General features: G+C 45.7%; 1 protein-coding gene across 3 annotated transcripts; it reads left to right on the plus strand.

The window, feature by feature from the left end:
• Window positions 1-143,199: 143,199 nt before the first annotated feature.
• Window positions 143,200-955,144, plus strand: ARL6 (ARF like GTPase 6). 3 transcript variants are annotated; one of them, XM_069240507.1, is made up of 9 exons: window positions 143,200-143,373; window positions 312,679-312,717; window positions 378,912-379,060; window positions 474,902-474,963; window positions 507,239-507,307; window positions 683,759-683,853; window positions 785,882-786,011; window positions 869,341-869,396; window positions 954,553-955,144. In XM_069240507.1, the coding sequence occupies exons 3-9, from the start codon at window positions 378,938-378,940 to the stop codon at window positions 954,576-954,578; spliced, it is 561 nt and encodes a 186-aa protein (XP_069096608.1). In that variant the 5' UTR covers window positions 143,200-143,373; window positions 312,679-312,717; window positions 378,912-378,937; the 3' UTR covers window positions 954,579-955,144. The 3 variants fall into 3 exon arrangements, with proteins under 3 accessions (XP_069096608.1, XP_069096607.1, XP_069096609.1); XM_069240506.1 differs by lacking the exon at window positions 312,679-312,717 and having other exon boundaries at window positions 143,203-143,373; XM_069240508.1 differs by lacking the exons at window positions 143,200-143,373; window positions 312,679-312,717 and adding an exon at window positions 143,796-143,809.
• Window positions 955,145-1,153,433: the final 198,289 nt, after the last annotated feature.

Below are 1,153,433 nucleotides of genomic sequence, written 5' to 3' on the forward strand. Positions count from 1 at the left end.
AGGAGGGGTGACTTGCGGGGCTCGGACCAGGTTCTGTTACCCAGAATCCTTTGCAAACCTCAAAATTTGGCTAAAAAAACACATGTCCCTCACATTTTTGTGGCAGAAAGTTCTGGAATCTGAGAGGAGCTACAAATTTCCTTCCACCCAGGGTTCCCCCAAGTCTCCCGATAAAAATGATACCTCACTTGCGTGGGTAGGCCTAGCGCCGGCGACAGGAAACACCCCAAAGCGCAACGTGGACACATCCTAAATTTTGGAAAAAAACAGAGGTGTTTTTTGCGAAGTGCCTACCTGTAGATTTTGGCCTCTAGCTCAGCCGGCACCTAGGGAAACCTACCAAACCTGTGCATTTCTGAAAACTAGAGACCTAGGGGAATCCAAGGAGGGGTGACTTGCGGGGCTCGGACCAGGTTCTGTTACCCAGAATCCTTTGCAAACCTCAAAATTTGGCTAAAAAAACACATGTCCCTCACATTTCTGTGGCAGAAAGTTCTGGAATCTGAGAGGAGCTACAAATTTCCTTCCACCCAGCGTTCCCCCAAGTCTCCCGATAAAAATGATACCTCACTTGCGTGGGTAGGCCTAGCGCCGGCGACAGGAAACACCCCAAAGCGCAACGTGGACACATCCTAAATTTTGGAAAAAAACAGAGTTGTTTTTTGCGAAGTGCCTACCTGTAGATTTTGGCCTCTAGCTCAGCCGGCACCTAGGGAAACCTACCAAACCTGTACATTTCTGAAAACTAGAGACCTAGGGGAATCCAAGGAGGGGTGACTTGCGGGGCTCGGACCAGGTTCTGTTACCCAGAATCCTTTGCAAACCTCAAAATTTGGCTAAAAAACACATGTCCCTCACATTTTTGTGGCAGAAAGTTCTGGAATCTGAGAGGAGCTACAAATTTCCTTCCACCCGGCGTTCCCCCACGTCTCCCGATAAAAATGATACCTCACTTGTGTGGGTAGGCCTAGCGCCCGCAACAGGAAACACCCCAAAGCGCAACGTGGACACATCACAGAAAACAGACCTGTTTTTAGCAAAGTGCCTACCTGTAGATTTTGGCCTGTAGCTCAGCCGCCACCTAGGGAAACCTACCAAACCTGTGCATTTCTGAAAACTAGAGACCTAGGGGAATCCAAGATGGGGTGACTTGTGTGGCTCGGACCAGGTTCTGTTACCCAGAATCCTTTGCAAACCTCAAAATTTGGCTAAAAAAACACATGTTCCTCACATTTCTGTGGCAGAAAGTTCTACAATCTGAGAGGAGCCACAAATTTCCTTCCACCCAGCGTTCCCCCACGTCTCCCGATAAAAATGATACCTCACTTGTGTGGGTAGGCCTAGCGCTCGCGACAGGAAATGGCCCAAAACACAACGTGGACACAACACATTTTTTCATAGAAAACAGTGCCTACGTGTGGATTTTGGCCTCTAGCTCAGCCGGCACCTGGGGAAACCTAGCAAACCAGCGCATTTTTGAAAACTAGAGAACTAGGGGAATCCAAGATGGGGTGATTTGCGGGGCTCTGACCAGGTTCTGATACCCAGAATTCTTTGCAAACATCAAAATCTGGCTAAAAAACACTTTTTCCTCTCATTTCGGTGACAGAAAGTTCTGGAATCTGAGAGGAGCCACAAATTTCCTTCCACCCAGCGTTCCCCTAAGTCTCTCCATAAAAATGGTACCTCACTTGTGTGGGTAGGCCTAGCGCCCACAAAAGGAAATGGCCCAAAACACAACATATTTTTTCACAGAAAACAGAGGTGTTTTTTGCAAAGTGCCTACCTGTGGATTTTGGCCTCTAGCTCAGCCGGCCCCGGGGGGGGGGGGGGGGAAATGCCCTAAAATAAATTTGACCCCCCCACCCCCCCAAACCCCCCCTGCCCAGGTGCGACCCTTGCCTACGGGGTCGCTACCCCTGCGTGACATTGGCGCCAAAAAACAAATCCCCGGTGCCTAGTGGTTTCTGCCCCCTTGGGGCAGATTGACCTAAAATCTACCAATCTGCCCCCAAGGGGGGCAGAAATGGTCTAAACACAATTTGCCCCCCAGGGGAGCGACCCTTGCCTGATGGGTCGCTCCCCATCTCTAAAAAAAACCAAACAAACAAAAAAAAAACACACAAAAAAATTTGCCCCGGCAACAAGAGGTTTCTGCCCCCCCTGGGGGCAGATCGGCCTAATAATAGGCCGATCTGCCCCCAGGGGGGGCAGAAATGGCCTAAAATAAATTTGCCCCCCGAACACCCACTCCACCCCCCCGGAGGGACCCTTGCCTACGGCGTCGCTCCCCCTGCGTGACATTGGCGCCAAAAAACAAATCCCCGGTGCCTAGTGGTTTCTGCCCCCTTGGGGCAGATTGACCTAAAATCTACAATCTGCCCCCAAGGGGGGGCAGAAATGGTCTAAACACAATTTGCCCCCCAGGGGAGCGACCCTTGCCTGATGGGTCGCTCCCCATCTCTAAAAAAAAACAAACAAAAAAAAAAAACACACACAAAAAAAATTTGCCCTGGCAACAAGAGGTTTCTGCCCCCCCTGGGGGCAGATCGGCCTAATATTAGGCCGATCTGCCCCCGGGGGGGGCAGAAATGGCCTAAAATAAATTTGCCCCCCGAACACCCACTCCCCCCCCCCCCGGAGGGACCCTTGCCTACGGGGTCGCTCCCCCTGCGTGACATTGGCGCCAAAAAACAAATCCCCGGTGCCTATTGGTTTCTGCCCCCTTGGAGCAGATTGACCTAAAATCTACCAATCTGCCCCCAAGGGGGGCAGAAATGGTCTAAACACAATTTGCCCCCCAGGGGAGCGACCCTTGCCTGATGGGTCGCTCCCCATCTCTAAAAAAAACCAAACAAAAAAAAAAAAAAACACAAAAAAAAAATTTGCCCTGGCAACAAGAGGGGCAGAAATGGCCTAAAATAAATTTGCCCCCCGAACACCCCCCCCCCCCCGGAGCGACCCTTGCCTACGGGGTCGCTCCCCCTGCGTGACATTGGCGCCAAAAAACAAATCCCCGGTGCCTAGTGGTTTCTGCCCCCTTGGGGCAGATTGACCTAAAATCGACCAATCTGCCCCCAAGGGGGGCAGAAATGGTCTAAACACAATTTTGCCCCCCAGGGGAGCGACCCTTGCCTGATGGGTCGCTCCCCATCTCTAAAAAAAACCAAACAAACAAAAAAAAAACACAAATTTTTTTTTTGCCCTGGCAACAAGAGGTTTCTGCCTCCCCTGGGGGCAGATCGGCCTAATAATAGGCCGATCTGCCCCCAGGGGGGCAGAAATGGCCTAAAATAAATTTGCCCCCTGAACCCCCACCCCCCCCCCCCGGAGCGACCATTGCCTACGGGGTCGCTCCCCCTGCGTGACATTGGCGCCAAAAAACAAATCCCCGGTGCCTAGTGGTTTCTGCCCCCTTGGGGCAGATTGACCTAAAATCGACCAATCTGCCCCCAAGGGGGGCAGAAATGGGCTAAACACAATTTGCCCCACAGGGGAGCGACCCTTGCCTGATGGGTCGCTCCCCTTCTCTAAAAAAACACCAAACCAATAAAAAAAACACAAAAAAAAAATTTGCCCTGGCGCCTAGAGGTTTCTGCCCCCCCTGGGGGTAGACCGGCCTAATACCAATAGGCCGATCTGCCCCCAGGGGGGGCAGAGATGGCCTAAAATAATTTTGCCCCCCCCACCCCTACCCCCCCCCCCCCGGGGAGCGACCCTTGACTACAAGGTCGCTCCCCTTGTGTGACGGCGCAAAAAAAAGATCCCTGGTGCCTAGTGGTTTCTGCCCCCCTTGGGGGCAGATTGACCTAAAATCGGCCGATCTGCCCCCAAAGCGGGCAGAAATGGCCTAAATACATTTTGCCCCTCCAGGGGAGCGACCCTTGTCCAAGGGGGTCGCTCCCCATCTGTAAAACAGAAAAACAAAAAAATCCCTGGTGCCTAGTGGTTTCTGCCCCCCTTGGGGGCAGATCAGCCGAATCAAAATAGGCTGATCTACCCCCCCTAGGGGGGCAGAAATGGCCTAAAATAATCCCCCCCCCACCCCCCCCAGGGAGCGACCCTTGCCTAAGGGGTCGCTCCCCTTGCGTGAAATTCACGCAAAAAAAAAAAAACTCCCTGGTGTCTAATGGTTTCTGCCCCCCTTGGGGGCAGATTGGCCTCATCAAAATAGGCCAATCTGCCCCCAAGGGGGGCAGAAATGGCCTAAATATAATTTGCCCCCTAGGGGAGCGACCCTTGCCTAAGGGGTCGCTCCCCACCTAAAAAAAAAAGAAAACATAACAAAAAGAAAAAAAAAGATCCCTGGTGCCTAGAGGTTTCTGCCCCCCCTGGGGGCAGATCGGCCTAATAATAGGCCGATCTGTCCCCAGGGGGGGCAGAAAAGGCCTTCCCAAAAAATTGCCCCCCCTGGGAGCGACCCTTGCCAAAGGGGTCGCTTTGTTGCGTGACATACGCGCGCAAAAACAAACTCCCTGGTGTCTAATGGTTTCTGCCCCCCTTGGGGGCAGATTGGCCTTATCAAAATAGGCCAATCTGCCCCCAAGGGGGGCAGAAATGGCCTAAATATATATTGCCCCGTAGGGGAGCGACCCTTGCCTAAGGGATCGCTCCCCACCTAAAAAAAAAAAAATCATCACAAAAAAAAAACAAAAAAAAAAAAGGTCCCTGGTGCCTAGAGGTTTCTGCCCCCCCTGGGGGCAGATCGGCCTAATAATAGGCCAATCTGCCCCCAGGGGGGGCAGAAAAGGCCTTCCTAAAAAAATGCCCCCCTGGGAGCGACCCTTGCCCAAGGGGTCGCTCCCTTTTGCCAATTTCAAGGAAAAAAAAAAAAATCCCTGGTGTCTAGTGGGGTTTCAAAAGCCGGATTGCAAGCAATCCGGCTTTTGAAACCTGTGAGAGACTTCAAAGGGAAGGAAATACATTTCCTTCCCTTTGAAGCCTCTCGGGGCCTCCCCCATGGGATTGAAAAAGAAATGCAAAAGCATTTCTTTTTCAATCGCGCTGGAAGCTCGCGCGCTGACGTCACAGGGGGGGTTGGGGGGGTTCGGGGGTGGGAGGGGAAGGGCTTCCCCTTCCATCCCTGACTTGGGGGGGTGGGGGGGAACCCCACAGAGGGAGCGAGAGCGCTCCCTCTGGGCTCTGTGCACAGGACGTAATGGTTACGTCCTGGGCACAGCAGCACTGTGCCTCAGGACGTAACCATTACGTCCTGGGCACAGAAGGGGTTAAAGCCGGTCTCCTCGTTATCTTGCAACTAAAATAGAAAGCGGACTGGTGTCCTTAAATTTGGGCGCCATCTTAAAGTATGAGAAAGTAAGTCGAGGAGACCTCGTTGCAACTGGTCTCCTCATCACTACTCAACTAAAATAAAGAAGAATTAAAATGAAAAACGGACTAGCTATCCTCAAAACATGGGCGCCATATTAAGTGTGAAATCGATGTGTTGTAACAGCCTAATGCTAATTGCAACAAAGCAACGTCATTCAAACCAACAAAATCACAACAGCACGCAGAATTTTATAATAACTCAACAAATTAACTAGTTGATAATAGATCCCCTCAACAACAATAGGACTGAGAATTATGGAAAATATATAGAAAAAGAAAAATATCCAAATACAAGATTAAGGTACCAATAGAAATGAAGTATGTAAGAAACCTAATAAAGAATATCATTATATTTTAGATGCTTGAAATGAGGATTCTTCACAAAGGCACCATGACCATATTATATGCATCATATTATAGTACGTTTTAGATCTGTGTATGACAGTCAAGTCATTCAAACATAACAAAGGTCCGTGCATAACACAAATGAGTACATAATTTCCTAAATTAAATGCCTAACTCCTAAGTAGTTCCCAAATTCATAATAATATATAGAAACCAATGCAATCATTATCCTTACTTATCCACTACGCCATGATCGTTAATTCAGAAAACATTAGTCAACATTATTAGTCCATGCATGATGATACGATGAATCCATATAGCTGGATGAACTAGAATTCCATTACATTCCTGGATAATATTCCATTTCAAAATTTGTATTAAGACCCCATTCCACCGCTCTAAGTTTGAGAATCCAATGACACTCACGTCTTCTAAGGGCTAGCTCCCTATTACCCCCTCTGGGATCCCTGGTAACATGGTCAAAACCAAAGAATTCAAAAACTTTTGTGTGACTTTGTTTGGGACAGTGTTTCATATGACTGACAATGGGAAATCGGTCATCATCCTGTCTTAATGCCCTAAAATGTTCACTCACTCTAACCTTCAAAGGCCTGATAGTGCTCCCTACATAGTAGCGACCACATTTACAAGTGATCATATATATAACAAAACTGCTATCACAAGTAATGTTATATCTGATAACAAAATGGTCCCCAGTAAAGCTCTTAAATGTGGAAATGCCTGAATTGGCCAATCTACACATGCCACAACGTCCACACTTATAGAAATCTTTATTGCGACTTGTGAGCCAGTTATCCTGTTGATATTCCACACGGTAACTAGGGCATAACATGTTTTTTAAGGTTCTACCCCTACGATATGAAAAAGCCGGAGTATCGGAGACCACTCCTTGAAGAATAGGATCAGCTACTAGTATATGCCAGTGTCTATTCATGCATTTACGCAGTAGTGCAGATGTTTTCGTATAACTCACTATACAACGGATATTGTTATTATCTGATCTGGATTTTAAAGTGAGCGTGTCAGTCCTCTTAAGGCGCATAGCTCTATCCCGTGCCTTGTCAATAATGCGAGGAGGATAACCCCTAGATTTAAATCTAACTTGCATATCTTCTATGCATCGTACAAAATCTTCATCTCGGCTACAATCCTCCTTGCTCGTACCATTTCACCATATGGTACAGAATTTATTTGGTATTTTGGATGTGCACTTTGCGCGTGTAGAATAGAGTTACATGCCGTACTCTTTCTATAGAGACGACTTTCAACTTTATTCTCATGTATGAAAAGCTCAACATCTAAAAATGAAATGCTGGTCGTACTATATTCAAAAGTAAATCGAATATTAAGAGCATTAGTGTTCAGATAAGCTATAAAATCATTAAGTTTGTGTATACCTCCCGTCCAGATCATTAGGCAGTCTTCTATGTATCTGCCCCAAAAGAGTATGTCATTATTCCATGTATTTCCCTCCTTACTCCAAATGACACTGTGTTAAAAAAAAAACATAAAAAGGTTAGCATAAGCTGGTGAGAATCTTGACCCCATAGCCACGCCCTGTTTCTGGCGATACCATTCCTTCTTAAATAAAAAAACATTGTTATTCAAGATCAGTTCCACCATTTTTAATAACATAACAGTGTGATCAAACAAATTCCCTGGTCTTTAATATAAGAGGGTAAATTCACCACAAATGGCTGTAAAAAAATGTCCACGTATTATTTTACAGCCATTTGTGGTGAATTTACCCTCTTATATTAAGGATACCAAGCATATACTAAGTATCCTGGCAGACATGACTTGGGAATCAGGGATGATATTAGTGACATTGGATGTTACCTCCCTCTATACATGTATCAGTCATGATTTGGGACTGATTGCTTTACGCCATTTTCTTCACAAAAGACCAGCGACGGGACGTACTCTGAGTGAACTCCTCCATCCAGGCTGACCCTGCAAGTAATCCTGTTGTGCCCGAGGGATTTGGAGCCCCCCCCCCCGTTGGGACGGTTTGGTGCCGTGAGGGCAGCAGCTCCTGTTTGGCGGCATTTTTGGGGCTTCCCCCCTCTGGATCCCGTACTTCTGGTGGGCCCGTACTGGCAGCGAGGATCGCAACTGGACAGGGCGCGGGAGGGCCTATACCGTGCCCCTCACTCTGCAGACTTTTTGGCCCCATTCCTGGGGACAACGGCTGTTTTGCGGGCCCCCCCAGATGGTGATAGGGGGCCCTGCATTGGTATCTGTCCTTTTTGGTGGACGCCGTTTTTCCACTTCTCGCGGGCGGCTGCCTGTCATGCGTGGGCCCCACGCGGAGCCGGGGAGGCTCCTGTAGCTCGGGCCTTGATCCTGCTGGGGCCCGGGTTGGCGCTGGATGGACGCAATTTGGAGGCTCTGAGGGGGTGCTGGCCGGGCAGTTTTGGAGTTTGGCCTGGGTGCTATCTCTGGTGGATTGGACAGCAGCCCTGGTGAGGAGGGCCGGGGTGCCTTGCTGGTGAGCTGTCTGGAGGGGTGCACTTTCAGCCTTGCGTGTGGAACCCATTGGAGTGTGTGGTGGCTGCCCTGCTGTGGGGAGCCTCTGCTGTGCCTTCTGGCCCCTGGACCTGGGACGCCTGTGTGCTGTGGCTATATCGTTAGTCGCTCTGGGCCCTTGGGGACCTGTCACCTAAGCCACCCTGTTTGGGAGTGTGGCCCTGGACTGTATACTACTGTGGAACTGCATTTACTGTTACTGTCTGGTCTGCGAGATGGGGAGGCATCGGCAGGCCACTGCCTTACAGGGGAATACTATGGAGCAATATACTAAGCCCGCCCCCAGGGTCGCAGCACCAGACTTGTGTGGGGGGCCCTGGTGGGGTTCCGGAGGCTCCCGCCCCGGCTGAGGAGCCCTCTCGCATGAGCTACTGGCTGCAATACAGGGCTCCCGTGTGGTCCTCGAGGGGAAGATCGAGGCTGTGGCTGTGAAGGTGAACCTTCTTCAGACGGACCTTCGTAAGGTTTCTGATAAGGTCAAGGTGGCAGAGGGGTCTATTTTGGACCTGCAGGCGGAGGTATCCACTCTACGCAAGCAGATGGCACAGGTCACTTCCACAGTTGGGATGTTGGAGGCTAGGCTGGAGGACTCGGAAGGCAGATCCCGTAGGAACAACGTGCGCCTCTTGGGGTTTCCGGAGCGGGCGGAGGGTTCCTCGATGGAGGGCTTTGTGGAACGATGGATCACAGATGTACTGAAGCCTGATGGTCTGTCTAGGGTGTTTGTGTTGGAGTGAGCGCACAGGGTTTTGGTCGCCCCTCCTAGGCCCGGGGCGCCTCCGAGGGCCATCATCGATCGGCTCTTGAATTATAAAGATAAGACAGTATCCTGCGGGCTGCCCGAGAGACTGATAGGGCTGTCTTCGAAAATAGCAAGATCTCTATATACCCGGACTACACAAACAAGGTCCAGACCTCCAGGAAAGGTTTTCTGGAGGTGAAGGCGAAGCTACGTGCCATGAATCTCAGATATATGTTGCTATACCCGGCGCGGCTGAAGGTGCTTTCCGGGGGCAAGTCGCACTTCTTTGAACATCCTGAGAAGGTCTGGAGAAGGTTGGAGATATGGGACAAGGCAGGCACGGGATGCTCTGTGAGGCCCTTCAGGGGGGCTGCTCGTACTTCCGGTGTGGATGATACAGACTGGAGGAAGCGTGGGGAGAGCCAGACTCAGATCTCTGCCCGGGGAACTGTCGGTTCCGATGGCAGAGTCGAAATTCAACAGGACGGTACCACGGCTGTTGTGGTGCCTGAGATAACTGATGAGAGTACTGAGCCATCGGACGCACAAATGGAATTGATTTCTGTTGATACTTGATACTGTTTGCTCCTTGTTAGTGCTGTCTAAATGGGAACCCTGGGGTTTTGGGCTTGTGTCTGAGGGGCGCGCTGTGGGCGGTCTGGGGTCTTGGGCACTGTGAGGTGCATGGATGTCAGGGGGCATTGCATGGTGCTGATTAATAACATGAGGGGAGTTGTTCTTCTCCTTGCCTATAACTGATAAGATTCCTGGGCACATTGATTTCTGTTAATGGGATGGGGGGTTTCACTTCCACTGTTGTGGTAGGGAGTGGGTTGTTGGGGATTAGGCTGTTGTCCTGGCAGCATACATACACATGGATCTACAGTATGTTTTGAGGTTGCTGTTTTTCTGTTTATACGGGGTGGGTTCTGGGGGTTGGGGTTTGTTAGTTAGTGCATTTCTGCATGTGGTTGTGGGTTGTATCAGCAGTGCATGGATGAGTGTGGGACATGATGTGTGGACTTACTCTTTTACTCTACTCTGGAGGGAGGAAGGGGAAGGAGACATACAAGGGGTAGGGTTTTTGCACCATTTACATGGGGAGACAGCTTAACACACTGATATGGAATGTCAGGGGGTTGAAAACATATACTATGCATTACAGGGTGCACTCTTTCCTAAGGCAGCATAAGATTCATATAGCCTGTCTTCAGGAGACGCATTTGCCGGAGGAGGAATCGCAGAAATTGTCCAAGAAGTGGCGGGGAGAGGTGTTCTCCTCGTCCTCCTCCTCCTATGCTAGGGGTGTGATGGTCTGGATCGAACCAGGTGTCCCGTTTGTGCATACCTACAGTGAAGCAAATGTAGATGGGAGATATATACTTGTGCAGGGCACGCTGGACTGGTTCCCTCTTACTGTTCTCAATACTTATGCGCCTAATGTGGATGACCAAGCGTTCTTTGTTAATATTCCTGAGGTCCTGGGTAAGGGTGTTGGAGAACCCCTAATATGGGCAGGAGATTAGAATTGTATTTTGGATGGGGAAAGGGATCGTTATCCCTCTAAATTGGGTACCAAGCCTTTGATGGTGAGGTCTCTCACGGAGGTCATGCACAATTTGGAGCTTTGGGATGGATGGAGGGAACTACATAGGGTGAGCAGGGAATACACTTGTCACTCTAAGACGCATAATAAATATAGTCGTCTGGACCGTTTCCTCTTATGTGGTCTCACTCGTTCACAGGTGGGTGATGTCAGGCATTTGGAGAGGTTTTTATCTGATCATACACCAGTGTTGCTGCAAATGCAGTGGGGATCTGATACGGAAGTGAGGCGCAGTTGGCGCATGCCTACGAATTTTCGGATGGATGCGTGCTGTCGTGAGAAAATAGCTGTGGCCCTTGAAGATTATATGGATCACAATTGGGGTAACAGATTCCCAGGGAGTGGAATGGGAGGTCCTGAAGGCTGTGTTGAGAGGGGTCTGTATAGGCATGGTCGGTGGTGTATGCAAGCAGATGGAGTAGGAGCTTTCCAGTTCTTAGAAGGAGCTGGAGGAAATGCAACATCATGTAGAATTAACTGGGGAGATAGACCCCGAACAGCTCAGCTCAGATTGTATAAGAAGATTGGTAGCTGCTGGGAGACTTTAGATAGGATCACACTCAGATCATTAGACAGCGCCTTCATAGGGTGGGTGATAAGTCTGGTAAATTACTAGCATGGATCCTTAAGCTGGAGGTTGAATCTCCTCCCATTCTGCGCATGAGTTGTGGTGGCGCACTTGCGAAGTGTGTCCTGCGCCGGAGTACTGGTATCGGATTCTGATTTGGAAGGGTTTCTGCACCGGATGTGTTTGCTGCGGCTGGAATTGGAGCATATGGAGAGTCTAGATGCCAAGATAACGGTGGAGGAAGTGATGGCGGCTGAGGAGGCGCTCTTGGTGGCTAAATCCCCGGGTGGGGATGGATTCCCAATTGAGCTGTACCAAACTTTTTTCTCACGGCTGAGAGAGAAGTTGTTGGAGGTGTTTGAGGAGGCTCGGGTGCGGGGTATGCTTCCGGAAATCCATGCGTCAGGGCGTCGTCTGTCTAATGCTTAAGCCTGGCGGGGACTCTTGTGACCCTTCTTCCTATCGCCCACTTACTATGCTGAATAGCGATATAAAGATTCTATGTAAAATACTGGCTACTTGGCCACATGGAGTTCTTCAAGGATTGGTGCACGAAGATCAATGTGGTTTCATACCTGGACGTGGCACGACTCATTATTTACGTTGTTTAACACATGTCCTGCATGAAACTATGGGTGTTGGGGAAGACTTACACTGGTGTCGTTGGACCTAGAGAAGGCGTTTGACACGGTTGAGTGGGGCTACTTACTGGCGGTGCTGCGAGGAATGGGATTTGGCCCTCATTTCTGCTCTTGGGTTTGTTTGCTGTATACTGCACTTACTGCGTGTGTTCGGGTGGGTGGGGAGCTTTCTGACTCCTGGATAATCGGGAGGGGTACCAGACAGGGCTGCCCTCTCTTCCCGCTTCTTTTTGCCTTGGCGGTGGAGCCACTGGCGATTTGGCTTCATGGGGAACTGGAGCCTTGGGGTGTGCAGGTGGGACAGGTCACTCACATTGTCTCTCTGTATGCTGATGATGCGTTGTTATATCTACAGGAGCCAGGAGTTTCAGTGCCTCTCTTGTTGCGATTACTGGAAGAATTCCAGTCTGGGCTTCGGGTAAATAGGAGGAGGACACTTCTGTTTCCCTTGGGGTCCTTAATTGGTGCTCCATTGGAAGATTTGCCGGGGTGGGGCTCAGGTGGGAGATCGAATGTTTTAGATACCTGGGCATCTGGGTCACTCATACGGTGGAGGCACATTTGAAGCACAATGGTGAGCGGGTTGTGACTGGGCTGGAGCGTTCTGTCTCGTTTTGGAATAGGCTGCCTCTTTCGGTTATGGGGAGGGTGGCAGTGGCCAAGATGGGGTTTTTGCCATGTGCCTCTATCTAGTACAGAACTCTTTATTTCTGTTGGTGGCGCCACTATTCAGACGGCTGGATAGCTTGTTGATCTCATTGGTCTGGGCCGGGCGTCGTAGTAAAGTGGCCCTGTCCACACTGCAGAGGGAGATGGTGGACGGAGGGTTGGCTGTTCCGAATATCAAGCACTATTATTATGCGTCACACCTGCAACATGCTCCTAAGTGGATGTCTCCGTCTGATAACTGGGAGAAACGACTTTTGTCGGGTATAGTGGGAGGAGAGGAATTGGTGTATGTCTTGATGACGGGAGGTCGTTCGGGAGCTGCTGTCCCTTACCTGGTTAAAACCACTGCATGGATCTGGGAGCAGGCAGTCAAGTAAGTGATTCGACATGCTCCTTTTCATAGGGAGTTGAAGGTCTGGGATTTAGCCCCTTTTAGGAATATGGATACTGCAATGTCAATGGATCCTTGGAGAGCGGTAGGTTGCTTATTAGCAGGTGATTTATATCCCAATGGGGAGTTTATCTCCTTTCAGGAGGTGCGAGATACGTTTGGACTGAGTCCTGGGCAGTTTCTGCAGTATGCCAAGTTGGAGAGTGTGGTTGAGAGATTTGGTCTGGATTTCGGATGGCTCCTCCTGCATCGCAGGTGTTGAACAGATTGATAAACTGGGGGGGGGGGATTCTCACTTGATTACCCGGTTTTATAAAGTGCTCAGAGGGGATCAACCAGGTTTGGAGTGTGTGGCGCGTAGGGCATGGGATCGAGAACTGGAGGACCCTTTGGAGGAGGCGGAATGGGATATAGCTCTATCTTTGGTGTGCACGCTCTCCTGTAATAACAGATTTAAGCTCTTACATTTTAACTTTGTTCACCGTATGTATCTCATGCCTGCCCACCTTAATAAAATTGACCAGACTAAGGTGGTTGGGTGTCCTAGATGTGGGGAGATGGGTGCGACCTCTCTCCACATGGCTTGGTTCTGTAGGGAGGTGCAACACTTTCGGTGGGAGGTGGTCCGGATAACAGATAGGGTCACAGGATTGGGGCTCGAGGCGACACCACTGACCTGTCTCAAAGGTGTGATGCGTAGAACAAAAGGCAAGCGTATCCCACATAGACTTGCACAGCTTGCATTGGTACTGGCTAGACGTAGAGTGGCTATAGGCTGGATGAGTTTTCGGTGTCCTACTATTCCTCTCTGGACCCGAGATGTACTGGAGTGGGGAGCTGCTGAAGAGCAGAATATGAGAATGACATGTAGGGAGGAGTGTGCCCTAAGAGATATAATGGCTTGGGGGACATTAATGGAATGCTTCTTGGGATTGAAGGAGTCCAGTTCTGATCGCAGCACTGAAGATGAGGGCTGATGCTTGGGTTGTTGTGTGGTTCGGAAGATGTGACAACCAACTGTGGTATTATTATTTTGTTGTATCTATGGTATTATGAGGAATTGGTTACTCAGTGAATTCTTTGCAATGGACGTTTGGTGGTATCCATTGTTGTACTGCTTGGCATTGCTCAGGTTGTTGTATATTTCACACCTCTTCCGTGACTCTGAGGTGGTGTACACGTTATGATGTCTCTCACTGATGTGCACTGCACTGTGTTTTGCTTCATCTGTTGTTTTTGCAAACAAAATTTAAGAAAACAGAGTTTAAAAAAAAAACAAAAAAAGTTTCTTTCATTTACATGTGGAAGTTTTGTCATCAATATGTCATAAATAGCACTGCACCGAGAAGTATTTATTAAAAGTGATAGTTTTCAAACATGAACTTAGAACCATTCCTGTCTTGACAGGTATCATGTGAATCCTTTATGGAATTCACACTCTTATAAATAGAGCAACATTACCATCTGTTAAATGAAACACAATAGCTGTTGCACAGCTGGTACTCTGAACTCGTGTATCTGAAGGTCCTTTCCTAGCAATACTGAAGAAAGAGAAGATGGGTAAAATAAAACTAGTGCCTAAGATCACAAAATTTGGTTAAGCGGAGAAACCATGATTAATCCAGGTTTTCTGGTTTCCCTTTGTACAAATCAGCACTAAATTGGTATTTGTCTCTTTTTTTACCTCAAATGTTAATGTTTTCTTATTACCTTCTTTGCATGAGGGTAGAGTGAGGGTGGCAGGCAGAAGCCACATGAAATCTTCTGTCGTTATGGGCTTGAGGTTCCAACTGGAACCCGATCTGAGGCAGGCTTTAGGCTCAAGCCTGCTTGAGCTATCAGTGGCTGGCCCACTTCTACACCTCTAAGTTAATATGATTGCTACAGAAATCTGTATGTATAATCGGTTGGTGCACTGGGGATAGTGACTTGTGTGTTTATAGACCTATGAGGTCCAAGCCTGGGAATGAAAGCACTATATGTAGGACGATGTCAACATGTATTACTGACAGCACACAGTATAAGACAGACTGAAAGTATGAAGAAAGACTCAAGGGGAAATTTACTAAACTTTTTCACTAGGTTTGTGCCACAAAAAAGAGAGACAAACCAAGTGTTATGCTGGAATTTACTTTCCAATAACATCCTGATTTGCATTGCAAAGTTACGTAATCAATCAGGATTTATAAAGCATGGCTAATCATCCGCTAGGGTATCCAGTCGCTTGCAGGTCCTGGGCGCTTATTCGAACAGCCAGGTCTTCAGGGCGATTCGGAATTCCTGAACTGAGGTGATTGTCTGGAGGTGCGTGAAGAGGACGTTCCAGGTTTTTGCTGCAATGTGATAGAAAGAGCATCCTCCACTTCTACTTCAGTAGATGCGGGGCGTATGGGCAAGTGAAAGGGAGGCAGAGTGTAGTCTTCTTTACGATTGGTAGAAATTCAGGCGGTGGTTAATGTACGGAGGACCTTGGTTCTGTAGTATCTTGTTTAAGAGGGTCACCAGCTTGTATTGGCATTTCTTCTGTACGAGGACACAGTGGAGGTGCCTGAGGTGGGGTGTGATGTGGGTTCGTCGGGGAAGGCTGAGGATGAGTCTGGCTGTGGCGTTCTGTATGTTCACTAGGAGGTATGCAGTGATTCCTACATCTATGGCATTGTCGTAGTCCAGTAGGCTGGTGATGAGGGCCTGTGTCACGTTGCATCTTGTGTGTAGGGGTAGCCACTTGAGGGTCCTATGTAGCATGCGCAAAGTGAGGAAACAGGCGGAGGATATGGCGTTGATTTGTGATTTCACAGTGAGCTTGTTGTCAAAGCTGCTGATTCTCCTCATTCAAAGATGGTTCGGTTTGTCATCGGTGGCTGCAATCAGGGCAGTTTCAGTGCTGTGATCACTGCGGAAGCCAGATTGGGAAGCGTAGAGTAGCTGGTTCTGCTCCAGGTATGTCATGAGTTGCTTGTTGATCTTTTCCAGTACCTTAGCTGGGAATAGGAGCAGGGAGATTGGCTGGTAGTTTTTGGGTTCACTGGGGTTGTGTCAAAGCCCAGCTCACCTGAGTCCTTGTTCAGTTCTGATGGAGGCTGAAGACAATCCGACCCCGCCCTGAAACTGCTTGTTCCAGCACACTAGTTTTTAAAACAGTGCACTAAGAACAGAAGCTCAAGGGAAGGGGGGAAGTGGATAAAATAAAATAAAGAGACAACACCGTTCTTGCGTTTCCACTGTTGAAGTGCTGCACAAATCTGCGGCCCTCTCTGACTTCTGTAGAAACTGGTGCCTAATGAAACATAAACAAAGAACAGATAAGTACAACCTATTCCTAACTGGGTTCCTGACTATCCCTTTATTTATTAGAAATTTTCTTCTAAAAGTACCTCTTGGATCCTGGTCTCTAGTTTCCAGGTTTGGAATGTGTTACTGCTCTGGGATGTGCTTTCTAATACTCTAAAGCTTCTAAAACATTAAACAAATACCGTTATCAGAATTACCAATATCAAACATTCATCTTAATATAACTAAAGCCTAAATTCCCAATAGCAGACTCACTTTTCCCATATTTCCAGAATCTTTTATAAAACAAATACTGTACTTTTACGTCAAAATACAGCATGTAATTTGTGCAAGTCCTTGATTTACTGTTTGTCTTGCTGTTAATGGTTTCCACGGTTCGATTCTTAAAAGTTCCATAAAAAAAAAAAAAATGTTTGCTTCACAAAGTTCCGCAAAGTATTCTTGTAACAAAGAGTTTGAATCACAATGTTCGTGGAAGGTATCTTGTTTCAAATTGTCTATACACGAATCCAGAAATTGTTGTCAAAGTTCTTTCAGGTAATAAAAGTTTTGCACTTACTTGTTGCTGGCAAGAGATACTGATCAGTCTAACCTTGTCTTCTTTCTCTTTTGCAGGTTGCTTGTAGGAGAGAGGCTGAGGCAAGGAGGAACCGGAAACCGGAAGAAGGAAGAGCCAGCAGCTGTGCCCATTGAAGCCAATGAAAGTCTGTAGAGAGCAGGAGTGCCAGCGCCGAGGGATCTGTCCTCAGGTAAGCGGGAGATAGACGAGCACAAGCACTGGGTGAGGCTCGGGGCTGCCTTTTATAGACAGGGCTGGGTGTGGTCCTCACATGCTGCACATGTTCTTGAAAGGTGTGCAGAGCTGGGTGTGGTTTGAAGAGCTGGGTGTGGTCCTCACATGCTGCACATGTTCTTGAAAGGTGTGCAGAGTTTCAGTTATTATGCAAATGAGTTAAATTAACACATGGCCTAAAGAGGAGTGTTTTAAAGAAGCCTTGGTAAAAGCAAGGCCCAATGTGTAAACAAAACAGCACATTAAACAACATACACAGAAGCCTGGGGGGGGGGGGGGGAGGTGAGATAACAAGAAAGGCTTTCAATAGTAAGTTTAAAAGGGAGCTATTACAGAACCCACTAGTGCAGTGAGAGGGGACATGCTCTTTGCTGTGCACAAACCCTAACAGTTGCCCCCCTCAAAGGCCCTCCTACAGGACGGGGTTTTCCTGGATTTTTTAAATAAAACCGTCTAATCAGCTGTGGGGCATGTACATATGATGCTGGTTCCCATGAATTCTCAGATTCATCATATCCTTTCCATTCTACTAAATAAAACAGACGTCCACTAATTCTTTTTGAGTCTTTTATGCTTTTCACTTCATATTCTAGATTTCCCTTAATTGGTATGGGTGGAGGTGGTGGTTCAGGTCGGGTATTTGGATTGTATGGCTTAAGCAAGGACACATGGAATGTAGTATGTACTGGATATTCTTTTGGTAAATCTAATTTTACTGTTACCGGGTTTACTATGGCAGTTATACTAAAGGGTCCAATGAAACGTGGTTGCAGCTTTCGGGATCCCTCTATGTTTAGGTTCTTTGTGGAGAGCCATACCTTTTCACCGATTTTATACATTGGGGCCTCAGATCTGTGTTTGTCTGCTTGTCTTTTCATGCTTTCCTTGTACTTTAATAAATGTTTCCTGGCTTTGTCTTGTATGTCACCTAACCTCGTTAGTCTATCCGTTACTGTAGGTAACAGAGAATCTTCTAACAAAATGGGTATAGCTCTTGGATGATACCCCTGCAAGAAATAGAATGGTGAGCAAAGTAGAGCTGAATGCTCAGTATTATTATAAACAAACTCCGCTACAGGGAGAGCTTCCAACCATTCACTAGAATAATCAGCCAATAAACAACGTAGCGTTTGAAGTAAGGTTTGGTTCAGTCTGTCCATCTGTCTCTGGGTGGAAAGCAGTGGGTAATGCCACATCTATTTTCAGTTTTTTACATCATTTTTTCCAAAATTTAGAGTTGAACTGGCTCCCTCGGTCTGACACCACTTTGCTCGGCAAACCATGTAAACGCACAATTTCCCTTATAAAAATATCGGCAAATTCTGCCGCCGTGGGTAATTTCCGTAATGGTACAAAATGTGCCATTTTAGATAAAAAATCCACTATAACCAACACTGTTGTGAAAGATTTTACAGGTGGTAAACCTACAATAAAGTCTACGCTCACAGTGTGCCAAGGTTGTTTGGGTGTTGGCATTGGTATTAACAAGCCGTCAGGGGCCTTATGAGAAGATTTATGTCTTGCACAAATTGGACAGGTAGTGACAAATTGCTTAATGTCCTTTCTTATAGTGTCTCACCAAAAGTGTTTTTGCACATTTTCCAGGGTTTTTACCCAACCAGGATGACCTGCCAATGGTGAGGCGTGATGCCAAATTATCACCTGTGTTTGTAATTCAGAGGTGGGCACTAACAGCATGTTGTCATGATACAATAAACCTCGTTGTATTGTGTTATGGGAATCCTTTAACCAATCCTGAGGTGCTATTTGCATGTGTGCATTATATAGATCTGTGATGAAATCCTTCTGTTGTACTGGTGCCAAAAACTTTTGGGGAGGAATAATGGGTTCTCCTATTTTATCTTGTTTCATGTCTGAGGTATGTCCGTATCTAGATAACACATCAGATTGAATTTGTTGTGCACCTGGTCTATAGGTTATTACAAAGTCAAATGTGCTAAAAAAAATTAACCAGCGCATCTGACGTGGTGTTAGTGCTTTAAGTGATCCAAAAAACTGTAGGTTCCTATGGTCAGAAAAGATTGTAACTGGGTACTTGGCTCCCATTAAATGGTGCCTCCATTCTGAAAAGGCTACTTTGATAGCTAGTAGTTCCCTTTCAGCCACAGTGTAATTTTGTTCAGCTGGTAATAACTTTTTGGAATAGAAGGCTATAGGATGTAACTGGCCATCTACTGCATCTCGTTGAGAGAGAACTCCTCCTAAAGCTACTTGTGAAGCATCCGCTTCAACAAAAAAAGGCAAGTCAGGATCAGGATGTTTCAGAATTGGGGCTGAAGTGAACTTTTGTTTTAGGAGTTGAAAGGCGTGTGCCGCCTCATCAGTCCAAAGAAATCGTTGCCCTTTCCGCAACAAGGTAGTTATTGGGGCCGCAATGTCTGCAAAATGTGCAATAAACCTCCTATAAAAATTGGCGAAACCCAGAAATTTCTGAATATCTTTTACAGAGGATGGTTCTAGCCAATCAGCAATAGCACTGATTTTCTTTACATTCATAGTTATTCCTTGAGATGACAGGCAGTATCCTAAAAAGTCCACCTTGCTGACATTAAAAGTACACTTTTCTAACTTAGCAAAAAGATGATTTTCTTTTAACTTTGATAATACTGCACGAACATGTTGGGTATGTTCTTCTGAGTTCTTAGAGTAAATGAGGATGTCGTCTATGTATACTATGACACAAACGTCCAGGAATTCGTGTAGGACCTCATTTATAAAGAACTGAAAGGCCGCAGGGGCATTACATAACCCAAAGGGCATTACTGTGTACTCAAATAAACCAAACTTTGTCTTGAAAGCTGTCTTCCACTCATCCCCCTCTTTTACTCGGACCAGGTGGTAAGCTCCCCGCAGATCTAGTTCAGTGTATACAGTAGAATGTCTTAATTGATCCAACAACACAGGTATTAGAGGAAGAGGATATTTATTCTTTATTATAGCCTTATTTAGTCCTCTATAATCGATACACGCGCGCAGGGATTTATCCGGCTTCGGGATAAAAAAGAGTGGAGATGACACCGGAGATGTGGAATGACGGATGAACCCAGACTGTAGTAGGTCATCTAGGTAGGTTCTTAAGTATTTGGTTTCTTCGTCAGTCAAAGCATATACTCTGTTATTAGGTAAAGGGGCCCCTGGGATAAGATCTATACGACAGTCATAAGACCTATGTGGGGGCAGCACACTAGCCTTTACTGGATCAAAGACGTCTTTAAAGTCAGAATATTCAGGAGGGAGACTTGGTTCATCTTGTGTAACACTAGCACAGTGTAATACTGTGCTCTGTTCTGTACCTGCTTCTTGATAGCAATTGGTTCTACAGAAAGAGGAATCCAAAGTAACAGTTCTATTCACCCAATCAATTTTTGGGTTATGAGTTGTTAACCAGGGTACCCCGAGAATCAAACCAAAATTAGGAGTATCTATCAGATCAAAGCTAATCACCTCTGTGTGCCCGTTCTGACAGACCATAACAAGTGGACTTGTTTGTCTTGTGATTAATCCAGAGGTCAATTCTGACCCATCCACTGCACATACTGCTTCTGGACAAGGCTTTAGGCACATAGGAAGTCCTAAGTTTTCAGCTAACTTATTATCCACAAAATTTCCTGTCGCGCCTGAGTCCAGTAGGACAGGGAGAGAATGCCTCACTTGGGTAGTAACAATTAAAACGACCTGAATTATGAAATGTCTAGGTATGTGCGGTACCATGAAGGCTGCAGCATTAGAGGTTTGATTAAGATGTTTTCTCGAACAAGTAACCTCTCCCCTTGTCGAGCTTAATCGTTTCCCGATTCAGTTGAGGAGGTGGAGGAAACAGCACCCTTTCGTGGATTTTTAGGCTTTACTGGACATTCTCTGGCAAAGTGACCTGCCCTTCCACAATATAAACATAATTGAAGTTTTCTCCTTCTTTCTTTTTCCTCTGATGTGAGTGGACCTCTGAGTGTCCCTATTTGCATAGGCTCAGGTTCAGGGAGTTTATTATCTGGGTCTTTCTTCTCGTGTCTAATAAAAGTTAACCGTGATTCCAGTTTGTATTTATCTCCCTTTCTTTCTCCTAGTCTATGTTCTAATTTCACAACTAAATCTACAAAGTCCGAATAGTCTTCTGGCAAATCAACGATATGAGCCAGCGCGTCTTTTAACTCGTCTCTCAAACCTTTATAGAAAAGGGAGACACGCTTTTCTTCTGGCCACTGTGTCTCGGTGAGTAAACGATTAAAACTAGTGAGATAGGTCAATAAATCCTTGTTACCTTGTTTAAGATTTAAAAGCTCATTATCACTTGCCTGCATGAAAGTGTGTTTTGCAAAAAGGCTGGTCATGGTACGTTTAAATTGATTCCAATTATGGAGGATGGGATCATCTCTCTCCACGAAAGGAATTGACCAATTGGCTGCTGTGCCACCCAAATAAGACAAGACGAATGCCACTTTCGTAGCATCAGTAGGGAACTGTTGTGGCTTACAAACGAAGTGTAATTGACATTGATTGATAAAAACATGGAATTTGTTACTATCTCCATGAAAACGTTCAGGTGCTGCTAAGGGCACAGCATTAGGAACATTAACAGTGACCTCAACTGGGGGAGGCAAAGTTGTATGTTTTGATGGCGCCCCTGTCTCTGAGGAGGTTTTAAACAAAGGCGTAAAAGCTGTGTTCCACTGAGATACCCTAAATTTATACCTGCTTAAATCCTGTTTTAAAGAGGTATTCTCCATCTTTAATCTCTCTATTTCCTCTTGCATATGTTGCAAGATGCCAGACACTGATTCATTATGAGCCAAGTCCTCATTTAGGGCCTGCGCCATATCCGTGACATCAATACCCTCTATTTCTTCCCCGATATTCATCGTCCACCAGAACTGATTTTTTTTTTTTTTTAAGGCTTGTGCTTCTGTCAAAGCCCAGCTCACCTGAGTCCTTGTTCAGTTCTGATGGAGGTTGAAGACAATCCGACCCCGCCCTGAAACTGCTTGTTCCAGCACACTAGTTTTTAAAACAGTGCACTAAGAACAGAAGCTCAAGGGAAGGGGGGAAGTGGATAAAATAAAATAAAGAGACAACACTGTTCTTGCGTTTCCACTGTTGAAGTGCTGCACAAATCTGCGCCCCTCTCTGACTTCTGTAGAAACTGGTGCCTAAAGAAACATAAACAAAGAACAGATAAGTACAACCTATTCCTAACTGGGTTCCTGACTATCCCTTTATTTATTAGAAATTTTCTTCTAAAAGTACCTCTTGGATCCTGGTCTCTAGTTTCCAGGTTTGGAATGTGTTACTGCTCTGGGATGTGCTTTCTAATACTCTAAAGCTTCTAAAACATTAAACAAATACCGTTATCAGAATTACCAATATCAAACATTCATCTTAATATAACTAAAGCCTAAATTCCCAATAGCAGACTCACTTTTCCCATATTTCCAGAATCTTTTATAAAACAAATACTGTACTTTTACGTCAAAATACAGCATGTAATTTGTGCAAGTCCTTGATTTACTGTTTGTCTTGCTGTTAATGGTTTCCACGGTTCGATTCTTAAAAGTTCCATAAAAAAAAAAAAAATGTTTGCTTCACAAAGTTCCGCAAAGTATTCTTGTAACAAAGAGTTTGAATCACAATGTTCGTGGAAGGTATCTTGTTTCAAATTGTCTATACACGAATCCAGAAATTGTTGTCAAAGTTCTTTCAGGTAATAAAAGTTTTGCACTTACTTGTTGCTGGCAAGAGATACTGATCAGTCTAACCTTGTCTTCTTTCTCTTTTGCAGGTTGCTTGTAGGAGAGAGGCTGAGGCAAGGAGGAACCGGAAACCGGAAGAAGGAAGAGCCAGCAGCTGCGCCCATTGAAGCCAATGAAAGTCTGTAGAGAGCAGGAGTACCAGCGCCGAGGGATCTGTCCTCAGGTAAGCGGGAGGTAGACGAGCACAAGCACTGGGTGAGGCTCGGGGGCTGCCTTTTATAGACAGGGCTGGGTGTGGTCCTCACATGCTGCACATGTTCTTGAAAGGTGTGCAGAGCTGGGTGTGGTTTGAAGAGCTGGGTGTGGTCCTCACATGCTGCACATGTTCTTGAAAGGTGTGCAGAGTTTCAGTTATTATGCAAATGAGTTAAATTAACACATGGCCTAGAGAGGAGTGTTTTAAAGAAGCCTTGGTAAAAGCAAGGCCCAATGTGTAAACAAAACAGCACATTAAACAACATACACAGAAGCCTAGGGGGGGGTGGAAGGTGAGATAACAAGAAAGGCTTTCAATAGTAAGTTTAAAAGGGAGCTATTACAGAACCCACTAGTGCAGTGAGAGGGGACATGCTCTTTGCTGTGCACAAACCCTAACAGGTTGGCAGGGTTTTTTGAATAGTGGGCTCACTTTGGCATGTTTCCAGGTTTCGGGAATTGTTGAGGTGGTGATAGAGGTGCTGAGCAGGGAGGTGAGTTCCTGGCTGATCCTTTGGTTTCCAAAATTGAACATGTGGTGCGGGCACAGGTCTGTGGAAGCTCCAGAGTGGATGTATTTCATGGTGTAGGTGATGTCCTGGATGGAGACTATGCACCAGGTGGTCAGTGTGTGGTTCTTGTCAGTCACGGTGGTGGTGTATCTGTCAAGGAAGTCCGTAGGTGTGGTTTGGGATTCAAAGTTTCTGCATATGGTTCTGATCTTGTCATGGAAGAAGTGGGTGAGGTTGTCGTGCAGCTCCTGTGAGGGTGTTATGTTTTTGCTGCCAGTCGGGTTGGAGAATTCTTTAACGGTGTCAAAAAGCTCCTTTGTATTTTTGGAGCTGTTTGATGCATGCAGGAGGGCTGTCTTCTTTGTTGCCCTCAGCAGGCGGTGGTTGATGTTGAGGGAGGTCTTTAAGGCTGTGCTCTGTTGGGGGTGTCCTTGCTGGTGCGCCATCTTATCTTCAGCTTGTTGCTGCCTCATTTCTCTGTTCCGAGTTCCTGGTTGTTCCAGCTGGCCTTTTTGGAGGATTTTCTCTGGATGTTGCTCTTGATGGGGACAATGCAGTTGATGCAATTGGTGATCCAGGTGTTGAAGTTTTTCACTCCCTATTCGAAGTTGGTGGTAGTAGCAGGGTTGGAGGTGTTGAAGGCGTCCGCCCAGCTGGTCTCTGAGATTTTCCCAGGTGCCTACTGATGTGATCATGCTGCAGTCTGCATTAAGTAGGTCCTAGGGTGGGTGGGGCTTCTGTTGGCGGGAAGAAAGGTGATTGGGGAAAACCCAGTCGGGAAAACGCCGGCGGGAAATCCCAGGCAGCTGTGGCGTCATTGGATCAGCCTGGAATAAGCAGGAACTGGAAGCCACTGGCAAGTGGTAGGCTAGGTGTCCAGGTGCCTACTGATGTGGTTGCACTGCGACCTGCATTGAGTAGGTCTGGGGTGGACAGGGCTACTGTTGCCAGGAAGAATGGTTAGTGGGAAAACCCAGTTGGGAAAACCCAGGCAGCTGTGGTGTCACTGGATCAGTGTGGAACACGCAGGAACTGGAAGCCATAGGCAAGTGGCAGGCTAGGTGTCCAGGTGCCTAGCATAATGCCATGTAGAGCTAAGCGCTACTTTGCAGAAAGGTTGCTTTCCATGTGGTTGCATTCCCATATAACCATCCATAGTTTTTGAGGAAAAGCCCAATTTACTTAAAAAAAGGAAGATCGGATTTTGTCCCAAAATTTACACCTCCTTGAGACAGGCATAAGGAATGAGTAGCGTTTTCTTCTCTCCAAACTTTGTAAACTTTACACATGTACAGCACTTTAAAGCATATATACAGTGATAAAAATATTAAACTATGTTAAAGCATAGATTTTGTACAGAACAGTACCCTTCCACTCCAAAAACCTTTGCTTGACATCACACACACAAAAGTGTGTGTCTGTTTGCATTGGCACAAGTCTGCCAAATGTGGTACGTGCAGAGTAAGACAGGACTGTGCCAAACCTCAGTAGATATGGTCTTCTCCCTCCTATTGATGCGGGAAAGCATCTTTAGTTATTGTGCTATGTTGCATCTAAAATTACAACTTTGCCCCTCAATGTTTAAATTCTTACAGTGGTTTTGAAAATATTTTTTTTTAGTACGACACATTCAGACTGTACCTAGTGCAAACATTTCCAGGATTGTTAACAACCTTAGAGTGCATTTTCCCTAGACTTAATTTCCATGAGCATCTTGGAAGCTGGTATCACATTTCTAATTGTTTCAAGCATCTGAAGCATCTGATGATGTAGGCTACTCTTTGTCTCACACAACAAGCTTTATGCATTTGTATGTCTTGTCAAACACACACTGCATCTTGTGGTGGCAAACGTTACACACACAACACCCACAAACAAACAAACAAACACACACACACACACACACACACACACACAGCATCCTGTTTGAAAACATCTCACATACTATGCTTTATTTATCTGTTTCTTTCACATCAGGCTTTTCACATTTGTAAAGCATCCACCTCCAAAATACACACTGCATCACATTTTGTGAGCATCTCATACAGAAGGCATGTTTCATGTCAGGTTTGTCTGCATCACCAGCTATTCGTTTTGTGAGCATTCTACACTCATGGTATCCATCTGCACTAATTCTTCCTGCAGATTAGACAGCAAAAGTTTAAAGCTTTTTTAATGTGTTATATATTTTAGGTGGGCATAGCAGGCCTCAGCTTCCACCTTCCAGCCACAGGAGAGGAAGCAATACACTTTAACTGTATATAGTAATATCCCCAACCCCCTGCCCTGTGCAATGCTAAAGTGAATGGAAGCACAGTTATATGATGAAAATATAATTCAACACGGGCTCACAGTTTTCCAACAGAGAGGATGTGAATAATAATCATTTTTCCTGATCCCAAATTGCCCACAGCACTGCAGGTATGGTGGGGTGGGGTGGGTTCTGATAAAAATGCCCAGAGATTGCCTTCATGGACAAATGGCACTGTTGGGAGTCCTGTACTGATTTTAACAAAGTGTTTTTTTACATCATACTTGTATTGAAAAGAAGAAGCTCGGATTAGAAATCTAACAGTTCTTTGACTAAAACGTACACCCAGGACCACATTTAGGAGACCCAACTGGGGGTCTGGTCAAGGTTTATTTTAAAAGCATTGTTTCTAAGCCCTGTCATTCTTGACAATCAGATTGTTAAGCCTCTTCTAAAGACCTGGGGTACTACTGAATGATTGACACTGTAAAAAAATGTGTGTTTTTGATTAAGTTCAGTGAAAACCTGTCTCAAGCTACAACCACAATCCTTGTCAGGGTCAATCACAAAAGTTACTAAATTAACTTGTCCTTAACCCTCTGATGGCCTGGCATAAAAGCAGCCAGGGGTAACTTAGAGGCATTGTGTTAAGTATTTATGCAGCACACAAACAGTAATAAAGTGAAAACTCAACACAAGAAAAACCCCAACACCAGGTTAGAAAATAGAGTAATCTATAATAAATAAAATGAGACCAAAATGACAAATCTCCAATCAGTAGAATCAGAGATATTCTATTTTAGAAGTTTAAGTAAAAATAGCGCCAAGATATAGAAAGCTCTGTGGGCATCTGGTCACTAGACCAGGACAAAATCACAAGTTCAGACAGGCCACAATGGAATGAGGGCCAGATACAGGGACTAGGTTAGTCCTGCTGTAAAGGTTACCTTCTCAAAGTCCTGCGCACAGAGTTCAAATCTCAGGATTTCACTGGGGGAGCTCAACTAATGGCAACCAAGGGTCCATGTACTGGGGAGGCACCTCTTGGGGATCAGGAGCTCACTCCAGCAAAGGCCAACAGGCCTCAGGTAGGTCCAGTTGCAGGTCCAGACATGTCCAATTGCAGTGCCAGCCAAGGCCAATTGCAGCAGATCAGCTGGACAGTTCCAGGGAGGTCCCTGAAGCTAGTTGTGCCTCTGTAGCTCAGAACAGAAGGTCAGCTACCTGACCATTAGAGTCACTCTTTTAGTCCTGGGTTCAAGAAGATAGTCCTCTCTCTTTAAAGCAAAAAGTTAGGCCTCAAGAAGCAGGGCAGTCCTCCAAAGAACAAGGCAGGCCTCAAGCAACAGGGCCATTCTCTGCAGAAAAAGGCAGGCCTCAAGCAGCAGAACAGTCCTCTGGAAGCAGCTGGGCATTCCTCCAAGAAACAAAACAAATATGAAGCAGCAGGATAGTCCTCTGAGAAACAAGGTGACCCTCAAGCAGCAGGGCAGTCCACTGAAATACAAGGCAGTCCTTCTGCAGGTCTGAGGGTACAATATTGATAACCGGTCCCAGCCTTTGAAGTGGGAGAAATCACTAGACTTCCCCCACTTCTGGTTCTGGAATTTTCTCCCTTCCCTACCCAGTCTACAAGGGTTCTGGGGTCACAATAGACTGGTGTCAAGTTCTTTATGAATGTGTTGAGACAGCCCCTTTGAAAAGTAATTGGACAGGGGAACAGCTCTGCGCCTTCAAACCTCACAACACCTAATCCACCTTTGTTTCACAGTCTGAGGGGACTACACAAAGGCCATCTGCCAACAATACCCAGTCCTGTGACCCAGGACACAGGCTGTAGGCACCAAATGGTTAGGACAAAAATATGCCAACTTTCTAAAAGTGGCATGTTCAGAATTGTGACTTAAAATCCAACTTCACCATTAAAGAGGGGTTTAAAGTACAATTTTTTAGACACCAAACCTGATCTTCCCCACCTTTCCCAATTGAAAGGTATCACTTATTACATGTAATTAGGTAACACAATGTTATCCAAAGGGAAAGGCAGGCCTTGCACCAGTGGAAAACAAATTTAAGAGTTTTTCACCACCTGGACATGTAAAACTTGAAAGCACATGGCCAACTTTTTAAATACATTGCATCCTGCCCAATTGGCCATTTAGCACCTACCCTTCATTATAAATGAAGGTCTAGGCCTGGCAAAAGGTTTATTTTGCCAGGCTGAAATGACAGTTTAAAACTGCCCTACATACTTGTATGGCAGGCATGAGACATGTTTTAAAAATGTGCTTAAGTGGATGACACAATAAGTGCTGCAGGCCCAATCATAGCATTTAATTTAAAGGCCCTGGGGAAATGCAGTAAGACTTTTCTAGAGACATATAAATTAATTAAATGTGCCAATTTGATGTAAGCCAGTTTTACCATACTTAAAGGAGAGAGTATAAGCACTTCACCAATGGCCAGCTCTTTCACTCCCACCCTTGTTTGCCTGGTGCATGAAGATGCAAGCTTCATGTTTTTCACATATTTTCTAATTACTTTCCAGAATGTAATTGACAACAAAGCATAATTACTGTCTGTGACAACATGCCAAACTTTCTTGCTATTTCACTTCAGAAATATGCGTCGATACGCATTTATGGAAGCAAGCAGCTCTCAGGCGACTGGCACTTTCTATAGGGCCAGTGAAAAGTCTGCAAGGCTGTCTGTGTCCCCCCCAGACATTTAGTGTCTCCTACACCCCTGGGGGCCAAACACCTCTCACTGGTCACCCAGCATGGTGCTGCATGTACTATCGGGAGTGCTTTACTCACTTAACCTTTATGTCCAAAGTAGGGAGATAGCTTTGGTCTGCTTTTTAGCCCACGATGGGCCCTTCTACCACTCAGTCCTCTCTCTTTGCAGATCCTTGCCCACAGGCGCAGCAAGGCCCCTTCTCCAGTTGTGAGAGGACGCTAGGATGCACTGCTCATGTAACGAGGTGAGGAAGTGCCCCCGCAGCTAATTGACACTGGCTAGAGGGTTTAATTCAGTGCAGGGTATGGGTCGCTCACTGCATCTTGCCCTCTGTTATTGACCCTTCCTGAACAGGCCTTCTCGCGCCGCAGTTTGTCTCTCACCAACCAGGAGATGAGGCGCTGTTCTGCAGTTCAGGCCAAGCTTTGTATTTGGCATCGGGTGGCAATCTGAGTGCGACCGCTTCATGACTATTGTAGAGTTTTAGGCCTTAGGCCCACATACTAAAATAAAGGACAACACCAACTGTGATCTGGTGGGTATAACTGGCCCTGGGCATGTGCGCCCGGCCCCCTTTATTATTAGGGCCAACTGACGGGTGATGTTTGTGTTGGATGGGTGAGTGTTAGCACTGCCCCCAGGGAGGTGCTGCATCATTACGTGTCCAGCAAGAGACGTGGTGACTGTGGTCAGTTGTCTGGACTTAACGTCTTTTAGACAGGGAAGGTGTTAGGTATGGACAGTGTGGGCATCTGCCCAGGGTCCAGTGCCTGCTCTTTACTAAGGGGCATCGCACCACATTTTAAGATTTTCAGTGTAACAAGGCTCAGGAAGAAGTAGTGTTTAACACTGTGAGACCCAGAGGAGGGGACCCACTCCCTTGAGCCTCGCAGCCTTGGGCTGAAAGGGCAGCAGAAATCTAATTGCTGCATCTGCATCATAACATCCATTAGATGGGTGCTTAGGTTTGAAGTGAGCCCTACCCTTATATGAATGAAAAGGAAAGTGTCTGGCAGGGTTCACAACAAAAGAAATAAAAATGTCACATTACCTAGGATGAAGGAAAGGGAGTCCGGCATCATCAAAATAAAATAAAAAACACTCATTCATTTAACACACAGAAACGGGTTTATCTTGGTACATGGGATTATTTCACTGCATTGAGATGTATATAATAAAAGTGAGAGTTTTTAAACATGAACTGTGAAAAATTACTGGCCCTTACCTGATGATAATCGTATAAGTGAACTAAGAGCAAGGCTACTGGAGCTATGTGGCAAGAAAGTACCAAATTAGGTTGCTGGGTTTGCTAATTTATGTAGCAAAAAAAGGCAAATTGTGCACATTTTGTGATAGTATTACCTCATTATTTCTTCATTAATCCAAATACAGCAATAAGCAATATAAAGGTGACCAGTTAACCTTTGCAAAGGGCTTTCCACTGTGCAGCAACAAGTGTTCAGCTAGAAATACAAGTTTTTTTTTTTTAAAGTGACAGATTATGGAGCAGATTGCTTATGCTGTAAATGCGACAAATCCATATTTCTGGGGAAAACGCAGGAACTGTAAAATTGAATACTTCCAGTGGCACTGACTAATAGACATGTCAGGGTTCATGTGCACCCTGTATGCGAGCTACATTCTTATTAAACATGCAGCAAAATTAAAGTCTATTATATCATACAAATGAAGTGTTGTACAGCACATGCCTTGACTGCATATATTTGAATGTGTTCTGATGTATGATAATGAACAAAATAGAGGTTGGTGAATTAAAGCATTTGCCTAGGATCACACAATTTGGCCGAGCAGGGAAGCCGGGATTGATCCTACATCTTCCAGTTACTCACTGTGCGTTTCAGCCACTATATGGGTATCTCTTTACAGCATTAAAGCTTAACGCTTCATCTTTAACTTTTGGAGGATGCTACTAGAGTCTGGGCGACAGGCAAGGTCCACATTGTATTTTTGGGCAGTTTTACATAAGCACGAACTTTGACCATAGACATAAGGGCTCTTTACAACAGACAAACAACAGTAATATTTTTTCCAGCACAGAGATTTGCCTGGATTCACAGGATGCTGAGCCGTGGGAGGTATTGACGCCTTGCCTCCCTTGATGCATAGGGGTAAGCTGTAGGCAGTAGGCCACATCGCCGCCCTTGAAAGATTGGCTCATTTTCAGCTCATGTTACAAGAGCTCCTTAAACTGAGCAGAGCCCAGCCTCTGTTGGAGGGGAGAACAGTATCCATGCAAAAGTGTGAAAAAAACATTGGGAGAGTGTGAGGGTGGGAGTGGAGAGATGGATGCAAAAGAAGAGAACAGCTGAAATAAGGTAAGAGGCTGGGGAGAAGAGTGGTAAAGAGCAGCAAATGGAGAGAAGATGTGGGTGTAAGAGGGGCAGAACCAGCATAAAGAGGATGGGGACAAGGGAGCGATTAATCTAAAGGGGGCAGAACATGCAAAAAAAAGTTGAGGCAAGAGAAGGTGAGAGGCTGGGTGGAAATATGAGAGAAAAGGAGTAGAGCATTAAGGGGAAAGATGGATGCAAGAGTGGCAGATTTATAAGGAGAATGTGAGATGCTTGTGGAGAGACTCATGAACAGGAGATAATGCAGGGGTGAAGCGGATATAAGAAGGAGCTGAAGCAGCAAGAGTAGGTAATAGGCTGGGCAAGAGATGAGGTGAAGAGTAGAGCAGGGAGGGGTGAGGTGGATGTAAGTAGGCAGAATCAGCAAAGAAGGAAGAGGCTGGAGAAGTGGTAAAAAAATATGTATTTATATGTAAAAAATGTACAAAAAAGTCTTAGGGCCGACTTTAAGAAAAGTGGTGCCTCATTCAATGCAGCACCACTTCTCTTGTACCCCTTAGCACCCCCCCACCGCCACCATGTATGTGCCATATTTACGGTTTACCATGGCGCAGGGTAGGGGCAGTAGCGTCAAAACTTTTGACACTATTGATGTACTGCGCAGGATTAGCGCCAAATTTTGGTGCTCATCCTGCAGAGTAGAGAGTGGCCCATTGAAAACAATGGTATGCCCCCTTTCAATGCCTGCTCTGTGCAGACATTAAAAATAGCTGCTGAAAATGGTGCAGTGTAATCTTTTAGATTCCACTGCACAATTTTTGCGGTCCCCCTAATGGGGGAACACCACACTTGCATATGTTATGCCTGGTGCAGGCATAATGCAGCGCAAGGGTTTACAAAGTGGTGCAATGCATGCATTGCTCCACTTTGAAAATATGGCACAACGTATTTGGCCTCGTTGGGCCACATTAGTGTCATAAACAATTACTCTAATATGGCGCAAGGAGGCTCTCGGCCCTCTTAAATCTGGGCCTTAGTTTTGAGATGCATGTGGTATCCTTCAATGAGGGTTGTGATTTTGAACCATCCTCAATATGTCTGCTAAATTTCAACCTGCTGTCTGTCTACTCTAATACTCCTCTTGATCTTTCTATTAAATGTCACTCCCAGTATGACCCTTTCCTTCACATGTCCTTACCGGAGATCATAGCTCCTGTCATCACCTCCCTTTGCAATATCTTGCTTGCCTTGTCAAACATTCCTACCACTGTCAAAACTGAGCAGGTTGTGGTTGTTTCTAAGCTCAGAAAGTTATCAGCTGGCTCAAAACATCTGACATGTCTTTGCTACCTTTTTCCTAAATGTCCCACAATATGTTTATGTAAAAGAGAAAATGCTAAAGTATAATGTGAGACCTTTCCTTTAGGTCAGGGGCAATAGGTGATTAATTGGCAGTATCTGTGGTGGCTACCGTTGTTTAAGACCATTTCATTAAATTGTTTAGGAGTTGTCCCTTTTGGAAACCTGTCCCTTCAATGGTGGCAATAGCGAGCAGTCAAAGCAGGTGAAAAAAGTATTGAAACTCAATTCTGTATGTCATGTTTATCATACTAGATCAGCATCTTAGTCAGGCAGCCTAGCTCTACGTGTTTGAAAAGGGACTGATTTAGCGCAGGTGGTAATGGAATGAAACAATAAAAATGTGTTCTGTGACAAATAGTCCCTCAATACCAAACAAACATCTTACAATATCTCTGTGTGTGCAAAGTGTCTTGCAAAGTGATAATGAACAGCAGTTACCCTGCAAGACTTAAGTGCTGCAAAGCCTAAAGAAGGGGCTAGATTCAAGTTGCAAAGGCAGAGAATCGACAACTGACTGAAGGGCCTATGGCCAGGACGCTTGATGAGAAGATCTTTTTATTAATGTGGATAAACTTGCATGGGCTGGCCACTAGTGCACAACCCTAAAGGATGCAACAGCCTTAATGTTGGTGTGGACAGAGTTGGGCAGTCCTCCCAAATACACCTGCCTCATTGCCATGTGCAGAATGACAATGGGCTGGTCTGGGCAAGCACATTATGATGTGCGTTTCTCCCTACCATAGATAATCCCAAACCTCAAGAAGTGACAGCAAGGCCCTGGGAACTGATTGCTTTTCAGGAACACAGTTAGAATTGGCCTCCTGTGGGTGGTGAGAGGAAGGAGGGCAGCTGAGACGCAAGGGGGCATTCCATAGAGTACATCATTGTACACTAAATGGTCTGCCTAACACTGAGCTATGCAAGTAGGTAGCCAGTAGGTTCAGGCAGATAGATCTTTCATTGGAGGCTGGAAGACCAAAAGTGTTTGGTTAGTTACCTGGGTAGTGACTGGATTGACTTGTGGCTAATGGAAATGGTCTTGCATGGATTTACCTGAGGGCAGACACACTTTTGTTATTACTTCTAAGGCTAAATATGAGTCGCGTGACATGGTTCTCTTCAGGGGCGGCTCCTTTGCTATGGTGAAGGAGTGTCTCCCCAGTGGCTGTGCTAGAAGCAGAAAAATAAATCAATAGATTGTTTTATTTGTCTGCTTCTGACACAGCCAGCAGTGCACATGAGGTGGAAGAGTAGCAGAAGGAATAATGCACCCAAGTGCGCATGTGTGTCTGTCCGGCCGTCTCAGGCATTTGCAATAGGTCTCACATTTTCTTGAGTTAGAGCTATTGGCGTTGTAAATTCATAACTGGACTTTTCTTGCCACATAAATTGATCAACCTTGCCTCATAATTTCAACTTTTCCTGCCATAGCATTCAAGGAGCCCAGAATTAACTAAAGCACTTCCATTTACCTTCTTCCTCTATCTTAAAACATATACAATTATTATATAAGCATTTATCAGAAATAAACTTTTGGCATTAGCGTCTAACGATCAAAATGCCATAACAATAATATAATTTGGGACAGATTGGAGGGTGAAAGGATAGAGGGAGTTGGAGTAAAGATAGAGAGGACAAGTGGCGTAGTAACAGTGTCATGGGCCCTGAAGTAAGAAAGGAAAATGGTTGACTGCAATTTTGGTAGGAAAATACAGCAGTAATTAGAGTTGAGTGAGGTCCATTGGTTTTTGGGCCCCGGTGCCACTGCATCTGTTGCTCCATTGATAACTATGCCTCAGGAGAGAAAGCGTATAGGGCAGAAAAAGAGAAGTGAAAGAAATACAACAGACAAAAAGGAAAAAAGGGAAGCAGTTGCATAGAAATTAAAGAAGGGTAAGAAGGAATGAGAAAATGAAAACATAAATAAGAGAAGAAATAGAGCAAAAATGTTTGACAAAAGTAAAAAGGGAAGGAAGCTAGTGAACGAAAGACAAAGAGGAAAAAATAATGAAATAAGCGTGAAAAGAAAGAGAAAAATTTACATTAGACAAAAAAAGAGAGATGGTGGGAGAAACAAGCAACAAAAGAACATAGAACATGGACATGAGCATGTATGTACTGGCACATTTCCCACAGAGACAGAATGGTAAAACCACTTTGACACTTCGGGCCCCGACAAGTAACTTGTGGCTTCCACATACAGACAGGAAAAAGAGGGATTTATAGTAAAGCGTTAATTGACAGATAAAGTAAGAAAAACACCAGAGAAAGGAAGAAAGAAAGATCTAACAAAAAAAGTACAAAGACGCATACCGAGTCAAAGGAAAGAGCAAACCAAAAAAAGACAAAGAAAGAATAAAGGGAAGTGAAAGAAATTGTGAAAAAATGAATGCCTGATGAAGAAAAAAAAAGAGAGGAACGAAACAAGGAAAGAGAAGGTAGCAAGCGGAAGATGGAAATAAAAAAGGGAGAGTAGTAGAAATAAACAGTTGAAAGAAAGAACACAACTGTTAATGTGTTGATTTTAAGAGCTGGAAAGAGAAAAGTGGGGGAGAAAGAAAACATTGAGAGTAAACAGAGTAAAGGAAAGAAAGGAGTGAGATAGGTGAAACACTTCCTCCCAAATGAAGATGGCAGCTAAGAATAGATTTAATTGGCTCCCCCACGTCCTCAAACAGAAGTCAGAGTGTGAAACAGCAGAGGGCACTCCAGAACAGCAGGAGGTGCATTAGCAGAGTTGTATGTGAACCCCAATACAGCAATATTGGGGCACTTCAGATCAGGATTGGGGATATAGACACAAATGTGTCACGGCCAAGTGCTGGAATAACAAAAAGGCAGCGAGTGAGGAATGAGAAACAGAGCGCTGTGTGGTTCCTGGTATTGGAACAATGGGGCGCTGCAGGTTAAGGTTAAAGTGCACTGGCAGAGTTGTATGTGGGATGCAGTACTGGAATAGCAATGGGCACACAAGGTCAGAAATGAGGTATGTTAATGGAGTTGTGTGGAACATAGTATTGGCATGCCAGTGTTGCCGAGTGGTAGCCTGGGGGTGCCCTGGTGAAGCTACAATTAGGGCCCATTATGGGAGGTGCATTACCTCTGAACCGCAGAAGTGAGGAGTCCTGAAGGGCATGAGTGAGTCTTAGCACTTAGAAGAAATGTGCACTGAATGTTAGAACTGATGGATTCTTGCAGAGCTGTGGCAGTTCCCATCAACAGTGGTGTTGGATGTTAGACTTGAGGTGCACTGGCTGAGCTATGTTTGGCTCTTTTGGGTTCAGTATTGGCTTGGCAGTGGGAATGAATATTAGAATTGAGCTGCTGTAATGAAACTCTATGTGAGCCGGGTCCCAATATAGGAAAGGAAGTAACCTTGCCGGGGTAGAACTGATATGCACTGATGGAGCTGCGCCCGATGTCCTATTACTGGAACAGCGGAGTGTACTGATTCTAAGAAATTAGATGCTCTGGCAGATGTCGTGTGTAGGGTTATGGCATGGCTAAGGGGCTTGGAGTGTGTGAACTGAGGTGCACTGATGGAGCTGCGCCTGAGGTCCCAGTGCTGGAACAGCAGTGTATACTGATGGTAAGAACTAAGGTACTCTGGCAGACAGCGTGTGTGGGGTTCTGGCACGGCTGAGGGGCATGTAGTGTGTGAACTGACGTACACTGATGGAGCTGTGCCGAGGTCCAAGTACTGAAACAGCAGTGTATACTTTTTGGAAGAATTGAGGTGCTCAGGCAAACAGCATGTGTGGGTTTCTGGCACAGCTGAGGGGCGTGGAGTGTCTGAATTGAGGTGCACTGATGGAGCTGCGCCCAAGGTCTCAGTACTGGAACAGCAGTGTGAATGGACTGTAAGAACTGAGATGCTCTGGCAGACAGCGTGTGTGGGGTTCAGCACGGGGACGGCTGAGAGTCTGGAGTGTGTGAAATGCAGTGCACTGATGGAGCTGTGCCTGAGGTCCCAGTACCTGAACAGCAGAGTATATTGACTGTATGGACTGAGGTGCTCTGGCAGACAGCATGTGTGGGGTTCTGGCATGGCTGAGGGACTTGGAGTGTGTGAACTGAGGTTTACTGATGGAGCTGCACCTGAGGTCCTAGTACTGGTACAGCAGTATGTACTGACTGCAAGAACCGAGTTCCTGGCACTAGCATGGCTCAGGGCTTGGAGTGTGTGAGCTGTTCTGCACTGCTAGAGCTGTTCCTGAGGTCCCACTACTGGGGCAGCAGAGTGTACTGACTGCAAGAACTGAGGTGTTCTTGCAGACAGCGTGTGTGGGGTTCCTGGCATTGGCAAGTCTAAGAGCTTGGAGTGTGTGGACTGCGGTGCACTGTTGGACCTGCGCCTAAGGTCCCAGTACTGGAGCAGCAGACTGTACTGACTGCAAGAATTGAGGTGCTCTGGAAGACAACATGTTTGGGGTTCCTGGCACTAGCACGGCTCAGGGCTTGGAGTGTGTGAACTGCGGTGCATTGATGGACCTGTGCCTGAGGTCTCAGTACTCGAGCGGCAAACTGTACTGAGTGAATGAACTGAGGTGCTCTGGGAAACAGTGGGTTTTGGGTTCCTGGTACAGCTGAGGGCTTGGAGTGTGTGAACTGCGGTGCACTGATGGAGCTGCGCCTTAGATCCCAGTACTGTCACGGTTTCGGGCGGGTCTGATCAGGACTCTGTTTGGGACACCCTTTGAAGTCACAGAATATCCCAAAGAGGTAGTGTACTGGGGCAGAAGAGCAGCTAAAGGCATACACGGGAAGGAACAGTTATGGACAGGCACAGGCAATAGGAAAGTAAAAGCAGAGCAACCCTTGTGTGAACAAACAGGAAACAGATTACTAATGGACAAACACACTGGGGTTGTACACAGGGTAGGGCGCAGAACCTCCCACAGCGACAGGGAATGTCAATGCCTCTGTGCTGTTTGCTCTTACAGATAGTCACCCCACAAGCCCCATAGAAAGGAGGCAGCAGAAGTGATTCGGTCTCTGGACCCTAGAGCACAAACAAGGATAGTACTTACATACACAAGACACGCTCTTGGGGGTCCAGCTGGAAATACAGTAGCGATTCCTGGAAAAACAGCAATAGCACACTGTCAATGTTAGGCACGAAAGACAACGTATAACACTAGACAAGGATGGGGGCTGGGATTGCCTCCTGGAGACCAGGAGCCAACCCCAGTACAAAGGAGGACACTTATACACTGGTGAAGATTGATAGAACACTTACCAGACACAAATACTGAGAGGAAACAGAAACAGAAGACACAAACTAAGAGGCAGAGGCAGGAACTGGGAACAGGCTCAGGCTGAAGCAATGGCAGGACTAGGACTGGAAAACGGCGCAAAACGTCTGGCTGGAACAAACAGTGACAGGAATGGGAAACAGGCTATGGCTGGAACAAGCAAGGACAGGGCTGGAAGAAAGGGAGTAGGAATAAGCAGTAAATAGGACTGGGAAACAGAGCAGGTTCAGGCTGAAACAAGGCAGGAGTAGGACAAAGAAACAGGGAGCAGGCTCTGGAAGAAACAAACAGGTACACATCTAAGAGATAGGGAGCAGACTCTGGCTGGAACAATCCACAATGTGCTACAGATAAAGGGTCGGTAACACAAAGGAATCAAACTCCAATGCAAAACGAAGGATCTTGAGGAAATGGCTGCTGATAAGCAGTTCCAAGCTGCAGAAAACCCCATGTGGAATCACATGACTGGGCTGCACAGGAGAGGTCTCAGGTGTGTTTAGTTTCAGACACTCGCAAGTCCTGGAGGAGAGGATCCGGTGGAAAGGAGCAACTGGACTTCTCCCATAGAAAGCAATGGGAAACATAATTCAGGCTTTTCTGACTACCAGGCTGTGCATTATGGGATTTGCAGTCCCAGGAGGCAAATGTAATACTACAAAAGCATACCATGGCGAAAAGAGAAACAAACGGGAGTCAGCAAGGGACTTTAGATAAGTGTTCAAGGTGATTCCCAGGCTTCCGACAGTCCCCTTACAGCGACCACTAGAAATGGGACGACAGAGTCGTAACAGGTACTCGAGCAGGAGAGTTTGCTGGCTGCATAAACTGAGGTGCTGTGGCAGACAGCATGTGTAGGGTTTCTGGTACGACTGAGGGCTTAGAGTCTATGAACTGCAGTGCACTGATGAATCTATACCCAAGGTCCCAATACTGGAGCAGCAGAGTGTATTGACTGCAAAAATGGAGGTGCTCTGGCAGACAATGTGTGTGCTCTTCCTTGTTTTGGCACAGCTGAGGGCTTGGAGTGTGTGAACTGTTGTGCACTGATAGAGCTGCGCCCTAGGCCCCAGTACTGGAGCAGCAGAGTGTACTGACTGCTAGAGCTGAGGTGCTCTGACAGAAAGCGTGTGAGGGGTTCCTGACACTGACACAGCTGAGTCTTTGGAGTGTATGAACTGTGGTTCACTGATGGAGTTGTGCTCGAAGTCCCAGTACGGGAGTGTTGGAGGCTGGCCCTCTATATAGTGTGCAAAACCAAGCACACTATGCAGAGGGTTCAGGCAACCAAACGTTGGATTCCAGAGGTAAAAATCAGACCACCTAATGCTCTAATTTTTTAAGGTAGCTGGTTGAGCAGTTAGGCTAATCCAGAAGATGTGCTAAGTATTTGCTGTACTCACAAATTCAATCATGCACCACACACACTCAATGAATAACTAGAGACCAGAATTTATTTAAAAAAATACTTCAGACTTTTATATAATTGTTAAGACCAAATCTTTAGAATACGTTAAGTACTTTTCAAGTTATGACTTTTTAAAGTTTTAGCAAAGTTAGTCTTTCTGTGCATAATTACGTACCATAGGAATCAATATGCAGTTACTTTTAAGAATGCATTAAAAATCGCACAGTTGAGTTACCAGTCTCTTCTTTTGGAGGGTGGTCGCAGCAGTCGGTGGGCACACTGTGCCAGCTGGAAAGTCTCGGCCAGCTCCCAGTTCGGGCGAGAGCAGCGTTGGAGAGGTTCTTGGCACAGGGCCTCTTGGAGAAGGAGCTGGTTTGCAGATTTAAAGGTGGTGCCTGGTGGTCCTCTTGGGCTGATGAGGTCACAAGGGGTTGGGGACTCGGGGCACACAGCAGGTCCCACAATGCAAGGCCCGGGGCTGCCAGGTGCATGACGTTTTGGAAGTCTTGGATGCTGTGCGCAACGGAGACCACTGGAGCTGGAGGTGAGTCTCTTTGTGGGGGACTTAAAGGATAACGGGGGCACTCTAGTCATAGGTCCGGGGTGCTCCTGAAGTCCCTTGACTGGGGCTTCCTACTGATCCTTTTTCAGCACTGGGGGAGCTGATTTTCTCCTGGTCTGACGTCAGCTGGCCAGTACCAGGGTATTGCTGTATCTCGGCCACTCGGGGGCATAGTGCCACCAAACTTGGCACAGTTGTGGGGCACTTCGGGCAGTCAGCGGTGTGTCATCAGGTCCAGCGGTGACTTCCTGTCACTGAGATATAGATGATTCAGTGAAGTGAACCTCACTGGTTTGTTGGTCCTTTGCAGGTTTCTTGCTTTTCTTGAGTGGTGCCTCCACTCAGGAGGGAGATCTGGGTGATACCTGAAGCCTGGAGGTCCCCTGTGTTTCTTGGGGTCGGTCCAGTGTCCTGCTCCTCTGCCGTCATGATTGTCAGACTCTGGTAAAGCAAGTAGGGGTCTTGGTGCCTCTTCTGGTGCAGCATGTCCTCCGTTCTCATCCTGGGGGGTTCTTTGGTGCCGGTCTTCTTTTTTTCTCAGGATCCTTTTCAAATCTGAAATCTGAATGTAGTTGGCTTTTTACGGGGAACCTGGTAGTGTCCAATGGGCACTTACCCTGGGATGGCTACACCCACTACAGTGACCACTTCCTGTGGGAAGGGTCACTTCCCTAAACCTCATTGGCTGTTTTCCTCCATTCCAAGATGGAGAAAACTGAATCAGAGGGTGCACTTCGCATGCCAGCCCTGAGGCGTGGTGCATGCTCAGTGAGGCCACTTCTCCTAACCTTCTCTGGTTTCCCCCGCTGGCTCCTGCCCAAAGTGGGGGTTTGAAAGGGTGGGGGGGGAGCCCTCTGCTGCTAGCAGCAGGCCTGGGGACGCGAGTTTCATGAGCTGTAGCCCTCTCAAGCTCCCCGCCAGGGTTTTGCACATTTCTGAGGGAGGGGGGGTTAGCTCTTACAAACCAGAGAGCCATGGCTCTCCCCCAGGTTTATAGATTGGTTGTCTGGAGTGGCAGGCTGGATGCAACCAGTCAGCAACTCTGCCAGTTAGGGTTAGCTTTTGTAAGGGGCACCTCTAAGGTGACCCCTGGGTACATTTAGGGATAAATCCCAAACTGGTACCAGTTTGGATTTAACATTCTGAGTTGTTTGATAGCAAACAACCCAGGGTGCAGAGTACCCATCATGTACCTGGGAAACTCGTGTTTGACCAGTGTCCAGTACATGCATTTAAAACGGCTGCTCTGTTCACTCGCTATGTCCTAGGTTTGGCAAGGACACAGTGGGGGCATATTGCTCATGCAGCTATGCCCTCACATACAGTATGGTGCACCCTGCCTAAGGGCTGGAAAGCCTGCCAGAAGGGTGTCTTAGCCCTAATATATTCAGTGTAGGGTGCACAGGGCACCCTGAGGGTACCATGCTGATTCTGTCAGTTTAGGGTTGCCCCAATATACTCACCCTGCAATGGCAATACTGGGTGCATCTGGGTGCAGGGCCTTTGGGGGTGGCACAATCAGTGCTACTGCCCCCAGGGGCCTACTCTCAATATCTCTTGCCCTGGGTACTGGGGAACCCATTTACTAGGGATTTCAGGGGTATTTAAGAGTGTATCCAATGGTGCCAAGCATCACAACAGATGTAGGGAAAGAACTCTGGTCTGGGGAACCTGTTTAGCAGGGGCCATGGGCACTACCAGTTTCTAGAACACATCAGCATCAGGCAAAAAGTGAGGGCTAACCATGCAAAAAGAGGCCTCCTCTCACACTCAGCACAGTGTACTGACTGCAAGAACCTAGGGGCTCTCGCAGACAGCATGTGTGGGGTTCCTGGCATGGCTGTGCGCTTGGAGTGTTTGAACTGCAGTGCACTGATGGAGCTGCGCCTGCGGTCCCAGTACTGGAGCAGCAAGGTGTACTGACTGAACGAACTGAGGTGCTCTGACGGACAGCATGTGTGGGGTTCCTGGCACAGCTGAGGGCTTGGAGTGTGTGAACTGGGGTGCACTGATGGACTTGCACCCAAGATCCCAGTCCTGCAGCAGCAGAGTACATTGACTGCAAGACCTGAGGTGCTCAGGCAGACAGTAAGTGTGGGGTTCCTGGTATTGGCACAACTGAGGTCTTGGAGTCTGTGAGCAGTTCTGCACTGTTAGAGCTGTGCCCGAGGCCCCAGTACTGGAGCAGCAGAGTGTACTGACTGCAAGAACTGAGGTGTTCCTGCAGACAGTGTGTGTGGGGTTCCTGGCACTGGCAAGTCTAAGAGCTTGGAGTGTGTGGACTGCGGTGCACTGTTGGACCTGCGCCCAAGGTCCCAGTACTGGAGAAGCAGACTGTACTGACTGCAAGAACTGAGGTGCTCTGGGAGACAACATGTGTGGGGTTCCTGGCACTATCAATCAATCAGTAACTTTATTTAGGCTAAAAGCCATAAAAGTGAACAGTAACACACCATAACATAATTATGCAATATAAGAAAGAAAAAATAGCAAAGAGGTGACACAGTTTGCTTTAAAAGTCCTGAATAAGTTATAAAATCGCATAATTGTAAAAAAAAAAAACAGTGCAAAACATGCATTATTATTTAAGATCTTAAAAACCCAAAATATTAAATATAAAATATTAGATCATTATGTCTTGGCTCCAATCAATTAAAACTTGTTATGTTGGATAAATATAATCTAAGACCAATATGTTAAAAGACACACGATTATAGCAATTCTCTAGTTCTTATAGCCCATATATTCTGCAAATATCTCGCAGCTGGGGGAACTATTTTATCATTTGTATCAGTTGTTGAGTATAAGAAGGAGGAATTTAGGCAAAGCACACCACAATTTACTTTAAGAGCCCCAGATAAGTTATTGAATCACAAAGTTATAAGAACCTGAGCAAGCAATCATTTTTCTTAAAATCCACAATAAAAATATCAAATATTAGGCCATTTTGACTTAAACTCCAACCAATTAAGAATTGCTATGTTAAATAAGTAAAATCTAAGGCTAATGTGTTAAAAGCACACTATTATAGCAATTCTCTGGTTTTTATGGCCCATGCACTTTGCAAGTACCTCGCAACTGGAAAAACTATTTTGTCATTTGTGTCAGTTATCAAAAGACGTAATACTGTGTTCCATTCCCTTATCCCAACTGACCTACATAACGGAGCAATCCACATCTTCCTAGGTACCAAATATCTAGGACAGAAAAACATAAAGTGCGCGAGTGACTCTTTTGTCTTTTGACAATGATGGCAGTATATTAAGTTACGGTCCTCCATCCTCCATTGCGCTGTAAATGTCTTGAGCGGGAGGGTCCCTAATCTGAACTTGATGAATAAGGCTTTAGTGTAGGGAGGATTTACATTATCCATGTAAGCCTCAAATTTGAGGCTACATTTATGGTCTAGGAACTGTAAGGTCCGACTGCCATGATTTTTAGACCAAGTTTGAGCCAAGATGTTCTCCCAATAGCACCTTTTTACGCGCTCTTTTGCTTCCTTGGTCAAATTATGAGGAGCACTCCACACCTCCTCCATCTTGAGAAATTTACACGTATCTCTAATGTGTCTAAACCAAGGGATCTTTAGTGCACTGTCACTTACAAGAAACTCATCTACAGCTACGTGGAGGGTGGACAAGTTCTCCGATGACCAAAGACGAATCCAATACATGAGTGGTCTTAATGCAATTTCATGGGGAATCTCATTTAGGGCTAGTTCGAATCTAAGGGGGGTGAGAGGGGTGCTCATAGGGAGGCAATTTATTTTTCGTATAAAACGGTTTTCTACCGTGTTAAGGCACCGAGAGTTAATGTGTCCCCAAAGCTCAGCGCCATAAGTTGAAGCTGCCACTGCCGCTGCTTTATAAACAGTGATGGCAGGTGATATCTCCCCTTCCAAAGTATTGGCGATTTTCCTCCCTATCACTGTTGCCCGCTGCCTAAGTGCTGTCAGACTCTTCCCGATCTGTGACGCCCAGTGTTGGTCATCACTTAGCCTGATCCCCAAATAATCAAATTTGCTGACTCTCCACTGGTTGGCCTGCTATAGTCATTTCACCCCTAAACAATTTATGCGGGTTAAAAGCCATGAACTTCAATTTTGTTGAATTTATCTCAAGTCCTCTTTTAAAACAAAAGTTATAAAAAGCATCCAATTCATTTTGTAAGCCCATAGGTGTTCTTGAGATTAGTAAAGTATCATCGGCAAACATTAAAATGGGGACGGGGGATCCAGCTAGCCTTGGGGCATCGTGGTTGCAGTGTAACAGTTGGTCCGCGGCACCATTGATGTAAAGGTTAAACAGTGTTGGTGCCAAAATGCACCCCTGCCTAACCCCCCTATTAACATGTATGGCTTCAGTTAAATCGCCACTTTCTGACCAGCGAACGTGAGCATAAGTCCCTTCATGTAGGTATCTAATCAATCTTAGTAGTTCTCCATCAAGTTGATAACTCTCCATAACTTTCCATAATATATCCTGAGGTACCATGTCAAAGGCAGCCTTTAAATCAATAAAGGCTACATACAAATGGCTCTTATTGAGTGACAAATATTTCCAACAGAGAAGGTTAAACCTAAAAACCTGGTCTATTGTACTCCTTCCTTTTGTAAAACCTGCCTGGAAGTCGGAGAGAATTTGAGAATCCTCTATCCATATCTGTAGTCTATTTAGTACCTGCTTGCTGAATATCTTTTGACTAACATCAATCAGACTAATAGGCCTATAGTTGGTGGGTTGTTCCCTTAGCCCTTTCTTATAAATAGGGACTATGATTGCTCCTTGCCTCGTGGTAGGAAGTCCTCCCCCCCTCAATATCTCATTACTAAGCGCATTTAGATACAGAGACCAGGTTGTCGGTCGGGACAAATATTAATCACCTGGAATGCCATCAAGACCAGGGGCCTTCCCTTTACGTATTGATTGAAGAACCAGTGTTGTTTCTTTTAGGGAGAAAAGGTCCAGGTCAAATTTGGGTGGTATAACTCTCCCACCCGTTAAGGTGTTTGCAAAAAGGACATTAGGTTTTAAAAGAGGAATAGCAGTATTACTAAAATGAGGTTTTCTGTATACATTTGAAAAATACTTCACCCAAGTTTCTGGCTGGATTACAGGGTAGTTCTCCACACCTTGGGAACTACTTTTGTCTGCCACGAATTTCCAGAATAAATTAAAATCCTTCTCATGAAGTGCATCAACCATCCTGTTCCAATATCTGGTTACCCACTCTTTTTTTTCGTTTTTAAGTACAATTTTGTATGCAGCCCTAGATTTTCTTATTTCTCGGCAGTTCCCTTCCTTAAGTGCTCCCAATAGCTGTATTTTGGCCTGACGACAAGTGTTAGTGAACCACCTTGATACTCTAATCCCAGTCTCTGTCTGCCTCCTAACTACCTGGAAATGCGGTTTTAACCGGGTGATCAGAATGCTATGCAGATTGATCAGATCCACCAATATCATATTTGTATGCTTCAGTGGGGAAAGCATTGTTACAACTATTCTATAAATTAGTAGCTGGAAGTTTTCATCATCTTCCACCCATTCCCATCTCACATTTTTACAATCATTAGTCCTAGTTAGGACACTATTTTGGGCCCATGTTGTCAATGTCTTACAGCTGAATAGAATAGTAGAAAAGGAGGTACTCAAAGCTTGATGGTCACTATCAATACGAGGGAGAACAACCATGTCAATAAGAGATTTCCAGAGAGCATCATCTACTAGAACATAGTCCAGGTGGCTAAGATATTGACCTCTCCTGTATGTGGGCGACGCCGGGGTATCTGATCTGGTGTTTCCATTTACTATTCTTAGTCCCTTCATTTTTATTTGATCTTCGAATAGTTCTAATGCTCCTCCTCCTTTCTTAGATGTGGCTTGCACCGGCCCAGATCTATCCCATGCATCTGCAAACCTGATTTCTCTTTGCTGGTTGTCGTCCCTGCAACTCAATTGCATATTGAAATCTCCTGCGACAATTAGGCCCCGCCCTCCAGGAAGGCAGTTCAGAAAATCTGATAGCATACTCATCTGAGCAATCTGGGTCCTTTGGGTGCCAGGTCTGACATATATATTTACAATTATTATACTAACAGGACCCCTAGCAGTGCTGATTTCAACCATGACAGCTAATAGGTCCCTCGTAGGGGTTGCTATCTCCTTTACCTTTGGAAACAAATCATGTTTTAGCCAGATTATCAGACCACCTGAAGCCCTGCCAGATGGTGATGGAAGTGCGGTCTTCTCGAAGGTCCAATAACCTTCTCTGTTTATTGTAGATGAAGCCCATGTCTCCTGTAATAAAATAATATGGTGTTGATCTATAAAACTACACCAGTCAGGGTTAGCGGTCTTTTGAGTCAGTCCTGCCACATTCCAAGATAAAATCCTGATTGGTAGATCATGACCATCCCTCTTATCTGGCGGCTTCTCTCTAGTCTCATTTAAACAAGGTATTACTCCCTGGACCTTCTCCTTTAGTAAGTTTCTACAATGCACTTTTGACTCCGCTCCCAAGGTATATAGTGTGTGGTTGTTTGGCATAGGAGGATCGAGACTGGATATTCCATCTCTCCCGACCTTCACCGTGGGGGCTGCACGTCAATCTATAGCTGAAGTTGGACTGTGCTTTTGGTCCCTTCTATAGGTACATGTATGCTGGGCCGTTATGGTATTATTTCTCTCTTGGAAAAACAGATTTGTCAGTGATTGGGGGAGTTTATGGGCAAGTGCCACTTGGGATGAGGCACCGGGTCTCACTCTTTCATCAAGTGCCAGAAGGCCCTTAACTAGGCTCTGGCTGGTCAATTTTAGCCCTATAAGATCTGTTGCTGATCCTATTCTTGTGTGTCTCTGTGCGGTAACTATATCGTCCCTTATAATGGACCTGCACTTCTTTGTTCCCCTTATCCAATGGATTACTTTATTTTTAAGAGATTCTCCTTGCTCTAGTTGACCATTACTTAGCTTGGGGACATTTATCATGTATATATCGTAATCACTGTGTCTAATCTGACTTTGGGGGATATTTCTCGGAGAGCGTATAGGCCTTTTGTCTAAGAGTTCATCCCTGTGCATCTCACAGTTGGCTCCCTTGTCCCAAATTTTATCACATTTGTTAGAAACGCCCGCTACAGAAGGTGCACTATCACCCCCGTGAATGATCTGAGTTACCATTCCAGCCCTTTGACCCCTACACCTCTTTGTCATGGATGTCTAAGCTATTGGGATTGGTTTTATCTAGGAGTTAGGGTCAGATTTTATTGATGACTTCCTTATGTCCCCAATTACTGCAGATATACCATCCAGCTTCTCATAAATCGTATGGGTAAAGGATGTAAGGTGTTCTCTAAGTCTCAGAATTTCAGCTCTTATCTGTACTAACTGTGAATCAGCAGGATGTTCCTTCTGAGTAGTTGAAACTGGTGGAGACTCCTCAATTCCCCTTGACATAGTTCTCTCTGATTCAGATGGCTCCAATAAGGCAAGGGGTGAGAAGCGGTTATTACAATTTATAAGGGGGGACACACCATCTTGCCGTCTAAGCAGACTTAGTTTGGGGCTCTCTATTAGAGTATTTGAAATTTTTGTCCTATTAGATTCTAAATTAGAACCCTGAGATATAGGTATAGCTATAGGTATCTGTGATTCTCTATTCACAGGGGCGAAAAAGTATTTTATGTCATTCGAAGTGACAAAGGCATCTTTCCTACGGGATTTTGAAGGCTTAGTGGCTAACAGACTCTCCACTTCCTCTATAAGATCATCAATTTGGGTCAGTGTGCAATTTTCAGCCGCATGTCGAGGTACTTTCTTTGCCCCTCCCTGTTCGGTGGAATTGCTGGTGGCTTTCCTTTTCCCCATCCTGGTAAGTGGTTGTCCTCAGGCAAGTTATTACAAAAGGAAGAAGGGGAGAATATAGGTGCCTCAACAGATATATTTCCAAAGCCAGCCACCCCTAGTTGTAATAGTGAGACGGTGGTGGTTTTGGTTTGGCTTTATTTAGTACTAAAAGTCAAATCCAAACGCAGGGTGGTAAAGGAAGTTAAAAAGAACGAAACACCAACACAGTACCTTCAATCAACCACGCGCTTGTGAGCTGCCTAGTCCAGAAGTCTTTGAAGGGATGTCAGGGGGGAGCGCAAACAATATTTAAAGGGCTCCTGCCCCTGGCTTCACCAATGCGCTTCCCGCGACGGCGGGTGCGCGAACAATATTTAAAGGGCTCCTGCCCCTGGCTCCACCAATGCACTTCCCGCGACGGCGGGAGCACAAAAAATATTTAAAGGGCTCCTGCCCCTGGCTTCACCAATGCGCTTCCAGCGACGGCGGGAGCGCAAACAATATTTAAAGGGCTCCTGCCCCTGGCTTCACCAATGCGCCAATGGGTTCCTGGCACTAGCACGGCTCAGAGCTTGGAGTGTGTGAACTGCGGTGCACTGGTGGAGCTGCGCCCAACATCTCATCACTGAAACCGAAGAGTGTACTGACTGCAAGAACTGAGGTGCTCTGGCAGACAGCCTGTGTGGGGTTCCTGGAATGGCTGAGGGCTTGGAGTGTGTGAACTGCGGTGCACTAATGGATTTGCGCCCAAGGTCCCTGTATTGGAACAGCAGAGTGTACTGACTGCAAGAACTGAGGTGTTCTGGTAGGCAGCATGTGTGGGATTCCTGGCACTGGCAAGGCACGGCTGAGGGCTTGCGGTGTGTGAACTGTGGTGCAGTAATGGAGCTGCACCCGAGGTCCCAGTAGTGGAGCAGCATTGTGTTCTGACTGCAAGAACTGGGGTGCCCTGACAGACAGCGTGTGTGGTGTTCCTAGCACTGGCATGGCTGAGGGCTTGGAGTGTGTGAACTGCAGTGCACTGATGGAGCTGCACCTGAGGTCCCAGTACTGTAGCTGCAGAGTGTACTGACTGAAAGAACTGAGGTGCTCTAGCAGACACCGTGTTTGGGGTTCCTGGCACTGGCACGGCTGAGGGTTTGGAGTGTGTGAACTGCAGAGCACTGAGGGCACTGGGCCTAAGGGCCTAGTACAGGAACTCCAGAGTATACTGACTGTAAGACCTGAGGTGCTCTGGCAGACAGTGTGTGGGGATATTTGTTCAGTCACAGCTGGGGGTTGGAGTGTGTGAACTGTGGTGCACTGATGGAGCTACTGGAGCAGCAGAGTATACGGACTGCAAAAGCTCAGGTGCTCCGGCAAATAGCGTGTGTGTGGTTCCTGGCACCTGCAGGGCTGAGGGCTTTGAGTGTGTGAACTGTGGTGCACTGATCGACCTGCACCCGAGTTCTCAGTACTCGAGCAGCAGACTTTACTTACAGCAAGAACTGATGTATTCTGGCAGACACCGTGTATGGGGTTCCTGGTATGGCTGACGGCTTGGAGTGTGTGAGATAGGGTGCACTGATGGAGCTATCACCGAGGCCCCAGTACTGAAGCAGGAGAGTGTACTGACTACAAGAACTGAGGTGCTCTGGCAGACAGCGTATGTAGGATTCCTGGCACTGGCACGTCTGAGGGCTTGTGGTGTGTTAACTGTGGTGCACTAATGGAACTGCACCCAAGGTCCCAGTAGTGGAGCAGCAGAGTGTACTGACTGGAAGAACTAGGGTGCTCTGACAGACAGCGTGTGTGGTGTTCATAGCACTGGCATGGCTGAGGGATTGAAGTGTGTGAACTGTAGTGCACTGTTGGAGCTGTGCAGAGGTCCCAGTACTGGAGCAGCACAGTTTACTGGCTGCAAGAACTGAGGTGCTCAGTCAGACACATGTGTGGGGTTCCTGGTACGACTGAGGGCTTGGAGTGTGTCAAATGAGGTGCACTAATGGAGCTATGCCCAAGGTCCCAGTACTAGAGCAGCAGAGTGTACTGACTGCAAGAACTGAGGTGCTCTGGCAGTCAGTGTGTGGAGTTCCTTATACTGGTACCGCTGAGGGCTTGAATTGTGTGAACTGCATTGCACTGATGGAGCTCTGCCCAAGGTCCCAGTACTGGAGCAGGAGAGTGTACTGACTGGAATACCTGAGGTGCTCTGGCAGACAGCGTGTGTGGGGTTCCTGGCACTGGCACAGCTGAGGGCTTGGAGTGTGTGAACTGTGGTGCACTGATGGACCGGTGCTTAAGGTCTCAGTACTCGAGCAGACGAATTTACTGACTGCAAGAACTGAGGTGCTCTGGCAGACAGCATGATTGTTGTTCCTTGTACTGCCACAGCTGAGAGCTTGGATTGTGTGAACTGCGGTGAACTGATGGAGCTGCACCTGCGGTCCCAGTACTGGAGCAGTAGAATGTACTGACTGCAAGAACTGAGGTGCTCTGGTAGACGGCGTGTGTGGGGTTCCTGGCACTAGCATGGCTGAGGGCTTGGAGTGTGTGAACTGCAGTCCACAGATGGAGCTGCGCCCGAGGTACCAGTACTGGAACAGCAGAGTGTACTAACTGCAAGAACTCAGGTGCTCTGGCAGACAGCGTGTGTGGGGTTCCTGGCACGGCTGCAGGCTTGGAGTGTGTGAACTGTGCTGCACTAATGGAGCTGCGCCTGAGGTCCCAGTACTGGAGCAGCAGAGTGTACTGACTATAAGAACTGAGGTTTTCTGGCAGGCAGCGTGTGTGGGGTTCTTGGCACTTTGCAAGGCTAAGGGGTTGGAGTGTGTGAACTGCGATGTAGTGATGGAGCTGCGCCCGAGGTCCAAGTACTGGAGCAGCAGAGTGTACTGACTGCAAGACCTGAGGTGCTCAGGCAGACAGCATGTGTGGGGTTCCCGGCACTGCTGAGGGTTTGGAGTGTGTGAACTGCGGGGCACTGATGGAGCTGCACCTGAAATCCCAGTACTAGAGCTGCAGAGTTCGCTAGCTGCATGAACTGAGGTGCTGTGGCAGAATCCACATGTGATGTTCCTGGTACGACTGAGGGCTTGGAGTGTAGGAACTGTGGTGCAGTGATGGAGCTGCACCCGAGGTCTCTCTACTGGAGCAGCAGAGTGTACTGACTGCAAGAGATGAGGTGTTCTGGCAGCCAGCATGTGTGGGGTTCCTGGCACTGGTACAACTGAGGACTTGAAGTGTGTGACCTGCGGTGCACTGATGGAGCTGCTCCTGAGATCCCATTACTCGACCAGCAGAGTTTGCTGGCTGCGTGAACTGAGGTGCTGTGGCAGACACCACATGTGGGGTTCCTGGTACGACTGAGGGCTTGGAGTGTATGAACTGCGGTGCACTGATGGAGCTGCACCTGAGGTCCCGGTACTAGAGCCTGAGGGCTTCGAGTGTGGTAACTGCGGTACACTGAGGGCGCTGCGCCCAAGGGCCCAGTACAGGAACTCCAGACTGTACTGACTGCAAGACCTGATGTGATCTGGCAGACAGTGTGTGGGGTTCCTTGTACAGGCACAGCTGAGAGCTTGGAGTGTGTGAACTGTGGTGCACTGATGGAGCTTCACCCAATGTGTCAGTACTCGAGCAGAAGACTTTATTGACTGCATGAACTGAGGTGCTCTGGCAGACAGCGTGTGTGGGGTTCCTGGTACGGCTAAGGGCTTGGCGTGTGTGAAATGTGGTGTACTGATGGAGCTATGACCAAGGTCCCATTATTGGAGCTTCACAGTGTACTGACTGCAAGAACTGAGGTGCTCTGGCAGACACTGTGTTTGGGGTTTCTGGCACTGGCACGACTAAGGGCTTGGAGTGTGTGGTGCACTGATGGAACTGCACCCAAGGTCCTAGTACTGGAGCAGCAGAGTCTACTGACTGCAAGAAATGAGGTGCTCTGGTAGACGGCGTGTGTGGGGTTCCTGGCACTAGCATGGCTGAGGGCTTGGAGTGTGTGAACTGCAGTCTACAGATGGAGCTGCGCCCGAGGTCCCAGTACTGGAACAGCAGAGTGTACTAACTGCAAGAACTCAGGTACTCTGGCAGACAGCGTGTGTGGGGTTCCTGGCACGGCTGCAGGCTTGGAGTGTGTGAACTGTGCTGCACTAATGGAGCTGCGCCTGAGGTCCCATTACTGGAGCAGCAGAGTGTACTGACTATAAGAACTGAGGTGTTCTGGCAGGCAGCGTGTGTGGGGTTCTTGGCACTTTGCAAGGCTAAGGGCTTGGAGTGTGTGAACTGCGATGTAGTGATGGAGCTGTGCCCGAGGTCCAAGTACTGGAGCAGCAGAGTGTACTGACTGCAAGACCTGAGGTGCTCAGGCAGACAGCATGTGTGGGGTTCCCGGCACTGCTGAGGGTTTGGAGTGTGTGAACTGCGGGGCACTGATGGAGCTGCACCTGAAATCCCAGTACTAGAGCTGCAGAGTTCGCTAGCTGCATGAACTGAGGTGCTGTGGCAGAATCCACATGTGATGTTCCTGGTACGACTGAGGGCTTGGAGTGTATGAACTGCGGTGCACTGATGGAGCTGCACCTGAGGTCCCGGTACTAGAGCCTGAGGGCTTCGAGTGTGGTAACTGCGGTACACTGAGGGCGCTGCGCCCAAGGGCCCAGTACAGGAACTCCAGACTGTACTGACTGCAAGACCTGATGTGATCTGGCAGACAGTGTGTGGGGTTCCTTGTACAGGCACAGCTGAGAGCTTGGAGTGTGTGAACTGTGGTGCACTGATGGAGCTTCACCCAATGTGTCAGTACTCGAGCAGAAGACTTTATTGACTGCATGAACTGAGGTGCTCTGGCAGACAGCGTGTGTGGGGTTCCTGGTACGGCTAAGGGCTTGGCGTGTGTGAAATGTGGTGTACTGATGGAGCTATGACCAAGGTCCCATTATTGGAGCTTCAGAGTGTACTGACTGCAAGAACTGAGGTGCTCTGGCAGACACTGTGTTTGGGGTTTCTGGCACTGGCACGACTAAGGGCTTGGAGTGTGTGGTGCACTGATGGAACTGCACCCAAGGTCCTAGTACTGGAGCAGCAGAGTCTACTGACTGCAAGAAATGAGGTGCTCTGGTAGACGGCGTGTGTGGGGTTCCTGGCACTAGCATGGCTGAGGGCTTGGAGTGTGTGAACTGCAGTCCACAGATGGAGCTGCGCCCGAGGTCCCAGTACTGGAACAGCAGAGTGTACTAACTGCAAGAACTCAGGTACTCTGGCAGACAGCGTGTGTGGGGTTTCTGGCACGGCTGCAGGCTTGGAGTGTGTGAACTGTGCTGCACTAATGGAGCTGCGCCTGAGGTCCCATTACTGGAGCAGCAGAGTGTACTGACTATAAGAACTGAGGTGTTCTGGCAGGCAGCGTGTGTGGGGTTCTTGGCACTTTGCAAGGCTAAGGGCTTGGAGTGTGTGAACTGCGATGTAGTGATGGAGCTGCGCCTGAGGTCCCAGTACTGGAGCAGCAGAGTGTACTGACTGCAAGACCTGAGGTGCTCTGGCAGACAGCATGTGTGGGGTTCCCGGCACTGCTGAGGGTTTGGAGTGTGTGAACTGCGGGGCACTGATGGAACTGCACCTGAAATCCCAGTACTAGAGCTGCAGAGTTCGCTAGCTGCATGAACTGAGGTGCTGTGGCAGAATCCACATGTGGGGTTCCTGGTACGACTGAGGGCTTGGAGTGTAGGAACTGCGGTGCAGTGATGGAGCTGCACCCGAGTTCTCACTACTGGAGCAGCAGAGTGTACTGACTGCAAGAAATGAGGTGTTCTGGCAGCCAGCATGTGTGGGGTTCCTGGCACTGGTACAACTGAGGGCTTGAAGTGTGTGACCTGCGGTGCACTGATGGGGCTGCTCCTGAGATCCCATTACTCTACCAGAAGAGGTTGCTGGCTGCGTGAACTGAGGTGCTGTGGCAGACACCACATGTGGGGTTCCTGGTACGACTGAGGGCTTGGAGTGTATGAACTGCAGTGCACTGATGGAGCTGCACCTGAGGTCCCAGTACTAGAGCCTGAGGGCTTCGAGTGTGTTAACTGCGGTACACTGAGGGCACTGCGCCCAAGGGCCCAGTACAGGAACTCCAGAGTGTACTGACTGCAAGACCTGAGGTGCTCTGGCAGACACAGTGTTTGGTGTTTCTGGCACTGGCACAACTAAGGGCTTGGAGTGTGTGAACTTTGGTGCACTGATGGAGCTGCACCCAATGTGTCAGTACTCGAGCAGAAGACTTTTTTGACTGCATGAACTGAGGTGCTCTGGCAGACAGCGTGTGTGGGGTTCCTGGTACGGCTAAGGGCTTGGCGTGTGTGAAATGTGGTGCACTGATGGAGCTATGACCAAGGTTCCATTATTGGAGCTTCAGAGTGTACTGACTGCAAGAACTGAGGTGCTCTGGCAGACACAGTGTTTCTGGCACTGGCACAACTAAGGGCTTGGAGTGTGTGAACTTTGGTGCACTGATGGAGCTGCACCCAAGGTCCTAGTACTGGAGCAGCAGAGTCTACTGACTGCAAGAAATGAGGTACTCTACTACACAGCGTGTGCGGGGTTCCTGGCACTGGCACGGCTGAGGGCTTGGAGTGTGTGAACCACAGGACACTGAGGCACTGCGACCAAGGGCCTAGTACAGGAACTCCAGAGTGTGCTGACTGCAAGACCTGAGGTGCTCAGGCAGACATTGTGTGGGTAACTTCTTCAGGCACAGCTGGGGGTTGGAGTGTGTGACCTTTGGTTCACTGATGGAGCTGTGCACGAGGTCCCAGTACTGGAGCAGCAGAGTATACTGATTGCAAGAGCTGAGGTGCTCCAGCAGACAGCGTGTCTGTGGTTTCTGGCACCTGCACGGCTGAGGGCTTTAAATGTGTGAACTGTGGTGCACTGATGGAGCTATGACCAAGGTTCCATTATTGGAGCTTCAGAGTGTACTGACTGCAAGAACTGAGGTGCTCTGGCAGACACAGTGTTTGGTGTTTCTGGCACTGGCACAACTAAGGGCTTGGAGTGTGTGAACTTTGGTGCACTGATGGAGCTGCACCCAAGGTCCTAGTACTGGAGCAGCAGAGTCTACTGACTGCAAGAAATGAGATACTCTACTACACAGCGTGTGCGGGGTTCCTGGCACTGGCACGGCTGAGGGCTTGGAGTGTGTGAACCACAGGACACTGAGGCACTGCGACTAAGGGCCTAGTACAGGAACTCCAGAGTATGCTGACTGCAAGACCTGAGGTGCTCAGGCAGACATTGTGTGGGTAACTTCTTCAGGCACAGCTGGGGGTTGGAGTGTGTGACCTTTGGTGCACTGATGGAGCTGCACCCGAGGTCCCAGTACTGGAGCAGCAGAGTATACTGATTGCAAGAGCTGAGGTGCTCCAGCAGACAGCGTGTCTGTGGTTTCTGGCACCTGCACGGCTGAGGGCTTTAAGTGTGTGAACTGTGGTGCACTGATGGACCTGTGCCCTAGTTCTCAGTACTCGAGCGGAAGACTTTACTCACTGCATGAACTGAGGTGTTCTGGCAGACACCGTGTGTGGGGTTCCGGGTATGGCTGCGGGCTTGGAGTGTGTGAAATGTGGTGCACTGATAGAGCTATGACCGAGGTCCCAGTACTGGAGCAGGAGAGCGTACTGACTACAAGAACTGAGGTGCTCTGGCAGACAGCATGTGTAGGATTCGTGCCACTGCCTCGGTTGAGGGCTTGTGGTGTGTGAACTGTGGTGCACTAATGGAGCTGCACCCGAGGTCCCAGTAGTGGAGCAGCCGAGTGTTCTGACTGCAAGAACTGGGGTGCCCTGACAGACAGCGTGTGTGGTGTTCCTAGCACTGGCATGGCTGAGGGCTTGGAGGGTCTGAACTGCAGTACACTGATGGAGCTGCGCAGAGGTCCCACTACTGGAGCAGCAGAGTTTACTGACTGCAAGAACTGAGGTGTTCTGGCAGACACTGTGTGTGTGGTTCCTGGTACGGCTGAGGGCTTGGAGTGTGTGAAATGTGGTGCACTAATGGAGCTATGACCGAGGTCCCAGTACTGGAGCAGGAGAGTGTACTGACTACAAGAACAGAGGAGCTCTGGCAGACAGCATGTGTAGGTGTATTGAAATATATGTTTTTGGCCACTGACTTTGTGTTGCACCACTTTGGGCCTGGATTAGTTGTTCAGTGTTCACCAATTGCAGAGTACATTTTGTATTCAGTTTAGCTGCTTATTGACTTTATCATAGCGTCAGGCACTGCCACGTTAAATGTGTTAGTAATATTCCACATTGTAAACTGTGCTTGTTTTCGTATTCTTTCTCACCAAAGAGCTAGGACAAATTATCACCAAAACAGATTATGAAGGAGGTAGGCAGTCAGCGCAATAAGAATGTACCAGACTTCTGTTTTTCAGTGCAAGTAGGGAACAGTTTGGCTTTGAGAGAGACAGTTTGGGAGACTGGCCAGTTCCAACCTGTTTCTTTCAACTCTGACCTACATTAGCCAGCATGTTTGAATATTTCTTTTTATGGGAGGGGTTTTTCCAGAAAGCCCTTCTACTGTTCTTTAAGATATAAAATGGTGGCCCTGCTAAGTAGCGGTGAAATTTCCAAGACCTCAGTCAGGATTGGACGTCAAATGCCTGACATTTGTCCCGTGAGAGTGGATATCTTTTTCTCGCAGTTGAACGGGGTCATCTTCTTGTTAGCATGAGAAAGATGAAGAGCTTGGCAGGCCCTACGGTGATGAATTTTTACTTTATTCTTTGCTTTGCATAATCATAAATACATATATTTGCTGTGTACATTGCAGTTGAGAATCATTTTGGTATATTGTCCTTTCATTGCTGTGACTATTTTTAAACGTGTGCTTTCAACCTACTAATCTCCTGTTTTTAGGAACCTGGTGGTGAAATAATAATAAATGTCTTCTTTGAACTGAGAAGTGCATTCCAGATATTTTTGTCAGCTCTGGCATTAGTGAAAGCAAAACATTTTGGCTTAGGTCGGACAGTCCAAAAAAGAGGGGTTGGAGGTTGGATGTGCACGATTTAAAAGTGTAAATATGTTTTTGTTCAGAGAATTAAAGGAAGCACCGCAAACCATGTTTGAACATGCATGTGAAATTAAAATGCCTTATGCTGTTATGGCAAATTTGTTTTCTTGTTTATCAGGACTTTCTAAGTTTTGGGATGGGTGCTTGGATAACATAAAAGTATTAAATGTTTTTACATGTTTAGAAAAGGTGCTTTTTTAAAAGAATGATGTCCCTTTTGTTCTTGACAGGAGGGTTTGGATACTTTTGTCTGCTTACAGAAAAATGCATGAGAGATGTAAACAGTTAGAATATGAAAATAAGAAATTAAAAGAGCAGGTCAGCCAGAACAACTTATTGCAAGATAAAACTGAAATCTACCAAGCTGTTATAGGGGAATCTGACTTTTCACATTACAGTAATGAGGAGGTAAAAAAAGGTGGGGGCCAGTGTGAGCTGCATGAGCAGAGTGTAGTTTGTGCGCAGAGTAGCCCACAGTTTTTGGCAGCAGTTGAAATGCATTCTTTAGAAGATTACACTGAGCAAGATGTTGATGATGTTACCGGTATATTCAGACAACTTTTGCAGAGTAGGATGTGTACAGTTAATTCAGACAAGACACAGGTACTGTTGCAAAATGTGCAGTTTCTGGGTATTCAGTGGAATACAGAACATAGAGAGATGTTGTTACAGGTAAAACAAAAGATTTTGGAGTTTGCTACTCCTGGCACTAAGCAGAAGACACAGACTTTCATGAGATTGTTTGATTTTTGGAAACAGTATGACCCTCATCTGAGTAAAATCTTAACCCTTTGGTAAAAAGTAACCAGGAAAAAACATGAGTTTGAATAGAGTGAAGAGCAGCTGTGTGCTTATGATTTGGCAAATGAAATAATTCAACAAACTTTAGACTTGTGTACAGTGCAAGAGGGAAACATTGAGTTACATGTAACTGTTCATGGACAATATGCAAACTGGAATATGTGGCAGAAACTGGGGAGGATGAGGGTGCCCCTAGGAATTTGGACTAGAAAACTACCTGAATTTGGGAAGTGCTATACTCATTTTGAAAAACAGTTTTTGGTCTGTTTTTGGGCTCTAGTGGATACTAAGCAAATGATACTTGGTCATAATGTAATTCTGACACCTGAAATACCAGTCACGCAGTGGGTGATGAGTTCACCTAAATCTCACCATATAGGACATGCACAAGAGGCTAGTGTCATACAAGACAGGGCTCGACTAGGACCAGCAGGCACTGCAGCCCTATATGAACAGGTGTCACAAGCCCCTGTACAGGATGAGGAGAGAGTGCAGGAGGTACCACAGGTAAAAGAATCACCAGGGAAATGGAGTGTGCCATTTGAATTCTTGTCCCCTGAGGATAGGAAGCATGTTTGGTTTACTAATGATTCATTAAAATATGTGGATACTAAAAAACATTGGAAAGCAGTGTCATACAATCCAGCTACTGAAAATTTGTTGACCACCACAGGAGAAGGAAAAGGTAGTGTCAGAGTCACAAGATCCTTGGGGTCTGTGCACGTTCCCAACACGTCCAGCACTGAACAGCTCCAAGACTCTGATAGATAAATCACAGAGACTGAGAGAGTCCAAGAGGGGAAGAGGGGATTAGGAAGGGAACAGCTGGGAAGGAGACCTGTAGTAAGAAAAAGGTTAGAACACACAATATGAAAATTATATCTCCTGAAATCAATACTAGACTATGATTCTAAGCCTATTCACTCTGAAAACATGAACAATCTAAGAGTTAAGTTTAAAATGACTAAGTTTCAAGATGGCCGGATACCTGTAGGGGAATCAAGATGAATTAAATGAAAACTTTCTTATTCAAGTACTTTCCTTTACATGAGAATCAGAAAAAAACATTCTGACTAAATTTTAAACCAGTCATATAAATCCTGTTTTGAGAATGTATGCTAGGACCGTACAATATTGCATCTAGAAACTCTGGCCTTCTGTGTACTCTTAAAATGTTTCAACACAAATTGTGCATATTGCAGATATATATATATATATATATATATATACATATATATATATATATATATATATAGTGAACACCATAAAAGGATTGTGCACCATGAATAACACAATATGGATTCAGGAAACAAATCACATAACTTGTCAACTCGAATATTACATAATAAATATCTTAGAATAGTAGCATACAGTAAACAACATGAATTAAACTCGAGGAGAGAATCGTGCGTCTTGCCAATTCGAGTGTTACCATGTAAAATACCAAGAAATGGTAGCACGCAATGAATATCAAAGTCAAATCATCATTAATCGAATCGCACGTCTTGCCGATTCGTAAAACACGATGTAAATGTCAAGGAATAACAGCTCACAATAAATAACAAGATCAAATTACAATGAAACGAATCGCGCTTCTTTTGCCGATTCTTAAGCCACCATGTAAAATATCAAGAAATGGTAGCACGCAATGAACAACAAAGTTAAATGCTCATGAAACGAGTTGTGCGTCTTGCCAATTCGTAAAACATCATGTAAATGTCAAGAAATAGTAGCACGCAATGGACAACAATGTTTAAACACCATAAAACGAATCGCGAGTCTTGCCGATTCTTAAGCCACCATGTAAATGTCAAGAAATGGTAGCGCGCAATGAATAACAAAGTCAAACCTTTATGAAATAAATTGCGCGTCTTGCCTATTTGTAAACTACCATATAAATGTCAAGAAATGGTAGCGCGCAAGTAATCTGTTACTCATTTAAGAATTTAAACCAAGAATATGAAAATTCTAAATAACGGTGTCGGCACAGTCCAACCATTGTCTTACCACCTGGAACAATGATCACCAATGAAGGATTAGGGCAGAAGACTGGAAGATCCAAATAGGCCGCCGGGACAGGAGCTCAGGAAGAAGCTGCTGCTCTGCACCGGGACCTCTGAATAGTGAGCACTGGGAGTTGGGCTGGCTCTCTTTTATAGAGTCTTGGCCCAGCCCAGAACCACGCCCAGGCATGTTGCAGGGAAAGTCTCTGGAAGGCCCTGGAAAGGGGCCACACCCTAACACACTCTGAAAACGTGCAGCAATACATTGCAAAGGAACAGTATTTGTAAGCATATTAAAAATGAGTTTTCAGGATTGAACTCTGCAATGCAAAAGGTTAAACCACAACATATCAGCACAATGCATAAATTACTTTGTTTTGAGAGTGCTGGTTTTTTGCATGTTTGTCGCCAATAGAGCGCATATTGCTCTGGTGTTGACAGGTAGCCAATATGCAGAGTTGTACGCTGTATCTCAGGCTCTAAAGCTAGAGCTGCCTGGAACTTGTCATTTTTACACTGGTTCTTGGTCCACTGCCTATGGATTAGCCATTTGGCTTGCCACATGGCATGCACATAACTGGTTCATTCATTCAAAGGAAGTGTGTAGCAAAGAGTTGTGGCAGGAAATTTGGGAAATGTTAGAACAGAGTAAAGTCATAGATGCTCATTGTACCACTGACTCATTAGAACGCTGGTTCACTTCCCTTGCATATGTCAAAGACAAAAGTTCAGAGGCAGAAGTATCAACCCAGAATTCTGACTTGGTGGGGATGGCCAAGTGGGCGCACCAGAAATGTGGACACCTGGGAGAAAAAGCCACTTACAGGTGGGCAAAGATTAGGGGGATGCACATTCTCCTAGACCTGATAAAAACTGTAATTTTGCAATGTCCTATTTGTCAACACACACAACAGAGATCTGTCCCACAAACAGTCAAAGACCAATTGAGGAGAGGATAGTTACCAGGACAGATAGAAATCAAAGCTATTCTGTTAAATAGTGGAGAAGCTGATTTAGTCATACAGATTTGAGACAGAATTGTCCAGCTTGTCATAAGTGCAGTGTATGGAGGATTGGTGAGGAAGGGGACTGCCCCAGCCCTTCCGACAGTGCAAGGAAATTGAAGCTGTGATTCAGCAGATAAAAACCTCAGTGCTAAGGTGTGGGTTGAATCCCCATATGGCCCTCCAGAACCTGCAGGATTTATAGCAAAGGGCCCCAATAATGTCCTGCTGATTATAAAACAAGGAAAGGAAAAAGGAGAGTACATTTCAGATGACAAATGGTATTTGCAAGAAAAATCATACTTGTTTCTTTTGCAGATCCTACTACAACTTGCCACTGACCATGAGTGTGCTGTGTGGTCTCCCTTCGGGTGTTTGTGTGTGGGGTCGGGGGAGGGCCCGCACCCCCAACTTAAACCTGATTGATAACCTTTGTGCAATGCTCCTGCTGCTTTTAAAGAACAAAACCTATGGATCCATTCTGCGCAAATTGTGCTTCACAGATTCAAGTTCTGCATGGGAACAACACAGAGTACCATGGATATTCTGTCAACCTGTTTGATTTTATTTTTTAACTCGAACTAACCCATGGCTTGTTATCATCTACTGACTGTTGCCAGTCTCAATAAGCATGTTTAAATTGCCAGTTGGCTGCCTATACTCCTATGGGAACACTTATATTCCAGCAAACCTTTCAGGTGGACCGTGCACCTTTACATGATTAGAACTCATAATGTTTCCATCTAATTCTATACCAACTTGCTATCCTAGAGACACAATTCAATCAGTTATTATCCCAATCAGAATATATAAGCTTCAGTCTTTTCATTGTAGGTGTGTCTGGCTTAACTGATTATAAGATCAATACGTTAATCCACTTCCATTGATTTATAGTGATTGCTTTTATCATTGCATTATGTTGCTGTGTACAATGCAAACCTGATTTGCTTATAATGTTTTCTTTTTTTTAAAGAAAAAAAAGAGAATAGTACAAAGCCATTGATCAAAGGGTAGAAAGGTAGTGAATTATGTGTTTTTGATCACTGACTTTGTGTTGCACCACTTTGCACCTGGATTAGTTGTTCAGTGGTCACCAATTGCAGATTATATTTTGTATTCAGTTTAGCTGCCTATTGACTTTATCATAGCGTCAGACACTGTCATGTTAGATGTGTTAGCATTATTCCACATTGTAAACTGTGCTTGTGTTCGTATTCTTTCTCACCAAAGAGCTAGGACATATTATCACCGAAACATAATATGAAGGAGGTAGGCAGTCAGCATGATAAGAATGTACCTGACTTCTGTTTTTTAGCGCAAGTAGGGAACAGTTTGGCCTTGAGAGAGACAATTTGGGAGACTGGCCAGTTCCAAACTGTGTCTTTGAACTCTGACCTATATTAGCCAGCATGTTTGAATATTTCTTTTTATGGGAGGGGTTTTCCCAGAAAGCCCTTCTACGGTTCTTTAAGAGATAAAAAGTTGGCCCTGCTCAGTAGCAATGAAATTTCCGAGACCTCGGTCAGGATTGGCCGTCAAATGCCTAACATTTGTCCTGTGAGGGTGGATATCTCTTTCTCGCAGCTGAACGGGGTCATCTTCTTGCTGGCATGAGAAAGATGAAGAGCTTGGCAGGCCCTACGGTGATGCATTTTTACTTTATTCTTTGCTTTGCATAATCATAACTACATATATTTGTTGTGTACATTGCAGTTGAGAATCATTTTCTTATATTTTCCTTTCATTGCTGTGACTATTTTTAAATGTGTGCTTTCAACATACTAATCTCTTTTTTTAGGAACCTTGTGGTGAAATACTAATAAATGTCTTCTTTGAACTGAGAAGTGCTTTCCAGAGATTTTTGTGAACTCGGTCATTAGTAAAAGCAAACCAGTACGATTCCTGGCACTGGCAGGGATGAGGGCTTGTGGTGTGTGAACTGTGGTGCACTAATGGTGCTGCACCCGAGGTCCCAGTAGTGGAGCAGCAGAGTGCAAGACTGACTGCAAGAACTGGGGTGGTCTGACAGACAGCGAGTGTGAGGTTCCTAGCACTGGCATGGCTGAGGGCTTGGACTGTGTGAACTGCAGTACACTGATGGAACTGCACAGAGGTCCCTGTACTGGAGTAGCAGAGTCTACTGACTACAAGAACTGAGGTGCTCTGGCAGACAGCGTGTATTGGGTTCCTGGTACAACTGAGGGCTTGGAGTGTATCAAGTGAGGTGCACTAATTGAGCTATGCCCGAGGTCCCGGTACTGGAGCAGCAGAGTGTACTGACTGCAAGACTCGAGGTGCTCTGGCAGACAACGTCTGTAGGATTCCTGGCACCGCTGAGAACTTGGAGTGTGTGAATTGTGGTGCACTAATGGAGCTGTGCCTGAGGTCCTAGTACTGAAGCAGCAGAGTGTACTGACTGCAAGTACTGAGGTGTTCTGGCAGACAGTGTGTGTGGGGTTCCTGGCACTGGCAAGGATAAGTGCTTGGAGTATGTGAACTGCGGTGTAGAGATGGAGTTGAGCCTGAGGTCCCAGTACTCGAGCAGCAGAGTTTGCTGGCTGCATGAACTGAGGTGCTGTGGCAGACACCACATGTGGGGTTCCTGGTACGACTGAGGGCTTGGAGTGTATGAACTGCAGTGCACTGGTGGATCTATGCCTGAGCTCCCAGTACTGGAGCCGCAGACTGTACTGACTGCAAAAACTGAGGAGCTCTGGCAGACAGCGTGTTTGGGGTTCCTGGCATGGCTGAGGGCTTGGAGTGTGTGAACTGCGGTGCACTGATGGAGCTGCACCTCAGGTCCCAGTAGTAGAGCTGCAGAGTGTACTGACTGCAAGAAATGAGGTGCCCTGACAGACTGCCTGTTTGGGGTTTCTTGCACTGGCACGCCTGAGGGCTTGGAGTGTGTGAACTTTGGTACACTGGTGGAGCTGCACCCGAGGTTGCAGTACTGGAGCATCAGAGTGTACTGACTGCAAGAGCTGAGTTGCTCTTGTACACAGCAGTTGTGGGGTTCCTGGCAGTGGCACGGCTGAGGGCTTGGAGTGTGTGAACTGCTGTGCACTAAAGGCGCTGCGCCCAAGGGCCCAGTACAGGAACTCCAGAGTGTACTGACTGCAAGACCTGAGGTGCTCTGGCAGACAGTGTGTGGGGTTCCTTGTACAGGCACGGCTGAGGGCTTGGAGTGTGTGGACTGTGGTGCACTGATTGAGCTGCGCCCGAGGTCTCAGTACTCGAGCAGCAAACTTTACCGACTACAGGTGCTTTGGCAGGCAGCATGTGTGGGGTTCCTGGTATGGCTGAGGGCTTGGCGTGTGTGAAATGCGGTGCACTGATGGAGCTATGACCGAGGTACCAGTACTGTAGCTGCAGAGTGTACTGACTGCAAGAACTGAGGTGCGCTGATGGAGCTGCACTTAAGGTCCTAGTACTGGTGCAGCAGTGTGTACTGATTGCAAGAGATGAGGTACCCTCGTACACAGCGTGGGTGGGGTTCCTGGCACTGGTATGGCTGAGGGCTTGGAGTGTGTGAACGGGAGAGCACTGAGGGCGCTGTGCCCTAGGGCCTAGTACAGGAACTCCAGAGTGTATTGACTGAAGACCTGAGGTGCTCTGGCAGACAGTGTGTGGAGTTACTTGTTCAGTCACAGCTGAGGGTTGGAGTGTGTGAACTCTGGTGCACTGATGGAGCTGTGCCCAAGGTCCCAGTACTGGAGCAGCAGAGTGTACTGATTGCAGGAGCTGAGGTGCTCCGGCAGACAGCGTGTGTGTGGTTCCTGGCACCTGCACGGCTGAGGGCCTTGAGTGTGTGAACTGTGGTGCACTGATGGACTTGCGCTCGAGTTCTCAGGACACGAGCAGCAGACTTTACTCACTGCATGAACGGAGGTTTTCTGGCAGACACCGTCTGTGGAGTTCCTGGTATGGCTGAGAGCTTGGAGTGTGTGAAATGTGGTGCACTGATGGAGCTATTACCGAGGTCCCAGTACTGGAGCAGGAGAGTGCACTGACTACAAGAACAGAGGTGCTCTGGTGGACAGTGTGTGTAGGATTCCTGGCACTGGCACGGCTGAGGGCTTGTGGTATGTGAACGGTGGTGCACTAATGGAGCTGCAACCGAGGTCACAGTAGTGGAGCAGCAGAGTGTACTGACTGCAAGAACTGGGGTGCTCTGACAGACAGCGTGTGTGGGGTTCCTAGCACTGGCATGGCTGAGGGCTTGGAGTGTATGAACTGCAGTGCACTGATGGAGCTGCACAGAGGTCCCAGTAGTGGAGCAGCAGAATCTACTGACTGCAAGAACTGAGGTGCTCTGGCAGACAGCATGTGTGGGGTTCCTGGTACGGCTGAGGGCTTGTAGTGTGTGAACTGCGGTGTACTGACTGCGATAACTGAGGTGCTCTGGCAGACTACGTCTGTAGGATTCCTGTCACTGGCGTGGCTGAGGGCTTGGAGTGTGTGAACAGTGGTGCACTGATGGAGCTGCGCCCGAGGCCCCAGTACTGGAACAGCAGAGTCTACTGACTGCAAGAACTCAGGTGCTCTGGCAGACAGTGTGTGTGGGGTTCCTGGCACGGCTGCAGGCTTGGAGTGTGTGAACTGTGGTGAACTAATGGAGCTGCGCCCAAGGTCCCAGTACTGGAGCAGCAGAGTGTGTTGACTGTGAGAGGAGGCCTCTTTTTGCATGGTTAGCCCCCACTTTTTGCCTAATGTTGATGTGTTCTAGAAGCTGGTAGTGCCCAGGGCCCTGCTAAACAGGTTCCTTGGGCCAGTTCTCTTTCCCTAAAACTGTTGTGATGCTTGGAACAATTGATTATACTCTTAAATACCCCTGTAAGTCCCTAATAAATGGGTACCCCAGTACCCAGGGCAAGAGATATTAAGAATAGGCCCCTGGGGGCAGCAGCACTGATTATGCCACCCCCAATGGCCCTGCACCCATATTGCCATTGCAGCCTGAGTGTACTGGGGCAACCCTAAAAGGATAAATTCGACATGGCACACTCTTGGTGTGCCCTGTCCACCATACACCACATATACTATGGGTAAGTCACCCCTCTAGCAGACCTTTCAGCCCAAAGGCATTGTGCACCATACTATATGTGAGGGCACAGCTGCATGAGTAATGTGCCCCCACTGTGTCCTTGCTAAACCTAGGACATAGGGGGTCATTATGAACACGGCTGTAAACACAGCCTTGTTCATGCTGGCGGTCATTCCATAGACTGCCAGCCCTTCTGAGACCCCGCCGTCCGCTTAAAGAACATTCTGCTGGGCCGGGACATTGCCAACGGCTCCACATGGAGCCACCGTCAATGCCGCTGTGCGGCGGGTGCAGCAGCAGCCGTCACGCAGATCACTGACCGTAAATCGGGCAGTGACCTGCACGATGGGCTCCTGCACGGGGGCCCCTGCACTGCCCATGCCAAGTGTATGGGCAGGGTAGGGGCCTCAGGGGGGCCCCGGAGCACCCCTTCTGCCAGCCTTTCTCTGGCCGGGGAACCCACCAGGGAAAGGCTGGGGTAAACAAGGTACATTATCCAGAGGCCAGCGCTGCTTGCAGTATTTTAATATTTTAATATTTTTAGCCATTTTAGTGATATCCATACTCGGATTAGTAGTTTCTTGCAAAGCTGCTTCAACAATTCCAGAAAATTAATGTTCAGTTGAAGTCCCTTCCTATGATGTCACATTTTACAGGGGCCTCGCATGTTCCTATTCTGCCTGGGGACCCAGAAACCCTAGCACCGGCCTTACGTTTAGCATCATCTGTGGGTTAAGCTGACCACTAGAGCTGCCCAGCATTTACACGTTTAAGGAGCGGGTCACCACCTGTGCCTCTGTCGGCCCCTCCTTGTTTCAACGCCTTATCATGATTATTCACGGGGCCTAGGTACTATCCGGTGCTGATATTGACTGATGTCCCAGACGAATTGAAAGAATTTCACCGGAGGAACCCTTTTCCGTTCCTCTAGTCACTTCTTGGGGCTGCGTCGCCACTCGTCTCTAGGTACAACATGCATGACTCATCTGTGTAGAGATGTTCTCTACTGCCCTGCTTTAACGAGATGACACCCGCATACATGCAAATAAACCTGATTCAGGCTGTCTACCGCCTGAAATTGCCTCGGCTTATATAGAAGTTAGAGGGAGAAATACACCCTCCTGATTTTTTTTTTTCAAAACTCCCTTTTTCCTCTTCATAAATGTTGCCATGTATGCACCCTCCTACCCTGATAGTACGTCCTAGTGCCTCACAGGCCCTCTCATGATCAGTTTGTGCTTCTGGGCACTACAGACAGACATCAGACTAGCATCACACAGGTCCTCCAGAGGTGCCCAGTGCTTCTTAGAGCCACAGTCCGCAGTGCTGCTGCTAGTGTCCCCCAGAGCCACACAGGCTATCTCCTGAGCTGTCTGTGTTTCTGGTGGTAGAGACAGTAATGATGCTGGTGGTGTTTCCAAGCACCACACAGACAGGCCATCTCATGAGCTGTCCGTGCTTTGGGCACTGCAGACAGCAGTTCTGTTGCTGGTGTCCCCTAGCGGCACATAGGCCAGCTTGTGAGTTGTCCCTGCTTGTTGGAGCTATGGAGAACAGTCCTGCTGGTAGAGTTGTCCCTTCCTCTGGACACTATAGACAAGCCGCATCGTTGAAAGGTTTTTGTTTTTGTTTTGTTTTTAAACACAGTATGACTCGCTGTCCTCCCACTCATCTGCTTCTTCGCATCCTTATCCAGACAATCTGCCACTTTTTTACTCCTGGAATATCTGCCTCATGCTTCAGCAGTTGCGCTATTCAATCTGGAACGAGATTCGGTCAAGTTCTGAATCCTTAAAACAGCGTGTGAGGTCTTTATTATTATAAACTCTGCGCCCTCAAGAAAATGAACATTGTGTTTTTACCTCCAGTCCACATCCTGTGCTTCTTTTCCTCTGACATTATAGCTTTCTCTACTCTTTTCAATAGCCCCCTTCCTTACTCTCCTGGGTCAGAACTGTTCCCACACCCATGAGTCAGGCATGCGTCTGTCGTTAACACATAACATTTCTGCCAGGAGCGGCTCCTCCATTAGGGCGGAGGAGCGTTGCCCCCAAGCAGCAGCAGCTACAAAACCTTCACAAGAAAACGATAATAAACGGTGTTTATTATAGTCTTCTTGTAAAAGGGGGGGAGCATGCAGAGGCTCCCAGTCTGCCTGGGAGTGGTCTGGCTGGGTGCTCCCAGCCAATCCTAACGCTGCTCTGAGCAGCGTCAGGATTGGCCACAGGGTATGCTAGGAGCCTGTACCTGCAGCAGAGAAGAGGATGGAGCAGTGATCGAGGTAAGTGTTTTTTTTTTTATTATTAATTTAATTTTTAGCCCCCCCTGCGCCGCCCGCCCCTTCCACGCGCTGTGAGCCGCGACTGATTTCTGCATGTCAAAACATCACAGCACTAGAGATCAGCTTAAGTTTTGCAACTGGTAACGTTCTAGTTAACGTCCTTGTGTACAAAGTTTTTTCCCCTTCTAGTGTGTCACCCTATGTCGATCATTTTATCTGCCAATTTATTCACAGTAAAATTCGATGAAGCCCAGAGGCCCAAAAAGACTATTTTCTTATCTTCTGGATGTAGCGTGTTGAGAATGTTATTTACTAGTTTAATGTTTGGGCTTATATCTTTGATACTAAACTCGTGTTGCAGGTAGTCTACTATCTCTGCTCTGAATCTGCGTTCGTCTCAGTTTAAATCCCTTTTTCTTTCAAAATATCCAGAACTTGCCTTAACCATCTGTTTTGTTTGGTAAGTCACTTTCCTCTTCCAAACTTATTGTCATAAAAGAAAAGCACCCCAGAACACCTTGTAAGAAGGCGGTGAAATACGTATGAAAAAACACTGCTGTAATTGTGAATTGTAACATCCTAACTTGATGCTTCGTGACTGAATATCATCATCACCTAACATAGGCACCATCTCCCTGATATTTGGCACGTGTTGCTCATCTTCATGTGTTGCTTAGTTTTTTTAGGTCGAGAGAGCAAGCGCTTTGACCTGTTATAAGTATTATGGGCTTTTAACCTCGCCCACCGCACACCCATCACTTTCACTCGTTCCTGGGCTTGCCTTTCAAAAATCCTTTGTTATTATTGGTAAAGGCTTTTCGTTTGTCCGTCTTTGGGACAGTTTTGTTACCGCCTTGCAGACTGCCCAGTTACATGGATAATGAAAGATTTCCTAGCTAATGAGAAGGAAAGTTTCATTTCTATTAAGGACACGGAGGCTAGGATTACCTATAACTTTCTTCACTTTATTAACACAGCAGATTTAAAGAACACAAAAAAAGCAAGAGACTACATGTCCCATGAGACCCATGGTATAAGAGTCCAATCAGAGTCCAATCAGAACACAGTTCAATATATAAATAGGCATGATGTCCCTTCCTGTTCCTCTTCTTCACTGGAGGAAGTTAACCTTGAACATAATTCTGATCCAGCCCTTGGTTATTGCCTGCGAAAAGTGAAAAGTATAAACTAAGTTACCCAATTCTTTATTTATTAATGATATATGACAAGAGAAACCATAATGTTGAAAGATAATGATTTATTTTTAAAGAACACAGTAATGCACATGCATGCAAATACATTATTTAATTTATTGAATGAGTGCTATCAATATATAATTTAATTGCTTACTAGTAATGAAAGATATATAGCTCCATGGGAGGGAGAGGTTCTTAATAAAAAGTGTCTGGGTCGGATAATCCTTGCCTCCATGTCCTTAACTTTCCTTCTCGTTAGCTAGGAAATGTTTCATTCTGTGTCAGGACCGGAGGCGAGGATTATGCAAGTTTAAAGCTTACTTACGACCAGAGTTGCAGCACCTGAGATGGGTTTAAAATTAAAAAAAATTAAAGTGGATTCCGATGACAATCCGCAGAGTTCATGATATCTTCCAACCTATCTGAATGGCCTTAGATGCCATTGCTTCTCTTGTGGAATGTGCACCAAACCTATGAATGTCTATACCTGCTTCTGCCATGATACATTGTATCCATCTAGCAATGGAAGAAGAAGAAACCACTTTAAATGTTTTTTGTAAGGCAATGAGAAGTTGATTTTCACCTGCAGGTCTGGTATCCATAGTCATGTCTTCGCTTGCCTCAATACACCTGACTACACACAATTTATGATGATCTGGAAAAGCAGGATAGGAGACTAACCTGGTATTTGTTTTAGTTCTCCTTGAGATGGTGAAAGTGACTCCTTCTGGAGTGAAGACTCTAGCTGACAAATCTAGGTTAGAGACTCTTTTGCAGGATATGAGGCATAAAAGAATGGCTTACTTAGCGGAGAGTTCTTTCAAAGATGGAAAATAACTATCTTGCCATTAGGAAAGAAAAGTTAAAACTACTTTAACTTCCCAGAGACCCCAGTATCTGGGTTCTGGGGGTTTAAGAAAGATGAATGCCTTTCATTAATTTACATACCCAAGAGTGCTCACCTACTGGTTTATCGATGGTGACATGTGCAGCAGAAATTTCTGATTTAAAGGAATTGACTTACGAAAAGCTAGTCCTGATTGAGCAAGTTCGGCTAGGAAATGCATAATGTATGTAGCTTCCGCCCCCAAGGCATAGAGATGTTACTCCATACACCAACAATTCCATAGGATCCAAGCCAATCTATATCTCTTGGTGGTACTTGTAGCCCAAGCTTGTTGGATGAAGTTACTAGCTTCTGCTGATAGATGGTTGTTTTTCTAACGTCCCCGGAAATCCACCAAGCCATGAGAGAAAGATGGCCTTGAAGGACTAGCGGGCGAGGAGAGCCTTGATAGTCCAGAAGAATTGAAGGCAATGATTTTAGTTTTATTGGGTGGTCCCAAGATAATTCTATCAACGATGGCAACCATGCTTGAGTCCTCCATATCGGTGTCACTAGCACCAAAGATGCTAGTTGTCACCTGACCTGAGCTGCTACTCTGAGAATCATGAGAAAAGGAGGGAATGCATAGGGCAGATCATTTGACCAGTCTTGGAGAAAAGCATCTACTGCAATTGCTTCCGGGTGTGGTCTCCAGCTGACATATTTTGTCAGTTGGTGGTTCAGTCAAGAAGCAAGGAGGTCTAGGTTGCAAGGACCCAATCTATCTATTACAGCCAGAAAAATTACTCAATCCAGCTTCCAGTCGGTGTTGTCCGTAAAATTCCTGGAGTTCCAGTCTGCTACAATGTTCATGATTCCTGGAAGGTATTCTACTGTTACAGAGATCTGCTTCTGAAGGCAATAGTACCAGAAATCCTTTGCCAATTCCGAGAGAGCTTTTGAGCAAGTGCCCCCCAGACGATTGATGTACTGGACTGCTGAGATGTTGTCCATCCTGAGGAGAATGGAGCAACATACTTTGTCCTTGGTTAGGGATTTGATCGCAAAAAATCCAGCCAGGAGTTCCAGGCTGTTGATATGTAGAATTAATTCTTCCTCCGACTATCTGCCTCCCCTGGATACCCCCCCCCATCAGGCCCCCCCATCCCAGATGAATGGCGTCTGATTCTATTATGATGTCTGGAGAAGTGCCAAATATTGCTGTTCCATTCCAAGCCTCCATGTGATGTATTCACCACTAGTGTTCCGTTTTGGCTTCAGGAGAAAAGGAAATGATTTCCGAGTAAGTCAACCCTTTTCGGAAATGATAAGATTTCAGTCTTTGTAATGCACGATAATGAAGAGGATCTGGGAAGATGGCCTGAATTGAGGAGGATAGAAGCCCTACTATCCTGGCTAATTGACAAACTGAAATCTTATCTCATCTGAGAACCTACTTGAGTTCCTTCTGAATCTTGGAAAGTTTCGATGATGGAAGGCTGAGTGATACTGTGACTGAATTTATGAGGAATCCCAGAAAGATAATCTGTTGGGTTGGGATTAATTCTGACTTTGATTTGTTGATGACAAAACCGAGCTTCTACAGGAGCACAATAGTCATGTTCAGATTGTATTTGGGCTGAGATAGAGATTGATCCATTAGAAGGATGTTGTCCAGATATATGATCATCCTTATTCCCCTGGTACGAAGGAATTCCACTACTGGTCGACTAATTTGGTGAAACACCAAGGGGCTAAGGATAGACCGGAAGGGAGAGCCCCTTCCATGCAAACTGAAGAAATCTTCTGTGAGGAGTAAAAATGGGAACCGAAAGGTATGCATCTTTGAGATCCAGCCTGACCATCCAGTCTTTCGGGTGAAGGATGTCTCTCAGCAGATGAATACCTTCCTTCTTAAAGTAACTATAAATTATCCACTCGTTGAATTCTCTCAAGTTTATGATGGAGTGGTATCCCTTGTCTTTTTTCTCTACCAGAAATAAATTGCTCAAAAACCTGTTTGGATGAAGTACTGACCTGCAAATGGCTCTTTTATGTGGAACTTCTTTCACTTCTACGCCTATAAATTTAGTTTCCTGTGCGGAGAACACCAAAGGTCTGGGGCGTGTCTGTTGGACTGGAGTCCCATAGAACTCGATGTGAAAGTCCTTTACTGATTGAAGGATCCATGGATCCTTTGTTATTTTTCCCAGTTGTGAGCATATCTCAGAAGTCTCCCCCCTAGATTTTGAGGGGGAAAAGGGATAATGCTTACCAGAACTTCCTCCTGGTGCACTAGCTCCTCCTCTTATATGGTTGGTTTTCTCTCTGCTGGAACCTCTGGATGGATAGAAGACCATCATTCCAGCCGTTGTTTCTTTTGGGATATCCTCTAGAGAGGCCTGGTTGGCAAAAAAGGCCAGAGGAGCGACCCCTTCTTCGTCCCGCATAGGCAAAAACCTTGGCAGGGAAAACCTTTTTTATAGAAGTTTGGGTCTTGTCTAAGGCAGAAAAGGTTGCTACAAACTTTCTGAGTTGCTTAAGAAAAAGATTTCCAAAGAGATTGCCCTGGGCAATAGCTCCCGCTTCTGATGTCACCAGTTCCCCAAGTTTGGGGTCTATTTTAATGAGAAGGGATCTCCTGCGTTCTGCTGCCAAAGTGCAGTTTGCGTTTCCCTAGAGGCACATGGCTGCTTGTGCCCAATCAGCAATAATTTTCAGTGGATAGCGGGGTACCAGATTGTTTAGCTTGTTGAGATAACTGGATGATTTGAGTTAGAGAGCCAACTACATCTAAGAGTTTATCCTGACAACTTCTCCAGGACCTGTCAATTCCTTTTTTGTTTTTTTTAATGTATTTACTAAAGAAAGTACATAATTTAGCATCAGTGTCAGGTTTAGCTGCAACTTTACCCTGTAGGGCAGGTGTGGAGCATTCTGCCCCGAGTTTTGCCCTGACTTCTTTCCCTAAAGGTTGACAAATTTTGTTGGCCCAATAAACGGCTACTTTAGGTTGTACAACCCACTCAGAAGAGCTGGGATGATAAATATCTGTAGGGTTAAACATGTCAGATTGATCAACATCCTCATAAGAAGAATCAGGGTTAAAAGCGTTAGGACACCAAGGTCCACTGATTTCTTGATCCTCATCAGAGGAAAATTCAGCATCCGATACACCCTGCCCCGCCATGGGGGACCCCATAGAAAGGATCTCGATTTTTTTGCGTCAAAGTCGCTCATTTTTCCAGGTTGGTCTTCCTCCCAGTAGGGAAGATATTTAAGAGTGCGCGCACTCTTCTGGAAAGTCTCAATACATTTATTTAAACCTTCTAGGTACCCCGCGTCACGCTTAGTAGCCTTCTTTCTCCAAGATTTAATACCACTAGGGCTTGGTTTAACTTGAATGGGTTTGGTAAAAATCCCTGGAATACTCTTAGCGAGTTTAGCAACGTGGTCACAAAGAGGCACCAGCGCTTTAGAAATGTCCATAGAAAGCGATTGATCCATTTGTGAGGGAAGACCCTGGGGAGGCCATTAGTGCTCTGTGAGAGAACAGGACTGATTGCAGAGGCCCCCTAATTTTTTGCCCCCATTGTCCACTTTTTGCTGGTGTTTTCCTGACTCTCATGGTGCCCTGGGTACTGCTAACCAGTCCCAGGGCCTGTGCTCTGTGTAAAATCAGTATACAAATTAGGTTAATTATAATTGGCTAAGTCAACCTACCTATAAGTCTCTAGTATATGGTAGGGCATGGAGGTTTAGGGACCCCAGCATAGGTAGTGCACCCATAGGTGCACTGCTGAGGTTCCAAGTGTCATTTTAAAGGCAGGCATGCCTTGCTGGCTGCTTTTAAACTAAAGTTATATGCAAATTCGACTTTGGAATTAAAAGTAGTTCCAAAGTCTTAAACTACCTTATTTTTACATATGTCACCCCTAAGGTGTGCCCTATGTGCCCCTAGGGGTGGGTGCCATGTAACTAAAAGCAGGGACCTTATAAAAATAGTTTTATAAGCCCTGGTGAGATAAAAACAGCCAAATTTGTTTCTCCCTCATTGTAGTGAATGACCTCCATAGGCTAGAATTGGGAGACTTTATTTTAATTTTTAAAGTCCCCTTAAGTAACAGATGCCAAAAGTTTGGTATCAAATTAATTGTTATAGTAAATCCCACAACTTCCAGTTGTGGGATTTAATATAACTTGTTCAGGTAAAGAGTTTTAAACTTTACCTGAAAAGTTGCCAACTTCAGCCCTGCAGTGTTTTTGCTGCTGTGCTCTGATTGGCCAGCGTCTGGCAGCCTGGCCAGGCTGCCTTGATGAGGTGTGAAGTGGCCTGGCTTCACACAAAGAGATGTGCCTGTGGAAGGAGATCTCCCCCCAGCAGATGGTGAGGACTGCCAAACTGGTCTTCAAAGGCAGAGAAGGACATTTGGAGCAACTCAGCAACACCCCCACATCCTGCAAACCCAGACAATTAGGTGCCCCCTTGATTAGATTAGGAGAGGGGTATGTTTAGGATTTTTAGCCATACCAGTGGGTGGGCTCAGCCAGATGTAACCTCCAAAAATCACTTTAAGCCACAATGGATTTTTGAGGAATGTTGCTCCCTGGGATTGATTTTTGCCACACTTCCCAGTAAGTGGTCATCACAGGGGGAAGGACCCTGCACCTGATTGGAGAACCAGGACCCCACAGTTTTTCACCCAGGAGCAGGGATAAAACTGGCAGACCTGCACCCACACCTCAGTTCCCTACCAGATCCCTATCAAATTCCAACAAGGAAGAATTACAGGAGAAGAAGGACTGCCCTGCTGGACCCCTGACCTGCACCTGGACACTGCACTCTGGAGGACTGCACCAGCTGCACACTTGGGCTTCACCACTAATAGGACTTTACCTGTCTTCTACCGCTTCAAGAAGGGACTCCCTGTTTGCTACAGGTACAAAGGAGCTGCCCAGAGTCCCCTGCATCAAGTCCTGCAAGCAGAGCCCAGCTGACCAGCGCCCAGTGGCCATTTGAGGATTCTGACCAGGTGCATTCTGGGAATTGTAGTCCCAACTCCCAAGGAGCAACTCAGAGCTTCTGGAACCTTGGATCAAGTTGTGGACACTTCAAGGACACAAAAAGGACCTCTGGAAGAAGATCCAGAAGTTTTTAGATGTTTGGAGCAACTCCATAAGTTGAAGATGTGCATTGTGGGAGTTGTAGTCCTAGACCCCAAGAGGCACCCCATTGCCTCTGAACCCTTGGCTGGTGCTGTGGACCACTTTCCTGAATCAAACACTTCTGAAAGTAAGTGTGACAGTGTTACCTCGAGGGTGGCCTGAACTCTGGGCTTTGTTCATTTCCAATGTGACCTTTTTTAACCCTTTAAGCGCTAATTGCTTCTACGCGCTAGAAAGCATTAATTCTTTAAAAATTCATATCTCCGGTTCCCCTTATCCGATTTTATTCGTTTTGGTGTCATTTTAAAGATAAAAATATAATCTATTTTTATTCATTGATTTGGGATTTTTAAACAGTTTCCTGTGTTTTATCTAATTACTGTTTTGTGATATTTGAATGCTTTACCCTTTGTCTCCTAAGTTAAGCCTTGTCGCTCGTTGCCAAGCTACCAAGGGTTGAGCTAGGTTTAATTTACTGAGACCTGACTGGACCTAAGTGGAGGTTAGTTGCCTATTGCTAAGTGTAGGTACTTACCTGCCCTTACCAATAACCCATTTTCCAACAAGCTCTGCATCCTGAAAGGATGTACTTTCATTGCCGTTATTATGGTTCATAATTATGAGGGTGAGAGCACAGAATTAATATATCAATAAATAATAAAATATATAAATATATACAATATATTTAGATTTAACATTTTTAACATCACTCAATGATAAATATATCTGGGTAGCCCCCTTGCTGGTGCTACTTTAATGAACAGAGGATAATATAAAACACCACAATGTGGTGCTATAACATAAGATATCTACTATAACACACTGTCAAGAGCGAGGGTTGGTTTACATTTAAAAAATAAATAGAAATGTACTGAAAAAACACAAAGGTTACAGGGATGTTATAGTTAGATTCACCTTTTACCCACACAAAACCATAGAAATTCAACAGTTATAGTTATCCTTATATTTATACTTATCTGAAAAAACTATAATTCTAACTTTAGCCAATGAGGTATAGTTTTTTAACTATAAGTGCTGAATTTCTATGGTTTTTATGGAATTTTCATGGTTTCTATGGTTTTGTGTGGGTAAAACGTGAACCTAACTATAACGTCCCTGTAGCCTTTGTTTTTCAATTAAATATATATATATATATATATATATATATATATATATATATACTGATATGAATACATACATAGATACACTAGATACACACACACACACACATATATATATATATATATATATATATATATATATATATATATATATATATATATATATATATATATGTATATATATATATGAAACCTAGTGCCACTAGTTACTTATAGTTAGGACCAAGTTTCTATATAAAAAGCGTTTTTTTTACATGCCTATATCTTTGGCGCCGTTTGACGAATCTTCACAAAACTTTCCCAAACAATTTGCCAGTCACATCAGCTGCTGTCTGGAAAGTTTCTGGGTGATCCATTCATTTGGGCTGAGAAAAAAGGGGGGGTCCCAAAACACTTTTTTCCTATTCATTTTTCAATATGGATTTTGAAAAGCGATACTACTGGATGGAATTACACCAAATTTAGGTTGTGGTCCAGAATGCAACCTTTTTTTGTTTTGATGTAAATCCATTCAGTAGTTTTTGAGGAATTAAGGGGAAAACAAATTTCTATATATAGGGACGCAAAGGATCTGGGGACCCCCCTGATCTCATGCTGAAATCGGATTGGCTGTCAACACCTCAACCAGGAAGTGTTGGCAGCTATCTTGGGACTCGGCAGCTGAGACCCAGAAATGTTTTTGAAAAAAGAAAAGGGACCAGGGTACAGACATCCTGACCCCTTAGCTCTGGTGGTGGGGTCCTAGAGGGACCCACTGGGCTAAAAATCATTTTTTTTAAAGCTTTTGCTGCAATTAGTCTTTTTTAAGTCACGGGTGAGGGAAGTCCCGAAGGCATTTTTTTATTGGAGTGCAGAGGGGCCATCTGGCTCCCCACAGCCCCTGGGACCACCACCTACCCGATACTATATTAATTACTGGCGTGGGGGAGGCCCGTTGGCCACCCCCTCAGCCCCGGGGACAAGCAGCTCTCTATGGCTTTAATCAATACCAAGCAGCCTCAGGGGTTGCCACCTCCCCGGAGCTTTATGAATTAAATAGGAGGGGACACCACCTCCCCGGGGCTTTGTTGGTATTAAGTGCAGGGGGTCACGTGACTCCCACCCCCGCTGTCCTGGGAACCACCACCTCCCCGGGGCAAAGATAAAAAAAAAAAAGTAAAGGTGGTCAGTTTCTGACCCCCTGTAGCCCCTGGGACCACCACCTCCCCGGGATATGCTTGTTGGAGGGTGGCTGAGTGGCCCTCCTCAAGGAGCCAATGATGGCACTGGGGAATGCCCACCCACCCCCAGGGCCAGCTACCGCTATGTCCCGAGGTACCTACCCCCTCAACATAGCTGTTTGCTGTGGCTTGGCTGCAGCTTTGACAGCTGGCGCCCAGTCACAGCAAACACTCTGCTGTTTGACAGTGGGACCTGTCAAACAGGTCCTGCTGTCAAAAAGTGGAGGTTTCATCTCTGCTCCCTGCACACAGTTATGCATGCAAGGAACAGGGATGAAAGCTTTGCTTCAGCACCAAGGAAGCTGCTACTTAAAGCAGCCCCTTGGTTGCTGGAGCAATGGGATTGTGGGAGAGGCCTTGAGGCTCCCACCGCAGTCCCAGATAGCCTGTAAAAGGCATGTAATAAAAAAAATAAAATGAATAGTCAGGGACCACATGGGAGGCCTTGAGGCTTTCCCCGCAGTCCCAAATAGCCCGTAAAGGGCAGATTATACTTTTTTTTAAAAAAATCTGCAGGGACCACAGGGGAGCATTTGAAGGCTCCCCTGCGGTCCCAGAAAGACGATAAAGGGCTAAACAAAATACATATTAAAAAGAAAAAGGAGCGCTCAAGTGTGAGGGTCACAGACCTTCACACTGAGTATTGAGGGTTCGAGTCCAGCCAGAGTCGCTTCCCTCCTTTATTATTTTTTTAAGTGCAAATGTTTAAGGATCATACTGAAAGTTGATCTTACTGTTTTTAAATGACAAATAAATTTTTCTTCTCACACTGTGCAGAAATATCTAATTCTAAGTATATCATACATCAAAGCCTAAAAAACGATCTCTCTCACTTTCTTTCTCTCTCTCTCTCTTTTTTCAATCTCTTTCTCCCACACACACACCCACTCAGACAGTTACGCACCCACTCACAGGCCCACTCAGACACTCATGCACCCACTCACAGCCCCACTCAGACCCTCATGCACCCACTCACAGACCCATTCAGACTCTCACACACCGACTCACAGACCCAATGACACCCTCATGCACCCACTCACAGACCTGCGGACACACTGACACACCCACTATAACACTTATGTACGCACACCCAGACAGACACTCTCACAACCTCTCTCACCCTCAGATACACCCTCTCACACCTATTCTCACACCCAGAGAGACAAGCCGCAGCCTACTCCCCACATGTACGGCCAGAGGGACATGCACAGCATGGGGTTGGGTGGTTCGGGGGTTGGTCTCAGGGTCTGGCTGCAGGCCAGGTCTTGCGGGCAGCCTCTGCTGTGCACAGGCGAAGGCTGTGCATGGGCAAAGGTGCGTATAGAGGGCTGGATTATTGGACAGTAATGAAAATTACTATATGTAAAAAAAAAAAAGAAATCACTGAAAAAACAAAGGTTAGAAGCATATTATAGTTAGGAAATAGAATTTAAAAAAGACACAAATTCACTTAAAAATCCAAAGGTTACAGGGACATTATAGTTAGACTCACATTTTAAACAAAACCGTAGAAATTCACCACTTAGAGTTGCCTCAAATAACTATACCTCGTGCCCTAAGGTAACTATAACTCGTGCCCTCGCCATGCACTGCTAATTACCCCACAAATTACGTCACTCATGACATCTTTGAAAACATCATTGATAAAATCAATGTAAAATTTGCAGCAACATTTTTGACAAAAAACTGTGTATGACGAGAGTTATAGTTACCATAGGGCAAGGGTTATGAACAGCAATTCCTAAGAATGGCTAAACAGAATTACACTAAATTTTGTAGAAAGCTGGATCTTTACCTAGTAAGTGTGCTTTTTGTAATTTGGTGAAATTCTGTTCAGCAGATTTTGAGTTATTAAGGTTCAAAATGTATATATATTTCACGCCATGGTACCACACCAGAGGTCCAGGGTGCCACGAGCACAAACTATTCTATCTCATTGGCTGGCCATAAACTGAAGAAAAATTTGCGGCTGCCATGTAAGGACTCAGGGACTCACTCCCAGTGTTCTGAAAAACAAATTTTTAAAAAAGCATAAAAGAGTAGGTCGTGGGGCGAGAGTGTTCCTAAAGGGACCTTCCCTGATGTGCAATTAAAAAATATTTTTGTATTTTTTTTATAACTATAACTTTTGCCCTCGCCATGCACTGCTTATGCCCTCACATATTCCATCACTCATGATGAATGACAGCAATGCTAACATCACTGATGATATCTGAAATTACTTAATTTATGACAAGAGTGCATGGTAGGGTGAGCCCTGGAGCCAGCCATAAGCAACCCTCCACCCAACTGTGGGAGCACGACTGCTGTGGCTAGCCACAGGGCTTGGCCATCACAATATAAGGGAGTATTATTTAAATAATGCCTGGGCATTCAAAAATAAGGGACTGCCATTTTAAATAAGGCAGACCAACTGGCTTTGTCAAAGGTTCAAAACATCAATATGTAAAAGGGCAGGCAATCAGGCAATCAGAACATCAATCTATATATAAAGCAAACCTATTGGGTTTATCAAAGTGTGTTTCCCACACACACCCTCTCCCCAAATGTTAATAGAAAATAAAAAGTTGCTGAGCCCCAGGCCCTGGCCCAATGTGGAGGTGGGGTGGGGTTGTTTATTCAGAAAGGACGTCCCACCCTTCGATTTACTATAGTACGACTGCAGTACCGTTAAACAAGAAATATATATTCTGGCTCTGGAGGGTATCCCTACAATTTCCCCTTGCATGTTACTTTAATTTTTTTCAGAACACGGGAACTGGATCCTCAAGTTCAAAAATGGCTGTCAAATGTCTTTGTTGATGTGAGGCAGCCAATCAGATCTTATCTTTTATTCTGCTTGTCCTGCAATACTCCTGCATCTCTAGATATCTGTATTTTTTTTTCAACAGAATTTTATTGCGCATCAACACTTACAGAAAGTACATTGTTAAAACAATAGTGTGTCTTCAGGGGTGTTTTCTGTGAGGGTCTACAGTGATCTCTATTATTCCTGGATAGCCCTTACGAGCCTCATCTACAGTATAGTGCAATCGCTCCTCCTAACTCCTTACACAATAGCATGTTGTAGTTGGTGTCTTATTTCCTCAAAACTACATAACAGTTAAACCACATTTCACCCCCTACCCGTTCTCTGGGATTGTCCTAGTCACATCACCATTCATGTGTCCCATTCTACTTGACTCGCAGCGTTAGGGCATAGGGACTTCCACAACTTGTGATATTTGTGGACGGTATGCAGTTCTGACTAGTTTTCTTATTTCATTTATGGGATGCTCCCTACCTTCGTAGCTGGGCCTCTTCTGCCACCCGGAGGTGGTCTCCTCCCCTCAGACCTCCTAATCTTTGAGGGCATCTGCTAAGGCCTCCTATGCATGTGCTCCTCTCTTGGCCTCTCAGAGTCTAACATCTGAGTCATACCCCACCCATTTGGTAAATTCTTTTTCTTTTTCTCAGAGGTCTGTGGGAACCAGCTCAGCAAGCATCGATCCAACGAACATGGGACCTCTTGTCCTAGAACAGTTGAGACTATTTCCGTGATTCCCTCCCAAAAGCCCCGCAGCCAAAGGCATTCCCAGAGCATGTGAAAAAATGTGGCACTTACTTCATTACAACGAACGCATTTAGCTGTATTTATGTGATACATCTTATTAATTTTCTCTGGTGTAAAGTATGTTCTATGTAAGATTTAGAAGTTAATTAGCTTAAACCGGGCACTTCTTGTGGCCTTCGTTGTATTATACTGGATGTTATCTCACTCCTTGTCCCCAATTGTCTTACCAAGGTCTGCTTCCCGACTTATCTATTAGGCCCTCCAGTGGCTTCATTACTTCCCTCTTCAATCTCCCATATATGCAGGTCACTGCTTTGACCATCCCTGATGCCATCACTAAATATTGACAACTAATTAATTGGCGTGATTCCTCTATCCCAGCCACCCAATGTTGTTTAATAGCTTCCATAACTGCTCTGTGTAGAAGAAAGTGACTTCCTGGCAGCTCATACTGGGCTCTAAATTCCTTGAAGGGGAGGAGCACCCCATAATCATAGAGCATCCTCATCTCAGCCGCCCCTGCTTCCTTCCATTACCTCAACCCTCTCCAAGACCCTCCGTGAGGGAGGTCCTCCAAGAATCCTATCGGGATGTCTGGGGAATATGGGATCCTTGTGGATATTTTTCGGAGGTGCCGTACCCAGCACCATTGTGAAATTTGGAATTCAGGTTTGCTCCTGCTACTAATATCTGGGAGCCGCAGTATCACTCTAACCAAAGTCGCTAGGTTAGGAGCCAGGATGGTGAGTGATCCTTCCAGTGTTCTCCTTCCCGCTACCCATTGTTTGAGCTATTGCAGTTGGGCTGCTAGATAGTAGGCCCCAAACTCTGGGACTGCCATACCTCCCTCCGTTGTTGGTCTCTGCAGTGTGACCAGGGACACTCAGCATCGGCCAGAACCCCATATGAATCCCGTGATTATCTTAACAAGTTCCCTGAAATATGCACCAGGAATCCATAGAGGCAATGTTGTGAAATAGTTTAGCAACCTGGGGAGCGCCACCATTTTTAGAAGGGCCACCCTCCCTGCTACAGAGATTGGTAGCATGGACCAGAACGATACACTTTAGGCCTCACATGGCCCTTCACAGATTTCCGTCTAGTACATCAGCTGCGCAATTATAGATATGGACCCCTAGATAGGTAAGTGAACAAGAGTCCTAGCTCATATGGGGTATTCCATCTGCCTGTACCATGAGCAGACATGATTTTTTCCAGTTTACCTGGAGTCCTGAAAAGCCATATTGCTTCAGCATAGTTCTCGCACCGGGGAGATCCCCCTGGGCATTCCGGAAGAAAAGGAGCATATCATCTGCATATAGTATGATATATTGCTCCTTGTCATCTACCTCCACTCCCCAGTACATCGTCCCGCTCCAGGCCCAGCATGCCAGTGGTTCTAGGGCTAAGGTAAATAACAGGGGCGAAAGGGGGCACCCCTGCCTGGTACCCCTCTCCACTCTGTAATCCCTAGATATCTGACATCCTGTTCAGACTCTAGCCATTGGGTCCGTTTAACGAGTCCAGGATGTAAAGGCCTCTCCTAGTCCCAAATGTTCCATCACTACATATAGAAAGGGCCATTCCAGACTGTCAAAGGCCTCCTCTATGTATACTGTTAGAACTACTGCTGTCTATCTACCTGATGTAGTGGTCCTCAGTATTGCACAGACACTGTATGTTATGAGCTGTGCTTTTCAATGGGATGAATCCTGACTGATCGGCGTGAATCAATAGAGGCGTATGAGGCAGCAGTTGCTTTGCTAAGATTCTGCTTAATATTTTGTAATCTAGTTTTAACATTGAGAGTGGCCTATAAGCACGTTTATCATGGGGTTCTTTGCCTGGTTTTAGCAAAGGAACAATTAGGACATCTCTGGTACATTCTGGTAATATACTGATGGTCTCTGCCGTATTAATTAAGTATTTTGGTCAGTTTAGGAGCTAGGGTTTCTTTATAGGTTTTCATAAAACTCAATAGGTATTCCTTCAGTACCCGGCGTCTTATTTCGGGCCATAATTTTAATCGCTTTCCGAACTTCCTGGGCCGAAATGTCATCCCCTAATGCCTCTACGTGCTCAGGGGGCAATGGTGGTTATTGTAGTGTATCCAATAAGTCCCTCAGTTCCGTCATTGGAAGCCCTGCACGCGCCCTATAGAGCTGCACATAATACTCTCGAAATATTGTGTTAATCTCTTTTTGTCTATATTGTTTCAAGCCATCTTCTGCTTCAATTGCTACAATAACTGGGCCTCGCTTGGTGGGATTCGCCAACCATGCTAATAGTGTGCCCGTACTGTCTCTTCCACATCAGTGCTTAATTTGTAAATAAAAAGGTGCTGGTGCTAAAAGCTCTCCTCTTAAACATGCAGCTGCTGCAATTTAAAGTGCGAGCACATAATACTGAGGCAGATTAATCCTGAAGCCACCTCGGGCCTCTTCAATCCATTAACAGCCACTCCCCGCCCCTTCAGCTCTCTCTTGCAGCTTCCTGCTTTTCCCCTTTCTGACGCTTCTTCTTTTTTCTCTTCCTCCGTCTTTCCCACGTATCTTTTGCTCAGAGTAAATGCTTGAGGCAGAAAACTAAGCGCCGGCCCTCAGAAATAAGTGCTGGTGCTCAGCACAACAAGCACAAATTATGCACTGGTCCACATTATATAGTTTCGATAATGGAAACAACATAATTTTTCAACCTTAACTGGTACTATTTCCTTTGTGGCTAGGAGCTCCCTTTGTAGTTCCGGATGGCCGGGGCATTTTTTTCACTCTCCTGTAGCAATGTCTCTGCCACCAAGACCTCTTGGAGTAAAGTCCTCCTGACCCCTACCACTTCTCAGATGCATCTTCCCCTCATTACTGTTTTAAACGCATCCCATTCTATTAAGGGGCAGTCGGCTGTACCTGTGTGGTCGTCAAAATATTGCGTAATAGCAGTGCCTTCAGTAAAGAAGGCTGTATCCTCTAGGGTTTCTGAGCGCAGTCGCCATGTTGTTATGCTGGGGCGCTCTTCAACCTATCTAAGACAGAGTAATGGAGCCATCCTCATAATTTAAGGAAAGAGCAGAAGAATCATCTAAAAACAGCTTACTGGGCGTATGTCAGGGGAAATTACTTACTTCATTTGTCTCATGGCAGATTGACTTCTCAATTTCTTGACACTAAGTGGCATCCGCGTTTTGAACTGTTTATGGATCTTATTACTGATCCATTAAGCAAGAGTTTGTATATTCAGTTCAGATATGGATGCCTACCCCTTAAATCTTTTGGCAATTGGCGGGATTCTGCTCTGAGTACTGATCTATGCCCGAGTTGTAGTATTTCTCCGGAAACCATTGTGCATTTCATGTTCATATTCCCAGCATATAGGATTGCTCGTCAGAGGTGGCTACGTCCAGTTTGTAAGAATATGGGGATCAGATGCTGTATAGATGCTTTAAGAATAATGATGAGGGACACATCCTGCACCCTGTTCTGTGCAGTTAGCAAGTTCCTTGCGGCTGCATGGCGTACACGAATCTGCCAGTTAAAAAATTCTTCTTGATCATTATGAGGTCTATGATTAGGGTATTAGCTCGTTGAATTATATTTTGGCTATCCTGAGGAATAAGGGCTAGGTAGTTATGCACTGTGTGAAGAGGAATATCTCTTTGATTTTAGTATTTATGTTTTACTCTCGTATGTATTTTTGGAATGCCAGATATCTATGATTTTAAATTTTTTTCTTGTATTGTGTGATTTATGCTTTGATGGTTTAAATTAACCGAATAAAGCGATGTGTTGATGATGATGATGATGATGAGTAATGGGGGTTGTGATCTGGTATAGTGCGAGTTGGATATTCTGTTATGCGCACCTGAGTATATACATCTGAGGAATATACAATAGCATCTAATCGTACGTGCAGACCATATATGATGGAATGGTAAGAATAGTCTCTATCTGTGGGATGGTGCCTTCTCCAGGAGTCTAATACCCCCCATTCCAATTGCTACTTTGAAAAGGCTCGAGCTACCCTCTCAGTCGCGTACTTTGAAGAGACGGGTGTGACCTATCGGGTACTGGATCTGCTACACTATTGTAATCCCCTCCCAATATTACCGGTCCCATTAGAAGGGGGGCCAATACTCGGGATATATCAGCAAAGAACTCTGGTTGGTCCACATTCGGGCCATAGATGCTGCCCAGCGCTATATCTCGACCATCGAATCAGCCCTTTACCATCACGTATCGACCCTCCGGGTCTATCACTTGACCTGTGTGCTGAAACGGTACCCCCGCCCAGATTCAGATCAGTGCCCCTCACGCATATACAGAGTATGTGGTGTAATATAGCTGGACTCGCCATGTGGGCTGTAGTGCTAGCCCTTCCTTGGCCGTTAGGTACGTTTCTTGTTGGAGGGAAATTTGCACCCCTCTACACTGCAGATAAGAGTGGACTTTATATTGCTTAGCTGTGGTGTGCATTCCCTTAAATATTCCAAGTAATTATCTTATATGTTGTGGTGTCTACCATGAGTAGACTTGTCTCTTCTTATGCCTGTCCGCCTATCCTGTGCCCAGTGTCCTCCGGGGAGCTGTCGGCTCTCCAATACTATTAATCGTGTGGTGACGTGACTCTGGACATCCCATACCCTTAAACTGTCTAACTGAGAACAAACTCCAAATCTCCCCATCCCAGGGACAAGTGCCCCCCTCCTCATCCAAACAATAACACATGGTTTAATATTGGCAGAGACATCCACCAACCAATGTCGAAGGGGGTGGTTGCAGTCAACAGATTACATCCCACCCGGCTTCCCCCACCCACCAGCAGTGCTATCTTATAGCTGTCCCCCAGCTTTGTTCTATACCCTCTGACCAAGTTAGTCCAGGCATTCCTCACTGATATCACAGCAGTCGGTCTTCTCAAGACCTGGTCCCTGATTCATGCCCAACAACTGTTCCGCTATTGTCCTCGTGACATTGCTCTTCTTGGGCAAATAGGGAGTAGGGAATACCCTCCAAACACGGTCAGGTGCTAGGCCATTCTTAGTACTTATCCGTCAGTCTCAGAAGCATTCATCTGCCATGTTGGGGTTGATTTTGGGCATCTCATCTTCCGAATGGGTCGAGGAATCCTCTTTGCTAGACATGGAGGCCTCGCTAGTTGGTTCTGTCGCTGTCAGGCTGGTGCCTTCTCGTTTCTGCCGGCTCATCTCAGCCACTGTTTCAATCGCCCTCTAACAACCTTTTCTGCCTCCATCTCAGTTGGAGTGCCTCCCTTAGGGCTCCGTGATCTCTTTTCAGTTTTCTTCTTTCATGCTCTCTTGTCTACCAAGGGAGGACAGCTAGGCCCAGGCTGCTCTTGGAGGTCTAGCCAGTCCCATACCTCCTTGGGTGATTGGAAGAAGTGCGTCCCCTCAGCTGTGGAGACTCTAGGGAGGGCAGGAAACATCATGGCATACTTCACATTCAGATGTCATAGTCTCGCCTTTGCTTCGATGAACGTCGCTCTTTGTTTTTGTATGGCCTTAGTAAAGTCCGGGAATATCATCACTTTATGATTGTCCACAGTTATCTCATGTTTCGCTTGCGGCCGGGCCAGGATGTGGTCCCGATCTCGGTAATGCAAGAGGAGAGCTACAATAGGCCTTGGAGGCATGCCTAAGCACCCTCTCCAACGCGTAGAAGGTGCAGAGACCCTCAAGTGCTATTTCCTCCCACAGCCATCTCTTCAAGTAAGATAATGCATCTCTCCCCCCCACTCTTTCAGGCATACCTAATATACAGATAATATTCCTTTGGGACCTATTATCACTGTCCTCTGCCAGGAGTTCTAGGATGCGCACCTTCGCCTCCATCGTTGTAAGCTTGGTCTGCAAGGAGATCACCTCAGGGTTAATTTCTGTTAGTGTCTTCTAGATCGCGGTAACTCTTTCGCGCGTTCACCGATGGTCATCCTTAAGAATGCCAAGGTCGACTCCCAGTGCATCTATCTTGGCTTCTAGTGATTCTCTCATGGTTGTGATGGCTTGCAGGCTGTCCATCAGCATGGGGTCTCGCTGAGGCACTTCTGTTGTAGTTTTCATTCTTGTTAAGAGCGTCTCACTGTCCTCCACTGCTCCCCCAATCCATCTTTTTTCCCAGTCATCTTTCTCATGGTGGCAATGGGGGGGACAAGATGCCTTCTGGTTGCTTCTTTGGTCAGTTACTTCTGTTGACGAGGGCGGGCCGTTTGTGTATCAGCTCCCCAACCCAAACTAACTAAGGGCTCCCAGGGGTTCCACGTGGCAACGCTTCGGCGGGGTTGAGCGTCCTTCCCCCTCCTTGTTCTTTTCACTGCATCGTGGTGCTCTGAGCTACAACCCACGATGTCGCACCAGGCCGTATGCTTCTCTCAGTAAGGGGTTCTTGCACTAGGATTGTGCTATTGTACTACGTTCATCTCTGGTCACCTAGGTACTAGCCCACAGGCTCCACAACGCTTTAGGCCTGGAATGTGCTGAGCCAGCCTTGCCCACGGCTTTTAAGTCACTTTAGTGCTGTTAGCGCCGCAGTCGCACTTCCTTACTGTCTATCGTCAGAGCGCCCACTTAGCGCTATTGCATGTCTGGCGGCCGAGGGTCATCTACTGCCTACAATGCTATCACCCTGATTGCCCTGCTAATCTCCTCCTCGGTTCTGTCGGCGCTGCCTGTCTCGCGATCCAGCCTCCTCACCTCTGCCCTTTGTTGCTGCTGGAATGCGGTCCGTCGGGCATTCTCTGCAACCACCTCGGTTTTCCTCCGTCTTCTCTTCCACTGGGCAGTCTCGTCGGCTGGCTATCACGGTCGTTAAAACCCCTTCAGTTCTTATCTCCAGCCTGCGGGTCTTCCACCGCTCTACAGGAGTCCACTTATTCCCGTGCACTGGCCGCCGCCATTTTGTCTCAGCTCCTCACGGTTGCCCGGCGCATCTAGCAACAGGGAATCAAACAGCTTCCTTTGGTCACTTGCAATGTTTTTGGGATTTGCAGCCAGGACTCAGGCTGATTATAGGGGGAATGCCAGTTAGCCCACTGTCATTGGGGCCTCCGTTTGTCCAGGATTGCTAGGGATGTGGGGCCGCCGGGCGGGAGCTTGGCAATCTGCGTCCTGCTTCATCGGCCACTGACCACGCCCACCTCTGTAAATTTGTAACCTTAATTCCTCAAAAAATTCTATAACATTTTTATAATATAGATCTAATTGACTTTTTCTAGTGAATATAGCAGAGACAAACTCCAAAGAGCAAAACAGTGCCTTACATCATATATATCAGAGGTGTTTTAAACAGAGTAAGAGTAGCTCTCAGAGGTGAAGGAAAGCCCAATATTTCAGTGCGTCTTTGCATAATAAAGAAGGCAGCAGTACTCATCTCAAGACTGTTGATCCTGCTTAAGGTAGTCACAGTGTAAACAGTGGTTTAAAAGTCCTCTTTAACCATTGATATCCCTACTAGGGGTTATGGGAGATTGGGGATTATGCCGAGCGGAGCGAACCTTGCTAGGGGTGGCATGCCTAGTGGCCAAAAGAGATATCGTGGCGGACTGGAAAGCCAATAAGGCACCGGCCCTGACCAAATGGAAGAGAGGGATGGATTGGTGTGCCCAATGTGAGAAGCTCGTATATGAGGCTAGAGGGTGCCCGAATAAATATAACAAGATCTGGGGGAGATGGGAGGGCATGACAACTTAACCCCTGATGCTGCAGACCGACACAATGAGAGGTAGAATCCACACACATTCCTCTAGTTCCTCTGGTGGGAAATGGGGCACATACGTGACACGTCAATATTGACATGTACAATCTATTCATTCAGGGTGTTGGCTGGGGCATTAGATTTGACCACTGTTTGGCGCCCATTGGCGCCTTGTTATTTCTGTATAAAATTGTTTAGCTTGTTTTGTATTATCTTATTCAATTGCAAAACCAATAAAAAATTCTTCATAAAAAATAAAAAAAAGTCCTCTTTATTTTTCCAGGCTACGCTCTGGTCCATCTACCTAGCAATAACACAGTAAATAAGAAACTGTTGTAGGGCTAGATATGGGTCAAGGACTTAACTAGTGATGCCACTTCAGCTACTACTGGCATTTTAGTGAATAAATGCCATGGCAGTTCAGATCCGATACACAAACCAGCAACATACCTCTGAACAAAAATAAGAGTGGATTGCTAAACAGTAAGAATGGCTGTATGTGTTTATGGATAGCACTTTTGCATATTTTCATCAAATCCTTGTTGGAAGCAAAGGGCGCATGAAATAAGACTTCTTGGCCTGGAAGTTCAGTGTCAGCACGACACACAGGCCCTCATTACAACCCTAGCGGTAAATGCCACCTACTGCCTTGCAGGCGGCCGCCACAGTATTATAACCCACACAGAGAATTCCGCCACAATACAGACACCCATACAAGTCCGCCAGACCAAAGGTCAGTGATAAACTGGCGATAGCAAAACTCACACCGTTACGCCAACAGGAATACGCCCACAGTATCACGACCCACGAATCAACGCAGCGGTCTTTGAACCGCGGTAAACTATTGGTGGTACAATAGCCGTGCTCAATATGCACAGACACTTACAAAACCACACCACATTGGACAATTCTAACTACACATACCTGACACACATACACATACATACACCACACCCACACATTCATACCACTATAAAACACACACCCACATTACCCAGAACCCCTTACAATGAAAAAAAAGAGACCAAGCACAGAGAGACAAGCAAAGAGCACCCACTCAATCAGAGGCACAGAACACCATCACCCATACACCATCCACGCACATCACAGTATACACCCCAACACATCACCCCACACATCACCTCACACATCACCTCACACATCCTCACACATATCACTCACACCACATCCATGGCACCCCAAAGACACCCCCGGTTTTCTGAGGAGGAGCTAAGGGTCATGGTGGAGGAAATCATCCAGGTAGAGCCACAGCTATTCGGATCACGGGTGCAGCAGACGTCCATTGCTAGGAAGATGAAGCTATGGCGGAGAATCGTGGACGGAGTCAACGCCGTGGGACATCACCTAAAAACAAGGGATGACATCAGGAAGAGGTGGAACGACCTACGGGGGAAGGTGCATTCCGTGGTTTCAAGACACCAGATTGCTGTACAGAGGACTGGCGGTGGACCCCCACCTCCTCCCCCACAACTAACAACATGGGAGGAGCAAGTCTTGGCGATCATGCATCCTGTGGGCCTCACAGCAGTAGCAGGAGGACTGGACTCTGGTAAGGCAAATCTCTATTACTATATCCCCACCCTACCTGCATGCCATCACATACCCCTACCCTTACCCTCACTCCCTTCACTCCAACAACTCACATATATCCCACTATCACAACCCACCCATTCCAATACCAAGCCCTGCAGGCAACAACAATGCGTAGACCCCCATCACAGACCTGTATGGGCACCTATCACCCCACCATGCCCAATAGAGAGTCTCACCCAGCCCACAAAATCACCACTCCACAAGGCCAAGCCGACAGGGAAACACACCCATGCACAAGATGGCACACGCAGATACATTAACAATGCATTTACATCCCAACAGGACCCCTACCCAACGTCACTGGAGAGGAGGTGCCAGCTACATCCACCCCCCCACCCCCCCAGAAGAGGCCCACAGTGATGACAGCAGCTCTGCACGTCTGGATCACGATGACCAACCTGGCCCATCAGGGACCTCTGGACAGTCGGTTCCCCTGCCAAAGTCCCAAACCACCACAGAGCCTCCCCCATCAGGAAACACCACCACAGCACCCACCCAGCGGGCCCATACCTCTGTTCCCAGGACACGTCAATTAGCAATGTGTCCACCACTACAGTGACCCCAGGCAACCCCACAAACCCAGGACGCTCAGGGACCTGGGGTTAGTGGCAGTTGGCACACGGTTCAGGGGACAGAGGCACAGGACAACAGGGAAGCTGGGAGGACTGCTGTGCGACAGGGGGAGGACAGGCCCAGGGAACCGACTCTCCACAAGGCACTCTCAAACATCATGGGAGCATACCACCATTCCAGGGAGACCACGGGCCAGGAACTGGCCAAGTTACAGGAGACCTAGCGGCTGCAGGAGGGACAGTACCTGGGGATCAGGGAGGACCTCACTAAAATATACGCCATCCTGGTGACTATTGCAGGGGTGCTGGCTGACATGGGCAAGTCCATGAGGGACGCAGTGGCACAACAAAGGGCCCCTGACACTAGCCACACTGAGGAACAGCATTCCACCTCCGCCAGCGCTAGTGGACAGGAGGCCCTGCCACAGGATCAACAAGCCACCAGCACCCCACCCCCTGCAGAAGGAGAACCACCCCGCAAACGGTCCCTGTGATCCAGGCAGAAGACAGAGAACATTGCCAAGACCCCCACCAGGAAATAAGAATCTCCTGATTGTCACCCTTGTGTCCCACTATGTCACCCTGTCCACCTTGAACTGCCAATGCTCCACTTCCATTGCCCCCTTGGACAATGCACCTGTGATACCAATAGACTGGACTCTAACTGGACATTCCTCCACCATCACCCCAGCCCCTTGCACTTACCCCCATACTTATTTGCACAAAAATAAACACCCTTGAAACATAAACTATACTGGAGTCAGTGTAATGATTAGAAAAATGTATTGTTACAACATTATCAAAGCATTGCAACGTCTATGTTCAGTGAAATATACTACAGGATGACCTTTGGTGGGCAGCAGTACATATAGCAGGAGCCAGAATGGGGTACACAGATCTGAAAATAGAGAATCCAAAGGGGACAGTCAGTGTCCATAGACAGAGGGTAAGAGCCTGCCATGTACAATGTCTAAAAGATTACTGTAATGTAAAGTTGAGTTACAGTCTTTCACCTGTGTGTCATTGAAAGTATTGCTGTATAACGTTTGTTCTGTTGTCCACATCTTCTTCATCTGCCTCGTTTTCCTTACTGTCCACAGGCTCCACCGCTGCCACAAGACCATCTCCAGGCTCATCCTCCTGCAGGAAAGGCACCTGGCGTCTCAAGGCCAGGTTGTGCAACATACAGCATGCCACGATTATCTGGCAGACCTTCTTGGGTGAGCAGTACAGGAATCCACCTGTCAGATGGAGGCACCGGAACTTGGCCTTCAGGAGGCCGAAGGTTCTCTCAATAATCCTCCTTGTACGCCCATGTGCCTCATTGTAACGTTCCTCTGCTCTTGTCCTGGGATACCTCACTGGGATCAGTATCCATGAGAGGTTGGGGTAACCAGAGTCACCTGCAAATATCGAGGGACAACTGTTAAACACACACTAACCCTTAGGGACAACCCCATACTCAGACCCCAACTTATATTGTGTGGGGACCTTGAGCTCACCTATTAGCCACACCCGGTGCCTCTGGAGTTGCCCCATCACATAAGGGATGCTGCTATTCCTCAAGATATAGGCGTCATGCACAGAGCTAGGATATTTGGCATTCACATGGGAGATGTACTGGTCTGCCAAACACACCATTTGCACATTCATTGAGTGATAGCTTTTTCTATTCTTGTAAACCTGTTCTTTTCTTTGTGGGGGACAAATGCCACATGTGTACCATCAATGGCACCAATGATGTTGGGGATATGTCCCAGGGCATAGAAGTCAGCTTTCATTGTGGCCAAATCATCCACCCGGGGGAAAACGATGTAGCGGCGCATGTGCTTCAGCAGGGCAGACAACACTCTGGTCAACACGTTGGAGAACATTGGCTGAGACATTCCAGATGCCATGGCCACGGTAGTTTGAAAGGAACCACTTGCCAGGAAATGGAACACTGACAGGACCTGCACTAGAGGGGGTATTCCTGTGGGCTGACGGATAGCTGACATCAGGTCTGGCGCTAATTGGGCACACAGTTCTTGGATTGTGGCATGATCAAGTCTGTATGTGATGATAATGTGTCTGTCCTCCATTGTCGACAGGTCCACCAGGGGTCTGTACACTGGAGGATGCCGCCATCTCATCATCTGCCACAGCGGTTGTAGCCTATGGAGGAGAACGGTGAGCAGAAGGTCATATTTCCACATAGATGGCACAACTGTTGTTGAATTTACGTCACAGAAGCAGTGTGTGAAGTCGAGAGTCAGTTGATGTGCCAATGTCTGCTGTGACGCAATTATGTGCAATGCTATGTGCCCCCCTGAAATGGCGGCTGCCTGACCTGTGAGGAGGGACAAGGGGAAATGAGGTAAGTGCGCTGGCGTTGTGCTGCGTCACAGTAGGCAGGTGATGACCGCCGCGCAACTTCGCATTGGTTATCATTGGGCCCTATGGGTCCCAGGAATCAATGCCAATGTACGCCGGCGGTGACAGTATGCACCGCCGCGGACGTCACTGCCATTTTCTAGCTATTCACTCACTTGCTACCTGACCATCAACAGGAGAGGACCTACACTGCATGTGCTGCTGTGACTTGAGTCTGGAAGCGACAATGGCTAGAGTGTCTCGGGAAAGGGCCCCTGCCTTCACTGCGGAGGAGTTGGAGAAACTGGTGGATGTACACGTTACTCTACGGTCCTCCAGACAAACAGGTGAGTACACTGCGAGCATGATGTGTGGGCAATGCATGTTTGCAGTGGTGTGGATGTAAGCCACATGTTGGGGGTGCTAAGGCGACCTGGCCTGAGTGCTGCATGAGAGGTGGTCAGTGTATGTGCGTCAGGGCATGGGTAGGAACTGGTGGGCAATGAGTATGACAGTCCAGACGGGTGAGTAATTTTCTTTTCCGCTGTCTTTTCCCTCTAGGTCAGTGCCCACCAGAAAAAATGGTATTTGGCATGCCATTGCCAAGAAGGTGCGGACCCTGGGGGGCTATCACAGACGGAGCACCCACTGCTGCAAGCGATGGGAGGATCTGCGCCGCTGGACCAAGAAAACGGCAGAGGCCCAGCTGGGGCTCGCCTCCCAACATGGAAGGGGTGCCCGTTGCACCATGACCCCCCTGATATTCTGCATCCTGGCGGTGGCCTATCCAGAGTTGGATGGGTACTTGAGGGCATCACAGCACCCACAAGGGGGTGAGTACAGATTCTGAAAGCTGACATTGCGCGCTTTAGGAGCTAGCAGGGTGGGAGATGGGGGCAGTGGGTGCCTCTAGGCCAGGGCGATCATGGCAGGGTAGGTCCCTTGTGTGCAGGCTCTGAAGCACTCCTACCCCAATGGTACAAGTGGCCAACTACTACTGGGCAGGGTCCTGTGGGTGTCAGGTGTGCAGATGCTGGCGTTAGGCATTGTACCCCATGGGCTGGTGACTATCTTAGTGACTGGTTGGGCATGGCCTAGTGCATAGGGCTGCTCCCTGTGTGTTGTGTATGCCAACGGTAGTGGTGTTGCTGGCACTGTCCAAGTGTATCCTCTGTCTCTCCCACACCTTTTTGTTTTGTCACCCTGTCCTTGTGTGCATTAGCATCGTCTGGCGGAGGAGCAGAGGCACCGGCGATGGAGGGAGCTGCATCCCACATGGGCCTGGAAGCCGAATCCACAGAGGGTGAAGGCACCAGTGGGACAGAGGGCGAGGGAAGCTCCACGACGGGGACAGGAGGGGAGACCAGTGACAGCGACTCCTCCTCAGATGGAAGCTCCCTAGCGGTGGCGGACACCTCTGTGCCCACCCCAACAACAGGTACAGCTGCCACCCCCCTACCAGCATCGCCCTCCCAGCAGCCCATCAGCGTGTTTCCCGTGCTCACTCACCCAGGACGGTGGGCATCTCCTTCGCCCCAGGCACCTCAGGCCCTGCCCCAGTAAGCCCTGCTGCCCTCAGTAAGGAGGCTATTGACCTCCTGAGATCCCTCACTGTTGGGCAGTCAACCATTCTGAATGCCATCCAGGGTGTCGAGATGCATTTGCAACAAACAAATGCATACATGGAGGGCATTCATTCTGGTGTGGCGGCCCTACAGAGAGCATTTCAGGCTCTGGCCTCAGCACTGACGGCAGCCTTTGTCCCTGTGTCCAGCCTCCCCCTCCAACTTCCACTACCCAGACCCAATCCCCTCTACCTCACCCTATCCCAAGCACACCTTCAGACCAGCATGCACACAAATCAACACACAAAAGTGGCTCAGGAAAACATATGCACCACACATCATCTCACAGGCACTCACACAAGCACCATACCCATGCAAACCTACCAACATCCACTGCCTCCACTGTGTCCCCCTCCTCCTCTTCATCCACCTCCCGCCCAGTAGCGTCTCCACTCACACCTGAATGCACTACATCATCCACTACCTCCATCACCAGCACGGCCATCACTACACACCCCTCACGGGCAGTCACCACCCCCACAACCATGCACACATCCCCTGTGTCCTCTCCCAGTGTGTCTGTGAGCCCTCCTCCCAAAGTACACAAACCCAAGCACACACACACACAACAGCATCCAGCCCATGCACCTTCACCCAAACTCAGCAGACGTACACCTCCTACAACCACTCCCTCTTCCTCCACTCCCAAACCCCATCCATCTTCCCATCCCAGTGTGTCTAAAAAGATTTTCCTGGCTAACATTGACCTCTTCCCTACACCTCCCCCCGTCCTTCCCCTGGGGCCAGGGTGTCAAAATCACCATGCCAGCACCTCAGCCACCAACTCGGCATCCGCTGTGGTACCTACAAGTCCCAGGGGATCAAAGGGGGCACCCGTCAGGGCTTGCAGTGTGCCACTGCCAATGCAAAGGACCAACCGAGTCCGCCACCTGCCAAGGTGAAGAAGGGGCCAGCATGCAGCACGGCCAAGAAGCATGACCCACCCAGCAAGGCCTCCTCCAAAACTGCATCTGCCAGTGCCAAGGTCCCAGCAGCGTCTGCCAAGGTGGGGAAGGGCAAAAAAAAACAAGGCAAGGCACTTCAGGCCTCGGAGCCTCCAGGTAATGGACTGGTGCCCACCATTAGTCCTGACAGCCCAGCAACCTGTACAGCGGAAAGTACCGCTGCAGGCATCTCCACCTGCACCGCCGCTGCCACAACAACAGTCAGCAGCATCATCCCCAGTGGGCAGCCGTCCGAGGATGCAGGAGACGGCCTGGTGTCTCCCTCCACTACTACCTGCACCACGGCCAGCACCGGCAGCATCTCCACCGCAGGCACCGCCACATGCACCGCCATATGCACTGCCACATGCCCAGCGGGTGCCACTACATCTGTCATCAGCAGCATCCCCAAGTGGGCATCCTTCCGAGGCTGCAGGAGACAGCCTGGACCCTCCACCCACCACTAGAATCACTACCACCAGCACTGGCACTACCAGCAGTTTGCAGCAGGATGGAATCTGGCTCTGCCTCCATGGAGTATCATGCTACCTGTTCCCTGCACATCTCGTGCCTCGGACACACAGGTGAGGGAATGGGAACTGCCTCACCCCAGGTGCAGCATCACTGGGCACCGGGCCCCCTCCAGAACCAGTGGAGATATGCATCCACTCCCCCTATCCTTGGCAGGATGAAGCAGACTGGGCACAAGGCCCCCTCCAGAACCAGTGGAGAAATGCATCCACTATCACTATCCTTGGCAGGATGAAGCAGACTGGGCACAAAGCCCTCTCCAGAACCAGTGGAGAAATACATCCACTGTCACTATCATTGGCAGGATGAAGCACACTGGGCACAAGGCCCCCTCCGGAACCAGTGGAACATGTCGCCCACTTGAGAGACTGTAGCTTTGCACTCCCCAGGACCAAGCAGTGGGCAACCCACCCACTTGAGAAACTTGAGAGACTGTGGCTTTGCACTCCCCATGACCAAGCAGTGGGCAACCCACCCACTTGAGAGACTAGAGACTGTGGCTTTGCACTCCCCAGGACATCGCTGTGGGCATGTTGCCCCCTCGAGGAGCAGTGGCGTAGTACCATCTTCCAGCTGAGGTGCCCCCCCTCCCCTTTCCCCTGAGGTGCCTTGTGTGTTTTCGACCTGATGCCCCTGCAGTGTTCTCTCTGTTTTGAGGCAGGAGTCCAGTGTGGGCTTCGCCCATGTTTTTTTGGCCCACTGGCCACCGACATTTGCAAAGGACAGTGTACGGCATTCTGTACCTATTGTAAATATTTGTATATACTGTTGTTTACAATCGTTAACTTTATCTGCATATTTCAAAATATCCCTTATTTCACTCAATTCCTTTTGTCCTTTCGTTCTTCAAGGGGGTTACGGGGTGTAAATGTAATGTCGCTGCATGTTTTTGTGTGTATGGTGTTGTGGGTGAGGGTGGGGGTGTTGCGTGTTGCGTGTGTGTGTCACTCTCTTTTTCCTCCCCCCCTCCCCTGCCCTGCGTGCTAGGTGCAGTACTTAACCGTGGTGGTCGCTGCCGCCTTTTTTGATATTCCTGGTGTATTAGCAGATGCACCAGCATCGGCAGGACCTTTAGTTCGGGCTCCATGGCATCCTGGTTCTTCATTGAGTGTCAAAAGGTGAGTGGTTCCCCTTCAGAGTACTGTTTCCGCCGTGCTTTTGATGTCGTTGGTACCGCCCCGGAAAAGCTGGCGGATTGGTGCCTTGTAATAGAGTGAGCAGTACATTGTCTTCCGCCTCTCTGTTGGCGCTTACCGCCGCGATGTATGTTGCTACCGCTGTGGCGGTCGGTGTGTTAAAGTGGCTGTCTGTGCTGGTTTCCGCCGTGGTTGTGATCCCATTTTTTTTTAACGTCGGCCTACTGGCGGTATTACTGCCGCTTTATCACCGACCGCCAGGGTTGTAACAACGGCCAGAAATCCCAAAAAGAACTTTGGATGCATGAGTCTGTATTCTAACAAGAATGATGATGCTAAATTAGAACAATTGCAAAAAAGGTTTTGGACAAACAGAAGTAAAGATAGTGTGAAAAAAGACTGGCTTGCAGACAAACTAGTCTATAGGGTTTTTTGGTAAGCAGGAAAGTAGGCACAATTGAAAGGCTCCACAAAATGAATCCCAACCTCGTTTGATTTTCAGAGGTAAAATAGAGGCACTTTTGAACAGAAAGCAATTACACCAGAGACAGAAAATACCTTCACTTAGTATTATCGATTTTAAGCACTGCCCCCCTGCTTACGTTGCTATCTTTCCCTTAAACCATTGTTGAATACAAGAAATCTCTAACCATTTTGCCCCTATCCTCAAAGAAGCCCATCTCTCTCTTCCAAATTTCCTCCTGCTGTCTCCAAATCTATATGTAACTATTACAGGGAGGATCATGAGAGGTCTGCTTTGAGCCCCTGTGAAGTAGGTGGGCAGTTCCTGATTCCCAGGGCTCTGCTTGGACTGCCGTAGAATCTCTTGAACAATCTGCCCCAATTTCTAACTCTATTCTGTGCCCACTTCTCTCACGTCACCCTTCACTCTGAAAATACACCTCTTTTCCTCTTTTGATCCCTCCTTCATTAATTATGATTTTTGGATGCTTACCGGAGGCTATGCATAAAGCACTGTTTTTTAATGTATTTATTGTTTTATTTGCAGATGTAAACAAACAAGCATTCACATTGATGCAAATCACTTGGCTCTATCACATTTCATAGCACATTATTCCTCCTCTGCAAAAAACATCCTTGGGTTCTACCCAATGCCTGGTGTTTGGCTCACCTCCTACCCCTCCAAGGCACACAGATGGATATTGAAGGGACCTCCCTGATTTGTGCCAGCTGTGCGTTGTTCTTGTACACTGGTAGGTGATCCCGGCGGTGTTTGGCTTTCCCATTCCAATCCATAGTAAGTTTGCCACCCCACCATATTTTATCAATGTTTCTTTGGGAGCCCCTGCCCTCATATACCACTCTCTCCACCCACATGCACATGTTCATGCCTGACAGCCATTATTGTTTGGTAGTAACCTGACTTACCCAGTGCTTGGGCGACATCTCATTTTGCCAGAATTCTGGCTAGGCTGCCAATCAGATTAGCCTGGGAAGATCCATAATGCATGTTATGCCTACAATAACAATTTGGGGTGTACATGCCATTTCTATTTCCAGTATCACCTCCAGCTCCCTAATCATGCCTTCCTAATGAAACTCACTTAAAGCAGGGTTAAACAGCCTGGTGAGATACCAATTTTCTGAGAATGTCCATCTGTATCCACGAGGCTCTTTCTTCATTTCCTCAGTCTTGTATCCTACCTTACTTCTTCCATGTTTTTCTTTTTCAAGTGCCCCCTCTTTTGGTTCTTGGAGGCAGCTTTACGCTGGTATAATAAACACCATATCATGTAAAGTACCTCTGGAAATTGTACTAACATTTTCCTTACTATAAAGTACAATAGGGTTACTCTAGCTCTCTCTCTCTCTGGGTCTCCGTCTTTTTCTTTCCATGTCCCTCTTTCTGTCTCCCTTTTTTCACTCGCTTTCTGTCTCAGTCTTTTTCTGAGTCTCCCTCTTCCTCTCCATTTGTCTCTCTCATCAGCCCCATGATGGTGATAACGCGTCCCTTTATGATAATTTATTACACATCAGGACTCGTTTTAGGCCAATTAATATTTTGACCCAGTTGAGAGACACCTTAGGACGAGATAGCTAATCAATATGTTAATCAATATTGTTGGACTTTTGCTTATACAGGGTCATCCCCAGACTTTTTTTTGCCTCCTGCCTCCTATATTTTTCTGACATGTTGCTGTTGGCTTTTCAACTCTGAGCACTTTACCACTGCTAACCAGTGCTAAAGTGCATATGCTCTCCTGTTTAAATTGTATGTAAGTGGTTTATCCATGATTGGCATATTTGATTTACTAGTAAGTCCCTAGTAAGGTGCACTAGAGGTGCCAGGGCCTGTAAATCAAATGCTACTAGTGGGCCTGCAGCACTGGTTGTGCCACCCACATAAGTAGCTCTGTAATCATGTCTCAGACCTGCCACTGCAGTGTCTGTATGTGTATTTTTACACTGTAAATTCGACTTGGCAAGTGTACCCACTTGCCAGGCCTAAACCTTCCCTTTTCTTACATGTAAGGCACCCCTAAGGTAGGCCCTAGGTAGCCCCAAGGGCAGGGTGCAGTGTATGGATAAGGTAGGACATATAGTAATGTGGTTTATATGTCCTGACAGTGAATACTGCCAATTTCGTTTTCACTGTTGCAAGGTCTGTCTCTCTCTCATAGGATAATATGGGGGCTACCTTTAAATATGATTAAAGTGTAGATTCCCCTAGAGAGTAGATGGACATGTGGAGTTTGGGATCCCTGAACTCACAATTTAAAAATACACCTTTTAGTAAAGTTGATTTTGAGATTGTGCGTTTGGAAATGCCACTTTTAGAAAGTGAGCATTTTCTTGCTTAAACCATTCTGTGACTCTGCCTGGTTTGTGGATTCCCTGTCTGGGTCAGTTTGACAGTTGGGTTGTTTTTCACCTCACACCAGACAGTGACACAAAGGGAGCTGGGGTGTGATCTGCATTTCCTGATTAGCCATCTCTGCTAGGAGGGAGGGGTGGAGTGGTCACTCTCATCTGAAAGGACTGTGCCTGCCTCTGACAATGCTGTCTCCAGCCCCCTGGTGTGTGTCTGGGGCCTTGCCTGGGCAAGGCAGGATTTCACAAGAAGGTGTGAGTCCCCTTTGAAGGAAGGTGACTTCAAAGACTAAAATGGGTATAAGAAGGGCACCCAAACTTACAAACTTCAGAAACACTTCTGGAATCAAGGGGAACCTCTGCCTGGAGAAGAGCTGATCGCTGAGGAACAAGTGCTGCCCTGCCTGTGACTGTGCTTTGTGGAGCTTTCCTGCAGTGCTGCTTCTGCCAGAGTAAGAGGGCAAAGACTGGACTTTGTGTGCCTTCCATCTTGAAGAAGAAATCTCCAAGGGCTTGATGTAGAGCTTGCCTCCTGTTGTTGAAGTCTCAGGGATAGCAAAGACTTCTTCCTGCCAGCACCTGGAGTCTCTGGAGAGACCCCTACTCTGCTCTGTGGTGCCCTTCCAGTTCCTGGGACCCTGAAAGGAGAGGCTGGCAGCCTAAGGACAAAAATACACGCACCGAGCACCGTGCGGAGAAAAGATCGACGCGAATCCGATCGCGGCTGAGAAAACGACGCGACGCCGGTTCCGCAGCTGAGAAACGACGCCGCAGGAAACGCGACCGAAAAACCGACGCCCGGAGCAGGAGAAACGACGCGCAGCATCGCTGACGGAGGCTGAGAGATCGCACCCTGCGCCGCGGGACTTTCGGATCGTCGTGTGGCTGGCTTTTTCAACGCGCACCGCCGTGCCGAGTTGTTTTCGACGCACACAGCCGTGCAGGGTTACTTTCGACGCACACCGCCCGTGCGGGGTTATTTTTGACGCAAACCAGGTACATTTTTCACGCTAGCAGCGCTAGTGTGGTGTTACAACTACCTAAAGACTCTTTTTATTTTAAACCTTTAAAAAATCATAACTTGACTTGTGTATGTTGGATTTTTGTCGTTTTGGTCTTGTTTTGTCTAGATAAATATTTCCTATTTTTCTAAACTGGTGTTGTGTCATTTTGTAGTGTTTTCATTAAGTTACTGTGTGTGTTGGTACAAATACTTTACGCCCAGCACTCTGAGGTTAAGCCTACTGCTCTGCCAAGCTACCAAGGGGGTAAGCAGGGGTTAGCTGAGGGTGATTCTCTTTTATCCTAACTAGAGTGAGGGTCCTTGCTTGAACAGGGGGTAACCTGACTGTCAACCAAAGACCCCATTTCTAACAAATATGTTAATCAATACGTCAATAATGCCATCAATATTTATCACAACAGTACATTTCAAAGTCATTAATCAATTCAAAACTACTACCATGACCTTGCAGTCATGAATAACCACACCAGTTTAGTAGAATTTTATGAGTTTTATTCCCTATTGTTTACAATTCTAGAAGCGATAATCTCAAAACCAAGAAGCATAATAGCATAGTCACGATATGGCAACTTTGATAAGATTTCATTAAGGCGAGAATCACAAACATCAGAACATAACTCGGTGTGAACATAGATCAGTTTAGCAAAGTGTCAATAACGCGTCAGTTCAACAAAGCATAGTTTCGGTCGTTTGTCTATTTGCGTCAGTTTAGTGAACACCTGTCCTAACCACTGATTAGCATTAGCATGTTGGGCTTCATGCAAAACGATTTAGAACACCAATTTGGAAAACATCTAACTATGGTCTCTGTCAAAAGTAAGCAGTTGGTACCTAGAAAGGAAAAGCAAACAGACATATCACAAATGCATTGTCATAATTACCCTCCAAGGTTTAGGTCAGCACACAGGTTCAGTCTTCGTCTTCAGGACATCAGTCAAATTGCCATCAGTCAGAACTCAGCTCCGGGGCAGAATGGGCACTTCCCTCATAAGGAGGTAAAGTGTAATATGGACCATCTAAGGATAAGGATGGTTCTAAGTGAACCAATAAGTCACCAAACAGAGTGACAAAGTTTCTGGATAAAATCAATAGCATTCCCTAACCCACCTAAACGTCTCCCCATGTCATGGGTTTTTATCCCTTTTTCGTTGTACATTCCCCCAAAATTCTATTGGACAGTTGTTATACCCCACTATCTTTAACCTATTAGAAAATACATTAGGTCATTTATCTTTCACCCCATATTATTTTACACGTCTCTCATTGGTTCTCCTGTTCGATGTCTTCAGAGGTGGCAGGTCCGGTACGATTTAATCTTTCTGTAATTCTTTGCACATCTTTTGGTCAGTAGCTCCATTGTCTTCACCGGTTTGAATGACCTTGTACATTACATTAATCTACACTGTTGCATTTCGTTTTAATATCACCCTACAAGCAATGAAGAATGCATGAGAACGGATCTAGCATGGTTACATTTGGCTTCTAGTTTGATGAAAAAGACAAGAGGTCATGTCCTTTTGCGAGTCAGCACACTGCAAGATAGGAAAAATACATTTAATATGAGAGCCAAGCAGCTAAGCTCCAGCTTATGCTAACTTAAGGCCTACAAGGATTTCAGTACAAATTCATAACACAATGATTAATAATTAGTATAAAACCTTTTTAATATAACATTTTATAAACATTTTAGTCATTATTATTAGTCCACGTATACATTGGCGGCCACTCCCTGTGGTCACATTTCAAGTGCATGTTTAAGCTGAATCACTATTTCGGTTTCTATGCGGCATTATCCCACATTAATTCATAAACATTTCATGTTAATATAGATTATATAAGCTATGCTCTCTCAGTCCCTCCTCTGATGACGGTCGTCATCACACAAACCTTTCCCTTTGACCTTTCACTTAATTTTTCACCTTGCGCATAATACGCATTTCAACATCTTGTCCTTTGTGTGAACTTTCCCAAATTTCATTAAACATTTTCTCCCTTTCACTTTCTTCATTCTTCTTGTTTCTCTTTGTCCAATTTCTTCTAATTTTGTCATTGATTTTGCATGCTCCCCATAAACCTAATAAACAGGCCAGAACAATTAATAGACCCCCTAGTATTTTTGCAAGGACCCCATTCCAAATATTGGTAAACCAGCTCCCTACTCTGGCAATTCCTTTTCCCACTTTTTCCCACACTCCAGGTTCCTTCAAATCCTTCAAATCTGCACTATCTAATTAGGTTAGTAAGCATACCTCTTATCTTTTTACTATTATCGGGTATATATGAGCAACAATGACGCTCGTGGAGCATCTTGCAGACTCCGCCGCTCTTTGCTAAAAGAATGTCTAAAGGAAGCCGATTTTAAAGAGTCATAGCTCTTTCCGCAGCAAGTTCAGTATCCATCAGGAGTATAGCCCCTGAAAAGTTTGTCAGCATGTTATCCACAATAGTAGACAACTTTTGAATCTTTATGGAGTTTAAGATAACCCCTACTGAAGGAATTATGGCTCCAAATATGTCACCAACGACAGCAGCCGCTGTCTCTCGTTTTTGTCTAGCATGTTGTAATTCAGAAGTTTCAGGTATTTGCTTTAAGTCATCAATCTGGTAAATCTTTGGGAAAACTATTCCCACATAATATATTCCATACCATCCCTTAGGGAGACGGTAATAAGCATTAAGTCCACAGATATAATAGATCCCAGGGATCGCTGGATACTGTCCATTTAACAGGAATGTCCATTTAATCTGAAACAAAAACACATGCCTGCATTCACTCGTTCCCACAAATAAAGTGTCATGTTCAGATTTCAGCCTATATATACAAAGCCTTCCTACATGTAATGCATCTATAGCTAATTTGCCTTGTGTTTTTATTGCAGTGTAAGCATAATCATTAGCATATGTGCATTTCTCTAGCCTCTTTTCTAGCTGCTCTTTTAATGCTTTGCGTCTATCATCAGTGTGACCTAAGAAGCTTTTCTCTACAGGTGTCAATAAGCAAGTCAGATTATTACGGTGTGCATAAGCTGTCCCAAATGTAAGCGTCGGTTCAAAGAAACCTCTAACTAATTTTATACTATGCTCCTTAGCTAATTTGTTCAGAAACTCAATCACAGGCACAAAAGAAAACACCACATCCAAATTTGAATAAAAATATAGCACATGCTCTTGATTATAGAATTTGTTTAGCAGCAAACTACAGCTTATCCCGTAAGTTAGAGGCAAGCTATGGTAGGTGACCCCTTCTTGCACTGATGAAGGAATCTTTGTGCACTCATAACAATTTCTCGCATCCATGGTTTCAACATACTCATTCAGCAAGCGATAGAAGACATTAGTGGAAAGTTCCTCCTTTGAATTAGTCCCCTCATGCAAGAGTTTTGTATCTTGCTCAAACTTTTCCCACGGTGTTAGTGTTGTAGTCTCAGGTTTTGAAGCATTGTTAATCGCTTTCTTATCCAACCACGGCATTCCCACAATCACACCTACAATTATTACTGCACACACAATACCTAATACAAGGCTAAACCAACCACACATTTTATCCTTCTTGCTACTACCTCTATTATAAGCCATGGTCTGTAAAGAATCAGATAGCAAAATAACTTCAAAGCAAATAATCAACTTGAGGACGATATAAAACTCTTTTTTTTTTTCTTTTTTCTTCTTGATGCAAAGTCTCTCTCTCTCTGCGTGTATTTACAGCGTTTCACTCACTCCAAGACCCTTTTGTCAATCAAGTTAGCAGCTTGTCATAATCTGAAGTCAATTCAGGTTATCAATGTCACATCCGGTAATTTGTAAGTCTCTTTCTCAGTTTTCCAGCTTTCAATTTCAATTTCAACACAGTCTCTTTCTATGTTTGAATTCAGGTACCGTAATACTGACCTGGTACTTCTCGATCAAAACAGAATGCTAACAATTCTTGTTGCCACTCAGATGTCGTTGCATATGCCCATTCAGGGCCTGCGTACCTTCTATTTGCAGTTCTTTTTCTTTTCAATCTGCGTTCGCCTTGCAATTCTCCTTCACTTAGATCCTCTACTCAGGATGTATCAGTTTCTTCTGTTATTGTTTCACCTGGTACGACCTTTTCTTTCGCAGCCTGCTTCTCTGGCCAGTTATCTCCCTTATGCGTCTTCTTCCTGCTTGTCCTTTCAGAACGCTGCACAGCACCCTCCTCTTGTGCTATGGTGTTCTCTCTTGATGGACCTGCAACTGGCTCAGGGGATGCCGGTGTGCTTTGATCTCTCTCTACTATTTCCCCTTCTTCTTCTTTTAGATCTGTAACAGGTTCAGGCTCTAATCCGTATCCGTCTACTTCTGGGAGAACCTCTCCTTGATTCAGTTCTCCTGCTGCCTCTACTGAGATAGGCACACTGTCCCCTCTCTCGAACTCGTTTACTGTTTGAGAGACTAGGCTGTTCTCAGTGGGCTCTCCTGCAGTCTCAGTTCCCCCTTGGCTATCTTCTGGCCCTGAGACTTCCTTCTCTGGAACTGCTGAGTCGGAAACTTCAAGTTCCTCATCAGTCGGACACGTTACCTTCTTTGTGTGACTGGCATGTATCCAGTTTGGAACGCCTGCACATTTCACAGCAGTGGTTGTTGTCAGTATTACTTGATATGGCCCCTTCCAGCACGGCTCCAAACATGACTTTCTCACGTGCTTCTTGACAACCACACAGTCACCAGTTTGCAGGGTGTGACCTGGATCACTGATCGGTGGCAATGTATTGGCTTCCACCTGGTGGGAAAAAGAGCGACCCACATCAGCCAAACCTTTGCAGTAGTCCAACACCAGATCATCTGTGATATTCACAAGAGCATTGGCAGGTACTGCGGGCAACCTCATAGCTCTGCCCATAAGGAACTCATGGGGTGATAGTCCTGTCTTCTTATCAGGGGTGTTTCTCATCGACATTAGTACTAAGGGTAATGCATCTGGCCATTTCATATTGGTGGTTGCGCACATCTTTGCCATTCTCGACTTCAAGGTACCATTCATTTGTTCTACTAGTCCTGATGCTTCAGGGCGGTAGCTACAATGCAGCTTCTGTTCAATGTCTAATGCAGCACACAAGAGCTTAATCACCTCATTGTCGAAGTGTCTGCCCCTATCTGATTCTAAGGAGACCGGAAAACCAAACCTGGGTATTAGTTCTCTAAGCAGCAGCTTTGCAACTGTGAGACTGTCATTTCTACGTGTGGGGTAAGCTTCAATCCAGTGGCTGAAAACACACACAATCACCAACACGTACTTTAATCCTCCACAAACAGGCATCTCAATGAAATCCATTTGCATCTTGCTAAATGGTCCGCCAGCTCTCCCTATGTGGCTCAAAGTTACCACAGTCCCTTTTCCTGCATTCATCTGTTGACAGATGGTGCACCTGTGACAAGTAACCTCTGCGGCTTGTCTGAATTTCGGGTTAAACCAGTCAATCTTGAATGACCTGATCATTGCATCTCTCCCAAGATGTGCCTGTCCATGATAAAGTCTTGCAAATTGTGACAGAAGACTGTTTGGCAAAACCAGTTTCCCTTCCTCTGAGACCCATAATTCGTCAGCTCTTTGTACACATTGCATTGTCTGCCAGGAGCGTTTCTCCTCTCTACTAGCACGACCCTGTAGTGTTTTTAGCTCATCTAGTGTATCAACCACCCTTAATGCAAAGTTCAAGCATGTTTCATTTTCAGTTTGCGGTAACAATTCCCACTGATCATTAAACGATATACAGTTCAATGCGCAAAACCTCACGACTTGATCTGCATAGCCGTTTCCCATGGACACAAAGTCTTGTGACTTAACATGAGCATTGCATTTCACCATGGAAAGTTCAAGAGGTAACTGAATCGCACGTAGCAAGTCCTTAATGTGTTCGCCGTTTTTCACTGGAGAACCAGAAGAGGTCATGAAACCTCTTTGTGACCATAATTGGTCAAAATCATGTACAATTCCAAATCCATATCTGCTGTCAGTATAGATAGTGACTCTCAGATTTTCAGCTGCGTGGCATGCCTTATTAAGGGCAATTAATTCTGCCACATGTGCAGAATACACTCTCTCGAGCCAGGAAGCTTCAATGATACCGGCTATGGTACACACAGCATAACCAGCCCTTTCCTGTCAAATCCCACACTTTCTCTGTCACCGTTCCTTGTAACTCAGCTGTTAAGTCAGTCACTGTAAGCATCGGGAATAAAGTAATCAAAGGGTAATCCTCATTCGCGGTTTCTGTCTCTAGCTCTGAGAACTGACCATCATCCCCTTCATCGTCACTGTTTGTTTGCACCTCAATTCCATCATTGGAACAGGTAATCGAACATTTCGTTTTGCACAGTAAGTCTCTTCCCAATAGGGACACAGAAATTGAATCGCAGACTACAAACTTATGCAGTCCCTGGAAGTTGCCAATCTCAACTTGCACCCGATCTGTAATCGGATTTGTCAAGTACTGGTTTGCTACTCCGAACACTCTTATGGTACACCCTGAAAGTGGTAATTTTGGAACCTCTGCACTTCTGACTGTAGAGCGTGTAGCTCCGGTATCAACCAAGAATGAAACCTTGTGACCCATTACCTTTCCCTCCACATAGGGTCCCCTCTGATCTACTTCTAGGGACGCTGAAAGCCTGCACTCTTCACTGTCTGAACTGTCATCCGACCATTCCTCATTCATTCCATCTTCATCACGCAATGGGAATTGCTGTACTGTAATATTTTGGCTCATCACTTGACCTGCGACCTGCTGAGGAAGCATCACCTGTTGCTGTGCCATTGGAGCTAATGGTAATTGCATTTGCTGTCTAGGTACCATGGGAACCTGCTGTTGTACTTGCTGCATTTGCGCTGGTTGAACACGCGGGATTTGCATTTGCTGCATGGGCTGTAGCCCTTGCATCTGAACCAGGTTATTTTGGAAGTTCGGATTTTGACTTCTCAATTTTGGACCTCTCACATTTTGTAATGTACCGACATTAGTGCTTTGTTGAACGACACCATCCTGCACCACATTTGGGCATTCCCGCTTCCAATGCCCCACGCCCTCGCACGCGTGACATGGTGCCATCTTTTTCATCCCTTGCGCATCATTTTGAACCACAACAGTATTCAAATCTGGACCGCGATTCACAAAACCTCGACCTCGGCCTCTCGGTTGCACCTGAAACACGACATTCCCTTGCGGTTGTTGCTGTATCATCTGCTGGATTCCGTTTCCCTGCATACCTGCCTGCGCTGCCCTTATCTGCATCACCATCACTTTCTCATTCAGTTTTCTCTGCTTCAGCTCAATCTCATCACTACAGTATTTTGCATACTGCAACACCTCATCAATTGGCTTCGCTTGCCAACAGATCAAATGATTCTTAATCATCTGGCTAACCTCTGGTCTCAGACCTTCAACAAATCTGAACACAAGATGGTTCATGTCTTTCGGCTCAATAGTCTCAGTACCACTGTAATGTTTGAACACTTTTAACAGCCTCTCATAGTAAGCATGGATCGATTCTTTAACCTGCTGCGAGGTCCGGTCTATTTTCTGCCAATCTGTCACTTTCGGTGACACCTTCTGCTTCAAAAATCATTCGTGAATGACAGTATGTCTCCCTTAGTCCACGGTACATGGATTAGAACCCCACCAGAAGTTTCTCTCATAGGTAACGTCTTTACTGATCCGTATCTGGTGAAGCTTTAGCCTGACTTGATCCCGGACTGTCACTTTTCTCCTTATCTCTTTTCTTTGCTCATCTGCCTTCCCACTTTTCTAAAGCTCCCCAAATCTGAGTACTTTGCAGTATTTCTTTTAGATGCGCTTTCATTCCGGCAGACCTCATGTGCTCGAAATCCTTTGAGTCAAAGTCTAACCTGTAGCTTCTTTTCAAATGTTTAGTATTTTCAATATCGATATTGTATTTGTCTGCCAGGTTTGCTAATCTCTGATGTACCTTACCTACTTCTTTAGTGATTTTAGGGCACAGATATCTCGATTCTGCTTCTGTGTATGACTCTAATCTTTTCACCCCCATTGTTCCTTCCACTAGTTCAGCAGCTTCCACGCCCAGTCTCACAAAATTCAGGTACTCATCTTTCTCCAACCTTTCCGGCTCCCCGCAGTTACTGTAGTCTTTTGTGAAGCATAGGTCTTCTCTAACCACTCATTCACTGGTTGCACCATAAAACCTTGCAGTGAAATATTCCCTGCAAGCATCATTGGCGAATGTGAAGCATTTGGACTTATTGTCTGTGGGGTTAGCACACCTAGCCCTGCCTGTCTCATTGCCTCCAACGGTGCTTCAACCGGGCTAAGGTCTAACAAAGACCTTGGTCTTTCAACTCCTTTTTCTCCCTGGGGCCATTAACTGGGGAGTTCCTATGGACCCTCCTCTTATTGCATCTTGTGTCATTACTCCCTGATCACACATGCCAGACTTACCTTGTGCATACAATGGCACCGGCGGACCAACAGTAATTGGTAACGATATGGCCGCAGGTGTCTGACCTGGTCCAAAACTCTGTGGAGCAGCAACTCCAAAGGTTTGATTCTCTGTAGCCGGGGCAAGGAACTAATGGAGGTCCTGCTGCTGGATTATACCCTGGTATCTAACCTCGATTTTTTATATATCGGGTCTGGCGGCACTATCAGATTTGTAGTAGTCTCTAGTACTGGGACGTCTGTATAGATTCTCTGTATCTGCGGTGGAGGTTGCAACTGTATCTGCATGTCTGGCGCAGTGGGTACACTGACACCATTCTGTATCAAACCCGTATCACTAGTCTGTGGTGTATCAGTAACTCCCTTCTCCTGCGTCTGGTTCCCAGGATCCGCACTAGTGCTCGGGACATTGTCGCTTATCGCATATGGTGGCGGGCGATCATGCAATAACTGATTTAGAAATTCTTAGTTATCTGAATCATCTTCTTCTATCCAAGATCTCTTAGTCTCTTTAGGCTTACTAGTGTCTTTGTCTGTTTTACTTTTTTTTTTTTTCTTGGAAAGGAAACATAGAGCGAATGTACTCTTACATCACTTTACACTGAATAGAAGAAATTCAAACCAAAGAGAGAAAAACATTAGAAGAAAAGTACCAACTAACTAAATAATGGGAAGCACAGCAGCCCGACTAATCCAGACGGGGAGGGATTTCCAAATGTTTAAATTAAATTGGGGGAGGATAATCTGGTTTTAATTTGAACATTAATCATTATGAGCCAGGATCCAGTCCTGAAATGACCCCCAAATTGCCTTCCCTTTCCTCCTACCGCGTTTCCCCTTGCGTTCGTAAAGTACCATCTCCAAATGATAAACAGACAGCAATCTAGCCAACCATTGCTGCCAAGACGGAGGTCGTACATTCAACCATGCAGATGATATACATATTCGATACACTGCCATGGCCACAAAGATAAATGCTCTATGTGGACCACCCACTTCTCCAGCGACCCCTAGGAACATGATCTTGAGGGTAAGAGCCAGATCATATCCCAGAACCCCTTTCAAGACAGATTGAATACCCTCCCTCAAAGCCATTAGTTCCCCACATGTAGCCATCATGTGTACAATGTCTGTTCCATACATCCCACATCTTGGACAGTTTATTCCTGACAAGCTCCCCCATTTGACGAGATGAGCTGGGGTATGATACAGGTCAAACATGGTCTTATAATGTTGTGCTTGCAGGGAAGAGGAGAATAAGATAGTGTGTCCCAGCTCTAGTGACCTTATAAAGTTGTTACTCCCGTCCACTAGCTTCTCTCTCCACCTCTCCTTATTCTTCTCTAGATCGTCAGGCTGTTCTGCCAGCAGTAATCGGTAAATCGACCTGATTGCTATATTGGGGTTGGCCAGGATGTCATTCAACAGTTGATTACTTCTAAATCCCTGCACACCCCCTGTTTTCCTTCAGAGAAAATCTGGTACATGAAGGTATTTAAAGAAGTCCCTTCGCTCTAAACCATACTGCTCCTGTAGATCCCCAAACGCTTTGACCCCAAAATTGTCGAAAAAATTCCCTAACCTCACTATACCTAAGGAGGCCCAACTTGCCATACACGTATCCTTAAATATTTCGGGGAGCAATGGATTCTTCTCAATCATGGTGTAATAATTATATCTACCAAGTCCTTTCTTTTTATACCATGATCGCCAACACTTATAGGCCGCTTCCATTACCTTATATCGAGTTTTCTTATAATATCTAGGCTCATGAAATGTTACCAAACACCCATTGGCTGCTACTCCTATCTGCAACTCGTATATATTAGGGCAATCCTCTTCCGCGGTCCCTTCTTTCTTAGGACCCCATAATGGGCGCATATACTGAAAAGTTGCTGCCATTTGGTATAATTTTATATTCGGTAAGGACCACCCCCCCCTTTCTCGAGGAAGAGACATAAATTTACTTGCTCTTCTACACTTACCATATGCCCAGATAAATCTCATAAACACTCTATCTATCTCCTTGAATCTAAGGTTTGTAAAGCTCAGTGGTACAGCACGAAACAGATACAACAGCTTAGGGAGGAAAATCATTTTCACCATATTACACCTCCCCATAATAGTCAGATGTAGATTATTCCATCTGCACATATCTTTTCTGGCTTTCGCAAGTATGGGATCCAGATTCAAATTAACAATTTCTCCTACTTTTGGTGTAATATTTATACCCATATATACTGCGTGATCCACCCTCCGAGTATCCTGGGTGCTTGTATATTGATTAGCCAGTAGCTGCGTGTGATGGGTCGCTCCATTCCGACCCACACAGTTCTCTTACTTGTGCTGACTCTGCCACACACGACCTGGTGCATACTGTAGACCCCGGCGATTCGATTGGTCGCTTATGGCAACCGCGGGACCAACTGCGGGTTAAAAGCGGAGCGTCAAAGAGAGTGGAGGAGGCGAGAGGGAGTGGAGACATACGAGTGACAAAGGAGGAACAAGAGGACGAGGAACCCACCATCGAGGAGGAGGACGGCCGGAAGACGGAGCCGAAGGGAGCTGGAGTACCACAGAGGAGACTTGGAGCCAGCAGGCCCGGGGAGCCCGCTTCTACGCCGCCACGCTTCCGGAGAAGCGTGGCCTCTCCAGGTACGGAGACGGAAGCGGGGAAGGGAGGCGGGAGGTGAGAGGAGCGGGGAAGAGGAGGGGAAAGAAGGGAGAAAAGGAGAGGGTGAACGGGCACTTGTGATGGTGAGCACTGCGGGGAAAAGGGGACGGGGCAAGAAAACAATAGCAGGCATGCAGATACAGAAAAGAAAGGGAAGAGAAATATAGGAAATACGATACCAAGAAGATAGAGCGTATACAGGAAGAGATTTACGATTAAGTACACTAAACGAATAAACGAGAGGAAGAGAGAGAGAAAAAAGAAGAAGAAAGACGGAAAACAGTACATAAGCAAGAAGGGCAGGACGCAAGGAAACAGGCAGGAAGGCAGTCTGACAGGAGAATCAAAAGAGGGACAACACAAGCGAAAGAAGTAAGACAATAAGAAGACAGCAGAGACAGGGCCAAAGAGAGTGAGAGAGAAAAGGGAAAGACTAGAACAGTTAAGCCTTAACAAGCCTCCCCACTTACCATATCTATTTATTTTCTTGTTTCCATGCTCCCCGCGAGGCCTGGGAAGGAAGAAGAAGGACGAGCCAAGAGGACCTACTGCTATTCCATAAACTTTGTACATATTACTCATCGTATAAACTGTTTCAAGAACCAATAAAAGACAGTTCTTTGAAACCACGATATTGCTATTCAGCGTCATAAATTTGCCATCCTCGCACAAGTGGTGTCAGAAGTGGGATTTGAACCCCACACACGCGGAGAAGACGATGGAAGAAAAACCCACCATGGCGGATGTAATTGCTCAGCTCGCAGAAGGACAACGACATCTACAGTTGATGTGGGAGCAGCAAATGAAAGACGCCAGAGAGGAGAGAGAAGCGTTACAGACGGCCCTTAAAAGTCAGACCACAATTATGGCCAACAATCAACTAGTCCATGAAACTGCCATGAGTAAATTAACAGAGACCATTGCACATACCAAAGTACATCCGAATGTGCCGAGCAGTGTTCTACAAAAATACCAGGATCAGGAAGATCCGGATTCATTTTTTCTTAATTTTGAAAGGGTGGCCAGTACAGCCAACTGGCCCGAAGACAAATGGGGCCAATATATAGCCCCATTATTGACTGGACAATTACAGGCCACATATCAAGCCATCAATCCCATGGGCACACTCCCATACAAGGAGATCAAAAAGACTGTCCTAGAAAGGATAGGACTAGACCATGAAAGTTATCGGAGCAAATTCCGGCATATGAAATGGGGATTACAAGAAAATCCTCGCGCCTTATATTACCGGGTCCAAAATGCGGCGGGACGTTGGTTAAGGCCCACCGAAAAGACTCGGGAAGAAATGTTCGATGTGATTGTATTAGAACAATTCCTGGATGCACTGCCCTCAACCACAAGAAATTGGGTTCGGCAACACCCCGGATTAACTAACGAAACAGCAATTGACTTAGCCTGTGCCTTCCACAGGAGCCCAGATTTCAAAACCACCCCTTATCGGAACCCTGGACCATCTCCTGCACGGCCCAATATAGGGAAAATAGCACCTTCACGACCACCAAATTCCCATGAGCCAGAGAGAATACGTAGTCCCCATCCACCTCCAGCCTCTTATACGTCTAGCGGACCTCAATGTTATAATTGTTCTGAATGGGGTCATATCGCCCGCTTTTGTCCACAGAAAAAAGACATAGAAGAACCCATGGAAATTGGCGTCACCAAAGGCAGGGTTTTCTGGGCTGGGGAGGCTAGGCCTACCTATACGCTTCCCATTTGTCTAAATGGACAAGAGAAAGTAGCTTTAGTTGACTCTGGCTGCAGTCAGAGCGTCATTAGACAAAACCTAGTAGAAGCAAGGCACACCATACCCCATACCCAGGTATTGATAGCATGTGTCCATGGTGATCAGTCATATTACCCAGTAGCTAGCATTCGCTTTCAGTGGAGGGGTGAAGAAGAAACCCTCAGGGTTGGAGTATTGCCACATCTTGAAGAAGATATTATTATTGGGACCGACTATGTATCCTTTCCACAATTATTGCACAAAGCCGGAGAAGAACATCTGATGAGAAAATGGTGGGAGGAAATACCCTATGATATTGAAATAGCTGAGACTCGCCCTCTAAAACCCCACGTAAGCAAAAGACAGAAAAGAGTCCAGAGACAGCAATATTGGGAGGAGAATCCAGGGAACAAGAACTCACACAAAAGCACCGGAAAGGTATACACCGTTGCCGGGGATTTTAGACAAACACAGAGAGAGGATCCATCCTTAAAGAATGCCTGGGAAAAGGCCCTTAATCGGGAGGAAGGGGGGGTAGGACCCACATTTCACATACATAATGAACTGTTATATAGACTGCCCCAGTCAGAAAATAGGGACCGGAGACAATTATTAGTCCCTAGGAGGTACCGAGAGCAGGTCTTACAACTAGCTCATGGGGAGACAGGGGAAGGGCATCTCGGAAGAGATAAGACTGAGGCAGCGGTCCTCCAGCGATTCTATTGGCCTGGGGTATATGGGGATATACGGCGGTATTGTCAAACCTGTCAGAAATGTCAATTCTATAATCCAGGAATGCAACCCCCTGCCCCTTTACAACCCCTCCCGATTATAGAAACCCCTTTTTCTCGTGTAGGAATGGATCTTATTGGTCCCCTCACCCCATCTACTAAAGGAAGACAGTATATATTAGTCCTGGTGGACTACGCCACGAGGTATCCCGAGGCAATCCCACTTCCTAGTATGCATACAAAGGTAGTGGCCCAAGCTATGATCGAGTTCTTTTCCAGGGTCGGGTTCCCTAAAGAAATTCTGACTGATCAGGGTACTCCTTTCATGTCTAGATTAATGAGGGAGGTCAGTGACACGTTGGGGTTAAAACAAATCCGGACCTCGGTTTACCATCCCCAAACTGATGGACTTGTGGAACGATATAATCGGACCATTAAGTCGTTACTTAGGAAGAGCGTAGCAGAGGACGGAAGAGACTGGGAAAAAAAACTACCACTCGTATTATATGCCATACGTACACATATCCAGACTTCCCTTGGACATAGTCCTTTTGAGATGTTATTTGGTAGACCTCCTCGAACCCTCCTTGATATGTTGGTAGAACAATGGGAGGAAAGAGATGAGGACATAAAGGATCTACTAACCTATACTAAAGACTTAAAAGAGAATCTACAGGCTGTATGGGATAGAGCCCATGAGAATTTAAGAGAAGCCCAAGACAGGCAAAAGAAGAATTATGATGCTAAAAGTGTGTTTCGTACTCTCAAGGTTGGAGATAAGGCTCTAATCCTTCTCCCCAGTAGTGAGAATAAATTGTTAGCCCGATGGCAAGGACCATATGAAGTGTTAGAACAAATCAACCCAACAACATACCGGTTGGCTCTTCCCCATCGACCGCAAAAAGAACAAATCTATCATATAAACTTGTTAAAAAAATGGCAAGAGACTGAGCATAGCCATAAAATCCAACATATCGTGACAGAGCAGATAGAAGACATTCCTTATCCCGCTCTTTCCTTTTTCCCCAATGAAGGAGACGATAAACCCCGGATCAATACCTCTCTTGCTGACAGTTATCAAACCTCTCTCTATCGAATACTTAACACCTATGCAGATATATTCTCCCGACACCCTGGCCACACTAATTTAACCGAACATAGTATCAGAACCAAAAGCGAGGCAGTTGTAAGACAAAGACCCTATAGGATTCCGGAAGCCAAGAAAGCTTTAATCGAACAGGAGGTTACTAAAATGTTACAATCCGGGATTATTGAACCATCCAGTAGTCCCTGGTGTTCCCCTATAGTGTTAGTACCCAAGCCAGATGGAACCACACGCTTCTGTGTAGATTATCGGAAGGTGAATGAGCTCACCTACTTTGACGCTTACCCTATGCCTCGCATCGACGAACTGTTGGAGAGAATAGGGCATGCCAAGTTCATGTCTACTTTAGATCTCACAAAAGGATATTGGCAGATCCCCTTAAAAGAAACAGACAGGGAAAAGACCGCATTTTCAGCACCCTCTGGGTTATATCAGTTTACAGTTCTCCCTTTTGGACTACACGGAGCCCCTGCTACCTTTCAACGGCTAATGGATATGATTTTAAGGCCCCATCGCTCCTATGCCTCAGCCTACTTAGATGACATTGTAATATTTAGCGACTCATGGACTGACCACCTCCAACATTTATCAACAGTGCTACAGACATTGAGGGAAGCCCACTTAACTGCCAATCCTGAAAAATGTATGTTAGGCTGTACATCAATCAAATACCTGGGGTATGTCTTAGGACAAGGTAAAGTCTACCCTCAAATTGAAAAAATTGCAGCCATAAAACAGATTCCAGTACCTAAGTCAAAAAAAGAAATACGCTCGTTCCTTGGGCTCGTCGGCTACTACAGGCGGTTTATTCCTGGGTTTTCGACCATAGCTGAGCCTCTTACGAATCTGCTAAAGAATGGGTCTCCTAAAACATTCTCCTCCTTACCAGAAGAAGGTATGCACAGTTTTTTGAGGCTTAAGGATGCCTTGGCTACCAACCCTGTATTGTGCTGCCCGGATTTTGGTCGTCCTTTTATCTTACAAACCGACGCTTCTGACGTTGGTCTAGGGGCCGTGTTATCACAAACCCAAACTGATGGGTCAGTTCACCCTGTTCTGTTTATCAGTAGAAAGCTTCTTCCCCGTGAGCGTCCATATCCCACTATTGAGAAGGAATGTCTCGCCATTAAGTGGGCCATTGAGTCTCTCCGGTATTATCTCAGTGGCCGTCCTTTCACCCTCCTGACTGATCATGCCCCACTCACTTGGCTGTCTCGTCATAAGGATACGAATCCTAGAGTCCTGAGGTGGTTTCTTTCCTTACAACCCTTTTCGTTTCAGGTGTTTCATTCTCCGGGACGTCTCATGGCCAATGTTGACTTTCTCTCCAGATGTCCTTCGGATGAGCGTCGTCTACAGACGCTCTCTAGGGGGAGTGTCTGTGATGGGTCGCTCCATTCCGACCCACACAGTTCTCTTACTTGTGCTGACTCTGCCACACACGACCTGGTGCATACTGTAGACCCCGGCGATTCGATTGGTCGCTTATGGCAACCGCGGGACCAACTGCGGGTTAAAAGCGGAGCGTCAAAGAGAGTGGAGGAGGCGAGAGGGAGTGGAGACATACGAGTGACAAAGGAGGAACAAGAGGACGAGGAACCCACCATCGAGGAGGAGGACGGCCGGAAGACGGAGCCGAAGGGAGCTGGAGTACCACAGAGGAGACTTGGAGCCAGCAGGCCCGGGGAGCCCGCTTCTACGCCGCCACGCTTCCGGAGAAGCGTGGCCTCTCCAGGTACGGAGACGGAAGCGGGGAAGGGAGGCGGGAGGTGAGAGGAGCGGGGAAGAGGAGGGGAAAGAAGGGAGAAAAGGAGAGGGTGAACGGGCACTTGTGATGGTGAGCACTGCGGGGAAAAGGGGACGGGGCAAGAAAACAATAGCAGGCATGCAGATACAGAAAAGAAAGGGAAGAGAAATATAGGAAATACGATACCAAGAAGATAGAGCGTATACAGGAAGAGATTTACGATTAAGTACACTAAACGAATAAACGAGAGGAAGAGAGAGAGAAAAAAGAAGAAGAAAGACGGAAAACAGTACATAAGCAAGAAGCGCAGGACGCAAGGAAACAGGCAGAAAGGAAGTCTGACAGGAGAATCAAAAGAGGGACAACACAAGCGAAAGAAGTAAGACAATAAGAAGACAGCAGAGACAGGGCCAAAGAGAGTGAGAGAGAAAAGGGAAAGACTAGAACAGTTAAGCCTTAACAAGCCTCCCCACTTACCGTATCTATTTATTTTCTTGTTTCCATGCTCCCCGCGAGGCCTGGGAAGGAAGAAGAAGGACGAGCCAAGAGGACCTACTGCTATTCCATAAACTTTGTACATATTACTCATCGTATAAACTGTTTCAAGAACCAATAAAAGACAGTTCTTTGAAACCACGATATTGCTATTCAGCGTCATAAATTTGCCATCCTCGCACACTGCGTTTTAGCTCTGTTTAACAGGTACCCGGAAAATCTTCCAAATTTCGTTGTCACCTCTTCAACCTCTCTCAATGCCGAATCAGGGGTGGGAGTTAATATAGCTATATCGTCTGCGTATGCTAGGACTTTTTTTTCCCATCCCTGCCTGCGTATCGGTGGAATCTTGCTGTTCTCTTCCAACTGTCTAAGCAAGGGATCTATATATAAAGCAAACAGGAGCGGAGAACATGGGCATCCCTGCCTAGTACCTCTCCTGACCTGGATACCCTCTGATTGTCCTCCCATTAGTTGTATTTTCACTGCCGGTGATCTATACAGAGCCCTTACTGCTACAATAAATTTCTTCCCTAACCCATAATACTCCATTACATACCACAGGTAATTCCAGTTCATCCGGTCAAACGCCTTCTCTGCATCTAATAATGCGACTGCCATAGGTTCCTCTGCTACTTCCGTAGCATCAAAGAGTGCGAGAACTCTTTGAATATGATCGGTAGTATCCCTTCCCGGGACAAACCCATGCTGCCTAGGAGAGACTAGCTTCCTGATCACCAGAGATAATCGAGCGGCCAATATTTTTGAATATATTTTAACATCACTGTTGATTAATGTGATCGGCAGATATGAGGCCGGGTTTAATGGGGGTTTCCCTTTTTTCAAGAACATTACTATGTTGGCCATATCCCATGATGGGGGGGTTTCCCCTCCATTCTGTACCTGAATAAATAGCTCTATCATCACCGGGAGTAATAATACTTTAAAAGTTTTATAGACTCTAAGGGAATCGAGTCAGGGTCTGTGGCTTTTCCGGTGGCAAGATCACTCATTGCCTTATCAATTTCCAAGATATCTATCTGTTCTCCCATATATAGATTATCACTCTCGGATAGCTTATCAACCTTAATGGGGTATAGAAATTCCAGCATGTCTTCCTCCGGATATACCAATGTATCGTTATATAGTTCTGTGTAGTATCTGTGAAACACCTTCCTAATTCCATCCACTTCTGATACTATCTGTCCTTGCCAATCTCTAATCTCTCTAATGACCCCAGATGCTATTTTCTGACTTGCCCTTATTGCTAGCAAGCGCCTGGATTTTTCTCCATACTCATACCCTTGTGAGCGTTGTGCTAAATAGTTCTCTGCTATTCTTTGAGCCATAACCTTATTGATTGCTGCTTTAACTATAGCGACTTCCTCCTGAGCCCTCTTTATATCCACCCCAGTTTCTATAGCTATAACCAATTGCCTTTCTGCTGCCCTCAGCTTCATTTGGAAGTCTTTTATTCTGCCTTGGGAGTTTTTCTGCCTTTTAAAACTGAAACTCAACGTTTCACCTCAAATTCCTGCTTTTAATGTATCCCAGACTATCTCTACTGGAGCTGACCCTTGGTTGAACCCCAAGAATTCAACTATCCACTTTCTCATATACTCAAAATATTCCGGGTCCTTAAGGAGCCCTCTTTCAAATGTCCATCTCCTAACATTTGATTCAAGCCCATCCAATTCCAGATCGACTACTAAGGGGTTATGATCTGATATAGCCCGTGGATATGACTCCATCCTACCCTGCTTAAATAATACAGGAGATATCAAAAAATAATCGAGTCGTGCTAATTTCGCATGGGGGGGCGAATAATAAGTATATCCAGGGTCTGGCTTACATAGTTTCACCCAAGCGTCCACTAGTCCTAATTCTTTCTGAATGGCGACCATTGCCTTTTATACCCGAGGTTTACGCCCCTGATACTTCTTAGTTGTGGGCGCTAATAAATCCTGTAGTCCCTCCCAAGAGCCATTGAAATTGAAGTCACCACATAGAATATAGGGAGGGGCCCATCCTGTTAACTCAATAGCGAGGGTATCTAAAACTACTGGGTCGTCCGTGACTACCCCATATAAAGAGCATAATGTAAAACTACTATGCCCATAACTGCACTCTACAATTACCCATCTCCCGCCCCTGTCCGCCTTCTGCCTGATGTAATTTAATTTATTAGTCCGATCTAATATTGCCACCCCTTTAGTTCTAACCTCTTGTTCTGACCGAGCGATCACTTTCATACCGAGCGAGCCAAGAATTCCAGAATCTTTATATTCCACATGTGTCTCCTGTAGGCAATAAATATCTGCCTTAAAGGTCTTTAATTCTTCAACCACTCTCCTTCTTTTCCGAGGGTCATTTAGTCCGCATATATTAATTGAGGCAATTCGAAGTCTAGCCATTTACATTTTTTTTTTTTGTTTCATTTCTTTTCTCTTTCTGTCCCCCCAGATCTTCCTAACTGCATACTCTCTTGAATTCTCTTCTCTCTTTGTTCCCCTCTTCCTATTCTTTCCATTTCTCTTGCTTCCCTTGGTCCTTTCCTTTCCATTTTATTCCCCCGTTTTTCTATCCCTTCCCCCATATCCTACCCTTCTCCCCCATCCCTCTCCTCCTCCCTCCTCCCCTTCCCGTCCCCCCATCCTCCACCCCAGACCAGTCTCCTCCATCCCCCTCCCAAGCTTCCTCCCTCCCCGGGACTGGCCCCCCATCCTGTTGAGCAATCAGAACACCAATGGCCTGGATATTGGTGTCGTGTATGTGTCCCACCAGTCTCCTGAGTACCTTTGCCTTCTATGTGTCTCTGCGCTCTACTACTTGACCCCCATCAGATATTCTTTTGCTTTAATTTCTGAAGTGAATACTTTTACTTTTCCATTCATTACTGTTTTAAGTCGAGCAGGGGCCAACAGATAAGCCTCCCCTCCTTTGTCTGAGAATGGTTTAATGAGCTGTCGGAGCCGCCATCTCCGCTCGACAGTGGCATGGCAGAAATCAGGGCGAGTGAAGTAGGTAACCCCATCCACGGTACGTGGGGTATTAGGACGAGCTTTATCAGATATCTCCTGTCGTAGTAAGTAATTTCCAAAATAAACTAGAATAGCTCTGGAGCATTTAGAATCTGCCCGTTGGCCCCCTCCCGCCGGGTTGCCGGAAACCTGTGGACCCGCTGCAGCTCGTTCTCCCAATCCCTATCCCCCAGTTCCGGGAAGGCCCCGCGCAGGAGGTTGACCATGTACGTCCGTATATTACTTCCTTCTAGCCCTTCCGGTATACCCAGAAATCGAAGATTGTTCCTTCTCTGTCTATTCTCAAAATCTTCCAATTTCCACATTACGTCCGTCAATTGTTCGTCTCTCGTAGCGCTCTGCTCTTTAACAGTATCGACATCCTCCTCGACTGCCACTATCCTTTCTTCCATTGAGCATAGCTTAGCTTCGATTTCTGTGCATGATTTTGCAACCTTACGAACCTTCCCCTGCAATCTCTTTGTAGCGATCCTTGCACGCCGGCTTTCGATCCTAGTCTCTGTTTGCAGTTCTTTAATTGAACTATATATTGACTGCAACATCCCTGCCTCGGTGCCCATCGTAGACGAATTACAAGCAGGGGCTCCTGTGTCTGTTTTCACATTACCATTAACTGAGCCCTGGTTACTTATGGTGGGAGAGTCTGCTAGTCCAATACCGGAATAGTCCCACTTTAAAGTCCTACCACCCGTGGCTGTTGAGTTTTCAAGACCCTCCTGAGAGCAGGGCCGTGTTTTTACGGATTTCCGCTTTCGGCGCAGCTGCCGCACTGTAGGTTCATTGCTTGATAATTTATTTTCAGCCTCAGATGTCTCGCTATCTTCAGACCCACCAGAGCTGTGATCGCCGCTGCTAAGATCAGACTCTTCTGTCAAAGAGTAGAATTTATCACTACTATCTTTGCCCCAATCCACAAATTGGGGGTCTTTTCCAGTTATTTTACCCCACCTTTCAAGACTTATGTAGGTTCTCCCTTTCCGCTGCAGGTCCTGATGTGCTTGCAGTTCCTTCCCCACTTTGACGCTCCGGTTGCTCAGATTGGTCAAATTGTTGTGTTTGAGGCTGCTTGTTCCCAACGGGGGAGGCGAGCTTCTTCTCTCTTGTCTCCCTATTACTGTCTTCGATCTCTGACACGTTCTCGGTGCCTTGTATAGGTTTAATAAGAGGTTCATTGTTTTCAATACACAACTTCTTGCTACTGGTACTCAGGAGAGTAGGTTCTTTCCCTAGCATGTTGATTTCAGAGGGGGGGTTATATGCGCAGAGAGGCTATCTTGCGCCCCACCTGCAAGAAAAGTCGTAATAGTAGATTGACTTTTGCCTTTCACCTTGATTTCCAGCGGGGGTAGTACTATCACTCATCTTAGCATCTTTCCCCAATCCCAACATGTTTTTCCCAGCTGGTTTGCCTACTATTGACGTCAGGCGTTTGTTTACTCCCACTAGCTCTCCTTTATCTCTTCCGACGCGTGTCGTCTTAACTCCTTCAGTCTTGTCTCCAGGATTCCGAGTGGCTTTGGGTGCCATATTTGTTTTTAACACGTGGGATAGCAGCCTAAAAGTCCTATTATTCCGGCCGCTGCATCAGATATTGCTTGTTTTATCACACTCCTCAAAGGCTGTGAGGGAGTATATAGGTGCCAAGATGGATCGACTTGTGCACCCGACAACATTAGAGCCCCCGAGTCTTTTAGTTCTCCTTTTATACCTCCTTTTTTTTTTTTTTAATAACCCCTCTCCTCTTTTTGCCAGCCGCGAAAAAGGGCAGTATCAGATAGTATCAAACAATATAAACTGTATTGGACTATTGAAGTTCTCCACATCTTTACCTAATAGTCCATATTAGAAATGGGATTTTGGTTGGCAGTCAACGTATCCTCCACGTCTATGTCAATGTTAAAAAGATTTTTACCAAATATTCTCCGCCCGTTTGATACTTTTTTAAATAGAAAGCAAGTTGCTTGCAATGCATATTATCAGTAAACTTTCATGTTGCCCTCCTCCCGGTACCTGGTTGCTGCAAGTTTCCACAAGTGATCAGTTGAGAGTCAGAAAGTTAGCCCAGACTCCTCACACCCTCTTCTCCTCTGGGTGTGAGTAGGAACGGCCAAAACACCCCCCCTTCCTGTTTCAAGGTGCCTCTGCTCAGGCCTCTCGACGCGACCTCAAGCCCTGGGACTCCTGGGGCTCCAGCGCACGCTCGCTGGCTCGCGGGCAATATCTCCAAATTTCATGCGGCGCTCGGCGTCCTCTACCCGAGCGCCGCTGCCGCCTGGTCTCTCCCTCTGCAGGTGGCGGCGGCGACCGGGCAACCGGGGGGGCTCCCACCCCCTCGTTCCCCTTGGACGGTGCACAATCCTTGTTCGACCGCTCAGCAGCGGACACAGCAGCGGCTGTGTGCTCGGTTCCTGGTGGGCGGGGCTTGCGAGCCTCGCAGCTACGCCAACACCATGTTGCTCCAGCTGTCTTTGTCTGTTTTACATGTGGCTTTTTTCCCCTGTGTCTCATCTCCCTGTGTTATTGCTGGGAATAATTTGAGTCCGTCAACTGTTTCCCGTCTCCACATTTTGCTCTCATTTAGCTTCCGCTAAAGTCTTTTCTGCCCTTTTTATTCTCCTTTGGAATTTTTCTTCTCTCTGTTTAAAAGCCATTAAATCCCAAATTGTTAAAGCCTCATACTGAGCTGGCCTCGAGGGTGTCTTCTGTACACTTAACATCCACCTTAAATTCTCTAGAACTCTCGTATTGAACGTTCCATGTTCCGGAAACGGCAAACATCCCTCCTTTTCCGTCAATATGTGCCACTGTTTCATCCATAAGCAAGGCGCAACACCTTTTTCTTCCATGACTATATAAGCTGGAGTACCCTCAGGCGGTGTAGGCTCTCCTTCACTCGCCATAATGTATGCGTCTCCTTTCAGAGCGCTCTTAAAAGCTTTGATAAAATTCATATTTGTGTCTTTTCTTTTGTTGTATTTAATCAGGAAGTGACTTTTATTCCCAGGACACTCTTCACCCACCTTTCTCAACCTATTGCCTCTCACGGACGGCAGCCAATCCGAGCGCGACCCCTCTCGGCAACTGACCTATCTCAGCGTGGCACTACTGACGTCACACTCACACACACTGCAGCTGACAAAGTCTTGCGGTTCGTCCGCCCCTCACTAGATTCACAGCAAACTAAAACAAAATTACTGCGAGCACCTCTAATAATAACACCAACACAAATTTGCCGGTTTACTACAGGAAGGGTAACACATTCTCTTCAGAACTTTACAGAGATTTCACTTGAAGCCTCGGCCGCTACTCTCTCCTTCTCAGTTCCCGCACCCGCAAGCAGAATTCGACCCGCAAATCCTACTCTCGACTTGTCAATGGTTCGTTCTAGTGCACTTTAGAAGTTGCCAAATCTCCATCGAAGATTTCACACATACAATTTGACTCAAACTCGACTTGTCAACCACACCCGATTGACCTAATTAAACCGCACAAATTACAACATAAATCCAAGTGTCTCCTACACTTGTCAATATACTCCGGAGTCTTAGACCACGACGGGTCCATACATTAACAACCAAGCACGTGGATAATTTTGAGCACAAAGCGCCACACTCATATGAAGTACGCCGACTTCCCTACTCTCATACTGTGGAGTATGCCCACTCCTACTAAAACAACATTACCTGGCCTAAATACACACAGGCTTCACAAATCACCTTCAAAACGCATAAGCTGAGCAAGCGCAAATCCTACACCACACATACTAAAATGCTGAGAACATCCACAACTCACTTAGGCAGGCTCCGAGATCCCAGGAAAGTCATGGTGAATTTAGAAACACTTCATACCTCCAATTTGCATTATCTCAGAAAAACAATTTAAACGATGATTCTCCGTCCTAGGGCCCCAAAGGGCCAAACCGTCGCTTTGCTACCAGAACTGATAACGCGTCCCTTTATGATAATTTATTACACATCCGGACTCGTTTTAGGCCAATGAATCTTTTGACCCAGTTGAGAGACACCTTAGGACGAGATAGCTAATCAATATGTCAATCAATACGTCAATAATGTCATCAATATTTATCACAACAATACATTTCAAAGTCATTAATCAATTCAAAACTACTACCATGACCTTGCAGTCATGAATAACCACACCAGTTTAGTAGAATGAGCTTTATTCCCTATTGTTTACAATTCTAAAAGCAGATGCGTTAATCTCAAAACCAAGAAGCATAATAGCATAGTCATGATATGGCAACTTTGATAAGATTTCATTAAGGCGAGAATCACAAACATCAGAACATAACACGGCGTGAACATAGATCAGTTTAGCAAAGTGTCAATAACGCGTCAGTTCAACAAAGCATAGTTTCGGTCATTTGTCTATTTGCATTAGTTTACTGAACACCTGTCCTAACCATTGATTAGCATTAGCATGTTGGGCTTCATGCAAAACGATTTAGAACACCAATTTGGAAAACATCTAACTATGGTCTCTGTCAAAAGTAAGCAGTTGGTACCTACAAAGGAAAAGCAAACAGACATATCACAAATGCATTGTCATAATTACCCTCCAAGGTTTAGGTCAGAACACAGGTTCAGTCTTCGTCTTCAGGACATCAGTCAAATCACCATCAGTCAGAACTCAGCTCCGGGGCAGAATGGGCACTTCCCTCATAAGGAGGTAAAGTGTAATATGGACAATTTAAGGATAAGGATGGTTCTAAGTGAACCAATAAGTCACCAAACAGAGTGACAAAGTTTCTGGATAAAATCAATAGCATTCCCTAACCCACCTAAATGGCTCCCTGTGTCATGGGTTTTTATCCCTTTTTCGTTGTACATTCCCCCAAAATTCTATTGGACAGTTGTTATACCCCACTATCTTTAACCTGTTAGAAAATACATTAGGTCATTTATCTTTCACCCCATATTATTTTACAAGTCTCTCATTGGTTCTCCTGTTCGATGTCTTCAGAGGTGGCACGTCCGGTATGATTTCATCTTTCCGTAATTCTTTGCACATCTTTTGGTCAGTAGATCCATTGTCTTCACCAGTTTGAATGACCTTGTACATTACATTAATCTACACTGTTGCATTTCGTTTTAATATCACCCTACAAGCAATGAAGAATGCATGAGAACGGATCTAGCATGGTTACATTTGGCTTCTAGTTTGAAGAAAAAAACAAGAGGTCATGTCCTTTTGCGAGTCAGCACACTGCAAGATAGGAAAAATACATTTAATATGAGAGCCAAGCAGCTAAGCTCCGGCTCATACTAACTTAAGGCCTACAAGGATTTCAGTACAAATTCAATAAAACAATGATTAATAATTAGTATAAAACCTATTTAATATAACATTTTATAAACATTTTAGTCATTGTATACATTGGCGGCCACTCCCCGTGGTCACATTTCAAGTGCGTGTTTCTATGCGGCATTATCACACATTAATTCATAAACATTTCATGTTAATATAGATTATATAAGCTACGCTCTCTCAATGGCTATGTCCAGCTGCAGGGTTCAAAACTAGGCAATTCTTCCTAGTAGAAATTGAGCAGGGATCTATAATCTTCATTAGAACATTGGAATGTTCAGATCTCCATTGGAGACAATGGAGTGCTCCGGGCTTTTACAGGCCGGTAAAAGCCCGGAGCCAACATTCCAGTGTTCTCTTTGTTCACAGCAACAGCTTGAACAAAGCCTCACGGATTTTAATCCCCTCGGGCTTCGTGAGGAATTTGTTTTATTTAATAGAACATTCTGTCCCCGAGTGGCAGAATGTTCTAATAGCCAATTACCATTAGCCTCTGTTACACAGCAAGGATGTTGTAGGTGGAATTGTGTGTTTATGGAGTTAATTTTTCAGCACTTTTTAAATTTGTTTTTAGAACCCTAAAAGTACAAATTTCTCAAAAGTGCATCAAATTTCACCAAAGAGTATCTGTGACAGTGGATACCGTAATGACGACTCGCAGCCAGCGATATACTGTGAAAGTTGTCTTTATTAAGTGGGACTAATATTGTAAAGTTTATGGTTTCTTTTGTTTCTTGGTTCTGCCTTCTGGGGTTCACAGGGTGTTCATCTTCTTCTTCTGCTTCTTTCTTCCAGATGGGGTCTCAGGAGGCGCATGTGGGAAAGAAACAGATACAGACAACGATGAGTGGCCTGGTAAGTTTCTTTCTGTTTTTTATTCTCTAAACTGTTTTCTCTGTTCTTTATCTTCTTTTATTAACACCTACTCTGCTCTTCGGCTTCTGCTCTCTTTCTCTCTGGGTCTGTCTTTCCTTACTTTCGTCATGTCTCTTTTCTATTCTTCAGTGACTGTTTTGTTTAGTTTCATTTTCTTTTTCTCTTTTCTTTTTCTCTGAGGTTTACAACCATACTAAGAACTAAACTGTGGACACTCTTTTGCCTTTTCCCTTTTCTCTTGGTTTGTTTCGTTAGAATAACATTCTATTAGGCTGCTTCGGTAAGTAACCAAGTCTCTTTTCCTATTTAAACAAAGAAGGAAGAACGAATAACAAAACAACCAACAGAATCCTAATATCACCGAGTCTATTAGCGTATGGTAGGTAAGCGGCCTGTTCCCCTCCCGCCTCCCGCTCGTACTGTAGGAATAGGATTAGACCTTTTTCTTTGTACCTGCCAAGGCCACGCTCTCCCCAGAGTGTGGCGGGATCCTGGGGTTTTCTGTCTCCTGACCCTTCGGTTGCTGAAGCGGTGAGAAAACCACTGTCGTTGGGCACTGCTTGCTGGGCTCGGCATCTGCTGGGCAGGGGTGAACCCGGATGGTTTGTCCACCTTCTCTGGGTGTTCCTCCTCGTGCCGCTCCTCCTGGGGTTGTCGCTGTTTCTGCTTCAGGTGCCGTCGCGGTCTACCGTGCTGCCGCCGCCGCAACTGGTGCTGCCACTATCGCTACTGGTGCTGCCACTATCTTCTGTGCTGCTGCAGCCACCGCTACGGATGCTGCCGCCGTCTTTCGCTCTGCCGCAGTCTCTCCCTGGGTTATGTTGAGAAGGGATTTACAAATCCCCTCGTCACCCGGATGTCGTTGTGAATTGGCTCCTGACAGGACTGCATCTGGGTCGGGGAGGCCGGATGCAATGGTGCCCCTGGGATACTGCGGGATCGACACCGTCTCGGTCGTCCCGTCACAGTACTGTAACATATAACTTAATTGTATTTCAGAAATTAGAAGTCATGTGAAAACCTAGCGCTGGTTGGCCTCTATTGTGTCAGTTCCCTCTCAGGCACTGTTAAATTAATACAAAACCTAAAAATAGATTTGAGGCACTCTAAGACAGGATTTAACATAGTAGCAACTAAATCTACAGTTACTTTTGGAGCCTTAATTTTTTTGTTCAATTTCAAAGTAGTATAAACCCACAATATTTACCAAATTGTAATCATACTCAAGATACAAACATGTATTTGAGTAGCAACACCATGAATTAATATTGGTAGTTGCTTAAGCCAACAGGTGTTTTGCAGCCCACTTCAACTTTTTCAGGGCTCTTGGTTGAACAAACGCCTTCCAAGACAAACTCCACAATCTGGCCTCCACAGTTTGCAAGTTCACACTACCTCAATAACTGTGTGCTACACTTTCAAACTATCTTGGCATAATAACTAATATCCTGTAACACTATCTCAGACATAAGTCAACCTATAACCTCCATCCTCAGTCCACAAAGCAGAAGACAATCTTCAACTCTTTCCCAGTTCTAAGAACTGCTCAATACCAGCAAACTAGACGGCTCCCCATCAGACACTTCTGCATCTTTAGAAGATATCCAGCTTTCCTTGTGCAGGCCTTAACCATTACTCCCAGACTCAGACATCTTTGGCTTCGGGAGAACATGGTAGCTGGCAAGGAAGCAGTTCGCTGGAGCACTCGTCCATCAGGGATGTTCCGATTAAATTGCTTATGGAAGAGCTCGTAAAATAGTGTTTGGCTTGATTTGAAACATTGCTAAATGTTTTTCTTTACCACCATTCTTGAGCCAAGCTCCAAGTCCTTCTCCAGGGTGGCAGAAGTTGGGGCAAACAGCAGAGTGATTATCAATGCCGCAGCGCACTGGACGCGAGCCGCTCTGGAGTTACAAAAGGGCCACAGGGCTGCTGCAAGGGTCCCCCTCCGGGGTAAAGGAGTCAGCAGCAGCACATTTAGGGCCGTTGCTACATAGGTGGCAGCAAAGGAGGTAGGAAGCGGCTGAGAGAGTGAACCCATACCGGGAGATCTTTACAATGGATTGGCAAAGAGGAGCGAGACACCACTAGTAGGGGTAAGGGGCCAAAGGGCTGAGGGTGTGGCAGGATTAAACAAATTTGGGTGGGAGCCAAGTAGAAGCATTACAATTAAAGACCTCAAGAAGAGATGTATATATTAATTTAGGTCTATCCCCAAGGAAAAGCGTAAAGCCTCTCCCAGTCACCTAAAAAACCTTTTCAACAAGCATCACTGGTCTAACTATTTGAAGTAGGTTCTGCTGTTGGGACTACAATACCCTTGGAAAACCGCTATCCCCTTTCTTGCATGCCTAGTATCCCTAAAAAAGGCCCAGCATAATAGCAAGAGGAATCGCAAAAATGGGAATATTATTGACCCTAACAAGTTAAAAATCACCCTCTCATTAAGGTCTTCAAGGTGCTGTCAAAAATAATAAACCCTGTTGGGGCAGCTAGGGAACGAAGGCTAGGCCTGGCTTAGGGGTTTGGAACAAGAAAGGTCGACAAACAAGGGCACTTTCCAAGGCTAGAGGAGATGGCAAGCAGCAGTGGGCTGAGGCGAGTTGAGAGCAAGAGATTTCAGGCCATAGATGGGTTGGAGGGAGAGGAGACAATGGAAGATTCCGAAGTTGAAAAACAACCCTGCAAGCATGCATATGCCTCTCCTAACAAGAGTGCCCAGGCCTTTACCCTTACCCTTCCTTCCGCAGCTCCTGCATATAGGAGGCTGGCCTGGCTTATAGTGGGTACCTTGTGGTACTTACACCTTGTGCCAGGTCTAGTTATCCCTTATTAGTAGATTAGGGGTGTTCTAGCAGCTTAGGCTGATAGAGGTAGCTATAGCATAGCAGCTTAGGCTGAACTAGGAGACATGCAAAGCTCCTACTATACCACTTATATCACTTAGCACTATATCACAAGAAAACACAATACTCAGAGTTACTAAACATAAAGGTACTTTATTTTAGTGACAATATGCCAAAAGTATCTCAGAGGATTTACTTTCTTAGGAGGTAAGTAATATACACAAAATGTACACACACAAACCAAATCAGGTAAGTAAAAAGTTAGAAAAGTAGTGCAAACACTGTAGAACACAATAGAATACAAAAGGGAGAAATAGGCTTTGGGGAAACACAAGCCATATACTCCAAAAGTGGAATGTGAACCACGAATGGACCCCAGGCCTAGTGTAGTGTGTAGAGGGTCGCTGGGAGTGTAAGAAAACACTAAGGGTGTCCAAGATACCCTACCCCAAGACCCTGAAAAGTAGGAGTAAAGTTACCCTACTACCCCAGAAAGACAGTAAAGTCGAGATAGGGGATTTTGCTAGGACAACAACTGACTGCAAAACACTGAAGACGGATTCCTGGACCTTAGGACCTGTAAAGGAAGGGGACCAAGTCCAAGAGTCACGCAAGTGTCAGGGGGGGCAGGAGCCCACTAAACCCCGGATGAAGGTGCAAAAGGGCTGCCTCCGGGTGGAAGAAGCCAAAGATTCTGCAACAACAGAAGGTGCCAGGAACTTCTCCTTTGGTCAGAAGATGTCTCACTGCGTGCTGGAGGATGCAGAGTTGTTTCCACGCAGAAAGACCGCAAACAAGCCATGCTAGCTGCAAGAGTCACAAGGATTTTGGGTGCTGCCAGGGCCCAGGAAGGACCTGGAGGTCGCCCCTTGGAGGAGGAGACAGAGGGGGCGCTCAGCAACATGGAGAGCCCACAGAGAAGCAGGCAGCACCTGCAGAAGCACCTGAACAGGCACTTAGAAGATCTGAGGACGACGGTCGACTCAAAACAACAAAAGAGGGTCCCACGACGTTGTAGTCCAACTCAGCGAGTTGGGCGATGCAGGACGGAGTGCTGGGGACCTGGGCTAGGCTGCGCACAAAGGAAGTCTTGCAAAAGTGCACAGAAGCCCGAGCAGCTGCAGTTCACGCAGTACACAGGATTACTGTCTGGCGTGGGGAGGGAAGGACTTACCTCCACCAAATTTGGACAGAAGGTACCTGGACTGTCGAAGACACTTGGACCCAGCTCCTGTGTTTCCAGAGACCACTCTCGTCAGGATGAGAGGGGACCCAGAGGACCGGTGATGCAGACGTTTGGTGCCTGCGTTGGCAGGGGGAAGATTCCGTCGACCCACAGGAGATTTCTTCTTGGCTTCCAGTGCAGGTTGGAGGCAGACAGCCCTCAGAGCATGCACCACCAGGAAACAGTCGAGAAAGCCGGCAGGATGAGACGTTACAATGTTGCTGGTAGTCTTTTTGATACTTTGTTGCGGTTATGCAGGCTTCCTGGAGAAGTCAGCGGTCGATCGTTGGCAGACGTCGAAGAGGGAAGTGCAGAAGAACTCTGGTGAGCTCTTGCATTCATTATCTGGTGAGAAACCCACAGGAGAGACCCTAAATAGCCCTCAGAGGAGGATTGGCTACAGAGAAAGGTAAGCACCTATCAGGAGGGGTCTCTGACATCACCTGCTGGCACTGGCCACTCAGAGGTGTCCATTGTGCCCTCACACCTCTGCATCCAAGATGGCAGAGGTCTGGGACACACTGGAGGAGCTCTGGGCACCTCCCCTGGGAGGTGCTGGTCAGGGGAGTGGTCACTCCCCTTTCCTTTGTCCAGTTTCGCGCCAGAGCAGGGCTGGGGGGATCCCTGAACCGGTGTAGACTGGCTTATGCAAGGAGGGCACCATCTGTGCCCTTCAAAGCATTTCCAGAGGCCAGAAGAGGCTACTCCTCTCAGGCCCTTCACACCTATTTCCAAAAGGAGAGGGTGTGACACCCTCTCTCAGAGGAAATCCTAGGTTCTGCCTTCCTGGGACTGGGCTGCCCAGGTCCCAGGGGGGCAGAAACCTGTCTGAGGGTTGGCAGCAGCAGTAGCTGCAGAGAAAACCCCGGAAAGTTAGTTTGGCAGTACCCGGGCTCTATGCTGGAGCCCCGGGGATGTATGGAATTGTCCCCCCAATACCATAATGGTATTGGGGTGACAATTCCATGATCCTAGACATGTTACATGTCCATGTTCGGAGATACCATGGTGATGCTACATATAGGTATTGACCTATATGTAGTGCACACGTGTAATGGTGTCCCCGCCCTCACAAAGTCCGGGGAATTCGCCCTGAACAATGTGGGGTCACCCTGGCTAGCGCCAGGGTGCCCTCACACTAAGTAACTTTGCACCTAACCTTCACTAAGTGAGGGTTAGACATGTAGGTGACTTATAAGTTACTTGAGTGCAGTGTAAAATGGCTGTGAAATAACGTGGACGTTATTTCACTCAGGATGCAGTGGCAGTCCTGTGTAAGAATTGTCTGAGCTCCCTATGGGTGGCAAAAGAAATGCTGCAGCCCATAGGGATCTCCTGGATCACCAATACCGTGGGTACCTAGGTACCATACACAAGGGTGGCAATCAGAATTGGTAAAATTAGTCACTAGCCTGCAGTGACAATTTTAAAAGCAGAGATAGCATAAACACTGAGGTTCTGGTTAGTAGAGCCTCAGTTATACAGTTAGGCACCACACAGGGAACACATACAGGGCATACTTTATGAGCACTGGGGTCCTGGCTAGCAGGATCCCAGTGACACAGGCAAAAACAAACATACATACAGTAAAAATGGGGGTAAAATGCCAGGCAAGATGGTACTTTCCTACACCCCCCCCCCCAAACGAGGGACAATAAGGCTAACCTTGCCCAGATGAGTCTTCATTGTCTAAGTGGAAATATCTGGAGAGTCCATCTGCATTGCAGTGGGTTCTTCCAGGTCTATGTTCCACTGTATAGTCCATTCCCTGTTGGGATATGGACCACCTCAACAATTTAGGGTTTTCACCTTTCATTTGTTTTAGCCAAAGTAGAGGTTTGTGGTCTGTCTGAACAATAAAGTGAGTACCAAACAGGTATGGCCTCAACTTTTTCAGTGCCCAGGCAACAGCAAAGGCCTCCCTCTCTATGGCAGACCAACGCTTTTCTCTAGGGGTCAACCTCCTGCTGATAAAAGCAACAGGTTGATTCTGGCCCTCAGTATTAAGCTGTGATAGCACTGCCCCAACCTCCAGTTCAGAAGCATCAGTCTGGACTATGAACTTTTTGGAGTAGCAAGGGCTTTTTAGGACAGGTGCAGAGCACATGTCCTGTTTGAGATCATCAAAAGCTTTTTGACAACTAGCTGTCCACAATACCTTTTGAGGCATCTTTTTACTGGTGAGGTCGTTAAGAGAAGCTGCAATGGAGCCATAATTCTTAATAAACCTCCTGTAGTACCCTGTGAGGCCTAAAAAGGCTCTCACCTGGGTTTGAGTTGTAGGGGGAGCCCATTCCATAATAGTCTGGATCTTCCCCTGCAGTGGTGCAATCTGTTCCCCACCTACCAGGTGGCCCAGATAAACCACTATGCCCTGTCCTATCTGGCACTTTGAGGCCTTGATAGTGAGGCCTGCCTTTTGCAGGGCCTCCAAAACTTTCCACAGGTGGACCAGTTGATCATCCTAGGTGGAGCTAAAGACAGCTATATCATCTAGATATGCTGCAGTAAAAGCTTCCAACCCTTGCAGGACTGTGTTCACCAACCTTTGAAAAGTGGCAGGTGCATTTTTCAGACCAAAGGGCATTACAGTAAATTGATAGTGCCCTCCAATGGTTGAAAATGCAGTCATTGGTTTAGCATCTTCTGATAACCCAATCGGCCAATACCCTGCAGTTAGATCGAAAGTGCTTAGATATTCTGCAGCAGACAGTGTATCTATGAGCTCATCTGCCCTGGGTATAGGGTGAGCATATGTCTTGGTTACTTGGTTTGAGCCCTCTATAGTCAACACAAACCTCATCTCTCTTTTACCATCCTTACTGTGAGGTTTAGGGACAAGCACCACTGGGCTAGCCCATGGGCTTTCTGAAGGCTCAATCATTCCTAATTCTAACATTTTCTGAACCTCTTGTTTAATGCAGTCCCTGACATGGTCAGGCTGCCTATAAATCTTACTTTTGACAGGTAAACTGTCTCCAGTATCGATTGTATGTTCACACCAAGTAGTGGTACCTGGTATCAGTGAGAAGAGTTCAGAAAACTGACTTAAAAGATTTATACAGTTATCTTTCTGCTCAGCAATAAGACAATATGCAATCAGCTTCAGTGGTGGAGAAGAGATCAGGGAGAGGGTCACTCTCTTCTTCCTGTCCCTCATTAGTTGCCATGAGCAGGGTGAGATCAGCCCTGTCATAGTAGGGTTTCAAGCGGATGACATGGAGCACCCTGAGGGGACTCCTGGCAGTGCCAAGGTCTACCAAATAGGTAACCTCACCCTTTTTTTCAACAATGAGATGGGGTCCACTCCATTTGTCTTGGAGTGCTCTTGGGGCCACAGGCTCCAAAACCCACACCTTCTGTCCTGGGTGGAACTGAATCAGGACAGCCTTCTGGTCATGCCATTGCTTTTGCAGCTCCTGGCTCGCCTGAAGGTTTTTACTAGCCTTTTTCATGTACTCAACCATTCTTGATCTTAGGCCAAGTACATAGTCCACAATGTCCTGTTTAGGAGCTTTTAAAGGTTGTTCCGAACCCTCCTTAACAAGTGCAAGGGGACCTCTCACAGGGTGCCCTAAGAGGAGTTCAAAGGGGCTAAAGCTCAATCCTTTTTGGGGTACGTCCCTGTAAGCAAAAAGGAGGCATGGTAACAGGACATCCCATCTCCTTCTGAGTTTTTCAGGGTGTCCCATTATCATACCTTTGAGAGTTTTATTAAACCTCTCAACGAAGACCATTTGTTTGTGGATGATAAGGGGTAGTGAACTTGTAAGTTACACCACATTCCTTCCACATTGCCTTGAGGTATGCATACATGAAGTTACTACCTCTGTCTGACACCACTTCCGTAGGGAAGCCCACTCTGGAAAAGATTCCCAGGAGGGCCTTTGCCACTGCAGGAGCTGTAGTGGTCCTTAAGGGGATGGCTTCAGGGTACCTAGTGGCATGGTCCACTACCACCAGGATAAACCTATTGCCTGAAGCTGTTGGAGGGTCAAGGGGGCCAACTATGCCAACCCCTAACCACAGGAAGTGGAATTAAGGGGGCCTTTGGAGTGCCACCAGTCTTGTCACTGGCTTGGCAGGTCACACAAGAGCAACAAAACTCTTTAGTGTCCTCTGACATATGAGGCCAGTGAAACAGGGGAACAAGCCTGTCCCAAGTTTTACTTTGGCCCAAATGCCCAGCCAAGGGAATGTCATGTGCCAAGGTAAGAAGAAACTCTCTGTATTTCAAGGGGATGACCAATCTCCTGGCAGCTCCAGGTTTACAGTCCCTTGACTCAGTATACAAGAGGTTGTCTTCCCGATACACCTTATGGCTATCACTGACATCCCCATTCTGCTGCTTGACAGCTTGCTGTCTTAAACCCTCTAGTGTGGGACAGGTCTGTTGTGCCACACTCAGCTGTTCTCTAGCAGCCCCCCACACCTAAAAGCTCAGCAGTGTCTGCTGCCAGCTCATCTGGTTTAGGTTCTGCACAGGGAAAGGATTCCTCTTCCTCAAAAGGGGAATCTTCTGGAGAGGGAGGGATAGTGGGCAAGGATTTACCCTTTCTACCCCTAGCTTTTGGGAGCACTTGGTCCATTGTTCCAGGATCCAAGTTTCTCTGTCCTTTTTGCTTGTTGGCCTGAGCCCTTGTCAAAGCGAAAATATGCCCAGCATTGCTGCATGAGCCTCCAACTCCACTTCAGCCCAAGCTGATGTCTCCAAATCATTGCCTAGTAAGCAATCTACAGGTAATTCAGTGGCTACCACAACTTTCTTTGGACCAGTAAACCCCCCCCCCACCAGTTGAGATTCACAACAGCCATGGGGTGGCTAAGTGTGTTATTGTGAGCATCAGTCACTTGGTACTGCTGACCAAGTAGGTGTTGATCAGGGTGAACCAGTTTCTCTATAACCATAGTTACACTGGCTCCTATGTCCCTGTAGGCCTCAACACCGCTGATTAGGGGTAGTTGCTTGTACTTACCCATATTAAGGGGACAAGCAACCAAGGTGGCAAAGTCAATGCCACCATCAGAGACTAAAACAGCCTCTGTGGTCTCCCTAACAAGACCAACCCCAACTACACTGCCAATAGTGAGCCCAGCTACACCCTTGGATTGGCTATTTGTAGTAGACTTCCCACCACCACTGCCATTACTAGGGGCACTAGAGGTTGCAGTTGGGGTTGTGGTGGTGGGAGGTTTGGTGTTTTTCTTTGGACAAGTGGAATCACTTGCCCAATGGCCTTTTACTTTACATAAATAACACCAAGGTTTTTTCTGATTGTTAGAAGAGGATTTGGACCCACCACCCCCAGAGGATTTTTGTGGGCCTGATAAAGACTCAGAATGTTTTTTATCTTTGTCCCCACCCTGTCAGAAGACTTACCATCCTTCTTCTTGCCATCCTTGTCACCCCCTGTATGAACGTTTCTGTTCACTCTTGTTCTGACCCATTTGTCTGCCTTCTTTCCCAATTGTTGGGGAGAGGTCAGATCTGAGTCTACCAAGTACTGGTGCAAGAAATCAGACAGACAATTATTAAGAATATTCTCTCCCAGATTAGATTATACAGGCTTTCATAGTCAGTTACCTTACTGCCATGCAACCAACTCTCCAGGCCTTCAATGAACAGTCTACAAAATCTGTCCAGTCTTGAGAGGACTCTTTTCTGGTGTCTCTGAACTTAATCCTGTATTGTTCAGTGGTTAAGCCAAATCCACCAAGAGTGCATCCTTCAAAACTTTGTAGTTATTAGCATCACTTTCTCTAACAGTAAGGAGCCTATCCCTACCCTTATCAGTGCAAGATAGCCACGACATAGCAGCCCACTGCCTTTGAGGGACCAGATGTACCATACAGGCCCTCTCAAGTGCAGCAAACCACTTGTTAATGTCATCCGCCTCCTTGTAAGGGGGGACTATTTTATGCAGGTTTCTGGAATCTTGCTCTCTAATGGGATTGCTATCAAAAACACTGCTGCTGCCACCATGGGGAACTAACCCCAATCTCTGCCTTTCCCTCTCTACATCCAGAGATTCCCTGTCTAAGGCCAGCTGCTGCTGTTTAAGCTTCAGCCTGGCCTCTTCCAACCTCAGCTTTCTGAGTTCCCTTTCCATTAAGTTATCCTCAGGGTGAGAGGCTTGGGAATTGTGAGACACAGAGGAAATTTGGGAATTGTCAGAGAGAGACCTGTCCCTAACTGGCTGGACCCTAGTAACCTGGCCTTTAGGAGTGAAATATGCCCTACTAATGTGTGACCCCCTCCCACTACCAGTGTCACTAAGTGGCCTGCTAGCTGGCAGGTCTTTGGAAGAACCCTCCCCAGTGTCTTCAGGGGACTCCTCTGAGTCTGACTGGGTAGCCTCCCCTCCTACCTACTGTTCCTGTGATGGGCCAGATTGGTTCTGGTCACTTTCTAGGAGAAGGCTAAAGAGAGAGTCTTTGGTAGGATTTGTGCCAATGCTTAAACCTATTTCTTTGCAGAGACCCTTCAAACTTTTAAAGTTTAAACTCTCATAGGTTGCCTGAACAACTTTGGGAGTAAGCTCTACTGCAGACATAATAGAAAAGGTTTAGGACAGAGAGAGAAAAAGTTTTAGAAATTTTAAAAGAACAGAAAAAAAACTTTTTCAAACTTTTAAAAGTTTTCAGAAACTTTTCAGAAACTTTGTAGAAAGTTTTAGAGATGGAAAGTTAAACTGTTTAGTTCAATGTGTATATCTTGAAGTATTTGGTATATGTCTTTCTCATGAAAAGCACCAATGACAAAGTGGTAAAGCAGTTACAAGTACTTATCCCACTGATGCACCACGAATGTAGGAGGCTGGCTAGGCGTATAGTGGGTACCTTGTGGTACTTACACCTTGTGCCAGGTCCAGTTATCCCTTATTGGTAGATTAGGGGTGTTCTAGAGGCTTAGGCTGATAGAGGTAGCTATAGCAGAGCAGCTTAGGCTGAACTAGGAGACATGCAAAGCTCCTACTATACCACTTATATCATATAGCACTATATCACAAGAAAACACAATACTCAGAGTTACTAAAATAGAGGTACTTTATTTTAGTGAAACTATGCCAAAAGTATCTCAGAGTATATACTCCCTTTGGGATGTAAGTAATATACACAAAATGTACACACACAAACCAAATCAGGTAAGTAAACAGTTAGAAAAGTAGTGCAAATACTGTAGAACACAATCGAATGCAATAGGGAGACATAGGCCTAGGGGCAACACAAACCATATACTCCAAAAGTGGAATGCGAACCACGAATGGACCCCAGGCCTAGTGTAGTGTGTAGAGGGTCGCTGGGAGTGTAAGAAAACACTAAGGGTGTCCAAGATACCCCACCCCAAGACCCTGAAAAGTAGGAGTAAAGTTACCCTACTACCCCAGAAAGACAGTAAAGTCGAGATAGGGGATTCTGCAAGGACAACAACTGACTGCAAAACACTGAAGACGGATTCCTGGACCTTAGGACCTGTAAAGGAAGGGTACCAAGTCCAAGGGTCGCGCAAGTGTCCAGTGGGGGCAGGAGCAAACTAAAGCCCGGATGAAGGTGCAAAAGGGCTGCCTCCGGGTGGAAGAAGCTGAAGATTCTGCAACAACGAAAGATGCCGGGAACTTCCCCTATGGTCAGAGTATGTCCAACGGCGTGCAGGAGGAAGCAGAGTTGTTTCCACGCAGAAAGACTGCAAACAAGCCTTGCTAGCTGCAAGAGTCGCGGTTGAGGTATTTGGGTGCTGCCAGGGTCCAGGAAGGACCAGGAGTTCGCACCTTGGAGGAGGAGACAGAGGGGGCGCTCAGCATCACGGAGAGCCCACACAGAAGCGGGCAGCACCCGCAAAAGCACCTGAACAGGCACTTAGAAGATCTGAGGACGACGGTCAACTCAAAACAACAAAAGAGGGTCCCACAATGCCGGAGTCCAACTCAGTGAGTTGGGCAATGCAGGACAGAGTGCTGGGGACCTGGGCTAGGCTGTGCACAAAGGAAGCCTTGCAAAAGTGCACAGAAGCCCGAGCAGCTGCAGTTCACGCAGTACACAGGATTACTGTCTGGCGTGGGGAGGCAAGGACTTACCTCCACCAAATTTGGACAGAAGGACCACTGGACTGTCGAAGATACTTGGACCCAGCTCCTGTGTTCCAGAGATCACACTTGTCAGGATGAGAGGGGACCCAGAGGACCGGTGATGCAGAAGTTTGGTGCCTGCGTTGGCAGGGGGAAGATTCAGTCGACCCACTGGATATTTCTTCTTGGCTTCCAGTGCAGGGTGAAGGCAGACAGCCCTCAGAGCATGCACCACCAGGAAACAGTCAAGAAAGCCGGCAGGATGAGGCGCTACAATGTTGCTGGTAGTCTTCTTGCTACTTTGTTGCGGTTATGCAGGCGCCCTGGAGCAGTCAGCGGTTGATCCTTGGCAGAAGTCGAAGAGGGAAGTGCAGAGGAACTCTCGTGAGCTCTTGCGTTCGTTATATGGTGGGAAACCCACAGGGGAGACCCTAAATAGCCCTCAGAGGAGGATTGGCTACAGAGAAAGGTAAGCACCTATCAGGAGGGGTCTCTGACGTCACCTGCTGGCACTGGCCACTCAGAGGAGTCCATTGTGCCCTCACACCTCTGCATCCAAGATGGCAGAGGGCTGGGACACACTGGAGGAGCTCTGGGCACCTCCCCTGGAGTGGTCATTCCCCTTTCCTTTGTCCAGTTTCGCGCCAGAGCAGGGCTGGGGGCATCCCTGAACCGGTGTAGACTGGCTTATGCAAGGAGGGCACCATCTGTGCCCTTCAAAGCATTTCCAGAGGCCAGGAGAAGCTACTCCTCTCAGGCCCTTCACACCTATTTCCAAAGGGAGAGGGTGTGACAACCTCTCTCAGAGGAAATCCTTTCTTCTGCCTTCCTGGGACTGTGCTGCCCAGGCCCCAGGGGGGGCAGAAATCTGTCTGAGGGTTGGCAGTAGCGGTAGCTGCAGAGAAAACCCCGGAACGTTAGTTTGGCAGTACCCAGGCTCTATGCTGAAGCCCTGGGGATGCATGGAATTGTCCCACCAATACCAGAATGGTATTGAGGGGACAATTCCATGATCCTAGACATGTGACATGACCATGTTCGGAGTTACCATGGTGACGCTACATATAGGTATTGACCTATATGTAGTGCACGCGTGTAATGGTGTCCCCGCACTCATAAAGTCCGGGGAATTTGCCCTGAACAATGTGGGGTGCCCTCACACTAAGTAACTTTGCACCTAACCTTCACTAAGTGAGGGTTAGACATATAGGTGACTTATAAGTTACTTAAGTGCATTGTAAAATGGCTGTGAAATAACGTGGACGTTATTTCACTCAGGATGCAGTGGCAGTCCTGTGTAAGAATTGTCTGAGCTCCCTATGGGTGGCAAAAGAAATGCTACAGCCCATAGGGATCTCCTGGAACCCCAATACCCTGGGTACCTAGGTACCATATACAAGGGAATTATAAGGGTGTTTCAGTGTGCCAATCAGAATTGGTAAAATTAGTCACTAGCCTGCAGTGAACATTCTAAAAGTAGAGAGAGCATAAACACTGAGGTTCTGGTTAGCAGAGCCTCAGTGCTACAGTTAGGCACCACACAGGGAACACATACAGGGCATACTTTATGAGCACTGGGGTCCTGGCTAGCAGGATCCCAGTGACACAGGCAAAAACAAACATACATACAGTAAAAATGGGGGTAACATGCCAGGCAAGGTGGGACTTTCCTACACTGCACCTAGGAAGAAGTGACTATTAAATCTCTTAAATCAATGATTCTAACATTGTCTGTCGAAATAAAAAATGGCTTTGCTATCTCAGAATCAAATCAAAGAGAAATCCAGGGCTCATGTGAAATACTCAAGAAAAAGTTTGATCTTTTGGCTGCAAGGACTCAGGTTCTTGAGGATACACGTTCGCAACTGAAAGACACAGTGGGAAAAAATAGGGCAGAGATACAGGCATTGAGGCACAGAGAACAGGACTGTCAGGAGAAGTTAGAGTCATTGGAGAATAATTAAGGAAGAGACAACCTGCGAATCTTGAATGTCCCTGAAGAGGTGGAAGGGAAAGATCTATCTGGTCAATTTGATAAAGGTAGGAATTCAAACAGAAGATAGTGAGGAACATTTTGCTAAGGATATTCAAAGAATACATAGAGATCCTCAAGATCCGCAAGATCTTCAGATGGATCCCCTCTGAATCCAGAAGGACGGTCACCCATGCCCTCGTCAGCAGCAGACTGGACTACGGCAACGCTCTCTACGCGGGAACCACAACCAAACTCCAGAAAAAACTGCAACGTATACAGAATGCCTACGCACGCCTCATCCTTGACATCCCACTCTGCAACCGCATCTCAGCCCACCTAAGAGATCTACACAGGCTCCCCGTCAACAAGAGGATCACCTTTAAACTCCTCATCCACGCTCACAAAGCACTCCACAACACTGGCCCTGCCTACCTCACCGGGCGACTCACCTGCCGCACTCCCAACCGTCAACTCCGCTTCGCCAACCTCGCTCTCTCCACCGTCCCTCGAATCCACTGAACTACAGCCGGCGGCAGATCTTTCTCCTACCTCGCCGCCAAGACCTGGACCTCCCTCCCCATCCACCTACGACAGACCCAAGACCTGGCTGTTCGAGCAGTAGCACTCCCCCCCGCCTCCTTTCAGCACCGTGAGACCCTGGCGGGTGAGTAGCGCGCTCTACAAATGATTGATTGATTGATTGGTTCAGGAGAAATCCCAATAGAAGTAAACCTCAGATGATTTTGCTGAATCTCCACAAATACTCTTTGAAAGAAAGGATTTTGTACAAAGCGCTGAAATTGAAAATGTTGAGTGCAATCAGGTTCTCATTCAAAATCAGATATGTCGTGGGATACATTAAACAGGCAGTGGAAACTGCAAAAGCGAATAGAGGAGTTAAAAAAATCAGGAGCTACGATTTCCAGCTTACCTCTGCGTTATGCACAACAACAAAAATGCATTATTTAAAGGGGTCAATCTAGAGAAGCAGATGAACTGGTGAAAGCAATTTAGATGGGTAACCATTCATGATTAATGTAGCAGGCTGCATCTGCAGTCCATCCTAGAGATTTAGGTTGTGTTTAGAAATGTTTTCTGATGTTGTAGTGTTTAAAACTATCACTTAAAAGCTCCCAATGCATTGATATAATCTGATGCACCAAGGTGAAACGCTTCTGCGTTTAACGTAAAACACTTTTTTGAACTTTATCATATTTCTACATGATGCTTGTGGCTCAAAAAACATGCCAAACATCATTGCTCTGCATGTGCATAGGCTCTTAGAGCCAAACCAGGCGTAAAAGGCACCTATGATGCTTTTTTGGCATGATTTTGTCATTGCATTTAGACAGCACTTTTGTTATCTTTTTGTAAACCAATGTCACACTACACTTCATGATTGCTCTCACAACACTAAAACAATAAAATAAACAACTACAAATATTCATGTTGTATTGTTCTAATTTTCCATAGGTTTTCTTTCCAAGGCAATAATGAGTGAGGCAGGGCCCTCTGTTACGTAGTTAGGGATGGGATGTGGGCAAGATATAACAGCAGCTTTCAACCCTAGTGCTTTCACACCTCTTCCATGGACTCATAAAGTGTCGCTTAGGTAAGTGATAATAATGAATTCATGCCAAGATTTTGAATGTGGTAAGAGGGAAATATTCAGAAGAAATCGGGGGAATTGATTTTCCTCTTTGATTTACATTGAACTGGAGGAGATTTTAGGTGGGAGACACCTAACGTAAAGCCTTTTTTTTTTTTTTAAATTGGAAATCTCCCGCCTGCAGTTATGTATGGTACTTAACTTTTTTTAAAGGGAGATGATTAGGGTGAGTAGGAGAGTGGAGGGGGGAACCTGAATGGAGGAAAAACAAAAAATCTAATGAAGGTAAGTCTCGCTTCAAACGTGCTTTAGTTGCTGAGAGGTGAGGTTAATGTTTAACAGCGATTAGTTAGCAATCCAAGCTGACAGCCAACAACCCCAGCCCACTGCGGGGATAGGGAGGGTGCCGAAGTCCTGGCAGCCACCTCCCTCAAAAATAAAGTATCCCGCAGGCGGCTCTCTCTCGAAAAAAGGCCCGTGGGCGATCACTTCTGGGGCGTCTCTTCCGGTATGACAACTTGTAGAGTTTCCTTCCGGAGCTAGTGGGCCGTCTTTCCCCGGGCCGTCATTTTATTCTAGCCAATCGTGTGATCTGGGGGGAGGTACTGGCGTTCACTCCTTCCTAGTTACCGTTTCACAGTGTGTTAATCGGAATATACACTGGTTTCCGATTGCCTCTGTTATCGGTTGTAGAACCTGAGACGAAGGCAAACTAGAGGAAATCAGATTCGGGTCTTCTGTCTGGAACCGGGAGGTAAGATTCGTGCTAGAGTACTTCTCGTCTGATTCGGACAGGATGTTTTTTTTATCTGAAATATGCGGTCTGTGCATAAGGAGCAGAAAAACAAGTGGCTGCCTGCTTCTATGTGCTAGGGAGGTATGGTACGTCTGAGGAGAAGGATGACGGGTGCTTTTTAGGGTCAGTGTTCCAAGGGTACTACTGGTTTTAGGAGAGGAGGGAGCAGGAGGACTCCGTCCCGGTTGAGGACAGGAGTTGTCAAATGAGTTTATATAATCTCACAGTGTTTGTACACCGGTGGAAACTAGCTTGTTCGTGGAGAGCCACATTTTTTACTTCTGCCCATTCTTCAAGAGACTAGAATTTAAAAAGAGAGGAGATTTTACCCGGACAGTTTAATAATCCTGTTACTCTAATTGAAACAGGGCCGCTGTGATTTCCTTCTTAAAGGGTCAGTACTACCACCTCTGAGAAGAATGGAGAGAGGCAGATGTCACCACGAAGCTGAATACTGGACTAAATCTAGGCCATGAGTTTGGCGAGTATCATATAACCGTGACAGCAATTATGTTGGGTCCGGGCGCCCCGATCCCTTTTGTAGTACTGATTATGTTAGTGACATTTTCTGCTAGAGATAAGTTGCAACACGGATTCGTCTACCTCATGATTCTTGTTGTTCGCTTCTAATTCTTTAATGGTCTAAAATGAATGTTTGACTAAGAGATTCAATTCTCAAAGTAATTCGCAGGATACGTTATCTTCTCTTTAGTGCTAGTAGAACTGGTCCTGGTTTCTACTTTGAAAGTGAACATATGTATTTAAGATTAATAGTCCAAAAAGCAGGAACACAGTCACTATAAAACCTTGAAAGTATTCCAAAATCCATAAAGAGTCATTATACTAAAAGTTCTAATTTGTCAGTTATTGGAAAATCATTTGGTCAAAGTATAGAGATTAAATTGCTTTAGAAGTTGCACCGATGCACGTTCTTTAGCACCATTCTTTATCTAAAGAAGCATAAACGCAATTTGTACTTCATCCTTAAACACACGAGGGTTTCAACAAATGTTCTTTCCAATCTATGCTCAACAAAAGTAAGCCAGATGGAAAAGATACCTTATTTAGCAGCAAATGCTCTCAAATTTAGCATCTCTTATTTGCTCAAAGGGAGGAGAAAATAAAAGTTAAATATGATTAATTCACTGCTCCCTTTCAAATGATAGAACATGCAAATTGCTAATGTATTTGGTTTTTTAATCTTTTCAACAGTCATAAGCTTACTTAATTTCAGTAAAACAGTGACTTCTCCCGATGGATGATCTCTGGCGCTATTACAAGTGTGAAAAGAGAAGGAATGTAAGTTATGTGCATGTTGGGGACTTCTTTTTGATAATTTGAGTCTATTAAGAACATCAAATAAAAATCAGCCAAACAATAATTAATATAATTCATATGAATATAATAGAACAAGAATAATGAGCATAGGATACAAACATAAGATAACATTGCTGAAAATGTATATAAGCATGGGAGAATATAAAAACGACACTGTAAAAAACTGCTTAAATACATAAGGAATATAGTGGGAAGAGCAAATGAGAGAACTATATAATACTGCAGTCTATGAATTAGAAAAAATACATCATCAAAGAACTGTAGACATAAAATGAAAGAATATATATATATATATATACACATGTGTTTATGAAATCATAAGTTACCTCTAATAGTATATTGAAAGCAGTAGGGTGAAATTCATGGTCATTTTCGTACTTCATCTGACACAGTAATCATTTTGTTAACAGGGGAGGAGTAGTGCGATAAATATGTTAGTGGAAGCCATAAGAGCTCTCTATTTATAGCTAAAGATATAGGAAATACATAGTTGTTATCTAGTCTGTGATGGGGGCAAATGGTGTTCCACTTGGATTTGAAAGTTACATTCTGATCTTGTTTCCAAGTTGATGTTATTAAGTGAAAAGCAGTCACCAACAATAAATCTATCAGCTTATGTTGAAGGGTTATATGAGGCCATTGAGGTGCCAAACTACCTAAAAAAGATATTAGAAAGGAAACTAAATAACAACTTAGAGACCAGACCATTTTCCAAAACTAGTGAATAGGAGGACACTCAAATAACATGTTTTATCGCCGCAGGGGTAAACAAGATACAATGTGATTGAGAGTAGGATGCTTATCAGTGAAATGAAAAACACCCAGTATGTCCTCCCTAATGACTGACCTACAGCCTCTGACTTTACTGAGCCAGTGGATGGTTTTGTTGATCAATGATTCCTGTGCTTCCCTTACACTTAGCGCAAGTTTTGGGACATTGACCTAACTATGTCGTAGTTGTTGATAGGATCCCCAGGTGGCCTAATTTTTTATTTTAGATTTGAGTTTGGCCTGTGCGAGTTCAGAAAGGTGTGTCACAAGGAGCTTTAATCTATTTATGAAGGAATAGGATTCCCTTCATGCCTAACAAATGCCGTAAAGGTACATACCAGTTTCGGAGGCGGGCAGATAAATTCCCCTTCATGCTCTGCAATTAGCAGAAACATTAAGAGTTCTGCTGGTTGTGTAGAGAGCCTGTCGGGAGGAGTAGTTTCCAGGTTGGTGAGTAAACTAGAGCATGAAGGGTTGTTCTTCTTTTTAGTTTGGAGTGAATTAGCATATTATGATTTAGATTACTTAAGAACGTTGTCAGTTTATCAATTTTATCCATTTTGTTACAGAAGGCCTTCCAATGCATTTTCTTAGGCTTACTGTTTCATTTTTATTACGATTAGCAGTAATTTTATGTTGTAACTATTTTGAGCGGAGGTATTATTTGTAGAAGCAGACAGCTGCATGTGATTAGGTCACCCTTATTGCTTTTCCCTGGCTTTTTCCCCGTGGTATTTGTTGTCAAGAGGTCCTCAACCTCTTCGATCAACATATTATATTTTGTCCAGGGTGCAATTGTCTGAAGAGTGTCTTGGTTGTTTCTTTAGTTTACCCAGTTTCGATAGTTTATTGTCAGCCTTGCGTTTTACCATTGTGATAGAATATGATTAATTTGATTTCCCTGTGACTTTTGATAATTAATAATTGTGTACTGCTCCTTTGTGAGGTTCGCCAAAAGTAAGGGGTTCGGATAGCTCTCCCACCCCAAGAGCCTTAATTACAGTACTATCGGCAAGGATTTATTTGTGTGTGGCTAGACTATATAAGTGTGTGTGTGTATTTATTTATATCTCCTAGTGGCAGTGGCCACTGGGTAGTTATAGTTAGAATCATGTTTCTTTAGAAAATACCCTTTTTTGTGTTGCCACCATTTGATTAATCTCCACAAAACCTTCCAAAACAGTGCCACTTTTCAACCAATTTGCGCATAGAAATTTCTAGGTGATCCGTCAAGTGGGAGCCGAGAAAAAGTGGAGTCCTAAAACATGTTTTTCTCATTCTTTTTTTCTTGGGAACTTTAGAGACAGCTGCAGCCCAAATCTCTGAACAGATTTACACGAAATTTAGCAGAAAGCTAAATCTTGGTCCGGAGAGAGTGCTTTTTGTGTTTGGTTCTAAATCTGTTCAATAGTTTTGGAGAAATTAAGTTTTTTAAAAATTGTCTATCACACCGCAGAGGATCTGCGGAGCTGACAAATCGCATCCTGAGATCTTATTGGCTGCCACCACCTCAATCAGGAAGTGTTGGAAGCCATCTTAGGATTCGGGACACTTAACCTTTGTTTTTTTTCAAAGGATTGCAAGGGAATTTTTTTAATGTAAAGTTATATTTCACTATCATACATAAAGCCAACCCCTGGCAGCGCTTGGAGGGTTGTCTCTTAGGACTCAATGGTCCCCAGGCCCCATTACTTGGGGTCGGCACACTTTCAGTGTCCCTTAGAGCCCATCCCAAGACCACAGTAGTTTCCTTGCCCTCACTGGCGCTGGCAAGGAAACGTGTTTGCTCCCGTCTGGCAGGAACTTTTTAAAAAGTCCCATCGAACTGGAGCAAACACCAGGGGCTTCATTACGACTTTAGCGGTCTTCAGAGAAGACCATCAAAGCCGCTGCAGCCAGCATATCGCCATGCTGGCGTTATGCTGGCCACCCAATTAGGAGTTTCCCGCTGGGCAAGTGGGCAAAAACAGCGTTTCCACTCACTGGTCCAGCGGAAAACTCATTACCCAGTAATAACCAGGGTCCCTCAACAGATACAGAGAGAGAAACGGGAAAAGTACACCAGGAAAGTAAAATATTGCTCTCCCTAGGTTCTTGTACAGTCAGTTCAGTCCAAAATGGACGGACGCTGAAAATAAAACTGTCTTAAATAATGATCAAATATTTATTCACAATAACAAAATAATGCAAGAAAAATAAATATATGCATTTCATCATTGACCAACCTCCCCCAAAACTGATACAACAATACAAACAAAGAAAAACAATGAGACACTTCGTTATACACAACACCACATATCTACAAACACATAAAACATATAAAACATTCAACATAAAAATAATCAGCACTCCCAACGTCAATATTGTCCATATATACATACAACTAACAGATTAAATATAATCAAATTTGTTTTCAAATAATTACACAAAAAAATTCTTATCGAAGAGAACATCGCAAAGATAAATACTAGTAACGTCAGTACATGTGCTCACTAATACTCCTCCATCCAGTCCATCTCATGAGTATAGTCCATTTCTCATATTACTTCAAGATTGCACTTTGAAATAGCCTTAGGAATATAATCCATTTTTCATAATGCTCTTCAAGATTGCGCTTTTGGAATAGCCGACGCACGTTTCGGTGGAGTTATACTTCAGGGTCAATGTCTCTTATTCACAACCACCTTCATCAGGGCAATCCAAACATACTGGTTTACACAATATCCTCTTCACATAGAGTATCTCACTGAAATAATGAAAACAATGTTCCTATATGAAATGGCTCTAAAGAAAATTCCCAAACATATACAATGCGTCTGTTCCAACACACCACCGACTGGAAACAGTGAGAATGTGGGCCCATGCAAAAATTACATGCAGGTCACCACAACACCCAAATGTCTACATAGAGTGTTTAAGACCCCAAAGTAGAGAAGCCTCAAAGATCCACAAACATGTCACAAAAAGCAACTGCTTACCCACACTGTTCACGCTTCACACTCCTCATCTATCGAGTTTTCCACTATTGCATCTGAAGGGACTGCAACTGTTCGCGAAAAGCATAACACGAACCTAGCCAAAAAACGCTGTATTAAACCTGATTTATGTAAAATAGCAAGGCCTTTTGAAAGAGAAATCGCCCTTACTCCTATTCTATTTCAAAGCATTGTCTCTTACCTGCTCATTTTGGTGGTGGGGGTTCGGCAAAATCCGTCCGGCAACGATGAAATGGAGCCACCGCATTTCTCAATGCTTTCAACACGCCGATTGACCGCGGCTATAAAGAATCCAATCGACATAGAAATAGGATGTAAACATCACGGCCTCGTATCTCATCTAACTGGCGGCCATCTTAGCAGAGGGGAAACGTATACGCTGCGATACATCGCAAGTCGCACACACAAATGTTCCGTAAAGTAAAATGATAATAAAGAAAACAGAGATTTGACCATTACTTATGCTATCTATAGCAGCGGAAAATACTTTCCGTTTCAATCCACAAAAATATATATATAATTACTTGAAAGAGTCAACAGGGACAGAGGAACCGGTCACCCACTCGGAGTATTCAAATTCTATACATCGAATAACTGTGTCCTCCCTTTGATCACCGTGCATTGTCAGTCGTACATATATAAATACAGCACTTAAAAGGTTCAAAATAGGAAATCAGAGACAGAAATGCCTAGCTGCATCCTGCTCTCCCATAGACAAATCTGATAGATCGATACATCAGAGACATCCCACTGGGAACTCACAGGGCATTACACCAAGGAATGTCCTCGTTCAAGCCTCTCTTGTAAGTCTCTAAAAAGAAAATCCAAAAGACTTCCTTTTTCCTCCTAGAATGTTCTGAACTCCTGTCGTCACTCTCACTCACTTTTTCCAATATGACCCATCTCATCGGATTTTCATCATGATTGCGGGCCACCCAATGTTCCAATAAGGGAGCATTGGGTGTCCGAGTTGTAATAGAGGACTTGTATTCAGACAATCGAACTCCGAACTCCCTAGAAGTCTCATCAACATATCCCTGATTGCATGGACATAAAATTAGATAAATCACATTTTTAGACCTGCAATTTGTCATTGTTGTGAGGGAAACCTTCCTCCCATTGTGTGTAATGTCGCTGGTAACCACCGCCATTTCACAAGCATGACAATTACCGCATTTGAAGTTACCCTTCACCGGATCCAAGCCTGTAATGGATCTTTGAACTAGATCAGGAGACCGTCTCATAGACGATTTCACCAAAATGTTTCTCAACTTTTTGTTCCTTTTGAATGCAAATAATGGTTTCTCAAGCCCAACTCCGTTCGTATTGATGTTCAAGATGTGCCACTCGGAATTAATAATCTTTCTAATCCGGTTATTCAAAACCGAATGATGCACTACACATACTAGTCTGTCGCTGCTGCTTTTTTCCTTCGCTTGAAAAAGGGAGTCGCGGTTGTAATACTTTGCTCGTTTTAGCGAATCTCTGATCTCCTTCCTAGGGTAACCTCTTTGTTCAAGTTTCAACGAGAGAACCTCAGCATGTTTCAAAAAGTCTTTAATTTCTGTACAGTTTCACCCCCTGACTCCCATGCAGGCATTCACAGTGAAGATGAAAAGTGGTTGAGGGCCACCCACAGAGAGCTCAAGGTGTCCCATTTGTACTGTTTTACAGGAGAATATGTTCTTGTATCTGAAACTGCATGTTAAGAAATATGTGACAATTCTTATTGTCTTCTAGATGAAAGAACACTATCCTAAATAAAACACTAAGTAGTACATTAATATGTATTCGAAAAGCACACTACAACAGTATGTAAAACATAAACCATACACTTATGTATAGGTATCTCTGTAATGCAATAGTTCCCTTCAACATTAGTAATGCATTGCTGGGGATGTAGGCCACTATTGAATGGAGGACACTAATGAAAGTAACGTTAACACGTGCCACTGTTGATTGGCGACTTATCATGATAAATGTGAAAGCTCACAAGAATGGATACTACATACTCCATCATAGAGCAGCCATGTACTGCTGATATCTGATCTCACCTTGTCCTCAAAAACTGCACCACAACTCCCCACTATGTAGGGCAAAGGGCACACTTGTGGAAAAGGGCTATTGGAAGAGAAACACCAGTCTTTCTAGGAATCTAATGTTCTGTGTTGTGGCCTGTAATGCTGAACACATGTGCAATACCTCAGTCTTTATTCGGGATAGTATGAAAGCTTGTTATTGTGTAATTGACATGCATTATTATAAATCAAGACAGTGTACACTCTTATTACTTCACATGGAGTGTTGCTTTCATATGTTATAGTAGTTGTTGTGCTCATATATGCATATGAGTATTGGGTGCTGCACATGGTCTACATTAGACACTTTTTGTTGTATGTCTTAGGCATGGTGTGTTATGCATTGGTACTGAAAGCAGTGACCACCTTTACTAAGTGTAGACAGACATGTGCTTTGAGACGCTCCTTCATTTTAGCACTGTCATTTTCTGCCTGCTTTCTTGGATCGTGATTAGTTCTTAAGACAAGCCTTTCTAGACGGCTGTTAGGCCAGGTAGCCAGCCAATGCATTCCAGTAATGTGCCTCCTAATTGATTTGTGTGTACACTTTGGCTGCTACCAGTCAAACTCCAGAAAACAATCCTTATCTATGTAGAACCTGAATGTTTTGCATCAATATTTCGATAGCTGTAGTCACAATCAAGTTCTCTGATGTAAACAATCTTTATCCATTTTGATTCTGATTGGTGTATATCCATACCTAGATTGCCCCTGTCATGATCCACTTCTCTACTATAAAGAATTCTTATCTCTGTAGGTACCAGTGGGCTTGTTTCTACCCACCTTGCAACCAAAGAGAGGCATCTTTTTGACCTTTGGCAAATCGAATTACAGGTTTCCAAATTGTACCATTGTGTTGATCAATGTGAAGGGATCTGCTTTTTAAATTACTTGTCTCGCTCTGCTCTATTAGCCACTTCTGTCTTGCTTCATTGCTATTCTCTCTCTCCTTCCTATTGATATCTCTTTATGGCTAATGGTATGACTTGCTCTTTAACCACCTCATTTCATCTACCAGGCATCAGTCGTATCCTACCCTGGTCCTCTCCCACTCTTCCAGCCCTTATCCATTTCCCCATGCAATCAGTCAAAGCTTTAAAAATCTCGGCCGCATTGCTCTATCTAATGCCTCCTCCTATCTTCATCTCTGGTCTCTCTTCTCGTTTAGTTGGATTGTCATGTCCTGAATTGGACTGTTGTCTATAATACACCTGTTTATTATTATATAAATACCTGAACTCATATCTGTTACAATGCAATTTAAAAGTCGTTTTTGAATTTGCCATGTAATTTAAAGTGCCCAGAGTGAGCCCTGTGTTTTTGCAAATCTCAAGCTTTGAAATTGCAAAGCACCTTTGTATATGAGGCCCTTAATTCTCTAAAGTTGTAGAGTAATAGGAAAACTTCATTAGAAGATATAAAAGTGGTGTTATACCAAAGACCATTGAAATTATGAACAGAACAAGGAGTATTCCTAGGCAGCTGAAGGAACAGTTCTTCAGGATCAATGAAGAAACATAGAAAAAAGTGAGAAAGAGAACAGATCCCTTAAAGAAGAGTGAAAGAAGGCCTCTAGATTCAGTAGCAATGTGGTAGCTCCTCTAACATTGGTATCTACAAGTCTAAAGGAAAAGGGCTTAAAGGAGGTTGATCATGGCAGTTGAGACTTGTGATCCTTTGTCATCATGCTGACTTGTGCTGATCCTCCCCACATTGAGGGTCAGGAAAGCATCAACTGAGAAAACACTGACTATCCCAGACAGACAATAACACCTGTGGTTTGGGGATGATCTCTTAGTAGTCCTATGTGTGGAATCCACACTGAAGCAGTTGATAGTCTGTTCCACCTCATATTGGACTAGACTAAGGTCCTGTGTCTTTATAGATTCCCAGACTCTAGGGTAAAGAATCTGACTGGAAATGAGTAGCAAACATGACCAGACTTCCAAAAATGAAGAAACCTGTGTGTATATGTATTGATACATAACCAGATGCACTTGGGGCATCTGTCTATAAAGACCTTACCAGAATGTAGCTAAAGGTGGCCCAAATTAGGTTTTAGTTCCAGACCAGGGATCTGCCTTTTTCATTCAGCCATGAAATGCTAGAGGCAACATACCTCTAAAGGATAGTTTAAGTTACCATTGGTGCCAACTACTATTAAAGTTATCTAGTGATACAACTGTTGATAGATCTTTAGAAAGAATTGATAGGGCTGCTAGAATTCTTCTTTTACCTATGTTGATCGCCTACACTGTAAGAAGTACTGAGGATTACTGCGTTTTACAACAGGTCAAAATGAAGTACACATGACTGGAACCAAGCTTTGCACTGCAGCCTCAAAGCTACTGGGGAACATCTTGAAGCACATTGCAATATTCTCAGCTAGATCTGTAACATCTCTTTCTACCCTGGTTCCTGTTCATCCCTTACCTCTGAAGTGTGAGATTCCTAGGATAAAGTAATAATGTCCCCAGTATGCCTTTGCCGTACTGCAATCTAGCATTCAGAGAGTTCTTTCATATAGAATTTGCTGAAGAGGTGTACTGAGTGCCTAATGGTAATGAGACCCTATAGCACTTGTGCTTTTTTTCGGTGTAGTCAGTTTTAGTAGAGCAATTGTGGTCTAGTAGCTTTGTTACTAACTTAAAACGTGGTTGCCTTGGTTTTACACCTAGCTGACTATACACCGTTTAATTATGGATATATCAATTTATTTCCTTATGCCTCGAATTGGTAATCTTTCTAATCTGATATGTCTGTTTAGTGCGAAATATGAGTGAAGTAAAATAACCAAATTACAGGGTAGTTCATCATTTATGTGACCCTAGTTATCCTGCCATTACATCCTTGCTTCTGGTTTTAACCATACTACACACATAAAATAATATTCAGTGTATGAGTTCTCCTCCTACAATAAATGTAATCTGCAAAGAATTTCATTGTGTGTTGGAGTGGGATTCACAATACATTAGATGCCGAAAATAAAACCCATATAATAAAATGTTTCCAGCTGCAATAATTAAAGATTGAGAAATTGCTTGTTGTCACATTAGTCGGTGTGCTCTGCATAATCGCTGGGGTCTGTACAAGGTGCATAAACCTCTTAGAGTTGTATACTGTGCATGTGTCTGTAATACACGTACATTAAATGTGTATAACTAATTGTAGCATATTTTTGTTAAGTGCTACGGAGCAGCAATGCGAAGCCTCAGAGTCCTCTTTGACAAAAGGGTAAGATCCGGCTGCCAGAATGTAGAACCTGAGAAGAGTTTAATAAAAACAAATTTTAAAAAGCCTCGAGAAATCTTGGGCTCATAGATGGATGGCAGCCTCGTAAGAGGTTGGAGAAAGGAGTACCTGCCTATCTTCAAATCATAAAAAGAGACTTTCAGCAGATTGAATTCCACAGACTCTGACCATGCCTTACATGTCTTCTGCCTCACACATTTATATCCTTTTTTCAGGTTGTAACAAGAAAATGAATAGAGCTTGACTTAGGGCACTTTCTCTGAGATAGATCTGAAAGTAGGAACTGAGGTAGCTGGAACTGATTTATCAAATTGCTTTGTGCAGGAAAGATTGTATTATGAATGTACATAATAGTGAAACATTTTTGGTATTATCTGAGGACTAAAACATGGTTTCTTCGCAATTCAACACTTCACAAGTGACAGTTCCCCAAACAAATTTTTTAAATCTTCATAATTTTGAAAAAGCCAGATATCGAGAAGTAGAGTAAAAACGAAAGGGCAAATGGGAAAACATGAGGGGAGAGGAAAAAATAGGGGTTGAAGATAAAGGGGGGAAGAAAGGGAAAATGAACGGAAAAGGAGACAAGGGAAACTAAAAAAAGATAAGGAAGTGAAGGTAATGAATCAATGAGCATTGGCAAATCCAATAGGTCTTGCTTGAATGTGCTAACACAGGCATGCACAAGCTGTTTGCTTCCCCATTTTGTGGTGCTTCATGGCATGAGCATTGAAAGCTTCAGGATTAAAAACTGCAGTTTACTGAGATTTGACATGTGTCTTTTCATACCTGAAAATAGCCTTGCCGCTGAGTTAAAGGCTGCTTTTAGGGGTCTAAGACTATGGGGGTCATTCTGACCCCGGCGGTCTAAGACCGCCGGGGCCAGGGTCGGCGGGAGCACCGCCGACAGGCCGGCGGTGCCCCGCAGGGCATTCTGACCGCGGCGGTTCGGCCGCGGTCAGAAGAGGCAAACCGGCGGTCTCCCGCCGGTTTACCGCTGCCCTTAGAATCCCCCATGGCGGCGCAGCTTGCTGCGCCGCCATGGGGGATTCTGACACCCCCTACCGCCATCCTGTTCCTGGCGGTTCGCCCGCCAGGAACAGGATGGCGGTAGGGGGTGCCGCGGGGCCCCTGGGGGCCCCACAAAGTATTTCAGTGTCTGCCTAGCAGACACTGAAATACGCGACGGGTGCAACTGCACCCGTCGCACCTTCCCACTCCGCCGGCTCAATTCTGAGCCGGCATCCTAGTGGGAAGGTTGATTTGCCCTGGGCTGGCGGGCGGCCTTTTGGCGGCCGCCCGCCAGCCCAGGGCAAATCTCAGAATCACCGCCGCGGTCTTTCGACCGCGGTGCGGTGTTCTGACGGCGGAACCTTGGCGGACGGCCTCCGCCGTCCGCCAAGGTTAGAATCAGCCCCTATATATGGAGAGGCCTAGAAGTAGTGCAATTCTGTTGTTAAATCTCAGCAAAACTAGGGATTGCATTAAGGTCTTTTAGGTTTCATCTCCACAGCGCTTGCTAAATCTATTTTAATTATTATAATTTTTTTTTAAAGAAAATCTTAAAAGGGGCTTATGCCCGCCCATTACTTACCTCTGCTTACCATTGGCTACCTCTCATATGGCTCCAATGTCACTTTACTTACCATTGGCTGGCTGTCACGAGGGTCTGACTTTCTTCTTTACTATTGGTCACAGACTTTTTACTTGCAGTTGGCTGGCTCCCATGTGGGTCTCATGTCCTTTCTTCTTATTGGTCAGCAGCTCCTCCTGGCCTCCACATCCTCTTGGGCTTCGGGTCTTAACCTTTTCTCCTGGTCCTGCTATGGGGCCTGAGCCAACTACTGCTTCCAGTGGCCGGTGTCCTTCCACTGCAGCCTCCTGCAGTGCAAGTACTCTTATTTTTTTTTGTGCTCTGGGGACTGTGGTGGGGGCAATGTAACACAAAGACTAAACGTTTGCACACGTTTTGATGTACTGTAGGAATCTTTTAAATGAAAATGTGCTGTGTCACTGTAAAATTTGCTCCGTACGGTAACAGGGGCTGTTTATTATTTTGGCAGATGGCCGCTTTTCACATTTATATCAAAGTTTGATATTTTCTTTACATTATGCATGGGCATTTTTTCCCCCCAAAACAGCCTGTGAAATCTCTATTACTGATCTTACATATTACAGTCATCTCGTACGTTATAAGTTAACATTCCGCTCAAAATGCATAGTGGAGTGTAATATTCAACTTTTAATGCAGTAAATGTTTGCACGCACATTTAGGGTGTTCAGTAGGAATTCTGTAAATTAAACCGTGATGTGTGACTGTAAGATGTATACATTAAGGTAGTATGGCTGGTATTTTTTTTATTTTTGTAAATGGCCTCTTTTCCCACTTTTCTCACAGTTCGATATTTTGTTTATATGATTCGTGGGCAATTTCTGAAAACAACATTTAAAATTGTCTTTGCTAATCTCATATTCTTTTATTGCAATCATCTTGCATGCTATCATATAACATTCCATTCAAAATGCGTAGTGGAATGTAATAATGACCTCTACCGGTCAATAAAACATTACAGTGCAAAAAAATCCTATGAATACTTTCACCTGAACAGTCTGCACATTTTTGCAGAGATAGATAATGGTAAAGGCTGAGCCCGAAACACTTCTATCTGGACAATACAAGGAAATTCCAAGCAATGGCTTTATATAAGTCAGAATAGTATGGTACATTAAGACGGGGAAAGCATGTTCATCCCTCCTTCAGCTTTGCATTGAGGCACAGTGAATAAGCAGCGATTTCTTCTTTTTTTTTTTTTTTTTTTTTTTTTTTTTTAAATGTATTTATTTATTGGTCACTGAAGTCCTTGAACAATTAGTAAATATATCTTACTTGAATTTTAGGAGCTACATTTAATTTTTGTGTGTGAAGGTGGTTGGCACTACGAGTAAAGGCCTGATAAAACCCAAGACTCAGTCGATGTTCAATCATGATTTGAATTTGTGCCTGTTGTGTCTACAAAATAATCCACCAAAGAGGCTAGGGGGAAATTAACAATGTTTCTACCTCTCCATTGTCCCTTCTGTTTTTAATTGCATTACCAACCCTACCCCAGTCAGACTATCCTAATAATCTTTCCACCAGAGCTACCCCCCTAATCCCACTCCACCCTTTGAAAGGCTGTAACATAAACACATAATTGCTCCCAGCTGGAGTGACCAAATACTTCTTATAGAAAGCAACCCTTCCTCAAGGAGCAGAAACTAGCCACTACAAAAAATTCACCCTCTCCCCAAAAACACTGTTCTATGATATGTTTATATGTGCACATATATGTTTTTGGCACCAGTGTTCTCAGTGACGTTTTCTGGACCCTCGCTTGTGGTTTCTCCCAGTTTCTTTCCACATCAAATCCTTTTTTTGTTTTTTATTTTAAGCCATGTTACACAGCAGCTCAGCTGCTTTTCAGCATGTTAAAAACAACATTGACAAAGCCAATCGATTTGACATAAGCAAAGCCTGTAGGCTTTGCCAATGCTTGTTCTAACATCGTAGGGATTCTAAAGGTACTGAGGGTTTGTGGATTCCCCTGGAGTGGTCAGAGAAATTTGCCAAAATATAGCTATATTTTGAGTTTTTAGGAATAATAAGGAACAACATGCTCTGGATAAAAATGTCTGTTTTTTTCTCCTATAAATGGCATCAATGAACGGTTTGCTGTGCTAAAATCACTCACCCCAGTTTTCAGGAACTTGCAGAGCTGAATCAAAAAACTCTTTTTTACTACAGTGTTAGCCTTTCTCAAAGATGTAGCTTTCAACCTACTTCCGGTTTGTGGTAGAATCCAGTGTGAAAACCATGGGTGATGCAAGAAAGCTATATATTTATGAAAAGTAGACAAAAGGCCGAATTTAGCAAGGGGTCATATGTGTAGATCCCTCAAGGTTTTCCCAAAGTTGAAATGAAAACATATTGACCGTGAGTAGGAAAAAAACAGATATTTGTGATAGTTTGCATTTGTAATTTTTTATTAAGTTAGCTAGATTACAAAAGCAATGTATCATTATATGTGCTAGACCTTTTTGTTTGCAGATACATATAAGGTTTGTAGGTTCTCCAAGAACCTGAGTTACTCACAGCCAACAACTGAGCTGCACTGTAGAATGGTTTTTCATTGTATACTGTGTATAGGCCAATTCATATGGTCAAATTTGTTGAGTGAAAAATGGGTATCGAGGAAATCTACGTACTTCTGCAATGGGCACAAGATATGTAGTTTAGGAGCAGTGGTTATTTGTACAATCTCTGAATTTGTGGTTACCCATACGAGCACATGATTTAGAGAGTATCTTTCTTACACACTGGCTTACATTTAAATGGTACAAATGCAGCAAAATCCAATTGGTAATAACAAATAGTCTACTAACCTATGCTCCCACATGTCTTCTGATAAAAATGGTACCTTGCTTGTGTGGAAAGGCCTAGTGCCTGTGACAAGGAACGTTCCAAAATGCAATATGGATATATCACATTTTTCCACTCAAAACTGACCTGATTTTTGCAAAGTGGATAGCTGTTGATTTTGGGCCCTAACTCAGGTGGCACATAGGGAGAAGTAGCAAACCTGCACATTTGGGGTTTCTTGTGTGGCTCTTACCAGGATCCCTTGCAAACTTCAAATTTTGAGTAAAAAAATAAATAAAATCCTCACATTTCTGTGATGGAAAGTTCTAAAATCTGTGGGGAGCCCCTACCGTCCTTCCATCCAGCATTCCCCTAAGTGTTACGATAAAATCCACAACCTCTGTTTAACAAAAAAAAAAAAAAAGAATAAAAGAAAAACAAATGTTACCTAGCGTCTAGTGGGCTTTCTGCCTCCCTTGGTGGGCAGATCGTGGGTAATCACTCTCAACTGCCCTGATGGGGAGTACAAAGATTGTTGCCTCATTTAGTTGGCGGGGGGAGGGGTGCATAGCAATGCTCATGGTGGGCAGCCCGCACCCCTATATATTTTTTTTAAATGAAAAAAACTTTCACTGGTGTCGTGTCTAGTGAGATATCTGCCCCCTGGGAGCATAGTGGGGGTAATTACAGGAAGGACTATTGCCTCATTTTTGCAGTCCCTAACACTATACTCTTATTTAAGAAATCCCAAGTGTCTAGTGGGCTTTCTGCCCTCCCCTGGGGACGAGAGGGGGTGGCGCAGGTCAGAGGTAATTGCCCCATGTGTCCCAGGGCCGGGCGGGGGGAGGGGTGGTAGGGCAGAAAGCTGAAATTGAAAATTTGCCAACAGGAAGCACAAGCCCTTGCCCAAGGGCCCGCTCTGCCTATCCTTGGTGGCTAGTGGGTTGATCCACTGGGCAGAGGTACCATTTGAAAACCAAGATTCACCCCTTCCCAACTATAACTTTCCCAGGAGAATCAGTGCTCAGGCGGCTGAGTTATGCCCGAGCACTGAACCATTGAAAGTAAAACAAGGCTATCGGCTCATTGTACTTAAACCCTTACTGCAGTGACCTCAGTGTTCCCCATGCACTGATCGGAATTGCAGTAAAAAAAAAAAAAAAACACACAAAAAAACAGTAAGCGCTTCCTGAGCAGCCAGATGAAAAAAAAAAAAAAGATAAAGGCAGAGCACCAGAGGGGCCTTTATAACCATCCCCAGTGTTGCCCAATGGCCGACAGGCTCACTTAAGAGGAAAAAGAGGGTTAAAATGTGGAAGGATTAGAATACAGGACTTTGTCAAAGATCTTAAGGCATCATCAGTCACTGTTAACATTGCTGTTTCTGTACTGCAGCACTCCAAGAATCCAGATTGTTTTAGGTCCAGCTAACTGTTATCATTCATGTGCTTGTTTAGTTGTAATTTTATGACGTTCGCTAATGTTTTGCCCAGAAGGAGAAATATAGTTGTTAGTCTGAAGTTATTAGCACTGCAGTGTCTAAACAGGGTTTCTTTAAAAGTAACTTGAACTCATCTCTTTTCAGGCAACCTTGGAATGTTTCTATCTCAAGGGAGCAGTTAATGACCTGACGTCAATCTGGTGGTTTGTGCTTTGCTACACATTTCAGTAGTTAAGATAGGATGTGTAAAGAAATGCCTCTTTTTGATGATCACTCGCAAAGGTTTGGACTGATGCTGCTGGTTTTTCGACACAGAGTGCACTGAGGCCTGCTAACCAGACTTCAGTGTCCGTGCTCTGACCTCTAAACAGGGTATATTTGAATGGTTTGCAACCAATTTGCATAAGCTAACTTACTTATAATCCCTAGTATATGGTACCAGGGGTACCCAGGGCCTGTAAGTTAAGCTGTCCCTCATGGTTGCAGCACTAATTGTGCCACCCTGAGTGTGACAAATTAAAACATGTCTTCCAGCCTGTCAATGCAGATGGTAGAGCAGTTTAAATGGCTCAGTCGACTTTATCATTGAATCTACTGACAAAGTCCAGAACTCCCTTTTTAATGTACTTACGTCACCTCTACAGCAGGCCTATCTAGTCCTAAGGCAGGGTGCCTTATATTATAAAGTAGGACATAAAACCCCAAATTGTGATTTTTTTTTTTTTTTGCTGTGGAATTGCTGGTAGTCCCATTGGCTGGGACAGGGTTAGAGGCTGACAAGTCAGCTCTGCTAACTTCTGAATGGGACTTCTAAAGTTGGTACTTCAAGTTATCAGAATAATAGTTATATTAAACCTGACTTGATGCCCAAGCCAAATTTAATTTAACTTTTAAGTGAAAGACAACTTTAGAAAGTTTACACTCTATTGCCCGAAGTTTACCAGTGTCCATTCTCTTATACTGGCCACAGGACAGCCTTCTGCCCACCCGAGGAGAGGTGTAAATGACTTCAAGGAAACGGCAGAATAGAGGTGTACCACTGAAAGAGGTGTTATCTCTACCTGGCAAGAAGCCACAGAGGATGTGAGCCCCAAAGGCAAGCTTCAAAGGGGAAGCTGCCTTTGAAGGGCAAATGGTGGATACATACAAAAGGGGCTATTCTTTTGTCCTGTTAGAGAGGTTGGCATCAGAGATAAAGAGGGAAATATAGTTACCAAACTGTTGCTCTCAGGTAGTCCCACCTCTAGGGTGAGCTACCAAGCACCAAGAGAGGGGTTCTGCCATCTTGGGAGTGGGCCAACTTTGCACTGACACCACTAGATGTCACACATTGTCACGTGGTTCTCATTTTATAATGAAGCTGCTGGATTCGGGCAGCAGCATCACCTGAATTGTGGAGAACTGAGTCTAATCCCACACCATGTGACTACTGTCAGTCTAGCCCGTTTCCGGCCAGCTAGCAGCGCCTCTTCTCTGCCCAAGTGCAGGGATGATTTGTGGCAACCGGGCACATGACATAATGACTTCGCAGGGAAATTGTGGTAGATCATATCTCATGCTTTTCACTCAGTAACATTAGTCTCACACATGCACAGACAGGAAATGGTTCAAAAAGATTTATTGAATCAGCTGCGTCCTAGATAAAATGTCATCTAATGCAATAATAAGAATGATGAAACATAATAGAAGCAAAATGGTGACAAGAAAAGTGAAACACAGGAAAAATCCCACCCTACTGTCACTATACAAACTATATGCGATTACTACCTAAGCTATGTTAGAGCAGCATGATAAGCCCTAATCTGCTGTTCAGGATTCCCCCCTGGGAAGACATCATTCCCCATATCTGAGCCAGGAAACCTGTTGTCTATAGAGATACCATCCCAATGGAGGCCACAAAACCAGTAGTCTAAGCAAGCAACTGTAGCTAAGTCAATCAGAATGCAGTTGTGGTCATCTAGCTGGAATCTCTCTCTAACGTGCATGGGACAGGAAAGTGTTTCATAATAAAACAGCTGATGTTCTGAGAAAATGTCCCTATGTAAGGATGTGTGTTTATATGAACGTTAGAGCTGCAGTGTATCACTTGTGCCGGCAACCCTATCTCGCTTAAGCCTTGAAAAAAGAAAAAAGTGAAAAGAATGTCTTGCTAAGAAACTCAGTGCTTTCCTAGGTGAAAAAACAACTAGATAAAGAAAGAACACCACAAATGTGGCAGATTCTGAAATAATAAAATCAAGCAGAATAAAATGTTACTAAGCTAAAGGGCACAAGCAGCGGGCCTAGTTACTAAAATAATGTGCCCAGAGACACAACTTAAATGGCTATACAACACCCTCCCTTGACTATTCAAAAGTAATAAAGCAGCCTAGTTCCTAGATTCAAACAACTAAAATGCAATGTTTTAAAACATATATACATAAACGTTGATTTTGACAAGTTGAAACACACGTGAGCAAGTGAAATATTAGAAGGGTCAATATAAAAGTTTATCAATGGTGTCAATAAAACTAAATTTAAAAGTCAATGTCCTTTTTAGAATCTCCAATTACAGCTGGGAAACTGAAGCAAGGAAATGTTCCACTTTGGCAGGTGGTAATGTGACCAAATTGGTGCCAAGGAAAACCAAGAAGCACTCATGTTCCAAAGCCTGAGCTCCGGCTGAGGCAGCAGCATTCCATGTTGTGCCCGATGTTAAGTTAAGAGCTGCATGATCCACGAAGGGCAACTCAAAGACTTCTTTCTGTAGCAAATGACAGAGACCAGCTGCACTTCAGTTCCTCCAGGAGTGGTGCTCCGAAATACTGCATCATGCGTTCACGACACAGTTGAGCTGGTGGAAGCGCTTTCAGTCCTCATTTTTGTGATGGGACAGCCATTCCGAATAAAAAAATAACAACAGCAAGATGCCAACTATAACAGCCAAAGTAATCGGAATCCCCCGAAAACAATGACTGTATGGCTGAAGGTATTAAGCCAAATATAGAGGAGAAGGTGTGAACAAAACCTGAACTAATAGCCTTAAATAAATGTACAATCCCAGTAGTACTAGACACATTCAAAATTTGTCCCACAAGTTCACCAAAGTGTCTCAAAGTTTGTATTTAAAAGGGACTGTATTTCTGCAGATGACCTCGCCACTTGGAGTGCATAGGTCTTGTGTGCAGATTTGAGCGCCACATGGTTTTGAAACAATAAAGCCTTTAGTCTGCTCAACTTGTCAATATTCACATTTGAAGTAGCTATGTGATGCCAAATATCTGCTACTTTCTTCTGTTGTGTTGTGAAAAAGAACAGTCCCACAACAATTTGGGAGACCGAAACGAGGTAAGCAATTCCAGCTTGCGCTCCACAACAGCTCTCACTATTAAGAAGCACATAGCTTCCCTTCAAGAGCACCTTGATCGCAAGTCTAATCAAGGGGGTTGAAACTCCCTTCAGATAGCAAACTAAATTTGCTGCTGAAGCGCTACACCCCCCATGCAAGGACAGCTACTTACAGACCATTGAATGGCTCACATAAGTCTTGCATTTACTGCTGCTAGGAAAGACCTCTTTCACGCCATTGAAATATTTGTGCGAAAAGTAAAGCTCCCACACCTCATGAATGTAACTATCTGCTAGACTCTCAAATCTGCCTGGAATGTGTTTCAAGCATGATGTGAATTGCAGTGTTGAAATAGGCAGATTAATAACCCCATGTATTAACCATTCAACCGATGGTATTTCAGCCAAAGTAAAAGCCAACGTTTCTAATTTCTTGATGTTTAACATAAGTTGCTTATTTCTTAGCCATTATCTGTTGTCGCGTCAAATTAAATGCAGAAAATATATCACTCATGCTGACATGTTGCCAGGGAACGCAACCTGGTTTCAGTGTCGGTAGTGTCCAGCCCAACTGCATAATGGGCCATAGCTGACTCTGTCCATGTTGTAAGAATGACATGTCACTTTGCACATTGTCTATTGTAGATGAAACAGTGTTATTTAAAGTGTATATGAGGTCGGACAGGGTGTTAATCCCATTACTTAACGGCCAAAGCTTTCTTTAAATTTTCCTGATCTATTTGCCTTAACCGGGTAGCACCTTCTTGTCGAAAGTTAGCAAATTTCATTATAAACTGCATATAAGAAGCGTTTTTTAACGTTGTCTAACAGGAAATCCTGCAAGTCTGTTATTAGACAGGAGACTGCGGTGGTCTTTAACAGCATCTAGTGAGGAACCTTTTAAAGATTGCTGGTTTAATTTGCCTACACTGTATATTGTTACTATACGCGGATGCATAGCGACTGTCTGGTCTATTCGTTCTAAAACCCCCTGTGAAGTTTACAAAACATGTACAACCATTTGTGTCCCCTGGCCACAATATCCACCTGCCAGGCCGTGAAAGTGATGTGTTAAATGTTCCATTTTGGACCCATTCATCGAGCTGATCTTCTGCTGCATGAATATATTTTTGCTATTTGTAAAATTTAGCAGGGGCAGGGATACTGGACACATTTAAATCCTTAATCTTTGCCAAGCCTAAACAACTTGTCTTTTGTACAGTTTCATTTAAAAGTATCATTTGAACAGGTATCAGGCATGCTCTAATTAAAGTTTCTTTTCCCCTTATTTGCCAATTTTTAGTTCCCCTTATACTTTTCAGTTCAGTCGACTTCAGCCAATATTCATAGCTTTCTATAGCCAACTGTGAAACAAATGACTCCGAATAAGTCAGTTTTTTATCAGTTAATAAGATATGTTGCATTTCCATTGCTGGCAATTTAAAATATTACGACTCAGCATTTATAACATTGTGCCAAGAAAAATATGCAAACTTTTCAGAGTATGTTTTTGAACTCCCCATTGGCAGAACTGGACAATGTTCCCATTGTGTGTAATTTAGAATATTCTTTGGGGTATTCGGTTTGTGAATGTAATGATGACCATAATAATTATAACAGAACATATCTCCATAATTTTCCTTTGATTGATAAACATCTTCACTTTCAAATACAGTAAATTATTCTAATTCAGATAGCATAAAATCAACTATTTTTACATCCCAATCATCAGAACCCCCCCCCCCCCAGGTGTTTTTTACATCATTTATTGAAAGCCTAAATACATATGGAATTTGATTGTTGAAGTTGCTTGCCGCAGAAGAAATTAACAGGACTAATAAAAGATCATTTTCCACCCTCTCCAAGCTTGGAGAGATGTCAGCGTTGCTGCTTAAAACCTGTAGGGGAACATCCTGGTCAGTAGTGAGAGGGAGTCGTGTGCTACCCAGGAGTCCTCCAGGTCTGCTGTGCAGGAGGGCCAAATGATGTAGCTTGACTTTGTCGATGAAGACAAACCGACTTTCTTTAGAACCAGGCAGCGGTGGTACAGTAACAGTTCTGGTACTGTATATTCCCAGGACTGGACGATAAGAAGGACCAAATTCCTTTTTCCCACACTAGATCCCCAACTTTTGGAATCTAGATGGTAGGTGTTATTGGTACATCCCCTAGTCCCAAGGAGGCGTCACTGGCAGATGCATTGTCATCACAGAAATGTTGTAAGTCCTACAAGACAGTGACACGTTCATTTAAAGGTGTATCTGCCACCTCCGCACCAGGACCATCAAGAACTGGAACATACATTTGTGTTCCGAACAGGCACGCTCTCTCAGGGACCTTCTGGGCAGATTATAAAGTGCTCTCTGTACTCCATATATGTGACTAAGAAAACTACTTGCTTTAAATCCTGGTTTCTTCGTTCCACAACACTATTTCCCTTGGGATGATACAGATATGAATAATACAGTTGGATCCCTAACGAAGCCATGGTGTTCCTGAATGCCCTTGAGGTGACGGCAGGGCCTTGGTAGGAGTAGAAAGCCACAACTACATATGTGCTGATAAAGACTCTCAAATCTTTAATAGCAGTTTGAGTGCCAGCCAAGCTTTGTGGCCACACCCATAGAAGTCTGGAGCATGACTCAACAGCAACTAAGATGTATTTGTATGCACTAAGTGGTGTCAGGGAACCACAATGGTCCAAGTACATACATTGTAAGGGTTTGTTGGAAATTAGGATGGGTGTCTGCAGTGGGTGTTTAACGGTGAACCCTTTTATTTGCTGACTGATGTCACAGCAAAGGACCTACTACTTGGTCTGTTTGTACAGACCTGGCCACCAGTAGCGTGCTTGTAACAGTGAAATAGTAACTTCCACACCAGCATGGGTAGAAGCAACTCCCTCATGCTCTGCTTAAATCAACTCAGTCTTTGATCATGATTGGGGATCACACATTCACTAACCCCTGGTATTGTTACTAGGGCAGTATTGAGGCTAGGTATGCAGTAGGAATATTTGGCAGGATATGCCTTTGGCATGGGCTTGCCTTCAGTCGTAGCTTTCACAGCAGTCAGTGTTTCATAATTCGACCGCATCCATGAACGAGTTATTGCAGCAAGAGAAGCTGTATCTACTGCTGACTTGACCACTTCATCAGCCAAGGTATTGTCAGTAACGTGTATTCCAACACTTTGATGTCCCAATGTATGTACTACATGGACATTGGGTAACGCTTCTTTCAGATCTGCTACTTACCCCCACAAGATCTTTTTGTTTAATGGTGTTACCTTTTGAATCTCTGGACCCATTCTGGTGCCAGTAATGCAGATATTCCTTGAAGAGCTTGACACAGTGATATGAATCACAGACTATTAATGTTAACTGTCCTGGATCTTTGGGTTCCAGTACCATCAAGAGAGCCTTAAGCTCTACTAATTGTGCAGTCCCATAAGGTCTGTGGGTAAGTGTGTTGTGGATGGAATTCACCATCCTTCATATAGCCGGCGGAGTATTGATGTTTAGTGCCTACTGCGGGTTGAGCTGAGACATCAGTGTATGTCATTATTTGATATTGCTCAATAGGCAATGTGTTTGCTGGAACTGGGTATTCAAGTTCCTATTGGAGAAAGTCTTGAGTTTGCAATTTTGGGTTGTAGGAAAATGGCTCCCTGTTGCAGTTACCCCCCACTTTTTGCTTGATATTGATGCTGACTTGACTAAGAAGTGTGCCGGGACCCTGCTAACCAGGCCTCAGCACCCTTGTTCTTTCACTAAAAATGTACCATTGTTTCCACAATTGGCACAGCCCTGGCACACAGATAAGTCCCTTGTAAAAGGTACAAGTGGTACCAGGGGCCCTGTGACCAGGGAAAGCATGTGTTGTGCCACCCTAAGCGACTCCTTACTAGCACATGCACACTGCCATTGCAGATTGTGTGTGTTGGTGGGGAGAAACAGGCAAAGTCGACATGGCATCCCCCTCAGGATGCCATTCACACAAAATACTGCCTGTGGCATAAGTAGGTCACCCCTCTAGCAGGCCTTACAGCCCTAAAGCAGGGTGCACTATACCACAGGTGAGGGCATAGCTGCATGAGCAATATGCCCCTACAGTATCTAAGTCTATTCTTATACATTGTAAGTACAGTGCAGCCATATTAAGTATATGGTTGGGAGTTTGACAAAACGAACTCCACAGCTCCATAATGGCTACACTGAATACTGGGAAGTTTGGTATCAAACTTCTCAGAATAATAAACCCACACTGATGCCAGTGCTGGATTATTACAAAATACACACAGAGGGCATCTTAGAAGATGCCCCCTGTATTTTACCCAATCCTTCAGTGCAGGACTGACTGGTCTGTGCCAGCCTTCCCCTGAGATGAGTTTCTTACCCCCTGGGGTGAGAGCATTTGTGTTCTCTGAGGCCAGAAACAAAGCCTGCACTAGGTGGAAGTGCTTAACACCTCCCCCTGCAGGAACTATAACAGCTAGCAGTAAGCCTCAAAGGCTCAGGCTTCGTGTTAGAATGCCCCAGGGCACTCCAGCTAGTGGAGATGCCCGCCCCCCTGGACACAGCCCCCACTTTTGGCGGCAAGTCCAGAGGAGATAATGAGAAAAACAAGGAGGAGTCACCTACCAGTCAGGACAGCCCCTAAGGTGCCCTGAGTTGAGGTGACCCCTGCCTTTAGAAATCCTCCATCTTGGGATTGGAGGATTCCCCAATAGGAATAGGGATGTGCCCTCCTCCACTCAGGGAGGAGGCACAAAGCCACCCTCAAGGACAGTAGCCATTGGCTACTGACCCCGACCTAAACACACCCCTAAATTCAGTATTTAGGGGCGACCCTGGACCCAGGAAATCTGATTCCTGCAACCTGAAGAAAGAAGGACTACTGATCTGAAAGCCCCGCAGAGATGACGGAGACACCAACTGACTTGGCCCCAGCCCTACCGGCCTGTCTCCAGACTCAAAGAACCTGCACAGCAATGCATCCAGCCGGACCAGCGACCTCTGAGGACTGCCCTGCACCTAAAGGACCAAGAAACTCCCGAGAACAGCCGCACTGTTGAGAAATTGCAACAACTTTGCAACTTTGAAGCAACTTTTAAAGAGACTCTCACTTCCTGCCAGAAGCGTAAGTGTTCACACTCTGCACCCGACGCCCTGACTCGAGTCCAGGACAACAAATACTGCAGAGAGGACTCTCAGGTGACTCCAATGTCGTGGACACCCTCGGTCAACACCCCCTTCACCCACACAGCGACACCTGCAGAAAGGATCCAGAGGCTCCCCCTGATCGCGACTGCCTGGTAACAAAAGAACCCGATACCTGGACCAAGCACTGCACCCCCAGGACCGAGAGGAACCACCTACCAGTGCAGGAGTGACAGCAGGCGGCCCTCATCTTAGCCCAGTCAGTGGCTGGCGCGAGAAGCCCCCCTGTGACCTGACTGCATCGCATAAGTGACCCCCGGGTCACTCCATTGCTTTCTATAGCAAACCCGATGCCTACTTTGCCTGCTGCACCTGTCCGTCCCTGTGCCGCTGAGGGTGTGTTTTGTGAGCTTGTGTCCTCCCCCTCCCCCCCCCCCCCCCCCCCCCCAGTTCTCTACAAAACCCCCCTGGTCTGCTCCCCGAGGACGCAGGTACTTGTAAGCATACTAGGACTGGAGCACCCTTATTATTCATAGGAACTATGTGTTTTGGGCTCTTCTTTGACCTCTGCACCTGACTGGCCCCGTGTGGCTGGTGCTGTGGCTTTGGGGTTGCCTGGAACCCCCAACGGTGGACTGCCTATGCCCACGAGACTGACTGTGTAAGTGCTTTACTTACCTGAGAAACCAAACCAAACTTACTCCCCCCAAGAACTCTTGATGTTTGCACCGTGTCCACTTTTAAAATAGCTTATTGTCATTTTAACTAAATCTGTATGTACTACTGTTTTAAATCAAAGTTCTATACTTACCTGTGTGAAGTACCTTGCATTTTATGTACTTACCTCAAATCTTGAATCTTGTGGTTCTAAAATAAATTAAGAAAATATATTTTTCTATACAAAAACCCATTGGCCTGGAATTGTCTTTTGAGTGTGTGTTCCTCAGTTATTGCCTGTGTGTGTACAACAAATGCTTAACACTTCCCTCTGATAAGCCTACTGCTCGACCACACTAACTCAAAATAGAGCCTTAGTGTTATCTAATTTTGCCACTTTCGCCCTCTAAGGGGAACCCTTGGACTCTGTGCACACTATCTCTCACTTTGAGATAGTATATACAGACCCAACTTTCTACATGGGTAAAAAATATAGTTGACATCAGTGGCCGTCAAAGACGTTGCCCATTGAATCCAATGTGAATGTAGTGCTTTAGCGTTAGGAACGCTGGCTTTGGTGACCACTTGAAGGGCTGGGATCGCAGATATGACAATGATCCGTTTCCCCATGGGCCAGAGGTCTCTCTTTAACGACAGCCATCTGAACAGCAGTCAGTATTTTCTCTGTGGGAGCAAAGCGTTGTTCAGCTGTTTAATACAAATGTGATTTGTATGCAAAAGGGGCGGTATCCCCCTCATTAATCGTTACATACGTGAAACCGATGGCTTCAGCAACTCCTCTAATGACCAAATGTGTTTTGTTGTCTCTTGTGTGTAAGTGTTTAGCTGCAAGCATGTCTTGTTGCAATGCTGTGAATGTGTGTGTGCTCAACTGTCCAATATTTGCTTGAAAAGTCAGGACATATTAAGTTATGTAACGGTTTGATGAGTTGTGCATAATCTGGAATGTAAATTCTGCCAAAGTTTAAAAGGCCCAACAGTGACTGGAGCTTTTTGATAGTATCTGGTGGTTGCAATTGTGTAACTTTTTCTAAAAACTGGGGCGCAAAGCTCTTGCCTTCATCCGATAATTCGTATCCCAAAAATAGGGCACTAAGGAAGGCTATTTTTGTTTATTTGAAAATAAATTTGTAGCTTAATCCAGCAATTCCCACAACAGTGTGGGCCACCCGTCTTGCATGTTGAATGAGATCATCGTCATCTGTAAGGTAGATATCGTTTACGTAGGACAATGCCTCAGGGTCAATGTTGTGTAAAATTGAAGTACCACAAGCTGTTTTTATACCCTTGTGGGAGTCGGCAAATGTTTTTCTGGGAGCCTAAGGGTTAAAACTTGTTGAGTCCCTACTTTCAGGTGCTATATTTTGGCAGCAAAAATAATTTAAAATATCCAAGGTTGTTTTGTATTTTTTGCGCACTATATTAATAAGTGCTGTACTGTGTGCATTTTGAATGACGAATGTGCGTGTGTAACTATTTAAATGTCTGTAATCTAAGACTATTCTATGTGAATGGTCCAGTTTAGCTACAGGGAACAATGGGTTGTTCATTGGTGAGACACAGTGTTCAACTACACCCTGGTACTCTAGCTGTGAGAGGATTTCCCTCACAGGTGCTCTAGCATCGTGCTTTATTGGGGTTGAGGGTGAGGTTGGGATCTAATTGGTATTGTATGGTGGGGGAATCTTTAGCCCATCCTACATGGTTGCAATATAATGCGGGAGCCTGAGCCTTTGCCCAGTCAATGGCGTAAGCCTCCCTGAGCTCTCTGGGAACAAGGGGCGAGAAAGAGGGTTCAAATTTCTCCTCCATGTGGGACATTACGGTCAAATTTTGGTGGCCAATCCTTTTTGGTCAGTAAGATATCATAAATGATAACAACACAATCCCGAGTGATAGCGTCTATAGTGCGCTCCCTGTCTCCTTCTAACTGTATTTTTATTTTATACATCCTATCTGGTGTGGAGACGCGCATGTCCGCAGTCTCACTTGAAAGAGGACATCAATTGCTTTCACCTCCAGATGCTCTTGAAGATTCCGGCAAACTATTGTGACTTCTGCTGCGCTGTCTTGCAGTGCTAGTGCCCACTGCCTTTCTTCAATAAAGCTCTCATCCGGAGTGGTATTTCGTATAGAAATCTCTGCCACTTTTTTCTTTATTCAATTGATGTTTTCGTTGAGGACGTTTCTTTTCTTTCAGAAACTTCTGACAGGCGTTTCTCCTTTCGCTGTTTCACATACTCTGTTCGCTGCTCTGACTGCCCACCTCTATCACTGCGTATATCCAGTGAGTCCTGAAAGGAACGAGATTGGCGTGTATCAGTATATTGATATCTATCAGGTGTTTTTATATTCTCTCAATTTCTAAGATTATCGCGATTTTGCGGCGTCTCTGAATGCAGAGAATCTCTCCTTTCTTTTTTGGGTGTTTGTTTTTGTTTATCCCAGCGTTTTTTAGAGCCCTCAGATGGCGGCTTGGTAGAATCCTTATTGGATTTACCCTGTAATTGTGGTTTAATAGGTCTGGCTCCCAGACTATCTCTACCAGTACTAGAGTAGGTCTCTGCGATAATCTTTTGCAGCTCTCGTTCTTGGTCCTTTACAGGAACGTCCTGCAGCCGCATGCGCACTGCTTCCCCTTAGAGATTGCTTAATATTATTAAAGATTCAGTGGCAAAATTGCCCATTCATTGCATCCCCAAATCCAGGGCGGGGGCAGCCCCACGTTTATTTTGAATTTGTTTTAACCCTTCCGGAAGATTGGCAAGTGTTGGTGTACCATGTGCGGCAGTATAGACCGTTTGCAAATACCGTGCCCCAAGTATTGAAGTTCTGTATTGTGGGAGCCATCCAAAATGCACATAGTCAGTATTCCATGTTTGTCCTGATGTCCTGTATGGGGAAAAACTGCTTCTAGTGCATTTATTTTGTGAGCTAACCAAACCGGAGTCGTCTCCTGTTTGGCGGGTACTTTACCCATGATCTAATGTACAGTCGCAGAGTTAATGCCTGATGTGACTGCATGTGGTTGCGCTGGGGCAGGTCGTACTGGGTTAGTACTTAATGTTTGCATTACGAACTTTACTAGCAGTCTGTTTATTGCTGTAAGCTCAACGTACAAGGGGTGCACCGCTGCTTCCCCCAAGGTGGCTTCATCAGGATCCGGTGTATATGTGTCCGATAAAGGCCAGGTAGGACTATCATTGCTCAGAGAACCTAACCTAACGTGTAGTATTGTGTGTGGTAGGGCGCCCCATCAAGCCGATTAATATGGTCTTGAAAAGATAGCGGTACCTCTAAATAAGCATATGCTCTGTACTGTGCACGACTGTTAGCAGGTGTGTAGTGATGAGATGTATTCGTGTTCCCATCAACTGCTGGAAAGGTGACCCAGGAATAGAATGTTTCTGTTCTGTAGGCTGGATGAGTTTCAATTACAAATGTTACATGATCCCACTGGGCTGTAAGGCCATTAGCTATCAAATGAGCAGTGAGGGTAGGTTGCATGTTTACTGCAATTACTACCCATTGCGGGCTCGCCATGTTCAATACACTTGTTCAGAGATAAGGGCACCAAATGGGGATTAATCTTTTTAAGGTTCAAGCTTGAACAACCTACAGCGATCGATCGGTACTACCTACCTAGCGGTGGAGGAAATCCTCAATACCATGGACATCTCCGTATATAGTATTGAGGTGCCTTTAGCACAAAGTGAGACAGAGATAGTCAGGAGTATACGAAAATCAGTGCCTGACCAAACGTTGGTGGTGCCATGTCGAATGGGCTCTCATTATCCTAATGTGGCTGCTGGATTAGGGTGGCAGCATCACCTGAATTGTGGGGAACTGAATCCAGTCCCACACCATGTGACAACTGTCAGCCTAGTCCGTTTCCGGCCAGCTAACAGGGTCTCATCTCTGCCCAAGAGCAGGGATGATTTGTGGCAACAGGGCGCATGACATAATGACTTCTCAGGAAATCTTTTCTCTGTTACATTAGACTCACACATGCACAGACAAACAGAGACAGGAAATGGCTCAGTAAGATTTATTGAATCAGCTGCGTCCTAGATAAAATGGCATGAAATTCAGTAATTAAAATGATGAAACATAACAGAAGCAAAAAGGTGACAAGAAAAGTGAAACACTGGAAAAGTCACACCATATTGTCACTATGCATACTATATGGGATTCCTACCTAAGCTATGTTACAGCACAGCATAATCAGTCCTAGTCCGCCCTTCAGGATTCCCCCCTGGGAAGACATCATCCCCCAAACCTGAGCAAGGTAGCCTGTGGAAAGTGTTTTATAATAAAACAGCAGATTTTCTGAGAAAATGTCCCTACGTAAGGATGTGTGCATTTCTGTGAATGTTAGAAACGCAGTGTACCACTTATGCTGGCAACCCTATCTCGCTGTAGCCTTAAGGGAATCACAAAGTGAAAGAATGTCTTGCTAAGAAACGCAATGCTTTCCTAGGCGAAAGAACAACTAGATAAAGAAAAGAAAATACCACCACGAATGTGGCTGATTCTGAAATATTAAAAACAAGCATAATAAAATTTTACAAGGCTAAAGGGCACAAGCAGCGGGCCTAGTTGCTAAAATAATATACCTAGAGACATCACTAAAATGGCTATGCAACAGTATTGCCGAAAGTCCTTATCAGGTAGGAGGGGACCTGGTAGCCCATTGGCTAATAACTGCTGTATCGTCCTAGGGCACATTCTGGGCATAAAAATGGCACCACTTGCATCCAGACCTCAAATTACATCTGAACTGGAGTGAGGACTGTCCTGCTGTTCCTTGGGCCCGACTACACCAACAACTGGGCTGCTTCAGCTGCTCCTGGACTAGCAAAGAAAAGAATATGCCTGTGGTGCCCTACTCAAGGAAGAATCGTTCCCAAGCCCCAGATAGAGAGATGAACTCCAAGAGTCAGATGGCTGACTTCCTTTGACAGGTACAGGGCCAACAAAAGCTGAAGAAGCCTGCCTTGGCTAATCAGTAGTCACTGTTGTGCCGCTGCTTCGCCCAACGCTGGTCCTCGAGGCAAGGCACGTGGGGCACTGTCAACAGGGAGAATGCATGGAGCATTGACGGGGCACCAAACTCCTCACAGACACTCAACCCGTGGTGGCCGGCCCGCCAATAGGATCCCAGGCATCTCTGTTCTGCTCCTGTGTGGGGGGCTGCTACCAGGAGGTGCCTCCAATGCCTCCACCCATTATCTGAAACCATCTTCTTCCCAGAATCCTCTAGCAAGGATTTGTAAAATATAAATCTCTTCCCAATCCAAGATGGCACAGTCCATAGAGTAACATTAGACTTTTCCTATCCATCATGATGGTATCCATTCCTGATGGAATTTCTTGATTTTTAGGATGTGAAAGGAGGTCCGATATCCTTCCCTTTGTGTTGCAATGATTCGTTAATCCTTTTGGTAGGTTATTCGCCCCCAGCTCGTCTCCAGTTGTTCCTGTTTAGCTGTTATTTTTCTTCAGTTGTTTCTTGGGAATTTCTTCAGTTCTGCTTCTGGGTGCTCTGCCTACTTCTTGGCTTCCATCTTCTCGCTCCTGATTCCCACTGCTAACCTAGAGGTTTTTTGCACATTAGGCTTTTTTCTCCAACAGGGGCTTTTCTGGAAAGCACGGTCTGCTTTGGGGCTACCAAGTGCCAGCGGCATTGTGGCTACTGGAAGGGGTAGCCCATACCCCTGGCGGACCAAGAACGCAGAGACTTGGACCTTCTGTTCCACTCACAGCCAGTGGTCTTCAGATAAGTGTCAGTCCTCTGATAGTGACAAGCCCTAATCTCTTTATAGCCACTGACCGCTGATGTGCAGCCCGAGAGGCCAAGTCCTGAAACTCAAAACTTGCATCCAGGCATGCTGGACCCAAGTGAGTTCTCAAAGTGCAGTTTGGACACCCAAGAAGGCCACTAGCCTCAACCAGTGGGCACCTTTGGTTTTGTTGTGACAATAGATCAGTAGTCCAGTGGCAATTGGAGCAGGACTTTGCGGGACATCGACCCCTGTGGCCAAAGATGCCCCACTAAGACTATGGCCCATGTAGTAGCCCCAGTAGGCCCCCTACAGAATTTTCAGCATCCTGTATCCATTGAATCATTACCACTCCATTGATGTCTTTAGCGGTTCGCCCGTAGAGCCTGAACTGGACTGGAGACTGCTTTGGTGACTGTCTTACCCTCACTGCCCCCCCTTTTCCTGCTCCCTGGTGGAGATGGTTGCCCAAAGCAGTCCTGAGTACCTGAATACAACTTTATAAACGTTTCCACTAATCGCAGTAGTTACCAAGGCTTTTTTACCTTTTGAGTGAAAAGCAGTGATTTGCGTTTTACCTAAAAATCTATGGGGGTCATTTTGACCTCGGCGGTCTTTTTCAAAGACCGCCGAGGGACCGCCGTGCGGAAGACCGCCAGTGGTGGCGGTTTGCGGCTCGGCCTATTATGACCGTTGGCAGCTCTAACAGCCATACTGGCGGGAGGCGGGAAAGTGGAGGTTGCTGCACCGCCACACCAACAGAACACCACCCAGCGAATCATGTCCTGTGATTCGCCGTGGCGGTGTTCTGTTGGCGGTGTGGTGTCGGCGGAGCTGCCCCCATGGCTCCCATCCCCTCCCGGAGCAACGTCGAACCAGGTAAGTCGATCGTCCGTGAGATGGGGGGGGGGGGATGTTGTGTGTTGTGTGCGTGCATGGGGGTGTGCGTGTGTGTATGTAGAGGGGGTGTGTGAGTGCGTGTATGCCTGCGGGGGTGTTGGGTGTATGGGAATGAGTGCGTGTATGTCTGTGGGTATGTCTGTATGGATGTGTGTTTGAATGTGGGTGTGCGTGTATGACTGTGTGTGTGGATGTAGGCATGTATGTTGGCGTGTATGTGAGTTGGTGCGTGCGTGTCGTGTGGGTATGGGTGAAGTGATGTTGGGGGTCGGGGTGGGGAGGGGGGCCCTGCCACTTTTGGGGGGTGGCAGGGGTGGTGGGGGGTGTAGGGAAGGGAGTCAGGGTCAGGGTGGGGGTGGGGGGTGTGAGAGACCCCTATCAGTGCCAGGGAAGGAATTCCCTGGCACTGATAGTGCTTACCGCCATGGATTTCATGGAATTTCAAACCGCTGGAAATCCACGGCGGTAAGCCAGGTCCAAATACCCCCGGCGGTATAGTGAACCTGCCGGACTGGAGACCAAGGTCTCCAGCCCGGCGGGTGGAACGGAGAACCGGCAGATGACCATGGCGGTAACCGCCATGGTCATAATTCCACAAAGTAAGACCACCAGCCTGTTGGCGTTCTTACCGCCGGTTCTCCGCCTTCCGCCAGGGTCATAATGACCCCCTATATTTGGTCTCCAGCCCGGCGGGTGGAACGGAGAACCGGCAGATGACCATGGCGGTAACCGCCATGGTCATAATTCCACAAAGTAAGACCGCCAGCCTGTTGGCGGTCTTACCGCCGGTTCTCCTCCTTCCGCCAGGGTCATAATGACCCCCTATATCTCTAAAACCCTTCAATCAGTTTGATTTGTTCTGTTGTATAAAAATTCATAAAAGTAAGGTCTATTTTTATAAATTGGTGTTGCTTTTGTCATGTTGTGTGACTTTCTTATACGATTGCTTTGGTACTTTTAAATGCTTTACCCTTGTTCTTTTTTTGTTTAAGCCTGACTGCTCGAAGCTACCGCTGGACAGAGTTGTGCTGAGGTTTAACAAGCGAGTCTGACTGGACCCAAGATGATATTGTGAGTGTATTACATGGTGAGGTTGTACAACCATACCATATAATGCACAACTTTCCTCACAGGATGGAGATTCAGCATTTGAGGGGAAAAGTTTGTGGCTCAGTTTTGTTTGTTGAGAGTACTCAGATATGAGGTCAAGCTCACAGTTGTTTAATATACTTCCTTGTATTTCTTTTATAAGACTGTTTCTGGGTTTGTCTTAATATAATGTACATGTTTTAGTTAGGGTGTTTTTCCCTCACCTTTTCTCCTTTGGTCCCTTCCCATCCCTCTTTTCCATTCTGTGTCATTTTGGAACATTCTAGGCATTGACAGTTGAAATGTTAGAATGTTGACAGAGGTAGTTGGGCGTAAGCTGAGAAGCCCTGTAAGGAGTGCTTTGAAGGTAATCTTATGGAATAAATATTTCTTTTCAGACATACTTGTTTTGAGTTATTCAGTGCCCTAAAACGGGCATAGAACAAATGTTCTATGAACAGACAGAAAATAAATGGAGACGAACAAATGCCTTTGATATCGTTCAACTATAATCACTCCTCTCAGCATGCAAATCCCATAACTAACTTGGTAAAGCCTCCTTCTATAAAAACATAATCAACATAGCACCCAAAAGCAACAAAGCTTTTTTTCATAGCTACTGCATCAGCCCCAGTGATGCCACAGTTGGATGACAGGTGCAGATCCATGAGCCACTTTTTCACAGACACAATAAGAAAAATCAGATCCCACATAGTCAACTCAAAGCAGAAACTCATGCCACCTACAATCCTGTTTTGTTCTACCCCTAATTTGACAACCTTCAGCCCCCTCTCACAAGCCAACATAATCAAAGTCATCCCCGCACTCAAAGCCACCTCTTGTGAAGATAAGATTGTGTTTTCATACATCATGAAGTCTCTGGAATATTTTGTACTTGATAGATATATATATATATATATATATATATATATATATATATATATATATATATATTATATATTTGTATTCAAAAGGAAATGTACTCTTTACTAATTTCTTGATTAATATGTTGTTCCAGTATAAGCGCTTGTGCATCCTTTATGTCACCATACTTCTAAACTTTCAAGAAATAAAGAATTACTTCATTTACCCATACATACTCTTTTTTTTCTGGGTACTTTATCTTACTTTCACCCACACTACCAGGGCTCGAAAAATCATAAAAATGTTACTAGACCTGCAGGTCGAGTAACTTAAATAATCTACTCGACCAAAATGTAATGTACTTGGCCCGTAAATGGGTCTCAAATTGTGTGATCCTAGGCAAATAGTTTAGAGTTGCCTTTTTACTTAATTCTCACATATGATTGCACCTTCAAATATGTGAGCTCAGCATTTCTGCAGTACCAAAAAAACTCTTCTGTTTGATTAAGTAGACTAACGTTTGCTGCATGCATCACAATAATCTAGCACACATAACCTAGGACTTCTTTTAGTTTACTAACAACATTGCCATCAGGGCAGGAGTGTTTCTCAGTTTGTTTAAAACACTCAATTGAAATAAATGTATTAATAAACCATTATGTGGTAACATATTGTCATCTACACACGAGTAACTTTCCAAGAAATGTCCAAAAAACCTCTCCACTAACTTGCAGCTTTACTGATAAAACTATAAAGTGTAATAAAAATCTGTGAAAATTGGGTTTCAGAAAACATATCCTTTACACATCAGCATGTAAAGTATTCTGATTTGTTTTCATCCTATTAAAATACTTTTTCATCACACAGACCTATTAAAAAAGGGGCTTTCACAAGTACTGAAATATATTTTGAAAGGTTTGCACAGTTGACTTAGTCATTTAAATGTTGTGTGTTAGGAAAAACCTGACACCCTATATCCTTTTATTTTACATTCTAAGCAGCAGGTCACACAGTTCACCTTACAAAGTCCTGGAACTCTGCTGTCAGAAGGAAAATTAATTGTAAGAACAACTGAATTTTGACCTCTGTCTGTGAACACAGAGCAAATGTGACATAAGAACAAGATTTAAAGGCATCTTTTATTGCTCCTCCACTTTTCAACTGATCAGAAAACCTGTTCAGTGCCAACTGGCAGAAGGGAGGAGTAAGTTTTAAAAATAGTCGAGTGGATTTTTTGAGCACGGACTACATTTTGGAACTGGGAGTGGGGTAAATATTTTTTTTCCAAATAAGTCCACCAAAGTGCTGATACTGTGCCACTGGGAAGATACAGAGGAGCTGCGCTTAGAAACTGCATTCTTGAGGACATTGGCCATCGTTGGAGGAGTGTCTCTCCCACTCTCAGAGGCATTATCTATTCTCCAGGGGGTGAGCTTAAGATGTTTCTGTCAATGCTGCTTTGTCTCGCGGATTTGTGCAGCGGTCGCTGACTCACCTACATTGTTTGAATTCCTGCCTCAGGAGCACCCTTTTCGTGCGCTTGTCCGTGTGCTTCTCAGAGCTTCGCACTCCTGAGGCTCAACATCATTGCCTCACGTAGGACGCTGTGTGACCTCAGTGTAACACTTGCGTTGGTTGTCATTGTGGCGGCGACCATCTTCAGAGAAATTTGGCTTGTTCCAATTACACGAAGGAGAAAAAGTACAGTACAGTACTACAATGTGATAGTGTGTATACTATCTGGTTCGGTGTGACACTTCCTGTTTTCTGATTGAATTTCAGTCCTTATTTCTTTTTCTCTAATTATTGGATTCGAGCCACCATTGGAAATACAGATAAGAGTTATTTAGTCTTACAATATGGCAACAGGGGTATGGAATTCCTATAGCCCTATTCCCAGGACATATTGTTTGGGGTCAAGGACAACATGTTTTCATGCTTATTATGTCTTTGGGACAATTTGGCCCAACCCCCTGCAGCACAAACCCTTTGGCGGACAGTTTACAGTACTGAATTATGGATCAGGGAAAGGGCATTGTCTGCACTTAAGGTAATCTTTGAGTCCATATGTTAATGCTGTTTGAAACTTGTATTTATTGATCATTAATGAAAAGCCTTTATTATTAGGGTGAGTGCTCTAAGGAAATGGTGTGAGCTCGGACTGCACTGCTGATGGTGGTCGTAGTAAAAACGAATGTACAGACTTTTTAAAAGTGTAGCAATATGAGGTTATGGATAATGTTCCCAGAATGCTCTCTGATTAGATGCAAATAATTGCAGAAGCTTGAGAGCAGATAAGTCTTTGCTTCAAATTAAATGTTCACAAAAATTGCATCTAGGAAAAAAACTTTTGATAAACTACTGTGAAATTTTAGGTACCATTATCATCCAATAAAATGTGTTGATGCATGCTAATATTCCTAAAAAAGCATTCATAATGGAAAAATCAGTGCAACCAGTTTCAACATGACACATGAACAAGGAAATAAACAATCATTGGCAACGCCAATGGATATGACATTGGTGGCCAGCCTATTGTTTTTGTCAATGTGTGGCTTGTTTTGACATGGTTGTTGTAAAACATTGATTAGGGAGCTGCCAGGCCCTCGCCTTTATAGCAAACATTGCCAAAAAGCATTAATATTTTGTTCTCATACAGCAAACATTGCCATAGTACTCTCTGGCACTTAACAAAACTACTGTGTGTGCTGATATGCTCCTTGTGAAAGAGCATAATGCTGTCACTCACAGTGAAGCTAGTCTTTAGAGAGAGAAATGTTTAATAAAAACAAAAGGTCTTGGTTAACTCAAGACCGAATTAGAGGATCAATCCTTAAATAAAGTCACAAAAGTGCACCTATGATACATGCCCTTGCATTAGTGCAGATTTACAGCTTTCATGAATTCACAATAATTTACAGAAGTAGGCCAGGAACTCTTACTCCTAGAAAATATTTGGGAACTGCTTTTTAGCAAGAGCAAATATGCATGTATAAATTTGCTCATGTGAAAATCTATTGAGAGTTTACAAGTTCACTTTCCCTTCAACCACTTTTTTCCCCAACTGTGGAAGAAGGTTTATTTCTGCCCTTGTCAGGAGTACATTTCTAACATTTCTCAGTACGGGGAAAGATTAGAGAAAAGCTGGTGAAAACCCTGATAACATGGAAGTCAGTGCGTTTGCACAGACTCCAAAGCCTTGAACTATTGCTTAATGCTACCTCCGGCCCCAATATCTAGATCTGTGGAAAGGTGGCATAATGGGGGAATTGCTATAATTCAAACTCTAGAATAAACCCTGGATCAAAAGGACAAGTTGATTTTTTTTTTTTTTTTTGCAGGACAAGTAGATTTGTGAAGCAACCTGTCCCGTGGACAAGTAGACATTTTATTAAATTCCACACCCCTGAGGGAAACTAGCAAGGTGTTGTGCAACCACCAACCATCTTGCAAAAACATGGAAAACCATAAATTAAATGAGGGGAATGGATTCGTAATTTTCAAAATTATATTGATGCCAACAATTACTCACCTAATAGGAAGATGGCTCTATTATTCAACCATTTGGAGGTGGCAGGTAAAAGAGTGATTGAAGATGTGCCTATAATACCTGCATCTAATGTTGAAAACATACCATGAAATGTTTACGTTGAACAAAAAAAGCAAATGCTTAAACAATACTCTGAGGAACCCATTGTCCTCCTTGAAAGGTATAATTTCATTAATTTCAAAGAGTCAGGTGAGGAAATAGAAGATTTTATTGAAGACTTTATTGCAACACTAAGAGTTTTAGCTTCAAAGTGTGAATTTGAGAACCATGTGGACATTTTACATGAAAGACCAGTTTGTTTTTAACTGTCCCTCAAAAAGAATACAGGGGAGATTATTAACATGCAGAAACCCTTCTCTAACTAAGATTACTGACATTGCTAAAAGTGTTGAGAAATCTATTTTAACTACGCAAGTCATGTCTAACCATAGTATTGACCATGGTTCTAACTCAGGAGGCTTGTCAGTTGTCTCTCAGAAGGTACACAAATTTGTGCGGTTGGCAAATCTAACAAATTTACCAGAAGGAGAGGCGAAAATGCAGGTTACATATGTGGTTCAAAACATCCCATAGGAAATCACCCTTTGTGTCCAGCTATTAGTAAAAGGTGTAACTGTTGCAGAAAGATAGGCACCTTCCGGGAAGTTTAAGGAGTTATGAATTCCTTGAGCAAGGCGAAGATTCACAAAGGTAATATAACAGTTGAATCTGGTGAACTTCAAGAACGCACTCGGAAATTCTCTGATGTACTTCTAACCATAGACACAGATAGCTATAGTGCTAAAAGTTGCAAGAAGATCAAGGAGCCATTTTGTCAAGCGACTGTTAGCTCTAGGATCATCTGTCATGACAGACTCAGGGGCACCTGTCACCACATTAACGGATTCCAAATTTTTCAAACTGTGGCCTAAAAACACACCCTTGATTGCAGCAGGTATAAGTCCCAAGGCATTTGGTGAGAGGATGTGTATTCACTTTGCTATTTTGTATCTTCTCTCGAACGTGTTGGCAGGGAAATCTATACAAAAATATGTGTAGCAGTTAAAAGGTGTGATAGTGTGGGGTAGAAAGACTTGGCCAAATTGGGAATCTTTCTACGTCCAGGTCACGGGGTACCGATTGTACTAGGAGAAATGCCAATCCTCCATATAGATACTGATTGTGATGTGAAAAAACAAATACAACAAAAGTTTTCCAGGGTGTTCTCCAACACTATCGGCATAGTGAAAGGTTTTGAAGTTGTGATTAAGTTAAAGAAAATGCCAAACCAGTAATATATAAGGCGAGACCAGTTCCCATGAGTGTGAGAAGAGATTTTAAAAAAACGATTAGGGAAACTTACCTCAGAGGGGGTGACTTACGTTACTGAGTCCTCAGAATAGGTCTCTCCCTTTATGCTTATCAAGAAATGCTCTGGTGATTTAAGACTGTGTTGACTTGAGGTCACTCAACCAGAATATACTTGTGGATTGCCATCCTCTACAAACCATCCAAGAAATGATGGCAAACATTGAAGATTCCAAGTATTTTTCAACCATTGAACTTCATGCAGACTATCACCAGATTGCTGTCAGCACAGTCGCGATCACTAATAACTTTTGGCACACCCAATGGCGCCTGTAAATAATTGAGACTTCCATTTGGCCTTGCATCAACTGCAAGTGGTCTCCAAAAGCTGCTGGATAATTTGTTTTGTGAAGAAACACAGGTACAAGCTTTCCAGGATGACATTTTGTTTTTAACAAAATCTAAGGAAGAAAATATGTTTGTACTGGAAATAATGTTCAACATTTTAGAAAAACAGGGGCACCACTGTAAAAATGGACAAGTGTACTTCTATTGCACAACAAGTTGAATATCTAGGCCACAATATTTCAGGATCTGGTGTAAGACCAAAAGCCTGCAATGTGGAGGCTATTGAAAAAGCTCCTCCTCCCACGTATAAAGACACGCTCAGGTCTTTTTTAGGCCTTTGTGAATATTATGCCTGGTTCGTTCCTGGTGATGCCCTTCAAGTACAGCCGATATCGGTGCTGACGGTCAACAGAAGACCGCCAGCACGCAGAACCCCCCCGCCGGCTGCATAATAAACATCTATTTGGGCAGGCGGGCTGAAACAGTGTTTCTGCCAGCCGGCCCAGCTTGAAGCAGGTTCTGAACATTGATGCCGGCTCAAAATGGAGCCAGCGGCAATGTAGCAGTGCGGCGGTGGCAGCAGCACCCGTTGCGTATTTTACTTCCCATAAATCGGGCAGTGAAATGCTCAACGGGGCTGTGCATGGGGGCCCCTTCCGAAACCCTCAGGAGAAAAAAACGCAACGTGGTTAGTAGCTAGCTAGATTACTTCACCACCATAACACCCAGGGAGTGTTGTATGGGAAAGAAAAGTACACTGGCTTCTATTTGCTCTTGCTGTAAAGGGTTGGAGTGTTCTGGAAAGGCGTTGCTACAGGGAGTGCAGAATTATTAGGCAAATGAGTATTTTGACCACATCATCCTCTTTATGCATGTTGTCTTACTCCAAGCTGTATAGGCTCGAAAGCCTACTACCAATTAAGCATATTAGGTGATGTGCATCTCTGTAATGAGAAGGGGTGTGGTCTAATGACATCACCACCCTATATCAGGTGTGCATAATTATTAGGCAACTTCCTTTCCTTTGGCAAAATGGGTCAAAAGAAGGACTTGACAGGCTCCGAAAAGTAAAAAATAGTGAGATATCTTGCAGAGGGATGCAGCACTCTTAAAATTGCAAAGCTTCTGAAGCGTGATCATCGAACAATCAAGCGTTTCATTCAAAATAGTCAACAGGGTCGCAAGAAGCGTGTGGAAAAACCAAGGCGCAAAATAACTGCCCATGAACTGAGAAAAGTCAAGCGTGCAGCTGCCACGATGCCACTTGCCACCAGTTTGGCCATATTTCAGAGCTGCAACATCACTGGAGTGCCCAAAAGCACAAGGTGTGCAATACTCAGAGACATGGCCAAGGTAAGAAAGGCTGAAAGACGACCACCACTGAACAAGACACACAAGCTGAAACGTCAAGACTGGGCCAAGAAATATCTCAAGACTGATTTTCTAAGGTTTTATGGACTGATGAAATGAGAGTGAGTCTTGATGGGCCAGATGGATGGGCCCGTGGCTGGATTGGTAAAGGGCAGAGAGCTCCAGTCCGACTCAGACGCCAGCAAGGTGGAGGTGGAGTACTGGTTTGGGCTGGTATCATCAAAGATGAGCTTGTGGGGCCTTTTCGGGTTGAGGATGGAGTCAAGCTCAACTCCCAGTCCTACTGCCAGTTCCTGGTAGACACCTTCTTCAAGCAGTGGTACAGGAAGAAGTCTGCATCCTTCAAGAAAAACATGATTTTCATGCAGGACAATGCTCCATCACACGCGTCCAAGTACTCCACAGCGTGGCTGGCAAGAAAGGGTATAAAAGAAGGAAATCTAATGACATGGCCTCCTTGTTCACCTGATCTGAACCCCATTGAGAACCTGTGGTCCATCATCAAATGTGAGATTTACAAGGAGGGAAAACAGTACACCTCTCTGAACAGTGTCTGGGAGGCTGTGGTTGCTGCTGCACGCAATGTTGATGGTGAACAGATCAAAACACTGACAGAATCCATGGATGGCAGGCTTTTGAGTGTCCTTGCAAAGAAAGGTGGCTATATTGGTCACTGATTTGTTTTTGTTTTGTTTTTGAATGTCAGACATGTATATTTGTGAATGTTGAGATGTTATATTGGTTTCACTGGTAATAATAAATAATTGAAATGGGTATATATTTGTTTTTTGTTAAGTTGCCTAATAATTATGCACAGTAATAGTCACCTGCACACACAGATATCCCCCTAACATAGCTAAAACTAAAAACAAACTAAAAACTAATTCCAAAAATATTCAGCTTTGATATTAATGAGTTTTTTGGGTTCATTGAGAACATGGTTGTTGTTCAATAATAAAATTAATCCTCAAAAATACAACTTGCCTAATAATTCTGCACTCCCTGTATTTACGTAACCACCAAAAGGTCAGAATTCCCTGGATAGCTTTACAAACGGTTCCCCAAGCAGCATGCTTCCATTACTGTAGAAAAGGGGGGGGGGGCTGACACCATCCGAATAGCCCCTCAACTTGTGCAGAAATATTAAGGGAAACAAGAAGGAAAGACCAAGAGAAAGAAAGAAAAAAAAAAAAACAGACAAGCAAAAACAGACACCCCATTGTGAAAAATTAACAGCTGGCTTCCTCCCCACTCACCGCGATTGCCACAGCTCTCTGAGAGTTGTGGCAGGCACTGACATGGTGAATGGCAGCAGTGGACACCGCCAGTCCTCCGACCACGTCTCTTCCTCGTCATGCTGGTTCCCACCTCCACTCCTGCTGGGGTTGCTCTCCACTATCGCTCCTGTATTGGAGCGGCTGTGGTCTTTTTTCACCTCTTCCAGTCACCTTCTCAGGTTAACCACTCAGCTCCTCCTCTTCTGGGCCTCCAAGTTTCCTGTTCCTCTGCTCATTCCCTTGTTGTGTTCCCCCTCGGACCCTCGTCCCGTGCCGTGGAAGCCCCTCCTCTTCTGCAGCCTTCCTCTTTATTACTCCAATCTGGGTCCCCCACACTCGCTGTACTTCTGGGTTCTCTCTCCTGAAAAGAGAAGTCCTTTGTTAATGTCTGTGGAGCTACTTCCCTAGCCTCCACATCATTGGTGTTAAGTTTATTTTCTAGGTCTTGGAAGGCATGCGACAGGCAACACCTCAGAGCTGAGCTGTAGGACTTGGAGACTCGACAGGTAAGGAGGGTTCTTCGTCACAAAGAGAGACTACAGTAACTTTTGCCTCTAAGCACTTTCTCAAGCAGAGGCAAATAACAGTACTATTGAAAGGGAGGCACTTGTATGTGTTTGGCCAGTGGAAAAACTTAAAATGTATGTATGAGGTCCTTAATTTTACTCATGCTGATCACAAACCCCTTGTGTACCTTTTGGTGTATGGTAGCGGTCTGGGCAAAGCTTCTTCATGAGTGGTTAAAGGATTACATTTTGGGATAAAATATGTGCAAGAGGTAAGAACTATTGTGCAGACAAAGCATGACTTGGAAAAAAATGATGATGAATGTGTGGTAGCCACCGTGGATGTAGTTGCTCCATGTGGGGACATTATCATGGAAGATGAGTGGGTATTGGCCACACAATAATATGAAATCTTACAGAAGATTTTTCACTGCATAAAATCTGGGTGGCTACCTGGAAAATCATTGTCAAATTAATTAAGATGTTTTGCACAAATATCTGCAGAGCTGTCATGTGAGTATCAAATTTGTTTGTGAAACAATGTATTCGTTCCTCGAGCTAGTTTATGGGAACGCATTATGCTGACTGGTCACCTAGGTATTTCAGCAACCTGTAAGAAATTAAAACAATATTTCTGGAGGCCTAGTCTGTATAAATCTGTATCTAGTTTAATTGAATTCTCCTCAATGCATTGTCTCAGATAAGCATTGGAAAACATCCAATAAACCTCTGTTTCCAGTGCCACTCCCTGCAGGGCCTTGGGTTAAAGTTACCACTGATTTCACAGGTCCTTTTAACTTATTGCCTGAAAATCAAAGGTTCATAACAGTATTAGTGGACTACTTTTCAAAATGATTTTGTTGGTTCTCCTAATACTTAGTCGGCTCTAGACTTTTTAAAGAAGGTTTTTCATGTAGTAGGAAGCCCTCAATTTATTGTCACAGATAATGGGATGCATTTTGTTTAAAAAGAAATTAATAATTTCATGACAAGTTTTGACATCATGCATTTACAAGTAGCCTTAAATGCTCCTTCTTCATATTGGCTAGTTGAGAGGGCAAACAGTATTATTAAAGCGGATATTCAGACTGCTCTATCATCTAATTTAGATGTAGTAAAGGTTTTTAGAGGAAAGGTAATGGGCATACTTAACCACACCTCACTCGACCACTGAAGTATCTTCCTTCAAGAGCTTACGTGGTATGGCGGTTAGCATGGCGTGGCATGAAGGTTAGCTTATACCAAGATGGTTAGAATCTACTTCTATAAAAGTGATCACAGTTTAGGTGGTACATTTAATGATTTTTCTATCAGGGATGAAGTGTTATCTGAACAGAATAAACCCAAACAATACTGTGGTGAAAATGTTAAAAATGTTGATATACAGTTATGAAAGGGGAATGAAAAATGTCCTACCTATCGTAACAGAAAGTTTTAATTCTGTGAAGGACTCGGTGAGGATTATGCCATCTTTTTCCACTTTATTAAATAGCAGCCGAACATTAAAATAAAATAAACTACTATTCCCATGACACCTTGTGAATCGGAGTGCTATTGAAAACAACCAAAAGGAACATGAAGGTTAGAGCCAATCAGGAACAGGTGGTCCATAATATAGTCCATTGTGTGTTTCTCCCCTTCCGCTTTCGTTGTACGAGACATGCTGTGATTCATAGTGAAGTATCTTGTTTCACTGTCTCAGTTCCTAGGAAGAAAGGATAATTTTGAAAGAAAAAAAAAAAACAAGGAATTTGAAACTTCAAAAAGAAAATTCACAGAAAGAATAACAAGGTTAAACTCATATAATCAATCACAATTGAAATTGTTACACATATCAATCGCAATGAATAATTAGGTAAGTACTTACTAAATATGTGGAGCGTTCCTTTAAATTTGTAAACTACAATCATTTTTTTTGTTTTTGTTAGGGTGGGATAATCCTCACCTCCGAATCCTTTAAAGAATTGAAACTTTCCGTTACGATAGCTAGGAAAGTTTTCATTCTATGTCAGGACAGGAGGCGAGGATTATGCAAGTTCAAAGCATATCCACAACTAATTGAGCTTTATCAAAAACTGACTTGAAATAAAACCTTTTGAAAGTAGAGTCGGAAGACCAGTCTGCTCCATTTATGATATCCGCCAAACAAGCACCTAGAGTAAATGCCTCAGAAGCCATAGCTCCACATGTGGAATGAGCACCAAAGAGGGATAGACTGATACCAGCTTCCTGCATCACCCATCGAACCCACCGAGCAATAGTAGGTTAGGATACTGCCTTATGCGGTTTACGCAGGACAATAAGAAGCAGTAGCTCTCACGGATGGTGGATTTCTGAAGACATTTCCTCATATGCTTTGAGGCAACGCATAACAAACAATATTTGGGATGTCTGTAGAATAAGAGATTACTCTGGTATTACTTTTTGTTCGTCTACTTACAGTAAAAGAGACTCCCGATGGGGGAAGAAAGTTCTGTTTGAAACATCTAAGGCATGAACATCAGGAACTCTTCTAAAGGATATAAGACAAAGAAGCATGGCTAACTTGGCTTAAAGTTCCTTTCTGGAGAGATACTCATTATGGTGCTAAGACAAGAAGAGATTCAGCACTTGATTGACATCCCAGAGGGATGAATAACGGGGTTCAGGAGGTAAAGAAAGCCTAATACCTCGGAGGAGACGACACACTAGCTTATTTTCTCCCAAAGGAAAAACATCCACCTTTGAATGTCCAGCTGAAATAGCTGATCTTAAAGTATTAATGGATCGATACGCCACTTCTTTTGAAGTGAGGTCGGCCAGAAAATTAAGGACATGGGCTACATCAGCTTCCACAGAATTGAAACTCCTTCGTAAACACCAAACGGTCCCATCAACCCCATGCTGACCTGTAAAGTTTAGACATGCAGAGACCCCATGCTTTGGATAAAAGCTCTTCAGCTTATTGCGAAAGGCCCGGGACCGACCATCGTCCCTGGAAATTCACCACACCATCAAAGATCGGGAGCCCTCCAGAAACATCTGATGAGGCGTTTTGTCTGGATTGAGCAGAAGCGAGGGTGACGGGGGGTGTCAGATTGGAGAATCTCAGGAAAGTTCTAGAAGAACTGGAAACCAAACTTGAGACTTCCAATTGGGTGTAATCAAAACTATGTTGGTTTGTTGGCGACGTACTTGAGCGGATATTCAAGTAATCATCGCAAAGGGAGGGAAAGTATATGCATTCTCTTGACTCCAATCCTGAAGGAAAGCATCTGTGGCAGTCGCCAAAGGATCTGGTTTCCTACTGAAAAATCTGGGTAGTTGATGATCAAACCTAATACAAATAGGTCCACTTTAAATGGACACCATAGATCCTGGAGATAAAGAAACACCTCTGGATGGAGTTTCCACCGACTGGAGTCCCTGAAACATCTGGAGTGAAAATCTGCCATCTGATTCTGATTGCCTGGTAGTTGTTGAACATTGACCGAAATTTGTTGATCCAGGCAATATTGCCAAAAACTGGTCACCAGATTGGAAATGCTTTGGAGCGGGTGCGTTCTAAATTATTGATATAGTGGACTGCTGAAATATTATCCATCTTTAGGAGAACACACGACTGAATTGAGTCTTTGGTCCAGCACTTGACTGCAAAAGAACCAGCTAAAAGCTCCAGACAATTTATATGCAAATTGTGTTCCTCCGCAGTCCATTTTCCCCCGGTGGACAAATCTCCACATCCTGCGTCCCAGCCTGATCTGCTGGCGTCTGATTCGATTATGAGATCCGGGGCAGAGCCAAAGATTGCTCTGCAGTTCCAGGCCTCCTCATGTGAAAGCTGCCAACGTATTATCTCTGTTGATTCTTCAGAGAGAAGGACTTTCTGAGAGTACGTTAACCCTTTGCGAAGGTGTGCCGCCTTCAGACGTTGAAGAGCTCGATAATGGAGAGGACTGGGGAAAATTGCTTATATGGAAGAGGAGAGAAGCCCCAGTAACCAAGCAATTTGCCGAAGTGAAACCCTTTGTTTGGTCAAAGTGCGTCACAATTTGTGGCACATTTTCGTCATTTTATGAGATGGAAGACTTAATGTGGCAAAGACTGTGCCTATAGTAAAACCTAGAAAGATTGCTCTTTGAGGAGGGATTAGTAGAGGTTACCAGAAAACTCTCTGATCAACTTTTCTAGTTTTTGAAGTAAGTTGACTGTCATCTGCAGTTAAACAGAGAGTTTTCTGGGACAATAAGTCAAGAGTAACATGTCGTTGAGGTAAACAATTAGTTGAATCCCCTGCGCCCTGAGATGTTCCACCACAGGTTTGAGGGTCTATGTGAAACATCATGGAGCCAAAGATGGACCAAATGGAAGGATCGTGAATTTGAATGTCTGGTTTCGCCAGATGAATTGAAAAAAACATCTGTGCAGCAGGAAAATATGTATGGTCAGATAAGCGTCTTTTAGGTCGAGACGTAATAACCAGTCTAGAGGTGGCAAGACATGGAGAAGAAGGTGAATCCCTTCCATTTTGAAATGGCAATACACCAAACATTCGTTGAATTCCCTTAAATTGATGACTGGTCGTCGACCTCCATATGCCTTGTCTACCAGGAACAGATTGCCGGTGAACCCCTGAGGATGTGGCATTGTTGGGGAAATAGCCCCTTTGTCTAACAATGCTGCATCTTCTGCGTCCACCAGAATGGTATAGTGAGAGGAAAAAACAAGGGGACTTGGACGTGAGTCCTGTCTGGGAGTCCCAAAAAAATTCTATTTGAAAACCTTTTATTGTTTGTAGGACCCATGCATCCCTTGTTATTGACTTCCATGCCTGGGTAAAAATCGCCAAGCGGCCCCCTGCTTTTAGAAGGGAAGAAGGGATAACACTTACCGGAAAAGGTAGTTGCTGAAGCTCCTCTAACATCTCGATACCTGAAGCGTCTGCGTCTTGTTGGGTAGAAGTTGGCAAAGTGGAATTGACCTTGCCTGGAGCCTTGTCCTCTGTATGAGTTGTGTGCTTAAGCACGGCCGGCCGAGCGCCCCTGCCTTGACCGGCCCTGGTGGAAAAACTCGGGGGTGGAACTCTTTTAATAGAAGTTTGTGCATTGTCCAGGGAAGTGAGTGTTTACAAACTTCCCTAATTCTTTTAATAAAGGGTTCACCAAAAAATCCTCTCTGACCCACAGCACCCGCTTTGGAATCAGCTAGGTCTCTCAGTTCAGGGTTTGTCTATATTAACAAGGAGCATCGACGCTCAGAAGAAAGAGCACAGTTTGCACTGCCCAAAAAAATAATAGCACGTTGTGCCCAACCTGAAAGAATCTCGGGAGAGATTAGCGCTTCCGTTATTTTAGCATCCACAGCTATGTCTATGTTAAAGGACCTAGGACATCCAGGAGTTTATCCTGACATGCCTGCCATGATCTATCAATTCCCTTCTTAGGGTCTTTCATGAATTTTTGCAAGAATGAGGACATTTCTGAGTCCAGTTCAGGAGTTATGGCAACTTTATTTAATAAGGAAGGATGGGGGTATTCAGCTCTGAGGCAATTACGGGATTCCTTCTATAATGGTTTCCGGATGCGACCCGCCACATAATTCGCAACCTTGTCGGACAGGGCCCATTCGGAAGACCTTGGATGAATAATCTCATCTGATCCTACGTATCTGAAATTTCAGATGGCGAATCGTGAAGAGACGGTTGAGAAGAGGAAGGAAGCCAAGGTCTGGAGGGACTGACATTTATCCTGATTACCATAAGAATGGATATATTGAAGGGACGGAGAATGGGTTTGAATGGACAGGGAACCTGAACGATCTACTGAAAAAGATGGATCAACCAGGGTTAAAGGGGAATTTTTTTACACAATCAAAAACATTGTGGTAAACTCCTGCTTCGCGACAACACTTTGCTGAAGTTGCGCCAATGGGTGTGGGCTGCAAGTCGTTAGAGGGAAGAGGAGGAGCTGAGGGAGTTAGGCTAGAGGCTGTAAATTTGGCGCACTCACTTGCGATATGTTGTGACAGCCTGTCTTCAAGAGGACCTATAGCTTCGGAAACTGCTCTGTAAATAGATGCAGCTACAGCGTCAAAAAAATCCTCCTTATCATTCAAGTCCATGGTAATATAGATGAGGGGATTGAATTAAAGTAATAAAATAATTATAAGAAAATATAATGGGTAGATGTTAATAAAGGCTGGGTGTCAGCTTTATAATTTTGAAGAGTGTGAAGTCATACCAGTAATATAGGGCTTGAGCCCGGGACACTTCACCCCAGTTGCACAAATCTTTCAAAAAGGGACTAAATGTAGCGTTAGAGTGTGTTTCACAAGGGCAGATATGCCGAATTACAGACCCTGATGGGCGTCAAGAGAGAAAAATCAAACAGATCCCTTTAACAAAAAAAGGGTGTCTAGAACATGAAGGGGTTAATATACAGACCCCTCTAAAGAAAAGTGTCTCTCTCCAGGCACAAAGAAGCTCTGAGGTGATTGACGCTTTGACTGAAATTGACGTGCAGTTTCGCTCTGGATGCGAGAGGAAAACCGAAGCTGCGTGTCTATTTCTACTCGTCTCCCTCAGAGTGAGTGTTCTAAACGGGCGCCGCCTAGTGGCGTTGGAACACCGCATGAGCTGCACCAACAATATAAAATGATTGTGAAGGAGCGATAACGTTCCTGTGATGAAAACGCTCTGTGTACATAAAATAAATCACAATTCATATAAAAACACACAATGGACTATATTATGGACTACCTTTTGCTGATTGGTTCTAACCTTCATGTTCCTATTGGTTGTTTTTATCGTACTCCGATTCCCAAGGAGTCATGGGAATAGTAGTTTCTCTATTGAATGTTCTGCTTCTATTTAATAAAGTGGAGAAAGATGGCATAATCCTCACCTCCGGTCCTGACATAAAATCCAAATTTACTTGTCCTGTCAAAGTAATCAGAACAAGCAAAGCTGCTGTTTTGCTACACTGTAAGGGATGGTGGAACAGAGAGCACCAACAGAATGAGCATGAGCGTAGACAAAATGAGATCTGAAAATTCAAGGCCGTTCACACTACCTACCAGATTTAAGGATTTTGAAATGTATTACATTTTGGTCTGTTGATTATTTGATGATATACATTTTTTTTCTCTTGTAGGTTCTTTTCTGTTTCCCTCACAGGAGGGAGGTGATGTAATATGTTGTACTTGCTTTATACATACATATATATTCAAAAGGAGATGTGCTCTTTATTAATTTCTGTATTGATATGTTGTTGCAGTGTAAGTGCTAGTGCATCTTTTATATCACCGTGATCAGTGGAATGTTGCTATGGTATTGAGAACTCCTTTGTTCATTCTGGGTAGGGTTCTCAAAGCCAACCAGCTGCTTTCTGATTGTGGGTTTGTTATCTCTAAACTTCCAAGAAATAAAGAAGAATTACTCAGTGTAATCATACTCTTTTTTTGGGTACTTGAATTTAGTTTCACCCACACCACAGTCTCTTCATGGACATTCCCTGAAACCCTTCTTCTTTATTGTCAATACCATCAACAATCTGAGAACTTCGAGTGAGCTCAAAACCAGAAAGATTGCGTTTGGAGAATAACCTGGTGACTTGGGGGGGGGGGGGGGATGGGGGGGAGGGGTGGGTGGGTGTGTGTGTGTCATTATGTTTATCACTGTTGTGAATCCTCAGTGTGAGGGACAGCTGACTTGAACCCTACATAGACTATGCCCACAGTGTGTGCATGTTGCTTTGCAAAATAAGTTTTGTACTTGAAAAAGAATGCATTAAGGTGTGATTCTTTAGAGTGAAAATTGTGCATCATTTTATCCTGTTTGTGCATTTCATTGTTGCAATACCTTAGCACTAGCACACCCTTTAGTCTTCCTTGATGTACAGTTGAGTCTAACCTTCATGGACTGTAATAATTTGAAGGACAAGCCTGTATTGAAAGTATAAATAGAGGCAATTTGTATATCGTTTAGTGTGGTAACCTAGGTGCAAGATGTATTGTCCTGCAGTATTTTGCAGAACAGAAGTAGGTTTAGAAGAAATGTGGGTACAGTTTTAAGGGAACAGTGATTTAAGTATTTAAAAAGGCACCCTATGATGTTTTCCATAATTTTTTCTTCTACTCCTATCGGTTTAGCTTCATTACTTTCAACAGATGGTAATGCAAATAATGAAATGGGTAGAAAGGGCCTTATAGGACAGACTCCTATTTCTTCCAGTTCTCCTGGGATTCTCGTATACTTCTGGCTTTCTGTTAGGATTGATAGAAAATGTAGTTGGCTTTTGTACTTCTTGTCATTCTGCTGCTGAGGACTATAACTGTAACATATTATCAGCTCACCCTTTAGCTATCTACCCTCCCAATACACAGAAATAACCAAAGACTTATCTCTTCACAGAACAATCCTTTCTCATCTAACATACACTCTCTTTGACTTCCTTGTCTGTGTAGTGACAGTTGTGACAAAAAAATGTACCTGGGCTTCTGCTCTCTGTTGAGCTCTCTCTTGCTTCCGGCTAGGTTTGTGCTATACAAGTATCCCACACATTTCCATATAAATACAGGATTCTCTTACTGTTTTGATAATTGTTATGAAGAACTGTGTACATTGTTCAGATTATTCTAAAGATGTGTCAGGAAGAGTAGGCTTAGATGCTTTGCAGATAATGCAGGAGAGTGTTTGTGATCGATTATATGCTTTGCTCAGGTTCTTATCAAACAATGAGGTTTGTGCCTCAATTCTGTTGCTTTGGTAACTTTCTCTTGCTATAGATGGTGTGTTCAAATGAGAGATTTATTGTTTTTAAGGTAATTTCTACTGCTCCTACTGATTTCATTACCCTTAAAGTATTTTCAGAATCATGGTGCTGATTTCTTTGCTTTCTCCTTTTTTCAGCACTAGTAGGGCGGAGCCATTTAAGGCGATTGCTAAGATACTGTAATTTAGTGTTGGTTGATTTAAGTTCCTTTTGATTTTGTTGGTTTATTGAAAGAGGAATGTAGCTGATATGTTCTCCCAGATCTTTTTTTATTGAACATGTTTCCACGTTTGATTCTGGAATATTTGACTATTCTTTTTGATATTGGTTTGGCTAGGGTTGCGTTTAATATAATGTGTGACAGACCACACCAGTCAACTTTTACAAGGTTCCTAGCAATAATTGTGTCAGCTGTGGCTATTACTAGTTTTAAAGTGGCACCTTTGGTCTGAGTGGGAAAGGCAGAAATATTTTTGAGGCTATCTTCCAGAAAAGGGACGGTGTTTTAGGCGCTGTGTCAGAGTTGTCCCCTAAGTAAACATTGAAATCTATCAATATATGGTTGGAGAGAGCAGATCCTTTGTTAGTGTACACATTTGATCAATACTGGCAGAGAGTAAATAATATTTAGATCAGGGGAGTCATGTTGTTTGATCTAATTACTATTTTAGAGTTTTGAATGTATTTAATTTGTGTTTATATGTATCTGAATGAATAAGTGCCACTGTCGCTCCTGTCCTATTTTCTCCATCTTTGTCTATTAAAGAATGGAATATCTTTGGGGTAGCATGAGATCGATGAAAGGTGGGAAACTGCTGTTAAGCCAGGTTTCAGTGAGGATTACTGTGTTCAGTTTACTCAGTATCATTGCCTCTAATTTCAATTCTGTGTGCCACAGTGAATCTGCAGTTGGGCAGTATGCATTTTAAAGTGACATATTGTGATATCTTTGTGGGTTGAGTGCTCATTTGGATGAGGTTAGTGAAATTGTTTGTTATGGGGTTGTTACCTTTTCTTCTCATTTACAGTTGGACTGGAATCTAGAGCTATTTGTGTTTTGTTTTTATTTTAATAAAGTTGTTATAATTGATGTTCCTGTTTTTGTATTTCTGCTTTGCAATTTGCCAGTTATCAAAAATTGCAATAAAAACCTTCTATAGGTTGTTTGCGTAATTGCCAAGGTTGCAGAAGAGTTTGAAATGGTGGTCATGTGTATTGGGGATTTATCAGAATTAGTGGGGATACCTAGCTTATTGTGGTTGTCTGCAGGAAGTATGCTACCTGGGTAGGTTATAAGAATGTGCATGGGAGATTCTAGTATTGTAAATGTTTTGATTCTGGGTTAGAACACTGTTTAAAGAGTTGCAATGGATGCATTTACTGACATGTAATGATCCTTTGGATTTTGTGGTTCAGAGTAAGATGTAATCAAGTTTCCTTATCTAGGCTGCGGTCACTTACATTGTTAATTTCAGATGGGTTCTTATTTGGAGGTTCACTTATTCTTCCCCATGATATACTTGAAGGTGTTTCCAAGTTGTCAGTTTCAGTACTTTTTTAGGGGATTCCTTTGCCTTTTGAATTAGAGAGTGTATTCTAGTTTGTAGGTAATTGTTAGGTTGTGCCTTTGCATGGATTTTAAGTGTTGAACCATAGTTTGTGCTGCATGTTCTCATCTTTACATGTAATTATTGCTATCTTTGTGTACTCTACAACTTCTGATGTTATCATTTGTATTGCTTAGATCCAGCTCATGTAGAGTTTCATCATTTTTGAGGGTTTAGGTCTTGCATACTTTGCATTTTCTCTACCCTGCTGGTAGACTGCGATTTTTGTGTTGATTAGGGGTAACTGAATAAATCTAATTAAAGTGTAATAATAGTGCTGTGGAGTCAGAAGTTAGGCTTGCTTCATTGACCTCTTGGAAGTGCCATTTATCAGTGGAGATGGTTATTATGCTGCCTCGGGAATTGTGGATTTTAGACTCAGGGCTGATGGCTGTGAGTGATTCAAGTGTAGTGTAATTATTGAGAGGATATTACTATCAGGGTCCATGTCAATTTGGTTGATAACAGGAAAAAGCAGCTCAAAGGTTTGCAGTACAGAAATGGAATCTTTAATCGTAATGCATCCCTGTTGAAAAGAAAACTAGAAAGTTTGCATTTACTCTTATTTTAGATGTGCAGATTATTCTTCAACTAAAATGGGATTTAAATGTAATTTTTTATCATCCAATATATTTAAACTTTTGTAGCCAATTGTGAATTTGTTGTGCATCCAGGAAGAGGACTACAGTCTTATTTTTATTTCTTCGTTACACTTTTGATTTTTGATAGTGTCTTGGCTATCGCTATGCAGAGAAACATCAGAGATAGTGATCTTGTCTGCAAGATAAAAGGGGGTGCTGGTCCTGATGGCCTTGTGAATGATGCACCTGGTTTTGAAGGGTTGGGCTTCAGGTAGATGCTGGCCATCCAGTTCTGGGTACTTTTAAGCAGTTTTTGAGGTATTGAATGTCAAGTAGAAGAGACTTAAAAATAAATTGGTGTATCATCAGTCATCAGAATATTGGTGAATTTTGAAGCTGTTATCTGTACAAAGCTGCTCCATGTAAAGGTTGAAGATGGCACAAGGCAGTATAGACTTGGGGGACTCCATAGATTATTGGGATCTCTGGTGACCTGGAAATGCCCATGTGAACAAACTGGTGTTGTCTTTAAAGGTTGAAGGGAAACTAGTGAAGAATATTGCTGGTGAATCCCATTCGCGACTCCAGGTAAAGATGAGGGTTGGATGGTTTATTGTGTTGAAGGCAGCTGAGAGGTTCAGCAGTATCAAGAAGCAGGGGTCCTCATCATTCCCTTTGGTTGAGAGAGCATAGAATACTGGTTTGTGCAGGAAATGGTTAGCATTGATGTGATCTTTGAGTTGGTCATAGACTGCTCTTTCAATTATCTTGCTGATGGATGGTAGGCGAGTAATGAGCTAGTAGTTGACTAGGTCATCAGTGTCTAGTGTAGGTTTCTTTATGATTAGGAGGATATTGCCTGTCTAGAGAGCTTGTGAGAAGATACCTTGAGTGAGGGAAGCATTGCCAATCTTAAATCCGGGTAAGAGAGCATACCCAGAGAGAACTTTAATGAAGGACGATGGTCATAGTCATAAGAAGTGCCTTTGAGGGAGGCGAGTATGTCAGCAAGATCTGGAGGAGATAATGCTTTGAAGGCATGGTTCTAGTGAATGTGGTTGACGTAAGAAAGGAAGCAGGTTTGCTTGAACAGCTTTCTGCTGGTTGCTTCATCAACGGTGTTACTTTAATACTTTACTGTGGCTGATGTTATGAGCTGTCTGCATGTCATGTTGAGGGAATTCTGTATCACGAGGTCCTGAGGAATTATGTTTTTCTTCAATTTTCTTTCCTGTCTGCAGATGGATTGTTTGTCAGCAGGTGTTTAGCAAACCAGGGTGCTGAAGGCTTTGGCTTGCACATGTGTGTTGTAATTCGGGTGTGGATGTTCACATAGTTTTCAAAAAAAAAAATATTGAAGTTATTTAGAAGAATATTGGTGTCGGACATGACGTTGGTAGGTTGTTTTGCTTTCACTAATGACCGAGCTGACAAAAATCTCTGGAAGACATTTATTATTATTTCACCACAAGGTTCCTAAAGGGAGATTAGCATGTTGAAAGCACATGTTTAAAAATAGTCACAGCAATAAAAGGAAAATATACCAAAATGATTCTCCAATGCAATGTACACAGTAAATATATGTACTTATATTATATTATAATTGCAAAGCAAATAATGAAGTAAAAATTCGTCACAGTAGGGCCTGCCAAGCTCTTCATCTTTCTCATGCCAGCAAGATGATGACCCTGTTCGACTGCGAAAGATCAAGAGATCTCCACCCTCATGGGACAGATACCAGGCATCCGATGTCAAGAATCCTGATTGAGGTCACTCACTCACTCTTACTGTCGCACTGGGTCTTTTTATATCTTAAAAAAAACAGTAGGAGCTTTCTGTAAAAAAAACAAAAAAAAAACTAATTTCGTAATTCAATCATGCTGGCTAGTTTAGGTCTGCTTTGAAAATAACACGTTGGGGTTTGGCCACAATACCAAGATGTCAAATCAAAACAAGGCTGTTCCCTGCCGTCTGAGTACATCCTTATCAACCAAAGCTCTTGGTGAAAAAAAGCACGAAAACAAGCACAGTTTACAATGTAGAAAATTATGAGCAGATTTAACATGGCAGTGTCTAATGCTACGATAAAGTTAATAGGCAGCTAAACTGAATACAAAATGTAGTCTGCAACTGGTGAACACTAGACCGCTAATCCAGGTGCAAAGTGGTGCAACACAAAGTGGGGGTCAAAACACGTATTTCACTACATAGGGTCAGAGATAAGTTCAAGGATTTGGTCGGCTATGGAGAAGTCTTTGATGGATGTGAATGTTTGATCTTCTCGTTTACGTTTACCTTGGTTTTTTGATGAGACGTTGTGCAAGGACATAGAAATGACAATGTGGCTGGTCCAGTCCAGGGGTCTGGATGGTTTGCATTGGATTGTTGGTGATGTTGAGAAGGCAAAGCCAAGGGTGTTGCATTTGGAGTGTGTTGGTTGTGTGACTTGCTGAAACAATTGAGGTTGAAGAGTTTGTCTCTTGTTTGTGTTGTCTGAGAGGTTGACGTTACCCAAGAGAGTCGCGTGGACATGTGGGATGCACAGGGCACGAAAAATCTACTCGACCACTCGCATTATTCGATCAGGTCGAGCTATTTTTCTTACTTACTCGCCCCTTCTGGTGAGTTGATACTGAACAGGTGTTTTGTTCAGTTGAAAAGTGGACAGGCAATAAAAGATGCCTTTAAATCTTATTCTTATGTCACATTTGCTCTGTGTTCACAGACGGAGGTCAAAAGTCAGTTGTTCTTACAATTAATTTTCCTTCTGACTTCAGAGTTCCATGACTTTATAGGGTGAACTATGTGACCTGCTGCTTAGAATGTAAAATAAAAGGATATAGGGTGTCAGGTTTTTCCTAACACACAACATTTAAATTACTAAGTAAACAGTGCAAACATTTCAAAATATATTTCAGTAGTTGTGAAAGCCCTTTTTTATATTTCTGTGTGATAAAAAAACTATTTTAATAGTGTGAAAACAAATCAGAATACTTTACTTGTTGATGTGCAAAGGATATGTGTTCTGAAACCCAATGTTCACAGATTGTTAATACACTATATAGTTTTATCAGTAAAGCTGCCACTTAGTGGAGGGGTTTTTGGAAATTTCTTGAAAAGTTACTGTGTGTAGATGACAATATGTTACCACATCATGGTTTAGTAATACATTTATTAAAATTGAGTGTTTAAACAAACTGAGAAACACTCCTGCCCTGATGGCAATGTTATTAGTAAACTGAGAGAAGTCCTGGGTTATGTGGGCTAGACGTCATGGGTATGTGGGCTGGATTCTTGTGATGCATGCAGCAAACTTTAGTCTGCTTTATCAAATAAGAGTTTTTTTTGTACTGCAGAAGTGCTGAGCTCACATATTTGAATGTGCAATCATATGTGAGAATGAAGAAAAATAGGCGACTCTGTAAACTATTTGCCTAGGATCACACAATTAGACACCCGTCTACGGTTCAAGTACATTACAGTTAGGTCAAGTAGATTATTTAAGTTACTCGACCTGCAGGTCAAGTAAACTTTTCATGATTTTTCGAGGCATGGATAAACATATAGTTGTGAGGCAATGTGAAAATTCTTCAATAAAGTACTTGTTCTGTCTGGGAGGCCTGTAGTTGAGATGGGAGATGGTGGTCCCTTCAGGGTTGCAGCTCCCTGGACTTGAGTGTTACTTGCATGCCTAGGGTACTGGGCCGGGAGGACCAATGGATGCCAGTGAAGCCTCCTCCCTTCTTACTTTCGCAGTCCACAAGATGGCTGCTTTAGCCTCTGGAAAGAAAGGATGTTTAGGATGTACGAAGATGTGGGCCTGAACCAGATTTCTGTAATGAAGAGGGCGTCAAGCATATGATAAATGATGAAGTCTGTGATGTCTGGGGCTTGGAGTACTGCAGAGCAAGTGTTGAGAAGCATGAATTGGAATGTGTGTTCTGTAGGTAAGTGTGTGTGATAGTGGCATGTGTTTGAGGTTGTAGCTGTGTGAAAGTCTGGGTCATCAACATCTCGATGTCATTGTGGGTATTGTCTGTACAGGAAGCAGGGTGATGCATATGATTATATCTTACCTTGTAAGTTTCCGTGGAACAGGGGATCTGGCCCAAGGTCCTATCTGGCTCTACATGGTTCAAAAAGGCAAAGAATGCCCTTTATCTTGGACACCTTTAACAGGCCGAAACAGGCAATGCCCCTGTCTATGTACACCCTCTGAAGGAGATGCCCTAAAGTGTTAATTGAAGGTGGGAGACAGCAGTAAGTGATGTCACTTCTGTACAAATAGATGATAGGTAATGAAGTCCTCCTGCTTGACTTCTTCTTTTAAAAAGACAGTTTTAGCAGTAAACCAGTTGTCCCTTCCTGTGCAGACGGATGAGGGGAAATGCAGTGGTGTCAGTGGATGAATGCTATTAGGATTTCAGGGTAATAATTTTAGATGGTGTGTTTGAGAGCTTTGGTGTGCATTTTTAGTGAGTATAGGAATATTAATAGCGAGTGAGCAAGTCATGTTTTTTTCTTAGAGTGAAGGAGTAGGTCATACATAACTACTAAGTTGTGAAATGATTTGTGTGCCATTTCTGTGTGCCTGTATGTGACATTTCAGTGCCGTGTGTTTGACATTCTGAGTGACAGTTTATCATGAGTAGAACTTAGCATTTATGTCCATTTCAGTTAAATACATTTTCGAAACTATCCCTTTTTGTGCAGTATAATAGCCTGGAAACAAGTACACCACACTTGAAAACCTTAAGCATCATCTCTAACCTACTTCCACTGTCTCTCACTCTGAATACCAACAATGAAATTTGTATCCTTTTCTAGGCCCATGATATAAAACTCAGAATTGCACATTGCACTAGCGCTGGTAAATAGCAGATGGTTCCTAAGATGCCTACCTTACATGGGGTGAACATAACATGAACACTGATCATCACAGTGAAATTCCATAAATCAAGCCCCCAATTAGAAAACATTTATCCAGGATTGTAGAGTTGCTCCAGTGGCCACGTGTCATAAAAAGGAACTCAACAGATGTCCATCATATGTGATGAATGTTCTTTCAAAACTACTCGTATTTGGCCAACACGCTGAAACTGCACTCTGGGACTTGCAGTTTTGCTTTTCATGGTGATGCTTGGCTTAAAAAGCGTCAACTCACTGAAAGTGTCAGGTATTTCAGGCTATGTAAATATCTTCAACATAAGCATCAGAAGTGGCGGGTAAGTTCAGGGGATGTGGGAGTAGGATCAGCAGCTTCTGTGAGAGTTGGCTACTCTGCCCTTATTGCTCACAGTGATTTAAAATCCAATTGCCAACTTTTGTAGCAAAATACAAAAGAGACAATGCAGATTCAGTTTTGTGCAGCACTGTTATGTCTGGACCAGTTTGGGACTACTGTCAAATTATTTATTGCAGTTCCTGTTAGGTTTGTTCTGTAAGATGTTCTTTATTTCACTCTTAATTCGAGACTCTCTAGCCAACACATGTTTTGTCAGCCTCGTTGTATAGACTTCTGCTGGGCTGGAAAATATACTCAAGAACGTACCATAAGCCAAATCATATTCAACTCCTTAAGTGTAAAGTCAGCACCATTTGAGTTTAATTCAGAGAGTGATGCATTCCTTTACTCTTCCTGTGCACTGTAAGGGTATCAAACTAAAATACATAATCCATTCCCAACAATGGAGTTTGTATTGTACAATTCACAGAGTCGTTCCAGAAAAATAAAAAAAGCGCAATAGTGCACGTCAGTGTATAAAATCTTAGAAGCGTAGAAATCAAAGATTGAGAAATTACTCCTTATCCAAGTAACACTTCCCTAACAAAAGTGCTAATCCAAAAATCATACCTACTTCAGAAGATCAACATCCTGTATCTTCACCTGGACATCTTATAACTCATCTGAACGTTCCACTATATGCAAATAGTCATCTCAAAGTCTCCAGTTACTGCAGAAGTTAGTACCTCTAACTCAGTCATCAAATAGAGAAAGCCAAAAAAAAAAAAAAAAAAAACCTTCAGGCACAGCGCTGTACATTCGGGTGCGACACCACTCTTACTACATATCGCTGCAACATATTAACTTCCTGTCAGTTTAATACGCAAGAACCATATAGCGATAACCCATAGTACATTGTACACAATGTATTACTTTGAAAAGAAACTGCATATTATGCTGAATTATGTAATTGTCATAAATCTAACACTCAACGACTTATTTCTGCTAAAACCCTATTATGTAGGTGCAATTCAAAACTCCTTTGTGCTCTAAGACAGTGGTTCCCAACCTTTTGACTTCTGTGGACCACCATTTTATCAATACTGGGACCCAGGGACCCCCACTGAATCATTACTGATAGCTGTGACTTAATATTATTAAATTTTTTAAGCAGTCGCTGACCCCCTGAGGAGGCTTCGCAGAACCCCAGGGGTCCGCGGCCCACAGGTTGGTAACCACTGCTCTAAGATCAAGTAAAAATGTAATTCCAAACAAATTAAAAGGTGTGCACTTGCATAACTATACATAGTAGGCGTGTCTCATATTGCATAGTTGGTTACACTTGTTTCAAATTATACAAAGTCTGTTGGGTGAGCCAAAGTATTGATACAAAGGTGGTTTGCGTATGTGTGTACTACTATTAAAGCAACACACGTGAACCCACAATACTAGAGTTAGATCACTCACATATTCCTCATAGTATTCTCATTACAACAACATGTGTCCACCATCTATGTCGTTCTAACTAAACAACTGTACTAGACACCAACAAAGTACTGCCCATAGATTAATACTACACAGCCAGCAGCTTTGAATGTTAAAATGTCACCTCTGATGTATCGTGTCATTAAGAGTAATGCCCATCCAGGTGAAGGAGCATTCATCACTTCTGAATTAAATGTGATTGGATTACACATATTGAAAGGGGAACATAAATATGTCTCCAGCACAAAATAACGAGTTCATAGTAGAATTACAACGCCAACATCGAATCCTTACAAATGAATTAAAGATTAATGATCACAATTATTACACTCCTACAAGACTAAGACTGAACAGCACCTAAAATGGTGCACCTAAACACAGGGTAGGTATACCTGTTTTAGAGAGTGAACAATCAATAAGCCATCATAAGAAAAAAAACATATTGAAACAATGGCTGGATCTGCATTGCATTTACCAGCTAGTACTTGCCCAACCTTTTCACAGAGAAATTATGGCAAATGGAAAGTTTTTTTTTTCAGAGAATGGTGTTAAAATCTGCCACAGTTGAAAGCATCAACCATTGATTTGAGGTAGTCATCTGCATTTTACCATTAATTGTCCAGCAGTTACATATTGCAGCTTATTTCAGTGGAAGCCTCCAGGGCCACATTGCTTGAACACTGTTGTGCCTGACTGTTCGAAAATCGGTTTGAGGTGAACTGTAAATGAATCTACAGCTGCCTGCCTCACTCACATTTAATTTATCCTTTACCTTTCGGCTGCTCTTCCTCCCATTCATGCCTACAACTCTCAAACCCTATTCCAACCTTCTCTTCCCCTACTTTCCTTCCTCCCAGATTTCTCTACAATCCCCTTAACCCCAGGTCCCCCCATATTTTGCTTTCGCTCAAACTTCCCTTACTCTTTCACTTCACCCTGTTTATCCCTTTTCACTTCTCCAGCTTTACATCTTTGCTTGTCTCTGTCACCAGCTCTTTCTCAAGCATCCCTCTCTCTTGCCCTTATCCTATCTTGTTCTAACCTTCCCTCCCACCTTGTTCTCGGCCAAAGAACTACTCAAATATCCAATTAAACCAATTTTTATTTTTAATCTTTTTATTAAAGAACTGCTTGGTGTGCAAAATATATAGGTGAAAAAAATTACTGCAGAATAGACATCTCAAGGGTGCAAGTCTCACTACGTTCATATTAAGGGTGACTGGGGCGCATGGTGTCATCAACATAAACATAATTTAATGTCACATTCCTAACAATGTAATTCAACACCCCACATCTATCCCCCTTGTTAGGGCAGGTCATATAATCAATCAACCAAACAGTCAGTTTGGGGGGGAGGGACTCAGGAGCCCTAACACACTGACATCCTGAAGTGCAACTGGCCCCAAAAGGCATCCAGGGGCAATGGGGGACTCCCAGGATTAAGGCCCCCCCCCCCCCCCAACCTGGTTGAGTCACGATGGGAAGAGAAGTGGCGCGAACCATGCAGAGGTGCCGGCGCAGTCGAGGCGGCACAAGGTGGCGACCGTGGAGCCTGAGGCCAGAGCCGAGTGAGAGGGCCTGGAGGTACAGAGGAATTGGTGAGGACCTGTGGACGACCTGAAAGTGGTGAGGCCGCGTGTGGACTGTGCATGAGCGCTGTGACGGAGCTGGAGAGTGGCCTTGTCAGACGTGGTGAACAACAGGCAGCGGTGAGGTGGCCCCAATCTATAGAGTTAGGAGGATCGGGCCACGCTCTAGCAGTAAGGAGCTGCGGGGCGAGGCACTGCCCAGACTTCCGTGGAGCAGCCACGTGGTTTTGACGGGAATTGGAGACTGCTGCAGAGCTGATTGGAAGATGGAGATGGCCCTGGGAATTGACAGTGGTGACATTGGTGAGAACGGCAGAGGAGAGCACGAGAGGGGCTACGGAGACTTTGATGAGAGGTGTGATTCCTCCCCCCCCCCTATTTTGGAACAATACTCACTGGATGGAGCCTGAGTGTGGAGGGGTGGTGGGAGGAGGGGGTGTTGGCCCCCCACCTTCTGAACTTGAAGACCTAGACAGGAGGGCCCTTGTCCCTCCTCCCTCCCCCCCTCACCACGAGTCAACTAAGGAGGCTGGAGTGCAACTGACAGTGTCTTGGTGACCCCTGGTCCGGGGGCAGCACAGATGGGAGAGCAGAACAAACTAAAATAGATTGAGGGATTCCCCCCTGCTGCTGGGACATTGCTGAAGGGGGAAAGGCATTAACTAGAGGCTGGTGATGGAGCAGGAGGCTTAGGGGAGGCACCTTTGGCAAGGGCTAGTGGGCTGACCCTGGGCTTGGGACTCCTCAGCCTGGACCCTGCACGGAAGACTCATGTGCATAGCCCTGGAGTGCTGACAAGAGGGGGGAGAAGTGGGCAGAAGACACAAATAACGTGAAGCCTGGGGACATCAGAGGAGAAGTGGAACTGCTGTAACAGAAGTACAATTGGAGGGCGAATTACCCAAGTTCTGGAGGGGCCATAATGGGGACAGCCGCGAGAAAGAAGGACACCACCACGCCGATGGATGAGGAACCAAATCTGGAAAGAATGCACAGCAGGGTCCAACACTGCGTAATGTAATTCAAGCAATAACATCATCGAGGGACACGTTAGGGACCAAAATAGACACCCTGGGGGCAGACCGGAGCCTGCTTGGAGATGACCATCGCTGATTGGCAGAGCAAGTTACCACTGCAGAACGAGAGGTGGTGGGAATACCCCTAGTGGTAGTGGACCTCACGAGTCAACGAAGGAGGCCTGGGTGCAGCTGACAGTGTCTTGGTGACCCCTGGTCCGGGGGCGGCGCAGGTGGGAGAGCAGAACAAACTAAAATAGATTGAGGGATTCCCCCCTGCTGCTGGCTGGGGCTGCCCCTTGATTGTGGGACATTGCTGAAGGTGGAAAGGCATTAACTAGAGGCTGGTGATGGAGCAGGAGGCTTAGGGGAGGCACCTTTGGTGAGGGCTAGTGGGCTGACCTTGGGCTTGGGACTCCTCAGCCTGGACCCTGCACGCAAGACTCATGTGCATAGCCCTGGAGTGCTGACAAGACGGGGAGAAGTGGGCAGAAGACACGAATAACATGAAGCCTGGGGACATCAAAGGAGAAGAGGAACTGCTGTAACATTAGAAGTACAATTGGAGGGCGAATTACCCAAGTTCCGGAGGGGCCATAATGGGGACAGCCGTGAGAAAGAAGGACACCACCACACTGATGGATGAGGAACCAAATCTGGAAAGAATGCACAGCAGGGTCCAACACTGTGTAATGTAATTCAAGCAATAACATCCACGAGGGACACATTAGGGACCAAAATAGACACCCTGGGGGCAGACCAGAGCCTGCTTAGAGATGACCATTGGCAGAGCAAGTTACCACTGCAGAACGAGAGGCAGCGGGAATACCCCCAGTGGTAGCGGACCTAACCACACGATTGACTACCCTGGAAGAAAAAGTGAAGACCTTAGAATTGTGGTCTGAGGATGCAGAAAATAGATCCTGACGCAATAATGTCCGACTGGTGGGACTGCCGAAGCGAGCGGAAGTGGGTGATATAATAGATTACTTAGAAAACTTTATCCGAGCTAAGATCCCATAGGAAGGTTTGTCCCTCTTCTTTTCTTTAGAGTGGGCACACGGGGTGCCAGGCAAACTGCCTCAGCTGGAGGCTTTGCAACGCCCGGTCGTGGGCAAACTCCTTTTCTACAAAGTCTGTGACTATATCCTGGCTCAGGACCGTCAGCAGGGAGACTTGATCTTAGACAACAGTAAAGTCATCACCTTCCCTGATTTTTCTCGAAGTTCAAAAGCGGCGATCTACTTTGACGACGCAAAAAAGCGACTGCTACAAATGGGGTGAAATACAGTATGGTATTCCCGGCTCGTCTCAGAGTGGCAATTGATGGCAAGGGCCTCTTCTTCAACTTCCCGCAACAAGTCTGGAATTGGATTGATACCCATCTGCAGCTGGGACCAAGTGGAACGCAGACACCACCGCATTCTGTGGGACGTAGGAGAAAGAGGGGGATTCAATTGCAGAGTACGATGACTCCCTCTGGTGAGGAATCCCAAAATGAAAGGAGGCGAGCAGTGGAGGCAGTGGTCCATATGCAGAGCTCCGACGCTGGATCCCTGCTGTCGATACGAGAAACCCATACAGAAGACTATGAGTCAGACTCCGCCTCAAATAAGTCGAGCACTTCTAGTACCCTATTGCCTCATGTTACTCGTAGACACGCAGATGATATCCATTAATGCCTGACCGCACTGCCATAGAAGCCAGTATCACACGCTGGTTGGGCTCCCAGGATACACTTCTGCCATTGCTTGGGGGCAGAAAAGTGTTGATGAACACAACTGGGAGATGCATGCATTTGCCTGCCATAAGCTCCTGTGTGGGGCTTTGAACTAGGGGCTCGAGCTAGAGTGCTAAGCAGTTTGAACATGCATGTTATGTGGAACAGCCCACGCTATATGGTCAAATACGGCCTGGTTTGGACAGGGGGCTTTAGGGGTGGGAGGGTGGAGTTTGTTGAAAGTTGGGAGGTTGAATTATTGGGCGTTTAAAAGATTACATCAATACCTAAAATTATATTACAATGCCATGGGTCTCGGGGATACAAAATATGAGAAAGAAGCAAGAGGGTATGGGCACCTACACTTACAGAGCACTAAATGGCCCAGCAAATGAGGTATAAGATAATTTCTTGGCGTGTCAGAGGTATGCACGCCATGTCGAAGAGATATAAAGTAGTCTCATATTTGAAAAGGAGAGGCATACATGTGGTGCTTCTCCAAGAGACACATCTTGCTGCCCAGGACAGGAGGGCGTTTCTAAATTGTCAACTGGAGTTGGGGCTAATAGACACTTGGAGAACGACATATCCCCACACAAGGGACTACTTCTATTTTTCCAGCCTGTATAACCTGCACGTGCTGCTGGATATGTTCTTATGTTCCTGGATGTCCATGGTAGTGTAATGACCAGAATATCTAGCCCGTACGATCTCCGATCACAATCCGATCCTTATGAGCTGTGATTGGCACTGTATTAGATCTAGGATACCCACATGGAGACTTAAACATGAAATGTTAGAGGACCTGGCCTTTAAAGAAGAAATAGGACAGAACATAGCCCAATATTTCAAAATAAATTAAGCTAATGGGACGAGCAAAAAGCAGAATGGATTCCCTGCACAATGGTATCTGACCTATGCGGGCCAATTGGCGCCCCGGCTAGAGGCCTTGTATAACAAGGCACGAGCAGCAGGATACTTAATTAGATACTACCCGGGAAGCATTAGTGGTGCCACTTTTGAAACTGGGAAAATCCCCCAGTGACCATAGGGCCTGTCAGCCGCTATCAATGCTAAATGTTGTAGGAGGCTGGCCTGGCTTGTAGTGGGTACCAGAGGTACTTACACCTTGTGCCAGGTCCAGTTATCCCTTATTAGTGTAGAAGAGGTGTTTCTAGCAGCTTAGACTGATAGAAGGTAGCTATGGCAAAGCAGCTTAGGCTGAACTGGGAGACATGCAAAGCTCCTACTATACCACTTATATCATATGCACAAATTCATAAGAAAACACAATACACAGAGTTAATAAAAATAAAGGTATTTTATTTTTATGACAATATGCCAAAAGTATCTCAGTGAGTACCCTCAGTAAGAAGGTAAGTACTATACACAATTTATATGTACACAAACCAAAATTAGGCAAGTAAGAGCAAGAAAAGTAATGCAAACAGTGTAGATTTACATTAGGTTTCAATAGGAGCACGTAGGTATAGGGGCAACACAAACCATATACTCCAAAAGTGGAATGCGAACCACGAATGGACCCCAGACCTATGTGAGATTGTAGAGGGTCGCTGGGACTGTAAGAAAACAGTGAGGGTTAGAAAAATACCTTCCCCAAGACCCTGAAAAGTAGGAGTAAAGTACACCTACTACCCCCAGAGAGCACAGAAGTCGTGATAGGGGGATTCTGCAGGAAGAACAAACACCAGTAGTGTACTGACAACTGATTTCCGGACCTGAGTACCTGTAAGACAAGGGGACCAAGTCCAATAGTCGCGACAGTGTCCAGGGGGGGCAGGAGCCCAGGAAACCCCAGCTGAAGGTGCAAGGAAGCTGCCACCGGTTGGAAGATGCTTGGAGTTCTGCAAGAAAGAAGAGGACTAGGAACTTCTCCTTTGGAAGACAGATGTCCCACATCGCGATGAAGCTTGCAGAGGTGTTCCCATGCAGAAAGACCGCAAACAAGCCTTGCTAGCTGCAAGGGTTGTGGTAGAGGTTTTTGGGTGCTGCTGAGGACCAGGAAGGACCAGGATGTCGCCTTTTGGAGGAGGAGACAGAGGGGGTGCTCAGCAACTCAGAGAGCCCTCACAGAAGAAGGCAGCACCCGCAGAAGTACCCCAACAGGCACTTAGAAGAAAAGTGAACCGGAGTCCACGCAAAGTCACAAAAGGGAGTCCCATGACGCCGGAGGACAACTCAGAAGGTTGTGCACTGCAGGACGGAGTGCTGGGGACCCAGGTTTGGCTGTGCACGAAGGAACTCCTGGAAGAGTGCACAGGAGCCGGAGCAGCTGCAAATCACGCGGTACACAGCTTTGCAGTCTAGCGTGGGGAGGCAAGGACTTACCTCCACCAAACTTGGACTGAAGAGTCACTGGACTGTGGGAGTCAATGGGACAGAGTTGCTGTGTTCCAGGGACCATGCCCGTCAGGAGGAGAGGGGACCCAGAGGACCAGTGTTGCAGTCTTTTGGTGCCTGCGTTAGCAGGGGGAGGATTCCGTCGACCCACGGGAGATTTCTTCGGAGCTTCTGGTGCAGGGTGACAGCAGGCTACCCCCAGAGCATGCACCACCAGGAATCAGTCGAGAAAGCCGGCAGGATTAGGCGCTACAATGTTGCTGGTAGTCGTCTTGCTACTTTGTTGCGGTTTTGCAGGCGTCCTGGAGCAGTCAGCGGTCGATCCTTGGTAGAAGGTAAAGAGGGAGATGCAGAGGATCTCTGGTGAGCACTTGCATTCGTTATCTGAAGAATTCCCCAAAGCAGAGACCCTAAATAGTCAGAAAACGAGGTTTGGCTACCAGGTTAGGAGGATTGGCTACCAAGAGAGGTAAGAGCCTATCAGAAGGAGCCTCTGACGTCACCTGCTGGCACTGGCTACTCAGAGCAGTCCAGTGTGCCCCCAACACCTCTGTTTCCAAGATGGCAGAGGTCTGGGACACACTGGAGGTGCTCTGGGCACCTCCCCTGGGAGGTACTGGTCACAGGAGTGGTCACTCCCCTTTCCTTTGTCCAGTTTCGCCCCAGAGCAGGGCTGGGGGATCCCTGAACTGGTGTAGACTGGCTTCTGCAGAGATGGGCACCATCTGTGGCCATCAAAGCATTTCCAGAGGCTGGGGGAGGCTACTGCTCCCCAGCCCTTCACACCTATTTCCAAAGGAAGAGGGTGTAACACCCTCTCTCTGAGGAAATCCTTTGTTCTGCCCTCCTGGGGCTGCCTGGACCCCAGGAGGGCAGAAACCTGTCTGAGGGGTTGGCAGCAGCTGCAGTGGAGACCCCGGAAAGGCAGCTTGGCACTCAAAAAGTCTGGGGAATTTGCCCTGAACGATGTGGGGGCACCTTGGCTAGTGCCAGGGTGCCCACACACTAAGTAACTTGGCACCTACCCTTCACCAAGTGAGGGTTAGACATATAGGTGACTTATAAGTTACTTATGTGCAGTGGTAAATGGCTGTGAAATAACGTGGACGTTATTTCACACAGGCTGCAGTGGCAGGCCTGTGTAAGAATTGTCTGAGCTCCCTATGGGTGGCAAAAGAAATGCTGCAGCCCATAGGGATCTCCTGGAACCCCAATACCCTGGGTACCTCAGTACCATATACAAGGGAATTATATGGGTGTACCAGTATGCCAATGGGAATTGGTAAATTTAGTCACTAGCCTGTTAGTGACAAATTTGGAACGCAGAGAAAGCATAACCACTGAAGTTCTGGTTAGCAGAGCCTCAGTGAGACAGTTAGGCATCACACAGGGAACACATACAGGGCACATACTTATGAGCACTGGGGCCCTGCCTGACAGGGTCCCAGTGACACATAGACTAAAACAACATTTATACAGTGAAATATGGGGGTAACATGCCAGGCAAGATGGTACTTTCCTACAAATGTCAACTATAAGATCCTCAGTAAAATACTGGCCACACACTTACTCCCTCACATGCCTCGGCTCATAAACCCAGATCAGGCTGGGTTCATCCCAGAGCATAACACAGCCCTCAATATTAGATGCATGCTCTTGATTCTAGAGCCCGGAGCGCATGAACATGAAGGGGCAGCGGTAATAGTGGTTACATGGAAAAGGCGTTTGATAGTCTGGAGTGAGAATATCTATACAAAGTGATGGCGCATATGTGTCTGGGGGCCAGCTTACTGGCATGGACCAAGTTATTATATATGGGTCCAACAGCACAAGTCTGAACAAACAGAGTGATCTCACAGAGTTATAGGTTGGAGAGGGGGACACAACAGGGATGTCCTTTGTCACCTCTACTCTTTACCCTGACGATGGAGACACTGGTGACACATGCTCGCTGGGGAGCTCATTACCGGGGGCTGCCGGTGAGGGAGCAATGGCATAGAATAGCCTTGAATGCTAACGACCTGTTATGGTTTCTAAAAGATACTGGGGCGAGCTCAGAGGAGTCAGGGTCATGCTAGTGGGTTCGGACAAATGTCAGGACTTTTGGTAAATTGGCAGAAATCTTTGGTGTTCCCAATGAAAGCGGAGCAAGCACCACCAGACAATCTAGACCTCCTACAGTGGGCCCCTAGATGTATCTCTTACCTTGGGGTTAAAATTTACCATGATCGCAATGACCTATTAGATGGGAACATAGGAGGTGCGATACAAGCCCTGAAAGCCAGTATAGACTTCTGGAAGACTCTTCCGCTGGCAGTTATAGGTAGAATAGCGCTGTTGAAAATGATTGCTCTGTCTTGCCTCTTGTACTTGTTTGGAGCGCTCCCACTATGGATAACTCAGGGGACCTTTAGAGAGCTAGACTCAACAATCATATAGTTTATTTGGGGATCAGCTTGAAGAGGAGCGGCACTGAGCACTTTGCAGCGGCCAGTAGGGGAGGGGGGCTTGGTGGCACCTGACTTTGAAGGATACTATCTGGCAACCCAGCTCCAGTGGTTTGTGCAGTGCTGGAAAGCAGGCGAAGGCTGGAGAGAGATGCAGGCCCATTTGTTCTTGGGATGACTGAACTACAACAAACCCTGTTGAGGGCTAGGCGCACCTCCACATCAGATACTGCGGAGTTCATGGTGATTGGCAAATGTTGGGCAAGATGCTCAAGGAGGCTACATACCAGGGCCCCTTACTCCCCAGAGCTACCAATTACCATGCTAAGAGCTCTCCCTCACGGCAGAGATTGGAGGGGCCCAACAGATTGGGAGGAGGCGGGGGCTTCTACACTGGGAGACCTTTTTAAGGACCTGGAGTTACTCATCTATGAGGACTTCAGAGGGGAATTTGACATGCCACAAGGGCATTTCCTTTTATACAGGGCAGTTACAGCAATGATAAGACAACAATGGGGAAATGGCACGGTTGAGCCTCAGGCCCGAGTAGCTGACGGTATATAGCCCTTTCCTCAGGCAGCGTCAGAGTAGTCTCTTGTTTGTACAGGGCCCTCTGGGAGAACTGCCGCCGCCCGCTTGAAGAGCTGAAAAATTGTTGGGAGGAAGATTTGGGGACTCCGCTAACAGAGGAGGTCTGCGAAACCATATTGTATAGGATGCCACGGGTGTCAAGAAATGCCCGCTTCAAGCTGATTAATTTTTATGTATTACAGAGTGCTTACTTAACCCCTGAGCTTAGGCAGAGATTTTTCCAGGTCGAAGATGCAGGCTGTCCCAGATGTGGGGAGAATGGGGCAGGGCTGTTGCATATGTTGTGGAGCTGTCCACAGTTCTGACAATACTGGGAGGGGATCACGGACCATACTAGATAAGTTACCCTGTGAGCCCGGGCACTGTCTACTGAACTGGTTCCCACACACCGTGGAAACTAAGGTCCCCAGTAGATTGCAAGATTTGCCTTTCTTATTGGCAAAGTGAAAATAACTAGCAACTGGAAAGCGGCGGGGCCCCAATTACTGAAATGACAACATGAGTTGGCAATGTGGGAAGCTGTAGAGGGAGGAGTGCTGTTTAGAGAGACAAAGAGGGGGATCAGGGCAGCTGGGATAGCAAATGCCTGGGGGGCTCTGGTGGCTGACTTTGGGGTGACCACTACAGAGGGGAACGCACTGACCTGAATAATCAGCTTGGAGAAGCGTAAAGACATGCTGGTACGGGACTGGTAGTGGCCACGATGGCCTGACTCCCCTTGCCTAAGGGATGTATTTTTGTACTGATTGAGCAGTGGTGATCCGAACATAATGTGGCAGTTGGAGACACCTGGGAGACCAGTGGTATTAAGGTCCATTGGAGAATCAATCAAAGGAGGGTTGGGGGTGGGGATAGATGGGGTGAATTGTTTATTGAGACTGAAGGTTGCCAATGGACACTGAAGGTTGCCAATGGAACATGTAACATATTAAGTGGATGTAACAGAATTGAATGACATGTTTCTTGTAAAGTTGCTCTTATTTATGCAATTTGAACATGATAATCGAATGAGTCCAGATGGGCCTTCTATATTGGGTAAAATTAATAAAACTTGTTTAAAACAAAAATAAAAAATAGTCAATCAGGTTCTTCTAGAAAGCTGCTAATCACCCGTAAGGGTCTCACTGTGCTAAGGAAAGGGCAGTTGCAGTTCAGTCAAAGAGCCACATCTTGAGGTCCTTCTTGAATTAAGACAAAGAGCGTGATTGCCTGAGGTGTAGTGGAAGAGCGTTGCAGGTCTGTGCAGTGTGGTAAGAGTTCTTGTGGATCCTGGGGGTTGTGGCGAGAGCCATTTGAGCGGAGGTGTCTTGTAGGCATATAGAAGGACAGGCGGTGGGTGAGGTATGCAGGTCCAGTATTGTGGAGGACCTTGTAGGCGTGCATGAGGAGCTTATAGGAGATTATTTTGTTGATCAGGAGCCAGTGAAGGTTTCTCAGGTGAGTGATGATGTCGCTGCGGTGCAAGATGTCCAGGATGAGTCTAGCTGAGGCGTTCTGGATTCTCTGCAGTTTCTTTTGGAGTTTTTGGGTGGTACTGGCATTGAGTGCATTGCTGGAGTCTAACTTGCTGCTGACGAGCACCTGGGTGACATTTTTCCTGGACTCAATGGGGATCCATTTAAAAATCTTTTGGAGCAGGTGGAGCGTGTTGAAACAGGCATTGATTTGGCGGTTCATTGAGAGCGAGGGGTCGAGGATGATGCAGCGGTTGCGTGTGTGGTCGGTGGGTGTTGGGGGTAGGTGGGGTCCGAGCGCTGAACACCACCAGGAGTCGTGGGGGTGGAACCTAGGATGAGGACCTCAGTTTTGGTGGAGTTGAGTTTCAGACAGCTGTCCTTCATCCAAGTGACGATTGCCTTCATTCTATTGTGGAAGTTGCTTTTGGCGGTTGTGGGCTCCTGAGTGAGGGAGAGGATCAGCTGGGTGTCGTCTGCATAGGAGATGATGAGTCTGTGGTTTCTGATGATGATGATGATGATCTTTGCAAGTGGGGTCACGTAGATGTTGAAGAGGGTGAGGATCAGAGAGGAGAATGGTGGGAGCCTGACTCTCTGGGTTTGACTGGTGAGGAAGGAGTGAATCCACTCTAAGGCTTTGTTGCGGATGATGCCGTCGTGGAGTCTAGTGCAGAGGGTGTGGTGGGAGAAGGTGTTGAGGTGGCAGAGAGGTCCAGGAGGATAAGGGCTACGTTTTTGCCTTGGTCGAGGAGAGTGCAGATGTAGTCCGTTGCTGCAAGGAGTGGAGTCTATGTGCTGTGGTTGCTTCTGAAGGTTGATTGGGAGGGGTCCAGGGTGTGGTTAGTTTTGATGAACTAGGGGAGTTGGGCGTTGGTAGCCTTCTCGATGACTTTGGTTGGGAAGGGGAGCAGTGAGATGTGTCAAGAAGTTTTAGAGGTCCATCGGGTCGGCAGATGTTTGTTTTAGTAGAGGGTTGATTTCTGCATGTTTCCAGCCTTCTGGGAAGGTGGAGGACTCGATGGAGCAGTTGAGGTGCGATGCGGGCGCCAGGTTGGTTGAATATATGGTGGGGGCATGGGTGCAAGGGGGCTCTGGAGTGGATGGTTTTCATGATCTTTAGGGTGTCGTCAGTAGTCAGGGTGGTCCAATTGAGCGGGTCGGCTGGGAACTAAAGCCTTTGGGTCTAGTGGTTGCGGATGGGGTGGGTCTTGGGTTGCCAAGATGTCGTAGATGTCTAAGATCTTGCGGTGGAAGATGGCAAGTTTGTCGCAGAGGTCTTGGGAGGGAGTAGATGTCTGTGGCTTTTGTGCTGGGTTTCGTGAATTCTTTGATCACGGTGAAAAGTTCTTTGGTGGTGTTGGCGTTGATGCATTCCTGAAAGCCCATTTTCTTTGTGGTTCTGATGAGATGGTGGTGTGTGGTGACGGTGGTTTTGAAGGCTGCATGGCTATGCGGGTTCTTGCTGCTCCTCCATCTTCTCTTGAGCCGTCTGCAGGTATGCTTGAACTCTTGGAGTACAGGGGAAAGCCAACTGGCTTTCTTGGGGGTTGTTTGTCAGAGGGTTTCCTCAGGGGAGCCAGTGTGTTGCACAGTCGAAGATCCATCAGTGGAGGTTGCGTGCTGATGTGGTGGTGTCCGTGGTGGCCGGCGGTGGTGTTTGGCAGAGAGCGGTCTCCTGAGACCCTGTTCCAGCTTCTGCGTGGGTGGCAGTGGGTGCGGTGGTGTTCAGTGGGTTTGGTGAATAAATGGACGTAGTGGTGGTTGGCCCAGTGCAGTTTGGAGGTGTGGGTGATGGAGATGTTGTTGCTGGCGGGGAAGACTGGGTTGGTCGTGTGTCCTGCTGAGTGGGTTGGGTAAGTGACCATTTGTTTGAGTCCCAGGATGGCGAGGCTCTCCAGTAGGGCTGATGTGTCGTGGTCGTTGAGGTTTTCCAAGTGGTCGGCGAGTAGGACGAGGTCTGTAGATAGGGTGCCTTAGAAGTTGGTGTTTGGGTTGGTCTGGATCTGGAAGTGGAGGTGCTGCATGTCGGGAGAGAAGTTGTCGAAACTAGTAGTGAGGAAGAGAGTGTTTTTGTGAACGATGGCAATGCCTCCTCCCGGTCGCTTGGTGCGGTCCTTGTGGATGATTTTGTAACCTTCGGGAATGGTGGTGCATCTGATCAGAGAGCATTCTGGGAGCACTATACATAGCCTCGTATTGAAACTTTTCAAACGTGTGTACAATTTTTTTGTTTTGTTTTCTTTTTCTTATTATAGCCACTGTCAGCGCTCACCCTAATAATGAAGGCTTTCAACTAATGAACCATAAATACAAGTTTGAACAGCATTAGCATATGAACACACACATTACATCAACTGCAGATAGTTCTCTTCTCTATAAACTGAGAGCCAAAGGATTTGTACTGCAGGGGGTTGGGCCTACTTGTCCCAAAGACAAAATAAACATGAAAACTTGTTGCCCTTAACCCCAAACAATATATCCCGGGTGTCTGGCAATAGGAATTCCACAACCCTGCACTATTGTCCACTTAATTTCACTGCCCAGACCGTTGACACTCCACGTTAGTTTTTTTTCATGTCGCTTTCAATTTTGTCTCCATGGCGTTTTTGTTAACAGGTGCGGGCCTCTCAACAACAGATGGGGAGTTGGCCCTATCCCGGTTACCCTGCTGTTTTTAAGCCCTCCACTATGGATGCCTATTACCATTGAGCTAGCAAAAACATAGCAAGAAACAGAACTAAAACATCATAACGTTGTCTTCCCCCATTCAAAGAGCTCCTCCCATCCTGCTATCCTGCACAGTAGGCTTACAAATGTCCACTTCCCCAACTCATAGAGCACCTGTTGCCCAAACAAAAACATATGGACTGGAAAAGGGGTGGTCGGCACTGCTTAGATGGTCCATACAATGATAACCTTAGTTCATATCCCCCGCATTGCCTTTTAAGTCTTACCTGTCTGCCTATGGACATCAGTAAGCAAATTCTCCCCTGTCCCCACAGGAGTCAACACTTCAGCAGGGCAGGCGTCCTCTGCCAGTCAACCCCTGATACCGTGGGCTGCCTACGTGGACCTTGGTATCTTCTTTTCAGTGGTCCACTCCGCTGTGGTCATCTTGAAGGGCAGCAGCAAGACAGGCAAGGCCAGTGTTCATACTTCCGTTGGGGCTTCTGCTCCAGCCTGTCTCCTGGGCTGTCCAGGGAGGTCTTCTCCCATATTACTGACAGATTGTCTCTTCTTATCCTGTTGATGGCCCCAATGGCCAAAATGCACCAGCCCTCTATCCAGTCCCAGGGTGCCTCTTGTGTGGCGAAGTGCCACGACTTGACCTCTGTCACAACTCGCAGTCTTGCCAGATAGAGCATCATGTACTTGAAATCCTTGGCCCAAAGATCCTTTTTGACTTTGTCAAAACTTTGGCGCTGCACTTGCAAGGTGAAGTCTATATAAAACGAATAACACTGTTTTCATATTGTAAGTCGTCATGGGGGCGGGCCACCTGCATTATTGCATCTCTGACACGGTAGTGCAATAATTGTTTATGGGGTGCCCTAGGCTGTGGCACCGGCACCCTAAGTGCTCATTCTATTGACAAAAAATGTGACAGCTGCTTGGGACAAAGGGTATTGACAATTAGGTCTTCCAGAAATAGGTCTACACTTGGGCCACCACCCTGATACTATTTCTGCGTTCCCTGCCCTCCTGATCTTCAAGTTTTGTGGCTATGGTGGCATTTTGCTTTGTTAAAAACTGTTCTTCCAATTTTTTTGGGATGTGGACAGCAACAGGTTGACCCACCCTGAAAAGCATGACATCTACCATCACAGCATCAATTTTGGGCTCCAGTATGCTTTTAGTTCACAAATGATGGCCATGATGGCACTGAAGGAGGGCTCTGCAGACTGTGTTTGGGCAGGTGTCTTTTCAGCTGCACCCGGGGCGGGGGGGGGGGCCTGGGTGGTGCATCCATCTTGTTTGATTGATTTAGTCCATTGATTTAGTCCATTGGTTTTCACCATAGCCTCAGGGAAGTGGGCAGAGAGGCTCTGTCCTACAGGACTAACAATCGGTTGAAGCTGAGGGGGGGGATTTACCTCTCCACCACACCCCACAAATGTCTCAGCCCACAGCGAGCCGGAAATTGTGAGCGGCGCACCTCTGTTGCGATGTCTGGCCTTGGCGCTCCACAATAGGTCTTCAGGTCGGGGAACCGTCTGCTCTTGGCTTGAGGGAATCAGCAAGGGTGTACAAAGGAGACTTGGGGGGGCTCTAGTAAGAGCAGCGAGTCTGCTGCCGGGCAGTCCAAGAGCCCCCCCTGGCCAGCGAAAACATAAGTGCACTATGCGCTCTACCTCCCCGGAGAAGGGAATTATAGTGGTAGTCCATGCATCCACTCCACAAAGCTTGTTTCACCCAGCGTCAGGGTGGAGAGCTTGTCCTTTGAGTTTAATCAATTGACCACCAACTATGCCAGTGAACCATGCACTACTCCCATTTCAGGTGCACTGCAGCTGCTGGGCGATATCTCGGGGCCCAGCACTACTGTCTGATCCACTTGTCGCTGTAGCATGTGCTGCTTGGCCGCGGCCAAGCCCTCAGCTGTCGGGAGGGCTTTGCGTTCTCACCAGCCCCGTGCCAGGCCAGTCACTGCAACCCTCTAACTGTTCCGCTTGTTGCAGGCGGCCCCCACCCCCATCCCGGTCATTGTTCAGGGAGCCCAAATATTGTATACTCACTGAAAGGGTTTAGAAGGTTGTTGGACCTGGCCCATTTTGCAGGGTCATCCCCAGACTTTTTGCCTCCTTCCTCTTAATTTTTTTCTGACCAGTTTTTGTTGGCTTTAGGACTGTGGACACTTCACTACTGCTAACCAGTGCTAAAGTGCATATGCTGTCTGTGTAAATTGTATTGGTGATAGATCTATGATTGGCATATTTGATTAACTAGTAAGTCCCTAGTAAAGTGTACTAGATGTGCCTGGGGCATGTAAATCAAATGTACTATTGGGCTTGCAGCACTGATTGTGCCACCTACATGAGTAGCCCTGTAAACATGGCTCAGACCTGCCATTGCTGTGTCTGTGTGTGCAGTTTTAAACTGCCAATTCAACCTGGTAAGTGTACCCACTTGCCGTGCCCAAATCCTCCCTGTTTATACATGTAAGGCACCCCTAAGGTAGGCCCTAGGTAGCCCCATTGACATGGTGCACTGTATGTTAAAGGTAGGACATGTACTGATGTGTTTTACTTGTCCTGAAAGTGAAATACTGCCAAATTCGGTTTTCACTGTTGCAAGGCCTATCTCTCATAGGTTAAGATGGGGTCTGCCTTTAAATATCTTTTAAGTGTAGTTTCCCTTTGGGAGCAGATAGAGATGTGGAGTTTGCAGTCTTTAAACTCACAATTTAAAAACACAGCTTTTGGTGAAGTTGGTTTTTAAATTGTCATTTTGAGAATGCCACTTTAAGAAAGTAGGCATTTTCTTGCTTAAACCATTCTGTGCCTTTGCCTGCTTGTGTATTCCACGTCTGAATTAGACTGATGGTGGTGCTGTTGTGAATTCTCTTTAGACATTGACACAAAGGGAGTTGGAGTGTAGCCTGCATATCCTTATGAGTCTCCTGGGCTAGGATTGGGAGGGAGGAGCTGACGTACCTGAATGGGCTGTGCCTATCCTCTCACAATGCAGTCTCCAACCCCCCCCCTGGTGTGTGTCTGGGGCCAGGCCTGGGCAAAGCAGGACCTTGTCAACAACAGAGACTTTCCTTTGAAGTTTGCCTACTTCAAAGGCAGAAAGTGACATAAGTAGTGGACCCAGAACCCCAGATTTGTAGATTACTTCTAGAACTAAGAGGAACCTCTACCAAGGAGAAGAGCTAGAGGAGGAGTACTGCCTCCTTGCCTATGACTGTGCTTTGCTGGGTTGGCCTACAGTTGCTGCTTCTGCCTGAAAGAGGACAAAGACTGGACTTTGTGGTATATTCCAGCTTGTGAAGTGCACCACCTGCAATGCGGCTCTAAAAACGACACCCCACCCACCTTGCAGCTGAAATCAATGCATCATCTGCATCGCAGCTGGGAAAACGACACATCACCTTCATCGCAGCTGGAGAAATTACCCAACACCCGCTTGCGGCTGCTGAAAATGATGCAAAACCCATGCAGCACGGTTTTCCATCACTGTTTGGACGGATTTCGCATGCATTGTTGCTTGGCGTCATAATAAATGTGAACTTGCACGGATCTGAGGTGTCCCTTCCGGAAATCAATGCTTCGCTCTCTTGCAGGAGAGAAAAACAACTTATCTCCCACCCGACCGGAGAAGAAACAACGCATGGCCCCATTTGTGAGTAAGGAATTGACACATCACTGACTTCCGACACACCCTCACCCGTGAAGCTTTATTTTTGACGCAAACCAGATACTTTGTGTAACATCAATGTTTCCATTGTTTTCTATGGAGTAAGGCTCTTTTTACTTTTGGAATTCATAATCTGATTTGTATATGTTGGATTTGTGTCGTTTTGGTCTTGTTTAATTTAGATAAATATTGGCTATTTCTCTAAACTGGTGTGGTGTCCATTATGTAGTGTTTTCACTGTATTACTGTGTGTGTGTTGGCACAAATACTTTACACATTGCCTTTGAGATAAGCCGGATTGCTTGTGCCAAGCTCCCAAGGGGCTGAGCAGGTGTTATCCTTAGTGTGTATCTCCATTACCCTGACTAGAGTGAGGGTCCCTGCTTGGACAGAGTGCAAACTGACTGCCAACCAGAGGCCCCATTTCTAACGGGAGGTCGGAGCTTCATCCCTCCAGTGACTGCACAGTGCCTGGTCCGGTCTGGGAAATCAGCAATCTCTCTTAGGTGGCGCGGGCTGCAAAGGGCGCAGGCCCAACCACAAAGCAGGCCTCTGAGCACTCAGTCTGCTGCGCTGTGACGATTATCAACAGGGAGGCTTGTGGAGGATTCCTTACATTCCCTGGATCCGCAGTAGTTACTGCACTCTCCAGTGAGCACTATAGGGCTGTCAGGAACAGAGATGCTGACAGATGGCAGGGTTTAATGGATCAGGTGCTGTGGTCCTCAATTAGTGTGCGGCCATCTTAGCTGACGTCAGGTCATGTGCAGAGGGGTGACCACTTCCTGTCCAATTATCTCAACTGATGAGCGCACAACATCAGATTCATGAGTTTACATGAGAGGAAGGTTTATTGTACCTAGACTCCCCAATTCAGGCATGTTTAGGGCTGGCCGGACACATGTCCCAGCCATTGGCACGTCATGATTGAATATTGGAAATGCAACACTAATAAGGCATTCTAATAACCTGACTCTCACTTCTCACCTCGCTGGTACCCTTGAGGGGGAATCAATGTGTTCCTACCTCACCTGCTTTTCTCTCTGCCATTTCTCCCCCATTTCTGGCTCTCTTCTCACTGTCCATTGAGGCAGATGGTTTGCAGTGTAGCTTAAACTAATTTTACAAAGTGCTGTGATGCAGCCAGGGCTAAAGCACTTATTAAAAAAAATGCATTAGTGTTAGATGGATCATTGTCCTTTTTAGGTCGTAGCTTACCAGACAGCACATCTGTCTGGTTTGCTAAAGACATTTTGGGGACTTTAAGAAAGTTGACCTAGGAATGCATTCCGCTTGTTGATTAACATTGGCTTTGTGGTTTGTATCTCACAATTTCTAGCTTTCCATTTGCTAGCATTATTTGCTTTAGACTCTCCAGGTTCAGTTCATCCTTCTGTTGCCTAAACTGTGTTTTCTGTATCCTTCCGTGAACTTGCTTTCTGTTAACAGGCTTTAAGTCTTGTTCTTATCTCATCACATTTGCTGTGCATTTAAAGACAGAGGTCAAATCTCAGGTGCTGTTTTCCTAGGGTGCTTGTTTACATTTATTTCCCTAACTTCAAAGGGAGAGGATTTATGTGACAAACTTGCTGGATACTGGGGATAGGAAAGAGTCTTTTTCTAGCACAGGACATTGTTTAAATGAACTGTGTACGTTTCTCAGAATATATATAAGAATTATGAACACACAAATGACGCAGATTTTTTGTTATTTTTGAAGTGTGTTGGATACAAATACAAAACCAAATCATTAAGCTAGGTGATGCAATTTCAACACATTTTCGTCTGTGCACTGTATAGTTTTATTACTAAAACAGTGTCTATGCAAATGTAATGGTCATTTCAATTGAAAATGTGTTTGCTCCAATGGCAGTGTACTACCACACCATGAATACTCCACTCTACGCCACTCCACTCTACACCACTCAACACCACTGCACTCTACTCTGCACCACTCCACTTTATGCCACCCCACTCTATGGCACTTCACGCTAAGCCTCTCTACTCTACCCTATGCCACTCTACTCTATGCCACTCTACTCTATGCCAGTGCACTATTAGCCTCTCTACTCTACATCACTAAACTCTTTGCACTGTACAGTACACCACTCCAGTCTAGGACACACCAATCTACTCTGCAAAACCCCACTCTATGCCACTCTGCAACACTGCATTCTGTGCCAGTACACTGTACACCACTTCACTTTACTTTGTAACACTCAACTGTATGCCCCAGCACTCTACACCAATCCACTGTATGCCACTCTAATCTATTCTGCACCACTGCACTCTATGCGACTGCACTCTACACCACTTTACTCTGACATTACACTCTGTGCCACTATATGCAACTGCACTCTACCCTGCATCACTCCACTCTACGTCACTTGACTCTACCCTGAAACAATCTACTCTGCCACTGCACTCCACTCTATGCCACTCAACTCAGTGCCACTCTACTCTTAACCACTGCACTCTTTGCCAGTGAACTTTACACAACTGCACTCTGTCACTGCGCTCTACGCCACTGCACTGTACTCTGCATCACTGTACTCTACACCACTGCACTCTGACACTCTACTCTGCAACACTGCACTCTGCCACTGAACTCGATGCCTTTACTCAGCACTAATCCACTCTTTACCACTGCACTCTACGCCACTGCACTCTGTGGCACTATACTCTACTCTGCACCACTCTGTGCTACTCTACCATGCACCACTCTAGAGCCACTACACTCTGGCACTCAATCCTACTCTGCACTCTACGCCACTGCACTCTGTGCCACTTGTCTCTAGCGTGCGCCACTGCCCTCTGCATCACTCAACTATTCACCACTCAATGCCACTCTATGCCAGTGCACTTTGTCACTCTACTGTACTCTGTGCCACTCTACTCTGCACCACTGCACTCTAGTATGCAGCACTCTAATCTACTCCACTGTGTTTTACAACAATGTATTGTAAGCGGCTGAATTCAATGCCACTGCACTCTACGCCACTATACTCTGCAACACTCTACACTAATGCACTCTACACCATTCCACTCCACTCTTAGCCACTCCAGTGTTAGCCACTCTGTGCAACTCCACCCTGTGCCACTTCAATACACAACACTTTTGCCTCTCCACTCTACTCCACTCTTCGCCATTCCACTCTGACACACCAAGCCACTCTCTTCTATGGCACTAACTTTTAGCCATGCTGGTGAACAACATGGCCAAAAGGCATTGAAAAACCAGTAGCTCTTGCATAGGTGAGACCTATTGGCTTTGCCAGTTATTATTTTTAGACACCCTGCACAGTAAATGAAATATGAGGAAAGCAGAGAATGAAAGACAATCGCAGGAGAAGAGGCCATGAGACTCTTTCCAGGGATAACCTGTCACCTTGAGATAAGATGAGGGCCCTGTGGAAGGCGATACATGTAGAACAACAATGGGCTGAAGGGCAAAATCGGACATGCAGAATTGGAGGTCACTGTGTATGAAAGAGAAGAGAGGCAGACTGAAAGCTTCAAATAAAAAGCACTATAGATGGAGCCGCAGGCAATTAGAATGGGAGGGGAAGAAATAGTACCTGAATCGCATCAGGAGCAGTAGATGGGCACTGACAAAGTTGAATCCATCTGTACTTGGTCCCTGCTCCACTGAAAGGATCGGAATGGACACTTGGCCAGCACTGGCCATTTAAGGAAGCTGCACAGAAGAGGGACACTGCAGCCAACCAATGGTAAGCAATGGGTGGGCTCCAAGCCCTTTTTGTAAACAATAGTGTCTTGCCGGTGAGATGTATGCATTAGTGCATGCTCCTGCATGCTCAATGCTAAAACGTTCACCATGTGCTGAGGGGGCTGGCCCATGGTTGGGGCTGGGCCTCAAGCCGAGAGATACCTGTTAGAAATTGGGTCTCTAGTTGGCAGGGGTATCCACCCTGTCCAAGTAAGGACCAAAGTCCTAGTCAGAGCAAGTCAAATATACAACCTAAATTAACATGTGCTCACCCTCTGGAAGCTTGGCACAGAGCAGGCAGACCTACCTTAGAAGGCAATGTGTAAAGTATTTGTGCAACACAGTTACAGTAGTCACAATGACATATCACAAAAAGGGCTCCACGTGGCTGTATTAAAAGTATAGGTTATTTATATGAATAGATCAAGCCTAAATATGACAGAAATCAAATGAGTGTTTACTTGTAAAAGATATGACATTAAGCACACTGTATATGAGGCCTATTTTAAAGTCTTTACGGTATTGTATGAGAATACGGGTGACCTTCTTCAAGGAGGACAGAATAGGTTGATCGGGCAGTTCCGGAGCGGCCCGGGTGAAGAGTACAAGGTATTATATACTTAGTATGCAGAGAGAGCAGCATAAGCTTGAAGGACGCTCGGGCCTATGGGTCTGAAAATGTACCACTGCTGTCACATGTTAAGGGAATCTGAGTTGCACCGGTGCGAAGGCAAGAAGCAGGGTTGAGCTTTAGCAGGACTCCACCGGTTGTGAAAGGCCAGCGCGTATCACGCATCTCCGTCACTTTGAAGCATGGCAGCGGCCCACACTGAAGCTGCCATGTAGTCCTAGTGAGATGGGTGGCGGGTTGTGGCGAGGCCACTTTGAAGTCCTGATGGGGCAAGTGGCAGACCGCAATGAAGCTGCACTGAAATCGTGGCTAAATGAGTAGCGAGCTGCATGAAGTTGTGCTGAAATCTTGAGCAAAGAGAGTGGCAGGCTGCATCAAAGCCGTGCTGAGATCTTGATTAGGTGAATGAAGGCTGCAACAAAGCTTCACTGGAATCTTGGTTAGATGAGCGGTGGGCCTCAGCAAATCTGTGCTGAGAGGAGGATTAAATGAGCATTAAGCTGCAACAAAGCCACGCTTGGGGTCTTTAATGTCCCGGAGACTTGGCATGGAACCGAGAGCAAGTCAGCAATCCCTTGGAGTCACTCCAGCACAGTAGTCTTTACTCCAGCAGACTTTCCTTGAGTCCAAGGATTTTTGTGGGTCAGAGGCCCAGCACTTGTACTTAAAAATGCCTTTGATGTAGGGGAATGACTTCAAAATGTTTCTGTGTAGTGCATAGGTCCCACTTTCATCTGAGCCCTGTCTCCAGACTATCAGTTTGGGGTGTTGGTGTAGGTAATTAGCCCCTTTGTGTGGGCTCTGCCCACTCCCCTTTCAGATGTAAGTAGGAGCCCTTTCCATCCTCCTCCTCAGGAAGACCCATCAGTATGCAGATGCAGCAGAGTATCCTGTGTTGTGGGTGTCTGGAGGGAATGCACAAGTGTAACTCTCACCTAACCCAGGCCAGACGTATATTGGAGATAGGCTGTAGACATGCAGGGTAGTGAGAGCAGAGAAATCACTACTTTCTAAAAGTGGCATTTCAAAAATAGGAATGATAAATCCGATGTTGCAAGTAAAGAAGATTTATCGTAACCATTCCAGTGATATTGAACATGATGCAGCTACTCCTCTCAGATCAGGAATTACATCTCAAAAGTATTTTGAGGATCTCCCAATGCTGGCCTATGAGAGGGGCAGGCCTCACAGTAATGAAAAACAACTGGGAGTTTTTCATTACCAGGACATAAAAATACATGTCCTGCCTTTTGCTTACATGGCACCCTTCCCTATGGGCTATCTAGGACCTACTATATGGTTGACTTGAATGCAGGAAAAGGGGAGTTCAAGTCTTGGCAAGGGGTTTTAAATGCCAAGTCGAGGTGGCAGGGAGACTGCACATGCAGGCTTAGCAGTGGCAGGCCTGACTCATGTTTACAGGGCTACTTAAATGGGTGGCACAGTCAGTGCTACAGACCCACTAGTAGCATTTAGTTTACATGTCCTGGGTATATGGTATAGCACTTTACAAGAGACATAGAAGAAAATTAAATATGTCAATTTGTGGATACACCATTGTTACCATGGTTAGGGGAGAAACACATGCTCTTTCGCACTGGTTAGCAGTGGTCAAGTGCTCAGAGTCCTAAGGCCCTGACATGCTGACATACTTTTGCAAAGTGTCCTACTTTGCCATATCTGTGACATGCTACATTTTTGGCAGGGTAACCTTTACTTTCCTTACCATGTGGGAGATTTTTACATCTAAAACATATGTGAGTATATTTTAAAAGAACCTCTTTTCTGTATTTCTGGTATCTTTAAGTACAGAATGACTGTTGTTTACTACACTAACATTCTCTTTTGCAGGCTGTGCACTTAATTCGTTTAATGATATTTGGGACAACTCCACACTTTTAACCACCTGAATGACTTATTCAACAACAATTACTAACTATGGGGCTTTAGAAGTTGTCTGTTTGAACTGTGACCACTGAATTTGTCCTTTACCATTTGATTGTGAAAAGCTCCAAATCAACATTGTGAACACCATATTCTTAGTGCATTAATATATGCATCAACAGTTTCATTCTCCATTTGCGCTCTTACGAAAAATTTATGGTGTAAAACAACTATACTGAGTTGCACATCGAACCTTGATACACTTATTTTCTTTTTTTTTTTTACTAATTCTTGATAGTAATCTAAGTCTTTTGCCTCAGTCAAAACTACATCTGGAAGATGTTTAGAAACTTCTCGATCCTCAAACTCTAATGAATGTAATAGTAAGAATTGTTTTATTTATGGTCGTCTGAAGCGAGAAGCCCCAGTCGATTCAAGATACATTTCAAAAGCATCAAACCATTGTTTCGAGGGAATGGTCAGATTGCTTGACGATTTACCGATTGCATGTCTGTATGCACCAAGTATTCCCTCAAAGCTAAACGCAACACTTACATATATATAACCTTGTTACACCAACTGATGTAAACAGATGGAGCACTTACATATACTTAGAATATTAAAATACTTAAAATATCAAGATTGTGATAAAATTGAGCTTTAGTAATTCTAGTTGTGAATAATGTAGTGAAAAACACCCCTGCAAGCTAAAACAGGTAATGTAATGTGAACATAGTCAAGAAGCTCTCGAAAATGTAGTATTTACCAACTCGTACATGTTGTGAAGAAAACGTACTCTTGTAAATGTCCTTAAAGAGTTTGCCATGGAACTACAATTCATGCAGGTTATGATAATCCAGCCATTAGCCCTGAACATGTTGAATGAGAATAAGCTTCCAACATCTGGTGTGTCACTGTAGCTGGATACATAATTTGGTTTATGCTCGTCACAGGTGAAGCATGCCACCCCTGTTTAATTAGAGGGAAATGGTGTACGCGTCACCGTATTCAAAGACGCCTGGTTAATGTGGGTCAGTAGGTGTATTTGTGTGTCGTTGAGATACAAGCAGTAATGGAAATCGGTGTACGTGTCACTTGATTATCTTGACGACACACCAAAATAGGATTCCAGTTTCCTGAAGATGGCAGTAAGACGCTGCTGTGTGTTTCCAAGGTATCGTAGCTAAAGACTTTTAGAGTAAGTGTACTGGTTGCCATGTAACCAACCCTTGTGACACTGGTCACAATGCCACCTGAAGAAACTGGTTGGTCGACCTCCCTCGGAGGCATTCAATAGGTTCCCATTTAGAAATAGATGCACAGGACATTGTAAAGAGAGTGTGGCCAGCAATGTTGGGCTGCTCGAGGTACAGCGCGAGCCACACTCTTAAGTCTCCACACTAATGTATGAAAAATACATTGACTGACCTAAAACAATGATAGCAAGTTGGATGAACAGCAATCCCACTCTTGCTCTTTCAGCTGCCATTGATTAACCTGGAAATATGCAGACTCCGCTACACACACAGCAAAGATGTGGCATTGTGGGATCTGTATGGTGGCTCCTGCTCGCCGCCAAATTATGTCATGAAGAACGATAGGCGAAAAGAGTAAGTTGCGGAGAATTAATGCTCATTCGAGATAAAACTAACACCCTCAAGGAGCCACCGCTTTGCTGTCGTCCAGCACTACTCCAGCTGCCAAATAGTGGAATATGGCTGAGACCAGCGCAGGAGTAGAACCTTGTGGCAACGCTCTACCAAATATGAAATCTACTCAAACATTTACAAAGCATAACATAATGGTACATGGATTCAGTTTAATGAGCCACATGCAGTGTCAGGAATGGGGACATTTTCCCCTCACCCTTAGTTAAGATGGAGGTGGTTACACCTATTGTCCTCTCCCACTTTGATAGTTTTGGGGGAGAACATATTTCCCACCGTCTCACCCTTGATCATGGCAAGAAAGTGGGTTTGTGTAAAACACTTCTAGGTAAGGGTGACATGCCTACACCTGGGCAACTTTCTAATATAATTTTCCATTCCCCTCCCAGCCTTTGGTAAGATCTGGGAGCATGGGTGCCATCGCTTTCTCTGCACTTAGAGAATGCAGAGGAGGGAATTCATAAATTCATTCTTACCTTCAGACAATGCAGGGGAAACTCTGATTTGCCCTTCTGGTCAGGCATAGGTGTGTAGTGGCAGAGGCCTCAGTTTTGTATCACTCTCACGCCTGTCAAATAATCTAGGGAGTAATACTCATAATCCACTTATGAATACTGCAGCATCGGCTGGTGGGCCATGCTACTTTCTTTTTTCATGTTCTACTTTTGTTTTCCTCCCAGTGTTTGCAAACATAGGGTTACTGACCAATGTGCATGCAAGCCCATTTGGGTTCTGTTGTCTGCCATGCTAAGTGGAGCATCAGCAAACCTGTTTGGAAATATACATACTCCGACATGTGCAATGGACACTCACGTTTTGCCTTATATGTTCAAAATGGCAGAAAGGTTTTTCACCATACCAGTAAAACCTACCAATTGACAGAAAGGTTTCTGTGCCCTAAAATTTTGGTGACTATCATTTCAGTGGTTACAGACTTATATGCACCCTAAACATTTCTATGGGAGATTGTATTGTTGAGAGAAAAATAACTTTGGGGCACTCTCCTCATAACAAGTATTTTCAATGTATTTTTATTTTTGAACTACACATCATTACAACCTGTGCAAAGCAGATATGGCATGACCCAGCAAACAGCTGCTTCAGGGAATGCTCACACGTGACACAATTTATTACATCACATTGTCTCATAACTTCAAAAAGTGGCACTTGGGAGACTCCATGTGCAACAGAAACCACCCATCACATGTTCCCTCCCCCACCCTTCGCAACTATGTAAGAATCGGAAAGGAGCAGCAGCAACACAGAGCAGCGTATGTCCTCATCGGTTGCTAAGCATGTTGTCTCTATTTCTTCTTTCAATGCAGAAGCAGTTGCATCTGCAGGTATGACCGATTCCTGCAACATCTTGCACCATATTGAACAATCGTCCTCCACTTTATCATAATTTCTGACTTCACATTAGCTTCTCCCCTGCTATGGCCCATCTGCCATATCCCTGTTCAATGCTTGAAGAGTAGGACCTTTGTTTGACATGTTTGACAGCCATCTAATGGCTACTCTTTTCTTCACCAGGCTAAAACCAAGAGTGCAAACCTTTACTGCATTCTACTATTTTTTGGGACATGGGATAATACTCGGGAGACAGTGATATAGGCACCCCTCTAGTTGAATGTCCATCACCTCTCATAACTACTGAGTTACACTTCTCCGATATGTAACTGTAGTGCCTCAGCTCCAGACTATATTTAGAATGTCCGCACCCCCCCACAATACATCTGGGGCACCCATCCGATCTACCCTGTTAAATCCTGCTTAATCTTACGGGTGACAGATATGCTCAAAGTAGCACATAAAAATAAGCCAGCTTGAAATTGGCTTTTCCAGACACCTTGTGTGCCATTGAACATTTTTCATTCCTCTTCATTAGGGGCTCTGTAAACTTGCCCTCCCATTTTGATTTTGGGGGGGCCTCTTCACCGCAAGCCTATCCTGTTTTAAGGTCTCATATAGGCGACATACAAGGCGCTGGGAGGATGCCGCTTCTATCAGTACCCCTAGCATGTGTGTCTCACCCCCGGAGTATCTGGGAAGCATGTCCAGATCTGTCTGGTTATCATGGTTAACTAGCAAACTGCAAAAATTGTTCGGGACCCACCCCAACGCTCTCCTGAGCCTCCTTGAACTTGAAGAAACTGTCTCCTGAATACAAATCTCCCATTGTATTGCACCCTCCCTCCAAGCCCCCACAGACATTTATCGACTGATATGTAAAAAGGGCTGCAACTACCACAACGGTAACTGTTTGGAACAGGCATAGGCAGATGTATAGAGCAGTGGATGGGCACTGATTAAGTTGAATCAATCATTGGTTGGTCCCTGCTCCACAGAGAGGAATGGAAATGATGTCGGGCCTGCGGTGCCAAATTACGAGGCTGTAAAGAAGAGTGGCAGGCAAGCCAACAAATGGTAAACAATGGGCGGGCTTCAAGCCCTTTTTGTTCTCGCAGGCTCGATCCTAAAAAGTGCCTCTGTGCATGACTCTTAAATGCAAGCTCCCTTGCTTGCGCCACCTGCCTTCCCAGTTACAGGCCTTGCTTGTTGTGTTGTGTTCTGGTAGTGTTAAGTAAGGTCCAGAATTCCTGACTAATCTCCTTAAAGGAGCTAATTACATTTTCATCTTTCTCTTCGCGTCTTTAAGACAAACCATTATAGCACCAGAACGAGTATTAAACAGTTTTGTATGAAAGGTGTCAGGGCAGATATTCTTCAATTTAAGGCTCTGACCCTGATCACCTGAGGGCATCATTTCACTTACCAGATACACCACAGGTAACGAATTATGTACCCAAGAAAATGAAGTAGCTAATGGGTTATGATCACTCCGGGGAATCCCAAAGAACTTCATACTTTAAAAGCAGTAATGCCAAGACTGAAGGTTTCAATATATATTCTGTCACTGTGAACTGTTCCCAGCCTGTAAAGGTAGGTGTTGCCCTTCTGGTACCAGGGTCAATTTGGTCCAAATTATTAATGAGCATATTATCAATTCACCCTATGCAGAATTTAGGTGTAAATCCTTGTCTAAGTCATAACAATTTTGGCAGGGATGTAAATTTAAATAACCTAACAAAATCACTGGGGTATGACCCTTTTTGGTATTAATGTTGCTTTAAAGTAATCCTTTTATAACGTGAATGTGGTCTACTGTGCATTTTGAACTATTTGGGTTGTAAAAATTAATAATTAAAAGTCTACATGGATCATAAAAAGACGGACAAACTGCAAGGGGGTTAGGTGAACCAGTGTCTAACTTTTGGGCTTTACAATTAAGATTTAAAGCAATTAGGACTAACAAACCTCACTTGGGTCTACCAATAAGCGAGTTCATTGTTGGAACTGCAAAGCCACTACTACCATCCATGAATAAGCTGTTATTGACCTCCCATGTTTCTTGAAGACATATAATATTATATATATATTTTTTTTAAAGATACCCAGCTATTGTCTCCTTTCTTACTTTCCGTTCCTACTGAATTCGAACACAGAATCTCTAACGTCAAGAGTGGGTCAGCCTTACTACTTCCCACTCTCACAATAGTGTCGCTATCAATGGACGTTGTGGAGGACGGTCATTCAATAGCATCTCCATTGCTCAAAGTTTCAAAGGTATTGCTAGTTGGGACATTAGAGGTCACATTAGTATGTTTAGTAGCTGATGCATGGAGCGTAACAGAAGTTCTTGGTCAAAGATTTCTGTAAACAAAAAACAAAGGTAAAGGCATAATACCAGGGAGATGCCTCTGTTTAATATTGAATTATCCTAACAAGTGACCAGAAATATGAGCGTTAGTTAAGTTTCATTATGCAGTTGCCTTTTATGATTTTAGGGGCCTTGCTTACCCAAGAAACTCTTCTAGCCATATTAATGCTGGACAAGCAGTATTACTACACACGCTACTCCTCAGAACAGCATTTAATGATTTGAGTAAATCTATCAAATAGCCTCCAAGCCCATTCTGCAATTCATTGTAACCAGAAATGTCCATTCTAGCAAATGAAAGGCTTATTCCATATTCTTCCGTATCTAAAAGCACTGAGATCACCTTCAACTCCACCCTGATTTGACGAACAACACCAAAAACAGTTATGTGATGTTGCTCTAGCAGGAATTATCTCTGCTTGGTCCAGGAGGAACAGTTTGTCTCATTGATGTTTTATTAGTCGAGGGTTTATGCATCTTTGATCTCTTCAGCATAGGATCCAGTGTTAGGGTGAAGTACCCTTCCCACCGTACATTTAAAATATTATGTTGCTTACAGATAGTCAGAATGTCGGGGCATGGCACTTTAGAAAACTCCTGAGCAATCACCCATAATCTACAACCATCCTGTTATACTGAGGGCTGGCCCTAGAAGCACAGACACCCCTCACAAAAGCGGCAAGGTCAGTGGAGCATAACGCACCCTCGCCTGCCCTAGACGACTACAGGGTGAAAGGAGACTCCGTCTAGCCGGAATAACCTACTGCTAACGTCCACAAGGACCTGGCCTGGACATATGCATTTTCATCCAATACACAGTAAGGCTCTCGGGCTGTGCCAGGGGAGAATGCACTGGCCCCTCTGCAGGGGAGATTAATCTGCTGGGAGGTGAACTGCAGACTACCACAAGAGAGACAAGGATGGAGTTCCAGAACCACAGTTCCTGGTCTATGGAGCACTAGTAAACCCCTTGAAGACACTGCAGGAGGCAGTCAAACCAAATCTCAGATTCTGCAGATTTTACTGATCTTTGGTAGTGGCTGCAAACTCATATCCTGGTTATGCAAATTGCTTCAGGTTATGTTTTCTACCTCACTGACAAAACTGAGGGCATACTGGGAAGGCGTGATAGGGCGGGAAATAAGGGACAAAGTGGCAGCCATACTGACCTACCCTTGCAGTGTTCAGGAACACCATGAAGGTGTGCATACTGTGCTTGCATCTCCAGAGTGTGGAATCTAGGTTCATAGACACAGTACTGGTGCTTGCCTGCCACGCTCTAGCAATGCACTGAAGATCGCCTGAGGTACCTCCTTGCTGGCGGGAGGGAGTAGGTATGCAAATGGATAAAAGCTCAGGGCGCAGCTCTCCAGAATGGGTAGCGTCGGGGACATCATAAGCAGCCTATACGGGATCTCTGGAGTGAACGAACAGGCTCTTTTGACAGACCTAGCACATAAGCCTAGGGTAATATCACCAGCTTTGGTATGATACAAAAAGAGCTGCTGCCAATGAGCATCATACATATGATACTTGCTTAATAGCAGAACTGGCAAGTTACTGTTTTAGTGTTATATATTTGTTTTCTTACCATCTTCTTATTGGTGCCATTAAAACTGACCCCTGTAGCACCTCATTTACCACAAATAACGACCACTTATGACATGAGTTCTAATTAGGGATACAATGTTAAACATTCTACAACTGTGATATTAAGGTCACATGAAACTGCTGATCTTGATGTATTATTAAAATTGCAATGAACAAAGTTAAACAAACAAAGCCAGAATGCCATCAAAACACTTTGGTGAGTCAGCATTGAGAGAAGCATAACAAAGAGAGATCCAGCAACAATTATCAGTCTACCACTATTATTTTATATATTACCATGGCTCAAAATCTACACATCTCCAAATCGGTATTGCTGTGCAGCTAGAGTATGTGGTAAATGAGGGGAAATGCCTAGGGTGTTGCAGTCTATCAGAAAACAGTTGCTGTATGCCGTGGCTCAAGGTGTATCTCTTGGAAAAAGGAACATTCACATTCTGGCGGACTAGAAAGTACTCCTGGAAGTTTAATTTCAGTCTGCATATGTTGGAAATGTCATCAGCCTGCTCTATCGTTTTCCTCTATCTCTACCAAAAACCAGCGGTTCTCTCTGCTCCTCCACACTGACTGCTCACAACTACCATTGAATAATCTTAACATGGAAAATCCTGTATCACAAAAATAACAAACCCTGATGGTGCATACTTAGGGACGTGTTACAAAGTCTACCATCTACAACCTTGAACTTATCAGTTTCATGATTATTGTCTACAGAAAGTGAGAGTAGATGATATCAATGACCTCACCTTAATTATATAAATATCCAGTAATAGTGACCTGAATCATGGTGGGAACTGCAGGTGCAAGCTCCCAGATTACTGTCTCCACTGCCATTTACACACAAAACTAATAGTATTTCATTCAACATCACAGGCAGATTTTCATTTGTCACTCTTTCAAAAGTTTATCTTAAGTAATTTAGCTGCTTCCCTGGGTGTATTCTATCAGTGCATTGAAAAACAGCACCTTTTGAACCATGCAGGGTACATCACAGCATACTCACCTCAAAAGTGTGGATAATTATTTTGACCTCTAGAAAAGCATGTCTCGCCTACTTCACTCCGGTCGCAAGTCTGGGAACAAAGCTAGGATGTTTGCCTTTTCATTGGCTATTTGCAGAACTGTCTCCCGATTCCTGTGTTGTAGAAATTTAACAATAAGAGGCAAAGGGTGGCTTGGAGCTTAAGTGCATTTAGTAATAAACAAGTGAGAGAACTGGGGTATACAATACAAGTGCCCCAATATTGTTTCCATAAGTACCGAAAGTTATTGCGGCCTGACCTTTCTTCCAAACCTTTATTCTTTTCCTTAATAAGGGGCCAACTTTTCTCCATTTTTAGCAGCGGTTTATTCAGGGTAGCTTCACCATTCTCTAGATTCGATATTGTGTGTATGGGCAATTGATTCCTGGAGGCATGTTTTCTATCATCCAGTTCATTCTACTGACTATTGAGGGTATCAACGTTATTGTCAGTGATTAGTAGACATCTCTTGATCAGTAGCAAAATTGTCTTCATGTCACTGTGCTTAAAGCTTTTTAGTCTGATACTCTGCTCCCTGCTTTTTTGGTGCATCCTTTGGTAAGTACAGGCGTTAAGCACATGGGTTGTACCAGCTTTTATTGGAGCATCCATGCACAGAGGAAACCAGCTAACAGCTGAAGTAGAATGTACCATAAAATATAGAATCGCGTTCAAAGAACATCATGCCACTGCTAATAAAGCAACAGGTTAGTATTCTAAACACAGTAAGCTAGGTAAACACTTTCTGAACATTATAACATTACAACACACACCTCCCTCCTTTATAAAAGTAAAAAACACATAAATAAACAACTTAACACAAATTAGTACACAACAAAATCTTCAAATCTCTTTGGTAACTTCATATTGCTCATCACCTTTTTACCTTCCATATTGTAAGAAGGTAAGTACGAAGTATTGGAACTTTCCCTGAAAGACAAATTCTTAATATTGAACGAACCAACATTAGTATCTTCAGATGGCAACATAACGTTTCAATTGCAATAAACACTAGAAACATTAAGAGCAGACAAATCGACAAAATCATCACCAATCTCTTTATGAACTCTAGATAACCTGGAACAATTCCACCAGGTACCATTGTTTAAAAGAGTTGACGTTTTCCCTGCTTTAATCACTTTCCATGCTTTAGAAAATATCAAACTCCCTTTCCTAACATGCCCAGGCAACTTGATTTTGACCCAATCACTAGCACAAAACATTTTCCTCTTGGAACATTCAGTGTGTTTCTTTTGTACTGACTTGCCGTTATCCTCACTTTTACCCACATTTTCCTAGGGTTTTCATAAATCTTCCTCATGTCATAACTTTTTTTTACCTGTAGTCAGCCAACCTGGATTTAACCTCTGTCTAGGTTTCCTTCCCTTGAGCAGTAGGAGAAAATATAGTAATCGTTTTCAGTTGACAATTCATCCCTTACTTTCCTGTAAACCTGAAGCTCCTTAGACAAACATTGCTTCAGCTGCTATCGATTAGCAATATATTATTTTACAGATTTCAAGGTGCTATCTTCTGAGGAAACCTCGAATGAATCTTTAGACAGCCCTGGACCAACAGAAAGCACTAAATCCTCAGTCCTTGCCACAACAATGTCTTTGATTGAGTTATAATCCATTGGAACTAACTTCCCATTCCACCAGAGAACATTGATAAACAATCCGCTCTTATCTTCTTTATACTAAGAATGTACATAACAGGAACATTGTACAGATACAATTTTGGTAACAACTTTATCAGCCTGGAAGAAGCTTTTCCCACACTATCTCTTGACAACAAAGAGATGTATAAATGATGGTATTTTTTTTTAAGTAAAAAGGTTTTCCCCACAAATACATTTTAAAATGTTCTACGGACCAGGCACAAGCCAAAGCATCCCATTCAATAGTTGAGTATCTTGATCCAGCCACAGTCAAAGGTCTTGAAGCAAAATCAGTTGTTTGCTCAATATTCCCCATAACCTCAGTCAATACAGCCCTTAAAATAGTTACACTAGCATCAACCATAACCATATTTAAAGCTCTGTGTGAAAAAAGAAGATAAAGGTTATGAGTTAGGAATTGTTTCTTTTAAAGAATTGAAAGCATCAGTATGTTCCTCAGGCCAATCAGATCTAACACACTTTTTCAGCAATAACCGTAAAGGTAAAGCAATGTCACAAAATCTTTGAACATATCTGGAATATTATTCACATAAACCTAAAAATGATCCGAGTTGTTCCTTGTTTTTGTGCTCCAGAATATTCTGAATAGCCTCAAACAATTATTTTTTTGGAGTTATGCCATTCTTAGAAATGGCATACACCAAGTATTAAACTTCATGAACACATAAATTACACTCTTTTAGACTTATTGTCATACACTTCTCTTCCAAAATGGATAAGACTTTGTTTAAAAAAATAAATTGTTGATCACGGTATCTGAGTGCACCAAAATAGCATCCTGAAACGCACTTACCCCATTAATATTCCTAAACAGGCAAAACATCAGTTTTTAGAAAACCGATGCAGCAGACACAAGTCCAAATGCGTTCTGATATAACTAAATGCCCCATCAGGTGTGATAAAAGTGGTAATATTATGAGAATCAGCAGTTAGTTCAACCTAATGATAAGTTGCTTTGAGGCCAGTAGTGGTAAAATACTTTGCTCTATCCAGCTTTGCAAATAGCTCTTGAATTTGTGATAATGGATGCCAAACCACCAAATTTGTTTATTTACTGACCTCCGGTCCACACACATTCTCAAATCTCCCATCTTCTTTTTGACCAAAATAATAAAAGAAACCAATTCAGAAGCATTTACCGGTTGAATCACTTCTCTTCACTCATCTCTTTAAGCATCTTAGACAATTAATTCCTAACCAGAAGTGGAACATGCCTCAGTTTACGCTTGACAGGTGACATTTTTTTGCTTTAGTTAAATAAAATGTGCAAAACCCTTAATGTTACCAAGTTCCTGTCTGAACACACTTTTGTGTTTTTCCAACAAACATTCCAATCTCTCCTGTTCTCACTTCTGATACCACATGCACACCATCAGCCATGTAAACTTGAATATTTGTATTGGGATTAAGAGTGATTCCAAATGTTCCTTGATATCTCCATCCCAACACTTGTACATTATATCCACCGAAACATGCACATTTCCAAGCATGGATCTGTGTTTACATTTGATTTCAGCAGCAAAGTAACCAGTCCTGTTAATAACCACCAAATCAATGGGTTCTAACTTTTCGTCACTCCAGTTCTTATAGAAATAAGTATCCAAAATAATGGTGTAGGGCGAACCCGACTCAACCATAACTTCCAGACAGCTCCCATCAAAACAAACTTCACACATAGGAGGGCAGAGATACATTATAGAAATCATCATATGGACGCTTGTCCTTGAGTACAGCTTGAGCACTAGATGAAACAATATTGGTTTGAATTGCATCACGCATGTCCACACAAGCTTGAAAATCCATGCAACATTTGTCTTGTAATTTCCCAGATACACACAAAATAACACCTTCCAAAAACCCTTCTTCACTATTGATATTTGTGAACCACACTCGTTTAGATGTTGTAGATACACACAGACCCAAAGTAGCCAATCTTTCCACACTTAAAACACTCCTTGCCCCTTGCAGGACATGACTTAAATTGAGCAGAATGTGTTTTCGACCCACAACGGTTACACTGACACTTAGAATGATTAGGTATCATCTTTGACCTAACAAACTTTCCCTTAATACTGTTTTAGCTGAGTCTTTAATTGCTAAAGCAACAATGCCAGTGTGCATTTTCTCAACAATAATAGTTTTATTAGCGTTAACAGACCGTTCTGTACTTTTAGCAAAATCAGTTGCTTCCTGCAAAGAAGGATTCCGTTGTTGTAGAAGCTGCTCTTTGATCTTTTTGTTTGAGCGTGGTATGATCAACTGATCTCTGATGTAAGTATCCAGCTGAGCCTTGAAGGCACAAATCAGCTGCAAGTGCCCTTAAAGCTGAAATATAAGTCAAATGACGCATCAAGTGATTGATATCTAGTATCAAAATTAAATATTTCCAACACAACATACATGGCTCTTCAGAAAACCTGTTCTTAAGTCTATCTAAAGCCTCAGAGAAACTATTATAGTCTCCAACTTCTACTCCAGGCTGCCGCGTCAAAGGCAGTAATGTTCAAAAATGTCTTCAGCTTCCATCCACTTCAAATTTAGCAATAATGCCTTCTTTCTCCCAGCCTCAAAAGAACCTCCAATGGCCAACAAATAGTTTTTGAAGTGTCTCATCTCCGTCTCCCACTTCAAGCTTGGCTGATAAGGCCCACTAAAAAATGAAGGCAGAGAATTTCCAAAGGTAGCGCCCATTTTTTAAACTGAAATTATATAGTGCCAACTAAACAATGTGCAACAGTTAAATAGTCAATGGTCGAACACGGCTGACATACCTCAACGGTTCCATTATGCCATTTACTGGATATAAAGCCTGCTTTGAGGAAACTTTGTTTCACGTGTTGATAGCGGTCTGGGAAATAAAAGATTTTTGAACTATGCTTGTACAAATCCTGTTCCCGCCGTGTCCCCAATGTATGATATCTGCCGCTAGTATCATACAGCACACTTGCCACTCACACGCACTTGAAATACAGAAAGCTGCTCCCACTGAAAATGGCAGACTTGCAGCTGACACCATGTGCAAAAGAATGTGTGCAAGAATCAAGAAGAGACACGCGCCTCATTCCTGTATCATCTCACACAGGTGAGTGCACGCGCACCATCCTTGCACACGCGCTTGCTGGCAGTCGTCTTCACATGCTCTCTCTTTATCAGTTAAATCGGCGAGCAGACGGTCATATTACTGATCTATGGCAGTGACTTCGTTGTTGCAGGAGAAAGTCAGTGTGCCGTTTAATATAGCGTGCCAAGATTCTCTGCCCCAAAAGGGTGCCCGATAACACGTTCCGCATTGTGCTTCAAACCGGCATTTTAACTGAAGCGGATGCTGCAAATCCTTCCCCATCAGCCCATCGCCAAAATGTGGTAAGTACAGAACTCAAGAGCATGGGTTGTAGTAGCGTTTATTGGCGCATCTGTCTGATACTCTGCTCCCTGCTTTTTTGGTGCATCCTTTGGGAAGTACAGGCGTTAAGCACATGGGATGTACCAGCTTTTATTGGAGCATCCATGCACAGAGGAAACCAGCTTTCAACTGAAGTAGAATGTACCACAGAACCTAGAATCGTATCCAGAGAACATCATGCCGGAACCAATGTAGCAATAGGTAAGTATTCGAAACACAAGCTAGGTAAACACTTAAAAGCTAGGTAAACACTTACTAAATATTATTATAACATTACATCACATCCCCTCTTGTATTTGGATTTTTTTTTTTTATAATCAAATGTCAGTATTTTTTCTGCACTTTGTCTATAGACAGGGATGTGACGTCGCCTCACAGACACTATCGCCGTTTTGAGAAATGAGGGGTCACTCCCACCTCCTAGTACTTGTATGTACTCATACAGGACAGGGCAAGTCCAGCCCACATTGGTGTGCTTGTCTATAACTTGGGAGCCAGGCGACTCAAATCCCAGTGGAACAAATCGCTCTACATTTTCACGTTTACAGGTGAGGCTGTTGAACCACTACATCCCTGAGGGTTGGCCAGATGGCACACCCGTCTCAAGGAAGAATTTAGTGCAGCACGGGGGTTATTGCAATCATCGGTTGGCGCATTTTAAATATAGTGTCTATATAAGCAGTGCCAGTCAGCACTTTATTTGAAACGATTAGGCATTACCTACCTTTCCTTTGCAGCTGTATTGAATATTACAGGTAAAGTATTTACTCACCCTTCTATCTGGCCCCGATTCATTGCCTCAGGGTTTGCACTGTGCCTCCTCTTTCAGCTGACAGAAGAACCAACATCCAATGCCACAGAGCCTAAAAATGGTTTACCAGTGTGGCAGCTGCACTTTTGTAGCTTACCCTTTGCAGTAGAGTCTCCCTCTGTGCTTTTGACTGCAATTGGTGCCATGGATCTACAAATTGTCCACCAGACACAGAAGGATAGGTCCAGGTGTAGCTTCATGCTCACCAGCAGATATGCCATTGACAAGCTTCAGAGGCTTCACTGTACCACAGACCCGAAGAAGCAGACACTCCTGGTGCGTTTAGCAAGCTAGTTCAGAGGCTGAATCCAGAACCTTAAGCGCTGTGTCCTGGTAAGCAGCCACCTCTCAGTAAGATCCTCTCTGCTTGTTGAGTTTGGGTGATGTGAAGTGAGAATAGCCCTTGCTTTGATTCTCAGTTGCAAGATTGGAACAGCACCCTTACATAGCCATGTTTGTCTGCGATTCGACCACATGATGGGGCAAAAAGGCATTGATTTGGTAGTAACCTGGATGCAGTTTAATGGATCTGCCCAACACTTGGCAGACCCTTAGCATTTTAGCTTACTCACGATATTTTGGGGTTCATGCAAGTTCATCATATTGGGGTACAAAAAGCAGGAGCATCAGAAAAAGTGTTAATTTCCTGATAACATAGGTGCTACTTAATGAGTCTGTATGAAATATCGTGGCTGTTAGCAAGTTAGGCACAGTGCAGGGATTTCGGGCTTCACTTAAAGTCAGTAAAGAGGGCAGGGAGCAATGTTCTTGGATCTGCATGGACATTGCCAGGTATTTAGCATATTTAACTTTCTTCTGGTATGTTGACTTTTGCACACTCTGTCAAGGGGGCATGGGTGAAGGATGGAGGAGAAATTTCCTAACAATTTTGGCAAACACACTTAAACCTTTTCAGGAATTTACATATTTGGTATGTCAAATTGGCCTCTCAAGATAGCAAGCATCCCAAGTTTGATGCAGATCTGAGGGGTAGTGTAACATAAAAAGAGTGGTGCTAAAGAAGAGAGTTGAATTGAGTTTAACTTTCAAATTCCATGTACATCCTGTTCCATGGAACGATGTTCGCCTGTAGCATATCACCTTTGCAATCGACCAAAGGGTATGTCCAGCAGAGGTGCAACTAACAATGGGCACAGATTCAAATAAACATGTTTAGATTTTGTGTGATTTTTTTTTTTTATAAATGGATTTGTTTTTATAAGAAAGGATAATGATCCGAGTCAATGGAATTATGTACGTTGTTCATTTAACAAATGGGTTCTTCCCATTTAGTTCAACAGGATTTTCCACTATTGACTACTTGTTTTTTTCTACTTTTACTATGAGTGAATCCCACTGCCCGAGTCTCATTCACTTTAAATTCACGGTAATTGTACTGAGTGTGCTAACCTCTATTGTCGCCTATAAAGTTACGGCTGTTGCTGCACAGATAGGACAAAGGGCATTAGACTGGTTACACACGAAAACTTGTGCACACATATGTGCAGATATGTGTGGGCTGTATGTGTGAGACAACTGCGGTACGCAGCCTGGTATCTGCACACAGGTAGCCTGTCACAGAGGTGGCTCTGCAAGGATAGGTGCTGACCTGCTATAATATAGCATTCATAGAGTAGGTCTATAGTGCCCAATTGGAATCTGTGGTGTTTTCACTGTATTATACATAAAGGCAAAATCTTCCCTAAAGGACAGTTTCACTCCATTCATGCCTACATTACCTTGGGGGGGAGAGGGACGTGGGTGTGGGCCTCCTCCTGAAGCACAAGTCTGCCCTCAAGGACCTCCATCTCCCTGGGGCATGGACACATCCCAGTTTAGAGGGCCAGCAGACTCCATCCCCTGGGACAGGGACCTTACTGCTAGGTGTGGTGGTGTCTCCTCTCTCCAAAGTCCCCGTGTCTAGGAGTTGAGAGCATTCAGCCACACATTGCTGCTCCTGCTGAAGCAGGAGACAAGCTGCTCCCGCCACAGGAGAAGCAGGAGTGCCCGTTCTTGTGTGATGAATGCAAGGAGCTGATGGGGAAGCAAGGATTGGGCTCCTTGCGATGCCCCCAAAACCTCATTCTTGCACCCAGGTGCTTGCCGGATAAGGGTATCCATGAGAAACACGTTTTGGCAAAGCTATAAGTCTCGCCTGTGCGGAAAGTCGAGAGCTTTGGCATTGTGAATGTCGTTTAGCCATGTATTATGGCTCTGCGTTTGTCTCAGTCTGTCAGTGACTGCCCTTGATTGAGCAGTGGCCAAACAGTGCAGTTTACATGATGAAAGTGGTCCGATTTACAAGTCTGATCACGTTTCCTCCTTGAGTTAGTGGCGGCACAATTTAGGCACATTTAGGGATGTGGGAGAAGGAAACACGTAAAAGAGTGACTGAACGGGATGAATTGAGAGGGAACAAATAAGAGGTACTGTGATACATGTGTCTGTGCATGCAAGTGTGTGACTATGTGCTAGAGAGATACTCAAAGGGTAAAAGGGACACTTGAGAGCACCAAGTTAGGGCAGGACATTCATATTTAGCTGTGTAGTGGTAATGGGGAGATAGGGGGAGAGAGAGAGAGAGAGAGAGAGAGAGAGTCTGCATTTGGGGGGGAAAAAAAGGGTGGGGGAGGAAGGAGTTGAGACAGATGGTACACCTTAAATCACCCAGAACACTGAACTGGAGAGGCAAGATTACTGCTTCTCCCTTTGATCTATAAACCCCATCCCTTACCCGCAGCAGCCACCAGTGCTGTGCGCAGTGGGAGCAATCTCCAGCCAGGCTTACTGAATGAAGACAATGAAAAGTTCTACAACTGTACGCAAATGGCTGCAAAAGCAGAATAATTGACCACCTTCCGGCAGCAACTAAAGGTGTTCTTTCAGCATAAGTTAATGCCCGCCTGCCTCTCAAGACAGCAGCAACCATCTGAGAGGAGCACAGTGCTCACTCTCCGCTTGCTTGCATCGGGGAAATACCTTCTCTCCGATGCAGTGCTGATGTAAGAGCAGGAGCCGGCTTTGAGGTCTTGACGCTTACCATCTGTGCAGCACAAGTCTTCTAAGAGACACGCCAATCTCTGTGAAACCCCTCAGTACACAGTGAGACCCAGTTTCTAAATATATATACTGTATATATATATAAAATAAAGATTGAAGTGAAGTTATAGTTTGGTGAAATGTTCTGTTTTAAACTCTAAAAACCACTGACATTCACCAGTTATAGTTTGTTATCTCAAGTAACTAAAACTCGTGCCCTAAGGCAACTATAACTCACGCCCCCACCATGGACAGTGATATTAGTGATGTCAAAGAACATGACATGAGTGATGTAATATGTAGGGTAATTGTAGGAAAGTACCATCTTGCCTGGCATGTTACCCCCATTTTCACTGTATGTATGTTTGTTTTTGCCTATGTGTCACTGGGATCCTGCCAGGCAGGGCCCCAGTGCTCATACTGTATGCCCTGTATGTGTTCCCTGTGTGGTGCCTAACTGTATCACTGAGGCTCTGCTAACCAGAACCTCAGTGTTTATGCTCTCTCTGCTTTTAAAATTGTCACTGCAGGCTAGTGACAAATTTTACCAATTCTCATTGGCACACTGGAAAACCCTTATAATTCCCTGGTATATGGTACCTAGGTACCCAGGGCATTGGGGTTCCAGGAGATCCCTATGGGCTGCAGCATTTCTTTTGCCACCCATAGGGAGCTCCGACAATTCTTACACAGGACTGCCATTGCAGCCTGAGTGAAATAACGTCCACGTTATTTCACAGCCATTTTCACTGCACATAAGTAACTTATAAGTCACCTATATGTCTAACCCTCACTTGGTGAAGGGTAGGTGCCAAGTTACTTAGTGTGTGGGCATCCTGGCACTAGAGAAGGTGCCCCCACATTGTTCTGGGCAAATTCCCCGGACTTTGTGAGTGCGGGGACACCATTACACGCGTGCACTACATATAGGTCACTACCTATAGGTAGTGTCTCAATGGTAACTCCAAACATGGCCATGTAACATGTCTTGGATCATGGAATTGTCACCCCAATACCATTCTGGTATTGGGGGGACAATTCCATGCATCCCCGGGTTTCTAGCACAGAACCCGGGTACTGCCAAACTTGCTTTCTGGGGTCTCCACTGCAGCTGCTGCCAACCCCTCAGACAGGTTTCTGCCCCCCTGGGGCCTGGGCAGCCTGGTCCCAGGAAGGCAGAACAAAGGATTTCCTCTGAGAGATGGTGTTACACCCTCTCCCTTTGGAAATAGTTGTAAAGGGCTGGGGAGGAGTAGCCTTCCCCAGCCTCTGGAAATGCTTTGATGGGCACAGATGGTGCCCTCTCTGCATAAGCCAGTCTACACCGGTTCAGGGATCCCCCAGCCCTGCTCTGGCGCGAAACTGGACAAAGGAAAGGGGAGTGACCACTCCCCTGACCAGCACCTACCAGTGGAGGTGCCCAGAGCTCCTCCAGTGTGTCCCAGACCTCTGCCATCTTGGATACAGAGGTGTTGGGGCACAATGGACAGTTCTGAGTGGCCAGTGCCAGCAGGTGACGTCAGAGACCCCTACTGATAGGTGCTTACCTTTTTTCAGTAGCCAATCCTCCTCTGAGGGCTATTTAGGGTCTCTTCTTTGGGCTATTCCTCAGATAACGAATGCAAGAGCTCACCAGAGTTCCTCTGCACCGCTGACTGCTCCAGGACGCCTGCAAAACCGCAACAAAGTAGTAAGACGACTACCAGAAATATTTTAGCGCCTCATCCTGCCGGCTTTCTCGACTGTTTCCTGGTGGTGCATGCTCTGAGGGGTGTCTGCCTTCACCCTGCACTGGAAGCCAAGAAGAAATTTCCTGTGAGTCGACGGAATCTTCCCCCCTGCCAACGCAGGCACCAAACTTCTGCATCACCGGTCCTCTGGGTCCCCTCATCCTGACGAGCGTGGTCCCTGGAACACAGGAGCTGGGTTCAAGTGTCTCCCACAGTCCAGTGGCCCTTCTGTCCAAATTTGGTGGAGGTAAGTCCTTGCCTCCCCACGCCAGACAGTAATCCTGTGTACTGCGTGATCTGAAGCTGCTCGGGCTTCTGTGCACTTTTCCAAGACTTCCTTTGTGCACAGCCTAGCCCAGGTCCCCAGCACTCTGTCCTGCATAGCCCAACTCGCTGAGTTGGACTCCGACGTTGTGGGACCCTCCTTTGTGACTCTGAGTCGACCGCTGTCCTCAGATCTTCTAAGTGCCTGTTCCGGTACTTCTGCGGGTGCTGCCTGCTTCTGCGGGGGCTCTCTGAGTTGCTGAGCGCCCCCTCTGTCTCCTCCTCCAAGAGGCGACATCCTGGTCCTTCCTGGTCCCCAGCAGCACCCAAAATCCTCAACCGCAGCTAGCAAGGCTTGTTTGCTGTATTTCTTCATGGAAACATTCTGCATCCTCCAGCACGCCGTGAGACATCTTCTGACCAAAGGAGAAGTCCCTGGCACCTTCTGTTGTTGCAGAATCTTCATCCTCTTCCTCCCAGAGGCAGCCCTTTTGCACCTTCATCCAGGGTTTAGTGGGCTCCTGCCCCCTCCCCCCTCCCCCGGACACTTGCGTGACTCTTGGACTTGGTCCCCTTCCTTTACAGGTCCTCAGGTCCAGGAATCCGTCTTCAGTGTTTTGCTGGCAGAAGTTGTTCTTGCAGCAGTCCCTATCTCGACTATACTGTCTTTCTGGGGTAGTAGGGTAACTTTACTCCTACTTTTCAGGGTCTTGGGGATGGGTATTTGGGACACCCTTAGTGTTTTCTAACAGTCCCAGCGACCCTCTACATCCTACCATAGGCCTGGGGTCCATTCGTGATTCACATTCCACTTTTGGAATATATGGTGTAGGAGGCTGGACTGGCTTGTAGTGAGTACCAAGGGGTACTTGCACCTTGCACCAGGCCCAGTTATCCCTTATTAGTGTATAGGGTGTCTAGCAGCTTAGGCTGATAGATAATGGTAGCTTAGCAGAGCAGCTCAGGCTGAACTAGGAGACGTGTGAAGCTACTACAGTACCACTTAGTGTCATATGCACAATATCATAAGAAAACACAATACACAGTTATACTAAAAATAAAGGTACTTTATTTTTATGACAATATGCCAAAGTATCTCAGAGTGTACCCTCAGTGAGAGGATAGGAAATATACACAAGATATATATACACAATAGCAAAAATATGCAGTATAGTCTTAGAAAACAGTGCAAACAATGTATAGTTACAATAGGATGCAAATGGGGAAACATAGGGATAGGGGCAACACAAACCATATACTCCAAAAGTGGAATGCGAACCACGAATGGACCCCAAACCTATGTGACCTTGTAGAGGGTCGCTGGGACTATTAGAAAATAGTGAGAGTTAGCAAAATAACCCTCCCCAAGACCCTGAAAAGTGAGTGCAAAGTGCACCAAAGTTCCCCTAAGGACAAAACAGTCGTGTTAGAGGGAAAATGCAAGGAAAACACAAATCAGCAATGCAACAACGATGGATTCCTGACTGAGGGTACCTGTGGAACAAGGGGACCAAGTCCAAAAGTCACAAGCAACTCGGAGATGGGCAGATGCCCAAGAAATGCCAGCGGTTGGTGCAAAGAAGCTCTTACTAGGCTGAAGAACTGTGAATACTGCAGGAACGACAAGGGCTAGAGACTTCCCCTTTGGAGGATGGATCCCCCACGCCTTGGAGAGTCGTGCAGAAGTGTTTTCCCGCCGGATGGACGCCAACAAGCCTTGCTACACGCAAATCGTGCGTTTGGCGTTTTTGGACGCTGCTGGGGCCCAGGAGGGACCAGGAGGTCGCAAATTGGACCTGCAGAGAGAGGGGACGTCGAGCAAGACAAAGAGCCCTCACTGAAGCAGGTAGCACCCGGAGAAATGCCAGAAACAGGCACTACGAGGATGCGTGAAACAGTGCTCGCCGAAGTTGCACAAAGGAGTCCCACGTCGCCGGAGACCAACTTAGAAAGTCGTGCAATGCAGGTTAGAGTGCCGTGGACCCAGGCTTGGCTGTGCACGAAGGATTTCCGCCGGAAGTGCACAGGGGCCGGAGTAGCTTGCAAAGTCGCGGTTCCCAGCAATGCAGCCCAGCGAGGTGAGGCAAGGACTTACCTCCACCAAACTTGGGCTGAAGAGTCACTGGACTGTGGGGGTCACTTGGACGGTGTCGCTGGATTCGAGGGACCTCGCTCGTCGTGCTGAGAGGAGACCCAAGGGACCGGTAATGCAGCTTTTTGGTGCCTGCGGTTGCAGGGGGAAGATTCCGTCGACCCACGGGAGATTTCTTCGGAGCTTCTGGTGCAGAGAGGAGGCAGACTACCCCCACAGCATGCACAAGCAGGAAAACAGTCGAGAAGGCGGCAGGATCAGCGTTACAGAGTTGCAGTAGTCGTCTTTGCTACTATGTTGCAGGTTTGCAGGCTTCCAGCGCGGTCAGCGGTCGATTCCTTATCAGAAGGTGAAGAGAGAGATGCAGAGGAACTCGGCTGAGCTCATGCATTCGTTATCTGAAGTTTCCCCAGAGACAGAGACCCTAAATAGCCAGAAAAGAGGGTTTGGCTACCTAGGAGAGAGGAAAGGCTACTAACACCTGAAGGAGCCTATCAGCAGGAGTCTCTGACGTCACCTGGTGGCACTGGCCACTCAGAGCAGTCCAGTGTGCCAGCAGCACCTCTGTTTCCAAGATGGCAGAGGTCTGGAGCACACTGGAGGAGCTCTGGACACCTCCCAGGGGAGGTGCAGGTCAGGGGAGTGGTCACTCCCCTTTCCTTTGTCCAGTTTCGCGCCAGAGCAGGGGCTAAGGGGTCCCTGAACCGGTGTAGACTGGCTTATGCAGAATTGGGCACATCTGTGCCCAACAAAGCATTTCCAGAGGCTGGGGGAGGCTACTCCTCCCCTGCCTTCACACCATTTTCCAAAGGGAGAGGGTGTCACACCCTCTCTCAGAGGAAGTTCTTTGTTCTGCCATCCTGGGCCAGGCCTGGCTGGACCCCAGGAGGGCAGCTGCCTGTCTGAGGGGTTGGCAGCAGCAGCAGCTGCAGAGAAACCCCAGGAAGGGCAGTCTGGCAGTACCAGGGTCTGTGCTACAGACCACTGGGATCATGGAATTGTACCAACAATGCCAGGATGGCATAGAGGGGGCAATTCCATGATCATAGACATGTTACATGGCCATATTCGGAGTTACCATGGTGAAGCTACATATAGGTAGTGACCTATATGTAGTGCACGCGTGTAATGGTGTCCCCGCACTCACAAAGTTCAGTGAATTGGCTCTGAACAATGTGGGGGCACCTTGGCTAGTGCCAGGGTGCCCTCACACTAAGTAACTTTGCACCTAACCTTTACCAGGTAAAGGTTAGACATATAGGTGACTTATAAGTTACTTAAGTGCAGTGTAAAATGGCTGTGAAATAACGTGGACGTTATTTCACTCAGGCTGCAGTAGCAGGCCTGTGTAAGAATTGTCAGAGCTCCCTATGGGTGGCAAAAGAAATGCTGCAGCCCATAGGGATCGCCTGGAACCCCAATACCCTGGGTACCTCAGTACCATATACTAGGGAATTATAAGGGTGTTCCAGTAAGCCAATGTAAATTGGTAAAAATGGTCACTAGCCTGTTAGTGACAATTTAAAAGTAATGAGAGAGCATAACCACTGAGGTTCTGGTTAGCAGAGCCTCAGTGAGACAGTTAGGCACCACACAGGGAACATGTACATGCACACCTATGAGCACTGGGGCCCTGAGTGACAGGGTCCCAGTGACACATACATATAGGCCACAAACCTATGAGCACTGGGGTCCTGACCAGCAGGATCCCAGTGGCACATAACAACCATACTGAAAACATAGTGTTTTCACTATGAGCACTGGGGCCTGGCTATCAGGATCCCAGTGAGACAGTGAAAACAGTGACAAACACCCTGACATACACTCACAAACAGGCCAAAAGTGGGGGTAACAAGGCTAGAAAGAGGCTACCTTCTCACATATGGTTTGTGTTGCCCCAGGCCTATTCCTACCTATTGCATTCTGTTGTGAATCTACATTGTTTGCACTAAGTTTCTTACTGTTACTTACCTGATGTTGGTTTGTGTACATATAATTTGTGTATATTACTTACCTCCTAAGTGAGGCTATCCTCTGAGATACTTTTGGCATATTGTCACTAAAATAAAGTACCTTTATTTTTAGTAATTCTGAGTATTGTGTTTTCTTGTGATATAGTGCTTTATGATATAAGTGGTATGGTAGGAGCTTTGCATGTCTCCTAGTTCAGCCTAAGCTGCGCTGCTATAGCTACCTCTATCAGCCTAAGCTGCTAGAATACCCCTAATCTACTAATAAGGGATAACTTGACCTGGCTCAGGGTGTAAGTACCACAAGGTACCCACTATAAGCCAGGCCAGACTCCTACAGTAATTAGCAGCACATGGCAAAGGCATGAGTTAGTTACCTTAGAACATGATTTATAGTTAATTAAGCATTAAAACGCCCACTTTAGAGACAACAGTTCACCAAAATGCCAAGAACAGTTGAAGTAACGTTGCACAGTCTTGGACCGCTGATAACATCACAGAGATGACTTATTGTTCCACTCCTTTTGGTGCCACTCCTTTGCAAAATAGCCTTCTATATGCTTGTGTTTGGCTAGGGAAAGGAGCTGGCACCTCAGAAAGTAAAGAAAGCTCTTAAAGTCATGTTCACTATATTTCTAAAAGTAAATTAATGGCCTCTGAGACCAGGGGTAGTGAGGGAAGTTCCAGGTATCAAAGGTAAGCCAGATGTAAAAATGATGGCCATGCCCCTTTCCTACGTGCCCCTTTGGAGCCTGTAGGCATCATGCAATACCAGGGTCGACTTTAGTCCTGGTGGCACCCAGTGCGACAGTGATTGTTGCCTCTCCCCCCCCCCAAAAAAATAAAAAATCCTTCGCCACAGATCCCCTCAGGACCACCCTTTAACAGAGCAACTCAAGTCTCCATAACCACTCTTTCTCAGATACATTTAATTAGGTTTATAGCATCACTCATACCAATGTAGGGTAATGTGTCGGAGCAGAGACAATCAATCCTGCATCAGTGTATAGGGAATATAACATAAGATAGAGTACTACAAGGTTTAGGAGTCATAGGTGTATCATCCATACATCTAGGCAGTATAGTTAAAGTGCTTGTTTTGGAGAAGCACATACTTACAATTTAAAAGGTAACCCCATGGCTAGGGGTTCTCTTTAATAATACGATTTGATTTCTACCCAAATTAACCCTTTTTGAAACATTAGGATAATGAAAGACTGGGGAAAAGAATCCAAAACACTCTTATCTATTCCTTGCAGTTTGCATGAAGATCTTTGACAGTTAATAGCTCTCTGTTCTACATCAGGATGTTAACTTATAAACTGCAAATAACGAAAGGACCTCTCTGACAAAAGGAGTAACATTCTGACCTATATTACATTTTATGAACTTATTGTGATCTTCATGGTACACATTCTTTGCAGCAGACATTACATAGTAACCCTCTGCGTTGCCTTACGATGAGTCAAAACTTCCACTGGACAGAATTCTGATCTCTTTCCAGAAAGAACATTAATCACAGAGTTACCTTGACTTTTTTTTTATTGTTGCCTGAAAATAGCTGAATGAGAGGAACAGAGCAACAGATGCTTTTGAAATCATAATATACTCGCTAACGCGGCACCCTCACCCAAAGTCAGCACCTGGTGTGGTGGCACTGGTCGCACCGCCCTACAGCCCGCCCGTGCAATACTTAATTCCTCACACTTTACGCTTAACACTAGGCTACAAAACAAGAAACAAGTCATCAAACTTGAAATACTGCATTTACAAGCAAGCCCTTGCTATGTTGGTTTGCATTATGTTTACAAATCTAAATAGATCACTTAGTACATTTACCTGATGAAGTGCTGATGTAATGTTTAAAAGAAGCTAAATCAGAAAACAATTCTTTTGAGACGGATGTTGTTACCTGTGACTCAGAATATATCTCAAAATGTTTTACTTATTAATCCTTTTGTCTCATTATAACTGAGACACCTGATAAACGGCCCAGCGCATTTTCCCAAGAGACCAGAATGATAAGAAAGGGGTGGGGCAGGAGGCCTGGGAATGTGAACTTCTGCTGCCATTGGGCAGCGCCAACCTCCGGCAAAACTTCACTCCACTCCATGTTGCATGTGTGTTAGGGGTAGCAATGATATCATGGACCTTAAAGTAAGTAGGTAAAATATACCCTTGCACACTGCCATGGACTTTAATTGTAAAATACGCCTTGGGTTGCAGTGGGCCCAGCATATTCAATCACAGTTGCACATGTTTTCCCAACAACAAAGCCACACTGTAGTGGATGCCTGGTTGTGCCCTGGGGGGACTGAAAAGTGCATGCTCAATCGCGGCCAAGGAATGCACAAAGACAAAAAAAAAGAAAAATTCACCTGTTGTCCAAAGCACTGAGCCCTACGGCAATCAGGAGCAGCGGTGAGGCGCCACGCTGATCAAATAAAATGCGCACAATAGTGAAACATGAAAGAGGTACCATGACAAGATTTACAGGCCTCTTTTCACTCAAGTTGGAAATGGGAACACAGTGGGGACAGCTGTGGGTAAGGAGTCCCTTTCCATGCCACAATACAGAAGAAAAAAACAGTGCGCCAAAACTAACCCAAATAGACAGGAGGGGAGGAGTACATGTAATAGGACCAGTACCCGTGGGAGGGAACTAAACACTAAAAGGAGGGATAAATACAGCCAATGCACCAATGAAAATCTAGGTTTTCAGAAGGGCACAGAAAGAGCAAATGAAAAACGTTGGGCGTGCTGGAAGCCCACAGAGAAATTACCAACATGTCTCAAAGGAACAGCGCATGCGCTGCCTAGGCGAGATCTAAAAAGGAGGATTAGATGAAATCATGTGTCACGGGGCACATAGCGAAATGGGAAATCTGCTAATAAAATATTTACAAGCTGGGGGCGAGGAGCATCCCATAATGCCCTGTGAGGGGGCTGAATACTTACCTTTTTGTCCCAAGGAGGGGTAAGGGTACCTCTACCGATATGTCTGTGCATTGTGAGTGTCTGCATGATGTACTGCTGCTCCCTGGGAATGTGCTTGTAAGGCACCACCCACTCTTCTCCCATTGAGAAGTATCATGACCATGGAAGAGGTTTTAGTCAACTTTAAGAACTCCTTCATCTGGTGTTTTTGCTGTTGGGCTCAATACTGTGGGGGTCGCTTGTGGTTGCTCCTGGGTCTGTATTTTGTGGCCAGTAGCTTGTGAAGAAAGACTCAGGCATACAATGGTGGTTTGAATTACTTTATTAGCATGTGTATTTAACAATGAATGGTTGCCACCTTAATAAATGCTAAGTCTTATTAATGTTGTGCTTTCTGATTTCAATAATATTACAAGGTTCAAGCATGATATGTGACTGATTGTATTAGTTTAGTGATACTCTTGACAAAGTTAGTAGGCCTCCCTTGTATATACTGACACCTCTTATAATATGTTACATTGACAAAGGATAGCATGTTTATTTTATTAATGTGGTGATCGCCTAACAAAGCCAGTAGTCCTACCTTATATAAAGTGCCAAACTGTTTTATTGTGATGAGGTGGAGGTGGATATCGTGATTATGGGTTCAGTGCCCGCTAGAGGTGTAGCATGATATAAGGTCTCACCAAAGGGATTTTCATCTACCTGATGGATATATTTGTAATTTAATGTGTAGAATTTAAGAGTGTGTATGTAATAAAATAAATGTTTTACTTTTAAAACAAAAGGCACTGACTTAACAATACTTTGACTGTTGTTGCATGCCAATAAATTGGGATTGCTAGCCCACACCACGTCCCCCAAGTACGCATTGAACTGTTCAGCTTTGCTACCCTGATAGTTACGTGCTACAGTGGAGTACTTGGTTCCCAGTTACCCCCTTTTACTTTAAAGGACTCACATCCTTTGCTACTAAAAGTGCTTACAGTTTACTACATAATTATGGATCTGCCATTCTTGTCACATAATTGGCAGCCTTCAAGAAAAAAAGTTGTTTGTGGCAAAAGTGGATCAAAATAATAATGCCAGAGGATGGCATAATGTTGCATAATTTCCCTTTTTGCCTTGTAATTCAGATAATGGTGATGTAGCAGGGATTCTTAAATCTCAAATGTCTGGTGTAATCATCAGACAAACCCTGCCAGTGGCTGAATGGACCTTTTTAGTTGACATGGAGCGAGACCTAGGAGAATTAATGTACATAAATTTACATAAACAATCCTGGCATCTTTTCCTTCTTTTGATGAGAACCTAACTATCTGTCATCTAATAAATCCCAGTGACCTATTCACTAGCTAGAAAGGCTTCTGTAAAGTATCTGCAGTGGGAAAATACATGTAAAACAAACTGAAACGAAATGTGCATGCTTCTTAGCCTTAAACGTGAAAAATACGACATTCAACATGGCAGTGAAATGTGGATAATTTTAAGTAATATAGCATGTCAACTCGAGTGTGGCTCATAATGGCAAGATGCAGTCCATGGCTACAAATTATATGAATAATATGCACATGTTATTTAACAACGTAAATCAAACTTTGGTAATAACTGCGTATGCAGATGTAAAATTTCAGTTCTCCATTTCCCTCTCCCATTATGGCTAGAATAGCCATCACATTAATCACAAATACATTTCCAAGGAACACTATATCACTCTGCTGAGTCCTTTATCTTATCCTTAGAGTTTTGCAAATCCTTTATCTCTTTATAAGTCTTACACTTTCTCTCCCCCATTTCTGTTCCCTTCTTTTTTGCCTCCTTCTTCCATTTCTTTCTTGCAGACATCTACATCTTCTATACAAAGCAAATAAATAAATTAAGCAAATGCCAGTCACCCAATAAGCCTTAATATAGTAACTAAAAATCCATTACCAATGCTTACAAGCCAATCCCTATAGCAGAAACTCCTTTTCCTAAGGTTCCTAAAACACAAGTTGTTTCTAAATCCTCTAATTCTAGTTCTTTGTAAATCCCTCTATCTCTTTGTTCTTGTTAGGTATATAACTTTCAACATCTTACAAACCCTGCTTATCTCTTCTAATACTATAGCTATTGGATTTTGCAAAACCATGGACCTAAGGGCTACCTGTTCTGTATATGCTGCTAGCAATACACCAGATGTACTAGTTGCTAACTTGTCCACTACTACAGAAAGCTTTCTAATCTTCTAATCATTTAAGATTGCTACTGCAGGAATAATGCCACCAAAAATATCCTCCCCTAAACATGAACCATCATTAGTGATACGTCTATATTTATGAGGCAATTTCTTCTCATAAGCCTCTAAACTATTCACATGATACATTTTGGGAATAGTAATGCTAGGTAGCATGTACCTTACCCAGTCAGCGGGCAGTTTAAGATAGGCATCCTGCCCATGTACAAAATATACTCCAAGGATACCTGGATCTTCTCCAGTAAGAATCTGACAGGCCCTCCAAACATTTAAAATCTGTGCTTGCATCCTTTTAATCCCATATGTCGAGATCTAGTATAGGTGCTACATTTGTAAATGCATAACTTTCCTTTCTGTTGTCTTTCTAGTTTCAATCTAGGAAACACCCTATTTTCTTTATACTCATCTTCCTCCTTTTCCACACATTCTTTAAAATGCCTTCCTTCCTTCCCTGTTACCTTATCAACATGTGCGCTCTCCTTTCTTGTAAAATATGAATACACTTCTTCTCTAGTGCACATAGAACATGTCAAATTGCATTTATATGACTTAACAGTGTCTATTTTCGTAGAGGACCTAAAGAAATACCCCACTGTCTCCATCTCCTTGGCTCATGGGTGGGAGTTCATTCTCTTATGAAGAGGAACTTCTGAAAGGATAAATTCATAATTTAAAAAATAATACTCAGTATTCCACCTATAAAGTAAGCTAAGTAAGCAATATGCTAAAGGTGATTCTGTATGAAAGTTGAATGTGATTATAGGTTACCTCCTCATCAGCTGAAGCAGGTAAGTGTGCGCAAACATAGCAATCCTTAGCATTTTAGAGCATGTGTGTATTCTTGCACTAATCTAGAAAAATGTTTGATGTAAAATCTCCCTCTAAAGTATTTGAACATTAAGCCTTAAGTTGTACCTGATCTATTAAATGTGTAGGTGATGTATGTGGAGATCTAGGAGTACTTCTCCTCTTACCAACTAAAAGAGTCATTAATGCTAGCACAGGAACTGTTAACGTCACAGCAATCTCTACTCTACATCCAGGCTTGGTAAGGAAACAGGTTTGTCTACGGTTAGGCCTTAAGTATAATATAGCAATAAGCAGACTTGTAATATTGTACAGTTGGCTCTACTTGTGCAAAATGAGCAAAACTTGATTTTGTTAATTGTGGTTATTTCATTAAGCTTATATACAGCAGTGTTTGTGAGGCATCCCTAAATCTACTTAGTCTTCTTCTAGAATGGCAGCTGTACTCTTCTACTGCAGCCTTGGACCTAGGTAATCTTCTTAATTTTTTTTTTTTTTTTTTTTTTTTTTTTGTTTTTTTACTCTCTGTTTTATTTTTTATTTTTTAAAGTAACAATTGTAAAGTTCGTTTAAAGTCAGTTCAGCCAGAGTTCTTCAGTGACAGGATAAGACTAATGTCAACATTTGACCAAGTTCAGGAGTTAATCGCTATTACTTTTGTAGTACATCATAGAGGCTCAGGTGGTTCTGCTCTTAGATCATTCGGGTCACTGATTGTCAAATCGAGCACACAGTATAATAACTCCACTCAGGTGCTATATATGTGTGACAGTGTACTCTTGCTCTCTTTGATCTTCTAGGTGTCTGTTGCGCTCCTTCAGCTTCACACCACTTGACTCTCTCTTTGATCATGGTTTGTGGTATGCATTCAACTGACAACCAGACCTCAATCTCTTTCTGCTCCATGGCCACTCCTCTTTCTATCTGGCTTTCTGACTCCTTTCATTTGTTCATTCACTAGATTTGCTTCTCTCCACTTGCACTTGTTCTGTGGCGTTCCCCCTGTCTGGTTTCATCTCTCCCTCCTCCGGAAGCACTTCCACACCGCTCTGCGAGATGTCAGGGATTTGGTCAGCTGGGGAACTCTGGTGCAAGACTCTGCCTTCCGGTCTTTCCGGGACGGTCAGACACAGAAAATTGCAAACTTGCTTCAGGCGTCACCACTTCTTCAAGCGGGCATCTTACTCTCTGGGTCTGGGAAGCACATACCCAGTTAGCCAGTCCTCCACATTCCTCGGCATGTTTGTGATCAGAATCACCTGGTAGGGTTCTTTCCATCTTGACTCCTAGCACAACTTCTGAATGTGCTTTTTCACCAGAACCCAATCACCAGGGCTAAGGTCTTGGTATTGCCCTTGATGTGGAACATCTCCAACTTGGTGAGAGACCGAACATACCACATGAGCCAGTCCTTTGCAGTAGTCAAGTGTCAAGTAATCTATGATGTTTCTAAGCACGTTTGCAGGCACAGCAGGAAATCTCATGGCACGTCCCATGCATATTTCATGCGACGACAATATTTTTCTTCTGTAAGAAGTACTTTGCTGACTCAACAACACCAAAGACAAGGCATCTGGCCATTTCAAAGAAGTGGATGCACGTATCTTAGCTAAACAGGTCTTCAGTGTCCCACTAATCTCTTCCACGATTCCAAACCTTCTGGTCTGTAGCTACAATGTAATCATTGTCCCACTTGTAGTGCTACACCCAGCATTAGCATTCTAAGCCTGACACCAGAGAAACTGGAAATCCGAACCCTGGTATGATTTCTTCCAAAAACAGTTTGGCTACAGTGAGACTGTCATTCCTCTGTCGGGTAGGCTTCCATCCATCAAGAGAAAATTCATACGATGACCAGGACGTATCTTGGCCTGTTACAGACAGGCAACTTGAGGAAATGTAAATACATTCTGTTAAATGGTTTTCTGATCTTCCTCTGTGACTCACGGATACTAGTGTCCTTCTCCCTACATTTATTTTCTGGCAAGTCACACATCTATGGCACAGTCCTCAGCCATGACTCCAAATCGCAGTTGAACCAATTCTGTCTAAACAATCTAACCATGGCATCTCTCCATGTGTGTCTGGGACCATGAAAATAAATGTCTAGTCATTGGGACAGCAAACTATCAGGCAACACAGGTCTTCCATCAACTGAAACCTGCATCTCATTTACATTCTTAATACATCCTGCTCTGACCCATCCTTCTTGTTCTGCTTCTTGCGCTTCGGTCTGCAGTCCCTTAACTCCCTCCCCCCAAACCCCCCCCCCCAAGCATCAGCCACAGGCAACAGCATAGTAAAATTGGTATTGTCATCATATTTATTTGCACTCTCCCCATGCCACAATACCACAATTCCGTGCAACTTCATCGGCTTATCTATTACCAGAAGTTACATAATTATTTTCAGTCCTGTGGGCTACACATTTAACTAAAGCAACTTCACAAGGCACCTGCAAAGCCTCAAACGGGCATCTCACATTCCATATTATGGATTGGTTATCCGGATGAAGTCATGAACCCCCTCTGTGACAACAAATGTCCAGACTCATAGAGCACACCAAAGCCATATTGACTGTCAGTAAATATTGTCACTCTTAGTTGGTCTAAAAGATGATAAGCTGATAGCGATTAGTTTTGCTGCTTAAGCAGAGGCAACACTTCTGAGCCATGAGTCTTCTACCACTTCATGAACTGTGCAGACAGCAAAAGCTGCCCTCGGATCCCCCATGTTATCTCTTAAGCAAGAGCTGTCAACGAACATTACATAGTTTGGCTCATTAAGGGGTTCATCCTTAATATCAGAATTGTGCTTGGTGTAGAAATCTGTGATGCTGGGACAGTCATGCTCAACCTCCTTCCCCATCAGCTTCGTTTCCAGGCATTAGTAACAGTGTAGCTGGATTAAGGGTCTGACACCTTGTTGAGTAACATTTTCGGCAGCCAAAATTAGTCGTTCGTACCTTGTGAGCCTGCTGTTTGTCAGGTATTGCTTTTTTGTGTGTAAGCAAAATCTACACAGAGTGGGAGACCATCACTGTAAGAAGATACCCTATGACAATACTCTTGCTTCTCTCAATAATAAAACCACAGTTGGCGTCAGTATTGAGAGAATTGAGAGCCCTGTGGCTTCATTGTCAAAGGCGGTCAAAAAGTACGGTGCAGGTTTTTGAGAGTCTCCATGCAATTGAGTAAGCACTGAGAGAGTGCAGCCCTTCCTCTCTGCAAAACAGAGTAAGCTTTTTACTGTAATCAATTATTCCTAGTGCCGGGGCACAATAGAGACTTTCTCTCAGCTCTAGGAACGCCTTTATGCAACTGTTGTCCCGTGGAAGCAGATCAGGCACATTTTTGTGCATCAGCCACAGTAAAGGCTTGGTCATTAGGGAAAAGTTGGGTATCCACTGTCGACAGTAGCCGACCATTCCCACTGATATTCTAACTTTCCTCTGCATTTTAGGTGGATTCATTTTCAGGATATCAGTAATTCTTTCTTACGACACCTTCCTTACTCCCTTTTCAGTGTTTACAGAGCCTCTTTTTGACAGTATGACAAGTTTCTCTGTGACACCTTGTGTCCATTGTCAGCCAATGATTGTATCCTGTTTGCAAACTTCTTGTTTACTCAGTGCTACTCACAGTTTGTCAATATACTGAACAACAACAGTTACAGGGTAATTGTAGTGACTCTAGATTTTTCTTCAAGATCTGATTGAAAATCAAACAGCTTTCTGTATATCCCTGTGGAACTCAGCACCATGCCAGAACTTTATTCTGCAACCAAAATGAGAGAAAGGAATTGTCTTTTCTGATACAAGGACATAGAGGAATATGCCTGACACAAATCGACCTCTGTAAATCACTCCACATCACATGGTATCTAAAATGAAATAGCTGTACTCTTTACCACAGGACAGCAGGGAGCAACAGGATAAAACAATCCTTTACTTGCCAATTGGCTTCTGCATGCCCATAATTGGTGAGTTACACAGGCTTTCTACTATTTCTTTCAAAATTCCTTGTCCTATCATTCATGCAATCACTGTAGTAATTCCAGCCACTGTCTCTGTGTAAGTTTGTTTGGTGGTGTTCTTGGATGTTCAGCATTGGGTTTAATCATTATTTGGACAGGTTTTACACATTTAATATTTCTGATGTCTTTCCCTGAGAAATCCCACACTTTAGATTTCCCAGTATCTCTTAAATTGAGAGGTAAGTCCTCTACCGTTCTCAGAGGGAACATCTTTACTGCTGTCCCTTGTCTGGCTATTTTAATTCAAACATCCTCATCATGTGTTTGAAACTCAACACCATCCAGTTTTTTATGCATCCATCCTTTTTATGCAAGTTAAATTGCACTATTTACTCTGCGTAAATAGTGCAATTTAACTTGCATAAAAAGTCTCTCCCTAAAAGGTTTACGGGACTTGAATTACACCTACAACAAATTGGTGTCTTCTTCAAATTAGCCTATTTTAATTGGGACTTTCTTTGACACAGGGTTGGTGATCTGTTTATTTTATAACACCTGGGGTAGGTCAGGAATTTTCGCTGTTCTAATAGTGGAGTGGGTAGCACTAGTATCAATCAAAAATATCACTTGATAGCCGTTCACCTCACCTTCTACCAGTGAATCTCTCTGATCTACCTCCAAGACTGCGCCACGCACACAACCTTCCTCCCCCCTCAGGCACTGTCCTTGTGACTGATTTGAATCGAAATTCTCATTCTCAAACATGGGGTTCTGTCGAAATGGGTTCTGATTCTGGAATGGATTTGGGTTTGCTCTTGGGTGTTTAGTTTGCATTAAACCTGGGATTGCCCATGTTCTGCAGGAGCATCAGAGCTTGTGAGTCTTGAATCATTGGGATTTGGGATTGATTTGGATTTTGCATTTGCTGGACCAGAACATTCAGCATGTGAGTAGGATTGACATTTCGCATTTGCCCATTACCAACTACTCTGTTTTGGGTTCTGATTACACTCACCCTTCTAATGTCTGAGCTTATTTAAAAAATGACAAGAAGTGGATCTCTTCAACATCGCAATATCTATGCCAAAATGTGAATCAACCAGAAGACAGCAACCTCTACCATTGCCCCCCTCCCCATTTGGCCGGCAGTCTTATAACCAGCACTTTGCATTCCACAAACATTTCCAACACACAGACGATTTTTAAATCCTTTTATTTGGCCAACTTTTTATCGGCAAGCATAAACTATTCTTTAAGTGCTTCATCTTGTGGCTATCACTGCATTACTTAGCAGATTTCAGGATCTCATCCAAAGCTTTAGTCTGCAAACATTACATTCTGCTGAATATGCATGATAATCTGCAGGCGCAATCCAAGAACAAATTGTGACACAAAACGTCCCATATCTCTCCTTTCAGGATTCCCATGATGGCTGTGTTGTTTAAATACCTGCAAAAATCGTTTATAATCATCACAGACAGATTCTTTAGCATCCCGAGTCGTTCTGTTGATCTTAAGCCAATCAGTATCCCTTGCCAGGACCTTTCACTTCAAAAATGTAATTACTTCATCATACTTTGTCATCACCACAGGTGATAGGTGCATGAGTCCTTGGAGCCCTTGAGAATTCTGTACGAGGCCATTGTATAACAATCTTACACTCTGCCCTTCAATCACTTGGTACCACAATATTGAAAATGGTATTCAGATCTGCTTGCGAAACTTTGAAATGTTATCAAACCTTTCAACCTGAGTGGGACTTGATTCTGAGTTTGGGTAAATTGTTTGTGAATGTCGCATGATCACCTCAATTCCATGGCACATGAATATACCCTCCACCTGGTACATCTCCAAAGAGGAATGTCCTAGCCTTTTTTCCATCTGGCGGCCCTGGAGCCAGTTTCTCATTTACCCCTACACCATCTGATTGCTTCTTTTCCTTTTCTTGTTACTTTGCCCCCCTTGCTCAATATCCCTCTATTTTTTAATGCATTTAACTAATTCATTAATATGTAACTTCATCCATGAAGATTGCATAGTATTAATTGCATTATTGTCTACCTGTGCTTTGAAACTTTTCTGCAAGGGAAGACTCTCAGAAGGATCTGTGTCATATTTTTCTGCTAAACCTGGTAGATTTTCATGTGTCCTAGCTACATGTCTAGTCATCTCTTTACTCAAATATATCAACTTGTGTTCTTGGTATTGATTCAGAAGTGAAAGTGAAAGGTCTAAATCACCTCTGCTCATTTCTTCCAATCCTGCCTTTAACTTTGGTACATCAAAGGGTCTAGTTTGAACTGAAGTTGTGGATGGTGACTCAGTCTCATCTGTCCCTACTAGTGTTGTGAAAACAATAAACAATTTGTTCTGTTCTCACGCGCATTTAAGAATGTTTAGGTTGATAGTCGATTGCCGTGGTGCTGCCCGAGCATTCCAGCCAGATCGGTTGGAGTGCGTGGAGCAGAGGACAGCGGTGGTTTCTTACATGGAGGAAAACTAAATAAATACAAAGACATAACCTGCCCTACTGCGCCTCACGTCAGTGGAACTCAACATGGGATTTTTGGCGACCAGGATGAGATACGAACCCACGCGTACAAAGCACAATGAATATGTTATGTTCTCATGCTCATTTAAGAATGTTCAGGCTGATGTTCGATTGCCGTGGTGCTGCCTTAGCGTTCCAGCCAGATCCGTTGGAGTGCGTGGAGCAGAGGACAGCGGTGGTTTCTTACATGAAGGAAAACTAAATAAATACTCACAAAGACATAACCTGGGCTGCCGCGCCTCACTTCAGTAGATCGCAATACAGGATTTATGGTGGCGAGTGAAACCACCACTAGCAACTCGAGCTGTGTGTGATTGTGCTGGATTTTCACGCTGTATCGTGGTGCTGGTAAATACATTTCTAGCTGGCTTTAGTCGCATTGGACTTCAGGTGAGCAAGCCTCCTTTGTCTTTCAGGATGGACGGCTGTGTGTTCGCTTTGGGTGGCGGGGCCTGCGCAATGCAATCGATGCAGTAGGGAAGGATCCCATTGTAACGCTCGCGCATGTGCTTTTTGGCTGTCGTGTCTACAACGTTGCATTATTTTCAATACAAGCGGTTACAGCTGCCATCTTGAATGCTCCACGTACAACGGAACACGTGCACAACAGCCATCCAGGCTTTCTAAACTTAGAACACGCGCAAAGCAGATATTTGGAAGCTATCTGCTGGTACTTCGCTACGTCGAATTTTGTTTCTTCATGTACAATCGTCAAAGTTTGGTTGTCCTCAGTTCTGTATACATTCCAGTGGTGCATCACACCGGTGATATGCACACCTTGCATTCATACATTTATTTTGAGTACTGTTGTGTAGCATTATTTTAGCTGTTCAATTGTTACAGTTTTGCAGAATTATTCTGTTTTTTTTTTGTTTTTTGTTTTTTTTTGTTTGTCAAATATGTAATCCATAAATTCACCACCACCATTCTGAGAGACACCCGGAACGCCATCCATCCCTTGTAAACAATGGTTTGATGGATTTGAAACTTACCGTGGGGTGATTGGTGCGGCTCATTTCAGACCGGAAAAGAAAAAATATTTGTTACTACATTGGTTAGGTTATGAGGATAGAGAACTCTTTAAACATCTACCAGATTTGGTACAAGATGAAGAAGAATTGGATGACTATCAAGTGGCTTGTAAAAAATTAGCTACAAGGTTTGACGTGCAGCCCAGCCTGGTGGTTTTGAGGCATAAATTCTTCAAACATACACAAATGCACAGTGAAGATGTGGATGCGTACATTAGTACACTTAGGAAGTTATCTTAGCAATGTCAATTTTGTGATTTTCAGAACCCATTGATAAGGGATCAATTTATTGGTCATTGTGCAGATCAACACATTCAACAAAAACTCTTGAGCATGGGCAATCCAACTTTGGAGGAGGTTATTAAAGTTGCTAGTAGTATTGAACTGGCACAAATATCACTGAAAGAGCTCAGTACCAGTACCGCTGTAAAAGACAATGGTCAAGTAAATGTTAATGCATTCAAGTTAGGTGTGGTAATGTACCACCAATAATGAGCCCTCACCCGTCCCTTCGTCATGGTTGAGCCTAAATGGCCTTCATGTGCATGATTTACCAACATAGAATGGATGTCATATGGGGGAACACACTTATCATTCCTCAACACCACACCATCTTCAGTAGATAGTTCTTCACAGACCTTAGCATAAGGTTGGATTTCGGGCTCATTATTGGTGGCCCTCTATGGTCAGAGATGTGGAAATGGTTGTTAATAAGTGTGTGGTCTGCAGTAGAGCTGATAAGGGGCTTAAAGTCGTCACACCCCCCCCTTACAACCTATACCAATGCCTGAAAATGCTTTGATGAAAGTTGGTGTTGACATGGTGGGACCGTTCCATTTTCTCCCATATCACTTACGGTATGCATTTGTTTTGATGGACTGCCATAGCAAATGACCAGAAGTTTGTTTTTTTCCAAACCCCATGACTGGCAATGCTATACAATTTCTCAAAGACATTTTTACGAGGGAAGGGTTTCCGGAGCACATAGTGTCTGATAATGATGCCCAATTTGTTAATCATGAAATGGAAGTCTTTTTGGAGGAGGCTGGTGTGAAGCACTTGAAAAGTTCTCACTACCATCCTCAAACTAATGGTTTGGTAGAACAGGTGAACAGAGTGGTGGTGGTGGAATGTATCGGGTGGGCTAAAAGTAATGGGTATGATGTCAATGAGCCGGTGAAGTCTATGCTGTTGTTTTATCGCACTACTCTGCATGCGCTCACAAAAATGTCCTAGTTTGAACTTCTTAAGGGAGGACATGCTACGTCTAAACTGTTTCCTGCCTGTTAGCCAATGCAGTAGAGGGCAAACTCACTGTTAAGTTGGACCCAGGCAAATTGTTGGGAGAAGTAAAGGAAGCACAATAAAAAATGAAGAGTAGGTACGATAAGTGTTTAGAAGAACATAACATATTATATCCTTTTTAAAAAAAAATAAAAAAAATAACTTATGAAACAAATAATATGCACATAGAATAAAATATGAACTTCACCTACTACTACAATATCCTTATCCCTATATTACCTACAACTTAACCCAAAAGTAAAACATATAATCACATTCTAATACCTTGTTTCAACTCTGAACGCACCAACCTAGAAAATAAAACATTATGATAGTCGCAATGCATACAAGTGTCACAAAAATAACATCTGCTGCATCCCCCAGACTGGGCACCTGTCTCCTGTGAAGGGAGAAAAATAGAACTAGAAGGTTTCATTGAAGGTTGCTTAGAATTCAAAGGGCGCAAGATCCAAGGCAAAAGTTATGTGCCGTTTAAGGGTTTAAACATTTTGGGGTGGTTTCACCAAGGTTTGTTTGGCATGATACTTAAACCAGGGGCTAGAGAACAAGTTCTGGTAGTGAAAGAGTCCATGAATGAAGTTCATTTTGAGAAAGAATTTACCTGTGTCTTCGCTGAAGGCTTAAGGAACATTGCTGGTTTAAAAAAATTTAAAAAAATTCTATTCCTTTAAAACATAAAGTTAGGTCTGTCCCATTTAGTCTTAGAGATGATCTAAAAAATGAACTGAACAAGCTACAGAAAATTGGAGTGATAGAACCTATTGAGTCCAGTTTGTGGCCTTTGCCCTTAGTTGTTGCCCGGAAACTAAATGGGGACATGCATTTGTGTGTCGATTTGTGAAGTCTCAACAAAGAAATATGGGTGTACTCATATCCTCTACCCAAGATCAGAGATCGTCTAGAAGAACTCAGTGGTGTTGTGTGGTTCTCGAAAATTAATCTTGAATCAACCTACCACCAAGTAGTGTTGGATGAAGAGTCTCACCACTACACAGCTTTTAACTCACTGTTTGGCACTTTCCAATTTTGTAGAATGCCATTTGGCTTGGCATCCGCAGCTTTGGTTTTCCAGTGCATTATGCACAAGTTGTTAGAAAATGTTAAGGGTGTTCTAACTTTTCAAGATGACCTCTTGATTTTTGATAAGTGTTTAGAAGAACATGACAAGACCATTAGGTCAATTTTGAATATTTTTCAGACGAATGGATCCATGTTAAAAAGGAGAAATGTGAATTCTGGAAAAAAGAAATAGAATTGTTGGGGCACTGTGTGTCAAGCAAAGGAATAGCACCTAGGCCAGGCTTGGTTAAGGCTGTTTTGGATGCCCCCAATCCCAGTAGCAAAGATAAACTACCCTTGTTCATTGGCAAGTATGAGTATTATGCCAGATTCATTCCTGAATATGCTACCAAGATGAAAGTTTTGATAAATATATTGAAGAACAAGGTTCCCTTTGTGTGGGATAGTGAATGTCAAAAATACATTTGATATTGTCAAACAGGAATTGGCCAATGCTAGATCATTAAGCCCTTACGACCCCGGCAGAGTGTGCATCATTACGGTGGATGCCAGTAAATATGGTTTGGGTGCAGTTTTATCTCAGGGTTCCAATGAGGATGAGAAAATCATTAGTTATGCATCATGAGTATTGCGTGAACCTGAGCTTAATTACTCTGTAATTGAGAAGGAATTACTTGCTTATTACCCGGCAAGTGAGAAATTGAGGAGTTATGTTTGGGGAAGGTATTATGTTATGCAGACAGATCATAAACCGCTAGTGTATATTCTGAGTGGTGATAAAATTAACTACACTACTCCACGCATTGCACGTCTCACTACAAAATTATTACAGTATAATTTCCAAGTAAAATACATTCCAGAAAAAGAATATTTTATGGCTGACTTTTTGTCTTGTTTACCTATTTCTGAACAGGATGGTATTGATGTAGAGCAGGGTCTTCAAGCTGGGAGGCGTCAACTGATCCCAGGGTGTGCACCAGGCTCTAACCAAAAGAAGCATTATAGAGATAATAGGGCTTTGTTTTGAGCAAAAACATGTTATTGCGTTTTTAAAAAGGTAACAGTACTTAACTGCAATGTTTAAATACGTCTAGACATATTTAAACATTGGCAGCTTTAAAAAATAATTGTGAAAAATTCTGAGGGGGGCCCAATGATTTTTATTTTTCCACTGGGGGGGCGCGGCATTAAAGAGTTTGGAGACCACTGATGTAGAGAAAGACAAGGAAGATAGTTTTATAGCTGCTGTTGATGTAGATGAATCTAAGGTTTGCTCTGAAGCAGTTTGGAACCCCCCTTACAACCTATACATGTGCCTTAAAAAGCTTGGATGAAAGTTGGTGGAAAGGAAATGCTAATTAAAGTGAACCTGTAATTGTGAATAAAGTGTGTGGCAATGCTGTTATGGTCGAGGGGGAACATTGTTAGAATGTTGGGAAAGTTGTTAAGGTTAAAGTAGTTATCGTTAATGAGTCCAGAACCAGGGAAAATTGGTTATCCAGTCATGTGAACAAGTAGAACAGTGCGTCAGTCTTTAAAGATATGGAACAACACATTCCACGAAGGTCTGCCAGTGAAAAACACGTTCCTTGGAAACTCAAGGATTGTTACAGATATTAGGCAGACGTTATCTTTGTGACACTTGTATGCATTGCGCCCATCGTAATGTCTTATTTTCTAGGTTGCTGCGTTCATATATTTTACTTTTAGGTTAACTTGTAGATAATATAGGGATAAGGATACTTTAATAGTAGGTTACGTTCATATTTTATGTACACATTATTGTTTCATAAGTTATATTTTATTTTAAAAAAAGGAGATAATATGTTATGTTCTCATGCTCATTAAAGAATATTCAGGCTGATGTTCGATTGCCGTGGAGGTGCCTGAGCGTTCCAGATCGCAGAGGACAGCAGTGGTTTCTTACATGGAGGAGAACTAAATAAATACTCCCAAAGATGTAACCTGGCCTTCTGCGCCACACTCGAGTGGATCGCAACACAACTCTACCTCCTCTCACAGTTTGTACATTTTGTGGTGAGCTCCCAGCATTAATCTGTGAGTTCTGTGATGTTGGGATAAACCCTGTTGCAGCCACTTGACCTACACCTCCTGGGACTGCAGGAATCGGGCAGTGGTTACTGGGGAAGCGACTATAGGAACAGCTAAGGTTGGAGCTGCTATGACGTGTTGAATTGGTGCAGGAACAGGCACAGGAAAAACGGGACAACCACAGTAGTAGTTGTTTCCTAGGGTGCTGCTGCAACTGAAAGAGTTGGAGATGGTCTTCTAATCTGAGTCACATTTAGATCAACAGGGACTGTGGCAACACTACTACTAGAAGTAGCACAGGCTCAATCTATAGACTGGGCAACATAAGGCTGTGGATGCGAGGACAACAAGGCATCTAAGAGATCATCGATAGAGTCACTATCAGTGCTAGACTTCTCTGCAGCATCGGATTTTTTGGCTCCCTGTTTTCTTTCCTTTTTAGTCTATTTGGCTGTCAATACTGGGTACATCCTAGTTTCCTCAACTATGCATCTCCTACACCTATGATTTTTTCATCCCACTTAGAATCCGCATAATTATGCACTGCTTTCTTATTTTAGTATTTCCCTTTGCACGTGCAGCACGCTCCCAGGCATTCAGAGCCTCATAGTGTGCTGGCTTAAAGGGGAGCTTTCATGGCCTACAATACTCCCCTCGACTCTCAAATTAAGTGTGCCTTATTGTGGAAATCTCAAGGGCCTTTCTTCCTCTGTGATCTTATGCCATTGACAAAGCCACAAACATGTGTGAATCCATAGATTTGTCATCATATAGTGACCTGGTATACTTTCCGGCAGATCTTCTTCATCCTCATGGATGGAAACTTGGACATCACCCCTCGTCAAACCTCTGAAACATTTCATGATTACAACGATTTAGGAATGAGAATAAACAAATCTCAATTCAATTTCAATTGAAATAGGCGCTGTTTAATATTGGGTCCTAGGATGGACCTTGTGGTGCAGTGTAAATAGTAAATGCCCAGCAGCCCTGCCTGATTAGCTATTAGGCCACCACTTACAGCACCCCAAGGGCAGCTTAAGTTTGTCTACCTGCAGCCACTATATCGTTCTGCCCCTTCACCTGATAGTGCTCTGCCCCTTTCCACTTTTCACTTGTCTCTTGCCTGTGTCGTGTGGCCCCCTACCCCTTAATGCATCTCAATAATCCCTCAGCCCGAGTTCCATTTAGGACACGTTCTCCAGAATATCTCGGCTCCAGACCCTTATTCCAATCTGCCTATCCCCTGTCACCCCTCGTCTTGAACACTGACCCTATCTTGCACACAGCGGTCTATTGCCTGGATCCTGTTAAGTTCCCCCCACACTCCACAGTTCAGCAGCCCCTGCAGGTGTTCTGTTCCTCACCGCAAGACTGTCAGGCTCTAGGGAGGAGTCCGTGTGTCGCTTTGTTCTTAATAAGCAGGTGGTGCTTACGGGTAGATGGTGAAGATACTTCTATAGGTTTACGAGCCGACATCTGTGGGATAAATGTTCACTTCCTAATGGTCTGCCTTAGTCTTTTATCCTTCTAGGATTCATATAATTGGCACCAGTGAACTGGGTCATAACAGATTTATTTTTTGAGCTGGAAGGTAACGTAACTGAGCCAGCAGGCTTTACATTAAACCCGGTGTCAAATGGCTTTCATAATGTGCAAAAGAGCTGTAAGCTTCCCTTGCATTCAGTAAACAAACATAACTCATGATTGCATTGTTCACATCCTTGATGCACAGGTTTGCTCTTAAATGTTATTAGGTAGAATTATAAATACTTTGCTTCACCTCGGGTGTTTTTGGAAATATTTAAAAATTTGAGGCAGCCACCTTTCTTTGTAGCATTTGTCCATAATCTATTTTTACATTGAGTGGGAAGAGCCTCTGTGATTGTACTGGGCACTCCAGTACTCCTGTTTGGATCCAAGTCGCACGTTCACATTCAAATAGATTCAAACATCCTAAACACACAAACACGCAGATCCACATGTCTCTCTCTTTCTTTTACACAAAGCCAAACACCATCCCGCCTATATATGCAATGATAGCATCAACCGTCATAAGGCGCACACACACACACTGTCTCTCTCTCTCTCTCTCTCTTTTTTTTTTGTTGGAGGGGACTATGTGTGGATACCTGCCTTCTGCAGATTAACCTTTCCCATTGTTCTTAAAATATAATAATTACAGAAAAATGTTAAGAAAAAAAACAGGATTCAGCATCTTGCTTCATATATGAAAAAATATCTTTATTTTATCAAACGCACAGAACCATCCTTATGGGGCCTCGAACAGGTATTACTAACCTTGTGAGGACGTGCTCCAAAATTGTCATTTGTGATTGAATACATTCATAAAACAATGGCTAAATGTTATTTTTTAGTGCTATACCTAAATTACATGATAGTTTAGTCATATGTGAATAGTTCCTTGTATGCTAGGGACACCCAGAAAATGGATTTTGATCAAAATACATTTCTCAGAAGAACACTATAGCATACCAAGTCCATTGAAAGGGATTCCCAGACAGTCAGCCTATTGCTGAGTGTTCACAAACATTAATTGATAAGGAAACAGCAAGTAGTTTAATAATTTAGAGGCCAAAGATCCTGCAATGTGGTCAGATGGAAAAGCCAAGTTGATATTAACAGGCACTTTTTCATCAACTCCAACACTAGACATCATCTTCTTCATATGGCTATACAATAGTAATCCCCAATTATGTGGCATGTGATTATAGTAATGTTCTAGAGCTGACAGAGGATGTGTGATGATAGTCATTTTCAAGTCCCCATAGAGATAGTGCTTGATTATACTAATGCCTACGCCCCCACAGATATAGGCCCTCATTATGGCATTGGTGGCAAATGCCGTCTACCGCCACGGCGACAGCTGGCAACATACCGTTGCCGTGGCTACCAGCCGTCAACCGCATTATGACCGGAGGCAAAATTCCGCCAGAAGGTTGGCGGAATTCCGTGGACGATCATGTTGGCAGACGGCTGTAAGGTGGTGCTGCTGCCAGCAGCAGCCCAATGCCAGCAAAACACCGCCTACCGTATCATGTTCCATGATACGGCCTGGCGGTGTTCTGCTGGCCACGTCCCGTCTCCTGCCGGAAAACCCCCTGCAAGCAGATAAGTTGGGTTCTGCGGCAGGAGAGGGGGGTGTTGTGTGTGTGTGTGTGTGTGGGGGGGGTGTGTGTATGTTTTTGTATGTGTTCATGCGGGTGTGATTCGCGTGGATTGCGTGTGAATGAATGAATGTGAGTGTACGTGTATGTTGTGTGTTGTAAATGCGTGTGTGCTTCAATGTAAGTGTGGGTAGGTATGTGTGCATGCCTGGGTGGATGTGGGTATGTGTGTGTGTATGAGTGTGTGTGTGCGCGTGCGTGTGGATGTCGGGGGGAGAGGGTGGGGGAGGACTCTGGGGAGGGGGGGAGGGGCGGTGGAGACCCCTATCAGTGTCAGGGAAGGAATTTCCTGGCACTGATAGTGCCTACCGCCATGGTTTTAGTGGTGGTAAGATTGCCACAGAAACCATGTCAGTAGGTGGGGTCATAATCCCGAGGGTGGAATTGTGACAGCCGCCTGGCTGGAGACCGAAGTCTCCAGCCTGGCAGACAGAGTGGTACATTGGCAGTTGGGCTTGGGGAAAGGTACCGCCATCTTGTTGGCAGTACCTTTCCCCAAATTACCACAGTCCGCCATGGTCGTAATGACCCCCATAGTGTTTAATTATAGTCACTCTCAGTTCGTCATAGTGTAAGTTTATATTTACGTTGAAGTTCCCACAGAGATGGTGTGTGATTATACTAATATTCAAGTCTCTGCAGAGGTCGTGTGTGATGATAGGTATGGTGAAGTCACATGAGATATTGTGTCCTGAAACTAGCGCCCAGGTTGCCACACAGATAGTGTGTGATTATAGTCTTATTCAAATCTCCACAAAGAAATTGTGTGACTATAGTCTTATTCAAATCCCTACAGAGATGGTATGTGAATATAGTTATGTTCAAATCCCCACAGAGATAGTGTATGATTATAGTCAGGTTAAAATCCCCTCAAATGTAATGTCTTACTATAGCCAAGCCCAGGTCCCCACAGGTATAAGTGCTTGGTTTTAGTCATGTTCAAGTATCCTTAGAGATAATGTATGATGATTGTCATGCGGCAGTTCATACAGAAATAGTGTGTTATCACAGTAATGCACAGGTCCCCACAGAAATGGTGTGGGATTATAGTAATTTTCAAGTCCCCACAGATATTGTGTGGTCTCCACAGAAATGGTGTGTGATTATGGTCATGTTCAAATCCCCCAAAAGATAGTGTCTGATTATAGCAAGGTCACCACAGATAAAGTGTTTGGTTATAATCATTTTGAAGTCCCCTTAAGGATAGTGTTCAATGATTGTAATGCTGCAGGCCATGCAGAAATTGTGATTTATTACAGTAACGACTAGGTCTCCACAGAGATGCTGTGTGATTATAGTCATGTTCAAAACCCCAAAAGATAATGTCTGAATATAGCCATGCCCAGACCCCTGCAGATGTACTGTTTGGTTAAAGGCATGTTCAAGTCACTGTAGATGTAGTGTATGGTGATTGTCATACTGTAGTTCATGCTGAAATAGTGTGTTATTCCAGTAATGCCCAGGACCCCGCATAGATGGTGTCTGCATATAGTCATGTTCAAATCCCCCAAAATTGTGTCTGAATATAGCCTTGCCCAAGTCCCCGCAGATATAGTGTTTGGTTAATCATGTTCAAGTTCCCCTAGGGATAGTGTACAATGATTGACATGCTGTTGTTCCTTACGGAAAGTGTGTTATTACAGAAATGCTCAGCTGCCCTAAAGATTGTATGTAATTAAAATCACTTTTCAAGTTTCGGCAGAGATACTGTATGATTATAGTCATGTTCAAATCCCAGCAGAGATAGTGTGCAATTATAATCATGTACAAGTCCCCCAAAATATAGTGTCTGGATATAGCCATGCCCAGGTCACTACAGATACAGTGGTTGGTTATAGTCATTTTCACGTCCCCCTAGGGATAGTGCTCAGTGATTGTCATGCTGCAGTCCGTGCAGAAATAGTGTGTTACTACAGTAATGACTAGCTCCTCACAGAGTTGTTGTATGTTTATAGTATTTTCAAATCCCCAATGAGATTGTGTGTGATTATATTCATTTTCAAGTCACCACAAAGATGTTTTGTGATAAGTCATGTTCAAAGCCCCCAAAAGATAGTGTCTGATTATAGCGTCGCCCAGGTCCTCATAGATTTGTTGTTTATTATAGTCATGTTCAAGACCCCGTAGAGATTGTATACAATGATAGTCATGCGGGTGTTCATGAATAAATATTGCATTACAATATTGCCCAGGTTCCCACAGATAAAGAGTTTAATTATAGTCACTCTCAAGCCTCCATAGAGATAGTGTGTGATTATGTTCATGTTCAAGTTCCCTCTGAGATAGTCTGTTATTATAGTAATGTTCACTTCCACCGGAACATAGTGTGTGATTACCGTCATGTTGGAGCCATCACAGAGAGTTTTATGATAGTCCTGTTCCAAGAGAGGTGGTGTATTATTATAGTCATGCTCAGGTCCCCACAGAGATAGCATGCGATTATAGTGATGCCCAGATGTCTGTGCAGAGTGTTTGATTATAATCATTCACAAGTCCTGCAGAGATGTAGTATAGTAATAGTGAAACCTAGTTCCCCTGAGAGATATTGTGGGATAGTAGGGGTGCCCCCATCCCCAAAGAGATAATGCATATAGACCTGCAGGGAAAGTGTGTGATGACTGTGAAGTTCAAGGCCTGTAAAGACAGTCTTTTATGATAGACATATTGATGGCCCTGTAGCTATAGTGTGTAATGATAATCCTGTTCAATTCCCCACAAAGTTAATATGTGGTTAAATTGATGCCCAGTTCCCCTCAGTAATAGTTTGTGATTATAGACGTGCTGTGGTCCCCACAGTGATATTATGTGATGACAGACCTGTTCAAATTCCCCAAAGATATTGTGTGATTGATTATGTTGATGTCCAGGTCCCCACATAGATGGTGTATAATTATAGGTATGTCCAAGTCTCTACAGACACTGGTGTGTGGGATTACATACATGTTCAGGTCTCTTTAGAGATATTTTGTTGTTATAGTCCTATTCAAGAGTCCACAGTGGTGCGTGCTTTTATAGTTATTTTGAAGACCCTAAACAGATAGTATTCCTCTGGTGGCTTAGTAAACTGATGTATCTGCTTGAGGGATCTGTGTTTGACCTCCCACTCCCATGTTTCATTTTTTGTGCTTCTACTCAGTAGTTCATCCTTCCAAGGTTGATAACATGAGTACCATTGACTTGGTTAACAATAAACATCTGTTATTCCACACGAAGATACGAGAGAGAAAGAAGATATATATATATATATATATATCACCTAGTGGCAGTCGCCACTAGGTAGTTCTAGTTAGGACCTAGTTTCTATAGAAAAAGTGTATTTTTTTACTTGCCTATATCTTTGGCGCTGGTTAAAGAATCTTCGCAAAAGTTTTCCAAAAGATTTGCCGGCTACGTCAGCTGCTGTCTGGAAAGTTTCAGGGTGATCTGTCAAGCGGGGGCCAATAAAGAGGGGTTCCCAAAATGCTTTTCTCTGTTTTTCCATAAGGATTTTGAACAGCAATATTGCCAAAACTATGGACAGAATTACACCAAATTTTGCAAAAAGGTAGGTCCTGGTCCCAAAAAGAGACCTTATTGTGATTTGGTGTGAATCAGTTCAGTGGTTTTCTTGTAATTAACTGGAAAACAAATTTGTATATGTAGGGGTGTGGATCCTCAGTGGATTCTGAGAAAAAGCAAGGCCCTGATTGGCTGGCCCCAACCTGACAGAAAAGTTGCAGCCACCATTTTGTCTCTTGCATTGCCTGGCAGTTGGGTGGGGGGAAGAGAAATAGTGTAAAAACATATAAGGGGTCATGATACAGGTATCCTGACCCCATAGGACACATGAACGGGTCCAGGGACCCCTGATGCTGATGCCCTTTTTTTTTTTTTTTTCAGCCGATACGTGGATTCGCAGATCCTCCTGGATCCTCCTCAGATATTTGAGAAAAGCAAAGCCCTGATTGGCTTGCTACAACCTGACACAAATATAAATGTGCGTTAAAAAACCCATTGAAATTCACTGAAAAAAACAAAGGTTACAGGGAACGTTATAGTTAGGTTCTGAATTTACACATACAAAAGCATAGAAATTGAGAAGTTATAGTTATAGTTCTTTCAAGTAACTATAACTTGCGCCCTAAGGTAAATAAAACTCGGGCCCCGGTCTTACACTGCTAATTACCCCAAATTACTCCAAGTTTTTAAAGAAAAAACTGTGCATGGCTGGGGCACGAGTTATAGTTACCTTAGAGTTCTTTCAAGTAATTATAACTTGCGCCCTAACTATAACTGCTGAATTTCTATGCTTTTGTACGAGTAAATTCAGAACCTAACTCCTAACTTTAACGTCCCTGTAATCCTTGTTTTTGTACAGTGAATATAAATATATATATATATGTGTGTGTATATGTATGTATGTATATATATATATATATATATATATATATTAATGTGTGTGTATATATATATAAAGATATATTTATATATGTGTGTATGTATATAAAGATATATTTATATATGTGTGTATATGTATGTATGATGATGTGATAATGGTGGTATTCAAGCCCTTACAGGAGCTAGACTGGAATTATCTCATTGATCTAATAAAACCACTTCAAATGCAGTGTTAACAGATTTAAACTGTAGTCATCCAGGAAGGTCCACACTTCCTTCACAATCTAAACTCAGTAGCACTCAACTCGGCTACCACACTAGTGCATGTTAGAGTGGAATGTAGTGTGGCTGCCAAGCTGAATACATTGTGTATGGAGGTGCACAAGTTATACAAATTTGAAGGTGTTTCATAAATTATAAATTAAAGGTATAGGTTTCAAAATTTAGATTTTTCAGTATGTTAATTTTTGTTTGTAGCTAAAGAATAAATAGTTATATTAATTTAAAGGTGTTGTGTACATTATAAATTGAAGGTACAACTATAAATTAAGAATTTCTAATGTTTGTGTATTTTAAGTTTGGTTTGTACAGAAAGAATAAAACATTTCCTTACTATAACAAAGGTTTAACCTTTCTTTTTTTTATTGAATTTCAACCTTTTTTTATTTGTAATACTTTTTTTTTTACATTGTAGCGTTTACTGTGGTTGGGTGGAGTGTTTTAAGTGACGTGAGTGGAGGAGAGTGTCTCAACGTGTACTGTCAGCGTATAGTGGCCTAGAGTGGTAGAGTGGAATTTGGTACAGTAGAATGGTGTACAGTTATGTTACATTGATTTGTATTGCACATTAGTTGCCTGACCAGGTATCCAGGCGCTTATGGAATAGCGTACAGTAGAGTGGAGTGGCTTAGAGTAGAGTGTTCTACAATTAAGTGCCGTAGAGTAGAATAGAATAGAGTGGAGTGTTGTAGAGTGGAATGGCATACAGTAGAATATTGTACAGTGGCGTGGTAGAGTGTACTGTTGTACAGTGATGTAGCATAGAATGCAGTGATGTAGTGGTGTAGAGTGGAGCAGCATACAGTGGAATGAGGTACAGTGTAGTGGCATACAGTTCAATAGCATAGAGTAGAGTGTTGTGGAATGGTGGTGTAGGATGGAATAGCCTTTAGTGGAGTATCATAGAGTGGATTGTCATAGTGGAGTGGCGTATAGTGGCAAAGCATAGAATGTAGCGGTGCGTGTGGAGTTGCACACAGTGAAACAGAATAGAGTAGAGTAGCATAGAGGGGACTAGTGTAGAGTGCAGTGGCGTGGAGTGTTGTAGAGTAGAGAGGTGTGGAATAGGGTAGAGTGGCGTAGAGTGTAGTGGGGTACAGTGGAGTGGTGTAGAGTGGAATATCGTATATTTGAGTGGCATAGGGTGGAATAGCATAGAGTAGAGTGCTGTACAGTGGAATAGTATAGAGTGACGGCATACAGTGTAGTGGTGTAGTCAGTGGCATACAGAGGAGTGTTTTAAGAGTGGACTGGCATACAGTGGAATAGGGTAGAGTGGTGTGGCGTTCAATGTTATGGTATAAAGTGGCGTGACATTCAGTAGAGTGTTCTAGAGTTAACTGACACAGAGTGGAGTGAGGTACAGTGTAGTCGCTTACAGTGGAGTAGCGTAGAATGGAGTGGCATATAGTGGAATCGCTTATACTAGTGTGGGGTAGAGTAGTGTGATGTAGACTGGAAAAGCATCAAGTGTAATAACGTAGAACAGAGTGGTGTACAGTAGAGCAGGGCACAACAGGGTGGCATAGAGTGCATTGAGGTACTGTGTAGTTGCATAAAGTGTAGTGGTATAGACTGAAGGGTTGTGCAGTGGAGCAGGGTAAAGTGTAGCAGGACCGAATGGATTGGAATATAGTGGAGTGGCGTAGAATGGTTTGATAAACAGTGCAATGGCTTACAGTGGATTGTTATAGAGTGGTGTATAGTGGAGTGCTTGACAGTACACTGGTATAGACTGGAGTGGCATAGAGTGGAGTGAGGTAGAGTAGAGTGGTGTACAGTAGAGTGGCGTAGACTGCAGTGGTGTACAGTGAAGTGGCATAGAGTGGAATAGCATATATTAGAGTGGCGTGAAGTGGCATAGAGTGGAAAAGTATAGAGTGGAGTGTCGTACAGTGGAGTTGAAAACAGTGTAATAGTGTATAGTATATTAGTGTATATTGTATAAGCGTAGAGTGGATTAGACTGGAGTGTTGTACAGTTGAGCAGCATACAGGAAAATAGCGTACAGTGGAGTGGTGTAAAGTGCAGTGGCATACACTGGACTGTGTAAGAGTAGAGTACAAAGGAATAGCCTATAGGGACATAGATTGATGTAGTGAACAGTGGAGTGTTGTAGAATGGAGTGGCGTAGAGTGGAATGAGTCACAGTGTAGTGACGTACAATGGAATAGTGTAAAGTTGAGTGGCATACACTGGAGAGGCATATGGTGAGATAGTGTAGAGTGGAGTGGCATGGAGTGGAACAGCATAGAGTGGTGTATAGTGGAGTAGCACAGAGTAGATTAGCATAGAGTGAAATGAGGTACAGTATATTGGCATACAGTGGAATAAGGTAGACTAGTAACGTGGAGTGGCGTACAGTGTAGTCGCGTAGAGTGTTGTGGAGTGTTGTAGAGAGGAGCGGGGTACAGCGTTGTGGGGGCTTTGGTGGCATACAGTACAGTAGCGTTCAGTGCAGTGGTGTAGAGTGGAATAATGTTGGCTGTCACTGGCGTGCATTGTAGTGATGTAGAGTGAAGTGGCATATAGTGGACTAGCATACAATGGAGTGTTGAACAGTGGAATAGGGTAGAGTGTAGTAGGGTACAGCGGATTGGAATTTATGGATCATCCTAGATAATAAGCTCAACATGACGGCACAAGTCAATGCAATGTGCACCTCATGCTTCCACATCCTAAGCAGCTGCAAAAGATCTTCAAATGGTTGTCTCAGAACAACAGTCACACAAGCACCTATCACCTATGGCAACACTCAATATGCTGAAATCTCCAAACAACTCCTGCAGAGACTCCAGACCACCCGTGACTCATACCCGACCTCGCACGCTGCATCCAAATCACACCACACCTCAGGAAGCTTAACTGGCTCCCCATTCACAAGCTCAGCCAATTCAAACTTCCCATGCACACATACAGAACCTTACAAATCATAGGACCAGAACCCTGAACAACCGCATACTCTTTCACCATCCACCAGACACCTACTCTCTGGCTCAATTTCACTTGAACACACTCCTGCATCTGCAAAAGCAAAACTGGAGGTCGATCATTCTCCTACATCGCACCTGTGACCTGGAACAACATCTTTCAACACATCAGAGCCTCCTCCTCACTTCTTGAGTTCCACAAGAAGCTGAAGGCCTGTCTCTTCGTAGGAGCACCTTAGGGACCACATTCTAACACATCTTCCCAAGCACCTGGATATCCTTTCAGATGATTTTGTGCACTACACAAAGCAATATAACATAACACAGTTTTACAGCAGTTTGGGGAGCACTGAGCATTTTTCTTATTTTTAATTTTTAAGTAGCGCAGTAATTTGTAGGTATTACCGCCATAGTTTGTAGGCTTTTTACTGAAGATTTAAATATGTTAAAAATGGAAAATGCATTGTAGTACACAGTGGGCCCGATTCACAAATGTGAACTTAGACAAAAAGTCTAAATTAGACTTCTGGTTTAAACTTAGACCAAAAGTCTAACTTAACTACTAGTAAAGTTAGCTTTTGGTTTAAATTTTTGCTTGTGATCCGTGCCTAATATTTGTAAAATATAAGGTGCTACTGTGCATTTCTGGTTCTTAACATAAGTATTTTTTATTTATTTTTGATGCTGGGGTACTTCTGAGACGGTACCATGGTACTCTGTACATTTTTTAATCATATATTTAAACATAAATATTTTCCCTACCTCTAACTACTTGAACAAGTTAGTGATGAGTAGAATAAGAATATGAAATCTAATATTTACCTATATTTAAGGGCAGAGCAAGGCTGCAAGCTAGTGCTGGTGAAGAGTTTGACGACTTCAGATGCAGCTTCGACGTTGGTCCCGGTGAAGAACGTAGCAGGAGCTGTGGGAAGTTAATCCCACTGGCGATGCACCTTTGGTGCATTGGCTGGCAGGTATGTTCCTGCCTTAAGGTGATTCTCTTGTTGAAAAGTTGTCAAAAGGTTTCAAATTCCCCACTTTTTATAGTTAAGCCTGAGGAGTACATTCTGACACCAGCCATGGGTTCCAGGGCCTCATGGAAAGCACTTCGGGTCAGGACTCATTTCAGAGGTGTTAGACTTTTCATCCTTGGTGTGGTCTCCCTTAATGTGTTGCCTCTGTTTCCCAGGTTGTTGCTGTGTCCTGGACTTTGTTTTTGCTGTTTTTGTTACTCTGGGCACTTTACCACAGCTAACCAATGCTAAAGTGCAAGGGCTCCTATACAGAATGTGTATGTAGTTGGTTTATCCATGATTGGCATATTTGATTTACTAGTAAGTCCCTAGTAAAGTGCACTAGAGGTGCCCAGGGCCTGTAAACCAAATGCTACTAGTGGGCATGCAGCACTGGTTGTGCGACCCACCTAAGTAGCTCTGAAATCATGTCTCAGACCTGCCACTGCAGTGTCTGTGTGAGCAGTTTTAAACTGTAAATTCGACTTGGCAAGTGTACCCACTTGCCAGGCCTAAACCTTCCCTTTTCTTATATGTAAGACACCCCTAAGGTAGGACCTAGGTAGCCCCAAGGGCAGGGTGCAGTGTATGGTTACGGTCGGACATATAGTAATGTGTTTTATATGTCCTGACAGTGAAATACTGCTAAATTTGTTTTTCACTGTTGCAAGGACTGTCCCTCTCATAGGTTAGCCTGGGGGCTACCTTTAAATCTGATTAAAGTGTAGATTCCCTTTGGGAATGGATGGACATGTGGAGTTTGGGGTCTCTGAGCTCACAATTTAAAATTACATCTTTTAGTAAAGTTGATTTTGCGATTGTGTGTTTGAAAATGCCACTTTTAGAAAGTGAGCATTTTCCTGCTTAAACCATTTCTGTGACTCTGCCTGTTTTGTGGATTCCCTGTCTGGGTCAGTTTGAAAGTTGGGCTGGTTGCACCTCTCACTACACGGTGACATAAAGGGATCTAGGGTGTAATCTTAATTTCTTGATAAGCCATCTGGGCTAGGAGGGAGGGGAGGAGTGTTCACTCACATCTGAAAGGGCTGTGCCTGCCATCACACAATGCAGTCTCCATCCCCCGGGTGTGTGTCTTGGGCCTGGCCTGGACAAGGCAGGATTTCACAAACAAGAGAGACTTTTGTTTGAAGTAGGCAGACTTCAAAGAGCAAAATCGGTATAAGAAGGGCACCCAAAACCACAGACTTTAGAACACTTCTGGAAACTAAGAGGAACCTCTGCCTGGAGCTGAGCTGAATAGCTGAGGAAGAAGAGCTGCCCTGCCTGTGACTGTGCTTTGTGGAGCTATATTGCAGTTGCTGCTTCTGCCTGTGCTAGAGGACAGAGACTGGACTTTGTGTTGCCTTCCTTCTTGTGAAGAACTCTCCAAGGGCTTGAGTTAGAGCTTGGTTCCTGTTGTTTCAAGTCTCAAAGACAGCAAAGACTTCTCTCTGCCAGCACCTGGAGCCTCTGCTGAGACTCCTACTCTGCCAAGTGGTGCCCATCCAGTTCCTGGGATCCTGAAAGGAGAAGCTGGTAGCTCAAGAGTGAGAAATCCACGCACCGACCGCCGTGCGGGGAAAAAGAGCGACACAACTCAGATCTGTGGCTGAAAATCGACCCTTACCTGCAACGCGACCGGAAGATCGACGCCTGCGGCTGGAGAAACAACGTGCAGGATCGCTGACGGAGGCTGGTGAGATCGCAGCCTGCGCTGCATGGTTCTGGGTGTGCAAAAATGACGCAAGGCCTGTCCGGACCCGAGAGTGCGATTTTGAATCGATGCATTGCTCTCCTGCGGAGAGAAGAAACGACGCACGCCAACTCGACTGAAGGAGAAACAACGCAAGGTCTCGCTCATGAGTGATATTGACACATAGCAAGCCCTTTTTGACGCACACTCGCCCGTGTGGGGTTATGTTTGACGCACCCAGGTACATTTTCACGCTAACCGCATTAGCGTTGTGTTTAAAACTACATGAAGATTCTTTTTGATTTTTAATTGATGACTTGTGTAACTTGGATTTTCGTCATTTTGATCTTATTTTGTTTAGATAAATATTTTCTATTTTTCTAAACCTGTGTTGTGTCATTTTGTACTGTTTTCATTAAGTTACTGTGTGTGTTGGTACAAATACTTTACACCTAGCACTCTGAAGTTAAGTTAAGGGTCAGCAGGGGTTAGCTGAGGGTGATTCTCCTTTACCTTGACTAGAATTAGGGTCCTTGCTTGGACAGGGGGCAACCTGACTGCCAACCAAAGACTCCATTTCTAACAAGAGGAATCCACCAGAAGGGTCGAGGACAGGTCCAGTTGAGCCTGGTCAGCCAGGCCTTGCAGGGAAATTGGCTTCTTGCACCTTTTGGGTCCATGTAGTGTAACAGGTCAGTCAACTGACCCTTCGAGCCCACTTCTTTGGCCTGGGTACAAAAAGTGGGAGCAGGTCATTACATTACAGGTGTCAACAGCAGGTCCATTAGTCTTCTGAAAAGGGTATCCAGGCCTGACAATGGCCTATGGGTGCAGTTGTTACCTGGCCCCTCCCTGGCTAGTAGCCAAAATGTTCCCATGGGTAACCCAATCCATTTTAGCAGCACTATCTGTGTGTCTTACTGCAAACTATCCCACAGTGCCCTTCTCTTCCTAATTCCAACATAGATTGTCCCCTATGCAGCGCTCCTGTGCTCACCCTCGAGGTGTGGCCAGGAAAATGAGCAATGCCTCCTCTGAGATCATGCAAAGCAGGCTCTGGGGTAGCTCTTCTCCCACTTGGATTGGTGCCTAACTGGCAAGGGGGACAAAGGAAGAGGAAAAGCACAGGTGCTATCTACACTTGGTAGTTAAATTAATCGTGTTGCGATCTTTTGAAAGGGTTGGGGCACAGCCTCTACATTTTCCTGTTCAAGAAATAAAGAAACATGGCACACCCAAAGCCGTTTGTCCATTTCCTGTAGCAATTCTCATCTAACTTAAGGGGAAACATCAGGGAGTCAGGTGACAACTGGACACAGGTAGGAAACTTTTTAGTTTTGGCCAGAATGCAGATAATGTTCTAAAAGTGCCTGTTTGTTAATGGTAATATAAAATCTAACTTTGCTTTAAATCAGACTTAAAATTACTAATAAAATGAGTCCTTGAACAGTGTTTCTAGGTATCCCTAAATGGAATTTAGTATTTATTAATTGTAATAGTGAAAACCAATAAACATACATGTCCTACTTTTAAATACCATGCACCCTTCCTCAGGGGCATTTAAGGCCTCCTGTAGGCATGACTTATAAGTATTAAAAAAGGAAGGGTTGGGTCTGTCAAACGTTTTATTTTGACCGGTCGAAATGTCAGTTTTAAAAGTCCACCACCAGTCTGTAGTGACAGGCCTGAAGACATGCCTTGTCATGTTTGTGGCGGCACAGAAGGTGCTGCAATAAACTAGTGACATTTAACTTACAAGCCCTGAGTACACCGGGCATACAGGATACTATTTACACCAGGGACCTATATGTAATTTAAATGTGCCAATAAAGGATTTAGCCAAGTTGACATGTTTTAGCAGTCAGAGGACATTTACTGGGGCCTGGTTAGCAGACTCCCAGTGCACAGAATCAAAAACAATCAGCAGCATCACTCCAAAAGAATGGGGGTGATCATGCATTAGAGCCATTTTCTTACAGTCGCTTTAACCTTCGTTTTTTTCAGTGAATTTGTGTTTTTTTTTTACATAAAGTATCATCTTATTATCATAGCTAACTGTAACATCACATTCACCTTTATTTTTTCAGTGAATTTCTAAGGCTTTTCTAACATACAGTAAAATCTTATTACAATACCTAACGCTTGCAGGTGGCCAACCCCATACTGTGCTCAGCCTTCAGCTGTGCACAGGCTGGAGTTGGCCGTCCAAAAACACACACACACACACACACTCACTCACTCACTCACTCACTCACTCACTCACTCACTCACTCACTCACTCTCTCCCTCCCTCAACCAACCAACCAACCAACCAACCCTGGATGCCGGTACTAGGCTTAACAATGGAACTTTACATGATAAGAGTCAGTAAACTGCCCTCTCTGAAGCAAAGAAAAAGGTCTGGTTACACTGTACTCATAAAATATGGTATACTCTCTCCACTGCTTTATGTGATGTATCTATGACACACACACACACACACACACCCACACCCACCCCCACCACCACCACCACCACCCCCACCCCCACCCCCACCCCCCCCCCTACCCCCCCTTCTCCCTCTCCCTCAACCAACACTGGATGCCGGTACTAGGCTTTACAATGGAACTTTACATGATAGGAGTCAGTAAACTGCCCTCTCTGAAGCAAAGAAAAAGGTCTGGTTACACTGTACTCATAAAATATGGTATACTCTCTCCACTGCTTTATGTGATGTATCTATGACAGGGACAGTAGTACGCTGTCTTCAATGAGACCATGCTTGGTGTGCCCCTCCTCGTCAGAGGACAGGTTTTGGTCCTCACATTGTCAGGGACAGGCCTAGGCTCTGTGTTGATGCAAGAAGAAAAGTCAGAATATCAGTTTCACATTCAATTGGGCACTCATAGCAAAGGAATTCACTTGTGTACTATGCAGGTAACTTTCCTTCTGAGCACCCATACTCAGAACCACCTCACACTGGAACACTGGTCAGTCTCAGTAGAGAGGCTGGAACTGAATGAAAGCCAACTTGACATCACCATCTCCTTCCAGAGCAGATTTTATGTGCACTGCTGATAGTTTAATACCTCAAGTCCTTAACCCACTCAAGCCTTAAGGCATTCATTATGGTTGCTTTGATTTCCTCTCAGCGGCTTGCAGCTGACAAAAGTAATTAGAGCCATTCAGTTTCCAGGGTATATTCTATAAAATATGCCATATCTCTTGTCATATGCTATGATGTCTGCAGTAACGTAGCCAATGTGTCTTGGCCCTAGTGCAAGGAAGGGAATGGCCCCCATGGCTGCTGTTTTAATCCTAAAATTCAACAATAATCAGGGCTCCATGGGCCTCTTAGGCCTCTGGGCCCCGATGCACCTTCACCAACTGAAGCTAAGCCCCAGAATGCCTGTGTCCTCCACTGCAGCTGCAACTCTCTGCTGCTCATGGCGGATGATGTTTTCTCTAGACCTGTGGCAAATTTTACAGTGGCAAAATGTGTGTACTTCCCGAATTTTGCATTAGATTAAGTTTACAAAATTTCTCAAAATGTTGCATTACACAATTTTATAACTTTTGAATGGAGGAGAACGTGCACATGCAGAAATATTGTATTGAGAGACATTTTCTGCTGAATCAGTGTTCTGCCAGTATATTGCAAGATTTTTTTTTGTTTGACATGAAATGACATTGCATGCAAAAAGTAACAAGAGGCCCAAAAATCTCACTACGCTCTAGAAGCATAATTGTAGGCACTTTTTTTTCAGAATTTTGCAATTTTGCAGACTCCTTATTTTAACCACATATCTGGAGTTACACCTGAAGCCACAGAGGCCATACCAGCCCAGCCACAAGTTTCACATTCTGTGCAACAATTGATAAGGTAACTAAGGGGATTAATGTGCCTTTTGCTATGGACAGGACCACTGGAATTCTGCAATTCTGCAGCTTTGCTGATTTTCACAATGTTATAGATTTGCCACAAAATCTAACATTTTCAGCATAATTTGTAGATTTAACCCCAAAAAATGTTTGTAGTTCAAAAGGTTAAAAAATTAATAAAAATAAATGCACCGACACATGTTGCCGTGCAGTGGAAGGCCCTTTGAAAGTTGGACTGATAACCTTTCCGTTGCTTAAAGATATATTTGGGTGATAAACTGGTGCTAGTGAGGTGTAACAAATGCCCATGCAGTGTTACTAAGTTTAAACATGATGAAATAGTGAAGTAATATCATTACAAAACATGCCACATAATTTTGCTTTTCTTGCTGCATTATTTACTTAACCCTGCCACATAATTTGGCCCTCTCCTGCCACATAATTCCAGGGCCCTGCTTATATATTGAGTGTAATATCAGGTCACAGGTTTCACACCCCACTAGGGTCAACTCAGCCTTACATCTTTTTGTGCTTATTAAAATGGATGACATTGAGATGGCTAATAACATTCAAAATCTACACACTGACAGCTGCACTTATAGACGTAATCTATATATTTGCTTAATATTTGTATATTAGTCCTTCAAGGACAGAGCACAGTGTAGCATTTCAATTATGCTTCTTATCTTAGTTGTTTACTGACTATATTTATCCTTTTTAGGGTCGAGCCTGCGTTGCATGCGCTCGCGCATGCTTATCAAAGGGCTCGGAGCCCTGTCAACTTCACGTCAGTGTTTTTTATTGGTTCATGGGCTTCCCTAATAAAATCGGCTTGCTTTCATTAGTCGAAGGCACCCATAAGTCATGCCTTTTCTGGTGGCTACCCCTCCTCCAGCGCACCGACCAAGTACAGAAAACATGCAAGGCTCTCTGTTTTCCATCTGGCTCGTGGACTTTTTTTTCTCTAATTTACGAGCGCGATCTCGCTTGGCAGAAGTCGAGCGCTTTACATACTTGATTTAACTTTTTCGGGTTATGTACATAAATGCACTTTTGCCCGATAGGTGAAAAGTCGGGTTAAGAGTTTACAACGCGATCAGCTCTAACATGAGCAAACGCGAGAGCCGTTGCATTGTAAATGCTTGTTTAACTTTTGACATAATCTTGGCACTAGAACCCTACACTGCTGGCCTTGGCCTTTATTAGTCTTCTGAAATGTAAATTGTCTCCAACATTGCAATGCCTTCTAGCAATCTAAGATATGCTAGTCTTATTAAGGAGAGCAACGCTATATATGAGATTTTGGTGAGAGTTTTCTGGCCATTGTATATTGACAGAGTAAAGCAATGTTGCCATGATTTCTTTAATTGGCATGCATACTGCTGTACTTTAATCACTAATATTTAAATATAATTTAACTAGGCCTAGATCTCAAGAAATGTTCTAGACATTTGAAATATTTTCCCCTTTGCAAGAAACTGACTTGTTGGGTTATGTTGATCAGACTGTAGTGCAAATAGGTTTCCATTTGGTGTTCCTTGGCTCACATTTTACAGCAAAACCACAGTTTTCCGGAAAATGCATGATATCCATCTGTCAAAACTTATGAGAAAGCCAAACCTTCCAGTTCTTTTTCAATACACCCTTTTCCTTATTATAACCTTACCCCCAAACAGATACATATACACTGTTCACAAACTATGATAAACTTTCACTCCTTTAACTGAAAGGGTGTTTTTTTAATAGCAGAGGCTTTTTGCGAGTAGGAGGTTGATTAATTTCAGAAACCCATCCCAGCTAATAAGATCCAAAGAGAAGATAGTAATGATTTTGAAATGTTCAAGGAAAAGTAATGCCTAGAAGCCAAAATATTAATTTAAAGGGTTTTTTCTTAATAAAACAAAACAAGCATTGACGTTATACTTTCTGCGTGCCTATGCAGATGAAGTCACTGTGCTGTTCTGTTCAATAAATGCATTGGTACAGCATGCTTAGCTCTTATTAAATCGTGAGGTTCCCTTGGCTATTGCCGTTTTTGTTTAATATAGCATGAACTTGACCCAAGGGCTTACATCAATGCACTGATTTGTTTTGTTTTTTTCCTACGGTAGAGGGAGATTAAGGGCCCGATTCGGAGTTTGGTGGTTGGACTGCCAGACCATCCTGTTGGTGGTCCCAAGAAGACTGCTGCGCCGGCGGTCCCCAGACTGCTTTATTATGATGCAAACAGGTAGAATGGCCTCCCGCCAAGCAAAAAAGGCAGACCGCCAGTGGCGCAGCGGCCTTGTATCTAGGCAGTCCGATCTTTAGCACTGTGAGTGCCACGTCCACCCACTGAGCCAGTTACAAACACACAGTCTCTGTGTTGGTCTTCTCTCGGCAGTTAGCCACTGGTAGTCGACCACCGCTGTATGCATCCAGCAAAGTAACAGACAAGTGCACATTGGATGAATTAAAAAACAACACAGCTTACAGACATTGGTACAGTGGATCACACTATAAAACAAATCACACTATAAAACACACCCCTTCAAGGACCACAATAAAAATCACACTATAAAACACACCCCTTCAAGGACCACAATCCTTTGCATTTCCACAAGAAGCCAAAGAACCCCAAACACCTTTTTTGTAAATTACATAATTAGCCACCCCTTTTTTCACCATCCCATAGAACACCCTGCACACACTTTTGTCTATTCACTCCTTATTGCACTTCCCCTGTGAAGTAAGTCCCTGTCATCCACTTTAGTAGTTCAGTATATCATGTCCAAAAAACAGTTTTTCCGAAGATGAGTTGAGTCATGGTGGATGAAAGAGTAGATCGTCGTTAGAAATGAGGTGTCTGGTTGGCTAGGATTTGCACCTCAACCAGGCTGAAACCACCACTCTAGTCAGGGTAAGTAAGTTACACCCAAAAGACAACCTGTGCTCACTCCCGGTAGCTTGGCACAGAGCAGTCAGGCTTATCCCCAGGGGTCATGTGTAAAGCGTCTTTGCAACACACCCACACCAGTGACACAATAAAATACACTACAAAAGAGACTTTAGGGAAAGAATTTCAATGGGAGAATATGGCGGCCGGCTAGGACTCGGTCGTAGAACCCACCTAGGGAGAGTCATATTACGGTCGGATTAGCGCCGCCGCCGATCACCTGGCGGCGCGGTAATGTTTAGGATAATGTAGGTCCCCCTCCACCCCCTCTTTTTACTGTATTTATGGTGCAGGTCTCGATGAGGGCCCGGGGGTCTTTTCCTTGTGGATTTCAGCAGCTGATGTGCCCGGGAGCCAGCGTGCAGCACGCTGGAGACCTCGCAGAGAGCGGCTGGGGCAGACCCAGCATAAGTTGCTTGACGGTCCTGGAGCCTGCAATGGAGAAAGAAAATGCCTGAAACTGCTGAGAGGGGCAAGGGAAGGAAATAAGGTGCTTCCTCAGTTAATGGAGCTTCCAGTCCAAAGTTTAGACGGCGAGCTGGGTAAAGGAGCTGATTATAAGGCTCAACCTGTGAAACGGATGAAGCAGGATGGTTCTGAGAGACATTTGTTGAGGACCTGGTGTTATCGTAGCATGTAGGAGGGGGAGGGAGGCCTGATGTTAGGATTAGAACAGATGAAAGTAAGGGCCTCTGTTATGACGGTTAAACCTCACCTGAAGAACGCGTTAACAAAGGCCCCCCACCCCAAAAACGCACTGAAATCACCTGTAACTTGAGTGGCAGCAGAGAAATCCCTAACGGAGGATAAGAGTCTGTTAATTAAAAACTCGGAGAGAATTCTCTGACAGAGATGAGTGATCTTCTTACAGAAGGTAAGAGGAAGCAGCTAACTTTAACAGAGTGTGCAAGTGAGGTAAGGAGGTTGGATTTGGAGAATGCATTTTCAACGGAGTTACCTATTTGTGTCCCCCAGCCTCGCTTACGACTTCAACGTTTTATGAGGGTCCCGCAGACAACGGGGTGGTTGCCTCTAACTTGTTTGATGGGACAGTGCCTGGCGGGGGGTCGGTGGAATACCTCAAAGGCCCCAGAAGCCCAAAGAGTTGGAAGATTCGTGGAGCACTGGCTAGCAGGCCTGGGGATTGGGGTTTGGTTCAAACAACTTACTCAATTGTCTCAGGAGATCAAGGATTGTTTTGCAGTTTCTGAGGCAAATCAGAGTGGCATCCAAATCACCTGCTCCAGTTTAGAAGTCAAAATTGAGACTTAGAGGAGGGGTTTGAGACGCTCCAAACATTGGTCCAGGAAAATTCTCAAGAGGTATCACGTCTTAAGTCTAAACTTGAGAGAATTGAAAATAATGCCAGACGGAACATGTCAGGATTCTAGGTCTGAAGGAGGGCTTGGAAGGTTCGGATATCAAAACATTTGTGATTAACCTTCTGAAAAATTCCTTTCCATATGATAACTGGATGGATAATCTTGAAGTGTAAATCCAGTGAGTGCACAGAGATCCGTTTAAACAATATACTGGGTGGAAGAGCCCTCTGAAGATCATAGTGAATTTTATCTCATACTTCGTGAAAGAGATGTTATTGGGGTTGGCCCTAAAAGCTGGCTTGTTACAAGCTGTAGGGGCTTTTTTCAGGATTAGATCTGAGGTCTCTAAGGAGACCGCAGATAGGCAGTGGGAATTGGGGAAGAGTTTGGAGGAATTGAGGAAACTGGGTGCCACAGCGCAATTGAGGTTTCCAGCTATGATGAAACTTATGTGGCAAAACAAGATGTATAATTTTTCGGAACTTGTGGAGGTGGATAGTTTTATCTCTCAGATAGCGAAGGAGGGGTACCCTAGCAATAATTAAGTACAGAGATCCGATGTAGGCCCTCCCACAGGGTATGTAGAATGGGCATCAGGCTAAGCGTAGTCTGAGATGGGAGGGTTCCCCTGGTGTGGGCATTTGTGGTGGGGTGCAGTGAGAAAAAAGGAACTCAAAATTGAATGTCCTCAATTTAAGTCAGGTGACCGGTCAGATACCTATTAGTGTGATCAGCGACCTGACTGAAATATTAGTATTTTTGTGGGCATAGGGCTTGGTGGACATTAGGCAGGACTGAATGGTTTGGGTCAGGAAAACCTGATGAAATCGTGGGCGATCCTTTGTAGGAATGTTAATGGCCTCAGGGTTGTTAAAAGACGTTGATTGTTTCTGCAATACTTAAAAGATAGTGAAGTCCAGATTTTGATGCTACAAGAGACTCACCTTTTGAGACAGAATTGTAAAGATCTCATCTCCAAACTGGGATCGGTGGAAACTATAATAGCAGCAGATCAATCGTGCTGTTCCAAAGGAGTGGCCCTGGTCCTTAAAGTGACCTCGGGGGCAAGCTTAGTTCGGTGTAAGATGAGGGAGGGTGATGGATAATTGCGGAGATAAAGGTCCACAAGGTTATATACACTCTAATTAGTTATTACAGGCCAAATGTGGATTACACTACCTCGTTGTCCCAGTTGTTTGACAACCTTCTTGTGTTTAAAGCTCCAATTATTCTTGAGGGGGATCTAAATGTCTTATTGGATAATGCGTTAGATAGGTCATCGTAAAGAATATTAACTAATTCACCTAAAATGAGAAGTTATTGGCTTGATATGATGGATAATATTGACTTATGTGATGTCTTGCAAGGATTAAGAGGGAATAGTAGGGAGTATACTTTTCACAGTAAAAAGGACGGTCATTACTCTAGGCTAGACTACTTTCTTTTTGAGAGAAAAGTGATGGAGAGAGTCCCCGAACTGGACCAGATTCCCAGCTATTTATCGGACCATTCGGCCTTACTGTTAAAAATTCAGCAGACGGAGGGATGGGTGGAAAGGAGATGGACAATAGATAAAAAAAAAATTGGCTCAGTCACAGTTAGTTCACAGGATATCCCAGCAGTCACATAAGTTTTTCTCCTGGAATATGGCATCAGCTCCACTTCATGTGGTATAGGACACTTATAAGGCCTGGTTAAGGAGGGGACAATAACTAGTTTAGTGGTTCATTGAGTGAGGCAGGAGAAGTTGCAACAAGTTGAATTGGAAGGGGAGATTGCAAGGTGTCTTATCCAGGTGACTGGTTGACACCTGTTCGGTATAAGTCAATAAGGACGCTCAATGAAGGACCACACACCAATTATGAAAACAATTAGCTTTACTAGAATTTCAGGTAAATGTATGCATTTAGCACATCAACAATGGTAGAATAAAAATAGCAACAAAGAGCATCTATTTATATATAAGTACACTAGAAAGAGCATCTATGTATATATATGAGCAAAGAGTTAATTGACAGAAATAAGCTTTGATTAACTGTATACCAAAATGTGTCCCACTGCGATGTTCAGAAAGCAAAATATAAACAAGCTGAATACTTAAGATAAGCTTTGATTAACTGCATATCAAAATGCATGTTTCAATTACTGCAGCAAGCTCACACTACGATGTTCAGAAAGCAAAATATAAACGAGCTGAATACTTCAGATTATAAACACAGTGCAAGCATAATAATCAGTCATAATAATAGAGCAGAGAAACAAAGGCCTTTCATCCCTGTGTGGAACTTAACTTAGTCCACGAAATGCTGGGAAGCCCTCTACCGCCCGCTTGGACCTCTCTCTCCCTCAAGCGTCACGGTCTCTGAACAGCAAACAGGGAGGCAGCGCTGGGCCTGGAGATGGCAGCTTTCACAACCCCATCTGCGAGCTTCAAATCCCTCACCCACACTTCACTGCTCAAATAACTCGAAGCTTGGATTCTATCCCTTTCTGGTGTTTTCTAGCTATGTTATCAGCACTTGTCTCTTGGCTGCTCTGCCCTTCCCCAGCCATTGTTTTCATTCCATCTTCTCCCTGTACTCTCGTTCTCAAGGTTGAGACAGAGTCTCCTACACAAACAAGCTTGAAAAAAACATCATGACCTTTTCCACGTTGTTCGGGTTTCAGCAGGCATCACGCTCATCTACACTGCTCAAGCTAATTAACCCTTTGCGTCACAATGTCTTCTGCACCTTTCCCTATACTGATCACTCCACCCCTTAGATGAGCGCGATGCATGCGAAACAGATATAATTTATTTTGACATTCCGTTAGCTAGGTTGCTACGAATACTTGTCAGTGTTCTAAGCGCCTTCATCTTAGTATAAAGCTGGTTTGTGCATACATATAGTCTACATAGTATAGTCATTAGCGTAACACAAACAATCAATAACCAAATTAGCGGATGTAACACTATATTTAGCGTCTATGGTCATCTGTATGGCTGTATCCTTGGTGTATTTAGCTGCCATATCAAATTTAGCAAAGGTGACTTGTGCGTAGTGCCTGATTGCCTCTAATCTGGGTAGTTTAACAACAAGCAAGATGTTCCACTCTAACTGCGCTTGCATTTGTGTCTATAATGTGGTTATGGTGAACTTAGTCGGTCGGTACAAGATGTGAGTGCTTATGTCAATAATGCTGGTAATATTGCACATACACATTACTTGCTCTCCGGTGGTTTGTATAAATCCGTTAATAAGTAAGGGATGATTAGTGACATAACATATGCTCTCTGTCCCAATCTGATATAAGTTTGTGCCATTAATAGGATAAGGTAACCATTCACATTCTCCTGGTATTGCGTGAAGACATGGATCTAGCACCCGTCCAGTGTGGGTACATACCCACCCCTTAGACCAATCTGCACATCTAGTGGGATCTACAGTGTGATTTGTTTGATCAATCCACTTTTTGTCAGTGTGAGGTATCCACCATTCTTTACCTATCACTACGGGGAGCAATATAAAGGGGCAACATATGTCAGGAGGAAGATCACTTCTTGCTATATCAAAAAGAGCATAACACATTGTGTTTTGAAAACTTTTTCCAAATTATTCATAAGTGAAATTATGCCATTGCCAATCGCGATACAACCCACGCAGGACTTTCCATACTTCTTGTGAGTGTGTTGGGCACCCATTGATAAATTACTTTTATAGCCTCTCCTGTACTATATCCTGTAGAAGTTAGCTTATTCCTAATGGCTTCAATATCGAAAGAATTCAGGGCCCCTACCCTGATTCCGGAGGCCCCAGCTATCAAGGACCCTAGATCTCTTCTAATGCATAACTTTGGCAAGGGCCGTAACTGTGGTGTCCATGGTGCACATAATTGATCATACTTTGAGACATTCCCCTTGGCAATATTTATCTGTAAAACAATATGGTTAATTATGCTTGCATGCAGAGCTTACTTACATCCTGTTCTATATCAAACTATGGAACCGTTGCCTAAGTTGCTGACCATGCGTCTTTTGGATACATAAAACATGAAGGCTGTTGGTTTGGAGTATCGAACTCCTTTGGTTCCATTGTTCACTGTAACAACTACCATATGTCCTGGTAAAATAATCTGTTTGTCAGAGCAATCAGGGTATGCCTGTGCTGGTGTAAAAGGTACAATGGTATCACAATATTTACATATCATGTTTAGCGTATAATTCAAAGCCTGTACTGTTGCTGGCGTCCCCTGCAACTCGTTCAGTCCGTTGGCATGTCGGATTTGCTGTCCAGTTACCTTCCAGGTCACAGCTTTGGCAGCCATCCACTTGCCTCCAGGTACCTTCACGTTGCAAAGTGAAACATTTCCCTGGTCATCAGTTACGTTAGCGGCTTGAGATGCACAAGTGACGTGAAGGTCCGTAACGACATTATCTGCTACATTCGGTCGAACCCAAACACCTCTTCCAGTTGTAATTATGACCGCAAACAGGAACCACGTCATAGACGCAGATGTCATTGTTTACGACCGTGGGGTAAGTTTCACTTCCGGTACAAACACAGGTACATTAGAGTTCTTTAAAAGTACAATATACGTACTCCCCACCCCTTGACTCAATATCTCTCCTGCCTCTGGCTTTTTCCCTGAATGGTTCACCCATACTTTTCTTCCTGTGCTTCCAAATCCTCCCTCCGCTCTCTGGGTGTTATTGGGGGGGCAGATCTTTCTTCAATGTGGGGGGTGTACGCTTGTTTACAAATCAATTGTGCCAGTCTGTCATGTGCTGATAACTTTTTTTGCTGTTCTTTCAACAATCCGTTATATCTCTCAATTATGCCTGCAGCTTGTGGATAATAACTAAGGTGCAAAATCCACTGAATTCCCTGTTCCTGCGCCCAGCCCTGCACGGTTTTCTCTGAAAAGTGTGTGCCCCTATCTGTTTGGATCTCATCAGGTGCCCCATAATGTTTTATCAGGTAGTTTAGCCCTCGCAAAGTGGACATATGGTCTGCAGACTTACAGGGCATACCCAACATAAGGCCAGAGTAGGTGTCCACCATGGTCAATACGTAGCTTTTTCCTCCTTTTGGTAGCGGCCTAATATAGTCCAATTGCCACACCGTAACAGCTGCAGTTTCTCTTCTGATATGGCCGCTAGGCTTCTTTTGCAGGGGCATTTGTCTAATCTTGTTGCATGTGGGTCACTCCTTTACTGCTTGTTGCACTTGTTCTTTAGTAACTGGAATTTGTCATTGCTGTGCCCATGCATAAGTGCCATTCTCTCCTAGATGTCTGGGTGTTGCATGGGCCCAGTTTGCTAAAGCAGCTTCCTCATTGATGACCACCGTTCGTGTTTTTCCCATCTGATCTGCGGTGTTGTTGAATAGAGATGCAAGTGAGGTGTCAGATGGGCAATGGGCATCCACATGTCCCACATAGATTTGACATTTTTTCCCTTTCTCTCCCACATCTCTTCCCATAGCTGCTCACCTCCCGAATGGGGGTGCCTTTCATTTTCCATACATCCTTGCGCCAAGTCGGGGCCCAGCTTACTAGTCCTTGGTAAGTGGCCCAACTGTCAGTGTACACAAATGTTTTCTCTCCGATGGGGGCTTGTTTGATCACTGCTGCTACTCCCTTCAGTTCTGCAAGCTGGCTTGATCCATTATCCCCTCCTCGCAGCAACATCGTTGCTGTAGCAGGCTGGAATGCAACTGTTTGCCATTGTCTTTTTCCTTGATAGTACCGGGCGGTACCATCTGTGAACCATGCATTTTGCTGTTCTTCTTCATTGAGTCGTTCAAAAGGCGGGGCTGTCTTAAATGGTGAGGATTCCATTTCAAAGGGCTCTGGCACAGGGGCCATTGCCTGCAAGTCCACTGCCCCAAGCCTATCTTCTTGTAACTTCGACACTCCTGCTGGTCCCAGTTTTGCCCTCTGCTGCAGATACCATTTCCACTTCACGATGGTAAACTCCTGCGCCCTGCCTACTTTAGTGCCAACCCCTCCTTCTCTTATCCAACCTAGTAAGGGGACCCATGTTCTTAAGGTGACTGGCCGGTCACCGGTTATGTTTTCTGTTTCCACTAATGCCCAATATACCCCTGCTAGTTCTTTTCCTAATGGGGTGTAATGGCTCATGGATAGTGTTAATCTCTTTGACGAAAATCCTTGTGGCACCCTCTTTTTTTTCCGTGTCTCTGCCATAGGCTCCACATCACTACATCATCTGCATCATCCTGTACTATCATTTCCAGCTCAAACGGATCTCCTTCTGTGATGAGACCTAACGTAAAAGGATTCTGTAATGCATCTTTTGCTGCAGTGTCCCACAATCTCACCAACCATTTAAACAAAGGCTCTGCAGGCATCTGCCTAAACATACGGGTTATCTCCAACAACTCACTCTGCGTATAATCTCTCACCAAACGAGAATTCTGTATTTGCCCACCATTCACTCCCTTTGTTTTGTTTTGCACGAGTGGGCGAACCTCCATTACACTTCCTCTTCCACCTTCAACTTCACCTACACTTCCTTCTCCACTTTCAACTCCACCTAGTTCTGCTACACGTACTACCACCTCATCCTCCCAATTCCATTCGTCATCATTATCTGAGACTGTTCCATCCCAAGTATATGGATCCCAATTTTCTTTGCGTACCAATGCCCTCACTTGCACAGCTGAGGGTATTTTAGGCTTCTGCCCGCTCTTCTATTTTGCTACTCGTACTGCTAATGTGGTGCACCTTGCCTCCATTTGATCACCCCGAGTCACTGCCCTTTCTATGGTCTCTTTCATAAGTAACTGCCTTTCCTGCAAGGCTCCAACCTCATCCCGCAGTTTTGTCTTCCTGTATACCATACGGAGCACAGACCGGAAAAGCCATCCCACTTGCCCTGCCGCTTTCAGCTCCAGCTTCGCCCCTCTTAGCTTCACACTCTCTACCGCATCTTCCACTAAGAGAGGAGTCACTTTCTCATCTAGTGCTTCCCATTAAACCGGCGCTGCCCACCGGTTCATGAGTCCTGCCACACCAGAGAACGGGTCAGTTGCTAACCACCCGGGAATGGATCTGGCTTCTGCCCCATGCTGCCTTCCGCTCTCTGCCCCATTTTTCTTACGTCCCCAAAGAGGCATTATTGACTTATACCCCACTTCTGGTACCAAAATATCTTATCCAGGTGACTGGTTGACACCTGTTCGGTATAAGTCAATAAGGACGCTCAATGAAGGACCACACGCCAATTATGAATACAATTAGCTTTACTAGAATTTCAGGTAAATGTATGCATTTAGCACATCAACAATGGTAGAATAAAATTAGCAATGAAGAGCATCTATTTATATATGAGTACACTACAAAGAACATCTATGTATATATATGAGCAAAGAGTTCATTGACAGATATAAGCTTTGATTAACTGTATACCAAAATGTGTCACACTACGGTGTTCAGGAAGCAAAATATAAACGAGCTGAATACTTCAGATAAGCTTTGATTAACTGCATACTAAAATGCATGTTTCAATTACTGCAGCAAGCTCACACTACAATGTTAAGAAAGCAAAATATAAACAAGCTGAATACTTCAGATTATAAACACAGTGCAAGCATAATAATCAGTCATAATAATAGAGCAGAGAAACAAAGGCCTTTCATCCCTGTGTGGAACTTAACTTAGTCCACGAAATGCTGGGAAGCCCTCTACCGCCCGCTTGGACCTCTCTCCCCCTCAAGCATGGTTTCTGAACAGCAAACAGGGAGGCAGCGCTGGGCCTGGAGATGGCAGCTTTCAGAACCCCATCTGCAAGCTTTAAATCCCTCACCCTCACTTCAGTGCTTAAATAACTTGAAGCTTGGATTCTATCCCTTTCTGGCATTTTCTAGCTGTGTTATCAGCACTTGTCTCTTGGCTGCTCTGCCCTTCCCTAGCCATTGTTTTTATTCCATCTTCTCCCTGTACTCTCGTTCTCAAGGTTGAGACGGAGTCTCCTACACAAACAAGCTTGAAAATAACATCATGAACTTTTCCACGTTGTTCGGGTTTCAGCAGGCATCACACTCATCCACACTGCTCAAGCTAATTAACCCTTCGCGTCACAATGTGTTACGCACCTTTCCCTATACTGATCACAAGGGTAGAAGAGGAGTTAAAGGCAGATATACTTAGTGAGGCAGGGAGGGGTGCAGCGCTAGAGCATCTAGAAGAATTACAGTTAAAATTTGGCACTATGCTCGAGGATAAGGTGGCTCAGCAGTGGGAAGCCAGCAGAGCGCTTAACATGGCTCATGGGGAAAGTTGTTGTAAACTGCTGGCTTGGAAGAGCAGATTGGAGGTGCGCCAGAATAACATCAAGAAGGTCATAAATCACAGCGCAGGTGCAGTGGTTGAGGACAACCCAAGAATAATTGCTGCATTTAAATCCTTTTTTCAGGAATTATATAAGGAAGATTTAGACTCAGATTTAGGGGCAATAGAGGCATAGCTTGGGTGGAAGAATCTTCCAAGATTGAGTGAGGACGCACAATTATTCAGTCAAGAAATATCGGGTAGTGAGATTTTGGCCGCTATTAACAGAACAAAGAAAGGGAAAGCGGCGGGTCCCGACGGGATCCCTAGTGAGCTATATGTAGTAATGGAAGAAGTCATTATTCCAGTATGGGTGCAGTTCTTTAACGCTATACTGTTGGAGGTGTTCCCTCATCCTAAACTCTTGAAACGATGCAATAATCTCCTTGTTGAAACCCGGCAAGAATCCACTGGAATGTCACTCTTATCGCCCAATATCATTACTTAATTGTGATAAGGTCTTCACCAGTATTTTAGTAGAGCGCTTGAATAAAGTGGCTGGACATTTGATACATCAGGACCAGCAGGGATTCCTGCCGGGCAGAAATATGAGAGATCTTAATCATTCCTTGATTGGTTCCATTGATTTGGCTATAGCTTTAAATATCCCCCTGGCAGTCGTAACAGGAGATGCCGCTAAAGCATTTGACCGTGTGAACTGGAAATATCACAGGTTGGTCTTAGCTCACTTTGGAATTGGCAAGTCCTTAATCAAAGTTCTGACAAAGATATACAGTGCTCCATACGCGATAATTTTGGTTATTGGCATTTTATCGCCAAAAGTGGAGATAGGAAGAGGGACCCGAAAAGGGTGTCCTCTCTCCCTGATCCTTTTTTCAATCCATATATTGAACCCTTCACGGAGAGTTGGAGGTCAAATTAATGTATAAGACCTTTTGTAGTCGGTGATTTTTATAGGAATGTGGTGCTGTATGCCGACAACTTGATGGTATACACTTCTGATGTCACGTCTGCGATCCCTAATCTTGGAAGTGAGTATCTTCTCAAAATTGGCTGGTTATGAGGTAAATGAAGGGAAAACTGAGATAATGTCCTGGAACCAAGTCTGTGAAGATCCTAGAAAGGTCATTGAGATAAGGTATTTGGGTATAATGATAATGCAAGATTTAGGAGAGCTAGCTTTTAATAATCTAGAAAAGGTGGTTAAGGAGGTTGAGGCTCTCCTAGGAAAGTGGGGAGATTTGCTGCTTTCGATTTTTGGACGTGTTAACCTGATCAAGATGTCTATACTTCCAAAGATTACTTTCTTATTTGATAATATTCCCTTACATTTTGATAAAGAAGTTATCCTAAAACTGCAGACAAAGATTTCGTCATTTATTTGGGCCAGGAAAGGAATAAGCCTTTCCTGGAAAAAATTGAGGAGGAAGGTGGGTGTTGGGGTTCTGACCCTTCCTGATCTACAGTTGTATTGTTGGTATTAACAATTAAAGAATAATAGGATGCAGTTTTTGACTCCAGATGGCTAAATAATGGGGTCTATGTTCAGGGCAATGTTGAGAGGCTATCCTGTAAGCGGCTTCTCCTATAAGTTCGGAGATTCAAAATCTTTCAAAAAAGTTACACTGAAATGTTTACAAGCAGCCCCTGTTAGTTGGTACGAAATTAGATCCTTTCTTGGTATCTGTTACTATAGCAAATTAGCCCCCATTTGGGATTCACCAGGGATGCCGGAGTGTCTATTGGATAGCCTGGTGGTGCCTTTCAAACACAGTGGAGTTACTAGATGGGGACAGTTAACTGAAGATTGGCCAACTTTGAGCTGCGAGTTTTGGAACAATAAGACACAAGGGACCATATCTAGATTTAAGATTTTCAGGTGAACGGGTGGCATAAAGGTCAGGGTGGGGTCTTGGCCCAGACCCCACCCAAAAGGAGCAGGATTTGCAGGTAGCTGGCAACAAAAGAAAGGAAGTCTCTCGATGGTATCAATATCTTCTATCGAGAGTAGAGAATGTGTTGCAACCATTATGTAAGAAATTGAGTGGATTTCTGCTGGAGGAGGAGCTGGAACAGTTATGGCAAGTATCCTTGGCTACATTGTATTCAGTGGTCAAATCGGAAGCGTTAAGAAGGAACCACCTTTTTACCCTTCACAGAGTGTTTAGGACCCCTGGGAGGTTGGCAAAGATAAAGAGAAGCGGCTCAGCATCAGAGCCTAAACGGTGCGGTAGCTTGGAGGCAGACGATGTTCACATGTTTTCCGCCTGCCCGAAATTAAAAGGATTCTGGTCGGCGGTGGGTAAGACAATCTCTGACTCTCTGGGTTCTGTAGTTGAAATGACCCCCCGCCTAATTATGTTTGGGATTCTGACCTTGGACATGGACCTTCCCTCCCTCTTTTCCTTTTCCTCTTTCTTTCTCCAAGTTATATCAAAGAAAGCTGGTGTTTTATCTAATACTACTTGCAAGAAGGGAAGTTTGTAAACGTTGGGCTCAATCCTCCCCTCCTCCCTCTCAATTGGAAGGAATGGGGAAGGTCTGTTCTTTTCTTTAAAGAGGTAGATAGAAGAGAAGCAAGGAGGTTTGGGAATCAGATTTTGGAGCTTTTAAAGATCTGAGGTGTTTAATATGTATATTGTTCAATGATTATGTATCCCTGACCTGGCAAGATTGGGAACTGTCTTCTCCTATAACCCAGAGGGTAGTGTGTTCCTGAGCTCATGAGGTTGGCGGGACCTGACCAGAGTTCAATGGCGACATTTTTTATGAGGACAGAAAAAAAGGTATTCAGTTTGTGGACTTACCATGTGGTCAAAACACATAGATCATAAATATTGTGCACAAAGTGTAGTTAATGCAATAAGGCTTTGTATTCTTGCAATACAAGGCAGAAATGACATCAAAGGTCAGTAAATACCTAGATCATGAATTGCACAAAGAAAGACATATCAATTACCACGTCACAAATAATGCCTGGTACCAAAGACATGCCTGAATCATCCACTATCACCATCAGCCCATGAACCTACTGGAGTACTCTCCTAGTAGGCTGTAGTAGCACTTGAAGTATTGCATGAATGACATTCCTGTAACATTCTGTGGTAAAAACAAGCATGGCCATAGAAAAATGTATCAGGCCACGGCATCCAGCAGTGACATTTACGAGTCCTTACATTCGGCCATGCAGTCATGGACCGTGGGGTGTTCCCTCCCTAGAACATAGAGTGCAGTCCGCCGGCACTCATCTTAGGCGATTTACAGTAGTCAGAGTGGTCTCCTAACGAGGATCGCTTCCACCAGCAACCCCGAGGGTACAGACACCTCTGAGTGCCTAATAAGTGATGCATGGTAATTTTGTTTTGTGAGGCACCTGCACCCGCAAAGGAAAGACAAACATGCGAGAAGTGCCACCAGGTACACCCACTCCCCCTGGAGCCCGCACACTATAAGCAATGACAGGAAGACCTCCTACTGTGTCTCCTCTTCACGTGCAGGCCGCACTCAGCTGCCCGCGAGCGGAAAGTGCAGTGGCTGGGAACTGCGGGATGTGGCCTTCCTTACAACAGCCGGGCCGCTTTAGAAGTAGTGTGGCAAGGCAGGTGGCGCCGTTTCACCAGCCCCACAGTACCATTAAGGTAGGAGGTGGTGGTCTCCGTGACCCATGTGTGTCATCCAGGCCAGGCGTTTCCTTCTGCTCCAGCGGTGGCTTCTCTCACAATGGCAGGGCACTTCAGTAGGGGTTGACTGATGGGCACCGTCGTAGCCCAGGTGATGTTTATGGGACAGCCCTCATCCAGCAAGGACAGACATGACTTCCCAAATCTGTGCTCAGTCCTAGTAGCCGTACCCCAAACTGGCTCCAAGTCCCTCCGAAAGTGGGCACGTAGAGCTCTACTAGCATGCGCACAATTCTGTTTATAAGGCACTGGAGCGGGGGTGCGAATCAACTACAGAGCCCAAGAAAAACAGTGCTCACTGCTCACTGAGCGTTTGAAGCCCCCATTAGCAGAAAAGAAGCGCTCACCAGGTGCTGATCAAGAAGCCTGGGATAGATGAAGAGCTCCCCATGCGCTTGGGTGAAAAGTGACTGCTGGGGATGGACCCAGAGCCCCACAGACAGTTCTGGGGCAGCCACCAGTCCCAGGAGGACACTTAAAGAGCGACACAAAGCAGGAAGCAGGTAGACCAGCACAATAAGGCCCTTAATGGCAGTTCTTTCTGGAAGTCCAGCAGTGCCTAGGTAGTCCAGAGACAGGGAACAGGCTGGCAGCAGGACAGCATACAGAAAAGCAATCCAGATGAGTCCTTTGGGCCATCCAGCAGACCCCACGCAGCAGGGTAACAAAAGAAGAGCAGTCCAGCAGTCCTTTTGGCAGAGGTTCACTCGCAGTTCACTCTCCAGTTCCAAAAGTGCTCTCTTATCAGGGGGGCAGAGGCCCTGGGGGAATAAGGTCTTGGCCATCCTCCATCCTGAGGGCTTAATAGGAAAAGCAGGGGGAGTGGAGTTTGCTAAGTTCCAACACAAAAACTGTTGCAAAACTGCATTCTCCTGCATGCTCACAGCTCAGCGTTTGCCACTGTGTTGTTCATGTACCTGACCAACATTCAATACCAAGAGTATCTGAGTTTTAACAATGTCAATGTGTATTATTGGACCCAACATCACAGTTACCAAGGCCCATCACATGTCATATGTCCAAATGGTGCCTGAAAATCTTACAGCATAAATAAAACATTCAAGGATTCATGGTATATCCCAAAATGTAAATGCATATTCAAACCTAAATGCAGTCTGCTTACAGATATGTAATTCCCAACATTTGTCAAGTGTTGGGGAGTACAGGACGTGACCTGACTGCAACTTCCAGGAGGTCCTGTTTCTGTAACTCCAACCACCAGCCCAGTGTTTACTTCTCCAGATACACCTGTTCCTTAACTCTCAATTAAAGTACTCACATGGGAGTATACCATATGTATAGTGTATGTAGTAGAGAGAGTGACCTGACTGCAACTCCCAGGAGGCCTTGTGTCTGTAACTCCAAACACCAGTCCAGTGTTCAGTTGTACAAATACCTGTTTAGCAACTCTTAATTGAAGTGTGCTCACTTTGGAGGATACCATTTGTTTAGTGTGAGAAGTAGAGAGAGTGACCTGACTGCAACTCCCAGGACGCCTTGTGTCTTTCTCCAACCACCAGCCCAGTGTTTACTTGTCCAGATACACCTGTTCCCTTACTCTCAATTGAAGTTTACTAAAATGTACTCACCTGGGAGTGAGCAATTTGCAGATCATGCTCAACACAGAGACGTGTCTGTCTACCTAGATCCATCTTGACCTGCTAGCCCAAGATACAACTATTGAGGACAGTAATGACACCTTACCAAGTGTGTACAACAAGTATTTCTAAGGCCTCAAGCTGCATAACCAGATTGGTATCGGCAGAAGAAACATTGACACAGCACTGAGCACATGATGACTCCACCCACATATACAACGAAGTTCTGTTTGTGTCTGCACCCCACTCAACTAGGCCTCAAAATGGTCAAAGCCATATGTTGCCTCTCCACTGTGTTGGCTTCACTGGTGGTAAGATGTCATTTTCAGTCAATCTTCCAAAGTGCAACTGATCTGCACATCTCATGAGCTGCTTGTGTCAAATAGTTTTGCATGCTTCACACATGTCACATCAAATAACCCAGTACCCTGGTAACTTGGCACAATAGGATGACCTACAACTTGAGACTGTCCAATGTCTCTACTTATCTGTAACACAAAGCCTTTGGAGGTTGAGGTCACACTGCAACCAGTAACAATGTATGTTCTTCATCAACCGGTCGAGCTGCCACTGGGCACACGGAGGCCACAGAACAGACTACCACTGCCCCCTTCGATGAAGCCTTCAGTGAAGACAACACTCCTGGACTTGTGGACGGGGAGGAAGGTCCTGGCCCATCTGAGTAACCTGGTCAGATGGCAACAGTGAGTCTCATTGTGCCCACAACATCACCTCCCAGGCCTAATGCTTCAACATCCCAGTCAATGATGCGTCCCTCCCCCCACCCTGTGTACCTAGCACAGTTTCCACCATCTTGTGCCCCCACGTCTTGGATCCTGAGGTGCAACTGGACACTCTGAACAAAGAGGGTCCTGGACCTAGTTGGAGAGGGCAGCTTGTGGCAAGGGTTCAGGCTTATGGGGGTGGGGTGCATGGGAGGGATGCTGTTGACCAGCAGAGTGAGGCCACTGGGGCTGCTGTCATCCAGGACCCCATCAGCCACGTCTTGGGGGTGTCTGTCAGGAGTCTCATGGAGTGATGGGCCAGGTGTTAACTGAACTCTGGGACATTAAGCAGTTTCAGATGGTCATGATTGACAAGTGGATGTCCATAATACCAAAATGGGCACCCTAACTGGGGTGCTGCAGGAACTTAACACCACACTGATCAGGGCTTTATTCCCAACATTAATCTCTTCCTGTGTGGCAAGGACGTCATGGCAAAATACATCTGTGGCAGACACAGGATGACAAAAGCACAAACTGCTGCAGACACCCCTGCCTCTGCAGTAGCTGATTTCCCCCCTCCCCTCACAAGTGGGGATGTCCATGCAAGAATCCAGGAGATTCAGATGGCAAGACACCCACCACTGTCAACAATAACCGTCTTCCTTAATGTCCTCCTTCGTGTGTCACACATTCACTCTGTGTACTGATCCTGAACCATTTTCCATTTGCAATGGGAAGAGTACTCTGGACTTTGGACTTCCAGTGCTATGGCATCTACTTCAATGATTTCATTCACCATGACTGACCCCTTTGCATTTAAATTTTTTGTCGAGTCATTTCACATATATTTTCTATTAGATGTAGCTTCCCAATAAATTCACCCATCACTAACCCATTGTCTGCTGACTTTAATGTCACATTTAGCTCTGTGGCTATGTCAGACCATGTGAACCATACGATTAGTATCTAAGGTATTTGGTCAAGATGGGATATGTTGCATGTGCACATTGTACAGCTCAGGGTTACCATTCCACACAAACACATACATGCAAGTGTCTTGTCAAAGAAGAATTTTTATTACATTCTTCAGTACATAGGTTGTCAATATGTCTGAAACATTGCAAATGATATATGATTGAATCATACTGGGTAAATTGACATATTTATAGGTACAGACCTCCAAAACATGGAAGGAAGGGATTTGTCAGACATTGTCCTGTAGAATAGGCAAATATTAAAGTGGGTGATGTCATCAGCTGGAGAACTATCACCTACCCCAGCAAAGTAATCCAACATCATATAATGCAAGACTCCGACTGATGACAGTGCAACAGTTTCTGGTCACAGGGTCATTGCAATCATTGATCATGCACCCTGTGGTATGATATAAACATATATCAGTGATTTGGCACAGGTGCTTTGGCCTACACTAATGAAACACACCAACAGCTACATACAGGTCATACAAAAAGAGTGTGTCAATGTGAAGAGTAACTCGGATGATTGTGGCCTACGACTACATATTCTCAGACCGCATGATGAAACATATGATGCATCAGGGCCAAAACAGGACAAGAAACAAGTCCACTGGAGTATTATAAACTTCCATCCTAACACTGTGCAAGCATCTTGGCACAGGTCTCCTACACCCAGACTTTGAGACCTACAATCCCCGGAACAATTCATGTCCACTTTGTATGTCAGAACAGCATCACATACCTGCAAATGTCACAACTCTGAAATGCCCGCATGAAGATGTCATGAAGAAGGTACCTGAACAAAAAACAAAACAAGGAGGATTGACATGAAACCATACATATAACTCAAGTCACATAACAAGCGTCTAGAAAACAAAGTACATTGCAATACATCTGACACAAAGCAATATTTCCAAGATATGGATGTGACAAAAGCTACCTCATCAAACAGCCTTTGACTGATTTTGGCTGAGTATCAGCTCTCTCACTATTTCAAAGAATCATCTCCACACAGTCTCACAACTACAGTACATTGTACAGTCAAAGTCATGGTATCACTTGATCTACTTACACTTGTGAGAAGAAGCTGTTGATGTGATCTTGTCGCAAGTCCGCTCCTTCTTCACCACTGTCATCTTCATTTGGCATTTGAGGATTCTCACCCGGTGGCAGTGCAGGCTCCCCCTCTTCTGGGATGTAAGGGATATTCCTTTGCAGGGCGATGTTGTAGAGCATGCAGCATGCCACAGTGATCTGACAAACTTTCCCGGGTGAGTAGAGGGCTCCCCCAGTCTTGTCCAGAAGGCAAAATCTGACCTTCAGAGGCCCAAAAGCCCTCTCTACTGCCCGCTGTTATTCCCTGGGCCTCATTGAAGAGGGCTTCCCCTGGCGTAGTTGGATTCCTCTGCTGCACTAGTAACCAAGAATGGTTTGAATATGCTGAGTTTCCTGTTTAGGAATGAGACATAAGTGCAACAATGAGTCACTCACGTCATGATTGTAGCACCTGACATTTCTCACACACAATCACGACACGTGGCTTACCAATCAGCCTGGTCCTCTCTGGTTGTAGTTTTGACATCAGTTGGGGTGCAGTGCTGTTCCGCATTATGTTCCGCATTATAAAGGAATCATGGGCTGATCCAGGGAAAAAGGCACAGACTTCTGAGATGTAAAGATCAGATAAACAGATAACTTGCATGTTGATAGAAGGAACGTTTTCCTGTTGTGATAGGCTTGTTCATTGGCACCAAGTCAACATGTGTGCCACCAATGTCTTCCATAACATGTGGGAGGCACACAAAACCATAAAAGTCAGCCTTCACATTGCCAAAATCCTCACACGGGAGGGAACCTGATACAACTGTCAATGTGTTTCAACATTTCTGATAGGAAATCTCTCAAGACAAGACTGAAAATAGGTTGGGACATCCCAGCAGATATGGCCCACTGTATGTTGGAAAGTCCCTGTGGCCAGGAAGTCTAACAAAGGGTGGTATGCATGTTGGATTTGTGTTTGCAGGCATTGGATCTGGCTCCAACTGACGGCATAAATCCACTATTGTTTGCCTATTCAGTCGGTACAGTAGTATTATGTTGCTTTCCTCCATGGTTTGAAGGTCTGGCAATGGACTGTACATTGGAGCCTGTCGCATCCTCCCTTTACCAGGGTACCTATGTGTGAAAATACATAAGTGGGAGCATTAGTCACTGTGTCTACACCAACATACATGATGTATATGATGTATACCAACTGAATCATGTGACAAAACATTTCAGACTGGAAATACTTTATAAGCAGCACACATCACAGCTGTCACCTACATAAGGGTCGAATATTACTCCTATGGTTGACAAGACATGTGTCCACAACATGGATTCGGCCATTGCCCAACTATCTGCTACTCAAATGCCCCTCAAAATTTAACAGTCTTTTCTGATCACCAAAAATACTGCAAGCCGTCATATGCCATCGGTGCCCAGCAACACATTACACTGGTGATTGTGTAGTAGTACCTACACAACAAGACTGATCTAGGATGTTTGTGATGATATATTGTAGTTGTGACACATTTAACAGGGTCATATTCTGTATTTCGAACCGCCAAAATGGCGGGTGTCTGACCTACTCCACTGGACATTAGGAACCGCCTGTGGTGGAAGTCGTCCGCACGGTAGGGGGTACCAACCACGGCAGACACAGTCATAGGCTAACGTTGTTGCCTGTGGTGTTTACGTCAGTGGCTGTGGCCGTCGGCGATGATGACTGTGTACGTGGCATACATGTACTCCGCGTTTTGCAAATTCAGTCACTTGACTCCTGACACTGCTGTCATCAACGCCTCCACCAATTCAGCTGCTGTGTGTTGCCTCTAGGATCAATCATGCCATGGCCAGCAGGTGAAAGAGCCCCTGCTTGTGGACAATGTCCTCCCCCTCTATTGGCAGCTCTATGGCTCACCAAAGGAGCAGATAAGAATCTCATAGACACAATTGACTCTGTTCAACACCATCCTTTCCCTCCTCACAGGCTATAATTTGCCCCTATGTGCCAGTTAGACTTCTTGTGTGCCTGTTGTCACAGTTTGTGTGGCATCAATGGGATGTACATGGTGTGGGTATTAGAGAAAAGTGCTATACAAGGCCTTGAAAAATCATAAAAATGTTACTAGACCTGCAGGTCAAGTAACATGAATAATCTACTCGACCATAATTGTAATGTACCTGACCCATAAACAGGTCTCTCATTGTGTGATCCTATGCAATATTTTAGTTTACTGTTGCCTTTTTCTTCAACATCGCATATGAGTGTACCTTCAAATATGTGAGCTCAGCATTTCTGCTGTACAAAAAAACTTCTTTGATTGAATAGAATAAACCTTTGCTCCATGTATAAAAATATTTTAGCCCACATTTAGGTGACTCATGATCCATTACTTGTCTCTCAGTTTATTAATAGCATTGTTACCAGGACAGGTGTGTTTCTAGGTTTATGTTTACACACTCACTTACAATAAATATTTTTATTAAAGCATGATGTAGTCGCACATCTGTCATTTACATAGAGAACATTTCAAAGAAATGCCCAAAAAACCTTCCCACTAACTTGCAGCATTACTGATAAAACAATATAATGTATTAACAATCTGTGAAAATCAGGTTTCAGAAAACATTTTTATTCTTTGCACATCACCAAGTAAAGTGTTCTGACTTGTTTTCATCCTATTAAAATATTTTTTTCATCACACAAGTACAAACAATGGGCTTTCAGGACTGCTGAAATATATTTTGAAATGTTTGTACACTTGACTTAGCTATTTAAACATTGTGTGTTAGTAAAAACCTGACAAAGTCCTGAAACTCTGTAGTTGGAAGGAAAAATAATTGCAAGACAAATTGACTTTTGACTTTTGACAAGAACAAGATTGAAAGGCTCTTTATTGCTCCTTCAGTTTCTGACTGAACAGAATACCTGTTCTTTATCAAAGAGGCAAGTGGGTGAGTAGATTTTTTTAGGCCTGTATATGGTTTGGACATTCACATTGTGATGTGTTTTGTGGCATAGATGCTCCTTGTGTTGGATGCATATATCTGGGAAAGGAGAGTTTACTGCCATACAGGGACATTTCTTTGAATATGATGGTTGTAAATGTCATACAACATGTAAGTGCATGACAACTTGAGCTGTGTATGCATCTTGTTTTGATCTTGTAATCAATTTGTATTGTGCCTTAGATTCACACCCCACATCTGGCCTGGCCAGATTGTTGTGTGAGAGGCATATCATGACTCAATGTGCCCTTCAGGTTGCCACACACGCCACATTGATGATGGCCACATGATTTACTGTCATGAATGGAAGTGATGGACATGTGAGTGTCATGTAGGTTCTTTATGCTCAGCCTTCAGAGAGGAGGGCCTATCTCATTTATCTTCCAGTATGGGGCTTTCTCCAGGCTGTGGGAGAGTCACTGTGGCATTGCAGCTGTAGCACTGTGCACACTCCTTGTAGACCTGCACATCCTGTCATGTGGCCAATAGGCTGTACTGGCAAAACTTGCCCTGAATGCCTTAGTCCATTGACTAGATGAGGAATGGGTACTTAGGTAAATGCCTGAACTAGTCTATATGTGCATTTTGCATCATTGTCAATGTGTGTCTTTGGCTCATGACCTTTACTCCCACAGCTCTGTTGTCACCTTTACATAAGTCATATTTGTCCAGTACAGGTGTATTGCACATTTGAAAAACCCACAGAGCAGATAGTGTGTACATTCCATGGAGGCCATGACTTGTGACTCAGTAGCTTGGTTACATAGCAGGAATTAAACCAAGCATACCTTTGTATGTTGGATGCCATCTCTGTAGGTTTGCTACGTATGGTCAAAGGTGTGTTCTGTGTTACAGGTACATACCACAGAAACCCACCCTGAAGTGGCATGAGTCTGCATTTGGTAGGCCACATGTCCACACATGCAAAGGGAAGATTCTTTCCTTTACCCACCATGCCAGCCTTTCATTGTCAGTCAAGTGTAAGGGTGAAGTCTGTGCTACGGTAGTTGCCTGTAGGGACTGTATACAGTGAGTCAGTGTTGCAGAGTGTAAATGTGTTGGTCCAGTCAGGCCCAAGGAGGTTACTCTTCAGAAGCCACAATGGTGTGTAGTGTTTCATTGTGGCTCTCATCACAATACATGTTGACTCTGGGCTACCTGATGTCAGTAGCCTTGCTTAGTCGGTGTAGGTCATGAGCAGGGTAGTAAGTCGGTGTGCAGATAACTCCAAAAGTATGTAGTAATGCCCCTGTACTTATCAGCATGTGTGATTTACACTTGTTGGTGGGTTACCAAGTTTCAAAGTTTGTGCTTGGTGTTTTTGACGTGTGTGACACAACCATTTGGGTCAAAACATGTGTTTGTAACCTTTTGATTTTTCTCTTACATTCACAAAAGTCAACACTCATCAGAAGAAGGGGATTTGGAGAGCCGTTGCCTGGAAGGTGTGGAGCCTGGGGGTCCATAGTCAGTGTAGTGCCCACTGTCCAGGGAGGTGGGAGGACCTGGGAGACTGGGCCCAGAAGATCGCTGAGGTCCTGCTCGGGCTGTCCTCCCAATGTGGGTGGGACGCACGTCGGATCCTGACACACCCTCCTCCCCCCCAAATTCTAGTGGTGGCCTACCCGGAGCTTGATGGGCATTTGTCTGGAGCACAGCAGCTGCAAGGGGGCATATTCCTGCCTGTCACATTGCCAAGTTGATGTGTTTGGTTCAGCTATCTCGCCCTAAAGTTTGGGGATGGGCTATGTGTGACACACAAGATGAGTAACTGTTTGTCTAGGTATGGAACTTGGTGCATGCTGATGTGTCTTGTCTATTAGCCCAGTGACCTAGTACGCAACCAAGTAAAGTCTATAAACAGTTTACTCTCCAGGACCAACACATGGCTGTGTATCGTGATCAAACAGGTAATATTGTTTGTTGTAGTGGGTGTAATTGTACACAACCGTCCACTACTCTTCAGTGTGACAGCCTGAAAAGAATGACACAATGGATGACTGTCCTCAGCAATGCGTCTGCTCAAGTGAGTATATGGGCATCCGTCCCATCAGGCTACTTGTCTTCAGTGTGTCACAAGTGCTGATGCCTCACCACTGTCTGTCATGTGAAGGTGGCCATCAAACATGTGACAGAGAATACATTGCTCTTTGGATGCAGTTACAGAACAATACTTTCCCTTGGTAAGTGGGAAATGTCCATTGGCATGATTTGTGTGACATCACTGTTGCCATCATTCCTTGTGCCTACATGTTACCATGTATTGCTTTCACTTTTGACAAATCATTTTCACTGCTGTTTCATGCATGGTCTACCTGTCTTCATAGGATGATTTCTATATTCCCTCCCATATGATGCCATATGCATGGCAACATGTGTTTGGAATTGAACATATGTTATGGGGCTACATTTTATGTGGTGCCACAGACAGAAGTGTGTCACCATTGATTGGTGGCTCACACATATCCTCACCCATTATTGCATGTCATTTGGCATATACAACTGCAGTAGCAATGAAGGACATAACCGGTTTTTACAGACAATGTGCATTTCCATTCCGTTGATGTGGCATCCCGTAGCAAAGTGCACTGCAAATGTGAAAAGGGGACTGTTCTTTACCTAACTGTTGGCATGCATCATGGAGTGACCTGCAGTTATGTGGAAATCATGTGGTTGTGTACAACCATTCATCCACGGAAAGCTGTGTTTGCAGGACAAAAATGGAGACAGTGATATGGCTTCCCATTGGGCAGCATGTTGAGGGCCTTCTACAAGTACTTGAGAATCCCTGGGCCTCTCCAACATTCAAAGGACTATTGGCTTCTACTGATTTAATCATAGTTTGTCATTGTCAGGGGTACCAATCAAGAGAAGTAATTTCCCTGAGGCTAGCTGATTCATTTTGTTGTTGATTTTGGGGACATCCCCCTGACATTTTGCACAATTTGTCTCCAGCGTACATTTTGGTGTTAGATGTGTTATCGATCTGGGCAACATTAGTACAGCCTCAATGATTCCATTAGAACAATTTACACATGATGAATTGAGCATTGTTGATTTGTTTCCAGTGTGACATGGGTATTTCCAGGTCACCTTCTTCAAGCTACTTTACATCTGTCAGCAACACTCTGGGATTGTGAACCATCATTTCTTCATAATGTAGTACTGGGTAGCTGATGATTAGCTATATGCATGACCTTGTGTGTGATCTGTGTAGATGAACTTGGCATTTCCCTACTATTCTATGACAACAGGTAACTGAGGAATGCTACATGAGGCAAACCATTGAAGGTGATAAGGTCTCCTACTTGTTCAGTGGGTACTGTGATTGCACAACTTCACCCATGCAATTGGAGTTGTCTGTGATTCTGAATTTCCTGTGGGCAACTGTTGTCAGTTCATGTGGTATGCATGCATATGGTGTGGCAAATGTAAGAGCCACTTTGGTGGAGTTTATTGCTAGGGGGCTTTTTTACGTCATGGTAATGTTTGCTAATCACAGCTGTTGTTCAATTGTGATCAAGAACATGTAGTGACCCAATTTCTCTTTGTATTGTCAGCATCATCCCAGGCAAGCGAAGGAGACACGGCGGAACCAAGTGGGTAAACTTCTGGCCACTGCACCTCTTGTCATGACACCACAGACCTGAAGGGTGAGGGGAGTGCAACAGAGGACACAGGACTGACCTCGTCATCTTCTAATTCTACCTCCCGTGACCACTCCCTAGTGCTGGTGGACCCATCAGGACCTGGTCTTGTACTATCCTTGTCCATCACCCAGAGTTCCATTGCATCCGGTTGGCCATGCCCGCTCACCCAAGAGGATGGGCGTCTCCTTCACCCAGGCACCTCACCCCTAGCCCCTGTTACCTCTGCTACCCTGAGTGAGGAGGCTATTGGCCTCTTGAGGAGTATCTATTTGGGGTAGACTGCCATTCTGAATGCCATCCAGGGTTTGGACATCTAACTCCAGCAGACCAATGCATACCCGGAAGGCATTCATAGTGACATGTCTTGCCTACATATTTTTTTCAGGCTCTGGCCTCTTTACTGATGGCAGCCATAAACCCCCCACAATCCTCCTCCCACCACCTCTCTCTTACCAGTCCAAATTCCTTATTCCCCTACCTGTTTCAATCACACAGACACACCCGCATGCACCCACTTCAACACACGCAAGCAGCACACATAAACACAAGCACCACAAGACACACTGGCAAGCAAGCATTCAAGTCACCCATAGACACCACATCAGTCACCATTCCCACAGATACCCCCCCACCACCACAACCACCGACCCACACACCACAACCACCACTGACCCACAACCACCGTACCCACAGACACCAAAACACCCAGTGACACATCACCACACCCACCATATACCACCTCACAATCCACAGACCCACACGCCTTACCACAGACACCACCACAACACCCACACATACCCAGCACATCCTCTATACCCCCAGACCCGCACACCTCAGACATGTCCCCAGACAACACCCACATACACATCCACCACATCCAACCATACCCTCAGACACACCCACACACACATCCACCACTCCCACATTACCTAGCAATGCCACCTCACAGCCCCCCAAGACACACAAACATCCACACACAACAGACACCACCCACACCGAAGCATACCTCACACACACACACCAAAAGCATCAACACCCTCAGGTAAGACCACCACTCCCTCAAACTCCAAAACACCAATCCCTTCTGAAGACCTTACCTGTTGTCCCAGGGAAAGTTTCCTTTTTGACCTTGCCATGTTCCCTGTGACCTCCAACCCCCAAACCCAAGAGGCCCCCACCTACATCCCAACCCATCCCCTCCACATCCAAATCCTCCCCTGTCACACATGCCCCCCATGCAAGTACCTATACCCCCCCCAAAGAAGCCCACCCCACCCAAACCCACCCATACCAAATCCGACCCCAACCAAGCATTATCCCTGAGGTGCCTGCACATCCACTCGATACACCTTCCTGTGGAAGTTCCCTGGCAGTGATTGGAGTCAAGCTTGGGGACAATCATGTGCACAGACTACAATTAGACTGGCCAGTGGCCTTTGCTCTTCAGCATTTATTTTTAATAAACCCAAGTTGTGGTTTTTGGGTACACATTTGTCCTGCCATTACTTTTCTACCTTTTTGTTGTTCCTGAGTAATTTGTGTTGTATGCCTACAGTTGTGTGTGTTTCACCATGACTGCTGACCATTTGCCATGGTTGACAAAATCTGACTTTGTCGGCAGTGCTGGTGTCACCCCGGACAAGGGTAGATGTTGACTGTGTGCATATGTGGTTGGTAATTCAATTGGGGTGTCATTGCGTTGTGTTGTGTTTGATATGGTAAGTATTTGGCTGGCCAATGTCAGCATGTATTGCGTTAGATTTGTCCCCCTGATATGTATTGGGTATTCACCTCATGTGTGAAAGCTAGAGTTTTGTTTTTCCACACGTGGAGGTTGTTCAGTTGTGCTACCTTCCTTTATTAACTGACCATGTGTCCATTTTGATGTATGTCCCTTCCAATTACTACACCTACATGTATAGCCCATGCTGTTGCTGTTGTATTTGCTTTCTTGACTTGCACATATGCATTTGGCAGATAGGCATGTATTGTTTTTCCCTGAGGGCTAGTTCCCACGCAAATGGTGTTTTGGGCCATTTGCAAAGTGAAGTGTGTCCCAGATCAGTATCCTTCCAGGAGCTGCTCCTGATCCCCCTATCCCATTGTGCAGGTATTGTTTCCATTGTGAGCTTGGGATATTTGTCTCACAAAATATCGTGCATCCCATTGAGCTTCCATTGTGTTACAATTTGGATGATATCTGTGGGTCCGCTACAGGGATGTTTCATGGGAGGGGTATTTGTGTTAAATGACTCATCCATACATATGTGTCTTCAATCTCACAACAGTCCATGGCATGTGATCAGTGTGAGGGTGTCAGTTGAATTGTGAAACACTGTTCTGTACACTTCACTGACCCTGAAACTGGGAGGAGCATATATGTGTTTTTGTGGAGTGTGGCAGTGCAGTGTCAGTGACCTGCCCAAAGAGTGTGTCATGTGGCTGTGCATGGGTCATTTGTTGTGTACAACTCTGACCTGGGACACAAGGACAAGTGTACTTGGTCCACGTAAAGTGACCTACATACCAGGTGGGAGGCTGTGACTCGATCTGTTTGTAAGCTTCAGGACAAGGGTAGGTGTTTTGTCTTACCTTCAGTTGCGTCCACAGTTGGGTGGATGTTTGGCTCCATCTATGAGCAGCATCAGAGGCAGGACGTGTGTGATTGGCTCCATAGCGACACAGGACGTGTGCTACTGCCAAACTCGTAATGAGGCCCTAAGTTATTTCCCCAGAATCACTAAAGGTTGAGCAAACACCAGGACTCAAACCTAATTTATTACTCCCAAAGTCAGCTGCTCTAGACTTTATAGGAATAAAGCTGCTCAGCGTTTACTGCACTTGAAAACAATACTTTTTCCAAGTTTTAGCTGTGAGCACAGACACACCAAGCATTGGCAAAGCCAGTAGGTCTTTCCTATGTGAGGTTTATTGATTTTGCTAATGTTTTTTAGCTATGTTGCAAATGGCTGAAAGTATTGTAAGAAAGCTGCATGACACACCCAGCGTTGTCCGTGTTTTTTTTTTCTTTCAGTGATGCTGCACTGAAGCTAACACTGCTGTATAATATGGCTAAAAAACATTGACAAAGCTAAAAGATCTCGCCTATTGGCTTTGCTAATGCTTGGTATGTAATGCTATATGGTAAGTTATAAGTATTTATATAGTGTTTACTATGGCTGAAGTGCTAATGTTATAGAATGGAGAATGCCCTTGCCAAGGTGTTACTGTGTCCAGATTCTGAAGCATTTTAGGACCCTCCAAAAACATCAAAATGAGCCATATAAATGCGCTGTATGTAATATAGGTTGTATGTAGACAGAAAAGTCCAATAGGTTACAGCTTTTATTACAGTGATACTTGAGGCTATGTGTTACTTTGGGTGCAGTGGTTACAAAAGAATCAAAAAAGCACTTCTGGCTGCTTTTTTTTGTAGTAAAATATAGGAGAAATCGGTGTTCAATGTGTTTCCTAGAGCTTTTGTACCTGTGCACACTGCAACTGCTGCACCATCCAAATTGGGGGGGGCCCTAGTTCCTGCAAGGTAACTGCGCTTGTGACTGCTTGTTTAGTGGCAATATATAGCAATTATCTATGCTCACTGGGTTTCCTAGAGCTCAAGGGCCCTGTGCCACTGCACCTGCTGCCCCAGCCAAATCATGACCCAAGCCCCTGCATGGTAATTGCGATTCTGCCTGCTTGCCTAGTGGTAACATATACAAATATTTGGTGTTCGGTGGGTTTCCTAGAGCTTTAAGCCCCTGTGTCACTGCACCTGCTGCACCATCCAAACCGTGGCCCTGGTGCCTGCGGGGTAACTGTCCTTGTGACCGCATGTTCAGTTGTACCATGTAGCAATAATTGGTGCTCAGTGGGTTTCCTAGAGCTTTTGGCCCCTGTGCCACTGCACCTTCTGAACCCTCCAGATCGTGGCCCTAGGGCCTGCAAGGTAACTGCTCTTGTGGCTTCTTGTTCAGTGGCAACATATAGAAATAATCAGTGCTCGGTGGGTTTCCTAGAGCTTTTGACCCCTGTGTAACTGCACCTACTGCACCATCCAAATTGAGGCCCCTAGTGCCAGTAAGGTAACTGCACTTATGGTCGCTTGTTCCTAGCAGCATGGAGCAATAACGTTTGCTCTGTGGGTTTCATAGAGTTTTTGGCCGCTGCACCATCCAAATCGTGGCCCTAGTGCCTGAAAGGTAGCTGCACTTGTGCCTGCTTGTTCAGGAGAAAAATATAGCAATAATGGGTGTTCAGTAAGTTTCCTAGAGCTTTTGGCCCCTGTACCTGCTACACCATCCAAATCGTGGCTCCTAGTACCTGCAAGTGACTGCGCTTGTGATCACTTGTTCAGTAGTAACATATAATAATAATCAGTGATTGGTAGGTTTCCTAGAGCTTTGAGCCCCTGTGTCACTGCACCTGCTGCACCATCAAAACCGTGACCCTAGTGTCTGCAGGGTAACTGTGCTTGTGACTGCATGTCTAGTATTAACATATAGCAATAATTGGTGTTTAGTGGGTTCCCTAGAACTTTTGGCCCTTCTGCCACTGCACCTTCTGCACCACTCAAATCGTAGCCCCTAGTGCCTGCATGGTGGCTGCGCTTGTGACTGCTTGCCTAGTGGTAACGTAGCAGTAATTAGTGTTCGTTGGGCTTCCTAGAGCTCTTGGCTCCTGTGCCACTGCACCTTCTGCATCCTCTGAATCGTAGCCTCTCGTGCTTGCAATGTAACTGCACTTGTGACCACTTGTTCAGTAATAACATATAGCAATAATCGATGTTCAGTTTTTTCCTAGAACTTTTGGCCCCTGTGTCACTGCACCTGCTGCACCTTCTAAATCATGGCCCTAGTGCCTGCAAGGTAACTGTATTTGTGACTGCTTGTTCAGTAGAACAGTGTAGCAATAATCGGTGCTCTGTGGGTTTCTCAGAGTTTTGGCCCCTGTGCCACTGCACCTGCTGCACCATGCTAATCATGGATCTAATGCCTGCAAGGAAACTGTGCTTGGGACTGATTATTCAGTGGCAACATATAGCAATAATCGGTTCTATGTGGGTTTCCTAGAGCTTTTGGCCCCTGTGTCACTGCACCTGCTGCACCATCAAAATCATGGTCCTGCACGGTAAATGCACTGGTGACTGCTTGCTTATTGGTAACCTCTAGCAATAATCAATGCTCGTTGGGGTTCCTAGAGCTGTTGACCCCTGTGCCACTGAACCTCTTGCCCCATCCAAATCATGGCCCTAGAATCTGCAAGGTAACACGAGGAAATTAATTATATTTAATAATGTATGTGTTCCAAAAAAGGCACAGCTGCAGACGGATCACATGATTATTTGGTAGGCAAACAAGCACAAAAGCTTTTGTAAAAAGTGACTTTAAACTTATCCAACTCTCCAAAACGAGTTGTCACAGATGTCATAAATAAGGCATATGTTTTACACATCAAAGTGAAAACCAAGCATTGTTAAATTGTGTTACAATGTGTCTGGCTCTTTTCTGTGAAAAGATCTTATGCTGTGGTTGACAGTGAATGGGCCATAAACAGTGTAAATTGCCTAAGATCACCATACGTTAAGCTAAAGCTGAGACTGAAATGCTGTTTTCTACTGCCTAAAAAGGCAGTTTCACAAATTAAATGTACTCTAAGAAGAATCATTTTGCAAACAACTTGCAAATGTTTTGTGCAGATGAAGAAAAAGTTACCTTTTGAGATGGTTATTTGTAGAATACATTTTTTTTTAAAAGGGCATACGCAAGCTCCATGGAGAAAGGCTGAATTCCTCTTTCCTATAAAGGTTGTCACTTTGAAGTCAGCTGAAAGCAAAACAAAATAGCCAGGCTCCCACGAAAACACAGCTTTTCATTTTACCTCAGTCTTTGAATGCTAAGCAAATGTGACAGATAAGAACAAGATTCCAAGACCTGTTGACAGAAAAGGAGTTTGTGGAAGTATTCAGTAAACACGGTTTCTTCATCGGGCGGGACAAACTGAACCTGGAGAGCCTAAAACAAATATAGCCAGCAAATGGGAAGTAAGAAAATGTGTGTTACAAACCACAAAGCCAATGGCAAGCGATGGGCAGAATGCATTCCTTGGTCAACTTTCTGAAAGTCCCCAAGATGTCTTTAGCAAACCAGACAGCTTTGCTGTCTGGTAGGCTGCGACCTAAAAATAATTTGGGCACATCTTCAACCTTTCAGGCGAATCACACCTACTGCCTGGCTTCCTTCTGTGTCTCCTCACTTAACCAAGGTGTGTGTATTATGTTGCAGGAGAGCCCATCCCCCAGTCTCTGACAGTCACGGCCTAGAGCAATATTGGCTACTTGGACCTTTGTTATGCAGATATGTGCATTTGCACATCTTTGGCTAAGCGTGGAGACGGCCTGACACACTTTCTTCTTCTTTGCTCAGGAGCACTGGCCATGTCATCTGGGATTCTTTTAACGAGAATCGAAAGAACCACATCATTTTAAGCTAAATGTCAGCGCACATCAAATAACAGAATATATTTATAGGCACAAGGTCTGTCATTTATGGTGTATGATAAATAAACTGCACAAGAAGTGGTCAGTGTATCATCACTATGATTGCATTCATGTTTTAGGGTTGAGCATGCGAGTGCATGTGCTAGCACATATGTGTCGCTTTAGTGCTTTGTTGTGTACAGTAAAAGACTTAGAGCCTGACTTTTGCTTTCTATTTGTTGGTCTGCACAGCACTCTTCTTTAGAGCCTCGTAATTTGTCACTGCAGGCCTGGCATCAATTCCGTTCCTCTGTGTGGAGCAGCGACCAAGCACTGATTGATTCAACTTAATCAGTGCCCGTCCGCCGCTCCCAACTTGATTAAGGTACTATTTTGTTCCTTTTAACTTCTAGTGCCCTACAAACAGAAGGGTTCTGACTGTCGAAAACGTGCCCAGCAGGACAAACAAAATTGTAAAGTTTTATTTTTTATAGCTAACTTTCTTTTATTTTGCCAAGTTGTCTTTTCTCACTTTGCAGTCATGTTCTCTTTTGTTTGCTTGTGGGCGCTATTCTCAAAAAATGACAATTATCTTGTTCTAAATATTGCAAAGTGACATTGTTTCTTTATAATGTGTAATATCTGAAATGATCCTTTAACACATAATCGTGCAGTACACCCCAATCTACCCCACTCCAATCCACCCCACACCAATCCAGTCCACTCCCACCCACTCCATTCCAGTCTCCCCATCCCACTCCAATCTAACCTGCCCCACTCCAGTTCACCCCACTCCAATCCAAAACTATCTACACCACTCCAATCTGCCCCACTCTAAAACAATTTATCCCACTCCCATCCACCCCACTCAAGTCTGCCCCACTTCAATCCCAAACATGCCCCACTCCAATCCAAAACAGTCTGCCCAACTCCAATCTTCCCAATCCACAACAATCTGCCCTACTCCAGTCTGCCCCACTGCAATCCAAAATAATCTGCCCCACTCCAATTCAAAACAATCTGCCCTTCTCCTGTCTGCCTCACTCGAATCTTCCCCACTTTAATCCAAAACAATCTGCTCCACTCCAATCTGACCCCTCCAATCCATCCCACTTGATCTGCCCCACTCCAGTCCAAAACAGTCTGCCCCACTCCCATCCACTCCACTCCAGTCTGCTCAGTCCAAAACAATAAACCCCACTCCAATCCACCCCACTCCCATCCAATCCACCTCACACTAACCCAATCCAATCTATCCCACTCCGATCCAGTTCACCCTAATACAATCTGCCCCACTCAAATCCAAAACAATCTATCCCACTCTAATCTGCCTCACTACAACCTGTTTCACTCTGCACCACTCAAATCCAAAACAATCTGCCCACTCCACTGCAATCCAGTCCAGTCCACCCCACATCATTCCAATTGACCCCCAATCCACCACAATCCAGTCCACTAACATCAAGTCCACTCCACACAAGTCCAATCCATCCCAGTCCACCCAGTCCTATTTCCCCCACTCCAACCCAAAACACCTCACCTCAATCCACCGCATCCCACCCCAGTCCACTCCGATCTACCCCACTTCAGTCCCACCCACCCCATTCCAACCCACTCCAATCCATCTCACCCTACTCCAGTCCGTCCCACCACACTGCAGTCCAATCCACCCTGCTCCACTCCAGTCCAGCCCACCCTATACCAATGCTACCCACAACACTGCAGTCCAATCAGTCGACGCACTCCAATCCACCCATGTTCTGCTACCCAATCCACCTCACTCCAATCCAATCCACACACACTATCCCAATCATCCCACTGGAATCCATTCCACCCCTTTCCAGTTAGTGCATCCCAGACCAATCCAATCCATCCTCCTCCAATCCAATCCACCATACTCCAATCCAATCCACCATACTCTAATCCAATCCAGCCCACTCCAGTCCAGTCCACCTCATTTCAATCTGCCCCACTCCAGTCCAAAGAAATCTGCCACTCCAATTTTCCCCACTCCAATCCAGTCAAGTCCTTCCCACTTCATTCCAATTGTCCCCACTTCAGTCCACTACAATCTACCTCACTACTTCCAGTCCACCCCACACCAATCCAATCCACCCAGTCCAATCTACCCCACTCCAACCCAAAACACCTCTCCCCAATCCAGTCCACTCAGATCCATCCCACTCCAGTTTGATCCACCCCACTCTAGTCCAAGCCACCCTACTCCACTCCAGCCTACCTTATTCCAATACAACACTCCAATCCAATCAGTTGACCCACTCCATTCAGGTCCACTGCTACCCAATCCACCTCACTGCAATTCAATCCATCCATCCATATCATCCCACTCCAATCCATTCCACCCCTCTCCAGTTAGTGCATCCCAGACCATTCCAATCCATCCTCATCCAATCCACCATACTCCAATCCACCCAAGTCCAACCCACCCCACCCCACCCCTATCCAATGTGCCACACTCAATCCAATGCACCTCACTCATTACAATCCACCCCACCCTACTCAACCCACCCTAATCCACCCCACTAACTCCAATCCATCCCAAGCACTCCAATCCACCTCACTCCAATCTGATCCACCCCACTCCAATCCAATTCACACCATGCCACTCCAATCCACCCCACCCCACTCCAATCCAGTTTGCCCTTCCAATCCACCCTACCCCATATCAATCCACTCCAGTTAAATCCTCCCCACCCACATCCACCCCACTCTACCCCAATCCACCCCACCCCAGTTCAATCCATTGCTCTCCAATCCACCCCACTACAATTCACCCCACCCCAATCCACCTCACCCCATCCTAATTCAGTCCACCCACTCCAATTGCCACTCTATCCATCCCACCTCAGTGCACTCCACTCCAATACACCCCACCTCACTGCAATCCAATGCATCCTACTGCAGCCCACCACACCTCCATCAAATCCCAGTTCAGTCCACCCTACTCCAATCCACCTCACTTCAAGCAAGTCCACTCCAGCCACCCACTTCAATTCAGTGAATAGAAATCACCCCCAATCCAGCCCTATTGTTCCAATCCATACCACCCTCCCCAATCCAATCTAATCCACCCCACTCAAATCCGCCACAATCTAATCCAAAAACACATTGCCAAAGCCAAAAGCTCTTGTATAGGTGAGACCTATTGGCTTTACCAGTGCTTGTTGTCTATGCTGTTAACAGGGTTTTTGTTAATCTTTTCTGCTGGCTTTTCTTATAAAGGAGGGAGGGGAGTTAACAGTAGGGAGGAAAAGTCTTTGAGTGGTAAAAGTATTGACTGTGATGTGCATCATGGACATATAGGTTATTTTCTCTTCTGGCCCCGTTCATACGCACCTTGGGGATTGGCTGCAGTAGAGAATATGCCAGCACAATTGTCTACCATAGAAATCATATGTCGTGGTAATTCTGCTGCTGGATCCACCATCAGCTGAGGATTCTCAAACGGTGGCCACATGACTTCTTTCATTATCTGCCTAAATTGTAGAAATTAAAATCAGCATGAAATGGCTGGTTAAGAACCGTGAGATTGCTGACAATTCTGCTGTTTATAGGGCTAATGTTTTGGAGAATTTACCAGCAGATTATTCTACAACATGCGGACAGTATGATGGAGAAAACATTAATGCTGAATAATGCTCACTAATCACCTCATGCATTCTTCATACCACCCTTATAGAGCTGGAAAATCCACCACTGGATTTTTCTATTTTTAGAACTTAATTCACAAAAAGTATTTTGCTTGCACATCATCCAGACCTGGATGCCCAGAGCCTACCTAAATCCCAACTACACCAAGACAGCATTCAGGTAATTTGCTAAAATCAATAAACAAAAATACAGCACAAACCTAGCTGAGAGACATGAACCTTGACTGCTTTGAACCCCAATTTTCACCAAATGCCAAATCACTTGGATTCACCCTAGACTAGACACCAACCTCACTCTCAAGGAAGACATTACCAAACAAAAGAAAAAGACTACCTGATACTAGCTCTCCCTTCTAAAGAAAATTAACCCATTTCTTCCAGAAAGTGACTTCAGAACTGCTGTCCAAAGCCTCGTACACTTGCATCTGGATGGTTGTGCATTTACACATGTAATTTTGAGGAATACTCAAAAATGATATATTTTAATTTTCTTTTTGTGGTAATTACATTGCACTGATCTCAAGGCTGTGATGACTGAGGGCCTGATTCAAAAAGATAAACGTTCACTTTTGTGGAAGATTACAATTGTTTGCTATTCACAAAGGGATTTAGGAGTAGTATCTTTAGCAGTGCAGAGTCTCCGCGCAATGAAAGGCACTAGGGTATTAGTAGATTTAGATGCAAATGTAGGAGTAGTAGGGTGTAGACCATAATAGAGGTACTAAGGTATGAATAGAGATACTAGGTTTTAGACCGAGGTGCTGATAGTTGGCTAAAGGTAGGATAGAGAGGTCTTGAAAAATCTATTCGCCCATTTGCCATGGTAAAAAAAAAAAAATTCAGGGCAAGCCCGTTTTCAGGTCTGTGTGCCTGGTTTTGGGAGGGAACCCAAACCTGAATTGCAGTTTAAATATATATCGACGTTACTGCAGCACATTGAATGTAACACAAATTCCTTGTAATGCAGCAGGCCATGCACTACCAAACATAGCACACTCTGCATGCATGGGGACCCCTGGGACTTGATGTAGATGTTCTTTTGATATACATTTGGTGCTTTTGTAGTGTTGACTGATTTGTTTGTTGGACCCATGTCCCTGTAACTCAAGCTGTTGTCTCCAATATGTGGATGGCAGCGCTTGGCAATTGAGGCTGAAAGCAATGTCAGTTACAGGTCCCTCTATGTAGCATAATGTTTTTTAGCTAAATGCTCATTCATTCATTGGATTCTCTGCTGTGGGCACAGAGCCAAGATGACTATAAAGGTGTTCAGAATGCATGCTCATTTCCCCCTTGACTTTTCTCTGAATGTGCTGAGCCATGGTTACCATAAAGGTGCTCAGACTACCAGCTACTTAACTCTATGCCCTTTAACTCCTTGGCATAACTAAAGCGCAAAGCCAGATATCTGTGGGTAAAAAGAAGCTGCTACTTGTTGAGACCTTCTTTAGAGGAAGAAAAGTTAACAGACTGGATGTTACACCCCCTTACAGAATAGGAGTTGTACACCAACATACCTTGCCGACCCTGCATTTAGCCCCATTGACAACACTGATTAAGCACAGTGGTCACCCACAATGTCTGTTGTGCAACATAAATATGTACAGACAATGCTCATTTACTCCCTGGACTCTGCTGAGTGCACCGGGGGATGCTAGCATATGTTCAGGGTTGGACTGGCCTATGGAACAATCAGGCAGTGCAGGAGAGGCTGGTCTGATAGATCAGTGTGTGGGCTGGTGTTTATAGCAGTTCGAATTCTGTTTTATAGCTAGGTAGGCTAGTTTTTGCTGTTTATTTTCCTGATATTACCACAAATTGCCTGCAGCAGACAAACGCATGCAATCTCGCATACCCTGCAAAACCTATACAGTGTGTCATTACAAGTTCAAAATGGGCCTGATTTGTCAAAGTGGGACACTTTTTTAGCTATCTGATTTTTTAATGTGAGCCACTTTTATTTTGGTGCTAAAACCTACTTTTTGTCCCAGTCCGACCCTGTGGATATGTGACCCTTGTAATAAATGTTTAAGAGAATTCAAAACATTGATAACCTTTTCTAACTTTTACAGTGCATACCGGTGACTTAGTTTCTATTGTAACCCTCTCTTAAAGTGTGTTCTGCAAACATAACTTTGGATAATGTCTCTTAGTTTCATAATTTTTTCCTGTGCCTTTCATGTAGCTCTTTTTAACTTGTTTGCTAATTCTACTCCTATATACCCAGTTGATCACATTTGAGTCAACTCCCTTCTTTGGTCCAAACGAGGCTCTTCTAAATCCTTTAATGAATGTGCCTGTCTCTTCAAGGCACTTTGTATATTTCTGTTGTTATGTCTTTCTCTAAAGCTTGACTTCACAGAGGTGTCCCATCCTAAACCTGGCAGTGCTTTTTGGTTCTTACATATGCTTTGTGTTCTATCACAGAGGTAGCTCACTTTGGCTGCACAGAGACCACTCGAGCGAAGGTGTAGGCGCATTAGGTGAAACGTATAGTGCCTCTCTCCTAGTCCACTGCAGGTTCAGACGCTGACATTAATTGCTATGTAGACTCCACCCATTCTGCCTCTGGCCCATTTGAAGATGTGACAGAAGGCTGATTAATTGTACTGGAACAAGCACCCACTGCCCCGACCTATTCTGCCACAGTGCCTCACTCTCCAGCACCCAGAAGCAAGGTAGTACCACTTCTGATACACAAACTACTTTTTTCATTTTGTGACAAACTTATGTTTGCAGGTAATATGGTGGTTCGCACTTTCATGGGTTGATTGTTCTGCAAATGTTTTTCAAAAAGAATGCTGAGACCACATAATGGGTGGAGTGCATTCCAATTAGGTCAAGCTGTACGAAGGTAGAGTAGGGGAGATAGGTAGAAGCCTAGGCGTGACTGGAGCTGCTAGATTGTTGGCAGAAATGCAGGCATACAAGCGTCTCTGCAAAACATGCTGGCACACACTGTTCTATCTTATTGTGTTATGCCTATGTGACCTACAGATTACACATAGTGCCTTGCAGTGGGCACTACAGTGGCATAACAAAACCTGAGGGGGGCCCTCCCAAAATACATGGAAGTGGCCCCTCCCATGCACCAGAGCCATTCAGAAGCCCTCACCCAGAGTGCACAGTGCGGGAGGGCCTGCAGGGGCTATTGTTACGCCACTGGGGCACTATTACTATCTAAGAGATTTTATGACTATTTAAGACTGTGATTAGCAGATTACATGAAGCTATTTGTTGCAAGTGCATTAACTGCATGAGATATTCCGCTAGTTGTGTACACTAAGGCTTTTATTTAGAGATGTTTGAGAGTTGGAAAAATATTGTGAAATCTGTGATGGTTAAAAAAAATGATTTTGCATTTACAAAATAATATCACGTCAAAAAATGAAGAAATTCCACTTAATTGTATCTATCTAATTCATGCCAATTACCGGCAAAAATGTGGTGCCAACTTTGCACTAAATAATAATCTAAATTAATTATTTTCACTTGTAGGATAACAAAAACACTGCAGTAGTTCTGCAATAATTATCTGATTTGTTTTTGGCTAAGGGCTAACTTAGCATCCTAGTAGTCGTTTTTAAAATGTAATTACATAGGTAGCAGACTTTATATATATCTTGGGTAGGAGAATATTACTTTCTAAAATGGTACTACGTCCAGGACTGTTACATATGTTTCCGAAACGTTTGATAAAGACAGAATATATAATTCCAGACAATGCAAAAATCCCTGGTAGACATTTTGTGGTAGAAACCCATGAGTAGATCCCATAAAATTCTTAATACAGCTTAGAATAAGGAGAGAGAGGAATTCCTAAAAGTCAAAACCTATATGGGGTATCCTAACTTTAAATTCCAGGCGAGTAGTCCAGGTGAGTCTAGCAGACAGTGAGAACACACAGAACTGGCAGTAGCCCGAAGGATGCTTTGGTACGTAATCTGGTTCTCCAGAAATTTAAGACAAAGCCACCATAATGATGGTCAAAACATGACATTGGTATTAGACAAAAGGGATTCTATAGCTTTGTCCCAATGGCTCATAAGGTTTCCATACCACCAAACACACACCCATTATATTAAAGACTTCATGACAGTTTATGAAAGGAAAGGTTTTGGTGAATGACAGGACGCAGATTGCAGAAGACTTGGTGATATTTGATTATTGTTATCAAAGTCTGACACATTTGGCAAGTGTTACCATAACAATATTCCATCTCTTGTGTCTGCCTCTGTCCCTCTAATCCTTGTTGAGCTCTTCTCTACTCCCACATCTCAATCCACCTGTTCATCACAATACCTGTGTCTCAATGAACTGCAACATCATTTGGCCTTTTTGTAGGCTTAGTCACATTTCAATACCGCTCCCACCTCATGTTCATGATTTCCAGCTCGGTTTCTTCTACCATGTATGCTTCTTGAGACACCCTGTTGTGTTACTGGAAGCAAAACTGGAAAGTTTTGTTTCACTGACCCTCATGTACATGCATTTACATCCTGGACCTCCTTCAACTCTCCCTTCCTCCTCTCACTGTATGGTACCTACCCTTCATGTCTTCCTCTGTGACTCTCCTTTCAATTTATGTTCATCTGCCCCCTAGTCTCTAATAATGAGGATGCCTTGTAATTACCTATTTAAGTGCTTCCCAAACTTTTCAGAACCATTATCCAATTTTTAGAACAACAAACTTGCAAGTCCCACCTAGCTTTAAAGGTCATTAGGCGGGAAATTTTGTAATGGAACAAAAGCATCGTGTTGTAGTGCACTGTCATTTACAGACAGACAATTTTCCATTAAAATAGCCACTAGAGTTGCACAAGCATACAGTATTTCCTGATAAAACTATATTGGACACAAATGAAAATTTGTGGAAATCGGGTTTCAGTGAATATTTATCATTTGTGCTTCACCATGTTAAGTGTCTTGATTTGTTTCGATTCTGTTGAAAATTTTAGTTTATTAGTTAATTAAAACCATAAAAAAGTTTCTTCCACATAAGATTTAACCAAACAATATTAGTGCAATAAGACATTTATAGTACTGTAAAAGTCGTGCAATGGAAATGATATGATACAATCTACAGATTTGGTTTACCCCTACTTGAATCTGATTGTTAGTACAAGACTTTATTACAGCACTGGTTGAGTACCCTACAATACGATATTAGTGCAATAAAACATTTATAGTACAGCAGAGAGTCGTAAGATAAAAATGGTATGATACCTTCTACAGGTTTGGTTTAACCCTATTTAAAGCTGATTGTTGGTACCAGACTTAGTTACAGCACTGGCTGAGCACCCTGCAATGCTGCCTAAGAACCTTCCACTCTTTAAAATGTTCATACTGAGTTAAAGGATTTTGTTACCAATTTTGCGCTCCTTATGACTGGTTTGTTTCAGGAGCCAGAAATTTTGAGGAAAACAATTCCCAAAATTGAGCCAGCCTAATATTCAATATGGTATTTCGTGGCTTAAATGCTTTGATTAATGCTTGTCTACAGGATCTGATCCCTAAACCATTTCATTCTTTTTTCAAAAAAAGTCTTATTTTGGTAGCCAGAGCTGGGCGGATGCAGACCACATGCACCAAGTTGTCTTCTGCCAGGTGACATAGACGGCACTCCTGTGAATCTACTCGCTGCCCCTTCTTCCATTTTGGCATAAGGTCTAGCGTTGGAACTTCACCCAGCCTGAGTCTGCTTGCTTGATTTTCCATGAGTATGGGCCAGCCATGAGTGGTGATTCTTTAAACTTTTTATAAGAGTTAAGGGTCAACTAACTATGCGCCCTTTTAGCCAGAGCCTCCCCATCTTCTAGCCAGCTCTGTAATGTACTTGATTTATTCACAGCTTTGTTAAAAGCTGGGGTGGGGAGCGTCTGGTCCCATACCTCACCTAAATTCAGAAGACTCTTACTTTTTTCTAGATACCTTATATAATTGCAATTCCCTCTTTCTGACATAATTTCCTGCCAGGCTAGATTAGCTAAAGACCCTTGTGGAGCACGGCTCAATTTATAGCAGCATTTGATGTATGCCGCAGGCCGGGCTAACGACTGCTTGACCAGCATAAATTCCAGTCTAACCTGGGCTGGCGAAGCTCGCCCTGGTAGCCGAAAAACACGCTTGTATGTTTTTACCAGTAGCTTATCCAGGAGACCTACTTCCATCCCCCTCATTATTTCGGTCCCATGAGTGAGGGTTGGAAGTAATTTAGCTCTCATTGTGGCTGTTAATGGGTTCAGAGCATGACCACAGATTGAGTTCGATAGCTTGCAAAAGGTGTGAGTAAGTGCCTGCGCTTTATTTTTTATTGCTTCTTTTTGTAGCACATAATTACATTTGCCATCGACCACGACTCCTAGGCATCTGTTTGAAATTACTTCCTCTAGGGCCTCCCCATTCAAATACCATTTACGTTGGCTAGTGGGTCTACGATTTAAAGTGATCATTTTAGATTTATTATGGTTGATTTCTAATTCATTTGATCCTGCATATTCCTCTTTGTTTCACAGTTTTGCATGCCCATTCTGGTGTTACTAATTAATAATAGATCATCTGCATATAACAAATTAGATAATTGTTGGCCACCCAAGGAGGGAGAGTGAAATGCTTGATCATTTAACCTTGCCGAGAGATCTGCTATGTACAGATTAAACAGTGTTGGGGCCAATACACAGCCGTGTTTAACACCAACTGTTGTTTTAACTGCCCTAGAAAGGTGAGAGCCTCCCCCCTAATTTAACCTTCACTCATGTATCGGAGTAAATCATTTTAATGGCATTTAAAATACTGTGTGGTAGCCCCCAGAGTTGTAGTTTGGCCCACAGTTTGCCACAGGGGACACAATCAAAAGCAGCTTCAAAATCAACAAAGCATAAATAAGTGGGAGTCGCAGTTGCTTTTGATCTGTTGGTGATCAGTCCCAGTGCCATACGGTTTGTTAATGTTCCTTGGTGCTTGGTGAAGCCAGTTTGATTTAGGGGTAAAATGTTTTATCTGTTATCCAGGCTTCTAGATGTTTTAGCACGCAGGATGAGAAATACTTGAGGTCGACGTCTAAGAGAGCGAGTAGTCTGTAATTGCTTGGGGAAGCTGCGTTACCACCCTTAAATATGGAGTGGATTATAGAACCTCTCCAGGTTGCCAGGACAGTGCCTGTTGAAAGCACATAATTGAACATTGCAGCCAGGATATTGGCCCATCTTTCTGTTTCCTGTTTAAATAATGCTTGCGGTAAACCGTTAGGGCTGGGGGCAGAGTCAGTTCGTGACTTCCCGATGATTTTGAATAGTTCTGATGCCGTAAATGTCAAAACTTCAGGAACATTTGCTTCCCAGCTATTAATGTGCCCCTGGTTTTGTTGACCTTCTTCGATGGTCAACTCTTTTAGATGGGACTTTAAGTGGGATACCCATGCTTCCTCTGTTATGTTTGCACTGTTAGCTGCTTTTGAACCCTTGTCCATTGTATTAATGATTTTCCAAAACCTTTTGGAGTCAGATGTTTTGGACGCAAAATGTAGTTTGGCCCAAAGGGCCTCCTGCTGGTGTTTAAAGGTCCATAGATCCCCTTCAAACAGTTCCCATTGTTCTTGCAAAGCGGACAGTGTTGGTCCCTTGTCTGGAGATTTGCACAGTTGCCTTAGTAGTTTACCTACAGCTGCTTTCCTTCTGCGCACTGGCTGCGGTAAGGGTAAACATTGGTGATGATTCAGTTGTGCTCCCTTTCTTGAGTTGCCTAAAGAGCCTTTGTTGATAAGATCGGAGGCAAAGTTCTCCCAGACAGTTGTCAATTTTTACCCGCTTGTGACCATTGATTCTAGCTTTCGTAGAGTCTCTTCTGCTTGGCTTTCAATGGTGTTGGAGGACCATTTGAGTCGCTTTAAAGTGTCTGTGCCCATTGCCCCGTTTAAGGCTACCACTTCCTCTGGCTTATGTGGTGATGAGCAACTCCCAATAACCTGTGGCTTGTGATCTTTTTCCAAACGGTCCATAATGCTGAAGGCATTTACTAATGTATATAGAGCAGGGGACACCAATGTGTAGTCTAGATGGGAGACTGTTTTCCCGGAAGATCTTCTCCATGCTGAGGGGATGTCAGACGACTTCCGCCCATTTAGCACTGTTGCGTAGGCTCTCATATTCTAATGAGACTACTGGATTTTGTGCTGTAGAATTGCCCGCGGTGTGGGAGACTATGTCTAACCCACTGTGGGTGACACCTGTCGCTCCAATGCGGGTTTTGCTCCGGCTAACTAGCAGTGCCTCATCTCTGCCCAAGGATAGGGATGACTGGGCAGCTGAGCACATTACATACTTGGCTTCTTAGGGAAGTCGTGGTCACTCAAGTCTCATCCTTTTCTCTTATTTACAATTCAGACTCATATATAAATGACAAGCAGAAGCAGTATATGTTTTAATATGAGTTTTAATAAAACAACTGCATCTTAGATAGCAAAGCGTGAGCTACAATAACCAGAACAACACAACATGACAGTATTAGAATTGTGACGAGAAGAGTGAAGCATAAAAACAACGCTATCATATTGTCACTATAACCAATGGACTAGCTCCTACCTAGTCTATGATAGTGCACAGCGTGTTAAGCTCTAATTCTGCCCTCCAGGTTCCCCCGGGAAGACATTAACCCCCATACCTGAGCAAAGACCTGCGGTCTGCGTTAGCATCTGTAGTGAAGCATTCAGCAATCAGCATACAGTCGTGGTTCCCTGGCTGGAATCTCCCTCTAACGTGTAAGGGACAAGGAAGTGTTTTTATAATAACACAGCTGATGTTCGGAGAAAATGTCCCTACGTTAGGATGTGTGTTTTCTACGAATGTTAGAGACTGAACTTCTACCACGTTACCGGCAATGTACCGTGCTGTAGCCTCAGAAGAAGCACAGAGTGATCAAGAATGTCTTGTTTGAGAAGAGTGCTGGCCTAGGCAAAAACAGTTAGCTAAACGGTAAATAAAACAAGACCGTAAAAATGGTTATTGTAACAATAAAAAGACAAAGCTGAATAAAATATAGCTAGGTTAAAGTGTACAGCGGCCTAGTGTGTTTAGAAAGACGTGCATGGAGCTATAACTAAAATGGCTACACAATAGCACAAAGAGGCCTATCGATTCACAAGTGCGTATAAAACTCTCCCCTAACTTGTCTTTCCTGTGTTTTTTTTTGGGTGGGTTTGGCTGTGCATCATTGCCACTGTTTGAATGTGATCCTCTCCGGGATTGTGGAATAGGTAGAGATTGAAGTCACCCGAAATTAGCCAGTATGCTGACTTTACTATACTTTTCATCCTTATCAGTTGACTTAATAACTTGTTTGCTCCAATTTTTTTATTTTTTAGATTAATGTATAAATTTACTAAGATCTGTGGTTCCTGTATATTCTTCCCCCATTCATCAAGCCTGAGTAGTTGAAAGGGTAGATCTTCCTCCTTGTGCTCTGGGACTTTTACTAAGATACTCGTGCTAACATAAATTGCTAGGCCTCCCTTCGACCCACCAGACTTATTGTTTTTTGTGGCTGGACTGTGATATTCCGGGAATCCAATTATCAGTATTGATTCCATTGCCCAGGATTGGATTCCTGTAGGAATAAAATATCAAATAAACTAAAAAAATGTATTACTGCAGGTTCCTCCAACTTTGCCCGTAGGCCACCTACGTTCCATGAACAGATGGTTAGTACGCCTTGTGCGGATTGATCTTTAACTATTCAGCTGTTGTCCATCGGTCCTGGGGGTAGTGCTGTCGCTGCCCATTCCCTTTCTGGATGCAGTTGCTGACTCAAAATCACTATTTTCCTCCCTTCTTCTTTCCATATTTGAACTCTCAGCGGGGTCTTAGATGGTCTCCTCTCCCTAAACCTTTCTTCAGTGGCTCTGCTGGCCAGATGTACTCCTTTCAAGACCGACCATGTGCCTTTAGGATTTTCCAAGTGTAGCGAGTCTAGTAGCAGGGTTGGATATTTGTCTCCTTTATAGATGACCACCTTAATACCCCAGGCTTTCAATAGGTCTTTCCTTTTCAAGATCAGTTTGGGGATATCCAGTGCTGAAAAGATAGTGAGTGTTGGATCCGTATATTGGTTGGCTCTTGCTTTAATACATTTTATTGCAGCAAGGTTATCCGAGGCTACATGCTGTAGATCCAGTAGGGCTTTTATGATTCTTAAAATGATAGAGCGGTTAAGAACATCTGTGGGGGACCTTGAGGTGAATTCTAGGATCCAAAGCAGCTGGTGGATGGCTTTGTAAATATTCGTACCTGTTGTAAAGGATTGGTTTTGCTCTGTGTGCCAGTTTTGCTCTTTGTAACCGCCTTCACACTGTCTAGTACCAGGTTTGTTTGTCTTGCTGCTTAAATTGAGCAGTGTTAGTTGGCTAAACTGCCCAGACGTAATTGGCTTTATACTCTGCTGACCCCTTAGGGGGCTTGATCTCGTGTCCGTTAGTATGCCAACTGCGGCGGGTAGCCTCGACGGAGACCTTGTTAACTGAGCGGTACCTGCTGAATCAGGGGGTGTTATTACATCTGCTATTATGTTGGTGCTTGTGCTTGTATTGGTAGTGATGTCTCTGTAATACCTTCCACCTGATGCCATGTGATCCTTGCTTGGTTCATTTGGGCTAATATCAGTAGGTTTTATAGTAGTTAATTGATGAGGTTGTGCAGACTTCCTTCCTTTTCTTGCCCGCTTTCGTTCTCTTTTTGATAGAACCCGGGTTGTGGGATTCTCAGGGTTCCCGGGCTTATTGGGGGTTTTTAATGGAAAATGATTCTCCAAGGATTCCATACTGGGACTTGCTGAGGTATGACTTTCAGCCAATGTTCTTATCTCACTTGTGATAGATGAAGCAGGCATTGGAGGGGAATGAGGCATCTCCTCATGTTTCTACTCCAGCGGTGCAGGTGTTAACATAATGGTGAGATATTTGGTGTAAGTGTGTTCATCCTTCCGGGTGAAGTAGATTTCTTGCGGTATTCCTTCTCGGATTTGCGGCAATTGAGATATCCTATCTACCACCTCCTTGCCAGGAGCATATAGTAAAGTCATTGGAGTGATTAGCTTGTGCACTTGCTATCAAGGCATTTAATTTTTCCAGCTTACTGTGCATTCCAGAAACAAATACTGCCAATATGTTTAATAAGTCAACTTGGATGTCCATTGTATTTGAATGGAACTGGAGCGCCATGACCATTGCTTGCATTGAATTTCGGATTGCAGCCCACATTTCATCTGACTTGATTGCCACTGGAGATTGTATATGTGAGTTAGGCTCTTGGTCGCCGCTTGATACTCCTTTAGTTATACTTGCTTTGTAGTGGTCTTTCTGCACAGCTATCGCTATTTCTGCCTTTGATGTTCTAATTGGAAGAACTTGTTCTGGAGCCCAGAGCTCCTGTTCCTCTCTTTCACAGTCGTACGTTGGAAAGGAATGCAGTTTGGGGCTTTGACAGAATGGGCCACCTTCCTGAGATTCTTGTTCTAGGTTTTTCGCAATTGCTACCATCTCTGAGTCCGGAATGCGTAGCTTAGCTGGGCTAGATATCCGTTGGTACTTGGTGGGACCTGAGACAACGTTACTTCGGATTGTGTCCTGCCCAAGATTGTGGGGGTCTCCTGTTGCGAGCGTGGCGGCTACCACATATTCCTGGGCTGAGCTTGGTGTGTTTACTTTCATAGGCTGCTGTCTCATAATCACTACTGTTGGAGATAGGGGAGGGGGTGGACTCACTCTGGTTTTCTTTTCCTTGCTTCCTTGGATTTGCGAGTCTTGGGTGGATGGTGTAACCTCCCCTGAGCTTGTTTGGATTGGGGCCGGTGAGTCAATCCTTTTTCTGACAGCATGAGTTCCTACTGCAATGAAGTAATCAGTTATCTTACAATGATTGAATGAAGCTGCGGACCCTGGTGCCCCCTCTGGAGAGGTCCCAGTTTTCCAAAAGTCCGGCTCTCACCAGTTCATTTCTTCCATGCTGGAGTTTTGCTCCGCGCTCCCGCTTGCTCCGTTTGTTAGGCTCTGCCTTCTGCATGGGAGGGGGTGATCCAGGTCGCTACTCGCTCTCCTTTTTGCTGTTGCTTCATCCAGGGCCAGGTCTCTTTTCCTTTTCCTCTTTGCTTGTTTTACAGGATGAATGGTGATGTTGCTTTGTACTTACCTGACCTCATGGCCCTTCCCTAGTCGGTCGGTCTTTTAACCTTGGAGCGGGGTAGTTTTAGGCTGGCTGTGTGGGGTGGCAGAGGGGGGGCTCCCTGAGTCTTTTTTGAATGTTGATGGCTATCATTCACCGGGATGGTACCTTGCTGCACACTGTGCCGAGGCAAACCCTCTTGAGGGCCTTGATGCTTGACGACTTGGGGCTTGAGGGGGCTGGGACCAAGGGACAGCACGGCCCCCAGTTGCCGCCCCCTGCTGCTCCCTGCTGCACCTGTCCGGTCTGTGGGCAGCCCTAACAACCCTGAAAAGGTTGCGATGTAAGTCAGGTCAGACCAGCCCAATTGGCAGGGATTTGGAGGGGGTGAAGTCAAGGTCCGCATAAGGAGTCTGCTTTTTTTTTTTTTTTTACTTTTATTTGATTGGCTTTTTAAGTGGTTCAATGCATATTCCGGTACATATAACATTGGTATAATCAGTTTATCTTACTATACAACATACATATATACTGTAAGCATACTTTACATCCGTCAGGAATATTTTTAGAGAAATATGTTAGTACATAAAACCAGTGCCAATATTATTACTTTATATACATACCTACTATATTAAAAAAAAAAAATCAAAGTTGTCAGGTAGCTTTTTTAGTTAACAGAGGGCAGTGGGTGGCAGGGGTTTGCTTTGCTATTTTCCCTTTCTCTTCTCCTTTCAGCTCATATCATAGTATGTCTGACCAGTGGGGTTAGTCAGGATCAAAGCCCCCAAAATGTTACAATCATAAAACTAATCAAAAGCAAATACAAACAGTCAAACAGGTTGCCCATGGTTCATACGAAGTCGTGAGTGATTGTGCGACGTCCCTGGCCGTGTTGCCCAATCTACGTGATATGTCACCGGGGTCATGTATCCTATGTTGGCGTATCAGGAGGGGAAGGTATGCTACTGTGCTCCTCTATTTAGGTATCAGAGAACACTGCTGTAAGCTTCTCTCCGCTATCCTCTACATGCTCATCCCGAGTCATCAGTCCCGCTCTCGGAGTGTGAGTCAGCCCCTATCGATCTGTTTTCCCAGCTATCCATCACTTCAGTCCACAATGGTGCAAGCAACCTATGTCTCAGTCCTCTGTTTTCCACTCTCTTTAAGGCACTAACTTCTGCTCTCCCCCATCTCATGACATCTCGGATCCAGTCCTGTATGTTGGGGCCCTCCGCGCTTCTCCATGTTATGGAAATTCTGCCTTTGGCCAGAATCAGTGCTAAGTCTGTACAGCCATTACCGATTTTTGGGGGGCGTGGCCTGTTAAAGAGTCCCAGGAGGCATGTTTCTATTGTAGGTTCTAAGTTTCTGTGTAAAGTACTGTTGATTCTATGGATAGCCCCCTTCCAGAACGGTTGTAGTCGCGGGCACTCCCATGTCATATGCCCAAATCCTGTGTACAGCAGCTGGCACCGCAGGCAGCACATCCCAGCCCCTTTATAAATGAGTGACAATCACTGTGGGGGTAAGGTAGGTCCTGTGTGTGTAATTGTACTGTATATATTTCAGTTGGGTGTTTCAGGAGACCATAGGAGCGTATGCGAGTGACCTGCTCCACTCCTCATCTGTGAGGCATCTACCTAAATCTGTTTCTCACCTGGTCCGCAGACCATCCATTGGGTTCTGTATCGTTGTCAATAGTGACTTTTATAGCCAGGAGACCAGATGAGATCCCTCCCCAATGGAAAACATGATTTGCAACACTATGTGCATGTGGCTCCTCATCTATCCTTGACCATAGTGTTCGCATTCCACCCAGTATCTCCTCATGGACTAAGAAATGACCCCGGGGTAGCCCAGATCGTTCCGCTAGTTCATCAAACGGTATCCGGAAACTCTGGTTGTATAATGCTTCTAGCGTGGTCAGATCTGTGGCACTCCAACAGCGCAGCTGTCCCAGTGTAAATTTAGCATGAGGGTCTCTACGGGGCAGTCCCACCAGCGGTATGCGTGAGGCACTTCTGTAAGAGTCTTCCTGAGGACTCTTCGCCAGTTGCTAATGGCTGTCTCCAGTAGTACTCCCCCTCTAGTGCCACATGTGGCTGGTATGAGTTCACTAGTCTAGCTTCGGTAGGCACCCCTCCGTCTATCCCTAGTTCCTCTAATCCCATTCCACTAAGCCATCTCGCCAGCCATTGCAGCTGGGCTGCTAAAAAGTAGAATTCAAAGTCAGGGACCCCATGTCCCCCTGCTTCCTTGGGCAGTTTCAGGGTGGCTAATGCCACTTGTTGTCTCTCCCCATCCCAGATTAATTCTCAGTGCGTCCAGCTGCCGAAACCAGCAGGGGGAAAGGGTGATAGGCAAATTGACAAAATAGTATAGCAATCTAGGTAATGCCACAATTGTTTTGAGAGATACCCATGCCATAATTGGTAGACTCAGGGAGCGCCAGAAGGCAACACTAGATCGCAAGGCTCTGATCGCTGGGCCCAGATTACCCTCCCGGAGGTCCGAGGTTTCATGATATATCTGTATTCCCAGATATCGGAAAGTGTGCGGCGCCCATGCCACTTCTTCTGGACAGGACTACGGTCGGTTCGATCCTCGGACTACTGGGAAGACATGCGTCTTGTGTTTATTAATGCGGAGGCCAGAGCAGGCCCGAACTCCTCTAACAACTGAAACACATGGGGTAGTGTCTGTTGCCCATCGCGTATGTAGACAAGCAGGTCATCCGCGTGTAAAGGTACTACATGAAAGGCACCCCAACGATATATCCCCCATTACGGGGCTTTGTCCCTGAGCCTTGCCGCTAGGGGCTCTATAGCAATGGCGAACAGTAGGGGGTGCTAAGGGGCACCCTTGACGGGTACCTCTGTGTATCTCGTAATTCTCGGAAATCGTACCTCCCGTCTTGACCCGGGCTGCGGTTTGTGCATACATTAGCCTAACCCAAGCCCTCCAGTTTTCACCCACTCCAAGTCGGGCCATAGTGACATCTAAAAATTCCCAGCTTATTACGTCGAAGGCTTTTTCAAAGCCTACCGACACAATCGTTTCTGTTGGATGCGGAGGGGGGAGTCATCATACAACAGAGAGTATAGCCGCCGTAGATTGTTTGAGGTATTACGAGCCTGAATTAATCCATTCTGGTCACGGTGTATAAGGGTGTTCACATGCGGTAATAGCCTCGTAGCTAATGTTTTGCTGAGGATTTTAAAGTCCTTGTTGAGCATGGACAGAGGTCTAAAGTCCGTGACTTGTCGGTCGAGCCGTTTAGTCTTAGGCAATGGTATCACTATGGCTTCTCTAGTAGTGGCCGGTAAGAGTTTGTTGATGGACACCCCTGTCCATCACCATCCCAGGGGTGGTGCCCAGAGCTCCTCCAGTGTGTCCCAGACTTCAGCCATCTTGCTTTGCAAGGTGTGGGGTCTACAAGAGACACTTTTCTTCAGCAACCTCAGCTTCAAGTCAGCAACTGCAACAGTTTCCACGGTGTGCATGCTCTGGGGACTCCCATTCTTCATCCTGCACCAGAAGGACTGAAGAAATCTCCCATGGAGTGACTGAGTCACTCCCCTACTCCACGCAGGCACCTTCCAAGGCAAAGACCGGTACCTTGGGACTCCTCGTATAGCAACGAGTGTGCTCCTAAGGACACAGAGGGTGGACATCATCGACACAGACTGTCCTGAGGTCTTGCTGAAGCAATTTGAAGGAGGTAAGGTTTTGCCTTCCCCGAGAATGACAGTACCCCTGTGTACTGCGTCTTCCGCGCCTCCTGAGGCCTCTGTGCACTCTTTGCAAAATTCCTTCATGCACAGCCTGGCCCAGGTCCCCAGCACTCCATCCTGCAACGCCCAACTCGCCGAGTTATTCTCCGGTGGTGTGGGACCTTCTTTTATTGTGCTGCATCAACCGCGTTTTGCACCTCCTTTGAACCCGGATCCTGTGGCTTCTGGGGGTGCTGGCTGGCATCCTGAGGGCTCTCTAAAGTGCTGAGAGCCCCCTCTTCCTCCTCACACAGAGCTGAGGACCCCAGGTCCCTCCTGGGTCCATCCAATGCCATTTTTATGAAAAATGCACTTTTGTCGTAGCCAAGGCTTGTTGGCGCCTTCCAACACATTACTTTTTATTTACAAATCACGCAAAGCCACAATAAGTGCTTTTATGTGCATAGTGGCTTATTAAATAGCAAAAAATGACGCAAATCAAAAGCATAGTGAATCTGGGCCTAGGTGCTTAGAAACAGAGTCTAAGGGACACAGAGGTATAACTACTGTTTTCTTACTTTTCTTGCTGTAGAAAACACCCACAGAATAAATGGCAACTGTATTATCATGCATAGTGCATTTAGAATGTACTCTACGTAATATTATTTTGTTGCACAATGGTGTCTATTGTAATGCATGTAAAACATTAATACCTAACATATTACATGTTTTCTCTTGTATAAACAAAATATAACACTTTCTAGGCAAAACGAAGATTGGCTGTTATCTTTGGGATTTTGCACCACACCACCCTCCAAGAATAATTATTGACTGTTAGACCTGGCATTATTAGGGTGGTCTTACCCCAGACTTTTTGCCTTTACCTCCTGTTTTGTTTCTCTATCTTTTTGTTGGCCATAGGACTCTGAGCACTTTACCACAGATAACCAGCGCTAAAGTGCATGTGCTTCCCCCCTAAACATGGTAACATTGGTGTATCCACAATAGGCATATACAATTTACATGCAAGTCCCTTGTACGGTGGTGTACCATATACCTAGGGTCTGTAAAATGAATGCTGCTAGTGGGCCTGCAACACTGATTATGCCACCCACTTAGGTAGCCCTGTAAACTGCAGAGCCTTTGTGTGCAGTTTCACTCCCACCCGACTTGGCATTTAAAACTTTTTGCCAAGCCTTACAACTCTCCTTTTCTTACATATAAGTCACCCCTAACATAGGCCGTAGGTCGCCCATAGGGCAGGGTGCCCTGTAAGCAAAAGTCAGGATATGTACCTTTAAACGTTGCATGTCCTAGTAACGAAAAACACCTAAAGTCATTTTTCTTTACTGTGAGACATGCCCCTCTGATAGGCCAGCATTAGGAAATCCATCCAATATCTTTGAGCTGTAATACCTGAACAGAGAGGAGTAGCTGCACCATGTTTAGTACCATTGGAATGGTAATAATAAATCCTTCTTACTGGGAAATTCAGATGTTATTATTACTATTTTAGAAATGTCACTTGTAGAAAGTGGACATTTCTCTGCACTCTCTGCCCTGTGTGCCTGCAGCCTTTCTCCAGTGCCTGTCTGGCTTGGGCTAGGTGACAGTATAATTTGTGCATTCCCTTCAGACACCCACAACATAGGATACTCGGCTACATCTACATTCATCTGCATACTGATGGGTCTTCCTGGGGAGGATGTTGGGAAGGGCTCCCACTTACATCTTAAAGGATTAGTGATCAGAGCCCACTCCGAGGCTGATTACCTCCCACTGGCTGTCTGGAGCCGAAGCTGACCTAAAAGGGGGACCTGTGCATTTCACAAGAATTCTTTGTAGAAATCCCCCACATCAAAGGCACGTTCTGGTATAAGTACTTCTTGACTCAAGGAAACTGCTGGAGTAGTGACTGCTCTGCTGGAGGATCGCCACTTTGCTGTGCCTGACAGTTTAAAGAGTTGCTGTCCTGCCTTGCTGAGTTGCCCTGCTGCCTGCTGATCTCTGCCCTGCAACTCAATTGTCACCCCCTAGAGTGACTCCAAGGGCTTGACGACTTGCCCCTGGTTCCATGCCAGGTTTCTGGGACACTACTGGACTAAGAAGAAACTCTGCTGGATCGCAGGCTGCTGCGCCTGAAGGATTGCCACTCTGCTGTGACTTACTGGTCCTAGGAATTGCTGACCTGCTGTCTGCTGACCTTTGCCCTGCAGAAAGAACCTACAAGCAGCTCCAGAGTTGGCTAACTCCCCCATATGCCGTTCTGAGGCCTCTGGAACGCAAAGAACCTCACCACTCAAAGACCTGCCTTTGTTACTGTATTTGCAGAGCTGTCTGAGTGCTGTGGACTGAGCGCCTTAAGAAGTGTGGCAGCAAAGGCACCCTTGAGTTCAGCACGTCTCCCGGCTAACACATCAAGAACATTTGCAACGTGGTGAATACTTCTGGGGGCCGAGGATGACTGCACCTTCCCTGCAAGGAGTACCTGGTAGGTGGCACATTATAATGGATGAGCTGTGCTCTTGTCTGAAGCTCTGCGCGCCGCTCATCTCCCGCCCACCCCAGGGCCCCCCTTCCCACCTGCTGCAGAGCAGCATGTCCTGTCAGCAATGCGTGCCCTGAATGAGAGGTCACTGGCGTTCCAGCGGCTGGGAGCACAGACTTGGCTGACAGCCCGGTCCCATCTTCGATGCCCAGCAAACTCCTACTTGATTCTGTTTCTCTAGCCTGCAACCAGATAATTTCCCAGCCCGTGGCCCCAGGGACATTTTGGTGACTGGACCCGAGCAGTCTCATATGGATTACCCAGCACTCCTCGGTGTGGGAATACCGCATTTCTCCGAGTATGTCCACCAATGGGGCCTGCTAGGTCGGTTAAGAGTGTAAAGACTTTTTGCAATCACCACTTAAAGGGCATTCCCCGGTGTTGCCTTAAATGCCCAGCACACTTGTAGTCTGCTTAATCTCTTACTGTGCAACAGTCTCTTGAATTACGGTGGGAACTCATCGCAGGATCATATTTATTGACGTGACCTAATATTGACTGGAGAAAATGTATTTAAATATCTAACTCCTATTCTGGTCTTTTTTTAATCAGATAAACCACATCTATTTTTCTAAACCTGTGTGGAGTCTTTTTGTGGTGTTTCCATTGTGTGTGTGTTGCACAAATACTTAACACATTGCCTTCTAAGTTAAGCCTGCCTTCTCTGTGCCAAGCTACCACAGAGTGAGTACAAATAATTTAGTTTGTGTATCTGACTTGCCCTGACTAGAGTTGGGGGTTCTGCCTGGCTTATTTGCGTACCCTATCTGACCAGAAACCTCATTTCTAACATTGACTGTTCCGCCTTGCTGCCCCCTGACATTAAAAGTATGAAGGTGGGGTACTTGGAAATTTTGTGAAACCATGCTAGTGGTATGTGAGGCCGTATTTCATAAATTTGCAGCATTAGAATAAAATGGAGCAAGTATGTTGCCACTATTATTGCTGTTGCTTCCATATTAGGGATTGAGGCAAGCAACCTTTACTGTACATTAGCATGTTTTGCACCTGGCCAACAACAAAGGAGGCAGAATGCAAAAATAATCCATGTATAAATCAATTCTTGATTTATTTTAATCATTCTACTCCGATATTGTGGGTTTTACAATAAAGGAAAAACCGTTGACCGTGTATTGCTCTAACATACTGAGCAAACTTACTTTGCTCTGTTCACTCAACTTATTTTTAACGAGAAACTTGGGAAACTCTCTTTGCTTCAAACTGAGGGGCATATTTATGAGCCACTTGTGCTGCCGTTACATCACTTTTTGTGATGCAGAGGTGGCACAAACCTTGAACTCATATTTATGAGGCCAAACAAAGCCAATCTGCTTGGCTTTGAATGACCTCATTGATATGGAGTAAGGCAAGACAGCGCGAATCACTACGTTGCCTTACTCTGCTCAAGGTAGTTATTCTATGGGGTTTTGGTGAGTTTTCCCATGCAGCACCCATGGACTTTGACACATCTGCAGATTTACAAGAGCTTGTAAGCCTGGGGATCCGCCAAAACCTTACGCCTTCCTAGGGGGAGGTGTAACGCAGAGAAATATCTTTATTTCTCCTGGTTTTTTTTTCTTTCTATGTGTGCTGCAGCCTGCAGCATACACAGAAAACGGAAAATCCCTCCCTGGATTGGTTTTGTGCAATAAGGTGCCCGTTCCTGCACAAAACACAGAGGCCCTTGCACCATGGAGCAAGGGTGCTTGTGTTGGTGTTAGGCAACCAAAATGGCGCCAGTGCAGTGGGAAAGGACAGAAATGGTCAGTATTGCACAGATATGGCACATTCATTCCCTTTCCCTTTGACGCAGGACACAGCAGCAGGGTGACTTGCTGCGCTGTCTTGCGTCGAAATCCCATAAATATGGGCCCTTGTTTCATAGTTTAAGTGGTTAACCCCATGATCGCCACGGGCGTAATGGTTACAGCCGTGGCTGCGCATCTTAGTCGCCACGGACATAACCATTATGTCCGTGTACCAGCCCTCCACCCCCCAGGTCAGGGCTGGAAGAGGAATTGCTTCCTCTTCCGCCCCTGTCCCCCCCGACCCCTCCAGTGACGTCTGATGACATCAGCACACGAAAGCGCTCTGACCTCATCAGAGGTCACCTCCCATCGCGCTGGAAGCATGCTTCCAGCGCGATGCGGAAGAGAAATGCAAAAGCATTTCTCTTCTCTTCGGGAAGAGGGGGCCAGCAGAGGCATGAAAGGAAAGGAAAGGCCTTTCCTTTCATGTCTCTGCAAGCATTTCTGCTGCCCGATTGGGATGTGATCGGGCAGCAGAAATGCCCACTAGACACCAGGGAATTTTTATTTTTGGTGAAATGGACATAAGGGGAGCAGCCCCTTGGGCAAGAGCCGCTCCCCATGGGGGCAAATAATTTTTAGCCCTTTTCTGCCCCACCTGGGGGCAGAAAACCTCTAGACACCAGGGAATTTTTTACATAATATATTTACATATAAGTGGCCCCTTGGGCAAGGGCTGCTCCCCGGGTGGGCAAATTGTATTTTTGTATTTAGGACATTTCTGCCGGGGCAGATCAGCCTATTTTTGTTAGGCCGATCTGCCCCCGGGGGGGCAGCACCAGGAATCTTTTTTTTTCTTCTTCTTCTTTTATGTGTAGGGAGCGACCCCTTTGGCAATTGTCGCTCCCTGGGGGCTCAAATTGTTTTAGGCCATTTCTGCCCCACCCCTGGGGGCAGAAACCCCTAGACACCAGGGATGTTTTTTTTTTTATTATCCTTACGCATAAGGGGAGCACCTGGTTGATTCCAGGGTGGTGTGCTTCATATGCATCCGCACCATTTTCTTACCCACAATGCCCAGCAAACCTCGAACTTTGCTGGAAATCTCACATTTTTCCCACATTTTTATGATGGAACCTTCTGGAATTTGCAGGAATCCACAAAATTCCTACCACCCAACATTGTCTCATCTATACTGATAAAAATTCTGCTGCACTTGTCAGCCTAAAAATGTAGTTTTTCAAACTGCCCTTTCGGACCCGCTTTGGTTCCCCCTCAATTTCGACATGTTTTTGGCTCTTCCCTGTCACAGGCACTTGGCCCACCTACACAAGTGAGGTATCATTTTTACCAGGAGACTGAGGGGAACGTTGGGTGGTAGGAAATTTGTCCCGGTGCGGTGATCCTACACAGAAAGTAGGGAAAAAAGTGCTTTTTTTTAGCTAAATTTGAGGTTTGCTGAGGATTCTGGGTAAGAAATCATTGGGGGATCCACACAAGTCACACCTTCCTGGACTCCATTGGGTGTCTAGTTTTCTGAAATGTCTGGGTTTGGTAGGTTTTCCTGGATGGCTGCTGAGCCCAAGACCAAAAACGCAGGTAGACCCCTCTCCCCCCAAAAAAGCAGGTAGTTTTGTATTTGATAATTTTGATGTGTCCAGATAGTGTTTTGGGGCATTTCCTGACGCGGGCGCTAGGACTACCCACACAAGTGAGGTACCATTTTTATCGGGAGACTTGGGGGAATGCTGGGTGGAAGGAAATTTGTGGCTCCTCTCAGATTCCTGAACTTTCTGTCACCGAAATGTAAGGAAAATGTGTTTTTTTTTTTAGCCCAATTTTGAGGTTTGCAAAGGATTCTGGGTAACAGAACCTGGTGAGAGCCCCACAAGTCACCCCATCTTGGATTCCCCTAGGTGTCTTGTTTTAAAAAATGCGCTGGTTTGGTAGGTTTCCCTAGGTGCCGGTTGAGCTAGAGGCCAAAATCGACAGCTAGGCACTTTGCAAAGAACATGTCAGATTTCAATATAAAAATGTGATGTGTTCACTTTGTGTTTCCTGTTACGAGCAGTAGGCCTAACCACGCATGTGAGGTACCATTTTTATCAGGAGATTTGGGGGAACACAGAATAGCAAAACAAGTGTTATTGCCCCTTGTCTTTCTCTACATTTTTTCCTTCCAAATTTAAGACAGTGTGTAATAAAGACATCTATTTGAGAAATGCCCTGTAAGTCACATGGTAGTATGGGTACCCCGGAATTCAGAGATGTGCAAATAACCACTGCTTCTCAACACCTTATCTTGTGCCCATTTTGGAAATACAAAGGTTTTCTTGATACCTATTTTTCAATTTTTATATTTCAGCAAATTAATTGCTGTGTACCCGGTATAGAATGAAAACCCATTGCAAGGTGCAGCTAATTTATTGGCTCTGGATACCTACGGTTCTTGATGAACCCGCAACCAGAAGAGTCCAGCAGATGTAACAATATATTGCTTTAAAAAATCTGACATCGCAGGAAAAAGTTATGGAGTAAAACGTGGAGAAAAGTGGCTGTTTTTTTCACCTCAATTTCAATATTCTTTTATTTCAGCTGATATTTTCTGTAGGAAACCCTTGTAGGATCTACACAAATGACCCCTTGCTGAATTCAGAATTTTGTCTACTTGTCAGAAATGTTTAGCTTTCTGGGATCCAGCATTGGTTACACACCCATTTCTGTCACTAAGTGGAAGGAGGCTGAAAGCACAAAAAATAGTAAAAATGGGGAATGTCTCAGTAAAATGCCCAAATTGTCTTGAAAAATGGGGATTTTTGATTCCCGTCTGCCTGTTCCTAAAAGCAGGGAAAATTGTGATTTTAGCACCGCAAACTCTTTGTTGATGCAATTTTCAGGGAAAAAAAACAGAAGCCTTCTTCTGCAGCCTTTTTCCCATTTAAAAAAAAAAGTCTAGGTACCTCTAGAATCCCTAGGATGTTGGGAAAAAATGATGCAAATTTGGTGTGGGTAGCTTATGTGGACAAAAAGTTCTAAGGGCCTAAGTGCAAACTGCCCCAAATAGCCAAAAAAAGGCATGGCACCTGAGGGGGAAATGGCATGGCAGCGAAGGGGTTAAGAATTTTTTTGCCGCATTGAATTGCATATAAATGTAGAGCAAATTATCATCCTATTTTCTTGTGTCCCATAAAAAAATGAAGAAAGTCATGTTTTCCAAGTTTTGCAACAGCCCAAATTTCATGTAAAAATTAATTGTATATAATGTATTTAAATTAACCTGTCAAATCATATAGGTTTGTCACAAGAAAACCTGTCCCCTTCTCCCTCTCTCAAGGAAGGGACGTTTTTCGATATGTTAATATTAACAATCATCTCCAAGAAAGGTTAAAGAGCAGATGTGAATGGTTTGTGAAAACACACGGTGGGACTAATGGACCAATATTTACTAGAGCTAGTCTATCACATACTGCAATCAATTGAGGTTTTCAGTGCTTTATCTAAAAAGCAAACGTTAGTGCTAAGCTACCGTTTACTTTATTGCCTAAGAGAAAATACAGTTTTGCGTTTTGTAAGAAACAGCATTTTTCCACTGAGGGAGTTCAGGGAGCAGTTTTGACCATCTTTAAAAAAACAGGCAGTTCGTGCCACCAAGTCAGCCTTTTTAGATCGAGCGTGTAAGTGCTTTCGACCATTTGTAGTATTGTGGGTTTTTAACTACGCCCATCACTTTTTTTGGGTGCTTGCCTTTTAAAAAATCCCTTAAGGGCATTGGTAAATGCTTTATGTTTGTCCCTCCTTGGGGTGGTTTTGCTACCTAGTTGCAGACTGAACCTGTTACATGGATTATAGCAGGATTACCTATAAGTTTTATGTCAGGAATAAAAAGAATTCTAGCATTCGCGTTAAGAATTTTTCAATTCTATTAAGGACACGGACGTGAGGATTATGCTTCTCTTTCTATTGCTTTAATTCAACAGCAGCCAATAAAAATACAGAACAAGAAAAAACTACTTCTCCCATGAACCCCCATCAACACGTTATGGCCATAGAGTAGGAGCCCTATATAACTCTGCTGAACACACTTCAACTCCTCTTTCTTTGTTAAACAACATAACCACAAGAAAAATTATATTCAAGTCCAAAAACATGGGTTCTCAAACCCTCAGAAGAGGAGGCCACGATCCACTTGAAGACGCTGAAGAACATCCAGCAAACCTGCCGTAGAACGAACTGCGTAACGTCCCAATTATCTGTCCTCTGTGGCTGAAAAAATACAAAAATAAATTGGCCATAAAAACTGACAATAATGGATAAACATCATACAACTCATAGGGAGGGAAAAAAACAAAGAACTATCATAACATCACAATAACCTGTTTTAATGATACACAGTATCCATAAAAAAAAACATAATCAAATACAGTGCGATGGGATTATCCTCGTCTCCGTGTCCTTAATAGAACTGAAAAGTTATTAACGCGGATGCTAGAATTTTTTTTTATTCTATGTCAGGACCGGAGGCTCGGATTATGCTTGTTTAAAGCTGATCCACCACTACAGATGCAATATCAACAATAGGTTAACAGTAAAAAGTTTTAAAAGTAGATGGAGAAGACCAATCTGCGGCCCTTAAAATGTCTTCTAGCCGAGAGCCTAGGGCAAAAGACTTCGAAGCCATGGCACCTCGAATGAGCCCCAAACTGGGAAACATCAATTCCTGCTTCATTCAAAAGCCAACGAATCCATCTGGCCAAAGTGGCCGAAGAAACAGGGTGATAAGGTTTAACTAATGAAATCAACAATTGACCCTCCCAAATCAGACCGAAATTCTTCAGTACTCATCTCATAAGCTCTAAGGCATTGTACAACACAAAGCTTCGGATTATCCACAAAACTAGGATAAGAGACTGAATTCAGATTACAGTTGGTACGCCTAGAAATGGAAAAAGTAACTCCTGGAAAAAAAACTCTGCCCGCTAAGTCAAGAGCTCGAACATCCAACACCCTCTTACAAGATATTAAACATAATAACACAGTAAGCTTGGCCAAAAGCTGTTTACGAGAAAAGGAATCTGTAGCTGGCCAAGTCTCTAAAAAACGAAGAACAATATTCACATCCCAAAGGGATGAATAACGAGGGCGTGGAGGATTAGCGAGCCTAATACCCCTCAACAATTTACACACAATGGGGAGCTCAACCACTGGTTTACCCTCAATAGGCAAGTGACCTGCAGAAATAGCAGACCAGTAGTTATTAATTTACCTGTAGGCCAAACCAGCAGAAGCTAAGGAAGATAACAAATTAAGAATCAAACTACAATCCGCTGAAGAAGGATTTGTTTCCCGTGCACTACACCAGGCACACCAATCTGTTCCAGGCGGAAGCATACCTCTTAAGTGTGCTGGAGGACCAGGATCCTGCAATGATTGTGGAAGATTCCTGCAAAATGCCTGGGAGGGTCCATCTTTCCCTGAAAGCCACCAAGGACAACTGACCCGAGAGGATTAGCGGATGAGGAAGACCTGTTGGGTCTAGAAGAAGATTCTTCCTGAACGGAAGAAGAAGCGGATGATCGCATCTCCATTCCAGGGCTACCGGAAACCACACCTGGGACCTCCAAAGAGGGGTAACCAAAACCAGATCCGCTTGTTGACGCCGTAACTGGGCCAACACTCTGGTAATCATCAAAAAGGGGGGAAAGGCATACCCCTGATCCAGAGACCAGTCCTGGAGGAATGCATCCGTTGCTGACGCTTCCGGATACGGTCTCCAACTGACAAAACGTTTGATCTGACGGTTGAGCCGGGAAGCAAAGAGATCCATCGAAAAGGGACCCCACCGAGCACAAAGAGCCCGAAAAACCTTGGGGTGAAGCCTCAAGGTGAAATCTCAAAGGTGTTGAGAATACCAATCCGCAACTGAGTTGCTGCTCCCTGGCAGGTATTCCGCTATTACTGAGATCCTGTGTTGCAGGCAGTAATGCCAAAAGTCCTTGGCAATTTCTGCCAGAATGCGAGATTTGGTCCCCCAGTTTGTTGACATATCACACCGCTGAGAAATTGTCCATACGAAGAAGAATGCAACAATTTGTTTTGAGAGGAGACAGACTCTTGATCGCAAAGGAACCCGCTAGGAGTTCCAGGCAATTGATATGCAGGTTCAACTCTGAACTGGACCAACGGCCCCCAGTGGAGACTGACCCTCAACGGGCTCCCCATCCCCACAGACTGCCATCGGACTCTATCACTATCTCCGGAGAGGAACTGAAAATCGCCCTGCCGTTCCATCCTTCCATGTGATGAAGCCACCAATTCATCTCTGATCGAACCTCTTCCGAAAGGAGAACCTGGTCCGCATAACTGAGACCCATCTGCAGATGGGAAATCTTTAGCCTCTGAAGGGCTCTGTAATGTAATGGACCCGGAAAGATCGCCTGGATCGAAGAAGAAAGCAGGCCCACCATGCGGGCAATCGCCCTCAATGATACAGTCTGTCTGGACAACAGTGATCTCAGTTCCCTCTTGATTGAATGAATGTTTAGAGGGGGGAGTACTAATTGAGACTGAATGGAGTTGATCTGGAATCCCAGGAATTCCATCCTCTGACCCGGAACTAGAACTGACTTCTGGGCGTTGATTATAAACCTCAGATTCTGAAGCAGTGAAATGGTCCAATTTAGGTGGGATAAAAGGAGAAGGGAGTCCAGCGCCATAATGAGAATGTCATCTAAATAAATTATGAGACGTACACCTCTGGAGCGAAGATATTCTACCACAGGACGCATCACCTTCGTGACACACCAGGGGGCTGATGACAGACCAGAGGGGAGAACCTTGTACTCGTAAAACAATGACCCCCCCCCCCCCAACCGGAATTGGAGAAACCTTTGATGTGGAGGAAAAATGGGGATGGTTAAATAAGCATCCCTGAGGTCTAAACGGACCATCCAGTCCCCTTCCTGGAGGATGTCCCTCAATAAGTGGATACCCTCCATCTTGAAGTGTTGATAGACCAAGAAACTGTTGAATTCCTTAAGATTTAGAACCAGACGAGAACCCCCACCCTACTTACTCACTAGAAATATGGGGCTGAGAAAACCCGAAGGGTGTCTTGAGGTCCTGACAATAGCGCCCTTTGCCGCCAGTGCCGCCACTTCGGCGGAAATTAAACTGCTCTCTTGTAGGGAAAAAAATACAAGACGAGGGGGAGCCGACTGGACGGGGGATTCGTAAAATTTGAGTCTGAAACCTTGAATGGTCTGTATAACCCAAGCATCGCAGGAAATCTTTCGCCATTCCTGTAGAAAAAGACCTGTTCTGCCCCCCCAAGACTACCTCTGAACTTAGTAACAGGCTCACCTGTGGATTCTGCCTCCTTGGGAGAAAGATTGGTTGCCCCTGGATCTTCCTCTGCGGAACCTGGAGCAGCCCGCTCTTGGACGTGAGGGGTAGAAAGTAGTGGAGGATGCGTTGTACTCCTGGAAGCTTCCTCTCCCCTGGAGGTAGTACCCATGCTGAGGACCTTGCTGATTGAAGCGGCCGAAGGCCCGCCCTCTAAAGCGTCCTGCCCCACGAAAAAGTGGACAGACTCCTCTTGATAGAACCCTGGGCTTTGTCCACATTCGTATAAGTAGCTACAAATTTCGATAGTTCCTTCATGAAGGAAGCCCCAAACAATAATCCCTGTGCCAAGGGACCAGATTCAGAAGAAGCGAGATCCGCTAGCTTGGGGTCCAATTTAATTAAGATGGAGCGGCGACGCTCTGAAGAAATGGCAAAATTGGCATTACCCAAAAAAACACAGTGCCCGTTGGGCCCAGCCTACTAAAATATCCGGGTTAATGGTCTCGCCTGACTCCTTAGCGTGAAACGCCATTTCCAAAATCTTTGTTAGAGGGCTAGATACGTCCAACAGCTTATCCTGGCACCCCCGCCAGGCTCGATCGATGCCCTTCTTAGGGTCCTTAGAAGACCTCTTTAAAAATGTGACCAGGAAGGATCTAACTCTGGAGTCTCCGTGACTTTAGAAGGGAAATCCAGTCTAGGGCATTCAGTCCTCAACCTAGATCTGACCTCCTTGTCAAAGCTATGTCTAATCTGGGATTCCACATAATCCAAAACTTCCACTGGAGGCACCCATGATGCAGAACGAGGATGTATAATGTCCTCAGGCTGAAAGGTGAAGTCCTTAGGAGCCCAGAGGGGATCCTCCTGGTGATGAGCTGCCTTCTTACGTTTACGGGGAGGATCATCCCCAGTCTCAGAAGAGAGATCAGAAGAAGAGGAAACCAGATCCTCTCCGGTTTTAGCCTTGTGAGAAGATGCATTGTAGTCATGCTCTTTTGCCATGGCCCTGATAAGGCTCTCAAAATCCGCCGAATGCGGGTTGTGACCTTGTCGGCGAGGTTGGGAACCACCAGACCGGGAGGGTTCTAGTATAGACTGGTTTCCAGAAAGGGCAACCAATCCCTGCTGTTCCGCAAAACCAATGAGGTGGTGCTTGGTTCACGGTGTGGCGTACACCCGGATCCAGAGCATAAACCAGGTCCTGCTCAAAAGACCCCGCAGGCTCCTCCAAATAGTATTCCTCAGTCGCCTGGTCGTCATAGCCAGCCATGCGGACAGCAGAAAAGGAGTGGCTCAAGAGGAGCAATAAGGCTGATTTAAAAAAAAAAAAAAAAGTATTAATTAGGACAAAACACCAATATTTTCTAATATAAAAGTCCCCAAAGGAACTGGAGCCAGTCCAAATAATGTTGGTGTCTGAGATGAATTTAAGGTGTGGAGGGAGCTGCCCCACAGTCACAGCACCAGACCCAGCCTGAATAATAATCTTGTGCAACCCCAGGAGTATCCACTCGGTGCGTAAAACGGGGAGCACTCAAAGCAGCCAAAGAAACGATCACACGCTTCCCACTCGTGTTGGCAGAAAAGCTTGGCAAAGCGAGTGTAGGAAAACGAAATCCTATGCCTGGAAATAGAAAGAGTACTAAGTGGCAGAGCTGCGCGTCCTCGCTCCCCTGCTCCCCCTCTACCGATAACTAGGGGCTGAGGCCGAGCGGCCGGCCCCAGGAGGGAAACACCGCTCCCAGCAAAAGGATCGCTTGCAAAGCACCGCGCTAAAATCGGTCACAAGATACACTGCATGAAAAGAAATAATGAAGAAACACACTGAACTGGCTGCGAAGCAGCAAAGAAAGAGGAGTTGAATGTGTTCAGCAGAGTTATACTATGTGTTGATGGGGTTCATGGGAGAAGTAGTTTTTTCTTGTTCTGTATTTTCATTGGCTGCTGTTAAATTAAAGCAATAGAAAGAGAAGCATAATCCGAGCCTCTGGTCCTGACATAGAACTACTTTTTTCTTCTGTGTCTCTCCTTCGCGCTCATGGGACCGATGGCGCTTTGAATCTGCTTGCACTGTTGTCACTCAGCACCTCCCGCCCGTCCCGCTGTTTCCTGAGGACAGGCAGACCAAACGGTTGAGCAACACCACCCCCCCACCCATCCATTTTACTCTGCAGAACTTTTGTTGTGCTATTACAATATGTTTGTGGTGTCCTTGACTGCAGTAGAACCTGTTGCTTAGTTGTATGAATGACTGAATGACTGTCCTGCAGTCTTTCTTCCCTTTCTCTGCGTTCCTTTTTTTCATGCAGGTATATTATTGCCAACATTTTTGGCTGATTAGGATGTTCCTATATGGCTTCTTCTTCATTACTTTTTTATTCTGTTAGTAGTGGTGTGCGGTGTGTTATGTTCCAGCCATTTCAAAATACCTGGGGCATTTGTTTTCTTTGGTGGACAGTGAAATCCAGCGACCCCTGAACCATCCGAGTGAATATGTCTATTAGTTATGGAGCGAGGCAAAGCACTCAAATGTCAGGTGGGCGTAAGCATGCCTTAGTTGGTTCTTTTTTCACCTGCCTATTGGCAGTGAAGCAGCTTTACAGCGAATTTTCCATTCCTCCGCCATGCTACATTTGCTTGTTTTCAAGTCCTGGGATGACTTTGCTGTAGGCGGCTGTGACGCCACGCGGCAGTTACTGGAGGAACTTTGAAAACGTGTTTTGCGACCCCTTTATATTTTATCATTATACACATATAAACTTTATGATGTGATTAGAGCATTCATTTAGATGTCATGCAGCTTGCAAGAATCATTTCCGATTCTTTTATTCTGCAACCAGTGGAATCTTCCTACATTTCTCACAGCCATTAACTGAAGGTAAGCTTCTCGTAGTGTTAACAGCATTATTGCTATATATCTTTTTTATTTTTTAAAGGGGGGCATTTTTTTATTTTTGTACTCGTTACGTACCTTTTATTGAATGCAGTAATTTTCACAACATAATTTTGGACAACTTAGAAGAATGGGAGATACTCCGTTTATGAAATTAATTTTCAAACCCCTTGTTTGCACTCTTGTTTCAGAATGGTTTTCTCCGTTTTGTTTTCCAGTAGCCTCACATGCTTTTAGTATTGTTTGTGGTCCAGATGATCTTACCAGTTATACATTGAGGTTGAAGCATCAACATTAGATAACTGGCATTGTTATGACAAATGAACCTCGGGTAATATGTGATTCTAAGTCTTGGGACAGAATACCTGTTTCACCATTTATCGTCTGCATTTTATAGTCCCACCACATACATATATATATATTCACACAAGCAAAAAAACATGAAGTTAATTATGCACCTTTTATAACAAACCTGAAGATATTTTAAAGTAAAGCACTGCACTATGGGAATATGTTTGTGTCCTTCATGACTGTAATATGTTCTTTCTCTCTGTGGCACAGGTTAGTGTTCAACCATGTGGTTCTAATCTAAATGACACTCATTTTTAAGTTGAATGTGCAAGTGTTTCCGACCTGTTGTAAGTATTGTGGGCTTTTAACCACGCCTATTGGTTCGCAGGCTTGCCTTCCTAAAATCCCTTGAGGGAGTTTGTAAATTCTTTACGTTTGTCCCTCCTTGGGGCGGTTTTGCTACCGCTTGCAGACTGACCTTGTTACATGGATTATCGCATGATTGCCGATAAGTTTTATGTGAGTAAACTACTTTTTTCGTCTGTGTCTCATTCGCGCACATGCTCATGGCAGTTATGGTGCTTTGAATCTGCTCGCACTGCTGTCCTCCCCATCTCCCACTCGTCCCTCAGTTTCCTGTTCGTGTCTGCCGTCCCCACCACCCCTCCCACGTCGTTCCTTGTAATTTTACTTCAGTCAGAAGTCGCTGCTTGTGTGAAAGTTAATTGTATGACACTTTTAAATAGCATTGTACTCAAAACAGCAGCACATAGCTTTCAAAGACTTTATTACAAAGGCTTTATTGATATTAGATTGCCTGAAATGTAAGTTTGTTAATGCTTGCATTATATTTTTGTTTTTAATGTTGCACTTGAAGGAACACTAATTTGCAGGCAGGGTTGACTAATTTATGTGGCAAGAAAAGTCCAGTTATGAATTTACAAACCAAATAGCTCTAACTCAAGAAAATGCGAGACCCATTGCATTGCAAATGCTTGTTTTGAATGTTATTTTATTTTGGGATTTTAGGTTCTGGTTAATGATAGGAAACATTAATGCGTGTTTAAAGGTACCTAATAAATAATTAGTAGGAGTAATCCAAAGACCAAAGTGACTGAAACATATGTATAAATCTTATGAAAATCCAATCCCTATCACAGTGCTATTTACATTTATTCTGACACAGTTATGTAGTTACTGTGTTTGACTGTGATTTGCAACTTCAAAAAGACAACACCTGAAGGGGAAACCTGTCCATATAAATTCATGATTTGAGCAGTTCATGCCACATTTGTATTTTCTGCTGTTGACATCGGGTGCTAGCTTTTTCATTGGCTAGCATTTGTAAATACATTACCAATACCAAAGGTTGCACTGAGCAGTACACCACCTTGGCACAAACAGAAACAAAAGATAAAAAAAAAAAAAGCATACATAAAGCATTTTTCAGGGAATGAAAAATGGTACGGTCACAAATGATGTCTGTTCTCAGAACTCCTTGATGAACATGAGGGAGATTCTAGCATCTGGTGAGGATGTTTTTTTGTAAACTGGGGACACTGCTTTTGAAAGACATGAAGCAGATTTGCTAACATTTTGCACTTGGTTTGCATCACAATTGTTAATATAGAATTTACTGTCCGTCGCAAAACATGATTTACGCTGGAAAGTTGTCTGAAAGTAACACAAAGCAGCGTTTTATATTACTTTGTAATATGCCAAGGGAGTGTTCCATGGGTAGTAGTACATGGATATTCGCATGCAATCATCCATGGCTTTTGATCTAAACCCTATCTACTAAATATGGTAGATAAGATTTTGCACCGAAAATCTGCGAGTTAGGCATAATGCTTTTATAATTTTTAAAATGCTTTTATTTCTCCAAACCTTTACAGTGCAGCACACATTCAAAGTAGGAAAAGTTTAAAAGTTTGTCTAGGCATAGTATTTTGTACTGAAAGAGTACCCTTCCTGTATAAAACCTATGCTAGACACCACAAATACACCTTTGCTGTATGGTGTGTGTGGCTCTAGGCAGCCTCATTGTACGCCAGTGATGAGAAGAAATCAGGAGAGTGCCATGTTTTAGTAAATTAGGTGCTTTCTTGCTTTCTCCCTCTCACGCAATGCAACGCCGTGCATCTAAAATGGCTGCTACACTCTGTTGCATAACATCTTCATAAATCTGGGCCCAAATCTACGAACTCTCCTAGTTCAGTAAAACGAGTACCATAAATTGGATAAGAGTAACAACTCTTATTTCTGACTTTACATATAACTTTACATTTTATAAAAGCATGTTATTGTCACTAGCTAATACAAATTGATAATAGTAATGTGAAATTACAGGAAATACCATACTTTCTGAATGTGATTACATTTTTAAAATTAATGGGTTACTCATTAACATTTATAAAGAGCGCTACTCACCCGTGCGGGTCTCAAGGCGCTAGGGGAAAAAGGGGGGGTTATCGCTGCTCGAACAGCCAGGTCTTTAGGAGTCTCCGGAAAGCGGAGTGGTCCTGGGTGGTCCTGAGGCTGGTGGGGAGGGAGTTCCAGGTCTTGGCCGCCAGGAAGGAGAAAGATCTCCCACCCGCCGTGGAGCGGCGGATGCGAGGGACAGCAGCGAGTGCGAGGCCAGAGGAGCGGAGGAGGCGGGTGGGGACGTAGAAGCTGAGGCGTCTGTTGAGGTATTCCGGTCCCTTGTCGTGGAGGGCTTTGTGTGCGTGGGTGAGAAGTCGGAAGGTGATCCTTTTGCTGACTGGGAGCCAGTGCAGGTGTCTCAGGTGTGCGGAGATGTGGCTGCTGCGGGGTATGTCGAGGATGAGGCGGGCCGAGGCGTTTTGAATGCGTTGCAGGCGATTTTGGAGTTTACTGCGTTTGGTTCTGGCACTCACCAATAGCCCCTCCCGTTTTGTTTGAATGTTTTGTCCCTGACAAGGGGAATGCCAACAAACACAGATGTGAGGCTATGCAAACTGTAACTTTGTTAAATAATTGACAGTTTTAATACAAGTTTAAATTTGAAAGTGCATCATAGGAAGCTGATTTTCTCTGCAACTTGCCTTCTATGTATGAATATGTCACCATGGAAAAGCAGTGCTAATTTGTAGTCTGCGTGAACATAGATATGGTTTACTTATATTTTAGGGCTACAAAAGATTTTTCACACACTCAGCCACCCAACATATTTGTCTAATTTGGAGCATGTGCTATATAACGGGTTCCTACAAAAGAAACCTATAATTTTCACAATGCTAACATCTACATGTAAAGATAGGAATTCAAACATTCTATGTAACTCAATAGGCATAAGCAGGACCACTGGAATGATGCGTCAGGACTAAATTATGTGGCATGGTTTACTAAATTTTGTGGCAAGAAAATGCAAATTATGTGGCATAAAGCACTATATTTTGTGATAGTATTACTTAATTTGTTTTATAATTTTTACACATTTGCACTGTCTGGACAAAGGTTTCATCTTATTAGTACTAGTTCCACACCCAAATGCAGCAATATGTAACTAAAAAAGGAATAGTCCACCTTTGTGAAGTGCCTTCTGCTGCAGAGCATCATTCTTCTCTCCATTTGGCAAAACAAAAACAAAAAAAATTCTAAAATCTGCAAATTATGCAGCAGATGATGGATTATGTGGCAAATGCGACAAATACATAACTATGCAGAAAACGTCCAAGCTCCAGAATCCCATAAATCCGGTGGCACTGCTCATATTGAAAATGATTGGGTGCGCTGACCTACTGCAATGTTATGCTTTCGCTTAAGTCAAGGGTAGATTTGCAATTGAGCAGTGATTTTGAAACGAAATTAGTGAATCTGTCCTGAATAGGTGTCAAACTGCATATTGTTCTGTTCTTTAGTTCACTCAGTATGTTAGTCACTCACTTATCAAGCCATGAACATATTCAGTAGTGCATATAAATATGTGAACAAAGGCGAAGCAACCTAAAAACTCCAAATTCCTAGTAGAAGTATTAAAATGTATCGATAGGTATGGACTCCTCTAGGTTATTTGCAAAGAAAACAATTTATATTGTTTTACAGTGCAGTGCACCATCATTCTTTAGTTATTTACTATTGTTGTTTGCCACTATCAAATAGCAATATGTAAGTATTCTAACAATTTTCAGACACAAAAAGTCTAAATGTAATAGCTTTGTGTAAATACAGTTGTATTTTAATAAATAGAGAAAAGGTAAATTTACATGAAAAATATTTGGATAAACACTAGATTATGCAGGTTTCCCTTTGAAATGCTTGTTAGAGTTCTGCTGCTAGCATGTGTTTCTGGTGAGCAATGTGTGTTTAAGACTGCAGCACCCCCGCCTTTCTCCAGGAGTAGAGCTGAGCAAAAAACATAAACACCCTTTTTGAAACACAGGTCCCCAAAAGGCGATTTAGGGAAAAAGTTGTAAAAATTGACACTGATAGTCCTAAAATATATATTTTTTTAATCATATCCTGTACCAGTACAGTTCTGTGCAAGATAATATGTACTTCTATGCAATTGCTTTTCTCTGTATGTCAAAGGGGGCCTTCCATCAATAGTTTTATGGGTTCTCTCCCAGCTGGGTTCTGCTTGAAAGAACTCTGCTGTTCACTAAAACTGTTTTGAAACACCTTGGGTTAGTATACCCAGCCTCTGCTTACACTGTCTCAATCCCAGGGCATAGGCCTGTCCAACAGTTTGTCCCACTAAAGAATTTGATTGAGAGACATTTTATCTAAGATAATAGACTTTAGTGAATGCCATCTACATAAAGTGTACTTTGGGCCGTCCCCTTTGATAACCCTTGGCTTTTTATTTGACCTACCCCTGTTCAGTTATTGGCTTGAGACTTAGGACCTCATTATAACTTTGGCAGACTTCTTTAAAGACATCCAAAGCCACGGGGGCCAGGAGATCGCCAGTGCTGGCGGTCTCCTGCTCGCCATATCATGGGTACTGCTGGATTTCCACCACACTTTGGGTGGAAATCTGGCAGTAGTCGTGCTGGCAGGCGGAGGCGCTCTGACGGTTCCACCACCAGTCCTGCCCCACCAGTAGGACACTGCCCGCCATGTTATGGGCCATAATATGGCCTCACGCTGTCTTGCTGGTAGGGCGCTGCTGGCGGTGGAAGCGCCCCATCCCGTTCCCTGACAGACTACCTTCTCCCTGGACCAGGTAAGGTGACCGTCCGACAGGGGAGGGAGGGTGTCAGAGTGGGGTGTGTGTAGTGGTGCATTTGTGAGTGTGTGGTGTCCGTTTGTGTGTGTGTGTGTGTGAATGTGTGTATGCGTGTGTGTATGTGACTGAATGTCTATGAATGTGTGTGTGCGTGGTTGTATGTGTGTCTGTATGTCATTGTGTATGCATGCCTGTAAGTCAGTGTGTATGCGTGTGAGTATGCGTGTTTGGATGGGGCTGAGTATACGTGCATGAATGCGTGTATGAATGGAGTAGTGCATGCATGTATGAATGGATTTGTGAATACGAGTATGGATGTTGTGAATGCGTGCATGTAAGTGTAGGTGAATGGGTGTGTGCGTGGTGTGTGTGGGTGTCTGTGCATGTATGCAGGGGAGGGGGTGCTATGTCAGTGGGGGGGGGGTTGGAGTTTGAAGGGAGGGGGCACTATGTCAGGGGAGTTGGGAGCGCTGTGTCAGGAGGAGGGGCGGGGTGTTGTGTCAGGGAGGGCTATGGGGGCACTGTGGCCAGAGGGGGGGGTCTAGTGCTTGCTGGGGGTGGTGGGGGTGCCGGCTACCGGTGACAGGGAAGGAATTCTTGACCACCTTAGTCATCACATCGTGGCTCAGCCCAGTGGGGTATTTGTTTATCAGTGTTTTGGCATCTTAAGTGTATCCTTCTACCTCCACTCCATTGCTTGCATTAAACTGCACAAGGGGCAACTTTAAAACTGTTGCTCTTGCTGTCCGATCCTGTTAACTCCCTCTTCAGTGCCTTGTCTTTGAATAGCTGATTGTGGGTGCTGTGGAAGTAGGAGTGTATCTTTATTCTCTCATTTACTATGTTTTAAAAAGGTAAGGAATTTGAAAATATATATATATATATATATATATATATATGTCCGGTGGCATGTCTAGCTGCAGATACACATGCTTACAAGTTGTTTTTCTTCGAAGAAGTCTTTTCGAGTCACGGGACCGAGTGACTCCCCCTTTTCGGCTCCATTGTGCATGGGCATCGACTCCATCTTAGCTTGTTTTCTTTCCGCCATTGTGTTCGGACGTGTTCCTCTTCACTCCAGTTGTTCGAGTCGGAAAAACTTATAAATCATCGATATTCGTCAGTATTGTTCTTGATCGCATCCTATCTAGCATCGACACCTCTGTACTGGCGGCACGACCGCAAGAAGTGTCGAAACCTCATGGACCAAACCCCGTTCCGATTCTGCCCTCGGTGCCACGCCAAGTATCCCTACACAGATCAACATCGGGTCTGTAATCTGTGTTTGTCTCCAGATCACCGAGAGGATACTTGTGAAGCCTGCAGATCCTTCTGTTCCAAAAAGACCTTTCAAGACCAAAGTGCGAGAAGGTTACAGATGGCGTTCAAGAGCACCGAACACCTCGACGCGGAAGAAGAGGAGATGATTCACACTGCCATCTCCGTTCAAGGTTCCGATTCCGACGAATCCGACGTTGACCGACCACCGACAGCAGGCCAGCATGTGAGTACATAAGGCCTCGGGGACGCCACTGCAGGAAGGCCATGGCTCCACCCGTAAAAAATCAACCAGTGACCAAGTAACACCTTCAGCGCCGAAAAAGGACACACCCGCTTCGAAGTCTTCGGACTCGAGTTGAGACACAGGCTCTGAAACCATACGGCACCGACCCATCGAGTCGAGACCCCAAAAGTAACTTTCGGAACCGAGGCCAACTACCACCCCGGGCCCTTTGGTGCCGAAGAAACCTGCTTCGGAGCCGAAAACACAGTCCTACACAGAGGAGCATGGGCTTTCGAAACAGCTTAAAGAAAGCCATAGATTTGAGGAAGAGTTGCAACAAATGGAGGATTTCGATGACAGACAAGCCAGGATACAGATCCACAAGGACACTGGCAAGATCCTCACAGCACCTCTCCTCAAAATTCAAAGAAAACTGGCCTTCCATGGACGTTTGGACACTGATCAGCCAATGGCTAAAGTGCCAAGAGAGAAATCTCCACCTCGCCAGTTTTCTCCTCACCAGTCTCCTCCTCACTCTCCTCAACGAACTGTCTCTCCACCTGCTACACCCACTGCACAGTCTCCTACTCACACTATGCAGTCACATCAGGACACAGATCCATGGGATCTTTATGATGACCCTGTATCAGACAACAGCCCAGAGTGCTACCCATCTAAGCCCTCTCCACCTGAGGATAGCACCTCTTATACACAAGTTTTAGCTAGGGCAGCAGCTTTCCACAAGGTAAGCATGCACACAGAACCACTAGAGGACGACTTTCTATTCAATACATTGTCCTCAACACACGCCACATACCAAAGCCTACCCATGCTCCCAGGTATGCTCAAACATGCCCAGCCGATATTCCAGGAGACGGTTAAAGGAAGAGCTATCTACCCAAGGGTAGAAAAAAAAATACAAACCACCACCCTCAGACCCGGTGTATATCACACAACAGCTGCCCCCCGACTCAGTAGTGGTCAGCGCAGCGAGGAAAAGAGCTAACTCGCAGTCCTCTGGAGATGCACCCCCTGCAGATAAGGAAAGCAAAAAATGTGATGCTGCAGGGAAAAGGGTGGCGTCACAAGCAGCCAATCAGTGGCGCCTAGCTAATTCACAGGCCCTCCTTGCTAGATACGATAGGGCTCATTGGGATGAGATGAAGGACATTATTCAACATCTCCCCAAGGAACACCAAAAGAGAGCTCAGCAGGTAGAGGAAGGACAGACGATAACAAACAACCAGATAAGATCAGCGCTAGACTCAGCTGATACAGCCGCAAGGACTATAAATACGGGTGTCACCATTAGGCGACATGCATGGCTCAGATCATCAGGCTTCAAACCTGAAATCCAACAGGCTGTCCTCAACATGCCTTTTAACCGACAGCAATTATTCGGCACCCAGGTGGACAAAGCCATAGATAAAATGAAAAAAGATGTTGACACTGCTAAAGCGATGGGAGCGCTGTATTTATCCCAATACAGAGGCACATTTCGGAAGCCGCAATATAGGGGAGGCTTCAGGCCACAGCCCTCTGAGCCATCCACCTCACAATCCAAGCCCTCATACCAAACACAATATCAAAGTGGGGGATTTTGGGGATCCTACAGAGGATAATTTCCCAAGTCTAGGGGAAAATTCCAATCCTCAAAGCAAGCCACTAACAACAAACAGTGACTTTGTCATCAGCTTCACTCAACGCACTTCCCCTGTGGGAGGAAGACTGAAAATGTTCCACGAGCAATGGTCAGACATCACAACAGACACATGGGTACTATCCATTATGCAACATGGTTACTGCATAGAGTTCATCCAATTTCCTCCAGACATTCCCCCAAAAGCCCACAAACTTTCATCGCAATATCTTGCAATGTTACAGAGGTACAGGCACTATTGCTCAAACAAGCCATAGAACTAGTGCCACATCATCAAAAATGAACAGGGGTTTACTCCCTGTGCTTCCTTATTCCCAAGAAAGACAAAACACTAAGGCCAATGTTAGATCTCAGGACTCTCAACCTCTACATCCTCTACATCCGATCACTTTCACATGGTGACACTACAAGATGGAGTCCCATTGCAGCAACAGGGAGAATTTATGTCAACACTGGATTTAAAAGATGTGTATTTTCACATACCCATCCATCCAGCTCACAGAAAATACCTCAGGTTTGTTATACAAAGAAAACATTACCAATTCAAGATATTACAATTACGGGATAACAACAGCCCCAAGAGTCTTTACAAGATGCCTTGTCATAGTAGCAGCATACATAAGGAGACAACATATGCATGTTTTCCCATATCTCGATGATTGGCTAATAAGAGCCAACACTCAGTGTCAACATCACACACGTTATGTAATAGATACCCTACACACACTAGGGTTCTCAATAAATTACCAAAAATCACACATGCAACCATCGCAAATTCAGCAGTACTTAGGAGCTACACTCAACACTCAAAAGGCTCTTGCAAGTCCAAGCCCACAAAGAGTGCCACCGTTCCACACCATGTTGCCAAAAATCCAGCCATATCCGCACTACACTGTCCGTTTTGTCATGAAACTCCTAGGCATGATGGCATCATGCATAGCAATTGTCCCAAACGCACGGTTACACATGCGGCCCATACAACAGTGCCTTGCAAAACAATGGTCGCAGGCACAGGGTCATCTCCAAGATCTAAGGGGTCATTCCGACCCTGGCGGTCTATGACCGCCAGGGCCGCGAACGACGGAAGCACCGCCAACAGGCTGGCGGTGCTTCCTTGCCCGCTCAGAAAACCGGGGCCGGCGGTTTCCCGCCGGTTTTCCCCCGGCTGGGCGAATCCGCCATGGCGGCGCTGCAAGCAGCGCCACCATGGGGATTCTGACCTCCTTCCCGCCAGCCTGTTTCTGGCGGTTTACACCGCCAGGAAGAGGCTGGCGGGAACGGGTGTCCTGGGGCCCCTGGGGGCACCTGCACTGCCCATGCCACTAGCATGGGCAGTGCAGGGGTCCCCTAACAGGGCCCCAGCCTGCTTTTCACTGTCTGCCTAGCAGACAGTTAAAAGCGCGACGGGTGCAACTGCACCCGTCGCACACCTGCAACACCGCCAGCTCCATTCGGAGCCAGCTTCAGTGTTGCAGGCCGCCTTCCCGCTGGGCCGGCGGGCGCTAACAATGTTAGCGCCCGCCGGCCCAGCGGGAAGGTCGGAATGGCCCCAGCGGTCTTTTGACCGCGCAGCGGCCAAATGGCGGTTCCCGTCAGGCGGGCGGCGACCGCCGCCCGCCGGGGTCAGAATGACCCCCCTAGTGTTGATAGACTGCCAAACACACTATTCGCTTCAGTGGTGGAATCCCACAAATTTAAACAAAGGGCTTCCTTTTCAAGACCCTGTGCCTCACTCCATTTTCACAACAGATGCATCAATGATTGGATGGGGACCACACCTTAACAATCACAATATTCAGGGACAATGGGACAGCGAACCGAAGCAGCTACACATAAATCACTTAGAACTGCTAGCAGTCTCTCTAGCACTAAGAGCCTTTTAACCTCTTCTTGCTCACAAACACATTCTTGTCAGAACAGACAATATGACAACAATGTACTACTTAAACAAACAAGGAGGAACTCACTCGTCACAACTTTGCCTCCTAGCACAACAAATTGGCATTGGGCAATTCACGACAACATTCACCTGATAGCTCAATACATTCCAGGGATTCACAATGAGTTAGCAGACAACCTCAGTCGAGATCACCAGCAAACTCATGAGGGGGAAATTCACCCCCAGGTACTCCACAAATACTTTCGTCAGTGGGGAACACCAGACATAGATCTGTTCGCCACCAACCACAACGCAAAATGCCAAAACTTTGCGTCCAACACCCTCAGTCCAAGGGCAATGCTCTATGGATTAACTGGTCAGGGATATTTGCTTACGCTTTTCCCCCTCTCCCATTTTTGGTCAACAAACTGCGTCAAAACAAACTCAAACTCATACTTATAGCACCAACGTGGGCACGCCAACCATGGTACACCACACTGCTAGACCTGTCAATAGTACCACACGTCAAACTCCAAAACAGGCCAGATCTGCTGATGCAACACAAACCGCAGATCAGACACCCCAATCCAGCGATGCTCAATCTAGCAATCCGGCTCCTGAAATCTTGGAGTTTGGCTACCTAAATCTTCCACCAGAGTGTATGGAAGTCATTAAACAGGCAAGAAAACCTACCACCAGGCAGTGTTATGCTAACAAATGGAAAAGATAAGTTTTCTACTGTCAAGCAAAACACATAACACCTTTGGATGCGATCATACAAAACATTGTAGGTTATTTACTCCACCTACAAAAAGCAAATCTAGCTTTTTCATCCATCAAAATACATCTCACAGCAATTTCTGCTTATTTGCAAAATAAACAGACCAAATCCCTATTTATGGTACCAGTCATTAAAGCCTTCATGGAGGGCCTAAAACGAATCATACCTCCAAGAGCTCCACCAGCACCCTCATGGAATCATAACACTGTACTTACACGACTCATGGGTCCACCATTTGAACCCATGCACTCTTGTCAGATTCAATTCTTAACTTGGAAAGTAGCATTTCTAGTGGCAATCACTTCATTACAAAGAGTTAGTGAAATACAAGCATTCACTATTGAAGAACCCTTTATACAGGTACACAAACATAAAGTTGTACTCCGCACAAACCCTACATTTCTACCAAAAGTAATCTCAACATTTCATTTAAACCAAACAGTGGAAATCCCAGTCTTCTTCCCACAGCCAGACTCAGTGGCAGAAAGAGCACTGCATACATAAGATATTAAAAGAGCTCTAATGTATTACATCGACAGAACAAAATCATTTCGTAAAACTAAACAGTTGTTCGTCGCATTCCAAAAAAAACATACTGGTAATCCTATATCCAAACAAGGCATAGCCAGATGGATAGTGAAATGTATACAAACGTGTTACCTGAAAGCTAAAAGACAACCGCTCATTATGCCAAAGGCACACTCCACTAGAAAAAAAGGGAGCAACAATCGCATTTCTGGGAAACATACCAATGACAGAAATTTGTAAGGCAGCCACTTGGTCCACACCTCATACTTTTACTAAGCATTACTGTGTAGATGTGTTAGCAACACAACAAGCCACAGTAGGACAGGCTGTACTAAGAACATTATTTCAGACAACTTCAACTCCTACAGGCTGACCACCGCTTAGGGGAGGATTACTGCTTTGTAGTCTGTGCATAGCATGGGTATCTACAGCTACACATGCCACCGAACAGAAAATGTCACTTACCCAGTGTACATCTGTTCGTGGCATCTAAATATCATGCCCCTGCATATTTTGGACAATGTGCGATTTTGCCCCTAACAGTGAGGTATGATCCTAAATATGCTTTTCACCTGACTTTGTCTCCACATACCTCATGAATTTGCACCTAAATCGGTTTTGTGCCTAATTTTGATTTGTGCACACTAAAATGTTTACTTGCTGAAACTACTGCTAATGTTTTAGCTTGGTTGGTTTTGTACCTTAATATGATTTTGATCTTCAGTGTGCTATCAAAATGTTACTTACGTTGAACTAAAGGCAAATTTGTACATGTGATAATAAAATATTGTGTATTTTGCACCAGAGGCAAATTTGTACATCTAATTGTGATAATACACATAAAGGTGATTTGTGCTCTTAAATACTTTACATACTCTTGCTGATATCAAACCAAGAGTGATGTTTCCTCATTGTGCTGTCAAATGTGAAGTTATACTGATGCACACCTTTTACTACTGCCTTTTCTTATCTGTATTCATTTATATGCTATCTTTTGCAGTTGTCTCATATTCAACCTGCTTTTCAAGATCAATACCTACACTGTTCTTGTGTAATTGTATTATGGCCACCAAAGTACAATCAAAGAGAGCTTTGTGCCACATAGGCTTGATAGCAACCTGAAACTGTATCAACTCCATTAAACGACACAAACATCTTAAAACTATACTCTTCTCTGTCCCATTGCCATAAGCCTACTACTTAACAGCATTATATACATTAACCCAAATGTTTAGGTGCATTTCTCCCCAAATATTACAGCACACTACACACGAACATTGTCAGAGATAACAAATCCCATAACATATTCTGTTCCCCCACGATCTCTAGACCTGGACTTGCTAAACACAAAGATGTTTCTGCCCAAGCAGCACCAGTAGACATTATTCCCTTCAACTCAGTGCCAGTTTCCTACACATGACATCAGAGCTGTCAACCTGAACTGCAGGGTTGAGGTTTCTAGTGCATCTTTCATGTCTGCCCTCATCTAAACTTTAACTTTGACCCAGTTGCTCTAAAGAAGCCCTGGATATGCTCGGCCTGCATATCACTGTCTTAACAATGACGATAAATCATGCTCCTAGATTGTCACTTTAACTGCACATTCAGCATCTAGGTTTCTATTACGAAGCACCTAGCTTTGTACTATTTTTATGAAATTCCACTTATAACTTTACTATATCTGCATTCTGTAAAACTAGATTTGCACAGTGTTTCTGGAGCTATAATTGCTGAGAAAAGGCATTTGACATAGTGAGCTAGTTGTTTTTGCAGCCATATCTTGTTATTGTGTGCCTCAGACTGCAAATGAAAAATTGAATACTGGTCAGGTGTTGGTAGGTAAATGTAAAGTCAGTGGGTACAAAGGTGTTTTGCAATTTTGAACATTTCTGCACCCTTGGATAGAATGCAGACATTGCAGTGAGACTGTGGGCAGCAAGACTTATACATGTCTTGCCAGTGCAGATTACCTGGAAGGGTTATAGGCTACAAATTGTCCAACGCTCAGCACAAAAAGTGATATTGCAAGGTGAAAAGCACATTTTATCTCACAAAGGACAAGTATAAGTGTAGTGAAGATTAACATTCTTCTAAGCCTCATTTGTTTTTCAATGCCTTCCAATACCAAGTCCTAAATTTGAACTTCATGAGATGCAGCGGTTAAAGGTAATTTCATTTGGAATTGTTATAAGGCAAGATGGCTCCTCTGCAGAATGTAGATTGAGTTGCTAGAAAACCTTTACACAAATGCTATTTTATTGACCATCCCCTACTATGTGTTTTGCTAGTTTAACCACCCAGAGACCCAGTGTTAAAGGGGATGACTCTGAAATTGTATGATCCAGTAGGAATAGCCATACATCCCGCTTTCTCACCCTTCGGTCCACTTACTCGAGATCAGAGAAAGAGCCCCTTAATGTTTCTAAAAGTATCTCATGCACTAACGTTCTGCCCAAGTAATCTAATTAATGTACCGGCTGCATTGTCTAGGATCCCCAAAAAGGCGGTAAATATTCTGGGCTGCCTTTGGGGCTCTTGGTCATCGAGGAGAGGGAGACATCTTGTTGGCTAGATTGGGTTCAGTTTCCAGAAAAGAATGTGGTGAGGCATGTCTGCCACTTTTATCAGCTAGCACTTGAAGTACTTGATGTATATTTTAGATGGCAGTATGAGGAGTAGAAGGAGGCTGCTTGAATAAAGAACAGAACAGTGAAAGGGACCTGGTGATGATTGTTTCTTAATATTTATGGGGCCCTAGTAGGGACACCGCACCATTTCAAGATCAGAATGAGCATTGCAGTATTTTCACTGAAATAAAGCAGAAGACTAGGTGATCAGTAAGCCCAGAGGAGTTGAGGAGAAGATAACAGAAAGCAGATGGGGCACCTGAGAAACCATTATGGCAGAGTGGATGATTCTTGGGCCACCTTAAAGAAAACATCTTTTTAAGTTATACATTCGCAACATTGTCTATGATTTCCTGTCCTGGATTGGTATTAGTAACCAGGAAAATGCACCTGTGGCTAACATAGCTTAAAATGTGTAGAGGCAGACTCAAACAACTGTCATTAAAACTCGCTCTGGGATAGAGCCTATCCCAGAGGTCTCCAACCTTTTTACTAACAAGAGCTACTTATGTTTAATGAAAACCATCCAGAGCTACTAATATTATTAATGTTGAACATATCAGACAAGATTATATTAGTGGCCACCCTGTGCAAGATTACCGGCTGTGATCACTTTATTGCCGGATTGCCAGCAGTAATGTAAAACAGGCTTTGTCAATTTGGAATGGTTTTACATGGGTCATATATAGCAGCTAAAGCTGCCATGGCTCCTGGCACCAAGGTAACAATATTAAAAATAATTAGTCTCTCAGTGCTGCATGATTTATCTTTTAATTATCAGCTTTAAGTATATTTTGGAAATTATGGGTTCTGAAAATACACATCTTTCATATAAAATACACACTTTTCAATTTTGATGTACATATAGTAATTCAGCAAAACAAAAGCTTCTAATTTAGTAGGCTAGGCTGCACATGGGAGAGGTAGTCCCAGGTAGCTGGAGAGCTACAGGTAGCTCACAAGCTACTTGTTGGAGAAGCATGGCCTTTTCAGTGTCCCCTCATCATCCTGAAAGTTCACTGCTCTGTTCCCTGAAATTACCCGCCCACCACTATGCAATTGCCTTGTACCTAAATCCATACAGATATAAGATGCAGACAGAATTAAAAGAAGCAGGACCTCAGCACTCCACCAAGCTCTGCAGTAAAGCACTTGTGTTAAAGATTGCCCACATAGTAATTGTAACAAATCAGTGTCTAAATTGTATATTTCAGGAAATACAGTGGTTTGTGCCAACAAAAGCCCTCCAAAAAGCCTCCACTTGTTAACCCAGAGACACCCTGTAGTATAAAGGCTGGTGTGGTTTCATTCTGAGGTTGGTACAGATGTTGATAGGCTCCAATGTATCAAAACAAAGAGAAGGTCGATAAAAATGGTTGGTATTCCTGCATCTCAGTGGACTCCATCATCAAAGACTGAAGAGAGCACTCCTCAGCAGGTTTTGGCATTTATTAAGAGCCTACCCAACCTGCACTCCTCAGTTGAAATTGTTTTGGATGCATATGAGGGGGCTTCGAGTTGGAGCATTCAGTCAGCTTGCTGAAGAATCTGTGTAAGATTCTATATGATCACATTTGATCGAAATATTATCAGTCATTTAATACGTTCCCAAAATCTGCGGGGCCAGCATTTCTACTTATCTGTGCTACTGTAGGATGTGAAAAAATCATGCAGGGAGCACAGGAAGCCCCCTGAGGGCACCTCGGTCTACTGTGAATTGTTCTGCTGAATGGACTGTCTCCTTCCTGCCTTCTAAGTGTCCTAGAATGTCCAAATAAAGATTTGTGTGCTATCACTGAAGCGAGAATTTGCAAGCACAGACGTTAACAGAAATAGAAGTTCCTCCAAGTGCTAGATTTAGGTCCCTTTCTCACTAGAGATTTAGGCCTCAGCACAATCCACTATATCACCATTTGCCCCTCACCAAGTATAGAGTTCAACCCCTACACATTATATAGGGTTCAGTCCCTATGCATTTTTAGAACATAACTCCTTTTTGGTTTACCCCAGTATTTATATGCATTTGCTGAATGCCAATGAAAACTAGAAACATCTGCTTTGCAAGAGGATTGAGCCCATCGCATGACATTCCTGGACTGGGAGTGTGGCGTGTACACATCAACTTGGCCCACTTAGTAGTAGCCTTAATTTTGTGAGAGCCCATATCACTGTCTTTTCTGGTCTTAAAGAGAAGTTCCTTTTTTCCTTTTCATCCTAGGACTTAGTCGTTTCATTTTGGTTAAGGCCCTCAGTCTATAATCAAGTCATCAAGCTTTCTAACCCATGTTCCGCAGACTTAGCTATTTAAGATGTCACTGAACTTGCATTTGAAATCATAGTTTTTACTGGAAAATGGTGTGAACATTGTGTATACCTAAGGGCCAATGAATGTGTCACCTAATCAAAAAATGTAACCGTGACCAGATAGTCATAAGATATGAGCTACAAAAATCTGGGACATTATGGAGACCAGTTATCGGTGCTGGCCCTTTTACAGCAGTAGTAGTCCTGCTGTACATAGACCAGTGAGAGCAGTAACTGGTCTACCTTTGAACTGTGACTAGTGTCCTCCTTCTCACCATCCACCACAACCATGGATACCTGATATCAAGATATTGGAAATTTTACTTTGAACTTGTTCATTGGCACCCCAAAACTATAATTCTGCCTATGTGACTCTCAATTATTTTTTGAGTGGTACCTTTTTGGCTGTGTAAACCAGGTTTGTGCTTCATGACATTTTTGACAGATTGTCTACTGTCTAGGCTCAATCAAACTGCTACGTTCTTCCCCTTTCACTTATTGCAACTGAGACACTAGAGTAACAGGATGAAGTACACTTGATAAATTGTAACTTCGAATCTGGATGCTTAAGTTAGTTTAAACAGACGCTGCAAGCAAAGACCAGAGCCTAGAGTGATTCCAAAGACAGCTGAGACCTCCCAGGCCTTCCCTAATGGGGATTTTGTCCATATGCCCCAATGATCATTGGAGCAAATCGCTGTACTGTCTATGTGCCATATATATATATATATATATATATATATATATATATATATATATATATATATATATATATATATATATATATATATATATATATATATATATATAGTGTTATCTCGCCCCTAAAAGGTACCAGAATGTTCTATTTTGTTGCTAATAAATTTATTTGTTGTATATGTCTTATATGTATATAAAAATATTCTCTTTAAAAGATAGAGAACCTGATCTAAGGTTAGGTGGACGGTCCACCATCTGTCAGGGTGGTGGAGGACATTAAGTCCATGCTCTGGCAAACTACTCATCCACCATATTGCGAAATCACCATTAGCCCTGCAGTGATGACTGTTACTTCATCGGAGCCATGCCATGGCAACTCCTGTGAAGGCATCAAAAATTTGGTGAGTTGCCACCTTGTTTCAGGTGACCACTCGCCAAACTATTTTTGTTTATGAGAAATAAACTCCCAAGTCTGGAGTTTGTTTCTAAAAAATAAAATACTAATGACCCTGGTGCCCTGGGAGTTTTCTCCCAGGGTCTGGGGCGTTACAATTATTTATTTTCTGTTCGGGATGCCAGGTTTCCCCTGGCGTACAGAACAGAAAAAAAACATCAGGCGTCCAATCTAAATAGGGTGAATGGTCTGATGTTCTTAAATGTATGGCTCATACTCCATCAGGCCTGCAATGTAAGCTTTATAACGGCAGAGCCACCAGGGTACTGCCATGGGAGACCTGACGGTGCACCTCACTCAAAACAGATGGACTAATGGTTTGATAGACGGGGTACCCTGCTATGTCAGGCCCAGTAAATCGGACTTGTCACCGAATTCATTGCATGTGACTTGCGGTGTTGGAGTTCCAGGCTTACTACCATCTCCTGACTTTTAACTGCTCAACATAATTGGAGAGTCGAGTATAGGATGAGAGAAATTGGGCTATGTATTTAAAATACTTTAGACCCTGGGCACCGGTGAATAACAGCAGCACTGCCATGTTTACTGACCATTAACCATTCATTGCACTAAGGCACAGATCAAACACAGCTCTTGGGTATTGTGGAAATCCATGGATCAAGGCTCAGCAGACCTCTGAAGAAGGCACCCTTTCTTCCACAACATGTACTGTATTGATCTGGGCTGGCTTTTGGCACAGGGAAGCTGGACCGAAGCCCAGGGCACCAGTCTTCAGAGGGCTTTATAGAGCTCTCTGCATTAACGTACTACAAGTAGCAACATCCCTCTACCTTGGAGCAGTGATTCAGTTCCATTGCTTCTAATCATTTTTAATGTGCTGCCGTTGCTGTTTATGGCAGGGCCTGCCCTCAAAGTGAACATGAAGGGACAGGAGTGTAAACCCAGCTGAGGGTCTGGGTAAAACAGAAAGGAAGGGAGGGGATCACAATATAGCAGGACTATCTCCACGCCCCCCAGCTGAAAACAAGGCAAGGACGCCAAAGTTGAACAAATGGCACAACTTTTCAGCCAAGACAAGGGCACCAAATTTAAATGAAACTTTCGGCCAGGGGAGGGTGATTTTCAAAGTGACCAATGGACGGAAGTGGTGACCCCAATATAAGCGAACCCCTGAAACGTGAAGAAGACAGGGAACAGAACCAGTGAGGCAAGTGGCAAGAGTTGCTGTGCGGCAAAAGCGGAGAGGACAGCATGACCCTCACACGATATGGCACAACTTTGCATCTTCTCACGATTTCAGGTGCCACCCCCAAGAACCAGACATGGCCAGGGACAGCTGATCCTCATCGGGAATGCAACCCAACCACAGAGTTCAGACGACCAGCGTTTGCAGAGCGGCAGGGACAAGAAGAATATCATGCCCCCAGCAAAGTATGGTGACCAACACCCTGCCCTCAGCAAGTTCCGCTAAAGTCAGGGACAGCTGTTGATTTCACCTGTGATGCAACTCATTCCCAGGTTGCAGCTGCAAACCAATTACTAGGCCCCCTGGGGACACAAGGAGCAGCCGATGCGGGTCAAGTCTGTGGTCTCCCAGACTCCTGAAGCCACTCACCGGCAGGGACAGCCTGCAAGGCAACACAACCCAGCCTCAGAGCGAAGGCTTTACCTTTGGAGAGGGCAGTCTAGAGCCAGCAAGTTCATCCCTGCCAGCACCGACCCAGCCGCCCACATCACTGCTATAATATCAAGGATTACAAAGGGATGACTGAGAACAGCCTATCAACAACATTGTCCCAATTTGCTGACAATATGCCCACATGAGCCACATTGCACAGCGCATGGAGGAGTCCGCATGCTTGGTGTGGGAAGAACGGGCATCGAAGAGCAGACTCAGGCGAGCAAAATGGAGGCAATGCTGAGAATGGCAGGACCAGGACTGCAGTAACCAAACATCAGAAGGAGTGGCTGATAAAGAGACTCAGGAGTGAGTGCATAGCAATTCCAGGGGATCAGCACAAGAAGTCAGGCTCGCTGATGGAGGCAAAACAGAAACAACAGAGGAAATTAGCGAAGAACTAGACATAAGGGAAGAACCAAAGAGGAGGTAGTGGACCATCAGGAAAAGTGCGAGGAAAGCAGAACAAGTTACACCAGAATCTAAGAGCACAGCAGTCGAGTGCAGTGGCAGCAAAAGCACAAATGGTGAGCAATTCAGCACAATTGTGCAGAAATACTTCTGATTGTTTACACCAGTTCTGTTTGTGGGCCAAGGCCATGTGCTGCAAGGGAGATCACATGCAGACTAAGGCAACAATTCCCCATCAGCAGCGCAGCCACTAGGCCAGGCCTGGATAAACAGGGTGGGCAGGAGAAGGGTAGAACCAGGGATCGTGGAATCTGAGTCCAATGTCCAAGTAAAGGCTGGCACAGAGAGCACCTACTTTAACTTACGGTATGCCAGAAGGTCAAAGGGAGCCAGCAACAGGGACAGCAGGAAGCACAGCAGGTGGGTCCTTATTAAAGGCATGGAAGAATTCGCTGGGTAATGGCATAGGGCATAAAGCAACACACCCAGCACTGGTGGGGCAACCAGCGGAGGCATAAGGCAATCCCTCACCAGGCTAGCCTTCCTTATTAACAAGGGCCATGGGGCTCACCCATATGATCCCGCTAGCAGTTAAGGAGAGAATATGGTGCAGGAAGTTAATTGATACTTTCTTCTTGTTGGAGATACAAATGGAGGGACTAGATCTGGAGGCAGTGGATAAGAAAGAAGAGGACAGGAAAGAAAGGCGAAGGGTTAGAAATGAGAGGAACTTCGATAATTTGATTGACGCTTTGAGAATCATGGTGGAGTGAATCATAGTTAAGAAATTTCCTCACTATGCCCAGGATTTTTAGCTGTACGAAGCCAAAATCACTGAGGCACACAGGCAGTTCATGTTGGATTGCTTAGTTGAAATATCATAAAGGTTTTCAGCTGAAGACGCAAACATACTTGAATATGACTTGGGACGAAGAGGATGTTGCAGGTTACATGCACAAAGTGTTGCTAGCAAGAGAGGCGAAGGTATGGTCTGGGGGGAGCAGTCATGTTGGCAGTCAGCTTTCAAATGGAAACTGGAAAAGAGCAGGGGCTTCTCCAGGGCTAGACCATACACACGTTGCATAGGGGCAGTTCAGAGTAAGGGGACACAGCAATATGCTGGAAGTATGAGACAAATGAATGCAACTGGGGCTCAGCATGCAAATTCAGACATGCATGTGCCAACTGTGGTGAGGGAGTGCACCTGACGGCCGAATGCTGAAGGAGAGAGGCCAACGATGACAAGAAAGAAACGACCAAGAAGAGACAGTGGGGGCTCCAGCAGACAAGGGGAGCCTGAGAAAATGGGTGAATTTCCAGCTAGAAAGGTCCCCCATAAATAGACCCAAGCCGAGGGAGCTTCTCAATAGCTACTGGAACAGGGAGGATGCACATTTACTAATGAATGGGTTTGAACACGGTTTCAAGATCCCCTTCAGGGATGAGCTCAGCAGTCAGGTAGGTAGGAACCTGAAATCAGCCAGCGACCATCTGGCAGTGATATGGCAGAAGATTAAGTGGTGAGGCGAGAGCTGGTGGAAGACCCCTTCACAGTACAGTTTAGAGCAAGGCTTGGTAATATCCCCTCTGGGAGTGGTACCCATGAAAATGTCGGGCAGTGCAGGCTCATAACACCATTTGTCCGTCCCAGAACAGAAGGAAAGTCAATAAATGATGGGACCAACCTAGACCAATGTGAAATGGGTTACACAACCATAGATGAAGCCATAGACTTAGTGAAAGTAACAGGCAGGGGGGCAGATATGGCAAAGGTGGGAATAGATTCAGCCTTCAGCTACCACCTTTTGGGCTTCCAGTTTGAGGGTTAGACATATTTTGACAAAGCTACACCCATTGTTTGCTCAATATCCTGTTCCTACTTTGAGTGCTTCAGTACATTCTTGGAGTAGAAGTTGCACAGGCAGCAATCCACAGGAGTCAAACTATACTATCTAGATTACTTACTTAAGGTGGCATTCACTCATTTGGTCAGCTAACTGAGGGGGTCCCATTAGCAGTGGACAAAAAGGTGGGCCCAGGGGCTAGTATTCCAGGGGATATAAGTGGACTTGGTTGCAGGTGCCTCCCGGATCCCAGAGGGCAAGGCAGTGGGATTTCAGGCATAGGTGCCACGAGGAGAAAGAGAAAGCAAATTTGGGAGAAATTCAGGAATCAGTGGAAAAACTGAACTTCATAGCAAGGGTGATTCCAGCATGACAAGTGTTCACCAAGCGTGTCAACCATCATACCACAGGCCTCATAAAGAAGCATCACCATGTGAGATTGGTGGCAGGGGTTAAACAGGACTTAGCGATGAAAGGTATCTTTCCTGGAAAGCTTCAATGTTATGCTGATCTGTATGGAAGCCTGCGTAACAGAAAAACAGTTTTCACTTTTTGGCAGCTACAGGCTTAGGGCAATCCTTGGGAGGTTGTGGTTGCCAATGAAAGGCTTTGGGACTGGGCAGATGCAGGGCTCACCAAAAACAATACTTTCTTAGAGCTTTTTCCCCACAGTGGTGCTCTGACAACTCGGTGAGTCCAGTTGTGGAACATAAAGATACCACCATGGTCATACAAGAAAGATGTGGTCTATGTGATCCACAGCAGAGCGGCCAGGTGCCCCCTGGTGTCGAGGTTGATGCAAGTCATGGCTTAACTACAGTTGCAGCATAACCTTGAGATTAGGGCAAGGGGTTCAGAACTCTCAAGCAGATACTTTTTCTTGCTTCCAGATGGACAGGTTCTGGGCACTAACCTCAGAGGCAGACAGGTAGATTACACCATTCCCAGACAACCTACGGCAACTGTCCTGCCAGACCTTTCATAAGTGACTGCGCATACCTTGGTGCCAGAATCCGTAAGGCGGTATAAGAAATACGCTCAAACTATGCAGAAGGGAACAGGGTACATTCCTTTGAGGACATCGGGCTGACCAGCAGGGCAGTGGAAGAAATTACGAAGTAGCCTTTGAGGCCAAGAGAAGTCATGGGCACAGGCCCACCTATCCATGGTTGCGCATTTCACAGAATTGGCGACGGGCAGGACTCTCACTATGTCAGGGCGGCCATGAAACGATGGAAGCGTCTGGAGGGCTCTAGCCAAGACTCAAGGCTCCACACAGATATTCTGCATCTGGGGAACAGTCAGCTGGAGGTGGAGACGGTAGCCAATGGCCACTTCGAGATAGCGTTATTCCAGTCCACCTTCACCTTACCACTCTTTGGTGCATTCAGGGTGAGTGATTTGGTGGTCCCATCCAAAACACAGGCGGGCAGTGCATGCATATGAGTACAGGATGTAAGGCTAGGACACACCCTTCTGGCAATACTGCTGAGGAGATTGAAAACAGACCACGCCAGGAGGGGGAACAGGGTTAACCTTGCATGTATGATGGATCTTCCTTGCTGCCCAGTGTGCATAACTACAATTTGGCCCTAGGCGCAACAGGAGAAGGCCCTTTGTTTATGCATTCGGATGGGAGCTTACTGAGCAAATTCCAGTTTTTAGTAGTTAGGCCATGTTCTGGTAAAAGCGGGGTTGCTGGCTGTTAAGTATGGAATTCACTCCTTCGGTTTATAGGTTGCGACGTCAGCTGCACAGCCTGGGTTACAAGAAAAGGGGTGGGGAGAATCATGACGATGGAGAGGTGGTGGTCTAGGACATACAAGGCCTACGTAAGGCTGCATCTCTTATGACTTATCACACCTATCCTGCTCACATACAACTCAAGTTGTTTGCATCAAAGCCCTCTGCATTGCCCTTCCACAAATGCTCCTTTCCCCCAATCTGTGTCAGCCCTGACAATGAACTTTAATGGTTGGCTCGACAGATGACCATTGATCTGTTTGGGTGATCGGCTACTCATACATGTGAAAACTACAGTCCTGGTGGAAACAAACATTGGGTAGAAAAGCTGGTTGGCCTCTAATCAACATAATTTGGATAGGCTTTCCTGAGATGAGGTGTGTGCAGTTAATTGCTACGCTGAGAAGACGAGCAGATGGAAAACCTTTCCAGATACACTGCTCATTCACCTAGGGGGCCAATGACTTGACATGTCTAGGGAGAAAAGACCTGCTGACACTAATAAGGGCAGGGTTAAATGAAGTGTTAAAACTCTTTAGCAGTGCAAGGTGATTTGGTTGGAAATCATCCCCTAGTAAGACTGAAAAGAAGCCTTATCCATGAGGACCATCGAAAAATCAAGGAAGAAGCTCAATGTTGCACTTTGCAAGTTCTGCAGGGCTAACAGAAGAGAAAGCATAAGGCATGGGACTGTTAACTTTAGGCGCCTGGAGTTGTATGTTGAGTATGGAGTGCACCTGTCCGAGGCAGGCATGGAGCTACTTTGGGCTAAGCTCGGGAGTAAAAAAAAAAAAAAAGACAAATTAAAAAGGAGGGTGGTGAGGAGCTGGCCGCTGGTGTAAATTCCACAGTTGGCCTGGCGGTCTCCGCAGGGATCAGCGTAAGCCACACCCGGTTACAAGGAAGTGGCAGTTTTACTGGACTTGGATGTCTTATGGCAGGGCAAAACAGCTGACAGGGGGTAGATTATACAAGGCACTCGTGGCCCAGGCCCCCCGGATGGCAGGGCTCTGAGGACACACAAAGTAGCTAGCTAAGCCTAAAATGGTGGTAGAAACCCTCAGGCCCTTAAGACCGCATGGGTTCACTTGTCAAGCCAATGATTTATGGCACTACTTGTGATGACGTGAATTGTCATGACGCTTTTTGACTTAAGATTGATTAATGTGATTTGTGTGATACCTGACCATAGAGGTATAGACGTGGTTTGACCTAACTTTATTTATCACCGTCTGTGCGCAGGCAGTTATTCTTGAATAAACTGCGGTCTTTTACTTGTAACTGTGCTGAGCAGTGCAATAATAATCTCAAGGTTTCACTGTTTGGAGAGTGAGCCGAGGGCCCGGGTTAACACCCCGTCAGCCCCCTCTTCCTTACCCTCCCATTCACCCCTCATTCCCTTCCGCCACACACCAACACTCCAACAAGCAACATGGCACCAGCGTGAGAGGTAAGTTGTGGGTAATTCAGGTGAGTTGGGGGAGGTGCGTAAATGTGTTCAGAAGCAGGTCACTGCTTTGGAGTGGTCAGCCAGGGACTGACGTGTGAAAAGGGGCATTGCTGCCTCATGTTATGCACCAGCAGCGACGAGGGTGGCGAATTTCTTTCTGCGGCGTCCATTGTCTGATTTTGGTGCGGTGCAGAGTATGGTTGCTAGCTGGATCATGCAGCGTGAGGTTTTGAGTCGTGGCAGTAGTGTTGAACAATCTGACATTCATTAGTGTCAGTATTTTATTAGATGATGAATATCGGCACATTTTGTGCTTAGGGCTTTTCTGTAGGCGCTATATTTAGAACTAGTCTTTGAAGGGCAAGATGTATATGTAGGCGTATTAGTCAATCTGCTTTAGAATGAAGCCTTATTCCTTATAATCAGCTTATATACCATTTACTTACCATGTTAACTAAATCTCCTTCCATTCTGTTTGGATAGAATCTGTTTGTTTTCTATGTTACCCGCAATGGATCGTTGTTTGCTGAGCAGCTGTGTCTCCCGAACATACAGTGTTTCACCCTAGGGTTTTATTTCGTTCATTACCAGGTTAGGTCCGTCTCTGCGGTGGATTAATGGGGCTGTTTGACAGGCTTGCAGGATGGCTTGGCCTGAAAAAGAAAGAGGTTCACGTTTTGTGTCTTGGTTTGGACAACAGCGGTAAAACTACGATCATCAATAAACTAAAACCCTCAAACGTAAGTATCCTTTTTTTATGTATATATACAGTTGTTTTAACGTATTCGTATTTCAAAGTCATATAGATCACTGTGTCTTTTTCAATGTAATGCAAACAATAAACGTTTCTATTCCACAGTGTTTGGCCTTCGACGATTCACTTTGCAGAAATGTTTGTGTTAAGTGCGTATAGAGAGCGATTGCGTTTCGTTAAAAGCGATGTGAGCCGGAGGCTGAAAAACTGTTAGTTTGTTGACTATCGAGGCACCCTGTATATAAAGTGGTATTCCTTGTAATCAATGCAACATAGTTGGTAGGTTTGTGAAGAGTTTTAAAAGACGGTTGTCGGTTGTTGGTTCTACGAAGCCATACATGATGTCCAAGGGCAGTACTCCCCATTCTTTCAGTGGACTGGAGTATGAGAACCCTAACCAGCCACATTTGCAGTGCTCCACCTATCAGTGCCTGTGTGCTAGTCGAGGATCTGAGCCCAGAGGCATCTTCAGGCTAGTTCAGATTGGGCTATTGTGTAGGACCCTGTCTTCCAAGGGTCCCCTATTAAAGTGCACATGATAGTCAAAAGACTTTCTCTGTCTCTATCTTAACTCTCCTTCTTTGGCTAGCCTGTGCCCCTGTTTCTCTCCACCTGTCCCTACATTACCACTCTTTCTGTATACCTCTTTTTCTCTGCATTACCTGTCTCTTGCTCTGTCAAATCTCCCCCACCGTTAACACTCCCCTTTACCTCTTTCTGTACTTCTCTTTTATCCTCATTTTAACACAGTTATTTATGTCTATCCTGCCTCTGTCTCTACCTCCTACATCTTCTTTCTCTTCTTCATTGCTCTATCTCTACCTCTCTATCTTGTTGTATCTTACTTATCGCCACCTTGCCACTCACTAAAGCACCCTGTGCCTTCCTTTCTCTGCCTTGTCATATTGCCTTACTTCTTTCTCCTTACTTCACCTCAGCTCCCTTAGTTCAGCCCATCTAATAGAGATGTCTAGCTGCAGAATCCTTAGGTTATACTATATTCCCCAGGCATCAGACCGGATCCGGAAAATCTTGAGCGTACCTCTGCATGTCGTTAAGTGATAGTGATCAACTGAGTGTTGACATTGTCCACAGTGGATGTGACGTGCGCAGTGCCTATGTAAGCCCTCCACTATGCATGCTGACATCAGTTCTTTTCTTTTCTGCACCATCAGCGTAGATCTCAAAGAGCAAAATCAGTAATTTTCCTGACTGCTTTTTCCTCTTTTTTTGTCAATGCTTTTTTAGCTTACGCTCCCAGTGTGGCTTAATGATGTCGCCTATGAAACCTGTGGGTTTTAAATGTTGTGCGACCTGCCACAAGCAGATGTCGAACCCTCACCTGATTAACTTGTGTTGCCTGGAGCCAGACCACTACTCCCAGGCCTGCTCTGACTGCTGTGCGTTGAACCCCAGGCAGTCCAGGAGCATGCATTGAAGTTCCTCGTCACTTGGCACTTCTCCAGGCCCGGGTCCTGTGAAAGGTCCAGGACCTATTTTCCGAGTCGTTCTCAAAGATCATCGCTGAGATCGAAATCTTCGTAAGTCCCCCAAGAAGAAGGTCACATAGTCAAAGCGCTCTTCGACTTCACTGCACCAGTCCAAGTCATCAGATGAGGCGCCGGAAAGTGTAGGCCCTGCTCCCATAATTTCCCTGTGGAGCCTGAGCCTGGGTCCACTCCAAGCATCCCAGAACTTCCCAGAACCAGAGTGACCCATGTCTAGTTGAAAGAACTTTATGAGGCCGCGTATCTTATATTTGGGTGAGCCGACCCCTCTGGAGTGCCTTCAGGCCCCATGGGTTTGGAAGTTGCCCATATTGTACATTGGGTTTTCCAACTGGCAGGTTCACCTTCGACAGTAGTCGGGCCCTTTGGATCCGTTCCTGGATCTGGACCAAGTGAGGTGCGAACCCACAAACTTCACTGGAATCGGGTCCAGTGACATGGTTCCTGGTGCCGCCGAAGCCCCTTTGCGGTGTCCACCCTATCATAATTCCCAACTCTGATGAGGGGCCAGACCAGATAGTATGTCAGACACTCCAGAATTGGCTGGACCAAGATACTCTGAGTCAGAGACAAGCCCTCCATTTTTTGATAGGCCCTGTGGAAAATATGTGTGGCGCGGCTCTAAGGATCCCAGATGTTAGCCGGACCCTATTAAGGAGCCCATGGCTGAGGATAACTGATGAGATGAACTGGCTGATGGTAGTGCTTTGGATACTTCGCCAAACACTGGCCTGGTTTCTCCCTCTAGTGTGGCTACGGAGGAAGGGTTCTCATTTGCCATGGTGGGGTGCAGGTTAGCTGAGGTCGCGGATATTACGCTGCCCTTTATGACAGCCAAGACCAACGTCTTGACACAGGTGGTTCAACCGAGGTAGCCCCCATGGAACCTCTTCTCCCCTTAAATTAAGGTGTCACTGATACCCTACTTTATGCCTGGGCCAAGCCCTGCACAGGTGCTCATGTGCACAGGACGATTTGCCACCACTCCCCCCTTCACTCCTGGAGATCCAACTTTCCCCCCCTAGCACCCTACCCCTAGAGATACCACTGGATAGAGAATCCAAGAGGTTGGACATTTTTGGCAAGAGGATTTTCTCTTCCACCAGCCTTGCACTGAGGTCAGTGAACACCGTGTGCCTCTTTGGCCTGTATTCTCGTACAGTGTTGGATTTGGTTGCGCAAGTGCTTTCTATGGTCTCAGAGGAGGCCCACGCCATCCTAACCCAAGCTGTCGCTGATGGTAAGGATGCAGTAGAGTTCACAATACGGTGCAGACTGGACACAACAGGCTTGTTAGGTAGAGTTGTTGCTTTGTTCGGTGTGCTCCGTTGCCATGCCTGACTGAGGTCACCAGGCTTCTCTGGGGATGTCCAGGCATTCCTTATGGACATGCCCTTCGACAGCACTCACCGAGTAGGAGACAAGGCAGATTCAGTGCTCTGGCCCATCAAGTAGAGCAGGGACACCACCCAGTCGTTGGAATTTTCCAAGACCTCATACCAGCCTCTTTCTGCCTTCCACTCCTTCCTTGAATATGTTAGGGCCTATGAGTTGCATCCATTTCCACCCAGCCGCTTTGTCCAACAGACTCACTAGTCCTTTTGTGTCAAGAGACGTGGCTCTCATAAGCCTTGTGGGACTCAAGGCCAGAGATCTGCCACCTCCCCAGCAGCCACAGCCTCCAAACCTCTTAAACATGCCCTCACAGCATCACAAGCAACTGGTTGGCAGCAGGATCCAGCACCACCTGCCTCGTTGACAAGTGAATGCTTCAATTTACAGAAACCCTGCCTCTTGTGCCACTGTATTCATATCGGCTGACCCAGCATCGGAGGCGGCCATTGATCATGTACCGACATCAGAAGTAGGTTGTGGTTGTTATTCCTGCAACTTTCTGGTGCTGAAGAAGGACTGAGACCTCTGTCCTATTCTAGATTCATCCCTCTCAACTACTTCCTAAAGAAAGAGAAATTCAGGTTGCTGACATTAGCTTAGGTCCTGTCTGCCGTAGATCCCGGAGACTGGATGGTAGCGCTGGATCTGTGGAAAGTGTATTTCCATGTACCCGTCTTGCAGTCCCACAGAAGTTACCTGTGGTTTATGGTGCACCACAAGCATTTCATGCTCCCCTGTGGGCTTACCTGCGCCTCTTAGGTGCTCTCAAAGTGATGGTGGAGATCACGACCCATCTGCGGAGGTCAGGCATTCCAGTTTTCTACTACCTAGATGACTGGCAGTTGAAGGCAGGCTTGCTCCAAGCAGGTATAACCCAAATCCCGACTACGGTTGACATCGCTTATTCGCTAGGGTTCACCTTCAACGTGCCAAAGTCACACCTGACTCCTTCTCAGACACTACATTTCATGTAGCCATTCTTGACCCAGTGCAATTCCCTGCATATTCTCTGGAGCCACTAGTCCAGGATATTCAGACTATGATACCGATATTTCAGCATCTATCCTGGATTTTAGGGAGACTGACTCTGTGGCTTCTGGGTCTCTTGGTGTAAGGAAATGCCTCTTTTTGTATGGCCACCCCAAGTTTTTCGACTGCTGCTGCTAGTTTTTAGACTCTAAGTGTGCACTTTAGGCCTGCTAATCAGACTTCAGTGCCCTGATCCCCAAAGTTTATGTTGAATGGGCTCTACCCAATTAGAAATCGCTAACTTACCTGAAAGCCCCTAATATATGGTAACCTGATATGCAGGACGTTTACATTAGAGGAGTATCCCAGGGCTTGCGCACTGGTTGTGCCACAATGCAGGTACCCCTCAAGTAAAACAAGTCTTCCCCAGTCTGCCTTTGCAGCCTGCAAGAATTGTCATGCATTGCTAGCTAGCCTGACTTTGCCCATAATAGCAATGGCAGGGCAATTACTTCCCCTGTACTTCGGTGTAAGTCACACCTCTGGCAGGCCCACCGAGTCCTAAGGCAGGGTGCAACATTAATACAGGTAGGGCATGTAGTTTAAATGTTCTGATAGTAAACACACAAAAACACAGTTTTTACTGTGGCAAGCCTTGGTAGCCCAACTGCGAGTGCTGGATTACACACTGGCGTCCCAGCTGTGCTAACTCCTGAACGGTGTGCTCAAAGTGTGCACTCCAAAGTATCAAACAGCTTGTTATATTAAACCTGAACTTGTATCTCAAGTCGAAATTAATGTAACTTTGCCTTGTGCAGCTTTTACCAAGCTGCCACTTTGTTGCCTTTACAGCTCTTGTGCCTTCCTGGGCACACATGGAGTCTGTTCCATGAGACAGCTCTCTGCCCTCCTGGAGAGACGTGCTAACTATTCTTAGGAATGAGAACAATAAAATAAAGGATTGCAGGCCAAAGGGTTGTTACCTCCCTCCTGCAGGTAGTCACTTAAGTGTTAGCCTCAAAAGACAGGCCTGAAAGGGGAAGCTGCCTTTGAAGGGCGAATGTGTCACTCTAGGGAGGAGAGCTGGCCCATTGTTAAGGGAGAGACTGGCACGGGGAACAGGGAGGGGAAACCGGTTGCCAAACTGGTTTCAGATGGAGCTTGTAGCCCTGAGGTAGTCACACCCCACAGGTGGGCTGAACACCAAGAGAGGGGTCTCGACCTTTTGGGAGTGGGCAGAGTGGTGCTTCCTGGGATAGCCAGGTGCCATAGGTGCCACACTCCACAGGAAGAGGCTCCCAACCACATCCTGCCCTGAGGATATTTTCCCAGAATAAGTTGGGCAACCCTGGCACTCAGACCTCACATCTCAAATGACTTGGAAGAAGGACAGAGGAAGGACTGCTCAGCTGAACCGAGGGACAAGCAAAGAGAGGCTGCACTGTCAGCACCTGCTGCACCTGGTGGCTAGTTAAGAGTGGGACTGTGCCTGCTGTGTCATGCTCAAAGGGTAGTTGTCTCCGGAGCCCAGTCAAGCCAAGAGAAATCCAAAGGTCAGCTGACTGGCCTCCTGTTCGCAGCACAGGGACACCGGGACACAACAGATGAAGAAGCCTTCTCAGGTAGGTTGGTAGCCCAAAGTCTTCAAGCCGCTACCACCACTGCTGTGCAGCACAAAGGACGAAGACCCAACACACAGAGTTGTACTCCAGTTTGCTGATCACGGGAGAGCTGTGAGAGAATTGATGGGACCCTCAGAAGGTGAGTTATCGACCCAGGAAGGATTGGCCTGTGATCGTGACACCAGATGATGGGGAGTCCAGTGGTGACTGAACTTCGGCCAGGCTGGAGAGAACTTCCTATGATGTTGACCCTGCAACAAGGACACCCTCCCCATTTTCGAGGACTGACTACATCTCATCCACAGCATCGTTAGAGCATCTTCAGCTTCCTTCATCCCTTGGATCAAGACCACTTCTTAGTAATACATTGCAACGTGGACAAAGTGCCTGGAACTTCTGGAGGCCTGTTTCTTCTGTGGAGGTAACTGTTTCTAAGAATCTTCTAACTGATGGTATTGCCACCTACCCACGTTTATCTTGAAAAAGTGTCTGATTTGTTGAATTTGCCAAGGCTTGTTGATGGTTGAGTAAAAACATATTGATTTATTATTACTGATAACGTCCATATCTCTGGAACCCTCCAGTAGATCTTTTTTATCTAGTGTCTAGAATCTTATAAAAATACAGTCTATTTTTAAAAATTGGTATTAGATTTCTTTGGTGTCTTGACAATTTCTTCTTCAATTGTTTTGGTGCTGTTTAAATGCTTTACACTTGTTCCTTTGTGTATGATTTGCTGCTCAGTGCCACAGTTACTTAGGATTTAGCTGAGGGTTTAACAGGCAAGCCCCAAGGGTCTTAAATGGGTTACTATCACTTCGGATAATATACCCCATTTCCACACACTTGGGTTCCTGCATCCTGCTGGTAAAGCAGGCCTGCTTGCGTATGTGGGCTCGGCAGTGGACCATAAGTCCCAATGTGCACAGCATCAGGGGAGTCTCTCTGACTTGTTCTAGATATTGGAGGAAGCTGCAAACTGCAGTGATGGCTACCTGCACACTGCAGTGGTGGCTAACAAACCACAGTTGGATCAGCAACAGACCCCTCTCTCTTCCCCACCCAGGCCTCACAGAATGGTCACATGCGCCAGTTCAGGGTTGGGTATCCGTCTGAGAAAGGTAGAGATCAGAGGACTTTGCTGTCTGGCAGAGTCTCAACTCCACATCAACTTGATGGATTTGGGAGCAATTTGGTTGGCATTGAAAGCCTCCCTTCCATCCGTCAAAGGGAAACACCACTGCCATGTGGCACTGCAACAAATGTGTCGGGGTAGGGTTGTGGACCCTGTGTCAAGAGGCTTTACGCTTCTGGACCTGGCTGGAATGTCAGGACATTTTCCTCTGATCGCTAGGGTGGATTAACTCAGCCGCCAATGCCTTGTGGATCATGAATGGCACCAAGAATGGCACCTACATCCAGAGTTGGTGCAAGGTCTCTTCCAATACTGGCGAGAGCCTTGGTTATCTGTTTGTCTCCGCTGAGATTGCTTAATGTCAAGTTGTGGGGTTTCCAAGGCAACTCTTGCACTGACATGCATTTAGTTTTGAGTGGGGCTCAGTACTCCTGTACTCGTTTCAACCGATACCACTCCTGACCCAAGCTCTGAAGAAGATCGGGATTGACAAGGCCCAAGTCATCCTTGTTGCTCCGGCTTGTGTACGGAAAGTTTGGTATTCCAAACTCCTAAGCATTGAGCATCTGTCCTCTGAAAAGGCAACTACTTGGGATTATGTCCTGTTGAAGCAAATGGGCAAGGTCCTGCACCAAACCTCCACACACTCCTTCATGTGTGGAGATTGAGTGGTGACAGTTGAGGGTCTTTCGTCTCCTTCCTGAAGTGCTTGAGGTCATCGTGACAGCCAGATATCCCAGGCGTTCCTCCACAAGGATCTTATATGTCTGCCGTTGGGAGAAGTGTGCAGTTTGGTACACAGGAAAACATGTTGACCCTCTTTCTGCACCCTAGTCAGAAGTATTGCTGTTGGGTTTCAGCAAGGCCTTGCTCTGGACACAGTTCAGGAGTATCTGTCAGCCATCTCAGCTTTTTTGTGGTTGACGGATCAACCCTCCATGTTCAAGTCACCTGTTGTGACCCCAGTGTTACCTTAATTTGGTTTTAACTTTCTTTAATGTGTTCACCCTTTGAACACACGCATAGTTGCCCCCTCAGACTTCTCAGATCAAGACGGTCTTCTTGACGGTCATCATATCGACCAGGACAATCAGCCATTTTGTCTCCAGGCTCTTTGATCTGAAGCAGTTCCCAGACTCACATACAGGGAGGCATTGCTTTGTTATTTATTCTAAGATGAGGAATCTGCGGTTAGCAGTCTCTATGAGATGAACAAGTCACTAACATTCGGTAATGCCTTATCCAGTAGAGACTCTGTCTAACCTCAGATTCCTTACTAACCTGCCTAACCTCCCCATTTCTGTGAACCGGTCTTCCTACTTAAAAAGGTCCCTGGAAGCCCTTAGTTTCTGCACACTGTTCAATCAGCTTTCTGACGTGGTTCTGTGTTCCTGGCGCTGAAGGAGTCACTTAAAGAACCTGATGTCAGTGCATTCAGGTAGCGTCTTTATAGGCACAATGGAATTTATGTCCGACACAGACGTGGCTGACACAGAGCTGATTGGCACCACCTACTGGCATGCAGCTGTACTGCTTGAGATTTTTCAGATCCAGTCAGACACCTGAGGAATGTTCTAAGGTAAGGAATCTGCGGCTCAATAGATCCTCTAGCAGATAAGGCATTACTTAAAGTAAGTAACTTGTTCTTCTCTCGTAGGGGATTTCCATATATCAGTGGTTCTCAACCTTTTGACTTCTGTGGACCCCCAGTTTATCATTACTGGAACCCGGGGACCCCCTCTGAACAAGTATTGTAATCTGGGGACCCCACACTGAGTCATTACTGAAAAATGGGGACCTTATCAGTTTATATTATTACATTTTTTGACCAGTCGCAGACCCCCTGAGGAGACTTCGCGGACCCATAGGGGTCCCCGGACCACAGGTTGGGAACCACTGATTTGGATGAAAAAGACTCGGAAATAGATCAGAAGTCTTCCTCTCCTCCACCTGCATGGTATCCGTCAAATGCTTCTACCTCAGACTCCGATGATCGAGGAAGGTGAGAAACAGTTCAAGGTACTTGGTCTCATGGCAGTAAATTAAAATCTTCAACAAATTCACAACCTAAAGATAATTCTAGATCACCTTTGAAATCTTAATTCTTCCTGATTAAATTGTTTTTCTTTATTTCTCAGAGGGTTAGACATTATTGTTTGGTATGGTCTTTTCTGTTGAATGTGACTTTTTTATTCAGCTCATAAATTGCCCATTTTATTAATAAATATTTATTAATGTTTTTTTCTGCCAATCCTTCTTTTTGGTATGGCTTCGGGTGATTAGAATTACCAAACCTTTTCTTTTCAATGGTACTTTTATCCTCACTTCCTCCTTAATCTGCGTCGTTCGATACTCATTCCCCCAGTTTAACGTTTTGTTGAGGTTTTTTTTGTGAAAGTGTACATTATTGTCTTATCCCTTTGTAAGGGACAATTTTATTTTACTAGTTGCTAATTCCAGTATCACTTATTAATCACATGTCTAATTGGTTATTACTCTTCAGATACTTATCCTCCATTTTTTCTTTTCTAGTCAGATTACAATATATTATTAAAATGTGTTTTCTGCATACATTCCCTTTACAGTTCTATACAGAATATTTTTTCACTACTTAATATATTTTAATTTCATGTCTTTTTACTAATAAGTTATTTCCTTATCTTTCTTCACTCCATTCTCCTTTAATAGTTGAATTATAATTTATTTTCCTGTCCTTTTTTCTTCTCTTCTTTTATTTGATTATTTCCTCTTTATTCAATAACAATATTATGCAGTAACAATATTATGCAATCTTCTAAAGTAAAACTATTAACCCGTTAGCTGGCAGACACACATCATATTCCCCCTGCCCCCGGTGCTGCGCTTTTTTTTTTTTTTGGCTATTGGGGTACTTCGCACTTAGGCCCCCGTAACTTTTCCACATAAGCTACCCACACCAACTTTGCGTGCATTTTTTCCAACATTCTGGGGATTGTAAAAGTACCCAGAGCTTGTGGGTTCCCCTGGAAGAGACCAAGAAATTAGCCAAAACACAGCAAAAAAGTGTGTGTTTTTTTTTTTTTTTTTTTTTTTTTTTTTTTAATGGGGAAAATATACTGGGATTTGAAGGCAGCCACAAACTTCCTTCCACCTACCATTCCCCCACGTCTCCTGATAAAAATGGTACCACACTTGTGTGGGTATGCCTAGTGCCCGCAACAGGAAATGCCCCAAAACACAATGAGTACACATCAAATTTTTCCTATGAAAACGGATGTGTTTTTTGCTGTGCCTAGCTGTGGATTTTGGCCTCTAGCTCAGCCGGCACTTAGGGAAAACTACCAAGCCTGTAGATGTTTGAAAATTAGACATCTAAGTGAATCCAGGATGGAATGACTTGTAGGGCTGTCATTGGGTTCTGTCACCCAGAATCCTTTGCAGACCTCGAAATATGGTGTAACCGGGCGATCACCGCCACGGTTACGAGCCACACCCCTGAGCCGGCTGAAAAGTGCCCCAGGGGTACCATCTGGGGAACCACACACCCAGAAGTGCTTCCCGACCCGGATATCCGGGTTGAAGACACAGAGACAGTAGAAGAAGGGGAGCTGGAGAGGAAAGGGTCGCTCGAGCCGGAGGAAGAAAAAGGAGCGGAGCCGAAGGAGAAAGGATGCGAGGAATCGGAGGAAAGAAGAGGGAATTCAGCCACACTTAGAAACCTCGAAGGAGACCTAGGGACGCCCCAAAGACCAATAGGAGATACAAAGGGAGCCGCCACGTCCCTGGAGCGATGTGGCTAGCACAGGTACGATCATGCCTCCGGGTAAATTTCTTACCCAGGTAGATTCGGAGCGAGAGGGGCACTCAGGGGAGTGATCGGGAGGAAGGGATCGGGAAAAGGAACGTTTGACAGAGTGCATACTTACCTTTAATTCACGAAGAGGGAGTGGTGAAAATAACCACTCTCTAACAAAAGGAAGAGAATTGCCCTGTACTAGAGATCACTGGTGAGATTGCGGAACACCTAAAACCCTGACCCTCTCACACCCCTGCACCACCCCTATCCTTGCACACCCGCCTACTAACCCTAATATAATACGTAGTCCCCAAAGACCCACACTCACCTGTTCTTTTCCTTTTCTTTGGGGACCGGCCACCACTAACCTGGGACGAAGAGGTCCAGTGTCACCCTGAAAGCCACCATATCTTGATCACGACGACCAGACGAGAAAGACCTGAAAGAAGAAGATCACATATTCCCTGTGGCAAAGATCAAGGAAACTCCAGGACATTACCTAAGGAGACAAACAGTATCTAAAACTATATATATACGTTAACTCCTTATCAAGAAGCAAATAAAGAGAACATACGAACAGCACCTGGTGTATTAGGAGTAGTTTATAACCATAGCCCCCCAGTCGTATCGGGAACCCACTACATATGGGTAAAAAACAATTCTTGCTCAGATTTTGGTGGTGCAAAGTCACAAACTTACTTCCATCCCGCATTCCGTCAAGTCTTCCGATTAAAAATTGTACCTCACTTGTGTGGGTAGGCCTAGTGCTCGCGACATGAAATGCCCAAAACCTACTGTGGCGATAATGATAATTGAGGTGAGTGTACTGATTAGTCATGGGATCTGGAAACATTTAGGGAAACCTACCAAACCTAGACATTTCTAAAAAAAAAAAATTAAAAAAATAGACACCCAGGGGTGGTCACGGAGGTGTAGCTTGTATGAATACCCAAAGTTTGTTTTTTACTCAGAATACCCTGCAAAGGTGAAAATTTTGATACAAAAATTTTTCTTTGAATTTACGTGAAGTAAACTACAGGCATATGTATGCTTCCACAAAACTCTTACCACCTAGCATACCTCAACTTGTCTTGATAAAAAAGATACCCCACTGGTGTGCCTGGGCCTAGTGCCTGTGACAGGAATGGATAACACAAGGGTCAATGGTAGTCCTTGCAAGAGGGCTAGTGTTGACGCTGGAGTGATCCATCCCTGACGTGAGCACTAGGCACAGGCAGACAAGTGGGGTTGTGTTTTTATCAGGACAAGTGGGGAAACACTGGGTGGTAGTAATTTTGTGGATCCCTGCCCATTCCTGTAGTTTACGTGATGAAAAAGCAAGTAAAGTAGTGTTTTTAATCAACCTTTCACATTTGCGGAGTATTTTAAGTAAGAAAACTTTGTGGAATCCGAACACGCCACACTTCCTTGGACTGCCTCGGATGTCTAGTTTTCAGAAATGTCAGAAATGTCTGGGTTTGGCAGGTTTTGGCAGGTTTCCCTATATGGCTGCTGGGCCCAGGACCAAATACACAGGTGACTGCCTTCCAAAACCAGGCTGTTTTGTGGTAGGTAATTTTGATGTCTCCACATTCTGTTTTGGGCATTTTCCTGTTGCGGTCACTTGCCCATCCACAAAAGTGAGGCAACGTTTTTCTCTGGAGACTTAGTGAAGCAGTGGGTGGCAGAACAATTTGTGTCTGCCTGCAGATTCCAGGACTTCCCCTCACTAAAATGTAAGGCAAATGTGTTTAAGTAAAATTTGTGATTTGAAGGGGATTCTCGGCGAAGGAAAACTGGTGAGAGCCACTCAAGCTCTGCACCCTAGGACTCCCCTTGTACTAGTAGGTCAGAGTTAACCCACCACTCACACTAGTCAGTTTTATCACCTCGAGAAATTATGGTTTCAAAGCATGAATACTTATCAAAGTATTTGAATATTGAAACCAAGCCTTCTGAAGGTGAGCCATAAAGCCAGTTCAAGGCACCAACTGCTTTATGGTACATTCACTCGCTATTCACGCACAACAAACATTTTCATACCTTCGGCCACAGGCCCATTCCACCCAATCACTGCACTCACATGAACTTACCGCCGCCAGAGAAAGGCCCATCACATTCATAAGCCACATGATGGAATAGGTTTGACTACATTTTTCCACCTGTCAAGTAACTGCCTCCTTCTTCCTGAACATTACCGAAAACATGCGTAAGGAATCTTTACTAATGACTCCCATGACAGCCTCCAGAGGCTCAGGAAGCCATGTTTCTCATGCACCTTTGGCGCACTCACTGTCATAAATCCAACTACTTCCAGTTTGTGGATGCACGTTGGGGGTGTCTGAGTATGCCTTGGTGGGCCTATTCCTTGAGCTGAGCGAGCTAATCTTTGAAACTAAGGCTGACATGCTGGGGAATTTTCCCAAAGTTCCCTAAAGAGAAGGTCATAAACTATAAAAGAAATTGTAGTATTTGGCACACAGGGTAGTCCGTGAGAACGTAGCATATGTCCTAGCCACCATTATGTGCAGTGCTGTGACTGTAATGCACTTATCATACAGCAAATTAAACATCTGCTAAGTTCTGATGAAGGATTAACATGGGAAGCATGTCAAACACTGGCCCATATGTGTCATTGTCCTTCAGTGCCAGGATAGCATCAATGGGTTTGAATCCATAGGTATAGATGATGTGCATCTGTACTACCTTTACTATCTGCCTTCTATCTGGCAAGATCCCTGTGAAAGCACACCTATCATAAGCTTTTCTTACATGTTCATGCCTCTGTCCTCATCAGAGTCCTAACTAACCCTGTATAATTGCCAAGTGAACCTACACTAATGCCTTCCACCATTAGCTACTTGAAGCTCAAGAAAACATGTCTTTCATGCACCAGCAGCACACTTACTGTGCTAAATCCAACTCCTTCCAGTTTGTGGATGCAAGTTGGGGGTGTCTGTGTATGCCTTGGGACGCCTATTCCTCGAATTGACCAAGAATATCTACTTTTGAAATCAAGGCAAACATGATGGTGTATACATCCTAAGTTCTCTAAAGTAAGAAGCCAAACAAAGATCCTGTGGGACTCATTCACCAACATTTCTACTTTTGCTTTGAACGTTTGCACACTTTCAAACTAGTTGGTGAATATGTCTGACAGGACATTTGTTTGACTTATAACACTTACTCTGGTTCTTGTTGGCAATAGTGGTGATCCTTGTGTAATACACGTAAGTTCCCTAATAAGCACTTCAAAATTGAGTCATGTCTAACATTTTGCCACACGGGTACTCTATGACAATGTGGCATATGTTCTGTCCACTAGGATGTGCATTGTGAGGACTATAATGCATGTTAGTCAAACAGAACACGTACCACGTTCTGACAGTGGATATAGTGTCGAGCAGGCCATAAGGAAGTCCAAGATTTACTGAAGTAGATGAAGTAAAATTCTGTGGCTGCTTGCCTAACAAAGCAGTGACCCATGGGCGTTTACTATCCAAGCACAGCCACTGAAAGGTTTACCCAACACCAGCTCCACCTCAGTCGATTTCCCAGAACTTTGCTGTAATATGGTACAACATAAAGCAAGTAGAGACACAGAGGCATGGCTGAGATGGGCCCTGGGGACAGTAATTCCGACTCTCCTGCCGCTTTCCATGCTTCATGCACACTTTACAGTAACAAAACAGGTGATCCTTTTTAGGTGTTTTAGGAACGTGATCAGCAAAGTGTCGCTCCTGCAGCCTTGCCAAATCCTCCAGAACATATGAAGTGGATGCTGCTGCTTCTGTAACAGCTGTGAGGCTTTCAGTTGCAGACAACTGGAAGTCAAGGAAAGTCAGGAGTCTTCCTGTGGTTGTCTGACAGTAAGCAACATAAGCATTGTATATTGCCATCTGGGTCAAGTGGGCAAACAGTTACTTGTACCAACTGTGAGTTACAACACGATTGTATGGTTGAAGAACCTGGTCATTCTTGTCCACTCCGCCCATGTACTTATTGTAATAAATTTTACAGGTGGGCTTGTAGACTTCGGTCATCTGACCCCAAACTGTGATGTGGGAAGTGCTCTCAACATGAATTGTAGTGAGCACATATACATGATACCTATCCGAGAACTTGACTGCGAGCAGTTTGTTGGAACGCAAGGCAGCTTGCAAACAAGCTCCTGCGGGAATCCTTTGCAGTTCCAACCAACTGTACAGCAGGCCACAGTGCCAGCTTTGTAGAGCTCACTGTACCACTCTACTCCTGTATAGACATTGTCCACATAAAGGTTATAACCTTTGTGAAGGAGTGGCTGGACAAGTTCCCATACAGTCTTACCTGTGACCCCTATCATGGGAGAGCAACCTACAGGGTCTAGGGTGGAGTCCTTCCCTGTATACATTCTCAAACTGTACACATAACCAGAAGAGCTCTCGCACAGCATGTACAGCTCAAAGCCATAGCAGGCTTTTCTGCTTGCAAAGTACTGTCTGAAAGCAGCTGCCCTTTGTACAGGATCAAGGACTCATTGACTGCTACAGTCTTTCCAGGAGTATAGATCTCTGGAAACCTGTCAGACAAATGTTCCTCGACAGGCCGAATTTTGAACAACCTGTCATGGTCTGGATGGTCCTGGGGCAATGCAGCAGAAGATGGGGGTTACCCAAACTGTGCAAGTCGTCCAGTAGGACTGCAAGGTGTGTTTCTGCACTAACCCCATTTTGAGCGTAAGGCCCAAAAATATCTTCAACTCTGCCAGTGAAGTGGGAGTCCACTGGCTGCCCTAGAACTGGGCCCTAGAGAGCCTCCATGCTCCCTTTGTTCTGCATGCAAATTTGTTTGCTGCATAATTTGTTGAAGTAAGTCAACATCCAAAAATAGATGGACTTAGGCGACTGGCAAAATGTTGATCGTATCGACTTTACATCCAGCTTCACCAGTAAAAGGTGGAATTTGGGTCTGAACTAAATCAGAGGTCTGCCATGAGAGCGCTCTCTCTATGCTTGCGGTTGCACGCACCTGGTCACTGGGGTGGGGTAATCCGCTGTTGTCCCACTGCATCATTTCCCTCAGAATCATTGGAAGAGTTGTCGTCAGATGGGACTCTGCTGACTGAAAACTCACTCCCAGATTCTGACCCATTGTCTTCTCCCTCAGATGCTGTATCAGTATCTGCTGTCTATGTCTCTGATCCTGCTTCAGAGCTGTCCACCATAACCCGAGTTAAAGCTTCAGCAACTGTCATCTAACAAGGTGCCATCTCTGCTACTGGCTAAACTGTCCCTCTAAAGCACTAGCCTATGTAGAAAGCAGATAAGATCATAAAATTGCTTGTGGATGTGTGTGTGTGTGTGTGTGTGAGATGCGTGCAACAGTAAAGGTCAAGTCACCTTACATTCGCTTCTTCTGTGAATCAGTAGATTCTCTGAAGACACTGAAAAAAAACAAAAAAAGCACACTATTACTTCTTCTTACCACGTACCCATCATCACAGCCTTTAGCGCTGGTGGCACCCAGTGTGATAATCATTTTTGGTGCTCCTCCTCCCATGACCTCCTCCTTGAATTCCCTCACTATCACCTGTAGGAAAGTACCCTATTTCTGGCATGGTTCCCCCACATTTTGTATGTTGTCAGTATGTTTTTGACTGTGTTCACTGGGATCCTGCTAACCAGGACCCCAGTGAGTCTGCTCTCTCCCTTTAACCTCGGTTACTTGGACCACAGACACCCCACATTTGACATGCTGGTGCCCCCTTGTAAGTCCCTAGTATGTGTTACCCAGGTACTTGGGGCATTGGGGCACGAGGGGTCCCCCATGGGCTGCAGCATGTATTTTGCCACCCATGGGGAGTCCATGCAAAGTTTATCGGCAGGCCTGCCATTGGAGCCTGTGTGAAAGTCACTGCACCAGGTCACTGTAAGTCACCCCCATGGTAGGTCCTCCTAGCCCACAGGGCAGGAGACAGGTACCTGTGTCTGAGGGCACACTTGCATGACCAGAGGAGCCCCCACGAACTCAGCTCCTTTTCATGGATTTCGTCAGTGCAGGGACGCCATTTTATGCATGTACTGGACATAGGTCACTACCTTTGTCCAGCTACATAATAGTAACTCCGAACCTGGGCATGTTTGGTATCAAACATTTCGGAATCATACCCCATTACTGTTGGTGGTATTGAAAGTATGATTCCCTGCACTCTGGGAGCGCTTTAGAGGACCCCCAGCATTGCTCCAACCAGCTTTCTGGGGTTTTCCGGGCAACTCATGCTGCTGCCACCCCTCAGACAGGTTTCTGCCCTCCTGCTCCTTGAACACCTCCAGCCCAGGAAGGCAGAACAAATGATTTCCTTTGGGAGAGGGGTGTAACACCCTCTCCCTTTGGAAATAGGTGTTAAATGGCTTGGGAGGGGTAGCCTCCCCAAGCCACTCGTATGCTTTGAATGGCACACTTGCTGCCCTTCTTGCATAAACCAGACTGCACAAGGTCAGGGACCTTCCTTCCCTGCTCTGGTGTGAAACTGCACAGTGGAAAGGGGAGAGACCACTCCCCTGTCCATCACCACCCCACGGGTGGTGCCCACAGCTCCTCCAGAGGGCTCCTTGATTCTGCCATCTTGAATCCAAGGTGGGCAGAGGCCTCTGGGAGCATCTGTAGGAGGCTGGCCTGGCTTGTAGTGGGTACCAGAGGTACTTACACCTTGTGCCAGGTCCAGTTATCCCTTATTAGTGTAGAAGAGGTGTTTCTAGCAGCTTGGGCTGATAGAAGGTAGCTATGACAAAGCAGCTTAGGCTGAACTAGGAGACATGTAAAGCTCCTACTATACCACTGGTGTCATATGCACAATATCATAAGAAAACACAATACACAGAAGTACTAAAAATAAAGGTACTTTATTTTTATGACAATATGCCAAAAGTATCTCAGTGAGTACCCTCAGTATGAGGATAAGTTATATACACAAGATATATGTACACAAACCAAAATTATGCTGGTAATAGCAAGAAAAGTAATGCAAGCAGTGTACAATTACAGTAGATTTCAATAGGAGCACATAGGTATAGGGGCAATACAAACCATATACTCCAAAAGTGGAATGCAAACCACAAATGGACCCCAAACCTATGTGAGCTTGTAGAGGGTTGCTGGGACTGTAAGAAAACAGTGGGGGTTAGAAAAATAGCCCACCCCAAGACCCTGAAAGGTAGGTGTAAAGTGCACCTACTAGCCCCAGAGAGCACAGAAGTCATGATAGGGAGATTCTGCAAGAAGAACAAACACCAGCAATGCAACAACAGTGGATTTCCAGACCTGAGTACCTGTAAGACCAGGGGACCAAGTCCAATAGTCGCAACAGTGTCGAGAGTGGGCAGGAGCCCAGGAAATGCCAGCTGAGGATGCAAAAAAGCTGCCACCGGATGGAAGAAGCTTGGAGTTCTGCAAGAAAGAAGAGAGCTAGGGACTTCTCCTTTGGAAGACGGATGTCCCACGTCGCAATGAAGCTTGCAGAAAGACCGCAAACAAGCCTTGCTAGCTGCAAGGGTCGCGGTAGAGGTGTTTGGGTGCTGCTGTGGCCCAGGAGGGACCAGGATGTCGCCACTTGGAGGAGGAGACAGAGAGCGCCCAGCAACTCAGGGAGCCCTCACAGAAGCAGGCAGCACCCGCAGAAGTACCTGAACAGGCACTTGGAAGAAAAGTGAACCGGAGTCCACCCGAAGTCACAAAAGGGGGTCCCACGACGCTGGAGGACAACTCAGAAGGTTGTGCACTGCAGATTAGAGTGTCGGGGACCCAGGCTTGGCTGTGCACGAAGGAAATCCTGGAAGAGTGTACAGGAGTCGGAGCAGCTGCAAATCACGCGGTTCCCAGCAATGCAGTCTAGCGTGGGGAGGCAAGGACTTACCTCCACCAAACTTGGACTGAAGAGTCACTGGACTGTGGGAGTCACTTGGACAGAGTTGCTGAGTTCCAGGGGCCACGCTCGTCATGCTGAAAGGGGACCCAGAGGACCAGTGGTGCAGTCTTTTGGTGCCTGTGGTTGCAGGGCGAAGATTCCGTCGACCCGCGGGAGAGTTCTTCAGAGCGCCTGGTGCAGAGAGGAGGCAGGCTACCCCCAGAGCATGCACCACCTGGAAACAGTCGAGAAAGCCGGCAGGATGAAGCGATACAAGGTTACTAGTAGTCATCTTGCTACTTTGTTGCGGTTTTGCAGGCGTGCTGAGCAGTCAGGGGTCGATCCTTTGTCAGAAGGTGAAGAGGGAGATGCAGAGGAACTCTGGTGAGCTCTTGCATTCGTTATCTAAATAATTCCCCAAAGCAGAGACCCTAAATAGCCAGAAAAGGAGGGTTGGCTACCAAGGGAGGTAAGAGCCTATCAGAGGGAGCCTCTGACGTCACCTGCTGGCACTGGCCACTCAGAGCAGTCCAGTGTTACACAAACACCTCTGTTTCCAAGATGGCAGAGGTCTGGGACACACTGGAGGAGCTCTGGGCACCTCCCCTGGGAGGTGCAGGTCAGGGGAGTGGTCACTCCCCTTTCCTTTGTCCAGTTTCGCGCCAGAGCAGGGTTGGGGTATCCCTAAACCGGTGTAGACTGGCTTATGCAGAGATGGGCACCATCTGTGCCCATCAAAGCATTTCCAGAGGCTGGGGGAGGCTACTGCTCCCCAGCCCTGACACCTATTTCCAAAGGGAGAGGGTGTCACACCCTCTCTCAGAGGAAATCCTTTGTTCTGCCTTCCTGGGCCAGGGCTGCCTGGACCCCAGGGGGGCAGAAACCTGTCTGAGGGGGTGTCAGCAGCTGCAGCAGCTGCAGTGGAGACCCCGGAAAGGCAGTTTGGCAGTACCCGGGTACTATGCTAGAGACCCGGGGGATCATGGAATTGTCCACCCCAATGCCAGAATGGCATTGGGGTGACAATTCAATGATCTTAGACATGTTACATGGCCATGTTCGGAGTTACCATTGTGACGCTGTACATAGGTAGTGACTTATGTACAGTGCACGCGTGTAATGGTGTCCCCGCACTCACAAAGTCCGGGGAATTTGCCCTGAACGATGTGGGGGCACCTTGGCTAGTGCCAGGGTGCCCACACACTAAGTAACTTTGCACCCAACCTTCACCAGGTGAAGGTTAGACATTTAGATGACTTATAAGTTACTTAAGTGCAGTAGTAAATGGCTGTGAAATAATGTGGACGTTATTTCACTCAGGCTACAGTGGCAGGCCCGTGTAAGAATTGTCAGAGCTCCCTATGGGTGGCAAAAGAAATGCTGCAGCCCATAGGGATCTCCTGGAACCCCAATACCCTGGGTACCTCAGTACCATATACTAGGGAATTATATGGATGTACCAGTATGCCAATGTGAATTGGTAAATTTAATCACTAGCCTGTTAGTGACAAATTTAGAAAGCAGAAAGAGCATAACCACTGAGGTTCTGGTTAGCAGAGCCTCAGTGAGACAGTTAGGTATCACACAGGAAACACATATAGGGCACAAACGTATGAGCACTGGGGTCCTGGCTAGCAGGGTCCCAGTGACACATAACAAACATACTGACAACATAGAGTTTTCACTATGAGCACTGGGCCCTGGCTAGCAGGATCCCAGTGAGACAGTGGAAACACCCTGACATATACTCACAAACAGGCCAAAAGTGGGGGTAACAAGGCTAGAAAGAGGCTACTTTCTCACAGCATCTGAGTGGCCAGGTCATGTAGATGACGTCAGAGCCCCCTCCTGATAGGTGGTCACCTGGCTAGGTGACGAATCCCCCTTCCAGGGCTATTTATGGTCTCCCTCTTGGGTGGGTCCTCAGACTAGATGGGCAAGACTCCAGCAGGACTCATCTGCACTGTTTACTTCCACTTCTGGCCACAGGAACCGCAACTGGACTTCACAGGAACCTACAATCTGCAGCAACAGCGACAACTTCACCCTGCAACATTGTTTCTCTGGCTCCTTCCAGCAACTGCAACATTTCCCCTGCTGTGCATCCTCTGAGGGCAGCAAGTCTTCAGCCTGCACAAGAAGGAGTCACCCCCTTCCATCTGCAAGCACCAACAGCATCGACGACTGGTTGCGTTGATCTCCTCATCCTGAGCTGTGTGGATCCTCCATCATGGGTGGTGGTCGTGAGTGGTCACCTTGGTCCTCTCTGCCAGCTGTCCAACTTTGGTGAAGGTAAGCCCTTGCCTTCCCACGCAGGATAAGTACCTCCGTGCACCACGTCTCTTGCAGCTACCTAGGCTTTTTGGCATCCCCTCCAAGGGATTTTCAGTCTCCGTGTAGCCCCAGCCCCCACCACTCTTCTCTGCGATGCCCAGCCCTCGGCGTGCTTCTCCTGCGGAATGGGACCCTTCTTCAGTTGTGCTGTGTGGGCTCCTCAGCAACTCCTGGGTGCTCTTCCAGTGGGTCTCCTGTGGGGGCTGCCTCTTATTCTACGGACTCTCTGCATTGCTGAGAGCCCCCTGGGAGTCCCCTCCGTGGGTTGAGGCAGCTCCACTTTTCCTTTACCATGACTCTTGCCTTTGCCAAGGTTCGTTGGTGGCTTTTCCATGCCACAGACAGACTGCAATCTTCCATCCAGCGTGGGACGTAGACTGCTTCCTCCAGGAACTCTTCACTGACTCCAGGGCTGCATTACTGACCATCTTCGTCCTACTGTCGGCCAACTCTTGCAACCACAGACAGGTGGGTAGTGGCTCCTGCCACCACCAGACACTTCCTTGAGTTCTGGACTTGGTCCCCTTCTCTTTCAGGTCTTCCTTCTTTAGGATCCACCACTATTTCTTGCAGTCTTGTCTGGGTGGTGCGTTATTCTTCTTTTCAGTCCTTTTGGTGTTTTGGGGAAAAAACAGTAACTTACTCCTTTCTTACTGGTTGCTGGGGGCACTGTGGTACTTACCTTTTGGTATTCCTAGTTCCTCCAGCTCCCCTTTACAGATTCCACTTACGTTGGTGGGGGTCCTGCATTTCCATTCAATTGTTTTAGTGAATGGTTTGATCTCCCCCGAGGGTCACTTTTATCTGTTGCTATTGTACTGTTTTCTATTGCTTTTTATGCCTATTTCTGATTACTGTGTTAACTTACCTTCTGTTGGAGAGTTGCCTATCTAGTACATTTGGTAATTGTCACTAAAATAAAGTACCTTTTTTTTTGTAGAACTGGCTGGTTCTTTCATGTGTGTAAGTGCTGTGTGACTACAGTGGTATTGCATGACCTTTGTAAGGCTCCGGGATAAGCCTTGGCTGCTCATCCACAGCTACCTCTAGAGAGCCTGGTTTCTAGACACTTCCTACATTTCACTAATAGGGGAACTCTGGACCTGGTATAAGGTGTAAGTACCATAGGTACCCCCTTCACGCCAGGTGGGCTTCCCACACCACCTAGCAAAAGTACTCCTTATCACTCCATAGCCCCCCTCGCACATACATTTAATTTGTTTTAAAGCGCAGCGAATGCCTGCTTTACTAATCCACTCAGCTACATACATAGCTATCCTTTGCAGCAGGCATATAAACCATCTGCGCTGCTAAACAAAAGTCAGATCTCCTTCTATATAGAGAGAATCTATCTCTAGAACCATATATATATATATATATATATATATATGTTCAATGGCATGTGTAGCTGCAGATGAGCAACCCTCAGAGGCATCCACCTCTCAAGCAAAATCCACCTACTAATCCCAATATCAGAGAGGGGGGTTTTCCCGGATCCTTCAGGGGAAAATTCACAAGATCAAGGGGAAGGTTTCAGCCCACCGAGCTGGCCCCCAACAAGAAACAGTGACTTCACTGTCACCCTTCCCCAACACACATCACCAGTAGGGGAAGACTAACACTTTACCACAAACATTGGTCAGACATAACCACGGACACATGGGTCCTATCAATTATCCAACATGGTTACTGCATAGAATTCACACATTTCCCTCCAGATATTCCCCCAAGAGCACACAAACTCTTGGCACAACATCTAGACATGTTACAAATAGAGGTACAAGCACTATTAACAAAACAAGCCATAGAACTAGTACCTCACCAGCAAAAAGGAACAGGGGTTTAGTCCCTGTATTTCCTTATTCCCAAGAAAGACAAAACACTAAGACCAATTTTAGATCTCAGGACATTAAACCTCTTCATCAAGTCAGAACACTTCCACATGGTCACACTACAAGATGTAGTCCCCTTACTAAAACACGGAGAATACATGGCAACACTGGATCTAAAAGATGCGTATTTCCATATACCCATCCATCCATCTCACAGAAAATACCTCAGATTTGTCATACAGGGCAAACATTACTAATTCAAGGTACTGCCCTTCGGGATAACAACAGCACCCAGAGTATTTACAAAATGCCTCGCTGTAGTAGCAGCTCATATAAGGAGACATCACATGCACGTATTCCCATATCTCGACGATTGGCTAATAAAAGCCAACACTCAACACCGGTGTCAAAATCACACGCAGTATGTAATAGATACCCTACACAGACTAGGCTTCTCTATAAATTACCAAAAATCTCACTTACAACCATCCCAACTACAACAATACTTGGGAGCAACACTCAACACACAAAAAGCAATTGCCACTCCAAGCCCACAGAGAGTTCAGTCATTTCAAACTATGATGTCAAACATACAACCAAATCACCATTACACAGTCAGATTTGTCATGAAACTCCTAGGCATGATGGCATCATGCATCGCTATTGTCCCCAACGCGCGGCTACACATGCGGCCCTTACAGCAGTGCCTAGCAAAACAATGGACGCAGGCAAAGGGTAAACTTCAGGATCTAGTGTTGATAGACCGCCAAACACACTATTCGCTTCAATGGTGGAACCCTGTAAATTTAAACAAAGGCCATTTCAAGACCCTGTGCCTCACGCCATTCTCACAACAGATGCTTCAATGATTGGGTGGGGAGCACACCTCAACAATCACAATATACAAGGACAATGGGACAATCAGCAAAGACAACTACACATAAATCACTTAGAACTGCTAGCTGTCTCCCTAGCACTAAAAGCCTTTCAACCCATTCTAGTTCAAAAACACATTCTTGTCAAAACAGACAATATGACAACAATGTACTACCTAAACAAACGGGGGGACACACTCGTCACAACTATGCCTCCTAGCACAAAAAAATTGGCATTGGGCAATTCACAACAACATTCGCCTCATAGCTCAATATATACCAGGCACTCACAATCAGTTAGCCGACAATCTCAGTCGAGATCACCAGCAAACTCACGAGTGGGAAATACGTCCCCAGATTCTACAACAATACTTTTACCACTGGGGAACACAAACATAGATCTGTTCGCCACAAAACAAAACGCAAAAATGCCAAAACTTTGCATCTAGGTACCCACACCCTCAGTCCAAGGGCAATGCTCTATGGGCCAATTGGTCAGGGATATTTGCTTACGCTTTTCCCCCTCTCCCACTCATTCCTTTCCTAGTCAACAAACTGAGTCAAAACAAACTCAAACTAATACTCATAGCACCAACGTGGGCTCGCCAACCGTGGTACACCACACTGTTGGACCTCTAAGTAGTACCTCACACAAACTCCCAAACAGACCAGATCTGTTAACACAACACAAACAACAGATCGGACACCCCAATCCAGCATCGCTCAACCTAGCAATCTGGCTCCTGAAGTCTTAGAATTTGGCTATCTAAACCTTTCAAATGTGTGTATGGAAGTCATTAAACAGGCAAGGAAACCGACAACAAGGCATTGTTATGCTAATAAATGGAAAAGGTTTGATTTCTACTGCCAAGCAAACCAAATCACACCGTTAGATGCCTCCATACAAAACATTGTGAGTTATTTACTACACCTACAAAAAGCAAATCTCGCTTTTTCTTCCATCAAAATTCATCTCACTGCAATCTCTGCTTACCTGCAGATTAAACATACAAAGTCACTTTTTAGAATACCAGTTATTAAAGCCTTTATGGAAGGACTAAAAAGGATTATACCTCCAAGAACCCCACCAGTGCACTCGTGGAATCTTAATATTGTACTTACACTGCTCATGGGCCCACCTTGTGAACCCATGCATTCTTGCCAAATCCAATTCTTTACTTGGAATGTAGCATTTCTAATAACCATCACTTCACTACGAAGAGTTAGTGAAATACAGGCGTTAACTATCGAAGTACCATTTATACAAGTACACAAACATAAAGTGGTTCTCCACACATATCCAAACTTTCTGCCAAAAGTCATTTCACTGTTTCATTTAAACCAAACTGTGGAACTCCCAGTCTTCTCCCCACAGCCAGACTCAGTAGCAGAAAGAGCACTGCATACATTAGACATTAAAAGAGCACTAATGTATTATATAGACAGAACAAAACCATTTCGTAAAACTAAGCAATTGTTTGTTGCTTTCCAAAGACGCTCTGGGCCTCCACCTTTCGGAGTCTGTGTGTGAGTTGGCTCCATGCCTCCCTGACTTTCTGAGAGCCAGTTCTTGGATCCGTTCTGATTCTGGTCGTGCCAACGTGACCTTCCTTGGCGTTGGGACAGATGTCTACGCTCCCGATGTCTATTGTGCCTGCAATCGTCGTTGATCCTATACTTATTCCCAATGACCCAGAGCCGGAACGGTGTCGCTCGGTGCTGATTCAGTTTTCCATGGGCTCTCCCGGGCCCAGGGTGAATCCAGACCCTTCTTTCTATGGGTATAGGTATGGATATGGGGATAGTGCAGAGGGGTCACTGGACCCTTTAGAATACCAGCTTGATACTGACATGGACTGGGTTCAAGATATGGGCAATGCTAGCGGACTAGATACTTCTCATGACGCTGGCATGCTTTCTCCCCCTACCATGGCTACGCAGAAGGGAGCTTCATACTCCATGGTGGTAAGAAGGGCTGCTGAGGTTTTGGACCTCAAGCTTACTTCTATGGAGGCCAGGACTAACCTCCTCACAAGGTGCTTACCCTGGGGCTTCCAGTTAGGAACCCCTTTTTCCCTTTAATGAAGCCCTTATAGACGTCCTACTGTGTACCTGGTCCAAACCGAGCACAGTGGCTCCTGTGAATAGGACGGTTGCCCACCGCCATCGGCCTGCGCCGACCGACCCAAAATTCCAGCAAAGTTAATGATTTGTTGTGGAATGGATAGGACTGACTCACTAGATAGATCAGTTGCATCAACGGTGGCCTTGAGGCGCCTCGCCTGGTTGAGGACGTCTGGCTTTTCAGGGGATGTCCACCAGTCTCTGATGGACATGCCCTTTGATGGTACCCGTCTCTTTGGAGACAAAGTGGACACAGCACCCAAGCTCTTTAAGGACTCCTGGGATACAGCTCGGTCCCTTGGCCTCATAGCTGCCCCTTGCTCCCCACGGTCTGCTTTTTGCATCTTTCATGGCTACAGAAGGGACACCCAACAGCGTTCATTTCCCACCAGCCACCGAGCCACGCATGCTTAGCAGCCTCTGCTCGGCTGCGGGATCCTACGTGCTTGTGGATGAGGGAACCAGCTGTCTACCTAGTCCTTCCCCCTCTACTGCCTCCAAGTCTTCCTAGTCCTTTGGAACATCCTGGACCAGTTGGCAGCAGGATTCACCATCACCTGCCCCACTGCGAATCCATTACCACGGACAGGTGGGTGTTGCAAAGTGGCTACTCCCTCCCCTTCAAGACTTCCCCTCTGACCATGCCACCATCTTTCAATCATCTGTCGGAGGATCATTTGGCACTTCTCTGTGAAGAAGTCTAGAGACTCTTGACCAAGGGCGCCATAGAAAGGGTCCCTGTGCCAGAAGTAAGTTGTGGTTGTCATTCCTGCTACTTTCTGGTGCCCAGAAAGCACAAGAGCCTTTGCTCTATCCTTGATCTCCATGCCCTCAATCTCTTTCTCAATAAGGAAAAGTTCATAATGCTAACTTTAGCTCAGGTCCTGTCTGCCCTGGACCCTGGAGGCTGGATGGTAGCATTTCACTTGCAGATGCCTATTTCCACATTACCGTCCTGGCGCCCACAGACGTTACTTGCGATTTGTGGTAGGTCACGAGCACTTTCAGTTCACCATGCTCCCCTTCGGCCTTACTAGTGCCCCTCGAGTGTTCACGAAAGTGATAGCATTGGTTCCAGCTCTTCTGTGCAGATTAGGGGTTTCAGTCTTCCCCTATCTCGACTACTAGGTGTTGAAGGCAAACTCACCCCAGGCTGTCGCCTCCCACTTCCAAACTACGGTGAACCGCCTGCATTCGCTAGGGTTCACTATAAACATGCCGAAGTCACATCTGACTCCCTCTCAGATGATCCCTTTCATCTAAGGTGTTCTGGACACAGTGCAATTTTGGACCTATCCTCCCAAAAAGCGTGTCCACGTTATTCAGGCTATGATCATGATGTTCCAGCCTCTATCCTGGATTTTGTTGAGAATGACTCTGAGGCTGCTTGGCCTCATGGCCTACTGCATCCTTCTGGTCCAACATGGCAGATGACATATGCAGGCTCTGCAGTGGGACCTGAAGTTTAATTGGGTGCAGCATCAGGGGAATCTCTCCGACAAGGTCCAGATATCGGAGGGCACTTCACTAGATCTGCAGTGGTGGCTATCGAATCCAGATTGGGTCAACAACAGATATCTCTCCCTTCCCCTACCAGATCTCACAGTAGTGACAGATGCATCACTCCTGGGATAGAGAGGCCACATGGGAGAGACGTAGATCAGAGGCCTCTGGTCCCCGGCGGAGTACGGGCTCCACATCAACCTTTTGGAGCTCCGTGCGATCCGGCTTGCATTGAAAGCATTCCTTCCCTCTCTCAAAGGGAAAGTGGTGCAGGTGTTCACTGACAACACCACCGCCATGTAGTACTGCAACAAGCAGGGCAGAGTGGGGTGGTGGACCCTCTGTCAACAGGCTCTTCGCCTCTGGACATGACTGATGGGCTCTCAATGCCAGAGCAGACAAACTCATCTGTCGATGCATAGTCAGTTACGGATGGCGTCTCCATCTGGAGGTGGTGCAAGGTCTCTTTCAGCAGTGGGGAGAGCCTTGATTAGATCTGTTCACCTCCGCAGAGAACACGCCATTTCATTTGTTTTGCGTGTTGGAGTTTCCAAGTTGGCACTCGCTCGGTCACACACTACATTACGAGTGGAGCTCAGGCCTCCTTTATGCCTTCCCGCCAATACCACTTCTGCCCAGAGTTCTGAAGAAAATCAGGCATGACCGGGTCCAGGTAATTTAGGTGGCTCCGGACTGGGCATTAAGAGTCTGGTATCGTGAGCTATTGAGCATGGCCATCAATCCTCCAATCCGACTCCCTCTTCGGGAGGGTCTTCTGTCGCAGCAGCAGAGGATGGTCCCTCACCTGAGCCCGTCCAGTCTCCGCCTCTTTGCGTGGGGATTGAGCAGCGGCAGTTGACAGCTTTCGACCTTCTGCCTGAAGTCTGTGATGTTATCTTGCCAGCTAAGCTGTATATGCCGGTCAATGGAATATATTTGTGGCATGGTGTATCAACAAGCCTGTTGATCCCCATTCTGCACCTCTCTCGGAGGGTCTCCTCTTCATTTTTTCTCTGGCCCTGCAGGGCTCTGCTATCTCTGCCTTTTAAAGGCTGCCAAACCAAACTTCTCTGTTCAAATTTCCCATTGTTGGGAGGTTTCTTAAAGGACTCACCCATATATTCCCTCCTATCCTGTTCATAATGCCCCAGTGGGATTTGAACTTGGTCCTCAATATCTCGTGTGCTCCTTTCGAGCCGCTGCACAACTGTCTCCTGTGGCCCTTGACTCTTAAAACTGCCTTCTTGATTGCCATCACCTCTGCTTGCAGTGAGAGTGAGCTCCAGGCTCTTTCTTCAAAGTCACTATTTCTGGCTTTCCATCCTGACAGGGTGGTGCTTAGACCCAGGGCTTCTTTCCTTCCCAAAGTGGTGACACATTTTCATGTAGGCCAGTCAATTACCTAGCCTACGTTGTACGCACCTCCCATCCCTCTCATGAGGAGGAGAGACTCCACCGCCTGGATCCAAAAGAGCGTTGGCGTTCTATCTAAAATGTACCTAAGATTTCAGGATGAACGATCAACACTTTGTGGGGTATGTGGGTACGAAGAAAGGAAGGGCAGTGCAGAAGAGGACCATCTTGTGATGGGTAGTCTTCTGCATAAAAATGTGCTACACTTTGGCAAAAAAGCAACCCCCTGAGGGTTTTCAAGCTCATTCTACCAGAATAACTGCTGCTGCCACAGCATTAGTATGCGGAGTTCCACTCCTGGATATCTGATAGGCAGCGGTGTGGGCATCCCTACACACCTTCACTAAACATTACTACCTGGATAGTAAGGTCCACAGAGACTGCTACTTCGGCTGTTCGGTCCTGCAGGACTTTTTGGTGTGATCTTAGTTCGCAGCCCACCACCAGGGCTGGTATTGCTTGGGTAGCTATTCTAAGGTAAGGAATCTGCAATTAGAAGTCTCTATCAGATAAACAAGTTACTTGCCTTTGGTAACGATATATCTGGGAGAGACATTCTAGTTGCAGATTCCTTAGCGATCGGCTAATCCTCCCTGCTCTGCGAACTGATTTCTAGGGACAAGAACTTCATTTTAAGGGCCCTAGTTTTGGCACATCATTCTCCGTGTTCTTCATGGCTCTGCACTGCTGGAGTGGAAAGTTGTGAAAAGAAACTGATGTCAGTGCACCGGGGTGGGCCTATATACAACCGCAGCGTCATCACGGTGACCACGACGCCCGCAGAGTTGACTGATGCCACCTGACGGCACGCAGGGGTACTGCTTAAAGAAAAATCTCTAGATCCAGTCTGACGCCTGGGGGAAATTCTCTAGTAAGGGATCTGCAACTAGAAAATGTCTCTACCAGATATATTGTTACCGAAGTAAGTCATTTGTTCGTTCTAGTGTGGTATATCCTCACATAAGAACTAAAACGTGGAAGAGAACGAGCGGTTAATGATGTTATTACTTAGGATATTTGACTTCTCCGATTGTCTCTCCCTTGTCCCAAACCATAACCTCCTAATGTTTGTCTCACAGAAAACTTGCCTGCTTTGATTTACTGTGATTTTTGTATTATTACAGGACCATTCGTCTTAGATGCCCGATAGATGGGTGGTCTTTCTGAGATTCATAGTTTTTGTTTCTTTTGTATGGTGTTACTGTAGTCACTGTTACCTGTTTCATAAAAGCGTATCTATTTAGAGAGGAAAAGAGGCAAAAAGTTAGCCTGTCACTTGTTGGTTGTTGTGTTCTTCACATATTGATCAGCGACTGGTTGATCGTTAATGTCAGTTGTGACATATCAGTTTCCTTCTTGACTGACAGTCATGTCATTTGAATAGTAGTTGTAGGTTTTTTTTCCCATCACTAGTTTAGAGCTTTAATGTTGCCAGGTGTCACGCATGAGAGGTTCCTGTAGCCCTAGATTTTACTTTTTTACTTTCCTTTCTCTTCCAGGTGATCCTCATTAATAGTCATAAGCACTGAATAGTCCTGCCTATGCGCGGGGACCCCAGAGTACTTCTTAAATATGATATATATATATATATATATACATATATATATATATATACATACTTAAAGCCCATAGAAAAGGCCGGAAAAATCCAGATTACATTTCCTTTTTTCCTTTAAAACAAACATGACTCAATACTATACATAATAAAAAAGAAAAGCTGACCACATGAAGCCTTTATACAAAAGAAAAAAAGAAAGGGAATATGGGACTTTGCACAGCAGCTGCTGCAATAGAAAGCATAAAACTGGCACTGTGCCTTTAAGGAACTCACAGCATCCCATCATGCCCCACAGGTGACAGGTCAGTTCATTTTTCCAGCTCGTTCAATTAGGACCCTGGAATACTGAGCTCTCTTTTTTTTTACTGTCAGAAAAACATATAGAAAACCTTTATTTAAGTTGATTTCTTTCACAGGTACCAGTATTTACATACTATTAGCCTGCTTTTTTGACAGAAAATAATTTTCCTTTTTATCTACAAATGCCTTCACTATTTGTGAAGTGCCCTTCATGTGGCAAAAAAAGCACAAACTGATCCTCACTCAGTTTGTATTGTTTGTCTGTCAGAATCTCACCCTGATTTCTGTTCTTCCTGCCAGAAGCTGTCTAAGCGCACTTTGAAGGAGAGGGAAAAGATCAGCTGCATGGACTGCAGGAGAGAGGAAAAGCAAGTTTTTTCCTCTCGCTCAAAAACACCCCACTGAGGAAGATTTAGAGAAAAACATCAGAGAACGAGATCCAGTTCGATGTCAAGAAGAATCCCTCTATGTTTGCCATTGAAGACTCCGTCAAAGATGGGATCGAATCATCTGTCGACATTGAAACACGCCCGACACTCAACGTAGAGATCTATGTTGTTGTCAAAGACAGGTCACCATTCAACGTCACATCACCAGTCGACGTCAAGACATTCTTCATCGTCAAGGCCACCATTGCCAGTAAAGTCTAAGGCGGCAGTTCTTAGGCATTCATTGATGTCAAAGCATGAGCTGTAGAAGCAATCGACTGCAGACCCATTGACATGAAGAACACACTTGACATCGAAAACAAAGGAACCCTCACAGTGTATGATGTTGAGGGAGCAATTTTCGACGTCATGCGAGGCACAGGCTGCGGAAAAGTTTCCAGAGATTGAAATCACTTCAGTAAATCTGATCTCTTCAAATCATCGATCGCCTTTTAGATCTGCATCGCCTGTGAATGTGTCTCCAAGGTGGCTTCAAAGGCCAGTGCCACCAACATGGGGCTCAGAATATTTGCAGTTCTATTCTCCTTCTAGACCTAATACGCCATTGCCTAAAAGAACACCATAACCTAGAGTTTCTTTCAGTATAGTATCAGTACCTCCAACAGTTACAGGTGCTACACTTCATAGAAGCCATCAAGCATCTGGAAGATCTATAAGTCCAGTACAACACCGTTCTAGATCTCGTGGAACAACTGGATCCAGAAGATCCTGATCTTGTATAAGACGAACACCATCTTGGTCTTCATAGTCAAGGTCATCAGTGGGAGATTATTCTCCCACTCTTTTGGACACTCCTCCACAATGTGTCTCACCAGTTTATGACCTCTTGACTTTTAATGATGTTTGATAAGAGAGGCTTACAAAGCTTAATATCGACACCGTGACTGTGATGACATCCACTTCTGTGATATTTGAGACACTACAACACAGAACAGACTCCAGACCACCCTTGCCTCTAGTTCCTGGCCTGCTTGAATCTGCCATTCAGTTGTTTCTGATTCCAGCTTCTTTAAGATCAGCGCCATCTAGAATTCTAAAGAATGGATCAAGATCCATTATTTCTCTGAGCTGATCCTCCCCCAGACTCGTTGATAGTGTCAGCTGCGAATAAATCCCTTTCAGCTTCTTTGTCCTTCTCTTTAGTCCCAGTGGACAAAGAATGCAAACACATGAATGCACTAGGCAATAAGATGTGTGGGACAGCAGCATCTTTTATGAAAGTGGCTCATTCTTTTGCTCGTTTGGGATGCTATAATAGGTCACTCTGGGATTTATTATCCAGATATACCGAAAGAATTCCTAAAGAATATAGGCTGGACTTCTCTGAGGTAATTAATGAAGCGGGGCTGATATTGAATCAAATTACAAGCACTGCTGCAGATGCCTCTCTGCTCCTCGAACATTTTCAAAATGCATGGCCGTCGCCACAGTATTCTTAAGGAGAAAAGTGATCTTTGTATACACTTACCTCAACAACTTGCTGATAAAGAGCGCCTCTCCATCTCAGACAAAGGAGCTTTTTTGCATCTGTGTCCAAACTCTTACACAGCCGGGACTTTGAATCAGCTTTAAAAAGTCTACAGTTTATCTGGTACTGAAGCTGCATTACTTAGGGGCTACACTGGATACACAGTCCGCAAGAGTGTATCCTTTGGAGGAGAGACTATCATTCATCAAACGGAAATGTCTCAGTCTTCTGCAAGTTTGTCATCCTTCTCCAAGACGTATTGCATTTCTGCTGGGAGCGATGGCATTGTGCATCTTCATAGTCTCAAATGAGAGGTTGCACATGATGTCCCCTTCAGCAATGCTTGGAAGACCAGTGGAACCAGCCCTCCAACCGTTGGGAGGACAGGTTAATGCTATCTCAAGCTGCTGGTCAGTCTTTACCAAGGTGAACACAGCAAGGCAATCTGATGTTGGGGGTGCAATTTCATCACGAACCACCCAGTCAGACTTTGATCACTGATGCTTCCTTCCACGGGTGGGGAGCTCACATGGGTTGTCTTCACACACAGGGTGTTTGGCCAGACAAAGAAAAGACTCATAGCCACCTCCTGGAACTCATAGAAGTCCACCTTGCTCTGAATTATTTTCTTTCATCTATCACAACCAACAGCGTCCCTGTTCAGACAGACAACAGCGCAACCATGCATTACCTAAACAAACAAGGAGGGACTCGTGCTCGTCCTCTCTCGAGGCTCAGACTATCTGGATTTGGTTTCCAGGAATTTCACAATAACAGCATTCCATTTGCCAGGAGTTCAGAACATTCAGGCAGACGACCCAAGTTGAAATTTTCAAAACAATCACGACTGAACTCTCAACAACAATGTCTTGGAAGTAATTTTTTTCAAATGGGGATACCCAAAAAATGCTAAGACTTCGCATCCAAACTCTCCCAGCCAGGGTTGAAGGGGAATGCCCTTTTGATAAACTGGTCAGTGAGGGAAATATCTCTGTGCATTTCCCCCAGTTCCATAAATTCCACAAGTGACCCTCAAACTCTATGAATCTCAAACCACAATGATTCTCATAGCCACAGAATGACCTTGCCAGTGATAGTTCACGGACCTTCTATATCTGTCATTGAGGCCCCACAAGAGACTCCCATGCTGTTAGGATCTTCTATTCAAGTCAGGAGGACAGATACCACATCCCAACCTCCCATCCGTGAACTTTATAGCATTGCTCCTGAACTCGTCCAATATAGACATTCAGGGCTCTGTTCTGAGTGTATGGACATTCTCAGGGAGGCTAGGCGTTCTTCTCCTAGAGAGCGTATGCATTCATATGGAAGCGATTCTACCTATGATGTATACAGAATATAGTTTCTATCCTATTTCATGTCAGGAAGATGTAATTATTCCATATCTACTATACTTAGCTAAACCAGGTTTACAGTTATTTTCTTCAATCAGAACACAGCCTGCAGCCAAGTCAGCTTATAGGAAATCCCCATTGCAAACACCCTTCTTCCAAATCCCAGTAGTAAAAGATTTCCTTGAAGGTCCTAAATCGTGTTTCCCTCAGTCAGGAATCCTACTCCTCCATGGGAACTAAACATTGTACTTTCCAAGTTGATGGGCGCTTAATTTGAGCCAATACATAAAGCCTCTTTGCAACATCTTGTCAGGAAAGCCGTTTTCTTTGGTGGCTATTACTTCTGCCCATAGGGTAAGTGAAATTCAAGCTCTATGTTCAGAGTCACCTTACACACTGTGTTTCATTCCAAAAGAGCTGTTGTGAGGACTCATTCTATCTAACTCCCGAAGGTGGTATCAGATTTTCACATCAACCAGAACATATCACTACCTACTTTCTTTCCAAATCTTTCTAATCCAGCTGAAAGGTCTGTACATTCACTGGAAGTCAAAAGAGTGTTACCATTTTATTTAGATAAGACCAAGAGTGTTAGAAAATCGAGTCGCCTGTTTATAAACTATGGTCTGGTGAGAACAGGCTTAGCCTCATCTAAACAGTCTATTTCTAGGTGGATTGTTTCTTGTATTACATTGTCATATAAGTTAGCTAGCAAGTTGTTACCTGTTAAACCTAGAGCACATTCTACAAGAGTAAAAGCTGCTACTACAGCTCTGTTGAAAAATGTTCCAGTTGCCGAAATTTGTAAAGCTGCTACCTGGAAATCGGCTCCTATGTTTACTAGACATTATCGTTTAGATTCAGATGCTCAAGCATATTCTCAAGTAGGGCAGGCTTTATTGAGAAATCTGTTTAGTTAGATGTTGGATCTGTTGTTAAGCTTCTAAGTCTGCTTCTTGTTCGTTGGGTTTGCTGTTCTATTCAGTGGTCATGACTATTGATGAGGATCCCCTGGAAGCGATGGATAAACTGCACAACTCTAAATCTAGTTCTATTCCAGGGGAATCCTTTTCAAAGCCATAAGAAACCCACCCACCATCCTGGACAGAAGCTATTACAATTTTCAACAAGTTCTGTATACTCGATTCTTTTGTTTTCTATCTATAAAAATAAAATTACTTAACTGTCACCTGTGGGGCATGATGGGATGCAGGGGGTGCTGTGAGTTCCTTAAAGGCACAGTGCCAGTTTTATGATTTCCATTGCAGCAGCACCCTATTGGGTGACAATGTCCCATATTCCCTTTCCTTTTTCCTTTTGAATAAAGGTTTGCATGAAAAGCTTCATATGGTCAGCTTTTCTTTGTTAACATGTATTTTATTGAGTTGTGTTTGTTTTAAAGAAAAAAAAGTAAATGTAATCTGGCCATTTTCTACCATTTCTATAGGCTGTAGAGGTGTGTGTGTGTGTGTGTAAACATAAATATATACACGTTTGTGTGTGTGTGTATATATTAGCTAGTGGCGGTCGCTAGGTAGTTGTAGTTAGGACTGTGTTTCCACAGAAAAAGTGTTTTTTTGACTTGCCTATATCTTTGGCACCATTTGACGAATCTTCACGAAATGTTCCACAAAAGTGTGCCAGTGATTCCTGTTGCTAATAGGAAGTTTCGGGGTGATCCATCAAGTGGGGACCGAGAAAGGAGGGGTCAAAAACATGGTTTTCCCATCTTAATTCCAGTAGGACATTTGAACAAGGCTACAGCCTGAATCGCTGTGCGGAATAACACCAAATTTGGCAGAAAGGTAACTGTCAGTAAGCAGATTGTGCTTTCAGTTATTTGTTGTGAATCCATTCAGTAGTTTTCAAGTTATTAAAGGAAATCCAAATTTGTATATCTCTGGCTGCAACAAATTTGTGAATAGTGACAAACTTGTGCAGAGAAATGCAGAGCTCTGATTGTCTGTCAACACTTCAACCAGGAAGAATTGGCAGCCATCTTGGAGCAAAGGCTTTTGCCGAGTCCCAGAAAAAAAAAAGATTAAAAAGTAAGAAAAGGGGCCAGGTTAGAATCACCCTGATCCCTTAGCTCTGGTGTTGAGGTCCCAGAGGGACAGCCCCAGTGCTAAAAAAACAATTTAAAAAAAATGCTTGCTGCGATTTTGACATTGCGAATTCGCTGGGAAAAATAATTTTATTAAAAAAGTGCTGGCTGCCGAGCTTGTTTTTAATAAGCCCTTGGGTGGGCCAGGTACCCAGGGTATTGACATTTTTAATGCGGGAGTCAACTTGGCCTACCTTAGCGCTGGGGACGGCCACCTCCTTGGGGCTTTAACCAATTTGAATGTTCATTGGGCTGCCCACAACCTCAAGACTGCCACCTCCCTAGGGTTTTAAAATAAAAGACTGAAGGGCTTCTGCTGTGGACCCCTGAGCCCCGGGGTCCACCACCTCCCTGTAGCTGGATTACGTTGGAGGGGGGCTGCGCAGCCTCCCTCGTGGAGCCAATAGTGGCCCTACATTGGAGGGGGGACCTGCTTCTGGGAGCAGTGCCGGCTCCCGCAGGACGCTGGCTAGGACCACGGGGATCTGGCTAGGACCACTGGGACCTTGATGCTCTTCTGTGGTTCTGTCTCTCTCTCTCTCTCTCTTTCTCTTCGATCCCATAATGGGATCGAAGAGAGTGAGAGAGAGATTATCATTGCAATGGTCTGTCCATGCAATGACTTCAAAGCGTCAAACTGGCAAGATGTTTGATACCAATGTTATAGTTACATTTGGATGCAGAGCAGAACAGAGTCACTTCTGGCCTAAGGTTCAAGGTCTTGTGCTGTCACTCAGTAGGCTGAAGGATCAAATCCTAGTATCACTTGGCAGTGTGTTTGTTTATTTACTAGTGTTCTGAAATATCTCATTTAAGTATATAATTCATCAAAGCCTAAAAAAATCTCTGTCCTTCTCACTCTTTCTCCCTCTCTCTTTTTCAATCTTTCTCCCACTCACTGACACACCCACTCACACTCACACTCATGCACCCACTCAGAGACACTGGTTCACCCAATCACAGCCCCACTCAGACCCTCACAGACCCACTAAAACCCTCACACACAAACACTCACAGACCCACACAGAAACTGATGCTTCCACTCACAGACATACTAAGACACCGATGCACCCACTAACACACACTAAGACACTGATGCACCTACTCTCGCACCCAGATAGCCACTCATAGCCACTTTCACACCCTCTCACACCCAAAGAGGCAGGCTGTGGCCAACTTCTGCCGTGCGCACCATCGGGTTGGGTGGTTAGGAGGGGTGGCTGCAGCACCGGCCACAGGCCAGGCCCTGCGGCCTGTGCGCGACATGCATTTGGGATACAATAGGGGTTGGCACCAGCCCAGACTCTGTGGCCAAGTGCACTTTGTTGGGTGGTTATAGAGGGTTGGTCGCCGGACCTGACCTGGCCACAGGTGAATTTCTATGGTTTTATGCGTTTAAAATTTGAGCCTAACTAAAACTTCCCTGTAACTTTCAGTCTTTTTAAGTGAATATATATATATATATATTACCAACAATCCTCCTGTTTTATACAAAGAGTTCCCGGACACCAAGTGGAGGTCCAAAAACTTTATTCACCAATGCTTCCTCCAATGTTTCTCATTGCATGTTTAAGAACTCTCACTTTTAAAACATGCTCTCAGTGTAGTGATGTAATCTCATGTGCTCATTTTAAATGCTTCCACATGCTAATAAATACAGGTTTTTGAATTCTGAAGACCCCATATCATATTAATAAATGCTTTTTAGTGCATGATTTACATGGCAAATATTTTTAAGGCTCTGCTCATGCATGTTCTCTTCGAGACAGCTGACCATTGGTTCACTCTCCCTGTCAATTTGTTCAGTCACCCTCATCTACAGGGCAGAAGGTGGGTGAGATGCAGTAAACCACCAGCACTAGGGTTGTTATTTTGAGGAAAACAGAAAGAAAACCTTAGTTATTTGAGCTCTTGGGGAACCAATAATGACCACATCATGTTTTTTTAGACACAAAAACAGCTGTTTAGCCTTGAGACACCGCAAATAGCGAATTCTACTTTATCTTAACCAACACAGAGACATTCATTGTATCCACTTCAGAGGGTTGAATGGTGGAGCAGGCCAGCCAATATTCAGAGTTGTGACCTGAAGATTGCACACTTGTCCATAGTCTGCAACCAAGCTTGTTCGCTTCGGCTGATGTCCCTGAGCTATTTCTGTCCTGTATACATTGTCAATGTTTCACCTGTCTTATACATGTGCTTGGTGCAATACACAATTCTAGAGTTGTAACTAACCTCCTGGAGGTGACCACAGTGAGCTAGATTGTTTTACGACTTGGGCTGTATGATTGCACCACTGTGTCTGCACTCATCGCTCCATTTAGCCAGGACATACCTGTGATTTGCGGGCTGCACATGATCTCGATTCAGTACTTGGCCTGGGCTTTATGTTGCTTCTATACTCCCCTTCTACTCCAGGATCTTTACCCATCTCTCTCACAGACAAGATCATGTACGGCACCACCTTAAGACATTGTACTTATGGTTAATACATTATTCTTTACATCTGGACCTTCCTCATCCCCGCACTCCTTCTCCCTTGACCCCAAAACCCATCACCAGCTGTGGACACCTGCTGGTGTCTGTCCCTCAGCAGTGGGACAGGCTGTCGAGGTGCTTGAAGATCTGAAGTCCCAGGGATGGTTCATCCTCATCTAGGTGATGGCATCAGCTGCCTGTGGCATAACAAATAACACAGATGCACAACATTTTCACTTGACATTATTTTCTAACTATGCATCTTAAATAGGATAGTTAGCATTGCTCCTCAAGTTCCCAAATAGTTTGCCTACTTCTGCTCCTTATCTTTCACATCAAGTCACATGCCACTAAAGGCTAGAATCCCTCTGTCATTATTGATAGGTTCGAAAACAAGGATAGCAAGTTAGAACCCATGCCGTTAAAACGTAGGATCCGAATACTGGGAGGAAGCTGCAACCCAGCTTTGATTACAGTTAAGGGCCCATGTGCAAATCTTAAATTCAATCTTAAAACGTGATTGTCTAACCAGTGAAACATGCTTTGAACTCTAGTATGAAAGGTTAGGCAGAACATCTGTCCTTTCAATCTGGTCCCCTTCTTTGATTGCTATCAGGGCAGGGAGAGGCTTGAATGTGTATATCTCTCAGTGAAGGAATTAATTCCGATGTAGGTGAAATGCTTCCAAATTTTTGTTGATGGGTATAAAAACAATGTCAGTGTACGTCATGATATGTGCCAGTATAACAATGAAATGCCTTTGCTATTGTCGATTCCACCCAACATGACCACCCTTCAACCCTGAGCCAGAGGTATGTGGTCAAGCAAGCCCTGTAACCTAAGCCTGAAGCAACTGATTGACAGATCACAGGTCTGATGACATGCAGCCCATAGTCAAATGCGCCAAACAGGAAAGACCCAGACTGTTTCCCCAGATAGGCATCAACACGCAAAGGCACTAGGAAATTGCCCCCCAATAAAACACATTTGGCCTGAGGGGTACGTGTTCCCAAAACACAAAGTTAGATGCCACATGAGAATAGAAGCACACAGCCAATCAGAACACACCACACACACACACTACAAGCAGTGATCACTCGCTTCCCATGCCAGACATCTGGACATGTTACCTCCACTAGGTCCAAACAAGTTGAAGACCCACCTACACACTTTATCAGATGGGCCGATTTATGGCCTCGGGACTAGGGCTGGATTCCTTTTTTCAAAAATGTACTCAATCATTTTATTGCACCTCAAAACAATGTATAAAAAGCAGCTCAAAACTCTAAGTTTGAGAGACAGTCATCAGACTCAGACTCTGTACTTTGCTCTCCTGGCCTTCGCGTTTAATTAAACAGTGTGTTCCTGCTTTGCGAGGCGCCTCTTGTCTTCCATTTATTTAAGGTTAATCCGCATTCTAGCAACATTTTAAAGAGATGTATTTTGAGTGTTGCTTAGAGGGGCCTTCAAGAGTGTCATGCCATTCTCAGAGTTTGGAGCAATGGGTTCATGAATTAGCCAGCCCCGAGACAGCTGGTGTGTTATGATTCTTTTCCACAGCTTAAAAAGCATGGGTGAAGCATTTACCAAGGCGGGCCTCTTTCCAACATAAGTCCGACAGTGCAAAGCAATCCTAGACAGAGCACTGAGGCACCGCATGCAAGGACTGGCAAAAGCAGTGTGCAGGCATCTCATCCTATAGTCTTTTCTTTCACATTCCTTGTACTCCAGCACAGTTGTCACAGTTCCTCTAACTGCAGTCAGAGAAAGAAAAATAAACACAAACCTCTGCAATAAAAAAAACAGCAACTTACAAGCAGACATAACCATAACATTTGACCTCTGTCTTTGAACTCACAGCATGTGACAAGATAAAAACAACATTTAAAGGCACCTTTTTTGCTCATTCCCTTTCTCAATAAACAGAACACCTGTTCTTTGCTAGCCTGAGCTCTCTCGCCAGAATGGGCCAGTAGACTTGAAATGTAGCTCTGCATGATAAAAACTGAATCCTCATACCTGATGGGCAAATAGATTTTTCATGGCCTACGCACACATATATACATACAAGCATGTACATGGGAGTGGTACATTGTCAAATCTACAAAAAAAGTTTTGCAGATTAAAGAGGACTTTGGGGTCCGTGCATCACAGTTGTATCGTTATTTGCAGTTACTTCTCAAACCTGTACCCTATCTTAGGAGTTTGGATGTTCTGCCTGATTTTGGAGGATAGGAAGAATGGTAAGGTATGTAAAACAGCAGTCTCTACTCTTCAAATACTTTCCATGGCCTGGGAACAGTCAGCAAAAATGACCTTAAAAAATGAACATTGGTCAACTGCTCTCCTGGCATCCAGGGAGGTAGCCATTTTTGTTGAGTTCCTTCTGAGTTGGTTTAATTTCTTACATTGTGTGTATCCTACCCCAACAGAGATGTAATATATGGATCAAAACTCTTCCCTAGTGTGCCTAAAATGTTAGACCATGGAGCGTAATATCTTCCGCAAAGTCTTTAGCTTGCGGAATAATCCAGACATTTTGAGTTGTGGTAGTCCATACACTAATATCCCTTGCTCTCCAATCCTATGTAAGTTAAGAAATTCTACATCTCTCTGAGAGTTTAGGTAGCAGATTCTTGGACATTAGAAAAAGTGTAATAATGTTACTTTAATTGAGGATGTTTTCCACCACTTTACACACATATCTTGATTTGGCCCTACTCTGTTAGTCTCAATGCCTGAGGCTGTAACTTGTCAGTGGTCAGATCGCCGAAAAGCTGATTCCATTATAGTGCTATATTGCTTGATGTCTCGCAATCAGGATTTCGGGCCAACCACAGCTCAGATCTCTCAATACACAAACTGCGCTTGACATGCTTGGTAAGTAGTGGGCACCAGCCAAGACTTGCAAAGCTTGTGTATGGTTTGCGGCTGTCACCCAGAGTCTTAAGCTATGCTGTACACCTTCAGAGACACACAAATGACATGGGGGGAGGGGAGTGTTGAGGGAATGCCTAAGCACCCCCAAGGGCAAGCTGCGGCTGTTGCTGGGAACTCTGTGTCCATTCCACAATTACCGTCTAACAGAGATGCCAGTGTTGTTTTGATTATGGGTTGTGGTAAGTTCTCTGCCCCACAAATTGCTAGGACCCTTCTAGTGGTTTGTTGGCCTATTTTTCTTTTTAACTATAAACTATTGCTTGTCTTTCTTAAAAGCTGTAACTCTGACTCGATATTGAGTTTATGGTGGCTCATTAGTTTTTAATGACTTATTCATCTTCTGCCCTCACTTGAAGTACACCTTGACTGTTAAATCTAGCTACACTTGGAGAGTTAAGTTCACCAAGGGGGTAAGTTGGTTATCCAAGGAGAGGGCATAAGTGCCCCTTGCCCCCAACTCTTGAAATTTCCTGTTTGAAATTTCATGTTCTGCAGGGATTCAAAAATATCTAGAATGTGAGGTATGGATTGGTGGCATAGCTCATGTGACACTTTATGTCTAGGAAGGAAGGTAATATGCAAGCCTTGGTGTTCTGGATCTTTGCAGTATACGTTACTGAAATGCAAAGATTATCCAACTCCCAGTGTGAATTCCAGCTTCATCACAGACTTGTACCACATTCCCAATTGTATCATACATATTTTTTTATTTCGTATTCTGCAACATTCAAAATAAACATTCAAAAGAATCAGAATTAAAACATCAATGAATGATACATTGCATTAATAACGGTCTGGCCAAGAGACGGGCCTACACACAGAAATGAAAATAGCGCTGTTGCCATTCTTCCTTGCACTTAATAATCTTTTAAGTATGTAGTCCAGAAATCTTACAGTTAACATACAAATTGTCAGCCTTTCCTAGTAAATAAATATGCACGATATCCTCTGTGTTTTTACTCTGTACTTGCCAAATACGTTCTTTATCTCGCCCTCACTTGCTATGCCCATGCAAATACAGTTTTCTCAAAATTCATAGTTCAGACTACAGACATTGTATAATCTGAGAAAAAAAGTCTGCTTTAACATAACTCTAATGAGACATAAAGCACAAAAAATAGATCATTTTTTTCATAAAATGCAGCTTCATGAAACCTGTAAGATACTGTTGTGGATTTCTAAACGGGTAGATAAATTTTTATTAGCCGTTGATCTTCGTCTCCAGCAGTTTAATCAGATCATCTACATAACCGAGTAAACTTCTGTTTCTGAACAAAGACATTCTCCACTGTCTTTTGATAAGAGTTTGCTTCTCCATATTGTTAGTTTTGATGTTGACTAGTCTCTACTGGATCATTTTGACGAAGGCAGTGGCTGAACAGACTACTCGCTCCTGTTCCTTCCAGGTGGAAGACATACTCTTCTCCCAGTCAGTTTCCGTTTTGATTTTCTGTCTTGCTCGTCTGCCTTCAGCTGTCAAGGTCACTTGCGGGGGAGGATTCAGATGCACTTCAATGCACTCAGTAGGGTGAATGATATCAACCTGCTCTGTGGATTGTCCTTGACAGTTTGTTATACCTGGATCAATATCTTAAAATCAGTGGACGATAGGATCCAGTGTACATGCAAATGAGCTACTAGGTGCGGCCTGGCCCACAACAACCAAGTCACGCTTTTTGATATGTAACTTTCTCTTAATGTCACCTCCTATTCTTGTATCATACCTCTCAGTAAATGTTTCAATTTGTTCTCCAGTTTGTATGGCTGAAGTATGAATACCTGGCCTGGTCCCATCTCCCCCCAATATTAGATCCTTTGCTAAATCCAGATGTGATATTTCCATTCAGTTAGGAAGATTTCTTCTTTAAACATTCTTCACATTAGGAAGGAAACATCATATTTTCGGTGACAAAGGTCTGTGTCTAAGTCAGTGTCCCTGTCTGTATATATCTGCCTTGTAGTTCAGCTTAATTTGGAACTTGGCTTCTCCTTCTGCTGGTACGGTGTGCCATGTGAGCTTGATGAAGAAAACGAGTCATTATTTGTGGCTTTCTTTTCCTTGGCCAGTACTGTAACATAATCTTCCTCACTCATCTGTCAGGCAATGAAAGAGATGAGTGTGTATTTTTCTTGTCATGTCTTGTTTCATGTGCCCTGTACCCAGGAGGAGCAGGATCTGTGAATATGGAGTACACTTCCTCAAATTGCTTCCTCTTCGGAGCATGTATTTTTGAATTCATGCCTGAAGATAGCATGTCATAAGGACTACAGTTGAATTTCATGTAAAATAACCCCGCTAATTTACGGAACATCCTTATGTGAACTGCTGCTGTGTCTGCACTTGTTTACTTTCTTATTTCCGTCTTCCATATTCTGAATTTCCCATGCACTTTTCTTCATGTGTGTATTTCCTAACGCCTCATTTCTTCTTCTTCCTCATAAATGCCACATTTACCACCTAAAGTTACTGCTATCATATAAGCCAGTAGTAGAACACGAAAGTACAAGATTAGATAGGGGGTTAATTGGAGCAAAATTCACCTTTGGTAACTCCCTTCTCTTAGGGATCATTGCAACTAATATCAGCATGTTACAGTTCCTACAGAATACTTTAACAAGAGAGGTAAGATGAATCTCATGGCCACTATTTTGTTCATATCATTGACTCTACCACACAGTCCTTATTTGGAAATTGCTGTGAACACCTAAAAGTGTGGCTTCAATGTTATAAATCAGCAAATGCTGTGTGAATGGCTACCAAGATCATGATACAATGTAAAACCCTCCATGTTAGATCCGTGAGAGGGTTTGTCTGAATCTGGTTCCAATTTCTGGAATTAACCCAAAATAAATATGAGATAGAAAGTGAGCTTTCCTGCTTTCAGAAAATCTTCAAGACACCTGTTTTGAATAAGTATACTCTTTGTGGCTTATTTGCTACTCAGCTTTTAAATACCAGAGGTCTTGAGGTGCTCTTCAAAAGTGCTTACTAAGTTTATGAAACACATGAGGGATATCAACAATGCCTGAGGAGTAGAGACCTTGCGACTGAAGTGATCCCTTCAGGAAACATTTAGTCTGGTGAGAAATCTGCTGACATAGCCTGCTTCTAAGACCCCTCACAAACTAACTTAGCTGGGCACATAGTCCTGTATAGTCCTGTATTTGAATTTAAATCACATAAAGAGTGAACAGAGGAGATGAAAATCTGTACTGAGTGCCTCTGCTCCCTCCTTTGTCCATCCACGTATGTTGCATTTAAAGAGGTGAGAGAATAAATGGGTTACTCCATGGGCCTCCTGGGAGAGAGAAAGGCTGTTGTGGATTTGTGATCAGGGCAGACCGTGGACAGGTGCCTTTGGGCTTGACCTGGGTGCTCTGGCGGTTCAACCTCTTTTTGTGGAGCTATTGTTGCAGTGATGCTGGAAGGAGCCAGTGATCTGTGTGACTAGTAAGTCCATTTGAGCTGCTGCACCCCTTCGCCAAGACAAAGGTTGCACTTAATACCCCTGCATCAGACTGCATTGGGGGAATGTGGATGTGGACTCCCAATGGCCGATGCCGAGACCTGTCCTGACCCATAACCGGTCTTGCTATGTGTCCTTAATTACTGTGATCGCTAATCTTGCTGTTGGAAACAAAGAATATTCTATGCAGTACTTGGCATGCCTGCACATGATGCACTAAGGGAAGATGCAAAAGTTTAATGATCAGAGTGCAACATTCTCGTCTCTCAGATAGTAGGCGAACCGTGTGATATCTTCAAATAAAGGGACACAGAGTGGCACAATTTCCCTGCGAGGAAGGATAATGCATAAGTCCCTGAATATAATTCAAGATATTAAGCAGGGCCCAGGAGACTTGACTAATTAATAGAATTCAACAGTCTGTAAAGGTAAAGATTGACTATGTGGATCTGCTAGTGTGTAGCTTGCTGACCAATTGGGCAGTGTGTTTATCCAGTTTAACTTTATTCTTATTCACTATATATTCATTAATATGACTGGGTAAAAGCATAGCTGTTTTAATTTGTGTAGTTTTGACATATGGGCCTGCATAGGGATGGTATCCCCCATTGTGTCTCCCCAGGGAGCTGAAATGCTGTCTGGTGGTCAGAGGTCCTGTTAGAAATGGGGTCTTTGGTTGGCAGTCAGGTTACCCCCTGTCCGAGCAAGGACCCTCACTCTAGTCAGGGTAAGTCGCACACAATCCAAATTATCCTGTGCCCACCCTCTGGTAGCTTGACACAGAGCAGTCAGGCTTAACTTAGAAGGCAATGTGTAAAATATTTGTGCAATAAATCATACAACAACACCATATGGCACCACAGAAATACACTACACAGTGTTTCGAAAAATATATAATATTTATCTGATAAGATGCAGGTCAAAACGATTAAAATGCAATAATTAGATGTTTAGATATCACTGTAAAATTGATATAAAGTGTCTTAAGTCTTTGCAAAACAAGTAAATGTCTCTTAAAAACAATAAAGGTCTCTTGCAAGTACAAAGTACCTGGTTTGCGTGCAAAATTTCCTCAAGGGACCGCAGAGGCGGCGATGCATGGAAAACTGCGAGGTGTGCGTCAGTTTCGCACCTTCGCACACTGACTTGCATCGTTATTTTCCACGCAGGGGAAGGCTTTGCGTCTGTTTCCGGCGTGGACTTGGTTCCTGTTCGGGTTTGCGTGGGTTTCTGGCACCCCTGGGACTGTGCGTGGAATCCTGGGCTTGTGGAGCGAAGTCACAAGCGATGCGTCGATCCAGCAGGTGTTGCGTGGAAATGTTTCCTGCGCGGCAGGCGCTGCATCGATTCCTCTCTGGAAGTCGGGCTGTGTCGTCCCGGGTCGACTGTGCGTCGATCCGGTGGGCCGTGCATCAAAGTTCCGGTAACAACGCAGGTGCTGCGTCGATCTCCTTGCAAAGTCACGCTGCGTCGTTCCGGTTCGGTGAGCTGAGAATTTTCACCGTGGGGCAGGTTGTGCGTCGTTTTTAGCAGGCTGTGCGTCTAATTTTCGCCGCACAAGGAGTCCAGTTGTAGGAGAGAAGTCTTTTTGGTTCTGAGACTTGAGGGAACAGGAGGCAAGCTCTTATCCAAGCCCTTGGAGAGCACTTCTCAGCACAGCCAGAGAGCAGCAGGGTAGCAGGGCAACAGCAAGGCAGCAGTCCTTGTCAGAAAAGCAGTCCTAGTGAGTCCTTTGGGCAGCCAGGCAGTTCCTCTTGGCAGGCCTGGTTCAGGGATTCTTCACCAGCAGGCCTGGAAGTGTCTGTGAGGTAGTGTCTACCCCAAAAAGTGTCTAAAGTCTGTGGGTTTGAGTCCTCTTCTTATAACAATTTTGGCTTTTGAAGTAGACTTACTTCAAAGAAAAGTCTCACTTGATTGTGAAATCCTGCCTTGCCCAGACAAGGCCTCAGACACACACCAGGGGGTTGGAGTCTGCATTGTGTGAGGGCAGGCACAACCCTTTCAGGTGCAAGTGACCACACTCCTCCTCTCCCTCCTAGCACAGATGGCTCATCAGAATATGCAGGCTACACCCCAATCCTCTTTCTGTCACTGTCTGGAGAGAGGTGCAAACAGCCCAACTCTCAAACTAACCCAGACAGGGAATCCACAAACAGGCATAGTCACAAAAATGGTTCAAGCAAGAAAATGCCCACTTTCTAAAAGTGGCATTTTCAAACATACAGTCTCAAAACCAACTTTACTAAAATATGTTTTTTTTAAATTGTGAGTTCAGAGGTCCCAAACTCCATATGTCTGTCTGCCCCCAAAGGGAAGCTACGCTTTAATCAGGTTTCAAGGCAGCCCCCAGGTTAACCTATGAGAGAGATAGGCCTTGCAACAGTGAAAAACGAATTTGGAAGTATTTCACTGTCAGGACATATAAAACGCAATAGTATATGACCTACCTTAACCATCCACTGCACCCTGCCCAGGGGGCTACCTAGAGCCTACCTTAGGGGTGTCTTACATGTAGGAACAGGGAAGGGTTAGGGCTGGCAAGTGGATACACTTGCCAAGTCGAATTTACAGTCTAAAACTGCACACACAGACACTGCAATGGCAGGTCTGAGACATGATTACAGGGCTACTTATGTGGGTGGCACAATCAGTGCTGCAGGTCCACTAGTAGCATTTGATTTACAGGCCCTAGTACAGTACCTAGTAAAGTGCACTGGAGGTGCCCAACCTCTAGTGCACTTTACTAGGTACTTACTAGTAAATCAAATACGCCAATCATGGGTAAACCAATTGACAGTACAATTTACACAGAGAACATATGCACTTCAGCACTGGTTAGCAGTGGTAAAGTGCTTAGAGTTCAAAAGCCAGCTAAAACATGTCACGAAAAATAGGAGGAAGGAGGCAAAAAGTTTGGGGATGACCCTGCAAAAAGGGCCAGGTCCATCAGGTCCCGGAACCAAGATGATGCTCCAACCAACCCTATTGCTTTCATCACTTTTTTCCCTTGTATCCATGTGGGCTTTGGGACTCCCTAAGTGAGTAGATTATAGTGTATACTCCTACTCATCTTAGGCGTGGTCAGAAAGCCCACCAGATCATCAAGGAAAAAAGTGACGCAGAATAGGGTGCAGTGCTTGTCCAACCTGGCCCCTGGTTGCATCCCTCCCACCAGGGCACCAGACATGCTTTCTGGCCCTTTAGGGTAAGATCAGTGTGTTAAACGTCTCTCTTCCTGCCCCAGGGGATAGAAAGTGCATTAGACACCAAGGATTGCTGTTCACAAAAGAAACAATGTGGGTCATCAACCAATCTTAGCATCAGATCCTAACCCCAGTGACCTGATAGTCTTTATGCCACCTGGAGGAGGCAGAATGGGGGTGTTTACACACTCCCTGTCCCTGCAAGCCCATATTTCAAAACAACACCCAAGCGAATTCAATGTTCCTCTCAGTTGCCATTGCGATGGCTGCAGTATTCGGGGAGGTGGATAGAAATACTGTTTGGGCTTGTGGGGTAGGGGGTGTGGCTCGATGCTAGAATGAATCAATCTCCCTCTCGCTATTAGGACAAAACTAAAACTGAATTAGACACTGGACGCACTGTCCCTACTTGCTCCATTGTGCAACCGTGGTTAGGTGCACTTGTCACAGACTAGGACAGTGTGCCCAGTTACAAAAAAAAGTGTTCTCAGTGCATATGTGAACTCTGACAGTTTGCGACAGCACTGAGCAGGTGACATTAGTAAAACACTTGACTTCAGGTTGAAACCGTAGCTCTTTATTTCATTGTATGCAAACTGACCTCACTGTGACGAGATGGTTGCTAGGTGGATTTTGGGACCCCTTAGTCCCCTCATAAGGGAGCCCGTGAGGGCGTACTGACAATGCACCTCCTATGTGGTGCACTGCCAGTGCGCCTCCCTAGAGGATTTTTTTTGCTTCTGCTGCCACAATAGTAATATGGCGCAAAGGCAAAGTGTTCCCTCGTTCTCATGGAGCCGTCCCCTCATGCAAGTGAAGGAATGTCCACTAGTGACTGCGATATGTGTGTTTGTATCATCTATATGCGTAAGTATCTGGGGGAGGCCCTATGATGCAAATGCACATTGGAAACAGGACATCCTCTCCCATTGTGGTTGGTGCTTGGTGGAGCCTTGATATGCTCCCGAGCATGAATCACGATGAAATCAGTGGGAGGCCAAGGCTCAGGTTGCTTTCATTTCAACACACAGACCTCAGCACACCTGATGCGCTGCATGTTACAGTAAACATTAAAATAAAATCTTGGGCTGTGAGGGATGCTATTTCCTCGCAGCTTGAATTGGAGGATGAAAAAAAAAATCCATTTTGCGAGAGCACCTGAAGGATTTCCCCCCTGTAGCGCTCAGTGCGAGAGTCACATCCTCTGCACATGAGAGGTAGTGTGGAATTCTTGAACATCACATCCCCTGCACTTACGGGTTTACCCAACTATCCATAAAATAAACAAACAAGCTAATTATGTGTGTCAGTAGTGCCAGCTTGCCTGCTGACCCTTCCCCCTTATATATTCAAAAATATTCTTGACACTACCTCTGCAGCCATACCAGCCAGAGCAATCATCAACAAATCACTATCAACAGGGAAAATTGGAAGTTTGAAAAACCACAGCCTGGAGAATCTGTCAGACTACATACCTATATCGACCTGTCACACAGCATTTTTCAAGATTTCAGACTTTGTAGAGAAAAACAGTCCCATCACTGACAGGATTCCATAGTGAAATCAGCACTGAATCAGAACGAGTTGCTATGTTTATTAACACCAGTAACAGTGTGAGTTAAAATTAATTTGCTGCACTAGTTCTACTTGACCTGTCAGCTGCTTTTGATACCGTGAACCATAATTACTCAAAAGCTAGATGAAACAAGAACACAGGGCACAACACTAAAATGGATCCAGTCATGCATTGCTGGGAGAGCAAAGATTGTATCACCATTCTCACAAAAGGTAGGTGTTCCCCAAGAATCTTGAATTGCACCTCTTCTTTTCAATATATCCCTGTCCACAGACCTTCAGCACAGCAAATGGGGTTGGATAGTGCCACCATTGATATATTGGGCAGCCTTTCATTGTTATGCTGACAAAACCCAATGGATTTACCAAAACTATTGAATGACTCCCATTTTAGTCCTCACAACCAGACGTGCTGCAACTTAATGCGTTAATATGTGAATTACACAAACATGTCCAATAAAACCCTTTTACAAGAACCAGTGTTCTTTGTCCTCTACAAAAAAAGGCTTACATAGCTCTACTAATTGTAGAATGATTGCCCTGTTAGATGCAGAAGCAAAACAATATGCAACGTTACTTCTGAATGATCCTAGAACTTGGGCTGAGGACTTGGAGTTAATCCTTGGAATCAGATAGGATATCAGAGATAGCCATGGCACAATGGACATTATTTAGACTCTTTCGATGTCAGTCAGCAAATACATAGCCTTTACTAAAACGGACCTCTATGCATGTTTATGATTAAAAGCAGTCGCTTCTCCTCCATTGGAGGAGAGGAACGTCGCCCAACTTAAATTGGCCCCAGAGATAAAAATATAAGGGTAATTTATTACCTTTTTATTTTTCATCATCCTGTCCTGAACCGAGTGTCAGGACAGGGTGGGGCCTGCTGAGTGGCAGCAGGGAGGAGGGGTGAGCAGAGGGCTCCTTGTGCACTGTTTAAAGTGCGCATGTCTCTATGGCCGATTGTCTTGTGACGGCCAGCCTTACATGCACACTTTAAACCTCTCAACCCATCTGCCATAATACAGCTAGGTTGAGAGCAAGTGCGCTTGGGAGCTCCCCGAGAGGTCACTCACTCCAATCAGTGTGCTGCTCACATTCTGGTTCACATGCTGGTTTACAGCATGTGAGCAGTGCCAGGATTGGTCAAGGGAGTCTGTTTTGGCCCGCACCCCGCACTTCAGTGGTCCGACGGGAGGAAGACGTGATTCAGTAAGTGTTTTTTTTTTTTTTTTTTATGTATTTGCATGCACGTGCCCTCATTCACCCGGTCTGTTTTCTACCCCTACTACCCTTTTATCTTTGTTTCAGTCGTTGAAATTGAACTGATCAATAAAAGAGCATGCCCACAAAAAATTAGAGGGGGTGGATCACGTACTGATGTATGCACTGCTATTTTTGACCAAACAGGAAACGGTTTACAGTACACATTGAACCAGCTTGAATCTTACTGTAACAAAATCAACTAGTTTTAAATTATGAAAAATCTAATGTATTGGCCATTGGTAACAAGAAGATTAGAAAGTGTGGTTGGTATGTAAAAAAAATAAAAAAAATAAAAAAAAAAATATATCAAGGTAGGTGAATCCAATGAATATCTGGGCCTATGGTTTGATGGTAAATTTACCATTGCCAGACAAAAGGTTGAAATAACAACTACTGCAAGAAACCTATCATTTGCACTTCTGAAACTGGCAATCAACCTCACAGGCTCTTCAGTGAAGTCATTATTTGATGTCATCAAAGCAAGATATGTGCCATTGATTATGCTACGGTTGTGAAGTGTTTCCCACACCATTGATTAAATGGCCATACGTAGCACAATGCGATATTTACAGACTGCTGTTCACTCTACCTTTGTCAAATAGTCCAGCCCAAATTCGCTTTGAATTAAACTTGACACATCAGACAGTATACCAGACAGGATGTATACCATGTTTCAGGCAAAATTGTAAGAAAGACCGACAGGGCTCATTTAGTTTCAGCCTATTGTGCGAACCTAGGGCCTGCAAGAACATAAAAATATCTAATCTTCATGTTATAGCCAAATCAGTTGATCTTACAGTTGAAAGAAGCTTGGGGCTGAACTCTAGCTTAGTCCCATTTTACAACCACAGTAACAAAACAAAAACTTCTGTGTTCCTTCGACTTAGACTATACCTGCTTCCTTACAATTGAGCACATCATCATTTTAGTTGAATCCTATGTTCAAGGCTTAGGTCAATCTTATATAATGGAAGCAGCACTACCCATCAGATTAAAATGAGATCTTGCAAGACTTAGATTTAGATTATTCGATTTGGGTAAGATAAAGCAAAACCCTCACCAAACCATGAGCTGCCACTTTTGTCTTTGCAGAAAGGAATCCATGGTTACTTAATCTGCTGCTGTTATTTTATATGAACAAACTACATTTTAACCTCCATCTTTTAGACACTTAAGTATTAGATCATTGCTCCATGGCAATAAAGGAATGTTTTATTTCAACCAATATGGAACTGCCCAGTGGCTTTGTAAAATATATCAATGCAACTTTAGCAAATATAAGCTTTACAGAGTTAAGCACAAAGATTCCTTTGCAACAACATACTTACCAGATCTCGCTTTCCTTCAAAGGCAACACTGCTTAGAGCATGTCTTACATTTTTGTTTACTTATTTTTTTGCCATTTGACATGTAACAGGCATCATTCCACAACGCAATACATTAATGGTTCAACATCTCCCTTATGAGTTGTGGCATATCCATTCCTCCTCCGCTCCAAGGGCCCAAATGTGTGAATCATAGGCCTAATGGATGGACCCTAGGCCCACGGGTCCATTCTAACTGGCCAGTTAGTGTGTGGACTGTGCATGGTGTATCTCATGCCAACCCTCCCAATATGTGGGCCGGGACATTAACCAAGTATTCAATGTAGCTAGGGGGGAAGGGAGTGTTGCCTTTCCACTCTGTGAGTGTGTGATGTTCAGGAATCGGCTAATGCACCTTGTAATAGTACTCTAATCAAGAACATAACCCTCTAACTACCTTCTTGGGGGAGATACATGTCTCTTCTGTCGTTAGTGGGGCTGGGGTGCAGTAGGTTCATCCCACCAACAAGTTGGAGGGAGTGTGGGAGGGAAAAAAGGCCTCCTGCGGCCACCAAACTTCTCAGTGCCCAGTGATTTCTGTCTCCCTGTTAATCACCAAGTAGGTTGGGGGAAACTACTTTGTGTCCCCTTCTCCAGCAGCCTTGGGCCAGATGTCCTCTTCCACCATGTCCCTCCAGCGCTGTGGTCTCCTCAGTCAGATCTAGTTCTGTGCCCAGCACCCCACCACACCTCCTCCTCTCAAGGTCCCTCAGTCTGAGTCTCGGCATCCGAGCGGAGCGCCCATTTGTCGACCACCTCCGACCACAGGTCTGCCATTGGATGTCTGCAAACCCACGCCCTCCGCGGCTTGGGCCCACAATGTCACGTCCCAAATCCAGGTCTTCACTTTAGGCCCCATTGCCGACTTCCAAGCCATAGCTATCCTCCTCTTTGCCAATATTGGGGCCAAGTCTAGGAATCCTCTCCCGACCTTCCTAGGCTTGGGTCTAGGGAAGGCTCCCAATAGGAATACCTCTATAGTTTTATCTAGTGTGCACCTCAGAGTCTCATTAAGTTTTGAGAGAACCACCCCCAAGTGCACCTGCAGTTGGGCGCACCCCTAAGTAGTATGCTTGAAGTCCACGTCTAGTATCGCACAGCAGGGATATGGCCTGGGTTCGCCCCCATAGATCACCCTGATCCTGTGAGACATCAGATATGTCCTGTGTGTGTAATTGTACTAGATGTAGTTAAGGCAGGTGCTAAGGGACACCTTCTTTGGGTATGCCAACAGCCTTCCCCATTCAACATCCATTATATCGCAGCCCAACTCGGCGGTCAAGTGCCCTCTGAGGGCTTCCAGATGTTTCCCAACCATCGTATTCAGTGCCCTGTAGAACCACGTAATCAGGTGTCTCCCTGTCCCCATCGTAAGTAGCAGATGCAGACCTTAGTGCCTCATGGGCTCTGCATCTCCCTGCCCCCAGAGTTCATGGAACGTGCGCTGAAGTGCCTTGTATGTAAGGAATTGGCCTGCCGGTAGGGATTTTTGCTCCATGGCATCTGGCAGTGGGAAGAGGGTGCCCATTTGATAATAATCACTAACTGTTACTATACCTGCCTCTGTCCAAGAACTCATCTGCCCTTCTCTGAAGTACGTGAGTGGGTCCCCATGTGTCAATCTCACTAGCGGTATCTGTGGGACACAAAGCACAGCCCGCTCGCTTAAGACAGCAACATCTCAGGGCCATTGCCAGCAGGAGTCCTTGCAGTTGGATGCTCAGCGCGGCCTGAATCAGTTTCACCAGCAGTGTCCCCTGGTTTGTTTCAGAGCCCGCCCCATCTAGCCACCTTGTCATCTACTGGTGTTGTGCCACCATGAGGTACAGTTCAAAATCCGTGACACCAAGTCCCCCAATTCAAGGGTGGGAGGCGAAGGTTGGCAAGAGACACCCTCTGACGGACTCCGTCCCAGATCAGCTCCCACAATAGTGAATCCAGCAGACGAAACCACAGTACTAGAACCTTCGCCATCAGGTTTGCAAAATATTAACGCAACCTTGGGACCGTGACCACCTTGGAGAATGCTGTGTGCTCCATTATGGGCAGTCGGAGCAATCACTAGGTCGCAGGACTTAAGGGAGTGCATTGCTTTACCCAGATTGCCCTCCTGCAAATTGTTGGTTTCATGATATATTTAGATACCTAGAGATTTAAAGGTATGTGGCGCCCAGAGGATGTTGGATAGACATCCAGCAGGCCAGGGGAAATCCCGGGTCACCGGGAAGACACACGGCTTGGCTCTGTTAACCTGGAGGCCCAAGAAAGTTCCATATTCCTCGAGGAGCAGCAAAGCGTAGTCTATGCCATAATCTCCATTCTGCAGGTAGATCAGTAGGTCATCTGCGCATAGGGAGATGACATGCCATTCCCCCTCCAGTGTGAGTCCCTTACCCCTGCACGCCATTCAGAAGTGCTTTGCCAATGGTTCAATAGCTATGGAAAAGGGAAGTGGAGACAACAAGCACCCCTGCCTTGTGCCTTGAAAGATGTCATAAGAGTCTGAGATGGTGCGTCCTGTTTTCACCTTTGCCATGGGTTACGGGTACCACCGCTACACCCAGCTAGACCATGTAGGAGGCTGGCCCTCTATGTGGTGTGCAAAACTAGGCACACTATGCAGGGGGACCAGGCAACCACACACTGGTTTCTTGAGGTACAAATTCGACCACCTTATGCTCCAATTTTAAAGCAGTTAGGCTAATCCAGTAGATGTGCTCATTATTTGCTGTACTCATGAATCCAATCATGCCCCACACATACTCAATGAATAAATCACAACCAGAATTTATAAAAATACTTACAACTGTTATATAAATTTTATGAGCAAGATCTTAAGAATATGTTAAGTACTTTTTAAGATATTACTTTTTGAAGTTTTTTTGTGCGTAACTATGTACCATTGGAATCAATGCACAGTCACCTTTAAAAATACAGTAAAAATCGTACAGTTGGGTTACCAGTCTCTTCTCTTGAACAGTGGCCAGAGTGGTCGGTGGGCACACTGTGCCAGCTGGAGAGCCTCGGGCGGCTCCCGGTTCCGGCAGGTGCAGTGTTGGAAAATCTCTTGGCACAGGGTCACCTGGATGGGGCCACTTGGAAAAGGGGCTGGTTTGCAAGTATAAAGTAGGTGCTTTGGGGGTCCCTTAGGGCTGTTGAGGTTGCAAGGGTTTGGGGACCTGTGGCACAGAGCAAATCCCACGATGCAAGGCTCAGGGCGGCCAGATGCAGGGCGTTTTAGAGGTCTTGAATGCTGTGCTCAAAGGGACCCTTCGGAGCTGGAGGGGAGTCGTCTTCTTGGTGTCTCACAGGACGTTACGGGTGCTCTGGTGGGAGGTCTGGGATGTCACTGAAGTCCATTGACTGGGGCTTCCTCCTGGTCCAGTTGCAGCTCTTGGGGGGCTGTTGAGGTTGTAAGGGGTTTGGGACCGGGGGGGGGCACAGAGCAAATCCTGCGATGCAAGGCTCAGGGTGGCCAGGTGCAGGGCTTTTTTGAGGTCTTGAATGCTGTGCTCAAAGGGACCCTTCGGAGCTGGAGGTGAGTTGTCTTCTTGGTGTCTCACAGGACGTTACGGGTGCTCTGGTGGGAGGTCTGGGATGTCTTTGAAGTCCATTGACTGGGGCTTCCTCCTGGTCCAGTTGCAGCTCTAGGGGAGCTGTTGTTGGTGATGTCTGACGTGCACTGGTTAGTACCCAGGGAACAGCCACAACTCAGCCATGGGAGGGGGCTGTGCCACCAAACTGAGCACAGTTGCAGGTTTCGTCCGGGCTGTCATTGTTGTGTTATCGGGTCTGGCTGCAACTTATGGTTGCTGATATATCGTCCGGTCCGTGAAGTGTCCCTCACTGGTTTGCAGGTTCCTGTGGTTTTTTGAGCAGTGCCTCCACTTGAGCAGTGCCTCCACTCAGGAGGGAGTTCTTGGGCTATTTGCGAAGCCTGGAGGCCCTCGGGGTCTTCTGAGGTCGGTCCTGTGGTCAGCTCCTCAGCAGTGGCGATTGTCGAGGCTCTGGTGCAGCAAGCAGGGGTCATAGAGCCTGCAGCAGGCCCTCTGTTCTGGTCCTGTTGGGTTCTTTGGTGCTGTCTTCTTTTCTACCAGATGGATATAATTTCTTGGTCTAGGGGAGCCCACTAAATACTGAATTTAGCGTGCGTTTTAGGGGGAACCTGGTAGTGCCTAATGGGACACTTACCCTTGGGTGGCTACACCCACTACAGTGACCACTTCCTGTGGGAAGGGCCACTTCCCTAAACCCTATTGGATATTTTCCTACCATCCAAATGGAGGAAAATTAGATGGAGGGTCCACTTCGCCTGCAAGCCCCTAGGGGTGGTCCATGCTCAATGAGGCCACTCCTCCTGCCCTTTGGTTTCCTGCCAAAAGTGGGGGGTTGCAAAGGGGGAAGCCATCTGCTGCTAGCAGCAGGCCTGGGGGCTAGAGTTTCAGGGGCAGTAGCCCTTTGAAGCTCACTGCCATGGTGTTGCACATTTCTGAGGGAGGGGTCATTAGCTCCTCTACCCAGAAAGGGCATTGCCTTACAAACCAGAGAGCCACGGCTCTCCCCCAGGTTTGTATATTGGCCGTCTGGAGTGGCAGGCTGCACGGAACGAGTCAGCAGCTATGACAGTTAGGGTTAGCTTTTGCAGGGGGCACCTCTAAGGTGACCCATGGGTACATTTAGGGTTAAATCCAACACTGGTACCAGTTTGGATTTAATATTCTGAGTTGTTTGATACCAAACAACCCATGGTATAGAGTGGCCATCATGTAGCTGGGCCACCCATGTTTGCCAGTGTCCAGCACATGTACTTAAAATGGCTGCCCTGTTCACTCACTATGTCTCAGGTCTGGCAAGGACACAGTGGGGGCATATTGCTCATGCAATTATGCCCTTAGATATAGTATGGTGCACCCTACACTAGGGCTGTTAGGCCTTCTAGAGGGGTGACTTACCCATAACATATGTAGTGTGCGGTGGACAGGGCACACAGGGAGTGTGCCATGTCGAGTTTGACTTTTTAGGTTTGCCCCAGTACACCCAGCTTGCACTGGCAGTGCTGTGGGTATCTGGGTGCAGGGCCATAGAGGGTGGTACAATCAGTGCTGCTACCCTCAGAGGCCTACCCCTACCATCTCATGCCCTGGGTACTGGGGTACCCATTTACTAGGGACTTACAGGGATATTTAAAAGTGTATCCAATTGTGCCAAGCATCACAACAGATTTAGGGAAAGAGCTCTGGCCCAGGGAACCTGTTAGCAGGTGCCCTGGGCACTACCAACTTCTAGAACACATCAACATCAGGCAAAAAGTGGAGGCTAACCATGCGAAAAGAGCTCTCTTCTCACAGTAGTCTTCCCTCGCCAAGCCCCATATGGAGCATGACCGCTTCGAGAATGTCCCACTGCACGGTGTCAAAGGCCTTCTCTAGGTACACTGACAAGATCATGGCATGGGATAATCTGCCCAATTGCGGAGGTTGAGGGAGGTGTTGCTGGTGGGGATGAACCCATTCTGGTTGGCATCTGTCAGTTCTGGCATCAGTCGTGGCATGTATTGCCAGAGCCAGGAGTACAGTGCCTTGCTCAAGACCTTGAAATCTGTGTTAAGCATGGAAAGCGGACTGAAATCTGATGTCCCATTTTCCCTGGTGCTGGTTTTGAGTAACTGCACAATTACAGCTTCCCTGGTTGATTCTGCTAGTCGACCCAGCACTAGCGCCTCTTTGTGCAGTCGCTCCAATCTTGGAGCCAGCACCTCAAAGTATGTTGCATAGAACTGTAGTGTGGAGCCCGTCTGGCCCGAGACTTGCCTCTAGCCATGTTCTTGATGGCGGTTTTTATTTCCTTTACAGTAATTGACCTCCCCAAATCCTCAGCTGCCTCTTCTGGGAGGCCCCAGAGCTCAATTCGGTCCAAAAGGGTGTTGGGCCCCCTGGTAGGTCCACTTCCAGCAGTCTATAAAGGGAGGCTTAGTAATCCCAGAATGCCAAGTTTAATTCAGTGGGAGAGTAGAGCACAACAGTTGAGAGATGGGTGTGCCTTTGCTGTCTGGGTGGATCCGCCTGGTGAGGAGCCTCTCTGGCCTCCCCTCCGCTTAATGAGTAAACGTAATGTATTCCTTATAGTTATGATGTCTAAGGTGCTCCAGGGCTGCATAATATTGCTCCCCAGGCACCAGCAATTTAGGGATATCATCCGGGTCTAGACTGAACCCGTTATCCAACCTGTGCAGTGTGTCATAAAATGCATGTGAGTTCTAGGTCTAACTCCTAGTGTATCTCAGCTGTTTGACCCATACAATGCTCCTGCACAACTGCATTAAAGGCTTCTCATTCTTCCAGTCTACTCAAGGTGGTCCCAGGGTCAGTGTTGAAGTATTGCACAATCTGATCCAGTACTGTATTTCGAAAAGCAGCATCTCTGATGGCCGCCGAGTGCAATCAACACACTGGGATCTTGGAGCTGTCTTCTACCGGTTGGAATAAGAGTGGGCTGTAATCAGACCTCGTGCAGGCGAGGATTTCAGTATGTGTTAAGTATCAGCACAGCCCCCTCAGGCAGATGTATCGGTCCAGTCTTGTGTGCACCTGATACATGCTAGAGTAAGACGAGTAGTCCCTTTGAAAGGCATGCTGTGTGTGCCATATGTCTTCCATGTCTTAGTGCGGCACTGTAGGAAGCTGCGTTCTGGTTGCAGTACCCACCCACTTTTTGCCTTATTTTTCAGTACAACTTTGACTGAAGTGCTTTGGGTTCCTGCTAACCAGGTTCCCTTTGCTGGTGTTCCTTCCACTAAACAAGATCCCTGGTCACTTGATCCTCAAGTGGCCAGGCCCTTTAGCACCTCTGTATGTCGCTAGTAAATGGTACCCCTGGTACCTAGGACATGAGTACTGAAGAGGGGCCCTAAGAGCTGCACCACAACTTGTGCGACTCTAAGGGACCCGTGACCAAACTCATGCAGACTGCGTGACAAGGTGCTCCCTAAAAGTGAAAACACAACATCGCACACAGCCTGCGTACCATGTCCCCTAAACACTGCATGTTATATTTGTAATTCACCTCTACAGCAGGCCTTGCAGCCCTAAGGTATTATATTACATGTATAAATATCTGCTAGGGTAAATATGCCGCTGCTGTGTCCTTGTCGATTCTTAGACATGGTAAGTGAACAGGGGAGCCATTTTAAATACATGTGCTGGACACTGGTCAGTATGAGTTCCCCAGCTACATGATGGCTTCACTGAAACTAGGCACGTTTGGTATCAAACATCTCATATTAATAAATCCTTATTCATTCCAGTGATGAATTTATGAATACATTAATCCAAAAAACATCTTAGAGGTGCCCCCTGGAAACCTACCAACTGCTAGTGAGCTCACTGACCAGTTCTAGCCAGTTTGCTACAGATGAGAATCTGACCTCCTGGGGTAAGAGCCTCCTCTCTCTGCAAGTCAGAAACAAAGCCTGTTCTGACCTGGGTGTTAACACACCCCTCCCAACAGGATGACACACAAATCTGCATTCCAAGGCCGGGAACTTCAAAGAAGCCCACCAACTTTGATATTCAGAACTGGCTTCCCTTAGTGGGGGACGCCGACTCCCTCTTCCCTAGGGCCCATCTGGCACCTGGACAGGCGGGAAAATTAGCTATGCAGGAGACTATAGGTGTCAGCACGGTCCCCTGGCACTCATGAGACGAAGCCCACCTTGAGTGTGCCTACTTTGGAGTTCCCAGTGGCGTCTGCATCCTATTTCTGCAGACTCCTCTTGCAACCGCGAGTGACCAGGAGACAAAGACCTGATGCCTCTGGACACCTCTGCACCCATCCGCCTCGGACCGAGGAGAAGAGGACCAGAGGGGACCCCACGTCTTCCAGCCTCCCTGAGCCCATTTGTTGGCTTGGCTGGATTAGAACCCCAGTCCATGCCTGCAGACTGTTTCTGTAGGCCCCTCTGCAACTGCAAGGAACCTCAGCACTGGACCTGACCAGAAGACACCACTGCACCCGCGCCCTACATCCTGAGGAGGAGTAGACCAATGGTGTCCCCCCATGCTCAAGGACTTCAAGGGTCTCCCTGGACTGACCTTCCAGTCCATCCCAGTGGCAACTTTGTGACCAGAATGATCCCCAGGGACTTACACAGTAGCCCCCAACACTGAACTGCACTGAACTGCACCCCACCCTAGTGCGGTCCAAGGCGACCTGCTGGTGTGGCCTTGGACCTTGCCTCATACTGACCCTAAGTCCAAGATATTGGTCCCATAAGTCTCTGTAATCTACTTGAATGCAGTGTGAGTTCTTTCATAGGATAACATTACTGCATCTGAGAAATGGACTGTCAACTTTGAAAAAAACTCTAAAAATTAATAACTTGAAAAGTGCTCACCTGACTCTGGTGATCCTGGTATCTACATTTATATAAAAGTATGCATCATTTTTATAAATTGTTGGATGTCTTTGAGTGTGTGTCTCACTTACAGTATGAGTATGTACCTTACATCCTTAGCACTACCCTCTGATATGCCTAATTGCTCGACCACACTAGCACAAAAGAGAGCACTTGGGATGTAATTTGTGCCTCTGTGATACCTCGAGGATCTGTCTGGACTCTTTGCACAGTGTACCTTATTTTGGTTCACTATATAAAAAGACAGCTTCCTACATTGTTGGTACAGTGGTGGGGAGAAGACTTTGCATGTACTCTACCACCCTGTCAGTATTGTGATTCCACTGAAGAATCCACAATTGACTTTAGTTGCTGAAAATATTTTTTGATTTTGAAATTATCACATTTTTTCCAAATTTCTAATCTGGTCTGTTAGGGCCTTGGGGCCTCTGACGTGGTGCCTAGTACACAATAGAATCTCCCCTAAGAAGCAGTGCTTCCCTGCCAAGTGGCTTAACTGTGTCGAAAGGGAGCTGAGGAAAGGGGCGTGGTCCTGGTTCGGTGCATGCACACTTCCCAATACCACCTGCTTGCCACAGAGCTGACCCTCAACCAGGACATACCTACCTTATTTGTCTATTTTGACTGCTGTAGCCTCAAAGGGTATGCCCTCCCTCACCCGTCTTAATGCCCCTTGTGCAAATGCTCAGTATGTGGTGGTGTGGATCTGACCCCAGCGGTAGCCCTGTAATCTGTCTGACTCTACTCTCTCGAGGTGCGTTCATTCTTGTAATCTGGCTACATGAACCCTCGCCTCTTAAGGTCCTTTGTCCATTTTGTGGCGCTTGGCTGCCTCCACCAGCTCTCTAGTATTCCATGTCATACATTTGAACGTGTGTAATGAAAGAATCACCCCTCCTCCTCTGCCACCTGAGAATATAAACCATAAAAAATAGAGCATGCGCCCTAGCTCCCCGACCCTAGAGGAGCCTAGCAACTGCTAGCCGCCCAAACAATATTGATCAAAAGTGCAACTGTAACCTTTGTCCTCCATTCCAACTCCGCTGAAATGGAAATTTGGGTAGGCTCAAAGTCCAACCAAGTTCACTTCCTCTGTCCTATGACACCAGCCTCCATGTCGACCTCATAGCACCCACTGGAGCCTCTGGGTAAATGGGTAACTCATGAGGGGGTAGGATCCCCTCTGCAGTTGCAGTAATCTCTGATGGCCCTCCCGGAGGTGGAGGAGAGGGGTCCTAAACTCTCCGCCCTCCCGATGCAGATCCTGGGCCGTTCCTACGTCTCCCCTACAAGATCTTTCTCCGCCCTCTGAGGAGTGATGTCCATGGAAATGTCAACCTGCTCCAACCGCTTTGAATCCAAGTCCCCAGTTCTGTGCCGTGAGGCAGAGCCTTCCTCTTTATCTGTCACCCTGGCCTCCGTGATCTCCACTGCCATCTGCATGGCCGCTGCCTTATTCTTGTCTGCTTGTGTTGTGGTGGGCTTTGCCAGTATACCTCAACTTGTGGCTTCCCCGTGAGTGGTGCGTGTCTTTGCCGCTTCCCTCGATCTACCTGGGCTGGTGCTGGCCTCCTCTTTCCTGCCTAGTACGCCTCTTATCAAAGACCACGCTTCCTCCTGATCTTGGCATAAGTGGGAGTTGCCGTCTTCCATGATGTTCAGTTTTGCTCGAAATAGGAGGGAGTAGCAAAGACCCTCCTCGGCCATGGCACCTTTTGACCTCTATGAAAGAAGCTCTTTTGGCCTGGACAGCTACTGTGTAGTCCGGAAATAGTCACCTGTCCATTGCTCACCCTAAATGGACACGCTTCTTATGCCCACTGCACTGCAAAGGGGTGTCTCTGTCCTTATAGTGCAGCAATTTGGCAACCACTGGTCTGGGTGGATTCCCCGAAGCTAGTACCCTGTGCTCCCTCAAAGAGGGGAGTTGGTTGGTATGGGGCCACTTGTGCCCACAACCATGTATCCAGGTGGGCAACCATGTCAAAGCCCTCTAGGAGACCCACCATTTGCACATTGTTGCGCCTATTACATCCTTCCTCATCTTCCACCCAAGCTTGTGCACCTGGTCTATCAGGCCCATCAGCTGTGCACTCATAGCTCTCTGTGCCAGTTGCAGTTTGATTTTGGCTGCTTCTGATTCCTTGACTCTTTCAGACAATTTATGGTGGTCTGTCCGCAGTAGGCCCCATTCGGCCAAAACTGATCCAATCTCCCACTGGAGTGTGGTCTTTGTGTCTGCAATGGCGTTGAGGATTTTGTTTAAGGTAATTTCAAGGGGTTGGGGCAGCGGGTCCAGGGCCATCTCCCCTGGGTCTTTCTGTGACTCGTGGGGGCTCTTGGTTTGCCCAACTCTGCCCCCTGCCACACTGACAGGGACAGCACTCTGGTCTCTAGCAGGACCCCCTCCAGCAGGGCTGCCCCAGCTGTTGCAACTTGCTAAGTCCCCTACTCCACAAAGGCCCCTCCCGACAGCCCTCACCACCAACTTGCCCAGTGGCCACTGGTTCCATGCACCACCTCCCTCGTGCCTACCCGTTGGCAGTCGCGCCCGTGTTGTGGCTATAGGGGGTTCTTGCTGTCACTGGGGATCTGGCTGCTTTTTTCGTACCAGGGTGGTCTCCCCAGCCCTATCAAAAGTCTCTTCTTGGCCCTCACTTTGGCCTCCCTGGGGCCAGTAGTGATGGTTGTGGCCCAACACTGCTCTAGGCTGTTGTGCTTTTCAAGTCACTCATGCAGGGGCTTCTGCACCCCCATTTATCCCACACCCGGCCGAGTGTCTCCCTGCTGGCCCCCTCTGCACCATGTGCGCTGGTATACGCACGAAAAAAACGAAGGGGGGGGGGGACACTGTGCCTTCTGTCACTGTTTCTATCCCCCCCACAGGGCCTCCACATGAGTGGCGGGCCTGTGTTAATTTTGAGTTCTTAAAGCGCTGCGGGTCTCCAGCACCTCTGACTTCAGGATGCAGCTCCCCTTTCGATTGCCATGTGCCGCACTGCCGCCCTCTCCGCAAGTCACCTTCTATCGGCAAAGCCCGCATCTGAGGGCCAGTCCCAGTCACGTCATGTGTGCCAAAATGCACACCGAAAAGGGGGGGTGCGTCATCCACCTCTCCTGACTCTGGCCCCCACAAGGCTTCTTCAAAGACAGCAGCCCCCCATCTGACCCAGGCCCTCAGTCCTCGCTGTGGGCCCTCAGTGCAGCTGTACTGTTTCCTCCAGACACATGAAGTGAGAGTGGGGGAATGGTAAAATAAAGAACGAAAACTGGGTAGCCCCTGCTCACTCTTCTCCCAGCTCACCTTTTCAGGGGAGCTCCCTCGGGGGCCGCTAGTCCTCTGTTTTAGGCACCACCGCCGTCCTCTGTGTTGCCAGGCGCTCTCGGACCCCCCTCATATGCCTCACCCAGTCCACAAAGCTTGGGTCTAGTCACTGCTGCTTCTGGGGACCTTGATAAATGAAGCTAAGCTGCCAAACTCCCCACAGTCCCCCTCAGCACCACCGGAGCAGGGGGAGGGCCTCGCAACTCACCGTCATTCCACAAGTCTGCCCACGACTGTCCAGCATTCAGGAGAAGCTTTCTCCGGCAAACTTGCAAGCCCAGCAGTCTCAGCTTCCAGCGGTTAAGGCCCCCCCACCTTACTTGACGGTGGTCCATGTAGGAAAGTACCATCTTTCTTGGCACGTTACCCCCATTTTTACCTGTATGTCAGTATGTTTTTGCCTGTCTCACTGGGATCCTGCTGGTTAGGACCCCAGTGCTCATAGTTTATGGCCTAATGTGTGTGCCTGTGTAGTGCTTGACTGTGTCACTGAGGCTCTGCTAATCAGAACCTCAGTGCTTATGCTCTCTCTGCTTTTAAATTTGTCACTGTAGGCTAGTGACTTCATTTACCAATTCTAATTGGCACACTCGCCCCCCCCCTTATAAGTCCTTAGTATATGGCACCTAGGTACACAGGGCATTGGGGTTCCAGGAGATCCTTATGGGCTGCAGCATTACTTTTGCCACCCAAAAGGAGCTCAGACAAACCCTCACACAGGCCTGCCATTGCAGCCTGCGTGAAATAGTGCACACACTATTTCACAGCCATTTTCACTGCATTTAAGTAACTTATAAGTCACCTATATGTCTAACCTTCACTTGCTGAAGGTTAAGTGCAAGGTTACTAAGTGTGAGTCACCCTTGCACTAGCAAAGGTGCCTCCACATAGTTCAGGGCCATTTCCCAGAACATTGTGAGTGCGGGGTAGCCATTACACGTGTGCACTACATATAGGTCAGTACCTATATGTAGCTTCACAATAGAAACTCCGAATATGGCCATGTAGGGTTTCTAAGATCATGGAAGTGTCCCTCCATTCCAAACATGCAACTTGCTAAGTCCCCTACTCCACAAAGGCCCCTCCCGACAGCCCTCACCACCAACTTACCCAGTGGCCACTGGTTCCAAGCACCACCTCCCTCGTGCCTACCCGTTGGCAGTCGCGCCCGTGTTGTGGCTATAGGGGGTTCTTGCTGTCACTGGGGATCTGGCTGCTTTTTTCGTACCAGGGTGGTCTCCCCAGCCCTATCAAAAGTCTCTTCTTGGCCCTCACTTTGGCCTCCCTGGGGCCAGTAGTGATGGTTGTGGCCCAACACTGCTCTAGGCTGTTGTGCTTTTCAAGTCACTCATGCAGGGGCTTCTGCACCCCCATTGATCCCACACCCGGCCGAGTGTCTCCCTGCTGGCCCCCTCTGCACCATGTGCGCTGGTATACGCACGAAAAAAACGAAGGGGGGGCACTGTGCCTTCTGTCACTGTTTCTATCCACCCCACAGGGCCTCCCCATGAGTGGCGGGCCTGTGTTAATTTTGAGTTCTTAAAGCTCTGCGGGTCTCCAGCACCTCTGACTTCAGGATGCAGCTCCCCTTTCGATTGCCATGTGCCGCACTGCCGCCCTCTCCGCAAGTCACCTTCTATCGGCAAAGCCCGCATCTGAGGGCCAGTCCCAGTCACGTCATGTGTGCCAAAATGCACACCGAAAAGGGGGGGTGCGGCATCCACCTCTCCTGACTCTGGCCCCCACAAGGCTTCTTCAAAGACGGCAGCCCCCCATCTGGCCCAGGCCCTCAGTCCTCGCTGTGGGCCCTCAGTGCAGCTGTACTGTTTCCTCCAGACACATGAAGGGAGAGTGGGGGAATGGTAAAATAAAGAACGAAAACTGGGTAGCCCCTGCTCCCTCTTATCCCAGCTCACCTTTTCAGGGGAGCTCCCTCGGGGGCCGCTAGTCCTCTGTTTTAGGCACCACCGCCGTCCTCTGTGTTGCCAGGCGCTCTCGGACCCCCCTCATATGCCTCACCCAGTCCACAAAGCTTGGGTCTAGTCACCGCTGCTTCTGGGGACCTTGATAAATGAAGCTAAGCTGCCAAACTCCCCACAGTCCCCCTCAGCACCACCGGAGCAGGGGGAGGGCCTCGCAACTCACCGTCATTCCACAAGTCTGCCCACGACTGTCCAGCATTCAGGAGAAGCTTTCTCCAGCAAACTTGCAAGCCCAGCAGTCTCAGCTTCCAGCGGTTAAGGCCCCCCCACCTTACTTGACGGTGGTCCATGTAGGAAAGTACCATCTTTCTTGGCACGTTACCCCCATTTTTACCTGTATGTCAGTATGTTTTTGCCTGTCTCACTGGGATCCTGCTGGTTAGGACCCCAGTGCTCATAGTTCATGGCCTAATGTGTGTGCCTGTGTAGTGCTTGACTGTGTCACTGAGGCTCTGCTAATCAGAACCTCAGTGCTTATGCTCTCTCTGCTTTAAAATTTGTCACTGTAGGCTAGTGACTTCATTTACCAATTCTAATTGGCACACTCGCCCCCCCCCCCCCTTATAAGTCCTTAGTATATGGCACCTAGGTACACAGGGCATTGGGGTTCCAGGAGATCCTTATGGGCTGCAGCATTACTTTTGCCACCCAAAAGGAGCTCAGACAAACCCTCACACAGGCCTGCCATTGCAGCCTGCGTGAAATAGTGCACACACTATTTCACAGCCATTTTCACTGCATTTAAGTAACTTATAAGTCACCTATATGTCTAACCTTCACTTGCTGAAGGTTAAGTGCAAGGTTACTAAGTGTGAGTCACCCTTGCACTAGCAAAGGTGCCTCCACATAGTTCAGGGCCATTTCCCAGAACATTGTGAGTGCGGGGTAGCCATTACACGTGTGCACTACATATAGGTCAGTACCTATATGTAGCTTCACAATAGAAACTCCGAATATGGCCATGTAGGGTGTCTAAGATCATGGAAGTGTCCCTCCATTCCAAACATGGTATTGGGGAGCCAATTCCATGCATCCTGGCGGCTCCACTATGGACCCCCAGCACTGCCAAACCAGCTCTCTGAGGCTTGCACTGCAGCTACAGCTGCTGCCACCTCACAGACAGGGTTCTGCCCTGCTGGGGTCTGAGCAGTTCAGTCTCAGGAAGGCAGAACAAAACATTTCCTCTGAGAGCAGGGTATAACACCCTCTCTCTTTGGAAATAGGTGTTACAGGCTGGGGAGGGTAGCCTCCCCCAGCCTCTGGAAATGCTTTGTAGGGCACAGAGGGTGCCCTCCTTGCATAAGTCAGTCTACACCGGTTCAAGGACTCCTTGTCCCCTGCTCTGGTGCAAAACTGGGCAAAGGAAAGGGGAGTGACCACTCCCCTGTCCATCACCACCCTAATGGTGGTGCCCAGAGCTCCTCCAGTGTGTCCCAGCCTTCAGCCATCTTGCTTTGCAAGGTGTGGGGGCACTCTGGAGGGCTCTGAGCAGCCAGTGCCAGCAGGTGATGTCAGAGACCCCTCCTGATAGGTCCATACCTGATAAGGTAGCCAATCCCTCTTTTAGGGCTATTTAGGGTCTCTCCTGTGGGTTCTCTTCAGTTTCTACTTGCAAGTTTCCAGCAGGAATCCTCTGCAACTACTACTTCATCCTCTGACCTCGGATCAACCGCAGCCTGCTCCAGGAACCACTGTAACAGAAACAACGTATCCACAAGGGATACTTTTCTTCTGCAACTTCAGCCAGCAACAGCTTCCACTGTGTGCACGCTCTGGAGACTCCCTGTCTTCACCATGCAGCAGAGGGACCGAAGAAATCTCCCGTGGGGTGAAGAAGTCACTCCCCTGCTCACGCATGCACCTTCCAAGTCGACAACCAGTACTCCTGGACTCTCACAGCGACGAGCGTGCTCCTAGAAACACAGAGAGTGGACCCCATCGACACAGACTGTCCTGAGGTCCTGCTGACGCAATTTGGAGGAGGTAAGACCATGCCTTCCCTGAGAGTGACAGTACCCCTGTGCACTGCGTCTTCTTCACCTCCTGAGGCCTCTGTACACTATTTGCTAAATTCCTTTATGCACAGCCTGGCCCAGGTGCCCAGCATTCTATCCTGTGACACTCAAATGGCTGAGTTGAACTCCGGCACCATGAGACCCTTCTTTGTAGTGCTGCACCTACTGCGTTGTGTACCTCCTTTGTCCCCGTGTCCTGGAACTCCCGTGGGTGCTGCTTGGCATCCCGAGGGCTCTCTATAGTGCTGAGAGCCCCCTCTTCTTCCTCACACAGAGTTGAGGTCCCCAGGTCCCTCCTGGGTCCAGCCAGCGCCATTTTGACGCAAAACGCACATTTGTCGTAACCAATGCTCGTTGGCGACTTCCAACACGAAATCACTTCGTGGGACATCTTTTGCATCATGCAGGAACCCGCTGGCATCTTCCTGGTGTGCATTCCTGCAGTCTTCGTCTACCCGGGGACTCTTCTTTGGCAGGGGCTCCTGTCTTTCATGGAACTTCTTTTGACTTCTGGACTTGGTCCCTTTCATTTGCAGATCTTCAGGCCCAGGAATCCAGCAGTTGTTGTTTGCAGACTTGGTTGGTTACTGTAATAATCCATATCACGAGGTGTATTGTGCCCTAAGGAAACTTGCAGTCCATTACTCCTGCTTTTCTGGGCTCTGGGGTGGAGTAATTTACTTACCTTAACTGTATTCGTACTCTCCCAGCGATTCTGCACATAGTACACTTGGTTACTGCAATAATCCATATCACAAGGTGTAGTGTGTCCTAAGGAAACTTGCAGTACTTTACTCCTGCTTTTCTGGTCTCTGGGGTGGAGTAATTTACTTACTTTTACTGTATTCTTACTCTCCCAGCGATTCGGCACACACTACACTTGTCTAGACCTATTTTCTCCCATTGCATTATATAGTATTTCCTATTGTTTGCACTATCTTATGACTAATTACTTGTCTAATTTTGGTGTCTAGTGTATGTATTGTGTATAATACTTACCTCCAGAAGGAGTATTGCCTCTAAGATATTTTTGGTACTGCGTCACCCAAATAAACTACCTTTATTTTTGGTAACTCGGAGTATTGTCTTTACTTGTGTATAAGTAGTGTGTAATAATAAGTGGTATTGCATGAGCTTTGCATGTCTCCTGGTTCAGTCCAAGCTGCTCTGCTAAAGCTACCTATATCAGCATAAGCAGCTAGAACACTACTACTTCACTAATAAGGGATAACTGGACCTGATATAAGGTGTAAGTACCCAAGGCACCCACTAAAAACCAGGTCAGGCTCCTACAGTCCACAGCTGTCCAACATGCATTGCAGCCGTGGTACCCTTCTGGGGATAGCTTGAGGATGCCCAATCACCTGCCGGTACCACAAAAGCCTCGATGGGCCCTGCAGGTACATGGTAGTCACAGCATAATATTGGGCTGGTGCGGAGCTGCAGCAATAAAAGTCTACCATCTTTGCTTGCTTAGCCATGCTCCAACATGTCTTCATTCTGTTCAATTTTAAACATATTTTCATACCTAGTACCCATTTCTTAATCTTACAACATTCTGCAAACGACTTACATAGGTGGTCCTAGAAGCTCTAGACTATGTGGATACCAGCGCAGATCGAAACCTGCTACAAAAAGAACAATATTAAATTTATCGTCTAAAGACACATTAGAGAAGGATTAAGCAATGACCATAAAGGCATTCCACAGGGAAAAACTCGAAGACAGCGAAAGCATCCTTGCTAAGGAATCACCACACTGGTCGTTGAGTGAGTCATAAAACACGATATAGGAGCACACGTTGGGTACCATTATCTTTTATCAGGGATTTAAAATAAATAACATCCGTTGGCGACCTATTTGACAAAACACTCGCCATTAGACACATCCTTAACTTGTTGTCAGATGACCGATACCTATGGTCCGCTCAGTATAGGTGCATATACCAGTTATGTGGGGTTAGCCGTGCAGAGGGAGACGCGAAAGTTACACAGATCTCGTTTTACCCAGAGGGTGAAGCTATGATGACTATGGGGCTAATTTACCTTCCATTTTATATTTAGCTTCATATCATTTTTAACTCGTCCAGGCAGCTTAAACATGCTCAGAATAAGAAATATGAAGCATTATACAGCAAGTTTTCTTCTCTTCCTTTTGCAACAGACATGATTTTCCTTTATATCAAGTTGGGCGTGTTCCGGTTTTTGTATTTTATTTTTACTGTGCTCATAGTTATGATACATGGGAATGTGTTCCTACGCATGAGGATAACGGGCATTGCAAGACGTTTAGCTTCTCGTCTTTTTGAACTGTTCTTTCAGTCAAAATGTACCCGGTCTGATGGTAGGAGAAGAATATGAAATGCGAAATGCCGAGTCTTTTCCCCCTCCTTTTCCAGACAACTGACTTAACCTCTCTTCTTGTGAAATCGGACATTTTGAGATTATGAATTCTGGCTGTGAAGTCTATTTCACCTTTTAAATTAGACTGAGACGAGCTTCGATTTATGACATGCAGGATATAGGACTTGTTTCACAATTAGTGCCCTTTTTTTAAAGGATTGGACAGATTTGGACCTTGAGTCCGCTTTTTGTCGATTTCGGGTTCTCTTGAAATTATAGTTTTTTTAAAATAATAATAATTTTTGTACATTTTAATTTGGCTTCCATCTTGTATTTGCTCTTACAAGTACTATAAACACAAGCGTACATTGCCATGTTGAAGGAAATCTTTCCTTGCTTTTAACACTTTTGCTGCCAGGCCTTTCCCCCCTCCTGTGCCAGTCATTTAGTTAGCTATTTGAGGTAGTTGGCTCTTAGGCCCTCATAACGTTTTGTCCACATATCCAGGGGTCTTGAAACTGGGGGGTGGCCCCCCTGCGGGGGGCTGGAGTGATTCCAGGGAGGGATTCAGGCTCTGGAAAAAAGAAGCATTATGCAGATAACAGTGCTTTTTTTCAAGCAGAAAACAGCCTTTCCATTTTTAAAAAGGTAACAGAAATAAGTCTAGACATATTTAAACATTAGCAACGTAAAAGAATAATTTTGAAAAATTCTGAGGGGGGCAGTGATTTTTCTTTTATAATTGGGGGATTTGCAGCATTAAAAAGTTTGAAAACCACTGACTTAAGCTATCCACGTCAAATTTGTATCCTTTTTTCCCAACATTCTGGGGAATCTAAAGGTGCTAAGAGTTTTTGGGTTCGCCTGAAAGAGACCAAGAAATTAGCCAAAATACAGCTTAAATTAATTTTTGTTGGGAAAATTGGGAAACGTGCTACAGAAGAAAGCATGTGGTTTTTCCCCTGCAAATGGCATCAACAAAGGGTTTGTGGTGCTAAAATCACCATCTTCTCAGCTTTCAGGAACAGGCAGACTTGAATTTGAAAATCTTTCAACACAGTTTTGGCATTTTACTGGGACATACCCCATTTTACTATTTCTTGGGCTTTCAGCCTACTTCCGGTTAGTGACAGAAATGGTTGTGAAACCAATGGTGGATCCTGGACAGCTAAACATTTCTGAAATGTAGACAAAATTCTGAATCCAGCAAGTGGTAATTTGTCTAGATCCTTCAAGGTTTTCTTATAGAAAAAAACAATTGAAATTGAGTTGAAAAAAAACAGCCATTCCTGTCTTCGTTTTCTTCTGTAACTTTCTCCATCTGTGGCAGATTTTTGAAAGCAATATACTGTTACGTCTGCTGGGCCCTTCTAGTTGCAGGGATATATGGGGCTTGTAGGCTCATCAAGAACCCAAGATACCCAGAGGCAATAAATGAGCGGCACCTTACAATGGGTTTTCATCGTATACCGGTTATAGAGCAATTCATCTGGTAAAGTATAAAGAGTGAAAAATAGGTATCAAGAAAAGCTATGTATTTCAGAAATGGGAAAAAGATGAGGAGTTTAGAAGCAGTGGTTATCTGCACATCTCTGAATTCAAGGATCCCCAATCTAGCACGTGAATTACTGGGACTTTCTCAAAATGACTTATTTCTTACACACTGTCTTACATTCTGAAGGCAAAAATGTAGAGAAAGACAATTGCCAGTAACACTTGTTATTCTATTCTGTGTCCGCCCCCCCCCCCCTTCCCCCTCCAAAGGTCTCCCTATAGTAATGTTACCTCACTTGTGTGGGTAGGTCCAGTGCCCACAACAGGAAAAGCACCAAAACGCAACATGGACACATCACATTTTTCCATTGTAAACTGACGTGTTTTTTGCAAAGTGCCTAGCTGTGGATTTTGGGCTGTAGTTCATCCGGGACTTAGGAAAACCTACCAAACCTCTACATTTGTGAAAACTAGACATCTAGGGGAATCCAGGATGGGGTGACGTGGCGGTTTCATCAGGTTCTGTTATCCAGAATCCTTTGCAAACCTCAAAATGTGGCTTAAAAACACTTTTTCCTCACATTTTGGTGATGGAAAGTTCTGTAATCTGAGGGAAGCCCCAAATTTAATTCCATCCAGCATTCCCCCAAGTCTCACGCTAAAAATAGTACCACATTAGTGTGGGTAGGCCTAGTGCCCGCGACAGGAAATGCCCCAAAACACAACGTGGACACATCACATTTTTATAATGAAAACAGACATGTTTTTTAGAAAGTGCCTAGCTGTGTATTTTGGCCTCTAGCTCATCCAGCACCTAGGGAAACCTAACAAACCTATACATCTTTGAAAACTAGACACCTAGGGGAATCCAGGATGGGGTGACTTGTTGGGCTCTCACCAGATTCTGTCACCCAGAATCCCTTGCAATTCAGAAAATTTGGCTAAAAACACTTTTTACTCACATTTCGGTGAAGGAAAGTTCTGGAATTGAAGGGGAGCCACAAACTTCCTTCCACCCAGCATTTCTCCAAGTCTCCCGATAAAAATGGTGCCTCTTATTTGTGGGTTGGCCTAGTGCCTACAACAGAAAATGCCCCAAAACACAACGTGGACACATCACATTTTTCCAATGAAAACAGACGTGTTATTTGCAAAGTGCATAGCTGTGGATTTTGGCCTCTAACTTAGCCGACACATAGGGAAACCTAGCAAACCTATACATTTTTGGAAACTAAACACCTAGTGGAATCCCGGATAGGGTGACTTGTGGGGCTCTCACTGGGTTCTATTAGCCAGAATCCTTTGCAAACCTCAAAATATGGCTAAAAACATTCTTTCCTCACATTTCGGTGGTGCAGAGTTATGGAATCCGAGGGGATCCACAAACTTTGTTCCACCCAGCATTCCCCCAAGTCTCCCGATAAAAATTATACCTCACTTGTGTGGGTAGGCCTAGTGCCCACGACAGGGAAGGGATGAAAACACAACATGGACACATCAAAATTATCCATCATAAAACAACCTGTTTTTGCAAGGGATGCATCTGCGTTTTCAGTCCTGGGCTCGACAGCCATCTAGGGAAACCTACCAAACCCAACCATTTCTGAAACCTAGACACCTGAGAGAGTCCAGGGAGGTATGACTTGCGTGGATCCCCCAGCGTTTTCTTACCCAGAATCCCCTGCAAACCTCAAATTCATCTAAAAATCTAATTTTCCTCACATTTCTGTGTGGGATCACCACACCGGCACAAATTTCCTACCACCCAGCGTTCCCCTCGGTCTCCCAATACAAAAATGATACCTCACTTGTTTAGGTGGGCCAAGTGCATGTGACAGGGAAGGGCCAAAACATGTAGAAACTGAGAGGGAACTAAAGCGGGTCTAAAAGGGCAGTTTTTTTCCAAAAATTTTTGGCTGACAAGTGAGGCCGAATATTTTTTGGTATAGATGGGACAATGCTGGGTGGCAGGAATTTTGTGAATTCCTGCAGATTCCAGAAAGTTCTATCATAAAAATGTAGGAAAAATGTGTGATTTCAAGTGAAGTTCGAGGTTTGCAGAGCATTGTGGGTAAGACATTGGTGTGGGGTGCATGTGAAGCACACCACCTTGGACTCACATCAGATATTTAGCTTGCAGATGTAACATTACCAAAAGACCCAGCAGAAGGGGAGTCCCCACAGGATGGACAAGGAAAGAAAGATTTTCCTTTTGAAAAACACTCATCCACCAGGGTTACCCCTTGGTGGCATTCTTCATCATTGGGTTCCTCTCATTCCGCTACGGAACGGGGCGTGCTGCGACCTGTGGAGTACATGGGAGCACTGATGTTTGTCTCGTCAATGTGATTTAGGTAAGGTTTAGGAGTGGTGGGGTCTCGGAAAAGTTAAAAATACCTGGCTCCTGAAGGTTCCAACAATTTAATAGATCCTCTAGTGGCGGTATGGCTAAAAAAGTGAGTTATATGAAAGTAGGGTATGCAGTGAACCTGTCTTCCTGGTCTACGTGTTTCAGAGCCTTACCCCTAGGCTCCTCTTCAGGACCAAGGATGACTTCCTGGTACACTCCTTATATAAACATTACTTATGTGAGCACATATTTTGCATGCTAAATAGTAAAGTACATTACACCTGTCTTATGTGGTGTCATCAAGTGATACCTGTAGAGACATGAAGGTATATAGTTATCATAGCCCTGTAAAATATTGGGCTGCCATACATATTTTAATGCTTGTGGGTGTGGTGCCACAGCTGAGTAGACTTCACCCCAAACATGAAAAGCACACATGGTTCTCAGTGGTCAAGTGATAGGTGCCGATAGTTCCTCGGAATAAATATTACAAGACAAACTACACATAGAAACACGTAAAGCACACAGCATAACACACTTGGTACATGCCTGACATACTCAGTAAAATGCTGGTTACAGTATTGTCGATCCGACAGGAGGGGGTGTGTTCTTGTAGTCACACTCTAACGGTATAATAAGGTATTAAAATACACTCTACTCCTCTCCTGACTGGCGTCAGTGAGGCAATGCAGAGGAATTGAGGTACTCAGTGGGCAGACCAACTTTGTCCCAATTTATTGGGGGGGGGGGGGCATGGCCATACAGTTAAGCCCCTTGTAAAAGGTATCCCTGGTACCAAGAGCCCTGTGGCCAACGAAGGTCCCTAAGGGCTACAGCATGGATTATGCCACCCTCAGGGACCCCTCACTCGGTACATGCACACTGCTTTGCAGCTTAAGTGTGCTAGTGGGGAGAAAAGACAAAGTCGACATGGCACTTCCCTCAGAGTGCCATGCCCACAAACCACTGTCTGTGGCATAGGTAAGTCACCCCTTCCGCAGGCCTTACAGTCCTAAGGCAGGGTGCACTATACCACAGGTGAGGGCATAGCTGCATGAGCACTATGCCCTTACAGTGTCTAAGTCAATTCTTAGACATTTTAAGTGCAGCGTAACCATACTGAGTATATGGGAGTGTGTCATTACGAACTCCACAGCACCATAATGGCTACACTGAATACTGGGATGTTTGGTATCAAACTTCTCAGCACAATAAACCCACACTGATGCCAGTGTGTGATTTATTGAAAAATGCACACAGAGGGCATCTTAGAGATGCCGCCCGTATGATAGCCTAACTACTAGTGCAAGGCTGACCAGTCTGTGTCAGCCTGCCACTTCCAGACAACTTTCTGACCACATGGGGTGAGTGCCTTTGTGCAATCTGTGGTCAGAAACAAAGCCTGTCCTGGGTGGAGGTGCTTCACACCTCCCCCTGCAGGAACTGTAACACCCGGTGGTGAGCCTCAAAGGCTCAAGCCTGGTGTAACAGTGCCCCAGGGCACTCCAGCTAGTGGATATGCCCGACCCCCGGATGAGCCCCCACATTTGGTGGCAAGTCTGGAGGGATAATTAGAAAAACAAGGAGGAGTCACCCCGTTAGCCAGGACCTCCCCTAAGGTGTCCAGACCTGAAGTAACCCCCTCCTTGAGAAATCCTCCATCTTGCTTTGGAGGATTAGGACCAATAGGGATAGGGATGTGCCCCCCCTTGCCAGAGGGAGTGGGCACAAGGAAGGTGAAGCCACCCTCAGGGATAGTAGCCATTGGCTACTGCACTCCGACCCTAACACATGCCTAAATTTAGTATTTAGGGGCGACCCTGATCCCAGCTCTTCAGATTCCTGATGACCTCAAGAAAGAAGGACTGCTGAGCTGAAAACCCCGAAGAGAAGAGAACGAGACAACAACTGACTCGGCCCCAGACCTACTGGCCCGTCTCCTGCTTCAAAAAGCTGCAAGAAAAGAAGCAACGCGTTCTGCAGGACCAGCGTCCCCTGAAAAGCCTCCAGGGGACTGCCTGTATCACTGAGGACCAGGAAACTCCAGTGGACAGCGAACCTGTCCAAAAAGAAGATCAAGAAACCAACTTTAAAGGGACTCTCACCTCACTCCAGAAGCCTGAATCCAACTATTCTGCGCCGTGTCCAGAGGAACCAACTATCCAGAGAGGACCCCCAGACGACTCAGAGGACGTGTCCACCCTGGGCTGACCTCTCTGCACTCCCACAATGACGCCTGAAGAGGGAATCCAGAGGACCCCCATGATTGCGATTGCCCCGGACAAAGATATCCGACGCCTGGAGAAGCACTGCGCCCGCAGCCCCCAGGCCAGTGAGAAAGTGACCACCGGTGGAGCAACGACCAGCAGGCGGCCCTCACCTTTGCCCAGTCAGTGGCTTGCCCGAGATGCCCCCCTGTGCCTTGGCTGCAACGCCTAAGTGACCCCCAGGTCCCTCCATAGAGTTCTATTGTGAACCCGACGCACTGTTTGCACACTGCACCGAGCCGCCCCGTGCCCTGAGGGTGTGGTTTTTGAGCCTTCTTGGGGCCCCCCAGTACTCCTCCAAATCCCCTTGGTCTGCCCTCCAACAACGCAGGTACTTACCTGCCAGCAGACTGGAACCGCAGTACCCCCTGTCTCCATAGGCGCCCACATTATTTTGGCACCTGTTTGACCTCTGCACCTGACCGGCCCTGTGTTGCTTGGTGTTTGGGGTTACCTTGAACCACAACAGTGGGCTACCTATGCTCCGGAGACTGAACCTGTAAGTGTGGTACTTTCTAGCTTTTTACCATTTTAAAGTAAACTGTGTACAATATTGATTTTATTCAAATTCCTAAATATTACTGTGCAAAGTACCTTTCATTTGATGTAGTTACCTGCTAAATGAATCTTGAGGTTATAAAAATTAATTTACGAAATAATATTTTTCTATATAAAAACCTATTGGCCTGGAGTTAAGTCATTGAGTGTGTGTTTTCACTTATTGCTTGTGTGTGTACATCAAATGCTTCACACTACACTCTGATAAGCCTAACTGCTCGACCACACTACCACAAATAGAGCATTAGTATTATCTATTATTTCCTCTGTCAAGCCTCTTGGGGAACCCCTGGACTCTGTGCACACTATGGGGGTGATTCTAACTTCGGCGGGCGGCCTCCCCCACCAAAATACCGCTCCGCGGTCGAAAGACAGCTGAGGGTATTTTGGGATTTGCCCTGGGCTGGCGGGCGGCCGCCAAAAGGCCGCCCGCCAGCCCAGGGCAAATCAACCTTCCCACGAGGACGCCGGCTCAGAATTGAGCCGGCGTAGTGGGAAGGTGCGACGGGTGCAGTGGCACCCGTCGCGTTTTTCAGTGTCTGCATAGCAGACACTGAAATACTTTGTGGGGCCCTCTTACGGGGGCCCCTGCAGTGCCCATGCCATTGGCATGGGCACTGCAGGGGCCCCCAGGGGCCCCGCGGCACCCCCTACCGCCATCCTGTTCCTGGCGGGAGACCCGCCAGGAACAGGATGGCGGTAGGGGGTGTCAGAATCCCCATGGCGGCGGAGCGCGCTCCGCCGCCATGGAGGATTCTGCAGGGCAGCGGGAAACCGGCGGGAGACCGCCGGTTTCCCGCATCTGACCGCGGCCGAACCGCCGCGGTCAGAATGCCCTGCGGGGCACCGCCGGTCTGTCGGCGGTGCTCCCGCCGAGAATGACCCCCTATATCTCATTTTGATATAGTATATACAGAGCCAGCTTCTTACACCCCCCCCACCCCCCAGGGAGCGACCCTTGCCTAAGAGGTCGCTCCACTTATGTGAAATAGACCATAAAAAAATCCATGGTGTCTAGTTAGTGAGCATTCCTGCAGCACAATTTCTATGCAATCGTTCTGCAGGAATGCTCAGAGAGACATGGAAAAAAAGGAAAATCCTTTTCTTTGATGCCTCTCTGACCTCCCCTCCCCGAGGAGAAACTAATCTGGAGGTGGGGGAGGGGTATGGCAACGGACACCGCCCATCTATTCCGCTGCCACACCTTCCCGGAATGGGGTTAGTGGCCCAACGGCAGAGTGCAAGCGATTTCCCCCCCTCCCCCCTACAGTCACAGCCAGGATGTAATAGTTTTGTCCATGGCACAGCAGCGCTTTGCCACTGAACGTAACAGTTATGTCCTTGGCACAAAAAGTGTTATAAACAGACCTGACCGCTGGGAGCGACCGGCACCTGTGCACAATTGACATCCTCCTGACAGTTTTAAATACAGGTTCTGGCTGCCCTCTCCTCAAAATGCAGGACGGGAGGATGTCGTAACCAGTAGACGGGTGAAGACCTCAGTAAGTAGTTGCTGACATTTTGGCTTTTGCCTCAATTTAAGGCTTGTGACTTAGGTTGTGATATCCTTAATAGGAGGGCTTTGATCTCAGGTTTCTCACTTTTTACGGTCTACTGTGCTGGCAATTGTCCCACCTCCCCCCTGTGTGCTATGGGGCCCTGCGGTTCCCTCATTAAGGTATATTTCATGTTTATTTATCAATTTATTTTTTAGCTCCTCCCTTCAGGCTGCTTTGAGACTTCTACCTATAAGGTCACCATTGGTGTGGGTTCACTTTATTTTTTATTTATTCCAGTTTCTTACTGACTCACTCCAGTTTCTGTACCAGACTTTGAGTCTCTTACTTCATTTAACTGTTCCTTACGTTACTGCCTGAGAGAAAAAGAGGCTGAGTGGAGAATCAACCCCTCATTCTAATGTGCCCTAAGGGTTGCATGGTTATTTAACTAATGTGTCCTTTTGGCCCATTGTATAGTTTTAATTCCGCTACACTAGTGAGAACCCTAATGTGTCTTTACATGCAGTGCATGACATTCAAAATTTGTGCTGTACATATAAATGGATTGCCTCACAGAGCCCAATGTTTCATTCCATACTGGGATCCACTTAAAAAAATGACTAAATAACTGATTACAATTGCTCGCCTTTATTGAATTTTCCTTTTACTTTCTAGGGAATACTAACTCATTATCCAGCCAAAATAGGTCAGTGTACCAACTGTTAAGTTTCAGAGGGATTGATCTTAAGATGCACCATTGGGATTTGGTAAAGGCCCTGAAGAAAGCAGACAACCTATCCAGATGCAAGTAGGCTGAAATATGTTGACGACATTTGTTAATGTGAAGCGTATTACAGTCCTAATAGTTTTTTTTTGGTGGGGGGGACAAGAGGTAATTGTAATTCTCCAATATTGAATCATTCTCCATTGTCGAAGTGGGAATCCCACGGTAACTTAATAAAGCTATATATATATATATATATATATATATATATATATATCAATCACTATCGTAGGCTTTAATGGCAATGAAAAGGTCCGTTTAATAGCCTATCACTGTCGTTTTATAAAAAAGGATCAAACTTGAACTATAACCAATCAGGCAACAGCACCCTCTAGAACACTCCCAACAGCGGCTGATTTCCTCAATTTTTCTACCGCACAGCGTGTGAAGGGAGTCTCCATGAGCTCTGCTCAGTTCTTCAGCTTTTACTTCTTTTTGAATCATCCAAGATTATATTTCCTGTTTCATTTTTCTAACCCTAGCACTAATATGTCAGAGTAGCAGAAAACAAGGTAAAAGACTACATAAATATGTCTAACCTTTTCCTCAAAAACTCTCATGTTCTGAGAGATGTGGCTGTTATTGGGACTACAGAATCTTAAATCTGTCACTAATATAAGGACAGTGAGGATTCTTTCACCTCAGAGGAGAGGTCAGAGGGAGACGTTGCACCAGGCTCCCCAGAAGGTGTGCAGAAAAACCATAAAAAGACTTACCATGAGTCTTCATAAGGCACTTTTCACACAGAGAGAAAAAAGTGAAAAAGATCCTCAACTCCCTCTTCAACTCTGACAATAAATTAGAGAGATCCTCATAACCATACAATGGGGTGCCTAAAAACCGCCTGTAAAATCATCATTCACAAGAATATAAGAATTACAATGACGTAGTTGATGACCATGTTGACTATTATTACCTCGTCTATGATGGCCTTGTCTAGGATGGGCCTAGTCAACGAAGGGTCACGTCTAAGATGGCCTCATCTACGAAGGGCCTCATCTATGGGGGCCTCATTATGATAGTCACCTATGACAGCTTCGTTTATGATGGTCATCTACGACGGTCATGTACAGTGGTCGTCTATGATGGTCATCTACAGTGGTCGTCTGTGATGGTCATCTACAGTGGTCGTCTGTGATGGTCATCTACAGTGGTCGTCTATGACGGTCATCTACAGTGGTTGTCTACGAAGGTCATCTACAGTGGTTGTCTACGAAGGTCATCTACAGTGGTTGTCTACGACGGTCATCAACAGTGATTGTCTATGACGGTCATCAACAGTGATCGTCAACGACAGTCTTATACAGTGGTCTATGATGGCCTCATTCATCTACGATAGTCATCTACTACGGCCTCATCTATGACTGTCGTCTACGATGGTAATCTACAGTGGTCATCTATGACGGTCATCTACAGTGGTCGTCTACGACAGTCATGTACAGTGGTCGTCTACGACAGTCATGTACAGTGGTCATCTACGACAGTCATCTACAGTTCTCGTCGCCGACTGTCATCTACAGTTCTCGTCGCCGACTGTCATCTACAGTGCTCGTCGCCGACTGTCATCTACAGTGCTCGTCGCCGACTGTCATCTACAGTGCTCGTCGCCGACTGTCATCTACAGTGCTCGTCGCCGACTGTCATCTACAGTGCTCGTCGCCGACTGTCATCTACAGTGCTCGTCACCGACTGTCATCTACAGTGCGCGTCGCCGACTGTCCTCTACAGTGCGCATCGCCGACTGTCATCTACAGTGGTCGTCGATGTCGGTCATTTACAGTGGTTGTCAACGATGGTCGTCGACGATGGTCATCGACGAAGACCTCATCAATGATTTTCGTCTATGATGGTCTTCTGTGATGGCCTCACCTATAATGATCGCCTACGACAGTCTCATCTATGATGGTCATCTAAGACAGTCGTTCACGACGGCCTCGTCTGTTGATGGTTGTCTACGATAGCCTAATTTATGATGGTTGTCTACAACCGCCTCATCTATGATGGTTGCCTACAACAGACTCATCCACCATGGTCATCTACAACAGACTCATCCACGATGGCGTCTACAACAGACTCATCCACGATGGTCGTCTACAACAGACTCATCCACAATGGTCGTCTACAAAATGCCTCATCTATGATGGCCGCCTACGACAGCCATCTATGGCAGCCTCATATATATATGATGGCACTATCATTTACGACAGTCGTCTACGGCGGCCTCGTCTATGATGGTCGTCTACGACAGCCTCATGTACGATGGTCGTCTACGATAGCCTCATCTACGATGATTGTCTACGACAGTCATCTTCAGCTGCCTCATCTATGATAGTCACCTATGATGGTCTCACCCACGATGTTCGTCTGCAAACAGCCTCCTCTGATGGTTGTCTACTACGACAGCCTTGTCGACAGTGTCCTAGTCTATGGAACCACATTTACGGTGGCCTCGTCTCTGTATGCTTTGTCGGCGACGGCCTTGTCTATGACTGCATCCTGTACGATACCTCGTCTGCGGCAAAGGCCTCATCAACAACAAACATTGTCTACATAAGCATAGCCATTTCCATCCGCCTCGTCGAACTTGATGACAATACAAATTAAGACAAAAACACATAATTGTGAACAAGAACAAAACACACATAATTCAGGATAATTTAATGTCGAGCATTAAAGTACCAGTATGAGCATGTCTTCAACAGTCAGTATTTTGAGGGGCACAATATGGAGCAATTACACCACTCTGCCTTCAGCTGCAGAGCATGGGTTAGGTCCATGTAGCTCTACTACTAGCACTTCAAACAGGAGCAGCTCGCGTGGCTGGGCTGGGGTGCAGAGAGCATGGGAAAAAAATAATTAAATAAAAATAAAAAAAAAGCCTCTGCTTCTGCGCCGCTTCCCTCCTGTCGCTGCTGCAGGCACAGGCTCCCAGCCTGCCCTGTGACAGTCCTGAGGCTGCTCAAAGTGGCATCAGAATTGGCTGGGAGTGCCCAGCCAGGGCCCTCCAAGGCAGACTGGGAGCCTGGAGAGAGCCTACAGCTCATGTGTTTGGCCGTCTCAAGACAGCCGGCCAAACGCACATGCGCTCTGAGGGGAGTGCACAGAGCACTCCCCTCGGCTTGTCAACCCTCTATGCCCAGCCCCTTTTACACTGAATGGATAATTAACAGAGTTAATTATCCTTCCAGTGTAAAAGGACTTGCCACAGTTGCGGGTGGTGGTGGTCGGGGGGGAGGGGTTGGGGTTGGGGACGTTCCTCCGCCCATACGGAGGAGTCGCGCCTGGCTTCAGAGCATATTATACCTGCAACTGGTGGATTCCCCCACCAGGTTAATTTTTGAGGTTTCCATACACTTCGGAACGAGCGATCATACAGTCCAGCTTCCTGTAGCAAACAAGAAATTTGTTTATTTTTTCTTACGATTTTAAATTGGAAAGGTGTAAAAGCTATTCCAATTGCTGATATATCCAGGAGGAATTACAATCATGGAAAACCCTTTCATTCATAATCCCGCCTAACCAGCATGGACACATTCTCATCTAGGTCTAGATTACTCTGTGGGTTGCCCATTCACTGGCAATATGGGCAGGTATGGCCACCAGATGTGGTTAGACATGGCCACATAAATAGAGTGTTTTCCTGTGGGGGGAGGAGGGGGAGATTTAAGCATAGATTGTGCTATAGATAAAGCTTCAATAGGATTCCCACAACGAGTAGGGTTAGTGGTATTTGGATGCTATGGTTCAAGGCCACAACATTTAAAATTTGAGGTTCAAATGTATCTAATATTTTTATAGTTCATGCTGACGCTCTGTTTGCCAAGCACGTTGATGACTCCTTGCAAGCAGTCAAGGCAGAAAGACATTTATCCATTGATAAGTATATGACTTAGCAACCCTCTCAGTAGCCCTTAGGCTAGCTTACCGACAGTGACAACGTTCTGGTGCTGATTACACCATCAAGTGAGAAGAACAGTTCCAAAACTTTTGTCATCTATGGCAGAAAACAGCTTCAGACAAATAAGTCCTGGATCTCGTCACATATAGATATGTTACAATTCACCCAGATTCCGCCCACTACTCCACCAAAACCTCATCACCATCTCCTTCGGACGGAAGTGGTAGCTTCGCAGACCAAAGGTTCCATAGAGAAAGGCCCACATTCTCAGCAAGGAATAAGCTTCTATTCTTGGTTTTGCCTCATAACCCAGAAAACAGGAGTGTTCATCCATCATACACCTCCAGAAATTAACAAGTATTTCCGGAAACAATCCTTTTGTGTGGTCTCCTCCAGCACAGTATTTATATCTTATACATTCCCACCTTTCATCAGAGCTCTTCCATTTGGCTTCAGTTCAGCTTTTTCAGGAAGGGTTTCCCCAACTTCGACAACTCATTGATAAAAGCACCAATGGCATTTCAAGCGTCCAAGGCCACAGAACCTTGCCTAAAGTTGTTTCACAAGCTAAGTCCTTGTGAATTCAGAGATAATCAATTCCTCAATAAAAGAAGGTACTGTCCGTTAAATTAGCTATTGGGCATCAAGTCCTCAGCGATCAATAGGATCCCTCCTGCATACCTGAAAATGAGTGCCTTACAGGAGCAGCTACAAGAAGAATCGGTTCAATCAAATAAATCATTTGAGGGCCTGGTGAATTTTCACATAGGTATGATGGATGCTCTAGTCTGGTAGTCTCAGACTACAAATGCTTCCCTGGAAAGCTAGGGCAGTCATCTACACAACCTCTAATTTGAGGAAAGTGGTCTCTGCTCCAGAAGAGCATACATATCACTGGCCTAGATCTCAAAGCCATTTGTTCGGTCTCCAAACTTTCCTGCCAATGTAGCAGAGTCTTAGGTGTTAGTTTGTAAGGACAATACCACCAGCATACAATACGTGAATTAAAACAAAGCGGCACAGGATCTTTGGCGCTGTCCAAGGAAGACCAGGGAATCTGGAGTCGGCTAATGACACACAGGATAACTCTTTGGGCCGAACATATTCCCTGGACTAGAAATCTCATAGCATACATGCTAACCAAAACTGGAAACAGCCTCAAAGAAGGGGAATTTGGTCATTTGGCTCTAAGTATGATCTTCTAGTTCTGTGGCAAATCGGCTTTACATCTCTTTGTAACAAATGAAACCTGCAAATGCCAGTTCTATGCAAATTGGCATCTACATCCATAATCTAAGAGGAATGCCTTTCGACGGATGGTCCAGGATCTATACCTATCTTTTTTCCCAATACATTTAATACCAAATATTCTCACCAAGAGGAAAGCAAAGCAGTGTTGTCTTTTCCTGATAGCCTCAGGTGGCTAGTGCAGCATTGGTTGGCTTAGCTTCTCCTGCTATCAGAATACAACCCACATTCACCTACCAACATTCTGTAAACTTTTGACGATAAACTAAGGTCAGGCCCTTCCTCCTGACCTGACTTCACTCCTCTTATGTGCACAGCTCCTAAAGTCCATCTATTCAAAGATCTCTATATTCCTCAGGACTGCAGGTGTATTCTCTCCAAGTCAAGTAGAAAGCCGCAATAAAGACATGTAAACGTTAATAGAAACGTTCCTGCCTGTGCCGCTGGAAAATCAAGCCTATATCCTCTGCTAGCATAATCTGGCAAATAACTATCATATCTCCTCACACTAGCTCAGTCACAGTTGGTACATGCATCTGTTAAGGTACGGCTTTCAGCAATATCAAGATATAGCTGTTCATCACATTTTCTCTTTCTACTCTTGCAGAATCATCAAACAGTTCATATAAGCTTTATTGAGTGTTTTCATACAGAAAGGGATGCTTCTTTGGACTGGCACCTGAACATACTTCTATTGCAACTCATAAAGAGTTCATTCAAACCCATTCACAGAGCACACCTCCTATTTCTCACATGGATGGTCGTCTTGTTACTAGCGCTCACCACGAAAAGTAAGGTAGAGGAGATGCAGATTTCTCAACTCAAGAGCCTTCCTGCGTCTCACAGGCAAGTTAGTACTTCTCTGAACCAATCCACAGATTTATTCCAACAGTTCTTCAGATTTTGCCTCAATGAACCTGTAATATTTGGACTTTTCTCCCAAATTCAACATCACCAGCTGAGAGGTCTAGTCATACTCTAGGTATCAAGTGATATCTAAAATGTCTACTTATATTGCACTAAACAACTCAAGTGAACTAACCAACTGTTGGACTCAGTTAGTCAGACTCATACGGGTGCTCCATTCACAATGGCAACCATCACTGGATGGATTTCTGCTGCAATCCATTTCTGCCACTCAAAGACTCGCAATCCCCTCACAGAGAAAAGTATGATGCATTCACATGCAGCATTATTACCTGGAATCGGCACAGCACAGTCATACAGCGGTTGGATAGGTTTTACTATACTACCTATTTCATTAAGGGGAGCCTCTTTTGGTTCCTTGTGATTATGTATTCATGCAGATGTTAATGTATGATTTCTATATATGGGTATATCTGTATATAGATCTATATATATTAATTCATTATATTGCATATGAATGTTATGTATATATTTTCCACCGACCATCCGCTATTTGCGCTAATACTATAAGATATACAAATAAAGTGACTGCTTGCTATTCTGATTCTTTTTTTATTTTTTTATTTTATTCTGACATATAAAAAAAAAAGTACAATACATTTACGAAGAGAGAGCATACAGAGCAAAAGAAGAAGAAAAGGAAAGAGCAAAGATCCCTCTATTATCAAGCAACCTCTACTATATATCTTGGTTTTCCAGCCATTTAATCAGTGGTGCCCAAATTCGTTCCCCCCTAAGTCTCTTCTTATGTCCTTTAAGTTTATATAAACTCAGTTCAATATTATAAGTTGCTAATAATCTTGATCACCGTATCTCAAACGTGGGGGGTTCTTCTTTAATCCAGTCCGTTGCAATACAAAGTCGAAATATTGCCATTCCGATACATAAAAAGAATCTTATTTTTTCCCCTGGCGGCTCTATGCCTCGGGTTGGATCAATAACTCCTAATAATACCAGTGTAGCGGACAACTGCACATTACAACCCGTAATCTTCTTGGGGAATACCTCTATTTCAAAAAGTAATAATCTCAACTTTGGGCATAGAAAAAACATATGCAACTTCTCAGCTTCCTCTTCCCTACAACGATTACAAAACCCATCTGATTTCCCCCATTGTTTCAGCTTTGCTGGTGTATAATATAAATCAAACAATGTTGTATAATGCTGCGTTTTCAAATTAGCTGAGAGAAAGATTGTATCCGCCATCTCTAAAGATTAACCCATCCACTCACCAGCCTTACCCAACCGTTTAGCCCATTTTTCATTCTGCTGTAGCATATTATCTGGTTGAAGATCAACTAATATTGTATATATCATACCAATCTTATCACCATGGCTGATGGCCTCTACTAATGGGATCTTGTCCATAGCCAACATATCATACCTATGACAATAGAGAAAATCCCGTACTTGCAGAAACTTAAAAAAATGGGTTCTAGGTAAGCCATATTGTGACTGCAACTCCATAAAGGATTTACACCCTGATTTCCCATATATATCCCCAACACTCCTTATTCCCCGACGTCGCCAAAAGGCTAAAATGGAATCTTTGAAAATAGGACTAGGGATAGTGGAAAAATCCCATGGTGTGTAAACAGTAATCCTACCCAGTCCCAAACTCCGTTTTACCTGATCCCAAACCTTATAGGCTGCTAGGAGAGGTTTAAATCTTACTTTTTTAAAGTAGCTTGGTTCCTCAAATTTCAACAGCCATCCTTTTGCTTTCCCACCCACTATCATTGCATATAAGGAGGGTTGATTTGCTCCGATATCTCCTCTGAGGTTTCCCCTTATAAGTTCATCCATATGTTGGAGGCAACAAGCATAATAATACGATGTAGAATTAGGAACCGAACAACCTCTACGACACTTAGGAAGCATCATATATTTCATTGCCCTCCTTGGTTTAGCATATCCCCACAAGAAGTTATTGCCTATTTTTTCCAGTTTTTTAAGCCAATCTTTAGTAATCTCGAGGGGAATAGCCCGAAATAGGTTTAATACTTTTGGCAGAATCATCATTTTTAAAACATTGCAGCGGCCTTCAAGTGATAGATACAAATAATGCATTCTATCTAGATCACTTTTTATTTTACTTAAAGGAGCAAAATTAAGTTCCACCAGTTGATTTACAGCAGCAGTGAAGCGCGTCAAGAGGTGTGTCCAGGGGCAGGAGCCCTTTAAATTTCAACAGCGCTCCCGCCGTCGCGGGAAGCGCGTCAAGAGGTGTGTCCAGGGGCAGGAGCCCTTTAAATTTCAACAGCGCTCCCGCCGTCGCGGGACGCGCGCGGGCGGCGCCCGGGCAAAGCCCGGGCCAAGGGCGGGCCCGTCCTTGCCCGTCCTTGCCCGTCATTGCCAGGAAGAGGCAGGGCAGGGCCACCCCCCTAACTTTCACATCAAGTCACTCGGCTTAGGTAGCTCACAAGTAGCTGGCCGCCTGAAGGTACTGTGCCAAAAAGGTCCTTCTTATAGAGGGTCTTAGGACGGAAGCCACCCTCTCCCAGCAAAGTGCTTTTCTTATTATTACCTGCTAGATTTGAAGTGGGTCCGGGCCGGGTCGCTGTCTCTCTACTGTATTACAAGAAATTTACTTGTAATTCTGAGTGTTAAACCTTTACTTAAATACCTGTCATATTCATTGTCAGTATTTATCATTTAGGCTTACCCCACTAGACCTACTTCTACTCTTGTCCATAAATACATATTTGTCCTCGGGTTTCATTAGAGCCGAAGTATCATATAGGTGGCTCAAAGCATGGGAAAACGTAAGGCATCAGAACCCCCAAGGGGAAAAGAGAAATCTACAAAAAAACTCAGGAATGCGGGCGAGAATTGCACCATAGACGAAATTGATGATCTTATTGAGGAGGTAGAGTCATTATTATGTAGTAGGGCCACTGTCCGGGAGGGACCTGATAAAAAGATTACCTCTTACTACACAAAGAAAGTTGAACTAAAGGAAGATTTAGTGATAGACACTATTAGTCACCTAGAGGGGGAGGAATCACCCGATATTAGGTCTGGTAGCCCTAAGGATGCTACAACTCGATCCAGACATCCATGCTCCATAGATAGTACTAGGAAGAAGGGCCACATACAGGAGTGTGAAGTTGTTTGTTCTAATAAATATGCAGTCTTGGCAGAACTTGATAGTAATAAAGAACAGAATACACAAGAGGGAGAATTGCTGAACGAGTTATACCCAACTATTCCAATTGTACAGGTACTTAGAGAGAGGATCTCTCCATGCAACTTAGAACCAGTGAACCCCCCAAAACATAAAACAAGAACTATAGCAGACCTCTATGACCTACTCTCTGGATTAATACAGGAAGTTAAGGACCTGAAACTTGAAGTAAAAACCCTATCAGATATTGTGGAAAAGGGGGGGGGGGGGTAGGGGTACCCACAAACCTCAGTGCGAAAAGGAGACCCCTCCTATATCACTTCAGCCACAAGGTAGACCCACAAGTTCCCATAATTTGACTACTAACCCCAACCCTACCCCAGCTATAGCCAAGATTTTTCAGCAACCGCAGGGATATACGAGAGGGGCAAACGGGGGAAATACTGGCCCACGCAATTACCCTAGAAGTAATGCTAGTGATCTATGCCAAAAAATAGGGAATCCACGTAGAGAATCCTGTCTGGTAAAAGGGCCCCAAAAGGGGAATGTGGAGCTTACCCAGATCACCCATCCCCAAGCATCTCATGATCGCAATTATTATACTACATGGAATCGGTATTCTGTGGGGGATAGGTTTCCCATTAGGACCAATGTTGTATATCTATTAAATGTCCCAAAATTGGCCATAGATAGTAGTGAAGACGAAGATTCCTTAAAGAATAAGCTTACACATTGGATTAGGACCAAAAGACACTGTCTATCCATAATTCATTCAGATATTAAGAGGGCAGAAAGAATCTCAGGGGGGATGGGGCATCATGATGTTATTGCATTAACACTTAAGGATGGAAGCTTATCCAGAGGCCTGATCGACATGGAACAGAGAACCGCCGCCCCCACGATCAATGCCATGAGGTTCAGTTCGGAACCTTACATTACCAAACCCCTAATCCCGAGGCCTAAGCATAATGACATGGAGGGACTGCAAAATAGAAACTCCGATTCCAATCTTGAAAGAGTAGATTGACTACTCCAGATTGATCAGGCACAAGTGGGACTAATTGGGGATCCAATAGTAGGTGAGCCCCTCATAGGGTTTGATCCTCATGTAACAGGGGCAGGGAATATAGTGGAGTCTCTGCCCCGTAGGAAAGATTTGACAGCATATTTGAGCCCTACTTCTAATGCTATCACCCCAATCGGGAGGGGTCCTATCACTATGATCTCCTGGAATGTAGCAGGCTTAAAAAATAAGCTTACAGACCCGGAATGGCAGGACTATATTGATCAATATCATGTTTGTCTCTTTCAAGAAACTTGGCTTAAAGACCCACCATATAAGCTAGGATATAAAACCTACTTTATTAGTGCAATTTCAGCTGCCAGAGGGAGACCGTCGGGGGGACTGGTTGTCTGGGTGAAAATCTCACTAAATGTTGAGATACGTATGCAAGACTCAGAGTCAGATGACATTTTATGGTTGGTAATGGGGGGAAAAAATAAGATAATATCCCACATATTCAATGTATATATAAGACCTAGAAGGACAAACTTGGAGTCGCCTGAAATAACTTTATTAGACGATCTGCTTAAAATGATCCCAGGAGGAGAGACAATTATGATAGGGGGTGACCTTAACTGTAATTATGAACCCATAACTGGATTTGAACATCTAGCAGAAGAAGAGGATAGAGCCAGAGCAATTCCTTATTTAACAATAGAAAAAACTGTCCCAGGCACAGTGGCTGCATTGCAACTTATGGGCCTTACATTAAAACATGGACTAAGGGCATGTAATGGTAGAGTGGGTGAAGGAGGCCTTAATTTGGATACCTTCCAGAGAGGCAACTCTACCTCAAAAATAGATTATATTTTACATAGTATAAGTACATGGGGAAGATTAGTGACTTTTAAAATAGACAAAAGAAGGGAAAGTGACCACTTTCTGTTAATAATTGAACTTAGCGCCCACCTCCTAGATTTGGATGTGGAATATGCAGAACATAATAAGGTGGAGTTACAACCCTCCCTCAGTAACAACAGACGGGATATAAAATGGCCTGCAATAATAGGCAATCTGGAGACTATGACAAATATTTACCATACATATTCTAATCTCCTAGAGCCTTATGTTGAAAATGAACTTGCTGATATCCCCATCACGGCCATCCACCAATCAATGAGTATTGCACTAAGACCCTTCCTGACCAAACAGCCACGGTACAAGCCCAAAAAGGAGAAGGTGCAGATCACCCCAAGCAGCCCATGGTACACTATTAAATGTAGGGAGAGGAAAAAAGAGCTGATAGAGGCTCTAAAGCAAAAGAACCAATTGGCCATACAACAGGCAAGGGCCAGCTACAAGAAAACACTGGCAACTGCCCAAAGCAACTGGGAGGATCAAAAATGGCAAGATCTCCTGGAAGCAGCAAAAACCAGTGACGCTAGGAACTTCTGGAAAATAGTTACCCATGGTAGTAAAGAGGGGATAATTTCTACTGATCATCATATAGATCCCAATACATGGGTTAACCATTTCACACACCTTTATTCTGACCCCCCCAGCCTTGATTTCTATCCCTCAAGACATATAACACTAGCTACTCAGGGCATCTTACCCGAGTTACAATTTAGCCTCGAGGAGACGGTGAACGCCATTGAAGCAATCAAGCTGGGGAAAGCCCCCGGTTTGGACAAAATCCCGGGGGACTTGTTCAAACATAGTTTAGAAATTTGGGCACCCTATCTAAATCTTTTAAGTAACGCTATAGCAAGGGGAGGTCTTGTCCCCGAGACATGGAAAGGGGCAGAAATAATCCCAGTCTTCAAAAAAGGTTCCAGGGATGAACCAGGGAATTATAGACCAATTAGCCTCTTAGATGTCACGCAAAAAGTATATGCTAGACAGCTGCTGAATAGGATTAACAGCTGGATAGATGGAAACAGCATACTGACCATATACCAAGCCGGCTTTAGGCACCAGACGAGCACAGTCGATCAGGCCTTTAAGCTGTCGACGATAATGTGGAAATATACTAGACTAACGAAAGGCCATCTCTATATCGCATTTGTGGATCTGCGCGCAGCCTTTGATCTAGTGCCAAGGGACTCCTTATGGGCTGCGTTAGGGAAACAGGGTATGCCAGGGAACCTCTTGAGCCAGCTAGAGAGACTACACGAGAATACATTTGCAAAGGTTCGGTGGGGGCCAAAGGGAGAGTTGACAGACCCAATACCTATTAAGAGGGGGGTGAGACAGGGTTGTGTGCTTGCCCCAACCCTCTTCTCATTATACATTAATGATCTGGTTCACTTTCTGAAACAAAGCAACCATGACTCACCAAGATTGAACGGTGATCCTGTCCCCGCCCTCCTCTTTGCAGATGATACTATCCTATTATCTCAAACTCCCATGGGCTTGCAAACTCTATTAGATAAATTTAGCGATTACTGCAGCCTGAAGGGATTAGAAATTAACACAAGCAAGACCAAATACCTGACTGTTAACCCTCATAAAGCACTCAAGAGAAACATTCGGATTAGAGGGCAGGCATTGGAACGAGTAACAAATTTCAATTATCTAGGGATACTCCTTGATGCCAAATTGTCATGGACACCGCATGTTAATAAAGCTGCTATTTCCTTAGCGCATAGTTCCATGGCAATTAGCAAAAATTACAAATGCTCAAGGTCTAGTATTGTTTCACCAGTATTTGAGATTTATAGGTGCAAAGCACAGGTTGCTGCTCTATATGGTGCTGAACTCTGGGGATTCATAAATCTAACCCCATTGGTTACCCTGGAAAATAATTTTATGAGGGGGGTACTCGGTCTCCCTCCATCTACTCCACTGATTCCTTTAACCTATGATATTAACATGAAACAAATAGGTAAATTGGCAGCCTTGAGGCCCTTGCTTTACTGGTGTAGACTTTGGTCTACCCCTGAATTAATCCATTATAGGCAAGCGCTAATTGAGATTATAGACTTGGACAAGGCAATTTCCCTCCCGTGGCTCCATTATATAAAACAATGCTTTTACACTCTTGGCCTAAAATTTTACTGGGAAGAACCATACACACTAACAAAACAATCTAAGATTCAACTAAAACAAGTATTTTGGGACTTTACCCTAAACAGCCCTCTCTACAGCAAGGATCTAGGTAGACTCACTTTAAGTTTCCTGGATATGAAACCATTACCGTATGCTGAGGAATGGATAGATACTATCCAACCTAGACGAGCAAAAGTTTTATTTATGAAGCTTCGATATGGGACTCTCCAGGTTAAGGCTTTTACTTCTAAATGGGGCCCCTTCAATGGGAGAACACAAGAGGTGATTTGTGGGCTGTGCAATATGGAGACTCCTGAAACGACGGACCATGTCCTTTTAAACTGCAATGCCTATGATAAACCAAGGAGGAAATGGCTTCGACCTATCTGCAGGAACGTTGGAATCAGGAACTATAATGAAGCAGCAAGATTCTTGAGATCTAGTACGATACCATATGTTGTTTTTGGTTTAAGCCGGTTCTTACTAGCAATTTCATTTATTAGAAACAAGGCGGGCCTAAGGCTCTAGGATTCAGTTATTCAGTTATTTATTCACTTTATTTAAATAGTCCTCCCCTACCAAAGCAAAATAAGTGCCTGATGGCACTGGAGGCAAATTTTAAGGGTTTTATAAAAATGTAATACTGTAATTGATTCTTATTTATAGCTTTTAAGATTAATATTCCCTTTTATCCAGACAGTTGGTTTTTAGTAGCTAAATGATTGTTAATTGCTGATGGAATAATGTGTCTTTTGTAATACTTGATTGTTTGCCCTTTATGGCTTTCAGCCGAATATAGGCATGTATGGGAAAAGAAATCGTTGGGCATTAGGGATTCCCACTCAGCTCTTAAAAACTAGTAAAACAAGACCACATGCGATGGTGGAAGGCACATTGCCAAGATTCTTAGAGGCACTTTGGTATGCTAAGGACAAATGTCCTACAAAAGAAGCACGAAATTCTATTCTTACAATGGTCATTATTTGTGCTTACTTATAGTCCTAGAGACCAAGTGAGCTTTCTTGCCAGTACACAGCCATAGCTATTAACAGTCAGATATCAATCCCATTTGCTCTGTGCACACAGATTCTATTTATGACCACTCTATTATATTCTTGGTGATTTGTAAAGTGATGTGTACTGTGCATTGTTATAATGTTTTAATCGATCAATTACTTATTCTTTTTCTTTTATCTAACTGTACTGTATGACCCAGGGGGAGTCCTGGATTTTATTTTTTTCTTATATTCTTATGATGGGTCTGGTTTTACTGTTTTTACCAAACTGCTTTTGTTTTCTTTTAGAAATGTATGAATTGTGTTGGCATGCTTTTATGGTATTGTTTTACCGAAATAAAGCTGAATTGGAATTGGATTTTAATCCCCAGATACATATCACCAGGTACCGCCCGCTTATCCGTTATTGAAGTGTATTCAGAACATACTATCTGTGTCTTGCCCGAATTCAATTTATATCCGGAATATCTTCCAAACTTTCTAGCCTCCACTTCAATTTCCTTGATGGCACCCTCCGGATCACTTGTTACTATCGCTACATCATCTGCATAAGCAAACACCTTATACTCTTCGCCATAGTAAATAAGTGACTTAATACTTATACATTCCTCCAGTTTAGATAAGAAGGGGTCAATATATAAGGCAAAAAGAAGAGGGGAGCATGGACACCCCTGTCTAGTCCCCCCTGAGATTGATATAATACCAGATTCCAAGCCCCCAACACAAACTCTAGCTTTAGGGGCTTCATATAGGGCTTTTATAGCTGTTCTATACCCTGTACCTATCCCCTTCCACTTCGTTTTCCCATAAAAAAATTCCAAGACACTCGATCAAGTATATGTTACAGTCCACCATAGAAAGACCAATCAGTTAAAACATCAGTGCTTTCCTTCTGCTAATTGTGCATTTAAAAAAAGAACAAATATTGATTAGATGGGGATTCGGGTTGCTGAAAATACACCAAAGCTAGTTGGGAGGTTCTTTATTCCCACTCCCTTATAACAGGGATTAAAAACCTTTTAGTAAAATCATTGTAAAATTTACAGAAGTAGATAAAGTGCAGCAGGCATTGTGGGGAGGCTTCATCACAAGGACATATCAATATTTTTGATGGCTCAAACTCGCCACCTCACAAATCCTAACCTGAACCCTGTTAACAATTGTCTGTCCCAGGAGCCATTGATCTATTTTAAATATGGTTCCAAGATTGGAGAACTGTGTGACTCAGCATCCTCTCTGACTGTCCACTTATTGAGTTCGGAATCCTCCCTAAGGACTCTTGACCTTTCCTTGAATGTAGACTTAACCCAGGCCATATCTATTATGGTTATAGTAGATGGATTAGTGAAAAGAGCCATCCTCCCTAGCTTGGACACTTCTGATTTATTATACTCAAACCAAGGTATTTTCGAGCTTCTCTCACACGTGGAGCAATCATAAATAATCTCTCTATTTAGTGAAACATGTAGGTTTGCCCAGATTGGACACGACAGAAGCAGAGGGGCCAATTTATTAATATCTTCAGCGTACACCCAGGAGTTGCCTGAGTATCCTATTTTGCTTAATTGCGAGGGAGCTTTTATTAGAATATCCTCAAATTCCAGACCATGTGTAATGGCCGGGATGCACTTTCTCTAATAAACCTCCAAGAGGGGGCTACGGGTTTTTTCCCTATATGCTTAGCCAAATTGAAAATAAACCCCACCGACCTATAAAGTCTCTATCTATCTTTAGCAATACATGGTCCCAGTTTCCCCTAGCATCCACGACTAAGCCAAACTATAGAAAAAAGTGGTTAGTCTGGTCAATGGGATGTCCTTGTACAAAAATGCCCCTCATCATATATTGCCTGGGCTTGCAAACCCACTGTCTGTTCTACACAACTACACAATAAAATATTTACTTTACAACAACCAAAGCTCAAAGGCAGTAAGTCCTGTTGGGCAGCTGCATTCTATCCTTAAGACACTGTTTCCCAACATCTACTGCCATATATACTGTGCAGCTCACAGCATACCTCTATCCTTCTGACATACTGCTTAGACATCACCAAACATTTCCCTCATAGGTCCAGCTGTAACCCTCTTGCAATGTTGTAGCAATGGGTACCCAGGAACCTGATGAAAGGAAAAGTGCTTTAATGAGCACTGATACTATGAAACGTTGTACAAACACTATATACGGAGTAGCTACTTGTTCATCACTCAAAGCACTTTAAGTCTTGCAAGGTTGTGGAAGTGCCATATAGATCCAAAAGATTGGACATAATGTCCTAAATACTTACAAGTCCCCTTAAACCAAAAAAGAAAACTCACAATTTGAAGCAATCATTAAAACTATGGAACTACCTCCTAATGTGATATTCACTAATTTATCATATTTGTTTCTGTTATAAAGATGAAGCTCTTCAAATTAAATTAAACGGTAAATGAAGCTTTGACATGTTTGCAGTAGGTGGTATACAGCTTTCATGTTGAAATTGTCCCTTTTTGCAACAGCACTAAAAATAGGCATTGTGAACTGTTTAGCAACTGTATGTATCATCAAGTGGTTTTTGAAGCATTGTAAGTTACACTGCATTGATTATTTTCTTGTCATTAATTGAGTCTTGTTTTTTCTTCCAAGGCTCAAACCCAAGATATAGTCCCAACAATAGGTTTCAGTATAGAGAAATTCAAAACTTCCAGGTAACTTGATTGATTTTTCTTTTTTGTCGTGCATTTAACTAAAAAAAAAAAAGAATTCAAGTGTATGAACATTTGTCTTTGTTGTAAAATGTCAATGCATCATTTTCACTGTGAACCAGTAAGAACGCCACTGAGATCATAAATACTCTGGAGAAATGTTAATTTTGCATCTCTATCTTGCAGTAAAATAAAATGGTAGCACCCTTGCCCACTGTATTTTTTTAATTTTGCATAGTCATTATAAATTCTCTGAGATACTTTACTAAAGGTATGTATAGCAATTTTAATTCTTATTTTTACTAAGCACTTGTTTCTGCTGTTGTCGTTGTTTAGTTGAGCTGTGCATATCTAGCACTTCCATTACTTGCTTTAGGCATTGTTTACAAGCGGGTCTCTAATCTGATTTTGGGTGAAAGCTCCTGTTTGCTCCCGAAATGACATCACAGGTTGGTTGCAAATTGCACCTTACATGGATGTTTGCCATAAAGATGTTTTGATAGGTTAAGAGATGTAAGTGCAAAATGACGGTTTGTGCAGCTAGGACCAGGTGAAACCATGCACAGTTTGTGCATGACTCTTTGTACATTTGCAATTTTTAATTTGGTGCAAATTGACCTCCCACTAATTACTGCACCTCGCTGCAACAGTAATTTGCATGCACACAGTTTTCCCTTAATTTCGTATAACTTGTAGTTGGACCCTACCGTGATTCAAATTAGTTGCCTCACAGTCATGCACCGATGTGCGTTAGATCAGCACCAAATAAAAATAATAAGTATGTAGGAAACCAGATTGAAAGTCCAGCTTTTTATAAGTCCAGTGCAAATGGATAACTATTTCTAAGTGACTCCTAAAGGGATTCAAATTCAAGAAAAAAAAAAACAGACAACTTCTTTTTTTTTTTTTCTTGTCACTTCTTTACCTTATTTGGTACAACGACCATAAAAGCACATAAAAATCACTTATAATATCCTATAACACTAAAACAATCAATCAAATCCATTAAATGCACCTTAAAATCAATAAATATAGTATACATACACTGAGAAAAACCCTACAGATGAGTAAACAATTTTCAAGATTTTAGCACCCATTGCGCATTTTGTATAACTATAACCTGGGATAGACATAATGCACCTTAAATAACTCAATACAAAATGTTTACCCGGAAAAGCACACATTTCCCCAGGATTTGGCTCTCATTACAGTAAATGCAATATAGTCTCATCGTTTAAACAGTAAAATCAATAAAATCTAATAAAACCATCTGTTCATTATAGTGCTTGAAGCTCTAAGTATCTGTTTATTAATAGCACCATAACCAAGCCAATAGATGTGCTAATCATAGACCACCCCACTTGTGAATTAGTGTTGACTACAAATGTTTAGTTATTCAATCAGTTCTTATCTAAAAATTTGCCTTGCTTTTACTGAACACAAACAAGGAATCGGCTTACTGAATATACAATTTGCTCTGCAGTGTTTGTCCTAAGTAAACTCAGCACCACCTGATAATCCGTGACCCCAAAAAATAGACAGACATCGATGTCTTGCTTCTCAGTAACCTGGACAATAGAGGAACGGTTTCAACTGGGCAAGGTCTGACACACCATTAATTCCTAAATCATAGCGCAGGGTGATAAGTGGTGTACTGACAGGGCCCTAATGAAATTGTTTTCAGTAACTGGTAACCTGTGTGTGTTTGTGTACCCCCAAATTTCAGCTCCATAAATGGCCGCATTCAAGGACTTAGCAGGATAGGCCTCAAGAGCAGGTGAAATTAATCGATTAAAAGATGCTCTAAAAAAAAGTGTAAAATGGCATTGGCCCTATGTGTCAGACTGAGTGAACTCACTTATCCATCAGGGTGACTCCCAAATAATCAAAGCACAACACTGTAGAGTGTTACATTGCCCACCTTAACACAATTAGTTCTAGAGGAGTTCTTACCGAAGACTATGTATTTCGTTTTTGAGCAGTTTATCTCTAGGCCCTTGTCCTCACAGAATGACATAAACTTAGTACATTTTGGAGACCCACAGGAGATTTCGAAATTAGCGTCGATTCATCCGCAAAAAGAAGAATCAGGATTTTGTACCTGTTTAAAGTGGGCAAGTCGTTGACACACTGCCTCAAGGACTCAGTTACATCATTTATATAAATAGAAAAAAGAGTGGGGGCCAGAACGCAACCTTGGTGCACTCCACGGTAAATGGGGATTCTAGATGTAAGTTCCCCCTGCACCCCCAACTGCACTTGAGCATAATTTTCATGATGTCATCTGACCAGAATATTCAAAAGATCTCTAGTGACACCAATGTTCCTCAGCATCCTCCTTAGGTTGTCTATAGGGGAATCGGGTAAAAGACTGCTTGGAGGTCGACAAAAGCTACATATAGTTTCTGTTGACAAAAAGTGACCTGCTTCCAGTATAGGAGTGAAAACCTGAGCACCTGATCAGTGGTGCTGCTTTTCACCCGAAACCCTGCTTGGAAAGGAGAAAGTATATTCATGCTAGATGCCCACGCTAACAATCAATCCGATACCTGCCTCAAAAAGATTTTAGGAAATTGTCCAATAAAGTGATGGGCCGATAATTACCAGGGCATCCTGCATTTACTTTTTTGAAAATTGGGATGATTTCAGCCCCTTTCCAAATGTCCGGCACCTTGCTCCCGTTAACTATAGCATTAGATAGAGTGTTCACATACCAAGCCCATATTTGGGGTTCTGACTTATATAAATCCCAGGGGCCTTTCCAGGTTTCAAGCTAGCTATTGCTGCAAGGGTGTCTTCCATGCTAAAAAAAAGAATGGTTCACATGAACCACAAGCTGGAGTTAACCAGTTAGTATCTATCTCTACCTTCTCCTGCCACTTGGCCTGGGGTTTCTCATGGATACTATTCTTGGCGTATAAATTGACAAAAGGAATCCTCCCACTTGTCTGGCGAAATATGAAAACAACTTGGATTCCCCAGGCCTCTAGTCCCAGTCAATGACCAGAAAGTACGAGTGTCTTTCACCTTAAGTGACTGTAGCAGGTCCTGCCAATTGTCCTCGTCCCATTTTTATTTTCAGCTTTAAGTGCAGTTTTGTAACTGAGCCAAGCACATCTGATAGATTCCCACTTACCCTCCCTCCCAGCATTTCTCAGCACTAATTTGGCCTGCTTGCACTCCTTAGTGAACCACCTAGGGCCTTTCCCTCTCCTTTCGTCGTTTGTCCTGACAGTCACTGTTAGACAATAGCCTTGAGCTTGGCAAAGAAAACCCCCTGGGTCTTTAACAATACTCCAGAATCCGGGCAAGTTTCCCTAAAGCCTGACACGTGTTCAACAAAAAGTTGATAAATTACAGCTTGTGAGTCCTGGTTCACCATGACTTTAGGCCACATAACTCTACTACAACTACTGGCCACAATGCGTTCAGGTATTACAGCCAAGTTCAAGCAGGTTGTCCTCAAGAGCTGTGCGCTCCAGAAGGTATTACACAAGGGGTTAGGATCGGTGGTAGTGGCACTTACCCCCTCCATATCAATGAGGTCTGGCCAGAGTCGAACATCCACCCAGGCATAGTCAATAACCCTTTTCTGGCACCCTCTTTTGAATGTAAACTCTTAATTTGAATCTGATTGAGTTCTCAACAACACAACGTATTGGGACCCCCCAGTGCTCAACCTCTTCTGCAATTACCAAATTGAGTCCAGAAGAAGGTTCAAAAGGCCTATTAAAATCCCTGGCCACTATTAATTTGGCATCCTGTTTATAAATTCCAACTAAATCCTCTAACATACTTAGAACTGGTGAATCACACTTAGCTGGCATGGATCGACCATACACATTCAGTATAACCAGGACCCAGCCCCTGGAAAATTGAAGTTTAATACCCATTAAATCTGGTGAATCTATCAAGAGGGGCTTTTGAACACAAGCAATATTGTTATTTACCAGAATCATAAGACCCCCTTCACCTGCCCGGATCTTGTAGGGGGAATGGCCTCTATGCTATAAGTGGTGAACCCATTAACAAAAACCTTAGTTGTAGCCCAGGTTTCTTGGAGCAAACAAACATCAAACTTCCCAACGAAGGACAGCCAATCTTTATCATCCAACTTGGAGTTGTTCTCTGCCACATTCCATGAAACTACATGCAGGTCCGACTTATGAGTAGCTTCTACCGAGGAGAGATCATTCATTTGCTCCATTTCAATCCTGGGAGTTGGCTCTAGGTCTAGAAAATTGCTAACGGCCATGACAATTCCAGCTACAGCTGTTACTTCAAAATTCAACCCACCACATACGTCCGGTGACCGGCGATTGCATTTATTTGGCTGGATATGTCCCTGATGGTTGCAGTCAGTCCTGCTGGTCTAGCAAATTAAGTGCTAGAAAACGCTTAGAAGTGGGAACTGTATTATCGCAGGAGCTGTAGCCCAGGTCTTGCACGCTTCCCTGATCAGCAGGATGTTTGTCTGCTACAACTGCTCCCATAACACCTGGAGGGTAGAAGAAACCTAGAGGGAGGGCTCTAATGCCCCCCGACCAGAACAAGATTGACTGAGCGAATGTAGCAAGAACCGGACGAGACTGGGTATCTTAAAGTTCAGGATAACACAGTCACCCAACAAAGCTTTTGTCAAGGAAGTCACCCAACAAAGCTTTTGTCAAGGGGCCCACCTAGGATACCCTATGGGAAGATATAATTTCTTTAGTAAAGTTGTGAGCCCAACCTGAGTGCTCCCTTATCCAGTAAGAGACTTTATTTAAGAGAGAAACATGTGACTCCTGTTTTTCCTCAGGTAGAATTAGGACATTTTGTAGTACCATGATATAGGGGGTACACTCTGGTGGAATATTAGGCTTAGTACCATGTTTTTTGCGACCTTATAATTGGACTCCCCAAGCTCACCTTCCTATGTGCAGGGGCTGTATTTAATCCCCCAGATGCCACGGTTACGGAGTTATTAAATGATTGTTGGCATCCGCACTTGTTTTGTCTATTATTAACTCCAAGGGCCCTTCTCTCCTCTTCTTTTGGACAATGTTCAGGATGCAGTTGTGCACCATAGCTCTGGAAAACTGCGTGAGCCTTTATATCCTCAGCTCCAACCCTCTGGGCCAAGATCATGGGTCTAGATACTCTCAGAGCCAGAGCGAGGTGCAACACCAGCTTGTAAGCTATCACACCTCATCCCATCAATCTTTTTAAGTTCCATATCAATAATCTCTAAACGCTCAATTATTGGTTTCAGCTTTAGATCCAGATCAGCCTGGTTGGGGTCTCCCTCGAAAGGAAGTTCCTCGTCCAAACCCCCTGAATCTTCTAAAAGACCTGAACGGGGTGGTCGTAGAAGCCTGCAGGCCTAGGGACTTGGCAGTAGCCCTGCTCTCCTTAAAGTGCTCCAAGGCAGAGTCAGCTTTGGAACCAAACAACTTGTCCCCATCAAATGGCAAGTCCAACAGGGTCATCTGTACATCTGTTGAAAATCCAGAAGACCTCAACCATGCATGTCTCCTGGTGACAATGGATGTGCCCATTGCCCTGGCCACCGAGTCTGACGTATCCAGCCCAACTGAATAACCTGAGTCGCTGCTGCTTGCGCATCAGATAGAGAGACCCCGCATCTCCTGAGGCAAATCAGGTAGCACAGCCTTGGCTGCGTCCATCAGGGCATGAATATACCTGCCCAAAACACAAGTGGCATTTGCAGACTTAAGGGCCATGCTGCACGAAGAGAAAGTCTTCTTGGCAGACTGCTCCATTCTTTTCGACTCCCTGTCCGATGGAGCCCCAGGGAAGGAACCAGGAACTGAATGCAAGGAGCACGAGGCCTGAACCACCAGACTCTCCTGAGTCGGATGCCGAGAGATAAATCCTGGGTCCCAAGGAGCCACTTTATATCTTCTCACCACTGATCTGCTTACAGCAGTCGAAGATACAGGTTTCCCCCAAACTTCCAGGATTGGTTCTGTGAGAGCCTTTCTTGAACGGAAGGAGTGGCTCTGCAGCAGCCAAAGCAGAATGCAAGACTTCCGTCAGAATGTTCGTCTTTACCTCAGCTGCCGGTAGCAGAAGGTCCAGAAAGTCCGCTGCCTTCCTTACCACCGTATGGAATGAGGCAGCCTCCTCAGTAAGTTCCCCAGGAGACGCTAAATCCTACTTAGGGGAAGTATCGAGACCACTTGCGGAGTCCAAACCCTGAAAGTCGCCCACGTGCTCAGCGATCTCTCCTTACTCCAAGAGCTGCCTTCAATACTCTTGCTCCTCCAAAGCCTCAGAGCCTTTCTTCTTCCACGCAGCCTGGCCTCTATTCTCGGCGTCAACACAGAATTGGCTGACATCGACGACCTCGCCTGATGCAGCCCAGGAGACACACCCCGGTCTCCAGATTCGTCCAATGCCCGATCCATCGGCGCAATGGATAAACGGGCTCTCTTCACCTGTGTCGACTGGATTCGTGGCGAAGTCATCGGCGCCACCGGATCAACAGAAGCCACCGGCGTCGAAGGTCTCCTCGGTGCCGGACCAGCACCCTCTACTGGACAGAAGGGCATGAACTGTGTTGGCTTGTATGGAGCCAGAATGCCCAATCCAAAAGCCAAAGGGCCTGAGGGACCAGCTGGTGGACCGCCAGAGGCCATGGAGCTAAAGATATTAAACATAGCATTCAAGAATGCTGCTGAATCCGCTCCTGGAGCCGGGAATGCTGGATACTCCTGCGATATCAGCGCTGGATCAGGCACCTCCGACTGCACTGCAGGAGAGACGCAAGGACTCTGGTGGGGCTCGACCACCTCGAAGACCGACGGCGCCGGAGAAGCCTGAGGGCTCTCAGGCTGAGGAGTCACCATCAGACTAACCTCCCACGTGGCACGATGGCGAGTGATGGTGACCTCGACCGGGATCGGTCTTTCTCTGATCGGCGCCGGGAATCATGCCGAAGCCGGAAATCAGGTCGACAACATCTCTTAGGTGACCTTGAGGACTTCCCTGAAGATGACCTCCGGTGCCTATGATTCTCTTTCTTTTTATCCTTGGCCAAAAACAGCATGGCCTCTCGCTCCTTGAGCGCCTTCGGGTTCATTTTTTGACACAAACCACACTCTTCTATGTCATACTCGGAACTCAAACATCACAGACAGTCATTATGCGGGTCCGTCACCGACATGCGACCCCCCGCACTCCCTACAAGGCTCGAATCCTGATTTACGTGGTAGAGACATTTTAACAAAGTAACACCTTCGAGAAACAGTAACTCCCCAAGAGCCAGGAGAAAAACCATTATGCTTCGAAGGCATGGAAAAAAGGGAACTGATGTCAGCACGCCTGCGAGTTCCTCTTATTGCCACGATGATGTCAGACAGAGTCGAGTGGGAGTCGGGCAATAGTGATGTCCTCGTCGACGTGCAGAGCTGGGAAGAACATTTCCGTTGAATGCTGGCACATTAGGAGAATTCATTAGGTGAGGAATCCACAGGTAGTTGTATCCATCAGAATTCACATTCAATTTCTCTCAGAACAAACATGTTTGCACATCTGCACATTCTCCATCAAAGCAAAAATACCTCCTTCATCATCGCAATGTACAATCTGGACTATAAATAGATTTTTCAGACCCGCGAGTAAACTTCATACACTAGGCTGAATCATCTTAGATGTATATTGAATTGCTTAGAAGAAAATAGAGACGTGGAGTGCATGCTATATCAGGGCAAATAAATCAGAACATTCTGGAAAGAAATAGACCAAGCCATAAATAACATATTCCAAACAAACATTTCATTAAACTTTATCAACATAGTTGGAGGCCCAAGGCCCATTCACACTCAAGTTCACCCAAATATCTCTGGAACAACCTAGACCTATACCTGGAAAAACTGAAACCTCCATAAACATCATACTCCATGGAACTGGGTGAGCAAGTACAAGAAACTCCACCTTCTAAAGGCAGAATAATCTCAACCTGAATTCTATCTATCTACTTCTCATGTCCCTGTCATTCACACTACACTCCTTTCAAGCCCCATTTTCCTACTATTCTTCCTTTACCTTGTTGTCATAATTAATACTGCTCTCAATGCCTAATGATGATGAGAGGAGAGATGGAAAGATGTTGGTGCTGTGTTGAGAACATGTTAGATTATAAACCAGGGGTCTTTTCAAAACTGGGGGGCGGGCCCCCCTAGGGGAGCCTCAAGTGATCCGGGGGATGGCGGGGGCAGGTGGAAGGCGCCAGGGGCAATCAATTTTGGGAAACAGATAAGTAAAGCAACAAAGACAGGCCCAACAAGGAAATGTTAAACTTAAGAGGTTTAAATAAATCAACATTTTGCCTAGTGATACAAAAAGGTTTCTATGTACTCCAGTAAATAGGTAATTACAAATAAAGCATGAAATAAGTTATTGCTCTGAAGTGGGCAAGGGACTACCACCCCAAGAGACTTTTGTGGTAGAGGCTGCTTGTCATCGGAAGAGTGCCCGGAGCCGCGATATTAACGGGCCTATTTCACAGCGGAGTGGGACACGCTGAAGGGGGCAAGCGACTACAAACCACAGAGACTTACACGGTAGAAGCGGCTTTGTCATCAAAAGAGCGCTGGGGGGGCAATATTAACGGGCCCATTTCACTGTAGGCGGGACGCACTTAAGGAGGCAAAGGACTACAACCCCCAGAGAGTTTAGTGGCAGAGGCTGCTTGTCATCATAGGAGTGCCCGGAGGCGCAATATTAACGAGCCCATTTCACCATGGTGTGGGGTGTGTGTCCGGGTAAAGACCGGGCCAAGAGAGGGTCCGTCTGTACCCCTCCGCGGCCAGACTGGGCCAACTCCCTTGGCTGGGTGTTATATTGGCCAATTGATCATTGAAGTGGAAGGTCTTTGCCCTGAGTGGCCTGGTCCTTGTAAGTGTTACCTTATTTTTGTTTACTTGTGACATTCAATATGCCAAAGACTAATTTATGTAAATTAAAGGGTGTTCCTAGCACTATACCTGGACCCAAGCAACAAGCATGGACAACTTCTTGTCTGGCAGTGGGCATCATTAACAAAAGAGATCTAGTGGGCTGAGCGAAGTCTTTCTGTTACATCGCAGTTCCCCCCCACCATCGAGTGCACCTAAGGATGTGCCTCCTAGTTTGGACACCATATACAGTCCCTGCACTCCGACGGGGTTACAGTCCCTCATCAAGTAGATGTAATCTCGTTGTGGGAAAACGGGGTCCCTGCGCTTCCTCCACTGGCTCCTGTTCCTTTGGATCAGATGGTTGTAATTGCAGCCCCCAGATGCAGGCCCGGTGACAACACACAGGGAGGGAAAAGGAAGAGACAGGAGCCTGTCAGGTCATCAAAATGTCAGTAGGCCAACCCTACTCAGCCTATTGGGTAGAAGGTGCTACTAAAGGGAGATGTGCCAGAGTTGGTGCCTGACCAGGGCTTTCTGACTGATGTACTGAAAGATGTGATAACCACTGCCCTGGATCTAAAGCTGAAACCAATAATTGAGCGTTTAGAGATTATTGATATGGAAGGCTGACAACCTTCTATTCTTCCCTGTAGTTCCTATAGAGGGTGGGGTCGAGTTAGAATGAGAGGGGCCACCCAGCAGCACCCTGCCTCTTCCTCGGGGGGTGCAACAGGGAAAGCAGCCTTAGTCCTCCATCCATTGCATCTCATGCTTCTGCTATAGGGGGAAGGTTGTTTCTTTTTCTCCGCATGTGGGAGTTGATCACATCAGACTCCTGGGTCCTCAGTATTGTGGGGAAAGGTTATGCCCTTCCTTTTCAGGAGTTTCCCCCTCCTATCCCTCCCCATCCATCCTTTTGCACAGAAGACCATCTCATGTTGTTGCAGCAGGAAGTTCTAGTCCTTTTATCGAAAGGTGCAGTGGAGTTGGTTCCAGAGCAGAAAAGGGGTCAGGGTTGTTATTCAAGAGATTTCCTGATCCCCAAGAAGGATGGTCGGTTGAGACCTATCCTAGACCTGAGGGTTTTGAATTGGTTCCTCAAATGGGAAAAATTCTAAATGCTGACTCTAGCACAGGTGCTTTTGGCGTTGAGCAAAGAGAATTGGATGGTGTCTGTCGACTTACAGGATGCTTACTTTCATATCCCTATTCTGAAGTTGCACAGGAAGTATCTCCGGTTTGTGGTGGGGTCGCAACACTACCAGTTTGTGGTCTTTCCTTTTGGACTTACTTCCTCACCTCGAGTCTTCACGAAGGTGATGGCGGTGGTTGCAGCAAATCTCAGGAGGAAGGGAATATTGGTATTCCCTTACCTGGACAATTGGTTGATCAAAGCCAAGTCTCCGGAGCTCGTGCTGCATCACCTGCAGATGACAACCCAGTTGTTGTTCAATCTGGGGTTTTCGGTAAACGTGCCCAAATCTCACCTGGAGCCCTCTCAACGCCTCCTGTTCATAGGGGCAGTACTGGACACAACATTGAATCGGGCCTATCCTCTGCCTCAGCGGATTCAGGACATTCAGGCGATGATTTCAATGTTTCAAAGTGGAGCGGTTGTTCCAGTCCTCAAGGTCCTTCGTCTGCTCGGTCTGTTCGCTTCATGCATTCTGTTGATCCCTCATGCACTCTGGCACATGAGGGCTCTTCAGTGGTGCCTCCGCAGGCAATGGTTTCAGCACAGGGGGGATCTCGAGGAGTCGATAAAGATCTCCAGAGACACTGCAGCGGATCTACGATGGTGGGCTGGGTACGGTAACCTTTCCCAAGGAAGTCTATTTTCGCTAACACAACCAGTGGCCACGGTTATAACGTATGCCTCCACTCTAGGGTGGGGAGCTCATCTTCGGGACCTGGAGGTCAAAGGTCATTGGTCTCCAGTGGAACAGCTGTTTCATATCAATCTGTTAGAATGCGGGCGATACGTTTGGCTCTCAAGGCCTTCCTCCCTTCCCTTTCCAGTAAGTTGGTTCAGGTCCTGACGGACAACACTACTGCGATGTGGTACATCAACAAGCAGGGAGGAGTAGGGTCATACCTTCTTTGCAGAGAGGATCTGCGGCTCTGGTCCTGGGCACAGGACCATCAGATTTGCTTAGTAGCAAACCATCTGGCCGGAGTTCTGAACGTACGTGCGGACAGTCTCAGTCGGCACTTCTCAGCTGATCACGAGTGTCGTCTCCATCCAGACCTGATCCTTCACATCTTCCGGATGTGGGGATTCCCTCAGGTAGAACTCTTTGCCACTTGGAAGAATGTCCGTCGTTCTGCAGCCTCCAGTGTCCCGTGCAAGGAGCGTTGGGGGACTCGTTTCAGATGTCCTGGTATGGCCAGTTGCTTTACGGATTTCCCCCCCATATCCTTGATTCCTCAGGTTCTGGAGAAGATTCGTCAAGAGCGGGCCCAAGTCATCTTAATAGCTCTGGATTGGCCAAGAAGGGTGTGGTACACAGACCTTCTCCAACTCTCTGTGCCCTCCGCTTCGTCTCCCTCACAGGGCAGACCTCCTCTCGCAGTCGCAGGGGCAGATTCTACACCCCCACCTCCAGTGCCTGCACCTTCATGCCTGGAGATTGAACGGGGCAATCTGAGTTCCTTTTCTTTCCTGCCAGTAGTGGTGGACGTTATTTTATCGGCCAGGCAACACTCCACCAAATCTATCTATGCTGGCAGATGGGCAAAATGTGCTGCTTGGTTTAGAGAGAAGCAAATTGATCCTTTATGGGCCCATTTGTTGGACATTTTATTGTTTGCGTTGTCCTTGGCTTAGTGGGGTGGTGCAGTTGCGACTGTTAAGGGCTATCTGTCGGCACTGTCTGCCTTTCTGTACCTTCCTGATCAACCGTCTTTATTTAAGTCCCCTATAGTTATAAGGTTCTTAAGGGGTCTTACCAATAGGTTTCCTCCCTCTCCGTTTATTATGCCTCACTGGGATTTGAATTTGGTTCTCACATTCCTGATGGGTTCGCCGTTTGAACCTTTACATTCATGTCCATTAAGGTTTTTAGTATTAAAGACTGTTTTTCTTATAGCCATCACATCGGCTAGGCGAGTGAGTGAACTTCAATCGCTTAGCGTTAAACCCCCTTTTACTTCTTTTTATGCAGACAAGGTGGTGTTGAGGACCAGAGCGGCTTTCCTACCGAAGGGTGTTACACCCTTCCATTTGGGACAATCTATAACGCTTTTGTCTTTTTACCCACCTCCCCATCCATCAAAAGAGGAGGAGAGACTGCATTGTCTTGACCCAAGGAGAGCTTTAAGTTTCTACATTGAGAGAGCGAGAGAGTTCCGGGTGGACGATCAGCTCTTCGTCAGCTACGTGAGGAAGAGAAAAGGCAATGCTGTCCACAAAAGAACACTGTCCAGGTGGGTCATTCTTTGCATAAAAGTATGTTATTCCTTGGCAAAGAAGGATCCTCCTGTTGGAATTAGATCCCATTCCACCTGGGCTAAGTCGCCCTCTTCGGCCTTGGCTAGAGGTGGTCCAGTGGCTGAAATTTGTAAGGCAGCAACTTGGGCTTCCCTCCACACTTTTGCAAAGCATTATTGCTTGGACTCGGAGGTTAGGAGTGATGGCCATTTTGCACGGGCGTGCTGCAGGATTTCTTGGTGTGACCATTCAGGCACCGCCACCGAGTGCGGTACTGTTTTGGGACTCCATTCATTAGGTGCGAAATCCACAGGTAGTTGTATCCATCAGAAGAACAAGTTACTTACATTCGGTAACGCCTTTTCTGGTGGATACACTAGCTACCTGTGGATTCCTCATGGTCCCACCCGCCTCCCCGTTGCCTGGTTGGTCTTACCAAGATTTCCTAGAGTGTATGTATATAAGGATGTGTTTATATGTTTGATTGTATTTGTATGTTCGATGGCATGTGTAGCTGCAGATACACATGCTGTGCACATCCTGTTGTATATATATGTACATATATGTGTGATTTTCACCCAAAAGGAGGCACTTCAGACAAATGCTCATGACTTCTTAACCTTACAAAAGTACAGTCACGCAAATGGGAAATCCTCCCAACCAGATAAACCTAATGCAGTAGGATTGGCTGTCATGGCGATATTTTAACAACTGGCACTGAAGTTTGACAAATTAGCTATTGATCTCAGTCTGCTTTGTTTGGAGCAGCAGACGATTTGTTCTAGAGTCACTGTTGTGTCAGTAACCCTGGAATCAGTGACCTGCCATTGCTGGACATGTAGATGTATTGACGGAACAGTGGGATTATATCCACCAACAGGAATGTATGGTGGATGACATAGAAGGACAATATAGAAGTAACAACTTGAGAATAGGAGGCCTGTCAGTGAAAGTCAAGGGTCCAACCATGGAATGATACCTTGAGCAATGGCTCAGCGCCATCTACAATTTTTTCTCCAAACTGCTTAAATACAGGGAACATTATACCTTCCTTCAGTTGACCTACCAAATTGGTCCCTCACTTTCCAAACATCCACACTATACACCAGCAGTATAGAAGCACCAGATCTTGTTTATAGAAACAGAGTCCTCCCTACACTGAATTTGAAATACATGCTTGTGTACCATCCAAACTAAAAGTCTTGGGGAGCTGACAAATGGCTGCTGAATACGGCATGAAGATAGACAGTGCCAAGAGCCCCAGATCTTGCGAGGGGTGAAGGCTACAGAATCAACAGACCCTTCTAAATGCTACAGAAGAATTAGCCATGGGTGGACGCAGGCAGACTGTTGCATAGTGTGCACACATCTCCCCAGACTGTTCTGAGGTGAACACAGTGACACTGAACATGTCAAGTGTCGACGAAGGCTGGACAGGAGTTGCTCCCCCCTGCCTGACTTCACACCCATGATGGCAGAAATGCTGGGATAAGACACTCAGGCACACCTTGAATGGTAAAGCTGAGCTTTGATTGAAGGAGGATAGGAAACTCATTCACTGCTCATGTTTATCTTCCTCCAGGGAAAAGTATATGACTGAAAAAACACATATCCATAGCCACCCACCCATTTATTTGTGGTTGTATCTGCCAATGGCGGGACAAGCTATGATATCATTCATACATGAACTGGCCTGGGGGAGGAAAATCAGTACATTTGTTGGTCAAAAGGTGAGGCTGCTGCAGATGGTCAGTACTAACACACAGAAACTGTTAGTTAACCTAGATGAAACACTAATGTGCCTAGTGGAATACTTGGGAAATGGAGACCGGACATAACAGAAGACACCATGGTGGGTTTGAACACATGTAAAATATAGTTATCAGGAATGTAGGTTCCTGGGGATTTTAGTAAATAGATATGATATATTCATACCTTTATTTGAGAGGTATTGATTTAGCATGTCTGCGGGAAGAACATTGGTTTAAGTCAGCGGGCCTTAAGTTAAACTAAAAGTGGAAAAGTCAATTGTACTCTTCCTTCACTAGAGGTGCACTGCTCTGGCTCGGTCAGGGTGATGAGATTGGTGGTGTAACATGGACAAGCAAATCTGGGGAGAAAATGTTTTGTACTAGGGGGGTGATTTGATTACAATAGAGCATAGCGATTGCGTGCCTCTATGACCTCTTCACACTTTACATGTGTGGATACACTTGTACCAGGCATACTACATTTGATTCACATGCCTACTATATTACTGTATGGCAAGATGATAACAGTTGTGGAGGGAGCACGTTATTTCAAAAGGGTAAACCACCTTTACCACAGTGTCTTTACCACGCAACCATGCATGCCTTTACCACGCTGATGACTTGTGTGTGTGTGTGTATGTATATATATATAATATATATATATATATATATATATATATATATATATATATATATATATATATATATATATATATATATATATTCCACAACAGGTGGAACAATATCCACCAGGCGACTGCACTGATCCCTTCATTGACTCCGACTCATGAGGACAGATCAATATTCAAAGTTGGATTTCTTCAAATTTATTCCATGTGATTACAACATAGTTTACTGCAAAGAATGTCAACACGTTTCGGCAAACGCCTTCTACTGGACAAACTTAGCCGAAAAAAACGGCATCTTATTATATACATGATTAAAAACCATCATTTGTTTCCATTTCATACTAGTGCAAACTAATGGTGCGGCCATCTTTTAACATGCAAATAACTAAAATAGGCCTGCATTTAAATAGCAAAATGCTGCCTTAACAATGATTCACGTATATTGTTTTATAAAAACATGGACACTAATGAAACTTGTAATTCTTGCAGGCACCAATCAGTTGTCATAATGATTACAAACAATACAATACGCTAAAAGCTATTGATTCTCAAACAGATTAATTTTACTGCCCTATGTAAAAAAAAAAAGAAAAAAAGATGTGTCTTGATTAGCTCAATGGCATGTCATAATTAGCACTTTAAAAAAAGATTATTCCATATTATAAGCAAATATTTTATCAATTGCGATTGCATGCCTCTATGACCTCTTCACACTTTACATACCTGGATACACTAGGACCAGGCATACTACATTTGATTCACATGCCTACTATATTACTGTATGGCAAGATGATAACAGTTGTGTAGGGAGCACGTTATTTCAAAAGGGTAAACAACCTTTTCCACAGTGTCTTTACCACGCAACCATGCATGCCTTTACCACGCTGATGACTTGTGTGTGTGTGTGTATATATATATATATATATATATATATATATATATATATACATATATATATATATATATATATAGAATCACTGGCTGGCAAAATACCTATCTAGTGCTGAATATATGCATTACTCTCTCACACGTGACCTGTACTCTTGTTAGATATGGTCCTCCACGCTGGGCACCTGCATGGCTCTATAAAACACGTGAAGCATCTGGGACATGCATTTTCATACCATAACCCAGTGCTGAGCCACCTACGATGAGGCACACAGATGTTGAGGATGCCTGCCTGGCATGAGGTGTTATCAAGCAGCATATAACACTAATTCTCAGAGATTGAGGGATCAACGTATGACAAATTGAAAGAATAGGGATGAAGCCAATGCCCACATTAGACTATCAACAATATCTGACTATGCAGTATGCAGAAGGTGACAATGCAGACTGTTTATTGGCCTAGATTCTGCACACGGAAATAGCATATGCCCCAATAGCTTTGCTCAAAAAGCCTGTTATAGTAGGTTCCCAAAACAAGATCAGCAAAGCAATTAGGGTCTCATGGGAGAGTCACTCCTCATTAAAGCACAGCAACACTTGTTATTTGTGTTCCTTTAATAATATCCCTGGAGAGAAACAGTCTGCAATTAGTCTGTTCTTCCTTTTTTCGAATTTAGTGAAACTTTGAAGCCACCACAGTTCTGTTTTCTTTTCCAGATCCTTTTTTTGTTCCTTATATTAGACTCATGTAAACAATATTTCAGCCCGCCAACGCATTTCGATCCAAACACGATTTTTGTGCAATGCTGCAATAATACATATAACAAAAATTAAAATACATTTAGCAAAACATGAACGAAGATAAATACATACTAAATACATATTAAAACTGTTCATCCTTTCATACTTTGATGAATTTGAACCCTCATGATTCAAGTCATTTCACAATTTCATATGTACATTACAATATGCAATTCAACGTTTTCCATAAATACATTGTTTCGGGTCCAGAAATGTCGATAGATCTGTAATCATTGTGTTCGAAAGGAAACAGCAGGAGAAAACAAAATGATAGAAGAAAAGAGAAGAAGAAAAAATTACTTTCAATAGCTTCTCATTGTGTATAGGCTGTATGTTGGATAACAATTCAAGCCTTGATTGTAAAGTGAATGTTTTCCTCACAATTTCATGTGTATGACAAGTTCGAGTCTGAATTTCTTAATTTCAGGCGATCCTTACAGAAATCCTGCAAAACAATCATTCGCCTATTAATATTCTTTTTTTAGGCTTCACAGTTAAATTCCAGTAACATGGAACGTTCTGTAACTTACTTACATTCATAACAAATCTGTTGGAATACCTTACTATATCAATATGTGTTCCAGGTGTTGCAGTTTCCCAGATGTTATTCACAGTATATAAGGTATTTATACCTCAGCATAGAGATGGGTGCAAGTACATCTCCCATTCATATACATGATTTATATTTCTCTACCCTTGGTGTGTGAGAACACCTATTAATCACGCTCAACACTTCTAATCCACATTTACATGAAGTCAAATATTTTTTGTTATATCATAATAGAAAATTGTCACCAGGTTGAAGCTTAATAGTGTGTTTTAATATGCGCCTCATTTTTTCATCAATTGAGGACATTTGGTATGAGTAATGGTATTTCCCATTAATATTTCAAGTTTTGGGAATCTTGAGTTCCTTACCATTGATCATGAAGCAGTATTACGTGTTGTTTCCAGGCAATGAATTATATCATTGTGTTGACCAAAGGATAGGCAACTTCCAATCTCTGAAGAAAAAATAAAATCTCAAGCAGATACCTGTTTGAGAAACAGTGTAATTTGTTAGACATGGTTGCATAAAATGTGTAATCTATATCATGAAAACCAGTCTTATTGAAAATGGAACAGGACTGAATAGAGTTTGGGGGGGTCTATTCAAACGTTTCGGCTATAAAAGCACGCTCGCCACCCTGAGCTGTTAACAAATTATACTAGACTATTTTTTACCATTAATTCAATTCAACATTTATTGCATGTCTCTTTTTTTTATCCGGGAACACGTCCTCTGGGTAGGTTCTCGAGAAGAGCTTACGGTAGTAATATATTCTACAGCAAGCTTAGTTGACGCTTGTTTCCATGAGGCCTTTTCCCCATTTAGAGAGGGCTATACCACATGTTTTGGTATAATACCATAAGTAAGTGGTTTATTTAGGTTTTAGTATATATATTTTTAGACACATTAAGGTCTCTCTAAATAACCTAAGAGAAGTGTTTTTTTTTTCATTATTTGGTCCTGACGAAGCGCCACCAGATCCATATGGACATTTTAGGCGCGACCTATGGTGATGGTCGAGGGTAACTTTATCCTTCTCACCTTACTATGTTGATAGAGTGATTGAGCATTATCTCTACTTCACTCCCCCTTTTGTTTTTAACCTTGACCCAGATCCTTTATGACTTAATGAAGTGTGTTTTTGTTAGGGTTTCTGGAGCCAATTTTATCAATTTTTCTCTTTCCTCTCCTATTCTGTCCATAGGGTTGAATCTTTTCCTCTCCAACCACAGCACAGATCTCTAGTTAAGATCTCTGGCAAAGTGCCCCCTTTTGATGGGCCTGTCTGACATTGCAGTGCCAGTCTGATGAGGAGCAAATCCTATGATGAAGCATGACATCCTTTGGATGTGTGAGGGCATTTGCATCTAGATAGAAAAGTGCCCTGTGGATTTTTCGACACGTCTTTCATTGGAACAGTGTACTCATTTATATTGTATGAGTATTAGGGAGTCTGTACACTCACCATTCACCTCCTGGTCTCTCCTGTGTCAGTATATTTTTTTTATATTGCCAAATGTTGCTCTAAGTATTCATAAAAAACATTCATGTCGAATATGCAGAAGGACAGAACAGAGGTTGGGAGTCTATCCGACCATTTCAAGTATAGAAGAACAACCGGTATATTGAAGTGGTCTCAAAAGGTCCCTCACTAACTTTACCAATGATGCAACTCAATATTTCTGATAGAGACTTCTAATCACAGATTCCTCAACTTGTGAATTTCCCCAGGCGCCAGACTGGATCCAAATAATTTTTATAGCAATTCCTTCACACATCAGCAGGTAATGTCCTGGGTGTTCCCATCAGGTCTGTACCACCTGGATGTGACGTCAGGTTCAATATATCTCTACCAACTCTGCATGCTGATGTCAGTTTCTTGTTTTCTGCACCTTTGTATGCAGACTCAGAGCTCTTTTTTTAATCTGCTAGAGTGACTGTCAGTTTGCTTTTTGCCTCAAATTGTTCAGTGGGCACGGTACATGTCACCAAAAACAACGAGGTTTAAACCTTGCAAGGACTGCAACAGACAAATGTCAGTGACAGACACACACTATGTCTATCTCTAGTGCCTCAGCTCCAGGCATGACTCTGTTGTGCAAACAGGCCAGGTCCCATGTAAGGTCAAAGGTGTGTTCGAGCTTTCTGTCCCAGGGCTGCTGTTATGACCATTCATCATTAAGGTCCAAGAATTCAGGCAAGTCAAAGAAAATCCAAGAAACACAAAAAGTCGAAGCACGGATCCCCTTCATCCTGCCACTCCAACCATTCAGAGCTGCGCTTTGCCCTGTGTACCTCTAGACCACAGAGTCCACCCATTGCTCTGAACTGAGTCTGCAGTTGATCCCAATGCATCTCTACTTTGACACCTCAACAAATTCACAAGTTCAAAATGCCCCTAACACAATATTTGGTACTACACTTGATCCCTCTGGAGCACCTTCCGACCCTAAGGAAATTAGGTTGCCTCTAGACAGGTTACTGCCGGTGGATCTGTCCCTGACTGCACCACTTGACCTCGCTTCGAGAATGGTCCTGTATTTGAGTCGACTGTGGCTGGCTCCTGCTCAACACCCAGCACTGACAGCGATGCCCTAGTCTCGATGCCAGCCCAGTGTCACCATTGCCTGAAGCAAAAACAATAGTTTTAGCAGACTTGAAACTTAATGTTTACCCCCAATGACTCACACATCACTCATATACTGCTGCTCAGACCCAGACACCTCCCAACCACATTAATGACGACAGTTATAATGTTGATGACCATTATGATGGGGAGAATATATTTGTGGATTTACAGGATACTAGCAGCCTGGATACCTCTCCAGACAGTGGTCTTTCCGCGCCTCACCTGGCTATGACAACAGAAGAATCCAACTCCTTCTCTACAGTAATTAGAGCGGCAGGAGTTTTGGACCCTACCCTACCCACACCGAGGTTAAAGTGAATGTCCTGACGGAGGTACTCAACACAGGATAAATGAGCCGGAGACCCTTGCTTCCTCTTAATAAAGCCCCTTCTGATATGCTGGTGGGCTCCTGGTCAAAGCCAGTATCTTTTCTCTTGAGAAATAGAAAAGTGGCAAGTTGATATAGACCAGCCACCGTGGATCTGGATTTTTTTTGCTCCATTACCCCACTCTGGTTAACTTAGTGGTGCAGGTGTCTACTAGTTGCCTTAACACTTACGCGTTCCCCATGGCTGCTGTTAAAAATGGGATCTCTTGTTGGCAGTGGTTTGCACCGTGCCCAAGTAGGGACCTTCACTCTAGTTAGGGTAAATGAATCATACAGCTAAGATAACACCTGCTCACCCCCTTGGTAGCTTGGCACGAGCAATCAGGCTTATCTCAGTGGCAATGTGTAAAGTATTTGTACATATACACACACACTCACACACACACTACCACCACACCACCACCACTCCACACTAGTTTAGAAAATTATGCAATATTTATCTGAGTAAAACAAGACCAAAAGAACAAAAATCCTAAATACACAAGTAAAGATACTAATTTTCAAAGATTAACTGTTAGTATAGCGCATAGAAACATAATAGCTCCAACTTGGGCAATCAAGGCATCTTGACTGAGTCGTTCCCAACAGTCTGACCCCACTCACGAGGGATTGCGGGCTGGTCAGTGTCTCATGGACCCCAAATACAGTACCTTGGAAAACAATGAGGAAACAAAAAGACGTTGCATGGAGAAAGAAGGTGAGGCATCACTGGAGCCAGTGCGGTGTCGATTCCTTACTGCTACAAGGGAGGTGAGGTGTTGGTTCCTTACTGCTAGGCAGGGGAGGTGAGGAATCGGTTCCATACAGTTACAGGGGAGGGGAAGCGACGTCAATGGGGAGTCGTTGGTTCCTTACGACAAGGCGTGGTTGATGAATCCAGCAGGTCAAGACACAAGACGTCGAATTCACAGTGTCACAATCACACCACAGGGCCACATGTGCTGCACGGAGTCAGAGCCGGGTGCCACAGCGTTCTGGACTAACGCTGTGGCAGGACTTCAGAGGTGCTGCTGCGTCGTCTGGCCTGCAGCGTCAGTCACCTTTGTTGCACTCATTGGGGACCATCACTCTGGTGCAGGTAGCGGCGCAGAGTCAGACAGCGGCGCTGGTTCAGAAGTCACTCTGGAGTTGATGTGCTGGTTTCTTCCTGGTTACACCAGAACTCACTCCCAAAGGCCCAGGAACTGGATTTGGCTCCACTTTGCAAGTCAGGACTCTCAGCAAGAGAGCCCAGGCGCTAGTAGATGAAGTCTTTGTTGTCCCTGAAACTTCTTAACAGGAGGCTAACTCAGTCTAAGCACTTGGAGAACCTCTGGAAGCAGGATGTAGAATGCAAACTCTAGTCCTTTCACTTCAAGAACAGAAGCAGCATGCCAGCACACCAAAGCAACAGGCAGAGTGGCAGTCCCTCCTAAAGTATCCTGCTCTTCCTGGCAGAATGTCCTCACTCCAGAAGGATTCTAACTCTGTGGTGTCAGAGGTCCAGTACTTATACCCATTTCTACCTTTGAAGTAGGCAAGCTTCAAAGAAGAGTCTTTGTAGGACCCAAGACCCTTCCTTTCCTGCCCTGGCCCCAGACACACTCCAAGGGGTTGGAGACTGCTTTGTATAAGGACAGGTACAGGCCTATTCAGTTGCAAGTGTTGCCTCCATCCACCCCTCTCGCACAGGAAGACCCATCAGGATATGCAGGGCACACCTCAGCTCCCTTTGTGAGACTGTCTAAAGTGAATTTACAGACAGCCCAATTGTCATCCTGACCCAGACGTGTATTCCACAGACAGGCAGAGGCACAGAATGGTTAAGCAAGAAAATGCCCACTTTCTAAAAGTGGCATTTTCAGACTTAAAATTTACAAACCGACTTCACTAAGAGATGTATTTTTAAATTGTGAGTTCAGTGACTCACTCCACATCTCTATTTACTCCCAACGGGAAATTACACTTAAAAGATGTTTCAAGGCAATCCCCATGTTACCCTGTGGGACAGATAGGCCTCGCAATAGTGAAGACGGAAATTTAGCATTATTTCAGGACATGTAAAACACACCAGTACATGTCTTACTTTTTAAAATACACTGTGCCCTGGCCATGGAACTGCCTTGGTCCTACCCTAGGGGTGAATGTCATGTATTAGAAGGAAAGGTTTGGGTCCGGCAAGTGGGTGCACTTGCCAAGTCCAAATGGCAGTTTAAAACTGCCCACACAGACACTGCAGTGGCAGGTCCGAGACCTGTTTACAGGGCTACTCATCTGGGTGGCACAATCAGTGCTGAGGGCCCACTAGTAGCATTTGATTTACAGGCCCTGTGCACCTCTGGTGCACTAAACTAGGTACTTACTATTAAATAAGATATGCCAATCATGGATAAGGCAATCACCAATGCCATTTAGAAAAAGAACATATGCATTTTAGCACTGGTTAGCAGTGGTAAAGTGCCCATCATCTGAAAGGCAACAAAATAGGTCAGAATAATTAAGAGCAAGAAGGCAAAATGTTTGGGGATGACCCTACAAAAAAGGGCCAGGTCCAACAGCTGCTCATAACAGAGTCGAAGCATATGGAGACATTCACAAATGTCTGTTCTCCTCTGCAAGGTCCTTCAATACTAATTGCATCCTGGTCCTGGTAGCTCAAAACGATGTAACATTCTGTATAATGAGGTTCCCTTGAGCAAGGTATGCTCTATTGATTATTTAGGGGTGAGAATCAGCAATGATATGAACTGGCAGGCCCAGGTAGGGAAAAGCTCAGCCCTCCTAGCACATAGGTCAGGGGCAATTTTGCGTTTTCAAATGTCCAATATTGAGAAAGCTATTTCCCCAGCTATTAAAATTTAACTAGCCAAGGCTCAGAGCGCCGCGGTCTACGGCGCTGAGGTCTGGGGTTGCTCTAAATCTAGCAAGTTATCTGTGGGGGGAAATAATTTTGCAAGATCACTCTTGGCATGTCCTCGTAGTACGCCCCTGGTTCCACTGTTTTTGGATCTAGGGTTCCCTCGCATTTCTGATGTAATAGCTTTAAGGCCTTTAATTTTTTGGGTTCGTATTTGGACTATCCCTGAACTAGTCACATACAAGTAATCTTTGCAAGACTTATTGGATAGACCAAACGTACTTTCTATCCCCTGGTTCAAGCACATTTCAGAATGGTTCCATACCTTTCGACTCAGTCACTTTTGGAGCCAGCCCAATAATTTAAGGAGGGCTCACAAGGACCACCTGAAATCTGCTTATTGGTCCCATGTTACGGAAAAATATCTGCTCTGTACTTCACATGGTAGGTTGACGTCTCTTTTCCTCGATTATAAGTGGTTTCCCCACTTCGAACCCTTTCTGGACTTAATTACCGATCAACTAAGTAAAAGTGTGTATGCTCGATTTAGGTATGGATGCCTCCCTCTGAAGTCCTTTTCTAGTTCATGGAGCTCCACCCTGTTATCCGATAAATGCCCCTGCTGTAATGGTTCTGTGGAAACTGTAGTGCACTTTATGTTTATTTGTCCTGCCTATGGCATTGCCCGGCGGAAATGGCTTTGTCCCGTTTGTAGAAACATGGAGTTGAGAATGTGTAGAGATGCCCTCAGGCTGATCTTGAGAGATTGCTCCTGTCTTCTAACTTGTGCGGTCAGCAAGTTCCTTGCGTCCGCTTGGCATATACGTTCATATTTAAAAAAAAAAAAGGATTATAGTGATTTGATATTAATTGATCCCTGATTTTACCTTACTCTACCCAATTGTTGTATTCATTGAATTTCTTATAAATTATCGATGTGGAAGTTAAAAGCAGCCAACAAAAGGATCTTTGACACTTTCCCCTTACTTATAGGACGGGATACATATGTGAAGACCTATTTTAATTTATTTTTTTTCTCTTTGTATACTCGCAGATCCCTCATTTTACAGTATTTTTATCTTATTCTTATTACCTACTTTTTAAATTTATTGTTATATATTTATTATGTATAGATCATGATTTTATTGTTGTAAGTTATTGCTTTGATGGTTATTCAGACCGAATAAAGCTTGCTTGATTGATTGAATTGCATCCTGGGTAGGTCATAACATGCACTATGGGACAGAGTGGTGCATATCTTGCCATCTGTCCCCGGACGAAATACAGCCAACCCTACCATGCCTTTTCATGGATGGCTTAATTCAGTGAAGTACTCTGTTTACTCAGGCCTGGATGCAGCCAACTGCCTGGGTAGGGCAGAGCTAACCAGCATAGTGTTTCAGTGACATGCTTGGATTCCCTCCCTAATGACATGCTTGGATTCCCTCCCTTGGCCTTTCTTCCAGAGTTCAACATCCATCAAGGACATGCCCTTCAACAGGTCTAGGCTATTTGGAGCAAAGGGGGACATGGCCCTAGAAAGATTTAAAAAGAGCAAAGCCACCATTCAGTCTCTGGGCCTAGCTCCACCTGTTTGGCAGCTCCCCCAATAAACTCACCCCTTTCAAGTCTTCGGCAGAAAATTCTAGCTGAGGCAGTAACACCAATTCTCCTAGTACCTTAGAAGTAGAAGCAATGGATCAAGCCGACAGAGTCCACAGCCCCAGAGACACTGTGTTACCCAACCTTCCTCCAACCACCACCTCGACAATTGCTGCAAAAATGCTATAATGTACACTTGATTAACTGGTGGGACACTACACCACCTTCTGTCTCCCCAGGTGGAAGAGCATCATTCCTTCCTGTTGTATCTTCAAGTATGCCACCCACTCTTCAACACCTTCAGGAGGTTTGTCTCACTTCATACACATAGGACTCACTTCTGTCTGATCACCAGTGGTTCTGTACAGTTTGGAACAGACGATTCACTTTCAGATCTACAAGTCATCAGTAATAAACTTCTTTGTCCACCATTCTACACAAGCCTCGAAACGGTTAGATAGCAACAAAAGGTAAGCTGATTTCTAATCTGTTTTGCCTGTCATCACAGGATACGACATTCCACCTACGTCACAAAGAATAACAAAATCATGCATATTCTGTCTGCTTACTGAACCTGGATGTCTATTTGCAAACCGTCCTGGAACGTTTGATAAAACTATTTTGAACTTGCGTTCCTCTCTTAGTTAAACCATTATCTTATGATACTGATTTATGCACTATGTCTTTACCACTTACAGTGGGGTGCAAATGAACAGTAAGTTTCTCAGAGGCATCAAGTAAACTGTATCTAATATTCATAAAATAAATTGACTCATCAAATATGCTAACTTTATTTTTGGTATCTATTGGAGTTGATTGGTATGCTCTTTCATTCTTTTTGATCATGCAGGAAGTACACCAAAACATTTCCTACTTAGGGCACAAGGTACACACATACGTCCTTTCATTCCAAGCACTAGCAATTATTTCTTAAGCATCATATCCCTCACTCACAATATGTCTTTATTTAATATTCGTCTTTATTTGAATATTAAAAAATGATCACAAATGCACACACAAGTTTGCAGTCATAAAAAGGTATCCAGAACATAAACTACTAGACAAATAAAAGAAAGAAAATCAGCTTAAAACAACATAGCTTCTACGATGTCTAGCTTTTGAAAAAGAATACAGTTAGATTTTAGGGGGTTGCTCAGTGTTCGTAAAAAGTAAAGTGCTAGTTTACATTTGACAAAATATTTTTTACATTTAAATATTTAACAATATTACACACTGCTCATTTAGCTCTCAAGACAAACTTAAACTCTTTCATCCACAGCACTCCAATGGAGTATCTTGCTACCCTTCCCAAATGTGGTTGTTCTCTAACAGGGCAATGAAGTGCTATGTAAATGCAATTACAAGCTAATACAACATTCCTTCAACCGTCATGGAATTTGTGTGTTGCCTATGATGTTGTTTTAGTCCTTTATCATCTATGCACCCAGAGTCTGGAACAATACCTTTGTATCCATAAGGACAGCCAGAACTCTGCTCTAATTTAGGAAAGAGTAGAAGACACACCTCTTTAAATAACTCATCACCATAATGCACTGATAATCCAGTATCCAGCTACCTTTTCTATCACTCCTTGACCGTATCCTTGCCTTTGACCCATTGCACCACTCCACTAGCTACCTTTATGGCTAGTTCTGTGTTCTACAAATACCACATACATACATACATACATGTTATCGTAATAGAAGAGTATAATAGCCTTTATGCAAAGATTTCTTTCAGTGGATTTCCCAGCTTTCATATTCATAATTCTATATTTAAGCTGCCGCTGTTTGGTGTTCCAGTCCTGTACCTAGTGCTAGTGCCCACAATGAACTTGGTGCAGAACATATATTTTGACCAAAGCTTTAGTGTGGTACCCATCAGGCAGGAGCTGCAGGCATGTCCTACAGGTATTCCACATAGGGCATTGTTTTTAACTAGGCTTTGTGACAAGTGTCTCAGCCTTTAGGACCCACTGGACATCTCTTGTTTCTACCTTTGTCAGTTTCCATCCCAGAGACCTCCCAAAGTAAAGTATTTGTTGGTTAAACCATTTGAAAACCTGTTTGCGAGGAGCCTCATTAGCAGTGCAAATTACCAAACTGTAACACCCTCCTGAGATACATAGGTGTCATCTACAGCTAGCCTCAGAAAAATACTAAAAAAACCTGTCTTTTTCCTCCTCTCAACCATAGTACTGCACCTTCAAATTGGGGATAAGCAAGCTGCAGACCTAAAAAAGCAACTAAAGCCATAACGAGTAATAGCAACCACTTAAGTTACATCCTCAGGCTGGTTTAGGGCTATAATCACTTTTTGAAAGCACATCTGTTTAAGCTATTCTTAGGACACCTCCTTGGATACAAATAGACACCCAAACCAAGGAATCCATCCACCTTCACTGTCAAGGTTGGGCTGCACTTCTACACACTGAGCCTGGATAAGAACTATAACATAAAGAAGTGAAAAAACAGGGTGTGTGCACATACCATGTGCCTGCACTTTTGCACGGTCTCCTAATGTACCATACTAGTGGAATTCCTGTGGCCTTCCGTTCCAGCCTTATTTTTTCCCTTCTGCTACTACTACAGCACCAAACGTCAACCTGCTTTCACCTTATGGCTTCTCATATAATACCCACATGAACATTGCTTTTGCACTCTGGCACACTTTGCATATACTTCAAGCTCACCCTCCCTCTCCATATCCCAAATTATTCCACCCTACAAGCATAAATCACCGCTATAACAGTGTCCAGGTACAACCTTCTGGCAATGTGCCATCTCTTACACCCCCCACATCCTATTTTAGCGCACAATGTTGGCTCACCTTATTTCCATACTACCACGGCTCCCACTTGCATGTGTCCAAACCAGAACTATTACTTATCCTCTGGGTAACTGTCAAACCAGCACTTCTCGCAATAACCATAACACTAACACCACCATACAAAAACCTGCTGTTTGTGTAAATTCCTATCTACTTCAAGCAAACATAAACTTCACTCTTGAGTGGCCACTACATCCAGAATTATCTACAGCAACTTTTCTTAACCTGTGGTTCATGGACCCTCCTGAGGGTTCACAGTGCCTACTCAAATGATCTGCAGTGCCTACTCAGGGAGTCCACAAATGCTTAGAAAATTAAATAACATTAAAAAAAGTATATGTAAATAAAAAAGCAAAATGTCAAATTGAACGTTTTAAAGCATTCTGTAAGTCTGAAGGAATTTGAAATTGGAGGTAAAAAATTAAGGGCTTAATGTACAGTTTGGGGGGCTGGTTACTCCGTCACAAAAAGGGACAGATATTCAGTCAGGCATACTACGATCCCCATAGGCTATTATGGTATCATAACATGGCGGATGGGATATCTGTCATGTTTGTGATGGAGTAACCCTGTCCGCCAAGCTCTAAATCAATCAATATTAGTAAAGTGCAGCTACTCACTCATGAGGGTCTCAAAGTGAGGGTGGGTGGGGGGGCCTCATCCAAAGAGCCAGATCTTGAGGTTCTTCCTGAAGATGAGCGGCAGGCTTTGTCTGAGGGGCATGGGGCGGTTGTTCCAGCTCTTTGCTGCAGTGTAGGTGAAAGGAAGTCCTCCGGCGGTGGTTTGTGGATGCGAGGGACAGTGGCCAGGGTAATCTGGGTGGAGTAAAGGGACTTGGGGGTGTGTGGAAGGAGACATGGTGGTTCAGGTAGGCTGGTCCTGCGTTATGTATGGCCTTGACGTGTGGGTGAGAAGCTTGAAGGTGATTCACTTCTCGACCGGTAGCCAGGGGAGGGTCCACGGGTGCTTGAAAATGTGTTCTCGGCGAGGGAGGTCCAGAATAAGTCTGGCGGCGGTGTTCTCGATGAGTTGAAGTTTTTTGATGTTCCTATTTGAGGTTCTGGCGTAGAGGGCTTTGCCGTAGTCAAGCTTGCTAGTGACTAAAGCGTGGGTGACTTTGCTGCAACAGTCTGCTAGGATCCATCTGAAGATCTTCCAAAGTTTGTGGAGTGTGTGCCAGCAGGAGGAGGCAAATAAGTTTACCTGGCGGGTCATAGATAGGGAGGACTCGAGGATAATTACTAAGTTGCGGGCGTGCTCAGTCGGTGCAGGAGGGGCGCTGAGGGATGTGGACCACCAGAGGTCATCCCAAGCTGAGGAGGCATTTCCGAAGATGATGAGTTCCGTTTTGTCGGAGTTGAGCTTGAGGCAGCTTTCTCTCATCCAAGTGATGACGGCTTCCGTTCCTAAGTGGAAGTTCCTTTTCGTCGTGTCGAAGTCTTCGGTGATGGAAATGATGAGTTGTATGTCATCAGCATATGACACGATGTTCATACTGTGGCTTCTGAGGATGGCAGTAAGAGGTGCCATGTAAACGTTGAACAGTGTGGGACTCAGTGGGGATCCTTGGGGGACGCCGCAGTTGACTCCTGTGGGTCTGGAAGTGTAGGGTTGTGAGTCTGACCCTCTGCAACCTCCCGGAGAGGAAGTAGTGGATCCATTCCAGGGCTCTTCCACGTATTCCTGTGTCGTGGAGTCTGATGAGCAGAGAGCCCTGGGCGACTGTGTTGAATGCTGCTGAGGGGGCGAGGAGTATGAGTCCTATTGTGTGGTTGCATCTGGGAGTAATGGAATGTCGTCAGTGGCTGCCAGGAGGGCTGTCTCCGTGCTGTGGTTGCTGCGGAAGCCGACTGGGGGCTGTCCAGGGAGTTGTTTGCCTCGATTAAATTCCATAGTTGTGCGTTGATTGCTTTCTCTATTACTTTGGCGGGGTAGGGTAGCAGCGAGATGGACAGAAATTCTTTAGTTCTGATGGGTCGGCTGAAGGTTTCTTCAGGAGAGGGCGTATTTTGGCATGTTTCCAGTCCTCAGGGAAGGGGCCCGTGTTGATGGAGCAGTTGATTGTGTTACGGAGCGCGGGGTAAATGGATGCGCTGGCTCTGATGTATATGTGGTGTGAGCAGGAGTCCGAGGGGGCTCCGGAGTGGGTGCTGTTCATGATGTTGACTGTTTCCTCTGTGGTGAGCGTGGACCAGCTGTGGATGGTCTGGGTGGGTCCTGGGGGGTGGATCCGTCACAGGTTCCGGTGCCAGGATGTTCCGGGAGGAAGCTGTTGTAGATGTCCTGGATCTTGTGGTGGAAAAAGGAGGCGAGTTTGTTCAGAGGTCCTGTGACAAGGGATGCTGGTGGGTTCAGAGGGGGGATCTGTGAACTCATTGATGACTGAGAAAAGTTCTTTAGAGTTGTGTGCGGAGGAGTTGATGCGCTCCTGGAGTGCGTCCTTCCTTGCGTTCTTGATTTTTCAGCAGTGGCCGCTGGTTGGGGCTCTGAATGAGATGAGGTCTACGCTGGTTTGGCTGTGCCTCCATTTTTTTTCCAAGCATCTGCGAGTATGCTTTGATTCTTGGAGTTCGGTGGTGAACTAGCTGGCTTTCTTAGGTATGTGTTAAGCCAATGTCAGCCGGAGAGGGGCTAGAGTGTCGGTACATTCAGTGATCCATGCATTGAGCTTGCGTGCTGCTGTGTTGGCATCGTCTGAGGAAGGAGGGGAGGGGAGGGATTTGGCGAGTGATGAGGTGAGTTGCTCATTGGTGATTTTGTTCCATACCCTGTGGGGGGGTGGGGGGAATCCTGGAGGTGCTGGGTGTGGTGATTGTGAAGTGTACGCAGCGAAGGTCGTCCAGTCTGGGGTGGAGATGGTCTTGGTGGTGATCCAGTTGCTTGAGGTGAGGATGGGGTCAAGTGTGTGTCCTTTGATGTGTGTGGGTGCAGAGACCAGCTGTCTGAGGCTGAGGGTGGCGAGGTTGTCCAGTAGAGCTGTGATGTTTGGGTCAGTGCGGTCCTCGAGGTAGAAATTCAGGTCGCCGAGGAGGAGGTAGTCGAATGACGCAAGGGCCTGGGGGGGTAGCGATGTCTAAGATATCATCAATGAAAGCTGGGGGGGAGGGGGCCGGTGGCCTGTACAGCCGGGTGCAGAAGATGGAGGAGTTGTGGTTAGAGTGGACAAGGAAGTGAAGGTGATGCAATGTTCTTCTGGGACGGCCTTGACACATAGTGAGGACTTGTGTACAATGGCGAGTCCTCCTCCCGGGTGGGAGAGCCAGTCCCTGCTTAGGATGCTGTAACTGTAGGGAATGGCGATTGCGCTGTCTAGACCCGAGGTGGGGTTGGTCCAGGTGTCAGTAAGGAAGGCGACGTCTGATCGGACGGTTTCGATCAAGTCCCAGAGTTCGGTGGTGTGTTTGTGGAGGGAGCGGATGTTCAGGAGCAAGCAGTTGATGGGAGGTTGTTGGTATCTTCGTGTGTGGAGAGTACCTTTGGCTTGTTGAGGCTGGCACTGAAGTTGTAGTTCCTGCAGGTGAAAGGTTAGTGATTGTCCTTGGGGGAGATGGTGCTAGAGTTGCTGAGATGACCGGTGTTGAGGCGGAGGAGGGTCTCAGAGTTGTAACTGAGGCAGAGGCAAACTCTAAATCAGGCTCTAAGTTGGTATCCTCAGATTGATTTGAGGAAGCAGTGGAAATACAAAATATTTTGAGTGCAAATCAACAAAACATTTAATCGGGGACCCTGGCTTCCAGCTAAGACTCAGTGAGGGTCCCAAGATTCCAATTATAATTTAGTGAGGGTCCCCGGATTCCAGTAATAATTAAGTTGGGGTCCACAGAAGTTAAAATTTAAGAACCACTGATCTACACTGAACAGGCAACTTATTTTCAAACTATAAGTGCACTGCATACAGTACTGCTTAACAGTGTATGTCATTCCATCTTTTATCAGCAGAGGCTTGTGTCTGGATTGCCAAAAGATTCCCCTTTTATTTGTGCTAATATTTGGCACATATGATGAGAAGCAGACACTTGGATAGCTATAAGCCAAGCGTATCATGCAGTTTCATTATAGGCGCTAGGTTTTGTGTGTTCCTTACAAATACGAGAGAGAGATATTGGGAAGAATGTGAAATAATAGAATTACTGAAAGTGATGCCAAAGTACAACAGTATGAGCCATTCCTTACCTGGAGACCGCCCCTCATTTGTAAAGTAAGTTCTGACTCAAATCTGTTGGTTGGAGTTAGAGTACATTGTGCAGGGTTGATGTCCCTCTGATGGGAAGCAGTGTGGCGGAATAGTGTTCCTGTGATGCATTGCACAGCGCTACTGCTACATTACACAGTATCATTAGAAGAAGCTCACGAGTAGATATTGAAGCAACAGTCTTGTTTTGAAGCCATGGATGAGCAAGTGTTTCTGCATCCTTTCTCTTTCTTTATGTTGACAGACGGAACTAATGCTGTTTTCAGCTTGACCTTAAAAACTTCTGTTTGAATTGGGGACTTCTTTTTTTTTTATTTGTTATACATCCGCTACTTAAGCCATTTAGATGATAATGGTGTGATTTTGAGGTACAAAAGTTTTAATATTTGGACTTTTAATTTATATCTATTCTGCTATACTTCCACTCCCTTCCCAAGCAAATTGCACTTAATTCTGGGATGCAGTCAAGTATGTCTTATGTAAATGTGTTTCTTATTGAAAATACATTGGAAGCACAGCAAGATTTGCTGGAACTTTCGTACCGCTCCAAAGAATAAACTTTTCTGAAATGTTAGCACAGTACCACCAACCCCTGTTCCACAGATCAGTGGAAAATTATTATTTATGAATATTATGTATTTTTTCTTTTTTATGGAATACTAATCATGCCTTTATGTAGAAGGTGTAATATTTTATAATGGCAGTTGTATAATGGATTTTATTTGTACTAAAATACATTTAGGTTCAGTTGTAGATATCCCTGATCAACTTGTTAATGACATGTGAACCTATTATTTGGACAAAGATCCTCTTTTTATATTAATCTGAAATATTTTCTCTTGTTCAGTTTGTCTTTTACAGTGTTTGATATGTCTGGTCAAGGCAGATACAGAAGTCTTTGGGAACACTACTACAAGTAAGTATTTTGAGTATAGTTTTGACATTTCTTTGTGCAGATGTTCTTGTAATGTAGGTGCGAAGAAGAGTTCACATAAAAAAGCTTCACAGTAAAATGGTGGGCCATGAAATAAGAAATTAAAAGGCTTAAACTTAGTATAAAGGATTGTTTTCATGCAAATTATGTATAACACGTTGTTTTTTTTTAACAAAGAACAATTTTGCTTTCATTACTTCTTGTGAATACATTGGAAAACAGGGTTCGATATAGTCAGTCTAGCGGGTAAAATGCTCTTCTTGGTTATTTATTTCCGTGTACATTGCCACTTGTAATAACAAATGTGCTGCTTATTCATACAGACCATCTAGCCTATAAAACATTATTTTAGTCCATTTGATTAAGAAAGCATGTGGCTAACTAGTCACCAGACTAGGGAATGCTGTTTCCCCATTTTACTACAAACCGCCTTTAAAAGTTTATAAGAAAATAGCCACATATTTTCTTTACTTGAGCACTAGTTTTAACCAGGTTGAAAAAAACGTAGTGACAGCACTATTTACTTCAGTCCCACTTTTTCCTCTGTTTCCACTTTATAATGTATTGGGTTAATACCAGAACGTTCCACTTTCTGTAGGCAACAGGTTTGTTCTCTCAACATACAGCGGGTCCTTGTAATAAACAGCAACCATGACCCACAGCAATCTCCTGAGTCGAAACGAAATGCAGGAGGACAGCCCGTTGCCCTTACTGCGCCTACTGCCCCATCTCCTCTCTCACCATGCAGTCCCGTGCCTCTCGTGAACTTCCTGCTCTCTCCATCTGTCCTTAACCATAAGGCAGAAACAAGCCGAGAAAGCGATTGGAAATTAGTGGCAAAAAGGTGAGATAAGCACAAGTGGTAAAACTGCTCACCCCTCCCAGCAGGGACGACTTAAACAATAGCCCGATTTAAACAGTAGACTAAATTGGATTGCCACAGGTACCCAAATATGAACAAAAGGTTTAACACATCAGGAGCCATCACACTCCTTTCAAGGAGATACCGAGGCGGGCCATTGTTCCAACAATTGCTGCTGTAGTGACTTAAGTTGACACCCTTAATTATTATATGGTTTGTTGGCCCTAAAAGAAGAAACAGTAAACAAACTTTATAAAGTATCCATGAAAGCATTTAGGGTATTTTAATTTAGGAGCATCAATACCTTAACGCTACCTACACCTTGAACTAGGTCTCCCTTCTTTACCAGCAACCAGCTTTTTCAATCTTATTAATTGCATCTGTCACTGCAGTATTTCCGGATAGATGGCACTAAAAGCACAAATCACAAAGGAATAGTAGAACAGAACGAGACATTTTAAATCTGTAGTTATTCAACTAACAACTGCTCTTTTAACAAACTATGAACTATCACTAATCCCCGGCCTTTCTAAAATGCATAATTTAGTACAAAAGTTACTAAGCAAAAATGCAGCTAAAGCATGGTAGTTGCTCTCTGATCCGGAGAAATGATCAACATATGAAAACAAATGACACTTACGAACTAATTATTACTTTGGATTCTACCATGATTCTACAGATGAAGAATTCCTTTCCGAGGTCCGGGCTCCTTTATATTATTTTCTCCAATTAGAAGTATCTTGGAAACATACTGACAGGAAGCAAACGTCATGCAGACTATTCCATTGCTACGAAGAAACTATTAGCCAAATATTAGGTTTGTTCTCTAAATTACAGTATCTAGGAAAAAATACTTAAGGCTTATATACTTTGAGAGAGGCATGAGAACAGTCAAGGAGGCAATTGAGTTGAGTTTTAAAGGACTGGCTCCCAAATTTATTGGCTGCACAGTTAAATATTTAGCCATAGTGTGAAAGTATTTATGTGAATTAAACTGAAAGCTACTTTTAATTAGTAATTGTTTAATCATTGTAATAGAATGCCTATTTTTGTATGGTCACCTCTATTTTTTCTGGACTGATAATGCTGTCTTTCTTTACAATGTGCACTGGGCCACTGATAACCAGACACCATTGCATGTGCTCTGACCCCTGTACCATACTAGGATTGGCTACACGCCGGATTGGTGCCATATATCAGGGACTCCTAGGTAACATAAATATGCCAAAATGTACCCAGGGCTTGTAAATTAACTGCCATTAATAGACTGCGGCACATATTGTGCCACCACTAATGTGACAATACAAATCATTTCTTCCGGCCAGGCCTGCCCATGCAGACTGGGTAGGCAGTTTTACGATTGGCAGTTCGAATTGGCAAAATAAACTTTTTACCTGGTTTAAAATCTCCCTTTTAATTCCTATAAGGCACCCTTAAAGAAAGCCCTACATGCCCTTAGAGCAGGGTGAATGACATTTAAAAAGTAGGGCATGTGCACTTACATTTTACATGCTCTGGCAGTGAAAAATCCTCAGTCATGTTTCATTGTGGTAACGCTTGCTCTCCCATAGAAAATCGCTGTTTTGCATTATAACACCTTTTAATGCATTCCTTCAGTTTTGAAATCGGTAGAAAATTGATTCATGGACTCATTTTTAACATTTTCCGAACATTTTATTAGGTTTTTCAAAACGCTGAACATGGAAAAATACACTGAGCACGAGCAGGATCATAAAACAACACAAGCAGTATTATGGCATATAGATCATCATCAGGCACAAGAGTCAATGGGCCCCACCAACAACACACTATGACATTTCCCATTTCACGTAAGTGTGCATCCCAAAACTCCACCCCGCCACAATCCATCGATGCCATCAAAAGTCCATGGGCCACTGATGCATGGCTCCAGCTATATCCCCCTGTAGTCTGCCCAGTCCTCCATATCTCAAAGTGCAGCCACAGGATTGGTATATCAGGCTCTCCAGCCCCATGCAGTGGTCTATAGTCTTAGCCCATGTCTCCACCGAAGGAGCGTTTGTTGCCTTCCAGGCCATAGCAATGTGTCTGTTGGCCGACCCTAACCCCCACCAAAGGAGGGCCTTTTGATAATGTGTCCCCTCTAGATTGTTTGGGATGTGTAGCAGTATGAGCTTGGGATCACGAGGAATGTCCCAGCCCAGGACCCCCTCAATTCTCCCTAGCACCCCTCTCCAAAAGTGTGCCAGCCGTGGGCCATGCCAAAATGTGACAGGAGGTCGCTCCACTGATCCCCCACATCTCAGACTGTTTCCTGCAGGAATCAGGCCCATGCGCTGGAGCCTAGCCCTTGTAAAATAGACCCAATGGAGTATCTTGCAGAATTGGGAGGCAATAACTGGCTCTCTAGGGGCCTCCACCACCTTTCTCCAGTCTTCATCGTCCAAGGATCCCAGATCCAACTTACATGCCCTCCAGACTCCTACCATCGGATCTCGTAAGTTGCGTAGCAACATTTTGTATATAACAGACAGCTTATGCTTCTTGAGATTTGTGAGGAGAATCCTCGCCTCCATCCAAATTGAGGGATTTCCACCTCTTTTTTTTCTTTATAAGAGGGAGAAGAGCATGACGGAGCTGTAAGTTCTGGAAAAACTTCGATGCATGTCATACTCCATCTGCAAGTCCTGGAAGGACTTGTATCGCATTGTGAAGCACATTGCCCAGCTTTGAAATACCTTTAGTGTATCCCATGCAGAAAAGCCTGTCTCCAATGTGAGATGGACCGCCTAGCCCATGCTTCTCATGGCTGTGTATCAAAATGGCCAACACTACTTGGATGGCTGGCGAGAGCACCTCTGGGACAGATCCACCACAAAAGCGATAGGGTCCGACCACTCATAATCTCTCCTTCTGCTGCATACGCTGGGTCTCTGAAAGCTTGGAACTACCAATCATTACCACTAAGGAGATTCGCTGACCAATAGTAGAGGAGCTTGTCAGGGATGGCTATCCCCTCATCGACCGCCGGCTTATAGCATTTCTCCACGCGAGGCGCTCCATTGCCCCATAGCAAAGATCTGATATGTGCGTAAACCCTGTCAAAAAAAGGATTGAGTACAGATGGTTCTACAGCTGTTACAGTAGATGGGATAAGGAGACCATTTTAAAATTTGCCGATTGTCCCAGTAGACAGTGGAAAGGGTGGACCAGAACTTCACATCCCTTCCGAGGCCCACAAGCTGGGGTGCCAAATTCCAGTCAAAGGACCGTATCGCGTTGTCTGTGACATAAACCCCAAGTACCCTTATCCCCAACACCCACAGCACATCTGTGGGGCAAGGAGCAATTGGATATATTGCTGATTTATGGGCATTTATGTGAAAGCCTGAGTAAGATCCAAAAATATCCAAAATCTGGAGTACCCTGGGACCTGATACATCTAGTTCCTCCAGAAACAGGGAAATTGTTGGCGCAGAGTGTAATACGGTCACCTAGCTCCTCAGACCACTGGAAGCCTCGAAAAAGTGCTTCAACCCTTAACCATGCCACCAAAGGTTCTATCACCAAAGCGAAGAGCAAGGGTGACGGGGCACCCCTGACAGGTACCCCTTGTCACCGGGAACCACTCCAACTTCACTACCCGCACTGTGTCCACCAAGCTGGTGTAAAGGAGACACACTTATCATATAAACTTCGAACCAAAGCCAAGTGTGGCTAAAAGAGCAAACAAAAACTCCCAGTTCACTGAGTTGAATGCTTTCCGAAAGTCGATCGACAAGAGGGCACTATTGCCCTGAAATGCCCTGCTCAGTGCAGTCACACTGATTATGTCGGGTGGCCCGGCGAGGCATAAACCCACATTTATCTGGGTATACTAAGTGGGTGATGACTTCGCCAAGCAGGTGGCAAGCCTCTTAGCCCATATCTTCAGCCCATATCTTGACCTTTACATTAAATAGAGGCGTCCTGCTGTATTAGTATTGGCTCTCCAAGAAGAATATACAGTCCTCTATTTCCACTACCTTCCTCCGCGCCCTGTCTCTCTGACCCTTAGAGTAGCTAATCTGACAACTCTGCACCGTGGCCTTTTGAGCCTCCCAGAGGGTAGCACTGGAAGTCACAGATACCCCATTGTCGCCAGTGAATTGCTCACAGGCTTCTTGGCACAACTCCCTGAACTTCTCTTGCTGAAAGCACCAGTGATCCAGTCTCCATCTCAATTTCAATCTCCCTGAGCTCCAAGCCTGCTCCATCAATACCAGTGAGTGGTCTGTGAGTCTCCGGGCCAACATCCTCACATCACGAACCCAATGGCCCACCCAACATCGCATAAAGAAAAGGTCCAGTTGAGAAAAGGAACAGTGGGCCCCGAGTAAATGGTGTATCCCCGCTCGCCGGGATGTGCCTTCTACTCATCAGTCAGGTTCTGATTGTGTGGAAAGGACAGCATGGGTCCTCTGCCAGCTCCCTCAGCAGTCGATGAGCGGTCAAGGCCCATATTGCATACTCTATTAAAGTCACCGCAAACACCCATTCGAATCAGCCACAGTGCTTCTGGTAGATCTTTAATGAGGTCTCATAACCGGGCCAGGTAGTCTCCTGCCAGAGGGGGCAGGGCATAAACACAGATCAGCGATAGAGTGTAGCATCAGAGAGTGCCAGACACTGCCACATATCCGTCCGAACCATCCTGCCACACTCGGAAGACCACAAAAGGGACATAACTTCAAACCAGAATAGCTGTACCTTGAGAACCCCAGTGAAAGCCTGAGTGGAAAACCTGGCAATTACTATGTCAACGTTGGTCCACAAGGCAGCTTTTATCAGTGCCCCTCTTTTGAGTTTATTTAGCATCCCATTAATGTTCCTGGATAGGAGTGTAAGTGTGTTCAAGTCTGTGTGCCCTTTCATGGTGTCTGTTGAGGTAGTGGTGTATGCCATGATCCCGGTGTGTCTGTGTGCCATGTCTAAGGAGTGCATGTACCCCACCTACAACCGCGCTCAATGTTTGCACATGTAAAAGAAACACAATCATAAACAATCCCCTCCGCAACACCCCCAATATTTTGTGAACTGGAAGTACCTGTCGTAGTGCATCTAGGGACCAAAGCCTCCTAGACTGTCCAGTTTTAAGTCACCCCTCTAGCCCCAAATCCTATCCACAAACAAAACCATCCCCAACCAAAATAAAAGTCTGAGGGTCCCGACATGCCAGCAACTAGTGCCCAAGCATCATGGATCAGATGTACATCACCCCATATTAGAAACAACTTTTTACATTACTAAGCACCCAGTGGGGCCAGCGGTGGATCCTCAGAGCCAGAGATCGTAGAGCCATTGCCTACCGGGGCCTAGCCAGAAGCACCCTGTGGATCTGCTCCACAATGACAATGAAGCAATTTGAAGCATCCTCCTTGGGCACCGAGCTGCACACCCAGTCCAACATGAATTTTGTTGGCGTGGAGCCCACTGCTCCTTCAGGGATGCCCATCATGCAGAGATTATTTCAACAGGATCTTCTCTTTGCGTCCTCAGCTCGGGCCACCTGCTGTCCCACCACACACTGCAGAGCAGCAAGGCATCTGTCATGTGATTCAACAGTTTCTTCTGCCACTCTGCCCTCCACCTCATTGACCGTATGTGTGGTATTTTTGAGGTGTTGCCTGATAAATGCCAGGTCCACCTTGAGCTCCCCTATCTTAACCTCCATAGTGGTTTTAAGGTCTTGAATGGCGAGGAGAAAGGGTGAGGTCTGTGAGTCTCCATCCGCCAGAGGTTCACACCCCGACGCACCCGCTGTGCTCATCTCGGACATGTGTTTGGTGAACTTGTCTATTTTCTGTTGGGAGACCGCCACCATCTTGTCTCGCACTGTGTCAAACTCCCAGTGGGCCTGAAGCGTGCAAGGCCCACAGAGTGTCAAATCACAGCCAAAATACCAAACACAAGGGAACTCTCTACGTCCCCGCACACTTGTCCGGGGTCGATCATGGCTCCATCCAGTAGCGAGTTTATGTGCCCCTCCCTTCTGAGGGATATTCATCTAAGTAGCCTTCTGGTGTTGTCTCTTCCGCTTTCCAAGAAGGTCATGTCATGGGGTGTACCACGCTCACCTTCTACCTCTGTCTGCCCACCAAGCAACACATCACACCCAGCAGGCAATAGGCCCCAGGGCCCCAGGTTTTGCAAAACATGTGCAGGGAGGGAATCCATCATCGGGGAGGCCCTCCGCATGCTTAGACTCAGTAAGCAGAGTGCAGTCCCCAGGTTCACTCAAATCAGTACAGGTGGGAGGCCTCAGGGGCCTCGCAAGCCACGATCCGGGACCCCGACCTCCGGGCCGCAAAAGTACCTCCAGCTCCTGCTTAGAGCCTGTTGCAACTGTTCCGCCCCTGGAGTCGCCCTTTTCCCCTCCGGTTCAGTTCCTCAGGTGTCTCGCCCACAAGGGAGCCAGGCTGCCAGTCAGGTCTCTGTTCTTGGGGGCCCTAGTGTCTGATAAGCTCAGTGGTTATTCAGTTCCCTGTCCGCAGACTGCTGCTGCCTTGTCAGTCACTGCCGCGGCCGAGCCAACTCGTGGTCTCTTGTCCGCAGCCAACCGACTCTTGGTCTCTTGTCCGCAACCAGCTGCCAGGCTACACACTGACAAGCAGATTTTCAGGATGACGTCTTCTGCAGCTCACAACCGCCAAGGAACATGGTCAGAAGGGCCAGGTAGCATTGATTAAAGCCTGATGAGTTGCTGTGCGAGTGGAGTTCCTTCACCGAGCATCCACCATGTTCACTGGCATAGCCACGCCCCTCAAGGACTCATTTTAATAGTAATTTAAAATCCAATTAATAGTCAAGTTGAATTTTATATTCCTGTTATAGAAAGTTGTCATTTATCTGCTTGAGCCAAATGTGACTTTCTGCCAGTGTTCAGTGTCACCTGACTGTTAATGATTCTCCTGAGGTGAGATGTGTATTGCTTACTGACAGTGGACAAAGGGCTTCAGTCTGGGGATATGTTTTTCTCCCTGAGCAGGGTGGCCTGGGCCTGTACCCATCCTCTTCCTAAGCCTATAGGGTAGCCAACCCTGTCACTGGAAAATGCAGCTCACACCTTAGCCCTTTTGTTCTCATTGCAATCCTGTCTCCAAACTCAGTGGAGGGGAGCTACCCCAGAATTAATTGAAGTGACCACAGGGGAGGGTTTGTCTATAAGCATAGCCATATTTCTGGGTGGGCATAGGGAGCTTTAAACAGTTCTGTGATGTTGGTTTTAGACAGAGGAGGGCACAGTGGGGTAGCTTACAGTAAAACATCCAGGATGTACTGCAAAACTTGATAGGGTTACCCCTGGGAACTTTAACACCATTAGTTAGTGAATGGCTAGGAGTTTCCTCATCCACAGACTGGCATTGGGCATAAATGTGGCATCACCGGTACTCTCTTCAGAACACATCTAGACCTGTGGAAGACAGAAGGACTGCGCCTACTGCTCTAACCCATGAGGGCACCCTCCCAAGGGCTGGGGACACTCTCTCTTGTACCCAGGAGTGAGAAATGGGATTCATGGGGTCAGTTGGCTGACTTCCTGTTAATTTACAAGGACACATGCTTCAGGAAGACCACTTTCCTGAAGAGCCCAGCTGACCAGTTCTAGCTGAAACTTCCCAGGACCCTGCTGTGACTTCTACTGAAGCAAGACTTGACCCCTAAGTGGTTTATCTAAGGTCCTAAGGTTCTTAGATACGTGTACTCCTCCTGCCTAACCTTAAAAGCTGGCTCTTAGAACATTTTTCAAGGATTTTTGCCTGAAGAACCAACAGAAGACCAAGACCAACCTGCCAGATCAATATGGCAAATGTGTGTTAATGCTTGGCCAAAGATTTAGGTTGCTCCCACTCTGAACATTTCTGAAGCAGCAGCAAATCAGTTCCAGTAGGATGTCACAGAGAATGTTTTTAGGATCGTGGAGCTCTGTTTGGCTACAGCTTGCCCCAGTGGAAGAATCCATACTCCAAGAAAAGAGACTAAGGCCCTCATTATGACCCTGGTGTTGAGTGATAAAGTGGCGGTAATACCGCCAACAGACTGCCGGTATGTTCCGCCAAATTATGACAGTGGCGATGATAACTCCCATAGACACCCAATGTACCACACCAACCGCCACGGCGGAAACAACAGTCACCACAGCGGTAGCCAACAACAGCCAGGCCGGAGACGAAGTACCACCCACCATATTAAGACACACAAAACCTCTACCTTTTCTGGGGTGGTACCAACGCCAACAAAAGCCTGGCGGAAATAGAGCCCTGAAGTGAAAGCACTAACCATTGGAGACACAGGGAAGAACCATGCCGCCATGGAACCTGAACTGCAAGTTTTCCCGATGATCTTCTACGTAATGCTCCACCTGGAACACCAACGCCGACGAAGACGACAACTGTGAGTACAGCTGCCTAGCACACACGGGAGGGGGGAAAACGAGAGTGACAAACACACGCACAGCGCACACCATTTCCACACACACACCATACACACAACCAGCTGCACAAGTAAACCAATGGCACATGACACGTGGCATAATAAAACACAGACCACATTGCTGGATTACTGACAATATATTAGCATAGCAAAACCCACCACACAAACCAAATATATTTACAAATGTACATAAAGGGCCAATACCCAGTTCAAAGGGCACACGAGGCCACAGGGCACAGTCCAAGGCCCAACCTGTAGCCTGACACATCCGTAGAGAACACTGCAGGGCATAATTTTGCAAGTGGGAAGGCACTTCAGGGGAATGGGGGGGGTCACCTCAGCCAAATACGGGCACATTCTCCACTGGTTCTGGAGGGGGCTCCATGCCTATTGCTCTGTCCTGGGGAGTGCAAGGCCACAGTCTCTGGAGTGCGTGACTTGCCCACTGGTTCGGGAGGGAGGTCCATGCCCATTGCTCTGTCCTGAGGAGTGCAAAGCCACAGTCTCTCGAGTGGGTGACTTTCCCATTGGTTCTGGAGGGGGCGCCATGCCCGTTGTTCTGTCCTGGGGAGTGCAAGGCCACAGTCTCTGGAGTAGGTGACTTGCCCACTGGTACTGGAGGAGGCTCCATGCCCATTATTCTGTCCTGGGGAGTGCAAGGCCACAGTCTCTTGAGTGGGTGATTTACCCACTGGTTCTGGAGGGGGCAGCCTGCCCATGAATCTGTCCTGGGGAGTGCAAGGCTACAGTCTCTTGAGTGGGTGAATGGCCCACTGGTTCTGGAGGGGGCAGCATGCCCATTGCTCTGTCCTGGGGTGTGCAAGGCCACAGTCTCACGAGTGGGTGACTTGCCCACTGGTTCTGGAGGGGGGCAACTTGCACAGCAGCCCCTGCAGTATGGCCTACATGGCGTCCGCTGGTGGTGATGGCTGCACTGTGATGGTGGTTGGAGGTGCCTCCTGGGCAGCCTCTGTACTGTCTGATGGCTGCACATCTACAGCTGGCAGTGAGGGCCCCGTGACAGATGGTGGAGGTGGCGGTGCCAGCCTGACAGCCTCTGCTGGCATAGAGTGCTTCACCTCCTCCTGTACATGTGTTGTGTATCCCTTACCCTTCATGGCAGGGGTGGATGGGCTCTTCCCCTTCTTTCCAGGTGGTGCAGGCCCCTTCCCCTTCTATCCAGGTGGTGCAGGCCCCTTCCCCTTCTATCCAGGTGGTGCAGGCCCCTTCCCCTTCTATCCAGGTGGTGCAGGCCCCTTCCCCTTCTATCCAGGTGGTGCAGGCCCCTTCCCCTTCTATCCAGGTGGTGCAGGCCCCTTCCCCTTCTATCCAGGTGGTGCAGGCCCCTTCCCCTTCTATCCAGGTGGTGCAGGCCCCTTCCCCTTCTATCCAGGTGGTGCAGGCCCCTTCCCCTTCTTTCCAGGTGGTGCAGGCCCCTTCCCCTTCTTTCCAGGTGGTGCAGGCCCCTTCCCCTTCTTTCCAGGTGGTGCAGGCCCCTTCCCCTTCTTTCCAGGTGGTGCAGGCTCCTTCCCCTTCTTTCCAGGTGGTGCAGGCCCCTTCCCCTTCTTCACAGGTGGTGCAGGCCCCTTCCCCTTCATCCTTGGTGGTTGCTGGCTCCTTCCCCCTTCTGCAATGGAGGTATGGTATCCTTACCACCACGAGTAGGTGGTGCTACCACTGTCACCGTGGACTTTTTGCCTGAGGAGCTGGGCTGTGTCCTTGGTATCTTGCCCATACGGGCAGGACGGGAGGTGGGGGTAGGGAAGAGATCAAACTAGGAAAGGAAAAGCTTTTTAGGGACGGTGGGGCAGAAGGAGGGAGGAGTAATGGAAGGGGAAGATGAGGGAGTGGTTGTGGGAAGTGTATGTCTGCTGAACTTGGGTGCATGTGCATGGGCAGTATGCTGATGTGAGATGGGTGGCTGTTGGGTGTGTGAATGTTTGTGTCCCTTGAGGGGGGGAGAGACGGTGGGAGAGGGCAAAGGGGACGCGTGCATGGCTGTTGTGGAAGTGTCTGCCAGTGAGGTATGTGTTCTGCTTGGTTTGATGATGCTGGTAGTGGATGCTGATGTAGTACATGCAGGTGTGAGTGTGGATGTGACTGGGAGGGAGGTGAGAAGGAGGGGGAGACAGTGGGGGTAGTGCATGTTGTCGTGTCTGCAGCTGCATGGTTTTTGCGTGAGTGCCAGTGGGACGAAGTGTGGTCCTTGTGTTTGCCTGGGCCACTCTTGTGTGTTGTTGCCTTGTGTGCATGCTCGTCTATATGTGTGCATGGAATGGGTTGAGGGGAATGGGACTGGGAAGTGGCAGTTGAAGGGGGGACGGTAGAAACAGGGACAATGGCTGCCATCAGAGAGGAGACCAGAGCCTGAATTGATCTCTGTTGGGCCGCCAGTCCACTGTGAATGCCCTCCAAGAATGCATTGCATTGCTGCATCTGGGATGCCAGCCCCTGGATGGCATTCACAATGGTTGATAGCCCTACAAGAGATTGATCTCAGGAGGTCAATAGCCTCCTCACTCAGGGCGGCAGGGCTGACTGGGGCAGGGCCTGAGGTGCCTGGGGCGAAGGAGATGCCCACCCTCCTGGGTGAGCGGGCACAGGCAACTCGGTGAGGGGCCACTGGAAGAGCGGTTCTGGTACGGGGTGGCAGATATACCTGCAGCTGGGGTGGTCACAGAGGTGTCCACCAGGGAGCTCCCATCGGAGGAGGTATCTGAGTCTGTGTTGTCTCCTCCTGTCTCTGCTGTGGGGCTCCCCTCTCCCTCCGTCCCACTGGTTCCCTCGGTGGACTCTGCCTCCAGGGTCCTGTGGGATGCAGCTCCCTCTGTCGCCGGTGCCCCTGCTCCTCCGCCAGATGATGCAAATGTACACAAGGACAGGATGAAAAAACAAGAAAGGGGGGGCAAAGGATACACTTGGTCAATGACTGCACCAACACCACTATTGGCATGCACATCACCCTCACACACAGGGAACAGGCCTAAGCAATATGCATTGCACTGGCAGTGTTTTGGCTAGTTACCAAGGCAAGATGAGGAGCACACACAGCTAACTGCAGCACACCTGGGACCCACAATGCCCTGGCCTGAAAGTGACTACTAACAAGCTAGGTTACCTGTATTTGCCGTGCTACCGTTACCCTAGAGATGACCCACGCTGCAATGTCTGGCCTGGCCTTAGGGGCACCCACTAACACACAACCACCACCTGGATACCACCCCACCAGCCAAAATATGTATTGATACCCACTGTACTCACCCCCTTGTGGCTGCTGTGATTCCCTCAAGCAGCCATTTAGCTCAGGGTAGGCCACCGCCAATATGTGGGCCATCAGGGGGGTTAGGGTCCGACGGGCACCCCTTTCTCGCTGGGAGGCCATCCCCAGCTGGGCCTCCGCGGTCTTCCGTGCCCAGCGTCTCAGGTCCTCCCACCGTTTCCGACAATGGGTGCTCTGCCTTCCATAGACCCCCAGGGTCCGCAAGTCCTTGGCGATGGCATACCATAATCCCTTCTTTTGATAGGCACTGACCTGCAGAGGTAATACATACAGGAGAACTCCAGTAAACAAACAGTCCAACCTGTCACACACATGGCCCACCATACCCGATCCCAACACCATTGCAATACACATAGGCCAGCTCACAACATGTACACCGCCAACAGACAATCCCTCCACCCATACACGATGACTTCACACACATCTCCATGCATTCATGCCACATGCATCGTGCCCACAGTGTACTCTCCTCTTGGTCTGGAGGCCCAAACAGCTGTCCATACTGGGGTAGGACCCCATCCACCAGTCGCTCCAACTCTTCCGAAATGAAGGCTGGGGCCCTTTCCCCGGTCACACGGGCCATGGTAGGTTCCAGACACAGGTCACAGAAGCACACGCAGTGTAGGTCTTCTTCTGTTGAAGGTCAGGAAACAAGTGAGGATTGAGATAAAAAATTGTGGTCACGTCTGCGGCGGTGTACACCGTCACCACTGGCGTACATCCCCATTGGCCACTGTACTCCATAGGGCACAGTATTATCCAATGAGGAATTGCACGGCGGTGCACAACCGCCTACCACCATGATGCCCAAAGTCGGAGCAATTACTTCACTTCCACCTGTCCCTCCATACAGGACAGGCATTTGCCATCTTGGGGGGCGGGTGGTGAACAGGCTAATCGACAATTGCTGCGTCACAGGTTAAATAGGCACATACTTCAAAATTTACACTGTCCCAGTACATAAGGGCACCATGTGGCTTAGTTGGTGAAATTGTGACAGCCTGCTCACTCTTGTGTCCCTTAGATACCTACCGCTGTGAATGAATAGGAGGTGGAAACATACCCCAGTGTACAGACCCCTTTTGAACTTAGCTACACTGGAGGACAGGCACACTATCCTCACCTATAGACTGGACAGGGCCACAATCACAGAGCTGTATGCCCAGTTGGAGCCTGACCTGATCTCATCTATCCGTCAACCGACTGGGTCCCACCTACATAGCTTTCCCCCAGGTGGAAGATTTGGCCACTGTGCAGGCCAGATTCTATGCAATGGGACATATCCCCAATATTATAGGGCAATCGCATTTGTATGTTCCGCCAATGGTTTACCGCCGTTGAATGTCCACCGTGGTAATTGGTGGGTTATAATGTGGTGGGCATTGTTTTGTTGGCGTAACAGTATGGCTGTTGGTTTTTACCACTTTAGCGCTGACCTTTGGTCTGGCAGATTTGTGTATGTGGCAGTATTCTGTCAGATTGGTGTGTGTCATACTATGAGTATAACGTAGTTTACTCTCCATTAACATAGCAAACATAGGAATGGTGTGTGTGTGTCATAACATGGCGAACGGATATCCGCCACCACAGCGGCATGTTGGCAGCCCTCAGCGTGGCGGTAAGCGGGATTTACTGCCAATGTCAAAATGAGGGCCTTAGTCTGAAGGTAGAAATCTTTACTGGGTGAAGGCTTAGCCAGCGAGGGGTGTCATTTGGCCTCAACAGCTTCACTGGGACTTGGTCAGACGGCCATTTCGTCTCATTCAACACATTTTGGCCACAGCCTTCTGCACTGCCCAGGACTTTTGACTGGCATTTCAGAGACTAGGTTAGAATGTAAAATTTTCTAACCAAGGTGAACCTGGTCTCTGGATCTGACCCACACTCCATCGCTGTCGGTCTTAAACCTTACTCGTGTCTAGCACGACCAGTTGCCCGCGATTGGTGCTTTGCACTTCTTGATGCTATTTATTTTAACTAAAAGTTTAAAATTCAATCTCTTGTTCCCCTTATTGAATTTTTGTTGTTTTGTTCTCATTTTGTTTGTTACAATATTCTCTGTTTTCATAAACTTGAGTGGGATTTTCCTGGTGTTGTGTTTTCAACCTTTTAACTGTTCTGGTACTTCTAAATGCTTTACGCATTTTCCTAAGTTAAGCCTGTATTCTCTGTGCCCTAGCTGCCAGGAGTTGAGCTCAGATTTAATTTGCAGAAACCTTTACTGATCTTAGGAAGGACAGTGCCATTATTACTTGTGGTGAATCCACCCCAACTAATAATCCACCTACTCACATTGGGTGCAGCATTGGAATCCAGATCTTGCTTTTAGCAGTTCCACTTAGCTAAGTAGAACTGAGAGAAAGATAATGTTGTTTTATGTTTGACATCTGGTCTTTAATTGGGTCATTTTTTATTTTTTCAAAATTATTTTTGATTAAAATTTTCAAACATGTTTAATTCCAAGGGAAAATGGAGTTGGAGCTGGCTTACTTGTCAACCCTCCCAATGGTGGAGCTGAAGGTCTTTTGTAATGAAATAAGGTAGAAGCTGGGTCATGGTGCCAAGAATGTGAATTTTGAGAGAGCCCTTATGGCCTAGGAAAAATCCTGACAAGCACAGAATCCCCTCTGAGGAAGAGGTAACTCCAGAGGATGAAGAAGAAGGGGACAGCCTGTCCCATTATGATTTCTGTGTTGCACCATTCTGGGCAGAGAGTGAAGCAGGTTCTGCCAGTTCCTCTGACCCAGTACTCTGCCAGTTAGAGCTCAGTGATAAATAATCAGAAAGGGAGCTCAAGACCAAACTGACAGCCATAGCGCTAGAGTAAAAGAAACTAGCACTGCAGAAAAAGAAGTTGACCTTTGAGGAAAATAAGGCCAAGCTGACTATGATGCCCTGTGTAGATGGTGACAGCAATGGTGAGGTTTCTACGGGAAGGGGGGCCACATACCTCTTGCTTGCCCAAGGGTATTGGTCATAGCTTTGTGTTGAGGGACAACACTGATAAATTGTTTTTCTGTGACAAAAAAGGCATTGAAAATGTGCAGAATGGGTCAGTAGCACTGGGGAGCATTGCTGTAGGAGTTAGTAGCCACACAGTGGCACAGAGGATGAATACACACCTGACTCTAGAAGAGGGGCTACCTGACTCCTACGCACTCCCATAAGGGATGCAGTGGTGCAGATGTTTGGCCTCACACTGGAGGAATACCTGAAGAGGTTTAAGGACACACACAAAGACACACAATACTCCTGGGTTGACTTTGTGGATTTCTCAATAAAGGCACTAGAGGTCTGGGTGAAAGGTAAAAGAGTTGCTACTTATGATAGGGGTATTCAGTCTGATCATGAAGGAACACATCTTAAGTAATTGTCATTCAGTACTACGCCAGCATTGAGTAGATTCAACGCTGTCTGACCCAGGCAGCTTAATAAGGCAGCAGGTGTATGGGTGTGTACAGGGGTGTTTAAAAAGTCCCTGGGGTGATCCTTAGAGGGGAGCAACAAGGATAACAAGGAGGTGTTCTCACAAGTGTCTACTCAGCAGGGGTAGCCTTGTGTCTTTTCTAAGCATAAGTGGGAACAGTAAAATGAGAAGAAATATTTTGAACTTGTGAAGGCTGGGGTGTGTCTGGACTGTCAGAAGCCAGGACATAAGAAGGGAGACTCAGTATGTTCCAAGAAGCCACCTACTGGTGGCCGGTCCTAAGGGATTACTAGTGTAGGCATTGGGGTGGATGTTTGCTGAGGGGAAACCAAGGTTTATACTGAAGCCAACTTAGTACCATGGTTGGGGTAGATGGTCCAGCCTTACCTCAGCATGGTGAAGTACAGGTAATGGTCAGTCATCATTAGAACCAAGGTATGGGTTTTGATGGACCCAGGAGCCAGCATGACCACAGTGGTGTACCGACTAGTTTCCATACACTATATTATCTCAGATACTCTGCGCCGGGTAGTCAGCGCTGACAATACGACAGAGGTTCATCTCACTGCAGTGGTCAGCTTTGAGTGGTGACGAGTTACTGGTCTGAAGAAGGTGGCTGTGAGCCCTGTAATTTCAGTGGTGTTTCTGTTGGGAAACAATTTCGAAACCTCTGCATGGCTTGAGGAGGAAAGGAATACTCATGCAGAAATATTGATTCTGTTTGAGTGGGTACGTGTGGCCACAAGAGCCCAGACAGCCCCTCTGGGAAGGTAAACTTGGTGTCTGGAACAGTGCCCCAGGTTCCCACAACCAAGAGGAAGGGCAAGAGGTGTGGGAAACCAGCCGCAAAATGGTATCTGATCCCTCCCCTCACCCAGAGTGGAGAATCTGGAACCTGAGAGACCTACCAGAGCTCTCTGAGTTGATGTGGCAGGAGGACCCTCCATGGAGGAATTCTGTCAGTCATAAAGAAATTGCCCAACTCTCTAAAGGCATTGGCACCAAGCTGAAGTCCAGGAGCAGGGGAGACCAGTGGAACCTATAGGATCTTCTGTGGGGAAAGGTGTCCTGTGCAGTGAGGCTAGGGACTAAAAACCTGGGGCAACCAGGAGATAGAGAGTCCCCCAAACATGACAGAGCTTCCTCTTGAACTTAACCCATGATATCTTCTTGCCTGGGCATTTGGGGGATACCAAAATCTGGTACAGGGCAGACAGCCACTTCTTGTGGCTCCAGATGTCTTAAAAGGTGAATGAGTTTTGTCACTTTTGCACTACCTGTCAAACCAGTGGCAAGCCCAGAGGGCAACCCAAGGCTCCCTTAATTCCACTAGTGTTTGTTTGGAACCGCTTTGAGAGGGTAGGTGTTGACTTTGTCAGTCCCCTGGACAGTAGAACTGCTTCAGGGAATAGGTTCATCTTTGTAGCAGTTGACCATGCCACTAGGTACCCTGTAGCCATAATTCTGAAGACAGTAACTGTGTCAATGGTGGCCAGGGCCCTGCTTAGTACCTTTACCAGTGTAGGTTTCAATAAATCATCTACATATTGAACCAGAGTGAGTCATTCCGGTAAGACTAGAATGTCCAGGTCCTTCTTGAGGGCTTGAGAGAAGATAGATAACAATTTAGCAGGACCTTGTAGGAGTCGAGTCCATGTTAACTAACCCTAAGAAAATGAGAAAGTTTAAAATGGTTGGCCGTCCGAAGTGTATGGTAATGCAGAAGGAAGAGCAAATATCTACAACAGTGAACCATTTGGCTGTGGGTAGAATACATATTAATATGGTTGCAGGGTTAGGTACAACAGGAAAACAAGATATAACAACAGCATTAAAAGCTCAAAAGGGTTGCACCAATATGTATGTGCCTTTACCAGGCTGTTTTGGTTAGCAAAATAGGAGTACTACACATGCTCACAGAGTGCACTAGGTCCCCCTGGTTTGATAGAAGCTGAAATAACAGGTCTAATTCCTACTTCTGGGCACAGCGGGCACTGAGGAATGAGGTGCAGCATCTTTATGTGACTAACTTTAATCTTGACATGCTCCACTAACACAATGCAATCTACATCTTTATAAGCTCGGACATCTAGTAAGTAGAGCGCACTTGGTCAAGTGGATTTTAGTATTTCGTCTTTATATTTTGTCTCATCAGATTAGCCAGTAGTTTTGCTTAGAGCAGCCAAAACTTAATTTTCATTACTTTTTTACTTGTTCGAACAGGCACAGTCATTGGTAAAACAAAAAATACAGTGCACTTCAATTTACACAATAGATCTTTCCACGTAGATTGGGGAAGAGGTGGAGCTCATTAGAAAGAGCAGCAGCAGCTCCTCTGTTGTGGTGGCGGACTGTCGCCCTCCTGCCAGCATGCAAGCATGAGAAATAAAATGATAAGAAAACTATTGTATTATCATTTTATCTTACTTCACAAGACAAGTGTTAGAGGTGGGGCCACAACAATGACAGCACTGAAGGAGGAGTGGTAGGCACTAGTGTCAGTGCGCATGTCAGTTTGGCTAGCGTCTCAGAATGGCCAAACCAACATGCACACAGTGTTCTCCTGAGCTGTGCTGCTGAGTGGAGAACAGCAGGCACAGGTTACCAGTCCCCCTGGGAGCACAAAACCAGTCCGCTCACCCCAGTCGCTGCTCTTCCCTCATGCTTGGTGATACTATTACCCAGCATGAGAGAAGCGTGTGGATTGGTGTAGGGGAATCTGGAAGCCTGTGCACTGGCAGCAGACGAGCACCGAGGAGGCGAGTGGCAGGTAAGTACTTTAAAAAAAAAAATGTTTTATTGTTTTTGCCCCCGTGCTGCCCCATCCCTTTTTTGGGATACCAGCTGCTACTGTAATAATCCTTGCGTTATGAAGAAGGGATAAGTAATATGATCGGCAACACGTTTAAAATGCGAGTTTCATCAATAGATAAGGCAGAAAGACAGGAAGCAAATTCAGAAGTCTTCAAGGCAGAACCACAAACATCCTTGTCAATAAGGCATGAGGTTGGTTTTTTGTAACACATTTCACTTAATGTCTGTTTTAGTATATCAGAATGGGCATATTTACGTGGCAGTAAGCGCCTCTTTGGCTGTCCTCGAATGTTTAACACTGTCTCAGAGGAAGTTGGGTAAACTCCGATTTCTTGGGTTGAAGGAGTAAATTAGAGGTTAAATTATAACAATCCCATTTCCAGTAACCCAGCTTCCCACAGATGAAAAGTCCTGGAGGAGCTGCATCTTCTCCGCCCCGTTCTTGGTTTTGCCCCACTCTACTGCCTGCTCGCTCATATATTTACATTTGTTAAGATTATCCTGGACTCGTTTGATACCTTTTTCATTTTCTGTACAGCTCAGCAGTGATTTCCAACCGACAGCAATTCAACTAGAACATTAGTTTGCCACTCAGTGCAAATAGTCCGGAGATGCTCTTGGACTTTAGGCAAAAGCAGCACCCTCAGCTTCCTGGGGATTTTGGGGAGGTTCGGCAGTACCAGAAAACACTGAAAAATACTGTTTACATACTGTTTACATAATCAGCGTAGTCTGCAGGAGATTCAACTTCATTCTGTTTACAGTTAGACTTTTTGGTCCAGCCAGGCATACCTGGTAGTATTTAATAAAGCTTCCTTCGTAGCTGTGAGAGCACCCTCATCACTAGAATCCGAGGCTAATCACTCTTTTCCACCAATCAGTTCCTAGAATTACTCAGCACGATGAGACACAAATAGTTGATTTCTATCTGCCCAGTTACGTTTCTAGCAGTCAAAAACCGTAAATTGTACCTCTCCGAATGTTTTTTTCATGTTGAGTAGGTCTGCCGGGGACCAGGGAACTTGAATGGTAATTCTGCCTCTCTCCCTAGATCCTGAGCACTGTTCTAAAAGAAGCAATGTACTATTATGTTCAAATGAGGCATCCTGGTGATCATTTCCATGTGTGCCACTGGATAACTAAGTGTGTTGGTCATTCTGGTCATTTCTCTCGAGTTCTGTTGTTCTTCGTTTAACAGTGTGCCTCAGACTATCACGGTTTTTAATTGGGCTTCACTGCCTACCAGACTGATGCATAATATCGATCAAGTAAGTTTCAGAGTAAAACGAGTTCTGGAGGAAGTGTGTAGTGTTGTGAAGTCAGCCTCTAAGCTTGTGTGTAGTTCACTGATCTCTAGCTTTTCTATAGCGCTGCAGCTTGCTTGGCTTACTGCACCTGTCATTCACTTGTACATTGTTTGCCGGTAGCTCTCCTGCCAGCTATCAGCTTGTGCTGCTCCGTCTCCTGGAACTCATGCTGCCATTCCTCCAATCAGCTGCCAGCATTTTGCCATACTGAGGGTATATTACAAGGGCAGGAGTGCCTTTTACAAGGACTTGCTCTTGTTTCGACATCTTTGACCCTATTTCTCTTACTTGTCTTTTATTCATAACCAGGGAAATGCTGAGGGTTTGTCAGCTTTGAGTCCCAGTTTATCCCATGGTTAGAGTGACGTAAAAGGGGCATAGGAGACTGTAACAACTCTTTTCTGTCTGTTTTTGACGAGGAGGGGGGAATGGTACCTTCGCACTCATACGCTGGCACCCTTGCTTTCGAAATTCACCGGTCACAGCCTGCCAAGGCTTGCAGAAGGTTCGGAGCAGCTGAAGCAGATGTCCTCTTTCATTCACACATTTGTTGGGGACTGTGCTAGGGTTCTATATGTTTTTCCTTTCCTTCCCACACTGTTCTGGAGCATCCTGCTTTCTACCATGGATTATATTCACACTTTTTACGTCTTTTGTCTTGGGTCCCTCACAGTACCTAGTCTAACCAGTCGCCCCTCTGTCACCCAACCAGACAAAAAACCCTGACTACTTAAAAGGATTACAATCTATAAACATGATCACACTTAAGCAGTTTTTAAAAAAGTTTTAGTACCCAACTATTTCTGTTGTGTGAACTGAAATTGTGAATGTATTCTGTACATCTTTTGCAGTAGACACAAATTTTCCTTTCAATAGGCAGTGGCTTTATTTAAAGAATAGGCACTTTGAACTAGAAACCTCCTGCGGTTGAGACCATGTTTAAGGAGCATATTACACTTGCATTCACAGACTGCTACAGTTCTTCATTTTAAATTACAGTAATTCTTATTGCACTTGCTCTTTAGAACCGTTGGCAGACTCTGGTTAATTGCCACTGGACGCAATTGGGGGCCATTTTGGCCAGCCTGACCCAGTTAACAGGAGTAATAGCTTAAAATATATGTTACTAAACACCGGTTTGTCAGTCAAGCACTCTACTGAATCTGTAGGGAAACCTATCTTTTTTTAATAGGAGCAGGAGCTAGCTTAGCCTTCTAGCTTGCAGACTTGTACCCCCATCACCCAGTGACTTTTACCTTACTTAGTTTGCTCTGTTTTAGTGCAATTATTTTATTATATCTTCCCAAGATGGCTGCATTGTTTTAGTTTGGAGGATGTTTTAGTTTTACATGATCAGTTCCACTCTGCAAAGGCATCAGTGTCAGTGCTTAAGATACCTAAGATGTAGGTATTCACATTAGGTACTTTCCCACTTTGTGCAATCCAGGGAATTGTTTATGTAATTGCCGCCCCATGCATGTCTTCTTATCTGTTGTTTTGGGAACATACCTACATCAGGGGTCCAATCAGATCTGTATAAATATATCTCACACAGACAGATAAAGGGATTTCTACAAGATGCCATCAGCGCTACACGTCGTCTTGATGCTGACCCAGTCTTCGTGTCCCCACGGAGTCTGTTCTAGAGACTTCATTCCAAGGTAACTAGGGTTGGTGGCTCTTCTCATGGACAGGGCATTGGCAGATTAGGTTTATCACACCTAGCTCTATTTAGGTTAGAGATTAGATTCATCATACTAGGGTTTTAGAAAATCTTTCACATCTCATGTCATTTCATGCTGTTGCAAGATGGTGGGGGTCTTTGTAATAATGACTCTTGTCTTACATTTTTGTTTCTTGCTCTGTTCATTATCCTAATCATTGCAGCCCATGCAACTTATTGTGGATTGCAGTCTTGTTAATAAAACCTATTGAAAACTTGACTGCATCCTTATTTTATTTTTATTTAAGTTCAATCGGTCTGAGAATTTAGACCATTAAAAATTCAGAAATAACAGTCTTACATGGTGAATTAAAACCGTTAAAATTCATAATAACAATCATACATAATACTGATAGGGCCAATAGCCAACAATCGGGTAAAATGTTACGATAAAATCCTCAGAACTGAGGCTATGATCATACTTAAAATGCAGTAAATAAAACATAGATAAGATAGGATAAAAGAAATGTAAAAAAAAAAACTGTGATAAACTTATGTCTATCATGCAAATATATACAGCTATTACCTTCCATAAAACTTTACTCAGTATCTTAGCCAATTTATGAGCTAGTAAAATTCATTTCCATGTGTAAAATGTTTTGTCAAGTAGCCTGGCAAATTTCGGGTGAAAATTAATCTCTGTAAATTTATGGGGTCTCTGCTACTCATATAAGAGGCCACAAATTCCTAATAGGATTCCTAAAGAAACCACATAAAGTTAAGAAAATTCACATCAATATCAAGTTGCATGACACATCTAAAGGATAAGAAACAGAGAAAAATATGTCTTGTTAAAATCTCCCTCTGTGGACAGGTGCCTAACCGACTCAAGGGCCCTTGGCTGAGATATACCTACGGCGGATAAACCAGGCCTCCGATAGGTATTTGGTGACTGAAGTAGCTACCAGTGTGGATGTATCATATTTACATATTCTGGTGGCGTTGGCTCTTCCTGCAGTAATACATTTTTACAGAGGGGAATGATCCACCTCCCTCTGGTGCTCTTGTATAAGGGGAAGAAAAACAGCATATGCTCAATTGTTTCTTTGCAAAGATGGCAAAATATACATCTATCAGTTGAAAAGTTACTTGGTGACCAGCGAGCCGTGTAGCTGTTAATAGGCAAGGTACCATATCTTAGCTGGAGGTATAAGGCACGAGCATATGGAGGTATAGGAAGATTCATGAAGGTCTCAGGCCAAGGTTCATGCTTGAGTTGAATAAATTCTGTTGTTAGCCTGCCCACCCCATTATGATGCAAGGAATCTTCATTAATTTTCTCCCAATATTTTCTTTTAACAAGTTGCCTTGCGTTATTGGGGATCAGTTCAGGGTGTTTCCAATAATGGGGAAATCCTATTTTGTCCTAGGCATATTTCATCTCCTTCAGCCAAAGGATTTTTTCCGGTCCCTGGGGAGAAGCTATGAGTTCTCTTATCGCCATCCTGAATGGTTCATGTTCAACAGTTTTCCATAGACGGATCCAGTAAGAGAGTGGTCTCAGGGCCGCTGTAGTTTTGATGCTATTTAAACCTAAATCGACTTGACTGCATCTCCTTCATTGCCTGTGTGTTTGACTGAGACATGTTATTCATGTGAGAAAGGGGTCATCTCTGTTCAACCACGACCTCCCTGAAATGCCCCACTCTTGAGTTAATGCGTAAAGGCTGCCATAAATCACCTTTTACTGTTTGGGTTTTTGGTGAGGTGCTGCTTGTGACCCGAAAGGGTTGGGACGACAGTTGCTACTTGTAGGATTGGCCTAGTCGTCTATAGACATAAGTACTGTCCTCCTTAAACTAGCAGTGTTGCTTAGAGTAAGAGTCAAATTATGACAAATCTGTGCCATTACCTCCACAGATTTTCATTACAGAAGCATGAACTACAGATGAGTCAGCAACAGATCTAGGCTATGCTTGTCCACCAGGCTATAAAGAGGTTCACTTACCGTGACATTTGAGGAAAGGGAGTGCTTTAGCTATTATTTTCGAAGCCTCACAATATAAAATGTTTCAAGTTAGTTCTTTTAGAGAGGCACAGTTGTTAGGTCTTTCAATTACATTTTTCTCCAAATCCCCTATTGTAGGCATTCGTTATCACTCTTCAGAGTCTATTATTATTAATTTTGCTGATTGACTCCCCTATTTTTTTGTCCTCTTATTATTGAGTCAAGCTACACTCTTAGTCTTGAGAGACGTTAACATGTGGGCAGAGGTTACTAGTAACACATACTGCTTCTGTGATATATTTGCTGGTAGCACTTAATATCACACTATTTGTAAATGGGACTAATCATCAGAGTGGTCACCAGCTAGATCTTATCTTTGTCCCTGAAAAGGCAATGGTCTATTGAAGTATTGTCCTGCAGGCCTGGCCTAATAATTTATCATTCATTTTAGGCTATTCTCTGCCACATCATAGAGCTTAGAACAGTGGACAAGAAGTACTGCAAAAGCAAAATGTTGCTCACTGGCTCGAAACCCTTATCAGGAGTTTACTAAGCTTTTGTGAGATAAAAATACCTACCTGAAAACAGTTTATTATAACAGGATTATGATGGTCTTGTTACTGAGATTACTTCTGCATTGTGGGTGTTCCAGCTTTTGTCCACAACTCCCTCGAGGCGGACCCACCCCTCTGCTCCTTGGTACAATGCTTCTATGAGAAGCCAAAATTGGCAGTAAAAAAATGAAAAGGCAATGGAGAACATATTATTCATCTGAAGGAAAATATGGACAGAAGATGGTTGTAATGAAATACAGAAAACAGGTCCTGACAACTGAAGCAGATTGTTTTGCTTGTGCATTGTGTCTTAGCATTGTGAAATTCTGTGATTGAGGCATTCACTATAGTTTTCTCCCTCATAGCACCTTTATGCATGTCTTAGATGGTGGGACATACTCAAGAGTTATGTGACACACTCCACAACTTCTTTTTAGACAAAATTGATAAAATGCGTTTGAGTACTGGCCCTTTATCTAATAATTCCACCTTGACAACATCTCAATTAGATATAGTGAAATCTTGCCTCTATAACTTTGAGAAGAAGTCTTTAGAGAACTTTATGGCGCTTGCTACCTCAATAACCCCAGTTTCTCATTAGATCCTATTCCACCTGCATTCTGGAAGCTGGCCACTCAATGTTTGACTTTGCTGGAATTGTGTTACAAATCTGTCCCCATAGCCCAGATACCAGAAACATGGAAGAAAGCAACGGTCCTTCCTTTTTCAGACAAGCAATAGTAAAGCCAATAGGTGTTGGCAATGGCTGAGCTTCAACCATTTGGCATCTTCAGTGTTTTTAGCCCTATGTTTCTAAGGTGGATGTGTCATGTGTGCTGTGTTCAAATGTGTGTGTTATTACTTTTGAGGGATGCTTGTGTCTGAGTGTTGTGTGCATGTTTGTGTTTGCATACATGTGGTTGTGTGATATAGCCGTACTAGTGCACAACTGAGTATCATCGGGCTGCCTGCACGTGTGTGTTTTGTGAGAAAACAGTACCACAGCTGAACGTATTTTAGGGGTCATTTAGAAGTGTGAGGTACTGAAAACGTGTAAGGTGACTTAGGATTTGGGTATTGTGGCACCCTATCCAATCCTTCTGTGCACAGAATTCCGAAGTGCTGTTTGGTTGCATCTTCACTGCCTCTCTCCGAGCCGTCTTTCCTCTGACAGTGCACAGATACCATCTCCGCCCCCCCCCCCCCCCCTTCCTGCAGAATGTTTTGAGCGGCCCCTTACTCACAGTTACACATTAACCTTTTGCTGAATGGGGCCCCATGGAAGTTTGGGGTCCTCTTGATGGGTGGCTCCCCAAGGTGCCACAGGAGGTGCAGGGACCTCTGTTACACCCATGACAATACCTGCAAACATACAATTTGTATGTCAATGTTTTGATGGTTGGTAAGTGAAATATGGAGTATTACTGTAAAGCAATCATTAAAAATACAAATGCTTACAAATCAGGACCAAGCCAAATACTAATACAATTGCAAGAATATTTCAAGCATACTACGAGCAAGGCACTCTTTCTATCTACACTCTGTGGACCCCTGACGCTGTCATTCTTGATCTAGAGGTATTGCTTAATTAGGATTTAGTCCCCTCTGCTGCTCAACCAGCTACAACAGGCATACTGCCTCATGTGAGAATTCACAATACCAGAAAGTCAAACGAAACAAGGTGACCTTTTTCTTTAATTACTAGATCAACATTTCCTTGATTGACACTGCGTGTCTGAGTAAAGCAAACTGTGTAAATTACACTGATGACAGCTAGGATCATAACAGACAAGGACTTTGGGGCTGCCGGATGAAGACACACACGTACAGGTAAAAGCAGCAGGTCTCCAGTACAGTCATGTCAGCACATTAAAAGTCCACAGTTAAGGCACACTTGTTTCGAGGGAGCCTTGCACTCTGTGGGTGCTACACATATATGCGTGTCTCCTGATCCAGGTGTCTTCTAAAGAAAAATTGATTAGAAATTATACATGTATAAATTATACCAGCAATTGTGCACCACGTACGACGTTTGGGAAAACGTAGTTTTCAGCCCAGTGGCTGCAAAGTGCTGCTAAATATTAATCTCACGCTCCAGCAGTATCGAAGCTACAATAGTGTGCACCCGTAAGAGCAAAGGTGCGTGCTTCAGGAAGTAATCAATGTAAAATAACTGAAAGGAGAAGGCAAGCTGATGGAGGGTGGGCAAGAGAAGGGGGAGAGATCTTACATCTGGTGCAGGGAAGAGGATGGAAGGAAGGATAAACACAGAACAAGGGATGCATTGGTCGGGCAAGAATTAAGAATGCGATGGAAAATGGAATGGTGGGAACAGTCCACAGAGAGAGCAACAGGCAATTAATTAAAATAAGGAGAACAACCAAGGAGGCTAGTAAAGGGACTTTTAAAAAGCGGGGCTAAACAACAAAACTAGCCTCGGAGGGGAGTGAAGCGGGATGAAAACTGAACTGGTGCTCATGTAAAGCTCTCCAGTCCGTTCATGTTGCGTTAGTCCTATAAAACGAGCAGGAAACAAAGAACGGCAAGTAAAAACAGGAGCGCACTAAAAAGTCAAAGTGTTGACAGTTAAACCTATGGTCACCCATTTAAAAAAAAAAAAGTAAATTACCATAAATACATCGTGCAGAGAGTCTTGTGTCCACGAAAAGTGCTGCCAGATGCACACAAGGTCACCCGTTTGAAAAAGAAAAAGTAGTCCCGAAACAATGAATGAAAACAGCCGCTGGGCAGGTTTAAAAGTAGATCGGCGGTGCTCTTGGGGAGGGCTAAATACCGTAAGAGGCATGACGTATACATGCTGTTGATAAATGGGGAGAACAATGGTGCCTGCAACTGGGAAGCCTATGGGTGGGCTGTAAGCTCACAAAGAAGATACAGCATGTCTCAGCTCATGACAGCGCATGTGCAGCGTCTCGAGCCGAGACCTAAAAAAGCCTAGTGCAGACGCTAATAATATGAGCAGTTTTCACCCAATCTCCCTCTTCCCCTTTCCTATTAAGAGCTTGAAAAAAACATCAACAGGCAGATCTCAGAGTTTCTGGAACTACATTTGATTTTGGATTCGGCCTTGTTAGAGTTTTGTCTGGGTCATGGGGCAGAGACAGCACTGGTGTCTATATCACATAACTGTTGAACACTGACAGGGCCATTCTGTGGCTTTAGTGCTGTTAGATCTGCTTCCTGCGTTCAATACTGTCTTTCACAAAAGACTACTATTTAGACTCACTGAGGCAGAAACACTAGGAAAGGCACTAAGTTCAATCATATCTGGAGTCTAGGAGCCAGGCTATCTATATGCCTCCCTTCTGTTCAGAGTTCAGGTCAATGTCAAGGAGAGTGCTGCTGTGCACCTCACTCAGACCAGTGTTTTTCAACATCAATTTGCAGCTTTTAGAACTGCAGCTCTGCTCTCTTGGGGCCAATTTTATGAACAATGCTGATGATACCCATGTCCTGAATTCGCTTGGCAAATCTGATTCACACTTGGCCAGTGCAAGAACTGTATGCAAGCAGTATGTTCCTGGCTGGTAAATAACTAATTAAAGTTCAATGCAGAAAAACTGGGGTCCTGCTTTCCCTGCCTATGGAGTGTCTTGTATTTTCCCATATAAATAATGGCCAACTACTTGAGACCACGCTCCTATTTCACCTACGACAGTGCAAAACCTGTGTTTCCACATGGACAACAAGTTGACCATATCTATTCAAGTGAATCATTTGGCAGCGGTCTTCTTTTCTTCACACAAATACTGCACAAAGTCTGTCTCTTGTGCCTGTGCATAGTCGCATCCTTCGTAGTTCAGACTTCAGACTCTAATTCTGAGTCCCCTGCTGTGCTGTAATTCTTTTTACTTAGGGGGTCTTTGGTGGGACAGTTGAGCTGTATTCAGAACACTTCATGGAGACTTCGGTGGCCACAGGGGTCATTGCCGTCTTTGGCATTAAACACTTTGCCTGTTTGTCTCTAAACAAGGTGGTTTTAAATATCTTTATATGGTCTGTTAAGAACTGCATGGCACAGACCCTAGCTATCTCCAAAGCAGATTTTACATTTACATGCCTTTAAGACCACTACACTCTGCTGACACATTCTGGGTCATCATCTCCACATTTTGATATGTAGAGTTGGGCCTCTGGTCCTTCACGGTGAAAGCCACTCAACTGTGGAATTCTCTACCCTAAGCTCTGATGAAGACACATCAGTTACTGCCTCTTTATAAGGCTTTTATTACTTGGCTTTATACACAACGAGTATGATAGTTTTACTATGGTTGCCCTTACCTAGTCCCAGGATACCTTTATAGGTTACAGAGCTCTCTGTAAGATGAAATAACAGGACATAACATTAATTATACAAATGTTACCACTGTTACCTCAATTCTGAGTTTAAAAACAACAGCTTTCCAGATCATTGACTACTGGTTATGGGCACTGATTTTCAAACATCTTGGGGCCTGATTCTGAGTTTGGCAGAGCATGGTAATCCTATTGGTATAGCAGAGACTTTAGTTCTGCCATCCAGAGAGACCTCGGCCTGGCAAATTTTGTGTTGTATGCCAGCATGGCTGTTACTCTCAATGTAGAAAACTATGATGGATGCTACCATCAGGCATGACAACTAGCTGTCAAAACATTTCCTAAGTGGTAGTTTGTTTTTGAAAAATTAAAAAACGAATGGCACCCACACCATGGGAGTTTTCTGTGGCAGTCATTTTTACTTTTTTGCTGACTTATCTTTGCAGTGATGGACAGTAAGTAAAAAATAAAAATCTGACTGCCCACCCAAATAGCATGGATAGTTAGGTGACTTACCTCAAACGGCCCCACTCCTTAGGATTGTTGGAGGAAGGTTTACATTGACAGTAAATTTACTCCCATCAGCATACACCTTGCAGTCGGCTCACTTCCAAACTGGTCAGACGAACCAGGAGTTTGGTGGTAAGGGTACTCCATCACTGTTGCCACAGAGTTCTCTGTCTGCCAAACTCTAAATCAGGGCCTTAGTTTGCAAACATTCACTTTTTCGAAAACAAAAGCATATTTTCCCATGACATAAATCTCACTATATTTTCACAAACTTCTACAGACATTGTAGTATCAAACTTAAAATGCAGTCAACATGTTTGAAGTTTACAGACTTTTATAAATTAAAAATATATATAATAATGTTTACGTTTACGTTTTAATAAAATCTAACATTTAAAGCAAAAGGAAGGTTTAAAAAAATTACTTACAATGAAAGCTGTGGATAACAGCATTACACCAAACACACTTTGTTTCTTAAAAAACATAACATCTAACATTGAAAAAGGGAGTTAAAGTAGAATTATATGTTAAGCAATTTAGCTGTAAAAACTGAAAAGTCAAGAAATTAATTTAAGGTGTTGCCTTCTCCCTTTGTAATGTCACACTTACCTCACGCCCAAGCATATAATAATTTACATATTGTTTTTGGTATTTGTATTTATTTGCATTTTTCTATTAAAGTGCACATTCACAATTTGGGTTTCGTAAATACCAAAAAGCATTTTTTGTGGTCGCAAATCAGAACTTTTGCAAACTCAGAAAGACTTCTTACATCTGCCACATGGTTTTATATTTCATGTGGGGGTTTTAAGTTAATTATTACACTGGTGTTCAATTCATTCTATCATATTCATTATTATTTCACATTAATAAAGTGCTTCTACTGTTTAATTACATTTCCTTACACCACATCTGCCTTGTCTGAAAAGACCAACACTGCTGATTTATAATCCATCCTTTTAAAAATATTTTTAGATTTATTGTGCTCAGAATGACAATTTCATAGTTATGTATGGTCTTCAGCTCAAACACAGATGGTGCACTAATTTTCAATTTATTAATCTTGCTTCCTACATATCATTCACAGCAAAGGGTGCTCAGGTGAAACTCCTTGATGAAGAGTATGGTCTGTGTTTGTATAGGGAGGTTGGGAGCATCTCAGCTTCAAACAGACCAACTCTAACACACTTCCTTGGGCGCACTGGCTCTTGTGAAGCACTCCTTTTTTGGACTAGGCAGCTGGGGTTGAAGGCTGTCTCATTTTCCCCTCTCAGGAGGGGAAAAAGGTTGCCAGGTCTCAGAGAGATCCACAACTTCTACAGCAATATGTGTAATTTCGGGCACTTTTGGCAGATTAGCTATCAGCAGTACATGCATCACTGCAGCCTTCAACCATTCTATGGAGTACATACATCCTTGCTCAGTTAAGTAGCTTGGGAACTGGGATTAAGTGGGAACGTTTAGGTTCCACTTTTATACATAGGTTTTAGACTGGGGATGTGAAACCACTCTCTGCAGTTCAGGAACTGACTATGGTGGTTCCTTTTCAGAATGTCATTCTCTTACTGCAGTGCAGACAATTCTTTATGTAAGATGATGACTCTCACAGCAGTTAATGCTGACTCTAATCTGAAGCATCCATCAAATAGGCACAATCAGTGTAAACCTCTGCACCTAGGTATCTAGCCTTTTCAGCTGGGCCACTCAGTGAAAATCAAAAGGCCTTTACCCTGCCGAGAAACCTCTCTCCCACTAACAACTGAATCTGGTGACTTACCTCCTTCTGTAATCCAAAAGGCAGTATTCAGGAAGGAGTAATCAGCAACTACTTGCTAATTAGGTCACATTGAATTCCTAAGGTCTTATCTGTCTCCTTTGCTCCACACTTCTGTGTCTGTGACTACACACTCTAGCTCAGTAATGCAGTTGATACACTTCCACTGTCTCAGAAGACAGTAATATCAACTCCACCTTGTGCCATGTCAAAGCCAAGGCAAGTGGCTTCAACATACATATACTAAGAATCAACTTCAAATTCTGCTAGCTGGAACCATACACACACTCAACACTCACGTATGGATGTCATTGTAAGGGTCTGAGCATGTGCTAGTTTTAGCATGGGTGGTCCTTTTTTGAGAGAACACACAAGGGATTTTGAAGGGAATCCATGTAACTCTTGGTCTCTTCTCCTGTGTCCTTTGGTTAGCCACACCAGAAGATGGATTTTTCATCCTTTTAGGAACCATTGCACAAGACGTGTACTGGAGGCATAATTCCATTTGTGACTGCATGTTGCTCCATCTGAGTATGCTGCAAGAAGTGTTGCAAGCACAGAGAAAAGTTTGTCTCTCCTGCCATAATCATAGTGCTTCAATATATCACCTGCAGGTAGCAAAGTTGTCTGACTGAAGACAGTAGATGCCACCCCATACATCCTTAGAGTAAACAAGGATCAAATATGACATTCAGTATTGAGTAGCATTTGTGGTGCATAACTGTATAGAGTGCTATTTAGCTGCACTGTTTCACTGGTTAGCGAGAACATTACCTGTTGACCCCCAAGGGGTGCATATTAACTTTGTACTAATGGGCATCTCATCTGACTTTGCATGGCCGAACAAAGTCTTCGACAAAGTTCTCTCTTTAAAAACCTTCATACACCCAAAACTAAAATGGAAGACGCCATAGAGTAATGTAATAAAGAAGAAAAAGACGTAACTGTCTATCCTTCATTCAGTTATATGCATTAGGAGATCTGCTAGTGAAAATCCTCCCCAAACACTAAATAGGTTCTACAAAACATCAAAAGATGTATCCTGCTCATATATTTCTCATTACCTGAAACAAATGTAATCAACAATTCCTTAGTCACAGCCACAACATTTTTTTACATGGCAGACTCAAACAAGTAAGGGCCAAACTTCAGTGCCCCGTTCCTGGTATCTGTTACAATGGGCAGCTTCACCTAGATCTCCATCTTCCTTGGAGATAAGATGCTGCAGTCTGACCAGTAAAAGAATCTAGAATGGGCAGAAAACCACTGTAGATAGAAACAGGTGGCAGCACTTGCTTCTGGACCTATCGGCAGTCTTTGACACATGCATCATGACTTGCCACTAAACAGATGAAAATAAAGTATCTTTAAAGGGTGCGTCCCTGTCTGGATCTCCTCATACTTTAAGGCAAATTATGAAATCAAGAAAGCACCTCCATTTGTTTCTCCACTACACAACATTAAGGCAATAGTACCTTATTGACTGATCATTTGGCCACTCCTCTTCAAAATGTACCATTGTTTCCTGCCAGAATGCATAAAATTATTTGATCTCACATAGTATATAAATGATGATGGTACACAGACCGTCCTAGAATTATAAAATCCTAGAAATCTCGAAAGCTCAAGACTAGGCAAGAGCTTGTGTTTTGAATACCTAATGATAACAATTAATCCTAAACGTTGTGCATCAGAAAGTGATATTCTTTTATGTGGAAATTTAGGACTATGATCTTTTGACAGCTTGGCATCAGGAATGTGGGGGACCAATACATATCAACAAAAGTGAAAAACTTGGGAGTCATCATGGACTCTGCCCTCTCCATGAACCTGCAAGTTAACCAAGTGACAAAGTGTGACTTTCTCACTATGCATACACATTGACATATCATGCCACATTTCCCGCATTTGGAACTCAAGCAAAACATCCAGGCAGTCACTTCCCTTATCATATCACAAGTGCATTAATGCAAACTGTCTACATTACTGGGTTTCACTTATGAGACACCTGCAAGGAATTCTGAAAGTAGCAGTATGAAAACTATATGTAAACCTATGAGACCACATCTCTGCTTTAACAACCTATGAGACCACATCTCTGTTTTAAAAGCTGCCCAATTGCTAGAGAATCTACTTTTTAGATTATTTTATTATGTGGAAGGGCATAAATGGCTCTGGTTCAGCTTTCCCACAGGAAACACTCAAGATATACTCAAGTAAGAGCCCTGCGATCCAGTTTGGCTCTTAAGCTAATCATACCATCTTACAAAACTACTATAAATGGTACCTTCTCTTCCAGGGGATCCTCATCAATAATCATAAGCACTTAATAGTCCCGCACTTGTGGGGACCAGGCGCACTCCTTAAATATTTATATATATATCTGAACTATGTACTCTGGATATCTGCAGCCTATAAAGAGATAAAAATGACCAGATTTAATTTAACTTTCATATTAAATAGTTGCACCATGAAGGAATGTACGTCATTAATACAAAATGACTAGAGAAAAAGTACCACAGACCTTTATTTAAAAGGAAAGGGTATCTGAGACATTATTAACCAATTTGCAGCCATTCAAAAACAATCTTAGAAAACTGGCACTGTTCTTTTAAGAACCTCGCAGTACCCCCTATATCCCGTCATGCCCCACAGGTAACAGGTCAGTTAATTTTTCTGGCTCCTACTGTTACGATCCTGGAGCACTAAGCGCTGCCTTTTTTTGACAAATTTGTCAAAACAATCTTTTTCAAACCTTTAAAAAATAACATCTTTTGAGTTCAATCAATACCTAGAGTACTGACAACCCTTTTGTTGACAGATTTTTTTTAATTTTCTGTCAAGATATGCCTTTGTGAAATGTCCTTACTGTGGGAAAAAGAAGGCTCAGACTGATTCTTATTCAGTCTGTATTGTCTGCCTCCCAGAATCTGATCATTCCAACATCTGTCCTCAATGCCAAAGTTATCCAGGCGCACACTCCAGGACAGAGAGAAGATCGAGCTTCATGGACTTCAAAAGAGAGGATCAACAAGATCATCAAGAGGCCTTGGGGAATACCAGTCTTCCTCCAAAGAGCCCCCCTCTCATTCAAAAGACCCCCACATTGGAAGATTTCATGAAAGACATCAGAAAACATGTTCCCAATCGACGTTGAGAGATATGGCATTGAGAAGAATCCCGGTCTGTTCACCATCAAAGACACTGTCAAAACTGGGGTTGGCTCATTGCTCGACGTCAGAACACATCCGACGCTCAAAGTCGAGAGTCACATCAATGACAAGGAGACACCATTTGTTGTTGTCAAGATATTAATTTATGGTGAGTCAGCTATCACCGTCAAGGACAGCGCTGACAGCCAAAAGGCATTCATCGCTGTCAGACAACCATGGTCATCAAGGCTGCTGTAGACGGCCAAGGGACATTTATCGATGTCCAAGTAACAATCGACATTGTGGCTCGCGGATAGAGTTTGCACGACATCAAGGGATAAGCAGGCTTATCCTATTGAAGTCAAGAGACAAGCATGCACTATCTCAGATTGCAGAAATATCGCAGTCGACTTCAACAAAGGTCTAGTGTGTTTGAGGGGTCTTGGCTGAATCAAGGCCGCTTTCTCCTCTCTCTCCTTCTAGATCCAATTCAGTCATTGTTGAACATCTCGCCATGATGGTTGGAAAGTCTACAGAAAAGTCCTATACCTCTGAATCTGAGTACTCACAAATATACTCTCCTTCAAAAGTCACAGCACATACTTCTTGCTCTTCAGTGCAGGATTATTCTCCAACATTATCAGACATACCTCTGTCAGGAGTGTCAGCAGTGGACGATCTCTTGACTTTCAGTGATGTTTTGATTAGAGGTGCAACCAAATTAATCTTTGACATTCCTTGAACTACAACCACTTCATCTGTGATCTTTGAGACTTTGTGTCATCGAACAGTCTCAAGACTGCTTTTGCCACTGTACCTGGACTTTTAGAGCCTACAATGCAGTTATTTTTAACTCCAACATCGCTAAGATCTGCCCCATCTGACCAGGACCCTTTATTTCTCAGAGCAGATCCTTCTCCTGAGTCTGTGATAGTGGCTGGTGCACAAACATCCCACTCTGCAGCTTCTTCTTCTTTGATTCCATCTGAGAAAGAAAGTAAGCAGATAAACACCAGTGGCAAAGAGATGTGTGCAACATCTGCATCGGATATGAAGGTCATAATTGCTTCTGCTTTACTTGGGAGGTGCAACAGATCCCTGTGGTACTCACTGACTAGATTCATGGAAAAACCACCCAAGGAGGAATGACAGGGTTTTCAAGAAATTTTGAATGAAGGTGGCCTTGTGTCTAATAAAAATACAAGTGCAGCTGCAGATGCGTCGGGCGTATGGTTACTCACATGGCATTTGTGCAAGGGGGTCATTTTGTCTGAGTCTCACTGGCTTGAAACTAAAGGCACAACATAGGATAATCAACCTGTCATTCTGAGGCAACGCCCTCTTTGGTACTCATGTGGAAAAAGAAATGTCCAGAATGAAGACAGAATTGGACACTCTCAAGACTGTTGGTCTGGGAAAGAAGAAGGAATTTCATAGAAGGTACAGACCAAATGATAGACATTATTTTCTACAGAGGATTCATGCCTCTCACTGGCAACATTACCAGCAGGCAAAGTCACACTACCATCCTTGCAAACCATCCAGGCGGAGAGGGTCACAACAGCAACAACAACAACAACCTGCAGCTGCAGGAAAGCCTCCTGCTAAACAATGAGTCTTAACTTCCCCTTTCTCCGTTCCCCGCTCTAGTGGGAGGGAAATATCGTCAATCACTTGGAAGAGTGGCAATCAATCACAAAAGGCAGATGAGTCTCGAACATTGTTCAGAATGGCTATTCTCTTCTCTTCAAGTCCCCTCCTCCTACTGTTGCTCCGGTGAAAGCATCACAGTATCAGCTACACCTCTTACAGTCGGAAATCAACGTTCTATTGCAGAAAGAGGGAACCCCATGTCATCAAAGGGGATTGGGAATTTATTCTTGTTACTTGTAAAAAAGAAGGGACCAAAACAAGAGTTGAGACCCATCTTAGATCTGAGAGTACTAAACAAATACATACAGAGAGAAAAGTTCAGAATGCTGGTCCTTCATCAAATTTATTCACAGCTACATCAAGGAAACTGATGCATTTTTCCACATCCCAATTTTTTATGTGAAACATTTGTGGTTTCTCCACTTCAAAGTGGGATCTCAACATTATCAGTACAAAGTACTACTATTTGGCCTAAAATCTGCCCCACAAACCTTCTCAAAATGTATGGCAGTGGTCGCAGCATTCTTAAGGAAACAGAAAATGTTTGTTTATCCTTACCTAGACAATTGGCTATGAAAGAGTTCCTCGCCATCACACACAAAGGAACATATTCACATTTATGTTGAGACATTAACCAATCTAGGCCTTAGTGTCAACTTCAGAAAAAGTCTACAGTATGCCCAGTACAAATTTTTACACTACCTGGGAGCTACACTGGACATAGAATCTGCAAAAGTGCGTCCTTCAGAGGAGAGACTATCATCAATCACTCTGAAATGTCGCAATCTTCTACAGACTCGCAATTCTTCTGCGAGGCAGATTGCATCTCTGTTGGGGTCGATGGCTTCTTGCATCTTCATAGTTCCTCATGCAAGGTTGCATATGAGACTGCTGCTGCATTGGCTAGAAGACCAGTGGAATCAGCATTCCAACTGCTGGGAATACAAGTTAACCATCACAGGCTGCAAGTCAGTCTCCCCCGTGGTGGTCTCAGTGGAAGAATCTGATGGGAGTATCATTCCATCAGGACCTACCAACTTAGACACTGATCACAGAAGCTACTCTTCAGGGATGGGGTGCTCAAATGGGTTCCCTCCAGACTCAGGGCATTTGGTCAGACAAGGGAAAGATATACCACATCAATATGCCGGAACTGAGAGCGGTTCACCTTGCTCTAAAATCTTTCTTTCTAGTGATAACAACAATCTCTGTCTTTGTTCAAAGTGACAACACAACAACTGTACATCACCTGAACAAACAGAAAGGGGCACATTCTCGTCTTCTGTCTCTCGAGGCCCAAGCCATTTGGAAATGGTTAATAGCCAGGAACTTAAAGATAGCAACCATTCATCTGCCAGGTGTTCAAAATATGCAAGCTGATTCTCTCAGTCAACACTTCCAAGAAAAACATGATTAGATTCCAAACAATGAGATCTTGCAAGACATTTTTCACAAATAGGTGGACCCTCAAATAGACCTACTCACAGACCCAAACAATAGAAAATGCAGCAACTAATTTTCTAGATTTGCCCAACCAGGATTGAAGGGTAATTCTCTACACATTTCCAACAACTGCTCTCATTCCAACTGTAATTGTCAAACTATGCAAATCCTAACCCAGAATGATGATAATACCACCAGAATAATCTTGCCAATGGTAGTTCACAGACCTTCTACGTCTGTCCACACAAGAGGTTGCCCTGCAGACAGGGTCTCCTGTAAAAGTTCAGAGGACAGACACTAGTGTAGAAGTGTGGCTCAGTGGTTAGAGCGGCAGACCCTGATGCAGAAATCTGGCCCGGGACCAGGGTTCAATTCCCGCCTCGGCGAGTCTTGGACTCAATTTCCTCGGATCTGATAATTCTCGCATTGGTGCCTAATCTAATTCATTGGTGCCACTCTGTAACTCTGGGCAATAGCTTGCTTAATCTCCACAACGGCCCCAACAGCGCTGGGATGCCTGACTTCACCTTGGAGGTTGCCCAGGAGTGGGCACCTCACAGGAAAAAGCCAGGAGGGGTTCCACAGCGGTATGCATACAGCGCCTTGAGACCCTAACGGGTGAGTAGTGCGCTATAGAAGTACGAAGTTTACACTACATCCCAACCTTCCATCACTGAACTTGACAGCATTGCTCCTGAATTCCTCCAATATGGGCATTTAGGCCTTTCTAAAGAATGCATGGGCATTTTAAGACGGGTTAAAATACCTTCCACTAGAAGATCATATGCTTTCAAATGGAAAAGGTTTTTATTTATGGTGTACACAAAATGTTCACAGTCCGATTTTGAAATTTGGCCATTCCTTATCTTCTCCATTTAGCTAAATGCGGCCTATAGGAAATGTACCTTACAGACATTTTTCTTTAAAATTCCTGTGGTCAAAGACTTATTGGAAGGACTTAAAACGGTGTCCCCTTCAATTAGGTCACCCTCTATTCCGTGGGAACTTAATATTGTTCTTTTCAAACTGTTGGGTGCCCGATTTGAACCACTACATGAAGCCTTTTTGCAGCATCTCACATGGAAAGTGGCTTTTCTTGTTGCCATTACTTCAGCTTGTAGGGTAAGTACATTTTAGGCACTATGTTCTAAAGAACCATACACAGTTTTTCATTCCAATAGAGCGGTGAAAAGAACTTACTTCCAGTTTTCGTTCTAAGGTAGATTCAGACCCCCAGTTTAACCAGAACATTTCACTACCTGCCTTCTTCCTTAACTCCTCCACTCCAGCTGAAAGGTTGAATCATCTTTTTGTTAAATATGGTCCGGTAAGAACAAATTGTGCATCCTCTAAACAAACTATTTTTATATGTGTAGTTTCTTGTATACTCCTTTCTTACCAGCTAGCAAATACATCCTTACCTGCTAGGGCTAGGGCACACTCAGCAAGGGAAAAAGCTGCTACTGCAGCTCTATTAAGTAATGTACTTGCTTCTGAAATTTGTAAAACCGCTAGATGGAAATCTGCTCATACCTTTACTAGGCATAATTGTCAGATGCTAAAACAGATACTCAAGTAGGACAGGCTTCTTTGAGGAATCTTTTTGGTTAATTGTTGGACCTGCTCTTGTTTTCAAGTCTGTTTTGTGAGATGGGTTTGGTATTCTAGTCAATGCTTCTGACTACTGATGAGGATCCCCTGGAAGAAAAAGAATAATTGCTTACCTGTAATGGTATTTCTCTTCCAGGGGAATCCTCATTTAAGTCATAAGCAACCCTCCCTCCTAACTGTCACCTGTGGGGCATGATGGCATAAAGGGGGTTCTGTGAGGTTCTTAAAAGCACAGTGACAGTTTTCTTTGTTATTCCTTGAATGGCAGCCTATTGGCTAATAATATCTCGTATTCTCTTTCCTTTTCCTTTTAAACTTTTTTTTATTAACAACATAAATTTCTTCATTGTGAAACTATCTTTTAATGAACAACTTCATTATATTTTTTGTAACATATATAGCTATCCCACATCCATCCATTACTGGTAATTATTATGGGATTTCAGAGGTACCACGTATTGCACAGCCATCAATATAAAGACAACAGGGATACATTCATGAAGGTACACTCTGTTTTAAATTACAACAATTAACCGATCCCAAAATGATTCCACCATTTGCTCCAGATTTCTGCATGCTTTTTCGGGCAGCCCCTTGCTTCATATACAATTTTTTCCTGCTACGCACACCAATTCACTCCACTTCGTATTTGGGATACCGAGGGCAGAATGGGAGATTTCCATATGCAGGCAATGTCCCTTTATCAACCATGGTAGCTACTCCAATAAGTGCTTTGTCCACGTTTGTGCCTCCTATCACATCAAAGATTCCCAGGAGGATGGATTTGGGTGAAAGCTCCACCTCCCATCCCAGCACTGCTGATAGCATTTCAGTGACTTTACTCCAGTAGTTCACAATTGGGGGACGTGTCTGGACCGTATGGTATAAGTCCGCCAGTGTATATGGACATCCAAAACACAGTGGGCTAGGTAGGAGGTGCGCCTTAAGGAAGCAACTAGGGGTAAGGTAACGTAATAAAGATAGTATTTTTGCACCAGATGCAATCTAGAACGGTGATTCTTAAACTTTTGACTTCTGTGGGCCACCACTTTATCATTACTGGAACCTGGGGACACCCACTGAATAATTGTTAGAATCTGGGGACTCCTCTCACTGAGTCATCACTGGAAGTTGGAGACTCCAGCCTAAACATTGTTGATGATTTGACCCGCAAAAAAATGCACACAAAATACAGAAACAAGTATTCCATCAAACACGTGCAAAATGATAACTAATTTTATTTACTCTGTGAACAAATATAAATAAAAATTGTAAATTTAGTCTGAAGGTTGGAGCTTTTCTAAATTTATTTGAAGCCACACATCATCCATGCTGTATTATTTTGATTCACCTGCACTGCTCCCACAGATCAATCTGAGGATACTAATTTCATTTTTAGCCTCCAAGTTTAAATTCCTTAACATTTACATTATGTCTTAAAATGTTCAATTGTACATTTAGCCACTTTATTTATATACGCTTTATTAAACTGTTAATATTATTTCATTTTCTAAGTAGTCACGGACCTCCTGAAGAGGCTTTGTGGACCCCAAAGGGTCCCCGGACCATAGGTTGGAAACCGCTAAAATAGAGGAGATTGTGATGGTATGGGGTCATCCTGGCGTCTTGCCATCATCATCATCATCATAATCATAATTCAGTTGTCCCACCCATTTCTCCTATTGGGTCCGTAATTGTGAGAATGAGTCAGGGGCATGACTGGCTAGGGAGCAGTGAATTTGGGAAATTCCCACTTTCAACAGCACGCCCACTAGGAGTTTAGCTTCTAAGGGACTTGACTCGCAGAGTGATGTACTTAAGAGATGTGAACCCTCAGTGTATGCCGTATTTGGGATATTTATGGAACTGTGTAGTTGCTATGGCATAAGTCGATTGGAGCTCTCGGAAAGAGGAACTCTGAGTGTCAAATCATACGTCTATCAGCAGCAAAATGCCCATCGTGTCCCAGTGTGTAAACCCTTCCAGGCCAGGTGTTTCATTTAGTCACTGCCCTCTCCATAGGGAGATTTCGAGAGTGAGTTTGAAGTCCTAACCTCTGTAGCAGAGCGCAGCACGCCTACTCAGCAAAATCATGCAGGTCACTTTAGGTAAGCCCTTGGGTATTTGGGTGCTGTATATCAGCAGTCCGAGTACTCCCTCAAAGCTCAGCAAGATAAGTTGCATTCTATAGACTGGGTCTCACTAACCCCTAAATAAACCAATCATTTATAACCAGGATTTTGAACGCTAAGTAACAGAGGTATAGATTGGCCATGCATAAACTCCTGTCGAACGGTGCCTGCTGACGTTTAGCAAGAGCTAGTCTCGATCTGGATTTGTGCCACAGAAAGGATGTTGCTTAGGAGTCCATTTCCCTGAACTGTTGCTGGGCACTGTCTGTGGAAACTTTTGAAAGAGATTATCATTTTGTATAGGGCAGCCCTCCTTATCACATTCAGGGTGAGAGTTTGCCATCTTTTAAGATCTGCTTTCACTTTCCGGTCTAACGGGATAAAATTAAGAACTCAATCCATCTCAGGGTGGATCGTGACCTCAGTTGCCAGGTAGCTGAATGTCAAGTGCTCCAGAGGAATGGTTGTTTGCCATGCCTCACATTCTCAGGAGGGGTGAAGGGGAACCAACACCGATTTAGCATTGTTAACCCATAGGCCAGAGGCCTTCTCATGGAACTGCAAGAGTTGGGGGCAGCACAACGGTTACCACAGGGTTTGCCTTGAACAAAAGGACATTGTCCGCATATAGTGTAGAATGGTTGTCATGGCCCTCTTCCTGTGTCCAACCCTTTACCTGCGCATTGCACCTAATGAGCCATGCAAGGGGTTCAATGGCAAGGGCAAAATGGAGGGGGGACATCCCTGCCTAATGCCCAGATGAATAGGGAACAGGTCTGAGTCTATGCTGTTAATTTTTACCTGTGCAGTCGGTTTGGAATAGAGTAGTTTAGTGCTGCAACCCCCTCTTTTGCAGCACTTATGACAGATAGGTCCAGTCCACCCTGTTGAATGCCTCTTCAAACTCTATTTGTAGTACACCAGCACCTCCTGCGGTGGCAGGAGGTGTTGGTGTGCTAACGTGAAATGGAGCTGTCTGATGTAGTGCCTCATGCTTCCGGATGGTATGAAACCACATTGGTCTGGTCGGATAAGCGATGTAAGGACCGTTTTTAGCTGATTGGGAAGTATCATGGCAAACAGTTTAATCTCCTGTTGAGGAGTGAGATTGGCCAGTAGGCCACAGAGTAGTTGGGTTAGAGGGTATAATGGCTATATCAAATCCTGGTGGGAAATGGCTTATCTTGATGGCTTTCTCATAAAGCACGTGCAGATGCTGGGAGAGACGATCTCTGTAAAACTCAGTAGGGAAACTGCCAAGGCTATGCGTTTTCCCAGTTGATAATTCAGAGACGAGGGTGGCAATCTCCTCAGTTGTTATGGGCTGCTCCAAGACATGCCTTTCAGTCTGCGAGACACTATGGGCCTGATTACAACTTTGGCGGAGGGGGTTAATCCGTCCCAAATGTGACAGATATCCCACTGGCTGTATTACGAGTTCCATAGGATATAATGGACTCGTAATATGGTGGGCGAGATATCCGTCCCATTTGGGACAGATTAACCCCCTCCGCCAAAGTTGTAATCAGGCCCTAAGTAATGGGATGTCATTTAAAAGTGGGGATATCTGTTCTGCTTCCAGTCCTGGAACTGCTGCATACAAGCAGCAGTAACATGCCTGGACTGTGTCTGGGGTGGAACAAAGGAGGATGCCTTTGGCATCCAATACCACAGGGATCACCCTCGTAGCTAGGAGCCTAGTAGCTAGCCAGTGTCGCAAATTTTAGTGTGGACAAAAACGAGCTGCCAGGAGACACCTTCCCATCCTACCCCCCCCCCCCCCCCCCCCCCCACCCAGCCCCAGGTGGGTGAGGTAGTCCAGAAGCTTCTCCTCTAGTCAGAGGGCCTAAGTCTCTAGTTGGGTCAAGCATTGAAGGCTTTCCATTTCTTTCAATCTAAGAATACTTTTGATGTATCCCTAATGGTAGCTTTGCAGGCCGACCATAGAGTGCCGGCAGACTCCACCATGCCTTGATTAATTTGAAAGTAGACTTTGAGTTCTTTAGCAAAATCTCTGTAGTATGCTTCGTCTCTGAGGTTTCATGCTTTGAGGCACCGCATTGGGTGTTGGGCAGAAGTTCCCGAACCTAGGCAGAGGAGCACATTAGGGCGATCCGAGATCCCTCTTGGAAGGATCTGTATCTCTGAAATGTGTAGGCATTCGGGGGCCTGCAGCAATATAAGGTCAATATGCATGTGTGAGTGGTGGGCCGCTAAGATGTTTCATTATTGCTGCTATCAGGGGTGCCACTGTTGCCATGGGTAACACAACCAAAGGGAATTAACCCAACTGGAGAGCTGATGGGCTTTCGTACACCTATGCCTGGGCGTTGTGCCCATGGACTCAGTGCCAGGGTCTTGGACCGCATTGAAGTCCCCTCCCACCACTGTGGTGTCACCCAGGAGTTCCAGGATCGTATTCGTGTGAATAAAGGGCTCAGTCACCAATAAGGGGGAGGGGGGGAGTGTAGACACATGCTAAGTTTAGGCCATGACCTTCCACCCTGCCTTCAAGAAAAAAGAATCGGCCCTGGGCATCAGGGAGGAAACGGTTGGTCACCATTTGATAGGAGCGGTGAAGGAGTGTTACTACCCCTCAGGGGCCCCTTGCCAACCCAGCATGAAAGACTGTGTTGTACCCTTGACGGAGCAAGAAGGGGCAGTGGGTTTGTAATAGGTGCGTCTCTTGGAGCATTAAAATTGCAAGTAGAAAGCAGCGGGTGCAGCGCAGGACTGCAGACCACTTACTACGGTCTAGCAGCCCATTAACATTCCACAATAAAATCTGATAGTGGAACCTGTTAAGGTCGGCACAATGAAGACATTGGAGTTCGGTGGATGGGCGCCTCGCATGAGGTCCCGCGGAGAAGGTTAAGGACTGTTGCTGGAGAGTGTGCTGCTACAAATAAATCCTTGCATGTGTTTATGTGGAAGGTTAGCAAATTCAAAATAATGCACTGAAACTGAATACAAGTACAAGAAAACATGCAAGAAACAACCCCCTGTTCCTCTCACAAACAACCCTTCACCCCATACTTCTAACCGGGAAGCATCTGTCACACCTAGAACTACAACACAACTCCCAAAACATCATTTGTGTAAGACATGGAGTGGTGGACCCCCTGCTTGTAGCAGGATCTTAGAGTAGCCATAGTTCAAGAGTGAACTGAATTGTCATGTCCTCACAAGCCTGCCCCTCATGCCAACAGTCTGTTGATTAGTTATCAGTCAGGTCATAAGTTGTCAATGTATCCCTCCATCATTGTCTTTAAGTCGCAAAGGAGGAAGCGACCTTGGGGACACTGCAGACGGAAGAGGCTGGTGGGGTGTAAGGTCAGTGTTGCCCGCACTGGGGCGTTTGATTGCGGACCAGAGGCGTCCGGGTCCAGTGAAGAAGATCTATCAATAGTGTGCCGATGGTGTTTGCGAGAACAGGTCTGAATCCTTCATATCAATTGGCCCAGCACAGGCTTCTGCAAAGAAAGTGATCTCTCAGAGGCCACAGGGGACCGAACCGGGTGATGGTTCTGCCTTTCTTTACAGAGCCATTGCCAGGCACCTTCCAGTGTATTGAAGAAAATCATGCTGCCCTTTAAAATCACTTTGAGCCACTCAGGGAACAGGAGCAATTAGGACAAGTCCATCACCTTAATTTTTCTTTAGCTTCGACATATGACCTCTGCTGGCCTGGATCGCTCTTGTATAAACTTGGAACACCATTATCTTAGGGTTTTTATAATGCAGGTCTTTTAGTTGGCAGGCTTCATGTAGGATAGCATCTCTATCTCGAATGTTGAGAAGGTGAGCGATCATAATGCTATGTATGGCCCTAGGAGGCAGCTTGGGTGTCAGAGCTCTAAGCGCCCACTCCCCTACAAACCATAGACCGCTTGTTCGCTGTAAATCAAGATCGGAGCCACTCCTCTTGGAATTAAGTGGGGTTTGGCATCTCTGAGCCCCCAGGAAAACAAACTACTCAAAGATCATTACTCCTAGATTGATTTTCAGCACCTTCTTCCCGGTTCTGCAGTTAAACAGTTTGAGACGTTAGGTGGAAGACTTTGGATTTCAACTCAGAGATGTCATGCTTGAGATTAGTTCCTCAGCCTCCGTATCCTGCTGGACATTGTGCAGGTCCTGGCTCAGGAGTGCCACAACGACATGGACCTCAGCAAATTTGGTCTCCACAACTGTTTACGATGTGTGTATGGCTTGAGGAGTCGTAGAGGTCTCTGCTGTCTGTGGACAGGTGGGTACCATAAGGGTCCCCTGAGGCCTTCAGGCCGCTACCCAGTCTGGTGGTGCATTAATCTATGTGGGTTTGGGAGGAGTGGGGGTTGAGGAGACTTTTTTTGCTCCATGGTTGAAATGGTAGGAGGAGCCAGGAAGTGTCCACTCTAGTTCCTAGACAGCTTGCCATATTTGAACAAGGCAGCTCAAGCAACCAGGCACCCACACAATCAAAAGGATCAATATTGGTTGTGGAGACATGCCCAGGGGCCCTTACCTTACCCTGACCTCAGTCCTAGTAGCGGTTCAAAACAGTCATAGAAGCTCTGCTGCAATGGTAACCCGCTGCATTTGCTCCTACCTCTTGCAGTGACATCAATGCAGACTCATTAATCATGTTTCATACTGTTGGTCCTTTGCAGAGCATCATAGTCTATATGTGATGATCAATAGGTGGCACAGCAGGGAGAGGCAGGGCAAGAAGGGGGGCAAGGGAACAGCTTAGCAAGGTTCCAGCGGTGGTCATTCAGAAATTCCCAGGGTTCCAAGAGGCAAAGGGTGCCTGCGGCACAGTACACAATCTGAAATCTCTCTACCTCCAATCCCTCCTTTCTACCCACTCCAGAGGCACAGCAAAACCCTTCATCACCACCTGGTAGGTAAGCACTGCAATGCGATCTATTCAGCAGGCCTCACTACGCAACAGGTCCATCCCTGGAGTCTGCACCGCTACCAGCCTCATCTCCTATGAGGATGGGGCCCATCATCAGCCTTAGGGTGGATCTATTGTGGTATGTCTCCATGGGCTGCCACAGTGCTGGATAATTGTCATTAGCTTCTCTGCCCCTTCTTTAGTTCTCAGCTTTATCTCCAGGCCACATGGAGCTGCCGTGGGCCTGCCGGACAGACCGTGGGCTCCATGCCGCTTGACAGGGGCACTCCCTTAGTTGGTGGGATGGCTGGGCTGGCAAACCCAGGAAGCCCAGCCGTGTTGCGCAGCTGTGGCAAAAATGACACTGTCAGCAGCTCCGCAAAGAAGGCCTGCACACAGGAGGGCTCCAAATGGGCCTCAGCACTGTGCAAGGGCCCCCATTTTGACAGTGGCAGGCTCCTACTGAGCATCGCTATGCAGCCCAGTCAGTCCGTGGAGAGGCTGAGTATTCAGCAGCCTTAGGCGAAGGCCATCAGCATGGTAAAGTCTTCAAGAGAGAGGAAGGAGAAAACAAGGAGACTTTAGAGGCAGCTGATGGTGGCAGATGACAGAGGGGTCCGGATCACTCTGAGTGCAACCACCATCTTGATGCCCAAAGACACGCCCCCATTACATTAAATGTAATCTGGCCATTTTTACCTCTCTCTAGATATATATAATTTAAGAAGTGATCTGCCGGGGTCCCCGCACCTGTGCAGGACTATTCAGTGCTTATGACTGATGAGTATTCCCCTGGGAGAGAATTAGGATCACAGGTAAGCAATTTTCCCTTCTTCTCATTGCAAGCTACAAGACTATGGAACTCACTTCGACAAAGATAAGAGCCAGTGATAACCACTGGTGAAGACCTGTTGTATCCCTACCTGAACCATAGGAAATGGATAGTCTAGACCTACCTAAATACAACTCCGAAACAACAAGAACAATAGTATCTCATATCAGTACTAGCAATAGTTGTGCAACACATTCTTAAGACCCTTCAATATAATCTAACCCACAGAACTGAAGAGGCTACAAAAATTCATATGGTCCAATAGCTCAATCTTCTTTAAAGAGCAATTGAAGGAGCAATGCCTGATATGGTTGAAACTAAAAGTTAGAATCCATCAACTCACAATAACATAACCAAATGGATAACCACAAATATTGGTACCCCATCAGAGGAATATGCTTATTGTTACTGAAATGCAGTAAATTTGTTAGTAACTCTCTTGGGTAATCAGGAATTAACATTACACGTGTTATATCCAAGCATGACCATTTGATATCCGTTATGTAGTGCATGCATTGTAACTGTATAATTGACTATTCTTTTGACATGTTTAGAAATCTAGTTTAATTATGTGAATGAAGTTCATTTTATAGCTTGACTGAATGACAGTTTGTAACATTCATATAATATAATAATAAAATCTCACAAATATTGCTTTTGCCAGTTGTTTGCAAATGTCATGAACTACGTGATAAAATTCCTAATGCTTAATGACGTTCCTGGTACCCTGAGCATCCCATAAAATTCAAGTTGCCTAAAGTCCATATAAATACCAATTCCATATCAGAACTGCACAATAAATTATTTTTAAGTTTATTTAGAACATATAAAAGCAGTTACATAATGATGAAAGAAAGATGAAATAGAATCAACAATGTGAAAATAAGAATATAGAGTGAATAGAATGAAAAAGAAAGTACCTAAAATTCTGATGATATTGAAAGTAACACACATCTGCTGTGGAACATATGGAATGAAAAATAGCAGTAAGGGGTAATATAAAGTGGAAAGTGGAAACATTACATAATACAGTTATAAAAACTATAAAGACAGAGTCGTATTATGCATATTTAAGGTGGTTTTGTACCTCGGCAGGAGTTTATATATTGGTACTAGCAAGTAAACTAGACTATGACAAAAATGAGTAATTGCAAGCCACAATAAGTCCCTTTACATGGCTAAGGAGAGACAGAATTACATATGACATAAAAACATACCTCCAACAGGCTGGCGGTAAGTACTGCCAAATTATGACCATGGCAGTGATAACTCCCATAGACAGCCAATGTACCACACCAGCCACCACGACAGAAACAACAGCCACCACGGCGGTAGCCGCCAACAGCCAGGTGGGAGTCAAAGTACCGCTCACCATATTAAGACATACAAAAGCTCCACATTTTCTGTGGCGGTAATACACCAACTAAAGCCTGGCAGAAACAGAGCTCAGAAGTGAAAGGACTCACCTTTGGAGACACAGGGAAGAACCACGCACGATGGAACCCGAATTGCATGTTTTCCCAATGAACTTCTACGTTATGCTCCACCTGGAACGCCGACGAAGACGACAACGGTGAGTAAGACGCCTAGCACACAAGGGAGGGTGGGAGGAAAACAAGAGTGAGACACACGCACCACACACACCCGACACACGCACACCCACACCATAAACACAACCAGCTGCTCACGGAAATCAATTTGTCCCAGAAAGACGGCAGAATAATGCAAGGACAACAGGAATTGACGAAAGTGATTGTAATCAGATCAAATTCAAAATTAATAATTCGATTTGTCAATGAAACAGATATGTACACATGTACACAAAGGGACACTGCACAGTCCAATGTTCAAAGGGCCCACAGGACACAGTCTAAGGCCCAACTCAAGTTCTGACCACATCTGGATAGTACACTGCAGGGGCATCAGTTTGCAAATAGGCAGGCACCTCAGGGGGAGGGAGGGCACCTCAGCCGGATGCGGGAACAAGCCCAGGGTTATGGAGGGGGCTCCATGCCCATTGCTTTGTCCTTGGGAGTGCAAGGCCACAGTCTCAAGTGGGTGACTTGCCCACTGGTTCTGGAGGGGGCTCCATGCCCATTGCTTTGTCCTGGAGAGTGCAAGGCCACAGCCTCTGGAGTGGGTGACTTGCCCACTGGTTCTGGAGGGGGCAACTTGGCCATTGCTCTGTCCTGGGGAGTGCAAGGCCACAGTCTCTGAAATGGGTGCCTTGCCCACTGGTTCTGGAGGGGGCTCCATGACCATTGCTTTGTCCTGGGGAGTGCAAGGCCACAGTCTCAAGTGGGTGACTTGCCCACTGGTGCTGGAGGGGGCTCCATGCCCATTGCTTTGTCCTGGAGAGTGCAAGGCCACAGTCTCTGGAGTGGGTGACTTGCCCACTGGTTCTGGAGGGGGCAACTTGGCCATTGCTCTGTCCTGGGGAGTGCAAGGCCACAGTCTCTGAAATGGGTGCCTTGCCCACTGGTTCTGGAGGGGGCTCCATGACCATTGCTTTGTCCTGGGGAGTGCAAGGCCACAGTCTCTGAAATGGGTGCCTTGCCCACTGGTTCTGGAGGGGGCTCCTTGACCATTGCTTTGTCCTGGGGAGTGCAAGGCCACAGTCTCTGAGTGGGTGACTTGCCCACTAGTTCTGGAGGGGGAACCTGGCCATTGCTTTGTCCTGGGGAGTGCAAGGCTACAGTCTCTCATGTGGGTGACTTCCCCACTGGTTCTGGAGGGGGCAGCCTGCACAGTAGCCCCTGGAGGGTGGACTACGTGGTGTCGGCCGACTGTGATGGCTGCACTGTGGTGTTGGTTGTTTGAGGAGGCTCCTGTGCAGCCCCTGCACTCCCTGATGGCTGCACATCCACAGCTGGTGATGGGGGCCCCGTGACAGCTGGTGGTGGTGGCAGTGTTTGCCTGACAGCTTCCGGTGGCGTAGAGTGTCGCGTTTCCTCCTGTTCATGGTTCAGGGATCCCTTACCCTTCCTGGCAGGGGTAGATGGGCTCTTCCCCTCTCTGCCTGGTGGTGCAGGCTCCTGCCCCTTCCTCACTCCTGGTGCAGGCTCCTTCCCCTTCCTCACAGCTGGTGCAGGCTCTCCTTCCCCTTCCTCACACCTGGTGCAGGCTCTCCTTCCCATTCCTCACAGATGGTGCACTCCCCTTCCCCTTCCTCACAGCTGGTGCAGGACTCTTCCCTTTTATCCTTGGTGGTGCTGGCTCCTTCCCCTTCAGTGCCGTAGGTCTTGTGTCCTTACCAGCACGAGTCGGTGGTGCTACAACTGTCCCCGTGGACTGTTTGGCTGAGGTGCTGGGCTGTGTCCTTGGAACCTGCCCATATGTGCAGGACGGGGGGTAGGGAAGAGGTCAAGTTGGGCAAGGAAAATCTTTTTAGGGACGTTGGGGCGGGAGGAGGGAGGAGTAATGGGAGTGGAGGATGAGGGAGTGGTTGTTGGAGGTGTATGTCTGCTGGATTTGGGTGCAGGTGCATGGGCTGTATGCTGATGTGGGGTGGATGACTGTTGGTTGTCTGAGTGCTTACGTTTGTGTCCTGTAGGAGGGAGGGACAGACACGGTGGGAGAGGACACAGGGGATGTGTGCATGGATGTTGTGGAGGTGTCTGCTAGTGTAGTGTGTGTTCTGCTTGGTGTGGTGATGCTGATAGTGGAAGTAGATGTAGTGCATGCAGGTGTGAGTGTGGACGAAACTGGGAGTGAGGTGGATGGTGTAGGAGGCTGGTCTGGCTTGTAGTGGGTACCAAGGGGTACTTACACTCTGTACCAGGTCCAGTTATCCCTTATTAGTGTAGAAGAGGTGTTTATAGCAGCTTAGGCTGATAGAAGGTAGCTATGGAGAGCAGCTTAGGCTGAACTAGGAGACATGCAAAGCTCCTACTATACCACTGGTGTCATATGCACAATATCATAAGAAAACACAATACACAGATATACTAAAAATAAAGGTACTTTATTTGTATGACAATATGCCAAAGTATCTCAGTGAGTACCCTCAGTATGAGGATGCCAAATATACACAAGATATATGTACACAATACCAAAAATATGCACTAATAGCAAAAGGAAGTAATGCAAGCAATGTATAGTCACAATAGATTGCAATGAGAGCACATAGGTATAGGGGCAACATAAACCATATACTCCAAAAGTGGAATGCGAACCACGAATGGACCCCAAACCTATGTGAGCTTGTAGAGGGTCGCTGGGACTGTAAGAAAACAGTGAGGGTTAGAAAAATAGCCTACCCAAAGACCCTGAAAAGTAGGTGTAAAGTGCACCTATGTTCCCCAGAGAGCACAGAAGTCGTGATAGGGGAATTCTGCAAGGAAGACCAACACCAACACCAGCAATGCAACAAAGGTGGATTTCCGGACGAGAGTACCTGTGGAACAAGGGGACCAAGTCCAAGAGTCGCAACAAAGTCGAGATTAGGCAGATGCCCAGGAAATGCCAGCTGAGGATGCAAAGAAGCTGCCACCGGATGGTAGAAGCTGTGGATTCTGCAAGAACGAAGAGGACTAGGAACTTCCCCTTTGGAGGATGGATGTCCCACGTCGTGAAGAAGCTTGCAGAGGTGTTCCCACGCAGAAAGACAGCAAACAAGCCTTGCTAGCTGCAAGGGTCGCGGTTAGGGTTTTTGGATGCTGCTGTGGCCCAGGAGGGACCAGGATGTCGCCAATTGCGTGAGGAGACAGATGGGGCGCCCCGCAAGATAGGGAGCCCTCACAGAAGCAGGCAGCACCCGCAGAAGTGCCAGAACAGGCACTACGAAGAGGAGTGAACCGGAGCTCACCCGAAGACACAAAAGGGAGTCCCACGACGCCGGAGGACAACTCAGGAGGTTGTACACTGCAGGTTAGAGTGTCGGGGACCCAGGCTTGGCTGTGCACGAAGGAAATCCTGGAAGAGTGCACAGGAGCCGGAGCAGCTGTAAATCACGCGGTACCCAGCAATGCAGTCTAGCGTGGGGAGGCAAGGACTTACCTCCACCAAACTTGGACTGAAGAGTCACTGGACTGTGGGAGTCACTTGGACAGAGTTGCTGAGTTCCAGGGACCGCACTCGTCGTGCTGAGAGGGGACCCAGAGGACCGGTGATGCAGTCTTTTGTTTCCTGCGGTTGCAGGGGGAAGATTCCGTCGACCCACTGGAGATTTCTTCAGAGCTCCTAGTGCAGAGAGGAGGCAGGCTACCCCCAGAGCATGCACCACCAGGAAAACAGTCGAGAAGGCAGCAGGATCAGCGATACAAGGTTTCAGTAGTCATCTTTGCTACTTTGTTGCGGTTTTGCAGGCGTCCTGAGCAGTCAGCGGTCGATCCTTCGGCAGAAGGTGAAGAGAGAGATGCAGAGGAACTCTGATGAGCTCTTGCATTCGTTATCTAAAGAATTCCCCAAAGCAGAGACCCTAAATAGCCAGAAAAGGAGGTTTGGCTACCTAGGAAGGAGGATAGGCTAGCAACACAGGTAAGAGCCTATCAGGAGGAGTCTCTGACGTCACCTGCTGGCACTGGCCACTCAGAGCAGTCCAGTGTGCCAGCAGCACCTCTGCTTCCAAGATGGCAGAGGTCTGGAGCACACTGGAGGAGCTCTGGGCACCTCCCCTGGGAGGTGCAGGTCAGGGGAGTGGTCACTCCCCTTTCCTTTGTCCAGTTTCGTGCCAGAGCAGGGCTGGGGGAACCCTGAATCGGTGCAGACTGGCTTATGCAGAGATGGGCACCATCTGTGCCCATCAAAGCATTTCCAGAGGCTGGGGGAGGCTACTCCCCCAGGGAGAGGGTGTAACACCCTCTCTCTGAGGAAGTCCTTTGTTCTGCCTTCCTGGGCCAAGCCTGGCTGGACCCCAGGAGGGCAGAAACCTGTCTGAGGGGTTGGCAGCAGCTGCAGTGAAACCCCGGGAAAGGTAGTTTGGCAGTACCCGGGTCTGGGCTAGAGACTCGGGGATCATGGAATTGTCTCCCCAATGCCAGAATGGCATTGTGGTGACAATTCCATGATCTTAGACATGTTACATGGCCATGTTCGGAGTTACCATTGTGACGCTGTACATAGGTAGTGACCTATGTACAGTGTACGCGTGTAATGGTGTCCCCGCACTCACAAAGTCCGGGGAATTTGCCCTGAACGATGTGGGGGCACCTTGGCTAGTGCCAGGGTGCCCACACACTAAGTAACTTAGCACCCAACCTTTACCAGGTAAAGGTTAGACATATAGGTGACTTATAAGTTACTTAAGTGCAGTGGTAAATGGCTGTGAAATAACGTGGACGTTATTTCACTCAGGCTGCAGTGGCAGCCTGTGTAAGATTTGTCAGAGCTCCCTATGGGTGGCAAAAGAAATGCTGCAGCCCATAGGGATCTCCTGGAACCCCAATACCCTGGGTACCTCAGTACCATATACTAGGGAATTATAAGGGTGTTCCAGTATGCCAATGTGAATTGGTGAAATTGGTCACTAGCCTGTTAGTGACAATTTGGAAAGCAAAGAGAGAGCATAACCACTGAGGTTCTGGTTAGCAGAGCCTCAGTGAGACAGTTAGGCATCACACAGGGAACACATACATATAGGCCAAAAACATATGAGCACTGGGGTCCTGGCTAGCAGGGTCCCAGTGACACATAACAAACATACTGAAAACATAGGGTTTTCACTATGAGCACCGGGCCCTGGCTAGCAGGATCCCAGTGAGACAGTGAAAACACCTTGACAAATACTCACAAACAGGCCAAAAGTGGGAGGTTAAAAGGCTAGAAAGAGGCTACTTTCTCACAGATGGGGAGACAGTGGAGGCTGTGGATGTTGTTGTGCCTGCAACGGTATGTGGTGTTTGTGTGAGTACCTGGGGGATGAGGCGTGGTGCTTGTGTTTGCCTGCGCCACTCTTGTGTGTTGCCTTGTGTGCATGGTCATCTGTCTGTGTGCTTGGGATGGGTTGGGGTTGAGGAGAATGGGGCTGGAAAGTGGAAGTTGGAGGGGGGACAGTAGAGACGGGGACAATGGCTGCCATCAGAGAGGAGGCAAGAGCCTGAATCGATCTCTGTTGGGCTGCCAAACCACCATGAATGCCCTCAAGGAATGCATTGCATTGCTTCATCTGGGATACAAGCCCCTAGATGCATTCACAATGGTTGACTGCCCTACAGAGATGGATCTCAGGAGGTCAAAAGCCTCCTCACTCACGGCAGCAGGGCTCACTGGGGCAGGGCCTGAGGTGCCTGGGGCGAAGGAGATGCCCATCCTACTGGGTGAGCGGGCACGGGCAGCTCACTGAGGGACTACTGGGAGGGCAGTCCTGGTACAGGGAGTGGTGGCGGTACCTGCAGCTGGGGTGGTCACAGAGGTGTCCGCCACCACCAGGAAGCTCCCATCGGAGGAGGTATCAGAGTCTGTGTTGTCCTCTCCAGTCTCTGCCATGGTGCTTCCCTTGCCCTCCGTCCCACTGTTCCCTCGTTGTCGGTGGACTCTGCCTCCAGGATCCTGTTGGATGTAGCTCCCTCTTTCGCCAGGGCCTCTGCTCCTCCGCCAGATGATGCTAATGCACACAAGGACAGGATGACAACAAGAAAGGGGGGGGAGAGAGACAAAGGATACACTGGGTCAATGACGGCACCAACATCATCGTTGGCGTACACAGCACCCTCACACACAGGGAACAGGCCTACGCACTATGCATTGCACTACCAGTGAAATGGCTAGTCATCAAGGCATGAGGAGGAGCACTCATCGTCAACTGCATCACACCTGGGACCCATGCAGCTCTGCCTAGAAGTGAATACTAACAAGCTAGGTTACCTGTGTTTGCATGCAACTTGTAGGCGTCAAACATCTTCCTTGGTATCCTTAATTCCCTTGTATTCCACCCCAAATCCTGTATGATACCCACTGTACTGACCCCCTTGTGGCTGCTGTGATGCCCTCAAGCGCCCATCCAGCTCAGGGTACGCCCGTGACAGTACGTGGGACATCAAGGGGGGTCAGGGTCCGACGGACAGCCCTTCCTCGTTGTGAGGCCATCCCCAGCTGGGCCTCCGCAGTCTTCTGTGCCCAGCGTCTCAGGTCCTCCCCCCTTTTCTGACAGTGGGTGCTCCGCCTTCCATAGACCGCCAGGGTCCGCACGTCCTTGGCGATGGCACACCATAATCCATTCTATTGATGGGCACTGACCTGCAGAGGTAATACACACAGGAGAACTCCATTAAACAAACAGTCCAGCCTGTTACACACATGGCCCACCATACCCGATCCCATCACCATTGCAACACACATAGGCCAGCTCACAATGTGTACACCGCCAACAGACAGTCCCTCCACCCACCCTTACACAGTGACTTTACACACATCTCCACGCATTCATGCCACATGCATCGTGCCCACAGTGTACAATCCTGTTAGTCTGGAGGCCCATACAGCAGTCCGTACTGGGGTAGGACCCCATCCACCAGTCGCTCCAACTCCTCCGAAGTGAAGGCTGGGGCTCTTTCCCCGGTCACATGGGCCATGGTAGGTTCCAGACACAGGTCACAGCAGCACATGCAGGGTAGGTCTTCTCCTGTGAAAGGTCAGGAAACAAGTGAAGATTGAGATAGAAAACGGTCGGTCACATCCGCAGCGGTGTACACTCACCACCAGTGTATATCCCCATTGGCAACTGTACCCCATATGGCCTAATATAATCCAATGAGGAATTGCACATCGGTTCACGACCGCCTACTGGCACGGCGCACAATAACAGCGGAATTACCTCACTTCCACCTGTCCCTCCACACAGGACAGGCGGTCGCCATTTCAGGGGGGGTGAACAGGCCTATCGATAATTTCTGTGTCACAGGATAAATAGGCACATACTTTTAATCTACAGTGTCCCAAAACATGATTGCACGATGTGGACTGCTGTTGTGGTATAGTTGTTCAAATTCTGACAGCCTACTCACTCTTATGTCCCTTAGATTCCTTCCGCTCCGGATGAATAGGAGATGGAGACATACCTCCGTGTACAGACCCTGGTGGACTTAGTTACATTGGAGGACAGGCACATAATACTCACCTATAGACTGGACAGGGCCACAATCACAGAGCTGTGTGCCCAGTTGGAGCCTGACCTGATCTTAGCTATCCATCATCCCACTGGGATCCCCCCTCTTGTGCATGTTTTAGCAATGCTCCAGTTGGTGGCAACAGCTTCTTTCCAAGTGACAGTGGTCTTGGCAGCAGGAATGTCACAACCAATGTTCTCAATTGTGCTGGCAAGAGTCTTGTCCACCCTGGTAAAACACATGTGCAGCTACATTGCTTTCCCTCAAGTGGAAGATTTGGCCACTGTGAAGGCCGGATTTTATGCAATGGGACATATACCCAATATTATTGGGGCGATTGATGATACACATACTGCATTTTCACCCCTTCAACCCCTCCCTCGGCAGAATGTACAGGTGTTCAGGAAGCATAATAGTTTCCATTCCATGAATGTGCAGATGGTGTACCTGGCGGACCAATAAGTGTCCCACATCACTGCTAAATATCCAGTGTTGGTGCTTGATGCCTTTGTCCCGAGGAATAGCAGCATCCCAAATGTGATGGGCCAATGACAAAGGCACAGAGTGTGCCTTATAGGTGATCCTTGGTCCCCAGCCAGTGTATGTTGATGCACCCCTCTGCTGTTATCCAAATAGGATAGTGTGTGGCTAAATGTTGTCCCTCAATACTTGCAGGTGACTCTGGCTACCCAAACCTATCGTGGCTGCTGACCCCTGTGAGGAATGCCAGAACAAGGGCTGAAGACTGTTACAATGAGGCATGTGGGCGAACCAGAAGCATAATTGAGAGGACCTTTGGCCTCTTGAAGGCCAAGTTCAGGTGCCTCCATCTGACAGGTGCTACTCACCCGAGGAGGTCTGCCAGATAGTGGTGGCATGCTGCATGTTGCACAACCTGGCCATCAGAAGCTTTCTGCAGGAACAGGAGACTGGCGATGCCCCTGTGGCAGCACTGGACCCTGAGGACAGTGAGGACGAGGAGGCAGAGGATGATAATGTGGACAACAGAACATTATTGATCCGTCAGTACTTCCAATGACACACAGGTGAGACAGTGCAACTTCACATTTCTAAGAATATTGTTGTATTCTGTGTGGCATTGGCATGCTGGCATTACCCACTTGTTTCCTCTATTTACTTTCACCTATGGATTATCATTTTACAGATGTTGGTGATATGACAACAATGTTGTGATGTGATCACAACAGCCAGCAACAGGTCATTCAGTGCAGGCCCTCACTGTGTACAGTTCATTTGCAATGGATGTAGGTGTTTCAATCAATACAAATTTGCAATACATGAAATACTAGTAGTAGAGTTTTATCCAAGGCTGTTTATTGTAGTGCTAATAAATTGAGCGGAAAGTGCAATAGAATGGGGTGATGATGGAGGAAAGTCCAGGGTTTTGTTCCAGTCTGTTTGTATAACGGGTGCTGTGTCCAAGGGGCCATAGGAAGGGGAGCAAAGGCAGTTCAAGGTGTGGACAAGGTGACTGAGTGGGACACAAGGGGGACAATCAGAAGAGTCTCATTTCCTGGCGGTGGTCTTGGCAAGTGTCTCTGGCTTCTGTCTGGGTCTCAGGGAACGTCTCCGGGTGGTTCAGCTTCTGCAGGGAGAGGGATGCTGCTGGCCTGTGGGTCCTGTGGTGGGGCCTCCTGGCCATTAGCGGCAGCAGAAGTGGAGGGCTGTTCAGTTTACTGGCTGGTGTTAGGGGCCCGCTGGTGTGCTGTTGCTTCCCTCATGATGTTGGCCATGTCTGCCAGCACCCCTGCAATAGAGATCAGGGTGTTATTAATGGCCTGCAAGTCCTCCCTGATCCCCTGATACTGTCCCTCCTACTTCCGCCTGTTCTCCTGCACGTTGTCGAGGATCTGGCCCAGCGTGTCCTGGGAATGTTGGTAGGCTCCCAGAATCTCAGAGAGTGCCTCCTGGAGAGTCGGTTCCCTGCTCCTGTCCTTCCCCTGGTGCACAGCAGTTCTCCCAGTGTCCCTGTTGGCCTGTGTCTCTGTCCCCTGAACAGTGTGCCCACTGCCACTGGCCCCCAGGCCCCTGATTGTCTTCTGAGCGAAGTGTGGACTGGGGCCCCTGTACAAGTGGGCACACTGCTGATTGACGTGTCCTGAGGACAGAGGTGTGGGTACGCTGGGTGGGTGCTGTGGTGTTGGTTCCTGATATGGGAGGCTCTGTGGTGGTCTGTGATTGGGCTTGGTTACTCAGCTGTCTAGTGGGTCCTGTTGGGCCAGGTAGGTCCTCCAGATCCAGAAGTCCAGAGTTACTGTCATCACTTGGGGCCTCTTCTGTTGGGGGACTGGATAGTGGTGGCACCTCCTCTCCACTGACATTGGCTGGGGTACCTGTGGGGATGTAAATGATGTATCTGATAAAGACTTCTAGTTGCAGATTCCTTACCTTTGAATTTCCCCAGGAATCGGACTGGATCCGGAGACTTTTCTTCGAGCAGTACCTCTGCACTCCATCAGGTGGCATCGGTCGACTCCGCGGGGTCATTGGCATCGTGCTCGCCGTGATTACGTTGTGGTCGTATATAGGCACCACCCTGGCACGCTGACATCAGTTCTTTTCTTTCCGCGTCAGCATACACGCAGATACTGAGAGAGCTACCTCAGCCATTTTTTTACTACATTTTAGAATACCAGCTTGACCCCCAAATGGACGGGTGCAGGATTTGGTTGATGCCAGTGGTCTAGACACCTCCCCTGACACTGGTATGCTCTCTCCTTCTAGCGTGGCTACAGAGGAGGGTGCTTCTTATTCCATGATGGTGAGAAGGGCGGCTGAGGGCCTGGATCTTGAGCTGCCTTCTGTGGAGGTTAGGCCTAACTTCCTAACCGGTGTGCTTCAGCCAGGGTCTTCCTCTTCTGAGTCCCTTCTACCCTTTAATGAAGCACTGACAGACGTCCTTTTGGGTACTTGGTCCAGACCCAGCACAGGGGCTCCTGTGAATAGGACGATTGCCCACCACCATCGACCTACTCCGTTACACCCGAAATTCCTCACCCAACACCCCACGCCTGAGAGCCTTGTCATCCAGGCTTCTTCTTCATCTGGCGCATTTCCCGTATAGGGAATCAAAAAGACTGGATAATTTGGGGAAGAATTTGTTTTCTTTCAACAGTCTAGCGCTGCGGTCTGTGAACACCGCATGCCTTTTGGGCCGCTATTCCCATACTGTTGGGATCCGGTCACACAAGTGCTGCCTGCAGTTCCGGAGGAGGCCCGGACTGTCCTTTCCCAAGCCGTAACAAATGCGAGGGGTGCTGCGAAGTTTGATTTGTTGTGGACTGGATACGACCGACTCTCTGGGCAGATAGGTTGCATCGACGATGGCATTGAGATGCCACGCCTGTCTGAGAACATCTGGCTTTTCAGGGGATGTTCAGCAATCCTTGATGGACGTGCCCTTTGATGGTACACTTTTCTTCGGAGACAAGGTGGACTTGGGGCTCAAGCGCTTTAAGGATTCCTGAGCCACGGACCGGTCGCTTGGCCTCGCACCTGGACCCTAACAGTCAGTTTTTCGCCCCTTTCGTGGCTATGGAAGGGGCACCCAACCGTGTCCTTTCCCCCTGGCCACCGACCCGCGTATGCTGTACAGCCCCTGTGGAGACGTGGGATCCCACGCTCCCTGGGATCCCACGCTCCCTGGGATCAAGGAGCCAGCGGGTCACCCAGTCCACCCCCCTCCCCTCTTCAGCCTCCAAGCCTTCCTAGTCCGTGGGTACATCAGGAGCCAGTGGGTGACAGGATACGCCATCACCTGCCCCAATGGCAATCCATTACCTCGGACAGGTGGTGTAGGAAAATGCCTCCCTTGGCATGGTTACCCCCTAACCTTTTGCCTTTTGTTGATGCTAGTTGTGATTGAAAGTGTGCTGGGATCCTGCTAACCAAGCCCCAGCACCCGTGTTCTTTCCCTAAACTGTACCTTTGTTCCCACAATTGGCACAGCCCTGGCACACAGATAAGTCCCTTGTAACTGGTACCTCTGGTACCAAGGGCCCTGTGGCCAGGGAAGGTCTCTAAGGGCTGCAGCATGTCTTATGCCACCCTGGGGACCCCTCACTCTGCACATGCATACTGCCTCACAGCTTGTGTGTGCTGGTGGGGAGAAAATGACTAAGTTGACATGGCACTCCCCTCAGAGTTCCATGCCCGCAACCCACTGCCTGTGGCATAGGTAAGTCACCCCTCTAGCAGGCCTTACAGCCCTAAGGCAGGGTGCACTATTCCACAGGTGAGGGCATAGTTGCCTGAGCACTATGCCCCTACAGTGTCTAAGCCAAACCTTAGACATTATAAGTGCAGGGTAGACATAAAGAGTCTATGGTCTGGGAGTCTGTCAATTACGAACTGCACAGTTCCAAATTGGCTACACTGAAATCTGGGAAGTTTGGTATCAAACTTCTCAGCACAATAAATCCCCACTGATGCCAGTGTGGGATTTAATGAAAAATACACACAGAGGGCATTTTAGAAATGCCCCCCAGTTTCTGCCAGCCTGCCACAACCAGACGGGTTTCTGGCTACATGGGGTGAGTGCCTTTGTCACTCTGTGGCCAGGAACAAAGCCTGCACTGGGTGGAGGTGCTTCTCACCTCCCCCTGCATGAACCATAACATGTGGCAGTGAGCCTCAAAGGTTCATGCCTGTTGTTACAGCGCCTCAGGGCATCCCAGCTAGTGGAGATGCCCGCCCCTCCGGACACAGCCCTCACTTTTGGCGGCAAGTCCGGAGGACATAATGAGAAAAACGAGGAGGGGTCACCCACCAGTCAGGACAACCCCTAAGGTGTCCTGAGCTGAGGTGACCCCTGCCTTAAGAAATCCTACATCTTGGTTGTGGAGGATTCCCCCAATAGAAATAGGGATGTGCCCCCCTCCCCTCAGGGAGGAAACACAAAGAGGGTGTAGCCACCCTCCAGGACAGTAGCCATTGGCTACTTTCCCCAGACCTAAACACACCCCTAAATTGAGCATTTAGGGGCGACCCTGAACCCAGGAAATCAGATTCCTGCAACCTGAAGAAAGAAGAAGGACGGCTTACCTGAAAGCCCCGCAGAGTCATTGAAGACAACTGACTTGGCCCCAGCCCTACGGCCTTTCTCCAGACTCAAAGAACCTGCATAGCGACGCATCCAGCAAGACCAGCGACCTTTGAGGACTCAGAGGACTGACCTGCACCTAAAGGACCAAGAACCTCCTGAGGACAGCAGCTCTGTCCAGAAACAACAACAAAACAAGCAACTTTAAAGAGACTCCAATTTCCCGCCAGAAGTGCGAGTCTTTACACTCTGCACCCGACACCCCCGGCTCGAGTTCAGGAGAACCAACACTGCAGAGAGGACTCTCAGGCAACTCCAACTATGTGGACGCCCAAAGTCGACCTCCCTGCACCCCCATAGCAATGCCTGCAGAGAGGATCCAGAGGCTCCTCCTGACCGCGACTGCCTGGTAACAAAGGAACCCGACGCCTGGACCAAGCACTGCACCCGCAGCCCCCAGGACCGAGAGGAACCACCTACCAGTGCAGGAGTGACCAGCAGGCGGCCCTCATCCTAGCCAAGTCGGTGGCTGGCCCGAGAAGCCCCCATGTGCCCTGCCTGCATCGCCAGAGTGACCCCTGGGTCCCTCCATTGTTATCAATACAAAACCTGATGCCTATTTGCACACTGCACCCAGCCGCCCCTGTGCCGCTGAGGGTGTGTTTTGTGTGCTTGTGTGCCCCCCCCCAGTGCTCTACAAAACCTCCCTGGTCTGCTCCCCGAGGACGCACGTACATACCTGCTAGAAGACTGGAACCAGAGCACCCCTGTTCTCCATAGGTGCCTATGTGTTTTGGGCCCTCCTTTGACCTCTGTACCTGACCGGCCCTGTGTTGCTGGTGCGGTGGCTTTGGGGTTTCCTTGAACCCCCTATGGTGGGCTGCCTATGCCCAGGAGACTGACTGTGTAATTGCTTTACTTAACTGAAAAACTGACTATTACTTACCTCCCCCAGGAACTGTTGATTTTTGCAGTGTCCACTTTTAAAATAGCTTATTGCCATTTTAACCAAAACTGTCTGTTCTTCTGATTTAAGTCGAAGTTCTATATTTATCTGTGTGAAGTACCTTACGATTTTTATGTACTTACCTAAAATTTTAATCTTGTGGTTCTAAAAATAAATTAAGAAAATATATTTTTCTACATAAAAACCAATTGGCCTGGAGTTAAGTCTTTGCATGTGTGTTCTCATGTATTGCCTGAGTGTATACAACAGATGCTTAACACTACCCTCTGGTAAGCCTACTGCTCGACCACACTACCACAAAATAGAGCATTAGTATTATCTAATTTTGCCACTATCAACCTCTAAAGAGAACCCTTGGACTCTGTGCACACTATCTCTCACTTTGAGATAGTAAATACAGAGCCAACTTCCTACAAGTGGGTCCTCCAAATTGTTCGAAGGGGCTACTCCCTCCTCTTCGGGACATCTCCTCCAGCCATGCCACCTTCATACAATTGGTTATTGGAGAATCATATGGCGCTTCTTCGCGAGGACGTCCAAGCCCTTTTGGCCAATGGAGCTATAGAGAGGGTTCCGTTGCCAGAAGTAGGTTGTGGTTGCTATTCCCACTACTTTCTGGTTCCGAAAAAGAACAAAGGTCTTCGACCTATATTAGATCTTTGGTCCCTCAATCTCTTCCTCAGAAAGGGGAAGTTCAAAATGTTGACATTGGCTCAGGTCCTATCTGCCCTGGATCCTGGAGACTGGATGGTAGCGTTGGAATTGCAAGACGCATACTTCCACTTTCCTGCCTTGCCGGCCCACAGACGTTACCTATGATTTGTGGTAGTTCACAAGCACTTTCAGTTTACCATGCTCCGCCTTGGCCTTACCAGTGCCCGCGGGTGTTCACAAAAGTGATGGTAGAGGTGGCAGCTCATCTGCGCAGGTTAGAGGTCCCAGTCTTTCCCTACCTCGACCATTGGCTGTTGAAGTCAAACTCCCCCCAGACATTTGTCTTCCACCTCCAGACTATGGCGAACCTTTTGCACTCGCTGGGGTTCACTATCAACATGCCGAAGTCACACCGGACTCCTTCTCAAACGTTCCTTTTCATCGGAGCGGTTCTGGATACAGTGCAATTTCTAGCATATCCTCCCAAATAGCCAGTACATGATATTCAGGCTATGATACCGATGTTTCAGCCTCTGTCTTGGATTTCAGTGAGAATGACTCTGAGGCTGCTGGGCCTCATGGCCTCCTGCATCCTGCTCGTTAAAAATGCCAGATGGCATATGCGGGCTCTGCAGTGGGACCTGAGGCTCGAGTGTGCGCAGCGTCAGGGGAATCTCTTCGACAAGGTCCAGATCTCGGAAGGAACTGCAAGAGACCTGCAGTGGTGATTAGTAAATCAGGATTGCGTCAAGGGCAGATCCCTCTCCTTTCCCCAACCAGATCTTACGGTCATGACAGATGCATCACTCCTGGGATGGGGTGTCCACATGGGAGAGGCAGAGATCAGAGACATCTGGTCTCCGGCAGAAACCAGGCTCCATACCAATCATCTGGAGCTCCGAGCGATTCGACTAGCATTGAAAGCATTTCTTCCCTCCCTCAAGAGGAAAGCAGTGCAGGTGTTCACAGGCAGCACCACTGCCATGTGGTATTGCAACAAACAAGGTGGATTGGGGTCGTGGTGCCTTTGCCAAGATGCCCTTTGCTTCTGGACTTGGCTGGAACATCAGTGCATTTCCCTGGTGGTTTAGCACCTGGCAGGCTCCTTGAATGCCAGAGCAGACGAACTCAGCCGACGATGTGTGGTCGACCATGAATGGCGTCTCCATTTGGAGGTGGCACAAGGTCTCTTCCTGCGGTGGGGAGAACCTTGGTTAGACTTGTTCCCCTCCGTAGAGAACGCACAATGTCAGCTGTTTTGTGCATTGGAGTTTCTAAGGTAGCACTCGCTCAGCGATGCTTTTCGTCACTAGTGGAATTCAGGCCCCCTGTATGCCTTTCCGCCTATTCTACTTCTGCCCAGAGGTCTGAAGAAGATCAGGCAAGACTGGGCCCAAGTAATACTGTTATCTCCAGACTGGGCACGAAGAGTCTGGTATCCCAAGCTTTTGAACATGGCCATAGTTCCTCCGATAAGACTGCTCTTTCGGGAGGATCTTCTTTCTCAGCAGCAGGAGAGGGTCCTCCATCCGAACCTGTCACCTCTGCGGCTGTATGTGTGGAGAATAAGCGGCGATAGTTGACATCTTTTGACCTGCCACCCGAAGTCTGTGACGTTATCTTGGCAGCCAAGCGTCCTTCAACCAAAACTGTATACGCCTGTCGTTGGAAGAAATTTGTGGCATGGTGTATCAACAATTCTGTTGAACCTCTATCTGCTCCTCTTTTTTAAGTTCTTCTCTTTATTCTTTCCCTTGCCCGGCAGGGTTCCACCTTGGACACTCTTAAGGGATATCTCTCTGCCATCTCTGCTTTCTTGAGGTTACCAGATCAGCCTTCTTTATTTAAATCTCCCATAGTTGGGAGGTTTCTTAAAGGCCTCACACATCTCTTTCCTCCTATCCCATTCATCATGCCCCAATGGGATCTCAACCTGGTCTTAACATACCTTATGTTAACCCCATTTGAACTGCTTCACAACTGTCCTCTACGGCTCTTAACTATAAAGACTGTCTTTTTAGTTGCCATTACTTCTGCCCGCAGAGTGAGTGAACTCCAGGCTCTGTCATCAAAGCCACCTTTTCTTGCCATACATCCTGACAAAGTGGTGCTTCGCAAGAGGGCTTCTTTTCTACCTATGGTAGTGACACCCTTCCTTGTCAGGCAGTCCATCACATTGCCTGCCTTTTCTGCACCCCCACATCCCTCTCATAAAGAGGAGAGACTCCATTGTCTGGACCCAAAAAGAGCATTGGCGTTCTATCTTGATCGTACCAAAGACTTCCGGGTGGACAATCAACTCTTTGTGGGATATGTGGGTGCAAAGAAGGGCAAGGCAGTGCAGAAGAGGACCATTTCACGATGGGTACTCTTATGCATCAAAATGTGCCATGCTCTGGCTAAAAAGGAACCTCCCGAAGGTTTGCAAGCTCACTCCACCAGAGTTACTGCCGCTACTACAGCGCTAGCACGGGGGGTTCCAGTCCTGGATATTTGTCAGGCAGCAAGGTGGGTATCTCTGCACACTTTTACCAAACAGTACTGCCCAGACAATCAGGTCCGAAGGAACGGCTACTTTGCCGTTCGGTCCTGCAGGACTCTTTGGTGTGATCTTGGTTCGCAGCTACCACTGGGGATGGTATTGCTCGGGTATCTATTCAAAGGTAAGGAATCTGCAACTAGAAGTCTCTATCAGACATACAAATGACTTACCTTCGGTAACAAAATATCTGGTAACCGACCCGCCCATCCCCCCTGCACTGCAAACTGATTGCTAGGGACAGGAACTTTTCCTTAAGGGCCCTAGTTTTGGCGCACCACTCTGTGTTCTTCATGGCTCTGCGCTACTGGCGTGGAAAGTTGTGAAAATAAACTGACGTCATCGCACCGGGGTGGCACCTATATACGACTGCAATGTCATCAAGGCGAGCACAACGCCAATGACGCACACATAGCCGACCGATGCCACCTGACGGTGCGAAGAGGTACTGCTAGAAGAAAAATCTCCAGATCCAGTCTGACTTCTGGGGAAATTCAAAGGGAAGGAATCTGCAACTAGAATATGTCTCTACCAAATATTTAGTTACTGAAGGTAAGTAAAATGTCTGACATCTGTACTTCCGTAGCTTGCTCTCTATGGTTGATGTTGCCCTGCCAGCTTTTGTATGGTGATGTATTGTGAGATTGTTAGTTTCCCTATGCTTTGCATACTTTAGTGATGGGTGTCCATGCGGGGCTGGGAGGGCTGTCCATGCATTGACATGGCATGCAGGGCTGGCGATTGTGGTTAGTCATATGTGTAGGTGCAGTGTGTGGAATGGTGTGGAGTGATGGGAATGAGGGTGAGGAGGTGTGATGACAGGCAGGTATGGGGGGGTGATAGGTAGTAAATATTGACTTAACAGTGTCCGGTCCTCCGGCTACTCCAGTACTCCAGCAAGTCCCTCAGGATGCAGTATTGCCAATACCTGCTCTTCCCATGCTATGAGCTGTGGGGGAGTAGGTTGGGGTCCACTGCCAGTCCTCTGTATGGTGAGCTGGTGTCCTGCTGCAATGGAACGTACCTTCCCCCATAGGTCGTTCCGCCTCTTCCTGATGTTGTCCCTTGTTCTTGAGTGCTGTCCCATGGCGCTGACCCTGTCCACGATTCTCCACCATAGTTCCATCTTCCTTGCTATAGATATCTGCTGTACCCGTGCTCCAAAGAGCTGTGGCTCTACCCTGAAAATTTCCTCCACCATGACCCTTAACTTCTCCTCAGTGAAACAGGGGTGCCTTTGTGGTGCCATGGGTGTTGTGTGATGTGTGTTGTGTGATGTGTGTTTAGTAATGTGGTGGGGTGTGTGATGTGGAGTGCATGAGGGGTGTATGGGTGTGTATGGTGTGTGTGTCTAGTTGTCTCTGTGCTCTTCTTCTCAGTCTCCTGGCAGTAATTGTTGTTTGTAAAGGGTTGTGGGTAATGTGGTTGTGTGATTTATAGTAGTGTGGGTGAATGGGTGGGGTGTGTGTATGGTTGTCAGGTGGGTGTTTTAAGTATTGGCCAATGTAGTGTTGTTTTGTATGTGGGTGTCCATTCTGAGCGCGGGGTATGTACCACCAAAGGTTTACTGCCATTGAATGTCCGCTGTGGTGATTTGTGGGTCATAATGTGATGGGCGTTGTTTTGTTGGCATAACGGTATGGGTTTTGGGACTGCCACTTGATCACTGACCTTTGGTCTGGTGGATTTTTGTATGTGGATGAATTCTGTCAGATTGGTGTGTTTGTCATAATATGGTGAACAGATATCCGCCTCCGCGGCGATAAGTTGGCGGCCATCAGCTTGGCAGTAAGTGGGATTTACCGCCAGTGTCATAAAGAGGGCCATAGTGTACCACCAAGATTGGAAGGAAACATTATGCGCATGTTTCCAGTTGGATGTTGTTAGATGAAATGCAACAGCTAATAGTAGGTCTGCCAATTTATGACCTTGAGCAAATTCAGACCAGTCTGGGGCAATACTGCCTAAGAAAATATTTGAAAATGAAAAGGGATATTGACTTTAAAAATAGTGTTACTTGGCTGCTGTACTCATTCCCAAAATCTGTAAATAGCAGAGATTTTAAATATCATATGCTTATAATCAGCCATTGAGCAGTTACCGGACCATCAAGATGGGTCTAGATCATTAGAAAAACATTTCAAGTTCATGGGGGTAAATAATAAACTGTGGTAGATTAAATAAAGAGTTTGTAAATATTCACAGCTGTAGCGGAGTTATGGCTTTTAAACCAAATTTTGTTCCACAAACTGATAGGCCAACATTCCAATAAATCTGTTTGTTATGCGGGCTCAGTCTTAGTTTTAGGTCTATCATGAGAGGAATGTAATATTTTATAAATATTATAAATAGATGAGGCTTTGGGATTAGTGGATAATAGCGGAAATAACACAGCAGGTTCAAGAGTAGTTGCCTGGGCTATCTATGACATTAAGGGGGTCATTCTGACCCTGGCGGCCGGTGACCGCCAGGGTCACCGACCACAGGAGCACCGCCAACAGGCTGGCGGTGCTCCTGAGGGCATTCTGACCGCAGCGGTTCAGCCGCGGTCAGAAAGGGTAAACCGGCGGTCTTCCGCCGGTTTACCGCTGCCCCAATGAATCCTCCATGGCGGCGGAGCGCGCTCCGCCGCCATGGGATTCAGACACCCCCTACCGCCATCCTGTTCATGGCGGGAAACCCGCCATGAACAGGATGGCGGTAGGGGGTGCCGCGGGGCCCCTGGGGGCCCCTGCAGTGCCCATGCCAATGGCATGGGCACTGCAGGGGCCCCCGTAAGAGGGCCCCGCAAAGTATTTCAGTGTCTGCTTTGCAGACACTGAAATACGCGACGGGTGCAACTGCACCCGTCGCACCCCTGCAACTACGCCGGCTCAATTCTGAGCCAGCGTCCTCGTTGCAGGGGCATTTCTGCTGGGCCGGCGGGCGCTCTTTTGGAGAGCGCCCGCCGGCCCAGCGGAAATGTCTGAATGGCCGCCGCGGTCTTTTGACCGCGGTGCGGTCATTCGGCAGCGGAACCTTGGCGGACGGCCTCCGCCGTCCGCCAAGGTCTGAATCAGGCCCTAAATTAGTTAGAAAGGTGCAAAGAAGTTTGTATTTTATCCAAGATGAAACGGGTGTGGAAAATTTGTTTTGGAGGATAGAAAGGGATCTAGTTGTTATCAAAGAGGTTAGATATCCAAAGTACTCCTCTGTCCCTCCAAAATTTCCACTATATAGAACGGTTGTTGATAAGGATGATACAATTATGCCAAATAGATTGTTGTTGAAACTTAGTAACAGAAATAAGAGTAGAGGGAAGTAAACAAGACAGAATGTGATGTGAATGTGCAATCACTGGAGTACGTAATTGGGAAATATGTGTTGTAAATGATAATTCTGTGAAATCAAAAGGGGCGACTAGGGATTTTTCTAAGGAGATCCATAAAGGAAGATTGGAAATGTGAGTGAGAGTAAGCCAGTGAGCTGAATTTTTTAAGGAGAAAGCATAGTGGTATTGTCTAAAGTTTGGGAAGTTATCGCCACCATCAGATTTACCTCTTTTTAAGTTTGTGAAAGCTATTCAGGATGGCTTTCCCTTTCATTGACATTTTGAGAATAGGTAATCTATTCTTTCAAATTGGAGATCTGGTATATGACTTGGGATCATAGAACTGATACAGGTGTCAACATCGTCTTAATAGAGTCTAACATACCTCTCCAAGAAAGAAATAATGGGCTAATCTTTAAATTGTATAATTTAGTGGCTTAGTAGTAGCAATCAAAATTTAATTTGATAGTATATTTAATAGTCTTTGTGAACGATAGTCCAGGATATTTTATTTTAACAGGTTTCCAAGCAGAGTCTAGCAACACAAAAGGATGAAGGACAGAGTGCTGAAACTTTTCAAACACTCACCCCAAGTCACAGAGCTGAGTTAAATCTATTGTTTTTTTCTCACCATACCACCCCAGTTTGGACCCAGCCATATTCAAATCATTCTTGACCCTGCTCCTCATGGGAACAATCCAGTCTAAACTGCCAGGTCAGGTCCTCCCTGGACCCGAAACAAGCAGCCTGGTACCAGTTTCGATGTATCACCCCTCATGAGCCAGGCTACCTTGAAACCAGTGGCACAGTGTGCAAGAGACCCATGCCTGGGCACACCCTGGCCACTAAGGACGACTTTAGCAGCACAAAAGGATGATGGACTAAGTGCTGAAACTTTTCAGACACTCACCCCAGTCACAGATCTAGGTTAAATCCATTGTTTTTTTGCTCACCATGCCACCCCAATTTGGACCCAGCCATGTGCAAATCAATCTTGACCCTGCTCCCGTGGGAACAGTCCTGCCCAAACTCCCAGGCCAGATCCTCTCTGGATTGGTTATGTGCCATGAATCTGTGAAGTCATTCCATGCTTAAGCAAACAAATCACTTAGTGAGTAGTGCACAGAAAGGTTCTAATGGTACAACCCACCTGAATAAACCTTTGTTGGAACATTTCACAATTAAGAAGTCCTCAATAAATCAACCATAGTTATGATCCTCAATCAAGGCCCTCAATGGGCAATTAGCAGTAGTTACTGGAATCCCCAAAAAATAAATACTACCAAATTAACCGTAATGGAACCAATTGTGCAGCACGTGAGTTACCATCTGACCTTAGGGCAAAACAAGTTACCGGATGTCCCCATCGGAACCAACGGAGTCTAGAAAATAGCAGGGCAAACCAATTGTTACATGCAACAAAATCGGCATTTTAAAACCCATGTTAAGGTGTACGCATGTGCCAGCATGCAAGCAAATTATTGACAAAGAAAGCCTGGAGCCAAAGCAGTCACATGTCGTGCTCCCAGTGTTTGTAGGCCAGGGTCTGCCGTTAAGTAATGATGGCGTCCATATTGAGGAGAATGTGATTAAAAAGTTAAGAAAACATGGCAGGCATCTTGGAAAGGACGTTTCCTCTATACCGGGTCTAACCAGTTACTAATTGTAATGGAATCAGCGTTAGATAGCCAAGTAGTACCAACGATATCTCTCACCTAAAAAATATACAAGTGTCCACGTGCTAGCATGCAAGGGAAATGATTAACTGGTGCCTAAAGCAGACATGCATTGCATGTCCAGAGATTATAAACAGGAAAGTGCATTTAAGTTAGAGTGGTGGCCATTTTGAGGAAAACTGAATAAAAAAGTTGGAGAAAGCATGGCGTCCATCTTAGAAGAAAGTATTTCTTTATGTCAAGAAATACATACATACGAGTAAATGTTGAATTAACAATTCCTTAGAACCCTACTAATGGAGTAGGACAACATAGCCCATGCAGAACATTTCAAAGCAAGAAATGCTAAAAATACAAAGGAATGCCAACCGCATTAAATGGAAATAGCATAAGTGATTATTAAGAAAAACAGTGAATAGCGTGTTGGACATCTTACAGATCTAATACCGCCACAGGCAGCTATAACCCGAAAACAAGTCCCATTAGTACAGTATATGTATACAGCGACCCATAACATACTTATAATGAATAATTTAGAAGATACCAACCATTAAGGTGTTACCCCATAGCAAGGTAAGTAATTACCAAAAGAGCTGATAAGTCCCACAGACACAGAGTCACTGTGTCTGGCATGTTCATAAGCATCAAATGAGTGCAGTCCAGTCCTCCATTTTATTCAAACTAGGATGTAGATGATTGTTGCATAGTATCCATTTTAGTTCCTCCTTGTTGAGAAGCGCACCTAAATCAGCGCCCCTCTCTGATGGCTTGACAACCGTGATTATCTGTCAGCGAAGGCCATTTACAGTGTGTCCTTTCTCCATAAAGTGATCCACCAAATAGGTCATTAGCAAACTGACATTGTTGGCGACCGTGGAGTTGACAAATGCAGATGTGTACTTTTAGCGTTGTATTTCCAATGTAGATATTTTTGCATGGAGAGAAAAAGCGTATACAACATTTAGAGAATTGCAATTAGGGAACTGCTTCAACTCAATCTTAATATTACCATATGCAAATTCTTTAGACTCTATTGTAAATTGGCACACTGCACAATTTCCACACTTGAAGTGTTCCACCAAGAGAGGTAAACCCCTAAAATCAGAAAAAGTTGAGGTTGTGGTTTTAGGTGGCAAACTGGCTTTAACCAAATTATCTTTAATGTTTCTATTCCTACAGAATGCAAACAAGAAGGGTTCCAAATTCATTTCACCTGCATTAAGCACCAGCCAGTATTTGAGGATACATTTCCTCATTTGATTGGATACAGTAGAGAAGGTAGTGACACATGTTAAGTGGTCAATCCTTGCCCTCTCTTTAGGGGTCAAAAGTATGAACATTGGGCAATACCAGGCCCTGTCTTACTAATTTCCAGGGATAACCCCTGGTGTGTATAACTTTTTCAACAGAAAAATAGCCCCTGGAAAAAATCCTGCTTGAAAAAATAGTTCAAATGGATCTGAAGGAGTTGTGATGATGGTAAGGAATCTCTCAGAGCCCGGGGTGATTGCTTTTATATGACGTAGGGTATTAGTTTCAGTAGGTTTACGATGTAAATATGTGATCAGTTCACCCTCAAGACATTTTGGGGGTCATTCCGACCCTGGCGGTCCGGGGACCACGGAAGCACCGCCAACAGGCTGGCGGTGCTTCCCAGCCCATTCTGACCGCGGCGGTAAAGCCGCAGTCAGAAAAGGGGATCCGGCGGTTTCCCGCCGGATTTCCCCTGCATGGGCTGAATCTCCAGCGCGGCCATGGAGATTCCGACCCCCTTCCGCCATCCTGTTTCTGGCGGTTTTTACCGCCAGGAACAGGATAGCGGGAACAGGTGTCGTGGGGCCCCTAGGGGCCCCTGCACTGCCCATACCACTGGCATGGGCAGTGCAGGGGCCCCCTAACAGGGCCCCATAAAGATTTTCACTGTCTGCTTAGCAGACAGTGAAAATCGCGACGGGTGCAACTGCACCCGTCGCACCCCTGCAACTCCGCCGGCTCCATTCGGAGCCGGCTTCCTTGTTGCAGGGCCTTTCCCGCTGGGCCGGTGGGCGCTCTTTTGGCGGTCGCCCGCCGAACCAGCGGGAAAGCCAGAATGGCATCCGCGGTCTTCTGACCGCAGAGCGGCCATTTGGCGGTTCCCGCCAGGCGGGCGGTTCCTGCCGCCCGCCAGGGTCAGAATGACCCTCTTTATTTTTAAATCCAGGAAGACAATTTCTGATCTTCTATGTGTAAGTGTAAATCTTAATCATTTACAATTGCCATTAATCCACTGGTTAAATTCCAAAAGGGTTTCTTCTGAGTCATGCCAAATTGGGAAGATGATATAAATATATAGGGGGTCATTCTGACCCCGGCCGGCGGCGGAAGCCGCCGGCCTGGCTGGCACCGCCAGAATACCGCTGCGCGGTCAAAAGACCGCCGCGGTTATTCTGGGTTTCCCTCTGGGCTGGCGGGCGACCGCCAGAAGGCCGCCCGCCAGCCCAGCAGGAAACACCCTTCCATGAGGATGCCGGCTCCGAATGGAGCCGGCGGAGTGGAAGGGGTGCGACGGGTGCAGTAGCACCCGTCGCGATTTTCAGTGTCTGCATGGCAGACACTGAAAATCTTGGTGGGGCCCTGTTACGGGGGCCCCTGCAGTGCCCATGCCATTGGCATGGGCACTGCAGGGGCCCCCAGGGGCCCCACGACACCCCTTACCGCCATCCTGTGCCTGGCGGCCAAAACCGCCAGGAACAGGATGGCGATCGGAATCCCCATGGCGGCGCAGCAAGCTGCGCCGCCATGGAGGATTCCCCAGGGCAGCGGAGAACCGGCGGTACACTGCCGGTTTTCCGTTTCTGACCGCGGCTGTACCGCCGCGGTCAGAATGCCCAAGGGAGCACCGCCAGCCTGTTGGCGGTGCTCCCGCGGTCATTGGCCCTGGCGGATTTTACCGCCAGGGTCAGAATGACCCCCATAGTTTCCAAACAGCAATATTGTCCCGGTATGGGTTATTATGAGTGAGAATTTGATGTGTCTCCAAATTGTCTATGACCAGAATCACAAAATTGGGGGCAAAAACTGCTCCCATAGATGTCCCCTTGATTTGTTGATAGAAGTGGCCATCAAAAATAGAAAAAAATACGAGTGAGGCACACTTCGAGAAGTTGAATTTTGAACCATGTGGGGATGAGATGTGAGCGTGTTCTGTGTTCAAGAATGACCTGAATGATCTTGATCCCCTCACCCTGTGGAATGTTTATGTATAAGGATTCCGCATCCATGGTGCAGAGAGTACTAGTGTTAGGGTCAAAAGGTAGATGTTCAATCTGATTAATCATGTCCATAGAATCCCTAACATAACACAACATAATACAACATTGTGTGATTGAGACAAATTCCTTAATAAAGAAATCTACATAAAGGCCTAAAGGTTAAAGTATGGAGCCACACCCTGAAACAATTGGGCGCTCAGGAGGAGACTCGCTGTTCTTATAGACTTTAGCAAACGTATAGCTTACAGGTATCCTGGGAGATGTAGTATTCAAATACTGAAACTATGCTGAGACAGAAAACCCTCTGTCATTCCTTTCTCTGTAATATTAAGAATTACTTTCTGAATAGTAGTAGTAGGATCACCACCAGGTTTCTTGTAATGATCTGTATTGGTAAGTTGTCTGGCAATTCTATTTTTATAAGGTTTAATGTCCTGGATCACAATACAATGTTTAAGTAGTGCAACATCTGTGTCAAGCTTACATAAATGAAATGAGACCCTCTGTCACCTAATAAGGTTACTTAAGCCCTTAATATTCCATGAAGGAACTCAGAATGTAAAACTAAAGAGAAAGCTATCCGTTTGGCTATATTAACAAATGATAAAACTGAATTGAAATATATGAATAAACGGTGACTAAAGCAGTAAAACAGATAAAAATGGGATTGCTGAAGGAAGAAAAATAGCATCAAATAGGGATGTGAAGAAGGTGAAGGGAAAAAAGGAAGGTAAGGTAAAGAAAATGAATAGATCAAAGCGAAGAAAGTCACAAAAAAAAGAAATAGAGAAAATGCAGATCATACAAATGATGACTGAGACAATGACCTAAAAATATGAATAACGTGGAGAGGAGTTGGTAACACTAGAAGATGACAGTGACAACATATTCACTCCAAAATATGGGTCTGGCGGCAAGGGTTTGGATTAGAGTACCATACGAAATGGGACCACAGGAAAACAAGATGAAAATACACACCCTGCTATGGGAAGAAGGAAAATATAAACGGAACACATCACATAGGATAGAAGTTATCACAGCGTACTACAGATGGAACATTAACAGCAAAATGTTACTATGAGACAAACATGCCAAGAAATAACAAATTATCTAGTTCTTGAGGTCTCCGTCTCTTCTCCTCCATATTACTGAAGACATTTCTTAAGGGCAGCGTGGTCATCAGAGGTAGTTGTTTAATCTTTAGAAGTTACCTTAAATGGTCAGGATGGAGAAGACCAAATCTAGTGTTCATGGCTGTTAGAGGAGGCTGCATATCCAAACATGTATTCCAATGATCTGCTGTGACCTTTGCTACATCTTGGGAGAAGTAGAGCCTACAACCTGACCATATTATTTGTTTTATGGCCTTGACAACAGTCATTATTTTGAGAAGGTCTGTATATTGCAAGAAGAATGAAATAACTCCTCTCGGTTTAGTTGAAATTCTTGGACCAAGTCTGTGTGCCCTTTGAATGTTAAAATGAGTAGAGGAAGACATACCTAGAAGTTTTGATAAAAAGGATTGAAAGTAAGCAATTGGATCAGAGCCTTCAATACCTTTGAGGAGGTCATAAATTGTGAAATTGTTCCTTCGGTTCAGATTCTCAAGATCCTCTATATGTTTTGAGTATTGAAATCTCGGATTCCAGATGCTCAATACGAGAAAGTGTATCTTGTATTCCATCAGTCCTTTGCTCTACTTTTGAAACTCATGTGTCCAGAGAGAACTTATTATCGTCTAGGTGTCGTAGAGTGTTATTAGTTGTTCCATTAAGGGTTTTAAAGCACACTTTCCCTCAAGTTTCACTTTCATAGAGATAGAAGTTGATTTAATTGGCGAGGGGGATACTTCTTATGTCCTTTATTATATCCCAGTGGTGTGTTTTACCTGGTTTTGAGGTCTTTGAAATAGGTACAGGAACAGTATTTAATTTCTGAGTGCTATTATCCTCCATACTTAGTAGAGCACAGTCTGAGAACGAAAAGGTAGCTTGCGGACCAATAAGTTTAAGTTTTATTGCTTTTTCTATATACTATATATAACATTGTCTGTTGAAGGAGTTATACAAAAGCAATTAAAAAATAAGGCCTCAAAAAGTACATAGCACAAATAATAGTGAAGGGTCTGTCCTGTAACTGTAAGCGTGAGGTAAAAAGTAAAGTTCACACCTGAGAGATTATAGTATACAGTAACATGCTGGTATAAAAAGACACCATTTCAGAGGAAACTGCATACAATGTTGCATGTATTGCAAGAGATTAGTTCCTTATGGCCAGCTGCATGTAGTTGACAAAGGTGGTATCATGAAAGAAATCTGCTTCTTGATTGGAGAAAAATATCATTAAAAGTCATTGGATACTTTATAGAACATCCAACATAGTCTTTTGTATTGGAAAATTACTTCCGGGTGAGCTGTAAAAACATAAGGTAGGTGAGGGAATGTATTCAATGGTGTTTATGAGATACTGCCTCAATGAGAGACATGCTTAAAAAAAAAAAAAAAGCCTCACAGAAAGGCGAAAGCGGTCTCTCATATTCAAGAAACAAGTCCATAGGGCCGGCCGAAGATACCAACAACCATGCTGTCATATACTGTTAAAATACGTTATATGACAAGCAGGGTGCATGAGAGGGGACTAAGGAGCAATGGAAAGGGTAGACTGATGCGGATTAGTAAGAGTAATAAGAGTACAACCCAACATTGTGTAAAGATAACCAACATTAATGGGGATTTTCAAAATAGAGAGGTAGAGAGAGTGTGCATTTCTGTCTGTGTGTAACTAAAGATTCTGGGTGGAATCCAAAAGATATCTCACAATACCAGACTTAAAGCACCTGTACCCAACTATTTATCAAAAACATATATTGGGGGGGGTGTAACACCTCAAGCACCTCTGTCAAGCTATGCCTCTCGGTGTGCCTGGTTTCTAAAATATCTCTTCACTTTGTTGAGTACCTCTCCTGTAAGGGTGCGGATCTCTGGGCCCCCCTTAACCTTCTCTAAAGCAGTTTCTTGTTCGCAGTTATAGGCGTGACTCCTTCAAATTGCATTGACCTGTAACAAGTAACTTGGTTCGGGCAGATACCTCTTGACAATCATATAGCCTATCTCCTGAGATACATCAAACAGTACACCATGGACAAGCAACTGACTTTATTTTGATGTCTTTCATGCCACTGCTAAGATACCCTTGCTCTGAGGTCCCATGAATGTTTTCACATATACGTACCTATTTTTTTGGGAACTTTGCTGGGTTGACCATTGTAGTGTCTGATGTTTCTAGCTCATCATTTCTTAAAAATATACCTTTTTGTCCATTCATTGTCAAGGTCTTAACACAAATCTTTTTGTTTGAAAGGTCAAATGGTACCTTTCAAATATTAACAATCCCAGTGAGAGTTGTGGAAATTTGGATCATCTCTGTGGCATATCTGTAATGTGGAAGATAAAGTTGTCATTAGAGACGTTAGCCATTTGAATGAATGCATGAAGTTCATAATAAGGGCTTAAAATGGACAGGAACCACAGGTAACCTGTAGCCTAGTTTTCCAGAATCAAACCTACAACATCTGCTTGCCAGGTCAAAACACCTGCAGGTGACATTCCACAGCTACGAATATGCTAAAACTGTATCACCCTGATCTGGCACATACCTGCTTGACACAGTATGAACTTGTCAACCCTTTTCTAACCCTGGAAGGGCATGAGTTTTTTTTTAATCTTTTACTCAATGACTTATGTTCATGAAAGTCCCTTCCCAGCATTAGTAGCCCCATGTTGGGTTTTTAACTTTGGAGATTAACTGTACTGGATGCCTTGTGGCCTCTTTAATAGACTCCAGGAAGTAAACCTTTGGACCCATTGTTTGGCAAACTACTGCCATAATTCTCAGCAAGTGTGACTGCTAGTTTACTTTTGGCTCTTGAATCCTGGATAAATTAAAATATTTGTATTATCTGTGACATTTTAGGTAGTGTCCCGGCTGCATATGCTCATTCCCATTTATTTTCCTTCCTTTTATCGTGTTCTCCTTAAAAACAGAAAAAATGACAAGTGTCATACATACGTGATACGCTGTAACATCTTCTTTAGCCTTTTTGTTACATTGACCAAGGAATATTAACAAAGCTATATCAAGAGGAATCAGAACTGAAAATATGTGAGGATAGTATAGAAGTAACAAACCTGCCCCCTGTGGATAACATTGTCCAATATCCACCTATGTTTAAATAATAGTGTCCTATTCCTCAAATGCTAGAAAACTATTTTGGGAGCTTCTCGGAACAGGTGATGCAAGAACAATTTAGTTTGTATTTCTGTATTATTGTTCACTAGTTGAACTGTCCTGAATTTCCCGTGTGTAAATAAAGATGTATTTTTGTTTAAGATATAGCTCAGCCTAGAGAAAGAAGATTATGGTGTGTGATTATTTTCGCTAATTTTTGCAAGTTCAAAACCATCTCTGTAAGTAAAATTGTTTGTTCAATTTTAGGACATTAGTACTTGGAGCACTGGAATACAGGTGGTTAATAACTGCACCCACCTCTGGTACTGTCAAGTAACTGCTGGCTGCCATTGGATCCATGGAAACGGACCCATACATACGATTTGCACAAACCCATTGGGACAGGAATTGTAATTAGCATAAGAACTTCTTAGCATCCTCTGTCCTTATTCTGTGACTGTCCATTAGTGACAGAGAAAGCCAACGAGAATTTTATATTTGCCAGAAACATTTTGATCAGTGGCTGAAATGTTCCTCTCCCATGCCATGGTAAAGTTTGGTGTGATGTATAGCCACAAGTAAAGCCCCATGTGGCCACCTGGAGGTCGTAAGCCCTTCCCAAATCCTGAGCATATGTTTTGGTCGGAAACCTGATGGCTTAGTCTTATTAATGTGAAGGCCAGTAGTCTCTCTAAAAACCTGAAGGACATGAGGGCCTGACCACTCTGGGTCCATCAAGAAAATGAAAACATTGCCCACTTATAGGGCCATCCTTTCTGAAATGCCCTCTGTCCTCTCAAACCCTTTCACCTAGGCATCAATCCCAAGCTATTGTGACAGTGGTTCAATGAAAATGAAAAGAGAAAGGACAACAGCAGACATCCCTGCTGTGTACCCCTCTGTATCGGGAAGGGGCATGACGTTTCCTAGCCCACCCTAACCCTGGCCAATAAGTCTGTATAGAAGAGTTTTAGATATATACAATCTATTTGGTTAAAGAATTAAGCCATTAAAGAAGGATAACTAGGTATCACCACCCCACCGAGTTGAATACCTTCTCTGTATCGGCTAGCAGGACAACTGCAGGACCATCCAGGTTTACAACATTAGCTTTTTATCATTAGAAGACCTACTTTGTTTTCTTCAGTAAATTTCAAGCTTTTTTTCAAACATAAAGTAATATCTTATCAAAAAACACCTGTGGCCATCTCCCTTTTGGCCAGTGCATCGGGGGGAGGGTGGGGGTTGCCTTCCTGGGGTCTGGCCCAAAGCTCGGCTTCCTAAGAGAGGCCAACTCACCGCTACCCAGTGACCACCACCCTGCTTCCTTTTGGACCACTAGTTGGCCCGCGTTTAGAGGCATTGGTCATTAACTTTTTGTCTTCTAACTCAGTGGATCCCAACCTTTTGACTACTGTCGACCCCCACTTTATCATTACTGGATCCCAGAGACTCCCACCGAATCATTATTGGAATCTGGGGAACCCCCACTGAGACATTACTGAAAGCTGGGGACCCAGGCCCATACATGGTCAATGATTTGAACTGCAAAACAATGAATAGAAAATAAAGAAACAAGCATTTCATCAAACGCTTACACAAATAATAGCACATTTTATTTAATTAGCAAACAAATAAAATAATAAAAAAATAATAGGAAGTTTGGAGCTTTTCTAAATTCAATTGAAGCCACACATCGTCGATACTCTATTCTGTTTAATGCACCTACACTGCTCCAAAGAATCATTTTGATGATACTAATTTAATTTTTAGCCTCCAATTTCAAATTCCTTGACATTTACAGTATGTTTTAAAATTTTCAGTTATACATTTAGCCACTTTATTTAGATACACTTTATTAATCTGTTAATATTAGGTAATTTTCTAAGCAGTTACGGGTCCCCTGAGGAAGCTTCACGGACTCCCAGGGTTCCCCTGACCACAGGTTGGGAACCACTGTTCTAGTTTATGTAGAGAAGATAGAAGTTGTTCTGTACTAGCTGACATAGTAAGGATGGGTTAGAAGGTTGTGTTTAGAGAGGCATCTACTTTTTGGAGGTGCTCAGGCAATTATTGGGCGGCACATAGTTTCATTAGGGGCGACATAGGTTATGTCTACCCCTAGGTGGGAAGGGGGAGAGAAAAGTTTCCTTTTTGTTGATTTTAGACTTTGCCAGTGCATTCAATATTGACACTGAGTCAGCAGTCTACAGTTATCTGATTATGCAAACCAGTTGTTCTATACACATAGGGGCATGTTCGGGGGCAATCACTAAATTATCACACAAATTCCACATACTTGATAACTGGTGATGTCACTTTGAAAATGAATCTTTTGAAACATACCTGGCCTTAATGAATTCCTGAAATGTCATAGATAAATGCTTACTTCAAATAGCAGGAAATACAGATTGCGTTGTGGCAGGAGATGCACCTTTTAAGAGCAGAGTTTGAGAAATTAAGACATAAATAGAGAAAAAACATCATTGTAGTTCGAGCTGTCCTTATATAGATTGCAGCAGGTATACCATTCTAAAAGCCAAATTATTGTCAACTCCCAGTGTAGATATGTAAAGTTGCTAGAACTACTGGGTGAGGTGGGGACCGGTTTGGTTAAAATTGTATGCTCCCAACGTAGACAATGAGTCATTTTACAGGGAGGTGATACAGTGTATATTCCCATATATAAATGTGTTGTTTCTTTGGACTGTAGACTTTAATAGCACCCTTGATGATCAGTTGAACAGATGACCTCACAGAGACAAGGTGAACCCAGGAATGGTGTCCACCCTGAAACATATAATTTCTGAAGCAAACTTGGCAGATGTTTAGCAAGTTGAACATGTTACTGACTCGCAGTACTCACATTATTCACCTACACATTGCACATATAGTAGAATTGATTACATTCTGACCACACAGGACAACCTTCAGATCATGGGCATGACAAACAACTTGCCCAGGTTGTCTTCAGACCTTGTTGAGACTTACACTGAGTCAGACACAAACTAGACCCAAAATACCACTCTGGAGGCTCAGACTTAAGACTCTGATGGACCCCTTGTTTGTGTCTCATGTAAGGACTTTACAAAACAGTTTTAACATTACCTTGCACCCACGTAGAGCAGATAATTGGAATGGAAGGCTTACAATTTAGCCCCACGACGGAAATGTGTTTCACAGACTGCGGGTGTCAAAATAACTATGGAACGTACGCTCTGAGGTATAGAAATGGAATCAGAGAAATTAGTGTGAGAAGTGGTTTCATATCTTCAAAAAATGTCACTACTGTTGGAATGAAGGAACGGTTGGCTGATCCGTGGGATAGGTTAGAAATAGTCACCCATACCCAATACAGACAGAAACTTTCTAGAGTAGGGGCTAAATTGGGCCAGATATTGGCATAGTTACTAAATCAGGAAAAGCTCCATACCCATATACCACGATTGGAATAAGATGTTATTGGTATGGAAGAGATTAATTATAAATGCAGGACTTACTTTGCAATGCAATACACAAACGAAAAAGGTTCCAACTAAAATATAATTGAGAGTGCTTAGTACTCTCTGTCTTCCCAGTTGTCAGCAGATCAACAGTCCATGTTGGACGTTCCACTGACCACTGAGGAACATATGGAAGCCTTAGGTGAAATGCACAAACAAAAATCCCAGGGGCAGCCGGTTTGCTGGCTGATCTGATCCAGTTGGTGCCCAGTTTAATAACTGAAAAGCTTTTACAAGTTTTCAATGAAGCACAAGAGGTGGGTCTGTTTCCCTCATCGATGCAAATAGCCCTGATCACCCTGACCCCCAAAAGAAGGCTAATACTGAACATAAATGACATCTTACCACCCACTTTTGATTCTGAGTGGAGACGTTAAGGTTGCTTAGTAAAATATCAGCGAACAGGGTCATAGCAGTATTCACTAACCTAAAATATTCCATTCAATCTGGCTTTATCCCGGGTAGGAGCAGCACCATGCACAACATCTGACGGGTGACAAATGTCATAGACTCCATTGATTAAGTAATCCCACTCTAAATCCTTGCCAAAGGGAATATCCATATAGCTGAAATGTTTGACCTGTCGATCTTGACTGCCCCAATATTATGTGTTTTGACCTTAGTCATTGGTGGACCACACACCATAGTAAAAGATTTAGGGCCAGATGTAGGTAGGGTTCCTTTTGGTAGGTGCAAATTGCGAGTCCCAGCGACTCGCAATTTGCACCTCGCAAAAGGAAATGCAGAAAGGTGTCTCAGTCACCTTCTGCAACTCGCTATGGGGTCGCAAAGACCCACCTCATAAATATTTATGAGGTGGGTCGCAGTTTGCGACCCCATAGCGAGTCTAGGCACTCACGGGGATGGTGGCCTGCTGGAGACAGCAGACCACCATGTCCGTGACTGCTTTTCAATAAAGCAGTTTTTTTTTTTTCTCTTTGCAGCCCGTTTTCCTTAAAGGAAAACTAGCTGCAAATAGAAAAAGTACCGAAACCTTTTAGTTTCGTTTTTTTTCAGAGTAGGCAGTGGTCCATAGGACCACTGCCTGCTCTGAAAAAATATTTTTGTGAGCATTCACAAAGGGCCCCTTCCCGTTTGCGAATGAGTTACCATCCACTTCAAGTGGATGGTAACTGCGAGTTGATTTGTGACCGCTTTTGCGGTCACAAATCAACTCTACATCGCGGTGCGACTCGCAAATAGGAAGGGAACACCCCTTCCTATTTGCGAGTTTGAAACACATTTTGCGAGTCGGTTCCGACTCGCAATATGTGTTTCTGCATCGCGTGAGGGCATTAGCACCTCGCAAACGGCCTTTTTCGTCGTTTGCGAGGCGCTAATGCCTTCCTACGTCTGGCCCTTAGACATGTTAACACTTAAGTCCAAATCATTCATAAAAAAAAATAATAAGTATAACTGCGTTTGTCATCCATTAGTTGGTCTCGCAATGAGAACAGCATTGTTTGTGTGCTGTAAGACGGGAAATGCATGCAGTGCTATTTGCAGCACGTCGTTTCCATTGAGGGCTAAAAAGAGCTCAAAACCATTAATTCAAAATAGACAAGACCATAAAACTGGTCATGGGTTGTTTTGTGCCAGTTCAGGGAGTGGCTGGTCTTGTATTTTGGGATGGATTCTTCCTATTGAGCAGGGTCAAGAATTCTACCCACCACCTTTTGTTTGTTAGACATCACCTCTAAACAGTGGCAGTAATCTAAGGCCATGAAGATAAAGTCACTCACTGTGTTCTTGGTGAATTATAGGATGGATTTAGGGGTGCTTCTGCTCCGACTGTACTCAGGGTGGAAACTAGTCTATTCTCATAGAGGATATTTTACAGAAGTTCACCCCTTTCTTGTCTTTTTTTGGTGTCCCATGCTCTTGGCTTCTTGGTACTCTCCTTTGTCCATACCTCATACTCCTAGCTCGGTGTTCAGTTCTCTGCTTAAAATGATGAGGCAGCTTTTTTTTGTGGAATAACAGCACTGGCTCTGATGGAAGGGAGGTGTTACATGTGAAGATATCCAGGTCATTGAGACTACTTGTACAAAGTGCTGATCAATCTCCATCAAGTGAACTTGCTTTCATAGGTCTGTTCTGTATCTTTTTTTTTTTAAACAGTTTTATTGATTATTATATACCATAATCAAACAGTGCAGTGCCAACATGCCCCATAGGAAAAGGAAATATTAGTTGTAGTCAACCTAATGGCGAAATCAAGCACGTACCAAACATGGGCCAGTCATATTCCATATACCAGGGAGAAACCCCGCCCCTCCCAACTACCACGCTCACCACTAGGAAATCACATGAGACTAGACACAATATGCGACCTATGGGAAAGTCAGGGTAATAGGTAAAACCATAGTTGATCGTCTCCAAACACTGGATACGTTAAACCCCATCCCCACCCTCATCCTCCGTACTGTTTGCAGAGACCACCTCCCCTACACCAGAAATTTGCTCCAGTAGAGAGCCCCAGACGTCCAAATCAGTGACCACCTTGTCATCCCTGCGCGTGCTGCGCATATGTTGCTTCTCAGCCACAACCCATTCCAGCAAGTCTCGTGTCCATCCATTCAGAGAGCAGTGGAGTCTGGGCACTCATCCATCCAATCGCTACCCTACACCTAGCCAGCACCAGCGCCTGTTGCGCTAGCTTATATGGAATAGTCTGACCTTGTGGCTTCTGGAACACTTCCAACGGACAAGCCTTTGGTGTCACCTCTATCCCCAGGCCGGTCACATCCACAAACCTGCTCACCGGTCTACAAGCCCAGGCCATAAGAACAGGTGTCGTAGCACACGTGATATAATATTAGAAGTTATTCATGTGTAACACGTGTTTCGTCCTTTGAGAAGTATCTCTCATTAAGGACTTCATCAGGGCTGAAATACAATAGAGTAGTGTCTATATATATGTTACAGAGCGATGATAGAAAAAACAAACAAATTTTGGACCAAATTCAATAAATGACAATAGTGCGGTACATAGATGCATGAACTATTGTGATTCGTGTGATAGTCGTCGGCAAAAAGAAAAAGAAATACACAAATAACCCAATTACACCAACGTATAACCTTAGGTACAAAATGTAAAACATCTTGATCCGTGTCAGAGTAAGGTCTAAAACCTGAAAGTGATATGTGAAGGAAAAATACAAAACGATAAAGTCCAAACAAGGTGCACGTCATTTCAGGCAAGCAAAGTTAAGAGTAAGTCTTTGTGATTAAAGTAGATAGGGGACCCCGATTCGTGTAAAGTACTGAAATAAAGATTAAAAAGTATAGCAAGAAAAACCTTCGAGGAAAAGACCTACATGAACCAAAAAGGGGCGAAAATGCCTCCACTAACCTTATTGTAATTAGAATGTTTAAAAAATAATCATATCGTTGAGGTAGTCTCCGTCATATCTACAATGGGATGAGGAACACACAAAAAATGATATTTTGCGGTCAGCCCCGTCCAACTAGATATTCAAATTATGCTCCTAAAAGCCGATAAGAAAATTCCATGTGAAATCCAGTAAATAATGGATAATCTATACCTCACCTCTATGCGAAATTCAGTCAAAGTAAGTATGGGAAAGAGAGAAACCGCGCGGTCACATCCACCCCGCAGCGTTCCCAAATCTTATGGCCGCATTGAATCTGAACGTCAAGGATACGGACGTCAGATAAACAAGTCAGCCCGCGGTGAGTCTGGAAATAGAGAAAGGGCTAAGGTTTGAGAAAAAACGGGCGCCATCTTTTAGTGTCTCCGTTGTTGAGCACTGAGATACGCTATATAGAAATAAGTCCTCTATCGTGTCTCTAGGTATATGTTACTGTCGTCGCGACCATGTAGTGGCGCCATATTGGAAAATCTCTCAATTGGCAGAATAAAGGTAAGTTATCAATGATGCAACAACCTATTGGTCTATAGTGTCCGCCAGAATGGGGCAATGTCCAATAAATAGAAAAGTGAGGAAAAAGGGTCCCAAGGAATACAGAGGAATGTTGGGAAAAAAACCTCTGATTAATCAACAAACCATCCAGCAGAAATATAGTTAGTGTCGTGTAAACATAAATAATAGTAAGATAACTTGATAAGATATCATCCTACCAATATTTGTACAATTACATACACGATATTACGTGTCACATTGCCAGCATTCGTAGCATAGAATATAACAAAATTAATATGAATATGCATTCAGTGAAAGTCACATTGTTAGTGTATCCTCCAAACTGTTAATAGTCTAAACACATTAATTATTGAGAGTCCCACATATCATATTACTAAGTACACTTACATCTGCGTACAAAAATGACTACGAGTATGTAGTCAGCACATTGAAAGGAGCATCTTATCGTATAAACAAAGATGAGAGTGCAGGCATATACACACTTATTGTCTATATTCTTAGGCCTTATGTATCGAGAGGTATTATATGAAGGTGCAATTTCTGATAGACTAACATTTGCCATCATTCATTGTGTGAATTCCCACCAAGGCCCAAAACAAAACGTATACTGTACGAATGTTCAGAGGACAGTCAGTTAGTCCCCTAGATAGTATTCCATCTCGAAGTTGGTATTGAGGCCATCCTCCACAGCTCTAAGTTTTAAAATCCAATAACATTCCCTTCTCCTGAGCGCTAGCTATCTGTTACCCCCTCTAGGGTCTCTTTTAATAAGATCAAAACCAAAAAATTCAAATCCACAGGAGTCATTGCGATCAGGGCAATATCTCATGTGGTTCACTATGGGGTATCTCCCGTCGTCTTGTCTGAGGGCTCTGAAATGTTCACTCGCCCTGATTCTGAGTGGTCTGATAGTGCTACCTATGTAATATAGGCCACATTTACATACAATCATATATACAACAAAATTGCTGTCAAATGTGATATTGTGGTTGATATTGTAAGGTACCCGAGTAGAGCTCCTAAATGTGGTGATACCCGATCTGGCCCATCTACACATGCCACAGTGTCCACATTTGTAAAAACCCGTACTGCGGTTACTTAGCCAATTGCCGAGGTTCTGTTTTTTGCGAAAACTCGGGCATAGAATATTTTTGAGGGTTTTGCCTCTTCTAAATGTAAAAATCGGGGTTCTGGGAATCACTTTATTGAGATTAGGATCAGCTTTGAGAATACCCCAATGTTTGTTCATACACTTTTTAAGGAGCTTTGCTGATTGCGTATAGTTGACTATACATCTCATGGTGTTATCTTTGAGTCGAGGTTTGTAACAAAGTGTGTCCGATCTTTTGAGACGCATCGCCCTCGTACGTGCATTGTTAATCACGTTGGACGAATACCCCCGTGCCTTAAATCTGTTGCTCATATCCTCAATACATTTATCAAAGTCTTCTTCCAGACTACAATTCCGTCTTGCCCTTACCATCTCACCATAAGGTATTGTATTAATTTGGTGGATTGGATGAGCACTACTAGCATGTAAAATGGAGTTGCAGGAAGTGCCTTTTCTGTACAGTCGACTCTCTATTTTGTTGTCCTTGACAAACAGTTCCACATCCAGAAAGGCAATATTAGTTGCACTCTGTTCGGATGTGAAATGTATATTGCAATCGTTATTGTTAAGATACATTACAAATTCGTTCAATTTCTGTCGATCCCCTGTCCAGATCATCAAGCAATCATCGATATATCTACCCCAGTAGAGTATGTCTGTCATCCAGGAACTCCCTTCTTTGCTCCAGATCTTATTTTGCTCAAACTGTCCCATAAAGAGATTTGCATAGGCTGGCGAGAATTTAGACCCCATGGCGACGCCTCGTCTCTGGCGGTACCAGTCGTTTTTAAATAAGAAAACATTGTCGTTCAAAATCAGGTCAACCATGTTGACTAACATTGTCGTGTGGTCATACAGTCTCGCAGGTCTTTTGTATAGAAAGTGGCGCATCGCTTCCTTTCCTTGTTCATGATTAATACTGGTGTAAAGAGAGGTAACATCTAGTGTAACTAAGATCATACCAGGTTCCCACGTTATGTCCGTTAGTATGCTGAGTATGTGTTTAGTATCCTTAATGTATGATGGTAGGTTGATTACAAATGGTTGTAAAAAAATGTCAACATATTCCGAGAGCCTCTCTGTGGGACCCCTTATGCCTGAAACAATGGGCCTGCCTGGGGGGGATGTAGAGTTCTTATGTATTTTGGGCAGTATGTAAATGCAGGGATTCCTGGGTTTGTGAACACGTAAGTACATATACTCTTCTTCCTTTAGGAGAGACTGATTGAAGCACTGTAGTAAGAATTTGTTAATTTTGTTCGACAGTGCGGGAATGGGATCTATCCCAATCTTCTCATAGCATGTACTATCTCCCAGTTGTCTAAGAATCTCCTGTTCATATTCCAAGGTGTTCATAATCACAATGTTACCCCCTTTATCTGCCTCCCTTATAGTGATGTCCTCATTGTTGCGAAGTTGTCTCAGATTAATCATTTCTGTTTGGTTTAAGTTACGGTGCCAAGCGTGTGTTCGAGTGGTGTTTTTTAATTCCAACTTATTGAAATCACGCCATACCACCTTGAAGAAAGTATCTATACAGTTGTCCTTCGTAAGGGTGGGAGTCCAGGTAGATTTATTCTTTAAGCCGCTAGAGAGTGTTTCTGATGGGATATCTAGTTCTGATAAGATCTGTGTTACAATAGTAGGATCTTGTTCATAATTGGCAATAGATAGTAAAGTAGCCGTATCTTGAATGTCCTTAATAGATAAAGAATGGCCCTCATGGAGGGCATCCATTGTGGTACCTTCTTGTCTATAGTCGGGTAGGTTGATAAAATGTTTTTTCAATTTCAGACGTCTAATGAATTTAAAAAAGTCGATTTTAGTACTCTGAAAATCTCCAGCCTCACCTGGACAGTATCCCAGACCCTTGCTGAGAAGTGTTAGATCATGAGTAGTGAGTTCAAGACTGGATAGGTTAATGACATTAATATTGTTGCTTGCAGAGTTTTCTATTTCCCCCTGTTCCAAGAGCGTGTTTGCATACCTTTCTTTAGTCCGGTGTTGTCTGCCTCTCCCACCCCGTCTGGTTTTCCTGGCTCTACCAAACGTCGATTTGTCTCCCACTGTCCTTGTCGTATTCTCTGGACCTCTGCTAAAAAAGAGGGAGTGCCCTGTTGTGCTACCCTGTCACATCTAGATGTATTTGAGCTAACGCTTGTCTCGCTATCACTGGTGGATACACTGTTCAAAGAGGATGTAGAGCCCGCTTCATTGTTCGCCGGGAGTTCAGTCCTTTTGATCAGATGATCATATTTATGTGAGAAAGTAAAAATTCTACCATTTTTGTAGTCCAACTCATCTCGTCTGAGTTTTCGTGCTTTTCTTTGTGCGACCTCATTCTGATGTTGGTTTATGATTTCGTTTAGAATTTTATAGTTTTTGGCTGTTGGTTCTTCCAAATTCATTTTTTTAATATCTGTTTCTAATTCGGAAATCTCCGTTTGGAGTCTGGTGACTTTCCTCTCTGAGTTTTCTATCAAGATATTCATAAGTTTGAGTGAACTTGACACTAATTCATGTTCCCAATTATTCAAGAGATCTGGATCAAGATCATCAAAAGTGGGAAAGATGTGTGATCTTAACCCCCTTGGTATCCTGTTAAGTTTAATATATTGTTTTAAGGTGGCCCCATCCCACCATTTCGATACCTCCTGTTTCATCAGTTTTTCTAATTTAAAAAATTTATCACGTAGCCCCATTTTGTTGTGTGAGGTATTTATTCCTTGTGGTTGGAGTATAGTCCCTGTCTGATTTAAGTTCCCAAAAATGTCTGCTGCTAATTTATCGCGGTCCATCGCTACAGCAAAGAATACAAGACAAACAGTATAACATGAATTAGTTAGTCGGCAGGTCTGGAGCAGCACCCCTATGTAACACAACGTGATCAAAAACAATGCCAACAAGGAAGATATTCATAGGATTTGGGCGCTCACAGTGAGTCCATCAAATAACAACACATTGTGTTCATGGCACGGTGCTTTCGACAAGAGGATCTCCCTCAATCCTCCAATGTTTCTGGAGAAACAAAATAGAATAAGAACAGGTGTCGTAGCACACGTGATATAATATTAGAAGTTATTCATGTGTAACACGTGTTTCGTCCTTTGAGAAGTATCTCTCATTAAGGACTTCATCAGGGCTGAAATACAATAGAGTAGTGTCTATATATATGTTACAGAGCGATGATAGAAAAAACAAACAAATTTTGGACCAAATTCAATAAATGACAATAGTGCGGTACATAGATGCATGAACTATTGTGATTCGTGTGATAGTCGTCGGCAAAAAGAAAAAGAAATACACAAATAACCCAATTACACCAACGTATAACCTTAGGTAAAAAATGTAAAACATCTTGATCCGTGTCAGAGTAAGGTCTAAAACCTGAAAGTGATATGTGAAGGAAAAATACAAAACGATAAAGTCCAAACAAGGTGCACGTCATTTCAGGCAAGCAAAGTTAAGAGTAAGTCTTTGTGATTAAAGTAGATAGGGGACCCCGATTCGTGTAAAGTACTGAAATAAAGATTAAAAAGTATAGCAAGAAAAACCTTCGAGGAAAAGACCTACATGAACCAAAAAGGGGCGAAAATGCCTCCACTAACCTTATTGTAATTAGAATGTTTAAAAAATAATCATATCGTTGAGGTAGTCTCTGTCATATCTACAATGGGATGAGGAACACACAAAAAAAGATATTTTGCGGTCAGCCCCATCCAACTAGATATTCAAATTATGCTCCTAAAAGCCGATAAGAAAATTCCATGTGAAATCCAGTAAATAATGGATAATCTATACCTCACCTCTATGCAAAATTCATAGGGGACTAACTGACTGTCCTCTGAACATTCGTACAGTATACGTTTTGTTTTGGGCCTTGGTGGGAATTCACACAATGAATGATGGCAAATGTTAGTCTATCAGAAATTGCACCTTCATATAATACCTCTCGATACATAAGGCCTAAGAATATAGACAATAAGTGTGTATATGCCTGCACTCTCATCTTTGTTTATACAATAAGATGCTCCTTTCAATGTGCTGACTACATACAGGGAGTGCAGAATTATTAGGCAAGTTGTATTTTTGAGGATTAATTTTATTATTGAACAACAACCATGTTCTCAATGAACCCAAAAAACTCATTAATATCAAAGCTGAAATTTTTGGAAGTAGTTTTTAGTTTGTTTTTAGTTTTAGCTATGTTAGGGGGATATCTGTGTGTGCAGGTGACTATTACTGTGCATAATTATTAGGCAACTTAACAAAAAAAAATATATACCCATTTCAATTATTTATTATTACCAGTGAAACCAATATAACATCTCAACATTCACAAATATACATTTCTGACATTCAAAAACAAAACAAAAACAAATCAGTGACCAATATAGCCACCTTTCTTTGCAAGGACACTCAAAAGCCTGCCATCCATGGATTCTGTCAGTGTTTTGATCTGTTCACCATCAACATTGCGTGCAGCAGCAACCACAGCCTCCCAGACACTGTTCAGAGAGGTGTACTGTTTTCCCTCCTTGTAAATCTCACATTTGATGATGGACCACAGGTTCTCAATGGGGTTCAGATCAGGTGAACAAGGAGGCCATGTCATTAGATTTCCTTCTTTTATACCCTTTCTTGCCAGCCACGCTGTGGAGTACTTGGACGCGTGTGATGGAGCATTGTCCTGCATGAAAATCATGTTTTTCTTGAAGGATGCAGACTTCTTCCTGTACCACTGCTTGAAGAAGGTGTCTTCCAGGAACTGGCAGTAGGACTGGGAGTTGAGCTTGACTCCATCCTCAACCCGAAAAGGCCCCACAAGCTCATCTTTGATGATACCAGCCCAAACCAGTACTCCACCTCCACCTTGCTGGCGTCTGAGTCGGACTGGAGCTCTCTGCCCTTTACCAATCCAGCCACGGGCCCATCGATCTGGCCCATCAAGACTCACTCTCATTTCATCAGTCCATAAAACCTTAGGAAAATCAGTCTTGAGATATTTCTTGGCCCAGTCTTGACGTTTCAGCTTGTGTGTCTTGTTCAGTGGTGGTCGTCTTTCAGCCTTTCTTACCTTGGCCATGTCTGAGTATTGCACACCTTGTGCTTTTGGGCACTCCAGTGATGTTGCAGCTCTGAAATATGGCCAAACTGGTGGCAAGTGGCATCGTGGCAGCTGCACGCTTGACTTTTCTCAGTTCATGGGCAGTTAATTTGCGCCTTGGTTTTTCCACACGCTTCTTGCGACCCAGTTGACTACTTTGAATGAAACGCTTGATTGTTCGATGATCACGCTTCAGAAGCTTTGCAATTTTAAGAGTGCTGCATCCCTCTGCAAGATATCTCACTATTTTTTACTTTTCTGAGCCTGTCAAGTCCTTCTTTTGACCCATTTTGCCAAAGGAAAGGAAGTTGCCTAATAATTATGCACACCTGATATAGGGTGTTGATGTCATTAGACCACACCCCTTCTCATTACAGAGATGCACATCACCTAATATGCTTAATTGGTAGTAGGCTTTCGAGCCTATACAGCTTGGAGTAAGACAACATGCATAAAGAGGATGATGTGGTCAAAATACTAATTTGCCTAATAATTCTGCACTCCCTGTACTCGTAGTCATTTTTGTACGCAGATGTAAGTGTACTTAGTAATATGATATGTGGGACTCTCAATAATTAATGTGTTTAGACTATTAACAGTTTGGAGGATACACTAACAATGTGACTTTCACTGAATGCATATTCATATTAATTTTGTTATATTCTATGCTACGAATACTGGCAATGTGACACGTAATATCGTGTATGTAATTGTACAAATATTGGTAGGATGATATCTTATCAAGTTATCTTACTATTATTTATGTTTACACGACACTAACTATATTTCTGCTGGATGGTTTGTTGATTAATCAGAGGTTTTTTCCCAACATTCCTCTGTATTCCTTGGGACCCTTTTTCCTCACTTTTCTATTTATTGGACATTGCCCCATTCTGGCGGACACTATAGACCAATAGGTTGTTGCATCATTGATAACTTACCTTTATTCTGCCAATTGAGAGATTTTCCAATATGGCGCCACTACATGGTCGTGACGACAGTAACATATACCTAGAGACACGATAGAGGACTTATTTCTATATAGCGTATCTCCGTGCTCAACAACGGAGACACTAAAAGATGGCGCCCGTTTTTTCTCAAACCTTAGCCCTTTCTCTATTTCCAGACTCACCGCGGGCGGACTTGTTTATCTGACGTCCGTATCCTTGACGTTCAGATTCAATGCGGCCATAAGATTTGGGAACGCTGCGGGGTGGATGTGACCGCGCAGTTTCTCTCTTTCCCATACTTACTTTGACTGAATTTCGCATAGAGGTGAGGTATAGATTATCCATTATTTACTGGATTTCACATGGAATTTTCTTATCGGCTTTTAGGAGCATAATTTGAATATCTAGTTGGATGGGGCTGACCGCAAAATATCTTTTTTTGTGTGTTCCTCATCCCATTGTAGATATGACGGAGACTACCTCAACGATATGATTATTTTTTAAACATTCTAATTACAATAAGGTTAGTGGAGGCATTTTCGCCCCTTTTTGGTTCATGTAGGTCTTTTCCTCGAAGGTTTTTCTTGCTATACTTTTTAATCTTTATTTCAGTACTTTACACGAATCGGGGTCCCCTATCTACTTTAATCACAAAGACTTACTCTTAACTTTGCTTGCCTGAAATGACGTGCACCTTGTTTGGACTTTATCGTTTTGTATTTTTCCTTCACATATCACTTTCAGGTTTTAGACCTTACTCTGACACGGATCAAGATGTTTTACATTTTGTACCTAAGGTTATACGTTGGTGTAATTGGGTTATTTGTGTATTTCTTTTTCTTTTTGCCGACGACTATCACACGAATCACAATAGTTCATGCATCTATGTACCGCACTATTGTCATTTATTGAATTTGGTCCAAAATTTGTTTGTTTTTTCTATCATCGCTCTGTAACATATATATACTGTAGACACTACTCTATTGTATTTCAGCCCTGATGAAGTCCTTAATGAGAGATACTTCTCAAAGGAGGAAACACGTGTTACACATGAATAACTTCTAATATTATATCACGTGTGCTACGACACCTGTTCTTATTCTATTTTGTTTCTCCAGAAACATTGGAGGATTGAGGGAGATCCTCTTGTCGAAAGCACCGTGCCATGAACACAATGTGTTGTTATTTGATGGACTCACTGTGAGCGCCCAAATCCTATGAATATCTTCCTTGTTGGCATTGTTTTTGTACAAGCCCAGGCCAGATGCAAGAAAGACGCACCGATCAAGCCACACCGAGGACACCCTACTTTGCATCCTGGGTCAATCCTATTTAAACGACTGGGCGTGAGATACGTCCTATTTACGAAGTTAAAGTGAAGCAATTTGAATTGACTGTTACACGATACCTTACGCACCATAGACAACGCTAAATTCCAATCAGGATCAGACAAAGGAGCCCCCGGGTCCCTCCCCCAAGCTCTGCGACTCACTCCCACCACCACCGCCTGGTCTTCACGGAGCGTTTTATAAAAGCGAATAATCAGGTGCAACTCATCACCCCAATTAAGCAGGCCATTTAGTACCGAGGACGCCACAGGTGCCACCGGGAACCCACTCCAAATTTCATGCGCCAAACGTTTGATCTTAGCATATTGAATGAATTGACCGGGTCCCAGACCGAACAAGACCCTGGCCTCAGCAAAAGAGATGAACTCACTGGTAGGATAAATATCACCCACTACTTCACAACCGCCCGTTCTCCAGACTTCCACAGATATCAACAGCTCCCTTTCCCGGAAGGGCTGAAGATCCCATATTCTCAATTCCTGGTCAAATGGGGCCCATTTAAGCACCTTTTTGACGGCCCGTTCCCAGATCCCGGCAGTGACCCTTGCCAATTGTGGAACGATAGTGGCAGACCTTCCGCCTGCCATCAAAAGATATGCCAGCGCCTGTCTATCCAACACTCCAGCAAACAGTCTTGTTTCCCAGTTATCAGTATCTGTCAGCCACGTAGCAGCAAACTGCAAATGGGCCGCATAATAGTAATGTCTAAGATTGGGTATAGTCAGCCCTCTGCATTCAAGTGTACCTTGTAAAACCGACAGTGCCAATCTACTACGTCGCCCAGCCCACACCAATTAAATTAAAAGACTGTCCAACCTACGAAAGAACTGAGGGGACAATGGATACATAGAATTTGAACCAAGTAAAGGCACTGCGGCAAATAGACCATCTTTGCTATCGCTGCTCTACCCATAACAGATAGAGGCAATTTATTGTAAAAGGAGACCGAGCGCTCCAGACCAGCGACCACCCGTTCGACGTTATGTGTATTATGCGCAGCCACCGTATGCGTGACCCAAATAACAGAAACTCTCAGTTTCCCATCAGAGGCCGTCCTTGGGTAAGTCATCCCGAGAGACTCCACAGGGGGAACCCAGGAGGAACAGGAGTGATTTTTTCTGATTGACCTTAAGGCCAGACACAACCCCAAACATCTCCATCCTGTGTAACAGCAACAGAACCGAGACACTTCGGTCCCGAAGGTACACCAGCGCATCATCGGCATACAAAGAAACCACGTGTGTAGACTGCCCCACCCCAATCCCCCAGGGGGCCATACTCTCCTGAAGCCATACTGCAAGTCGTTCCAAGGCTAAAGCAAAGAGGAGAGGTGAAAACAGAAAACCCTGCCTCGTTCCCCTACCAATCTCCCAGGCATCCAACAGTTCCCCCCCACTCATAACCGAGCAGTAGGGGCAGTGTACAGTAGCCGGACCCATGCACAGAAACCAGGACCAAACTCCATGCCTTGCAATACTTCCAGCAGATACCCCCACTCAACTGTATTGAAAGCCTTCTCAAGGTCCAGAGACACCAACGCCATCTCAGTGTTCTCACTCTGCGTGTCATAAAGCACATGCGCCAGACGACACAAATTGTAAGACATGCTACGACCAGGGATAAACCCACACTGTTCCTCGTGTACCAATCCCAAAATCACCCCTCTGAGTCAGGAGGCTAGATCTTTGCAAAGGATCTTTACATCACTATTTAACATTGTGAGCGGATGATACGACAATGGATCACCACGGTCCCCTCCCAGCTTAAACAACAGACAAATAATGCCCTGTCGCTTTGATTCTGGCAACTTGCCGCACTTATGAGATTCCTCAAACACTTCCAGAAGCTTCTCAACAAAAACGTCTGATACAATTCAATAGGAAACCCGTCGCCACCAGGAGACTTAGATTTAGACATCGCTGCAAATACGTCACTCAGCACCTCAACAGTAATCACCGCATCCAGAGTCTCTCTACTCTCTGCAACCAATCTTGAAAGGCAAATCTGCTGCAGGAAACCCCCAACACCCTCTCCCGGCTGGCCCAGCTCTAAAAACCGCCCTCGGGTGTTCTGCCAGAACCCCCAAGATGTCCGCCTGATTCGTAACCGTCTCACCTGTCGCAGATCGAATATGCAGTATGGGGGGGATTCCACCTCCCTCTTCAGAATCCATGCCAAAAGCTTGCCAGCCTTAACCCCTTCATGGTGTAGTCGCTGGCTATAGGCTTTGAGGGTAACCCTGCTCAAGTAAACCCAGCAGTCATTGACCGCCTTACCTAGTCTAAGCCCCTCCTGCTCCGCTCCCCTAGTGTTTGGGAGCCTCCCCTGCAGAGCACCCAATCTCTCCTCCAGTCCAGACAACTCACTCTCCATGCGCCTGTGCACCCCACACATCGTCCCAATGCACACGCCCCGCACCACCGCCTTCATGGCTTCCCATTCCAGACCCCTGGACGGCAACCGTGTTTTAGTTCAACTCCATATAAGCAGTTATAGCTGCACCCACGCCCTCTCTGCACCCCACATCCGCGAGAAACTCTGCCAGCAGTCGCCAACTATGTGCAGTATGAGCACCCGCCACCCCCCATTGCAATTGCCTTAATAAAGGCGCATGATCAGATAGTGACCGACCCAGATGTGTGACCTCCAAACTTGGGATCCATGAAGGCCAGCCAGGAGAAACCTATCCAACCGGGCACGAGTATGATGTGTTCTAGAATGACAGGTAAATTCCCTACCATCCAGATGCAACTGCCTCCAACCATCCCTTTGTTCCAACTGTTGCATCACATCCATAAGTGATCTCACCATCCGAGGCATAGTACCACACCTCGAGGGGTCACGATCCAGCTTGCCATTCAGCATGCAGTTATAATCACCTGCCCATGTAATAGGCTTGTCCACACCTTCCCCTAGAATGTCTGGGATTCTGGCATAGAAGAAGGGATCATCAACATTGGGCGCAAAAGTATTGAGAAAGATAATGGGTAAACCATCCAGCATGCCCTCAATAAGAACATACCTTCCTGCAACATCAGCTTCACTATACTTGTGGGTAAAGGGAACCCCAGGAGCCACCCACACCCCTCGCGTAGGAGGAGAAGGGGGAAGAAAACATTTGACCCGCCATTTCTTAGATAACTTCTGCACCTCCTCCTCCGTCATATGCGTCTCTTGGAGGCAGGGAATCTGCACCTTCTGCCTCTTTAAAAATTAATGAACCCTATATCTCTTGGTATAACTCTTCAAGCCCCTGACATTCCAAGTCATTATGTTAAGTCGGCGACCCATATTGGTACTGAATTCCCAACTCACCCACCATGGAGCCCCCCCTAATCTGAGAGAGGTAGCCAAAGCACATCACACCATAGCACTTGCACTGTAATCCCAACAATAAACATTGGTAAACTGTGCCAACTAAACCACACAAACAACCCGCCCCCACCCCGGACGTATAGCATAACAACTGAAACAAACTATGATACTGCAAATCCAATCTATAAATGCTGTCAGGACTACAGCCTAATCCCCAACCACCCATACAAGGCCTACCACAATTGTGGAGTGATAACCCCCCACCCCAGCAACCAAAGCACTTTACCAACCCCAATACCCTTCAATGCAAAAAGACATTAAAAGAACAGCGTCCCCCCCCCAGCATCAGTGTCCAGCGGGACTAACAATAAGAGAGTCACCATTGAGCCCAGTATAGCATCACATAGTTTCATTCTCTAAAAGCAGCCGCTCTCAGTAGCTACCAGTTCACAAGGATGCATGCTCAATAGGCAGAAAATCAGCTCTGCATGGAAGTCAACGAAGATTCCAAGGTCAGCCCTGCTCTAGTGCCAGCCATCAATTCGTCAGGAGCCACAGCCATTGTTCCATCTTGTTGTATCTCGACCCGAGTGGCAGAGACATCCACCGCTCCTTGATCCATAGAATCTGTCGTCTGCTCTCTCTCACAATTCCACCAATCAGATACGTCAGCCCCAGAGACTCGAGTCACCACTCCGTGGGCCCCAGTCGGCCTGCTCAATGCCGCCTTATTCCACATTTCCAGCCATCTCCAAACCTCTTCTGGTTTCTCAAAGAAATGGGACCTGTCTCCAAAGAGTATATATCTGATAGTCATTGTTCAGAGCTTCGGATTCACTTCCAAAAAACTCTTTTGCGAGTTCTGGACCTTGTTGGTGTGATCAGGATAGATGGAAATCATCCCATTTTCAAACACTGCTTTGTCCGAGTCACGAGCTGCCCTCAGGACACAGTCCCTGTCCCTGTAATTCAGAAGGCGAGCAATGATGGCCCTCGGAGGCGCACGGGCCGCGACTGCGCAACAAGTGCTCCATGCACCCTCTTGGCCAAAAACACAAAAACACTTTAGAGAGACCCACAGGCTGCAGCACATCCCTGATCCAGTTTTCACGAAGGCCTCAACCATAGACCCCTCTGAGCGTTCTGGGAAGACCAGCAGTCTAATATTATTTAGCCGGGAGCGCCCTTCAGCGTCCTCCATCTGTGCCTCCAAACTGCCAACCGTGGAGCCAGCCTGCACCATTTGCTTTTGTAGAGTTCCCACCTCCGCCTGTAGCTCCACAATCGAGCCCTCCGCCACCTTAACCTTGTCCAAGACCTTTCTGAGGTCCGCTGTGAGCAGGTTTACATCAACCGCTACCATTTCAATCTTACCCTCTAGCGCCACTCTTGATCCTTGAATGGCTGTGAGGATTTGTGCTCGTGACGGTTCCTCCACAGGCAGCAACCCGCTCTGTCCGTCATCTGACCCCGCCACACGAGTGACACGCTGCAGCGTGGGCACAGCAGTGGTAAATTGTTCCATGGTATTGCCCTGCGAAACATCAGTCTTCCAATGTCGTCCCATCGCAGGGCAGTCACCGCACAGCCGGTGTCCTCCGGACTAAAGCCCAATATGAGACCGGGTCACCTGCAACTCACAGCATCCAAGGCCAATGCTCACCTCCTGGGCACCAGGAACCCCAGCACCAACAGGGGTAGTCCGGCGTCGATAACCGATGGTTCAAATAGAGCGCTGCCACAGACCGCTCACCCACCAGGCCAGCAGAGCCAAACAGAAGATCCAAAATGCTTGAAAGTCCCCAACAAGTCAGGGAGGTAAGCTCCCCATCCAGGTAGCCCTTTACTCCAGCCCCATATGTCCAAATGACCACCAGGGGACACGGGCACCAAGTAGAAGCCCCCAGTCAGGATCTACACAGGACTACAGCCTCAGTCTCCAGCACCACAGGCAAGCTTCCTTCTCCACATGGGAGACATCTCCACCTGTCCTCAAGGCTCAGCAGCAGCCCCTCAAGTAAGCCACCAGCCGTAAGGGAATCCTCTTCCGATCCCCTCAATCGTGCAGAAACTCAAGGTGGAAGACACACCCCTCACCGGCTCCAGCCTAGTGGCTAGGCCGCAGCCGTGACCCCACGCACCAAGCCGGCACCGTGCTGCGCGAGACCACCACCCACCCAACGACGGGGACAACCGGCCACAGCCAGCAGGATACAGGAACACCCGCCCAGCCTCAGCGCCGGCAGGAGTTATGGGGGAGGGCACACCCCTCACCGGTGCCGATCACAGCACCAGGCCGCAGCTGCGGCCTCACAGTCAGACCACACCATCCTGCGCGAGGCTGAAGTCCCCACCGCAGCGCGTCTCCGCCAAGTTTCAACAGTCGGAGACAGCTGGCCTCCACAGGTATCCCTCAGATGCCACCGGGAGGGCCAGAACATCCGAGGGCACTTCAGGATCCACGAAGGATGTCACCGAGGATTGGGAGCTCACTAGGAGTACGTCCCGCCAGTCATGTTGTCTGGCCACGCCTCCAGGTCTGTTCTGTAGCTTACCTGTAGTGTGCTTGAATTTCCTCCTGAGGAGTTTGCCACGGTCTGTGTTGCAGTGGTTACAAATCCTTGGGAATTCCAAGCTGTCATTCCTTGCATTTGTCCTTCATTGCACTGTCCAGATCTCATGTTCCTTGGTAGTTTGAGAGTGCTCAGTATTTTGAGTAAACATGGGTGTGTATTTGTTCTTTGTATTTATTTTTTGGAAGAGCCTTGTTAATGGATTTGATGTGAGACTTTCCAGACAAGGTGGAGTCCTACTGGGTCTGTTTCTGAGTACACAACAGTGATCAGCAGTTGCTGTCCTGGGTTACTAGAGGAGGTTTTGGGGCTTCAACTTCTGTGTGGATAATTGCATCCTCTGGTCTCTGTAGGGGCATGGACACTCTGCCCGTGACCCCGTCTTTGATTAGGGTGAGACTACAAGTGTGCTTGTGTTGAACATGACTTGACAATGGTTTTAAGCTTTAGGGCCCACTCCTAGTTAGATATATAGGTGGGGCTAGTTGCTTGGTAAAACATGAAAAGAGAGGTTGTCTGAGATTCAAATCTGTTGTCACACTATCCTGGGTGGCTGAAAGCTCAGAGTCCTGGGGAGGCACAAGAGGATGAGCCGGGAGAAAACAGGGGGGCAGTGAATGGACCATCTTAGCTCCACAAGCCGACTGTGTTTACTTTACCTAGGGCCTGGCAATGGTTTTAAGCAGAAAACTAAAAGAAAAACCTAGGAAGTATCACTTAATATAATTTATGTGACTATTAATGACAGCTGTATAGTTTGTAAACTCCCTAACTATTAATGTTTTCAATTCAGGGGGATACACAATTGCTGACATCCTTTAGTTAAGTTAATCCTGAGAAATTGTGTAGGTGTTGTAGTGCTGACGATCTGTATTTCTGCTATGAGGGACTCCATAAAGGCATAAAAAGTTATCATTTGGTTTTAATCAAGTTCATCTAATACCTGTAATCACTATCAAATGTGGCAAAGTTCAGTACAGAGACTCCTGGCTAGCAATTGAACAGTAGTGTACTATTATCTGCAATAGATAGGCTGCTCTTTCAGGTGCCACTTTGAATCCTAATATTACTCATATTACTCAGCTTTTGTCCATAAACAACAAGGTCATCCATTCTCTTCAAGTCGACATTTTGTAAAACCTTGCTTTTCGATTCAGGAAACCCCATTACTGTCAATCCTATTCACAACAAACCCCAATCTACCACATCAAAGTGTACTTACGTTGCTATGGTGTTTTATGTCTTTAACACTAAGTGATGCAATGTGTAAATAGTTGAGGACTAGTATAAACAGTGCAATACAGATGATACTCAGACGCTGGAGTCTTCCAGGGTAGGAAAGTAACACTCAACATGTTAGAGGCTCAAAGGTTGCCTTAGGCTAGGGTATCCCAGGACAGGGTACCACATCTTGATTAACCTGTCTGAAGCATCATGGATGTCATGTGCTATCTTTTCATGTGACATAAGCAACCAAATGTTCTGTATCCACACCAAGGTATATGGAAAAACGTTTTTCCCCCTACATGCTTAGTATAGCTTGTTTAGTTGCTAGCAGGAGGTGATAAATTCTCCTCCCTTTTTGCGAATGAAGTGGGTACTTTGCACCTGGGGAAGGCCCAAGAGGATTGAATCCGTATCATTATCAAGGGCCAATCCTTCTATATCTGCTATAGTGGGGAGGACTTCCTCCCAGTTTCCCCCAGGCATGGGCAAGTCAAAAAAATGTGGAAGAGTGTTCCCATCCTCCCGCATCCTCTCCAATAGTTCTTAGATTTGCTATTGTCCATGATATGGAGTCATGCTATTGTGTAGTGCCATCTATATAATATCTTATAGATTGCCTCTTGGCCTAAGTGTTTTGGGGAACGTTTGTCATGCATGTATGACAAACCCCCCCCCCCTCCCCAAATGCCTATTGGTCAGTTCCACCTCCATATCTTACTTCCAGTATGGGGGTTCGTTTGAAAAGTCTGAAGGAGCAGGGTTGCGTATATTTGCATCAGATGCTGTGAGGAGGTGAGGCCTTGTAAAAACTTGTCAGAATATGTGAGGGGTTCTTGTGGTTTCTGCCCGCCCAGGGGGATGCAGTACTCAGTGCCTGATCTGTAGATAGGAAAATCTCACCCACTCTGGGGTATTGTATCCTTCAAAGGGGCAGAAGCAGCCCCTATCAAATAAGTCTCTAAGGCAGTAACAGCCATTTGTATTCCAAGTTTGAAACTTTTATCTCTCCAGGCCAGGTGAGAAGTCTTGGTTCCCCATGTATCGGAGTCAAAGGGGACAGGAAAGTGGTTATTGCCCTGTAGCGAGCGAGGTAGTCCCAGCCTCAAGAGTAGCCCTTGTGATCAGGGGGGTGTAGCGATTGTAGTGCCTCTGACTCAGAATCTGTGCCATTGGCCTGATCGTTATTTTCTGGGCTATAAAACAGTTTTTTATCTATCTGTAGCCACTCCATCACATAGCGCACCTGGGATGCCAGGTAATAAAAGTGAAGATTAGAGATTCACACTCCTCTGCGTGCCGGATGCCTCAGGCTGGTCATGTATTGGACTTGAGGTCACTTACCCACCCAAATAAAGGAGATGCCAATCAGTTGTTCTATTTCTACCTTCCTGTAAGGGCAATGGAAGAGCCTTGAAAATTTAGGTATTCCCTTAAAATAGTACATAGTGTATCAGTCCTAATTTATATTGGAAGATAGTGGCCAGTGAGTCATTAAACTTTATATCAGAGACTGAAGGTTCCATAAAAGAATCCATAAACAATTCACAATACATTACCCATGCAATGGATAAAAACACAATCATCCCCACCCTTACACCATACATATTAGCATCATCCTGTTAATAAATAGTAAAAAACTCTTATAAAAGCTCATAAAAATATAAAAATAGACCAAATGCATTTAGTGTAATTAGATAATTTAAAAAACAGCTGTATAATCTATAAAATTACGAAGAAACACACTGTGGAGACAAAGTTTCAACCACAGGAGTGCTATCAAAGACCTGCATTAAATATAGGTACAACATTCAAATTACAAAGGCTCCAATCTTTGTCTAATTTTGATGGCCTCTGTCAGTAAACAGACAAAAGAATAAGAATATATTCTTTATAAGACACAGCAAGGCTGGCTGACTTGCATAAATCACAGACCCTTCAAAAGAAGTTAAATATAAAGACCGTGGTATGCCTGTAAGACCCACAAGTTTAACCAGAACCTAGTTAACAGGTAACAGTGCATGCTGTTGCTAGTTGGGGGTTAGACCGTATCAAAATCCCTCTAATTAATGGATAAACTGCAAGAGTATCTGAAAAATAAGACTTCTCATTAGAGATGTAAGCAGAAGTTGATTTAGGAAGACTCAGTAATTGTCTGGTGAAATTACTTTTAAGTGTTTGGAGAGTGACAAAGTCCCTATACCCCCATAAGAAATGGTAGATGCACATTTGGCCCGACAAATATGTAATGTTGCGTTCGAGGCTTGTGTGGCTGTAGATGCACGCTTTACATACTCCTGCCATCTAGTGTTGGGTCCGTATGTGTGCAAATTGTTTTTCTTCAAAGAAGGTTTTTGAGACATGAGGTAGAGTGACTCCTCCTCTTGGTGATATTGTGCACGGGCATCAATTCCATTGTTAGATTGTTTTCTTTCCGCTGTCGGGTTGAAATGTGTGTGCCTTTGTTCGGTTTCTACTCCGTCACGGTTCTCCTTTTGGTTCGTGCAACCCATTCTGTTTGTCGGTATTATTCCTATTGCGTTTCCCTTCTGTGTATTGAGTTACATCCGCATCGCTCATTGGTTCGCTTCAACTGCGGCCTCTGCAGGGTCTCATCCTTCGGGGCCTTCCTTCGGACTCCATCACATTCTTCTGAGAATTCCGGGTCGGTGATGGAACGGACCACTTTCCATTACTACCCACGTTGCCATGCAAAGTATCCCCGCACCGACTAACATTTGGTCTGTAACCTGTGTTTGTCACCAGAACACAGCGAAGCAGATTGCCAACATCAACAGCACTCCAGGACAGGAACACACTAATAAGTAGGCCACCATCGGCCATCAGCTGAGGAAGAAGAGGCATTTTCTATCAAGGGCAGTTCTGGCTCCAACCTTAAGGTTGATTTGGAAATGGAGGCTGTTACACCGGCTCAACAACTCATCAGTACGATATCCTTTGCCCCCCTACATCATGTCGCCTCTGGATCCACACAGACAGGCTCTCTGTCCACCACTGTCTTCCGGCCATGGTCGACACTGAGCAAACGGTTCAGATGCCCTGCCTTCAGGTTCGGTGCTGAAACTGCAAACGAAACCTTCAGCATCTACCACTTCAGCCCCGGAGGTGCCAGTCTACGCCTTCTTGACCCTTGGTGCTGGGCAACCATTGTGGTTCACGCCTACCGTCTTGATGCCTAGCGGAGCTTCGATGCATAATGTCAGAGTCACCAGATCCTCGGGGTCTGTGCACCTTCCCAACACTTCTACCCCAAGACAGCTCCAATACTCTGATTAGGTTTGTCACAGAGTCTAAGAGAGTCCAAGTGGGGAAAAGGGGATTAGGAAGGGAACAGCTGGGAAGGAGACCTGTAGGAAGCAAGAGGTTAAAACACACAACATCAAAATTACATGTCATGAAATCAGTACTATGCTATGACTCTAAGCATCGTCATTCTGAAAACATGAACAACATAAGAAATAGTCTTAAAATGACTAGGCTTTTAGATGACTGAATACCTGTGGGGGAAATGAGAGGTTAGATAAAAGTTTCAGATTCAAGTACTTTCTTTAGCATGAGAATCAGGAAACAATCTGAGTAATTTCTGAACCATTATATGAATCTTATTTTAAGAATACATATCAGAAACACACAACATTACATCTAGAACTCTGGTCTTTTTGTGTTCTCTCGAAACATTGAAAAAGTGGATTGCGCACATTGCAGGTTTTCATATAAGTATTAAACACCATAGAAGGATTGTGCCCCAAGAATAACACAACGTAGATTCAAGGAATAAATCATGTGACTTGTCAACTTGAATACTACCAAGTAAATGCCTTAGAATGGTAGTGCACAGTAAATAACATTAATTAAGCACGAGGAAAGAATTGCGCGTTTTGCCGATTCGAATGGCACCATGTAACTGCCAAAAATGGTAGCGCACAATGAATAACATGAATTAAAACACGAGGAAGGAATCGCACGTCTTGCCGATTCGAATGCCACCATGTAACTGCCAAGGAATGGTAGCGCACAATAATTATCAAAAGGTTAAGTCACTGGGAAGCGAATTGCGCGTCTTGCCAATTCGAACGCCATGAAAACTGTCAGGGAATGGTAGCGCACAATGAGTATCATGAATTTATCACAAGGAAAGAATTGCGCGTCTTGCCGATTCGAATGCCACCATGAAACTGCCAAGGAAATGATAGCGCACAATGAATATAATGAATTACGCACAAGGAAAGAATTACGCGTCTTGCCGATTCGAATGCCACCAGGAAACTGTCAAAGAAATGGTAGCGTACAATGATCATCAAGGGTTAAATCACTGGGAAACGAATTGCGCGTCTTGCCGATTCGAACGCCACCATGAAACTGCCAAGGAATGGTAGCGCACTATGAGTATCATGAATTAATCACAAGGAAAAGAATCGCGTGTCTTGCTGATTGGAATGCCAGCATGCAAATGCCATGAAAAATCCAAACGCACATTCACACGCGCAAAGGCAAATTGTTTTAGCATGAAGAATTAGGCCCAAGAATTCGAGCGTCCTCGATTATGGGGTCGGGGCCCAGCCCAACCTCCGTCTTACCGCCCTGACTAAGGATCACCACTGTAGTATGAAGGGCAGAGGCCTGGAAGATCAAGGTAGGCCACCAGAACAGGAGCTCAGGAAGTTGCTGCTGCTTTGCACCGGGACCTCTGAATAGTGAGCACATGGAGCTGGGCTGGCTCCCTTTTATAGAGTCTTGGCCCAACCCACAACCACACCCAGGCATGCTGCAGGGAAAGGTTCTAGAAGGCCCTGGAAAGGGATCACACCCTGACTCACTCTGAAATCCTGCATCAATACCTTGCAAATGAACAGTATTTATAAGCACCTTAAGAATGAGTCTTCAAGATTGAATTCTGTAATGCAAAAGGTTAAACAATAACATATCAGCACAATGCATAAATTACATTATCTTGAGAGTGTTGGGTTTTTGCATTCTAGTCGCCCGTAGAGCGCTCACTGTCCTGGTGTTGCCAGTACTCCCCTCTCCCAGACGCGCTCTAGGGCCTGGTTTGTCTGGATTGAGACGATTAAAGCGTCTCACAAGTACTGGAGCATGAATATCAGATGCGGAAACCCATGAGTTACTTTCAGGGCCATAACTTTTCCATGAGATTAAGTACCATAGGTTGCGCCCTCTCAATTTAGAATCCAACACTTTCTTTACTTTGTATTCTTCTTCCCCCTGTACTAGAACAGGAGCTGGATGAGGGCGGACCTTTTGGACTGCCTTTTTTAAGAGGGAAGTATGGAACACTGGATGAATCCGTAATGATCCTGGCAATTGCAGTTTATAGGTCACAGGATTAATTTGCTGAAGGACAGTGTAAGGACCTATGAATTTGGGGTTGAACATGTGCTTCTTCTTGAAGTCTATATGTTTTGTGGAAAGCCACACTTTGTCACCTGGTTGATACTGCGGTCCCTCACAATGTTTCTGGTCATAATGCTTTTTGTATTTTTGTTTGGCTTTTTCTAAATGCTGTTGAATCAATTTCTGGGTTTGATGCAAGTGTTAAATGGTTTCTGACACAGCTGGTGTAAGAGAACTTTCTTGAGGAATTGTGATGGGCAAGGTGTCATGATGATAGCCAAGCAAACCAAAGAAGGGTGTAACTCCAGTAGAAGTGTGGAAGGAGTTGTTGTAGGCTAACTCAGCTAACCAGAACATTGATGTCCAAGAATGAAGTGCTTTTTCAGCGTAAGAACGTAGGTATTGATTCAAAGTCTGATTTAGTCTCTCCGTTTGACCATCTGTTTGAGGATGGTGGCTAGTAGATAGTGTAGATGTTACTTGGAGTGTTTTACACCATGTCTTCCAGAAGTTGGAGGCAAATTGCGACACCCGATCGGAGAGGATCACTTTTGGCAGTCCATGATAACGAACCACTCTATTCAGTAAGATAGTTGCCAGTTCACTAGAGGTGGGCAATTTCTTACAGGCAATGAAATGTCCATATTTCGTGAGACGATCTACTACCACCAGAATTACTAAATGCAGTTGAACCACTGGCAGACCAGTAATAAAGTCTAAAGAAATGTGCTCCCAAGGACGACTTAGGGTTGGAAGTGGGTGTAACAACCCTTTCGGTTTTGAATGACTTGTTTCTGTGCGAGCACAGACTTCGCAGTTGTTTACCATTGTTTTTATATCTTTTGTTAGGGTAGGCCACCAAAAATAGCGTTGGATTAATTCAAGAGTTTTAGGAGTACCTGGGTGACCTGCCGTAGGTATAACATGCAACCAATGAAACACTATCTTGCGAAGTTTAGTAGTGAGCACGAACAAACAAGCGTCATGAAAGGGTAGTCCTTGCTTGATTGACCTTTTGGGATCTGCTTGGGCCCACGTCTGCCATTTTTCAACAGTGAATAAATTGCGGATGTCTTCAAAGAAATCTTCAGTTGTTTTGATACATAGGACCTTGTCAGGAGCAATGATAGCTCTGGAGGTTTGAACTGCAGGCAGCGTGGTAGACTCTTGGTGGGACAAGGCGTAAGCTTTGCGATTATCTTTACCAGGCCGGAAGGTTACCACAAGATCAAACTCTGCAAAAACAGCATCCAGCGTAATTGCCGAGGAGTCAAAAGTCTGGCGGAACTCATTAATTGAAGATTGCGATGATCAGTATATACTGTGACAGTATATTTGGCACCCAACAAATGATGTCTCCATTCTTTAAAGGCGTCACAAATTGCCAGAAGCTCTTTTTCAGCAATGACATAGTTCTGTTTGGCTTCGTTCAACTTCCGAGACATGTAAGCTACAGGATGAAGTTGACCAGTGTCTTTGTTTTGTTGTGACAGGACTGCCCCTATCGCCACATCTGAAGCATCAGCTTCCACTATGAAAGGTCAATCCGCATCAGGATGAGTCAAGACTGGGGCAGTGGAAAAAGCTTCTTTCAAAGTTGAAAAGGCTTGATCAGCTTCTGAGGACCAAACACATTTTTCTTTCTTTCTTAATAACTTAGTAATTGGAGCCACTGTCTGGGAGAAATGATTTATGAACCTCAGGTAAAAATGTGCAAACCCCAGGAAACATTGTACATCACAAACAGTCTTTGGGGTGGGCCTATCGGATACGGCTTTTACTTTCTTTTCTGCCATCACCATACCTTGAGGGGTAAGGATAACCCCTAAAAACTCAACTGTGGTAACATGAAACTCACACTTGGTTATTTTGCAATATAAATGGTGCTTACAAAGGGCTATCAGAATTTTCTTGACATGTTGGACATGTTAATTTTCATTGTCTGAGTAGATCAAAATGTCATCAATGTAGACTGTGGCAAATATATCGAGGTACTCTCTAAAAACGTCATTCAAGAAAAATTGAAATGCTGCTGGAGCATTGCACAGACCAAAAGGCATGACGGTGTATTCAAAAAGGCCATATCTCATATTGAACGCTGTTTTCTATTCGTCACCCTCTCTCATTCTGACCAAATGATAAGCACCTCGAAGGTCAAGCTTCATGTAGATTTGTGCTTTCTTTACTTGTTCCAGTAAGACCGGAATTAGGAGTAAAGGATATTTGTTCTTGATGGTGATTTTGTTCAAACCCCTATAGTTGATACAAGTTCGAAGTTTTCCATTCGCCTTCGGAACAAAAAACAAAGGAGAAGCTGCGGGAGACTTAGAGGGGCGAATGAAACCATTCTCTATGAATTGATTCAAGTATTTTCGTAAATGTTGATTTTCATGTTCTGACAGGGCATACACACGACAGTTGGGAAGTATTGCACCTGGGACTAGATCAATTTGACAGTCAAAAGATCTATGAGGAGGTAAGTCCTCTGCTTCTTTCTCATCAAATACATCTTCATAAGACGAATACTGTTTGGGCAACTTAACTTCTTTCTCTGCAGCAGTAGCTATGTAAGAGTTACGAACTTCCGATTCTTGAGTCCTTTGGAGACATCGTTCTTAACATAGCGCAGATGAGAACACTACCTTTCGTTCTGCCCAATTAATCTCTGGATTGTGATGAGTTAACCATGGCAAGCCAAGTGTAGGAAGTTGGCTCTGTATGTGCTATTTCAAAGTAAGGAATAGCATGCACAGAGTCCAAGGGTTCCCCTTAGAGGTAAGATAGTGGCAAAAAGAGATAATACTAATGCTCTATTTTGTGGTAGTGTGGTCGAGCAGTAGGCTTATCAAAGGAGTAGTGTTAAGCATTTGTTGTACATACACATAGACAATAAATGAGGTACACACACTCAGAGACAAATCCAGCCAATAGGTTTTTATATAGAAAAATATCTTTTCTTAGTTTATTTTAAGAACCACAGGTTCAAATTCTACATGTAATATCTCATTCGAAAGGTATTGCAGGTAAGTACTTTAGGAACTTCAAATCATCAAAATTGCATGTATACTTTTCAAGTTATTCACAAATAGCTGTTTTAAAAGTGGACACTTAGTGCAATTTTCACAGTTCCTAGGGGAGGTAAGTATTTGTTAGGTTAACCAGGTAAGTAAGACACTTACAGGGCTTAGTTCTTGGTCCAAGGTAGCCCACCGTTGGGGGTTCAGAGCAACCCCAAAGTCACCACACCAGCAGCTCAGGGCCGGTCAGGTGCAGAGTTTAAAGTGGGGCCCAAAACACATAGGCTAGAATGGAGAGAAGGGGGTGCCCCGGTTCCGGTCTGCTTGCAGGTAAGTACCTGCGTCTTCGGAGGGCAGACCAGGGGGGTTTTGTAGGGCACCGGGGGGGGACACAAGCCCACACAGAAATTTCACCCTCAGCAGCGCGGGGGCGGCCGGGTGCAGTGTAGAAACAAGCGTCGGGTTTGTAATGGAAGTCAATGGGAGATCTAGGGATCTCTTCAGCGCTGCAGGCAGGCAAGGGGGGGGTTCCTCGGGGAAACCTCCACTTGGGCAAGGGAGAGGGACTCCTGGGGGTCACTTCTCCAGTGAAAGTCCGGTCCTTCAGGTCCTGGGGGCTGCGGGTGCAGGGTCTCTCCCAGGTGTCGGGACTTAGGATTCAAAGAGTCGCGGTCAGGGGAAGCCTCGGGATTCCCTCTGCAGGCGGCGCTGTGGGGGCTCAGGGGGGACAGGTTTTTGTACTCACAGTCTTAGAGTAGTCCTGGGGTCCCTCCTGAGGTGTTGGATCGCCACCAGCCGAGTCGGGGTCGCCGGGTGCAGTGTTGCAAGTCTCACGCTTCTTGCGGGGAGCTTGCAGGGTTCTTTAAAGCTGCTGGAAACAAAGTTGCAGCTTTTCTTGGAGCAGGTCCGCTGTCCTCGGGAGTTTCTTGTCTTTTCGAAGCAGGGGCAGTCCTCAGAGGATGTCGAGGTCGCTGGTCCCTTTGGAAGGCGTCGCTGGAGCAGGATCTTTGGAAGGCAGGAGACAGGCCGGTGAGTTTCTGGAGCCAAGGCAGTTGTCGTCTTCTGGTCTTCCTCTGCAGGGGTTTTCAGCTAGGCAGTCCTTCTTCTTGTAGTTGCAGGAATCTAATTTTCTAGGGTTCAGGGTAGCCCTTAAATACTAAATTTAAGGGCGTGTTTAGGTCTGGGGGGTTAGTAGCCAATGGCTACTAGCCCTGAGGGTGGGTACACCCTCTTTGTGCCTCCTCCCAAGGGGAGGGGGTCACAATCCTAACCCTATTGGGGGAATCCTCCATCTGCAAGATGGAGGATTTCTAAAAGTTAGAGTCACTTCAGCTCAGGACACCTTAGGGGCTGTCCTGACTGGCCAGTGACTCCTCCTTGTTGCTTTCTTTGTTCCCTCCAGCCTTGCCGCCAAAAGTGGGGGCCGTGGCCGGAGGGGGCGGGCAACTCCACTAAGCTGGAGTGCCCTGCTGGGCTGTGACAAAGGGGTGAGCCTTTGAGGCTCACCGCCAGGTGTTACAGCTCCTGCCTGGGGGAGGTGTTAGCATCTCCACCCAGTGCAGGCTTTGTTACTGGCCTCAGAGTGACAAAGGCACTCTCCCCATGGGGCCAGCAACATGTCTCTAGTGTGGCAGGCTGCTGGAACTAGTCAGCCTACACAGACAGTCGGTTAAGTTTCAGGGGGCACCTCTAAGGTGCCCTCTGTGGTGTATTTTACAATAAAATGTACACTGGCATCAGTGTGCATTTATTGTGCTGAGAAGTTTGATACCAAACTTCCCAGTTTTCAGTGTAGCCATTATGGTGCTGTGGAGTTCGTGTTTGACAGACTCCCAGACCATATACTCTTATGGCTACCCTGCACTTACAATGTCTAAGGTTTTGTTTAGACACTGTAGGGGTACCATGCTCATGCACTGGTACCCTCACCTATGGTATAGTGCACCCTGCCTTAGGGCTGTAAGGCCTGCTAGAGGGGTGTCTTACCTATACTGCATAGGCAGTGAGAGGCTGGCATGGCACCCTGAGGGGAGTGCGATGTCGACTTACTCGTTTTGTCCTCACTAGCACACACAAGCTGGCAAGCAGTGTGTCTGTGCTGAGTGAGAGGTCTCCAGGGTGGCATAAGACATGCTGCAGCCCTTAGAGACCTTCCTTGGCATCAGGGCCCTTGGTACCAGAAGTACCAGTTACAAGGGACTTATCTGGATGCCAGGGTCTGCCAATTGTGGATACAAAAGTACAGGTTAGGGAAAGAACACTGGTGCTGGGGCCTGGTTAGCAGGCCTCAGCACACTTTCAATGGTAAACATAGCATCAGCAAAGGCAAAAAGTTAGGGGGCAACCATGCCAAGGAGGCATTTCCTTACACAACCCCCCCCCAAACGAAAGAGGATGAGACTAACCTTTCCCAAGAGAGTCTTCATTTTCTAAGTGGAAGAACCTGGAAAGGCCATCTGCATTGGCATGGGCAGTCCCAGGTCTGTGTTCCACTATAAAGTCCATTCCCTGTAGGGAGATGGACCACCTCAACAGTTTAGGATTTTCACCTTTCATTTGCATCAGCCATTTGAGAGGTCTGTGGTCAGTTTGAACTAGGAAGTGAGTCCCAAAGAGGTATGGTCTCAACTTCTTCAGGGACCAAACCACAGCAAAGGCCTCCCTCTCAATGGCACTCCAACGCTGCTCCCTGGGGAGTAACCTCCTGCTAATGAAAGCAACAGGCTGGTCAAGGCCATCATCATTTGTTTGGGACAAAACTGCCCCTATCCCATGTTCAGAGGCATCAGTCTGCACAATGAACTGCTTAGAATAATCTGGAGCTTTTAGAACTGGTGCTGAGCACATTGCTTGTTTCAGGGTGTCAAAGGCCTGTTGGCATTCCACAGTCCAGTTCACTTTCTTGGGCATTTTCTTGGAGGTGAGTTCAGTGAGGGCTGTCACAATGGATCCATATCCCTTCACAAACCTCCTGTAATACCCAGTCAAGCCAAGGAATGCCCTGACTTGAGTCTGGGTTTTTGGAGCTACCCAGTCCAGAATAGTCTGGATCTTGGGTTGGAGTGGCTGAACTTGGCCTCCACCTACAAGGTGGCCCAAGTAAACCACAGTTCCCTGCCCTATCTGGCATTTGGATGCCTTGATAGAGAGGCCTGCAGATTGCAGGGCCTTCAAAACCTTCTTCAGGTGGACCAGGTGATCCTGCCAGGTGGAGCTAAAGACAGCAATATCATCAAGATAAGCTGTGCTAAAGGATTCCAAGCCAGCAAGGACTTGATTCACCAACCTTTGGAAGGTGGCAGGGGCATTCTTTAAACCAAAGGGCATAACAGTAAACTGGTAATGCCCATCAGGTGTGGAGAATGCTGTTTTCTCTTTTGCTCCAGGTGCCATTTTTATTTGCCAGTACCCTGCTGTCAAGTCAAAGGTACTTAAGAATTTGGCAGCACCTAATTTGTCTATGAGCTCATCAGCTCTTGGAATTGGATGAGCATCTGTCTTGGTGACAGAATTGAGCCCTCTGTAGTCCACACAAAACCTCATCTCTTTCTTTCCATCTTTGGTGTGAGGTTTGGGGACTAAGACCACTGGGCTAGCCCAGGGGCTGTCAGAGCGCTCAATTACTCCCAATTCCAGCATCTTGTGGACTTCCACCTTGATGCTTTCCTTAACATGGTCAGACTGTCTAAAGATTTTGTTTTTGACAGGCATGCTGTCTCCCGTGTCCACATCATGGGTACACAGGTGTGTCTGACCAGGGGTTAAGGAGAAGAGTTCAGGAAACTGTTGTAGGACTCTCCTACAATCAGCTTGCTGTTGGCCAGAGAGGGTGTCTGAGTAGATCACTCCATCTACTGTGCCATCTTTTGGGTCTGATGACAGAAGATCAGGGAGAGGTTCACTCTCTGCCTCCTGATCCTCATCTGTTACCATCAACAGATTCACATCAGCCCTGTCATGGAAGAGCTTAAGGCGGTTCACATGGATCACCCTCTTGGGGCTCCTGCTTGTGCCCAGGTCCACCAGGTAGGTGACCTCACTCTTCCTTTCTAGCACTGGGTAAGGGCCACTCCATTTGTCCTGGAGTGCCCTGGGAGCCACAGGCTCCAGAACCCAGACTTTCTGCCCTGGTTGGAACTCAACCAGTGCAGCCTTTTGGTCATACCAAAACTTCTGGAGCTGTTGGCTGGCCTCAAGGTTTTTGGTTGCCTTTTCCATGTACTCTGCCATTCTAGAGCGAAGGCCAAGTACATAGTCCACTATGTCCTGTTTAGGCTCATGGAGAGGTCTCTCCCAGCCTTCTTTAACAAGAGCAAGTGGTCCCCTTACAGGATGACCAAACAGAAGTTCAAAGGGTGAGAATCCTACTCCCTTCTGTGGTACCTCTCTGTAAGCGAAAAGCAGACATGGCAAGAGGACATCCCATCTCCTTTTGAGTTTTTCTGGGAGCCCCATGATCATGCCCTTTAATGTCTTGTTGAATCTCTCAACTAAGCCATTAGTTTGTGGATGGTAAGGTGTAGTGAATTTATAAGTCACTCCACACTCATTCCACATATGTTTCAGGTAGGCTGACATGAAGTTGGTACCTCTGTCAGACACCACCTCCTTAGGGAAACCCACTCTGGTAAAGATACCAATGAGGGCCTTGGCTACTGCAGGGGCAGTAGTCGACCTAAGGGGAATAGCTTCAGGATACCTGGTAGCATGATCCACTACTACCAGGATATACATATTTCCTGAGGCTGTGGGAGGTTCTAGTGGACCAACTATGTCCACACCCACTCTTTCAAAGGGAACCCCCACCACTGGAAGTGGAATGAGGGGGGCCTTTGGATGCCCACCTGTCTTACCACTGGCTTGACAGGTGGGACAGGAGAGGCAAAACTCCTTAACCATGGTGGACATATTGGGCCAGTAGAAGTGGTTGACTAACCTCTCCCACGTCTTGGTTTGTCCCAAATGTCCAGCAAGGGGAATGTCATGGGCCAATGTTAGGATGAACTTCCTGAACAGCTGAGGCACTACCACTCTCCTAGTGGCACCAGGTTTGGGGTCTCTGGCCTCAGTGTACAGGAGTCCATCTTCCCAATAGACCCTATGTGTTCCATTTTTCTTGCCTTTGGACTCTTCAGCAGCTTGCTGCCTAAGGCCTTCAAGAGAGGGACAGGTTTCTTGTCCCTTACACAGCTCCTCCCTGGAGGGTCCCCCTGGGCCCAAGAGCTCAACCTGGTAAGGTTCAAGCTCCAAAGGCTCAGTTCCCTCAGAGGGCAGAACTTCTTCCTGAGAAGAGAGGTTCCCTTTCTTTTGCTGTGTTGCAGTTGGTTTCCCAACTGCCTTTCCTGTTCTCTTGGTAGGCTGGGCCATTCTTCCAGACTCCAGCTCTACTTGTTCACCCTGTGCCTTGCATTGTGCTCTTGTTTTCACACACACCAGTTCAGGGATACCCAGCATTGCTGCATGGGTTTTTAGTTCTACCTCAGCCCATGCTGAGGACTCCAGGTCATTTCCAAGCAGACAGTCCACTGGGATATTTGAGGAGACCACCACCTGTTTCAGGCCATTGACCCCTCCCCATTCTAAAGTAACCATTGCCATGGGATGTACTTTTTTCTGATTGTCAGCGTTGGTGACTGTGTAAGTTTTTCCAGTCAGGTATTGGCCAGGGGAAACCAGTTTCTCTGTCACCATGGTGACACTGGCACCTGTATCCCTCAGTCCCTCTATTCTAGTCCCATTAATTAAGAGTTGCTGTCTGTATTTTTGCATGTTAGGCGGCCAGACAGCTAGTGTGGCTAAATCCACCCCACTCTCAGAAACTAGAGTAGCTTCAGTGTGGACCCGCATTTCCTTACACCAAGGATAATCCCATACTGGGGAGCATGGATCACGTCAAGGATAAGTTTCTCTTTATGTTTCTTTCTTAGATTTTTATCTTCACAAATCACCGACAAGGGGACAGTCTGAAGAGTTACCAGACCTCCAGTCAAGAGTTTTCCATCGACTGCCTGGATGATTTCTGGGGTCTTCTTTTCAATACATGGGATCCCCCATGCACGAACCAATTGGGCATCAACAAAGTTCCCGGTAGCCTCAGAATCGACTAGAGCCTTCTTGAAATAGGTCTTTTTCTTAACCTGAACTCTTATTCCCAGTTTGAGATGTCTAGATTGTGAACGGTGACACCCAAGAGCAACCCTTCTCTGCATCTTGGGTGTTTTAGTTTTCCGACTCGACTGATGCATTGGCTGCAACCTTCTGAACTGGACCTCGCTTGTTCTTTGGTTTGATTGAACAGTCTTTAACGAAATGACCTTTCCGCCCACAATAGAGGCATTGTCAATTTTTTCTGCGTAGGTCCTTTTCATCTTTGGTCAAAGGTCTCCTGATGGTTCCAATCTCCATCGGTTCAGGAGTTCTTTCTTTCGGAGTTCTTGAGTCTTTGTTATCGTGCCACACCCCAAGAATATTTTTCAGTCTTTTTACGCGTTCCTTTTCGTTCAGTTAAACAATGATCAAGCCTCAAGACAATGTTTATTAATTCTTGACAGTCTGTAGGTTGCGGGTCGATTTGCGCCAAGATATCTTTTAACTCCTCTTTGAGTCCCTTGTAAAACAAGGCCGCTTTTTTTTTCCTCTGGCCAGGATGTCTCAGCGACCAGCCGAATAAAGTTGGCTAAATATGACACTAAGTCCTGATTCCGCTGGCGTAAGTCTAATAGTTCACGATCTGCTGATAGTGTTATAGTTCTACGATCAAAAACTCGCTCAAACTCAAAAACAAAGTTTCTCCAGTTGTACAACAGGGGACTATCTTTATGCACAAGAGGAATAGCCCAGGTAGCTGCATCTCCAGACAGATATGATAATAAGAAAACTACTTTGGACTGGGCATCGGGAAAAGTATGTGGTCTGCAGGTGAAGTGTAGTTCCACTTGAACCAGGAGAGATTGTGCTTTCAAGGGTTCACCTGAGAAACGTTCTGGGGGAGCTAAAGGAATGGCTGAAGGAACATTGAGGGAAATGTTTGTCGGATTACCTCCAGAAGTCTGAGAAGAAGTACCTGGCCAAGACACACCTATGGGACTTTGTTCCTTCTTCTCTACCTTATGCTATAACTGACTCACTTGCTCATCTAGGCTATTTGTCAAATCTTTTGATGATACCACTTCTGCCTGGAGCTGTGTGATAGCCTTGACTAGCTCGTCCAGTGTGGCCATGCTGAGAACAAACACAAACCAGGAGGATAATAATTCAAGGGCTCACTATTCTGTCAGAGTCACCAGATCCTCGGGGTCTGTGCACGTTCCCAACACTTCCACCACAAGACAGCTCCAGTACTCTGATTAGATTTGTCACAGAGTCTAAGAGAGTCCAAGTGGGGAAAAGGGGATTAGGAAGGGAACAGCTGGGAAGGAGACCTGTAGGAAGCAAGAGGTTAAAACACACAACATCAAAATTATATCTCATGAAATCAGTACTATGCTATGACTCTAAGCATCATCATTCAGAAAACATGAACAACCTAAAAAATAGTCTTAAAATGACTAGGCTTTTAGATGACTGAATACGTGTGGGGGATACAAGAGAGGTTAGATAAAACTAACAGATTCAAGTACTTTCTTTAGCATGAAAATCAGGAAACAATCTGAGTAATTTCTGAGCCATCATATGATTCTTATTTTAAGAATACATATCAGGAACACACAACATTACATCTAGAACTGTGGTCTTTTTGTGTTCTCTCAAAACATTGAAAAAGTGGATTGCGCACATTGCAGGTTTTCATATAAGTATTAAACACCATAGAAGGATTGTGCACCAAGAATAACACAACGTAGATTCAAGGAATAAATCACGCGACTTTTCAACTCGAATACTACCAAGTAAATGCCTTCGAATGGTAGCGCACAGTAAATAACATTAATTGAGCACGAGGAAAGAATTGCGCATCTTGCCGATTCGAATGCCACCATTTAACTGCCAAAAAATGGTAGCGCACAATGAATAACATGAATTAAAACACGAAGAAGGAATCGCGCGTCTTGCCGATTCGAATGCCACCATGTAACTGCCAAGGAATGGTAGCGCACAATAATTATCAAAAGGTTAAGTCACTAGGAAGCGAATCGCGCGTCTTGCCGATTCAAACGCCACCATGAAAACTGTCAAGGAATGGTAGCGCACAATGAGTATTATGAATTAATCACAAGGAAAGAATTGCGCGTCTTGCCGATTCGAATGCCACCATGAAACTGCCAAGGAACTGATAGCGCACAATGAATATAATGAATTACGCACAAGGAAAGAATTGCGCGTCTTGCCGATTCGAATGCCACTATGAAACTGTCAAAGAAATGGTAGCGTACAATGAGCATCAAGGGTTAAATCACCAAGAAACGAATCGCGCGTCTTGCCGATTCGAACGCCACCATGAAACTGCCAAGGAATGGTAGCGCACTATGAGTATCATGAATTAATCACAAGGAAAATAATCGTGCATCTTACCGATTCGAATGCCAGCATGCAAATGCCATGAAAAATCCAAACGCACATTCACACGCGCAAAGGCAAATTGTTTTAGCATGAAGAATTAGGCCAGAGAATTCGAGCGTCCTTGATTACGGGGTCGGGGGCCCAGCCCAACCTCCGTCTTACCGCCCTGACTAAGGATCACGACTGTAGTATGAAGGGCAGAGGCCTGGAAGATCAAGGTAGGCCACCGGAACAGGAGCTCAGGAAGTTGCTGCCGCTCTGCACCGGGACCTCTGAATAGTGAGCACGGTGAGCTGGGCTGGCTCCCTTTTATAGAGTCTTGGCCCAACCCACAACCACACCCAGGCATGCTGCAGGGAAAGCTTCTAGAAGGCCCTGGAAAGGGATCACACCCTGACTCACTCTGAAAGCCTGCAGCAATACCTTGCAAATGAACAGTATTTATAAGCACCTTAAGAATGAGTCTTCAGGATTGAATTCTGTAATGCAAAAGGTTAAACAATAACATATCCGTACAATGTAGAAATTACATTATCTTGAGAGTGTTGGGTTTTTGCATTCTAGTCACCCTTAGAGCGTGCACTGTCCTGGTTTTGACACATAAACCAAAATCTGGGTTGTATCCAAAGCCCTCGAATCAGAGTTCAAAGACTGGTTCTGACACAACAGTGGAGCAAATTCTTCATAGACTCCAAGAACAGCTGGATACTAAACAAAAACAAATCCACATCCATCCTCACACCGGACGTATCCTTTAGTCTCCCAAGCCTCCACCACCTAAAAGGAGGCTAACTTTCCAAAGAGGCTTTGGACGTGCTGGTTCCACTGAAACAGCAGAAGAAAGTGTACAAAGCCACCAGTTCTTTTTCTCTTCCACCACCACCAGCTTCACCTCCCTACCACAGTATATAGAAGACCCATTAGACATTTCACCTCAAGGGTCTCCTCAGTCGGATTCTCGTGGTTATGCTGAAACACACTTTTGGGATACCACCACAAGATGACCCCCTGAGATACCTATGATGCTGATCCCCCACCAGGGACACATATCCGGACTTACACCCTGCCCGCCCCTCTCCTCCTGATGGTGCTACATCGTATCAGGCAGTTTTAGCCAGTGCTGCTGCATTTTTACAACGTGCAACCACACAAAGAGCCTTTAGAAGAGTACTTCCTGATACCGTCTCAACCACTCATAGAGCCACACACTATCTCCATATGTTAAAGGGCATGTATCAGCACACAGTGGACATACTTAAGAATCCTATTAGGGCTAGGGTCATAACCTCCAGAATAAAGAAAAGACACTAGCCCTCCCCGTCTGATGCCATATACATCAGGGGCCAGTTAACACCAGACTCCCTCATCACTAACACTGCTCTCAAACGTGCCAATACTGACAAGGAAAGCAAGCGTATTGATTCTGCGGTGAAAAGAGTTGCACCACAAGCTCCTAATCATTGGCGCATCACCAACTCATAGGGTGCAACAACCATGCTTACTTGGATAAATTGAAGGATCACTGCCAATATCTCCCGTCTGAACACAAACAACGTGGGCAAGAACTTGTGGCAGAGGGCAAGTTTATCTCCAACACCTCAATACTTTATTCATTAGGTGGCCCCCGACACCTCAGCTACAGGGATTAATACTAACATTTTGCTCAGGCGCCATGCATGGCTACGAATCCCTGGTTTCAAAACAGAAGTACAACAAAAGTACTTAATATGCTTTTTGACAAGGAACATCTCTTTGGTCCCCATGTAGATGCCACATTGGAGAAGATCAAAAACGATATGGAGACGGCAACAGTAATGGGGGACCTTCGAATACCTGCTCCTCAAGGCTCCTTTTGCCACCCCTTTTACTGTGGGAGATCAAAGGTAACCTCCTCGGACGCCTCATGCTTCTACGAATGTCAGCAGGGCCAAAGTACCTCCTCAAAGGGCTACTACCATGGCTCCTACAGAGGCAACAATGCAAAAGGTAGAGGTAAGGGTGCCTCCCCATGTGGAGCAATACCCACCACCAAACAATGACTTTCCTCTCCTGCCCCCACCATATATAACACCTGTCAGAGCTGATTGCAGGATTTTCTTTCGCACATTGCAAACAATTGCGTCACACCAGCGGGTGTAGCCGTTATCCAACATGGGTATTGGCTGGAGCTTACTACCATACCTCCCAACATTCTACCTCGCAGGCTATCACTGGATCATCAAACATTGCTCAAACAGGAAGTCCAAGCTCTTCTCAAAGGAGCTGTGAAACCTGTTCCGCTTCAACATGGGCTCAGGCTTTTACTCTCTATACGTCTTAATACCCCCCAAAAATGGCTCTTTAGGGCCAATTCTAGATCCCAGGCCACTAAATGAGTACGTCCTTTTCAGAGCATTTCTACATAGTCACCCTGCATGATGTAATCCCACTTGTTCAATAGGGCGACTTTACATCCAGCTCATCGCAAATATCTTAGAATTGTGGTGGGTGGCAAACATTATCAGTTCAAAGTCCTCCCTTTCAGGGTGACTACTGCAATTCAGGTATTAACCAAATGCCTAGTGGTGGGTAGCAGCCCATCTACGCTGACAAAAAATCCACATATTTCCATGTCTGGACGATTGGTTTATCAAAGCCAGCACTCATTAATAGCGTTAACAACACACTAAGATTACAATAGATCTGCTCCACTGCATGTGGTTCACCATCAACGTTTCCAAATCTTACCTGCACCCTCTAAAGATTCAGCTGTATCTAGAGCTATTCTAAATGTACAAATAGGATTAGCTTATCCCAATCCCCCAAGAGTCCAGAATTTTCAGACACTATTACCTCAATTTCAGACAAATCAACAACTCAAAGTGAGGACAGTCATGTGCCTCTTAGGTCTGATGGACTCCAGTACTGCATGCTCCACTACACATGTACCGGTTGCAGGAATGTCTAGCTTGTCAGTGGTCTCCGTCACAGTTAGAGGATCTAGTGATGAGGGACCGCCGAACTCATCGCTGTCTGCAATGGTGGAATAAAAACAACCTATTTAACAACTAGGGTGCCCCGGACGAGCTGGTCTCACCCTCGGCACTGGTTGCCTGGTGCCGAGACCAACTCACCTGCTATGGGCCCACGGGGGGAGCGCTAGTGCTCTCCTAGATGGCCGAGCACCCCCCTCCCCTGGGCAGATATGGAAGGGGAATTGCTTCCCCTTCCACCGCCTCCCCCGTGGCATCTGATGACGTCAGCGCGCTTTCGCTCGCTGACCTCATCAGAGGCATTTCTCCTCTGATCAAGTGGAGGGGGCAGAGCGGCATGAAAGGAGAGGCAAGGCCTTTTCTCTCCTTTCATGTCTCTCTGAGCATTTGATCCGGTAGCAGAAATGCCCACTAGACACCAGAGATTTCTTTTTTTTTTTTGTATTTCAAATAAGGGGAGCGGCCCCTTGGGCAAGGGCTGCTCCTCAGATTAAAATTATTAGGCCGATCGGCCCCCAGGGGGCCGAAATCCACTAGACACCAGGGATCATTTTATTTATTGTTTTTAACAAAAAAAATGTTTGGGGAGCGATCCCTTAGGCAAGGGTCGCTCCCAGGGGGCCGAAATATCTTTAGGCCATTTCTGCCTCCCCCGGGGGCAGAAAGCACTAGACACCAGGGATTATTTATTTTATTCATACTTGCACATAAGGGGAGCTCCCCCCGGTGGGCAAATGATTTTTAGGCCATGTCTGATGCCCCCCCAGGGGGCAGAAAACCACTAGACCCCACATATTTTTTTTTGTTGTATTTTTCTATGTTTGGGGAGCTACTCTTTAGGCAAGGGTTGCTCCCGGGGGCCAAATTATTTTTAGGCCATATCTGCCCTCCCTGGGGGCAGAGACCACAAGACACCAGCGATTTTTTTTATTTTTTATACTAACGCATAAGGGGAGCGTCCCCTTTGGCAAGGTCTACTCCCCAGGGGGGACAAAATATTTGTAGGCCTTTTCTGCCCCCCCGGAGGCAAATCGGCCTAATATAATTAGGCAAATCTGCCCCCAGGGGCAGCAGAAACCTCTAGACACCAGGGATATATATTATTTTTAATTTACTTTATGTTTTTATGTATACGGAGTGACCCCTTAGACAAGGGTCGCTCCCCTGGGGGCAAATTGTATTTAGGCCATTTCTGCCCCCCTTGGGGGCAGATCAGCCTATTTTTGTTAGTCCAGTCTGCCCCCAAGGGGGGCAGCAACCTCTAGACACCATGGATTGGTGTGTGTTTATGTTTGTGTTTTGTTTGGGGGAGGGGGCAGCCCCTTGGGCAAGGGTTGCTCCCCATGGGGGCACATAACTGTTGGCCATAACTACCCCCTTTGGGGGCAGATTGGCCTATTTTTGGGAGGCCCATCTGCCCCCAAGGGGGGCAGAAACCCCACCAGAGACCAGGGAAGTTTTTTTTTCAAAATAAGAGGTTGGGGGTATGGCCATACCCCCACCCCAAATAAATGGGGCCAAAGTTGTTCTGCCCACCAGTGGACAGATGGGGCAATTTCCCCCCATCCACTCCCGAGGGAGTCAGAAAGCCTACTAGATGCCAGGGAATACAAAAATAAAAGCAAATAATGGGGTGGTGGTTACCAACCAGTATGGGCCTGGTTATGCCCCCACCCAAAATGAAGGAGCTAACAGTCTTTCAGCTCTCCCCGCACACTAAAAATCTTATCCCATGGCAAGCAAGAGGAAATGTGATTATTTTGGGGTTTTGTTTTACATTTGGGCCATGAGTGCTTGGTAACTCTCATAATCGCCCCACTTCCAATGGAGAGGACTGCACTTTTTTTTTGTTTTACTTTGGGACGCAGCCATGTAGAAAAATCCACAAGACCTAGACACATCTGAAAACTAAACATCTAGTTGATTCCAGGTTGGTGTGCTTCACATGCACCCCGCACCATTTCCTTACCCACAACGCCCTGCAAACCTGCAACTTTGCTGGGAAGCACACATTTTCCCCACATTTTTGTGATGGAACCTTACGGAATCTGCAGGAATCCGCAAAATTCCTACCACCCAGCATTGTCTAATCTATACCGATAAAATTTCTGCTGCCAGACTAAAAATGTTTTTTTTCAAACTTCCCCTTTTGGACCCACTTTGGTTTCCCCTCAATTTTGATGTGTTTTTGACTCTTCCCTGTCACCAACACTTGGCCCACCTACACAAGTGAGGTATCATTTTTACTGGGAGACTGAGGGGAACGTTGGGTGGTAGGAACTTTGTCCCGGTGCGGTGATCCCACACAGAAATGTGGGAAAAATGTGGGGGGTTTTTTAAGCTAAATTTGAGGTTTGCTGAGGATTCTGGGTAAGAAAACATTGGGGGATCCACGCAAGTCACACCTCCCTTGACTCCCTCGGGTGTCGAGTTTTCAGAAATGTCTGGGTTTGGTAGGTTTTCCTAGATGGCTGCTGAGCCCAGGACCAAAAACGCAGGTGCTGCCCCCCCAAAAAAACAGGTACTTTTCTATTTGATAATTTTGATGTGTCCAGATAGTGTTTTCGGGCATTTCCTGATGCGAGCTCAAGGCCTACCCACACAAGTGAGGTACCATTTGTATCTGGAGACTTGGGGGAACGCTAGTTGGAAGGAAATTTGTGGCTTCTCTCAGATTCCAGAACTTTCTGTCACCGAAATGTGAGGAAAAAGTGTTTTTTTAGCCAAATATTGAGGTTTGCAAAGGATTCTGGGTAGCGTAACCTGGCGAGAGCCCCACAAGTCACCCCATCTTGGATTTCCCTAGGTCTCTAGTTTTCAAAAATGCACAGGTTTGGTAGGTTTCCCTAGGTGCTGGTTCAGCAGCTGGAGGCCAAAATCCACAGGTATGCACTTTGCAAAAAAACACCTCTGTTTTCTTTGAGAAAATGTGATGTGTCCACTTTGTGTTTTGGGACATTTCCTGTTGCGGGCACTAGGCCTACCCACACAAGTGAGTTACCATTTTTATAGGGAGACTTGGGGGAACGCTGGGTGGAAGGAAATTTGTGGCTCTACTCAGATTCCAGAACTTTCTGTCACTGAAATGTGAGGAAAAAGTGTTTTTTTTAGCCACATTTTGAGGTTTGCAAAGGATTCTGGGTAACAGAACCCGGTGAGAGCCCCACAAGTCACCCCGTCTTGGTTTTCCCTAGGTCTTTGTTTTAAAAAAATGCACAGGTTTGGTAGGTTTCCCTGGGTGCCGGCTGAGCTAGAGGCCAAAATCCACAGCTAGGCACTTTGCGAAAAACAGGTCTGTTTTCTTTGGGAAAATGTGATGTGTCCACGTTGTGTTTTGGGGCATTTCCTGTTGCGTGCGCTAGGCCTACCCACACAAGTAAGATACCATTTTTATCGGGAGACATGGGGGAACATAGAATAGCAAAAAAAGTGTTATTGCCCCTTGTCTTTCACTACATTTTTTCCTTCCAAATATAAGACAGTGTGTAAAAAAAACGTCTATTTGAGAACTGCTCTGAAATTCACATGCTAGTATGGGCACCCCAGAATTCAGAGATGCGCAAATAACCACTGCTCCTCAACACCTTATCTTGTGCCCATTTGGAAATACAAAGGTTTTCTTGATACCTATTTTTCACTCTTTATATTTCAGCAAATGAATTGTTGTATACCCGGTATAGAATGAAAACCCACTGCAAGGTGCAGCTCATTTATTGGCTCTGGGTATCTAGGGTTCATGATGAACCTACAAGCCCTGTATATCCCGCAACCAGAAGAGTCCAGCAGACATAACGGTATATTGCTTTAAAAAATCTGACATTGTAGGGAAAAGTTACAGAGTAAAACGTAGAGAAAAATTGCAGTTTTTTTCACCTCAATTTCAATATTTTTTTATTTCAGCTGTTATTTTCTGTAGGAAACCCTTGTAGGATCTAAGCAAATTACCCATTGCTGAATTCAGAACTTTGTCTACTTTTCAGAAATGTTCAGGTTTCTGGGATCCAGCATTGGTTTCACACCCATTTCTGTTACTGACTGGAACGAGACTGAAAGCACAAAAAATTGTAAAAATGGGGTATGTCCCACGAAAATGCCAAAATTGTGTTGAAAAATTGGGTTTTCTGATTCAAGTAAGCTGGGAAGCTGGTGATTTAAGCACTGTAAACCCTTTGTTGATGCCAATTACAGGGGAAAAACCACAAGCCTTCTTCTGCAGCCCTCTTTTCCCATTTTTTTTTTTTTAAACAAACTTTTTCACTGTATTTTGGCTAATGTCTTGGTCTCCTTCAGGGGAACCTACAAAGTCTGGGTACCTCTAGAATCCCTAGGATGTTGGAAAAAAATAACGCAAATTTGGCGTGGGTAGCTTATGTGGCCAAAAAGTTATGAGGACCTAAGCGCACCCTGCCCCAAATAGCAAAAAAAAGGGGTTAAAAAGCGGCCTTTTCTCAACCCTATTCCCCACATCACTGTTACGATGGATGCATCATTCACAGGATCGGGCACACATTTAAGGGATCTTACAGTACAAAGTCTCTGAAACCCTGAACACCAGGGTTTCTACATCAACTACCTAGAGCTTCAAGCTGTTCACCTAGCGTTGAAAGCCTTCCTACCTCATTTACAAGGTTATCCTATACCAGCAGACAATATGACAGCCATGTACTATTTACAAAAGTGGGGGCACGGTCTCCACAATTATCTCGTTTGTCACAGACCATTTGAAGATGGGCTCTACATCACAACATTCACCTGTTAGCAGAATACTTTCTGGGCACAGACAATGATTTTGCAGACCTCCTCAGCAGGATGCAGCAACAAGTCCATGAGTGGGAACTCCACCCTCGAGTGCTCCTCCCATGCATCCACAGATAGAGGTTCCCTCAAATAAACCTCTTTGCAACCGCAGAAAATGCAAAATGCCTAAACTTCGTGTCCAGGTTTCTACACCCACTATCCAAGAGTAACGCACTATGGATGAGTTGATCAGGGATATTTCCCTATGCTTTCCTCCTCTCCCTCGCCTTCCATTTCTGGTTGGAAGCTCAGACAAACCTCTCTCACAATGATACCAGTGACTCCCACGTGAGCCTGCCAGCCTGGTTCACATCCTCCCTGGCCCTCTTTGCAGTTCCCCATGAGAAGCTACCGAACAGGCTGGACTTTCTCACCCAGAAGCATTGAGAAAACAGACACCCACATCCCAGAACTCTCAACTTAGTGATCTGGTTCCTAAAGTCATAGAGTTTGGTTACCCCAGTCTACCACCTGACTTCTTCCGTTCAAGAACAAAACCAAAGACCAGCCAGTCCTTAGGGTTTAGAGAAAGACAATGTATTACGGGTACGGGAACTAATGGCTTGAGAAGCCAAGTCCAAGCAGTTCAAATTAAAGAAGTCATACATGATCTTGTATTTCTACAAACCACAAGGTGTGTTCATGCGTCTCATTAGTTGTGAACATTAGCATATGATCATTTCTCGGACATTGCAGAAGGTATTACCAGTAATCTTTTAAATCGCACCAAATAAGGTAAGGTACAGTACAGCAAAGGAAGTAACAGAATATGATTTATGTGCCTCACATTGCAAGATGGAATTTTCCATCTGACAGAGGCTACATGTACACAGGATTGTACATTTCTTGATATGTATTGCTTCAGCTACCGTTCAATGATATTTCATGAGGGATGTCTTGATAGCAAGCCCTGCATCATAATGTGTTCCGAGCAAAAAGAAAAGAACAGAAAACAGAGTTCAGCTAGGTCATGAGCTGTTCAACAAACAGGCCTTGTTATCACTGAGTATCATAGGGCCTAGTAGGCCCAATAATGGAGACAAGGTAAAATGCAATTCCACAGTTACCCCAGTCTACCACCTGACTGTATGACCTTTCATAAAGAAGCCCGTAGACCTAACACCAGAGTATGCTACGTAGCAAAATGGAAAAGGTTTATCTCTTATTGCCATTCAAAACAAATTGATCCTTTTTAAAGCCAATGGACACAAGATTTTCTGCTAATGTTTACAAAAATCTAGGCTGGCATTCACATCCATAAAATTACATCTCACTGCAATTGTTGCCTCTCTATAGAATAGACAACGCATCTCTTTATTCTAAATGCCAGTCATTAAAGCCTTCATGGAGGGCCTCGAGTTATTCCACCATGGGTTCCACCTGCATTCCCATGGAAGCTTAACATTGTTCTTACACGACTTAACATGGGCCCTCCATTTTAGCCTCATAGATGCATATATGCCCTCTTCAGTGTCTCTCTTGGAAGGTGGCTTTTTTAACTGCTATTACCTCACTTAGAGGGGGTTAATGAGGTCCAGGTTTTAGCCTTGGAAGAACCGTTCTGGCAGCTCTTCTTCCGGCTCCACAGCGACAGAGTGGTTCTCCACAACACCCCCAAATTCCTCTCTAAAGTTGTCTCTCATTTTCACCTCAACCAATCAGTTGAATTGATGTTTTTGTTTCACACAAGATTCAGTTGCGGAGAAGGCTCTCCAGACATTAGATGTTAAAAAGGCCATAATGTTCTACATTGATAGAACTAAAACTTTCAGAAAAGAACTAAACTATATGCTGCTTTCCCCCCATCCCATAAAGGAAAGCCTATATCCAAATTAGATAAAGGCAGATAGATAGTTAGATTCTTTCAAACATGTTATGCTAAAGCCCAAAGAAATCTACCTACACCTCCTAGAGCACACTCTACTAGGAAGAAATGAGTATACCTGTCTTTCCTAGGAAATATTCCAGTAGCTGACTTTGCAAAGCAGCTACATGGTCTACACTGCACGCCTTCACTAAACATTATTGTGTGAAATAAACATTATTGTTCTAGCACGCCAGTAAGCCAGCGTAGGTCAGACAGTGCTATGTACACTTTTTCAGACAATTGAAACACCCACAGGTTAACCAGCACCTCCGAGGAGGGCTGCTTTACAGTCTGCGCAAAGCATGTGTATCTACAGCCACACATGCCTCGAAGGGGAAAATTTTACTTACCCCTGTACGTCGCATGTAGTGCTGTAGATTCACATGCACCCATACTCCAGGGACACCTGTGGCTGTTGTAGTTTCGTACTTTATATTCACATGGACTTCTTATTACTTACACTTACTCTACATTCCAGTCTCACCTGCCTGTGGAAAAGCAATCTAACAATGGAGTCGATGCCCATGTGCAAGCGTGACTCGAAAGACTTCTTCAAATAAAAACAACTTACACCATCTGGACCCAACACAAGATGGCAGGAATATGCAAAGCATGTGAATCTAAAGCGCTACATGCCATGAACAGATGGTTACAGGGTAAGTAACATGTTTGTTTCTCTGGCTTGTTAATTGAGCCAAGATGCAAATTCAAACACAGGCTATGATCCTTGACATGAGTTTTTTTTTGCCATCTAACAAAGGAGACCACAAACAATTTCAATCAAATAGAATACCCAGTTATGGAAAGGAATCAACCTTTGCAATAGGTCTTCCTTTAACAAAAAAAAAAGTCCTATTTGACCTGACACCAGCAACCATAATAATAGACTTTGTAATGTTAGTGGTAAGTTCCAAAGAATCCATAAAATAAAATTGTCCAGCTGTTTTTTCAGACCCAGAGTAGTTCTGACCACCAGAACCATATAATTTGCATACATATGTGCAGAAATGAAGCGACTATCAGTTTGAGGGAAATCTACCCTATCGGCTAATAAGAAGGCTCAAGATTGTTGCTATAGAGGCCAAATATGAATGGTGCAAATATACAGCCCGCGTAGACACCTTTTTAATAGGGAAAGATTTGGTACATGAACCATCAGTTTTAAATTTTACAGTTGTCGACATAATATTGTGCACATCCCTAAGAAACTATACAATATCAGGGTCCCGATTTACAAATGATATATTTGTTGATAATGAAGTATAAATTCAGACACTGGTCTATGGTGACCAAACCCAGTCTGAAACCAAATTGAAGATCCAATAAGATTTTGTTTGCGGTTGCTCAAGGCATTAGAATCTTGAATATCACACAACCAGCCACTTTAACAACGGAATCGATCAGGGAGACAGGTCTATCACATGTAGGGTTCAACCCATCACTCCCTTTGTATACTGATGTAATGATGGATTCAGGCCACAAACAGTCATTAATGACTGTGACCGAAGCATTCAAAACCTGAGTATGCAAAGGGGTCCAACTCTGAGGTTCCAGTATATAAAGAGCAGGATGGGTACCATCAGGCCCGATGCATTATTTTTCAACAGGCAAGAGATGGCATTTGAGACTTCGTCTAAGGTAAATGTATATTTGAAAGCACAATAATCAGAATTTCCTTACCCCTATGGCCTCAGGTACTTTATATTTACATGGAGAGCAGAAATGCTTAACCTAGTCATCCAGTGATATAGTAGAGGACAGAGAATCCACTTCTGGTTGCACAAAAATGGGCTGGTTTGAAATCTCCCAAAATAATGCACTATTGAAGAGACAGCTTGTCTTGGTGAGTTGATACCAGAGTTGTGGGGGGAAATCGGATAAGTCCCACAAGCACAAAAAAATCAAAGAATTCGAAGAGGTCTTTGTCGTCACCTCACCCATCAAAGTCGTCTGATGAGGTGCAGGAGCATCAGCAATCCAGGCCTCATGCTTCGGTGGAGCTTAAGTAAGGGTCTGCTCCATGCTTCCTTGATTCTCCAGAACCCGGAGTGACCCCTGCCCAGCTATAAGAATTTTTTTTAGGCCATGCACCTCATATTTGGGCTGCGCAGCCACTCTAGAGCACCTTTGGGCCCCACAGGAACGGGAGGGGCCCCTACTGGTTCTTCATCAGCACGTTCGCTCTCAGCAGCAGTTGGGCCCCATGGATCCTTTGCTGGAATCCAGAGTGGAGTCACCAGGGAGACCAAGACCTTCCTCAATGCCTGCTCCAGTGCCAGCATCCCACACCGGCGCCATCCCCATCCTCATTCCTTACTACGACACAGAGCCGGATGGGCATTGCTAGACACCGGTTCTGGCACCGACCGTGTTCTCTGGAGAAAAGCCAGTGTCTTTTACTATTGATGGGCCTGGAGATGGAGAGGGATGGGAGAGGTCTGAGGACCCTTATGGTTACTAGCATCCCTTAGATAAGGAGGACAACTGGTATGATTATGTGGCGGAGGCCAGTGGGCAAGACACTTCGCCTGACACTGGTCTGGTTTCCCCCTACCGTGGCTATAGAGGAGGAAGCCTCTATTGCTATGGTGGTGCATAGGGTGACTGAGGTTTTGGAACCTGCCCTCAACGGTGGTCAGACCAAGCATCTTGACAGAGCTGTTTCAGCCAGGAGTCCCTCCCCTCTGAACCATTACTCCCATTCAGTGAAGCCTTACTGTTATCCTTCTTGGGCTCTGGTCCAAGGGGCTCCTGTGCATGGACAGTTACTTGCCACCTTCACCCTGCTCAGGGGAACCCTACTTTCCTATCCCGACACCCTACCCCAGAGAGCTTGGTGGTCAAAGCCAGTTCTACGATCAACCCTGACACGTTACCTATCACTCCACTGGATAGGGAAGCCAAAAGGCAAGATAGATACCTCTGGAAAGAGGATGTTCTCTTCTTCCTGCTTTGCACTGTGGTCAGTGAACACACCATGCCTTTTGGACCTATATTTCCAAACCATCTGGGATTCAGTTGTACAAGTGATGCCCGTTGTCTCGGAGGAGGCCAGAGCCATACTCTCCCAAGCTATTGCTAATAAGCGAAACACAGCAAAGTTTACCATAGGATGTGGACTTGACATGACCAACTTGCTGGGTATAGCGATTTCATAGTTTGCGGCCCTTTGGTGCCATGCTTGGCTAAGAACCACTGTTTTTTAGGGGATGTCCAAGCCTTGCTTATGGACATGGCCTTTGATGGCTTTCGCCTTTTTTCTTTTTCTTAATTTACAACATTTTCTAGGCAAGGTTGGAGATGTTCATGGGGCACTTGTTCATTTTCCCCAATCCAAATGGTAAGTTAATATACCTGCATACCTGGGGATCAAGGGAAATCTAGCAGTTGTGAATAAGATTTGCCAGGCACCATAGTAATAAACACATCCAGTGAATGGGCAGATATTTGTCATCAGTGTTCCATTAGAATTACTTCTTAAATTACTATGTATCACAGCTTTCAGAGACAGAAAGCTCTGCTTTATTGATACCACTAAGAGAAGAGAAGTCCATGAAGCAATCATGTCTTTTGAATCATAGAACATCACAGCTTTATGGATCATACCCCCCATTATAGTGATAAAACAATCTATCTGAAGGTGTTTCAACACTACCTACTTAATGTATACAATATCTAGTTCACACATGTCACACTAGGTTAATCAAAAACTAAAGAAACATTCTGTGTAGCAGGACCAAGCAGCTTCCCCATCATATATTCAAACAGACATCACACCTACAAACATAAAAAGCCCTCACAGTTCTTTTCATCATTACATAGAGCCCTGAAGCCTCCATGGCACCTGTCTACCACAAATGGTCTTCTCTTTTTCACTCATTACCCAGAGACCAGGTGCAAAATATTCACCTCAGAATTTCCAAACTGGAAACAGCATAACATCTCAGAAGGTGTTAAATCCAAAATATTATGCACACCTTCAATATTAATAAAACTAACTATGAACTGCTGTAGCAACATAACAGTTAAAATAGTGCATAACAATTATATCAGATATTTTGAAGACTCCTACTCCAACCTTCTTAAGTGTAAGACGAACAAGTTACTTCCCTTTGGTAATGCCTTATCTGGTAGAGACTATCTAGACGCAGTTTCCTTACCTTAGAATATCCTGAGGCGTCAAACTGGATCCGGAAGACTTTTGAGCAGTACACCTGTGCGCCAGTAGGTGGCATCGTTTGGCTTTGCATCAGTGTCGTCCACGCAGGAAGTGACATGCGCATTACCTACATAAGCACCACCGAGGCATGCCAATATCAATTACTTTTGGGGCCTTCCATGCCAGGAGTACGGAGCCACACTGATATGGAAAAAACAAAGGCCCTGAGAAGGGTATCCCGGCCTTCCATTGACAACATATATATTTGTCTGAGTTTTGCTCACCTTTCCCCCGAGCCAGCACGCACATCTGGACTAGTATTATTAGAAGGTATTTATTAAAAGCCACAGTAGCACAGACCATACACAAAATGAAAAATGTCCTAGCTATTGTAACGGAAAATTTACATTTTATTAAGGACTCAGAGGTGAGGATTAGGCATTACTTTCTTCCATTATTCCACTCCAGCTTTCATTAAAAGATCACAGCTACAATAAACAACATTTCCTATGTGCTACAGGGAAACAAAAACAGCAGCCAATCCACCAATCGAAGGACTTCCATCTAGTTAACTTCCTGCAGAGGCGCTCTATCCTTCTCTTTCTTTCTGTGATACAGCTCCTAAACTTCAGATTCCCTCCTGTTTATTCGAATCTGGTCCCAGGAAACAGAAACATCCTGTAAAACCTCCTAGAAATAGCTTTATAGAAGATATCTACCCTGAACAAATTATATTCAATGAAGTCCATTCAACTTAACTGTTAACATAAACATTAACCAGTCTTTTAGAACAATGTACCTACTTCAGAACGCAGATCCATTGAGAGGAAAAAGAATACTCTAGTCACTGGTGGGCTAATCCTCGCCTCCAAGTCCTTAAAAGAATTGAAATTTTCCATTACGATAGCTAGGAAATTTTTCATTCTATGTCCGGACCGGAGGTGAGGATTAGGCTAGTTTAAAGCTTGTCAACTACCAAGGTAGCCAGATGTGTAACTGGTTTGGAGTAGAATCTTTTAAAAGTAGACTCCGTAGACCAATATGCTGAATTCAGAATATCTTCCAAACGTGCACCCAGAGACACCGCTTTTGAAGACATGGCTCCGCACATCGAGTGATCTCTGAAGCGAGACGTGTCAATCCTTGCTTCCTGCATGACCCATCGAACCCATCGTGCAATAGTAGGGGGGAAAAACGCCCTATGAGGCCTCGTAAGAGCAATGAGCAAATGTCTCTTGCCATGAGGGAGAATATCCTCAGTCATCGTCTCATAGGCCTTAAGAGCCTTCAACACACACAATTTAGGCACATCATTAAATGAAGGATAAGATACTAACCTTGAACTGGTTTTCATTCTCCTGGAAATATAAAAGGTAACCCCTTCAGGGGTGAATACTCTACCTGTCAAGTCCAGGGCTCTCACATCCGAAACTCTAGAACACAATATCAAGCACAACAGAGTAGCCAGTTTGGCAGAGATCTCTTAGACAGATATTTGTTGAACGTCCAGGACGTAAACAACCTCAACACCTTATTCACATTCCATAAAGTAGAGTAGTGAGGCTCAAGAGGGAAAGACAAACGAATGCCCCTGAGACATTTGCACACCAGAGGATGCATGCCTCTAGAGTGTCCGTCCACTGGCAAGTGACCTTCTGAAATTGTCAACCTGAAGGTATAAATAGTTCTGTAAGCTAGACCCTCCGAAGTCAAGGAGGCTAAAAAATTCAAGACATGGACAACCTCCACCCCCATCGGATCCACGTGCCGCTGATGACACCAACTCCCCCATCTTGACCAGACAGAGTGGTATCTTTTGTTGTTACTCACTGTCCAGCCTATGGATAGTAAAGAGACCGCGCCCGCTGAGATTCCTTGGACCTTCCAACGTTCCCTGTAATCCGCCACGCCATTAGATGGAGCGAACGTGAGAAAATCAGCAGATGACATTTCCCTTGGCAATCCTGAAGCAGATCCTGAGATAGGGGTAGTAGATTGGAAAATCCCAAGAAAGTTCCATCAGAACTGGAAACCAGACTTGAGACCTTCAAATCGGGGTTACCACAACCAGGTTTGCCTGGTGTCTCCAAACTTGGGATGATACTCTTCTTATTAAGCTCTGCAACCTGAACCACTGGCGTCCGACTATCACAGTATCGGGTTGGGGGCTGAATATGACCCGACCACTCCATGCATCCATGTGTGTGATCTACTATTGGATCTCTACCTTTGCTTTGTCCAACAAAGGGACCAGTTGGGAGTACAACCGGCCTCTGTGAAGGTGAAATGTCTTGAAGTATTGCAGGGCTTGATAGTGCAGGGGCCCGGAGAAGATGGCCTGAATCGATTAAGATAGCAGATTACCTATTCTGGCCAGCTGGCACAAAAGATCATGGGGTTGGACAGCGTGCGCCTGAGTTTGTGTTTTATCTTGGAAAGCTTGGTCGCTGGAAGTCTCCAGGTGGCATTGGTTGAATCCAACATAAACCACAGGAATCAAATGTTCTGGGATGGGATAAACACTGACTTAGTTTCATTGATCACAAACTCCAAGGATTCTAACAGGTCTATGGTAGTCTGCAATTGAAAGGACAGATGAATAGGGCTTTGATTCAGAAGCTATATATCATCCAAATAGATGATTAATCTGGTCCCTATCGCTTGAAGATGTTCTGCCACAGGTCTCATCACCTTGGCGAAACACCATGGAGCGGAAGATAAACCAAAAGGAAGGGAGACAAATTCGAAGACCTGAGACCGCCAATGAAATTTATGGAAACGTCTGTGAGGAGGAAATATCAGGGCTGCAAGATACGCATCTATGAGGTCCAGCCGGACCACCCAATCCTTAGCCTGCAACAGGTCCTTGAGAAGGTGGATCCCCTCCATCTTGAAATGGCCGTATACCAGCCATGCGTTGACTTCCTGCAGATTGATAACAGGCCGGTAACCTTCATCCCTTTTCTGTGCCAGGAATATGTTGCTGCGGAAGCCCCTGGGGTGAAGCTGCACTGGCACAATTGCTCCCTTCTGTAAGAAACTCGACATTTCCCCGTCCACCAATGACATGTGATCAGGATTGAAAATAAGTGGCTTCGGACAGGAAAGTTAGGAGGGAGACTTGTAGAACTCTATATGGAACCCTCTGATCGTCTGTAAGACCCAAGCATCTGAGGTTAAAACCTCTCACCTGCGGGAAAAGAGACCCAGTCTGCTCCCTATTCGGGTCCACTCCGAGTCCCGAACACTCACCTTGTAGGAAGCATAGGCTCCATTGCCTCTTCCTCTGGCCCCTTACCGACGGGGATAGGTTCTTGTCTGATAGAAGGTTCTGAACTTGGACGGGTCTTACCACTGACCCCTACGGGATTCAGCGCCTTTGTAGGAGGCTTGGTGGTAAGCTGGCCAGTTGAGCGCTCCCTGCACCGACCAGCTCTGCCAAAACACGGGGTGTGAATAAGTGGCTTTGGACGGGAAAGTTAGGAGGGAGACTTGTAGAACTCTATATGGAAACCTCTGATCGTCTGTAAGACCCAAGCATCTGAGGTTAAAACCTCTCACCTGCGGGAAAAGAGACCCAGTCTGCTCCCTATTCCGGTCCACTCCGAGTCCCGAACACTCACTTTGTAGGAAGCATAGGCTCCATTGCCTCTTCCTCTGGCCCCTTACCGACGGGGATAGGTTCTTGTCTGATAGAAGGTTCTGAACTTGGACGGGTCTTACCACTGACCCCTACGGGATTCAGCCCCTTTGTAGGAGGCTTGGTGGTAAGCTGGCCATTTGAGCGCTCCCTGCACCGACCAGCTCTGCCAAAACACGGGGTGTGAAAATGCGTTTTATTGATAGTTTTGGTCCTTGTCAAGGGAGCTGAAAGTGTTGACAGATTTGCTCAACTCCTTCACTAAAGGCTATCCAAAAAGGTTGCCTTCTGCAACAGGGTCTGCCTCTGAGGTAGAGAGTTCCCCCGGTTTTGGGCCTATTTTTATTAGGAAAGATCTGCGTTGCTCCATGAAAATTGCACGATTCACATTTCCCAAGAATATGATTGCTCTGTCAGCCCAACTGGAAAGTGCATCTGAGGAGATAAGGGCGCCAGTGGCTTTGGCGTCCTCTGCCATGTCAAGGATTTTCGCTAACAGGCCAATGATGTCCAGCAACTTATCCTGGCACGCCCGCCAGGACCTGTCAATGCCTTTCTTCAGGTCCCTAATAAACTTTGCCAGAAAAAACTCAATTTTTGCATTTACACCTGGTGTGAGGGCTACTTTCCCCTCCAGGACTGGTCTGGGGCATTCTGCTTTTAGGCAGGTTTGAACATCTTTATCTAGCGGTTTACAATCTAGCTGCTATATAGGTAGCCATCTTCGAAGCAGGTGTCCATTCTGCTGAGCGAGGATGTACCAGCTCATCCGGGTTTAACTTATCCCTACCAGACTCCTGAGGCTCGGCACCAGGGTCAGTAGACCCCCACCGAAAGGTTGGTCCCGGAGGATAGTCATCAAGATCCCAAGGGTTCAGTGGGTCAGAAACTCCTTAGGGGCCCCCAAGTGCCATAGATAGAGCTGAGTAGAGCTAGAGGCCTGGAAATTGATACGCACCTTTTTCAGGCACGCAAAAGCATCCAAATCAACCCAATTTTTCTCTTTGCGCTTGTGTTAGGGGTGGGGTCTGAGGCAGAAGGGGAAGGTTGCCCAGGTGGTAAGGGGGCCCGAGGCCATTGCGTTTCTTCCCTCAAGCTGAAGGGTTTTAGGCACTGGGCCAGGAGTTGTTGGATCTTCCTCTCCAGATGAGCAACCACTTGACAGACCGCTTTAAAGATTGAGACATCCATTATTTGGCAAAAACGGTTATCAATAGTGAGGTAAGTAACCTCCTCTTCACAATAATTCCCCAACTCCTCCATTTTGAGTCATCCAGGAAGATAAGGGGAATATACAAATAGGGGAGTCCCCTGTTATATTATGTCTCTCACAGGGTTAACTGAAAAAATCCTTGGGGTCTGGGACTAAGTCTCCCTTATGATCTGAGGGATTGGCAATCTGTCTGGGCGAGTCACAGTTTATCATAAAAGCCTATTTGTGAAAACAGGTGTTATTTTCCAGACAGTGGCTCTCTGAGCTACCTATGTTCTTTAAAAAATAAAGTATAGCCCCCGAAGGTATTGCGGCAAGAGCTGTTCACCAAGCCTCAGGACGGTTAACTAGATGGAAGCGCTGAGATTGGTGGACTGGTTGCTGTTTTTCTTTCACTGTAGTTCATGGGAAATATTGTTTATTGTAGTTGTAATCTTTTAATGGCTGATGGAGTAGAATAAAGAAAGTAAGTAAGTAAAGGCTAATCCTCGCCTCAAGTCCTGACACAGAATTATATTGGCAGATATCACTGTTACAGTGGCAATAAAGAATATGCAGAAAGGAGATATTATGAAAAGAGATATCATGATATTTTTGCTAATTATTTTTCATACCATCATGAAAGGTTGAACATATCCTGTTTGTACTATTTGCAGGAAGACTGTAAGGAGGTGTCCACCTGAACTCTGAAGGAGCATGTGACGAATATCCTGGGGAATTATTAGTCTTATGTGTAAATATACATACAAATATACACTGAGACCTAAGCTAGAAACTATATTGTAAATGAATGAAATAGCACACAATCATAATATGTAAAACGTAAGCAGTACATTGTTATGTAATAATCAGCATATTGCAATGAAAACAATTAGCATTAACAATGACCAGTTAGCTTGTTAGGCCCAGGTTAATGTCTGATACCTAATGTAAATAATGTAAATCACCACACAAAACAACGAATTCCATAATCGGCTTATTCGTTTTACAAAGGCAACCAGCCCAGTCTAGAACCTGCCTTCTGGTTTTCCTCATACACTTTTTGGTGAAAACTATTTTTTCGCAAAGCTTGTCCTTTTAAAGGCACAGATAGATCGATGAGTTTTCTTCCTGTGCTGTATACTATAGAAAGAGGTTAGCTAATGTATATTACTCCAGTTTTCTGCAATGCTGTCTGTATTTCATAACTCTCCATATAGTTGTGGCTTTAAAACTCTGCCAGAGCACTCTAATCCGCAACGTTCTTTATTAGCCCCAAAATGTGCCCCTACCCATGCTTTTATAACTAATGAATTTGATCTCTAGTGAAAGAGGGAGACCCCTGGGTAGGGCACACACAAAGGTGACATGACAGTAGAATCAAAAAGGGCAAGCCAAGAGTCAACCTTCATAAGGAATGTGATCAACATTGTTTCTCATCTTGGCTCAATCTATTTTTCTCCACTGTATTAGTGAGTGACTGAAGTCACAGGTATCTTGTTTGTCAATATGGTTGCCTCTCAATTGCTTCCTAGAAACTTATTTGGTGACATAGAGATATGTTTTCTGCCGTCCTCTACAGACCAAAGTACCTGGAGTAGTCCCATTTCCCTTTTCCTCCTTATATAGCCTGAGAGGTCTCTGGGGAGAGTTGAATGGGGAGCTACTCAGATCCAACTTATTCTTTTATCTAGTTGCTTATAATGTTTTGTTGTCTTTTTATGTCATCATTTCTTAATTATCGGGATAATTACAGAGCTCTGACCTCTCTTGCTTGATGCAGCTTATGTGATTTCTGACATACACATCACCCTATTATTGTTTACAACATTTACATAATTCCTATTTCCAATGAGGAGTAATCTCTTATAAATGCCTAAGGAGAAAGTTCTTGGTCACGGTTTCATTGTTTTGTGGTAGCTCACTTGGCAGCAAATAAACCAATGTGATCCTTCTCTTTTTGTAAGGATTAGGCATTGTACTACAGCTCATCTGTAGTGCCTCTCAGGATGTGGAAATCTTTAACCCTCTCTTCTTTCTACCTTCCAAGATGCCCCTACAGTTGGTAATGTGAGTCTTTTTTCTCTGTCTCCCAAATAACCACCACTCAATAGTGGTCCCCTCTCCATCTCTTGTTGATGGGCGGTCACTCACCATGTGTAGTTTACTGTGGGGCTCAGGACTGTTGACTCATGCAACTTAGCAACTTCTGGCTCACATCTTGCTGTTATCCACATCTAAGGTTTCTGTTGAGACAGGCAGGAGCTGCTTTCCCATCCCCGTCTGACACAAAGTCCACAAACTGCTCCTTCCAGGACATCAAACGGGCTTCCACTATGCTGCCAAGAGTCTCCTTATTTCCACCTCCTTTCTACCTCAAATTTGCATTCCATGTAGGGGCCAACAACTGCAGGAGAAGCTTAATTGCTTAGATCCTGGCCACCTTGGCTATTCCCAGTATCCATGTTTTAATTAACCTTAAAACCCAGAAACCCACACACACAATTATCAAACCACCACATAGAGATATGTTCATAGGCCCATACCTTAAAAAGGATATGTTTATATGTATATAAGGGAGTGATCTGAGAGGTATGCTCAAAGCTGTTACCTGTACAATACAGGAAACCAAAAAGTAGTTGATACATGATTTGATGTGACATATTTTACACATACAAGTGTACTGCAACTAAAAGAGATCTTGCAGATGACAAGCATCTCTTGGTGAGCAATCCCTCATAAGTATCTTGATTGACATGATTAGCTCTCGGAAGACAGATCTCCAATTTCTAAATCTCTATCTCTGAGATGGACATTCAGAGAGTTGATATGAACGCTCTGAATAAATGAAGCTCCTTACTTAGCCAAAGCCACCTACATTAATAGTGAGTAGAGAGGGTCGCCCAATGGAAGCATAAAATGTTGACAAAATAATGCTATACCCAACTGCCCTAGTTTTTTGTGGTGGCTCGCCTCCCAGTTTTATCTACCTTCCCCCTTTTGATTTGAATATGCTGGATCCCCTTAACTAAAATTGCCACACTACATAATGCTGCAGAGTTTGGTGTCTCTTCCACCTCTTGTGTTCATAACAACCTTCCGAAGCTGTACTTATTACATAAAGGTATGTTTGAAACATACTTTGGAGTTGTTTCTTGTATCACAGCCATAACAGTCCCAGCTTGCATTTATTACTAACGCTTACAAATATTACTGCTCAGTGTCATGACTTCTAATACTTGTCCCTTACAAATATTACTGCTTGGTGTCATGACATATAATACTTGTCCCAAATGTTTTCAATTTTTCAGCTAAATTTATAATATAATGTAAGTGACAGCTTGTCACCATCAGTCAATAAATAAGGTTGCAGCCTTTATCTTCTCCAGAAATTAATCAGCATGTTGAAGGTCTCCCAGCATGGTGGAACTCCCCTTCCAGAGTGCCTTGATCATAGAAAATAGCAAAATCGGTACCTGTGCTCCGAGTGTTAAAATTCTGTAAACAATTTTTGCATGGCTTATGCTCTGTTGAGCTGTGTTGCATTTGTCATGAATGACTGTATTTACCGACTGTGCTAATAGATCTTGTGAGTAAATACCTCTTTTTGCATGTTCATCATCAAGATTTTAGACAGATGCTGTTGAAGGTGCTCTGAGGCCTCCTACCAGGTTTCAGTGCCAGTACTCTGACCCTTAAAATGTATATGTCTGATTGGTTCATCCTCAGTTTGCATAAGTTACCTTACTTAAGGATCCCTAGTATATTGTACTAGGGGTACTCAGGAGCTGTAAGTTAGTGTCTCTTGTGGACTGCAGCACTTATTGTGCCACCACGAGTGTGACAAAGCAAAGTATGACTCCCAGCCAGCTATTGGTGGCTGCAGAGTGGCTTTTGACTTTGAACTTGACTTTGCCATTTAAAGTAATGGCAAAGCCAAAACTTTACTTTTTAATATTTATAAATCATCACTAAGGCTGGTCTATTGAGCTCCAAAGGCGGGGTGCATTATCTTACATTGTTGTTCGTTTTGCATTATATTAACCCTGCGGGTGCCCTGGACGAGGTGGATACGTCCTTGGTGCTCAGGCCTCCCACTCACCCCCCTGGGCAGGGATGGAAGGCGATCGCATGCTGACCTCATCAGAGGCCACCCCCATCGCACTGAAAGCACAGCTTCCAGCGCGATCAGAAGAGAAATGCTTGAATTTCTCTTCCAATCGAGCAGTGGGGCAGGCAGAGAGGCATTAAAGGAAAGGAAAGGCCTTTCCTTTCCTTTGATGTCTTTCAGAGCATTTCTGCAGCCTGATCGTGAAGTTATCGGGCTGCAGAATTACCCACTATACACCAGGGAGGTGTTGATCGGCCTATTTTAGTGAGGATTTTTTTTTTCCCCCTAATGGGGAGCGACCCCTTAGGCTAGGGTCACTCCCCTGGGGGGTAATTTTATTTTAGGCCATTTCTGCCCCCTTGAGTTCAGATCGATGTATTTCTATTTGGCCGATCTCTCCAGGGGGGTTGGGGGGCGAAACCACTTAGGCACCAGGGATTGGTGTGTGTTTTGTTTGGGGGGGGGGGGGGCCCTTTGGCAAGGTTCGCTCCCCCTGGGGTCACATTACCGTTGCCCATTTCTGCCCCCATTGGCCTATTTTTGGAAGGCCCAGCTGCCTCCAAGGGGGTGGGGGGGCCCTTAATTTTCTTTTAAAAATTAATATCTCTGAAACACTTGGGTGGATTTTTCTTGTTGGGCTGTCATTTTTTTTTTTTAAAAGAGGGTGGGGGTATAAATAAATGGGGACAAAGTTGTTTCTGGCCACCGGTGGGCAGATGGGGCAATTACTCCCGATCTACTTCCCCGGTGGCAGAAAGCCTACTAGATGCCAGGGAATACAAATTAAAAAAATAGTGGGGTGGTGGCTACCAACCAGTATGGACATGGTTATGCCCCCAGCCTAACTAAAGGGGGTAACAGTCTTTCAGCTCTCCCCCGTACACTAAAAGATCTTATCCCAATAGCAAGCAAGAGGACATTTGATTATTTTGGGTGTCGGTTTTACATTTGGGCCATGAGAGCTTGTCTAACTCTCAAAATCGTTCCACTTTGAATGGTGAGGGCTGCACTTTTGGGACTTTGGGACACTGCCATGTAGAAAAATCTAAGAGACCTAAACACATCTGAAAACTAAACATCTGTGTGAGTCCAGGGTGGTGTGCTTCACATGCACCCGCACTATTTTACTTCCCTGCAAACCTCCAACTTTGCTTGAAATCACACATTTTCCCCACATTTTTATGATGGAACCTTCTGGAATCTGCAGGAATCCACAAAATTCCTACCACCCAGCATTGTTACATCTAAACCGATAAAAATTCTGGCCCACTTGTCGGCCTAAAAACATATTTTTCTAAACTGACCTTTTGGATCTGCTTTGGTTCCCCCTCATTTTCAACATGTTTTTAGCTAAGTGAGGTATTATTTTTATCGGGAGACTGAGGGGAACGTTGGGTGGTAGGAAAGTTATGCTGGTGTGGTGATCTCACACAGAAATGTAGGAAAAATGATATTTTCTTTTAGCTAAATTTGAGGTTTGCTGAGGATTATGGATATGAAAGCACTGGAGGATCACGCAAGTCACACCTCCCTTGTCGGGGTGTCTAGTTTTCAGAAATATTTGGGTTTGGTGGGTTTTCCCAGATGGCTGCTGAGCCCAGTACCAAAAACGCAGGGCCCCTCCCCCCACCCCGCAAAAAGAGGTCGTTTTTTATTTGATAGTTTGATGTGTCCATGTAGTGTTTTGGGGGGCATTTACTGTTGCGGGCACTAGGCCTACCCACACAAGCGAGGTACCATTTTTATCGGGAGACTTGGGGGAATGCTGGGTGGAAGGAAGTTTGTGGCTCCCCTCAGATTCTAGAACTTTCCATCACCGAAATGCGAGGTAAAAAGTATTTTTTTTGCCACATTTTGAGGTCTGCAAAGGATTCTGGGTAACAGAACCTGGTCAGAGTGCCAAAGTTATCCAATCCTGGGTTCCCCTAGGTGTCTAGTTTTAAAAAATGCACAGGTTTGGTAGGTTTTCCTAGGTGCCGGCTGAGCTACAGACCAAAATCCACAGCTAGGCACTTTCCAAAAAACACATCAGTTTTCAGTGGAAAAATGTGATGTGTCCATGTTGCATTTTGGGGCTTTTCCTGTTGCATGCACTAGACCTACCCACACAAGTGAGGTACCATTTTTATCGGAAGACTTTGGGGAACACAGAATAGCAGAACAAGTGTTAACTTATCTTTCTTTACATTTTTTCCTTCCAAATGTACAACAGTGTGTAAAAAAAGACGTTTATTTGAGAAATGTCCTGTAATTCACCTGCTGGTATGGGGACCCTGGAGTTCAGAGATGTGCAGATAACTACTGCTGTTCAATACCTTATATTGTGCCCATTTTGGAAATACAAAGGTTTCCTTGGTACCTATTTTTCACTCCTTATATTTTACCAAATGAATTGCTGTATACCCGGTATACAATGAAAACCCATTGCAAGGTACAGCTCATTTATTGGCTCTGGGTACCTAGTGTTCTTGATGAACCTACAAGCCCTACATTTCCTTGCAACCAGAAGAGTCCAGCAGACGTAACGGTATATTGCTTTTGAAAATTTGCCATTGCTGGTAAAAGTTATAGAAGAAAACGTGGACAGAAATGGCTCTTTTTTTTTAACCTCAATTTCAATATTGTTTATTTTAGCTGTTACTTTCTGTAGGAAAACCGTGACGGATCTATGCAAATAATCCCTTGCTGAATTCAGAATGTTGTACACTTTTCAGAAATGTTTAGCTGTCTGGGATCCAACATTGGTTTCACACCCATTTCTGGCACTAACTGGAAGGAGGCTGAAAGCAGAAAAAATAGTACAAATGGGGTATGTCCCAATAAAATGCAAAAATTGTGTTGAAAAATGTGGTTTTCCGATTCAAGTCTACCTGTTCCTGAAAGCTGGGAAAGTGGAAATTTTAGCACAGCAAACCCTTTGTTGATGCCATCTTCAGGGAAAAAACCACAAGCTTTCTTCTACAGCCCTTTTCCCCATTTTCTTTAAAAAAAAAAAAAAAAGAATTGTTGCTGTATTTTGGCTAATTTCTTGGTCTCCTCCAGGGGAACCCACAAACTCTGGGTACCTCTAGAACCCATACGATGTTGGAAAAAAGGCTGTAAATTTGTCATGGGTAGCTTATGTGGACAAAAAGTTATGAGGGCCTAAGCGCAAACTACCCCAAATAGCCAAAAAAAGGCCTGACACTTGAGGGGAAGGAGGCCTGGCAGCGAAGGGGTTAAAATGTTGGGCTTGTTTCTTTTGAGCTTTGCTACCCTAACAGTAAAAACTCTGCATTGTTGTTTTTAATGTGGTAAGGATAGTTGCCCCATCAGCAAGTAAAGTTATACGCTGACAACTCTGTAGTCCCAACTTTTGAATGAGACTACTAAATGTAAATGCTTCAAGGTATCAAAAGAATTGTTGCATTACGCAGACTTGATGGCCAACTCAAATTTTATGTAACTTTTGCACAAATGGCAACTTTAGTAAGTAGCCACTTTGTTGCCCAAAGCTTTCCACTGACCATTCATGGTTGCTTGTCATTAGAGACATCCTTCTGCCCACCCGGCAGGAGGTGTGAACAGCTCTCAGGAAGGAACACAAAGGGCTTGCTGTTGGAAGAGGTGTGGCCAAACAGGGTGTGAGACCAAAAGGTGAGCTTCAAAGGGGAAGCTGCCTCTGAAGGGGCAAATGGTGGACACACACGAGAAGGACTGCTCTTTTGTTTTTTCAGACAGGTTGGTGTTGTGGACAGAAAGGAGAAAGCCATGGCCTAGCCTGTTTTTCGGATGTCGTTTAGCCCCATGTAGCCACACCTCTGGGGTGGGCTAAAGAGCTCCACACACTGAGACAAGGGTCCTGCCATGTAGGGTGTGGTCAGAATGGTGCATTCTGGGATAGCAAGTAGCCAAATTTCACAGGAAATTGTCAGAAGTAGTGAGGGAACTTGGTAGCCCATTGGCTAGTAGTCACCACATCCCCTTAGGGTACTAACTGGGCATAAAAGTGGCACCCCTGGCACCAAGACCTCAGATCCTGTCTGTACTGAAAAAGGGCTGTCCCGCTCTACTGTGGACCCCGCAAAAAGAGGCTATACTAAGAATGGACTGCACCTGCTGCTGCTTGGGCTAGCAAAAGGAAGGGCGCTGTGTCTGTGGTGCCCTGCTTGAGGAAAGTTTGTCCCAGAGCCTCAGACAGAAGAGGTGGCTCCGAAAGTCAGTTGACAGACTTCCTGTTGGAGCTAAAGGGCCACAAAAGCTAAAGAAGCCTGTCTTGGCAAGTTGGTAGCCAAGAACGCTTGACCGCTAGGGTGGACACCAACGTGGAGCCCGGGAGACCCAGATCTGATCCTCAAATATTCAACCCAACTCTGCTGGACCCAGGAGATTCTTCAAAGTACTATTTGGTCACCCAAGTCAGAAGTTATACCCAGTTAAAGGAAACCTCTGGTTCCATTGTAACAGGAGACCAGTAGACGCATGGCAACAGGCTTTTGGCTAAACTTTACCCAGACTTAGAGGGACATCGACTCCTGTGGCCAAAGTTGCCCCAGGGTGTTAGTGGAATTAAGGGTGGCCCCAGAAAGACCCCCATCACCAGATTAGCACCCTCTACATGCTTCAGCATCCTTCAACCCTCACATTAGGAGCACTCCATTATAGTCTATGACAGTTCGGTCATAGAGCTTGGAACTGAACTCAAGATTGCTTTGACTGCGAGGTAAGTGTCCTACCATGCCTCATTGGCCTCTGTGATCGGCTCCCTACTGGAGTTGTTCGCCCATAGCTGGCCGGAGTTTACAACTTTATGAAACTTTTCCAGAGTGTGCAAAGTATGACTGCAATAGCAATTGTATTGATTTATTGTGTTGAATAAAAAAGTAGTGATTTAGGCCCTCATTTCAACCTTGGCGGTTGAAGAGGCCAACCGCCAAGGCTGAACCGCCAGTCGGCTGCCCATGGGACCGGAAACCCGCCGGCCGCATTTGGATATCCCGTTGGGCCGTAACATTGCAGCCGGCTCCTAATGGAGCTGGTGGCAATGTGGCGGTGCGGCGGGTGCAGCAGCACCCATCGTGCTTTTCACTGTCTGCCAGGCAGACGTTGAAAATCGCTACGGGGCTGTGTCTGGGGGGCCCTGCACTGCCCATGCCAAGTGCATGGGCAGTGCAGGGGCCCCGCGACTCCCCTTACCGCCATGGACAGGGGAGTCAAAATCCCCAGGGCAGCGCTGTCCTTGCGGACTCTGACCGCCAGGCCAACTATGGCGGTAAACCTGTTGGGGGTATGATCGCCACTGCCAGGGTTGTAATGAGGCCCTTAATTTTCTTTTAAAAATTAATATCTCTGAAACACTTGGGTGGATTTTTCTTGTTGGGGTGTCATTTTAAAGATAAAAATATAACCTATTTTATAAATGGATGTCCGATTTATAATGTGTATCATATCTTTCGTATTTGACTATTTTGGTACTTAATGCTTTCCACTTGTTCCTTTGATAAAGCCTGATTGCTTAGAGCCACAGCTACCCAGAGGTGAGCTAAGATTTTTCAAACGAATCTGACTGGAGCCGGTACAGATAGTGAGTTCATTACAAGTTGAGGTCTCACATCCACGGCATCAAAGATGGCCGCATGGCAGTGAAGCTCCTAGGCCGATCCCCGATTAGGTTGGTTTCTCAATGGCATCCGAGGGCAGCCACATGCCACAACAGTGCTGATACAATGACTGAGAACAGACCAACAGACCAGCCTGATTTCCACCTGATGGAAGTCAGATTGCACGGTTAAGTCGCAGATGACGGGCTGCTGCAGCCCAGCACTTTCCTCGGTGGAACTGCAGCGACAGGGGCCACAGATGAGACTGAGGATCGGGGCTACTGAGCGCTGCTGGGTTGCTTGTCTGCCCTGCCGACTACCCTCCTTTCCAAGCTCACCATGTGTGCCACTACAGTGGGATACATCATCATTACACGCAGCACCAGAGCATGACAACAGGGACACGTGAGCCCAGCCAGTCATACACTCTGAATGCTCGATTCGTTCTCGTGTGCCTCTACCTGGCCCTCTAACAGTGCTCCTGAGGAGTGCGCAGCCCTCATCGAATTATGCTGCTCCAGCGGGGCCTCCATCGAAGTGAGGTGAGTTCAGCACTCCCTCCAGTCCTTCTTCCCCTCTGACTCCACCTCCCCCTGGCCCTCCCCTCTACTGCATAATGGTCAGCCATCTGCTTCGTACCGGCGCACCCCAGGTTGCGCTAAGACACCTCACAGCCCCTCAGCATTCCGGACCACTGGAGCCTGACCAAAAACTCATCTGCAACTCCCCTCCTGCCTGGTGCTCATTAAAGGCAACCCAAGACCTTCCTATTGTACAGTGAGTTCTTGGCCCTCTCCCCCACATGGACATTTCCATTTGTCACTAAAGTGCTGTCTCCCTTCAAGGACAGTCCCTTTGCTGCCAGTCCATTGTGCTTGGACATCCTTTTTGTCTCTCGTGGCCCTGCGACTTACTACCGTCACCCGTCCCTTGCACACAGCATCTCTCCTAGCATACAATCCGTCTTCAACATGGGCAGCAGTGATCCAAACAGAAAGATATCTTCTTTGGACAGCCTAGGAGCACACAATGCCAACATTTGCATTCTGACTCTGACGAGGCCCCACCTGAAGACACTGCAACAGCACCCCTGGATCGTGCGGATTTTATTATGGTGGAACTCTGAGCCAGATTTAAATCCATTGACATCCACTTCGACGCCCTTAGAATTAGACTGGATTGCATGGACAAACGCTTAGATCATCATACAGTCAGGCTTGATGGCATGGAGCATCAGATTTCCAATATGGTAAACTAGGCCACAAACGTAACAAAACGGCTGGAGAAGGTGGAAATATTGACAGTGGCTAAGAACCAAGAGCTTGAAGCGAGGTCCCACTGTAATAATCTTTGAATTAGGGTGGTCCCAGAATGTAAGAACATGGGCCGTCCAGATACCTTTGTTGAGCGCCGTCTTACTGAACTTTTTACCTGGCAAGACTTCACCAACACATGCATCGTGGAGCCAGACCGCAGTCACTTGTCCCACGACCTCCGCCCAGGGCACCACTTTGCTCTATTATAGCCTGCTTATTAAACTACAGGAATAGACATAGCATTGCGCCTGGCGCGTGAACGAGGCCCCTTACAATATCAAGGCTCTTCCATTTCCCTGTTGTCTGATTGCACCATCGCTGTACAGAAGGCGAGGCGCAAGTTCACCAACATTAAGAACACCTTACGGAAACAGGGAATCAATATAGTATGCTGAACCCAGTTCGTCTGTGTTGAAGTCAATGGAACCTCTTGGATTTTCGCCACACCTGCCAATGCCATCTGTAGAAAAGAGCCCCTTTTGGACATGGTCACCCCCACTGGTACTGAGGTTTTTCGACTGAGGTGCTCTGAGATTCTGCTAAACAGGACCCCAGTGCTCCTTCCCCAACACAGAGTAAAAGCCTAATTGTACGTACTTAGCACAAACTCTAGGACCTCTGTAAGTCTCTAGTAAATGGTTACCCTGGTATCTAAAGGCTTGGTACTAGAGAGGGTCCCTAAGGACTGCACATGTATTATGCCACCCAAAGGCGCTCCGCTAAAAATTGCCCACAGCTTGCCATTACAGACTGTGCGTCATGGTGCAAACCTTGTGGGAAAACACAACGTGGCCCGCACATTGTGTGCCATACTCCAGTCACTGCATCCAAATATATGTAAGTCACTCATTCAGCAGCACTTAGAGCCATAAGGTAGGGTGCATTATATTTGCATGAGCAGATAAGCCCCTGTGCTATCTAGTTCAATTACTTGGACTTTGCAAGTGAACAGGGAAGCCATTCTAAGGTGTGTATTGGGCACTGGTCAACCCGTGTTACCCAGCTGCATAATAGGTTCACTGAAACCTATGGTGTTTGATATCTAATCAATGTCAAATTTCAATTTATTATGACATGCACCCAGAGGGCACCTGAGAGGTGTCCCTTGAAACCTACTAATCCTATAGTGTGCTGGCTGACTGTTACTGACTAGCCTGTCATCACAGACATATTTCTGACCCCCTGGAGTTGAGAGCCCACACTCTGAGCCCAGAAACAGCACCTGTTCCAGAGGAAGACGTTATCACCTCCTTCTGCTGGATGGCTAGTGAATCCGCATACCATGGCCAGGAACTTCAAAGACCCTACCGTCTTGGTTATGCGAACTCTGTTTCCCCCAGCCCTGGGAGTTGTCATCCCCTGCCCTGTGCCCCAGTTGGCATCAGGACAGGCAGGAAATTAGATATGCAGGTAGGCATGGTGCACTACCAGGCTAGTCACACCCCGAATGTGGGCAGCCTGATGTGTTCCATCTTCTTTTTGGTGGAACTAGGAACTGTAGGACAGGGTTATGCCCACTTCCATCAGGATGTGGTCCTATAGGGGGTGTAGTCTCCCGAAGGGTATGTAGCCAATTGACTGTTACCATACACTCCCCTAAACACCTCTAAATCCAGCATTTAGGTGGCCCCCTGACACCAGAAGAGCATTTTTGTCTTACCCCAGAAGAAGAGGAAAAAGAAGAGTCGAAGAAGTGAGAACTGCTGACTGCTGTTGGACTTTTGCCGCAAAACCCTGCCTGCCTGCCTTCTGTTGTGACAATCATGACAACTCGACTTGTGCTGCAGTTGTGCAGCCTTGGAGGCGCCCCTAGCACTTCACCAAGTCGTCAACATCTTCCTTGGAGTGAAGGAGCCACCTCCCTGCATCCTGCAGGCACCAACTGCAATGTCCGGTTCACCGTTCTGCTGACCACCGGACCCACCGATGCAGCAGCTGCCCAGGAAGAGGACACCCACCGACGCTCCAGCAGGACCAACCTGTCTCCCCAGCAAGTAAGAAGACTTTTAGGACCTACTGAAGCCAAAGTACACCAATACCTGGGGCACTGGACCGCTTGCAGCAACCAACGCTTGTTTGAGTCCAGACTGGAGTCCCAACACCGCAACCGAGGACCAGTCCATGAGGGACTCCAGCATCGCAGAGGCTATCACCAAGAGTATTCGGGCTGCCTTGTTTTTCTCCTATCTTTGCTGGTCTATCCAAGACTTGTGGGTGCCTTGCACAGAAAAACCTGACAATCAAAAATTTCTGCACCCAAAATTCACGGCCCGGGACAACAAAACACCCAACAGAGTTCCCTTGCTCCCAGGACCCCCACTGACCGATCCCCGTGTTGGGAGCTCCCTGACTTATCCCCAAGTCCATGTCTGCAGCCTATTTCAAGATATCCCCTCTTGTCACCAACCATGCAATGCGTATGGGGAAACATCCTGAACAACCAGGTCCTAAACAACTACTTGCCTAAACCTACTACCTACTACTGCTAACCAACTAAAAAGTCTCTACAACAAAGTACTGAACAACTACTGTCTGAACAACGATTTTTCCCGAATAACGATTGCCTGAACAACGAATTTTAAGGTAAGTTTTTCTTTTTTTTTCATGGTTTATTAATTGTTTAGAATTTATATATAGAAGTTGTTTAGAATATATATATATATATATATATATATATATATATATATATATATATATATATATATATATATATATATATATATATATAAATTCTAAACAACTAATAAACCATAAAATAAAAAAAATAAAAACCTTAAAATGAAGTGTTCAGGCAATCGTTATTCAGGCAAAATCGTTGTTTAGACAGTAGTTGTTCAGTACTTTGTTGTAGAGACTTTTTAGTTGTTTAGCAGTAGTGGTTCAGGCAAGTAGTTGTTTAGGACCTAGTTGTTCCATCACATATTCGCGCGTAAGGCACCCAACTCGAGCAGCACCCCTGCAACCAGACGCCCCAGAGCAGGTATAACTGTACTATTGGTGTTTTTTACATTTTCTTTTAATACTTTTCCTCCCTACCACCCTACACTCTACAGGGAACCCCTTAGAACTGTCTGCAATGTCCCCATTGCAGGAGAAGTACCTATAAGTCTTTACTGCATAAAAGCTCATTTGAGTAAAACTGCTACTTACCTGTAAATCGATATACAGCAGCAGTACTTACCTTCTTTGAAGCTTTTCTGGTATTGAAACATAAAATAAAAGGTATCCATGTTTTTCTAAACATTGGTCTCGAGTTTCTTCTTGAGCGTGTATTGACACTATGTTCAACAAATGCTTAGCACTATCCTCTGACAAGCCTACTCTGCTCGCCCACTCTACCACAAAAGGGAGCATTTGGGATTATTACCTTTAACCCCTTTAAACCAGTAAGGGTTGTATGGACTATCTGCATAGTGTCCCCTTACATTGGTACACTACATAGATGGCCATCTTCCTGCACCATCACTTTCACTAAGCACCGTGGCAGAGGGGCTGCTCTCTCTCTGGCCATTCCACACTTAACCACTCTCCTAACGCTGGTGTTTCTGGGGCCTGTCATGACTCTCCGGATTGAACTATGTTTGCTACTGTGGATCTGACACTTAACTGTCCATCTCTGCTAAATATACTGTTTTTTTGTCACCAGGTGTTTTTGCTTGTACCTCACCATGCTGCCTATGGCATTCTCTACGTTACCTGACTTTTACTCATTCCTCAGTACCATTATTTACAAGGGCATTGACTACCTTAATGTTGCCACGCCTTCAAGGTGTACACCTACTTGATTAGAATTGGGATGTTTGTTTGTTTGTTTGGGATTCACCAGTTGTTCTTGCCTCTGGTGTGGGTGGGTGGGATGGGCTGTTTTGACTGCATTTTGTTTTTGTATGATTGTTTATTGTTCTTCTACATCATGTCACATTTGAGACACTTTCTGTGACTACTCTCCATTCTTCTCTTGCCTAATGAGGTCCCAGACTAGAGAGCCTCCTATGGTGCAACTGACTTGTATGTTTTGGAACATCCATGGTCTTAACAACCCCCAGAAAGGTAAACAAGTGCTTTCCTACTTAACCTTGGGAACAGGGTCAAGACTGATTTGCATATGGCTGGGTCGAAACTGGGGTGGCATGGTGAGCAAAAAACCGATGGATTAAACCCAGATCTTTGTGACTGGGGGTGAGTGTTTGCATTGTTCAGCATTCCGTCAATCATTTTTTCTTTTTGCTTTTGTTGCCAAAAGTGCCCCTGGTATTCCCAGACGTGGATCCGAGGCTCACTATGCCACTGGAATAAAGCTAGCCTGGTTGATGAAGGGTGATACCCTAAAACCGGTCCCAGGATGGTTGTTTCAGGTCCAGGGAGGATCTGCCTTGGCAGTTCGGGCTGGACGGTTCCCATGAGGAACAGGGTCAAGATTGATTTGCATATGACTGGGTCCACACTAGGGTGGATGGTGAGCAAAAAAACGATGGATTAAACCCAGATCTTTGCAACTGGGGGTGAGTGTTTGCATTGTTCAGCATTCCGTCCATCATTTGTTGTTTTTGATTCCTACTTAACCCAGCATGGCTTTAAGCTAACGTTCCTTCAAGAGACCCATCTCTCCCCCAGGGGCTCGTGCACTTACACTTCTACATGGAGAGATACCTGATATTTTACATACTCCAGTTCATACTCTCGTGAGGTTTGCACACTGAGCCATAAAAGTATTGCCTTTACACACCGCAATACCTTTGTTGATAGAGAAGGGAGATACATACTCATCTCTGGCATATGGCAGGCAAGTATGTCCTTTTAGTTAATGGTTACGCTCCCAATCTAGGTTTTGCTTCCTTCTTTCATGAACTTTCAGCGCTTATGGGGCAAGTAGTAGCTGATCTGGTACTCTTGGGTAGCGATCTAAATATGGCTTACAATCCAGTGTTAGACTTCACAGGCTCACATATCAGTGGCAAACCCTGCGCCTTTCAAGATATTGTTGACGTATTTCAGTTGATCGATACATGGCAGTCACATAACACTAACATCCCAGCCTACACTTTTTATTCTGCACACCTATGCTGTTTGGGCTTGTATCAACTATTGGTTTGTGTCTAGAGATGCAACTCTATGGACATCAGATGTTGCACACCTCCCCCATACTTTATCCAACCATGTACCACGCAAGACGATTTTGAAAATTCCCATGAGGCTGGGTTGTCACGACAGTGGAGATTCCCTGACAACGATATGGTCTTTTGCTGAGACCTAGGTGATTCCTTAACAGAGTACTTTGCCTTTAACACTGAATCAGTCAACAAACAGGCAGCCCTTAGGTAGGCCTGCAAGTCCTATATAGGGAGTGTATACATCGCCAAACAAGCAGGAATACTTAAAAGCATTAGAAATAATTTGGGCTTCATAGAACTCGAGCTGCTCTATATTGATCATGAGTCTTGCGGAGGGATCTTGCGTAGCGAGAGGTGTTGTATTTGGGGAAATATGCACTAACGTGTACATGTAGAAGGTGAGCGACAAGGGTAGATGGTGGTGCGCCTACTGCATCCTAATCTGCATAGTAACCATATAATTTAACTCTTCACCACTGAAGTTCAAGAGCAGTCAATAATTACAATATTGTCAAGGGATTTCTGTGAACTACCAGCAGCTATACATCACATGCACGGCAGAGGACACCCCGCGAATGTGAGACTACCTATAGGAGGTAGCATTGGTCTGGTTGACAGTCGGCCAGCTACAGTTTCTGGCTACACCCATCACCAGCGAGGAAATCATTCAAGCGATCTATGCATGAAATGGCTCTAAGGCCCTGGGACTAGATGGTCTGACGGGCAGCTTTTACCAGGCTTGCAAAGACATACTTGCCCTCCACCTTCTGGAGTCCCCCAACTCTTAATGACGCTGTAATAACAGTGCTGCTTAAGCCTGCTGCACAGGCCACTGTCACTTCTCAACAATGACAAAAGATCCTCCCCAAAATGATTGCCATGCGCTTTGTGCTTTTGATGGAACAAATTATCTCGCCAAAACAAACTGGCTTTATTCTGCATAGATCCACCATCCTTAACCTCCGGACCATCTTCGCTGCACTGCATCCTATCTCTCCTAACTACCCTGCTGTAGTCACACTTGACTCTGGAAGGGCATTTAATTCCCTTGAATGGCCTTTTCTGAAGGCGATCGTGGTCAAACTGGGTCTTCCGCAAGGATTTATTGATCTGATCATGTTATTTTACTCCAGCCCTGTGGCCCAGTTATGAATCAACAATTCCCTTACCTGCCCGTGTCCAGTGTCCAGGGGAACTCGGAAGGGCTGCCAGGGTCCCTTACTTTTTAGAATTGCCCTCCACCTATATGTCAGGCAGCTACAAGAGAAACCTGGAGCGTGGCCTGTGGTTCCGACATGGACCCCTTTTGGTTTCCATGTACAGCAACATTTTATTGACCTTGTGTGATGACTCCACCAAATACCTCGTCGGAGGTGGTAATTTACCTGAACTGTGGCCCAGCGACTGACAAACCTACTACGCAAATTGAGCAGTGGATTAAATTGCCACTGTCCACAGCTGGGTGCATAGCTATTGAGATGGTGATCCTCCCTCGTTTTCTGTACTTGCTTACAAATATACAGACCCCCTGGCTAATAGCTGTTTTCCAGCACTTCGAAGCCTTTTGGTTCGCCTGATGTGAGCAGCTCATCATCCCAGAATTAAATGGGAAGACTTCACAATTCAGTATGAACAGGGAGGGCTTGGGGTGTCAGATTTACATCTGCATTTTTTTTGGCTCCACAATGTCACTCCTCATATTACTAGTACCATCCCGATGTTCACCTACTGTACCTGAAGCCGGAAAGAGACCAGGCTGGTCAGCTCCAGCTCTCCTCTATATTGCTACTGAGCCTCCTGAGAGACCCCTATGATATCCTCACTTTGTCAACTACAAGCTGGGCTTCGGTGAAATTGCACAGGTATTTGCGTGGCAGGCTCCTCTACTGACCACCTCTACCTGTCGATCACAGCCATTGGCTTTCATTAATGTGCTCTACAGAAACATGACTTACATACCAAGTGTCATGTAAAACCCAGCTCCTGACGCATAGCTCTGCTGCTGGCTAAATGTCGGATCGACATATGTTGGGGTAGCAATCGCCCTCCTTCCAAGGATGAATGGTTGAAAGATATGATATATTGTGATGCCACTAGTGAGACATACTTTGAGCTTCGTCCCCCCACTTCCAGGACAAAGCTCATTTGGCAGCCCCTATGTGACTGTCTACTAACTTTAGACACCGCTGTTTCCGTAGATGATACTAACCACTATACGTACTAAATGCTCCATGTGGGTGCACGCTGAGGGCCTTTGTTATCCTGTTATGTTTGCACACCTCCTCCCATTTGCTCCTTCCGCAGATCTTCTCTCCTGGCTCCTCTTTGTGCCCCCTAGACAATTTATTTCTTTTCGGTTACTGCAAATGTTTGTACATGCTATGTATAGCTATGAGTGCTCAATGTGTGACGCATAACTGGATATTTTGTAGTATTTGTTTACTTTTTTCTTGAAAAACTTAACAAGTTAAGTTAAAAAACATATCATAAACGACTTCCATCAGAGACCTCACCTCCTATTCTACTATAAACACTTTCCTTCGCCTGGCAGTTTTGAAAAAAGCCCCGGATTGTGGGGTGATGGACACTGTGGTTAGGCCTGGTGAAATATACCTTGTTAGCTCCGATTAACAGATTGTGATCTCATTTTTAGGGTTGAGCGCACAAGCGCTCCATCCCCGTTGTAATCTAATCTCTCTTTGGGCTTTTAACCATGCCCATGTCACACCTGTCACTTTCATTGGTTCGTGGGCTTGCATTTTAAAATCCGCTTGATTTAATTCGTGAAAAGCATGCATACATCATGTGCATACATCATTCCTTTTCCTGTGATTAGCCCTCCTCGACGCACCGGCCAACTACTGAAAGCATACCAGGCTTCATGTTTTCAGCATGGTTTCCAGACTACTTTATCTTTCTATTTTCCACGTAGTGCGATCAAGCTGGGTTTTTTACATAGCGCGCTCGTTTTTTGGGTTTTCAATTTCAGTGTGAACGCACTGCGGTTTACATAGCGCAATTGGGCTTTTTTTTTTCTTTCAATTTGTGTGGCAAGAAAAGTTTGGTTAGGAGTTTACAACGCTAATAGCTCTAACTCGTCCAGATGCAAGACCTGTTGCATTGCAAATGCTTGTTTTATTACTGAATAGCAGATCAACCTATAGACAAATGTTTCTATCAGGATGGTAGCTTCAGTTTCATCCTGGACTCCTAAAACCTGAAGATTATGTCTGTGCGACCCCAATTTCAGTTTTATTTATGACATTTCAGATTGCTTTATCAATTTTACTCTCTTGTTTGGTAAGTCTGGCTTTCAAAGAATTTGACTGTTTCTTCAACCTCTTGCACTCTGTTGCTGCCCAGTAAATCTTTCATCTAGTACATTTACTTTACAGTTCATTTATTACATTGAACAAGTTTTTACATACTTTATTCCTTCCAAGATCATTTTCAGCATGCAGTGTATGCTAAAAGTGCTTACTGGGGCAACTCTTCTTATTATTCTGTACTTTCTGAACTGTCATAGGTATCTGTATAGTTAGATTAATTCTCTATTTAGAGGACAGCAGTGTTTTTAAATCTTTTTGAGTTTCTAATATGAGATATTGTAACCAATATCCCGTTTTCCTCCGAGGAAATAAGGGCTACATAAAAAAAAAAATGATTGCTCTATTTAACCGCAATCACCAACATGTTGGTTTGCAGACTCCAAAAGGCCACCATGGCTGTGATGTAATCAAATTGTAGTGGGCTGCTATTTGTGAACTACATTATTCGTTTTCATGAGGTAGATCAAATTGTGACCCACTAAGATTTGGTATTTTTCTAAACGATCTATTAGTGAATAAGTTGTTTTGCAAAATATCAACGCATTTTGTAAAAGTTGGTGCGCATATTGCAATCAATTTTACCAAATGCATTCTTGGTACCTACGTTTCCAAGGGCTATATATACACAATTTAGGGATTGTGATTACCTAATTACGATTCTTTGCGAATTGCAGGTATGAAATTACAATTTCTCATGCACAAAAACCTAGAAGTTGGAAATAGCGATCAAATATGGGGTTGCAATATACCTACCTCATGAATATTAACAAGGTAGGTTGTGAACAGTTAGGAATTGCAGCCGTCACAGGGATGGTGGCCTGCTGGGGTCAGCAGACCACCATGTCTGTGATTACTTCATAATAAAGCAATCTTTGTTTTTCAGTTTTTTAATGCAGCCCGTTCTCCTTAAAGGAAAACTGGATGTGTTTAAAAAGAAAAAATGAAATGTTCAAGTTTCTATTTGTAAGAGTAGGGAGTGGTCCCATGGGACCACTGCCTAATAAAACTAAAAACAAATTCAACATTCAGAGAAGAAGGGGCTACATGGGGGCCCATTCCAGTTTCCGAACGGTTTCCACCACCCTTGAGGTGTCGGTAAAAAATTCATGTGTTGCAACCGTAATTTGTTTGCAAAACATTCATATATATACCACTGCAATTTGGTATTTGTAAGGCACGTGCTCAAAACACCCCTTCCAAATACCAAACACAAATTGCTATTCAGAAACAAGTTACTGAATCGTAATTTGTGCTCTGTACATATGGAAAAGCATTTTTGTACATATGCTTTCGTACATATGCTCCGACGTTCCTTCAGCCCTGTACCCATTTTCCTTGCCTGTTCTGATACTATGCCCTTTAAAGCCTCCTGTAGCATCGGTTTTGCTGTCCAACACTTCACCCATGCCCTTTATCCACCTTGGAGAGCTGAGACCCTCAGTCCTGACCCCGTACTGCACCACTTTCCATTTATTTTTTGTTCTTCATTCTGTTGCCACTTTCAGTCATCTCCCTTGAATTTGCAAGCAAAGTACTGATTTCAGTATAAGTAGTTACAAGCCATATGAAGTTTAGAGTGGTGGTTGTGTTGGCGATGTTCCTGCCTTAACTGTTTACTTTGTGAGGCGCTTCTGAATTGCAACACAAGTTCTCCCTCTAACAACAAAAAGACAGTCTACTTGATCTTTTAGGGTGCTAAATAGCTTGATTTTTATCTCCAAACAGTTAGTTTAGTCCCTCCTTTAACCCCTTCGCTGCCAGTCCTTTTCCCCCTCAGTTGCTAGGTCTTTTTTTGGCTATTTGGGGCAGTTCGCACTTAGACCCTCATAACTTTTTGCTCCCATATGCTACCCACACCAAATTTGCGTCCTTTTTTCCAACATCCTAGGGATTCTAGAGGTACCCAGAGTTTGTGGGTTCCCCTGAAGGAGACCAAGCAATTTGCCAAAATACAGGGGAAAAGATTTGTTTGTTTCTTTTTAAAAAAGGGAAAAAATGGCTGCAGAAGGCGGATTGTGTTTTTTTTCCTGAAAATGGCATTGACAGAGGGTTTGCGGTGCTAAAATCACCAGCTTCCCAGCTTTCAGGAACAGGCAGACTTGAATAAGAAAACCCAATTTTTCAACACAATTTTGGCATTTTACTGGGACAAATACCACATTTTTGCGATTTTATGTGCTTTCAACCTCCTTCCAGTTAGTGGACACTAGACAAAATTTGGAATTCAGCAAGGGATACTTTGTGTAGATCCGACAAGGGTTTCCTACAGAAAATAACAGCAGAAATAAAAAAAATATTGAAATTGAGGTAAAAAAACAGCCATTTTTCTCTACGTTTTGCTCTGTAACTTTTTCCTGGGATGTCTGCTTTTTTAAAACAATACACCGTTACGTCTGCTGGACTCTTTTGGTTGCGGGGATAAGCTTGTAGGTTCATCAAGAACCCTAGGTACCCAGAGCCAATAAATGAGCTGCAGTTTGCAGTGGGTTTTCATTCTATACCGATTATACAGCAATTAATTTGCTGAAATATAAAGAGTGAAAAATAGGTATCAAGAAAACCTTTGTATTTCCAAAATGGGCACAAGATAAGGTGTTGAGAAGCAGTGATTAATTGCACATCTCTGAATTCCGGGGTGCCCATACTAGCATGTGAATTACAGGGCATTTCTCAAATAGGCGTCTTTTTTACACGCTGTCTTACATTTGAAAGGAAAAAATTTAGAGAAAGACAAGGGGCAATAACTCTTGTTTTGCTATTCTATGTTCCCCCAAGTCTCCCGATTAAAATAATACCTCACTTGTTTGGGTAGGCCTAGTGCCCGCGACAGGAAATGCCCCAAAATACAACGTAAACAGAGGTGTTTTTTTGCAAAGTGCCTACCTGTGGATTTTGGCCTCTAGCTCAGCCGGTACCTAGGGAAACCTACCAAACCTGTGCATTTACGAAAACTAGACACCTAGGGGAATCCAAGATGGGGTGACTTGTGGGCTCTAACCAGGTTCTGTTACCCAGAATCCTTGGCAAACCTCAAAATTTGGCTAAAAAAAACACTTTTTCCTCATATTTCAGAGACAGAAAGTTCTGGAATCTGAGTGGAGCCACAAATTTACTTCCATGCAGCGTTCCCCCACATCTCCCGATAAAAATGATACCTCACTTGTGTGGGTAGGCCTAGTGCCCGCAACAGGAAATGCCCCAAAACACAACGTGGACACATCACATTTTCCCAAAGAAAACAGAGGTGTTTTTTGCAAAGTGCCTACCTGTGGATTTTGGCCTCTAGCTCAGCTGGCACCTAGGGAAACCTACCAAACCTGTGCATTTAATAAAACTAGACACCTAGGGGAATCCAAGATGGGGTGACTTGTGGGGCTCTCACCAGGTTCTGTTACCCAGAATCCTCTGCAAACCTCAAACCTTGGGTAGGTCGCTTCCCCACCGCTGCAGCTCCGCCTGCCTAGCCCTCTGCCATGTTGTCCTTGCGTTTTCCTATTCCTATTTTTGGTGTTTTCCTATTTTTGGCGCTTTACTTTTCCCGCCTCTGCCACCCGTGCAGCCCCGCCCCCGCCCCCCCTGCTCCCATTTGCTGCCCTTGCCTCCCAGCTGACCCCTCCTCCCCTCCTACCTTCTTATGGCGGCCCCTGCGCGGCAGAGGCAGAGACAGCGACCCTTGACCCTTGGGTAGGTCGCTTCCCCACCGCTGCAGCTCCGCCTGCCTAGCCCTCTGCCACGTGGTCCTTGCGTTTTCCTATTCCTATTTTTGGCGTTTTCCTATTTTTGGCGCTTTCCTTTTCCTGCCGCTGCCACCCGTGCAGCCAGCCCCCCCGCTCCCATTTGCTGCCCTTCCCTCCCACCTCCCAGCTGACCCATCCTCCCCTCCTGCCTTCTTATGGCGGCCGCAGATTCACACCGACCCCAAAACCACCCTCAGAGTAACACTCATCTACAGACCCCCGGGCCCATGCGCGCAATTCAGCAAAACCATCGCAGACTTCATCAGCCCGCATGCCCTAGCCTCACCAGAATACATCCTCCTCGGGGACCTGAACTTCAACCTGGAGAAAAACAACGACAACACCACCACCCTGCTCGCCAACCTCGGACTCTAGCAACTGGTGAGCACCCCCACCCACATCGCTGGCCACACAATCGACCCCATCTTCTCCGCCAGCAACCACGTCTCCTTCAGCCACTCCTCCGGACTACACTGGACCGACCACAGATGCGTCCACTTTACCTTCAAACGGGAGACTCACCACCGTCGCACACAACAAATTCCCCGCAGACGCTGGAGCAAAATCTCCACAGACCAGTTCCTCTCAACACTGAACCAAAACCCACCAGCCAACATCACTGACGTCAACAACGCAGCCCACAGCCTCACACAGTGGATCACCAACTGTGCCGACAACCTCGCACCACTTAAAACCCCCCCAGGCGGAACCAGCATCAGGAAAACCCCATGGTTCACGGACGCCCTCAAAGAATCTAAGAAATCCTGCCGAACACTTGAAAAAACCTGGCGCAGCAAACGAACCACAGAAAACATGACCGCCCTCAAGATCGCCACCCGTGAACACTAAATGCGACTAAACAACAACACCCACAACAGCAAGGAACTCTTCAACATCGTCAAAGAGCTCTCCAACTCCAGTGCCAGTTCCAACGACATCACACCTTCACAAGAACTCTGCAACTCCCTTGCCACGTTCTTCCACCGAAAGATCGCAGATCTACACGACAGCTTCGGACCCCAGACCCCGCCTCCTACCACCGAACCAGCAGCCCCCACCACTACCCTCAGCTCCTGGCCCCTTATCAGCTCAAAAGAGACCAGAAGCATAATGAACACCATCCACTCCGGCTCCCCCTCGGACCCTTGCCCCCATCACATCTTCAACAAAGCCGACACAGTCATCGCACCCCATCTCCAGAACATCATCAACAGCTCGTTCGCATCAGCCACCTTCCCCGAGAGCTGGAAACACGCAGAAATCAACGCCCTCCTGAAAAAACCCACGGCAGACCCCAGTGACCAAACTTGTGTGGGTGGGCCAGGTGCCTTCAACAGAAAAATGCCAAAAACCTGTAGCCATTGAGTGGATAGCACAGCAAGTTGGTAAGTCCATATTTTTCTTTCATACATCTTTAGGCTAACTCTGCTTTGGGGACCCACACAAGTGAGGTTTCATTTTACTTGGGAGACTCTGGGGAGTAGGAATTTTGTGCTGGGGTGGTGATCTTACAAAGAAAAGTTTGCTTTTTTAAGCAAATTTTGAGGTTTGCAGAGGAGTCTGGGTAAGAAAATGTTGGGGGATCCATGCGAGCCACACCTCCCTGGACTCCTTGGGGTGTCTAGTTTTAAGAAATGTCTGGGTTTGGTAGGTTTCCCTAGATGAAGGCCGCACCCAGGATCAAAAACATACAAAGGTAGTTTTGTAATATATCATTTTGATGTGTCCACGTATTTCTGTGATGTGCCAAACACTACAATTGTGAAAAGAAACACATTTAAGTTATGTTAAAAAGACCCCTCGCCCACCAACCAAGTTGGTGGCATGCTTCATCATCGGGGTCCCACCTGAGACACCTAGCGTGTCACAAGTGTGCTGGTGCGCCTGATTACAGCAGAGCAGGTTTTGAAATTTTTACCACACATACTGGTTGGATTTGGCACGAGGGTAAGTGATGGTTCAGTAGATAACATTTTATTAACAAGAGATTTCACAAAAGTGAAATGCGCTGTTAATAACTGAAAGGCCAAAAAACAGAACCAATGACTCACAGCTCGTGAGCTGTAAAGCCGCTTCAAGGCACCAACCGTTTTACAGTCCATTCAAACTCCTTTTATACATGACATGCACAAGACCATTCACGTCGCCAGCCACGGGCCCAGCACATTACAGCACTTGCATCGACAGACAGCGCCACTCAAGGGCCCATCACTCACATACACCCACATGCCTGATACACCAATCACACTAGCTGATTGGAGTGTGTGGATTGACGTTTGGCTTGCACCACCAGCCAAGCGTCATTCCACACACACACCGGCAGCCAAGCGCCACTCCACACACACTGCCAGCCAAGCGCCACCCCACACACACCACCAGCCAAGCGCCACCCCACGCTCACCACCATCACTTTTTTTTAGTTTGTAAACAACAAAGAAACCACTAACTAATTACAAAAGAAGTACAAAACTACAAACACAAAAGCTCTAACTAAATACAGGACAGTAATGCCAACCGTGAAACTGAACATATAAAAATATAAAAAGGGAACCAGAAAAGAAATCTCTGACGTCTCAGTGGCTTCTGCCTCCCTTGGGGGCAGATGGGCCTTAAAAAAATAGGCCAATCTGCCCCCAAGGGGGGCAGAAATGTCCATCAGTAACATGCCCCCTTTGGGGAGCGACCCTTGCCAAAGGTGTCTCCCCCCGCACAAAACACACAGGATCCCTGGTGCCTAAGTGAATTCTGTCCCCCTTGTGGGCAGATGGGCGTAAAAAAATAGGTCAATGGCCAACATCTCTTTGCCCCCTTTAGGGGGCGACCCTTGCCAAAGGGGGAGAAAAGGGGCACCTCCAGCACAAAAAAAAGGGGGAACAAAAAAGAAATCCCTGGCTATTGGTGGCTTCTACCCTCCCTGGGGGCAGATGGGCCTAAAAGAAATAGGGGCAGAAATAGCCAACACTAATTTCCCCCCTTTGGGGGGGCAACCCTCGCCTGAGGTGTGCCCCCAAGACACAAAACACACACACACACACCACACAATCCCTGGGGCCTAGTGGGTTTCGACCCCCCCGGGGGCGAGATCGGCCAAAAACATTGCCTGATCTAACCCCGGGGAGGGGGGGAGGGCGAAACATTAAAAAAATATTGCCCACGGGACAGCGACCCTTGCCTAAGGGGTTGCTGCCCAAATACTTCATGAAAATAAAATCCCTAGTTCTCTAGTGGGTTTTGATGATCCCCCCCTTGAGGGGGCAGAAACAGGATTTATTATCGCTCCCCAAAATAAGTCACCGTAAATCCCTAGTGCCTAGTGGTGATTCCTGCTCCCCCCCCCCCCCCAAAATCCCCAAAAAGAGAAGGACTCACCCAAAATGCATCCTTTCTCTAGACGCGCTGGAAGCAAATGGCTTCCAGCGCATCCTCGGCAGCTTCTGATGACATTCGCGCGCTGAAATCATCAGATTGCCGGGGTGATGGTGGGGGGTGGAAGTGATTCCCCTTCCATCCCCGACTGGGAGGAAGGCCCGGGGGGGGGGGGGAGCGCTAGCGCTCCCCCCATGGGCCGGGTGCAGGACGATCTGGTCTCGTCCCAGGCACACGGGAATCGTGTGCCTGGACAAGACCAGCTTGCCCCAGGCACCCTGGGGGTTAGGGCTTGCTTTGAGCAGAAGATTATAATCAACAAAAGTGTTGTCACAACTGATGTGTGTATAGCTTCTCAATGTGGACCTTCTTTCTCTATCTTTGTAGCAATTCTTTTTCCCTTTTGTATTTTTTTTTTTTTTTTTACTGCTGCTCAAAATGACTCAGGTTTCCATCTTAATATTACATATGATGTTATTTGCTGGGGCTATATTTATTTTAATAATTTGTTTCCTGCTAGTTCATGTTCTTTTTTACCTTCTCACTGCCGGGGGGAGGGGAAGGGAGTACTGTGGCAGACCATTCTTTGGGCTTCTTATGCCTCCATCCGTCTTACACTTATCTTCTCTTCTCTCTCTTCCCTCCTTTGCCTTTCTGTTTGCCCCCTGCAATCAATGTTTACTTTCTAGCTGTATTGCTGTTGTGGTTCACTTGATCAGGGAGGAGTCTGGGTACTCAGGAAACAGAGGTGGAAAGAAATGCTCAAAAAGAGGATGCAATAAGGGTCTGGGGAAGCTGTCAGTAAGTTTGTAATGGCTCTTAACATATTTGTCCGGCTGAGCCACCAGCTGATCTGGGTTTTGTCTTTTGTTTCACAATTCTTTATTCAGGTTTTGCACAGAAGAAAAACATAACGGAAAACATTGTACAGCATATGATAGAATGCTGTGGTAGCTGAACAAACCCTGGACACATGTCCGCACCATAAGAATGCAGTGGGGACACAGTTGAACAGGGATGCACCAGCCCTGGACACAGTCAAACAGGGATTCACCAGCCCGGGGTGGACAACGGGGAACAAGCCAGCTGGGACGATAGGCAGGGAATGGATGGGAGGATAAGGGGATGGAGGCAGGGGAGAGAAAAACCTGAAACAACATACGAGAAAAGAAAAAAGGGGGCACTGTGGGGGGGAGAGCAAGGATGGGGAGGGGAGGGAGGGAAAGGAGGGTGGGAGGCAGACGAGAGGAGGATGAAGTGGGAGGAACCAGGTGTGTGGAGAGGAGTCGAGGTTTCTCAAGTTAATGAGAATTACCAAGCTCTACAATGACTGATTTTCTGGAAGTTTCAGTGTTAGCTTGCAGTGGCTCTTGGCTGCCAGGCAGTTGTATATCCTGCACAATGTCTTCTATAATTTTGTCCTCAGCTAAAGACCACTTACCAGGGAAAACAAAAAAATGCATCCTTCTTTCTTTTTTTCCCCCCTTACCATCACCTTTCCCTAAATGTTTCCTCTGGCCGGCCCTAGCGTACTTCCTCTGATATCAGGAGAATGCAGGTGTGATCTGATGCAATTGGCGAGTGATAGCAGCGTAAAGGAAGAAGGGACTCTTTGATATACCAATGTTGTCTACCTAATCTTCAGAGTTGTAAAGGGTTGTATCAGTAATGAGGTCCTCCCACATGCAAAGTCCTGCTTCCATCCATTTTCCACATCATGCGTTAGTTATAGAGTGGTGTAGGAGGGCTATGTGTGGAGTTACTAGCCTGTATAGTGCCATACGTTGTAATGGACGCACACCGTTGTTGGAGTTAAAGGCTCATTAGAAGAATGTGCTGGAGGTGGCTCTTCAGGACAAACAGTGGGAACAGTGTTTAAGTTTGGTTAAGCATGTCTCTACCAATTCCAGACTTAAACATGTCCAATGTAATTACTTACATACCTAACCACTAAACAGATAGGTCCTATGTTCGTAGGGGCCAGAGATGCTGCCTCCTTTATTGCATGGGCTGGTTCCTGCCCAGTCAGAAGGACAACTGTGTCCGAGACACACGTAGGAACATGCACTACTTTCCGTTGAAGTCTCACATAGGTCCGGTAATAAAGCCTTTTATAGCTAACAAGTTTCCAATCGTTCTCTTTGATCCAATGGGTAGATCTTTTTGTATTCATGCTTGTTGTCTTCAAGCGCCAGTGTTCTGGATATTTGCCCATATGAATCAGATTTTTATCTTCTATTCTTGTGCTTCTCAATCTGTTGAGAGTTCCAAAATCCTTAGCAGAGGCTTCTGTCTACATTAGGCATGTATATGCCTATACATAATAGGGTTTCCTGCGATCCAGCAAAGTTGTTTACCCTTAGTCTGATAACTAGGGAAAGGTAACTCTGGTATTATATTTTACTTGTGAAAATTCTTGCCAGCATTTATGTTGGCAAAAGTTACATTTAAGTTGCTCTGAGCATCTTCATGTTTGCACGCAGAATCAGCTAAGCTAGCCTTCACTAGACTGAGATTCTTGCACGGACAAACCCCTGCATACTACACTTATTTAACATGTTAAATTGAAGCTTGACTTGTTGAAGCTTGTCCCCTTTTCCATACATTTGTAAACTGATCTTTCAAACTGGGAATAGGAGAGTGCCAAACCCAATAGCCATAAAGTTTGAGGCATGCTTGGCTGTAGATACACATGCTGTGCATACTTCTGCCATCTAGTGTTGGGTCCAGATGTGTGCAAGTGACTTTTCTTCAAAAACGTCTTTTAGAATCACAAGGCAGAGTGACTCCTCCTCTTGGTGATAATGCACATGGGCATTGACTCCGTTGTTAGATTGTTTTCTTTCCGCTGTCGGGTTCGGATGTGTGCTCCAGTGCTCCGGGTCAACATCGTTGGGGTGCTCTTTTCAGTTCATGGTACCTTCCCCTTTATCAATATAGTTTATGATCCCATTTCCCTTTTCCCTAGCATATTGACATTCTGTTAGACTTTATTTGAGCCTAGTCTCTTTTGATTGCAGTCCATCGAGGGGCCTCACCATTCGGGGGCCACTCACACTTCTTTTGCATCTCTTGAGAATGCCCCATTGGTGATTGAACGGATGCCCTACCATTAGTGCCCTTGCTGCCACACAAACTACCCCTGGACCAACTTACATCAGATCTGCAACCTCTGCCTAACGCCGGAACACAGCCAAGCCAACTGTGTCACTTGCCTCTATTTCTGCTCCAAGAAAACTCTTCGAGACAGTCGGGCTTGTCGGCTCGAGGTGTCTCGGAGGAGCATGGAAGAAACACTGGCTTGTTGTTACCAGTTGCCGGGGAACGGACCCTCCTTCCCGGCTCACTTTGCTCTTCGCAGCTGCTACATAAAGGACGTGCCCCTCGCGGGACGCGCTTGTTACCAGTTGCGGGGGGAAAGGACCTCCCTTCCCGGCTCACTTTGCTCTTTGCAGCTGCTACATAAAGGATGCGCCCCTCGCGGGACGCGCTTGTTACCAGTTGCCGGGGGAATGGACCGCCCTTCCCGACTTACTTTGCTCTTCGCAGCTGCTACATAAAGGACGCGCCCCGTCTTCGCCCGATCAAGGCCAGGCCGGGCCTATTCTCTTTGAAGAAGACTTAATAAACAAGTAAGAACTGCATTTCATTATTTACTGGGTTGCTATCTATTATCATTGCATCCATGGGGAAGAGGAAGGCTGTCGATTTGCCGGTACCCCTGAAGGACACCAAAAAAACAGAAAAAACGTACCAGGAAACTAGCTAATAAGGCCATTGGATGTGGCCCTAAATTCCTTGACAAGATAGATTTGCTATTTGAGGAAGTGGAGCCCATTTTGAATAGCAAAATGGCTATCAATGGAGCCCTGCCCCCAAAGAAGGCTTTACCACAACCTAAAGGATCCAAGAGTTTTTTAATAAAAAGAAGAAGAAGGGCCAAACCTCTGGCTCTGTTATTCAGACTGACGGAGGAGGGAACCCGTCTAACATAAACAATACCACTCATTTTTCTTCCCAGGGAACCGTGGGCAGTGCTTGTAACCTCTCGCTCAGACAGGGGGCATCCCAAGTAGAAGACGTAGAAAACATACACTTTCCACTGAGCCCTGAGAAAAGGCTAGCTCCCAACATACCCTGTAGAAATCGGTTTGGGCCCCTGGCTGAGGAGGGTGATCTGTTTAGGGTCCATGAACATCCTACGGTTGAGCCAGATATTGAGGATGCTACTCTTCCACATATTCCTATTACCACAGTTTTTCCTGAGCAATCCGTCAGTGAAGCTAACATGTCCCTTATTCTGCAGAGAGATGATGAAGTTGGGAACTTGGTATTGCAGCTAGCTAAATGTCTGCAGGGGAAAATGGCATATCCATGTGAATGCAAATGCCAATTGGCAGAGGTGGTTGGAAAAGGAAGAATCACGACGGTTGAACCGATTCCGTCCACCTCTATTGTACATGGGGGACCAGCTAACCACCCCCAAAGTAAAGGGATATATATGGCTGATACAGAGGTCAATCAAACACCCCTTGTGGATAATCTAAAAAATAAGCGGTTGGGTTCCAATAATATTTCTATGGATGGGGCCTCTACGGCGAACTGTGTTGTTAATATTGGTCGCCCTTCTGCTCCTTTGAGCTGTCAGACATCTAGGAGGTGTAAATCTATTACTAACACACTAGGCAAGGGGGCCCGTACCTTCTCTGATGTTAGTAGGTTATCTGTACCCCCTCCTATTTGCGATTCCATTTGTGTTACCTCCTCCTATAGATATTCCAGTGACCCCAGCCATGTCGACAAAAAGCTTAGGTACCAAGTGCAGAAATAACACCCTTTTTTTAAACAATGTTCCGAAGTTGTTGCCAGGGTTAGTTGAGGACCATGAGTCCCGGATTAACAAGGTCACCCACTGGTTACATTTCCGACGGAACTGTTTTTCAGTTATACGTTCAGACATCTCCAAAGCCAAGAGATGGAGTCCTTTGGGGTCGAACTACGATGTAATTTCAATTGAGTTTTTCGACAAGACCTTGGTGGACCAACTCATTGCTTTTGATGTACGTACTCATCAGCATAGGGGACAAAAAAAGGGAGGCATTACCTTAGCGTCCGATTTAGATGATGTAAGCCAGGCCCCTGCACATGGTCAGTTGGCGCACAATACTAGGAGGGATCCCCTTGAGCCTGTTGAACCCATGCAGTCCAAATCTGTATGACTGTTCTCACCACAAGAAGTATTTCTAGGGACAGTTTAGAGGAGCCACAAATGAACAGACTCGATGGGCCAATTACTGACGAGATGATTCCAGAGGATGTTAGTCCCCAGATATATGGAGTTGAGCTAGACAAAAATGGCTTGGAATCTAGCTGGCCTTGCGAGGAAACTGGACGACTTAGATTGGCTCACATATATAAACCCTCAAGATATATGTCTCTCCCAAGAAACTTGGGCTGAGGATAGAATTCATGTAGATGGGTTTCTTTCCTTCAACATTCCTACCCAACTATCAGTAAAGGCGACAGGTCGTGCAAAAGGGGGGCTCTTAATTCTTTTAAACAAAAAACTGCAATGCGATTATAAGATTTTAAAATTGATTGTGTTGATTTGATGGGGTTGCAAATTTCGTTTCAACAGAAGTTTAATGTAATTCTTATTAATGTCTATGCCCGATCTGTTCCTCGCGGATCAGAGTCTCAGACCCTAACCCTGCTATCTGATTTTCTAGATATTTTACAAACAAAATTTTATTTAATCGTAGCTGGGGATGTAAATTGCACCTTTGAACCATCCGTGTTGCTTAGTGGTTTAACAGTGGAGGAGGATGAATTGTGGGGGATTGCATAGTTGAATAGTGATCGCCCTTGTCCACGCTCTCGAGTGGATGTCCAGTTGGCTTCCCTATGTTTAAAGTATGGCCTTAGGGCCTGTAACGGAAGTACGCCCTCTGATTCAAACTTTGCACCTACATTCAAAACAGGCTTAATGACAAGTGTTATCGATTATTTCCTAGTGGATGTGAGATTATGGCCCCTGTTGAAAGATATGAGGGTGGACCTGAGATGTGGTTCCCTCTCCTGTTTTGAATAATTCATCTATGAAGGTAGGGTGGCCAAAGGTGATGTTGAATCCCTATCTGTTAAGTGAGATTTATCAAACGTTTATAAACAACTTGATAGTTTATGAACATCACGATTCTACGGATATCCCACTTCTTTGCATACATGATATCATGGTTGTTAAATTGCAAAGTATTTTTTACAAAAAGGCTGGGGTAAGATCGCGAGGTGGGATCCCGGCAAACAATAGATGGTTTGATGAACCATGTTCCAGGGCTAAGTCTGATTTTAAAAAAAGCTATTATGAATGGGATCCTGGGGGAAATACAACAAGCTAGACTTGCCTACAAGGAGACTATTTTACGAGCAAAGAAATCTTGGGAAGACTCTATTTGGCAGGAGTTGTTGGAAGCCACGAAATCCAATAATAATATGTTGTTCTGGGAATTGCTGTCTAAACGAGAGAAAGGGGGTAGGAATAATTTAAGGAATCATATCCAACCCGAAAGCTGGGTGGAACACTTCTCTCGCCTCTATGAGAAAATCAATACTCCTGTGGTCCCTGATACTTTTGATGTGGAACAAGACTCCCCCCCCCCCCCCCCCCCCCTCCTTGTCAGATGTGAACTTTGCCATCGCCCCCATAGGTGGGGGTCAATATGACTATAAGGACCACATTTGGTTTTCTATAAAAGAAACCGCTGATGCAATTTACTCTTTAAAACCTGGTAAAGCTCCAGGACCAGATAAGATTCCAGGTGATCTTTATAGATCTGAGCCAGCTGTGTGGACCTGATTCATTAATACACTCTCAAACAAAATTTCTGCAGGAGGACAGATTCCTATTACGTGGAAGGGTTCTGAAATTAATCCCATCTACAAAAAGGGTCATGTTAAACTCCCAATAAATTTTAGACCGATTAGTCTCATAGATAATCTACAAAAATTCTTTGCCAAACAACTTCTAGGTAGACTGTCGAGTTGGGTCATGGAGCACCAAATTATTTCTTCCCTTCAGGCAGGGTTTTGACCTAGATTTAGTACGGTGATCAGGTTTTCAGGTTGGCCGCGTTATACTGAAAATATGTAGTTCTGGCAAAACAACCTTTATATGTTGTTTTTATTGATTTGGGATCAGCTTTTGATTTGGTCCCAAGAGAGAAGTTGTGGGAAGTACTATATAGAATAGGGATTCCATCTAACATAATTCAATTATTAATGCGATTGCACGAAGACACATATGCGCAAGTGAGATGGGGCAATCAAGGCGAACTGACCGACAAAATCCCCATAAATAGGGGCGTTCGTCAGGGTTGCGTGCTGGCACCGCTTCTGTTTTCTCTTTTTATCAATGAGGTGGTGCAGGTTTTGATGGCATGCTAGAATGATGCTCCCACTTTGGATTCCCAGAAAATCCCTATTCTTCTCTTTGCAGATGACTCACTTCTCATCTCAAAGACCCCCATTGGTTTACAAATCCTTGTTGACAGATTTAATCTATTCTGTCGGAACTATGGTTTGGAGATGAATTCTAAAAAAAACGAAATTGCTGGAATTGCGCTCTGGACCACGGAAGAAATTCACTATTAGATTAGATGGTGATCCTTTGGATAAGGTCTGCTTTATTGATTACCTGGATGTGAGGCTCACAGACAAATTACATTGAGAAGAACAGGTTAGCAAAAGTGCTGGACTTCTGCAACATAGTGCAGCATCCATTCTGCGCTTTTATAGGTGTACGATGGCCAAAGCTGTATCTCCAGCAGTCAAGTTCTATGTGGCCAAGGCGCATGGAACTGCTGTCTGTGGATCGGAGATATGGGACTTTTTCAACAGTAATAGGATAACCACTGGTGAGAACAGCTTTGCGAGGGCTCTATGTGCATGCCCTCCCAGTACCCCATTGATTCCATTGTTCCTAGACCTGGGATTAAAACGGATAGCTGACTTAATTATTTTAAGACCCTTATTATACTGGGTAAGGCTGTGGTCTTTTCCTGAATTGGCTGTATATAGGATCTCACTTCTAGAACTGTTAAAGTTTCCAAATTCTACTACTATTCCATGGGTTAAGCATGTATCCAGCTGGCTCTGTACCTTGGGCATAGGAGATTTTTGGGAGAATCCCTACAAACTGTAGAAATCTCATGTAAAAGTATTGAAGTGTGTTTATTGGTCATACGTACGAAATGACTGTATTAGCCGAAAATCCCATGGTTGTTTAACCAATCTTTTTGTTGATTTTTAAGGGTACCCACAGTTCGAACCATACTTAGATATAATACCTAATATACTAGGCAAAGGACTATATGCTAGATTTCGCTTTGGGAAATTGCCATTGAAGACCTTGACGAGTAGATGGAGACCAAATGCCACATCTGATATTTGTCCCGTGTGTGGTATTACCTAACAGTTGAGCACTTCATGTTTTTTTGCCCTGTATACTCATCCCCCAGGTCTAAATGGATCCGCAAAATTTGCCGGGAAATGAAGATAAGGAAATGTGTTTTAGCCTTGAGGGTTTTAAAAAGCCACTGCTCCAATGTTTTAATTAATGCTGTAAGTTTTTAGTGGCAGCATGGCGCATATGTAACCTTTATGTAAGTAATGAATTTTAAGGAAGATGAGATGGGGGCAACCGGGTTTTTATTATTGTTGGACACTGGTTTTAGAATGAAACTGTATTATTTTATATTGATATTTATTGTTTGTATTGCTTTGATGGTCTGTTGATCGAATAAAGCTTGTGTTGACTGACAAACACTGGACCTTCTCGGTCTCGGCGACGTAAAGGGAGAACAACACCCTCTCCATTCGCGGCAGAAGAAGAGGCTTTCTCCATCAAGGACAGTGTTGGATCGACAGGAGATCGCAGGAACTTAGCAAGGCTGATTGCATCGCTTACCCCTCTTTCCTCTCCAAAAAATCTCTGAGACCATTATGCTCGTCGACTTGAGATGTTGTGCAGGAGCATGGAAAAAACACCAGACATTTCCTGTCTCTGCAACGCAGAGGGAGAACCAAACCCTTGCTATTGGTGGCAAGGGAAGAGGCTTTTTCCATCAAGAGGAGCGCTGGATCCAACCTGGAGATCGATCTGGAGGTGGAAGACCTTCCCCCAACTCAACAATCTATGAGTATGGTATCCCTCCCCCACCCTGACACCATCCTGAACAGCTTTTTTTTAAAAAATAAAAACAAAAACATGAGGCCCCTCTGGACAGCAGGCCGCTGTCCGTCTGACACTGCTTTCCACCCATGTTGGGCACCAAGCAGCTGGTTTGGCTGCCCTGGCATGGTGCTGAAAAGAGTTCCAAGCCAGGTGCTTCGTCTCCAGCAGCTTTGGTTTTGGACTGTCCCTCAGCAACTCCCACTGCTTCAGTACCGAGCACACCTTTGGTACCGATATGGAAACAAAGTTTGGATCTGAACATTTCAAAGCCCTGTTAAATAGCAACTTCCGGTGCACCTATCAAGCCAATCCTCCATCGGCTGCAAGAATAGCTGGATTCCAGATAAAAACAAATCGTCACACATCCTCATATGGGCCGCATCCCTGCCTGCCCTTCATCTGCTGCTGCTCCACCAACCAAGTGATAGTTATCATTCCAAGAAGCCCTCGACACTCCAATCCCTGTGAAAACACAGAAAAAAGTTGATAAGGCTACCAGCGTTTTACCTCTTGTACCACCATCACCACCACCCATCTAACCTCTTTTGCCTTCGCCTTCTCTGCCTCATTCTTCAGGGGACTCACTTGACATTTCACCTCAGAGGTTTCCACACTCTGGCACAGTTGACCATGGTTCTGGAGAGGAAACTTTTGGCATCTCTCCAAAGTACGACCTCTGGGCCAACTAGGACATCAGAGGAGCACAGGAAAAGGGGTGAAGAACTTGTCTCAGATGGCAAGCTTATATCCAACAGATCTATAAGTTGTGCCCTAGATTCTGCTGACACTGCAGCTAGAGGGATCAACACAAGCATTCTCCTATGGAAGCATGTGTGGTTATCTATTTCTGTCTTTAAGCCAGAGGTGTAGCAAAATCAAGAAGGACACAGATATGCTCGAAAACAATCGCCACTACAAGCACCAGCTCCCTGTGGCTCCTTTTGTCACCTCTACTACTGTGGAGGATCGAAGACAACACACTCTGGCACATCCACATCTTATCAGCGTACCTGGGTTACTTCAAGGGATCCTAAAGAGGGTATAACTCCAAAGTCAGATGCAAGGGTAGATTCCCAAAAGGAGCAGCACCCCCACCAAACAGTGACTTAGTTATCCCCCATGACCATATAACACATGTTTAGGGATGTCTACAGGATTTTCTACCTACATGGCAAAACATCACCTCAGACCAGTGGGTGTTTGACATTATCCAACATGGTTATTGTCTGGAGCTCATTTCCACACCTCCAAACATTCCACTTCACAGACACTGCTAAAAGAGGAGGTCAAACCCCTCCTCTTCAAAGGGGCTATATAACCATCCCCAAACATCAGCAAGGTACAGGAGTGTACTCACTATACTTCCTCATACCCAAAAAAGATTGGTCCCTCAGGCCCATTCTGGACCTTAGGCCCCTAAATGAATACATCCTATCCCAAGAAGTTACATATGTTAACTCTTCAGGATGTCATTCGGCTTCTCCAGCAAGGCACTAGACCTAAGGAATGCTTATTTCTACATTCCAGTACACTGGAAACATAAACAATATTTCAGGTTTGTGATAGAAAGAAGTCACTGCCAATTTAAAGTCCTCCCCTTTGGAGTGACTACTGCACCTAGGGTATTCACCAAGTGTCTGGCAGTGGTAGCTGCTCATCTGGGCATACAAGGGCCTCCACTTATTCTCACATCTGGATGATTGGCTTATAACAGCTTCCACCTGTGAACAGTGTCAAAAACCACAGACAGGTGACAACCAATAGGACTTCACGATTAATGGGTGCCAATAGGTCTTCACTATCAATGCCAACAAATCCCATCTCCAACCACAGGAGATCCCATCTTTTCTAGTATCTATTCTGAACATAGAAATAGGCCTGCTTATCCCAACTAAGCAAAGATCCATTCTTTTAATACACTCATCCCATTGTTTCAACCAGAAGCAGATTACAGTGAGGACAGTCATGCGATTTTAGGTATGATGGCCTCCCGCATTTCCATAGTACCTCATGCAAGGCTACACGTGTGTCCGTTGCAAGAATGTCTAACTCAACAATAGTCTCTAGCACAGGGTCATTGGGATGATCTAATGATGATCGCCACCACACTTATCACTCTTGGTAATGGTGGAACACCAAAAACCTGTTACGGGGGCAGCCTTTCCTCAATCCTGTTGCGCACCTCATTGCTACAACAATGCATCACTCCTGGGGTGGAGTACATACTTACAGAATCTCACAGTACAAGGGCGGTGGGAGACCAAATGCCTGGGTCTCCACATCAACTACCTACAGCTTCTAGCTGTTTCACATAGCATTGAAAGGATTCTTACCTCCCCTTTTTGACAAGGTTGTTCTAATCCTAATGGACAATGTGACAGCCATGTACTACCTACAGAAACGGTGGGGGGGAGGGTCTCAACTATATCAGACCATTTGGCATTGGGCTGTCTGTCACAACATCCATCTCTTGGAGGAGTACCTTCCGGGAAAAGACAATTTCACTGACCTCAGCAGGATGTGGCAACAAGTCCACGAGTGGGAACTCACCCGTAAGCTCTCCGTTGTTACTTTTCACAGATGAGGGTTCCCTCAAATATGTCTGTTCGCAACTGCAGACAACACCAGAGGACAAAACGTTACCTCCAGGTTCCCCCACACACAGTCCAGCAGCAATGCACTATGGAGGAATTGGTCCGGGATATTTGCATCTGCTTTTCCTCCTCTCCCCTTCTTCCATTTTTGGTTCAGAAGCTCAGACAAACGTCTCACAAGCTCATCTTGGTAGCTCCCGCGTGGGCTCACCAGCACTGGTTCACAACTCTTCTCAGCCTTTCTGAAGTTCCCCCTGAGAAGCTTTCCAATAGGCCAGACCCGGACCTTCTCATGCAGAACCATGGAGAAATCTGGCACCTGGATCCCAAGTCCCTCAACCTAGCAATTTGGTTCCTGAGGTAATAAAATTTGAATACCTCAGTTTTCCTCCTGAGTACATGGCCAGTGTCAGGGAATCCTGTTGACCTACCACTTGAGCATGCTACTCAGCCAAATGAAAGAGGTTTGTCTGCTATTGTCACTCTAAACAAACAGAACCTTTTAAGGCTACAGTACAAAACGTTGTTTGTTACTTGCTTTGTTTACAGACCTCTGGCCTAGCCTTCACTTCCATATGATTACATCTAGCTATAGTAGCTGCCTGTCTTCAGAATAGACAACACATTTCTCTCCTCAGAATACCAGTTATTAAGGCCTTCATGGAAGGTCTCAAACCCACAATGAGTCCCACCCCCACCCTCATGGAATGTTAACATTGTCCTCACATGACTCATGGGCCCTCCGTTTGAGCCTCTTCACACTTGCTCCCTTCAGGTTCTCTTTTGAAAGGTGGCATTTTTAATTGCTATTACCTCACTCAGGCGTGTTAGTTACCTTTAAGCATTAACCTTAGAAGAACCCTTATTCTAGAGTTGTACTCTGCACCAACCCCAAATTCCTCCCAAAGTCTCTCCTTTCAATCTCAATCAAACAATCAACCTACCGGTCTTTTTTTCCACAACCAGACTCTGTTGCAGAACGAGCTCCCCATACAAGGTGTCGAAAGAGCCTTCATGTACTACAACTCTTTTTGGCTATATCCAAATAAGGCATTACCAAAAAGATAGTTAAATGCATTTAAACATGCTATGCTTAAGCTAAGAGAATTTTACCTCCTCCTAGAGAACACTCTACTCGAAGTGAATGGGCTTTTGTGGCCTTTCTGGGAAAAATCCCAGTAGCTGACACATGTAAAGCAGCTACCTGGTCTACACCACACACTTTCACTAAACACTGATGTGTGAATGTTCTAGCACGTCAACAAGCTAACAAAGGTTAGGCAGTGTTACGTACACTTGTCCAAACAACTGCAACAACCTTAGGTTAGCCACTACTTTTGGGGAGGACCGTTTTACAGTCTATGCACAGTATGTTTATCCAAAGCCATTAATGCTTCGAATGGAAAATGTTACTTACTCTGAAAGCATCTGTTTGCGGCATGTCGTGCTGTTAATTAACATGGGCCTACCTTCCTCCCTTGACACCTATGGCCATTGCGATTTCTCCTACTATATCTTTCCCCCCTTATGCATGGACATCTCTTGACTTATCACTTCATTTCAAATTCCATCCTCACCTGCCAGGCAGGAAAACAATCTCACAATTGAGACAATGCCCATGCGCATTATCACCAAGAGGAGGAGTCACTCTCCTCGTGTCTCAAAAGGCGTCTTCGAAGACAACTTGAATGCATCCAGACCTAACACTAGATGGCAGGAGCATGCACAGCATGTGAATCCACAGCAGTAGATGCCACAAACAGATGCTAACATGGTAAGTAACATTCTGTTACTGCACTCCTCCGTTAGTCCTAGACTCCAGTTTTTTACCACTATCTACTGACCTGCCACTTCCTTCATGTGCTGATGGTCTTATGTATGACGAGCTCTACAAGAGAACAAGATGTGGCGTAGTGTTCATTGTGAGGTGCTGAAGCAAGCTGTGCAAAGGCACGTAGTATCCACTGTGAAATGTTTTAAATGTTGCAGCTCTTAGCAGAAGTGATTATTACTACCATCAGAACAGTCACACAAAAATACAATACAGTGTTTAAATTCCAACCCTATTTATTGAGTAACTTAAATTTGTTTCTTGTTTTGCAGAGAAGGTCAGGCAATTATCTTTGTCATTGACAGCAGTGACAGGCTAAGAATTGTTGTGGCCAAAGAAGAACTTGATACCCTCCTTAACCATGCAGGTGAGATTGTTTGATTATCTTTTCCTTGGGTTTAGTGATGGCATGATAATTAATCTTTAAAATAAGCTGTTGGATAGCAGTGCTCAGGCTAAATGCCTATTGAGAGAAATGTTATCAGTTCATGTTACCCTTTTTATCTGGAGTGATTGTAGCTGAGTCTCTTGCCAGCTAAAGACACACAAGATTCCCTCTTTAAAAGCAAAGTGGGGATACTTTGATGACAGAATATATATATATATATCAATTTCTGCATTCACATATTGTACAAATAGCACACTTGTGCTTCCAGTGCCAGGACATGGATGCCACCTTTCCTTCTAATCATGGACCTTCCACTGTGTGCCTCACTCTTAAAAGCCAGGAAATAATCTCACAAACACCATGGTGAGGCAACATCTCCCCAATGTTGTTTTGATGTAGCTGACAAAGAAATGAGATTCAAATCTGGATAACTAAATCTAAGTTTCGCAAATGTTTTCTTAGGGATTACTTTCTACACAATTCCTATTGTTTACTTGGACGCAGACTTTGTACACTTATTAAAAAATATATTCAAAGTCTTCTGTCATTTCATAACAAAGATAAACCTTTCGAGTATTTGTAAGTATGTCCATTGTCCAGTCAAAACTACCTAAGCCTCATTGTATCCTTACTCACTATGTTATAGTACATACAAATTTCAGAGGCCCATATTAGACAACAATATTAAATTAATCCCAGCCGCCTATACATAAAGCAAGAATCAAAAAGGTCCCTGAATTTTATAATCTCGCAATGTCCGGTACCACCTGATTTGTTCTCTAGGGTTGGCATGCTGACATGCTCACACTGTCACACTTCCTCTTGAACACACCTAAAACGTTGATATCCTACAGCACTCTGTGACAAACTTCCCATTAGGTTATAAAGAATGAGCCTCAATAGCCCGATGTTAAACATACCCTGCTGTTATGTTCCCCTTTTCATCTGGTAATATCTGTGCCTAAATCCCCAGATCTTGCTCTTGCCCACCATTCAAAAGTGGTAGGATCATACTTGCCTGGTTTGTTGAGGCACACTGTGGGCCTGATTTATGAAGGTAAACTTACACTTTGCTATACGTTTACTGTTTTTTGGTATAGTAATTTTGACTGTGGAGTCCTTGCACTTGTGGTGGAGACTCCACACATAAAAAGATAAGTCTGTCCTATCTTTTTTTTGTGTGGAGTTATCCCCCTTGCTGGTGGGTTCTTTACAGCCATTAAATGACTATTATTAAAATGCTTTCATACCATTTTGATGGCAATCCAGGATAAACGTTAAAAAAACAGCGAGTTAATGATACAAAAAACAGGAGCTGGTGGCTGAGGGCGAAGGCGCACACGCTACAGTGACGAGACAGCTCCAATTGTCTATATCCAAAGATGCTCTCAAGTGTCCGGTGCTCAAGGAGGACGAAGAGCTGCCTAATCATTCCCCACTAGAACAGGTCCAAATAAAACAAAATTAGGTCTCAGCACTCCAAATGAGTGCTCGTTGAGTATGGGGTATCAATAGTCTTTATTTTCACAAAAGTCTCTCAAATTTGCCCAAGCCAACACATGTTTTGTGTCATGCTGCAGATGTTGCAGCAGACTTCTTTAGGGCTGCAATTATAAATGTACATGATTTAAAGGAAGAGTTCCTAAGTAGGATGTTGCAAGAGAACCATCACATTGGCTAAGGTGACCCAAATCACCTTGTGTGCAAGGGATACCTTAGTCAATAGTACGTATTATTGATCAAAATAGGGTACCTCTTAGTGTAAGTGTCTTAAATCATCCATAAACGCCCAAAGTCTAATAACAGTTTTCCAGTCACCCAAAATTACCAAATAATGGCCGTTTGAGGTTGTTAATCTGAGAGAGTCACCTGGGTTCAGATGTCATGAAAAGAACAGGGCTCACCTGGTCTGGTGTCTCTGTGACATAGAATTAGTCCTTCTTGCTATCTCATGTATTTAACTGTAGTTCCTAAAATTTCATGGGATCTCCATTTAATGATATCAAGTAATGGGTTTGGTGTATTAGGTTCTATGTGAGTGCTCATCTCTTACCTTGCTGCGCCTGTTTGTTGTGTTTGCTGGGTCGTTCTCCTACATTGCTAGTGTCCATCTCTGTAAATTAATGCATACCCCAGTGAGTAGCTATTCCCGAGTTGACATATTCTAAGCTTATCTGGCAAAATTAACGTATAACCCTGAGGTGATATTAAACATCTACGTTGAAATTTGAATGTGTCGTCTATTGTATTGCTATTTACAGTGCCATCACCCGTGTTCCGTGTAGAGCATACTGTTTCTCTAGCATGCAGTGTTCATTTATGAGTCAGCATGAAACATCCAGTTCTCAGAATTACATTGAGCCCATAAAGTGTGAGTTCAAGTGAAACACATGAGCCACACATCACATGCATATCATCCACTTCATGCATATTGTGACCAGGTGCTCTTAACCAGTCTGCTGTGATAGGGTTAACATAGCTGCACCTCTTCCTTTAATTACTGACAAGCAGTGACCGTGAAGGTCATCCCTAGCTGAAATAGTATTACCACCGCTGTATCTCCAATTATAGATGGATACAAATCATGACAGTGTCACACAAACTTAGCACATTACACCCGTGCATCTAGTGTATGTGAAAGTTGAGTTATCTACTTGTAGTCCACACATGTATAAATCTGTCCTCTGAATAGACCTGTGTTAAGTAAGGTCTATGTGTCTCCCATAATGTTGGTGATCGCGTTGCTCACCTGCAACCATATTACGCCCATACCTAAGTGGAGCGTCTCCGTATAGTGTCTATCCTGCAATACTTTTGCCATCTGGCCAACAATCATACTTGCATAGTATTATCTACAAGCAACGTTTTGTGTGAGATGATACCGCTCCATGCTTGTGTGCATAACACACAGTGACCCATTATGTTTGCATACATCACCACTAGAGCGGTCATATGAGCTTACTTACCTTGTATGGCGTATTGTAAACCATTACAGCTTCATGGGGTGTACTATTAAAACAGAACAAGGTAATGGGGAGAGGATCAGTAATCCACATACCTGAGGAGAGTGCTTCTGGCTTCTTGTGCTGTGTTGTAGGGGATGATAGATTGACGAGTGCAAATCACTATTATTAAAACTAGAAAACCAATTTGGGGACAAAATCAACATCTTACTTAAATGTCATACATTTTTCAGCGCACTTGAGGTAAACAAAGTATAACTAATTACGTAGCAGTACTTTGAGAGTTAAGAAATGTATGTGAATTTGGGGATTTAAATGATTCTCTAATAAGAGATCAAATAGTACGATGCACAAACAACAAGAAAATACAAGAGAAATTGTTACAAAAACAACCCAACTTAAATGAAGCCATTGAAATTGCGACATGTATAGAACACACAGTCATGTGTCTAAAAGAAATAAAAAAGCCCTACCACATTTGAATACATCTCTGAAATAATAGATGAGGAACAAAAAACTACAGTGTGTAAAATAAAAACAAAGATTGATCCTAAAAGTGAGTACCATCTTAGAAATGAGTAGAAAAACAACAAACCTAAATGTTATCAGCAGTAATCATTTAGCTAATTACTCCAACTGCTAAGCTAAATCAGCCACATTCAGGAAATGTAACAAAAAAGGCCCCCTTGTTAGAGTATGTAGGGACATGATCATAAATGGAAAAGGAAATTAAATTAGGGCTTCAGAAGAGTGTTCCCAAGTAGTAAAGAAAATAATCCTCCAAATGAATGACAGGAATACCATCAATCAAATTAATTACCCTGAATGTAACATGTTTGTGGATGGTAAACAGTAAAAATGTTTACAGATTCATGCCCCCTATGTACACTAACCAGATTTCTGATTTCAAATCAACGTCAAACAGTGATGAGATAATACTACAAACCCCTGATATACCACCCAGTGGTTACACTAAAGATCCCATGCTCCTCAAGGGTATGGTGAAGTCATGCATCACCTTAAAAAATCGATCAACAGTAGGAAAGATATACATAGTGGAAGAAGGTCTCTACCTTCTAGGATGGCAGCATCAAAAGGAATTAGAAATCAAACTGGATCCCAATAACCCAGAACAGGTCTTAGCTATAAGCTTAGCTATAAGCCAATCTGTCACTGGCTACCAAATACTTGATGAATTCTCAGATGTGTTTCCTAAAGTCTAGGGGTCTTAAAAGATTTTCAACATAAAATCAAACTTAGGACCTCATTATGACATTGGCAGTAAATCCTGCTTACTGCCACGGTGACGGCCGCCAACATACCTCTGCGGTGGTGAATATCCGTTCGCCATATTATGACACACACCAAACCGACAGAATACAGCCACACACACAAATCCGCCAGCCCAAAGGTCAGTGGTAAACTGTCGGTACCAACACCCATACTGTTACTGCAACAAAACAACGCCCACCACATCATGACCCACGAATCACCACGGCGGGCATTCAGTGGCAATAAACACTGCAGCGCTCAAAATAGACACCCAAATACTAAACTACACATCATTGGCCAATTCAAACAACACACACCTGATGCCCATACACACACCACACCCACCCACTCACACCACTATAAAACACACACACACACACACACATTACCCACAACCCCTTACGAATACAAAGCATTGCCACCAGACAGACATCAAGACCACTGCGACAACTACACACACAACCATACATCCCTCACGCACTCCACTACGCACAACTAATCACACTACCCAACACCCACACACTTAAACACACCACACAACACCCATGGCCCGTCAAAGGCACCCCCGTTTCACAGATGAGGAGTTGCGGGTCATGGTGGATATAATAGTCAGGGTAGAGCTACAGCTGTTTGGAGCACAGGTCCCGCAGATATCCAAGGAAGATGGAGCTATGATGAAGAATCATGGAGAGGGTGAACGCCGTGGGACAGCATCCAAGAACTAGTGACAATATCAGGAAGAGGTGGAACAACCTACGTGGGAAGGTATGTTCCATGGCAGCAAGGCACCAGCTCGCCATACAGAGGACTGGCGGTGGACACCCACCTCCTCCACCACAGCTCACAGCATGGGAGGAGCAAGTTTTGGCATTACTGCATTCAGAGGGACTCATTGGAGTAGCCGGAGAACTGGACACTGGTAAGTAAACATTTACCACTTATAACCCCACATACCTGCATGCCATCTCACACCCATCACTCTACTCCATCCCACACACTGCACTAATGCCGTTGACTAACCCCAATGCCAAGCCCTGCATGCCATATCAATGCATGGGCAGCCCTCCCAGTCCTGCACGGACACCCATCACCAAAGCATCCACAGCATAGGGCTACTTATAATCCCACAATACCTCACCATACACATTCAAAGGTGGCAGGGCAACAACAACAATAGAGGGGATGATAGGGGTGTACAATCTGTCACAGGCATGAAGCATAATACATCCCTTACATCCCTACAGGTGCCCCAGCCAATCTCAGCGGAGAGGAGATTCCACGACTATCCAGTCCCCCAACAGAAGATGCCCCCAATGATGACAGTAACTCTGGACTTCATGATCTGGATCTAAAACCTGGCCTATCAGGGACCACTGGTCAGTCGGTCACCCAGCCCACTCACAGTACACCACAGAGCCTCCCCAACAGTATCCAACACCACAGCACCCACCCAGCGTACCCACACCTCTTTCCCCAGGACACGTCAATCAGAAGTGTGCCCACCTGTACAGGGACCCCAGTCCACACCTCGCCCCCAAGACAATCAGGGACCTGGGGTAGTGGCAGTGTGCACACCGTTCAGGGGACTGGGGCACAGGGCAACAGGGACACTGGGAGGACCACTGTGCGCCAGGGGGAGGACAGGCCCAGGGAACCTAGACTCCACAAGGCACTTAATAATGTCCTGGTGGCTACCAACAATCCCAGGACACAATGGGCCAGATCTTGAACAACATGCACTAGAACAAGTAGCTGCAGGAGGAACACCATCAGGAGATCAGGGAGGACTTGCAGGCCCTAAACACCATCATGATCTCCATAGCAGGAGTGCTGGCAGACATGGCCAACATCATGAGGGAATGGACTGCACAACAGTGGGCCCCTACCACTAGCCAGTCTATTGACCACATCCGCTGCAGCTAGTGGACAGGAGGCCCTGCCACAGGACCCACAGGCCACCAGCACCCCTCCCCCTGCAGAAGATGAACTACCCCGTAAACGGGCCCTGTGAACCAGACAGAAGCCGGAGACGCTTGCCAAGACCTAGACCACCCCCAGGAAATGAGACTCGCCTGATTGTCCCCCTTGTGTCCCACCCTGTCACCTTGTCCACTTTGAACTGCCTTTGCTCCCCTTCCTATGGCCCCTTGGACACTGGACCTGTGCTACAAACAGACTGGAACAATACCCTGGACTTTCCTCCACCATCAACCCATTCCAATGCACTTTTCAGACACTTATTTGCACTACAGTAAATATCCTTGAACACAATTTGAATGGCACGGTTTTATGTGTTGAAAATGTGCATTTGTGGTAACAGTCACATCTAGTACAAATGATCTGAACAATGTGATAGCATACAAATAATGTCATGTAACTGTCTGTAGTGATAACATCAGGACATTGTTGTCATATCACCAACATCTGGAAAATGAGAAGCCATAGGTGACAGTAAGTTCAGATGCAAAGGAAGTGAATGCCATCATGCTACAGCCACACAGAAAATATCAATAGTCCGAGTAATGGTCAGTTCCACTGTCTTACCTGTGTATCATTGGAAGTATTGAAGTATAACTGATGTTCTGTGGTCCTCATCCTCATCCTCTGCCTCCTCATCCTCACTGTCCTCAGGGTCCACTGCTGCCCCAGGGGCATTTCCAGTCTCCTCCTCCTGCAAAAATGGCACTTCGTCTGAGGGCCAGGTTGTGCAACATGCAGCATGCCACTACTATCTAGCAGACCTTTCTGGGTGAGTAGTACAGGGAGCCTCCGATCAGATGGAGGCACCTGAACCTGGCCTTCAGGAGGCCGAAGGTCCTCTAAATTATTCTTCTGCCTCATTATAAAGGTCCTCAGCCCCTGTGCAGGAATCTCACAGAGGTCAGGAGCCACAATAGGTTTGGGTAGCCAGTGTCACCTGCAAGTATTAAGAGACAACATTTAGCCTTACACAATGCTATGGGGATAACACCAAAAAGGCATAAACTGACATACAGGGGGTGGGCACTCTGGCTCACATATTAACCACACCCTGTGCTCTGTAGTTGGGCCATCATATTTGGGATGCTGTTATTCCTTAGGACAAAGGCGTCATAAACCGACCCAGGATACTTAGCAGTGATGTGGGAGAGGTACTGGTCCACACCATTTGCACATTCAGTGAGTGGAAACTCTTACGATTCCTGAACACCTGTTCATTCTGGCGGGGGAACAAACGTTATATGTGTACCGTCAGTCGCCCCAATAATATTGAGAATATGCCCCATTGCATAGAATCCTGCCTTCACAGTGGTCAAATCTTCCACCTGGGGGAAAGCAATGTAGCTGCACATGTGTTTCACCAGGACAGACAAAATCCTTGCCCTCACGATTGAAAACATTGGCTGTGACATTCCTGCTGCCAAGCCCACTGTCACTTGGAAAGAACCAGTTGCCAGGAAATGGAGTACTGATAGCACTTGCACAAGAGGGGGATCCCAGTGGAATGACAGATAGCTGATATCAGGTTAGGCTCTAATTGGACACACAGCTCTGTGATGGTGGCCTTGTCCAGTCTATAAGTCAGTATAATGTGCCTCTCCTCCAGTGTAGCCAAGTCCACAAGGGGTCTGTACACTGGGGTTTGTCTTCTCCTCCCATTCATCCACAGCGTTAGGTATTTAAGGGACACAAGAGTGAGTAGGATGTCACAATTTAAGCAATGGAACCCCCACCTCAGTGTACGTAGTGTATTTATGTGATGGGACAGTGGGAATGGCAAGGTATGTGCAAATCTAGGCAGTGACGCAGTTAAGGTTAATCTGATCATTTTCCCCCACCATAAAATGGCGACGCCTGTCCTGTATGTAGGGACAGGTGGAAGTGAGGTAACTCCACTAACGTTGGGCATCATGGTGGAAGGCGGTCTTGCACCGCCGTACAATTCCTCATTGGAAAAATGGGGATCTATGGAGTACAGTGGCCAATGGGGATCAGCGCCAGTGGTGACAGTGTACACTGTTGCAGACGTGACTGGCATTTTGTATCTGATTCCTCACTTGTTTCCTGACCTTCAGCAGGAGAACACCTACACTGTGTGTGCTGCTGTGACCTGTGTCTGGAACCTACCGTGACCGGTATGACCTGGGAAAGGACCCCTGTCTTCACTGTGGAGGAGTTGGAGCGATTGATGGATGGGGTCCTACCCCAGTACGGACTGCTGTATGGGCCTCCAGACCAACAGGTGAGTACACCTTGGACACGATGCATATGAGAAGGATGCATGGAGATGTGTGTGCAAGCATCGTGTTATGAGGGAATGTCTTGTGGTGGTGTACATGGTGTGCGCCATGCGATGTATGTGCCAGTGGTGATGGGAACAGGATTGGTGGGCCATATGTGTGACAGGCTGGATTGTATGTGTAATGGTGTCCTCCTTTCTGTATCGCCTCTGCAGGTCAGCGCCCATCAAAAGAAGGGATTATGGCGTGCAATTTCCAAGGATGTGCGGACCCTGGGGTCTATGGCAGGCGGAGCACCCACTGTCTGAAACGGTGGGAGGACCTGAGACGCTGGGCACGGAAGACCGCGGAGGCCCCTCTGAACGAGGAAGGGATGCCCGTTGGAACCTGAACCCCTGTGATGGCCCACATACTGGCAGTTGCCTACCCAGAGTTGGATGGGCGGGCTCTTGAGTGCATCACAGTGGCCACAAGCGGGTGAGTACAGTGGCCATTACAACAACAATTTGTAGGTGGCATGGGATCCGGGTGGTGGGTGTCAGTTAGTGGGTGCCCCTTAATGCCAGACCAGACATTGCAGCGTGATCCAGCTCAAGGGTAATGGTTGAAAGGGAAAACAAGGTAACCTAGCTAGGTTGCATTCCATGTCAAACAGGGCTTAGCGGGGTCCCAGGAGGAGTGCAGTTGGCAGTGGTTGGCCCTCATCTTGCTGTGGCATCTAGCCAATTGTGTGCCTTCTGTGGTGTTGGTGCAGTAATTGACCTAGTTCTCCCTTTCCTTTCTCCCCCCTTTTTTCTTCTGTTATCCTGTCCATGTGTGCATTAGCATCATCTGATGGAGGACCAGGGTCACCAGTGATAGAGGGAGCTGCATTCCACAGGACCCAGGAGGCAGAGTCCACTGATGCTGAGGGACCCAGCGGGACAGAGGGTGAGGGGAGCGCCACGGCGGAGACACTGACTCAGAATTCTCCTTCAATGGAAGCTCCCTGGTGGTGGCGGACACCTCTGTGACCAGCCCAGCTGCAGGTACAGCCGCCACCCACAGTACCAGCACCGCCCTCCCAGTAGCCCCTCAGCAAGTTACCCGTGCCCGCTCACCCAGGAGGGTGTGCATCTCCTTCACCCCAGGAACCTTAGGCCCTGCTGCCCTGAGTGAGGAGGCTAGTGACCTCCTGAGATCCATCTCTGTAGGGCAGTCAACCATTGTGAATGCCATCCCAGATGCAGCAATGCAGTGCATTCCTGGAGGTCATCCACAGTGGATTGGTGGCCCAACAGAGACCGATTCAGGCTCTGGCCTCCTATCTGATGGCAGCCATTGTCCCTGTACCAACCGTCCCCCCTCCAACTACCACTTCCCAGTCTCCTGAACCCTAACCCATCCCAGGTACACATACAGATGAGCATGCACACAAGACATCACAAAACAGTGGCAGAGTCAAACACGGGCACCACACTTCAGCCCACAAGTACTCACGCAAACACCAGACAGTTGCACACACAACCACATCCACTGCCTCCACTGTCTCCCCCTCCTCCACCTCCCTCACAGTAACGCCCACACTCACACCTGCATGCACTGCATCATCATCCACCACCAGCATTACCACACCAAGCAGCACACGCACTTCACGAGCAGACACCTCCACACCATCCATCCATGTGTCCCCTGTGTCCTCTCCCCCCTTTGGTCCCCCCCCTTAAAGGACACAAACGCAAGCACTCACACACCCAACAGCTATCCACCTCACACACGTACACTGCCCATGCACCTGCAGCCAAGTACAGCAGACATACACCTCCAACAACCACTCCCTCAACCTCCACTCCTCCCTTTTCCTGCCCGACCGTCCCTAGGAAGCTTTTCCTGCCAAACTTGACCTCTTCCTTTCCCCTTTCCCCCGTCCTGCCTGTAACAGCAGGGTCCCAACGACCTAGCCCAGCACCTCATCCAAACAGTCGACGCGGACAGTGGAGGCACCTCCTAGTCGTGAAGGCAAGACAGTGAAGGATCCCACTCTACCAGCTAGGAAGGGCAAGGATCCTACAACCCCTGCCATGAAGGGGAAGAAGCCCCAACTCCTGCCATGAAGGGGAAGAATCTCTCGACTCCTGCCATGAAGGGGAAGAAGCCCCTGACTCCTGCCTTGAAGGGGGAGATGCCCTCGACTCCTGCCATGAAGGGGAAGGAGATCTCGACTCCTGCTATGAAGGGGAAGAAGCCCTCGATTCCAGCAGAGGCTGGCAGGGTGACACCACCACCGGTGGTCACGGTGCCCTCACCTCTAGCAGAGGCAGTGCAGCCCACTCCTCCTGCAGAAGCTGCACCTTTACCTGCTGAGACAGTGCATCCCTCACTTCTAGCAGAGGCTGCCCAGGAGGCACCTTCATCTGCTGACACAGCGGAGCCCTCACCTCCAGCAGAAGCTGGCACGGTGACACCACCACAATCAGTCACGGAGCCCTCACCTTCAGCTGAGGCAGTGCAGCCCACTCCTCTGGCAGAGGAGGCACCTTCACCTGCTGACACAGTGCAGCCATCGCCTCCAGATGAGAGTGCAGCCCTCACCTCCAGCAGAGGCTGCCCAGAAGGCACCTTCACCTGCTGACACAGTACAGCCCTCACCTCCAGATGAGACAGTGCAGCCCTCACTTCCAGCAGAAGGCATGTAGGCCACGCTCCTGGCACTGCTGTACAAGGAGCCCCCTCCAGAACCACTGGGCAAGTCACTCCCCTGAGAGACTGTGACCTTGCACCCCCCAGCAGAGAGAAATGAGCATGGAGCCCCATCCAGAACCAGTGGGCAAGTCACCCACCTGAGAGACTGCGACCTTGCACTCCCCAGCTAAGAGAAATGGGCATGGAGCCCCATCCAGAACCAATGGGCAAGTCACCCACCTGAGAGACTGCGACCTTGCACTCCCCAGCAGAGAGAAATGGGCATGGAGCCCCATCCAGAACCAATGGGCAAGTCACCCACCTGAGAGACTGCAACCTTGCACACCCCAGCAGAGAGAAATGGGCATGGAGCCCCCTCCAGAACCAGTGGGCAAGTCACCCACCTGAGAAATTGTGACCTTGCACTCCCCAACACAGAGAGATGGGCATGGAGCCCCCTCCAGAACCAGTGGGCAAGTTCCCGACTTCGGCTGAGGTGCCCCCACGCCTCATCCCCCTGAGGTGCCTGCCCATTTGCAAACTGATGCCCCTGCAGAGTTCTGTGCGGATGCTGTCAGGAAACAAGTTGGGTCTTGGACTGTGGCCACGGGGCCCTTTGTACTTTGGACTGGGCATTGGCCCTTTGTGGACGTTTGTACGTATCTCTTTTTTTTATCTGATTGTTTCATTTCATGGCTGTTTCCATTCAATACATTCTCATTACAGCCTTCTTTTTGTCCTTGCATTATTATGCTGTATGTCGTGTACCATTGTTTTTCGCTTGCAGATGGTTGTGCAGATGGGTGTGTGTTGTGCGTGTGTCTGTCACTCTCGTTTTCCTCCCTCCCTCCCTTGTGTGCTAGGCGGTTGTACTCAGTCGTAGTCTTCGTTGATGTTGGTGTTCCAGGTGGAGCATGATGTACAAGAGCATCGGGAAGACTTGCAGTTCCGGTACCATCGCGGTTTTGTCCTTCTCTGTGTCTCTGATGGTGAGTCTTTCGTCTTCTGTGCAGTGTTTCCACCAGGCTTTTGATGGCGTTGGTTCCGCCCCGAAAATCGTGGCAGTGTACTGTGTCGAGATATGGTGGGTGGTACTTTGTCTTCCGCCTGGCTGTTGGTTGGGACCACCGGCGTATGTGGTGTACATTGGCTTTCTATGGGAGTTCTCACCGCCATGGTCATAATTTGGCGGTAATTACCGCCAGCCTGTTGGCGGTATTTCCGCCACTTTATCCCTCACCGCCAATGTCATAATGACCACCTTAAAGCAAATGCAAAACCAGTAATACACAAAACCAGACCAATACCAAACCGAATGAAAGGACCATTGAAAAAGGAACTCACACGATTGATAGATTTAGGCAACCTTTGGAGTGTTCTGATTTGTTGGTCCCGGTGGTTATAGCCAGGAAGGCTTACGGTGATGGCATTAGGCTATGTATAGATTTACATGATCTTAACAAGAATATACGGGTCAAAAGACACCCATTACCCCGTATACATGAAATGCAAAGCACTATAGGGGAAGCAACATGTTTCACTGTCCTTGACTGGTCCATGGCCTACCACCAAGTGGAATAGCACCCCAAATCCATATGGTTCACAACATTTACCACACCTGTGGGTACATTTATGTTCCGCAAGATGCAGTTTGGTCTTGCTTCGGCAGCTGCGGTTTTCCAACAAATGATAAAACAAATATTGGGAGGAGTACTTAAAACGCTATGTTTTCAGGATGATGTCCTAAATATGGTTCCAATGTTGAGGAGCATGACAATTTGTTAATAATGGTCCTTTCAAAACTCAAGGATGGCGAGCTAACTTTAAAAAGGGACAAATGTCAAATTGGTGTGAGTGTAGGTGCATACCTAGGGTGCACTATATCTGAAGGTAGATTTAAACCCAAGGTTTGTTTACTAGAAGCTGATTAAAAAAAACCTTGCCCCAGAAACTAAGGATGAACTTGAATCATTCTTAGGACTATTGCCAAATATGTAAAAGATTTTGCCAGTCTAAAGAGTAATCTAAGAGAACTTCTAAAAAAACAGCAAACAGTACAAGTGGCTAGAAGAACATCAAAAATCATTTGAGAAACTCCAAGAAGCTATACTAACAGCACCATACTTGTGTAATATTGAACCCAATAGGAAATTATACTAACAACTTACGCCAGTAACAAGGGACTAGGAGCCACACTTTCACAAATAATTGCAGGTAAAGAAAGGATTGTCACCATCGCCATATGCACCCTTACTAAATCTGAGAGAAATTACTCTATAGTAGAAAAAGAAGCCCTTCGTACTTCTGGGCTGTCAAGCATTTAAAAATGTTCTTGTGGGGTCTGAAATTCATCATACACACAGATCATAAACCTCTTACACACATATTGACTTCCAGTGGGTCTATCAATAGCACACCTTGTATGGCTAGGTGGGTATTAGGCTGAGAAAGCTTTTGCTTCTAAGTAGAATACCTGCCAGGAGAAATAAACACTGCAGCTGACTTTCTATCCAGAGCCCCTTTGAATAAAGAAGAAGAATGCAGAACTTTATAGTACCCTGTATTAGAAATCGATTCTCAGGCCATCAATTCCAGAGAATGGGAAGAAATTACATACACATTACTGGGTTGGCCCAAATTGTGTAATGTAAATGAGGACATCAAAATGTTTTGGCAAGTGCGCCATGAAATCAACATTGATGAAAATCTTATACGGAGAAATGATAAAATAATACCTCCCAAAGACTTAAAGATCAAAATAAAGCAATTCATTTAGTACATGAAGGCCACTTAGGAAGTAATGTCACCAAATCCAAACTTAGGGAACGTTATTGGTTTCCCAACATGAATTCCTTAGTCAAACCTAATGTAAAAAATGGTTGCTTATGTGCCAACTGCGATAAATCTAAATCTATTCGCAATGTTCCTTTATCCCATGTGGCTGTTCCCGAAAAGTCACGAGAGGGAGAAGCTGGCTCTGGACTTGAAAAGCCCCATAAACCTCAGAGGTATGACGAAGCGATCATTATCATTTGGTAGCCACTAGAATGGTAAATCAAATCACTACAGAAACTCTTATGAATTTCTTAAGAGACACTTTTGCAAATGAAAGCATAGCAGCCACCATTGTCAATGACAATGATGTACAACTTGCCTCATTAGCGATGACAGATTTCTTAAACAAATTGCATATCTCAAAATCTAAAACCTGCTTTATACTGCCCCAGGGCTTATGGCCTTGTGGAAAAGAGCTCATACAACTTGCGTGTTGCAGCCACCTTCAATTAGAGAGAGCCATATAAGATATGCTCTGGGCATACCACACCACTCCTAACCAAGTCACAGACATACCACCATTTTCATCACTTAAAATGAGAAAACCCAGCACTAATTTATGTCCCCGTTGTTTAGTAGGAGGGTGAGGGAGTGGAATACAAAGTACAGGATATGAGAAACAAAATTGCTTTTCATCAAACTAAATACAAAAATGACTATGATCACAAACATGGAACCAAAATAACAACATGGAGAGTGTGAGACTGGGTATTTGTCAGGAAACCTAAAGGCAGAGATGAGTGACTCCATGTTTTCAGAACCTATGTGCATTGTTAAGATCAAGCGCAATGTAGCTGTAATGGACAATGAAGCATGGACAGATCAGCCAAGTGCACACCACTGGAAAAAGGCAAAAATGAGGATATCACATCTGGGTCCAACCAAGAAGACTCTAAAACAAATAGCCCCTTGAAGAGAAGACCCATAAATCCACCAGCATGGCATAAAGACTATGGGCCTGATTTAGATGTCGGTGGAGGGAATACTTTGTCACAAATGTGACGGATATCCTGTCTGTCATATTAAGATCCCCATAGGATAGTATGGGATCATAATACGGCGAACGGGATATCTGTCACTGTTGTGAGAGAGTATTCCCCTCCACTGACATCTAATTCAGGCCCTATGTATTGGGAAAATAATGTCATCCCTCAGTTCTATATAATATATTGGGGGGAGATGTGTTACATTCTCAAATCAATATAAACCCTCTCTCCTGAAGTAAACACAGGGGTATATCCCTTCTGTTATTCCCCCCTTCCCCTCACCTCTAGGTGGTGTGTTCCTTCAGTCGAACCTAGAGCTTGTCTTAGAATGTACAGATTGTGGGGTTTTACTCTGACAATGACAGAGCTGTGATGTCAGTGGAGAGAGGAGACAAACAATAAAGACCTCTATATTTAATCTCACAGCGCAGTGTCATCTTTATAACAGAATCCTAATGAGCGAGAGGTTACCCTTCTACGTAAACTAGAAAACAATATATATCCTTGAATATTCTTGTTCTTTATTCATCCTCAGAGTCCAGTGGGCAGAATCAGTGTATACAAAGTGAAACAATACAATACTTAAAAATCATTCAAAATATTCTTAATCAACACTGTTGCAATCACAAACAGAGAGACTGTTACATAGGTGAGGATGGGAGCTTTGGATATCATTAATAGGCAAAAAAGTTTTTTTTGTACGTTTATAACTATGAATATTGTCGGTTTTAAGTTACATGTTTTTATGAACTAGTGAGAGTGTGAAGTGTTAATGATATGTCTGAATTTTATGAATGTCATATATTTTAATGTTCGGGGGGGGGTACTCTGTCAATTTCTCATTTGTGAATCAAAATTGGTGTTGATTGACACTTGGTTGATTTGTAAAAAAAATATATATATATTCAAGGATATATATTGTTGTTCAGTTTACATAGTAGGAGTAACCTTTGGATCGTTAGCATTCTTAATTTAGAACTTACGTTTTTAGGTGGGTTTTTCCTCTTTTTTTTCATTTGCTTCTTCCCTGTCCCACTCCAATGGCTGGTAACCTCAAGGAACCCATTGTTTGTTGTAAGAAAAGCCTTGTACACGGCGTCCACGTAACATCCTACAGTGGAAACTGTTGAATTGACCCACAGGTAAGTAAAAATAACATGTATGCATCCAAGGTTTGTTGGCCTAATGATTCTAAATTATTTGTAAGCATGACAGCAGAAAGACACATCAATAACAAACAAGTTGAAAATGGAATTGGGGAATTAGTTTGAGGCTGACCAAGCTGTCTGCATTTGGCGTAGGATTCTTGTGTCGCAGATACTTATCTTTCCTGGATCTGAGGTGTCCTGCATGAGTGCCACATTTCTACATGCAAAACAATTGGACTTTCCTTAAAATGAGCACACCCGGTAAAAGGTCGAAACTACTTGTCAAACTGTTTTTTGCTTTTTTACTTTGCATACTGGTAGAAAGAGGGCCCTTCTTCGTGGGGCTTTTAGTGTCAATTAGAGTAATTGACCAAGAGTCTTAGTTAGTTAATTATGATAGCATAGCTTTATGCCTGTCGAGGCCAGTTGTTTCCTTTCACATTAATCAGTGTTGAATCATTTTTTAGGTTTTGGTAGCAAAGTGTATGCAATTATCCATTTAATTTCCAGATTTTATGTGCTCATTAAAACTACAAACCTTCAGTGCCCCAAAGCTTTTTGAGGGAATACCCTCTGTCTAGAGCCTAAACATGAGTGCAAGGATTCCTGTGTTATGGTGACTCTATATGGACAGTGTGTCTGAATCTTGGATTCTGTCAGGTCAAAAATGCCCTTGTCCCGTGGGCACAGGGTCCGCATAGGGAATCTAATGATTTGGATTTGGCAGTAACAGCCCAGCCGTCGGTGTTCCTTGAGATTTCCCGTCCACCTATTAAGCAGTCCACCCACTCTGTTTAGCTGTTGGCGGGTCCCTAGACGGAAGACCGCTGATGAACCGCTGTCACTGCCATGGATAACCACACGTCGACAGCGCCATAGACAAAAGCGGCTTGCAGCAGGATTCCGAAGTGCCTTCCCGCAGACACAACTGTGCAGGCTAAACCTTCACACCTCAGTTGGTGGATTGGGAGGGATGAAAGGACAGAACTCACCTTTTTCAGAGTTTTCACATTTCCTGTCACCATGAACCCAGTCACACAAGTCTTGCCGTTGCTGCTGCTCCTGACCAAGACGAAAATCAACTGTCATCACCAGAACAGAAGGTAAGTCAGTGTTTTACTGGTCAGCCTCGGAATTGTCGATGCACATTAGTTATGGACGCAAGCATGTTCAACAAGTACTCGTAAGCAATAGTACTATAATGTGCAATGCATATGTATGTAATGTAGTTAGACAAATGTTTAAAAACACACCTCGAGATAGTAGTAACACCCACCAATCTGGTGCAAACTGCCTTCATGGCAATGGACACCTATACAAAAAGTCACAGCAATCCCACATAGAAATGTGTCAATACAGTTGTTTGCAATAAGTTTCCCTAAACTACCATATCGTATACATCAATAACATGCCCAATAGGAACTACTCAAAACCATGATAATGTAGCAATTGGACTGCAAAATACCACAAGTGGCTGTACACAGAATGTACAGCCATTCTTGCCTCTAAACTGCAAACATGTCTGAGATGTATGAAGGTCACATGTCCCCTTGGTTTGTGCAATGTATGACAAACATTAGATCTCATTTGACTGTAGAGTGACAGGTTCCCCGTGTAATGCATATGTGCATATTATTGACACATCGTGTTAAAATAAACACACAACCATTCTCCAGTCACAATAACAGAAACACATCTAATTTTGGTGTAAGGGTCCAGTAAAATGATGAATGGTTGCCTCAAAGGTAACATGTCCATCACAAATATACAACATTAATGAATGCATTTTGAAAAAAACTAACATATACAACATGTGCTTGTCAGTGTCACAAACGAGTGTAAGTCCCTGGCACACACATTAGCAGAAATAACATAATCAGCAAACAATTAGTAACAATCAAAAAATAAGACCAGGACAAAGGTATTCTCAAATTATTTTTTATATGAATGAGAGAAGTCTTTCATGACTTTTTTTTAGATTTTGTCATAACAAATACAGCACTAGGCCACAAAGTATGGGTTGCATGCCATTCACTTGCCTTCTATTTGCACTGCCAGAATAAACCTCCTCTGGAAATGGCATCCAAGGGGCAGAGAGCAGGCACCTCAGTGATGTTACTGGGGGGGGGATGTGTTGTCAGTGGGTATGGTTGTGTAGGTGGGGTATGTGGTGTCAGTGTGTGTTTCTTGATGTGTTTGTGTTTATGTGAGGATGTGCTGCTTGTTTGTGCTTCAGTGGGTGTGTAAAGGTGTGTGTGTGCTCTGGCTAGGGCTGAGGAGGGATTTGTGATGGGGAAGAGGTGGGAGTTTGGGCACGGTTGGGGTTGATGGGGCACTGCAGTCAATGAGGAGGCCAGACCCTGGAAAGACTGCTGTAGGCCAGACATGGCACTGTGAATGCCATCCAGGTAAGCTAGCATCTGAGTCATCTGACCACTTAGCCCATGGATTGGCATACAGTGCTGCTGTCTGGCCTACAGCGATAGTCCATGCCAGATGAACAGCCTCCTTATTGAGCGCAGCTTGGGAGACAGGGGCAGGGGAGTGCCTGCAGCAAAGTTGACGCCACCCCTTTTAGGGGAGTGGCTACAGCCAACTTGGAGGAGCGAGGGTGTGCATGGAAATGTGGGTGGCGTACGATGATGCAAGTGGAATAGTCGCACTATGGTCTGCTACCCCTAGGGACTGGTCATCTGTGGAGGCCTTCGAAGATGATGTGGAGTTGCTTGTGGCCTTCGTGCCAGTCCCCTCACCCTCCGTCGCACTGGGTCCCTCGGTGACATTGGTGTCTGCACCAGAACTACAGTGCCATGCGTCTTCCCCTCCAATGCGGCCAATGTCAGGGTACTTGGGTAAATAGATATGAACATGAACTTTGCTCACAAAACATTTATCAAGTCTGCATATTAAACCAGCTTAGTCATCAGTATCTCATGCCTGTAGGGAAGAATTCCACAAACCATTTGCTCAGTCTAAAAATTCAACATGCTAGCTCTCATATCACGTATGCCTTTTGTCTCATGTCCACTTTTATTTCTCTTCGCGACAAATGGCTTTGACATCATAATAAAAACATAGTCCTGAATACATTCCTAAACCACTTCAGTACAGAGCAAAAATATTTCCACATATCAAAGAGAGACATGTTTTCGGCCTGATGTTGACTCATCAAGATGAGATACTCCAACATCCATGTGATGGAACCTTCCATCTGCAATTGTCCTTTTAAGTATCACTTTTCTCACCATCATTGCTTTCTCATCTGAACATAACTAAGGGCACTTAAATGTAATTTCGGGGTATGTGTAACTCGGTTTCCAATGTGGACACATTCCTGTCTGTTTCGGTCAATACAGTCTGGCATGGAAATTCATGTTGGTTGACACAGACCGGCTTACATGCACATTTGCGAAGGACTGAAACTTCATGACAGTCTGCTACTGTATACATTAAATGAACTGAATTTGGCTATATAAACATAATTCTAACATATTTCAGATAAGGAGTGATGCCATTGTACACATTTCCAGTCCTTTTGGTGCAGATGCTCATGATCATATTTTCATTGTACCAACTTACCAGTGTAAAATCTAGAACATGACCGGTCTCATAGGTGCTTACTATGCCATGTCAGCAGGAATAAGGCCTACATTACCTGCTCCCATTTGTGATGGAGCAACTCACCTGACCCAATCCTCAAATGTTGCATGTTTGGCACAAAAGTCCCTCATAACATTGATAAAATGCAGGTGACCCTTTTGTTGCATGCAGCCATGTGTCTTCTCAAAACAGTACTTGGCTTGTGATGGGGAATCTAGTCACAACCTTTAGCACGAAACAATACACCAAACACAGCATCAGGCACCGTCTGAAAAACGTACACCTCCAGAAAGCCTTGTGTGTGTTGGATGTGCGTCAGCCTTCATGTTGATGCCAGACAACATTGCTGTAAATAAAAAAGCTTACCCGGAGCTGCCCAAGCTACGGGTAGACCACCACAAGCATGCGGGTCATTAGGAGGCTCTGGCTCCGGCGCACATGCTTGCCTCGTTGGTAGGCCTGGCTGAGTTGGACTCCTCCTGATTCTTATTTCAAAATATAGAATGTAATTGCACTTGACAGATAAGCATCAGACAACTCCACAACTTTGAAGGTTCTTTTTGCACTTTACATTTCACTCATTTTGACATGGACTATCTGTTTTCATTTATACTAGTGATACAGTGTCTACCAGCCAGTGTAACTAAGGGGCCTGCAGTTTGTCTAATGAAATCTGAAATTGTGAGCAACACAAACTAACAATTGAGCTTATTGTTTCAGGTCACTTGTAATTTCAATGTACAGACATTTCTAACATTGTCAATCAACATTCTGCACGCAGCTAAATCATTCTGTTCACTACACTCCAATAACACTTCACTCATAAACACAAGAGGACAAATTATCATGTGTACAAAGGAGAAACAAGTTAATTTGTGTAACATTTTCCACTCAGTCATGTACCTGTTCCTCTGGGTTCCCACGCAACTGGCTCTACATTGATAGGCCCTCCCTGGTGAGGATGTGAGGATCTCCAACTCCCCAGGGGAGAAATTAGAGGCCCTGTCACTTGCTTTGCCTGAATCCTTGTTCCAAAATATCGATTTGCAGTACCAAAGATGTTTGAAAATTGTTGGACATATATGACACTGATCTAAACTAAACTTTTTGCATTTGTCACCCCAAGTGGGAAGGGTGTGCTCAGACGTGGGTCCTGTGCTCACTGCGCAACTGGATTCAAGATAGCCTAGTTTGATGAAGGGTGATACCCTAAAACCTGTCCTAGGATGCTTGTTTCCAGTCCAGGGAGGACCTGGCGTAGCAGTTCAGGCTGGACTGTTCCCTTGAGGAACAGGGTCAAGATTGATTTGCATATGGCTGGGTCCAATCTGGGGTGGCATGATGAGCAAAAAAACAATGGATTAACCTCAGATCTTTGTGACTGGGGGTGAATCTTTGCATTGTTCAGCATTCCCTCCATCATCTGTTCTTTACTTTTTGCCCCAAGTGGGAAGGGTATGCCCAGACGTGGGTCCCGTGCGCACTGCGCAACTGGATTCAAGATAGCCTAGTTTGATGAAGGGTGATACCCTGAAACCAGTCCTAAGATGCTTGTTTCCGGTCCAGGGAGGACCTGGTATAGCAGTTCAGGCTGGGCTGTTCCCATGAGGAACAGGGTCAAGACTGATTTGCATGTGGCTGGGTCCAAACTGGGGTGGCATGGTGAGCAAAGAAACAATGGATTAAACCCAGATCTTTGTGACTGGGGGGTTAATGTTAGCATTGTTCAGCATTCTGTCCATCATCTGTTCTTTTTGCACTAATCTAAATTAGACATGAAATTTGTGCACATTGTGAAAGTCTTATGTGACAATTTTTATTGATAGTTTGTTTTCCTTACATGCAGACGTATTAACCCAGGGATGGGTAGAAGAAGGCGTCCTCTAGTCTTCAGACCATTTCCAGACCTTGCCACCTTGAATGAAAGGAACACAATCAAAAAAGTTCAGATTAAATAGGTACAGCCAACTTTCAGTGGTGTGCTACAAGAAGTCCTTGCTGCAATGATGAGACTCCTCAACAGCTTCATCTCAGGGTTCGGCCAACGTGAAGGGAGCATTTTATGATTTGGGTGCCTTACCAAATGTGATTGGATCAATTGATGGCACACATATTGCCTTGGTGCCACCACACTCCAGGGAACAGGTCTACAGCCACTGGAAAAGAATGTCCATTCCATCAATGTGAAAGTTGTCTGTTTACCGGATGTATATATCTCAAGGTTGTGTGCCCGCTTTCCTGGGCCAACATATGATCTTTTGTATTTCAGAACTGCAAATGTCACAGCTTGGACCTGAGATGGCCTGGCTTGTTGGTAAGTACAATATGACTTGCAGATCATTTGCCTTAATCCTAGTTTAGGAACGTACAATGGCTTGATATTATGTTAAACTCTAAATGTATTGCTTCCATGTAGGAGACTCAGCATATCCTAACCGACCATGGTTGTTGGCACTGCTGAGGAATCCAACAACAACAGGGGATGTCTGCTTCAGTAAGGCCCAGGGAAGTACACAGAGGCCAAAGGAGCAGGCTTTTGGGCTCCTGAAGGTCAGATTTAGGTGTCTGGACAAGACTGGTGTGGGGCCCTCCTCTACTCAACTGATAAGGTGTGCCAAATCACAGTTGCATGCTGCACAACATCACCCTGCAAATGAACATCCAAGTATCACAGAGGATGGAGACCGTGAAGAGACACTGGGTGAGGATGTCGAAATGCCCAATGAAGATGACAGTCGTGAAGTCATTGACCACTTCTTCACCTGAGTGTATGTGAACCCTTGCATATTCAGAAATACAATGTCAGAACAACTTGTGACATACTGAGCATATCAGTCTGCTGGAAAGTCCAAGGCAAAGATGCTTGTGGACCAGAGTTTCCCTCTGTTGACTACTGTGTTTATTGACATAGATTAACTTTGAGTAAGATTTACTTCGCTGTGTTATGTATATGTGTACTACCTAATGTATCATTTGAGTCAAATTTGAGTCAAATTACATAAATGAAATCATTAATTATTCTGTTTCAGGATCCTTCATCATGTCATCTTCATTTGGACATTTCAAAGTTGTGATATTTGCAGTGATTTGTTGCTGTTGGAAAGTACAAAGTGAACCTGTGTTGATCATGGGACAGACATCCACTAAAGATGGATAGATGTTGTACAGAGACAACTTGCATTATGATTGAATGTAAGTTCTTGAGATTGTAGCAGACCTGTTTTCTGTGGGATGTTACAATGAATGCAATATGTGCTGCTTAACTTGCTCTAACCATAAGTGTATGTCAAGCTATAGCATACTGGTCTTCCTTCACACTGACTAAATCCTCAATTTGTGTTCAGTGTAGGATGCTGTTAATGTGTCTCCTCATAGTTAAAAATTACTTTTTTATAGCACACCACTTAATTGTGTTTGTGATATTGCACCAGATACTGCCACATTGTCCTGAAATGGTCACGTGGCCTCAAATTGTGTTACTGCCATGATGTAGACTATTTAGTTCAGATGTCGAAGGACCACAGATGGGGTAGATGGTACAGGAAAAGCCCTGCACATGTGCTGATAAATGTCAAACAACACCCCAGCCAAGGAGCACAAGTTGGAGATGATATTCTGCATCTCAACATTGTGCTTCCTCTGCATCTGCTTAATGTCTCATAGCTCTGTTAGGACCTGGCGCTTCACATTTGGGAGTCTTGTATTGCTCCCAGGACTCGGTCAATGGTGGTCTGGGTGACAATGATGCCTTGCCTAGCTACTTTGTGCCCTTGAGGACGTGTGCCCCATCCCACTGGGTCCTTGCACAACTGGAGGTGATGGTTGTTCAACAGTAGCCAGGATTGAGGGGCACAAGATGGGCATTGTGGCCCTCTGGACACAGGAAGCAGAGTGTGGGCAGAGTGTGACTCACTGGGCATGTCTTCCTGGACGGGAAAGGATGGACCAGACATCCCATCATCATCTGGACTGGAGTGGTGTCCTCACTGAAGGCTTGCCCCAGGCCTCGAGTGGAGGTGTTTTTAGTTGCAGATGGTGGCCCACTGGCCCTGGGTATTGTCCTAATATGAATTACATAATTAAAAGACATTAAATATCTGTAGTGTACCTCAAATGTGTCTTTCGCTACAGATGACACAACCTAAAAAAGGAGATATTATGATTAGTGAGATGTTGAGGCCTTTGTGGGATTTTCCGCTTTTTACTTATGTAGGTGAATGGACACAAAGGCACACTTCAGTAACAATGATGGAGAGATTTCCTGAAATGTAAAATGTTCTTTAGGAAGTGTACAATACATGTATCAGAAATGCAACTCAACACAGGAGATTTGAGAGCTGAGCGATTTCAGGGCTAGCAGCCTCAAAAACAAACCATAGTACAACTTATTGGATGACATGGCATTGGCCATCATTTCAACACAGCAAAGTAAATTGTATATCAATACTACTTTTAATCAACATGCTACAGAGCATGATTGTAAACCTTTGGAAACACACAGCATTATTTATGCAAGCAAGTAGATCAACTCAGTGGAGTAACAAGGGGGTGACAACATACTGGATCAATATAGCAGATGAAATGTTGATGCATACATGAAATTGTGAATGACAACTACATAAAGCTTTGCTATTCGTGCATATGTGGAAGGTAAAGGAGATTGGGGAACATCACATTACACTATTGTTTTGCAGTGACAAAAACAGGGCATCATAGTAGTTGTAGTCATTTGTAAACACTATTGCCAATACTTGTGAAAAAGTGGGTAACACATACCTATATGAATTTATACAGTGAAAATTAAACACTAAATTAAAATATGGACACACGTGTGTAATTATATAGGTTAAGATACTACTTACAAACTCTATACTTTCATGTGCATATAGATGGAGTTTGGAACTTGTTTTTGAGGTAAGAAAAACCTACATTGAGAGACAGCAAATGAATAGGCAAATGCAAGGGGTGATCCAGGGAAGACATCACACAATTTGGCAATACATATTGTTCATTGTTAAATAGATTGTAACAACCATGGTGCTACTGATAACACAAGGTATTTTGGTAACTGAAGTTTCAATATACATGTTTTGATAGGTGTCTAGAAACTTTCTGAACAGCTAAGCAAGGACTCCATTTGTGATTAGTGAGACATGCGTGAATGTAACTTACCAGTCTCCACTCCACCAGGAATTTCTGTCAAGCCTTCAGGATGTAGGATCTGCAAGACCTTCTCCCCCTCCGGGGAAAGATTTGTAATAGGGGGCTGGGAGAACCACCACAAGTTCTCTGGGCCCCCAGTTAACGCTTGGAGGCCAGAGGACGGACTCTCCCCTGTAGGTCGTTCCACCGATTCCCAATTTAGTTCTGTGTGCAGAGTGTTAGCTGTATCATTCACTCTGTTAACTATTCTGTCCCACATTTGCCTTTTCTGAGAAATTATAGTATTTTGTACATGTGCTCCAAACAATTGTGGCTGTACTTTAATTCTTCGTTCATCCACTATGACTGTCAATTCTCCCTCTGTAAAATGTGTGTTCCTTCTCCCTGCCATAATGATAACAAATATTTATACTGTGTCCCTACAGTGATGTGAAAAATAAGGAAAAAACAGAAGGACAATGAGTGAACAGATAATAACCTGGCAGTTCAGTGGGAAAGTCGTACTCAGAATGGTGGTCAGCAATGGAATGGCAAAGGGTCATGGTCTAAAATGGAGTGTGTTTTGTAGTGTTTACAGTTGTCCAATATACATCAGGTGAAGGATGCTAGTAACCAGCCAATAGCCAGAGTCCAATGCTGAACAGGTCCCGCGATGGACTCCCGTCGTCATGGCACTGCCACTGGTACACAGCAAGCTCAGCTTTATCTAAATATTGTTGGTACAATGCCACACTCCCGACGGCGACAGATTGGAACTCACCAGCATTGGAGTCCGCCACGGGTTACAACCAGAGCGACGGAGTACATACCGTCAACGTGGACGGCGGTTGAACTGCTATAGATCTATATATGGCAGTCGGAACACCATCAACTTGACTGAGTACTTGCGACTGCTGCTGCGGTGTATTGGTGGCGATTCCACCAAGCTCTAATTCTTTCTAAAGCTGGAGAAAAGGCTGAATCTGGAAAAAAAGATGGATGTGATAGAGGTAAGTAAAGCAATGCAGAGGAGGAGAAGTGTGACACCCTGAGGCGCCTCAGGTACAGTTGAAGTCCAACACTCCAAATCGAGTTCAGTGAACAGTAGAAGCTGCAGATATTTTCCTGGGCTGAACTGCAGTCCAAAATTATTGGTTGATTGCACTCTCCCTTACAACCATGACTTTAAGCCTAGGAGAGAGATGCCTGGACCTTGCTCAGAAAAGCAGAACTATGTTCTTCATTATGTACTACCTTGTTCGTGATGCACTGTGAGTACAAATTTGAACAAAGGGTTCCAGAATGCATTAACTGTAGCCTTAAGTTGTAAAATAAAAAAGACCTAACCTGCAACCACATAATAACATAAAAGATCACAAAGGAAAATCAGATACATCCAATTCTGATATAAGCAAATTACATTGGAGCCAAGAGAGCAGTACTGAAAACCAAGATCACTATCCTAAGGATGTGGGATTCATATGTCTAGATGCAAAAATGGCAAACCTATAACATAAGATGAAGTGTATGCTGCTGTCGCAACTGTCGAAGGATAAAGCCCCTGGCGGCCCAGATAGCTTCAGAGCTACTTTTTGTAAATTATTTCAGGGAATACTTGTGGGCCTTTTGGCAAGCATATGTAATTCATTTTAACAGTGAGAATTGGTTACTGAGAGCATTATGAAATTTACACTGCACTGCCCTTGTAGCTAAAGCCATGTAGCGTTACTGAAGAACAGTGCTCAAGTTCATATTCAGTTTCTTCCTGCATGCCAGGAAGACACCTGGCCAACTCTGATCTCTCCTAACCAACTGGACTATGTTGAAGGATGTCAAAATGCAGTATTATCCTTTGGTGTGTAATTTTACAAACTGAGTAGTATGCATTAAAACTTGAATGATCCTTTTCTCCTTAGATGCAGAGTTGTTCAACAGTCGCCTGCCAATTTCTTTAAAAGAGGATGTTGAAATCAGCAGAGTACCACGATTCAGACATATATTCAGCCAGGCTTCATTTGTGCTCTACCAGAATCAAGGTTATTGCATAACTGCAACTGGCACAATCTCTTATGCTCTCAAGAGGAGACAGACAGGGCTGTTTACCCTCATAATGGGACACCTACTACGATCTGCTACATTTTCTGTCAGCCCTCGTTAATGAACTGAAATATCTCAAGGTCTTTGGTTTAAAAATGAATTATAATTAATTATGAAAGGGCATGGATGTATCAAGACTTTCAGTAGGCGGGACCTGCTACCGCTAAATGGTTTTATGTGGTTGAAAGAGGATATATGCAATTTATTAACTAATTTCCAGGAACATCAGAAATATCTCAATGGTCTTAACCTCTCAGCCTTGATAGAAGCCCTGTACAAGAACAAATGCAGATGGTGTCAATTGGTGATAACATGGGTTTGGAGGATAAACCATGTTAAGATGAGCTTTGAGGCAAACCTCTATGTTTCACAGACCTTTACTGTAACTTTCTGCATGGATATTCCGAAGACCATTCAGCATAGAATTTTGGTCCTTGTTGGATGTAATAAACGTACTTAATAAATCATTATCAGTAGCCCGCACGGTTTTCTACAGTTCAAAACATGAGGGGAGTTTAAGATATCCATCTGTGAGGTGATATGTTTTAGTGGCCCAGTTGGGGCCTGTTCAGCATGATCAGGGACTCCTAGAGACAAACTGTGTTTCGAAGCTGAACATGAATATTCCAAAATCCTGCTAAAAGACGTTCTTGGGAGATCCCCTTAATACCCAAAGCACATTAGTCCCCTTCTTGAATCTTCAAAAACAACACTATGTTACGGACAAAGGCCTAACTGCTTCCTCTCCTTGTTGTCACCTGGTAGAATTTGTTGGCTGCAGATACACGTGCTCTGCACACTCCTGCCGTCTAGAGTTGGGTTCAGACTTTACAAGTTATTTTTCTTGAGGAAGTCTTTTACTGTAGATGTTGTGTGACGTGTCTCCTTCTTGTCAAGGTAATGCGCATGTTTACCAACTCCTTTGTTAGATTTTTTTTTTTTGTGCTATTGGGCTCAGACAAATTGCGTTAAAGCTCTGTGCCGCTTTGACACCCTCGCTGCCTAGAGGCGGCTACCGGCTCAAAAGAATCGCTACTCAATGACAACAACATAGGCACAGCTCCTGTGACTGTTGGAGCAGTCTAAGGTTCCATCAAAAAGACAGAATTCACATGACTTCAACATCAATTACTTCTAAAAACCCATTAAGAATGTCCGTTTCTGGGTAATGGAGGGTAAAAAGGACAGGAATATTCATATGTGCCCTTGGTGCGGAGCGAAATACTCTTACTTCAACACCCACAATGTGTGCAATCTCTGGTGCTGGAGCACAAGGAACAGGATTGTGCCACGTGCAACCTATTCAAAAACAAAAAGACATTAAGCAGACAGGATCGCAGACTGGCCCATACCATGTAGATAGCAACAGCGGCTGAATTTTCCTAAAAAAAAAGTCCACCAGCTCCAACCCATCAAGGACGAGGTAGATGCCAACATTGCAGCTCGAGAGGGGGATACATCATTATCAGCCCTCACTACATCGCCTTGGACGAGTCCATTGAGGGAGAGGAGTTGGACGTGCTGGTCCAGGACAGTACGCATAAGGCTCCACCACAAAAGTCAGGGGCCAAGATGAAAAACAAAACTTTTTGCAGCAGCAAAAAACGATAACTGGGAAGCAGGCAAAAACCCTACAGAACCCCATGCTTCCAGAAGAAGAAGGCAATGTCTTTAAAGGCCTTCAGGACTTTATGCAGAAATGTCATCAGGCAGCAGGAAGGGTAAAGCTTCCAAGCAACAAAGCTAAGACTTCGATATTGCACAGCTATTGCTAAAAAGGGTGGCAACAGAACATGGTCCGTGCCACAAAACTGCTTAGTGTCACCACACACTAGTTCACCCTTGCCCAATCACAAATCAGAGGAAATAGACAGCCCTGACCATGAGACTTGCTACTCAGATGCACAGGACACCCCCACAAAGCCCAGGTCCATGGGATGACTATGTTGTGGTCCTTACAGGCACAGCCATAGAGCCACCTTCCCCACCCAATGTATATAAAATTCAGGTTGTGTACACTGCCAATCATGGAATGTCTTACTAAATGCTTCAGACTTGCTGTTGGTTCTGAGTATTGTAACTGAGTTTTGAGGGAAGGACAACCAACAATATGTTTTGCTATTTTGTTTGCAAGTAGGCGGTGGCTTTTTCCCCTTTTTATGGTTTATGGGGCTAATTGTGTGAAATCTGCATTTTTGCTGTGTTTCGGGACTGATGATAATTTTTCCCTTAACTCTGTAAGGTCATATTTATGGACTGCCTTGTCATTTCTGAAAGATTTTCCCGCTGTTGTAGGTATTAAGATAACCGGATGACCTATACCGGAGGGGCATTTGCTGCCAGGATGCCTCCTGTGTTCTTATGTACTTGCAGTTTTTATTTAATATGTTGCTGTTATTTGTGTTTCACTCCCAGCATAGTTTCACTATCTGATAGATTCCTAGTGCAGTTGTGTTATTGATCCTTTCTCGTGCCTCCAATAGATTGTGATTTGTAGCAACCGTTTCTAAAGGTATATTTTTCCAGTGTTGATGATTGCCAACCATTTGCTAGATTGAAAATTATCTGATACTATGTACCATATTTTTATGTTTCTTTTCACTTGCGTCTTAATAGGTCCCTGCATCGTACTGATAAATCAATTGATTGTTCTTGTTGTCCTGTAGCTTTTATCTCCATAGGCATTAATCTCCAACGCTGAGGGTTGTTGATTAACTTATTCAAGCCATTTTTGATTGTGTCTCCTTGCAATGCACTTTAGTAGGTCTTGTATTGCACTGAATTTTTAATTGATTGTCCATGTTGTCCTTACAGTCATTGTTACCAATGGTGTTACTGTGAGAAAGTAGCCTCTTTCTAGCCTTGTTACCCCCACTTTTGGCCTGTTTGTGAGTGTATGTCAGGGTGTTTTCACTGTCTCACTGGGATCCTGCTAGCCAGGGCCCAGTGCTCCTAGTGAAAACCCTATGTTTTCAGTATGTTTGTTATGTGTCACTGGGATCCTGCTAGTCAGGACCCCAGTGCTCATAAGTTTTTAACCTATATGTATGTGTTCCCTGTGTGATGCCTAACTGTCTCACTGAGGCTCTGCTAACCAGAACCTCAGTGGTTATGCTCTCTCTTTACAAATTGTCACTAACAGGCTAGTGACCAATTTCACCAATTCACATTGGCATACAGGAACACCCTTATAATTCCCTAGTTTATGGTACTGAGGTAACCAGGGTATTGGGGTTCCAGGAGATCCCTATGGGCTGCAGCATTTCTTTTGCCACCCATAGGGAGCTCTGACAATTCTTACACAGGCCTGCCACTGCAGCCTGAGTGAAATGACATCCACGTTATTTCACAGCCATTTACCACTGCACTTAAGTAACTTATAAGTCACCTATATGTCTAACCTTTACCTGGTAAAGGTTGGGTGGTAAGTTACTTAGTGTGTGGGCACCCTGGCACTAGCCAAGGTGCCCCCACATTGTTCAGGGCAAATTCCCCGGACTTTGTGAGTGCGGGGACACCATTACACACGTGCACTATACATAGGTCACTACCTATGTATAGCGTCACAATGGTAACTCCGAACATGGCCATGTAACATGTCTAAGATCATGGAATTGTCACCCCAATGCCATTCTGGCATTGGGGAGACAATTCCATGATCCCCGAGTCTCTAGCACAGACCCGGGTACTGCCAAACTACCTTTCCCGGGGTTTGCCAACCCCTCAGACAAGTTTCTGCCCTCCTGGGGTCCAGCCAGGCTTGGCCCAGGAAGGCAGAACAAAGGACTTCCTCAGAGAGAGGGTGTTACATCCTCTCCCTTTGGAAAAAGGTGTCGGGGCTGGGGAGGAGTAGCCTCCCCCAGCCTCTGGAAATGCTTTGATGGGCCCAGATGGTGCCCATCTCTGCATAAGCCAGTCTACACCGGTTCAGGGATCCCCCAGCCCTGCTCTGGCGCGAAACTGGACAAAGGAAAGGGGAGTGACCACTCCCCTGACCTGCACCTCCCAGGGGAGGTGCCCAGAGCTCCTCCAGTGTGCTCCAGACCTTTGCCATCTTGGAAACAGAGGTGCTGCTGGCACACTGGACTGCTCTGATAGGCTCTTACCTGTGTTGCTAGCCTATCCTCCTTCCTAAGTAGCCAAACCTCCTTTTCTGGCTATTTAGGGTCTCTGCTGTGGGGAATTCTTTAGATAACGAATGCAAGAGCTCATCAGAGTTCCTCTGCATCTCTCTCTTCACCTTCTGCCAAGGAATCGACCGCTGACTGCTCTGGACGCCTGCAAAACCGCAACAAAGTAGCAAAGACGACTACTGCAACCTTGTATCGCTGATCCGGCCGCCTTCTCGACTGTTTTCCTGGTGGTGCATGCTGTGGGGGTAGTCTGCCTCCTCTCTGCACTAGAAGCTCCGAAGAAATCTGCAGTGGGTTGACGGAATCTTCCCCCTGCAACCGCAGGCACCAAAAGACTGCATCACCGGTCCTCTGGGTCCCCTCTCAGCACGACGAGCGTGGTCCCTGGAACTCAGGAACTCTGTCCAAGTGACTCCCACAGTCCAGTGACTCTTCAGTCCAAGTTTGGTGGAGGTAAGTCCTTGCCTCCCCACGCTAGACTGCATTGCTGGGTACTGCATGATTTGCAGCTGCTCCGGCTCCTGTGCACTCTTCCAGGATTTCCTTTGTGCACAGCCAAGCCTGGGTCCCGACACTCTAACCTGCAGTGCACAACCTTCTATCAATCAATCAATCACTGCATTTGTAAAGCGCGCTACATACCCGCGCGGGTCTCAAGGCGCTGGGGAGGGGGGGGTGCTACTGGTCGAAGAGCCAGGTCTTGAGGAGTCTTCTGAAGGCCAGCAGGTCCTGGGTCTGTTGTAGGATGGTGGGGAGAGTGTTCCAGGTCTTGGCGGCAAAGTAGGAGAAGGATCTGCCGCCGGCGGTGGTTTTTCGGATGCGGGGGACTGTGGTGAGGGCGAGGTTGGCTGAGCGGAGGCTTCGGGTGGGGGTGTGGAAGCTGAGTCGGTTGTTGAGGTAGGTGGGTCCGGTGTTGTGCAGTGCTTTGTGTGCGTGGATCAGGAGCTTGAAGGTGATCCTTTTGTTGACGGGGAGCCAGTGCAGGCCTCTCAGGTGGAGTGTGATGTGGCTGTGGCGGGGGACATCGAGGATGAGTCGGGCCGAGGCCTTCTGGATGCGTTGGAGTCGTCTCAGGAGCTTGTTTGTAATTCCTGAGTAGAGGGCATTCCCGTAGTCGAGTCTGTTGGTGATGAGGGGCTGGGTAACGTTTTTTCTCGTGTCGAGGGGGATCCATTTGAAGATCCTGCGGAGCATACGGAGGGTGTTGAAGCAGGACGCGGAGACGGCGTTGACTTGCCTGGTCATGGAGAGAGTGGAGTCGAGGATGACCCCTAGGTTGCGTGCGTGGTCCGTGGGTTCCGGGGCTGTGCCTAGTGACGTGGGCCACCAAGAGTCGTCCCAGGCTGATGGGGTGGGTCCGAGAATGAGGACCTCCGTCTTGTCTGAGTTCAGCTTCAGTCTGCTGTCCTTCATCCAGTCGGCTACGGCCTTCATTCCTCGGTGGAGGTTAGCTTTGGCGGTGTGGGGATCTTCGGTGAGGGATATGATCAACTGGGTGTCGTCGGCGTAGGAGATGATGTTGAGGTTGTGTTGTCGTGCGACGTGGGCGAGGGGGGCCATGTAGATATTGAACAGTGTCGGGCTGAGGGAGGATCCCTGTGGGACGCCGCAGATGATCTCGGTGGTTTTGGAGCGGAAAGGTGGGAGGCGGACGCTCTGGGTTCTGCCGGAGAGGAAGGATGTGGTCCAGGCCAGGGCCTTCTCTTGGATACCGGCGTCATGGAGGCGTGCTGATAGGGTGCGGTGGCAGACCGTGTCAAAGGCTGCTGATAGGTCCAGGAGGATGAGGGCGGCTGTTTCTCCTTTGTCCATCAGGGTCCGGATGTCGTCAGTGGCGGCGATGAGGGCGGTCTCAGTGCTGTGGTTACTGCGAAAACCGGATTGGGAAGGGTCCTTCTGAGTTGTCCTCCGGCGTCGTGGGATCTCCTTTTGTGACTTCGGGTGAGGTCCGGTTCACTCCTCTTCGTAGTGCCTGTTCCGGCACTTCTGCGGGTGCTGCCTGCTTCTGAGAAGGCTCCTTGTCTTGCTGGGCGCCCCCTCTGTCTCCTCACGCCATTGGCGACATCCTGGTCCCTCCTGGGCCACAGCAGCATCCAAAAACCCTAACCGCGACCCTTGCAGCTAGCAAGGCTTGTTTGCGGTCTTTCTGCGTGGGAACACCTCTGCAAGCTTCTTCACGACGTGGGACATCCATCCTCCCAAAGGGAAGTTCCTAGTCCTCTTCGTTCTTGCAGAATCCACAGCTTCTACCATCCGGTGGCAGCTTCTTTGCACCCTCAGCTGGCATTTCCTGGGCATCTGCCCAATCTCGACTTTGTCGCAACTCTTGGACTTGGTCCCCTTGTTCCACAAGTACTCTTGTCCGGAAATCCATCGTTGTTGCATTGCTGGTGTTGGTCTTCCTTGCAGAATTCCCCTATCACGACTTCTGTGCTCTTTGCGTAACTTAGGTGCACTTTACACTTACTTTTCAGGGTCTTGGGGTGGGCTATTTTTCTAACCATCACTGTTTTCTTACAGTCCCAGCGACCCTCTACAAGCTCACATAGGTTTGGGGTCCATACGTTATTCGCATTCCACTTTTGGAGTATATGGTTTGTGTTGCCCCTACACCTATGTGCTCTCATTGCAATCTATTGTGACTGTACATTGCTTGCATTGCTTTCTATTGCTATTACTGCATATTTTTGGTATTGTGTACATATATCTTGTGTATATTTGCTATCCTCATACTGAGGGTACTCACTGAGATACTTTTGGCATATTGTCATAAAAATAAAGTACCTTTATTTTTAGTATATCTGTGTATTGTGTTTTCTTATGATATTGTGCATATGACACCAGTGGTATAGTGGGAGCTTTGCATGTCTCCTAGTTCAGCCTAAGCTGCTCTGCTGAGCTACCCTTTTCTATCAGCCAAAGCTGCTAGACACATCTTCTACACTAATAAGGGATACCTGGACCTGGTGCAGAGTGTAAGTACCCCTTGGTACTCACTACAAACCAGGCCAGCCTCCTACAGTTACTCTTTAGTGAAGACGGTAGTTCATTACTTTAGATTTATTTTTTTAAGCTGATATTGCATGTTTGTGTCCCCATGCTTCTTCCATACACATGTTCTTTTAAATTATATTTTTCTCAACAGCTAACAATACCACTGCTGGAATCCCCAACACGAAACACATTATTGACATAGGAAGGTGCAGTACAATATGCATCATATACAAGTTGTCCAAAGTGCCATGCCACTGTCAGGAGAGGAGATGATTTCAAGTATCCGGCTCAGTGTCTGTGGAGCTAGTTTTAGCACGAGTCAATAAGTACGAACGAAGAGGGGCCCAAATATCCTTTGGCCGGGACATAGGGGGAAGCAACGAAGCATACAATTCACTGGTCATATCACAGAAAATAAGATCATTTAACCAGTCATGAAAGGTTGGTCTTTGACTACTGCCCCACAATGCCGCAAAACGTTGTTTAGCAAGAGAAGTGCCATTGCCGTGAATCTTCTATAATGTGGGGTAAGCGGCTTAACATAACCCAGCAGTGCCATGGTGGAGTCAGGATCTATGACATGGTCTAACATAGTAGATGTATGTGTAAATATGTCCCTCCAGTATGCCTGTATGAAGGTGTAATTCCAAGTGAGGTGGGAAAAATCAGCAATGATCAGTTGTACATTTGGGACATTGGTGAGAATAAGATGGGCCAATATTAGCCAGGTTTTGGGGAGGAGTATATGCGCAGTGTAAAAACTTGTAACGAAGGAGTTTATGTTGACTATTTATCAACACTAATTTAACCTGCAGGCAACAATATTGCCACATTTGATCTGTGATGGGGTAATTTAAATCTTGCTTCCATGCCATTCGCGCTGCAAAGCATGGCGTGGGTCACACCTAAAGACTGGCACGGTACAGATGAGATACCAGCCTAGTGCTATCTGTTGATGAAATCTCCATATGAGAGGGGGGAAATTAGGTGACTCGTCAGGAAAATTGAGGAGTTTTTTCTTTTAGTGTACTATACAGGCGAAGGCGTGTTAATTGATCAATTGAAGAGGTTGAGCCCCCTACTTCAAAGGTGGAATGTAAATCTAATTTACCATTTCTGATTAGATCACCTACCGTACAGATTTGATGTGAGGATAATATGTGTTGCACCAACACTTTCTATGTCATTGGTATCCACTGGTTACCTTTGAGAGGAATGTCTGGTGAATAGAAGACGCCATAACCTAGATATCTTTGGAGCGGGGACCATGCCCAGCATATCGTAGAGAGGGTATGAATTTCTCAAGGTTCTCGAAGTATACCCTTCTGTAGGATTGAGGGCAATAGGAGCAGATCCCCTTTTTTTTTTTTCTCAAATGTCTTTTATTAATTTTTAAAATAATACAATACAATGATTAATGCTGAATAAGCAAAATTCCCCCATTCAAACCGTATGTTCTACCCCTCCCCTTAATCTGCATCTCGACCCGCCATATATTATGTTTTATAATCAGCACATTATAGATTCAACAGGTTTTTTTTTCCTTTCACAAATACAGTTACCTATATATTTATGCATTAGAGGCACCTTCCACTTCGAAGTCCGATGTTGTACCTGATTTTTCAGATCTTGTGTTGTCAGGGTGTTTCAAGCCATCTAACATTATATCCCATTGTTCAGCTACTTCCCTAGTCTGCTTTCCCCGTGCTGCTTCTAAGTGTAGTATAGTTCCCTCAGCTTCTGCCCATTTTATTAGAGCATCTGACCATCTCGGTACAAGAGGGCCTTTTACATCTTTCCAGTGCGATGTGATCTCTCTTTTGGCCAACAGTAAAGCTAAATCCATAAATTTGTTGGTTGTTTTTTTTTTTTTTGAAGGGCGTGGGAAGTCTCCAAGTAGTGCAATTAAAGGGGGAGGGTGTTAAGTTTCTTTCCGTTATTATCGATAACTGCTTAAATATTTCTTCCCAGTAGGATTTTACTTGTGCGCAAGACCAAAGCATATTCTCCAATCCGGCTGCGGGTTCTGAGCATCTAGGGCAGATTCCCCATCTGGTGTTGAAGATTTTTGCTATGTCTTTTGGGGTAAGGTATGATCTGTTATATATATATATATAAGTTGATTAACTTAAATCAGGCATTTCTGGATAGGGGGTATATATGTGAAGTAATTCTAGACCACTGTTGCTCTTCTATGGTAATGTGCAGTTCTGACTGCCCTTTCAATCTAAGTTTATCCAAGGGCGCATGAAGGTTTTTAAGGAGTACTTGGTAGATTGCTGAGATGGACCCTCTTTGTTCTCCTATTGAGCAAATAAGCTTACACCCCGCATGTGTAGGAGGTTCCAGCGTACCCGTTTTCCATGTCTTGTGTATAATTCTAGTTATTGCACTATATGTGATGAACATTCCTGATGGGACGTTAAATTGATCCTGCCATTCCATGAAGGTGCGTAGTTTACCATTATTATACCAGTCACCCAATACAGTCACACCATATGTTGCTAGTTTTTTTATCCCTGCGAATGCTGAGTTCGAAGTTATGTATTACAGACACATTAGTGGTACCTCTGGTGCATAAGGTGTTACTGTATGTGTGTTTCTCAGAATCTGTGCCCAGCAAAGTCTTATCGAGTTCCATTCCAATGGGAGTTGTTGGTGTTTCCCCCTAGGGTTCAAAATAATTCTAAGAATGTCATCTATTGAACCACTTAGGGTGTTCAGTGATTCCTGGATAGTTGAAATATTACCGATTAATCTTGCTAACCATTGTAGCTGACCCGCCCAGAAATACATTTCCATGTCCGGGGCAGCTAAGCCCCTCTCCTCAGTAGGTCTCTGAAGGGTGCGTTTCCAGGTAGTCCCATCTGAGGCTGTCAAAAGCCTTTTCAATGTCAACAGAGATGATTGCTGCCTGTGGTAGGGTGTGAGGGGCTGCGTTAATTATCGATATCAGTTGTCTAATATTCTGTGCGGTACTACGCTGGGAAATAAAGCCGGATTGATCACGGTGTATCATTGATGTCATATGGGGCAATAACCTGGTGGCAAGTATCCTACTGAGTATCTTATAATCCAAGTTGAGCATGGACAGTGGTCTATAGGACCAGACGTCCTCTGGAGGTCTATCTGTCTTTAATAAAGGAATCATAATAGCTTTGTTTGTGGATGGGGGCAGGTGCCCCTTTTCCCTAGCTTCAGAGTATATGGTGCATAGACGTGGTGCTAATTGTTCTCGGTATGTATTATAAAACTCAACGGGGATTCCAGGGAGCAGATCCACTTGATATCTCTCTGGATTCAGGTAGGGGGTCTGGCATCAGGATGATACTAGTAATAGGAAAAGGGGCATTGAGACACCAAATAGTAAAGGTACAGATTCGATATGACGAACCCGCCCTCGGAGTAGGGAAGAGTGAGTGTTTCCCATTTGATTCAGGGTCGGCGGGCAGATCAAATTAGACACTTTAGCATCATGCGTTTTGTAGAGAAAAAGGAAACATTCAGTGGTATTGGAAAATCGAGAAATGAAGAAAGAAACCGGAGAAGCACTACCATTCATATAATTGCAATGTGACCCACTGTAGATAAGGAAAGACTGATCCACCTGTTAATTTGGGCAGTGAGTGTACGTATGGCAAGTCAATGATTGCAGTGGATCACCTCTTCTTTTTGACAGTGGAGAAAGATGCCCAAATATTTGGAGGCTTCATCCCACTATTTTAGGGGATATTCTAGAGGGCAGGGGATTGTAGAAGTCAGTAAGTGGAAAGAGTTCTGACTTAAGCCAGTTGATCAACAGGCCAGACAGAGTGCCATACCGGATAATTTCCCGAAGGAGCGGGACAAGTTGTAGGGTGGGTGTCTTACAAACAGCAATATGTCGTTCACATATACTGTAGTCAAAATGGGACCATTTTGAAATTGGAGTTCCCTGTATAAATGTCGCTCTTGAAGGTGCCGAATCAGGGGGTCCAGGGCAATAATAGGAGAGTGGGGAGAGGGCACACCTGTCAGGTGCCCCAGGAAATATCAAAGGTTTGTTTGATATGACCATTGACCCTCTTGCGGGCAAAGGGGTTCGCATAAAGTAGGAAAATCAAATCCAGAAATCCAAGAGGAAGACACAGCTTATTAAGCGTCGTCCTCAGGAACGGTAATTTGAGGGAGTCAAAGGCTTTCTCTGCGTCCAAAAGGGCGATAGCCGTCTGAAGACTCAAATTGTTTTAATAGTGTGAATATTGTACGCAAGTTTATGGAATTGGATCAAAGCGGCACAAAGCCAGCCTGAAGGGGAGAATTATATGCTTCATTCGAAGTGCCAAGCCGGTCGCAGTGAGTTTTGCCAAAACTTTTTATCAAAATTAACAAGTGACAGCATCCTGTATGAGGTACAAAGATGTGCCTGGTTTGAGAAGAAGAGTCACTACAGCCTCCTGCATAGATGGAGGAGGGATTCCATCCTTGCGGGCCTCAGCATATACTTTATTGAGATGGGGGACTAGAACTGTCTTGAAGGCCTTGTAGAAATGGCCTGTTAAGCCATCCAGGCAGGGTTCTTGGAGCCACCAAGGGCATCAGTCTCCTGTGAGATGTCTTCATGCGTGAAAGGGGCTGTGCAGAATTGCTGTTGGCTGGCTGTGAGTCAGACCATGGCTGTCTCAAACAAATAAGATGCAACCTCTTTGTCGCCCTCTATACATTTTGCAGTGTATAATGTACGATAATAGTCAAGAAGTGTTTGAGCAATCTTGTCAATCCCAGTAATCATGGCACCATCTTCATTTTGCAAACTTGTTGGTTAAGTGGAATGGTAGTTCGGCCTTAGGATCCTTGACAAGGTTCGACCATGCCGATCCCCTTCGCCGTAGAGCCGGGCGCTGGTATATTTACCAAGGTATTGCACATCTAGGTCTGCCAGTTCAAGAAATACTTGCAGGAGGATCAAATGCTTATGCAGCAAGGGTGTCTGGGCCCCCATGGAGATGGCAGTGTCTATAGCCTGGAATTCCCTCTACACATAAGCCAGGCCACCGCAAATGCACTTTAGGACCCAGAATGTTTTGAGACACAGATTAATGTAGGCTTTGAAATCATCCCAGAGGTTCTTCCATTTACACTTTAATAGGACCCTGCATTGCACTTGTCTATTAACCGATTGTCCCTGTTGTATAACCCTTTATGTTTGACCACATATCCTTTTTATGTTTTGATTTTAACAAGGCTATGCTTATGTGCTATAAGACTTAAATTCACTTGGGGGATTATCCTATGTGTGATTTTAATCCATCAATTTGTGTTTTTTCCTTAAAAAAACACAACAAAATATTTGTATATTTTTCAAACCCAAGGAAAGGTAGTGCCATCTCAAAAGCAGGAATTGCAAGATGGATTGCTAAACTCACCCAGATTTGCTACCTAAAAGCAAAAAGAGTCCTATCCACAGCGCCAAGGGCTCACTCCACAGGGAAAAAGGGTGCATTGGCGGACTTCTTAGGGAATATCCTGCTGGCAGACTATTGTAAAGTGGCTACTTGGACAAACTGACACACATTCACCTAACACTACTTTGTGGAAAACACTCTCTGGTGGGACAAACAGTTCTACAGGCATTATTTCAAACAAACACACCATCTATGGATCATGTCACTTACCCTGTAAGCATCTATTTGTAGCGTACTGTGGTTCCCAGACGTGTTGAAACTGAAGGTATGCAAGTTCCCCTTCAGTTTTGTGTTGGGTGGAAACAAACAGCGTGCCATGTTTTTCTTTGTGTGAGCCCCTTGAGCAAGCTTTCTGGAGAGATCACCTTCCCTTCTGTTATCACAACAAGCTCATCTAGTGGAAACGAAGAGAGAGGACTATCAGCTTCTTTTGTTCTTCATTGGTCATCTTGGGTTGGTCAGTTGATCAGTGTAGGAACCTGCTTTGACATATAATGGATGCCGATTTTAATTTGGGGTTTAATTCTAATGTGACAGAACTCTGATTCACCTGAGAAAACTGTCTGGCAAGAGGGTGAGTTTGTTTGGTTCTTTATGGTGGCTTTGGATTTAGAAGTTTTGTGGATATTATGGATTCAACAACAGTTACCAGTGGTTTACCCAGAGAAGGTATTGGGTGGTTAATTGCCAGTGATATGATGCAGATGGTGGCTGACAAAATTAAGGCTACTTTTTCTTAAAAGGCAAGTATGGGAAAGGCAGAGAATTGGAAGATTAGTAAAGAAAGCCTTGCAGATGAGCAACTTCATTCTGTGTCTGGTTCTAAGGCTGAGAGTGCTAAGTCAGGAAAGACAAAGAAAAGGAAAAAAACAGTTTTAGAATTTATTAAAAGGGAAAATCCCGTCACATAGGCTTTATCTAGTAAATATTATCTGATGGGGCAGAATGCTTTATCTGCTCAGCATGGATTGCCTGAAACAAAAAAAAAGGCCTGTGCCACAATGAAGGTAGACAAGGGAAGTTACCTTCCTAAAGGTAATATAAGAATTTCTAAAAGGATAACAGCTGCTGACTCAGGTGAAGAAATTTTGCAGAACCTGTTGGTTCCACAGGAGTCTCACAATCTGGATATGGATCTGTTTGGAGATGGTTTTGGAGGTTGTAATGGCGGAAAGGTTGGGGGGGTGAGGTTGGGGGTGGAGGGGATGGAGTTCCACAATCCTAGAGCTAGACAGTTGTGGCCATTGGAATAAAAAAACATTTTGCCACCTGAGTGCTCAAGACTAGTAATAGCATGTAGAACATACCAACGGTCGCTAGGTATATGCAGAAGTTTGTTAAAGATCCCACGAACAGGGTAACAAAATCCTTAACCTTATGTCAGGATAAGTTGTTAGATGCAATTAGATCAGTTGCTTGTATTTTTGACATGACGGAAGAGGTTGTTTCAAAAGACGGGGTCTTTGTCGATATTGATTGCTTTAAGGGCTTTATGTAACACCGTGTTCGTCTTATTAGCAACATGAATGCTGCTATTGCAGCACAAAGGAGGGAGTCGATCTTTTTGAGAATTGATCCAAAATTGGTGGATATGACGTTTGTAAAGGATGGCCCCAAAGCAGAATGCCTTTTGTTGGGCAGTAACTTTCTGAAAGAGGAGTATGCAGCGGCCTTCTGAAATCTAGTCAAGTTAAGACGGCTATCAAATAAGTATTTTCAGGAGGTGTTTTTGGCAGGGCTTGGTGAGGGAGAGACTGGGCTTTCCAGGGCACAGACAATTCTGAGGTTCTCATGGCCTAAAATTTTACTTCAGAGTTAAATGAGTTTTAGGGAGCTTTCAGACAGCCACAGGGTCCTACCATGAGAGAGAGAGGAGCCTAACCCAGGAATTATTGTGGTAGAGGGCAGAATTCAGATTTCAGAAAACTCCTTAGATGAGTGGAATTTCCCTTTCCTTATGTTCCCTACCAAAGGTGAAAGACATGCTGAGGCTCCATTATACTGCTTTGAAAAGGATAATGTTGGATCACTAGGTTTTAGAAACTGTGATGGGGTACATAACAACATTTGTAAATTTTCCAATGCAGGGTTGCTGTTGCTTTCATGGCAGATACGTTTTTCAAAGCATGAGAAACTATTTATACCAAAGAAAGTTCAGGAATTCTTAAAAAAAAAAAGTAGTAATAAAAAAAAATCCCATCGACAAGGTCAGCTTTTGTAATGACCTTGTTCTAGGTGAAAAAGAAAGGGATACAGGAGTCAGGTATGAGGCCCAGGATAATTTCAAACTTCTGAATCAATGGCTATATGTTAAGATGAAAGCAGTGTATTTGTTGAAAGATATTCTCAGGGTGTAGGATTGGATGTTAAGGTTGGATCTAAAAGATGCTTATTTTATGATCCCTGAGAACAAGGATTATCATTTTTAGTATGTGATTAGGAAGACAGATGGTGACAGTTTATCTGTTTATATTTTGGATTTGTGTCTACTCCATTGTTGACCCCTGTTATGGATTATTTTCGGGCGAGAAGTGTCAAGTTGTGTACTAGAATGGCATGTCAGTGATGGTTTACAAACCGAAAACTATGTTGTTAAAATGAAGATGACAGCATTTCTGTTAGAGGAATTAGGTTATATTGTGAACAGAAGGTAGTCTGTGTTGGAGCTAGTAAAAAAAATATAGTTTCTAGGTTTTATAGTTGTTTCAGAACAGTCAGTGTTAAGTGTTGTTTCAGACCATATTCAAAATGTGAGGAAAGAGTTGAGGAGGTTATTGATGAAAGATTTAGCCAAAGTTAGAGGCCTTCTATCTTGAACGATCCAGACTATTTTCCCGGTTCCTGTTTTGTTGGATAATAAACATGGAGGCCTAGAATGGCAAAGCAGTCTTTTGAGACTAGATAGAATTGGTTATAGGGTCATATGCAAGCCAACAATGTTGGGGTGCCTGCAATGGTTCTCTGTCAACAAGTGGGAAATTGACCAAAGAGAAGCAGGGTTTATACATCAACAATTGCCTAGAGTTAATGGAAGGCTGTTTTGCAATAAATAGTTTGATAAAAGGTTCCCGGAGGTCAGTTCTGTTTGGAATGGACAGTGGTTCTGCTGTTCGATATGTGATTCGTCTGTGGGGTACGAGGTCCGAGAGCTGAGCAGACCTGACCGAGGAGTTTTGTGTCTTAATATCTAGATCACCGGACGTCTGTCAGAGCAGAATATTTGCCAGGAAACATGTATACAGAAGCAGATTGGAATTCAAGGTATTTGGTTGATTCAGGCGATTGAATGTTATAGAAGTGTTTGTGAACTTAGAGGCAAGGAGAAGGACATTTTATACTAGATCTGTTTGCAATGAGAGTGATGAAAGAGCTCCAGAATCAGTTAGAGACCTGATCCAGACCCCTTGCTCCAGGTTCGATCATTCATCCAGTCAAGAGGAGAACCTGTTTCTCTGTTTTCTTTGATCTCAAGGATCTTGTTACAGACAGGGAGAGACACTGTCTCTCTGGTGTTTTAATAGTCTTTGGTGGAAAACACAGGCTCGGTTTACTATGTTAATGGCTATGTCAATAAACTAAATTTCCATTGAAAATTCCCGTGTTGCTGACTCTATTGAGCAATGTGCGTGGAGAGTTACATAAAATGGTTCAAACAGGACAGCTTCAGTTTTTGGTGAGGATGACTTCAAGTGTCCTGGAAAGTCAGAGGACTTTCAAAAGAATTGGTAAGAAAATGTGCATCTGGGACTGGGTTCTTGCTTTGCTTGGAGAGCATGGACTAATTGGGGTGGTGAACAGAGTTTGCATCTCTTGGAAGCACCTGTATTACTTGTGGTGATGTTTTTATCTGATCGTTTAAGTAAAGGAGTGATTTAACAGACAGTAAATGCTTACAGGTATGCAATTGTACTAGAGCATGATTTAGCAGATGGGCCTACAGTGGGTAAGAATGATTTGGTTTATAGATTAATGAAGATTGTTCATTTTAACAGCTCTCCCATGTCAAAGTGTTTTTTGTTAAGGGGTGAACTGTGGTTGTGGATTTGATAACGTTTGGCCAGTTAATGAGAATTTGACAGTAATGCAGCAGTCTTGAAAGCTAGTGTCTCTGATTTGCTTGGCTCCATTTAGAAGGGCTTCTGATACTAAAGCATTGTATTTGCTAAATAGAATTTTCGCTCCTGAGAAGATAGTGTTCAGTATATGTGAGGAAATAGGGTTTATTATATGGTGTGGTTTTGTGACTTCAACGTGTAATACACTTACCAACCCTTTTAGGCTCTGTAGATTTTGTCTGTAAAATCCTGAGCTCGGACCTGGGTAGCTGTGGCACGGAGCAGCAAGGCTTACACAGAGGAACAAGTGTTAAAACATTTAAACAGCACCAAAACACCTGAAGAAGAAATTTACACAACACTCAAGAAATCTGACACCAATTTATAAAAATAGACTGTATTTTTATAATACTTTAGACACTAGAATGAAAAAGATCCCCTGGAGGGTTCTGGAGAAATCGAGTTAACAAACAATAGTAAATGAGAGTAATTTCACTCAACCACAAACAAGGCTTGGCAAAGTCAACGAATTGTAAGCGCCTTTCAGGAAAACTTAAGTAAGTGACAATGCAGTATGTTAGAGGTACTTCCGATGACCAACTCCAGCAGGGAGCTAGTCAGGGGGGCCAACAAGGTCCTCAAGAACAGTTACCTTCACAGAGGAAGCAGTTCTTCAGCAGTTCCAAGCACTTTATTCACATTACAATAGATTCCTATGGAGTGATCTTGAAGCAAGGGATGAAGGATGCTGAAGATGCTCTAAGGATGCTGCGGATTTAATACGTTCAATAGGAGATCTTCCTGCAGGGGTTCTTCGATCCACAAAGATGGTGAGGGGGCCCTAGTTGCAGGGTTGACATCCCACAAAGTCCTCTCTAGTCTTGCCGAAGTCAAAAAGCCACTGGACTACTAGTTGCCTTGTATCGCGTTCACAGGCCAGTGCTTCGAAGGTTGATAACTCACCCTCCGAGGGTCCTATAATTTTTTTGACAGCACTCCTGGGCTCAGTGAACTCAAGTGCAACTCTGTGCATCAGGTCTTAGTCCTTGGTGCTGCATGGCCATCGTGTTAGCAGCTTGAGGACTTTGGGCTACTAACTGGCCCCAGCAAACTTCAGCTGTTGTATTTCTTTGTTCTCTTGACTTGACTTGACTAGGCCCCGGAGACAGTTTCTTCCTGAGCAGGACACAGCAGGCACAGTCCCTCTCTTCGCTAGTTACCAGGTGCTGCAAGTGCAGTCTTAGTCAGTGCAGCCTCTCTTTGGTCCTTCGGTCCTTCTTTCAAGTCAGTTGAGATCAGAGGTCTAGGAGCCAGGGGTGCCCCTTTATGCTCGGAAAGTGCCCTTAGGGTAGGAAGCAGTATGTAGCCAATGAGCTACTGGATTCTGTCCCACCTGGTGACCACATCCTGTGGAGTCTGGCATCTGGCTATCCCTGGATACACCATTCTTCCCACTCCCAAGATGTACAGGCCTCATTAGCCCACCCCTGAGGTGTGGCTAACTCAGGGCTCCATGTCGCTGGGGAAACCAGTTTGAGAACTGGTTCACACTCTCTACCTCTCGTGCCAACCTGTCTACCTCAACAATGGGGCAGCCCTTCCCCCTGGTGTTGCACATCTGCCCTGCAAAGGCGGCTTCACCTTTGCAGCCTGCCTTTTGGGGCTAACACCCAGGTGGCTTCGTGCAGGAGGGAGGTGATAGGTTCCTGTCCTGCAGTCCCTCATTGTTCTCCTTCCTGAGAGTCATTAGAACGCCTCTTCAGGTGGGCAAAAAGCTGTCTCAGGGAGCGGGCTCCATGTGTGCCTGGGAAAGCACAGGAGTTTTAAGGGCAACAAAGTGGCGGCTGTGCTCCGGCTGCACACTGCTACAAGTTATATTAATTTCGACTTGAGATAAAAGTCAGACTTAATATAATGAGTTGGTGGATACGTTTGAGTGCCAACTTTGGCCGCACCGTTCAGAAGTAACCCAATATTCTCCAATTGGGTGATCAAGTCTTTTCACAGTAAAAACGGTTGTTTCATGTTTTACTGTCATGACATGTAAAGTGCATGTCCAGTCTGTGTCTTATGTTGCACCCTGCCTTTAAGGGTCAGTAGGCCTGCCACAGGGGTAACTTATACCCATGTTCAGGGTAAATGGTGGCTTTTGTTTGCTTTCAATGAAACAGTCGGACTGGCAGTGCACAACTGCTCTACAAGTCTGCAGTGGCAGACTAGAGGACTTGTTTTACGTGCACCCCCTCCCCCCCCTCCCCATGGTGGCACAATCAGTGCCTGCAAGCCCTGGGGTACGTCTTTAACTTACATGCCCTGAGTACCATGGTATCATGTTATAGGGACTTACAGGTCAGTTAACCATTTTCAGTTGGGTATAGCTAATTCAACATACACTTCAGGGTCAGGGCACTAGCACTAAGGTCTGGCTAGCAAGCCTCAGTGCACTCTCATAGTCGAAAAACCATCAGCAGCAGTAGAAAGAGTTGGGGGTGACCATGTAAAAGAGGCCTTTTTTCTTCTTACACTAGGAGACTGAAGACTTTGTCCAGTTATATAGAATCACATTTTCTTGAATCAGCCACAGTTGTGTATTATGCAGCATGCTAAAGAATGTGAGATATGATGCAGAGACGGGAGACCAAGTGCTGCAGTTCTACTTCTAATGTGGTATGTAAAACGATTCATATAATTGCCATTTGCAACTGTTGTAAGATGGGACAGATATGTGATGAACGAAGCTGGAAGTGATTGTGGGTGTCTTTGGAACTCATTCTGCAAGAGGGGTCATTGTGCTTTTTTAATGGAGTACGCTTTGAAGATATTCCTCATTTTGCTTACTGTCTAATCTGTATACTTTTTCAAAGTTGTATTTAAAACCTATTTGATATGCTTTGTAGTGTGTGGTGCAAGAGCTGTAAACTTGCACATAAACAGGGCCTCTGGTCTTGACATAAAAAAACAGTTTTTCTCTAAACTTGAGATTGTAAAGAAAATCGAGATTTTATTAAATGCACCGAGGCTCTGATGATCAAACCTCGAATTCCCTCCCTTGAGCAGTTGAAAGATAATGACAGTTAAATGCATACCATGCAGTAAGTATATAGATTAAATGTTAATGTATAAAGTAAAATGCATTTCTTCTGTCAACAGTTTTGGAAAAGGTGGGTTAAATGACTCAAACTAATTTTTTTTGGTTTGCAGGTTAATTAGAGAACATCCATTTCAAAGGAAACTTGCTACGTGTTGCAAGTACATTAAAAGGGAAGTGCACATAATCAGATCCTCCACATTTTATAAAATGTTGATTTTCTTTACACTTCCAAGATTGGAAAATCACAATTTTCCGCCCAGAATCACAGATCCCAGGTTCTGTAGATGTCTGCATAATATTCTACCATCCCTGAGAAATCTTTATAGTGGAGGGGGTCTTACAAGCTTCTACACTTATGTCATTTTAACTGCAAAAGATATAGATGCCACATTATGCGTTTTTTTTCATTTGTTGCACAAAAGAAGACTCAGAAGATAGAAAAAGGGGTAGATCCTACCAGGTTTTACATCCTGTTTTAATAGAAAGCAGCTTTGAAAACTTTGTCTAAATTGTTCACAGCTCTTTAAATAATTGCTTACTGAAATATAGATATATTTTAAGCTGGGAACATAAGGTGGCTTGGTCTAAAGCTGCACTGTCTTCCATCTGTTCTCCATATGAAGAACATTTGTATAAAATTAAATTTACATAGTACCTCACCCCACTCAGACTAATGGTCATGTTCTTAGGTTCTAACATCTTTTAAAGACAGATCAGAATAGTGTATGCTCCACATGTGATGGACCTTCAAATTGAAATGTTCCCTTTTGACCCCCTCCCCCCTTTATATCGGTAGTGGAAGTAGAAGATGATATATCATGTCTATTCTTTGTCCTCAACATTGGTCAGATTCAGGTGGAAGATGTGTAGACCCAAGGTGACGTTATCCTTTTACCTGATCTGCAAAGTGACTACCAGCTAGCACGCTGTAGTCCCGGCCTCTGATTATAACAGACAGTCCGATACCACATTGGGAGTTTTCAGGATTTTTGTGATGTGCAAGTGGTAATTCCTGAGTTCCCTCTGCCCATGTGATACATTCCCACTCCTGTTGTGCTTCACTTTCTTCTGTTCCTCAGGGTCAGAGTGTCTTTGGTTCCCTCATGCCTTCTCAGGGGGTAGGGTGAAAGGGACAATGGGAGCCTCAAAACAAAGAACGTGCCAGGGTTTAGTCAGGTGAGATGTACCCAGGAATAGGTGCTTTTCTTTACCTCACCACTTACCTGATTAGTGTCTGTGTGGATGCACTAACCCCTATTCACTTGTGTTTACACTCGAGTACTGCCTTTACTGTAGGCTAGTGACTTCAGCCGGTGATTTGTAACATGCACACTCATTATCAGGTATGGTACACTATTTCATGCCCTTCAGACCCTCCCACCACCTACTGAGTTTGCTGGTCCCAGCCCACGGCATTTGCCTGAGGCTGCGACCCTCCTGTGTCGCAACGCGAGGCGCTGCAGCGTCTTCCTGCTCCCCTGGACAACTGGACATGTGCGGGTGGCTGTAGTTGCTCTCTCCAGTGCCCCCTCTGGTTGGTTCATCAGCTGCCGCTTCCCTCCTCGTTCTTCAGCTCAGTTTCAACACTTCTGCCATCATTGGTAAGTCGCACCCAAATCAATTCTGCCGGTCCTTCGCTTCTCGCTCCCTTGTCAACAATTCCTCCTTGTGGCATGCAGCTTTCAACCCCCGTCACATCTGCAGATACGCTCTGCCTGTAGGATGCCGTAATGACGTCAGTGCAGGCTACTGGTGTGTTGCTGGGATCCGTGCATAGTTGTCCATTCGGGACCATGTTGGAAAGGCCCCTTAACTCAGTCACCGTACTACATTACCTCCCATCCTGGAATGGCCATTCGGCCATTCAAGCATAGGGCAGCGAGAGAAGTAATCCACTTTGGTTTGTAGTTTTCCGGGTGCATGAAAAGCCTGAAACGTGAAGGACTGTAAAACCAAAACCTATTGCAGCACTTTTGCTTTTCTGTCTTTATGGAGGTACAACCAGGTCAGGGGAGCATTTTCAGTCAGCAAAATGAAAGAAAGACCAAGGAGAAAATACTGCAGTGCCTCCATGGCCCATTTTATCCCAAGACACTCTTTCTATATGGTAGCCAGATATGTATCCCGTGGGAAGAACTTGCAACTAAGTAATAGCACAGGTCCAAGAACCCCACATGTGCCAGGCGGGGATAATATCGCCCTTGACCTATGACCTGAAGCATCAGTTTGTAACAAAAAAGTCTTAATAAAATCTGAACACAACAACACAGGGGCATGGCATACAATTCCTTTAATCGCATGAAGCTATGTTCTTGAGGAGTAGACCAGGGCGTTGTTTCCACTAACTTTCTGTGATAATAAGTCAGTGAGGGGACTTGCAAGTTCAGAAAACTGGGGTATAAATCTCCAATAATAGCCTACCAGACCCAAAAAAAGCACACTTCTTTCTTGGTGTAAGGGCAAGGTATTTACTTGATGGCCTTAAGCTTATCTGATTGGGGCTGAATGGCCCCTGCGTGTAGAGTGTATCCTAAATATTCTATACAATTGGTAGCAAACACAGTCTCTTTTGGGGTTAATAGTAGTCCTGCTTGGTATAAGGTTTTCAGCTGTCTCAGTTGTTGCATGTGGGTCTTCCATTCTGGACTGTAGACCACAATGTCATCCAGGTAAGCCACCACATACTTTTGATGTGGCTTCAAGAGCACATCTGTAAGCCTCTGAAAGGTAGTAGTTGCTCCTGGTAGGTTGAAAGGGAGTACCTTAAATTGGTAAAGACCTGACCGGGTGTCAAAGGCGGTCTTTTCTCTAGCTGCTGGAGCAAGAGGGATCTGCCAGTACCACCCAGTAAGGTCAATGGTGGACATGACTTGTGCATCCCCTAGTTTCTCCACTAGCTCATCAACGCGGAGCATGGGGTATCTATCAAATCAGAAGATAGCATTCAATTGCCGGATGTCAATGCAAAAGCGTGGGCCATGATCCCTCCCTTAGGGACAAGCACTACTAGGGAACACCAGTCACTTTGAGAGGGTTCAGTATGTCTGCCTGCAGCATGGCTTTTACCTCTTGCTCTTCTGCATGTCTCCTAGCTCCACTAATCCGGTAGGGTCTTAATTTAACAATACAGGACCCATCAGTTCGAATGTTGTGGGAAACTAGAGATGTGCAGCCAAGAGTAGAGGAGAATAAACTGGGAAATTGCCTCACAGGGGATTGAGTTGTTGTTTCTGCTCGGGTTGTAGGAGTGTTCCGTGTTTACTGGTGTCACATGTATCTGTCTTGGTGAATGGGTCTGTTTTGGGGATGGGACAGAATTAGGGTTTGAGGGATGTGGACGGAACTGACTGTGACTATTCTGGTTGCTATAGTGGTTGAAGGATCCTCCTATGCGTTCAAGAGATTAATGTTGTTGGTCTGTCCCACCCTTACCTTTATGTGGTATGGCTGCTTGATAAGTCACCGGAGTGACCTTGTCTAATATGGGATAAGGCCCTTGCTAGATGACTCAGGTGGGTCATTCCGACCCTGGCGGTCAAAGACCGCCAGGGCCGCGAATGACGGAAGCACCACCAACAGACTGGCGGTGCTTCCTTGCCCATTCTGACCGCGGCGGTAAAGCCGCGGTCAGAAAACCGGGGCCGGCGGTTTCCCGCCGGTTTACCCCCGGCTGGGCGAATCCGCCAGGAAGAGGCTGGCGGTAACGGGTGTCTAGGGGCCCCCTAACAGGGCCCCATTAAGCTTGTCACTGTCTGCTTAGCAGACAGTGAAAAGCGCGACGGGTGCAACTGCACCAGTCGCGCCCCCGCAACACCGCCGGCTCCATTCGGAGCCGGCTTCTGTGTTGCAGGGCTCCTTCCCGCTGGGCCGGCGGGCGCTACCTTGGGTAATGCCCGCCGGCCCAGCGGGAAGGTCAGAATGGCACCAGCGGTCTTTGGACCGCGGTGCGGCCAAATGGCGGTTCCCGCCAGGCGGGCGGCAACCGCCGCCCGCCGGGGTCAGAATGACCCCCTCAGTTTTTTCTTTGACGTGAGCAACAGTATCAGAACCTTGTCCCCCGCCTGAAATTTCCTAAATTGGATTCCCTGGTCTGTTTTTGTCTGGCTTGGGATTATTTCATGTGTATATGGACATCTTCCCATAATGTAGGAGTTTCCTTGAGATTGGTGACATATGCTAGTAGTGGTCTTCCCTCATTCTCCTCCTCCCATCTACTGTTTGGCAGCCATGTCTCAAAAGGTTAGGGGTTTTCCTGCCGAACAGGAAGTTTCCTGTCCCAAACCCTACTGGTGTCCTCTATCACCTTACTTAACATGGTCTTATTGGTGTAGTTATAATGTTCTACCAACCCAGCTGTCTGAGGATGATAGACTGCTGTACACTGGTCAGTTAGCAGCTCAAAGGAAAATCCTATGCAGGAGAAAAGGAAATCATGGATTGAGCTACTACTGTGTTGGTCATACTGGCCAGAGGAATGGCTTCAGGTTACCGAGTAGCACTATCTATTATATTGATGTCCCAGTCACTGGGAGGCAAGGGTCCCACTAAGTCCATCCTGAAGCCCTGGAAGGGTACCTCAATGATAGGAAGGGGATGCACAGGGCTTTCCGTGTAATGGGAGGATTTATCACGTGACACCTGGGACATGAAGCACAGTATTTTGCCACTTCCTGATACACCCCATGCCAAAAGAAACACTCCAGCAAGTATTTCAGTGTGTTTTCCTGCCAATAGTGAGCCCCACCTGTTTGTCTAGTGGTAAGGGCTAGTACTTGATCCCGGAAGGCTACGAGTACTAGCAATTGCTCAATGGTACGTCCATTCCTACGTACTGCTCTATACAAAAACCCTCAATTTATACAGGAAAAGGGGCTTACCTTGTCTGGATTGCCGTCTTCCACCTGCTCCTACTCATATGTCAGGGTACTGTCATCCTTTTTAGCAGTCTGGAAGCGCTGAGGTCCCTGGAAACCCTCTGAGGAGGAAAGGACACAAGCAGTATAGGGTTGAGTCTTTGGTCTGTATTTCTCCCGCTCCCTGTGTTTCTCACTGCATGTTTTCACTACCTTTCCTAATGAGGTACCCAGTTCTGCCCCACTGAATTGACCTCCCTGAACCAGTCATGCCAATTCTGTGAGGGCGTCAATTGTGACAGTCATAAAAAATGTGGTAAGTCTCTTCCCAGTAACATCCTATCCAGAAGATCGGGTAGCATGTCTGCTTTACAAAGTTGGAGATCCCCTTTCCACCTCCAGTAACACCACAGCAAGGGGTTAGGTCTTCCTGTCCTCATGAATGCAACTGATTTGTATAAATTCCCCTTGCTTGATCTGGGTAGGAGGAACCGGGTCCTTACTGACCACTGTGTGTTGACACCCTGTGTCCTAGAATGCTTCTGTGGGGCCTCATCAGTTGTCCTAGCCCAACCCCAATAGAGGGTTTCCCTATTGGTTTTGGTGGGGGTATATATATTGATTCTCCAGAAGGAGTAAGAATGTGAGGTGGTATGGCACATGCTAATTTGACTGATGTGTATATAGTTAAATTGGGATGCTGTTTCACCCATGATCGTGTGTTTGGGGGTAAGGCCTCCAGATACAGTTCTAAGTAAACCCTCTCGTCTATGTCTTCCTTGAAGGTAGTAGTAGGCTGTGGCCACTGGTTGCTGAGGTCTCGTATCCAGTAATACATGGCACAGGGATTATCACCGACTGTCCATTTCTCCTTCCTGAAACGGACCAAGTAATATTCCTGGTTGCACCCTAATCCCTCCAAAATAGCTTTTTTTATGTCGTCATATGGTGTGTCCCCTGGTGGTTTGCTGCCTGAGAGTTCCATAAATAACAGATGGGTGATATACTGTCCCCATTGTTCACAAGGCCAAGTGGCTGTAGTAGCGACCCTCTCGAAATTAACAAAATAATAGTCTGGATAATCCCTTCTGATATTTCTGTAATACCAATCCGGGAACTGTGGGGTTCACCTGGGCACTAGAAATGGCATCCGTAAGATGCAATATGACAGTGTCCTGGACTTTCTGGTTTACGGTGAGGATCTCTTTCTCCTTTTTTAAGGCGGTTTGGAAGGCTTTTCATTCTTTTTGGGTCCTCTGGGCCTGCTGTTCAACCACCAGCTGTAGGTGGCTCTGTCCCTCCATTAGCTGGGTTACCATAGCTTCCATAGTCACGGGATGATCCCACTTCTGACACCATTGTAGTCCTGGCCCCTGGTTGTAACAGACAGTCTGCTACCACATTGGGAGTTGTCAGGTTTTCATGATTTTTATTATATACAAGTGGTAATCCCAGAGTTCTCTTCGCCCATGTGGTATGTTCCTATTCCTGTTGTGGCTTCACTTTCTTCTCTTCCTTACGGTCAGAGTGTCTTAGGTTCCCTCAGGTCTTCCATCTTAGCCATCTTCTCAGGAGGTAGGGCGGAAGGGACAATGGCAGCCTCAAATCAAAGTATCGGAGTTGTGTCAGGTAAGATGTGCCCAGGAATTGGTGGTTTCTTTTACCTCACTACTTATCTGATTAGTGTCTGCGTGGATGCACTATCCCCTGATCACTCATCTTTCACTCTTGAGTACTGCCTTACCATAGGCTAGTGCCTTCACCCAGTGATTTGTAACATGCGCGCTTAGTGATCAGGTGTGGTACACTGTTCCGTGCCCATCAGACCCTCCCAACATCTCCTGAGTGTGCTGGTTCCAGCCCACAACACTTGCCTGAAGCCGTGGCCTTCCTGGGTCACAGTGTGAGGTGCCGCAGCATTCTCCTGCTCCCCTTGATAGCTAGAGATGCATGTGTGGCTATAGTTGCTCTCTTCGGTCCCCGTCTGGTCTGTACGTCGGCTGCCACTCCCTCCTCGTCCTTGGCCTCAATTTCACTGCTTCTGATAATCTCGCCCGCATCAACTCCACTAGTCCTCCACTCTTCGCTCCCTCTTTGACACATCCGCCTTGTGGTACGCCTCTTTCAACCTGTCTTGTCTGCTGATACACTCTGTCTGTAGGACGCGGAATGACATCAGTGCGGGCTGCTGGAGTGTAGCCGGGCTCCTTGGCTGCCATGTTGGAAAGGCCGCTACAGTTAGTCACCCACTGAAACCTACTGTTTCATACATCTCTGACATGCACATAGATCAGTGCTACCCAGGAGAACGGAGCTCTCCGAGACTTCGCCCATGGAGGACAGGGTACCGACTAGTTTATGCCCTGGAAGACCACGTCACTGATGTACAAAAAGTTGCTGAACAACACACCTAATGCCCTGCAGGCCCAAGAACTAGAGGAACTGGAGGATGATCAGTGGATGGTGGCCCTTGCATATCCCAGGGAGGTGGCCGTATGAGCACGCTTCCGCCTAGTCCAACTAAAGATCTTCCATGACTTGTACTGTGCTGGAACGATGATAGTGAAGATGGGAAGGACTGCAGATGAGCATTGTCTGCAGGCGTGTGGACAGACTGGAACCTTTTTCACATCCTTTTGGAATGCCCAGTGATACAGGGAGTTTGGAAAGCGATAGTCGAATGTATGGGCACTGTAAACGTATGATTGTCTGAAAGGAAATAAACAGTCAATACACGGATATGGTGTTTGATAACAAACAATATTTATTGACCAAGTTCAATCGAGAACACGCAGTCAACCAAACTGCCAAAGTGGTCTGCCCTACTTGGGTTGTGTTGTGCTTTTTATACTCCTAAGCATTCATTGGAATACATGTATGTGCTCAGTCAGCTAGCATGTGCAGCTGCTTATTATGACTTCAAAGAAGCAAAATTGCAGTTTCAGTTTTCTAGCATTTTAGCACAACTTCTCTAGATTGCGGGTAGTTACTTATCTCAGTCTTAAGGCCTCCAGTGGAAGTAATCAACTTCCTTTGTGCAAGTAGCCAAGTCGCATCAAGGCCACAGCATGATTACAACTTGCACCTGCGTTCTCATATTTGCAAGCACAAAAATTTTAAATTATAGATTGTAGTCACAGCAGGTACATTTGCAGAAGCAGCTTGATAGATGTGAAATGGAGGGTGGTTCACAAAATGGTTGAATGATGGTTCACTTCTGTATATTCCTTTTTTGGCTTTCACAAACTGCCTAGCAAGTTTCCTTATTTCCCTGGAATTTACTATAGGACCCCTGAATGGTACCAGGCCTTTCTCTATGTCCCCAACTACTTCTCCTGCAGTATCCCCTGCCAAGATGCCATCTTTCACCTCTCTTCTACCTCTCATATGGTGCTGGCAGCTTAACTGATAGCTTTGAAAATACCCCCTATTCCTGACAGAGACCTCTGGAGCCAAATATGCTAGATAACAGCTCCCACCCCAATCAGGCATGAGCCAAAGGTAAGCAGATCCCCTGCATACATAGACGACCTCCCGTAAGGGAGTAAACCCCACAGCAACGACCCTGATGCAGGGGCAGAGAGGTTGCACTCACTATGACCCATATCATAGGTGTCATTGTAAGTCTAGCAGGAGTGTCCCTTCCTAGGGTGAGTAAAGATGGGGCACAGTGAATCCCGTGTTTCTTTATCGATGTAAACCTGGTGTACTCTTTGTGGAACGTTAACATTTCATCATAACCTATAAACAGTGGGCAATGGTCTCTGTACACTGGACACTGAGGAAAAATATGTTATGAATGATATCTCGTTGGTACTTGTGGAAATAACCAGTGTAAAGGGTGCTCTCCTGTGCTGTGATACAAGAGTCCCTTGTTGCTAATGGTACATTAAGGAAGGTCTGTTTGTATTTGGTGGCAGAGGGAAGCTTTCCACAAATATAATAGTTATGTTCAAAAGCGTGTGTGTCTTGTGCAACACTTTCACAAAATCATTATGCTCATAAGTCTGGGTATGGCTATTTATTGACGTATTATTGATGCTGTCACCTTTCCCCTTTGCTTGCCACAGTAGTATTGTTCCCCAGCTTACATCTATTCTATTACTAGCTCTGCCATGTACAAAGCTCAGGCCACAGATAACTAAATCAGGAGCACAGAAACAGTAACAAGGACACTACACCATATTGTATCTTTGATTCTTGGGATGTGATAAAGCTTCCATAGCCTGCCAAAATTGTGTGCCGAATATGTACTGACAGTCTGTAAAAATGTTAACTGTTTCCCTGTTGCTATTTCACATGCTCTAGTCAGTGCAAATATTTCAGCATTGATTGTTCTCCTATCCTAAAACTTTCAACTACAGTATGCAGGGTTGTAACTGCATAGGCTGCTGATATTGTGCCTTTCTCTGTATTGAGGCATGAACCATCCACCTATAGTTTCCCTTCTTCATCTTCAAATGGTGTATCCTGTATATCTATTCTGCCCTTTTTCTGCTCTTTTGTACTATAAATACAATCATGATCATCAAAAGACTGTTGTTCACTTTGAACATGAGGTAATAGTGTGGCTGGGTTTAGAACATTACATCTGTGTATGTGCACATGCGGGCTAAGCAGGCACATTTCATAGTTCATCAGCCGGGCATTGGCCAAATGCTTTGTTCTTGTTTTATTCAGTATTAGGTCAACTGAGTGGGGAACATATAAGTGTACTACATGTCCCATCACAAATGGCCTTGGCTACTGTGTCAAGTGCAGTGGAGAAATATGCTCACAGTCTCTTATAATCACCCTGTTGCTGGGTGAATACTGCAAGAGCACTCCATGAGATTCATGAATGAAAATGTGAAAGTCTTTAGCACGGTCAGGTAAGCCGAAGGCAGGAGATTTGCAGAGAACTTGCCAAATGGCAAGGAAGCTTTGTTCATGATCCAATGTCTATGGCAGTGTTTCAGATGTGTCCTTGTGGGTAGGGGCCAATAATGGCTAAGCTAACAATGAAAGGCTAGGAATCCAATGGGACAGTAACCAGCCATTCCAAAAAATGTTTGCACCTGTGTTTGTTTAGTTGGTACTGCCAAAATTGTTTTTATGTGCTCTGCGTCCAATTGCCTCCTCCCTTTCAACAAGAGGTGTCTTAAGTAGGAACCTCTTGCTGACAAATTACCAAGAGACACCTTGTGTTCTTTGGCAGGAAGGAAATTTAGCAAATTTACATTATCATTTGTGCACTAGTCTTCTCTAGTGCTATCCAAAAAAAGAAATGTCTGTATACCTTATCAGAGTGGTATTTGATGGCATTGGAAGGCATTCAGTTCTCTCTTCAATGCCTGGTTGTAAATTGATGGGCTTTCAGTGTAGACTTGAGGCACTTGTGTAAAACAATAGGAGCTCCCTGCAACTGAGAAAGAGAACAAACGCGTGCTTTCTTCTTACACAAGAATAGAGAAGAATGTGTTCTTTAAGTCGGTAACAGAATAATAGGACATAGTAAGTGGCAAAGTTGACAGAAATGTTACTATTTTAAGAACGACAGGAAACTGTGATGCCACTATTTTGTTAATCTTTCAGTAATCAACTATGAATCTCCATGATGTGGTCCTTCCATTCCATCTGTTTTTATCCAACAGAGACTTCTAGACCCATATTCCTTACCTTTGAATTTCCCAGGTGTTAGACTGGATCCAAAGATTTTTGTGAGCAGTACCCCTGCGCGACGGTAGGTGGGAGTGATCGTCTCTGCGTGTGTTGTCCGCGCAACAAGTGACATTACGGTTCTCATATAGGCGCCACCCAGACGCATTGACATCTGTTACTTTTTCACAACTTTCCACCCCAGAAATGCAGAGCCATGAAGTGCACTGACCACTGGTGTGAACAACTAGGGCCCTGAAAGGCATCAACCCTATCCCTATAAATCCATCCGCAGAGCGGGGAGAATGGGTGCGTCAATAAGGAATCTACCAGAAAAGGCGTCACCAAAGGTAAGTAACTTGTTCATCTGATAGAGACTTCTAACCTTAGATTCCTTATCTTTGAATAGATACCCCAGCAATAGCTCCCAGATATGCTTATGTCAGTTCTTTGTTTTTGCACGAGCCGGCGCTGACCCAGAGAAGAGCTACCCCTCAGTCATTTTTTTACTGTTTTTTTTTTCCCAATGTTTTTTCGAGAATTTTTGAGGATTTTCTCCTGGTGTTTGGTCATGTCATCTAGGAAGACGGGATTTAAGCCTTGCGGAGCCTGTCATCGGCCGATGTCGATGACTGACCTGCATCTTGTCTGCCTGTGGTGTCTGGAGTGCAACCACAATTCCACACTATACATCTGAAGGCTTTAAGAGACCGGTCGCAAAGCCCAAAGTGGTCATCATCCCACTCCAAGTCCTTGGGACAGTCAGGTAAGTTGAAGCACCAAAAAGAAGAGCCAAGAAGTCTTCGACTTTGCCTTGTCCATCAACCAACGAGGCGATGGGACGTCGGCATTCAATTCCTGGTTCCTTAGAGGCTGTGCCTGGGCCAAATCCACACCTCCCCAACTTCTCCAGGAGCAGGAGTGATCTGCACCCGACTCAAGCAGTTTTATCAGGCCATACGCCTCATTTTTGGGTGGCTGACCCCTCTGACCCACTTTCGACCTTTTGGGTCAGGCAAAGCCCCATCTGGTTCTGCACTGGCAGCTTCAGCACATTGTCAGCACATTGTCTCCAGTGGGCGCTCAAGGATCTGCACTAGGATCTGGCACCGTTGGAGCCCATTGACAGAGCCATTCCCATTGTGATCCCCGACATATAGCCAGAGGGGCATCTCACGACATTGCATCTGATGCCGGCAGGAGTCTTGCTTCCTAGATTGGAGCCTGAGCCCTTTTCCCTTGAACTAGGCCTCAGGGAGAAATGGGAGAGGTCACTGGACCCAGCAGAATACCAACCCTATGGAGAAGATCCAGCTATGGACTGGTGTGTGGACCTGGGTGAAGCCAGTGGACTGGATACTTCTCCAGATACTGGTCTGCTTTCTCTCCCTACCATGGCTACAGAGGAGGGAGACTCGTATGCGATGGTGGTGCGGATTGCGGCTGAGTTCCTTGACCTTCATTTGCCCTCGGTGACAGTCAAAACTAACATCTTGACAGAGGTGTTGCAACAGGGAGTTTCCTCGTCAGAAGCCCTACTCCCATTCAGTGACGCCCTCACTGAAGTCCTTTTGGGGACCTGGTCCAAACCAAACACAGGGGCTCCTATGAAAAGGGTCAATGTACCCCCTCCCGGCCCTAGGAGAGCCAAACTTCTTCACCTAACACCATACCCCAGAGAGCTTGGTGGTCCAAGCCTCAACATCCCAAGGTGCATTCCCTACCTCCCCTGTTCTAGCCCCAACACTGGATAGGGAACCCAAAAGGCTGGACCCTTTGGGGAAGAAGTTGTTTTCTTCTGCCAGCCTTGCATTGCCGCCTGTGAGCACTGCATGCCTTTTGGGCGTTACTCCCACACTCTGTGGGACATGGTTGCGCAAGTGTTGCCACATGTCCCAGATGAGTCCCAGGCTATACTCTTTCAGGCTGCTGCCAATGGGAGAGATGCATCATAGTTCACAATACGATATGGACACAATCTGGGCACCTGGGCACTGGGCAGAGCAGTTTTATCGATGGTGGCCCTGAGGCACAATGCCTTGTTGAAGATGTTTGGCTTTTGGGGGGGATGTCCAAGCTTCCCTTATGGACACGCCCTTCGATGGCACTTGTCTCTTCAGAGACAAGGCAGGTTCGGTGCTGGAGCGATTTAAGGACTGTTGGGCCTCTTGGTACCCCCCTTTCATCCCCAATCTGCCTTTCTCTCCTTTCGTGGCTAGGGAAGGGGCTTCAAACTGCGCCAGTTCTCTCCCATCCACTGTGCTGCACATGCTGTCAGCCTTCGTGTGGCGGAGGGCACGGTACCCACAAGCTTTTTGGGTGAGGTAGCAAGTGGTCTAGTTAGTCCACCATGCCCCTCGGAAGCTGCAGACTCCAAGCCGTCCTCATTTGCCTCTATATCATCATAGACACCCAGTTGGTAGCAGGATTTGCCATCACCTGCCCCAATGGTAGTTCATAGCATCGAACTAGTAGGTTTTGCAGATTGTCCCAAGGTGCTACTCCATCCTCTTCGAGACTACCCTACCCCCGTGGCCACCATCTCACAACCGGTTGATGGAGGATCATCTGTCCCTTCTCTGCAAGAAAGTTGCAACTCTCTTGGGCAAAGGAGCCGTAGAGAGGGTTCTGGTGCCAGAAGTAGGTTGTGGTGGCTATTCCCCCTACTTTCTGGTTCCCAAAAAGGACAAAGGCCTTGGTCCTATTTTAGATCTGCAAACCCTCAGCCTCTTCCTCAAGAAGGAGAAATTCAAAATGTTAATGTTGGCACAGGTCTTGTCTGCCCTGGACCCAGGAGACCGGATGGTATTGTTAGACTTGCAGGATGCATATTTTCACATTCCCGTCGTGCCTATCCACAGGCATTACCTGCAGTTTACGGTAGGCCAAGAGCACTTTCAGTTCTTTGTGCTTCCCTTGAGCCTGACCAGCACCCCTCTGGTGTTCACCAAGGTAATGGTGGTGGTTGTCTGCGTAGATCAAGGCTGCCAATCTTCCCCTATATCGTTGTATGGCTGTTGAAGGTGAATTCACCCCAGGCTGTCATCTCACACCTCCAGGCTACGGTGGACCTTCTGCATTTGCTGATGTTCATTGTCAACATGCTGAAGTCACACATGTCTCCTCTCAGTCGCTCCCTTTCATTGGAGCTGTTCTGGACACTGCAGTTTCGGGCATATCCTCCCGGCCAGCGAGCCCAGGATATTCAAGCTATAATACCAATCTTTCAGCCTGTATCCTGGCTTTCGGTGAGATTGACTCTGAGGCTGCTGGCCTTAAGCATCCTGCTAGTGACACATGCCCGCTGTCATATGCGGGCTCTGCAGTGGTGTAGGAAAGTGCCCTTTTTTACATGGTCTACCCCACCTTTTTCCCTAGTACTGATGCTTTTTTTTACTTAAAGTGCACTGGGCCCCTGCTACCCAGGTCCCCAGAGCTAGTGTTTTTTCCCATAAAACAAAGCAAATTCCTAATGGTAACCCAATTGGCAAGGACTTTAGCATCCCTGTAAGTCCCTAGTAAATAGTATCCCTGGTACCTAGTACATGGGTACTAATGAGGGTCCCTAAGGACTGCAGCATGTATTATGTCATCCTAAGAGACTCACACTCAAACAAATGGAGACTGCCATCGCAAAATGTGTGAAGTGGTGCAAACTATTCTGAAAACATGACATGGCACACTCATTCTGATGGATACAACTACCTGTGGATTCCTCACCTCATGAATACTCCCATGGCGCCAGCATTCGACGGAAATCTTCTTACTAGTCTCTGCACGTCGACGAGGACGTCACTGTCTCGCACGCGACGCCGTCTGACGTCATACAGGCAATAAGAGGTCCTCGACGACGTGCGGACGTCAGTTCCCTTTTTTCCGTGCATTCGAAATGGTTATCTTCGAGGGAGCAACTGTTACTCTTGCGGTTACAGTGTATATCTTGCTGCGTACTTCTTCTCTGTGGAAATAATGTCGCAGAGAAAGTCTGGATTTAAGCCTTGTCGTGAGTGTGGAGGCAAGATGTCGGTGACGGATCCTCATTCCGATTGCCTTTGGTGTTTGAGCTCCGACCACGACGTCTCGACTTGTGATTCGTGTCAGCACATGAATCCGAAGGCCATTAAAGAACGCGAGGCGAAGCTGTTTATGGCCAAGTCAAAGGAGAAGCATCACTAGAAAAAGTCTTCTCCAAGACATCGGCGTCATCGAGACTCCCGGCGCCGTAGAGAATCTCGGCGTCATTCAAGGGAGGCTCGTTCCAGGTCTCCGGATCGGCGCCGGAGGACATGGGAGGTCAGCCCCACGGTGACGCCGCATCCTTCGACGCCGTTGCTCTCTCCGACGTCTCCAACTTCGCCTGGACAGGCGTCGGTGATTGAGGTATTGGAGCCTCAGGTGTTTTCTCCGGCGCAGACGCCGAGGCCGGCGTCGGGGTCGCCTCCGAGTCAGGCACCCCAGTATCCGGCTTTTCCCACCCCTGGAGCCGATAGTTCCGCATTCTTGAATGCGATGTATGCCATCTTCCAACAGATGGCTCCAGGGGGTGCTCCGGCTGGGCCTTTGGCCTTTTCTTTGGGTGATCCTGCGCCTCTTCGGCCGGCACCCTTTATGCCCTTTCTCCCGTTTGGGAACGTGGGCTCGGCGCCAGTGTCGGCGCCGGTGGCCGCTCCGATGGCTTCGGAGGGATTGGCCCCAGGGATTTCCATCCCGTCGACATCGAGATTTCGGCCTGTGACTCCGGTGGGTCCATCCGTTTCATCTGCTCTTCAGTCGGCGCCGAAGTTACCTGTGGCGCCGGATGCGGCGTCGGTGGCTTCGGAAGATCGGCGCCGATCTCCGACTTCGGCGGAGGTGTTGTCGACTCCGCGGATTGAGCAACGACTGCATTCAAGGAGGCGTGCTCTCCGGGTACTAGAGGAGCAGGAGTACCAACGAGCCCTAGAGGAAGGAGAGCTAGAGGACTCGGGTGATGGGCTGCGTGGACTGGAGTCGGCCAGTGGGCTGGACACTTCCCCTGAGTGGGACCTTTCGTCCCCGGGGGAATATACCGAGGAAGCTGCTTCCTTTCATACAGTGGTACGGAAGGCAGCTAGTTTTTTGGACCTGCCTTTGCCGGTGGTGGAGGCGAAACAAAACCTTTTGACAGAGGTGTTGCATCCGGCCTCAGCCGCGGCGGAGCCTCTATTACCTTTTAATGACGCTCTGCTGGATCCGGTTTTAGAGGTGTGGAAGAAGCTGGCATCTTCCCCAGCAGTTCACAGAGCCGTGGCCAGGAGGTATCGGACGGCTCCAACTGATCCTGGTTTCCTATCTAGGCACCCTACGCCGGAGAGCTTGGTTGTGCAGGCCTCCTGTTCGTCCAAATCAGCGCCTGGTTCTTTCCCGACGGTGCCTGGGGACAGAGACTCAAAAAAGCTAGAGGCGCAGTCGAAGAAGATTTTTTCGTCCTGCAGTCTGGCGTTAAAAGCCACTAATGCGACCTGTATCCTGGGGAGGTATATTCATGCTCTGATGGATGACATCTCCTCTTCGTTTACAGAGCTTCCCCAGGGTCTTTTGGATCTTGTCTCTGATGCCCAGGCTGCTGCGACCCAAATTATCCAGACGGGACTGGATACCACCGACTCGGTAGCCAGAGCAATGGGCACAACTGTGGTGGAAAGGAGACAGGCCTGGCTACGTAACTCGGGCTTTTCGGCAGATGTACAGTCCACATTGTTGGATCTCCCGTTTGATGGGGACAAACTGTTTGGGGCTAAGGCTGATTCGGCCTTGGAACGTTTTAAGGAGAGCAGGGCCACGGCTAAGTCGTTGGGACTCCAAGCTCCTTCTTCCACGGCCTCTTCCAGATGCTTCAGGAGGTTTCGTGGATTTGGGCGTGGCTCTTCCTCCTCTTCCTTTCGGGGAAGATATCAGCAACCTGCCTCTTCCCACCCCTATAGATCTTTTAGGGGGAGGGGTAGGGTCCGCACCAGGGGAGCCTCTCAGCAGCACTCTGCCTCTTCCTCATCCTCTGGCGGGGTGCAGCAGGGGAAGCAGCCTTAGGCTTCCACCATTTCCCACTCACTCCTCTCCTGTAGGGGGAAGATTACAGCATTTTCTCACCAAATGGGAGACTGTTACGTCGGACACTTGGGTTCTCAGTGTTGTGGGAAAAGGCTACACCCTTCCCTTTCGGGAGTTTCCGCCCCTCATCCCGCCCCGCCCTTCGTATTGTTCACAAGAACACCTCCTGTTGCTAGAACAGGAGGTAGAAGTCCTCCTTTTAAAGGGCGCGGTGGAGTTGGTCCCGGAGCAGGAAAGGGGTCAAGGAGTTTACTCAAGGTATTTCCTGATTCCCAAGAAGGATGGTCGTTTGAGACCAATTCTGGACCTGAGGATCTTGAATTGGTTCCTCAAGCAGGAAAAGTTCAAGATGCTGACCCTAGCACAGGTGCTTTTGGCGTTGAACATGGAAGACTGGATGGTGTCTGTCGACTTGCAGGATGCTTACTTTCATATCCCGATACTCAAGTCACACAGGAAGTATCTCCGGTTTGTGGTGGGATCGCAACACTACCAGTTTGCGGTCCTTCCGTTTGGTCTTACTTCAGCACCTCGAGTCTTCACGAAGGTGATGTCGGTGGTTGCGGCAGAGCTCAGAAGGAAGGGGATAGCAGTATTCCCTTACTTGGACGATTGGTTGATCAAAGCCAAGTCCCCGGAGCTTGTGTTGCGTCATCTGCAGTCAACAACCCAGTTGTTGTTCGACCTGGGCTTTTCGGTGAACGAGCCCAAATCTCACCTGGAGCCCTCTCAGCGCCTCCTGTTCATAGGGGCAGTACTGGATACGACATTGGGTCGGGCCTTTCCTCCGCCTCAGCGGATTCAAGATATTCAGGATTTGGTTCCAATGTTTCGAAATGGAGCGGTAGTTCCAGTCCTCAAGGTCCTTCGTCTGCTCGGTCTTTTTGCCTCCTGCATTCTGTTGGTCACGCATGCTCGCTGGCACATGACGGCTCTTCAGTGGTGCCTCCGAAGGCAGTGGTCTCAACACAGAGGGGATCTAGAGGGTACTGTCAAGATCTCCAGAGATGCTGCTGTGGATTTGAAGTGGTGGATTGCAAGCAACAATCTTTCACAAGGAAAACCGTTCCAGCAGTCGCCACCAGTGGCCACAGTCATAACGGATGCTTCCACTCTAGGGTGGGGAGCTCATCTGGGGGATCTGGAGATCAAAGGTCTTTGGTCTCCAGAGGAACAGATTTTTCACATCAATCTGTTAGAGTTACGGGCTGTACGTCTGGCTCTCAAGGCCTTCCTCCCTTCCCTTCGTGGTCAGTCGGTACAGGTCCTAACGGACAATACTACCACGATGTGGTACATAAACAAGCAGGGAGGAGTGGGGTCGTACCTTCTCTGCAGAGAAGCTCTTCGACTATGGTCCTGGGCAAAGGACCATCGGATTTGCTTGATAGCAAACCATCTGGCCGGAGTCTTGAACGTGCGTGCGGACAGTCTCAGTCGCCACTTCTCGGCAGACCACGAGTGGCGTCTCCATCCAGATCAAGTCCGTTTAATCTTCCAGAAGTGGGGGTTTCCTCGGGTAGATCTGTTCGCCACTCGAGAGAACGCGCATTGTCCGTTGTTCTGCAGCCTTCAGTATCCGATGCAGGAAGCGTTGGGGGACGCGTTTCAAATGACCTGGTGCGGCCAGTTGCTTTACGCGTTTCCTCCCATACCCTTGATTCCTCGAGTATTGAGGAAGATTCGCCAAGACTGGGCTCTAGTAATCGTAATAGCTCCGGATTGGCCAAGGAGGGTGTGGTACTCCGACCTTCTCCAACTCTCAACGTGCCCGCCGCTCCGTCTCCCTTTCAGGGCAGACCTCCTCTCGCAGTCGCAGGGGCAGGTTCTACACCCCAACCTCCAGAGTCTGCACCTACATGCCTGGAGATTGAACGGGGCAACCTGAGTTCCTTCTCTCTCCCGCCTGAGGTAGTGGATGTTATATTAGCGGCCAGGCGACACTCCACTAAATCTATCTACGCTAATAGGTGGTCTAAATTTGTTGCGTGGTGTGGAGAGAGGCAGATTGATCCTTTACAAGCTCATCTATCGGACGTTTTGTCTTTTGCTCTATCTCTGGCGCAGAAAGGTTGTGCAGTGGCTACCATTAAAGGTTATTTATCGGCCTTGTCAGCCTTCATATGTCTTCCAGACCAACCATCTTTATTTAAATCCCCTATTGTTATCAGATTCTTGAAAGGTCTTCTAAATCAATATCCTCCAAAGCCATTCGTTATGCCGCAATGGGATTTGTCCTTAGTCCTGACTTTCCTTATGGGGTCCCCTTTTGAACCTATGCATTCTTGCCCCTTGAGGTATTTGTTTTTAAAAACAGTCTTCCTGATAGCTATAACATCAGCAAGGAGAGTGAGTGAGTTGCAGGCCTTATCAGTAAAACCCCCTTATACAACTTTTTATGGGGATAAGGTGGTGTTGAGGACCAAGGCTGCTTTCCTCCCGAAGGTTGTTTCACCCTTCCATTTGGCTCAGGCAATTACTTTGTCCACGTTCTATCCTCCGCCTCATCCTTCCAAAGAGGAAGAAAGACTGCACCGTCTGGATCCAAAGAGAGCGTTGAGCTTCTTTATCGATAGAACAAAGGATTTCAGGCTGGAGGATCAGCTGTTTATTGGATACGTGGGCAAGAGGAGAGGAAAGGCAGTCCACAAGAGAACACTATCCAGGTGGGTTGTTCTTTGCATTAAAATATGTTACTCTTTGGCAAAGAAGGATCCTCCTGAGGGCATTAGAGCTCATTCCACCAGAGCTAAGTCGGCCACTTCGGCCTTAGCCAGAGGTGTTCCTGTGGTCGACATCTGCAAGGCCGCAACTTGGTCGTCCCTTCACACTTTTGCAAAACATTACTGTTTAGATTCTGAGGTTAGAAGGGACGGCCATTTTGCACGGTCAGTGCTGCAGGATTTCTTGGTTTGACCATTTAGGCACCCACCGCCGGGCGTGGTACTGCTTTGGGACTCTATTCATGAGGTGAGGAATCCACAGGTAGTTGTATCCATCAGAAGAACGAGTTACTTACCTTCGGTAACGACTTTTCTGGTGGATACATTAGCTACCTGTGGATTCCTCACGGTCCCACCCGCCTCCCCGTTGCCTTTATGGTCTTGCCAAGTAATCCTTGAGTGCGCTCCTCTTGATCTTTGAGGCTGCAATAGATGTATATATATAATATATTTATATATATATGGGTATATGTGTATATATCTTTATGTATATACTTGGTGTGTGTATATATTTTTAAAAGAAAGAGTTTTATATATATGTATATATATATATATATGTACATAAAAAAGATTTACAGTTATTCATACAATGTGGTGTATTTTTACAATATAATGGATGTTGCTTTGTTCTTTCATTGCATTGCCTGGTTGTTCTCATGCACGTAAAAAATGATTGGTACTGACGTCCGCACGTCGTCGAGGACCTCTTATTGCCTGTATGACGTCAGACGGCGTCGCGTGCGAGACAGTGACGTCCTCGCCGACGTGCAGAGACTAGTAAGAAGATTTCCGTCGAATGCTGGCGCCATGGGAGTATTCATGAGGTGAGGAATCCACAGGTAGCTAATGTATCCACCAGAAAAGTCGTTACCGAAGGTAAGTAACTCGTTCGTTTGTGCCATACTAATGTCCACTGCATATACAATATGTCCATCACCCATACAGCAAGTCTTAGAGCCCTAAGACAGGGTGTATTATAGTATATTTGAGGGTCCATATGCATGAGCAGATAGGCCCCTATGAGGTCTAGTTCCATTGATAAATATTGCAAGTGATCAGGCAGCTATCTCAAGGACATGTATTGGAAACTGGTCATTACAAGTGATCCAGCTACATGATGGCTGCACTGAAACACCTTGTCTTAATACATCCAGACACTATTAGATTTATTGTGACATGCACCCAGAGGGCATCTTAGAGATGCCCCTTGAAAACCTACTAGTCCCTTAGTGTGCTGGCTGAGTGGTATCGACCAGCCTGCCACCACAAAAAACTGTTTGACCCCCTGTAGGTGAGAGTCCGCACTGCGAGAGGCAGAGAGACCACAAGCAATGCTTGCTCCTTAGGAAGGTGGATGGCTCCAGTAGGATGGCTAGTGTTTTAGCGTATCAGAGCCAGGAGCTTCAAAGCCCCTGCCACCTTTGATATGCGACCCTGGCTTTGCCCAGTCCTGAGGAACTCTACCCTCTGCCCTGAGGCCCATTTGGCACCAGAGCAGGTGGGAAATTAGTTATTCAGGAGGTGTGTCACACTTCTAGGCTAGTCACACTGATGAGGTGGGCTACCTGAAGTGGACACTCAATGAAGGGTTCCACCATCTTTTTTTTTGTTGGTGAAACTAAGAACTCTGGATCAGGAATATGCCCACTCCCCACAGGAAGTGGTCATATAGGGGAGTGCAGTCACCCATTGGCTACTCTCCTAAATGCCCCTAGATTTAAGGGTCCCCCTTACACAAGGACTTCAGATTCATCTACTGGGAACCAAAGGAAAGGCAAAGAAGAGCCAAAGTCATGAGAAAAGAGGTCCTGCACAAATTTTATGCCAAGCCCTGCGTGGCTGCTTGCATCGCAACAGTCATGAAGACTGACTTGTTCAGAAGCTGAACAGCCTCCCCAAAATCCTTGGAGGACTCTTCTTACCTTCAGCAACCAAGCAGCAGCTCCGTTCGAGTGGAGGAGCCATCCCCATGCATCTGCAGGCACCAGAGAACCGACCTGATACCTCGTCTTGTTGGCTGTGGGACCTACCAAGGGAGAAACTCGCCATGAGGAGGTTGTTGAGAGTCCAGGAGGTCAGCCCCATTGCTTTCACCAAATCTCGAGACGCTGACCCCTCCAGAGCCTCATAGCACCAATACCCTTAGTACCAGAGCCCTTGCAACTACCAAGGCGTGTTGCGTGTCTAGTGTGGACACTAATGATGGCCACGCTTATCTGCCTTGGGGGTAGGTCAGGATCCACAAGGCCTTCGACAAGAGTGGCCCTGCTGCTTTTTCCCTCCCTCTCCAGGTCACCAGAGCCAAGTGAGAGCCTCTAACCACATCAACCCACCGGACAAAACACCTCTGCACCAGAGCCCCCCCAGCCTGGGTTCACAGAAACAGACTGTGTCCCTGTGCTCCAGAGACCCTCAAGAGCTGACTCCCCAATCCCCCCACTTTGTGTTCTGCCAGGCTAGTCCCCAAGTCCTCCCTTGCAGTCCTCTTTTTCAGGTACCCTACCATTAACTTTGACGTGTAGCGATCAAGGCTACCAATGCGACCAGCACCTCTGCACCCGGACTCAACGGGACAGGAAAACCCAAACTGCTGGTGGTTTCTTGGACATCCACACCTAAGCACCTTAAGTGTCTAAAGGACACCCGCAAAGATCATTTGCAAATATACCTATGCAGTGTATGTTTCTCCCATGGGATAACATTACTGCGTTTGGAGGCTCATCTCTCAAATTTGACAGCCCTGCTATTTTTATTGTTTTCGTGTAAAAATCAATAGCATCTAAAGTATTTACCTACTGCTGATGATCTTGATGTCTGAATTTATATAAAAATCTGTGTTATTTTTCTAAATTGGTCTCGGATTTCCTCTTGAGTATGTGTCTTATTTATTGATTCTGTGTGTACAACAAATGCTCAACACTCCCCTCTGATCAGCCTAAGCAGTTTGACAACACTACCACAAATAAAGCACTTGGGATTATTAAAGTAAGCCCCAGTAAACAAATAAAGGTTGTCTGGACTTTTTTCATAGTGTACTCCTACTTTGGTACATCACATAAAAAGCCAGCTTCCTACAAGTGAGACCTGAAGTTCCAGTGGGTGCAGCATCAGGGGAATCTCTCCAACATGGTCCAGATCTCGGAGTGAATTGCAGCAGACCTGCAGTAGTGGTTAACAATCCGCGCGTGGGTCAGAGTCAGACTTCTCTCCAACCAGATCTCCAAGTGGTAACAGATGTGTCACTCCAGATATTGGGCATCCAATTGGAGAGGTGGAGATCAGGGGATTCCAATTTCCAGTGGAAATGGGACTCCACTTCAACATGCTGAGATCTGAGCGATCTGACTGACATTGAAAGCCTTTTACTCTCCATCAAGCGAAAGCCAGTGCAGGTGCTCACGGCCAACAACACTGACATGTGGTACTGCATAAAACATGGTGGGGTGAGGTCGTGGACCCTTTGGCAAGAGGCCCTGCGTCTCTGAACTTGGCTGGAACAGCAAAACATTTCCCTGGTGGTTCAACACCTGGTGGACTCTCTGAATGCCAGGTTAGGCAAATTCAGCTGTTGATGCCTAGCGAATGACGAATGGCATCTCCACCCGGAGGTGGCGCAAAGTCTTTTTCAGCAGTGTGGAGAGCCTTGGTTAGATCTGTTTGCTACCGCAGAGAACACGCAATGTCAGCTGTTTTCCATGCTGGAGTTTCCAAGACAGCTCTCGCTCAAAGACTCTTTTTGTCTCAAGTGGAGCTCAGCCTCCTATACACCTTTCTGCCCATACCACTCCTGCCAAGAGTTCTCAAGATTAGGAACAACGGAGCACAAGTCATTCTTGTAGCCGCGGACTGGTCACGGAGAATCTGGTATCCTGAGCTACTGAGCATGGCTATCGATCCTCTGATCATGCTGCCCTTTCCGGAGAATCTTCTGTCACAGCAGCAGGGGAGGTTTCTTCACCCGAACCTGTCCACTCTCAGCCTTCTTGCATGGAGATTGAGTGGCAGCAGTTGACAGCCTTCGACCTTCCTCCCGAAGTCTGTTAAGTAAATGTGGCAGCCAGTCGTCCCTCCGTTAAGACGGTACACACCTATTGTTGGAAGAAATGTGTGGAGTGGTGTGCAAAAAAACATATTGATCCTCTTTCTACCCCTTTTTCTGAAGTCTTGCTCTTTATTCCTTCCCCTGCTCAGCAGGGTTCTGCTCTGGGCACTATTAAGGGGTGTCTGTCTGCTGCTTATGCCTTCTTGCAGCTGCCTGACAAACCTTCTTGTTCAGGTCCCCTATTGTACATAGGTTCCTAAAGGCCCGTGTTCATCCTCCCGCCCCTTCACAATTTTTAATGCCTCAGTGGATTCTCAATCTAGTCTTGACTTTCCTAAGAGTGCTCCCTTTGAGTCTCTCAACAATTGCCCCCTCAGGCTTCTGACTTTGACTACTTTACCAGGAACCTTTTCATTCAGTTTAGATTTTTGGCTCTGCCACTGCACTCATTCCCCACCACTTGGGTCCACCAACTGAGCAGGATTGCCTGTTATGAGGTTCCTCCCCTGAAACAGTGGACCATATTCTTTTCTTTTGTACTATATATTCAAAGCCTGGGGCCATATGGCTAATCATGGTATGTTGCAACCCTAGGCACTAGACAGCTTATGGAAGCACTTTATATCTTGCTGAGCGATACCCTCCAGCATATAGTAATTGCTGTCCCTAGTTTCTTATATTTTGTGTGGCGTGTCCGGCAACAATTTAGCTTGCTTTCATCCAACCCAAGTGTAAAAGGCTGACCAATCGTTGTTGTTGTTGTTAGCTTTATTTCGGTAAAAAACAAGTACCATAAAAGCACATCACAAATTCACAATTTTACAAAAATAGACTGTGTATAAAAATCCTACGATATAAAACATTCGGCCTATAAAAGATTCGTGCCATATTGTAGAATCGTGCAAAATACAAAGTTTTTGATAATAACTATCATAGATCAAGTATATTCCTGAATAAAAACAACATAAATAAGATGAAAGTAGAAAACATTCCCATTATAGGCATCTATTTAGGAGATGGCTTTAACATTTTTGTTCTCCCATTCCAGATTTCATCTAAGTAGCTGGCTAGGGCAAATGCCACCGCACCCTGGGTATTAGACCTAAAGAATCTGAGGGCTGCAAACCAGTTTTGAAAGTCCATGGTTCTGCAAAGGGGTATAATCCATTTAATTTGTTGTTTATCGTAAGCAGGACAATGGAATAGTATGTGTGCACTGCATTCGGGAAGGCCACTGCCCATCGGGCAAAGGTTGGCATGAGGATCATCTTTAGACCAGGCACAGGTAAAAGAACGTAACGGTAGCGAGCCTAGGCTGACCAATCAATCGGTAATTTTCTGCTTACCTGGCACAGTGCTACTGTATATTTCTATCTGCCTTTTGCACTCTGATCATGGGGATGAATTGGTATTTTGCTTTATTTTGTACTGTAACTTATTCATTTGCCACCCCGATTTTAATTGTTCCCAATTTGGCTGTTATCTTGTAGCAACGCTTTTTGGAATACTTTTATTTGGTTTTATCTATCAACAGTTTTATACAACTTCATAGTTTTTACTTTTTTTTAGCATGGTCTTACCATGTGTAATATATTGTACTTATGATGCTTGTACTGTTTGTATCTGTTCTTTTATGGCATTTGCCAAAATAAATCTTATGACAGACTGAATTTCTTTAACTATACATTCTTTCAATAAATCCTTCGCTATCTCTTGTAAGCCCTGCAATCCTTCTGTCAATTTTATTGTATTTAGGGTATACTTGGCAATGGGGTGTCCTGTCGTACAACTAGTTGCACTGGTTCAATGTTAATTTTCCCCACATCATTTTTCTGTGTTGCACGTATTCTGCTGTCTATTAATTGTTGTATGTTTACAGGTATGTTGTCCTTTCCTGTTGTAACAGTGTGCATGGAAGTAATTGAGGGGAATCTTCGTCCACCTCAAGATATACCCCATCTGGTGTGCATTTTATCATTGCATTCAACTTCTTGAAAAGGTCTAGTCCCAATAAATTATAGACACACGTTTCAGAACTCAAGGAAGAATTCTGGTCTGTAAACGGTTCAATGCTGCATTTTAATGGAGTTGACATAGTGTAGGTCACTAGCACATTAGTAAAACCCACAGATGTTTTCTTATGTCCAGAGAGAGGAATCTGTGGGAGTGTGTTTTTAAATAGGGATGAGCCAGAAGCACCTGTGTCAAGGAGAAATTTAATTGATACACCATCCCACTTACCCTGTACATACAGGCCCTTGTCATCCACTAGGACAGTAGCCCATTGTACCATTTCTCACGGTCACCCATAGAAATAGTCTTCTGAATCCACAGATAGAGACGTTCCCACTTCATCATACACATAATTTGCCTGCAGCATTTGTGCTCCTTAACAACACGATGAGCTGCCTTATTCATGGTAGTCTCATACAGGTAATTTGTCCTATTCGTTGGTCCTTGTCCCACCCCTTGCCCTCTCTGCCTGGGTGGGTGGGGGCAGTCCTGGACCCAGTGACCCTGACCATCGCAGTTGTAACAACCCTTTGTTGCTGTGTTGGTGTCATGGTAAATGTACCTGGTGGCGCTTGTAATTGCAAAGGGAAAGGTCTGGGTGGTCCTGCTCTTCTTCGTCTCCTGACTCGTCCTCCTTTAGGTGAGTTATATGCCTGAACATGCTGCATGAGGTCCTTTGTTTTGAGGTTATTATATTTATTTTCTTTAATATGTTTTTCCTTTGACTGCAAATCCTCATAATAGTGAGCCATCTGTAATAGTTCAGGGATTTGTTTATGAGACCATGTAGGATTGTACTGATAGATATTATCCTTCATGTTCTTCTGCAAGCTGTTTAGGACCCTACGACGTGTTGGGTACTACCATTGGCGGGCTCTAAACCACGGGATGCAGAGAATTCCTTCTGTATCCTGGAAAAGAAAGCCGTAACCTTTTCTCCGTGTTCCTGTTTAATTTCATTTATCTTGATAAAATGTATCTCCCTCTGTGGAAATATTTGGTCTTTGCTCTGTAGCAGTTTCTCTTGCAATTCTTGCATTTCATCTGACAAGCCCTGTTTATCTCTCTTACCGTTTTCAACTTCCATATCTGCCCATTTTATTCCTAGGTCCACATCGTCCTCCCTCCGTATTTTCTTCCAAATGTCATAGGGCAGAATAATGGAAAACATCTGATCTAAATCTTCTACAGTTAGGTGACTTATTACAAGTGTTATGTTCATTTGCTTATACCTCTCTTCCCTATGCTGCCACCTGTCAGGGTTTTGTACTGCAACCCGATGTAATTTTGTGTGTGTCCAGGGAACATGAACCCTCAATATAGCATTCTGGTCATTATACCCTGATGCCTCCCTCAAAGTCAGCATTCCGTTCACATGTGTCCTATTGTCCCCTCACGTTATACATCCGGTTTCACTTTCGGCCGCACTTCCTTCCACTTGTTTTCCCTACTCTTTTCTTCTCATGTGCATTTCCTGGCCTCTTTCATGTATAGTATTAACTTTTAGGGGCGGTGCATCCATTGGGATGATGCCCCGCTGGTTATTTATGTCCCTGGCACCCCAATAAATGCATTAGTAAATTAAAACTTTAAAAAAATGTATTTTAAAGTGTAGCAGCATCATGTGAGCATGTAACTCAACTGTGGGTGTGATCGAGCGAGGAGCCTCCTGCGGCTGCTAGGTGAGCCTGATGGGGTGGAGTTTAAATTAACAACAATGTAGCCAGGCAGTCAGTCTGATAGATTTCCAGCGCACCTTAAGTGCCCATGTTCGATTGTCCGGCAGACTTTCTCCTGCAATCCAGACATGCGTAGTGGGTCTCAGTAACACAGTGAACATTAGTGAGCCTGAAGTGAATCAAAGGTGCAGCCCCCGGTCTCAGTAATGAGCGGTGAGGTCCCCTGCCTCAGCCAATCCTGTCACTGCAGCAACAGCAGGAGTAGCGCCAGGATTGGCTTAGACAGACTGAGATGTGGTGGTATTGTTACCTCTGGAAGTGCACGTGAGGCAGCTTGGGGAGGAAGCTGTCTCTCTTCCTGGTGTCCTTTTCTGTGCAGAACAAGCATGAGGAGAGGTAGGCCACAGCAGATGTTGGTTGTTAATACAGAAACCTCAGAACTGAGTCTTCTTAGTAGAGTTTGCTTCCGCACGTAACTACATTTATTTAAAAAAAAATCAAAATGATTTGATGGAATCATATGATTTATAATACATTACGTAGTCTATTCACAGGATCGTGTGAATATGTAATCAAAGGTTGGCTTCGTGGCAAGTCTGTGTCATCATCATGGTTTCAGACTGGGACTGGGGGTCGTTCAACGGAAGTTACAGAAAGAATCAGTTTTGTCAGTCCCTGGTTTTAATGCTGTGCGACTCGAGGCTCACACATGTAAAACTAATCTTAATCTGCTGCTTTTCCTCCGAGGAGGCTGAGGCACATTCCACATTGCACTAAAAAGTATGTGTAATCTTAGCCGTCCCGGTACCAAAAACTGTTTTTATCTTTCTTTCTATATTCAATTATAAAAACTTTTAGCGATTGTGATGTCTACTTAGCTTTTTTTACTGGCGCAACACCACGCGTGCGCACACCAGGCCCTTGCTGCAAGGGCCGCCTTGCTGTATTGTTAAAGTTGTTGCGACCAGCGGCTTCCCGTTTCTAGGAGGACTGATCTTTACTTTACTTTGGGATCGAATTTTGATTTTGACAAAGACTTCACAGTGTCATTGCACATTTACTGTGAAGTCTCTGTCAGTTCGTCAATGGGGAATTCGATTTGAAAGACATGTACGGACGTAACCCTCACTGGCGCCAAATACTGTTTTGTCATTTTACTCAGTTAAAAAGACAAAACTGTAATTAGCTCAGTTTGGGGTCACAGCACAATTACTTTTCAGCACAGCAGCACTACAGTTGTACCGCAACGTGGCGGTGCCACGTGTCAGGCCTTGTGCTGCTGTTGTTGGTGCGGCTATAGGGGCATGGCGGCACTGCATTTCAATGACTCGAGCTTTGTCAATGGGGAGCTGTATTTGTGTTCCCCTTTTGACAAAGTAAAGACTTAGACATTCGCGCTTGCTGGTGGCAATTTGGCATATGCGAAACTGCGTTGTAATGGAAATAATGGGACGACAATTTTAAGTAAAGTTGAAGGCAGCGCTAAAGCGTGCGCTCAAGTACCTGGGGGGGGGGGGGGGGGGAAGGGGGTCGAGTTTTGAAGTTCGCTGCTAGCATTTCTTGAAATTAAACTCACTAGTGTCCTATAGGCAAACCTGAGTGAGTTATGCACCATATGGGCATTTATGTAAAGCAGTACATTTCCACCTTACATGTCTGTTATGAATTTCTGTGGTTATACTGAATAAGAAGCTACATATATCATTGTCATATGAAATCTCTTTATGTCATAACTACACTTTCACAATTGCCTCATTATACTTAAAATTGCACCAACTTGCACACTTTTTTGCAAAATTTCCCCCTTCCCCTCCACCTTATGACCACCAGGCTTGCTCACAACTGGGTGCTCATCCCGAACATTTAGGCCCCACCAGTTTCAAATGTCACCAGCTGCCACTGATTAACATTATCAAACCATTCAGTGTATGCATATGCTATTAGAAATCTTTTATCCCTGTCCAAATAAACACCCTTTTTGGCATCAGAGTATTATCTATCCCTATTTATTAGCCCTGTCTGGATATATCCTTCATTCGATTTCCAGTTGTTTTTCCACCCTTATATGGTTTCCACCATTGCTCCTTTTATAGCTGGTCGTGTGTTATAAGACATCATATTAGTGAAACATTTAGGAAACAATGGTAACATCCCCAGCACCTTTGTTCCTCCCCATTGCATATCTTCCACCCACTTAGCCACAATTTTTTGTTCTTTGGCATTTAATTTTGTTAGTGATATCATCTTCCACTTTAAGGAGTATTTTCTTTTTCTCAATTCAAGTCATTCTTGTTACCTCTTTGCCTATTATATTTATTCTTCCTCTCAATCTATCTCTGATACTTGGAGATGTGTTATGTTCTCCCCCGAATACGGTGGTGGTTTCGGTTGGTTCAATGTCATGTTCCATAAATTGATCCTCCTCTGCTCCGTCAGGAGGTGGTGCCAATGTATTTATTGACTTCACCTGTTTCACTTGTACAAAACACTTCTGTACTGCGATTTCATCTTCTATACATGCTTCATTATATTTCTCATCCTGTTTGTCTTTCTCGTATTTCACCAGTTTCCCATTACTACCCTTTGTCACTGCCCATTGTCTAATTTTCACATAGCCTCTCCAAGCATGGTATGTGTCCCATTCTAGCAACCTTGCCTTCATTTCTCTATTTTCACTCTCTCAGCCCCACGTCTAAATAACCCAACCTCCCATTGTTGTATAGCCATTTTAGTTATAGCTCCATGCACGTTAGATTAACATACTAGGCCGCTGTGCACTTTGACCTAGATATATTTTATTCAGCATCGCAATGTTATTATTACAATAACCAGTTTTACGGTCTTGTTTTATTTTCATCTGTCTAACTGGTTTTGCTTAGCCCAGCACTGTGTTCTCAAAAAAGACATTCTTGATCACTTTGTGCTTCAGTCAAGGCTACAGTTTGGTACATTGCCGGTGAACGTGGTAGAAGTTTAGTCTCCAACATTCATAGAAAATACACATCCTTATGTAGGGATATTTTCTTAGAACATCAGCTGTGTTATTATAAAAACACTTCCTAGTCCCATTATACGTTAAGAGGGAGATTCCAGCCAGGGAACCACGACTGTAGGCTGGTTGCTGAATGCTTCACTGCAGATGCTAACGCAGACTACAGGCCTTTGCTCAGGTATGAGGGTTGATGTCCTCCCGGGGGAACCTGAAAAGCAGAATTAGAGTTTACCATGCTGTGCTCAGATTATGACTTAGATAGGAAATAGTCCATAGATTCTAGTGACAATATGATAGCGTTATTCTTATGCTTCACTCTCCTCATCACCATTTCAATATTGTCATGTTGTATCGTCCTGGTTATTGCAAGTCACGCTTTTCTATCTAAAATACAGTCGTTTTTATTAAACCAGTCTTTAAAACTCATACTGCTTCTTCTTGTCATTTATATATGAGACCGAATTGTGAATGAGAGAACCGGATGCGACCTGAGTGACCACGACTTCCCTGAGAAGTATAATATGTCATGTGCTCGGCTGCCCAATCACCTCTATCAATTGTTGGAGATGAGGCACTGCTAGTTAGCCGGAGCAAAACCTGGATTTAGAGCAACTGGTGTCACCCGCAGTGGGTCAGACTCAGTCTCCCACACCGTGGGTAATCTTGCTGCTCCAAATCCAGTAGTCTCATTAGAATAATGAGAGTACGCGACATGGAGCCGCAAACGTTTGGTCAGGCTCTAATTTTCAGGTCCTCCGGAGTATCTGTCTCATTATATATAATGGCACCTCAATGCCGTATGCGGAGACGTCCGTGATGCTAAAGATTTCCACCACAGCTGTGTAGGTAAGCATACTGCAACTGGCGGTTGTTCAAGCTTGAACTTTAAAAGGACATGCCACACAGGAAGAGGGTCCTCTTGAAGAACAAGAATTGGGCTCTAGCCTTGCTAGACAGCGCAGCAGAGGTCACAATATTTCACTGGATTCTTCTAGAGCATCTGGAGGTGGAAGCAACTGATGACTTTATACAAGTAGAAACTGCGGACATGCGTGTCTCCAAGCCTGATAGGGTGTACAAAGTAACGCTACAGTTAGAAAGAGACATTGAACGCACAATAGACGCAATCTTTTGGGATCGCATAGTAAAAGTATATGATGTCTTGTTGGCTGAACAAGATTGGTCGCCTGACTTTGTCCGTACCTGCCCATATGGAGAAGATGTCATCAAGCCTTCTTTCTCACCCCTTGTTCCAGAGGAACTCGCTGAATCCTATTCCATTGAATGGGCTCTAGCACAAGCACCCGTATTATACAGAAATCACGTAGGATGGGCTAAGGAATCCCCCCTACCATGTAATTCCAATTAAAAGTGAACCTCAGCCACAACCGCATTATCCTATAAAACATGAAGTAAAAGCTCCAGTGAGAGAAATACTCACGCAATTAGAGTACCAGGGTGTGATTGAACCCTGTGTCTCACCAATGAATAACCCATTATTCCCAGTAGCTAAACCAGACCATTCATACAGAATAGTCTTAGACTGCAGACATTTAAACAGTCATACACGCACATATGCTATCTAAAATTCGCACAGCATTAATGAGCAACATAGTGCGTAAAAAATAGAGAATGACTCTAGACATTTCCAGTCGGTTTTTCTGCCAGAATATAGCGCCTGAGAGTAGAGACTTTTTAGCGCACTGGGCTCCCAGGATAAATTCTGTCATTTACCTCAAGGGTATAAGAACAGCCCAGGAATGTTCACAGCTCGTGTCAGTGCTATATTGCACGAGATTGAACCTGAAGCATTGTCCTATGTAGATGATATATGTCTCACGGATGATAAACTACTACAACATTTAAGAAGGGTAGCCCGCATTGTTGTAGGGTTTGCTAAATTTGGCTACAAATTTAACTTATAAAAAACAAAAATAGCCTTCCTCAGCGTCCTGTTTCTAGGATATGAACTGTTAAGTGAAGGGAAGAGCCTAGCGCCACACTTCTTAGAAAAGTGCACACAAAAACAACCACCGAATACGATTAAAAAACTCCAATCATTATTGGGTTTCTTAAATTTTGGCAGAACCTACATTCCAGATTCTGCTACACACATAAAACCTCTATATGACTTAATATGTCCCGATTTTTCAAGTAAATTCTGGACAATTGAACATACATGTATCCTTCGAGAATTGCAGACAGATATGCTTGCAGCACAATTTTTACACACAAGGAACTACAAAACGCGTGTGGTCATCGGAGTAATAGCTGGGGCCACCGGTTTCACCTATGTGACATTTAATGAAGGTGAGACTGTCCCGATTGCATATAAATCGCATTTGTACTCATCAGCAGAACAACGCTTTGCTCCCACAGAGAAAATTCTCACTGCTGTACAGATGGCTGTCATTAAAGAAATACCTCTTGCCAAGGAAAACGCATTATTGTAGTTTCTCCAATCCCAGCCCTGGAGGCTGTTACAAAAGCTAGCATTCCAAACGCAAAATCATTACATCCACATTGGATACAATGGGCTACGTCTCTGACAGGCACTGATGTAGACTACATTTTTGACCCAAAGCTACAAACTCCGAATTCCAGTTCCAGCAAATACTTTGCCTATTGATCAGTATCATAGAGTCATGTACACTGATGGCTCTGCACAACCTGCAATTGGAATTAAACATCAATATTCTGCTGCTTGCACAGTCGTAAGTGGCTATATGGAGGGGATACATTTTGTCCTATACATACCGTCACACAGACCCTAGGGGATTGTACAGCACAATTGGCTGAACTAAAAGCTCTGCTGATGGCACTGGAACACACGGACCCTGCACAGCTTACGCTGATTGTTTGTGATTCCTATTACAGTGTCCAGTCCTTAAATGAATACCTGCATTATTGGCACCAGAATGGGTTCAGAAATTCCAAAGGCAACACCATTAAACACAGACTACTGTGGGGGAAAGTAGCTGACCTGAAAGAGACGCTACCGAATGTCCATGTTGTATACACATTTGGACACCAGCACGTTGGAATACATGTTGCTGGAAATACACTGGCTGATGAAGCCGCAAAGTCAGCAGTGGCAGTAGCCACTGTAGCTGCAGTGACTTGCTCAAGTTCCAAACCAGACATAGACATTTGGGCTGCCGTGAAAGCTATGGCTGATGGTAAGCTCCATCCTAAAGGATTTCCTACTAAATATCATTATCATATGGGAAGTATGTTGAACTCTGAAGTTAAGATAACAGGCGTAGGTGTATGAGACATCCCTAACAAAGACATAAGATCTCAATTGATTAAAGCAGCGCATGAGGGGGTGGCATCTGCCCATGCTGGTGTGGCGCCTACAATTTCAATCTTGCAGGCCCGCTATTGGTGGCCAGGTCTCTACAAAGAGACTAAGCAGTATGTCCTTTGTTGTGACATCTGTCAACAAATCAAGGTTTCCACTGCCAAGCGCCCAGAGAGTACTAAATGAACTGGCTAGAATGTCCCTGGGGGGGTCGTACTTCGTATGAGTGCCTGTTCGGAACTCAAATGTATGTTCCGGATCTTGATGGTCCTGGCGTGGGGGCAGCAGAAACACCCTTTGACATAAATTAACGTGTCACTGTCTTACAGGAACTGCAACAGTTCCGTGATGATAATTCTTCCAAAAGTGCCGCCTCCACAGGAATTAAGTATGTGCCTGTAACATCTACTGGCTGGATTCCCAGAGTTGGAGATCTTGTACGTGAAAAAAGTCACAGAGAAAAAGGAATTTGGCCCTTCTTATCGAGCACCAGTCCCTGTACTAGGGATACACGGTACTAGAACTGTCATTCTACCACTGTTGCCGGGTGCCAAAGAAAATTGTTTTGTCTCTATTGACAATGTCAAACTACACCATGTGGCCGATCCTGCACAGCCGACCAAGAGGAACATCCATTAGTTCCAGAATCCCTCTCACTACTGGCTATTCCTCTACAAGTTGTTTACACCAACACCGACACCTCTCCGAGCTTGGGGAGGGTGGAAGATGATCTTGCATTAGTTTCACTAGCGTCACCTAACTTAGAAACATTTGACCAAGTCAACTCAACTTCAAGCCAAATGGATTGTTCCGTCTATAGTTTACCAACGCAGGAAACACCAACTCCACCACTGACAAAGGCTCTGTCATTTGCACAAACTGCCTCTGGTTATTTTTCCGACTTCATGATGATTTCTCAGACTCATACGCCTCTTCGACAGCTGATTTGTCAAGTACACGTAAGATAACAAACTGGCTTAAAGAAACTTATTTTATTTTTCCATGGAACTATCTATGGCTCTTTTTGACTGTCCTAGCTTTTCTACTTTGGATTGGTTTTGTCATTACCTTTTTCTTATTAATACATGGTCATTTTCTTCCTGAAAGATCATCAGTTGAACTGGTGGAGGAGGTTTTGAAACCGGACTTTGTGATGAAAAATGTGAAGAGATTTATCATTTGTGAACATTTCCGCAGTGCCAATTCCTGATGGGATTGTTTGGGACAAAGTAATGTTTGATATATATATGGTCCCACGGAAGTTATTCAAATACCGTATGTGTTCAAATTATCAATGAATGATATAGTGATACCAGGCATTGTTTCTGATGATTGGGATGTGAAAACAGTTGATTCTATGATGACTGAATTGCAATATTATACTGTCTTTGAAAACAAAGATGTTTACCAATTGAAAGAAAATTATGGTGATATGTTTTGCTATAATTACTATGGGCACCATTTCATACATAGAGCGAGCAGTCCCAAAACTGTATTTAATTACACGCAATGGGAACATTGCCCAACTCCACTGCAAGGGAGTTCAAAAACATATTCTGAAAAGTTTGCATATTTTCCTGGGCACAATCAAAAGAATGCGGAGTCATATTATTTTAAGGTACCACCTACTAAAGATATACACGTGTTATTGACCAATACGAAATTGATATATTCGGAATCCTTTGTTTCCAGGCTATCGATAGAAGGCTATGAATATTGGTCCAAATTAATTGATGTGAAAAGTGTCTTGTGGACAAAAAATTGGCAAATTAAGGGACAAGAAACATTTTTTAGAGCATGTCTTATTCCTGTTCAAATGCTTTTGTTAAATGAAACAGTGCAACAAACGAGTTGTCTAGGCTTAGCAACAATCAGGGAATTAAGCATGCCCAGTATACCTGCCCCTGCAAAATTTTACAAATGGCAAAAATATACGAATGCCACTGAAGATGAGCTCGATGAGTGGGTCCAGAATGGTACGTTTAATGCTTCACTTACACATCCTGGCGGGTGGTTATTATGGTCAATAGATACCAATGGGTGCCCTCAATGTTTTATTAACTCCTTGGAGGCCTTTTAGGACGAGTAGGCCAGACCCTCGCTATATATCACCAGAACATGCAGATATAATTACAACATATAGTGTGGGAAAATTATGCCAACAGTGGCTAAAATCATCCTCACTGAATGCGGTTAGAGAACACCTCAGCCTCCTGTCTAACTCCACTGACTTACAAGATTTCTTGTCAGGCCCCAGAACACCACATAGGAAGCGTTTCTTATATGCAGTATACAATGAAATATGGAAACGTTCCCAACAAGATGCTGCTGCCCGGTTATAGCACATAGATCAGGAAAATCTAAAAAAAGGCATTAGCTGTTGTGGATAATGGGATTAACACCTTGCCCAACCGGATATATACAATAAACAACATTGTCTCTTCTGCTCTAGACATTATACAATCCGATATGTCTTCTTTATACCATGGAAAGAGTCAGATCAGGTCCATTATGCAGTTGGGTTGGACGCTTCAAACATTGAAGGCGGGTCGCGTTCCATGGCAGCACGTCAGTGCAAGGGAGATATTTTCTTCTTTTAATTTAACTCGACAACAACAACTAATGGCTAAAAAGGAAGCAACTTATGTCATGCTCAACATTGAGAAATTAGAAAAGTTGCCTTTCACCATGGCCGAAATACCATCGGCTGAGTGGTTAATACATGGGGTTAGTAATCTGCCTATTTCCACACTACAATTCACCTCCTGTTTAAAACACATTCCAATAGGCAGATATGAAAAGCTGGGAGATAGTTACATCCATGAGGTGTGGGAGCATCCCTTCTCGTACAAAAGCTTCAGTGGCATGAAAGAGGTCTTTCTTAGCGGCAGTGAATGCGAAACTTCAGTCAGCCATTCAATGATTTGTAAACAGCTGTCCTTGCATGGGGCGTGTAACGCCTCGGCTGCAAACTTGGCTTGTTATCTTAAGGGAGTCCCAGTCCCTTTGATTAGACCTACGTTCCAGGTGATTTCAAACGGCAGCTACGTCCTCCTCAATAGTTAAAGCTGTTGTGGCATACGGGCCTGAATAGTTTACATTGTTTCGGTCCCTAAGGTCGTTACATGCTGCGGGAACGTATTGTTTCCCCCCACTAAATTTAAGGAGGTAGCTGATATTTGGCTAAACATTGCTACATCAAACATGAATTTTGACAAGTTGAGTAGACTCAAGGCTTTACAGTGTCAAAAGCATGTGGTCTTTACATCTGTGCGTGAGACCTACGCACTTCAAGTGGCAAGGTCATCAGCAGAAATACAGTCCCTGTTAAATACAAACTTTCCGAGATACTTTGGTGAACTCGTGGGACGAATATTTAATGCGTCCAGCACGGCTGGAATCGCAAATTTTTTCAAAGCTGTCGGTTCTAGTTTTGTTCATACCTTCTCCTCCATATTCGGTTTGATACCTTCAGCAATCCACTCAATTTTCGGTAGCATTTTTGGGGGATTTCCGATAACTTTGGCTTTATTAGCTGGCATCTTGCTGTTGCTGTTGTTTATGCGCAATGGCTGTCCTGCCGCAATAAGGAGAAATGACGGCCCTCCCATCAGCGCAGCTGTGTCATGAGCATATGATGCAGCATTTTGGAGCAACACTCCTGGAGCAATTGGAGTGTGATTGGTCTTTGTCATTCAGACCGGTTCTATATTGTGTGCAGCCTGTGTTTCGGTGCCTCCGGTGCTCTTTCGAACATGCACTGGAAGTTTGTCTTTCACAGCAGCACCTCCCAGCAATAGATGCTGATCTGTTGATGTTCTCGCTGAGGGTTCATTGGCAGACATGCGCACTGAGGTTGCGTTTGCTACGTGAAGCTAATTATGAGTTACCCTTCCTGGAGAAAGTTGCCAGCAACTCATCAATGGGCACTCCACGGGATGCCCCCTTGTTTGACACTGGGGCTATGGAACACACTTGCTCCTTGATCATTTTTGGCGCAGACATTCCAGTTCTGACACCTGCCGAAGTGGAAGATCTCCTGTTCTCCATGGCTCGTACTTAGTTTGGAACTTTTCTAAATTGACATGCCCGTTGAATTCGGTTATAAGCTACATGCTCATGCTTTAAATTGCCACGTAGTATGCTTGTGTGTCCTTTTAACTTGTCAAAATTGACCTGTATTTTTAATATATATCTTAGGTTGAGCTTTTAGCAATGACATTTTAGTTTTGGCTTTGAACTACTTTAACCGACAAGAGGAGGGTGTTGTGTAGCCATTTTAGTTATAGCTCCATGCATGTTAGTTTAACACACTAGGCCGTTGTGCACTTTGACCCAGATATATTTTATTCGGCTTTGCATTGTTATTATTACAATAACCAGTTTTACGCTCTTGTTTTATTTTCATCTATCTGTTTTTGCTTAGCTGTTTTGCACACCGTTGGCGATCTTGCTGCTCAAAATCCAGTAGTCTCATTAGAATAATGAGAGCCTTTGCGACACCATTATCAAATGAACCTCCTTTGGGCCATTGCCTGAACTGCTCTTTAAGAGTTACGTGTTGCCATTTATCCAAAAATTACGCCATATGATAACCTTTTTTCTTTCCAACGTACCAGCCCGGTGTTCCAAACTCCAGGATGTCTGACTTTTATCTAGTCTCTGAGATTTGCAATATTTTGACATACAACAAAACATTTTACTTAAAATCTTTTATATTTGTCTGAAAAGAAATGAACAGTCAATACACGGACATCGTGTTTGATAAAGAGCAATATTTATTGCTCGTGCCCGCTGAGGACACACAGTGGACCAAACTGCCAAAGTGTTCTGCCCTACCTGGGCTGCCTTGTGCTTTTTATACTCCTAAGCATTCATTGGAATGCGTTGTACGTACTCCGTCATACAGTGTCTGCAGCTGTATAATTACAACCTCAAAGAAGCAAAATCGCAGTTTCAACTGTTGAGCATTTTAGCACGGCCTCTATAGATTGCAGTTAGTTATTTATCTCAGGTTTAAGTCCACTCTTCAAAGCTAACAACATTTCCTTGTGCAAGTGGCCTAGCTTCCACTAAGGCCACATTCTGATTACATCTTGCACCTACATTCTCACATTAACAAGCACAAAAATTGAAAATTACAGATTTTAGTCACAGCAAGTACTTTTGCAGAAGCAACTTGATAGACGTGAAATGAACGGGTGTTGACCAAATGGTTGAACAATGGTTCACTTAACTATATTTCGTTTTTTGGCTTTCAGAGTAAAGTGGGCAGCGGAGATATGACTGTCTCCACCAAGAAGTGCCTGTTAAATATTTGGGGTAAAATAAATATAGGCCACATTTATCGAATCTGAATGACACTGGTCCTGGTGGTGGCTAAGAGGACCGTAGGGCAATTATGGGGAGAAGATCAGTCTATGCTGCTAGAGGATTAGAAGCGTGATATGGACTAGTGCATGCTGGCAGAGCGAGTGGTATATTAGGGTAGAGAATGCCCCCGAAAATGAGATAAAATCTGGAACAATTAGAACACCTACAGCAATATATGTAGCGATCTCGCCCTACCTAATGATGAGGAGACACTATCAGGAAATGTCACGCCTACAGCCAATGTCATCCGAGAAGGGGGAGGCAGGAGATGGAATCATCACTTGCTGAGAAATGAAGATGTGTGACAGTGCAAAGTTACAAAATCTATCCGTTACTTAAACTGCCAATAAAAAGATACGAAAGAAACAGTGGGCAAATTGATTTTTCACGTACTCCTATCTGCACATCTAACTGTAGCCCAAAAGTGGAAAAAGACTGAATACGCATTCCTGTAATTGTGGGGGACCAAAGTTTGGAACATTTATGCTTTGGAGAAACTTACTTCAATGTGCTTGGAAAAGTGAGCAAAGTTGAGAAGACCTTCTCACTTATTTAAAACAGGCTGTGTCAGTGAGTCTGTTCCCTAGCCTACAAACAGGGCTCTTAAGTTTTCCAGGCTCTTGAGTGTCATAGTTGGAGTCTAGCTCCTAGGTAAGACTGCTGGTTTAGGGGAGACAGCACTTTTATTTTTAGGCGACTGAGTCACTCCTACAAGTCGCAACTGTCTGCCCAACCCTCCAGGCTCACGAGCAGTACCTCACCAAAACTTAGAAAGCAAAGATGATTTATGGCAGCCCTATGCATGGACTCCAGATAAGACCTCTCAGGGAAGTCGTAGTGGAACGGAAGTTATTTAGGGGCGTATCCCTCACAATGGCGAAGGAGTGTCGCCACCTGGCTGAGCCAGTAGCAGAAAAATAAAACAATAGGTCACTGTGAAGGGAGGGGTGGGCTGGGCCATAGGAGGAGGGAGGGGGCAGAAGGAGAGAGTGCACCTATGTGCCGTCTCAGGCCGACCAAACACACATGCACACTTAGGTTTCTCCGTCCTGGCTGTGTTGAACAGCCAGGCTGGAGAAACTGCACAGGCCCCAAGGTTGTGTCTGAGCGGCAACCCAAGCCACTCAGACCAATCCTGACGCTGCTTTCATGCTAGCTTTAGTATAAAACATGTCCACAACAAGTTATAATTTGAGACACCTAAATTGCGTAGGCAATTCCTGGTCTCATTCCACAGCAGCTCTGATCATTCAGGACCACATAACTTCCATTCAAAAGTATATGAAATGCTGGACGAATCAAAGGGATGGGAGTACTCTTCAGAAAGTATGCCAAGTTTGTGACCCCCACATTGCAAAAACCGTGAAGTGACACCTGTTTGAAGCTCATTGAATGATTAACAATAGACTCACATTCTCTTCCACTCAGAAATACCTCTGTTTCACCTTCAGACATCTGAATTTGAAAGGCAACTTCCACTCTTCTTTTATATAGCTATATCCTAGTCGCTCGTATCTGCCCACATTAAAATGCTTCAAACATTTTGTGAAACGAAAGGTGGAAAGTGGTAGATTTATAACTCCATGTACGAGCCATACTGTTGATGGTGTCTCTGCTACGGTGAAAGGCAGCTTTTCTAACCTTTCAATACTAAGCATGGTGTAACTTGCTTCCTTTTTAGCCATTATCTGTTGCTCCCTGGACAAATTAAAAGCAGCAAACAAGTAACTATTGTTGATGTATTTCCACGGGAAGTGGCCATTTTCAAAATCTGTAATGTCCAACCCAACTGCATGATGGAACACAGCTGACTTTGCCCATGTTGCAGGAGGGACATGTCATTCTGAATGATAACAATTGCAGAAGACACAATATTATTAACTGTGTATATTCTGTTGGACAGGGCATTCATGGCATTATCGACAACAGCTAAAGCCTTTTCCATATTTTCCTTATCTATCTGCCTTAAAAGTTCAGCCGCTTCCATTTGAGAAAGCTTCCAGATCTCATTGTATATGGCATACAGGAATCGTTTAGAGCGTTGTTTTCGTGGGCCTAGCAAGAAATCCTGCAAGTCTACTTCCAGGAGACTAAGATGTTCTTTAGCTGCTGCTAAGGTGTTAGTGGGTAACCGTAGCTGGTACAGTTTACCCACACTGTATGTGGTAACTATACCAGAGTGTTGACCCGCGGCATAGCAAGGGTCCAGCTGGCTAATCTTGAAACTCCCTGAGTAATTAACAAAACATGCCTGACACCCATTGGTGTCAATTGGCCACAATAACCACCTGCTGGGACTTGAAAGTGTGGCATTAAAGGTACCATTCTAAACCCAAGAATTTGGTTCTTCCTCTTTGACATTTAGGAATGTTTGCTAATTGGTGAATTTCGCTGGTGTGGGGATACTGGGCTGTTAATTTATTTTATTTTTGCTAACCCTAAGCAGGTTCTTTGTTGAACTATGTCATTTGAAACTATCATTTGTACAGGAATAAGGCATGCTCTAAACAAAGCTTCACTACCCTAAATTTGCCGTTCGTCTGTTCCCCATACACTTTTCACATCAATTGTGCTCTTCCAGTATTCATAACCTTCAACAGGAAGTCGAGAAACAAAGGAATCTGAATAACTTGGTGTTGGTCAGCAAAATCTTCCACATTTTGGATGGTGGTAGTTTGAAATAATGACTCTGCATTTGTAGTGTCATGCCCAGAAAAGTATGCAAATTTGTCTACATATGTTTTGGGGGCTCCCACTGTGCATAATTAAATACTGATCTATATCTAGTTGCTCGTTGCAGAAAGTAATGTCCCCAATGACGGTAACACAACATTTTCCCATAATTGGCTGTGTTCATATACACATCTTCACTTTCAATACAGTGTAATCCTGCAATTCAGCAAGCATGGTATCAACTGTTTTAACATTCAGGTCATCAGAAACAATATCAGGTGTAATTACATCAGTCATTAAAATTTTGAATACAGATGGAATTTGGATAGCCTCAGTCGGAACATTATCCCACAAAATCCCATCCGGAATTAGTACTGCGGAAAGGTGGGACATCTCTCTTCGGACCTTATGTGAGGAAAGGTATGATATTAAAACTTCATCCACTGGCTCGACAGAGGAGCGTTCAGTAAGATAATGGCCATTTATCAATGGAAAACAACAGTCACAAAACCAATCAATAACAGAAAGGCAAGAATTGTCAGAAATATCCACAGTTAATGCCATGGATAAACCAAATTGTTATTTTCAAGCCATATGTACAGCATACATGTCTTTGAAACAGTTTCAGTTGCTGGTGAAGATGAAGATGAATAAAAATCATCAAGGTCGATGAAGTAACCAGAAGTAGTCTCTGCAAAACGCAGGAGCCGATGCGTTACTGATGGATGGATCCACTTGGCGTGGAGGTTCATAGTAGACGATGTTGTCTGTTTGTGTTGCATTGGAGTGAAAAACAGCCACATCATGGCCAGTTCATGCCGGTGAAGTGTTAACAGGCATCTGCAGAACCTCATTCTCCGCCCTCTCCATGCTCAAGGAGTCATTCGTAGCATTGTTGTACATGCTGGTATATTCAGAAGTGTTGTTGTTTCTCTTTTGAAGAGGTGTATCCTGTTAGGTAGTGAGTGGGGACTGTGGGGGCTACCCAAGGGACCAAGGGGTCTACTGTGCATGATCTGCCACATGGTGCAATTTGACGTTGTCTATAGAGACAAATCTGTTCCCTTTGGAACCTGGCAGCAGTGGTAGAATGACAGTTCTGTTGCCTTTTATTCCCAGGACTGTAATTGGTGCTCTGTAAAATGGGCCAAATTCCTTCTTCACAGCAATCATCTCACAAACCAGATCCCGACTTGAAACCAGCCTGTAGAAGTTGTTGGCAAATCCCTTATTCCTAAGGTGGCGGCACTGACAGATGCATTATCATCGCAAAAATGTTGAAGCTCTTGTAAGACACTGAAATGTTTATTTATGTCAAAAGGTGTGTCTGCTGCCACCATACCAGGGCCATCTAGATGTGGGACATACATAGGTATCCCAAAAAGGACCTCATAAGGAGTGCGTTCTGTCAAGGACCATCTTGGCAGATTTTTCAGTGCTGTCTGAATTGCATATGAAGCCAACTGTGGCATTAACCTAATTCTCTAGCTGTTAAGGACTGCTTTAGGTCACCATTCCTCCTCTCCACAATAGAATTTCCCTCGGGATGATATAAGGAAGAGTAATGGAGTTCAACACCCATTGTCTTCATGGTATCCCTGAATACCCTAGAGACAAAAGCTGGGCCCTGGTCCGAATGGAATGCTACAACCACATCTGTACTAATAAAGACCAGCAAGCCTTTTATAACAGTTCAAGCGTCAGCCGACTGCTGCGGCCATACACACCGAAATCTAGAACAAGAATCTACAGCAAATAAAATGTATTTGTATGCACCATCAGGTTGTAAGGGACCACAATGGTCCAGGTACACACTTTGTGTTGGCCTGTTGGACACTAGAAGGGATGTCTGCTGTGGGCATTTGATGTTTGAGTCCTTTACTTGCTGGCAGAAGTCGCAGCAAAGGACGCATTGCTTTGGACTGTTTGTATGGACCCAGCCACTAGAAGTGTTTCTGTAAGAGTGGAATTGTGGTCACAACACCAACATACCCAGATGCGACACCCTCATGTGCTGCTTTGATGAGATCTAATCTCTGGTCTTTGTTGGGGATCCCTTGATCTCCAACCCCAGGAATTGTTGCAGTGGCAACATTCTGTTTACTGATATGGTAGGAATATTTTGTAGGTTATGCTTTTGGAGAAGGCTAGCCCTCAGCTGAAGCTTTCATGGCAGCCTGAATTTCATTATCCAATCTTGTGTGAGAACGAGTCACTGCAGCAACAACAGAAGTCATAGCTACTACGTATTTGGCCGCTTAACCTGCCAAAGTGTTCCCAATAATGTGTACCCCTACACGTTGGTGGCCCAGTGTGTGTACTGCATGAGCATCTGGTAGCTTATCTTTAAGATCAGTCCCCCTCCCTGCAGAGTTTTGTGTTTCCCTTTGAGTCTCTGAACCCGTTAAACCGCCAATGATTGAGATAATCATTGTAGGACTGGGCACAGTTGTACGGATCGCACACAATCAATGTGAGCTGTTCCTGATCTGTATTTTCCAGTGGCAAAATAAGAGCTTTTAGCTCAGCTAACTGAGCTGTACAATCCCCCAGGATCCATGTGTAGGTAAGGTATGTTGAGGGTGGAACACACCATCCTTCATCACCCTGCTCACGGCTGCACAAGTGGCCGAGTATTGATGTTGTGTACCTACAGCTGGTTGTGCTGAGCCATCAGTTTATATGGCAGTTTGGTATTTGTCAAGTGGCAAGATGTTAGTAGGTGTGAGGTACTCCTGTTCGTATTAGAGAAATTCTTATGTTTGAAGTTTTTGGGTCAGTGGTGTAATCAACATCAGTGGCCGTCAGGGAGGTTGCCCATTAAATCCAACGTGGATGTAATGCTTTAGCATTTGGAACGCTTGTTTTGGTGACAGCCTCTAAGGCTGGCGTTGGGGTAACAACAATAATGTGTTTCCCTTGGGCAAGTGGCCTTTCCTTAATGACAGCCATCTGTGCAGCCGTCAGAATGTATTCTGTTGGTGCAAAGTTTTGTTCTGCATTGGGGTATAAGTGTGATTTATATGCTATGGGCACCGTTCTGCCCTCTTTAAGGGTGACATAGGGGAACCCAATAGCACCAGCAGTTATTCTGATGACCTAGTTTGTTTTGTTGTCATGTGTGTAAGTGTTTTGCTTTTAGCACGTCTTGCTGCAATCGTCTTAGGATGTGCGTGTGTTCAACTGTCCAGTGTCTGCATGAGAAATCTGGGCCAATTAAATAATAAAGTGGTTTTATGCATTGTGCATAGTCTGGAATATAAGTTCTGCCAAAGTTAAAGAAACCAAGTAAAGACTGCAATTTCTTGATCGTGTTTGGTGGTTGAAGTTAAGCACATATTTCTAGAAACTGCAGTGACAGGCTCTTGCCCTCATTTGATAGCTCGTTTCCCAGGAACAGAACACCGAGAAAGGCTATTTTAGTTTTCTTAAAATTGAATTTGTAGCCAAGGGCTGCGAATCCTAGAAGGACCCGATCAACCCTTGCAAGATGAATGTTGAGGTTGTCATCTGTGAGATAGATATCATCCATAGAGGACAATGCCTCCGGATCAGTATGCAATATTGATGTCACACAGGCAGAAAGCAACCCTGGGCTGTTCTTATAGCCCTGGAGTAAACAGCAAAAACATTTCTGTGAGCCAAATGAGAATGCAGTCAGGTTCCGACTTTCATGTCCTAAGTTTTGGCAGAAAAAAACTTTGAAAATATCCAAGATTGTTTTGTATTTTGTACACACTATGTTGTTAATTAGTGTGATGCTGTGCGCTTTTTGTATTGCATATACGCCTATATAGTTGTTTAAGTGTCAGTAATCAAGACTATTCTATATGAATGGTCTGGTTTTGCAACAGGGAATAACGGATTATTTATTGCAGAGACAGCAGGCTCTATTACTCCCTGGTACTCGAGTTGAGTGAGGATCTCCCTTACTGGAGTTTTAGCCTTGTTTTTAGCTGGATATTGGGGCTGAGGCTGGGGTGTAAACCTAATAGGTATTACATGGTGGGGGGATTCTTATATTCTTATCCCACTTTGCATGGTTGCGGTATAGCGTGGGTGCTTTCTCTAAAGCCCAGTCAACAGCTTAGGCTTTTTTTACTGCTTCTGGAGCAAGTTCTGAGAAAGAAGACAAAATGACATCTTCCCCATGTGGGAGCCTATGGAGTTGTTCAGGTGGCCAGTCTCTTTCTACCAATAGAATATCACAATTAAGTTCTTCCCAAAAAATTACACTAATGGTGCACTCTGTGTCTCCCTCAAAGGATATTTAAATCATAAACCCTGTCAGGTGGGAGAATGCACCCACCCACAGTCTCAACTACAAGACAGTCGTTAGCTGCTGTTGCATCCAGATGATCTTTCAGACTCTGGCAACGTATTGTTACTTCTGCTATGCTGTCCAGCACGGCCACTGCCCATGTCTTGTTCCGCAGCAGTGTTCTCAAGTTTCCTGTCATGTTTTATATCACTGCCACCATTTTCTTTTTACATTGTGGCTTTTGCTGTGGGGATTTTTCTTCTTTCTTGTCTAAAGACTGCTATAAGTCTTTCTTCTATTTCACCTAGTCAGTACGTTGCTCTGACCGGCCCACTCTTTCACTCCGTCAATTTGGTGTGTCCTGAAAGGAACGAGAAGTATGTGAATCAGTATATCTGACAGGAGTCTTTAAAGTTTCCCTATTTCTGAGATTATATCTCCTTTCGGAACTCTCTGGATGTGGAGAGTCTGTTCTCTGACTTCTTCTGTCTTTATTATTATTTTTCTTTTATCCCAGCATTTTTTTTTAGCTTGTTTTGTACCTTCCTTAGGGGTGGTACTCTGAATTTCAGGCTTCTTCGGCTTGACTCCCAAACTATCCCATCCTATACTAGTATAGCTGTCGGAAATCATTTTCGATAGTTGGCGCTCCTGTTCCAACTGTGCAATTTCTTAGAGCTGCTTGCATATAGCCAATGCTACTGCTTCCCCTGTTATGTTACTGAGTATTATTGAGGAGACTGTGTCGAAGTTACACATCAGTTTCATCCCCAAATGTAGGGCTGGAGCAGCCCTATTCTCAATTTGAATTTGTTTTGAGACTTCCAACAAATTGGCATGTGTTGGCTTACCATGCATGGTAGTGTAAATTGCAGCAAAGACTGTACCCCATGTGGTGCAGTCGTCCACTGAGGGAACCATTCTGAATGGCAAGCAAATTGTGAGAATTCTATGTTTATTTTGGAGTCACGAATGGGGAAACACTGATTCCAGCTGGTTATATTTTTGTGCTATCCAGAACAGAATCTTCTCACATTCCATGGGCACTTGGCCCATGATAGAATGTACTGTTTGTGGGTTAATCCTAGTAACTGCCAATTGGTGACCAGACGGTGCAGCTAATGCGGTTACGGTATTCATAGTCCGCATAGCAAATTGTACTAATCGCCTGTAAAGTTGTACTAGCTCATTATAAAGTGAGCATACGTCAGCTGTTTGCATAGCCTGTACGGCAGGATTTGGTGTGTTTGTGGCAAACATGGGCCACGTTGGTCCATCATTGCTTATGGGACCTAATCTCATGGGTTGTATTACATGTGGTAGTGCGCCATTGAACCAATTTTGACGTTTTTGATAGGATAGCGGTAACTCAACAGACGGCTCTCCTTCTACTCCCCAACCCGGCATCTCCGCTCCGCCGACCTCGCCCTCGCAACCGTCCCATGCGTCGGCAGAACTACAACTGGCGGTAGATCATTCCCGCACCTCACCGCCAAAACGTGGAACACTCTTCCCAACCACCTGTGCCAGACCAAAGACCTCCTTACCTTCAGGAAACTTCTCTAGACCTGGCTGTTCGAGCAGTAGCATCACCACCCCCCACCCCCACTCCTCGGCACCTTGAGATCCTACAAAGTCCTGATTGCTTGATTATCTTTAAATACCGGTAAGTGTGGTACCGGTGTGGTACGTTTGCTATTTTATATGTGTGTAATGTATATGTTCCTTCATCTTCCTATGGAAAGGTGACCCAGGAATGGAATGTTTCTGTTTGGTAAGCATCACGAGCTTCCAAGATAAATGTGACATCCCCGTCCTCATTTTTTAAACCATGGGCTTCTAAGTATTGTTTTTAATGCGTGTCTGACATTTTCTGAAATGTCTATGGCATTACCCATGTTGAATAAAGTGTACAGAGGCAGAACACCAGATGAGGAGAAAGGCCTTTTAAGATTTCAAGCTTAAACAACCTACAGTCTAATTAGATGGCCCCTGTTCAGTTGAGTAGGATTTTCCCTAGGACCACCGATGTCTCCGTGTAATGGTACTTGGGGTACGTACTGTGTGTGAGACAGAGATACTTAGGATATCCGTAAATTAGTGCCAAAACACTGTTCTTGGTGGTGCCATGTTGTAGTTGTACTCTCGCTCCTAGTGAGACTGCTGTTTTAGGGAAGACATCACTTTTGTTTGTAGGCGACTGAGGCACTCCTACAACAAGCCACAACTGTTGGCCCAACCCTCCCAGCTCACAAGCAGTACCTCACCAAAACTCAGTAAGAAAAGGTGATTTCTGGCAACTTTATGCATGGACTGTAGATAAGACCTCTCGGGAAGTCGTGGTGGAACAGAAGTTATCCTTTTCTCTCGTTAGCAATAGGTCTTAGTCACACAGAGGCAATGAAGGAGATGCAGGAAAGTTTTCAATATATTTATTGAAAAGACTGCAATCTGCGATAAAATGGATGAGCTGCAATCAATGATTAGGCTAATGAACAGTAAAAAAACATAATTGTGAAGATGAGAGTTGTGAATACAAAAAACCCACCATCCTGCAATGAACATGAGATATACAATTCCTAGCATAGAAAGACTAATCTCTACCCTAATGAGAGCTAGGTATGATAAACCTAATCTGCCAGTACCATGTCCATGAGAAGCATCCTCCAACCCTCTTTACCTTGGAATGAGGTCTCTAGGTCTGACTTTGTGATGACACAAAGGCTGAGTTCTGCAGCAAGAAATCTGGAAGAAATCCTTCTAATGACCTTGTTAGTGTGAGATGTATTTATACACATCATGTAAAACCCCTGAAGCAGGTATGAACCCAAACCACTGATGAGGAGGCAGACTTGTGGTGGCAATTATATAGACAATCCCCAGCAAGTGTACATTATGTTCCTATCACACATAAGTAAGAAAGGGACAAGTTAACAATATCTACGTACATCACTGATTATGGCGCTGATAATGACGCCTTTTCAGACTGGCACTGATAAGGCAAATCAAAACATCTTTATAAAATAGAAACAACGGCAGCCATCTTAGAAGAAATAATAAAATAAATGAAATAAAACAGAGTAAGCTAAGTAGGTTAAAAGTCACTAGGTGACAGAGGTACAGGTCTGCAAGCCAAAGGCTAAGCTAAACTCCTGAGTCCCAATTAGAACTAAAATGGATTCACCACATGAGGGAGTAGCTAATTCAATCAAAGTTCTTACTTTGAATTCTGAGATTTGTAATCCTATTCATCACATTATAAATTAAGGACTGTAAGTCTCAAAATATAAAGCTTCAAAATGGGCTGGATGAGCTGTTGATGGATGGGCCCCGGAAAATGCGAGCGTTCTGCCCTCAATACTACTAACATTTTTAATTTTTCTTGATATTAATGTTGTACTATTCTATTCGGTCACCTCTGGCTTAGAGAAGTTTATAGCTTAGTGTCACATTCTAATACCATATTGTGTCCAGTGTTTTTGATAATTTATTGAATACATGACTACATTGGCTGTTGTACCAATTAATCTTAAGTAGTAGTAAATTAAATTTGATTATTTAAAATAATTACAAATATAATTAAGTCTAACTTCATCCTAATAAAATCGAAAAGTACATATTTATTATGGTAGTTTTAAAATATTTTATACAACCTTAAACATTAATGTAACTTTTTTTATCGAAATCTAATTTAGTTATTTATAATTAGTTCTGTACACCTCTTTCAAAAACATTTCAAGCATAACACTTTTTGGGGGGATTTAGGTGGGAATTGAATATTTTATTTAAACTTAGTACGTAGAATATTTTCAAATTGCGTTGTGTGTTATTGTATACCGTCTAAGGAATTTGAATATTGAGATGGGATTAAGTAAATAGCATGCACAGAAGTTTCACTTGGGACTTGGTGAGCAAATGAAATATGTTATTTATAAGTTATGTCATTATATTTAAATACAAAACAGTGTTACATTATTATTTACAGTGAAAAAGTGCTGTTCATGTTTTATGATTAAATAATAAATATGTACTATTTTTAGATTTTCTTAACATTGAATTACATTCATTTCTATTTTTATCTAGTTTAAATAATTAAATTTACTTTAATGTTATTTCTTAGGAGTTTTATTAAACATCCCTATCTCCATTATTTTCTGTGGGAAGGTTATGCAGTACCAGTTGTTGGACATGTATAGTATGGGACTTACTACTGTTTTGTAACAGTACTTTAGAAGTGCAGTTTGGAGTACTATTGCCATACTACGATAATACTACAAAGTGCAGTTTGCGCTCACATACTGTTTTCTTTTAATAGTGTTATAATACTTTCACACAAACTGTAAACATGATTTGAAGCATGAAATAACAAAACAAGGGGGCGCACACCATGGTAATGTATATCTGGTAGAGCCTTCTAGCCTTAGTTTCCCTACCTTCGAATATTCCTCAGGTGTCAGACTGGATCCAGAAATGTTCGAGCAGTACCCCGGTGTGATAGGTGGCGTAGTTTGGCGCCACGTTGGTGTCGTCCATGCAAGAAGTCACATGCATGCAAGTTTTAGGAGGAGGCATGGGAGGGTCAGCACTCCAAGCATCTGTGAAGCCCGCACCAGGGTCCACTCTATGCCTCCATGACTTTCCCAGAGCCACACTGACCCCCCCACCAAATAAGAGTTTTATGAGCCCATGCACTTCATATTTGGCAGCCTTACCTCTCTGGAACGCCATCAGGCCCCATTGACTCATTAGGAGCCTGCACTGGATTCCTGCCCGTAGGCTCACCCTCGGGTGGAAGTCGGGCCCCTTGAATCCGGTGACGGATCTGGAGTGGCACCACCTACAAGTCTGTGACCTTCCACAGTGACTGCTCCCGGTGCCACTTATACCTCACAGCAGTGCCATCCCCATTGTTATTCCCAACTTGAGAGACCGGGGTCTGAAAACCCCTATAGAAACCAGCATCGCCTAGACGACACAGAGGGCAACTGGTATGAGGAACTGGCGGATACCAGTGGGTTAGACACTTCACCAGACACTAGCTTAGGCCCTCCCCCTATTGTGGCTACAGAGGAGTGTGCCTCATTCGCTATGGTGATGTGAAGGGCGGCTGAGGTCTTGGACCTTCAGTTGCCCTCAGTGGCATTCAAGATGAAAGACTTGGCAGAGGAGCGTCAGTCAGCAGTTGACAAGCCCCTCAACCCCCCAAACCCTTACTCCTATTTAGCGAACACTTAACTGATTTCTTACTTAGGGCCTGGTCCAAGTCCTGCACATGGCCTCCTGCACACAGGACAGTTGCCTGCCACCATTACTGTGATCCAGGGGACCTCAGTTTCCTCATCCTACCCCGGAGAGCTTGGTGGTCTAAACCTCCTCCTCCCGATTCAACTCTAGCATGTTCCATACTTCTCCACCAGATGGGGAATTCAAGAGAGTGTATACCTTTGGTAAGAGGATATTTTCTTCTGCCAGCCTAGCACTGTGGTCGGTGAACACCGCATGCCTCTTGGACTGATACACCCATATGATCTGGGACTCAGTTGAGCAAGTGCTGCCCATGGTCTTGCAGAAGGCCTGAGCCATACTGTCGCATGCAATTGCAGATGGCAGACACAGCAAAGTTTACCATCAGATGTGGACTAGGTAAGACCGACTCACTGGGCAGAGTGTTTTCCTTGTCGGTGGCCCTTAGGCACCATGCCTGGTTGAGAAACGCTGTCTTTTTGGGGGATGTCCATGCTTTGCTCACAGACATGCCCTTTGATGGCACTCGCCTTTTTGTTGAGAAGGCAGTCTCAGCACTTCATAGCAGAGCTATGGCCAGAACTTTGTTCCCATCCATGATTCTTCACCAACCCCAGTCCGCCTTTTACCCCTTTCGTGGCTTTCAACCACATTTATTCCCTCCCAGCCACCAAGGCCAACAGGCTTCCTAGCCTTTTTGTGGTGAAGGACACGTTTCCCGCAGACCGCAAGGGACAATTACCCAAAGGTCGGGCCAGTCCACCACTTCCCTGTAACTGCAGCCTCAAAACCCCTTTAGTTTGCCCTCATCCAGCGGGGACAGGATGCTCTATCACCTTCACCACTTTTCTGGACAGCCCTCCACCCATGCCACTGACGTACAACTAGCTGATGGAGGACCATCTCTCCTTGCTCTGTCAGGAAGTGTCTGCTGTCTTGGTCAAAGGAGCCATTGAGAGGGTGCCAGCATCCAAAGTAGGTTATAGTTGCTATTCATGCTAATTTCTGGGGCCCAAGAAACACAGAGGCCTTCATCCTATCCTAGATGCAAAAGAACAAATTAAAAATACTCACCTTAGCTCGGGTCCTGTTTTCCCCAGATCCTAGAGGCTGGATGGTAGCATTGGACTTGCTGGAAGCATACTTCCACATCCCCGTCCTGCCTGCTCCCAGACATTCCTGCGGTTCACAGTGAACCAAAAGCACGTTCAGTTCACTCTGCTCCCTTTTGGCCTTACTAGCACCCCTTGGCGGGGTTCATCAGAAGGATGCCAGTGGTTCCAGCACATCTGCAGAGGTCAGGGTTTCTAGTCTTCCCTACCTCAATGATTGGTTGTTGAAGTCGTCTCCATCCTCCAGACTACAGCAGACTTCCTGCACTCACTGGGAGTCACTATAAACAATACAAAATCACACCTGACTCCCTCTCAGATGCTGCCTTTCATTGGACACAGTGCAGTTTTGGTTCTATCATCCTGAGCGGTGAGTCCAGAATATTCAGGCTACGATATTGATGTTTGAGCCTCTGTTCTGAATTTCGGTAAGACTGACTTTGAAGCTGTTGGGCCTCATGGTCTCCTGCATCCTTCTTGTGACACATGCTCATTGGCATTCAAGGGTTCAGCACTGGATCCTGAAGTTCCAATGGGCAGCGTATCAGGTAAGTTTCTCTGACATGGTTCAGGTCTTGGAGGGAACTGCAGTGGTGGCCGACGAACCACAATTGGGTCATTGGCAAACCCCATCTCCTTTTCTCGACCAGAGCTGACTGTGGTGACAGATGAGTAATTCCTGGGCTGGGGCGTCCATCTGGGAGAGGTGGCAATCAGAGGACTCTAGTCTCTGGCAGAGTCTAGGCTTCACATCAACCTGCTGGAGCTCCGGGTGATCCAGTTGGCATTGAAAGCCTTTCTTCCTTCAATCAAGAGAAGGCTTGTGCAGATGTTCATGAACAACACCACTGCCATGTGGTGCTTGAAACAAACAGGGCGCAGTGGGGTCGTGGACCATTTATCAAGAGACCCTGCACCTCTGGACATGGCTGAAATGTCAGGGGGCATTTCCCTGATGGTTTAACACCTGGTGGGCTCTCTAAACACAAGGGTGGACAAACTCAGCTGTTGATGCCTAGCAGATCACGAATGGCGTCTCCATCCAAAAGTGGCACAACATCTCTTTCAAAAGTGGGGAGAGCCTTGGTTAGATCTGTTCGCCACTGCCAAAAATGCGCAATGTCAGCAGTTTTGTGTTCGGGTGTTTCCAAGTCGGCTCTCACTCAGAGACGGTTTTTGCTTGATTGGAGCTATAACCTACTGTGTGCTTTTATGCCAATACCACTGCTGCCCAGAGATCTCAAGAAGATCAGGAACAACCGGGTCCAAGTCATTCTTATGGCTCTAGACTGGGCATGGAGACTCTGGTATCCCAAGCTATTAAGCATGACAATCATCCCTTCGGTCAGGCTGCCTCTTTGGGATAATCTTCTGTTGCAGCAGCAGGGGACGGTCCTGCACTCAAACCTGCGCACCCTCTGTCTTCTTGTGTGGAGGTTGAGCGGTGGCAGTTGACCACTTTAGACCTTCCTCCTGAAATATGCTATGTTATTCCATTGGTCAGGCCAAGATGGTCTACGCCTGCCGTTGGGGCACATTTGCGTCATGGTGTGCATCCAGGAACATTGACACTCTATCTGCATCCCTTTTCCTAAGTTTTACTTTTTGTTCTGTCTTTGGCCCAGCAGTAATGTGCTCTGGGTACAATTAAGAGCAGTTCGTCAGCCATTTCGGCTTTTCTGTGTTTGTCGGACCAACCTTCTTTGTTCACATCATCTGTTGTGACTAGGTTTCTCATAGATCACAAACATTTGTTTCCTCCCAGACCATTTATCGTGTCCTAATGGGACTTTCATCTGGGCATAACCATGTGCGCTCCTTATGAACCATTGCACAACTGCCCATTACGTTTGGTAACCCTCAAGACAGCTTTCCCAGTGGCTATTTATATAGGCCACAAGGGTCAGTGAAATGCATGCTCTCTCTCTGCACCCACTGTATACCACCTTTTACCCAGACGGGCTGGTTCTCAAAACTTGTGCCTTCTTTCTTCCAATGGTTGTGACACCATTTCATTTGGCCATAACATCACTTTACCTACCTTCTTTGTACCTCCTCACCATTCTGAGGAAGAGGAGAGACTCCACCGTCAGGACCCAAAAAGAGCGTTGTCGTTCTGCATTGATCAAACCAAAGAATTGCAGGTGGCGGGCAACTCTTTATAGGTTATGCTTTATCTGGTACTGTCTACCTAGCTGCAGATTCCTTACCAACCCTCCTATCCTCCCTGCTCTGTGAACTGATTACAGTAAGAAAGTCACCCTTCTAAGGGCCTTAAAAATTCACAGCTGTTGTCCGTTTCCTGACGTAGAAAGACGCTAAAAGAAACTGATGTCAGTGCGGTGGGGTTGAGTGGATAACTCCACTACAGAGCTGAAAAACACTTCCTACCGGTTCGCAGGAGTACTGATCGAAAATTTCCAGATCTAGTCTGACCCTGGGAAATATCCTAAGTTAATCAAGCTGCGGTAAGTAACTTGTTCATCTGTGATGGTGGAATGAACTTAAGGTGTACTGTGCTGAAACCTGAGAAACTGTTATTTGTTGCTTGACAGGTGTTGTGCAAATCTTAAGCCTTTGACTCTACAGCATGAGTGACCATTTTTAGCATTTTGCCAAAAGCTCCTGCATAGTGAAAATGAAAATGCTTCATTCTACTATCATCATACTCCTAAGTATGAGATCAGTTTATTAATATTTAAATGAATCCTACCAGATTATAGTCATAAGTTTCAAAATATACATTTGAAATACAGTGATATTAATTTGTGGGTATGAACTGTCTAAATGTATCATATTGCCTTCCCCAAATGCATTTTGCCTCAGAGTACGGCATAGCCTTAGATACACGGCTGGCGTCAACAGTGCCCCGTTTGCTGATTCCTAAGGTCTTTTTTAACTAGAACAACAGACAGCCTATGTAATTAGTTCAGCAACTTCAAATATCATGCACAGATATACATCTTGGGGCATATTTATCAAGTCTTTTATGTCGCTCTTGGGCCATGCAAGGGGGGGCAGCACGAAGCAAAACCTATAATTAAATTTACCTATAATGAGATTTACCAGACCATACAAGACTAACTTTTGTGGCCCTGCTTGGCTTGGTAAATCTGAAGTAATACAAGGCAGTACAAGTTGCAGCCATGTATTACTCAGGTGGAGAGCAGGAATATGGCACATTCCTGCCCACTGTCTTTCGCAGTGCAACGCAGCAAGGTGTCTTGCTGCTTTACGTGAAATAATGATAAATATGTCCCTCCGTTTTTTGAGCGTCACCTTTCTTATATTTCTTTCATGTTTGTGACATAATCATACTTTACCTTGTTCTAAAGATATTATGGTTGAAAGCATTGCATTCCTGACACTCTTGTTATTCTGTTCTAATTCCCAGACATTAAACATAAAAGAATACCCATTTTGTTCTTCGCTAACAAGATGGACCTGAGGGATGCCCTGTCATCAGTGAAAGTATCTCAGCTGCTATGTTTGGAAAACATTAAGGATAAACCTTGGCACATCTGGTAATTGTTGAGATTTGCTTTTATGTGGTCTTTGTAGTATTTAACATGAGAACCATTTACTTTTATTACTATGCTACGTACTACCTGTTCCTTCTCATGAATTACAAGCATAAAGTAAATGTTAAGTTTGATATAAACAGTTCTAGGGAAAATTGTCAATCCAAAAGTCGTACATGACTTGAAGAATATTTCATCACTAGGCCGCTATTTGAAATGGGTTAGAGTCGCTATAAAAACCTCATCACAGGGATTACAAACAAATTTAGGGAATATGTTGATTTTTATGTTTTGTTTTAACTTTATATATTTAAATATAAACCAAGGTACAGGCGGCTAAGTAGAAGCAAAAAATAGGACCATAGCAATAACCACAGTTCATAATGCTAATCATTCAACCACAGCAACACTTCTCCGCTGGCTCCATTCCCAATTTCCGGTAGCAGCATATCAAGGATTACAGACCATAATTCTAGATCCTCAAGGAGTTTAGTATCTGCCCTAACCGTCTTAATTTTAATGTCATCTGTGTAAGCCCACTCCTACATAGATCTGTCCCAGGATACGGGAACAGAGCATGCAGCCTCATCTTATGAATAGCAACACAGCGTTTTGCCGGCTCTAGTTCCCATAAAGTAAATTTGTATTTGACTTACAACTCTTGAGGCCTGGGTTTAAGATTAAGCAAGCAATGCCGCTTAGTAGGAATATTAACAGTGTCCTCTGATTTGGGTACCACTGCTTGCCAGAATGTTTGCAGATGCGCCCAACTCCATGGCAACATTTTAGACATGATGATGTGTTAGGATAAATCCTACGCATTGGCATAGGGGTCATGTAAATGCGGTGGAGATAATTGAAATGTGTCATCCAAAATCTGGCATTTCTCAAAATCAGCTTCTCTTGCGTTATGTGTCATTCTTTATCTGTTAGTATCAAATCTAGGTAGGCGTCCCATAGCCATTGAACTGAGCGATCAATTCTTCAATGTTCAGTGCCCTGTAGAAATGAGGCATAGCATGTTTAATGCATCCAAGTTCCAAAGGTGTAGCTGTAGCCACAGAAGCTGTGGGGGCAGCCGAAAACCCCAGCCAAATCTCCCTTGCCATCTTAGATATTTTTGCGAATTGCAAAAGATGTGCAGGTCAACACCCTACTGGAGTGGATTCCTCAAATATGAGGAAACTGTGCTTGAGTGCGGGGGAATAGTTGATAGTGCTGTCAGCTGCAGAGAAATTAAGCTTTACCTCCTCAACCTTTTCTCCTACCAGTCCTTACTGAAGGTGAGTCGACCTACCCAAGCACCACATGACCTAGCAAAATAAAGAAAATACTCCTCACCCCCCTTGTGCTTTCTCCACCAACTCGACGGCGCCCTTCTCAACACACACTCACTATCCAAATACACTTCTGAGACTTGGCACCTCATCTTGACCCTCACGCCTGATGTCGTCTTACTCAGTGAGATCTGACTCAACCCTTCTTCTACGCCGGACATCGCCACCGCAATACCTGAAGGATACAAGAACACCCACTGTGACCGCATCAGCAAGCCTGGTGTAGGAAACGCCACCATACACAAGGAATTCATCCAGTCCACCACCACAAATGATAACATCACCCCAACCATGGAACACTTCAACTTACGACTCGCAGCAGACAGCAAAACCTCCATCAGGGGCACCTTTGCCTACCATCCTCCAGGACCACATCCAGCCTTCTGTAACTTCACAAAAAAATTCATTGCCCCCTCGCCATGGACTCTAACTACTACATTTACCTCTGTGACCATCTAAACGACCGCAATAGCTTCAACACTACCAACCTACTCGACAGCATGAACAAAGTCAGACTCACCAAACTTGCCCATAACCCCACGCACACCGCAGGCCTTCAGCTAGACCCCATCTTCACCTCCAGTGATCGCATCAGACACTGCCACACCACAGAACTTACCTGGACTCACCACTCCACTATTCACTTCAATATAACCAGCTCACGGATCTCCACCCCAATCTGCCCACCCCCTCACCACAGCTGAAGCAAAGTCTCAAAGGCCACATGGTCAAACGCCCTCTACATTCCCCACCCCATCTCTTCCAATAACCTAGACCAAAACATCACAAACATCAACAGATGGATAACCAACTGTACCAACTTTGTCGCTTCCATAAAAAACAACATCCATAGATGATCCGCCAAGCAGGCTAGCTGGTACACTGAAGACCTCAGAACCGCTAAGCAACACTGTAAACAACTGGACAGGAGGTGATGCAAGGATGCGACTGAGAAGACTACCTTCAAGACAGCCCTCAACCTCTACCACAGACAATTGAGAGAATCGAAGAAAAATGCCTTAGCCATGCACATCGAATCAAGCTCCAATAACAGCAAAGACCTCTTCAACGTTGTCGAAGAATTCTCCAACCCCTCAGCTGCAACAAACAACAATACCCCCTCACAGGAACTCTGCACCAACCGTACAAACGTCTTCCACAACAAGATCGCCAGAATCTACAGAAACTTAAAACCTCAGCTCAAAGTCACCGACTTCTAGCAACCCTGCTACCACCACAGGCATCAAACTAATCGAAAGGAGCCAGATCGTCCACAGGAGATCAACTTCATCACAAACTCGATACACTGGGGAGCCGCCAACCAACCCATGCCCTCATCACATCTTCAACCTAGACAAAGCAAGAATCAGCAACGTACATACCACCATGTTGAACACCTTAGTTGCCACTGCCACCTTCTCCGAGGACTGGAAGCATGCAGAAGTTAACGCCCTATTAAAGAAACCATCAGCAGACCCCAGCGAACTCAACAACTGAACTACTGACTTATTTCCCTGCTCCTGTTTCTGGCAAAAATATTAGAAAAAGCCATTGACCATCAACTGTTCTCACATCTGGAACGTAACCTCCTACTCGACTCCTCCCAATCCAGATTCTGCAAGGAAATCTGTTGCGTACCCCATGGATCCTCACTCAGCCCCACCCTCGGTAAGTATAGGGGAGTTTTAAGTGGTTGAAATAGATATATATATATATATATATATATATTTATATATATATATATATTGTTTAGGGTGGGTAATGGTTATTGCTGGTAAATGCATTTTTAAGTTTTAGGATAGGAATGGGATTTGGGGTGGTGAGGGCATTTTTAGGTTTTAGGGTGGGTATGGCTTTTTGGGTTGTAAGGGCAGTTTTAGGTTTTAGGGTGGTATGGGTTTTTGGGTGGTAAGGGCTTTTTTAGGTTTTAGCGTGGGCATGGGTTTTGGGGCGGTAAGGGCATTTTTAGGTTTTAGGGTGGGAATGGGTTTTGGGGTGGGAAGGGCATTTCTAGGCTTTAGGGTGGGTATGGGTTTTGGGGGTGGGAAGGGCATTTTTAGCTTTTAGGGTGAGTATGGGGTTTGGGGTGCTAAGGGTATATTAGGTTTTAGGGTGGGTATGGTTTTTTTCCATGGTAAGGTCATTTTTAGGTTTTAGGGTGGGTATAGGTTTTAGGGTGGTAAGGGCATTTTTAGGTTTTACGATGGGTTTTGGGGTGGTAATGACATTTTTAGGTTTTAGGGTGGGTATGGGTTTTGGGGTGGTAAAGGCATTTTTAGGTTTTAAGGTGGTTATGGGTTTTGGGGTGGTAATGGCATTTTTAGGTTTTAGTACCAAGTCCACAAAAGAACACAGGAGTTTACTCACTGTACTTTCTAATACCAAAAAAGGACAAAAGTCTGAGACCAATATTAGATCTCAGAACACTAAACACCTACATCAAATCAGACCACTTTCACATGGTCACGTTACAAGACGTAATACCACTGCTGAAACAGCAAGACTACATGACAACGTTAGATCTAAAAGACGCGTATTTCCATATACCGATACATCCCTCGCACAGGAAATACCTAAGGTTTGTATTCAAAGGAATACATTACCAATTCAAAGTGTTGCCATTCGGAATAACAACAGCGCCAAGAGTCTTTACAAAATGTCTAGCAGTAGTAGCTGCACATATCAGGAGGCAGCAAATACACGTGTTCCCGTACCTAGACGATTGGTTAATCAAGACCAACTCGCTAACAAAGTGTTCACACCACACAGATTATGTTATACAAACCCTTTACAAGCTGGGTTTCTCCATCAACTATGCAAAGTCACACCTTTTGCCGTCTCAAACACAGCAATACTTAGGAGCGACAATCAACACAACAGAAGGGATAGCCACTCCCACAAAGGGTTCAAAATTTTCACAAAGTGATACAAGCCATGTATCCAACACAAAAGATACATGCAAAGATGGTATTAAAACAGCTAGGCATGATGTCCTCATGCATAGCCATTGTCCCAAACGCAAGATTGCACATGCGGCCCTTACAACAGTGCCTAGCATCACAATGGTCACATGCACAGGGTCAACTTCTGGGGAGCACACCTCAATCTACACAGAATCCAAGGACAATGGGACGTACATCAAAGAAAGTTTCATATAAATCACCTACAACTGTTAGCAGTATTTCTAGCGTTGAAAGCATTCCAACCCATGATAACCCACAAATACATTCTTGTCAAGACAGACAACATGACGACAATGTATTATTTAAACAAACAGGGGGGGACACATTCGACACAGTTGTGTCTCCTAACACAAAAAATATGGCATTGGGCAATTCACAACCACATTCGCCTAATAGCACAGTTTATTCCAGGGATCCAGAACCAGCTAGCAGACAATCTCTCTCGGGATCACCAACAGGTCCACGAATGGGAAATTCACCCCCAAATCCTAAACACTTACTTCCAAATTTGGGGAACACCTCAAATAGATCTATTTGCAACAAAAGAAAACGCAAAATGCCAAAACTTCGCATCCAGGTACCCACACCGGCAATCACAAGGCAATGCTCTATGGATGAATTGGTCAGGGATATTTGCGTACGCTTTTCCCCCTCTCCCTCTCCTTCCATATCTAGTAAACAGATTGAGTCAAAACAAACTCAAACTCATACTAATAGCACCAACATGGGCAAGACAACCTTGGTATACGACACTACTAGACCTGTCAGTAGTACCTCATGTCAAACTACCCAACAGGCCAGATCTGTTAACACAACACAAACAACAAATCAGGCATCCAAACCCTGCATCGCTGAATCTAGCAATTTGGCTCCTGAAATCCTAGAATTTGGACACTTAGGCCTCACTCAAGAGTGTATGGAGGTCATAAAACAAGCTAGAAAACCTTCCACTAGACACTGCTATGCAAGTAAATGGAAAAGATTTGTTTGTTACTGTCATAATAATCAAATTCAACCATTGCATGCATCTCCGAAAGATGTAGTAGGATATTTACTACATTTACAAAAATCAAATCTAGCTTTCTCTTCCATAAAAATACATCTCGCAGCAATATCTGCTTACCTGCAGATTACTCATTCAACTTCCCTATTTAGAATACCTGTCATTAAAGCGTTTATGGAGGGCCTAAAGAGAATTATACCACCAAGGACACCACCTGTTCCTTCATGGAACCTCAACATTGTCTTAACAAGGCTCATGGGTCCACCTTTCGAACCCATGCATTCTTGTGAAATGCAATACTTAACGTGGAAAGTTGCATATCTCATTGCCATTACATCTCTAAGAAGAGTAAGTGAAATACAGGCGTTTACCATACAAGCACCATTTATTCAAATACACAAAAATAAGGTCGTTCTAAGAACAAATCCAAAATTCTTACCAAAGGGTATCTCACCGTTCCACTTAAACCAAACAGTGGAATTACCAGTGTTCTTCCCACAGCCAGATTCAATAGCTGAAAGAGCACTACATACATTAGACATCAAGAGAGCGCTAATGTACTACATTGACAGGACAAAAGAAATTAGGAAGACAAAACAACTATTTATTGCCTTCCAAAAACCTCATACAGGAAATCCAATTTCAAAACAAGGTATTGCCAGATGGATATTAAGATGCATCCAAACCTGCTATCTTAAAGCAAAGAGAGAACTGCCTATTACACCAAAGGCACACTCAACCAGAAAGAAAGGTGCTACTATGGCATTTCTAGGAAATATTCCAATGAACGAAATATGTAAGGCAGCAACATGGTCTACGCCTCATACATTTACTAAACACTACTGTATAGATGTGTTATCTGCACAACAGGCCACCGTAGGTCAAGCCGTACTAAGAACTTTATTTCAAACTACTTCCACTCCTACAGGCTGAACCACCGCTTTTGGGGAGATAACTGCTTACTAGTCTATGCACAGCATGTGTATCTGCAGCTACACATGCCACCGAACTGAAAATGTCACTTACCCAGTGTACATCTGTTCGTGGCATTAGTCGCTGCAGATTCACATGCGCCCACCCTCCTCCCCGGGAGCCTGTAGCCGTTTGGAAGTAGATCTTGAACATTTGTACATTTGTAAATATATTACATTAAACCTTCATTTTGTACATACTTATTTATTCCATTGCATGGGCACTATTATTAGCATACACAACTCCTACCTCACCCTCTGCGGGGAAAACAATCTAAGATGGAGTCGACGCCCATGCGCAATGGAACCGAAGTGGGAGGAGTCCCTCGGTCTCGTGACTCGAAAAGACTTCTTCGAAGAAAAACAACTTGTAACACTCCGAGCCCAACACCAGACGGCGGACTATGCACAGCATGTGAATCTGCAGCGACTAATGCCACGAACAGATGACATTTTCCTTCCAAATCCTACAGCTCCAGCGAGAAGGCTCTACACTCTTTAGACATTAAATGATGCGTTAAATTCTATCTGGTCAGGACCAACGCGTTTGCAAAACCAGCCAAGTATTCGTGGCTTTCAGTGCACCCAGGCGGGGTCAACTGCTCTCCAAACAGAGCATCGCAAAATGGATTTCTTTAGCAATCTGGTTTTGCCATCAAGCAGCGGGCAAGCCACTGCAAACTTCTGTTTGTGCTCATTAAACATGTGCAGTATCCTCATCTGCAGCACTGTTTGCAGGTGTACCGCTCCATGATTTTGTAGGACAGCAGCTTGGAAAAGCTGCCATACATTTACCAGACATTACTGACTGGATGCATTGTCTTTAGGAGAAGTAGCGGTGGGCCAGGTGGTCCTAAGAAACCTTTTCCTGTAAAGGTGAGCTATATCTTTCTTCCCACCATCCTCCATTCAGATCTTCACATTGTCTGTTTTAACGAAAAAAAGAAAAGGTCTTAGATGCATTGTAAATTCTCATAAAAAGTCTAATATTTAATGTTTAGAACTTTAAGTTATGTACATGTTTATTTAGACATGCCATGAGTATATGTATGGAACAGAGATACGTGTTTTACAGTGTACATCAATACTGCTTACTACTCTGATTCATGCATGTGAATCTATGAAAGTTCCAATACTGGAGTAAGAAAATGAGTTACTTACCTGTAACTTTAGTTCTCCGGTATTGGAATCTTCCATAGATTCACATGGGACCCGCCCGCCTCCCAGAGGAAGTACACCTTCACCTCTCTTATCTCTGTTATATCCTCTGTGCACTTGTGCTTAGAAAATCTGAAGAACTGGAGCTTCTCTCAGGAAGGTTCTAAAGGGTGGTGTCACCTGATTGCTGGGCTCTTAAGTTTGGTCCTTTTTTTCTTAAAATGACTCTGATAAAAGTGCTAAACTGAGAGGCCTAAGGGCGTTTAGGATTAACCTGTGTTAGTACTACTTAATTAAAGGTACCGAGGACTCCCATCTTGACAACAGGGAATGATTCAAGCATCTGAATCTATGAAAGATTCCTATACTGGAGAACTAAAGTTAAAGGTAAGTAACTGATATTCTTACTTGGTATGGGATAGGAGAGAATGAGGTGATATCTCCTGGCCAAAACCACTTCAGTTAGTGTAATAGAATAGTTGAGCGATACCACTCTAAGTGATTCATATCAGTATGATATGAACCACAATGAGCTCATGTGTCGGGTAGTGTAGAAAAACATTTATTCAATTGTCGCAGCTTGTAATATTTAGGAAAATTATTTATAAAGGGGGCTGGTGAATCTAATGTTGCACTATTACTAAATGTTTTTATTACCCTGATGAGAGGGTTTGTATTTGTTTTTGTGTTTTTATGGAGGCGGAAATATGTTCCATGATATATAGGGGGATTTGGTGAATTTAACACTGCATTTACTATTTAATGTTTTATTACCTCAATGTATTGCTTTTACTTGTCTTAAATGTTGTGTTTTTATGGTCACACATGACACTGAATTAAGTTTATTTGACTTGACTTTGTTCTTATATCAAACAGGGAACACTGTTTTGTTTACAAACATAGATCCATTGATCAACTGAAATTTATCAAGCTGACACTGCGTGTCATTAAGTCCCGGAGGCTAAAGCGCCATTAATTCCTGATTCTAAATTCCAGAAGAGGTCTGCAATATCCTAGTAACCTGGCAGTGTAGAATATATAGGAGAGAATATCTTAGGCGCTAATGAGGATGATTGTATTTAATTATTGAGCATAACCTACAGGTTAAATAGATCAACATATCTATTGCTCAAATCTTACCCAGAGGCCCACAATGCCTACTCAAGGGGTCCTTGATTGTTTAGAAACGTAAGTAATATTAGAAAATTGAAGGGTACATAGATAAAAAAAAACATTTAAAATGTAAAATGTTAAATCCATCCAACCATTCTGCCATATTTAGAATGGGTAGTTGAATAGCTTTTTTTTTACTCACTGCCAGGTATATGCTGGCATTGAGAGACAATAAAAAAAAAAAATGATGAACACACAATCTAGTGGTGTGGGAATCATTAGTTTTTTTCCATGACAAAGTCCCCATTTGAGAGTTTGTTTTTGGAAGAAAAAAAAACTTCGGAAATGTTTGACATCCGTCCGTCATGTTTTACAGAGCCGTTCAATAGACTTTACCTACATTGACAGAAACTGCCATGACCACGATTCCTGCCAATGTATAGAGATGTCGCCAGGGCCAGCGGGCAGCTCTAAATTTGTAGGCAGAGTATGGGTGACAGACGTAAAGTCCTCCGCTACCCTGACTACCTTCACTCCGTCTGCCAAACCCTATATTAGGCCCTTCATTTAGAAAAATTTCCACCCTTCCCATTAAAATTTCAATTTTTACATATGTTTTTATTTGTTAACTACATTAAATATTTCAGTTGTGTTTTTGGTTCTATAATTGTTTCTATATTTTTGTGTACTCTTTTGAGGTACAATCATGGAAGTTGCTTAGGCGGAGGTCCCAGTCTTCCAGTAGTGATTCAGTGGGGTTCCAAAGATTTCAGTAGGTTATGAACTGCTGTTTTATTTAAAAGGACATAACCTCTTTTAATCATCCAGTGTAATAAATTGTCCCTCTGAAAATATACCCCCAAATGAGGACTCTTGTAATATAGATGCATAGTTGAGACACTTTTTCTATTTTAGGGAAAGGCCAAAAAATATATGTGACAACAATTGGGATTTTGATAACACAAATAGTATCATCTTAGAAAGTCTTTCCATGCCCGTCTGGCTATGTACCACATACAGTGTGGGACGGGGGGACTAAAAGCAGCTCTGGCAAAAAATCCTCAAACCAGCCAGTTTCCTCCTCCTTACACAATCTCTATCTTTTCATCCATCTTCTTCTTCTCTCCTTCTCTCTTCTCTCTCATCTCCCTCTCTGACCACCTTCTCTCTACCTACCCCTTCCTTCTCTCTCGTTGTGCTTTCTTGGAGCCTCCCTGTGCCTAATACAATTAACCTTGGGGAGCTAAGGAAAGTAACAGAGGCACCAGAAGCAGTCCTCAGCTTTCCAAACCGGCCTCTAGGGCTGCAGTCCACCAGGGGAATTGCCCGGTGCAATAAAAAGTCAGCCCGTCCTTTCCATATGTCAGTGTCATTACCTTCCTGTTTAATGGGGCTAAATACGCTAGGTTCCATTGAAGCTGATAAAGGACAAGGTCTAACATTGCAAGCAAAAGGCTATTGACACTTAATGCAAAAACCAACAGAAAATACACTTGAATGACCAAATAGTAATACCTCCCCAACCCTATAAAGATATTGAAGCATAAATTAGCAAATTTTGTGTCAACAAACATAGACATTTTGTGGCCCACAATTGCCTTTTTCCAGCTCTTCGTTTTATCCTTCCTACGATCCATAATGGATACATAAGAAGCAATTGGGGGTAAGCCATAATATGTGGATTTAGTGGCTAGACCAATGGCTACCACTCAAAACACTTCAGAGATGTCAGAAGGGTTTGTGATCTCCATGAAGCGTCTCGGACATTAATAATGTTTTTCAAGCAGAATGACGCCAAAGAATCACATGGGGTTTGGGACACAGGGTCTAAACTGTTATTGGATCCAGAGTCAGATTTCTTTTCCTTGTGAAAGTATCCATGTGGAATAAAATAGTTTTAAGAACAGTTTTGAGTGTGGCCTTATCAGATTGCAACTTAATAGTGTACCCAGTATGATTGATCAGGTAGTAATTGCGGTACCTAGTGCATTCAGCAGCTCTGGCCTGATATTTCAGAAATTTCCAGTGAAAACCGGGGTGCTTTGTTAGTACAGGAGAAGATTGAATTAGACTTCTAAGGTGTTGGTGTAGGCTGTGTATTCTAATACAGGGCTTAAAGATTATATTCAGGCTATTGCCTCATTTTATATGTGGTTGAGCTATTTTTAGAACCTACTCATCCCTTCTGGCCAAGGGACTACAGAACAGGTGTTCTGTTCAGACAGAAACTGAATTAGCAATTAAGATGCCTTTAAATCTTATTCTCCTCACCTTTGTTCTCTGTTCAGAGACAGCGGTCAAAAGTCAGTTTGTCTTCTTGCAATGATAATACTTTTCCTTGTGACTGCAGAGTTCCAGAATTTTGTAAGGTGAACTGTCTGACCTGTGTGAAATAAAAGGCTGATACTACTATATAGTTTTATCAATAAAGCTGCAAGTTTATGGGAGGTTTTTTGGACATTTCTTGGAAGTTTACTGCCTGTGAAATGACAGTGCGCTACCACTTCATGCTTTAGTAATATACTTATTAAAATTAAAAGTGAATGTTCAAACATAAACTGAGAAACAGGGGGCGTGGCCAAGATGGCGGTGTGCTAGGACGCGTTTTGTCCGAGCTCCGCCGCCCTGGCCCTTTGGAATGCCGCTTAGTCTGCCAGGGGGGTCGCATTGAGGCCCCCCAGGGACTCTGACAGCCGGCGTGATCCGCGTGCTGCCGCCTGAGGGCTTCGGCGCGCATCGAGTGGCTTCCAGCCGGAGGAGAGCCGAGGAGCGGCCTGGAATGCGGTGCGGCCGGAGCGGCCGCCCAGGCCAGTGAGCGGATTCTCCTTCCCCAGAGCTCACCTGCCCTCTCGCTTGAGGGTGGGGGGGCCGAAGAGCCTTGGCTCCTTTTCTACTTTTGCCTTTTTTGGCATTTTGGTGCCCTCAACCTGCCGGAGGGCACGGTGGACCCGGGCCCAGGGTTTGATGAGCCGGGAGTGTGGAGGGATTCTCCCCCGTGCTGGCGCCGCGTGGGGCTGGAGGTGGGCTCCTCCATTTTGAAGTGCATCGCAGCAGGAAGTGGAGAGGCCCGAGATCCTGAGAGAGGACGGTGGAGGCCATTGCACCGCCGCGGAGATATCCTGCGCCCCCTATGACAGCAGGTGAGCGTGGGCCCAGGTGGGCACCGCGGCCTGGAACGTATCAGCGATAGATAAATGGGGGCTGCATACGAGTAGAGGCCCCGATCAGGAGACGCCCCGAGTTCGCCAGGGAGAGCGGGCTTGGCATACGAGGGCAGAGGATCAGAGAGCCACGTGTGGCAGGAAGCGCTTTCTGGGTGCGAACACCAAGCATAGGGGTTATTGTGCATTCTTGAGCCCGTCGTTGCTGGTGGAGGTGGTGTGGACACGTGGGGGGCTGATCCGGCGATCTGCGCCTTGGCCTGCGAAATATGGCGGCGGCTAAGACTAAGCGAGAGCGGTCAGTGAAAGACATGCTGCCAGGCGCCCATTTGCCTACGAGTGGCATGGCTGAAGACCCACCGGCGACAAGACTTCCCGAAACTCGTCTGGAAGGGGACTCTGATGGTAATTCGCCGATCACAAAGGGTTTTTTGACATCCCTTTTTGATTCACTCCGTAGCGATATTCAGGATCTGCGACGGGACATATCCCAGGAGGTGAAGGAGTTGAGAGGAGAGGTGTGACCTCCTTGGGAGAGCGTGTCTCGCAGTTGGAGGAGAGAGAGATTCCTCGTGGTGAAGAACTAGCGGGCCTGCAGCAGGAGGTGGTCCACCTTCGAGAGCAGCAAGACCATCTCCAGCTAACAGTCGAGGATCTGGAAAATCGCTCGAGAAGACAAAACATCTGCATCAGGGGGGTCCCGGTGGGGGCCGAAAAAAGGAGGACATTGGGGACTATGTGAAGGGCTTATTTCGTTCTCTGCTAGGCCCGGATGAGACACAGGAGATAGCCCTGGATAGGGTGCATCGGGTCAGCCGTGCCGGTGGCCCTGGGGACCGCCCCCCGGACATTCTGGCCTGCCTTCATGACTTTGTCCTCAAGGAACGGATCTTGCAGCGAGCCCACACTCTTCAAAAGGTCCTCTTTAGAAGACATGAACTTCAACTATTCCATGACCTCTCTGTGCGCACGTTGCAGAGAAGAGAATTTAGACCGATCACAGAAAACCTGCGGGCGCACAACGTCTCTTATTTTTTGGGTCACCCATTCCGCCTGGTCTTTCGATGGGAGGAGCACCTCGGGCAGGTGACATCCATTGCGGAGGCGGCCCGGATCCTAGGCTTGGAGGATGAATCCCAAGGGTCGAGTGAGAGGTCGGCCTTGTCGGGGGTGGCTAGCCCCGGTGGCGACGAACGGAGAAGAGGCGGAGGCCGCGGTGTCCGTCCCCCTCGGAGCTGAGATTGGAGAGGGAGTCTGCTCTGAGTAGTGTGGCAGCTGGAACTTCGGCGTAGAGAAGAGCTCCCGGAAGAGTCCTGCTTGGTGGCTGACCTTGCTGCGAACGGCATGTCGGCCGTTGGAAGGGGCAGGGCCGCGGGGGTGATGGGCGTGGATTATCAAATATGACTGGTTCTACTGCCCTTTGGAGACCTTTCCTCGTGAGGAAGGAAGTGTGAGGACTCATATATTTTGTGCACCTGTTGTGCGTGATGGTTACTTGTTGTTGGTTTTCCTGGCGGGTTTGGCATCTACATGGAGTTTCTCCCAGGGCTTGTGGATACAGGTGGGGTAGATCTGGCACCGGGGCTTCCCTCTGGCACTTTATCCTCCTCTTTGCTTGTAACTTTTAATTTAGCCCATGCTTTTTAAATGTATGAGCTTGAACGTCCGCGGGCTCAATAATCCTACTAAGAGGTTGGCCGTTCTGTCCACCCTAGAGAGGTCAGGCTGTCACATATGTTTGCTTCAGGAGACACACCTTGTCCCGAAAGATATCTACCGTATGCGCTCTAGGTGGTTCCCTAGGCAGTTCTGGTCCTCAGTTACAACAAAGCACGCGGGGGTGGCGATCCTTCTGGCGCGCCCATTCCCGGGCGAGGTGGTGTCCAAGTTCCATGAGATACCGGGGAGGCTTCTGGCCATGCGACTGAGATTGGGGGGCTTTTCTTTCACCATTGCCTCTTTGTATGTGCCTAACTCTCAGCAGGAAGCTTTTCTAAAACGTGCCTTGACCCCGTTGTTGCAGTCCCCAGATGGTGCTATTCTGGTTGGGGGAGATTTCAACCTGGTGATGGATGGGGGGCTGGATCGTTCGGGCCATAGGTGGGGGCAGACAGGGTCCATAACTGAGGCTGGCAGTCATTGGCTGAATGAATGTGGCTTGGTGGACGTGTGGCGTAGGGTTCATCCCACGTTAAGAGATTATTCCTTTTACTCGGCAGCGACTAAGACATATGCTCACCTAGACCTCTTCCTGGCTTCGCAGGAATTTCTACCCCGGATTGGGGACTCTCTGATCGAGCCTCGGTCTCTTTCGGACCACGCCCCGGTTACTGTGGTCATTCACACGAACACGGAACGAGTGAGTGCGGCGGGCTGGCGGTTTAGGGACTCAATGCTCCAGAACGATGCAACAGTGCAAGAGATCCGCAAGGTTATAATAGACTACCTCGATCGGAATGACGATGGGTCCACTTGCGAGGCGACGCTTTGGGAGGCACTGAAGGCGGTCGTTAGGGGGAGGTGATGTCGCACTCGGCTAGAGATAATAGGGCAAGGAGACTCCTAAGAGCGGACCTGGAGCGGCGGGTGAGTGAGCTGGAGCGTTCACATAAACGCACTGGGGCCCCGAGGGTTTGGCGTGAGTTGGAGAAGGAAAGGAAACAGCTGAGAGCGCTGGACTGGGACAGGGCAGAATATGCGGTGGCGCACCTCAAACACAAGTACTATGTGGGTAGTAATAAATGTGGGAAGCTGCTGGCGCACAGGCTGCGAGCACAGCGAACGGCGTCACTGATACAAATGGTCCGCTCCCCCTCGGGGGCTGAGGCACACACAAGTGACCAAATAGCAGACGCCTTTACAGAGTTCTATAAGGCTTTATATCAGGCGGAGGAGCCCGATTCTTCTTCTCCAGAGAGCTTTCTGGAGGGTGTCGCAATTGCGCCTATGCCGGAGGGGGATTCGGCCTCTCTGGAGCAACCTATAAGGGCGGAAGAGGTTATATCAGCAATCTTGCGCTTGCAGTCCGGGAAGTCACCTGGGCCGGATGGCTTCTCTGCACTTTTTTATAAGACCTTCTGCGTGGAACTCGTTCCAGTCTTGGTGCGACTTTTTAATTCTTTTCGACGCACAGGGACCCTTACACCTAGCATGCTTGATGCCACCATTGTAGTAATCGCAAAGCCGGGGAAGGACCCCATATTGTGCTTCATACAGGCCGATCTCGCTCCTAAATATTGAAGCTAAGCTGTTTACAGGCGTATTGGCGCACCGTCTAAACTACTATATGCCTGGCTTGATTGACCTGGATCAGGCGGGATTCATACCGCGTAGACAGTGTAGCGATAATACCAAACGACTGCTCCATCTTATTAGACAAAACGGAACGCTCTAGAAGGGAGGCACTTTTCCTGTCTGTTGACGCTGAAAAGGCGTTTGACAGGGTTTATTGGCCATATCTGTTTAAGGCGCTAGAGCTGAGCCCTGGGTTCATGGCCTGGATTCGATGCATCTACCAGGCACGCCGTTCAGCGGTACGGGTTAACAGGACGCTTTCTTTGCCCTTTTCGGTTCAAAGAGGAACACAGCAGGTGTGCCCCCTCTCGCCCCTTTTGTTTGCTTTATATATGGAACTATTGGCTCAGCGGCTCCGTGATGACCCTCTGATTGTGGGCCTCAAATCCGGGGGAGATAAACATCTCATCTCATTGTACGCGGATGATGTGATCCTTACCATGTCCGACCCCGCGACCTCGCTCCCTGCGCTAATGCATGTACTTGAGGATTTTGGATGGGTCTCGGGTTTCCGAATCAATATGCTAAATTCGCAAGCTATGAGCAGGTTTATTAGCCCTGAACACGAAAAGGATCTGAGGGACCGCTTCCCATTTATCTGGTCTTCCTCAAAGCTTCCATACTTGGGAGTGGAGTTGGGCCCGACATTTGCCTGTACGGCGTTGTTGAATTATGAGAATCTGACGCAGGAGGTACAGCGTGATTTGGAGAGCTGGGGGAAGATTAAACTGTCCTGGTTGGGCCGGGTGGCGGCCGTCAAGATGACCATCTTGCCGAGAGTGTTGTACGTTTTTCAGGCACTCCCAGTGGAACCCCCGCCGCGAACGATTGCAGTCCTTCAGACGCCGGTTCTAAGATTCATATGGGAGGGGAAGGCGGCTAGGTTACCGCGAAGACTGATGTATCGCCATAAGCGGGAGGGGGGAGTGGCTGTTCCTTGCCTCCTGCGATACTTTCAGGCCGCACAACTGCATTTCCTACTGGAGTGGAGCCGCCCGTCCTCTGAGAAGCACTGGTGTTTCATGGACCAGGCGGTGGCGGGCTCACATATTTGGAAAGAGCCCTGGTTAAGGCGCCGTAACAGAGCCTGTGGGTTGTATATGTCCCTGGTCACGGAAGTGTTGATGCGAGTTTGGGACCGTTTGGCCAGACGCGTGGGCCTGACGACCTTTCTGTCTCCAGTGACCCCTCTGGGGGCGAACCCTGACTTCGGACCGGGTCTGCAGGTCGAGGCGCTTCGTCGTTGGTACGCGGGGGGTTGTAAATGGGTTGGCTGTTTCTTTGATTAACAGGGTGTGATTCCCTTTGACCAGATGAGGGAGACATATGGCCTATCGGAGGCAGACAGGGTGATGTATTATCAGATACGACACTGGGCCCTGTCGCCTGCCAATAGACCGTCAATAGATAGGCCCTTAACACCATTTGAAAAATGGATTATAACAAAAAAAGATGACAAGCGATTGATCTCCGAGCTTTATGCTCTCCTGCGAGGGGGGGCTCGACCGCCCAAAACTAAGGGTCAGCTGGGATGGGAGAGGGAGCTGGAAAGAGAACTCTCGGAGGAGGAGTGGGAGAGCATCTTTTACAGAACACATCACACTGCTTACAACAGGCAGGAACAGAGTCAGCTTATAAGGTGGCGTCCTACTGGTACTATACCCCGGCAAGGATCCATGTCTGGGATCCTGTTAAGTCAGACTTGTGCTGGAGAGGATGTGGAATGTCTGGCTTGCTTGCACATCTCCTATGGCATTGCCCTAAGCTGAATCGGTGTTGGGAAAGTATTTTAGACACTCTTGACTCAGCCTTTAACACTCATATACCTAGATTTCCTGCATACGTCTTGCTGGGTCTTCCCAATGAGCTTACCTTCCCTTTGAGGTCAATGAAAGGTAGACAGATGGCCTTAGCGTTAAATGCAGCTACACAGTTGCTGTTGAGTATGTGGGGGTCGTACCAGATTCCGTCGCTAACAGTATGGCTTCATAAGCTATGGTTCATTCTCGCCATGGAAAAGCTTACTCTGTCCTCTTTGCAGAATGGTGAAGAGTTTAAGGTATTGTGGCGACCCTTCTTGCAGATATTGTCGACTGAGTTTACGACAGCTCTGACATGTCCAACTTATTTGAGGGTTCTGAAGTTGAGCTAGAGTGGGAAGGGGTGGGCTATGCTTACTCGTGTCTGGAGCCATGATTATGAAGACACAAGTCCTGGGGATGTAAGATATTGATGCGATCATGTAAGCCAACAGAGGGGAAACTATGTTTGATGTTTTTTTTTATTTTTCTATTACTATTTAGCTTTTCATTGCCTTACCGATTTGCATAGAACACATTCCAAGTTATGGCATCTGTCTCATTATGTAGTGTTATATATGCAATGTTTACATTGAAATATTAATAAACAGATTTGATCCATAAACTGAGAAACACTCCTGCCCTGATGGCAAAACTATTAGTAAGCTAAGGGGCTATATTTCTAATACATAGAACACACATTTAGTGTATTTAATCAAACACAATAGGACTTTTTTTTTACAGTAGAAATGCTGAACTCGCATATTTGAATGTGCACTTGTGAGAATGAGGAAAAAGGCGACTGTAAAATACAATATTTGCATAGGATCACACAATCTGAGACCCCTTTCCGGGTCAAGTACATTACACTTAGGTCGAATAGACTGTTCATGCTGCTCAGCCTGCAGGTCTAGTAACATTTTTATGATTTTTTAAGGCCTGTAATAATATTGTATCAAAATAGGATTTAGGGAGGACCATGCACATTTAATGATGTGTTTCACGGAGGCCTTAGACCTACAGCTATTAATGAAGATAGCAAAGACAATTAAAACAAAGCAGGGTATATTTTTTTAGATTGGAGTGGGGCAGATTGGGATTAGAGTGGGGTAGATTGGGATTATCATAAAGCGGATTGGAGTGGGGCAGATTGTTTTGAATTGGAGTGGGGCAGATTGTTTTGAATTGGAGTGGGGCAGATTGTTTTGAATTGGAGTGGGGCAGATTGTTTTGAATTGGAGTGGGGCAGATTGTTTTGGATTGCTGTGGGGCAGATTGTTTTGGATTGCTGTGGGGCAGATTGTTTTGGATGACAGTGGGCAGATAGGAATGGAAAAGATTGTTTTGAATGGGAGTGGGAGAGATTGTTTTGAATGGGAGTGGGAGAGATTGTTTTGAATGGGAGTGGGAGAGATTGTTTTGAATGGGAGTGGGAGAGATTGTTTTGAATGGGAGTGGGAGAGATTGTTTTGAATGGGAGTGGGAGAGATTGTTTTGAATGGGAGTGGGGCAGATTGTTTTGAATGGGAGTGGGGCAGATTGTTTTGGTTTGGAATGGGGCAAATTGTCTTGGATTGTAGTGGGGCAGACTGTCTTGGATTTGGGTGGGGCAGATTGTTTTGGACTGGAGTAGGGCAGATTGTTTTGGTTTGGGGTAGGCTGATTGGAGTGGGGCAGAGTGTTTTAGAATTGACTTTTTACTGGAGTGGGGCAGATTGTGTTGGATTAGCATAGGCGGATTGTAGTGGTGGAACAGATTGTTTGGGATTGTAGTGGGGCAGATGGTTTTGGATTGAAGTGGGTAGACTTTTTTGGATTGGAGTGGGGCAGATTGTTTGAATTGGAGTGGGGCAGATTGAATTGGAGTGGGGCAGATTGTTTTGGGTTGGAGTGGGGCAGATTGTTTTGGGTTGGAGTGGGGCAGATTGTTTTGGATTGGAGTGGGGCAGATTGTTTTGGGTTGGAGTGGGGCAGATTGTTTTGGATTGGAGTGGGGCAGATTGTTTTGGATTGGAGTGGGGCAGATTGTTTTGGATTGGAGTGGGGCAGATTGTTTTGGATTGGAGTGGGGCAGATTGTTTTGGATTGGAGTGGGGCAGATTGTTTTGGATTGGAGTGGGGCAGATTGTTTTGGATTGGAGTGGGGCAGATTGTTTTGGATTGGAGTGGGGCAGATTGTTTTGGATTGGAGTGGGGCAGATTGTTTTGGATTGGAGTGGGGCAGATTGTTTTGGATTGGAGTGGGGCAGATTGTTTTGGATTGGAGTGGGGCAGATTGTTTTGGATTGGAGTGGGGCAGATTGTTTTGGATTGGAGTGGGGCAGATTGTTTTGGATTGGAGTGGGGCAGATTGTTTTGGATTGGAGTGGGGCAGATTGTTTTGGATTGGAGTGGGGCAGATTGTTTTGGATTGGAGTGGGGCAGATTGTTTTGGATTGGAGTGGGGCAGATTGTTTTGGATTGGAGTGGGGCAGATTGTTTTGGATTGGAGTGGGGCAGATTGTTTTGGATTGGAGTGGGGCAGATTGTTTTGGATTGGAGTGGGGCAGATTGTTTTGGGTTGGAGTGGGGCAGATTGTTTTGGGTTGGAGTGGGGCAGATTGTTTTGGATGGCAGTGGGGCAGATTGTTTTGGATGGCAGTGGGGCAGATTGTTTTGGGTTGGAGTGGGGCAGATTGTTTTGGGATGGCAGTGGGGCAGATTGTTTTGGATGGCAGTGGGGCAGATTGTTTTGGATGGCAGTGGGGCAGATTGTTTTGGATGTCAGTGTGGCAGATTGTTTTGGATGTCAGTGGGGCAGATTGTTTTGGATGTCAGTGGGGCAGATTGTTTTGGATGTCAGTGGGGCAGATTGTTTTGGATGTCAGTGGGGCAGATTGTTTTGGATGTCAGTGGGGCAGATTGTTTTGGATGTCAGTGGGGCAGATTGTTTTGGATGTCAGTGGGGCAGATTGTTTTGGATGTCAGTGGGGCAGATTGTTTTGGATGTCAGTGGGGCAGATTGTTTTGGATGTCAGTGGGGCAGATTGTTTTGGATGTCAGTGGGGCAGATTGTTTTGGATGTCAGTGGGGCAGATTGTTTTGGATGTCAGTGGGGCAGATTGTTTTGGATGTCAGTGGGGCAGATTGTTTTGGATGGCAGTGGGCAGATTGTTTTGGATGGCAGTGGGCAGATTGTTTTGGATGGCAGTGGGCAGATAGTTTGGGATTGTGTAGGCAGAATGGAATGGGAGAGATTGTTTTGAATGGGAGTGGGAGAGATTGTTTTGAATGGGAGTGGGGCAGATTTTTTGGTTTGGAATGTGGCAAATTGTCTTGGATTGTTGTGGGGCAGACTGTCTTGGATTTGGGTGGGCAGATTGTTTTGGATTAGGTTTCGGGCATATTGTTTTGGACTGGAGTAGGGCACATTGTTTTGGTTTGGAGTGGGGCAGATTGTTTTGGATTGGAGTGGGGCAGATTGTTTTGGATTGGAGTGGGGCAGATTGTTTTGGATTGGAGTGGGGCAGATTGTTTTGGATGGCAGTGGGGCAGATTGTTTTGGATGGCAGTGGGGCAGATTGTTTTGGATGGCAGTGGGGCAGATAGTTTGGGATTGTGTGGGCAGATAGTTTGGGATTGTGTGGGCAGATAGTTTGGGATTGTGTGGGCAGATAGTTTGGGATTGTGTGGGCAGATAGTTTGGGATTGTGTGGGCAGATTGGAATGGGAGAGATTGTTTTGGTTTGGAGTGTGGCAAATTGTCTTGGATTGTTGTGGGGCAGACTGTCTTGGATTTGGGTGGGCAGATTGTTTTGGATTAGGTTTCGGGCAGATTGTTTTGGACTGGAGTAGGGCACATTGTTTTGGTTTGGAGTGGGCTGATTGGAGTGGGATAGATTGTTTTAGAATTTACTTTTTACTGGAGTGGGGCAGATTGTGTTGGATTAGCATAGGCGGATTGTAGTGGTGGGACAGATTGTTTGGGATTGTAGTGGGGCAAATGGTTTTGGATTGAAGTGGGTAGATTGTTTTGGATTGGAGTGGGGCAGATTGTTTTGAATTGGAGTGGGGCAGATTGTTTTGAATTGGAGTGGGGCAGATTGTTTTGAATTGGAGTGGGGCAGATTGTTTTGAATTGGAGTGGGGCAGATTGTTTTGGATTGCTGTGGGGCAGATTGTTTTGGATTGCTGTGGGGCAGATTGTTTTGGATGACAGTGGGCAGATAGGAATGGAAAAGATTGTTTTGAATGGGAGTGGGAGAGATTGTTTTGAATGGGAGTGGGAGAGATTGTTTTGAATGGGAGTGGGAGAGATTGTTTTGAATGGGAGTGGGAGAGATTGTTTTGAATGGGAGTGGGAGAGATTGTTTTGAATGGGAGTGGGGCAGATTGTTTTGAATGGGAGTGGGGCAGATTGTTTTGGTTTGGAATGGGGCAAATTGTCTTGGATTGTAGTGGGGCAGACTGTCTTGGATTTGGGTGGGGCAGATTGTTTTGGACTGGAGTAGGGCAGATTGTTTTGGTTTGGGGTAGGCTGATTGGAGTGGGGCAGAGTGTTTTAGAATTGACTTTTTACTGGAGTGGGGCAGATTGTGTTGGATTAGCATAGGCGGATTGTAGTGGTGGAACAGATTGTTTGGGATTGTAGTGGGGCAGATGGTTTTGGATTGAAGTGGGTAGACTGTTTTGGATTGGAGTGGGGCAGATTGTTTGAATTGGAGTGGGGCAGATTGAATTGGAGTGGGGCAGATTGTTTTGGGTTGGAGTGGGGCAGATTGTTTTGGATTGGAGTGGGGCAGATTGTTTTGGATTGGAGTGGGGCAGATTGTTTTGGATTGGAGTGGGGCAGATTGTTTTGGATTGGAGTGGGGCAGATTGTTTTGGATTGGAGTGGGGCAGATTGTTTTGGATTGGAGTGGGGCAGATTGTTTTGGATTGGAGTGGGGCAGATTGTTTTGGATTGGAGTGGGGCAGATTGTTTTGGATTGGAGTGGGGCAGATTGTTTTGGATTGGAGTGGGGCAGATTGTTTTGGATTGGAGTGGGGCAGATTGTTTTGGATTGGAGTGGGGCAGATTGTTTTGGATTGGAGTGGGGCAGATTGTTTTGGATTGGAGTGGGGCAGATTGTTTTGGATTGGAGTGGGGCAGATTGTTTTGGATTGGAGTGGGGCAGATTGTTTTGGATTGGAGTGGGGCAGATTGTTTTGGATTGGAGTGGGGCAGATTGTTTTGGATTGGAGTGGGGCAGATTGTTTTGGGTTGGAGTGGGGCAGATTGTTTTGGGTTGGAGTGGGGCAGATTGTTTTGGGTTGGAGTGGGGCAGATTGTTTTGGATGGCAGTGGGGCAGATTGTTTTGGATGGCAGTGGGGCAGATTGTTTTGGATGGCAGTGGGGCAGATTGTTTTGGGTTGGAGTGGGGCAGATTGTTTTGGATGGCAGTGGGGCAGATTGTTTTGGGTTGGAGTGGGGCAGATTGTTTTGGATGGCAGTGGGGCAGATTGTTTTGGATGTCAGTGGGGCAGATTGTTTTGGATGTCAGTGGGGCAGATTGTTTTGGATGTCAGTGGGGCAGATTGTTTTGGATGTCAGTGGGGCAGATTGTTTTGGATGTCAGTGGGGCAGATTGTTTTGGATGTCAGTGGGGCAGATTGTTTTGGATGTCAGTGGGGCAGATTGTTTTGGATGTCAGTGGGGCAGATTGTTTTGGATGTCAGTGGGGCAGATTGTTTTGGATGTCAGTGGGGCAGATTGTTTTGGATGTCAGTGGGGCAGATTGTTTTGGATGTCAGTGGGGCAGATTGTTTTGGATGGCAGTGGGGCAGATTGTTTTGGATGGCAGTGGGCAGATTGTTTTGGATGGCAGTGGGCAGATTGTTTTGGATGGCAGTGGGCAGATAGTTTGGGATTGTGTAGGCAGAATGGAATGGGAGAGATTGTTTTGAATGGGAGTGGGAGAGATTGTTTTGAATGGGAGTGGGGCAGATTTTTTGGTTTGGAATGTGGCAAATTGTCTTGGATTGTTGTGGGGCAGACTGTCTTGGATTTGGGTGGGCAGATTGTTTTGGATTAGGTTTCGGGCATATTGTTTTGGACTGGAGTAGGGCACATTGTTTTGGTTTGGAGTGGGCTGATTGGAGTGGGATAGATTGTTTTAGAATTTACTTTTTACTGGAGTGGGGCAGATTGTGTTGGATTAGCATAGGCGGATTGTAGTGGTGGGACAGATTGTTTGGGATTGTAGTGGGGCAAATGGTTTTGGATTGAAGTGGGTAGATTGTTTTGGATTGGAGTGGGGCAGATTGTTTTGAATTGGAGTGGGGCAGATTGTTTTGGATTGGAGTGGGGCAGATTGTTTTGGATTGGAGTGGGGCAGATTGTTTTGGATTGGAGTGGGGCAGATTGTTTTGGATTGGAGTGGGGCAGATTGTTTTGGATTGGAGTGGGGCAGATTGTTTTGGATTGGAGTGTGGCAGATTGTTTTGGATTGGAGTGTGGTAGATTGTTTTGAATTGGAGTGTGGCAGATTGTTTTGAATTGGAGTGTGGCAGATTGTTTTGAATTGGAGTGTGGCAGATTGTTTTGAATTGGAGTGTGGCAGATTGTTTTGAATTGGAGTGTGGCAGATTGTTTTGAATTGGAGTGTGGCAGATTGTTTTGAATTGGAGTGTGGCAGATTGTTTTGAATTGGAGTGTGGCAGATTGTTTTGAATTGGAGTGTGGCAGATTGTTTTGAATTGGAGGGAGTGGGGCAGATTGTTTTGAATTGGAGGGAGTGGGGCAGATTGTTTTGAATTGGAGGGAGTGGGGCAGATTGTTTTGAATTGGAGGGAGTGGGGCAGATTGTTTTGAATTGGAGGGAGTGGGCAGATTGTTTTGAATTGGAGGGAGTGGGCAGATTGTTTTGAATTGGAGGGAGTGGGGCAGATTGTTTTGAATTGGAGGGAGTGGGGCAGATTGTTTTGGATGGCAGTGGGCAGATTGTTTTGGATGGCAGTGGGCAGATTGTTTTGGATGGCAGTGGGCAGATTGTTTTGGATGGCAGTGGGCAGATTGTTTTGGATGGCAGTGGGCAGATTGTTTTGGATGGCAGTGGGCAGATAGGAATGGGAAAGATTGTTTTGAATGGGAGTGGGAGAGATTGTTTTGAATGGGAGTGGGGCAGATTGTTTTGAATGGGAGTGGGGCAGATTGTTTTGGTTTGGAATGGGGCAGATTGTTTTGGTTTGGAATGGGGCAGATTGTCTTGGATTGTAGTGGGGCAGACTGTCTTGGATTTGGGTGGGGCAGACTGTCTTGGATTTGGGTGGGGCAGATTGTTTTGGACTGGAGTAGGGCAGATTGATGTGGTTTGGAGTAGGCTGATTGGAGTGGGGCAGATGTTTTAGAATTGACTTTTTACTGGAGTGGGGCAGATTGTGTTGGATTAGCATAGGCGGATTGTAGTGGTGGGACAGATTGTTTGGGATTGTAGTGGGGCAGATGGTTTTGGATTGAAGTGTGTAGACTGTTTCGGATTGGAGTGGGGCAGATTGTTTGAATTAGAGTGGGGCAGATTGTTTGAATTAGAGTGGGGCAGATTGTTTGAATTGGAGTGGGGCAGATTGTTTGAATTGGAGTGGGGCAGATTGTTTGAATTGGAGTGGGGCAGATTGTTTGAATTGGAGTGGGGCAGATTGTTTGAATTGGAGTGGGGCAGATTGTTTGAATTGGAGTGGGGCAGATTGTTTGAATTGGAGTGGGGCAGATTGTTTGAATTGGAATGGGGCAGATTGTTTGAATTGGAGTGGGGCAGATTGTTTGAATTGGAGTGGGGCAGATTGTTTGAATTGGAGTGGGGCAGATTGTTTGAATGGGAGTGGGAGAGATTGTTTTGAATGGGAGTGGGGCAGACTGTTTTGAATGGGAGTGGGGCAGACTGTTTTGAATGGGAGTGGGGCAGACTGTTTTGAATGGGAGTGGGGCAGACTGTTTTGAATGGGAGTGGGGCAGATTGTTTTGGTTTGGAATGGGGCAAATTGTTTTGGATGTCAGTGGGGCAGATTGTTTTGGATGTCAGTGGGGCAGATTGTTTTGGATGTCAGTGGGGCAGATTGTTTTGGATGTCAGTGGGGCAGATTGTTTTGGATGTCAGTGGGGCAGATTGTTTTGGATGTCAGTGGGGCAGATTGTTTTGGATGTCAGTGGGCAGATTGTTTTGGATGGCAGTGGGCAGATAGTTTGGGATTGTGTAGGCAGAATGGAATGGGAGAGATTGTTTTGAATGGGAGTGGGAGAGATTGTTTTGAATGGGAGTGGGGCAGATTTTTTGGTTTGGAATGTGGCAAATTGTCTTGGATTGTTGTGGGGCAGACTGTCTTGGATTTGGGTGGGCAGATTGTTTTGGATTAGGTTTCGGGCATATTGTTTTGGACTGGAGTAGGGCACATTGTTTTGGTTTGGAGTGGGCTGATTGGAGTGGGATAGATTGTTTTAGAATTTACTTTTTACTGGAGTGGGGCAGATTGTGTTGGATTAGCATAGGCGGATTGTAGTGGTGGGACAGATTGTTTGGGATTGTAGTGGGGCAAATGGTTTTGGATTGAAGTGGGTAGATTGTTTTGAATTGGAGTGGGGCAGATTGTTTTGAATTGGAGTGGGGCAGATTGTTTTGGATTGGAGTGGGGCAGATTGTTTTGGATTGGAGTGGGGCAGATTGGATTGGAGTGGGGCAGATTGTTTTGGATTGGAGTGGGGCAGATTGTTTTGGATTGGAGTGTGGCAGATTGTTTTGGATTGGAGTGTGGCAGATTGTTTTGAATTGGAGTGTGGCAGATTGTTTTGAATTGGAGTGTGGCAGATTGTTTTGAATTGGAGTGTGGCAGATTGTTTTGAATTGGAGTGTGGCAGATTGTTTTGAATTGGAGTGTGGCAGATTGTTTTGAATTGGAGTGTGGCAGATTGTTTTGAATTGGAGTGTGGCAGATTGTTTTGAATTGGAGTGTGGCAGATTGTTTTGAATTGGAGTGTGGCAGATTGTTTTGAATTGGAGTGTGGCAGATTGTTTTGAATTGGAGGGAGTGGGGCAGATTGTTTTGAATTGGAGGGAGTGGGGCAGATTGTTTTGAATTGGAGGGAGTGGGGCAGATTGTTTTGAATTGGAGGGAGTGGGCAGATTGTTTTGAATTGGAGGGAGTGGGCAGATTGTTTTGAATTGGAGGGAGTGGGGCAGATTGTTTTGAATTGGAGGGAGTGGGGCAGATTGTTTTGGATGGCAGTGGGCAGATTGTTTTGGATGGCAGTGGGCAGATTGTTTTGGATGGCAGTGGGCAGATTGTTTTGGATGGCAGTGGGCAGATAGGAATGGGAAAGATTGTTTTGAATGGGAGTGGGAGAGATTGTTTTGAATGGGAGTGGGAGAGATTGTTTTGAATGGGAGTGGGGCAGATTGTTTTGAATGGGAGTGGGGCAGATTGTTTTGGTTTGGAATGGGGCAGATTGTTTTGGTTTGGAATGGGGCAGATTGTCTTGGATTGTAGTGGGGCAGACTGTCTTGGATTTGGGTGGGGCAGACTGTCTTGGACTGGAGTAGGGCAGATTGATGTGGTTTGGAGTAGGCTGATTGGAGTGGGGCAGATGTTTTAGAATTGACTTTTTACTGGAGTGGGGCAGATTGTGTTGGATTAGCATAGGCGGATTGTAGTGGTGGGACAGATTGTTTGGGATTGTAGTGGGGCAGATGGTTTTGGATTGAAGTGTGTAGACTGTTTCGGATTGGAGTGGGGCAGATTGTTTGAATTAGAGTGGGGCAGATTGTTTGAATTGGAGTGGGGCAGATTGTTTGAATTGGAGTGGGGCAGATTGTTTGAATTGGAGTGGGGCAGATTGTTTGAATTGGAGTGGGGCAGATTGTTTGAATTGGAGTGGGGCAGATTGTTTGAATTGGAGTGGGGCAGATTGTTTGAATTGGAGTGGGGCAGATTGTTTGAATTGGAGTGGGGCAGATTGTTTGAATTGGAGTGGGGCAGATTGTTTGAATTGGAGTGGGGCAGATTGTTTGAATTGGAGTGGGGCAGATTGTTTGAATTGGAGTGGGGCAGATTGTTTGAATGGGAGTGGGGCAGACTGTTTTGAACGGGAGTGGGGCAGACTGTTTTGAATGGGAGTGGGGCAGACTGTTTTGAATGGGAGTGGGGCAGACTGTTTTGAATGGGAGTGGGGCAAATTGTCTTGGATTGTAGTGGGGCAAATTGTCTTGGATTGTAGTGGGGCAGACTGTCTTGGATTTGGGTGGGGCAGATTGTTTTGGACTGGAGTAGGGCAGATTGTTTTGGTTTGGGGTAGGCTGATTGGAGTGGGGCAGAGTGTTTTAGAATTGACTTTTTACTGGAGTGGGGCAGATTGTGTTGGATTAGCATAGGCGGATTGTAGTGGTGGAACAGATTGTATGGGATTGTAGTGGGGCAGATGGTTTTGGATTGAAGTGGGTAGACTGTTTTGGATTGGAGTGGGGCAGATTGTTTGAATTGGAGTGGGGCAGATTGTTTGAATTGGAGTGGGGCAGATTGTTTTGGGTTGGAGTGGGGCAGATTGTTTTGGGTTGGAGTGGGGCAGATTGTTTTGGGTTGGAGTGGGGCAGATTGTTTTGGGTTGGAGTGGGGCAGATTGTTTTGGGTTGGAGTGGGGCAGATTGTTTTGGGTTGGAGTGGGGCAGATTGTTTTGGGTTGGAGTGGGGCAGATTGTTTTGGGTTGGAGTGGGGCAGATTGTTTTGGGTTGGAGTGGGGCAGATTGTTTTGGGTTGGAGTGGGGCAGATTGTTTTGGGTTGGAGTGGGGCAGATTGTTTTGGGTTGGAGTGGGGCAGATTGTTTTGGGTTGGAGTGGGGCAGATTGTTTTGGGTTGGAGTGGGGCAGATTGTTTTGGGTTGGAGTGGGGCAGATTGTTTTGGGTTGGAGTGGGGCAGATTGTTTTGGGTTGGAGTGGGGCAGATTGTTTTGGGTTGGAGTGGGGCAGATTGTTTTGGGTTGGAGTGGGGCAGATTGTTTTGGGTTGGAGTGGGGCAGATTGTTTTGGGTTGGAGTGGGGCAGATTGTTTTGGATGGCAGTGGGGCAGATTGTTTTGGGTTGGAGTGGGGCAGATTGTTTTGGATGGCAGTGGGGCAGATTGTTTTGGGTTGGAGTGGGGCAGATTGTTTTGGATGGCAGTGGGGCAGATTGTTTTGGGTTGGAGTGGGGCAGATTGTTTTGGATGTCAGTGGGGCAGATTGTTTTGGATGTCAGTGGGGCAGATTGTTTTGGATGTCAGTGGGGCAGATTGTTTTGGATGTCAGTGGGGCAGATTGTTTTGGATGTCAGTGGGGCAGATTGTTTTGGATGTCAGTGGGGCAGATTGTTTTGGATGTCAGTGGGGCAGATTGTTTTGGATGTCAGTGGGGCAGATTGTTTTGGATGTCAGTGGGGCAGATTGTTTTGGATGTCAGTGGGGCAGATTGTTTTGGATGTCAGTGGGCAGATTGTTTTGGATGGCAGTGGGCAGATTGTTTTGGATGGCAGTGGGCAGATTGTTTTGGATGGCAGTGGGCAGATTGTTTTGGATGGCAGTGGGCAGATTGTTTTGGATGGCAGTGGGCAGATTGTTTGGAATGGGAGTGGGAGAGATTGTTTTGAATGGGAGTGGGGCAGATTTTTTGGTTTGGAGTGTGGCAAATTGTCTTGGATTGTTGTGGGGCAGACTGTCTTGGATTTGGGTGGGCAGATTGTTTTGGATTAGGTTTCGGGCAGATTGTTTTGGACTGGAGTAGGGCACATTGTTTTGGTTTGGAGTGGGCTGATTGGAGTGGGATAGATTGTTTTAGAATTTACTTTTTACTGGAGTGGGGCAGATTGTGTTGGATTAGCATAGGCGGATTGTAGTGGTGGGACAGATTGTTTGGGATTGTAGTGGGGCAAATGGTTTTGGATTGAAGTGGGTAGATTGTTTTGGATTGGAGTGGGGCAGATTGTTTTGAATTGGAGTGGGGCAGATTGTTTTGGATTGGAGTGGGGCAGATTGTTTTGGATTGGAGTGGGGCAGATTGTTTTGGATTGGAGTGGGGCAGATTGTTTTGGATTGGAGTGGGGCAGATTGTTTTGGATTGGAGTGGGGCAGATTGTTTTGGATTGGAGTGGGGCAGATTGTTTTGGATTGGAGTGGGGCAGATTGTTTTGGATTGGAGTGGGGCAGATTGTTTTGGATTGGAGTGGGGCAGATTGTTTTGGATTGGAGTGGGGCAGATTGTTTTGGATTGGAGTGTGGCAGATTGTTTTGGATTGGAGTGTGGCAGATTGTTTTGGATTGGAGTGTGGCAGATTGTTTTGAATTGGAGTGTGGCAGATTGTTTTGAATTGGAGTGTGGCAGATTGTTTTGAATTGGAGTGTGGCAGATTGTTTTGAATTGGAGTGTGGCAGATTGTTTTGAATTGGAGTGTGGCAGATTGTTTTGAATTGGAGTGTGGCAGATTGTTTTGAATTGGAGTGTGGCAGATTGTTTTGAATTGGAGTGTGGCAGATTGTTTTGAATTGGAGGGAGTGGGCAGATTGTTTTGAATTGGAGGGAGTGGGGCAGATTGTTTTGAATTGGAGGGAGTGGGGCAGATTGTTTTGAATTGGAGGGAGTGGGGCAGATTGTTTTGAATTGGAGGGAGTGGGGCAGATTGTTTTGAATTGGAGGGAGTGGGGCAGATTGTTTTGAATTGGAGGGAGTGGGGCAGATTGTTTTGAATTGGAGGGAGTGGGGCAGATTGTTTTGAATTGGAGGGAGTGGGGCAGATTGTTTTGGATGGCAGTGGGCAGATTGTTTTGGATGGCAGTGGGCAGATTGTTTTGGATGGCAGTGGGCAGATTGTTTTGGATGGCAGTGGGCAGATTGTTTTGGATGGCAGTGGGCAGATTGTTTTGGATGGCAGTGGGCAGATTGTTTTGGATGGCAGTGGGCAGATTGTTTTGGATGGCAGTGGGCAGATAGGAATGGGAAAGATTGTTTTGAATGGGAGTGGGGCAGATTGTTTTGAATGGGAGTGGGGCAGATTGTTTTGAATGGGAGTGGGGCAGATTGTTTTGAATGGGAGTGGGGCAGATTGTTTTGGTTTGGAATGGGGCAGATTGTTTTGGTTTGGAATGGGGCAGATTGTCTTGGATTGTAGTGGGGCAGACTGTCTTGGATTTGGGTGGGGCAGACTGTCTTGGATTTGGGTGGGGCAGATTGTTTTGGACTGGAGTAGGGCAGATTGATTTGGTTTGGAGTAGGCTGATTGGAGTGGGGCAGATGTTTTAGAATTGACTTTTTACTGGAGTGGGGCAGATTGTGTTGGATTAGCATAGGCGGATTGTAGTGGTGGGACAGATTGTTTGGGATTGTAGTGGGGCAGATGGTTTTGGATTGAAGTGTGTAGACTGTTTCGGATTGGAGTGGGGCAGATTGTTTGAATTAGAGTGGGGCAGATTGTTTGAATTAGAGTGGGGCAGATTGTTTGAATTAGAGTGGGGCAGATTGTTTGAATTGGAGTGGGGCAGATTGTTTGAATTGGAGTGGGGCAGATTGTTTGAATTGGAGTGGGGCAGATTGTTTGAATTGGAGTGGGGCAGATTGTTTGAATTGGAGTGGGGCAGATTGTTTGAATTGGAGTGGGGCAGATTGTTTGAATTGGAGTGGGGCAGATTGTTTGAATTGGAGTGGGGCAGATTGTTTGAATTGGAGTGGGGCAGATTGTTTTGGATTGCAGTGGGCAGATTGTTTTGGATTGCAGTGGGCAGATTGTTTTGGATTGCAGTGGGCAGATTGTTTTGGATTGCAGTGGGCAGATAGGAATGGGAGAGATTGTTTTGAATGGGAGTGGGAGAGATTGTTTTGAATGGGAGTGGGAGAGATTGTTTTGAATGGGAGTGGGAGAGATTGTTTTGAATGGGAGTGGGAGAGATTGTTTTGAGTGGGAGAGATTGTTTTGAGTGGGAGAGATTGTTTTGAGTGGGAGAGATTGTTTTGAATGGGAGTGGGGCAGACTGTCTTGGATTGTAGTGGGGCAGACTGTCTTGGATTGTAGTGGGGCAGACTGTCTTGGATTGTAGTGGGGCAGACTGTCTTGGATTGTAGTGGGGCAGACTGTCTTGGATTGTAGTGGGGCAGACTGTCTTGGATTTGGGTGGGGCAGATTGTTTTGGACTGGAGTAGTGCGGATTGTTTTGGTTTGGAGTAGGCTGATTGGAGTGGGGCAGATTTTTTTAGAATTGACTTTTTACTGGAGTGGGGCAGATTGTGTTGGATTAGCATAGGCGGATTGTGGTGGTGGGACAGATTGTTTGGGTTTGTAGTGGGGCAGATGGTTTGGGATTGAAGTGTGTAGGCTGTTTTGGATTGGAGTGGGGCAGATTGTTTGAATTAGAGTGGGGCAGATTGTTTGAATTAGAGTGGGGCAGATTGTTTGAATTAGAGTGGGGCAGATTGTTTGAATTAGAGTGGGGCAGATTGTTTGAATTAGAGTGGGGCAGATTGTTTGAATTAGAGTGGGGCAGATTGTTTGAATTGGAGTGGGGCAGATTGTTTGAATTGGAGTGGGGCAGATTGTTTGAAATGCAGTGGGCAGATTGTTTGAAATGCAGTGGGCAGATTGTTTTGGATTGCAGTGGACACATTGTTTTGGATGGCAGTGGGCAGATATTAATGTGAAAGATTGTTTTGAATGGGAGTGGGAGAGATTGTTTTGAGTGGGACTGGGAGAGATTGTTTTGAGTGGAAGAGATTGTTTTGCATGGGAGTGGGAGAGATTGTTTTGCATGGGAGTCGGAGAGATTGTTTTGCATGGGAGTCAGAGAGATTGTTTTGAATGGGAGTGGGAGAGATTGTCTTGAATGGGAGTGGGAGAGATTGTCTTGAATGGGAGTGGGGCAGATTGTCTTGGATTGTAGTAGGGCAGACTGTCTTGGATTGTAGTGGGGCAGATTGTCTTGGATTGTAGTGGGGCAGACTGTCTTGGATTGTAGTGGGGCAGACTGTCTTGGATTGTAGTGGGGCAGACTGTCTTGGATTTGGGTGGGGCAGACTGTCTTGGATTTGGGTGGGGCAGATTGTTTTGGACTGGAGTAGGGCGGATTGGAGTGGGGCAGATTGTTTTAGAATTGACTTTTTACTGGAGTGGGGAAGATTGTTTTGGATTGCAGTGGGGCAGATTGTTGTGGATGGCAGTGGGTTGATTGTTTTGGATTGTGTCGGCAGATTGTTTTGGATTGTGTCGGCAGATTGGAATGGGAGAGATTGTTTTGAATGGGAGTGGGAGAGATTGTTTTGAATGGGAGTGGGAGAGATTGTTTTGAATGGGAGTGGGAGAGATTGTTTTGAATGGGAGTGGGAGAGATTGATTTGAATGGGAGTGGGGGAGATTGATTTGAATGGGAGTGGGGGAGATTGATTTGAATGGGAGTGGGGGAGATTGATTTGAATGGGAGTGGGGGAGATTGATTTGAATGGGAGTGGGGGAGATTAATTTGAATGGGAGTGGGGGAGATTGATTTGAATGGGAGTGGGGGAGATTGATTTGAATGGGAGTGGGAGAGATTGATTTGAATGGGAGAGATTGTTTTGAATGGGAGTGGGAGAGATTGTTTTGGTTTGGAGTGTGGCAAATTGTTTTGGACTGGAGTGGGGCAAATTGTTTTGGACTGGAGTGGGGCAAATTGTTTTGGACTGGAGTAGGGCAGATTGTTTTGGTTTGGAGTTGGCTGATTGGAGTGGGGCAGATTGTTTTAGAATTTACTTTTTAGTGGAGTGGGGCAGATTGTGTTGGATTAGCATAGGCGGATTGTAGTGGTGGGACAGATTGTTTGGGATTGAAGTGGGGCAGATGGTTTTGGATTGAAGTGGGTAGCCTCTTTTCGATTGGAGTGGGGCAGATTGTTTGATTGCTTTGGATTGGAGTGGGGCAGATTGTTTTGGATTGGAGTTGGGCAGATTGTTTTGGATTGGAGTGGGGCAGATTGTTTTGGATTGCAGTGGGGCAGATTGTTTTGGATTGCAGTGGGGCAGATTGTTTTGGATTGCAGTGGGGCAGATTGTTTTGGATTGCAGTGGGGCAGATTGTTTTGGATGGCAGTGGGCAGATTGTTTTGGATTGTGTGGGCAGATTGGAATGGGAGAGATTGTTTTGAATGGGAGTGGGAAAGATTGTTTTGAATGGGAGTGGGAAAGATTGTTTTGAATGGGAGTGGGAGAGATTGTTTTGGTTTGGAGTGGGGCAAATTGTTTTGGTTTGGAGTGGGCCAGATTGTTTTGGATTGGAGTGGGCCAGATTGTTTTGGATTGGAGTGGGCCAGATTGTTTTGGATTGGAGTGGGCCAGATTGTTTTGGATTGGAGTGGGCCAGATTGTTTTGGATTGGAGTGGGCCAGATTGTTTTGGATTGGAGTGGGGCAGATTGTTTTGGATGGCAGTGGGGCAGATTGTTTTGGATGGCAGTGGGGCAGATTGTTTTGGATGGCAGTGGGGCAGATTGTTTTGGATGGCAGTGGGGCAGATTGTTTTGGATGGCAGTGGGGCAGATTGTTTTGGATGGCAGTGGGGCAGATTGTTTTGGATGGCAGTGGGGCAGATTGTTTTGGATGGCAGTGGGGCAGATTGTTTTGGATGGCAGTGGGGCAGATTGTTTTGGATGGCAGTGGGGCAGATTGTTTTGGATGGCAGTGGGGCAGATTGTTTTGGATGGCAGTGGGGCAGATTGTTTTGGATGGCAGTGGGGCAGATTGTTTTGGATGGCAGTGGGGCAGATTGTTTTGGATGGCAGTGGGGCAGATTGTTTTGGATGGCAGTGGGGCAGATAGTTTGGGATTGTGTGGGCAGATAGTTTGGGATTGTGTGGGCAGATAGTTTGGGATTGTGTGGGCAGATAGTTTGGGATTGTGTGGGCAGATAGTTTGGGATTGTGTGGGCAGATTGGAATGGGAGAGATTGTTTTGGTTTGGAGTGGGGCAAATTGTCTTGGAGTGTAGTGGGGCAGACTGTCTTGGATTTGGGTGGGGCAGATTTTTTTGGATTGGGTTTTGGGCAGATTGTTTTGGACTGGAGTAGGCTGATTGGAGTGGGGCAGATTGTTTTAGAATTGACTTTTTACTGGAGTGGGGCAGATTGTGTTGGATTAGCATAGGCGGATTGTATTGGTGGGACAGATTGTTTGGGATTGTAGTGGGGCAGATGGTTTTGGATTGAAGTGGGTAGCCTGTTTTGGATTGGAGTGGGGCAGATTGTTTGATTGCTTTGGATTGGAGTGGGGCAGATTGTTTTGGATTGGAGTTGGGCAGATTGTTTTGGATTGGAGTGGGGCAGATTGTCTTGGATTGGAGTGGGGCAGATTGTCTTGGATTGGAGTGGGGCAGATTGTCTTGGATTGGAGTGGGGCAGATTGTCTTGGATTGGAGTTGGGCAGATTGTTTTGAATTGGAGTGGGGCAGATTGTTTTGAATTGGAGTGGGGCAGATTGTTTTGAATTGGAGTGGGGCAGATTGTTTTGAATTGGAGTGGGGCAGATTGTTTTGAATTGGAGTGGGGCAGATTGTTTTGAATTGGAGTGGGGCAGATTGTTTTGAATTGGAGTGGGGCAGATTGTTTTGAATTGGAGTGGGGCAGATTGTTTTGAATTGGAGTGGGGCAGATTGTTTTGAATTGGAGTGGGGCAGATTGTTTTGAATTGGAGTGGGGCAGATTGTTTTGAATTGGAGTGGGGCAGATTGTTTTGAATGGGAGTGGGGCAGATTGTTTTGAATGGGAGTGGGGCAGATTGTTTTGAATGGGAGTGGGGCAGATTGTTTTGAATGGGAGTGGGGCAGATTGTTTTGAATGGGAGTGGGGCAGATTGTTTTGAATGGGAGTGGGGCAGATTGTTTTGAATGGGAGTGGGGCAGATTGTTTTGGATTGCAGTGGGGCAGATTGTTTTGGATTGCAGTGGGGCAGATTGTTTTGGATGGCAGTGGGGCAGATTGTTTTGGATGGCAGTGGGGCAGATTGTTTTGGGTTGGAGTGGGGCAGATTGTTTTGGATGGCAGTGGGGCAGATTGTTTTGGATGTCAGTGGGGCAGATTGTTTTGGATGTCAGTGGGGCAGATTGTTTTGGATGTCAGTGGGGCAGATTGTTTTGGATGTCAGTGGGGCAGATTGTTTTGGATGTCAGTGGGGCAGATTGTTTTGGATGTCAGTGGGGCAGATTGTTTTGGATGGCAGTGGGGCAGATTGTTTTGGATGGCAGTGGGGCAGATTGTTTTGGATTTCAGTGGGCAGATTGTTTTGGATGGGTGTGGGCAGATTGTTTTGGATTGTGTGGGCAGATTGGAATGGGAGAGATTGTTTTGAATGGGAGTGGGAAAGATTGTTTTGAATGGGAGTGGGAGAGATTGTTTTGGTTTGGAGTGGGGCAAATTGTTTTGGTTTGGAGTGGGCCAGATTGTTTTGGATTGGAGTGGGCCAGATTGTTTTGGATTGGAGTGGGCCAGATTGTTTTGGATTGGAGTGGGCCAGATTGTTTTGGATTGGAGTGGGCCAGATTGTTTTGGATTGAGTGGGGCAGATTGTTTTGGATTAGAGTGGGCCAGATTGTTTTGGATTGGAGTGGGCCAGATTGTTTTGGATTGGAGTGGGGCAGATTGTTTTGGATTGGAGTGGGGCAGATTGTTTTGGATTGGAGTGGGGCAGATTGTTTTGGATTGGAGTGGGGCAGATTGTTTTGGATTGGAGTGGGGCAGATTGTTTTGGATTGGAGTGGGGCAGATTGTTTTGGATTGGAGTGGGGCAGATTGTTTTGGATTGGAGTGGGGCAGATTGTTTTGGATTGGAGTGGGGCAGATTGTTTTGGATTGGAGTGGGGCAGATTGTTTTGGATTGGAGTGGGGCAGATTGTTTTGGATTGGAGTGGGGCAGATTGTTTTGGATTGGAGTGGGGCAGATTGTTTTGGATTGGAGTGGGGCAGATTGTTTTGGATTGGAGTGGGGCAGATTGTTTTGGATTGGAGTGGGGCAGATTGTTTTGGATTGGAGTGGGGCAGATTGTTTTGGATTGGAGTGGGGCAGATTGTTTTGGATTGGAGTGGGGCAGATTGTTTTGGATTGGAGTGGGGCAGATTGTTTTGGATGGCAGTGGGGCAGATTGTTTTGGATGGCAGTGGGGCAGATTGTTTTGGATGGCAGTGGGGCAGATTGTTTTGGATGGCAGTGGGGCAGATTGTTTTGGATGGCAGTGGGGCAGATTGTTTTGGATGGCAGTGGGGCAGATTGTTTTGGATGGCAGTGGGCAGATTGTTTTGGATGGCAGTGGGCAGATTGTTTTGGATGGCAGTGGGCAGATTGTTTTGGATGGCAGTGGGCAGATTGTTTTGGATGGCAGTGGGCAGATTGTTTTGGATGGCAGTGGGCAGATTGTTTTGGATGGCAGTGGGCAGATTGTTTTGGATGGCAGTGGGCAGATTGTTTTGGATGGCAGTGGGCAGATTGTTTTGGATGGCAGTGGGCAGATTGTTTTGGATGGCAGTGGGCAGATTGTTTTGGATGGCAGTGGGCAGATTGTTTTGGATGGCAGTGGGCAGATTGTTTTGGATGGCAGTGGGCAGATTGTTTTGGATGGCAGTGGGCAGATTGTTTTGGATGGCAGTGGGCAGATAGTTTGGGATTGTGTAGGCAGAATGGAATGGGAGAGATTGTTTTGAATGGGAGTGGGAGAGATTGTTTTGAATGGGAGTGGGAGAGATTGTTTTGAATGGGAGTGGGAGAGATTGTTTTGAATGGGAGTGGGAGAGATTGTTTTGAGTGGGAGAGATTGTTTTGAGTGGGAGTGGGAGAGATTGTTTTGAATGGGAGTGGGAGAGATTGTTTTGAATGGGAGTGGGAGAGATTGTTTTGAATGGGAGTGGGAGAGATTGTTTTGAATGGGAGTGGGAGAGATTGTTTTGAATGGGAGTGGGAGAGATTGTTTTGAGTGGGAGAGATTGTTTTGAGTGGGAGTGGGAGAGATTGTTTTGAATGGGAGTGGGGCAGACTGTCTTGGATTGTAGTGGGGCAGACTGTCTTGGATTGTAGTGGGGCAGACTGTCTTGGATTGTAGTGGGGCAGACTGTCTTGGATTGTAGTGGGGCAGACTGTCTTGGATTTGGGTGGGGCAGACTGTCTTGGATTTGGGTGGGGCAGATTGTTTTGGACTGGAGTAGGGCAGATTGATTTGGTTTGGAGTAGGCTGATTGGAGTGGGGCAGACGTTTTAGAATTGACTTTTTACTGGAGTGGGGCAGATTGTGTTGGATTAGCATAGGCGGATTGTAGTGGTGGGACAGATTGTTTGGGATTGTAGTGGGGCAGATGGTTTTGGATTGAAGTGTGTAGACTGTTTCGGATTGGAGTGGGGCAGATTGTTTGAATTAGAGTGGGGCAGATTGTTTGAATTGGAGTGGGGCAGATTGTTTGAATTGGAGTGGGGCAGATTGTTTGAATTGGAGTGGGGCAGATTGTTTGAATTGGAGTGGGGCAGATTGTTTGAATTGGAGTGGGGCAGATTGTTTGAATTGGAGTGGGGCAGATTGTTTGAATTGCAGTGGGGCAGATTGTTTGGATTGCAGTGGGCAGATTGTTTTGGATTGCAGTGGGCAGATTGTTTTGGATTGCAGTGGGCAGATTGTTTTGGATTGCAGTGGGCAGATTGTTTTGGATTGCAGTGGGCAGATTGTTTTGGATTGCAGTGGGCAGATTGTTTTGGATTGCAGTGGGCAGATTGTTTTGGATGGCAGTTGGCAGATAGGAATGGGAGAGATTGTTTTGAATGGGAGTGGGAGAGATTGTTTTGAATGGGAGTGGGAGAGATTGTTTTGAATGGGAGTGGGAGAGATTGTTTTGAGTGGGAGAGATTGTTTTGAGTGGGAGAGATTGTTTTGAGTGGGAGTGGGAGAGATTGTTTTGAATGGGAGTGGGGCAGACTGTCTTGGATTGTAGTGGGGCAGACTGTCTTGGATTGTAGTGGGGCAGACTGTCTTGGATTGTAGTGGGGCAGACTGTCTTGGATTGTAGTGGGGCAGACTGTCTTGGATTGTAGTGGGGCAGACTGTCTTGGATTGTAGTGGGGCAGACTGTCTTGGATTTGGGTGGGGCAGATTGTTTTGGACTGGAGTAGTGCGGATTGTTTTGGTTTGGAGTAGGCTGATTGGAGTGGGGCAGATTTTTTTAGAATTGACTTTTTACTGGAGTGGGGCAGATTGTGTTGGATTAGCATAGGCGGATTGTGGTGGTGGGACAGATTGTTTGGGTTTGTAGTGGGGCAGATGGTTTGGGATTGAAGTGTGTAGGCTGTTTTGGATTGGAGTGGGGCAGATTGTTTGAATTAGAGTGGGGCAGATTGTTTGAATTAGAGTGGGGCAGATTGTTTGAATTAGAGTGGGGCAGATTGTTTGAATTAGAGTGGGGCAGATTGTTTGAATTAGAGTGGGGCAGATTGTTTGAATTAGAGTGGGGCAGATTGTTTGAATTGGAGTGGGGCAGATTGTTTGAATTGGAGTGGGGCAGATTGTTTGAATTGGAGTGGGGCAGATTGTTTGAATTGGAGTGGGGCAGATTGTTTGAAATGCAGTGGGCAGATTGTTTGAAATGCAGTGGGCAGATTGTTTGAAATGCAGTGGGCAGATTGTTTTGGATTGCAGTGGACACATTGTTTTGGATGGCAGTGGGCAGATATTAATGTGAAAGATTGTTTTGAATGGGAGTGGGAGAGATTGTTTTGAGTGGGACTGGGAGAGATTGTTTTGAGTGGAAGAGATTGTTTTGCATGGGAGTGGGAGAGATTGTTTTGCATGGGAGTCGGAGAGATTGTTTTGCATGGGAGTCAGAGAGATTGTTTTGAATGGGAGTGGGAGAGATTGTCTTGAATGGGAGTGGGAGAGATTGTCTTGAATGGGAGTGGGAGAGATTGTCTTGAATGGGAGTGGGGCAGACTGTCTTGGATTGTAGTGGGGCAGATTGTCTTGGATTGTAGTGGGGCAGACTGTCTTGGATTGTAGTGGGGCAGACTGTCTTGGATTTGGGTGGGGCAGACTGTCTTGGATTTGGGTGGGGCAGATTGTTTTGGACTGGAGTAGGGCGGATTGGAGTGGGGCAGATTGTTTTAGAATTGACTTTTTACTGGAGTGGGGAAGATTGTTTTGGATTGCAGTGGGGCAGATTGTTTTGGATGGCAGTGAGTTGATTGTTTTGGATTGTGTGGGCAGATTGTTTTGGATTGTGTCGGCAGATTGGAATGGGAGAGATTGTTTTGAATGGGAGTGGGAGAGATTGTTTTGAATGGGAGTGGGAGAGATTGTTTTGAATGGGAGTGGGAGAGATTGTTTTGAATGGGAGTGGGAGAGATTGATTTGAATGGGAGTGGGAGAGATTGATTTGAATGGGAGTGGGGGAGATTGATTTGAATGGGAGTGGGGGAGATTGATTTGAGTGGGGGAGATTGGTTTGAGTGGGAGTGGGGGAGATTGATTTGAATGGAAGTGGGGGAGATTGATTTGAGTGGGAGTGGGGGAGATTGATTTGAATGGGAGTGGGGGAGATTGATTTGAATGGGAGTGGGAGAGATTGATTTGAATGGGAGAGATTGTTTTGAATGGGAGTGGGAGAGATTGTTTTGGTTTGGAGTGTGGCAAATTGTTTTGGACTGGAGTGGGGCAAATTGTTTTGGACTGGAGTGGGGCAAATTGATTTGGACTGGAGTAGGGCAGATTGTTTTGGTTTGGAGTTGGCTGATTGGAGTGGGGCAGATTGTTTTAGAATTTACTTTTTAGTGGAGTGGGGCAGATTGTGTTGGATTAGCATAGGCGGATTGTAGTGGTGGGACAGATTGTTTGGGATTGAAGTGGGGCAGATGGTTTTGGATTGAAGTGGGTAGCCTCTTTTCGATTGGAGTGGGGCAGATTGTTTGATTGCTTTGGATTGGAGTGGGGCAGATTGTTTTGGATTGGAGTTGGGCAGATTGTTTTGGATTGGAGTGGGGCAGATTGTTTTGGATTGCAGTGGGGCAGATTGTTTTGGATTGCAGTGGGGCAGATTGTTTTGGATTGCAGTGGGGCAGATTGTTTTGGATTGCAGTGGGGCAGATTGTTTTGGATTGCAGTGGAGCAGATTGTTTTGGATTGCAGTGGGGCAGATTGTTTTGGATGGCAGTGGGCAGATTGTTTTGGATTGTGTGGGCAGATTGGAATGGGAGAGATTGTTTTGAATGGGAGTGGGAAAGATTGTTTTGAATGGGAGTGGGAGAGATTGTTTTGGTTTGGAGTGGGGCAAATTGTTTTGGTTTGGAGTGGGCCAGATTGTTTTGGATTGGAGTGGGCCAGATTGTTTTGGATTGGAGTGGGCCAGATTGTTTTGGATTGGAGTGGGCCAGATTGTTTTGGATTGGAGTGGGCCAGATTGTTTTGGATTGGAGTGGGCCAGATTGTTTTGGATGGCAGTGGGGCAGATTGTTTTGGATGGCAGTGGGGCAGATTGTTTTGGATGGCAGTGGGGCAGATTGTTTTGGATGGCAGTGGAGCAGATTGTTTTGGATGGCAGTGGGGCAGATTGTTTTGGATGGCAGTGGGGCAGATTGTTTTGGATGGCAGTGGGGCAGATTGTTTTGGATGGCAGTGGGGCAGATTGTTTTGGATGGCAGTGGGGCAGATTGTTTTGGATGGCAGTGGGGCAGATTGTTTTGGATGGCAGTGGGGCAGATTGTTTTGGATTGGAGTGGGCCAGATTGTTTTGGATTGGAGTGGGCCAGATTGTTTTGGATTGGAGTGGGCCAGATTGTTTTGGATGGCAGTGGGGCAGATTGTTTTGGATGGCAGTGGGGCAGATTGTTTTGGATGGCAGTGGGGCAGATTGTTTTGGATGGCAGTGGGGCAGATTGTTTTGGATGGCAGTGGGGCAGATTGTTTTGGATGGCAGTGGGGCAGATTGTTTTGGATGGCAGTGGGGCAGATTGTTTTGGATGGCAGTGGGGCAGATTGTTTTGGATGGCAGTGGGGCAGATTGTTTTGGATGGCAGTGGGGCAGATTGTTTTAGAATTGACTTTTTACTGGAGTGGGGCAGATTGTGTTGGATTAGCATAGGCGGATTGTATTGGTGGGACAGATTGTTTGGGATTGTAGTGGGGCAGATGGTTTTGGATTGAAGTGGGTAGCCTGTTTTGGATTGGAGTGGGGCAGATTGTTTGATTGCTTTGGATTGGAGTGGGGCAGATTGTTTTGGATTGGAGTTGGGCAGATTGTTTTGGATTGGAGTGGGGCAGATTGTCTTGGATTGGAGTGGGGCAGATTGTCTTGGATTGGAGTGGGGCAGATTGTCTTGGATTGGAGTTGGGCAGATTGTCTTGGATTGGAGTTGGGCAGATTGTTTTGAATTGGAGTGGGGCAGATTGTTTTGAATTGGAGTGGGGCAGATTGTTTTGAATTGGAGTGGGGCAGATTGTTTTGAATTGGAGTGGGGCAGATTGTTTTGAATTGGAGTGGGGCAGATTGTTTTGAATTGGAGTGGGGCAGATTGTTTTGAATTGGAGTGGGGCAGATTGTTTTGAATTGGAGTGGGGCAGATTGTTTTGAATTGGAGTGGGGCAGATTGTTTTGAATTGGAGTGGGGCAGATTGTTTTGAATTGGAGTGGGGCAGATTGTTTTGAATTGGAGTGGGGCAGATTGTTTTGAATGGGAGTGGGGCAGATTGTTTTGAATGGGAGTGGGGCAGATTGTTTTGAATGGGAGTGGGGCAGATTGTTTTGAATGGGAGTGGGGCAGATTGTTTTGAATGGGAGTGGGGCAGATTGTTTTGAATGGGAGTGGGGCAGATTGTTTTGAATGGGAGTGGGGCAGATTGTTTTGAATGGGAGTGGGGCAGATTGTTTTGAATGGGAGTGGGGCAGATTGTTTTGAATGGGAGTGGGGCAGATTGTTTTGAATGGGAGTGGGGCAGATTGTTTTGAATGGGAGTGGGGCAGATTGTTTTGAATGGGAGTGGGGCAGATTGTTTTGGATTGCAGTGGGGCAGATTGTTTTGGATTGCAGTGGGGCAGATTGTTTTGGATGGCAGTGGGGCAGATTGTTTTGGATGGCAGTGGGGCAGATTGTTTTGGATGGCAGTGGGGCAGATTGTTTTGGATTTCAGTGGGCAGATTGTTTTGGATGGGTGTGGGCAGATTGTTTTGGATTGTGTGGGCAGATTGGAATGGGAGAGATTGTTTTGAATGGGAGTGGGAAAGATTGTTTTGAATGGGAGTGGGAGAGATTGTTTTGGTTTGGAGTGGGGCAAATTGTTTTGGTTTGGAGTGGGCCAGATTGTTTTGGATTGGAGTGGGCCAGATTGTTTTGGATTGGAGTGGGGCAGATTGTTTTGGATTGGAGTGGGGCAGATTGTTTTGGATTGGAGTGGGGCAGATTGTTTTGGATTGGAGTGGGGCAGATTGTTTTGGATTGGAGTGGGGCAGATTGTTTTGGATTGGAGTGGGGCAGATTGTTTTGGATTGGAGTGGGGCAGATTGTTTTGGATTGGAGTGGGGCAGATTGTTTTGGATTGGAGTGGGGCAGATTGTTTTGGATTGGAGTGGGGCAGATTGTTTTGGATTGGAGTGGGGCAGATTGTTTTGGATTGGAGTGGGGCAGATTGTTTTGGATTGGAGTGGGGCAGATTGTTTTGGATGGCAGTGGGGCAGATTGTTTTGGATGGCAGTGGGGCAGATTGTTTTGGATGGCAGTGGGGCAGATTGTTTTGGATGGCAGTGGGGCAGATTGTTTTGGATGGCAGTGGGGCAGATTGTTTTGGATGGCAGTGGGGCAGATTGTTTTGGATGGCAGTGGGGCAGATTGTTTTGGATGGCAGTGGGGCAGATTGTTTTGGATGGCAGTGGGGCAGATTGTTTTGGATGGCAGTGGGGCAGATTGTTTTGGATGGCAGTGGGGCAGATTGTTTTGGATGGCAGTGGGGCAGATTGTTTTGGATGGCAGTGGGGCAGATTGTTTTGGATGGCAGTGGGGCAGATTGTTTTGGATGGCAGTGGGGCAGATTGTTTTGGATGGCAGTGGGGCAGATTGTTTTGGATGGCAGTGGGGCAGATTGTTTTGGATGGCAGTGGGGCAGATTGTTTTGGATGGCAGTGGGGCAGATTGTTTTGGATGGCAGTGGGGCAGATTGTTTTGGATGGCAGTGGGGCAGATTGTTTTGGATGGCAGTGGGGCAGATTGTTTTGGATGGCAGTGGGGCAGATTGTTTTGGATGGCAGTGGGGCAGATTGTTTTGGATGGCAGTGGGGCAGATTGTTTTGGATGGCAGTGGGGCAGATTGTTTTGGATGGCAGTGGGGCAGATTGTTTTGGATGGCAGTGGGGCAGATTGTTTTGGATGGCAGTGGGGCAGATTGTTTTGGATGGCAGTGGGGCAGATTGTTTTGGATGGCAGTGGGGCAGATTGTTTTGGATGGCAGTGGGGCAGATTGTTTTGGATGGCAGTGGGGCAGATTGTTTTGGATGGCAGTGGGGCAGATTGTTTTGGATGGCAGTGGGGCAGATTGTTTTGGATGGCAGTGGGGCAGATTGTTTTGGATGGCAGTGGGGCAGATTGTTTTGGATGGCAGTGGGGCAGATTGTTTTGGATGGCAGTGGGGCAGATTGTTTTGGATGGCAGTGGGGCAGATTGTTTTGGATGGCAGTGGGGCAGATTGTTTTGGATGGCAGTGGGGCAGATTGTTTTGGATGGCAGTGGGGCAGATTGTTTTGGATGGCAGTGGGGCAGATTGTTTTGGATGGCAGTGGGGCAGATTGTTTTGGATGGCAGTGGGGCAGATTGTTTTGGATGGCAGTGGGGCAGATTGTTTTGGATGGCAGTGGGGCAGATAGTTTGGGATTGTGTGGGCAGATTGGAATGGGAGAGATTGTTTTGGTTTGGAGTGGGGCAAATTGTCTTGGAGTGTAGTGGGGCAGACTGTCTTGGATTTGGGTGGGGCAGTTTGTTTTGGATTGGGTTTTGGGCAGATTGTTTTGGACTGGAGTAGGGCAGATTGTTTTGGTTTGGAGTGGGCTGATTGGAGTGGGGCAGATTGTTTTAGAATTGACTTTTTATTGGAGTGGGGCAGATTGTGTTGGATTAGCATAGGCGGATTGTATTGGTGGGACAGATTGTTTGGGATTGTAGTGGGGCGAATGGTTTTGGATTGAAGTGGGTAGACTGTTTTGGATTGGAGTGGGGCAGATTGTTTGAATTGGAGTGGTGCATATTGTTTTAGACTAGAGGGGGTGGGTTGGAGTAGGGTGGGGTGAATTGGACTGGGTTGCAGTGGGTTGGGTGGTTGGGTTGGAGTGGGCTGTAATGGATTTGAGTGAGTGGGTTGGGCTGGAGTGGGGTGTGGTAGAGTGGATTGGAGTTAGATGGGTTGGATTGGTGCGAGGTGGATTGGAGTGGGTACATTTGATTGGGGTGTATTGGATTGGTATTGGGTGAATTGTGGTGAAATGGAAGGGGGCCAAAGGGGTGTGGTAGACTGTACTGGAGAGGGGTAGATTGGAGCAGATAGTTTTGGATTAGAGGGGGGCACATTGTTTTTGATTGGAGTGGGATAGATTGTTCAGTCTGGTGGATTGGATTGGGGTGAAGTGAGGTGAATTGGATTGGGATAGACTGGATTGGGATGAATTTGATTAGGATGGGTTGTAATGAGGCAGATTGTTTTGGATTCGAGTGGGGCGAATTGGTTTGGGGCAGAATGGAGTGGGGCAGATTGTTTTGGATTGGAGTGGGACTAATTTGAGTGGAGGGGTTTGTTTAGATTGGAGCAGATTGGGATTAGAGTGGGGCAGATTGGAATTGGAGTGAGGATTGATTGATGAGGGGCAGATTGGTGTGGAGCAGATTGTTTTAGATTGGAGTAGGGCAGATTGTTTTGCATTGCAGTGGGGTAGATTGGTTTGGACTGGCATAGGCAATTTGGAGCGGGCAGCTAATTTTGGATTGTATGGGGCAGATTATTTGGATTGAAGTGGAGGAGATTGTCTTGGATTGCAGTGGGATAGATTTTTGGGGATTGGAGTGGGGCAGGTTGTTTTAGATTAGCGTGGGCAGATTATTCTGGATTTAGTGGGGCAAATTGGAGTGGAACAGATTGTTTTGTTTTAGAGTGGGTCATATTTTTTTGGATTGGAGTGGGGCATATTGTAGTGGGACAAGCTGTTATAGATTGAAGTAGGGGTGCTTGTCTTGGATTGGCATTGGGGCAGATTGTTTGGGATTTGATTGAGGCAGATTGTTTTGTATTGAAGTGGGGCAGATTGGAGTGGGGTGATTTGGGAGGATTAGCATGAGGTGGATTGGAGTGGATTTGGGCGAGTGGATTTGTTTGGAGAGGGGTGGATTGGTTTGGGGTTAATTGGATTCAGTGGGCCGATTTGTTTGGTGGGGTGAATTTGTTTGGATTGGAGTGTGGTGGATTGGGTTGTAGTGTATGAATATTTTTTAGAGCATAATTTCAGAAATTACACATAAAAAGAAAATAAGGTTGCTTTCCAATATTTAGAACAATATAATTGTCATCTTTTGAGAACAGCACCCACAAGCACAAAGAAAACAAAACATGAGTGCAAAGTGAGAAAAAAAGACTTGGCAAAATAAAAGAAAAGCGTTAGTTATAGAAAATAAAACTTTGCAATTATGTTTTTCCTGCTGCGGATGTTTTTGCCAGTCACCACTCAACCCCCAACGAAGCCCCCCTCTGGTCTCTGGAGCTGGTTTAGAATTTAGCGGACAAAACTCAATTGCAAGGACAAAGGAGTATATTGCGTGCCAAACTCAAGGTTAGTCTACTCAAATTTTAGTTGGGTGGACATCGAGCTTCACACTGACAAAGTAAAATGGACTCTATTGGAGTAAAACTTCTGACAGACCCTACAGAGTGCTTGCCCTCTGAGGTAAGCCATCTGAACATTCACCCTGTTTAGAGTAGGCGGTCTTTTGGTGGGGGGGGCGGGGTTGTTCTGCTCTCTATTAGTGCCAGGTATATCACGGTAGTGAGAGAGAGTAAAAAAAGAAAAAAGAAAGAAAAATGGCCCCCATACCATCGAAGAAAACTTGTTCTGTGGGAGTTTGCTTCTGAAAAAAAACAAAAAAATTGAAAATGTTGCTGGCCACCCATCATGTTTGCAGACCTGCCAACTCATAGGGTGCCACTGTGTGACACACGATATCGGCTTCCATTACCACCCCCCTAAAATTATGCCCTTGCACTAGAGGACGCCTTCTGCACTGGAGTGTTGGAGGCAGCATAGTGTGACTCTGTCTCCAGAGAATCAGTGAGTCACATGAACTTCCCTGAAACACTGCTGTTTCCTGAGCAAAGACGTGGTGCATTAATATCTACAACTGTATATGGAAGAGGTCTGAAACTTCTTGGTGTCAAAGTACTGCAATTTTTTCAGCTACCACAGCAAACAGAAAATTGCTTATCGCTGTGGGCTTTTCGGTAGCCTGTTGGCAGCGGTCCATGGAAATAGGATGGACCCTCTATTGGTGGTGCGACGATGCACTAAGAGTCAACCTTAATTCTCATTTCTCATTATGTATCCTGGCTTTATGACTCATTTACATGGAGACCCGATCCAGGCCAGCACAAGGAATGTCAACCCACCTCACAGCACCGTACCCCTCCCAGCCCCCCATCCCCCGGCACAGCTTGGTGGAAGGCCGCTGTGTTGCATAATTGTAGTCAAATTGCATGAGCAACATGTTTAACACATCCATACTGTGCATCTAAGATTCTGGGCCTGATGCTTTCTTGCAGGGTTGCTATCTTAGACTTTCAGGCAGCAAACTGTAGGAGGTGAAGCTAGCAAGACACGAAAACAGAGTTCACTATTATCTGATTGCCTGGAAAAGAGGAGGCAGTATGCCACCGCCAGCAGTATTACTCCTGAAAACCTGTGAGGATGGGCACCACACCCACTGCTGGGAGATTTATAGGAGAAACTCAAAATCAAAAGAGCCCAGTCATCTTGGGATGCAAGACAACAGTGCGTCTCTGGCACCACTTTTTTATCTGCACTGAAACCATCACAGTGGAAGTGCGAATGTATACATTTGACTCCATCATGACAATTATAGGTAATTGAGAGAAGCCCTTGAATCCAAGCTTGACACTGTGGAGCTGAATGCAAGTCTGCTGTGAACTCATCAAAGTAAACCAAAACAGTGTTGTTGTCAATAAAACCTGACGTCACAAACATTAAGATCCAGGCTTATCCACCAGCATCTTGTGCATCTTCCAGATCTGTTACTGCACGACTACTGAACTACAAGGCCCAGGATAAAATCCTCCAAACATCCAGATAAACTGGGCCATGAATCATAGAAAACAAAAAGTGTTCATGTTCCCAGGTTATACAGGGTAGTGTAGTATAGCCCGACTCGTTTTTACTGGTTAAACGGAAGCTGCACCAGTTGGGTGTGAAATACATGCTTCTTTTCTTGACCAAACTTATAATTCTAGATGGCTTTGCGTTGCATTTCTTACTGATAACATATGATGCCTGTCAATGGGTGGTGAACTGGTGAGGGAGGGAGAACCACTGCACAGTGTCCAATGGTACCAGACAAATGCAGTGGCTTCTATCAATCCCAAGAATGCAAAAGAGATATGGCAGCTCAGTGAAGCCCCAAGACTGTGGACACATGCAGTGATTCGGAAGACTTATTCGATGAAAGACACTATAATAACCGCCAACAAACGTGCGCCCCGAACTGCCAAATAATGAACCAACTGAAACACAGGCATCCTGAAAACCACTCACTCCCAGCAAAGGAGTGCCGACAACGACGGCAGAGCCCGCCCGATGGAAAGGCCCTACCCGCCATCAAATAATGAAGCACTAGACAGCCATCAGTTCCGCGGCGGGTACCACTGCCATGCAAAGCCAGGCGAAAACAAACCAAACATAAGGAAACACTCACCGGAGGCTCACACAACATGCCGAAGCAGACATGGAGAGAGAGTTGCAGATCATGCCAGTCCTGCTCCTTGCCATATACCTCCACGGCCGAGACCGCCGATGAAGACAACGAAGGTAAGTACCGTAACCTACTAAAAAAGGGAAGGAAGGGCACAGTTACATACCCTCTCACTCCACCTACCCTGCAACGCTCCTACAACCCTTCACAGCAGCACAAGCCATACACCCCACAGCAAGAGGTACTTACCCAACACAAGGCAAAGCCAACCTGCCCAAACTACATGTATGTGTCCAATACCCTCAAACAATTAAACAAGAGACCATGGATCAAGAGTGTGCCTTAAACAACACAGGCCACACATTATCCTTTAATCTGCTCACTGAGCAACAGAAGTGCAAATAAGGCCAATGGCCAGATCATAGGTGAATAGGCCCCAACTTGACTCCCACAAGTGCAACTGTACTCCACCTCACAGGGGCAACAATGGGACATCCAGGCACCCTTACGGAACAGGGGCAGGGGATGGTGGGGGGGACTTACGACTGGGAGTGGGGGTTAGATTACCGTTTGGAAGTTGGAGGGGGCTTAGGTTTTGTCACAGCAGCTGGTGGAGCGGACTTGGCCTGGGGTGCGGCAGATGTTCCTGGGCCAACACAGGGTCTCTTCTTCACAGATAAGGTAGCACGTGAATGGAAAGGGTGGACAGGGGTGGGCTGTGACGTAGGAGGAGTGGACAGGGCAAGGAGGTGAGCACGTTTAGGGACGCGACAGGGTGGGACAGTGGGTTCAAATAGGTCAAAACAGGATAGGAAAAGTTTCTTAGGTGCAATTGGGGTGGACCTGGAGGAAGGCGTGGGAGTGTAAGTAGAGGGAGTGGTTGTGACAGGTGGAGGTGTGCGTGACGTGGGTGCAGGTGACTGGACATTATGCAGAGGTGTGGTTGATGTGTGATGGGTGGGTGTTTTGGTGCGTTTTAGTGTTTTGGGAGGAGGGGGGTGAACACAGTGGGACAAGGCAAGCTGCCAGTGTAAATGGATGTTGTCTGGGTGTCTGCAAGTCTGGTGAGTGTGCTGCATGTGTCAACTAAAGTCGTTGTGGTGAGTGCAGGTGTGGTGTCTGGGGTGCATGAATGGATGTGTGCTATTGTGGTGACTGCAGGAATAGGGTCAGCAACATTGAATCAGGGTGCAGTGCCTGTGGGTGTTCATGTACAGGGGACAGACAGGGAGGAGGAAGAGGTGGACACACTGGCGGAAGTGTATGTTGGTGTGTGTGCATGTGTAAGTTGGCTGTGTGTATGCTTGTGGTGGAGGTATGGTGCTTGTGTTTCGAAGTGTGCTTCTTGTGTGTTGAGTTGTGTGTCTGCGTGTCAGAATGTGTGCTTTGGACGGGTGAAGGGAGTGGGGTGCTGGAAGGGGTAGAGGTGGTTTGAAGGGGGACAGAATGACCAGGGAAAATGGCTGCCGTCAAAGAGGAGGCCAGAGCCTGAAAAGATCTCACCGTGAATGCCATCCAGATAGGCATTGGTCTGCTACACCTCTGATGCTAGCCCTTGGATGGCATTGACGATGGTTGTCTGCCCTAGAGAGATGGTTCTCAGGAGGTCAGTAGCCTTCTCCGTGAGGGCAGCAGGGCTGACGGGGCAGGGGAGGAGGTGTCTGGGGCAAAAAAGACACCCACCCTTCTGGGTGAGCGGGCATGGGCAACTCTGTGGGGAGCAACTGGGAGGGCGGCAATGGTATGGGGGGTGGCAGGCGATGACACAGTAGGGGTGGGCCCACAAGGGTCCGCCACTGCCAGGGAGCTCCCATCGGAGGAGGTGTTGGAGTCACTACCTACAGTGGTAGTTGCCTCCCCGTGGTACAACCCTCGCCCTCCAACCCACTGGTCCCCTTGGCGTCGGACGTCTCTGCCTCCGAGGATCAGTGGGCCGCTGCTGCCCCACTCGCCGGTGCCTCAGCTCCCTCACCAGATGATGCTGATGTACACAGCCAACACAAGAGAACAGGGATGGGGAGACAAAACAGGAGAGACACTTGTAAATAGCTGAATGGAGGTACATAAGTGGTTCACACATACACTCACCCAGAAAATATTCCACCAGGCAGCACCTACCGCTATACACAAGGCTATGCCCTTGACTAGAGGCCAGAACCCTTCTCTACAGCCATTCCCCACAGAACTTAAAGACCTGACGTACTGCAGACTTGACCCTTACACCTTTACTCCCCACGGGGGCCATTATGTAGATGGACATCAGTCAGAGTCCCTACACACATGTATGCAGCCATCAACCACCATTACACACATCCATGCCCCCCAATCCCCCTACTCACCTGTACCTCTGGCCGCCCGTAGAGCTTGGCGTAGGGGCAGGACCCCGTCCATGAGCTTCTCCAATTCCTCGTTCGTGAAGGCCAGAGCCCTTTCCCCTGCAACACGTGCCATTTCCATTACCAGAGGCTGGACTCAGCAGTACACTCAGTGGAGTACCTGCATGCACGAGATCAGGGAGTCAAGTGAAGCTGGGGTGATGAGTTTGCATACGCACACCGCCGGCGGCGATCATGACACGCTAAGAATGCCCATTCACAACCATGTTAACCAATTAATTTGCGCACAGCGGTAAACACCGCCTTACGCTATTACATCAACCGCTAGCAGTATTAGGTCACTTCCACCACAACACTTCTGGATTACAGGGGGCAGACATTTTGGCCTTAACTACGCAGTTGTAAAAACCCTCATTAGCACAATGCAGGCCCTATTGTTCCCTAAACACCCATAGGCATGAAACAATATACATTACCTCATCTGAACAGTCCTGATATATCATTGTGGTCATGTTGCTGTCATGTCACACACACACTAAGCATTTCTGTTGTCGACAATCATACCAGCAGTGCTGAATGAGAAACAATCTGTGCAGATGTATGTGTGTTCCTCACACGTGTTTTTAAGTCCTCCTAGGTACAGACCCTTGTGGCGAGGGAGGGCCCCATCGGTGTACAGACCACTTGTTGATTTGCGGACCATGGTGGAGCGTCACATCATTATCAATTACAGACTCACTCGTGCTACTATTCACAAACTTTGTGCATTACTGGATCCAGCACTGAGACCGGCTAATCGTAATCAGCTTGCCATTCCTACTGAAGTGCAGGTGCTCTCTGCACTCCATTTCCTGGGCACGGGCTAATTTCAAGTGACAGTGGGCATGGGTGCAGGGTTTTCACAGCCAGTGTTTAGCATTATACTCTCCAGATTCCTGAATGCATTTGTACGACACCTGCAACATACCCCATGTGATAGGTGCCATTGATGGCACCCACATAGCTATCTTCCCCCCAAGAGTCAGTGAACAGGTGTACAGAAACAGGAAAAACTTTCATTCCATGAACATTCAGTTGGTGTGTACTGCAGACCAGTACATCTCACATGTGAATGCCATGTTCCCTGGATCAGTCCATGATTCCTTTGTGCTTAGGAACAGTAGTGTGCCACACAGGATGGAACAACTACAAGAGGACAGAGGATGGATCATAGGTAGGTGTTTCTGACACTTATTGCCACATAGCAGACAGCCAGGCTGCCTGCCTCTGAGGGTTGTCATTGACAGTCGTGTTCTTCACCATTTTCTAGGTGATTCTGGCTACCCCAACTTGTGTTGGCTCCTAACACCAGTGAGGAATCCTGGAACAGATGCAGAGAGGAATTACAGTGAGGCCCATGGACATACTAGGAGGGTGATAGAGCACACAATATGTCTCCTGAAGGTGAGATTTTGTTGCCTACATATCTCGGGTGGTTCCCTGGCCTATGGGCCTGAAAAGTTATGTAGAATAGTGGTGGCCTGCTGCATGCTGCAAAACGTGGCTATAAGGAATTCTATCCCCCTCTTGGAGGAGGAGGGTGCTATATGTCCAGCCCAGCTTCCTCAGAGAGGGGATGAGAGTGATGGTGATGATGAGGAGGGGGAAGTTGTAAATTCCAGGACCCAACTGATACAACTCTACTTCCAGTAACTATGTGGGTTTATTGGATGAGATTGCTGTCTGTGCAGCATACTGTCAGTGTGCCTTTTCATCTAGGGGGGTGTTGGGTCAATAGTCATTGTCAGTGTGACCATGTCTGCCTAGGACAGGTAACATTATAGTATAATAGTTCAACACATCTGTAGGCACAACAACATGTTATGCGTGTGGTGCATTTCCTGCTACTCAGATAATAAAAAATGAGTTATGATACAGTTGCATCCATACTTCACTTTGTTTAAACATAATGACAGGGGACATTGTAATAGTTGAACTGGTGTTTTATTTGGTGCAGGGATTAAATCATGCAGATTACAGTGATGGGAGTGGGCTACGGGTGGTTGTACAATATGCTCACATGGTCGCAGCATTTGTTGGCAGTAGTGGTAGGTACATCTATGTTTACCAGAGTTTGTTGTTGTTTTCACATGGTTTGATCATTGATTCAGTGTGACACTTGGAGGATAGTTATTGCCAGAGTCACTTCTTTGAGGGGGTCTTGGTCTTGGCAGGTGTTCCAGTGCAGTATCTGGGCCTGAGGGTCAGTTTGGGTGCCTGGTGTTGTCCTGTACGGGTTGAGATGGATGTCCCCTGTGTGTCCTGAGAGGGTGGACTATGTGCAGTTGCTTCTGATGGTGCTGTTGTCCTGTCTGTAGCCTGGCCTGTAGTAGGGGCTTCCTGGTCTGTGTGGGCCTCAGGCTGTGTTTTGGGACAAGGTGCAGCAGTGCACCTGCTCTGCTGGCCATTGTGCCATTGTGCAGTTTCCACTACTCCATGGCCTCTTGGTGGTGTGCTAGCTGCATCCTTTGACTCTGCTCCACGGTAGATACTATCTGGGCCAATCTATCCTGGGTATGGTGATATTCTCCCAGGACCTCAGAGATCACGTCCTGGGCTGCTGCATCAATCCTGTGGCCTTCTCCCCTGTGCCACTGATGCCCTCCCACTGGGCTTAGCACCCTGTGCCCCATGCACAGGTCTGGCGGTACCACTTGTTCTGGGGCCATTGTCTTCCTGCCTGTTGGTAGGGGGTGACTGTGGCCTCTGTCCATGTGTTCCACCAGTCTGTGGCCTGGATACACAGGTGTGGGGACGGTTGCCCTGGGCTGATGTTGTTGGATGGGTGGTAGGGGTGTCAGTGGTGTCCTGGGTGGGGCTGCATGATGATGACAGTCCAGGACTGTGTGAGGGGCCAGGATGATCGTCAATGTCCAGGGTTCAATCCCCAGTGTCCTGGGAGGTGCGTCTGTCTCTGGGAGGTCCAGTATTTCCGCTAACAAGGGCCTGGCGGTGACTGGTGGCAGGAGATTTTTGTCGGTTTCTGGTTTTTGCATCATTATATGGCGGGTTTCTGTTCATCGCCAATGGCGGTCTTTGTTCGCCGTAGCCACGATAATAGCAGAGTAGTGTCACCCCCCTGCTCAGTCAGAAAGGCAGTGACAAATAAAATAATAATAAAAATTGTATTTTCTGGTGGATACAACTACCTGTGGATTCCTCAGATTATGAATTCTCGCAATGCGCCAGCATTCGACGGCAAATTTTCTTCCTAGCTCTCCACGTCGATGAGGACGTCACAATTGCACGGCTCTGCACGCGACTCTGTCTGACGTCACCGTGGCAATAAGAGATCCTCGCCGGCTTGCTGATGTCAGTTCCCTTTTTTCCTTGCCTTCGACGCTAACGGTTTTCTCCTAGCTCTCGGGTAACTACTGTTTCGAAGGTGTCCTTTTTGTCTCTGGATACAATGTCTCCTAGACAGTCAGGGTTTAAACCTTGTCAGGAGTGCGGGGTCGTAAGTTCAGAGCATGACGTGGAGGAGTGTGTGTCCTGCCAAAGGATGGATCCAAAGGCGCTGAAGGAGAGAGAAGCCAAAATCTTTTTGGCTAAGGCAAAGAAAGGGCACAGAAGTCATTGGAGATCGTCTTCACAAAACTCTTCGAAGAAGCATAAGAAGCGGCATCGACACGAGACTCAGCTTTGTTTGGCTAGAGGTCATTCACAATCCAGGTCTCCATCTAGATGGCGACGTGGGAGGTTAGTCCTACGGTGGGTCCACAGCCTCAAAGCCCTCAGGCGTCTCCGGCGCCATCGGTCTTGGAGGTGGTTGCACCCAAGAGAGTCCTCGCTTTTCGCCTGGGGTGCAGGATTCTGATACCCGGCGGCGGAAGTGCTGCAGGAAGATCAGCTGTATCCTGCTTTCCCTGCTCTGGGAGCGGATCCGGCGGCATTTTTGAATGCCATGTTCAACTTCTTTAATGCTATGGCCCCTGCTGGTGCACCGACTGGTCCCACGGGTCCCTTGGCATTCTCATTGGGCTCTCCGGCTCCATATAAGTCGGTGCCGTTCATGCCTTTTTATCCGGCTGAGGGTGCCAGTTCGGCGCCAATAACATCGCCTCATAAGCCTACGGCACCGATGACATCGCCTCATACACAGTCGACGCCGATGACGGACCCTCATGTGTCCACAGCACCGATGGGATCAGCTCCGGATGGGTCCAAATTGGATTGTCATGTGTCTCCTCCTTCTCCTGGTCTCCGTCTATCGGTCCTGAAGCCGGTGTCGTCGACGCCAAGATTGGAGGCCAGGTTGAGGTCGTGGAGGAGAGCACTGAGGCTCTTAGAAGAACAGGAGTACCAGAGACAGCTGCTGGAAGGAGGAGAGATTGCTGAGCCATTGGGGGAATATCTGGGTCTAAACTCAGCCAGTGGGCTGGACACTTCCCCTGAGTGGGATCTCTCATCTCCAGGGGAGTTTACAGAGGAAGTGGCCTCCTTCCATTCTGTGGTCAGGAAGGTGGCAAATTTCTTGGACCTTCCATTGCCGGCTGCTGAGGTTAAAACAAACATTTTGACCGAGGTCCTGCATCCTTCTTTCACTTCAGCAGAACCCTTGCTTCCATTTAATGATGCTCTTACGGAGCCTATATTGGAGGTTTGGAAGAAGCTGTGAATAGATGTGTTGCAAGATGGTACAGGGTGGCTCCGGGAGACCCTGGATTTTTTTGGATGCTTTTTTATCAAAGCATCTGACTCCAGAGATTTTAGTGGCCCAGGCCTCATGTTCAGCTCGTACGGCACCAGGCTCCTTCCCTGTTACTCCTTCGGACAGAGAGTTCAAGAGAATGGAGCAGTCAGCCAAGAAGACGTTTTCATCCTGGATTATGGCCCTGAAATCGGCAAATGCTACCTGTGTGTTAAGGAGATATGTGCACGCCCTGATGGACACGGCTAAAGCTGTAGTTCCTGACGTACCGCAGGAGATGCAGGGGCAGTTTGGTGAGCTCTTGTCAGATGCTCAAGCTGCGTCTAAGCAGATTATCCAGTCTGGTCTGGATACAACAGACTCCGTGGCCACGGCGATGGGTCCTTCAATCGCTGCCAGGAGGCATGCGTGGTTGAGGCCTTCTGATGTTTCTAGAGATGTCCAGACCACTGTATTGGACCTGCCTTTCGACTGAGAAAAGCTGTTTGAGACCAAAGCTGACTCTGCCTTAGAGCACTTCAAGGACAGTAGGGCCACAGAGAAATCTTTGGGTCTACAGGCTTCCACTACTACCCCTTTCAGGTTCTTTCAGAGGTTCAGTGGGTTTGGGCGTGGAGCTGTTTATCGTGGGAGACCCCAGTCCACAGTCCAACAGCCTGCCAGCCTCCCATATAGATCCTTTAGAGGGCGGGGGAGAGTTTGGCCACCCAGCAGCACCCTGCATCATCCTTTTCCTCTGGGGGAGCACAACAAGGGAAGCAGCCCTAGTTTTCTACCCATTTTGAGTCTCACTTCTCCTGTAGTGGGAGTTAGCCACATCGGACTCCTGGGTTCTAAATGTTGTGAGGAAAGGATATGCCCTTCCTTTTTGGGAGTTTCCCCCTCCCATCCCTCCCTGTCCTTCGTTTTGTTCAGAAGACCATCTCCTGTTGTTGCAGCAGGAGGTTCAAATCCTGTTATCAAAAGGCGCAGTGGAGTTGGTTCCAGAACAGGAAAGGGGTCAGGGTTGTTATTCAAAATATTTCCTGATTCCCAAGAAGGATGGTCGATTGAGACCTATCATGGATCTGAGGATTTTGAATTGGTTCCTCAAGCAGGAGAAATTCAAGATAATGACTCTGGCGCAGGTGCTTCTGGCACTGAACAAAGAAGATTGGATGGTGTCTGTCGACTTGCAGGATGCTTACTTTTATATCCCTATTCTCAAGTCGCACAGGAAGTATCTCCGGTTTGTGTTGGGGGCGCAACACTACCAGTTTGCGGCCCTTCCTTTTGGTCTTACTTCAGCACCTCAAGCCTTCAAGAAGATGATGCCGGTGGTTGCAGCAAGTCTCAGGAGGAAGGGAATATCTGTATTCCCTTACCTGGATGATTGGTTGATCAAAACCAAGTCTCCAGAGCTCTTGCTGCATCATCTGCAAATGACAACTCAGTTGTTGTTCAGTCTGGGCTTTTCAGTAAACATGCCCAAGTCTCAACTGGAGCGCCCCTGTTCATAAGGGCATTACTGGACACAGCATTGAATTGGGCCTATCCTCCGCCTCAGCGGATTCAGGACATTCAGGCGTTGATTCCAGTGTTTCAAAATGGAGAGGTTGTTCCAGTCCTCAAGGTCCTGTAGTTGCCCGGTCTGTTTGCTTCTTGCATTCGGTTGGTCAGTCATGCACGTTGGCACATGAGGGCTCTCCAATGGTGCCTCCGCAGGCAGTGGTTTCAACACAGAGGGGATCTAGAAGAGTCGATAACGATCTCCAGAGCCTCTGCAGTGGATCTACGATAGTGGGCTGTGGACGGCAAACTTTCCCAAGGAAGGCCGTTTTCACTACCGCCTCCGGTGGCCACGGTCATAACAGATGCTTCCACTCTAGGGTGAGGAGTTCATCTGGGAGACCTGGAGATCAAAGGTCTTTGGTCTCCAGTGGAACAGACTTTTCATATCAATCATTTGGAATTGCGGACGATACGTCTGGCTCTCAAGGCCTTCCTCCCGTCCCTTCGCAGTCAGTCAGTTCAAGTCTTGACGGACAACACTACTGCGATGTGGTACATCAACAAGCAGGGAGGAGCAGGGTCGTACCTTCTCTGCAGAGAGGCTCTGCGGCTCTGGTCCTGGGCTCAGGACCATCGGATCTGCTTGGTAGCAAATCATCTGGACGGAGTTCTCAACATACTTGCGGACAGTCTCAGTCAGCATTTCTTGGACGATCACGAGTGGTGTCTCAATCCGGACCTGGTCCTCCACATCTTTCGGGTGTGGGATTTTCCACAGATAAACCTATTTGACACTCGGGAGAGCGTGCGCTGCCTGTCGTTCTGCAGCCTCCAGTATCCAGTGCAAGGAGCTTTGGGGGACACGTTTCAGATGCCTTGGTGCGGCCAGTTGCTTTACACGTTTCCCCCCCATACCCTTGATTCCTCGGTTTCTCAGGAACATTCACCAAGATTGGGCTCAAGTCATTTTAATAGCTCCGGATTGGCCGAGAAGGGTGTGGTACACGGACCTTCTCTAACTCTCACTGTGCCCTCCGCTCCGTCTCCCTCTCAGGGCAGACCTCCTCTCGCAGTCGCAGGGGCAGGTTCTACACCCCTACCTCCAGAGCCTACACCTACATGCCTGGAGATTGAACGGGGCAGTCTGAGTTCTTTCTCTCTCCCACCAGAAGTAGTGGATGTTATTTTATCGGCCAGGAGACACTCCACTAAGACTGTTTATGCCGGCAGGTGGGCAAAATTCGTGGCTTGGTGTGGAGAGAAACAAATTGATCCCCTGAGAGCCCATCAGTCTGGTGTTTTGTTGTTCGCTTTAACTTTAGCGCAGAAGGGTTGTGCAGTTGCGACTGTCAAAGGCAATTTGTCGGTGCTGTCAGCCTTCTTTGCCTTCTGTATCAACCTTCCTTGTTCAAATCACCTATAGCGGTTAGTTTCTTGAAAGGTCTAACAAAAAATTTCCTCCCACTCCGTTTCTTATGCCTTGGTGGGATTTAAATCTGGTTTTGACTTTTTTAATGGATTCACCGTTTGAACCTATGCATTCTTGTTCTTTAAGATTATTGGTCTTCAAGAGAGTTTTCCTTATAGCTATTACGTCTGCTAGGTGTGTGAGTGAGATCCAGGCTCTTAGTGTCAAGCTTCCCTTTACATCATTCTATGCTGACAAAGTGGTGCCGAAAACCAGGGCGGCTTTCCTCCCTAAAGTTGTCACTCCTTTCCATATGGGCAGTCTATTACCCTTTCATCTTTCTTCCCTCCTCCTCATCCTTCAAAAGAGGAAGAAAGACTCCATCGCTTAGACCCCAGAAGGGCTCTCAGTTTCTATATTGAGAGAACAAAAGACTTTCGGTTGGATAACCAACTCTTCGTTGGATATGTGAGAAAGATGAAAGGCAGAGCTGTCCATAAAAGAACCATTTCCAGGTGGGTCATTCTTCGCATTAAGATCTATTATTTATTAGCAAAGAAGATTCCTCCTGAGGGTATTAGAGCTCATTCTACCAGGGCCAAGGCTGCCACTTCAGCTTTGCCTAGGGGCATTCCAGTGGTAGATATTTGTAAAGCGGCAACTTGGGCTTCCCTCCATACTTTTGCGAAGCACTACTGCTTGGATTCAGAAGTTAGGAGGGATGGCCATTTTGCACGTTCTGTGTTGCAGGATTTCTTGGTGTGACTAGTCAGGCACCCTCCTCCAAGTGCGGTACTGCTTTGGTACTCTATTCATAAGGTGAGGAATCCACAGGTAATTGTATCCATCAGAAGAACAAGTTACTTACCTTCGGTAACCCTTTTTCTGGTGGATACAGTAAGCTACCTGTGGATTCCTCACAGTCCCACCCGCCTCCCTGTTGCCTGTGTGGTCAATACCAAGACTTTAGTATTATATTATAAGTGTATATATGTTTTGATGAATTTTAGTAAATGTTGTACTTATGTTACATCAGTATGGTTATAGCTATGTATTTATATGTGCTATTGTGAGGTCATTTTTCACCTGTTCGCCTCAAAAGCACATAAAAAGGGTGAAACTGACGTCAACACGCCTGCGAGGACCTCTTATTGCCACAGTGACGTCAGATGGAGTAATGTGCAGAGCCGTGCAATTGTGACACCCTCGTCGACGTGGAGAGCTGGGAAGAAAAGTTGCTGTTGAATGCTGGCGCATTGGGAGAATTCATAAGGTGAGGAATCCACAGGTAGCTACTGTATCCACCAGAAAAAGCATTACCCAGGGTAAGTAACTTGTTCATCATTTTATTTGTCGCTATCTCTCTGACAGCCATGGAATGTAGGGCAGGAGGAGTGGTGGGCACTGTAAAGTGTGCATGTCGGTTTAGCCGGCCATCTTAGGCCAGCCAAACCGACGTGCACTTTTATTTTTTCAACCCAACTGTGTTACACAGCCGGGTTGGAGAAATGGCATAGGCTCCCTGTGCCTGAACGAGCGTCTAACCAGCCCAATCCTCATTGTTCTCATGCTTGGTGTAGCATGAGAGCAGTGTCTGGATTGGGAATCTGTGCCCCAGTGACTGCGAGAGGAGAGGGAGCAGCGGGCACTGTGACCGGTAGCGGCAGATCAGTTTTATTTTTATTTTTACTGGTGCTGGTATAGTGCTGGTTTGGATCTGATCTGATTTTCTAGCACCCATGACTGATGAGTAACTGTATGTAGTCCCTTTTTTAGTGGTCAGTGTGTTTAGGTAGTTCTAACAGGCTGCATTTCCTCCATCAAAATACCTCAGGGGTAGGGCCATTAATGCTGATCTGAGCTCTGAGTGAGGAATGTACGGCCTAAGTTTCCTGAGCAGGTGGATTTGAAAAGAGGAGGATCCTGTCACTTTGTTGATGTGATCTGCTGGGTTGAAATGCTGGTCTATGAGAAAGCCCAGTGATTTGATCTGAGAGACCAGATTGGGTAAAAGCCTTGCATGGTGTAGGGATTGTAACCACTTAGTATTTGGGACAAAGATTCATTGGAACGAAAAACACATTTGGTTTAGCTGTATTCAGCGACACAGAGAAAGCGAGAGGGAACATCAAGGTGGTTACCTTTTCGAGGAAGTATTCACATTGGATATGCTGGCTGACTGACATCATGACCAAGATGGTTTCATCCCAGCTCTTAATACTCCTCACTTCTTATGTTGGTTGTTCCACATCATGGATACCATTTCCAAAGGCTGATTACCACTAGCACTGCAGCCTCTCGATGATGGAGAAAGGCTTTGACACACTGTATTGGAAAAACTTATTTGCAGTTTTAACTAAGATGGGCTTTGGTGCCAGCATTAAGGCATGGATAAGACTTCTGTTTTCAGCTCACAAGGCAAGATTCTGTACGGGACATGCAAATTCTGAACAATAGTGAATATGCAGAAAATAAGGTTATTTGTCCATTACCTCAAATACGATTTGCATTGGCCATGGAACGATTAGCATGCTTTCTTTTTCTTTTTTTTCCAGATAGAGGGGTTTGCACTTTGGTTACTATTAGTGGGCAGCCATTATATAATAGCTTTTGGTGTAACGGGAATTGAGCACATTTAAATACTGTGGTGTGCAAAACTATCATGCTGATGATGATTTTATCTCTGTCAACATTGGCAAATCCATTGTGTTTCTGCTTATGCCAATTAGATTCGGGCGTACACTTCCGCTTTTGGCATTAAGCAGGGTAGTGTCAAACCAGATCTTTGGCTTATCTATTTCACAATAGTAAGTGATTGGACGCTTCTCTAGGGTCAGTGAACCTTTGACTCGTTTAGGTTATATTGATTTCCACATTGATTAATATATTGATTATTTGCACATAAAACAACAATATTAAACAATAATAATGATGACCAGAGAATCAATATACAACGCACCATGACCCATTTGGCCACGAATAACCACACCTTTTAGTATCAATTAAAATATTTATTTCCCTATATCAACAATGCTAAGGTCATGAAAATTATTCTCAACACCAAATGGTACAAATAAAAAAGCATCACAAGCTGACGGATTGACCTGAAAAATCTTAGTTTAAACAGAGAAAATAAAACAATAAACTCAACAGTTAGAACATAAATAAATAACATGAATATCTGTGTAAGAGAGAGAGAATACATTTGATTCAGAAATAAAACAATGTCAAATCATAGGCATAGAGAAAACACCTTAGTGACCTCAAATTAGCATTAGCATGTTGGGCTTCATGCAAACGTTTTAGTAACATAAATTTAGAAAACATCTAGTTATGACATTATCAAAAATTGCAGCAGAATTTAAAACAGTAGCAGCTGGTACCTGTAAAACAAAAAAGACAAATAACATTGCACAGATCATATTTACCAATCCTAAAGAATTCAGCACCACAGCATATCTTCATCAGGGGGTCAGCAGTGTCAGCATCAGGACAGGGGGCAAGGAAAAGGGGTGATAGTTCAGAATTTGGACTCTAAGTTCTCTGAACCATCAAGTTAATTATGTAAGGAAGGCAGGCAGCATAGAACTACAGGCTCTAAGCATTGAGTGCTAAAGTAAGCACCAGCATGATTGCATGGAGCATAGAAAAATAATTCAAAATAGTAAAATACCAGAATGTCAGTAGACTGACTGGTAAAGCATGAAATGTCAAAGTGACAGATCATAAGAATGAGAAGTGAAGTCTCTGGAAACCAGAAAGCAATGAATCCCCAATGTCTGATTCTCAGACATTAAATTAAACTTGATAAACTTCTGTGATTGGCTGAAAACTTCATATGTACATAAATCATCCAATCACAGAACATTAGCTCATCCGGAACTTTATCCCATTATTAGTCTAAATGTTTTGTATTTCTCTACCCCTTCCTTTTGCGTAAGCCCAAACAATATTAATTGTTATATCTGATGCATAATTCCTCACTGTTCAGTGAAGGTCTTTGTTCAACACGTCAGAATCCACTGGCTGCTGGACGATAGGAAGAAGTAGAAAGATTTTTCAAATCAGTTCTTCTCTTAGAGAGAAACAATTTCCAATTATACGAACACAGAATAAACTCATGATTAAGACAAAAAAAGCTTGTTATTCTACAGAAATGATCTTTTACAGTTGATACTTTAGCTCAGCTTGGCAGACAGATAACTACACACTGTGACCTTGCTTGCTTGACACACAGCAGAGAACAAGTGCTTTGTGTACTTTAGGCAGACATTCAACATCAGCTCTGACCTTGCTCTGCTAAAAGGCACTGCAGAAAACTCAAGAAATACTCCTATTATTTTAGCATTTATTTTTGCAAAGAACATGTTCTTAGAGAGAATATTTTGTCTCATCACTGAGTTAACACATTTTATAAAACATGTACAGGCCTTTTACTCTGATGGCGGCTGCTAAGTACACAATTTTCGTGTTAACATTTATTTTTTCATTTAAAGCGTTTCTCATATTAGTACATTTGTATGATTACATAAAAATAATTATTTCATGCTAAATCTCAGGTCTCACAATCGCTCTTCTGATGACTATATATGTCATCACACTTATATGCCAAATACATTTATATCATTGTACTGATTTTCTAAAATGTTGTTTCTCTCTTCTTTGAGTTTTTCCCATATAATCTTTCCAACTGAAATTCTACCTTCCTCTGCTTCTTTTCAAATCTTCTTTTGATGTCTTTGTACAATTTGCATATTCCCCATATTACAGTTAGGCAATAATTAAAACTCCTTCTATTATTTGCATTACCAATCCTTTTCTCAGGTTGCCAATGCAGTTTCCCACAGCAGTCATCCCTTTGCCAGCTTTTTCCCAGACAGTGAGCTCTGTTAGTTATTTTACTTTAGTTTCATCTTTTGTTAAATTGTTAATCAAGCCTCTAACCTCTTCACTGTTGTCTGGTATGAAGGTACAAGAATGACGCAGAATTAGCAATTTACAAACGCCTTCCTCCTTTGCTAAATGAATGTCTTAACACAAGGCGGTTCTGAAGAGTCATAGCTCTTACCGCAGCCACTTCTTTATCCAAAAGGATAATAGCTCCTGAATATCTTGTCAGCATGTTATCCACAACTGTAGGCAATTGTCAAATTTTAGTGGAATCCACAACAACTCCCACTGAAGGAATTATTGCTCCCAATATGTCTCCAACAATGCTAGAAACTGATTCTCACTTTTGTCGCTTTGTTTGTAATTCTGTGATTTTAGGAAATTTACTCAAGTCATCAAGTTGGTACATTTTCGGGAAGACTATTCCCAAATAACCTGTGCCATACCATCCTCTAGGAAGACGGTAATATGCATGGTTCCCACAGATGTAAAGACTCCAGGAACAGGTGGTTCTTGACCATGTAACATAAATGTCCACTCATTCTCAAACAAAAACACGTTTACATTTACTCGCCCCCACAAATATCTGATCTAACCTAGATTGTGGACTGCGTATACAAAGCTTTCCTACATGTTTTTTTTTTTTTTTTTAAACATATTTTTATTGCAGTTTCAGGTGTTTAATTATCATGTTATGGTAGTACGATACAACATACATCAGCCGTTCTGTTTTCAATACAGTTGTTCAACTTAATCTGTACAATTCTGATCCCCTACAAAACTGGGGCCATAGGGTCTCAACCAACTTCCCCCCGTACCCACTCCAACTTCTCCCTCCCCCCTTTAGCGAGTCAGTTTGTTGCAGAGTGAGCATTGTGCGGTATGGTCACATGTGTACGTCCTCTACTTATGTGTGGTAGTGGCAGGTTCCCTATCCGTAAAACTACCTGCCAACAGGTGGGGGCACGATCAGGTCCCTACTTTCTGTTATTCAGTCATTCGGTCATGGGGCCAGGTCAGTCAGGAACTCTTCTTCCAGGGCCTCCATTATCACCTCCCATCCCTGTGCTATATCTGGTGGCCGCATCACTCTTTTGACCTCTCTGAGGAGAACATCCCCCTTGATCCTAGCCCATTTTTTAATTCCCTCTTCCATTGCGATATCCTTGGTCCTGACTGACTTTTCCAGGTCATTGCTATTTCCCTCTTAGCTTTCACAAACACCAAGTCCTGAAATTTGCTTGTAACTTTTGTCTTGGGCGTATGTGGAAACCACCCAAGCAGGCAATGGCCTACTGTACAGGGGAATCTCCTTGTCTATCGCTCTTGCCACTGACTGGGTCACCACTTCCCAGAAAAATCCTAAAATTGGGCAATCCCAAAACACATGTCTGAATTCGGCTCATTGCAACCCGCACCTAGGGCAATTCGCTACGACCGTCCCAAAGTATTTGTTGATCTGTCCAGGGTTTAAATAAGCCTGATGCAGCACATAAAAATGTTAATGAGCTTGAATCTAGCATTTCTTGTCATCTTGGGGAAGCCCTCCACTATGTGCTCCCATGTTTTGTCAGGAATATCGATGCCCAGATCTCTCTCCCATTTGAGTCTAAGTTGGGTCAATGGAAGGGTCTTATCTGCCTGTATCCTGCCATATAAATTTGTCACCGCTTTGAGCCTACTGGGGGAAGTTGCCAGGTAAGTCCAAGTTGTCTGCATTGGGGGCTTTCTCAATCCCTCCCACCAGTGCCGCAGAATGCTAACAGTTAGTGAGCCATAGAGTAGAAAATGACCCCTCTGTAAATCAAACTCCATTCTAAGGGCTTCAAAAGTTGTCATCGTCCTCTCGGTAAACAGCGCTTCCACTGTCTGAATCCCCGCTGCCACCCAGGTTTTGAGCCCATCCTAGCCACCCCTAGGGGGCAATTCTATCAAGGACAACAGAGGCAGCTCCGGGGAGTAGGGGGTCTTTATCTTAATTTTACATAAACAGCTTGTCCAGCATTAGATCAAAACCTTAAATTCAGGGGAGTCCCCCATCTTGTTGCTTCGGGCCCCCAACAACACCTCCATTAACCTTGCCCACGGAGGGGTAAATGGTTTCACTATTGCCTCTGGGTCCGTTCTGCTTGCTAGCCACTGTGTAAGCAATTGGAGCTGTGCTGCAAAGTAATATGCTTCAAAGTCTGGGACCGCCAGCCCTCCATCCGTGGACTGTCTCTGAAGTTTGGCCAATGCCACTCTCCTCCGGTCGTTACATTAGAATAGAAATATTGGATATACTCCTGGTTATAGAATCGTGTTAGCAAAAGACACCAATGTATGCCGAAAGTAAGCGGTAAACAGAGAATGGAATCTGTGTGCAAACATAAGTCTCTCACATCCATCAATCAATCAAACATTTGTAAAGCGCACTACTCACCCGCTAGGATCTCAAGGCGCTGATAAAGGGGGGGAGAGTGGGAAGAATCTGCTACTGCTCGAATATCCAGGTTTTGAGGCGTTTTCTGAAGGTCAGGAGGTCCTGGGTCTGTCGTAGGTGGACGGGGAGGGTGATCCAGGTCTTGGCGGCGAGGTGGGAAAAGGATCTGCCGCCGGCTGTAGTTCGATGGATGCGAGGGACGGCTGCGAGGGCAGGCTTGGCGGGCGGAGCTGGCGGGTGGGAGCATGGAAGGTGAGTTGCTCGTTGAGGTAGGCAGGGCCTGTGTTGTGAAGAGCTATGTGGGCGTGGATGAAGAATTTGAAGGTGATCCTCTTGGTGACTGGAAGCCAGTATGGGTCTCTGAGATGGGCTGAGATGTGGTCGCGGCGTGGGATGTTGAGGATGAGGCGTGTGGAGGCGTTTTGGATGCTAAAGAAACCCAAAGCTGACCCCAAAGACCTCAAGAATTACTTCCATCAATCAACATACTCATGCAATAAGCGATAGAAGACATTAGAAGAAAGTTCCCCCTGTGAATTGAAATGTTTATCATCTATTTTAAATCTATCTATTGTTGAAAGAGAAGGCACTAATTCTGAAGATGTTGTCTCTATGGCTATGGTATTGTTGGTCCCATTGTTATCAAAGACAATCACACACACAATCAATACCAAACATACAATTGCACAAACAATCACCAAACCAATACCCATGTATCTACAGCATCTAGTTCTAATGTTTTGCTGGTTGTGGCTACTCATGGTCTGTAAAATAAATCAAAGAGTAAAAAGAAATACAAAAATATGGTTATGCCGCAAAGATAAAAAAATAAAATCAGTCTTCAATTTCAGTCCTTCCCTTTTTTTCATTAATGTTCACAGCTTCATTCACACAGGACCCTTTTGTCAAAAAACTGTAAAATTGTCAAAATCACTTTAGCAGCTTGTCAAAATCAGGTTATCAAAGTCTCTCAAAATATTTACTTTTTAACAAAGTCTCATTTAGATTTCAGATTTTCAATTTTTCTCAACAATTCTCCATCAGTTTTCTTCATGTGCCAAAATATGGACCACCATCACTCAGATCTTCACTTCTGGTGTTACCGACTTCTTCCTATATTGGTTGCACCAGATTTGTCTTCCTTTACTTTGAACTTGTTTCTGGACAGTTGTCACTTTTCAGAGATTTTCTTGTTAATGCTCTTTTCTGTATTGGACTTGAATTCTTCTCCCTCGACGTTCACGCAACTGGTTCAGGAGAAGTCAAATCTGTTTGGCTTAGATCTTCCTCAACTCCGTTCCTGCTGGGGTCAGTCACTTGTTCAGTCTTGTTTATTAGACACCCTCATCTGAGCAGAGTTTCTCTGGACCGGTTCCCTTTCCCACTCTCTCTGGACCAGTTCTTTTACTGTTTCATTTGATGACGTTTCATCCTCATCTTCCAGGATTCCTTCCACTTTGTTTGACACAGGAGTGGGCAAGTCAACTGGAGCCTGTTCTGGCACTGTCTCCAACTCGTGTGTTCTTGTCCTGGAATACGTTCAGGTGGTGGTAATCTTAAAAGCTCTTGTTCTTCTATTGGAGTGTTCACCTTCCTAGTATGGCTTGTATGGATGCAGTTCGGACGTCTTGCACACCTCACAGCTGTGTTAGTGATCAATATCACCTGGTGAAGACCCTTCCACTGAGGCTCCAAACATGATTTTCTCATGTGTGTTTGAATCACAACCTAGTCACCTTCTTTCAGGTTGTGTCCTTGCTCTTGCAACTGTTGCAGTGTGGTAGCTTCCAACTGATGAGAGAAAGAGCGACCCACATCAACTAGGCCTTTGCAGTATTCCAATACCATATCCTCTGTAATGTTCACAAGAGTATTTGCAGGTAAAGCTGGCAGTCTCATGGCCCTTCCCATGAGGATTTCATGGGACGACAATCCTGTTTTCTTGTCGGGAGTACTTCTCATTGACATTAGAACTAACGGCACAGCACCTGGCCATTTTAGATTGTGGATGCACACATTTTTACCAATCTCGACTTCAAAGTGCCATTCATTTGTTCTACAAGTGCTGAGGCTTCTGGGCAGTAACTACAATAAAGCTTCTGCTCAATACTTAAAGCTGAACATAGCAACTTAATCACCTCATTATTGTAGTGACTTCCTCAATCTGATTCTAAAGAGACCGGAAAACCAACATTTTGAATTTACTCCCTAAGTAGTAACTTTGCTACTGTGAGAATGTCATTTCTCCTTGTAGGGTAAGCCTCAATCCACTGACTGAAAATGCACACAATCACCAATACATATTTCAAACCATCACATGCAGGCATCTCAATGAAATCCATCTGCATTCTGCTAAATGGTCCTTCAGCCACGCCTATATGTACCATGTTGACAACTGTTCCTTTGACCACGTTCATCTGCTGGCAGACAACACATCTGTGGCAAATTGCTTCGGCAACCTGTCTAATTTGGATTGAACCAATATTGCTGAATAGTCTAACCATGGCATCACTCCCCACATGAGCTTGACCATGATATTGTCTGGCCCTCTGAGTTAGTAAACTGGCAGTACTGCCTTTGCCTTCTCCCGATACCCATATGTCATTGTTTCTTTGGACACAGTTCTGCTTTATCCAATCTCTACGCTCATCTTTCCCAACATTGTCTTGAAAAGTTTTTAACTCCTCCAAATTATCAATAACATGCATCACATAATTTGTGTAGATTTCATAATCTTCAGGTAACAATTCCCATTCTCCTTTGAAGAATATGCTGTTCAATGCGCAAAACTTTGGGACTTTGAGACTTGATCCACAAATGCATTTCCCAGTGACACGTAATCTTGTGATCTCTGATGTGCACTGCATTTTACCACAGCAGTCTTTTTAGGCATTTGAATCACTTTTAACAAATCATGAATTCTTTCACCATTTCTTATTGGTGAACCAAAAGAAGTCAGGGAATCTCTCGGTAACCACAATTGGCCAAAGTCATGCACAATGCTGAATTCATATTGACTGTCTGTGTAAATAGTCACTTTCGATTGAGTACGAATGTGGCATGCTCTAGTAAGAGCCACTAGTTCCTCTACTTATGCAGAAAATACTACTTAAAGCCATGAAACGTCCAGTATGCCAGTGATGGTACATACTTCATATCCCGCTGTTAATGTGCCCACATTATCTCCCAGGCAGAAACCACCATCAAAGATAATTTGGTCATTTTCTTCCATGCAAGTATTTCTAATATCTGCTCTGGGTTTTGTGCATAACTCTGTAATTTCCAGACAATCATGTTCAGTATCATCCAATTTATCAATGTTTTCCTCCTTATTTGGAAGTAAAGTTGCTGGGTTAAACACTGTACATCTCTTGATGCTAACCTTTGGGGACCCCAAGATTGATGTCCGATATCTAGTCAGCCTTGAGCTGGTCAGATACTGTGTTTCAGACCTGGTAAGCAAAATATCAATATAATGAGGTACCATTATAGTAAAGGGATAACCTATCACTATACTCTTGGTCTGAGCGAGACTGCTCAACTGCTGCAACGAACCGCAAACAACCGGGTAAAGCTGCTGCCACTGGATCCAAAGTGGCTGAAAAATATGCCACTGGGCGATTCACACCACCTGGAGTCTGAGTCAAAACGGACAAAGAACATACATCAGGTTCATCACAAAACAGAAAATGTTTAGTGTAGTCGGGCATACCCAAAGCCGGAGCTTGACACAAATTCTCTTTCAAATCAGTAAATGCTTTCATACAATCCTCATTCAGCACTATAGGATCTGAAGCATCCTTATGAGTCAGCTTCTGTAAAGGCTTTGAAAGAACTGAAAAATTCAGGATCCGTTGGCGGCAGTAACCCACCATTCCCAAGAACATCCTCAAATGCTTCTGAGTAGTTGGTGCTGGCATTCGCAAAAAAGTTGCATTGCTCTCTCTAGAAATCTTTCTAGTTCCTTTCTCAATCAATTGATCAAATATTTCACCTCTTTCTGACATGTCCGGTGTCTCCCAGGAAACTCAACAATGCATTTGTATCGTATTTACACCCTTCTTTTGTTTTGGACACAATTACCAGATCATCAATGTACTGCACCAATGTTAACTGATAAGGCATCCCTAATTATTCCAAATTCCTTTTCAAGATCTGGTTGAAAATGGATGGTGACTCTGAGAACCCTTGTGGAATTCTACACCAACAGTAGAGTTTGTTCAGGAATTAAAAACAAAAGAGATATCTGCTGCTGAAGAGGCACGGAAAAGAATGCTTGACATAAGTCCACCACAGTGAACCATTCAGCATCACATGGGATCTGAAACATAACATTAGCTTGATTTGGCACAACTGGGCAACACTTGACCACTATATCATTCATTGTTCTCAAATCTTGCACAATTCAAATTTTCCCACAAGTTTTGCGCAGTCCCATTATTGGTGAATTACATGGGCTGCTCAACACTTCTTTCAGAATCTCTTTTTCCACAAGCTATCCTGTCAGTGGTCTCACTCTTTCAATTACATCTTTTGCCATCGGGTATTGTGCAGTCTGAGGTAAAACTACATTGGGCTTCACTACGACTAACTGGCTCTACTCCTTTTATCAACCCAATATCTTTTCCTGAAACTGTAAGTCATCAGGAAGATCTTTCTTTACAAATATTGGAAAGAAACTAATCAAAGGAGCTTCCTCCTTCACTTGTTCATCCAAACTGATCAAGGAAATTCTTCAGACACTTACCTATTGTTAACAGCAAGTGTTGAGTCTTTATCATCACTGTTTTAATTTCAATTCCCTCATCTGAACAGTTAATGTAACATCTTGTTTTGCACAATAAATCCCTTCCCAGTAAGGACACAGGACTTGAAGCACAAACCACAAATTTGTGCAAACCCTTAAAATTGCTAATTTTAACTAAAACTGGTTCTGTAATTGAGTTTGTCAAGTATTGATTAGCAAACCCCACAATCTGACAAGGGCAAATGTGGAACTTCTGCAGATCTCACTGATGAGCGTGTAGCTCCAGTGTCAACCAAAAATGAAACTCTGTGACCATTCACCTTTCTTTTAACATAAGGACCTTTCTGATCCACTTCTAAAGAAGCTGCCATCACCCATTATTCTTCATTCGAACTCTCAGACATCTAATCGTCGTTTATTCCATCCTGACTGTGAAATGGAAATTGGTTTACTGTGTTGTTACTCTGATTCACACTTGAACCTGTGACCATATGAGAAAACATCCCCTGCTACTGGTCCATAGGGGCTTGAGGTATCTGAATCTGTTGTCTAGGCATTTGAATTTGTTGTGCAGGCACCTGTGGCTGCATCTGATGTAACCTGGGCATTCACATTTGTAAAGGCTGTACATTTTGCATGGGCTGCATGTGTTGAAAACCTTGCATCTGGTTTACACTATTCTTGAAAATTTTTATTTGACCCCTCATTCTTAGTCCTCACATTTTGAAATGAATTGACATAATTTGATTGCGGACTCTGCCGTTTCCTATGCCGCAAGCATGACAGGGTAACATTCTCTTTCCTTGTTGCTCTCCATGAATCATTACTGTATTCAAATCCAAACCACGATTAACATTTCCCATTGCACCAAGGCCTCTACCTCTGCCTCCATTCTGAAATGTACCTTGATTCTGAAACATGCCAGTTCCCTGTTGCTGCTGAGGCTGAAAACTTCCCTGTCTGTGCAGCCTTAATCTGCATCACCATCACTTTCTCCTTCAACTTTTTCTGTTTCAATTCAGTCTCTTCACTACAGTATTTTGCATACTGCAGCACCTCATCAATCGGTTTGGCTTGCCAGCAAATCAAATGACTCTTAATCATCTGACTAATTTCTGTTCTGAGTCCCTCAACAAATCTGAACACAAAATGAATCGTCTTTTGGCTCCATTGTTTCCATACCACTGTAATGTTTAAATGCTTTTAACACCCTTTCATAGTATGCATGAATTGATTATTTAACTTCCTGAGCTGTCCTACCTATGTGTTGCCAATCAATATTTTTGAGTGAAATTCATGTTTTCAGAAATTCAATAACTTTATAGTAATGTTTCATTACTTCAGGTGTTGGTGCACCTGTTGCTGGATCTCTTGGCGGCTCACTTGTTGGCCAATCTACATTCCTCTTGCATTCAATCCATAAATCTGCTGGAACAGCTGTCTCTAAAAGAGTGTTCAAGTCCTCCCACAGGCATTTTGCAAGTTTCACAAACATATCTGTCTGCTGGTACTATTCCAATGGTTTCTCCCTCAACCTGGGGTAATCATTTGTAAATGACAAAATGTCACGTGCTCCAAAGGACATGTACAACATTCCTTCCTGGAATTTCTCTCATTGGTAAAACTTTTACTTCCTCCCTATCCTGCAATGCTTCTGTAGAAGAATTATCAGTACCTTTTTTTTAGTGTCTCTCTCTTCTTCACCCATCTGACTTCCCATTTGTCTAATGCTCTCTATATCTGAATGCCTTGAAGCAACTCTCTAAGGTGATTTTTCATTCCTGTATATCTCATGTGTTCAAAATCTGTTGCTTCAAAAATATAACCTCTAACTTATTTTCAAATGTTTTATTTTTTATAAATCTAACCCATGTTTGTCTGCTACGTCGGCTAACTGTTGATATATCTCACCTGCTTCTTTTGTAATCTTTGGGCACAAGTATCTCAATTCTTCTTCAGTGTAGGACTCTAACCTATTTACACCCATGGTTCCCTCAACAAGTTTACTTGAATCCATTGAAAGCCTAGTGTAGTTAATATAATTCCCTCCATTAGAAGCATCTTGTGAGGTATTCAGCTTTTCTAACCACTGGGGTAATTGTTGAGCTGTCAACCATTGTAATGAGATGTTATTATGCTGAGAACTAGGTAGCTGTTGTACAGTTAGACTCAGAGGTTGAGGTGTCATCGACCTCAAATCAACACCAATAGATGAACCTGCTCCATTATTCCGAGGACCTCTGGAAGGACTTAAGTCTATCAATGACCTTGTTCCATCAACAGTCTTTGTCACAGGTGTAGCTATTTTGGCATTATCACTGATTCCTTCTCCCACCAAATTCTGATTCAGGATTCCCTGTCCATTTGTACCATTGTTACCCTGGGCAAACAACGGTATGGGTAGACCAATAGTGACAGGTACAGACACTGCATCTGGACTTATTCTGGCATTTACATTCTAAGACTGCATTACACCTGTCTTCTGCATTTGAGGTAGTAACAACGGGGTTGGCTCTGACTGAATCAACATTGGTTTGTGGTAAACCTGTCCTGTTGGCACTATTAGATTTGTTATTGCCTCCACAATTGGCACATTTGGATAAATCCTAGGAATGCTAGGTTGTGGCAACTGTACAGAATCTGTTGACTGATTTAGACTGCTCTGCGTTAGTATTTGTGTTAAAGGACTAGTCTGCACTGAGCTCTGTGTCATGTTAGGATTACCCTGTGTGAAACTCTTAATCATGTTAAGGCTACTCTATTGAACTCTGTGATATGGTAACCTGTGTTGGTGCAGAAGGAGTCACACTAATACTTGGACCGTTTTCTTATGCCACATATAGTGGTGGTGGACGATTTCTCAATATCTGTAAAATAAACTCATCATCATCTGATTCCTCATTATTAATCGAAGACCTTTCTGTTTTTTTTATTTTTTATATCTGCTCTTCATTTGATGAAGGAAAACTCTTTAGATTTCTTTAAAGCTTTCTTTGCATCTACCTGACTGTCTTTAGACATTGCAGGAAATAGCACAATACCATGTAAGGTATCTAGTCTTCACTGTCTCTGATCATTGTCCCACCTGTGTGTAATAATTTATTGTACAGATAATAAAATCCAATACAAATGATCAAGAAAAAAGGAAAGAAAAAAAAACAAAATGCCCTCAAGAACTGAGTTCAAACTAAAAGCACACCATAAATTGCGCATGCAACATATTAAAAACATTATGAAACAATACAGTACAATACCGGCCACCTGACCCAAAGCCCCAATAAACACAGGCTAATACACATGGGCACAGCCTTAAAGTGCATGGTGCATAAAATAATGATTTCACTGAACATCATCAAATACCAATAAAATTCCTCGTCCTAACCAATAACTGGCAAAATGGCAAAAGCATGGAAAAATATCCAACTAAGCGTGTTCATTGCTCACAGTGCCATTAAATTTAGATCATGCAAATTTAATAAATTTGGTCAGTAACACATTTAACATTGGATTGCCTGGGTCCAGAGACTGGATAATTGCTTGTCGGCAAGAGCGGATTCCTAATTCATTCCATTTGCTCCAGAGCAAAAGTCTACGCTCCTTTGATAAGGCTGGACATAGACAGACCACATGATCAATGGTTTCCTCCGCATCGCTACAACCTATGCATATCACACTTCCCCGAGGGGATAGCTGCCACTGAGGCAAATGTTTTAAAAAACCCCAATCACCCATCCTTAGGGCCAAAAAGGCCTTTTTCAACCAAAACCCATATGAGCAAGAGAAGAAACTGGAGGACATACCTGGTTTAAAAGAGCCAATTACTTCCCAGGCATGCTTCCGATGGGCTAGAAGAGAACAGTCTGAGTGATAAGAGTACAATTGTATAAGCCTTTTAATCTCTGATTTAAACAAGGAATAGGGGGGATTGCTTTCCCAGAGATCGCTGGCATCCAATCGCCGTTTACAGTCAACCATAAATTGGGAGTAAGTGCACTTCGATTTCAGCTCACTAATTTCTTGCCACAGGACTGCCTCCAGATGGCCAACTGAGGCCTGATGCAGTTTATGACACAACTTCAGGAAAGCACCAGCATCAACTGCCACCAGATCCGGAAGCCCAAACTCCAACCGTACCTGCGCCGGTGAAGCCAGGTGCGGAACATGAAAAACTCTTTTATAGATTTTATTGACCAACCTATTTAATAGGCAGGAGCCTTTGCCAAACAGAATTTCTTGACCATAGACTAGCGTGGGGGCAATCTTTGCTTTCATGACTTTCATTAAGGGAATGAGGGTCGGCCCCTTTTACACTTTTGCTAATTTGGAAAAGGCCACCTGCAAAGCCACAGCTTTAAGTTCAATTGTCTTCTTGTGATTAACAAAGCTGCCCCTCGAATCAAAATGTACCCCTAAATATTTGTAGGACTGGTCAGAAACAAGTTTGCGGTTCTTATAGTACCAGCTAAAGCCCAAATGTTTTTTCCTCCCAAAGGGAACCACTTTTGTTTTACACAAGTTAACTTCTAATTGGTTAGCGGAAGTATACGTTGCAAGTTGAGTAAGCAACCGTTGAAGGCCGATCTTAATACAACTGAACAAAGCAAGAACGCCGGCATAAAGCAAGTGACTAAGCCTAAGAATTGACGGCATCAAGAGATGTTGACATATCAGCAATAAACAAATTGAAAAGAAGAGGAGCCCTGTTTCACACCACAAGTGGTCGAAAATTTCCTAGAAAGGGAACATCCATCGCCATGCTTAATACGGACCCAGGTGTTAGTGTGGAGTTCTATAATGGCACCCAAAAGTACTGGAGGGATGCCACAGCTTTGTAATTTGACCCATAGAGCACTCCGGGGGATCCGATCAAATGCTGCGTTGAAGTCCACAAAACAGCAGTTTAGCGTCAAGCCTGATGAAACCGCCCTATCAATCAAAATAGAAAGGGCTAATAAATTGGTTGAGGTACCTGAGCCAGCTGAGAACCCCGTTTGAACTATGGGGATTAAGGCCTTCGATTCAGCCCAAGCTTGAAGATCCTGCAACAGAAGGCTGGAATAAAACTTAGCCTCATTGTCCAGCAGGGCTATCATCCTAAAATTAGCAGGATCAGACCTTGAACCGTTTTTATATAAAGGGTGGAGGATGGCACCACACCAGGACTCAGGTATTGTTGAGGTTAGGAAACACTGTTTGAACAAGTGTGCGAAATGATTAGCCGAAAAGAGAGGATCCTGGGCCAGATGTAGGAAACATTTGCGAGTCGCAAATGACCCGAATCGCAAATTGCCACTCCGCAAAATCGGAAATGGGATGCAGAAATCCCATTTCCAACTCGCAAAATGCGACTCGAGCCATTACCGACTATGAGTTCGAATGAAGAATAATAGGAAGCCACAATTTGCGAGTCGCAAACCATATGCAATAGCCACTCGCAAATTGCGACTAGTCGCAAAAAGCCCATTTTGCACTTCCAATTTACCACTAACTCAGAGCAGGTGGTAACCATTACCAAAGTATAAAAGGATACCCAGAAGGCATCTGGGTTACTCAAGATGGCGGAGATAATAGGTGATAGGAATGCGGAGGAGAGCCCACGCCGCACAGCAGAGGAGGAGGAGGAGCTAGAGACAGGAGAAGATATACAGAACCAGACAGACACTTTTCCAACAAACTGAGGAGGAGATTTATGATAAATATAGACTCAGCAGTGCAGCAATACTAGATTTAATAGAATTACTCAAACCACAGCTACAACGCCAAACTGTGTGCGGTTGCGCCATCCCTACGCATGTGCAAGTGCTTTGCTCACTGCACCTCTTGGCCTCGGGTAGCTATCAGGGGGTCATTGCTGTGGCAGGTGGGGTATCCCAGAGTTCATTCTCACGGTTCTTCAGGGCATTCCTAGATGCCTTACTCACAAACATGTCCAGATACTTTTACCTACCCAGGAATGAGGCAGAAATCAACAGCACCAAGTTGGAATTCTACAGCATTGCCAACTTCCCCCATGTCATAGGGTGTGTAGACAGGACACATATACAAATATGCCCACCTGCAAATCTGAAATATCTGTTCCGCAATAGGAAGTGTACCCACTCACTCAACATTAAGGTGGTATGTGGCGCTCATTTTGTTATCACTGACATGGTTGCCAAATTTCCTGGGAGTACACATGACTCCTACATTTTCAGACACAGTGGGATACACCAACGCCTAGAACGTGGGGAGTTTGGAGATGGATACCTCCTAGGTATAGCTGAATACACCTTGCAGACATACACACAGGTCAATGTGGAACCCATCAATGCCCTGCTAACATTGTGCATTTTGTGCCAAACAGGTGACAGTGCATATGCACCTCGACCATGGATACTTACCCCGTACTTAACACCCAGCAATAAGACAGAGAGGCGATACAACAGTGCACATAAGAGGACCAGAAATATCACTGAACGGACCTTTGGACTGCTGAAAGCAAGATTCAGATGCCTCCACAGAAGTGGAGGTGCCCTCCAGTATACCCCAATAACAGCTTTCAAGATTGTTGTTGCATGCGCCATACTGCACAACATTGCCACCAGACGTGGGCTACCTCTCACCCCAGAAGACCCAGATTCGGAGGATGAAGAGCAAGAGCTTCCACATCGCCATCATAGGGATAGAAGCATCGCAAATCAAGGCAGACTGAGACGGGAACACATTGCAAACCAATACTTTGGAAGGTACGTGCTAACTGTCACCACACTCACTAATGTCACACACAGAGAGTCCAGGTGTTAAGTGGAACTAACAAGTGATTTAATTTGTGCAACCAAAAAAACTATACACATTTTCAACAGTTCAGGGGCTGTAACAGTCCTCCTGGCATGAGGACACATTAACCTCATGTGCCTCAACTCCAGGACAGTGTGCCCTGCCTTGCGCTTCCACTGCACAACACCCTGGTGTTACTGGCAGAGACACTGCTGATGGTGGAGCCCTCCTCGCTGTCTTGCGGCGTGTCGGCCGCGCCCCTGGCCACCTGCCGTGCCTCCATTATGTCAACAGCGTGGCTGAGACGGCCCAGTCCACGTGCCACATCACTGGCAAAGTGGCCCATGTCAACTTGGAGGCTGACTGTGCGCCTAGAAAGGCCAGTAGTGTTCACAGCCAGCCTGACTATGGAGGCAGACATGCGGTCCAGCCGGTTAAGTAGCTGCCTGTCATGACGCCTTGCACCCTCTGTCTGAGTTAGGAGTCCAGCCACAAGTTCTCGCATGGAGAGTGCAAGGTCGCCCCTATGTGTGTTCATTTGTTGCAACTCCGTGTGCACAAGCTGCATGCTACTGCCTTGGTTTCGCTCCATGCGTCGCAATGCCCCTGTAATCCTAGTAATCTCCTGTGTTTGCGGGCGCTGACCCTGTAGGAGTGCGGCCTCAGCACGCGACATGGAGGCATCCCCTGACTCTGCCTGCCGCTGTGATGGAACATGTACACGTCGCCTGCAACGCAGTGGAGGCTCCGTGTCTTCTACGGTGGCACTGTGGCTGGGACCAGGTGCTGGATCAGACACCAGTATGGCAACTGGTGTGTCATGAGGGGACTGAGTGTTGGTGGTGCAGGTCTTAGTGGTGGCTGGTCCTGAGTCATCTGTTGGCTGCTGGCTGACCATTGGCCCCTGGATACTTTGGCTGGTGGGGGTGTCTTGTGGGAGACCTGTGGGACATAGGGAACACACTGTCAGTATCTACTATCTGTTATCAACTTCCTAATAAACTGTTGCCTATCAACTGCCTACTTGACTACTTTGCCCATAATGCACCATTCTGGTGGTTACAACTCTGAAATGGAGCTATTTTGGTTGTGCATGCTACTGTGTACAAGGTGGGTAGGGGTATGGCATTATTGAGGGTACATGCATGTCTCATGGTACTCACCGGTTGATGGTCCTGGCTCTGATGTATCCAGATCTCCCATCCCCCACACTGCCTCAGGCTCAAGGGTCTCCTCTACTCTTTCCTCCAGGGGTGTGGTTGGTGGTATTGTGGACGGTCCCCCTCCAGTGCCCCTCATCTCCCGGAGCCGCTCTGCCACCCTCTCCTTGGTCTGGGAGTGCAGGTCATACCACCTTTTTTTGAGTTCTTCGATGCTCCGGTGGCTGACACCCAGGGAGTTCACTTTCTCTTCGATGTCCATCCATATTTTTCTCTTTTCCACCTCTGGCACGGTGAGGGCTGCCCTCCAAAATAGTTGGTCATGGTGCTGGCAGCACTCCTCTGTCAGCACCTCCAGCTCTTTCTCTGCAAATTTGAGTTTGCGCTTCCTTGGTGTCTCAGCCATGGTAGTTGCTGTTCCCTCTATTTGCAGTTCTGCTGTTAAAATGGGTGTGGTCCTCCCTCCTCCCAGGTGTATTTGTAAACTTCCTGGCTGTGATGTCATCATCATGAGCCAGGAAGTGTTTTCCAGAGTGTTCTGCAACACCTGCATTCAATTTGCGGCACAGTCTCAATTTGCGACACCCACTCGCAAATTGCGTGTTCATTTTTAGCGCAGTCGCAAAAAGCGACCTCGCAAACTGCGGACTCGCAATCTGCGGTGCGACTTCACTTGCGAGTCGCAAATTCAAGTCGCATTTTCTTCCTGGATACCATTTAGCGAGTCGGAAATTGCGAGTCGCAAAGACTCGCAATTTCCGACTCGCAAAATTTTTCCTACCTACATCTGGCCCCCTGTTTAAATAATGCCTGTGGAAGACCACTTGGACCGGGAGCTCCAAATTGCTTAGCCCTCGAAATGATGTGGGGAAGGCGTGATTGGAAGGACTTCCTTACTCCCTGCATGGGAATTAGAGACCCTATAGATGAAGAACATGTTTTAAACAAAGCAGGAGTAAATCTATGGGCCCCCTCATCCAATGGTTCCCCATCCTGCTCACTATCAGAAAAATGGTTGGTCAAATAAGACGCCCATGCTCCTTCTGAAATGTCAACAACGCCCGTGCCTCTTTGATTACTGGTTAGATTATTAATAAGGGACCAAAATTTAGTGGAGTTTGAATCTTTGCTTGCGCTTAGAAGTTTAGCCCAAAACTGGCCGAGATAGGTCTGATGGTCGTCATAAACAGCCTTCCTATAATCTTTCCTTAATTGATTATATTCATTGAATAAACGCTCTGAATTGGGACTTTTCTGATTGCTCTTGCTAGCCTATTCCGTGCTCTCTATAAATTCTTTGTTTCCCTGGAGACAACAAAGGACTGGGGTGGAGCACAATTGTGCATTGTCCCACCTCTCTTCTGCTAGTGACTTCTCTGCTCTTCTAATTTTTCTCTCAAATTTCAAAGCTTGTCTGGCTATTAGCTCTCAGATCGCTAATGCCTCAATCTGAGCTGGTCTTGGAGGAGGTTTTATACCATACATCACTTGTCTCAAATTCTCTAAAATTCTCAAATTAAATGTCCTATTTTCAGGAAACACTAAGCTCCGTTCTTTTCTTGTGATTTTGCACCAATGTTTTAACCAAAGGCATGGTCCAGTATCTTTCTTTTCAAATACAATATATGCTGGAGTACCTTCTGGCGGACAAATTTCTCCTACCCTAGCGGGAATATATTCATCTCCTCTAAGAGCACTTTTGAAAGCTTTGATAAAAACTTCATTTTCGCAAATTCGCAAAAGATAAATAATCAGGAAGTGACTTTTAATCCCACAATCCTCTTTGTCCACCTTCTCAACCAGTTGTGCTTCACGGTAACCGACCTATCTCAGCACAGCACAAAATGACGTCACACTTACACACAGCAGCTGACAAAGCCTTGCAGCTTGTCCTCCTTAACTCAAAAAGCTTCAAAACAAATGCAATATTATTTGAGAGCACTTCATCAAAACCAAAAAAACAAACAAATTTGTCTATTTACTACAGGTAGGGTAATACAATCACTTCAGGAACCTTATGGATTTTCACTGATGGCTTTTCACTCTAGCAGCTATTCTTCTTTCTCAGTTCCCCAGATTCGCAAGCAAAATTTGACCTGTAAATTTTACTTTCAACTGATCAATGGATACTGTCCTGGCACGCATAGGATTCACCAAATCTCAGTCAAAAAGACCTTACACTCAGCTTGACTCACAAACTTGACTTGCCAACCACGCCCGAATGGCCTACTAAATAGACAAATTACACCAAAAACCCAGTGTCTCTATACACTTTTACTATACTCCGAAGTCTTAGACCTACCTCAGGGTCCGTATACCAACAACCACGTGGACAATTTTTGAGCACCAAGCGCCACACACATGTGAAGTTCGCCAACTTCCCTACTCTCACACTTTTGGAGTACACAAACCCCTTCTTCAACAACATCTGGAGTACGCCAACTCCCCTAAAATCTTACAAACACCTCTATCACCTGCAAAATTAGCTAAAGCTATGCAAGCGCATAATCTACTTCATTCAGTCTAACAACAAAACGCTGAGAACATTCCCCACCAGCATAGGCAGACTCCAAAGACCGAGAACAGTCACTTTGGGTGTTTAGGGACACATCTTCTCCATATTTTTCATCAATTTAAAACAATCAATAAATCTCAATCAAAAATCAATAATTAATAATAATCAATAATTAATAATCAACAATCTAAAGAGACATAACCATCCTCTGCTACCAAAACTGTAAAAGCAGATCCTTGGCTTATCTATTTCACAATAGTAAGTGATTGGACGATGAACCTTTTGACTCATTTAGATTATATTGATTACCACATTGATGAACATATTGCTTATTGACACATAAAACAACAACATTAAACAATAATAAAATTCACCAGAGAATCAATATACAATGCACCATGAACATTTGGCCATGAATAACCACACCGTTTAGTATCAATTAAAATATTTATTTCCCTATATCAACAATGCTAAGGTCACAACATTTTTCTCAACACCAAATGGTACAAATAAAGAAGCATCGGATTGCCCTGAAAAATCTTAGTTTAAACAGAGAAAATAAAACAATGAACTCAGTAGTTAGAACACAAATCGATAAAATAAATATTTGTGTAAGAAAGAGAGAATACATTTGATTCAGAAATAAAACAATGTCAAATCATAGGCATAGAGAAAACACCTCACTAACCTCAAATTAGTATTAGCAAATGTTTTAGTAACATAAATTTAGAAAACATCTAGCTATGACACTATCAAAAATAGCAGCAGAATTTAAAACAGTAGCAGCTGGTACCTGTAAAACAAAAGACAAATAACATTGCGCAGATCATATTTACCAATCCTAAAGAATTCAGCACCACAGCATAACTTCATCAGGGGGTTAGCAGTGTCCGCATCAGGAGAGGGGGCAAGGAAAAAGGGGTGATAGTTCAGAATTTGAACTCTAAGTTCTCTGAACCATCAAGTTAATTATGTAAGGAAGGCAGGCAGCATAGAACTACAGGCTCTAAGCATTGAGTGCTAAAGTAAGCACCAGCATCATTGTATGGAGTATAGAGAAGTAATTCAAAATAATAAAATACCAGAATGTCAGTAGACTGGCTGGTAAAACATGAAATGTCAAAGTTACATACCATAAGAATGAGAACTGAAGTCTCTAGAAACCAGGAATCAATTAACCCCCATTGTCTGATTCTCAAATATTAAATTAAACTTGTTAAACTTCTGTGATTGGATGAAAACGTCATATGTACACAAATCATCCCATCACAATATATTAGCTCATCAGAAAATATCCCAATATTAGCCTAAATGTTTTGTATTTCTCTGCCTCTTCCTTTTGCGTAAGCCCAAACGATATTAATTGTTATATCTCATGCATATTTCTACATTGTTCAGTGAAGGTCTTTGTTCAATACATTTCAAAATACACTTGCTGCCGGACTATACTCAGGAAGAAGTAGGAACATTTTTCAGATCAGTTCTTCCCCTCGAGTGAAACACATTCCATTAGTACGAACACAGAATAAACTCATGATGGAGACAAAAGAAACTTGTATTTCTACGGACATGATCTTTTACAGTTGATACTTTAGCTCAGCTTGGCAGACAGATAACTACGCACTGTGAGCTTGCTTGCTTGACACACAACTGAAAACAAGTGCTTTCAGTTCTTTTGGCAGACATTCAACATTAGCTTTGGCCTTGCTCTGCTAAAATGCAACGCAGAAAACTCAAGAAATACTCGTATTATTTCAGCATTTAGTTTTGCAAATAACATGTTATTAAAGAGAAATTATATTTTTTATCCTCACTGAGTTAACACATTTTATAAAACATGTACCGGCCTTTTATTCGGATGGCGGCCGCTAAGTAGGCACAATTTTCACGTTAACATTTATTTTTTCATTTAAAGCATTTCTCATATTAGTACATCAGTATGGTTACATAAAAATAATTATTTCATGCTAAATCTCAGCTCTCACAGTAGCTGTTTCCATAACGGTACTGCTGCCCAAGCTCTGTGTTTCTTCACCATCATACTAGTTATTCTTCCATAACGTTTTTTTACAGGCCTCACTCCCATATTTGTTGAATTAATATGGAGCACCACAGGAAGGTTGCCCTTAGTGTAAGCAATGATTGCCAGATCAATAGAGTGGTTTAGGTACCCATAATTATAATCTGGACCATCTTGCAGTGCAGCTACAGTGGCTCAACAGATGGTTCACAGGAAAGCAAATGCGGAATGTAGCGACCCGGAGGCTGAGGTATCCTTGCCTACCCATTTTGACTCTGAATTGTTGATAAGATTGGAATCTATACTAAGCGTGAAACATGAATTAAGAGATGTCAGTGTGTAAAGTGTATTTTAGTACTTGTTAAACATCAATGAAATTTGATGCTCTCAGAGCTTTCATATGTACTGTTGAACCTATAATACAGGTCAGGATCCTGTGGACATTTGCAAATAGTGTGCATGCTAAGAGGGCAGCCATTGATTTTATTCTGCTGTATATGCCACATTTCCTCCACCCTGAAGAGTTTGATAAATTGATTTGCTTCATTTTGACCCTAGCATCAGTCTGCAGTTTCTTTTACATTATTTCCATGTACATTCGCTTTTACATGTCGCTGGCCTGGACACGCTCGTATTGTCTTAAGTTTTTGCCTTCATGTAGAAGGTACACGTGTGTTAGTCCTCAGTGTAAAATGTGCCATTTGAAGTCACTGATTACGCTCTTTGCGCTTCTAAGAGAAACTGAGGGGCTCAAAATATGTGAGAATGTTTTTAAGCCTTCAAGCTCCCACCATTTACAGTATGCCTCCACCTTCCTCCGACCGCAGGCTGACATAGGGAGAATGAGTTACACAGGAAGCACACAAGTTATGATCTGTGGCATTTACTCGAAGGTGTCAATATCCTTTCATATTGGCTCTTAGGAAGGCTCAGTGACTTTAACCTGGATGTTGTAATGTGCAGTAATCTTGAGGTTCTGTGTTACAACCTTGACTTTTGTGGAAATTAGTATCTACTTGTTTACCATTTCGTTTACTATGAAACTTAATTCATCTTCTTGTTATTTGAACAACTGATCAGTCTAATGAATGCATATAATGAAAGATTGGTCATCTTGTTACTTTTTAATTTATCACTTGTATGTGTGTTTCAGTGCCAGTGACGGACTTAAAGGTGAGGGGTTACAAGAAGGAGTAGATTGGCTTCAAGGTACGTCCCTTATATCAATTAATTTTGGCTTTTATCCAAAACAGTTATTTCCTTTTCTTTTATGCATTTAAGGAGACCATTTATTTCCACTCTATCTGCTCTCAGAGCTGTCACAACAAATCAAGTATCCTCAGGAACTGGATCCCTCCCCTAATCCTACCTTTCAGCGAATCTGTCTCTGGTTTATACATGTGACACAGAAGAACAGAGTAGCCAAACGGGGGAAAGGGTAATTAGGGAGAGTTCAGCATGGAGGGAGATCTGAAAAAGAAAACAATATATGAAAAGTTGGTTGTGAGCAGAAATATAACTTTAAGATAACAACTAATTGCAAGTTATCTGTCTATGGCTATATAGGAAAGCATATTTTTTGACATGCTTAGCCCCCACTTTTTGCCTGGTTTCTGATGTGGCTTTGACTGTTAGTGCACTGGGTCCCTGCTAAACAGGTCCCCAGTACCAGATCTCTTTCTCTAAAGTTGCACAGTTGATTTGCACAATTGGCATACCCACTGTTGGTCCCTAGTAAATGATATCCCTGGTACTTAGGGCCTGGGTTACTAAGGAAGGTCTCTGAGGGCTGCAGACCTTAACCTTCCTTAATTTTACCACCCTTAGGGCCCTCCGCCAACCCAGACAGTGCTGCCAGTGCAGACTGCGTTTGTTGGTACAGGCTAAATTGAAAACACGACCTGTCACACACCCCTGTGTGCCAGGTCCCCTATCACTGCATAGTTCAGGTGTAAGTCACCCCTAAAGCTGGGTGTATCCAGGCACATGTGAGGGCATATAATTCATAAGCAGATATGCCCTTATTGTGTCTCTGTCAATTCTGAGACATAGTAAGTGCACAGGGAAGCCATTTTAAGTGCATGTGTTGGACACAGGTCATTATAAATTCCCCAGCTACATGATGGCTTCTCTGAAACCTGTGATGTTTGGTATCAAACATCTCAGACTAATAAACCCCTCTCTGACCCCACTGATGGATATATTAATAAATTCACACAGAGGGCACCTTAGAGGTGCCCCCTGTAAACCTACCCAACTACTGGTGTGTCCACTGACTGGTACAAACCAGTGCAGCTACCCTAGACCAAGTTCTGCCCCCCTGGGGTGAGGTCCAATGCTCTTGGAGGCCCAGAACAAAGGCCTGGTCTGGGCAGAGGTGATAAGACCTCATCCAGAGCAGGATGCACATTCCTGGGTGGGGAGCTTCAAAAGCCTTACCTGCTTTGTAATGCAACCCCGGTCTCTCCAGATGGTGGAGATGACCAATCTCCCTCTCCTGACCCTGCTTCTAGTGGCAGGAACAGGCAGGAAAATTAGTAAAATTATGAGTGCCCACTTCATGCCAGTCCCACCCCTTAAGTAAACAAGCTGAAGTGGACGCTACTTTTAAATTCCTCCATCTTGCTTGGAGAGCAGTAGGCCACTAGGGTTAGGGTTATGCCCACTTCCCAGTAGAAGTGGTCACAAGAGGGGTGTAGTCACCTTCAAGGTGGTCAGCCGATTGGCTACCACATGGCACTCCCTGTAACACCCCTAAATTGAGTATTTAGGTTGTTCCCTTGAACCCTAGAACTCAGATCTTGACTACCGATGAAGAATAATGACAAAGACGAGTCCACCCAAGTCTCACCCCTCCTGGATTCATACAAGTCGCCTGAAGCCCATGCATGCAGACCCCCTCTCCCACAGCCTGGTGGTGAGAGAAAACACGACACCTACAGCAGCTACTTCTCCCGTGACCCCTGACTCCAGCTGAGGTGAGTCATCTGTGCCAATGACATCCCCCATCTCCTGAGAGGTAGAGTCCACTCTGGGTCCACCCATGTTGGACTCCCCTACGACAGGATCCCCTGAGCGCAATTGCTCCCGCATGAGAAAGCCCAACACTATAAGACACCCTTTCATCCTTCACCCCTGGGCACAGGAGAAGAGGACCAGAGGTGCACTTATGTCCCGGAGCACCCCAAGTCTACTACCTAACTGTTTGTTTTCCCTGACTGGCTTTGCAGCCAGAGCCTGCAGCCTGTGCATCATGGGGTCAAACTCCCATAAAAACCATTAGGCACCTAGTGCCTTACTGCACCTCTGCAACCGACCGCTACAGTGCTGCCCGGTGCGACCTGTTAGTGTGGTTCTAATCAGTGCTTAACTCCCTGAGATTGGCTTTGTAAGTCGTTATTAACCATGTGTTTGCTGAACATTGTTTTTCCTTCATAGGATAACTTTGAGAGAACTCTGAAAACTGCACTGTCTATTTTTGAAACTGCAAAGTGTTTATGCTTAAAAGTCTACTTACTGGATTACGTAGTTCTTGGGTTTGAAAACTTATATAAAAAATATTATTTTTCTAAATTGATCTCTGATCTATTCTTTGAGTGTGTATCTCATTTATTACCTTTGTGAGTACAACAGATGCTTAACACTACCATCTAATAAGCCTAACTGCTCACCCATACTACCACAAATAGAGCATTAGCCCTATCTACTTGTGCCTCTGCAAAACAAATTGGGAATCCACTGGACTCTCCACACAGTGTACTTCATTTTACTGCACTATATAGAGAGCCAGCTTCTTACAGGATATAAAAATAATGTTATGCATGTCTACTCTCATGGAGCTTGAAGAATTAAAAAAGATTCACCCAGGAATTAACATTCCACTCCAAATCTGTCATACATTGTATCCACTCTATATTAATTTTATGACCTGAGTAAGAGATTTATATTCTTAAAGGCACATTATCCATGCAATACTGGGATTGTCAAGTGCCTTCACTTTTAAACATGTTGTGTCTCTTTAAGAAGTCCGATGAGGAAATATGTGTTTTCAAAATGTATACATTTGTGAATAATAATTTTTTATAAGCAGTCTTTTTCACATGATACCATGCTCCAAATAATCGGCCCTTAATATACTCCGTGAATAACAGTGAAGTGTCTTGCACAGAAATTAACAGGCATGCATTATCCTCAAGCAGTAATTTACCGCTGGAATCTCCTAGCAGTTGCAGCACCTCGTCAGTAACTCCATAACAAAATAATGAACAAAAATAAACATGCCTGCAATACAAAACTCCTATGCGGGAGAAGGCCCAAAATGTTTGTGTGCCGATACGACTGTGAAAACAAGTAAGCCGACAAAGTTCCAAGACTAACTGAAGTTTGCAGTATAGAGCTGTTTTACTGCCAGAACGCCTGTCAAGGAACAGTCCCCAATTCAGCCAGTATGGATGGAGAGAAACATGATCCAAAAGACGCTGACTTCAAGCAGCAACACTAGCGTACTGCGGGCAAGTTCTAAGAATAACAGACACCGCATGCTCTGTGTTACGGACAATTATAGGGGTATCATCCAATCCTCATGAGGCAAATGACGTAAGTAAAACTCTATTGTGTGTACCAGTAATTGTGGTGGCCATTTTGGAATAGTCAACAAAAACTCAGCCCCCATAGTTCTGCAAACAATTCCACCAGTTGTGTCCTCCTATCTCATGTCTTTTGCCACATAGTTCAACCTCATAATTTGAGTGAGTCATAGGCAATATGGCTCCCAGCGCGGTATGGCCACCAGTCACATAGCTCATGAGGAGCAAAATCGCACACTAACTAGCAATAGAAATCTGCGTGGTGTATTACCAGTACAAAGATGCCTAGGCAATTTCTTGTCTAAACCTTACATTAAAGGACTCTTTTTTTTCATACAATTGTTTTTTTAACTAATTTCCTTCACTGGCCTTAAAATTATTTCCAAAAGTGAAAATAAATCTCAGCAAGACAGGAGATGTTTAATTGTGTGGTGCCCCTTTCCTTTGTTTAAGCTTTTTTATGTTTTGCCACTTTGCCATAGTCCTCAGTCGTTTGAGTAATCAAAGTTTATTTAATTGTTTAAATTGGTATTTGGGTCACTAGAAAACAAGCACACTCAATCAAGCACAAAGTTGAATATTTTATCCAATTGGAATATGATTATTTTCATGCTTGTTATCCTATACCTTTTACTCAAATCTGACATCTGTCATCTGACATCTGTCCTACATTTTTGCTGATAACATCATCAGGATACCCAGTACTTATCATGTGCTAGGGGTTGCAAGGTGCCGGTATCCTCATCTTGAGGACCTCAATTTATTTTTCACTTCAGACTTTGACCCATTGGAAGAGAGAGAAAGGCAGAACAGGGAGGATGAAGTTGGAAGAGATGGATAGGAGAACACTATAAGGAGGATGAAGTTGGAAAAGATAAATGCCAGGCCTTAAAATCCCCATATAGCTTTACAACCATACTCCTGAGTGCTGGTTGTCCTTTGTACTAAAACTGCCAGTGTATTTCTTAGGATAGGTACCATTCCAGAGTCATAGCGAATAGCAGAAATAGCCCCCATATTCAAACAAGCATTGGCAACGCAAATAGGTACGCTGTTGGCCTCCAGTCTTCTGACAATTCTTGTTTTGTTTTATCATGCTTTTTGCAAAACTTTATTGGTCTCAAATAGTACTCCCTGGCACTGAAGGGAACAATTTGATGTGTGAAGCTGCAGCATGCTGTATCTTGTAGTGAAGTCAGCTAATGGCTAAAGTGGGCAGATACATTGCATGCTTGAGTGAGTGGAAGAAAAATGTTAATGACACCAACCATAGACTAATGGATGTAGTCTGGCTAAAACCCCTGTAAGTAACTGTTATACATATACTTTTAGTAAAATCAAAAGATTGTAGCAAATACAAGCCTAAAAAAGTAAATTAGTCTGGCATTAGCTGTAAGCCTCTAGCTTCAAAGAAAGAAAGAAAAAGAAGGGATGAAAGAGGAAAGAAAAAAGATACAAAGAACGCAAGAAATGAAGGAGAAAGAGAAAGAAGGGAAGAAGGAAAGCTAAAGAGAAAATATAAAGGAAAGAAAAAAATGAGGGAAAGAAAAAAGTAAAAAGAGGCTATTTTAATGCAGAAAAGTTTCAAGTGGACACAATCTGATATGGTATGCTGTGAAATAATAGCTGTCAGAAAAAGCAAAACGCGTCAAAATGAATGTACAACAGCACTGGCAGAACATGCGATTGGATAAAGATGGAATGTGCATCGGAAGCGACCTGCTATCACGTCAGGCTCTAAACACAAAGGCAACAGTAAAGTAATTATAAAGTAAAAACCCTGACACTGAGGGCTTGTTTGCAGATTATCTCCTTGTGAGAGAGATAAATGCAGTCACTCAAAGTGAAGTGAACCATTGGCTTAAGTAGGCTGACGCACTGCCCCATGCTATGTGCTGTAGTGGACAGAAGCAAAATGTGAATGACACAGCAACAGACCAGTGGATGAAGAGAGGTGGCTGAAAACCCCTTCTATGTAAGTATATTATACATATTTTAGTAAAATCAAATGGTCTTGGCTTAGGCCAGACCTAAAAGGTTGATACCGCAGACCTAGCAAATGATCACTTTAAATCACTTTTAGATAGCCTCTAGAATCTTGACTAAAGCATAGCCAGGTTCTGTAAAGATATTGGCACAATAGTCCAAGCATTTCCCCTTCAATCAACTATTAAAAAATATGCCAGACCTAAAACATTGACTGCCTACCTTGTGTTTCTCAATCTGAAAAGGCTCTTTGATGCTGTACACAGACCCAAGTTAATTGATATTATGAAAAGAATGGGGTTTGATCATGGCTTAGTCGAACCTGTAAAATTATTACATTTGAATACTGTAGCATGTTTGCCACAACTGGGATTTCAATGCGACGATGGACTTTTCTCTTCTTAAAGGTTTTTGACAAGGCTATACCCTAGCCCTTTTCCCTTTGAATATGTATACAAATAGTCTCTGTGATTTTTTTAAAAGGGATCAAGTGTGATGCACCTTAACTGGACGTGCATTCATGGAGTTACTTGTGGCAAGCTTTAAATTTTGCTTTGAATCAAAGCGTTTCATTATTTCCTAAAAGTCAAACGTTGTAGCAATAGGCCACAAACTAAATTTGAAAAATAGGTTTCACATTAGTGGAAGTTAGGGACTTCAGTTACTCAGGACCCCAATTAGCTGTGTCCAGGAAAAGGGGTAAATAGCTAAAAAAAAATATATATTTTAACCACAATTGTTGCTGGACTACATGCAGTCTTTCAAACAAAAGTTGGGTGGTTGCATTTTCTTAGCGACCTTAGCTATCTATCCATGTACGACTACAGGCGCGTTGGTAGTCGGACACATGGAGCAGAGTTATGGAGTCAGAGTGATGTACAGGTTTTTCTACTATGGAAAATGTTTTTTAATGCTTATTGAGCCTCACACAATCCACTTTATGTATATAAATATTTCTCTCGTAGGGGATTTCCATGTATAGTCATAAGCGTAGAATAATTCCCCGCCCGCCTGCGGGGACCCCGGAGCACTTTTCCAATATCATTTCTTAAGTGTCCCTGTTCGCCTCCCTTCGGGAAGGCCTGTCAAGACAATTTTAGAAAGTTCCCATGCAGCCTATAGGAAGGGCTACAGTGTTCAAGCTCCTGGAATTGAAAATATTAAATGTTTATCAAATAAAAGCCATTTTCCAGACCAGCTACTTCCCAAAAGCTTCTTTTATTTCACAAAACCCCTTTATGATGTTGGATGGGCAGCACCACCAAGTTAGAGATCTGATTGCACGAGTGGAGAGGTGAATGCAATCCTCCCAGCTCCCTGTGCACTGATCCCACTGGTCCGAACAGGCATTCCTGAAGTGGACGCATGTGGAGGTGAGCATTGGGTGTCAGGTAAATGCAGGATGCCATGGATCCGAGGAGAAATGATATTGGAAAAGTGCTCCAGGGTCCCCGCAGGCGGGCGGGGAGTTATTCTACGCTTATGACTATCATTGAAATACCCTTACGAGAGAACTGGAGTTACAGGTAAGAAACTATACCTTATCTCCAAGCCCATCTGAGACCCCTATTATTCTGAATACAACTCAGGACTAATCCTCACAGAGCCTTTATTCAGAAATGCTGCAAGAGATCACCTTTCTGTGGAGGGCACAGCTTCACTCCCATTCTTTCTCTTCATTAAAAAAAAAACTGTCTTCTTACATAACCTCTGAAATCAGGCTCTCCCCTCATACATTATACTCTAGGGAAGGGTTTGTTGCCAATACAAAGTACAGAAAATTGACAGAGACTTTAAACCAGGGATCCCTTGCATTGATATCATGAGGCAATAGTTACCTCACCCATAAATATGCATGGTGCCATAAGCCTGGCACCCCCTGAAACCCACTACTGCCCCCACTCCTCCGCGCACGTTCACTCAATGTCAAACTTTGTCTCGGATGTATAATCAATCAGAGACTTGACTCAGAAATCGAAAAATGTTCTCTCCCAGTCTGGAACCTGTTTTTTGTCATTACAACACAATTGAAACCAGGCTCAATTTCTTACTATTCTGCTCTTTTTGTGGAAAACCAGAATTTCACTTTCCTCAACCTAGGGCTTTTAATGTCAGAAGGGCAAGAGACATCTATAAACTAGATTATCTTATAGAGACTTCTAGTTGCAGATTCCTTACTTTAGAATTTCCCCCAGGCGTCCGACTGGTTTCGGAGATTTTTCTTCAAGCAGTACCCCCTTGCTCACCATCAGGTGGCGTCGGTTGACTCCGCGTTCGTCCTTGGCGTTGTGGTCTCTGTGATGATGTTCAGGTCGTACATAAGCATCGCCTCTGCGTATGATGTCAGTTCTTTTCTTTTCGCACCACACGCTGATTCAGAGAGAGCAGTGTTCGTTTTTTGACCAATTTCAATAGTTTTGTTGTTTTTTTGTGTGACTTTTGGCGTGTCAAGGATCTCCCCGAATACTGGGTTCAAACCATGCGAGGACTGTCACCGCATGATGTCGGTGACAGATCCGCACTGGATGTGTTTATGGTGTTTGGAGCACGACCACGACCCAAAGTTGTGCTCCGAGTGCCGGGCCATGCATCCGAAGGCTTTGAGGGAGCGGTCCCTAAAGCTCATGGTGGCCCAGCGCTCAACTCTGCATTGATCCTGGTCTTGCTTGAGAGGAAGGGCTTGAGTCCACTTAGAGTCACCACCACTCGTCTTCTTCCAAGTCTTTGGGTCACTCAGGTAAGAAGAAGTAGAAGAAGGCTAGGCATTCTTCGACTTCACCCAGTCGTTCAGCTGATGCGATGCGGGAGGTGCGTTGATACTCCATGCCTATGTCTGAAGAGCCTACTTCTGGGACCACTTTGTGCCTCCCCAAGTTTCAGGGAGCCGGAGTGACCCCTGCCAATGTCAGTTGGGCCCACAATCGACATCGACCCAATTCTAATCCCCGCTGACTTGGAGTCAGAAAGGCATTGGCCGACGCCGCTTTGGACTTTGATGGGGCCTGCTCCCCTCAAGGGTAACTCAAACCCCTTATTCTATGGGTACGAATATGAGGAGTGATTGGAGGGGGCGCTGGACCCTTATGGATACCAGCTGGGTGACCCTAAAGTGGACTGGGCACAGCAGTTGGGCGACGCCAGTGGTCTGGATACTTCTCCAGACGCTGGCATGCTTTCTCCTCAGCCGTGGCTACGACGGAGGGAGCCTCCTATTCAATGGTGGTCAGTAGGGCAGCTGAGGTCCTTGGCCTCGAACTGCCCACTGTAGTGGTCAGGACTAATAACCTGACGGAGGAGCTTCAACCTGGGGCCTCTACTCCAATTCCATGAAGACCTCACTGATGTCCTTCTGGGTACTTGGTCCAGACCTAGCACAGGAGCTCCTGTGACCAGGACAGTCGCCCACCTCCATACGCCTGCCCTCACACCTGAAAGGCTTGTGATTCAGGCTTCTTCTTCTTCCAGCGCATTCCCCTCCACTCCCTCGGATAGAGAATCAAAAAGACTGGACTAACTTGTGAAGAAGATGTTTTCTTCTTCCAGTCTGCTGTTGCCGTCAGTGTACACTGCATGTCTTTTGGGCTGCTATATCCACTCATTGTGGGATATGGTCATGCAAGTCTTGCCGCAGATCCCGGAGGAGGCCCGAGCTATCATCTCTCAAGCTATTGGTGATGGGAGAGATGCGGTGAAGCTCACAATTCGTTGTGGGCTGGACACAACTGACTCCCTGGGTAGCTCGGTTGTGTCGACAGTGGCCTTGAGATGCCACACCTGGTTGAGGACAGCTGTTTTTTCAGGAGATGTCCAACAATCCCTTGTGGACATGAACTTTGATGGCATCCATCTCTTCGGTGACAAGGCGGACTCTGTGCTTGAGAGGTTCAAGAAGTCCCGGGATACAGCTTAGTCCCTTGGACGTTCGACTGCCCCTCACCCACAACAGTCCACCTTTCGCCCCTTTCATGGCCACAGAAGGCGCTCCCTGCCACGTCCCTTTCCCAGCCACTGTGCCACCCATGCTACTCAGCCCCTGTGTGACCGGGGATGTTGAATCCCACAGGCTGGTGGGACAGGGAACCAGCGGTCTGCCCAGTCCACCCCTGTCTCTGCTGAAGCATCCAATCCTTCCTATTCCATCCCCCCAACTTGGACCAGTTGGGGCAGGATTTGCCTTCACCTGCCCTTCTGGGAATCCATCACAACGGACAGGTGGGTTTTGCAGATCGGCCAAAGGGCTATTCCCTCCCCTTCAAGACCGCCCCTCCGGACCTGACTTCATCCTATGGCCGCTTACTGGAGGAACATCTGGAACTTCTCTGTGAGGAAGTCGTGGCTCTCTTGGCCAAGGGGGCCATAGAGAGGGTCCTGGTGCCAGAAGTAGGTTGTGGTTGTTATTCTCGCCATTTTCTGGTGCCCATGAGGGCTTATGTCCTATCCTAGACCTTCGGGCCCTCAATCCCTTCCTCTAGAAGGAGAAGTTCAAAATGCTCACTCTGGCTCAGGTCCTGTCTGCCCTGGACCCAGGAGACTGGATGGTAGCATTGGACTTCCAGGACGCTTACTTCCATAGAACCGTCTTGCCTGCTCCCAGACGCTACTTGCGATTCGTGGTAGATCACAAGCACTTTCAATTTACTGTGCTCCCCTTCAGCCTTCAGTGCCCGTCGGTTGTTCCCAAAAGTGATGGGGGTGGTTGCAGCTTATCTGCGCAGGTTAGGGGATTCAGTCTTCCCCTACCTTGACGACTGGCTGTTGAAGGCGGACTCGCCCCAGAGAGTCATCTCCCATCTTTAGACTACGATGACCCTTCTGCACTCGCTGGGGTTCACTATATAAATGCTGAAGTCACAACTGACTCCCTCTCAGACGCTCCCTTTTATCAGAGCTGTTCTGGACATAGTGCAGTTTTGGGCCTATTATCCCAAACAGCGAGTCCAGGATGTTCAGGTGATGTTTCAGCCTCTATCCTTGATTTCAGTGAAAATGATTTTGAGGCTGCTGGGCCTCATGGCCTCCTGCATCCTGCTGGTAACACATGCTAAATGGCATATGCAGGCTCTGCAGTGGCACTTGAAGTTCCAGTGAGTGCAGTATCAGGGGAATCTCTCCAACATGGTCCAGATCTCGAAGGGGACTTTGAAAGATCTGCAGTGGTGCATTTCTAATCAGGATCAGATCAACGGCAGATCCCTCTCCCTTCCCCAACCAGATCTTACAGTAGTGCCACACGCGACACTCCTGGGATGAGGTAGAGATCAGAGGTGTTTGGTCTTCGGCAAAGTCTGAACTCCACATCAGTCTTCTGGAGCTCCAGGCGATCAGACTTGCATTGAAAGCATTCCTTACCTCGCTCAAAGGAAAAGTGATGCAGGTGTTCATGGCAAACACTACTGCCATGTGCTACTGCAACAAACAGGGCAAAGTGGGGTCCTGGACCCTTTGTCAAGAGGCTCTGTGCCTCGAGACGTGGCTGGTTCATCAGGGCATTACCCTGGTGGTTCAACATTTGGCGGGCTTTCTGAACACCAGAGCAGACAAACTCAGCCTTCGATGCATAGTCAATCACAAATTGCGCCTCCATCCGGAGGTGGAGCATGGTCTATTTCAGCAGTGCAGAGAGCCTTGATTAGATCTCTTCGCCTCCACAGAGAACGCACAATGTCAGCTGTTCGGTAGGATGGAGTTTCCAAGGCGGCACTCGCTCTACGGCGCTTTTCATCTTGAGTGGAACTCAGGCCTATTTTACGCCTTCCCACCAATACCACTTCTGTCTAGAGTTCTGAAAAGATCAAGAACGACTGGGCTCAAGTAATCCTTGTGGCTCCAGAAGGGCACAGAGAGTATGGTATCCAGAGCTACTGAGCACGACTACAGATCCTCCAGTCAGACTGCCCCTTTGTGAGGATCTTCTGTCTTAGAAATAGGGGACAGTGCTCCACCTGAACCTCTCCAATCATTGCCTTCATGCGTGGAGATTGAATGGCGGCAGTTGATAGCTTTTGACCTTCTACCTGAAATTTGTGATGTTTTCTTAGCAGCCTGGCGTCCCTCCATCAAAATGGTATACGCCTCTCAATGGCATAAATTAGTGGCATGGTGTAACAAGTCTGTTGATACCGTCTTTGCTCCTCTCTTTGAAGTTCTTTTGTTCATCCTTTCTTTAGCTCAGCAGGGCTCTACTTTGACCACTCTTAAAGGTTACTTATCGTCTATCTCTGCCTTTCATAGATTGCCAGACCAACCTTCCCTTTTCAAATCTCCTATTGTTGGTATATTCCTTCAGGGACTCAACCATGTGTTTCCTCCCACTCTGTTTATTATGCCTCAGTGGGACCTCAATCTGGTCCTCACTTACATGATGTGTGCCCCTTTTGAGCTGTTACACAATTGCCCGTTGCGGCTTCTTACTCTCAAAACTGCATTTCTTGTTGCCATAACTCTGCTCGTAGAGTGAGTGAGTTTCAAGCTCTTTTTTCCAAACCCCCATTTTTGTCTGTTCACCCTGACAAGGTGGTGCTTCGTACGTGGGCCTCCTTCCTTCCCAAGGTTGTTACGCCATATCATGTATGCCAGTCTATCACTTTGTCTACTTTTTACGCACCCCTCCTCATCCTTCTCATGAGGAGTAGAGACTCCACTGCCTGGATCCAAAAGGAGCATTGGCGTTCTACCTCAATCGTACTAAAGATTTCCGGGTGAATGATCAACTCTTTGCTGGGTATGTGGGTGCGAAAAATGGGAAGTCAGTGCAGAAGCGTATCATCTCACAATGGGTACTACTTTGCATCAAACTCTGCTACGCTTTGGCAAAGAAGTAACCCCTCTAAGGGCTTGTGAGCTTACTCCACAAGAGCAACTGCTGCATCCACACGTTAGCACGCAGAGTTCCTGTCCTGGACATCTGCCAGGCATTAACGTGGGTATCCCTGCACATGTTCCAAAACATGAATTCCTGGACTGTCAGGTCCGCAGAGATGGCTACTGTGGTCATTCGGTCCTGCTGGACTTTTTTGTATGATCTTTGTTCGCAGCCCACCACCGAGGATGGTATTTCTTGGTTATCTATTATAAGGCAAGGAATCTGCAACTAGAAGTCTCTACCAGATGAACATGTTACTTACATTCAGTAATGATTTATCTGGTAGAGACATATTCTAGTTGCAGATTCCTTACCGACCCACCCATTCTCCCTGCTTGCGTACTGATTTCTAGGGACAGGGATGTCCTTTTCAGGGCCTTAGCTCTGACGCACCATTTTCAGTGTCCTTTATGGCTCCGCGCTTTGGCGTGGAAAGTCGTGAGAAGAAGCTGATGTCGAAAGCGAGGCCGAAAGGCAGCTGGGACACAATTGTGGGACATCTCCCATGAGAAGCCACAGAGGAGTGAGTGGGGTTTGCAAGCAGACCGATGCGGGCCACAAAACTGAGCCGTACTGTGGGCCACTGGGGGACGTCCAAACAGGCGGGCCACTATTACACTGAGATAAGCACTTAATAAACAGTGTACAGGGCAGCAGCAGGTCCCTGAGACAAAACTGAACACAGGATGAATGGCCAGAGGAAAAACGTTAGCCTCCTTCTATTCAAGGGCCCTGGCAATTTCAGCACCTCTAGAGGTCAACCAGCCTTTCAGAAATGGTAGCCACGTCGTGCGGATATCTAGACAGTCTCCACAAGAGAGAGCCTCCTTCCACTCTCCCCTCCACTACTGTCAATCCGCTTACAGACCCTTTGCCTCCCCAGGCAATAAAAGGCTCTGTGATGCGCCACCCAACTTACTGCGGAAACACCGGATGAGTTACTATACCGCGAACAAAGACATCTCACCATCAAAGTGGGACCAGAGGAACATACCAGCCCAAGAACATGGCCAAATAAAAATTGTCTAAGCCCCCTCGATAGGGAAAATTCGACCACTACGCTAAAGTGGTGGCTCCTTCTAAGGAAGAAGAGATATCAAACATGCCAAACTGTACTGCTCTTCTCCTGGTGAATCAATACTCCTGTGAGGCGCTGGATCAAACAGTGGGGAAGGTGAGATCGGAAGTCTCTTCTTCACTCCAATACCTCCGCAGTGATGCCAAAAGGGTCACAATCAGCCAAAACTAAAATCTCAAAGCTGGAAGATACGGTCCAAGGGCTCTAAAAGGAGGTGACAGAGTCCTGGGCTATCACCAAAGATGTGGTGTGGAGGCTGGAGGATGCTGAAAACCGAACCAGACAGAACAATTTGACATTCAAGGGGTCCCTGAGATGGTTGAGGGCCCTAACAGAGTGTGTTTTTTGACACATGGATGAGAAATCCCCTCCCTAATGACAGGTTCTCCTTCTGTTTTATCATTGAGAGGACACACTGAGCACTGGGGGGGGGGGAGGGGGAGTCCTCTGCTGGGGGCACCCCCTAGAGAAGTGATAGCATGCTTCTTGAACTTTCAAAACTGCAGCATGATCCTTGCTGAGGTTCGCCATATGGGGGATGTGCGACATGAGAACTCTAAAATCCTTGTCTTCCCTGATTATACTCTTGAAGTAGAACAGCAACAGCGCACCCTCGGCTCAATGAAAGCCAAACTGAGGGGCCTCCAACTAAAATAAATGCTCCGATTCCCAGCCAAGCTTAAGATGCTCCATCAGGTGAAATAAATCTTTTTTCAGACGCCGAAGAGGCCTGAGCGTGACTTAAAGAACATCTCAGACTGTCTGGTCAGGGGGAGAAAAGGACTGGCTTATTGGCTTATGACTTCAGAAGGATGAGGGTGGCCGCCCAAAGGACAGGCAGCAGGACCGGAGGCGAGGATGGTGTTACACAACAGAGGGGGAACGAGACTTCTGGACTGAGAGGCCCAGTGGGAGGAGACAGGTGGTCTCCTTAGATTTGGAATGGGGCCAGACGGTGATAACAAAATGGGGCAGTGATCTGACGATATGACTCCCCCTGCCCCCCAAGGTTCCACAGGGGAAGTCCTAGACACTGTTTTGGATGCTCCCATCCTATTGTGGTTGCCATTAATAAATTAGAATGTAAACCTGAGACCGCCTCAGGATTAAATGCGGCAGCATAGTGATAAAAATGGCGATCCAATCCTGGGCCGTATCTCCACGCCCATCTATGGATTGGTTTGGGCTTCGGAGCAGAGCCCTTTTCCTACATTGCTCAGGGAGCCACCGTGTTCAGGGGCAGTTGGCTTGAGGTGTATTTAATCATACTGTGGGGCTGAAATGTTGAGTGGTGGTGGTGGGCAATAGATCTCTAATTCTTCCCCATCGAGTAGTTACAGTTTAGTAATGGGGACGCACAGTTGTAGGGGTTTATATCAGGTGGGGTGAGGGGGAGTGTTGGGGACTGGGGTTGGTGTTCAGAGATCACTTTTTCTGTAAATGGGACGGCGGGAACGCCGCTATATGACCCCTAGATGGGGATGCAAACATAACTCTAGTCTGAACAAAGAGTCATGACATGTAACTCAAACTTAGACACCAGGGCGCTCACGGTTCTGTTATAGAATTTCAGTGGATTACATGACAATATCAGGAGAGGTTGGTGGCCCAGTACAGCAAAGGGCAAAAGTCTGACGTCATCTTTCTACAGGAAATCCATTTTCAGGGGACACACTCCAGATTCCTGGGGAGAGGGCTTTAACCACACTGGTGCACACCAGCTACATCACCAGATCCGGGGAGTAGCTATACTGATAAGAGAACTCCCACTTCCCCTCCTTTCAGGTGGCAAAACAGTGGATAGACCCTTATGGCTCATTTGTGGGAGTGAATGAGTGGTAGCAGCGAACAGACATCACCCTGATTAGCGCATATGTCCCCTCCCAGTTTGCCAACTATGACAAAACTTACGGAGATCCTGCTGGAGGCAAACTCTGCACTGAACATACTTAGGGGTGAGCTTGGTGACATAATGTTAAATCTCTTTCAAGAGGCTGGATCAGAAGGAGTGCTCCCACCAGACCTCTGACAAGCCACCATTGTGATGGTCCATAAAGAGGACAAACCACGGGAACATTGCAACTCGTGCCCCCAATCTCGTTCCTCAACATTGAGGTTAAAATCTTGACCACAGTTCTAGCCTCGAGGCATCACACCCAATACAAAGGGATCAGTTGGGCTTCATGCCAGGCAGATCAACACTCTACAATTCGAGGAGGGCACATAATTGGCTTAACAAAACACAAGACCAACCAGATCCACACTTCTTTTTTGCTGTGAATGCAAAAAAGGTGTTTGCTGCATAACATTGACACTAGTGAAGTTCAAATTTGGTCCCAAATATAGGAAGTGGGTGGGGGTGCTGTGCCAGGCACCTACTGCGGCAGTGATGGTGAATGGGAAGATGTCCTCTGATTTTCCTATCAGAAGGGGGACTAGACAGGGGTGCCCCCGCCCCACCTTTTATTTGCTCTCACAGTAGAGTCCTTGGCTTGTAAGGACCCACTCAGAGATGTGTGGTTTTACAATCTCTACATCAGAGGAAGATGAAGAAAACATCTCACTCTAAATGGATGAAATTGTCTTTTATGTTACTGGGCCAAACACGACAAGCCCACTAATTCTTCAGTTATTTGAGGAATATGGGACATATTCTAGCTATTGGATTAGCTGGAATAAATTGGTGGTCTATCTTCCACAAGGAAGCTATGCCTATGCAGAGACCTGGGAGAGAAGTGAAAGCCTCCCCTCACCTTGATGGGACGTGCAGCTAACTTTAAAATGATCTCACTCCCTAAGCTACTGTACGTTTCACAAAACTATTGCAGAATCCCACAAGAGGTCTTTAATAGGCTACAGGACGGAGATATCATGCCATTCTCCTTGCAACATGAATACAGAATGAACACCAACCAATTTCTGAAGTATGCACAGATTCGGCATGCCTGGCAGCCTGAGGGACTATCAGGGGAAGGTATCCTGTAATATGTACCACTGGAGTGGCGGTTGCTGTTAGAAGAACCGGAGAAGGGGCAGTCTTCCTTACATATAAAACATTGGACAATAACATGCCTGATAATCTGGGTAGGCTGCAAGCGAAATGGATGAGCAAAGTGGGAGACATGGAGGACATAGATTTGGAGGCAGCGCTGATGTACCAGAGGGAGGTGGCAATAAGGCCACGTCTACAACTGATACAATTCAAAACTCTTCACGCAGTGTACTACCATAAATGGAGATTACATAGCATGGGATGAGCGACAGCCCCAAATTGCCTACGATGTAAGGAAGATGGGTCATTCTTCTACACACTGTGGTGGTGCCCACTGATTCATGACTACTGGGGTGCAGTTGTTCGAACTCCATGATATCCTTGAAGAGCAGATTCCATTGGAGCCTAAGCTCCAAATAATCCCAAACGATGTAGACCTCTCACGGTCCAAGCTGCTATATTGTGGACTAGGCCTAGTAGTAGCAAAGCAGGATATTGCCCAACATTAGGGGGCGAGTGCATGCCTGACCGTACAGGAATGGGGAAGGGGCATGAACATATATATGGTGGCAGTAAAAGTCACAAATGCCAGTAGGGGCTGCCCTTGGAAATCTTATGAGGTGGGGGGCAGATGGATAAAGTTTTACTCTCTTGAAACGATGATGATGGGAGAGGCACAGACCCAAAACACATGTGCGACCCCGCCATGGATGTCACATTGAGGGGATTGGCGAGCCATAACTATGGAATACTGTTATTGACTCTTCTATTACTTTCCTTTTTAGGAAAACAGTGGCTAATTGATGTTTGGGAAGAAGAAGCAGGAGGGAAATGGGCTACGGTCCTTGATGTTGTTGTTTCTGGTTTCCCTTATCATGGCGTCACAAATGGTGCCCTCTATGGTGTTAACACTAGTTTGTGATGCAGAGTAAAAATAAAAATATTTTTTAAAAAAAGAATGAGACAGAAAAGAATTAGTGATTCTGTGGAAGAAGATGAGCTTATAAACAGATTGTTGACTGAAGCGAGAATACCTTCATATAGCAAGGCCCCTCCAAAAAATATTCTTTCACACCAGATTCCAAACTCACGGAAGTTGAAACGGAAAAAGCAGCTGCGAGAGAAACTTGAAAGACGGGGCATCATCCCCAGGAAGCAGCGGCTCCTTCAAGCAAAACTGTTAATGCCACCCCGGGAGCCCAAGCCAGCAGTCCGAAGCCACCCTGGCAGAGAGTTCTATGATATCTGGACAGAATCCAGTAAGTTGGTGAGATTGGCGCCTATTGATCGATGCTCTGAGGGGCAGTTTTTTTTTTTTTTTCTTTTTTTTTTTCTCTTAATTACTTTATTCTCTGCACATGTCCATTTATCTTGATCTCCAACAAAGAAAGTAATAGTGAATATAGGTTACGTTTCCTTTGTTTTCTCGTCTGAATTCTGTGACTGCATTTTAAAAAAAAAAAAAAAAATTTTATAAAAACCATAGGTCTTAAATCTTGGCTTTCCCTTCCCATTAAAAATCTTAGCATCCAACCACAGAACCATAAATGTTTGTACTTTTACAACACCAACTGCTGGTGCACATTTTCACTCGCCACCAAAGGAAGGTTCTTCTGCCAGCACTGCCACTTCACCTGCAACACCGAAGCAACCAAGAGCCCGAGACACCGCTGACACAACTGTGCTCGCCATGCCGACCGATGTCACAGCACAGCTCCAGTGCATTCTACTCTGCGTCTATCAATCGGCAAACAAGCCACAGAGGTCTGGGACAAGATCTCATCCCTCACCCCGGGGTCACATTCCTCACAGAGACCTGGCTGTACCCCGCATCTGCGCCAGACTTCACCACACCTGAAGGCTACAAGATAACACACCAAGACCGAATCAACAAACATAGAGTTGGAATTTCCATCATCTTCAAGGACGCAATCTGCTGCGCATCCTTTGCAGATGACCCAACTCCGATAATGGAGCATCTTAACTTCCATCTTCACACAGATGGATAATGCACCATCAGAGGCACCTTCGCATACATAGCACTGGGCCCACGCCCCACCTTCTACACTGCCGTCCATGACCTCATTGCCCCGCTCGTCATTGATTGAGTACTATATCTTCCTAAAAGATCATAATTTCCACCTTGACGACACCAACACAACTGACCTCCTGGTAAGCATGAGAAACTTCGACCTCTAACAACTTGTCACCGACCCCCACTCACATCGCAGGATACACACTCCAACCCATTTTTACGTCTAGCAACAGAGGCAAGTACAGCCACATCTTACAGCTCACGTGAACACTACTGCATCCACTTTAACATCTCAGATCTACCAACACTGGCACTGCTACCCCCAGCTCCACATATACACAAACTAGAAAAAGGTATCAAAAGACCAGTGGAACAATGCTCCCAACTCCCACCTCCCACACAGATCACCCGACCCAAACAGGCTGCGAATAACTTCTCCCAGTGGATCACAGAGTGCTCTGACACAATCGCCCCCACCTAGTCAGCCAAACCTGAAGTATGTGCCAGAACACCCAGCTTGTTCTCCGTGGAGCTGATGCAACTGCGGGCAATTACAAAGGAAGTGACTTACTAGTGAAAAGACAGATTGTACAACTTCAAAACAGCACACAACCAGTGCCACCGCCTCCTGAGAAACAAAGGACGCCCTAGCAGTCCCAATAGAAGCCAGTACAAACCACAGCAAGGAGCTCTTTGACTTTGTGAAGCAATTCTCCAACCCTGCAGCCACCGGAAAGGACATAACACCCTTCCAAGAACCCTGGCAGACTTCTTCCATGACAAGATCTCAGCCATTAACGAGCGCTTCAAACCCCAATCCCCTGCGGTTGACAGCATTAATCTATTCCCACCTGTGAACACAAACCCCAAACACCTGCTCACCGGTTGGCACCCTCTCAAAACTCAAGCCCACAGTCTCCATTATGAACTCCGTACACTCAGGAGCTCCTGCGGGCCCATGTGCCCACCACTTCAACCTCAGTAGCAAGATGATCAGCAACAACCTCGGTAGCAAGATGATCAGTAACAAGCCCAAAGTCCTCAACGCCTCCACCACCACGGCCTTCTTCCCTGAGGACTTGAAACACACTGAAGTGAGGTCCCTCTTGAGGAAACCATCTGCTGACCCAGCAGATTTGAAGAACTACTGGCCCATCTCCCTGGTTCCTTTTCTGGTGAAAGTTCTTGAAAAGGCAATCAACCAGCAATTCACCAAACACCTGGCATACTACAACCTCCAGGGCTCTTCTTAATCTGGATTCAGAGCCAGACACAGCACCACAACACACCTTAAATCAGCCACCGAAGAAATCAGGGCACTCCTTAACAGAAGCGAAACAGAAGCCCTCATCCTTCTGGACCTGTCAGCCACCTTTTGACACTGTCTCTCACCGCATCTTTATCAACAGATTCCACTAAATTGGGCTCCAGGGAGACGCCCTCAAATGGATTACCTCACCAGATGAACCCAGAAAATCCGTTTCAAACCTTTCACCTCTGAACCCAAGAAGTTCCTCTGCGGTATCCCACAATGATAGTCCCTCAACCCCACCCTCTTGTACATGTACATGAGCCCCCCGGGCCAGCACCTTCAGATTACACGGACTCAACACAATCTTCTCGGCCGATGTCACCAGTTCACCCTCTCGCTGTCCGAAGACACCTCTACCACCAGAACCAACTTCTACGGATTTATGATGAAGGGCGCCGACTGGATGAAAGACTACTGTTTTAAGATCAACATGAACAAGGCGAAGGTCCTCATCTTTGGGAACACCTTACCATGGAACACCACTTGGTAGCCTGCCGAACTCTGCCCTTCCTCCCCACCCCAACAGACCACGCCGGCAACCTCGGCATCATCCTGGACAGCAAGTTATCTATGGAGAAACTGATACATGCAGGCTTGTCTGCCAGCTTCCACACCCTATGCCTGCTCTGTAAGATTGTAGACTGTCCTTCTGGTGTTGATTGGGAGACCTCGTCACCAGCAGGCTGGATTATGGTTATACTCCTTACGAAGGAATCACTGCACGCCCCTAAAAAGATTAAAGGCAGTGCAAGACTCGTCCTTGACCTCCCCAGACAGACTTGCATCACCCCGCACCTTAAGGAGCTCCACAGGCTCCCGATCTTGAATAGATGCTAGTTCAAGATGCCGACCCACTCATACAAAGCCCTGCACAACAGAGGACCAGCATACATCAACAAGCGAACTACCTTCTACCAACCGACCAGACACTTGCGATCCGCCTTCCTCTTCCTCGCAAACACCGCCCGGATCCCCCGATCCAACATTGGAGGACACTCTTTCTGTCAGCTGGTGGCCAAAGCCTGGAAAGATCTTCCCCTGCACCTCAGGAATGCTGCATCACTCCAGGAATTTAGTGAAGGACATAAGACTTGACTGTTTGAATGAACAAAGCACCCCATAGGAGCTAGCAACTCCAGCACCTTGGGACCCTCACAGATTATTTGCCACGCTTTATAAATCCTGCTTGATTTATAGTAACCTACTTCATTAATCCATGGATTACGGCGCACACACTAATGTAACAGAAATAAGGAAAACACATGACCGCTAAGGATCTGCTTGTGATGCTTTCTTTACGGATCAAATACCAGAACATTCAGTTAAAATTCATAAAACTGGATAAAGTTCAGGTATTTGCACTGCAATTTAAAATTGTAGATGAGCGACTAGAAGTCATTCAAATGTAAAGTCTCATCCCTCTCAATCTCTCCAATAAATCTGTCTTCAACCAAAAGCCGTGTTCTACGTCTGTTGGGAGAGATAGCCAGAGGTTTTAGAGCGCTGGTTGGTTTGAGTGAGCAGAATGGAATAAAGATAAGTTACTTCACGACAAAAATATCCTATTTTTGGAAAGTAAAAAATCCGAATGATGAAAAATTGGTGAAGGGTCTGTTACTAAAGCAGCTGAATGGGTTGATTCTTTTAAAAACAAGTTTGGTGTTTTCTTCGGGTAGAGGCCACTGACGTGCTGATCCTTACAAAATGTAAGGATTGTGCTGTTAATATAGGAAAAATTATTCAAGTATTATTGGACGATGAAAAGTTTAGCTGTGTTCAGAGTATCTAGTTTTATGTGACACCTTGCGACAAGGTTGAATTATCTTAAGGTGGAAATGCCGCAGTAACCGCCCATGCATAATTATTTTTTTGTAGGTATTAAACCTATATACCAAGCAATTTGTTTCTGTGTACATTCAAAGAATGTTATCGCTTGTAAATTAATTATTGTTACTGTACTAGATTAAGCATTTTTGTATTAACCATAAACATTGCATGTATCATCAGAAGAAAAGGTGCAATCTTACAAATGGAGTTCTTTGAGCTTTCTACGAAAAAGTGCTATTGCTGCGCCAAGTTCAATAGAATCCTCCAGTAAGACAAAATAACACTTATTTTGGTTTATCTTACCGCGCTCTTGGAGCGTTCTGCCCAAAAAGGCTACCGTACTACAATAGTCGACAATGCAAGAATAAAAAAAAACGGTCTTTAAAAGGATGCGGGCGTGTCAAGGAATTCGAGCTTCATAAAATAAATGTGAAAATTGCATACTTGGAAAGATGTACCACCTGTCTGATACGGGCTTCTGAGGGGCGTTCCTTAAGGCACTAGATAACTGGGCTCTGGTGCGCATATATGCGTTCTGGCATACAGATAATGACGGTTTAACCAGTTTCCAATGGAATGAAGTAACGGAAGCTCTACTTAAAGATTGTTTACCCTAAAATCTAGGCAGCCTAACCCAGTGCATATTTTAAGTGATTTCCTTAAGGTTCAATACGTTCATTTTAGTGTAAAACCCAGCGCTGTCCTTGTGTACGTACTTTTAAGCCAGGGTGGTACGTTTGCTGGGTCCGGTGGGTACAAGAGCACGTGCTGAAGATCCTCTTAGGCAGGGCCACTGGAGTTATGCTGCAGGGTTTTATTAAATGCAAAAAAAGCAAATTAAGCTTTCTTGTCAGCATGGCATTCAGGTTAAGGCAGCTGCGCACATTTTCCGGACACTGCTACAAGACTCGCTTGGTTCTCTTTTTAATATGTTCTCTGCCAGTCTGTCGCAAGGCAGCACTGCAACTCCAGTTTGTAATTCTAGTCACTGAAAACTGGGAGTTTGCCAATGCACTTGACTTTGCTACATGTTTCCATACAAAAACGTGCTTTTCGAACTCAAAGAGAATAGTCATAGAGAACTTTAGCAAACCTTAACAAAGTTTAATTTACGTTGACACATTTTAAAATATATCTATAAAAGCATGAGTCATTGAATGTTTCAGTAAACGTAGGTGTAGGAAGTTATTACTAGGCTGTTGCTGGAGCCTTGAACTCGTTACACTTGAATTCCTAGTAGGTCTTGCTGCTTGCGAAGAATAACTTCTATGTAAGTTGCTTAACAAACTGCAGCTTTTTACCTAGTTCTGCTTTAAGTTGTTTGGCGTCTGTTCGCTCCCTCTTTTTTCCCTCTCAAAGCACTTTCATTAGGAAGTGCCCTGTCTGACATTCACCAGCAGGTGGCATCAGTGTTTCATTTGTTTTTCATTTCGGTGGCGCCAGAGGCTTTAAATGCTTTATCGCCTAATGAGGTTGTAGCTTGAGAAGGACAATCCTGGAAGAGCAGTTCTACTAGTTCAGACGGTGTGGCATTTAGGTAACATGATAGGTTACGCTTACTGACATACTCGTAGAAAATACTCCGGTTGGGTAGGCCACGATACTCATTTTACAGAAACTAAACCTCAAAGGAAGCACTTACAAATATAATCGTAGCCGGTGCCGCAGTTGAAGCTCAGCTTCTGGAAAGGACAAGCCACCCTAACTCTTGGGCTTGGCAAAGATAAAGCAAGGCTGTGCGCTCAGAGATCCCATAGCAGAAAAAGATCTAGAATCCATCCTGGAGGTGAACTGATGATGTACTGGAGCGTAATCTGTATCTGACTGTGACGTGCGGGTTCTATCTTCCTCTGCTGGAGACAGAGTAGAAGGTTCTCCCTTTATAAAGCACCTGTAAGCTCCGCCCGCTGAGCCACGCCCCGTCCACCCTCAAAGTAGGTAAAGGAATTCCCGCCTTTTACCAGAATGATGGACAGCTTTCCAAAACGACCCCAATGCGTTTACCGCCGATTCCGGTGGTGCATTGTTGATGCTCAGAAGCACAGGACATCTCCACAAAGACGCACTAGTAACAATCACATTGCCAAAGGCACACAAGGTTGCTGGAGACGTTTACCCCGTGGCCCATCACGTACCCTTAGTGTACAATATAAACGGGGCGTATAAAACATGCTAGGTAACGCTTACTGACATACTCGTAGAAAATACTCCGGTTGGGAAGGCCACGATGCTCATTTTTACAGAAACGAAACCAATAACAATAAAATACACACACACTCTTTTAAACCTGTCTGACTAAGTATTTTTTTACCCATGATTCTAATTATGTATTGTATGTGCATATGTGTGTGTATTCATGTGTGTGTGTGTGTGTGTGTATAAATATATATATATATATGTGTATGTATGTGTATATGTTGTTTCTGTGCCTGGCATGTTTGTGGATCATTGCATGGCTCCTGTTTTTTTTTTTTTTTTTGGGTTGTTATACTAGATATCTATGAATTTCTGCTCTCTTTTTATCACACTTATCTACTCATCACTCTTATGTCATGTCTCTATCAAACTATCCTCCATTCTCACTCGGACTCCTCCCAAATCCCTTCGACCACTTTCATCTCCTAAATATCTCTGCCTAAGCTCTTCCCTCCACCTCCACATCTAACTCACCAAACCTCACTCTACCTCTGTGACCTCCCACACAACCCTACTAAATTTTCCTGCATTCATCTCACCCTGCTACTATGCTCTCCCTAACCCTTCCACATCCTCTTTCCCCTCCGCTCCCCTTTTATTCATCTCAAGCCTTTGGATTGAGTAAATGAAGGATAAACTCCCAATTAACACTTCTGGATTTCTTTCCTCCTCCACCCCTCCATTACTCCAGTCAATCTAACTAACAAACTCTCATATCCGCAACTCAAATTAACTCATAATAATACTAAAACTGTACTCCTTATTAAATTATACTAATCCATCACTAATTCTTGTTGGGTACCGGAGTAGTGTGCTACTCATCCAAAAGCGCTTCGACGCCTCGTCAGGGGTAGTAAGCGCTACATAAATACGATTACAATTACAATTACAATTACAATTACAATGTGCAAGTGACAAGTGCAGGTGAGTCAAGTATGACGAGAGAGGAGACAGAATCTAGTTCGCCTTTATGAACTGAGACGAAGGTGGTGAAGATTAATACTGTCAATTTCAAAGCAGATTTGGCAAGAATGGCTGAACCTGGAATTTATCATGACAAAATTTCAATGTATATTGAAAATGAACTGACATTTTTGGGTGCAGAAACTGGAAATTATTCTCATTTTGCATTTGAGAAAATTGAGGATTTGGCTAAAGAATTCAAAGTGGATTTAAAAACAAAAGAATTCACGAGTCATATAAAATACATTCTACTGAAAATTAATCAGAATCCCAGAATATTGCAAGAAATTCTCATAGAATTATCGTAAGACCATAGTACACTGGCCAGAAAAAGAATCACAGAGAGAAGGTCCTCACAATAACCTTTCTCCAATTGTTATGGAAGAATATAATTGGGTTATAGAGTATTTGAAAACAAAGGTTCCCCAGAAACAAGTAAATTGGGCAAAGATCATGAGAAAGATGGATGATCCAGGTGAATCAGTGGATGCCTTGTATGAGAGATTGATGCAGATTGACAGACAGTACAATGGAGTTGAAGACTCCACAAAATAAGGTGTTTCTGGATTCTTTTCGGCTTTTTTGTAGGGATTACATCGGAAATTTGTTCTTATATACAGCAAAGTGCGATGTGTTGGCAGGCCAAATCGTTGGATAAGATTTTGGCCTACGCAAAGTATTGTAGTGTTTATTGCGATGCTAAAAACAAAACAACGAAGAAGTTGAGGGTGGCTCTGACAAAGGTTTTCTGAAAGAGTTATCAAGTTGGTTTTCATGCACCTCGTTTTGGTACTCAAGTTTTTGTGCAAGGTATTAATGCACAAGGCAATAGTGTGGAGTTTATGCAAGTTAGAAATGGTGACCTACATGGTAGAGGATTTATTAAAATTTCTAACATAAATAATGTGAAAAACGCACAGGTGAGAAATGGCCCTTTCCACATCTGTGGGGAAAAATGGACACTGGAAATGGGAATTGTATGTTTAATCCAAATAGATTCCAAAATGAGTTGTAAGTGATTCCCGAAATGAAATGCAGCCAGCATGATATGAATCAGATGGCACAGAACAAGATGACACAGTCAGTGGTACCAGCTCTTCCGGCTTCTGTGCATAAGATGCAGAATTCAAGGTATTTCATTGGGAATATGCCTTCAGCGCCTGTCCTGTAACAGCCCATAAAGAATAATATGCAAGGTTTCTAAGAGAGTTTCAGATTTCTACAAAAACCTTCAGTGATTAATGATAATTTCCCACAATGTGAAGCTACACTCTGACAGCTGGATTTGTTAAAAGTGGTCGCAAATTGTGCACCAACTTTTACTGAATCCATTCTGTTTTTGCGAACCAAACAATGTACTGATTAGTTAGTTCTCAAAAACCTGATTCGTAGCTGGTCGCAATTCGACCTACCTCTTGAATATTAACGAGGTAGGCCACAAATTGGGAACCGCCATGAATCGCAGCCCCCACAGAGTTGTTGGACCATTGAGATCATCAGACCACCATATCTGTGATTGGTTGAAAACTGGATGCATTTAACACAAAATAGAAAACTTTAAAAACCCCTTTTCAGAAATGTTCTGCCAGCATTTACAAAGAGCAAGGGGTCTCTTGGTACCCCTTTTAGTTGTGAATGGGTCACTACTAGATCTGTAGATGGTAAAATATTAATGTTTTGTGAACAGATTTCAGGGGCAGAACATTAATATGTCCTATGCCAAACAGTATTTGGAAGGAATACCTAAATCAGACCCCTTTCAAATATTGTTTCAGTATTTGGTTACAAATACAAATTGCAATTCAGTAATGTCTTGCCAAATCACAATTTGGGTTCATACATACCAAAAAGTATTTTTGCAGTCACAAACGGCCCAAATCTGCAAATCGGACCTTTTTGAGTATGTGAAAAGGGTTTGTACATCTGGCTCTGAGTGCCTACAGGACCAAGTTTGGCACAGTGAAGGTGCTTGAGTGGGGAGGAGGATTGCAAGATTAATGCAGTTTTAAAGGTAGCACAGCATGTCCGTTTTGTGGAAGAATGAGTGAATAGTTATCCAGTATCATTTTTGATGCATGGTTAGATCAGTGGAAATTCCCAAGCTAACCCCTCTCAGGAAACAAATCCAAGTTGTAGTAATTTCAAATAAACAGGTGACTAATAAGTTTTCAGCTAAGGTCCCAGTAAAAATGGTTCCATTGAATTCAAAATAAAATCACAAGAACAAGACATAACATTTTTCCAGTTCATACAGTAGGGGACGTCCCTCCAGATTTAAGACTTATTGAGAACAAGGAGATTCGGGATTTTTAAGGAAAACAAATGATGGGGGTTGATCAAATGTGCAGAGTCAATGCGGATCACTGTAAAACCATATGCACACTTCTCAGTACAAAATTACTTCTGAAGCAGAGAAAGGGATTTCTTCTGTTACTGATAAAATGATTGAGCAAGGCGTTTGAAAAGAAGTATAAGGGAGTCCATTTATCTGTCCAATCATGGGAAGAAGGAAGCCTAATAAAAATGGCGGATAATGTAGGACTTGTGCAAAATTAATGACACAGTGATCCCATGTTGTTCCTTGGCAATGAATCCCGCGCTAATATTGGTTCAGATTCTTGCAGAAGATGAGTTGTTTATTTTTGTAAAATTGTGTCAAGCATTATTCCAATTCTTCATGAGGATAGTCAATATGTTTTTTAGTTCAGATTCCATATTAAATTCTCCTTTGGTATAGAATCCCACAAGGCTACACAGAAAGCCCTTCAGTCTTTTACCGAATCATGAAGAAGGATTTGGAAAGTCTAAATTTGGCACATAAGTCAGTGCTAGTGAAATATATTGATGGACTTTTGGCCTTAGTCAAAACAAGGGAGGGCTGTAGGTTTGAAATGATTGGTTTTTTTAATCATTTGGCCAAAAACGGGCATAAAATAACCCACCAACACATAGAGAAGTGAGGATGTTTCTAGGAATGGTTTGCTGCTGTCGTCAAAGAATTTCAAACATTTCCCTGATTGTAAAGCCTTTACAGAGGCTGACTCACAGTAATGTGAAGGACCCGATGCTTTGGGACAATGAGTGCATGCAAGACTTAATGGAGCTCAGGCAGTATGTGTGGCTCCCCTGCACTAAGAATCAAAAATTACAAGAGACATTTTTATTTCGTATGAGAGAGAGAGAGGTGTTCCTTTACTGTTTGACTCAGTAACAAGGTGTAGGGAAACGGCTTACTGCATATTTTTCTTTTACATTAGACCCAGAAGCCGCCACCCTCCCGTGGTGCATACTTTGTCAGTTGTTCTAAGTGAGACACTTGGGATGCGACATATACTTATATTGGTGGTTTAACATTCACATACGTCTTATGCTTACTTGTACACATACTCAACTTCTTAAAGTGGTTGCTTAACAAAGTATGACCTTATTATTCTGGCAAAACGAACAGATGATCGACAGAATGCTAACTAATCAAAATTTCAGCTACCCTCCTCTTTTCTCCTTTTTTCGTTTATAACACCATTCGCTTTGTTTTGATACTATATAGTGGAGTTGTTTTTTAAATGAGTTTAAAAAAAAAAAGATTTCTGCCTGTTTACCGTTCATCGTCTTAGTTCTTTGTGCGATGTGCTGATGCCTTCGGGGAAAGTGCGCTTTATAACAATGCATTAAACAAACGGTGCAGTACCAAAATGTTGCCTAAGAGAGACTTAGGACCACTATGTAAACACCCTGTTTTTTGGGCTTGTCTATGTACATGGCATACAGTAATTATACGGCAGCATAAGCATTGCAGATGAAGCAAAATAATTAGGGCCATATTATATTGAAAACAATTATTTATGCTTTATTTTTTGTTCTGCGCTAGTAGGGTACTTGTTGCTGGTAGTGAGAGAGCGTAGTTTATATAATCTATATTAACATGAAATGTTTATGAACTAATGTGTGATAATGCCGCATAGAAACTATATTAATGGGTTTGCTTAAACGTGCACTTGAAATGTGACCACGGGGGAGTGGCCGTCAATGTATACGGGGACTAATGAAAATGACTAATGCTTATGAATTCTTGTATTAAAGAATGGTCTTATACTAATTATTAATGATTATGGTGGTCATTACAACCCTGGCGGTCGGTGTTAAAGCGGCGGTAAGACCGCCAACAGGCCGGCGGTAAGAATTTAGCAATTACAACCGTGGTGGAAACCGCCAACATAGACAGCCACTTTAACACTCCGACCACCACGGCGGTACAAACAAACAGCACGGCGGTCACCGCCAACAGACAGGCGGAGGGCAAAGTACCACCCACAGTATCACAACCTACCAATCCGCCACCTTTTCCGGGGCGGATTCACCGCGGATATAAACACGGTGGAAACAGGATTCCGAAGGAACGCTCACCTCTACACACCCCACGAGGAACTAGGACACCATGGAGTCGGAACTCCAAATTCTCCCTGCAATAGTCTTCCTGCTCCTCTACCACGAAGGCCGGCGGCGAAGACCACGGTGAGTACTGCACCTACGACACAGGGGAGGGGGGAGGGAAAAAACAGGGACACACACGCAATACACCCACCCTCACCCACCACAACACACACACTAATCCATATTGATACATGATAGTTACACCCCCCAACCCCCCCCCCCCCTCCACCCCCCTGGAAGAATGCAAAGACAAAAGAAAATGAGTGTAACCATTGTAATCTATTAAAATCAAGTAGGCAAAAAAATATATATACACCATTAACAAAATATACACCAAGCATAGTAGTCCAGGTAGTGCTCCATTTAAGTCCGTGGAACACTGGGCCCACACGGTATGGGCAAGGCCCACACAAGATCCCCGACCATGACGGAGAGAACAATGCAAGGGCATCAGATAGCAAGAAAACAGGCACCTCAGTGGGAGGGAAAGGGGGGGCACCTCAGCCGGTTGAGTGCACAACGCCAAATCCACGAGGGGGCCACATGCCCACTGTTCAATCCTGGGAGCGCAAAGCCACAGTCTCTCAAGTCTCTACAGTGGGTGGGTTGCCCAATGTTCAATCCTGGGGAGTGCAAAGCCACAGTCTCTCAAGTCTCTACAGTGGGTGGGTTGCCCACTGTTCAATCCTGGGGAGTGCAAAGCCACAGTCTCTCAAGTCTCTACAGTGGGTGGGTTGCCCACTGCTATATCCTGGGGAGCGCAAAGCCACAGTCTCTCAAGTGGATGACAGTCTCCACTGGTTCTGGAGGGGGCATGGTGCCCAGAGTGCTTCATCCTGCCAATGGCAGAGGTAGGGGATGTAAATCTCCACTGGTTCTGGAGGGGGCATGGTGCCCAGAGTGCTTCATCCTGCTAAGGACAAAGGTAGTAGATGGATCTCTCCACTGGTTCTTGAGGGGGCATGGTGCCCAGAGTGCTTCATCCTGCCAAGGACAGAGGTAGTGGATGTAAATCTCCACTGGTTCTGGAGGGGGCATGGTGCCCAGTGTGCTTCATCCTGCTAAGGACAGAGGTAGTGGATGGATCTCTCCACTGGTTCTGGAGGCGGCATGGTGCCCAGAGTGCTTCATCCTGCTAAGGACAGAGGTAGTGGATGGATCTCTCCACTGGTTCTGGAGGGGGCATGGTGCCCAGAGTGCTTCATCCTGCCAAGGACAGAGGTAGTGGATGGATCTCTCCACTGGTTCTGAAGGGGGCATGGTGCCCAGAGTGCTTCATCCTGCTAAGGACAAAGGTAGTGGCTGACAGTCTCCACTGGTTCTGGAGGGGGCATGGTGCCCAGAGTGCTTCATTCTGCCCGTGACGGACTCAGTAGCGTCAGTGCCCTTGGCACTCATGGGCCAGCGTTGCTTGAGACGGCGGTGCCCTGTTCAGCGGTGCTTGAGACGGCGGTGCCCTGTTCAGCGGTGCTTGAGATGGCGGTGCCCTGTTCAGCAGTGCTTGGAGCAGCGGGCTCCTTTGCAGTGACTCAGCTTCTGGCGGTCCTTCATGGCCCAGTGGGGCTTGTGCTGGCGGTCCTCTCTAGCCCAGCGGGGCTTGTGCTGGCGGTCCTCTCTAGCCCAGCGGGGCTTGTGCTGGCGGTCCTCTCTAGCCCAGCGGGCTTGTGCTGGCGGTCCTCTCTAGCCCAGCGGGGCTTGTGCTGGTGGTCCTCTCTGTCCCAGCGGGAATGACGGCTGTGGCCTCCTGGGCAGCAGGGCTGGTGCTGGCGGTGGCCTCCTGGGCAGCAGGGCTGGTGCTGGCGGTGGCCTCCTGGGCAGCAGGGCTGGTGCTGGCGGTGGCATCCTGGGCAGCAGGGCTGGTGGCGGTGGCCTCCTGGGCAGCAGGGCTGGTGCTGCCGGTGGCCTCCTGGGCAGCAGGGCTGGTGCTGCCGGTGGCCTCCTGGGCAGCAGGGCTGGTGCTGGCCTCCTGGGCAGCAGGGCTGGTGCTGGCGGTGGCCTCCTGGGCAGCAGGGCTGGTGGCGGTGGCCTCCTTGGCAGCTGGGCTGGTGCTGGCGGTGGCCTCCTGGGCAGCGGGACGATGGCAGTCTTCTCCGCCTTGCTGCTCTTCCCAGACTTGCGGAGTTTCTTGTGCCCCTTCCCCACCTTGGAAGGTGTCGCAGCTGACTCCACACTCCCACCTGTACCCCTGGGAGCGGCTTTGGTGGCTGGAGTCTTCCCCCTCTCCCGCCGGGCACTGGCCAACTTCTAATGCTTGACAGGTGGGGGACTGTCTGTGCTGTGGCTCCGTGCCACACTGGCTGCCCTGGTGGCTGGTGCACTCCAGATTCCGGTGACTATAGACACCACTGGCCCCGGAGAAGTTGTGGCTGAGGTGCTAGTTCGGGACCTAGGAGACGGACGGGGTGGGGGAGGTGTGGGAAAGAGGTCAAGGTTGGACAGGAAAAGTTTCTTGGAGACACTGGGACGGGTAGCTGGAGGGGGTTTGGGAGTGGAGGAAGAGGTTGTGGTTGTAGGAGGTGTTCGTTTGCTGGGTGAAGGTGTATGCGCTGGAGGCTGTTGTTAGGTGGATGGCTGTTGGGTGGGTGTGTGCCTGCGTTTGTGTATCTTGGGAGGGGGTGCCACAGACACACTGGGAGAGGACACAGGGGACGTGTGAATGGTAGTGGGAGTGGTGACTGCACGTGAGCGGCTGTGGTGGTGGGTGTGCTGGTTATGGTAGTAGTGGCTGTAGAGGTAGTGCATGCAGGTGTGAGTGTAGACGAGACTGGGAGGGAGGAGGGAGACGAGGAGGAGGAAGGGGACACAGTGGAGGCAGTGGATGTTGGTGTGTCTGCATGTGTGTGATGCTTGCGTGAGTGCCTGTGGGATGTGTGGTGCTTTAGTTTGCCTGAGCTTCCCTTGTGTGTTGACATGTGTGCATGCTGGTCAAGAGGTGTGCTTGGGATAGGCTGGGGTACAGGGGATTGGGTCTGGGTGGAGGGAGTTGGAGGGGGGAGGCTAGAGACAGGGACAATGGCTGCCATCAGTGCTGAGTCCAGAGTCTGAAAAGCTCTCCTGGGCCGCCTGACCAGAATGAATGCCCTCCAGGAATGCATTGGTTTGTTGCAACTACCTCTCTACACCCTGGATGGCATTCAAAATGGTAGACTGCCCAACAGTGAGGGACCTGAGGAGGTCAGTGGCCTCCTCACTGAGGGCAGCAGGGGTGACTGGGGCAGGGCCTGAGGTGCCTGGGCGAAGGTGATGCCCACCCTCCCAGGTGAGCGGGCACGGGGCAAAGGCTGAGGGGCTGCTGGGAGGGCGGTGCTGGAAGGGGGGGTGGCGGCTGTACCTGTATATGGGGGGGCACAGATGTTGCAGCCCCCACAAGGGAGCTCCCATCAGAGGACAAGTCCATGTCACTGATCCCAGCTCCTGTCCCCGCCGTGGAGCTCCCCTCGCCCTCCGTCCCACTGGTGAAGTCCGATTCCGTAGTGTGGCCCTCCATGGCCATGTGGAATGCAGCCCCCTCGTGCTACAGTGTCACTGCTCCTCCGCCTGATGATGCTAATGCACACAAGAAAAGGGAGACCACAAAAAGGGGGGGACAACAGAAGAAAGACATGTTAAGTGCATGCATTGCCGCTACCTTTGGCGGACACGACAGACACAGAAGCCCCCTGCACTACGCCGCGCTCTTGGGCTCCACTGTTCAATTTCTGGAAAATGGCCTACTAGGCTATGGACGACATCTGCAAACATGGCCGATATAGGGGCATGACTAGGTGTACTTGGCACTCTACAGAGGTGTAGTGGGGTGCCACATGGCCTGCCTTACGGAGGGACCTTGCCTACGGAACTCGCCCTGGCCTAGGGAAAATCACAGCCCACCTCCCCCACCCAGACACCTACAATGTGCGCAAAATCTGCAGAAAGAGAGTGTACTCATCCCCTTGTGGCTGCTGTGATGCCCTCAAGCGCCCATCCAACTCCGGGTACGCCACCGCCAGGAACCTGAACATCAAGGGGGGTCATGGTGCGACGGGCAACCCTCCCACGTTGGGGGGCCATCCCCAGCTGAGCCTCCGCCGTCTTCTTGCTCCAGCTGCGAATGTCCTCCCATCTTTTCCGGCAGAGGGTGCTCAGTCTGTGGTAGACCCCCAGGGTCCGGACGTCCTTGGCCATGGCATGCCAAATATATTTTTTCTGGTGGGCGCTGACCTACATGATTTGTACAGGAGGAAAATAAACTTATTACCAACTGCACCGTCACAGTCATTGGCCCCCATCCCTACCCTTGGCATGTGGCACATGCAGTCACCGTCGTTTCATGCACGTCGCACTCTTCCCCCCTTCCTTCTTACATCGAGCCCTTTCCACACTGGCATAGCCCATACAGCATGCTCCCAGTGTACTTACCTATTTGTCTGGAGGACCGTAGAGTAGCGTGTACTGGGGGAGGACCCCATCCACGAGTTTCTCCAACTCCTCCGATGTGAAGGCAGGGGCCCTTTCCCCAGACACTCGAGCCATTGTCTCTTCCAGACCGAGGTCACAGCAGCACTTGCAGTGTAGGTCCTCTCCTGTCGAAGATCAGGTATCGAGTGATTAAAGAGATAGAAAATGGCCGTCACTTCCGCAGCGGTGCGTACCGTCACCGCGGGCATACATCGTCATTGGCTCCTGGGACCCATAGGGTCCAATGTTAACCAATGCAGTATTGCGCCACGGTCTTCAACCGCCTGCCGCGACGGTGTACAACGCCTGAGCAGTTACCTCACATCCCATTGTCCCACTTTACAGGTCAGGCAGCCGCCATTTCAGGGGCCCACATGGCTCAATTTTCAACTGCGTCTCACATACCTAGGCCTAGACTCAACACACATACAGGCCACTTTTTAGATTATGATTGGTGTTCTGTGTAAGCTGTGGGTACGTACCTCTGAGTTGTTTGACTGTGCTCGCTGTTGTCCTTCATAGGCACCGTCCGCTGGGACATGTGAGGAGATGGCAGCATCCTCCGGTGTACCGACCGTTGGTGGACCTGTCGACAATGGAGGAAAGACATGTGATCATCACATACAGGCTTGACCGTGCCACAATCCAGGAACTGTGTACCCAGTTGGAGCCAGACCTGATGTCAGCTATCCGCCATCCCACAGGAATCCCCCCTCAAGTGCAGGTGCTGTCAGTGCTCCATTTCCTTGCAAGTGGGTCATTTCAAACAACAGTGGCCATAGCATCATGGATGTCCCAGCCTATGTTTTCCAACGTGTTGTCCAGAGTGTTGTCTGCCCTGCTGAAACACATGCGGAGCTACATGGTTTTCCCTCAGGTGGAGGATTTCCTACAGTGAAAGGGGATTTCCATGCCCTGGGACATATCCCCAACATCATAGGTGCCGTTGATGGGACACATGTGACTTTGGTCCCCCCCCCCCCCCCCCCCCCCCCCCCCACAGGAGTGAACAGGTGTACAGAAACCGGAAGAGTTATCATTCGATGAATGTACAGATGGTATGTTTGGCCGACCAGTACATCTCCCATGTGAATGCCAAGTTCCCTGGCTCAGTGCATGACGCCTACATCCTGCGGAATAGCAGCATCCCTTATGTGATGGGTAAACTCCAGAGGCACCATGTGTGGCTATTAGGTGAGCACATGGAAGCTAGTCAGTGGGAATGGTTGTCTGGGTCTGGGGATATCCCTCCAGGTTAGTGTGTGTCTAACAGTTGTCCCTCGCCATTTGCAGGTGACTCTGGTTACCCCAACCTGTCACGGCTACTGACCCCAGTGAGGAATCCCAGGACCAGGGCAGAGGAACGCTGCAATGAGGCCCATGGGTGAACTAGGAGGGTGATCGAGATTACCTTAGGCCTCCTGAAGGCCAGGTTCAGGTGCCTCCATATGACAGGTGGATCCCTATTCTACTCACCAAAGAAGGTGTGCCAGATCATCGTGGCCTGCTGTATGCTTCACAACTTGACTCTGCGACGCCAGGTGCCTTTTCTGCAGGAGGATGGTCCAGATGGCGGTGTTGTTGCAGCTGTGGAGCCTGTGGACAGTGAAGACGAGGAAGCAGAAGAAGAAGACATGGACAACAGGGACTCAGTGATCCAGCAATATTTCCAGTGAAACACAGGTAAGAATACTAACTGGACTACTACATGTACTTAAACACTACTACCTCTCTACTGTCTGTCGTTTTCACCCAGTATATGGTCCCTGAGTTGTCACTTTCCCTTACGATTTCACAGATGTGGGTCCCACTGCGTGACATCTGCTTTAATTCGTCATGGACTAGAGCTGTGTGACATAGGTATGTTGACATTACAAATTAAAGAGCTTTTTGCCACAGTAATTGCTAATACAGTATTCCGAAATCACAGACTGACTCCAGATTGTTTTGTGCTTTAAGGGTGTTTATTTTAGTGCTCAAAATTGGAGGAGGTAGCAAAATGGTGAGGGGTATTGGCGGAGGAATGTCCATGACAGAGTCCAATCTATTAGTCTCACAGGTGCATTGCCCAAATGGGCATAGGAAGTGGAGCTGGGGCAGTTTAAGGATGGACAGGGTGACAAAGTGGGACAGTAGGATGACAATCAGGGTGGTCTCATTTCTTGGCAGGGGTCTTGGCCTCGTTCTCTGTCTTTGTCCTGGATTTCAGGGACCGCTTGCGGGGTGGTTCTCCCTTTGGAGGGGGTGGGGTGCTGGTGTGGTGGCCCTGTGGCGGTGCCTCCTGTCTACTAGCGCCGGCGGAGGTGGTGGGCAGTTCATCATCTAGGCTAGTGTCAGGGGCCCTTTGTAGGGCCACAGTGTCCCTTCTGGTGTTGAGTACTTCCTTCAGCACCCCTACGATGGTGCCCAGGGTGGAATTGATGGATCTGAGTTCCTCCCTGAAGCCCAAATACTGTTCCTCCTTCAGGCGCTGGGTCTCCTGAAACTTGGCCAGTACCGTTGCCATTGTCTCCTGGGAGTGGTGGTATGCTCCCATGATGTTGGAGAGGGCCTTGTGGAGAGTGGGTTCCCTGGGCCTGTCCACCTCTTGTCGCACAGCAGCCCTCCCAGTTCCCCTGTGTTCTTGGGCCTCTGTCCCCTGGACCGTGTGCCCACTACCACTGCCCCCAGGACCCCGTTGTTGTTGGGGTGGTGGGTTAGCCTGGGTTCCCTGTAGTGATGGACACACAGCTGATTGACGTGTCCTGGGGAAGGAGGTATGGGCCCGTTGGGTGGGTGCTGTGCTGGTGTTTATAGAGGGGGGAAGCTCTGTGGTGGCCTGTGACTGGGTGAGGGGAACCGACTGTCCCGAGGTCCCCGATGGGCCGGGCTGGTCATCTAGATCCAGTTGTGGACAGAGCTGCTGTCATCACTGTGGGCCTCTTCTGTTGGTGGTGTGGACATGTGTGGACCCTCCTGTCCGGTGACATTGGGTAGGGGTCCCGCAGGGGTATAAAAGGATGTTTATTACATCTGTGTGTGGCATGGTGTGCAATGGGTGGGTGACCGTGTACCCCAGTGCTTGCATTCCTGTGTGGGACCTTGTGTGATGATGGTTTAGGGGGGTGTATGGGTTTGTGCAGTGACCATGCTTTAGTGATGGGTGTCCATGCTTTGTTGTTGCATGCAGGGCTTGGGGTTAGGATGTGTGGTTTGTGATATTGGGACATTTGTGAGGAGTTAGAGTGATGGGGGTGAGGGTGGGTGTATGTGCTGGCATGCAGGTAGGGTGGGGGATGTAATAGTTAAGATTTGACTTACCAGAGTCCATTCCTCCACCTACTCCTGCGAGGCCCCCAGGATGCAGAATCGCCAAGACCTGCTCCTCCCATGTTGTTAGTTGTGGGGGAGGAGGTGGTGTCTTGAGACCACGGAACGCACCTTCCCCCGTAGGTTGTTCCACCTCTTCCTGATGTCCTCCCGATTTCTTGGGTGCTGTCCAACTGCGTTGACCCTGTCCACTATTCTTCGCCATAGGTCCATCTTCCTGCAATGGAGGTGTGCTGCACCTGTGATCCGAATAGCTGTGGCTCTACCCGGACGATTTCCTCCACCATGACCCTGAGCTCCTCCTCCGATAACCTGGGGTGTCTTTGCCATGCCATGGGGTGGTGTAGGTGATGTGTGGGGTGGTGTGTGGGGTGATAAGTGTGCTGATATGTAGTGGTGTGTAGTGTGAGGTGCGTGGAAGTTATGTGGGTGATGGTGTTGTGTGCCCATGGATGCTGGTATTGCTGATGGTGGTGTCTCTCTGGCCTTAGTTTGTGTTTTTTGGTCGTAGGGGTTTGTGGGTGATGTGGGTGGGTGTTTTATATTGTATTGGGTGTGTGGGAGTGGTGTGTGTATGTGTATTAGGTGTGTGTATTTCGAATTGTCCAATGTGGTAGTGTTTTGTATGAGTGTGTGTATTCGTGTGTTGTGATAGTGTGGGTGTATTTCTGTTGGTGTGACGGTGGAGGTTTTATTTTCGCCAGTTTATCACTGACCTTTGGTGTTGCAGAGTTGTGTGGGTGTCTGAATTTTGGCGGATTCCGTGCTGTGGATCATAATAGCTGTGGTGGTTTGCCGTGGCGGTGTGTTGGCGGTCTTCTGCACGGCGGTATGCGGCTTTTACCACCAATGTTGTAATGACCGCCTATGTTATTAAAGTTATGCTAAATAAATCTTGTAGGCCTTAAGTTAGCATGAGCCGAAGTTTAGCTGCCTGGCTCTCATATTAAATGTGTTTTCCAAAACGTGCAGTGTGCTAACTCGCAAAAGGACATGACCTCTTGTTTTCTTCAACTTGAAGCTGAATGTAACTATAGTGGATCCGTTCTCATGAAATTCATATTGCTTGTATAAATGTAATAGTTAAAATGCAACAGTGTAGATTAGTATAATGTACAAGGTCGTTCAAACCTGTACAGACAATGGAGCTACTGACCAAAGATGTGCAAAGAATTACAGAAGGATGAAATTATACTGGACGTGCTACCTCTGAAGACGTCAATCATACGGACCAATAAAATGCTTGTGAACTGTTGTGGGGTGACAAATTTGATGAGCTAATTCAAAGTTAATTGGTTAGAGATGGTGGGGTGCAACCCCTTAGCCAATTGGATTTTAGGGGAATGTACAACGAAGAAGGGATAAAAACCCATGACAAGGGGAGCCATTTAGATTGGTTAGGGAATGCTATTGATTTTATCCAGAAACTTTGTCACTGTTTGGTGACTTACTGGTTTACTTAAACCATCCTCTTCCTTAGATTGCCCATTTTTACACTTTGCCTCTTTATGAGGGAAGTGCCCCTTTTGCGCCAGAGCTGAGTTTTGACTGATGGCGAAACAACTGATGTCCTGAAGACGAAGACTGAACCTGAGTGCTGACCTAAACCTTGGAGGGTAACTATGGCAATTAAATTGTGATTTGTATGTTTGCTTTTCCTTTCTAGGTACCAACTGCTTACTTTTCACAGAGACCATAGCTAGATGTTTTCCTAATTAGTGTTCCAAACTGTTTTGCATGAAGCCTAACATGCCAATGCTAATCAGTGATTAGGACAGGTGTTCACTAAACTGACGCAAATAGACAAACAACTGAATCTATGCTTTGTTGAACTGACACGTTAATGACACTCTGCTAAAAGTTGAACTATGTTGATGCTGTGTTATGTTTTATTAATTGCTTACCTTGATTGGATAAAGTCTTGTTCGAGTAGCCAAATTATGACAATGTTATTGACTGTTTTGGTTTTGAGATTAACACTTCTGCTTTTAGAATTGTAATTAATAGGGAATAAAACTCATAAAATTCTACTAAACTGGTGTGGTTATTCATGACTGCAAGGTCATGGTGGTGTCTTGAGTTGATTAATGTCTTTGACTAAAGTGAAATGCATTGTTGTAATAAATATTGATGACTTTATTGATGTATTGATTGACATATTGATTAGCTATCTCGTCCTAAGGTGTCTCTCAACTGGGTCAAAAGATTCATTGGCCTAAAACGAGTCCTAATGTGTAATAAATTATCATAAAGGGACGCGTTATCAGTTCTGGTAGCAGAGCGGCGGTTTGGCCCTTTGGGGCCCTAGGACGGAGAATTATTATTTAGATTGTTGTTCTGAGATAATGCAAATTGGAGATATGATGTGTTTCTAAATTCCCCATGACTTTCTTGGGATCTCGGAGCCTGCCTAAGTGAGTTGGGAATGTTCTTGGCGTTTTAGCATGTATGGTATAGATTTGCACTTGCTCAGCTTATGTATTTTGCAAGTGATTTGTGAAGATTATGTGTGTTTAGGCCAGGTAATGTTGTTTTAGTAGGAGTGGGCGTACTCCACAGTATGAGAGTAGGGAAGGCGGCGTACTTCATATGAGTGTGGCGCTTTGTGCAAAAAAATTATCCACATGGTTGGTTGTTAATGGACGGACCCGTCGTGGTCCAAGATTCCGGAGTATATTGACAAGTGGAGGAGACACTTGGGTTTATGTTGTAATTTGTACGGTTTAATAGGTCAATCGGGCATGGTTGACAAGTCGAGTTTGAGTCAAATTGTATGTGTGAAATCTTCGATGGAGATTTGGCAAGTTCTATAGTGCAGTAGGGCGAGCCATTGACAAGTCGAGAGTAGGATTTGTGGGTCGAATTCTTCTTGCGTATGCGGGAACTGAGAAGGAGAGAGTAGCGGCCAAGGCTTCAAGGGAAATCTCTGTAAAGTTCTGAAGCAATTGTGTACCCTTCCTGTAGTAAACCGGCAAATTTGAGTTTTTTGTTGTCAAAGATGCTCACAGTAATTTTGCATTAGTTTGGTGTGAATCCAGTGAGGGGCGGACAAGCCACAAGACTTTGTCAGCTGCAGTGTGTGTGAATGTGACGTCAGTGATTTCGCGCTGGGATAGGTCAGTTGCCGAGAGGGGTCGCGCATGGACTAGCAGCCGTCCGTGAGAGGCAATAGGTTGAGAAAGGTGGGTGAAGAGTGTCCTGGGAATTAAAGTCACTTCCTGATTAAATACAAAACAAAAGAAAAGACGCAAAGATGAATTTTATCAAAGCTTTTAGGAGCGCTCTGAAATGAGACGCATACATTTTGGCGAGTCAAGGGGAGCCTACACCGCCTGAGGGTACTCCAGCTTATTTAGTAATGGAGGAAAAGGGAGTAGCACCTTGCTTATGGATAAAACAGTGGCGCAAATTGACAGAAAAGGAGGGGTATTTGGCGTTTCTGGAGCACGGAACATTAAATACGAGGATTTTAGAGAATTTGAGGTGGTTGTTAAGTGTACAAAAGCCACCTCCAAGGCCAGCTCAGTACGAGGCATTAGCAGTCTGGGATTTAATGGCTATTAAACAAAGGCAGCAGAAATTCGAGAGGAGAATGAGAAGGGCAGAAAAGACCTTAGCCGAGGCTAGATGGGAAAATGAGAGCAAAAAGTGGAGAAGGGGAATAGTTGACGGACTCAAATTGTTCCCGGCAGTAACACAGGGAGACGAGACGAAGGGAAAGAAAGCCATCTGCAAGACAGACAAGGACTCTAATAAGCCTAAAGAGACTAAGAGGTCCTGGATAGAAGAAGATGACTCAGACGATTAAGAGTTTCTTAATCAGTTGTTACATGATCGCCCGTCACCTTATGCAGTAGACGACAATGCACCAAGCACTAGTGCAGGTCCTGGGAACCAGACACAGGAGAAGGGAGTTACAGATCCAGTACAGACTAGTGATACGGGTTTGATACAGAATGGTGTCAAGTGTACCCACTGCGCCAGACATGCAGATACAGTTGCAACCTCCCCCACAGATACAGAGAATCTATCCAGACGTCCCAGTACTAGAGACTACTACGAATCTGATAGTGCCGCCTGAGTCGAGGTTAGTACAGATTGAGCCAACTCCACAATTGCTGCCTCAGCCGCAGCGACAGCTGATTCCGGGGTATAGTCCAGCAGCAGGACCTCCGTTAGTACCTGCACCAGCCACAGTGAGTCAGGCCTTAGGAGTCACTGCTCCACGGGATTTGGGACCAGGTCATACACCAGCTGACATACCATTACCAATTACTGTTGGTCCACCGGTGCCATTGTAAGCGCAGTGGAAGCCTGGTATGTGTGATCAGGGAGTAATGACCCAAGATACAATAAGAGGAGGGTCCCTAGGAACTCCCCAGTTAATGGCCCCGGGAGAGCAATCAGTTGAAGGACCCAGGTCTTTGTTAGACCTTAGTCCGGTTGAAGCACCTTTGGAGGCAATGAGACAGGCAGGGCTAGGTGTGCTAACCCCACAGACAATAAGTACGAACGCCTCACAGTCGCCAATGATGCATGCAGGAAATATTTCACTGCAAGGTTTTACGGTGCAACAGTTGAAAGAGTGGTTAGAAAAGACTCACGTTTCGCAAACTACCGCATTGACCGCAGAAAGGTCAGAGAGAGATGAGTACCTAGACTTTGTAAGACTGGGTGTGGAAGCTGCTGAACTTGTGGAAGGGACAGTAGGGGTAAACAGATTAGAATCATACACCGAAGCAGAATTGAGATACCTGTGCCCCAAAATCACTAAAGAAGTGGGCAAGGTGCATCAGAGGTGTGCGAACCTGGCAGACAAATACAATATTGATATTGAGAATACTAAACATTTGAAAAGAAGCTACAGACTAGACTTAGACTCTAAAGATTTTGATCACATGAGGTCGGCCGGAATAAAAGCGCATCTTAAAGAAATACTGCAAAGTGCACAGATCTGGGAGCCTTAGAAAAGTGGGAAGGCAGATGGGAAAAGAAAAGAGATAAGGAGAAAGGTGACATTCCGGGATCAAGCCAGACTAAAGCCTCACCGGACACTGGGACAGTAAAAATATTACCAATGAGAGAAACAGCTGGAGGGGTTCTAGTCCATGTACCGTGGTCTAGGGGAGACATTCTGTCATTCACAAATGATTACCCCAGGTTGAGGGAGAAACCGATAGAGTGGTATCAGCAGACAGACAGGTTTGTGAAGCTTGCGAAGTGTCTCTGGGAGGACTTGAATACCTTGTTTGAGATTATTGTTCCACCCGACTTATGGCTTGAGGGCAAGAGAGGTGTGGACTGGCCGACACAGGAACCTGCAAGGGATAAGGTGACTGGAGCACTATCTGAGGAGGTGATGAAGTACTATCATAAAGTGATTGAGTATTTGAAGCAGAAAGTGACTGATGGGCAGAAAATTGGCAAACCTCATAGGAGGTTAAAGAGTCAATCCATGCTTATTATGAGAGGTTATTGAAAGCGTTCAAGCATTACAGTGGTTCTGAGACTATTGAGCCGAAAGATATGAACCATCTTGTGTTCAGATTTGTTGAAGGACTGAGACCAGAGGTTAGCCAGATGACTAAGAATCTTTTGATCTGTTGGCAAGCGAAGCCGATTGATGAGGTGTTGCAGTATGCAAAGTACTGTAGTGACGAGATTGAGCTGAAGCAGAGAAAGTGATGGTGATGCAGATTAAGGCAGCGCAGGCAGGTATGCAGGGAAATGGAATCCAGCAGATGGTACAACAGCAACCACAAGGGAATGGCGTGTTTCAGGCACAACCGAGAGGTCGAGGTTTTGTAAATTGCGGTCCAGACTTGAATACTGTTGTGGTTCAAAATGATGTGCAAGGGATGAAAAAGATGTCACCATGTCACACGTGCGGGGGCGTGGGGCATTGGAAGCGGGAATGCCCGAAAGCGGTGCATAATGGTGTCGTTCAACAAAGCACTGATGTCGGTACATTTCAAAATGTGAGGGGTCCAAAACTGAGAGGTCAAAATCAGAACTCCCAGAGTAACATGGTTCAGATGCAGGGGTTACAGCCCATGCAGCAAATGCAAATGCTGCGTGTTCAACCAGCACGAATGCAGCAAGTACAACAGCAGGTTCCCATGGTACCTAGACAGCAAATGCAATTGCCATTAGCTCCAATGGGACAGCAACAGGTGATGCTTCCTCAGCAGGTCACAGGTCAAATGGTGAATCAAAATAACACAGTACAGCAGTTCCCATTGCGTGGTGAAGATGGAACGAATGATGAATGGTCGGATGACAGTTCAGACTGTGAAAAGTGCAGGCTTGCAGCGTCCCTAGAAGTAGATCAGAGGGGACCCTATGTAGAGGGAAAGGTGATGGGTCACAAGGTTTCATTCTTGGTTGACACGGGAGCTACACTCTCTACAGTCAGAAGTGCAGAGGTTCCGAAATTATCACTTTCAGGGCGAACCATAAGAGTGGTAGGGGTAGCAAACCAGTACTTGACAAACCCAATCACAGACCTGGTTGAAGTTGAAATTGGCAACTTTCAGGGACTGCAAAAGTTTGTAGTCTGCGATTCGAGTCCTGTATCCCTACTGGGAAGAGACTTACTGTGTAAAACGAAATGTTTGATTACCTGTTCTAACGAAGGGATTGAGGTTCAAACAAACAGTGGTGATGAGGGGGATGATGGGCAATTTATAGAATCAGAAACAGAGACCGCTAATGAAGACTACCCTTTGATAAACTTATTCCCGATGCTTACAGTAACTGATTTGCCAGCTGAGTTGTAGGGAACAGTGACAGAGAAACTGTGGGATCTGACAGGAAAAGAAGTGGGACTGATAAAAGGAGTTGAACCGGTTAAAGTACATGTAAAGCCAAATGCAGTGTTTCCCCAGGTGCCGCAGTACCACATGGCACAAGATGTCCTTATTCAGGTGTCGCAGATAATCGCGGACTTTGTAAAGCAAGGAGTCCTGAAGGAGGTATTGAGCAGCCCATGTAATTCCCCAATAATGGGTCTGAAAAAGCCTTGTGGGAAAGTTCGAATTGTGCAGGATTTGAGAAAGATAAACAAGATTGTGGTAAAATGTTGCCCCATAGTGCCAAATCCAGCAGTGATTATGTTCCAGGTTCCGTGTGATGCTGAATGGTTCACAGTTGTGGACTTGTCACAAGTGTTCTTTTCGGTGCCTCTTCATGAGGACAGACAATTTTTATTCAGTTTCAAATTTCTGGACAAGGTGTACAGTTGGTGCAGAATTCCTCAAGGGTTTTCTGAGTCACCGTCCATCTTCAATCAGATATTGAAAAAGGACTTGGAGTCGCTAGAATTGCCTTTTAGTTCGACTCTAGTGCAGTTCATTGATGACTTGCTGATTGCGTCCCGAACAAAAGATGACTGCAGATATGACACAATTGCCTTACTGAACCATTTGGGAAAGAACGGACATAAAGTGTCCCCACAGAAGTTGCAGTACTGTTAAAAAGAGGTGAAATACTTAGGGCACTTGATTGAAAAAGGGTCCAAGAGAATATCAAAGGAGAGGGTGACAGCCATACTACAAATGAACCCCCCAGCAACAAAGAGAGATGTCAGAATGATTTTGGGAATGGTGGGCTACTGTCGTCATTGGATTCACAACTTTTCGATTATCTCTAAACCACTGATAAAGCTGAGAGGCAAAGAGACTAAGGATGAACCGTATACCATAATTTTGTCAGAGATAGAGCTGGAGTCATTCATGGAATTGAGAGAGTGCATATGTAGGGCACCAGCCGTAGGTATGCCTGATTACACAAAGCCTTTTCTACTGTTTTGTCATGAACGTGATGCTTGTTCTTTGTCTGTCTTAACACAGGTCCATGGAGGTGCAAACCGCCCTGCAGCATATTTTTCAGCTACCTTGGACCCAGTCGCAGCAGCCTTACCGGGTTGTTTGCGTGCAGTTCCAGCATTTGGTCAGAGCCTCAAACACTGTGAAGGCATAGTGATGGGACATCCCTAAACAGTAATGGTTCCACATTCAGTTGAGATTTTGTTGACCCGAACTAAAACCCAGCACATGACAAATGCCCGACTTACCCGATATGAGACAATTATTCTGGGGTCGCCTAATGTCTCCTTTAAACGATGTACTGTATTGAACCCGGCAACTCTACTTCCTGTCAAAAATACTGAGATTAATAACACAGAGGAAGTGGAGCATGACTGTCTTCAGGTAACAGAACTGTGCACCAAACATAGACCTGACATTTAAGATACGCAGTTAAAGGAAAATTACTGTATTATGTTTGTTGATGGATCGTGTTTGAGAGACTCAGTCAGAATACTGAGAGACGGATATGCTGTGTGTACAATCACCGGTATTATAGAAGCATCCTGGCTCGAAAGAGTGTATTCCGCACAAGTGGCTGAATTAATTGCCCTTACTAAGGCAAGCCACGCAGCTGATATGGATTTGGCATTGTACATGATTTTGGCCAGTTGTGGTCACAGAGGGGTTTCATGACCTCTTCTGGTTCACCAGTGAAAAATGGCAAACAGATTAATGATTTGTTGCATGCGATTCAGTTACCTCTTGAAATTGCTGTGGTGAAATGCAATGCTCATGTTAAGTCACAGGACTTTGTGTCAATGGGAAACGGCTATGCAGATCAAGTCGCAAGGTTTTGCGTATTGAACTGTATATCGTTCAAGGATCAGTGCGAATTGTTACCGCAGACTGAAAATGAGACATGTTTGAACTTTCCATTAAGAGTTGTTGACACATTAGATGAGCTAAAATCACTGCAGGGTTGCGCAAGCAGGGAGGAAAAACGCTCCTGGCAGAGAATGCAATGTGTACAGAGAGCCGACGATTTGTGAGTCTCAGAGGAGGAGAAACTGGTTTTACCAAACAGTCTTTTGTCACAGTTTGCAAGACTTTACCATGGTCAGGCACACCTTGGGAGAGACGCAGTGATCAGATTATTCAAAATTGATTGGTTCAATCCGAAATTCAGACAAGCCGCAGAGGTTACTTGTTACAGGTGCATCATCTGTCAACAGATGAATGCAGGAAAAGGAACCGTGGTAACTTTGAACCACATAGGGAGAGCTGGAGGTCCGTTTAGCAAGATGCAGATGGATGTCATTGAGATGCTGTATGTGGAGACTTGAGGTATGTGTTGGTTGTGTTTGCGTTTTCAGTCACTGGATTGAAGCTTATCCTACATGTAAAAATGACAGTCTCACAGTAGCAAAGCTGTTCCTTAGAGAGTTAATACCAAGGTTCGGATTTCTGGTCTCTTTAGAATCAGATAGGGGCAGACACTTTGACAATTAGGTGATAAAGCTCTTGTGTGCTGCATTAGACATTGAACAGAAGCTGCATTGTAGCTACCGCCCCAAAGCATCAGGATTAGTGGAACAGATGAATGGTACCTTGAAGTCAAGGATGGCAAAAATGTGCGCAGCTACCAATATGAAATGGCCAGATGCATTGCCCTTAGTGTTGATGTCAATGAGAAAAACACCTGACAAGAAGACAGGACTATCTCCCCATGAGATAATCATGGGCAGAGCTATGAGGTTGCCCGCAGTACCTGCAAATGCTCTTGTGAATATCACGGATGATATGGTGTTGGACTACTGCAAGGGTCTGGCTGATGTGGTCCGCTCTTTTTCTCACCAGGTGGCGGCTAACATATTGCCATCGATCAGTGATCCAGGACACAACTTGCAAGCCGGTGACTGGGTGGTTGTCAAGAAGCATGTAAGGAAGTCGTGTTTGGAGCCGCGTTGGAAGGGGCCATATCAAGTAATACTGACAACAACCACAGCTGTGAAATGTGCAGGCGTTCCAAACTGGATACATGCTAGTCACACAAAGAAGGTGACATGTCCAACTGATGAGGAACCTGAAGTGCCCGAAACATCAGCTCCAGAGGAGGAAGTCTCAGGGTCGGAGAATATTCAAAGGGAAACTGATACTGTAGGAGAGCCCACTGAGGACGGCCTAGTCCCTCAAACAGTAAACGAGTTCGAGAGAGGTGACGGTGAGCTTATCTCAGTAGAGGCAGCCGGAGAACCGCAACAAGGAGAGGTTCTCCCAGAAGTAGACGGATACGGGTTAGAGCTTGAACCCGTTACAGATCCAGAAGACGAGGGGAAGAGAACAAAAGGAGATCAAAACACACAGACACCCCCTGAGCCAATTGCAGGTCCATCAAGAGAAAACACCATAGCACAAGAGGAGGGTGCTGTTCAGCGTCCTGAAAGGTCAAGCAGGAAGAAAACGCATAAAGGTGATAACTGGCCAAAGAAACAAGCTTCAAGGGAAAAGATCGTTCCAGGTGAAACAATAGAGGAAGAATTTGACACAACCAGTAAAGAGAATCTGAGTGAAGGTGAGCTGCAGAGTGAACGCAGATTGAAAAGAAAGAGAGTCGCAAATAGAAGGTATACAGGTCCTGAATGGGCATATGCAATGACATCTGAGTGGCAACAAGAATTCTTAGCATTCTGTTTTGAGCGAGAAGTACCAGGCCAATACTACGGTACCTGAATTCAACCGGGAAAAAGACTGTGTTAAATATAGAAATTGAAATTGAAGGCTGAAAGCTGAGAAAAGAGACTTATAAATTGCCGGATGTGACATTTGAAACCTGATTTGACTCTGGAAAACCGATTATGACAAGCTGCTAACCTGATTTGACAAAAGGGTCCTGGAGTGAGTGAAACGCTGTAGATACACGCAGAGAGAAAAAAGGAGCTTTTAAATCGTCCTCAAGTTGATTGTTTGTTTGAGTTATTCTGCTATCTGATTCTTTAACGATCATGGCTTACACTAGAGGTAGTAGCAAAAAGAGAAAAGTGTGTGGTTGGTTAAGTGTTATGTTAGGCATTGTGTGTGCAATAATAATTGTGGGTGTGATTGTGGGAATGCCATGGTTGGATACGAAAGTGACTAACAATGCTTCAAAACCTGAAATTGCTACACTAACTCAGTGGGAAAAGTTTGAGCAGGATACAAAATATTTGCATGAGGGACCTAATTCAAAGGGGGAACTTTCTACTAATGTCTTCTATCGCTTGCTGAATGAGTATGTTGATACTATGGATGCGAGAAACTGTTATGTGTGCAGAAAGATTCCTTCGTCAGTACAAGAGGGGGTACCCTACCATAGTCTTCCTTTAACTTACGGGATAAGCCGTAGTCTGCTACTAACAATATTCTATGACCAGGAACATGTGCTAAATTTTTATTCAAATCTAGATGTAGTGTTTTCTTTTGTGCCTGTGATTGAGTTTCTGAACAAATTAGCTAAGGAACATAGTATAAAATTAGTTAGAGGTTTCTTTGAGCCGACACTGACATTCGGGACAGCTTATGCTATTCGCAACAATCTGACCTGCTTATTAACACCTGTAGAGAAAAGCTTCTTAGATCACACTGATGATAGACGTAAAGCACTAAAAGAAAGATTAGTAAAGGGCTTAGAGAAACACGCATATGCAAATGATTATGCTTACACTGCAATAAAGACGCAAGGCAAATTAGCTATAGATGCATTACACATAGGTAGGCTTTGTATATATAGGCCAAAATCTGATCATGACACTTTATTTGTGGGAAGGAGTGAATGCAGGCATGTGTTTTTGTTTCAGAGTAAGTGGACATTCATGTTAAATGGACAGGATCAAGCGATCCCTGGGATCTATTATATCTGTGGACTTAATGCTTATTACCGTCTCCCTAAGGAATGGTATGGGACATGTTATTTGGGGATAGTTTTCCCAAAGATCTACCAGATCGATGACTTAAAGCAAATACCTAAAATTACTGAATTACAACATGCTAGACAAAACGAGAGACAGCGGCTGCTGTCGTTGGTGACATATTTGGAGCCATAATTCCTTCAGTAGGGGTTATCTTAAACTCCATAAGGATTTGAAAGTTGTCTACTGTTGTGGATAACATGCTGACAAACTTCACAGGAGCTATACTCCTGATGGATACTGAATTTGCTGCGGAAAGAGCTATGACTCTTCAAAATCGGCTTGCTTTAGACATTCTTTTAGCAAAGAGCGGCGGAGTCTGTAAGATGCTTAACAAGCGCCATTGTTGCTCATTTATTCCATATACTAGCAAAACGATTAGAGGTATGCTTACTAACTTAACTAGAGACAGTGCAGATTTGAAGGAACCTGGAGTTTGGGAGAAAGTTGGAAAAGGAATTGCCAGAGTAGGGAGCTGGTTTAGTAATATTTGGAACGGGGTGCTCCCAAAAATATTAGGGGGTCTATTAATTGCCTTGATTTGTTTATTGGGTTTATGGGGAACATGTAAAATTAATGAAAGAATTAGAAGAAATTGGACAAAAAGAAACGAAGAAAATGAGAGGGAGAAAATGTTTAATGAAATTTGGACAAGTTCACACAAAGGACAAGATGTTGAAATGCGTATTATGCGTAAAGTGAAAAATTTAAAGTGAAAGGTTAAAAGTGAAAGGTTGTGTGATGACGAACGTCATCAGAGGAGAGACTGAGAGAGCGTAGTTTACATAATCTATATTAACATGAAATGTTTATGAACTAATGCGTGATAATGCTGCATAGAAACTATATTAATGGGTTTGCTTAAACGTGCACTTCAAATGTGAACACGGGGTGTGGCCCTAATGTATACGGGGACTAATGAAAATGACTAATGCTTATGAATTCTTGTATTAAAGAATGGTCTTAGACTAATTATTAATGATTATGTTATTAAAGTTATGCTAAATAAATCTTGTAGGCCTTAAGTTAGCATGAGCCGAAGTTTAGCTGCCTGGCTCTCATATTAAATGTGTTTTCTAAAACTTGCATTGTGCTGACTTACAAAAGGACATGACCTCTTGTTTTCTTCAACTAGAAGCTGAATGTAACTGTAGTGGATCCGTTCTCATGAAATTCATATTGCTTGTAGAAATGTAATAGTTAAAATGCAACAGTGTAGATTAGTATCATGGACAAGGTCGTTCAAACCTGTACAGACAATGGAGCTGACCAAAGATGTGCAAAGAATTACAGAAGGATAAAATCATACCGAACGTGCTACCTCTGAAGACGTCAATCATACGGACCAATAAAATGCTTGTGAACTGTTGTGGGGTGACAAATTTGATGAGCTAATTCAAAGTTAATTGGGTAAAGATAGTGGGGTGCAACCCCTTAGCCAAATGGAGTTTAGGGGAATGTACAACAAAAAAGGGATAAAAACCCATGAAACGGGGAGCCATTTAGATTGGTTAGGGAATGCTATTGATTTTATCCAGAAACTTTGTCACTCTGTTTGGTGACTTATTGGTTTACTTAAACCATCTGCTTCCTTAGATTGCCCATTTTTACACTTTGCCTCCTTATGAGGGAAGTGCCCCTTCTGATGGATACAACTACCTGTGGATTCCTCACCTAATGAATACTCCCATGGCACCAGCATTCGACGGAAATCTTCTTCCTAGCTTCTGCACGTCGACGAGGACGTCACATTTGCCCACGCGACACCGTTTGACATCATACAGGCAATAAGAAGTCCTCGCCGACGTCAGTTCCCTTTTTTCCGTGCCATTCGAAACGGTTATCTTCGAGGGAGCTACTGTTGCTTTTCGAGTTACAGTCTGTTTTTCTGCTGCGTGTTTTTTCTCTGAGGTTACTATGTCTCAGAGGAAGTCTGGTTTCAAGCCCTGTCGAGAGTGTGGGGGCAAAATGTCGGTTACTGACCCACATTCGGACTGCTTGTGGTGTTTGAGTTCCGACCACGATGTGGCCACGTGTGATTCATGTCAACACATGAATCCGAAAGCCCTGAAGGAGCGAGAGGCCAAACTCTTTATGGCGAAGTCGAAGAGAAAGGAGAAGAGACACCATAGAAAATCCTCCTCGCCGAAGTCTCATCGACGTCATCGAGACTCCCGACGCCGTCGGGACTCACGGCGCCATTCGAGCAAGGAGAGGTCTCGATCGAGTTCGCCATCGGCTCGGCGTCGGAAGACTTGGGAGGTCAGTCCCACAGTCACTTCTCATCCATCGATGCCGTTGCCTTCTCCGGCTTCACCGACTTCGCCGGGGCAGACGTCTTCAGTGTTTGAGGTGCCACAGCCTCAGGTGTTCTCACCGACGTCGCTGACATCGAGGCCGGCGTCGGGGTCACCTTCGATCCAGGCACCCCAGTATCCGGCTTTCCCGGCCCCTGGAGCCGATAATACCGCATTTTTAAATGCGATGTTTACCATCTTCCAGCAGATGGCTCCAGGCGGTGCTCCGACTGGTCCTTCGGGTCCGTTGGCTTTCAGCTTGGGTGCTCCGGCGCCGCTACGGCCAGCACCCTTCATGCCCTTTCTCCCCTTGGGGAATGTGGGCTTGGCGCCGGTGTCGGCTCCGGTGTCTGCTCCGGTGGCTCCAGAGGTTTCGGCCCCGGAGGTTTCGGCTCCATCAGCTTCGGGGTTTCAGCCAGTGACCCCGGCAGGGCCTTCTGAGACTCCGAGACACACTTTTCTTCATCCGACTCCTGGCTCGGCGTCGAAGCTTCCTGTGGCGCCTGACCTGGCGTTGGACGGATCCGGTGATCGGCGTCGTTCCTCGACTTCTGCAGACGCCATGTCGACGCCGAGAATTGAGGAGAGGTTACATTCTAGGAGACGTGCTCTCCGTCTCTTGGAGGAACAAGAATATCAACGGGTCCTGGAGGAAGGAGAAATTGAGGATTCTGGCAAAGGTCTTCATGGACTGGATACAGCTAGTGGCCTTGATACTTCCCCTGAGTGGGACTTGTCATCTCCAGGGGAGTATACTGAAGAGGCAGCCACTTTTCATGCTGTGATAAGGAAGGCGGCTAACTTACTCAAACTGCCTTTGCCGGTGGCTGAGGCGAAACAAAATTTACTGACTGAGGTCTTACATCCGGCCTCTACATCGGCAGAGCCTCTTTTGCCATTTAACGAGGCGCTGCTTGAACCGGTATTGGAGGTCTGGAAGAAGCTGGTATCTTCCTCGGCTGTCAATAGGTCTGTGGCCAGGAGGTATCGGGCTGCACCATCTGACCCTGGCTTTCTTTCCAGACACCCTACGCCGGAAAGCTTGGTGGTCCAGGCTTCCTGTTCTGCAAGATCTGCGCCTGGATCTTTTCCAACAGTGCCGGCGGACAGAGACTCCAAAAAGATGGACTCACAGTCAAAGAAAGTGTTTTTGTCGTGTAGCATGGCGTTAAAGTCCACCAACGCTACGTGTATCTTGGGGAGGTACATCTATGCTCTGATGGACGAGATAACATATTCGCATACAGAGCTTCCTCAAGGACTCTTGAATCTCGTGTCGGATGCTCAGGCTGCTGCAATCCAGGTTATCCAATCTGGGTTGGATACAACTGACTCGGTGGCTAGAGCGATGGGCACGGCGGTGGTTGCGAGAAGACAGGCTTGGCTTCGCAACTCAGGGTTCTCTTCGGATGTGCAGTCGACCCTGTTGGACCTCCCGTTTGATGGGGACAAACTTTTTGGTGCCAAGGCAGATTCGGCCTTGGAGAGGTTTAAGGAAAGCAGGGCCACGGCCAAGTCGTTAGGACTGCAAGCCGCTTCTTCTGCCTCCTCCAGATTTTTTAGGAGGTTTCAAGGATTTGGTCGTGGCTCATCCTCCTCTTCCTTTCGGGGAAATCGGCAGAGCCTCTATTGCCATTTAACGAGGCGCTGCTTGAACCGGTATTGGAGGTCTGGAAGAAGCCGGTATCTTCCTCGGCTGTCAATAGGTCTGTGGCCAGGAGGTATCGGGCTGCACCATCTGACCCTGGCTTTCTTTCCAGACACCCTATGCCGGAAAGCTTGGTGGTCCAGGCTTCCTGTTCTGCAAGATCTGCGCTTGGATCTTTTCCAACAGTGCCGGCGGACAGAGACTCCAAAAAGATGGACTCACATTCAAAGAAAGTGTTTTCGTCGTGTAGCATGGTGTTAAAGTCCACCAACGCTACGTGTATCTTGGGGAGGTACATCTATGCTCTGATGGACGAGATAACATCTTCGCATACAGAGCTTCCTCAAGGACTCTTGAATCTCGTGTCGGATGCTCAGGCTGCTGCAACCCAGGTTATCCAATCTGGGTTGGATACAACTGACTCGGTGGCTAGAGCGATGGGCACGGCGGTGGTTGCGAGAAGACAGGCTTGGCTTCGCAACTCAGGGTTCTCTTCGGATGTGCAGTCGACCCTGTTGGACCTCCCGTTTGATGGGGACAAACTTTTTGGTGCCAAGGCAGATTCGGCCTTGGAGAGGTTTAAGGAAAGCAGGGCCACAGCCAAGTCGTTAGGACTGCAAGCCGCTTCTTCTGCCTCCTCCAGATTGTTTAGGAGGTTTCAAGGATTTGGTCGTGGCTCATCCTCCTCTTCCTTTCGGGGAAATCGGCAGAGCCTCTATTGCCATTTAACGAGGCGCTGCTTGAACCGGTATTGGAGGTCTGGAAGAAGCCGGTATCTTCCTCGGCTGTCAATAGGTCTGTGGCCAGGAGGTATCGGGCTGCACCATCTGACCCTGGCTTTCTTTCCAGACACCCTATGCCGGAAAGCTTGGTGGTCCAGGCTTCCTGTTCTGCAAGATCTGCGCCTGGATCTTTTCCAACAGTGCCGGCGGACAGAGACTCCAAAAAGATGGACTCACATTCAAAGAAAGTGTTTTCGTCGTGTAGCATGGCGTTAAAGTCCACCAACGCTACGTGTATCTTGGGGAGGTACATCTATGCTCTGATGGACGAGATAACATCTTCGCATACAGAGCTTCCTCAAGGACTCTTGAATCTCGTGTCGGATGCTCAGGCTGCTGCAACCCAGGTTATCCAATCTGGGTTGGATACAACTGACTCGGTGGCTAGAGCGATGGGCACGGCGGTGGTTGCGAGAAGACAGGCTTGGCTTCGCAACTCAGGATTCTCTTCGGATGTGCAGTCGACCCTGTTGGACCTCCCGTTTGATGGGGACAAACTTTTTGGTGCCAAGGCAGATTCGGCCTTGGAGAGGTTTAAGGAAAGCAGGGCCACAGCCAAGTCGTTAGGACTGCAAGCCGCTTCTTCTGCCTCCTCCAGATTGTTTAGGAGGTTTCAAGGATTTGGTCGTGGCTCATCCTCCTCTTCCTTTCGGGGAAATCGGCAGAGCCTCTATTGCCATTTAACGAGGCGCTGCTTGAACCGGTATTGGAGGTCTGGAAGAAGCCGGTATCTTCCTCGGCTGTCAATAGGTCTGTGGCCAGGAGGTATCGGGCTGCACCATCTGACCCTGGCTTTCTTTCCAGACACCCTATGCCGGAAAGCTTGGTGGTCCAGGCTTCCTGTTCTGCAAGATCTGCGCCTGGATCTTTTCCAACAGTGCCGGCGGACAGAGACTCCAAAAAGATGGACTCACATTCAAAGAAAGTGTTTTCGTTGTGTAGCATGGCGTTAAAGTCCACCAACGCTACGTGTATCTTGGGGAGGTACATCTATGCTCTGATGGACGAGATAACATCTTCGCATACAGAGCTTCCTCAAGGACTCTTGAATCTTGTGTCGGATGCTCAGGCTGCTGCAACCCAGGTTATCCAATCTGGGTTGGATACAACTGACTCGGTGGCTAGAGCGATGGGCACGGCGGTGGTTGCGAGAAGACAGGCTTGGCTTCGCAACTCAGGGTTCTCTTCGGATGTGCAGTCGACCCTGTTGGACCTCCCGTTTGATGGGGACAAACTTTTTGGTGCCAAGGCAGATTCGGCCTTGGAGAGGTTTAAGGAAAGCAGGGCCACGGCCAAGTCGTTAGGACTGCAAGCCGCTTCTTCTGCCTCCTCCAGATTTTTTAGGAGGTTTCAAGGATTTGGTCGTGGCTCATCCTCCTCTTCCTTTCGGGGAAAATTCCAACAACCTACCTCCTCTCTCACCTTTAGATCATTTAGAGGGAGGGGTAGGGTCCGTACCAGAGGAGCCTCTCAGCAGCACTCTGCCTCTTCCTCGTCCTCTGGAGGGGTGCAGCAGGGGAAGCAGCCTTAGGCTTCCACCAATTCCCACTCACTCCTCTCCTGTAGGGGGAAGGTTACTGCATTTTCTTCACAAGTGGGAGGTCATCACATCAGACACCTGGGTTACCAGCATTGTGGGAAAAGGCTACACCCTTCCCTTTCGGGAGTTTCCGCCCCCCATCCTGCCCCGCCCATCTTATTGCTCAGAAGAACACCTCCTGTTGTTAGAACAGGAGGTTCAAGTCCTCCTTTCAAAGGGCGCAGTGGAGTTGGTTCCAGAGCAGGAAAAGGGTCAAGGTTGTTACTCAAGGTACTTCCTGATTCCCAAGACGGATGGTCGGTTGAGACCAATCCTGGACCTGAGGATTTTGAATTGGTTCCTCAAACAGGAAAAGTTCAAGATGCTGACCCTAGCTCAGGTGCTTTTGGCGTTGAACAAGGGAGATTGGATGGTGTCTGTCGACTTGCAGGATGCTTACTTTCATATCCCGATACTCAAGTCGCACAGGAAGTATCTCCGGTTTGTGGTGGGGTCGCAGCACTATCAGTTTGCGGTCCTCCCGTTTGGTCTTACTTCAGCACCTCGAGTCTTCACGAAGGTGATGTCGGTGGTTGCGGCATAGCTCAGAAGGAAGGGGATAGCAGTATTCCCTTACCTGGACGACTGGTTGATCAAAGCCAAGTCCCCGGAGCTTGTGTTGCATCATCTGCAGTCGACAACCCAGTTGTTGTTCGACCTGGGCTTTTCGGTGAACGTGCCCAAATCTCACCTAGAGCCCTCTCAACGCCTCCTGTTCATAGGGACAGTACTGGATACAACATTGGATCGAGCCTTTCCTCCGCCTCAGCGGATTCAAGATATTCAGGAGTTGGTTCCAATGTTTCAAAGTGGAGCGGTCATTCCAGTCCTCAACGTCCTTCGTCTGCTCGGTCTGTTTGCCTCCTGCATACTGTTGGTCACGCATGCTCGTTGGCACATGAGGGCTCTTCAGTGGTGCCTCCGAAGGCAGTGGTCTCAACACAGAGGAGATCTCGAAGGTTCTGTCAGGATCTCCAGAGATGCTGCCACGGATTTGAAGTGGTGGGTTGCGGACGACAATCTTTCCCAAGGAAGGCCGTTCACGCAGCCTCCACCAGTGACCACGGTCATAACGGATGCTTCCACTCTAGGGTGGGGAGCTCATCTGGGGGACCTGGAGATCAAAGGGCTTTGGTCTCCAGAGAAACAGATTTTTCATATCAATCTGTTAGAGTTACGGGCTGTACGTCTGGCTCTCAAGGCCTTCCTCCCATCCCTTCGCGGTCAGTCGGTTCAGGTCCTGACGGACAATACTACCGCGATGTGGTATATAAACAAACAGGGAGGAGTGGGGTCATACCTTCTCTGCAGAGAAGCTCTTCTGCTATAGTCCTGTGCGAAGGACCATCGGATTTGCTTGGTAGCAAATCATCTGGCCGGAGTCTTGAATGTACGTGCGAACAGTCTCAGTCGCCATTTCTCGGCCGACCACGAGTGGCGTCTCCATCCAGATCAAGTCCATCTAATCTTCCAGTTGTGGGGGTTTCCTCGGATAGATCTGTTTGCCACCTGGGAGAACTCGCACTGTCTGTTATTCTGCAGCCTCCAGTATCTGGTGCAGGGAGCTTTGGGGGACGCGTTTCAGATGACCTGGTGCGACCAGTTGCTTTACGCGTTTCCCCCCATACCCTTGATTCCTCGAGTATTGAGGAAATTTCGCCAAGACCGGGCCCAGGTAATCTTAATAGCTCCGGATTGGCCAAGGAGGGTGTGGTATTCCGACCTTCTCCAACTCTCACTGTGCCCTCCGCTCCGTCTCCCTCTCAGGGCAGACCTCCTCTCGCAGTTGCAGGGGCAGGTTTTACACCCCAACCTCCAGAGTCTGCACCTTCATGCCTGGAGATTGAACGGGGCAACCTGAGTTCCTTCTCTCTCCCGCCTGATGTAGTGGATGTTATCTTAGCGGCCAGGCGACACTCCACTAAATCTATCTACGCTAATAGGTGGTCTAAATTTGTGGTATGGTGTGGAGAGAGACAGATTGATCCCTTACGTGCTCATTTGTCAGATGTTTTATCTTTTGCTTTGTCTTTAGCACTGAGGGGTTGTGCAGTGGCTACTATTAAAGGTTACTTGTCTGCCTTGTCAGCCTTCATTTGTCTTCCAGACCAACCTTCGTTATTTAAATCTCCTATAGTACTTAGATTCTTGAAGGGCCTTATGAATAAATATCCTCCAAATCCTTTTGTTATGCCTCAATGGGATTTGTCCTTGGTCCTAACTTTCCTTATGGGGTCCCCTTTTGAACCTATGCATTCTTGCCCCTTAAGATTGTTAGTTCTTAAAACAGTCTTCCTGGTTGCTATAACATCTGCAAGGAGAGTGAGTGAGTTGCAGGCTTTGTCAGTGAAACCCCCTTATACAACTTTTTACAGGGATAAGGTGGTGTTGAGGACCAAGGCTGCTTTCCTTCCGAAGGTTGTTTCACCCTTCCATTTGGCCCAGTCAATTACTCTGTCCACGTTCTATCCTCCGCCTCATCCTTCAAAGGAAGAAGAGAGACTACATTGCTTGGACCCAAAGAGGGCGTTAAGCTTTTACATAGACAGAACGAAGGATTTCAGGCTGGAGGATCAGCTTTTCATCGGATACGTGGGCAAGAGGAGAGGAAAGGCAGTCCACAAGAGAACACTCTCCAGGTGGGTTGTTCTTTGCATTAAAATGTGTTACTCTTTAGCAAAGAAGGATCCTCCTGATGGTATTAGAGCTCATTCCACCAGGGCTAAGTCGGCCACTTCGGCCTTGGCTAGAGGTGTTCCTGTGGTCGACATCTGCAAGGCCGCAACTTGGTCGTCCCTTCACACTTTTGCGAAGCATTACTGCTTGGACTCTGAGGTCAGAAGGGACGGCCATTTTGCACGGTCAGTGCTGCAGGATTTCTTGGTTTGACCATACAGGCAACCACCACCGGGCGCGGTACTGCTTTGGGACTCTATTCATTAGGTGAGGAATCCACAGGTAGTTGTATCCATCAGAAGAACGAGTTACTTACCTTCGGTAACGACTTTTCTGGTGGATACATTAGCTACCTGTGGATTCCTCACGGTCCCACCCGCCTCCCCGTTGCCTTTTTGGTCTCACCAAGTAATTCTTGAGTGTGCTCCTCTTGGTCTTGAGGACTGCAAAAGATTATGTATATATGGACATATTTATATGTTTATATGTGTATATATATATATATATTTGTATATATATATATTTAGTGTATATATTTATTTATATAAAAAAATATAAATATATATATTACATTTATAGCCATCTTGCAATGATGTGTGGTTTGCAATGTTATGAGATGTTGCTTTTGTCTTTCATCGCATTAGATTATTGTTCTCAGGCACGTAAAAAATGTTGGTACTGACGTCTGCACGTCGGCGTGGACTTCTTATTGCCTGTATGACGTCAAACGGCGTCGCGTGGGCAAATGTGACGTCCACGTCGACGAGCAGAAGCTGCTAAGAAGATTTCCGTCGAATGCTGGCACCATGGGAGTGTTCATTAGGTGAGGAATCCACAGGTAGCTAATGTATCCACCAGAAAAGTCGTTACCGAAGGTAAGTAACTCGTTCTTTTGCGCCAGAGCTGAGTTTTGACTGATGGCGAAACAACTGATGTCCTGAAGACGAAGACTGAACCTGACTGCTGACCTAAACTTTGCAGGGTAACTATGACAATGAAATTGTGATTTGTCTGTTTGCTTTTCCTTTCTAGGTACCAACTGCTTACTTTTGACAGAGACCATAGCTAGATGTTTTCCTAATTGGTGTTCCAAACTGTTTTGCATGAAGCCTAACATGCCAATGCTAATCAGTGATTAGGACAGGTGTTCACTAAACTGACGCAAGTAGACAAACAACTGAATCTATGCTTTGTTGAACTGACGCGTTAATGACACTCTGCTAAAACTTGATCTATGTTGACGCTGTATTATGTTTTATTAATTGCTTACCTTGCTTTGATAAAGTCTTATTCGAGTAGCCAAATTATGGCAATGTTATCGAGTGTTTTGGTTTTGAGATTAACACATCTGCTTTTAGAATTGTAATTAATAGGGAATAAAACTCATAAAATTCTACTAAACTGGTGTGGTTATTCATGACTGCAAGGTCATGGTGGTGTCTTGAGTTGATTAATGTCTTTGACTAAAGTGAAATGCATTGTTGAAATAAATATTGATGACATTATTGATGGATTGATTGTCATATTGATTAGCTATCTCGTCCTAAGGGGTCTCTCAACTGGGTCAAAAGATTAATTGGCCTAAAACGAGTCCTAATGTGTAATAAATTATCATAAAGGGACGCGTTATCAATAGCATATAAGCAAACGTTTGTAGGTTTGTGCAGTTAAAGGTCCAAATTAAGTTTAACAATGCCTGTTATGGTTGAACTGGATGGTGTCTGCCACCTGCGACCGTTGTACGGTCAATTTTCTTCTTCTTCTTCTTCTTCTTCTTCTTCTTCTTCTATATACTGAGGCAGTGGCACTTTAAACACTGTACTGCCATAACGTAAAACCGTAATGCCCATTAAAAAATATGTTAATGGCTTTATGTGTTTTTATCCCGCATATCAGTAATTTTTTTGCTGTGTAATAATTTGCCATGTTTTACCGTTCGTCAGACACTACAGCCAGGATCCATTCCTATCCTCCACTTAAAATTCCGAAACTCTTCAATGACAGGAATATTATGGATGCGCAGCGCCAACACTGTCATCTGTTTCAACTCGTACATATTCAGTGCCCAGGCTTTCAAAGATTTATGTCAGGCTTTGCTGAAGTGAGGTATTCCACAGTTGTAGATAGCATGCCAAATTGATGTTATTGGGCACATTCAGCACGCGTTCAAGCAAACTGGATGCAGCAGAGATTCCTCTGCTGTTTAAAATGCGAGAGGCGGTTATTTGTCCTGCATTTGGTGAAGAAATCTCCCTCATGGAGAGAAGTGGCTTATTTTCAGAAGATGATTATGGTAATCACATGGATTTTCTTTTCATTAAGAACTGTGATTTGTTCCTACTCTTATAGCAAATGCTCAGCTCTTAATGGCGTTTAAACGGACTTGCTTTATTTAATTACAACTAATCACGTTGTGGTAAGTGGAACAGTCTGAGGTCCACATATAGAAACCAAAACTGAATGTGTTCTTCTTGTGTAATGTAACTGGTGGTCAGGCTAAGCGCTTCAATAGTATGGCAAGATTAAAGGTGAAATCTGAAATGTGGCATACAGCTGCCTTATAAATCACATCACACAAGATCCCAGGCACCTGTCGTTTGAATCGAGTCCCACCAGCAGCGCTATGTGCTTCTGCCTCAATTGAGAGCCCTAGAGCTGAGGCTGAAGACACTGCATGTTCCTCACAGTGCCTGTCAGTCAGTCAAAACGTGTTCAGGCTACAAGGACATCCATCTTTGGCCTTTCTGCAGAGACCACATGGCACTGATCATGTATTCCTGTTGTAATTGTGATTCTGTGGAAATGGGTGTGATGGGTCCCCCATCATGGGGGTACACTGTCTTCAAAATAATAACAAGGCTAAAGTAAAGTAAAAGAAAATGCAGTGTTCTCTCACTGCCTAAAAGTCATCCCTTACTTTTACAGTCCACCACTTTCAAGTGTCACTAGCTGTCCCTGATGTCAGAGATGTGTCTCTTGTCAACAGGTGAACATCGATACGAGGACAAATGTGACCATGGGTCACATAGGAAAGTTAGAAAGTCCCTTCACAAAATTAGAAATAGATTTGATAAAAATGCCCCTTCATAAGAATCTGAGATATATTTTGGTGATTGTCATTTTTCTAAGTGGATTGAACCTTACCCACCCCACAGGTGCTGATCACTGAGTGTAGCCAAGCTTTTTTTCTTTTTTAAAGGAAGCTGCTCTCCAGATGCTGTCAGATAGAGGAACTTGTTTTAAAAATGAGGGCATGAGTGTCCTATGCATGGCACTGAAAGTGGAGCAGAAATTCCATTGTGAATTTCATCCATAAGCATCAGGAATTGTAGAGCGCACCAATGGTACCCTAAAAGCACAATTGGCCAAGGTCTATGCGTCAACAGCATTGAAAAGGGCAGATGGCCTTCCCTTAGTTTTGCTCAGGATGAGAAGCATAACCAAGAAGGCTATACGCTTGTCTCCCCATGAAGTCTTAATGTGGCTAGCTAAGAGGATTCCTGGTATTACTTAAGCTGCACTTAATATATTATTAATGATCTGGTTCTGAATTACTGCAGGGGTTTGGCTAATTTGGTATGCTCTATCCCTCACCAGGTGATTTTATCTACACCTTCTGTAAATGAAGGACTCTGCCACAACTTAGATTCTGGTGATTGGGTTGAGGTGAAAAAACGTGGTCATAAAGACATTTTAAAGCCTTGATGGAAAGAGTTTTACCAGGAGATCTTGGTGACAAATACTGCTGTGAAGTGTGGAGGTTTGGCACTTTGGATCCATATGTCTCACACTAAGAAAGTTAAGACTGTGGATGAAGAAGTAGTGATACAAACCATTAATTCGCAGGTTCAAGCCCAGGTTCGCTACGTGGATACAGATATGGAGGGGGGGGGGGGGGGTGCAAAAAGATTTCAAGAGAAACAAGGACAGCAAACAGTTCAAGAAGTGCAACAACAAAACCCAAAAAAATCAAACGTCGAAAACTGACTCTGAAAACCCCAATAGCAACTCAAGGCGTTCCATCTGCAAGTTGTGCAAATCATGAAACAAGATGAAAATGGAACACATCTGACTGAAAATCGAAGCTTGATACAGGCGGGACGTTTGATGTGCCGGTGGTGTTCCTTTTCAACAGGGAACTCAGTGTCCCAGACTCACGGTCGAAGAAATCACTCCTGCTGAGAGAAGGAGGCAGTGCTGCCGATTTCACCATGCTCTGAAAAGTACCTGTCCACCTACCGCTTAGCAGGACATTTGGTGTGCTAGTGGTTTTCCTTTGCTCCCATGGGACTAACTGTCATAGAAATCACTGTTGCTGAGAGCAGGGGCTGTCGCCAATTTCCACGTGCTTGAAAGTGCCCAAACACCTACTGCAGCGCAGGACGTGTGGTGTGCTGGTGCTGTTCCTTTGCCCCCAGGGGGCTCACTGTCCCAAAAATCACTGCTGCTGAGAGGAAAAGGGTCTGCAGACGAATTCTCCGTGCCACACACTGAAAAGCCACCAGCCACCTACTGTGGCCCCGAAAGAGGCAGGACACCCTCCCACCACCCTTGGACCCACCCCTGAACACTTCGCATCAGATGTGGTAAGATCCCTTCATGTTAATTGAACCCATCTGTGACATTATTCTGCTTCGAAAGTGGGGAGTGGTTTACTGGGAACCAAGAGGCGCAACCATGCCAACTACTACCTGGGCCAAGGATAAAGACAGAGGCCTAAGGCAAGGCCTAAACTTATAGAACCCACACAGATCCTATGGCTGGCTTGGTAACTAGGACCCTCATCCTTGCCTTGTGTGATGTGCATGGTTGCCAGCGACTTAGGACTGAGAATTACCATTGTCGTCTTGTTGGATGCTAACTAAGCTTCTCTCGCTTTGGGCATTGTTCATTCTAATATTGTCTTCATCAGTTGGTGTAACGGACATAGGCCCACTAACATTATATTTGACTGGTGGAGGGGCCCCGTTAATGGTACATTGGCCGGCAACTAACTGACTTGCCATTTTGTCTGGTTCATTGTTCCAGTGTTTTTCCATGGTTATTTCTTTTCTACAGATTGGCACTAGCAACACAACACAATTGTACAGAATTTATTTTTTCACTAATTCTGTGCGCTTTCCCTTTGGTATCAGTCATGTTAGATGTGTAAGGCGGAACCCTGCCAAGTAGCACATAGCTATTGTTACATAATTGATTGTACTAGACCTGGGCTTACCGCTATTCTCCTGGTTGTCTGTGCTGATACTATTGCAATATTGTACCCGACGCTCTCTAAAAGGGCAAGGCTTATCGCTAGATCTTTGGGTGATTGTGTCTACAAGATTGTAACTGCTTTGTTTAAGAGGATGCGCCTCTCCTGTGCTAGGAAACATTTTTGCTAAAGAGTAATACAGAACTACTAGAACTTGCAGGGGAGCTATAGTAAACACTTTCCATGATGCTGAAACGTAAGGAAAATGAAAAGTTATCTGAGCTGGGGAAAGCAAAGAAGCAGCCAAAGACACGCAGCAGATAATTACACCCTGGATGAAATAAATGTGTTGATGGAAGAGGTTGAGGACCTTTAGGCAACAAAGACGAAAGGGAAAAAGCCAGGTACTTTTTTTTTTTAGTAAACCTGCCACTTCTATTGCCACTGCACACACCAGTGCTAAGGTACATACTGACACAGACTGGACCCCTGTCCCTAGTGTGCATAGCTGTCCACTCAAGCAGACAGGGGTCGGAGGCACTTTAGTACCCACTGTGGTTGTCAAATGTAATAACCGGTTTGACATTCCCGGGACTACAGATGCACTTAAACCTGAGCACATGCAGCCATGTGCCTCATCTAATAACTCTTTGATTCTAAAGAGTGATAATATAAATTTACAACTAGCCTCATTTAAATTTGCTATCTCATATTTTAGAGATTGCATTGTCATGTTTTCCAAAGCCCTCAACAATAAAATGGATAATCTGACAATGCTGCTATTGAACTTAAATCCTAACCTACAACAAGACAAGAGGAATGATGACCCTTCATGCCCTAGTTTAGCAAATCACCCGGGACCTATCACTCCCAATGGGGTACATCCGCAACCAGTAGTACAGAATTTAAATTTAAATGTGGCTGCTAATTGTAGTACAGGCTGAGACATCCAGCTGTCCCACTCAAGTTTAAGTTGTACCCCATCTACAAAGCCCGAAGGGAACCCCACTCAACCACACATGGTTAAAAGATTACCAGGGTATACTTCCATGAATTTCCCCACACCAAATGCAAACTTAAAACCAAAAACTGGGCCCACAGAGGATATTATTAAACATCATGAGATTTTTATGGTCAGTGCGCCAGAACTTGCTTTGGTCATAAGGGAACCACAGGAATCATTGATCAACAAAACCATACACTGGTTTAGAAAAAGTTAGAGGCTGTAGGTCTGTTATTAAGGAGGATATAATGGGAGCTTCCAGCTTCACTGATAAACATGCTTTTCTTTATTATATTAGGCACAGGCTCTTCAACCATAAGCGTGTTGAATGTCTGATAGCATTGGGACATAGGTTTAGGCTGGACATAGGGTCGCAAATAAAGCTGAAGATAAAAGCCCCACAGATTTCATCTCACATTAGCACCAGTAGTAACCCCAAGGTACCTATTTGACCATAGACAATTCCGAATTCACCCCTCCCACCTGAAAACCTTTTGGAGGTTGATTGACTACTCTGTAAACAAAGCAAGGGCGTCTTACCATCTCTACAGCAATTAGACTATGCAGTAGCTAAACCACCTCCAGTGGCCCTAAAGAATGAAGTCTATGACAATAGGAGACCTACTCCTGCCCGGTGAACAACCCTGTGAGGCAGAAACGACTAGGCAAAGAGTTCCAACTTGCTAGCTTAATGAGGGGAACTCTGGCCCACTTAACATCATAAAACTGCTATCCTGGAATGTAGCAGTGGTAGGACCTAAGCTAAATGACCCCAAATGGGGTTCTGTTATAGATCAGCATCATATCGTGCTACTGCAGGAGACATGGGCCACTGAGCCTGTATTTAGGTCAGGGTACATCTCCTTTTCATCTAATGCTATACCATTAACAGCAGGTAAAGCCTCTGATGGTTTGCTGATTTGGATAAGAGTGGACCTGTCCGCAAACATCAAGAAAATCGTGACTGACATTAGAGGTATACTAGGTATACTAATCTCTACTATTTTTCCATCTGAGGCAAGACACCTAGCCATATTAAATATTTATATACAGGCACTCCCTGCTCATTTGCTATCGGCCACTGTTGACCGACTTTCTGATTTGATTTACCAGCTGAATAATTGGCCTAAAGTAATTGTAGGTGACTTTAACACAAAAGTGCAGGCAGGGATTCAGTCCTCAGCTATGACTAAAGAAGTATATGAATTCCGGGCTGCGACTTCCGCTGCCATTGATACAGCCAGTAGGCAACCCAGGGTTGCAGAGCAGATCACTAACTTGATGGCTTCATAAGGGCAGAGGCCACTGAATAGTTGTACTCCTGCTAATTCCCCTCTCTGTTAAACCTTCAAAAGAGGTTTGTATAGAAGTTACATTGATTATATTTTCTTAGACATCAAGCTCTGGACTCACATGATCGACATGGAGGTGGTCCATAGAATGGACAGTGACCATCATGTCCTTACTGCTCAAACACAAACTAGACCTTTTATGAATGCACATTTGCCACCAATACTCCACTATGTACGGTTGTTACATCTAATAATGGAAGCGATGTCAAATGGGCCTCCCTCACAGAAGATACTATACGTTGTCCCAAATTTACCATCTGTTTTTGGACATACTGGGCCCATATGAGCTAAGCCATAAAAGATAGATTGATTTTGTAGGTGAGCATTGCAGATTGTTGAACCAGCTGAAATAATACTTTGCAAATGAGGGGCAGAGAGGTAATCTGCAGGGAAGTGACCCTGCATCGTGCACGGGCAAATGTAGATCTGCCTAAATACTCTCCTTGAAGCAGTGAAAAGAAAGTGAGTGAAGATAAATACTCAAGGCAAGAGGAGGCTACAGGGCAACTCTGGTCAAATGCAAATGTCAGTGGGAGGCAGCTCAGAGGGATGGCCTCACACAATACCTATCTAATAGGAACATGAAGGTCTTTTGGAAATTAATAGCTAATGGGAATTGTCTCATTGATATTTACTTGGTAGCGGTGGGACAGCCTGAAGCATGGGTAGCCCATTTTTCTGCACTGTATAGCAAATGGTCTAATGATCCTTTTCCCATATAGTGGCACCTTTATACCACCTCCTGATGAACTTAAAGCTGTGGTTGAGGCTAGTACAATTATTACATTTGGGATGACAAACAGCACAAGCGCTACATCAAATGAAGAGGGAGAAAGCACAAGAACCTGATGGTTTCCCAGGTGACCTGTATATATCCTAAACTGAAATTTGAGTCCTTATCTAAACATCCTAGGCAACACCATTATGAGAGGGGAGGGCATCCTTGTTTCTTGGTGTGGTGCCATCATTGTTTCCATCTTCAAGAAGGGACAGGGGCCTGTCCTCTCCAATTATAGAACGATCAGCCTGATCGATAACAGCCAGAAGATCTTTTGTAGACCGGTACTGTGTAGACTTCTCCAGTGGGTAACTGATCATAATATTCTGACAGCCATGTGGAATGTGTGCATAGGGTTAGTGCTGTGCACCAGGTGTTCCGCTTCAAGGGAACCTGGTGAAAATACATTGTCTTGAAGCAGGATCACTTGTATGTGTCTTTCATGGACTTGAGGGCCGCTTCTGACCTGTTTGCCAGGGATGGCTTATGGAAAGCCCTGAAAAACTACTGTATCTCTGTAGATTTCTTCAAAATCCCAAGGGTCTTGCACTCTGAGACCTATGTGCAGGTCAGGGAGAACGTGGAGGGTGACCTCCTGCCCAGGACACCATTTTACTGGGGTGTGAGACAAGGCTGTGTGCTTGCCCCTTACATTGTTTAGCCTATATATTAACAGTGTTGTGGACTGGCTGGGAGACTGCAAACATGATGCACCAAAATCTGCAGATATCGGCACTCCAATTCTTGCAGATGATGTGCTACTTCTATCTAGAACCCCAATGGGTCTCCAATCTCTTTTATATCAGTTTTGTTCCTTTTCTATGGCTAGGGGCCTTGAGAAACATTCCACAAAATCTAAATTCATGGCACTTAACCCTCACTGTTCTTTTAGAGGTAGGATGGTGATGCAGGGGGTGCCCTCGGAAAAAGTTAAAAAGTGCTATTACATGGGTGTCAGATTGGCTGATAACTTGTCCTGAGTCCCCCATAGAGGATAAATCAGAGCCATGTTACAACAAAGGGCAACGGCTGTGGTAAGAAAATGCAAGACTACATCTAAGTGCAGTCTCACCAGCTCTCAAAGTCTATAGGGTGGCTGCCGTCTCAGGGGCTACCTATGGAGCCAAGATCTGGGATTGTGTCACCTTGTCTCCCTTAGGTCAGATCGAAAATAAATTCAGTAGGTCACTGCTTTGCTTGGCCACAAACACACCCCTGACACCTTTACACATCGACCTAGTGATAGACAAGGTAGATGTGCCCTTTTGAAACCTTTGACTTTCTGGGTACACCCCTGGACTACACTAGAACCGGCTGTTTATAGAGATGCTGTAGTGGAACTTCATCATCATCACTTTACTTTATTTCGGTAAGAACATACCATAAAAGTACAGAACAAGACAATCCAGAAAATAGAATGTAGATAAAAAGTCCATGCATCCCGTGGCTTAAACGATAAAACATCTATGTGAAATTAGGATGGAGGAAGTATGGTATTCCCCAGCTGGAATGAGTAAAGATACAGCCACTAAGCTGAAGGAGGCTTTCTGGGAACTCACACTGATGAGAAATAGAATGACCAAAAAAGTGGGGAGAATCTCTGAAAACTTCCTACTAACAAAAGCATCCTTCAGGCTCTATCTGGATAGGATTACACATTGGCAAGCCAAAACGTTGTACATTAAATTCTAATTGGTAGCCTACTACTGAGGTCATTTACAGGCAAGTGTGACACAACTACTATTCCAACTGTCAGTTCCGCACTTTGCTTAATGTCCCCAGAGTCAGTAGAACATTTGTTTTTCTATTGCCCGGGCTATGCTCTGCCTCCAAGAAGGTGGATTGTGCCAGTTTAAAAACTCATGTGGATAGTGCACGCCGACAGGCTCGTTAGATGTGATACAAAGGAGCAAATTGTATTTGCTGTCTCTAGGTTTCTCCTTTGAGCATGGACATTTATATTGATACATAGTTGCAGTGGAAGCTTGAAGGTTCTAAATGAGAATTTCTGTTGGTCCAACGAAATGTATTTGTGCCTCATCTTCCATATGCACTTTATAGTTTTTATTGTATTTAAGCCACAAAATTTTGAATTCTAAAGTTGTTTTTATAGAATTATATCATTGATAACTGACTTTGGTCTGGTATTGCTATTGATAATAGTTTTTATTTCAAATTGTTTTAACCTATGTAAACACAGTTTTCTTGGTTTCCTGGAAGCAGGAATACCTTCATAAAGTCTGCCATTTAAGCCACCCTGAAATGGTAGTATTGCACTTTGTTTGCCTAGCACTTTAGTCCTAGTACTGTACTCCATGCTGGTCTTCGAGCTTATTGACTGCAGTACCTGGGAACATTAAATGTAATTCTCATGTACTTTAATTCACCAGTACTTTACTACTGGTAAAGCACTAATCTTGTGCAATCGGACACAGGAGTTTCTATGTACTTATTCCTCAGTACCAGATTACTGCTCAGATATACCGGGCTCAAAGAACATGTATAAATTCACCATAGATTATAGCCGACCCCTTTAGGTTTTTGTCTGTGGTTGTGTTCCTCTGTTCTTTAATTCTGCTCCGTTATGATATTAGAGAGCCATTGTGTGCAAAATTCCTTTGTAAGCAAGAGTGGTGCATTGTATAGCAAGATGACAATAAATGTATTTAACGTCTGTTTTTATGTGCAAACTTTTATGGTCTATGGCTGTAAGCAGATTGGACTGAAGGTGTGAGAGAAGGGAAAAAAGTGTTGCAAAGAGTTGTAGATTGAAGAAAATGGAGGAAAACCAACTAAAAACTGTGACAGATTTGAATGAAAAGCCTAAAAGTCAGAGATCAGAAAGAGTAAGAGTGCCAAACAAGTTTTTGAGAAGAAAAATATTTGACATTGATTTTTCATAGTATGTCACTGATTGTATTTCTTGGTACATCTGTCTGTTACTTCTATTGGGACAGGATCTACTGGACTATTATAAAGTGGATTACGAGTTACCTTTTTGATAAATTACCTAAAATTAGAAATTTAGGGCCAGATGTAGCAAAGGGTTTTGCCAATTCTGTGTCTATGGGAAAATATGTTCATACATATGGCCCTAAGTTCCTGCTAACAAACATAATAGACATATACAGAAAAAAGACTGGCTATGTAAGATGTTCACACCTCCTATCAATGCATGTATTATAGTTAAGACAACATCAACATCATTATTCTGTTGGTAATACAAAAGGGTGTCCAACTGGTGAGCATCCAGCCACAATGAATGCAAATAGTATCATATGTAAAACATATGGTGCTTGAAAGTTCAGAAATAAACACCAGGGCACACCGAATGTATCCAATATGTTATGATGTATACCATTGATGATTCCGATTCAAGAAATGGTGTAGAGACACGTTTATTGTTCATCCAAAAGTGTTCCATAAAGCAATATCCATCATACGTCACGAGGAACAATAGCCCTGATAGTGTCCATCATATATCCCGAGAAACAACAACCAACACGTGTTTCGTCAACATGACGTTTTCAAGGCTGTAACATATGTATACAGAAAAGAAGAAAACAAAACACAAGGAATTTTTCCATCACTCCAAATGCATATATGCAACTGTAAAAACCGTGCTAAAGCAGACACAGTGAAATTGAAGAATATGAAACAGGACCAGAGAAAAGAAGATGAAACCACGAAAAGAACTGGTGATGATGGGAAAGAATGGTGTACCTCCACAATAGACCCAAAATAGAAAAAGAGGAAGGTCTGTGTTCATAATAGTAATTGCGTAAAATACAGTGAACTCTCAATGCAAATATACGTGAGCGAAGGAAAGAAATTATGAAATGTATTCTGTAGAAAAAGCTTCACAATAAGTGACCGGCAAAAAAAGTCCCAGGAACGCCCCAACCTATAAATTGCACAGAAAGGGGGTAGTCCATATGAAAAAAACTACCAAAGCAAAGTCAATACCAAGTATCAAGCTTGTCAAAGAGTAGAGTACTGGTGCATCAATATGGCTTGTTGATGCAACTCCTACTACCCATAAGTATAAATCGGGTAAGTAGAAAGGAAGGCAGACATGACCATGATAAGCCTACAGAATAAACAACAATAAGTATTGGTCAGGAGAGGTGTGGGCGACAGATAAATACAGTTTTTTAGTTATAGAATGCAGTTTTTTAAAGATATTGTAGACTAGGGAAAAGGCTATGACAATGAAGTTAAGTAAAAAATGGCAAATATTAACCAGAAATATGTAAAAGGACACAGGTATGGTGTAAATTACTTCATTTACTGACCAAAAAATGAATGGAAAGAATTTTTTCATTTTCTTTGACCTTAAAAAGGGTTACGAAATCTCAGGGCATAAAAAATAACCTGCTAAAAGCAGGAGAGAAAAAGGGGTGTGGAATTTAATCCGCATTAGTCAGGTAAAGAGAGCGAATGGGAAAGCATAAGGTTATGCGTATTGACAGAAGACAAAATAACCATGTAAGCAGTAGTGGTGGTAAAAGATTATAAAAGCGTCTAAACTGACCAGATTGGGGATGTAATAGGTAGGTATAGTGTAGCCAGAAATTGTAACAAAAGCACATTTTTGAGCTAAAGACAGGGCATACTAATGATATTATGAACGTGACAGGCGTTCGTAAAAACCTGTCTCACTGAAAACTCAGGATCTTAAAGTCCCAAAAAAACGGCCCCCAAAGTTAAAATACAGTAAGTGTGCGGTAGCGAACAAAAAACATAACAATGAACCGCAGTCACAAAGGCTGTGTTACCTGTCAATGCCTGGTAAAAGCTTCTTCCGTCCTGTCTCGATTGCAAATGGTGCCGCCATCTTGCTTTTTAAAGTGTAACACAATGGTACTAGAAAGTGGACTAATGGAAAAAACACGAGACAGAACGGGTTAAAGGTACCGGTGGGACCCGTAATCTAGAAAAACTGACAGTGTATTAAAGTAAAAAAAGCCATGCCCCAATGACGCTAACATGCCGCCATATTTGATTTGAAAAAATGTTAGTTAGAAGAGTTTGAAGTCGAATAGAAGGAGTAGTTGCATAGTATGTGAAAAAGAGGTGAAAAAGAGGCAGAGCCATTTCTCAAGAAAGAGCAGGCAAGAGAGATAAACATTAAACAAATGTGCAATTTACATCTATACACAAATGCAAAAAAAATACACATTGGCAGTTAGCATCTATATACAAATGCAAAAAGTGCTGTACATGGAATTTTCTACACAGTTATACAAAAAGAGCAGACTACAAAGAAGAAATAATAATGTAAGTAGCAGTTACGCATTGATTACAAAACTGTGGTGTGGTTTACATAGTAATCAATAGTAAAAGATACAGACATTGTAACTGAAATATATGATGATCCCTTTCAAAATAACAGTCCTAACTATACTAATCTTAGTCCAAGGATCCTTTTACTTATCCATACATCTGTACATTGCGGTAGCCTTACTCGTAAGCCAATGCCTACTCTACCAATATCCTATAAAAAGATGCCTAGAATTTCTCTTATTGTGTGTGCGTAGTTGTAATGCGTCCCTGGTTACAGGAATTTATTATCATTAATAAGATATCAGATGGAAAGCATTGTCTACGTTGCTATAAAAATACATGAAGATCCTTCTCCGTGTTCAGTCCTTGCTCTACTGCTCTTAGTTTGAGGATCCATTTGCTTTCCAAACGTCTGAGCATTATTGTGGTGTTACCACCTCGTGGACAATTGCCCACTGCATCAATACCATGTAAGGAAATGCCTAGAATTTCTCTTGTTCCATGTACGTGGTTGTAATGCGTAGCAAATGGATAGTCTGGGTTCCTGTTCTTGATGGCCCTAATATGTTCCTGTATTCGCTCCTTGAAAGGCCTAATGGTGCTTCCAATGTAGGTGAGTTTGCAAGGCCATATAATACAGTACATTTTTAGTGTTGCAATTCATGAATTTGGAAATGTTATATATTACCTTTGTATTGTATTGAAAGGTATCTATTTTGTCAATCACAAACCCACAAATATTGTAGTGACCACACTTGTGAAAGCCCACTGGGGGACTACCCAGCCATGTTCTACTAGGGGTCGCTGGCAAGAAACTATGGCAAAGTCGATCCCGTAATGTCCTTCCTCTACCATAGATCACTTTAGGTGTGGCAGTTATGTTTTTGTTTAATGTATCGTCTACTAATAACAAAGACCAATTCCGTTGCATGATTGTATGAATTTGCGAGCTTATGGCACTGTATGGGAAAATGGGAGACAAATTGTCAGGTGGTACACGTTTTTTTTTAACACTGGTACTAAGAAGTGTATGTCGTTCAATTTTATGGATTCTTTTATTTGTGTTCATTAGTAAGGTTTTTTTTGTAGCCACGTGTCGATAGACGAAGTTGCAGACCCTGAAGTTCATGTGAAAAGATCGTATCTTTGCTACAATTCCGTCTTATTCTGACAGCCTCCCCGAAGGGGATAGTCTCTATTTGTGATTTTGGATGTGCACTAGTAGCATGGAGGATGGAGTTACATGCAGTTGGTTTTCAAAAAAGCTTGGAGCATATTATGCCCTGTTCAACATACAGTGTGACATCCAAAAAATCAACACTGCTACTGCTTGAAAAACTGTAAAGTTAATGTTGAAAGTATTAGTGTTGAGATGTTGTATGAACTGATTGAGTGAGTTTACATCGCCTGTCCAGAACATCAAGACGTCGACTATGTAGCGGCCCCAATACAACACATGTTGGATTAATTCAGTGGGACAGTCCTGCCAAAGATGTTTTTCTAAAAAAATCCCATGTATAAATTAGCAAAAGATGGTGAGAATTTGGCACCTATAGCTACTCCTTGTATCTGACTATACCAGGACCCATTGTGTACAAAGACATTGTGGTCCAACACTATTTGTATAAGATCCATCACCATACTTGAGTGTTCCAAAAGTGTTGAGTCTCGTTGGTCTAAAAAATGTTGGATGGCCAACATACCTTGTGTTCTAGGGATACTAGTATACAAAGAAGCAACATCCCTTCTTTCTTGATGCTTGTGAAGTACGAATCCCCAAATATTACTTATGTTATGTCTCATGTTTTTACAAAAAGTGATTGGTCGTTGCCACTGTTGCTTCATTTCACACCTTTTTGAGTGTGTGGTTTTTCATTGTCTGAGAACTACAAATTGTACCCTTTCTGGGATGTGCCAGACGTTCCCAGCCTCTCATGCTGAGCAGTCCCCACTTAAGACTGTCTGCTGATTTATACTTTGACCTTTTGGCTCTTTCCTCAGAGGCAGATTTAATGTTGGTCCTCTTGCTGATTTACATTTAGTAGTAGTAAAATCAAAGTTTATTTAGACCATAATCGGTTAAACCAAACACATGATAACATTGATATTAGGCGACATTCTACTGAGACGCTAGAGACTTAATATTTGCATAATGCTCAGGACGATTGAACCAAATTAAGAGCTTCGTCAGAAATAGCATAATTATTAAACATATTAATTAAAAAATGGGTAAAACATTCCACTAAAATATCAGTGATAACATCCAGCTAAAATATTTTACACTAAAGTGTGCTAAGGCATGGTACTAGCTCAATCAGTGGTTTTTAATCCGGCTAGGGCTATAGGAAACCCACCCACTTCACAAATTACATCCAAAAATTGCATATCATGTTAAACTCTTAGAGCTTCCAATCTACACTTTACATCATACTTAATTCAAACTGGTTTTATAAACATATCCCTGACTTCAGTAAAATGTAGGCAATCCATTAAAATATATACACTTGGGCCTCTCATTTGTAACCCACAGTTAAGTTCTTTGCCCATCAGTCATTAACGATCAACTGAAAATAAGAAACCAGGGCTTAACGTTACCCACAATTTCAGGATCTCTCTCCTCCATCCTGGGTTTGGTAACCCTGTAAGATATGGGAGCACTGTGCAGTTCTTCCAGGAGTTTCTCAGAAATTGTGCAGAACTCTTTGAAATGAGGAAGCTCAAATGGCTGTCCCTGAATTCTGACACACGTTTCTTTTAGCTCCTTTTTTGTGCAGTGTATAGGTGCATAATTTTTCAAGTTTTCAAGACCATTGAGACAGTCTGTGACATCTGTTCCCCAGCACAACACGCTCTGGCAGATGTCCTTTGCACAGAGCTATGATACTTCTACTTTCAAACACAGTTGCACTCTGCGCCAGAGACACAAAGTTAGGTTTGCTACCACACAGTTTCAGGACGTTAATCTTGTTTCTACAAGGATTGCTTGTACCATGGCTGAAAGAGGAAGGCCTAATAGTTTTAAAGCTATTACTCTCCATTTTGTCCCAATCTTGACTCAATTTAAGCACCATAAAGCATTTGCGGAAGGACCATAGCTCTATAGGTGTACTGATCACTAGGGTAAGTGATGGCCTACCAAATTCCTTTTTGAATTTCTTTAAGCTACCCAGAGATGTGGGTGCTCTAGTTATTTCCAGTGTAATTTTTTGTTAAACAGCATATGACATTTTTTATAGGACAGGGTTTCCTCTATAAACATATCCTTGATAGACCCGTGTGAAGGGCTAGGTTCTTTTCTCCAATAACTAATATATGTGTTTTCTCTCTATTTATTGTTAAATCCTTTGCCTTACAGTAGGGTTTAAAGGTATGCTATTTTCTTTGGCGCCCCACTTGAGTCTCATTTAGAATGACAAGTTCATCTGCATATAATAGATGAGGTATGTGATGATCCTCCATATTAAGGGAGAACGAGTGCATATTATATAAAATCCCTGGCAAATCAGCCAGATACAATGGAAATAGAGTGTGTGCCTGGACACATCCCTGTCTCAGGTCATTGTTAATTGGGACTTACTTTGAAAAGGTACCGTTAATAGCTAACTCAAACCTGGCCCAAATCTCACAGTGATGTTCCTTCAGTACTGCCAATGGAGCACCCTGTATATTCATCCCCATCAGCTTTTCCCATAATATTCTCCAGCCAAATAGATTGAACCCCGATCAAAAGTCAACTAAACAACTAAAAAGGTTCACTTGTGTTTCTATCACATTCTGTCCCAGTGCCAACAGACTGAAACAATGCGATGAAGGATTTGTTTTGAGGATATTTTGGCCCCTGCATTGATTAGTCTAATTTGGCTATGATTTTTAGGGTCCCGAGGATTAAAAATAGGTGTGATTATTTCTTCTTTCCAGCTCTTTTGGTCATAATCAACTCTAATACATTTTTTACCCATACTTCTTCTGGGATCTTAGAGCTTGGGACACATCTATCCCTAAATGAGCGTTTCTAGACCAACTTCCAAAGATTTTTGGTGTCCTCTAAGGCTAACTCTGTTAGCATTTCGTCTCAATTCGCTTACTAATACGCTAACCTTATTTCTGTAATTAAGGTAGCATTTTCACCTTCAGTTTCTTGAACGTTCCCCTCTTTTTCCCTTTGCAGAGCCCTGAATGATTATTAAGAAATACCCTCTCCATTCTTTGCATTGTTTCCACATGTTGCACTATTCTGAGTCCCTGGAGGTTTAATTCTCTTTCTGAATCCAATATCAGATCATAAATAAACTTTAAGTGGAAAACTATTTTAGACATGTACTTCCCTGCCTTGGTACTAACAAAATGTACCTGTTTCACATCTTGGAGGCAATTGTCATCAGGGAGGTGCAGACTTTAAAAGCTTGTTTGGGATGAGACCTATTCAGTAGCTTCCTTTTCTTCCTTTTCTTACCCTTCCAAACCATATCCAAACACAAGCGGGATCCCTGGTACCTTTTGAATTTCTGTTATCTTGTTGTCCTCTTTTAAAGATGACGTAACCTTAGGAATCTTAGCCTTCATGGATACTGGATGATCTACATATATGTTAGTTTGTGCACCTGTTTTCCCTGGTTCCTTACAGCCATCAGTTTTGCCCCTCCAGTGGTAGACAGATAACTTGCTGGGTTATTCTTTTCTCCTTCACTTATTAGAAAATACTTCTTGACAGGCACGGCTCTTCTATTTGTCCACAGATTTTGCAATCTTCCATGCTTTTCCTGATTTGGCCTTCCTAAGGTGCTATTTTCTACTCTTTCTTTGGTTTTCTTGTTATTACATTTTGATACCAATTTACAAAGCTTGTGGACCTTCGGGAATCCACTACCATAAATGGTACACCTCAGGTAAAATATTGAATCCCCCCTTCTCTCCTATCGATCATTGTAATGCTTGAGGTGTAAATTAAAGTTTGGCTTTACGAGGAATCCTTTATCCCCCTTCTGTTGCTTCCTCACACTCCTTGTGTGTGGTTGGTGAGGCAGAGAGAAAGAGGGGGGTACTGGTCTTACCAGAGCAAGTATAAATGAATTTATTACACACATATCCTTGGCTAAAGGTTTTAAAATCATAGCCTGAGTTTTCATTTCATCATTATAATTATGATTGCTTCAAGTACAACATGCAGAGTATTTAGCATTAGGATCATTAGCAAAGTGGGTACAGAGTAATGCTCACTTATTTGAGAAGGATGCAAGTTTAACAGCCCAGTAAATTTACTCCTTCCACTGACCCCACTCTGGTGATTGACGGATTTTCACCCTCTCTTAGATTTATATCCTCCAGAAGAATTCTGACACCAGGGGCGAGACTCCAATTGCAGTGGCATTTCCAAAATAAAATGTTAACCCGGATAAGCATAGGGAAGTTGACAAGTGAGAATCTGCACATGAGGCATGTAAGAAACATGGAGAAGAGAATACTCCATGGAAAGCCCAGATGAGGGGTCCATCACATTTAGCACTTCATTTTTAAGTAGATCTCATTGGCCAGATGTATCACCATAATTTAAAAGAGTCCAGGGAATTGAAATCTCAACAGCCCTTTTTTGTTTTAAAATGCTTTCCCATAAAGTCCTTTTTTGAATTGGCTAATTTTGAACCTGGAGAGAATCCTTAGGAGTAGCACAGCAACCCTTTAATTTCTTACATCCTCTGCTGGGTGCTTACTCAGCTCTCGTTTTCCCATTTCATTCTGTTTTTTGGCTTTTCTTTTTCCCCAATTTGCCTTTCTCCACAAGACACAAAGCACCCTCGAGACCTGGGCCACTTCCTTAAGTTTAGCATCCCTAAAGCCAAGTATTTTAATTCCCTAGTTAATAAAAACAAATGTCTGTTCAAGCAGCCAACTCGGATCAATTTTCTGAAAAAGTCAGGGATAATCATTGTAAAAGATATGGGTAAGGAAAAATATGCACAAGTTACCTCCTGCCTCTGCTGCCTTCACCACCCTAAACATCTGGCTTACCACTCCAGTGAAAACACTTCAATGGAGGCACTCCTCACACCTATTTAAGTGTGCTAAGGTTGAAGATAGAAAGCCCGCTTTGATCCAATTAGAATTTGCTCACCCCGGTTGAGGACTCACCAGGGCAGCAAGTATAGCCCAACCACCCTGCCTCATTCCCACCCTTGCGGCTCCCTGTCGGGGCTGTGTAGAGCAGGCGTTTTTCTGCAAAGGAAAGCAGAAACACAAGGATCCAGTGGGTCCCAGGAATTAGCACAGAGAGCAGGCATGCACAATATTAAAGTGTCTTAAATATTCTATGAGGGGGCAACCAATACCTCTCAGACTCGGGCCAATGATCATCAGGCAGATCCGAAGTAATTTTTGTGAAAGCGGATCCCAAGTACAGGCAGCTTAGTCGCCGGAAGTGAAACTCTGAGGAGGACAGATTCGAACACTGGTGAGCGGGGTTCAAACATGTTGTGCACAGTGTGACTCGCGTATCAGTCTGGGTGGGATTTGCTTACATTTTGAATAAACCTTTATGGTTTTGACTTGGCATTTTTTCCTCTGAAGGTGTTCCTTATTCAAAAAAGGCCACTCTCCTTTGAGACACACACAACCCTGATCTTGTGCATAGGTCCTTAATATTTATTAGTGAAAAGTGCTGAAACCCATGATAATTTTATTCATTCTTTATAGGTTTCCTTGGTCATTGATTTCTGGAATGACAGACACCACTCTCATGACAGTCTTCTTCCTGCAATCCAGGCTGGCCTATTAGATAAGTTACTCAAGAACTTAACAGTGGTTTAGAGGTGCAATTAAAATTCAATGCTAGGAGGGTGTAAAGGATGTGGGGAGTTGGTAGAGCCCATAACAATGCCAGCTAACTCCCTTTATCTGAAAGAGACTTCTAGTTGCAGATTCCTTACCTTAGAATTTCCCAAGGTGCAGATTGGATCCGGAGACTTTTCTTTGAGCAGTACCCTTACGCGCGGTTAGGTGGCGTTGATCGACTCCGCATCCGTAGTTGGCATTGTGGTTGCCATGATGATGTCGGGGTTGAATATAGGTGCCACCTCAGCGCTGTGACATCAGTTCATTTCTTTCCGCGCCATGCGCTGATCCAGGGAAGAGCGACCCTGGTCACTTTTTGACCAGCCTCAACACTTTTGTTGAATTTTGTAGTGATTGTTGGTGCGTCAAAGGATGTCGCCGAAGACCGGGTTCAAGCCTTGCGAGGATTGTCACTGAATGATGCAGATGACGGATTGGCATTGGGTCTGTTTGTGGTGTCTAGAGCACAACCACGACCTGAAGTTGTGCTCTAAATGCAGGGCAATGCACCTGAAGACTTTGAGGGAGTGGTCCTTAAAGCTTATGGCAGCGCGGTCGACTCTGCATCGTTCCCGGTCTCGCTCGTGAGAAAGGTCTCGAGACCGGCCGCGGAGTCACCACTACTCGTCGTCGTCTAAGTCATCGGGACATTCAGGTAAGAAAAAGAAGAAGTCGAAGAAAGGCAGACATTCTTCGACTTAACCCCATCACTCGGACAATGTGACACAGGAAGAGCGTCGATGCTCCAGGCCTCCGTCCGCAGAGCCTACTACTGGGTCCGCTCCGTGCCTCCCCGACTTTCCGGGAACCGTAGCGATCCCTACCCAACCAAAGGATTTTTATGAGACCATGCGCCTCATTTTTGGGAAATCCGACTACCAGCCCTCCCCCCCCCCCCCCCCCCCACTGCACCTTCATGGCCTGGGTAGTCAGTGGGGGGCCCTTCGCGTTCCGCGCCATCAGCTCCGACCACCGAGAGTCCCTCCTGATCCAGATCTGCACCAGCACCGGTCGTACCACTGAGGCCTTCCCGGGCGCCGCAAAGTCGTTGACACTCCTGACGTCGGTTGGGCCCACAATTGACGTTGACCCGATCCTGATCCTCGATGACCCAAAGCCGGAACAGCATCTGCCGACGCCGCTTCTGACTTCGATGGGGCCTAGCTGCCCCAGGTTGGATTCAGTCTCTTTTTACTGTGGATATGAATCTGAGGAAGGTTTGGAGGGGTCACTGGACCCTTATGAATACCAGCAAGAAGCCCCAAACATGATCTGGGCTCAGGAATTGGGCGAGGCCAGTGGTCTTGATACCACTCCAGACACTGGCATGCTGTCTCCTACCGTGGCTATGGGTGAGGGAGCTTCTTACTCCATGGTGGTCAGTAGGGCAGCTGAGGTTCTTGGCCTTGAACTGCTAACTGTTGTGGTCACGACTAATCTCCTGACAGAGGTGCTTCAGCCCAGAGTGTCTGCTTCAGAACCTCTCCTTCCATTCAATTCCTTCTAGGTACCTGATCCAAACCCAGCACAGGGGCTCCTGTGAATAGGACATTCGCTTGCTGCCATCGGCCCATTCCGAACTACCCTAAATTACTGACCGAACACCCGCGCCTGAAAGCTGGTCATTCATGCATCTTCGTCATATGGCGCAATCCCTTATCCCCCAGATAGGAATCAAAAAGACTTGAACATCTTGGGAAGAAGATTTTTTCTTCCTCCAGTCTGGCATTGCAGTCCGTGAACATTTCATACTTCTTGGGATGTTATACCCACTCTTTGTGTGACACGGTCGTGCAAGGTGTGCTGCAGATCCCGGAGGAGGTCTGTGCGATCGTCTCCCAGGCTGTTGCTGGCGGGAGAGACGCGACCAAGTTCACCATATGATGTGGGCTGGACACGACCACCTCTCTAGGTAGATTGGGTGCATCAACAGTGGCATTACGATGTCACCCATGGTTGAGAACTTCTGGTTTTTCAGGGGATGTCCAGCAGACCCTCATGGACATGTCATTTGATGGCTTTCATCTTTTCGGAGATAAGGCAGATTCGGCGCTGGAGAGATTTAAGGACTCCCAGGTTACAGCTCAGTCCCTTGGAATTTCCATTGCCCCTCGCCCCCAATAGTCCGTCTTTCGCCCCTTTTGTGGTCACAGGAAGGGCTACCTGTCATTTCCCTTACCCAGCCACCATTCCACGCATGACGTTCAGCCTCTGCATGGCCGGGAATGCGGAATCCCACAGGCTTGTGGGACAGAAGACTAAAGGTCTGCCCAGCCCTCCCCCGCCCCGGCATCAGCCTCCAAACCTTCCTAGTCCCGTCCTTCAACCTTCAGCCAGTTGGCATCAGGATACACCATCATCTGCCCCACTTGGAATCCATCACGATGTACAGATGGGTTTTGCAGATCGGCTACTCCCTTTCCTTTGAGACTTCCCCTCCGGCCATGGCTCCATATTTTGGCCACCTGACTGAGGATCATTTGGCATTTCTCCGCGAGAAAGTTGCGGCTGGCCAAAGGGGCCATAGAGAGGGTTGCTGCACCAGAAGTAGGTTGTGGTTGTTATTCCCGCTACTTTTTAGTGCCCAAACAAGACCAGGGCTTAAGTCCTGTCCTCAGCCTCAGGACCCTCAATCTGTTCCTCAGAAAGGAGAAGTTCAAAATTATCACCTTAGCACAGGTCCTTTCTGCATTGGACCCAGGAGACTGGATAGTGGCATTGGATTTGCAAGACATGCATTTTCATATCCCCGTCTTGCCTGCCCACAGGTGTTACCTATGATTCGTGGTTGGTCAAAAGCACTTTCAGTTTACCGTGCTCCCCTTCTGCGTACAGCGCTCCTTGGGTGTTCACGAAGGTGATGGCGGTGGTTGCAGCTTATCTGCGCTGATGGCATAGATTGGCTCTGCAATGGTACCTTAAGTTCCAGTGGGCGCGGCATCAGTGGAATCTCGCAAACATGGTCCAGATCTCGGAGGGGACTGCGAAAGATTTGTAGTGGTGGCTTTCGAATCAAGATTGGGTCAAAGGCAGATGTCTTTCTCTTCCTCAACCAGAAATTACAATAGCGACAGGCACGTCACTTCTGGGCTGGGGCGGCCACATGGGAGAGGCGGAGATCAGAAGCCTCTGGAGCTCCTGGTGGATCTTACTTGGGTAGAAAGCATTCCTTCCCTTTGTCAAGGGGAAAGTAGTGCAGGTGGTCACGGACAATACCACTGCCATCTGGTACTGCAACAAACAAGGCGGTGTGGGGTCCTGGACCCTTTCTCAAGAAGCTCTGCACCTCTGGACGTGGCTGGCTCATCAGAGCATTTCTCTTGTGGTTCAACCTCTTCCAGGCTCTCTGAACTCCGGAGCAGACGAACTCAGCCTTAGATGCATAGTTGATCACGAATGGCGTCTCCATCGGAGGTGGCGCAAGGCACATTTCATCAGTAGGGAGGGCCTTGGTTAGCTCTGTTCACCTCCGCAGAGAACGCGCAATGTCAGCAGTTTTGCGCGTTGGAGTTTCCAAGGCGTTTCTCGCTTGGTGACGCTTTTTGTCTCGAGTGAAAGCTCAGGCATCCTGTACGCCTTTTCGCCAATGCCACTTCTTCCCAGAGTTCTAAAGAAGATCAAGAACGACCAGGCCTAAGTCATCCTTGTGGCTCCAGACTGCGCATGAAGAGTATGGTATCCAGAGCTCTTGAGCATGGCCATAGATCCTTCAATCAGACTGCCCCTTCAGGAGGATCTTTTGTCGCAGCAGCAGGGGACGGTTCTTCACCCGAACCTGTCCAGTCTCCGCCTTCTTGTGTGGAGTTCGAGCAGCAGAAGTTGACAGCTTTTGATATTCCACTCGAAGTCTGCAGTGCTATCTTGGCAGCCGGTCGTCCCTCCACCAAAACGGTATATGCCTGTTGTTGGCATCAATTTGTGACATGGAGCACGGACAAGTCAGTTGATCCTCTTTCTAAGGTTCTATTGTTCATTCTTCCCTTAGCCCGTGACGGTTCTGCTTTGGGCACTCTTAAAGGCTACCTATTGGCTGTCTCAGCTTTTCTGAGATTGCCAGATCAACTTTCTCTTTTCAAATCCCCTATTGTGGAGAGATTCCTCAAAGGTCTTACTCATCCGTACCCTCCCTCTCCATTTATTAATCCTCAATCTTGTTCTCATTTACTTGATGCGTGCTCCAATTGAGCCGTAACACAATTGTCCTCTGCGGCTCCTTACCCACAAGACTGTCCTTTTGGTGGCTATCTCCTCTGCTCACAGAGTGAGTGAGCTCCAGGTTCTTTCATCCAAGCCTCCATTCTTGTTTGTACACCCTGACAAAGTAGTGCTACGCACGAGGGCCTCCTTCCTTCCCAAGGATGTCACACTTTTTCACATGGGCCAATCCATCACTTTGCCTACTTTTTTACGAAGCCCCATCCTTCTCATGAGGAGGAGAGACTCCACCGTCTGGATCCAAAAAGAGCGTTGGCATTCTATCTTAATTGCACTAAAGACTTCTGGGTGGACAATCAACTCTTTGTTGGGTATGTGGGTGCGAAGAAAGGGAAAGGGGTGCAGAAGCGTACCATCTCACGATGGGTGCTTCTCTGCATCAAAATGTGCTACATTTTGGCGAAGAAGCAACATCCAGAGGTTTTGCATGCTCACTCAACCAGAACAGCTGCTGCTATCTGTAATGCAGCAACGTGGGCATCTCTGAATACGTTTACAAAGCATTACTTCCTGGACAGTCAGGTCCGCAGTGATTGCTACTTTGGTCATTCAGTCCTGCAGGACTTTTTAGTATAGTTTTAGTTTGCAGCACTCCGAGGTTGGTATTTCTTGGGTATGCATTCTAAGGTAAGGAATCTGCAACGAGAAGTCTCTATCAGATGAACAAGTTACTTACCTTCAGTAACGAATTATCTGGTAGAGATGCATTCTAGTTTTCCATGGGGAGTCTGTTGTCAGTGATGATTCTGGGGCTTCTGGCATGCTTGGAGGGAGTGGGTACAGCACCTAGTTCTGAAGGCCACAAGGAGTCGTTCCATGTGTTGCTGCTCTTACCGAAGAACAGAACTTCAGTCTTGTCTGTGTTTAGTCACAGGCAGTTATTTTTTATCCAGTTGGCGACGCTTGTTGTGCATCTGTGGAAGTTGGTTTTGGTCGTGGTGGGGGGTTGGTGAGCGAGAGGATGCGTTAGGTGTTCTCTGCATAGGAGATTATGTTGAGGTAGTGGAATATGACGATGTTGGTTAGAGGGTCTTATATGTGTTGTAAAGCATGGGCCTGAGGAATGATCCTTGGGGAACCCCGCAGCTGATGTCATTTGGTTAGGAGGTGAAAGGGGGTAGGGGAATCTTCTGGGTTCTTCTGGTGGGGTAGGAACTGATCCATCTGAGTGCGTCCCCTTGGATGCTGATGTGAGGGAGTCTTTTGATCAGCGTGCGGTGGGATACAGTATTGAAGGCTGCAGAGAGGTAGAGGAGGATCAGGGCCGCTGTTTCTCTTTGGTTGACAAGAGTATGGATGTCAACTGTGACTTCAATCAGGGCGGTCTCTGTGCTGTGATTGCTCTGGAAGCCGGTTTGGGAGGCGTCGAGTAGCTTGTTCTGCTCCAGGTGAGTTGCTTGTTGGTGTTTTTTTCCAGTACCTTAGCTGGGAAACGGAGCAGGGAGATTAGCTGGTAGTTTGTGAGTGTGCTGAGGTCTGAGGTGGGCTTTTTGAGTAGTGGTTGGACTTTGGCATGTCTCCAGCATCAGGGAAGGTTGCGGTGATGTTGGAGGTGTTGAGTAGAGTGTTGAGTTCCTGACTGATTCTTTGGTTTCCGTGATTTCAAATGTGCTGCGGGCAGGGGTGTGTGGGGGCTCCCGAGTTTCATGGTGGAGGTGGTGTTGTCATTGGAAAGAAGGTTCCAGGTCATTAGTCTGTTGTTTGTGTTGGTTGTGGTGCTGGTGACCCTGCCTTCGGCTTAGTTACTAATGCCTCAGTTTTTCCTCTTTAAATAAATATTCAGTGTAGTGCAACTATTTTAGGACCCTTTGTCTTGGTTGTTAACCTAAGATGGTGATCTTAAAGTTTAGATATCCACCCTCATGCCTCCAGACACCTGCCTCAACGTCTAATTTCTCCAGCGTAGAGTTGAACAATAAAAAATGTCTTTCAAACTCTTTTTGATTTTAGTGCAGCAGTGTTTTTACAGATTCAAGACATTGGTCTGGCAAAGTCATCGAATTTAATAGAAACAATAGTTTCTCATTGTTTTAATTAGTTGAATTGCCATCCTGTTTATAGTCTGGTATGTTACTGTTCCTCAGATCTTGTGATCAGTTGCTGGGAGGAGCAGCAGCAGAAACTTGATGTGTGTATCCTAAGCTCTTTTACCTGTTATAGGTATAAGGCGCCATGCTCGTTAGAAACAAAGTATAGAACATGAGGTTCACCAGAGTTCTCTTTTGCAGATTTTGCAGTCTGATGTGAAGAAAGGCCATCCGGGTCCCACTGTGTATAGACAGGCTCTGATTTTGGAGTATGTTATAGCGACCAATAATTTAGGCTGCCATGACCTTGTGCCTATGTGTAGACTAACATTGCAAATGAAAGTTACCTGTGACCTAGCTCTCTCTTTCTCATCAGTAGCACATCATGCCTGTTGTGTCTCCTTTGAGGAAATATCTTCAACAAATGATTGTATTTGATTAAATTTAGATGGAATAAAAGCATGGACAGATATACTGGGTTAATTCTTGGAAATTACTGTGATTTTTGTTTTGCATTTAATGCCAGGGCCATTTATGGCGGACCCCTGGGTAGATGTCTCCATTTTTAGATCGTTGATGTTTTTGTCAATTCCTAGAGAAAAAAAGAAATTCCAAAAGGGCTCATATCATCAGTAATTTCTTGTATGCCCTACACCAGCACGGAATACTAACAAATGGTAAACTCTAATGCGCACAATTAAGTTTGCATTTAAGTAGCCAATGCAGTTTTGTCTTTTGTTATGCCCATAGATGTTCTGTGTTTTACTTTTCAGTTTTATTTTAGGTTATGATTATTAAATGATTTCTATATATCTGACATAGGTTACTAAAGTACTCCTGAGTTCCTATCTTTTTATTCTGTAATACTACTTTTGACAGCAAGGCCCTTGGTGTTTTTATGCATGTTCCTAAATATATTTTGCTTTTTTACCATCAGACCAGATTCAAGCAGTGAAGACTTGAAACATTACGTCGAAAGTTTACACCTTCAGAGAACAATAAATGCAAGCGTCTGTTAACATCAAAGAGGAAGGCTGTCAAGCCATTAGTACCAACGGCTGTATAGAGGGTCTGTAAATAGTGTATTTCGATCTTCTCTTTGACCCTTGAAAACTGGCAAGAAAGTGTATGTGCTATATTTAGAAAAAAGTAGCGCATATTTTTTTATAAATCAGGCAACTCCCTACCTGAGGAAACAGTAATACAGAAGTGGATTTCCTGCAAAAGATTAAATATATTAATTAATGTTACTCCATAAATCATTGAATTTAAGCAATTTGAATGTGTAGCGAAACGACATTTCAGGAGTTTTGTACTTGTTCTTAATTTTTTTCTACAGATGTAACATTGGCTGTTAACGTTTTGAATTCAACATGCATATTATTATTGAAAATGTAAATTGTGTTTAGAAAGTGATTACAAATGTAATAGGGAAATATGTTCATGCAGATATTTTGATTCTGGTGCATTTTGTACATACAAGATCTCCTGTTATTACTTTGAATAAAACATACAATCTACATTATGAATGCATTATCTCTGGGCTAATTATCCAACAAATTGTAAATTTTCACAGTCTGAAATGGAGAGACGGTGGCGGGGGGAAAGTGTGTGTGTGTGTACGGGCGCACATGCGTACATTGTGGTGTAAACAATGGTTCTTCAGAGCTGTGAGTTTTTTAAGATACCCACTATAAAAAATCATCAGTTTTGGAGCTGGTGCATAAAATATTGTAAATATAGGATGACCCAGGTTCCTGCTTAATAGATTTGTCGTAGTGTCATAGACCCACATACATACAGGAGAAAAAGGAAGGAATGATTCAATTAAAGCACCTTCAATACTTTGTCTGTATCAGTGTGATTTAAGGTGGATTTAGGATGCCAGTCTCGTTCTGTTTGCCAGAAGATGCACATAATTAGGTTACAGAAAAAATCTTGATTCCTAAGAAATGAATTAGCTTTGTGTTATATGTTTGATTGCTGTATTTATTTAGGGTTTATATATAGAGCTGCTTCGGCCATGATGGACTAGCGTACTTTGCTTTAAATTTGTAACACTTGAATAAAGAAATAAACAGTACTAGACTGGTGGCAGGGAAGAAAACCTGGAAATAGCTCACAAAGCCATTCAACAGATAGATCATTAAGCTTCAAAGGTCCAGCTGTTAATCAAGACGGATGATGTAATTCACCAACAAACAGAGAAATGAATCAGTGAGAAGTGTTGGTTCGAGTGTAGAAAAGGATTTTAGGTTTTTAGACGAAATCTGAAGGAGAAATAAATAGGTCTGGAGCTAGCTAGATCCGTAGGAAGGAAAAGTCCAAATTCTGGAACTGTGGAAATTGTTTTGTATTTCATGTATAGTGGGAAAATCAGAAAAAGAGCATGCTTTCAATTCAAGTGTGACAATCAAAATGGGTTACTTTGGCAACGAGTCAACTCTGTAACTTGATGGGTTTAAACATTTCAGAATGCTTGAAGGTAATGCATGTATTGGTGAAATGTCATGTACTTCGTTCAAGATCTCTTAGGTATGATCATATTCTTAAAGCTACCAGAGAGGGAGCGTTGGTGCCACAAAAGTACCACATTCTAGCCTACTTATAAAAGAATGAAGTTGAAGTCAAAAATAAGAATTAAGAATTTTATCTTTTTCAGAAGTCAGTCAGCAGAAAAATGGGTACTTTTTATTCAGGAATAATTGTAATCTATACCATCTGTTTTCTGTTTTCACCTGTCTTTGAATGAAATGCCTGGAAGATTTGTTCCACCACATTCCCACCAAATGGTGATGCAGAAAAGTGAGCCTGTTGCTCTCCTATGGTAAAAGAAAATGTTTCTAGTTTCTAGCAGACGAGGCTGGTCATCCTGAGAAAGCAGGTTGGGCATCCTTACACCCCAAACCATTCCCATCCAGCCTTTTCCTCCTCTGCAAAAGGGGTTTGGGTGTACCCAACCTTTCCAATTACTACTTGCTGGCCCAGCTAAGATATTTTCTAAAATGGAACAGGCCCTTCGAAAAACAATGGTGCTTCACAGATCAATAGATTGTGGGAATACGTATTTGGAAAGTGCTGTGGCTACCTAGTTGATACAGACAGTCGAGTGCAAATTCCTCCCCTATCATGAGAGCTACATTGCTGGCCTGAGATGGGGTTGCAATTTCAAGGGGTCATACAACGGTCCCCTCGCCTGTAACACTTCCCTAACTTCACTCCAGCTGTGGTTGGAGATTACTGCCTACCTAGCATGAATCAAATTGCAAGAGAATGGGGAATTTTGCTGATATGAATGAAATCTAACTTTAGGTTTTCTGAGCGAGAACGCTGGTGTTCTCTTCGCATCCGACTTTGGGTTACATACACTACTGTTACACCTGAAGACAAGAGACACCTTACCCCATTTGAAAAGCAGGTCTTTACCAACAAAGTTGACAAAGGGATATTGTCTGATCTCTAAAAAGTTTTTTACCACACCATACACAGACAGAAGACCCTCGCCCAGAAGCATTGGGAAACAAAGCTGGAAAGCACCCTCACGGATAAAGAATGGTTAGAGATCTTCTACCGAGCCTTCACTTTGGGATTGACTGCAGCAGGTAAAGAGGCCCTTCCTACAATTTTACACTACTGCTCATATGGAAAAATGGATGTCCTCTGTAACAAGGAGTTGCTGGTGTGAGTGCAGAGACCCAGCCATACTTAGACACCTTTTATGCAGATGCCCTAAACTAAAGAGATATTTGGAGGTGGTGTACTGTCTGACATAAATCAATTGTTTGACACTGACATTCCATCCTTCCCTAGGTACACGCCCCTCAGCCTTCTAAACCTACCCGTTACACTGTTGCAGAGGTAAAATTATCACTTTTGCCTTCTGTGTAGCTAGTCAAGTAATTGCAGCCAATTGGGGCACAGACAAGATCTCGGACCACACAGAATGTTTCAACGTACTCGTCATGGAGAAGATTACAGCTTAACAGACTTTGGAAGATCCTCGGCATGGAGAAGATTACAGCTACCCAAGAAAATAAACAAGGTCAATTTGACAAAATGTGGAATCCATGCTTAAAATTCCTGTCTCAAGAATGTAGGGAACATTCATGTCACCTGTACCTGCACATCCTAAGACGATGGAACCTCAGACTAGCCCAGGAGCCAACTGATTCGTCATCCTTCTCTTCTCGCAAACAGGCTGGAGAGCGTGGCTATATGTAGTGGCTTGAATGGGACTCACCCCCCTCATTTTTTTATGAGAAATTTTAGATGAGGATCACTCCTGACCACTGGACCTATGTTCCTTTCCCTAATATATTTCTCATCTCTTCCTACTTCACTTCCGTCCCGTCCCCCTTTTCCCCACCAGAATGCAGTTGTAGGTTGGTGTATGTGTTAAACTATCTACTTTAATAGACAGATTTGAATCTTGAAGTTTTTTCTAATGCATGTTCTAGCTTCCTAAAGATTCATTGTAGAAATATCACCAGCATCTGCTGGTACCAAAAATATTTTAAAACTTCTCATTTGAATACTAAAGTAGAGTCAGATGGCATTGTGCTGAACATATAATACAGAAATTAGTATCAAAAGAGACCACCAACACCCACAAAAGAAGAGATCACAGATCATAGCAAGGATATAAATTATTAGTCATAAATCTTTAGACATCAGTAATTTGTTCTTTTGCAAGACACCTCTTAGATTACTCAACTTAGAAAGATTTCCATACTAGTTACAAAGACGTTCACAAAAAGAAGAGGGGTTTATGAGTATAGATCTTGAATTTTGTGGTTCAGTCTTTGCCCGTGGTTCGAGAATAAATGCCCTGCCTGTATTGGGAACTTTTCTTAAAGAGACATCACAAAGGCAAGGGACACTATAGTTTTTACACCATATTCATTTGCTAGAACCCTTCCTGTAGAATACTATCATTATTCAGAGAGGAGGGGTAGCCAAGAGGGTTTCTTTGCAGTATGAGCACGCTTTCATATTTTTTATATTTATGATATTCATGGAGACAAAACAGATAATATAAAGAAAAGACAGAGAAATAGAAAAAGTATATTAGATCAGCCTTATATGGGTGGTTTACAAACATGTTGCAAGATGCAGCTCCGATCTAAGCACTCTGGAATTCGGTCCCTGTGTTTTGCAAAAATAGATTAAAAATAGTATAGGTAGGGTAGGGTAGAGGTACCATGACCCACTGGATGGGCTGGTGTGGGGTCATAGTGGGACATTCAGAGGTAGGAAACAGCAACAAAATGCGTAGATCCACAGATCTTAAAAAGTTAAAACACACACACAGACATGCACACAAGTGCACTATATACAACAATCCTCCACACAGATCCCATACCTCGCACACACATAAACTCAGTCACACACACACTCATTCCTGCACAATCTCACACCTACACACACTTCCACACACATTCCCATGCACACATACATATGGAAACATACAACTAATCCCACACACACAGTCACACATAAAGATGCATACAGCTACAGTTATACATATACACATAGCTACACTTACATACAAAACCCACATGTTCACTCAGCGTGGATTTCAAAAACAATTTCTAAAAAAGCAGACACACACACATGTACACCACTCGCCCCTACATGTTCCTCTACACATAGACATGCAATCCAACACACACACACAGTCACGCACACAGCCACACACACCCCTCCATGCACATACACATAGACCCACATGCAACTACACTCATATATACACCCCAACACACTCAGTCACGCACACACACACACACACACACCACAGATACAGAAAATGAATACAAAAAAATAGAGCTAGTAGTGACTATGTCAGAAACAATAATGGATCTTCCACATTGAAAGTAGACCTAAGTGGGACATCTAAAATAGACAATGTTTTGAAAAAAATATATACGATTATTTTCTGTAAGTAATAAGAAATTCAAGGAAATTCGACCAGTACTTTCACACAAAGGTAATAAATGATATTAGGAAATTAATGAAGCAAGTGATGAGAGGAGCTCGTATTCGACAATCCTCAACCGAATGAGAATTTTAGACAGATTAGTGTCATGTCTAAAAAAGAAATGCCCACAAAATCAGCAAACCAAGGAGTCCAGCTTTTTCAGCATGTTTGAGGGGGAGTGGAGACATACTTCCAGTAATGAGACTTTCTTTAATAAAGAAAGCTACTTTCTATCTAGCAGTTTGTTTTTCAGTTGATTAAGATGGCTGATCATATGAGGTGAAACGAGGTACAGAAATGCCGAAATTAAAATCACTACCTAGAAATATTGATGAAATAAGTATGAATTAAATTTTACAGGTATGTGTAGGAAGCTGGCTCTGTATATACTATATCAAAATGAGATATAGTGTGCACAGAGTATAGGGGTTCCCCCAGAGGCCTAACAGAGGCTAAAATAGATAATACTAATGCTCTCTTTTGTGGTAGTGTGGTCAAGCAGTTAGGCTTATCAGAGGGTAGTGCAAAGCATTTGTTGTACACACGCAGACAATAGAAGAAGCACACCCTCAATGACTTAACTCCAGACTATAGTTCCCTCTAAACTGCGGGCCTGTGCGGGCGCGCACACCTAGGTTTCCCTCTGCGCAGACACCTAAAATCAACGCACACTCCGAAGCACTGCTACATTCATTAAATGTTTCACTGTTGCCTTTGAAGTGCCGCTGATGGTGGTGATGCTGTGCTTCCAAATGCATTTTTAAAGACACATTTTTGTCTTTAGAAATGCTAATGGAGGACGTGTTAATGCCTGCAGGGTGAGCATGAAACAGCTAGAGAGAATTTCCAATGCTTTTCCTATAGCCTGAGTCCAGTCTGCCAAGTCCAGAGACCTGTGACTTCTACACTTTGTAAGTAGTAAATGGTGTGACAGCAAAGAATAAAAGGATTTGTCAGGAATTGGGTAGCATAGAGAAGTAAGGAAGGCCATAGAATACCTCAAACAAGAAAACATGTTCTAAAAGATGTAGAACTAGATCAGCATGTAACTTCACTGGGCACACCCACTTCTGAACCTGATAGTGGACAGGTTGGGAAAGTATATTCTGCAAAAGCAGAAGAGAAATATGAACACTACAGTATTTACCCTCTACACTCTAGGAATGTCAATGAGAAATGCATTAGAATTATATCTGATGAACCAAGCTAAAGTTGAACTTCTTAGTGTGTGTGAAAAGAACTTAGAAGCTCACTGCTTTCCACATTTGTTTCCAACAGGAGAAGGATGTTTTGACGATTACACAACGCAGGTTTCTGCTTACAGAGTACAAATGAACTAGACTGTACTCTGAAGATCTGAAATTCAGATAAAACATTCCTTATCTTTTTCACTTTCTCTTTGAAAGTGAAATCTATTTTATCATATGCTGCTGAATATATTGGGAAACAGCAGGATGATTTCAAAATATTAGGGCAAGATACTTTGGTGAGAAAGTTTGTGGGAAAGATGAGAATCTTGAGTGCAACCTCATGAATCTTGTAGAATGCCAACATGGAACAAATGAGTATTGGTTCAGTCGGCATGGTGAGCTGAAGTGCATTTTGCACAACTTGGGTGCACTTATCGGGTTCGTAACTCTTAGCAGTGCAGAGTATGCCTTGGATGATTTGCACAACATTCCCAGAGAAGTGAACTCCAACATCGCTACATTGCTGCCATCAACTTTAAAACGCAGGGTAAATTTTGCTTGATGGATCCAAGAAATGTTTGGAAGTACTTCAACCACAAATGTCAAGCTGAAATGCACTTTATATGCAACTAAAGAATTATTTTCTCTTGAGTAGGTTGTTGACTACTTTTGGAGGAAAGAATACCAAACTAGAGGTGCAAAACATCTTCAGATGTTACTGTGGGTTAACAGTTCTCCAAAATTTGGACATGGTACTGATGAGTCTGTACTGTCATTCTTATGAGCATTTTATAATGTGAGGTTCACAGTTAGACTGAGAACAGAACCCTTAGGCAGCAATTGTTGTGATTTCAGACCCACAAATATGGAAAATACTGTTGTCACTTATAGATAACCTAAGGAAAACGCCATGGCCCTCATTACAACCCTGGCGGTCGGTGATAAAGCGGCGGTAATACCGCCAACAGGCCGGCGGTAACAAAAATGGAATGATGACCCCGGCGGAAACCGCTCAGACAGCCAGCCACTTTAACACACCGACCGCCACAGCGGTATCAACAAGCACCACGGGGGCGTGGCCAACATGGCGACCGGAGCTGCAGCATAAACTGCAGCTCCGATCCCTGGCCCTTACAAATATCCTGCTAGCGGCGCCTGTACCCCCTTTTAAGGGTGACAGGTGTCGCCCACTCAGCCACCCGGGACCCGCACTGGCAGCTGCGGCTGCATGGTGGATGACGCGGCTGCTCTGTAGGCTGTGACCGGTCCATTGTGCTGCCGGGTCCTCGGCTGCGGCCTGCTCGCTCGCCGCCTGGAGCCGTGGGCCACCTCCTAGGGTCGGCTCCGGGTTGCGGAACCGCGCCTGGTCCGGAGTCCACGACGTAGGAGCTCCGGCCCCGAGGACAGCACCGGAGGCGGGCGCTCTGCCTCTTCCTGCCTTCCAGGGCGGCGGCGCCATTGCGAGGCTGGCTCGCCTCGGTACCGCGCCCCGCCCGCCGATGCCTGCTGAAGCAGGCTTATACTCTTGCTGACCTCCGTGCGAGGTCGTTGTCGCTGGTGTCCGCACCCCGGCTCCCCCGCTCACTGGGAGGGGGCGTGTCCGACGCGCTTTGGTGCCCTGAGGCTCGGGGAGGCAGAAGCCTGCCCGGATGAGGCCTCTCGGAGCAGAGGCCTCGAAGAAGACATGCAGCAGACGTGCATCCCGGTAGCTGGGCCTCAATTGCCACCAACAAGACCACAGGCCTGGGTCCTCACCTGGAACTCGTCTGAGCTTCACCACAGGAGAGGTGAAGCAAAAGGTGTGAAGGAAGAGGACAGGTGCGCAGTAGGAAGGTGAAGAGAAAGGAAGAGAGAGGTGAGCCTTTCGGCAACATTAATCGAGTCGCGGCGCACAAGTGAGATGACCACCTCCCCCCAGACCAATTTACACGGTGCAGCCGGAGGCGCTAACAAGGCACATGAGGTACCGCCCTTGACCCTCCAGGCCCTACATATAACTCCCCATCAGCGCAACCACCCCCAAGCCGCGCAAGCAACCGCCAATATACTAGGCCATTACCCATCATCCTTCATTGGCCGGCTAACGCTTTGTCTGACCTCAGTGCCCATACTGAACTGAGCTGAGGTGTGCCTCCTGACTCGGCCGTATACGACACTTCCCACATCTCTGCTGCTCCATCGCCCCTGCATGGTTACCGGGCTTCTCGCTTTATGTGGACATAGGAGTATAACACGCCTGACCCCTCTGCTGATTGGAATCGGGGGGCGCGGCAGGAATACGGCGCAGCACTAAAGTATTCTGCTAACCACCAGGAACTAGTCTGATTGCTTCACTATCACGAACCTGCACACGTGGCCCGGAAGCGGGTGTGGCGTCTCCCAAACTTCGCGCAACACTCAACCGACTCTAGCATATCGCTTCTGGCCTTCAATAGTTACTCATTGCCCTCTGGAACCGGGACCTCACAACGCCGCAGCTTATTTCTTTGTCCGCCCTGTCCGCATCATCTCCAACCGGTCCTACTCCGTTAGTGACCACCTGGAACCGCACTCGTCAAATGGTCAAACCAAAAACCCCACATGCACCTCCGGGTAGAATGGACTCCGGCACCCTCCCCTCCTCAGGCCCACGTCACCATGCAACTGGCTTTGCAGAAGATGGAACTTACCTTATAATCACACACGTCACAGTTTGAAAAGATATTGCAAACCATCCTAGACACCAAGTCCACCCTGGAAGCCAAAATAGGCTCGGTGTCCGAAGACCTCAACATACTCCGCACTGACCAACACGCACTGGCTGACAGGGTGTCCGAACTAGAAAAAGACTCTGCATCCCTCCCCCGGACCGTGAAAGATTTCCAGTCGCAATTGTCTCATTTAACAACCGAGGTGGACTTCTTAAAACGTAGAGCTGAAGATGCAGAGGGAAGGTCCCGTCGCAACAACATTCGATTGGTGGGGTTCCCTGAGCGTGTCGAAGGCCCCAGCACAGAATTATTCGTAGAACAATGGCTCACGGAAACAATTCTTAAAGACAATATCCCGAAGTTTTTTTCTGTTGAGCGTGCCCACAGTGTCCCTGGCAGACCCCCTCCACCTGGTGCGCAGCCTCGCCCGTTGATCGCAAGACTCCTTAATTACTGCAATAGAGACCTCATCCTACAGTTATTCCGCAAATCAGGCCTGTTACGCTTTGAAAATGCGAGATCACAGCTCACCCAGACTTTACAGCAGAAGTTCAGAGGAAGCGGAGTTCTTTTTATCGTGTTAAAGAATGCCCCCGCAAACACAACATCAAGTATGCGTTGCTCTTCCCAGCCAGACTCCGGGTACAAGATGACACACGGGTACTCTTCTTCACTACACCAGAAGAAGCCTGGACCTGGCTGCATGCCAAGGGCCTTGCCGACCCGATAGACACAAGCACTACGGGTGAAAATTGGTACTTTCCCAAGACAAGGCGAAGGCAACGCAAAAAACAAGGTAGTAAACCCTCACCTGAACAGTCACAAACTGAACGCTCCCTTCTCCTGCAAGCCACATCTAGATTTGTTAACACGTCGCCAACAGCCCTGTCCACTCAAACTGACGGGGAACCAGATCACAACGTAAACTCCGACTCGGCGGAATCTGCACGGGGACCTACCCTCACGCTGCGCACAGCAGACGATATTTGCTAAGACAATTAAGCACCACCTATTTCCGCTCCTTATATACAATAACACGCCTCCCCCAACTGTTCAGAAATGGCCTCGCGGCACCACCGATCCCTCGTTGCAGCGCACTGCCCGCTTGTGGTCCTGGGCGGCTGATCCAGCACTGAGAGTAACTCGGGCAGGGTAATTCCATGACTCTGAACTAATGTCCTTCGGCACCCCCCTGCTCCATATGGACTGTTCTCCCAAGCCGGCAATCGCTGGAATTTCTTTTGATTCTTCATTATTTCAGTTGATGTTATATATTGTTTTTGGGTGCATTTTCTGTTGTTGGTTTTGTGACACGCTAATTAATCGTAAACACACTGACAAATGCGCATGTCACATTTACCTTATTAATTAATAGGTTTACATTTAACAACACTAAGGACATTAACTGGCTAGCCTTGGAGGGTAATCAACACAATACTTCCACAATGGGGGCCGGGGACACACATCTCTCCGGTTTTGCTAAATCCATAATTGCCTCATGACCTCCCAAACTCAACAAGGTATCTTGAAATATAAGATACTCGCATGGAATATCAAAGGTATGGCAACACCGCGTAAGCGGCAAAGGATTCATACATTTCTTAAGAGACATCAGGTACACATAGCCCTACTACAAGAGACACGCCTCTCTAAATCCACGTTGGAAAGCACATGCTCAAAATGGAAAGGACAATTGCACGGCACCACTTCCTCGTCTTTTGCTAGAGGGGTGGCGATTTGGATTGCCCCTGGGGTCCCACTCATCACATCTCGTACACAATGCGACCCAAACGGTAGATTCGTGATACTAGAAGGCGTCCTTGACGGGCCCCCCTTAGTGCTAATAGCGCTATACTCCCCAAATTCAAATCAACGCGACTTCCTGAGTACGCTCACCACTGGTAATCTTAGTGATCCCACATTTAGAGTGCATATGGGGGGGGGTGACTTTAACAGTGCCCTAGATACTCAAATAGACCACTTATTTCCCCCACTCGTCACAGCTCCATCCAATTGTGCCTCACAAGCACTAGCAAACTGGGCCTCCAATAATGGTTTGAGAGACATCTGGAGGGTCGGTCACCCCACCCACCGTGAATATTCTTATTACTCCTCTGTGCACAAGTTACATACCAGAATAGACATGATTTTTGTATCCACAGCCGTAATCCAGAAAGTGTGCATGACCGAGTACCTGGCACGCACCATATCAGATCATAACCCGCTCTGCGCAATAATGGCCTGGGGCCGCACGCACACTTGCATACCAACATGGCTTTTACAGACAGAAGCTCTCCTAGACCCCCCCTTCCACGCAGAAATGTCCAAGCGACTGGCAGATTATTTCTCACTGAATAAAAATACCTCATCTTGTGCTATAGAGTGGGATGCCCACAAAGTGGTAATACACGGACACTGCCTTGCGGCAACAGTGGGGGTAAGAAGGACACTCACCAAAGAACTACAAGCTCTGGAGTTTAAACTCTGCAAAGCAGAGGTTGAGGTCTCCAGAAACGAGTCCACACTAGCAGCACTGAATTCGCCTAGAGATGCCCATAGAGAAGTAGACACCAGACTATGTAAACACGATTACAGACACTACATGACATGACAACACGCTGAGGGGGATAGATCAGGTAGACTGTTAGCGTGGCTGACTCGCCAACCCTCGCAACCCTCGCCCATTGGTGCGATACGTTTGAACTCCGATGACATTATCAACACCCAAGTAGGAATCAACAAAGCCTTCTCCACATACTATATGCCTCCTTCTCCCCCATCGGAGCAGCAATTAGCTGACATACTATCACTCGTTCCCCAAAAGCAACACATCATTGACAATGCAGTCACACTAGACGGTCCCATTACTATAGAAGAACTGCGCTCAGCTCTGGCACAAATGGCACGCAGCAAAACCCCTGGCTCAGATGGCCTACCGGTAGAGTATTTTAACTCCCATGCTACTCACCTCCTACAACCACTCATAGAGGTATTCAACGAAGCGCGCAATAAATTACAATTGCCAGACTCCATGCGCGAAGCTCTGATAGTCGTCCTTCCAAAGGCGGGCCGTGACCCTCTCGATGTTAAATCATACAGGCCGCGCTCTCTACTAAACACAGACTGCAAACTACTGGGGGAAATTTTGGCAAATAGGCTACTCCCCTACCTATAAAGCTTAATACACCCTGATCAGTCTGGCTTTATTCCAGGGAGAAGCACCTTTTAAATATTAGAAGACTGATCCACATAATGCACAGAATCAGAAGCGGTGGCCCTCTCCCTAGACATTGAAAAAGCGTTTGATACGTTGAGCTGGGACTATCTTCTACGCACACTCAATGCATTTGGATTCGGCCCCGGTTTCATTAGATGGATCAAAACGCTCTACTCCAAACCCACAGCTCGAGTCAAAAATGGACGGGCTATCATCGAAGCATTCCCCATAGGCAGAGGTACCAGACAAGGTTGTCCATTATCCCCTTTATTATTTGCCATAGCCATGGAACCATTAGCAATTAAGCTACGTAGATACGCACACATATGGGGCATCACTGAATCTAATACACATCATATTATATCCTTATACGCAGATGATGCCCTGATATACCTGCGTAATCACTCCACCTCCATGGCAGGGGTGTTGCTAATACTTGACTCCTTCGCTCTCGCCTCTGATCTACGTGTCAACTGGTCCAAGTCAAGTATTTTCCCCCATACCAATCGACCTTCACATGGTATTACCGCAATATCAACTGCCATGGTCACACACTACCTTTAAATACCTCGGGATACAAATTTACCACTCCATTGCCGATTTGAAAGAGGGCAATATTGACAGGGCACTCAGTTCCACCCCTGCTCATTGTCGTTCTGGAGTTCACTTCCCCTATCCCCCATGGGTCGGGTAGCAATAGCCAAAATGCTCATTCTTCCCAGGTTCCTAGATTATTTTACCGCCCTTCCACTATGTCTACCACGCTCGTTCTTTCGTAAACTGCACTCATTTCTTAACTGACCTGCTCTGGGGCAAAGATAGACGCAGGGTAGCGTTATCTATAACACAATATCTGCAAGAAGCGGGTGGACTGGGCATGCCTAACTTCGAAATATACTATGCAGCTGCCCAGCTGTTGTGGCTATCCACATCGCTCAGGGAAACTCCTCCTACCGAATGCATAATGCTGCAGGCATATACAGCCCCGCAAACAATACTGTCCTCACTTTTATCCGGCCCTAACCGCCTATTGTCAAAACCCATATTGTTGAAAGCAGTTAGATTCTGCTGGCGTAGATACGTTCAAAGTAAGACTCCCTCACCTCCTTATTCTCCTCTGTTACCGCTGTTTCAACATCCGGGCACCCAAACACTCTCATTACACCACGATACACGCGACATAAGTACACTGAATGTGGGTGATTACTACTCTAGCTCCACAATGCGCACCTTCGCGGAACTAGTGGCCGCTGGGGTTATGCACACTGGAGCCTTTTTGACATACAGCGCCAATAAACGGCTACTCAATAACTTATGGGGTTCTAGCAACAACGAACCACCCGAGTCCAAATTACTCACCACTATCCTTACCATAGGAAGCACAAAAGGCATCATAACTAAACTATATAAAGAGCTGCTAGCTGAAGTCTGCTCTGCCCTGCCGCTTGCTAAAGCACGCTGGGACTCCGTCCTCCCTTCACCATTACCACAAAAAACTTGGGTTGCGGCTCTCACAATTATCAAGTCAATATCCTGCAATCCCAGATTGCGTTACACCCAATTCAATTATATTCACCACTCATACTTATCCCCGGCCCGCATCCAAAGAATATACCCGAACACAAACCCGGTATGTCCCAGATGCGCTACTCCGGCAGCAGACTTTTACCACATGGTCTGGAGCTGCCACTCAATAAACTCAGCCTGGCACCTCATTACAGATATCACAGCAGACATTTCGTCCCACACTCATTCCCACCCCAGACTCTTGCTTAATTGGCATACGACACCGAACCAAAAGCGATAAACATCTACACAGATTTATCGATCTAGCATTTGTTGTCTTCAAGCGCCTAATAGCTACGCACTGGAAGGCCCCACACGTTCCCTCCCATTCTGCCTGGCTCCGCGACTTACATAGTCGCTCACAAGCCGAAGCTCAGACACTACGCTTATTACAACATAAAGGCCTACTACAAGATGGTGCCGAAGTCTGGGATACTTTTGTGGTAGCAATAGAAGCTAGGGATGACACATACCCCCCCTAAACTAGCAACCGTACATGTATTATCTCTTTGCTCAATATCTATACCACGCTACTCCCAGGTGCCCCCCCATCACTCACTTTCTGTACTAACTTCCTCACTTCCCTCCTCAATGCAACAACGTAACGTCTCAGGGTGCTTCTCCTACGGCTATGCTCTTATGTAACCTACGCCTAGCCTTGCTCACTATTCGATTGGCTCGGCGCCCCTTTCTGCCCCACAATTCATACCTTAGCTATGGCCTCACGGCTCCCATACACAGCAGTTGTATCTTTTTCTTTCTCCCCCCACCCTCCAATTGGTGTAGCCAGCACCATGTGTGATATCAGCATTTATTATTCGGTATTCAGTTGTGACTTTAACCACTTGTTGCACAGTTTCAAGTTGTATTTCAGCACTTCATTGCGCAATCGCGCTATACAAGCTTACAAATGTGTGTAAACAGATCGCAAAATTATTAATCGCAAAATGTCAGATTTAAAAAAAACAAGCACCACAGCGGTAACCGCCAAAAGCCAGGCGGAAGACAATGTACCGCCCACTGTATTACGACAGGCCTGTCCGCCACCTTTTCTGGGGCGGTACCCACGACATCAAAAGCACGGCGGAAACAGAACACAGAAGTCAAAGGACTTACCTCTGGAGACTAAGGGAACAACCACAACACCATGGAGCCCGAGTTGCACATATTTCCAATGCTCGTCTACCTTTTCCTGCATTATGAGCAGCAACGCTGGTGAAGACAACCACGGTGAGTACTGCCGCGTAGCACACAAGGGAGGGGGGAGAAAAAAGACAGTTACACACCCGCAACACGCAACACCCCCACCCCCAACACCATACACACCAGCAGATGCACAAACATTACATATCCACCCCGTACCCGTCAGGAATAATGCAAGGACAAAATGATTGGAAGAAAGTGAGTGTAATATGATAAAATAACATGAATAAGGGCATCAAAATACAAACGTATATACATATTTACAAATGGAGGGACACTGCCCAGTCCTCAATGTCCGTGTGCCACACGGCCACATCACATAGGCCAAGGCTCCACCTCATTCCTGCAAAAACACTGAGAGAACACTGCAGGGGCATCAGGTCGAAATTACACAGGTATTGGTCCTGGGGAGTGCAAGGCCACAGTCTCTCAAGTGGGTTGTTTGCCCACTGCTTGGTCCTGGGGAGCGCAAGGCCACAGTCTCTCTAGTGGATGGCTTCTCCACTGGTTCTGGAGGGGGCATTGTGCCCATTGTGCTTCATCTGGGGAAGGATGGGGTGAGTGGATGGCTTCTCCACTGGTTCTGGAGGGGGCATTGCGCCCTGTGAGCTTCATCCTGGGAAGGATGGGGTGAGTGGATGGCTTCTCCACTTGTTCTGGAGGGAGCATTGTGCTCTGTGATGCAGATCTTGGGGATTGCAAGGTCACAGTCTCTCACCTGGAAATCAGACCCACAGGATTTGCAGGGGCCAAGGCGCACAACAACCCATGGAAGCAGGACTACACACTGTCTGTCAGCAGTGACGGCTGCTTAGCGGTGGTAGTGGCAGTGCTAGTGTTGGGGCTGGCAGTGGTGGGGGGAGGTTCCAGCCCTTCCCCTGCAGCCTCGGACGGCTGCCACCTGGGGCTGCGGCTGCTGGCAGTGGTGCTGGTGGCGGGGCTGGCAGTGGTCGGGGGAGGCTTCAGCCCATCCCCTGCAGCCTCGGACAGCTGCCCACTGGGGCTGCTGCTGGCAGTGGTGCTGGTGGCGGTGCTGGCAGTGGTGGGGGGAGGATCCAGCCCTTCCCCTGCAGCCTCGGACAGCTGGGTTCCGAATGAGTCCCAGCACAAGGCCTCCTGTCCTTCCTGCCTGCTGGTGCAGGCCCCTTGCCCTTCCCTCCTGCAGCTAGTGGGGCCTCCTTGCCCTTCCTAGATGCTGCTGGTGGTGCTTCCTTGCCCTTCGTAGATGCTGCTTGTGGGTCCTCCTTCCCCTTCCTAGATGCTACTGGTGGTGCCTCCTTGCCCTTCCCTGTCGCAGCTAGTGGTGCCTCCTTGCCGTTCTTTGATGCACCTGATGCTGGCACCCTTTCACTGTTGCTGCCTGGTGCCCGGGATCCTCTGCCACCTGCAGTAGCTGTTGACACTACTGTGGCCGTGAACTGGGTGGCTGAGGTGCTCGCCTTGGTTCTGACCACCCTGGCCCGACGTGAAGGACGGGGGGGAGGGAGTGGTAGGGAAGAGGTCAATGGTTGCGAGGAAAAGCTTCTTAGGGACATTGGGGCAGGAAGAGGGTGAATGTTTGGGAGAGGAAGTGGTTGTAGGAGGTGTCTGCTGTGTTTGGGTGCAGGTGCATGGGCTGGATGCTGTTGCGAGGTGGATGGCTGTTGGGTGTCTGAGTGCTTGCATTTGTGTACTTTGGGAGGAGGGGGGACAGACACAGTGGGAGAGACCCAGGGGACGTGTGCATGGATGTGGGGGTGGTGACTGCCAGTGAGGGGCGTATAGTGATAGGAGTGATGGTGGTAATTGATGAAGATGTAGTGCGTGCAGGTGTGAGTGTAGACGCTACTGGGAGGGAGGTGGACGAGGTGGAGAAGAGGAGGGGGACACAGTGGAGGCAGTGGATGTTGGTATGTCTGCATCTGGATGGTGTTTGTGTGAGTGCCTGTGGGATGATGTGTGGTGCTTGTGTTTGCGTGTGCCACTCTTGTGTGTTGTCCTGGGTGCATGCTGGTCTGTCTGTGTGCTTGGGATAGGTTGGGTTGAGGGGAATGGGATTGGGCAGAGGAAGTTGGAAGGGGAGGCTAGAAACAGGGACACTGGCTGCCATCAGGGAGGAGGCCAGAGCCTGGATTGATCTCTGTTGGGCTGCCATGCCAGAGTGAATTCCCTCCAGGAATGCATTTGTTTGTTTCAAATTGGCTGCCAGCCCCTGGATGGCATTCACAATGGTTGACTGCCAACAGAGATAGATCGCAGGAGGTCAATAGCCTCCTCACTCAGGACAGTAGGGCTAACTGTGGCAGGGCCTGAGGTGCCTGAGGCGAAGGAGATGCCCAACCTCCTGGGTGAGCGGGCACAGGAAACACGCTGAGGGGCTGCTGGGAGGGCGGTGCTGGTACGGGGTGGTGGCTGTATCTGTAGTTGGGGGTCAGCACAGAGGTGTCCGCCACCACCAGGGAGCTTTCATCGGAGGAGGTATCAGTGTCTGAACTGTCCCCTCCAGTCTCCGCCGTAGTGTTCCCCTCGCCCTCTGTCCCACTTCTGCCCTCACCGTCTGTGGATTCGGCGTCCTGGGCCCTGTGGGATGCAGCTCTCCATGTCACTGTGCCTCTGCTCCTCCGCCAGATGATGCTAATGCACCTAAGGACAGCGTGACAAAACAAAAAAGGGGGGAGATACAAAGGATACCGTTGGTCAATGGCGGCAACAACACCACCGTTGGCATACACAACACACATAGGGAACAGCCCTACGCACTAGGCAATGCACTAACAGTCACAATGCTAGTCACCAGCCCATGGACAGGGATACCTAATTGCTGCATACCTGAGACCCACAGACATCTGCCCAGTAGTGGATGTCTATTAGCTTAGTTGGAGGAGGTGTACACCAGACCCTGCCCAACATGGGCCCTACCCTGCAATGTCCGACTTGGCCTAGGGGCACCCACAGGCCCACATCCCCCACTCGGATGCCACCCCCCCACGCACAAGTAGTATATTGGGGCACTGTTCTCACCCCCTTGTGGCTGCTGTGATGCTCCCAAGCACCCATCCAGCTCCGGATAGGCCACCGCCAGTATGTGGGCCAAAAGGGGGGGTCAGGGTTCGACGGGCACCCCTTTCTCGTTGGGAGGCCATCCTCAGCTGGGCCTCCGCTGTCTTCTGTGCCCAGCGTCTCAGGTCCTCCCACCGTTTGCCACAGTGGGTGCTCCGCCTTCCGTAGACCCCCAGGGTCCGCACGTCCTTGGCGATGGCCCGCAATATACCCTTTTTTGATGGGCGCTGACCTGCAGAGAAATACACATAGGAAAAGTCAGACCGTCCTGCCTGTTACACTCATGAACCACCATAGCCCTCACATCCCCTTACGCACAGATACTGCCCACCATACATGCAGCACGCTGCCCAGGGCCCTTCCACCAACCCTCCTCCCCATACACGAGGCCCTCACACACAGCACTCCATGCATTCATGCCCCAAGCATCGTGTTCACAGTGTACTCACCTCGTGGTCTGGATGCCCATACAGCATTCAGTACAGGGGTAGGACCCCATCCACCAGTCTCTTCAGCTCTGCAGCAGCCCCTGCCTCAGTGACACGATCCATGGTCGGTTCCAGACACAGGTCACAGAGGCACTTGAAGTGTAGGTCCTCTCCTGTTGAAGGTCAGGTAGCAAGTGAGTGAACAGATACAAAATGGCGGTCACATGCGCAGCGGTGTGTACCGTCACCGCCGGCGTACATCACCATTTGCCATTGTAACCCATAGGGCCCAATGGTATCCAATGAGGAGTTGCATGGCGGTTCTCGACCGCCTCCCGCAACGGCGCACAACGTCAACGGAATTACCTAATTTCCACATGTCCCTCCATACAGGACAGGCGGACGCCATTTCATGGGGGGGGGGCAGGCCATGGCACCTAGCTCGTCACAGTACACATAGGCACCATTTGGGCCTATCCAATAATCTACAGTTACAGTCGCAGCATGCAATGCAGTGTAGTGTTTGGAAATATGGAACACAACAGCTGCGGATGAATAGGAGATGGAGGCATCCCCCTGTTGTGTAGTCATTTTAGTTATAGCTCCATGCACGTTATTTTGACACACTAGGCCGCTGTGCACTTTAACCTAGATATATTTTATTCGGCTTCACGTTGTTGTTATTACAATAATAATTGTTACGGTCTTGTTTTATTTTCATCAACTGTTTTTGCCTAGCCCAGCACTCTGTTCCCAAACAAGACATTCTTGATCACTCTGTGCTTCATTCAAGGCTACAGTTCGGTACATTGCCGGTGAACGTGGTAGAAGTTTAGTCTCCAACATTCATAGAAAATACACATCCTTACATAGGGACATTTTCTCGGAACATCAGCTGTGTTGTTATAAAAACACTTCCTTGTCCCTTACACGTTAGAGGGAGATTCCAGCCAGGGAACCACGACTGTATGCTGACACCTGAATGTTTCGCTACAGATGCTAACGCAGACCACAGGCCTTTGCTCAGGTATGAGGGTTGATGTCTTCCCGGGGGAACCTGAAAGGCAGAATTAGAGCTTAACATGCTGTGCTCAAATTATAGCTTAGATGGGAATTAGTCCATGGATCATCGTGACAATATGATAGCGTTGTTTTTATGCTTCACTCTTCTTGTCACAATTTTAATACTGTCATGTTGTGTCATCCTGGTTATTGCAGCTCACACTTTGCTATCTAAGATGCAGTCGTTTTATTAAATTCATTATTGAAACATATATTGCCTCTGTTTGTCGTTTATAAATGAGACTGAATTGTAAGTGAGAGAACTGGATGCGACCTGAGTGACCACGACTTCCCTGAGAAGCCTAGTATGTCATGCACTCGGCTGCCCAATCATCCCTATCCTCTGGTAAAGATGAGGCACTGCTAGTTAGCCGGAGCAAAACCCGGATTTAGAGCGACAGGTGTCACCCGCAGTGGGTTAGACTCAGTCTCCCACACCGTGGACGATTCTACTGCTCAAAATCCAGTAGTCCCATTAGAATAATGAAAGCCTACTTGACATGGCGCTGCCAACGTTTGGTCAGGCTTTCATTTTCGGGTCCTCCGGAGTATCTCTGTCTCATTATATATAATGACACCTTAATTAATACCGTATGCAGAGACATCCGTAGTACTGAGGATTTCCGCCGCAGCTGCGTAGGCTATCCTACTGCAGCTGGAGATTGTTCAAGCTTGAACTATAAAAGGAAAGCCCTATTTGGTGTGTCTTCTCTGAACTCATAGTGTCACTACAATGGCGAATCCACAGCAGGTACAAATAGCAGTTAATATGAGACAACCTCTAACTGCACATTTATTAGCGAATGGCCTAACGGCCCAGGGGAGTCCAGTCACATTTGTGGTGGATGCCCATGCAGATTATAGAATAGAACTTTTCTATTCTTGGGTCACATTTCCAGCAGTTGATGGGAACATGAATACATTTCACTAATATACACCTGCAAATGCGCCTGGACAATACAGAGCATACGCATATTTAGAAATACCTCTCTCTTATCAAGAACATAATAATTGGCTTGATGGTGCCCTACCCAACACAATATTACCAGTAAGGTTAGGTCCGCTAAGTAATGACGGTCCTACCTGGCCTTTATTGGCCACTTATACATCACATACTGCGGTTGCAAATTTAGCGGTGGCTGAGGTTCTTCATTTATAAAACGAACTAATAGCGATATATAGACGATTAGTACAATTTGCAATGCAAACACTAAATACAAACCCAGCACATGCTGCTCCAGAACATCCACATGCAGGAACGCTAAGTATAAATCCTGCGACTGTACATTCGATTATGGGTAAAGTATCCGCCAAACGAGAGGAAACTCCGTTTTGGTTAGCACAAAAAATTAATGCGCTGGAGGCAGTATTTCCCCATAAAGGACCTCAGGATAAACATAGAATATTAAAAATGTGCTTGCCCTTTGGGATGGTCCCTACAGTAGATAACTGTAATACCTGTGGCACGGTGTTTGCCGTGCTCTATACAACCGCACATGGAACACTACACTTGCCAATTTACCAGAGGTGTTGAAACAAATTCAAGATGAATACGGGGCTGCCCCGACCCTAGATTTAGGGATGCAGTTAATGGGCAATTTTGCCACAGTATCCTCAATTATTTTAAGTAATCTTAAAGGGGAAGCGGTGGCGCTTGCAGTGCGCATGCGGCTCTGTGACGTTCCACAACAGGATCAGGATTGAGAGGTGCCTAAAGTAATAGCAGAGACCTATTCAAGTATTGATCGAGATAGTCTAGGGGCCAGACCATAAAAAACACAATTTCAGGGTAAATCGAATAAGGATTCCCCTAAGCAAGCACCTGAGGGTAATAAGAAATGCTGGGATAAAAAGCAACAAACTCCTAAAAAAAGAGAGGGGAGAATTTCCGCTTATGGAGACCCCGCAGAATAGGTACAATCTCTGAAATAGAGATAACATAAAAACGCCTGATATATATCAATATACTGATACACGCCAATCTCGTTCCTTTCAGGACTCATCGGAAAAGCGAAATGAGAGAGGTGGGCGATGAGAGGGAAGGACATAGCACGTGAAACCGAGACAGGAATCGCAGCGCTCTTCGGAGGTTGATGTTAAAAAGGAAGAGAAACCCGCTTAACAAAAACCACAATTCAAAAAGAAAAAAGTGGCAGCAGTCGCAGTCTGACATGCCACTCAGGAAGAGGAATCTCTTGAAGAACAAGAATTGGGCTCTAGCATTGCTAGACAGCGCGGCAGAGGTCACAATAGTTTGCCGGGAATCTTCTAGAGCATCTGGAGGTGAAAGCAACTGATGACTTTACACAAGTAGAAACTTCGGACATGCGTGTCTCCACGCCTGATCGGGTGTATAAAGTAACACTACAGTTAGAAGGAGACATTGAACGCATAATAGACGCAATCTTTTGGGATCGCCTAGTAAACATATATGATGTCTTGATGGCCAAACAAGATTGGCCACCTGAATTTGTCCGTACCTGCCCATATGGAGAAGATGTCATTAAGCCTTTCTTCTCACCCCTTGTTCCAGAGGAACTCGCCGAATCCTATTCCATTGAATGGGCTTTAGCACAAGCACCTTCATTATACAGAAATCACGTAGGATGGGATAAAGAATCTCCCTACCATGTAATTCCAATTAAAAGTGAACCTCAACCGCAACCGCAGTATCCTATAAAACATGAAGCAAAAGCACAGGTGAGAGAAATACTCACGCAATTAGAGTACCAGGGCGTAATTAAACCCTGTGTCTCGCCAATGAATAACCCATTATTCCCAGTAGCTAAGCCAGACCATTCTCACAGAATGGTCTTAGACTACAGACATTGAAACAGTCATACACAAACTTAGGCTATTCAAAACTCGCATAGCACAGCACTAATGAACAACATAGTGCGCAAAAAATACAAAACAACACTGGACATTTCCATTGGTTTTTCTGCCAGAAAATAGCACCTGAGAGTAGAGACTTACCAAGTTTCAGTGCACTAGGCTCACAGAAAAAATGCTGTTGTTTACCTCAAGGGTATAAGAACAGCCCAGGACTATTCGCAGCACGTGTTACTGCAATTTTGCACGAGATTGACCCTGAAGCATTTTCCTATGTAGATGACATATATCTTACTACAACATTTAAGACGGGTAGCCCGCATTGTTGTAGGATTTGCTGAATGTGGCTACAAATTCAATTAAAAAAAAAAAAATAGCCTTCCTCCGCGTTCTGTTCCTAGGATATGAGCTGTCAAGTGAAGGAAAGAGCCTAGCACCACAATTCTTAGAGAAATGCGCACACTTACAACCACCAAATACGATTACAAAACTCCAATCACTATTGGGTTTCCTAAATTTTGGCATAACTTAGGGCCAGATGTAGGTAAGTATAATTTTGCGACTTGCAATTTGCAAGTCACAGCGACTCGCAAACTGCAACTCGCAAACCCAAATGCAGAAAGGTGTCTCAGACACCTTCTGCGACTCGCTATGGGGTCGCAAAGACCCACCTCATGAATATTAATGAGGTGGGTCACAGTTTGCGACCCCATAGCGAGTCCATGCACTCACAGGGATGGTGGCCTGCTGGAGACAGCAAACCTCCATGTCTGTGACTGCTTTTTTAATAAAGCATTTTTTTTTTTTGCAGCCCGTTTTCCTTAAAGGAAAACGAGTTGCAAAAAGAAAAACTTCCGAAACCATTTGGTTTCGTTTTTTTCAGAGTAGGCAGTGGTCCTTTGGACCACTGCCTGCTCTGAATTTTTTTTCTTTTTCGTAATTCACAAAGGAGAAGGGGTCCCATGGGGACCCCTTCCCTTTTGCGAATGAGTTACCACCCACTTCAGGTGGGTGGTAACTGCGAGTTGGTTTGCGACCGCATTCGTGGTCACAAAGCAACTCAGCATGACGATGCGGTCGCAAATAGGAAGGGAACACCCCTTCCTATTTGCGAGTCGCAGCCTCAAATTGCGAGTCGGTACCGACTTGCAATTTCAGGTTGTGGAGCGCGTTAGGCCTTTAGCACGAACGCAGTTTGCGACGTGCAAAAGGCTTTCTACATCTGGCCCTAACATTCCAGATTATGCTACACGCATAAAACCTTTATATGATCTAATATGTCCCGATTTTTCAAGTAAATTCTGGACAATCGAACATACATGCATTCTTCGAGAGTTACAGACAGATATGCTTGCAGCACAACACTTACACACGAGGGACAACAAAACACATTTGGGCATCAGAGTAATAGCTGGGGCCATCGGTTTCACCTATGTGACATTTAATGAAGGTGAGACATTCCTGATTGCATACAAATCACACTTATACTCAGTGGCAGAACAACGCTTTGCTCCCACTGAGAAAATTCGCACTGCTGTGGGAATGGCTGTCACTAAAGAAAGGAAAACGCATTATTGTTGTTTCTCCGATCCCAGCCCTAGAGGCTGTTACAAAAGCCAGCGTTCCAAACGCAAAAGCATTACATCCACATTGGATCCAATGGGCTACGTCTCTGACAGCCACTGATGTAGACTACATTTTTGACCCAAAGTTACAAACTCAAGAATTTTTACAATACGAAATAGAATACCCTGTTCCAGCAAATACATTGCCTACTGAACAATATCATAGAGTCATGTACACTGATGGCTCAGCAGAACCTGCAATTGGAACTAAATACCAATATTCTGCTGCTTCCATAGTCATAAGTGGCTACATGGAGGGCAATAAATTCTGTCCTCTACATACCTTTACGCAAACCCTAGGGGATTGCACAGCACAATTGGCAGAACTAAAAGCTCTGCTGATGGCACAGGAACACACGGATCCTGCACAGCTTCCGCTGATTGTTTGTGACTCGTACTATTGTGTCCAGTCCTTTAATGAATACCTGCATTACTGGCGCCAGAATGGGTTCAGAGATTCCAAAGGCAACACCATTAAACACAGACTACTGTGGGAGAAAGTAGCAGATCTGAAAGAGACGCTACCAAATGTCCATGTTGCACACATACTTGGACACCAGTGCGTTGGAATACATGTTGCTGGAAATACATTGGCTGATGAAGCCGCATAGTCAGCAGTAGCCGCTGTAGCTGCAGTGACTCGCTCGAGTTCCAAACCGGACGCAGACATTTGGTCTGCCGTGACAGCTAAGGCTGATGGTAAGCCCTATCCTAAAGGATTTCCTAATAAATATTCCTATTGAATGGGAGATCGCCTGAATGCTGAAGTTAGAATACCAGGTGTAGGCATAAGGGGCATCCCCAACAAAGACATAAGACCTGGATTGATTAAAGCAGCGCATGAGGGGGTAGCATCTGCCCATGCTGGTGTGGCGGCTACAATTTTGATCTTGCAGGCCTGTTACTGGTGGCCAGGTCTCTACAAAGAGACCAAGCAGTATGTCCTTTGCTGTGACATCTGTCAACAAATTAAAGTTTCCACTGCCAAGTGCCCGCCACAGACACCCCTCTTAATTTCTAATAAATCATTACAATATGTGTACTTGGACCACTGTGGTTCCCTAACACCTGATAGTGCATACAAGTATATTTTAGTCGCTGTTGATTCATCCTCCAGATTTTTATGGGTGTGGCCACAACGCTCGGCTGACGCTCGGACTGTTATTAAAGATTTGCGAGTCTTTAGCGGTACATATGGAGTTGCGGCTTTCCATTCGGACCAGGGCCCTGCTTTCGCCTCAAGGGCATTCAGGGACGCCATGGCTTCGTTGGGGGTCCAACTCCAGTACTCGTCTCCATTTCATCCCGATGGAAATAGTGTTGTGGAGCAATTAAACTGTGATTTAAAGCAATTCTTAACAGCCAGAGGCACGGGTCGTAGTTTGCTTAACCACCTATATGGAGTCCAGCGAGCACTAAATAATCTGCCTAGAAGGTCCCTAGGGAGTCGTACTTCATATGAGTGCCTGTTCGGAACTCAAATGTATGTTCCAGATCTTGATGGTCCTGGCGTGGAGGCAGCAGAAACACCTTTTGACATAAATGAACGTGTCACTGTCTTACAGGAATTGCAACAGTTCCGTGATGATAATTCTTCTAACAGTGCCACCTCCACAAGAATCAAGGATGTGCCTGTAACATCTATCGGCTGGATTCACAGAGTTGGGGATCTTGTACATGAGAAAGTCACTGTGAAAAAGGAATTTGGCCCTTCTTATCGAGCACCAGTCCCAGTACTAGGGATACACGATCCCAGAACTGTAATTCTACCACTGTTGGCAAGTGCCAAAGAAAATCGTTTTGTCTCAATCGACAATGTCAAACTTCACCATATGGCCGATCCTGCACAGCCCACCAAGAGGAACATCCAGTAGTTCCCGAATCCCTCTCACTACTGTGAAGAAGTTCCTCTACAAGTTGTATATACCAACACCTCTCCGAGCTTGGGGAGGGTGGAAGATGATCTTGCATTAGTTCCACTAATGTCAACTAATTTAGAAACATTTGACCAAATTAACTCAACTCCAACACAGACGGATGGTGCTATTTATAGTGTGCCACCACAGGAAACGCCAACTCCACCATTGTCAGCGGCTCCACCATTTGCACAAACTGCCTCTGGATATTTTGCCGACTTCAACGATGACTTCTCAGATTAATTCGCCTCTTTGGCAGCTGACTTGTCAAGTACACGTAAGCTAAAAAAGTGGCTTAAAGAAACATATTTTAATTTTTCTATGGAACTATCTATGGCTCTCTTTGACTGTCTTAGCCTTTCTACTTTGGATTGGTTTTGTCATCACCTTTTTCTTATTAATATATGGTCACTTTCTTCCTGAAAGATGAACAGTTGAACTGGTGGAGGAGGTTTTAAAGCCACATTTTTCATCACATAAAGTCCAAAGAGACTTTTCCTTTGTGAACATTTCCTCAGTGCCAATTCCTGATGTGATTGTTTGGGACAAAGTAATGTTTGATATATATGGTCCCACAGAAGTTATTCAAATACCGTATGTGTTCAAATTATCAATGAATGATATAGTAATACCAGGCATTGTTTCTGATGATTGGGATGTGAAGACAGTTGATTCTATGATGACTGAATTGCAACATTATACTGTCTTTGAAAACGAAGATGTTTACCAATTTAAAGAAGATTATGGTGATATGTTTTGCTATAATTATTATGGGCACCATTTCATACATAGAGCAAGCAGCCCCAGAACTGTTTTTAATTATACGCAATGGGAACATTGCCGGACTCCGCCACAGGGGAGTTCCAAAACATATTCTGAAAAGTTTGCATAGTTTTCTGGGCACAATGTGAAAAATGCTGAGTCTTAATATTTTAAAGTACCACCTTCTAAGGATATACATATGTTTATGACCAATACGAAATTCATATATATGCGGAATCCTTTGTTTCCCAGTTATCGATAGAAGGCTATGAATATTTACTTAAAACAATTGATCTGAAAAGTGTGTGGGGAACAAGAAATTGGCAAATTAAGGGAAAGGAAGTATTGTTCAGAGCATGCCTTATTCCTGTACAAATGATCTTTTTAAACAAAACAGTACAACAGACAAGTTGTTTAGGCTTGGCTAAAATTAGGGAATTAAACATGCCCAGTATACCTGCCCCCACAAAGTTTTATAAATGCCAAAAATATACAAATGCAACTGAAAATGAGCTTGATTAATGGGTCCAGAATGGTACATTTAATGCATCACTCACACGTCCTGGCGGGTGGTTATTGTGGCCAATAGATACCAATGGGTGTCATCAACATTTTATTAACTCCTTGGGGGGTTTTAGGACGAGTAGGCCAGACCCTTGCTATATATCATCAGAGCATGCAGGTATAATTACAACATATAGGGGGTCATTCCGACCCTGGCGGTAAATACCGCCAGGGCCGGGGTCGGCGGTAGCACCGCCAACAGGCTGGCGGTGCTCCGCCGGGCATTCTGACCGCGGGGGTACAGCCGCGGCCAGAAGCGGAAAGCCGGCGGTGTACCGCCGACTTTCCGCTGCCCATGGGAATCCGCCATGGCGGCGCACATGGGGATTCTGACACCCTATACCGCCATCCTGTTCCTGGCGGTTCGCCCGCCAGGAACAGGATGGCGGTATGGGGTGTCGTGGGGCCCCTGGGGGCCCCTGCAGTGCCCATGCCAATGGCATGGGCACTGCAGGGGCCCCCGTAAGAGGGCCCCACAAAGAATTTCAGTGTCTGCTTTGCAGACACTGAAATTCGCGACGGGTGCAACTGCACCCGTTGCACCTTCCCACTCCGCCGGCTCCATTCGGAGCCGGCTTCCTCGTGGGAAGGGTGTTTCCCACTGGGCTGGCAGGCGGCCTTTTGGCGGTCGCCCGCCAGCCCTGTGGGAAACCCAGAATGACCGCTGCGGTCTTTTGACCGCGGTACGGTCTTCTGGCGGTTCCCGCTTGGCGGGCGGCTCCCGCCGCCCGCCAAGCTTAGAATCAGGCCCTTAGTGTGAGAAAATTGTGCCAGCAATGATTAAAATCATCCTCACTACATGCGTTTAGAGAACATCTCAGTCTCCTGTCTAACACCACTGAATTACAAGATTTCTTGTTAGGCCCCAGAACACCACGTAGGAAGTGTTTCTTATATGCAGCATATAATCAAATTTGGAAACTTTCCCAACAAGATGCTGCTGCCTGGTTAAGGCAAATAGGTCAGGAAAATCTAAAAAAGGCATTAGCTGTTGTGGGTAATGGGATTAACACCTTGTCTGACCGGCTATATACCATAAATAATATTGCCTCTTCTGCTATAGACGTTATGCAATCACATCTGTCTTTTTTACACCATGGACAGAGTCATATCAGGTCCATTATGCAGTTGGGTTGGACGCGTCAAACATTGAAGGCGGGTCGCGTTCCATGGCAGCATGTCAGTGCAAGGGAGATATTTTCTTCCTTTAATTTAACATGACAACAACAACTAATGGCTAAGAAGAAAGCGACTTATGTCATGCTTAACATCGAGAAATTAGAAAAGTTGCCTTTTACTGTGGCCGAAATACCATCTACTGAGTGGTTAATACATGGGGTTAATAATCTGCCTATTTCAACACTTCAATTCACCTCCTGTTTAAAACACATTCCGGTAGGCAGATATGAAAAGCTGGGAGATAGTTACATTCATGAGGTTTGGGAGCTTCCCTTCTCGTACAAGTGCTTCAGCGGCATGAAAGAAGTCTTTCTTAGCGGTAGTGAATGCGAGACTTCAGTCAGCCATTCAATGGTTTGTAAACAGCTGTCCTTGCATGGGGCATGTAACACCTCTGCTGCGAACTTGGCTTGTTATCGGAAGGGAGATCCAGTTCCCTTGATTAGATCTACGTTCCAGGTGCTTTCAAACGGCAGTTACGTCCTCCTCAATGGTGAAGACTGTTGTGGCATGCGGGCCGGAATAGTTTACGTTGTTTCGGTCTCTAAGGTAGTACAAGCTGCGGGAACGTACTCTTTCCCCCCACTAAAATTATGGAGGTAGCTGATAGTTGGCCACACATTGCTACTTCAAACGTGAATTTTGAAGTTAAGCAGACTCAAGGCTTTGCTGTTTCAAAAGCATGTGGCCCTTACATCTGCATGCGAGACCTACGTACTTCAAGTGGCAAGGTCATCGGCAGAAATACAGTCCCTGTTCAATACAAACTTTCCGAGACACTTTAGTGAACTCCTGGGATGAATATTTAATGTGTCCAGTACAACTGGAATTCACATTTTTTCAAAGCTGTTGGTTCTGGTTTCATTCACACCGTCTCCTCCATATTCGGTTTGATTCCTTCAGCTATCCACTCAATTTTCAGTAGTATTTTTGGGGGATTTCCGATAACTTTGGCTTTATTAGCTGGCATCTTGCTGCTGCTGTTGTTTATGCGTAATGGCTGTCCCGCCACAACTTGGAGAAATGAAGGCGCTCCCATCAGCGCAGCTGTGTTGTGAGCGTATGATGCAGTATTTTGGAGCAACATTCCTGGAGCAATTGGAGTGTGGCTGGTCTTTGTCATTCAGACCGGTTTGGATTGTGTGCAGCCCGTGTTTCGGTGCCTCTGGTGCTGTTTGAACATGTACTGGAGGTCTGCCTTTCACAGCAGCGCTTGCCTGCAGTAAACTCTGATCTGTTTATGTTCTCGCTGAGGGTTCAATACCGGATATGCGCATTGAGGTTGCGTTTGCTGCGTGAAGCTACTTATGAGTTACCCTTCCTGGAGGAAGTTGTTCACAACTCATCAATGGGCACACCACGGGATGCCGCCTTGGCTGACACCAGGGCTACGGAACGCACCTGCTCCTTGATCCTTCTTGGCGAGGACTTTCCGGTTTTCACATCGGCCGAAGTGGAAGATCTCCTATTTTCCATGACTCGTACCTAGTTTGGAACTTTTCTAAATTGACATGTCTTTCTACTTAGGTTATATGCCACATGCTCATGTTTTAAATTTTCATGTTGGATGCTTTTGTGTCCCTTTAACTTGTCCAAATTGACTTTGCTTTTATATATATCTTAGGTTGAGCTTTTTAGCAATACAATTTTAGCTTTGGCTTTGAACAATTTTCAACCGACAAGGGGAGGGTGTTGTGTAGCCATTTTAGTTACAGCTCCATGCACGTTTTGACACACTAGGCCGCTGTGCACTTGAACCTAGAAGTATTTTATTTGGCTTCACATTGTTATTATTAGAATAACCATTTTTATGGTCTTGTTTTATTTTCATCTATCTAACTGTTTTTGCCTAGCCCAGCACTCTGTTCACAAACAAGACATTCTTGATCACTCTGTGCTTCATTCAAGGCTACAGTTCGGTACATTGCCGGTGAACGTGGTAGAAGTTTAGTCTCCAACATTCATAGAAAATACACATCCTTACGTAGGGACATTTTCTCGGAACATCAGCTGTATTGTTATAAAAACACTTCCTTGTCCCTTACACGTTAGAGGGAGATTCCAGCCAGGGAACCACGACTGTATGCTGACGCCTGAATGTTTCGCTACAGATGCTAACGCAGACCACAGGCCTTTGCTCAGGTATGAGGGTTGATGTCTTCCCGGGGGAACCTGAAAGGCAGAATTAGAGCTTAACATGCTCTGCTCAAATTATAGCTTAGATGGGAATTAGTCCATGGATCATCGTGACAATATGATAGCATTGTTTTTATGCTTCACTCTTCTTGTCACAATTTTAATACTGTCATGTTGTGTCATCCTGGTTATTGCAGCTCACACTTTGCTATCTAAGACGCAGTCGTTTCATTAAATTAATTATTGAAACATATACCGCCTCTATTCGTCGTTTATAAATGAGACTGAGTTGTAAATGAGAGAACCGGATGCGACCTGAGTGACCACGACTTCCCTGAGAAGCCTAGTATGTCATTCGCTCGGCTGCCCAATCATCACTATCCTCTGGTAGAGATGAGGCACTGCTAGTTAGCCAAAGCAAAACCCAGATTTAGAGCGACAGGTGTCACCCGCAGTGGGTTAGACTCAGTCTCTCACTCCGTGGACGAGCCTGCTGCTCAAAACCAGTAGTCTCATTAGAATAATGAGAGCCTACGCGACACCCCCGTGTATAGGCCCCTGGTGGACTTGGCAACAATGGAGGACAGGCACATCATCCTCACCTATACACTTGACAGGGCCACAATCATAGAGCTGTGTGCCCAGTTGGAGCCTGACCTGATACCTGCTATCCATCACCCCACCGGGATCCCCCTCTTATGCAAGTGCTATCAGTGCTCTATTTCCTGGCGACTGGCTCCTTCCAAGTGACCGTGGGCTTGGCAGCAGGAATGTCTCAGCCAGTGTTCTCAATAGTGCTGACCAGAGTGTTGTCTGCCCTGATTAAGCACATGCGCAGCTACATCGTTTTACCCCAGGTGGAGGATATGGCCACAGTGAAAGCTGCCTTCTATGCAATGGGACATTTCCCCAACATAATTGGGGCAATAGATGGTACACATATAGCATTTGTCCCCCACCCCCCGTAGAAATGAACAGGTGTTCCTAAATCGAAAGAGCTTTCACTCTATGAATGTGCAGATAGTGTGCCTGGCGGACCAGTACATCTCCCATGTCAGTACAAAGTATCCTGGGTCTGTGCATGATGCCTTTATCCTGAGGAATAGCAGCATACCATATGTGATGGCTCAACTCCAGAGGCACTGGGTGTGGCTAATAGGTGAGCCCTGGTTCCTACCCAGTAGGTGTTGGTGTATGGGTATGGTGTGAGCCCTAAGGGTTAGTGTGTGTCTAATAGTTGTCCCTCGATATTTGCAGGTGACTACAGTTACCCCAACCTCTCATGGCTACCGACCCCTGTGAGGAATCCCAGGACAAGGGCAGAGTAACGTTACAATGAGGCACATGGGCGAAAAAGAAGAATAATTGAAAGGACATTTGGCCTCCCGAAGGCCAGGTTTTGTTGCCTCCATCTAACAGGTGGATCCCTGTACTACTCACCCAAGAATGTGTGCCAGATGATTGTGGCATGCTGAATGTTGCACAACCTTGCCTTACGTCGCCAGATGCCTTTTCTGCAGGAGGATGAGGCTGGAGATGGGCGTGTGGCAGCAGTGGACCCTGTGGACAGTGAAGATGAGGAGGCAAAGGATGAGGATGAGGACAACAGAAGTGCTTTAATACGCCAATAGTTCCAATGACACACAAGTAAGACACTGTAATTTCACTATACATTGACAGTTTTGTGTTTGACATTGTCAATGGCAGGCTGATTTTCCCACTTCTATGGCCACTTACTGTACCCTTTGGCATCTCTATTTGCAGATATTTGTGCCCCACTATCGCTCCTGGTGATTCCTATGTATACATTACTGTACAGTTGTATTGCGTGTTTAAAGCTTGTTAAACGAATACATATTTCATATTTCAATCATTTGACAGACTCCATACTTGTATTTATTCAAATGGTGTTTATTTAAGTGCTGATAAGTAGAGGGGGATGTGCAATGGGCAGGGGTGATGGTGGAGAAATGTCCAGGATAGAGTCCAGTCTATTTGTATCACAGGTGCATTGTCCAAGGGGGCATAGGAAGTGGAGCAATGGCAGTTCAAGGTGGACAGAGTGACAGGGTGGGACACAAGGGTGACAATCAGGAGAGTCTTTTTTCCTGGCAGGGGTCTTGGCAATAGTCTCTGGCTTCTCCTGGACTGCAGGGACCATTTGCGTGGTGGTTCTCCTTCTGCAGGGGGGTGGGGTGCTGGTGGCCTGTTGGTCCTGTGGCGGTGCCTCCTATCCACTAGCGGCAACAGAGTTGGAAGGCTCTTCATTGGTTTGGCTAGTGTCAGGGGCCCAGTGGTGTGCCACTGCCTCCCTCATGGTTTTGGCCATGTCTGCCAGCACGCCTGCAGTGGTGACCAGGGTGGTGTTGATGTCCTTCAAGTCCTCCCTGATTCCCAGGTACTGTCCCTCCTGCAGCCGCTGGGTCTCCTGCAACTTGTCCAGTATCTGGCCCATCATGTCCTGGGAATGGTGGTATGCTCCCTGGATGTTGGTGAGTGCCTCCTGGAGAGTCCGTTCCCTGGGCCTGTTCTCCCCCTCTCGCAGAGCAGTCCTCCCAGCTTCCCTGTTGTCCTGTACCTCTGAACTGTGCGCCCACTGCCACTGACCCCAGGTCCTTGTTCGCCCTGTGTTTGTGGGGTGGCCTAGTGTCCCTGTAGTGGTGGACACACTGCTGATTGACGTGTCCTGGGGACAGAGGTATGGGCCCACTGGGTGGGTGCTGTGGTGGTGTTTCCTGAGGGGGAGGCTCTGTGGTGGTATGGGACTGTGCTTGGGTTACCGACTGTCCGGAGATCCCTGATGGGCTGAGTTGCTTATCCAGATCCAGGAGTCCAGAGCTGCTGTCATCACTGTGGGCCTCTTCTGGGTGGGACTGGATGTTGCTGTCACCTCCTCTCCAGTGATGTTGGGTGGGGGACCTGTGGGGATGTAAATACAGTGTTATGGTTTCAGTGTGTGTCATCTTGTGCATGGGTGTATTGCCATCTATGGTTGTTATTGCCCTGTCAGCTTTGCCTTGTGTAAGTAGGTATTTTGTGGGCTAGGTGATTCTCTCTAGTGTGCATGCTTTAGTGATGGGTCTCCATGCAGGTCTGTGATGGGGGTCCGTGCATTGGTGTTACATGCAGGGCTTGGTATTGGGAGGGGTGGGTTATGATGGTAGGGTGTGTGTGAGATGGTGGAGTGATGTGAGTGAGGGTAAGGGTGGGGGTATGTGATGGCATGCAGGTAGGGGGGTGATAGTTATATGGAGTTGATTTACCAGAGTCCAGTCCTCCTCTTACTCCTGCGAGGCCCTCAGGATGCATGATTGCCAAGACTTGCTCCTCCCATGTTGTTAGTTGTGGGGTAGGAGGTGGGGGTCCACCGCCAGTCCTCTGTACAGCTATTTGGTGTCTTGCTGCTGTGGAACACACCTTCCCCGTAGATCGTTCCACCTCTTCTTGATGTCATCCCTTGTTCTGGGGTGTTGTCCCATGGCTTTGACCCTGTCCACGATTCTCCGTCATAGCTTCATCTTCTTTGCAATAGATGTCTGCTGCACCTGAGATCCGAATAGCTGTGGCTCTACCTGGATGATTTCCTCCACCATGACCCTTAGCTCCTCCTCTCTGAGAACCTGGGGTGTCGTCGTGGTGCCATGGCTGTGGTGAGGGTGTGTGGGGGATGTGTTCGGGTGTGTGATGTAAGGTGAGTGGATGGTGTATAGGTGATGGTGGTGTGTGGCTGTGGTCTTGTCTGTAGTCTTGCTATCTCCCTTGTGGCAATTGTTTTTAGTCGTAAAGGGTTATGGGTAATATGGGTGTGTGTTTTATAGTGGTGTTGGTGTGGTGTGTGTATGGGTATCAGGTGTGTGTTATTCAAATTGTCCAATGTAGTGTTGTTTTGTATGTGCGTGTGTATTTTAAGCGCGGCGGTATGTACCGCCAATGGTTTGGCACCATTGCATGTCCGCCGAGGTGATTCATGGGTCATAATGTTGTGGGCGTAGTTCTGTTGGCGTAACGGGGTGGGTTTTGCTACCACCAGTTTATCACTGACCTTTGGGCTGGCAGACTTGTGTGTGTGGCTGTATAGTGACGGATTGCTATGTGTGGGTCATTATATGGGTGGCGGTAATCCGTTGCGGTGGCGGTATGTTGGCGGCAGTCAGCAGGGTGGTAAGCGGTACTTACCACCAATGTCATAATGAGGGCCTAAGTGTTGTTCGGCCTAATATCTCTAAAGGAAGAGTAAACAGATTCTTTTCTGCAGTCAGACGTACAGTTACTGGCGGATCTCCCAAAATGCAAACAATATAAAGAGAGTTCAGGAATCCAAACTTTTCAATGACCACAATCCTGTCATTTTGTCCATGTGCAATGCAATCATGGATATTAAGTTTTTAGCCAACAGTGCCATTGCTGTTGCTAGATATGTTAATTCTTACATTACAAAGTCTAAAAGTGTAGAAATAAAAGAGGTGTGGGAAGATATTGCCGCTGAGTAATCTTTAACCCAGAAGTTGTATAGCTTCAGTCTGAAGATGATTTCCAACAGGGATGTTAAGTTTTTATGAGTCATTTGAGAATTTGGGATTACTATATGATATGGTTTGGTGGCTTTATCATGCAGTACACTCAAAAATATTGTCTTGGGTCCAGTCAGATAGATTTACTTAACCGTGAGCTCAAACCTGGGCAGCTGTGGCTGCAAGCAGTAGGGCTAGGCAATGGAACAATGTGTAAAGCATCTAAGCGAACTAAACAACGGAATAGGAAAGCAACGCAACATGAAAGAAACAAGATACCAGTTTATAACAACGGAGCTTTTTTAATGAACTTTTAGAGACCTTAATTATTGAAATCTACCAGAGGGGTCCAAGATACATTTTTAGAAGCAATAAATAGCTTTAAAATCAATCACAAACAAGCATTAGCCAACAAAAAGTTTGGATTTTTTTTAAATGTTCAAACAGTTCGACATCTCTGTCTGAGTTCGGTGGCCAAGTCAGACAGGACAGGGATTTAAGGGGCCAGAAAGGATACTTTGGGCAGTTACTTGACCACCAGAGTATTTTTTTCTTTTGAACTCTTGTAAGAAGCTGGCCTGGTGTGTGGTGGGAACCTATGGTACTTACACCTTATACCAGGTCCAGGTATCCCCTCTTAGTGAAGTGTAGGCATTGTCTAGAAGCCAGGCTCTCTAGAGATAGCTGTGGATGAGATGCCAAGGCTTATCTAGGAGACATGCAAAGCTCATGGAATACCACTGTAGTCACGCAGCACTTACACAGATGAAAGAAAACAGTCAGTTGTACAAAAATAAAGGTACTATATTTTTGCAACAAATCACCACAAAATACTAGATAGGTGACCCACCCTTAGGATTTAAGTAATACACTAAGGCCCTCACTATGGCATTGGTGGTAAATCCTGCTTACCACCATGGTGACGGCCACCAACATACCACTGTGGTGGCGAATATCCGTACACCATATTATGACACACACACACCAAACCCACAGAATACTGCCACATACACAAATCTGCCAGCCCAAAAGGTCAGTGGTAAACTGTTGGTGCCAACACTCATACCGTTACGCCAACAAAACAACGTCCTCTACATCATGACCTACAAATTACCACAGCAGACATTCAATGGCGATAAACCATTGGCGGTACACACCGGCACGCTGGAAATGGACACCTAAATACTAAACTGCACAACATTGGCAAATACCAAAAACACACACCTGACACTCATACACACACCACACCACTATAAAACACACACCCACATTACCCACAACCCTTTACGGATACAGAATATTGCCACCAGACTGACACCAAGACCACTGTGACAACTAGACACACATACCTCATTCACCCTTATATTCCGTACTCACACCACTACGCACACCCAACCACACTACACAACACCCACACAACACCCATGTCCCCACAAAGGCACCCCTGTTTTACAGATGAGGAGTTGAGGGTCTGGTGGAGGAAATAGTCAGGGTAGAGCCACAGCTGTTTGGGGCACAGGTACAGCAGATATCCATTGCCAGGAAGATGGAGCTATGGTGTAGAATCGTGTACAGGGTGAATGCTGTGGGACAGCAGCCAAGAACAAGGGACTACATCAGGAAGAGGTGGAACGGCCTACGGGGGAAGGTACGTTCCATAGCAGCAAGGCACCAGCTTGCCATACAGAGGACTGGCGGTGGACCCCTACCTCCTCCCTCACATCTCAAAGCATGGGAGGAGTAAGTCTTGGCATTACTGCATCCTGAGGGACTTGCTGGTTGCCAGAGGACTGGATAGTGGTGAGTCAATATCTACTACTTATCACCCTCCCATATCTGCATGCCATCACACCCCCTCACCCCCATCACTTCACTACATCCTGCACACTGCACCTACACCTATGACTAACCACAATGCCTAGCCCTGCTTTCTATACCAATACATGGGCAGCCCCTCCAGCCCTGCATGGACACCCATCAAAAAAGCATGCACAACATAGGGGAACTAACAATCCCACAATACATCACCATACACAAACAAAGGTGGCAGGGAAACAGCAATGATAGAGGGGAAGCTAGGGATGTACAACATGTCACAGGCATGAAGCATAATACATCACTTATATCCCCCTGGTGCCCCAGTCAATGTTATTGGAGAGGATGTGCCATGACAAACCAGTCCCCTAACAGAAGATGCCCGCACTGATGACAGGAACTCTGGATTTCAGGATCTTGGTCAACAACCTGGCCCATCAGGGACCACTGGACAGTCGGTCACCCCAGCCCACTCACAGTCCACCACAGATCCTCTCCCGTCAGTATCCAACACCACAGCACCCATCCAGCATCCCCACACCTCTGTCCCCAGGATACGTCAAACAGAAGTGTGCCCACCTGTACAGGGACCCAAGTCCGCACCTCACACCCAAGACAATCGGGGACCTGGGGTCAGTGGCAGTGGGTACATCGTTCAGGGGCACAGGGCAACAATTACACTGGGAGGACCGCTGTGCGCCAGGGCGAGGACAGGCCTAGGGAACCGACTCTCCAGGAGGCACTTGCCAAGATCCTGGGTGCCTACCAAAAATCCCAGGACACGATGGATCAGATCCTTGACAACATGCAGGAGAACAAGCGGCTGCAGGAGGAACACCATCAGGAGATCAGGGAGGACTTGCAGGCTCTCAACACCACCATGATCTCCATAGCAGGGATGCTGGCAGACATGGCCAACATCATGAGGGAATGGACAACACACCAGCGGGCCCCTACCACTAGCCAGTCTATTGACCATCCCTCCACCTCCACTGCAGCTAGTGGGCAGAAGGCCCCGCCACAGGACCCACAGGCCACCAGCACCCATCCCCCTGCAGAAGGAGTACCATCCCGCAAACGTTCCCTTTGACCCAGACAGAAGCCAGAGACACTTGCCAAGACCACTGGCAGGAAATGAGACTCTTCTGATTGTCCTCTCTGTCTCCCACCCTGTCACCTTGTCCACTTTGAACTGTCATTGCTCCCCTTCCAGTTGCCCCTTGGATACTGCACCTGTGCTACAATCAGACTGGAACAATACCCTGGACTTTCCTCTGTCATCGCCCCATTCTATTGCAGTTTTCCCTAAATTTTAGATCACCACAAAAACACCCTTGAACACAACTTGAGTGGTTGTATTTAAGTGTTGAAAATGTGCATTTAGGGCAACAGTTACCTCTGGTGCAAATGATATGGACACTGTGACAGCATACAATTAATGACCTCTATCTGTCTGTGGTAATCACATCTGGACACTGCTGTCATATCACCAACGTCTGTAAGATTGCAAGCCATAGGTAATAGTAATTTTAGATGCAAAGGAAGGGAATGCCATCATGCCACAGTCACACAGATGAAATCAATATTCAGGGCAATGATGAGTTCCACGGTCTCACCTGTGTATTATTGGAAGTATTGACATATAACTGATGTTCTGTTGTCCACATCCTCATCCTCTGCTTCCTCATCCTCACTGTCCTCAGGGTCCACTGTTGCCACAGGGGCATCTCCAGTCTCCTCCTCCTGCAGAAAAGGCACATGTCGTCTGAGGGCTAGGTTGTGCAACATGCAGCATGCCACTACTATCTGGCAGTCCTTCCCAGGTGACTAGCACAGGGATACACCTGTCAGATGGAGGCAACTGAACCTGCCCCTCAGGAGGCCGAATGTCCTTTCAATTATTGTTTTGGTTCGCCCACGTGCCTCATTATAACAGTTCTCAGTCACTGTCCTGGCATTCCTCACAGGGGTCAGGAGCCACAAAAGGTTTGGGTGGCCAGAGTCACTTTCAAATAGTGATGGACAAACTTTAGCCTTACACAATCCTATAGGGATAACACCTCAAGGCATACACTGACATACAGGGGGTGGGGACTCTGGTTCACCTATTAGCCACACCCTGTGCCTCTGTAGTTGGCCCATCACATTTGGAATGCTGCTATTCCTCAGGACAAGGGCATCAAGCACCGACCCAAGATACTATGCAGTGACATGAGAGATGTACTGGTTAGCCAGGCACACGATTTTCACATTCAGTGAGTTGAAACTCTTCAGATTCCTGAACACCTGTTCATTCTGGTGGCGGAGGGGGGTAGGGGTACGGGACTAACGCAATATGTGTACAGTCATTCGCCCCAATATTAATGGGAATATGGCCCATTGCATAGAATCCTGCCTTAACAGTGGCCAAATCTTCCACGTGGGGGAAAACAGTGTAGCTGCACATGTGTTTCACCAAGGCAGATAGAACCTTTGCCAGCACGATTGAGAACATTGGCAGTGACATTCCTGCTGCTAAGCCCACTGTCACTTGGAATGAACCAGTTGCCAGGAAATGGAGCACTGATGGCACAAGAGGGGGGATCCCAGTGGGATGACAGATAGCTGACATCATGTCAGGTTCCAATTGGGCATACAGCTCTGTGATTGTGGCCCTGTACAGTCTATAGGTGAGTATAATGTGCCTGTCCTCCAGCGTAGCCAACTCCACAAGGGGTCTGTACACGGTTCTTTGTCTCCTCCTCCTATTTATCTGTATCAGTAGTTATCTAAGGGACACAGGAGTGAGTAGGCTGTCACAATTTGAACAATAGAACCACCACCTCAGTGTACATACAGCATCAACGTGATGGGACAGTGGGAATGGCAATGTATGTGCTATTTTAGGAAATGATGCAGTGATGGATACTCTGATCATTGTCCACCACCATGAAATGACGACCGCCTGACCTGTATCTTGGGACAGGTGGAAGTGTGGTAACTCTGCCAAATTTAGGTGTTTTGGCGGAAGGCGGTCTTGCAGCACCGTGCAATTCCTCATTGGATAATTTGGGGCTCTATGGAGTACAGTGGCCAATGGGGATCTGCGCCGGCAGTGACGGTATACACCGCCGCGGACGTGACTGCAATTTTATATCCAAATCCTCACTAGTTTCCTGACTTTCCACAGGACAACACCTACACTGTGTGTGCTGCTGTGACCTGTGTCTGGAACCTACCATGGCCCGTGTGACTGGGGAAAGGGCCCCTGCCTTCACTTCTGGGGAGTTGGAGTGACTGATGGATGTGGTCCTACCCCAGTATGGGCTGCTGTATGGGCCTCCAGACCAACAGGTGAGTACACCATGGGCAGGATGCATGTGGGAAGGATGCATGAGGATGTGTGTGCGAACATCGTGTCATCAGTGGGGGATGTTTGGTGGTAGTGTACATGTTGGGCGCCGGACGATGTTGGTGCCAATGGTGATGGAAACGGGATTGGTGGGCCATATGTGTGACAGGCTGGATTGTATGTGTAATGATGTCCTCCTGTCTGTGTTTCCTCTGCAGGTCAGTGCCCATCAGAAGAAGGGATTATGGCGTGCCGTCGCTAAGGACGTGCGGACCCTGAGGGTCTACAGCAGGCGGAGCACCCACTGCAGGAAACGATGGGAGGACCTGAGATGCTGGGCATCGAAGACTGCCGAGGCCTAGCTGGGGATGGCCTCCCAACGAGGAAGGGGTGCCCATCGGAACCTGACCCCCGATGGGCCGCATACTGGCGGTGGCCTACACAGAGCTGGATGGGCACTTGAGGGCATCACAGCAGCCACAAGGGGGTGAGTACAATGGGCATTATTCCATTAATTGGGAGGTGGCATGGGATCCAGCTGGTGCACGTGATTTAATTGGTTCCCCTTAATGCCAGGCCAGACATTGCAGCGTGATCCAGCTCAAGGGAAATGGTTGTATGGTAAATGCAGTTAACCTAGCTTGTTTGCATTCCATGTCAGTCAGGGCTTAGTGGGTCCCAGGAGGGGTGCAGTTGCTGGTGTTTGGCCCTTATCTTGCTGTGGCATCTAGCCGAATCAATGGCAGTGCAATGCATAGTGCTCAATCCTGATCCCTGTGTGTGACGGTGCTGTGTATACCAGCTGTGGTGTTGGTGCTGTAATTGACCCAGTGTTCCCTTTCTCTCTCTCCCCCCTTTTTTCTTCTGTCATCCTGTCCATGTGTGCATTAGCATCATCTGGTGGAGGAGCAGGGGCACCGGCGACAGAAGGAGCTGCATCCCACAGGACCCAGGAGGCAGAGTCCAACAACGGCGAGGGAACCAGTGGGATGGAGGGCAAGGGGAGCACCACGGGAGGGTCAGGAGGAGACTACACAAACTCAGATACATCCTCTGATGGAAGCTCCCTGGTGGTGGCGGACACCTCTGTGACCACCCAGGCTGCAAGTACAGCTGCCACCCCCGTACCTGCGCTGCCCTCCCAGTAGCCCCTCATGTCCGCTCACCCAGGAGGGTGGGCATCTCCTTTGCCCCAGGTACCTCAGGCCCTGCCCTGAGTGAGGAGGCTATTGACCTCCTGAGATCCATCTCAATGCATTCCTGGAGGGCATCCATGGTGGATTGGCGGCCCAACAGAGATTGATTCAGGCTCTGGCTTCCTCTCTGATGGCAGCCATTGTCCCTATTCCTACTGTCCCCCCTCCAACTACTACTTCCCAGTCCCAGTCTCCTGAACCCCAACCCATCCCACGCACACATACAGACGAGCACGCACACAAGACATCCCAAAAGAGTGGCACAGTCAAACACAGGCACCACACTTCAGCCCACAACCACTCACGCAAACACCAGACAGTTGCACACACAAAACATCCACTGCCTCCACTATTTCCCCCTCCTCCTCCTCCTCATCCACCTCCCTCACAGTTACATCCACACTCACACCTGCATGCACTGCTTCAACATCCACTACCAGCATCACTCGACCAAGCAGCACACACACCTCACTTGCAGACACCTCCACAACATCCATCCACGTGTCCCCTGTGTACTCTCCCACACTGTCTGCCCCCCCCCCCTAAAGAACACAAACGCAGGCACTCAGTCAGCCAACAGCCATCCACCTCACATCAGAACACTCCCCATGCACCTACACTCAAGTCCAGCAGACATACTCCTCCAGCAACTACTCCCTCAACCTCCACTCCCATCCCTCCTCCTTCATCCCACCCCACCGTCCCTAATAAGCTTTTCCTTCCCCAACTTGACCTCTTCCCTCCCCCTCCCTCCCTCTGTCCTGCCCGTAAGAGCAGGGTTCCAACGACCCAGCCCAGCACCTCAGCCAAACAGTCCATGGGGACAGTTAAAGCATATCCTAGTCGTGGAGGCAAGAGAGTGAAGGATCCCATTCCAACAGCCAGGAAGGGGAAGGATCCCACTCATCAGCCAGTAAGGGGAAGGATCGCACACCAACAGCCAGGAAGGAGAAGGATCCCACAGCAACCGCCAGGAAGGGGAAGGATCCCACTCCAAAAGCCAGGACAGTGAAGGATCGCACACCAACAGCCAGGAAGGAGAAGGATCCCACTCCAACAGCCAGGAAGGGGAAGGATCCCACTCCAACAGCCAGGAAGGGGAAGGATCCCACTCATCAGCCAGTAAGGGGAAGGATCGCACACCAACAGCCAGGAAGGAGAAGGATCCCACAGCAACCGCCAGGAAGGGGAAGGATCCCACTCCAAAAGCCAGGACAGTGAAGGATCGCACACCAACAGCCAGGAAGGAGAAGGATCCCACTCCAACAGCCAGGAAGGGGAAGGATCCCACTCCATCAGCCAGTAAGGGGAAGGATCGCACACCAACAGCCAGGAAGGAGAAGGATCCCACAGCAACCGCCAGGAAGGGGAAGGATCCCAGTCCAAAAGCCAGGACAGGAAAGGATCACACACCAACAGCCAGGAAGGAGAAGGATCCCACACCAAAAGCCAGGAAGGGGAAGTATCTCACACCAACAGCCAGGAAGGGGAAGGATCCCACTCCAACAGCCAGGAATGGGAAGGATCCCACTCCAACAGCCAGGAAGGAGAAGGATCTCACTCCATCAGCCAGGAAGGGGAAGGATCGCACACCAACAGCCAGGAAGGGGAAGGATCCCACTCCAAAAGCCAGAACAGGGAAGGATCCCACACCAACAGCCAGGAAGGAGAAGGATCCCACACCAACAACCAGGAAGGGTAAGGATCCCACTCCAAAAGCCAGGACAGGGAAGGAGCACTTACCTCCTGCCATGAAAGTGAAGAATCCCTGACCTCCAGCTGCCACTGCAGACATCACCTCTAGCAGAGGCTGCCCAGGAGGCACCTTCCACAGCTGAGACACAGCAGCCCTCACTTCCTGCAGAGGCTGGCAGGGTATCAGCACTACCACCAGTGGTCACGGAGCCTTCACCTCCAGCTGAGACGATGCAGCCCTCTCCTCCAGCAGCGGACATGTAGGCCACCCTCCAGGGACTGCTGTGCATGAAGCCCCCTCCAGAAGCAGTGGGCGAGTTCCTCACCTGAGAAATTGTGCCCTTGTACTCCCCAGCAAAGGAAAATAGGCATGGAGCCCCCTCCAGAAGCAGTGGGCGAGTTCCCCACCTGAGAGACTGTGGCCTTGCACTCCCCAGTAAAGGAAAATGGGCAGGGAGCCCCCTCCTGAACCAATGGGCGAGTTCCTCCACCTGAGAGACTGTGACCTTGCACATACCAGAGAAGGAAAATGGGCACAGAGCCCTCTTCAGGTGGGCGAGTTCCCCACCTGAGAGACTGTGAGCTTGCACTCCACAGCAATGGAAAATGGGTATGGTGCCCCCTCCAGTACCAGTGGTCGAGTTCTCCACCTGAGAGACTGTGACTTTGCACTCCCCAGCAAAGGAAAATGGGCATGGAACCCCCTCCAGAACCGGTGGGCGAGTTTCAGACTTCGGCTGAGGTGCCCCCTGAGGTGCCTGCCCACTTTATTCATGATGCCCCTGCACAGTTCTGTGAGGATGTCATCAGGAAACAAGTTGGGCCTTAGACTGTGCCCTGTGGCCATGTGAGCCCTTAGTAATTTTGACTGGGCATTTGCCCTTTGTGGACAATTGTACATATCTGGTTCATGTGGTGGCTTTTCCTTGCTAATACATTTTCAGTACTTCAGAAATCTAGGCCTTATTTTATTCTGCTGTGTGCCATGTTACATTGGTTTATATCTGCAGCTGGTTGTTTATATGGAGTTTGTGTGTGGATGGTGTGTGTTGTGCGTGTGTCACTCTCTTTTTCCTTCTTCCCTCCCTTGTGTGCTAGGTGGCTGTACTCACCGTCGTCGTTGGTTTTCCAGGTGAAACATGGCATAGAAAACCATTGGGAAGACTTGCAGTTCCGGTTCCATGGCGGCGTTGTTCTTCCCTGTGTCGCTGATGGTCTTTGCTCTTCTGTGCAGTGTTTCCATCAGGCTTTTGATGGCATTGGTTCTGCCCCGGAAATCCTGGCGGATTGCAGTGTCATGATATGGAATCCTCTGCTTCACCTTCTACCGTTGGATCAACCGCAGAACTGCTCCAGGAACTCTACAACTGCAACAAAGTATTCAAGAAGGCTACTGCAACACTGTAATGTCAGCTCCTACCAGCAACTGCAACAGTTTCCAGATCTTGCACAGTCCGAGGACTGCCTGTCTTCATCCTGCACCAGAAGGCCCGAAGGAATCTCCGGTGGAGTGACGGAGTCACTTCCGTGATTCAGCAGGCTCCTCTCTGCAGCGACATCTGGTACACTGGGTCCCCTCTCCGGACAATGAGCGTGGATCCTAGAACACAGGTGGTGGACCTAAGTGACCCTGACTGTCCAAAGGTCCAACTTTCCAAATTTGTTGGAGGGTAAGAGCTTGCCTCCCCGAACCAGACAGTACCCCTGTGCACCGCGTGTTTTGCAGCTCCTAGGGCTTCTGTGCGCTTCTCCAAAGAATCCTCCCTGCACAGCGTAGCCCAGGTCCCCAGCACTCTATCCAGCGACGCTCAGCTCTCTGAGTTGTTCTCCGGTGGCGTGGATCCCTTTGTGTGGTGCTGCGAAGACCGCAATTTGCAACTTCTTTGTCCCTGTGTCCTGGGACTCCTATGGGTGCTGCCTGGTCTTCTGAGGGCTCTCTGAAGTGCATAGAGCCCCCTCTGTCTCCTCAGTCCGAGTTGAGACCCCCAGGTCCCTCCTGGGTCCAGGTAGCACCTTTTCCCGCTAAATGCATCTTTTGCATGAGCCAAGGCTTGTTGGCGGAATCCAGCGACAAAAACCAGCCTGCCTCCATCCATCCATTCAACGTGGGACATCTCTTGCACCGAGCAGGAACCCACAGCTGTCTCCTTTGGTGCCTCTCTGACTTTTTCTTCCAACCGGAGGTTCCACTTTTGCACCTTCATCCAGGCTAGCAGGGGCCCCTTTTACTCCTGGACTCTTCAGCTGGTCTTGGACTTGGTCTCCTCTCTGCAGGTCTTCAGGTCCAGGAATCCATTGTTGGTGTCTTGCAGTCTTGCTTGGTTTTTGCATAATTCTTTATCACGACTTCTAGTGTGTTCTGAGGAAACTTGCTGTTCTTTACTCCTTCTTTTCTGGGCTCTGGGGTGGGGTACTTTACTTACCTTTGGTGTTTTATTACACTCCCAGCGCCCCTCTACACACTACTCTTGCCTAGGTGGGAAACCAACATTCGCATTCCACTATTTTAGTATATAGTTTATGTTCCCCCTAGGACCGTTGTAACCTATGGTGATTTTCACTATTTTCACTATTTTGTGACTGTTTATTTACCTGATTTTGGTTACTAATGTATATATTTTATATAATACTTACCTCCTAAGGGAGTATAGCCTCTAAGATATTTTTGGCCTTGTGTCACTAAAATAAAGTACCTTTAGTTTTGGTAACTCTGAGTATTGTCTTTCTTGTTTGTAAGTACTGTGTGACTACAGTGGTATTGCAAGAGCTTTGCATGTCTCCTAGTTCAGCCTTGGCTGCTCTGCCTACAGCTACCTCTAGACAGCCTGGCTTCTAGACACTGCCTACATTTCACTAATAAGGGATAACTGGACCTGGTATAAGGTGTAAGTACCTTAGGTACCCACTACAAACCAGGCCAGCCTCCTACAGCGGTGGATTCCTGAAGAAAAAAGACCTGTGGAGAGAGGGGACTAAGTTCAAGAGTCACAGTGGAGTCCAGGAGGAGTAGGAGGTACTACCCACCCAGCTTTGGTTGCAGGAGTTGTTCGACGGTAATGAAGAACAGGTCAGCCCTGGAGCCGGAGAAGAGTTCCTGATGGATGCAGAATATGTCCCATGGCGGAAGGAAGATTGCAGATGGGTGTCGGTGCAGGATTTCCACCAACAAACCTTGGCAAAGGCAGACTCGTGGTCAGTGGAAGAGGTGCTGCCGGGGACCAGCAAGGCCCTGGAGTACTCAACCCAGGAGGGGGAGTCACAGGGGACCTTCAGCGTCACAGAGAGTCTGCAGTAGCAGAGGCAGCACCCACAGGAGTCTGTCCTGTGTGGGAAGGCAAAGGCTTACATCCACCAAAGTTGGACAGCTGGCAGAGAAGACAAAGAGGACTACTCCAGATCACCACCCGTGATGCAGGATCCATGCAGCTCAGCAGGAGAGGGGTTCCACACAGCCGGTCGTCGCTTGTTGTAAATACCTGTGGTCGCAGGAGAGTGACTCCTTCACTCCAAGGGAGATTCCTTCTTCTTCATGTGCATGCTGAAGAGTTACAGTCTTCTGAGGATGCACTTCCGGGGAAATCTTGCAAAGCTGGCAGGAGACATGTAAACAAAGTTGCAGAAGAGTCTTCTTCGTTGTAGTAGCGTTTGCCAGTTCCTGGAGGGTTCAGTTGCGGTTCCAGTGGACAGAAGACAAAGCAGAGGTTGCAGAGGAGTCCTGCTGGAATCTTGCAGGACCCACCCAAGACAGAGACCCTAAATAGCCCTTAAAGGGGGATTGGTCACCTAACCAGGTAAGCACCTATTAGGAGGAGGGCTCTGACGTCACCTGCTTGGCCTCTCAGATACTTCCAGAATTCCCTACCAACTTTGGAAACAAGATGGCAGAACCCACGGACCCTCTGGAGGAGCTCTGGGCACCACCCCTGGGGTGGTGATGGACGGGGGAGTGGTTACTCCCCTTTCCATTGTCCAGTTTCGTGCCGTAACAGGGACTTGGGTTCCCTGAACCGGTGTGGTCTGGTTTATGCACGGAGGGCACCAAATATGCCCTTCAAAGCAAACCAGTGGCTTGGGGAGGCTACCACTTCCAAGCCAGTCACACCTATTTCCAAAGGGAGAGGGTGTTACCTCCCTCTCCCAAAGGAAATCCTTTGTTCTGCCTTCCTGGGCTTGATCAGATCAAGCAGCAAGAGGGCAGAAACCTTTCTTGAGGGGTGGCAGCAGCTGGGCTGCTCAGAAAACCCTGTAAGACTGGTGGTAGCAATGCTAGGAGCCCCCAGAGTGCATGGAATCATACTTCCAATACTTGCAACAGTATTGGGATAGGATTCCGACATGTTTGACACCAAACATGCCCAGATTCGGCGTTACCATTGTGTAGCTGGACATAGGTCATATGGTTAGCAGGATCCCAGTGAACACAGTCAAAAACACTGACAACAGGTATCAAAACATGACGGTTCTACATCTCTAAACTAGGGTACTCCTGGGGGAGATACTGCAAGGGGCTTTAGTTGGAGTGTAGGGGGGTGAGAGTAAGAGGAACAGTTCCAGTCCCTTCAATTTTGGTGGGGTAAAGCAAGTGAATTCTATCTGTGAGAGATGAGTGAGTAGAGGGTGCCGGATTTGACAAAATTTAGCATTTGTGCCTGATAATTTGTGGCTAAGTTGTCCTAGCACCATGATATGCTAGATATTGACAATCCATTGCGCCAGGGAGGGTGGAGATTGTTGTTTCCATGCTAATGCAATCAGCTGCCCTGCTGCTTGTAGCATCTAACTAGTGAGTGTCCAGTCCACACTGGTCATGTCTGTCAGGCCTTGGGGCAATAGTCCCTAGATAACTGTGATGGCGGCGGCATGAAGAGGTTAGCCCATTACATCCTTAATGTGACTAAAGATCTCTTTCCAGAATATTTGTATGGTGAGGCAGGTCCACCATGTACGTATAAGGTCGCCCACTTCGAGATTGCACCTCCAGCATAGTGGGGATGTGCCAGGGTAGATGGATGGCAAGTGAGAAGGAGTATAATACCATTGGTACAAAAGTTGATAGGCATTTTCCCGCAGGGAGACGCTATGTTATGTTTTAGGGATATTACACCAGAGGGTATCCCACTGTTTGGATGTAATTTCTTCAAAAGCTTCCCTAGCCCATAGGGTTTGGGAAGGGTGTTTGACAATACTCCTAGGTTTGAAGGCTTCAATATGTGTTAGAGATGAGCCCTTTCGTCCCATCATATTACTGAACCAGTGTTTCAAATTAGGGATAGGGGAATGTGACCACAGGGCAGACTGTGGAATGAAGTGCCTGGTGGCATAGCTGGAGGTATTCCAATCTAGCCGTATCCGAAAGATGATATTCCCCTCGACACTGCTCAAAAGTCTTTAGCATGGGCCCATAAAAGTGGTCACTCAGCCTTCTGCAGTACTTTACGGTCATATCCGAAAGCATTTGGTGACAGCAGGGGAGTGAAGTTTGGGTTTTGGGAGATCAGAGTATTTGGAGAGGGAAAGGTAGTCAAACTACACGATGTTGGCAGCTTAGTACTGGCCTGCAGGCTACCTCCCTGCCCATGTGAAACCATTGGCTTTTCACTTTCATATACCACCTAGGCTGAGACAAAGCACAAGTGTGCTGCCCAGTAGTACTCTTTAAGAGGTCAGGGTGTGCCACTCCTCCCCTTTCCCAGGGCTGCGCCAGAAGTGCTGTGGATATACAGGGTTTTCTCATTGTGGGGCATGGGAGTGGGGAGGGTTTGGAAGAGGTACAAGACCCGGGGCAGAATATTCATTTTCATAACAGTGATTCTACCCCACCGTGAGATGAATAGGTGTTTCCAGCTTCTAAGGTTTTCCACTATCGCCTGGCGCAGTGGCAACCAATTTGCTGCCGACCAAGTTGCCACTGTGAGCATTAGGTTAAGACCCACGTATTTAACTGCAGTGGGGGACCAGATGAAGTGTGCTTATTGTTCAGTTAAGCACATTAGTAGTCGGGATAGTCAGATTCAGGATGCTAGATTCTGAAATGTTGAATTTAAAGCCAGAGACTACGTCGAAGGCGTGAAGAATAGTCTCCACAGCCGGGAATGATGTTTCAGGATGTGTCAAAGTAAGCAGCAAATCATTAGCAAAGAGAACGACTTTGTGCATTTGACCTTCCAAAGGGTATACCCACGATCTCTTTTGGCGTATTGTAAAAGCCAGAGGCTCCACTGCCAACAAAAGGGGTGACAATGGGCATCCCTGTCTTGTCCCTCTACCAATAGTTATAGAATCCGTAGTGTGCCCATTGACTTTATTGATGCCTCCAGAGCTGCGTCGGAGGCCATGATCCTTCTGATAATAATGGATCCTAGCTCAATTTTTTGCAGCACTGAGTGAAGAAAGGTCCGATTAACTCTATTGAATGCCTTCTGTGTGCTCAGCAAGACAAGGCATGCTGGGATTCAGTTTCAAATAAATCCTACCTGATCGGGGTTGATAAGGCTCGGGAAGAAGCATTCCAATCTAAAAGAGAGGATCTTATTAAAAATGTGTGCATTGGTATTTAGGAGAACAATGGGGGCGGTGTGATGAGCAGAGAGTCGGGCCTTTGACCGGCTACGGTATTAATTAAATCTCTGCCGCTGCCATGATAGGTGTGAGGCCCGTGGCAAATGTGAAGGTATTGTATAATTGTAGCATGTATTATCCTATATAAGGGAGGAAAACCCTGTAAAAGCTGACCGGAAGTCCATCCGGCCCCAGCGACTTGCCCAGTGGGAGGGCCTTGAGTGCCAGACGGGCCTCCTCTAGTGTAATCGAGGCATCCAGGTCCTCTGCATGCCCAGAATGGAGAGGAGCCCATTTGCACGTAGCTAAGTGGGAGCCAGTGAGGGCTTGGGGAGGTCACATCTTGCTTGTTATTGCCCATCCGTCGTGTGGCACATGGAGTTTCACTATGTGGGATCTAGTCTAATTATTCCAGGGTCTTGATTTTTGAAGTTAGGTTGTCTTCTGCAAGTCTGGCCTCCTGATCCTATGCTATGGCTATTGAGAAAATTATTCCTCAAATATTTGCTTTGAATCCATCCCAGAGCATACGGAGGGAGAGGTCCCGATCAGTATTATGAGTGAATTAGTCAAAGATTCCTTTCCGTATTGCTGCTATGTCAACAGGGTCACAGAGGAGTTATGGCGGTAAGCGCCAGCGTGGTGGCTTCACCGTGGAGGGGGTCAGTCAGGACCAATGTAGCTCAACATGTGCATGGTCTGATAAAGAGATGTCTGCGATCTTTGCAGAATCTAATGCATTTAGAAAGGTATGGGTGATGAAGACCTAATCGATGCATGAGTATGTGGAGTTGACATGGGAGTAAAAAAGAGTAGTCCCTCGAGTCAGGATGCATGTACCTCCAGGCATCTACCAAGTCCAAAGCCATAATGTCTTTATTCAGCGGTGATGACATTGCTCCTGCTCCCTGTTAAGCAGGGGAATGGCGATCCATCACTGGATCCCAGACTAAGTTAAAGTCTCTTCTAACTGTTATATCTCCCTCAGCCCCCTGAAGCTGCTCCTCAAGGAAATGCCGGATAAAGGTGTCTTGGGCCGCATTTGGTGCATATAGATTTAACATAGTGAGTTTAAACTTCCCTTCAAGAAGGCGTAGTGTGAGGTAGCTTCCCACCTTGTCCATCGTTACATTGGCAATATAAGGTCCCAAGGTTAGTTTACAAAGTATCCCCACAACTAACGTTTTGGAGTCATTGTTACCATCAGGGGTGTGCCATCCTTTGTCTATCAGCTCCTCTCAGATGTGTCTTCTGCAAGAAGACCACATCTGGGTCATGGTGTAGGATGTAGCCCCAAACCTGTTTGTGTTTACACAGGAGATCTAGTCCACAGATGTTCAGGGACATGTGTTTAACGCCACTAGGGAAAAACATCATGGGGCAAGGAAGTCTATCTGCAGCGTGGCCGATGTCAGGCGTACCCTCCGGGAGGAGGCCCATAACTAATGAGCAAATATAGATCAATGGAGGGAATGAAAGCACCCAGTCCCTCAAAAGATACTCACAAGCTCCCGGACACAAAAAATGAAAAACAAAGAACATTGAATAACACTTAGGAACCAATCAGTCTAATTTGTGCAATTTGTTTCCACGCAGACCGGCTCAACAGTGTGTGCGTCTCATCCGAGGTGTCACCCTCTCGTATATCGGATGGCCAGGTGGCAGCCATCCTTTCTAAAGCAAGGTGAAAGCCAGGGAGGTGAGGGTGCATCTCCCCGGGTCCCCCACAAGCATCGCTAGCGTGGGTTGAGGGCGATGACCATGGATGCTGGTGAGGTCCACCGAGAGGTAGTATGTTGAGTCAGGAGTGATATCCCGATCATAGGGAGCCCGCAGAGATGGAGTTAGCGACTTGGTGGTGATTAATTATTTCTCTTTTTATCTCCTGGGTCACTGTTTTGCTTGGGCTTTTATCAGAGCATTGATGACGAACAATAGACCAAACCGGCTTGGAGCGAGATTAGGTTGCCTCTCAGCGTCAGGTAGAGTAAGGCCTATAAGTCCTTCAGCCTCCCGGAGGGAGCGCAGCATGCGCTTACTTCTTCTTTCCCTCCCACTTGAAGAGGAGGGTAAATAGGTGTCCCCACTGATACTTAATGTTCATGCTCCACAGTTTGTCCGTTAATGCCTTAAAGTCTCTCCGGCATCACAATGGTAAAAAAGTCCTGATATAGTTGTAGCATGTTCGTTTGGATGATCAGTTCGGTTTTCTGCTGTGCTATGCGGAGGACGGCTTCATTCTCCATAAAGTAATGAACACGGGTCAATATGTCAGTGGTTGTATTAGAACATCCTTGGGCACTGGCTACTCGGTGAGCACGGTCTGAAGTTGACGGAGGGGCATCTGGATCTCTCCTGATCGAGAGAACGAAAGCTGCCGTAAACGCCATGGTGTCAGTGCCCTCTGCTCCCCGTGGCACCCCTCAGATGTGAATGTTATTGCGCCTGCTCCTATTTTCAAGGTCCTCTTGTTTGGTTTGAAGTTCAATGTGCTGTTCCTCCAGGGTAATAATGCGTCGCCATAGTACCTCTTGGTCCTCTGAGCATGCATCTACAGTGCGTTCCAAGTCATCAACCTGCTCTCCTATCTCGGTGACATCCCTCCTGATATCCCGGATACATGTCTTGAGGTCGGTTTTTAGGGAGACAGTCTCTGTGCGGATTTCCTGCAAGAATTGCACCATGAATTCCTGTGTGATCAGGTCAGAGGGGGGACGCTTTTTAGGCTCCTCTTGGGAGGTTTGTGGTTTGTCCTTTTCTGCCAGTTTGGGCTTATCCCAGAGTGATGGCAATTAGACCTCCCTGGTTGACTTGTTGTGTGGCATGGTCAGAAAAGATGAAAGGCCTTCCTTGTGCACAGGGCAGTGCCCAGGAGGGCATGGTGGCAATGGGCTTTCCCAGCAGGTAAGTAAGGCTTTTCACCATGTGGAGTTAAGGAGAGTCATCTCTCAGCGGACGTCGCGTCAGAGAGTTGAGATAAATGTTGCTGCCAAGCAAGTTCATAAGAGGTGGCACTAAGAGACAGCCGCTTGTTGTTTCAGGAAATGTGGTCTATCCCTAGAGCAGGAATAGGCACTTCCTTTTACTGTTTCCAGACGGCCACAAGAAGAGGCCCGGTTTAGTCAGTGGTGGCAGTGGCCAGTGATCACTCTATGTGCCCCCTCAGGGAAAGGAGATGTGCTGTGGCCCCCACACTGCAACAGCACACCAATGTTCGTCAGAGTAGGGAGGCCCATAGTTCACACCAGCTCCTTCATTTTTGTGGCGCGTCCTGTGGGATGACGATTGTGATGGGGGAGGTGTCTCCAGGGGGCATCTTGACCGGGCGGGGGCTGTGATATAAGGTGAGGCACTGTATGTGAGTGGCCCCATCAGCCTCCTCAGTTCTTATGAGGCGTAGGCTGTGACAGGAGCTTCTTGTGGAAGCCTCACCGGACCTCCTCTGAGTCCACGATGCCAGCACGGGCTCCCCTCAAGAGGAAAATCACTAAACTGTCCGTGGGCATGGGCGTTAGTGGGGAGAAAGGGGTGGTGCTTGCCCCCCCCCGGATTTAGCTACTGCCTGGTGTGCAGGCTCACAGTACAGCGTAACACTACGGCCACCATAGTGATACGCTGCCTGCACTGGTACGGACATTGTCAAAAAGGTTCAGAGGATGGATGACTTCAAAATCATGCCCCCTAAAAAATATTCTGCGGATGCCGATGTCCATCGGAGGGGCCGCAAGGGTTGAAGCTGCCTTCTACAATGTCCAGTCGCAGCACAGTCTACCTCCCTTCCTCCTGCCAATTGCCACTTGCGCAGGGCAGAGGACTGTAACAGGGGCTCACATCTAGTGTATAGATGAGTGCTACAGATACAGAGTCTTAGGCGTCGCACAGGGGGAGGCTGCCCGCCTAGGCCCTGCTGTTCACCTCCATTGGGCCAGCTGGCAGGTAATTTCTAAGCTCCCCCATGGGAAGCAGGAGGCTTAAAATCTCCCTAGGGTGTAGGAGCCCTCTGATGTCAGCGATGGTGCCCCCAAGTTATGTCCGCCCGAGAGGCTGCAGCAGGCCCCTCTGTCTCTCCACGTCCCTTCACGTCAACCTGAGTACCCTCAGCCGATCCGCGCAGGCCTCCCTGTACAGCTTCTCTGGGGGGAATGGGGGACACGGGTTGGGGGGGACGGCTTGCGATGCTGGGCCCTCTCCGGAGCTGACCAGACAGGCCAGGCAGGAAGAGCAGCCCAGTGTGCCCCAGGTAATGCTCACCGACAGGCTTGATACATTGAGGTTTCATCAGTGGTATGGGCTTGTAAAATGGCAGAGCCCATCCGCCTCAGGCAATCGTTGCTGCTTATAGCATTTGCCCGGAGCCGGCCCCAGGATGTCACCAATCAATTTTCCACAGGGAGGAGTGTGACCCAGAGAGGTCCCGCCTCAGATTGTAGGCTGGGGTCTGGCTCTAGTGCTGAGGATGGTGGTGGAGTAGCAGGGGTGGAGCCCAGAGAGACAAGAAACACATTTCACACGACTGCGTGTTAGGCCATGCCCCCACCAGAGTGTTTTTAAAGCAAGATCTAAACTTTACAGGATAACCAATGTAGACAACAAATGATTGGTCCTGATGCTGAGGGATGCAGGCTTAAAGATCCTCAAGAATGCCCCTGCTGCGATGTGGTACATGTGGGTGAAGTCCAGTCGAATCCTCAGTCCACAGGTGAGTGAGGGTGACTCTGTCCACGGATCTCGGGGTCCCACAAAGTCCTCTTTGCAGGGTTCCACTGGCTACCAATGCAGACCTTGCTTGCGCTTTTGCAACACAGTGGTCTCAATGAAAATCTTTGGTGGAGGCTGATGTCCACCCCAGGTGACGAATCTGGTCACAACTAATATCCCCGCGTCCAGCAGACACAACTGCACCTTTTAACTATTTCTGAATTGTCCTTTGGGGTGCCCTGCGTTTGGTAGCGGCAAGGCTTCTGTGGTGACTACCCAAGATGTGACTTGGGCTTTTCCAGCTTTAGTGTCCCCCTTCCCCAGTGCTGGTCTGGTAGGTCAGCCGCCTGACCCTTGGAGTCACTGCTTTGGACTTTGGCTAGAAACCAACTTTTTCACAAGCCAGGCACTCAGAACAACGTTCAAACTCCGCTATCCCACAGTGCAGCAGTTGCTCCGGCATAACATCCTCTCCTTCTAAGTCCACCGAGTACTAAGAGTCATCATGTCAGGAGTGCCATATTTATCCCAGGAAAGTTCCCTGAGGGGACCACGTGGTCACTAGCCAATGGACTACTGGGTCCCCACTTACCTAGTGGTGAAGTTCCTGCGATGTGTGACATCTGTTTATCCCAGCATGCCACAGTCTTGCACCTTTCAAGATGGCATGACCTCTCCTCAGTTGTGAGGAGCAAGGTAGCCAACCCTAGAGGTATGGCTTCCTGAGAGTAACATGCCTATGGTAAAACTGGTTTGGGGGCGAGGATCCCCTCTCTGACCCGGTCTCCACGCTGTCTACAGGAGCAAAAGGCATCCTGCTCAGGGGTGTTGAGCCAGGTGGCCCACTCAAAGGCAGCTTCCCTTTTGAAACGCACCTCTGGGCTAACCCCCCCAAAGTGGCCATCCGTGCAGTGGAGCCTGGAGTCATGCACATGTTTTGTTTGGGGTCCTTTGCCTCACTGTACAGGATTACCCCCTCTCAGTATACCTTATGGGTATCACTGCCTGTCTCTCAAGGCAGCACCCTCCCCTTCAGAGACCAGGCCCTTCCCCTCAGGGTTAAGCTCCTTCTGGTTCTGAGGACTCTATGAAGAAGCCTTTACATGCTTCCTGCCCTTCCTCTTGTTGCTAGGGACTGTACCTACTGTTTTAGGATCCACAGTCCCATTACTGTACCTTAAGGCCTTCTGCGCTCTAATGGAGACACAAACACATTCTGAGAGACCCAGCATTGCTGAATGAGTCCTTCTCTCCAAAGCAGAAGTTTCAAGATCATTGCCCAATAGACACTCCAATGGTAAGGCAGGGACACAGCTACTTTCTTAGGGCCAGTGAGCCCGCTCCCCACTCAAAGTCTAGCATAGTCATGGGATGGGAAATTCTAACATTGTCAGAGTCGACTATCTCATGCACCTCATCTGGTAAGATCTTGCTTGGGAAACAAGCTTGGCCATAACCATTGTTATGCTTGCACTTGGATCCCTAAAGTTCTGAACTTCCACCTCATTTATTTTTGGCCACTGCCTGTACTTTACCATACTGGCAGGCCAGTCGGCTAAAGATTCAATATCCTCACCACCCAGGGAACCAAAAGTGGCTTTAGTGTATCCTTTGCAATCCCCTGGGACTATTTCCACCCCAATCTCTACACTGGCAATTCCCTTGGACGGATCACCGGTGGGTGACTTTTTGGTGCATGCAGCATCACTCCTTTTGTGCCCTGGCAGTCTATATTCAAAGCACACCCCAGCCTTTGAAAGGTCAAAATTCTTTACCTAGTACTCCATCCCCTTAGTTCTGGATGTGGCTCTGGGTTTCCCCGCTTGGTCTTCTTTTGAGGACTCTTTGGGCTTATCAATCTTTGTAAACACCCACCCCCATCTTTCCCCTGAAGAGGGGCCTGTCCTCCCTTTTTGTGCTCACCACCTGAAGACTTCTTGGATATCCTAGTGCATACCCACTAATCAGCTATCTTTCCTAGGTCTCTGGGGTTAGATAACTTGGAGTCTACCAGATTCGGGTGTAACTTGTATGAGGAACAATTTGTCAAAATGTGCTCTTTAAAACCCTAACTTGTAGAAGTCCTCATAGGTATAAACCTTGTTACCTTTTATCCAACAATCCAGTGACTTCACAGTGGCATCTACAAAGTCTACCCATGATTTTGTTGCTCCCTTTTGTGTGCTCCTGTATTTTTTGTCTGCACTTTTCAGGGGTGAGTGCACCATTTACATGAGTATATGATTCTGTCACCCCAGTCCCTAGTGTCAGCAATCTATTTCTTCCAACAGTTGGAATCAGTTCCCACAGTAAGGATCCGGCAAAAACAACAAGTGATGGACGGAATGCTGAACATTGTCAAACATTCACCCCCAGTACAGTGATCTGGGCCTAAATCCATCGTGTTTTTGCTGCCCATGCCATTCCAGTTTGGACCCAGCCATATGCAAATCAGTCTTGACCCTGTTCCCCATGGGAACAGTCCAGCCCGAACTGCTAGGCCAGGTCTTCCCTGGACTGGAAACAAGCATCCTGGGACCAGTTTCGGGGTTTCACCCCTCATCAGCCAGGCTAGCTTGAATCCAGTGGCATGGGAAGCACGGGACCCACGTCTGGGCATACCCTTCCCACTTAGGGCGACAAAGCAAAAACAACAAGTGATGGACGGAATGCTGAACATTGTCAAACATTCACCCCCAGTACAGTGATCTGGGCCTAAATCCATGTTTTTTTTGCTGCCCATGCCATTCCAGTTTGGACCCAGCCATATGCAAATCAGTCTTGACCGTGTTCCCCATGGGAACGGTCCAGCCCGAACTGCTAGGCCAGGTCTTCCCTGTACTGGAAACAAGCATCCTGGGACCGGTTTCGGGGTTTCACCCCTCATCAGCCAGGCTAGCTTGAATCCAGTGGCATGGGAAGCACGGGACCCACGTCTGGGCATACCCTTCCCACTTAGGGCGACAAAGCAAAAACAACAAGTGATGGACGGAATGCTGAACATTGTCAAACATTCACCCCCAGTACAGTGATCTGGGCCTAAATCCATGTTTCTTTTGCTGCCCATGCCATTCCAGTTTGGACCCAGCCATATGCAAATCAGTCTTGACCCTGTTCCCCATGGGAACAGTCCAGCCCGAACTGCTAGGCCAGGTCTTCCCTGGACTGGAAACAAGCATCCTGGGACCGGTTTCGGGGTTTCACCCCTCATCAGCCAGGCTAGCTTGAATCCAGTGGCATGAGAAGCACGGGACCCACGTCTGGGCATACCCTTCCCACTTAGGGCGACAAAGCAAAAACAACAAGTGATGGACGGAATGCTGAACATTGTCAAACATTCACCCCCAGTACAGTGATCTGGGCCTAAATCCATGTTTTTTTTTGCTGCCTATGCCATTCCAGTTTGGACCCAGCCATATGCAAATCAGTCTTGACCCTGTTCCCCATGGGAACAGTCCAGCCCGAACTGCTAGGCCAGGTCTTCCCTGGACTGGAAACAAGCATCCTGGGACCGGTTTCGGGGTTTCACCCCTCATCAGCCAGGCTAGCTTGAATCCAGTGGCATGGGAAGCACGGGACCCACGTCTGGGCATACCCTTCCCACTTAGGGCGACAAAGCAAAAACAACAAGTGATGGACGGAATGCTGAACATTGTCAAACATTCACCCCCAGTACAGTGATCTGGGCCTAAATCCATGTTTTTTTTGCTGCCCATGCCATTCCAGTTTGGACCCAGCCATATGCAAATCAGTCTTGACCCTGTTCCCCATGGGAACAGTCAAGCCCGAACTGCTAGGCCAGGTCTTCCCTGGACTGGAAACAAGCATCCTGGGACCGGTTTCGGGGTTTCACCCCTCATCAGCCAGGCTAGCATGAATCCAGTGGCATGGGAAGCACGGGACCCACGTCTGGGCATACCCTTCCCACTTAGGGCGACAAAGCAAAAACAACAAGTGATGGACGGAATGCTGAACATTGTCAAACATTCGTCCCCAGTACAGTGATCTGGGCCTAAATCCATCGTTTTTTTGCTGCCCATGCCATTCCAGTTTGGACCCAGCCATATGCAAATCAGTCTTGACCCTGATCCCCAGTGCCGTGCACCCACCCTTCTCCTCCTAAGAGTGTTTTTATAGGGTGTCAACCATTTGTCTATGTCATCCCCTCAATGTACTTGACACAATTCATTTTAGAAACCTTGGATCATAGGTACCCTTAACAGTTACCTCAGTGGCTCTCTTGCTGCTGCCATTCCTCTCGGGTCTCATCCCCAGCTTGACCCTTCCCTCCTCCAGTGTCAGTTTCTTCTCCTCTATGGCCAACTTCCTCTCCTGTAGCTCTAAGAGGCCAAGCTGGGCCTCCAGGTCCTTAGGCCTCCTCACGAATAGAGCTCCTTTTACTCCCAGACAAGGATTCATACTAGAGGATTTTCCTCCCTTTGCACAGTGACCTCAATTCATTTATTTTTAAAGTAGGCAAGGTGGCCAGGTTGATTCCTTTGCTAATCATCCTTAAAGACTTTTTGTAGCAGAAGGAAAAAAGATTTTGCAACTCCTAGAAAATTTTCTTCTTGGAAGCAGGTGGCTTTACAATTTCAGAGCTTGGCCAAATGTATACTTCTCAACTTGGCAAAAACTCTTTCAGTCAGTTAACAACTTCTTAGCCTATGATAGGGCTAAACACATGTTCTGGATTCCACCGTTAAGCACCAATGTGAGGATCTGGGTATGCTATATGATATGGCTGGGTGGCCTAACCGTGCGTTACTCTGGCAAATGCCTTCTTGGGTCCAGTAAGGTATGTTTACTTCACTTTAAGCTCAACCCTGGGAAGCTGTGGCTGCGAGCATTTAGGCTTAGCTGAGGAACAATGTGTGAAGCATTTAAAAGCACCAAACAACGAAATAAGAAAGTCACACAACACAAAATAAGCAACACACCAAATTATAAAAATTATGCTTATTTTATGAACATTTAGAGACCTTAATCATCAAAATCTACGGGAGGTTTCCGGAGATACAGATTTTAGAAGCAATAGAAGCAAGAAGCAATAGAAGCAAGGGTAGGTCGCTCCCCCTGCCGCTGCAGCTCCACCAGCCCAGGCTCCTGAAACCTCCAAGCAAGTCCTGCGAAACCACAGTAAGTACTCCCCACTCCCGCCCCCAGCTGACCCCTCCTCCCCCCCTCCTCCCTCTTAAGGCGGCCGCTGGCGCGCCAAAGACGCGCCAAAGGCAAGCCCGTCTGCGCCCGTCCGCGCCTGGACCGCGCCCAGCGCCACGACCCCTGGCCACCAGCACTCCTAAACCCCGCAGCACCGCTACGACCCCGTCACCCTCCACGCCCTCAACCCGGGGCGCTCCAGCACCTGCTTCCAAGCCAACCCAAAACGCACCCACGGACCCTTCGTATATCACACCTGCAAACTCACCTTCCACCGCGAAAACACCACGCCCGCCAGCCCACGCGCCAACAACCACCTCAAATGCATCCTGATCAACGCACGCTCCGCCCACAAGCACGCCATTGAACTATGGGAACTGCTGGACTCCACCGCACCGGACGTCGCCTTCATCACTGAGACCTGGATGAACGCCTCCTCGGCCCCCGACATCGCCATAGCCATCCCCAACGGCTACAAGATTTCAAGGAGAGACCGCACCAACCAAGTAGGTGGAGGAATCGCCATCGTCTTCAAGGACTCCATCAACATCACCACCTCCACCGAAGACATCCCCCTCGCCGCCGAACACCTGCACTTCCAGATCCACACCGACCCCAGGACCACACTCAGAGGAACTCTCATCTACCGATCCCCTGGACCACGTGCCCTCTTCAGCGACTCCATCACTGACTTCATCTCCCCGCACGCCCTTGCCTCGCCGGACTACATCCTACTCGGTGACCTCAACTTCCACCTGGAACAGAACAACGACCCCAACATCACCGCCCTGCTCGCCAACCTCGGCAACCTTGGCCTCAAGCAACTGGTGAACACCCCCACCCACATCGCCGGACACACTCTAGACCCCATCTTCTCCGCCAGCAACCACATATCCTTCAGCCACTCTTCAGCTATACACTGGACCAACCACAGATGTGTCCACTTCACCTTCCGACGCGAGACTCGCCACCTCCGCACACCACCCATCCCGCGTTGACAGTGGAACAAAATCCCCGAGGAACAGCTTCTCTCCACTTTCAACAACAACCAACCCACCTTCTTCTCTGACCCCAACGACGCAGCCCTCAGCCTCACGAATTGGATCACCAACTGCGCAGACGACCTCACTCCCCTCAGACGCCTCCCAAGACAGACCAACACCAAAAAACCTCTCTGGATCACCGACACCCTTAAGGAATCAAAGAAAACCTGCTGCACCCTCGAGAAAGCCTGGCGCAAGGACCACACCACAGACAACATGACTGCCCTCAAGAACGCTACCCGCGAACACCACCAACTGATCCGCGCTGCCAAAAGAATTTTCTTCACAGACAGACTGGACAAAAACAGCCACAACAGCAGAGAACTCTTCAACATCGTCAAAGAGCTCTCCAACCCTAACGCCAACGCCAACGCCATCACGCCATCACGCCCTCACGCCCTCACAAGACCTCTGCAACTCCCTCGCCACCTTCTTCCATCGTGAGATCACTGACCTACACGACAGCTTCAGACACCAGACCCAGCCAACCACCACAGAACCTACAACCCCAGCCAACACCCTCAACGCCTGGACTCACATCAACACGGAAGAGACCAAAGCCACCATGAACTCCATCCACTCCGGTGCCCCCTCGGACCCCTGCCCACACTTCATCTTCAACAAAGCCGACGACATCATCGCCCCGCACCTCCAGACCATCATCAACAGCTCGTTTTCGTCTGCTACCTTCCCCGAGAGCTGGAAACACGCTGAAGTCAACGCCCTACTGAAAATACCTACGGCGGACCAAGCGACCTGAAGAACTTCCGCCCCATCTCGCTCCTCCCATTCCCTGCCAAAGTCATAGAGAAGACCGTCAACAAGCAACTTACCAACTTCCTTGAAGACAACAGCCTACTCGACCCCTCTCAGTCCGGATTCCGAGCCAATCACAGCACAGAAACCGCCCTCATCTCAGTCACAGACGACATCAGAACCCTGATGGACAACGGAGAAACAGTCGCCCTCATCCTCCTGGACCTCTCGGCTGCCTTCGACACCGTCTGTCACCGCACCCTAATAACCCGCCTCCGCTCCACCGGGATCCAAGGACAGGCCCTGGACTGGATCACCTCCTTCCTCTCCAACCGCTCCCAAAGAGTCTACCTCCCACCTTTTCGCTCAGACCCCACCAAGATCATCTGCGGCGTCCCACAAGGCTCCTCGCTCAGCCCGACACTGTTCAATTACTACATGAGCCCCCTCGCCGACATCGTACGCAAACACAGCATCATCACCACCTCCTACGCCGACGACACTCAACTGATACTTTCCCTCACCAAGGACCCCACCAGCGCCAAGACCAACCTGCAAGATGGAATGAAAGACGTCGCAGATTGGATGAAACTCAGCCGTCTGAAACTGAACTCAGACAAAACGGAAGTCCTCATCCTCGGAAACACCCCGACCGCCTGGGACGACTCCTGGTGGCCCACGGCCCTTGGCACTGCACCGACCCCCTCAGACCACGCACGCAACCTCGGTTTCATCTTGGACCCACTTCTCACCATGACCAAACAAGTCAACGCCGTATCATCCTCCTGCTTCCTCACCCTCCGCATGCTCCGAAAGATCTTCCGTTGGATCTCTGCCGACACCAGAAAGACCGGTAACCCACGCCCTCGTCACGAGCCGCCTGGACTACGGCAACACCCTATACGGAGGAACCACCGCTAAACTCCAGAAACGTCTGCAACGAATTCAAAACGCCTCCGCCTGCCTCATCCTCGACATATCCTGCAACAGCCACATCTCCGCCCACCTGAGACACCTGCACTGGCTTCCCGTCAACAAAAGGATCACCTTCCGACTCCTCACCCACGCACACAAAGCCCTCCACAACAAGGGACCCGAATACCTCAACCGCCGCCTCAGCTTCTACACACCCACCCGTCCTCTTCGCTCCACCAACCTCGCTCTCGCCGCCGTCCCTCGCATCCGCCGCACCACGGCGGGTGGGAGGTCCTTCTCCTACCTGGCGGCCAAGACATGGAACTCCCTCCCCACCATCCGGACCACCCAGGACCACTCCGCTTTCCGGAGACTACTCAAGACCTGGCTCTTCGAGCAGCAGTAACCCCTTCCCCCTAGCGCCTTGAGACCCGCACGGGTAAGTAGCACGCTTTATAAATATTTATGATTTGATTTGATTTGATTAAATAACTTTTAAATCAATGGCAAAAAAGCATTGGCTAACAGAAAAAGTTTAACAACTCTGGCTCGAGTTGGGCAACCAAGTTCAACAGGACAGAGGGTTAGGCTTGCAGAAAGGATGCTTTGGACAGTTACCTGGACACCAGAGCATTTTTAAAGCAAAATCCAGACTTTACAGGATGACTGCTGTAGACGACATTGGAGTTGTCCTGATGCTGAGGGATGCAGACTTAAAGATGCTCAGGGATGCTCCTCATGCGGTGCGGTATGCGGGGTAAAGTTTGGTTGAGTCCTCGGTCCACAGGAGAGTGGGGGTGACTCTGTCCACAGATCTCAGGGTCCCATAAAGTCCTCTTTGCAGGGTTCAAAGAGCTGCCAATGCAGACCTTACCCTTTTACAACACAGCAGTCACGGTGCAAATCTTTGGTGGAGGCTGGTGTCCGCCTTGGGTGACTAATCCAGCCACAACCAACACTCTGAGTCCAGCAGACACCAGTACACTTTTTGGCTGTCTCCGAATTGTCTTTTGGGGTGCCACGTGTCTAGTAGCAGCAACACTTCTATGGTGGCTACCAGAGATGTGACTTGGGTGGCTTCCCCTTTGATGCTCACCTCTGGGTTAACCCCCGAGTGACCATCCAGGCAGAGGAGTGACACCTCACGACTGTGGGCATGCCCTTTGTTCCTGAGCCTGGCAGCCTGGGAGTCATTCATACATTTCCCCAGACAGTCAGAAACCTTTGTGAGGCTGTTGAGGAGCAACTTTCTAAAAGCTGCCCATCAATAATAGTGACATTAATTTTGACCTGGGCATTAGGTTGCATTTAATGCCATGATTATTTGATACTTCACATGACTCAGTTTGGTGGTCCAAGTCAGAAATTAGCCTGGTTGGGATGCCACCTGGTAACTCTATATTAGCCAGTGGAGCTACCAACCCTACCCACAGCAAAACAATAATTTGGAAGTAATACTGCTAAGGCATACCATAAAAATATGTCTTAACAGAATATTGCTCCCTGCTGTAGGACTCGATAGGACTTCCATAGGAAACAACCAAAAAAATGCCAAGAAATTGGGTGGCTTTTCCATAGGTTTAAATGACAAAGTCGAACTTCAAACACTGCCTTTCCAGTCTGCAGTGGCAGGCTGGGAGCCATTTTGTATGTTGTCACACGAAGGATGGTGCAAACAGTGCTTGCAGCCCTGAGTGTACACTATTGTCTTACACACCCTGGGCACCATATACTAGGGACTTATAAGTAAGTCATGTCTTGACAATTGGGAATATCCAATTCAACATGCAATTTGTATAGGGTAAAACACTGGCACTGAGGTCTGGTTATCAGGCCTCAGTGCACTCTCAGAGTGGAAAAACCAACAGCACCAGTCCAAACATGTGGGGGTGAACATGCAAAAAGAGGCATTGCCTGAAAGTACTGTGACTGATTGAATTTGACTAGTTTAAATGGGAAGTCTAAATCCATCATTTTAATTAGTATAGGCCTTGCTTCTACTTGTAATAGAGAATGTAACTATTTTGATTAGATTGAATATCTTACACATTCTGATACTGATAGCACAGACATTATTAATATAAATATGCTGGACGCTTACTTCCCAAATCGAAATGTTTAATCAGAAAACCTCTGCTGTGTGAAGTAGTTCAGTCCTATGAATATTAAACAATGTAGAAAAAGGCATTTGAAGTGATGCGGGTAAGAGAGAGTTCTTGGCATAATAATTCAGTGTGACTAATATGAGGATACCTTCAATGGCGTTAAAGACCAAATTGAATGTTCAGTGCTACCTGCATATTTGAAAATGTTGAATGATGAGATTCAACAAGAGGAGACAGTAGCAGCCAAGGTTTTGAAGGATGGTTCACAATGCAGCCATAATTCAGGAATTCATAATCAAAATCCTCTTGGACAGCCTGTTATTGAGAATGAGGAAGCCATTGCTATGAATGAGGTTCAGAATACTATGGATCAGGTGAAAGATCAGTGTATTAACTTGTAGAGTTTGGTAGCTCAACTAAATTAAGAACAACTGCAGATTTACCTGGAAATAACTGTAGTAGTGGATGATTGAATTCTGCTTGATAATTCTGAATGTACATGCTCTACGTGTAAGCCTATTCTTCTCTATGTAAGTGGACAAGCAGGTACCGGCAAACGTTCCCTAATAAAAGTGCTAACTGCATATGTCCATAAAAAGAGTGTAAACTTTCTTGTGTTGTGACAGTACCCACTGGACTAGCTGCACACAATATAAAATGTATTACTTTGCATCATCTTCTAATTTTACAACTGGAGCATGCCAAACTGGAGTACTCTGAGATAGCCAGTGATGCTCGTCAGAAACACATGAAGTATTAAGGGTTCCTAATGTTATTTAGCTATCCTAGCCATGTTTTAGACACGTTGTTGTAAGCTAACTAGGCCTGCCACTGTGCACTTTAACCCTGTTACATTTTATTCAGCATTGCTTTATTTTTCTAGCAATAGCCACATTTGCGATGCTGTTTTAGTTTCATTGTACTTTCTCCTAGGAAAGCATCACGTTCATAGTAGGGCATTTATTTCACTTTGTGTTTTCTCCAAGGCTACAGTCAGATAGGGTTGCCGAAAAACGTGGTCTGCTGTGTCTCCAACATTCACAGAAAACACACTCATATGTGGGGTCTATTTCTTAGAATATCAGCTGTTTTATTATAAAAACACTCATTTGTCCTGGACACATTAGAGGGAAATTCCAGTCAGATGACGACGGCTGATTGCTTCGCTGCAGCTACTTTCTTAGATAGCCAGACCCCTGTTCCACATGGGGACTATGTTTCTCCAGTCTACACGCTTCTTGCTCCTGGTATGATGGATGATGTACCCCCAGGGGAGAAACCCAAAGGACAGATTAGGCTTATTACGCTGTACTCAGACATAGTGTAGGTAGGAGAAATATATATATCATTCTTAGTGACACATTATAGGACTTTTCTTGTGTTTTAATGTTAGTCTCCTGCTTGCATTTATTGTGTTTTATCATCCTAGTTATTGCAATACATGCCTTTTTCTCTAAGATGCAGTTAATTCAATAAATCCTTATTGAACTATATTCTGCCTCTGTTGTCTTTGCCTGTATGAGACTTTTTGGTAACAGAGAAAGGGATCTGATCTGATCGACCACGATTCCTCTGAGGAGTCTTCTTGTCATGCGCCCGGACAGAGATAAGACGCTGCTAGTTAGCCGGAGAACCCGGATTAGGCTGACAGGCGTCATATGATGTGGAATCATACTAGTAGCCATAATCCATGTGATCCTGTCTCCCAAATCCAGTAGCCTCATTCGCATAGTGAGAACTTGCACGACATGACACCACCAGCGTTTGGTCAGGCACTAATATTCGGATCATCCTGAGTATCTCTGTCTCATTTAAGGCTAAAAGACACCTCAATACTATACAGGACTATACCATGGAGGCGTCCATGGTATTGAGAATTTCCTCCTCAGCTAAATAGGTAGTACCTATCTTGAGCTGTAGGTTGTTCAAGCTTGAACCTTAAAAGGACCAATTCCCACTAGGTGTCCTTATTTCTGAACATACATCTACCATTAAAATGGCAAACTCAGAATGGGCAGCAATTGCAGTAAATATGCGACCACCCCTTACTGCACATTTATTGTCAAATGGCCTAACAGACCGGGGGGTCCAGTTACATTTGTTGTTGAGGCTCTTCCAGCCTATAGAACAGAAATGTTTTAGTCTTGGGTCACTTTTCCAGCAGCAGATGGAAACACAAATACATTTCACCACTACAAACCTGCAAACATACAACACAATACAGAGCTTATGCATATTTAGAAATGTCTTTATCTTATCAAGACCATAGTACCTGGCTTGATGGCGCCCTAGTACATACAATATTCATGTTAGGTTAGGTCCTCTGAACAATGATGGCCCGACCTTGCCTTTATTGGCCACATATACACCACACCCTGATGCAGCAACCTTTGCAGTAGCTGAGGTTTGTCACCTATATATAGAGCTCACAACAATATACACACTGTTAGTTTTTGGCATGTGTGTCTCCACACTTGATAGGGTGTACAGAGTAACTGTTCAGTTAAAAGGGGACATTGAGCACATAATTGACGCTATCTTTTTGGACTGCGTCGTCTTTATTTATGATATTTTGCTGGCTAAAAAAGAGTGGCTGCCAGAATTCATCCGCAATCTCTCTTAAGGAGAGGATGTGATAGAACATTTTTTCTCACCCCTTGCACCCAGAAAGCTCGTTGAAATGCATGCCATTGATTAGGCAGTGGCACAGTCACCTGCGTTATATCGCAATCACGTAGGATGAGACAAAGATTTCCCCTCTACCACATAATACCAATAAAGTCCCAACCCCAACTTCAATATCCCATAAAATATGATGCTAAAGCACCTGTGAGGGAAATCCTCAATCAATTACCAGGTGTCATTGAACCCTCAGACTCATCCATGAGTAAACCATTGTTTCCAGTTGATAAACCCAACCATTCATATAGAATATTCTTAGACTACAGACATTTAAATAGTCATACAAAAACATTTGCTATACAAAATGCACACAGCACAGCACTTATGAAAAAATAGTGTGCAGGAAATACAAGACGACCCTGGATATAGCCAACGGGTTTTTCTGCCAAAACATAGCACCAGAAAGTAGGGAGCTAACAAGTTTTAGCACCCTTGGCTCTCTGAAAAAAAATCTGCTGACTCCCACAGAAGTACAAGAACAGCCCAGGACTGTTGTCAATTCGTGTAACATCTATTTTACAGAACATTGACCCTGAGGCGTTGTCATATGTGGATGAAATTTATCTCACAGACGACGACCTTGTGCAACATTTAAGATGGGTAGCCCGCATTGTTGTAGGATTTACCAAAATTGGCTACAAATTCAACCTAAAAAAACAAAAATAGCCTTCCTTAGTGTCCTGTTTTTGGGATACGAATTGTGAGATGAAGGCAGGAGCCTGGCGCCCCAATTTCTAGAAAAATGAGCGCAACTACAATCTCCAAACAAAATAAAAAATGCTCCAGTCAGTACTGGGCTTTTTAAATTTTGGCAGAACATATATTCCAGATTATGCACAACGCATCAAACCACTGTTTGACTTAATACGTCCTGATTTTACTGGTAAAACTTGGACAGTCAAACATACACACATTCTAAAAGCGTTGCAAAAAGACATGCTCAAATCAAAACACTTGCATACAAGGGACAATAAAAAACATTTGGTCATCAGAGTAATTGCTGGTGCCATTGGTTTCACCTATGTGACATTCAATGAGGGTGAGACCGTCCCAATTGTATATAAATCACACTTATATTCCACAGCTGAACAACGCTTTGCTCCCACTGAGAAAATCCTTACTGCTGACCAGATGAAGGTTCTTAAAGAGAGACCTCTGGCCCAGGGGAAGTGCCTTATTGTCGTCTCCCCTGTTCCAGCCCTAGAAGCTGTTACCAAAGTGAGTGTTCCTAACGCTAAAGCACTACATCCACGTTGGATCCAATGAGCAACGTCTCTGACAGCCAATGATGTTGATTATGTCTTTGACTCCAAATAACAGACCCAAGAATTCTTACAATATGAACTTAAGTATCCAGTTCCAGCAAATACATTGCCTATCGAACAATATCATAGAATTTTGTACAATGATGGTTCAGCCCAACCAGCGATAGGAACAAAACATCAATACTCCGCTGCTTGTGCAGTCGTGAATGGTTACATAAAGGATGGCAAGTTCCATCCACAAAATACTTACACACAGACTCTAGGAGATTGCAATGAACAACTTGCAAAGCAAAGGCTGTGGTGATGGCACTGGAACATACGAATCCTGAGCAGATGACTTTGCTTGTCTGTTATTCTTACTCTTGTGTCCAGTCCTTCTATTAATATCTGCATTACAGGCTCCAAAATGGGGTCAGAGATTTAAAAGGCAACACCGTTAAACAGACTTCTGTAGGGGAAGTAGCAGAGCTGAAAGAAACGCTACCTAATGTCCATGTTGTGCATACACTAGGACATCAGCGTGTTGGAATACACATTGAAGGCAATACTCTGGCTGATGAAGCACCCAAATCAGCAGTAGCCCTTTTTTCTTTCCCTGTGTTGCCTCCATCGTTGCCTCCCATGCCACATACGTGGGGGGCACTGATGAATTCCATGCCTGCAGAGTCAATGATTTGGCAATCAAAGTGCACACTAATATTATTTGTCTATAAGCGATGGGCAAATACGTACTTTGTGTAATACCCCATAATTCCACTAATGGGTTAGGGGCTATCTCATATAATATCATGGTACTGATCTTTTGGAAAATTGCCTCCCAATAGCCTACCAAGTGAATACATGCAAAGCACATATGGAGCCAATCCCCCTGAGTCCCTTGGCAAAATGGACACAGACCTGATGCCTCCGGGTGCATTTCCTTCATTCTAGAGGGGGTGTAGTATAGCAGCCATTTAGAGTACAGGGCGATTTTTAAAAAAATGTGCTCCTTTAAGTGCTTTTTGAGACACCTCATTGTACTTGCTCCATTGTTGTACCCCTATTTTGCACCCCGTGATACTTTCTACTCTAGCCAAAAGTTGAGAGATTGCCTTATTTGAACGCCCACCCTGAAGTGTCTCGTACCATCTGCTAATACCTACTTGATTTTTATAGAAAGCCTGACCAATAGCTTCAAAGGGGCTGTCTCTTGCTTTTTCCATTGTTTGTAAGAAGTGTGTAAGAAGTGTTGGATTTTACAGTAAGAGAATTTCAAATTTGCTGGGATGTCCCTTCGTCCCTTTATGCATTTTACCCATGTTTTGATATGGTCCCCTATGTAGAAATCCGCTAGGGTCTTGATACCTACTTCCTCCAGTGCATGGACATCGTGTAAATTGAGTTCCAAACCTATCATCCATACATCCCTGACTCGGATAATCGGATGAATCTTGTGGATTTGGTACTTTGCCTGTATTTGGAGAATACTGAGCTGCAACATTACCAGCAGTTTATATCTTACCCATTTGGGTGATCGGGAACCTTAAGGAATCAAGTAAGCTGGATGTTTGATTCTCCCAGCATTTGATTAAGATAAAAATTAAGATTTGGGTTTTGCGCAGCCCTTGACGCCCAATCCAATATAGAAGCCTCATAATAGGTTAGAAAATTGGGGAGTGCCAGGCTCCCTTCTTCCACTGAAAAAACTAGTTTTTCTAACTGCAGCCGGGGCTGCTTGTGGTTCCATATGAACTGTCAGATTAGTAAATCCAACTCGTGGAAAAACTTCTTCGGGACTCTCAGAACTACACTGAAGAAAACAAAAATTAACAACGGAAGAATCATCATTTTGATTAGTGCGGTCCTTCCTATAATCGTCATGGTAGGTTCCTGCCATTGGAAAAGTAGTTCTTGAACCTTTTTGTAAACCCTTGTGTAGTTCAACTGGAACAGATCTGCCGAGTCCCTGGACACATATATACCTAAATATCTAATGGGACTGTAGAACAAAGATACTACCCGAATATTTTGGCAGGACTGATGTTTCTGCATTATACAAGAGAGCCTCTGATTTGGACTTCTTGAATTTGTACACCCCCAAATCCGAAAAGGCCTTAATCTTAGAAAAAGCTCTATTGATGTTGTGTGGGTCCGCATGAAGGTAAAAAATCATATCATCGGCTAATAACTTCACCTTAGGTACTAGAGGGAGTGGAGACTGTATATGTTGATCCTGTCGAATTGCTGAAGCCAATGGCTCAATATAAAAAGTGCAAACAGTACGGGGTACAGAGGACAGCCCTGCCGCGTGCCCCGTGATATCTGTACCAGGCCTGCTATTTGTGTGTTTACCGAGATCTTGGCTTGGGCCCCTACGTATAGCCTACGTAATACTTGAATAAACTTCATCGGGAAGCCAAACTTGCCTAAGACCAAAAACAATGTTTCCCATTGCACCAAATCGAATGCCTTTTCGGCATCAAGCATTATGATCGCTGCCGGATAATGATTGTGGGAAAGATAGTCTATTGCCTGCACCAAAAAGGTAGTGTTTGTAGATAATAGCCTCCCAGGCAAAAATCCACATTGATCCTCGTGTACTAACCCTTGCGCCACCTGAGCTGTGCAAACCACAAGTATTTTGGTAAACAATTTATAGTACTGATTTAATAGGCTAATCGGGCGATATGAACCCGGATATTCCGGTGTTTTGTCCTTTTTAATAAAGCTAACAACCACAGCTCTTGAAAATTCAAAAGGATTGCAGCTCCTTCTAATATTTTATTGAATAGTTCTACTAGAATTTTGGCGATTTGACCCTCTAATATTTTGTAAACCTCCACAGGGAGGCATCTTCCCCTGGTGCTTTCCCATTAGGAGCTCCCCTGATTGTCTCTACCACTCCGTTAAGAGTGATAGGGGACACTAATATATTCTGTGCCCCTGCGTCTAAACCTGGCAGAGTCACTGCAGCTAAATACTGTTTGATTTGCGAGATACTCGCTTGCTTCGTCTCGATATGCAGCTTACGGTAATGCGAGAGAAATACTTTTTCTATTTCTTCAGGGTGACTAGCCATTTACCCCCCGTTCCTCATCTAAAATAGCTTTTATTAAATTGAAGTTGGATCTTTTCTTGACTGACCATGCCAAAAATCTACCTGCATCCTCGTTTTCTTCGTATTGCCTCTGGAAGCTAGTATGCCTATTAAGTATCTCACACAACAGATAGAAATCTCTTAATTTAGCCTGAGCCCTGCCCAATACTCATTCTGTCTCCGGACTGGGTAGTACTTGATTCTTTTTTAGTGCCTGCTCTAGCTCCCTTTGGAGTAGGTTGCTTCTTTCACGAGCTGCTTTCCCTCGATGGGCCTTAAAAGAAATTGCCTGTCCACGAATATGAGCTTTGGTGGCCCCCCAAATATTGAAAAGAGAGGCTGACATCTTTTTACTTCCAAGAATTCAGAGACGGATGTTTTGAGCTTTGCTACCCAACCTTCATCCGTCAAGAGAGAGCTATCAAAGTACCATTGCGGGCGGCGCTGCTGGCTTCCTAATCCACCAATATCAGCCCATGGTACCGAATGATCAGAGAAAGAATTTGCAAGTATTCCTGACCCCTGCCACTTCAGTGCAAATGAGATTAAAATATAATTGATTCTTGAAGCAGTATTATGCCTTTTAGAGTAGCATGTATATTCTTTCTCCTGGGAATGATCAGCCCGCCACACGTCCACTAGCGCTAAATCTGTGCACATTTTCCAGAGCATTTGACAAGCTCTTGGTTTATTCTGCATTTTATTCCGCTGTGATGTGTCCCATTGGATGTTTGGTATAACGTTGAAATCCCCTCCTAGAAGTAGAGACAAATGTCTATAGAGAGCCTGCATTGACGCTACATCATCCTCTATTGGACCATAGAAGCTAACAAAATGGATTACTTTATCTGCTACCATAGTAGTAACTACTATCCACTTTGCCTGCGGGTCCCTAAAAACGCCCTTTATCATTCCTGCAAATTTGCTAGAAAACAGAATTGCCACACCTCGTACTGTGCCATCAGCCGACGCGAAGAAAGAGTGGGCGATATCTGCAGGAAGTTTCGGTAGCTTGCCTTTGACCTTCAAATGAGTTTCCTGCAAGAAGACAACTTGTATGTGAGATGTTGCCAACCAGTTAAGAACCGCTTGGAACTTAGTATTATTGTTGTCCCCATTACATGAGACTACTCTAAGCCTGAACCCGGTCATTTCTGATTATTCCACCCCATCCCTTCCATGACCGGTTGTATTATGGCTGCATTCTTCCCTGCACTCTCCTCCTGAACCTTGACCTCGGGTACCGGATATAGCTGATTAGTCTCCACCTGCTTTTTTTGATCTAGCTCCAGCCTGTGCTCCCCCGCAACCTAGTGCCTCCCCCTCCAACTCCTCCCCCCATCATGACCCTTCCCTGCCCTGGCCCCTCCCTCCCTCCCTTCCCCCCCTACCCCGGTGGGTCCAACCCATCATGACCCCACCGGACAGTGAACCACCCCTCTCCCCCACACCCTCACCCATGAACCCAAGATTTGAGTGCAGTGACATGGCACCTCTAGAGACCTGGTTCCAGAAGAGCAGCGTGGCGGCAATTCACCGAACAGAAATCAGTCACCTCACCACCCCCTATTTACTTCTAGTGCTTAATATTCCCACCGGACAGCTAAATTTTTAAACACAGTAGTATCATTTACAAAAAAGACCTATAGTGTACAGTGTCAAATAGCTAACAATAGCTCTTACCCCGCTTTAACCCCCCCCCCTTATCTAGTGCCCCCTCCTTGTTTTTTTTAAGAGTTCCAAGAAGTTAGTTGCTTCCTGAACATTCTGGAAAACTTTCGCCTGGCCTTTATGTAAAACTTTAAGTTTAGCAAGTTGCACTATACCAGCCGGCGCCCCCAATCTTTTGAAGCTGTCTATTAGACCAACAAACTTGTAGCACCGGTGTGCAGCCGCAACTGACATGTCTGGAAAAATACAAAAAGTAAACTGATCATCAGACTTAAACTCCCTCTCTTTTCTAGCTTGAGAGAGAATTTGCCCCTTAATTCGAAAGTCTCCAAAGTTAACCAGAATGGTACGTGGATATTTAGAGTTAACAGGGCGGGTAAAGGGTACCCTATGAGCCCTCATGAAAGTGAGGTCCCCTCCCGTTTTATCCCTATCCAGGAGGACGACTTTATAGATGAATTCCAAGACAATGTTAGCCACCGATGAGGCGGTTTCAATCCCCTCTGGGCCCCCTACAAATCTGAGATTGGATCGCCAGGACCTATTCTCTGCTTCATCCAGTTTTAACTGGAGGTCTTCAATTCAGATTGGATCCGAGACGTTGTTAATTCAATTCGATTCTCAGCATCTTCTAGGTCAGAGACCCTCTGTTCCACCTATGAGACTTGAGAGGAGAGAAGAGTTAAATGAGTGTTCAATTGAGTAAGCTAGTCTTTTGTCTCTATACGAGTCTCTTCCTGGGAAAGTTTTATAGCTCGAAGCTCCACCAGAATCTGTCCCATCTACTCCTCCACAGTTGACGAACCCTTTGTCCCACCCTTTGTCTCACTTGTCGTATAGGCTGAATTCAGGAGGTTAGGAGAAGAGCCGAGGGGTGACCCAGTATTTGTATTGGAATTGACTCCAGATGAAGCGGGAACTTCTGCACATTGTCCTTCCGTCCCAGAATTTAGAGCCAAAGCAGAGGATTCACCAGTGTTTAACAAGATTGCGTCGCTTGGGAGAGTTCTCCTCTCCACCCGCCTTCTTTTGCATCCCTCATGCTCGATATAAGTGCTCCTTTAGGATTACTATTAGGGTTTGCAAACAAGGGATATGCAGGTTTCTCATATTGTTTCACACTGGGTTGGAGGGGATTGAAAGACGGTCCAGAGGGAGATTGCCTGGTGTTGCTGAGTAGGGTGATGCATAGGGAAATTCAGTGACTGCGCTTACCGGGAAGGTAGAGGAAGATTGAGAATGTGGTTGAAGAGATGGCTCTGTGGATCGTGATGGACACTCAGCAGGCAGTTCCACAAGCTCCATGATAGTGAGCACCGACATAGAAGTGGGACCTGAGGAGGACGGTGAAAGATCCTGAGTCTGAGGAGATTCCCTTAAGGGGCCTATCAGGTCTTGTTGGCTAGAGCTTTGCCTGAACCTTCCTGAAGCTGGGGTCAGGCTCTTAGATTTAGATCCTTTTGGAAATTTGCCCATTGACCGAGATGTAGACCCTGTGTATAGCGCCATGCGTTTCATTGTGGAGACAAAAAATGCCGAAAAAGGAATGTCCCGATTTGTAGCAAAGGTAGAGCCAGGAGGCAGGGGTGAAAAGATACCAGAAGAGTGGAATGAGTCGAGGGGGCACCGGAGGGACCACAAAACACATCCACTTAGGTATGGACCACTTCCGTCGCGCCCCTGTGGTGAACTAAAGATATGGTTAGCTAGAAGTCATCCAAAACTGATAAGCCCTCAGAAATCTCATATGTTGCTGGAGATTTTACCTACAGTTTTTGGATCTTAAGTCAATGCAAAGCAAGAGTTAATAAGTCACTTCCAACATGCCTCCCATATTAAAAAGGGCTCCACTCCAACCCCCCGCCACACAACACGTATTTGCACAGTTTTCTTTTTTTTAAAGCTTCCTTTGGCCCTTAACTGATCATCTGCAGGCAGCACTGTTCTGGAGTCGCTCCTCGTCTCACTACCTCCTTTGGTGGCGGTGGGGCATAGGAATTCTCCAAATTTCTCCAGAAGATGAGAATACAGAGGAAACACGAGCCGGTAATTGTTATCGACTCCACTGTGTCACTTCTACCATAAGCGACTCACGTTGCTCAGCCCAGCGCACTGCAGGCTCGGGATGCCTCTAGCCGGTTCCTTAATCGAGGGGGTATCTGTGTTGAGTGCTGCGCAATGCAGCGCGTTCATCACTCGGCAGGCGCTCCAACCAGCGTTTATAAAGCTTGCTGCTCGGTGCTGCAGGCTCGATCTCCCCGAGCCTCTGAGTGTTTGTCCGGCGGCCGTAGAAGATGGAACCGCTATACTTTCAATGAGGTGAGGCGAAGGTCTTTCAGGCTCGCAGCATGACGGGAGCTCTTGCGTGCCTCCGAACTAGTCAAACCCACCCCTCTGCATGCTTGTGGGCATTCCGGTTCTGCAGGAAAGCATGTGAACAGGAACACCACAAACCTACTATTACGATATTGGTGGCCAAGTCTATACAAACAGACCAAGCAGGATGTCCTTTATTGTGACATCTGCCAGCAAATAAAAGGGTCCACTGTGAAACACCCACCTCAGACACCCCTCCTAATTTCTAACAAACCATTACAATGTGTGTCCTTGGACCATTGTGGTCCCTTGACACCAGATAACGCATACAAATACATCCTAGTCTCTGTTGACTCATGCTCCAGATTTCTATGGGTTTGGCCACAACGCTCGGCTGATGCTCAAACTGTTATTAAAGATTTGCGAGTCTTTATCGGTACATATGCTGTTGCGGCTTTCCACTCAGGCCCTGCTTTTGCCTCAAGGGCTTACAGGGATGCCATAGCTTCGGTAGGAGTCCAACTGCATTACTCGTCTCCATTTCATCCAGAGGCAAATAGTGTAGTGGAGTGACGAAACCGAGATGTAAAGCAATCCTTAACAGCTAGAGTATTAGGCACTCCTAAATGGAGTCCAGAGAGCACTAAACAATCTGCCTAGAAGGTCCCTGAGGGGGAGCGTGCATCATACTTATCTACCTTTTTGGAACTCAAATGTATGTCTCAGATATTGATGGTCCTGGCATGGAGTCGGCGGATACACCCTTTGACAAAATGAACATGTCACTGTCTTGCAGGACTTACAACAATTCTGTGATGACAATGCATCTGCGAGTGCTGCCTTATTTGGAATCAGGAATGTACCAATAACATCTACCGGCTGGATTCCTAAACCTGGGAGATCTAGGGCGTGAAAAGATTGCTGTGAAAAAGGAGTTTGGTCCTTATTATCATGCACCGGTTCCAGCCCTGGGAATACACAGTACCAGAACTGTGATTCTACCATCGCTGCCTGGCTCTAAAGAAAATCGCTTTGTCTCCATTGACAATGCCAAGTTACACTATGTGGTCGATCCTGCACAGCAGAGTAGTGCCCAAATCCCTCCCACTACAGACCAGGATGTTCCGCTACAAGTCTTCAACAGAAACGTTGACACCTCTCTGAGCTTAGGGAGGGTGGGAAATGAGCTTTCATTGGTTCCACTTACAACTACTTCTACAATCAGTAATGAAAATAATGAGCAATTTCTTACGCATTCTACAAAAACAGATGTCGTAATTTACTATGAACCACCAAGGGAGTCCTTAGCAAGTTCTCATCTTCAAAATACAGCCCCAGTTTTGTTCACAAACAGATTCTGGTTATTTTGTCGACGTTAACAACACTTTCAGTGACTTATCTGCCTCTACTGCAACAGAAATGTCAAGAGCACGTTAGCTAATACATTGGCTCATAATTAACTATCTCATTCGTCCATGGATTTATCTATAGCTTTTATTTACTGTACTTGCTTTTCTTCTATAGATTGGGGCCCGTATTTATACTTTTTTAGCGCCGCATTTGCGTCATTTTTTGACGCAAAAACGGCGCAAACTTGCAAAATACCATTGTATTTTGTAGGTTTGCGCCGTTTTGCGTCAAAAAGTGACGCAAATGCGGCGCTAAAAAAAGTATAAATACGGGCCTGGGTTTGTTATTGTCTTCTTTCTCCTTATGCATGCAAATTTTCTTCCTAAACCCTCTACAGTTGAACTGGTGGATGAGATCTTAAAACCACATTTTTCATCCCACAAAATTCGCAGAGACTTGTCTCTAGTGAACATTACAGCCATACCAATTCCCGATGTGATTGTTTGGGACAAAGTATTATCCTATATATATGGGCCTACTGAGGTCATTCAAATACCAAAGGGGTTATTCCAACTTTCCAATTATATCCTATGGAACTCGTAATACGGCTGGTGGTATATCCGTCACTTTACCGTCACTTTTGGGACGGATTAACACTCCTCCAAAGTTAGAATAACCCCCCATATGTCTTTAAACTTTCTATGACAGATGTGATCATACCCGGAATAGTTTCTGATGACTGAGATGTGATAACTGTTGATGCTATGATGTCTGATCTAAAGTATTATACAGTATTTGAAAATCAAGATGTGTACCAGTTTAAAGGAAATTATGGAGATATGTTCTGTCATAATTACTATTAACATTATTTCATTCACAGAGCAAGTACCCCAAAGACTATTTTTTAATATACACAATGGGAACACTGCCCAGCTCCACCGGTGGGCAGTTCTAAAACGTATACTGAAAAATTTAACAATGTTAAGAATGCAGAGCCATATTATTCTAAATTGCCAGAAATGGAAAGTCAGCATGTTTTATTGACAGATGCAAAATTGATTTACTCTGATTCCTTTGTTTCCTGATTGGCTATAGAAGGCTATGAGTACTTGTTGAAGTCAATTGACTTAAAAAATGTGTGGGGAACAAAAAATTGGCAAATAAGCGGAAGAGAAGCTTTATTTAGGGCATGTATGATGAGTGTTCAAATTATATTTCTAAACAAAACAGTACAACAAACAAGCTGTTTAGGCTTAGCGACCAGTGTTCCTACTCCTGCCAAATTTTACAAATGGCAAAAGTATATAAATGTGTCCGGAGATCAGCTCAATGAATGGGTCCAGAATGGTACATTTAACCATCCTTTTCACATCCTGGTGGGTGGTTATTTTGGCATGTAGACACCAATGAGTGCCATACGCGTTTTGTTAACTCCTCAGGGAGTTTTAAAATAAATACGCAGGACCCTCGCTATGTGTCCTCAGAACACTCGGGTATAGTGACAACATATAGTGTAGGGAAACTATCCTAGCAATTGATGTAGGTCTCCTCACTAGATGCTGTTAAAGAACATTTTAGTCACCTGTCCAATAACACAGATTTACAGGATTTCCTGTTAGGCCCCAGAAGACAACGCAGAAAACGCTTCTTATATGCTGCATATAATGTAATATGGAAGCTTTCCCAACAAGAAGCGGCTACCCGGTTAAGGCAAATAGATCAGGAAAATTTACAGAAAGCATTTCCCATTGTAGATAATGGGATTAACACCCTGTACGAACAAATATACACCTTAAATAACATTGTATCCTCTGAAATAGGCATAGTACCGAATGATGTATAATTTTTGCAACATGGACAAAGTCATCTAAGATCCATTATGCCGGTAGGTTGGACACTACAAACTTTGAAAGCAGGTCGCATTCCCAGGCAGCACGGGAGAGCAAGGGAGATTTTGTCCTCATTTAATTTAACGTGACAACAATAAATTATGGCTAAGATAGAAGCAACATATGTCATGTTGAAAACTGAAAAAAGTTAGAACAATTGCCTTTTACTGTGGCTGAAATACCATCTGCTGAATGGCTAATACATGGGGTTATAAATCTGCCCATTCCTCCACTTTAACTTTCATTCTGTTTGAAACACATTCCAGTGGGTAGATATGAAAGGCTGGGAGATAGCTACATACACGAAGTGTGGGAGCTTCCTTTCTCATACAAATGTTTCAGTGGTATGAAAGAAGTCCTTCTTAGCGGTAATGAATGCAAGACTTCTGTGAGCCATTCAGTGGTTTGTAAACAGCTGTCCTTGCACTGGCCGTGTAATGCCTCAGCGGCAAGTTTGGCTTGTTATCTGAAGGGAGTCTGAGTCCCGTTGATTAGAGCTTCGTTCCAGGTACTCTCCAGTGGCAGCTATGTTCTCCTTAACAGTGAGAGCTGTTTTGGAATGCGAGACGGAATAGTTTACGTCGTTTTGATCTCCCAAATTGTTACGGGCTGCGGCAATCCCCCTATGCAGTTTCAAGGATTAGCAGACGTTTGGCCTCATATTGCTACTTCTGATGTGAATTTTTGACAAGTTGAGCAGACTAAAGGCTTTATTGTTTCAAAAACATGTGGCGCTTACATCTGCATGCAAGACCTATGCGCTTCAGGTTGCGAGGTCATCGGAGGAGATTCAGTCCCTTTTACCTACAGCTTTCCGAGACACTTTGGTAAACTCATGTGACGAATATTTAATGCGTCCAGTACTACTGGAATCGCCCACTTTTTTAAGGCTGTTGGTTCTGGTTTTCTTCACACCTTCTCCTCTGTATTCGGTTTAATACCATCAGCCATACATTCTATATTTTTGAGTGTTTTCGGGGGGATTTCCGATTACTTTGGTTATAGTAGGTGGCATTTTGCTGTTGCTACTTTTTCTGCTCAATGGCTGTCCCATCAAAGGAAGGAGTACTAAAAGCGCTACTACCAGCACAGCTGTGGTGAAAGCATGAGGCAGTATTTCGGAGCACCACTCCTGGAACAACTGGAGTGTGACTGGTCTTTGTCTTTCTGCCTGGTTTTGGATTGTGCACAGCCTGTGTTTTGATGCCTCTGGTGCTTCTTTGAATGTGCACTGAAAGTCTGTCTTTCTACACAGCGCTTACTTTCATTGGACGCTAATCTGTTGATATTCTCGATGAGGGCTCGTTATCAGACATTCACGGTGAGGGTGCGTTTGCTATGGGAAACCGTTTTTGAGTTGCCTTTTCATGGATGCCGCAACTCTTAACTCTATGGAGGGAATGACACGAAATGCTGCTGCCTCAGCTGGAGCTCAGGCTTTGGAACACAAGTGCTTTTTGGCTTTCCTTGGATATGATCTGGATATTTTACCACCTGCCGAAGTAGAACGTCTCCTGGCTTCAATTGTCCCGGATGTAATTGGCGATTTCCAAAGAGACACTGGCCCTAATTCTGAGTCTGACGGGCGGCGGAGGCCGCCCGCCAGACTTCCCCCCTCCGAAATACCGCTCCGCGGTCGAAAGACCGCGGAGGGTATTCCGAGTTTTCCCCTGGGCTGGCGGGCGGTCTTCGCAAGACCGCCCGCCAGCCCAGGGGAAAACTCCCTTCCCACGATGACGCCGGCTCGTAATAGAGCCGGCGGAGTGGGAAGGTGCGACGGGTGCAGTTGCACCCGTCGCGTATTTCAGTGTCTGCTTTGCAGACACTGAAATACTTTTAGGGGCCCTCTTACGGGGGCCCCGCGACTCCCCCTCCCGCCATCTGGTTCCCGGCGGGAGAACCGCCAGGAACTGGATGGCGGGAGGGGGAGTCGGAATCCTCCATGGCTGCGGAGTGCGCTCCGCAGCCATGGAGGATTCCTACGAGCGGCGGAAAGTCAGCGGGAGACCGCTGGCTTTCCGCGTCTGACCGCGGCTAAACCGCCACGGTCAGAATGCTCGTAGGAGCACCGCCAGCCTGTTGGCGGTGCTCCCGTGGTCGGTGGCCCTGGCGGCCACCGACCGCCAGGGTCGGAATGACCCGCACTGTCTATTGAATTTGGATTTATTGTCAAATTGTCCTTTTCTTGACTCTTTGTCTCTCAACTTGTCACTGTTGACATATATGTTTTTATTAGATTTCTTTTACCTTGAGCTTTTAAGCTACCGTTGACCGGCAAGGGGAGGGTGTTGTACAGCTATTTTAGCCATGTTTTAGACACGTTGTTTTAAGCTAACTAGGCTGCCGCTGTGAACCCTGTTACATTTTATTAAACATTGCTTTATTTTTCTACCAATAGCCACATTTGCGGTGCTGTTTTAGTTTCTTTATCTCATTGTACTCTCACCTAGGAAAGCATCACATACTTAGTAGGACATTTATTTCACTTTGTGCTTTCTCCAAGGCTACAGTCAGATGGGGTTGCTGACAAACGTGGTATGCTGTGTCTCCAACATTCACAGAAAACACTCACTCATATGTGGGGTCTATTTCTTAGAATGTGAGCTGTTTTATTATAAAAGCACTCCTTTGTCCTAGACATGTTAGAGGGAGGTTCCAGCCAGCTGACCATGTCTGTATGCTGATTGCTTCGCTGCAGCTACTTGCTTCGACAGCTATAACCCTGATCCACATGGGGATGGTGTCTCTCTAGACCACAGGCTTCTTCCTCCTGGTATGAGGGATGATGTACCCCAAAGGGGAAATCTGAAGGACAGATTAGGCTTATTACGCTGTGCTCAGACATAGTGTAGGTAGGAAAAATATATATATCATTCTTAGTGACAGTATGGTAGGACTATTCTTGTGTTTTACTCTGTTAGTCTCCTGCTTGCTTTTATTGTGTTTTATCATCCTAGTTATTGCAATACATGCCTTTTCATCCAAAATGTAGTTACTTCAATAAATCCTTATTGAACTATATTCTGCCTCTGTTGCTTTGCCTGTATGAGACTCTTTGGTAACTGAGAGAAAGGGATGGGATCTGATCACCACGATTCCCCTGAGGAGTCTTCTTGTCATGCGCCCGGTTGCCGCAATCATCTTGGCCTGAGATGAGTTGTTGGTAGTTAGCCGGAGGTCCCGGATTAGGCTGACAGGCGTCATATGATGTGGAATCATATTTAGTGGCCACAATCCATGTGATCTGGTCTCCCAAATCCAGTAGCCTTGATAGCATAATGAGAACCTACACAACACTAAAACATTGAAGATCCTGAATATAATGGGGTAAGTGTGGTTTCACGCTTAATGCTAGCCTTTGTTCATCTAAAAATGCAAGAAGTTCTCAGAATGAACTATGCTATTGTAGTGAGGAAAACATGTCATATTGTTTGGGGGATCTACTTCAGTTGATCCCTCGCAAAGATCAGCCTGTTTTAAAAAAAGAAAAACTCCTGCACAAATAAACTAGGAACTCTTTAGGTAGCATTGGAAAATGTAACATTTGGTTAAATTTCCAGTACACCTAATACCAGAAATATGAGAAAGTCTGCAGATATGGGGTTTGGAAATATATTGAAGGACATTAAACTAGGAATAGTCTCCAGAAAATCTAAGTAGGCTCTGAGAGTCTCTTTACCCACACCACAAGTCTGCCAGAGCTGTAATGGAGAAGCTGATTAAAAATTACAAGCAGATTATGGACTTGTGCTAACATTGGAAGAGTGTGCACAGTTCAATAGTGAAATGCTGATGTTAGAGAAAGAAGCCATCATTAACCTTCCATGTAAAGACCAGATAGAGCATCAAGGCCTACATTTACCACTATGTTAATCAGTAGTAAACAAGCTTGCAGGACTTGAGAAATTGGTGTCACAAACAGCTAGTTTAGAGAAAATCTAAACCTCTGTAAAATTCCAGAATCATTCAGTGTCAGAATTTTTTACACTTCCCATTGAATAATCCAATAAAAGTTATATCTGATGGAGTCTTCTAGTCGCAGATTCATTACCTTAGAATTATCCTCAGGCAGCAGATTGATTCCGGAACCTTTTCAATCAGTACCTCTGCACGTTGGTAGGTGGTGTCGTTCGACTCTGCCACCCCAGCACACTGACTTCAGTTCTTAATTCTTTGTGACAGTCAGTGCAGATCCAGAGACTGCTACCTTGAGGCATTTTTTTGACTGACTTTTCCCCCAACGTTTGTTCAAGTTTTTTGCAAGACTTTGTCTGCTGGTGTGTCAAGGATATCTCACAAAAAACTTACGGTTCGAACCCAGTGGTGCCTGTCACAGGCAGATGTATGTGACAGACCCACACCTTATTTGTCTTTTGTGCTTAGAGTGGTACCACGACTCCAAGACCTGCAAAGGCTACTGTGCTATGCACCAAAAGGCATTGAGGGAGCACTCCCTGAATTTCCGTGCTGCCTGACGGCAAACGGCCACACAGCAATCAGGATCCTGGTTGCGTGGAAGGTCCCAGAATCGCTTGTGGAGCCAATCTCGATGTTTATCATCAAGATCAAAGCCTTCTTCTGGAAAGTCCCACAAATGGAAGAAGTCCAAGAAGTCAACGTGCTCTTTGTCTTCACCACACAAGTCCTCGGATGACGCACAAGAATGCTGACACAAATCTAGGTCTCACTTCCAGGTGTCTTCTGTGAAGCCTGTGCCTGGGTCCCTTCCATGCCTTCCCGTGTTTTGGGGAGCCGGAGTGACCCTGCTTAACTCAAGGAATTTTATGAGGCCATGCACCTCATTTGTGGAGCGCCTTCAGGCCCAAAGGGTTCAGAGGAGCCCCCACTGGATTGACACCAGAAGGTTCGCCCTCAGCCCCAGACAGCCCCCAGGGAAATAGAGACAGATCTAGAGTGAGACCTCCACCTTCCACAGAGTCCGCTCCAGTTTTGTAATTTCCAGAGCTGATGGCCCCATTGTTGTTCCTGACTCTGACATGGAGGAGGATAGATGTCATCTGCCGACTTTTCCCTGTGATGGGCCTGGAGAGTGAGATGATTGGGAGTGGTCTCATGACCCTTATGGTTACAGTTCACTTGAGGAACCTGAGGACAACTGGTAAAAGGAACTGGCAGTTTCAGTGATTTGGACACCCCATCAGACACTGTATTGGTTTCTCCTACCGTGGCTATGGAGGAAGGGACTTCTTTTGCTTTGTTGGTGCAGAAGGCGGCTGAGGCCCTTGGCCTTCATCTGCCCTCAGTAGCAATCAAGAGAACATCTTGACAAAGGTGCTTCAACCAGGAGTTGCTTCCTCTGAACCTCTCATCCCATTTAATGAGGTCCTCAGGGATGTACTGATAGGGGCCTGGGACAAGCCCATCACAGGTGTTCTTGTGCACAGGACAATTGCCCGCTGCCATCAGCCCGCTTCTGGGGACACCTTTTTCCTCACCCAGCACCCAACCTCGGTGAACCACCAAGTCTCTACTTCCATAGTCAACTGTGGTACGTTTCCTGCCACTCCACTGGATAGGGAATCTAAGAGGCTGGATACCTTTGGCAAGAGGATGTTCTCTTCCATTAGCCTAGCACTGTAGTCGGTGAACACTGTGTGTCTCTTGAGCCTATACACCTACAAAGTGTGAGATTCAGTTGCGCAAGTTCTGCCCATGAGGCCCAAGTCATACTGTCACAGCCGATTACCCTTGGAAGGGATTCAGCAAGGAACACCGTTCGCTGCAGATTGGATACGCATGACTCGATGGGCAGAACAATTGCATCATCAGTGGCCTTTAGGGTCCAAGCCTGGCTGAGAACCACTGGCAACCTGGGGGATGTCCAAGTGTCCCTTATGGACATTCCCTTTGATGGCTCCCACCTTTTTTGCTGAAAACGCAGGCTCCGTGCTGGAGCACCAGGGCCAGGTCCTTCGGCCTTTCCATGGCCAGTTGCCAGTTGCCATCCCCAGTTTGCCTTTTGTCCTCTCTGTGGCTATGGAAGGGGCTACCAACTGTGTCTTTTCCCTGTCAGCCACCCAGGCCAACTGACTTTCCAGCCTTTTTCTGGCCATGGGGGCTGTTCCCACAGACAACATAGGGCCACTAGCCAGAATTGGACCTAATATGACAACCCCTGCCCCCAAACCCCCCCTTCCCAGCAGCCACAGCCTCCAAACCGCTTTAGCTTTCCCACATATCATTACAGACATCCAGTGGGCATCAGGACCCACCATCACCTGCACCACTGGAAGTCCATAACATCAGACCAATGGGTGCTCCAGATTATCCAGAAAGGTTACTCTATTCCCTTTCTGGAAATCCCACCACCCCTGCCACCTACTTACAACTGGCTGATGGAGGACCATCCCTCCCTGCTCCATTAGGAAGTTCAGGCCCTTCAGGACAAAGGAGCCATAGAGAGGGTGCTGGTATCAGAAGTAGGTTGCGGTTGCTATTCCTAGTACCTTCTGGTGCCCAAAAAGGACGGATAACTCGGTCCCATTCAAGACCTGTGACTTCTTATCCTCTTCCTGAAGAAAGAAAAATTCAAGATGCTCATATCAGCACAAGTCCTGTCTACCCTCAACCAGTAAGACTGGAAGGTAGCATTGGACTTGCAGCACTCCTATTTTCACATCCTGTCTTGCCTGCCTACAAGCGTTACTTGTAGTTCATACTGGGCCGCAAGCATTTCCAGTTCTTTTTTTTCCCTTTTGACCTCACCAGTGCCCCTCGGGTTCTCACCAAAGTGATGGCAGTGGTTACAGCACATCTGTGGAGGTCTGGGATTTCAGTCTTCCCTTAACTCAGCGACTGGCTGTTAAAGGCATATTTTCCCCATGCAATTGTCTTCCACCTCCAGACTACAGCGGGCCTCCTGCATTTGCTGTGGTTCACTATAAACCTGGCAAAGTCACACCTTACTCCCTCTCAAATGTGTACTTTCATCAGAGCTCTTCTGAACACACAACCTCCCAAAAACGTGAATCTAGGATATTCAGCCTATGATTCCGATGTTTCAGCCTCTATCCTGGATTTTGGTGAAACTGACTCTGAAGCTGCTGAGCATCATGCCCTCTTGTACACTGCTGGCGACACACACTGATATGTTGAAGTGAACCATCACTTTTGGGTCTTATGTAAGCATGTTTAGAGACATTGCCATTCTCTCAAGAGGCCAAAAAGCCTAATTTTTTGATTTTGTAAAAGTGAATGAAAATGGCCCGCTTGGTAACATTAAGGCCTTAACACTGTTTGTACCCTTCGGGAGTGATATAAACAGCATTTGGAGTCATTCTGAATTCAAGCAAGTAATAAAGAGTTAAAAGATGCAACAATTGAAAACTGTCCATTTAGGAACTTCCTAAAGCATTTCGTAAGTCCGTGGGTCATCAAAATTCATTAAAAATGTTACTTTTTGCTTGAATCCAAAAAGACTCCAAAAGATGTTTAAATCACTTCTGGAATGTTTCAGCACTGTTTAAGGCCCCATTGTTACAAAAAAGGCCATTTTCATTCACTTTTATAAAATCTCAAACCTATGCATTTTGGCCCCATTGAGGGCATGGCAATGTCTCTAAACACGTTTACTTAAGTGCCAAATGTGATGATTCACTTCATTACGTCATAAAGAGTTAAAAGATGCAACTATTGATAAAGTTCCATTTTAGACTTTCCTGAAGCATTTTGTGACTTTGTGGGTCAATAATTTTAATCAAAAATCAACTTATCATAAAAAAGTTAAAAGATGCAACAATTGAAAACGGTCCATTTAGGAACTGCCTGAAGCATTTCTTAAGTCCGTGGGTCATCGATTTTCATTAAAAATATTACTTTTTCTTTTAATGCAAAATGCCTCCAAAAGATGTTTAAATCACTTCCAGGATGTTTAAGCACTGTTTAAGGCCCCATTATTACAAAAAAATGCCATTTTCATTCACTTTTATAAACTCTCAAAACTATGCATTTTGGCCCCATTGAGAGCATGGCAATGTGTCTAAACATGTTTATTTAAGAGCCAAATGTGATGATTCACTTCAACACGTCATAAAGAGTTAAAAGATGCAAAAATTGAAAATGGTCCATTTTGGACCTTTCGGAAGCATTTCATGAGTCCGTGGGTCAATGATTTTCATCAAAAATCTGACCATGTAGCTTGAATTCAAAATGACTCCAAATGCTGTTTAAATCACTCCCCGCAGGGTATAAACAGTGGTTAAGCCCTTAATGTTACCAAGCGGTCCATTTTCATTCACTTTTACAAAATCAAAAAATTAGGCTTTTTGCCCCGATGAGAGCATGGCAATGTCTCTAAACATGCTTATTTAAGCCCCATATGTGATGGTTCACTTCAACATATCATAAAAAAGTTAAAAGATGCAACAATTGAAAACGGTCCATTTAGGAACTGCCTGAAGCATTTCGTAAGTCTGTGTGTCATCGATTTTCATTAAAAATATTACTTTTTCTTTTAATGCAAAATGACTCCAAAAGATGTTTAAATCACTTCCAGGATGCTTAAGCACTGTTTAAGGCCCCACTATTACAAAAAAAATTCATTTTCATTCACTTTTATAAACTCTCAAAACTATGTATTTTGGCCCCATTGAGAGCATGGCAATGTGTCTAAACATGTTTATTTAAGAGCCAAATGTGATGATTCACTTCAACACGTCATAAAGAGTTAAAAGATGCAAAAATTTAAAATGGTCCATTTTGGACCTTTCGGAAGCATTTCGTGAGTCCGTGGGTCAATGATTTTCATCAAAAATCTGACCATGTAGCTTGAATTCAAAATGACTCCAAATGCTGTTTAAATCACTCCCCGCAGGGAATAAACAGTGGTTAAGCCCTTAATGTTACCAAGCGGTCCATTTTCATTCACTTTTACAAAATCAAAAAATTAGGCTTTTTGCCCCGATGAGAGCATGGCAATGTCTCTAAACATGCTTATTTAAGCCCCATATGTGATGGTTCACTTCAACATATCATAAAAAAGTTAAAAGATGCAACAATTGAAAACGGTCCATTTAGGAACTGCCTGAAGCATTTCCTAAGTCCGTGTGTCATCGATTTTCATTAAAAATATTACTTTTTCTTTTAATGCAAAATGACTCCAAAAGATTTTTAAATCACTTCCAGGATGTTTAAGCACTGTTTAAGGCCCCATTATTAAAAAAAAATGTCATTTTCATTCACTTTTATAAACTCTCAAAACTATGTATTTTGGCCCCATTGAAAGCATGGCAATGTCTCTAAACATGTTTATTTAAGAGCCAAATATCATGATTCACTTCAACACGTCATAAAGAGTTAAAAGATGCAACAATTGAAAATGGCCCATTTTGGACCTTTCGGAAGCATTTCGTGAGTCCGTGGGTCAATGATTTTCATCAAAAATCTGACCATGTAGCTTGAATTCAAAATGACTCCAAATGCTGTTTAAATCACTCCCGCAGGGTATAAACAGTGGTTAAGGCCTTAATGTTACCAAGCGGTCCATTTTCATTCACTTTTACAAAATAAAAAAATTAGGCTTTTAGGCCCCTTGAGAGAATCCCATGTCTCTAAACATGCTTATAAAAGACCCGAAAGTGATGGTTCACTTCAACATAGCATAAAAAAGTTAGAAGATGCAACAATTGAAAACTGTCCATATTGGACCTTTCTGAAACATTTCGTATGTCCGTGGGTCAATGATTTTCAGAAAATAATTGACCTTTTTGTACGAATTCAAAATGACCTCAAATTATGTTTAAATCAATTCACGCAGTGCGCAAACACTTATTAAGGCCTTAATGTCACCAAATCAGTCATTTTCTTTCAGTTTTACAAAATCTCAGAACCATACACTTTCGACCTTTGAGATCATGAAAATGGCAAAAAATCTAATTATTTAACCTCCAAAAGTGATGATCCACGTCAGCAAGTCATAAAGAGTTATAAGATGCAACAATTGAAAATGGTCCATTTAGGAACTTCCTGAAGCATTACGTAAGTCTGTGGGTAATCGATTTTCATTAAAACGCTTGCTTTTGTTTGAATCTAAATTGATTCCAAAGGATGTTTAAATCATTTTTCAGAATATTTAAGCACTGTTGAAGGTCTCATTATTACAAAAAAGGGCCATTTTCATTCACTTTTATAAAATCTCAAAACTATGCATTTTGGCCCCATTGAGAGCATGGCAATGTCCCTAAACACGTTTATTTCAGACCCAAAAGTGATGATTCACATAAAACACGTTATAAAGAGTTAAACGATGCAACAATTGAAAACGGTCCATTTTGACCTTTCCGGAAGCATTTTGTGAGTCCGTGGGTCAATAATTTTAATCTAAAATCTGACCATTTATCTTGAATTCCAAATGATTTGAAATGCTTTTTAAATCACTCCCCGTAGTTTATAAACCGTGTTTAAGGCCTTAATGTTACCAAGTGGGCCATTTTCATTCACTTTTACTAAATCAAAAAATAAGGCTTTTTGCCCCAATGAGAGCATGGCAATGTCTCTAAACATGCTTATTTAAGCCCCATATGTGATGGTTCACTTCAACATATCATAAAAAAGTTAAAAGATGCAACAATTGAAAACGGTCCATTTAGGAACTGCCTGAAGCATTTCGTAAGTCCGTGGGTCATCGATTTTCATTAAAAATCTTACTTTTTCTTTTAATGCAAAATGACTCCAAAAGATGTTTAAATCACTTCCAGGATGTTTAAGCACTGTTTAAGGCCCCATTATTACAAAAAAGGCCATTTTCATTCACTTTTATAAACTCTCAAAAATATGCATTTTGGCCCCATTGCGAGCATGGCAATGTCTCTAAATTTTTTTATTTCAGACCCAAAAGTGATGATTCACATCAACACGTCATAAAGAGTTTAAAGATGCAACGATTGATAACGGTCCATTATGATCTTTCCGAAAGCAGTGATTGGTTGATAGACTGAGATTCTGATTGGTCGATAGGGCTGAGATTCTCATTGGTTGTTGGTTCTAAAGCTGTGATTGGTTGATAGGGATGAGATTCTGATTGGTTGATAGGGCTGAGATTCTGATTGGTCGATAGGGCTGAGATTATGATTGGTTGTTGGTTCTAGGGCTGTGATTGGTGGATAGGGCTGAGATTCTGATTGGTTGATAGGGCTATGATTCAGATTGGTTGTTGGTTGTAGGGCTAAAGCACGCCAAATGATGTTTAAAACACTCCCCGCGGCATTTAAACGCTGTTTTCATTGACTTTAATCCAGATTAAAATGTGAGCATTATCTGCCATAGGGGAGAACGTATATCGCTCTAAAAGGCTTATTTAAGCTTAGAAAGTGATAAAGCATATAAACTACCACAAAGTATAGGAATGGTGGAACATTTGATAACAGCACATTTTCTACTGTGCTGAAGCATTTCTTAGCTCATTAACCATTAATTATCAACACAAATATCACTTGCTCACACGTGTATGCTAAAGGAAGCTAAATGATGTTTAAAACACTCCCCGCGGCATTTAAACGCTGTTTTCATTGACTTCAATCCAGATTCAAATATGAGCATTATCTGCCATAAGGGAGCATGAATATCGCTCTAAAAGGCTTATTTAAGCTTAGAAAGTGATAAAGCATATAAACTACCACAAAGTACAGGAATGGTGGAAAATTTGATAACAGCTCATTTTCTAATGTTCTGAAGCATTTCCTAGCTAATTAGCCATTAATTTTCAGGACAAATATCACTTGCTCGCTTGTATGCTAAAGCACGCCAAATGATGTTTAAAACACTCCTCGCGGAATTTAAACGCTGTTTTCATTGACTTTAGTCTAGTTTCAAATATGTGCAGTTTCTGCCAGAGTGGAACACAAATATATCTCTAAAAGGCTTATTTGAGCTTAGAAAGTGATAATGCATATAAACCACTACGAAGTATAAGAATGATGGAATATTTGACAACAGCTTATTTTCTACGGTTCTGAGGCATTTCCTAGCTCCTTAGCAATCAATTTTAAACACAAATATCACATGCTCGCATGTGTATGCTAAAGGACACTACATTATGTTTAAAACACTCCCCGCGGCATTTAAACGCTGTTTTCATTGACTTCAATCCAGATTCAAATATGAGCATTTTCTGCCATAGGGGAGCACGAATATCGCTCTAAAGAGCTTAGAAAGGGATAATGCATATAAACAACTATGAAGTATGAGAATGATGGAAAAGTTGATAACAGCACATTTGCCACTTGATAGGGTGTACAGAGTAACTGTTCAGTTAAAAGGGGACATTGAGCACATAATTGACGCTATCTTTTCGGACCGCATCGTCTCTATTTATGATATTTTGCTGGCTAAAAAAGAGTGGCCGTCAGAATTCATCCGCAATCTCTCTTAAGTGTGGAGACACTCATGCCAAACACTAACAGTGTGTATATTGTTGTGAGCTCTATATACCAAATACCAAGAAGTGACCCAGATGAAAATCCCATGTACTAACAATATCGGCATAGCCAGGAAGAGAAATTTGGAAAAGCCCTAGACGGCTTACTGCTTTCTACTCTTAAAGCCCAGCGGAGATAGCTTATGAATGAGTAACAAGTAGGCTGCAAATTAGAAGCTTGCTTTATGGGGACATTCCCATCCCAACAATTTGTGTATGTCCACTTTTCCTCTCCCTTCTTGTTCTCTATTCATGAACATTTTTTTCCTTATGCGTATCATGTAAAAATCTCTATATAGCTGTTATGTGTGGTCATCTATCTACATATTTATACAGTTTCCTCCTGTAGGAGGCTGGCCCTCTATGTAGTGTGCAAAACTAGGCACACTGTGCAGGGGTCCAGGCAACCACACGGTTTCCAGAGGTAAAAATTAGACCACCTAATGCTCCAGTTTTTAAGGTAGCTGGTCGGGCAGGTAGGCTAATCCAGGAGATGTGCTAAGAGGGGTGACTAACCCATAACTTATGCAGTGTTGTGTGGGTTGGGTGTGCCCTGTCGAGTTTTACTTTTTAGGTTTGCCCCAGTACACTCAGCCTGCACTGGCAGTGCTGAGGGTATCTGGGTGCATGGCCCTAGACGGTGGCACAATCAGTGCTGCTGCCCTCAGAGGCCTACCCCTACTATCTCATGCCCAGGGTACTGGGGTACCCATTTACTAAGGTCTTACCAGATATGTAAAAGTGTATCCAATTGTGCCAATCATCACAACATATTTAGGGAAAGAGCTCTGGCCCAGGGAACCTGGTTAGCAGGGACCCTTGGCACTACCAACTTCTAGAACATATCAACATTAGGAAAAAAGTGGGGGCTAAGCATGCAAGAAGAGGCCTCCCCTCACACCTCCCACTTCAGAGAAGAATAAAAAAAAGTTTTCTTACCAAACCTCATCAAATCAGCATTAATGACTCATCCTATTTCTCTTCCACAATATCCCGTCTCCACTCTCTGACTCATCCCAAACCTCTTTTACTTTTGTGAATTTCCAAACAACTCTTTCCAAATTTGTCCCTTCTCTGTCCAGCCTTTTTCTGATTCATTCAACTATCAGGTTCCTTGACTCTCCCTAAACCTCTTATACTAGTATGAGCTCCCAAATAATCCTTTCTAAACTCTTCCCTCCTCTAGCGATCCCTATCTTATTCATCCAACCAACAGAATCACATGTCTACCACTCCCACCATTCCCAATAACAATTTATATTTTTCCTTACTAATCCCCCTTTGGGTTCCTGAGTAGTGTGCTCCTCGCTGAAAAGTGCTTCAACGCCTCGCAAGAGGAGAGGTAGTAAGCGCTTTATAAATACAGTTACAATTATGGATCCCCAAGATACTTGCTGTCCAGTTATATAGGTCAGAGTACCCCTTACCTGGGAAAGTGTACTGTGTATAGTCTTCCAGTATTGTGTGAGGAGTGGGACAGAACCATAGCATATGTTGCAGGTTGGCCTTTGGGGATTGACAACAAGGGCAGGTGAGGTGCCCCATGGGGAAATATTGATTAAGCTTGGCAAGTGTAATATAGGCCCTGTGTTGTATGGCAAATTGGATGCTCTTTAATCAAGCTTTTCTTGAGACCTGCTGTGGGTATTCTAGTGCCTTTGCCCATTCTGTGTCATGGGATGCCCTGTCCACATCCGCGTCCCACGTCTCGCATAGGTCTGTGATTGAAATCCAAGTGTGTTCTCTGATTGCTATATATGTCCAGGTAGCCAGGCGGCGACCCCTGCCGAGGAGCAGCAGTGATCATAATATAGAATGTGTCTGTGGTTCTTCATCATTTGTGTTCCATAGTCTGTATGTAAGGAATAGGCTAGGAGGGATGGAGTAGTCCTTTGTGAGCTGCTCAAATGTAAGTAGGTGCCCGTTAGGGAACATATCTTGCACAGTGGCCAGAGATGATTCATGCCAGTTGGTGAATTCACCAATGGTGAAGGAGCCAGGGTATCGGGGTAAATCTCTAAGGGGAAATGCCAGGATTTATGAAATAATGAACCAACTGAAACATAGGCATCCTGAAAACTACTCAATGCCAGAAGAGGAGTGCCAACAACGACGGCAGAGCCTGCCCACAGGCCGACGGAAAGACCCTAACCGCCTATCAAATAATGAAGCACTAGACTGCCGTCAGTTCCAGGGCGGGAGCCAATGTCACGCAAAGCCAGTCGGAAACAAACCAAATAGAAGGAAACACTCACCGGAGGCTCACACAACACGCCCGAAGCAGACATGGAGAGAGAGAGTTGCAGATCATGCCAGCCCTGCTCCTTGCCATATACCTCCACGACCGAGATTGCCGACAAAGACGACGACGGTAAGTCCTGCAACCTACTAAACAAGGGAAGAAAGGGCACAGTTACATACCCACCCACCCTGCAACGCTCCCACAACCCTTCACAGCAGCACAAGCCATACACCCCCAGCAAGAGGTACTTACCTGACACAAGGCAAATCCAACCTGTCCAAAGTACATGCATGTGCCCCAAACAACACAGGCCACACATTAACCTTTATTGTGCTCACTGAGCAACAGAAGTGCATAGAAGGCCAATGGCCAGTCCATAGTCAAAGAAGTCCGATGGGCCACAATGGCCCAACTTGACTCCCACAAGTGCAGCAAAGGGGCATCCAGGCACCTAAGGGGCAGGGGGTTGTGGGGGTGGAGATTTACGACTGGGGGGCTTAGATTTCCATTTGGAAGGTGGAGGGGGCTTAGGGTTTGTCACAGCAGCTGGTGGAGCGGACTTGGCCTGGGGTGCAGCAGATATTCCTGGGCCAGCACGGGATCTCTTCCTCACAGGGGAGGTAGCCCGGGAATGGGAAGGGCGGACAGGGGTGGACTTTGACGTGGGAGGAGTGGACAGGGCAAGGAGGTGAGCACATTTAGTGAAGAGGCGGGGTGGGCCAGTGGGTTCAAATAGGTCAACACGGGATAGGAAAAGTTTCTTAGGTGCAATTGGGGTGGACCTGGAGGAAGGCGTGGGGGTAGAGGGAGTGGTTGTGACAGGTGTAGTTATGCGTGACGTGGGTGCAGGTGACTGGACAGTATGCTGAGGTGTTGTGGGTGTGAGATGGGTGGGTGTTTTAGTGCGTTTGAGTGTCTTGGGATGAGGGGGGGTGGACACAGTGGGACAAGACAGGCTGCCAGTGTAAATGGATGTAGCATGGGTGTCTGCAAGTCTGATGAGTGTGCTGCATGTGTCAACTAAAGTTGTTGTGGTGAGTGCAGGTATGGTGTCTGGGGTGCATGAATGGATGTGCGCTATTGGGGTGACTGCAGGAATAGGGTCATCAACATTGAATGAGGGTGCAGTGCCTGTGGGTGTGCATGTACAGGGGACAGACAGGGAGGCAGAAGAGGTGGACACACTGGGGGAAGTGTATGTTGGTGTGTGTGCATGTGTATGTTGGCTGTGTGTATGCTTGTGGTGGGAGGTGTGGTGCTTGTGTTTTGAAGTGTGCTTCTTGTGTGTTGAGGTGTGTGCCTGCGTGTCTGAATGTGTGCTTTGGACGGTGTAGGAAAGTACCATCTTGCCTGGCATGTTACCCCTATATTTCACTGTATATATGTTGCTTTAGTGTATGTGTCACTGGGACCCTGCCAGCCAGGGCCCCAGTGCTCATAAGTGTGCCCTGTATGTGTTCCCTGTGTGATGACTAACTGTCTCACTGAGGCATTGCTAACCAGAACCTCAGTGGTTATGCTCTCTCTGCTTTCTAAATTGTCACTAACAGGCTAGTGACCAATTTCACCAATTCACATTGGCATACTGGAACACCCTTATAATTCCCTAGTTTATGGTACTGAATTACCCAGGGTATTGGGGTTCCAGGAGATCCCTATGGGCTGCAGCATTTCTTTTGCTACCCATAGGGAGCTCTGACAATCCTTACACAGGCCTGCCACTGCAGCCTGATTGAAATAAGGTCCACGTTATTTCACACCCATTTACCACTGCACGTAAGTAACTTATAAGTCACCTATATGTCTAACCTTCACCTGGTGAAGGTTGGGTGCTAAGGTACTTAGTGTGTGGGCACCCTGGCACTAGCCAAGGTGCCCCCACATTGTTCCGGGCAAATTCCCCGGACTTTGTGAGTGCGGGGACACCATTTCACGCGTGCACTATACATAGGTCACTACCTATGTATAGCGTCACAATGGTAACTCCGAACATGGCCATGTAACATGTAACATGTCTAAGATCATGGAATTGTCACCCCAATGCCATTCCATGATCCCCCGAGTCTCTAGCACAGACCCGGGTACTGCCAAACTGCCTTTCCCGGGGTTTCACTGCAGCTGCTGCTGCTGCCAACCCCTCAGACAGGTTTCTGCCCTCCTGGGGTCCAGCCAGGCTTGGCCCAGGAAGGCAGAACAAAGGACTTCCTCAGAGAGAGGGTGTTACACCCTCTCCCTTTGGAAAAAGGTGTCAGGTCTGGGGAGGAGTAGCCTCCCCCAGCCTCTGGAAATGGTTTGATGGGCACAGATGGTGCCCATCTCTGCATAAGCCAGTCTACACCGATTCATGGATCCCCCAGCCCTGCTCTGGCGCGAAACTGGACAAAGGAAAGGGGAGTGACCACTCCCCTGACCTGCACCTCCCAGGGGAGGTGCTCAGAGCTCCTCCAGTGTGCTCCAGACCTCTGCCATCTTCGAAACAGAGGTGTTGCTGGCACACTGGACTGCTCTGAGTGGCCAGTGCCAGCAGGTGACGTCAGAGACTCCTTCTGATAGGCTCTTACCTGTGTTACTAGCCTATCCTCCTTCCTAGGTAGCCAAACCTCCTTTTCTGGCTATTTAGGGTCTCTGCTTTGGGGAATTCTTCAGATACCGAATGCAAGAGCTCACCAGAGTTCCTCTGCATCTCTCTCTTCACCTTCTGCCAAAGGATCGACTGCTGACTGCTCAGGACGCCTGTAAAACCGCAACAAAGTAGCAAAGACGACTACTGCAACCTTGTATCGCTGATCCTGCCGCCTTCTCGACTGTTTCCTGGTGGTGCATGCTCTGGGGGTAGCCTGCCTCCTTTCTGCACCAGGAGCTCTGAAGAAATCTCCTGTGGGACGACGGAATCCTCCCCCTGCAACCGCAGGCAACAAAAAGACTGCATCACCAGTCCTCTGGGTCCCCTCTCAGCACAACGAGCGTGGTCCCTGGAACTTAGCAACTCTGTCCAAGTGACTCCCACAGTCCAGTGACACTTCAGTCCAAGTTTGGTGGAGGTAAGTCCTTGCCTCCCCCACCCTAGACTGCATTGCTGGGTACCGCGTGATTTGCAGCTGCTCCGGCTCCTGTGCACTCTTCCAGGGTTTCCTTTGTGCACAGCCAAGCCTGGGTCCCCGACACTCTACCCTGCAGTGTACAACCTTCTGAGTTGACGTCCGGCGTCGTGGGACTCCCTTTTGTGTCTTCGGGTGGACTCCAGTTCACTCCTCTTCCAAGTGCCTGTTCCAGTACTTCTGTGGGTGCTGCCTGCTTCTGTGAGGGCTCCCTGACTTGTTTGGGCCCCGCTCTATCTCCTCATCCAAGTGGCGACATCCTGGACCCTCCTGGGCCACAGCAGCATCCAAAAACCCTAACCGCGACCCTTGCAGCTAGCAAGGCTTCTTTGCAGGCTTTCTGCGTGGGAACACCTCTGCAAGCTTCTTCACGACGTGGGACATCCATCCTCCAAAGGGGAAGTTTCTAGCCCTCTTCGTTCTTGCAGAATCCACAGCTTCTACCATCCGGTGGCAGCTCCTTTGCACCTTCAGCTGGCATTTCCTGGGCATTTGCCCACTCTCGACATTGTCGCGACTCTTGGACTTGGTCCCCTTGTTTCACAGGTACTCCGGTCCGGAAATCCACTGTTGCTTTGCTGGTGTTGGTCTTCCTTGCAGAAACCCCCTATCACGACTTCTGTGCTCTCTGGGGGTTATAGGTGTACTTTACACCTACTTTTCAGGGTCTTGGGGTGGGCTATTTTTCTAACCCTCACTGTTTTCTTACAGCCCCAGCAACCCTCTACAAGCCCACATAGGTTTGGGGTCCATTTGTGGTTCGCATTCCACTTTTGGAGTATATGGTTTGTGTTGCCCCTATTCCTATGTGCTCCTATTGCAATCTATGCATACAATATATCTTGTGTATATTTGGCATCCTCATACTGAGGGTACTCACTGAGATACTTTTGGCATATTGTCATAAAAATAAAGTACCTTTATTTTTAGTATATCTGTGTATTGTGTTTTCTTATGATATTGTGCATATGACACCAGTGGTATAGTAGGAGCTTTGCATGTCTCCTAGTTCAGCTTAAGCTGCTCTGCTATAGCTACCTTCTATCAGCCTAAGCTGCTAGAAACACCTCTTCTACACTAATAAGGGATAACTGGACCTGGTACAGAGTGTAAGTATCCCTTGGTACCCACTATAAGCCAGGCCAGCCTCCTACAGACAGGTGAAGGGAGTGGGGTGCTGGAAGGGGTAGAGTTGGTTGGAGGGGGGACAGAATGACCAGGGACACTGGCTGCCGTCAAAGAGGAGGCCAGAGCCTGAAAAGATCTCTGTAGGCCAGACATGGCACTGTGAATGCCATCCAGATAGGCATTGGTCTGCTGCACCTCTGATGCTAGCCCCTGGATGGCATTGACGATGGTTGTCTGCCCTTCAGAGATGGTTCTCAGGAGGACAATAGCCTCCTCCGTGAGGGCAGCAGGGCTGACTGGGGCAGGGGAGGAGGTGCCTGGGGCGAAGGAGACGCCCGCCCTTCTGGTGAGTGGGCACGGGCAACTCGGTGGGGAGCAACTGGGAGGGTAGTGATGGTATGGGGGGTGGCGGAAGATGACACAGTAGGGGTGGGCCCACTAGGGTCCGCCACTGCCAGGGAGCTCCCATCGGAGGAAGTATCAGAGTCACTACCTCCAGTGGTAGTTGCCTCCCCCGTGGTACTCCCCTTGCCCTCCAACCCACTGGTCCCCTTGACGTTGGACGACTCTGCCTCCGAGGATCTGTGGGCTGCTTCCTCCCCACTCGCCGGTGCCTCAACTCCCTCGCTAGATGATACTGATGTACACAGCCAAGACAAGAGAACAGGAATGGGAAGACAAAACAGGAGAGACACTTGTGTATAGCGGAATGGTGGTAAATAAGTGTTTCACACATTCACCCACCCAGAAAATATTCCACCTGGCAGCACCTACCGCTATACACATGGCTATGCCCCTGACTAGTGGCCAGAACCCTGCTCTACAGCCATTCCCCACAGAAATTAAGTACCTGACTTACTGCAGAATTGACCCTTACACCCCTACTCCCCACAGGGGCCATTAGGTAGATGGACATCAGTCAGAGTCCCTGCGACTAGACAGCATAAATACGAAGGCACACACACACATCCATCAAGGAGCCAAAATATGGTATATGTACTCACCCCCTTGTGACTGCTGTGCAGCCTTCAAGCGCCCATCCAGGTCCGGGTACGCCATCGCCAGGATGTGTTGCATAAGAGGGGTCAGTGCCCGACGGGCACCCCTTCCTCGCTGGTAGGACTTCCCCAGCTGGGACTCACAGATCTTCCTTGCCGGGCACCGCAGGTCCTCCCACCTCTTCCTGCAGTGGGTGCTCTGCCGGTTGTAGACCCTCAGGGTCCGCAACTCCTTGGCGATGGCATGCCAAAGTCCCCTCTTCTGGTGGGCGCTTACCTATAAGGGACACACAGAAAAAGTAACACTGAGGTCAGACAATGGCCAATAATATACATCTGGCTATACGTCCACTATGGGATGGATATTTCAAACAGCCTAGCAGCACACACACACACACGCAACATGTCAGGAACCCTGGACTATACAGTGTTACACGTGCACACATGTATGCAGCCATCAACCACCATTACACACATCCATGCCCCCCTAATCCTCCTACTCACCTGTACCTCGAGCCAACCGTAGAGCTTGGCGTACAGGGGCAGGACCCCATCCATGAGCTTCTCCCATTCCTCGTTGGTGAAGGCCGGGGCCCTTTCCCCTGCAACACGTGTTATTTCCATGACCAGAGGAAGGACACAGCAGTACACTCAGAAGAGTACCTGCATGCATGAGATCAGGCAGTCAAGTGAAGTTGGGATGACGAGTACGTGTATGTACCACGGCGGTGTGCACCGTCACCGCCAGCGGCAATCATGATACGCTAAGAATGCCCATTGACAACTGTGTTAACCAATAAATTTGCGCACAGCTGTAAACACCGCCTTACGCTATTATGTCAACCGCTAGCGTTATGAGGTCACTTCTACCACAACACTTCTGGATTACAAGGGGCAGACATTTTGTCCCTAACTACGCAGTTGTAAAACCCGCATCAGCACGATGCAGGTCCTGTTGTCCCCTAAACACCCATAGGCATGAAACAATATACATTACCTCACCTGACCAGTCCTGATATATCATTGTGGTCATGTTGCTGTAATGTCACACACACTACGCATTTGTGTTGTCGACAATCATGCCAGCAGTGCTGAATGAGCAACAATGTATGCATATATATGTGTGTTCCTCACACGTGTTTTCAACTCCTCCTAGGTACAGACCCTTGTGGCGAGGGAGGGCCCCATCGTTGTACAGACCACTTGTTGATTTGCGGACCATGGTGGAGTGTCACATCATTATTAATTACAGACGCACTTGTGCTACTATTGATGAACTATGTGCATTACTGGATCCAGCACTGAGACCGGCTAATCCTAATCAGCATGCCATCCCTACTGAAGTGTAGGTGCTCTCTGCACTCCATTTCCTGGCCACGGGCTAATTTCAAGTGACAGTGAGCATGGGTGCAGGTATTTCACAGCCAATATTTAGCATTATACTGTCCAGATTCCAAAATGCATTTGTACGACACCTGCAGTCCTATGAGAGGTTTCCCCAAAGTGCTGACCTCCCTGCCATCAAGTCGGACATCTATGCCTTTGCCAACATACCCCATGTGATATGTGCCATCAATGGCACCCACATAGCTATCATCCCCCCAAGAGGCAGTGAACAGGTGTACAGAAACAGGAAGAACTTCCATTCCATGAACATTCAGTTGTGTGTACTGCAGACCAGTACATCTCACATGTGAATGCCATGTTCCCTGGATCAGTCCATGATTCCTATGTGCTAAGGAACAGTGGTGTGCCACACAAGACGGAACAACTACAAGAGGACAGAGGATGGATCATAGGTAGGTGTTTCTGACACTTATTGCCACATAGCAAACAGCCAGGCTGTCTGCCTCTGAGGGTTGTCATTGACAGTCCTATTTTGCACCATTTTCTAGGTGATTCTGGCTACCCCAACTTGCGTTGGCTCCTGACACCAGTGAGGAATCCTGGAACAGATGCAGAGAGGAATTACAATGAAGTGTTACGACTCTGTCGTCCCATTTCCAGGGGGTGCTGTAAGGGGACTCTCGGTAGCCTGGAAATCACCTTGAACACTTATTTAGAGTCCCTTGCTGACTCCTGTTTGTTTCTCTTTTCTCCATGGTATACTTGTGTAGTACTACATTTGCTTCCTGGGACTGCAAATCCCATAATGCACAGCCTGGTAGTCAGAAAAGCCTGGATTCTGTTTCCCATTGTTTTCTATGGGAGAAGTCCAGTTGCTCCTTTTCACCGGATCCTCTCCTCCAGTACTTGCAAGTGTCTGAAATAGCACACACCTGAAACCTCTCCTGTGCAGCCCAGCTTGGAATTGCTTATAAGCAGCCATTTCCTCAAGATCCTCGTCGTGCATCGGAGTTCGATTCCTTTGTGTTACAGACCCTTTGTCGGATGGTGTTCCAGTTTTGTTCCTGTCCTGTTCTGTTCCAGCTTGAGCCTGTTTCCTGTTTCTCTGCCCTGCTCCTGATTGTTCCAGCCAGAGTCTGCTCCCTATCTCTTAGTCTTGTACCTGTTTGTTTCTTCCAGAGCCTGCTCCCTGTTGCTCTGCCCTGCTCCTGCCTTGTTTCAGCCTGAACCTTCTCCCTGTTTCCAGTCCTGTTTACTGCTCATTTCCTACTCCCTGTATTCCAGCCCTGTCCTTGCCTGTTTCCCAGTCCTGTCTCTGTTTGTCCCAGCCAGAAGTTTGTGCCCTGTTTTCAAGTTCTAGTCCCGCCTTTGCTTCAGCCTGAGCCTGTTCCTAGTTCTTGCCTCTGCCTCTTAGTTTGTTCCCTACGGTTTCTTCTTGGTTATTTGTGTCTGGTAAGTGTTCTATCAGTCTTCACCAGTGTATAAGTGTCCTTGTTTGTTCTGGGGTTGCCTCCTGGTTTCCAGGAGGCAATTCCAGCCCCCATCCTTGTCCAGTGTTATACGTTGTCTTTCGTGCTTAACAGTGACAGTGTGCTATTGCTGTTTTCTCAGGAATCGCCACTGTGTTTCCAGCTGGACCCACAAGAGCGTGTCTTGTGTATGTAAGTACTTTCCTTGTCTGTGCTCTAGGGTCCAGATACAGAATCACTTCTGCTGCCTCCTTTCCATTGCGCTTGCAGGGTGACTATCTGTAAGAGCAAACTACACAGAGGCATTGACATTTCCTGTCACTGTGGGAGGTTCTGCGCCTTACTTTGTGTACAACCCCAGCGTGTTTGTCCATTAGTAATCTGTTACCTGTTTGTCCTGATCAGACCCTCCCGAAACCGTGACATGAGGCCCATGGACATACTAGGAGGGTGATAGAGTACACAATAGGTCTCCTGAAGGCTAGATTTTGTTGCCTACGTATCTCTGGCGGTTCCCTGGCCTATGGGCATGAAAAGGTGTGTAGAATAGTGGTGGCCTGTTGCATGCTGCACAGCATGGGCGTGAGGAATTCTATCCCCCTCTTGGAGGAGGAGGGTGCTGTATATCCAGACCACCTTCATCAGAGAGGAGATGACAGTGATGGTGATGATGAGGAGGGGGAAGATGTAAATTCCAGGACCCAACTGATACAAGTCTACTTCCAGTAACTATGTGGGACTATTGGATGAGATTGCTGTCTGTGGCGCATACTGTCAGTGTGCCTTTTCATCTAGGGGGGTGTTGGGTCTATAGTCACTGCCACTGTGACCAGGTCTGCATAGGACAGGCAACATTATCGTATAATAGTTCAACACATCTGTAGGCACAACAACATGTTATGCGTGTGGTGCATTTCCTGCTACTCAGATAATAATAAATGAGTTATAATACAGTTGCATCCATACTTCACTTTGTTTAAACATAATGACAGGGGACATTGTAATAGGTGAACTGGTGTTTTATTTGGTGCAGGGATTAAATCGTGCAGATTACAGTGATGGGAGTGGGCTACTGGTGGCTGTACAATATGGCAACATGGTCACAGCATTTGTAGCCAGTAGTGGTAGGTCCATCTATGTTTACAAGAGTTTGTTGTTGTTTTCACACGGTTTGGTCGTTGATTCAGTGGGACACTTGGAGGACAGTTCTTGCCATAGTCACTTCTTTGAGGGGGCTTCGGTCTTGGCAGGTGTTCCTGTGCCATATCTGGGCCTGAGGGTCCATTTGGGTGCCTGGTGTTGGCATGTACGGGTTGAGATTGATGTCCCCTGTGTGTCCTGAAAGGGTGGAACATGTGCAGTTGCTGCTGATGCTGTTGTTGTCCAGTCTGTATCCTTGCCTGTAGTAGGGGCTTCCTGGTCTGTGTGGGCCTCAGGAAGTGTTGGGACAAGGTGCAGCAGTGCACCTCCTATGCTGGCCATTGTGGCATTGTGCAGTTTCCACTGCTCCATGGCCTCTTGGTGGTGTGCTAGCTGCATCCTTTGACTCTGCTCCAGGGTGGATACTATCTGGGCCAATCTGTCCTGGGTATGGTGATGTGCTCCCAGGACCTCAGAGATCATGTCCTGGGCTGCTGCAACAACACTGTGGCCTCTCCCCTGGGCCTCTGATGTGGGGACGGTTTCCCTGGGCTGATGTTGTTGGCTGGGTGGTAGGGGGTGTCAGTGGTGTCCTGGGTGGGGCTGCTGGATGATGACAGTCCAGGACTGTGTGAGGGGCCAGGGTGATCGTCAATGTCCAGGGTTCCATCTCCAGTGTCCTGGGAGGTGGCTCTGTCTACCTGTCGGGCACTGCCGCTCCTTGTCCTGTCTGTTAGCGTGGCATGGGTGGTGGTGCTTGTTGGGGGGGAATGGACATGTCTGTTACAAATGCATGATGGGTTGGGGTGCACAGGAGTGAGCAGTTTTGTGCAGGTTTTCAGACTTTGGGGCCATGCAGGGTGCTCTTGTGAGGTTAGCATTGCATTTTGCTTTGGATGTGGAGGTGCATTGTGGGTGCTGTAGGCCATTGTGATTCCTTGCCGGGGTGGGTGGCTGTTCACAGTGTGAGGGATGTGGGCCTGTTAGTGGGTTTGTGGGCATGCATGGAGACTGGATGTAGGGATTGTGGCCGGGTGGGGTAGTGGCCCTGGTGGGTGTTGGAGGGGTGGGGTGGTGCATGCAATACAAGTGTGATGGATAGGGGGTAAATGTAGACGACTTACACAAGTCCATTCCTCCAGTGAGTCCCTCAGGGAGCAGGATGGCCAGTACCTTTTCTTCCCAGTCAGTGTAGTCGGGTGGTGTTGGTGGAGGTCCTCCCCCAGTCTTCTGGACTGCAATGAGGTGCCTGGATGCCATGGACCTGACCTTCCCACGCAGGTCGTTCCATCTCTTGCGGATGTCATCCCTGGTGTGTGGATGGTGTCCCACTGCATTGACCTTGTTTACTTTTGACTGCCATAGCTCCATCTTCCTAGCGATGGGTGTGTGCTGGACTTGTACCCTGAATAATTGTGGCTCGACCTTCAATATCTCATCCACCATGGTCCTTAGCTCCCTTTCTGTGAAGCGTGGGTGTTTGGGGGTGCCATGGTGTGCATTGTGAATGGTGTCTTGTGTGGACCTAGGTGAGGGTGCTCTTGTGTGATTGGGTGTATGTATCGTGTATTGTGGCGTTCGGTGTCTGCTTGTGGGGGTTCTCTGTATTAGTTGGCCTAATTTCATTGCAAAGGATTGTGGGGTGAGTCTGTGAGTGTTTTATAGTGTTGTGGATGTGTGTCAGGTATATGGGTTTTAGACTTGCCAATGTATGCGTTTCTTACTGTTGGGGCCACTTGCCGCACTTGGCGGTCTTTACCGCCAATGGTCGTTCGGCTTCCACTGACATGCCACGGTGATTTGTGCTTCATTATTTGGAGGGCGGCGAGTTTGTGTGCTCAGCGGTGGTGGGGTGGGATGTCCAGCATTTCCCCCGACAACATCCTGGTGGTGACTGGTGGCAGTGAGTTTTTTAATCAGTTTCTTATTTTTTTCATCATTATATGGGGGGGGGTCTGTTCACCGCCAGTGACGGTCTTCTGTTTGCCGTCGCCTACGGCTGTCGACGGTGTTTACCGCCGTGTTCATAATGAGGGCCATAGTGTTGAATTCTGTTCACTTTGTACAAGGTTACAATCTAGATCTACCCCATTGGTACTTAAATGGATTCAACAATTTAAAAGATACATCGATAAAGCTAAATAGCCATGGGGAATGATGGCCAACTTACAGAATAAGTTTCCATTGGTCCATGTATAACATACGATGGGCCTTAAAAGTGAAGGGATTCAAGTTAGAGGAAAGTGTGCAGCTGATTAGGATGCAAAGGTAGCTGTACAGACCTGCAAGGTTGCTCTTGTAACACAATCTCAAACTGAAATCCAAACAGCTGTCAACTTTCTGAAGGATCTTTATTAAATATCCCTACAGTTTAAATGAAGATAATGTTCCAGTGGTGTTTATACCATGGATAGCGGTTAGAGGCCCGTGAATGAAGCAGTTAGGGTAGACCTTGAACAAGCAGTGTATGAGGGCATTGCATCTGTCCATTGATACATTAATGCTACAGGATCAGTTCTACGGCAACTCTATTTGTGGCTGCATGTGTCCAAAGCTACAAGGAAATAGTTACAGCAATGTATTATAAGCCAACAAATAATATCCTATACTGCTATGAGGTCAGCTCCTGCTCCTCTGAAGATATGTGATAGACCTTTTGCTGTTGTTTACCTCAAGCATATCAGCCCTTAGCGTGTTATCAACCATTACAGATATATATTGGTGGGGTTGATTCATGATCTAGCTTCCAATGGGAATAGCCACAAAAACGGCCACTGCTTGCATGCTCATAAAAGCTTTCATTCATAGATACCTTTCATTCAAAGGACCTCCAATCACCGCTAAGCAGTTCGTTGATGGTATGTCTGCTTTGGAAGTATGCCTTCTACTTTTGAATTCCTTTTGACTGGAGTCAAACAGAATTATCAATCAAGCCATCAGCATGCTTAAACAAGCCTCAAATGCCAAGAAAGTGGAACCAGTATTGTTGAGGCACCACAACCTTTATCAGGTTCAAGGAGCACTCAATAACTTGCTGATGATATCATAACAACTGCTTTTTTGGGATACCAGTGTATGTACCTGACTTACTGCTTCCTAGAGAGCCAGATATGTAGATTGAATCACAGAACTCACATGTCAATCTGTTGCAGATTCTCCAATGTGTGAGAGCAAAGCCTGTGAACAACAAAAGTTCTTCTGACTCCTCCACTGAAAGTAAAGGTGCCAACAGGTGGCTTCCAAAACTGGGAGGACTGGTCCAGGAAAGGATTCTCAAGAAAAAGTACCTTTTGGACCATCTTATATATCTCCGGTTCTAGTTCTCAGGGTAGAATGCACTTGCACTGTAATCCTGGGGTAGAAAGCTCTCACACTGTAATTCTGCCATCATTGCTTGGTGCTAGGAAAAACCAGAAGGCACCAAATAAACAAACCAAACATTATCATGTGGACGATTCTATTCAGTAGTGCTCCCTACCAGGGCCAAGGTTCCTTCAAATTAGACTAATACATCCTCTCCCTATTCTGGAGTTACAGTGAGAAGAGATCAGCTGAGTTGAGTTGTCTCCCCAATCAGAGGGACTGCTGGGTCTTCAGCTTTATACTCAACAAATCCTTATTTGATGCAAGCAGCGACTTCAGCAACTCAGTCTGTTTCAAAATCAGCTGCATCTTCAGCATTGCAAGAATTTACACCAGGAAAATATTTGATTCCTTTGCAATTTGCATTTGTGAGAGGAGGCATTTTTTTGTAAGGTTAGCCCCAACTTTTTCCATGATGTTGATGTGTTCTACAAGTTGGTAGTGCCCAGGACTCCTGCTAACCAGGTTCCCTGGGCCAGAGCTCTTTCCCTAAATCTGTTGTGATGATTGGCACATTTGGATACACTCCTACATATCCCTGCAAGACCCTAGTAAATGGGTACCCCAGTACCCAGGGCGTGAGATAATAGAGGTCAGACTCTGAGGGCAGCAGCACTGATTGTGCCACCCTCTAGGGCCCTGCACCCAGATACCTACAGCACTGCCAGGGCAGGCTGAGTGTACTGGGGCAAACCCAAAAATTCAAACTCGACAGGGCACACTCCCTGTGTGCCCTGTCCACCCGACACTGCATATGTTATGGGTAAGTCACCCCTCTAGAAGCCCTTACAACCCTAAGGCAGGGTCCACCATGCTGTATGTGAGGGCATAATTGCACGCGTAATATGCCCCAACTGTGTCCTTGCCAGACCTGGGACATAGTGAGTGAACAGAACAGCAATTTTAAGTACATGTGCTGGACGCTGGTCAAACAAGGATTCCCCATCTACATGATGGCCACTCTGTACCCTTGGTTGTTTGGTATCAAACAACTCAGAATATTAAATCCAAACTGATATCATTGTTTGATTTAACCATAAATGCACATAGGGGTTACCTTAGAGGTGCCCCCTGCAAAAGCTAACCCTAACTGGCATAGTTGCTGACTGGTTCCGTCCAACCTGCCACTCCAGACGGCCAATATACAAACCTGGGGGAGAGCCATGGTTCTCTGGTTTGTAAGACAATACCCTTTCTGGGTGGAGGAGCTAACACCCCCTCCCTCAGGAATGTGCAACACCCTGGCGGTGAACTTCAAAGGGCTACTGCCCCTGAAACTCGAGCCCCCAGGCCTGCTGCTAACAGCAGATGGCTTCTCCCTTTGCAAACCCTCACTTTAGGTGGGAGCAAGGGTGGGAAACCAGACAAAGGGTAGGAGGAGTGGCCTCACTGAGCATGCACCACCCCTAGGGGCTTTCACGCGAAGTGGACCCTCTATCTTATTTTCCTCCATGTTGGATGGTAGGAAAATATCCAACAGGGTTTAGGGAAGTGCCCCTTCCCACAGGAAGTGGTCACTGTAGTGGATGTCGCCACCCAATGGTAAGTGTCCCATTGGACACTACCAGGTTCCCCTAAAATGCCCACTAAATTCAGTATTTAGTGGGCTCCCCTAGACCCAGAGATTAGATTCATCTGGAAGAACAGAAGACAGCACCAAAGAGCCAGACAGGATGAGAACAGAGGAACTGCTGCACCAGAAGATGTTCCAAGACCCCTGCTTGCTGCATCAGAGTCCCAACAATCACCACCGCGGAGGAGCTGACCACTGGACCAACCGCAAAAGACCCAGAGAATGAACTGTACATAGAATGAGCATAGATTAATGATCTGTAGCTGGCTGTAGTGATCACACCAGGAGTATTTGTCAAATCACCAACATCTGCAAAATGAATTGCCAGAGGGAACAGTAAGTGGGCATAGAAGTAGGAAATATCTGCATGCCATTGCCACACAGATTACAACCAAAGTCGTTGAAATTTAAAGTTACAATGTCTTACCTGTATGTCATTGGAAGTATTGACGGATCATAGATGTTCTGTTGTCCTCATCCTCATCCTCTGCCTCCTCATCCTCACTGTCCACAGGGTCTACTGCTGCCACAGGGGCATCTCCAGTCTCCTTCTCCTGCAAAAAAGGCACATGTTGTCTGAGGGCCAGGTTGTGCAACATGCCACTACTATGTGGCAGACCTTCTTGGGTGAGTAGCACAGGGATCCACCTGTTAGATGGAGGCACCGGAACCTGGCCTTCAGGAGGCCAAAGGTTCTCTCAATTATTCTTCTGGTTCGCCCATGTGCCTCATTATAACATTCTTCTGCCCTTGTCTTGGCATTCCTCACAGGGGTCAGCAGCCATGATAGGTTTGGGTAACCAGAGTCACTTGCAAATATTGAGGGACAACATTTAGCCACACACTATCCTATATAGCCAACAGCATAGGCATACACCAACATCTACTGGTTGGGAACCAGGACTCACTTATTAGCCACACCCTGTGCCTCTGTAGTTGGCCCATCACATTTGGGATGCTGCTATTCCTTAGGACAAAGGCATCATGCACCGACCCAAGATACTTAGCATTGACCAGGGAGACGTACTGGTCCGCCAAGCACACCATCTGCACATTCATGGAGTGGAAACTCTTACGATTCCTGAACACCTGTTCATTCTGGTGGGGGTACAAATGCAATATGTGTTCCATCAATCGCCCCAATTCAATCAATCAATCAAATCACTTTATTTGGTTAAAAGATTTTCAACCATAAAAACATACAAATAAGCAACATATTGCATAACTCTCAAACCTCATCTCCCCCAAATATTTTGTAAAAAACAATTACATTAAACATTACAATACTCATTTCATATTTCCATAAAAGAGTAAAAATGTATAAAAATGACAAAAGTTAACACTATTCCAGCATGTTACAGCTCCCTTTAAGAAGGAGCCTATGTCTTGCCACACCAACGCATCAGAAGTCATACACAACCACATAAAGGCTTGGCAGTATTGCACGAAACCCCTGCCCTTCAAAAAGGGGACCAGGTAACGTATCCTAAAAGGTGCATAAAACTCATGAAACATGATAAAATGAATTAAAGTCTGCGGGGATGCTCCATCACACGGACACAGATTTATAGAATTTTGGTCAAACTGCCCTAAAGGAAAACACAAATTGCTTCTGATTACTCCCAAACTGAATCGAATGACGAGGGTCCTTTCCCATATGTTTTTAGCCTCAAAAAGGTAGGTCTCTGGGCCCACCCCCATCTTTATCATGATAAAGCCCCTCACTGAGTTTTTCCTGAGCTCTACCTCCTCCCTCTTAACCCCTAAAATGTTTCAAAAGTTCTCCTTCACCCACTGTTTATCAGAGATAGTTAAACCCTCTGGTGCATCAAAAATGTCTGAGAGCCCCAATACACTGGCTAACTTACTTATATAAGCCAACCAGGGAATTTCCTTAGTATGAGCACAAAGTAAACAATCTCGCAGGATTTCCCTGTTGAGGGACACAAATTCATTGGTCCAAATAGAAATCCACAATAGAAGGGGAGCTATTTTAACGGTGTCTTCTATAAAATCCAGACCCAGCTCAACATGCAGGCAATATCCAGGAATATTATGACCCACCGCGAGCAACCATCTACAGAGTCGATTTTCCTCAATCATGGGGGCCCTATTTTCCATATAGCCCCAGAGTGGGGCCCCATACATCAGAACTGGAAGGCATTTACACCTATAGACCTCGAGCAAGGGCTTAATGGGTTTATTGCCCACCCTAGCAGCAAACTCAAACGTGGCCCCTATAGTGGAGTTAAATAATCTCCCTCTCTTAAAAATACATGGTTTCTAGGTAACCTTTTCATCAAAGTTCACCCCTAAATAGGGGAAATCCTGAACTTTTCCAATTACCTGTTCCTTTATTTTCAGCACCCCCACCCTACTCAGTGGCTTCCCATAAACCATAAAATGTGATTTGCTGCAGTTTGCCTCTAAGTCTAAAGCTGACATTAAAGTTTCATAAACTTTGACTGCCTCACGTAGGCCATTCATGGTGGGGGCCATAAGAACTGCGTCATCAGCATAGATCAAAACTGGGATACTTTTGCCATTGGAGCGTCCTTGCTTCTTTCGATCAAAAGAAATCATATAATCCATTTGGATATAGTAAAAAAAGGGTAGGGGTCAAAACACACCCCAGTCGCACGCCCCTATTTAATTCAAACATTTCCGAGCTTTCCCCATGCTGCCCTACTCTCACATTAGCATTAGTTCCTGAGTGAAGATAACGGAGCAACTCCACAATGTGGGAATCCATGCCCAGATCGATTAGTCCATCCCAGAGCTTACTGCAATTGACCTTGTTGAAGGCGCAGCTTAAATCCATAAAGGCAAGGTATTGGGTACCCCTCTTAGCTTGTGTATATTTGCCAATCAACATAAGCAGGTTTAGACACTGCTCTAGTGTACCTAACCCTTCCCTAAAACCGTACTGGACCCTGATCAGGATTGTATTTTCAGACATCCAGTCCTCAATACGTCTTAAGATAATCCAACCCACAATTTTTGCTGAAGAGTCAAGTAATGAGATCGGACAATACGACTTTGAATCATTATGATTGCCCTTTTTATGGACAGGTACTATGCATGCCGATCTCCAAGTGCCCGGTATTCCTACACTAACCGCTGCATTGAGAACATTTAACAAAATAGGTGCCCAAAGCTGGGGCAGAATTTATAGAAATCCATAGGGATAGTATCGGGGCCTGGGGCTTTATGGCTAGCGCTGAAAAGCAGCGCCTCCTGTACCTCCTCAAGGTAGAATTTAATAGCTAAGTCTGGAGAATGTCCATGCTGATTTCCTTCAAGGTCCCCAAAAAGCGCTCCCCCCGAAAAGATCCCACAAAAGTGGGCCACCCAAGCCTCAGGGGCGATATTGCACCCCAAACCTTCAGAGGTTTCCATCCTAAAAGAGCCCCTGTTAACCACGTTCCAAAGCAAGCCCTGGTTCTTATGAACTGATGCACGTTCCAAATCCTCCCAGTCCCGCTCCTTTTGCTGTTGTTTCCTGGCCCTCAAAACAGATTTGTAGTGGGCCCTCGCATCTCTTACAAGCATGGCGTCCCATGGTTGTTCCTTTAATAATTCCCTCATAGATTTCTTAGCCTCATAACAGGGCTTACTGAACCACCCGCCCTGTTGCTTACACAGCGGCTGGGCAGCTGCGATCATCCCTTCTTTAATAGCTTTATTAACTATGGATATAGCAACCATAACTGCCCCTGGGCTAGAGGAGTCAGCCGAGAGGGTGCCTAAAATCAGGTTTAAGTTCTTACCCACCACGTTCTCTGTTACTTGCTGAATGTTAACCTGTTTCCCGCCAAGTCGTCTACCCTGATCTTTGGGTCTCACCAAGACTGGCCCAGCCCACACTAATTTCCGCATTACCTCAGGAAAATTAAAAGAAATCCTGAGGGGATTGTGGTCACTGAAATGCTGCACTACTATCTCACCTTCCTTGACCATGTTTCTTATGGGTGGGGACTTAAAAATATAATCAATTGTTGTACCAGCCCCCCTACCTACAAAAGTAGGGGCCTGAGGTGTACCCACCACTTCCGGGTCACAGATATTCAAGAGACCCAAACTCCTGAGACCCTTGATCCCAGTCCCACCCCTCACATTGTGTGATCCCTCATCTGAGTTTATCTCATTGTCCTGCTCAAAAGGGTTCATCATAGTACTGTAACTCCCTAGTTTGGCACTGAAATCCCCTGACACCACAGCACAGAAATCCAGCCCAACCCCCTCCAATCTACACTTCAATTTCAGCAGGACAGAAAAAAGAACCTTAATTTGGCAGCCAGAGTCCCAGATAGCATTATAGAAGTTAACCAATACAACATTTAATTTATTTGAGAAGGCCACCCAAATAATTAAAAAGCCCTGATGTTTACAGGTGATTTGATAGGCCCCTTCTATTTTGGAAAATCGGATTAGGGTGACTAAGCCCCCTTTAGGGTGACCGCCTTGAGACCTGACGTCCAGGACTGCAAATCTTTGAAACCCATCCCACTCAGCCAACCCATCCGACCAGGTCTCCTGTAATAAGATGAAATCGTAGTGTGCCACAAACTTCAGCCAATTGCTATCCAAAAGCGTAGAATCATAACCAGCTACATTCCATGAGATAAGTCAACACTTTGCATGGGAATTTTCCCTACCCTGAATGATCATGGAATCGGAAGGAGATTCTGTCGTACCCTCTACGTGACTTTATGCGTAGTGTCAATCCACCCTCTCCAGATCTGGGGAGGTATAAAAATCATGGCCAGAACTATTGGCACTAAGACACCCTGCCCTGGGTTAGAGTTCCTGATTTGAATATCATTACTCAGCTGAGTACGATTATAGAAAAAACCCGAATGAACCATACCAATCTTACTCTTCAGCTTGTATGCCAAATGTTGTGACAAAAGGATCCTCTGGGCCAGACCTGGATATCCACAATTTACAATTACACAATCCCCATTACCAACCTTTGCCAGATGCCCAAACCAGTCAATTCTTCTGGCAAACAGGATATCCTCAAAATCCTCACAGGCAAAATCAGTTTTTGCTCAGCCAATGACAGGTCTTGTTCTTCAGTTGGACCGTGGATTCACCAATGCCCGAAGCCAAGGAGGGAACATTCGTGAGAACCACCACATAGGGTGCACAGGCTGGAGGAAGCTCTAAACAAACAAGGGGGGGCTTTCACCAGATGTTGGTTTTGCAACACTCTTGTGTCACTCCCAAGTTGTCCAAATAGCGGCTACCAAGTAGCTGACCATCCCACCTCCCGTGGTTTATCCCAGCAGTAGCTGAGGAGTCGTCCGTAGCAGTCTCTATACAGTGTCCAGGGGTTATCAGAGTAGAACAGCTAGGAGGTTGTTGGGTCTCTCTCAGCATGGGGCTAGGGCTTTCCTCTAGTGGAAGCACCCCCTTGGTAAAACTACTTTGTCCCCGAGAATCCAGGAGGCCCCCTTTGGCAGAAGCCAGCCTTGGCCTCTCTATGACACTCAGCCAGGAAACTGCAGCTTCAAGCACCTGCAGTTTCTCCATAACTGGGGCCAAACAGGACTCAATCATGACCTTAAACTTAGCCAATAGATTGTCCGGGCATAAACATGGGCGCTGATCCATAGAACCCTGGGGAATCGAGTTAGGGTTGACAGGCAGAGACAGATTTGTTTTTTCCCAAGTTTTTTTTTGTCTTGTTCTTTTTCGGGGGAGGACTACTACTGCCAGGAGGAGAGACCATCAAAAGCCTCTTGCTCTTCCTTATTCCTCCTTCCAAGACCTTTGCCCCGGGTGCCCATAAGGCCCCTATTTCTACTTGTAGTGGGGATTTGGGCAAGTCCCCTCGGCCAATCCGAGGCTGACCATCCTCCACATCAGGGATCCCCAAACCCCCATCTTCTGTGGAAGCTTGTTGCCAGTCACCCATCTCCAGCAATAATCTCCTCTCTGCCAGATCGATCTCCCGCGTGACTACCCCCACAGCACGCAAAAGAAAGGAATCCAACATTGAATTTGTTGTCGCCATCTCCCCTCCACTCTGATCTCCATTAAGAAGAGACCTTTTCTTACCCATCCTTACGAATTTCCACTAGGGCCTCTCAAGACTGACACAAGTCAGGCAGCTCCCTCAATAAGTAAATGCTGATATACCAATATCTCACAACAGAAGACTTCTCTCCACCCTGGGAATTACCTAAAGGAGGGCTAGTGCAAAGGTCTATAAAGAGTTTTATAAATTAGGCATTTACCCCCTATGCCAAAACTTAGAGGGGAGGCCCAGCCCACCTCCTCCAGCCAATGACGTGTAAGGGAATGTGGGAGCACTTTCCTGCTTCCTGCTCCACCCCTCCTCTGCAAGTCAGCCTCCTGGGACATGTAGTCCTGCACCAAAGATATGCGCATCCCGCGCCGCGGTAATGTGGGAGAGCTTAAGAGCGCTTCCTGCTTTATGCTCCGCCCCTCCTCTGCCAGACAGCCTCCTGAGACATGGAGTCCTGCACCAAAGATATACGTGTCCCGTGCTGCGGTGATGTGGCAGTGCTTAAGAGCGCTTCCTGCTTCCTGCTCCGCCCCTCTGCTAGTCAGCCTCCTAGGACATGGAGTCCCCCTGATGAAGCGTTGAATCGTCCTTGTGGAGCTCAACTAACAAACAACAAGAGCTTCTCTATCTGTACTGGTCACGAAAGCACATCAACATAGAGCCTCACAAGGAAGAAAATGTCACAGAAGAGAAGAGGCAGGATTCAACGTGACCTCTTTCAGGATTACCACACTGAGAATTCCACCAGCTCAAATGTCGGATCATGGCTTAAACTGCAGTTAACGGCCACGCATGGATCCAGTCACTGACAGGGATACCAGGCAGCCAAAGGGAACGACACATGCACAGAAGATACACATCACAAGCTTTATTTGTGGATTTTTGGGAACAGGAGCACTCAGTATTCTGTCTGCGGCCTCAGTGTGGCCTCTAGCCAAGCACTGTGCCTAGGGCAGCCGCCTACCTCCAGGTCATCACCCCAATTATATTTGGGATATGTCCATTGCATAAAACCAGGGGCCTGTACATGGGTGTATGTCTCCATCTCCTATTCACCTGCAGCTGTAGGAATCTATGGGACAAAAGAGTGAGGAGACTTTCACAAACTGAACAATGGAGCCACAACAGTACTTTGCATTCTGTAAGCATATAATGGGTCAGTGTGATTTGTCCAGTATTTGCCTATTTCTCCTGTGACGCAGCATTATTCCATAGGGCTGCCCCCCTGAAATGGCATCCGCCTGTCCTGTGTGGAGGGACAGGTGGAAGTGAGGTAATTACGCTGACGTTGTGCACCATGGTGGGAGGCAGTCGGGAACCACCGTGCAATCCCTCATTGGTTAAAATTGGGCCCTATGGGGTACAGTGGCCAATGGTGATCTACGCCAGTAGTGACGGTATGCACCGCCGCTGACGTGACTGCCATTTTCTATCTGATTCCTCACTTGTTACCTGACCTTCCATAGGCGAGGGCCTACACTGCATGTGCTTCTGTGACCTGTGTCTGGAACCTACCATGGCCCGTGTGACCGGAGAAAGGGTCCCAGCCTTCACTTTGGAGGAATTGGAGAGACTGGTGGATGGGGTCCTAACCCAGTACGGACTGCTGTATGGGCCACCAGACCAACAGGTGAGTACACTGTGGGCACAATGCATGTGGCATGGATATGTGTGTGTAGGCATTGTGTAAGGGGGGGATTATCTGTTGGCGGTGTACATGTTGTGAGCTGTGCTATGTACATGCCAATGGTGATGGGAAGGGTATGGTGGGCCATGTGTGTGACAGGCTGGAGTGTTTGTCTAATGGTGTTCTCCTGTGTGTATGTCCTCTGCAGGTCAGCGCCCACCAAAAGAAGGGTATGTGGCGTGCCATCGCCAAGGAGGTGCAGACGCTGGGGGTCTATGGCAGGCAGAGCACCACTGTCGCAAATGGTGGAAGGACCTGAGACGCTCGTCACAGAAGACCGCGGAGGCCCAGCCGGGGATGGCCTCCCAACGAGGAATGGGTGCCCATCAAACCCTGACCCCTCCTGATGGCCCGCATACTGGCGATGGCCTACCCAGAGCTGGATGGATGCTTGAGGGCATCACAGCAGCCACAAAGGGGTAAATACAGTGGCTATCATTACAACTTATGCCTGGTGGGGTGGTATCCGGGTGGTGGTTGTGTGTCCTTGTGTGCCCCTAGGCCAGGCCAGAGATAGCAGTGTAGGTCCTCTGGTGGCTAGAGGTCTGCAGGGATAATACTGCCTACCTAGCTTGTTAGCATCCACAACTGGCCAGGTCTGCATGGGTCCCAGGTGTGCTGCAGTTGGCGGTGTGTGCCCCTCCTCATGCATTGGTGGCTAGCGATATCAGTGGTGGTGCAATGCATAGTGCATAGGCCTGTTCCCTGTGTGTGAGGGTGCTGTGTACGCCAACGGTGGTGTTGGTGCAGTCATTTACCCAGTGTATCCTTTGTCTCTCTCCCCCCTTTTTTGTTTTGTCATCCTGTCCTTATGTGCATTAGCATCATCTGGTGGAGGAGCAGAGGCACAGGCGACAGAGGGAGCTGCATCCCACAGGACCCTGGAGGCAGAGTCCACTGATGCTGAGGGCACCAGTGGGATGGAGGGCGAGGGGAGCACCATGGCGGAGACTGGAGGGGACAATACAGACACAGATACCTCTTCCAATGGAATTCCCTAGTGGTGGTGGACACTTCTGTGATCACCCCAGCTACAGGTACAGCCGCCCCCCCCTGTACCAGCACCACCCTCCCAGCAGCCCCTGAGCGAGTTGACCGTGCTTGCTCACCCAAGAGGGTGGGCCTCTCCTACGCCCCAAGCAACTCAGGCCCTGCCCCAGTGAGCCCTACTACCCTGAGTGAGGAGGCTATTGATCTCCAGAGATCCATCTCTGTAGGGCAGTCAACCATTGTGAATGCCATCCAGGGGCTGCCAGTCCAGATGCAACAACCTAATGCATTCCTGAAGAACATTCACACTGGCGATCAATCCAGGCTCTGGCCTCCTGTCTGATGGCAGCCATTGTCCCTGTTTCTACCGTCCCCCCTCCAACTTCCATTTCCCAGTCCCATTCTCCTCAACCCCAACCCATCCCAAGCACACAGCCAGACAAGCATGCACACAGGACAACACCCAAGAGTGCCACAGGCAAACACAAGCACCACACTTCACCCCACAGGCACTCACACAAACACCATCCAGTTGCAGACACAACAACAGCCATTATTTCCACTGTCTCCCTCTCTTCCCCCTCCTCCACCTCCCACTTAGCTACATCCACACTCACACCTGCATGCACTACAGCATCATCCACAATCTGCATCATCACCACACCAAGCAGAACACACACCTCACTGGCAGACACCTCCACAACATCCATGCACACGTCCCCTGTGTCCTCTCCCACTGTGTCTGTCCCCCCTGCTAAAGTACACAAACGCAAGCACTGAGACACCCAACAGCCATCCACCTCACAACAGCATACAGCCCATGCACCTGCACCCAAATCCATCAGACAGACACCTCCTACAACCACTCCCTCATCCTCTACTCCCATTACTTCTCCCTCTTCCCACCTGAATGTCCCTAAAAAGCTTTTCCTTTCCACCATTGACCTCTTCCCTACCCCTCTCCCTCCTCCCCGTCCTGCACGTATGGCCAGATTATCAAGAACCCAGCTAGGCACCTCAGCCACACAGTCCATGGGCCCAATTCCATCCGCACCTACTCGTGGTGGAAAGGATTCCAGGCCACAAATACTGAAGGGGAAGGAGCCTGCACCAGCCACCTGAAAGGGGAAGGAGCCTGCACCAGCAGGCAAGAAGGGGAAGGAGCCTGCACCTGACATCCGAAAGGGGAAGGAGCGTGCACCAGCAGGCAATAAGGGAAAGGAGCCTGCACCTGCCATCCGAAAGGGGAAGAAGCCTGCACCAACAAGCAAGAAGCGGAAGGAGCCTGCACCTGCCATCCGAAAGGGGAAGGAGCCTGCACCAGCAGGCAAGAAGGGGAAGAAGCCTGCACCAGCAGTTGTCACAGAGCCCCAACCACCAACCATGGTTGTGCAGACATCACAGGGTGCAGGGGCTGAGCAGGAGCCTCCCACTACCACCACAGTGCAGCCATCAGAGGGTGCAGGGGCTGTGCAGGAGCCTCCCACTACCATCACCACAGTGCAGCCATCGGAGGGTGCAGGGGCTGTGCAGGAGCCTCCTACTACCACCACCACCACCACAGTGCAGCCATCACTGCCGGCAGAAGCAATGTGATCCTGCTGCTGCGCGGCCTGTCCCCTCCAGAACCAGTTGAGAAGACACCCACTCGAGAGACTGTGGTGTATCAATCCCAAGGGCCAAGCACAGGGCATGTTGCCCCCTCCAGAACCAATGGGGAAGACACCCACTCAGGAGACTGTGGCCTGGTTCCGGAGGGGGCAACATACCCTGTGCTTGGTCCTGGGGAGTGCAAGGCCACAGTCTTTCGAGTGGGTGTTTTACCCACTGGTCCTGGAGGGGGCCTTGTGCCCTGTGCTCTTGATCCTGGGGAGTGTTGGGCATGTGGGTGTCTTACCAACTGGTTCTGGAGGGGGCCTCGTGTCCTGTGCCCTTGATCCTGGGGATTGCAAGGTCACAGTCTCTCAGGTGGGTGTCATACCCACTTGATTTGCAGGGGCAGTCCGCACAGCAGTCCATGGAGGCAGGATTACATACGTCTGCCGGCGGTGATGGCTGCTCAGTAGAGGTGGTGATGCTGCTAGGGGGGGAGGCTCCTGCCTATCCCCTGCAACCTCTGATGGCTGCTCAGTGGAGGTGGTGGTTCTGCAGGGAGGGGAGGCTCCTACCCATACCCTGCAACCTCAGACGGCTGCTCAGGAGAGGTGGTGGCGATGCTGGGGGGGAGGCTCCTGCCTATCCCCTGCAACCTTGGACAGCTGCACAACCATGGTTGGTGGTGGGGGCTCTGTCACAGTTCCTGCCCCAGGCCCCTTGGTCTTCCTGCCTGATGGTGCAGGCTCCTTTCTCTTCTTGCCTGCTGGGGCAGGCTCCTTTGTGTTCCTGGCAGCTGGGACAGGCTCCTTTCCCTTCTTGGCTGATGGGGCAGCCTCCTTGCTCTTTCTGGCAGCTGGAGCAGGCTCCTTTCCCTTGAGGCTGCCTGGTGGAGGCTCCTTCACCTTCAGTACATGTGGCCTGGATCCTTTTCCACCACTAGTGGGTGTGGTGACGACCGGGCCACTTAGACTAGGTGGCTGAGGTGCTTGGCTGGGTTCTTCCAAACCTGCCCATATGTGCAGGGCAGGGGGGAGGGGGAGGGAAGAGATCAATGGTGGATAGGAACAGTTTTTTAGGGACATTGGGGCGGGAAGAGGGAGAAGGAATGGGAGTGGAGGAAGAGGGACTGGTTGTTGGAGGTGTCTGTCTGCTGCTTTTAGGTGCAGGTGCATGGCCTGTATGCTGTTGTGAGGTGGATGGTTGATGGGTGTCTCAGTGCTTGCATTTGTGTACCTTAGGAGGGGGTGGACAGACACAGTGGGAGAGGACACAGGGGACATGTGCATGGCTGTTGTGAAGGTGTCTGCCAGTGAGGTGCATGTTCCTCTTGGTGTGGTGATGATGCTGGTAGTGGATGATGATGTAGTGCATGCAGGTATGAGTGTAGACAGAACTGGGAGGGATGTGGAGGAAGAGGAGGAGGGGGAGACAGTGGAAATAGTGGACGTTGGTGTGTCTGCATCTGGATGGTGTTTGTGTGAGTGCCTGTGGGATGAAGTGTGGTGCTTGTGTTTGCCTATACCACTCTTGTGTGTTGCCTTGTCTGCATGCTCGTCTGGCTGTGTGCTTGGGATTGGTTTGGGTTGAGGAGAATGGGACTGGGAAGAGGAAGCTGGAGGGGTGAGGATAGAAACAGGGACAATGGCTGCCATCAGAGAGGAGGACAGAGCCTGGATCGATCTCTGTTGGGCCGCCAATCCAGTGTGAATGCCCTCAAGGAATACATTAGTCTGTTGCATCTGGGCTGCTAGCCCCTGGGTGGCATTCACAATGGTTGACTGCCCTGCAGAGATGGATCTCAGGAGGTCAATAACCTCCTCACTCAGGGCTGCAGGGCTCACTGGGGCAGAGCCCGAAGTACCTGGGGCAAAGGAGATGAGGGCACGGGCAGCTCGATGAGGGCCTGCCAGGAGGGCGGTGCTGGTACGAGGGTGTCAGTGGTACCTGTAGCTGGGGTGGTCACATAAGTGTCCGCCACCACCAGGGAGCTTCCATCTGAGGAGGTATCTGTGCCAGAACTGTCCCCTCCAGTCTCTGCCGTGGTGCTCCCCTCGCCCTCCGTCCTACTGGTGCCATCAGCGACGGTGGACTCCTAGGTCCTGTGGAATACAGCTCCCTCTTTCGCCGGTGCCTCTGCTCCTCCCCAGATGATGCTAATGCACATAAGGACAGGATGACAAAACAAAAAGAGGGGGGAGAGACAAAGGATACACTTGGTCAATGGGTGCACCAACACCACCGTTGGTGTACACAGCACCCTCACACACAGGGAACAGGCCTACGCAAAATGCCATAGCACTACCAGAGAAATAGTTAGCAGCCAAGGCATGGGGAGGGGCACACACTGCCAAATGAGGCACACCTGGGACCCACACAGCCCTGACCAGTAGTGGATGTCTACAAGCTAGGTTACAAGATTTTCCTTTCTGAAACCTAGCCACCAGGGGACCAACACTGCAATGTCAGGCCTGGCCTAGGGGTACCCACTGACACACGTCCCCCCACCCGAATACCACCCTACCATGTGTAAGTTGTAATGGAGGGCACTGTACTCACCCCCTTGTGGCTGATGTTATGCCCTCAAGCACTCATCCAGCTCAGGATAGGCCACCGCCAGTATGCGGGCCACCAGGGGGGGTCAGAGTTCAACTGGCACCCCTTCCTCGTTGGGAGGCCATCCCCAGCTGGGCCTCTGCCGTCTTCCATGCCCAGCGTCTCAGGTCCTTCCACCGTTTGTGACAGTGGGTGTTCTGCCTGCCATAGACCCCCAGGGTCCGCACCTCCTTGGGGATGGCACACCGCATACCCTTCTTTTGATGGGCACTGACCTGCAGAAGCAATACACACAGGAAAATAGAATTAGTCAAACTGTCCTGCCTGTTACACTTATGGCCCACCACACCACACCACTTCACATCACCATTTACACACACATGGCCCAGCACACAAACCTATACGCCGCCCAGAGGACATCCACCCACCCCCCTTGCACGAGGCCTTCACACACACCACTCCATGCATTCATGCCACATGCATCGTGCCCACAGTGTACTCACCTGTTGGTCTGGAGGCCCATACAGCAGCCGGTACTGGGGTAGGACCCCATCCACCAGTCTCTCCAACTTCTCCAAAGTGAAGGCTGGGGCCCTTTTCCCAGTCACACGGGCCAAGGTAGGTTCCAGACACAGGTCAAAGCAGCACATGCAGTGTAGGTCCTCTCCTGTTGAAGATCAGGTGGCAAGTGAGGGTTCAGATAGAAAATGGGGGTTACCTCAACGGCGGTGCATACCGTCACCGCAGGCGTAGATCACCATTGGCCACTGTAACCCACAGGGCCCAATGTTAACCAATGAGGAATTGCACGGCGGTTCCCGACTGCCTCCCCCAACGGCACACAAATCAGCTGAATTACCTCACTTCCATCTATCCCTCCACACAGGACAGGCGGACGCCATTTCACGGGGGGGCAGGCCCTGGAATAATGCTGCATCACTGGTGAAATTAGGACATACTGGACAAATCACACTTACCCATTACAAGTTAACAGCATGCAAAGTTCTGTTGTAGCTCCATTGTTCAGTTTGTCACCGGCTCCTCACTCTTTTGCCCCATAGATTCCTACCACTGCAGATGAATAGGAGATGGAGACATACCCCCGTGTACAGGCCCCCGGTGGACTTGGCAACAATGGAGGACAGGCACATCATCCTCACCTATAGACTGGACAGGGCCACAATCACAGAGCTGTGTGCCCAATTGGAGCCAGACCTGATATCTGCTATCCGTCACCACACTGGGATCCCCCCCTCTTGTGCAAGTTCTGTCAATGCTCCATTTCCTGGCAACTGGTTCTTTCCAAGTGACAGTGGGCTTGGCAGTAGGAATGTCACAGGCAATGTTCTCAACAGTGCTAACAAGAGTGTTGTCTGCCATGATTAAACACATGCGCAGCTACATTTTATTTCCTCAGGTTGAAGATTTGGCCATAGTGAAGGCCGAGTTTTATGCAATGGGACATATCCCCAACATAATTGGCGCGACTGATTAAACACATATTGCATTTGTCCCCCCTGTCAGAATGAACAGGTGTTCAGAAATCGGAAGAGTTTCCACTCTATGAATGTACAGATGGTGTGCTTGGCGGACCATTGCATCTCCCACGTTTTTGCTAAGTATCCTGGGTTGGTGCATGATGCCTTTGTCCTGAGGAATAGCAGCATCCCAAATGTGATGGCCCCACTACAGAGGCACAGGGTGTGGCTAATAGGTGAGCCCTGGTTCCCACCCAGTATATGTTGGTGTATGGGTATGTGTGGGCCATATGGGATAGTGTGTGGCTAAATGTTGTCCCTCAATATTTGCAGGTGACTCTGGTTACCCAAACCTATCATAGCTGCTGACCCCTGTGAGGAATGCGAGGACAAGGGCAGAAGAATGTTATAATGAGGCCCATGGGTGAACCAGAAGGATAATTGAAAGAACCTTTGGCCTCCTGAAGGCCAGGTTCCGGTGCCTCCATCTAACAGGTGGATCCCTGTGCTACTCACCCAAGAAGGTCTGCTAGATATTAGTGGCATGCTGCATGTTGCACAACCTGGCCCTCAGACGACATGTGCCTTTTCTGTAGGAGGAGGAGGCTGGAGATGCCTGTGTGCCAGCAGTGGACCCTGTGGACAGTGAGGATGAGGAGGCAGAGGATGAGGATGAGGACAACAGATCATCAGTGATCAGACAATACTTCCAATGACACACAGGTAGAACAGTGTTACTTCATATTTCAATGACATTTGTTTGAATTTCTGTGGCACTGGCATGCTGATATTTCCCACTTCTATGCCCACTTACTGTTCCCTCTGGAAATTCATTTTGTAGATGTTGGTGACCTCACATATGCTCCTGGTGTGATCACTGCAGCCAGCTACAGGCCATTAATATATGTTCATTTTCAGTACAGTTGAATTGCAATGTTTGTATCTGTTTCAATGAATACATATTTGAAAAATATGACATACTCCAAAAGTCTTTTATTTCCAAGGGTGTTTACTGAAGTGCTAAATTATAAAGGGGCAAGTGCAATGGGATGGGTGATGATGGAGGAAAGTCCAGGGTACTGTTCCAGTCTGTTTGTAGCACAGGTGCATTGTCCAAGGGGACATAGGAAGGGGAGCAATGGCAGATGAAGGTGGACAGGGTGACTGAGTGGGACACAAGGGTGACAATCAGGAGAGTCTCATTTCCTGGCGGGGTCTTGGCAAGTGTCTCTGGCTTCTGTCTGAATCGCAGGGAACGTTTGCGGGGTGGTTCTCTTTCTGCAGAGGGAGGGGTGCTGGTGGTCTGTGAGTCCTGTGGTGGGGACTCCTGGACATTAGCGGCAGCGGAGGTGGAAGGCTGTTCAGTTGTCTGGCTAGTGGCAGGGGCCACTGTTGTGTGACTGCCTCACTCATAATGTTGGCCATGTCTGCCAGCACCCCTGCCATGGAGATCAGGTTGTTGTTGATGGCCTGCAACTCCTCCCTGATGCCCTTGTACTGTCCCTCCTACAGCCGGCTGTTCTCCTGCACATTGTCCAGGATCACGCCCATTGTGTCCTGGGAATGTTGGTAGGCTCCCAGGATCTCCTGGAGAGTCGGTTCCCTGGGCCTGTCCTTCCCCTGGCGCAGAGCAGTCTTCCCAGTTTCCCTGTTGGCCTGTTCCTCTGTCCCCTGAACGGTGTGCCCACTGACAACAGGTCCCTGATTGTCTTGTGTGCGAGGTGTGGCCTGGGGTCCCTGTAGCGGTGGACACACTGCTGATTGATGTGTCCTTGGGACACATCAGGTATGGGTACGCTAGGAAGGTGCTGTGGTGGTGTTTCCTGATGGGGGAGGCTCTGTGGTGGTGTGTGACTGGGCCTAGGTAACTGGCTGTCCAGAGGTCCCTGATGGGCCAGGTTGGTCATCTAGATCCTGAAGACCAGAGTTGCTGCCATCACTGTGGGCCTCTTCATCTGGGGGACTGGATAGTGCTGGCACCTCCTCTCCACTGACATTGGCTGGGATACCTGTGGAGATGTAAATGATGTGTTATGGTTTCTGTGTCTGACATATTGTGCATCTGTGGCTTGCCCTCTTTGGTTGTATTTGCCCTGGCAGCTTTCACTTGTGTATGTTGGTGTATTGTGGGATTGTTAGTTGTCTATGGGGTGCATGCTTTAGTGATGAGTGTGAGGGGTGTCCATGCATTGGTAGAGCATGCAGGGCTTGGCATTGGGATAAGTGATATGTGATGGTGGGGTGTGTGGGAGGTGGTGGTGTGATGGGAGTGAGGGTGAGGGTAGGGGTATGTGATGGCATGCAGGTAGGGGGGTAGTAGTAGTAGAGAGTTGACTTACCAGAGTCCAGCCCTCCTCCTACTCCGGCCCTCAGGATGCAGGATTGCCAAGACTTGCTTCTCCCATGCTGTTAGTTGTGGGGGAGGAGGTGGGGGTCCCCCACCAGTCCTCTGTACAGCGGACTGGTGTCTTGCTGCAATGGAACGTAACTTCCCCCGTAGGTCGTTCCACCTCTTCCTGATGTCATCCCTGGTTCTGGGGTGCTGTCCCACAGTGTTGATCCTGTCCACAATTCTCTGACATAGCTCCATCTTCCTAGCTATGGATATCTGATGCACCTGTGCTCCAAATAGCTGTGGCTCTACCCTGATGATTTCCTCCACATGACTCTTAGCTCCTCCTCTGTGAAGCGGGGGTGTCTTTGTGGTGCCATGGGTGTAGTGTGAGTGGTATGTGTGGGGTGATGTGCTGGGGTGTGTGCTGTGAGGTGCGTGGATGGTGTATGGGTGATGGTGTTCTGTGGCTCTTATTCAGTGGGTGCTCCTGGCTTGTCTCTCTCTCTCAGTTGGCAATATTTTTTGTTTGTCGTAAGGGATTGTGTGCATTGTGAGTGTGTGTTTTATATTGGTTTGGGTGTGTGGGTGTGGTGTGTGTATGTGTGTCAGGTGTGTATAGTTTGAATTTTCCAATGTGGTGTCGTTTTGTTACTGTGTGTGTATTTGGAGCGCGGCGGTGTGTACTGCCAATGGTTTACCGCGGTTGAATGACCGCTGCCATGATTCGTGGGTCATGATGCTGTGGGCGTATTTCTGTTGGCGTAACGGTGTGGGTTTTGGTACTGTCAGTTTATCACTGACCTCTGGGCTGGCGGACTTGTGTGGGTGTCTGTATAGTGGCAGATTTCTCTTTGTGGGTCACAATACCCGTAACGGTATACCGCTGCGGTCACAGTATGTTGGTGGCCGTCAGCAGGCGGGCAGCGGCATTTACCGCCAGGGTTGTAATGAGGGCCTAAGTCTCCTGTGTTTGTGGTTGTCTGGGTGAAATGCACAAGGGAGCTGTCAACCAGCCCAGACCAAACATTGATTGGAGACAGGCTGTAGGGCACAGATGATTTTAAGTGCAGAGAAATGCTCACTTTCTAAAAGTGGCATTTCTAAAATAATAATATAATATCCAACCTCACCAATAAGCAGGATTTTCTATTACCATTCTGGCCATACTAAATATGATCTGGTTACCCCTTTCAGACCAGACTCTACCACTCAAAAAGTATATGAGGGCTGTCCTAATGCTAGTCTATGAAAAGAGCAGGCCTCACGTAGTGGAAAACAAGTTTAGGAGTTTTTCACTACCAGGACATATAAAACACATATGTACATGTCCTGCCTTTTATCTACATAGCACCCTGCCCTATGAGTTACCTAGGGCCTATCTTAGGGGTGACATATATAGAAAAAGGGTAGTTTAAGGCTTGGCAAGTACTTTTAAATGCCAAGTTGAAGTGGGAGTGAAACTGCACACACAGGCCTTGCAATGGCAGGCCTGAGACATGGTTAAGGGGCTACCTATGTGGGTGGCACAATCAGTGATGCAGGCCCACAAGTAGAATTTAATTTACAGGCCCTGGGCACATGCAGTGCACTTTACTAGGGACTTATAAGTAAATCAAATATGCCAATTGAGAATGAACCAATGTTACCATTTTAAAGGGAGAGAGCATATGCACTTTAGCACTCATTAGCAGTGGTAAAGTGCGCAGAGTCCTAAAACCAGCAAAAACACTGTCAGAAAAGTGGAGGGAGGAGGCAAAAAGTTTGGGGATCACCACCCTAAGGCTGTCAGATCTAATGGGTCCCCCTCCAGCTAAAAGTGGGAAGAGCTCTCCAACTCCCTGGGAGCTTTCATCACTAAGGCAGAAGAATCTGGAGAGACCATCAGCGTTGGCGTGGTCATACCCCACGCGATGCTCAACCGTAAATTTCATTCCCTGTAGGGAGATGGACCACCTCAAGAGTTTAGGATTTTCACCCCTCATCTACATGAGCTATCTGAAGGGCCTGTGATCTGTCTGAACCCGGAAGTGAGTCCCAAACAAGTATGGTCTCATCTCCTTCAGTGCCCAGACCACAGCAAATGCTTCTCTCTCAATAGCACTCCACCTCTGTTCCAGTGGTAATAGCCTTCTACTAATAAAGGCTACTGGTTAGTCTAGGCCCTCCTCATTCAGCCGTGCTAGAACCGCCTCTATGCCATGCCCTGAAGTGTCTGTGTGCACAATAAACTCCTTGGAGTAGTCAGGGGTGCATGTCACTCGTGCACCTGAGCACAGGTGACATGCACATGGCTTCCGTTAGGAAGTCAAAGGCTTTCTGACAAGCCTCTGTCCAAATCACCAACCTAGGTTGCTGCTTTGAAGTTAGTTCTATTAAGGGGGCCACCATGGTGCGATATCCCTTAACAAACCTATGCTAGACCCGGTAAGGGCCTAGGAAGGCTCTCACTTCTGTTTGAGTTCTAGGTGGTTGTGATTGTCTCAGTCTTGGCATGAAGGGGCTGCACCTTGCCGCCACCTACTAGATATCCCAATTACACCATGGAATCCTGCCATTATGGCACTTACTGGCCTTAATTGTCAGACTTGCCTGTTGCAGTGCCTGGAACACCTGCTGGAGGTGGAGCAGGTGTTCCTCCCAGCTGTGGCAATGTCGTCTAGATAGGTGGTGCAGAACCCATCCTTAGCAACCAGGACCCATTTAACCAACCGCTGGAAGGTAGCGGGGGCATTTGTCAAACCAAAGAGCATCACTCTGAACTGGTAATGTCCCTCAGGAGTTGAAAAAGCAGATCTCTCTTTTGCCCCCTCAGACAAGGCGATCTGCCAGTACCCTGATGTGAGATCAAAAGTGCTGAGGAATTTGGCAGCGCCTACCCTACCTATGAGCTCATCAGGTCGGGGGATAGGGTGACTGAATTGAGACCCCGGTAATACACACAGAACCAAAGTTCTGGCTTGGCACCGGTGGGGCAGCCTTTGGTACCAGCACAACAGGGCTGGACCAGGAACTGCTGGATTTCACAATTACCCCTAGAGTCAGCATCTTGGCAATTTCCTCCTTGATACTGGCTTTCATTCTGTCTGAGAACCTGCAAATGTTATTCTTTAAAGGGGGAACTTTCTCCGGTGTCAATATCAAGGACACACAAGTGTGTGAGTCCAGGAGTGAGGCAAAACAAGGAGGAGTACTGCTTCAGGGGCTGGTAGCAGTCCCTTCGCTGGTCCAGGGTCAGTGAGTCAGAGAGACTGACACCCTCCATTGGGCCATCACCTTCTTGGGCAGAGAGGAGGACAGGGAAAGATTCACTCTCCTCCACACCCTTATCTGTCAACAGAAGCATGTTGACTTCAGTCCTCTCAAAATGAGGCTTCAATCTATTCACACGGAGCACCCTTAGGGGGTTCCTAGGAGACTGGAGTTCCACTAAGTAAGTGGCCTCCCCTTTATGCTCCTTTATCTCATATGGGCCAGTCCAGCGGTCCTGGAGAGCTGTAGGCTCTACTGTCTCTCTCACCCATACTTTGTCTCTTGGCTGAAACTCCACCAGGGTGGTCTTCTGGTCGTACCAGCATTTCATAACCTCTTGACTGGACTCGAGGTTGCTCTTAGCCTTCTTTCAGAAGCGGTTCATCTGGCTGTGGAGGGCCAGCATATAGCTGACCACATCCTGAGGGGGTGCCTTGGGAGCTTTCTCCCACCCTTCTTTCACAATGCTTAGGGGTTCCCTGACAGGGTCCCCATAGAGAACCTCAAGAAGCTGAACTCTATCCCGTTATGGGGTGCCTCTCTATAATCAAAGAGAAGGCATGGCACGAGGACGTCCCACTTACGTCTCATGGCTTCAGGGAGGCCTGTGATCATGCCCTTCAAGGTCTTGTTGAATCTCTCCACAAGACCACTGGATTGAGGATGATAGGGTGTGGTGAACTTGTAGGCTACCCCACACGCATCCTGCCTGGACTTCATGTATGTAGACATGAAGTTTGTGCCTCTATCAGACACAATCTTATTTGGGAATCCCACACAGGTAAAAAAAACCATCAGAGTTCTGGTCACCACTGGTGCAGTCACCGTCCTCAGGGGGATTGCCTCTGGGTAGCGGTTGGCATAGTCCATCAAAACCAAGATTCGGGGCCAATAGAAGTGGGTGACAAGCCTGCCAGAGGTCTTGTCTTGTCCAAAATGTCCTACCAGGGGAATGTCATGAGCCAGGCACAGTAGGAAGGCCTGGTAACACTGGGGGATCACCATCACACATGCTGCCCCAGCCTCCTGTACCTTAGGCTCACTGTAAAGGAGATCATTCTCCCAATAGATAAGGTGATCCCCAGAGGCTCGACCTACTGCTTGGGCTGACTCCTGTTGCCTCAAACCCGCAAGAGTGGGACACTCCTACTGTGCCCTGCAGAATTCTTCCCTGGTTGGCCCACTTTCAACTTGCAAGCCGGCAAGCTCAGGTAGGTCACCCAGGGCAGGAATGTCATCCATGGTTGGCTGGGGGGCCTCCTCCTCATGGACCCCGTCAACCACCATGGGAACTTCTGGGACCGGATTCCCGCGCACCTTGCCCCCATCCTTGGCCGCTGTCTGGGCCATTCTTCCAGGCTCCGGACGCCCTTGAATCCCCTCCCGGGCAGCCATGGACCTGGTGCTCATGCAGACCCTCTTAGGCAATCCAACATCTTCAAGTGAAACCTTAACTCTACCTCCATCTAGGTAGTGTGCTCAAGGTCATTGCCTAACAGACAATCTACAGGCATGGCAGGACTCATAGCTACTTTCAGAGTACCAGAGATCCCCCCTCCAACTCAGAGGGAACCAGACCTATCGGTAGGAGGCTCTCACAATTGTCGGTGACTATGACTTGGTGGAATGTGTTCGGTAGGACCTGCTCATCTGACACCAGCTGACTCTTGACAGTAGTCATGCTGGCTCCTGTGTCACGTACAGCCTCGAACCATTGCCCATTAATGGTGACCCACTGCCTATACTTGGATGTATTGGCAGGCATCTGGGCATTTGGCACCATTTCTGCATCCCCCAGGGACACTAGGGTTATCTCTTTCTGTTCCCCAAAACTAACTGGGACGACCTCCTCCCTGAGCGCTATGCTAGCCAACCCCAGTGTCTCCAGTGGGGGGCTGTGTGCTCTTTGGACACCTGGAGTCACCCTTAGAGTGACCGTACTTAGAGCACTCTATGCATTGGGATGCAAACCTTCCTGTCTTATGGTCAAAGAACCTTTTCTTTTTAGAGTCAAACTGGGACTGGTTACCACTATTCCCTTGGAAATTAATTTGGGGGCCTTTTGAGAACACCTTATTTTTAGGTTTTTAGGTTTTTCTCCCCTCTCTTTCTTCTGGTGAGGACACTGACTACCTTTGTGGGTGACACCCCAGATACCTTTTTAGACACTCTGGTGCTAGTCCAGAGGTCCACCTCCTCAGCAAGCTTCCTAGGATCAGTCAGCTTACTGTCAACTAGGTGCTGGGGCAACTCTGTTAAACAAATGCTGAGCATGTGCTCTCTCAGGATCAAATTGTACAAACACAGGTTATCATTTACTTTACTGCCCCTCACCCAGCCATTGAGTACCTTACTAGAAGAATCAATAAAGTCTACCCACGTTTGGTTGTGAAGCTTGCTATTGTCCCTGAAGTTTTGGCAGTACTTTTCAAAGTCCAAATTTGGCAATAAAAATGGACTTTATAGGGGTATACTTGGTTTGATCCCCAACCTCTAATGTGAGAAGTGAGTCCCTACCAAGTATTGACACGTGTTTCCATAAGCCCGCCCGCTATTGCTTTTCAGGAACCCCATAAGCCCTTAGAGCAACTTCATAAGCAGAAAACTACTTATCAATGTAATCTCCCACCATTTACCTTGGCACCACATCCTTGAGTATACGAACCTTCTTGTCTCCAGCAGGCTCTGTATGCATGCTGCCACCATCACTGCTGGATTTGAGGTCCAGCTCTTTTGGACTCAGTTCATGAGCCAGAAGTAGTTTATTTTCTGTCAAGGCTCGCTCAGATTCCCTCTCAGCCTTTCGCTCCTCTGCCTCCATTTTTAATCTTGCCAACTGCAGCCTGAATCCCCTCACGTCTCTCCTTTCCTCTGCAGTCAGGCCCTGACTTGAGACACTGATTCCTGGTTTAGCAGGGGGCACAAATCCAGGGGTGTCATCTGCCACTGCTGTTAGCAGCTCCTTGGGAGAGCCAGCCACTTGCTTTCCCAACTCATCATGCTCTTGTGAGCGGGCTTCTGCCCAGGCCCTCAGCGCCTTTTGGTACTCCTCCTCCTTGAAGGCTCCACAGGTGGATACCCCCATCCCCTTGCAAAAGCCTTTCAGTTAGTTAACTGTGTATCCCTCCAGCTTAGCCAGGCAACCTCCCCAGCTCCACTTGTGGACCCAGCCAGAGACATGATGTATAGTATGGATTAAAGAATGTCAAGCAGGGAAATTACAGGAAAAAGAAAACAAATAAAATTGACCTTCAACTGTAGTTGGGTCGTGTACACATAGCTATTGTATGGCACTGCACAAACACAAGTCCTATCCCCACCTCTGGTCACCAATGTTAGAAATGAGGTCTCTAGTTGGCAGAGGTATACGCCCTGTCCAAGTTGGTACCACAATCCTTATCAGTCTAAGTCACAACACAAATCCAAATTATCCTGTGTCCACCCTCTGGTAGCTTGGCACTGAGCTGTCAGGCTTAACTTAGAAGGTAATGTGTAAAGTATACGTGCAATAAATCATACAATAATACAGTGAAAACACCACAAAAATACACAACACAGGTTTAAAACAATAGATAATATATTTTATTTAGTTTATTCGGTCTAATGTTAGACCATTAAAATGCATAAAAATAAACCATACATACAACAAAATACAAGGATCATAACCATCCCAGAAAGGGAAAAGCAATAACAAATAATGCACTGCTTGTCCGACGAACCGAATGTTAAGTTGTACACCTCAGTTGGTGCCTCCTAGCATTTTGAATACCATTTACCAGGACAGTTTTAAAAAAGAAACAAATAGTGTACCAAATCATTCCTAATGTTACCTATAAAAACTGTTCTAGAACAAATTATACTTAAAAAGTAGTTCATAATACTTCGTAAAATACTTCAGACTTGTGAAAATTAAAAATCAAACATTTAAAAAGGTACCGTAGGGTTAGCCTCATGTCTTAAGTAAATTATTCAGATATTGTGACTCGATTTAGATACAAAAAATCCGCTAAAAACACAGGCAAGAATAAAATCTGATAACATAAATAAATCGACACAGATAATTATATTTGAATTCCCTAACTGCCTAGAGATCCTCGTCCACTAGCTGATGGACCTCTCTTCAGCCAGTAGACTAGGGTCTAGAATAATCCTGCTACGAATTACTGCTGACAGATATTTAGAAACAGCGCATACTATCAGTGTGGAAGTGTCATATTTACATAGTCTATAGGCACTAGTTTGGTTTTGTAATAGCAATACCTTACACAAGGGAATAATCCACCTTCCTCTAGGACATTTATACAAGGGGCAGAAAAATAGAACATGCTGAGGAGTTTCCTTGCATGATTGACAGTTTATGCATTTGTCAGACATGGGACTATTAGTCGGCCAACGGGCCGTGAAGCTGTTCACTGCTAATGTTCCGTACCTGAACTGAAGATATAAGGCTCGGGCAAGTGCTGGTATGGGGAGGTCTAAGACATTTTTGGGCTGAGGTTCGTGTTTGACCAGCAAATACTCTGCGGCCAGCCGACCTGGCCCATTACGATGGAAAGACTCCTCGTGGATTTTTCCCCAATATCGTTCTTTGATCAGCAGTCTGGCATTAGCAGGAATCATCTCAGGATTTTCCCAGTAATGGGAGAAGCCCAATTTAACCCAGGCAGATTTCATCTCCCTCAACCAACGAACTTTTTCCCATCCCTGGAATGGTGGTATAAGATCTTTGATTGCTGTTCTGAAGGGCTCAAGTTATTCCGTTTTCCAAAGTCGAATCCAGTATAGAAGCGGCCTTAAGCATGCTGTATCTTTAATGCTATTTATGCCCAGGTCTAGTCTTAGGGGAATCATCGGCGTTCCCTTCCCTAACCTAGATATATGTCTGAGAAAGTTGTTTTCTTTGGTTTGGAGGGTATCCAATTGTCTATGTGAGCCCCAGAGTTCCGCTCCGTACAGGGCAGCAGCACAGATTTGGACTTTATACATTTCGGAAATAGGAATCAGAGGGGGGCTTGCTGTAGTATTAGCCTTTCATTCTAACACTCCGCTTCTTTGTCTGATAATGAGTGCCCCTTTTCTTATGGCTGCATCCCTGCTGCCCTTATCTGATAGTCTAATGCCCAGATAATCATACTCTGTTACTCTCTCCAAAGGGACTGAATCCATCGTTATATTTGCTCTCAACTTCTTGTTCGGGGTACTATATATCATAAGTTTGGTTTTCTTGGCATTGATATCCAGCCCATAATCTCTGCAAAATGCACAAAACTGGTTAACCAGATTTTGGATTCCCATAGGTGTTTTGGCCAGCAAGATAGTGTCATCTGCATAAAGCAGGCATGGCACTTTATTCCCGGCAAGCTTAGGTGAGTCATTGGTGCAGTTTGCTAGATAGTTAATGCAATTGTTAACAATTGTTTATATATAGGAGGAAAAGGATAGGGGCTAGGACACAGCCCGGTCTGACTCCTCTTTCGATGGCAACTGGATCTGTTAAATCGCCATCCTTACCACTCCTAATTTGTGCATAGGTGTTCTCGTGTAGTTGTACCATAAGTTTCAAAAGACCATTTGGGATGCCCATGTTGGCTAATGTCAGCCATAATTGGTTCCTGGGGACTAGATCAAATGCGGCTCTAAGGTCAATGTAGACCACAAACAGGTTACCCCTTCCTATTTCCACAGTCTTCCATTTAATTGTTAGAAATCTTAAGACCTGATCTATGGTACTGACTGCTGGCCTAAACCCTTCTTGCAAATTGGAGATGGCGTTGGTTTCTAGAATCCATTCTTCGAGATGAAACAGGACTTGCTTTGCAAAACATTTTTGGGAATTATCAAGTAAGGAGATTGGACGGTAGTTGGCAGGGTCAGAGGGGCTACCTTTCTTGAAGATAGGAACTATCTCCACTCCCTTCCAGGAGCTCGGTATAGGCGCTCCTGCAGCTACTGCATTAAAGGACAAGTTCAGGTATGGAGCCCATATATCCGGACTTGTTTTGTACAGGTCACCTGGGATTTTGTCAAGGCCTGGGGCCTTTCCCCATTTCAGTGAAACAATCGCAGCCTTGGTTTCTGCCAGGGTGAATTTGATTGGGGAGGTCTCAAGGGTCATAATATGGTTCAGTTCCCTGGTAGTAACATCTGTAGGCCCTGAGTATAATCGGCCAAAATGATCTGTCCACTCTACAGGGAGTATTGAGGCACCAGGCAAACGGTTTGGTTCTTCACTAGCGTCAGCCACCAATTTCCAAAATTTTGAGGTATCATTAGCTTTTGCAGACTCCAGAAGGGAAGCCCATCTGAGCTCATCCCATCTCCTGCGGGCTCTTCTGAGTTCCTGTTTGTAGTTTTTCCTTGCTTGCCTTATATGCTCTATCTGGCCCCCCTCTTAGAGCTCTCAATAAATTGTGCCGTGCTTCCCTGCATGCGGGGCTAAACCACCCTGTATTACACTTTTTATTTCCTTTGCAGGCAATCTCTTTGGTGAAAAGATGTTTTAAAGAATTAAATAATAATGTGTGGGCTGCTATAAGCCCTTCGCCATCTTCTAAAAGCAGGGGCATACGTTCCATATGGTCAGCCAACTGGCTATACAGGGATATCATGGTACCTGGGTCAGTGCTCACAAATTCCCATTTGACATTTTGTCTATTGTTTGTCAGTGCAAGCTGCTGTTCGTAAATCTTGGAGCAAGGAGCTTCAAGTAAAGTTAATAAGCTCCTAACCAATAAAATCAGTGGCTCATGATCGCTTTCCTCATGTTCTAAAATCTTCATGTCAGCCATGTGACCCCACAACCGAATGTCAAGCAAAATGTAATCTATCTGGATCTTCAGGAATCCACGCTTAAATGTAGAATGGAGGTCAACGTCCGAGCGGGAGTGACCGTTGCAGGCCCGAAGACCATGTGCCAGTGTGATGTCCACGACTTGGTGTGTTAATCTATTCATTCTCGGTCTTTTGCTTGACACCAATTGGGGGATGCCCCAATAAGCATCCTCTTCTTTATATAGTTCCTGGGCCAACGGGTAGGGCTCAAAGGTAGTATTAAAATCCCCTGCGATAAGAATGAAGTGAGAGGAGGTTTTGCAGGAAAGAAAACTATCCAAAATAGTCAAAGCGTCTGACTCATGTTTATTGCCCAGGCTCCTGTTGTAGATATTAATTATTAGGAGCGGTTTCTCCTTAAGTGATGGTATTGATAAACCCAAGAGATCGGGACAGCCCATATCTACAATTTCAACCCGACATTTGAGGGAGCAGCTAAGCCATATGAGCAGCCCGCCTGAGGGTCTCCCGGAGATCGCCTTGCTTGCTGGGATCCAATTGAAACCAATTCTGTATTTGGGCTCCAATGCCCACGTTTCTTGAAAGAGGCATATTTTGTGTTCATCTATAAATTTGCCCCATTCAGGGATGCCCATTTTATTCTCCAGCCCTGCAATGTTCCAACTAAGAACTGTGTCTAAGCCATCTATTTTATCTTGGGAAGCTTTGGCCGTGGAGTGCCCTCTTACAGATGAAGTGCCACGGGGAGATTTAACATCCCTTTCCATCATAGATGGACTGGCCTCAGTTAGGTTTTCTACTACATTATCACCCATGATGTTACTCGCCCCATTTAGATCGGGGCCTGGCATAGTCAGTTCAAATGCCCGGACAGGCAGAGTGAACCCACGGTTGCTGGTACCTGTTAAACCCGGGGCTAGGTTGATCTCATAAGCCATGCCCTCCTTACTAGCTCCCCATGTGCAGGTCTCCATGCTCTGGTCACAGAGGGAAAAAGATGGGCTGTTTTCCATCCTAGAGGGTTCTGTTTGGGCTGGTGAAAAGATTGGTGTGAAGCCTCTGATGTCTGCAGTAAGAGTCTGATCAGCCTCAGGACTTCCTATTCCTTGTGCTTCAGTAATTTTGGTTGTAGGATGATTCTTATCCCAGTTTCTAGATCCTTGAGGCTTAGGTGGACCATGCGTGGGGCTAATTTTAAGTCAATCGATTTCAGAAAGAGATGGTGAAAGGGAGCTACGTCCTGGCTGGGGGGCAGGCTGCATCTGAGAGCTAGTGGAACCTCTGAGTGGCATTAGGGCCCCCTTAGTAGCTGGTGAGACTATATGAGGGTAGAAAGCCTGGAGTCTACATAAAGATACTACTCCCCCTAGAGGGTTGGATTTACACACGTTTAGAGAAAGCTGCTGGACAAGGGTGGGTGAATCAAAATTGATAACAATGCAATCCCCCGTACCGGGGTTCTTAAGTGGACCCACCCAACCCACCCTTCTCACCATTAATATTGAGGGTACCATATGAAATGCAAATCTGGCGTTGTTATGTAACCAATGTATGACCTTAGTTTTCAGTTCTGTGAATGATTCGGCGCTATCGGATTTAAGTTTAGGGACGCTCGTGATAACAAGAACATATGGACAGGATTCCGGCGGTAAATATAAAGTTCTCAGATTGGTTCCTTCATCCCTATGCATCCGATCTGTTGGTGGATAGTTCTGATCAAAGATATCTTTGTAGGATTTTTAACCCATGTTATTGGAGGAAGCAACTCCTCCGTTCCCCCTCAAAAAGGGGGTAGCAGTCTTAGTGCACCTGTCCTTTGAGGCGGTAGCCAGCCTGGCAGTTGAAGCCCTCACTGGTCGGTACAGAAGACCAGGGCAGTTCATTGAAGGGTTGTGGTCCATGCCCAATGGTTGGCAGAGGTTACTGACGCTGTTGCCTGGTAGGATCGGGGGGAGAATTTGACGGGGAGACTACAAGTCCAGTGAAAGGGGAGTGATTGTCTGCTTGGACTTGATAAGGCCTTCCAGTTTCTCTTCAATGGCTTGTAGGCGAGTTGCTATAGGGTGTAACCTTTTAGAAAACTCGTCTTTTATGTGTTCAATTATATAATCAATAGCTGAACGGTCATCGCTAGATGTTTGAATTAATATAGAGTCCTTATTCCGAGTTGGTGCACCGTGATTGGGGGAGCTCAAAATGCGGGCCCGTTTGTTTCTTAGATTTACCTCACCTTGTTTTCTTTTACCTTTTGTGTTGTGCTCAGTATTGAGTAGAGACCTGCCTAAGAGTGGCTGAGTAAGTTCTGGTGGCTGCGTGGCATTGTCCTGGGTCCCTACGATAGACTCTTGGGTAGTTAGAGGAGAGATAGCCGAGGGAGACTGTAAATCGGGTGGGTGGAGGGGATGTATTGGAAATTGCGGTGGGGATAAGGATGGACAATTAACTACCGTCTGGGGGGGCAGTTAGACGGCGCTCCACCATTTCAATTTCCTTTTCTAGTGCTCCAACCACTTTTTGGAGAAAACCGTCTAGGGTTTTGTTATTGCCGGCCTTTTCCAAGGGTGCCCCCCCCCCTTCCGTCTACCCATCTTGACTCTTTGGACTCCTTTTGTCTAGCAGGTATTTTAATCAGCTTTTTACTGTAGGCACTTTGCCTCCCCTGTTCCCACCCTGTTTCAACCCCACTAGGGCCTTGTTGAAGAAGCTACAACGTCAGAAAGGTACAAATGCTGCTTACCTATAGCAGTGTATTATCCTCACGGCTGCTGTGGGTTCAGACGCTAGTCACCAGCCCCAATGCCAGTACCAGGAAGAAAGTAGTATGGCCCAGCCCAGCCTCCTCCGGTCGCCGACGGGCGCAGGACGGTCCCGCCCTTGGCCCGGGCTTCGCCCGCCCGCGCCCGTCCCGCAAGGCGGGAGCGCGAGGAAAGATTTAAAGGGCTCCTGCCCTGTGTGACGCTGCCGCCTCCTCCAGCTAATCGCGCTTCCCGCAAGGCGGGAGCGCGAGGAAAAGTAAGCGCGAGGAAAAGTTTAAAGGGCTCCTGCCCTGTGTGACGCGGCTGCCGCCGCCTCCTCCAGCTAATCACGCTTCCCGTGAGGCGGGAGGGCGAGGAAAAGTTTAAAGGGCTCCTGCCCTGTGTGACGCTGCTGCCACCGCCTCCTCCAGCTGATCGCGCTTCCCGCGAGGCGGGAGCGCGAGGAAAGATTTAAAGGGCTCCTGCCCTGTGTGACGCTGCTGCCGCCGCCTCCTCCAGCTAATCGCGCTTCCCCAGATAATATTTATCTGAATAAAATAGGGTAAAATGACAAAGACCAATAAGCACAAGTTGAAATATCACTGTTAAAAGGTTTAAAAGAATCTCCATTCTTAGAAATAAGCTGTTGTTCCTTTGTTACACACAGTACCTGGTATGTGTCAAAAATAATGATGCACTGAGACTATAGAGGAGGAGATGCATGGAAAAATAAGGTGTTGCATCGGATTTTCCAATGCGGCACAGGCAATGCGTAACTTCTTTTAACGCTGCAAGGGTTTTGTGTCATTTTTCAGCGTGCAGTCTTGGTTCCTCGAGGGGATATTTTGACACGCAGGAATGATGTGTGGAAATTCTTGACGCCCTGAAAGATGGCACAGGTGCTGCGTCGATCCGGTAGGCGATGTGTCCATTTTTTCCATCATAAGGTAGGCCCTGAGTCGAATTTCCAGTCGGGAAGTTGGGCTGCGTCATTCTGGTCAGCTGTGCGGTGATTTCTCTGTTGCAATGCAGGCATTGCTTAGATTTTGGCAGGCATTGCGTCAATTTTCTACGCACAAGGAATTTGTTGAAGAGGTGAAGTCTTTGTTGGCCCTGAGACTTCAGAAACAGGAGGCAAGCGCAATCCAAGCCCTTGAAGAGCACATTTGGGGAAGGCCGAGTCCTTCCAGCAAAGTCAGAGGCCAGCAGGCAGCAGTCCTTCTCAGCAAAGCAGTCCAGATGAGTCCTTTGGGCAGCCAGGCAGCTCCTCTGACAGGGTGCAAGTGTAGGTCCTGAAGTGTCTGAGATGGTGGGGGCAGAGGCCCAGTTTATATACCCAAAAATGCCGTTGAAGTGGGGGAGACTTCAAAGAGTGATTCTGAAGTGCACAGGTTCCCCTTTCAGCCCAGTCCTATCTGCCAGGGTCCCAGTGGGGGTTATCAGTCCTTTGTGTGAGGCCAGGCCACTGGCCTTTGAGATGCTAGTGTCAGGCCCTCCACACGTCCAACCCAGGAAGACCCATTCAGTATGCAGATGATTGCAGATGTAACTAAGTGTCCTGTGTTTGTGGTTGTCTGGGTGAAATGCACAAGGGAGCTGTCAACCAGCCCATCCTAGACGTTGATTGGAAACAGGCTATAAGGCACAGATGGTTTTAAATGCAGAGAAATGCTGACTTTCTAAAAGTGACATATCTAAAATAGTAATGTAAAATCCAACCTCACCAATAAGCAGGATTTTCCATAACCATTCTGGCCTCACTAAATATGACCTGATTACCCCTTTCAGATCAGAATCTACCACTCAAAAAGTATTATAAAAGCAGTCCTAATGCTAGTCTATAAATGAGCGGGCCTCACAGTATTGGAAATGAGTTTTTTACTATCAGGACATATAAAACACATATGTACATGTCCTGCCTTTTACCTACATAGCACCCTGCCCTATGGGTCACCTAGGGCCTATCTTAGGGGTGACTTATATGTAGAAAAGGGGGAGTTTAAGGCTTAGCAAGTACTTTTAAATGCCAAGTCGAAGTGACAGTGAAACTGCATAAACAAGCCTTTCAATGGCAGGTCTTAGACATGGTTAAGGGACTACGTACGTGGGTGGCACAATCAATGCTGCAGGCCCACAAGAAGCATTTAATTTACAGGCCCTGGGCACATGTAGTGCACTTTACTAGGGACTGATAAGTAAATCAAATATGCCAGTTGGCAATAAACCAATGTTACCATGTGAAAGGGAGAGGGGCGAGAGCATATGCACTTTAGCACTGGTTAGCAGTGGTAAAGTGCTCAGAGTCCTAAAACCAGCAAAAACAGTGTCAGAAAAGTGGAGGGAGGCAGGCAAAACGTTGGGGGATGACCACCCTAAGGCTGTCAGCTCTAACACAAATTATATGTCTACCTTAAGAAAAAGAATCAGCATCACAAAACTGGATCACCTTCTGTCGGCATTAGGCCAATTTCAATGTTTTAGGTTCACTGTTGAAGAGAACTGAGGATGTTCAAGAGCGTGGCGCGCGCATGACGTCGCTGGTGGTCATCTTGGAAAGAGTAAACCTGTGAAATACAATATGGTGGCCAATAATTATCGCAAGAAAATGAATACATAAACTATGGTGTAATCGCTGGGCGCGATCTTAGACTAGTGCATGGATTAGAACATCATTACATAGCAGAATTAGAGGTAAAATAACATTGATAACATGATAATTGATGGATGTTGGATGAGAGTTGAATTTGATGTGAACATAATATGCAATTATGTACAGTGGGTGGATTTATATTAGTTTATACAGAAATGATCTGATCCCTTTTTTGTTCAGTGGAGCAGTTTTTCCTGATTATTTGGCATTTTTATATTAGGCTTTATGTACATTGTTTTTATGGTGAAGTTGGTTTGTCATGGTTTAAAATTTTTGTATATTATTGCCCTCATTATGACATTGGCGGTAAGTACCGCTTACTGCCATGCTGACTGCCGCCAACATTCCGCCACCGCAGCGGATTACCGATACCCATATTATGACACACACATAGCAATCCGTCAGTATACAGCCACACACACAAGTCCGCTAGCCCAAAGGTCAGTGATTAACTGGCGGTAGCAAAACCCACACCGTTAATCCAAAAGAACTACGCACACAGCATTATGACCCACAAATTACAGCGGCGGACATTCAATGTCGGTAAACCATTAGCGCTACATACCGCCATGCTCAAAATACACACACACTAACAAAACAACACTACATTGGACAATTTGAATAACACACACCTGACACCCATACACACACCACACCCACACAACTATAAAACACACACCCACATTACCCACAACCCATTACGACTAAAAATAATTGCCACAAGGGAGATAGCAAGACCACAGACAAGACCACAGCCACACACCACAATCACCTATACACCATCCACGCACCTTACCCCACACACCCTCACCCACACCACTTACACTACACCCATGGCACCACAACGACACCCCAGGTTCTCAGAGGAGGAGCTAAGGGTCATGGTGGAGGAAATAATCCGGGTAGTCCCAGCTATTCAGATCACAGGTGCAGCAGACATCCATTGCTAGGAAGATGGAGCTATGGTGGAGAATCATGGACAGGGTCAACGCCGTGGGACATTACCCCAGAACAAGGGATGACATCAGGAAGAGGTGGAACGACCTACGGGGGAAGGTGCGTTCCACAGCAGCAAGACACCAACTCGCTGTACAGAGGACTGGCAATGGACCCCCATCTCTTTCCCCACAGCTACCAACATGGGAGGAGCAAGTCTTGGCAATCATGCATCCTGAGGGCCTGGCAGGAGTAGGAGGAGGACTGGAGTCTGGTAAGTCAAATATCTATTGCTATCACCCCCCACCTGCATGCCGTCACCTACCCCCACCCTCACTCCCATCAGTCCACCACTTCAAACACACCCCACCATCACAACCTACCCCTCCCAATACCAAGCCCTGCATGTAACACCAATGCACGGACCTCCATCACAGACCTGCATGGACACCCATCACTAAAGCGTGCACACTAGAGAGAATCACCTAGCCCACCAAATAACTACTCACACAAGGCAAAGCTTCCACAGCAATAACAACCATAGAGGATAACACACCCATGCCCAAGATGTCACACCCAGAAACAATAACACTGCGTTTACATCCCCACAGGTACCCCACCCAACGTCACCGGAGAAGAGGTGCCAGCAAAGTCCAGTCCACCACTAGAAGAGGCCACAGTGATGACAGCAGCTCTGGATGCCTGGATCTGGGTGACCAACCTGACCCATCAGGGACCTCCGGACAGTCGGTTAACCAGGTACAGTCCCATACCACCACAGATCCTCCCCCCTCAGGAAACACCAGCACTGCACCCACCCAGCGGGCCCATACCTCTGTCCCCAGGACACGTCAATCAGCAGTGTGTCCACCACTACAGGGACTCCAGGGAACCCCACAAACACAGGACGATCAGGGACCTGAGGTCAGTGGCAGTGGGCACACGGTTCAAGGGAACAGAGGCACAGGACAACAGGGAAGCTGGGAGGACTGCTGTGCGACAGGGGGAGGACAGGCCCAGGGAACCGACTCTCCAGGAGGCACTCACCAAGATCCTGGGAGCATACCACCATTCCCAGGAGACGATGGGCCAGATACTGGACAAGTTTCAGGAGACCCGATGGCTGCAGGAGGGACAGTACCTGGGGATCAGGCAGGACTTGAAGGATATAAACACCACCCTGGTCACCATTGCAGGGGTGCTGGCAGACATGGCCAACATCATGAGGGAGGCAGGTGCACACCAGCGGGCCCCTGACACTAGCCAAACCACTGAACAGCCTTCCACCTCCACTGCTACTAGTGGACAGGAGGCCCCGCCACAGGACCAACAGGCAACCAGCACCCCTCCCCCTGTAGAAGGAGAACCACCCCACAAACCGTCCCTGCGATCCAGGCAGAAGTCAGAGACTATTCGCAAGACCTCTGCCAGGAAATATGACTGTCCTGATTGTCACCCTTGTGTCCCACTCAGTCACCCTGTCCACCTTGAACTGCCATTGCTCCACTTCCCATGCCCCCTTGTACAATGCAACTGTGATCCACATAGACTGGACTCTATCCTGGACATTCCTCCACCATCACCCCAGCCCATTGCACATCCCACTCTACTTAAATAAACACCATTTGAATAAATACAAGTATGGAGTATGTCAAATGATTGAACTATGTATTTGTTTAACAAGCTTTAAACACTGCAATACAACTGTACAGTAATGTATACATAGGAATGACCTGTAGTTGGCTGCAGTCAACACACCAGGAGCGATAGTGGGACACAAATATCTGAAAATAGAGATGCCAAAGGGTTCAGTAAGTGGTCATAAAAGTGGGAAAATCAGCCTGCCAGTGACATTGTCAAACACAAAACTGTCAATGAAAAGTGAAGTTAGAGTGTCTTACCTGTGTGTCATTGGAAGTACTGTCGTATTATTACACTTCTGTTGTCCTCATCCTCATCCTCTGCCTCCTCATCTTCACTGTCCACAGGGTCCACTGCTGCCACACGGCCTTCTCCAGCCTCATCTTCATGCAGAAAAGGCACCTGGCGACGTAAGTCAAGGTTGTGCAACATACAGCTTGCCACGATAATCTGGCAGACCTTCTTGGGTGAGTAGTACAGGGATCCACCTGTTAGATGGAGGAAACAAAACCTTGCCTTCAGGAGGCCGAAAGTCCTCTCTATGATTCTTCTTGTTTGCCTATGTGCCTCATTGTAACGTTCCTCTGCCCTTGTCCTGGCATTCCTCACAGGGATCAGTAGCCATGAGAGGTTGGGGTAACCAGAGTCACCTGAAAATATCGAGGGACAACTGTTAGCCACACTAACCCTTGGGGCCCACACCATACCCACACACCAACTGGGTGGGAACCAGGGCTCACCTATTAGCCACACCCTGTGCCTCTGGAGTTGAGCCATCACATATGGGATTCTGCTATTCCTCAGGATAAAGGCATCATGCACAGACCCAGGATACTTTGCATTGACATGGGAGATGTACTGATCCGCCAGGCACACCATCTGCACATTCATGGAGTGAAAGCTCCTTCGATTTCTGAACACCTGTTCATTTCTCCGGGGGGGGGGGACAAATGCAATATGTGTACCATCAATAGCCCCAATAATGTTGGGGGTATGTCCCACTGCCTAGAAATCAGCTTTCACTGTAGCCAAATCCTCCATCTGGGGGAAAACGATGTAGCTGCACATGTGTTTAATCAGGGCAGACAGCACTCTGGACAGCACTATTGAGAACATTGGCTGAAACATTCCTGCTGCCGAGCCCACTGTCACTTGGAAGGAGCCAGTTGCCAGGAAATGGAGCACAGATAGGACTTGCACAAGAGGGGGGATCCTGGTGGGCTTACGGATAGCAGAGATTAGGTCAGGCTCCAATTGGGCACACAGCTCTGTGATTGTGACCCTGTCCAGTCTATAGGTGAGGATAATGTGCCTGACCTCCATTGTTGCCAAGTCCACAAGGGGCCTGTACACAGGGGGATGTCTTCATCTCCCATTAATCTGCAGTGGTTTCAATCTAGGGAGCAAAACGGTGAGCAGCTGGTCTGTATTCCATATTTACAAACACCACACTGCATTGCATGTTGTGACTGTAGAAGTATATTGTTGGATAGGCCCAAATGGTGCCTATGTGTACTGTGACACTGTTAGGTGCCATGGCCTGCCCCTCCCTGAAATGGCATCCGCCTGTCCTGTATGGAGGGAGATGTGGAAACTGATGTTGTGTGCCATTGCGGGAGGCGGTCAAGAACCACCGTGCAACTCATCATTGGATACCATTGGGCCCTATGGGTTGCAGTGGCCAATGGTGATGTACGCCGGCTGTGATGGTACGCACTGCCGCGGACGTGATCGCCATTTTCTATCTGTTCACTCACTTGCTACCTGACCTTCAACAGGAGAGGACCTACACTACAAGGGCTGCTGTGACCTGTGTCTGGAACGACCATGGCTCCTGTCACTGGGGAAAGGGCCCCTGTCTTCATCTCTGCGGAGTTGGAGAGGCTGGTGGATGGGGTCTTACCCCAGTACCGAATGCTGTATCGGCCTCCAGGCCAACAGGTGAGTACACTGTGAGCACGATGTATGGGGCATGAATGCATGGAGTGCTGTGTGTGAGGGCCTCGTGTAGGGGGGAGTTGGTGGGAGGGCCCTGGGCAGCGTGCTGCATGTATGGTGGACAGTGTCTGTGCATAAGGGGATGTGAGGGCTATGGTGGGCCATGAGTGTAACACGCAGGACAGTCTGACTGATACCTTTTCCTATTTGTATTTCTCTGCAGGTCAGCGCCCATCAAAAAAAGGGTATATGGCGTGCCATCGCCAAGGATGTGTGGACCCTGGGGGTCTACAGCAGGCGGAGCATTCACTGTTGGAAACGGTGGTAGGACCTGAGACGCTGGGCATGGAAGACGGCAGAGGGCCAGTTGGGGATGGCCTCCCAACGAGGAGGGAGTGCCCGTCGAACCCTGACCCCCCCGATGGCCTGCATACTGCCAGTGGCCTATCCGGAGCTGGATGGGTGCTTGTGGCATCACAGCAGCCACAAGGGGGTGAGTACGGTACCCCAATATACTACTTGCACGTGGTGGGGTGGCATCCGGGTGGGGTATGTGGGCCTGTGGGTGCCCCTAAGCCAGGCCGGACATTGCAGGGTAGGTCCCATGTTGGGCAGGGCCTGATGTAAACCTCCTCCAACCAAGGTAGTAGGCATCCATTACTGGGCAGGGGTCTGTGGGTCTCAGGTATGCACCAATTAGCATTAGGTATCCCTGTCCATGGGCTGGTGACTAGCATTGTGACTGGTAGTGCATTGCCTAGTGCATAGGGCTGTTCCCTGTGTGTGTCGTGTACACCAACAGTGGTCTTGTTGGCGCCATTGACCAAGGGTATCCTTTGTCTCTCTCCCCCCCTTTTTTTGTTTTTTCACCCTGTCCTTATGTGCATTAGCATCATCTGATGGAGGAGCAGAGGCACCGGCGACGGGGAGAGCTGCATCCCACAGGGCCCAGGAGGTCGAATCCACTGATGTTGAGGGCACCAGTGGGACGGAGGGCGAGGGGAGCACCATGGCGGAGACTGGAGGGGACAGTTCTGACAGTAATACTTCCTCCAATGGAAGCTCCCTGGTAGTGGCGGACACCTCTGTGCCCACCCCAACTACAGGTACAGCCGCCACCCCTGTACCAGCACCACCATCCCAGCAGCCCCTCATCATGTTTCCCTTGTCCGTTCACCCAGGAGGGTGGGCATCTCCTGCGCCCCAGACACCTCAGGCCCTACCCCAGTTAGGCCTGCTGCCCTGAGTGTGGAGGCTATTGACCTCCTGTGATCCATCTCTGTTGGGGAGTCAACCATTGTGAATGCCATCCAGGGGCTGGCAGCCCATTTGCAACAAACAAATTTATTCCTGGAGGGCAATCACTCTGGCATGGCGGCCCAACAGAGATCAATCCAGGCTCTGGCCTCCTCCCTGATGGCAGCCATTGTCCCTGTTTCTAGCCTCCCCCTTCCAACTTCCTCTACCCAATCCCATTCCCCTCAACCCCAACCTATTCCAAGCACACAGGCATACCAGCATGCACACAAGACAACACACAGGAGTGGTTCAGGCAAACACAAACACACAATCCCACAGGCACCCACACAAACACCATCCATATGCAGACATACCAATGTCCACTGCCTCTACTGTGGCCCCCTCCTCCTCCACCTCCCTCCCAGTTGCGTCTACACTCACACCTGCATGCACTACATCCTCATCCACTACCACCATCACGCCTATCACTACACGCCCCTCACTCAGTCACCACCCCCACATCCATGCACATGTCCCCTGTGTCATCTCCCACTGTGTCTGTGCCCCCTCCTCCCAAAGTACACAAACGCAAGCACTCAGACACACAACAGCCATCCACCTCACAACAGCATCCAGCCCATGCACCCAAAATCAGCAGACAAACACCTCCTACAACCACTTCCTCTTCCTCCACTCCCAAACCTTCACCCTCTTCCCACCCCAATGTCCCTAAGAAGCTTTTCCTCTCCACCGTTGACCTCTTTCCTACCACTCCCCCCCCGTCCTTCACATCAGGCCAGGGTGGTCAGAACCCAGGCAAGCACCTCAGCCACCCAGTCCACGACCACAGTAGTGTCGACAGCTACTGCAGGTGGGAGAGGATCCCGGGCACCAGTCAGCAATACTGAAAGGGTGCCTGCGTCAGCAGCATCTAGAAAGGGCAAGGAGGCACCACCAGCTGCGACAGGGAAGGGCAAGGAGGCACCACCAGCTGTGACAGGGAAGGGCAAGGAGGCACCACCAGCTGCGACAGTGAGGGGCAAGGAGGCACCACCAGCTGCGACAGAGAAGGGCAAGGGGTAATCCCCGGCTGATGACAGGGAAGGGCAAGGGGCCTGCACCAGCAGGCAGGAAAGACAGGAGGCCTAGGGCTGGGACTCATTCAAAGCCCCCCACCAACCATGGTGGTTCAGCCATCCGAGGCTGCAAGGGAAGGGCTGGAGCCTCCCCCCACCACTGCCAGCACCGCCGCCAGCACCACTGCCAGCAGCAACCCCCCAGTGGGCAGCCGTACGAGGCTGCAGGGGATGGGCTGGAGCCTTCCACCACCACTGCCAGCACCGCAGAAAGCACCAGCACCGCTGCCAGCAGCAGCAGCCCCAGTGGGAAGCCGTTCCGAGGCTGCAGGGGACGGGCTGGAGCCTCCCCCCACCACTGCCAGCACCACTGCCAGCAGCAGCAGCCCCAGTGGACAGCTGTCCAAGGCTGCAGAGGATGGGCTGGAGCCTCCCCCCACCACTGCCAGCACCGCTGCCAGCACCGCCACCAGCAGCACTGCCAGCAGCAGCAGCCCCAGTGGGCAGCCATCTGAGGCTGCAAGGGATGGGCTGGAGCCTCCCCCCACCACTGCCAACCCCGACACCAGCACCACCACTGCCACTACTGAGCAGCTGTCACCACCGGCGGACAGTGTGTAGTCCAGCATCCATGGGCTGTTGTGCGTCCTTGCCCCTGCAAATCCTGCGGGTCTGACACCCAGGTGAGAGACTGTGACCTTGCACTCCCCAAGATTTGCATCACAGGGCACAATACCCCCTCCAGAACCAATGGAAAAAGCCATCCACTCACCCCATCCTTACCAGGATGAAGCACACTGGGCACAATGCCCCCTCAAGAACCAGTGGTAGAAGCCATCCACTCACCCCATCCTTCCCAGGATGAAGCACACTGGGCACAATGCCCCCTCCAGAACCAGTGGAAGAAGCCAGCCACTAGAGAGACTGTGGCTTTGCCCTCCCCATGACCAAGCAGTAGGCAACCCACCCACTTGAGAGACTGTGGCCTGGCACTCCCAAGGACCAAGCAGTGGGCAAACCTCCCACTTGGGAGACTGTGGCCTTGCACTCCCCAGGACCAAGCAGTGGGCAAACCACCCACTTGAGAGACAGTGGTCTTGCACTCCCAAGGACCAAGCAGTGGGCAAACCACCCACTTTAAAGACTGTGGCCTTGCACTCCCAAGGACCAAGCAGTGGGCAAATCACCCACTTTAAAGACTGTGGCCTTTCACTCCCCAGGACCAAGCACAGGGCATGTTGCCCCCTCCAGAGGCAGTGGGCAAAACACCAACTTAAGAGACTGTGGCTTTGCACTCCCCAAGACCAAGCACATGGCATGTTGCCCCCTCCAGAGACAGTGGGCAAACCACCCACTTGAGAGACTGTGGCCTTGCACTCCCCAGGACATCACACAGGGCATATAGCCCCCTTCAGGACCAGTGGTGTTGTACCATCTTCCGGCTGAGGTGCCCCCCCATTTCCCATCCCCTTGAGGTGCCTGTGTATTTTTGACCTGATGCCCCTGCAGTGTTCTCCCCGTGTTGTTGTAGGAGTAAGGTGGGGCCTTGGCCTATGTGTTGTGGCCCATGGACATTGAGGACTGGGCAGTGTCCCTCCATTTGTAAATATGTAAATACGTTTGTATTTTGATGCACTTATTCCTAGAATGTTATCATATTACAATCACTTTCTTCAAGTCATTTTGTCCTTGCATTATTCCTGAGGGGTACGGAGTAGGTATGTTATGTTGCTGCTTCTGGTTGTGTGTATGGTGTTGGAGGTGGGAGTGTTGCGTGTTGCGTGTGTGTGTGTCACTCTCTTTTTCGTCCCCCCTCCCTTGTGTGCTAGGCAGCAGTATTTTATTTTTTATTTTTTTTAGTTCATTCGGTCTAGAAATCTAGACCATTTAGAGTAACAAAGATAACAATCATACATGATAGATAATATTTGTTAAAAAAACGTAATAGCAATATAAAAAACAATAATAATCAGGACAGTATAACAATAAAATCAACAGGACTAAGTATTTGATCATAGATAAAAAGTACAATAAATAAGACATGGCTAAAAATGTTAAGAGAAAAAAGATAAAAGCTAGGATATAAAATTTTGTCTAACATACCAACGTGTGCAGTTATTTTCCCGTAAGACCTGGCCCTCGTCAATCCAAAAAACAAATAGAGTTCCCATTTAGGTATAGGGTACTTTAACAAGAAGCCTATCAGATTTCAGCTAAAAAAAAAAGGCTATATAAGCTTATACAATCTCCATTGTTCATATAGAGGGCAACAAGTTCCTACTAAAAATTCCTACTGATACTACTAGAAAATAACAGTTGAGACTCCTTCTGTCGACTAATGTCAGGGTGGCTCACATGCCCTTTGATACAATAAGCCTACGCCGGATGTACCAGGCCTCCGATAAATATTTGGTAACTGTAATAGCTACCACGGAGGATGAGTCATATGTACAGATTCTGGTGGCGTTTGCTCTATCCTGTAATTACATGTTTTTGCAGAGGGGAATGATCCATCTCCCTCTGGGACTCTTATACAAAGGGCAGAAAAATTGTATATGTTCTATTGTTTCTTTGCAATTTTGGCAAGAGATACATCTATCATTTGAAACGATGTTAGATGACCAGTGAGCCGTAAAACCATTAATAGGCAGTGTACCATATCTTAGTTGGAGATATAAAGCACGGGCGTACGGAGGCATGGGAAGGTTCAAGAAGTTCTCAGCCCAGGGCTTGTGCTTGAATTGGAGAAATTCCATTGTTAGCCTGCCCGCCCCTTTTTGGTGCAAGGAGTCTTCATTAACTTTCTCCCAATATCTTTTTGTGACAAGTTTCCTTGCATTATCGGGGATTTGATCCGGATATTTCCAGTAGCAAGGAAAACCTATTTTGACCCAGGCAGATTTCATCTCCTCAGCCATGGAATTTTCTCCAGTGCCTGGGGGGCGGCTATGAGGTCTCTTATAGCCAGCCTATATGGTTCGAGTTCAACAGATTTCCATAAACGAATCCAATAGGAGACAGGCCTTAGGGCCGCTGTGGTTTTAATACTGTTTAAACCTAGGTCAAGCCTTAGAGGGGTCATTGGTGAGCCCATACCTAACCGGGCAATCTGTCTAAGGAAATGGTTTTCCTTGGTTTGCAGAGTATCAAGGTTTTTGTGGGACCCCCAAAGTTCCGCTCCATAAAGGGCAGCTGCTCTGATTTGGACATTGTAAATCTCTGCAAGTATGTTCAAGGGGGGACTCGGAGCCTTTCTCGATCTACGGACAAGGGCCCCGCCTCTCTGGCTTATAATGAGAGCCCCTTTGTCAATGGCTGCCTTCCATTTGCCTGTGGTCGATAATCTAAAACCCAAATAGTCGAACTCTTCTACTTTCTCCAATGGAATCGAGTTCATTTCTATACTAACGCGCGATCGTTTCTTGGAGGTACTATATATCATAAGTTTTGTTTTCTTAATGTTTACGTCCAGACCATAGTCACTACAAAAAACACAGAATTGATTGATCAGGTTTTGGATTCCCATTGGCGATTTTGATATCAAAATTGTATCATCTGCATATAGCAGACACTGGATTTTTTCCCAACCAATTTAGGTGAATCATTTGTACAGTTCTCTAAGTAGTGGATGCAATTATTGATATATAGCAAAAAAAGAGTGGGTGCCAGGACACATCCCTGTCTAACTCCTTTTTTAATAGCTACGGGGTCAGTCAACTCGCCCCCCTGGCCACATCTAATTTGAGCGAAAGTATTTTCATGCAGTTGAGCGATGAGTTTCAGGAGACCAGATGGCACTCCCATATTTGATAATGTTGACCACAGCAGGTTCCTGGGGATCAAATCAAATGCGGCTCTGAGGTCTATAAAGACCACATAGAGATTGCCCCTCCCCAGGTCAACATTCTTCCATTTTATTGACATGAATCTTAGGGCTTGGTCAACTGTACTCACTGCAGGTCTGAATCCTGCTTGTAGGTCAGAAAGAGCTTCAGACTCCATAATCCATTCCTCAAGATGGAGCAGAAGATGTTTTGCATAGATTTTTTGGGAGTTATCAAGGAGACTAATCGGACGGTAATTGGCAGGGATATTCGGATTTCCTTTTTTAAAAATGGGTACTATTTCAGCCCCTTTCCAAGTGGGTGGAGCGGGGGCCCCTGCTGCAATTGCATTGCAGATAAGGTTGAGATATGGTGCCCATATATCTGGTCTTGATTTGTATAGATCGCCTGGAATCTTATCTGGGCCAGGTGCCTTTCCCCATTTCAATGAGTCTATTGCTGCTCTTGTTTTGGTTAGGGAGAATGTGATCGGGGTGGTCTCTTGGTTTATTGAGGCATCAGGGGCCCACAGAGATGCTTCAGATGGCCCTTCTTATAGTTGCCCAAAATGCTCTAGCCATGATGCTGAGAGAATTGAGGAGCCAGGTGCGGCAGGGGAATTACTACAGTCATCAGTTATTAGTTTCCAAAACCTAGATGTGTTATTGGATTTAGCAGTCTCCATAATAATAACCCATCTGGCCTCTTCCCAGCTTCTGCTTGCCTTGGAACATTCCTTCTTATAAACCTTTCTGGCTGTTCTTAACAGCCCAACATGGCCTTCTTTTATTGCTTCCAGGAGAGATAGTTGTGCTTCTCTGCAACAATTGTCAAACCAAGGAGCGCAGTGCTTTTTGTTAGGATTATTAAGAATCTTTTTTGTTAAAAGATGCTTTAGAGATTGAAACAAATCAGTGTGGGCTGCTAAGAGTCTGTCACCCTCCCCTTTCTCGTTTAGCCAGATCATACACTCCATCTGGTTGGCAAGCAGGTTGTAAATAGATGGCAGGTGCTAGGGGAAGAAATAACAGATTCCCATTTTAGGTTGCGTCTGTTATTAGTTAGGGCCAGCTGGGAGGCATGGATCTTGGAGTAGGGCACATTAAACGAAGGAAAAAGTCCTCTGGTCGATAAGATTAACGGGTCATGATCGCTCTCAATTTGCTTTTGGACCCTCATATCGAACATGTGGCTCCACAGTCGGATGTCAAGAAATATATAGTCAATACGACTGCTGTGCCCTCCGCGCCTAAAGGTAGCTTGCAAATTTACATCCGAGCGCGAGCGACCATTACAGGCTCGGAGGCCATGGGCTAGTGTGATGTCAGCCAGTAATCGCGCAGATTTATTCAGCCTTGGTCTTTTGTTGGAGACTAGCTGAGGGATGCCCCAATGGGAATCCTCTTCTTTACATATTCCTTGGACTAGAGGATTAGGTTTGAAAGTGACATTAAAATCCCCTCCAATCAAAACAAAGAAGGAGGGATTGTTTTTAAGAAAACTGTCCAAAATGGACAGGACATCAGAATCAGGGTGGGAGCTCACATTCCTGTTATAGATATTAATTAAAAGTAAAGGTCTCTCTTCAGAAATCATTATTAATAGGACTTGCAAATCAGGGCAACCCGTGTCTATTTCTTCTATCTTGCACCTAAGAGAAGTATTGATCCACACAAGCAGCCCTCCCGATGATCTCCCAGAAGATGACTTGCGTGCTGGAACCCAATAGCTTTTAAAACCTAGTCTATATTTGGGTTCTAATGCCCACGTTTCTTGGAAGAGGCAGATCAGGTGATCATCAATAAAATTGCCCCATCCTGGGCTTTGTAATTTGCTTTCCAACCCTGCTATATTCCAGCTGAGTACCTTATTGAGATCCTCTGTTTTTATGGACCCTGCTTTATTCTGAGGATATTTCCTGCAGGGGGAGGAAATGCTAGGAACCATGCTATTTCCCTCAGGTATATTAGGACCAGTAGCTTTCTCGCTATGTGCCTTGTAAACCTCGCTGGATGTGACCCCAGCTATATTTGAATTTGGTAGGTTGGCCATACGGGTGGACCCCAGAATGTGTGGAGCAATTGACAGGTCCGGAATACATTCCTCGCTGGCTTGGCTCGTGGTGCTTGTGGGTGGTCCCTGATTAACAGGATCTGCCACGGACGAAGGGAGCAGTACTCATCGTGGTCGTCTTCGCCCGCGTTGCTGTTCATAATGCAGCAGAAGGTAGACGAGGATCGGAAACATGTGCAGCTCGGGCTCCATGGCGTTGTGGATGTTCCCTGAGTCTCCACAGGTAAGTCCTTTGACTTCTGAGCTCTGTTTCCGCCATGCTTTGATGTCGTTGGTACCGCCCCAAAAAAGGTGGCGGATTGGACTGTCTTAATGCAGTGGGCGGTACATTGTCTTCCGTCTGGCTGTTGGCGGTTACCGCTGTGGTGCTTGTTGATTCCGCTGTGGCCGTCGGTGTGTTAAAGTGGCTGTCTGCCTGAGAAGTTTCAACCGTGGTCATAATTCCATTTTGGTTACCGCCGGCCTGTTGGCGGTATTACCGCTGCTTTATCACCGACCGCCAGGGTTGTAATGAGGGCCTATGTGCTTTGTAGACCTGAAGAAGTACTTTTGGACAAAACATGTTGGTTACAGCAGAATCAGAGAAGAAAAACAATAAATATTTTAAAAGTAAAATGATGAATAAAGAATTGTTTTAATGTGAAATTGACCTTTTCAATGTATGCATTCTTGCTGACTGCTTGCTGTGGGTGCCAAGTCATGACGTTTTGAAATAACTAGATGGGAGCTTCTGAAGATAATCAATACTACAAAAGATGGATTTAATGCTATCAAGGAAGAGCTGTGTGCCATAAGAATGATGATTATTCAGCATCTTTATCTACTTGATCTTATGATAGCCATGGAAGGATGAGCATGTGCCAGGATAGGAACTTCTTGTCAAACCTAAGTCCCAGCAAACGACTTGGACAATAGAACTTTGTCAGAGGCTATACAAACTTTGCATAACCTACAGAAGAAAATGGTAGATAATTGGCTCAGTGGGTGGCTTGCTTTACTACCATCCTGGATGTCGGGGCTGTTTGAAGCTTTATTGCCAGCTGTTGTGACACTGTTGTTGACCTGTTGTAGTATTCAATTAATTATAGCATGTTGTAGAAGGTTCAGTACAAAGGCAGAGGGATATTTACAAATAGTACACCTACACAAGTAATAGATGTTCAGGGCAATACATATCATCTAGTGCCAAGGGGAGACTTGGGATTAGAACCAGTAGAAAAAATATCAACTAGAGGGGGGAATGTTAGCAAGGAAACAAAATGTAAAGAAGTTGTGCCATCACAGACATTAGTAGTGAGTATAACAGAGTTATTCTTGGCAAACGAACAGCGCAGGCCAGAGTTCTACAATATTGCAAGACAGGTGAAGAGTTCACTGGAAAATAGAGTGCATGATCAGCAAGATTTTAATTGAAGGAAAACCTGTGTTTGCAAGCTTAGAGGAATTTATGATCACAGCACACAAGCACATATTCTTTATTCTTGGTGAATTTAAAACGTGACTGAAAGAATGAGAGCAGGAGACAGAGTTAGCCAAGTGTGCACAGAACTTGAAAAGAAGTCTTGGGAGCAGAGCAATAAAACACACATGCACACATATGCATACAAAAGAACAAATAAGTGGTTTATTAAGTATTGTTAGAATTACAATGAAGAATATGTAGATCAAACGTTACTGTACAAGTTAAAGGACACGTGTGACGTGATGTTTTTGCAACAAATATGTAATTATTGAGTAACCTATTATTTAACCTTTTGCAAAAACATTGTTCATGTAACTATATAAGTAGCTGCTTGAGAGCAGTTATTTGAGACCAGCTATCTACCTGTGTGGGCATAGCTACTCGCCCTGCCGTGATAGTAAACCTGCTTTTCTCTTGCCAAAAGGAGTCCTGTTTTTCTTAAATTCACCTTCAACACAACACCAGCTCACAGACGTGGCGTACAATTTTTATCATGTGGGAAAACTAGATGGTTAGAAACTTTAGGATCTCCCACAGGTTCTGGTTCATTCCCTCTTAGAAATGTCAAGAAAATGTGTTTTTAGTCAAAGGACTTTCAGGTAAGAAATCCTTGTGAGATCCACGCAAGTGAACCCATCATGGACTGCTCTAGGTGTCTGGTTTTCAGAAATGTCTGGGTTTCTGAAAATCGGAGACCTGGGTGGTGAGCAAGCCCAGGCCCAAAATCCACAGCTACCCACAATGCCAAAAAAGGATTGGTGTGAAAACATTTGATCTGTTCATGTTGTGTTTTGGGCCCTTTCCTGTTGCAGGTACTAGGCCCAGCAATGCAGGTGGGGTACCATTTTTATCAGAAGATGTGGGAGAAATCAGGATGGTAAGAAATGTGTGTATCCATGCAGATTCCAGTATTTGTGTTTTTACACAACATTTTAGGTTTGCAGGGCTTTTGGTTACAAACACATTGTAAGATCTATGCAAGTCACACCACCCTGGACTTCCCCTGCTGTTTAGTTTTCAGAAATGTCCAGGTTTGGTAGGTTTCTCTACAATGCTGGCTGAACTAAGACTCAAAATTCACAGCTATCCAAATTGCAGAATTTGAGTGTAAATATTTCATTTATCCATGTAGTGTTTTAGGCCTTTTCATACTGCAGGTGCTAGGCCTACCAGTACAAGATAGGTATGATTTGCTGTATAGTTGTTAAACAATGAAAAGTCAGTATAAGGTGCAGCTCAGTGTTTGGCTCCGGGTATTGTGTGGTTTTGGAAAATCTACAAACCTGTTATATTGCAGCTGTCAGAAGGATCTGTTGGCTGTAACAGTATACTGCTTTTGTAAACTGGCCATTGTGACAAGAAGTTACAGATTAATATGTTGTCACAAATGGCTGTTTTTTAATACTAATTTTCATTATTTTGTTCTTTGGTCACAGCCAACCTGGTTTGTTAAAGACATCTTGGGGACTTTCAGAAAGTTGACCTAGGAATGGATTCTACCAGTTGATTACCATTGGCTTTGTGGTTTGTAACTCACATTATCTATCTTTCTATGTGTTGGCTTTATTTGCTTTAGGCTCTCCAGGTTGAATTTGTCCCTCCCATTGCCTAAACTGTGTTTACTGTATTCTTGCACAAACTTGCTTTCTGTAAACAGGCCATTAAATCTTGTTTTATCTTGTCACATTTACTCTGCGCTCAAAGAAAGAGGTAAAATGTCAAGCTGGGCCTTTGAGGGAGCTTGGTGTGTACTTTGATTTCAGCTGCCTTTAAAGTGAGAGTGTTTATAGAAAAGAGAAATGCAGTTTTCTCTCCTCATAGGCTTGTGCCTCTCAGGTGCTCCATTTACAAGGCTGTAAAATAACCCTTAAATAGCACTGCATGGATGACAGATTTTGTTTAGCTAGGTGGGTAATACATATGTTATGTAAAGGGCTCTGACAACCTACACTGGGATTAGTAGCACTATAAAAGAAATAAAATAGTGGTATTTACATTGTTATTTGTGCAGATACTGGGACAGACCACCACATCTGACATTCTATCAGTGCATGCAATTCCCTTATAAACAGGGATTGAACAAAGTTAAAAGCATACCTCTCCTAAGCACCTGTGAAGTGATAACAAGCTGTGAGCCTTTCATTCATTGCATTTCCATTTGCACTTAAGTGTGAGCCTCCAGACTGCATCCAGAGACAATCAGATTGGAACAAAAGGAATCTCAATGGCCCCTTAACTTCAGCCTTTATCTAAAATAGATTTACCCTACTTGTGTTATCACCTCTAACCTATGCCAATGTGGTCTTTTGAAACAACAAATCCTCATGAGTAATTCATCGCACTTTAGCAGACATCGCTTTCTCCCATTCCTAGCTTTTGCACACACATTTATGTGTCACTCTTTCTAGTTTTGGAACAGATGTAGTCACACAAGGAAAATCTGACATCAAGGACACATTGAAAACAAATTACTTCTTCAGTTTTCATTTTCTTTTTAAAGAACTCTAGGCTATCATCTCCTCTATCTCTATGCTACTGCTCTCTGCGCCAATTTACCCCACTGCATTCTACAACATTTTACTCTGCAACACTGCACTCTCTGCCACTGAACTTCCTGCCACTCTACTCTGCTCCACTACACTCTATGCCACTTTACTCTACACCTCTGTACTCTATTTCGGACCACTGTACTCTAAGCCAATGCACTCTACTTTACTACATACTACTGCACTCTTTGCAACTGCACTCAACACCACTCAAGTCTAGGCCACTTCACTCTACTCTACCATGCAGCACTTCACTCTACGCCACTTAATTCTACTCTTAAACAATCTACTCTACACCACTGCACTCTATACCACTCTAGTCTATGCGGCGCCACTCTGTGCCAGTCTACTCTAAACTACTGCACTCTACCCAATGTACTCTACACCACTTTACTCAAAACCAGTGCACTCTATCCCACTGCAGTCTATGTCTACTACTCTGCACCAGTGCACTTTTGCCACTATACTCTACTCTGCAACACTTTACGCCACTGCACGCTGCACCACTCTACACCATTGGACTCTACACTACTCCATTCTACTATGCACCACTGTACTGTATGCCACTGCTCTCTACAGCACTCTATTCTACAATTTTCTACGCCTCTGCAGTCTATGCCAGTGCACTCTAAGACACTCTACTCAGCAAAATTGCACTCCCCGCCACTGAACTCTATGCTACTCTTCACCACTGAACTCTATGTCTTTGTAATCTACTCTGCACCACTCATCTCTGCACCAATACATTCAATGCCACTACACTATACGAAACTGTAATTTACTCTGCACCACTGCACTCTATGTCACTGCACTCTATGCTACACTTCTACACTCTATCCTGCACACCCCATTTTACCCTGCACAACCTCACTCTACTCTGAAACAATCATCTCTATGCCACTGTACTCTACACCACTGCAGTCTACAGCACTCTACTCCTCACTGTGCCACTCTATTCTGTGCCATTGCACGCAACTCCACTCTACTCTCCTCTGCACCACTACTCTACGGCAATGCACTCTACACCAGTTTACTCAAAACCAGTGCACTCTAAGCCACTGCACTCTATGCCAATCTACTCCTGCACAACTGTACTTTATGCTACTTCACTCTAGGCCACTCTACTCCACAACACTCCACTCTGTGACTCTCTACTTCATTAAACTCTACTTCACTTTATGGCACTATCCTCCACTCTATGCCACTCTACGACAATACTCCACTCTATGACTCTCTACGCAACTGCCCTGTTACCACTCCATGCCACTTTACTCTACTTTATTCTACGAAACTCTACTCCACTATACTCCACTCCACTACTCTACTCTACACCACTCTAGTACTCCACTCTACATCACTCCACTCCATGGCACTCCACTCTACCAAACGGTACTCCACTTTATACCATTCCACTCTACTACACTACTCCACTCTGTGCCACTCCATTCTATGACTATCTACTCTGCTCTACACCACTCTACTCGACTCTACGCCACACCCTCTATGCCACTACACTCTATACCATTCTACAACACTATGTCACTCCACTCAACTCTACTATACATGACTCCACACCTCTCTACGCTACTCCATAACACCCCACACTACTCCATGACACTGCCTTACGACACTCCACAACACTCTCTTTTACTCCACTTTTAGCAATGCTGAAAAGCTGCCAAGCTAGTGTACAACATTGCTAAATCATATTGGTAAAGCCAATTACATTTGCATAGGTGACACCTATTGCCTTTGCCAGTGCTTGTTACAACAGTTAATTTCTTTGGGAAAACCCTGCGAAATCTACACAAATTACCCCTTGCTGCATTCAGAATTTTGTCTACTGTACAGAAATGTATAGTTTTCTGAGATCACCCATAGGTTTCGCACCTGTTTACACAACAAACTGCATAGAAGTTGAAACCACAAAAATGAGGAATTCCGGAGTATCTCTTACAAAAATGCAAAATCTATGGTACAAAATGTTTTATACAACTATGTTTTGTCCCGAAAGCTGGGAAGATGGTGATCGTAGCACAGCGGACCTTCTGTTGATGCCATTTTTTAGAAAAGAAAATGTTTTCTTGCACAGTACATTTTCCCATTTTCCCATCAAAACCCATAAAATCAGCTATATTTTGACTATTTTCTCAGTTGCCTCCAGGGGAATGCCAGGTTACTTACCAGCAAATCTCATTATCCATAGTCCTTATTGTCCGTGTCACAGTCATTACTTTCGAAGTGAACTCCACTTCAACAAGATGAAGAAAAACAGGCAGTGATGGGATAATCCCACCCACCCTAGACAAGTATTACCACCCTCTATCAATCAATCAATCAAGTTGTATTTATAGAGCGTGGCTTGTCACCCGCGAGCATATCCAGGCGATTTGCTGAGGGTCTTAATCTAAGAGCCAGTTCATTAACTGCTTTCTGAAGTTGGTCAGCGAGGGCGAGGTGGAGGGCGTGGGTGTTCCAGGCTTTAGTGGCGAGATGGAAGGAGTGTCCTCTAGTGTGGCAGTGGCATATACGAGAGATCTGTGCGAGGGCAAGGTGTGTGGAGCAGAGGTTCCAGACCAGCTGCAGTAGATGGTGCTGAGCTACCCACATCACTTGCTGAACATACCAATCTACATGAAGGCTAGCCATCAGGGTGAGCAGGGTGGGCCATAATGACTGTGAAGAGGACAGTAGGGACAAAGGATAATTAGATTTACTCATAAGCAACCAGGTATTATCCCTATGTCCCAAGTACCGTCCCAGTCATTAATTTTGAGGTTTACTGAAACAAAAGCTGGCCTTCAACACTACCCACAATCTTACTAGAGTACTGAAAACATAATACACCAATCATGCTCAGTGCATGTTAATCAAGGTAATAATAAAGAACTGAAATCATGTGTAAAATACTCTATTTAACACATTTTCCCCAAACAATTTACCCTTCAGAACCCTCTCAATATGATAGTGTTCCATAGAAATCTCATCTGAAGCCTAAGTGGTCACTTCACATCTCTCTGACAGGGGAACTCCCTGTGCCTCAGCCTAGAAAAGTCTGCCACCCCTCTGGTGGATCTCCCTTGTATGCCTTCAGGCAAAGAAACATTAGACAGAAAATATGATAATAGTGGATCTAATCCATCTGCTTTAAGTAATATTAGTAACTTTGTGCCTCTGAATGACACCACCAAAAGTAACTAAAAAAAGTTCAGATTTCCTATACCCCTCGTTCCTTTGAAGGTATATCGCTCATTTAACATCCAACAAATGAAAAAGCTTCTCCTCCTCAGAGGATGGGGAAGGGAAAAACATGGGTAGCAATATTTCCTTCTCCCTATGCAACTTGGATGCTAATTTGGGAACGGAAGTAAGATTGTGTTTGAACACTATACCATCTTTCATAATCTTTATAAAAGGAGGTTTGCATAACCATGCCCCAACTCCCTAATCTTCCTAGCCAAAGTAATGGCTACTAGGAATGCTACCTTAAAAGATATGTATTTCAGGACAACACAAATTAGAGGCACAAAAGGCACATGGTCCAAGGGACAAGAAAAGCATACAATGTCATGTTACTCTGAACCGCAATCTTGCTCTAGCCTTCTTCAGGGATAAAAGATGATTGATCTCAGACTCACTGCTCTCTCTTCTGGCAGAAAAAACATGCCTGAAATGGGCTCTGATTAAAGTTCTGTCCTTTGAGGGATCCAGCCTGCACTTCTCCAGATTTATGAGGAAAGCATGACACAGAAGACAATATCTCATTACATCCCAACACTTCAACACCTTGTCTCCTATTCAATCAGTAGATTTGTAGAGTACTACTTGTCACCCATGATGGTATCCAGGCACTAACAGGGTCCAGTTAATTAGCCAAATAGCCAGATCTTCTAGACGAGATGGGGTGGCGTGTAGGTGAAAGGGTATCACATTCCATGTCTTTGCTGCTGTAGGACAGTGCCTCTTTTGGGCACAGTCACCCTCACTTTTTGCCCACTGGTACTGAGTTTTTTCGACTGAGGTGTACTAAGTCCCTGCCAAACAGGTCCCCAGTGCCAGTGCTCTTTCTTTAAATCAAGGTAAAATGCATACACTTGGAACACACTCCTGTACCTCTGGTACCTAGGGCCTCAGCACTGGAGAGGGTCCGTAAGGGCTGCAGCGTGCATTGTGCCACCCACAGGAACTTCCCAAAAAAACAAGTTGCACACAGGTGTCTTTGCAGACTTTGGTGGTCATTATGACAGTGGAGACGTTGTAGGCAGCGATAACAGCACCAGGAGCTGCGAGTGTAACCCTGAAAATAAACTAAAGTGAAAAAAGGATGGCGTAGCTGTCTCTGCAGCGAGTCTATTGGAATTGAACATCAACAGCATACACAAACTCCTAATGCAGCACCCGCGAACTCTGGGGAATTAAAAAACATCAGCCAGCACGAGCTCTTTCCGCAACAGACTCAAGATTCTTGTGAGCAACTGACATGCATTGCTGGAGCCGAGGGCGGCGTCACTACAACAGGGCAGGAGCCCTTTAAAAACTTTGTTGCGCTCCCGCGGTCGCGGGACGCGCATTGCTGGAGCCGGGGGCGGCGTCACTACAACAGGGCAGGAGCCCTTTAAAAAACGTTGTTGTGCTCCCGCCGTCGCGGGACGCGCATTGCTGGAGCTGGGGGCAGCGTCACTACAACAGGGCAGGAGCCCTTTAAAAACTTCGTTGTGCACCCGCCGTCGCGGGACACGTATTGCTGGAGCCGGGGTTGGCGTCACTACAACAGGGCAGGAGCCCTTTAAAAACTTTGTTGCGCTCCCGCGTTGCAGGACGCGCATTGCTGGAGCCGGGGGCGGCATCACTACAACAGGGCAGGAGCCCTTTAAAAACTTTGTTGCACTCCCGCCGTCGCGGGATGCGCATTGCTGGAGCCAGGGAGCGGCGTCACTACAACAGGGCAGGAGCCCTTTAAAAACTTCATTGCGCTCCCGCCGTTGCTGGACGCGGGCGGGCGGCGCCCGGGCACAGCCCGGGCCAAGGGTGGGTCCGTCATCGCCCGGAAGAGGCTGGGCTGGGCCATACCCCTTAATCTCTCGGTTTTTGTGCTGCGTCGACCAGCGGTGATCTGTGGTGCTGAGTAAGTTTCCTTCTTTTTTCTCTTCCCCAATCTCCATTCAGCATGGGAAAGCGCAAGGTTCGTTCTAGTCCTGACCTGGCTATAGCCAAATCCAAAAGCTCTAAATCCAACAGAGCAACGCAATTCCACTCTAATTGCGTTTCTAGAGAAATTGATAACTTAATTGAGGAAGTGGAATCCATCCTCAAGGAAAAAGAGGGCGATGCCTGTAAGAAACTGAAATCAGGATCTTTACTTCCATTTCTAACGACTAGCTCCACTAAACCTACTGACATTCAGCCTCAGAAACTTTTAGCCCAGGTTGCTGTCCCTCCCAGCTCGACTGGTCTGGCTAATTCCTCGCTTTCGCCTGGCACTAGTTCTAATTTGGACGTAATCCGTTCTGTTTCCATTGTCAATGGGATTCCATGTACAAATCGGTTTTCTGTTTTGGACCAACCAGAATTAGTAAGTGCCATACAGCCTTCGCTTCCTGTGCCTGTGCCTTTTAAACCCATTTTTGATCCTCCTAGTGATGATGTCGTAGCTCTGGTATCTAGTCTAAAGCGTGAAGTAGGGGAATTGAAGAGTCTTTTATTTGAGGTCCTTAAATCACTCAAACAATCTGACCTAACTCCTCAGTTTATCCCGAACTCAGCCATTGCACAAGCTTCTCGGCCATTGGCTCCTGTTGCTCTGCCAGTAGATTCCCCACTGCCACGGGAAACAGTCAAGGGTCCTAGTTATAGTCATCATCATGGAAATCACTCGACCTCTGCTCAAGCGAATTCGTCACTCTTTCCTCTTAATCCGGGCCAATCTGTGGCCCGTTCTACTCACGTGCCCAACCGAAATTGCATCAACATGTGTCACGTCCCTCGACTTCCATCTCATACGAGGGAAGACACTTCCTCTCTTATTAACAAGGTGTCGTATTGGATTTGTCACACTAGGGGTTGTGGCTCTATCCTCCACGCGGATATTGCCTTTGCTTCTCGTGTGCGAGGCCCTGGTGGGCGGGACACTATCAAACTTCATCTTGCCAGCCCCGCTTTAGTTAAAGGGATCTTGCAGATGGAAGCTCATAATTTATCAAGATCTGACTCTGACATTTTTTTTAGAGAAGGTTTGCCTGCTATGGGTCACAAGATTACGTCCTTGTGTCCACCCGGAGCCAACCCAATTCCTCGAAATGCCTCTGTTTCAACTGTCTCCCCTGGCTTGTTGTCTTTTCCAGGCGACAGGGCTGCTTTGGTTTGCAACAATAAAGGTACCTTCATACAAGACCCCGTCACCTCAGGGGATACATCTGATGTGGATTGACTATGTCATTCTAATTCTTGCAAACATAATGTTCCACATGTCTGGGCAACGACACTTACAAGATCTTCATTCAGTTTGGGTGACAATACTTCAAGGGCTTTACCCTGCACCACTAATGGGACTTCCAATTCTGCTCCCGATACCGACTCTTGTACGTCAGCTTGTAGCATTACAAAAAGGAAAATATTGTCTTGGAATGTGGCTGACATCAAGAGCAAATTATCTGATCCGGACTGGGGGGCTTATGTTGAATCTTTTTCCATATGTATGTTTCAGGAAACTTGGGTTATGGATTGTGCGTATAGGCAAGGCTATTGTTGTTTCACCAAAAAGGCGACTCCGTCCACTAGGGGAAGGGCGATTGGGGGTCTATGCACTTGGGTCAAACTGACTGAAGTGGGCAGGGTAAAGGAAATCACTGTTGACTCTTGCGATATCCTTGCAATAGCAATATGGCCTATCACAGGCACTCCGGTGTTATGTATTAATATTTATAATAGGCTAGGCCCATCTAACCGCCAGTCTGGTACTATTCATCTGTTGCACAAATTTTTATCCGATCTTTATTCCAAATATTGTGTTATTATTGCAGGTGATCTCAATGCCCAAATTGAATTCGATTCAGCTTTTGTCGAGTCTATCCAGGCCGAAGATGAAGTATGGAATCTTCCCCCGCTTTCAATCCAACCAGTGCCATGTACTCCTCCCCTTAGGGTCATGCAGATAATAGACCTTGTAGTAACTTATGGCCTGCGTTTTGGAAATGGCCATTTTTTAAATGACAACTCTAGACCTACCTTCTACAGAGGCCACTATAGCAGCACTCTGGATTTTTGATCTGCGAGTCTGGCATTTTATAATCAATGTTGAGGTTGGTTCTCGGTACACTAGCGACCATGCCCCTTTACAAATTGAATATAATGCAACTCTTTTTTCAGGGCTCACTCCACCTTATGTTTTGGATGCTCCCAATGATTGGCTGGAATTATCCAGCAATAGGTGTGTGGTGAGATGGTCTTCGTTTTTTAAATCCAACCTGCTTAATGATAAGCTTCACGACCTAGTCTCTTGCCACCAGCTTTTTGATGACTCTATTGTCTTATCTCCCTCAGAAGTTATATCCTCTCATGCGACTCTTTTTATGGATCTTAAGGAGCTCTTTACTAAACCCCCCTCAACCCAAAACAATTCCTCCTTGCCCAATTGTAAGTGGTTTGATAAGGAGTGTCGGGAGGCTAAGAGCCTTTTGTCCAAAGCTCTAAAGCTAAAGAGCCGGGATGCTATCATACATGCAAGAAGGAACTATGCTTCTACTTGTAAGTCATCTAAACTTAAATACGAAGAAAAATTGTGGGAGCGTCTGCTGGAGGCAGCTAGTGCCTGTGACCTTAAACTTTTTTGGACCCTGGTCTCACACAGAGACCCCGCCTTTTCATCTACTCCTGAATGTCACATTGATGCAGAATCCTGGCTCTCCCATTTTCAGGAACTTTATGGGTCTTGCTCCAATCCGAACAACTCTCCTATTGATTCTTCATTGTGCTTTTCCCCTGTGTCACCCTTTACCCTAAAGGAAACTGAGCTGGCAATCCGTGCTCAAAGAACAGGGAAGGCTCCTGGCCTAGACAGTGTCCCATCGGACCTGTATAAATCAGATTTATCTGTTTGGACCCGGTACATTAATAGGCTATCGAACATTGTTCTGACAACTCGTTCTTACCCAGATACGTGGAAGGTGGCTATTATCGTCCCCATACATAAAAAAGGAGATAAGAGCTCCCCTGGGAACTACAGACCAATTAGTCTATTAGATAACCTGCAAAAAATATTCTCTTTCCAGTTGTTATCCAGATTAAAACACTGGATAACAAAAAATCAGGTTTTAAGCCATCTCCAGGCTGGTTTCTGGGACAAGGTCAGTACCATTGATCAGGTCTTCCGATTTACTACCATCAAGTGGAAGACCGTAGACGCAGACAAAGGCCATTTATTTGTGGCCTTTGTCGATTTGAAATCTGCGTTTGACCTTGTCCCGCATGCTAAGCTCTGGGAGGTCCTGAGCAATATTGGAGTTCCGGGTTCTTTGATTAATGTTATCCAAGATCTTTACTCTGATAATTACGCCAGAGTGCTCTGGGGTTCGGCTGGTGACCTGACCCCAGCTTTTTCTACAACGCGAGGTGTGAGGCAGGGGTGCGTCCTTGCGCCCACCCTATTCCTATTGTTTATTAACGCTTGCATCCCATACCTCTTAGATTGTTATGGTGATGCCCCGAATTTGGGTGGCCAGAAGTTCCCCTGTCTACTGTTCGCAGACGACACCCTGTTACTCTCGCAAACTGCCATGGGCCTTTCCAGATTGCTATCACGATTTTTAGAGTTTTGCAAAGACCATGGGTTGGAAATCAACTCAGCAAAAACAAAGTATATGGTCTTTGGGGACAATAGGTGCAAAATGAAGAGACCAGTATACCTAGATGGTGCTCCCTTGGAAAGAGTGGGCACTTTTGACTACTTAGGTATCAAACTGGAAGACTCACACCTTTGGCATGCACACTGCCAGAAATCCTTATTGTGCCTGAAGCAAAGGGCGGGTGGCATTGTAAGATTTTCTTCTAGATCTCCCAAGTTTGCAATGTCTCCCGCCCTTGAAATATATAAATTCCAAGCCCGGGGGGGGCCTTATATGGTGCTGAACTTTGGGGCCATTGTAACCTGGTGGATTTGGAAAGGGCGGAAAATCAATTTTTGAAATCATTGTTAAAAGTTTCTTCTAGCACTCCATCTCTGCCCATCCGTATGGATTTAAATCTTTTTTCTATTTTGCAGATTGCTGCTTTAAGGCCCTTGCTATATTGGATCCGGCTCTGGATAACAGATGCCCTTTCTCCATTTCGTTGTGGGCTTCTCAAATTGGTGGGCAGCAACACTATTAGCAAAATGAAATGGTGTTCCTATGTCAAAGAATCCTTATTCCATCTAGGTTTTGGGTCCTATTGGTTGGACCCTCCTTCCATTCCTAAAAATGCTGTGCAGCTACTGAAGGATGCTTTTTGGCACAACGCTCAGATTGTGCAATTTACTAAGATTGTTCCGCTGTCAATGTCTGATAATTATTTATTACTCAAATGCCACTATGAATTTGAGCCTTATATGGATATAGCATTATCTCCATTTGCGCAAGCTCTTTTTGTTAGATTCAGAATATGGTCCCTCCCTCTGTGTTTTCTAACGTACAATTGGCATTGTTCCACTAATAGTTCCAAGCTCTGCCCGATGGGCTGCCAACGTGAAGAGTCTATTTCACATGTTCTCTTTTATTGTCATGCATATCACAAACAAAGAGCTTGTTGGATTATCCCGCTCTGCAAATCTATAGGCGCCAGGTCTCATTTGTATGCTGAGAGAATTTTTAAATCAGATCCATCTGCCGAGGTAGTTTTACCAGTGGCAAAATTCCTCGAATCAATCTGGCGCCTTAGACTAGCAATTTTAAAGAATAAGACTGGGTAGCTAATTTTTAGATCCATGTATGCACTTTAATTGACTTTATGATGTCTGATTTTAGTATTTAACTTTTAATATTAAGACACCGTTTTATTGCATTATTGAACACCTATGGGCATAGGGAATAGGGTCCTTGTTGTGTTGTACACTCTAAATTTAGGAGACATATATTGTGATCATTTTGTTCGAATTTTAACTCTCTATTATCTCTTTTATATTTTTACTGTGCTCATATTTTTTAGTGTTCTACCAATTTAAAAAAATTAACAATTTATGATGCTTGTATTGTACTTTTATGGTATGTTTTTACTTACCGAAATAAAGTTAAATGAATGAATGAATGACAGTGGCGATGACTGTTAAAGTGGTGGTAATACCGCCAACAGGCTGGTGGTAATTACCGCCAAATTATGACCATGGCAGTGATAACTCCCATAGACAGCTAATGTACCACACCAACGGCCAAGGTGTAAACACCACTGACCACAGCGGTAGCCATCAACAGCCAGGCAGAAGACAAGGTAACGCCCACCATATTCTGACATAGCAAACTGCCAGGATTTCCGGGGCGGTACTCCGCCATCAAAAGCCTGGCGGAAACACATTACAGAAAACCAAAGATTCACAAACAGAGACACAGAGAAAATCAAGGCCACCATTGAACTGGAAATACAAGTCTTCCCGATGCCCTTCTACGCCATGCTCCTCCTGGAACTCCAACGCCGACCGTGAGTACAGCCGCCTAGCACACAAGGGAGGGAGGGAGGAAAAGGAGAGTGACACACACACACACAACACACACCAGACACACACACGCCATACACAAAACCAGCTGCAGAGCAAAACAGGTCTCACAGGACACACGTCATAATAATGCAAGGACTACAGTTATCCAGAACAGATAGTGTAATTTGATGCAAACAGCCACCATATTGTCCATGTGACAAGATATACATGACTCACTCTTCTGAAAGGGCCAATGGCCAGTCCAAAGTGCAAAAGGGCCACATCGCCACAGGGCACAGTCCAAGGCCCAACTCGTTCCCTGAAGTAATCCGCACTACACTCTGCAGGGGCATCAATTTGGGAATGGCCAGGCACCTCAGGGGGAAGTGGGGTGGAAGGCACCTCAGCTGAAGTGGGGAACTTGCCCACTGGTTCGTGAGTGGGCTTCTTGCTCTTTTCACTTTGCTGGGAAGTGGAAGGTCACAGTCTCTGAGTTGGGGTACTTGCGCACTGATTCTGGAGAGGGTTCCTTGCCCATTTCACTTTGCTGGGGAGTGCAAGGTCACAGTCTCTGAGGTGGGGAACTTGCCAATGGTTCTGGAGGGGGCTCCTTGTACAATAGTCCCTGGGGGGTGGCCTACATGCCCTCTGCTAGAGGTTAGGACTGCTGTGTCCCAGCTGGAGGTGAGGGCTGCTGTGTACCAGTGCCCACTGCTGTTGGAGGGAAGACTCTGCCAGCCTCTGCTGGAGGTGAGGGCTGCTGTGTACCAGCTGGAGGTGAGGGCTGCTGTGTCCCAGTTGGAGGTGAGGACTCCTTGCCCACTGCTGTTGGAGGGGAAACCCTGCCAGCCTCTGCTGGAGGTGAGGGCTGCTGTGTCCCAGCTGGAGGTGAAGGCTCCTTGTCTACTGTTGTTGGAGAGGAAACCCTGCCAGCCTCTACTGGAGATGAGGGCTGCTGTGTCCCACCTGGAGGTGATGGTTGCTGTGTTCCAGTTGGAGGTGAGGGCTGCTGTGTCCCAGTTGGAGGTAAGGGCACCTTGACCACTGCTGTTGGGGGGAGGGTGCCTCTCTTAGTTGATGGAGTGGGATCCTTACCTCTCTTGGGTGGTGGAGTGGGATCCTTCCTTTTCTTGGGTGGTGGAGTGGGATCCTTCCCTCTCTTGGGTGGTGGAGTGGGATCCTTCCCTTTCCTGGGTGGTGGAGTTGGATTCTTCCCTCTCTTGGGTGGTGGAGTGGGATCCTTTACTTTCTTGCCTCCATGACTAGGAGGTGCCTCCACTGTCCCTGTGGACTGTTTGGCTGAGGTGCTGGGCGTGGTCGTTGTGACCCTGCTCTTATAAGCAGGAATATGGGGTGGGGGGAGAGATCAAGTTGGACAAGAAAAAGCTTCTTAGAGACGGTGGGGCAGATGAGGGAGGAGGGAGGAGGGATAGGAGTGGAGGTTGAGGGAGTGGTTGTTGGAGGTGTATGTCTGCTGGACTTGGGTGCAGGTGCATGGGTAGCGTGCTGATGTAAGGGGAATGGCTGTTGGGTGTCTGTGTGCATGAGTTTGTGTCTCTTAGGAGGTGGGGCAGACAGGGTGGGAGAGGACACAGGGGACGCATGGATGGATGTTGTGGAGGTGACTGCAAGTGAGGTGTGTGTGCTTGAGGTGTGTGTGCTGCTTGATGTGGTGATGGTGGTGGTGGCTGTTGATGCAGTGCATGTAGGTGTGAGTGGGGATGTGACAGTGAGGGAAGAGGAGGAGCAGGGGGAGACAGTGTAGGTAGTGTATGTTGTTGTGTGTGCAACTGTCTGTTGTTTGTGTGAGTTCTTGTGGCCTGAGGTGTGCTGCCTGTGTTTGTTTGTGCCACTCTTGTGTGATAGTTTGTGTGCATGCTTGTCTGTATGTGTGCATGAGATGGGTTGGGGTTGAGGAGATTGGGACTGGGAAGTGGTAGTTGGAGGGGGGATGATAAGAACAGGGACAATGGCTGCCATCAGAGAGGAGGCCAAAGCCTGGGACAGTCTCTGTTGAGCCGCCAATACACCGTGAATGCCCTCCAGTAATGCATTGCATTGCTGCATCTGGGATGCCAGCCCTTGGATGGCATTCACAATGGTTGACTACCTTACAGAGATGGATCTCAGGAGGTCAATAGCCTCCTCACTGAGGGTAGCAGGGCTGACTGGGGCAGGGCCTGAGGTGCCTGGGGCGAAGGAGATGCTCACCCTCCTGGGTGAGTGGGCACAAGCAACTCGGTGAGGGGCTACTGGGAGGGCAGTGCTGGTACAGGGTGGCGGCTGTATCTGTAGCTGGCGTGGTCCCAGAGGTGTCCGCCACCACCAGGGAGCCTCCATCGGAGGAGGTATCAGAGTCATTGTTGTCACATCCTGTCTCTGCTGTGGTGCTCCCCTCGCCCTCCGTCCCACTGGTCACCTCGGCGTCAGTGGACTCTGCCTCTTGGGTCCATTGGGATGCAGCTCCCACTGTCGCCAGTGCCCCTGCTCCTCTGCCAGATGATGCTAATGCACACATGGATAGGATGACAGTAGAAAAAAGGGGGGAGAAAGGGAGCACTGGGTCAGTTGCAGCACCAACACCACAGCTGGCATACACATTACCGTCACACACAGGGATCAGGATTGAGCACCATGCATTGCACTGACATTGCATTGGCTAGGTACCACAGCAAGATGTGAGCCATTCCCCGCCAACTGCACTTCTGGGAGTCACTAATCCCTATCTGACATAGAATGCAACCTAGCTAGATTACCAGATTTAGCAATACAACCATTAACCTTGATCTGGATCACGCTGTGATCTCTTCCAGCTGGCATTAAGGGGCACCCACTAACTGACATCCACCACCAAGATTCCATGCCACCTACCAATCATAGTTGTAACGCACACTGTACTCACCCCCTCAAGTGCCCATCCAGCTCTGGGTAGGCCACCGCCAGTATGCAGGCCACCTGGGGGTCAGGTTCTGACGGGCACCCCACCATCGTTGGGAGGCTATCCCCAGCTACGGAGTTACCTCACTTCCACCTGTCCATACATAAAGGACAGGCGGTCATCATTTTATGGTGGTGGACAACATTCAGATAATCAAGAACTGTGTCATTTCCATATTTTGCACATACATTACCATTCTCAATGTCCCATCAAGTTACTGCTCTATGTACACTGAGGTTCCATTGTTCAAATTGTAACAGCCTACTCATTCTTGTGTCCCTTAGATACCTACCACTGTGGAGGAATCAGAGGAGGAGTCGAGCCCTGTGTACAAATCCTTGTGGACTTGGCTACACTGGAGGAGCGGCACATAACACTCATTATAGACATGGACAGGGCCACAATCACAGAGCTGTGTGCTCAATTGGAGCCTGATCTGATGTCAGCTATCCGTCATCCCACTGGGATCCCTCCTCTTGTGCAGGTTCTATCAGTACTCCATTTCCTGGCAATGGGTCCATTCCAAGTGTCAGTGGGCTTGGTAGCAGGAATGTCACAGCCAGTGTTTTCAATCGTGCTGGTAAGGGTTTTGTCTGCCCTTGTGAAACACATGTGCAGCTACATTGCTTTCCCCCAGGTGGAAGATTTGGCCACTCTGAAGGCAGGATTCTATGCAATGGGACATATACGCAACATTATTGGGGTGAATGACGGTACACATGTTGCATTTGTGCCCCCCGCCAGAATAAACAGGTGTTCAGGATTCGGAAGAGTTTCCACTCACTCAATTGTATGTCGGTGTATGCCTTCTGGTGTTAACCCCATACTATTGTGTAAGGCTAATGTTTGTCCCTCAATACTTTTTTTGTAATAAGCAACTTTATTAGTTTTCATGCATACATAAAGAAAAAACAAAATCATAACAAGAAGGTCATGTCCGCTCCTTATATGCTTCGCACAGCACAAGTCCCACATAGTCAACAGGAGCACATGGTCAATAGTCAATAAGGGTTTGGTCAAAAACAGGTCTCACCATAGTGGCGCCACTAAGGCGTAGCAACGAAATGGGCGCCCCATGTCCTGGTCCTCTTACCCCACACTCTGTTGTACTTTGCGGGGCATCCCCTTGCCTCATATACTAACTTTTCTTGCTGAGCGCACCAGTCTACCCCTTGCTGCCATCGCGCAAGTGCCGGAGCCGACTCTGCCTTCCAGCTAGCCTCAATATCTCTCTTTTCCACTAGACATGCCACACCCAGGAAAGCCCAGTCTGCCCTACTGGACCCCACCCCCTCCAGGACACCCAACAACAGTGGCAGCGGGGCAGTCTCCACCTCCACCTGAAGGATTCTAGAGACTGAGGCCACAATCGCATGCCAGTAGGTAGCTATACGTGGGCACCTCCATACCTTGTGATAGAAATCAGCGTCGGGCAGTCAGCATGGGGTCGGAAACCCGCTTTGTACAATCTGTCAGGTTTGAGGTAAGCGGCGTGCAGATAGTAGGTCTGCACAACACGAAGGCGGAGGTCATAGTCATAGTTCTGGGGGCCATCAGTGCGTCTCGCCAGTCGTCCTCTGTTATAGGGCCCAACCAGCCCTCCCACCGCTATCAAAGTTTGTTGGGTACCTGCGTTGTGTTGGTGACCAGGGTGCGGTATACGCGCAATACTCCCCCCTTGCCTAGGCCACCCATCAAGGATTTGGCATCCACAGGGCTGAATTCCGGGAGGTTCGTTCCAGAGGGGATATGTACACTTAGCGCGTGCCTGAGTTGTAGGAACCTATGAAATTGAGTGCTGTTGAGTGAATACCTCTGCTGAAGCTCCAGGAAGGATCCCATGTGGGAGCCCGCTCAAACGTCTCCTAAAAGTGATATACCTATAAGGTCCCATTTCTGGAGCCCCGCCAGGGTCGCAACCTCCCCCAACCACGTCCCGTGCCACAGCGGAGTCTGCTGGGTGAGTCGCTGCCACCAGCTCGTCGCCCCCTGCGCCACCCTCCACCCCCCACCCCCCAGGACCACTCTTGTCACCTCAGGGAGTCTACGTGGCAGGGGGCTCCCATAAAGCATCCCGAGTAGGCCCGAGAAGCCCATAGGCAGTTCTAGTTGATATGCAGGGTCCAAACAACCGCCCCCCAGCCAGTCATTACCCACCAGTAGGTGCATTGCTAAGTAGTAGAGGTAGAGATTAGACATCCCCAACCCCCCCTCATACACATCTCCCTGGCAGGTGCGGAATGCAAGTCGGAGGCGAGAGTCATACCATAGAAATTGTCGCACCACAGCATCCATCTCTTTAAACCATTTCTTGGGTATAGAATAGGGGTAATTTTGGAGTAGGTAAACAAACCGGGGCAGAACCATCACCTTATATAGTACAATCCTTCCCAGGACATTAAGTGGTAGGGTCCGCCATCTCTGGAGGTCGTCTCTGACCCTCCGAGTGAGGGGTACCATATTGAACGACCAGGCCACCACAGATAGGAGGCTACAGTCACCCTCAGATATCAGAACCTGTTGCGCCGGATTAGAATATTGGTCCGCCAATCATAGGTGTCCCTCGCGGGGTGTAGCGGGACCAGCAGAGACTTGCTGGGGTTGAGCGCCAGCCCAGAGGACTCCGAGAACAGCCCCAGTAGATGCAGGGCATGGGGACCGCTTGTGGCCGGGTTTGCCAGGAATAAAAAGACATCATCTGCGTACAGTGCTATGCGGTCTTTCCGCCCTGTGGGCCAGGACCAGCCCTCCATTAAGGGGTCCTCTCTTATTATTTTTGCAAGTAGCTCCATTGCGCGCGCGCGAAGAGGAGCGGGGACAAAGGGCACCCCTGATGGGTCCCCGGACGAATGGGAAATGGGTCTTACACTACCCCGTTCACCTGAACCCACGCCGTTGGGTTAGAATAAAGGAGTTTTACCAGCCAGCAGAATCTGGGGCTGAGCCCTGCGCTAAGGAGTACCCGGTGGAGGTACGACCAGTCCACTGTATCAAATGCTTTTTCGAAATCTAGAAGGAGGGCACGGAGCCACGGTGAGCCAATGCAACATGCAGGCGACGAATGCAATATCTGGAAACTCCTGAATGGCATAAACCGCATTGGTCTGAGTGTCACAGTGAGGGTATCACCCTCTTTAAACTAGTGACCAATATCGTGGACACTATCTTGACTTCGGTGTTGAGAAGTGAAAAGGGGCAGTAGGCAGAGCACAACTGCGAGGGGGGGTCTGTCTTGGGTATTACTACAATAGTGGCCAGGTCTAGACCCGGGGGGGGAACCCATCCCTCTGTTCTGCCTCCTCAAACACATTGAGTAGGTGGGGGGCCAGGAGGTCGCAGCACTTATTGCCAGGGGTCTTGCCGGCGGCCATAGCCGAGATAGCAGTCTTAATTTCTTCCAGTCCGATAGGCCCGTCAACATCCTGGCGCTCTTTGTCTGAAATTTTTGGGAAGTGCACATCTTCCAGCAGGGGGGCCTCTCTCTCTGCCTGGGGCCTGGACCGCTCTGCGTAGAGTCCTGCATAGTAAGCGGCAAAGCTCTGTGCGATTGCATGGGGCGTCTGGGAGACAGCTCCCAATCCTTCAATGACCTCGGTACGTTTCTGTTTGCTAAGGGCCGCATCGCGAACCAGTGTAGAAGTTTTCCATTCTTGTCCCCCCAGCCATAAACGCAGGCCATCGAAGCGCACCACATAAGCTTCGCCGTCTCAAGAGTGGAGTGCCTGATCTCATTCCTAGCTAGGGTAACTTGCCTCGTTATCGCCTCGGGCACAGAGATGTGAGATGTGAGACGTTCCCGTATGAGAAGGAGGTGCTTGGCGTGCCCCTGGAGTGTGGCCTTGCAAGCGGCCCAGATAATGCCAGGCGACGGTACTGACCCTAGGTTGGTCGCAAAATATTGGACGAGTTGCTCTTGTAGAGCCTGAGTATATTCCTCGTTCTGTAGATGCCTAGACGTTCAGGCGCCACAGGGGGCTCCGGGCAGCCTCGGTGCCCTCCATGCAGACGAGGAGTGGTGCAAGGTCCGAAACCCCATGCAGCAGAATCTCTGTTCCGGCGACTCCGTATATATCTATGGCTGACATAAAGAAGAGATCAATTCTTGCATGAGTATGATGCACCGCTGAAGTGTGCATGAATTGCCGTGTTCTGGAGTTCCAAATCTGCCATACATAGCAAAGACCGAGGCCCTCAGCCCAACTGCACAGCCTGGACGCTCGGGCTGAGCGATTCACAGATAGGGGTCCAGTGATATCTGACTCTGGGTTAATGACGGAGTTGAAGTCGCCCCCCAGGAGCGTCAGGCCTTTGGGAAGTGCCACCTGCACTTCCTGCAGGGCCACCAAGAATTGCTCAAGAGCCCCAGGAGGGGCATAGACACTCTGGATATTTATCGAAAGGCCGTCTAGCGTGCCCGACACTGCTGCATACCGCCCCTGCGGGTCCAACTGAGAGGAAGTGGGCACCATTGGCAACGAGCGGTGCAGCAAGATTGCCACACCCCTGGAACCTCTGGAGAATCCCGCGTGGTAGACTCTATCATACCCACCGCGCGCAAGCATGGGGCACCTGGTGCCAAGCAAGTGCGTCTCTTGAAGTAGGACTATATTAGGAGCGAAGCGGCGGAGTGTGCTAAAGATCGCAGAGCGTTTGATTTTATCTAAGAGTCCGTTAACATTCCAGGGGAGGACCTGCTTTGAAATTTCTGATGTGTGTGGGGAACCGATACTGACATGAGTGACCCGCTGGCCACAGAGCCGCGATGTGACCTAATAAAAGAATAAGGTTAATACAACTAACGTTCAACCGCAACTGGGCCAAAACTTGCTGTAACGTTGTGTCAACCCAACCCCCCGTCCAGCCCTGAAGCATCTGTCGCCCGCAAACCCCCCAACAACTTCCAAAACAAAATGTCAGTCATTGGTGTGGAGTGGTGGACCCCTCCATAGAATCAGAGTTCTGCAATAGTGTAGCCTCACGCCCCGCGCGGAGATGGGGACTGTCTCAAGTACCCCCCCCACCGCCCCGAATCTAAGTAGCCATGATGCTAGATCAGAGAGAGGATCTGGCTACGGCGATCATCTTCACAGTTAGTTGTAGTTCTGCTCCCTCCTGGGCCATCCGGGCCAGACTGCCCGCCCGGTCTACCCGGACCTGGTGGTGCCCCACTTGCAGGTGAGCCACTTAATTCGCTCCGTTTCCGCCGGCGGGACCGGGTACGCCCGCACCCACTATGTGTTTTCGGCGGACCAGTGGAACCTGGTCTCGGGGAATTAACCTTCGGCTGAGAGGGCCCTTTCCAGCTGCCCGGTGCTCCTCCGTAAGCCAGTCCCACGCATCCTCTGGTAAGTAAAAAAAGAATGATTTCCCATCCATGAGGACCTTGAGGCGCGTAGGGAAAAGGAGCATGTAGGTCAGCTGCATGGCCCTAAGTTTTTGTTTGACTCCTTCATAGGAGCGACATCTAGCTTGCACCTCTCGGGTGTAATCCGGAAGACCAGGGTTCTATGAGTGTCCCAGCAGAGATCAGGGTGTACCCGCGCTTCTTTAAGGATGGCATCACGATCTTTAAAGTTCAGGAATCTTGCAATAACTGGCCGCCTGGGTCCCCCCTGCGGAGGTCTGGGCACGACCGCAAACCAAGGGGACAGTCAGTGTTCCGGGACCCAGGATCTAAGCCAGCTCTCCAAAAACTCGATTGCCAGCGATATTTTTGCTGCCTCAGGGAACCCTATAAAGCGCAGATTGTTACGTCTGGAGCAATTCTCCGCGTCTTCGGCTCTGTGGTGTACCTCCCCTGTGCGGGTCAGCAGGTGGGCAACCTTAGTTTTAAGACCCGCAATGTCATCCTCCGCCTGGGAGACCCATTCTTCGGCTTCCTTGATTCGGCTCACCGCTGATCTGAGGTAGTGTCGCAGCAAGCCCACATCTTCTTTCACCTCTCCGATTTTGGTTTCTACCGACAACTGCGAGGATTGAATGGCTTGTAAGATTATGCCCACTCCGTCCAACGCAGGGGTCTCCGGCGTCCTACCACTCACCTGAGGGAGGACTCAGGCGCGGTGAACTGGTCGATACGCTGTTGGGAAGTCTGTGGTGGTTTGCTGGTTTTGTCTTTCCCCATGCCAATCACACGAGCCCTAGGCCCCCGCCGACCCGGCAAATATCCGACTGGTCCCTCCTGCACGGTGGGCCAGGAGGCCCCCTCTCAGCACAAAGGATGTCTCGTAGCCGCCTCCACGCCCGAACTGGCGTGCGATTCTGGGGCAGCAGCCGGGTGCGCCATCCCACGTCTAATGGTAAAATCAGTCAGAGCCCGCGAGGGCAGCACCACTCAGCCTCACACACGTGCACTATGTGTTGCGGTCACTCCTTACTTGTCTCTCTCACGTGCACCACCTCCGGCACCGCTGGGCCAACGTCTCCTCTGATAGGGTCCCCTCATCCAAGTACCGGCAACTTCATGCCCTCGGACCAGGATGCCAGATGTCGCTGCACTCTCCTCTCACCCAGTCTCCACCAGTGCGTCAGCACCTCTAGACAGGGTCCATGTGGCCACAGGCTTCCCACCGCCAGTGCCTGCGGCTGCGACGTTGGTCCAGAGCCAAGTCTCCCCCCCAGTGGACCAGGCCTCAAGGGGAACCACTCCTTCAGGCTCTGGGCTCACGCTCCAGAAGATGGGGCCGGTGCCGCACCTCATGTCTGCGGGGCTCCGCTCCGCCCCACTTAGCGTCTCTCGGGCTCCACTTTCTCCACCTGCCGCCCAGAGCCAAGGCTCAACAGCGTGGTCCGGATGCTCTCTTCAATGTAGCATGGAGTCGCTGTTCGCGTCTCCTCCCACCCTGAGCTCAAGTTGCTCACTCCTCCTGCCAGGAGCACCGCCCGCCCAGCCGGGGGACGTCGGTCCAGGTCGGTCTCTTCCCCAACTGACCCGGGTCGTAGATGGTTCACAGCTGGCCTCTGGGGCCTCCCGCTTGCGCCTTCACCAGCGCTTCTCCTCACCACCAGCCGAAGGCCCAAGTCCATGGGTGCTCCGACCGCGGGTCTCCAGTCGTCTCCTCCTGCAGGTCAAGGTCGGCACAGCCTCTCCAGATCATCCCGCATGCTCAGGTAGTCAGTGGGGGCAGACAGGGCGCAGGACGGACGGCACTTCTAAAGGCGGATGACGGAGGGGTCCGGAGCACTCTTAGGTTGCGACTGCTATCTTGGCGCCCGAAGCCACGCCCCCTGTCTCTCAAAACTTACAGGTGACTCTGGCTACCCAAACCTATTGTGGCTCCTGACCCCTGTGAGAAATGCCAGGACAGGGGCTGAGAATCATTACAATGATGCACATGGGCGAACCAGGAGAATTATTGAAAGGACCTTCGGCCTCCTGAAAGGCAGGTTCAGATGCCTCCATCTAATCGGTGGATCCCTGTGCTACTCACCTGAGAAGATATGCCAGATAGTAGTGGCATGCTGCATGTTGCACAACCTGGCCCTCAGACAACATGTGTCTTATCTGCAGGAGGAGGAGGCTGGAAATGCCCCTGTGGCAGCAGTGGACCCTAAAGACAGTGAGAATGAGGGGGCAGAGGATGATAATGTGGATAACAGAACATCAGTTATACATCAATACTTCCAATGACACAGAGGTGAGACAGTGGAACTGACCATTCCTATGATTATTGATGTTTTCTGTGTGGCTGTAGCAGGATGGCATTCCCTTCTTTTGCATTTTTACTTACTGTCACCTATGGCTTCTCATTTTGCAGATGTTGGTGATATGACAACTGTGTACTGACGTGATGACTACAGACAGATACAGGTCATTTACTGTATGCTATCACAGTGTTCAAATCATTTGCACATGATGTGACTGTTTAAATATATGCACATTTTCATCACATAAAACACTTTCACTCAGGTTGTGTTCAAGGGTGTTTATTGTAGTACAAATAATTGACGGAAAAGTGCAATGGAATGGGGTGATGGTTGAGGAAAGTCCAGGATATTGTTCCAGTCTGTTTGTGCAACAGGTCCAGTGTCCAAGGGACCATAGGAAGGGGAGCAAAAGCAGTTCAAAGTGGACGCGGTAACAAGGTGGGACACAAGGGGGACATTCAGGAGGGTCTCATTTCCTGGCAGTGGTCTTGGCAAGTGTCTCTGCCTTCTGTCTAGGGCGCAGGGAACGTTTGCGGGGTGGTTCACCTTCTGCAGGAGGAGGGATGAAGGTGACCTGTGGGTCCAGTGGCTGGCCCTACTGCCCACTAGCTGCAGCAGAAATGGTGGGCTGGTCAATAAACTGGCTAGTGGTAAGGGCCCGCTGGTGTGCTGTCCCTTCCCTCATGATGTTGGCCATATCCGCCAGCACCCCTGCTATGGAGACCATGGTGGTGTTGAGGGCTTGCAAATCCTCCCTGATCTCCTGATGGTGTACCTCCTGCAGCCACTTGTTCTCCTGCATGTTGGTAAGGATCTGGCTCATCTTGTCCTGGTATTGTTGGTAAGCCCCCAGGCCATTAGTGACTACCTCCTGGAGAGTCGGTTCCCTGGGCCTGTCCTTCCCCTGGCCCACAGCAGTCCTCTCAGTGTCTCTGTTCCCCTGTGCCTGAATCCCCTGAACGGTGTGCCCACTGCCACTGACCCAAGGTCCCTGATTGTTTTGGGGGTGAGGTGTGGAATGGGGTCCCTGTACAGGTGGGCACACTGCTGATTGACGTGTCCTGGGGACAGATGTGGGGGGAAGTTGGGTGGGTGCTGTGGTGTTGGATACCGATGGGGGAGGCTCTGTGACATATTGTACATCCCTTGCTTCCTGTCTATTTTTGGTTTTGTCCTGCCACCTTTGTTTGTGTATGGTGATGTATTGTGTGGTTGTTAGTTCTCTATACTGTGCATGCTTTGGTGATGGGTGTCCATGCAGGGCTGGGAGAGGTGCCCATGCATTCGTATAGCATGCAGGGCTTGGCATTGGGGTTAGTCAGATTTATAGGTGCAGTGTGTGGGATGTAGTGGAATGATGGGAGTCAGGGTGAGGGGGTTAGATGGCATGCAGATATGGGGGATGATAGGTAGCAAATATTTACTCACATGTGTCCTGTACTCCGGCTACTCCTGTGAGTCCCTCAAGATGCAGGATTGCCAAGACTCGCTCCTCCCATGCTATGAGCTGTGGGGGAGGTGGTGGGGGTCCACTGCAAGTCCTCTGGATGGCAAGCTGGTGCCTTGCTGCCACAGAACATACCTTCTCCCGTAGGTTGTTCCCTCCTCTTCCTGATGTTGTCCCTTGTTCTTGGATACTGTGCCTCGGGGTTCACCCTGTCCATGATTCTCCACCATAGCACCAACTTCTTGGCATTGGATATTTGCTGTACCTGTGCTCCAAACTGCTGTGGCTCTAACCTGAATATTTCCTCGACCATGACCCGCAACTCCTCATCTGTGAAACGGGGGTGCCTTAGAGGGGACATGGGTGTTGTGTGGTGTGTGTTGTGCAGAGGATGTTAACTGATGTGGTGGGGTGTGGGATGTGGGATGCGTGACGGAGTTGTCTCAGTGGTCTTCGTGTAAGTCTTGTGGCGCTTATTGGTATTCGTAAAGGGTGGTGTGTAATGTGGGTGAGTGTTTTACAGTGCTATGGGTGGGTGGGTGTGTGTATGGATGTCAGTTGTGTGATTTTCGTTTTGGCCAATGTTGTGTTGCTTTGTATTTGGGTGGCCATTCTGAGCGTGCCAGGGTGTACCGCTAATGGTTTACCGCCATTGAATGTCCGTTTTTCCGTGATTCGTGGGTCATAATGCTGTAGGCGTTATTTTGTTGGCGTAACGGTATGGGTGTTCATACCGACACTTTAGCACTGACCTTTGGGCTGGCGGATTTGTGTATGTGGCAGTATTCTGTCAGTTTGGTGTGTGTGTGTCATAATATGGCGGTATGTTGGCGGCCGGCACTGTGGCGGTAAGCGGCATTTACCGCCAATGTCATAATGCGGACCTGTGTGTCCTAGTGCAAGCCAGGTGAAAACACAACATGGCACACCTCTTGTGTGCCATGCCCCACTCACTGCATCTAAATATATGTGTCACCCCTACAACATGCCTTAGAGCCCTAAGTCAGGGGGCATTATATTTTATGTGAGGACCTATCTGTATGAGCAAATATGCTCCTGTGATGTGTAGTTTGATTACTGGATGTTGCAAGCGACCAAGAAAGCCATACTAAGGTATGTACTGAATGCTGGTCATTACGTATTCCCCAGCTACATAAGGGCTTCACTAAAACCTATGGTGTTTGGTATCAAACACCTCATCTTAATAAATTCAGGCTGATGCCAACCTTAGATTTATTATGATGTGCTGACCTTAGAGGACCACCCTGCAACTAGTCCCTTGGTGTGCTGGCTGACTAGTACCAACCATCCTGCCACCACAGACATGTTTCTGCCCCCCTGGTGGTGAAAGCCCATGCTCTCAGAGGCCAAAAACAATGCCTCCTTCGGCGGAAGGTGTTATCACCTAATCCAGCAGGATGGTTGGTGAATCTGAATACCAAGGCAAGGAACTCCAAAGACCCTGCCACCTTTGGTATGGGACCCTAGCTTCCCCAGACCTGGAAGTTGCCACCCCCTGACCTGAGGCCCACTTGGCACCAGGACAGGTGGGAAAATTAGTCCTGCAGTAGGTGTGTTTCACCTTTGGGTTAGCCACACCTCTAAGGTGGGCTACTTGAAGTGGACACTGGAGAAAGGATTCTGCCATTTTGCTTTTGGTGAACCTAGGAATTCTGAGGCAGGGTCATGCTCACTTCCAACAAGAAGTGGTCATTTCTGGGGTGTAGTCACCCAAAGGGCAAGTAGCCCATTGGCTACTACTGAAAGCTCCCCTAAACGCCCCTAAGTTGAGTGTTTAGGTGACCCCCTGACACCAGAAGAACAGATTTGTCTCACTCAAGAAGAAGAGGACAAAGAGGAGCCGAAGGAGTGAGAACTGTTTATGACTGGTAGACTGGTGGCGCAAAACCTTCCCTGCCTAACTGCTTCTGTTCCGACAATCATGACATCCTGACTTTTCCTGCATCTGTGGGGACTCAAAAGGCCTTGAAAGTTCTCCAGCACTTTACCAACCCATCAGCATCTCCCCTGGAGTGGAGGAGCCACCTTCCTGCTTCCTGCAGGTACTAATCACAACGTCCGGTTCACTGTCTTGCTGACCACCAGGTCCACTGATGCAGAAACCATCCAGGAGGAGGTCACCGTGGTCCAAGATGCCACTCCATCTCCCCACCAAGTGAGAAGTCATCAGGACCAACCGTAGCCAACCTGCACCAATTTCTGTCATTCCGGACCCCTTGCAGCAGCCAAGACATGTTTAAGTCCAACCTGCATTCCAATGTTGCGTCCGAAGACCAGCCATCAAGGGATGTCAGCATTGTAAAGAACATCTTCCAGAGTAGTCCAGCTACTCTGTTTAGTCCCTCTTCTTGCAGCTCCACTAAAGAACAGTGGGGGCCTTGACACAGGAGCACTGATGACAAAGACCTGCTGCACCTGAGCTCCACCCCCCAGGTCCACAACATCAGACGTTGTTCCCTTGCTCCCACAACCCTTACTGTGTCGGTGGAGAGCTCCCGGACTTGTTCCCAAGTCACCCTTGTAGTCTCTTTCTGATGCCCCCCTCCTTGACGCAAACCGTGCGGTACGCAAGACACCCAACTCAACTAGCACCACTGTACCTGGATGTCTCAGTGCAGATAAAACTGTATCACTGGTCTTGCTTGTGACCTTGCACCCCTACCATACTACAATCCACAGGTGACCCCCAAGAACTGTTTAAAATGACCCCTTTGCAGTAACAGGTCTTTACAACCTTTACCACATAAAAGCGCATTTGAGTGAAAATGGTACTTACTTGCTAAATTGTTGCAACAGTACTCCTCTTCCTTGAAGTTTTCTGGTGTTGAAACATTATATAAACAAAGTAACTTTTTATCTAAACATTGGCATAGAGCTCCTTCTTGAGTGTGTGTCTATTGAATCTGTGTGGTCAACAAATTTTAGCACTTCCCTCTGATTAGCCTAACAGCCCACCCACACTACCACAAAAGAGAGTTTTGAGATTATTACTTTTACCCTGTAAACCAATAATGGCTGCTTGTACTATCTCCATATTGTACCCCAACATTTGGTACACTGCATAGATAGCCAACTTCCTACAGCTTCTAGGTAGAAGAAGGAATGAGCTTGCATGTGTTACGCCGGATGCTGGGGATGAGGTTTAGTGAAAGGGATGTGGATGGAAATTCAGGCGGTGGTTCAAGTATGCAGGTCTGCAGATGTGTAGGGCCTTGCATGTGCTTGTCAGAGCTTTGTAGGAAGTTGGCTCTGTATTTACTATTTCCAAGTAAGATATAGCGTGCACAAGGTTCCCCTTAGTGGCAAAATGAGATACTTCTAATGCTCTGTTGGTAGTGTGGTCGAGCAGTAGGCTTATCAGAGGGTAGTGTTAAGCATTTGTTGAACACGCACAGGCAATAAATGAGGAACACACACTGAAAAACTAACTCCAGGCCAATAGGTTTTTATATAGAAAAATATAATTTCTCAATTTATTTTAAGAACCACAAGTTCAAGATTTGAAGTAAATACATAAAATGCAAGGTACTCCACATAGGTAAGTTAGGAACTTTGAATTAGAGCAATAACATATACAGTCTTTGTTAAAATGGCAATAAGCTTTTTTTAAAGTGGACACTGCAAAAATCAACAGATCCTGGGGGAGGTTAGTAATGGTTAGATTGTGAGGTAAGTAAGACACATACAAGTCTCAGTTCCTGGGCATAGGCAGCCCAGTGTTGGGGGTTCAGGGCAACCCCACAGTTACCACACCAGCAGCTCAGGGCCGGTCAGGTGCAGACGTCAAAGAGGTGCCCAAAACACATAAGCGCCTATGGAGAACAGGGGTGCTCCGGTTCCAGTCTGCCAGCAGGTAAGTACCTGCATCCTCAGGGGGCAGACCAGGGGGGGTTTGTAGAGCACGGGGGGACAAGTAGGCACACAAAACACACACTCAGCGGCACAGGGGCGGCTGGGTGCAGTTTGCAAAGCAGGCATCGGGTTTTAGATAGAAAACAATGGAGGGACCCGGGAGTCACTCTAGCGGTGCAGGCAGGCAAAGGGGGGGGCTTCTCGGGACAACCACCACCTGGGCTAGGCAGAGGGTCACCTGGGGGCCACTCTTGCACTGAGGTTCGGTTCCTTCAGGTCCTGGGGGCTGCGGGTGCAGTGCTTGGTCCAGGCGTCGGGTCCCTTGTTACATGCAGTCGCGTGCAGGGGGGCCTCTGGATTCTCAATGCAGGTGTTGCTGTGGCGATCCAGGGGGGGTCGTCTCAGGCTACTCACTGGGTCGCAGTCATCAGGGAGTCCTCCTTGTGGTGTTGGTTCTCTGGATCTCGAGCCGGGGGGTTCGGGTGCAGAGTGTGAAGTCTCACGCTTCCGGCGGGAAGAGTGAGTTCTTTGTTGCAAAGATGTAGCTGTTTTTGAGCAGAGCCGCTGCTCACAGGAGTTTCTTGGTCCTGGGGGTCAGGGCAGTCCTCTGAGGCTTCAGAGGTCACTGTTCCCTGTTGGATGCGTCGCTGGTTGCAGGTTTTTGACTCTGGAGACAGGCCGGTAGGGCTGAGGCCAAAGCAGTTGTCGTCGTCCGTCATCTCTGCAGGCTTGTAGGTCAGCAGTCCTTTGTACTTCCTGGGTTCTGGGGTGCCCCTAAATACTAGATTTAAGGGTGGGGTTAGGTCTGGGAGAGCAGTAGCCAATGGCTACTGTCCTGTAGGGTGGCTACGCTCTCTTTGTGCCACCTCCCTGTGTGTAGGGGGGCACATCCCTAATCCTATTGGGAGAATCCTCCAAAACTAAGATGGAGGATTTCGAAAGGCAGGGGTCACCTCAGCTTAGGGGCTGTCCTGACTGGTTGGTGACTCCTCCTTGTTTTTCTAATTATCTCCTCCAGCCTTGCTGCCAAAAGGGGGGCAGTGGCCGGAGGGGCGGGCATCTCCACTAGCTGGGATGCCCTGTGGCGCTGTAACAAAAAGGGTGAGCCTTTGAGGCTCACCGCAAGGTTTTACAGTTCCTGCAGTGGGATGTGTGAAGCACCTCCACCCAGTCCAGGCTTTGTTTCTGGCCTCAGAGTGACAAAGGCACTCTCCCCATGTGGCCAGCAACTCGTCTGGTTGTGGCAGGCTGGCAGAAACTGGTCAGCCCCACACTAGAAGTCGGATTGGTATTCAGGGGGCATCTCTAAGATGCCCTTTGGGTGCATGTTACAATAAATTGCACACTGTCATCAGTGTGCATTTATTGTGCTGAGAAGTTTGATACCAAACTTCCCAGATTTCAGTGTAGCCATTATGGAACTGTGGAGTGCATGTTTGACAAACTCCCAGACCATGTACTCTTATGGCTACCCTGCACGTACAATGTCTAAGGTTTTGCGTAGACAATGTAGGGGCATAGTTCTCATGCACATATGCCCTCACCTGTGGTATAGTGCACCGTGCCTTAGAGCTGTAAGGCCTGCTAGAGGGGTGACTTACCTATACCACAGGCAGTGTGAGGTTGGCATGGCACTCTGAGGGGAGTGCCATGTCGACTTAGTCATTTTCTCCCCACCAGCACACACAAGCTGTAAGGCAGTGTGCATGTGCTGAGTGAGGGGTCCCCAGGGTGGCATAAGACATGCTGCATCCCTTAGAGACCTTCCCTGCCATCATGGCCCTTGGTACCAGGGGTACCAGTTACAAGGGACTTATCTAAGTGCCAGGGCTGTGCCAATTGTGGAAGAAAAGGTACAGTTTAGGGAAAGAACGCTGGTGCTGGGGCCTGGTTAGCAGGGTCCCAGCACACTTTCAATGAAAACGTAGCATCAGCAAAGGCAAAAAGTTAGGGGGTAACCATGCCAAGGAGGCATTTCCTTACACGCTTGAACTGGCTTCTTTTCTGTGCAGGGAGCCAGTGGAGTTTCCTGAAGTAGGGGTGATGTGGGTTCATCTAGGGAGATCCAGGGTGAGTCTGTAGTTGTCTGAGGTGATCTACAATTCCTGCGTAGAGAGCGTTGCCATAGTCCAGTCGGCTGGGTGATGGTGCCTCTAGAGCTTATGGGTAGCCATTTGAATATCTTATTAAGCATGTGGGGGATGAAGAAGATGGAGGAGAAATGGTAGACTTAAGGCATCATGTTTAGCTTGTCGTCCAGAATGATGCCCAGGTTCTTAGTAAAGTCAGTGAGGGGAGGAATATGTCAGAGTTCTGAGGGCCACCAGGATGCATCCCATGGGGAGCATTTGTTTCTGAAAATCAGTACCTCTGTTTTGTCAGTGTTGAGTTTCAGGCAGTTGTCCTTCATCCAGTTGGCGACATCTGTCAAGCAGTTGTGGAAGGTGGTCTTGGTGTTGCCTTCGGAGAGGGAGAAGATGAGTTTTGTGTCATCGATATAGGATATGATGTTGAGTCCATGGGTTTTGGTGATGTTGGCCAGAGGTGTTATATAAGTGTTGAAAAGGATGGGGCTGAACCAGGATCTTTGGGGTACTCCACATATGCTTTCCTCTGTTCGGGGTGGGGGAGGCAAACTTTTTGTGTTCTTCCGGTTAAGAAACAGGTGATCCATCTGAGGGCGGCTCCTTGGATGCCTCTGTTATGCAGTCTTAAGAGGAGTGTGTGGTGGGAGAGTATATTGAATGCTGCAGAGAGGTATAGGAGGATCAGAGCTGCAGTCTCTCGTCAGTTGAGTAGTGCTTGGATGTCATTGGTAGTTGCGATAAGGGCTGTCTCAGTGCTGTGGTTGCTGCAGAACCCAGATTGGGAGGAATCAAGTAGGAGGTTCCGTTCCAGACGTGAAGAGAGTTGTAGGCTTTTTCTAATAGTTTGGCTTGAAATGGGAGCCGGCTGATCGGTCGGTAGTTGCTGAGTTCACTGGGGTCTGCTGATGGTTTCTTTAGTAGGGTGTAGACTTGTGTGTGTTTTCAGTCCTCAGGGAAAGTGGCAGTGACAACTAAGATGTTGAACAAGGTGGTGAGTACGTGGCTGATTCTGGTTTTGCTTTGTTTGAATATGTGGTGCGGGCATGGGTCGGTTGGGCTTCTGAGTGGACCTAGTTCATGATGGAGGTGATAGCCTGTGAGGAGATCTGGCTCACATTTGGTTAGTTGGGTGTGTGAGGTGGTAGCAGGGTCAGTGTGTTGCTTGAAGAGATTAGTGGCCTTGGCTGAGGTTTGAAGTTTCTGTACATGTTGGTGATCTTTTTGTGGTAGAAGTTTTCAAATTTGTTGCAGAGTTCCTGTGAGTGAATAATTTTGTTTGTTGTAGCTGAGAGGCCGGATAATTCTGTGACAATGTCAAAGAGTTCTTTGTTGTTATTGGAGCTAGAGTTGGTGTGTGAGGCTAAGGCCTTTTTCTTCGATTCTCTCAACTGTCTGATGTAGCGTTTGAGGGCTGTCTTGAAAGCAGTCATCAGTCATGTCCTTGCTGGTGCCCCATCTCCTTTCCAGTTGTTTACAGAGTCGTTTAGCGATTCTGCGGTTTTCAGTTTACCAGTTAACCTGCTTTGTAGACCTTCTGTGGGTGTTGTTGCTGATAGGAGTGACACAGGTGGCGCAGCTGGTGATCTAATTATTGAAGTTTCTGATGTTCTGCTCTAGGTTTTTTGGAAGATATGGGGTGGGTCGTATTGAGGGTATTGATCCATGTGTCCTTTGAGACTTTGCTCTAGCTGAGGTAGGGGGTGTTGGGCAGACTGGGGACGTAGGTCCATGAGCTGGTGATATTGAAATGGACGAAGGAGTGGTCAGTCCAGGTGAGTTCCTTGGTGTGGCTATACCTAATGTGGTCTCTAGAGGTGAAGATGGGTTTTAGTGTGTAGAGTCTAGTGTGTAGCCTCTGGTGTGCGTAGGGTTGTGAATGAGTTGGGTGAGTTGTTTGTGCTGTCTCGTAGATTGATAATGTTGATGTCGTTGAGCTGGAAGTTGAGTTTGTCGAGGAAAATGTAGTTGTTGGAGTCTATCGCAAGAGTGGCTATGAAGTTGCAGAAGGCTAGATGTGGTCTTGGAAGACGGTAGGTGAGACTGACCCTGATGTTAGTTTTACCATCTGTTTGAAGTCAGAAGTTGAGTTATTCCAATGCTGGAGTCATCATTTTGTGGTGGTGCATTGGATGGATTCCTTATGTATGATGGCGATACCTCCGCCAGGCTTGTTGAGGTGGTTGTGGTGAGTGATCTTGTATCCTTTTGGTATTGCAATCACGATGTCAGGTGCAGAAGTAGTGTTGAGTCAGGTCTCAATGAGGAAGAGGTCATCGGCTGAGAGTGTGGAGAGGAGGTCCCAAATCTCAGTGGTGTGTTTACATAGTGAGTGTGTGTTGAGAAGGGTGCATGCGAGTTGGAGTTTTTGTTTAGGTGGTGTGTTCAGTGTGGGGCTGGTGTGTGTGCTGTGGCAAGTGAAGCGGCAGTGGGGGCATGTAAAATGTTCTACCATGTCGCATGGGTTGGCACGGTGGCAGTGTTCGTTGCTGTATCCGGGGTTGAGGGTGAAGAGCTCGGCAATGGTGTATCTTTGTGGGGGCCGGATGCCCAGGGGCTGTGGCACTAAGCATGATCCAGGTGCGGTCGAGCTTGCCAATGGCACACTGGTGGCCTGCATCCGTAGGTTCTGCGGTGGGAGGGGCTTCTGTTGGTGGGAAAAACATTGAGTAAGAAAACCTGGGAGGGACAATTCAGGCAGTGGTAGTGTCACTGCATCAGGCTGGAACAAGCAGGAACTGGAGGCCACAGGCAAGTAGCAGTCTAGGTTTCTAGGTGCATGGAGTATGAAGAAACCAGTTGTCCAAGTACAGTAACACAACTCCTACCCTGAAGATGGAGAAGAGCCCCCAAGGGTCCCATCATCTTTGTAAAGATCATTGGGGTTGATTTGATAACAAATGGCAATATCTGGAACTGAAAGTGACTTCCCAAGGCAAAACACCTGAAGAATTTCTGATGAGGCACATCAATGGGAATGTGGAAGCATTTGCTTGATCGATTGTGATCATAAACAACTTCACTGAAATTAAAGTAATAATTATTTTAATTGCTTCCATATTGAATGGAATCTTCTTAATCCACTTGTTCACCCCTCTCCGGTCTAAAATCAATCTGAATTGATCTGAGGGTTTGTGGACCATGAAGATCCTTGAATACACCCCATGCCTTTCCCTGTTTCGGGGACTGGGACTACTCCTGTCTTCTTCACCAGACTGAGGACTGCTGATTCCAGCCTTAACTTTCTGGTTCTGCCCTGAGCCTCTGGAGTATGAATGATCCTAGAATTCAATGGAGTTTCTAGAAACTCTATCGAACATCCCTTCTGCATCACCTGACGCACCCAATGCATCTGAAGTAGATTTCTCCTCTCCATGCTGCATGGACAAATCGCATCCTTTCCCCTACAGGCTGAAGGATCATTTTCCCGGCATAGTCAGGATTGCTGGTTTCTGGCTGGAGATCTAGATTTTTCTTATGCTAACCTTGATTCTTATTTCTTTGCCTTTTTGCCTTTTATAAAAAGAAAACTACTGTTGCCTAGAAGGCTGACAAAAGGAGGATCTGGTAATAGAAGAGTGGGATCCTGAACCAGAAGTACCAGTGTGACAAAAAGACAGAGTATTTCTTCTCCTTTGAGATTTTCTGTAACTTCTCCTCCAGGTCGTAGCCAAGAACCTCGTTTCCTCAAAAGGCAATCTTAAGGACACTGATTTCTGGGCTGCATTATTGTGCCACTCTTTAAAATTAAGGTTCCTCTGAGTGGAAACAACAGCACCCTCTGCCAGTGCAGCAGATCTCACCATGTCAAAGAAGATATCAGACAAAATCTTTACCTGGTACTCCAAGCCTTCAAGAAGTTCATAACACTCAGTATGCTCCTGAACTGCTTAAAATAGGCGCTTGGTATCAGAAATACGAGACTATGACGTGTAAGCACTGGAAATACCAGCTCTCATTGTAAGAACCAGCACAAGTTTAAGAATTTTTCATAGCTGAGTGAATCTTCTTTTTCAATATGATCTTTAAGAATGCTCTCCTCTGCCAAAGTCGATCTGCCACCCAGATTCCCCGCCAAAGAATCCACTGCCACAGACTCGTCAATATGCTTCAACGGATGAAACAGAGACACAAATCTAGGGACAATAATTGTGTCCAAATCCTTCCATTCCCTTTGAACAACATTCATTAACTGTTGATGAATAAGAAAATTCAAGGCCTTTTTCACCTGGAATTGTCTAACAACGGCTTCAGCAGAGGTACAGGGTAACTCTTTCACAGGATATCCCATACTCTGGTGTACTCTGGCCAGAATCTTACAAAGCATATCCTTAAGAATATATTTCCCTTTAAAGTCGGGAGGACATCAATTCTCTTCTGTTCCAAACAGAACTATAAATAGAGGAGCACTGATCATTATTGAAAGATTTAGGAGCCTGAGGAGCATTAACAGAGGACATGGCTACAAATACAATCCTCTTCCTTCTGTCCTCCAAGGTCTTATCATCCTTCTTAGCTCTCTATGGAACAAGGTTACAAAGAAAGCTGAATCATAACGGTGGCCCAAAGGAACGCCTAGTCCGTTTCAGCTATAAATATCCTGATATTCATCTAAAAAGATTGATTTATTATATTACTGTACATTTATATTCATGAAATGCTTATTATGTAGGGCAGTGGTGTAGGAAGTTGGCTCTGTATGCACTACTTCAAAGTAAGGAATAGTATGCACAGAGTCCAAGGGTTCCCCTTTAGAGGTAAGACAGTGGCAAAAAGAGATACTACTAATGCTCTATTTTGTGGTAGTGTGGTCGAGCAGTAGGCTTATCAAAGGAGTAGTGTTAAGCATTTGTTGTACATATACACAGGCAATAAATGAGGAACACACACTCAGAGACAATTCCAGGCCAATAGGTTTTTGTATAGAAAAATATATTTTCTTAGTTTATTTTAAGAACCACAGGTTCAAGATTCTACATGTAATATCTCATTTGAAAGGTATTGCAGGTAAGTACTTTAGGAACTTTGAATAATCACAATAGCATATATACTTTTTACATAAAACACATATAGCTATTTTAAAAGTGGACACAGTGCAATTTTCACAGTTCCTGGGGGAGGTAAAGTAATGTTAGTTTTTGCAGGTAAGTAAACCACCTACTGGGTTCAGATTGGGGTCCAAAGTAGCCCACCGTTGGGGGTTCAGAGCAACCCCAAAGTCACCACGCCAGCAGCTCAGGGCCGGTCAGGTGCAGAGTTCAAAGTGGTGCCCAAAACACATAGGCTTCAATGGAGAAGGGGGTGCCCCGGTTCCAGTCTGCCAGCAGGTAAGTACCCGCGTCTTCGGAGGGCAGACCAGGGGGTTTTTGTAGGGCACCGGGGGGGACACAAGTCCACACAAAAAGTACACCCTCAGCAGCGTGGGGGCGGCCGGGTGCAGTGTGCAAACAAGCGTCGGGTTTTCAATAGGTTTCAATGAGAGACCAAGGGGTCTCTTCAGCGGTGCAGGCAGGCAAGGGGGAGCTCCTCGGGGTAGCCACCACCTGGGCAAGGGAGAGGGCCTTCTGGGGGTCACTCCTGCACTGGAGTTCCGATCCTTCAGGTCCTGGGGGCTGCAGGTGCAGGGTCTTTTCCAGGCGTTGGGATCTTAGAGTCAGGCAGTCGCGGTCAGGGGGAGCCTCGGGATTCCCTCTGCAGGCGTCGCTGTGGGGGCTCAGGGGGGACAACTTTGGTTACTCACGGTCTCGGAGTCGCCGGAGGTTCCTCCCTGAGGTGTTGTTTCGCCACCAGTCGAGTCGGGGTCGCCGGGTGCAGTGTTGCAAGATTCACGCTTCTTGCGGGGATTGCAGGGGTCTTTAAATCTGCTCCTCTGGAAACAAAGTTGCAGTCTTTGTTGAACAGGTCCGCTGTTCTCGGGAGTTTCTTGGTCTTTTGGAAGCAGGGCAGTCCTCTGAGGATTCAGAGGTCGCTGGTCCTGGGGAAAGCGTTGCTGGAGCAGTTTTCTTCTGAAGGAGGGAGACAGGCCGGTAGGACTGGGGCCAAAGCAGTTGGTGTCTCCGTCTTCTCTGCAGGGATTTTTCAGCTCAGCAGTCCTCTTCTTCGTAAGTTGCAGGAATCTAAATTCTTAGGTTCAGGGGAGCCCTTAAATACTAAATTTAAGGGCGTGTTTAGGTCTGGGGGGTTAGTAGCCAATGGCTACTAGCCCTGAGGGTGGGTACACCCTCTTTGTCCCTCCTCCCAAGGGGAGGGGGTCACATTCCTATCCCTATTGGGGGAATCCTCCATCTACAAGATGGAGGATTTCTAAAAGTTAGAGTCACTTCAGCTCAGGACACCTTAGGGGCTGTCCTGACTGGCCAGTGACTCCTCCTTGTTGTTCTCATTATTTCCTCCGGCCTTGCCGCCAAAAGTGAGGCCGTGGCCGGAGGGGGCGGGCAACTCCACTAGCTGGAGTGCCCTGTGGTGCTGGAACAAAGGGGGTGAGCCTTTGAGGCTCACCGCCAGGTGTTACAGCTCCTGCCTGGGGGAGGTGATAGCATCTCCACCCAGTGCAGGCTTTGTTACTAGCCACAGAGTGACAAAGGCACTCTCCCCATGTGGCCAGCAACATGTCTCGAGTGTGGCAGGCTGCTGGAACCAGTCAGCCTACACAGGTAGTTGGTTAAGGTTTCAGGGGGCACCTCTACGGTGCCCTCTGGGGTGTATTTCCCAATAAAATGTACACTGGCATCAGTGTGCATTTATTGTGCTGAGAAGTTTGATACCAAACTTCCCAGTTTTCAGTGCAGCCATTATGGTGCTGTGGAGTTCGTGTTTGACAGATTCCCAGACCATATACTCTTATGGCTACCCTGCACTTACAATGTCTAAGGTTTGGGTTAGACACTGTAGGGGCACAGTGCTCATGCACTGGTGCCCTCACCTATGGTATAGTGCACCCTGCCTTAGGGCTGTAAGGCCGGCTAGAGGGGTGACTTATCTATACTGCATAGGCAGTGTGAGGTTGGCATGGCACCCTGAGGGGAGTGCCATGTTGACTTACTCCTTTTGTCCTCACCAGCACACACAAGCAGGCAAGCAGTGTGTCTGTGCTGAGTGAGGGGTCCCCAGGGTGGCATAAGATATGCTGCAGCCCTTAGAGACCTTCCCTGGCATCAGGGCCCTTGGTACCAGGGGTACCAGTTACAAGGGACTTCCTTGGATGCCAGGGTGTGCCAATTGTGAAAACAAAAGTACAGGTTAGGGAAAGAACACTGGTGCTGGGGCCTGGTTAGCAGGCCTCAGCACACTTTCAATTCAAAACATAGCATCAGCAAAGGCAAAAAGTCAGGGGGTAACCATGCCAAGGAGGCATTTCCTTACACAACCCCCCCCCCCCCAACCAAACGAAAGAGGATGAGACTAACCTTTCCCAAGAGAGTCCTCATTTTCTAAGTGGAAGAACCTGGAAAGGCCATCTGCATTGGCATGGGCAGTCCCAGGTCTGTGTTCCACTATAAAGTCCATTCCCTGTAGGGAGATGGACCACCTCAACAGTTTTGGATTTTCACCTTTCATTTGCATCAGCCATCTGAGAGGTCTGTGGTCAGTTTGAACTACAAAGTGAGTACCAAAGAGGTATGGTCTCAGCTTCTTCAGGGACCAAACCACAGCAAAGGCCTCCCTCTCAATGGCACTCCAACGTTGCTCCCTGGGGAGTAACCTCCTGCTAATGAAAGCAACAGGCTGGTCAAGGCCATCATCATTTGTTTGGGACAAAACTGCCCCTATCCCATGTTCAGAGGCATCTGTCTGCACAATGAACTGCTTGGAGTAATCTGGAGCTTTTAGAACTGGTGCTGTGCACATTGCTTGTTTCAGAGTGTCAAAGGCCTGTTGGCATTCTACAGTCCAGTTTACCTTCTTGGGCATTTTCTTGGAGGAAAGTTCTGTGAGGGCTGTCACTATGGATCCATATCCCTTCACAAACCTCCTATAGTACCCAGTCAAGCCAAGGAATGCCCTGACTTGAGTCTGGGTTTTTGGAGCTGCCCAGTCCAGAATAGTCTGGATCTTGGGCTGGAGTGGCGGAACTTGGCCTCCACCTACAAGGTGTCCCAAGTAAACCACAGTTCCCTGCCCTATCTGGCATTTGGATGCCTTGATAGAGAGGCCTGCTGATTGCAGAGCCTTCAAAACCTTCTTCAGGTGGACCAGGTGATCCTGCCAGTTGGAGCTAAAGACAGCAATATCATCAAGATAAGCTGCACTAAAGGACTCCAAGCCGGCAAGGACTTGATTCACCAACCTTTGGAAGGTGGCAGGGGCATTCTTTAAACCAAAGGGCATAACAGTAAACTGATAATGCCCATCAGGTGTGGAGAATGCTGTCTTTTCTTTTGCTCCAGGTGCCATTTTGATTTGCCAGTACCCTGCTGTTAAGTCAAAGGTACTTAAGAATTTGGCAGCACCTAGGCCCTTATTTATACTTTTTTTAGCGCCGCATTTGCGCCGCTTTTTGACGCAAAACGGCGCAAACCTACAAAATACAATGGTATTTTGCAAGTTTGCGCCGTTTTTGCGTCAAAAAACGACACAAATGCGGCGCAAAAAAAGTATAAATACGGGCCCTAATTTGTCTATCAGTTCATCAGCTCTAGGAATGGGATGGGCATCTGTCTTGGTGACAGAATTAAGTCCTCTGTTGTCCACACAAAACCTCATCTCTCTCTTTCCATCTTTGGTGTGAGGTTTGGGGACTAAGACCACTGGGCTAGCCCAGGGGCTGTCAGAGTGCTCAATTACTCCCAATTCTAGCATCCTGTGGACTTCCACCTTGATGCTTTCCTTAACTTGGTCAGACTGTCTGAATATTTTGTTTTTGACAGGCATGCTGTCTCCTGTGTCCACATCATGGGTACACGGGTGTGTCTGACCAGGGATTAGGGAAAAGAGCTCAGAAAACTGCTGCAGGACCTTCCTACAGTCAGATTGCTGTTGGCTAGAGAGGGTGTCTGAATAGATCACTCCATCCACTGAGCCATCTTTAGGGTTTGATGAGAGGAGATCAGGGAGAGGTTCACTCTCAGCTTCCTGGTCCTCATCTGTTACCATCAACAGATTCACATCAGCCCTATCATGGAAGAGTTTTAGGCAGTTCACATGGATCACCCTCTTGGGGCTCCTGCTAGTGCCTAGGTCCACCAGGTAGGTGACCTGACTCTTCTTCTCTAGTACTGGGTAAGGGCCACTCCATTTGTCCGGGAGTGCCCTGGGAGCCACAGGCTCCAAAACCCAGACTTTCTGCCCTGGCTGAAATTCAACCATTGCAGCCTTTTAATGTCTTGTTGAATCTCTCAACAAGGCCATTAGTTTGTGGATGATAGGGTGTAGTGAATTTATAAATCACTCCACACTCATTCCACATGTTTTTCAGGTATGCTGACATGAAGTTGGTACCTCTGTCAGATACCACCTCCTTAGGGAAGCCCACTCTGGTAAAGATACCAATGAGGGCCTTGGCTACTGCAGGGGCAATAGTCGACTTAAGGGGAATAGCTTCAGGATACCTAGTAGCATGATCTACTACTACTAGGATGTACATATTTCCTGAGGCTGTGGGAGGTTCAAGTGGACCCACTATGTCCACACCCACTCTTTCAAAGGGGACCCCCACCACTGGAAGTGGAATGAGGGGGGCCTTTGGATGTCCACCTGTCTTACCACTGGCTTGACAGGTGGTACAGGAGACACAAAACTCCTTAACTTTCTGGGACATGTTGGGCCAGTAGAAGTGGTTGACTAGTCTCTCCCACGTCTTGGTTGGTCCTAAATGCCCAGCAAGGGGAATATCATAGGCTAAGGTCAGTATGAACTCTCTGAACTCCTGAGGCACTACCACTCTCCTAGTGGCACCAGGTTTGGGATCGCTTGCCTCAGTGTACAGGAGCCCATCTTCCCAATAGACCCTATGTGTTCCAGTTTTCTTGCCATTGGACTCTTCAGCAGCTTGCTGCCTAAGGCCTTCAAGAGAGGGACAGGTTTCTTGCCCCTTACACAACTGCTCCCTTGAGGGTCCCCCTGGGCCTAAGAGCTCAACCTGATAAGGTTCTAACTCCATAGGCTCAGTTCCCTCAGAGGGCAGAACTTCTTCCTGAGAAGAGAGGTTCTCTTTTTGGTGTTGTGTTGCAGCTGGTTTCCCAGCTGGCTTTCCTTTTCTCTTGGTAGGCTGGGCCCTTTTTCCAGACTCCAGCTCTACTTTTTCACCCTGAGCCTTGCACTGTGCCCTTGTCTTGACACACACCAGTTCAGGGATACCCAGCATGGCTGCATGGGTTTTCAGTTCTACCTCAGCCCATGCTGAGGACTCCAGGTCATTTCCAAGCAAACAGTCTACTGGGATATTTGAGGAGACCACCACCTGTTTCAGGCCATTGACCCCTCCCCACTCTAAAGTTACCATAGCCATGGGATGTACTTTAGTCTGATTGTCAGCGTTGGTGACTGGATAAGTTTGTCCAGCCAGGTATTGACCAGGGGAAACCAGTTTCTCTGTCACCATAGTGACACTGGCACCTGTATCCCTCAGGCCTTCTACACTTGTCCCATTAATTAAGAGTTGCTGCCTGTATTTTTGCATATTAGGAGGCCAGGCAGCCAGTGTGGCTAAATCCACCCCACCCTCAGAGACTAATGTAGCTTCAGTGTGACACCTGATTTGCTCTGGGCACACTGTTGATCCCACTTGGAGAATAGCCATTCCAGTGTTAGCTGGAGTGGAGTTAGAAGTGGTAGTTTTCTTGGGACAGGCCTTGTCTCCAGTTTGGTGTCCAGGCTGATTATAGCTACGACACCAAGCCTTTTTGGGATCAAAGTTTTTACCCTTGTACCCAAAATTGGTTTGTGAAGAGGCTCTGGGCCCACCCTCCTGTGCAGGTTTTTGGGGGCCTGCAGAAGACTCTTTACTACTTTTGTTTTTGGATGTCTCAACACCTTTCCCCTGGGGAGGCTTTGTGACCCCTTTCTTTTGGTCACCCCCTGTGGAAGTCTTGGTCACCCTAGTCTTGACCCAATGGTCCGCCTTCTTTCCCAATTCTTGGGGAGAAATTGGTCCTAGGTCTACCAGATGTTGATGCAGTTTATCATTGAAACAATTACTTAATAGGTGGTCTTTCACAAATAAATTGTACAGCCCATCATAATTACTTACACCACTGCCTTGAATCCAACCATCCAGTGTTTTTACTGAGTAGTCTACAAAATCAACCCAGTTCTGGCTCAAGGATTTTTGAGCCCCCCTGAATCTAATCCTATACTCCTCAGTGGAGAATCCAAAGCCCTCAATCAGGGTACCCTTCATGAGGTCATAAGATTCTGCATCTTTTCCAGAGAGTGTGAGGAGTCTATCCCTACACTTTCCAGTGAACATGTCCCAAAGGAGAGCACCCCAGTGAGATTTGTTCACTTTTCTGGTTACACAAGCCCTCTCAAAAGCTGTGAACCATTTGGTGATGTCATCACCATCTTCATATTTAGTCACAATCCCTTTAGGGATTTTTAACATGTCAGGAGAATCTCTGACCCTAGTTATGTTGCTGCCACCATTGATGGGTCCTAGGCCCATCTCTTGTCTTTCCCTTTCTATGGCTAGGATCTGTCTTTCCAAATCCAATCTTTTGGCCATCCTGGCTAACTGGATGTCCTCTTCACTGGAGTTATCCTCAGTGATTTCAGAGATGTTGGTCCCTCCTGTGAGGGAAGCAGCATCTCTGACTACTATATTTGGAGACAGGGCTGGAGTGGCCCTGTTCTCCCTAGTTAGGACTGGTAGGTGGGAATTTTCCTCCAAGTCACTATCTTCATCCTCTGTGTTGCCATCCTCAGAGGGGTTGGCCTTTTCAAACTCTGCCAAAAGCTCCTGGAGCTGTAGTTTGGAAGGTCTGGGGCCCATTGTTATTTTCTTTATTTTGCAAAGTGACCTTAGCTCCCTCATCTTAAGATGGAGGTAAGGTGTGAGGTTGAGTTCCTCCACATTCATCTCTGCACAAGACATTATGGGGGTCATTCTAACTCTGGCGGGCGGCTGAGGCCGCCCGCCAGAGTTCCCCCAACAGAACACCGCTCCGCGGTCTAAAGACCGCTGCGGTGATTCTGTGTTTCCCGCTGGGCTGGCGGGCGACCGCCAGAAGGCCGCCCGCCAGCCCAGCGGGAAACCCCTTCCCACGAGGAAGCCGGCTCCGAATGGAGCCGGCGGAGTGGGAAGGTGCGACGGGTGCAGTTGCACCCGTCGCGAATTTCAGTGTCTGCTAGGCAGACACTGAAATTCTTTGTGGGGCCCTCTTACGGGGGCCCCTGCAGTGCCCATGCCATTGGCATGGGCACTGCAGGGGCCCCCAGGGGCCCCACGACACCCCATACCGCCATCCTGTTCCTGGCAGGCGAACCGCCAGGAACAGGATGGCGGTATGGGGTGTCAGAATCCCCATGGCAGCGCAGCAAGCTGCGCCGCCATGGAGGATTCCATAGGGCAGCGGAAAACCGTCGGGAGACCGCCGGTTTTCCTGTTCTGACCGCGGCCAAACCGCCGCGGTCAGAATGCCCTGCGGGGCACCGCCAGCCTGTTGGCGGTGCTCCCGCCGACCCTGGCCCCGGCGGTCCTTGACAGCCGCGGTCAGAATCACCCCCTATATTTCTAAAAGTTGGAATACTTTTTAAGAATCTAAAACTAGTTCTAGAATCTAATTCAAACTTTCACAAAACCTTTAAACTTTAAAAGAAATGCTAACAGGGACTAACACAAGGCCCTAGCAGGACTTTTAAGAATTTAGAAAAATAGTTCAAATTGCCAAAATCAATTTCTAATGACAATTTTTGAAATTTGTCGTGTGATCAGGTATTGGCTGAGTAGTCCAGCAAATGCAAAGTCTTGTACCCCACCGCTGATCCACCAATGTAGGAAGTTGGCTCTGTATGCACTAATTCAAAGTAAGGAATAGTATGCACAGAGTCCAAGGGTTCCCCTTTAGAGGTAAGATTGTGGCAAAAAGAGATAATACTAATGCTCTATTTTGTGGTAGTGTGGTCGAGCAGTAGGCTTATCAAAGGAGTAGTGTTAAGCATTTGTTGTACATACACACAGGCAATAAATGGGGAACACACACTCAGAGACAATTCCAGGCCAATAGGTTTTTGTATAGAAAAATATATTTTCTTAGTTTATTTTAAGAACCACAGGTTCAAATTCTACATGTAATATCTCATTTGAAAGGTATTGCAGGTATGTACTTTAGAAACTTTGAATAATTACAATAGCATATATACTTTTTACATAAAACACATATAGCTATTTTAAAAGTGGACACTGCAATTTTCACAGTTCCTGGGGGAGGTAAAGTAATGTTAGTTTTTGCAGGTAAGTAAACCACCTACGGGGTTCAGATTGGGGTCCAAAGTAGCCCACCGTTGGGGGTTCAGAGCAACCCCAAAGTCACCACACCAGCAGCTCAGGGCCGGTCAGGTGCAGAGTTCAAAGTGGTGCCCAAAACGCATAGGCTTCAATGGAGAAGGGGGTGCCCCGGTTCCAGTCTGCCAGCAGGTAAGTACCCGCGTCTTCAGAGGGCAGACCAGGGGGGTTTTGTAGGGCACCGGGGGGGACACAAGTCCACACAAAAAGTACACCCTCAGCAGCGCGGGGCGGCCGGGTGCAGTGTGCAAACAAGCGTCGGGTTTCCAATAGGTTTCAATGAGAGACCAAGGGGTCTCTTCAGCGGTGCAGGCAGGCAAGGGGGGGGCTCCTCGGGGTAGCCACCACCTGGGCAAGGGAGAGGGCCTCCTGGGGGTCACTCCTGCACTGGAGTTCCAATCCTTCAGGTCCTGGGGGCTGCGGGTGCAGGGTCTTTTCCAGGCGTCGGGATCTTAGAGTCAGGCAGTCACAGTCAGGGGGAGCCTCAGGATTCCCTCTGCAGGCGTCGCTGTGGGGGCTCAGGGGGGACAACTTTGGTTACTTGCGGTCTCGGAGTCGCCGGAGGGTCCTCCCTGAGGTGTTGTTTCTCCACCAGTCGAGTCGGGGTCGCCGGGTGCAGTGTTGCAAGTCTCACGCTTCTTGCGGGGATTGCAGGGGTCTTTAAATCTGCTCCTCTGGAAAC

Source organism: Pleurodeles waltl, chromosome 6 (genome assembly GCF_031143425.1).
Source record: "Pleurodeles waltl isolate 20211129_DDA chromosome 6, aPleWal1.hap1.20221129, whole genome shotgun sequence".
NCBI classification, from domain to species: Eukaryota; Metazoa; Chordata; class Amphibia; order Caudata; family Salamandridae; genus Pleurodeles; species Pleurodeles waltl.

Coding starts and splice junctions, on each gene's coding strand:
- ARL6 (XM_069240507.1), top strand. CDS start 378,938: ATGGGGCTGTTTGACAGGCTTGCAGGATGGCTTGGCCTGAAAAAGAAA. Junction 507,308..683,758: donor CTTTGGGAACACTACTACAA/GTAAGTATTTTG, acceptor CTTGTTTTGCAG/AGAAGGTCAGGCAATTATCT. Junction 683,854..785,881: donor TACCCTCCTTAACCATGCAG/GTGAGATTGTTT, acceptor TCTAATTCCCAG/ACATTAAACATAAAAGAATA.